The sequence below is a fragment of the Rhinatrema bivittatum genome, chromosome 18 (genome assembly GCF_901001135.1).
Source record: "Rhinatrema bivittatum chromosome 18, aRhiBiv1.1, whole genome shotgun sequence".
Lineage (NCBI taxonomy): Eukaryota > Metazoa > Chordata > Amphibia > Gymnophiona > Rhinatrematidae > Rhinatrema > Rhinatrema bivittatum.
Window position 1 is genome coordinate 41,505,682 of NC_042632.1, and position 1,131,963 is coordinate 42,637,644.

General features: G+C 42.6%; 6 protein-coding genes and 1 long non-coding RNA gene across 28 annotated transcripts; 3 read left to right on the forward strand and 4 right to left on the reverse strand.

Moving 5' to 3' along the window:
* Positions 1-262,709: 262,709 nt before the first annotated feature.
* EBF1 (EBF transcription factor 1) lies at positions 262,710-749,003 on the reverse strand. 6 transcript variants are annotated; one of them, XM_029583769.1, is made up of 17 exons: positions 748,045-749,003; positions 746,491-746,647; positions 745,956-746,019; positions 745,450-745,505; positions 733,345-733,418; positions 721,479-721,547; positions 445,385-445,466; positions 432,322-432,439; positions 388,132-388,262; positions 372,028-372,154; positions 315,505-315,593; positions 276,550-276,615; positions 275,573-275,750; positions 273,170-273,349; positions 270,433-270,627; positions 269,668-269,736; positions 262,710-265,690 (listed from the first exon to the last, which is right to left on the reverse strand). In XM_029583769.1, exons 1-16 carry the CDS (start codon positions 748,176-748,178, stop codon positions 269,669-269,671), a joined length of 1,788 nt encoding a protein of 595 aa, XP_029439629.1. In that variant the 5' UTR covers positions 748,179-749,003; the 3' UTR covers positions 262,710-265,690; position 269,668. The 6 variants fall into 6 exon arrangements, with proteins under 6 accessions (XP_029439629.1, XP_029439627.1, XP_029439628.1 ...); XM_029583767.1 differs by having other exon boundaries at positions 388,132-388,265; positions 432,298-432,439; XM_029583768.1 differs by having other exon boundaries at positions 432,298-432,439; positions 748,045-749,002.
* On the forward strand, positions 510,517-514,042 carry LOC115079845. Of its 3 annotated transcripts, none has more exons than XR_003853399.1 (3): positions 510,517-510,667; positions 512,453-512,609; positions 513,656-514,042. It is a non-coding gene; the product is annotated as an uncharacterized LOC115079845 (long non-coding RNA). The 3 variants fall into 3 exon arrangements; XR_003853400.1 differs by lacking the exon at positions 510,517-510,667 and adding an exon at positions 511,344-511,387; XR_003853401.1 differs by lacking the exon at positions 510,517-510,667 and adding an exon at positions 511,840-511,942.
* A 49,514-nt stretch (positions 749,004-798,517) lies between the features above and the next one.
* On the reverse strand, positions 798,518-835,636 carry RNF145 (ring finger protein 145). Of its 6 annotated transcripts, none has more exons than XM_029584132.1 (11): positions 835,498-835,636; positions 830,562-830,775; positions 826,684-826,792; positions 822,143-822,234; positions 820,410-820,645; positions 816,159-816,334; positions 815,689-815,829; positions 802,601-802,783; positions 802,067-802,214; positions 801,216-801,572; positions 798,518-800,431 (listed from the first exon to the last, which is right to left on the reverse strand). In XM_029584132.1, the coding sequence occupies exons 2-11, from the start codon at positions 830,743-830,745 to the stop codon at positions 799,799-799,801; spliced, it is 2,259 nt and encodes a 752-aa protein (XP_029439992.1). In that variant the 5' UTR covers positions 830,746-830,775; positions 835,498-835,636; the 3' UTR covers positions 798,518-799,798. The 6 variants fall into 6 exon arrangements, with proteins under 6 accessions (XP_029439992.1, XP_029439991.1, XP_029439994.1 ...); XM_029584131.1 differs by lacking the exon at positions 835,498-835,636 and adding an exon at positions 834,844-835,252; XM_029584134.1 differs by lacking the exon at positions 835,498-835,636 and adding an exon at positions 834,263-834,280.
* An 85-nt stretch (positions 835,637-835,721) lies between these two features.
* Positions 835,722-852,230, forward strand: UBLCP1 (ubiquitin like domain containing CTD phosphatase 1). Of its 2 annotated transcripts, XM_029584139.1 has the most exons (12): positions 835,749-835,856; positions 839,010-839,079; positions 839,167-839,350; positions 839,878-839,969; positions 840,821-840,906; positions 841,068-841,183; positions 844,266-844,364; positions 844,783-844,820; positions 845,357-845,455; positions 845,600-845,716; positions 848,787-848,914; positions 849,910-852,230. In XM_029584139.1, the coding sequence occupies exons 3-12, from the start codon at positions 839,197-839,199 to the stop codon at positions 849,935-849,937; spliced, it is 957 nt and encodes a 318-aa protein (XP_029439999.1). In that variant the 5' UTR covers positions 835,749-835,856; positions 839,010-839,079; positions 839,167-839,196; the 3' UTR covers positions 849,938-852,230. The 2 variants fall into 2 exon arrangements, with proteins under 2 accessions (XP_029439998.1, XP_029439999.1); XM_029584138.1 differs by lacking the exon at positions 839,010-839,079 and having other exon boundaries at positions 835,722-835,856.
* A 9,338-nt stretch (positions 852,231-861,568) lies between these two features.
* Positions 861,569-881,775, reverse strand: LOC115079846 (matrix metalloproteinase-21-like). 8 transcript variants are annotated; one of them, XM_029583777.1, is made up of 11 exons: positions 881,645-881,753; positions 881,402-881,461; positions 875,632-875,812; positions 873,168-873,263; positions 872,681-873,050; positions 870,559-871,228; positions 869,413-869,552; positions 866,391-866,532; positions 864,207-864,464; positions 863,946-864,118; positions 861,569-862,407 (listed from the first exon to the last, which is right to left on the reverse strand). In XM_029583777.1, exons 5-11 carry the CDS (start codon positions 872,852-872,854, stop codon positions 862,102-862,104), a joined length of 1,863 nt encoding a protein of 620 aa, XP_029439637.1. In that variant the 5' UTR covers positions 872,855-873,050; positions 873,168-873,263; positions 875,632-875,812; positions 881,402-881,461; positions 881,645-881,753; the 3' UTR covers positions 861,569-862,101. The 8 variants fall into 8 exon arrangements, with proteins under 8 accessions (XP_029439637.1, XP_029439640.1, XP_029439641.1 ...); XM_029583780.1 differs by having other exon boundaries at positions 872,681-872,994; positions 875,632-875,815; XM_029583781.1 differs by having other exon boundaries at positions 861,569-862,269; positions 875,632-875,815.
* Positions 881,776-898,708: 16,933 nt separating this feature from the next.
* IL12B (interleukin 12B) lies at positions 898,709-1,030,204 on the reverse strand. Of its 2 annotated transcripts, none has more exons than XM_029583782.1 (10): positions 1,030,036-1,030,204; positions 972,707-972,777; positions 915,246-915,335; positions 912,410-912,493; positions 910,147-910,467; positions 908,308-908,422; positions 906,342-906,526; positions 903,888-904,096; positions 902,168-902,298; positions 898,709-900,555 (listed from the first exon to the last, which is right to left on the reverse strand). In XM_029583782.1, exons 4-10 carry the CDS (start codon positions 912,489-912,491, stop codon positions 900,498-900,500), a joined length of 1,101 nt encoding a protein of 366 aa, XP_029439642.1. In that variant the 5' UTR covers positions 912,492-912,493; positions 915,246-915,335; positions 972,707-972,777; positions 1,030,036-1,030,204; the 3' UTR covers positions 898,709-900,497. The 2 variants fall into 2 exon arrangements, with proteins under 2 accessions (XP_029439642.1, XP_029439643.1); XM_029583783.1 differs by having other exon boundaries at positions 902,164-902,298.
* A 62,238-nt stretch (positions 1,030,205-1,092,442) lies between these two features.
* ADRA1B (adrenoceptor alpha 1B) lies at positions 1,092,443-1,115,405 on the forward strand. Its single transcript, XM_029583634.1, has 2 exons — positions 1,092,443-1,093,682; positions 1,113,376-1,115,405. The coding sequence occupies exons 1-2, from the start codon at positions 1,092,728-1,092,730 to the stop codon at positions 1,113,945-1,113,947; spliced, it is 1,527 nt and encodes a 508-aa protein (XP_029439494.1). The 5' UTR covers positions 1,092,443-1,092,727; the 3' UTR covers positions 1,113,948-1,115,405.
* Positions 1,115,406-1,131,963: the final 16,558 nt, after the last annotated feature.

Genomic DNA, 1,131,963 nt, shown 5'->3' on the forward strand with positions numbered 1-1,131,963 from the left:
GTCCAGAATATTCTTGGGCATCTCTGACCACCACCTTGGACTCTACCATTGTAGGCATTCTTAGAGGGGAGTGCCATAGCAAATGATTCACAGTCCAGTCACTACTTTGACAATCCTGATATGCCCTCTGGTGGGAAGAGCATAGACCTTGGTGAAGAGATTATAGGCCGCATTACACTTTCATGGCGAAGGCAGTGATAGCATCTCTTCTGCATCCAACCCCTCTGTGCCTAGGGCATGGTAAGCACACCTCTGCTTACATGCGCTAATCCCTTCCGCCACTGCTAGAAAGAGACACACAAAGACTGTAGTTATTTGTGCAGCGTGTGCTGTGAGAATTACTATAGACACCGTTCCAGTGGTGACCAAGCAGCCTCTGCCTTCCCTTCCTTTATCATTTAATTCAGGTACCACCTTTTACCAACATGGATACGATGAGTCAAGTTCATTTACAAAAGCTTTCTTGTTTTGCATGAAGTAATTACTTCACAGTGTAACTTCAGATCGATCATCAGGGACAGCTTGTAAGCTGTAACAAAGAAACATAAGAGATACTAGCAGGCAGCAGATAAGGACCATCCAGGGATGACTGAATACTGCACTTCCCCTACCGGCCTGTAGCGCTCCCTCGTCTGAGTTCAGCTGGGAAGAGCGGGGGGGGGGGGGCCGACAGAGGTTGCTTCCTCCCCTCCTCCAGCCCCTGAAGCCCATGCAGAGGTGAGGAAGTCAGAAATAATGGGGCCTGCAGGGGCCTGTGAGGCCTTCCCCCTAGGAGGATTCCATCTTAGGAAGCAGAGAGCCCTGGGGAGAGCTGCACCCCTCCCCCTCAAGAGTCCTGCACGGGGCACTTTTTCTGGGAAAACAAAAGTACTGAGAATTAGGATAAGATTTCAGTGCAGGTCCCCATGTGAGTGGTCTACAGTAACCTGCTCTCGGTATCAGCATTCCTGAATTTCTGAAATATGTGTAAGACAACAGCAGTAAGAGAATGTCTAGCCTTCCCCTTCAGAGTTTAGTCATCATGAAATAGTCTGTATGGTAAGTTTAGATCTGAACTGCATTTTTTGCTCTGACAGCCGTTAAGATTGCCTGCTTGTTTTTATTTCATAATACGGCCTAGTGATGATGGAAATGAGGCTAATTTGCCTATCAGTTCGGTTCTCACCTATTGCAAAGTTTAGTTTCGTAATACTTAATGGCAGCACATCGTGACTGCAATGCACTTAACAGAAACAAACAGTAAATTGTGTTTAATCACTGAAAGAAGTCTTCATTTTTGTCTCATTCATACATTGATTCGTTTTCTAGCCATTTTATGTTGTAAAGAGAGATTATACAATAATAAATTCAAATTATTATTACACTATCATGTACCTTCTGTCCTTGGCTTGTTGTAAGTTCTCATTTTGTCTTAACACATGTATTAAACGAGTGAAGAAACATGCCTGCTTTTTAATGTCTAAAACTTTTTTTTTCCCCCAAATCTGTAATTTATATATTTTTTTCAAACTAGTGTGCATCTAAACATCCTTGTTTTAATTAGGAGAATAAAAAAAAAAAAGCCATAAGGCAACTATGCAGACTACTTTCCAAATTTTAATTATTTATCGGAGTAAATAAAATTAAATATTTTCATAGCAGGATCTGAAGTAATTACACTGTCACATTCATCAAAAATTCTCTCATCAAAATAAAAGCCCCAATGTCATTTAATAATTTATCATACAAATACACAGAAATTGTAAAGTATTATAAATAGAAAACTGCAGGGTAAGTGAACATGAATTAGTTAGGGGTTGTGTTTCTGAAAGAGGTTGTCATAAACCATATAAATTTTTAATATGAAGCATTTCTCTTTTTTTTTTGTTTTAATTTTTTTTTTTTTGCCTCTACGCCTAATTCTAGGAGCTTTTATTGAGTTCAGAACAGAAGAATACTTGTAGCCAGGATCTTTACTGCTCTAAACAGCGCCCCGGGTGGCTGGGAAGGGGGATTCCCCTGCCGATGACATGGGCGACGGATGCCCCTCACATGACATGCCTGCGCATGGGATATTACTTTTGCAATGGAATGCTGGTGGCTCCACTCCCCCATATTTACTGCCCCGGGCAGGCACCCATCTTGCTCAACTTCTTCTAATGGCCCTGCTCTTAGAAGTATAAAATGGATCACAGCACTTTCAAGATGTTCTGAACAGGGCTGTAGCCAGAACTGAATTTTTTTGTTTTTTGGGGGGAGGACAAAGTTTAACATGGTTGGGCACTGTAGCCAACCCCCTGCCCTGTCCTGCCTCACCCCTTTCTGCATCTTACGTGGGAAATAGCTACAAAACCCTTTACATTTCTGGCAGTATTCTCTATCTCCTGTCTCTTCACTCTCTCCCTGCTCTGTCTCTGCTGTTTCCCACTCTCTTCTCATGTTAATCTCTCAGGCTGCTGAAGAACAATTATGTAAATAGGCTTCCACCCAGCCCAGGCATCTCTGAACCTAGAAAGGGCTGAGAGGAGAGGGGGTTTAATAATCACCTGCCAAAAGTAAACAAAGACTTTGATGTCCTCAAACTTTTACCTGTCTAAACCAAGGGCAGTGGTGTTTCCCATTCAAATGAGTCTCCTTAAAGGCACAGGGGATCATGGCCCGGCAGCGATTCCAATGCCTCCAGACCCTCTAACTTCTGTACCTTTAAGGGGATGACTCAGATAGTACCTGACCCCGCTATTAGGGGGTGGGGGACTGAGCCAACAGTGAGGGAGCAAACTCCTGAGGTCCACCTGTGGCTATGCCTCTGTTTTGAGTGGCTTGCATGAAAGATGCAGGCTGTGTACCAGGGGTCTTCAATTTTACACATGTCTCCAGTTTTCAGGACTTGTTCTCAAATTTTGAGCCCTTACCCCCATCTGGTCGTTGCCAGAATGAAACTGTCTTTGATTTGGTCCTTGAAATCCGCAAGTATGCTGTGCAAGCCCTTTCTGCCTGTAGCAGCCCAAGGAAGCAGTTCCTCTCGCTGCCTCAGATGGAAGAAGAAGACCAGCACCAGCATGTGCAGCAAGCAGGAGGAGGAAAACTGCAGTGGCAGAAGCCGGAGGAAACTTGGCCTGGCCAGCCATGGGAATAGCAGAAGTCGATTTAAGCAGGGTCGGTGCTTCCATTAGGCAAACTAGGCAGTCGCCTAGAGTGCCAAGATTTTGGGGGAGGCAAAATCTGCCAGAAGGAGAGATCCCATACTGTCGAAGAAGGGACTGCAGTTCTGGAGCTGCCGCTAATAGGCAAGTTGGGGGTGGGGTGTACATGACTGAAGGTTTGCCTAGAGCACCAAAAACTCTTGCACCAGCCCTGGGGAGCAGCAAAGCCTGGTGGAAGCAGGAGCAGGCTAGCAGTGGCAGCAAGAGCGAGTTTAGCTAGCAGAAGTAGTAAGATCCAGTTGGTGGTAGGAGCAGGAGAACTCGGGGGCCACCCTGGTGGTGGAAGCAGGAGACGGACAGTGGGAGAAAGTGGAGAACTCTAGCAGCAGTAGTGGCAGCAGCAGCGGCATTAGGAACAGAAGAAAGACCTTGGAGACGGAGGAAGCAGAGGGTTTCTAGTATCAGGATCCAGGTGCACTTGGCTCCTGCTCCCTCCCCCTGCAGTGGTGGAAGCAGCAAGACCCAGCCAGCAGTGAGAGCAGGAGAAGATCTGTGGGAAGAGATGGAGGACCCTGGCAGCGGCAGTTTCAAAAGGACCAGGAGAAGGATTGCGCAGGAGGGAGGAAACAGAGGATCCCAGGGCTTGGAGGTTGTAGCAGGAGGACCTTGCCTATATTTTGGGAGGTGCAGAGGCTCAGCGACAGAAGGAGGCGAAATGTAGAGATTGCAGGAAGAGCAGCCGATCGCCTGAATATGAGTGCTGAGGAGGGAGTGAAGGAACCAAATGGGGGTGGGGGGGCAGAGAGGAGGGGGTGTTTAATGAGGGGAATGATTGAGTGTAATGGAATAAAGGAGGTGCAGGGGGTTATGGAACCAGGGAGGGATGTAGGTGAGGTGGTGTTTCAACTGGAGAGGGGAAATGAAGAGGGCAGGGGATGAGGGGAGAAGAGAGGATAGAGCAGGTGAGGGGGAGTGATGGAACTGAGAAGGAGCAGAGTAAATGCCTTTGAATTGGGGATGGGGGATGAGTGGGGAAGTGATGATAAACCAAGGAGAGATCGGGGGTTGATGGAACCAAAGATTGGAATGGGGGTGAAAGACCAAGAAGTGATGGAATTGGGGAGGGTAGTCCAGTGGGTGTGGGAACCGAGGAGGCAAACAGGAGTATTTGGAACTTGGAAGGGGAATGGGGGTGAGGGGACAAGAGAGTAGGAGGGTGACTGAGGGGAGGTGATGGAACTGAAGAGGGGGTAGAGGGATAGGTCTTTGGAACTGGGGGTGGGAGTGAGTTGGGGAATGATGATGGAACCTCGGAAGGGTAGGGGGCTATGGAGCTGAGAAGAGATGAGGGAGTAAGAGGATTATGTTATTGGTCCTTAAATATTTAGTGGTAATATAAGGAGGGGGATCACATTCTGCCCCTTACTAGTAGTGTTGTCCCCTTACTAAAATGGCAGCAGTGGCCCTGGCTGGTCTGAGTACCTTCAGCATATGTCAGGGATCTCAACCAGATCCTATACCTGTTATGAGGTTAGGGTAGGAGTGTTTAGGGAGGTGTGACACTTCCCATTGGGAGGGATCATTTGAGCTGCCCATGTGACACAGGGGGGAGTTGAGTCAGCCTTAGCACTTGGCTGAGAGAGCGAGGGTCTCTCCTGGTGGAGGACATTTGGTGGCGCACTCCTCCTGTGGAGGACATTTCCTCCACAGGAGGAGTGCGCCCTCTCCCAACTGAGGGATGCCTGAGAGGAGGAAGAGATCAGAGAGCCCAGGAGTGGTGGAGTCCTGAGATTCCAGGTTCCGTTGAAGAGAGGTTGTTATATGTAGGTTCTGAGTCTGAGGATCCGAGGAGGAAAGGATTACTTAAGAAACAGGGCCTGTGCGAAGGAGTTGAAAGAAAAATTGCCTGGAGAGGAAAGTTCTCAGGAGTCTGTCTCTGATGAATTTCAGCCAGAAGCTCATTCAGGTGAAAGAAGCTGTGGAAAGGAAAGAGGATAGCCAACAATGTACTCGGGACGGGAGGACCCAAGGAGATAGGGTATCTTCCCCCTAAGAACTTACTATTTTGGGGAATTCTGTGAAGTGTTATGGAAAGGAGATTAATTCTATTTTTTGTGCTAGATTTTGTACTTTGATACTGTTGGTGCACTATTAACTGCTGTGCTATTTTTGGACTTTGCTTTACCGGCTCGTCAATTGCCAGTAAAGGCTTTTATTTATTAAACCACAAAACTGGAGTCAATGACATGATTCTAGAAGAGCTCCAGTGTGAAGAAAAACTCTAAGGACCTCAAAAGGCTGCCTCTCCCCCACCCCGGAGCCTTTCCGTATGCCCCCATGCCCAAGAGCTGGCCGAGGTGAGGGCAAACTTTACAGGGTGCACGTTCACGTATGAGGAAATTCAATATTTTGAGAGTAGATTGCTATAAATTTCCATGGGGACGTCCCCTGCCCCCATCCATCCCACAAATGAAATGCTCGCTCACCGCTAATACAATAGGGGCAAGAGACCTAGATTCATCAAGCAAAAATCTGCTAACCTTAACGAGTTATGGTAGAGGGGGCTGAGAGGGCTAATGGGATGGAGCGGGGTTTGAGAGAACTTGACTTTCTTCTAATCGTACGTCCTGAAAATGATGCACGTTTTCCATTGTATCAGCTCTACATGTGGTCTCCTGTCTTACACTACCACGATGAGATGTGTATCATTTATTTTACCCTGTATCTCTTGTCTTTCTCCTTCTATCGCAGTGAACACTCTTTCTCCTTTCACCCTACGCAGCTCTTAAGAGGTCTGCTCACATGGAGGGAAATTTTCAGACTTTTCACACCAGTATTCTGCATAGGGTTGCCAACTGGCTCCAGATTTCCAGGACAGGTTGATCCAGTCCTGGTTTTGGGAAATGAGAATAAGTCCCAGCATGCAATGGGGTAAAAGCGGGACTGGATCAACCTGTCCTGAAAATCTGCAGCCAAGTGGCAAACCCTAATTCCACACCAGGTTTCTACGAGAAAATACGTAGAGTTTTCCTGTGGAATTTGCTGCAGGGACGCAGTAATCCTCGGACACCTGCACCCACTTTTTTTTTTGCGCAGGGAGGCTTCGTAAGCAAAAATATCGCGCGGAGACTCAAAAGTACATTCGATGCGCATTATTTTCACGATCCTGATGAAAACATGCCCTCCTCCCGCCCCCAGCTTTCCCTAAATGTGACTGACCGGATAAGCATCATGGAAGGCCGCACGCACTTTTATCCAAATTGAGGGAGAGTTTACGCAGGTGAAGACGTTTACCCATGAAAATGGATTTGAAAATTGTCTTCTGAACATTTTGTGTCTGGGGAAAACCACTTAGAACACAGGCCCCTATGTGCCTTTTTTCCTAGACACATTCAGTATTCAGCAGTTCACTTAAGAATAAGTCCTTAAGCCACACTAGTAAAAGTTCAGGGCAATCTGTTATTGTAATTTGCAGGAGCCAGTGTCAAAAGCTATATTTTCTAATCAATAAATATTATAAAACATGTAAAGGGGAGTGCTGATTTTCAGACAGTGTCTCCAGTGCAGAAAGTGTAAACTGCAATTTGATTTGTCTGAGGGCCAGAAGAGTTGTATAGACTCTTACATTGTCCAGCATCTGACCTTTCCAGACTTTTGGGGCACGGTGTAAAAGAGATATTTACCATGTAGTATATATGGTGTTAATGGTTCTTGGTGACCTGGTGTCATGAATCTGATACTGGGAACATTTTTCCAAGTCCTTTTTTAAACATAGAATAGAGAAGGAAAGAAAAATGACCCCAGAGTTGTAGGCAGAGGGGATTTGGAAGGATGACAGTGTCATCTACGAGGAGAGAGAACAGTGGGATGGGAAGGAGACTTGGCTAAGTTCAAAGTGGCAGTGGGACAGCCAGGTGACAATATCGGACTAGGAGGCTGAGATATGAAACTGGAATTTGGGTGAAAGTTGTGGTGCAGACAGGTGGATTTAGGAGCCATCAGCTTAAAGGTGGTACTGAAAGCCATGGGAGGGGATCAGAGCACTAAGTGACTGAGTAGAGAGAAGGAGCTCCAGAATAGAGAACTGGGCCACACCAACAAGATGGGACAAAATCCAAGGGCAGGACAGAGTGTTAAGGAATAGATACTGATTGACACCATCAATCCTCACAGGTCTCCCACTGAACCATCTATATCCTCCATAGTCTATCCACAAATTCAGCTGCCTGACTTATCTTCCACCAGTGTCTTTACAACCATATAATCCTTCACTATGTTGGCTCCCCATCCACTTCCAGGTACATTTCAAGTTTCTCCTACTCCCCTATGAGAACCTTCACTCTGCAGCTCCTCATCACCTCTCTTCTATTATCTCCCCCTAAACCCTTACTCATGATCCCCATTCATTGGGTAAGCTGCTCTTATCTGGGCCCTTCTCCTCCATCCCCCCGACTCTGCGTTTTCCATCTTGCCATGCCTTATGGCTGCTACGGCTTCCCTGAGTTGGTGGGTCATGCCCCTTCTCTGGTCATTTTCAAGCCCCACCTGAAAACTAACCCTTTTGAGGCTGCAGTGAAATCTTAAACCCTGGCTCTTCCTAACCAAAGCCTTGACAATTTTAGCCATATTTACCCTAATAAAGACATTTCCTGACACCTCCTTCTGTGTGCATCCTGACTAGATTGTAAGCTCCACAGAGAAGGACTGTCTCTTATGTGTGTCCGTACAGTGCTGCATGCATCTAGTACAGTGATGGCCAACTCCAGTCCTCGAGTGCCTCAAACAGGCCAGGTTTTCAGAATATCCACAATGAATATGCATGAGATAGATTTGTATGCAATGGAGGCCCTGTACCCCAGTGGCTGTCAGGCTATATCCTTTTCTTTCTTTGCAATTAAAAATGCTCTCTTCTCTCATCCCACACCTTCTTGAATTCTCTCACAGTTTTTGCCCCCTACACAGTAACAGAAAAGAATAGCCGTAATAACCCACAGGCCCGATAAATTACACAGCACAGAGATACGCCCGATAAATAAAGGGCCCTTATACATAGGACAACATAGACACATGGCTCCTTGCTGTAGTTTAATCATTGTCCATTTCTTCTTGAATGTTTTAATGCTGCCAGTGTTTTGTGCGAGTAAACCCTACTGCATATTTACAAAACGTGTCACCATCTTTTCATCAAGGCTTTGTCTGCAGCAATCCATACATTTACTGCCCTTTCTGTGAAGGCATATTTCCTAATGTTACTCCTGTTCTGCCTTCTTTCAGCCTCATATAATTCTCTTACTCTCCAGCTTCCTTTCCTTCCTAGAGCTTCCTGGGCATTATTTGTCCCTATCTCTACAGTCCGATGCTCTTCCCTTCCAGTACATTTTTCAGCCTGTGATTCAGATGAACAGGATTTGAGCAACATTTACCCAGCCAGGGCTGCAAAGCATGAAACAGAGGGACAATCTTCCAATCCTTGTGTTTTCTGAGATTTTTGAATACATACATTTTTTTCTTTTTGGTAAATTGTTCTCTATCTGAATTGAATTCTAAGCACATGGGAAGGAATTATGAAAGATTTGTTCCAGTGCAAAGCTGGCTGAAGATATACTTTTTTGGCGTACATTGGGTGTATCTGCATACTATGTGCACATAATGAGAGCCAAGAAGCACTGAGAAACCCAGCGTCCTGTGGACCACTGAGTTCTGAACTGTCTTGGAGGGCTTGTGAACGCTCCCCGGTATTAGGCTATGCACAAGAAAAGCAAGACAGCTGTTTATTTTCCAAACCCAAAGACACGTCCTCAGTTCTCTGTTGGAGAAAAGTACTGCAGCAGCTTAAAGCTGTGTCTAAGATACAGTTATTTTGTAGTGGTTGAGTCTGAGATTTTTCTCATCACTCAAAATTTGTCTCCAAAGCTTAAGAATATGGGGGTTGGGGAGCACATTACTGTAGCTTATTCCACATGTAACCCCAGGAGTGGAGGAGCAGCCTAGTGATTAGAGCAGCAGGCTGCGAACCAGGGAACATAAGAACATAGGAAATGCCATACTGGATCAGCCCAGCATGCTGTCTCCGACAGTGGCCAATTCAGGTCAGAAGTACCTGGTAGAATCCCAAGGAATAGATCCAATCCTTCTTGCTCATATTTTAGGATAAATGGTGCAGGTGTTGGTGCCCCCGATATTTCATTGTTGTAATGGCCTGTTGGGAGGGTTACTGGATAATAGTTTATCGCGATTACAGATCATGCGGAATATGGCAGCAAGGCAGGTTTTCTTTGGTCCAGGGTGTGTACATGCTAGACCATTGTTGAGGAAACTCTACTGGTTGCCCATAAGAGTGTATTCTTTTTAAGATATTGACAGTGTAATTACTGTGAAATCAAGTGTGTGTGTGTGTGTGTGTGTGGGGGGGGGGATTTGGCAAATTATTTGAAATAGTTGGTTAAACACCATGTGCCTATGCAGAATGTGCGCTCAGCTTGTAGAGTTTTGTTTGACGTGCCATCTTTTAAGGAAGTGTGTACAGTAGCGATCAGGAGAAAGTATGTTTTCAGTGATTGGGCCTGAATGGTGGGGAGACGTGCCATTAGATGTCAAGTTGGAAGCCAACTCTAAGGCATTTAGAAAGAAAGTTAAAACTTGGTTTTTCTCTAAGTTGAGTTATGGAGGGTCATGCTGTAGTGAGTTTTCACAGTGAATGATGATCTTTTAGAGTTTTAAGTATGATATTGTGGATTTTATTGTATTTTTAATTGTACTTTTGGAGATTTTATTTTGCTGTGCACCGTTCTGATCAGTCAGGTACTGGGTGAATGGTACAGCACAGAAACGTATAAATAAATAAATAAATAAATAAATAATTGGGATTGGCAGTGGCTTTCTGCAAGTCTACATGGCTAATAGTGGTTTTTAGACTTTTCCTCCAGAAACTTGTCCAAACCCTTTTTAAACTCAGCTACACTGCTTTCATCATGTCCTCTGGCAACTAATTCCACATTTTAATTGTGCACTGAGTGAAAAAATACTTTCTCTGATTTGTTTTAAAAGGTGCTACCTGCTCGTTGGCAGCAAGATTGTAACAAATTGTGTATTAATAAGGAACAAATATCTCATATTTCCTTGATGTGGCATAATCTATCTATTTCAGTTTGCTCCTTCATTAATTTTGAAAACTGGGAGAACAATGGTCTCAGATACATGGGTCAGTTATGGATGACAGAGTATATCATTTCATTTGAACAATTAATTTGGCAATTTAAAATTCTGAGTCTACAAAGAGTATTGTCGGGGTTCAAATCACGCTAACGCACTTTGTGACCTTAGGCAAGTCATTTTACCCTCCTTTGCCTCAGATACAAACCTAGGGCCTCTTGTACTAAGCATTCAGGCCCTTAGACTGTAGTTCTTTTGGAGACAGGGAAATATCACCAGTACCTGAATGTAACTTGCCTTGAGCTACCAATGATTAAGCATGAACTAAATTAATATAAATAACAGCTAGGGGCACATAAAATAAAAGAAGTCTGATGCTGGGTTTCTATGGTCCTGGCACCAGATCTGTGAGTTCAAAAATATTCAGTGGTTGGGGAGATGGTGAATTGGACCTAGCTCAAAGGCTTAAGGGCAATATTTTCAATTGCTGGAGAAGGGAATTACCAAACCCAACCATTTCCCATCTGTGACCACCAGACTGCACCCCTATGCAAAATCTTCTGTCTTTAACCAAGCATTAGTAGACCCAAAACCTCAAATCCACAACCATGGGATTTCTCAGAGTCTCACACAATGACCTATGTTTTGAAACTGGGGTATCAGCAGTCAATTAGCAATAAAAAAAATTCACAAAAGGATGACATGGGCATCTACAGCAGAGATAACAGCAGCAAGAAAATAAAAACCTGAGTGGGTGCCTAATATAATGACAAAGTGACTTGCACAAGGTGTGTCAGAAAGCATATCAGTTAGATTTGAACCCCCTAACTCACAACAGCTTTGAGCACAGCAACACAGGGCAGGAGTATGTGGGGGATGGAACCTCATCTGTCTCGCAAAAGGCCTTCATCTCTACCACACCTGTCCTACAGGGCACCCCTACCAGTCATGCCATCCTATAGGAGGCTATGCCTTTATATACATCACTTCTGCTAGGACCCTGGGACCTTGCCTAGCACATATCAGCAGATAGGGAGAGTGACCCATATAATAAGAAGCAATGACTCTGAGTCCCCGCCCAATGTGATTTCACATCATGCGACAAGCACGTGACTTGTTTCGCTGCACACTTGACCATGGTTCACATCTTATGCTTTCTTCTTTATGGGCCTAAGGAACAACAAAGATGTAAAATGCAAGCTTCGCAGATCACCCAGACAGAACTGACATTGCTGGAGTGTTTGTTATAGATTATAAAGGAACGTTACCAAGAAAGGGCTCCCATCCAGAGACCAATTTTCCATTGCAGTAACCCAATTAGCTGGTGCTTGGAGCTACATTAAACCCTGCAGAAGGCAAGAATGCAGAGCATTCTGTAATTAGGACAAGGTGCATGAATTAAAACCTGCTTCTTCTTTTAAACTTCAAGACCTACTAGCTTCTGTCATGCTATTGTGTAAGGACTTCTGGGAGTAGGCCCAATTAGCATCTCAGGGTTTTACAAGCATTGTTCAACCCGCTCTCTGAGTGCCATATAAGGTGCTGTTGCTGGTGCTGCTGCCTGCTCAGGTTTTATTGCCTTGGTGGTTTGTACTGTTGCAATCTCTGTGCTTCTGTCTTTAATAAGAAGGAAAATCCAGCATTACTTCAGGAGCAGTCCTGTCACAAAATGGGAATTCTCCTATGGACTAATCATTCAGACTCTCCCATTCTGCTTGGCTATTCTGATTTTGATTTCTGACCTCTGGTTCAGCGATTTGCCATTTAACCATGGCTGAGACAGGAACTTGAAGAGTGGATTAAAGATGTGGCAACATTCATCATGCCGAGGAGAGCAAAGCAGAGGGCCGGGCAGCGATCCTGTACCAGCAACTGCCTGCTGGGCACCAAATCAAGGACATTAACCCTGAAAAATCAGGGATGCCATGTGGTTTTGCTTTGCATTCGTTAATTACACAGTGCTCCTGTATTTACTAACCTTGGACATCAGAATATGAAATTGCAGTTGATATTACTTTTCCCTTGACAGCATTAATTTAGTTTCATTAGAGTCTGATGTGCTAAACTCCAACCTTTTTCTGCAAATGGGGCTAACGCCTGAAAAAACGTACAACCTCTTCCCCTCCAAAACATGGAAGACTGCTGTCATTTTGCAGGTTTGAGGGGGTTTTTTTTTGGTGCAATAGCCCTGTTGGTGAAACATTTGGCAATTCTCCAACTTTTCCAAATAGTGAAATTTTACACATACAAAATTGTACTAAAATTCCGAATTAACGAGCTGCTGTGATGCGCCTCCATGCAAAGCAGCTCATTAATTCAGAAGTCAGCGAAAACCAACGCACAAAGTCATCGTCACATGCCGGTTTTCACAAAAAAAAAGATAACTTACTCCTCAATGAGATGTGGTTATCCTTTCCTGATGGGTTTCTTGCTCAAGCTTGCTATGGAGCTTGTCTGCATATGTAACAAATGTGCATCATGGGAAAGAGGCTGCTAACCAATGGGAAATTCCATGTGTTGATGCATCCGCTCCCAAGACATGCAAAGCCTATGCTTATCATGCTTATCGTGGCTATTTGGCTCTTCCATCTATACACACAGTTTGTCTGAAACCAGGCCCCGGGATGTGACCAGACAATTGAAGTCTTCCAAAAGACTCGTGGATTCTCTGCTTTCCCTCCTAGCTCCCATGTCCAAATATTAGAGCCCAAGCAGGAGAGTGCTAGCAGCATGCCACATGGGAGGAAGTCACCGCTCATCTCTGATGACCTTGTAGGAACTCAAATCTGCCTGCACACTGTGCACAAAGAGTTTCACGTAGGGAATAAGAGAGATTTTAATTTCATTTTAAACAAGAAACTGCCCTCTTCCCCTGCACTAAAACTTTAAATGCATGGCTGGTTTCTGTTTTGTAATGGGGCCGGTGCCATCTTTATGTTTCTACAAAGCTGCAAACATTCAGGCCGATATAGTAAAGTCCGCGGGAGAGCGGGCGAATGCCTGCTCTCCCGGCGCGCGCACAGGCCACTCTCCTGTGTGCGCGATTCAGTATACAAATTAGGCCCGGCGGTAAAAACAAGTAAAAGGAAGCGCTAGGGACACTAGCGCATCCCTAGTGCCTCCTTTTGGACCCGAGTGGCGGCTGTCAGCGGGTTTGACAGCCGACGCTCAATTTTGCTGGCGTCGGTTCTAGAGTCCGCTGACAGCCACGGGTTCGGAAACCGGACGCCAGCAAAATTGAGCTCGGCCGCAAGCCGACTTCAAAATTTTTTTTTCAACTTTTGGTAACTTTCGGGACCTCCGACTTAATATCGCCATGATATTAAGTCGGAGGGTGCACAGAAAAGACGTTTTTACTGCTTTTCTATACACTTTCCCGGTGCCTGAAGAAATTAGCGCCTACCTTTGGGTAGGCGCTAATTTCTGAAAGTAAAATGTGCGGCTTGGCTGCACATTTTCCTTTCTGAATCGTGCAGGAATACCTAATAGGGCCATCAACATGCATTTGCATGTTGCGGACGCTATTAGGTTGGGGGGGGTTGGACGCACGTTTTCGGCCCCTTACTGAATAAGGGGTAACGCTAGCACGTCAAAAACGCGCGTCCAATCGAGGGTTATCGAGGGTATCGGCCCGATTGTCAGTGCTTCTTGAGGAAGAAAAGAGTGCATAGTAGGGTATGGTTATTGATTCCTGTGTTGCAGATCTATGGTGTGATCTGAAAGAGCTAAATCTTCTATTTTCTATCAACCCTTAAGCTGAATTGTTGCTGGAATTTATAAAACAGTGACCCTTGCATGCAAGGGCGGATGGGGCATTAAGAACCACTAGCATTGCTAAATGGGGCATCACTAGATGGGGCATCAAGAAGCACTTTTAGGAAAAGTACTGCCAGCAGGACTGCTTTACATGGGCAGTTAATCCGCCAGCATGACTGGAAGGAATCAGGACCCGGTGCAGAGCTTTCTGCACTCTGAGCGTACCATAGCACTCTTCTGCCAGATCAAGTGGTACCATTTGCTCTTTCTTTCTGTCCTGAGACAAGTCTTGGGTTCGGCGTCCGACCTACTAGATGGCAGTGTCCGCTAAGGAAAAGCACAATGCGAAGCAAGGGCAGAGCTGAGCAGATCCCCTCGGGTGTCACTTGCACAGATTGTTCAGCAGAATGAGACAGCCACACTGCCCTCGGTGCTTTCTTTCCCAGACATGGACCAGTCCTGAGTCTGTGATCTCCTGACTGGGATGGAGAAGGGAGCATTTTGCAAACCTATGCAAGGGGGAAGGCGGTGTTTATGGATTGTGGCTTATTTCCAGATACTGAAGTGTGTGTGTGTGTGTGTGGGGTTTCAGATTAATAGGAACTGATTTGGTCATTCTGTAGTCCAGTGTTTGCAGGGTAACAGATTTATGTAAATTAACCCAGTTCTTAGATCAGATGCTTGCAAATGCATCTCATGAATATTCATTGTGGACGTCTTGAAAACCAGACCTAATTGGGGAAGTTTCCAGGACTGGATTTAGGAACCGTTTGCCATGTTTTATCAAACGGGGTATGTTTTATCTCTAGGTGCTCACAATTCTTAAAAATTGACTTTGCTATCCTGTTTCTTTTTTTTGGAGGATGGGCCTGGTTAACTTCTAATTTATAGCCCAGTTGGAACCTACCGCAGTCCCTTTTCACCTCAATTTACAACTAGGCTGAAGCAGTAGGAAGTTACAGAATTCACAGCTGCAGGGTTTTTCGCCAGATTAGTTTGCCACCCTATGCCGCTCTCTATAACTCTGGCCCAGTACTGAGGGCCATGGTCTCTGTGATTTCCTGCACCCTGAGCCCCCAGGCCCCCCGGAGGAGCATGGCTGAGTGATGGATTTCAGCCCCAAACGTGCTAACATTATTTTATGATTAATCTTTACGAACACAGTGTACATACTGAAAAAGAGAAGGGAAACGATGTGTGCTTTACGTAAGGGATTAAAAATTCTGTCTGGGGATTAAAAGAATGTGTGTCTGCAAGAAAGAGAAACTCGAGATGTCAAAATCCTCTCTTTGGCCAGTTCAGTAGAAAATGACATCATCCCGGGGCATGGATTTCCAGTGAGTGCAGTAATGACTTGGCTCTGAAAAATGTGATATTCTAAGATTACGTAGTGATCATTAATCCAGCTCCTAGATTTTTACCAAGATTTTACCACCCTAGCATTTTTGTTTTAATTGGATAATATAGAGTAAGTGTGATAGAAATCTACAACGAAGCAAAAACGATAAGAAAAAAAAAGCACAAGACTCTTGCTAGAGCAATCTCTGTGCAATGCAAATGCTGTGCTCTGGAATTTCCTGCCGCATTTCATGGCATTGATCTTGTTTATCATATGACAGGAGTGTACTGGTAGACAGTGTATATATCTGTACATATAATGCCTATCATGGCATGCAGTATACATTCTGTTTCGCTTGGGTTTTTGTTCGTGGTTTCTTCTTTGTTTCATTTCTTTTTTGTTTTTATTGTTTCAGTGTGCTCTTAATCCGTTTAGCACTGGCTGAAAAGACAGAAACAAAACAAAAATGAAATTTCATTGGGTTTTGTATCCTTTCAGATTGGAAACCACACAAATCAAAACAGAAAATGTTGTTGCTTTTTCCCTGTCATTTTAAAATGACAGCACATCCCTAGCATACATATTCTGTATACAGCCTTAGCATTACGCTGTATATGACAATAGTATATGGCATGACTATATACTAGGAGTGTGTAACCCCCAAAATGTGATTTCTTGTTGTTTTGTGTCTTTTTTTTGTGTCACTTTGTTTTCGATTTAAAGGTGGATTTTTAAAGACGTGCCGATTTTATAACATGCGTGCGTCGCAGCGCACATGTTATAAAGTACGATACCCACATGCACATGTGCGCCCGATTTTGTATTGGTGCACACACGTGCTTTCAGGTTCCCAATTAAGGAGTGGACTAGGAGGAAACTTCCCTATCCCCCTACCTATCCTTCCTCCCTTTTCCCCTCTCCTCCCCGACCCCTAAACCTATCATATCTATCCTCATTTTTTAAATTTTAGAACATACTTGTTCCAAGGAGCAGCAGTAAGTTTGGTGCGCTGGCCAGCTGCGCACATGCGCTTCCCTGGGACAGGGCCTAATGGTCGCTGTCCCGGCCGGCCCCCACCCTGCCCAGACCCCGCCCCAGGCTCACCCCTTTCATAGAGCCTGGCACCTCTGCGTACTGGGAGATAAGCACGGGGCCAGGCCATTTCCAAAATGCTCTCGGCGTGCACACGGTCCGGCCATGTGTGTATCTCCTGGTATTTACGTGCCCCGGGTTCTGAAAATGTACCCAATAGTGCACACTATTTTCATATAGCACGCGCTAAAAGCAAACTGAAATAAAAGTACAATGACGTTTCATTAGCACTTCTGTTTGTTCTGTTTTTGTGTCATTTGAAAATGTAAGAGCATGCCCTGCTGGATCAAATCAAGATCCAACAATCCCAGCATCCTGTCTCTGAGCCACAGGTGCCTGACAGATTCCAAAAAGTAAATCTGCTTCTTGTTAATCACTCCCAGGGATAGCAATAGCTTTCTCTACTCAACCTGGGTAATAATGTTTTATGGACTTTTCCTTCAGGAACTTGTTCAAACTTCTTTTAATTCCCACTACTCTAGTTGCCTTGACCATGACTTCTGGCAACTGATTTCACAACTTGGCTGTACACCGAGTGAAAAAAGTGTTTCTTTTGATTTGTTTTAAATCTGCTGGTTGTTAGATTCATGGCGTGTCCTCTTGCTTTAGTATTAGTTGGAAAGGTAAATAACTGTCCTTAATTTACCCATTCTACCCCACTCATGATTTTATAAACGTCTATCATGTCCCCTCTCAGCCATCTCTTTTCCAAGCTATGTAGCTCTCATCATAGGGGAACCATTCCATCCCCTTTACCATGTCTCTTGCCTTCCTCTGCACCTTTTCTAATTCTGCTGTGTCTTTTTTGAGATGTGATGGTCAGAACTGCACAATACTCAAAGTGCCGTTGCACCATGGAGCAATACAGATGCATCAGGATATTTTATGTTTTATTCTCCATTCCTTTTAGGATCATTTCAACATTCTATTTGCTTTTTTGACTGCTGCCAGGTTTTCAACATACTGTCCATAGGGATTTCAAGGTCCTACACCTGGATAGTGACTTCTAACCCAGAACCCAGCATTGTGTACCTGTAGTTGGGATTATTTTTCCCTACATGCATCACTTTGCACTTTTCCTCATTAAATTTTAGAACATAAGAAAATAAGAATTTGACATACTGGGTCAGACCAAGGGTCCAACAAGCCAAACATCCTGTTTCCAACAGTGGCCAATCCAGATTACAGGTACCTGGCAAGTACCAAAAACATTAAGTAGTTCCCATGCTACTAATGCCATTAATAGCAGTGGCTATTCCCTAAGTCAACTTGATTAATAGTAATTAATGGACTTCTCCAAGAATTTATCCAAACTTTTTTTTAAAACCCAGCTACACTAACTTCCCTAACCACATCCTCTGGCAACAAATCCCAGAGCTTAATTGTGCGTTGAGTGAAAAATAATTTTATCCAATTAGTTTTAAATGTGCTACTTGCTAACTTTTAGATGCCCAGTCTCACAGTCTCACAGGGTCCTTCTGCAGTTCCTCACAATTTGCTGTGTTTTTAACTACTTTAAACAAAAATATTATGTAACAACAATGACATGTCTCATACAATCCTAGTCCTCTATTAAGGGAACCAAAGAACACAACCCAGGTATATTATGCATTAATCTTTTTAAGGCAATACTAGCAGAGAAAAGGGAGACCTTAATACATAAATGAACAGACTTATAAATGGATATTTATTTATTTATTTTTAACTTTTATATACTGACATTCTTGCATTAAATGCAAATCATGCCCGTTTACAGTGAAACAGAAAAAGCAGGAAAAAATTCCTTAGTCGAATACAATGAAACAGCTTAGTTAACAAATATCCAGATTATATATATATATATATATATATATATATATATAACAGATATCCAGAGCTCTGCTAGCAGAAACTGGAGAAGAGCTTAAGATAGGAATAGACTTATCATGCAAGAAAGATGAAAGTTGAGATGGTTGAAAGAAGATATTTAATAAGACATTTACAAGGGAATTTAATAAGAAAAAAAGCACCCAATTCTAAAACCTTGGGCCTCATTAATAGGAATTGCTTCCTCTTTTTCTAAGTTTGTTTGGCACGGTCCAGGTAGACTCACACTTTTAGATTTAAGAAGGTTTCCAGATGATGATGAAAGAACATTTTAAGGATCCAATCTCTATCCGACTCCAGGAGAAATGAAACGATGAGAGTTGCCGGAGAAACCACTTCATTCTCAGAAGTTTCAAGAGCTGCAGTAAGTTTCAGCTTAGCTGGTTCAGTTGGAGAGAAAGCCTGAATATTCTTTTGGTCAGGTAAATCTTTTTTGGAAGGTCGTAAATAGTATACCCTTGAATCCAGGGATAAAGCTTGAACAGGAATTTTACGGATATCCATTAGATATTTTTCCACATATCTTTGGGAGAAATAAATGGATCCTTTTGAAAATTAATAAGATGGAGTTTTCTCCCCTGAGTTTGATTTTCCATTTGTTCTAATCTGAGACAAATTGATTTTTTTAAGCAAAGCCTGCTGAAGAGCAGATGTACTTTCTAAGTCGACTTTAAAATTCTTACAAGATTTTTTTTATCTCTCTGGTCTCACTTTCCAATGATTTCACCCGGGTATCTAAAATATTTATACAGTTCACCACCAGATTTATTTGGGCTACAATATTGTTGTTTAAAATCTGAATTGCTTCCCAAATAGTTTAAAGTGTAAATGTATTTGGCCTTATCGTCTCAATGGCTGTGTCAAAGGTAAATCAGTTGATTGAAGAAAACCTCCTCCAAACTGCTGCTGAGCTTCACCTCCAGGAATTTCCCCTGCATCACCGAGATTGTAAATCGGCACTGAAGCAATTCCAACAGGCTCCGCGGTCTCATAATGAGACTTGACGCTACCGACATCATCGGCCGGCGCCATTATTCATTGCGGGTCAAGCAATCTCACCGCAGCAGGATTTGCAGGGGCTGTCCGTTCCTCTGGGGACAAGGATGTTAGTGGTTCTGGGAGGAAGTCAGTCCTTCTTCTTCCCAACTATCCTCCAGTGAACCTACTCCCAAAGTGATGGTCCCCCAGTGCACATGAGCATCCATCGGACCAACCACTGGGCTCAAGGTAGGGGCAACTGAGACATTCTGCTCTCTAGCCCTCTATTTTCAGCTAGAATGAGGCATATTTCCAATGAGGGAAGGCAAGAAAGGGTGAGCTCAAGGGTGCACTGCTAGATCCGCCATCTTGGATTCCTCTTAAAAACGTCATTTGCAAATTTGATCACTCACTTGTTGTTCTCTTTTCCAGATAATTTATGAATATGTTAAACAGCATAGGCCCCAGTACCAATCCCTATGGTGCTCCACTAATGACCTTTCTCCATTTGGAAAACTGACCATTTAGTCCTACTCTCTGTTTCCAGCCTTTTAACCAGTTACCAATCCACGATAGGTCACTACCTCCTATCCCATGACTTTTTAATTTCCTGAGGAGTCGAATGCCTTTTGAACATTTAAATACACTATATCAACTGGCTCACTTTTATCAACATATTGATTCACACCTTCAAAAAAATCTAACAGATTTGTAAGGCACTTTCCATTTTTCATGAATTGTAGCCATTTTAAATGATAGGTTACATATTACTAGTAACAGGTTTGCAATTTCTTGAGTTCTTTCAGGACTCCAGTGGATATCAACCAATCCTGGTGATTTGTTACTCTTTTGCTTGTCAATTTAATCTATTATATCCTCCATTATCATAGAGATTTGTTTTAGTTGCTCAGAATCATTTATATGTTTATTTTTATTTATGACCCACCTTTCTGAATAAGAAATTCACCCAAGGTGAGATACAGCATATTATACAGGTAACATACAATCTGAGCCCCTTGGGTGCAGCAGCTTAACAATTCTAGTCTGCAGAAGACTTCAGTAAGGACGAAATTTGAATAAATTAACAACAGAACTAGATAAAAATGTAGAAAAAAGATTTAAATTTGAAATAAATCAACAACAGGGTCAAGCTAGGTAAAAATACAAAATATCCTAGTAAAACAATAGATTATAATAGCATGTTCAAGCAGTAGTGTACTAACGGGGGGTGCAGTCCACCCTGGGTGCCAGCCAGGAGTGGGTGCCAGCTAGGAGTGGGGTACCATCGAGAGGAGAATCGGCAGCCGTGAGCGGAGCCCATCTCACTCGTGGTCGAAGTTGAGAGATCCCCTGATGGGCCACGAGCAAAGCCCATCTTGCTTATGGCCGAAGTGGAAAGATGCCTGGTGGGCTATGAGCGGAACCCATCCCACTCATGGCTGAAGATGAAGGAGGCCCCAGTGGGCCATGAGAGGAGCTCATCCCACTCATGGATGAAGACAAGGGAGGCGTTGGTGGGCCATGAGCACAGCCAATCCCATTCACAGCTGAAGTTGAGGGAGGTCCCGATGGGTCATGAGCGGAGCCCATCCCATTCACGGCCAAAGTGTAAGGAGGCCCCAGTGGGCTGTGAGTGGAGCCCATCCCACTCATGGCTGAAGATCAGGAGGGTGTCGGTGGGCTGCGAGCAGGTTGTGGCTGAGGAACAGTGAAGAGCTGACATCAACGTGGCCTGTGAGTGTATGTGTGCACAGAATGATAGGCACAGGAGGGGGTGTATGTGTGATTTGGAGCCAGTAGAAATCTCCATGGGACACATCTGAATATCCCCTAAACTGACCCAAATATCTCTCCTTCACCTCATGCTGAAAGAATGGAGGTGATTCAAAAACAATCTACATATCTGTACATATTCAACCTGCCTGATTTAATTCAGACTTTTGTGGAACTTAATAACCAATGGTTCATATCAGTAATAGGTCCTTGGTGATACCGAATGTGAATACAAAATGGACAGAGATCATGTCCACCACATACTTCAAACACAAAACAAAAAGTCATCAGCAAAAGTGAATAATAGTGCAAATATATTAGTATAATCCAAATTGCTGCACCATTTATAAAATAGGGCGTATCTCTGCCTCAAATGTGCAAGTGTATGTTTCAGTACGCATACATGTTTGTAATGTGGGGGAAACACATACTTTCCTTATAGATTTCATAAAAGTATGTGCATATGTTTTACACGTGCGATATTTGTAACATGCATGTAATATCCATCGCTTATATGCAGAAGCAGGTATTTCAGAAAATATGCATGTACTCCACTTATGAAAATACTTATTTGTGTGCATATTTGGACTCAGTTCCTCCAGACCTCCACTAGTTTACCTAGATCCTCCAGCACTTCACCCTGAACTCCCACTAAGTAACCGAGACCTGCTCCTTCTCCTCCTACTACTACGCATTTATATAGTGCTACATGACATATGTAGTGCCGTACAAACACACACCAAAAGACAGTCCCTGCTCAATAGAGCTTACAATCTAATAAGAAATACATACAGGACAAGAGATTTCAGGTAAGACAATGGTTTAAAAAAGAAAAGAAAGTTAGTTCATGAGGCCAAAAGCAGACAATCAGGCCTAAGATTTAAAAGCAGCTTAAAAAAGGTGGGGTCTTTAGATGGGATTTAAACACGGCGAGAGAGGGATCATGACGCACCAGTCAGGAGGACTGATCCAAGCACACGGCGCAGCCAGGTGGAAACCTGTTTGGGGAGGGAGACCTCCCTCCCAAAACAGACAAAAGACAAGTGCAGTTTCCATTGTGGGACTCAGCAGGTGTGAAAGCAAGCAGATGTTTGGTAATGTATGCGTGCATACCGCTTGCAAAATTCCAAATTGTGTGTGCATTTCCAACCAGCCCTGTGCCCCCATCCCCACGGAACATCCCCGATCTGCCTCCCCCCCTTCAGCATTTCCGCACGTACTGCAGGCTTTTGCAAAATCCTGCTTACGCGTACAGGTGATACTTACATGCATAACTTCAAACTTCACTCACCTAAACCTATAGAAAATTCACTCCAAACTGCACAGGGAAGGGAGGAGTCAGGAAGCACCGAGCATTTGCTCTCACTTGGCCCCCAGATCGCGGGCCACCAACGCTTTCCCTTCCGTGGCCTGACAGAGGTGGGATTGTGAGGGCTGGGGTGGCAGATGGGAAACGTGGAGAAAGGAGGAACAGACACATGGGGGACAAGAGGGAAGAGGAACATGGACAAAGAACCTCGGGGAACAGAAAGGGACCGGGGGAGCAATGATATGCTAGGGTGGGAGAGGGGAGGGCCTGAATGCTCTTAGTATTTCCTCCTATAATTATTTTATAGGAGGAAAAAGTGCCCCACTAAGTGGGATAGAGCCAGTAAGAGCCCCTTGATAAAGAAAAAACAAATGAGTAGCACCTCACTGGGGAGGAGGAATACGGTGACAGAGGAAGAAGAGGAAGCAGGGAGAGAGATGGATTAGGGCGGCAGGGGAGCAGGAAGATGGAGGAGAAATGGAGGAGGGGAGGAGACAGGAAGAGAGAAACATGGAGGGGAAAGGAGTAATAAAGGAATTGAGAAGTGGAAGGGGGAAAGGCAGTGGTGGTGGCGTGAGACCCAATGGAGAGGAGGAAAAGAACTGATAAAGGGAGGGATGTACAGGAGAAGGAGGGAGAGAGATTTTTCAAAGATGAAGGGATATATGGGTGGGAAGGCTGGAAAGCTAAGTGGGGGGAGTGGTTGAGAAGAATTCTAGGTCCTGATAGAAGAGAGACGACCTCTCCCTCCCCTCCCCACACACACTCACGCTCTCAGTTTTTTCCCCAGTAATGAACAAGCTGCTGTTGCCATCAGGAATATCTTACATCCTAGCTCTCAAGAGACCTGGTGCAGCTTGCATAATGTTTATGCAGTTGCAAACTTACCCAGAAGCTCCCACGTACAGGATATCTGTATGAGTTACGGACACCACGGTGACTAATGACGGCAGTAACTGGCAGACCTGGACACAGCCCCTGACTTTACCCAGCCATACTTCCTAGGTGAAAATGTTATTATTGGTCTGTCTCTTACTACACAGAGAAACATGCAACCCATCGAAAGGAGCAGAAGAACAAACCTGGGCACCAGATTAATAACATTTGCACGGAGAGGGGGGTTTCCCCCCGCCATCAATACACAATAACGGGGGCACTGCGAAGCTTCTGAAAACAAGCAATGGGACCCGCTCCGAGCAGGAATTAGCACATCTCCTCTGGCCATGCCAAATGAGAACGCCAGGGGTATCTGGAGAGCCGAGAGCTGGCAAGCGCGGTCTGCGCGGGCAGGGGAGGAGGAGGAGGAGGGGGAAATTTCCCCCAGGAGCACGCTTCAAATTACTTATTTATGAACTGATGAACTGGGAGACCCCCCCACCCTCCCTCCCTCGTCGAGAGGCAGGAGCAGAGCCGACTGTCGCCGACAGCTACGGAGCTCGAGTCTCACCGCGGCCCCTGCTCTCTACCAGAACCTCAGCTGCGCTTCAGGGGAAACAAAGGGTCAGAATCTCCCCCCCCCCCCCGCTCCCCAGAGCGCACTCGCCCATGTAAATTCGCGCATCTCATCCTTCCACAATACATGAGCTAGCGCGCACTAACCCGAAAAACAATTTTTACGAAAAATCGGGGGTAAAATTGATTGTTTCTTTTAACCGATTTGTAACAAATTTAGAAATTTCGTACGATATTTCAATTCGTTAGAAAAACGATTCACATCCCTACATGTTACCTTTCTCAGGTCAGCGCCTTTCTTCTTCATTCACCATGAAGGCGACTGCTCTGCAACAAAACACTTTTGCCAGCACTGTAGTGTCGGGCTCTGTTAGCTTTCATTTTCTATTACAGAATATTTATTTTTTTTTTTGGTTGCTTACCGCCCTATTTACGTTTTCTTCCTGCTCGTTCTCTGAGGTCTTCGTCGCAGAACCTTTTTTTTTTTTTTTTAGCAACACCCTCAGTTTGTGGTGCTCGATGAGCCTAGACCCAGGGAAAGGCTGTTTTAAGTAGCAGGGCCCTGTCTGTGAAACAACTTTGCTGGCAGTCTTCACTGTCCCACCATCAATTGTCGATAAAGTTAAGTCGGAAACCACCAGTCAGCTGTCTTGACAACGCTCAGGGCCTTGGAGAGAAATCTCTCCCCCCCTGACAGGGAATCTTGGAGCTCAGAAAGGGGCAATCAGAATAGGTAAGGACGATGCTAAGAATTAAAAGGGACTTTTAAGGTCCAGTAGTGGTATGTGGGGGGGGGGGGGGAGGGGGGCTTTATATATGGGGGGGGGCTTTATATATGTGTTTTACAGTTTTAATGCCAGTGCTCCTGCTACGTTATCCTTTGCAATATTTTTGCTCTTCTTCTATTGCTTTGCCTTTTGCTCGGGGTCCTGTGTGTCAGGACTGGTCACTCGTGACGCGGGTGATTCGCCGTCCCCATCTGACCAACCGTACTATCACTTTGAACCCTCCGAGCAAGGACCCTATCCATTTACCACTAATGGCCCCCATTCCTTCTCTCTTTGACCCTTTCTTCAAATTTCTTTTCAGATTTCCTGACCGACTGTTTGGTCTCGATCATGATTTAGCTTTCCATGAAGCAGGCTACCCATTTTAGGCTGCATTCCCAAACAACCTTCCAAGTGGAAGAAAAAAAAAAACTGCCCCTCAGCTCATGTTTTTCCTTCCCATGTTTACAGGCCTGAGATAAAAAATATAATTCTTTTTTTTTTTATACAAGTCTGTGTTTGTTGAGAAGTAATGTTTCTCATTAAATTATTCTGTTTTGCCCCTCTCATGGTGCGTTGGCTGTTCATGCCACTCTTGGTACCGCTTTTCTCCTCTCTACTGCTGATGCCTGCCTGCAAGTTTCATTAAACTTAAATAGAAAACCCCAATGTCAGGGTCCAATAAAGGATGCATTGCTTCCCCATTGACTTTAATGGAAATTAATTGAACTGTATAACAATATAAACAAATTAACTTTGGAACCAAAATAAATTATAATGGCAAATGAACTTAAATGACGAAGCAAACCTAATTTTTTTTCTTTTTGTGCTTATCCCTAATAATCTCCAACAGAGATGGTAAGAATTTAGCCGCACAGAAGTAATCAAATGACATCATTCTTTTGAGTCCCAGATGGTTTTCTCATTTTTAGGGATTTCACTTTACCACGGGGATGATGATCAGAAGACTTGAAAAGCAGTGTCACCAAGGCAGTAAAATACATCACCCAGGACTAGAAGTCTCGCAAATCTTCTCTGCATCTGCCCCTATGGCACAGGCTGCCTTTGCAAGGCTGCTCTGTGCACCCAGCTTAAACATTTTTCGTAAATTCTAATTTTTCAAGCTGTGGAACCCAACAGGGCTCTGAGCTGCTGGCTGTTATTGGTAGCTGCATCAGGACAATGGTTTTGGATCTGAAGATGCTGTATAGCTGCAGTTAGCAGCAGTGGCAGGAGGTCAGCACAGCTGGCAATTTAGAGCCCCTCAGCTTCTGTAGATTGTAGAATTAATATTCCCTCCCTCCAAAAAATATTTATTATTTCTAGTTACGTGTGTTTCGTTTGGTGATTCTACCTCACTTTTCTTGGTCAATTTTTAAAAGGTTTTAACTGGCTAACTAAGGGGGTCATTTTCAAACGCTTATTGCGTGCGATAGCATGTTGGGGGAGGAGTCGGGGCGGCGAGGGGAGGAGTCGGGGCGGCGAGGAGGCAGACTCGGCGGTGTCTTCGCTGGCGGCGATAAGATAAGCAACGTTTTCGTCACTAGTAGCGTGCCCAATAGCACCACCTTTCTCGGTGGCGCTATTGGGTGCGAAAGCCAGCAGCGAAAACACCGCGGTGGTGCGAAGGCTGCCGGCTTTCGCAGGCCTGCCCCCCCCCTTCGCCCCCCCTGCCCCCTGTTTTCGCTGGATTCACCATTCTGCGATAGAATGGTGAATCCAGGCCTAAGGGAGTTAGCTGGTTAAATCTCTGTTTTTAAAAATGTATCCTGCTAACTGCAACCCCTTAAATTCACAAGGTGGGAATTCTTTGCCAGGCAAAAAAGGCTGGCTTCAGGGGCTTTCCTGGGACTGGCTTATGATTTAGCCAGTGAGTGCTGATTTTCCACGCTAAGATTTTGGGTGAATTTTCAGCTGAAAATTTACTTTCTAGCCAGTTAGGTTCAGCTGAAAATTCCCCTAAAGATAACCATCTAAAATTCATTCACCTGTTAGTTTATCTGTTCAGCATTATCTTTGAAAACTGGCTCTTTACTGCTTGGGGTGGGTCTTCCTTAATTTAGTGCCACCCGATCTCCCGATGGCGCTAGCTTCAGCATTATCGTTCCGAGCCTTGTGTTCTGTTGTACTGTGTGGGTCGCTGGAGAGTTACTTTAATGAAATGCCATTATTTTTCAGTTACCCCTGTATTTCACATTCCTAATTTGGCTGCGCAGTTTTCACCTGTAGTTTCCATGTTAAATCCAGTATCGCTTAGATGCAGTTGTGATGGACAGAAAAAACCACCTACGGTGGTATCTAATCACATTGCTTTGTATGCCAAAGTCATTTTGTAACCATACATAAATGAGAGAACTAGAAGGGTATTTTGTTGCTGTTACAAATGTCTTTCTCTCTTTCTTTCTTTTTTTTTTTTTTTGCACCTGAACGTGTCTGAGCAATGATGGGTTATTTCTCCTGCCAGGGATGTGCTTTGTCCTATGCTCCAGGAGAAGCTATGATGATTTATAGCTTTGGCAATCCAGCATTCGATGCAGATTTTCCTGGTAACAGTTACTATGTTAAACATTCCGGCACAGAGCTGTCATCACTGAGACTTTTAGAAAATTGTGCATAGAATAGAACTGATTTACAATGCATCTTTTCCGATTATGTTTCTTCACATTATCATCTCTCTTCCTGCTGGCGAATCCACGGGACAGAATGTTTCTCGTTATTCTGCTGCCGGAGCGAGTCCTTTCCATGTGGGCTTACAGAAGGTCTTCTCACAGAAGGATGCAGGTACAGGCAAGTGCATTATAGCTTCGAACTGTCCCGACCCGTCCAGAGACAGTGGGATATCTCTGATAGACCCAAAGTAGATCAATCCATACATCACCAGTCTCATGAAGAAAAAGCAGCGTCCTATATTTCAATGTTTAGGAAGGATGTAAAAGAAGCCAGGGTGCATGGTTTCCAGGTAAAAAGTTGCATTCTTGGGGAAAGGGACCGCAGTGGCATGCTCTTATTTCTAATATGGAAGGACAGACTCCGTGGGCACTATATCTGCCACATCTTTACATGCAAAGCCAAAAGTCAGGAACTTTCTTGCACTTCCATTCGGCAGTCGCAGCCTCACAGCTAACGACAGAAAGTGAGCTCAGATCTCGTGCTTGTCATTTGGCATCGACTAATCAAAGCTGAGAGAGGTGGGGAATCCACCTGGAGTTGCTTGATAAGGTGGAAAATCAAATGCTGAAACGAATAAATACCCGATTTAAAAGCCGTAGGAATGAAAACAAAAAGCCACAGGCTTACAAAATCATTTTGTGCCCCATCCTGCCTGCACCAGGATGACTTACCAACACAGACAGGATCCAAGGATTTAGAGGCAACACTGTCATACGCTGCACTCCCTAAACAGGCTAAAAGTCTATCCCAGTTTCTAGAGCATGCAATAAATTATCCTTAAATAGCACTGCAGAGCATATGAAACTCGGTAGCGTTTGGAGGTCAAAATCCTGTATCAAAGTTATTTGGCTGCTAATGAGCTCTTTCTTTGGAACCCTAAGCAGGACACACATTCTCCTCTTTGTGTGTTAAATACTATACCCTGAGTATTCAAGCCTGATTTCTCTTTGTGCCAGTTGTACACGCAGCACCTAAATGGAGACCAGTCATCCAGTATAGGCAATGATTATGCAATGGACTGGTTCAGCTCATGATTTATTAATCCATATGAAGAGTGAGTTGTGCCAACTGCTACGCGAAGCTGCCAAGTGACTTTTGGTCAGTTCATCCTGTTGCTGTATTTTAGTGTAATTTTTGCAAGTTTGAAATCAACACTAAGGGCACCAACTGGGTATAAATAACCGAGTCATTTGGAAACTTTGTGCTAAGGATCCGCCCAATCTGTTTTGAGGGCCACGAGATGCCCTCAGGTCCTTTGGGGCCTTGCTGAGTTTTGCCTCAGTTCACCCAAGGTCCTGCAGTTTGGTTTTACTCAAGAACAGCACCGTAAGTCCAGTTATGCATTAGTGTTGTAACGGCAGGACTGGCTCTACCTGTCTCTATTTACCGGAAGCCGTAATCTCAGTTTACTGTAGCCAGGTGCCACAACCTCTCATCCAGGAATTCAAGGCCTCAGTACAGTGTGTATATATAATATATAATTTTGGTTCCCAAATTGCCACTAGCAAGTCCATGGTTTTTTGGGGGGGAGGGTTTGGGGGGTGGGTGGGAGGAGAAGGCCTGTAGTTTCCATCTGCTCCTATGGACTTCCATATCAATCCAAGCAAGGGCAGGGATCTCAGATGCTTTGAGCCTTCATTCACAATTGATTACCCAGGGATTATTTCCCCTAATTATGTATCTCCCTCCCAACCCACCTTGTCCAATCATTGCAGGGATGATCCTCAGCCAGGCCCCACACACCAGGGTTCTTTCCAGAACTCTGCAGTCTCGGATCTTCAAGACCACTATGGGTCACTGTTGCATAATGACCAGTGCTCCCTTTCCCCAAATGCTGAGAATAACGCCCTCCAGAGCATCTCCGGTGCCAGCTGCTTGGGGCGCTGAAGACCTGGCGCAGGAATTAAACCTCGGTCTCTGACATGGCAGTCTCTGACACGGTCTCTGACACGGCAGAAAAGAAGAGATCACATCACGCCGGTCCTTAAAGACCTTCACTGGCTGCCAATCCACTTCAGGATAATCCATAAATCCCTAACCACAATCTTCAAAAATATCCATGGACTAGCTCCACTCCATCTACAAATAGCACTTAAAAAACACTCCTCCAACAGACCCACTAGAGAAGTGTACAGAGAACTTCTACAGGTACCACACGCCAATACCACCCAACACATAACCCTGAGAGACAGGGCCTTCTCTACAGCAGGCCCCCCACTATGGAACTCAATCCCCTTAGAATTACGACAGGAACCATGTCTTCCAACCTTCAGAAAGAGACTTAAGACATGGCTGTTCAAGAAAGCCTTTCCGGACTCTGACTGATGATCTCACCAAATACAGAAAGACGGTCTATCTCCCACTAAACTGATACGGACATACCAAACACTACACGTTCTTATTCTTGTTAAATTTCTATCGTCTTATTCTTCTTCTTTTCCCAGTTAGAACCATCCTTGTTTTATTGTAACTGATTTTTTCTGCGCACTGTTATAACTTGTTATAATTTGTAAATATATAAAATGTATACTCATGTTATATTTATACACGTTTATAATGTATTGATCACCCCTGTTTTATGTAAACCGACATGATACGAATCTCCGTGAATGCCGGTATAGAAAAACTCAAATAAAATAAAATAAAAAATAAATGCTGCTGGGCCGGACCCTCCAGCTGTTTCTTCTGCGAGAAACTGGAAGCCACTTTAGTTCACCCGCATTCAGTTGTCCTTGTTGCCACAAGGCAGTCATCATCAGCTTCCAGAACATGATTACGCATAATTATAATCAAATTTATGGTAACATACCCTGGAGACAAATTAATCTCTGATTGAAGATTTAGGTAAAATTTAATCTCCATATGCTAGGCAAGATTATATTTACAATTAATTTAGAAAAGGACAATACATAAAATAAAATGTAAAGAGAGCTGAACAGAAACAAAACAAAACTACTCTTAATACTTTAAGTTGGTTACAGAATAATGAAAGTAGGTAAAGGCCTGTGGAGTTGGTGGTGGAGGTTGAGGATTAGGGGACGAGCTCAAAATGACCACACACCTCACTAATATACTTTACTATTTTAGGCCTATATTTTCTAAGAGACTGCGGCGGCATGAATCGCGCGGTACGGGGGGGCGGGCCGGCTTTCGCACCCAATAGCGCCATCATAAAAGGTGGCGCTATTGGGCGTGAAATAGGCAGCGAAAAGGGTTCTTACCTTTTCGCTGTCCGCGATGTCCTCACGACGTCCGCCCCGGTGCCGCCCCAACTCCTCCTGTTCCGGTATTGACGCCGCCCCCGTTTAGTGATCGCATGCGATTGCTTTGGAAAATAACCCCCTTAGTTTGAATTGTCCCTTCACCCAGAAGCATCAAGTAGGTAAGGGAATTAGAGGGGATGACTGCAGGGATGTGCTATAGTTAGATTAGAGAGTGGAATAGCTTTTCTCTGTTCTGCTGTGTGCTCTGTCCACTCTAGCGTCATCCTCTTCCTTCCTGATTAACTGGCACAACTTTATTTCTCATACATACTGGATAACAGGGCTTATAATGTATATATTTGTATAATTTGCTTTCTAACATGTTAATGTGCATATTTTCTAGGGATGTGCATTTGTTTGAAACTACATAGACAATATCAACAACATTGTTAATGTTGTTTTGTAAGCAGCGGCACACCAACACACAAATCTCCCATGCAAGAGATCTTGGAGTTATAATAGACAGCCACCTGAGTCTAAAGAAATTCATAAACCAAACTACGAAGGACTGCTTCTACAAGTTGCAAGTACTCAAAAAACTCAAGCCGCTCCTTTTCCATAATGATTTCAGATCGGTTCTGCAAGCCATCCTGTTGTCCAAGGTGGATTACTGCAACTCCATCTTGCAAGGTCTTCCTGCTACTACAATAAAACCCCTCCAGCTGCTTCAAAACGCTGCTGCGAGAATACTGACGAATACCAACCGGAGAGAGCACATCTCTCCGATACTAAAAGATCTTCATTGGCTCCCAGTAAACTTTAGGATTCTCCATAAATCACTCACAATTATCCACAAAAGCATTCACCACCAGACCCCTCTGGACCTGCTATACCCACTCAAACTTCACTCTACGACCAGACCCCTGAGGGAAGCTTACAAAGGATCCTTACACGTCCCGCCAATCAAATTGGTGCACTAATCAAACATTAGAGACCAGGCAGTCTCAACAATAGGTCCCTCCATCTGGAACACCATGCCACCGGACCTCAGGCAGGAATCCTGTCTCATAACTTTTAAAAAGAAACTGAAGACATGGCTTTTCTGTTGAGCCTTTCCCTGTTCCTAAGCTGATAGCTTGACTTAGAACTGTTCCCACTCTACAGTGATCAAACTATCACTAAGTTCTCATATGTTATAATGAGGTGGGTTACTTTGCCTCTCTCCCACACCACCTTCTGTATATAGTTAATTATCTTTGCTCTCCCCTCTTTATTTCCTACCCCCAGTTTTTTTACACCCTTGTTATAATGTAACTTATTTTTATTTCTTCAATCTGTGTCTCTTGTTTTTTGGTTACAGTTAACCACTTTGTTCGATGTAAACCGAGTTGATTTGATTTGTATCAAGAAAGTCGGTATATAAAAGCCTTAAATAAATAAATAAGCAAAATGATAGAAAATAAAACACAAAGGTCTGGGGTTTTTTTCTCTCATTTTTTTTATGCACACTGTTTTGCAAACAGGTTAGCCCTTTGTCCCAATCATATGACATTAGTCATTGTCACATGAAAGGATCAAAGGGACAGCATTATTTTGTAACATGGCAGCCGCTGGGTCCAGGAGCAGAGGGGTTGCCCCCACTAGACCACCATGGCAATTTTGGTAAGTCTGGGTAGGGTGGGCTGGCATCTGGGAGGGCTACTTTTTAAACAAAAGAGAGAGGCCGGGGTTGGAGATAGGCCAGGTGAATGGGGAATTTTCCCCAAATATTACTTTTCTGGGGAACTTCGGCCACCTCCAGAGGCAGCAGGGGTGGGATAAAATGGGGGGGGGGGGGGGGGGGGGGGGTTTCTTACTCAGGTTTGTTTCCCTTTCTTTTCGGTTTTAGGTATTGGAAAATAGCACACACTATTTGCAAATAATGCATTCTGTTTCTAAATAGTGCACATTATTTACTGAAATAAAAAACAGAACAAATAAAAAAAGCAAATAAAATTATAAAAAAGTAAAAAAAAAAAAAAAGGCAAAAGAAAATAATGGACAAAACTGAAAAAAAAATCTTTTTTTGTTCTGCGCACCCCTAATTTTTTCAGTGCACTGAAAAACAGAACCGTTGGGGATTCCTGACAAATGGGTTAAAAACCATTACGTTGAACAGATATGCCAACTAACACGAGACATTAGAAGCCGGTTTTCTTTTCTTTTTAAATTCCTTTCTCTAAGCAGTTTGGAAGTTCCATTGCTTTTGAAGAGGACCAAACAGGATAGAATTTTCATGCCATTTGCGATGCGGAGTTGGTTGCCATTTCAGAAGTTAAAGGCCAGGAATTTGCAAGTGTGAAATGGTCAGGGGACATAAAATAGAGAGCACAAGGTACAGTCTGAAAGAAAGAAAGAAAAAAAAAAAGGTAGGGTCCCCTAGATTTTAAACTCAGGCACCTTAAAGGACCAAGCAGCTGGAACTGCCTTTTTGAGGAGCACCAATCCTCATTCACTGTTAAATAGGAGTGGGGGCAGGACTGATCACAAAAATAGTGCCACTTTGAGCACTTGTGGTATAGAGCCACTCTCAGTGGCTAAAGGCTAAATTATATCTTTTTTTTTTTAATTGGGGAAATTGCCTATTTATTTGAGAAAACGGCTCTGCTTTGATAAGGTTACAAAAAAAATCAAGTTGAGTAAAAGAAAAGGTTGTGATTGGCTTTGGAACTATGATTATTTTGCTTAGCGGAAAAAAAAGGTGCTTAACAAATTCCCTATATTTAGAAGGAATTACAAGAAAAGATTACCAAAATGTGTGTTAAAAAATATATATTATTGTCTTCACTTTGTAGGATTTAATTTATTGGAAAAAGAAAAAAAAAAATCAGTAAAATTGCAGCCACCCCATTGTAGGGAGAAGAGCGCCTGACGCATTGGCACTTTTTCAATGACTTGCTTGAATTGAATTCTTACGCAGTGACTGCACACACATTAAAACTTAGAAAACTATCTACCCTGAGCCTTGATCTCTAGAAGCCTTGAGCACTTGGACTCCAAGAGGCTACAACATGGAGTGCTACTGCCTTTCTCCTTAGTGTAACTTCTGGCAGCCCCTTCACGTACCTGAAACCTAACGCTGAAAACTAAGCTATGGAAACGGCATTTCTTCTCATCATAAATCAACAGTTTTCACTGGGAAGAATACTTCTGCATAGATTTGAAAAACATTCTACACATCTTTGAAAGGCTGTTTTCCAAGCCATGCTGCTGGATTATATACATTTGGAAAGCGTTAAGGTTTGGTTCTTCAGCTTGGGTTTAGCTTAAATGCCGTTCTAATGGTCTCTTTCTCCCAGCCCTGCTGCGCTGGGACCTCTCTTCCATACTGCCTTATATCTTGGCCCCTAAATAGAGAATTATTCTCAATTTCTCCAGATTCTAATGTTTTAAATGGAGCTGCTGTTTCCCTTCAAGCACCCAGCGTCTGGCAGGAGAGACCTTTATTGATAGATATAAATTACCGCAATGAAATCCCAGCACTGGTTGCAGAGCCAATCAGCTTGAGCTAATGTGCATAGAAATAAAACCTGCACGTACGCTTCGTGGAAGCAAGGCCTGGGAACTGTAGGCACTCCTGCAGAATCGCCTTGATACACCGCTAATCTTTGTTATCATCTGTTTGAAGATGTGATCTGTCTTTCTTTCTGGATCTCTCTGCTATCATCATTGAGTTTCTTACGCAGATTCCCCTCATTGGTTCAATAAAACAAATTGCTGCAGTCTGGACCAGTTTGTAAAAAAAAAAAAAAAAGTAATGTTTATTCTTAGCCAATCAGACAAAGCTTACGTACCTTGGGATAGTTTTTAGACATCCAGAAAATGCAATGATGAATTCAAAATTGCTCAACAATTTTAAGGTTTTACTTCCTTATGATTCTTCAGGGTGCCAGTAAAGGGGTAGATGGGAAGAGGGGTATTCATGGGCCACTTCTGTGCTCTACTGGTTTTAGTTAAAATCTGGGTCATTGGCTACCTTGGTGTGGCCTGATGATGTCTCCATTAACTGAGGATTTATCACCCAATAGAATAAACAGAGATTCTAGGAATAAAGGATTCATCACCCCTATAATGTCCAGTGTTTGATTAATCTCCCAATAGATTAAATAGGCTTTCGTTAAAGATTAACATCCATATTATAAAACTCCTCCAGGGTGAAAGAATTTATCTCCTAATAGACTGAAAATGAGTCTCTGTTGGTAGAAAGGAATGAGAGAGAGAGAGAGAGACAGAGGCAGAGAATGTGTGGGCCAGCAGCTTCAGACCGTGGTTTCTTATCACAGCTGACTTTCAAAAGCTTCCGTACACAAACATTGTTCTGACAGAAATGAGAGACCTTAGAGAAATCACTACAGTATCAAGATGCTGTGACAAAGAATAATTTTCTTTGTCACCCGACATGCCACATGTGTATTAACACAGCAAATGCATACTGAATTGTTTTTCATAAATAATAATTGATGATAAAAGATAATTGAAAGGTGCTGCCCATTTCTCCGCATGCCTGTACACCTATGAAGAGTTGGCATAATGTACATCTACAGCAACAGCAGAATCTCTTTTCCCCAAGCAATTCTTTGTTTTGCTTTTGAGTTGATAAAGGTCTACGAATGCTACTGCACACTTGGAGAAGCTGAGGGTTTCATCCTCCCACTTATTCTACCAACCCACCTGGATTTCTGTACCACAGGATCAATTAGAACCACTTATGCTGTTTCTTTGTCTCCTCCTAGGGGAATTCAACCCCAGCTGCACAACCTAAATCAGACTCCAGTTTTCACACAGGGTCACGTAACCCTCCTGTCAACTGAGTTAGCAAAAGACCACCACCTATGTGCCCAGAGAGTATTTATTTATTTTCCGTTCATATTAACTACATGCTGGTCTCTAACGAGAACACCCAAAGCAGTGTACAATTTAAAATATCAGAATATAAAATATAGAACAATACTCGCATCATTTATTCAAATTCCTGTAGAACCGTCCAACACCCCCCCCCCATCCAAACCCTATCCTTACCCACAATTCCCCTATACCCATACCCTCAGTACAAAACCCTGCATCAGATCTACCCCACCAATCCTTCCAACCATTTCTCCCCTATCTCAAACCCATCCATCCACCCCACATCAACAACCCAACCACATCCATCCATCAATGCATAACAATAAAGGGAGAATAATCAAGGGAAACTAGCATGTCCCACTGTCTCCTCATTACAGATGTGCAAACTTCATCAAAATAATATAAGGCTGACTAAGCCTCACTGTGGGTTAACATGTGGAAATGTCCAGTAATGGGATGGTCCATGAGTGTGGAGTTTATTTTTGTTATAGTTAAGGCCCATTCCTTCAGCTGGATCAGTTTCCAAAATCTATGAAGGTGACTTCATGAGTCGCTGAGAAAGTCATTAACCTGATGAGCAAGGGAGAGGCCAGCAATGGCTATGGCTTTTCGGGTGCCAGGAAGATGAGAGAGAAGGGTTAACTCTCTCAGTAGCTTGTGGAAAGTTCCAGGAGGCACTCATTTGATGGCAGTGACCAGGAATACATTTGTCCCTAGTCCCAAGGATCAAGTGGTTTGTCCAGAAGCTAAAGGCACCAACCAAGTAGGGATGTGCATTCGTTTCATCCGTTTCATATGTTTCCTATACAAGCATGTAATATGAAACGGATGAAACGAATGCACATCTAATTGGCATGCAATGGGAAATGTATGAAACGAATTAAACGAATGAAACGAATGCACATCCCTGCAACCAAGTACTTGTTACATTTGTCAAGTGGGAGAAGAGGATTTTTCTCAAGTTTCACATGGGTTTCTAAGGAAGAAAGTGGCCCATAGGGAATAAGAAGGGATCCCAGGTTCCTGTCAATTTACTCAAGTGGCATGCGAATCTGTATTTTTGTTCTTATGGACTGTTGAAACTTGAAAACTGTCTTGTCCTATTTTTGTACTGCAAAACCTTTGACTTTTGTCTTCAGTAAAAGTTGTTTTTGGTTTTGGGACACCCTTTAAGGTGAATCTTAAAAGCCCGACGCGCGCATTAATTAGGGGATGCGCCAATATGTTGGGCTCACATGCGCTGAGCGGATTTAAAAGCCACCTGAATGCATGCGCAAATGCCGCAGTGTGCACGTCTCAGAAGTTTTCAAAAAGGGGCAGGGCGTGGGCGTGGTCTGGGCCGGGAATTTCAGGCACGAAGCTGAGATGTGCGCGGAAATACTTACGCACTCCGGCACGCGCCGAGGTGCCCTGCCGTGTAGCTTTACTTCTGCTATGGATGCTGTGTAATTTACAAAATAAAGATAAATAGGCAGATCGACACGGTTTTAAGGGTCGGGGATAATTGGGGGGGGGGGGGGGTGTGAAGGCTATCAAACCATGGGGCGGGTTGGAGGACCTATCTCTTAACTGGGCGAACTGGGGTCGAACTGGTAAAACTGGACATGGCGTTGGCACGCACCTCTTTTAAAATCCCCTGATTTTTGTGGTAAAAGTGACATTTCCATGCACTTAACAGCCAGGCTATTTTATAATATGTGCACATATACGCGCGCCACTTATAAAATAGCTGCACCCTTGGGTGCGGGCTGACGAACATGTGCACATGTGTGCCTGCACGCTGGTTTGAAAGTTACCGTCTGTTTCTAGACACTGTGAGGGTGATCCCCCCTTAAATCTTGCAGCTTATGCTGTTCCCCGTTGGAGAATCCTGATCACAGTAAGTTCAAGCCGGCCAATAAACCTGGGAAAAGTTTTAAGATACTTTGAATTGCCCATCAAAACTTCTTTGAAGCAAAATCCAAAAGAGAAGCAACAAATTTTTCTTACATCTCTCTGTCCTACTGCCCATTTGCTCACTTGTCTGTACCCCTGAAAGTTATAATAAACCAAAAACAGCCCGGTACAAAGGATCACATACAATTAATATATATATATAGTGCAATATGTAGTTTATATTAATTTAATGCGCTCCTATGTACCGAGCTGTTTTTGTTTTTTTACACGAGTATACTCAGTCTATACTTTATGTGTGAAGCAGTTTGTGTGTACCCCCTGAAAGTTATAAGCTCTGAAATCATTGAGAAGGCTGGCTTGTAAACTATTGCTGGCATCTTGCCAACTACTGCAGATACAAGATCTTATAAACTTGTATAATCATATCTTGAGTTTATTTCTTTTTTTTTTTACACATGTGCAGGTACTCTAATGCAGAAATAACTTATTGCAGATTGTAGTGCCTTTTGTTTGGTTAACTTTGCTAAGGGATAGCCACAGAAATGGCTGGTCAGTCATAAAGTAGGTGGCATGATGACCGCTTTTGTCACTGCCCTGCCCACCCATTCTCCCCTCCAAAACTTCTCCCTCACCTTTCCTCTCACTACCCAGTCATCTTTCATCTTATCTATCCCCTCTGACATGTCTCATCCGTTTCAGATTTTCATATCACCTGCACACTTTCATTTCTAGTCCTTCCACATGGTCATTTATAAAGATACAGGATGTGCCTAGTTCTGATCCCGAGATCCTTGCATCACCCCTAAGGCTGTAAGGGGAATGTTCAGGTGTTTCAAAGACCCTACTGTCTACCAGCCAAGGGGGAACATTACAAGTAGCCCAGAGAACTAATCACTGCTCATGCTCAACCCTTCTACTTTGGTACTTGGCCAGATATGGCATCTGAAGAAGGGACCTGGTGTGGTCTCAAAAGTGCATGTGCCACATCATCGTTTTTACTGATCATTTAAAAGGTGCCATAATCTAGGAAGACTCCCGTTGGCTTTTGGCAAACCTATTTTTAATCAGCGCTCTGAATGTGTAGGTGGTTTCATGCTCTAGCAGCACCTGCTTGGTTTTTATTTTTATTTTTTTTCATTCTCTTAAAATGAGCAAAATTCCTTTTTTGTCTTCCCTGAGCAGATCTGTTTATCCCACTTCTCTTTTCCGCCATTTTGTATTAGTTCTGAACCTCAGAGAACATTGAGAATTCAGCCTTGAGGTTTCCATGTTAGACAGAAGACTGATAGGATAATGATGATGGGAAGTTAAATGCTATCTATGTAAATCAGTCCCATCAAGGCATTCAACTCTCAGCTTCAACTACATTAGATTTTCTTTTTTCTGACACACATTTTCATTTTTAAGGCACTGAATATGAGATGGATATTAAGCTTCTATAGAAATATCTTAGCATTAATGCTGAGCACATTATTCTGCAGAAAGTCAGATTCAGTTCTGGGATGATACCTAATCCAGCATCATTTCCTCTTAAAGTCGCTGCTTTCTGCTGTGCCTCCTACTTAGTTTCTCCTTTGGAGGCGAGGGAGATCTGACAGGGAATCTAGGGTTAACAAAAAATTTAGAGATCAATTTTACTATAAAAATGTGGAAAAATGCTTTATTTTTCCTTTATTTGGAGAATGAAACAATCAAATGTAGAAAAACAAACAAAAAAAAACATTTAGTAAATGACCAGTGACCCTAGTGATCTATACATCATATGGGTATCACAGTATGTTCTTGCAATTCTTTTGAAACTACTTAAATCAGTTTTTTATGCATTTTGTGATGGCTGAATCCAATTTACCAGGTTGAAATAGCGTTGGCACCTGATTGGATAAGACAGCTAAGTAATGAATGCGTAGTGGCTCCCTTCTGCAAAGTAACAAGTGACATGGTGAGAAAGAGACCTGGTGGATGGTTAGGAGACGAATGCCGTCAGGTGAAATTTCATTGTGCATTGGACAGAATACATGGCACTCAGCTGTCAATAGTTATGTTTTGACCTTGGCTGTGAAAAGAAAAAGTTCTTTACGAATTGTATTGAATCTGCAGGGTACCTGTTCTCATACATTATTTAATATTGCAAACAAACTCTTTGGGTAATATTAATGGTATTTTACCTAACAGTGATTATTTTGCCTTTTTTTTTTTTTTTTTTTTACAGATAAGCTTGCCAGCTTACCGAAGATAATTGATGAGAAGGTAGGTTTAAAATTAGGATGTTTAGACAGAGCTAGGCTAGAAGAAAACATGTTTAGCCTCCACCAGCCATGCCAGTTTTTAGCTTGGTGCCTTTATTTGTACTGAAGGACCACCTAAAGATAGAGCAAGATACAGTGATTATGATACTTACCTAGTGAAGACTGTAAATATGTCCTTGCAAAGGACTGTACTACTGTTCTCCTTAAAAAGTTCTATTATAACCCAAATTTTGAAGCGAGTAAAGCTGGATGTGTCCTTGAGCTCCAGCTGCCATCTGATTGCACATAAGCACATATTCTATTTGTGGCAAAGGTGATTGAGAAAGTAGTCATGCTTCAGGTGATCTCGTTTTTGGAAGACTGAGGTGGTCTAGACTCATGCTAGACCAGTCTCGGCGTGGAAACCATCCTGGCATCTGCAGATGAGATGTTATCTCATTGGGACAAGGGGAAGATGGTCTACTTGTTCCTATTTGATCTTTATTTATTTATTTTATTTATTTGTTAACTTTTATTTACCGACATTCGTGAAGCACATCATGCCGGTTTACAATGAACTCAGGCGGGAAATACAATAAAACAATATAATATTTATTTAGTCAGTCATCTGCCATTAGAGAGATGTAGGGTAGTGGGGAACAGATATTGTTCCTTGAAATTGATAGCCAATGGAGCAGAAATAGTGGGGAATTGAAGTTAGGAGGGAGAGGGTTTGTTCTCGTCCCTCCTACTACAGGAGTGACACATTGAAAAGGCTTTTTGCCTATGTGGAAAAGGATTGTGAGTTTCTTTCCCTTTTCTTTTCTAGATTTTTGGGAGAACTTCCCCTAAGGGGAAATAATTTCCTTATGCCTCGGGTTTTGCCTCCAGGGGGATAAAACCCTTGTACTCTTGTCATTATGAATGGTATTCTCTAGAACAGTGGAAAGTTGCTGCCAACAGGTTAGGGATATCCTGAATACACGACCAGTTTGCAGCCTTTGAGGACTGGAGTGAATATTCTCTGCTCTAGAAGCATTCTAGGGGTTTGCAGCATTCTGCTACAACTTTTTGTGGAAAAGGAACTTTACTTCAACTAATCCAGTTGATATCCTCGTACCAGCCTGGCACTGAATCGAAACGGAAGTAAGGAGCAAGTGCCTAACTGATGCTACCCATAATGAGAAGTGAAGAATAAGAATAATGAAGCAAGTCAGCGCATTAGAGAATCAGGTAAAAGGAGTGCCCTTGACCACACAGAGCATGGGAATCCCTAGAACTCAGTCCCGAAGGATATTCTGGCCAGTGAGAGCGAGGGATCTTAGAAAAATGCCGTTGGAGACTTGTAACTTTAAGAAAGTATGGATTCAGCACCTATAAAATGTGTACTCTGTCGAGTTATTACCATGGAGCACACTTTGTTTCGGTAAACCTTTTATTTGCTGGCACACCAGCTATTGGGTAAGGAGTGGTGCTTGACTGGAGTCCTGTTCACCCCAGGGCGCTGAGGACATTTTTTCCCCCTGATCAGAGCCCCCGCTGCAGTGAGTACATGGGATGGGTGGGGGAACAGATAAGTCATACCATAATATTCCTAAATGCAGAAGTCCTCCTTCAGCATAGAAAGCACAGTTCATGTATTTTTTTTAAATTAAAATTAAAATTTTATTTTTTTTTACCCGATGATTCAATTGCTTAAGAATTACATTTTCTGCAGGCCTTTCACACCAGTGGCGACCTAGTTCACCTCTTTCTCTGAAAGCCATAAAACTGCAAAAACCACTGAGAAATTCCAGACTTCTTGGAATTCCTAAAATTGCTGATGGAGAGATCATCGCAAAAGCTGTAGCAGTGATCAGCGGCTGGCCACCTTGCCGGTGTCGCTCCAGGGGAGATCCCTCTTACATTCTCCTCTGCACTCGTCTTTTCTGATCTCCTAAGGGTGCTGGCATGAGATTCTCTGACCTCACACCCAAACCCCGGAGTCTCCATACCGTGTCAGTCTTTGGGAGAACAAATGGAGTGGAACACGGAGCCAGCGCACCTCCCTACATTGCAAGTGGAGAGGGGGGGGGGGGGGGGGAAAGCTGTTTGTTCCTGTGTTTGTTTTTGTTTTTCCTAAGTAGGTTAATTAGAATTATCTCCATTTTGAACAACACAGTTTAAGGATACTCTGTTATTCCTGACAGATTTAGGTTGCCATTTATTACCAATATAATTATGAGTGAACTTTCACATCTATAACACTAAAAAAAAGAAGGTTTGCACCATGAATTGCAATTCACACTTTAGCTCTTCCTAACCTGATACCACAGGAAGTCTGATACCGCAAGGCTCAGCTGCCAATTTTAAGATTTCCATTCATATTAAACTGTTGATTACTACTTACTATTTCTCCATTTCAGCTCCAGTTTATGCAGACTTCCGCTAGCTGTGATATAGAATAATTATTGTAGTATAACACAAAGTTTTACTATTTTTTATTCAAATAACAGCCTCTGTGCCTTACTTGTTCAACCTTCTGTTGTATATAAAGGCTGAGATACCAACTATTTACTGTGTGTATCAAGCTGCCACTGTGCTGTTTGCACCACTGTCAAAGTTGCTTGAGCAGAGGCTCCCAAAAGAGCACGGACTCCAGTGGGGAATCTGAACTCGTGGTGTTCCTTGTGGTTTTCCCCTTACTTGAATGCAGGTGCACTGGGATCATCGAGAGATTGCGTCAATGCCATCTGACGCAATTCATTAATATATTGCCCCTGATATGAAGCAGGCATATAGGGTAGCACATTCAGGCCCCTCAAGTAGTGACTTTAGGACCAAGCCTACCTCCCCTTTGCACTTTATGATGCACTGGTGCCATCGTGTTTCATTTCCACCCTAGTGATATGTTCAAATTTTATTGTATTATTGTGTTTTTAGATTGTGTATGTTCCCATGTAACCCACCCCAAACCTGGAGAGTGTGGGATATAAGTAGTTTTAAATAAATAAACAAATACATATTTTATAGGGATGTGCAGAGGGACGCCATACATTGCATTCGGGATTCGTATTTGTCGGGGGGGGGCAGATACGTTGCATTCGGCAAGGGGGGCCCCCGATACGTTTATACGTTAGTTTAATTTTAGCCGGGAAACGAATAAGAATTAACTACAACTCCCCCACCCTCCTGACCCCCCCAAGACTTACCAAAACTCCCTGGTGGTCCAGCGGGGTGTCCAGGAGCCATCTCCTGCACTCACACCCTCGGCTGCCGGTATTCAAAATGGCGCTGATGGCCTTTGACCTACTATGTCACAAGGGCTACCGGTGCCATTGGCCAGCCCCTGTCACATGGTAGGAGCACAAGATGGCGCCGGCCATGGAAATTGGATTTTAAACACTTGCCCACCCGATATATGCCTAGGGTCTCTATGTGCATACTTTTACCTTCAGTGAGAGGAGGCGCTCCTGGGGACGGGGTTTGGGAGGGATTTGGCGTTTATGTTGCATCAATGTGGGTAGTTTTAAAATCACCCCCTAAGAGGGTAATTTTCAAAGCAGTTTACATGGGTGAAAAAAAAAAAGCATCTTACCTGTCTTATTCAGCGTTTCCTCAATGTGGCTTAAGGTCTGAGTGCCGTTCCACTCATCCACATTGAAAGGAGACCTTCCTGTGGATGGGCTTCAGGTTGGGGGGAAGGAAAGGTCCGTCCTGTAGACGACATTTTCAGATCTTTTGTGCCTACTTTTCCAGCGAAAAATCCACTCGCAGAGAAAAGTGGGTGCAGGGTACCCGTGCATACTTTTGCTTTGAGTACCTGACGCAAAGCTCGCAGGTTATAAAGCAAGCAGAGTCTTTGCCCTGATGTGGACAGTATGCAAAATTACCTCCCCTCACTTTTGATCCATGCAAAACGTCTTGCTATTAGACTATCAGAAGAGTTAGCTTATCTCATCCGCTCTGACCAAGCAGGATGTATGTCCGGAAAGCAGGCACTGGATCGTGTCCGGAAAGCAACTGATTTGCGTATGCCGCCGCTAAAATCTCCAACCTATTGAATACACAATTCTGGCAATTGACACTGAAAAGCATTTGACAGACTGCACTGGGAAGGCATGGAAAAGATGCTTCTCAGATTTGGAATCAGACCAACTTTCTGCCTATAGATTAAAAAAAATATTTTTTTTTTAAACCATCCTAAAGTCAGCATTAAGGGTAGATATTCCTCCTTTTTACATCTGGGCAGTTGATTAAAGATATTCATTAGCATCAGTGTGGAAGACTTCCCCGTCTACATCATCGGGCTGATTATTCAGATCTGGGAGGCAAAAATGATTGTGGAAATGCATGTAACCTTTAACACAGTTTTACAATATTTGAGAGCTCTTTTTTGAAAGTGTTCAGAGTGGCCTGAACCCCCACCATGGTGCCCCCCCCCCCTCCCATCCTCTTCTCTGCTGTCTCTTTGTCTGCTGTTCCCAACCTCAGTCTGCGTTCTTTCTACAACACTTAACACTGCATCCCCTTCTCGATCATTTTATCTTTATGGGGTTTTTTTTATTGTTAAAGTTGAAAATACTATAAAGAAAGAATGGAAATAATCAACACTTGAAAGCATGAGTCCTGGATTATTGCTTGTGTTGTAACCAAAGAAATTGTTCATTTTCTCTGTATTATGTGTTTATATGCATTCCTGTCTTACAGTGTTATTATAAAATGTTGTACTTTATAGAACCTTTTTTCAAGGTAAAAAAAAAATAAATGGCATGTTCTGGTTAACCTTCTCTTGCAAAAGCACAAGAAGAGACGGTCACTTTTTCTCTTCTCCCTTGTTGCGCCCAAGATTCACATCTACCTCCATCACCCTTTCATGCTACTTGTCCACACCTCTTTTCCATCCTTCATTTTTGGTTTGTGCTTATAATTAAATAACATATTTAACATTGAACTGGAGAGGAAAGGATGCCGATATGCCATAGGGTAGTTATCTATGCTTACATAGGGTGGGGGTGAGAGGGGGCTTTCTAGCTCAGCTTCTACAGTTTCTTGGTCAGTTGAGACAGCAAGAGTCGAAGACATTAGGTCTACAGTCAGGATGAACAGCTATGGTTGCCAAGTGCTACAAACAGATCTGTTTTTCACGATATCCACTTATTCATGGCATACACATATGGTCTTAAACAAAGGCTAATTTGAATACTTTTGTTCTTCTGAAAACCAGATCTGTTTTGTGGCCCTTGAAGACCAGAGTTCATCATCCTTGGTCTACAACATTGTCTAAGCACAGATATTACAGAACAGGCTCTAGAAAGGGAAGGCAAAATTAGACCTGTATTGGCATTAATTGTAAATCAGCTTCTACGATGTCAGATTGGAGCCAATTAATCACTGCTGTTGGTATAGAGATGATAAATGGCCACATTGCTCACTTACTAGTATAAATCTTTGATTTAATGATTGCTGCATTTTGATTTATACCTTTCCGCACTAGTAATCAATATTTATGATTAATGTTTGATTTTTAAGTACCACCCATTTTGTAATATTATTTAACACATACAACATATTTTCTAATTAATCAACAAGAGAATATTTTCCCATAGGCAGATTTTTGTTTTCAACAGAAGAAGCAAAAAATATTGCAGGTGATACCATTTTATTGGCCAACGCAATGCATTTGTGACTATTTTTCCAGAGCTCTGCTCCCTTCATCAGATCAATGCTGAATGAGCTTCGGATGACATTGCCCTAATGTACATGCGAATGAGAGGCTGCCTTATAGAGGTGCTGTGGTGGTGTTTGTTCTCAAAGTTGTAGAGAATTGTGAAGTAAGATTAGGGGTAAAGGGATATATTTGAAGAGAGAGAAGAAAACGGCAGCATTTATAGTTGCAGGAGGACTGTGTATGACAATGGGCAAGGGCAGGTACTGCTGATATGGTATGATATGGCAAGGTTCTAGGTGACTTTTATCTTTTTTTTTGTAGGGGTTTGTCTTATTTCACAAAGTGTTTGGCAGTGGATGGAGTTTGTTTTGCTGTCACTGAAGTGACACCAGAATCTAAATATATTATTTTGCCTGTACCTGTTGCAAATATTCTTATGATGATTATTATTATTGCTGTTTTATTGTAGTTAATGATATTCTCTGCATATTTTTAAAAGAAGATTCATAAAAGAATTTGTTTATTACGTGATTGGATCTGATGTTTCTGTTAAGTGTTCTTTGTTTACTTTTTACATGATGCGTATTTATAAACTGCAATGAATATAAAATAAATTAATACAGATTAATAAGGTATTTTTTAAGGTTGGTAAGTGCTTGAAATAATAGAAATAAAATATTTTAAATCGTCCCTCATGATAAGACTACTTAGAAATCCATTGTCAGGTGCACTCTAAAAGGTGAATTTTAAAGGCCTGGCACGTGCCAAAACCGGGAGGTACACGCACAAGTCGGGCCAGCGCCTACCGAGCGGATTTTTAAAGCCACCTGGATAAGCGCATACTTGCCGCTGTGCGCTCAAATGAAAAGTTAAAAAAAGGGGTTGGAGTGTAGGTGTGGTCGGGAGCGGGGCATGGTCGTTCCAGGATTCTACCTTGAAATTAGCGCGAAAATACATAATGCGCACAAGCGCGGGCTGGGGTCCTCTGCCGCGTAATTTAACTTCTGCTATGAATGACGTGTAAGTGGTAGAACAAAAAAAAGCTAGGCAGATCAACAAGGTTTTAAAGGTTGGGGCTAACGGGGAGAAGGGAGGCTATTAAACTGGATGGGTTTGGAAGTCCTATCCCTTACCTGGGTGAACTGGGAATGAACTGGAAAAACTGGGAATGGCATCGGCACGTACGTCTTTTAAAATTCCCCCCACTTACATGGTAGAAGCGGCATTTGCGCGCCTAGGTGCACATTCACTTAATATTGTGCGCACATGTGTACGCGGTCGGGCTATTTTATAACATGCACGCTTATATACATGCATTTTTTAAAATAGACATGTCCCTGGGAGTGGGCTGATGAACGAGGCGCACATGTGCATCCATGCACTGGTTTAAAATTTACCATCCAAGGCCTTATTTATCGATAAAAGTACAACTAGTAGGGCCTAGACCTGTATATCATCTGCCCTCCCATGCTAACCTTGGACCCTCCCAAAACTTCATTTCTGGCTATGCCACGGCTGAGGTGTATATTCTTCTGTCTTTTGTCTCCTTCTCTCTCATGCTCTTCTTGTCTTTTTACTCTTTGAGCATCTCCCTTGGTGAGTCTCTGTCTACAGTGGATGCCTTTCTAGGTCTTCCAAACAAATAACAGAAAACTTTTCATTCCTTCCATCTTTTTATAGCTCCTCCATCCAATGCGAATTGAATCCTGCGGCTTTTGCTTTGCCGGAGTCACCTTGTCTGCACTGTGCCTGAATTAGCAACGATTTGCTTCAGAGCTAGAGCTAGGGAGGATGTACTAGCTATGGATTTACTTTCCTGGCTTCCCATTTCACGAGGGCACAGCAGCTGCTTAATAGTGTCCTAACCAAACTGACCTTTTCGTCTTTAAGAGTGTGTGTGTGTGTGTTTTTTTTTTCTTGGGCTACTAAGCCCTTGTTCAGCATCACTGGTTATTCCACAGCAGGAAGGAAGAGACCTTGCTTGCATCACACACACCATTTGAGCCCAGGCCACTGTGTGGCAATGCTTGATGCACTGGACCTCCTGAGGACACACAGACAGACAGCAGGATGAAGCACTCAGATTTAGGCATTGGTAACATAGGCAACTGCCTCCGCTGCCAAATTTTGATAGGTGCTGGAGCGCTGACCCTGCTGCTGCTATTGTCTCTGTCCTGGCCTGCTTTCCAGCAGCTTGTTACCTAACGCGGCAATGTCCTGATCCAGCAGCAGCAACAACGAAATTCGGGGGGGGGGGGGGGTCTCCAGCTGCCCATCGCACGCTCATGGCCCTGCCCTTTGCACGAGTTTCCATAGTAACAGGAAGCCTATGTGGGAGGAGGAGGCGGGGCTGCGACAGCGCCACGAGTGAGTGACGGGCAGCTGGAGGCCCTGTGCTGAATTATTGGGTAACAAGTGGTTGGGAGGTGATGAGGAGAACCGAAGAGGGAACGATATGGACAGGGGGGCAATCTGGGATTCCTCGTGCCTCATCTCTTCCCTCTCCCCCACTATTTCTCATGGGGGAGATGGAAACTGCTACCCCTGACAGCTGCTACCCCTCGGTGTCCCACCCAGAGTGGGATGGGATAGGTCACTCCACCCCACATCTTGGGGGGGGGGGGGGGGAATTGGTGGGGTAAGAAGGGAAAGGCACCTGCCACCCTCTGCTGCCTTTGGTTGCCAAAAATATAAATCCCCCTTGGAGCTTCCCTTTGAAAATGTGGGGCCATCCAGGGGCCGTGGGTACTTTGGTTCCCATGTATTTTGCACCTGCTTTACAGCAGATAGACCCAGGCAGCTGTCTCCGGTCGCCACATCTGGAGGTTCCATCGCCTCCAACCTGCCGACATAGTCCCTCAGAGCACCAATAATTTGCTCCACGTTCAGCAGCTTGCACCCTCCCCAGTGCGGGTGCAGTGGCTTCTTCTTTGCCTGCAGCTGTGCTCAGGTGTGAGAGAGCAGAGGAGCGTGGGAGCCGAGCCGCGGCGTGGCCAGCCTGAGACAGAGCAGGCAGGACTCCGGAGCAGATGATGCGGTACCGGTCGATCGTCAGCTCCTACCCCTCGGTGCCCCGCTCAAAGGCTAAAGGAGGAACGGAGGAGTACTAGCCTGTCAGCCCGTGCAAATGTGGGTACCCAGGTACCACTGAAGGGGGCGGGGGGAGAGAAAGACAGAGCAAGGAGGTCAGGATGGGAGGAAAGAAAGAGGAGCAGGATGGTTGGGTGACTGGGATAAAGGGAGATGGAAACGCTAATTCATCATGTCTATGTTTCTGAATAAAACTATATCATTTATTATACATTTTATTAGGCAGTACTGGTTTAATGGCTTCACAATCATTCTTTCAATTTAATCCTTAATCTCTGGGGGAAGCCCTCCTACCTGCAGTGAGGACACTTCTAAATTTAGTGCCTGTGAGTGCCAAAATCTTAAATCTGGCCCTGAGAACAGATGCAAAGTAAACACAGCGAAGGACATGTGGAGATTTCAAAATGAAATGTCTGCCCATACGTTTCCTGCCCCATCCCAACGCTTCTCCCTTTCCCCCGGGAGCAAAAGTATATGTATTGTGAAATAGCACAGGGGCAGTGCAATTCCCAGCCTGGGAAATTTATCCAGGTCACTGCTTAGTTACCTAGGAAAATTCATTTGAAACTTGTTCTCTCACTCTCCCTTTAAGAGGGGAACGTCAGGGAGGCAGAATTGGGCCTCTCTTACTGTGCAGTGCCAGTGAGTCTCCTCTCCTCTCCACCGAAGTTGCTGCCATGCTGCCGAGGTTAATTCATTTCCAGCACGGGCAGTTAGCCTCCCCCGCCTCCTCTCCTCCTGAGGGCTGCTGATGTCATTTCCTTTTGCTGGGTCGGTGGCTCATCTCCTCTCCTCTGCTCAGGCGGGATGCTGATGTCGACTTCTTAGCAGCGCCAGCTCCTCTTCTCTACTCCTGGGGGCTGGGAGGTGGCCTAAGGACTGTGGGGAAAGGAAGGCTGCGTGTGGCAGGTGTGTAAGCCACGTGTGGCTGCGCATGTGTGCAGCTTACAGGGAACATTGCTGGGGATGATGTGCGGAAGATCCGGGTTCAATTTCCTGGCTCATCTTACGCTCCCCGGGATGGCCACATGCTTTTTGAGAACTCAATAACCCTAGTTAAACAATAAACGTTGCAGTAATGGTTAACATGGCATTGTTCTTAGCCTTTCACATTTGTGTAGACAAGTCATCATATCTCAAATAGTTTGTATAGATCAAGTCTTCCAACAGGCTTCACTATGCTACCTGACTGGGTGACTATTGGCATTGGAATAGCAGAAACTATTCCTGTTCATGACTGCAATCTGGGTGGGAGCCATAACCACCCGCACATCATTAGGAGAGTTGGATACTACTGCAGGATTTCCAGGCCCTTGAGTACCATTGGTTGGGTCTGTAGCTCAAGCTTTGCGTGGAAGCAGCTGAATGTGCGATGCTTTTCCATGCATACTAGGCAAGATGTTGGTGTCAAAGATTCTTTAATCACATTCACTGGTGTGTTCCAGTGTCTCTCTCTATTCAGCTTCAGTCAAACCCTTGGTCTGACCCAGCGTGGCATGTTCTTCTGTCCCAAACAGGTCTATGCACCCTGCCCAGTTGAGATTCATCCAATTTGGGTAGTTGCATGCACAAAATCAATTATGCAACCCAACACCAGCTCCCTTTCCTCTGAATCTTATCTGTCCTCTCAATACTTTTGCCACCACTGTCCTCCACATCTGCCTTGCATGCAGTGCAAAGCAAATTGGTAATTGTGAAGAAAAAGAAAGAGCAAGACAGGAAAAATCAAAAGAGGATGAAAGAGGGAGAGTGGTGAAGATCGATACTGAGAGAAACATAACCATACAGAAGAGAGACAGAGGCTCAAAGCAAAAAGAGGTAGAAGGTTAAAGCAATAAGGAAAAAAACCATGATAAATCGTGTTGCACACAACCCAGAGCTATTACGACCAGCGGTAGACACAAGGGAATCACTGAACTTAACCAAAGCCATTAATTACCTGGGTGAGATCAAAAGCCGTAGTAAGGGAGTATATTTATGGCACCCTTACAGGATGTGTCAACTTTCCACATTTTATTTTATTAATTGGTTTGGTTAAATAGATTTAAAGAGTCTATGCAGAGACATTTAAATCATACCTTGTATTGATCCACTGAAATATTCAATAAATTTACTAATACATTTCCTCTCCCTCTGTGCAATCTGGAGGAAGAGGCACTTGAGCAGAGTGGTAATCCAAACCTGCAGTACACACAGCTTCTAAGCCACACCTAGGAGTTCAATTACAGCAAGAGCCATAGCCCATGCCTGCCTCTTACCAGCTCCCTTTGATGCCAACAACCCATTCTTCCAGGTGACTCACCAAGCCACCCTTTATACCAGGGGTAGGCAACTCTTGATCCTGGAGTGCCACAAACAGGTCTGGTTTTCCAGATATCCACCATGAATATGCATGAGGTATATTTGCACATGCTACCTCCTTTGAATGCAAATCTGCCTCATGCATATTCATGGTGGATATTTTCGAAACAACGCCTGCTTATGGTACTCCAGTACTGGAGTTGCCTACCTTGCTTTATACTCTCCTAGCACTGATCCCCTCTTTAGGTGATGGAGCCTCCTGTCACTCCCAAAGTGGCCACCTTCTCTATGGAAATTCCTTCTCTATGGAAATTCCTCTTCCCAGAATGCTCCTCTCTTGTAATCCATTGTGAAACCGCATTTGCTTTACATTATTTTCTTAGAACTCCAACTAACATTTTTTTCTCCCAAACTTTTAAATGAAAATTCAGATGACTTCAGCTCTATTTACTGTGACCTTTGAAGACAATTATTAAAAAGGGTCTGGCTGCCAAGTTGGGTGGCTATTTCCTTTGTTGCTTGAAAAATTTCCACCACTGAGTGGTTAAAAATAGTTTCATTAATAGGTGGCTATATTTCAAATTTGGAGCTGTCTTAGGGGTGCGGTTTGGTCATGGGGTGTGGCTTTTGCAACAATCTGCATAGTTTTGACAGCTGCCCCCTATAAGACTTATTAAAATGTATGGAGACAAGATATGGATTCCACTGACTTGCATACTTACTGCATCTGCATTGTCCAAGTATGCAATGTGATGTGTTGAAGACATAGCTACCTATAATGAGAATGTACAACATAATGCATTGCGTGGGATGTGTCTCGAACTGCATGCTGTATGATTAGTAAGTGCGATGAAGTGTATAGCACGATTAGTGTTTTCAGTGAAGATGTGCTGTGGATATATAATGACATGCACGTCATACAATATTTTTCAGGGTTGGAACGCATGGGGTGTAGTATCCACACCAAACGCTTATGGAGGTAGCCCAATAAAAGATTGCAAATAAATAAAATCAAATCTTTGTGTGTGCAATGTTTGCTGTGCAATTAATTTACGTTCATACTACCATGGTAATTGGTGAACACATGATCCTATATTTTCAAATATATATCAGCATTTTCTGGACAAAATTATTAATGAACTGCATCTTTGTTGAATGACAAATAGTCTAACACCGAAGACTGTAGTCCTTAAGAAGTTCAACTATGCCTCCTAAGCCTTCATAGGGTAAGTTGCTATGGTTTCTTATTAAAACAACAACCCAAAAAGTAACTTTAGAGCTCTATCACCTATTACTGCTAAATACTTTCTGGGACCATCTTGCTGAACTGAATTCTGTTCTAAAGACTGTTTTGTCCCTTGTTAACAACATTGTGTGCGGCTGATGAGCTCGATGGTTGAGACGAAGGAGAGGGTGTGATGTTTGCTTGGCTCCACTCATTAGCAAGCCGCAGGAGCGGGCCCAGGAGAGAAGCTGATTGCAGCGGTGGGCTCCATTCACAGACGAGCCGTGGAATTCCTACAGATTGCATACTGTGTTTGTTGTAATGAATGTTGGTATTTGTAATGCTGCCAAACCTTCCATTAAACTTCATCTTCTCTTGAGAGCGGAGGGTAGAAGTCCACCTCATTACCTCCTACAATCCCTGAAGCCACAACTTGCTTGTTACAGTAAGTTTGTGGGAAAAAAAAAACCAATACCTTGTATACAAGGACAGGATGACAGCTAATGTGTCTGATTTATCCATAGCTCATGGCAGAGCTCACTGCTTGGTCTGAATTATTTTCTTCTCACAACCTGGACCAGTCAAGAAGTCCCAATATCACAGCCTGCTATAAGTTACTTCTGTTACTTTTCTCCCTAGATTATAGCTTGGCATCCTTTACTGTGCCTACAGCAGAAGGCTGAACATCAAACTCTTGGCTTTAAGAGTCTTAAAGATCTGCACAGGACAGAGCCATTCATTTGGGAGTTTTTGCCATTAATTTGCCTAACATTACACGTATGCACATTTTTACACTCAAAAATTAATGCCTAGCCCAGAGCAGGCATTAATTCTTGAGAAGCCCCAAAAGTAAACAGAAAAGCAGAAAACACTGCTTTTCCATACTTCCTCTGACTTAATATTGTGGCGATCTTAAGTTGGAGGAACTGAAAAAAGGAGAACAGGCAAAAAAAAAAAAAGAAGTCACCAGGGGTCAGGATAGGAAAACGGATGCTCAATTAATGAGCATCTGTTTTCCTAACCAGCTAACAGTCACCTCTCCTGGGCGCCTGATGCCAAGGAGGTGCTAAGGACACACAATTTTACTGCGGCAGCCCATTTAAATATTAAATTGGGAGCCTGGGAGAAGTGCCTCAGCGCACGTTAAGAGAGCGGGCGCTCATGACTACATGCCCATTTAATGCGTGCCGATATTGCATTGGCTTGTTTGTGCTTGAAAACTGTCTTGTTTGTTAAGGATTTTGCTGAAAGCTTACCTCCGTATGTGCAAAGAATGCAAGTTCTCTGAAATATAAATCCTAATGAAGTGTTATCTTAACACCCCCATTCACTATGAATTTAACACCTCCATCCACTGAGCTTTCGATAATTGATGCTAATTCACTGGCCACTGAACACTTCTAAAAGTCTATACCGTAGGAATTCTTGCCCATAGTATCTTAATCTAGAGCTTAAGTCAGCAATCTTTTTGGGCCAAGTGGCTATGAAAGGCAACATTGCCATTTGCACTGCTGCTGCTGTACTATGAGGGGAAGAAGAGGGTCCGGGGTCCCCTTGCCGAGAATCAACCACAAGAGGGCATTAGAGGAGGAGAGGGGAAGTGTCCCACAGAGAAGTTAACTCTGAGATGGGTAGCAGAAGGAGGTCCCCTGCTGAGAACCAGAAGGCCCACCCACCCTGGAACCCACGTAATGCAGAGTTCCAAAATTCACGCCTCAGCGGTGCTAACCTTGCACATGGTGAGATTAGTGACGCCCACTTGCGAGTTTTGAAATTGCTTGCAGTCCCAGGATTCAGGAGGGAGTGGTGTGCCAACCAGGAGGACTTTCAGGCTGATGCAATATAGTGCGCTCAGGCTAGCGCACTGGGTATCCCTCTATTGGATATACGTTTTGGATGTGCTAAAATAACCCCGATTCAATATGGGGATCAGCGCGTCCAAAACGCGCGTCCAATCTAGAGTATAGCTAATAGCACTTATCCAGGGCCGGTGCAAGGGTATTGGGCGCCCTAGGTGACCCTTGCGCTGCTGCCCCTCCCCCGGTCACACCCCCCTGTACCTGTTTTGGCGCCGATTGTGTGCTTCTCAGGGCGCCAAGCAGTAGGGGGGCACCGAAGAGCAGCCACGTGGTGTCGCAAGCGGGGCCTATCCCGCTTGCGGCAAAGAGAAATAGAAACAGTCGGCGCCGAAACAGGTGGGGTGGGGGGGGGGGGCGTGACACAGTCTCTATTTCGTTTGCCATGAGCGGTATAGGCCACGCTTGCGGCACCACGTGGCTGCTCTTCGACGCCCCCTACGGCTCGGTGCCCTAGGCGACCGGCGAAGTTCGCTTAATGGACGCGCTGGCCCTGCACTTATCACATGCAAATTCCATATAGATGAGGCTATTAACTATTATCCCGCGATACCAAAAATTTCCACGTGGCCAGGGCGCCCATTTTAACGCCACAAATTTAATGTCTGCCCAGGAGCTGGCGTTAAAGCATGCCGCGCTCAAGGCTCACCGAAAACCCCCCAAAAAATCCTGCTTTCTGTGATTTATCCTATCAGTATCGTCGCGATCCTAAGTAGGAGGAACCTCAGAAAGCAGAATCATGCTGAGCTCAAGGGCTGAACAAAAAAAAAAAAAAAAATCCTGCATTCTGTGGTTCCTCATAGGCGGAACCACAGAAAGCATCCCCAAGGTCTGGTCCGATCGGAACCCCTGCCGGCAGTAAGTGAAGGAGTGAATAAATTAATATTATGTGTCGAGTACTTAATATTAATTTATTCATTCCTTCGCTTACAGCTCATTGGTCCATTCACTGTCACATATCAGTGAAAGAACCAATCCCCTTTCAGAAGGCTGTACTGACAAGTGTCAGAGAAAAGGACCAGTCGGGAACAGCCCTCCCGGGGGTGGGGAGAGAGCTCTGGCCAGGCTGTTGTGGGCACACAGCCACCTCTCCTGGGCGCCCGATGCAGAGCGCTAGGGACGCACAAATTATCCATTGCGCGACAGCTCATTTTACCTATCGCATCACGTGCCCAGGAGAGGCGGATGTGCCTGCGTTCAGAAAACATGCGCAAAGTCTGGACGCACGGTTTTTTACGCGATGATATTGGCCTGTTCGTGTGCTGGGGCTTGCCAAACCCCTTCTCTAGACATGAAGGCCGACACAATTCATATGAAGGAGGGACCTGCATGGGCTCAGGGGTTCATGCATCTACTACATCTTTTTATTGATGGCCCTTTAAAAGATATCTCAACCTACTAAGGCACTGGTTTCATTTCTAAAATGAGATAGTGTGTTTTTTAACTAGTGTTGTTTTTTTTTTTTGCCAGCTGTATCGCCATTGAAAAACAAGAGAGAAAATTATGTGCATATGAATCCTTGCAGTTAATGCTGTGCTATTGCACAAATGGGAGTGATTTTTAACACTCTTTGACTTAGCTTTCAGCAACAGAGCAGTCAAATTAAAAAAAAAACAGCACTAGAAACTGTAAAAAGGTAAAACTGTTTATGCTAAACAACCTAGTGCATATTTATAAGACTTCCTTTCCCTATCACCAAATATCAAGACAAACTGGACTGCCCTGGACTTTCTCCTCTGGAGACCTGTGAAGGGTGGACTGGGTGTGAGCCTTTTGTGCTGCAACATAGTTGACGCAGCCTCGTAGGCGAGCCTATGAGGCCTACTCCGGGAGCTGGTGAATGTGGCCCTGTAGCAGGACAGTCTGGAGCTTCACCTCTACCAGCCGCCTCACCTGCAGGTTGAGCCCTTGGATTATGGTGGCCAGCAGGGCAGTGAATAGAGCAAGAGTTCAATGGCACGCCAGGGTCAAGGCAGGCAGCAGGCTAAGGAAGTCGGAGACAGGCCAAGGTCGGGACAGGCGACAGAAAAGGGTGGTCAGATCCAGGGAAGTGGTCAGGTCTAGGCGGCAGGCAATCATGGTCTGTCCTGTGCTGTCAGTACCACGTTCTCATAAGTAGGGTCATGTGGCCCTCTTCAAATGTTTTGTAGCAAACCCAGCTAACAGAGAAGATGCTTAATTGTATACACATTTTCAAAACTTTTTTATTTTTTTAAGGAAAATCAGAAAAATCCCTAGCAAGATTTCTTCACATCCACTTTTGAAATTTTCAGCCATCCAAGTATTAATCAGGCCCAATCCTGCTTGGTTTCTGAAAGCAGACAAGATTGGGCACACTTAGGGCGGTGTCGCTGTAGGCTGAATTTGAATTTTCAAAGAATCTAAAGCAGATTTGGATTTCTGTCCAATTTCACCCGGATTTTCTGGAGGGAAGATTTCACAGATTTCTATCCCCTTAATCATTTTTGTTGCCTTTATCTGTATCTTTCTAGTTTCCCTATGTCTTTCTTTTTAAGGAGGGGTGTGCGTGACCAGAACTGCACATAACATTCAAGGTGCTGTCATACTATCAATCTATACAGGGGCTTTATGATATTCATATTTTATTCTCTATTCCTTTCCATTTGCTTTTTTGACCTTCACCACACACTGATCAAAGAATTTAAATGTATAACCTTCAATGACTCCAAGATCCTTCTCCACGGTGGTGGCTACTCCTAATATGGAACCTAGCATTGTGTACATATAGTTAGGATTTTTTTTCCATGTATGCATCATTTGCACTTTTCCTTTTTAGATTTCATCTGCCATTCAGAGGCCCAATTCTTCAGTTTCTCAAAGATTCTTCTGCGGTTGTGTTTTAACTACTTTGAATATTTTTGTGTCATCTGCAGATTTGATTACTTCACTTGTTGCTTCCTTTTCCAGGAGGTAAGGAATTTTATTTTAGTGATTGAAGGTTTCTCTGAGGCTTTTGGAACCCTTACCATCACCTCTGTGTCGCTCAGTCAGAGAGGCTCACTCAGCATATTTTGGAAGAAGACGTGGATACCTATCTAGTACCATACTGGGGCACAGAAGAGCAGAGCTATCAGCCTGGTGCTCGCCCAGCAGAGACACAGAAGAGGTGCCAATCTAGTATAAAGAGGAGAGGAGAGAGGAAGTGTTGCATTTACCGGCCATGGGAACCCGTGGTCGGCCGTGCTCGCCTCTCAATGCTGCATTCCCCCCGCACCAGTCCAGAGCCTCCGCCAACCCACGGCACATGCAGTTGGTCCCTCTGTCATCAACGATACTTCACCTTCACTTCACAGCTCAGAGACGCCGCCGACTTCCTGCAGTCATTGGCATTCTCTTAGGTACGTATGCATGCCTCTCTCCTCCTCTTAAAGGGGTCGCTGCAGGAAAACCTCTGCGGTCCTCCCTGATGACATCAGCATTTCCTAGCTACTCAAGGCTAGGTCCTGCTCTTGCTCCTGGCCTCTGCAACAGGTTGAACTCCGTGCGAGTAACTGGTTGCTTGATTCCGTGTTTCTGACTCCGTGCACCTGACCCGTTATCTCGTCTTCCCTTGATTGACTCTTGGCCTTGACTTTGGACCTCTTCCTGGACTTGCTTGATTGCCGTCTGCCCGACCTTGGTACGATTCTTGGATTTGCTTGATTGCCGCCTGTCTCGACCATCGGCCCACCTGCTGAGTTTTGTTGCTAGCTGCCTGCCCTGACCCTCGGAATGTCCCGATCCTTCTTTCATCAATTGTCCATCATGGGAACCTTCATCACCAGAGACCTGCACCTATGTCCAACTGGCCCTGGCACCCAAGGCTCAACCTGTGGAGGAACAAGGGCTGGTAGTGGTGAAGGTCCTGTTGGGTTTCCATATAGACCAGTTCCACCTGCTGCTACTGAGGACTTGCAAGGCTCCTCTCTGCAGGTAGCATCAACCTAGTCTCTGTCCAAGGGTCCACTCATTCAAAAGTTTCAACAGGAAGGACAAAAAATATTGAGCACTGGATGCCAAGTATGGAAGGGGAATCAGAGGGTTAGGAGGAACCTATTCACAGTACCCAGGCTAACCCAAAGGTCCAGAAGGGAACAGAGAAGCATTCAGGGACCACAAACACATATTTGAAATCATTTTAGTTATGTGAAATAGGAGAGACCAAAAGTAATCATTTGGCCCTTTGTACATTTTTTTAACAAGCAAATCAGCCTGAGTGTTTATTGGCACTTGGAAAGGTAGAGTAAGTCTAATGCTTTAGGCTTTGGAGATTGATCCTTACCTCTAACAGAGGACCTGCACTGGGGAAGTTAGAAAGGACTTAGCCCCCCATTACCAAGCATGAGCCCCTTTCACCTAAAGGGTCAGGGTTACAAAAAGAATATTAAAATAAAAACTTGTCTCTCCCCATACAGTGTAATGGATGAATCTATGGGTTCCTTTCTTGGCAGCAATCAACTGATGTAACTAGCTAAATAAAAAAAAAAGTGAACAAACAGCACGCTGGCCACATAACATGAAAAAGGCAAGTTCATATGGTTCATGCCAGATAGGTGTCTACGGACAGACATGGCAAATCTAGTAGGCGAGTTCACTTCCTTATGCAATGCACCTCCAAAGGCTTACCGTAAAATTAACACATCTTTTTTCATTTCCAAACTTCGTAGTGTTTTCCCAGGCTGATGTCTAGTACAGAAAGGAGGGAGATGGAGAGAGTCTTAGCTTTCTCAGGCACCTGTACGACTGGTTCCTTCCCCCTCCTCTCCTCCTAGCTGACACAGCAATTGAGTTCTCCTGCCATGCTTATGCCAAACACTCAATGAATGGGGACGTGTTAAATGGCAAAAATTCATCACAACTAATTCCTATTTGCCATTTATTAAGCTACATTGTTTTGTCCTCAACGTCAGGTTAAATAATGAACCTCCTGGAACTGAGTAAATTAACCTCCACTTTCTGCTCATGTCATTGTCAAATGAAAACATCACTTGTACAAATGAGAAAGATTCATTAGTAGCACTAATGCATGGGCTCCTCTCTGTTGAAAGATAAGGGCGATTGAAACCTTGTCATACTGCACTGCTCAACCAACTGGCGCATTATTTACGACGTCTGCCGTTATCTTTGGAGATGCTTTCAGCAAAGGATAATTAGCACACGGTGCATTCAGGAACAATTAAGAAACCAGCCTTAAACTGACGGGTGCACCACCATGTACATGCTGCTACACAGGAGGCACTCAAATCAAATTGTTTTTCTCCCCATTTTGCTTTGGAAGGGTTTTTGAAAGACATCTGGGCTTGACCGCCACCCCCCCCCTCCCCCAGAACTCCTTAGCAGGATAAGGAATGCTCCACGTTAACATTCAACTGTTCATGTTTACTGTATTTGCAATAGATTAGATACTGTCTGTAATTTGCAGCTATATTAGAGCAAATTTCATTCAGATCTCATTTTCAGGGGAAGGGATTTCTCTGCAGGGAGAGCCAAGTAGTAAAGCAGTAAGCAGAGGCACCAGCTCCGTGAGTGCAGTGTGTGTGCTGGAGCACCCTAAGATCAGATCTTCCTTTTGCATCATCTCATTGATCTCCCAAACCCACAGCAGTTGAGAGGAAAGGAGAGACCAATGTGAGAAGCAGATTGATATCGGGGGTGCTCAAGCACCTACGAGCAGGCACCTATGGCAGTAAGGACAGGAATCAGCCTGATGGCTTAATGGCTATTTTCCTACTATCAGGCTGAAGACCTGTGCTGTTCCTGGCATAAACTTTTGTATAATCTCTATCTTAAAACATCTGCCTGGAAAGGGTATGCCATTTTTCCCTTGACTAGGGATCCAACAGTTAAGAGCACTGGATTTTGAAAATCAGCATTTTTCTATTTACAGCCACTTTAAGGGGGCCATGCAATAAAGTGCGCTCAGCCTAGTGCACAGGTTAACCTGCGATTGGACACCCATTTTGAATATGCTAAGACTAACATCCGATACAATAAGGGGATTAGCGCATCCAAAACGCACATCCAAACAAATGTGTAACAGCGCTCATAACATGTAAATTCCATGTAGATGAGGCTATTAGCCCCCAATGAAAACAATCGCCGGTCGATCAACGCACCTTTTATAATGTGGAAAATTTAATGCCAGCCCTGGAGCTGTCTTTAAATCATTACACTTTGTCAAGAGCACATGAAAAAACAAAAAATATTGGTCTCTGAGGTTCCCACGACTTAGTATCATTGCCAGACTAAGTTCTACTGCTTGCAGTGCTTAAAATTAGGGGAAACCGTAAGGGATCGATTACAAAAAAAAATAATTTCTGAGTGCACAATATACACGCTGCAGACAAGTATGTATATTGTGTGGGTGAGTTGTGGTGGGATAAAACGGACGTTCGTATGAGTGCCCATTTTTCTGGACTGCGTATAGCCACATCTCCCGGGCGCCCAATGCTTTTGAGCACTAGGGATGCATAATTTTATCCTATTGCGTCCTTTTTAACATGGCAGCTCATTAAAATATAGCATCTCGAGCTCAGGAGAGGTGGATGCGTGCACGTTGAAAAAACAGGCGCCTAGTTTGGACGCACATTTTTGCGCGGGTGATATTGTATCGGCCTATAAGTAATATAACTGTGGACTATAAGGGAGAGAGCCTGGCCAATATAGATATTCAAAAACAAGACAGTGTGAGATCCAGTAAGCACACAGAGTCTGTATCCAATAAGGAATGGAGACTGAAGATTTAGAAGCTTCTCCTTCAATTGGAAGGGAGATAATAGAAGAGGAGTAAATGAGCAGAGTGCCATCAAGGTTGAATTGCGATGGAGTAGTGAGTAGCAAAGAAGTTAACCACATGGAATTCCCAGTGCGGTATAAACAGCCTGAGAGATAGAGAAGCCACCACTGATACTCAACAGTAACAGTATTAGAGAGCCATAAGTAGAGGAATCTTATCTTGATAAGGACTGGCATATTCAGCTAATATATGATGTGTTTATCTTTTCCCCAAGAAGCACAAGTGAAGGAAGATGAAAGGTCTGAAGTAGTTGACTTTCCCAGTATGGGATGCATTGCCTCTGGCTGTGAATCTTACCTAAATGACTGTCAGACAGCACCAAGACAGAAGGAAAACATCTGAACTGTGAGTATATAACGATACAGCTCCTGAGAGGGAGGCACAGGTTACTTGTATAGCAAGTACAGTTTTAAGCAAGCTTTCACTACAGACTGGAGAACTGTTAACACCAATTAAAATAACAAAGCCAACCTAAGCATACCAGCAAAAAAAAAAAAAAAGAGAACCAATATTTAATGAATTAATGAATTAATTTATTTTTATTTACAAAAAGTGTTTTTGGACTTATGTTATTTAAAATGTGGGCTTTTTTATATTTGCTTACCAGAGACTATAACTTTTAATATAATAGTGCTTTAATCCATTTATTTAGAAATCTTTATGAATATATGAAAACAGAGCATTATTGCTATTATTGCATTTGAGTTTATTCAACTTAATTCAATAAAGTAAAGTTGTTTTCCTTGAAAAATCCCTGGTCTTTTCTTTTTGAAAAGGAGCATGGAAAGTCTCCTGAATACATATTCTCATAAGCACAAGTGTGCTTGGTGAAAAGAAAGGAAGAGAGATTGTGATGGTAAATGTGAAAAGTGAAAAAGTGAAAAACTGAGAACCTGGACAGAGGTTCTCCGCTGTTCCTCTCTGGATTAAAGAGTTCGTGTTATCTGTGTATTTGCCGCATACATTTTATGTGACATGTTTTATCATGGGATCCCCCACTGTCCGTGGCCTTAAACCTGGAATGGGAGTTACATTTGGGCAGGCCAAGAATAGGGATGATGACAGATGAAGCCCTCGTAGCTGCTGGGGTTGGAAAGCCGAGTATAGCTAATGGCAAGACTGCTGGTATGATGAAGGGCAGCAATGAGAAAGTAGTATGTCAGGTTTCCAGCAGATTTATTTAACTCAACAGTTTCTTCAGGATTCATAACAAGATTTATTTGAATTAACAGTAAAACAGGCTTAAGTGTTCCTTCACCATCAGCAGGGATTCAAGCATAAATGCCTACACCCTCATGGCATGGAGGAAGACTCAGTACATAGGCCTTGTCTAAGTGGAGGATTAAGTAAAAGAGTAGTAGATGCTTTTATACACTCTGTAGATATATTAGATGAAGGGATGCTTTAGAATGGAGACAGAGGATTAAAGGTAGATTTTGATCAAAAGAAATAGGTTTGTTAAAGGAGTCAATAAACCAGGATGGGTTGAATTGGTTCACTGAATCTTTATAAAGAATTCTGAAGCTGATTTGAAGAATTTGCTTCTGATTTTCAAAACAATCCGACGCGAATGTTGTCCAATTGTAGATCCCATTCATATTTTTTAAAAAAATCTGAACCATGTTAGTCAAATTTTGAATTTTCTCAAAATCTGCCAGTGAAAGTGAGTAATTTCCCCCACAAAATCTGAAATCCACCTAGTTTGAATTAGACCTCAAATTTGCTCATCTCTGTCCTATCTCAAGTAGGTTTAACTGGCAGAGATAAAATTGGTGCTCTCCTGAGAGAGCGTCTTCACCTTCATGGGATTACTGAGTGGAAGGGTGACCATTACAAGCCAAGCTCAGCTTGCCTAGTACTGCATCCAACAAAGCTTTACATTTTACACTGATGGGAATAATGCAACCCCCCCCCCCCCCAAAAAAAAAAAAGTCAAACAAACATGGGGGTCTATGGCACCGAGGCAGGAATGAATGTGGGTAGACTAGTATAGATGGACCTTAAGGTCCTTATCGCTGCCTGCCATTATATTCCATGTTTCTTTCTATGTGCTCCAGCCTCTTGAAGGACATCCAGGATAAGTTTCTCTGTTCAGTAAGATGATTCTTTCCAGATGCCAGCAGAAAAAAAAAAAAAGGACTAATGAGATTTCCACAGATGCTGAATGGAGAACAATCTATGGGATTCGACTGAAATATGAATACCGTGCTGTCCAGTTCCATTTTTTGTTAGCCTACTGAAGAGAAAAACTATAAATGTGAATCTTTCATGCACATATTATTTAAAAAAATGTTCTTCTTCTGCAGGCACTTCCCTGGCTTTTATGCTTATATTTGCTACAGCCTGATTGTATCCTTGTGTATTTATTTACCGTGCGCACAACCGGAGGTTCATGAAAGGTGTAATAAGGAACGAAATGCCAAGTCTACAGCCAGTGCCTCTTTTCTCCAGGTTTCTCGCTAACAGCTAACACCGCAGGCTTTGTGGCTGAGCAAGTCCTTGCCATTGATTGTTTTAGGATACAATCTATTTAGCAGATGACGTCATGTCAAGCACAAAACTGTGCCCATGCCAGCTTAATTTTCACACAAAAGCAAGCATTCCAGCTTTTGTTCCTACTTCTCTGCATGGTCCTCTCCGGTTATTTCATGACGGCACTATGACCAAAAACAGCAACTTGATTTACATTTCTGCAGGGTAAGATCACACAGCAGAGGGACAAGGCAAACACAGTCCAAGATCCAGTTTGGTTCAGTTAGTCCAGTTATAGCAAACTTTTGAATACTTGACACAGACACACTTCACAATACTTTCTATCCACAATGTTCCTTTGCTTACAGGAATGGGTACACAGTTATATGAGTATGAGCACTTACAGGTCTCTCTGGGTCCAACGGATCAATGCATCTTGGCTCAGTACCCATCGTGTTACCAAAACAATGTGATATTCTCAGAAATCCCTTTTGAACCCCCCAAAACCAATCTAGATCCTCAGGGGGCCATAAGTGCTTGCTTGGGTTTGCAGGCATGTCGTTTCTGGGTTGCACAGCCTCTGCCCAAGGGAGCCACATGGTGGCTCAAAAGCCAAGCTCTACCACCCCCTCAACCAGTTCAAAGCCAACCAGATCTCCCTTTTGTCTTATCACATAGAGAAAGAGGAGGAATAGTTGAACATTCAGGTTGAAGAGAGAGTTGCCTTGAAACACATGCCTTTCTCCCACACTGAAGCTTCAAGTTTCACTCTGTCCTTCCTAGCATAGGATGCCCTAGCAGCTCAAAAAAGACTATACAGAGCAACCTAGCACAGGAAGGGTAAAGTTATGATGAAAACGAGTATTGTCTGTCTCAAAACAGAGCCATATTTATCCTTCAAAATTCTATCATCCAAAATATACAACTTAGTAGAAGCGTATTACAAAGTAGACAACTACAATCCATACCTTTACTCCCCCAGTTTATACCCAATTACAATGTACACCTATACTCCCCTCAGTTCTTGCCCAACTACCGGTAACTTTGGACACCAGGATCTAGTCTTGATGAAATGCCACTGCAGTTGCTTAGGTTCCATTCTCTTGTTTTGCTTCCTGCAGATACTACACCTCAGATACTACACCTCAGCCTCATCAGGCTCTTCCTCTGGCAAAGATGTACAATAATGAGCATTTGTTGTGAAGTATGTGGTATAAATATACAATATAAAAAAAAGAGAGCACTAGACCTCGGTCCCATATATCAATAACTGAAAAACAAAAGGGGAAAACCAGCTGTAACACCTTCAAAACCTCTCTGCCATCAAAACAAAGGGTTGTATTCTTTAAACTCTCTGAGAATCGTTTTGAGACTTGGCGTCTGATTTAAGAAGATATTTGATCATCTAATTTAACATCCCTGAGGAAGCTACGAGTTACGTAGGGAAACGCCGGCCGCTGTCAGGTGGGCTAAGACTATAACACTGTTTAACGGGACAGACGGACATATTACATGATTTTTTTCATTTCAATTATCAAATGTTGTGCAAAGCTCCTGTTGAGCTGCAAATGATTAACAGACCGAACGGTTCTTGTTCACATTCAAGAACACATTGTCAGGCTTCCTGATGCGGCACCATCTAAATTCATAATTTTTTATTTTATACTTAAAGAATACAACCCTTTGTTTTGATGGCAGAGTGATTTTGAAGGTGATACAGCCGGTTTCCCCCTTTTGTTTTTCAGGTATAAATATACAATACATCAAGGGTTTCAACCACAGGTAAATAAAATCACAGACAATATAACACAAACCTGTGTGTGTAGCATTTTGTAAAGATTTATTTTAACAAATTTTATCAAAAAATCATTTAAAATGTTTATCAATAATACCATATAAGACAATATACATTATTCATATGTGATATATATGTTATGTGTTGTATTGGGTATGTACGTGGAGAGTGAATGAGATTTATATGGATAATGTATATTGTCTTATATGGCATTGTTGATAAACATTCTAAATGATTTTTTGATACAAATTTGTTAAAATTAATCTTTACAAAATGTTACACACACAGGTTTGTGTTATATTGTCAATGGAAGTATGTGTATGCCATAATCATGTGCAGAAAGCCTCCAGTGTGATTCGAATAAAGAAAGCAGGTTTTCAGGAGGCTGGACATGTGGACCAATGGATCTTTCATAAGGGCTGATGCACTAAGGTATGCTAACATAGACCTTCAATGAACATAAATGCAGTATTTATAGTATGTATCAATGAGGATGTTAATCACTTGCAAAGGATGCAAATTGTAAAATATATATGGATGGTATTGCAAAAACTACTCCTCTTAGAAGTGTAATTAAGGGTTTAGCATTAATGCATCTGCAAAGCAATTTACATGCATAAAGTTTTGTTGCATTAATAGCTATTTTACATAGTTCTACATCTTATTTTCTCCTTAGCATAGATTTAGCATTAAGAATATTGCAAGCTAATTCCCATGTTAACACTGTTAACCCATGTAAACTGGTTTGTGCATACTAATAGTACTTTTAACATGCTAGCAATATCATACTTTAGTACATTGGCCCCCATAGTGCATTTCCTATAAGAAAACTTTGCTACTGCAATATAACATGACAAACGAATACAGTTTTACAATTTTCAACTCCCTGGCCCAAAACATCTCAGTGATAGTTTTCCAGCACATTACAAAACCCTCCCCCTCTCTCTCTCCTCCCCCCTTCCCTAACCCTCTGAAACTGTTATGGATACAGGAACAGAGTTAACCACCAGTGCAAAGAAAGGTTACCCATTATCATCTGCACATTTACAGAAAGGGTAACACAATATACCTTACAAGATTCAATTCACTCTCATCTCGCAATACCATAATCAAAGAGTCTTCCACACCTACCCAGAAAAGAAAATCTGTGAATCAAACCGCATACGCAATTCTCAAGTGGACTCTCCCTTAATATTGGGGCATGGTAGGACCCAGGAACCACAGCCACCATATCCATCCACAGCAAGTGATTTTCCCAGCACACATACGTGCTTGGGTGGTTATAATGCTTATGGTTCCCTGGACTCTTGGAGAAACAAAGCCCACGTGACTGTAAATCAATAGACTCGATCACACTGAGCTGACTCATAGAAGTCCTCTTGTCTGCTAAACTCACTGGTGGTGCTGGGGGGAGCAATATTACAGCTGTCCGCATTGACGCAGTCCCTGCATACTTATTACCTGCGGCCTGTGCGCCGATTTTCTAAGGAAAAGAATGTGATGACTTTCACTTTGAAAAGCGGCGCAGTAGAAAGCGTGTGAACCCTTGCGCTTGCTTTTCGTGCCACTAGAGATTTGCTGGAAAAGCACGCATGTAGATTTGAAAATGCATTTTGCATGCGTACGTTCCCCTCTCCTGACCTATACACTCTCCCTGCCCCTCCCCCCTCCCCCCAGAAATGCGTCCTCTGATGCAAGTAAAAGTCTACATATGGTGTAAATACGCATGAACTTTTAGCCACATCGAAGATGGCCAGATTCCGAAACAGCCGATTCACTCAGGTAAAATGCTTTTTTACCCACGGAAATCACTTTGAAAATTTGCCTCACAGTTACCAGAAATAGAAATGCAGGCAGCCGTGGCATCCAGAAAGGAGTTGGTACATCTGGAGACAGAGGACTGCCTGATGCCAGGAGTCAGATAATGCAGAACTATCCAGCCTGTCACATTCACATACAAGCTGAGAGGGTGATATAAACAGTTTATGCAACTCGTGTAGCTGGATGATGAGAGGTTATGGTCAAGGCAGAAGATAGTCTGGCACTCCCTCTCAAAGGTCCAGTCTGGGATTTGTGAGGAATATCTATATCTATATGACAGCAAAAGCCCCATTTTCCTGCATGCATGGGGAATAACCCATGCAGGTTAATCAAATATTTTGGTTATTTGAGATCCCCCTGAATCCTGCTCCAGGCAGCATCCTGCAGGAAACAAGATGAGAGGGGTGATGACAGAGCACAGAGCAGAGCAGAGCAGAGAAAAGCTAATCCAATCTCTCCCCTCCCCTTCTGTCCCTTACAGAGCTCAGGAAGGGATGAGCTGCTGTCAGAATGGACAGAGCACAGTTTAAAGCAGGAGAGAGGTCGAGGGAAATCCCCCACCCAGCACTATTCTTATTGGGGTACAGATGACATAGGGAGGGGAGAATGATGGGCTATTTTTTTTTTTAACTTCAAAACATTACGGACTGCAAAGGGAGAGAGATTTGCTGCCAGTCAGCTTTTTCCAATTTTTAGAGTCCAACTGAGGGAGTAGGAACAACTGCTGTGGGGGCTTCTTTATTTTTGAAGATTGGGCCAATGGCAGGGTGGGAGGAAGGGGGCATCACCCCCGAGGGCTCTATCATTTTTGGAAGATTAGGAGGGCAGAAAGGAAAAAGATCGGATTAGTCCAGTGCACTCTTATTTAGTGGTGCTATTTCCAAACAGTGTGCGACAAACGTGAAAAATTAAATGAAAAAAGTTTTTTAAAATTCCCCCGCCCACAAAATGCAACAACAAAAAAAAAAAAAAAAAAGACATGCACACCCCTGTCAAAAATTAGTACCAAATGACATAGGTGGACAAAGAATGCCAGATAACTGCAGAGAAGGATAAAGAATGGCAGACAAGGACAGATACAGAATGACAAATGAGAATGAATAGCAGACAAAGCGAATGACAAAGAACCGAAAAGGCAAATGAATGACAGAACAAAAGTTACTAAGAGTGGCAGGGCAAAGAATGATAGGGATAGATCAAACTATGACAGAGAAGGGCAGAGATTAACCTGGGACAGAGAACTACAGAGAAAGATACGAGATGACAGAGGAGGGCATAGATTATTAACCCAGCACGGAGAGCCACAGAAGAGGATAAGGAATGATAGAGAAAGGCAGAGAACTACAGGGTAGAGAAAGCAGAGATTAAGCCAGATGCGAGGGCAAAAAAATGTTTTGGCTGGCCTTGAACAGGGATTAGATGGCTTCAGGCCTGGTATGCTCTGTGTGGAGCCACAGAACGACTCTAGAAAATCCAGGTTCAGACTACTGATGGCCTGGTATCTATAACCCCTCCCACTACATGGCAGAGCAAATCTTTACAGTCCAGAGATAATCCCAGAGCCAGTCAGAAGACCATTTCTGCAGCATGAGTAAAATGTTGAATTACTCTACTTCTTTTGTCATTTATGCAACTCAGAAATTTGGCATCACTGAATTCACAGTCTATACTTTGTGGACATCCTTCTGCAAAAGTACTTTGTGGGCATGCTGGAAAATGGAAGGTTACTAAATCTTGGATTTTTCCTAACGGATTTCAATATCTGATGCATTCCATCTTGAAATAATTGCTTAGGTAATTCTAACTTGTAGCATGTGCAGTACGCAGATATAAAAGGGAAAGAGTTTCTTTCATAGGGAGCTCGAACTGAAACTTGTTAAAGAAAATCAGTGGACCAGAACTTCAAATTAGTTGATGCAGCTAACTATTCAACACAACTTGCTTATTAGCAGTTCACCCACTTAGCTTCTTCTGCCTTCTCCCTGCTAAGCTGCTTCAATAAACAAATTGATTAATTGATTTGTTTTAAAAGCCTTTCAGTGCAAACAGGTCAAGGGGGCAATGAAGACTTCATTTTTGCCATTCTAGTTAGTTTCAAGACCTAGAATAACGTTTGAACTGGAACTCCACTGCAACCTTCATAACAAAACTTGATTAGGGTTAGCAGAAATCGTAGGCCCAGGATCAATTTGGGGATCCTGATCAACAAGAGGGCCTGAGTCCATTAACCTTTACTATGGCAAGTAAAGGTCTATGACCAGGGTAGGCCAAAATGGATTTGCCAGTCTCTAGGATTTCTTAATCCGTGTGCCGACATTAATAAATAAGGAACTTTATTTATTTATTTAAAACTTTTAGATGCCATGTTATCTGAGGTCCTAAGCAGTTCACAATAAGTCCATTCATAAAACCAACTATCAAATAAAAACAATACAATGCAAACTTTGTATCAAAAATAAACATTAGTTAATAGAAATAACAGAGCAAAAATATGTAATTACTAGAGGATATAAGGTTTTTATGAGATGGTACCTGACCCCAGAACGTCTTTAAAAAGCTTACCTACCATTGATGACAAGTGCTGGTGAGGATGTGGCCATACAGGCTCTTTCTACCACATTTGGTGGGAACGTCCGCACATTCGCAGCTATTGGACTACAATATTTTCTCAGGTGCAATTGATTACAAGGGTATCTCTAATTTTATCTCCCAAGAGGGCTCTTCTGAATATCCCTGAATCCCCGGAGGATTCTCATAAGTGGACTTCAATTCATCAGATTTTTATAGCGGCTCGCTGTGAGTTAGCATGCCATTGAAAGAAAAAGTGAACCTCCCTCTCTGTTAGATGTTTCCAGAAGATTAGATCATGTGTACACACTCAGTAAACTTTCTGCTATTAAGAGGCATTCTGTTTTCAAGTTTGAGAAAATTTGGGCTCCTTATGTAAGTTGGAGGACTAAATAGTCTAAATCGTGTAATTGATGTATGTCACTACTTTACCATGAGGACTTCATTTCATTGCTCTTCCTTCTCTTTTAACTCCTTTCCTTTATAAAATATATATACCTATATTATCCTTTATGCTTTTGCATTACTGCACTACTTTTTGAGATATATATATATATATATATATATATATATATATATGTGACCATCTCATATCCTGCGTTCAATAGCTGTGCACCTCATCCTATGCCATTGACAATGTAACATTTATTATAATAAAGATGTTAATGAGGTAATAATATTGCTATTATCGTTACAACTATCACAGAAAGGGGTGGGTAGTCGGGATGGGGGAAGTTGAAAATAAGATTGTAACCTGGTGTAATTCATTTTGGCTTTTGGTTATGTATTACTTGGTTATGTATTACTTGGTTACTGATGTTTTATGTACAAGAGAAATGTGTGACTAACTCATTAAAATTTTAATTACAAAAAAAAAATGTAATTACTAGGGATGCGCATTTATTTGAAACAAAATGGGAATGCTGACGAAATTTCCTATTTCGTTTCATGGTCTTTTTCAAAATGAAACGGAAGAAAAACCAATGACATTTTGTTGGTTTACTTCAGTTTTATTTTGGGAAAAAGGAAAAATAAAAAAGCTCTCTGGGGAAGGGGCAGACCAGAGACTTCCGTAAGGCTTCCCGCAGTTGCATACCCTTAATAATTACCAAATGTCATTCAGTATAATCAAACAATTCTTGGTATCTGTTGTAAAAATAAGTATTGAAAAGGTAAGATTAGAAAGACGAATTAGAAGCTTCCCTGATCAAATGAGTTTTCAAATGCTTTCCAAAAATCTTACAGCATGCTTCCTTATGGAGCATAATGGGAAGCTGGTTGCACCATGTCTGTCCTGTAACAGAGGAGAGCCTTTCTCTAGATTCAGCAAGTTTTATCATCTGGTGACCTGCTGTATGAAATAAGTAATGACCTGTGGTTCTTTTTGTAAGTCTCTAGATTTTGTGCTTTGCTGCTCAGGGCTTTATGAACCATTGTCAGAATTTAGACTTTCATCCATTTGTGTATAGGACAATCTCAATCAGAATTATAAAATCCTAAATGCTGCGCTCTGCTTGGACTATATCATATTATTTACAGTATTTGAAGTAAAGCAGTGGAAGCTATTAGGAGACAGTGAGTCACGTTAGCTAGTACAAAGGAGAAGGACTTGGTGAGTGATGTTGATTTTGCCATAGGTAGTGACTATTTTTAGGTACTTAGAAACAGAGAAACTTAGAAAAGGATAGCAGAAAAGGACCAAACGGTCCACCCAATCTGCCCAGGAAGCTTATGGTAGCATTTTCTGCATCATATTGTTCACCCCCATACTTAGTTTCCCAAGCTGTCAAAGTCTGGGCCCTTGTTGATTGCTGTCTGAGTCCAATTTCCCGTTACCTCTTGCCATTGAAGCAGAGAGTAATGTTGGAGTTGATCAGAAATATGAAGGCTTATTGGTTAAGGGTAGTAACCGCCACACCAGCAAGTTACCCCCATGCACTCTTTTCTTCATTTCCATCCTCTAACCTTTAGGGATCCACAATGTTTAAACCATGCCCCTTTGAAATCTTTCACCATTTTAGTCTTCTCCACCTCCTCTGGAAGGGCATTCCAGGCATCTACCACCCTCTCCATGAAGAAAAATGTCCTGATATTGGTTCTGAGACATCCTTCCCTGGAGTTTCATTACATGACCCCTAGTTTTACTGATTTATTTCCGACGGAAAAGGTTTGTCGATTGTGCATCACTAAAACCTTTCAGGTATCTGAAGGTCTGTATCATATCCCCCCTGCACCTCCTCTCCTCCAGGGTGTACATATTTAAGTTCTTCAATCTCTCCTCATAAGTCATTTGATCGAGACTCCCCATCATTTTTGTGGCCCTTCTCTGGACCGCCTCCATCCTGACTGTCCCTTTTGAGATACGGTCTCCTGAACCCAAGTCCATGTGAGGTCTCACCACGGACCTGTACAAGGGGATTATCACCTCCTTTTTCTTACTAGTTATTCCTCTCTCTATTCAGTCCAGCATTCTTCTGGCTTTAGCTATCGTCTTGTCACATTGTTTGGCCGCCTTCAGATTGCTAGACACTATCACCCCAAGGGCCCTCTCCTGCTCCATGCACAACAGCCTTTCAACCCCATCACATACAGCTCTTTTGGATTACCACACCCCAAAGCTCCAAATTATAAGGGGAGAACAATTTTCAAAGTCATTTACATAGATAAAATGTGTTTCAACCACCTAATTTGGTTGTCTGAAATCTGTCCTCACTCAGAGTGACTAAAAATATGTGCACCATTCCACACCATGCATACTTTTAGCCTTATTAAGAGGAGGCATCCCCAGGGGTATGTGTTGGTTGGGGATTGCATCTTTCCTAGAGCATTATGAACCAAATACTCACTGAAAAAGTGAACACCTCACTGCTAACCGGCAAAAAAAAAAAAACCCGCAAAAGAGATACAAATGAGAATTTAATATGGAATATGCTTAAGGATGTGTTCTGAATTAGTGTAATCTACTGCCTCTCGCCCACAATGGGCCACAAGTAGTGGTGGTCAGACCCCAGTACTGAGATGTCACATCTTATACCAAACTTTTTGAATCCCTATATGCAATTTTATATACATATCCTTATGCATAATTAATTCAAATGAGCAAACTTTCAAAATCTTGACAGCTTTGACTTGTGCCTAATGTGTGATCATAATGTGTGATCATAATCCGTATCATGAGTACACTATACAACTTTAAACCTTCATAGTCCTCCCCTACTCAATTTCCCTGTTTTTCGCCCAAGTTATACAGATCCAATTTTCGATACTTGCTTCACCCACTTTATGTTTTTCCAGAATATGTCTTTTCCAGATTATTTCTACCCTGTTCATTGTTTATCCAGGTTATTTCTACCCTGTTCATTGTAAAACAAGACTTTGTCTCTGTTATATTTTTGCCGGTTGTAATATAAACCGAAGTGATAATTAATCTTGTTAATTGAACCTAGGTATATAAAAGTTATAAATAAATAAATAAATAAATAATTTCATGGTACAAATCTTCTGATGAAGGTAATCAATAACTACACCCTTATCTGCATCACCCAACATGGCCAATGTTTCAACAGCATATAGCTGTCTTCAACAGGGGTTAAAACACATTTTCTGAAACAAAGCACAAACAATTTAAAACTCATATGAAAATTAAACTTAAGAAGGCAGCTGCAACTCACAGGCACACATTTAACATGGAGCTCTCAAAAATGGCAGCACACTCACAAATCGCCAAAACTGCTTCTTATATACAAGCATTAGAAAGTAACAAGTCCTTGAAAATCAACCAATTGCAATCGCTGAAGATTGAAAACAGAGCAAAAAACTTGAGCAGAATAGGGAAAAATGCAAACAGGACAAGACTGTGATTTGACCTGACTGGATTGTAATAGCAATGCACCATCTGCCCAATGCGCTCTCTTTATTGTGAGTTTTAAAATATAATCAGAATAACCTCTTTCCAAAAATTGTTGCTTCATTTCAAGTACACATATCTTGTATTCTTGCAAAGTAGAACACAAACGGCAAAGCTGTAGAAATTGACTGAATGGCAAATTATTGCATAAAGAAAAATGATTGACAAATCGAATATCGCAATACCGTGTTTCTGTCAGTTGATTTTTTTAAAATAGAAAAGTAGAATCTAGTGTCTGCTTTTCCACCTTGACAGCTATGTGCTTTTGAAACACTGACCGTGTAGGGTGATGCAGATAAGGGTGTAGTTATTGGTTACCTTCATTCAGAAGATTTGAACCATGAAATTATGATCACACATTTGGCACAAGTCAAAGATAAGTACAGATTTTGAAAGTTTGCATGATGTGCTATTAACTACGCGCTGGTTTGGATGCATGTTTTGGACATGCTAATCCCCTTATTGCATCAGGTGTTAGCCTAGTGTGTCCAAGAGTTCGTGAGCCTGTGCACTAGGCATGATATAGGGTCGGCCTGACAGAGCCTTAAGTTACTATGCTCTGGATGTATATAATTCCATGCCCATTGAAGTACACAAAAAAACTATCTGACCATTTTGTAGAAGGGACAAGGTTTGGCTATATCCATGGACTTTTAGTAAATTTGGCAGTTTCTGTTAAGTTCATTCTTTCATTATTTGTGAAAGGAAGATACATTGGAGGATGAGCTACTGGAAAAATAAATGAAAACTCAATGTTGTCTTCATTAGATTAAAGGCACTGGGCTATGAATGGGAGTATTAAATAGATGTCTTTTATTAGATATTAATGAGAGGTGCCATGAATATTTTATTTATTACCATAGTCCTATGATTTGTTATGAGTATTTGGGTTTATAGATTATTACATTGTAGGGTTTGTTTTGTACATATATTATTTTTTAAATGTATTTATAGTCTACTTTTCAGCTCTTCAAAGTGGATTACATTCAGGTACTGTAGGTATTTTCCTATCCTCAGTGGATTTGTAATCTAAGTTTGTACTTGAGGCAATGGAGGGTAAAGTGACCTACCCAAGGTCACAAGGCGTGGCAATGGAATTTGAACCCTAGCTCATAGCCTGCTGTTCTAACTACTAGGCTAGTCCTCCACTCCATTTTGTTTAATGTATAGATTGTAAGGTTTACTGTAATCCACCTTGGACTGCTCTGATGGGGAGTGCAATCTAATGAAAATAAATAAATAAATAAATAAATAAAGCAAACAGTGTTACTGTGTCCCTCAAGCAATAGAACGCTGTATGATTTCTTGATCTTCTCTGGAAAAGGGACTTTGAAGAATAACTTCTTGTGCCTCTTAAGTTGAGGAACTAATCATACTTTTTTCTTTTTTTTTTTTACTATTAGGCTGAAAAACTCAGTGGACTACCAATGCATGTGGAATAAAGCAGCCTGTACAATGCTTTCCTCTTTAGACTTGTATCTGAGAAGGGTCTGAGAACCTTTTCCCTGTGAAAGCTATTTATGGCTGACTGAAGAAGATTAAAGTCATTTAACCTCCTTACCTACCTTCCTTAGTTTTCATTAAAACTCTGCTCTACTGCCCTTAATTTTTCCCATTTTAGTTTCTGCGGTTTAAGGCAACTGAGAAAAGCAAAGCAACTGGGAAAAGATGCTTTTAGTTCTGAAGAAACATCTACAGTGTTGATGAAACAAATAATGAAAAGCACTGTTATGTTAGCAAGGGATGTTACCATGGACAAGCTCCAGGTATCACAACTACGGCAGGAATTTATAACATTGCAGCACCATGGGCAGCTTTATTTGTCGCTGTCTTATGCAATCAGAAATTTTGCAGAGGTGAGGACAATTAACCCCTTTGTAAAGTTGCCCCTAGTATGTTACATGGCATGTTGTTTTGGGGCTTTGGAGATAGGGATTGTATATACTACAGGAGCAACTGGCCACTGCTAATGGTACATATCATGGCATTAAAGCAACAAGGTACTTGTAGTTAACGTCTAGGAAAACTTATGAGGGATCACCATCAAGCACTATTGGCAGAGGATGTATCAGAGTAATCTAGAAAAGTATATATATTTTCTTTATTGTTTTAAATTTCATTTTAAGAATGGACTTGTATTAGTACAAGAATGGCCAATGATATGAAAAGAAATTTAATTTCATGAGGGATTCCATAGAGCAGGGCTTCTCAACCCAGTCCTCAGGGTACACCCAACTCAGGGCTGGCTGCCTAGGATGCTGTAAGTGAGCGGGGTGGTGCACGGGGATGCAAAGGCACCATGTTTAAAAGTGTTGGAGTGGAGGGAAGCAGAAATCACAGACAGAGATGGGGAGGCACGGTTAGTGCAATTATAATGTAAAGTTTGGGGTTATAGGTGGTGTGTATTGTTCGGAGAGAGAGAGAAAGAGAGATGGCATGATGACACCACTGGCCCTGAGTGGATGGCCATCCTTCCACAAGCCCTGACCAAACCAGTCAGGTTTTCAGGATATCTACAATGAATATGCATAAGATAGATTTGGATGCACATACTATTATGGATTACAAAGGTCTGAGAGACAATAGAGGTCCATATTCAGTCACAGTCTAGATAGCAAAGTTAGCCGGATAAATGTATCTGACTAATTTTGGAGGTATATTCATAGCGCAGCTGCTCTGTGGAATATAACTGACTATCTTAGTTATAGCTGGCTAACTTTAACCGGCAAACTGTAGGATAGCTCTTTGGCCTGACCAGACTTAGCTGGCTACATTAGCTGGATAACTTTGAATATTGGAGTTAAATAGAAACATAGAAAGATAGAAATGATGGCAGTAAAGGACCAAATGGTCCATCCAGTCTGCCCAGTAAGTTTATGGTAGTATCTGCTGTGCCGTATAGGCTACCCCATGCTTATCTGTTTCCCAGACCATAAAAGTCAAGACCCACATTGGTTGCTGTTTGATTCCAATTTCCTGTTACCCCTGTGCTTATCAGTTTCCCACACTAGCCCTCATTGATTGCTGTTGAATCCAATCCCCTGTTATGCCTTGCCATTGAAGCAGAGAGCAATGTCTGAGTTGCATAAAAGTATCAGTCTTATTGGTTAAGGGTAGTAAATGCGGCATCAGCAAGTTACCCCCGTACTTGTTTTCTCAGTCCGTAAAAATTGGGGCCCTTGGTTGCTGAACAAATCCAATTCCTCTTTTCCCCTGCCGTTGAAGCAGAGAGCAATGATGGAGTTGCATCAACAGTATCAAGGGTAATAACCACCGCAACATCAAGTTACCCCCATGCACTCTTTTCCTCATTTCCATCCTCTAGCCTTTAGGGATCCACAGTGTTTATCCCATGCCCTTTTGAATTCTTTCACTGTTTTTGCCTTCACCACCTCCTCCGGAAGTGCATTCCAGGCATCCACCACCCTCTCCGTGAAGAAATATTTTCTGATGTTGGTTCTGAGGCATCCTCACTGGCTAATTCAACTCCTTCCAGTTATGACCGGGAGTGCCGCTAATTTAACAGGCTAAATTCTAGCTTGCTAACTTCTTAGCTGGGATAAGTGCCCAAATCTTCATTTAGCTGGATAACGTCTGAGTTATCCGGCAAAATGCTTTTGAATATGGACTTCTATATGACAAAAAGAAATAAAGGGGGAAAATAAAGAAGGAAAGATAGAAAATGAGGCAAGAATCTGAGTCAGAGAGAGACAGAGAAAAATCTTTTGAAATTAAATTTGCCCAATATGACTGAAAGCCTTTCTAGCTCAAGAGAAGATTAAATAAAAATGCCATTTTCACAGGCTATTACCCTAAGTAAACAGAAAAGATCTTTTTCACAGTTATTCAGCTATAAGCAACACTTTCCAGAGATGTATTCCTGGAAACTGGAAAGTTACCAAAGCCACGATTACTCTAAAGCAAAGGAAGAAAAGAGAGAATCTGCTGAGGAGAGTGAGCGGTGCAATTAGATTATATAAAAGATGCTGCGAAGAAAAGTGAGCAAAACAAACCCCCATTCCCTCCCTCCTCAGTATCTCCACGCCTCTCTCTGCTTCCTGTAGCGTTGGGGGGGGGGGGGGGGGCGGGCGGCAGGAGGTACCCTGAGGGCTGTAGGATATCTTGAATAAGGAGCTGCAGAAAATAGTAGCAATGAGAAGGATCAGGGGCCGGTGCTTCCATTAGGCAAACCAGGCGGTCGTCCAGAGCGCCGACATTTCGGGGAGCTAGGGCCAGAACCAATAGTGCAAAGAAGGGAGCACTGTGTGCTAGAGCCACTGGAACCAGCTGGAGGTTGGAGGGTGCTGGAACTGCTGCCCGCAGGTAAATTGGGAGGTGCGTGACCAAAGGTTCGCTTAGGGCACCAAATACCCTTCCCACCGGCCTTGGGATAGATACTTAAGGGGGAATCGTTTGAAGGGGATGTGAATAGACAGGCAGCTGATTGGGAACCGCAGGATACAGCGACGTGACGCGGAAACCCTCGCCGAGAGCCAAAGAGGGAGGTGGAGCAAGTGATGTTGGAGAGGATGGAAAAGGCTTTGCTAGAGATACGAATAGAACTGGGAGCCATTGGCTGTGCCTGAAAACAGTGGGGGATGGTCTAAAGGTAGCCGGAACTCCTCGGAAGTAGCACACACTGCAAGATAAAGCTCCAAAACTGTATTAGCCAGTACAGATAGGAATGGAAAAGGGAAGGAATGCGTGCTTCTTTGTTTCATGCTCGTTCGCCCTTTCCCCAGCTGATCCCTTCTTCCCCATTGTCACAAGGATAGACTGAGGGTGGTTTGGCTGGACAGCACTGAATGTTTGAGGCAACTTTCTCCCCCCGGGGGTGCAGTTTATTTGCTTTATTTCAGTTCAAAGGAAAATTTTGAATCCAGAATCAAGTAGACAAATAATCTTCCCAATTTTATAGTTTTTGACCTTTCAAACCATATTTAACTGCTGCATTTTTTTTTTTGTTCAGGGTCTTTTTTTCCCTCAGAGGAAATAAGCTTCTTTTTGCCCCACAGTGATAATATACATGTGCTAAATTGGATTAATGCCCAAACTGCCTTAAAAAAAAAATCTGCCGTCTCTTCTCTCTCTCTCCTTCCCCGGGAGCTTGCCACAGGCTGGGTGAGGTGTTCGGCAGCCACAAGATGGGGCAGCTGGTATCAGAAGCTTGTTTGAAAAGGGCCTGTCAAGCTCATTGCTCAGGAAGAATAAGAGAAAGACCAGCGTCTGCTGCTCTGTGGCTCCGTCTTTTATAGGAGAGGATAATCCTCTTAATGAGGGGCAGCTGATTCCCTTATAGGTGCACAGACAGAGACATCTATCCGTGCTTACAGTTATGCATGCACGACCCTGCTGACTAAATGCGCCTGCAGAGGCAGACACCCGCACGCAGGCAAGACCTGCGCTCCTGCACAGGCACACGTGTACACGTGCACGCCAGAAACACCAATTTACCGAGTTCCCAACAAGCCAGCGAAAAAAATATCTTAGGAGCAGGGCAGCTCCAATCTTCAGGCAAAATTTGTCATTTTGTTTCCCTTAGTAGGACTTTCTTAAGCACACTTTTTCGAAGGTAAACAAATGACTGTGCTAGGAATGGGTTTTTGAAGGACAAATAGGGAGCAATTTTCAAAAGGATTTACACGTGTAAATGTAACTACTATGTGTAAAGTGTATTTACGTGGGTAAATCCTATGGACTATTCAATGGCATACTTGGTAGCAATTTTCAAAAGCCCACTTACTCGAGTTAAGTGCATTTATATGTGTAAAAGCTATTTTTAAGCATGTAAATGCTTTTGAAAATCAGGTCCTTATGAACTTATTGACTAGATTTGATTTCTGTAGTATGCAGACAGTGCACGCTTTGGTGACTTTAGGTTAGAATGGAAATGCAAGTAAAGGTCAACGTGTCATACTCCCAAAGGTCACTGCGATGTTACTGTGATAGCCAATTACCTCTGACCTTGGCGTATGTGCCTTAGTAACCAACAGAGGGCAGCGCAGGCTCTTACTTGGTGGATGTAACTGCACTTCTGCATTTATTGCGGACGTTGAAACTTTCAGGCACAGGTCATGTAAGCCTGCATTACAGCCTCACGCTCCTGATTATTGCCCCAAATAAATCCGACAGACTGACTAATGTTACACACGCAGCAGTTACACAGAGTATTATCCTGTATGCCCACACACACTGGGAAATTAAGCGTGGTTTGACCAGGTCAATGGGGGTAAGGGGAGAGCAAAGTCCAAGAGGGAAGCAGAAGGAGCTGTCATTTTAAAAGATGCGGTTAACCTCATTCCACAACACTGCAACTGGGCAGATTTGATGGACTTTATGAGTCTGATCTGACATTATATTCTATGTTTACAAGTTTGATGCTTTTCATTCTATTCTGCTACATTCTGGGACCTGTAGTTCTTTTTTCCTTATTGAAACATGCCTCCCCCCCAAAAAAAAACAAACAAAAAAATAAAACTCAACACAGAGGGCTAAATTAAAATTACACACATACTTTTAAGTTTCCACAAAATAAAGCAACTTATTGAGTTGTGAGGAGGCAAAATACGCGAGCATGTGTCTAGGTGATGATAGACGGGAGTGTAGAAAGGTGCATTAGCAGCATGCCATCTACGTGCGTGCCTTGTGAAAATGTAAGGTACATGTTTACATCTAATTCATGCCCACGGAATATCTCATTCTTATGCGGGTGTGCATGCGTATTATAAAAGCATGCACTTACAGGTGATTTTCCAAAGAGTTTCGTGGTGGTTTTACGCATAAAAATAAAATGCACGTGCACGTATGATGTTTTATAAACTTCGTGAGTACACGTGGACTTGCAGTCTCATGCATACGTTTTGACTGGGAAAAGATACAACCTGTCCTGGGGCGGAGTTTAGAAGTATGCGCGCAAGTTGCTATTTTGTAGGAGGCGTATGCGCATACCTTAGTGAATTTGTCCCAATGTTTTTACACCTGATAATGGAATGGCGCAGTTGAAGTCAGTCTTGTCTTTGGTGTGGGAGGTCTGGGTGAACTAGTGGAGATTCAGGGTGAAGGCAAATTGGTGAAGGTCTTGGTGAACTGGTGGTGGTATCAGCGAACTGGTGATTCCAAATACCCGTGCAATTATGTATTTTTAAGAATGGTGTACGTGCATACTTTAAAATGTGTTTAATTCTGGGTTATTATGCGTGAATTGTTGTAGTTATTTTGTGCATAAAATCTACATGCATATTTTTTAATTGGGTAGAGAAAGTGCACAGTTTATAAAACATTAGCATAAATCTCCATGCTTCCACTTACACACACAAATGATGTACTGTGGACAGTTTTGAAAATTTGGCTGTTAGTTTTAGACAGCTGAAAATCCACTTAAGCACATTCTGTCAATCTAAATGAGTAACACCTTATTTTACACATATAGATCTCAACTAAGCTTTAGAAAATGTATTTGATAGTATCTTTCGATACATCTAAAACCAGCTGGATTGGCAAAAAATACCTTAGCTAGCCATTAGTCTATGTGAGTAACTCCTTCTCTGAACCTTCCTCACTTTCTATCCATGTTCTCCAGAGCTCTTTTCCATATCTGCTAATAACCTCTAGGTACACTTTCACTTTGGATGCTTTTATCTCACCCTAAGGATGGTCCCACCACTGCCTAGCCTACAACACTCAGAACTTCTTCTCATTCTCATGTTCCTCCTCAAACTCAGTTCAGCTTTCTTCCTATCTGCCGTATCTAACTGAATGCGCTCTCACTTCCTATATCCCAGCCTCAGAAAGACAAAAAATGTTTTTTTTTTACTTGCTCCATCCATATTCCTCGCCCACCTAACAGCTTCATGCATGAGATAGATTTGCCGCACCAAGTTACCCCCATGTATTCTTTTCTTCATTTCCATCCTCTAGCCTTTAGGGACCCACAGTGTTTATCCCCTGCCCCTTTGAATTCTTTCACTGTTTTCTTCTTCACCACCTCCTCCAGAAGGGCATTCCAGGCCTCCACTACCCTCTCCATGAAGAAATATTTCCTGACATTGGTTCTGAATCATCCTCCCTGGAGTTTCATTTTGTGACACCTAGTTCTACTGATTTTTTTTCCAGCAGAAAAGATTTGTCAAAGGTGCATCATTAAAACCTATCATATCTTCCCTGCATTTCCTCTCTTCCAGGGTACACATATTCATATCCTTCAGCTTCTCCTCATAGATCTTCTCATATAGACCCCACACAATATTGGTCTTCTCTGGTTTGTCTCCATCCTGACTTAGGGGGTCATTTTCAAAAGCTTTCGCACGCGAACTGGTCCCTTTTCGCGTGTGATAGCTAAATCAGGGCGGAGTCGGGGCAGAGTCCGTACCGGAAAGGGAGGAGTCGGGGTGGCCTCGGGGCGGACTCTGCGATGACTTCGCTGATGGCAAAAGGTAAGATTCCTTATGGCTGCCAGTTTCGCGCTGAATAACTACACCAAGCTCCCTCTCTTGGTCCGGTCACATTAATTTTTTACCCCTCATCACCTACAGCTCTTTTGGATTACCAAACCCCAGATGCATGACTCTGTACTTCTTGGCATTGAATCCCAGCTGCCAGATCTTTGACTACTCTTCCAGCTTTCTTACATCCCTTTTCATTCTCTCTACTCCTTCAGGCATGTCCACTCTATTGCAGATCTTAGTATCATCTGCAAATAGACACATTTTACCTTCTATCCCTTCCGCAATCTCACTCACAAAGATACTGAACACAACTGGTCCCAAAACAGAACCCTTGTGAATTGTTTTGGGTCAAGCTTTTTGTTTGAAAGGCACGGAATACAAATGTAACAGAATAACATTACAAGAACAACTTCAGTCATGTAATCCCAATTACCTTAAGGAAAAAAACTTGGATGTCCAGTCCCACAATGCCAAGGGATAGAGGTTTGATGGCTAGAGCTGGCTTAGCTCATCCTGTTACCTTGCCATAAGAATAAGTGTATAATGGAAGATTAGATTTTAATGGCCAGAAGACTGGCTCTGCTTGATCCTTGACGAACTCTGCTCTTCACCCCCCCTGTAGCGTGCAGGTTAGGGAAACAGAGGCTGCAGAGGAAAAATGTTTGATTAATTATGGTTCATACTAAAGAGTACTGCAGGCTTTTTCCTCACCATATAACTCCTGTGAAATCTGAGTGGCAATTAGGCAACTGTTTCTCATGAATCAGGCCCAATAAAATGGTATAATTTATACGAGATGGCAAAAATGTCCCCCAGAGCCAGCAGCACTACAGTACGAGCACCACAAAGTCCTTCTGTTTAACCCAGGATCTTAAAATTCCTAAAGATTACAGAATGCCTAGATTCATTGCATCATTAATCGGGGTTCTGTTCTTTATTTCTGTCATTTCTTCACAGTCGCCTGTTAAAATGACACCTCCTCCCAAAAAAAAAAAGAAAAAAGAAAAAGAACTATTAAAAAAGTTGCGATCCATTTTATAAAGGGTTTATCATATAGATGTTTTAAGGCTTGATTTATGACACAGAAAAAGAGGGGAAAAACCCTTCATGCACCAGGCACAGCACAGGAAATAGTTTTAATAACAGAGTCCCTTTTGTATAGTTACATTTTATTTTTAAGATTTTAGTGAATTTAGTGTTGAAACCTGTCAGATTAACTATACTGGAAACAGGCATTCTTTTAAAACTTACAACAATAATATATTTGGGTAACATCAGAACATAAAAACATAAGAAAATGCCATACTGGGTCAGACCAAGGGTCCATCAAGCCCAGCATCCTGTTTCCAACAGTGGCCAATCCAGGCCATAAGAACCTGGCAAGTACCCAAAAACTAAGTCTATTCCATGTAACCATTGCTAATGGCAGTGGCTATTCTCTAAGTGAACTTAATAGCAGGTAATGGACTTCTCCTCCAAGAACTTATCCAATCCTTTTTTAAACACAGCTATACTAACTGCACGAACCACATTCTCTGGCAACAAATTCCAGAGTTTAATTGTGCGTTGAGTAAAAAAGAACTTTCTCCGATTAGTTTTAAATGTGCCCCATGCTAACTTCATGGAGTGTCCCCTAGTCCTTCTACTATCCGAAAGAGTAAATAACCGATTCACATCTACCCGTTCTAGACCTCTCATGATTTTAAACACCTCTATCATATCCCCCCTCAGTCGTCTCTTCTCCAAGCTGAAAAGTCCTAACCTCTTTAGTCTTTCCTCATAGGGGAATTGTTCCATTCCCCTTATCATTTTGGTAGCCCTTCTCTGTACCATGGCTATAAAACTCTTCATGTCACTGTTTGGGTTTCAGGAGTGGCTCTTACTTCTTATTGAGATGTCAATGTCCGCCTTCTCGCCTATTTAATTTTGCATAGTTAAATTAGTAAATGATGATGGAAGAAGAAGACCCAAGTGATCCATCTTATTGTGAGTTGGTGACTTGTTAAAAGACAGGAAACAGAGGGCAGGACTATGTGGTCAGTATTCTAAATGGAGAAAGGTCATTAGTGGAGTACCCACAGTGATCGGGACTGGGACCTTTGCTGCTGCTTCACACATTCATAGATGATCTGGAAAGGGGGACTGGTGAGGTGATCAGATTTGCGGATGACACCGGATTATTCAGAACTGTTAAAATGGCAGCAGATTGCGAGGAACCACGGAAGCACCTTGTGAGACTGGGAGACTGGGTAACTGAATGGCAGATGAAATGTAATATGGAAAAGTGCAAAGCGAGGCACACAGGGAAAAATGATCCCAACTATAGGTAGGTGCACGATGCTGGGTTCTGTATTAAGAGTCACCACCCAGGAAAAGGACCTTGTGGGCAATGCATTGATATCCTCAGCTCAGTGTGCGGCAGCGGTCAAAAAAAGCAAAAATGATAGGAAAGATTTGTAAAGGAATGAAGAATAAAATGAAAAATATTATATGGCCTCTGTATTGATTCATCATGTTGACTGCACCTTGAGTATGGTGTGCAGTTCTGGTTGCCCCAACTCAAAAAAGACATAGTCAACATTGAAAAGGTTCAGAAAAGGGCAGTAAAAATGATAAAAGGAATGGAACGAACAACTCCCCTATACAGGTTAGGACTCCTCAGCTTGGAAAAGAGATGGCTGAAAGGGGACATGGCAGAAGTCTATAAAATCATGAATGGGATGGAATGGGTCAATAGAGAATTGCTTTTCACCCTTTCAAATAATACTAAAACAGGGAGACATTCCATGAAAATAACAATCGTCAGCAGATTTAAAACAAATCATAGAGTATACTCTTTCACTCAATGCACAATTAAGCTGTGCAATCTATAGCTAGAACGCATGGTCAGGCTGATGAACGTAGTGGGGTTTAAAGGAGGTTAGGACATGTTCCTGTTAGGAACATGTCCTAACCTGTTAGGCAAAGTGTATCAGACAAAGCCATCACTATCTCTAGGAGCGAGTAACAAGAAACAGGTCTGCTTTGTGGGATCTGCCGGGCCATCGCGATCTGGATTGGCCACTGCCGGAGAAACTTGATGTTGGGCTCGGTGGGCCTTGGTGTGTCCAGCATAGCATAGTTTATGTTCTTGTGTTCATCCAGTCTGCACAGTGACTCCAGGATTATGTCCTAGCTGGCAGCCGTAGAAGTTTGATCACGTGCAGGATCGCACTCCACGTCCGGGTCAGGTTTTGTTTTCTTCCTGATTGGTGTCTGTACCATCCTGGGTAGGAGAGTATACAAGGTGCCCTGCTTAATCCAACATCCAGCTCCAGACCTCCTCCCCTCTCCCCCATATCCTATCACCAAGCTTTTTTAATTCTCTAAACAGTTAACGAAAAATTTTGCGAGGCAGTTTCCCAAATCTCTGGTCTGAAAAGTCCCCCATGGCCCTTAGTCACTGATAACCTGCTGCCAGTGATCCAGTTGGTTTCTAGCAAGTGGCAGCCTGCTGGTACCAACTTGATTTTGGTCTCTCTTCCCTCTGCACCCTACCTCCCTCTTTACTCTGTTTCCTACCCCTATCACCTGCACACATTGTCTGGTTTTCTGAGCATAAAAGGGAGTGCCAGCTTTTATCATTTCCCCCTCCCCCTTGTCCCCATTTTAGCAAAATAAGAAACTACTTTTACGAGACTGGTATTAAACTAGCAAGGACAGGGGCTGCTCACCCTCAGTAGGATGAAGGGTGTAATTTAGAATCAGCTGAGACACTTAGTGTTAATTAATAAACTTTGATGTTTGCTGTCATGTAAACTAATCATTTCTTTGCATGCAAAAATTAATTAAAAGGAGGGAGTGGAGTGGATGAGGACAAAATAGAGACTGTTAGCTCTGACTTTTCAGCCAGAGACCTTCTCCAGAAGTCAGAAATGTGCTTTAAGCAAGAATTGACTTCCCACAGTTCTCCACAACTCGACTTCTGCTCTTCTACACCATTCCCTGCTTCCCTCTTCACTCCCTCAAAAACAAAATCAAAGGCGTGAAAAGCCCTAGTTACTAACTTGGAAGATCAGACTGGGTTGGCAAGCAAAGCTCCTGGCTGAACCTCAGGGCCGGCTCTTCCATTGGGTGGACTTAGGCCATCACCTACAGCACAGTAAATTTGGAAGTGGCACCAGGGTTTTTGCATGAGCATAAAGGGCTCTGCCTGATGACTCTATTGGCCAATGTCCCCAATCTTAGGCAGCAGAGAATAGTCCTCTACTTCCTACTCCAGATATTCCTCTCCCCTCCCAGGCAGCATGCAGAGTACAGGAGAGGAGGGGTGAGCTTGGAGCAACCAGAACACAAAGCAGAGCAGGGAAGAGCCACTCTGCTCTTTAACCTAGCCCCTTCCTTCCTGTCCTGCACACAAAAGGGGAGGAGTGCGAGGCTGGAGGGGACTAGAATTCAGTTTTTTTATTGTATATTTCTATTTATAATCAGGCCTGGATTTATTAGTGGGCACACTAGACCTGTGCCTAGACTGGCTGAAGATTTACTTCCTTCCAGCTACGTTGAATTTCACTCAGCAGAGAACAGCCCTCTGCTTCCTGATCCAGACCCTCTCCTCCCAGGCAGCTGCAAGGAACAAGAGAGGAAGGGGTGAGCCTAGAGCATACATAGCAGAACAAAGATTGGCAACGGGTAGATATGAATCGGTTTTTTACTCTTTCGGATAATAGAAAGACTAGGGGGCACTCCATGAAGTTACTGCTAATACAGCAAGGTGTTTTGCTCATATAAAATGTGCGTACAACAGTGCAGAGCAGTGCTCTGGCTTAACTTGTGTTTTCTTAGCGCTGGAAACTTAACTCCGTCAGGAGGGGAAGTGAAGTTTCAGAGGCTAATGTTAGTCTACGGGTAGAAGCTGGTGCCGGAATCTGCAATAAGGATTTACATGCACAAAACATGCTGTGCGCACACAAAGCATGTTTTCTGTGCATAAAATATGATTTATGTGCACAAAAAAATGTTTTCTGTGCCGAAAGTTTTCTTGTGCACATAAATCATATTTTATGCACATAAAAGACTTTTGGAGTGAATTTTCAAAAGGGTTTCATGTGTAAGTCGCATGTACGTGCATATAAGCAATTTTATAACCCTCCAGAGAAAGCGCGTACATGCAGTACAGTGTGTGCATTTTACCGAGGAATAAAGGGGCAGCCTAGGGAGGGTTCTAGGGTGGGGTTCATTACTATGCACGCAAGTCACTATTTCATAAGAGGTATACATGCGTACATTACTGAAATTGTCCATACACTTTTACAACTGCTAATGGACTCACGTACATGACATCGGACTTGTCTTTTATCTACAGTTTTTGGGTGGGAGGTCTGAGCAAACTGGTAGAGGCTCAGAGTGAAGTGCTAGAGTGTCTAGCTGAACTGGGTGTATTGGTGGAGGTATTGTGAACTGGTGAGCCCAAATATGCACGCAAGTATTTTCAAAATGCTAAACACACATCTATATAAATAAAAATGTAAATGTTTGTTTGTTCAAATCTTAAATCTCCGAAAGTTCTTCGCCGATTGCTTTGAAATTTTGACACAACGTTGCATTCGAATACGCGCGTGTTTTTATATACCTATATTATATAGATGTCACACCTGTGACAGGTAAAAACATGCTTTTTTGGAAAAACAGCGCCATCTGTTGGACATAAAAGCAACACACGCTATCTACAATATAAATGGGCTCTGACCGACGGACCACAAATGCACAGTAGAGAGCAGCTCTACCGCGCATGTGCGGACCATAGAGCTCTGCGCTAGGTGCTGGGTGTCACAGAGGGGAGGAGGAAAGGGCAGACGAGTCGCCGCTCCGAGAAACGGCTCAGCCCGTACCTCCGTCGCTGGGGAAGGGGGGACGGCGTAGGGACTGCCGGACAGTTACACACAGGAGGAGGAAAGGGTAAAAGAGTCGCCGAGCCAGTCCGTCCACCGCCAGGGAAGGGGGGGAGGGAGTTGGGACGGCCGGAGCAGAGCTAATGCGCATTGTGAAATTAAACCAGACTGAGCCATGGCAACGCGTGGCCGGGTACAGCTAGTATTTTATAAAATACCTGCCTCCACGTTTACATCAAGGTTATTAAGCGGACATGGCTTATATATTTTTATGCACCTAAAATATACATGTATGTTTTTATAAAATAGGCAGAAGAAATAAGTATTTTCTGGCATCAGAAATATACACGTTTACTACAGCATACAAGCACACTTTTGTGGCAGCAATGCACGGTATTTTGTAAACTATGCAGCACCTGCCATACAGTTTTTAAAATATTTGCATAAACTTCCAAGCGCAAATTGTGTACCGCGGACAGTTTTGAAGGTTGGACACAAAAGGGCTTGTTTTGTGTATGTGTGTGTGTGTGGACAAATGGTGAGCCCGAGAACCTCCTTGCTCCCACCAGAGTTAAAATGCACGCTCAGCATGTGCAAATGTTTGAGAACACATTTTTTAATTCAGGTTTGCACTTTTTTTTTTTTTAACTCCGGATGTATTAACATTTCATTTGCTTAATTTGTTCTTTTTAATGCCTGGATTTAAAAAATGCACTCTGAATTTCAGCACACAGTTTTACCGCGTTCCTTGTATATTGGGCTCTAAGTATGGAAGACAAAGTGACTTGCTTAAAGTCACAAACAGGCCGATACAGAAAGAAACACGGGACAGCGGGCAAGCGCCCCCTCTCCTGGCACACGCACAGGCCAGTGTCCTGTGTGCGCGATACAGTAAATAAAAATATGCTAATTAGGGCCCGCGGTAAAAAGAGGCGCTAGGGACACTAGCGCGTCCCTAGCGCCTCCTTTTTGACAGCAGCGGCGGCTGTGAGCAGGTTTGACAGCCGACGCTCAATTTTGCCGGCGTTGGTTCTCGGACCCGCTGAAAGCCACGGGTTCGGAAACCGGACGCCAGCAAAATTGAGTGTCCGGTTTTCAACCCGCGAGCCGATTTTAAATTTTCAGTGCAAGGTGGGGGGGGGGGGGGGGGGGGGGGGTGTGGGAGGGCATGGGGGAATTCTGAAAGTTAGTGTATAGGGCTTACAATCATATGGTATGTAAAAGATCACATTATGTATCATATGCCATTCTTTATAAGTTGTTTGTGTCTGTTGCAAAAATAAAAACAGATGTCATAAATTTTTTTATTTTAAATTATTTTTTACTTTTGGGACCTCCGACTTAATATCGCCATGATATTGTCGGAGGGTTAAACTGCTTTTCTGTACACTTTCCCAGTGCCGAGAGAAATTAACGCCTACCTTTGGGTAGGCGCTAATTTCTGAAAGTAAAATGTGCGGCTTGGCTAAACATTTTACTTTCTGAATCGCGCGGGAATAACTAATAGCGCCCGCAACATGCATTTGCATGTTGCGGGCGCTATTAGTTTTGGGGGGGGGAGGGGGGGTTGGACGCGCGTTTTCGACGCGCTACTACCCCTTACTGAATAATGGGTAAAGCTAGCGCATTGAAAACGCGCGTCCAACCGCGGGTTAACAGTGCGCTCCACCGGAGTGTATCGGCCTGAAAGAGAGTTAGTAGGGGAAATGGTTTCCTTGGTCTAACAGCTAGGTCCCTCTTTTTTCCTGCTTGAAAGTATAGTAATAGCGTTCTAGGGCCTGGTGGATAGAGCACTCTTTTGCCACCTCCTGGACATGAAGAAGGGTAAGCATTTCCTTAACCTGCTCCAGCCTGAAAGTTGCAGTGCAAAGAACTTTTTTTTTTTTTTTTAATTGATCCTGTGATCAGTGTATAATGCTGTCTTTTAGCTCTTTAAATTTCAGTATCACCTTATGCTTGGATAAGCTAAGCTGACATTTTTTTTTTTTCCGTATAGAGAAATAGCAAATCACAAAATAGTACCTTAAACCGAAACAAATGCATTTCCTGCAAGTATAGACATAATATCAGTTATATATTTTGGGATTTGAAGATTAAAAGCCCAGTATACATTTTTTTATTGGGAGCTCCTGTTTTGCTGGAACACTGCACGGTTAGCTCGCAGCTGCACGGAAGAGACATACAGCACAGAAACCAGCGGGAGGATTATATAAAATAATACAAATGGGGCAGCTTTCACGCAGCAGAGTATGAAAAGCAACCTGTTTTGTTGTTTTTTTTTCCAGGGGACACCGAATTCAATGCACTCGCCATATGAAGATTGTAAAGGCGATCTGTGACCGCCGTGCTTCCAATCTGTTTAACCTTTTCAGAGATTCAGCAGATGAATTCTTACCCACGATCTCCCCTTGTTATGCTACACCAGGACACGGATACAGCATCTGCCTGTCACGTTTCTCTCTCTCCCCCCCCCCCCCCCATCCCCGCTCCCTTCTGTCTGCCTCCCCTCCTCACAGAGAAAGCCAATCTCAGAGTACCAGGGGAGACAATAAAAAAATGCTATGCAAATTGCTAAAGGCTGATTAATTTTAGCAGCTGCTCTGCTCCCTCCCAGGTCCAAGAGGTTTGACCACTGGAGCTGATCCCCAGTTTATTTCAAATGCTTGGATGTTATGCTCAGGTTTGTCCGTGCGGCAGCTCGCAAAATGTCGCTATCAGGCCAAGGGGTAAGCTGCTGTCTGAAGAAACTCCCTGGTTTATAAACGTGTTAGGGCCCCCCTGTTCTCCTGACAGTCTCTTGAAATTGTAACATCCTCTTGTGAGCAGTTTGAGCAATATCAAATATCGCTGGGCCCCCCCACCTCCTGTCGGATCCTTTTCTTCCATACGTCCTCCAGCTCTGTGACAAAGTAGGGGTGTGCAGAGAACATTTTTTTTTTTTCATTTTGTTATTTTCTTTTTTATGGTTTTTGTCATTTCATTTATTGCTCGTTTCATTTTGTCTATTTAAGATGAAACAAGCAACACATTAAAAAAAAACAAACAAACAAAGAAAAACAAACAATGAAAAACAAAACCAAAAGAAAAATTTGTTGGATACACTGCACCTTCCTCCTCCTCCTCTGCCGCCACCGCCAAAACCTCCCTCGGCACTCCCAGACTCTCATAGACTCCCCCATCCCAACCACTTAACCCCCATCTGCGGGTCTAAGGGGCAGGAGCGATCGCCAGTTGCTCCTGCCCTGCTGTGTCCTCCGTCTCAAAATGGCGCCGGCTGGGCCCTGGTGCTGGCACCACTTTTGCTTTACAAAGGTTTCTCTGTGGCTTCTGTTCAACAAATCGCGGGCGGTGTCATTTTGAGACGGAGACTCGGCAGGGAAGGAGCAGCTGGGGATTGCACATGGCCCCCTTAGACACACAGATGGGGTGAAGTGGTTGGGAGGTGCCAGGGAGGAGGGTGCCATATTTTGAAAATGAAAAGGCATTCAAAATCTCATTCAATTTTGTTTTATTTTGTTTTCAAAATAAAATGGGAAATTTTGTTGAAATTTTAGGGATGTGAAACAAAAGCACATCCCTAAAATAAGAATGTATATCTTCAGTGAAAAAAATACGAGTTATCTAATTGCTCTCTAACTCCTCTCCTTAACTTACCAGAGATCATACAGCCTTTCTGATTGGCTCTGACAGATATTAACCTGAAAATCCTGTTGGTACTAATGTCAGTATATCCCTGGCACACATTGCTATCCAAGTTGATGTCCACCTGACTCATCACATCTCAAAATTAAATCTTATTTGCTAAAATAACCTTACTACATTTAGAATTATGGATGAGGTCCTCACACCTCGACATTTCAATTGTGCTGGCATTAAGGATAAGAAACTGGGTCAGACCCAAAGGTCCATCAAGCCCAGCATTCCTTTTTTTTTTGACAAAGGCAAGCAGCAGGCGCTTAGATAAAGTGTATGTGGAGCAGGATATGGGTAGAACTGTCCATTTGTTATCATATATATCCTTCCGGTTTTTAACAGTCGTGATTTACGGATACACTGAAACCGAGGAGACATCCTTAGTGGTTTAACTGAAATAGCCTGCGAACGATCAATTTTACATAATTTTCTTTTTGACTTGGCAGTTCCCTACTGCTCCTTTCGCCCTCCATTTCAATCAGAACCAGGGATGGGATCTGGTGCCATGAGCCCTCATCCACAACCGCACTGGGATTCCCCCCCATCACCCAGTGTGCAGAGTCTGCTCATTGTAGTAATAGTCCGTTGGCTGGGGGCCATGCACCAAGACGCCTTCTGGAATCCTGCAGTCATGGGCCCTAAATCTAGTCACTGGGTGCTGTCATCCTTTAACGATAGGCTTCCAGGGTTATTTATATGCGGTTGACATATGGGGAGGAATTGCTGCTTTAGTGCTATTTCGGTTGAGCAGCCGTTTATCAGTCATGTCTGATTGGCTATTAAAGAAAAGAACATATGGCGAATCTCCTCAGTCTCAGAGATACTTCAAATAGGGCACAGTGCTCCGGATGTCTCTCCATTGGCTCTTTTTAATACATAAGAGCATACCATACTGGGTCAGACCAAAGGTCCATCAAGTTCAGGATCCTGTATCCAGCAATGGCCAGTCCAGGTCACAGGTACCTGGCAAGATCACAGCAAGTTGATAGATTCCATGCTGCTTGCTTCCAAGGATAAACAATGAATTTCCTCAAGTACACCTTAATAATGGTTTAGGACTTTTCCTCTAGGGAGTTTGTCCAAACCTTTTTTAAACTCAGCTACATTATCAGCTTTTACCACATTCTCTGGCAACGAATTCCAGAGCTTAATTAAACACTGAGTAAAAAAATATATATACTTTCTCCTATTTGTTTTAAATGTTCTATTTAGTAACTTCATTGTATGCCCCTTGGTCTTTGTACTTTTCGAAAGTGTAAACAACTAATTATCATTTACTCGTTCCATTCCACTCATTATTTTATAAACCTCTATCATATCTTCTCTTAGCCATCTTTTCTCCAAGCTGAAGAGTCCTAACCTCTTTAGCCTTTCCTCATCAGAGAATCATTCCATCCCCTTTATTGTTTTGGTTGCCCTTCTCCTTTTTGAATTCTGCTCTATCATTTTTGGGATGCGGTGATACAGATTGCATTACATCTGCTGCTTCTCTGAAAAGTTTGGGAGGCTTTTATTAATGATTTAATCTTCAGACTCATATTTCTTGGGTCATTTGATCTGCTTCTCTGAAGTTAAGACTTGTAAGCAAGCTCCACCATTTTTTTGAATCTGAAGTCATTTAAAACTGTGTTTCATCTGCTGGTAGTATCACATCTGGAATACTACAATGGCCTCCCTCAGCAGCTCACACATAGCCCGCAAGTGGTTCAAAATGCAGCAGCCAGGGCGGTGCCGGTGTGCTCGAGGGGCACGTCATTGATACCCAATTAATATCCGAACTCAGATTAAGATTCTGCTCCTTACATTGTGGATGATAAGGGACAGTTATCCACTTTATTTAAAAAATAAACTGAAATTGATATATGCTAGCATGCAGACTGAGTTCCAACTAAGATGCTATGAGTTCCCTCCCTTAAGCAGATGAGAAGAGCCAGGGCCTCCTTCATAGTGGCTTCTTCGCTGTAGAATAGGCTCCCTCTCATGATTCGGCAGGTATTGAATTATATGCTGTTTTGTAAGAGGGTAAAGACCTGTCTCTTCCCTGAGGTTGGAAGAAGGTAGTTTGGAGCATTTGGAAAATGCAGGCTTAGTTTTCCTTGTTTTTTTTGCAAGGGTATGCTGTTTATAGTAGACTTATGCTGCTCAGTTATTAAGGTGCAGCTAAGACCGCTTGTTGTGCTGTTTATTATTTGTTTTATATTTATTGTTTTGATTTGTGTTTTCTTTTATTGTACACTGCTTTGGGTGGTCTTTAGAGATTGGGAAGGCAGTTTAAAAGAAATTTAATATGAATAAATAAATGACCCCTGGAATGCTGTTTCTGTAGTATCTGTAGCCTCAGCTGATGACATGACTCAGGGACCTTCCCCATGGCAGTACACAGCACTGCCCTTCAGCCACCAGACTGCTCAGTTCTACATACATTTATCCAATCTATTTTTGAATCCAGTTATACTGTATATCTCCAGTCCAGAGCACCCTTTGGCAATGAGTTTGAGTTAACTGTGCATTGTATGGAGAAGTGCTTCTGTTTGTTTATGTTAAACCTGCCATCTGCTAGCTTCATCTTCTAGGTCTTATAAGACAATCATGAATAATAGTTCCCTGTTTACAATCTCTGCACCTTTCATTATCTTACACACTTCTAACATAACCCTGTACTCACCTCTTTTCCAAACTGAAGAGCTCTAGTTTTTGTTTCTAAAATCTCTTTGATTCCCTCTCTGCATGTTTTCTAGGTGTACTATCTACTTTTTGAGATGAGGATATAAAAAACATGTAAGCATTTTTGATGTGGGTATATCACGACTTTGTATAATTTCCTAATGTCATTTCCTGTTTCCTTTGTAAATCGTTTCTTAAAACTTCCTAACATTCTAATAGTGCTTTTGACCACCGCTGTGCATTGAGTTGGTGTTTCTAGAGAACTCTCCGCCATGACTTCATGATCTTTTTTCTGAGTGCTCCTGGCCAAATGACTGGTCTGAAATTCCATGAATCACATGTTGAACCCCTTTTTTAAAGAGGGGTGTTTCATTGATATACCTCCAATTCACTGGCAATTCACTGGTGATAGCTCTGCAATATCATTTTATTTTAAACTCTTTATCTAAATGAGGCACAGATGCAAACAACAGGTCTATGTCAACACAGATCAATAGATCATGGTGCACCCCATGACAATACTAGGGCCATACAAGCACTTACATCCAATTGACCAAATAATACTATATTATTTAGAGCTTCCCTTTGATAGTTCCAATATGGAGACCATATATATCGTGATACATGTTCATTTGTTCTTTGAGATTATAAATCAGTTGTTTCAGCATATCAGTCACTTTGCATTCCCAGCAAATAAACATTGGAAAAGGCTTCCACATGTGTGTAATGGTCAATCGTGCCACATGAAGAAGATGATTTGTCAGTTTCCTCCATTATCTCATACTAAATTGATTGGACCATATCCCAGATGGCATCAAAAGGGTCAATATTCAAACTATTACCATACATAGTGGATGTAAGATCTACCACCCGAGGCCAAAAAGTCTGCATCTCCCCGCATATGTAAATAAGTGCTTGATTGCCCACAGCCTCTCTAGTAGGATGCACTAACATTACTGAACTTTGCAAAGAACACAGGATACATATGATGGATCAATGTAAACAATAATTCTTGCCATTTGCTACAAATAGTGTTTTTCTTGAAGCTCTCTAAATATGCTTCCAAGTTTTAGCATCCCGATTTTACCCTGTAGGTTGGAATTCTATAACCTAATGAGCCCAGAGAATGTACCCTTCCTCATGTATCTTGGATCGTAGAGTAGCACATAAAACAGAAATTGGATGATGACCGCCCCCCTCCTCACAGCATAAAAACCCTTCCAAACCTTCATTCTTCTCCATCTTAGAATGAACCCCTGGTGGTTTCAATATGTCCTTATGTAATTGTAAATATAAATAATGAGTGTGACTGGGAATTTGAAATTCAATCATAAAATACTAAATGTTTTTAATTGTCCATTCTCAAGAAGTTGACCCAAGAGCCTCAGATCCAATAAGTGCCAGACCTCCGCATCTGAAGAGAAAGTGCTCTATGAAATAAGTGGGTTTTTAAAAATGGAGGGACATGTAAGTCCTACTACCCTCAGAATGGCTTAATTTCTTTTGTACCTGTTTCCAGACTTTCAATGTGTGTGTCAACATATGGCTATCCCGATAAATATGTCTGAGTACAATAGCATTGTAAGTCATCTGTAACAGAGAAGCTAGACTACAGTGAAGGGTCAGTTCCCAACCAAACCCGAAGACAGGCAAGATAACATGCCCAATAGCACATTTGAAAATCCAGCATCCTCACCCCCCCTGCATCCTTTGGCTTTACCAACATTGAGTATTTAAGCCTTTGAGGCCAACCCCAATATAAGAAACTAATCATATTGCACTTAAGAACCCAAAAAACAGAGGTGGGACATCATAAGGCATCTGTAAAACTAAATATATGAGTCTAGGAAGGATAGCCATTTTAATTAGATTAACTCTACTCAGCAGAGAGATGAGATACAAGGTCTACTTACTTAAATCAGACTTGATTTTTTCCATTGCAGAGACATCATTTTCTCTATATAAACAAGTCAAGTCCTCTGGCACTCAGATTGCAAGACATTTAATACTTAATCTTGCAATTTTAAAAACATTAGCCACTGGAGGAATTAGCCAGCTAGGGCCAATGAACATAATTTTGGACTGAGAGCAATTAATCGCATAACCAGAGAGAGAATTATATTTATCCAAAAGCTCCAGTAAAGTTGGCAAGTAATTTGATAAATTAGTAATATATAAAACAGCGTCGTCAGCATATAATGATATCTTATGACAAGAGTTGAAAAATTAGTATCCAAATACCTGCAGAGACCTGATCACCTGGGCTAAAAGTTTTATTGCCAGATCAAATAATCTAGGAGAGAAAGAGGGCAACCCTGCCTAGTGCCTCTGAAAATAGAAAAATAATCAGAAACCACTTCATTGGACAAAACTCAGGCAATCGGGATAGTATGTTAGGCTTTAATCCAGGCAACAAAATCTGCAGGAAAAACAAAAAAAGGAAAGAACCAAGAAATAAGGTCAAACACTTTGTCCTTATCCAAAGATAAAATAGCTCCCCAAACTCCTCTCTTATTAGCCAGATACAGACCATGAAATAATCTAGGAGTGTTATTAGTAGAAGAATGGCTTTAAATGAATCCTGTCTGGTCTAGGTTAACCAGATCTGGGGCCAAACCCTCTATCCAAAGCTGCAAAATTTTAGCTAAGATTTTTATGTCTGTATTGAGTAAGGAGACAGGCCTGAAAGAAGAGCAGGCCAAAGGGCCTTTTAGACTCTTTATGAATTAGAGTAATTAAAGCTTCCATGAGATTCCCTATTCTAGCCCAGGTCTCCTAAGATAATTGAAAAGATCACATAAATAAGGGGATCAACAATTCCAAAAGAGCTTTATAAAAATCAAGGGTTTACCCATTTGGCCCAGGACCTTTGCTGGAAGCCAAAGTTATTATGGCTTTAGTTACTTCATCCCCAATTATAGGATCAATGAGTTCCTCTGAGGAATCTGCAGGCAACTCTGGCAGTTCCAAGGGCTCTAAAAAAGAAACAGTATACGTCTCTCATCAGAAACCTGCATCACATTGGAGAAGTAAGCAAAAAATAGATCAAGGTCAGATGGCAGATATTTAATATTGCCCTGGTTGTCTTTAATTGCAAATATAACCAAATTGCCTAATCTTTCTTTAACTGCCTTGGCCAGCAAGGGACCCGCTTTTCTCCCATGTTCCTAATACTTCAGGAGAGATTTTTCAGGATTGGATACTTGCAGATCTTTCAGTTCGTCTCTGGCCAAAATGAGTTTTCTAATAGGAGAGCCATCCTGTTTATACTCGGTTTCTGAAAAATGAATTTGATTCTTCAATTTGCATTATTTATAATTTTTTTTTGTGTTTATTAAGATGGCTAGTGTATGAAATGATATGCCCTCTAACCATTTATTTCAAGGCCTCCCTATGTAGAGTCAAAGTCAGTGGTCGGGTTGTGCCTATCCAAGTATCTGTAGCCATGTTCCTAAACTCTTTCTTACCCAACAAAGAGATATTGAGTCTCTAAGGTCTATTCGATCTGGAAAGCAGATGAGAACCAAGAGAGTTGGAGACAGCATGCAATGTGATTAAGTTCTTTCAGAACTCTTCGGTGAACAGTGATTTACTACTGTTTAATATACCAATTTATTCTAAACCATCCTCTTCTATCACTTTAATTTGAGCCACTTTTTCAAATTTAGCACCTGAATAGTAGGGCTGATTTGGGAATCTCCCCAGTATCAATGAAATAATATTCAGAAAATTTGCTCCTGTCTTTTTAAAAAAATATTTTATGCCTGTCATACGCTATGTCATGCTCTATTCATTTCTCATTTAGATTATGGCAATAGTATTCTAGCTGGGATCTGCCCTTCAGTATCCAGGTTTCATAAAACTCCAGCTCGCCTTACATTTCAGCATTCAATGTTTCTCCCCTCCTAGTTTCTCTGCATTTCTCCATGCAAAGCAACATAATAACATGCATAGTAGATGAAAGCAGATAAAGACCATGGTCATTTCCAAATTCCAGCTGCTTCCCATCTTTCCACTTGTAATCTCTACTTCTATTCCACATTCCCTCTGCTCCGTTTTTCTCCATTATTCGTAACATTTCTCTCAATAGAGACTGTGTGGTGTTTTCTATGATGCCAAGGAGAAGTGAAATAACAGACAAAACCTCTGTGTTAATTTCTCATTTGGGGAGCTGATAACCACAAGGAGTGGAGAGTGCTTGATGAATGAAAATGTCAGAATGGAGTGGGCAACCAATATGTGCACTATAGGCAAACAGCAAACTGGCAACAAGAACAGAAATTGTGTATTTCACCGAGAAGCAAAGTACTTGGAATATAAACAAAAGTCATTTTCTAAACTGGATGTGTGATAATCATTCATGTTGATATGCCCGGTGTAACCAGAAGAAAACAGCTGGACAGCAATACTCAGGAGTACAGTATATATAACAGCGGTGCTTGTATCCGTTGCCATGCATCTCTGGGAAAGCATTCACCATGTGATACATTATTTTTTTCTAAACAGATTGCAAAAACGGTAAACAAGTGGCAAGCAGTTAGGAAATATACATTTCCTGTCCTGAAAATGCACCAACTCCCCTTGCCCTTTTCATTACACAGTACCAAAGAGAATGCACTCAGCTGTTATTCATACAACCACCAAGATGTTTGACCCACTTAACAATCCTGTCCCAGTGATTTTGTTAACTAACAGGTGTTAAATATCCATATATTCTATAAGTCATTTATTAGTCAATGGAGAATAAAAGAGAAGCAATCCATTCACCGGCTTTCATCTAATACAATTTGAGACAATAAGAGTAAATTATCTGGAATGTATGTTAATATTACACATACACACAAACAAATATATATATTTTTTTATTTCAAGGTAAAAATCCCTAATCATTATGGATCTGTGCATACTGCTGTACTATATTTACTCCATAATGTGAAAGGATTCTCATTATAATCTAGAGAATATTATTTGCAATGTTTACAGTGATTTTCAACTTGATGTAAAACTGGGCCATGATTAACAATCTAATGTGCTATCAGAACTCAATATGTGACATAATCATGACATTTGGATTGATCCACCTCTATTTTCCACCCTTGTAAGTCTCAGAATCAATGCAGTCTGGTCGGACCCATTCAGAACTGGATCTCACACCAGTACCTGAACAGGCTCCTGCAGCTGGGTTGGCCGTGGCCTTGACAATTCATGTCAGGATATGTTCAGGGAGTCTAATGACCTTTGGACACCACTAACCTGAGTCAGAGTTTGACTGGCAGTTCGGATGGCAAAGACCGTGCGCTGCTGTCTTCTAGGGCAGCGGTTCTCAACCTGGTTCTCGCATACCACCCAACCTGCCTGATTTACAGGATTATCCACAAGAAAGAAGCATGAGAGATAACTTCATGCGCTGCCTGCACTGTAAGCAAATATACTTCATGCATACCTCATTGTGGAAATCCTGAAAATGAGACTGGTGGGATTGCCCTTGAGGGCCTGGGTCGAGAACCATTGCCCTAAGGAACAAGTCCACTGAGCTATCTGGTCCCACAGTGTTGCATTTTTTTTTTTTAAATCAGAATGAGTCACACACATTTCATAAAATAGTCTTCCTCCTCCCCCCTCCAGTTTGTTTTTCTTTTCAGAACAGTGGTTTTCTTTTTTTCTGCATAGATTTCTGAAGTAAATCCATGCTCCTCATGCATTTTTAATGATTTACAAGCACAAATATTTTTTTTTCTGTTTTTTTACATTTAATGACTTAATACACATCAAGTAGAATTGTTGGTTTGTGGTGACGGTTTTATAATTCCAGGTTTAAGTTTTCTATTTAATTATGCACAATAGCTCTCATGGAATATAATGCAATAATAAAAACAGGCAGAAAGTCTGTTGTTTATTAGTATGGGGAGTGCTGGTTTTTATGTTTTGAAATAAAATAATTTGTACTAATGCTGACTATGGATTCTTTCACATTAGACAAAAATTTCAACCCATAAAATAGTGAACAGCATTTTTTTGTCTGCAAATGAGTTAAATACTAAAGACCTAGGGAAAAAAGGGCATTTTCTGACAGATAATGCCCTATCAGAAGAGTTGTGCAAGTTAAACATACACCGAGGATTGTTTGCATGGCATGCTTTTAATAAATAGGAAATGGCAGACCCAGAGTTTATAAGTTATTATTATAAATCATCAAATTGTGAAGGAGGGTTAAAAAGATGGAGCTATTAGTTCCATGTAACACAACACTATTGCACTGCAACTCCAGGCTGTTAATGGAATGCAGGATTCTCATCCCATCATTTGTTTTAGGTGCTAGTAAATCCTGAATACCAACAGCGAGTAAGTGAAAAATTTTAATCTTTTATTATATTCTCTCTCATAATAGGAGCATAGTGCGGCTTGCCAAATAATCCAAAGTAAACCCCTATCTCAGAGCTCCCAAGCCATTCCAGTCAGTTAAATATGTCAGCTCTCCTAAATTTACAAACTAATGAGTGTTTATTTGCATAACATTTTCCAATTGATTAACATTAGAATTTTATCTCATATATGTTAATAAGACTGCCAGAAATAAAACTCAATTATGACCTTTAGCATACTTTAAAACCTTTAGCATACATTTTAATATTTCAACAGCCTTGGCTATTTTTACAAGTTTGATCAATGCAATTTCATTGTGCTAGAATTATCTTTTTCTTTACTGGAAACAAACTAGTCTGGCTTCATTCAAAGCACCTGGGTGGAAGTCCTGCAGCCTGCCCTGAGGTGGGCTCCATTTTAATTTACAATTGTATGCTTTACAGCTATAAAACATTGGCACTGATCTTTGAGCTGGCCAGCACAATCATGGAGCAGGAACCAGCAAGGCAGGAGCAACTGGTGGATCGCTCATGCTCCTTTCTACACTGAAGACTCTCATGGAAAGAGTAAGTGGAGGCTATGGAGGCTCTGGCTTATTTGCTAAGGGCAGGGCCCAGGGAGGTCCTGACTTAGTTCAACCCAGCCTGGAGGCTCTAGCTCCAGCTTATTAGCAGGATGGGGGCCAGGTAGACCCTGGTCACTTGAGGCAGTAGAGAGGGGCTATGGAGACCCCATTTTGGTTTGCTTTTCATTTTAGGGTTGTTGTTTTTCTTTTTTTAATTTCATGTTTATTATGGTTTGGCACGTGAAGCAAACAGAAATAATCATTAAACAAACCAAAACTCGAATAACACCTCCCCATGCCCGCAAAATGAAATAAACAAAACAAATTGAAACTTTTCCCCCTGCATATCCCTAATGAATGATCATGCATACAAAGAAATAGAAGAATGGGATCACAGAAAGAAGGGAAAGACAAAAATATTCAAATATTGAGGAGCTCAAATAAAATACATGGAGGTAGCATGTTCGGTGCAAACAGAAAATTAGGGAGCACAGCCTAAATGAGAAGAAATGTTTCCTGACTGAAAGGGTTGCAGATACCTGGAATTGCCTACCAGCAGAGGTGACAGCCACTGAAACAATTATACAATGTAAAGATAGGTGGGACAAATCCCGAGGGCAGATTTAAGGAATAAGAAGGGAGTCTCAGTGGGCGGGGAAACTGACAGGCAGGGACAAGAGGTCCTTATCTGATCACAACCTACCGTGTAAATGCCTCTATTTGAGCTAAAATGTATTTTAATGCCTGGCAGTGTATTTTTGTCAGAGACCTATGGGTCTGCTCAGGCAAATTTTGCAGTGGAGTCCGCTGGCTGTCCAAGTTTCAGAAAAGCTAAGCAGTGGATTCCTAACCCGGCAATAAGAGGGCTTCGTAAGCTTAAATCGTTCTCATCCTCAGCACTTGAATTATATAGAAAGAAAGTAAAGATGGGATTCTTTAAACTACGGGCAACAATATTCAACTAAAGAATGTTTTGAAGGAAAATGGCCTACGATATTTATTGGTCTTTAGATGAATGTATGCTTTGTGTCAAAGGACTGTATTAAGCATCTGATAATGCTATTTAATCAGAGCTGGCGCTAAGCATAAACAAACTAAGCAATTGTTTAGCTCCCTGAGCAGCTTAGAGGGGCCCCTTGACTTACTTTTTTATTATTATTTTCCCTGCAGCCCTCTGTTTCTTTCTCCCCCTCCTCTTACTCCCGATGGGTTAGCACAGCCTCTGTGTTTAATAAGTGTGAATTGCCATATGTTGTAGACTTTTATCTACTGTGAGACTTTAATTCTGCAAAGATTTAAATGTCCTTAATAGAATTCTATGCCACGCCACCAGTTAGCAGGACAATTACCAAGAACACCAAATACATCAGGGTAACCTACAAGTGCTCGGTGGGGAACTATTCTTAAACAAGTTACTTTTCTTTAGTGCACACCGGATCTGAATAATGAGGATCACACTATAAGACGCAGTTAGTCTCTTGCGTGGGGTTTCTGGTTCGATCCCCAACTCAGGTCTCCCCGCACTCTGAATCAGGTCCTTCACACCCCGCGTAAGTAGGCATTCATAGCCCCTTGGGAGGGAGTCATGGTCATTGTAGAAGGGTAACACTTGGTGGCCAGATTTACAGCCCATGCTACCAGGCTCCAGAAAGAGCTAATAAATATCAGACTCTCTAATACAGTGAGCGGAAAGAAAGCAAAGCCATAAAGAGAGTTGAAAGCCTCCTATGGTTTTTCTAACCACACGAACATTAAGAAACGAAGGTTTAATAATCCTTAATGCGTTCTCTGTGCCAGCTCTGTGTTGAGAGAGAAAAAGTCTGCATTTTGTGTAGAGTTGATGAGTTAGTCTATCTCTGTCCTTAGTGGGCTTTGATAAGGCGCACGTACACATGCTGCTGAGTGCTCCAAATTCGATGTCTCAGATTAGCTGAAAGCGTGAGGGTCCTGAGGTCCGGGCGCTATTGCCACAATAACCAGAGTAGCCAGTAGGAGGTGGATCTGGAAAATTAGGTGGGAAATCCCTAAGTAATTGCAAATAAAGGCTAGTGGCACCAGAATCCCAGCACTAGTTCCTATTGAGCTGGTAGAAAAAGAAGGAACTATAGGGCCACAAATAATAATAATAATAATAATAAGATGCAGTTAGTCTGCACATGTCCAGGGACAAAGTAAGTGAGTCCATAATCTCTTTTTTCAACTGGACCCTCATGCTTTCAGCTAATATATCTTATTTGGAGCGCTCAGCAGTATGTGCATGTGCACCTTATCAAAGCCCACTAAGGACAGAGAGAGGCCAACTCATCAGCTCTGCACCACATGCCGACCTTTCTCTCTCAACACAGAGAACACATTAAGGATTATTAAGTCTTTGGTTCTTAATTTTCTTGTGGATACAAAAATCAAAGGAGGCTTTCATCTTTCGTAATGGTCTTGCTTTCTTCCCACTCACTGCATTAGAGAACCTGACATTTATTAGCTGCAGGATTGGTGTAAATTTTTATTTAAAGAGCCCTTTTGCCTTAATAAAAAGTGTACGCACATTCTTTAACCGAAAGACTGGTGCATTCCCAACTAGGTGTGCAGGAAGTGATTTCTGCCTGTAGAGGGCATACAGAAACTCCCGTACAATAAAACAACAACAAAAACAAGAGTTAGTTGGATGGCAGAGGTCAATTTTGGAACCTGAGTGTGGGCCTGGGTTTTTTTTTTTTCCTTGTCCTTTTCCCAGAGCCATGATGGCGAGGAGAAAGCTCAGCCCTGCATCCGCACGTATGAGGGATTTGGATGTTGCCATCTCTGCCTTTGGACTGAACTCAACAATGCCCTTGTTCTATCCTAAGGACTTGTAAATAAACTCCATGTGGGATGCCAAATCAATGAGAATCTTGTAGTTATGCTTGCTTGCTTGGAAAAGAAGCAAAGGCCCAATAATCCAGTGATGTGCAGAGTACATTCTGGAAATAACAGACTGGTTTGAAAGTCAGAGGAGGTTCTTATTCAAGTAATATCTTCTTTGCAAAAAAACAAAAAAAAAACCAAACTATCCTCTGGCCTAAAGAGAACTGTATACTCTGTTGTGTAAATAAGTGTATAGTTTCTTTCTCTAAGTAAAAGGGAGTAGTTTTGAGAACAGCAATCAAAATGTACTGTGTTTAGTTTTAATATCAACTGTTGTTAATAGTGAACATGTACCCCAATTCCAACAGATTATTTCCCATCCTCCTTTCTCCGATGGAGACCAACACCTGGACTTGTCTCATCTAAATTACAAGTCCTTTCAGTAAGGGTATGTTTGCTGCTAGTCTCAGAAATCATGACTATACTTGTGCTAGATTTGTTACTGCTGTAATAAAGGATTCCATGCGATGTAGCTCAGACATTAGGGATGGAAGCTAGTGAAAAATGAGCTTTCTGTAAAGGGAACTGGGAGGTCAACCACCAGCCTCAGCTGGAGTGATGGCTTTTGAGGAAGGAGCTCTTCTGCACTGGTCATGCTATAAAATTGCGCTTTGTAAACTTTTAAAATTCCATTTTACAATAAATATTTTAGAAACTGGTATATCTGGGAAGTTTGTATTTCGCCTTGTACCTAGTTAGGATTTGATTAGCAAAAATAATGTTATAACTGTGCACTGATTACTCTTTTGGAGGGTACTTAGTGGTGTACATAAGTCAGCACGTGCACACATGAGTACAGTATGTGCACACAAAGTTATGCCTGTATTTTATAAACCGTGTGGCGGGGGCTGTGTAAAAAGGTATAGATAAGTTTTATAATGGATGCATGTGTGCCGATTACAAAATTGCAACTTGTGCACTCAGTTCAGAACTTCACCCCAGAATGCTCCTAAGCCGTCCTGAAGTGAAGCGCATTAAAAGTGCCCGGGGTTATCTGCAACAACATAAGCTGTTTGAAAATTAATTTCCCCCTACAGTTAGTTTCCCCCTACAGTTAGTCAGGTTTTCAGGATATCCACCACGAATATGCATGAGATACGTTTGCATGCATTGGCGATCTTGTATGTGCATACTGATCTCAATCGTATTCACGGTGGATATCATGAACACCTGACTGCGAACCGCTGCCCTAGCTGGTTAAAGAAAGCTGTAGGCTTGTGTGACGCCCAGCTTGGGAAAGAGATGACTGTGATTACATACAGGGGGGCAATTATCAAAAGAACTTACATGTTGAATCCCCGGTTTCTGCACATATATTCCCTGTTTGAAAATCAGTTTGTAGTGTATGGACACATAAGCACGCATGAAGCACGATTTTACATGCATGGTAAGTGGGCATTCTGGGGGGAGAACTCAGGGCGCGGAGAAAGGATTTACATGCGCACTTTGGACTTCTGAAAGCATACACATAAATCCACATGCACACAGTTGCACCTGCTCTCAAGCACGCTGCAGGGATTTATACGTACGCGTAAATTTGCATAAATCAGCTTTGAATGTTCTGGATGAAGTCTGCGCATAAAACATACCCACAGACTCTAGCTTCTACAGGCTATTTGAAAACTCCCCTCATAATGTCCAAACAGAGCTAAAAAGGTTAACTATGAAATATGCCATGGCAAAGACTGAATGCTTATTGATGTCTGGTAGTTCACTAGAAATAGCATGAAGACCTCCCCACTTGATCTGAGACATTAGTTAGATGATTTTGTGATAGAATGCACTATGAGTAACATTTCAAATTCAGTTTAAAGTCCTCCCATTCATTTTGCTAGCTGCAGTTAAAAGAGAGAGCAATACATTTGTTTAATCTACACAACACTGTTTGATTTATTCTATAAAAGGCGGTATATTAAGATAACTAATTAAACTAAAGTAAACTAAACTAAAATCAGTGTGTAGTAGATAATAGACCCTAATTTCAAAAGAACTTCTCAATGGACGAACAATAGGAAAACCTTTTGGAAAAGGGGCATTCTTTTTTTCTATTAGACTGAAAATCATTTCTTGCAAAAACTTGCTTTTGCATTAATTCATCCTGATACTGTATAATGATTTCTTGTAAGTGACAATGCATGGTTTAAGACAAAGATCCCGAGTAGGAAGAAACTGCGATTCAGAACATCTGCTTCCTTCAGCTTTCTGATTCATTTCTTCTTTAGTGCAATTTGCGGGAATCACCCCTAAGGGTTCTTGAATGAGATCTTACACTGAACTGGAATACACAGATGCCCCATAATATTCCTGTGTATCAGTCAGCAATACACAGGGGTAGCCATCTGCCATATGGTTGCCCGGGTGCTCATGCCTGCATGGTTTGCATGAATTCAAGTTAATGCATTGAATTGGAGAACATCTCACCCAGTCTTGCTGCCTTTCGTTGGGCTACAGTTTGACGTATCCGAACAATGCTGAACAGTGAGCGGTGCATAGTTAGTATAACCATATTATGACATTTTGTTCTTTGGGGCAGAACAATAAAAATTGCAAAATGGCTCCCTATTGTTAAAAAGAAAGCAAGAGTAAAAGGTTTTTCTTGTACCATTGTCCGCCTGTGGATACGGCAGTTGAACTTTTAAAACACTCAGGTTGTTTAGTAGAATCAGCTAATGCCGTATCGCAGCAATTACTGTAACGATTATATGGCTTTGAATAACTATCAGCCAATGATGCAATGACTTGATTTCAAGATTGCACTTCTGTTTATGATCTAAGATGGCAATGGAGATGTAAAGTGCATCAAAGTGCAGGGATTCATGTGCATAACATTCAGCCAGAAGACAAGAGGCTGTTATGATTGGTAGGGGTTGTGCATGGCAAAATTATACATTTCTTTTAGGTATTTGTTTTGGCTTTATTTTTTGTTCTTTCGTTTCTGTCATTTTGCTCATGCTAAATCGTTTATGTGTGCTAAATGTTTTAGCACATGCTAAAATGAGAAAACCAAAACAAAATTTTGGGAAGGCTTTTTTTTTGTGTCATTTTGGGAATGGAAACAGCATGAATTGATATAATTTTTGTTAGTATTTTCCTGTCATTTGAAAGCAAATCCCTACTGATAGGGAGTCATTTTGCAAACTTGTGCGTTAGTTAGCCAGCAAACATGTGCCTAGTCTACACCAATTTTCACAGAGGACTTGTGTGTATAAATACGCTCCGAAAATTAGCCAGGCAAAACTACACGCACGCAATTTCAGTTGCTATTGATGTGCATAGTTTTGCTAAAAGAATTTACATGCACACTTTTTAAAATAAATATATATGCGCGTAGGTCTCAATCCTACCTCAACTGAACCCCATGGAACATCTCTCTTCTATACACGTATAGGTACGTGCATACATTGTGTGTGCAAATAAGTATATGCGTGTATTGGTTAGGCAGTTTTATAAAGGGTCACTACTCTGGGTAAAATACTACTTTACCTGCAAAAGTGCCTTTGAAAAGCACCCTCTGAAAGTCGAGCCAATGCGCTAAACAGACAACTGCATATTTTGAGGTTGACATTCAGTTATGTTTTTTCGCTAGTCCTTAGTATTGGGGGCCTTCAGTCTTGTGCTGATTGACATCCAGAGACCAGGTCCCAATGCCGGGACCTCATGGCTCTTGGCCCAGGCATCGGGACCCAGTCTCTCTCTCTCTCTCTTGCATACCAGCAGCCTCAGCTTCTCCAATAAATGAATCCCCCAAACAGAAAATGACCACCAGCTCTGACCCCTCACCCACGTCTCTACCGTCCTTGCCAGCTTCTATGCCACCCCGCCCACTTCCAGCATACGAGCCCCCCGCCTACCCTGCCTAACGCTGCCACCAACCCTGCAAATAAGCTTTGCATTGGTGGTGATTATTTTCAAAGTTGCAAAGTAAAAAGAGAAGTGGAAGGTGTGACGTGTTTGCAGAGGTTTACAGTATTGTAGTTGAAAGTGTGGAAATAAAATACAATGTGATTCCTTTTGATTGGACAAACAATACATTTACTAGCTTTTGGGAGTTATGCTCCTTTCATCGGGAGAAAACATGTATTAGGCCTTTGTTAAGAATCTTTTTTTTTGGGGGGGGGAGGGATCTAGGAATCTTCTCTTGCTCTTTTGGATTTCCAGCTGAGATCCGGGACCGTGAAGTCACATTCACATCCCCCAGGGCTTTGCACCTGAGTTTTATGTCCTCTTTCCACTTGCATAGCCGCAGCCTTTGCAGAGCGACGGTGCTGGGCCAGAGACCATGCGCCAGGACACCTGCTGGAACCCTGCGATCAGGGGCACTCCGTACGGCCATTAGGTGTCGCCGCTGTGCGATGAATGGCACTCCCTACCTGGGAGGAGAGAGCTGCAAACGCTGCCTCCATAACAGCCCCAGCCATGACTAACCCGGGAAGACCAGACCCGAGACCCTTCTGCATCCCAGAGCTAAAATGGAACAAAACGACGGCATATTTGAGGCTGCCTTACATTCAGGCCAGTATAGGGAAACAGCAGATGGAAGTACAATGCTTCTCTTCGGATGACTAAGCAGAAGTGCTCCCAAGTGAGTGGGTGTGGTAGGAGGGTCAGCGGGACGAGTCCATGGCATCCCCATAATATGCTGAAAATGTACTGGAAACAGAGAATTTAACAAACTGCCACGGCTTAAGAATAGCCGTGCAGTATAGTGACACTGACAGTTCTTATTCTCTTTTGTTGCTTTCTCAGCTGCCTTCGCAACAGCTGGAATAGGTCTTGCAATCCCTTCAGCCTGTGTCTGAAGCTAATTATTCTTTATCTCTGTCCACTTCATTGGCAGAAGGCAGACAGAATTCTAGGTGGGGTTGCTCTGTGTTAATATTTTAAACAATGACCGAAGCTTTGCTCATGCCTTCCATCGGGCTTGCAAACATTCTGGTAACCTAAACTTCAATTGAAAAAAATACTTTTTTTTTTTAACCAAACTCAGCAACTACACACTAATTTTATTTATTACAAATGATAATATCCTTTGCTTGAGATAAAACGGGCTCTCTTAGAGAGTTTCCCAGCCCTTTCCTGGAAGCACACCTAACCAGTTAGGTTTTCAGGATTACCCCAGTGAATATCCATGAAGCAGATTCGAAAATACCGGGCTTCTAATGTATTCAAATTTATTTCATGCATGTTCATTAGGGATATCCTGAAAAACAGACCGGTTGAGTGTGCCTCCAGGACGGGATAGGAGAACATCTTTCCATTCAGAATGGGATAAAACGGGGATGCACTCTCCCTCCTCCGAGCAAGGTGGTGAAATATTATCCGGTCTTTATTTTCATCCAGGCTTTCAGGATTAATTTTCTTATTTTCCCTTTCTGGGTTGATTTGCTAATTGTCTTTCTGCGTTTTGCATTCCCGCTAATCTCTGGTTTCCTTTTTATTTCTGCTTTGCAGGAACTCCTCTGTGGCACCTCCTTGAAGTGCCTGGGATGAAATACGCTCACCTGGCTTCTAGCAGAGAACGTATGTTTAGTAAAACTGGTCTGATCCTAGGGAATGAGCTGCCTGAGGAGCTCAGAGCTGGAAAAAGCTCTTCTGTTTGCCATGGCTTTTGCTGAAAGACAACAGCGACTGACTGAAGTCTAGGGCCCTCTAAACTCGGTTTTGCTTTGGCGGTTTTTATTCCGCTCGGCGCTTCAAGGCAGGTTACATTCAGGTACTGTAGATACGACCCTGTCCCCAGAGGGCTCACAATCTTAAGTTTGTAGCTGAGGCAATAGAGGGTTAAGTGATTTGCCCAAGGACACAAGGAGTGGCAGTGGGATTTAAACCCTGGTTTGTAGCTCACTGCTCTAACCACTCGGCTACTCCTCCACTGTATCGTGTGCTGCTATGTTTAGTTGTTTGTTGCTGTTTGATTCCATTCTATCTGTCTGTTTTCTGTTACCTGCTGAGATTTGTGGATCAGCGGGATAGAAATGTTATAAATAAATAAATAAATAAGCATCTTACTCCTATAGCTCTTTAGAGGAGATAAATGGTCTTTGCACCCATTCATTTTCTATTGTTTGTTTGTTTTTTTGCTTCTAGACCTCTTTTTTTTCTTTCTCTCTCTCATCTTCTGAGTTACCCTTCCAGGCTTGTCACATGCTGACTCTCCAATACTCCCAGGCTTAAATAGTAACAAAGTAAATGACATCAGAAAAGGACCATCCAGCCTGCCCTGTTGTTCTGTCCACATTGCCAAGGATACATTCCAGAGGCCAGCCACAGCGTGACCACCTGCAATATTTCACCTTATCCAGGACGGTCTTTTTTGTCTTCCTCCTTTATATTCCACTAGGGAAGGGCATACAAGATCCCCGCTGTTACTTCTAGCACCCACCTCTTGCTAACCACAAAGCTCTGCAAAAATCTAAATAGGCAGCAATACCAGTGTGGCCATTAGGGATGTGCACTTTTTCCCAAAAATGAAAAAACGAAGAAAATAAAACTCCCAAAACAAAACAAACAACAAAAAAACAAACAAAAAAACAAATTTGAGATGAAGGCAGCAGTCCAGCAGAAAGAGGGGGGCTTCCCAGTCTTTTGCATCGAGTGTCACATGTATGATTTTTTACCCGCCGGTGAGAAGTTGTACATGTGCATGCGATGCAAAGAGCTCCTGGCTCTCAAAGATTGAGTCAGATCTCTGGAGGCTAGAGTGGCAGACCTGGAGGAGCTGAGGCAGACAGAGAGATATATAGATGAGACCTTCAGGGACATAGTAGTCAACTCCCAACTTCAGACTGGCAGCCCTGGTGCTGCCTTGGAAGAAGAAGGTCTCATGATTGGACAGCATCAACCTGATGCAGCAGGAAGGGATCCTGTAGCAAGGACCTGCTCTCCACGTGATGCATTGTCCTTTCGCATCGAGGATATCTCCCCAAGGCCTACTGCCCAGGAGGGAAGGGTTAGGTAGGCCATCATAGTTGGTGATTCGATTATTAGGAATGTAGACAGCTGGGTGGCTGGTGGGCGTGAGGATCGCCTGGTAACATGCCTACCTGGTGCAAAGTTGGCGGACCTCATGCGTCACCTAGATAGGATTTTAGACATTGCTGGGGAGGAGCCGGCTGTCATGGTACATGTGGGCACCAACGACATAGGAAAATGTGGGAGGGAAGTTCTGGAAGCCAAATTTAGACTCTTAGGTAGAAAGCTTAAATCCAGAACCTCCAGGGTAGCATTCTCTGAAATGCTCCCTGTTCCACGCGCAGGTCACCAGAGGCAGGCAGAGCTCCGGAGTCTCAATGCGTGGATGAGACAATGGTGCAAAGAAGAGGGATTCAGTTTTGTTAGGAACTGGGGAACCTTTTGGGGAAGGGGGAGTCTCTTCCGAAGGGATAGGCTCCACCTTAACCAGGGTGGAACCAGACTGCTGGTGCTAACTTTTAAAAAGGAGATAGAGCAGCTTTTAAACTAGAACAAAGGGGAAAACTGGAAGTCGCTCAGCAGCGCATGGTTCGAAGAGAGGTATCTTCAAAGGATACTAATGATGCATTAGAATTAGGGCATTCCTGACAGTAAGGTTCCATTATAAGAAAAGTAGTCCAAATGCCTGTAACTAAAAATTCAGCTGAGCTAAAAAATTCTAACTTATCCCTATCAATTAAAAAGCAGAATGAAAATACAAACAAAAAACAAACTTTGAAATGTTTGTATGCTAATGCCAGAAGTCTAAGAAGTAAGATGGGAGAATTAGAATGTATAGCAGTGAATGATAACATAGACTTAATTGGCATCTCAGAGACATGGTAGAAGGAGGACAACCAAGGGGACAGTGCTTTACGGGGTACAAATAATATCGCAATGACAGAGAGGAGCACCCGGGAGGCAGTGTGGTGCTTTATGTCTGGGATGTCATAGAGTCCAACAGGATAAACATCCTGCATGAGACTAAATGCACAATTGAATCTTTATGGGTAGAAATCCCTTGTGTGTCGGGCAAGACTATAGTGATAGGAGTATACTACTGTCCACCTGGTCAAGATGGTGAGACTGATAGTGAAATGCTAAGAGAAATTAGGGAAGCTAACCAAATTGGTAGTGCAGTAATAATGGGAGACTTCAATTACCCCAATATTGACTGGGTAAATGTATCATCGGTACATGCTAGAGATATAAAGTTCCTGTATAGAATAAATGACATTTTTATGGAGCAATTGGTCCAGGAACCGACAAGAGAGGAAGCAATTTTAGATTTAGTTCTCAGTGGAGGACAGGATTTGGTGAGAGAGGTAACGGTGGTTGGGCCGCTTGGCAATAGTGATCATAATATGATCAAATTTGAATTAATGACAGGAAGGGGGACAGTAAGCAAATACACAGCTCTCGTGCTAAACTTTCAAAAGGGAAACTTTGATAAAATGAGAAAAATTGTAAGAAAAAAACTGAAAGGAGCAGCTACAAAAGTAAAAAGTGTGCAAGAGGCGTGGTCACTGTTAAAAAATACCATCCTAAAAGCACAGTCCAGATGTATTCCACACATTAAAAAAGGTGGAAAGAAGGCAAAACGATTTCCAGCATGGTTAAAAGGGGAGGTGAAAGAAGTTACTTTAGCCAAAAGATCTTCATTCAAAAATTGGAAGAAGGATCCAACAGAAGAAAATAGGATAATGCATAAGCATTGGCAAGTTAAATGTAACACATTGATAAGAGAGGCTAAGAGAGAATTTGAAAAGAAGTTGGCCGTAGAGGCAAAAACTCACAATAAAAACTTTTAAAAATATATCCGAAGCAGAAAGCCTGTGAGGGAGTCAGTTGGACCGGTAGATGATCGAGGGATTAAAGGGGCACTTAGAGAAGATAAGGCCATCGCAGAAAGATTAAATGATTTCTTTGCTTCAGTGTTTACTAAAAAGTATGTTGGGGAGATACCCATTCCGCAGAAGGTTTTCATGTGTAATGATTCAGATGGACTGAACCAAATCACGGTGAACCTAGAAGATGTGGTAGGCCTGACTGATAAACTGAAGAGTAGTAAATCACCTGGACCGGATGGTATATACCCCAGGGTTCTAAAGGAACTAAAAAATGAAATTTCAAGACCTATTAGTAAAAATTTGTAACCTATCATTAAAATCATCCATTGTACCGGAAGACTGGAGGATAGCTAATGTAACCCCAATATTTAAAAAGGGCTCCAGGGGTGATCCGGGAAACTACAGACCGTTTAGCCTGACTTCAGTGCCAGGAAAAATAGTAGAAAGTGTTCTAAACATCAAAATCACAGAACATATAGAAAGACATGGTTTAATGGAAGAAAGTCAGCATGGCTTTACCCAAGGCAAGTCTTGCCTCACAAATCTGCTTCACTTTTTTGAAGGAGTTAATAAACATGTGGATAAAGGTGAACCTGTAGATGTAGTGTACTTGGATTTTCAGAAGGCATTTGACAAAGTTCCTCATGAGAGGCTTCTAGGAAAAGTAAAAAGTCATGGGATAGGTGGCGATGTCCTTTCGTGGATTACAAACTGGCTAAAAGACAGGAAAACAGGAAACAGAGAGTAGGATTAAATGGACAATTTTCTCAGTGGAAGGGAGTGGGCAGTGGAGTGCCTCAGGGATCTGTATTGGGACCCTTACTTTTCAATATATTTATAAATGATCTGGAAAGAAATACGACGAGTGAGGTAATCAAATTTGCAGATGATACAAAATTGTTCAGAGTAGTTAAATCACAAGCAGATTGTGATAAATTGCAGGAAGACCTTGTGAGACTGGAAAATTGGGCATCGAAATGGCAGATGAAATTTAATGTGGACAAGTGCAAGGTGTTGCATATAGGGAAAAATAACCCATGCTATAGTTACACAATGTTAGGTTCCATATTAGGTGCTACCACCCAAGAAACAGGAAGAAGAAACGTGTCTTCATTCTTAAATTAAAAAAAAAATAAAACCCACACATACAAGTAAGGGGAATAGAAAGGCCTAATCACTGGATCTTACTGCTCGGTTATCTTTGGGACAATGTACTAAGAATCATTTGGAAATGTAAAATAGACATAACTGAACACCAGTTTAAATTATTCACTGAAGTTTACGGATCTACCATCATTAATCTTGAAAAATCTCAGTTTTCATTTCAGTAACATTGCTTCACTAAGCACGATGCCAAAAATGTTGATGTCATCACCACTAGGCACATCTGACCATTCCTGCTGCCTCTCATTCTGGCCACCCCCAATAAGAATCCATGCAGGAAATAAAAGGAGAACGAAGAAGAGTGCGACAAAAATCGCAAGGAAGGGCAGAACGGATTTTCAGAATATTATAGACAGAAGCAGAGGCTGAAAAGGAGAGGAAGGGATCGCCAAGGTTCTGGGCTAAGTCAAAAAAGGAAAATGGTGACGCGTCAACAGAAAGAAATTTCAGGAGGAATGTGATCACTGGCAGGAGAAAAAGGGACCAGCTTGAGATGTATTCAACTTAAGCAAATGTGAACTCATTCATGAGGCAAGAGAATACAGAAAGACAGGAGGACATAGAGGAGGATGGGGAACAGTTGGATGTCATCCACAAAGCAAAAGAACTAGAAAAAAGTTATTTTCTGCATCCTATGTTAAAAAACGTGATTCAGAGGAACTAAAAAAAACAAAACACCCTTTTACATACCTTAGATCCATCCCTACTCATATCAGCTTTATTGTAATTAGGCATGTAGTGCATTCCTCACTTCCTAATATGCAGAGTTACTCTCCTGATGTCAGCAGCATTGAAATTTGACTGAAGAAACGCATGAATCACTTCAAAAGAGTTTTAAATATGCCTTTTGTGATTGTGTTTTGAGAATGTGCATGTTGTGATGTCAACGCAAACCCAAGAGCGAGAAGCTATAAACACTTGTCCAGTGACCGCACTGCCATTGAGAACCTGATCAAAACCATTTATGTGGTCCCTCTCCATGGGAAGTAATGGGGGTGGGAGAGTATATTATCCTCAAGTCACTACCATAAAACTCTACAAATAGCTACAAGGACTGAAATCAGGTCTGTGACATCTGCAGATTTGAAGAGAAATACAAACCCAATTAGAGAAAAGCAAAACAGCCATAGAGTGATCACTGTGCTTGTGGGCAGAGTGGAGGGATTCATTGGAAGGTCTATAATGGCTTCCTCTTGGGGGCACGCCCAACATATGTTTTCAGGCAATGAGAAACATTTTAATTTCTTGCCTAAAATCTCCTAAATTGATTTCAAAGTAGCAGCTATTCATGTTTCACCACCACCACCACTGTTCACTTTTCAGAGGCAGAAAATAATTTGAATGAATTAAAACCTCTAGAAACAGGAAGAAGAAATGTGTCTTCATTCTTAAATTAAAAAAAATAAAACCCACACGTACAAGTAAGGCGAACAGAAAGGCCTAATCGCTGGATCTTACTGCTCGGTCATCTTTGGGACAATGTACTAAGAATCATTTGGAAATGTAAAATAGATATAACTGAACACCAGTTTAAATTATACACTGAAGTTTACGGATCTACCATCATTAATCTTGAAAAATCTCAGTTTTCATTTCAGTAACATTACTTCACCAAACACGATGCCAAAAATGTTGATGTCATCACAACCAGGCACATCTGACCATTCCTGCTGCCTCTCAATTCAAACTCTATCACCTCTTAGATTGCATCGCCAGAGTTTAGCACAAGTTCATAAATCCCCTGGCACATGAATACACATCGGAGTTTTATTGTAACGGGAAGTGGTCCATGACACACTTTCAATGTCTGAAAAATGCATTCTTTACTTTTAGTAGCAGTGTGAAACATAATCGTCCAAAGGAAGTGGAGGTCTGTTCTATGTTAATGCACAGAATTGTTCTCCTAGTCAAAGACCGTTTCGGAGGCAGAACCATTCCACCGGGGCTGTCTCACATACTTGGGTAATACCGGCTCCATGCAGATAATTTTATAGGAAGACTCTATAAAATGACAGCACAGACATGCTGTCTTGTCACCCCCGTGGATTACAGTTATTGCTGTCCTCTAACAGTAATCTTGAGTAAAACAAAACAGCTAGCTCAGCCTACACTTTCTGTTTTTTTTTCAGAGTTTGCAATAGTTGTGGAAGGAAAATTCCATTCAGGAACAGCTTTTAAGATCTCATGGTTAGCTAAAAAAAAAAAAAAAATCATTTCTGATGTTCTGCATCCTGCTGTATTACTTCTCAAGCCTTCCATGCTACCCATTCGGAAAAGGCTGTAAAACTCATCCTCGCCACTGCCTCATGTCTCAGGGCATTCCTGGGCCCCTCTACTTCCTCCCACCCCAACCAGTTACCTAGGAGTGGGGCCTCCCCAGGCTGAGCTAAGCAATGCTGAGATGGGGCCTCCCCTAGCCACTGCAAATAAGCCAGGGATGGGGGCTTCCCCCCAGTCTCCATTTACCACCATGAGACTTAAAACTTGGCTTTTCTCTCAAGCCTACGATTGAGTACTATCCACAAATCCCTCCTCCAGGTCTATGCCATATAATACCTCTTAGCTCAACAACTAAAGAATTAATTTTCCAATCCCTCTTGTCTATTTTGCAGATATCTTATTCATAACTGATTCATTTTAATCGCCTGTATATAACATGTCTATTACTACTGTTGTTGTTTTAATATTATTTGTTATTAGTATTTATTCAATTGTCTCCAAGTTCATTTTCCTGTTCCATGTAAGACTCGCATGTTAAGTCACTCCAATGTTATATGTAAACCGAAATGATTAGCAACATTGTTGCTAGAATTTCGGTATATAAAAAATGTTAAATAAATAAATAAATAAATAAATAATGTGGGTTTTCATCCTACAAAGGGGCAGGAGAGAAACCCCAGCTACTCCTGCCCTGCTGGCTTCCTTTTTAAAAATGGCACCATCTGGCCCAGAGTCCGGTGCCATTTTGTTGACATCAAATTTGTCCCCGCTCTTGAAGCTTGCCGACGCTATTTTTAAAGAGGAAGTCAGCCTTGGCCAAAGCGACTGGGAATTGCTCCTGCCCCATTCTAGGATGAAAACCCTCACGGAAGGTGTAAATGGGGGTCAGGAGAGGCCATGGAATTATTATGGGGGTGGGAGAAGGCTGAGAGGCTCAGAGATCCCCCGGCTAGGCTCGGCTCAACCCAGCCCAGGGAAGCCATTGCTGTGGATTATTGGCGGGGGGGGGGGGGGGGCTCAGGAGGAGTTTAGAGGGGCCCAGGAAGGTCCCAGCACCTGGGACAGTGGCGGGGGGAGGGGGAGGTCCCAGTTTGATTCATATTGTTTTTGTTTAATTTAATGTTTCTTTTGGTTTGTCAAACAAAATGAACCAAAATAAATATTCAATAAACTGGAAAATGAATTAATCCCCCCCCCCAGCCCAAATGAAAAAACAAAGTGAAACAAATTTGTCTCCTGCACATCCCTACTTCCTACTAATGCTTGTCCTTGAGAAACCTTTCTCCTGCTGCGGGGGGGGGGGGGGGGGGGTCTATATTTTTAGAACTTCTGGCAAGGCTGCCTTTATAAGAAATTAGATTCTTGCTTGTCCAAGCTGACACAACTGGGCCATTCTTTCCTGGAATGTGGGTCTCTCGTTGTAAGTTCTGTTTTTAGAAAAAGACTCTCTCTGGTAAAGGTGAAACCTTTCACTTTGAAACAAGAAATTCAGAAGCAGACCAAGTATTTGCCCTGCCGTGGAAAATGGATGAACCTCGCAAGTTATAACTAAGAGAAGACTGGAAGACGACACAAAAATACTCATCATATCATTTGTGTCGGCCGAACGCATTTGATGCGTTATTATTTATGAAATAATCAGTTACAGCCAATATCGTTTTACTGCCTTTTATATAAGGTGACAGAGCAGCACATGGAGCAAAATAAACTAGAAAATAAAGAAAAGAGAAAGGAGCCAGAATCTTCCAGCATTAATTAGGCAGAGGTTTCAGGTGATAAAATGGGTCTGTTTGAAATGGATCTCTCACAGGGCAAGTTAAAAAGGGCCTATTGACATGATAGTTGAAACTTCAGAACCCATAAATTAATCGACATAGTAACAGCTAAGCAAGCAGGGTCAGTTCAGTAAAGGCCTTTCTAAATATTTATTTAGTTATGCATTATTTTTATTGCAAGAGAATGAAGTACAAGACCAGGGTAAGTAGGATTCCCAGTTAGAAGGTGAGAGGGATACATCAAACGAGATATTTTTTTTTCCTGGATTTTCTGAAGCTACTACTGGTGAAAAATGTCTGCCAGAAAGAAGCAAGAACATTTCCCCATCTGCCTCAGCTCACTCTCTGATTGGCCTGATTCCATCAGACATCACTCCTGTTTGACATTTGACTCTGCTAAAGTTGGATTTAGTTTTTTTTGCTTTATAACTTCATTTAGTTTCAATTGTGTCATGTCTTTCTACAGGTAAAAATGTATTCAACACATAACAATACTTAACAAAAATATAATAATGATAATGTAAAAATCATAGAAACATACTTAATAGCATAAAAATAACATAACAATAGGTAATTACATCAATATATAAAATTGATCTCCACATATCAAAGTAATATCCCCAAGTTTTCATTGACTTGTATACTTTCTTAAACTTCCTGTTTAAATAATTCCTTGGAATTATTCTCCATTGTTGTAGAAATTAATAATTCCATTATTTTCATATCATTTTCATACTTTTATATTAATACATTTTGAAATTTACTATTTTTTTAAAATGTAATTCATTGCTATTTTTGTAAACCGTTGTGATCTACTTTTGGAACGACGGTATATAAAAGGCTTAAATAAATAAATTCTAACCTGCACTCTCCCAGAACCCTCTTTCTCAGAGAGGGATTGGAGCTACATGTCCGATAACACAAAACAACCCAAAAAATATACAGTTTAAATATAACAAGCAAATTGACCGTATTACCAATCCCTCCCCAAAAAGTAACAAATACACTATGTCCCCAAGGAGAAGCCTTAGCCTTTTCCCATCTTCTCACTCCCACCGTTAAAAGAAAAATGATCACAGACTTCATTAACCCAAATGTAAGAAAGTTATCTCTCAGGTCTGGCAAAGAAAACTAATCACATTGGGGTAGATTTTCAAAGGGCTACGTGAGTAACCCCGAAAACCTGTCCCTGCGCTCGCCGAGCCTATTTTGCATAGGCTCGGTGATGCGCGCAAGCCCCGGGATACGTGTATGTCCCGGGGCTTTGAAAAAGGGGCGGGAAGGGGGCAGGGCGATGGTTTGGGGGTGGGAAGGGGGCGTTGGAGTGGGCAGGGCACTGGTCCGGGGGCGGGACCGAGGCCTCTGGCACAGCGACTGTGCCGAAGGTTTGCGCGCTGGCAGCCGGCCGAAGCACGCAAGTTATGCCTGCCCGGAGGCAGGTGTAAATTCGAAAACAAAGGTGGGGGAGATTTAGGTAGGGCTGGGGGTGGGTTAGATAGGGGAAGGGAGGGGAAGGTGGGGGGAGCGGAAGGAAAGTTCCCTCTGAGGCCGATCCGATTTCGGAGCAGCCTCGGAGGGAACGGGGAAAGCCATCGGGGTTCCCCTAGGGCTCTGCGCGCGCAAGGTGCACAAGTGTACACCCCCTTGTGCGCGCCAACCCCGGATTTTATAACATGTGCACGGCTGCGTGCGCATGTTATAAAATCGGGCTTAGATTTGTGTGCGCTGGGTTGCGCGTACCAATCTACGCCCGCGCGAAGGTTTCAATATCTGGCCCTCTGTATGTTAAAAAATAGTGGGTTAGAGGCCATGCATATTTAATGAAAATGGAATAAACTCCCTTTATGCAAGTTTTAGGCTGTTTCTTGGAATCACATAATACATTATCAGCTTTATTAAAATGTGTATGCAACTCATTATCTCATTTACACTAAGCAGTCACACTGCTGATATCTCCAACATCTGGAACTGGGCAGAAGAAGCCCCTGAACATGCCCATGTCGTGATGTCAACATAAAGCATGGCTAAGAAGCCAAAAATACTTTCCCACACATCAGTCGCCCCACAGCTTAACTGAAATGCGCTCCAAATCACTTTCATGGCTGATCTCCATAGGCAGCAATGGGGAGAGTATAATATCCTCAAGTTGATATTGTAAAACCCTACCAGTGCCATTCAGGATCAAGCTCCGCACTCGTGTGTTTCATTTGCAAAAAATGAAAACCAAAACCAATGAAAAATCATAGAAACCTAACCAAAGAAAAGCAAAGTACTTGCAAAAAAAAATATATCTGCAGTTGATAACTGTGGTCTAGATGAGAAAATGGAAGATAAAGTGACTTGCCCAAGGTCACAAGGACATTTTGCCACTATAACTTCCTGACATACTCTAGGTCTTACACTTTGAGATCTTGTTGCCAGTCTGGGGTTCGACTGTGCACCTCTCCTATGCTTTTGAAATTTTGATATTACTCTTTCTGATTCTTGGCCCCTTCATCTGTACCCTGGGATTTTTTTTTCTGCCACGTTTTCTGCTGCATTCCCCCTTCACGGTGCCTTAGAGCGCTGATGTCACTTTCAGTGCCACTTCGCCTCTCGTGATGCCATCAAGTGTTCATGACACTATTGCTGGGCTGGCATCTTCTTTTTGCACCTTGGGATGTTCTTACTCTTCTTCTTCCTTCTTTGCACCACTCACATTGCTTTAGAGAACTCCTGCCAACCCTGTAAGCCTGGTTCGCCTTTGTCCCTTTGCGGAGCCTTAGGCAACTATTTATGCCACTTTTGATGCCACTTTTCAACACTCTAAATACCTTGCAGTTCTTTCCCCCTTCTGATGATTTCTTCTCACAACTTTCATTAGAATTGATTAAAAAATCACTATTCTGGAGCCCAGAATAGACTGTAATGTTTCCCCCATAGGTTTTAATGGAAAACAAATAAAACTAATGAAACAAATAAATGAATTTGTTTTTGGATTGAAACTAATGAAATGAATATGAGTCCCAGTGAACCAAATGAATGAACTGAAACACATTTTTTTCTTCTACACATCCCTAATAAAGATTAGAACTACACACATCTGTCTCCACAGCAGTCTTACATAAGAGGGTTTTTCCATCCTGTACCAGTTTATCAATTTGCTTTGGTCTCTCAGTGGTTGTATCTCAGTGTAGCATACCATTATTACTGTCAGGTTGGATGGGTCTCACAAACTTGGCACAGCATGAGTGCATTTAAGCTATAAAGGAAATAAGATTGGATTTCACTGCTTTCAGTAAAACCACACCCTCAGCAAAATGTTCGGAAAATGTTTATATATAGATGTATAGATAGTCTATACTCGCTTCCAAAATGTTCACCTTTTGTTGTCATATTACATGGAAGTAAAATGCATTAAACCAGGGCTTGTTCCATTTATCCACACAGCATACTTCACAACTGTCAGGTGAAAAATGCATTTCAGAATTCCTTGGAAAATGAAATAGAAATAAAATCATGGAATAGCTTGGTTGCATAAGTGTCTACCCCTCTTATAGTTCTGTAGCAATCCTAAATACTTAAAGCTCTGATGTAACCATCACATTCAAAAGCACACACCAACTGAATTGACTCTACCTGTGGTAAACTGTACTGATTCACATGATGATAGGATAAAATTAGCAGTCCCTGTTGGTTCTTTCTGGTGGGTATTGCATTTGAAAGAAAAGATCCAGCCATGAGCACTGAGGCAACATCAAAAGAACTCTCAGAGAAAGTTGTGGAAAGGCACAGATCTGGGGGTGATTATAAAAGAATTGCAAAGCTCTTGAGTATCGAGCACAGCCAACATGATTATTAAGAAGTGGAAGGTATATGATATCACCAAGACTCTACCTAGATCAATCAGACTGTCCTTCCAAACAATGACTGATCAGGGAGGCAACCAAGAGACCAACGAACTTTGAAAGAATTACAGGCTTCCATGGTCAGAGTGCATGTAACAACAATATCCTAAACCCTCCACAAATCTGGCCAGTATGATAGGGTGGCAAGAGGGAAGCCATTATTTAAGAAAGTCTACCTTGAATTCCAAAACATTTGTGGTCTGATGAAAGTAAGCTAAAACTTATCAATCCTACTGTGGAAGCATGGTGCTGGCAGCATCACATTATAGAGATGTTTCTTATCAGCAGGGACTGGGGCCCTTGTCATAGAAGGGACAATGAATGGAGAATAGTCTTCAAGTAAAACCTGCTGCCCTCTACAAGAAAGCTGAAACTGGGATGGAATTTCACCTTTCAGCATGGAGACGACTTAATTCACATAGCCAAAACTACCTTGGTTCGGCTAAGGAACACAAAAAAGGTAGATATCCTTGAGGAGCAGATTAAATTTAATGTGGAAAAGTGAGACTTTACATTTAGGGAAAGATAATCCTAAATATAGGAACACAATGCTGGGTTCCGTATTAGGAGTCACCACTCAGGAAAAGAATCTTGGTGTCACTGTGGACAGTTTTTTTGCAATACTCAGCTCAGCATGTGGTGGCAGTCAAAAAAGTTAATACAAGGTTAGGAATTATTTGGAAAGGAATGGAGAGAAAAACTGAGAATATAATAATGCCTCTCTATAGATCTGTAGTATAAGCATACCCTGAGTATTTCGTTCAGTTCTGGTTACCCCATTTCAATACATTTATAGCATGCAAAATCTGTTATTATAAATCTGTTAATTTTTAATTGTGTGTGAGGAGAGACAGGGTAGGGAGAGGAGAGGGTGCAAAACTGTAAGGTTCACCCAGAACCCCTAAGGCCCTTGCTCTAGCCTTGCATATGAGAAGCAGAGCTCTCTTTCCATCTTGTGTTCTTGGTTTGATGCTTGTTTTGTAAACAGCCTGATATTTAATTGCAGGTGCACAAGAAATAGACTGTTATGCTCCACGGCCGTGGCGCCCCACGACCGCGTTTCCCTACCTGACTCTCAGCGCCAGGAAGCCCCGGGGGAGGGCTCTGACTGCCCATGCTGCCCGCTGCAGGGGAAGCCGTCCTGCTTTCCTCAGTGTCTCTCCTCCACCGGGAGATCAAGATGGCCGCCGCCATGAGATCCAAGATGGCCACCGTCAACTCATTTGCATTTAAAGGGACCTGGTCTCTTTAACTGGACTCACCTGTTTCCAATGATCCAGAGCAGAGGAAGTATATAGGGAGGCTCCCTCTGCTCATTCCTTGACTTGGCAATGTCTCCTGTGAGCTTTGTCCAGTCTGCTTGCTTCAGTGAGTTCTTCGAGCGTGGCTTCTGCTTTGTCTTCCTGGTTCCTGACTTTGGATTGGCTTACGGTGATTCTCTGGTTCCTGACTTCGGATTAGCTTATGGTGATTCTCTGGTTCCTGACTTCGGATTGGCAAGCGGTGATTCTCTGGTGCACGACTTCGGACTGGTGAGCGACAACCCTCTGGCACTCGACCTAGGACTCCTTCAGGACTCCGTCTCCAAGGGCCCACCTAAGTCCCAGCGGCCCGGGTCCCTACGGGCTCCTCCTGGGGGGACCGCGGGCTTCCAGGGCGAAGCTCCAGTTGGCCTTTGCACCGTTGCTCTGACCTCCATAGGTCCACCTAAGTCCCAGTGGTTGGGTCCCTTCGGGCTCCTCCCGGGGGACTGCAGACCACCAGTGGTGAAGACACAGCGCCTCATCTCGTCTCTTCATCGCCTCTGTATTCGCCTCCGCCTCCAGTGCCAAGGGTCAGCTGGTCCCGCCTCCTGTTCTGCCTCGCCACCCGACAAGAGAGCCTATGGACCCTCCGAAAGGTATACCACCCTCTAGTCGGCCAAGGGTCCACAAGCCTGAGCATAACATAGACTCAAGGCCAATTTTGTCATGCAGCAACTGCAAGCCTCATACTGTCTCTGATACAGTGCACCATCCGCATAATGATAGGCAAGTGAAAGACAAACAGAACCTGCCAGGATCTAGAGATCATTTATAAATATTGAAAGCAAATTAAGAGTTTGATAGCACTGAGGACCCATGAAAGGGAAGGGACTTAATGGTTCAGTTGACTGGCACAGTGATATCGGCTGGCTGCAAGTCAAGTTGGATTAGTGATATCTGACCCAAGTCAGCAATTTCCAAGAGTTATTTCTAAATGAAGGCTATTTGGTGGCCCATATAAAATCAGCTAGTGGTCTTAGTCAACTTAAAAATAGACAAGTGTCCCTAAGTCACCTCCGGAGCCCTTTTAAAAGTTGTGTTACATTGCCAATGCTGTAGTCCTCTGGCATGGAGACTATTTTTATATACTGTTATTAATAGATCTGACATTTCATATTTAATTCTGTTAGAACTCTTGGGCGAATTGTGTCTGGCCCTGGTAATTTGCTACTTTTTATTTTATCAGTTTGTTCTAAAACCTATCACTTAACACTGGTAGGTTGCTGAGTGGTTAAGATGTCAGGATGCTGTGTGCCCTTGTTACTACAGAGCAAACTGCAGTTTCATGGGCTCAAAACCGGTTGACTCAACCTTTCATCCATCTGGGGGCAAATAAAATGAGGAGTGACTGGACATTGGTTGTGCATCTGCTTTGTGTCTGAGCTGTTGCTGTGTTCTCACAGTTGTATTGAGAAATATATTTTTTTTTTTAAATGGACAAGCGGCCATATCACTAAAACCATCACCACAGCTGTGACTTATTTATGGTGAATGAGCTAACCTAATACCCTAGAGAGCTGGTCTTTTTGCAGCAGACCAGAAGCACATTAGCAGGGCAGAGTGCAGCCTTCCACGGTTGCTGTGCTGGTTCAGGGAGGAAGGATTCATAAGTTGATGCTACTTAGTACAGAGGAGGCAAAATCTTCAAAATGGTGAGATGACACACTGCATTGTGTTTCACTTTTACATGCAAATGTCCTCAAACACAGCCTAGAAAGCATAGACATTTATATTGGTAACACCTATATACAAGAAAATATGTAATGGGAAGGTGATGTAGTAATAACAATGTCATAAGGAACCCAGAAAGGACACCAGTGCTTGTATAGCATCCTCCCATAATGTGTACTAAGAAATCTGTCCCACATTTGGTGTAAAGCTCATCTCTTCTTATATGTAATATCCTAAACATTATTTTCAAAACAGTGCATAAAGACATGTTGAGCAGCTATATAATTTTTTTGTGGGCTTTCAGTAGCCACAAAAGTAAATATGACAGCAAATAGCTTTTTTTTTTTTTTTTTTTTTTTTAACACCAATTAGTTTTATAAAGAAACGTTTACATCATTGGAATTGTATTTTCAGTGTCAACTCAGGTCTCAGTGCATAACCCAGTCGCAATAAAGTTAGCAAAACCACTCACAGAGCAAAGAATGGAGCAGGCACTGCCGCAGTATTTCTGCATAATGAGTATTGCATGGCAGTGGCAAGTGGCACGTGCATGGCAGTGGCAAGGCAGTGGCAGCACGTGCATGTTGGGAGAAGAATGGAAAGGAAAGAGGGAAGTGATGCAGAAGCAAGTCATAGGGAAAAAAAATGAGACGTAAAAAAAAGAGAAATAAATCGGTAAAATAAAACGGCATGCTAAATTTTATTTAAAAAAAAAAAAAAGAGTTAAGAAATAAGAAAAGTCTCCGGTGAATATTTTAGACCACATTATACAGACAGTAGGCACTGTGCGTTTACTGGTGTGCATTTACAATGGGTAGAAGGAAGACCGATTCGATTTCTTTTGATATAACCCCAGCACTGCCGCACTGGCATGCAGATGTAGAAAGAGGAGTCCTTTTTTTTTTCCCTGCTGTGGTTTAGCATAATCCATTTTAAGAAGTATAAAGGGAGATAAGCAACAAGGAGAGCAAGATCATGCGGAATATGTCGAGTGGGCTTGCAAGACCTTACCCTGTGTTTCTTTCTGTGCTTTGCTTTTTCATTCCATACGGTTTCATCCCTCGTCGGATTTTCCAGAGGGTACACAGAGAAGGTTATTAATTAATTTTAATCTTGTGTTTGTAACAGTTGGAAGTCTTAATTAGGGCACACAGGAGCAGGTGTGTCTCTCCTAGCCCCAGCTGGCATGTCCTTTCACCTGCCAGTCATGCAGAAAGCAGCATCTATCTCTCACTAACTAACATTTGTCACCTTGAATGAGTCTTAAACGAGATCTTCGGACGTGCAGTTAAGCTTTGATTCCCTGCAGATGCTGCACCATTACTGACAAACTATTTGCAACTGTTCCCTGGAACAAATGCGTTAGAGGAAGCAACGGCCCAATTGTATTTATTTATATTTATTTCAGCATTTAGAAGTCACGCTATCAGCCAAATTGTTGCCTAAAATGATATCAATTAAAACATCATATCAAACAGTTACAAAAGTAAAGCACAACATAAAAAAAGCAACAATAAGCATGCCCTGCCTGAAATACTGCGAAGTAGCAAAAATCTGAATTAACCAAGTTCAAAGGCTTTCCGAAAAAAAACCAGTGATGCAGTGAGAAGCATATTTATCCGTGGACAGTTGAGCATGTAACTTGCAGCAGATAGCAAGACTTATACACACAAGTCTCTTAGTGGTAAAAGGGATAGAACGGCTCCTTTAATAGGAAAAGAAAGACCAAAACAGGTTAGGAGAAGAGACCATTGAGAGGGGATATGATAGAGGTTTATAAAGTTATGAGTGGGGTGAAACAGGTAAATAAGAAGAAATTATTTACCCTTTCCAACAATACTATGAACAGGGGATCAGTCTTGAAACTAACAAATTGGAGAAGATATTTTTGTCACTCAACGCAGACTGAAGCTGTGGAATTCCTTGCCAGAGGATGTGGTCTTGGCAACTAGCATAGCTGGGTTTAAAAAGGGTTTCAATAAGGTTGCTGGAGGAAAAGTCCATAAAAGGTTATTAACCAGGTGACTCTGGAAAATGCACTGCTTGTCGCTGGGAGAGAACAACGAGAATGTAGGGATGGGCCACTACTGGAGACAGAATTCTGGGCTCAGTGGACCTTTGGTCTAACCCAGCATGGCACTTTGTATGTTCGGTGATGAACATGCATGCTCACTAGGTAAAGTTAAGCCTCCAACCCCAGAACGTTTCCACTGATGCCCCATTCTGTTCAGATACATTTTAGTACATAAAATGTTATGCATTTGTCAAGGGAAAATATTCAAAGTTATTCTTTTCTGCACATATATCTAAAGGTTACTTGCACAAAGGTGTAGAATATTGACCTCCATGTCTTTTTAACCTTTTCTGAAGTCCCAGAAATTTTGGATAATGCATTGGATGGATAGTGCATTGCACAAGCAGAGGTAATACTGGCAAAAGAATTTTTACTGGTACCCAGCAACTTGGCCTCTGACACAGGTGGGATACACAAAAGTACTTCCTGAGAGGATCTCAACTGATATGTAGAAATGATTCAACCTGTTTGTTAATTAAGAAGATTCCAAATAATGCATACATTTAAAGGCAAAATAATTTAAAATTGTAACCTAAATAGTATAGGAAACCAGTGAAGCTCTTACAACACTGGGGAAATGTGGTCTCTAACTTTTGGCTTTTGTCGAGATCCATGAAGTCATACCTTGTGTGGGTAGCAGTCTTGTACTCTGGACAGCTGTTTGTTAGGGACCAACTTAAGAAAAGACTAGCACCGTGGTCCTCAGAGAAGAATGGCCATTGTACTAACCACTATAATACCAAGCCGCCATGGACAGGGCCAGAACCTTCTCCAGGCCACCTTTGCTTTAGGATAAGCATTCCTGACAGCACTTCTGTTCCCTGTATTTATTTGGTAATACTACTGCTGAAAAAGATTTTACTGCTATACTCATTAAGCCAAATCATTTCAAACACTGCTTGACAATATTCAGCTGTTCCGCATGTTCTCAGTCTCTCACAGGTAAACTCAGGAAACTCTGGCCAGCTGTAATACCATTATCATGCAATGAGTATCCAAGTGATGTTTGCAGTAGATATTTCTGGAGATCAAGAAATTATCATATTCCCCCAAGTTTCCGGGATGGAAAGGACAACAGCTATACTCTAAGGCAGGTTTCCCAGCCCTGGAGGCACATAACCTGTCTGATTTTCAGGGTATCTGTAATGAACATGCATGAGATATATTTGCCTACACTGAAGACTCGGCAGGCGTTCCAAATGGTCTCTGAATAATCAGCTAATTTTTTTCCAGCTCTTGCCTGTCCATGCAGATATTGACCGCAGTGTTATAATGTAACATTTTGGTTTTATCCATTTATCTGTTTTGTTTTTATGCTTTGATCTATATTTTTGATTTATATTTTTTTAAATGTAAACTGCTATCCCGCCCTGTGGAGACCATGAGATATAAATTATTTTAAATAAATAAAAGAAAGAAAGGAAATCTATGTCATGCAGTTTTGGTTATTCAGAGGACCGGATTGGTAAGGTGTGCTTGCAGGACTGGGTTAGATAAAACTGCACTAGGTACCTTTGATGCAGTGGATTGGCTGACTAATGCCAACTCGTAGGCAAGATAGACCGAATCCAATCTATAACTCCAATGATTTCACATACCTGTACGCCACATAAAGGACAGGTTCACAGCTTAGTTACTGTTGTCTGTTTGTTCTCACTCCAGTTTACATCTTGAAAATGATTTAGGTCTAATGCAATCCATCTGCATACCTCAGAGATAAGGAAGTTCTCTCTCTGTAACAAATTATTCCTAGCAGTACCTTACTGAGGCCACCAGTGGTATTACAGCCTTAGCTCTAAGGTCTACGTCTTGCTATCTGGAAAAGTTTATTGAGATTAATTACCGTACATCACAACTCTGTGCACTTATGGTTTGCAAGCCATTATTCTAAGTTTCAATTTGATACCTCAGGGCTGAAAGTGATTATTCAAAACTCTATTACTGTTCTTACGGCCACAGACAGAGAACTCTGACTTTCTGCAAAAGTGATATATCATTCTTACCATTAACGGCATGCAAGACCATCAAACTGCCCTGCACCAGGATGCTGCAGGACAGGTTTGTGCTTTTTTTTTTTTTTTTTTCCAAGCCAAAAGATGAAATTATAATAAAATAATGATAAAAAAAATACCGGGGCAAAACTTTTCAATTTGCTGATTCGCTAAACAACAATACGATCAGATATGGCACTTCATGTTGGGAATTTCATAGCTGTCGTGAGTGAATTCCAAAATAGAGAAGGTCAATGCCATGAGTTTTTTGGAGACGAGCAGAAAGGTGTCACCAAGCCCTTAAAATAGAAGGTCTGCTGAAAAGTTGAAAACAACAAGAGAAGGAATGAGAGAAAGTAAACGAAAGAAAATGCTGTGATCTGAGTGCCTGGAATTTTTTTTTTTTTTTTTTTGCTTTCTGAGCTATTTTTGTGAGCCATTTTTTCATTTGCTGATCCCACAGATCTTAATTGTATTTATATTTTTGGGAGGGGGGGGGGGGTTGGGTGAACAATTTGTGAACTCACGTTGCCTTTTTGAGAGTGATGGTTCTCGTTAGCTGTCTTTAAGAAACAAAAAGCAGGGAAAGAAATCATTAGCTGTGTTTATCTCAGTAATTAACAATTTTTTTTCATGTGGCTACGAACCAATTTTGCATCATTCATTTATCCTGGGCTGAGATAAACCAACAATTATCTGGACAATTTTCACATGCTGAATGCGAGATGCTAGACAGATATCCCCTCTCTGGCTGCCTGGCAGGACTAGTTTCCAGGATGGTAACCCTTGATTCATTTAGGAGTCCTGCAGGAAAATCATATGGGGAAAAAAAAGGATAATATCATTTATGGATTTAAAATTCTGGGTCTACTGCTACCACTGTTCATCTAATCCAGTCCATCTAAATCAATCCAAGTGGCTTGAGGCAAATAGTTACCTTCACGGGAAGTGCCTAGTTAAAGTCATACTTTTGTTGCAAAGCCAAACTGAAAATTCAGTCCATACTGTGGCAATAGAGTGCAGGCGCTCATGCATGGGTCATAAATTCAGCTAGACCTGCCTCCAGCAGAGCTCTGTTAAAGATTTTCAGCTCCCCGGAAGTTGTGAAACAGATGATTGCAGCCTGTCAGCTGATTGGAGGAGCTGGGTGGGAAGGAGCCAGTCGGCACGAATCAGCTAACTTGCAGTAGAAGCTCGACATTGAGCCATGCATGAGATCCTGGATCTGGAAAGGAAGATGTGCTGTAACAGATCTGGTAGGGAAAGAATGGATTTAGGGAAGGGCATGCTATGAGAAATACTCTAATGAGAATTTAAGCCCTGAGCATGCAGATGGTCTTGATGTTCCACAGAGATGCATTTCCTCAAGTTTGGGGTTCACAGGACATCTTGTAGCTTAGGGCCCAATGGACCACTGACTGGCAAGAATAATCTTCTCCAAATAAAGCGACAGGATTTTTTTTTTTTGGATTAGGAAGGATGTGAAGGGGGGCAAAAATCACTGTCATAGTGCAAGCCAGTGGATTATTTCTTCTTTACAAGTCGTCGTTTGAACCTCAGATGTGATTTGACGTTACAAAATAGCCCTGTAGAAAGCGTGTAGATGATTCTATAAACAAAGGGACTTTTTATGCAATCTTCACATAACATGGGAAGCCAGAACTCCAGTTTCTCCCTCCACCACTCTCCTTACAAAGATCATTCAATGCAATAAGAGACAGACAAAGTACTTTGGATCAAAAGGCTGCAACTTAAATAACACAAGACTAATAACAGCAATACCAGAGCTCATAACTGAAATATTTGATGTGGGAGTGAGCCCTTTAAGCTGTGGTGTAATTGACATAGCCTTGTAGGTGAATGTGCCCTGTAGTGGGACAGTCTGGAGCTTCACCTATACCAGCCGCCTCCCCACAGGTTGAGCCCTTGGATTTGGGCGGCTGACAGGACTTAAGCAGGGTTCCTAGGGTGGTGTAGAGAGCAAGAGTCCAAGGACATGCCGGGGTCAGGACAGGCAGCAAGCTGGAGATATGGAGATAGGCCAAGGGTTGGGCAGGCAGTGGGCAAACATGGTCAGGCCCAAGCAAGAGGTCAGGTCTTGGTGGCAGGCAAATGTGGTTAGGTCCAAAGCAGGAGGTCAATACCAGGAGGTCAGGCCAGAATGGATGAAGACACACAAAGGCAGTGAACGAGACAAGGAGAAGGGGACAAGGCTGGACGAGGCAATTCTGGAGAAAACAAGGCTGGATGAGGCAAGGTAGGAACACGCAAGAACAACAGGAACATTGAGAAATCAAGAATGCAGGAGCAACATGTTCTGCGAATGTAGGAGATCCGTTGCTGAGGCGTCTGATGCTTCTCTGAAAGAGCTAATGAGCTCATCAGAGGGAGCCATGGCTGTCTTTATGCCATGGGTCCTTTAAAAGAAGAGACCGTGCGCTCGCACACCTTAGAAGGAGCCAGGACGGTGGCAGCATGGTGTCATGCCTTGCCGCGCTTGGTGACATCCATACTGCATCAGAGTCGGGGGCCTGCTGGTGGCATCGGGGTGAGTGTGGCGGCTTGTGGGACCGTCCCGCCAAGCCTAACAATAACTCACAGTCTACAGCCCCTGTGGTCATCTGCTATGCTCCCAGCAGAATGCACCCTCCCGCAGGTCTCCCAGCCTGCAGGCCCCAACAGCACCATACCACCTCAATATGCAGCCCCTGCCACAGTCCAGCAAGGTGCCGCTATTTAAGCAACTGCACCAATCACTCTCAACGGTCAGTATTTTCATCACTGACCCTCCAACTATCAAAGTGACCCAATATATTAACCAAGCTGGGTAACTCACTGCCCTAAAAAATAGCTGTGACAGCCACTCCTAAAATAACAATGCCAAAATGGAGAGTGGGATGGATGCTGTCTGTCTCTCCAGCAAGAAAGCAGGAATGACTGCATGAAGCTCCAGGTGAGCTCTCTGCCTACAAACTCCCTTGGTCCCTTGCAGTTGGAAAACAGTCAGCACCAGCCACATGGCCAGTGCTTGGTTCAACCTGCAATGGACCAATGGATACCCGACATCACCCCCAACCCACCATGCAGCTAACAGCTAGGCAGCACGAGACTGTCCCTGGCACCCATGTTATATGGATCAGCCAGGGACTGTGCCCAGTCTGACCCTCCCAGAAAAAATGTTCATCCCAAAGCCTTCTGAATTTCGTAGCTTGGTTCTTTCTGCAGGAATCTTTGCCCTTCCTCTACTCCTTTCTCCCTCCTTCTGCCCCATTACTGTACATGCTAGAATGCTCTGAGAGCAGGAGTTACAAAACTAAGACTAGAAAAAAATGTCCTAGTGTTCTTGGAATCGTCTGATTTCCCGAGTTATATCTTTCTGGCATAAAAAAGCATGAATCCTGAAAGATTTACTGAAGTGTTATTACCTTTGAACTCTAACACTCTTGTTTGGAGTCTGAATTCCCCGGTTTTGTCTACTTGGGAAGCTATTTTAATATTCCATCTGCCTCTAGCAGCTTTGTTGTAGGGTGGTAGGGACCTAGAAAAGAGTGACTAAATCCACTGTTGAGGAATGGTTTCAAGTAGACTGAGGATGTCTACTTCAATTGATTTTTTTTCCTGACTGATAAATAACCCAGTCTATAATGCAGTGTAGAGGACCTTTCTTAAGCTGGTGGATTGTGCACCGTCAGAGGCAGGGATGAGTAAATCTACCTTTGTAAAACCAGCAACAGTGGAGCAGGCTTCTGGCAGGGATGAATGAAAGCCACGTTTTTATGACCACAAGACAGAGAGAGAATAGGAAGATGGAAAAGCAGGAATTCTGTGTATGAGGACCCCCCTGAATAACCCCAAGCATGGAGGTGAGAGCATAAGATCCTCAGATTAGTCTGACCGAACTAGGAATACAAATTAAAAGCTGATATTGCCCCTTAATTTATTTTTTAGATTTCTCTATAAACAGATAACCAGAAAATTATTACAGGCAATTTTGGATCATTCTACCTATTTAATAATTGCAATAAATGTTCAAGATCAGGCTTATGGAATTGCCTCTCAGTCACAGCCTTGGAGCCTACACTTATATAAAATGTGCAAGCACAAGCAAAATGCGTCATCAAGGAAATGCTAAACAGAATATTTTTTTAAACTATTTAAGATTGACAAGTCAAGTATCCTGTATATTGTGTGCATCACGGCGGTAAGCATGTAAAGAACATAATATGGGGGGGGGGGGGGAGGAAAACACCCCAACCTACTGTCATTGAAGAGGGAACCCATTGGGAACAAATTAACAATATAATACATAACAATCAAAAAAGAATAAACAGTGCTGCCATGTGCTAAGGATCCCAAAGCAAGGAATAGTAAAAAATAAATAAATAAATAAACAAACAAACAAATAAATAAATAAATAAGAGAAGAAAACAAAATGTCTTCCTCCTGGACACAGGTGCCCACAATCTGAAACTCTTGCCATGTGGAGCAGTCAGTCCTAGGGATTGGTAGACAAAGACTGGGTGACAATAATTCTCCTCCTCCTATCTTGCATTTTTGGATGATAACAACAATAGAAAAATATTGCCCTTTATATTTATGGCTTGAAGAGGCTGCTAACTTGATTTTGTTTGAGACAACCCATTTGGGATTTCAGCTCTAAGTGTTATTATACAGGTAAACAAAATTGCTTATATTACTTGCTTTAAAAACAAAATTATATTTCTTGCGCTTGACATACTTCTCTACAAATTGCTCAGCTCTGAAAGGGGTGGAATGGGGAACGAATCCTTCTTTGCTCTGGAGCTTTTTTTTTTTTCCCTTTCTGGAAGCCCGTAAATTATTAATAAACTAATTTCTCTTTATAGTTCAATCTTTAGAGATTTAAAGTGCTCATTCAAACGCACTGATGGAGGAAATGTTCCAGCCCCCATCAGCTCCCGCCTTCTTCAGAGAGGCTGTGGCCTTGAGGTATCATCAAGTCTTTGAAATCAATCTTATATTCAGCTGGGAATCGTTGATGGCTGTGAGGTCTGCTTTGTCAATTCTGCTGTGTACCTTGTTTAAATTCAGGGTATTTTCTATCAACTAATTTTATTTTGTTTTTATTCTGTTCAGAAGGCAAGTATCCCCCTTTTAACTTAGGAAAATGAAGAAAACTGATTTACTGAAGCAGGTGGGTTCCTGGGTAGCTAATATTTTCCAATTACCTGCATGTTGTCTACAGAATGTTACACTACGAGGATATTTAATCTACTCTTGACTTTGTGTTTTTAGGACGATTCGTTGCAGTATGCCTACGTTAGCAGACATTGTAGGACATTGCTGCATTACTACCAATTCATTGGCAAGGATACCATAACATAAGGCGTCATTTCAATATAAGTTACTATATGAATCCCACACTGAAGAACTATAGCACAGCAGTGTGTGAAATCCACAACATTATCATAGCACATGTAATATTATCAGATATGTAGCACTGCAACAGGATACCTCATTATAGTGTAATATTAAATTGTCATTAAATTTTATTTCCTATGATCTAAATTGCAGTATCCTAAAGACAATGTAGGCTCTGTGAAGCTTGTTGTGGTGATACAACCCATTTGACTTTGATGAGGAATGCCATTAGATGGCACACTGTGTTTCAGCAGAAAGCACTCTAGGTGACCTGGAGTGAAATTTGCTGTGCTAAGTATGGAACACATCATGTACTGTAGACGAGCAGATAAGTATATTATAGCCTTGTTCGTCTAACAATTTTCTGGCATGTCAAGAAAGGTGAAGCTATTATCACTGATAGTGTACTGCAAATTTAACATTCAAAAATAAAGGTACCACAGAGAAGAAGGGCCAAAAGTAGACATGCACCAAATGAAAGACAAGTGAGGGGGAAATAGTCAATTACATCAAGAAGCCCCCTTCAAGAGCACAGAAGAAAGCATCAAGCCCTGATGTCAGCTATTTTGCAGTCATTTGAATAAGGCTGTTAGGAATAAGGCAAGAGATGCAAAGGTGAGTATTTGAAAGAGTAGATTTGCATTAAAGCAATTTGTTTTGTCTGCAATTTTCTATATTCCCATGCACTGCTTTTTCTGATTATGAAATGCATTGTGTTACGGCTTGCTCTCGCTACCCAGTCCTCTCTGCTTAACCCTGTGGTAAAATTCAGATCTTTTGTTTATGGTATTACAAAACCCTCCCATGGAAACGGTCGCCATGGTTTAAATTCAGTGCTATGCCATAAAGTGGGGGCAAGAAAAGCTGTGAAGAAGGAACACTTCTTCAGCATCTGACAAACGGCTCCGGAGCAAGACTGTAAAAAGGGTGGGGTGAGAGGGCAACTGCCCAGGGTGAAGTATCCACAAGAGTCCCTACCCATAGCATATGCACACCAACTCCATGTGCTACACTCGAAGCACAGAAGTCAGGGAAGAAAGTAGTGTCAAGGTCAATTCACCCCACTCCCAACCAGAAGGGCGAGCAAGCTGTATGGATCAAATCTATTCCCAAACACTGCCTGCCTGGGAATGAGGTAGAGGATAGCGGGCTGGGTGGCCTGGGTTGATTCCACATCCCGCTCTCACCACCCACCTCCAGAGTCTTGGAGGAATACAGGCTGCATGGGTCAATTCTTGAAAGGAATGGCCATGCAAGTCAATTCCCCTCCCCTAATGAGGATGTAGACCATTGAGGAGAGCAGGATGGTTGTGGCCCAGACCCTTGAGGATGACTGAGATATTTAGCTTCTGCCTTCTTCAGTGCTACTGGCCAGGGAAAGGAGGAGGAGGAGGAGATTTGCTGGAAGGTAAATGAAGATTACTTCTTTACTATTGTAGGGGGGTTATTATTGGTGGCTAATAGAGATTGGGGCAATCAGGAAACTTAAGGACCATTGGGGGAATGTTATGGGAGGGCTATCAGAGAGAGGGAGGATCCTGGTGGTTAAGCAGCACCGATGGGGGAGCTCAAGGACAAAGGTAGGAATGCTGGGGTGGGGGGCTATTGATAGAGGACGGGAAGCATAGATAGGATAGCTAAAAAGGGGACATTAGTGGATTTACACTGATAAGAAGAAAGCTCAAGGTCATCAGGGATTGAGGATGTATTTGAGAAGAGCCTTACTGCTAACATCTAAAAAATAAAAAGGTGTGTGTGATGGAGGATGGATAAATATGATTGCTTGTCTTAGGTAGTAAAATATCTAGTTAGCACTGCTCCAGACCGCTGCAGAAAAGCACAGAAAAACTTTACTCATTCAGGATCAAGTTAAACAAGGTTCAATGCAAACTGAAATATATGAATGACAATATTAAACAAATTGCATATGTGTTAAGGATCATTGCATTTAAAGATGCCAGTGGTATAAATAGTTGTTATGGTTATGAGGTGTTGAAGTGGACTCTTGGGCACTGCGGTGATGGCCACTCCCACAGAGAGGAGCCCCATGAGGAACCACAGTACTAGGCCAGACTCTATACCCCCAGACTCAGCGAAGTTGAGTTTATTATACAGCTCGATGGTATTGCCTGGAGCGCAGGCAGCAGTGTAGGTAACCCGTAGTAATAGTCCAGGGGTCCTCAGCAGAGGAGACCAGTTCCACACTCGAGTATAGGATAGGCAACGCAGGGTAGCCGAGGAAGGTCCCGGATGAAGACTCCCAGTGCTGAAGCTGAAGATGAGACAGACTGACAGGGTTAGTACTCACTGAAGTGGGTAGCTGTATTGATGAAGATCCTGGCAAGCAGAAGTAGATCAGTAGTAGGCACCAGAGTAGGGAGAGCAGGCCCTCGAGGAGTGAGTACCCGATATCCCAGATAGGTACCTGAAAGAGAGCAGAAGGGTCCCCAAAGAGCGGGTACTCAGGCTAGTGATGAATTACCCCGAAGGGCAGAAAGAGAGCTTCCTGCGGCAGCTAGGAAGTGGCAGAGCAGTTTAGACCGGAGGCATTCCAATCCTTGCTAACTCACCGGAAGATAGGAAGTTGCAGCCTAAATACCCCCACAGAGTAACTTTCGGGGCTGACCCGGGTATGTAAGCCTAAATACCCCCACAGAGGTGGGTAACTTTCCGGGGCTTTCCAGGTATGTAAGCCCAGTTTACCACGTTATATTGTAACCCTTCAGTGGCTCCCTTTCAGTCACTGGTTCTCTTCCTTCCCTGCCTATGTTTCCATCCTTTCCTCGTCTCTCCTTTTCCTACTGCTCCCTCTCCCTCCCGGTTTTATGTATTTTCCTCCTTTCTGTTACATTGTAAACAGACATGATGTTCCTACGAATGTCGGTATATTAAAGGCAAATAAATAAATAAATAAATAAATAAATGTCTTGTGCTGGCCCCTTTAAAGAAAGGGCTGTCATCGCTGCGTACATCTAGGCGATGTCAGGGGGTGGGGTTTCTTGGCCTTGTGGCAGGCCCTAGGGGGAACAGGCGCACTCTCCATCCTCGCTTCAGCGTGTCCGGGGCTGACGGCCCACCGCGGAAGTGGGTGAGCACGGTCGACCACAGCCTCCGTGGTCGAACAGTGTAACAATAGTGAAGGTGAGACCAGCATTTTTTTTAAGTGGAAAGGGAGTTCTAACCATGGAAGAAAGGCTTCAGCAATCCCCTGTGCATCTTAAACTGAATATTGCATAAGGAGATATTTCTTCACAAAAGAGGTGGTAGCTGTATGGAACAGCCTTGCGATGGAGATAACTGAGGAAAAAATAAAACAGGATTGTAAGCGGTGTCCTGAATGGTAGCATATTACATCACAGAACACACAAACACAGATTTGTAAAAGCAAAACTCAGTTTATTGAATATGGTAAAATTTAGTAAAAATCAGCAAAGGTAAATATCACACAACATTACAGAAATATTGTATGAATCATTGAAAGGCAAATAGCGTAACAATAATAAAAAATAAAGATTTTCTACAAGAAGATAAAGAAGATACCTCCCTCACAGTCCCCCTGTTGTGAGTCAGTGTATCCTTGAAATCAAAAGGCACAGGCCTAGAGATTTCATATGAGATGGCTATGGTGCTCTCCCTCTCTGAGGGTCTAAAGATGCTGTTACAATCAACTTTACATTCTCCTGTCTGGTTATAGTTCAGGTTTTGCAAGTACAGTTGGTCTAATTTGAACTCACAACTTTGATAATATTTATGCCAGCTGTAGCTCATTCAGCATCCTGGTACTAGATAGCTCCAAACAGTTCAAACATTGAACCATATCAGACAGAAAATACAGATGTTCCTTGTTTTTATCTTAGGTTGTTACAGAGAAACTAGAGAAGAAGGAAAAAAAAGTATACAGCAGTATTATGTTTAAAAATGTCTTACTCTAATCTGAGCAATATATATTGATCCACATTTAATAGTTTATCGGTGATTGCTTTGTTCCACTATTAATCTCACCTGTTCATCATAAAGTCTTTCAAGAAACTAAAATAACTTTGTAAAATAATTTCCAACAAGGATCAGAATTTAAGAAAGCATACGAGAAGCTCAAAGATTCCTTAGGAAGGATAGAGGTAGAAATCAAGTAGGGTCTGCACTGCAGAATGGAAACAGGAAGGAAAAATGGATAATTGAGATGGGCTAAGAGGTCATTATCTGTCAATCATTGTCTCTGTTTAGGGTCCTTCATTTTCAGTTCAAACCTATTTTCACCCATAAATTCACGGATTTTTTCAAAAGTAATAATTGGTTTAAACCAGTTTTCACCCTAATTTTAGACCGATTAAAGAGCAGCTCCAGTGCAGGCCAAAGTACCTGCATCATTTCAAGTACTGCCCCAAGCAGAGAAAGTGCTCGCTTGCGAGTGTCGCTGATGTGGCCCTGCTCCCTCTCCCTCCCTCCAAGCAGCCGAAGTGCATGCTGCTCAGTGCCATCAATGCAGCATTTGAAGTGGGCCATGCCTACCAGAATCACTTCCCAGCAAGCTGCAGAGCATGGGAACCTCAGTAAGCGGGCTGCCGAAGGAGAGAGGAGAAGCTTGGAGCCACCACTAGTAAGGAGGAATGCTGTTGTGAGGGGGGGCAGGAGGAGGGAGATTCTCATGGGTGTGGAGAGAAAGGGACAAGCTAAGGGATGGGAGTTAAGATAGGGATGCCTCTGAGTAGTAGGCATCCCTATCTTTACTCTGCTTAATATTTTATTGTCCTGGCTTCTGGCCACCAAAATAAATTCCTAGTGATATTAAATCAGAGGAACCAAAACTTAAAAAAAAAAAGTAAAAAAAATCTGCCTGCCAGTCAGCGGTTAGCAATACGGAGGCTCAGTTTTACCGGCATCCGTTTTCGTAACCCATGGCTGTCAGCGGGTTCAAAAAACGAAGCCGGTAAAATAGAGCTGTTGTCCCTAGCACCTCCTTATTAGCACCCGGCCTCATTTAAATAGAGAATCGCATGACCAGGAGAGGTGCCTGGGCACGTGTCGGAAGAGCGGGCGCTCAACATGGAGCTCTGGCTCTCCTGCATTTTTTACTGTATCGGCCTGATAGTTAAGAAGGCACATAGCCCTATATCAGAGTTAGGCTACTAATCCCCCCAAAAATAATTGAAATAATAGTAACATGGAATTTTTTCTCATGCACACCCCTATAATTTATTAAGTGAACTGAAGAATCCTTACCCAAGCAAATCATGAAAGCCAAGTAGATGGGAACCCAGAGGCTCCTTGGGAGACCATCAGTGGGGCAAATGCAAACAACATGTAAAAATATATGCTTGTTTCTCTATTCTTGAATTTAGAACTATATATCTAGAAAACCTACAGCTTTTCTGTCTCTGGGATTGGTTTTCTTCACTTAATAGAAGAACTTATTTATAAAAACTATATACAAATTGATATATCCGCAGCTTTTGACACTTTAAATCACAATACATTACTTTCCAATTTGTTACAGATTGGCATCACCAGAACAGCATTACAATGGTTTACTACTTTCATCTCAAATCGACCACAGAGAATTACAATGGTAAAATCAAAATCTAAATGGTACACCACCAAAACTGGTGTACCTCAATGTGGGGGAGGAGTTTGGCTTTCCAGGCAGCTGGCAAGCCACGTCATGGAAAGAAAAACTCCATTGCCATCTCTAACTGGTTTTTCCTTAACACCTACTCTTAGTATAAAGAAAATGTTTGACCGCAGCATATGAACAGCCCCCAGCTAACAGGAAGTCAGCAGGAAACATCTAGTGCAAGCTTTTCTGCAGCCCCAGAATAGCTCATGACCTACTTGCTTTTCACACCTAGATAGTTTAATACAAATGCCTCATGACCAGCCAATGACCTCCCCCCTCCCTGCCTGAAGATTGACCGCTTGCACCTCTTTGCACCCACGTAGTAAAAGGTCAGCATAAACATTTCTGTGGAAATATTGTAGCAGTAAATATGTGACGTATGTATCCGATGCAATGCTATGTAATGATTTTACAATAAAAAGGGGGCTGCCCAAAATGCTGGGAGCACGCTTCACCCTGAAGACCGTCTGAGGTGTTTTCATTGCGACATGTGGTGAGCCCGACGTGATGTAAGTCTTGATCCAAGGAGGGACCCGAGACGTGACAACTCCCTGCTCATTCGGCTGGACAGAAAGCCTAGATGCGCATCGTAAAACAGCAAAACTCGCTCCTGCAAACGTAAGTATTTTTTCTCTCAGCGAGTTTGCTCCCTACAACAGACCCGTCGTAAGTATTTATTCAGCGAGTTTGTTCCCAAACATTCGTGAGTATGGGAGATAGCATTTCAATTCAGCATAGAAGTCATGCGGAAGAATTGAAAATATTAGTGAAGAATCATTATTTAGTCACCAAGGGAGAAAGGGTACATATCAAATTAGGGGATATGGAAAAATTGATGAAAGAAATAGTTTGTCGTTGTCCCTGGTACCCCGAATCAGGAACTCTAAATGTAGAAGATTGGATCCAGATAGGTAATAGTCTGCATACATATCCACGAGCTCCTTTAAAGCAGTTATTGCTCTGGAAAAAATGTACAGAGACTTTAGAACACATCAGGACTAAAAATCTCAAGGCACCACTTTTAGTTCATGCGTCCTTAGACACAGACAGTAAAGAAACAGACAGACTGTCCGTCAGCACAGCTAGTACACACACTCATCCCTTACCAGATTTGCAAAAACCCTCAGGAACAGCAACTTCGCTGTATCCTCAGCTTCCCATGCCAGAACCCATGACGCAGTCCATTCAGACTTCCCAGTTTGATTCAGAAAAACAGCTCCTAGGCACAATTGAACCACAACCTGGCCAGTGTGGTCCAATTTGCAAAGAAAACCTTACAGGAGAAGAACTTTTAGAAGGACTTCAAGCCTTTCCCATCACAGAAAGGATCAATGATATGGGCGGGAGAGAAATGAATTGGTCTGCCCTTCCTTATAGTGTTCTCAGAGAACTCCGCACAAGTAACCCTTGCCTCCAATCCATGCCTATTTTCCTTGAGAATAATGAGGAAGGCACGGACAGTAGTGAGGAAGTTGAAAAAGTCATTGTACCTTCGCCTGTCGCTGGTCCTCCAGCAGCACAAGTTGCCAAATTAGAACGTTCATTTTTTTATGTCACCATTTGGGTTGATTCATTTCATGGATGGACGCTTGCCTTAAGCCCACAAAAAAGAGTCTGTCCTCTGGAAGAATCTCTGACAACAATTGAATTGAATACCGCCCGGAGTGCCGTACGCAGTAAAAATGCTCCCAGGTCTTCCAAGAAATTAGCCAGGTACTTGGGCCAGGTACTCCTAATATCGCAGCAGCGATATAAGCAAGAACGGTTCCAACGTGAGAGAAATGAGTTAATAAGACAGTACAATGCTCTATTGGAAACCAGAATAAACAAAACATACGTATTTAAAGCACATTTCCCTACAGGAAATGATAGGGGCCCCTCGCACATCAAAAAAGATTCAATGTATGTTACAACTGTGTTGAAATTTGGCCAAGACACTATAAATTTCATGTGAAATGTTTTCCTTTTCACAAAGTTAAAATTGGACCAAATTTAAAATGACCTCGTGATTCTGAACCTTATATTTCATAGCTATTGATTACATTAATAGTGCACAGAATTAGTTTTGTTTAGGATAAAGTAGATTAGGATAGAATCTGGCTATTGATTCATTGAATGGAGTTTTTTCCTCTGTTTCTTTTTCTCTTGAGAAACACTGTTCCTCCCACACACTGTCTTTCTGTTGTTAACTCGTGTGGGGGAGGGAGAACTTTTGAAAATAAAAAAACTGAACTTAGTACTGCAGTTTATCTCTCTAATTTTGTATTTGTATATATCTGATACATTTCTTTAACTGTGCGCTGAAGCTCAGATCTTCTGCTGATCCAAATCTATTTTCCCTCAAGCTTCAAAACTAAAACTTTTTAATGCTTTCAAACTGTGTTAATACTGAATTGAGGTTACTGACAATCTGAAAGGACATTTTAACCACAGAGTTAAACTGTCTCTTAGGGAAGCAAAAGTTGCTTTACCGTAAAAGCACTGTTCTAGGAAACTGCTTCTGTCAGTTCAGTGCTGAGCAAAGAAAAAAAAAAAAAGACAAAGAGGAAGTACGTTTTGTGGTGACAGGCACAGCACTGCTTATAGAAGTATTCTTGTCAGTGACTTGTGCGGCGAACGGAAATAAGAAAAAAACAGTTACTTTTGTTTAAATGGAGCATATTCAAGCTCTACTCATTTGATAATTAATTGATGTTTAAGTTCTAATTATTCTAATTACTTAGTATTGCACATTATACTTCAGCTCAGAATCTTATTGCTTAAATTTATTCTAGGTTAACATCTATAAAGTGATGATAGTGCATCCACTATGAGGCACTGTGTTATTCTACCAAATGTTACTACCAGATATACCATATTGTTTTTGTTATCTTCATAATTCTTTGAATACTAGTTTTATTTCAGGAAACTTCAGTTTTATTTTCTTTTTCTAAATTTTATTCAGAATTCTGAACTTTTATTTTTTGCTCATGGAGGTTGCTACATCTAAACCAATCCCTCCCAAGTCTTTTCTTGCAAATCCAAATTGATTTTATTAAATGGTATAATAGAATTGATTCTCCAAGGTTAAAAATGTAACAATTTCACTTTAATCATTACCTTAATAATTTTTTGCTGTGTGCCAGAATTTAATATTTTCCAGATTGACAGTCTTCCTGTCATGAGACATGTGAAGATGAACGCTTTACTTTGCAGCTTATTTTAACATTTTTTCACACATTTCTTACACATCCTTTTGATTTTTGAGTTTTGATCTTTTGATCTAATTTTATTTCTGTTACATCTTGCTATGACACTTAAGCTGATGCTTCATTGTTTTTACTCCTAAAGTGGAAAAACATTGTATAAGATTAGTAATAGTAGAATTATAGCCATAATGAAATGTCATTAATTAATCTGAATTTCAGTTTTTTCCCTATATTAGGTACCCGACGCTACAAGAAACACATATCACAATTTAAGCCTTGATGAATGAAAAATTGATACACCTTGCTGTAAGATTGACTATTTTTAAATACCATCACCATACCACGGCAAAAATTGCTGTAGCCTGGATACAAATGTGGCTGGGTTACCTTTGCAGTGCCCAAAACGCCACTCTGGTTGTGCGAAGTTATCACCGCACAACCAGAGTGGCGTTTTGGGCACTGCAAAGGTAACCCAGCCACATTTGTATCCAGGCTACAGCAATTTTTGCCGTGGTATGGTGATGGTATTTAGAAATTCGTCTATTTAAGATTCCATCTCTTTGACAGTTTTTTATCTCAAGTAAGATTGACTATGACATCATTAAATTTTATTAAACTTGCTGCAGCAGTCAGCGCAAAAAGCAGAACTAGCTGCAGTCATTCTACCCTTGCAATTTTTATCAATGCTAATTTAAACATTATTTCTGATAGCCAGTATGTTTGTACTGTTGCTTCTTCTCTTCCTGGAGCATAAACACAAACAAACTGAAAGTGGGAAATGCCATGCCATTGGACTTTGCCATTGGTCTTCCCCCCAAAACACTTTAAATCATCTAAATATATCAACTTCAAATCAGACCACAGTCGCGGATAATCATTATGGGACTAAAGTTAGTCACCCACAACCGTCAGTTTTGTATTGCCTAATACTGTCTGGCATGGTCCCGTTCCTGGGCATGCTACTGTGCTTTCTTTCACAGGTCCAATTTGGGTGCCAATCCATTGTATGAAGCCGTGGAAAGATGGAAAGGTGTCCGGATCCACAAAACCCGATCCCACACTTCTCCCTGAGCCTCCACAATCCACAGACGGTCAGAGACCGGACTCCCCGCAAACAGCAGCCCTGATGACCTGGAGATAGATCAAAGCCCTATCCCACCAATCTGCACAACTCTTGGAACAGCAAAGCTTTGAGAAAACTCCAGAGAACTTCTTATTAGCTGCCTTTTCTTGCCTGAATGCCAACTCATTAACAATTGTGTTCTGTATACTCATATTTAGCTTCATCTCTCCTGCCATTGCGATGTCTGAACAAGAACTATTGACAATCCAATATGTACATTACCGATGCACAGACGTTATCACAACTATTGAACAAACAGATTGCTGGGTTTGCATACACATGCCAACCCATTCCAGAGAAGGACTATTGATGCATGCAGTTCTTTTTAACCTATCAGGATGGACTACTTACCCATGGACTTACACAAGGGTCTTTTCTAAATTCACCAGTCAATTACACAGTAATGTATTTGAATAGTAGGGTACAAATTAATGCTGTTTTTGTTGGAATAAAATAATGACAGTATCACAGGGCTCAGGCTAGGGAAATACCCATATTGCAATCAAACCTTCATTCTGCACCATATCATATCTAGAAAATACTCCTTCCCTAATGCAACCATCACTGACCACATGCACAATTTCACAAACATCTCCTGGCTCCAAGTCTCAGAAAGACTATTCTCATTACTATATATATATCAGATTATAAAGCAAATCTTACACATACCATAGAGCAGATAGAGACCATGATTGCAGAAGAGCCACCCTCAGATAGTACACCAGCATCCCCCTGGGACTGGCTATAGTCCTGGCTTCCTAATATCGGTGGTATCACACGACTCCTTCCTGTTGCATTCCTGATAAAAGGCTTCCTTGTTTGGCTTGCTGCGTTCAGTACATTACCCCATCTCATATCCATTCTAAAACCTCAATTTCGGCCTGGATAAAGAGATGTTCTGTATGTTGCTTACAATTAAAATTAAAAAATAGAAAAAGACGAGATGTGGGGGAGGAGTTTGGCTTTCCAGGCAGCTGGCAAGCCACGTCATGGAAAGAAAAACTCCATTGCCATCTCTAACTGGTTTTTCCTTAACACCTACTCTTAGTATAAAGAAAATGTTTGACCGCAGCATATGAACAGCCCCCAGCTAACAGGAAGTCAGCAGGAAACATCTAGTGCAAGCTTTTCTGCAGCCCCAGAATAGCTCATGACCTACTTGCTTTTCACACCTAGATAGTTTAATACAAATGCCTCATGACCAGCCAATGACCTCCCCCCTCCCTGCCTGAAGATTGACCGCTTGCACCTCTTTGCACCCACGTAGTAAAAGGTCAGCATAAACATTTCTGTGGAAATATTGTAGCAGTAAATATGTGACGTATGTATCCGATGCAATGCTATGTAATGATTTTACAATAAAAAGGGGGCTGCCCAAAATGCTGGGAGCACGCTTCACCCTGAAGACCGTCTGAGGTGTTTTCATTGCGACACCTCAAGGCTCATCGCTTTCAGCTTTGCTTTTCAACATATCTTTTGCCCCTTTGCCGCCTCTTAGATGGACTAAATTTAGATTTCAAAATATACACGGGTGACATATAGTTCATCATACCATTCTCTGATTCCTGGTCCAAAACGTTTTCCCTACTACAAATTTACCTAACGACAATAAAAACTTGGTTATCACATAACAGACTAAACTTAAACGCTGCAAAAACAGAATTAATATACTTGTCCACAGTTCCAGACTCAATTCGTCAACCCCCACAAACATTCACATTCGAAAAATAACATATACCCATAAAATACCCTGCAAAAAATCTAGGCATGATCATAGACTCGAGATTATCAATGACCAATAACATTTCTGAAATAGTCAAAAAATCCTTCTTTAAGTTACATATGCTTAAAAAAACTCAAGCCCTTACTATTACCATCTGATTTTTGCACAATTACACAAGCCTTAATTCTAACAAGATTAGATTACTGCAATTCACTATATTTAGGATTACCGCTAACAACATTACATCCTCTACAGCTCGTCCAAAATGCAACAGCGAGAATGTTATTCAATCTACCACGAAAAGAACATATAACACCCATCTTACAACAGTTTCACTGTCTCCCCATAACCCATCGCATCACATACAAAATCCTGTCCACTAGTATTCATAACCTCCTCTACAACTCCAACTCTGTGTGGCTCTGTTCCCTATTGCAAATATACAAACCACCAAGACAACTCCGCTCTATGGACAAATGTATGTTAGAAATTCCCTCAATCAGAATAGTAAGCCTAGCTTTAATTCAGAAAAGGGCCTTCTCCGTAGCAGGTCTGACCCTGTGGAACTCTCTTCCTGGACAAATCTGACTGACAGCAAATTCCAAAGACTTTAAGAGAATACTGAAAACTCACCTGTTTAACAGTGCTTACAATACATAATAACCGCAGTTATATCATTAGTAGAATCAAAATTTTAATGTATGTATTTTAATTGTATTTTAATTCTTTTCTTTTTGTCATAAATTTATGTTTGTATTTTTGTAAACCGCCTAGACGGGCATACATATGCCTTATTGTGCGGTATATAAAAACTTTTAAATAAATAAATCCCTCCCCCCTCCATAGGAAGAATTACATTCTCCTCTGATTGATCATCCAGCGATCTCTGTTATAGAGTCCATAGTTTACCAACCCTGTTCTAGAGGCACACCTAACCAGTGTGCAAATATCTCTCATGCATATTCCTTGCGGCTATATCCAGAAAACCCAGGCTGATTAGGCGTGCCTCCAGGATCTGCTATAGACACCTTCAGCAAATGGACCACACCCTTTATTAGGCCCTAATTTTAACTTTCTTAAGACTGATTTGGAGCCAATCATTGCTCAGAAGGGTGAAGAGTTCTAGCATTAATGTGATTTGCTCATGATTAGTGTAGGGAAGCTGGTAGAAGCCCCCTGCCTGCCTCACACTAATGATGCTAATGGGCCAGACCCCCTGCTAGCCCAAACTCTGTCTTAATGTCCACTTCTCGGCACGACCTGATTAAAGGTTTAAGTTGACCGATCAGCGAACTACTCAATTATAAGCTCGTCTTTCCCCTGCGGCTCCGCTAATTAAAGCTGGTGCCATCTTGTCTCTCTGTACAGCTCTATAGGTTCCGGCTGAAAAGCAAAAAAAATTAGTCACAACAGTTAACAACTGTCACTTTAATACTGCCTGCGCTCACTAGCCTTGCTCTGGCTGAAGGTTCACCATCAGATACCAACCTCCTTTCACAGCCTCTCTATGCTTAAAAAGCAAGAAAGACAAATACTCATTATAAATGGGAAATTAAAAAAAAAAATTTTTCTGAAATTCACCTATGTAACAAATCTAGCTACTTTGGAATGTTTTGACCTTTTTATCCTGCAGCCATCCAATTTTTCTGAAAACACGTCATCCAGGTTGCTCGTATATGCATTCAATCTCGGGGCGGGGGAAGGAAGGAAAAAAAAACCAGACTGCAGTTCCTGACAGCTGTGACAAACTTCAGCCTTTTACTACCTGGAGAAACATAATGGGCCACTTTTGTAATTTAGGCTGTAAATACTCGTCTGCTATGGAAGGGGGATGGCTGCCCCCACTTCTGGGGCAAGGAGCAGGGATGAGAATAAGAGGAAGAGGAAAAAAAAAATAAACCCTCAATGAAGTTGAAAACCAATGTGGTGACAGGCCAGAGAGCAGAGCACCTAACACGCCTGCGACGTGTTTCCCGTGGAAAAAAAAAAAAAGCAAGACTTCACGTGCAGTGCCCGCTGATCCTGCAACTTCCCGCATTGAGGAGCCATTTTCTAGGGCTCTGTTTTGGATTTTCATCTCATGCATGCTGTCCAAGCCACAGTTAAACCTCCCATTAATATTCAGCATCGCTGTTTTAGAGACGTCAAGATCCTTTTCTTGCCCCACACACATATGCACTCCCTTGGCACATATCCATGTCAAGCTTACTAACCACCCACTCAGTAAACCCACCCAGAAAATATAGTGCATGGAATAATACACTGATTATAGGAATTTGGATAAAATTCCGCTCTTAAAGCATAACTAATTGAAAGATTTATAATCAGATTTAAAAATAAAAACTTGAGGTATAGTCACATTTTTGCAACATGCCATAGAGGCCTTAGGCCCTTTAAAATTAAATCCCTTTAGTGTGAGACAGGACTCAGCATTCAGTTACATTTTCAGAGCAAAATTAGATTTCAATAAGGTAACTGAAGTTGCCATTTTCCATACAATGAAAAAACTCAAGGGCCACGGGTGGTCACATAGTAAGACAGAAGCAGGATTGGCTCAGGGCTAACTGGTGCTCTGCAGGAAAACTGAAATTGCCCCCCCCTGCCCCTTGGTGACAGCTGCTGCAGTAGCAGTACAGTATATCCATCTATCCCTTCCTCATACTTCCCTCACCCTCTGCCCAGCACCAGCATACTCTCTGCCCGGTTCCCTTACCCCCTGCCCACAGCATGTCTTTCTCTCTTCCCCTAGCATCCTCTCTCTCACCCCGTTTCTCCCCAGCAGCAGCCCCCCCCTCTATTTCTTCCCTCCCCTCCTGCAGGCTGATCCTTCAGCTACCACCTCACAGAACCCTCCTTTCTCCTGCACAGTGGTTTCTGAGTCTCCTGCTTGCAGACATCGTATGGAAGGGTGTGGCAGGCAGGAGGCAGCAGCGATGCACCCTTGAGCAAGACACCTCCTGTGGCCACGCTGGTTACACCCACAAGGCCGGTGCGAGAGGATTACTTCCATCCCCCCCCCCCCCCCCCCCCCCCCCAGGTCACAGCCCTGACTCCTCCCTCTCGCGAGCGGCTGTGGCGGCAAAGAAGAGTGGAGGTTTGAATCCCCACGTCTCTTTTCCTCCGTCGCTCGCGCCCCCTAATGGTCAACGCCCTAGGTCCAGGCCTAGTTCGCCTAGTGCTTCCACTGACCCTGGTTACACCCCCCCCCGCAAAAAACGTGGTCCCTAAGCAGAAGGGAAAGAAGCTCAAAAAGAATGTGAGAAAATATGTTTTCACCGAGAAGTGGGTGGACACTTGGAACCCCCTCCAACAAAGGTTATAGGAGCCAAAACTGAAATCATAATTTCAGTAAGACTCAAAAAGACCTTAGTGGCAGGGGAAGGAAGAAGATGATGACTGAGTGAGGAATATCTGAGACACCACGGTACCAAGGTACAAATATACAGAATAACTGAACCAAAGCAGCATCTGCATTTCTACAATTAAGAATCGGGCAAAAGTCCCACAGTGCATTTTGCTTGGTTTTTTTCCCCTTCTAGATGTTGACTTCATTTCCAAAAGATGAAGTGTTTCAAAATGTTCACTTTTAAAAATTTGTATGTGGGCCAGCCAGTGCCATTTTGAAAACAGGATCTGGCAGGGCAGGAGTTCCTCACAGAATACACTGAGTGGGAATTAGGAGAGATACTCACAAGGCAACCTCTTCCCATCAAAAACTGGACACCTCTCGCCAGCCTTTCCACTTCTGATCCTTGGCCCTTTGAGATGGCCTCTTTATGTTGGCGTAGATGGACACTCCAAAGGTGAAGGTGAAGGTGAAGTAGCTTTGGGGGATAGGGTACATGGCGGTGTTGTAAGTCACCTGAACTTGATTTTCTGGTATATGGTGATGGCGTTGCTGTCGTTAGTCTGTCCAAAGACAACTGCTGGCATTCTGAGGCTTCAGCAAGAACAGCTGTCAATGTGCCATTGCTGCCCCAACACTTTAGTGCAGAAGGGGATGATCAGATATCAGAGTCTTTCTGACTCAGGGCTGGCAGATTTCCTTTGCTTGCATCAATGGGATGGATGCACCAGTTGTCGCTTCTTGGAAGACCTTTGAGGCGCTTGATATTGATCTGTTTTATTCCCCTGTGTAAGTCTCTTCTTCCACCTCCCTTCCTGGGGTCCAAATCTGATAAGTTCAAAGTAGTGAAACAGTAATAAGATGGTATCCAGAGCCAGAGGGATGTTAGGATGCACAGGGAGAAGCATAACTAGTAGAAAAAATGAAGTGATAAAGCCACTGTACACGTCATTGGTGAGACCTCAGACTGAATAGTGTGTCCATTTCTGGAGACCAATCCTCCATAAGGAGCGGAAATGGGCCAGAGAAAGACTTCCAAAATGCTGCAGGGGCTACACCAAAAACCATATGAGATGCATCTTATTGACCCTAGAGGATGAAGGATGGATATGATAGGCAATTAAAATTCCTCAAAGGCATAAATATTGCACAAGAAGCAAATCTTTTTAACAGAAAAAAAAAAGATCTAAAACAAGAGATCATGCCATGAGCCTCCAAGGAGGTAGATACGATTATCATCAGAAAATATTTTTTTCACAGAAAGGCTGCTGGATTACTGTGAATTAACACCCGGTGTTAAATTTGTCACTGATAACTTTTACTACAACCAAATTCTATGGCACTCACTTCTCTCCCCTACCTCCAGGGAAACCACTGGTATCGTTAATAACCCCAATATAGAGAAGAGGTGTCCCTTTATGTGTGACTGCCTCTGGAGGAAAAGTGAGGGAGAGAGGGTATTCATTTTGGCCTCCTGAGAGATCGCAAGCTCTCCCTTTTCGGAATGAGGCATAAGAATTAGCATGTGTGTGAGAATGAGCATGCACGTGTGTGTGAGAGCGTGAGAACCTGTGGGTGAGAGTGTGTGTGTGAGAGAGACAGCTTTTGTGTACATGCTATTACCACCCCCAGCCCGCCCCCAGTCCCGCTATCTCATGACAATCTCAGGGTGACAGGAAATCAAAAGTTCCCAGGAGACAGAGGAGTAGGAGGATGTGTCCTGAGGCACCAGCAGGGCTCCTCTTTGTCCAGCTGGACCAGATCAGCAGCATCAAATCTTTGGCCCTCCTGCCGCTCCCAGATAGTTGCTGCCCTGGGCACGGGCCTAGTGTGTCTACTGGCAAATCCAAGCCAGAAGCTGAAATCCGAGTCTGGGAAATGGAGCAGAAAGGAGGTGGCCCAGAGGAAGCAGGGAGCAGACAGTTCCGTGCAGGAGACTACGTTCCTCTGCCATGCTGCCAGCTTCCCCTGTCAGCCCGTGCTTTTTAGCGTCTGCTGGCTGAGGAAGAGTAAGAGAAGACCGTGGCTCAGCACTCCCGGTGACGGGGGTGAAGCTGCCAGGGGTGCCAGCGCTGTGGGGTGCTTGAGTCAGCAAACTCCTTCAGTGCGTCCAGCTGGTTCCTAAGTGGGAGCCATAAGCAGAGAGTAAGGAAACAGGGTGAGGGAGAGGAAGGGAAGAGGAAGTGAGGTGGTGAAAGTGGCCCAGTCCTTTCCTACCGCCATATTCAGAGCTGCCCTGAACAACACACTATCATGAAGGTGTTGAGGGTGACAGCTATCATACCTTAGCAACGCATTCCCATCAGTCGGCTTCTGATAGACTCTTGATTTCTAGCGATAGTAACATCTAAAAATGCAACAGATGTCTCCGTAAACGTCGAAGTAAACTGGAAATGTAGCCAGGGAATACTGCGAATAATACAAAAATGTACCGTCAGCCGATTACTGTCTGGAGGCTGAGAGCAGGAGGAGGAGGAGGAGGCGCTGCCGCCTGGCGGTTTAGGTTTTTTCCTCCCCCTTCCCCCCCCCACCGCACTACGCGTCCCAGGACTCTGCCGGTGTGTTCCCTCCCCCCGCCCGCGCGTCGACCCGTCAACGGTGATGCGCAAAGGTGCCCAGCACTGACGGAGGCGGGAGCCCGCATCATCTCAGAATACTTTACGACCAAAAAAAACAAACCAAACAGTCCAGAAAGGGGATGACGCCTCAGGAGATTGTGAACATTTGTGGGAATCGTTTTCAATCCCTCCAGTTCGCCCCCCCCCCCCCCCCCGAGCCAAACGCATGACAAGTGCACTTAACTCTGATGATAAACACGCAGCCCCTCTGAAGTCACCGTTAGCGTAAAGGGAAAAAAGAAGCAAAGAAAGTGAGAGAGAAATGAGCGACTTGGGGTTTCTTGAAGACTAAGATCAGGCATTCACAGGGCTGGGGCTCAGCTTGGAAATCCCATGAAATCCTTTCAGTTTAATTTTACAAATAACAACTCATAAGAAGAACCCCCCCCTCCCAAAAAAAAAAAAGCCTCACAATGAGTTTTATATGATAAAAGTTATATCCTCCAAAGGGTAGTCATTCTGATAGAAATCTTTAGAAAACAGGGCATTAATTATTCTTTCCATAGATACAAACAGAGCCGGGCTGGTGCCCCCTCCCCTCCCCACCCAGTAACTTTCAGACCCACAACCCATCCCCCTCATCCGACATTTTGTTAATTAAACTCGACAATCATGATGACCCCCCCACCACCGCCCGCCCCTTCCAGAACAATCCTGTAAAAAGACACAAATGGAAATACGGTGGTAATGATCAGATACAAACCATTTGGCCCCTCCAGTGTACCCAGTTCAGGTTAGCAGTACGGAAATAATTAGATGATTTAGCAGAAAACAGGCGCTCATATAGCCAGGTCTGTCTGGCAGCTAAGCAGGACACCTGGGAGGCTGGGAATGATCGGGCTAGTATTGCTGGCTACCTAGATTAATCATTAGGGAGCTTTGTAGTTAGATGCAAGAAAGGTGGGTCCTGGAGGGAACGAAGTCAGGATTTTGAATAGGAGGAGTTCAATGGAAGAAGATTTAAAAAAAAACAAAAAAAAAAACCTGTCCCGGGTAAGGAGATATTTATTTATTTATTTATTTTGCAATCTAGCTATCCAAACTTATATTCTTCCTCTTCCAAAATTTAGCTCAGGGTGGATTACAGACTCACATTCGTAAAAACATATCTTGCAGGTGTTCACATTCTACAGCTGGCAGCTGGGATATGTCCTTAGCAGTTTGGACAGAATAACTGGGAAGACTGGGATGGGCTGATTTGTCTTTTTCTGCTGTGTACCATGTTACTATTTTGGTCTGCACGGTTAAGGCTGTTTTGCAGCTGCCAGCCGTAGAAGCCTGACCTCTTGTAGGATATCGCTCCCATCATGGTTAGTTGAGGGTACAGGTTCCTATACTTAATTCAACACCCTTTCGTCCCCTACCCATTTGTCTTTACATCAAGCTCTGTAATAGTTTTGGAGTGCCATAAACAAGCCTGGATTTCAGGATATCTACAATGAATATGCATGAGATAGATTTGCATGCATTGCCTCCATTGTATGCAAATCTATCTCAGATATATTTACTAGGACTGGAGCCACCTACCCCTGTCTAAACAGCTATCAAAACCAAAAAAGACCGTTGCCCAAAAACTAGAGAGGTTAGCTTTGAAGACTAATCAGGTTTTTTGTGGGTTTTTTTATAAACCTTTTTGAATTCTGGGACATGTAGTTTTAATAGGAGAAGGGCTGCAATCCTCCTGTCCCCAAATCAATAGGAAGGTGTTAAAGAAATCTAAGACTGGATCAGCCCATCCAAAAAAGGCTGCTTGGGTCACACGGGAGCAATAGCCCAAGCTCTAAAGTCGTAACAATGATATTACCAAGAACAAAACTGAATCAACTCCAGTGGAAAATCCTTCTCCCATTACGTATGCTTCTCATTACTAAAAGAAGCTTGAGCTATTTTGTTCCAGTACTAAATACCAGAATTAAGCTGTCCTAATTACAAATAAACAGAATGTCAGCCTTGAGTGAGGACCTGCCCCCATCCTAATCTGATGCCAAACTATTTCACTTTATTCTTGTCTAAGAAAAAATGAAAAACAGATTTTGTATTTATAAATAATAGTCAAGTGATAACATGATTTATTTATGGATAGTTGCTTGGTACGGGTTACTGATTTGGAAGCATGCATAATTTGAACATGTGAAAGATTAAACCTCTAGCTAGCTCTAGCCACGCCATGATGGAAAAACATGCTGAGATCGGCAAAAGTCCCTAACTTTCTAATTAGCAGATGGAAGACCCCATTATAACAACATAAGCAGGACATAAAGCAGCCTTTTCCTGTGATATCCTCATTAGGGCTGGAGATTTCTCATCGGTTTCTAAGGCTAGTTTTGGCTTCTGAGGGGCTCCCAGTGAGATTTTTTTTTTATATGTCTATTAGCTTCCCTGTGATTTTGGAGCAATTTTCTGCTGAGACGCCAGTAGAAATGTCAATACTAGAGGACTATTCAGAATTCTAGCAACCAAATTGGTCCTGGGAAAAAAAAAAGTGATGATTTTGTAGGTTGTGAGAACTTTTATCAGGCAGACTAAAAAACGATGTTGTAGTCCATGAACTTTCCACCTCTTTTTTTTTTTTTTGGGGGAGGGGGGCGGTTGGTCCTCTAGGAGGGGACATATTTCCAACTGCCCACCTTTATCGCAAGTCCGCTGGTATTTTTTTTTTTTCACCCGAGATTTTTCGATCAGTTTTCAAATGAAGAACACACGTGTAAACGCGGTCCCAGGCCAAAAGCACCCTCAGAGATTCGCAGCTCTTTTAACCAGTGGCTAATTTTTTCCAATCCTAACCATGCACATAGTTTTTTTTAAAATCCAAAAGCAGGTGCATAGTTTTCTTCCCCCGCTCGTCTAGTCTCAGCCCGACACGGGACCGTGTTTCGAACTTAGCAGTTCTTCTTCGGGGTGCAATTCATTTTGTATCAGTTCGTATAGTGGCGTCTGTCCCGGCACCCCGATGAAGAACTGTTAAGTTCGAAACACGGTCCCGTGTCGGGCTGAGACTAGACGGGCATTTCTTAACAACATATCTCTGTGGTGGCTATTTGGCGTTTATTACCACTTCCAGCATGTGTTGTGGAATTACAAGACAAGTTTTTGAATTGTAACTTTCATATAATTTTGTCCCATATGATATTTAAAGAATCTGATATACTAACTCTTTTATGTTTTATCTCTCATATAAATCGTCAATTAATATGTTAAATAAGGTTCTATGTTCTGAATGTTAAATACAGTTCTAATGTTAAATACAGTTCTAAGATATTTGTATGTATTAGGTTGTTATCCTGTAAACCGGAGTGAAGGCAAACGCTATACTTCGGTATATAAAAGAATCCAAATAAATAAATAAAATAAATAAATATATATCTTGTTATTACAGGCGATATTTTATTTGCAATATTAAAGAAGCAAAAAGCAAAAATTATTGGTGCACTGCTTTGGACCAATGATTATATATAAGGCAGAAGACAGTATTATGTGTTGCCGACATTTTCTCTGATGACGCCTAGTATGATGGTCTGTTTAATATTTATCTAATGCAATCATGTTCGTTTGATGAGGTGGAATATTATTACATTAAAGAAACAGTATTGACGACCGAAGGATAAATTCTGTACATTTCACCTGGGTAGAGAATGTCCCTATTACAAACACTAACCTTTCTGAGAACCTTTGTTCAAAGTAATATGTTAAGAAAAATATTTAAAACTGGTAATGTTCTCAAAAAAAAAAAAAAAGTACCAGGTTGGGGCCAGTGGCAGCCTTTGCCTTTGAATTTTTCCAATGGGCAAAACGAAACCAGTTCACGAAGGTTCCAGGTCAGCGCCCTGGGCAAGGACCTGACATATAAACTCATTCCTGGAGGTAGGGAACCCTTTTTATTTTAGCCTGTGGCCATACCACTGAGGAATCCTCTCAACAGGATCTTGCTGAAGTCTTCTGCCAAAATTCAGGGGGGGGGGTGGAGGGGTTTGGGCCAGAACCCCTAATGTTGGCTGCTTTTGCGGGGCATGGGGGGGGGAGGGGTGTGTTTCTGCAAAATGCCATGCACCGCAAGCATTTTCAAAACCGGGAAACCCGCTGGGCTTGTCTCGCGTATCGCGAGCGGTGGCCCTCTGACTTGACACCCCCCCCCCCCCACCTCCGATGTTCCAATGCTTTTCTCATGTTCTTGATAGAAATGTTAAGGACTCCGGAAAGCTGTTTTTATTTGTACAGGCAAGAGCTTTCAGGTGACTGGGAAATCAATGTCAGTTCCAATGAGGAAATCCCTTCGTGCTTCAGTTTTTCATGTACTGAAAAGTCTTCAACTTTTATGTATGGAGCGTTTGAAGTCAGAAAATGCTGTCAAGCTTTCAAGCACTGTTTGCGTTCCCAGTCGCTTCTTCTGCTTTTGTCAAGGCAATGCGATCACAGCAGAGAATTGCCGAGGTAGGAAACAGCTCTTGCAGTGTGCGCATCAGTCCCATTCCACAGAAGGCACACAGGCGCTCCCAGGGAAAGTAAATGTGATGCTCTTCTCTAACCCAAACATCTGGTGCTGCTTTGCATAGGAAATATACATGTGACGTGGTGGAAACCAAGCGTCTAGATTTCCTGGGGTATGCACGTGCGATATGGCAAAAAAACTGAGTGAGCATAGGCTTTCAGCAAATGTACGTATTATATACCTGAAGCTCACATAGCCCTAGAAATCCAGGGAATGTCTATACGAAGTGGTGGAAACCCAAATGACCGCAGAATCCCCGGGGGATGTACTTGTGTGACATGTTCGAAACCCATGTGTTTCTACAGAGTCCCAAGGAATAATGAAAAAGCTGATTTTCGGTTCCTTCCATTCAAATGAACTTATCCAAAAGTTTCTGGATAGTTTTGGTTTCTTACCAAAACATCAGCAAATGAACCACACAGAAATGAATGAACATTAAACAAACTGAAACATGAACTTAAAAAAAAAAAAAAAAGTGGCTTCATTACTTACTGTCCTGAATGATGGTGATGGTATTCAGCTGCTGTGCTAGTCAGCCCATTATACATAACCGGCTAAATAGCAGGGTATATTCAGCGGCGCAACCGCCCTAAAGCGAGACCAGAGTTAGCCGCAGAAAGTAACAGACTAGCTCCGAATATTGGAGTTAGCTGGTTAACTTATGCGGCTAAATCTGCTCCTCCCCAGAATGTCTCCTGTCTGCCCCCCACATTTCATGTTAAAATGCCAATGCCTCGCCCAGACCACGCCCACTGCCCGGGCCATTCCCACTCCCACCCCTTTTCTTTGCAACTTCTTATTATTTGTGTTGCCTACTCGGGTGCCTTTTAAATCTGCGCAGCACACGCCGGCTGGGCATACTCGCATGTTTCCTGGTTTTGGCACGTGCCGGGGTTTTAAAATTCACCCCTAAGGAAGCAGTTTGCAAAGGAATGCACTGTGGTTAAACGGGGGGGGGGGGGGGGGGGGGGTGTCTGCACGTGGAGAAGGAGCCTCAGAAAATGTTTCCCCATCCCACAGGGAAAAGGGGTGGGGCGGGGGGCTGAGGCCAGGGTGGGACTGGGGCCGGTTCGACAAGGCAGATGCAGGGAGTTTATCCTTAAACTCCCCAGCTGGGAGATTTGAACCTGCAGCCCCTGCCAGATTTATTTATTTTTTACTGGGGAACTGCATGGGGTTCTTTCTTTTTGGAAACTGGCTTGTTGGCTTTGCACCCATGGGACTGCAAGCTCTGCAGGGAAGCTGAGCAATGTCCTCTAAGGGGGTAATTCTCGAAAGAATTTTGGGCGCATAAACTTCACTTTTATGTAGGAAAATGGCCTTTGAAAATTTGCCTGGGGTGTGTGTGTGTGTATGTGTGCATGTAAAAGTACACAAGAAAGTAGTTTCAGGCATACTTTTATGTGCAATGCAACAAGGTGTTCTGGAAGGGGCGTGCAGTTGGGAGCAGGGACATGTTTTCGCTCGTACTTTATATTTTTCCGAGCAGGTGCAACTTTGTGCCTGCAAGCTGCCTGCACGCCGCGTGGATTTTCAAAGTGGGTTTATCTGCACAAATCCAGTTTGGAAATTCGGCGGACTGCCTGCAGACTTTAACTTAGTGTTTGGGATTAAACAGTTTAGTATAGCGTTAATGTTGCGTCAATCCAACAAACACATCATCAAAATTAACCATGTAACATGCATATATAAATGAAAACATATGGCCACTATTTTTTTCCATTTATCATTTAAACAAAAGAATGTAATCTTTTAAGCATTATGAGGTGCATATTCAGACCCAGTCCGCATAGCAAAGTTAGCCTGATAAACTTAACTGGCTAACTTTGGAGGCCTATTCAAATATGCAGCCACACTATTGAATATAGCCAGCTATCTTAAGGTTAACCTTCTAACTTTAGGAAAGCTCTTTGGCTCAGCCAGACTGAGCCAGCTAAGTTTTCCGGCTAACACTGAATATCGGAGTTAGCCAATTAACTTAGCCGGCTAACTCAACACCTCCCCGTTATGCCCCTGGAATGTCCCTAACCTATTTATTTATTATTTATTTTAAAAGCTTAGATGCCACAATCTACTAAAAAATGCACAAGGTGGTTTACATAATAAAAGCATACATAGGTGGAGAATACAAGAACATAACATACGGACAAACATTGGTTCATCATCGGGTGGTGAAATCATATTTACAAGGGAGTCTGCAAAGCCAGGATTCCATTAAAGTTTAGAAACTTGTGACGCAAAAAATATTGAGGAGAAACCATGTGGTCCTTGATTCTAGCCAGCTAGAATATAGCTGGATGTATGCTCAAATATTCATTTAACTGGCTAACTTCTGGGTTACCCAGCCGTTTGCTTTTGAATATGGAACTCTACCATAATTATTTAATGGTAACCCCTGATTTTTCAAAATCTAGAAAACTGGGAGAAAAGAGAAGATAAGAAAAACTCCATAAGAGATCAAAAGAGAAAAGTAAAGCAGCAGAAGAAGAATAGAAACACGAGATAAAGAAAGAACTATTCAGAATCCTTTGAGCTGCGGTGGGTTAATAATGAATTACAATTTTATTTTAAGAACCTATTAATTGCCATTTCAAAAACTGAAAAGGAACAGGTAACAGGAAGTTGGTAATGCGCAGCCGTGGCGTTTTCCTGCAAAGGAGAGACGCCCTGTAATATGGTGGTTTTGGAAGTAAGGAGGTTCAAATGCAACAAAGTAAGTGATTTTTGGTTTTGGATAGAAGAAAACCTTATGGTAGTATTTTGGACAGAATAGATTAAAGGTGGTTTATTTGTTACAGAGGACAACATGATGGAATAATGGTCGGCATGGACAATGAAATACTTGTATGAGAATATAAGGGAATGATATAGTGATATAAATTCCAGGTTGGTATAATGGCTAAAAAATGGAGAGTTGGTTATGTGATGATATTGTGCAGTTTGTATATATTGATTGTATTTTTGAATTTGTAGAGATGAAAAGCAGTTTCTGATGAAATACACAATGGTAAAGCAGTTCTTGAAGTGATATGTAGCGGTTTAAATGGGAGCTATAGCAGCTTGGGTAAGTGCAGTCTTGTTGATAACGATGACTAGGGAAATATAATATTTTTCTAATATTTTTCTAATATTTTTCTAACAATTTTTCAAAATATTTATCATATTTTAAAAAATATTTATTAGAAGGAATGGCATTGTTGTAATAGGTATTCATTTAGTACATGTTTTTTGTTTTAAGGTTTCCGGTAGTGCTGTGATTTGGGCAATCGAGTTGAGATTTATCATTGCAAATTACTATATGAACAAAATCCCCTGAAGAAACCAGTTGGGAGAAACAGGAGCTTCCTGTCGGGATAACATTAAAGAAATTGTGGGATAACACTAAAGAAATTGCGGGATAACATTAAAGAAATTGCAATATTGATGGGACAATATTAAAGAAATTGCAATGTTAACTACGTATTATAAACGAATTGTATATTAGGGAATGTTGCAATAGTATTGTTAAAGTGCAATAAGTTTGTATTGAGGAATTCTGTGTTAAATATTGATGGTGGAAAATTGGGGTAATTAACAGAAGCAAAGTATGTGTATATTGTATACTAGGGAATGTGGCAATAGTATTGATAAAGTGCAATAAGTTTGTATTGTTAGTTTTTTAATAGTGTATTGATGTGTGAGTGAATGTGGTGTGTATGGATGATATAATTAGGTATGTGTTATGTTTTAAAGGTTTGTGAAATAAAAATTGAAGATAAAATTTAGTGAAATACACGGGTATATTTTTTGTAATACTCAATAGTGATGCACAACAGTCAGACACATAAAAACTTGAGAGATTCCTGTGGCTTCACTTCCTCTTAGCTAAGCAACAGATCCTCATGGCTTCAGTGCATCCGGACCTCCAGACGAGCTCTGATTATGTAAATTACTGTTTTTCCAGAATTCAGCTGAGGGTAGCGTGAGGGAGCACAAGTTGGGGAGCTGTGATTTATAGGAAGTGGGGGGAGAAGAGTGCTGGAGGGGAGGGGATGGATTAGCAGAGGGCAGGGTGGAAGAGAGAAAGCTGATACACATTTAGCTCCCTCCCTCCCCAATCAGCAGCAATCTCAGGATATCTACCACACAAAAATCTCCAGGTATGGGCATTGCAGCTTGAAGGAGATTGGGCATGGTGGATGGGCCTCAGGGTCCTTATCTGCTGCCATGTTTTGATATTACATCGAGGCTGGTTGCAGTGGAATAGGAGTTGCGACAGACTGATCTACAGATGAATTGGGAAGGTTGGAGGCAACGCGTACGACAGACTGACACAGAGTAAGAAAAGATTCCCTGGTCATGTGGGTACATCATGGATCAAGCCTCCATGACATGCAAGGAGAAACCCCACTCCATTACGGAGAGAGCCTGCTTGCTGGAGTCCATTGTGGGCAACCTCTATTACGGACTGGCAGGTGGTGTGGGAAGCGATGTCAAGGGAAAGAGATCAAAGCATTAAAGGACGAAGGGGTTATATATTAAGAGAAGGGGACACATACCCAGTAGGCAGGGCAGATTATAGTAATACATAATTCATCTTCCACATGGCTCTGCTCACTACTCCGCATCTACAAACCAGCTCGACATTTAAGATCTTTAACTCAAAATCTATTAGATATTCCCTCACCACGACAGGCTAGACTAGATATCACCAGAAGAAGGGCCTTCTCGGTAGCAGGACCCTCTCTCTGGAATTCTATACCCAATCCACTTCGTCTACTATCCAACTCTCAACAATTAAAAAAATCATTAAAAACATATCTATTTCAAATAGCATTCAACATCCCTCCACAACACTCAACCTCTAATCAACATCAGTCAACTACCTAGCATTCCCCCCCCCCCTTGCTCCCACAGGTTTATTTTATTTTTTCTTTTCAATGCAAATTCTCCCCCACCCCTTTCTCCTTCCCTTGATTATAAAATGATCTACGGCCCAGCTCCATTATTACTAGATTTTTGTTAATACCATTACCTACTAGCTATATACCAGTTTTTGTATTTTTGTATTTTATTTTTAAATTTTATTTTTACCTTTGTAAACCGTTTTGACAAATAATCTTGTTTTGAAAAATGGTACATAAATACTTTTAAATAAACAAATAAATAAATAAATAAATAAATAATGCACTAGGTGGTAGGCTGGTAGGAGGAAGAAGGGAAAAAAAACGGGTCTCAGCTGACAGCTCATAGCAATGAATAAGACCAGATAAAGTAAAGAGATAACTAAAGAAGCAAAAAAAAAAAAAAACCACCATGCAGGAGACGTGGCAGCAGTATCCTCTAGGAGTTAAGCACACATCTGTTAAGGATGTGCCTCTCATATGCAAGGTCATAAAAATATGTACAAATGTAGAACCGGTGTCTTGATTGACAGCAGCCCCCTCAGTTCTGGGGCTGAGAAACTTTGCTTGCCTGACAGCAGATTGTTTTAAGGCCGGAGGCAGGAAAACGTCTTCTGCATGTCCTTAAACGGGAGGGCCCTTTGTTCAGGACACTTATACTATTTGCAGATAATGATCTGCAGCGCAGTTTCAGCTGTCTGCATATGCATTTTTATGTTTTTTTATGACAGCTTTGCGCACTGAACTAAAAGGGCCATTTAAAGCTGTCAGGCGTTGACAAGCATTACCCTTTGCATTTACAATTCTGTTAGCGATGCATTGTCAGGTGGGCTCAGTGTTCTGCAGACATGTGAATTTCTTTGAAACGTACGTATGACTTTAATTTAATACAGCAGCCCTCTCAGAAATAATAAAATAAAATAAAATCAGAGCCTTATTAAGTATTCCTTTCCCCTTCTTTTGTGTGTGTGGTTTTTTTTTATTTTGCCTTTAAAGCAACGGAGCTAAAGAATATATTTTTGCCATTCTTGTTAGCGAAAAGACCTACTTCATTTGTCCCTAATCTAAGAGACTTTGCCACTTCTTTTGGTTTTCATACCCTCTTGTCTTTGCAGAGCCTGATTAATCAGGCCCTAAGTTATCCGGCTAACTTGTCAATTTTTATTTCTATCCAGCTAAGTTTTATCGGATAACTTTAGGCCTGCCTCAATGCAGCTCTAAAATGATCCGGCCTTGTGTGGTAACTAAAACTTAACCAGCTGTATTCCAAAGAAATAGTGATACCGTTTGGAGAAAATATAAAGTATACAGCAGGACTATGACCCAATTCCCCCTCCCCCTCCCCAAGCCCCTCTACAGAGCTTTAAAAAAGTGGCAGGGTGATACTTGGTACATTGTTTTCCTGTTTTATATTCTTGCCAATAAAAGCTTTAAATACAAAAAAAAAAACAAAAAGTGGTAGGGTCCGCAGATTGCCCCTCCCCCTCCCCAGCATATCAATTGGGCTCCCTCCTGCCCCCCATCCCCATCCTCTACCCACCCCCCATCTCTTTGACACTCCCCCCTCCTCCCCAGACCCCTCCTGGATCTTGAAAACCCCCCAGCTGGGAGTGAAGTAGAAATGTGGAAAAGAGGATTTACATTCAGACAACATCCAACAAGGCACTGATCTGTGCAGGCTGGGTAAACAAGCATCGGGGTAACTTGCTTGATGCAGCAGTTACTACCCTTAACCATTAAACCTTATGATTCACCTTTGATGCAACTCTCAACATTACTCTCTGCATCAACGGCAGGGGGTGGCAGGAAATTAGAATCAAACAGTTACCAACAGGGGCCCTGAACTTGGTGGTGAAACAGATAAGTATGGGAAAATAAGTGTGGGAGCTTGCTGGGCAGACTGGATGGGCCGTTTGATCTTGTCCTGCCCTCATTTCTATGTTTCTATGTTTCTTACCCTCTCCAGATGCCTCCAGGGCTAGAATCGCCAGCAGCAGGCAAGAGAGAACACCTCGCTCCCAGGCTGGCGTTTCCAAGCTCCAGGTAGGGGCGTGCAGGAGAGAGCCTGATTAAGGGAAACAACATGGGGAAGGACAAGGGAGGGCTGACCCGGGCAGCCCTGAACTTTCATTTTAAGCACTTAGAAGGGGTTGAGGGTGCTTGGCACAGTAGGGTCGTTTGTGAACTATTGGAGGAGGAGGAAATTGGGCCACAGGCCCATGCTACACTTTAAAAAAAAAAAAAAAAAAATCTAAACAGTGTCACTTAACCGGCTATGTTCTTTTGAATATAAGTCTCAACTTGTCCAGCCATGCAAGACTGGATAACTTCAGAACCTAACTTCTTATGTTCAGATGCAGCCAGTTGAGGTTATCCAGTTACATGTAGGCGAGAATATTCAGCGGGATCCCGCTGAATATCCGGTGCAAGTTATCACGCTAAACTTTAGCCAGGTAATTGTCTATTAGCTGACTTGCTGAATATGGTCTTCGGTGTGTCTGGATTTTCAGAATGCAGTTGACAAAAAGTGCCCCATGAGAGACTCCTCGGGAAATTAAAATGTCATGGCATAAGAGGCAATGTCCTACTCTAGACTGTAATTATTTAAAAGACAGGAAACAGAAAGTAAATGGTTAGTTTTACCACAGGAGAGAGGTGAATAGTGGAATGTCTCAGAGATCTGTGTTGGAGCCAGTATGGTTTAACATATTTATAAATGATCTGAGAAAGGGGAGCAATGAGTGAGGTGATCAACTTTCACGTGACAAAGTAGTTAAAACACAAGCTGATTGTGAAGAGTTGTAGGAGGATCATGCAAGACTGGGGAGCTGGACATCTAAATAGCAGATGAAATTTAGGGGGTAATTTTATAACCCCCCACACCTGTCATGTGGCAGGGGCAAAGGCATGCTTGAGGCTGGCTGGTGGAAGTTTGGAAATGGCATTGGCCCGCAGAGCATTAGGGGTTCTCGGGCCTTCTACCCTAGACCGCTAGGGCTAATAGTGCTTCAGGGGATGGGAGGGAGAGGGGGGGGGGGCTGAAGGGGCCTGGAGTGTGAGGGATATGACCAGGGGGAAGTTTGATTTTTTTTTGACAAAGTGGAAGGGTTTCAGAACAACCAACTTTTGAAAAATTTGTAACCTTAGATGGGGAAAGGGGTTAGGAGAAAGGATCTCAAAAGACTCCCGCTGATTTTATAGCAGTAGAAAGTGGGGGCGAGCACCAGGGGCCACACTGGCCTTTTTAAAAGATGGCACATCTTATCCTTGATGCTGCTCCACTTCTTTAATTCTGATTATTATCTCATGATTTATTTTTTTTTTGTGTGATGATGTTGTAGCCAAGATTTCTCGCAATATCAATTTAAAAAAATGTAATAACAGCATATAAACAAATGTGAAAAAGAAACAAGGACAATCATAATAATAATAATAATAACTTGAGGCAGCACTGAGAAAGGGTTATGTGAATTAAGGAGGAAATGCATGAAGGGCCTGATTCATCAAGGTCTTTCCCATTGATGAAAAATCGGTGAAAACCCTTAAGGAATCAAGAGGCCAAAATGAGGGGTAAAAAAAATGCTAGTGGAAGACCGTTGCTTTTAGTAGCCATTCATAAGTTCTTCTTCGGCGGCAATCAGGCACATGGGCAGAAATACTTATAAAACCTTAACTGCCATGCTCTGTTCAGAGCCATCCAAATTCCATTAAACATGTTTGCTACTTTCCGACTTTCTGCTTCTCTGTTCAGGAACTGTAATTACTTTCAGATGCTGCTATTCTTTTTGACCTATTTACACTTTCCCATTAATCTGAGAGAGATATTTAAGTGCTCTGTTTAGAAGGAAAATGAAATATACGAAAGATATTTGGGTCACTTTCTTTCCCTTCAGCCTCCTATTTTAGTACTCGTTATCCCACCCATCACTTTTGTGATTTTAGGAAATTTTTTTTACAAGCCTTTGGATTAATAAAACTTATGTGTTTGGAAATAGTCAGATTTGCACAGTTTTGGCTCTTGATAAAAATTAATCTCTTTTGACAGTTATGAAAAACAAAGTACTTCTTTGGAGACACAACTAGCACCATATGAAGGGGGTTGCATTTAGCATTTGTATCATTTCATTTCTCCAAGTTCCTTTAGCTGCCGTGCAAAGATTAGGCAGAATAGTTCCATAATAAAAATGAACTTAGGGAAACGTATATATGATATTTAGCACCAGCCTAGTTTGTTTGAAAATTCTGTCTCAAATGGGCCAGGAATTTGGAGACTCAATAACCAGCTCCAGTGTCGTTCTTGAGAGCCCATCAAGTGTTTTCCGCCCTTATGCATCTATGGAAAAAGATCTTCATGCATCAAGCCTCACATGTAATGCTGAGAGAGGCAGGAGCTAAACTGCTGGGGGCTCTCTCTTTCATGAAGGACAAGGAACGTATTCATTGCTATTAGGGATTTGAAACGACAGACACTCATGACATTTCTTTTTTCGTTTAGTGCCATTTCCCATCCAAAACACACTGTGATCAAAATGTTCATGTCATTTCATTTCTGTCACTTAGCTTGGACTAAGCATATCCTAAAAGCATATAGTGCATGCTAAACCACATAAACAAACCAAAAACTAAATGGCAACAAATGACAAAATAAAACCTTTTTTTTTGCATGTAGTCCCCTAATCCCTAGCTCAGGAAAATTACAGTTTTAATTCCAGGTCCATCCCTTGATGCAATTCTTCTGGATATAGCGTGCTCACTCAACATGAAGACTACACTGACCTTATTTTTCAATAAAGGCTTCTGCTTTCATGTGCCTGTGGGAAAAAGCTTTTGAGAAAAAGGGCCCGAATATGTACCTCCTAATATTTTGAATGCATGCACAGCGTATAATACTCCTGGAGGAAGCATCCTTTCCCCTCTATTGTTGCATGAAAAGCTTCTTGTTCTGTCTCTGGAGACTGCCAGGTCCTTCAGCAATTGTGGATCCTGGGGAGCTGATCATCAGCTCCGATTACTGACTTTCCCCACCAGCCCTTTTGTCGGCAGCAGGAAACTGCCCTCCGAACAATGGCTTCAAAGTAACCAGAGTATGCTCAGGGAAGAAACAATAGCTTGGATGTCTTCGGGTTTCAACCAAATTTAGGGACAAACTCGGCTTTGGAAAACAGAAATAATGATCTTCATTTCCCCTCTGGGCTGCCTGTTTTCTTCTACATGAGGATGAGTGGAAGGACTTTTGGAAAGAATGATTTCTGTGCTTAAACAAATAACTCTCGATATAGATTGCCGAGATGTTTAGTATTTTAAACTGTACTGTTTTCTGATCGCAACAGATCTGATGATTGAATGAATGCCTGTATTTTATTTTGCTTGGGGTAGGTTGGGGGTAGGATGTTACCTCTGCCTTCTCTCACTGTCCCAGGGAATGTACAAAAAAAATCTGTCCTTGGTGAAAGCAAAATTTTGACACTGCAGATTTTTTAGGGATTTTACACAGGTTAGTTTGCAAAACTTTCCATAGTGGACTACCAGTTATTAGCTACAAATTTTGTAGTGAAAACAGAACAACTTATGGTGAACCCTGTGGAAATTGTTTCAAATTGCAGTGGCTCCTCCTAGAATTGGATGCAAATCATGCACAAAAATTATAGATATTTCCTCTAGTAAAAAGTTCCTGAATTTACAGATTTTCTGGACTATTCATGATCTTATTCACAAACTGAAATCTTTAGTCTTAATACACTTGTAGTCCAACATTTTGTCTTCCCTAATGAGGTTATAACTATACAGGCAACATTACTGGCACTGTACAGTGATTACACTCAGAGTGTATTATTCTAACAAAGTATTCATGATTGGTTCTATTCAGTACCCATTATTTTTTTGAGGAAATTCAGTGTTTATGAGAAGGAAGGATTTTTTTTTTAATTTGGCTTGGCAATTTTCTCTTGCTTCTTTTGGGCTTTCTGCTCTAATAGAACTGGCCTCTACTGATCTAGAGATCCATGAGCATTCACAACCTCCCAAGGATTTGTCCCTCTAGGTTTGTTTCTCCATCCCAACTCAGCTCAGCCATAATTGTAATTATCCTTGGTCTGGGGTGACCAAACCCAGGCTAAAATGAATCCTCTCTGGCCAAAGATATGACCATTGAACAATAGGTGAGACACCCTCGCCCCCAACCTCTGCAACCCCCCCAACCCTGCACCAACCCAGGGAACAAAAAGCCCAGCCTGAGAATCAAATCCAGGTTTCCTACATGGTGGTGCACAGCACTTATCTCCATTCCAGCCCTAGGAAAGAGAAAGCACTACCAAATTTTCAAGCTCTGGTCCCTGAGGACCGTAAACTGGCCTGGTTTTAAGAAGAACCAACACATGTAAATTAACTATACACTAGTGCCATTGCATGCAACTGAATCTTATAAATATTCATTGTGAGGGGAACCAAGATGGCTGCTCCTTAGCAGACACATCTCTGAGCAGCTTGGCCATTTTTCTCTTTATTCTTGTGGTAAATTGCTTATACTCTTTTGTGAGATGGGGAAACGAAAAGGAGCTATTAAGAAGGGCAAGCCTGTGGAAATGATAGATGCCCTTCGTCAGACCATGATGCCGGAACACGCTCTTACCCACATATCGGCAGGCGAAGCCGGCTTGGCTGGTTTTGGGGATGCTAACCTGTCGGCGGTGGAAGTCTCTCTCAGCCCCGACCACTGCAAGTACTACCATCTTCATGGAGGCTTCTCCTGAGGTTCCTGGACGTTTGGAAGGCACTTTTTAAATCTTCTGGCTCTGCTTTATCTGTTAAGCCGACACAGATTCGGTGGCAGAGCTTGGCGAGGGGAGATGCAAGAGTCTCCGGAAATGCTGGATGGTGCAGAGGGGACGGCTTCACAATTCACCATGCTGGCTGGACTACCTGACGTAAGCTCCAAGGATTCTACCTTGCCTTTTTTGCTCCCTTCGTTAGGGTTCCATGACTCTGCCTTTCTGGTGAAACCTGCAGTAATAACTTTGCATAGTCTCTGGACTGTTATGATGTCTATTTACAAGTCTGTTGCATCTTTAGTTTCTTTGACTACAGACCTGCATAATAATTATCAATCTCATTAACTTTGCATAAGTTCTGTGGAAAAGAAGGTTTCTGAAGGAGAGATATCTTCAACCAGGATTCCAGATGCACTGGTTAATATTATGAAAGATCTATCGTTTACCTCGCGCAGAATTGAACATATTGGGGTAAATTTTAAAAGCCCTGTGCGCGTAAATCCAATTGGATTTACGCGCGCAGGGGACTTGCGCGCTGGTGCGCCTATGTTGCATAGGCCGCCGGCATGCGCAAATCCCCGGGACGTGCCATAAGTCCCGGGGCTTTGCTTGGGGGCGTGTCAGGGGCTTGTCGGGTGGCCTTGAAGGGAATGGGGAAAGCCATCAGGGCTCCCCTCGGGTTCGGCGCATGCAAGGTGCACATGTGTGCACCCCCTTGCGCACGCCGACCCCAGATTTTATAACATGCGCATGTTATAAAATTGGGCGTAGATTTGTTCGCTCCGGGTTGCGCGAACAAATCTACGCCCACGCGTATGTTTTAAGATGTGCCCCACTGAGAACTCTCTCAGATCTTTGAATCTGAGAATACTTAACTTTCCTCAGATTCCTTTGAGTACACCTGCTGAGCTTTTTGCTTCTTATATGAAAGAAGTTCTGTCAATTCCAGAGAATGCACTACCTCCTATAGAAATCTTTTTCTTGTCTGTTCCCAAGATATCTGTGGATAACATCTTGGCGGATGTTCCCACTAATTTGATTGATTTTCCGAAGAATTCTGAAGAAGAAAATATTGTAGGCCAGGCTACTTTGCTGGTGACCTTTGTTTTTATGCATGATCATAATAATATTTTTCGTCTTTTTTTTTCGTAATAAAGATGTTCTGTTCAAAGGCAAAAAAAATGTGGAATTTTACGGACTTATCCAGAACTACACAGGAGCTCAGAAAGAAGTTTTTGGCTATGAAACCTGAAGTTCTTGCTTTAGGATCCACTTGTTTTATTCATTTTCCTTGCAAATGTGTAGTAACCTTGGAGTCTTCATGATTGCTCTTCTTTGATCCTATACAGTTGAGAACATTTTTGGCTGTTAAATGTGGTATTGTGATTTCTTCTCCCTCTGCTAATGTGGAATCTTTTTGATTGGGTATAGATCAGCTTTGAAGTTTACATCCTATAATGCTGGTAATTTGCCTGTATTCAGCCATTCTCCATGGCTTTTTCTGTCCCCTCTTTAATATCGGGGTCTAGTATTGGAATTATACTTTGGGGTACTTATTTCCTTTTTCAATGATTTCTTTATAATGCTTTGTAAACCATGTATACTGCCTATTTTTCTTTGTCAAATATATTTTATTTTATATTTGATTTAAAGTCAATAAATAAAGATTTTAAAAAAATATTCACTGTGAATATCTTGAAAGCCAGACCTTCTTGTGGTTGTCCAGGACTGGAGTTTGAGATCCTCTAGGTTACAGTCATTCATGGCATGAGCAAATGCAGTGCACATGTCCTCCTCAATCCTCCTTGCCAATGTACCTTTGTCCTGACTAGCTATATCCTCAACTTTCTTTTTGTCACCCACACATGCACAAATACATTCAGAAATAGTCATTAATGATGGCCATCCATGCTATTTCAGTCCTGCACATCTCATATACAGTGAGGCCTGTTCACGTGTGTCAGATATAATATGGTGGAATTATAATGGAGATATATTGATTAAGGATTAGACTATCAGTGTGACCGGGTCCAAACTGACAACAGTGTAAAAGGCCAATGTACTAATTATGTTTCTTTAATGATTGCTTAAAATGTTCAAAAATTATATGCTAATTCAGGGGTGCTCCAACTGGTCCTTGGGCCCCCCTCTCAGCCAATCAAGCTTTCAGGATATCTCTAATGAATATGCATGAAATTTATTTGCATGTGCTATCTCCTATGTATGCAAATATTTCTCCTGCATATTCATTAGAAATATCCTGAAAACCCAACTGTCTGGGAGGAGGGACCAAGGACCAGTTTGAGCACCCCTATGCTAATTGAACATATATTATTCGTTTTCATTTATTCATCATTTGCAATGTGCCCTGAATATTTATGCTTTATGCTAAGACTAGTACTCAGGTTAAAATTACTTCAGAATGATATAGGTGGAGGCCAACATGTTATTTTGTGGGACACATGGTGTAAATCAAGGATTGCACTTAACATCGCATTTGAAGACAGACTGGATCAATTTTGTGACCAAAGGACAGGAGAAATATTTTAAGATATCAGAAGACATACATCCCTCAGAAAAGGGACTCTATTTTCAAGTGGATTTTGAAGAACTTAAATAGTAACAATTTATTGTGAGGTACGTGGTGAGCCCCAGAATAAGTGTGTTGTTCACAGGAGCTGCTTCATGCTGTAAGAACATTGATCTCTATTTTCTACCTGGTGATAATTAGCAGTACTGTTTCCTGTCTTCCTACCCGTAATATAATACTGTATTACCACTATTGCTATAACTAATAATTATACGTTGTCTTTCGTACAAACAGGATCACAACATGTTTGAGAAATTTAAATGGTGGTTTTGTATGCCAGATATCGGTTTCCAGGGAGGAGAGAGAATGCTATAAATGTCAACCATCTGCAGGTTTATAAATGACTAGCAGATGCGGCCTTGTAATTGTTGAGGTGTAACATCAGAACTGAATAATTATAAAGGTAGCAGATAGCAACTTACTGATTATAATATAATCAGTGAGTTCATATGCCATCACATTCTCCAAAATCATTTGAGAATATGTAAAGGTAAACGCCCCCCCCCCCCCCCCATCTGTCTCAGGTTTCCATAACCCTCGGCCTTTGTCATATACAGGCTGAGGTTCCCATTTGGTTTCTTTCTTCCTCCTCCCCTCATTGCTCTTGTTCCTGGGCCTCTCTCTCTCTCTTTTCTTTGCTTAGAAGGGAGAATGGTTTATAAATGGGCTCAGAGCACTGATCGTGTACATAGGAGTGTGCATGGAAAAAAGATTTGGTTTCACGTCCTCATGCCGCTCTGCTTTGGTTTTATGACATTTCGGTCGTTTTGTTTTCTGGTGCATATCGTTTTGTTCGTTTCATTTTAGCACACACTATATTTTTACAGTGAATGTACTTTTTAAAAATAATACACACACTTTATTAATAGCATGCGGTAAAAAGACCTTAGCGCATATTAAAATGACATAACACAAAATGAACTTTCATTAGTCTTTTGTGTCATTTCGTATGTTAAAACTATCTTCTTAAAATGACAGCACAGCACTATTGATGTGATTGTAGCCTTGTATTGTACGTTTGGAAACAGTTCAATCCACCCTATTAAAGTTAGAAAAAACCATGGCATTCTTGGAAGACTGGAAATGTACAGAAATCATGCTTAATGCAGTATGGAAAAATATATAACAGATTGTTGATTAAAAGGTTTCTTGGTTATGAAAAATAATGAGTTCAGTATTGAAATATACCATGAAATCCAAATCATGTGTCCTAATGGGAAGGCAAAGTGGTATCAAACCTCTACTTACATTTTGATTAATGACTAGTTTTGGGTTGATCCAAGTATTCGAACACCCGTTATGATTCAGTTCAATCATTGTTGTCCACCTTCTCTTTTCTATTTAACATAATTGCAAGTACCAAAATGCATACTTTTTTATGAGGTGGGAAACTCTGTGAGCAAATGTAGCAAGCACAGAGGCATGTTATTAGGAAGCAGGAATCCAGGAGAACCCGAAAGGAAATTCTGTTTACAAAAATGATGATAAAATGTATAATTTTATGCAGTCTGGAAAGGATGTTTTAGAGTTTAATTATCTCAAGAATAAAATACAGTGTATAAAATTGCCCAACCCTTTTTTTTTTGTCTCTGGTTGTGATTTTCTTGTCTCTGGCATTTTTAGCATCTGAGATGCCAACTAATATATCATAGTCTCTAAAAATAAAAATCTGCAGATTTCCAGCAAAATTGTAGAGTATTCCCCAAAGAACTCTTCTTTTTTTCTTCTATATTTTTTTCTCCTCTTTTTAACCTTATCCTCTGTCTCCATCTCCCTGTCATCCCTTTATGTATCTCTCGCTCCAAAATTATTTTCTCTTTCTTTTCCCTACAGTGACTCTCTGTCTTGAATTTGGAGAGGAAATCTATTATTTTGAATCAAAAACTGGCAGATTTTTGCCTGTCGAAAAAAAATTTTCTATTAATCCAAAACATTTAAAAAGGGGCTTAAAGAGTACCCATCTTCCTCATTACGCATTTTCCAACCTGCCCCCGAAAATAGCATTAGAAAATTCGCTACTCTACTCACCATCTCCTTTACTGACTTTCTCTTCCTTTCTTCATCAGTCCTCATCTTTCTCCTCCTCCTATGTTTGTCCTCCTCTCTTTCCACCCCCTTCTCCCTCGTTCCCCAGTGGAACTCAAGTTGCAATATTTCTGGTGGGGGTTAAACGGCGTAAAGGGGTTGCATCGTTAATATGACCATGTAAGTCCTTTTCTCGCTACTATGTCTTTCCATCCACTTCCGCATCCACTTCACATTTCTCTTACTCACCTCTAAGTGCATTCACTCTGCAGTTCTTCATTACCTAACTTCTCTTTTCTTTCTCTAACCCTTCCTCATGCACTCTGCTCATCGGGCAAGTTACTCTTATCTGGTGGCCCTTCTCTTCCACTGCCAACTCCAAACTCTGCACTTTCCACCTGGCTGTGTTGTATGTCTGGAATAGACTTCCTGAGTCCATATGGCATGCTCCCTCTCTATCAGTATTCAAATTCAGTTTAAAAACTACCCTTGTTTTTTTAAACTGCTTTTATATTCTAAGTACTTATCTATCATATACTATGTTTCATCTATGTTTGTCTTGACTAGATTGTAAGCTCCATTGAGCAGAAACTGTTTATGTGTGTCCGCATAGCTCTGTGTATGTCGAGTAGCGCTTTAAAAATAATAAATAGTATTAGTATTGGTTGAAAGACAGAGAGCCCTAGCTCAGCATTCTGAAGACTGAAATATGCCAAGGTTAGAACACACACGGAAATATTTGAAAGCCTTTACGAGAGAGCAATTTGATAACAGAAAGGACATGTCTTAATCCCTTATTGAAATGCATTGGAGAAAGTGAAATTACTAGAGGCAGTTGGTGAATAAAGGTAGCATTTTGGTGTGTGTGTGTGGGGGGGGGGGGGTCTTCCTTCAATAGGGTAGTTGGCAATTTGAGGTAGGGGAGATTGGGGTCTGAGTAGGTCATACTCTGCCAATGATTGTTTTGCATGTTTCTCAATTCATCTTCATCACTGTTTCCTCCACCTCATTCAAATCCATAAGAAAACAAGTGCATCACTTGTTAAAATGTTTCCATTACAGTTATTGAAAATATTAGTGACTTTGACGGGTTGAGAGGTCTCTGACAAGATTTCTTATTAATTATTAGCTCCCATTAGCTTTCTGTTGTTAATCTGTTCCTACGAACCAGGAATACAGAAATATGTGCTACGCAGCTTATATCTTACTTAGGGTTTCCATTTATTGCAGAACGGAAGGCTGAGACACTTTAAATCATGGTAGGAAACATGGCTGAGGTACTGGAGGGAAGGTGGCGATGTCAACGTCTTCTTCCCTCCCACACACTCTCCAGCGATCACGCTACTATTTCAAAACACAGGAAGGACAATTCTCAAAAGCCATTTCCAAGGGTAAATGGTCATCTACCTGTGGAAATTGCTACTATTTTTAAATTGCCCACCCTATGTGTGGGTAAAGTTAGGTGGGTAATGCCCCTGTGCTCGCCAACTTACCCGCAGTGAGAGGAAGCATTTCCAGGGTCAAGATTGGGGAGGGAAATTGTGCGTGTGTATCTTTAGATTTTCAGTCACACACACATAATTTTACCTGGGAAACGTACTCCCACGGAAAGCCAATGCAGACCTGTGGGGATACTTTCTCTTATGTGTAACGCCCGCCTCTGGGTGCTTAAATCAGTGAAGGAGAGGGTTCACCCTGGAAAACACTAGAACAATTAATATTACTCCCCAAAATCACAAACGTATAGTCGGAGTTCTTATGGGGGGAGAGGAGAAGAAATATTTCTCGAGGCATCTCTGTTCCAGCACACTTCACCCAGACCTGGAGATAGACTCATCCCTGAAACACACAGACACCAGGCCGCCCAACTTAAACCTTGTTTAGCAAACAATATACACCTCGCCAGATTGGCAAGGAAAACTTTTATGTAACCTCAGGGTAACTAATGGTAAGATTAACCTTTTTTTTTTTTAACATCATTATGAGAAACAGAACAAAAAATAAAAGCAACCTATGAAACTATGTATATTCAGACACAAAACCCAAGAAGATCACAGATCAATCTTTTGGATTTAAATGTGGAGGTTAGGTGATATTTCTCACCTCAAAGGTTACTCATAGGAACATGTAAAATGCAGTCAGTCCAAATCTATAAAGTTCACCTATATGTTTATGTTTTTGTTTGCTTATGTTCTTCATTTGCCACTGTTCCCGTAGGCTTTGTGGCAGTATACAATATAAATGCATATCAAATAATACTACATATGGTAGTATAGTGGGTCTGGGATACTAGCAGAGCTGCCAACTTACCTGGTTCCAGAAGGGAGATTTCAGGCCAGTCCTGATGCATTCTGGTATCTATGGTGCTGATGTCAATGGGAAGAATCAGGGACTGCAAAGCCCACCATGCACTGAGAGGTAAGTTCAAAACCAGGACTAGCCATAAAGTAGGGATGTGCAAGGGAAAATATTTTGTTTTGATTTAATTTTTCTTTTGTTTTGAGGTTGTTTTTTTTTAATTCAGTTTTGGTTTGTTTAATGTTTGCCAAACCAAAATAAACATGACATTAAGAAAGAACCCCACAGAAGAGATATGTGAGGAAGGGTTTCTGAATAAAGGGGCAGGAATGATCTCGTGTTTAAACATGTCACCGACCTCGGGACCAACCACCATCATAGTGTTTTATGGTCAAAAGGAAATATGGCCATAAAATAAAGCAATACAGCCGTAAATCTTGTTATGCAGCCCATATTGCTTTATGGCTGTAGAACACTATGGTGCTGACCAACCCTGAGGCCAGCACCATTTTTAGAGGAGCTGGTGGGGCAGGGGGCTTATTTACGGAGGGCCAGGAGAGAAGGGGTCCAGGGATGCCCAGCTTATTCGCAAGGGAGGTGGGAGGAGCATATGGAGGCCAGGGAAGCCCTGGTCAGGTCAAATATAGCAGCACAGGGAGATGGGATCCTGGGAGGTCCTATTTTTAATTTAAGTAACAAAATGAAAATATCTAAAAGTTTTTGGATATTTTTGGGCAAGTCTATTTCATTATGAAAAACACATTTGTTTGAAACAAATGCATACCCCTACCAAAAGTTCTCCCTCCTGAAGCTAGGTAACTTGGCAGCTCTGCAATAACAATCACCACCAAGAGGAAAATACAGCAATAGATTCTCTGCAGGAACGTGCTGTATTGTAAAGAGTCCATGTTGGTTATTGGAGCTTGCTGTATGAGTCAGTCCCTTTCACACTGCTCCCATTTTAAGTTGGGAAGCAGATGTTATGGTGAATCTGAAATATAAACTGGGAGGATATTTTAGAGGCTTACCTCTTAAGCTGTTAGGCCACAGTGCATTGGCCTGCAAGGATGATCAGTGCTTCTTCAGCCTTAATTAAATTATTCTGATGTCTTTTCTGCATAACAGTGTTTGTTGTGTGGTTATTTCACCCTGTGCTGCATAGAGCAATCAGATTGCATGCTCTTGTTTCTGAAAACAACAGATTATACTCACAAACTCAAGACTGCAGCAGGCAGTTTTGCCAGATATTGAAGGAGCATTCCAGGGGTGTTTCTGAGAGGAGTCAGGTTATCCAGACAAATTATCTGGCTAACTCTGATATTCACAATTAGCCGGATAACATATCTGGTTAATTCTGGTCATGCCATAGAGCTGTCCTAAAGTTAACTAGATAAACTTATCTGGCTATCTTTAAGATAAGTAAAAAATGCGACCATATTACATCAATTTTAATTTCTCTACACTGGTTACCAATTACATATCGCACACAATATGAAATTGTTTGCATTTTACACAACATTATTTATGGTGAAAAATCTGAATGGCTAAATACGGCAATCCGTTTGCACATTCCTCAAAGAAACCTGAGGTCGGCAAATATGGGCTTATTAACAATTCTGTCATTAAAGTCAGCACGCCTTAGTCAGGTGCAAGATCGAGCGATATCAATAGCGGGCCCCCAGCTCTGGAACACGTTACCAGCCCAGATAAGACTACAAGCAGACACCAAGAAATTTAAGACCGAGATTAAGACATGGCTTTTCAGATGTGCATATGCAGATATTAACTAACAAATGATTTCATGCTTACTGTTTTAGGTTTAAGAAACTTCTATTTTCTAGGCTTATTTTTCTTTTAATGTTTGTAATTTATATTGTAGCTGTGCCTTTTTATGATTTTACGATTTTTTAGTATTTGTACTGGCTCTTAATTATTTATTATTTTATAGTTATCTATTTACCTAAATTTTGATTCTATTAATGATTTATTGTATTGTTCTTACTTTCATTTTATTGTAAACTGTTGTGAAGGTTTTACTGATGCGATGGTATATAAAAAACTAATAAACTAGAAACTAAACTATAGCCAAATATTTTCAATAGTGCGGCTGCACCACTGAATATCCCTCTAATGTTAGCCGGATAAGTTTATCTGGCTAACTTTGCATTCCGGCCAGTGACTGAATATGGGCCTTTAAATGTTTACTATTAGTAACTGAGTTGGTGCACAGTCAAACACTGGGCCCATATAGCATTATATTGCCTTCTAACAGGAACTGTAAATATGCAAAGGCAATTATGATAAACTGCAACCGATGGTAACCTAAGTCTTACTTGATTTACTAGGCAATGTAAAAAAGACTTTGCAATGGAAAGAGTTAGAAATCCAACATTTTATGTAAGTCAGTTAATACTAGGGCACTGGATCCAGTTGTCTAAATGAATCGTTCGAGCACTGGACTTAATTTTCATTGAATTATGCCATTTTATTTCACAGAAAATCCTGTTTTACAGGATCTCTGCTAAATTTAAAGTGGTTACTTAAAATTTAAAGCAGATGGGACAGATGTGCAGAAAAGAAATTTATACTCACATCTTTTGTGAATCAACTAATCCTGCTGCCAAGGCCTAAAATCAGCTTTTCCTGTGCAGGCCTCAGTTGCACCACACCTAAGTAAGCCACAGCTAGCAATGTGAAATTAAAATGCTACGAGATATTTCCTTCTTTGCTTTTCCTATAAAACCTTTAGCTAAGCCTAGCATGGAAGAACCTAAGAAAACCACTTTACAGAAGTGATGGATTGGAGGGAGCAGGAAGTTAAAGGATTGGTATAACACCCACCGTGCTCTCTGCCTGCACAGTCAGGGTTGCAGGCTGTTTTTCGTAACAGGCAGATTCGGTTCTGGCTTTACTCCATTGCATGTCATGCATGGGCTTGCAGTTTTGATTATTCCAGGAAAAGCAGAAGTGCAAGCTTAGTTTAGTGTAGCTTATTCACTTTCTTCACCGCCTTTCTTAATTTTGACAATCAAAGCGATGTAGCGGGGTAAAACCAGGATCAGGTCTGCCTGTCCTAAAAAAAAATAAAAAATGGAAGCGGTTGAAAAGCCTATGCAACGCCGCAAGCATGGATGGAAAACCCAGACAGGTTAATTTCCAACCTTGCAAACCTGAGCCTGACTTTTGAGATTTAATTCATTTAATAGCAATGACTAGCCACCAGGATAAGGAAGCACGCTAACATCTTTGTTTTGTTTGTTTATTTGTTTGTAGTTTTCTGACCAGCAGTTTCATCCTGCTCAGGCTGGGATCTGGCACCAGAAGCCTTCATCCACAGCTAGCGATGGGAGAAGAGCAGAGACAGTACATGATGGGGGCCTTCCTCCTCCACTTCCGCCTGCACACTTGCAACGTCCTCCTCTGTGTAAAACATTATGGGGGAGGAGGGTACAGCAGAGAGGAACAACCCCCCCTCCCCCCCAGATGCTTATGGCCACAATTGTGTCCAAACAACAATGCCCACACATATACGTGCTCAAAAGAAATTAGAGGGAACATTGTCCAGCTGCCAGTCGTTGCAGGGATAGTCTTGGGCCAGGGGCCAAGCATCACGACTCTTACAGACCCCTGCAATCATGAGCCTGAAATACGGCCACTAGACATCACCAATGTATGACAACTATTACTCTTTCCTCCCAAGGGCTGAGAATGCTGCCTCTGTTGGCATCTGTTATGCCACCAGTGTCCAAAGCATTAATATTAAAATCCTTGGCTAGCAGTCTCGCTACTACTGTAATCCATGCAGTAATCACCATCCAAACTGTCTACTGCAACTATCTTTTTAATGGCCTCACACAATACAGCATGAAGCATCTCTAGCACCCTTAAGTTTATTAAACCAGTTTCAAAAAAGTACATAAAAAAAAATTTTTACACGATGATCATTCCATACCGTTCACGCACCTGTACCTGTTCCTGGTAAAAAGTGCATTCGAAAGATATGCTACTGGAAAGTCACTGTCCGAAAATGGTAGGGGCAGCTACCAGCAACGACATTAAGTTGGGAAAGAATAGGAATCACTCTATGGGATTACAGAGATCGTGTTTTTAAACGCAAATGCAAACTCTCCTGAAATTGGTTTTTCAATCTCACACTTAAAAATTTAGCACAGTTGATATAGATATAGAATTGTGGTGGAAGCAAAATCAACTAACCATGTAAAACCTATACTCCACCCATTGCACTGGCTCCCAGTCGAAAGGAGGATCACATTAAAAAAACTCTCTGCTTCGTTTACAATTGCACGAATAAGCAAGCATCTGAGGACCTCTCCCACCTTCTCCGCTCCTACACACCCACAAGAGATCTCCGGTCTTCCCAAATAATAGACCAATTAGAAATATCCACAAAGCCAAATTGGCTGCTCATCCACTCAAACACATCAAACACGTGTCCACAAGAGAACGTTCCTTCTCGATTGCTGGAATCAACTTATGGAACAATATGCCGTTGGACTTACGTTGTGAACCCTGCCACAAAACGTTCAAACAAAACCTCAAAACATGGTTGTTTGAACAAGCATACTATAGATGATCAATGTCTAACTTGAATTGAAATTCAGTTCTGCTGTATAAAGTTGTCACCTTCTATTGAAGTTAATTGTCTACTTTCCTATTAACTGTTTTATGTAAAACCTGTTGCTATTTATTGTTTGCTATTTATTGTTTACTTACTGCATAACCTGTTACTTGTAAAGCCTTGTGCTAAGTTATTGTTTAATGTAAACCGAGGTGATGTAGACCTTTACGTACCGCGGTATATAAAAATCTCCAAATAAATAAATAAATAAATGACTCTTCTTCCCTCTTCTCCTCTAACCTCTGCCAGATTGGCAGAGGTTAGAGGAGAAGAGGGAAGAGGTTAGCACGAGACTTTGTGACTTCAGCTGTTGTGCACCAAAACTTCTACCTCTACCTTTATGACTTGAGCCTTGCTACCTAACTTTCAGGAAAAAAAAAAAGCTAAGGTCTGACTATTCGGCCAAGTCTTCCCTGAAGAGACCCCCATTCCCCCCTGTACTTCTCATTAAGGACTTTTCAGTTATATCTCCTGGCTTCCTAATGCTATTCCCACTGTGAATTTGATCACCGCTGTAAGTTATTTCATTTGCAATTTGTTCGATTTAAATGGGTTGTAATCCACCTTGAGGCTATCCTTGGTAAAAGGTGGAATATCAAATGTCTATAGGTAAATAAATAAATAAATACGGCACTTTATTCGCCTCCTTATCTTTTTAACTGGCCTACTACTTTCTGTTGCTTTCTTTTTTTTTTTTTTTGCCAATTGGCTGCCTCTCATGGGCCCATATACGCGTTTCAATAGCAATAGTAAGAGGGGGTGGCAATAACTTTCTTTTGCTACTTAGTTTCATTACCCTGCCTTTCCAGTAAAGCAAAAAAAAATAAAAATTGTTCAAAGCAGCTTTCAGTGGAGTAAATGCCACTTCATTTTATCTTGTGCTATTTTGCACAAAGGGGGGGTGGGGGAGGGGGGGATAGAAACAGCAATGTATTATCCACCCTCACTGTTGTACTATGAAGCTGAAATTGGTAAACAGCATCTAAACTGTAAGTACAGGACCACATTGGAGTGCCTGTCATAATTTTAGAAAGTGTAATTAGTTACCTTTTGTTTTAGGCATTTTATAATAGTAATTTCATAGAATACTTCACCCAGGATCCTAAAAAGAAACAACCAGTATACTTAGAGCATTTCAGAAACTAAAGCAGCTTGCTTGCGCATTATCCAACAACCATTGTATAGCACCTGATCTGCATGATAATGTAATCACAGCCAGGCCACATAAAATTAAACCTGATACAAAGGGGTCTTCCTTGGCACTGGTGAGCGAGTTCAAACTGTTGGTCAAGTAGCTGGTGAAATGGGTCTGACTCAAGAGGATTTCTGTGATGTCAGCACCTGACTGGACAGGGAAAATATGCAAATTTCCCCCTCTGTGACTTTATCAGGTGTCCCTCTGAAGTGGATCCTAATCTCACTGTTAGTCAAACCCAAGCCTTGGGATTAAGGAGAGACATCCTGACACAGATTGGTGGGCCCAAACAAGTTGAAATTTATTTACAGTCCGTATCACAGGGAGCTAACACAATCTAGAAAGAGACATTAGCAAAAATAAATAAATAAATAAATAAATAAAGTCCAACAGTCACAGGTTCCACAGCAGAGAAAACATAACAGGTAGACAGAAAATACAAACCCCGCAGTAGAGTCCCTGTTAGCAGCACAAAATCATAGACTTCCAGAGGTGATGCCCCAAAATTGGGAAAACGGTACTCATTCACGAAAATGAGTCTTAATCCAGAAATGAGTCCATTGCTCCTCCTAGGGATCCAAAGGGGAAACTAAGCAGCAGCACCTAGGAGTGTACTGCTAGACCTTGAATATCCATGACATAACAGAAACCACTTCTGGGTTTTTTTGCAATCAGAAGCCCTAGATTGGAAGGCTGCCAGCAGAACCCAAAAGTTTTGACTCCATTGGTACCCCGTGCATATCCCCTCAGTTAAAAAAACCCCCAAAAACCTCTGTATATATTAATTTATATACCTAGATCCCTCCTAGAGGACACTGCAAAACCTCACACTTTGCTAAAGGAAAACGTATTAAATTAAAGCCCTGGACTGATGTAATGCCCTACCCACGGACTATAATGATAGGGATTAAGCAGTAGAGATTAAGTGCAAATCGTACAGAAAAATAACCAAAGGGCCCCGAGTCCATTTGGAACCTCTTCACAATTGCTTTAGAATGAAGACAGGAAACAACATCAACAATAGTATCAACACCCAAATAAAGTTAGTTTAATTAAGACGCTTGGCAACGTGATCACACTGAGTAAGATGTTAAGGGCGAGCAGAGACAATTTTTTTATTTCATTTTATTGTTTGTTTGTTTGGTTCCATTTATTTAAAATGAAAAAAAAAAAAAGAAATAAAACAAAATTTAAAAGCTACAAAAAGAAAAGAAAAATAGGGCAATCCCCCCCCCCCCACAACCCATTCCTGGGCCCTCTTCTGATCCTCTTCAAGTTCCCCCTTTGTTGTGAGTGTTTAGTGGACTCTTGGGCCGGCCAGGCGGAGACTGGGAAAGGTGGACCGCTGTCTCCGTGGAGCGAGGTGCAGGCCGGGAGGCAAACACTGGACCAGATGAAGGAGTAGGCCTGCACCCTGGAAACCCGTACTCCCCAGGAGGGGGCCTGTGGGAGTCGGGCCGCTGGGACTTAGGACAACAAGGAGTCGGCCTTCACCCTGGAAGCTGAGACTGCCCCGGGAGGAGCCCGGCCGCTGGGGCTTAGGAGAGCGGGGACGCAGAGATGATGATCCGGGATCCAGGCAGACACCAGGCCGGAACTGAAGCAGGGCACTGAGGCTGGAACCAGGCTGGAACTGAAGCAGGAACCAGGCTGGAACTGAAGCAGGGCACTGAGGCTGGAACCAGGCTGGAACTGAAGCAGGATACTGAGGCAGGAACCAGGCTGGAACTGAAGCAGGACACTGAGGCTGGAACCAGGCTGGAACTGAAGCAGGACACTGAGGCTGGAACCAGGCTGGAACTGAAGCAGGGCACTGAGGCTGGAACCAGGCTGGAACTGAAGCAGGGCACAGAAGCAGGAACCAGGCTGGAACTGAAGCAGGATACTGAGGCAGGAACCAGGCTGGAACTGAAGCAAATCACAGAAGCAGGAACCAGGCTGGAACTGAAGCAGGATACTGAGGCTGGAACCTGGCTGGAACTGAAGCAGGATACTGAGGCTGGAACCAGGCTGGAACTGAAGCAGGATACTGAAGCTGAAACCTGGCTGGAACTGAAGCAGGATACTGAAGCTGAAACCTGGCTGGAACTGAAGCAGGATACTGAGGCTGGAACCTGGCTGGAACTGAAGCAGGATACTGAGGCTGGAACCTGGCTGGAACTGAAGCAGGATACTGAAGCTGAAACCTGGCTGGAACTGAAGCAGGATACTGAGGCTGGAACCAGGCTGGAACTGAAGCAGGATACTGAGGCTGGAACCTGGCTGGAACTGAAGCAGGATACTGAGGCAGGAACCAGGCTGGAACTGAAGCAGGATACTGAGGCAGGAACCAGGCTGGAACTGAAGCAGGATACTGAGGCAGGAACCAGGCTGGAACTGAAGCAGGATACTGAGGCAGGAACCAGGCTGGAACTGAAGCAGGACACTGAGGCTGGAACCAGGCTGGAACTGAAGCAGGGCACTGAGGCTGGAACCAGGCTGGAACTGAAGCAGGGCACAGAAGCAGGAACCAGGCTGGAACTGAAGCAGGATACTGAGGCAGGAACCAGGCTGGAACTGAAGCAAATCACAGAAGCAGGAACCAGGCTGGAACTGAAGCAGGATACTGAGGCTGGAACCTGGCTGGAACTGAAGCAGGATACTGAGGCTGGAACCAGGCTGGAACTGAAGCAGGATACTGAAGCTGAAACCTGGCTGGAACTGAAGCAGGATACTGAAGCTGAAACCTGGCTGGAACTGAAGCAGGATACTGAGGCTGGAACCTGGCTGGAACTGAAGCAGGATACTGAGGCTGGAACCTGGCTGGAACTGAAGCAGGATACTGAAGCTGAAACCTGGCTGGAACTGAAGCAGGATACTGAGGCTGGAACCAGGCTGGAACTGAAGCAGGATACTGAGGCTGGAACCTGGCTGGAACTGAAGCAGGATACTGAGGCAGGAACCAGGCTGGAACTGAAGCAGGATACTGAGGCAGGAACCAGGCTGGAACTGAAGCAGGATACTGAGGCAGGAACCAGGCTGGAACTGAAGCAAATCACAGAAGCAGGAACCAGGCTGGAACTGAAGCAGGATACTGAGGCAGGAACCAGGCTGGAACTGAAGCAAATCACAGAAGCAGGAACCAGGCTGGAACTGAAGCAAATCACAGAAGCAGGAACCAGGCTGGAACTGAAGCAGGATACTGAGGCAGGAACCAGGCTGGAACTGAAGCAAATCACAGAAGCAGGAACCAGGCTGGAACTGAAGCAGGATACTGAGGCAGGAACCAGGCTGGAACTGAAGCAGGAACCAGGCTGGAACTGGAGCAAATCACAGAAGCAGGAACCAGGCTGGAACTGAAGCAAATCACAGAAGCAGGAACCAGGCTGGAACTGAAGCAAATCACAGAAGCAGGAACCAGGCTGGAACTGAAGCAGGATACTGAGGCAGGAACCAGGCTGGAACTGAAGCAAATCACAGAAGCAGGAACCAGGCTGGAACTGAAGCAGGACACTGAGGCTGGAACCAGGCTGGAACTGAAGCAAATCACAGAAGCAGGAACCAGGCTGGAACTGAAGCAGGATACTTAGGCAGGAACCAGGCTGAAACTGAAGCAAATCACAGAATCAGGAACCAGGCTGGAACTGAAGCAGGACACTGAGGCTGGAACCTGCCTGGAACTGAAGCAAATCACAGAAGCAGGAACCAGGCTGGAACTGAAGCAAATCACAGAAGCAGGAACCAGGCTGGAACTGAAGCAGGATACTGAGGCAGGAACCAGGCTGGAACTGAAGCAAATCACAGAAGCAGGAACCAGGCTGGAACTGAAGCAGGATACTGAGCCAGGAACCAGGCTGGAACTGAAGCAGGAACCAGGCTGGAACTGGAGCAAATCACAGAAGCAGGAACCAGGCTGGAACTGAAGCAAATCACAGAAGCAGGAACCAGGCTGGAACTGAAGCAAATCACAGAAGCAGGAACCAGGCTGGAACTGAAGCAGGATACTGAGGCAGGAACCAGGCTGGAACTGAAGCAAATCACAGAAGCAGGAACCAGGCTGGAACTGAAGCAGGATACTGAGGCAGGAACCAGGCTGGAAGTGAAGCAGGAACCAGGCTGGAACTGGAGCAAATCACAGAAGCAGGAACCAGGCTGGAACTGGAGCAAATCACAGAAGCAGGAACCAGGCTGGAACTGGAGCAAATCACAGAAGCAGGAACCAGGCTGGAACTGAAGCAAATCACAGAAGCAAGAACCAGGCTGGAACTGAAGCAGGATACTGAGGCAGGAACCAGGCTGGAACTGAAGCAAATCACAGAAGCAGGAACCAGGCTGGAACTGGAGCAAGGCACAGAAACAGGAACCAGGCTGGAACTGGAGCAGGAACCAGGCTGGAACTGAAGCAGGATTCTAACAGACATTAGCGAACTCCGAGGCACACAGCAACTAGGAACCCCAAGGTAACCTCGTTGCAAGGCGAGTAACCTAAGCAGGCGCCGGCCTTACATACCCGCCGGCCTCTGTCGTCACTGAGGCGGGCGGAGCATCGAGTGGCGGGAAAGGGCTTACAAGTTCGGGCTCTTTGTGCGCGCGCCTAGGAGGAGGGCGGCTGGCTTAGGCGTCCCGGCGGCATCGCCCCCCTGCAGAAATGCCGCCGAAGAACAGGCCCAGGACCCGGCGGACCCCTGCAGCGAGCCCGAGTCCCAAACCCGGAAGATCGAGGTAAGGTCCCGGTCGCGAGCGCCGCGACCAGGGCCGCAACACCCTTCCCCCCCCAGAGCCCTCTTACCCTCTAGTTGAAGGGGACAATAGAGATCCCCATTCACTCCTGCCCCACAGTTGCTGTTATTATAAATGGTGCCAGCAGACGGAGGCCAGCCCCCTTTGTAAATGTTCGACCTATAAAATGATGCTGGCCTGGGCACAGAGATTCTGCAACCTCTGAAACGAAAGTGTAGTTTCTTTGTTGAAAATTTAGTATCATGACTTGAATGGGGTGGGGGTCTAGAGTGGAAGATGCTAAAGCGCTCTGCACCAAATTCCTCATCTGAAATATCCTAACATAAATCATGAGCAAAACACTAAAGTGCATATTGAAAGTGCTATTAACAGCTGCGACAGCACCTCATCATGACATGGATTTGCATTTAATAGCAGTGCCTATTTCAAGAGAGCAGAAAACCTCATCCAAGAAGTGGATTTGCCAAGATTCTCAGCAACAAAAAAAAAAAAAAAGGGGCACTGAACACGACTGTCCTTGGTTATCTTTCTCATCACAGTGGCATGAACTGAAGAGCCTTCTTCTGTTCCCTGCATGGCCAGGCAGTTCGCGGGTGCCTGGAAGGCTCTGCCTTCCCCGAAATCCTGGATCCCGAGGTCCTTCTCAGCAGTTTCAGCTGGTTTTTTGTTTTTTTTTTCCTGATAACAATATTATTCTCCTGGTCTTCTGGGAGCTCCGGCAGAATCATTAATCAAAGCACCGCGTTGCTTACTAGTACTGAAGTATCCTTGCTGTATCATCAATCATAAAAGCAGCAAAGGGTGTGCTTCGGATTCCTAACGGGAACTGCAGACAGTACCAAAATAAAAAAAATAAAATAAAAAAAAATAGAAAGAAGCTTAATTATCAGGTGGTCTCTGGGCCCATCACTCACGGTGAAAAGGTTTTCTACAGCTTTATTTTGACTGTGTTGCTTTCTAAACCTTTGTAAGTAGCCATTAAATCAGGAGACTCCATTTCACTGCACAGTCTAGGACACCCCCACTGTGTTCCAAGTGATTATTTTAATAAGGCCTATTTTACAATTAAGGCACCACGGGCTTTAAATTACATATAAAATAAAATGTGGGAACTGAAGCATTAAGTGTGTGACTGCTTGTTTGAGAAACAGCAGCAGCTCTTTGTGGCAAAGTGGCAGCTTCTGGAAAATTAATAGTAACAGAAGGTTTGAGAAGCGGCGAGAGAGAGAGAGAGAGAGAGGGGAATCGCAGCCGCTCACATTCTCTCTCCTGGAGAGTGCCTACCCTGCATTTTATAGCTTGACTTTCCCATCTCCCTCCTTCCTCTCTTTCCACCCTTCACTTTAGATATGAGTGTGTGTGTGTGAGTGTGTGCGCGCGCGTGCTCGCCATTCGCAGGGAACGTGTGATTTTCTCATTTTGAATGTCTTAATCTTACTGCTAATTTGCAATATGCCCTAGAGACACTCACCCTCTCCTCCTCTCTTTTAAGATTACCTGGTGTCACCTGCATTCTTTAGCTACTACTACTACTACTTTTAGTACCACTGTTTCTAGTCCTTATCATTTCTAAAGCGCTCCTAGATGTACACAGCGTATACTTTTGTAGACAGCATGTTCATGCCTCAAACAGGCTAAAAATGTCCCACTGCACGATTTTGAATGAGCGGACCATGGTGCACAGCTAAGGGCCAGAATCTGCCCAAGCATGGGTCACTTACGCTGTGACGTTCCCTAAAAATGACCAACAGCATTCAATAGTAATGTTCATGGAAATTTCAAACTATCCATGACAACAAGGCAAACCTACTTGCACTCCAAAATCGTAGCCGGTTCAGGCATGCTGGAAGTTCAGAGCGAAATCTACCTCGTTACCATCCCCATAACTTCGTTTTCCAGCGCCATGTAGAGAAACAGCATTTTAAATATCTTTTAAGAAAAGACTCAAAACCTGGTTGTTCAATCAGGCCTTTTCCTATTCAGATAATATTCTGAATTAAAATCTGCCCGATCATGAGTAATATTTTTGACTCTTCCTATCATTTATATTCGCTTTAGTCTAAAAATTTAGTCTAAAAAACTGTTAAATAAATAAATAAATACATAAATAGATCTGTCTGTAGTCAGGATTGGTTTTTCGGTCCCCCTCGCCATACCCAAATGTGTTGCTTTTATCACACATGCTATAGGATGCTGCTGCTGCTGCAGTGATGTTTATACCTAAACTCATCCTCCCCTAAAAGCAAAATGTGCAGCAGTGTCCAATCCCAGGACCTGGACAGTCCAGTCCCAAACCCTGGAGACAATCACAGTTTTTATGGGCAGGCACAACCTGGCATCTACAACACTCAAATCCCCAAATGCCGTGACAATCAAGTCCCGAACCCCGAGACAGTTGTACAAGCTCCCTGGTACTCCTTCCATTCTCGATCGTCGGCTGCATCATCCATGACCGTCACAGAATTGCAAATTAGCAATGCTACACTTGGGAGAATTAGATAAGCATTCTGCCACGCATTTCTAAAGAATGAGATGATAATATTTTGGTGGATTCAAGGACAAAAGCAGATTGCCATTCTTTTGACCCTCATAATGTACCAAAAACATATTTACATTTTTGCCCTAGGTGCCTTATTAACTACTAGCGCTCTAGTACTGAAAAACACCAGGGGCTCAGGAGACATTTCATATGGCTGATAATGTAGGTGACTGCATGTCAGCTGAGTGCATATTCCTTGCAAAAATCTGCACTGACCAGTCTGATAAGTAATGACCTGATAAGTTTTGCTTCGGTAGAGTTGCACTGATACAGTAAATTCTACTTAAATAGATCTCCTTACTGACGGAGGCTGCGCCAGAGGATGCACTTGCTCAAACTTCTGCTCCCGGGGGGGGGGAAGGGTAAGTTCTGTTGAATAATTTCCTGACAACACAAACGCAGGCCAGTTCGGAATCAGCACAAAACACAGTAAAACTGTCAAAAAATTAAAATTTAAAATGAGATCAAAACTCAAAAATGGGGGGGGGGAATCCCTACATGTGCCCTGAAAAGGTCTTGAAATGGCAAACTAAAGGCAGGCAATCTTCCTCCCTGGACTCTGAGAATCATGATGCAGAATGCATTCCCTCCATGATAATATTTCATTCAAAATTTGACAGTCCACCGGGACCTCACCTGCTCCTCTGTATACCTAATACATAATGCTCTGGGTCTTACTTCTTGTGTACATAAACTTTAATCTACAAGAACCTCTCTTGGCTCCTGCCATCCATCTTTCAGCCACCGTTGCAACGCTCTTAACTATTCTTTATCTCCCTTTGACTGATCCTTCAGTCCAAAGGATCCATCATCTTCCCCCTAACAGTGAACACAAAGCCTCACAGCTCTCCTGACTCCAGGAACAGTGGTCATCACAGCTGGAGATATGTTTATTCTTTCATCTATGCAGTAGCCGAATAAAAGGGAGAAGCGGTGGAGCTCCTCCAGAGGTTTCCAGCCCTGTGGTGTAAATTTGCAACAAAAGTTTTGCGGCCGAAGGAATTTGCAGCAAACTATTTGGAGATAACTCGATTTTACCAGGACCATCAGAGCTGCAAAACAGAAAAAAAAAAAATAAATAAAATCTGAGAACACCCCCAGGAAAGCCCAAACTGTGAAGACTGTACTCTCTCTCAAGAGCTGAAGGCATAGAGCCTGAAGAGGGGATTGCAAATATTACATTTTTCCATATACCACAATGAATGCTTCTGCAGTCATAGAGAAGGCACCTGTCAAAAGGACTTTTGCAGGTAAAGCAATGCTTATCCCGCAGAAATGTCCTGCTAGAAAATTGTGCGACCAAGATGGGCATATAATTATGCACATTCAGACTCCACGCATGTACTTTCATACACAATAGGAGGGAGGCATTCCAGGAGCTAGAAGTCTGGGCAGGGTTGGGTGCTCCGCGCACATTTTTTCATTTTAAAAAAAGAAAGAAAAAAGCACGTATATAAAATTTTCTCGGTAAAACTTACATACACCAAAGGGCAGGGGTAATTGTGCATGCGTAGCTTTGCCGGGATCATTTTCAAAGATCGCTTTAAGCGCACAAGTGCGCTTTGAACATTGGTGCAACCTATGCACCTATTATTTGCTGATTAATTTGTGTGCGACTAAAAGCACACAGATGAGCAGAAGTTCTCATAAGTGATATTGTCTCTTTTACTGAGACTTTTAAGATGCAGCATCTAACGTATTCTCTCTGTGAGGCCAATGTACTAAAGTGCGCTAGCAGCCCATGTTAATGACATGCAAATGAGCTCTGAGGTACATTTCTTGTGTTAAATTTAGCCCATTAATGCTGACATTAATGCAAAAAGAAAAAATAACTTAACAATATCTCCCTGAGGTATAGTTAAGCTTCTGGTGGTAATGGGAGTGCATTAACACTCACACTTTTTAAAACACGTTTTCCAATGAGTTCAGAGGAAATGAGCTGATTTGCATAATCATGCAGCTCATTACCTATTTTGCATAGATTTTGCATTGATGTTCATGATAGGTAAATCATGTATGCTTAAAGTGGCACTTTTAATGCACATTGGCCCTATCGCGGACATCAGTGCCCTTTAGTATATTGGCACTCTAGATTTGGACCATAGCATTCCTTTAAAAAGCATTAAGGTTCCTTCCAGTATATTTTGTTTAAAGCAGGAGAAGTGGTTTGAACTGTAGCCAGTCATCTGGCCTGGATGTTCTCTGCAGATCTGCTGAGGATATCCAGAGCTGAAATGCTTCATTTGTTTAAGCTCTTTTGGCACCGGTTTTTTTCTGTAGCGTAGCCAAACGATGCCACGTGCTTCCAAGCAGCAATAGCATGGAATTCGTTTTTACTGTGAGCAAGCACTTGAGAAAGCAAATATTTCTTGCCTACATGCCAACGATCATTTTGGGAAAGGAAGATCCTGGTCTGTTTTCACCTTTCAGTGGGCCCGACGATTCCAATTTTTCCTTTCGGATGTCCGGCAGTCTTTGAAGCGAAACACACCATGCAGAGAGTATCCCTTGAGGGCAGCGCTACACACAAGACAAACGTTCCCGGCAATTTCAAAGGTGCCAGGACAGCCGGGAGCCTCCAGGACTCAAGCATCAAAACCGAACCAGAATCCAGACATCATGTTCCCAGTTGTTGCACAGGATTTGACAACCCTTTCTTTTCCCCATGATCCCCAAAACACAGAGGCCATTGGTAAAAGGTAGTAGAAAACAATTGCCTGATTTTCAGTCATTCATTACTGCAATTTAATTTGTCCTGAAAAAGTCAGACATATCGAGAGCATACAGCTCTCCCTTAACAGTGATGTTCCATTTAGTGACGCGCAAATCTCTTTAAAAAGAAATTCACCAACTAATCTGCTGAACCAGCGAAAACTTACAAATGTCCACTGAATCTGTTTGACAATAAATGTTTTGGGGGCAAAATCGAAATCCAAAGTGGATTTCAGGGAATTTCAGACTGGATCCCTTTGAATCGGTGGACCTGCTTTGGATTTTTTGGCAGGTCTATTTTCAGATTGTCCTTCGATCCACTGGGGGGAAAAAAACCCCAATTCAGGTGGATTTTATGTGCACGCCTGGGGAAAATCTAACATTTATGGTGATCTTGATCTAGGCCGACACTCACCTGGTTCGAATTTGACTTCAGATTGTTTGCACAGCCTAAATTTGATTGCAGTAACTCACTTTTATGGGAAACCTCTTTTATGCTGACATCCTATTAGCGTAAAACCCTCTTATGCTGCCGCCCTCTTTAATAGGAGTTTCCCTTACATATGTTGAAATAATCCTAGCTATGGTGGACTCTGTCAGAGTGTAATGTATTACCTTGGTTAGTTAAAGTGAAATTATCCTGTATTGATACCTCTCATAGGAAAGTTTTCTTAAATTAAATACTTCAACACAAAAACCTTTTTTTTTTTTTTTTTTTATAACATGATAGCATTACTTATAGTGGACCCTTTTATACCAGTTTCTATTTTCTTTCACAGAGGGATTTGTGAAGGAGAGCATATATCCCTTCAAATGTTCTTGAGAGGAATCAAATGTTATTTTTTTTTCTTTTTAATTTATATGCTGCTCTTCTGAATTCTTTTGTTTTGGAAAAGACCAAAGGTCCTTGAGCTGAGCTGGATATAGGATGGTGAGGTGCGTTTACTTGCCGGCTCCCCCTCACATCGCTGCCACTCTAGTCCTTCCTCGACCAACCACCCTCCCTGGGGGACCTGTCTCACTGCATCAGCCTCAGGCCTTTCTTGAACAGAGATTACTAATTGGGAAAAATTAGGCTGCATTACGTGTGCGGGTTTTGTGATGTAGACGGTTTCCTCCTGGGAGATGAGTTTACTGGACTCGCTAGATTCTGCGGCTCCTCGGGATTTTCAGCTTACTGCCCTGCCTTTGGAGGCTGCTATAACTGTGCCATAGGTCTTCGAAGTGTAACTTCTGTACAGAGGGGGCAGTGCATTAAAAAAAATATTGAATAGCTAACAAAAACATCCGTTAATTGTAACTGTCACTGGCTCCTTCCATTCTTATTGGTGGACAACGCTGATGGAACAAAAAGCTTTTTCCTGAAGGGTCAACCCTCCTGCTTCTTACGTTCTCTGATGATTCCATAGTCCAGCCCATGGCAGTGAATTGACTGAAAGAAGAATCTGTTGAAATCGTAGGAAATAAATTTCTGACTTTAGGAGCAAACTGATTAAATTAGATACAGCACGACAGATAACGGAATTTTAATTTCTAGCCATGATTAGACATTTTGAGCATTTGACTCACTTCCTGGTCGAAAAGGCAAGATACCAGGAGGCTGTCACTCCATAGGTTCAAATTATTTACCCTATCGTCTGAAAAATAAATGCGTTACAAAAAATAATTACCACTGGCCTGCAATAAAGAAAAGTAGCATGCAGGGTATGTTTCAGAGTATCAAGCATCACGTGATTACTTCTGACCATAACCCTTCTGTTATGGTGAGAACAGAAGATGGGATCCTCACATTGTTTCAGTTCATACTGCCATCTCGGGTGACCTCTCTTTTCAAGGGGCACCTTTGTCCCACAATTTACCCTGCAATTTACGATAAGGAAAAGCAAACAGGATTTTAAGAGAGGGAGTCCACCATCAGAAGCCTGATGGAGCTTTGATGGTCTTGAGATGGCCCACGCCAACTGCCTAATAATGATTTTACTTCCTTATTTTTCACATTATGCACCAATCACACTTTCACTCCTCAGAAGGAGCTTGTACATGTACATAACAAGGAAATCAAAATCCCAGAAGGCAACTGTCCCTCAAACAGAGAAACTAGGAGAAAGTTGTCAGGGGGCAGAAAAGCAAAATTTTGTGCAAATAATTGCCATCTCTTCCCTACTCTCCCTGTGCTGGCTGAGGATAAACAGACAAAGACAACACGAAAGTGATGTGGAGGTTGAGCCATGCACTCAGGCAGAGGAGGTCCTGGCCTCATTGCATTATAGAGTGGAGAGGCAGGGTGCAGTTTTACACTTCAGCCAGTGATAACATGGTGAGCAGGTTATTTACAAGGTTCTGCAATATGTTAACCTCACAGATAGTTCACCACAAACCCTTTGCATTCCTTAATGTAAACCATCACAGTTCCTTTATATTCTGGAACAAGAAAATTATGCACAAGTAGTTATTTTAAAATATGGGTTTATCCAAGCATAACAAAGCTGTGTTGTATTAAATGATATAACCATTAATTATATGTAATCCTACTCCCGCCCACAAAACACACACCACCAAAAAGTGAATTAAATCAATAATTTACTTAGGAAAATGTTTTTGGGTTTGTTTTTTTTTGCCTGTCATGACTGGAGCATGATGATTGTGGCAGATGTATTGTCTTGACTCCGATTCTTGACTCTTGCACTGTCTCTGTTTTAAATTCTGGCTGAGGCTTTAACTTTGGCACTGGTTCTGGATAATGGTTTTGGTTGCAGCTCTAGGCCTAGTTTTCATCTCTGGTTGTGGTGGTCCTTCTACTCTAGTTTTTGCTGGTGGGTCCCATTTGTGACTGTGGTTCTGATTCTGCATAAGTATCTAGGTTTCATTTTGGTTCTGCTTTCCTCTGTTGTAAGGCTGATTTTGTGTTTGGCTCAGGATGTGGCTTGTCCTCCCTTTGGTTTGGTTATTTTAACTTTGAGTCTTATTTTGACCACAGTCCTGGTCTTGTAGTTGTTAAGTGCGTTTGCTACCGTATCAACTAATGACTAAAACATAAGGACATTAGAATCTTCTGCCAGTACAATCAGATAAAAGAATAATTCCCAAACAGCCATGATACATTTTTTAATTCACATTTCCAGTGTGTTCTTCTTTCCTTCTCTGGAATATATCAGAATCATTCTTATTTAGTTTAGTTTAGTTTTTCTTAAACAATGAACCCCATTATAAAGCACTAACTCTGCCTGTAAAGTAAGGAAACTTCTAGATGAATCATCTCATCATCACTAAGCTTACCAATATCAGTGTATTGAAAAAATGTATCTGATCCATTGATGATTTTGCCATTAAGACAAGCCCATGTGTATTTCTCTTAGTTTATAAATATATAATTGGCCTGTATTAAGCACATCAGCCAGTGTGATTTAATAACACAATCAGTCTAGAAGTTTAAGAAAATTGAAAACAGAATTTGAATGTAATGCAGTCACAATTACCGGAGATTACACGGAATCACTTCCATATGTTTGCAGTGGAGAACTGCTAATCTCCGTTTGTGTGGAGGTGATTTCCGCTGGAAGATTTCCCAGTTTTCAAGAGAACTAGCACCAATCATGTTAGAAGCGAAAGTCCCTCTTTTTATGCTCCATGGTGTATGCACTGCTCGGGCCACATCAAGTTGCTGGTGTATCCGCAGGTTCCTAAGAGATCTCCTATTCTTTGACTTTTGGCTCACTGGCAGGCACTGTCCCATGTACTGTATGGTAACAATTGGTCAGCACTTGTTTTCTCATCTTTTCTGAATGTGGTAAGCCACCTCCACCCACAGTGCTTAAAGAACAAGCATCATGAGCCAGTTCTGACATCATGGTGGAGGAATTTGCAGCAATTAGTTTAGGGAAATGGATGCTGCCACCCCTTCACCTCTACTGTGCACTCAGCTACAAAATATAAAACTGCTAAATTCCTGATTCTTATTATTGCCACTACCAAAGGAAAATTCATCTGATGGATTGGCCGTTGAAATAGGGTTTGATTTTGTGGCTAGTAACAAACAAGTCGGCTGGTCCCGTAGCCCAGTGGATAATGTACCCTGCATCCATGAAGAAAAGCCAGGTCCAGGAATCATCTCATGCCTGCTGTTCCACAGACTGACTAGAAGTGGGAACACGAAAGCAGCCGTGCTCAGAACCTTACTAGAGAGGGAGAGATGGCATGGAGCAAGATGCATGGCTCTGCAACACGCACTGATTAGAGCCTGGAGGCATTCCGCTCTCCCCTGCTTGCCTGAGGGCACCTCATGCACATGCAGCTTGTACAGAGGAAGGGGGAGTGGGGCAGGGTCTTGGAGGAAAAGGTTACATATATCCTACTACCAGCTAGGGCTGTTCTGTAGGAGGCAATACCCACAGCAATGGTTATACAGAGGTTGTATAGCGTTCGGATGAAAAGTGACAAAGGCTGATGGGAGAGACTGGAAGGAAATAAATGGATAGTAAAAATAATAATAATGAATTAATAATACAAATTCTATTGAGAAATGTCGAACTTTCTTGGGGTATAAGGTGTTATGAGGGTGGCATTGTTTAATAAGGAAGAGATACCTTGGTCGGATACACTTTCTTTACCTTGGAAGGGAATTATATAATCTGAGGCATTGGGAAAAACATTTTAATCGAATGTATGCAGCAACTGAGGAAGACAAGTAAAGAAGCGATATCTATGCTGATGTGTTTGTTTGCTTGTGAATGTTGTTCAGTAAAAAATGTTGGGAAGGTAGACGTTACAACCCCAGAGATCTAAACAGGGAAGTACCAAATGTGACACAGTTTAGGGAAAAAGGTGGATGAGAGCCAGAAGAAATGGAATGAAGGCCATTGCCCCAAGTCTGTCCAAGGAACCCAAATCAAAAGTTAAGGTACTCAGAGAGCTGGTTTCTTTCCTTCTATTGGTCTGCTCAAAGAGTTATGGGTTGAAATGGGTTTACTGTTAGCATGTACAGTGACAGCAGGTTTCAAGGTCAAAAGAAGGTCAAGGCAATCAGAGAAAGGAAAAGTAAATGTACAGTACAGAGACCTGTAGGGATCTAGCTGTCGTATTAATCACGAGACATGAAGACACCCCTAAGCAGTGTGATTCTGGGTGAGAAAACCCGAGTGATGGATCCACCACGAGCACTACACTGTTTTCTCAAGAACACTGCACAAGAAGAACTCATGAACATTGCCTATAGGAAAACACAAGCATGGGTCCTCAAATACGTTGATGAAAATCTTTGAAAGAGCCTGAAGCATCGATTAAGCAAAAACTCAATTTTGAGCAGATAAGCGACTTGTCATTTTTCTCAAGTTTAGTTGCATTATTTGGGGTTACATGTCAATAACCCATATTATATTTTAGTACATCATCTGTTAATTGGCATAAACAATGAAGGCAATGTCTGAAGGATTAGATAGCTCTTTGAGCACATAACCAGCTGGACTGGCATTCAGCAAATACAAAGAATTAGCCTAATGTTCAAAGGTGCCAAATGAGCACAGGAGTGTGAAGCAGACATGAAAAGATTGTTACTGGCTCTAAATATAACCATCGGTATTGCAACACAAAGGGAAGAAATCGCCAAATCTTCTTTAACACAATAGGTAAGCCACACACAAAAGAAGAGCTTATTTTTCTATAACTATTTTTTTAACATTTTATTTATGCAACCGCATATTTAGCACTATCTAGACAATTAAAATCTCTCTAACTCACACACACACCCTCATACATTCAATACACTTTTTCATATAAAACCAAATAGGTACACATATCAGACTTATTATGATTCTTATAATTTTTCAACAATATGAGAGTTAATTCATGATTAATTCAAATAAGTCATCCATGAAACAAATCCTGTATTGAATTTAACCAAAGAACATATTTTTTATATCAAATGCATGATTTTATGATGAGTCCAACAAAGATCTTTGTTTCACCCTCTTGTCCTGAGGGCTTCCTCAGGGACTGACTCAAAAATGGAATGATCTTCAGAAATAGAATAACTTCAACTTTATCAAATTGATCATATGCCTTCTTCCATCACTATAGCTTCTCCAACCACCAAAACATAGATGTCCTTAATTAACAATTTCAACAAATGACGAGTTACTGCACCCGAATTCGGGTAACCGTAAAGTGTCTACATCATATGAATTCCTCCACAAGGTGGTAGTGCAAAGATGTAAAATAGAAAAACAAATGATTCTCATGTGTTCTAATATACAAATATCAATCCGTCATCCGCATATAAAGAAACGGACAAATCATGAGTAAATAAGGTGAGAGCAAAGAGAGACCCACCAATCACAGACTTATAAAAGCCAAAACTCACCGGGATCCATAAATACCAGCATAGTACACGAACTTCAAGACGAAGTAAGAAAATTTTGGGGGAATTACGGATAATTCACAGGTTTCGCAAATATCTTATTTATTCAGGTTTCCAAATGATAATTCACCATCTATAATACATAAAGATACCGAAAGCAAATAAGTGCATTGCTATGCATAATAGGAGTCCTACCAATGCCTTCTGCTGCAAGACAAGGCTGATCGCATGCACAGAAGCATTCCACATCTGGCTTATACAACATTCACCCATGCAAAACCAGTTTGCTAAACACAATGTTAATATATTTTTACCCACACTTAATTGAAATGTGATACAAGAACCACAGATCTAGTAAAAAAAAAAAAAAAGTTCAGCATATCTTAAAACTTAAATCAACCCCTCCTTATAGATCTCCACAGTTCGTAATTCACCATAGTCCTGTAAAAGTGCATTGCAGGTTTTTCTGAAAAAAATAGGGTTTTCGGTTTGCTTCGTGTAAATCTGTTTGCAATAGACATGATATCTGTGAACAAATTAGATGCAGAATTGTCCTAGAAGATCAAACCATGCCAAGAAGATGACATGACTAATATGGTTGCTACTGACAGCATCCTAATTGTTTTGGACAATCTGGACTCCCAATGACTGTTCACTTAGTGGAAGCATGTGGTTATATCATTGAAGCAAGAGCTGTTCCCCATCCACACACAGAGCAAATGGAAAATGTATTCCTAGGTATTTTCTTTTCTTGCCACCAGTGATCACCCAAAAAGACCAAATGGGATTAATGCCAAATTTTGCAGAGCTCTTTCCTCAACCCACTTTTTTTTTTTTTTATCTTGCATGCAAAGCAGAATATTTTTATAGTAAATAGTGATAGTAGTTATCTCTCCTTTGTCTGAACTCATGCACTCTGGCTCCTGTAGTGATGTCATTGGCCCCAGCTGTTGTGTTTTTGCAGATGATTTTCTCTGCTCACGTTCCACCCAGTCCTCTCTGGCCCTAATGGGATTACTTTGACTGAACCCTAGCTTTTTCATGGTTCACCTATCATAGCAGCTGATACCAGGGGCTCTTCTGCCAGGAGATAAGGCTAAAATAAAAACAATTAAAATGAAATACATTAGGACACGGCAATGCTCTCTGTGCACCATTTTCTGGAGACCATGGCTGTCACTAATAACTTTCCAGTTCAGCTGTCATCTGCCTAGTGAAGAGAAAACCCACAGCTCAAATTTTAAGAGCAGCGGAAAGGAAAATACACCAAGTTGGACATTCCTTGTACAAGTGTAATAATATTAATACAAAATAAACTATTCCCTACTGTGCAAAAGAGGATGTAATTAGCATCAAGAGGTTCTGGTAGTTAAAACCATGAGAACAAAGGTCTTGTGGTTTGAGACTGTTATCAGAAACCTGATATGACTTTACAGCTTTAATGATGTACACATTTAGGGTTGTTTTATTGTTCACAACATTCGAAAGCTATTTGCATAAATAAAAAAAAGCCCCAGTGATTGGACAGACTAGAAAAACAAAGCCAGAGGAAAGCAAGCAAGGGAGGCATGGGAAGAACTGAAGAATGAAAAACAGAAGCCATGAGAAGAAAAACAGAAAGACAGAGGTGCAAGTCATGGAGCGAGGGGAGGAAACCACTCCTGCTTCCAAGGCAGAATATGATCGCAGCTTCAGACTTTGATGCAGCTAAGTCATGGGAAGAGCAATTTTCAAATTATTTTGCCCAGGTAACTAAGCAGTTGCCAGGGTAAAATAGTTGCTTGAAAATTTCTCTCCCCCAGCATGGGTAAAACCATTCTCAGCCGAGTTTCCAGGAATCAGAAGGTTGGGTGCACGGAAGCTCTGGCCTACTTTCAGCCTAACCTGACTATGTAACTGTGTAATGACAAACTATTTGACTGCTGAATTGCAATGCTATGTTATTTGATTATTATCCATTTTTTGTTTAATATTTCTTGATCATTGCTGTTGGACAGGCAATATAATAATTCAATTGCAGGGATGTGCATGCTGATTTTTTTTCCATTTCATTTTGTTTCCGCAAGGGGGGTGGGTTGGAGTTGGTGTTTTGTTTTATTCCATTTCGCTTTCTATTTTAGCATGCATTGAGGGCAACTTTAAAATTAGCGCACGCCCATGCAATGTGTGTACATGAGCACGTGGCCACATGCACTGAGATCTTACATCCTGCACACAGAAAGGGGCGGATTTTCAAAGGGTTATGCGCGTAACCCCGAAAACCCGCTCCTGCATGTGCCGAGCCTATTTTGCATAGGCTCAGCGACGCGCGCAAGCCCCGGGACACGCGTATGTCCTGGGGCTTGAGAAAAGGGGTGGGGCAAGGGCGGTCCGGGGTAAGGTGGGGCGTGGCCAGAGGCCTCTGAAGGCCTGCTAGGCCGGGGAATTGCGCGCCAGCACTTGGCCGGCGTGTGCAACCTACACCTGCCCAGAGGCAGGCGCAACTTAAATAATAAAGATAGGGGGGAATTTAGGTAGGGCTGGGGGCAGGTTAGAGAGGGGAAGGGAGGGGAAGGTGCGGGGGAAAAAGGAAAGTTCCCTCTGATTTAGGCCTTGAAGGGAAAGGGGAAAGCCATTGGGGCTCCCCTAGGGCTCAGCGGGCGCAAGGTGCACCCCTTACGCGCGCCAACCCTGGATTTTTTAACATGCGTGCACATGTTATAAAATCTACGCCCGCACGTAGGTTAGAAAATCTGGCTCTCAACACACACATGTTATAAAAAAGGCTTAGTGTGTATATGTGTGCTCTTAATTTTAAGCGTGCGCACGAACAGCAGGGAAATGCCTGATTTTGTCCGTAAAAGTGAGGAAATATTATAACACACACCAGTTTGCCCAGTCTATATCTAGGTCATCCTTATCACCGCCAGTTTCGTGCTGAATAACTACACCTTTTATGGTGTAGCTGGCAGCAATCGCAGGACTGCCCCCCGTTACCACCAGATTCTCTAAAGTCGCAGACCTTAGAGAATCCAGGCCTAAATCTTTCAAGATCTGAAATCAATAACTACAGGCTCATCTCCAACCTACCTTTTCTAAGGAAACTAATCAAAGGAACTGCTGAGTGTCAACTAACTGACACGGTGGAAGAATTCCTCAACCCTCACCAGTCAGAGTTCTCTGCAGGCTATAGAACTGGAGCAGCAATGAGAGCTCTGATGAACGATTTAAGAAAGGCCCTAGACAAAGGTTCTGATTACTTTGTAAGCCTTCCTCGAACACTCAGCAGCCTTTGATACCATCAACCTCAACATCCTAATTTCATGGCTAGAGAGCCGGTGTCGAGGGAACAGCGCTAAAATGGTTCCTGTCCTTCCTAAAGGCTAGACCACAGGCAGTGATGACCTTTTTGAACCCTGGGAACTTAAGTATGGAGTACCACAAAGCTCTATTCTCTCACCTTTGCTATTCAATGTTTACATTCATTATATTCATATTATCATTAGACAATCAGATTTTTCTCACCAGTTTTATGCAAATGGCATGACAATTCCCTGTGCTCTACTTGTGCAGAATACCTGGACAAATTGGACACATGCATATGAGCAGTCCATAACTAGATGACAGAAAACAAGTTGTGTCTCAGCCCAACCAGAACGTTATTGCTATGAATTACTAAACTGATCCTTATATTCACCCTCCCCCCTCCAAATTAATTGTCGACGGCAAGACATCTCATATCTTCAAAGAAGCCAACATACTAGGTGTAGCTATAGGCTCCCATTTGACCATACACACACAAACATTCACAGTGGTCAAAGCCTCTTTTCTGCACTTTCTCAATAGTACCTACTGAGGGAGGATTGGGCAACAGTAATACATGTTTTGGTCACCATAAGATTAGACTACTGCAACTTAATATATGCAGGCGTACAAGATGTGCAAGTCCACTGGCTTTAACAGTTCCAGTCCATTGCCGGTTTTTGAAACTATGAGATCACATCACTCCTAGTCTACACAGTCTACACTGGCCACTCATTACCCACAGGATCAAGTTCAAAATCCTCTCAATAGTCTACTCTATAAGGAACTCAATGGAAAGGACCCATCATACCTCAAAGACTGGTTGAAGCTATATGCTCCAACCAAAACCCTCCAATCTTCACAAGAGATCCAATTATGCATTCCATCCCCAGCCCAGGCCAGATTGTCTGAAACCAACAACAAAATACTCTCCTGCCTGGGACACAAATTGTGGAACTCTGCCCCAAAATAATTACGAGCCATCAAGGATTACCCTGGATTCAGGAAATACTGCAAGGCTTGGCTATTCTGGTCCTCCTAACTTGCTCAATGCAATATATTTACCTCGTCATTTGTAAACTCATTACTGTACTGATCTATATTATGCCTTAAATTCAGGTCTTCTGAACCTTCCCAATGCACTACCTCTACCTCATTGTTTTCCCATTACTCTCCTGACCTATGTTATGTAATGAATTCTCTCACCATTATTGTGCTGATCTGTCCTTTTCTTTGTACCACCACTATTGTATTATTGTTACCGCCATTGTTATATTGAGCCATATAGGGCCTAATTTTCAAAAGCATATATGCACAGAAAATATGGCTTTATGAGTGCAAATTGGCTTTTTGAAAATTGATGCAAGGAATTGTGCACAAAAAAATACACAAAAAATTGATTTTATGGGTACTTTTACGTACACTTGAGAAGCATTTTGGGAGGTGGAGCTGGAGTGGGGACCTCATTTATGTTCATATGTTCAATTTTCAAAAGTATGCACATAAATGCATGTGTACACATTTACACCTGTTCTCAAGCAGGCATAAATGTGTGTGCATAAGCTGCGCAAGTATCCAGATACACCTGCTAATTTTCATTGTGGACATAAGCATGATCCTCCACTGTACAGGGGTTGTGATAAAATGAACCTTATAATGAACTGTGCTGCACACCACCTTGAACACCAGTTTGAAGCTGAACTATATAGAAACAATCATGGGTCAATATTCAGTAAACTGATGAATGGCAAAGTTATTCGAGTAAAATTACATAAATAACTTCAGCCAAATATTCAGTGGAATTTATATTCAGCTGAAAATAATCTGCTAAAGTTACTCAGATAAAGTTATCTAGGTAATTTTGCTACTTACCAGCTCGAGGAATGGTCCAGAATATGGCAGCTAAGATTTAACATTAAAAAATGCAGAATTATGCATTTGGGCTGCAAAAACCCAAGGGAATGGTAGAGTATACTGGGTGAAATTCTTCTAAGTACAAAAGAAGTGCGGGATCCGAGGATGGTCGTATCTGATGATTTTATGGTGGCCAAATAGGTGCATAAGATGACAGCAAAAGCCAGAAAGATGCTTGGTCGCATAGGGAGAAGAATGGTCAGAAGGAAAAGGGAGGTGATATTGCTCCTGTATAAGTCCTTGGTCAGTGAACAGACCAATCACAGGCCTTTTCCATTATAATGAAATTACAAATGTAGCTCCAACTTAGGGTACATAAAATTTAATGAGTCACTGGGGATGTAAACCCTTTACTAGGTACTGGTCAAACATGGCATAATAGACCAGACTCAAGGTATCCTAAGATGAATTTCTTTACTGGACAGGGAAAGTTTTCCCTTCTCTGGCAGAACAGAAAACCCTCCCAGGTAAATGGAATCTTCAGACCAGTAATGATCCTCTGGCAACTTCTACCTCAGATGAACCCAAACCCTGGAATTGAGTTCAGTCCAAACCTTGCATTTGGCGGTTCCGATAAAGCCAATTTTATTTAGCAGAAAGCTTAGGGTGGCTCATACTGAATTCAAAATTCACTCGCTTCCACAGTGAAAAGATCAGAAAGAGAGTAGCACAAATCATTTTAGCAGCAAAATAATTTTCTTAGCAAAGGAAATTCATTTACTGGTACAGCAAAAAAAAAAATCCAGCAGTGATCATCATTACAGGACAATTCGCTCACAAAATTCTTTCAGTCGAGATAAAAGGGTGAGATTTCCATGAGGAATGCCGTTACATCTTCTGTTTTTTCACAGTGTTGATTACTCCCAGGAAGGGCGCCTAAAACGTGAGAGGACCTGGCACCTATGTAAGCCAAGTGCCAGTCTCTTGGTAGGGTTCTATCATGATTAGGGTGAAGCTCGTGCTGTAGTGGATCGGGCACAGGTTAGGGTGAAGCAGAGTTCTTTTTCCCTAGGCTGGACAGTGGATTCCACCACATGTCTCCTCTCTGACTGCTCCTCCAGCCCTATCCCAGAAACCTCCCACACTTCGAAAGTCAGGGACACAATCCAAAATACAATCAAACAGCTTTTGTTTTCTGGGAGTCCCAGAAGTCAAAGGTTTTTATACACGGACTCAAAAACACAAAGATGAAATCAGGACTCACTGGCTTCCACAGCAGATCATTGGCAACCTTAACTTCCAGATACATCATGGTGTTACATTTTACTTGTATCAGCTTTAGCTTCCAAACAGTATTATGTATAATGCTGCCAGTATATTTCCTCCGCTTAATTCCATTCCCATTCCCTCGTAGGTGGCTACCTCCCGAGTCCTCTAGAATTGTATGGAATATACTGGCTCTATCGTGCAAGGGCTACACTAGGAAGGGGATCCACTGAGGTAGAGGACTTGTAAGATAGTTATCTATGACGTAGCCATTTGTGGCCACTGCTAATTTTCCAGATTATCTCCTTTCCTCACTTTATGCCATTGAACCCGCACTGTATGATATCTAATGCTGCTCGTGGACAGCTGGTAGTCAGAACAATGCTTAGCATTCCCGTCCCCAGGAGCTGTGAAGCGGAAGAAGTCACTGTAATCGTGTTAGAAAGTGATGCGATTAAATAGCTCACTTCATCCTGTTACAGAAACGTTCCATCTCATAGTCTTACATGATAACACATTAAGCATTGAAACAGTTTATGGTTGAAAATATTGTTTTAGACTAATTTCTGGTTAATCTAGGGTAAAGTTGGCTGCCATCCAGATTCTAAAAGCCTTCGATCTGGGGACTGACCAGTCTCAGCTGTAATGGACAAATATTGAACTCTAAAAACAGGGAAATGGAAGCTCAGAGGAAAGTGATAGGGACACAAAATAAGATTAAGAGGGAACTGCAGTTGTTTTTTTTTTAAAATAGGTCCCACAAAACTTTTCCATTAAAGATACCATTCAGCTGTTTATCAAGAAAGAGGCAATGCCCTTACTGCTGTTTTTAATATTGCTTCATATTGGCAAATACAAGGCCTGATTTATTAAGGAGGAGATCCATATTCAGACACAGTCCGGATAGAAAAGATAGCCGGATAACAAACAGGTCGATCCAGTAAAGTGTGCTCCGTCGGAGCGCACTGTCACCCTGCTCTGGACGCGTGTTTTCCCTTACCCCTTATTCAGTAAGGGGAGGAAAACACGCGGCCCACCCGCGGCACCTGATAGCGCCCTCAACATGCAAATGCATGTTGATGGCCCTATTAGGTATTCCCGAGCGATCCAGTAAGTAAAATGTGCAGCCAAGCCGCACATTTTACTCTAAGAAATTAGCGCCGCCCAAAGGTCGGCGCTAATTTCTTCCGGCGCCAGGGAAGTGCACAGAAAAGCAGTAAAAACTGCTTTTCTGTGCACCCTCCGACTTAATATCATAGCGATATTAAGTCGGAGGTCCCCAAAAGTAAAAAAAAAAAAAAAAAAAATTTTGAATTCGGCCCGCGGCTGTCGGGCCGAAAACCGGACGCTCAATTTTGCCGGCGTCCGGTTTCCGAGCCCGTGGCTGTCAGCGGGCTCGAGAACCGACGCCGGCAAAATTGAGCGTCGGCTGTCAAACCCGCTGACAGCCGCCGCTCCAGGCCAAAAGGAGGCGCTAGGGACGCGCTAGTGTCCCTAGCGCCTCCTTTTCCTCGTTTGCACCGCGTCGCCTAATTTAAATACTGGATCGCGCGCACCGGCGAGGGGCCGGTGCGCGCGCCGGGAGAGCGGGCGTTAGTCCGCTCTCCCACGGACTTTACTGGATCGGGCTGAAAGTTAGCCAGCTAACTTTAGGACAGTTCTTTGGCCTGACCAGACTTAGCCAGTTAAGTCATCCGGAGATCCTATTTTCAAAAGCATTTAGATGGATAATGTAATAGTTACCTGGCTATATTAAGCCTTTATCCAGCTAAATTATAGCCAACTAATAAGTTAGGTGGCCAGAATTTAGCCAGATAAGTTAGGGGCGGTTCAGGGGCATAACAGAGGAGTTGAGTTAGCCGGCTAACTCCAATATTCAGAGTTAGCTGGATGACTTAGCCAGCTCTGGTTGAGTCAAAGAGCTGTTCTAAAGTTAGCCCTCTATATTTAACCGGCTAACTAATTAAGATAACCAGTTATGCTCAATAGCATGCCTGCACTGTTGAATATGCCTCCAAAGTTAGCTGGATAAGTTTATCCAGCTAACTTTGCTATCCGGACTGTGTCCGAATATAGACCTCCCAGCTAACTCTGAATATCTGAGTTAGCTGGTTAACTTAGTCAGCCAACTCATCTCCTCCCAGTTATGCCCTTGGAACACCCCTAACTTATCCGGCTACATTCTAGCCACCTAACTCATTAGCCGGTTAAGAATTTAGCTGGATATGTACCCAAATATTCCGTTAGCTAGCTAATTTCTGAGTTAGCCGGCTGAATGCTTTTGAATAATGACTTTTTTCTCATAAATACAGAATGGGGCGGATTTTAAAAGCCCTGCTCGCGTAAATCCGCCCGGATTTACGCGAGCAGGGCCTTGCGCGCTGGCGCGCCTATTTTCCATAGGCCTGCCAGCGCACGCAGAGCCCCGGGACTCGCGTAAGTCCCGGGGTTTTTTGTCGGGGGCGTGTCGGGGCGGGGCCGATCGACGCAGCGTTTCAGGGGCAAGACGTGGCGTTTCGGGGGCGGGCCCGGGGGCGTGGCCGTGCCTTCTGGAACCGCCCCCGGGTCACTTCTCGGTGCGCCAGCGGCCCACTGGCGCGCGCGGATTTACTTCTCCCTCCGGGAGGCGTAAATCCGCGGACAAAGGTAGGGGGGGTTTAGATAGGGCCGGGGGGGGGGGGGGGGGGTTAGGTAGAGGAAGGGAGGGGAAGGTGAGGGGAGGGCGAAAGAGGGTTCCCTCCGAGGCCGCTCCGATTTCGGAGCGGCCTCGGAGGGAATGGAGGCAGGCTGTGCGGCTCGGCGCGCACCGGCTGCCCAAAATCGGCAGCCTTGCGCGCGCAGATCCTGGATTTTAGCGGCTACGCGCATATCTACTAAAATCCAGCGTACTTTTGTTTGCGCCTGGAGCGCGAACAAAAGTACGTGAACGCGCCGTTTTTAAAAATCTACCCCAAAAGGAGAAAAACCTTCATGAATCAGGCCCACAATATCTTATTTTGCATAATGAAGTTGAGAAAAATTTTGTTAATTTACGTGCATAGAATTATTATGTAAGCAAAGAAACACGGCCGTCTCGGGGGACTTTAATACTTAAAGAGGGACTTAAAGGCTTAAGAATTCTATAACCAATACAGTGATAATATCTGCATGAAACTAATAAAGATGTTATTTTGAACTTGACATTTAGAAATTGCACCGGATCATCAAAAATATTACTTCTGGATTTAAATTATTTTCTCACATTTCTTTGTTTACATTTGCACTTTCGCCTGTGAGTTGATTACTACATAGAATTATTATGTAATAAATTTCTAGCTTCTCACTCTCTCTATACATATCTAAAAAAATAAAATGTATTGCCTGGATTTTGGGGGTGACAAAATGCCAGCTCTGCCCTCTATCAGGAGCTGGGTCATCGAAAAAACGGAAATGAAAGAATTCTTCCAAGAGTGGCCTGACAGAGCCCAGGCCACCCAAAAAGACTGAGGATGGAATAGGGAGGAAAAATGGAAATAAAACAAACAAAAATCTGATCAAAACTAAATTGTACCAAAAAATGGGTTAAAAATGAACAAACTGAAAACTATTTTGCCTGTGCACAGAGATAGATAGAATGAATGTATAAACAATTTTTGCGAGAACAAAAAAACTGACAAACCACAGAAAATCAATTTAAAGGCACCATTTAAAAAAAAAAAAAAAGTACATGTTTTGATTAAAATCTATATTTCTTCAATTTAAAAAAGGAGTAAAAAATATCCACAGGAAAAAAATGTGCCAGCAATTAACTTGACGTTACAACCTTCTAAGAATGTGCATTCACTGAAAACCCGCATTGGAACATTTTATCAAATTTTTCCATTCCATTTCATTGTGTTTTTAAAACGAAACAAAAATTTGTGAAGTCAAACAACAAGTTAATTATTTATTGCGTTCTTCTCAGAGTTCTGAGTCCACAGAACACCGTCAAGATTGGTTGACAGCATTGGAAGTTCCCCAAAACTGCAGGCTAGGCTATGGTGCAATCCCCCCCGTTTGTGGAGGCCGGCTGCTCAGAAGCTGCACCTTGTTTGAAATCTCTTGAATAGTACCCATTGTTGGTGGGGCAAATGGACTGGAAAGATCAGCAGCAAAGAATTTGTTTTGGTAGGTGAGGAAGAGCATTCTGCCTACCAAGAGTATCCACATGGCCATGTCTAATTCTGCAATATTGAATAAGAGGGGCTGCTTCAGTATTAGATGAGCTAGCTGCATGTAGCTTTAAGAGTTCGTACTACAGAGGATCCTACTTATTCAAATGACTCTCAGATTCCACCATGATCATGCACTACTTCACTGCACTTAATTTGAGGGCAATTTTTAAAGCTATTTATACAGGTAAATAGGCATTTACCTGGGCAAAACTGCCTGACCGAAAATTGTCCTCTTTAAATGAGGCCAAAGGTACATGAGACATTCATCCTGGGCATGCCTTTATCTTGCATGCAATTTTGCTGCCAATTGGCCACTTGCAAAAACAGCAGGTGCAAAGCAAGCAGACGTTCGCGATGTGTGTCCTTTGCACCCGCGCGTTTTCGAAAGGGAAACAACTTGGGGTAACGCACGAGCATTTTTTGCTGGCTTTCTTGTATGGACCGTCTGATGATCACCCCCCCCCCCCCCCCCCCCCTTTGATGCACATCTGTGACATTTTTGTTTCCCACATGACGAAATCAGTGAAGGCAAACTTTGAGTAGGACAGAATCGCTGCTGATGACAGGGTGCCGTCTCTAATGTCGCTAAAATGAGAAATGGGCAGCGCTGAGGTGTGGTTAGTATGTGCATGATTCAGAGACACATAATAGAAAACAGACAACTATTCAAAGACTTGTCACATTTTTTACTAAATATGAAAGCAAAGACTGATGTCATTTTTTCTATGGATAGGCCCGGATTCTTGATCCTTTGGATTCCTTCTAATTTATGTGTTTTTGCATTCTTAATTGAAATCAGAACTCTAGCTGTGGTCCATTAACTTTCTTTGGGCAGTACTTGCTTTGTAATGTCTCTTTATGTTGAGCTGATTAGAATTAGTGCTACAAATCACTGTACAGGGACCTGAAAGAGGGAAGAGAAGTAGAGAGATGAAAATGCCTGGTTTCATCATTTGAATACTGGAGATGCTTTTAGCAGATCTACAGGAACATAAGAATTTCCAGAGTGGGGCAGATCCAAAGGTCCATGCAGACTGACATCCTGTCTCCAACAGCAGTGAGTAAAAGGTGCTTAAAAGAATTGTTCGCAAAAAAAAAAAAAAAAGAGGGCATGTGGTGGTAAACGGAGTTCACTCTGGAAATAGAAAGGCGATGAGAGGAGACCCTCAGGGGCCATTCTTAGGGCCGGTTTTGTTTAATGGTCTTTGGGAATGATATTGTGGAGGCATTAGGAGGAAAAACTATCTTTCTTTGCGGATGCTGTTGATCTGCAACAGAGTGGACATGCTGGCAGGAGTCGACAGAATGAGAAGCAACTTAAGTAAGCTCCAGGGTTAAGTGGTTGAAGGCTTGGCAGTTAAGATCTAATGTAGGAAAGTGCGGAGCCATGCATTTGGGACGGCGAAATCTGAAGATGCGGTACACGATGGAGGGAGGGTGAGAAACTCATGTGCACCACACCTAGGAGAGAGATCTCAGGGGGGGATTAGCTGTCCTGTCTGATGACCTTGAGGTAGCAAAGCAGTGTGTTAAGATGGTAGCCAGAGCAAGAGGAATGCTGGGGTACATAGGCAGAGGCATAACCAACAAAAAAAAAAAAAAAGGAGGTGACAATGCCTCTGTACCAGTTATTGGTGAGGTTTCACCTAGAATTTACTGCGTTCAATTCTGGAGGCCGTTTCTCAGAAAATAAAAATTACAGGCTAGAGACAGTTCAGAGAAAGGCAAAGCAAAATGATGTGGGGTCTGCACCCAGAACCACAGTTAAGGCTGGAATCAAAAATTACACTAGGATTGATATCTGAATGCTGGTTTTGTTGTTAGATAAGGCAATAACATAAGCATTCCCTGACTTATGATTCAATGTCGTGTTTTGGGCATGGCTTCAATCCAGGCAAGGGCAGTTTACACAGTAATTCTTCTTCATGGAAAAACACAGTCAAGATTGAGAAATCACTTCTATTTATAGACTTAACAGAATTTCAGTACTTTCACATTATATAACATCAGCATGCACAGGATTCAGAGGAGCTCATGGGTCTTCCACCAGGATCCCATCATACATTCTAAATCCCCTGAGGACCAATCCAAACCCTCAGGGATGGGGCCATACTCCAGACTATCCATGGTCTGAGCCTGGATTCCTCAGAGCCATTAATACAATAGTATGGTGGTTTAGCAGCAAAAAGATATCCAGCAGAGAGTCATCTTGGAAAGCAGTCAGTGCTACATGTGTCTAATAGCTCTGTAGTAATGATAAATAATTTTCAAATCCATTTACCATTGTTTGCACTGTTATATATTTATAAACATGTCAATAGGAATGTTATTGGGCATGGAAACTACTTTTGATTTGTTTGTTTTTTCAGTTTGGTTTTCCTGTTTCATTTGGTTCATTCAGTTTGGATTAGAAGTTCATTCTGTTCATTCGTGTCATTCTTTTTATTTGTTTCCATTAAAGTCAGTGCGAGAAGCAATGCATCCTATTTTGGACTCAAACATTGGGGTTTTATATAAAAGTTTTATGAAACTCACTGACAGGCATAAACAGCAGAGGCAATAGCACCCTAAGACACCAAGAGTCAAATGAACACCCTGTGGCACCAAGAGAAGGGCAAAACCACAAACTCTCTCTTGCAGGGTACCGCAAGTTTCCATCCTTTCACCCAACTTATTCAACATCTCTATGGCACCCCCTTGGCAAACTCATCACATATTAGCGCTATGCTGATGACATACAACTGCTGGTACCACTCAGCACAAAACTTGACTCTGCCTTTCCTAACCAAAACAACTGCCTAACATTAACTGCAAATTGGTTACACCAAAAGAAACTTAGCCTCAATCCCCCTCCCCCAAAAAAACCTCAGATGGATTGGGAAGAAACAACCTGACCACTCCTTCCCAAAAGTAGTCCTCAATGGAACAACCCTAATACTCTGATCCCAAGAACAGAGTTTAGGCTTTATTTTAAAATTGTAATTCACCAAATCAGGTCTCTAACACCTTGTGACGTTTTCTAGATAACAACACTTTTGCAACTGTTATCTAAGCTTTAATAATTACTCATCTATGCTACTCACTAAGAACCCTGCACATAACCTAACCAACCCACATGGTCTGTTTTCTGAATTGAAAAGACAGAAGTCACTTTAAAAACCCCTGTTGTTAGTCCCATAATAGTGTGTACAGATCAAATTTGTCAAGGCTCATACAACTGCTATATGTTTTCATATGATGTAAAGAATCTCGCTATGCCTAGCCTTATTCTACATCATACATGCTTAGTAGCCTCCCATATCCATTTCTACTCCTGTTATATTACTCTGAGTCTGTATTCTCCACTGTGTCACTATAGTAACCCTAGTTAATGATTTCTGACATGTATTATCCCTGTATATTCTGTGACATGCCTTAATCTCCCTGGCTGGAAAGGCATAAAACAAATCAACGATGATGATGATGGAATGGCACCAGCAGTAGCATGAACAACCGAAGTAGCTCCGAGGGGGCAAATTGGTACAAATAGTGCCATGAACACCTCAAAATACCAAAATAGGGGCAAAACAGCATTATTTTTTATCATACTACTGTGCACTGTCCTTTACACAGTGATTTCCAAGATCTGTCACCATTAAATGTATTATATATACATATATATATATATATATATAGTATCTAAGAAGTTTGTCTGCAATGAAGCGTTTCCTTCCATATGGCAAAGCAAAGCAAATGCTACAATCCAGGTGTTTTGCCGACTTGAAGTTCTCCTGAAAGTGCTGATGCCTGCATGTGAGTGTGCACGGTACAGTGCTCTCCCCTAACGGAAACATTTGGCAACATGCAGGAAGTTTTCAAGGCCTGGCATTACTGCTATTCCTAACAAGCCCCGCATTAAATCTCTCTGCCTCGTTCTTGACTTTGTCCTTCAACACAGTTGAACATGATGTACAAAAAAAAAAAATCACCAAATTCCTTCCCTTAAAAGAAGAAAAAAAAAACAAAAAATCAGACGTTCTCCTTGCTTTCTGATATCAGCTTGTCCGAAGAGAATGAGCACAGGCTGCGAATTGAATCAACAATGCAAGAAGATTAAAAACACTTCCTAGTCCAGGCTCACTTAAGTATGGCCACCTTACTGTTTCAAGGTGACTGTTTTAAATTTATTTTATTTTTTTTTTAAATAAAAATTCAATATGTTTAGCACAGAAATGACAAAGTCATTCTTTACCCTTCTTCTGTGAGACAATGAAAACTTTTCATACCAGCAAAATCATTCCAATCAATGCTGACTTATGGTAATAATATAATTTTCCTAAATATTCCCAGAAGTTGATTGGAACAGGTTGGATGAGTTTGCACCATGTTCAGCAAGCTTAAAGGATAGCATTAAGATTTCATCATCTTTTTTTCTACACTCTATTTTTAACAATCAAGCAATGTCACATACAGGAAACCAAAATACACGGTGGAATTCTTTTTGATAATAAGGTCGAGTAGATATTGCATATTTGGTAGTATTGCAAATAGTATTACATAGCTTTTTAATGTGTCTATCCTTCCTTCTTTCCCATCTGGCTCTCATTAGGTTATTATCATGAAAAGTAAAAGTCATTACACATTTTTTTGAGGGGTTGGAGTGAGGCCCTGGCAGTTTTCTCCTGTTTCCTTGGGTTTCCAGGACAATTGGAATCTAGGGCTGAGATCTGGGACATACATGAGCCTTCATTCACAGCTACTAGGGACATCCCTGTTCTATGTAAGACAACTTTGTCACTGTTTTTATGGTTGCAATGTAAACCGGAGTGATAATTAACTCTGTTATTTGAACTTCGGTATAGAAAAGTTATAAATAAATAAATAAATCAATCAATCTCTATTTTATATTCCTTCCCATCTCACTCAGTCCAGTCATTGCACTGCTAGACCTTGGTAGGGAGCCGTGAACTTCTGGAACCCTTAAACATGCAGAGTACAGCATGGTCACTGAGCCACCAGGCTGGCCCACATGATCATTTTCTGTACCATCTCTGAAATGCAATCTGGAAAGGTAGCCTGCAGCTCCTTTCATCACCTGAAATCTTAGCCAAGATTCATCCTCAGTAGACATGGGATTATTAATCACTCACAGAACTCGGAGCCATAGCAAGTCTGAAGACCAGAATGGAGACTGAAGCTGGATTCCAACAAGTGCAGGCCACCCACTCGGTAGCAAGAAGATATTCGCTACTTGTGGTCTTCAGACCCACTAGGGCAGCTTGATCCTTTCTACCAAAACAGTTCAGTCCTGATCTCAAAGCCGCATAACCAGCTGCTATCAATTGGATAATGTTTTTCAGTCTTTCAATGATGTTGATTGAATTCAGAGTTGTATTTCTATTGGAGATACATATTTGCCCCCAACCCGGAGCTACCTGGCAATACCTTTTGAAGGAGAGATATTGGAAGAACCCAGAGAAGAATAGGCAACGTGTAACTTGGGAACCTAAACTTATGTACAGTAGAGGAGGAGGGGTGGGGTTATAATGGAGACTTTCAAATACCTCAGTTATAAATAATGTACAAAAGAAAAACCTTTTTCAGTGGAGTGGAAGAGGTAATGGTATGAGACTCAAGAGGCTCGACTTGGAGTAGCATGATGAAGCACATCTTCACCAAAAGGGTGGGAAATTCATGGAATGACCTTCTGGTGGAGGTGGTGGAGGTGAAAGCAGCAGCACAAGCTGACAGAGCATGAGATAATCACAGAGGATTCCAGTTTGTGAAGAATCGAAGGAAAAGCCAGAGAGATCAACTTGCCAGCCAGGTAGTAAATTATGCAAACTATATAAGCCATCTTACAAATCCTCCTCTGCCGTCATATTTTACATTTTTATGTTTCTTTTCCTAAATTCTGCTGAGCACCAAATAATAATTTAGAGTTTAAAAGAAAGAAAAAATATGAAAAAGACTGAAAAAAACTGAAAAACTGCAGTTTTATTAAAACTAAGAAAAAATATATATCTATATATATGCTTAGCACGCAACTAAGAAAGGCTTCCTGTTTGGAAAAAGAAGAAAATCTGAGCATAAACATTTTGTTATTCAAAATTTTGGCACTTCAAAGTGGATTACATTCAGTTACTGTATGTATTTCTCTGTCCCCAGAAAGCTTACAAGCTAGGGGGCCGGATTTTAATACATACACGTGGGCGTAGATTTGTGCGCGCAACCCGGCATGCACAAATCTACGCCCGATTTTATAACATGCGTGCGCAGCCGCGCGCATGTTATAAAATCCAGGGTCGGGGCGCGCAAGGGGGTGCACACTTGTGCACCTTGCGTGTGCCAAGTCCTAGGGGAGCCCCAATGGCTTTCCCTGTTCCCTCCGAGGCCGCTACAAAATCGGAACGGCCTCGGAGGGAACTTTCCTTCCAGCCCCCCCCCCACCTTCTCCTCCCTTCCCCGCCCCCAAGCCCTACCTAAACCTCCCCCAACCTGTATTCCATAATTTGTGCCTGCCTCTGGGCAGGTGTAGGCTGCGCTCGCCGGCCGAGTGCCGGCGAGCGCAGCCACTGGACTAGTGGCCCTACGAAGGCCTCTGGCCATGCCCCCGCTCCCCACCCCCTTTTTTCAAGCCCCAGGACATACGCGAGTCCCAGGGCTCGGCATGCATAGGGCTTTAAAAATCTGCCCCTAGGGGTATACCTGAGGCAACAGAGGGTAAAAGTGACTTGTCCAAGGTCTGACAGTGGGATTTGAATGCTGGTTTCCCTGGTTAGGTAGCCCGCTGCTCTAACCACCAGGCTACTCCCCCACTCCATGCTCTTATTTCATGCATATTTAATGCTTTCTCTGAAATCAGTGCAATAGACTGGGTTCCATATTTTTATCATATCCTTTGTTATGATGGTTTGATGTGCATTTTCAGGTTGGAAGAATCATGAAGCAAACCTGAATAGTTCTAGAGTCCTAAGAACAGTCTTAGAACTGCCTTTCTGCAAGCCTGAAATGGAAACGGAAGAAAATTCTCTTTTTTTTTCAGTCCTAAAAAAAAGCTAAATCGAATACAAAATTGGGCTGTTTTCAACCTCCTTAAATTTGAGATCCTGTCCACGGCTCAATGCTTTGTTGAAATTGTATCGACCCTCACGTCAGTTAAGATCGTCTCAACCTGGCCTCCTTGATGTTCCATCTTTAAAAAGTGCTCGCCTGTCCCTCACAAGGGAATCTGCATTTTCTATTGCAGGTCCAGTTCTCTGGAATTCCTTCCCTGTGGATCTTAGATTGTGCAATTGCTTAAAAACATTCAGAAGCTTGCTGAAAACCTTGGGAAAGCTTAGTTCTCATTGGGGTTAGGTTTTAGCTTCCCTATCATCACAGGCTCCTACAGTAAGCTATTTTTATTTCATTATTGTCTACTGTGTTTTATTTGATTTTATGAATGCTTTTTCTGTATGTCGCCTAGGCCTTTCCGGTGTTAGGCGACTAATAGATTTTTAATAAAAGAACATGTAAATAATGAATTTCCATTTCCTGCACCCCTTCTCTGTGACATCCTGATTTGCATGAAGAACGTTTATTCTTCTAAGCATACCTCATTGATAGGGAAACAAAGTTATCTCACTGTTGTTTGGATCAATTTATATATAATCAGGATGTTAATAGTGGACCCTTGGCCCGGAACGAAAAGTCACCCACCTGAAGAACCTGGTGCCTTTCGTCACCGGAAGGTGGATTCCAGACGAAACCGCTCAGTATCTCAGGAGAAGAATCCAGCAGGGAGATACAGGCCCGGACCTGACCACAGGACGGATCCAGGCAATGGTCAGTGAAGAATCCGGTGCAAGACAGGCAGCGGTAAGGCAGAGTCAAAATCCAATCCGGGTCTTAGGCAGGCGGCAGACAAAGCAGAAACAGAGTCCAATCCGGGTCTTAGGCAGGCAGCAGGCAAGGCAGAAACAAAGTCCAATCCGGGTCTTAGGCAAGCAGCAGGCTAGGCAGAGTCAGGTCCAATCCGGGTCTAGGCAGGCAGCAGGCTAGGCAGAGTCAGGTCCAATCCGGGTCTAGGCAGGCAGCAGGCAAGGCAGAAACAGAGTCCAATCCGGGTCTTAGGCAGGCGGCAGACAAAGCAGAAACAGAGTCCAATCCGGGTCTTAGGCAGGCAGCAGGCAAGGCAGAAACAAAGTCCAATCCGGGTCTTAGGCAAGCAGCAGGCTAGGCAGAGTCAGGTCCAATCCGGGTCTAGGCAAGCAGCAGGCTAGGCAGAGTCAGGTCCAATCCGGGTCTAGGCAGGCAGCAGGCTAGGCAGAGTCAGGTCCAATCCGGGTCTAGGCAGGCAGCAGGCAAGGCAGAAACAGAGTCCAATCCGGGTCTTAGGCAGGCGGCAGACAAAGCAGAAACAGAGTCCAATCCGGGTCTTAGGCAGGCAGCAGGCAAGGCAGAAACAAAGTCCAATCCGGGTCTTAGGCAAGCAGCAGGCTAGGCAGAGTCAGGTCCAATCCGGGTCTAGGCAAGCAGCAGGCTAGGCAGAGTCAGGTCCAATCCGGGTCTAGGCAGGCAGCAGGCAAGGCAGAAACAAAGTCCAATCCGGGTCTTAGGCAAGCAGCAGGCTAGGCAGAGTCAGGTAGCAGGCAAAGCAGAGTCAGGTCCAAACACAGTACTGGTAGCGAGCAAGGCAGGGAACCTATTGAAAGGCGATCAGCTGCTACAGAGTCGCCCTTAAATCTCCCGCCCTGGCTGACGTCATCCTCCAGGGACGGCCTCTCCTCCGCGCCTCGACCCCTATAAGGGGCGGAGCTAACTCTGTGCCTGCCGATGCTGCTGCTCGAGGAGATGCCATCTTGGTGCCGCGGCCGGAGCGCCGCGGACCGCGCACCGGAGAAGTCGGGGCAGGCACGTAGGAGAAGGTAGGAGGGCCGGATCGCGTAAGAACGCGGTCGGGCAGCACAACACAGGAGAAGGCAATCTCCAGTACTCATGGACACCTATCCACTCAGGTACTATTCACAATATCCCTAATGAATATGCAAGAGAACTGTTTCCATGCTCACTGCTCCAATTGCATATAAATTAATTTCATGCATATTCTTTAGGGGTGTCTGTGACATCATGAGTGGTCTTGGGCTGGCCAGAGAACAGGCTAGACCAGAGCTTTCCAAACTTCTCATGTTGGTGACACACTTTTTAGACAAACATAATTTCACGACACAGTAATTCAGTCTACTAGCAAACCAGAGGTTAAAAGTTAAACGAACGAAACATATTTCGACAATTTATGTATGTTTCCTTAAATATATACATAAATAAAATGTTTCACGACACAACCTATCTCATGAAAACCTTTCATTTATATTAAAAATATATAATATTCCAAGGTTCATGTTATTGTTATAATTTATGAGTAACAATAATAAAACAAATTGTCTGTCCCCCACACACTCATCGCTCTCCCTCCCAAGCACATGTCTGTCCCCCACACACTCATATCTCCCCCCCCCAGCACATGTCTGTCCCCCACACACTCATATCTCCCCCCCCCCAGCACATGTCTGTCCCCCACACACTCATTTCTCTCCCCCCAGCACGTCTGTACCCCACACTCATTTCTCTCTCCCCCAGCACGCCTGTCCCCCACACACTCATATCTCCCCCTCCCCTCCCCCAGCACATGTCTGTCCCCCCCACTCATTTCTCTCTCCCCCAGCACGCCTGTCCCCCATACACTCATATCTCCCCCTCCCCCTCCAGCACGTCTGTCCCCCCACACACTCATTTCTCTCCCCCCCAGCACGTCTGTCCCCCACACTCATTTCTCTCTCCCCCAGCACGCCTGTCCCCCACACACTCATATCTCCCCCCCCCAGTACATGTCTGGCCCCACACACTCATATTTCCCCCCCCCTCCAGCACATGTCTGTCCCCCACACACTCATTTCTCTCTCCCCCAGCACATGTCTGTCCCCCACACTCATTTCTCTCTCCCCCAGCACATGTCTGTCCCCCACACACTCATTTCTCTCTCCCCCAGCACATGTCTGTCCCCCACACACTCATATCTCCCCCCCCAGCACATGTCTGTCCCCCCACACACTCATTTCTCTCCCCCCCAGCACATGTCTGTCCCCCACACACTCATTTCTCTCCCCCCCAGCACGTCTGTCCCTCACACTCATTTCTCTCTCCCCCAGCACGCCTGTCCCCCACACACTCATATCTCTCTCCCCCAGCACGCCTGTCCCCCACACACTCATATCTCCCCCCCCTCCCCCAGCACATGTCTGTCCCCCCACACACTCATTTCTCTCCCCCCCAGCACATGTCTGGCCCCCATACTCATGTACCTCTTCTTTTTGATTGTTGCCAGTTAAATGCTTCACTCCCTTCAGGGTTCAAGCCTGCCATGGTGCATAAAACCTTCCAGGATCACCAAACACTGCTGCTTGCAGACAGTACTCCTCATGGCCAGGCCTCATCAGCAGCAGCAGCAGCAGCCAATGCAAGGGCAGCTAGGCTCGTTCCACCCACCAAGTCCCCCAAAAAACGCGATTGACAGCAAAAATCACCCAATAATAAGCAACCCATAAACTGAAAAAAAAAAAAAAAAAAAGTGAATCTCTAGAAAAAAAAAAGTCCAAACTCGCGTCAGAGTTGACCAGGCTTGCGCGACACACCTGCACACTGCAGGCGACACACTAACGTGTCCCGACACACAGTTTGGAAAGCTCTGGGCTAGACTCTGGCTGTTCTCTCATAAACCTCTTTATTAATGACAATTTAACAAAACGGGAGCAGCTCTGTTTACCTTCACAGTTCACAAAACGAAGACAGCAATACAACTTACAATTCAGCAGTATTATAGCCTTTCTCTTCCCTGGGACCCTGTGTTCATCTCAGGCCTAGTTTCTTATTCCCTTCTTGTCAGAGTGGAACTTCCTTCCTGTCTGTGGCTTAAGGTGGACTGGGCTAAATGTCTGGTCCCGGACTTTTAAGGAGGATCTAACGTACCCTCCTTTACGGAGTACTGAAAACCTGGACAGATTGGTGTTCACGAGGATTGGACGTGGCCTATCCATGCTTATAATTCTTGCAAAAAAGGGTTGGCCCACGCCAGTCCTCAAACACCACAAACAGGATAGCCACAGTGATGAATATGCATGACAGAGATTTGAATATAGTGCTTCCAGTGTATGCAAATATATTTCATGCATAAAAGGTTAAAGAGATCCATTTGATGTCCTAATCTGTATGCCATGGCGTGCTGAAAAGCTGTGCAATGCTCTAACATGCAAGAAGAGCCCATTAATTCAAATTGGCGGGGAGGTGGTTCATGTTCCATTTTATATCTGATGATTTCATTGTGTAGTACCATGAAAATGAAAAAGGAAACGAGATGCTCTTCCAGTGTGTGATAAGGTCATTCCAAGTGCACAGTCACTGGACTTGTTCTCAAGGCATCTTTACAGTCCTGTTAACAAAAGTTAGTTGTAGTTTTTAAACTTGTGCCTTCCAGCGAACATTAACTGACACAGTATCTGCAAAACTGTTCGGCCTCTCATGAACATAATGGTGTGTCTTAATTTGCAGAAGAAGCATGTGTTTCTGATAAGAAAGTCATTTGAAAGGTTTCGCAATGTTCCTGCCAAACACTTTTCTTTTTGTCTTGAGAAATAATTGCCGAAGTGTAATGCTGAAATTCATACTTGGGGAGTGATGGTGGGGAGACCTGCCTTAATGTTTCTCCTTTGGTGCGCGTAGGCAAACATTTAAGCTCAGTGAGCCAAGAAAAACACATCAGCTATGGCCATTACTGAGTCAGTCCCGCTTTTAAGAGCTGAATCGACACCAGCACGGTTTACATGGAAGAATCTTGTCTTTTTTTTTTACCCACACAAAGCGGGAGAAGTGATAGACCTGCATCCTTCAGCTGAAGCCTTGTACATTTAGGGGTAGATTTTAAAAGCAGCGCGCGGCCATCCATGTTCCCGGACGCACCGGCGCGAGCATGTTATAAAATCAGGTTTCGAAAATGTTCCCGCCAAACATTTTTCTTTTTGTCTTGAGAAATAATTGCCCAAGTGTAATGCTGAAGAGAGACCTGCCTTAATGTTTCTCCTTTGGTGTGCGTAGGCTTGGACAATGGCAAACATTTGAGCTCAGTGAGCCAAGAAAAACACGGACTTTGTACCTGCTGCAGTGTGTGTGTGTAAAGCACATGGACACTGCATTCCCGCCGGGTGCATGCAGCTCCTGATTTTCAAAGGAAAACTTCACGGGCAGATTTCCCTTTGAAAATGAGCTTGCCGGCCTCATGGGCAGTATAAAAATTGCCCTCCCCCCCAATCATTGTATTTGTAAGAAGGAGGCCAAAGTCTGAGTGAGTTGGTGACCCTAGCTGAAAGCTTTAGCATGACCTATAGTTTCTTAATAACATTGCAATAGGTATAACTTATTTGTTGCACATTAGAGGTTTTGTGATTGGGAGCGTTCACGACACACTTCCTGAGAGTCCTTCACTAAGCAGAGTCAGACCCGGCCAGCACCTGGCTCGGGGAATCCCATGCAATCAGCTGAAGAAACTAGCGATCCATAACTAAGCTGTATATGTTGCATAAACAAGAAAAAGAAGACATCTGTGATGTTATTCTGGTGACCAGTATAACAGCGGTAGGACATAGGAAGAAAAAAAAAAAGTAACCCTTTCAAGTCCATCTAGCCAAAGCTTTAAAAATAATACACAATGCAGTGGTATTCACTTCCATTCTTTGAGGTGCCACAAAGGCTTTTCAGGATATCCCCAATGGAAATGCACAAGATCGATTTGCATGCACAGCACCTCAACCCTCGCATATTCATTAGGGATGTCCTGAAAGTCTGCCCCACATGTGGCCCTAGAGGGCCGGAAGTGAATACCATTGCACAAGGTGACTGAGTAAAAATTAAAAGCTGACTCGCTTAGGCCTCAGGTTAGTCGTACAACTTCAGAACAAGAGTCTGGCGCTTTCCTTTTTCGGTCATCCCTGCAGTCGTCGGGGGTGAGGCGGTATTTTTTTGGGCTCAACGTATTTATAAAATTGTATAAGGCTGCGGTGCTTCCGTTATGAGCTCCTTTCTTGTTTAAAGACACGCATTTCCTTTTGATGTGGTTGCCTCTGTGTTTTAAATGCTGCATTGTTTCGCTGACTTTTTTTATTTGAAGATGCACATAGGCACTGTCCGAAGCTACATAATTATTTTGCACTTACTATAAGATGCGCCTCTTAAAAGCTTCGAGACTGTCTATCCTTCTAATTTACTTAAATTTTTTTTTTTAATCTGCTATCAAAGCTGCTTCAGCCATTTCTGTTCAAGAGTCTGATTTTCACTTCTGATTAATTTCCCCTACTGTTAAACACTACAAGGTCAAGACGGCTGTGGGCTGTGTCCTTGGACTTTTACCGGAGAGAGTGCTGTCCCTTTCCTAAAAGGATGCCGGGTAGAAAGTTATTAGATCCTCATTTCGTTGTTTGCAAGGAGGAGAAGAGCGGCTGGGGTGGGTGGAGATTTCTAGGGCTTTTTCTCATTCAAATTCTCTTTTCCGATGGGAGAATTAAATTACAGTGCATCACAAATATGAAAGCCAGAAGGAATGATTACATCTGGCTTTCCGCTTGTTGCCAGATTTCTTGCTTAATTGTCTTATACTTTAAAGAAAAGCATAAGCAGCAAGATAAATTAACAGCAATATAAATATAACATTTGTGTTGGAATTCTAGTTTGTGATGTAGCGCTCGTACATTTGATCACTATCAGGCCGATACAGTAGCGCACTGTTAACCTGCCCTTGGACGCGCGTTTTCCCTTACCCCTTATTCAGTAAGGGGCGGAAAACGCGCGTCCAACCCACGGCACCTAATAGGGCCATCAACATGCAAATGCATGTTGATGGCCCTATTAGGTTTGCGCGCGGGATACAGAAAGTAAAATGTGCAGCCAAGCCGCACATTTTACTCTAAGAAATTAGCGCCTACCTTTGGGTAGGCGCTAGTTTCTGCCGGCACCGGGAAAGTGCACAGAAAAGCAGTAAAAACTGCTTTTCTGTGCACCCTCCAACTTAATATCATGGCGATATTAAGTCGGAGGTCCCGAAGGGTGTAAAAAGTAAAAAAAAAGAAAAAAAAAGAAAAAAAATTTAAATTGGGCCGACGGCTGTCGGGCCAAAAACCGGACGCTCAATTTTGCCGGCGTCCGGTTTCCAAGCCCGTGGCTGTCAGCGGGTTTGAGAACCGATGCCGGCAAAATTGAGCGTCGGCTGTCAAACCCGCTGACAGCCGCCGCTCCGGGTCAAAAGGAGGCGCTAGGGACGCGTCAACCTGATTAGGGAGTTCTGAAGCAAACAGGACAAATGACCACTGAAGCATATTAGGGGCCTGTTGCTTTTTCTTTCAGCCCCGTCTGTTGTACTGGAACCTCCCCATAATCGCCATGAAACAAAAGGCCTTGACATAGGTATGCTTCATTGCCTGATGAACTGCGGCCCAACAGCTGGAGATCTCTTTACATCTACAGTAATACACAGAAACTGTAGGCTCATATTTCCTTGTTAGTTAACATCAAAGTCTTGCAACGCCCTTAATGTAGGGGATGAGTTGTCCTGGGTGAATTAATGAGATTTTAAGTGATGGTACTACCAGATTTCCAATGGTTGGAGAAATCATTTGTAGGAGTAACAGCTCTGAAGATGTGATATAACAGAGGTTCCTACCTGGTGTGCTGCAGCAGACAAGTAAGCCATGAGGGAACCCCCAGGTGTGCCACAAAAGTTTTGCCTCCCATACTTATTCAGCTGTGTATGTATATAACGCTTTGTTATTTACTTGCCTGTTTTGTATTCTGCAAATCCATATTGTTCGGTGCAGAGAGTGTTCAAAATAAGTGGCCGAATACTATGACCAAAAAAACCCCCAACAAACCCCACTTCAAGGTCTTTAGGCCTGATTCTCCAACCCTCACCCCTGAAAACACCCTGATCCCCTCCAACCCACCAAATTAAATCCCAGGGGCCCTAGTGACCTGTTGCCAGCCCTCCCCGTCTTCCTCAGTTTTGCTATTTAAATATGGATCCCCTCCTGCCCCCTCCACACCCACACACTACCTAAATAGCACCCTCCCCGTGCCCCAGACACCGAGGTGGGCAAAGGTTCCATGTTACGTTTGAACAAGATTTTACCCACATGACATTTTTTCTGTGGATGTTTTTCCCTACCAGAAATTAAAGGAAATTAAGTTCATAGGCAAGAAATGTGTTATTTCAAAACTGAGCAAACAGACCAGCTTGCGGGCTTTTTACCCTTTCTGCGCTCTGCTTTTGCCTAGGCCATTTCATCCATCCTGTGGTTGCATCCTTGGCATGTCTTAAAAATAGTAGAGGTGTGCATGGGGTTTTTTTTCATTTATTTATTTTGTGGGGAAGAGTCCATTGTATTTATTTGTTTCCTTTTCATTTTGTTTGAGCATGCGCTGAAACATTCTAGTGCATGCTATTGGCAGTACAAACTAACATGAAACCCTGTGCCACCTGATTTCAAAACATCCCCCCTGGGCTTTTTCCCATCCCCGGACTTCCACAGCTCCATCCCACCTCGGACTTACCCACTGGTGGCTGGAGGGATTCCTAGTGGCTCCTGTGCAGCTGGTGCTGTGTTTCATTATGGTCCTGGCTGACCCAAACTAGACTGCATCCTCTCTTTCCCCAGTTTATAGGATTAGTTTGGACTGGGGCGGGAAGTTTTTGTGTAGGATGGCAATAGATTTTTTTAAGATGTCAGATTTGCCCCAAACGTTGTTCCATACTGAACTGTTTTTGTACTGATTGCTGAGATTTAAAGAGCTTGTCAAATCAAAACCCCACAGAGGGAGGAGGGTACAGCATGGGGTAACCGCTCCTCATAAATAACTCCATAAGCAGAGAATCCAAGAGCTAGAGAATAATCGGTGAAAACCGATCCTTGAGAGCTTGTGCAATGTGATGCAATATTCTCCTGGGCTGGGCATGAAACTTAGAGTTTGTGTTCAGCTATTTCATTTTTCTCTAGAAAAGCTCTAATTTTCTACTTCAGTTGTTCTGAGCAAGCGTACTCTGGAGGCACTGCGGTCTGCCGACCAAAAAAAAATGTTGAACTATAGCCAGTTGTTTGTAAACCTTAACTCTGAAATATGGCATGATACCCCAGGCTGTCAATTTCTGTAAAACATAAAGAAAAGACAATAGTGAGCTATAATATTTACCAGATGAGGGTTTTTTTTACACTAATCTTGTTGAAATTTAGGGAGTAACTTTCTTTGTGTTTCAAATTCAGCTTTTCTGAGTATTGCAATGTTTCCCCTCTATTGTCTTATATACTTAGGACAGTGTTTCCCACTCCTCTCCTGGAGGTTTTCAGGATACCCATAATGAATATGCATGAGATAGATTTGAAAACATTGGAGACTCAGGGTGATCTGCCAGTCTGTCTCATGCATATTCATTGTGGCAGTCCTGAAAAGCAGATTGGTTAGGTGTGGCTCCAGGAGAGGGTTGGGAAACACTGCCTCAAGCTGACAGGCTGAGGCAGCCCTGATTTTATCCCATTGCATGCAGGAAGGTGAAGTCATGTTTCCCATCTCCCTGAATACAATGGGACAAAACCAGGACTGACTCAGCCTGCCCCAGTCAATGCAATCTACACATAGCATAGGGGTGGCCAACTCTGGTCCTCAGAAGGCACAAACAGGCCTGGTTTTCAGGATATCCAAAGTGAAGGTGCATGAGAGGGATTTGTATGCACTGCTTCCACTGTATGCAAACCTATCTCATGCATATTCATTCTGGATATTTTGAATACCTGGCCTCTTTGAGGCTCTTGAGGACAGAGCTGGCCACACCTGACATGGAGGGTAATGTTCAAGAGTATGAACACACGCAGGGGGTTGTAGGCGTAAAAGTATGCATGGAATCAATTTTGCATATTTTTGCATGGACTGCCAGGAGGCACTTGCGGGGGAGGAGTTGGGGGTTAGGGAAATCATTTAAGTGCCTACTTTCGATTTTTGAAAATATGTGCATCGATGCTCGCATAGACATTTACACCGGGTCTCTAGCAGGCAGAAATGTCCACACCTGTGCCGTTCTAAGGTATGCGCGCGCGGTCCAGCTGATGCTCAAAGTGGATTTATACATGTTAAGACTACCTTGAAAATTATGGCTGAAGTCCCCATGTGCAAAGTAGAAAGCATATGCAGACCTCAGCCTTATGTGGGCTGTTATAAAATTGGGCTCCCCATACCTAAAATAAAAATATATAAGAATTCTTCAGGGGCAAACTCTAGGCTCACGGACAGATGTCAGAAAGTGTTTCCTCCCATTTTGTATTTAGGGGGAAAGTGCTAAAGTGCACCTGGTCCTTAGAATGGCCCGGAGCAACTTCAGGTGTGGATGTAATTTCACAACAGAATTTTGTCATTCTGCCATGTTGCTCCAGGGTTGTCTGCAAAATCATTTCTGGATCAGTTTTCTTTCAAATTAGCACTAGATGACAGGATAATTAACGTGGTTGCCTTTATATTTTAAAGAATCTGGATTACAGCAGACCTTTTTTTTCCTCTACATCTGGACTGTTACATTTATAAATTCCTACCCACTTGAGTCATGTTATGCATACAGCCTTCCATGTCAAGGACAAAATGTCAAGAGGAATGCATCAGTAGTTATCGAGCCTGGATTTCAAATTCGGCTCAAGGACATCACGGTAAAAGGTGCACCTCTTCCACTGTCCCCATGGCCCTCTTTCTCAGATTTCATTCGACCTGAGTGGCTACACCCAATCAGAATTGCCCTCTTAAAGGCGTAGGGGCTCGAGGTCCACGTGACATTTGGAGCACTGTAAAATGGAATCAATGTCAATCTGACCCTGTCTCTTTAAGGGGGTTGGGGGTCTGGCCGGAGACTGCTCTTCAGTTGAAGCAGTGCTGCCTGGGAGACAGGGCCATGGAGCCAGAAGAAGAGTCATCCATTCCACCACACAGCACATGTTCAGAGGGTGACCCCCTTCTCTCACTTATGCCCATACCTAGGATGCCTAAGAAGTTAATCAGATGCTAGTTGTAATATCTAGACATTCCTCTATACCTGTGATATATTATTATTCTATAGATTCCTCATTTAAGGACTATTATATGTATGTATTCCTCCATGCCCGGGCCACACTATTTATATATTTTCCCATAACAACTGATTTTATGAAATCATTTTAGGCACATTTTAATATATAAGTTACAGTTTTCTCTATTTACTGGTGTGTTTCAGTGATATGAACAGGGAATTTTATTAGATACACAAAATCCATTGACTTACAATTTGCAACCTCAAGTTCCATCATCTAGCACTTGAATATCGTACCTGTTTGCTCTTATCTGTACATAGACTCAATTCAGGCCAGACAGCTGTACTTATCTAAATTTCTTAGAATGATAAAGTATTCTACTTGCCGTGCCAGTCTACACGGATACATAGAAGTAAAGATCAGCAAACAAGATGTAGGTGACACCTTTCCACAGGACTGACTTAAAACATTTTTAACCTGCTTTCATCAAGTGCTATGCTCCCTTCTTCAGGTGAGTGAGAATTGATCTCAGGATGATGTTTCCTGAATATTCTATTAAGGTTAACATTCACCTTTGATGCACCTCCAACATTACTCTCTGCATCAACAGCAGGGGGTGGCAGGAAATTCAAATCAAACAATTACCAACAAGGGCCCTGAACTTGGTAGTCGGTGAAACAGATAAGTATGGGAAAATAAGTGTGGGAGCTTGCTGGGCAGACCAGATGGGCCTTTTGGTCTTTTTCTGCCGTCATTTCTATGTATCTGTGTATCTATATATTAGAACAACACCCCATCGCCATCGCAATGGAAACTATGTAATTTACCTATATAGTCAGACATCATCCTTAGACTGTATCTTAGAAAATTGTAATAGCACAGAAACTCTGATAGAAGAAAAGACCTCCAGGCCCAGTTAGTCTTCCCATTTTTCTTACCTACAGCAATATAGCATACCCTACTTGATCTCCGGCTTTGCCCCTGCTTCCTCACTGCTATGAGTCCTCTGTGCTTGTCCTTTGCTTTGTTGAATTCCATTAATGCTTTGATATATATATATTTTTTTTAATATCACAAAGGAAAAAAATATAAGAGGTGTACACCAATAAAGGCCAAATGAATATAAGAATTTTTGAACCCGGTACCTGAGTAGTTCAAGTTGCGAAAATGAATCCCTTTGTCTTGTGCCCACAGTGAGCTTCGGGCAATTCAGAGACATCGCATGATTAACGCCATTTACCAGATTACCTTTTAAAGTGATTTTATCATGTGTCGAAAAGTGTATCCAAATAAATTGTAAATAATAAAAATAGCTTACAGTGTTGATCACAATGCCACTCTTTTCAGAAATCTGACAATTACATTTTAATGGACCACATTTCGACAAATACATTGTCTTCCTCAGGGGTTCACTTAAATGAATAGAATGATTAAGTAAAATGTAACCAAACACACAAAAAAACTGGAAAAAACAAACAAGAAACAAAAAACAAGAAACAAACAGTTTTTTTGCCTCTGTCATCTGTATGTCTTGTAATGAAGAATGCCCTGTGTGTGTGTGTGGGGGGGGGTTGGGATTCTTAGTTTTTCCCATACACGGGTCGATACAGTATCGTTTGCCTGTCTGTAACGTGCTCGGAGCGCACAATTCGGGCGCGTAAGGCGATCCAGCGATACAGTCTCCAGTTTCACGCGTCCTTAGCGCTTCTTAAAACAGACGCATAACCCTTTCCGCACGCGGCATGTAAATGAACGAATTAGCTGTATAATGCTGTATAATGAAGGAATTAGCTATTCCCCTCCGATACCGTAACGTGCGCTCAGATTATCTCCTTAGTAACCCGCTGTAACCCGCTGTTTTGCCGCGGCCTTAACGTGTTAGTTTACCGCCTCCCCCTAGTAGGAGTTAGGACTGTGAGTCTAGTAACAAATCCATCGACACCGCTTAAGATACTCAAAAACAATAAAACACAATAAAAAAAAAAAAAAAAAGCGATACAGAGATGATCGAGAAAATGTAATGCTGTGGGACACATAAAACCTGTCAGAAGACAAAATAAAAATTTTTAAATACCTGTCGGAGGGCCACGTGGGTCCAGGCGGCCGGCGGGATCCGGGGGGGGGGGCGGGTGGTCGCGTGTTACATCTAGGCCGCAGGCGGCGGGTGGGCGCCTGTTCCAGGCGGCGGCGGGGGCGGGTGGACGCGGCGGGAGCCGGGGGGGGGGGCGGGTGGTCGCGTGTTACATCTAGGCCGGGTCGCACAGGCGGGCAGTACGACTGTGCGACCCGTGCGACCCCTGCGATTCGGCGCTCAAGGCGTGACGTCACGGCACGTGACTGAGCGCCGAATCGCAGGGGTCGCACAGGGCGCGCATTTAGGCCAATCCTTGTTGCCAGATTTCTTGACCTTCGAGCCTGCAGTCATTTTCTATAGCATTTTTTTTTAAATATGGAACTTTGGATACCCAGAACGTTTCTCCCCATGTTTGGCTGGCATGCGTACAATGGTAATCCACCGTCCATGTTACGTACTTAGCTAGTGCTGGATTTTTGTTAAATGTTGGAATTGTTAGCACTAGTTTGGATAGAGGTTGGATAATTCAATCAATTCTGGCAACAACAAAAAAAAAGGATTTCAGAGAATTCCAATGCTCTTAACCTCCCCACCCAGAACTAAGCATTTGGAAAGCAATGAAAACCACTCTAGTACCGTGAGAATTATGAATCGCGATCCTACCCCCTGCCTTGGGTTGTTTTTTTTTTTTCCCAGTCATCTTCACCCAGTTCTGAGAAACTACTAATACTCTAGACTGCTGTAGTGTTTGGGGGTGACCAGTCCCCTGCAGCAGTCACACCTCGATTAGCGAGGAAGAAACTAATGCCAGACTGTTGGCCGGGTCGGAAGCAGGACGGACGGCTCATACCATCCCTCCCCCCCCCCCCCCTGTGAGAATACATTGGCAGCTCAGAGTCAACAACAGAGCCCTGTGGGTCAATCGATGCAACGTGAAACAAAAAAAATAAAAAAAACACACACCGACAAGGGTTTATTTTCCTAACTCACCAGCTGAAAACAAAATTTCAGTTAATAAACTCTGAAACGATTCACAAGACTTTGTATATTATTACAGGCACAGCTGGAAAATGTAAAAGTGACTTTTTTTTCTTTGTTATTTAGAATCATATACAATTCTTCTCCACACATAATGGTATTTATTTGTGTTTATAATCTATTTATCATTTTATTTCTTTTGTGCGTGTTTATGCAATCAATTTGCTTTGGAATTTGCTTACCCTACAGTTGTTGGCCGGTACTGTACCTCACAGGATACTGATTAAGAAGGAATGCCTTCTCCTCGACACACAAAGGTCCTTGATTAGAAAATCTGCAGATGTAAAAATAAATGTATTGCTGTTTATAGTATTATGTTGCACAGAGCTGGAGAGCTACGTTTCTGCAGACAAAAGAGTATTAGCTGTCCTATGAAATAGCTTTCAAACATTGGACTGAGATGGGGCAATGTTCTTGGCAGCGATGTCCACCTGAGCAATCCGTTAATATCCAGTAAGCAGCCACTTCCGGACAAGGGCTGCGCAATCGCATCCGAAACGGCGTGGGAAAAAAAACTCAGCGAAAGAGCAAGTTTCGTTCCGTGTGGTTTCAAAACGAAATGAAATAAATGCCCCCCCCCCCCCGTGAAATTCACTGTTTTGTTTTTTTTTTAATTTTGTTAAAATAAATAAATAAATATATATATAGAAGGTAATCTGCCCCAGCCTGGCCTCCTGCCCACACCACCACAGAAAAAAAAAAATAAATCAGCGCTGTCAGAATGAAAAACGTGAACCCGCCTCCTCCTCGGCCCCCCCCCGTATCCCCCAATCCACGCAGATGTCTCTTGCCCTCTTCCCGGAGGTTCTCAAGTCCGAAGAGGAGCTGTCATTCCTGCCCCACCAGGTGCTGATTTGAAAATGGTCCCATTCTGATGTACAAGCAATGCGCGACACGGCTGCACAGCAAAACTGACCCATCTGGACTTCAGAGTCCCCATGGAAGGAGAAAGCGGCATCGAAAGGGTGGGGAGCATAGGAGAAGGCCCAAGGGTTCAAGCTTTAAATTTCGGAGATGCTGGGTTTTTGTTTCAGCAGGAATGGGAGGGAATCCGGCACCTTCAGTTTCTTTACGTTTCTTTTCTTTTTTTTCCTTTTTTTTTCCTGTTCATTTTTTATGTTTATTAAACATCAATCGAAATGAAAAGAAAGCCACAAAAAAAAGAAACAAAATGTTTTTAAATGTACACCTCTGCTTGTAGACATTACATGGGGATGCGATTCACCAAATTTCTGGCAGATAGTTACGGTATTTGGCAAATTTGGCAAATAAAATTATCCGCCCATTTCGGGAAAACTGAATAACCCCTCGTATGTCCTGCTTTTAGGCCCTCATCCATTTCACATCACACACTATGGGGTAGATTTTAAAAGGCGCGCGCATGGACGCGTGGATTATGTAACAAGCGTGCGCCGGCGCGTGCTTCCACAGGACAGTGGCTAATGGCCGCTGCCCCAGCCGGCCTCTGACCCGCCCCACCGTGCCCCTCCCCGCCCAAAACTCGCCCCCACCCCGGCCCACCCACTTTTTCAGGGCCTGGCAATTGTGCGCGTAGTGGCACTTAGGCGCGTGGCCAGGCCCTTTTCAAAATGCAGGCACGTGGCGGTTTTAAAATTTGACCAGAAATTAGCAGCTTCATTACAATGTGAATGAGCCTCATCCTCCCTTTCTCCTGCCATCACTGACAGCTGAAATTAGGTGGAGGAAGTGTGCAGCGCATGCTCCAAGTAGGACATAAAACTGAACGGACCAGATGCCTAAAAATGCTTCCCACACTTTGGTCACCACACTGCTTCATGTAGGTTTGTATGCAACAGGAAACAACGTGGGCAAAAGATAAGGAAATATACAAGTCTTTCATTTCTGGTGGGTACAGAACTGCCTCAAGTAGAAAAAATTAAAGGCAATGTTCCCTGCAGGATGTAGGGAAAGCATAATGCAGAATTATATAAACATTTAAAAAAGTCTCAACCTATTGTCAAACTTTTCCTTAACCTTTTCTCAGGAATAATCCCTTCACAACAATACGTGCCTGCTATATACAACACTAAACCTTCCTAGGATAGGATGCTCTGCTAATGGGCCAGTTGCAGTATAAACACCATGGCGATGTTCACTTACCTACAGGCCCATACAGTACAGTGCGCTCCGGCAGAGCGCACTGTTAACCCGCGATTGGACACGCGTTTTTGACGCGCTAGCTTTACCCCTTATTCAGAAAGGGGTAATAGCGGGTCGAAAACGCGCGTCCAACTCCCCCGAACCTAATAGCACCCGCAATATGCAAATGCACGTTGATGGCCCTATTAGGTATTCCCGCGCGATACAGTAAGTTAAATGTGCAGCCAAGCCGCACATTTTACTTTAAGAAATTAGCTCCTACCCAAAGGCTGGCGTTAATTTCTGCCGGCGCCGGGGAAGTGCACAGAAAAGCAGTAAAAACTGCTTTTCTGTGCACCCTCCGACTTAATATCATGGCGATATTAAGTCGGAGGCCCCAAAAGTTAAAAAAGTAAAAAAATAAAAATAAAAACATTTAAAATGGGCCCACGGCTCGCGGGTTGAAAACCGGACGCTCAATTTTTCCGGCGTCCGGTTTCCGAACCCGTGGCTGTCAGCGGGCTTGAGAACCGACGCCGGCAAAATTGATCATCGGCTGTCAAACCCGCTGACAGCCGCCGCTCCTGTCAAAAAGAGGCGCTAGGGACGTGCTAGTGTCCCTAGCGCCTCTTTTTGCCGGGGACCCTAATTTAAATAAATTAATTTACTATATCGCGCGCACAGGCGAGTATCCTGTGCGTGCACCAGGAGAGCGGGCGCTCGCCCGCTCTCCTGCGATTTTTACTGTATTGGCCCGCTAGAGAGAGAGAGGAACTTAATACAAAAGCAGCCCTTTCTCCCTTTTCCCATCCTATCCTGTCTAGATTGATCCCTGAGCCGCTCATCTTTCTCCCCACCCCCGTGATTTTTTTCCCACTCACCTCATTTAATTCAACCAAAGCTGATTCTCCGAGAGGCAGCATCATCATCATCATCAGCAATGCCTTGATAGATAATGAGGCTGTCTCCCCGAGTGTATGGGTAAGTGCAGGGATGCTGAGAGAGTGGCAGACCCTTACTCCCAAGTCCTCTTCCCACTGGCACGGTCACTCGGTGGCACAGGAAGTTGTCCGCGCTGGTGGAGGCAGGGAGAGAAAGGAGGTGGCAACTGCTGCCTCGGGGCACGCTCACGCCCTCTGTAGGCTGGGCCAGGTAAACTGGCTCTTCTGAGCCACATAGGCACTTCCTGCTTCCACCCCTGCCATAACGCTACCCGATGTTTTTTTTTGGGGGGGGAGGGTCTAGGGAGCTGAGGAGTGACTGATGGGGGGGGGGGGGCGGGGGCAGCAGAGCTAATTGGCTGGGGAGTGGGGCAGGGTGGCTGGTTAGTTGGAAGATGGAGTGATTAGCAGGGAGATAATGTGACTGGCTGGCTAGATGGGGGTTGTCTGGCTATCTGGTTAGGGGTGGCTACCTGGTAGGAATGGAGATGATTTTTAATTATTCATAGGGGAGGGCCTTTGGGTAGAACTATCCCTGACAGTGGGTGACTTAAGGGGTGCCTTTTTCAGATGGGTTGCTGCCTGATAGGACACTGGTGTTCAGCTGATCTACCGCAGGTTTTTGTGTGGGTCTCATTTGCATGGTGAACCTTTATTGCATCCTGCCCTGCCATGTGTTTTTGCTGTGCACGCTGTAAAAAAAAAAAAAGGAACTATAAAATAGTGGCAATTTTATCGTGGGCCTTATTACATCGGCCCCAAAGTAGCTGAGTGTTGCATCACAGAGAAGGTGCCATTTGATTGTGGTAACGAGAGTCAACTCAAAAGAGCCCAGATTTTTGGAGAGGATGCTCTCCATCCCTGCACTTTTGTTTGAAGGGACCCTTCCCAAGATAACACTTCACTTGGCCTAGGGTCGGCCTTACCTATGGAAATGTGCCCAAAATCTTTTGATGGTGGATGCAACATCTCTGATGTTCACCGTACACCACTTCACTTTTTTCTGCTTGGACTCACTGGAGTGTTAACTTCCAAAAGTAACGGCAAGAATGTATAACATTAATCCAATATCACCTTCTATAATTGCTTTTTCTTTATTGCTCCTTATTTTCAGGTATTCAAGTGGACCAGCACTGTAACCAAGCTATGTATAGCAAGACAAACTCTTCTGTTTTTTTATCTTGCCCGTATTAACATTTTAAAAAGATTTTTAGGAAGGTAATTTTGTAAGTGCAGACATTTAAAATCAACTATGCGCATACTTTGCACCAATTTTCAAGGGGTAAGTATGTGCATACCTTCCCTTTGAAAATTATTCCACCAAAACCACAGGCTCAAAATCATTCCTACTAATTTGTGTGCAAATTGTTTTTTGTTTTTGAAAATGCAAAAGTATGTATGGAAGTGTGACCTCCTCCCCATCCCTGGGAACACCTCCGCTCACCGCAGGTTAACTTGCATGCCTGCAGGATATAACACACATAAATTTACCTGCACGTCAGCTGGGTGATTGGGTAAAGGCACTGTTTAATCCATGGTCAATGGCTTTGAAAATGACCTTTCCTATGTCCAGCATTTTCTTCTTAAAAAATATAAAATAAACCAATGTTACAGCTATTGCTCTCCTGGTTTGGCCTTGAACAAGGAAGAACATCTTTCAAACTTTCTTTATCATCTCTTAATTTTTAAATATTTTGTGAAGAGATTGTTGCTCTCCAAATCATTAGCTGCTGGATCTTACAGTCATAATTTCCGATACAGAACATTACTTACCAATTAGTGTGCCTTGTTCGTTTCAATGTCTTTGCTCATATTTTAATGGGAGCTAATGATGCCTTTGTTGACTTATTTAGTGTTATGTAAATGTGGTTATAAACTGCAAAGGCTTTGAAACAGTAGCACTGTTTTGCTTAGTATTCAGTTTTGGAGGCAATGGTACAGTATATTTCCATATGCAAGGGGCAAACATCAATCCAAACGTATTCAAAACGAAGAGAGGCAAATTATTGCGAACAAGAATGATAAAAAAGAAGCAGAGTGTGAAATGAGATCTTTGATCAGTGGCGCATTTTTTTCTAAAACTTCATAAAACAAACTTTTGTGGTAACTCCACTGATGATGGTATGATAGGTGCTCTTGTTATTATTTCTCTATTTTGTTTTTTTTAAATTTATAGAAGAGGACATGATCAGATCTCATGGAAAGGTGGTGGATGCATGGAATAGCATTCCAGAGAAGGTGGTGGAGTCAAAAAGTGTGTCGAGACTCAAGAAAGCATGAGATAAAGAGCAGAGGATCCCTAGTTGTGAAGATGTGATCATCCGGGGGTTATGATGTGCACCAGAAAATAAACTGGGCAGACTAAGATGGGTTTATACTCTTTATCTGCCATCATTTATTTATGTATTTATCAATTTATTTCACCATTTTCTTTTCCACTAATTCCAACATGTTCAAAACAGATTACAAAAACCATTCACTATAATGGCTTAATACATAAAATAATTCAAACATTAACAAGTACATAATACAAAAAGTTACAATAAAAATTACAATAAAATACATAAAATCATATTCTGTATTTCAAATCATATTGGAGGGAGATTCCTCTTCTAGTCCAGGATAGGGGATAATTCCAGACAAAAATAATTCCAACTGTAAAATAATGTATGAAAAGTGTAACTACTCCTCTAGTTATACTTTTTTTCCATTATCATTTATTATTTTATTTATTAAAAATGTTTGTATACCGCTTTTACAATCGGGAGATTAATCAAAACGGTTAACAAAAATAAAACATACATAATCTAGAGATAAAAACTTAAAAATGTAACAGTAAAAACAAATACGGTAATATAAAACATAGTTCAAAAAACAAAATAAACAAAAAAAGATACAAGAATGCTAAACATAGTGCCTTCTAAAAAATGTAATATGAGAACAGAGTTGTTAAAGATGGATGGGTGTCAGTTGATTAATAGGGAAGAGAAAAACTTGGTTATGGTTGGGTGCTGATCAAGGAGTTAAATGCTTTCTGGAATAGGTGAGTTTTTAATGCTTTCTTAAATTGTTGAGATGATTACAGATCTTTAGTGATGTCAATTTTACTATGAATACGTCAGAATGTTTCTATACTCCACCCCCCCTAAACCCCCTCCCATCTTCTGAAACCCAAAGTGCCCCTCTACAGTGATACATATATAGAGAGTGTCAGAGTGCCTCTATACAGACTCACTCTCTCTCTCTCTCTCTCTCTCAATCAGCACGCAAAATGAAAAAATAGCGCATGTGCCTTTTTCATTTTGGGTGCTATTTCTGCTATATTTACAGCATTTTGAGACATCTAGGGGTATAATTGCAATTTTCAAAAGCCATTTGCCCTTGTAAAGTGCATTTATGCAGGTAAATCCTATGGATACATATTTAGCAATTTTCAAAAGCCCACTTACACAGGTATAGTGCATTTACATGTGTAAAACCCAATTTTAACAATGTAAATGCTTTTAAAAATCAAAACAAAAAATATAAAGTTAAATAAATCTATGGCACATTGCCTGAAAGCAGTCTCTGAAATGACTGGCTGGCTGGACTAAAATTAGGATGTTTCCCCGTAGTCACCATACAAAAAATATTCAGATTTTTTTTGTCATCTTAGTAACATTGACATAAACTCCCTGTATTATCAGACACACTGTGACGTATCGCAGAACCCTGCACAAATCTCACTCAGAAACCACACAGCATACCTGCCATACCATAAGAACATAAGAACATAAGAAATTGCCATGCTGGGTCAGAACAAGGGTCCATCAAGCCCAGCATCATGTTTCCAACAGAGGCCAAACCAGGCCACAAGAACCTGGCAATTACCCAAACACTAAGAAGATCCCATGCTACTGATGCAATTAATAGCAGTGGCTATTTCCTAAGTAACCTTGATTAATAGCAGTTAATGGGCCTCTCCTCCAGAACAGCACTAATTCCAAGAAATAAAATGGCAACAACCCCACCAATGCAAATATTACAGCAGGCTCTAGGACAGCAGTATTATTCTTCCCAGCAGGGAAAAGGAGTGGCCTAGTTGTGGTTAGAGCAATAGGCTGGGAACAAGAGAAAATTAATTCTCCTACCAACTCCCCTTATGACCTTACTAAGCTACTTTTTCTCCCATTGCTTCAAGTACCTGCTTACTGGCTAATTTTACAAGGAATGAACGTGTGCCCATAAACGCACATATTGGCGTGCAAGCGGAGATACGCTGCAATTTTATATCGTGCGCACAAGTACACGTGTATCATTTAAAATCCCCCTGCTGTATCATTTAAAATCCCTTGGGCATAAGGCCAGCGGAAACACTAGGCGAATTAGGCCTAGGCCTAGGGCGCTGATGATTAGGGGGCGTGAGCCGTGTGGGGCTACTCGTGGCAGCGTTGCCCCTCACAGCCCCACACGGCTCACGCCCCCTAATAGAGGTGGCAGCATAACCAAGAGGGGGGCGGCATTACGAGGGGGGGGGGGTGGATGCAAGGCAGGTGGTGCCTAGGGTACCTAATCCCCTTGCACCGGCCCTGCGCGAGTATGCAGTTGATATTGAGGTCTTCAAGACCATCATCCTGTAAGCTCCCCATTTGACCCCCGAACCTTCATGCTGTGCTGGAAGCCCTAAAACTTGAGATCTCTATACGTGCACCTTATCAGGACCTGCAGCAAAGTTACGCGGATAACACACGGACGCATGCCACGGTCAGCTTTTATAAAATTCAGAGTTATGGGCATGAGTCTTAAGCCCTGCCCCGGAACGCCTATATCCCCACCTCTTTTCCTCCCCCTTATTCTTGATGTGCTGTTGCGACCGTCACTGCCCGACGTCTCCACTCCGCCCACCTTACCGCAATGGCAACTCCCTCCGGGGTTGATGGAAGGCTGGCTGCCGCGGCGTCTTTCAGCCGTCCTCGTCCGGCATCCCCGGGCCGGCCCGACGCTGCAATCCGCCATGTTGACCTGATGCCTAGGGGCGCGCGCGTGGCACAGCCCCGCCTCAAGTACCAGAAGTGGCGCGAACATCAGGGGTATCCCCCTGAGGTGACGTCATCCGCTTCAGATATTTAAAGGTCTCTGAATTGCTAACAACTCGAGTTAGCAAGGAATGACAACGGACTCGCTACGACTTTCCAAGCTACTCTGCCTCCTCGGACTTACCAGGGGTACCCCCTCCTCGGGGGCCTTACTCTCTCTCTCTTACTTTGTAGGTTGCTGTCTGGAACCGGTACTCGCTCCTCGAGGGCCCTCGTTCCTGGACTTCTTTGGAATTTGCTTCTGCCTGGAAGTCATCGCTGCCTACTACGTCTGTGAGTTACCATCGTTCTCTCAGAGCTTTCCCTGGAACCAGGTACTCGCTCCTCGAGGGCCTACTTTATTCCAGCTCCTGGGCTTCTATGAGACATTGTGTGAGTGTTACCATCTGGTTCTGTCCATGAACCCTGCATACCCTGCCTCCTCACTATATTTCAGTTTCTCTACAGCTCAGTTATCCAGGGATCGCTGTTCCAGTATCTGAGGGACTACAGCCCAGCCGGGCTCTTCCAGCTCACTACTGCCACCTCTGGTGGTTCAGTATACTGTCTAATAAAAGAACTAGTGTGTGTCTGTCTCCTAACTCTGAGCCTGACCGGTGGTCCCTCTCGGGATCTTCCCCCCGGGGGCGTGGTCATCTGCCACCAGTCCAAGGATCCACCCACAACTCTCCTAAATAATAACATGCGCACATGGGTATATAAGTGTATACTTCACAGATTCTTAAAATTTGCGTTGCTTGTGCGTGGCCCGCATACATGTGTAAGTGGCTGTTTTTGCACGAGCAACGGTTTTAAAATCTACCTCTTAGATTGTAACGTCTTTGGGTATTGTCTTATTGTACCTGAATTGTAACAATACTGTAAGCCACCTTGAGCATTATTTATTTATTTATTTATTAAATTTCTATACCGATATTAGTGGGAACATCATATCGGTTTACATCAAAACAATGAACATAGGAAAGATAGTTACATTAAACAAGGAGATGGGGAGGGGGTGTAAGGAACTGTGAGAAAGAAGGTTGAAAGAACATAGGAAACAGGCTACTATGTAGCAGATGATAGCCAAATAAATTAACATTGAATATGCAATTTGGAGAAACAATAATAACTATGTACAGCGGGTGTAAGGGTGGGTTTGCGTGGGTGGTATGGGTGTGTTTTCGTGGTTAAGGATGTTTGCAAGGGGTGAGAAGGGTGTTATTGTTGATAGGCTTGCTTGAAAAGCCAAGTTTTCAAGTTGGCTCTGAATTTTGAGGTGCAGGTCTCGAGCCTGAGGTTGGGTGGAAGGGAATTCCAGAGTGTGGGTCCAGCAATGGATAGGGCTCGTTCCCTTGTGGAAGTAAGGTGAAAGTTGGGCTAAAAATCCAAATGTATTATTAGCCATACACCTCCTATTGGGAAAACATAAGAAGCTGGATTACACACAGACACTACACAGTAAGAGAATGCCTCATGTTGGTCGCACACACACTGGACATAGAAAATCCATCACCAAATACAGAATAAATGACCACAAGTTATGTATAGAAGTATGCAGAAAAATACTGCAGCATCAACTCTTCCCCTTCTCTTCCCTGCAGGTCATGAGGGAAGGAGGAAACAATAGGAGGGGAGGGGAGGGATTAGGGAGCAGAAGGGCTCTTCCTTGCTCTGCTCTGATCTATGTCTGCTCCAGAGATACCCCTTCCCCTCATTTTCTCTGCAGTTGCCTGGGAGGGGAGAAGCTGAAGGAAGGGGGCTGTCCTCTTCTGCCTGAGATTCGGGGCACTGGCCAATAGATTTAGCGGGCAGTGCACCGTGTCCTCATGCATAACAATGCCTCCTGGTGTGAGCCCCAAAACTGCTGGGCTTTAGACATTGCCCGGCCCTCAATGTCTTTTCTTGTTGAGCTTTTGAGAAGTATCTTTAGCAGTACCTGCCAAGACTCCAAAAAATTCACAAACGCGAACCTCCACCCATAATCTGGGGATTTACCGGGGGGAGCTGAATTTATTGGGCATGCTTTCACTCCACTGTTTCCCGTGTTTATATTATTGCAATGCTATATGCCTTGCTTTTGGGTGAATCCCTGAATTAAGGATGGGGTTTATGATTGTGTTCACAGGTTGCAATCTTTTGGTCTCTCTCTCTCTAGTTATATTCTATCACTTTTCTGCACTCTCTCTCCGTCTCTTTCATAGTGTTTCTCCTTTTCTGGTGCATTCTGTCAATAATCTTCCTCTTGCAAGCTTTTGAATGTTAATTTGTTTGAAAGCAATATCGTAGAGCACTATGCATTGAATACTGAGACAATTATTCCTTAGAAGATTTCTGTGCTAAGGTTGATGTATAATTGCTTTTGAAAAGTCACGGAACCCTAAAATCCTGTTTTCTCTTCTTGCTCTTGTGGGACTCCATTCTATGTGTGAGAAGCAAAATGCAGGACCTCATCCAAATAGAAATATTCAGTTCAAGGAGAGCCTTACAGACTTGTAAGGCCCTACACTCTTTGACCTGGGTCCCTTGTGAATGCTACAGCCCCAAAGTCTTCTCTACTGATAGTCAATAATATTAAACAATTTAATAAAAATAACAGTATTTACTCACTAGCATGTATATTTTGCTGTTGCTATACACACAAATAAGAGACCAAATGTTTTCCATAGCGGGCCCCAAGCTGTGGAACTCTCTTCCAGAGTCATTATGTCTGATGAGAGAACGAAAGAGTTTCAAACGTGAACTGAAAACATGGCTCTTTAGAAATGCATATGATTTAGCATAAATTACCAATATGCCGATAACCACACTGTTACTAACAGAAAACATGATAGCAGCATGAACAATATGCACTGAATGAAGTAATGTGAAATGATAGTAGAATTCGAATCTGTATTTACAGTCATGTTGACCTGGAAGATGCATGAATAGGCACCAGAATATGTATTTACTGCAATGCTGAATGAATGTTGAGCCAGAATGCGAATGTCGACCAAGAATACGAATACTGATTTTGCAAATCATTGTGATCTTCCTTTGGAACGATGGTATATAAAACACCAAAACAAACACATAAATAAATAAATAATTGTCTATTTTGTTACGTGCGATTCGCAAATTACGTAATAACATTAATATAAATGCAGAGACCAGGTGTGCATCTGCATATCGGTACAGACTGATTTATGAAGGCAAAGAAAACCAGGGATTAAGTAATTCTGAGACTCTAAAAGTCTGAATATCTCAACTCACCTATTCTGAACCTTTGAAAATTTCCTTTCTTCCTTCTCTCTTCTTGGGTTTTCCATTAAGGATGCAGTTAAAGTAATGTATGGCTGTTCCCGGCCATAAAACACTGCATTCATGAAAGACCAGATTAGAATTCCCACTAGATTTCCAATACATGCTATTCAAATATTTATTATGTGTATATCAGTAACCTTATGTGATTAATCTCTTTCCATTATTAACAATGCTTTAATCTGCTCTCCAGAACATACCTTAAAGCTTGGAGCAGTAAATATCTAAGGAGCTTCGTTTTCAGTTTTTATTTATTTGTTCCCCAATAATTTATCAGTGTTTATTATAATCAACAAAAACAGGAGAAAATGATTGTGGGAAAACAGAAGTCATTTTTTTCCCACTGTTTTACTGCCATTTGGTTGGTTATAATAAACACTGCTAAATTCCCAGGGAAAATAAAATAAAAACTGAAAACAAAAGTCCCTATAAATATTTACTTTTAGAAATCTCATGATAAATATCTGTTTCTTTTTCCTCTTCATTATAGTTTAATTGTGTACATTCTCCATAGCTGTAGCAGGCACTGGTAAAACAATATTAATATCATAGAGTTTGCTGAATATACCATATAATAAATATCTTTTTTTAAGATGAATGAATTGCATGATACTTATTTGCACAACCTGGGATAGATGAATAAATTAAATATGCAAATAAAGGTTTTTCACTTTAAATTGAAAACAAATATAATTCTGAGGTTGATACTCAAATAGCTTTTGAGCTATCCAAATAAATGCCTACTTTTGAATATTTTAGCTGGTCATTATCCAGCTAAAATTTAGATGGATAATTTAGGGGCATTTTGGAGGTATTCTGGGGTAGAGCACAGATAGCCAAATAACATGTTTGGCTAGCTCCAATTCTTTGGATCTAGCCAAATTAGGTACATCTAGATGTCAGCTGCATGAGGTTTAATTTATCCAGGAATGTGCTTTAGGATAACTTAAATCTAACCAGTGATATTAAAAAAAAATGTCGCTGCTGTTGTTTTAAAAAAAAAAAAAAAGTTTAAACTTGCCCGAGAGCCTTGCGGCCCTATCCGGCAATTCCCACTCCCACCACAAAGATTCCTGAGTCCCCCCTCCTCCCAAAATAAAATAAGTTGTGGGCCTTTAGGGCCAATAAGCCTTCCAACCCACCCTCCCAAATTTACAAATTAAAAAAATGAACTGATGCCACTTTGTATATATATATATATATATTATATATATATATATATCACCAGTACCAATGCATACACAAGATCCAGAACAGACGATATTGCTAATTGCTGTATACTATAGAACATTGCCTTTCCTACCATTCAGACAATACAACTACCATCCCAATGAGAGAAGTACAGATATCGCCTTGGTCAAACTCTTTAGTTCCTGGAGGTCTTATCTAAGTTACCTTTCCAAAAAGGATTCCCCTGCCTGTCTGGCTGCCTAATGACAAGTGCTGTTTTCTTCCAACCCTGTTCCCTATGGAAGATATGAGCCTCTAGTACAGCCTCTAGAGACTGCAAGAAGAGGATGCCTGGAATGGAACCATGGGAAGAGTCCAACCAGTTCTGAGATGTCTGAGAGAATGCGTACGACACCGCACATCTCTGCCTGGCACATTTCTAAACTGTAACATTGCCCACGTCTGTTTATTAGACTCCATTAATTATCAAGTTTTTCAAGTTAAGAAACATGCTATAGTACATTAAACTATTTTGTCTAGTCTTCCTCTGGGGAGAAATTACAGAATCTGAGAATTGCTGTGCAATAGATTTAATCTGTTTGTGTTTTGCTTCTTGTCTGTATACCTGTCTCTGAATCTATGGCGGATGTTTTTTTTTTAAAAAAGACAAAACATTTTTTGATTTAACAGTTTAGAGAGTGCACAGGAAAGGGTTGCACTATTTTCTTTCTATAAGCTCTAGACCAGCTTGTTTGTTCAGCTTCTGACCTATTTAGACTACAGTGTAATGGGAAGGCAATTTACAGTGGGCCACCTTGATAATTATTGAATTGGCTAGATTACCAGTTTCAAAATGGTCCCCTCTCAAGGAGGTGCACTATCAGCCATGCAGGGAAAGGCGTGGGGATGGAGCTGGGGGTTGGGGTTAGGGTGGGGAAGGGACAGGAAGGGAAAGCACCATGAGGAGTTCTCCTTGAACTCCTTCCCACAGCTGCTTTCCCGCCAGCACTTTCCCCTCTCGCCTGCACTTCCACGGGGAGTTTCCCTTTGAAAAAGAGCTTGCAACTCTTTGGGTAACAAAGCACCCGTGAGCTTGTCGCCTCCCTGGCCAATTTCAGAACCGCCCCCTTCATTCTCATTGCTAGTAAAGAGGTGTTGCACGATGAGGATTGTATGTAAACTGGTGATGGCAAAGTGGAAGGTGGTGCTTGCCATTTGCTTGTATTTACTTAGTCTTTTAATTGCCTTTCAGTGAGTTTTTTTTAAATATGGATTAGTGCATTTGTTTCTGCAGTACTTTAAGCTACTGTATGTACTGGTGTTTTCTTGGGAATCCTTCAGCTTGAAAGAAGCAGTCCGAAGCTCAATAGTTTTGTATTTGCAAGTGCTGCACCAATGAACCTCTGAGAGAGACAAGAATCGTTCTCTTTATATCCAAGAGAAGCAGAGAGAGAAGGGAATATGATAGACCTCAAAAGATAAAACAGTGGACAAAGGGAAATATATATATATATATATATATATATATATATATATATATATATATTTAGGAATGAGATAGCTCTATCATTAGGGGGTCATGATAAAGACCTGGCAGAAGGAATACTCAGAAGTCATGTAGGGAGCATTTTTTTAATGGAAAGCATGGTGGACATACAGAACATCCTCCCAACACAAGTCGTGGGGGCAAAATGGAATTCAACAGAGCATCGACAAGAGAAGGATCGTTCATGATGGGGAAGTGAGAACAAACCTGAACTTCAAGCAGGGTCAATGGGTTCATCATTTAAGCTCTGGAGTTGTTTTCTGCCATTGTAATCTGTAAAGTCCATATTCAAAATCATTTAACTGGCTAACTCAGAAGCTGATTGATATCAACACCACCTAACAGCGATATATAATTTATATATCAATCAAAAGAGAACAATGCTGTTCAATCGCTGTACTGAAAAACGTTCTTTAAATTCCAATTGATCATCTTATTATTAGTATTATATAATATTTGGCTTTTAAGAAGTGAAAAAACTTTAAAGCCTACACGTCTGTGGTATGTAGTAAATGTTTTTGTTCTCTTCTCATAGAGCGACACAATCTTTATTTATGTGTATATAATTTTACTAGTGAAATTTTTGTAGGAATTGGTTGAAAGTTTCATATACTCATGTAGGCATCCCTGCACCTCAAATGCATATATAATCATTAACTTCCAACCTCCTCCTTGTGTGAAATATTTTTTACAAAAAAATGTTTTTCTTATCTTCTTGTGTTTAAAATCCAAATGATATTATATGACATCCATTAAAGATATTTCTATGAAGTGTCACCTTCAAATTTTTCACGACCTTGTGTATCAATCAGTTGTTAGCTGTTATAAAATAGTGAGTACCTTAACCCTTCTGTTAGAAGTGAATCTGTTATTAAAGTCCCGACTCGTACATGTTTCAGACGGATCGTCTTTCCTCAGGGGAGTCTGCTCTATAAAACAAAACTACAACAGATGGGTTATTACCACACTGTCCTTTATAGAGAAACCGTGTCCCGATGTTCATGTGTCCACTATTCTTCTTGTATTCCACAAGATTCGCTATTCATAACATATTCAAATCTGGATCTCTTCCTCTCTTAGTTGTTCTTGTCAGTGCTGGATGTCAACTGACCCAGTGCAAAAATGGATCCCTTATAACCACTGCTTACATGTGGAAATTTTCCAATCCAATGGCTTTAACAGTCTTGAGAGCCAATCATAAGTGACCATAATACTTAATGTATCCATTCATTGGTATTCTCTCACCTCTGTTTGGTTGTAGAGTTGGCGCTACCATTTTAAACTTAGCGCTTTGTTTATAAACCACGCCCCTTTGACGTCAGTTACCCACAAAAGGTGAAAATGGAACTAATTGAAGCACCGATCAATGCACTATAATACTATCGGACCTGATGGATACAGGCCTCTCTACTCAAATTACTGTGTGTATATGTCAAACTGAACCTGATAGAAGCCCTATTGTATGTCACCGCTCCTCATACTCTGCTCGAACATCTTAAATATGTCGGCACTCCAGTGGCAGGTTTATTAGGGACTTCTTGCATAGCAGAACTTTGTATACACCTGGATGCTGTTAATATAACACTGTCGTCAAATTTAAATCTTCATTCATCTCCGTTGAGTATGACGAACTCAATGTGTAAATCCAGAATAATTCACGATAATTTAGTTTCGTGCTCAAGTCCCCTCCACGCATGGAAGTTTTAAGTGAACTGATGAGCTCACAAATCCAGGCCATGAAAAATAGGGGTCTTCATGATTTCTCCTCCAGTGATTGGGGTCTCTGTTTGCTTTTCATGGAACAAAGTAAAGGTCACAGTCTACTTTTTCATAATTTTCAAGAACTGAATTTGGCATCTTGTCCAACCAAAGTTGACCTTGAGGTTTAGTGGATAAATCTAATAAGCTGGAAATCAAGATCTGAATTCCCAAAACAGAACATTTGAAATTAAATTATTTATAAGCCGATATACTAAAGTGCGCATAAGTGTGCAAACATGAGTATGCATGATAAAGGTGTTGTCAGTGCATGTTAACTAGGTGTTTGCATGCTGTTTGTGCTTTTAGCACACGTACATTAGCTTTCTCGCAAAACAGCACTTTCATTGTGCGCACATTAGCTTTTGCGATTTTAAGTGCCAAGAACCATGGTAATTATATGAAAATTATGCAAAGAAGCTCACTAGCCATGAACAGAGAGATAAAGTAGGCATGATAACTGCTTCACAGATGAAATATTGCAAAAAAAAATCTAACTAGACCTTGGGGAGGTACAGTTAAGTTTTTGTGATAAAATCTGTAGATAAAATATACGCAGACTTTTACTTATTGGGATCATTTGCATGCCATTAGCATTGCCCATAAGTTGCACATGCACTGGGGCAATGTTGAGCGCACATCGTCCTCTAAATCTTTCACCCTATGGTCCAGTAAGTGGTGCAGTCTTTTGCGTAAGAAGTTGCTTTTGGAACTTTAGCCTGGCCCATACCAGATGAAAACGCACAACTCATTTCTTTCCTCCAGTGGTGCAGGCAGTAAGTAAGTACTCATTTGGGAAACAGCGGCAGCAACCGTTGTTAATTTATTTAGTAAGCCCCGTCGCCCAGGGACCCAGGCTTAATGCTGCCAGTACTTTCTGGCCTTCGTTTTTTTGTTTTGCTTTTTTGCCTGCTGACAGCCTGATTTCCCCGATGGCCGTTTCCACCTGTGTTGCTGTTGTTTGCGGTGCATGTTCCCTCCTCTTCTCGGTGCCTGCCTCCCCACCAGCTTCTGAAGTCCTTTCTCATCTTCATTCTCTCTCATCCCTCCGACAAGAAGGACTCCCGACTCTGCTTTCAGTCACTCTGCAGTTCCTGCTTTCCGATACTCCCAGGCTCCCATGGGGACGTCAATTTTATTTCAAGGACAAGATTCAAAAGAGTTTTCTACACAATAGGGGTTGCACAGATCAGCTTCAGAAGTTCCTTCAAATAGCATTTGGCTATTTGAATATTTAAGACCCAGAAAATTCATGGAAACCTATTAAACTCTATAAAATTGCTATTATTTTAATTTTGCATGGGAACATTTCCATATTTTCTGTCCTCTTTGCATATTATGAAAATAGAAATTATGAAGAAAGCAATTTTACTTTTCAGTTCATAAATATCAAAGCTGATGCATAATGAAAAAAAGGGAGCTGGTGATTGGTTGGGATGACTGTTGATGGACATCAGCTGTTATGGTGAAAATATTAAGATGTTAAAAGTGACTTGTCTAGGGATTTCTATATTTGTAATGTTATATCTGTATTTGGTATACATTAATTTAAAGATGGAAGTTCTATTTGTTCACTGAACTGTTAGCAACATAATTTTAGCTATTATAGAAATGATCATAATAGTCACAATTTCTCACTATTATGGTATACATACACAAGGTGTGTGGGCAAAGTCAAGGGCTGGGCAAAACCTAAATTGCAAATTTCCTACATTTAAGATTCAAACACACACACACAACACACACATATACAAAACCCCCCAATTTTCACAGCAATGCAAGGAAAGGACTGCCCAAAAATGTCAGCATTAACTTGAAATTGCAAATAATTTTCTAAAGCAGAGCTGGACAATTCCGGTTCTGGAGCGCCATAAGCAGGGTTTTCAGGATTTCCTCAATAAATATGCATGAAGCATATTTGCATGCACTGCCTCCACTATATTCAAATGTATCTCATGCATGTATCTCATTGTGGATATCCTGAAAACCCAACCTGGTTCTGGCACACCAGGACTGGAGTTTTTACCCATGGCCTAAAGTATATACATTTTTACAGAAAACACAACCAAACACCTGCAGATTAAGAGAAGCTCAAATATCCTGCTGGATTTCTGCACTGTCCTTAAATTTTACCAATAGCAGTGTTTCCCAAGCTTCTCCTGGAGGTATACCTAACCAGTTATGTTTTCAGGATATCCTTAATGAATATGCATGAGATAGATTTGCATGCATTGGAATCCCAGGGTATGCCAATCTATCTCATGCCTATCCATTGTGGCAGTCCTGAAAACTCACCTGGCTAGGTGTGCCTCCAGGAGAGGCTTGGGAAACACTGGCCTTCAGACTAGATATCAGGGTATTAACAGTAGAAACTATTGACCAGCGGGTTTCAAAGCAATTGAATAGGGTTGGGAATAACCAGGCCCAGAGCTGCAGCCCAAGAGGGCATTTGGCTTTCTCCTGGCTTCTTTTACAACTTCAGAGACAACTGTTTATAGTTCTGAAAAATCGGGCTCATACATCACTCACAGTATGCCATGACCAATGTGAACCCACCCACCCAGAGTTCCTACCTTTGATGTTCCACCTGCTGAATGTTGACATTTGCTTCTAACCTGCAATCAAGTTCTTTTTTTTTTTTAACTCTCTGGTTTCTATCTCATTACTCTCCCAGACTTTTTATGCTTGGTATTCCAACTTAACATGCAATATTTTCATCATTTCTTTGGTGGGGATAAAGCAAGGGAAGAAGAGGACAACCAACCCAGTAAGTGAAAGCCAAGCAGTTTCTTTCCAGTCATGAAGTCATGCCATTGTTGTCTTGAGTCTTTTTCAGTATGTGGAAATAAACATCAAGAAAACACACTGCAGATGATATTTTTTATTGGACTAATTTAATAGATTTGTCACTAATTTCAAGATTAGTTTTCTAAACATGTAAACAAAGGAAATGGCATTATTAAGGTGCCTGGCAATGTTGAACAATCATATCTAGAAAACTATTACTACTCCTGGTGGGAGACGCAGTCTGTGGTTCCTTTCCCAGAAGATGAACCTTAACTGAGGGTGGGGAATCCATGCTGACTGGAAGATGCCTCAGTTTTGGATCTCCACCATCATAAATGGCCTTGAGCAAGACTGGGGTAGGTTCTGACTGGGCTGGAAGACCGGGTATGGAGGAAGTTCAGTCAGAACTAAACAAAGAGAGTGGTGACAAAATATGAGTCAGGCCAAATATATATATAGATATATAGATATATATAAATAGCACATTTTAGGGATGTCAATGCATTTGCTAAGTGGCATTCATAATGAACTCTTGTCAATGAAAAATAAGTTTTCAGTTTTTAATTTGGATGTGAGGAAGAAGAACTCAGGTTTAACATCATTAGTTAGACTCAAAAGCACTAATCACAAGTGACAAATTAATGAGAGCTGAACAAAAATAAAAAAAATAAAAAAATAAAAATTTCCTCTCAGTAAGAACATTAGAGAGACCCAAGGGAAGCATGGAGAAAGAAGAGGAGAAATGGAGAAAATAACTTCCAAATATTATTCGTAAAATACTGCAGGACAACAAACTGTGCTCATCAAACCTACCTGTAGATAGAGTAACTTAGTTTTGTCACAAATCCCTTATTTCAATATAATGAGATGGTTGAAATAGGAGTGTTCTCATTGGATGACCCCATTTCCAAGAGATGGGCTCCTACAGGAGGAGAGTGGCAAGATTTGTGCTGGAAAAAAACAAAAACAAAAACCCAAGAATGCACTGAAAGAATAATGGAAGTGTTGTTTGAAAGCATCAGTGGCCCAATATAAAACGCCTGCCCTGGTGACAGAGTGTTACACAGCAACAGAGTGTGACTGGCAGGAAGATAATATTAGGAAAGTGCCTCACATTTTTTTGCCATAATCTTTTTTCATAAGGTGCTTTAATGGTTAAGGCTAATGAAAGGCAAGATGGAAGCTGTGGCCATAGCGCATAATAATAGGAGATAAGGGCCTGTAGTGTAGAAGAAGGGAAGTGAAGGAGTTCCAATGGCAGACATTTTTTTTTCAGATCAGACAATATCTCCTTACCCTCAGATCTCCAAAGCATCAGGCCACTATTAGAAGGTGAGCATGCTAAGCCCTTACCCTGAACATCGAGAGGGGCTGGGTGGAGTTCTCATCTAAACAGTTCACTAGTGCGGCTTTGCTCACAACTTTTCACGATGATTCCAGAAGTGTGACACATAGGGAAGCAAGGAAATAATTTACCAGAAAATGAAGTGACATAAGGTTGTCAGGTTTATATAACTTGTTATATAAAAAAAATGTATTTTTGAGAATTTATTTGTACCATAAAATAGTGGTTCAAAGACCTGTTCTAAAAATCGAAAAGAAATTGATCTTTATTTTTTTTTTCCCACTGTATGGGGTTGTGATCAGACGCTTGAAAAGATGTCTGTAAGGGACTGCTGGACCCTTGCAAACTTTTATGCCCTTCCCAGCGGAGGACATGTCGGAAGGGGCAGAACAGTGTGTGAACTAAACCGTACTACCAAGACACTCCCCCTTATGAGTGGCCTAAATGGTTTACTCATGGGTTTCAGACAGTGGTCCCAAAGAAAGTTTCTAGGGAGACTCTTGGGGCTGCAGTAGAAGGATAGAAGCAAGAGGATGTCATCCTATCGTTTCCCTGCCTGCAGTGGGTTACAAGTGGTTCCACACAGGTTGCCCCTGAGGTGGTACTCCTGGCAGTCCACTGTAACTTTTTGTTCTTTCTATAATAACTGGAGTAAAGTGTTTTCTTAAGTCTAAGAGAAAACATTTCCACGCTTCTGGGATTGTGTCCATGGGGAGAGAACCCCTGGTCATTCATTGGCTGGTGCCATTTTCCTAAATGAAAGAAATTGATAATGGCACTGGCCTTAGTCTGCCAAGTACCATTTACAATTGTAACACCAGCTGGGTAGGAGGAACTGGGGATCGCTCCTGCCCTGTGAAGAGAAAATATTTGGGGTAAGAATATCCATGGAGGCCAAGGGGGATCGAGAGAGAACCTAGGAGGAGTTTGTTGGTTTTCAAGTTTTTTTTGCACAGGGATGACATGACATTTTTTAAAGTTTTGTTTTGTTTTTCAGGTTGTTTTTTTTTTTTTATTTTCAAGGTCTTTTTTGTTTCAAATAATTGAAATGAAGCAAAGAAAAAAGGAAAAAAAATAAAATGAAAAACAAGACAAAATGAAATCATTGAGCAGAGTGAAAGGAGTACCTATTGGGGTACTGATCTGGGTTCAGGCCAGACACACACACAGAATATACCGAGGGGTTCTGCCTGTACTCCCACAGCCTACATCGAGGCTAATTCTCAGGAAAGAGGGAGATACCGAGGGGCTTCTCCAAGACACAAACATGCACACATACACTGAGACTGTACACCAGGATTCAGGTATTTGATATAAGTTTATTTGAGCACTTGTTAAGCAAAAGGATAATAACATAAAAGATAAATAACAGCAAGCACAAGGGAGATGATTGCAAGCAAATAATAACAATAATAACCACTAGAAAAGTATTAAAAGATACATATAAAGATGGCAAATCTTACATTCCTAATGAAAGTTAAAATGGGCCCAAAGAATCCATCTGCAGTCTCAGCTCTGGAAGTCTGACAAGTAACAATGATGCTGAGATCTTTAGAGCTTTGCTCATTTTTATAGGACTTTTCTAACACCTGTTTGAAGCAGGAGTGAGTCCCCCTCCCTCCCATTGTCCTTATCACAGTTCAGCACATCTGCTTCTCAAACCTTGGTACTATTTGGTGTTTGCTTCCATGTCCTACTACTCCCAGTTTCTTGTCTGACCTTGACTAACAGTTCTCATGGGTTCAGCGCATAAGCATTTTTTAGTATAAACATTTGCATAGCCCTTAGAAGCAATAATAACCATAGTTTCTAGAGACATCTAGAAAGAACTCTCTAATAGGACAGCATTTGCAGCAGGTGTCACAGACATCTTCCTTCTCTGTGACCTTTCTTTTACCTGACAGTTCTTTTACTAACTGAGGTTGGCTAAGTGTGCCCATTAGATACAGAGAGAGGAGACGATGATAGATAGATATTCAAGGAGTTGAGGTACGAGTTGATCCTTAAGAAATCCCCCAATCCAAACCAAAAGAAACTCTGGTGTTTAAGATACATCCCATAGGGATCCTATAATTTGGTTTAAGACAGTATTAAACTGGATTTATAGATGCTACGATTGTCATAACTTAAGATATTTTACGTCTGTAAACTTTGTTTTGATTTGGAACACCCAAGACCTGTGTGAAACATGGCGGATGGAAGAGGTGGCAGTATCACAAGGATGCCCCTTGTTGGAGGAACCCAGAGAGCTATACTGAGGTGCACCAGGTCTCAGCAGCTGCTCAGCTTGCCCCTCTGGCTAATAAGGACACATGAGGGGTGATAGGACATCCAACGTCTCTCCCGAAGGTGTCTGTCTCTGTTGCCAGGCAGCAATAGGGACTACAAACTCTGCTGCTAGGGTCAGAAGGAGAATTGATAAAATAACTTAGAGCTTCTTCAGCACTGATTCCAGGACCAATGATAGCAAATCTAGCTTTGTAGCATTCCATCTGATCACTAGCTCTAGCAATAGCATTCCGGGGGTTTGGCCCAATCCTTGGAATGCAACTCTGACTGTTTCACCCGTTTCTACTACTGCCATCGTCTCACCTGCTTCCAATGTGAAGTAATGTCACTGAGACAGAGACAGCTCTTGATTAACAAAAGAGGAAAGGGATCTGGAAGGAAGAAGGAAGCACAAATTGGAGAAAGAATTAAAAAAAAAAATCTCTGCTTTCCACTCTCCCCTGTCCACTAACAAGCAAAACAAAGCGAATGGGACAAGATACCTGTATGAACTGGGTTACAGCTGAACTAGATAATCAGACAAGGATTCCAGTCATATCAGAATGATCTGACCCGAGTCATGGCTGGCCAGTTCATAAGCATAAGTCTAGGTCCTGGAGTGGCATTTGAATGAACACTTTTACAAACTCTTCTTACCAAACTGCTGCCAGCAGTCAACAATAACAGTTCTCTTGTACTGCTGGACAGGACAGGAATTTGCTGCCCATATTATCCAGCACAAGACATTTCTCAGCTTTATCGGAGCTGCATGTCTTTATTGTACAACTTTGGCTACCCTCCCTGGCACTTTAACACTAGCTGTAATCTCTCACGGTAACCATGTCTCTAAAGGGACTGCAGCAAATATGCCCAGCCATCATCCTATTAGCAGTTTTGAGCACCTTCCTTGGATTTGTTATGCAATTTGTGTGTTCTTCTGGATATTTGTAGGATGATACACTCAATGATAGGGAATCCATCCTTTTTCCTACTGACAATAAATCAAATTGCTAATAGGTCAATAGAATCAAGGGAGCTTAAAAAGAGCAATTGCTTTGCCTTGATGCTAATGAGCTGGATCTATTTGAAATGACAGATGAAAGGTTGTGATGGAACAAGATCTTAGTAAACCATGGCATACGGTTAATTTGTGAAGGGCTATAGGATAATGCACTGTCAAGCATCAAACAAGAGGAGCTTTATACAATGTCTGAGACTGTCTTATGGCTGAGACTGTCCTAGGCATACATTATGTGAATGCAAGTGGAAGGAGAGCGGACAGAGTGAGGATTTACTTCTAAGCCTCTTCCAACACTGCTATCAAGGCATGGTAACAGTGGTATAGCAGGGCAAGGTCATGCACACTTTACACTCTCCAGGGCCTGTTGCTTAGCCAATAAATAGGTCCAAAATGTGTGAGCACATCATAATAACCACATCTATCTACCTGTCTATCAGAGGAACTCCATTAAAGCCCGAGCTGCCTCCTCTCCCCTGGGTCTGTGGAGTGAAAATGGAGAGTTATCTTAAAATCTGTGACATCCTTTCCCAATGGTGTACTAAGTGCACTGGGGTTAACTGAAGTCCCTTTCTTCTTAGTGATCCATTAGCTAATGGGCATGCAAGCTCTCCTATGTTCTGTTAATTCCATAACACCAGTAGGGCACCTGCTGTGCACAAGAATGCGTTTGACAAATAAGAGTGACAGTTGCGATAAAATAAATATCTTGGATGAGCTCTCAAGTTTCACGGGTTTGAAGAGCTAGAAATTGATATCTGAATTGTGTTTTCTTGACATGCACGCCAATGATTTACAGATGAGCAAACTTCTGCCTGTTGCTGGCATAAACAGCATAGATTTTGATTTAGCATAAATCCTTAAGTGTTTTGTCCAGCCAGATTGTTGGAAAGTTCTGACACCTCCATAGAGACACAATTGAGGAGGTTGAGTTACCTAAGCACAATGGAGACATTGCATGCCATACATTGCTCAAACCTTATTCTCATTACAGCCCAACTGTCTAATTGCTTTTAATTATTCTTCCTGTTTCTTAGTATCAATTTCTATCTTTATGATTATTTACAATGTTCAGAGCATATATTCTTTGTGTTCGTGTGACCTTAAAGTAACAAATTTGTCAAGTACATTTTTAATAAATAATTGATCGTAAGGTGCCAGAAGAGTTGCAATGTATAACGTCAATGGAATCAGTCCGGAACATTGCTTTATTTTGTTCATAAATGAAAAAACATCCCTCTCCTCTCTATGTCTTTATGCCTGTATCGATCGATCTTGTCTTTGCTCTGAACAACCTCTGAAATATTTGGAAAATAAACTTACACTGAGGTACCTCAGTCATTCATAAACTGCAAAGAATAAAACAGAATATTAATCTTCTCTTTTAGGTCTCTCAGGAATGTTGATGGTTTTCTGACTTCATTTGAGATTTTTGTTTTATTTTAGAGAGCAATTTAGTTGGGGACTGAGAAAGTAGCCTTTTCTAGGAGCCTCAGTCTTCCCTGCATCAAAGAACTTCAAACTTCACAGCTCCCAGAGGTAGGGAAGATAGGTTGGAACATCAGGCTTGGGAAGAAATGAAGATCGCTGTGGTGAAATCAGTGAGGCAGACATTGCCAGACCTTTCATAATGGATGCCAATAGCCGCCTAGGGGGAAGGAAATGGTCTACGCAGTGCTAAGATGGAGGACTATTTTAATGCAAGACCCACAAGATTATTCTATGCTTTCAAAGTACTGCTCTATCCCATCCTACACTGAGACAAGGTGAGGTGCTCATATAAACGTAAAAGACAGTGGGAAAACTCAAGCTCCCTTCATCAGAAATACAGATAATGCAGTAAAGCACCTTTTATGCAAAGACCCATTATCTGAAAATTCCCAACATCCAGAAAAAAAACAAACCCCGCAGTCCCTAGGCCGTGTTCTATTATCCAGCAAAAATTCTACTATACAGAATTTTATGTTCTATGTCGACATCATAACCTGACATCTCAGCCCCTTTCTGCCTCTCTCTCACAAGCTGTTTGTGTGCAACCACAGCTGTGCCGGATCAGCAGCAATGTTCCTCTCCCCTTGCCGGCGATTTCTGCAGTGGTTGAGCCTGGCAGAAAAGGGACCAGCAGAACAGAATTTAATGCAAACATTGCGGTGGGTGCTGGAAAAGTGTTCACATGCTGTTTGTTTTCTGAACAGACATGGCCATAGCAGATCACTAGCACTGCTCCCTTCCTGTTTCCAGCAGTTCTAGCAGCGAGGGGAGGGGCGGTGAGTCTGCTATCTAAGAACCCACCCTCCCCCAGTGCCTCCCCATCCTCATTCCCGGATCAGCAGCATTGTTCTTCCTTTCCTGTTTCCAGCGGCTCTGGATGACTGTGCGTTAATGGAGAGGGCTAAGTTTCCAATGCATCAGTATTCTCCTGCTCTGCTTATGGCCTGCTCAGGAGTAATGTATCCCTGTTGAGTCTTATAAGTCATCTGTGCTCACCAAGCAACCGCCATGTCTGCTCACTGGCTACTGAGAAATATGTGGTAAATTTTGCATCCAGGACTGTCTTGACCTATTGTAATGTAGCCGGCAATGACAAAGGCGGTGTTCGTGTTTGCTGCTGCTGTTATGAAAGCAAATAGACTGGGTCCCAATCCAGTTAACTGATAACGTACAAGTTCTCCTGCTGTGAACAGGTGCAGCAGCATTTGTAACACCTACCCCATCATCCAAAGTCTTCCTATACACCTACCCTAACCTAATGCCAGGTAGCCTGAAGTCCTCCCATGTTCACAAGTCCTCAGTTTCAAAGAAATACAGACTTTCAGCATTTCACACTGAGGCTTCCCACTTTTAAACATCATTTTCTATGATTCTGTACTTAATAAACATTTTTTTTCTTTGAACAGCTATTGTTTCTTTGTTTCTTTTATAATCAGTGGAACAACTCCCATTATCCAGAAGTATCCATTAAGAGGAATGGCCTTGAGCCCAACTATTCTGGAAAAAAATGTGCTCTAGAACATATACTGTATTTATACAGTCTGTGTGTGTATGTGTAGCTCCACTGTAAAGCACATTTTAAATATTGATATATATAAATTGAATTTGTACTGAAAATAATAATTTTACAGCCAGTTTTTCGGTTCAAGACCAGAATCTTTCTCAGAGTTTACTGAGGAAGGTTCTGTGGTTGTGGTTCTGGTTCTGATCTGGAACTGAATGAGTTCTGAAAACATTTTTCATTAAAGAGAATATATTTTTGTATGCTTCATGTGCTTTTTTTCCCCTTACTATCCTGAAATGAGACAAATGTGTCTCTGGCTGTCCTGAAACAAAACAATAATCTGATTTATTGATGCAATCAAAGGTAGTCGGATACCCACAGTACACTCTGGCTGTAATGAAGTTAAAGATGGTTTAGGAAATTGGGGAGCAGAGGCACGATAAAACACAGAGGTTCATTTCCTCTGATGGGGCAAACCATTTGTTATTGCTTCATAGAATATTCAACCTACCAACGAACTGAAGCTTCTTTCAAATGCAAGTCCTGTACCTGGATATGCATCTTCTCACTTGCCAGGGTGCTTTGCTCTAACAAAGACGTTAGGTTTCATGGCCATCCATGGACCCTGCCTCAAATACCAGATAATTATCATGGGGTGCATTAATGGTCCTCTAGGGCCACAACTCACTCAGAAAACATGAGCAATATAAGAATGCTCTACGCAAGAATATTTATAAGAGCTGCAACCCAGTTGAGTTTTCAGGATTTTCACAGTAAATATGCATAAGATCTATTTGCATGCACTGCTTCCTAAACTTAAGTAAAGTTCAGAAGGAGCTTAATTAGTAATACCATAGTAGATACTTCAGGTGATTAAAGGTGAATTTTAAAAGCTTGACATGTGCTGAAATCAGAGGATGTGCAAATAAGTTGGGCTTGCACGGGCCAAGCAGATTTTAAAAGCCACCCAGATGCGCGTGTAAATGCCACTTGCATGCACATTTCGGAGCTTCTCAGGAAGGGGTGAGGAATGGGTGCAGTCTAGGCAGGGCATGGGCAGCACATGGGCATTTTGGGACTTTAAACAGAAATTTGCACCAAAATACTCATGCAATCTGGTGCGCCCCTTGCTGCAGAACTTTACTTCTGCTATGGATGGCATGTAAATAAAAAAATAATAACAACGAGCCATTTCGGAGAGGTTTAAAGAGTCAGGGGTAACTGGGGCTGTACAAGCTATCAAACCTGGGGGGGGGGGGGGGTGGAAACCTATTTGTTAACTGGGCGAACTGAGAATGAACTGGTGAAACTGGCAAATGTGTCAGCGCATGTCCCTTTTAAAATCCTCCCACTTACGCGGTAGAAGTGGGATTTGCATGCACAGGCGCACGCCCACTTAAAATTCAACACACTTGTGCGCGGCCAGGTTATTTTATAACTTGCACGCATATATGTGCATATGTTATAAAAATAGCCGCGTCCCTGGGTGCAGGCTGACAAATGTGTGCACATGTGCGCCTGGGCTCCCGTTTAAAGGTTACCATCCCTATTTTCAAAGATAAAAGAGAAAAATAATACTGCCTGGTACCAGAAAGATGAGTGAAAGCAAGTGACTTAGCTCATTTTGTGTTTTCTGCAAATATAACAAATTAAGTACATTTCTTGTGAACTGATTGGTAGCATCTTGTGGTAATAATTTTTTCTAGTTGCTCTTATTTATATTTATTCTCTCAGCAACAGGAGTCTATAAAGGAAACAACCCAAAACTACATACCTCATAAATTTATAAATATACATTGCAGACTGAAAGAAAAAGATAACACACTTAATATTTCCAAGCATGAAACGAGCATTCGAATGGGACCGAAAGCAGGTTCTCTGAAGGTAGAGCTGTAAGTTAGATTTCATGGGATAACTAATTTTACTTCCAGGACAGGGGAGGAAAAAGTAAGGTTCTTTGGCAGGTCTTTCTCATTTCTTACAACAGGTACCAGAAACTACCAGCAACTGAGGATGGCCAGGAAACATCCTATTGCCAAACTTATTGCTGCTGTTACTAGTTCTACTACTGTCCAGATGGATGTCCTGATCCACAGTGAGGAACTGATTCAGTGTGAAAGATGTCTGCAGATTGACTCTCTCAGGAAAGAGATGGCAGAACCTAAAGAGGAGGCGGAGAGACTGAGAAGCATCCAGGAGAATGAGGACCACATAGATGAAATGCTTATCAAGGCATCTAAGATGGAGACCTCAAGCAGAGTAGAAGGTGAAACTGGTCCACGAGATGACAGCTGGACCCAGATTACTACAGCTACTAAACCCTACACCATAGCTCTGATTTCCCTTGAACTGAAGACCCGGTATGCAGTCCTAGTAGTGGAGGAAGAGATGTTATTTTGTGATGATGAAGAATCAGGACATGCATACCCCAACGTTGTGGGCAAAGCAGCCACTGCGATCTAGGAAGCAAAGGTTAGTGGTTGTAGGTGACTCACTTCTGAGGGGCATTTAGGATGAAAAAATCCAAGGGAAAGGTACAGTATTAAAGGTGAAATTCTTCTAAGCACAAAGGAAAAGTGGGATCTAGGGGTAATTCTGAAGATCTTAAGGTGGCCAAACAGGTGGATAGAGGAACAGTAAAAGCCAGAAAGATGCTTGGCTGCATAGGGAGAGGAATGGTGAGTAGATAAAGGGAGGTGATATCACCCCTGTGTAGGTCCCTGATGAGACATTACTTGGAATACTGTGTGCGGTTCTGAAGACTGTACCTTCAGACTGATATAAACAGGATGGAGTTAGTCCAAAAGGTGGCTACTAAAATGGTCAGTAGTCTCCATTCTAAAGCAAATGGGGATAGACCTAAAGATCTAAACACGTATACCCTAGAGGAAAAGCGAGATAGCAGAGATATGATAGAGACATTCAGATATCTCAAAGGTTTCCATGCAGAGGAAGTGAGCCATTTGCAATGGAAAGGAGGCTCTAGAATGAGGGGTCATGAGATGAGGGTGAAAGGAGTAATCTTAGGAAATATTTTTTTAAAGAGAGGGCAGACAGTCTTATTCTGCTGACATGTTTCTATTGCATGCAAATTGATGTCTTGCATATTCATTGTTGAAATCCTGAAAACCTGACTGGGTTACAGCTCTGGAGGACTGAGTATGTGTATCCCTGAAGATGCAACATCATGCCAGCCAAGAGAATCCCATGGTACTTATAAATGATAAATTAACTTTTCCCAGGACTTTGGGGGCAGGCTTAAAGGCTGCTGGAAGAAAACAAGATTCAATTATTATTTCTCAAAGCCTTTAAATCCACTTATTTGCTTGGTTTATACCTTTTTGTTTTTGCATTTCTGAAAAGGCTTCTAGAGATAAAAAAGAAATCATTCTGTTTGATTTACTGGCATCAGAGCTTCTTTAACAAGGGGGCAATAAACAGCTTCTGTATTTTACTGCACTCCCATGAATACTTACATTTTTCATGGACTTTATTTTTCTTTAGAACCTAGATAAAATCACTTTTTGTTTTAGCTTTTCATGTTTTTTTTTTATTCATCGTCTCTCCAGTTAAGTGTCAAAATTCTATCATGTTTTCTACCAAATCCTGGACATTGTTTGACAGAGTGAAGTTTCAGTGAATAAACAGGTTTTCTGAAATAATAGCATATCCTAAATTTTGTGAAAACAAAATGATGCACGTTTTAGTGACCACACTAACACATTGTTTTCCCTGACTCCAGGCTCAGTGCCCTATTCCAAAAATGTTCTTGCATAGAATACGATGGCAAATTGCTCTGACTATCATGTGCTCATTTTCCATAACTGATCAGCCTGAATCACGATGTTATCATGTTCTGACGATCAATCTTATACATTAAGGGATTCGTCATCACTGCAGCCATTCGCTATACCACCATTTCACCACAGATCAGGACTTAGAAGAACTTCTGGCAAAATCAAATTCACCACCTGGGTAGCCTGATTTTCAAAAGCACATAGGCACATACAATGCGGTTTTATATATGTAAATGGGCTTTTAAAAGTTTTCGGGGGGAGTCGTGCATGTAAATTTATATACACTGGAAATTGCTACCTAGAGGACTTGCAGAATTCAGCAACCCTCCGTGTACCTCCTTTATACTCTTTTTTACAATATGCTAGAAACATAGAATCATGATGGCAGAAAAAGACCATCTGACCTATCTAGTCTGCCCATCTATGTCAACTATTCAGATTTACAATCCCCCTCAGAGATCCTCTGTATTTATCCCATGCTTGTTATTGTCTCCACCACCCCCATAGAGAGACTATTCTATGCATCCACTACCCTGTCTGTAAAGAAATATATCCTTAGATTACTCAGCAAGGCTGAGTAGTAGCAAGACTCCCAAAGTGTGACATAAAGGGTATATCACCCAACGCAGAGTGGCAGCAAGGTCCTCGAAGATTCCTGGGTATGGCAGTGAGGCTGAATGGCAGCAAGAAACCCCCCCCCACCCAGGGTACATTCAGTATCCTGCCACTCCCAAGGACATTCTGGGAAACTCAGTAAAGGCAGAATGATTTTCAAGAAGACCAAGTTTTCCATCAACTCTTCCTGCTCTTCCTAGGAATTGATCTCAACACCAACAGTAACATCTACCTCCCTCACCTCCTCACTGGAGGCTAAGATCTACTAAATAAATAAAAATTAAAGCTCCTAAATTATCTTCAGATATTAGCTCTTTGATATCTCTGATTGAAAGAATCAGTTTTTGAAAATACTGTCACTATTACCTCAGAAGCAGTAATCTTGGAGGAGTGTGCTGCTGGTTTGGGGTGTTGCACAACTGTGGGCCCCTGTCCTTCTAATGCTAGCTTCAGATGGCTCTCTCAGCTTTTGTCTCTGCTCCAAAGTAAGACGGAAAGGAACAGGTGATGCTGATACATGTTCTCTCAATTTTAATATCTTATAGCTTAAGTCAGTTTCCACTCCTGGCTTTTTGAAGCTAAAAATGTCTTTTTTCTCACCACTATTATTGTTTGTGCTCCTGAAAGGCTCTGCAGGAACACCCAATCTTTTGCCCTTCCCTCCTCTTCCCTTTGCTCATAGTGGCATGATAGAATTGGAAGTGGCTGACTGGACAAGCAGAGTTAGTCGCTTGCTAGTGACACAAACTCAGTCTCTGTACACACATAGGGGCAGATTTTAAAAAAGTATGTCCACGCGTACTTTTGTTTGCACGACTGGCGCAAACAAGAGTATGCCGGATTTTAATAGATATGCGCGTAGCCGCACGTATCTTTTAAAATCTGGGGTCGGCGCATGCCGAGCCATGCAGCCTGCCTCCGTTTCCTCTGAGGCCGCTCCGAAATCAGAATGGCCTCAGAGGGAACTTTCCTTCCACCCCCCCCCCCCGCACCTTCCCCTCCCTTCCCCTACCTAACCTACCCCCCCAGCCCTATGTAAACCCCCCCTACCTTTGTTTGAAAAGTTATGCCTGCCCAAGGCAGGCGTAAATCGTGCGCGCCAGTGGGATGCTGGTGCACCATCACCTGACCCGGGGGCTGGTCCAGAGGCCTCGGCCATGCCCTGGAACACCCCCAGGCCGGCACCATGCCCCGACACACCCCCATAATGCCCCCGAATGTCGCGCCGCCCCCGACACACCCCCCGACATGCCCCCCTAGCAAAGCCCTGGGACTTACACGCATCCCGGGCAAGTCTATTCAACATAGGCTCGGCACGTGCAGGGGGAGTTTAGGGCAGGTTTTCGGGGGCATTATCTGCCCCATAGTGTATGTGTATACACTTCTAACTGACTCCTTATACACACAAAAAACCCCAGAATAAACTGAAAAGGCTGGCAAGGCTGTATTTCTCTTCACTGTAATTTTTCTATAGATAAGCAGTGTAGTGCATTGTGCAGAGTCAGACAGACACAAAAAAAATCAGTGCTCACTGCTGCTGTATCTCCAGTCCACTACCTTGCCTGTGAAAAGACTGAAAGCAGTGCCTCTATCTCTCTCTCACAGTAAGAGCAATGTGACTACAATGAAGATAAGAAAAAGCCCTTTACCAGACTTTGTATTATTTGTTAAAGCTTTTCTTTGACTCTAAGAGACCTTCTGAAAGACAAGCTTTCCCTCTGAAATCCAACAGAGAAAATGGAGTTTCTTTGCACATGGGAGGAAGTCAGCATTACTAGATCCAGATGGTAGCTATAAAACTAGTTAAATAAATGGTTTACATTGATTGATCCTCTGTCCTGTCTACTTGCTATATCTCTCACTTCAGCTCCCGCTGGCTACTACCTCACAAAGGCATTAGTTGATTGCTATAGTTACCATCTTACTGCAGCAGTTTTCAATGGGCCATAGAGTTCAAATGGAAATATAAACAAATGAAACAAAAATTTTGTTTAAATTCATTGGTACCCTCCATTCGCTTCAGAGGTCCATGAATGAAACAAAAATGGTCTCATTTGTTGCATTTTACACATTGGTTTCAAACTAATCCACATCCCTAGAAGATAGTGCTATATTTTTATCTGAATTAGACTAAGCCAAAATATTATATTTTATAATTTAAATACTAGTCTTTCATCAAAGGTTGGAGGTAGCCAATGTCAACTAGATGACATTGGAAACACTGTTCAGAGGATCACATAGTTTGTGACCTTTGAATTATTTTAGCAGTGTCTTTGCAATGTCATAAAACACTTTCCATTCTGTACCTGAGTCCTAGTCAGTCTTATGTTACAAAATATGTAATACACAGGGAGCATAACTTTCAAAACTGCTCACTTGTGCCCATTTATGTGTGTATATGGGTGCACACAAAGTTGCTACTGTATTTTATAACTAGCATAGATAGGATATGTACAAGTTATAAAATACGAATATATATGCATGCACAGATGTATATAAAAACCATGAACCACGCAAGTTTGGACATCTGTATAAATGCCAATTTATCTGGCTAAGTAGTGGCACGTAGTCGGATAAGCCAAAAAACTCTACTTAGATAGACAAGTTGTGATTTTCAGACTTATCTGGCCTACTACTATTTAGCTAGATAAATCAGAATATAGTTGGATAGGTACTGCAACTTATCTGAATAAGTTCATGTTCATCTGTCTAATTAGCGGGAAAGGTGCTACTTAGTTGAATAAGTTGGAAATTAGCTGGATAACTGTGTGCAAATCATAGACTTGCATATTTGTACTTCCAATTTTAAAAGAATATGCGTGTATATTTTAATCATGTTAATTTGATGCTTTTAACCCCTGTAATCAGCTTTTACATGCATATGTCAGGATATTTTACATGTACATGGCAATGATATAACCAGTTTTACCAATTAGTCTATCAATTCGCCCAGTCCATCTACAGCTCATGAAGACCCTCCTGGCTTTTTATCCTGAAGTCCCCCGTTGCACCCAGACCCTCTAATTCAGTCATTTTTGTTTTTGCTTTAATGATGTTTACGATCACTTCTACCAGATAGAAGACTTATGCATGTCACTTTGGCAGATTTTAGAGTAGTAACCTATTTGCATAAATGTTGGCCTTGCCCCGGAAAGTCTCTGGCAAGCTCCTTTCTTATGCAAAGTTACTTGCAGACCCTGCTTTATTTGGGTAAGTTGCAGTTTTTAGAAATTGCGTGTATTTGCGTATGTGCAATTTTATGTGCACATGCGTGACATTTGAAAATTCGCCTGTAACTTTTTATGCTAACATTTAATCTATCTACTTTATAAAACAGTAGTAGCTCCATGACAAGCTGTTGAAGGCTCTGCCCTCATATACTGATATCCCCATATAAAGGTGTAAGCTAGCTCCAAACAATGATACATAACTTTGTTTAAAAAAAAATGTAATAAGGTATAACTACAATAAGACACTCAAGGGGGTAATACTGCAGTGGGATATTGTTGCTTCTCAGATAGTTGATGAGCACAAGACACATCAATAAGCAGCAGTCCAGTTTGCTCCTGTCTTCCACACATTGCTTATTCTGTTCTGTTGGAGTCAAACACGCGTGCAAATAAACAGCTAGGAGGCCACAATCACAGACAGGAAGTAACTTTAATTAAATATTGTGAAAGTTGAAAAGTTTTTACAGCTTGAACTTCTGCAAAAAATTATAAGAATCTCTACAGTAGTTAGTTTCTCTAACAATAGAACTGTACAGTGTGTCTATTCCAAAAAGTTAAGATAATTAGCTAAGAAGATTGAAATGTTTAAGAATTTTAGCGATTATCTCATTTTTAGCTGCATTCTATCACTGTGAGAAAACGGGCAAATCACCCTTGCTAACTGAAAATCCCTCTCTTTTGCCACTTAAAGTTATAATTTTGTAACCTGTGGAAGCCGAGATGGTTTATCCTGATGGTTTGGTCAGCTCTCTTTCACCAAACTAGCATAAGAGCTGTAACAAAACAGAATTGCTTTAAATGCAAAGCGGATATCTTTGGGCTCTGGAAGTGCAAGAGGCTAGGAAGGTTAAGGGAAGAAGACCAAGAAGGTTTAACCCATGGAAAGGGAAGAGACTTCATGGTTCTCAGAATTCAAAATATGGTCTCCTCCCTCCCCACTCCTTCACCTTAGCAGAATAACCTTTTCCTGTGTCTGTACAGAGAATGCCCAGACATCAGTGTCTCTCTTATTTTCCGGTTTTCTTTTCTCACCACTAAATTCCTGCTCACCCCTTTTTCCTATCCCCCACCCCCCCCATCCCTTAATATCAGACACTGACCTTCTACCTATTGCAAAATCCAGACCCAGAAACATGCAACCATTGCAGCATCATTGTTAATAATTATTTCTTGCTCAACTAGAAAAAAAGTTACATTGCATTTAAGTAACAAAAGATTTCTTTTGTGCTTTTCAATTCTTTTTTTTTTTTTGAATGTTAGTGATTGACAGTTCTGGTGCACGGTACTATATACATGTGAAATGCTTATGATTTGCATTGTTAAGGCATCCAATCTGCTGGTTTATAGTTATGTGAAAGACAGGGAAAATACACAAGCAGACCTAAGAAAGGAAGTATTTTTATACTGGTTCCTATGACGTTTTCTCCCCACAATTAATGCACAAAATGCAAGCGTCACTCCATAGGGGAGAGACAGATCCCATGCATATTAATAGAGTAAAACAGCATTAGCTTTTGTAAGCCTCCAAAGCAAAGGATACAGTTTGTAACTCTACAGAACTAAATGCTACAAGAATAATATGCTACTTTTTTGCCATATATTGAAAAAAAATTCTTAACTTACAAATAATACAAAAATAGACAATGGTTTTTGGAAATAAAAAGTGGAAGCATGACTAAGAACAATGCAAAAACCTCCCCCTGTCCCCAACTATTAATGAATTGTAAAAAGAAATTACATATAAGCAGCTAATACAAATCTGGCTGATTAAACCAATCGGCACTTTTCACATAGCAAAACAAACACAATAAAATAAATGGGGGGAGGGGAGCAATATACAAATTCCAAAGATAAATACATTATTTATATGGATATTTTACAAAATCCTCTTTTAAAACAAAAAGCTTCTTTTTTTTTTCTAAATTTTGCAAGTATGTGCAAGCAAAAGGCAATGAAGCATTTTTTGTTGTTGCAAATTCCTTTTGTGATATTAAAAAAAAAAAAAGTCTTAAGACATTAAAATGTATAAATAGAACAACAACTTTGGCAAAAAGAAATCACAAAAAAATCTACAGTATTTATAACTAAGTACAAAACACAATAGCAAAGAAAAGTGTCAGGTCAAAGTATCCTCCTTTGGCTGCATGGTCAGCTCATTCCAGGTTAATTCTTTCCTCAATTAGGAGAGGACGATTCCCGGGAAACCAATGCGACATGATGCTTTGCATTTGGATCCTTTATTTCTCCACAACTCCTTGTTCCCTTCTTTGTATTTTACATCCAATAGTGGCTCACCTGCCACTTAATCTACTTACAAAAATGGAGAGAAAAAGGTTGGCCTAGACAGCGAAGAATCCCATAGGATGACTTAGATGCCCTGACTGCAGCCCTTGAAGACTAAACACCGTCTCTCTAGCTATCAATTTTGGATGTCAGGTTAGGAAACTCTTGCTCTATGCTGTGCTGAGAAAACCTCAGGGTGACAGGATGCAATGATTTAGCACAGTCAGTGTGCTTTGCTTATCTGGTCTCAGCAGTTTTACAATGTTGGTAACTCAAAATCCAAGGATTTGGTCAAACTTATCTAAGTGTCAACGTCAAGGCAGCATATTCTGTGACTAGGGAGGCATTGATGGCAGAAAATCACAAGGAACATCTTTCATGATCCAATCACCTTTCTACCAACTGCCTGGTTTCTAGTATTTACACAATTTGTCAGGTCAAGACTAAATGAGAAGGGGATTCTATAATTGGCATTGCATTCGCCATTAAGGGTTTGTACCAACTTGGATGAGAGGATTCCCACCGGATCCTTCCCAATGAGAGGTGAAAGGTGATCTTATAAGACCCAGTGATAGCTGAATGACCCTGAATTCTGTTCCAGAAACTGCAGGAAATTGGTGTATCCATCTGTCCTCTCCTCTATAAGCATCTTTGTAAATGTCATCCCTTCATATCCCGTTATATAGCAACAAAAATATTATAAATTAACACATGTAGGTGATGTTTATAGTGTCCCCTGTATTATTTTTACAATTTATAAATGACAAATTATTATTGACTCAAATAAAGATTCACCAAAGCAGAACAAAAAAAAAATTGGATTTTCTTTTCTCAACACGGAATAAATATAATTTCCCAGATACTTGGAATCCTCCACACCCGGCACCTCCAACTTCTACATGGTTTCAGGGTTTGCATGGTGGGAGGTTTGAGTTTTGCTTAAAAATCTGCAGTTCTCTTTAAAAAGGCCTGAGTTAAAAAGTTCCACTCTGGGGCTTTGTAGCAAGTTTCTTCCTGCAGCAAAATCCAACCCCTTTATTTGAAAAACTCTTCCAGGTAATAGTTATCACGATAAATTCACATGGGTGGAACGATCATGCCTGAAATAGCTGTTTAAAAAAAAAAAAAAAAAAGAGAGAATAAAAGAGAAAACATAAGTTTTATGCACAAAACCTTATCCAACTTGCAATGCACAGAATTTGGAAATTGCAAAAAAACCCTTGTGAGAGATTTTGCACTGTTGCTTACAGGTTTTATAACTTCTAAACAATGGAAATATTAAGGCAGAGTTGCATACAGCTATGGTTATTTGATTTTTACATGGAATAGACAGTTGACCACTATGGAGCAGGGGGGTCACTGTGTCGCATAAAGGTCCTGCTATATTTGCTTTGCACGCTTTCAGTGGTCAAACCTTTTGGTGAACACATTACTGCTCAAGAATGATTGCAAATCATGAGCATGCTACACTTGGTTAGTGGCCGATGAAAAAGCCATTTTCGCTGGCAAATCAATGGTTTACTCATGGGCTTTTAGAAAACAGGCCGCCCTACATGGGGGCCTCTTCGCATGGACTTTTATCTGCATTGTAAAGAGTTATTCCAGGGGATGAGGTTGGGGAGTAGTTTACACTTTTGAATTTTCAAAAGCATGTGTTTAATTTTTTTTTTTTTTTTTTTGTGGAAAAACTACCCACACAAATCAACAGGTACATGTGTGTGGGTAGTTTTTCTGAAATAATTTTCAAAGGAAAAGTTTCAGCATATTTTCAATTTGAAAAGTTTGTAAAGCCCACCGGTAGTTATAAAAATACCCCCTTATTGCACTGGAAAAATGCCTAAAATAAGGGTGTTAATGCTAGAACATCAAAGGACCTTCCAAGTCTAGACTTTGTTTTAGAACTAGTGTGCGGGGGTCAATGTGTCTGTCAGTGCCACATACACCAATTGCTACATGGGAGTACTATCAACCCATCCATATGCATAACATATGGAGCTGGCGTGACCTAAATTCAGACAAACCTTAAACTAGATAAGAGCCAAACTATGGGAGCTTGTGTTTTCCTTCTCTTTGTACCTTTGGAAAAGCTCTTTGAAAAATGGCCCACTACCTGTTAGACTTTCTTCTCGTAAACACTGAATGTTGCCTGTTAAGGAGCAATGTTACACAATGGTTTGAACATTGCATCCATTTCATTAACATTGAACATGAATGCTTTAATTCCAATTTTAAAAAATAGTAAGCTACAACAGAGTAATCCCATTTTGCTCTGTCCTATTTTGATCACGCTAGCAGCAAGATTAACATTGTACGTATCTGCTATGAAATAGAGTAGCAGAAACGAACTGCAGAAATTAGGAATATCTTTCTCACGCTTCACAGCAGGTAGTTCCAAATTAGAGTAAGGCAGAGAGGGGAAAGTGAGTCTAATAGTTGAGGATACAACAGTAGATTTTATGTCAGGATACACTAATGATTTGGAGGGACAGTAGATTTGGAGGGACCTTAGATTTTATGTCAGGATACACTAATTGATTTGGAGGGACAATGGTGAGCTCTATAAGTCAGAGTACAATTGGCAGCAGCATGATTACATGTTTGATGATTGGTTTTGAGGTAAATACCCAGAAGGGGGGGATATGATAGAGACATTCAAATACCTCAAAATGTCAATGCACAGAAGGTTAGCCTCTTTCAATGGAAAGATGGCTCTAGGACGAGGGGTCATGTGATGAGGTTGAAAGGGGAAGTAATCTTAGAAAATATTTCTTTAGAGAGAGGGTAGTGGATGAATGGAACGGTCTCCCAATGGAAGTGGTTGAGACAAAAACAGTATCTGAATTCAAGAACACATGGGATAAACACAGGGGATCTATAAGGAAGTGATGGGAATTATAAAGCTAAATTAATTGGATGGATGGGCAGACTAGATAGGCCATACGGTCTTTTTCTGCTGTCATGTTTCTATGTTTCTGTGCGTCTATGTTTCTTGAAATAGTTGCCAGTTTAGTAGGATTCACCAAACGGCTCCATTATTTCTAAACAAGCTAATGCACTTTTACCAGACTATATGCATGGTCTCATAGTTCTGGTCTTCATAGGAAAAATTGAAAATCCATACAATGCTGAGTAAACCGGAAACCTGACTGCTTGAAATTGTTTTGTGTGCTTTGATTCTGTTTTGCTTCTCTGAGTAGGGAGCATAATGGTGTTTTTCAGGCAGCTACAAGCTAGAATAGTAAGTTGTATGAGTCACAGTCCAATAGCATAGACTATAAGCCATGGTACAAGGTTGATACCATATGTTCGAGATGGCACAATGAGGATAGGTGTGAGAAGAGGAGCAAAAGTCTAAGCATCTGAGAAATGTCATAAGTTAGGATATCTAGGTTATAGAAGTAAGCTCCAAAGGCTGGAGAAAGTGACAGATTTTATGTCACAATAGATTTATTTCCTGCGGTGCACAGAGGTGACCAAAGTTACTTTCACATTAATCATGAACAGGTCATACGACATTGTAATATATCATGGTGATAACTTCACAGAGTAAAATGAGAGCATCATCACCATAATATAGTGCAATAGTCAGTGATGTGTTTGAGATATTAGGTCATAGAACATCTGGACCACACCTCGGAATTCAGGAATGTGTGTCTCACTCACTCTGACTTTTCATCTTGTACAATACTTAGACGGATTACAGTGCGCAGGGAAACAGGGGATCTCAAGAGTATTTTTAATTAATACATAGACACACAATGAGGAGATCATAGGCAGACACTGTTCAACTGACAGGATTTTAGAAACGCAGCAGAAAATATCATTTGTGATACTGGATTATTTTAGTATAGTCAAATCTGCTAAAAACCCAGTATTTTCCTTCTTGACTGTCATGCAGAAATTAGGTTTTTAGGCTATATGCAATGCATATGCATGAGATTGATCTGAATACAATGGGCACATTTTACATAAGTAAATACATTTACTGATGTATGGTTAAATTGAGATCCTGATCTGCTTAAAGCTATGGAGGCAAACAATACCTCTTACAATGGTATAACAATGATTAGTACCAAGTAAGACTACCTCATAACCAATTAGCAGGTAATTAACCTGCTGATATTGGTTCCCAACCCTTTTGCTGTTTAGAACTCACTGTTTTGTAACATTGGCTATCTTCTATTCTACTCATTAAAGAAAAATGTCACTGATAAAGTGCTTCACATTCAGGCTGCCATGCTTCCCCACTGATATATTACAATATTATTGATATTTTCTTTAATAAATATTTATGGGGCTGATTCAGTAAGCTGCCTTAACTTTTTCACAGAGAAAATGTGTGTTATTTACTGCACAGCTCATTTCATTCAATGAGGGGCATTCACTAATAATGTGGGATTTCCAGGGACAAAGCAGCGCAGCTTGCCGAACCTTAGTGAATCAGCCTCTAAGCGAGCTGCGTTGGAAACTTCATGCTATTCATCATTGGACTTTATTTATATCCCAGGGGCAGCTGAATGCTGAAACTGTAAGGGTTCTGCTGTAGCATGCTTTCATCGTGCTTTACAGAAACTAAAAAAGGATCATCTTGGAAAGCACATGTTTTCATTTTAGCTTTATGCCACTTTGCCCAGTGCGGTAGGAGGGCAGGAGTATCTGACTGGCGTTTGTCTGACCCTCCTGGAAATCTCTTCCATTGATAATAATATATGCAAAGGCATGCTAAAATGCTCAGCAAAGAACTGTCCTGAACTCAGAGCAGTTTCACTGTGTAATAACCTATATATACATATATATTTATATATATATATACATATATATATATATATATATCTTCATATCAACTTAATAAACAGCAGTTATAATCTGGAAATCACAGAACAGTCGTGAACAAGAAACTATAGTCTCTTGGTTCTTTCAAAGCTATTGTTATTAATATTAGAAGGCCACTTTAAAATCTAATGAAGCGATGTGTAAAGGGCCACCATCTCTGAATGTCTGACAAATGCTTTTGCAATGCACAAGCCCTGGAGGGTTAGTAGATGATGACGAAGGAGTATGAGGAAGGGAAGAATTAGTGACATACTTCAGGAGAAGGCCAGTCCCTGGAGGGACCCTGCAGTGGAGTACTTGCTAGAGTCCACAAAAGACTGGTCTGATAATGGAACACAACAGGAAATAAGAAAGGGGGAGGGGGAGAAAAAAAGAAAAAAAAAAAAAAAGGAGGACATTAGTAATCCAAAACAGTACTTCCTCACCAAAGCAGCAGCAGCAGCACTAGATCAACTCTATCCCGTCTGCAGTTCCACCACACATATACACTAGCACCCAGCTTCCTGGTTTCCCAGCCATTCGCTCCCAAGTCAAGCTCTGAAAAACCGCTTCAGCCGCAGCCGCTGCGGATCTAAGCAACCCAAGCGATTCTGTGCCCCCCTCATTGTGAGATACCTGCTCTAGCACCATTCTGACCTGGGAAAAAGTGACCATCTTTTTCATGGAGAAACCCTCATCCCCCCTTCCCCCCCCCCCCCCCAAAAAAAAAACATTTTAAAACAATGCTTCAATGAATTTTAAAAAATGCATCAGGAACATCCTAAAAAAGTATCAAATGACTCCTAGTACTCATGCTTCAGTGAGCCTGCAGTTTCAGCTAGTTCTGCTGCTTTTATACACCCTCATTTCCATTTTTCATTGCAGCATCCTCTTTAGTGATCATTAACAGAGTTAGACATGTGTATTAACAAATCCTTATATTGCCCAAGGGGAGGGATTGTAGGTGGTCTTCCAGCAGCGGTTTACCAAATCATAGCTCACAGTAAGGGTCTTCACTGCCGTGCTTCAATGAACTTACCTTGCAGGCTGTTTCCATTGGTGCTGGTGCAGGTTGGTGGAGGAGAGGTCTGGGGTCTCACGACGGGGGCAAAAGCACTCTTCTGTTTCACTGCTGAGACCATGTTGGCTGGTGAAAAGGAGAAAATCCCAGAGGAGCTGCTACAGTTTGAGGGGAGACTAGTGGAAGAAGCCATTGTTGGACTTGATGGCACAACTGCAAAAAATGGGGAAGAAAGAGACAATCATCCTTGCGTGAATCCCCACACAAGTGACGCTCCTTAGGTAAAGATTTGCAAGGGAAGAGCAGTCCCTTAATCACCAGCAATTAGGATATTTGCAGTACACAAGAAAACATTTGAAATTAAGATGAACAAAGACTTTGAAATAAACACAGAAGAACTCAGCAAGGGCACTGTTATCAGACATAGACCCCCCTTGGAACGGTTTCATCTGTGTCAAACCCTCTGCCCCCGACCCCTCTCGACCCACCATCCCTTTATGGAGTTGCAGTGGCATATGGAGACAGCCTCATGCCTAGCTGACTGTACTATTTACACCTGGTGTAACTGTTCTGTTTCTTCTGATGAAGGAAGCAGGATTCTCAAAAGCTAATCACAGACGTCTCAAGATAGCCCAATCCAAATAATCGCCTACAGCTTGCTTGGTTCCCCTTACTACAATCTGTGCCAACACAAGAAGCACCAGATCAGTGGGGACAAGGATATAGTGTGCGCAGTCAGAGTCAGCATGAAAATCAAGCTTTTTACAGACAGCTTGGACTGGCCCGGTTCCTTTAGGTCCCGGCCTTTTAATTTATATATTCCTGTGCTGTACCGAAGCCCAACATTTTCACTTTTCTTGTGGCTCTCTTCTTAGCTTGTTCTATTTTGTCGGCCATTGCCATACTTTTTACCAGAATGGTTTCTAAACACTAAAGCGGGGGTCTGATTATTTTATCTGCATTTATGTAGATGGAATCAGGCTGGCTGAGCATGACAAGACAGTCCTGATGTCATCATTGTGAATGCCCTGGAAATCAATTAGGTGAAAATGAGAAGACTGAAAGTTTCACAGTCTACCCGTCATGGCCTGATGGTTTGGAAGCACCCAGAGCAATCAGGGCCCTGGAATTGAATTGCTACCATAAAGCGATTAGTTTATTGATTTCATTAGGAGCACCACCTTTTAATTTTCAGGTCATGATTGAGCCTTTTGCTGACCGAACAGATTGAGGGCTAGCAGAGTAATCAGATCTAATCCCAAAAAAAAAAAAAAAATAGCAAACAAACCAAAGCAAAAGAATAAAATCAAAACTCTTCCAGTCAGAGGTGAAGCCTCTAAGCACATCGACTGCTTTCCATAAATATGTAAGAACATATCGCAGGAATATTTTAGAAACATTACCAGCACTTTTCCCACAAGTAGATGTTCCATCAATCATGCTAAATTACGACTTTAGCGTGTGTAAACTGGATGACAGTAAGTGTGGGGATCCAGTTAATGAACCGAGAGGTATCCTGCAATACCAACGGTTGCAAGAGGTAAATAAAATAAAATAATTGCTAGCAGGTGATTTCTAGGTAGCAAAGTGATAGAGTGATGGTACACTACGTGGGCATAATTGAAATTTCAGAATAGCGGGAGCTCGGGGAACTCAACCTATTATCTTGATGTGCGTGCATTTTGAGTTTCCCTCTCTTTGACCCTTGGACTTCATGGTGAATTCTTATGGACCTGTTATTTGGAAGTGCAGTGAGCCTTCACATTTAATGATTTAATAGCCTACCTGCCGTATGAAACCTAAAATAGCAGCCTACTTTCTGTGCTTCAGGAGGGTCATTTTGTCTTTTGAGAGCACTCCGGGGACTAAATAAAAATGCTCCTGTCAGCAGAATGTCCTTAGGACAGGAATTGCCCTCGTAGGAAAGAAAGAAACTTGCTGTGAACACTCGCTTGTAAAACCAACGTGCAAACACAGGGGGGCACTTGCACTGTAGCTGCAGCAAATCCCCTGTGAAGTGGGAAACGTTCATGTTACTGCACCAAAATCCCAGACCTGGGTTACACTGGGAGGGAGGTGGGACCTGGGGGGGAATCAGTGCGTTCTGCTTCTAAAATGTGAAATCCTGAGACGGCACCAAGGATCACCTTCATCTAGTTTCATTTTGGATTGAAGTTTCCTCCTTCCCCTTTGTACTTCTAGCTCAGTCAGAACCGGCCTGGGATCTGCCATCATAAGCCTTTGTCTGCAAATGCCTGTGAATTTTTTTTCCATGTTATATTCCCTCCCAACTTTAATCCCATCATTGCAGCGATGCTCCTGGGCTGGTGAGGGGGGGCCCAAGCACTAGGCCTCCTTCCAGATCTCTGCAATCATGGGCTCTGAATCTGGCCACTAGGTGTCACCCTTAAGCAATTACCCTGATTCCCTCCCCCCCCCCCCCCAACCCCCACCAGGGGGCTGTGAATGTTTCTTCCAAACATATAAACCAATACATCAGGACTTCCCAAACCTGTCCTGGGGATCCCTCCAGCCAGCTGGGTTTTAACGATATCCACAATGAACGTGCAGGATGTACCTTTGCATAGGTTTGAAAGCAAGTACATGCTGATCTATCTCATACATATTCATTGTGGATACTCTGAAAACCTGATTGGCCGTGAGGCCCCGAGATGGGGGTTGGGAAGCCCTGCCATAAATTCATACCCAAGCCGCTGAATCCGCTCAGAATAAAACGGAGCTGGGGAGCACTTACTGGCATAGGGAGAGTTGGCAGCCGACCCGTTTAGGAACGTGGGGGAGGCACCTAAGTTGGACATCCCGGCGTTACCGTAGCCGTTCATGCTCGTTGTGACCGAGTTGTAGTTTGTCTGCTGGGGGGTGGTGCTTGGCACGTACCCATGGGGAGACACGCTGCTCGTGTTGCGAGTGAAACCTAAGAGAGATGCAGGGAGAAGGAGGAGGTTTTAATAACTGAGGAAGCAGCTGCAGAGTGCAAATCACTACAGCGCCGGACTACAATGACTGCCTCAGGCCACAGGACCCCAGAATGAAGTCTGCTGTTTCCCAGGATCCTGTCTCACTGCACCTGGGATCCATTACCTTTTTCTTTTCCGGCAGGCTATGCTGCATCAAAAGTATTAGCTTGCACCTTGCTCCTGTTATTTCCCCTTGCTGGTCCATCATTTTTCACAAATTGTTTCGCTTCTGATACTTTTATATCCTTCCTGAGAAAAAACTGTGCAACCTTTACGCGCTCTTCTTGCTTTATTTCACATTTTAGAACAAGTCTATTTGTGACTTTGTTTATATTGCATCTGAATGCTGTGTGTCTGAGGATAGGGACAGAGCAGGTCTGCGCACCAAAAATCTTTGCTTCGCTTCAGAAGAGGTGGGAGTCAGTATGCGGGAGGTGTGACAAAGAAAAAACTCCTGGATCAGATGTGCTAATTTTTCTCATCTTGAGTCTATGGGAAAAAAAATGGCCCTAATTGTTGGCCCCCGAGTGTGAAACGGAACCCAGAAAGCATGTTCTCTGTTCAGTATTTTTGTTATGCACATTAGTGTGGGTCCCAATTAATGCTACTGATGAAGTGTCCAATGCCGCATTACTGTACCATTTTGCAAAAGCAGTGGAATCGTTTAACAGGTACAGGAAAGCCATATGAAGAAAAAAGAACGAAGCAGCTGGACAGAAGAATAATATTCTTTAGAGTATGCGTGTGCAGGGAAAGGGAGAAACCATTGTATTACACCAGTTGCTCCATTTCAACGTTTAATTAACATGGTTGCAGAGTATTCTTTGTAGTTTATATCAAACCTAGGAGTGAAGGAGTAGCCTAGGGGTCAGCACAGCAGGTTATAAACCAGGGTTCAAACCCCATTGCTGCTCCTTGTGACGTTGGGCAAGTCCCTTCACTCCTTCATTGCCTCGAATACAAACTTAGATTGAGCCCTCTGGGGACAGGGAAATACCTAAGATATCTGAATGTAATCTGCTTTGAAGTGCTGAAAAGCAGAATATAAATCAAATAAAACCATCAGTGGTATCTGAGATACCTTTTTTATCACATAGGAAGAGTCATTCAGTGCAGGTGGTGAGGCCAGAACCATTTTTGTTGCTGCTAGGATTGCCAGCTGGCTCCAGGTTTTCAGGATAGGTTGATCCAGTCCTGGTTTCATCCCGCTGCGTGCAAGGAAATCAAGAGTACAAGTCCCTGCATGCAGTGGGGATAAAAACCAGGACTGGATCAGCCTGTCTTGCACATCTGGTGCCAGCTGGCAACCCTAGCTGTTGCCCAAATGCCACACAAAAACACTTTTCGTCATAAGACATTTTTCATATCGCCTATTAATGTCTGAGACGCAACTAGTTCAGCCAGGGAGCCAAAAGAAGTAAAACCAAAAGGAGGCAGGTTGAGTCAGGGAGGGCCTGGGACTAGAAGTGAAGGAAATGGATATAGTGATAGCAGGGAATCCGCAAGGAACTGAAACTAAAAAAGTAAGGCCCTGGAATTCAGTGCCACTGTGATGTCATAATGAAATGCAAGGTTTGCATGTTCCATGGACTCTTCTATTGCGTCTCTCTGATTTAAAGATTCTTCACAACTCCATACAATGCATAATGTCACAACCTTCACCTACATCTCCCTTTCCAAAAATATAGGTACTGTATTTTCTCTTTTTTTTGGCATAGAAAGATTTTTTTTTGACCCAGCAATTGTCTCTTACCAACCTTGTACTTCCAAGCTCAGTTGAAACTAGGCTAGTATTTGGTACCATGAGCCTTCATTCACAAACTCCCAGTGATTTTTTTTTCTCCCATTTTATATTCCCTCCCAACTAGTCTAGTCATTGCAGTGAGGGATCCAGGTTGGGGGCCTTGCACCAGGGCTCATCCAAAATCCTGCAATCATGGGCTCTGAATCCGGTCACTAGGTGTCACCCTTAAGCAAGGACTGAGAGTACTGCCTTCACAACATTCCCAGCCTTGGCCAACCCAAGGCACACAAGATTGGACCCTGGGATCAAACCAGAGTCCTTCCAAATGGTAGTACACAGCATCTACTAACTGTGAGCCATCAGGCTACCAGGAAGAATTCTTTGCAGTTATGGCACTCCTAAATGCACTTTAGGATAATTGTATCCCTTTGCTTACCCTGATTGGTGACTTGGGAGGCCTCGGAGACGTTGACAGCCAGTTGACCACTAAAAGAATTGACTCCCATCATACCTGCATGGACAGACGTGTTAGCAAGTGCCGGGAGCTGGTTGTGATTTCGTGGCACGCTGTACAATGCCTCGGCAATATCTGCTGCTCTCTTCAGGATTATTTCCTACAAACATAAAAAGAGAGCAATTTTTTAAAATGTCCCAACTGTGCTCCAAGTTAAGAAAAACAAAATAAAGCACTATTATCATGTTTACCTCAAAAATTATGTAATTACTATGAAAAGCAAGTAAAAAAAATAATAACAGGATCATGTGTGATGAACATAGCCCAGAAATATGAACAAACAATGGAACAAATTGTGCATATCTGCTCTATATGTCTTTACATAATTAGAGATATACTAAGGTGTGCAGACTTTCACAAAGTCTGCTTTATATGCAAAAATGGTAACTTGTACACCCCAAGTTGCAGCTTTTTTCCCCTGCCTAACAAACCAGATGGGTTTACAATAAAACACAAATAAAATGCTTAAGCTTACTCTTGTGAAATTTCATGCAAATTCAGTTAATGAGCTGCTTCGATGCTAAATCGAAGCAGTTCATCGTCGTGCTAAAATATGAGCGAAAAGGGAGGACTACTCAGTGAGGAGTGGTTATCATTTTTGGTAAAGATGTATGTACGAAACCCCTTCATGTAGGTTTTCTACTCAACTTATTTGCATAGAAGTCCTCAAAGCAAACTTAATGTGCAGAAATTCACAACTTGTGTGCGATTCTCAGTGCTTCTTGGTACAATGGTCCTCTAGCTATATTCTGCTTTTTCACTATGTTCATTAAGCATCTCTGCACTTTTATTAAAGCTACGCTACAGTAATAGTTTTCAGATCTGCCATACCATATGCTTTCTCAGGTCCTGATGGCCAACTTTTGCTACGTCTTTCTCCAAATGAATTTAGTCTTTACCTGATTATTATGTGGCATCCCATATAATGCCTCCACCAAATCAGCTGCCCTCTTCAATATCACTTCCTGTCATGGAAAAAAAATACATTTGCAACATTCAGTTAAATATTACAGTGGATGAGAAAGGGTTTTCTTTTTTGTTTGTTTTTCAGCAATGATTTTGACATTCTTCTTTTTCCTAACTTAATCAGTGAGGACCAGTGAAGGCGCAAAACAAGACACATTATCTTGCCTCTTTCACCTGCCCTAAAAACACTCAATCTTGAGAGGTTGTTTACCATATTATTTCAAATCAATGGACATCCAAACATGTTACGAATGCCTTAGACAGCTATGTTGCCTGAAATTGTATAATCAAAGAAGTACAAATTCAACAGACAAAATATTAGCTGGAGTTTCGAATCATCATACATTATTGTTCAGGAAGTTTTAGTGCTTTAAGCAGTAGCACCGGTTAAAGGAACAGTACTAATGAAGAAGAAGGATTTCGGATGTCTTTACCCGGGGTAAAATGGGGCCTGAAAGAACACTAAATATGAGCACCCATTTTTCTAATGCACACGCAGCCACATTCCCTGGGTGCTCGATACAGTATTTAAAAGAGGAGCTGTGTAAAAAAAAAAAAACGCTAGGGGAGAATTGTGTATCCATAGTGCTCAAATGCATCGGGCACCCACAACTGCAACAGGCACTCAGTGCCAGTGTCCATTTTTATCTTGCTTCTTCAGGCCCATCTCTGTTATTTTGCTGAGGTTGCTGAAGACGCCCATAGCTAAGTACCCCTTATTTATTTATTTATTTGAAACTTTTATATACCGACATTAGTGTAAAACATCATACCGGTTTACATTAGTATGGGCGTCTAAATTGTGGGCCATAAGAATTTTTTTTTTTTAATCAAGCCAATATACATTTATTTTTCAACACCAAAAGCTGTGAATTTAAGTGTCACAATGATACTAAGTAAGAGGAACCACGGAGGACCATATTTTTAAATTTCTCTTGAGCCCTTGACTCGCAGATTGACTTTAAGCCACCTCTGGGGCTGGAGTTAAATTTGCCGCATTAAAAAGTGCACATTGGGTGCTCTGCGATTTCCTGCATCGGGGGGGGGTAATAGCTAATAGCCTCATCTGCATGGAATATCCGTGATGGGCACTATCGGCTATGCATTTGTTTGGGCGCGTGTTTTGGACACGCTAATCTCCTTATTCAACTGAGTGGTAACCTAACGTGACTAACCATGCGTAGACCCATGAGCCAGGCTGAGCACACATTTTTGCATCAAAGTGGATAAAAAAAGAACTAAATTATTAATGAAAAGACTGGAAATTAAGGTTAATGACAGGGAACAATACAGCAACCATGTTACCTTATCCATGAAAAGGAGAAACTAAGGGAAGCAACTTTCAGACCATTTGCTATGGGACAAAGACCGTGGATACCATTTAATCACGGACCTTGCACCAAGTTTCGAAGAGAAGGGGTAGGCACTTACTTCCCCCCCCATTGAAACCCACCATGGGTGTAAAGGACTCACAGATATTTCTGCCCGTTTACTGTCTGTGTAGATTTTCACAAGGAAAATAAAGCAAGTAGACTTCAAAATACAATCTACATGTATTATTTTCTAATCCTTCCTTCCCTTCCTAGAAATACCTCCCTTAAACATGGCTAAAAGCACATGCATTGTCTCACAACATGTGCAGTTTTAGCCCTGTTGAAAGAAGGTAATTCTCAGAGAGGCAATTTCTGTACTTAAATGGCTTTGAAAATTGTCCTCAGAAGCATATCATGGCTTGATTCTCACACTTCATCGGCAAAACAGGGTCAAACGACACACTCTGCATGTTTTAATTTGGCCCTGCATAGCATCTCTTACAAGCCTGCTCTTGATTTCCTTGGAAAAAAAAAATAAATCCAAAACCCACAGGAAAACTCTGGGTTTCTGTTTACAGGGAACCACATTGAAGAACTAAGATCCCAAGGTTTAAACTGAGAACGGAGAGGCAGTGGTGGCTGCTAGACTCTTGTTATTTTTACATCCTTGCCGATAGTTTACAGACAGGTTTACCGTCAATGCTCACTTTTATAGTTTGCGTAAAGTTATAAAAAGTTTAACTTGAAAAAAAATATATTTTACACATTATCTCTTCCCATCCAAGCTACAAAAAGCAGTAATGCTCAATTTTCAGCTACTACAGGTTCTGATCAGAAAATAGAGATATAATTGCATTCATTTTGCTGTCACCATAACCTCTTCAAAAATCCTAGAACAACTCTCGAAATGACAAGCTTTTAGATGCATATTAGCATTTCTTCAATTTTAAATTCTCTATAATATGAGATAAAAAAGAGTTGTCGTACCGCAATAACTGCTTATAACACAGAAAACGTCCCAAATTCAAAAATAGGAAAGCTTCTGAACTTGGAATAAATGTTTACGCTTACCTCTGGCAGCAGAAGCCTCTGTGCAGTAAAGAGCTAAGAGTTGGGTCTATGGCACAATGGGCCATTATAGGATCAGTGCCCTGGGCAGGCACGACTGAAAGGGGCTTTGAAACACAAGGGGCAGCTGAGAGAGAAAGCATTCAGCCCTTTGCTTCGATTAAGTGGATTAAAAAAAAAACCAGGTACGCTGCTATGACTTATGTGGAAAAGCCGGAACACTTTGGAAGGCTGTGATATCTCCTCACTGGGCAGAGACAAAGTTGTGTGTGTAAAATGTTATCATCCATTGGCTCCCAAGGCCTTCTTCAGATGCAGAGACCTGTGTGACCCTGAAAATTACTGGACAACAGCCTCCGTGGGTTAACATAATGTTGATCCAATGAGAGATATCGAAATCCACAGTCCCTCGCTTTGTTTCACTCCACACACAGCGGTCGATTGTTTCCATGGTGTGCGCGAGCACAGAGGCAAGGCATCCTCTGCCCCTCCGCCATCGCACGCACGTGCTCACATACACCTCTCTCCAATGCCCGCCGCTTTCACTGGGGAAGATGAAAGAGGACAGAGCGTTATCTGCCTCTCAAGGCCACCATTCGTCAGAGTCGCTTTGAAAAATCTAAACTCTGAGCTGTCCAAGAGGATTTGGATTCAACCGCAAACTGGGGGGAAGCTACAATTCAGATACCGTAGTTATTTCTTTGCTCGCGGACTTGCAATCTAAGTTTCGTCTGAGGTAACGGAGAGTGAGCTGACTTGCCCCTCAGTCACAAGGAAGATAAAAACCAAAATGGTCCATTCCAGTCTGCCCAGGTGAGATTCCTTCACGTTGGGTAGGTGCACACATCATTTCCCATTAAGCACCCCAACGCCAACTCCTCCCCTCCCTTCCCCCCATGTCTTTGAGCTGGCCTCTCAACTCTTTTCCTACCACTGCCCCAAGCATGACCAACATCCTTCACTGCCTCAGACGTGAATATAGTTACTCCTGCGTGAGGCTGAGGTTCTGCTACCAAGTAGATCCCATTTCTTCCTATGGGAAGAACATTTTTTTTTTAAATCTGATTTTTATATTACACTTTTCGGCACTTCAAAGCGGATTACATTCAGGTCCTGTAGTTATTTTGACAGATATACAGCTCTTTTATATTTGGCATGCTAGCTGCCAAAAGCCCTCTTTTTATGCCATCAAGTAATATCCCCCACCCACCAGCTTCCCATGGTTTTAAACATTAGCCGAAGAAGACAACTTTAAAAGACATTTACCTGGATAAATTGGTTGCCTGAAAGTTGCCCACACTCATCCCAGCTACTGATTTCAAATGCAGTTGCGGGGAAAATTAGATGAGCAATGAAGTGTGACTGACTTTCTTAAAATATGGAGGAATGCTAAATCTCTCCCTCTCACTGACCCTTTTCTGTCTGTTTGTTTTAATACCAGCTAAGATGAGAAGCTTTGCCCCGGTGAATCATAAACCCCGGGGATGGGAACGTTGTAAGCAGCGAAGGATAAAGAAGGCAAGACATTACGTTAAAACTCAACATTTATTTACCGGACCATTGTTTTATGTTATGCTGTAAGCTGCCTAGTATGGTTGATCTAATATAGGCGGAATATAAGACATTTTAATAAATAAATACATGAACAGATGTGTTGGGACTGATGCCAGTCCTTATCCTGCTTGGCAGATCTCGGAAACAAGTGCTTTTAGTCAAGTTTCTCCTCTCCTGGAGGTCACCTCTTTTCTTTCATTCCCTCTTCCAAGAAACCATCTCCATATGGCAGGCTTACTTTTATACATATAGGGGTAGATTTTAAAAGAATGCGCACATGCACACGCGATTTTATAATATGCACATGCCGGTGCACGCATGTTATAAAATCGGGGTCAGCGCACGCAAGGGGGTGCACATTTGTGCAACCTGTGCGTGCCGACGCTTGTGGGCTTCCGCAGTTCCCTCCCAGTCCGCTCCAATTTAGGAGCAGCCTAAACAGGAAAAGAATGAAAGAGTGGCACACTACAAAGACAAATAATAAACACCGCTGTAAAAGAAAAGGTTATCAATAAAATTAAATAAAATAACTATCCACAAAATTAAAAAGAAATAATGTTACACGTGATAAAATAAAATTTAATAAAATCATACAAAATATATAAATAACATGAAAACATTATAAATAAAAATACAAATAAAAAAAATCCCAATATGGTCGGGTTTTGGCAATGCCTTCATCAGGGGAATTGAGAATACAACATCAGATACAGACATGAAAGGATGTGTGACACCTAGAAAAGCAAAATAAGTGGAACGCAATAGAGTTATTAATGATTCCATCCTTTAAATTTGTTAAGATAGCTAGGGTAAGGGCCAGAGCTGTTTCAATGACAGCTCCAGTATTGTAGAATAAGTTGCTGCTGGAGATTATGCAGGAGAAGACATATTTGCCTTTGAATAAGAAAGTAAAAATATGGTTGTTCCCTATGTAATTGAGGTGAATAAGGAAACTGAAGATTGGGTACTGATACTGGGCTCTGGAGTGCAGGTTTTGATGTATATTATTTGCGATGTGCTTGTTTTATGTTATTTTATTAGGTTTGTATTGTTTTTATGTCACAGATATTATGAAATTTTGTTGTACACCGCTTTGGGAAGCTTGTTGGCTGAGAAGGTAGTTTACGAAAGGAATGAAATAAATGCATAAATACATTTTTTTTTAACATATGCACTAAAATTTAATGCACTGTCTGGTAAGTAGCATTTTAGCGTGCATGTCAGATCTTTACTGATACACATGCTAAAACTTTTTTAGTACAAGTTTCAGTGCATGTGCCATCATATATCAAGCACACAGCACCTTTTGCACCCGACATGTATCCCTATCATTGTAGTATATCTTCTATTAAAGAAACTATAGCTGTTATTATGGCACTGAAAAGAAAAGAATTCTCAGTTTCCATAAGTTCAGTTTAATGCAGTGCAAGTCTTATTTTTTTTTTTTTCCAACCTGGCTAGCAAATCACTGGAGGCGACACTTCTTAATTCTCTTCTAAAAGCAAAGCGAGAGACAGGAGAAGGTGAGGGATTGAGCCAGAGAGAGAGAGAGAGAGGCCACCGAGCCCCTATCCCACCCCCCCCCCCTCCCCCAGGAAAGTTGGAACAATGGACCTTGCAAGGTGCTTGAAGAGCGGTGACCAGAAAATTGCTCTCACCTCCGTGTCATTACGCTGGCAGTGAACTAGCCCCGGAGCGTGTTTGTGTTCCGGGATCTAATATATTGCCTTTCAGTCAGAGCTGAGAGGCGCTGAGCACACAGACGGAACATGACGAGCAGGTCAGGAAAGCAATAAAGATTTTACAGAGCTGTCCAAGGTGCTAAATTTCCTCAATAATGGGTTTGGCACCATAGTGTTAACCTCTCATTTACTACCAGTTTGAGGGGCTAAATTGAAGTAGCTGACTTCATTTGCCTTGGAATGTATATTTTATGACATTAGGTAAGTAGATTGAAAGGGCAACACAGTTTTAACAATTTAAAGGCTAAAGTATGTTTCAGAGGGAACGGGAATATTTACTGTATATAGCTCTTTCGGAGTGTATAGAATATTGCACTATACTGATTAAATCTGTAAATGGCATTACATATTATTAGCGTTACGGCTAGAGAAGTGTATTTCAGAGAAATAGCAAATGTTTTCAACATAATACTTTTTAAATAACCCCTTACATATAAATTAAATGTTCATAAAATAAAAGAAGAAATTCGAGATGGGAGAACAAGTCTTAGGAGAGCACTTGGTCTTCTGTTTTACACATCCTGGCTTTCCCGGAGCAGGGAAACTTACTCTTACTTGTGCATGCACTGATGCGCCATGCGTCAGTGTCCAGCACAATTGCCGGGCCTCCATTTTCCGCCCATTTTATGATGACTAGGCCTTTGACCTAGACCACCAGACCAGGCTCTGATTAGTAGAAAGCAGAGGATGCGCCATCATGCCTGTCTAATGATGCCTGGACATGATTATTCAGCAGCCACCTCGCATTTGGCCCATTAAAGGATTTATGCACCGAGAAAGGACCTGCCCTGGCTGAGCATGACACATTTGATTTTCTGTTCGTTGATTGGCGATCGCCGTCCACCCCAACACTCTTATTAGAGGGACTTGCACAGGAGCGGGATGGGGGGAAGGGAGCGGCAGAAAGGCAAGAGAGAGAAAGAAATAGCCAAGGACACACATACACACATGCACGTGTGCAGGCAGAAGCCAAAGATCACAATTGCCACCTCTTTATGCCCACTTCCCCCAAAGACTCACAATGGCAAGAGATATAATCATGTGCCGACTGAAAGAGCTGCTCTGACTGGATAAGGAAGACTCCCTGGTTTGAGCACATATCCAAGAGCTGTTAAGCTTTTGCTTTGTTGCCTTTTTTTTTTTTATCTGAATTGGAAAGCACTTCTTTCTTTATCTCTGTATTGTTTTTCCCTTTTGAAGCCTGCTTGGACACCTTTGACCCAAACTCCTGCCTCACAGACTCAGAGTGAGACTGAGACTAGGACACCATAAATCTACCGACTGCAGCAGTGGGGGGAAATGCTTTCCTTTTTATTATTATTACTGGGATTTGTTTCCTATCTTTTTGAATAGGAAATTCTCTCAAGGTGGGTTACAGCATTTTAAACAACATCTTTAGCAAACAGTGGGCGTAGCTACAAACCAGTAGTCTAATGACTAGGAGGGTATATAAAATAGGTGTAGCGGCATAACAAGGTCTAAATCTAGAATAAATAGGAAAATAAAGCTCTCAACCTGAATAAATAGACAATACCTTAGTAAATAAAAGGTTCATAGAAGCAAGGGTCTGTCTCCCCCACCCTATCCCTTCCTTGACTGTGAGCAATAATAATCATTATAGGAAATGTAAAACATTAACAATAATTATGCAATGAGCTAGAAAGACTACCAGTTCGCGATGTGTAAATCTCTCTCCTTCCCTCCCCAATTCAATGAACTTTATCATTCTTCATTTGCCCAGTGAGACAGGAGGGTGAGCCCCGTGGGTCTCTCTCAACCGGTTCCAAGTGCCTGGCACGTGCCGGGTGCAACTTGCTTTGGAGACAGTAGCAGGTGGGGAGTTTGACTGGGGCGGCATTCCTGTCAAATCATAATGCAGGTGCCCTACGGTGAGTCCAGGGTGAAGAAAAGTCTCCCACGAGCAGAAGGGCCAAGGCCCGCTTCATTCTGATTTTCTGTATGAATGCAGAGCGTAAAAGGAGGGCCTCACAATCCTTCTGACTTTTTAGGATTTTACGCAGGAGGCATCAAATAAGTTGCCTCCACAGATTCACCAAATTAGTCTGACAAAGATTTATTTAAGATTTTTGAAAAGAAAAAAACACATCTGTGCGGCACAATACGCTTCACATCTTCAAGAAACCTAACATGGAGTTCTCGAGAACATCAGATCCATTTCTGAGAATTCAAAATCCTCTTTAGATTTTCCCCCAGATTCACTGGAGAAAATGTGACAGGATTTCCCCAACAGATATAGAGTAAAACCCTAATATTTCATCAAACACAGTCTGGTTAAACATTTGTTTATCCATCTCTGTTTCCAGGAGTTCCATGGTTCAGGCTACAATGACACAAGAGACATAGATTAGGACAGCAAATAAAGACCAGAAGGCCCAGCTAGTCTTTCAGTACTGAAGGTAGGTATCATGTGTCTCCTATGTGCCTTCCAACAAACCACTGCCCCCAGCGCATACTTGCTTTACTTCTGCAGTACTTCTAACCCAGTAGTCCTGAGGAACAGATGGAAGAAGCTGCCTCTTGACAGGGCTACTAGGCTACTGGGTCAGTCTGACATCATCAGGTTCTCATACACTCCGAGGCACCACTCAGAGCACTTATTAACTAAGATAAAACAACATAACTTTCCTTCCTACTACTTCCATGGTACTATATTTCATATAGAATATAATGTACTTTAGCTTCCTATTTGCAATACAGCTCACTACATAAAAAATTCACACAGATCCAATAAATTGCCTTCCCAGGATGAGAAACTGTGGCACAGTAAAAGAACAGGTAGCAAGCCAACAGCTGCAACATGATAAAATGCATCACATAAAACGTTTCAACAACAAAATACTGAAGATGAACTTTGGGAGAAAACTAAACAGAGTGAGAGAGGGGGCCTTCAGAAGCAGGATTTATTAGTAGGACCCTAGGCTTGTGCTTCAAGCAGTGAACATCTGGCAACCAAAGAAAAAGATACTGCCACCTCCCAATGTGGTCCTCCAGTGTTGAAGAGGGAAAATCCAGGGCTGCCAAGCCTTCCCCCATCTAATAAGACTCAGTGGAGCCAAAGAAGATCCACTCCCAACTCCTCCCCATCCCAATGTGCCCTGCTCTGCTCAAACTCTCTCTCAGCTCCCCAGGAGAATGGCACTTAGTCAGGTCCAGGTGGTCAGGCTTTCATAGTCAGGTCCATGGAAAAGGGTCAAGATCCAGAGAGTCAGGCCAAGGAGAGACAAAGACACACAGAAGAGACTGGATAAGACAGCAGGACTGAATGAAGCAAGGCAAGACAGGACAAAAAACGGCTGAATTAAGCAAGGCAGGAGAGGCAGGAACCAGGAATATAAGCAACATACTCTGCTATGGCAGGAAACCCATTGCTGAGGCATCTATGGGGCATGTAAAGGGGCCTTAAGTATCAGCGGTAGCTGACATCATCACTGGGTGCCGAGGTCCAGTTTCCTGCCATGGCTTCTTTAAGAGTAGGTGTACATCATGATCACGCACCTAGAGAGAGCCAGAAGGAGAGGACGACAGTGGGACCTGGGCACTGCGCCAGCATACAAGCCACAGGGAGCAGCATTCCTGCTACATGTAGGGACTGTCAGCGTGAACGGATCGGGGGCCCCCCTTGCCGAATGCAATGTATCTGCCCCCCGACGAATACAAATACCAAATGTAACGTATGCGGTCCCTCTGCACATCCCTATACAGAATTGCAGTTAGCTGGATGGGGGGTCTCCATTCTTTATATTATGCTTTCAGCTTCAGTAGTCTGGGCTGTGGAAAAACAATGTGCAAGGCTACAAAGAGTCAAATTTTGCATCTGTGCGCTGTTTGCCCCATCTCATAAAAGATATAGCAGAAATAGAAAAGATACAGAAAAGGACAATAGAAGTGATTTCGGGGATGGAACTGCTCCCTTATGAAGAAAAGCTAAACAGGCTGGGGTTCTTTAGCTTGGAAAAGAGAAGACCAAGACAGCATGGCTGGTAAGTGAGATGGCTCATGTGTGGGCCCTATGAGCCGTGCTACGTAACACTTTGCCTGAATCTGACTACCCTGGTTAAGGATGAATTCAGAAGTTAGGCCTTCATGGACTCAGAGTTCTCATGCAGACACAAATCACGTGACTGTGAACAAGTGTGGGAAAGGAAAAATTAAAAAGCAGAATCATAAGAAAAAGTCAATTCTTTTGGGAAAATTGTGTTTCTCAAAACACGGTTTCAGATGTGCAGATGGAGAGAAGGGTATAAATGAGGGAGAAAAGATTTTGTAGTCCAGAAAAACTAGAGGTAACAGAGTCATGTTGCTCTTCTGGGCTATTGTGACAACAGATAGAGGGAAGTATGGCGTTGCTTTATAATTGTAACTATTGCCTTTGCTCTGTATATGTGTGATACCTTTGCTGTATTGCAGGGATTTGTGCTGTGTCACAAAGTACCAGGTACTGGCAGGGGTTTCTCTTCTATTACAGATGAGACATCAGAATTTTAATGTTCTTTTTTGAATGATGAGTAGTAAGGGGGAAACATCCTAGTTCTGCTCTATGCTCTATGAGTTTCTGGTGATGCGGAGTATATAACAGGTTTCTGTCCCTCTTTATAGATCCTATGCTATTGGCATTATCAGACCTTCCTGGGTGGGAGGGGGAGATTAAGGGAAACAAACAAGGGAGAAGGGATAAAGGCACTAACAGTGCGCCCAGGTTTCTGAAAAACCTAAATGTGTCGTCAGTGAGAAATGAGCCTCTTTTAGAGTTGTGAGGCAGTTATTACTGTAATCCAGGCTCTATGAAAATTCTACGTTTTGTCATCAGGATTTCACAGATTATAAACCCTAAAGATTCAATACAACTAGAAATTGTAGTCAGAAATTATTATGCTCTGCGTTTACTTCCCAAATTGATCAAACCAGAGAACTGATTTCTATCTGTTCCAGGCACTCAGGGTTTAAAAGGGAGTGAATCTCCTCTTCAGAAAAAAAGATCTGAGCACTGGTAGAGAATAGCAAGGAAAAACAAAAGTGATTATTAATAAAAGAAACCTCTGGGACCATATACAGAGAGCGCTAACTCTTCTATAGACCTGTTAGATGTTGTATCGTGTATCGGGAAGCATTTAACATCAAAGTTTCATTTTACTAACAAACAATTCCTGGGCCTGGATATTGTAACCTCATTGTAGGTCACCACATTGTCTTTATGTTCACTTTTAACAATGCACTCCAACAGCAAAAGCCGTAAATCTTATTCCTGACTCCAAGGTGACTCTTCTTGCTTTCCTCAGTATGGACACCTATAGCCCCAACTAGAATTTTCAGAAGTCAAGGCAAATATTGTAAATGGTCCTCTGCAGATGCTATTCTTCAAACTGTATTATAAATAATGAATTTATGTGTGTGTGTGTGTGTGTGTGTTGGGGAGGAGAGGATTTCCTGTGAGGGGCTCTGCTGCATCTTACTCTGCACAGCCGGGGGGAGCTGGATGCAAGCTTTGTAAAGAGAAGTAGAACAAGAAATAATGAGGGCTATATTCAAATGAACTTTCCGGATAATTTTGGGAGTTGGCTGGAGAAATGTTTGGGATAGAAATTTTGAGCATGTAACACGTGTGTACAAAAGTTACGTGCACATAAGGCGGTGGAGCTGGAGGTGTTCCCAGGGAGCTGGCCAGATAAAGTTATGCATGTACAGCTGATTGGAAAAATGGCTGTCCTACAGTTAGCTAGATAAAGATATGCAAATAACTTTATCCAAGAATATTCAGCTACAGACTTATAACCCAAATTTTCAGAAGCCCGCACGTGCAAAAACCAGGGGATATACGTGTGGTTGGGCCGTGCGTGCGCCGAGCGCATTTTACAAACAGCCCGGCCAAATGCGTATCCCATGATACATGCCAAAGTGCTGGGCGATGTGAAAGGGGCGGGCCAGGGACAGGGGCAGGGTGGTATGGGGTGGAGGCCGGCCGTGACAGCGGCCATTAGGCCCTGTCCTGGGGAAGTGCACGCCAGCAACTGGCCAGCACGCACTACTTACTACTGCTCAGGGGAGCAGGTAAGTATAAAAACAAAAACAAAAAAACTAGGTAGAAGGGTTTTAGGGGTCAGGGTGAACAGGGGAAAAGGAAGGCAGGGTAGGTAAGGGCTTAAGGAAGTTCTCTCCCAGGCTGCACACCCCCCCCCCCCTGGGTTCCACACACAAGTCAGAACCCACATGCACATGCATGCTCCAATATAAAATCAGGCACATCGGCGCACGCATGTCATAAAATTGGCGCATCCATGTGCGTGCACCAGGAACCATGTGCAGATAGACGCCTACGCGTTTATAAAAAAATCTACCCCTCGCTGAATATTTGGATAACATTACATGCATAAATTTATCCAACCAACTTTCCTGTTCACCGGTTTATTGAATATTTATTTGTATATTTCTCAGACTTGATTCCCTGCCTTCCTGACATAAGACTTCAAGGCAAGTTACAATACAAATTATGCATGTACTAGAGCAATTGTAAAAATAAAACATAAAATCAACAAATAATAATATCAAATAAAATAAAAATTCATGTAAAAAGAAGAAAAATCAGCAAGCCAATATCCCACCTGTTGAGTATTCAAACCCTTATACATAACAAAGTATCTAAGATCCAAACAAATCTTAAAATAAAAATCAGGAAATCATAAGAAGGCCCTGGTAAACAACCATGCCTAAAACTCATATAACTGCCCTCTGAATGAATATCCAATGGTTCCTCATTTCCATAGAATAGGGCTAATGACACTGAAGGCCGATCTACAAGTCATGGCTAATCTCGCTTTAGATGGAGAGGGAACAACCAAAAAACCCTGTTAAGAATGCAAGTTCCTTCCTAGTATATAAGGAATTAACTGATCTCTCAGAAACGCAGGGCCTTTCCCATTCAAAGATGTAAACATGATGGATAGGATTTTAAACTGAACTCCTCAATGAACAGGCAACCAATAGGGGTACAATGTAAGGGGCATTTACCTCACTGTTTTTAAATTACAACAGAGGATATGTAGGGTAGGCAATACAAAATATCTTTTTAATTATAGGGATAGCTAAGACCTGGAACATAAGAACATAAGAAAATGCCATACTGGGTCAGACCAAGGGTCCATCAAGCCCAGCATCCTGCTTCCAACAGTGGCCAATCCAGGCCACAAGAACCTGGCAAGTACCCAAAAACTAAGTCTATTAACACATTGGCTAGGAAGGCAATGGACGACACCCAGCCACCCTGATTATAGAAAGTCATTAATAGAAAATATGTTCAGGATAGTGTAGGTACAGTGGATCCAGCCTAGAGACAGGCGATGGACTTAATGACTTCCTGAGGTTCCTTCCAGTCTAGGGTTCTCTGATTCATGTGGAGTGGGACCATACAGATGAGGCCATTAGGAACAAGAGGTTCAGTCATTTCATTTTCCCAAACATGCTTGGGTTTGCTCTTCTGTGTTTCCTAATATGTAAACAGGATTGTGAATGATCGAGGGTAAGACTTAAAGCAATCACACCAAAACTAGCAATCACACAACTGATGACTTCCACATTGGTTTTCTTACATTTAGAGAATTACTGATGTCACTGATCTGAAACAGTGCAGGTCTCCAAGGTGGGGGACTTGAGGCTGTACGTGTGCATTTATTATCATTTTGAACATTGATGCAGAATTTCACAGCTATCGAGTGATGTTTTAAAAAAACAACAGAATTTGCTAGCTCCCAGTGACTTGAGAGATATGGTTACTCATATAGCTATGCAGGCAATATATTTCACATTAAAGAAAAATAATGTGGGGACAGAAAGCAGCTTTAAATGTGAACATTCAGTGGTCTGCTATGATGGCATAGAATGACAACTTTTATAGTTTCTATTGATTTCAAGTGACATTTCTGAACAAATTTGCAACCAAGAGCACTATAGAAAAGCTAACTGAATGTTAAAAGAAGTTATTTCAAGTGATGAATGAAGTACACTTCATATATTGTAATACTTTAGCCTTGTCTCTCTCAGTTATGACCCCCAGGCCCTGCCTTGATATATAATTTTAGTCAGTCAGTAGATCGAGTGCTGCTACCTCTAGATATGAAAAAAATCTGCTTGGGGCAATTTTCAAAACAGCCTGCCCAGATGCAAAGCCCACGGGTATTTTGCACCTGAGGACGTCGTACAAATTTTTAAGGGAAAGAGATGCCTAGAATGTCCTCCTAGAATTGGTGATGAATGCAAGAACGGTGATGAAACTGAAAATGGTGTGTGTGTGTGTGGGGGGGGAACACAGAGGATCCCTAGTGGCTAGAGAATGGAAATGAAGAAATGGGGAAACCTGTGTTAACTTTAGATATACCCTAAATAAATTGCTGGGAAGCCTAGCCAGATCGTTTGGGTCTTTATATGCCATCATTTACTAGGTTTCTTTACCTTTGACAATTGCCTATGGGTACAACTGGCCTGCAGATGTTGCACCTGCATTGAGTGCAGGGCAAATCTAAATCTTACTGGACTTGATTGCAGCTTTCAGTCTTATCGGTCATGAGCTGCTTTTGGATAGGCTCCAGGATATCAGTCACTGGTGCAGGTTGGCTAGTCAGCCTGATAAACGTTTATGGCTGAGTCAGCCCATATAGCCCAGAAATGGTTCTCCCGTTACCCGGCACTGTGAAACCCCACATGTGCTTCCAGCAGGGTTAAAGGAAGGTAATATTTAGACAGCCCTATTGTTCAGGCAAACTGATAGTTACTGAAGTGAATGGCCTTTGAGAAATGTCCTTCCTTTGTGCGATGCGTATAATTAAAAACGTTTTTTTTCCTGGATGAAGACATCCCCATTACATCCTCAATGCAGCCGAGAATGACTTAAGAACAAGTTAAAGTGGCATGAAGACCACAGCTCAGGTGAAGGGAGCAAGCCAACAGTTTCTGGGGAGCTATAAAAATTGCAACTGTGCCCTGATAATATTCTCACTCTGTTTAGTGAAAGGAATCTGCAGCTATTGATTGGACAAACTGACTCCTGTTTTTCTCCGTGACCTAGATTTTCACAGTTTTAAATTTTCAGCCATTTTTTTAATTCTGTTTGCTCACTGAGGAGAAACTAAAGACTCATTTAGAAGTAACAATACAGTAGTTAGAGGCTTAAATAGGTAAGGAGAGTTACCTATTACCATCAGACTCATAGATGCGGGAGGTAAATGAGCAGTGCAAGATGCTGGCAAATAAACTAGCAGGTACGTTAATAGCTGATGAGCAAAAATACAGAAACCTCTTAATGGGATTAAGATTCCATCCCCCCATCCCCTCCCCATAAGAATAAGTAGAAGTAAAGCGCAAGTTCAGACAGAACAGAGGCCAACAGCTTTTCATTTCACTTGACTTTTTAGTAGATCAATAAAAGAGTATGTTATAAAGTGAACTAACTAGTGATGCAAAAAGATTTAGCATGCTCACAGTAAAAAATGTCAGAAATAGTGTGCTCGTGCTATTCTTTTGCACAGAAATCTGAAAACGCATTGGCTTAATGGTGCGGGCGCGTTACTTACTGAAAGCATGCTAAATAGCGTGAGCATGCTAAACTGAGCACTTCCAAGGAATATATGACTAAGCCTGGTGCATGGGGTTTGCTTGTTGGTGCAGAGGGAAAAATTGGAAGAGCTATCACACTCCAGGGAAGGAGAAGAACAGAAAACTGACATGCATGTTTAAAACCCTCTGTCTTAATGTGTCAGTAAGTATCTTCAAAAAACAGTGCCAGAGGACATGGTTGGGGACAAAAGAGAGCATGCAAAAGGAAACCCAGGGAAGAATTTGGTTGACCTGATTCAGACAGATTCTCCATGCTTATCTCAAGTGTTGAAGAGGGCATGGGATAAGCTATAGAATCATTAGTTGCAAAATAGTGAAGAGAGAGAAGAATAATTAATAGCTGGGTCTGTCAGGCTGCACTTTCTACCAACTCATCCTCTGCTGGCCTTTTCGATTATCCTGCCATCTTTCTATGTGTGTCTTCTTCAGATCACCTTAAAAGATAAGTCGTTTCTACTTGCAATAATTTTAAAACATTTTTCAAAAAAAAATACCATGAATAGTCACATTTATAAGTTAGACCTACGATTAAATATAAGGAAAATGAAGGCTGTTTTCTGAGCCAGTAGTGCCTATTATGAAGGTCCTTACGTTATATGTGTATGTGGGTCTTTGCTATCAATTTAATATAGAACATTTTCTGGGCTGAAAAATGCAAGTGATATAAATACATCAAGAGGTCCATGATTGCTGGGGGTCCAGTTTTGTTTCTTCTCAAACGATCAGCTTGAAGCTAGCCTGTCCTTACAGAACTGCAAGAAGACCTTGAAATGCAGGAGGTGAACAAAAAATAATGTACAGTAGCAAAAAAATCTCCACAGGACTGAACAACATTTTTGCTTTTGGCATCTTGAGGAAAAAAAAAAATGTTGTGACCTGAATATCTCCATACAGCTGGCCGACTACATGGGGTTTTGTAAAATAGAGTCTCTTTTGCATGCTGCCTGAATACAGCACACAGGGTTTTCTGCTCAGGATAATTTCCAAGAGAGATCTGGACCTAGGTTCAGGAAACAGGAGGCTCGTCTGTACAGATTTCAAGCTAAGGTAGTTTCATATTAAGGGAATGCACTATACAGTAATCACAGACATGATTCACTTTCACAGTGGAAAGATAACCCTGCAATCAAATAATTTATTACCTCAATAGGGGTAGGAGGGGGGGGAAGAAGCAGCGAAAAAAAAAATCAATGAAAACAAAATGAACACGAGGTTTTGTCTGAGTTGCTGTTAATTCTGCAAAGAGCGGCAGATATTAGAAAGGTCAACCAAAAAATTAGTCCAAGTGTTATGAAATGAATGGCTTGCTTTATAGTTTTATTGAGTGCAAACTGCTCATTTCCTATTAGACCTGGTAATTTTTATCCATTGGAGCCTCAATTACTGCCTTGCAAGCAATAAACAAGCTGTAAGACCTGCAGGTTCAACGGCCTGACCTCTGAGAAGATGGCTGGGACAGACGACTTTACCATGATGGATCACCAGCCCTTAGCTCTGAGCCACAGCACCGGGCTCCCTTTCCAGGCAGGAGAAATTATAAAAGAAATATGACGTGTCCATTCGGATTCCTTTTAACTGCAGGCTTTGAGTTTTCAAGTGTCAGTGACCCATCCTGTACTGCGAGAATGTGGTACGTCTTAGAGGATTCATCTCAACAGACTACATCTGGTTCTCTTGATCTCTGCCAAAAATGGCAGTCATTCTGGATACAGCCCAGTCTATGCATGTTACAGATCAGAGGTGTGCAAACTATGGCCCGTGGATCAGACAGGGACCTCGGGGCCCTTTCATCTGGCCTGTTTGGCGTTGATAAATTTTAATACTTACTAGCCCACTGTTTTGGTAGCTCCAAGGCCATCCATGCTAATGTTATCAGCAAAGCCCAATGTCATGCAGGCCTTTGTTAAGTTCGCAGGGGGAGAGATAGCCTGGTGTCATTCCTCCCCCAGCCAATGTCACCCTCCCGGTCCTGATGCCAGGATTCTTCACTCTCAAACACTCTCTCCCTGCCAGAATCATGAGAGAATTAAAAGTGCAGTTTTCTCTGCTTTATTTTCATCTATAAACCCCCCCTGTCATTCCCTCCCATAGTGATTGGGTGGCAGGACAGTCAAGCCACATCCTCCTCTTCTGCTGCCCTGGGTCAAACCGCTTTACAGTAATGTTCTGCACAGCTCAGAACAGCAGTCCTGCCGTGGGTGGTATGCGGCGTCAGGTCACGCCACTATCCTCCTTCTCCTACTGTCCAATCAGTGTAGGAGGAAATCGGCTGAGGGAAGGCAGAAACAAAACAGAGAAAGTATGACCCTTCCTGGTGATGACTCTGCTCTTAATTCTCTCATGACTCCAGCAGGGAGGGAATTTATGGGGCAAGGAGTCCTGGCATCAGAGGATGTTATCCAGGAGAAAGTTGGCATCACCGACCTCACAAGCACAAGGGTGCAACATCAGGAAGGGATAAATACAGGACAGACTGGGCTTATCTTAGTTCCATAATACAAACAGCTGTTGACTCAGTGGCTACTCTTTTAGCTTTTTCACTTTTTGATATCCTTGGGGCTATATCTGTGGACATTGCCTGCTTCAGGACCAGGAGATAAGAAGGAAGGAGAGGGGACAACCCTGCCCTGGCCTGTAGAGCAGGCAATAGCCAAAAATTTGGCCCTGGGGAAAACAAGTTTGCCCACCCTTACTGTAGAGCCTGAAAGCATGCTCAGAATTATTATACTCCAGAACAGAGGTTCTCAAACCTGTCTGGTGACCACACACTTGGGTTTTCAGGACATCTCCAATGAATATGAAAGAGATACATCTGCATACACTGGAAACCTACTACATGCAAATTTATCTTATGCATATTCATTGCTGGTATCCTGAAAACTAGGCTGGCTATGGGGTTCCAGGACAGGTTTGGAAGCTTGCTCTAGGAAAACAGCCAGTGCCTTACCTGCGGATACTGACCACAGATCCGGAAACAATAAACTTTCTATTAGTGATTATACCTGAAATATGTTAGTGGAAAGATGAAGACAGACTGTTATGTTAGGCGGCCTTGAGAGGCCTTGCATTCTGTTATGTTACGGGAACGCTAGGAGAGCGATCCCAACTTGAGGGAATTTTGTGTGCCCTTGGGCCTCGGCACGATCGTAGACGAATCCAAGACAGCACCAAGGGTTGGCGAGGCATGTCCCAGCATGGGTGAAGACAAAGTCTGACCCTCTGCCGGACCTGCATACTTCTGGAAGACCAACAACATTATGTTGGTTATTGAACAGTCCTCTGACCGTTCCCAGCCCTTTCAGACCTGCCGCTAGGTATCGGCAAGAAGCAGCAGGCCGGACTGAGGATGAGGGCAGATGGAGGCCTTGTGACACAGAAGACTCGAGACGAGACGAGAAGACTCTGGATGTGCACCAGGAACTTGGAAGACTCTAGATGAGACAGGAAACTTAGAAGAGTCTTGGATGAGATGAGAAGCTGGGAAGGTTCGGACACTGGCACTGTCTCTCAGGGTGCCCTACACAGCCCACCATCATGGGTGGACCCAATGGGCTGGTCACGGACCATCCTGTCCCACTGCATGCCCTACACAACCTGAAGACGCTGGTCACAGACCACACGGAGAACGGGACAAGCGCAGGAAGGGAATCCAGCTGAGACAAAACTCCAATGACGAAGCAAGGTGTCATCCGGAGAACCACAGGAGCTGGAGGATCAACAGGACTCGGAAACACAGGAAGAGGATTCAGCTGAGATGAGACTCCAATGATGAAGCAAGGTGTCATCCGGAGAACCACAGGAGCTGGAGGGTCAAGAGGACTCGGAAACACAGGAAGAGTATCCAGCTGAGACGAGACTCCAATGACGAAGCAAGGTGTCATCCGGAGAACCACAGGAGCTGGAGGGTCAAGAGGACTCGGAAACACAGGAAGAGGATCCAGCTGAGATGAGACTCCAATGATGAGGCCAGGTGTCATCTGGAGAACCACAGGAGCTGGAGGGTCAAGAGGACTCGGAAACACAGGAAGAGGATCCAGCTGAGACGAGACTCCAATGACGAAGCAAGGTGTCATCCGAAGAACCACAGGAGCTGGAGGGTCAGGAGGACTCGGAATGAGCAAAGGAGGGCGGAACCTCGGAAACATCAGGAAGCCTGGACTAGGAACCTCAAGACATGAAGACATAGAACATCAGGAAGCCACGAACACAGGAAGCAGATGAGACATGGAGCTCCAACGAAGAACGAAGACCTGACGGAGCGCTGGAAGACGAGACTTCCAGGAGCAAGTAACTCCAATGCAAGGCAAGGCTGAAGTGCAGGAGAAGCCCTTAAATAGGGCTGAGACGGGAAACAGTCCTTAGGTGGGGCCCAGGACATATCCGGCCATGGGCCCTTTAAATCTGGTAAGGAGGCGTGGCTGCGCGCCTAGAGCAGGAAACAGGAAGCTGTGCAGGACCATGGTCAGTGGCCCTGGGCAGACGTCGTCGATGGAGAAGCAGGGCTGGGCCAAGGAGCGGGCCCCGACGTCTGCAGTGGCTCCTGTCGCTGCAGGAGGGAACAAAGGTGGCTCCGATTGCCAGGAAAGCCCGGGGACTGCGGCCTCCGGCCGCAAAGATGATGCTGATGTCGGCGGCGGCCCCAGCCACGTAGCGACTCGGTGGCAGGCCCGCTGTGCCGGGGAGGCACTCCGAAGTCCGCGGCTCCTGCTGTGGTGAAGAGGGCAAGCTGACTGCGGCTCCGTGCCGCGTTGGAGAAGGCAGCACAGGAGGTGAGAGGCCTGCTCGCGGGGAGTAGCTCCATGGGCAGGATTCACAACACAGACACAGTAGGCAGACAGAGAAACTGACTGAAAATAGTTTTTATACAAATACACACACACATACAGCAACAGTGAATCCAGAAAGACATACGAACTCAGATATACTCAAGGTACTCACACGGAACATCCTGCAAATCCCCTCTTATATACAGACATGGGGATACATTCATGTGTATAAGGCATAACTAGATACAAGGATGCAGAAACGCACACACACACACACATGCACAGGTTTATTAGCAAAAGTGAAATAATGCAGGCAGACCATGCAAATACACATTCAGGCACACAAACACATGAAATTAAGAGAATTTCGGTGATATTTTAATGTTGCTAATTTCTGAGCAATTTGAGTAAATCTGTGTGGCTACTCACAGTTTTAATCCTTCCCGCGCACAGCTCCTGTATCTCTCTGCATGTCAGGATTTAGCCACCTTCCAGTTCTGGTTCAGACAAGCAGGAAGTAATCTGCTGAACTTGTGTGAGTCTCTCTGCTCACCTGTCTCCTTGAAGACAATCAGCAAAGCTTTCGAGAGCCCCCTCCTACCCTCCTTCTGCACTGCTGCTGAATGGTTAGAGGTGTGGGAACCAAGAGGAGCAGAATCAGAGCTGGCTAACCTATTTATTGCTCCTGTCTGCATCAAATCAGCTGACTCATCATTCCTACCTTCATGGGTGGGTTGCAGATGTGAAGATTAGAGCAGACCTTGTTGCTCAGTTGTGATCTCAGTGCTGCTTTCATCTAGGTACAGGTAAAAGATGGCAGGAACTGTGGTGGCCTATGGGCAAAGATGGAGGGGGAATGCCTGCAGTGGGATGGATACTGGGGGAAAGGCAGGGGAAAGAGGCAGGGAGTAGATGTAGTTGCATAGTGTAAAAATGTGCATACTGGGTTTTCATTCATTCATTCAGGTTCTGGGCTCCAGGATCATTTACTCCTTCAATTAATTTACATAAAAATGAAGGTGTCAAATAACATATAATCAAAGGTGGGGAATAATTATATTATAGTCTACTTCTATTTTTCATTTGGATCACACCTTTCTACAGAAAATCTATACTAAACAATCAAATACATCAAAATACGATATAACATTTCATAATATCAAATAATCAAACATAAAAAACTTAAATTAATATAACAATTCAATAAAACATTTCCAATCCCCTCAACCAAAATTCTAACTATATTAACAGTTACAACAACATAGCTAAAAATTAATAAAGTTATATTATTCCATGCAAATAAAGTATCCTACATGAATAAATGGAAGGCAAAGTTGTTAAATTCTCACTCATCTAGTGAACAGTCAGGACTGTTGAGGGATATGGCTGGTACCTGTGTTTAGGATAAGAGTGGATGTTTCCATATAGAGTGGAAATATCTACAGTACACTAAAGGTGACATAAGTACCTACTGTATATGCGCTTACTGCTGTTGACTGAACATACATAATAAATTGCAAGGAACTCTAATTGGTAAGCTCGAAGAAACAAGAGATTTAAATAAAGAGATGGTTGACAAGAACTTGTAGAAGAAAGGAGATGTCAAGTGAATTTGTAGACGGGATTTGCTTGTTTCCTGACTGCTCATAGCTTGAGTAAGATCACTGCTGGCCTATAATTGAACGGTATCTTATCTGGCACCAGAGCCGGGCACAACAGAGCCACTAAATGGCTGATTTGCTAAATTATTATTAGATGAGCTCGTGCTGCTCTGAATGAATGTGCAGCCGCTGTCTTCCTTCGTGGTGCGTTCAAATTGTTCTGTGTTTAAATATTCAGCATGAGGCTAATGTGAACTGATGAGCTGAGACTGCAAACATTCACTTTCAGTAGACACAGAGATACCATGTATCATGAGGCCTGTAGAGGTGAAAATGATTTATATTTAAGGATGCCACTGCTGATTTCCATTACTTTAAGGTCCTCTTAATTAGTCTGGTGTTCAAATCTGCAATTCAGTAATGAAAGGGAAAGGAAAACAGCAACCTAGTCACTGACGATCTGTAATCCCCAATGAGTATCACTGAAAGACATCACAGAATCCATCAGCCACTGCATTTCATCAACTCCTTACTTTAAGGCTGCTCAGATCTTTCCTGGTGACCCCATGGTCAGTTAGGCTTTCAGGGTACCCATAATGAATGATCTTCCGTGCATGCAAATGTATCTCATGCACATTCATTGTGGATACCCAACTGACTGCAGCATCACTAGGACAGGTTTGGAATGGGCAGTCTTGTAATGGGCAGTCACAAAAATAAGAATGCTTATAAGTTGAAGGAAAAGCCTGAATGATTGGTCCAGAACTATGTCATGCAATGAGTTATGTGAGAGTTACCCATAGAAGTAACCAAAAGGTCTATATACAGAAAGAATATACAAATTAAAAATAAAAGAAAAAATAAAAACATGATGGCAGAAAAAGACTGTATGGCCTATCTAGTCAACCCATTCACACCAACTATTCAGCTTTAAAATCCCTACCACTCTCTCAGAGATCCTTTGAGTTTATCTTGAATTTGAATCTTTGTCTCTACCACCCACATGGAGAGGCTGTTCCATGCATCCACTACCCTCTCTGTGAAGAAATATTTTCTTAGAATACTCCTTTAACCCTCATCCATGACCCTTCATTCTTGAGCCTCCTTTCCGTCTCTATCACATCTCCCCCTATCCTAGCTTTCTGCTAGGATAAACATGTTTAGATTTTTAAGTCTGACTCCATATGTTTTAGAATGAAGACTACTGACCATTTTAGTAGCCACCTTCTGTATCAACTCCATCCTGTTTATATCCTTTTGAAAATTCGATTTCCAGAATTGTACCCAGTGAGGTCTCAACCAGGGACTTACGACAAGGCAATATCATCTGCTTTATTTCTGCTGACGATTCCTTTCCCTATGCACCCAAGCATCTTACTGGCTTTTGCCATCACATTATCCACCTTTTTGACCAACTTAAGACAATAAGCAACAATCACTTCTAGATCTTGCTCTTCTTTCATGCTTAGAATTTCACCCTCTATACTATACTGGGGTTTTGCATCCCAAACGTATAACTCTTTGGACCGAATTTTTAAAGCATTGCTTGCGTAAAAATGCCTGCATATGCGTGAAAGTGGGCTGCACGTGAGCAACGCAGATTTTAAAAGCTGCGATTTACTCATGTATATAAACGTGTGCATACCAAAAATATGGGGGGGGGGGGGGGCGGAAAAGGGGCAGGACATGGGCGTTTATTTATTTTATTTATTAAAATACTTAATATTCCACCAACAGTAATTTCATTATGCTCAGCGGATCACAAAAGAAACAAAATACAATAATTAAGACATACATAAACAATTACACAAATTTAAAATACCAATATAATGTGCAATTTCAGTCATCTTCCCATCCTTCTCAAGAAAATACTTCTAGGAACAATCAACTTTTCTATTTCTTTCTAGAAATCTTAAAATCCGTGAAAAACCGTAGCTCATCTGGTGAGGCATTCCATAACCTAGGGCCAACAAGAGACAATGCTTGACTATGGGTCTTGTATAATTGGGCCTCTTTCACTCCAGGACAGTTAAATAGCTTTAATTGCCCAGAACAAAGAGATCTTTTGGGGACATATGTAGTAAATAATCCAGATAAATGCAAAGGTTCTCCTTCCAATTGAGACTTGAACATTGGGGAAAGAACTTTAAATTTAATCTTTTGCTGGACAGTCAACTAATGGAGCTCTTTTAACAAAGGTGAAACATAGCCCCTCTAATCAGGTGGCCGAATTTTGTAGCAATTGAAGGCAGCGCAAAAGATACTGTGGTAATCCAATAAACAATGAATTACAGTAATCTATTGTACTAAAAATAAATGCCTGGACTAAGGTGCAGAAGTCAGAGATTTCTAAAAGTGGGTGGAGGTGTCATAATACCTTAAGCTCATAATATCCAGTGAAGATTACAATGTGTAGCTGGAAGGAAAACTTTAGCTTTTAACCTACAAATGCATATTAACATTAGATTTGAACCGCTTAACAGTTTCCTAACCAACATATAGGCTTAAGTTAAACACATAGTTTATCGTACTAAAATATGTTACCGTACTATGATGGCACATGTTTAATTTGTAATCTATACCACTTACAATTTTCTTTATCATGCCTTTCTGTAAACCGTTGTGATGGTTATCTAACTTAACGACGGTATAGAAGAGTTTTAAAATAAATAAATAAATAAATAAAATAAAAACCAAGATTATTCATCATTCCGGGCGTAACTCTGTATTTTAAAACTGGAGGCCGCAGCATGCGTCGGCTTGCTATCCGCATAACTTTACTGCTGGGAAGACTACACAGGACTTGACATCCTGATATGCTGCTGTTTTCTCTTTATCTACGTAGTGTTTATGATCCTAACACAATGCACTTCAAAGAGGTCACAGACTGGAAATGGAAAGTAAGATGCCATTTTGAACAATATGGGTCTGATTTTAAAAAGTATTTACACATTTAAAATTGGGTTTTATACATGTAAATGCACTTTACTCAAGTTAAGTGGACTTTTGAAAATTGCTGCAATAAATGCTGTTGAATTGTCCATAGGATTTACTCATGTAAGTGCATTTTACTCCAGTAAATCACTTTTGAAAATTGGTACAATAGTGTGCTACATTTACGTGCATAACTTCTTTGAAGAGAAGAGCCGTGGGGGTGGCTTGCTGGAATGGAGGCTACTACCTGGTGATTACTACCCTTACTCAATAAGCCTTCACACGGTTAATCAACATTGCTCTCTGCTTCACCTTCAAGGGGAAATGTGGAAAAGAGGATTTGTATTCAGACAACAACCAACAAGGACTGAACTACACAGTATGGGAAAACAAATAAGTGTGGGGGAGCTTGCTTATTGCGGTGGTTACTACCCTAAAACAATTAAGCCTGATACTTCACTTTAAATGCATATACAGCGTTGCTCTCTGCTTCAACGGCAGGGAGAAATGTGGAAAAGAGGATTTACATTCAAACAACAACCAAAAAGGCATGGATCTGTGTAGATGGGTTAAACATCATTGGGGTAACTTGCTTGATGCGGCAGTTACTACCCTTAACCATTAAGCCTTATGCTCACCTTTGATGCAACTCCAAACATTACTCTCTGCATCAATGGCAGGGGATGGCAGGAAAATTGAATCAAACAGTTACCAACAAGGGCCCTGAACTTGGTGGTCGGTGAAACAGCTAAGTATGGGAAAATAAGTGTGGGAGCATGATAGGCAGACTGGATGGGCCGATTGGTCTTTTTCTGCTGTCATTTCTATGTTTCTATGAAAATTACCTCCTGTAAGAACTAAGAACATAAGAGTTGCCATACTGTGTCAGAACAAAGGTCCATCAAGCCCAGTATTCAGCTTCCAACAGTGGCTAAAAGGTCGATAGACTTCATGCTACTTATCCCAGGGATAAGCAGTGGATTTCCCCAAGTCCACCTTAATAATGGTTTAAGGACTTTTCTTCCAGGAACTTGTCTGAACCATTTTTAAACCGAGCTACACTAACATCTTTTATAAGATACGCGTAGCTGCGCGTATCTTATAAAATCCGGGGTCAGCGCGCGCAAGGCTGCGCAAAATCGGCAGCCTGCGTGTGCCGAGCTGCGTAGCCTGTCTCCGTTCCCTCCGAGGCCGCTCCGAAATCGGAGCGGCCTCAGAGGGAACTTTCCTTCCGTGTGCCCCCACCTTCCCCTCCCTTCCCCTCCCTAACCCACCCCCAGGCCCTACCTAATACCCCCCTACCTTTGTTGTGCAAGTTACGCCTGCTTAAAGCAGGCGTAACTTGCACACGCCACCTCGGCATCCCCCGGCACAGGCCGCAGTGCTGGGGACTCAGGACCGCCCTCCTGGCCCACCCCCGAACCGTCGCCATGCCCCCGGACCTGCCCCGGACCGCCCCTGACCCCGGACACGCCCCCTCCCGCCCCTTTTACGAAGCCCTGGGACGTACACGCATGCCGGTGGCCTTCGCAAAATAGGCGCGCCGGCACGCAGGGCTTTTAAAATCTAGCCCAGTATTTTTATTGCTGTTATACTGCTTTAACAATATAAAGAAAGCAGAAGGTCTAAACCACGCTTATGAAGCTAAAGGCTACTCATCTGAGTTCTATTCCAAGGTAATGGGAATAGAACCTCAGGGGCAGATCTTTAAACCTGCGCGCGGGTGAAGATTTGTTCGTGCAACCCGGCGCGAACAAAGCTACGCCCAATTTTATAACATGCGCTCGCTACCGTGCGCATGTTATAAAATCCAGGGTCGGCGCGCACAAGGGGGTGCACAATTGTGCAACTTGCACGCGCCTAGCCGTGCAGCCTTCCTCCGTTCCCTCCGAGGCCGCACCCTGAACCTCCATCACGCCCCCGGACCCGCCCCCGGACCACCGCCATGCCCCCGGACCCGACCCTTTTTCGAAGCCCCGGGACATATGCACGCCCGGGCTTGCGCACACCGCCGAGCCTATGCAAGATAGGCACTGCTTGTGGTACGCTGAGACTCTGCTTCTCTCAGCCGTGAATAGGATGGACTGTGCTTGCGGCCCTCCAAGTCTCTGCTTCACTCAGCTGAGAGCAGGATGGGCGCTCTCGTGCCCACCGAGGGTCTGCATTTCTCGGCTGTGAGTGGGCTAGGCTCCGCTCGTGACCCCACATGGCTGTGAGTGGGATGGGCTCCGCTCGCGGCCCCACATGGCTGCTCTTTGCTACCCCCTAATGGCTGACGCTCTAGGCGACCGCCTAGTTCTCCTATTGGGATGCGCCGGCCCTGTATGCAGTGTGAGAAAATACTTAAGAAAAAAACTGTGTCATGATGGGATGAATAAAATGTTTAAAAAGATGTTGGGAAGATGACAATATTGGAAAAGAGACTTCAGTGATCCTGGGCTTTGCACTTTCTTCAGAATGTTTTTTTCCCTTCGAATCCACCTTTTACTCACATATATATAGAGGTGATATTTAATAAAATTCTGTTCCTTGTTCGTTGGTTGCATTTTTTCTAAATGCAGCCCTACCAAATGCCTTGAGTCTCTGACTCTTTAAAAGTGGAAGGCAAAGTGCAAAGTTTCTAGACAAAGTGCACAGAAGAAAACACATCCAGATTTCTGACAGGTAAAACATTAGGAGTAACCACTTTAAAAAATTTTGCTTTCCACTTTCTATAATTTTGGTGTCAGATACTACTGCAAGGCACCAATGTTGAAAAGTAAAACAAACACATTAAAGATTAAGTATAGTACTACACATTAGCTTTCAGCTTTTGCATGAATTTGCCTGTTTCTCTGCTCTACTACTCCTGTTGAACTTAATCTATTTTCTTCTATTCTGCACCAAACAACACTTTTGTTTTAAGACAGTGTTACCCATTCCAATTAATTACCATAGTACCACCTGCCCAGGTCAATTCTGAACGGCTGAAGCAGTCTTGGTTTATCCCATTGCATCTAGGGGATGGTTGCGACAATCTCTCAAAGAAAAACCAAGGGCTACAATTCCATAGGTAGCAATGAGGCAAAGTCAGAGCTGAAGCAGCCGGTCAGGGTTGACATGGCTCCGGTCAGTGGTAGCATTCGTTTCCCGCCAGTTCCCTCCAGTGTTCTTTTCATTGAGGTTTCAGCCACTGTATTTGCTTTTCTGTAGTAAACACCCCTAGACAAACATGCTGATCGGAGACATCAAACTTCTTATAACTCAATGGACTAAACAAACATGAAATGCATCTCAGCATACCAAAGTGGTAGACATAAAACATGAACTGTATATCCTCCTACTGTTGTTACACCTGCTTTTCTTCCATCAAATACTGTGGTTGGTTGCAACACACCAGCAATACCAATTAACCATTCTCAAGCATGGTTCTACATATTCACATCTAGGGTTGAATTTTCAAAGGAGATTACTTGCGCAAAATTAGCTTATATGCGTGTAAGTAGCTTGCTCTTGTGTACATGCTATTTTATAAACATCAAAACATACGCATATATTTTCACTTTTGCACACACATTTACCTGCACAAAAAGGGGGGCGGTCTAGAGGCATTCCAGGGAGGGGCTATGAGGTACATGTGTAAATTCCTGTTTTATAAGAGAATTATGCAAGCACATGTAGTAACTTATTCATGCAATTTTACACCTACTAACTATCTCGCGCAATTTATATCAGACTGGTCTCTTGTCAAGATTTGGTTGCATGGGAGGTCCGGGTGAACTAGATGCTGTTCAGGCTGAAGGACTAGGATGAGCCGCTCGCATTTTACATTGGGCCTGGCCATGTGCCCCTGTTACACACAGAAGGGCCGGGCTCAAAGAAAGGGGTGGGCCAGGGGGCGGGGCAGGGGTGGACCGGGACATCGCCATTAGACGGTGTCCTGGGGCAGCCGGCCGGCACGCGGAAAATACTTCTGCTCCAGAGGAGCAGTAAGTAGTGAAATAAAAAAACGTGGGGTAGCTAGGTAGGGGTTAGGGGTCGCGGGCCGCCCATGAGTGTGCGCACGGATCTTAAATTCTGGGGCGCACATGTGTGCAGACATCGTATTTTATAACATGCGGCACGTCCATGTGCGTGTGTCGGGAACCGCGTGCGGGTATTAAAATCGACCGCAATATGTGCAGATTATAAAATATTATAGTAGGATCTCTGTGCAGTCATATATGCATGTATATGGGGCCATGCAGAGTTGCTTGAAAATTATCCTCATAATACATTGGATATTGTATTTGCACAATATATAACAACATCATGAATATATATGGGGGTCAATTTTAAAAGCAGTCGCGTGCGTCCATGTGCGCGCGCATGTTATAAAATCCGATGGCCGTGCGCGCATGTGCAGGCGACCTGCGACTCGCGTGCGCCGAGGGGGGAATATTCCAATTACGCGCGGCAAAGCGATCGGCCTATTTCCCAGTTCCCTATTCCCCTACCTAACCTTCCTCCCTCTTCCCCTCTCTACCCTGCCCCCTAAACCTAACTTAACTATCCCCCAATTTTTTATTTTGATACTTACTAATCCCCTGGAGCAGAAGTAATCTCCGTGCTCCGGCTGGCTGTTGGCGCGCGCTTCCCCAGGACATCGTCGAATGGCACTGTCCAGGCCTGGCCCCGCCCCTTTGGAGAGGCCCAACACTTCGGTGCATACCGGGGTTTACATGTGTGGCCAGGCCCGTTGTAAAATGCACGCAGTGCGCGCAGGGCCCAGTCACACACAAAACCCATTTAAAATTTACTTGATATTTGTGGGGTTTTCATCCCAGGAAAGATAGAGGTTTTCAACAGCCTGACCAAAATGATTTTGTACATTGTTCTGTAACTTATGGGGCCTCAAAGGGCCCTTCTTCAGATGTTTCCAATTAAACCGTGAAAGCTAATATCTACTATGATTTGTTTTGGTTTGGCCAATAAAACATCATAATTCCTATGTATTTTGTTTTTCAAAGTAAAGATTCAGTATATGCTTCAATGACTCTTCTCTAAACAAGGATCATACAGGATAGACTAAGGACTGGTGAACTTTCTCTGACCCAGTTCTAATTTAGAATCACATTTTTGCTTTGAATTAACTTGGGCACTCAGTCAGCTTTGATCCAGGAAAATCCATTTTCATTCCAAGTGACTGGATCTATGGAAATATTCAAAACTCTTTCACCCCTATTCACAAAGGTGTGTTACATGTTAATACACATAAAAGTATGCTATTGGTGAATAGGCCCCACGTTTTAATACATATACTTAACGCACCTTTGTGAATACAGGTACTTGTGTCCGAAAACAGTGTGACTCCACCTATACTCACATGCATACCAGGTGAAGAAGATCCAAACTGGGCGAATATGAAAATTTGAGTCAAGCTGTGAGTGTCTGAGATTTATCCAAATCAATATGCAATTTGTGTCAGTTAGATTCTGATTATCTGGCCACTCCCCTCCCATCAATATCCTTTCCTGATTTGGATGAGGCGAGTATTTAATTTGTACTGGTTTACCGGTACACATGGCATACGCCACACACTGCATCAGGTCAGGGGTCACGCACAATGTTCTAAATGGTCAACAACAGTCCGGAGGTGTGCCTTATCTTTTATTTCTCTCATTTCAAATGGACCTCCTTTGGCCAATGAAAGAAAAAGCACATGGAGCCTTGGGTAACTGATACAAATCATTTTTTCAAACAAACATCTTTATTTTCCCCATAGTTCCTTGGGTAGCTCTCCTTCCCAGTGATGGACTGCTTATAAATAAATGGAAGGAGAGAGGCATGGGGGACCATTTGAACCCATGGCATTGTAGACAAATTTCCCTCTAAGCAATGTTCTCCAGAATACCATAGGGTTGATTCTGGTGCATACCTGAAGGTGGTGGAGAGGCAAGCCAATGCAAAAACTGAAACAAATTTAAAAAAAAGATTCAAATCATCTCTCCTCTTCCCTTCTCCACCCCCCCCCCCCCCCCCCCCCCACTACCATCAACAAAAAAACTCTATTGCCTTTTCTGGATAATCCCTGACATCCATGTGCCTTTTCTCTTCAAATCAAAGCAGGATCCACTGGTACGCTAAGTTGGTTTTATATCATTTCTAAAATGTATTATATTGTGTTTCTGATTTTATATTGTTTTTAACTTTTGTACATTGCTTGAGGTAGTCTTAATTTTAAGACCAGGAAGGGAGTTTCCAAGAACAATAAAAGAAATGAAATAAACCCTGTTGAGCATTAATTTCTAATTCTGTAAGCATATATCTTAATTAACGGAGTTTTTTTCTCGCTGTATGACTAAGAAGATACCATTTAGTAAAGTAGATGCAATATTTTGTTTTTTTAATAATAAATATAATTTTAATATTTCTTTTACATAAAAGTAGGCCCATTGTTGTTAATCCCCGTTCAGCAGCTCAGTCTGAAAATGCAGTGATAACACGAAACATTGTCTGGCCTATTGATCAGTCCCTAAATGCCTACAGTAGAACAACAGTAAGCAGTTATAGATGAGACCCAATATTGGGCACCCAGAATCATTTACAAATCCTGCTCTTTTTATTTTCCTACTGTAGGTACTCCCCATGTATGCAGGATGTGGCATGTTCCATAGTCTCATCGCTGATGGAGAATCAAATGCAGGTGAATTCTGAGTTCCTCAGTACCCCATCCAATACTCAAGTCAATTCACACCAAAAAAACCAAAACAAGACAATGTTACATATTTGCCATATTGCAGGGAAAGCTTAGCTAAAATCGAGTGAGTTTCAACCTTCTGGTGGGCCTTTTTCTATAATACCTCCCCAGCTCACACCACTTGCGTGCCAAATAGCTACAGGAAATTTTGGAGCGTCCTCAAAGCAGGATCTGTATGCACGGATTGTATAAATAACAAACTACTAACAAGTTCCGAAACCTGGTAAGACAGGCTGCTAGAGGCTGTAAAGTCAATTCCTTACTACACATGCTTCATAAAAGATGAATATAAATGCATTAGTTAGACGCGGTGAGGTAAATTAGAAGGTCAGACAGGGCTGGAAGGGCTGAAAAATCACACAACCAATGACTGTAATTACTCTTTTTTAAAAGTCTATTAAGTGGTGTTGTTCTCTCAGGGCTCAGAGGTATAGGCCACGAAGTACAAGATAAAGTAATGTGTATTTATTACTCCCACTGGATCAATTTACCAGATACTTGCAGCTCCACAGAGCAAAATACACAAATGCAGCCTACATTATCTTCTCCTCCTCACACTGTGTTTAGTTTGCAATGCTCATAGAAAGAACCCCACTCTATCTGGTTAATGCTCCCCTTGCTCTGTAATTTTATGACCCAGCTTAAAACATAATGGAAACTTTTACCTGAGCAGAGCAGAATACCTTGGGGCTGTTAAGAGGAAGCTTAAGCTGCTACATGTAATGAGTATGGAATGCCACCGATTCACAAGGCCCAGACTGGCACTGCAGAGGTTTCACAAAAGGGAGAACATTTTACTGCAGTCTGCGAGATTCCATAAGCAGCATCCCCTGCACCTCACCATGACAAGAAGAAAGCTACAAACAGTGCTGTGCCCTAGATAGAATTAGTTCCTGTTTGCAAAGAGGAGCCATAAGTGGCACGACATGCCTTGTACTAGGAAGAGACTATACAACAACAAATCAGATGCCATTAACACGCATAATAGAACTTCCCACTAGCATCCAACGCTCCCTGGAATAAGGTCTCCTCACTGTGTGGGGGTTGAAATTTTGTTTTTTTTATTCCTACCAAGAGCACACAGTGAAGCAGACCTCTTTCTATGGAATTTCCTTGTTTTTAATGCTTGGATATTTTTTTCCCCCATTATACTTTTGTAATGGTTTTTATTAGCCTTCTTTCCAAAGGGAGAAAAGGCTTACGAGATTGTTACCCACCTCAAATTTTCAGGTCAGGGGAGGACACGAGGATTCTGACAGGGATGGTATCTTTTGGACTCACATGTATCTGCAGATCATGAATGCATGCATTCGTGTATTTTGGAAATTAGGGTCCTTTAGTTCAGATTAGAATATCTTGGGGTTGTTTTGGATTTAATTAATGGTACTAAAGACCAAGGTTCTATGGGTGGATCAAATGCAACCCCCTAAATACTTTACTTGCATGCGGTTTGAAGGCATGACTTTCCCCTTTTCTAAAACTATCAGATTTGGTGTTTTTGAAACCACAGGTTCATTCAGCATTGAAATCAGCATTCTTTAAACTCAGAATGGTTAAACCTCTGAAATATATATTACAATATGCGTGCAGCTATTCAGGCTTTTATACTTACTACAATTTATTATTGCAATTTACTTTACGCTGGCCTACCTAAATATCAATTGAAGGTCCTTCAGCTTTTACAAAATGATACCACATGCTTAATTATACCTTGCTTTTTGAGGAAATCAATGACTCCAATACTGAAACAACTCCACTGGTTACCTGTGGCTCAAAGAATCATCTTTAGAATAATTACTCTTATAGGTGAAGGCCCTGCCTGTCTTATACAGCAGCTTTCTGATTATGTCTCCTCATGCTCATCGTGATCTGCTTATGGGCACCTCTTATATGTACCTTCACTCAGGGAGATTCAGTTACACGCCATCACACGTTCTCAGTGGCTGGTCCAAAACTATGGAACAACTTGCCAGCTGATCTTTAAAAAATTAAAGATTACAAGCTATTGCATAAAAAACTGAAGGCCCACCTATTTAATTTAGCATTTCCCTGATAATAACAGTCATTGTTTTTGGGTTTAATATACTCTTAACTCTAGATGTATATTAATTTGATTGTATTATATCTGTTTTATGATGTTCTTATATTGAATGCTTTTGACATCTCTGTTTTTATTTATATGTTATGTGTTATCATTTATATTTATTATGCATCTGCTTAGTATAGGTGGTTTATATAAATAGAATACAAGAAATTTTAAATAAATGCATTTAATATTTTATATTTTTGAAATACCACCTGTAATTTCACGATCATGTTGAAGGGCTGATTCTCATTAAACTAGCAGCTGGGTCTGTATGGCAAAAGGCAAATATAGTAATAACTAGAAATCCTAGAGAAAATGCAGGCATTCATATAGCCAGTCAGTGGGCTAGGAGACTGGATATTTGGGCAATAGCCACTAGTACTGATAGCTATTTAGATTATTACAAAGCTTGGTTAGGCATGGGAAAGGAGGAGTGCTGGATGAGAACTATGTGGGGGATTTTGAATGCTAATTTGCCTGTGACTGTAGAGTACAAATGCAGAAAACAATAAAAATCTGTCCTGGATAAGGAAAGAAATCTTACAAGTGATCATACTCTATGGCTAACAATTGGGATATAGCCTTAGTAGTGTAGAGAGGTATATCCGAGCAGACTGGCGAATTGGTCTTTTTCTACCATCTAATACCATTATAGCCTGGGGCTACTAATTGCTTGCCCCCCTCTCCCATGATAGTGGCTTCTGTTGTTGCTTTGTCCAGGCTGCTGTAGAGGGAACTGATGTGACGGGAAATAAGTCCTGAGAGAAATTCTGAGGCTGCCACAATGGTTCCCCCTTCCTGAATTGTTGCAAGGGGTATAGTAAACAGAGCACACATAGAGCCAGCATGGGGATAAAGCAAACAAACAGCTGGGAGCTGATTCAGCCCACCTGTGGGGAAAAGCCAGAGGTATTAGACGGCTTAGTTGAAAGGACATACTGTATGCTGTTTGGACAGAGAGAGAGAGAGAGAGAGAGAGAGAGAGATAGTCTTTAATGAGGAAATTGCTCTGTTTTAGAGTTTCTATGAAAAGAAATACTAGAGTGGCACAATATGAATACCTTATATATACAGAGCAAGAGAGGAAAATTTGCTTTGTTGATTTAAGCTGTGCTAGAAAAAGATAAGCAGCCTGTATAAACTGGTGCTACAGAAATTCAATTACTTAGAGCAACTCAGGAAAGTTAAGAGGAAAAACCTTTTCGGAAATTCATTGACAAAGAGAGAGGGCCGAGGAAAATTCTTTAAATGTTTGGAATTTGTCAGTAACTTAAGTCCTGATACCTGTTAAGCCAGCTAAAGTGAAATACTGTATAGGATACAGAAATAACAGTGAAAGTATATTATTTAAATGGAAGAAGAAGAGTAAGAAATTTGTGGTGCATTAAATTATAAAAGACATTGTTATGCAAACACATGACTGTGAATCTGAACAGAGATTATAACATGTGGTATGAAGAATGAAGTGAGAGAACTCTGCTGCAAAACTATGTTCACAGGGCTTAAAAAAATATAATTCTAAATTTTCCAAAATGAATGAGAGGGAATGTATGCTAAACTAAATACAGGAAAGTGTGCCTCTGAGGGTTAATTCACCCTCAGAATAAGGCAACACTTCTGTTATTTTTGTTTCTTGGTTAGAAACATACATAGATAGTCTGAGTTTTACTAAGATATCTAGTCCAATGTGATAATATTTTTTCTTTAGATTTCCAAAAGAAGGACACGAGCATGTTGATTGGGGGGGGGGGGGGGGATGACTGCCTCTAACCCACAAAGGGCATTACTCATAAATTTAGCAAAATTCCCCAAACATCTGGGCAAACAAACCTTTTCCAGAAGTCATGAAAAAAAAAAAAGATCAGAAAACCAAGACAGGAAAAAAAAAAAAATCACTAGCAGTTGACCTGAAAGCCTAGTGGAGGTGACACAGTAAGACATGCCACTGGGATATAATGCAAGGATCTGAGGTAAAGAGCAGAGAGAACCTCTGATGTGTGATCCTTTCTCAGGGGAAGATCGGTTCTTTGTCCTATTTCCATGAAATACAGTTCTGAACACTAAATTCCGGTCCTGTGTCTGTTGCCTCTTCCATAAATGGAGCACTGGGGATTTTTTTTTTTGTTTGTATTAATAAAACTATGAGGATTACTTCAGATGCTTTTGTAAGAGTGATATAAAACACCCAAGCACTGAAAAGCTCTGTTGAATTGTTTTAGTTTGTGCAGCGGAAGAGTTTAAAAAAAAAACGATGCAGAAAGACACACCTGAACACCAGACTCACAGAAGAACACAGCAAGATCATTGCAAGTGTGTGCCCCTAAATCTGTGTGTGTGTGTCTGTTCCTCTGTCTGTCTCCGATGTCCTAGTCTCAATAACATGAGATGTGCCAGGCTGAGGCCAGACCAATGGATCATCAGTGACAGTGGCCAGACCAATGGATCATCAGTGACAGTGGCCAGCCTGGATCATCAGTGACAGCGGCCAGCCTGGATTATCAGTGACAGTGGCCAGACCAATGGATCATCAGAGACAGTGGCCAGCCTGGATCATCAGTGGCAGTGGCCAGCCTGGATCACTGGGAAGCACTCGCTAGATCCCAATGGAGAGAACCATTCCCACAATCTGCAAGTCCTACGTCTACCTGAATGATATTTGCCAATGGCCCTCTCCGCCGGAAATGTGTCTAAATCTTTTCTAAACCCAGTTATACTATTAGCCTTGATCGCATTCTCTGGAAACAAATCCCACAGCTTAATTGTGCTTTAACTGAAAAAAAACAAAACAAAAAAACCCCTTTCTTTTAGCAAGTTCCTCCCTCTCTCTCATCTAGTTTTCCATTTAGCTCAGTGCCCTGGACCCACTAATCTGTACCAACGTGGACAGCATCACAAATTCACTTTTGCATTTTTAACTCTGGGCAAGCAGTTGAATCTGAGCACACCGGGCTGTTTATTTTGGTCGGCCACGATTTGCCAGCTCCTAATCTTGCTGCATTCTGATGCCCGAGACGCCTACAGAGGGAGCTACTGAGCTAGGAAGTCAGCATAATGTCTTGCATTAGCATTCGCTCGCACATCACGTTCACTCATTCTAGCTAATGGGGAAATGCCTAATTCAGTAGCATGTTCGAGAACATTCGCAGCAGAAGCAAAAACGGCTTTTCACTTCTATGGGATTCTAGCAGCTTCGCAGGTCCAGGAGAAAACTGGATTCTTTGCAGGGTGACCTGCCCTTTATTTGGACAATCATAAGAGGAATTCAGTGGCATTGTTTCACACTTCTGAAGAAAGCAAATTTGTAATCTTGAAAGTCCAAGAACTATGTGTAACACCCTTTGGATTATGTTTATGCTTGCTCAATAAAAGGTATCACTACCTATGAAGAATCCACCCCAACGGAAAACTTGTAAACAAGATCTGCTTTGTTAATTTTTCTCCACAAAACGTAATAGACATTTTTTTATAACACAGATAAAAAAAAAAAAAATCTAACTTTACCTTTTTCTCCCTCTTTTTGTTCTGCCTTTCATGCAGAAATTCTCCCATTAAAAGCCCATGGCAAAATATTTTAGAAAATACACAAATTCTGCTGAATATTTATGAAAATACTTGATAAAATTTAAATTTTACTTCACAGAAACGCCAATATCGCATTCTAAAAATAGACTGTGACAGGATTTCAGTCAGTGCTTACTTACTGATTTCTACTACACGGGTGAGGCTGATTACTGGTATCATTAGGAGGAAACAGAATAATATTCACCTTGTAGAGGTCATGGTGAGGTCTCGCCTACACTACCATGTGCAGTTCTGAAGGTCACCCCTTTGTATGAACATTGAGAGGATAGCAGCAGTGCAGAGCAGAGCAACTGACATTGAACAGAGAAAGGATTAAGAAAATGTATTCTCTAGAAGCAAGAAGGGGAATGAGAATACGACAGAAATGTTCAAATATCCAGCAGGCTTCAGTAAAGTGCAAGGCGGTAGCATTTTCCATGGAAAAAGAAAGTCAAGGAGAAGGGATCATGATATCTGGTTGGAAGGAGGAAGGCTCAGAAGAAACGTTTTTTACTATTTCTTTTTACTGAGAGGGTAGTTGGGGTCTGGAAATGTGCCAAAATCCAAGCACTCTTGAGCCAATGATTAAAGCAAAAAAGAGAGAAGACCAGAAACTGGGAAGTGTGTATGGTGACTGAGTAGATGTGGCAACTGGGCAGCAAAGAATATGATGGCAGATCAGGACCATTTGGCCCATCTAGTCCTCCCAATTTAATATCTGGTGAAATGCCATGGACCCCAGTCATTCTCTGGCGTTCCCCTCTCTTATTTGCAACTATTTCTTTTTACTGAGAGGGTAGTTGGGGTCTGGAAATGTGCCAAAATCCAAGCACTCTTGAGCCAATGATTAAAGCAAAAAAGAGAGAAGACCAGAAACTGGGAAGTGTGTATGGTGACTGAGTAGATGTGGCAACTGGGCAGCAAAGAATATGATGGCAGATCAGGACCATTTGGCCCATCTAGTCCTCCCAATTTAATATCTGGTGAAATGCCATGGACCCCAGTCATTCTCTGGCGTTCCCCTCTCTTATTTGCAACTATTTCTTTTTACTGAGAGGGTAGTTGGGGTCTGGAAATGTGCCAAAATCCAAGCACTCTTGAGCCAATGATTAAAGCAAAAAAGAGAGAAGACCAGAAACTGGGAAGTGTGTATGGTGACTGAGTAGATGTGGCAACTGGGCAGCAAAGAATATGATGGCAGATCAGGACCATTTGGCCCATCTAGTCCTCCCAATTTAATATCTGGTGAAATGCCATGGACCCCAGTCATTCTCTGGCGTTCCCCTCTCTTATTTGCAACTAGGGACCCTCTATACTTCTCGGACTTTTTTACTGTTTTTGTCACCACCACTTCCACTGGTAGATCGTTCACCCTTTAAGAAACGAAATATTTTCTGATGTTGCTCCTGTTCCCTCCACTGCCTCACTCCCAGAACTTCATATCATAACCTATTTTCTAAAGCGTACTTTCCTCTTGCTTCTTGAGCTTGATTTATACCTCTGAGATAGTCGAGTATCTCTATCATATCCCCCTGTCGCTCCTCTCTAGGGTATGCATATTTTGGTCCTTAAGTCTCACCTGATATGCCTTTTGGTGTTGACCCTATGCTCTTTTGGTGGTAGTCTCTCTCTAATCTGCCTTCAGCCTGTCTGTATTCTTGCAGAGCTTTGGCCTACAGAATCTATGGCACAACTGGCTGGTGGGCAGCTGAAAGTGACTACGTTAGTGTACCATTAGGCTATGTGAAAATCTGATCTGCATTTATTAGAATACATCAGCACAAAAGTCAAAGAACTTGATCTGTCAACTAATGTTCTGGCAGCATGTGGTGTACACAGTGGTACACAGAGCCATGTGGTCACTTCATCAAATATTCATATATTAAGTGAATCGAGCAGGTTATTATACAAACTGTTGACTGACTTTTGGCAAGCGCTCCGGGTCCCCAGGATGCCTTGGGATGACTTTTTGTAGCCTCTGGAAGCCGTAGTCAATGGTGGGCTCATTCAGAGCTGAAACAGACAACAATTATGACATTAATGAGTCATTTCTCCAACTTTCTTGTATATATTTACAGGTTATACCAAAAAGCAATGGCATCTTTTATTTTTTAATGGATCTTATATTAACATTATGTATGAACGGCATTTTGTCTCAATGCCATTTAATCCTGGACACAAGAAACTGATTTAAGGAAAAACAAACTTCTGCGCCAGTGCCTGAGGAAAGATAGCAAGCGCTGCTGTGAGATCTGAGGCTTTTGCAAACAGTCTAACGTGGAGAAAAGTGATCACTGTTTGTGAAGAAAATCATTTCATAGCCGCTGATTGTTAACGGGCGGATTTTAAAAAGGCCATGCGAGTGACCGGGCCTAGTGCACGCCGAGGCTATTTTCAAAAAGGCCGGCACACACATAAATGCAGGCCCTCCTGAAAGGGGCAGGCCGGGGGGGGGCATTTTCTGGGCAGTGAGGGGCGGGCCAGGACAGCGCCATTGTTCGCTCTCCCGAAGACCCGGCTCCCAGCAGGTGCAACTTACTTCAGCTTGGAAGCTGAAGGAAGTTGCTGAAACAAGGTAAAAAAAACCCCAAAAAACTAGCATTAAGGGGGTGGGGAGGAGAGGGGAAGGGTAGGGAAGGTGAGGTGAGGTGAGATAGGGAACAGACTGGGAGGGAACTGGGGAAGGCCGATGATGTGTCACCGCGCAAATTTTGCTAAACTGTGACCCCCCCTTGCATGTGCCGCCGCCGATTTTATAACATGCATGCACTGGCGCACGTATGTTATAAAATCACGCGGCCATATGTATGCACCGGGTAGCGCACGCACATGGACCCAAGCGCATTTTTTTAAATATCTGCCCCTAAGTGTTTCATGTTTTAAGGGAAAGTTATTTTTTATGGGAAGAAAACATCTTTTCATATCCCCTCTTAGGGCTCTCTTCTACATTAAACGATCATGCCATTTTTTAAAAAATCATTATTTTTAACCGATAGGCTGATCCACTATGCATGGTCCCGTAAAGTTCTGATTTCCATGTGAAAAGCAGAACCACAAGCCCATGAGCAATGATTTGGAACCCAGGGTTAGGTTACCCTGCCCTGAGTAAAACCTGGAGTCAGTTGGTAACTCCAGAACAATTTCACATTTCCTTTAGACTGGGGGCTCTCTTTCATTTCCTAGGGACACCTGCGGATTCATCTTAATTACGGACCGGAGAAAAGCAAATTTCATGAGGGCTTGCTATTGATTGTCATTGTGCTAGATCTTATTCCTTTAAAATACAAGCACAATCTTTTGTATGCCTATTACAAAGTCTGATAAAAGTTTTCCCCAAAAGATAAAAAGCTATTAGTGTAATATCTAGATTTCTAAAGCATTTTAACGTGTGTTGGGTTATTTTTGTTCATGGGTTTTACTGGTTGTATATTTTTCTAAACTTTGTTACGTAATATTTTTGGTTCATTTATACAATTTTATTTTGTGTTACTTGTATTGTTTTTTGTTTGTTTGTTTGTTTTTTAATTCAATAAAAGCCCAGCATGGGAGATACATGCACAAGTCGGATAAGCGTGCACCAAGTAGATTTTAAAAGCTGCCTGTATCTTCCACTACAAGCAACTAATGAAAAGTTCCAAAAAAAAGGGTGTGGCCTGGGCAGGGAATGGGCGTTCCTGAATTTCAGCTTGATATCAGCTCGTAAATACTTATGCACACGAGCCCGCACCGGGGTCCCCTGCTGTGTAACTTTACCTCTGCTATGGAGGACGTGCAAGTTGTAAAACAAAAACAATCTACACAGGTCAGCGAAGTTTTAAGGGTCAGGTCTAACGGGGGAGAATGAAGGCTTTTAAACTAGAGGGTTTGGGAGTCCTATCCCTAAACTGGGCGAAATGGGAGCAAACTGGGAAAACTGCTTATGGCATCGGCACGCTTGGCTTTTGAAATCCCGCCACTTACGCGGTAAAAGTGGCATTTGCACGCCTAGGCGCGCGTCCGCTTTAAATTGCACACCCATGTACGTGCGGTCAGGCTTTTTTTTATAACATGCATGCATATACGCGCATATGATGCATGCCTCAGTGCGGGCTGACAAATGCGCAGGCATGCACCTATTTAAAAATTACCATCCCTCCGTGTTATCTATAAACCACTTAGCATGGTTACACCAATTAGATGGTATAAAAGAAATTTTAAATAAATATATGAGCGCAGGTGAGGACCATGAGGTGCATCTAGTAAGCTCAAATTGCTTCCTTTTGTGGTGCCATAGACCCCAGTTAATCTCTGGCTTTCTCTTCACTTCTACAAGCAATTGAAGAAACTGTGTATTAAAATGGTATTGGGTTGAACCATTAAAAAAAACCCATGTAAACTTAATTGACATTTGTAATGTCTTTCTATGAGGTTAGAGCAAAAGTAAATAATTTAAACCAGTTTGAAATATAAAACTACAAATGTAAAGACAACATATTAACTTATGTGTAAATAGGGCTGCCAGCTGGCTTCAGATTTTCATGGCAGGGTAATCTGGTTCTGGTTCTATCTTGCTGCATTCAGAGACTTGCAGTATTGCTTTTCTACAGGAATGCCGTAGGAAAGTCAGAACCACAAGCCACCCCCCCCCCCCCTCGCATGCAATGGGGGTAAAAATCAGGACTGGATCACCCTGTCCTGAAAATCTGGAGCCAGTTGGCAACCCTATGTGTAAATAATAAAAGAATTACTTTCTATGATTGTGTAGGCGCTTGCCGTCATTGTTTATTCATGGCTCTATATATTGGAGTGACTCCTAGTGTCGGAGTGGATTTTTTAGTTTGGAATTTGACAGCAACTTTTCCTTTCAGTTCCCTTAAGTTTTTATAGACTAGGCTTAAAGTCTTGGCTGATGAGTCTTAGACGGTTAAGAGATTTATTTACAACTCACAATCAGAGGTTGATAAATTTCTCTCATTTTGCCTGCCTACTCTCTGTACAGTTTTTGTTGGGAGGAAATGTTTCCCAACTCTTCCTACCCGAGAGAGAGATAGAGAGGAGTGAAGATTTTAATTTTTTCAAGTAAATTAGGCGTCCCTCAATCTGAGGGATTTGTTTGTCAATCCTGCAATTAGTTGTGAAAGGAGTGGACTAAGTACTCAGTTGGTACCATAAGCAGGAGGAGAAAGGAGGAACAGAGCCACCACACTGGTGTTTCCTAAAAACAAACAGCTAAGGAGGTGCCCACGCAGTACAAAAGAGAGGAGAAAACTGGAGAGTTCAAGGGAAAGCAGTGGATCCCAAGTATTTCAGGAGAATCCTTAAGGATATAGGAAGACACTTTCTAGTTTGTCCATTCACTTTCCATCTAAGGAGAAGGAAGGGACTCCCGAGGGAGAAATTAAGGGACCACAGATTCACAGATTTACTCTTTTAAGTTGCATTTTGGAGATAACCTGAAAAACTTGCATCAAACGCCCTATCATCCATGCTGAACTACTGCTTCAGTAAAGTTTTATGTTGGATCATCATCTCACAGTGTCCAGCTTCTTTACTGGCTTTTGAAAGATCAGAATACACCAATTGTCCATGGTCTTTGAGGTTTATTCTCCCCTCTCCACCCCCCCCCCCAAACAGCCTGCATTCAGGGCAGATAAGACTAGGACTTAGCACTGGCCTGAGTGTGTGCCCCTCCCCTTTGCGATAGGTTCGAGAGAGGGTTACCTGGTAAAGTCCCTTTGCCTTACTGAAGACACAGTCATTTCCACATTCAGGGAATGATGCATTCCAGTGCTCCCATCTGGGATCATTTTAGGTGAACCCTTCCAATAGGGGCTGCACATGGACGAGGAGTCGTCTAGAGAGATTTTACTAGAACAGGGAGCAAGGAAGCACTACAGTATATTGTATTCATGTGGATTAAGCTCTCTAAAATCTTAGATCACCGAGACATGGGAACTGTGAGTACATTTCAGTTGAAAACCAGCATTCTTGAGCAACCTGTATGCATGCTACTGGGGGGGAAAGGAACCTCAGGTATCTGGGTAGTGGCCAGGTAGTGAAAACCATTAAACCTAACCACTTGGACTGGAGAAAGATGGGAGCTGTTCTCTCTAGAAATGAGAGTTATTCCATTTGGTTCAGACAGAGATCCAAGAAGTGATTGAGGCTATAAGAACTAAAGTAGACTCCCCTCTAATAAGAAGAGCAGAAGGAGAGAAATGAAAGTGAGAATGAACTTCAGCCAACTGGATGCAAACTGACCTTTCATTGTTCTGTAAATAGTTGTAATATATCTCTCTCCAAATAAAAAAAGTACTTGAGAACAACAAGGAATTGTGGAACTTTCATTTGTGAGAATAGAGATCTGAAGGTCTATTGCTCCCCCTACCAGAAGATGTAAAGATTTCTTCCCCAACATGGAAGAGAACCCTTTTATCTGCATTTATGATCTAAAGCAGAAACTGACTACACAATAAAATGAAGGCTTCAAGAAAATAGGTATGTCTTTTATCATGCCCTGGAATCAGTCAAAGTGGGGCAGATTTATCGCCCAGATGAGAGAGGCTCCTGATGAAGGATCTAGCCATAGAGGAAGGATCTTCCAGGCTGAATGCACCAATGGATAATACAGGTTTTCTCCAGTATGGGGGAACACATCATTCTGACCAGCCCCCTAGGTCAACAAAGCCATTTGAAGCTAGGGGTATAGGTTAGGCGCAGAACCAAAAAGTCACACAAGCTGACTAAATGCATGCTATTGCAGCTCTTGCAGCTCACAGACATGCCAGTTCTTCATCATCCATGGACTCCCAAGCTTCTCCAGTTGCTGGGATGTCTTAATGTCATCCTTATCTTTCCTTCTGCTATTCTGCACTCAGTTTCTGGGAGATTACCGATAACACTGACCAATGTTATAAAGCAGGGGTGGACAATTCCGTTCCTCGAGAGCCACAAACCGGTTGGGTTTTCAGCATATCCCCTAATCAATCATACACCTGAAATAGGTTTGCATACAGCTGAGGCAGCATGCATGGAAATATCTTTCATACATATTCACTAGGGGATATCCTGAAAAAGCAAATGGTTTGCAGCCCCCAAGGATCGGACTTGCCCCGCCCTGCTCTAGAGGCAGATACAGGAAGCAGAGCGGAGCCTCTACACAGGCACGTTCATAGTTAACATAATATACTTAATAGATGTTGGCAGAAAAAACAACAACTGACCAATGCAGTCTGGCCAGCAATTCCTGTCCACACTGGCAAGGACATATCCCAGCTGTCAGCCACAGAATGTGACCACCTGTGGACTATCGCTCCCTATTCAAGACAGATGAGCATGCAAGATCCCCTATTTGGTTCACATCCAGCACCCCTCCCCCCTCACATGCCTAACCACAAGTCCCACGATAATCCACTCAGCCACCAATACCAGCGAGACTGTTATCTGATCATATGGCCTCCTGTATTCCCATGGCCTTTCCAGACAATGTCCTGCCACTACCAATCTACTCTACTGACCTGTTCAATTTGAAGACTGAGGTGTCTGCAGTAGGGGTGCACTTTAGTTTAAAATGAAACACGAAATTTAAACAAAATTTCCCCATTTATTTTGAATTCATTTTGAAAATGAAGCAAAAGAAAAATGAACACAATTTTCACCCAAAAAAAACCCATTCCCTGGATGTTCTCTCCATTACCTTCTATCACTCTTCCTCCCTCCAAGCCTCTCTTACCCCATCTAGAGCCGAATGAAACCCAGTGACTCCTGTTCTGCCGATGCTTTCTCCCCAGTGGCACCAGCTGTCCTGTCACCAAGGCCATTTTCAATGTTTTCTGAACAACAAAATGGCGCAGGTTTTGGGTACAGCAAACATTGAAAATGGCGCTGGGCTTGGGTCAGACAGTGGTACTCTGGAATAGGCACCACAGGGCAGGAGCGATTGGGGGGATCACTCCTGCCCAATTTTCAATCTCCAGATGGGGTAAGATGGGCTAGGCAATGGCAGGTAATGGAAAGGTGGCTCCGGGAAGGGAAGTTGTTTTTTTTTTGCTGGTGGCAGGCTTGGACCTGACACTTTTTCTTTTCATTCCATTTTGTGGGGTTTCCCCTTTGTTTTGTTTGTTTTATTTCACTGTTTTCTGTTGTTTTATATAAATGAAAAGAAACTACAAAAAAAAGACATAAGGAAATAAAAACCAACATGACAAAAAATGTCCTCTGCATACACCTAGCCTATAGACAGATCTGCCTATGTGAGTGCTAGGTTTGCTGCTAGGACTTTTGGGCTCTTATTAATTGTTACTGTTCCACATAATACACCACATGGAAGAATGCCCTAAAAGTTTGAAAGAGTGCAACAGAGAAACCAATGAGTGAATTAGTGCAACTGAGAAACCAATGAGTGAATATTAAATTGGTAGAAGGAATTAAGAGTGTGTGTGAAAGAGAGAGAGTGTGTGTTTGTGTGTGAATGTATGCAGCGTGCATGGTGATGCTGCTGCTGCATTCAGTTAATAGCAAGTGAGCTTAAGACCCCAACATCTTTATTATACTGCAAAGTCCAGCAGATACTTATAACCGCGGAAGCATTAATTTTATCTAAAGTCACCAATCCCCAGTGACACACTGCACGAGAGGGATTTTTTTTTTTTATATATTCTAACAGAATGAAATCAATTCACTTTATTTTTTTTTTTTTATCATTCTACAACAAGTACAAAGGGAAAGTATTTGTGTACCTCCCACCCAACCATACATTAAACACAAGTTATCGCATTCTTTAAGTTAAAATACATTTCCATTAACCTAAATCTGCAAGTAGCACTAAAAGTGAGGCTAACTTTAAAAAAAAATATATTAAATTCATATAGGTCGTAAGGCTAATGGAAGCAATTTTGTATACCATCCCAAACTGACTGGCCCACTTTTCAAACTACAGGTATAATAATCTTATGGTTTTAAAAGGACATTTAAATGGGAAAACTGTGAATGTGGTACATAATTATACAAATAGAAGCCTTTAACTTGTCAACTTGTAAATCTAAAAGGCTATCAATCATTCTAAAGAGGAAATAAACCTTAAATTCCCTTGATTGACAGCGCTTACTTTTTATGTAAAAGACAAAAAAAAAAAAAAAAAGTGTTGCAAAGTGGCCAGGAATCCATTTGTGTGAGAACCCTTTTTTACATAGGTAAAGTAAAAAGCCAATAATTACACCTTGGAAAGACAGATGAATCAGACTAAGTACTTCTCCTTCACTTATGTGTTTTAAGTTGCACTGAACTTCAGGTAACTTTTTCTTTTCCTGTGTGTGTGTATGTTAAAAGTCTTTTAAATTCGCTGCTTACTCGCGCTGCTAATGGCATGGCATTTTCATTTACGCTAATGTAATAATTTTTGCAAATATGAGATTTTTAGCTATTTCTTCCCATCCCCCCTCCAAACAATAAATCCTCGGCTTGTCTCTTGTGTGAATTAACTAAAATTACACCCAGGTGTACAATAGTTGTCTTTTCAGCTGTGCAAGCGAATCAGCGCAGGCACAATATTTATTATTTCCCCACCATTCTCTGAATTACCTTCTCTAAACCCTCAAAATAGATTTTACACATCCAAAAGGTGCCTAGATCTTTTTTGGCTGTAAACCTGAAGGAGCTCACAAGTAAAATGTCAGGCTTTTGGCACCAGCAATAATAATAGTTAAAAAAAAAAAAGTCACACACTTGTCTATGAGAACAAGTTCCTCTCATCCCTGCTATGTGCAAACTTTGTTTGCAGCAAACATTTCAAAAGCTTTTTTTTTTTTTTTTTTCCCGGAGAAGGTTTTGGCTGAAGTGCAGTCGCCAACCTTTTGAATAATTGAATTGATTCGTTTTAATAAGAGTTGCCGGCGCAAGGCGAGCTGCTGAAGTGCCGTGCTCTGCTCCGGCACCCGGGGAGTCTTCCTTATTTCACATAATGAATCCCCACTGTGTCAACAGAGCGCCGGTTGTTAATTGAATGCCTGTCTGATGCTTTCCAAGAGAGGGATTTTTTTTTTTTTTGCTCCAGCCACGCTGCCAAGCGCGCCCGAGTGATCGACACTTAATATCAGCAATTAAAAGCGCCCGTCCAAATGTCATCTGGAACTCATAGCTTGGGGTATTGGGCAGAGCCGCGACTGGTAATTCAATTAGACACGTTCTAACATTATTACTTAAAGGAAAATAAACAGATAGAACCTAGAAGCGTTATGAAACATGCAGGGCTTTCTCATTTACGTTCCCGCTGAGTGGAATTTCTTGCTTTTACAACCTGGGTCCCTCTTTGATTACGGCCTGTCCTGAGACAAAGGGGAATGGAGGAGTCGCAAACTTGCACGCCCCGCTAAAAAAAAAAAAAAAAAAAAAAAAAATACCACCTGTGGCGTGCGTTTCCAGAGGGCGGCTGTCTGTGCGAGCTGCCCGAGGAGCGGTCTGTATCCAGAACCACCAGTTCATGAGATCATCCGCGGGCCTGCAGCCGGTGGATGCGATGAAGCTGCTGAGAGCGAGACCCCAGATGTGTGAACTGCTTCAAAACAGGTTCCACGAACAATTCTCATCTTTCAGAAAATTACCGATGGAGGTTTTGGGGTTTGTTTGTTTTTTTTAAGGCAAACCTGAAAAAATCCAAATGGGATCCAAAAACCTGTTTCAAACTTTCATAAAAAAAAACAAAAAAATCCCCAAAACTTCAGAGTGGATTCTGATGGCTTATCTGGTTCAACTTTTGTATTGATTGAAAATTTTTTGGATTCATTACCGATTTCCTTTTGAATTTTACCCAGATCTGCTAGAGAATTTTGGAAATTATAGCTCTGTCTCTATTATTTGGCAAAGAATGACACCCTGGAGTCCTGATGGCACCATGCACCATGGGATGGAAGACTAAGTGAATCAGTATCACTGGACCCCAAAACCACTGACAGATTTATATCCAGACTATTGTTGGTTTGCTTATATCCTTCATTAAAGACACAGGTAAACTAATGGATTTCTCATTGTTTCCTCTGGGTTTCCGTTATTTATCTTTACCCTCCTAACTTTATGTCACTCTTTTGTCCAGCTGCCATACTGTTGACCACGAAAAGACCTAATGGTCAATTTTAAAAGTCGTTACTTTCTCCCACTCCAAGGTAACGCGGAGTTTTCTCCTGGCTCTCAGTCGGCTATGTTTCGGATGTGGGCCAACAGGGGCATAACCCGCTTGGGCCATTTGTGGACCAGAGAGGGGGAGTTCATGAAGTTTTCAGAAGTTCAAATTCTTTACAAATTGGGGCCCCCACACACATTCCCATATATGCAGGTCCGACATTATGTCCGGACTTTATCAGTTGAGTCACAGGAGCTGGGCCTATATAATACACTTGATAATCTGTTTCATTTTGAGCGGTCTCATGCCCCATCCCTCTCCAGTTATTACAGGGCGTTAAGACACAAAACTCAGGTAGATGTCTGCCTCCCATTGGTAGCCAGATGGAACGGGGATGGAGCTTTTTGTCTAACTGGTTTTATATTGCGTATTTGTTTTCGGCGGCTAACCAGGATCTCTTCCAACATGTACTATCGAGAAATGCAGTTCCGATTTTTAACACGGGCCTATGTTTCACCACAACGAGCTTTTCAATTGACCATTGCACAGTCCCCGATGTGTCCTCGTTGTCCGACAGTGGAGGGCTCCTTGTCTCATGCTTTTTGGACATGCCCCTCGGTACTTCATTTTTGGCGCCGGATTGTTGATTATCTGGCAATTCTCTTGGACGTGGGCTTGCCTTTTTCCCCTATGTGGGTTTTATTTGGCTGCATTTCTCCACTTCGGGTACGAGATCCTGGCTCCCGCCTGCTGCTGCAAAAGGCCAGTTTAGTAGGGAAGAGGACAATCTTACAGGTTTGGAGGTCCCCGGATGCCCCATCTTTTGGGGCTTGGAGGAACCATTTCCACGCCCTGATGACCATGGAAAGCATGGCGGCACGAGGTTCTCCACGCCAACGACGTATCTTTTCCAGTGTTTGGAACTCATATATTCAGAGGCTCCCCCACCGCGCTCGGAGTTTGATATTGAATGATTGACTGGTGTCGGGTTCATCCGGCCCATTTTCTGTAGATCTTGTATCCCTTACCCAATGTATTTGTCTGTTTGTACGGCAAAGGGTGGGGGGGGGGGAGGGAAGGGGATGGGGGGGGGGGTAGATCTGCTGTATGTTAATTGGGGCTGTTTCATGCGGAGCGGGATCTGACTACACCCGTCTCCATGTTGTTGTATATTACTGAAAACCCAATAAAAATCGTTTAAACAAAAAAAAAAAAAAAAAAAGTCGTACGTGCATCAAAGCGGGAGGTACACGCGTGACTCGGCCTGGTGCGTACTGCGGGATTTTAAAACCTGTGCGGGTATGCGCATAAAAAAGGTTTCATGAAAAAGGGCCGGGATATGGGCATGGTCTGGGCGGAACATAGGCAGGCCAGGACTGCACCATGAAGTTAGTGCATAAGTAGGCTATGTGCACAAGTGCGCGTCGGGGTCCCCAACCGCATAACTTCACTGCTGCTATGGATGGCGTGTAAGTCGTTTAACAAAAAAGAGGCTAGTCAGCAGAGTTTTAAGGCTTGGGCTAATAGGGTAAAAGGGAGGCAAGTTAGGGAGGGGGTTTAGGACATCCTCTCCTTTACTGGGGCGAATTGGGAGCGAACTGGGAAAAAGGCCTATTGCATCACCGCACATACCTGCTAAAATCCCCCCCCCACTTACATGCTCACATGTGCGTCAATATAAAATCATGCATGTATGTACATGCAGATAGACGATTTTATAGCATGCGCGTATGTTATAAAATCGACGCGCACGTGTGCGGGTCTTAAAATTTACTTCTAAGGTAGACCCTTCCTAAGCACTTGCAGAGGTAAAAGAACTGGTCAAGTCAAGGCATGAAGAAAAATAAAGAAAGGGAAGCAAAAGGTGTTACAACAGTGGGATGGCAACTTTCAAGCCAGCGTGTGGGCACACATTTGCACCCGTGCATCAGCCAGCGCCCAGGAATGCAGCTATTTTATGACTTGCACAGGTATATGCACATGTGTTTATAAAATAGCCTGGCCTTGAACATATCCCACTTCTACCACGTATGTCAGGGGATTTTAAAAGTGCATGGTGCATGCCGAAGCCATTACCAGTTTATCAGTTCGTCCATCAGTTCATCCAGTTACCAGCTAAATCCTGCCAATCCCCCTAGTTTGATAGCCTGCATCCACCCTCCAACTTGGCCCAGATTTCCTTAAAGCTCTCAAATCTACTTTTTACGTTTTTGCAACTTACACCTTGTCCCTAGCAGAAGTTACATGGCAGAGGACGAGAACGAATTTAGCTTGAATCTCATGGCCAAGCCCCAACATGCCTATGCCCCATCCAGACCACACCCACTTCCCTACCCCTTTTTGAAAAGTCGTGTGCGCCACAGCATTCACATGCGTATCTGGGTGCTTTTTAAAATCCAGTCAGGGCTCGTGAGCCTGACTTACTCACGCATCCCCTAATTTACGTGCGTGCTGGGCTTTTAAAATTCACCTTTTAGCGAACCACTTATCCTAAATCTTGTAAGGCATGAGTATGACTTGTGCTCCATGCACAAACCTGTCTTCCATGCTTTAGCTCAAAGCTTATTTGTTTTTTGTTTTTTTTTGTCAGTATGGCTGGTAAGTCTGTCTGTCTTGACCAGTTTGTCAGCACACAGAGGAGCTTATATGCAGTATGACTTTGTAAAGCGCTGCGGATGCCCGGTAGTGCTCTACAAATGACTATGGTAAGGCTGTCCATGCCAGGAATTTACTTTCACTGCAGCTCACTTACAAACGCTGGCCTTCTACAGTGCCAGGTACAGCGCAGGACTATGCTGTTGCATGGCTCAGGTGCTAAATTTTAATGCTGTGCAAATTTACAAAGCAGCAGCAGATTTATTTCCATGCTACACACCTTCGTGTGCTGTTTAAAAAGAGCCGGCCTGATGCTGATGCCGCAAAATAGCACCAGCACCGGCTTCAGCCCTGCAGGTTAGAGATCGCTGCAGTCGACAGCTTTTCCCCAAGCAGACAGGAAGCACGTACAACGTGGACAGTTTTGTACGGAAAACCTCAAGCGTTTCAGCTCTAAAGAGGAGAATCTAATAACGATTTAAATAGCCTGTCAACACAAGGATGTGCATTGCGGAACGGCACCCTTACGTTTAGCTGAATCGGGGGGTGGGGGGGAAGGCGTTCTCCAGAGCGCGTTTGGAGTGGGATTAGAAAACAACGTAGGTAAATTGTGTTTTCAAGTGCATCTGCGTTATTTTCCGAAGGAAATCTACCTGCACAAAAAAATGTAGGTGGAAATATCGGTAGGTTATTTCTACCCACAGCACCTTTCAAAGTGGAAGCACAAGCTCGCTCACCCTTTAAAAACTGAAACAAAATTCACAGGTAAAAGGTCTCCACCACCCTCAAATCTTTTCAAAGCTGAGGAATTATGTTTAAGCAATATAAAGTAATTCCACCCTCTTGCTTTTCATCCATGTGGAGTGAAAAAAATCAGTGAGGCAGGGCAGTCTATAGGGTCGGCCTGTTTTGACCACTGTGATTTTGATTTTAAAATTAAGACACACAGGTAAGGCACGCAGTTTAGTTTTTTTGGGTTTTTTTTTAGACCTCAACTAAATTAAACCTTATTTAAAGGACTAACCGCGTTAGTGTGGACTTGTAAATTTCATTTTATTTGCTGTACCATGCTATCGCTTTAGTGCTAGCACAGACAGGATGTAAATTACTCCTAATGTTTTCTATAATAATAATAATAATAATAATATCAGTAGTAGTACCGTAGCAGACATAACAATAATAATGTTCTCTTTCTCAGAGCTGCTTTACAAGTGTTGACTGAACTGTAAAATACAAAATCTGTACATTTCCTTCTGAATACAAGCAACTGAACTTGCTGACAAGGAAGGAAACAAAAATAATTACATTTATACAGAAAGGGTTTTGCTTCTTTAAGCTTCCTGTGAGAAAATAACAAAACAAAACATAAAAAGCTGGCAAACCCAGTACTTGCCAAGGTATCATATAACGCTAGTGAAGGTGAATGGTGCTCACTGCATCACTTATGCATGCATCCATTTGCACCTACAAAAAGGATGCACAAATCCCCTCAATTCATACTAGTGAAAACCGCAAAAAGCTACAAATGTATATGTACCAATGCATTATATATAAAATATATATATATATATATTATATATATATAAAACTGGCTACATCTCTCTGCCTCTTTACTCTGAATACATGCAGACATTTTATTCTTATACCTCGTCTTTAGCAGAAGTAAGTTACGTGGTAGGGGCCCTCGGTGCAATGGTAAGCAATGAAACGTTTGCACAGGTTTGTATAAACTATTTCATCGGACAAAAACCGTCTGAATTCAGGCAGAAGATAATGTGAGGAGATGCAGCTTTAAAAATGAAAGTGTTGGAAACTAGTTTAAAGGTGACAGGAGAGGGTCTAATTTTCACAGCATGCCTCTTGTGCCCAGAAACTGAATCTTGGGAACACCTTGAAAGAGCTTGCACATGCGGGGCTGCCATACCTGTCAGCCTGGAGTGAGTCATTTCTACGGGCAGACACAGTGGCAGAACACTTACCTGATCCATCAACGAGCAGAGCCCGCAAGGTCACCAAGTGCATCGGGATTCTGGATTTTTATGTCACAAAAATCTACTCTGTTTGAAATCTCTTTTTTGTGCCTGATCATTAGCTATTAATTCTTATCTTAAAAATAATAATACTATTTCATTTCAATGGTAGCATAAACCGCAGTGTTTTCATTTTATGGAAATTCATGTTCAGTCTCCCATTGTGATTTAACATTCAGATATTAGATATATTCGGGACAGGGAGAAGCAGGTTTATCATCGTAGAGCCAGTGGTGGAATGAACCCCATTCCCTGGACTTCTAGGTGAATGCTCACCTTGCGGCAACCAAAGAAACAGAGGTACAGATTTCCCCCTGAAGGCAGACCCAATTATTAATGCATCAAAAACAACAGCTTTGTGCATCCTTTGAAAGGCAGGGACTCCCGAAAAACAATAAAAAAAAATGAGCGATGGATGCTCTCAGGCATGAACACTTCTACCACCGTAAATCGAGGGATTTTAAAAGGCGTGCGCTGACACCATTACCAGTTTACTAATTCATCCACCTGGTAGCCCAGCGATCAGCTAGGTCCTCCAGAACCCCCTGGTTTGATAGCCTACACTCCCCTGAATTACCCCAGACCCTTTAACCCACTCCGAAATGGCTCAATCGTTTTATTTTATAACTTGTACCTCGTCCTCAGCAGAAGTAAGGTACACAGTACGGGACCTCAGGGCACACAAGTATTTCTGCCTGCATTTCTTGGCCAGGTCTCGACACATCCATGCCCCACCCAGACCACGCCTGCGCCCCTTTCTGCAAAGTTGTGAGATGTGTGCGCTGCAGCACTTACATGTGTGTATATCTGGGTGCATTTTAAAATACGGTCGGCGCACGCGAGCCTGACTTATTCGTGCACCCCTAATTAATGCAAGTGCCGAGTTTTAAAATTCACCTTCAGGCACATAAATGCTTTTTAAAAATTGAGTCCTGTGAGTGTAAATTCACTCGGCAAATCTATAGCAGGTGTAAATGTGTGCGTGTAGCTTTGCTGCAAAAATTTTCAAAGCAAACTTGTGCGCTTAATGTTCACTTTGAAAATTGGTGTAACTGGCATAGTTGGTTTTGCTTTGATTACTGGCACAAACCCTGAGGGTAAAAGTGCTCATAATGAAGGCGGGCACTTTTGATTATTGCCCTTCAATCTCCTGCAACCTCTGAAAAGAAAAAAAAAATCATTCAAAGAAACTTGTATGCTGTGCAGCTAATTCCAAAAAGTGCTCAATTTAAGAATTGGGCAAAGGTTCCACAGGGCTGTTTGTGCTTTTTTAAAATTTTGCCCTAATTTTGCTCAAAATCTAAAACCGGTCTGTAAGCAATCTAAACAGGAACCCCACTATAACCAAGTGAACTACTTTATACCAGGCTGTGTATGATCCTTGTCTATTCGTATATAAACTTTATTTATTAGCTACTGCTTGATGTGCTCTGGACTGTGAGTTTTGCCGCACATCTGGGAACTTCACAGAAGGAAGACAAAAAGATATTTTTGCTTTTCCAGACAGAGCAGATGCAACTGTTTCAATGTTCAGTCCAATGCACCGCATTTTTTTTGTCTTACTTCCACAAATGTTTCAGGATGTTAATTATTTAACAAAGTTATGATTTAGAAACCCATTCCTAGTAAGCAGACAGCTTGGGATCCTGGGTTAATCAGGTCCTGATTCAAAATACGTAAAGGGGGATGGAGAATTATTCCAGCATGTTGTTATACCATAAATCCCATGATCCTCAGCACTGTTCACTGTAGATTCTGAGAATATTGCTTAATAACTTTCTAAATCTCTCTGCATTTACGATTACGGATGCAGAGAAATCCATTACCTGCTATTAATCAAGTTGACTTAGAAAGTAGCCACTGCTATTACTAGCATCAGTAGCATGGGATATTCTTAGTTTTTGGGTACTTGCCAGGTACTTGTAGCCTGGATTGGCCACTGTTGGAAAGAGGACGCTGGGCTTGATGGACCCGTAGTCTGACCCAGTATGGAAATTTCTTATTTTTCTTATTAACAAGAGCAACATGCGTAAATCATCTTTGGACACGTCTGATGTCAGGGATGGTAACTTTAAAACAAGCATACACGCACCCATCTATGCACGTATGTGGAATCGAGCACGCTCGTGCTGGAGTTTTATATCGTGTGCGCGCGATAAAATATGCTTAGAGTGAGTATGTGTGCTCTTAATTTTAAGTAGTTACACGAGGAAATGTGAACTAACGTATTTTCCTGAGGATTTGTCGGCTTCCATGTGCGCACGTGAGCACATTTTATAGCATGTGCACGTGAAGGAAATTACCAGTTTTACCAATCAGTCTACCAGTTTGCCCAGTCTATTTCTAGGTCATCCTGACCCCTCTGGTTCTCCAGCCTGCACTCCCCCCAGTTTACTCAGTCGGATTTTGGCTATAAACAGTTTTATTCAGGCTTACACCCGATAAAGAGCTCAGAATTCGCAGGCTATAAAATCAGGGATTTACATGCATCAGTTGGCCATGCCCCTGACCTGCCCCAAGTCTACCCTTTCTTTTTTTTTTCTTTTTTATACAAGCAATGTTATTCTCGCACTGGTAACTTACGCACATATGCACGAGGTATATTTATAAAATAGAAGTATGGCGAATAAGTGCTACTTGCACGTGCATCGGCTATTTTATGTGTGTGCATCTCTTTTAAAATTCACCTTCAAGAGTTCTCAACTGATATTAACATTGACAAGCCATGAAGAACCACCAGACTATGGAAGCATACTTGCATAGCTAAACTATAAAAGTTACAAAGAACTTGTGCTGGCATGGCTTAAGATCATTTCTTGGCATGCCCAGGGAACCTCGTGGGAATCTCCACTAGCTGCCTCCAAATGGCTGGGGTAAGGGAGGGTAGGAATGAAGCAAACCACTTGCTATTGCACCCCTGTGTAGTGGCTGCAGTGGAAGGTCTCTGCCTGCTAAGTGCAGGCAGAGAATAGATCAATGTCGCATTTTTGTTTAGCAGTAGAAGGAGAAGAAACTGATGTTTTTGTCTGGTTCCCCCCTCCCCCCCATTTCTGGTGGGCTAGAACTCACATCCCCGGCTACCCGAGGCAGGAAAAGAGAAGGCCCTGTTGTTCCATGTCACACCCATTGGTTGGACAGTGCCGACTGTGTTGTACAGAGTCTGGTTTGGAGTCTTTTTGTGGAGGTTTTGCCTTGTTTGAGAAGAAGTTTTGGCGTCACCCTTTTTTCTTTTTTTTAAATCCCCTCTGGACTGAAAAGTTGGACTGCGGTGCCTTCAGTTCCAAATGTACCAAGATATTAAACACCCAGTCACGTAAGGAATTCTGCTACAATTCATCAACACCAACATGGAAGCGAGCACTCATCACTAGATGACCTAATACACAGATGGAAAAGCACACATCCGCAGGCTGTGAAAACTGGTGATTGACAACACGTTTTTCTATATCCAGGATAGTCTGATGAGCTCCAGAAAAGAGGGGAGCAGGGCAGAGCTAGAGGCTGAATTACTATTGTCATCCATTAAGAGGGAATGTGTTTAATGAATCAGCCTGGTGATATTCTGCTCACTTCCGTTTATCGATTGGGGCGGGGAGGGAGATGTACCGTGTGAGTAAGATTTCATTCTGTTGAATATTCTCTTACATACACTTTATGTGACTGTTCTTGAATAGCGATGTTTTCTTACCAAAGAATAATGTCGCAGAGGGTCACTTTCATCAAGTCAACGTTTTGTTATTTCCAGTACTTAAAATGATGGCAGCAGCCCCTAAAGAATCCGTCAAGTAAAATAAGCCACGCAGTTAAAAAAAAACAAACCCTTATGTTCTACTGTGGATAAGATTATCCCTTCACAGCTGTCTAGCTTCCATAGGTCAGTAGCTGTGCTGTAATTCTGTTAGTCTCTGCTAATGTACTGGCAGCTTGGTAGGGGTGAAAAATTCAAGCTATATTGCTTCCTCACACTTCACTACAAACTCAACCAACCAACGGGTAGATTCTTCATTCTGAACCTTGCTTCTCACGCCAAGGATCAGCAGCGTAGAAATCATTGGGGCCTGGGCTACCCTGGGGTACCTGAGACTACCCAGGGATGCTCAGTCCAGTCCTTGGGTCACACCTAGCCAGTTAGGTAATCAAGATATTCCACAATAAATATTCACAAAATAGATTTGTATGCACTGCGTCCACTGTATGCAAATCTATCTCATCCATGTTCACTGTGGATATCCTGAAAACCCGACTGTGCTGAGACCCACAGGAGCAATCATGACTGGGATAACCAGGAAGGAAAGACATTACTATCATAACAGGGAGCAACCAGTTTCACTAGCTAGACAGTAAACACTTTAAACCCTAAATTCTGCTAAATCACATAACAGAAGCAGTGTGCTCTTGTTTTGGCCTACGAAATATGTCCAAATTGTTGTATTTTAATGACTGAGCATTAAGCAGGCTTAAAGAAAGCTTCTTGTACTCAGCCTTCATGTTGAGGTCCACATTTAAAGATTTAGAACATTATTTTCTGAAACATTCAGCTGCCAGATATGGCACAGGCATTTTTATGAAGTGCAGAATTGCTGGTTTTCAATAATTGGCCCATTAGGTTTATCTTTTTCTAGTGAAATTATTAAGGTAAATCTCTTTTTCAAAGTCTGTTTTTCCTTTACAGTTCATCTGTAGTATGTCGCATTATGGCAGGACTTTGAGCTGAACGGCACCATTTTATGCAAAGTGATAATCTCTCCATAGCAAGACAAATTTTCCTTAGTAACTAATTCAACATTAAGTGGCACATAATAAAAAAAAAATAGAGATGAGGGAAAAACATTAAGGTTTCTTTCTTCTTAAAATACATGTCTTCTAAAGCTGCATTAAATCTTGATGCCTGCAATTGACTATAATATAATCCAGCCAATGGGGAGTTAGGGGGACCTACCATTATTTAGAAAGTGTGCACAGTCCATGACTTCCTGTGTCCTTCTATTCAACAGTAGCAAATAATAATAATAATAATAGTTTACTTTCATGGTGTGGGTGATGGATTTAGTGTGCAAGTTCCCTGGTATACGTGTAAGCAGAGACCTCCTCTACGAGGACAGGGTGGGACATGCGCATTGCAGAGTCCTGCCGGATAAGCGGTACAGAGGTGAAGCTTTTATGTAGGGCAAAACAGGCTCCATAATCGCATCGTCCCTTATGTAGCTGCCCCGTGTGGATATGTTAAAAACAGTTTTGAGCTCTCAGGCCATCAAAGCCGTGTTGGGGTAAATGATTGAATGTTCTAAGAAAGGGGTGTTTTTGCCATCCGTGCTGCCAGGGTATCATCCTTATGGTCGGGAGATCTGCTCAGGGTAAGACAGAGTACAGATATGGGAAAAAGCTTAGTTTTTTTTAATAGTGGGGGGGGGGGGGGGGGGGAAGGGAGGGAAAGGTGACTGGGGATTGCATACATTTCTCCTTCAAGGTTGCAACTGTTCAAGTTCTGTATCTTCGTAACGAGAGGACATGCATAATCAGGGAAATCAGTCATAATACACTATACAGAAAAAATTACCCAGCATGGAGGCGGAGGAATATTTCTGGCAAAAAATGGATTCTCGGAAAGCTCTGAGCTTTTGTAAATGTAGTACTGATGTAATGTGAGTAGTGGGTCAGCCTGGGTTTCCCTGATGGAGGCCTCTCCCTGAAACAGCAGCCACTGTCCGGGCATGCTTGGGCTCTCAGGAGGCTATGCAAATTTTCATAAATGCTTTGTGTATTTTGTGCATTTTGAAATTTAGAAACTTTGTGAAATAAAATTTAGTATAAGAACATTTTTCACTTAGGACTTTCAACTGGTAAATGATTGCAAATACAATATAACTCAACACAGATTTTGTTGTGCAGCAGAGATGTGGGAAATACCCTCATAAGAAATAATTTTATTTATTTAATATGTTTTATAATTCACCTTTTCCTTCATTCAAGGCAAAGGGCATTCTAAAATATACATAATAAATCATTGACTAAAACAGTACACAAAATCATAATATAAACTAAAAACAATAACAATAAAATAAATCCCAGAAATAAATTTGCAAGAGAGGATTAAGAATCAAATTGGAAAAGACATTGTGAATGTAGATTCTCCGGTAAAGCAGCCACTGAGAATGCCTTCTCACGGGTTTCTAGTCAAATGTGCTAGTCACAGAGGAGGTGCTTCCAAGAGACGACAATGTACCGAATGAAGGACACAAGACAAAAAATAAATGTGTAATCCAGTGGGAAATATTACTGTGCAATAATTAAAGAGTAATCCTCAGAATTTTGTATTTTATTCTCCACAAGACTGGCAGCCAGTAGACTGACTGTAAACTTTAAGAGGGATATTTTTTACTGAATAAAAAATAGTTTTGTTAAAAAAATAAATAAATAAATAAAAGGAGGTTGGATAATACACTCTGGCTAAATTGATTTCTGTACTGTGAAGAATTTTTCTGTATGGTATATTATAACTGATAACCTTGATTATTTGTTTCCTCCCCTTGGCTACTAGGAATTTTAGACTTGGGAAGGGTCATTTTTTGCGTCTTGTTTTAAAATATCATTTATACCTTTGTAAAACATTGTCTTTTAATTACTATAACAACATCTTTGCACTTTTATTACTATTATAACATTTGAATGTCTCTTGATGCTGCTTTTTCTCCCATAATATTTCATATCGAATCAGCCTATACACACAAAATGGGAAAAAATCTTTAGTGCATGGGTCTCTTTTTTAAATATATTTAAATAAGGCTGTGAGCAAACTGAAGTCTTGTTAAATATCTTTTAACCTCATGCTCTTAGACTGAGCAATGACATCATCTGCATACTTGTATGCTTCCTCTGTCCAACCCTAGATGTTGCTGAAATCAGCAGAATGACTTTGTATGTCCAAAAATGGCTAACGAGCTTCATGCATATTGTAATAAAGTTGATTTCTACATGCACTGGAGAACGGAGGCAGGCCTAGAATCTTGTGTAAAATGGATTAGAAAGGGTAGTAGAGATGCATGGGGCCTTACGGTAGCATTTTCCAAACTCAGGATACATTTATTTTTATTCTCCAACATTTTTGCTGAAACTTTTTCTAAGTGGGGGTGAATCGACCCCATGGAATACATCTGGAAGCACTGCAAACTTCTCGAACACTTTGATGACCTCATCATCGTGAGCCCATTATCAATGATGCCCTGGCTCATGGCAGTAACTCTTTCAGAAATGGAGCCAAGCATGATTTTAGGAGATGGCCAAAACATAGAGAGACAGCAACATGAGGTAACAGCCAAGCAAAATCTAGTGCTGCCCACTGGCTCCATTCCTGCAGCTCCAAGCTGATCCATTTCTGGATTTACCGCATAGCATGTAGGGACTTGCCTCTTTTCTTAGAAAAATCAGGACTACAAGTTCATACATGCAAAGCAGTAAAATCAGGATTGGATCCAACCTGCACTAAAAAGGATAGAAAACAAACAGCAAAAGGAGATGGTAGTAAAAATGGTGACAAATACTCCAAAAGGGCACTATGTAGACCTAGATAGCAATAAAGTCCAAGGAGTATCAGAAAAGCTGGGATTAACTGGCATGTAGATAACTCAACCTGGTCATACCAGTAATTTACTCTCAAAGGGAAGCAGTCTCGTTACTTTCTTTTTTTCAAACTGTTTACAAATTTAAATAAAATAGCAGCACTGAGTCAAAGAAAAGTGTCCCAGCTTCAATAAAGCAAATCCAATCTCAAAACCCCAGTCCCCGACATCAGGCAATATTTTGGCATCGTCTGCATCAGGGAGACATGAAAACGAATGTGCTCAGCTTGGTCTCGTGCTCAATTTGAGACGAAAAAAAAGCTCAAATGAATGAGAGCACGGGGGAAAAATAGAGCCAGCTTACATCTCCTAGATAAAATTAAGAGATCCATTTCAGATAATACTTAAGGTATCTAAATTAGAAAAAAAAAGAAACCCTGGTGCTTAATTCCCTTTATAGTTAAAGGTTTCCAAAACGTTCGAATAATTGCAAAACCAGTGATTTGAGGATGGACTGCCTGCGCCATACTCCCTCTGTCACAGTTTATGACTGGCGTTGACCAAAGACTGAAACCCATTCTGTTTATGCCGATGTCTACCCTCTGTCAGAAATTCGGTTTACGTTTTACAAAGATGAGTTGAACTGGTTTACGTCTGAGACTGAATGAAGTGCACGGAACTGTAGACAGCAGAAAGGGGAAGGCGAGGATGTCTGAGGATTAATTTAGAGATGATTTATGCTGGAGTAATTGTTACACCAATTTTACAACCAGCACTAATAATGAAACCGGTGACGACATCCTTCCAATCATCTCCAATTTCTATGAATAATCTTTGCCCTCATTAAACTTTTATGAGAGCTCATTAAGTCTCAATAAACTAAAAAAAAAACCCAAAACAAAACACAAACAACAATCTCATGCCCTTGAAGTAAGACACAGTTTCTAAAAGCACATCAGAGCTCCCCGTCTTATCCGTTTGCGGTCATTCTTAGGGATTTGGGGGGGGGGGGGGAATGACAATCAAAACAATCATTATAATATTTGAGGGCTAACAGCAGAGAAATCGAGAAAACAAAATTCAGACCTGTGCTAATACCTATTAGTGGCTCCAAATTGAAAGTTTATGTCCCCAATTTATAGAGTGCTAGCCTACTCTGTTTTCATAAATAGGCAATGCTTGAGTGTAATATGTTTGCACAGAAGGCAAATCTACATTCATGTAGGTTTATTCAAAATATGCAAGCAGTGAATATGAACAAGGTAAACTGAGAAAGATCTCCTACAGAGATATAGATTTGCTTCCAAGAATGCCATCGATAACTACAAGGGTCCTAAGAGCAAATGACCTTTAATCCATGTTTCTTTTTATTTATTGATTGATTTGATTTATATTCTGCCTTCATTTAAAGTGGCCAGGGCTATAAAAAGGAGAGTTGCATGATTTCTCAGGTCTAGGAGTTTCAGGGTTGGGTTTTTTTTTGCATGTAAAACGGTGCTTCCACTGGAAAATGAAAAATCCATTGAAAGGGTCTTCATGATGGAGAATAAAATGATGGATGTGAATTTTGCTGACAGTGAGATAAAAGTATCTCTTTGTAGGGCTGTGGATTGATTGCATGCTGCAATACTTTTTTTTATCATCATCATCATCATCATCCTTCAGATGGGACTTCTGTGATCTTGAAAGCTCATGTACTATGACATCACTAGATAACTCATAGGTTGATCCAGTTACAGCCATCACTATGCCTGGGCACGAGTAATCAGAAATAGATCTACATTTTTGAGATCTACTGGATACTTGTGACCCAAACTGGCCACTGTCGGAGACAGGATGCTGGACTTGACGGACCTTGGTCTGACCCAGCATGCCATTTCTTATGTTCTTATGGTATCACAACCCATATACAGTCCAGTATTCTCCAGGACAAATACGGCTACAATAACTCTGCACTGCAAATTTTAATAGGGAATCTGTGTTTCTACAGAACCTTAGCACACTCTGATCCTCAGCTGGCAATGATACCTCTATAATTGTTCTTCACAATTCTTCCCTAAGAGTTTTGACAATCACCGTTATCAAGGAAAAAAAACCTGCTAGCAGCGTGTGTGACAAACATGTTCCCTGCCCTCACACCCCAGCGAGCACTGTGACACTGGTACTTTTATCATCTTGTTTGTGCTCAGAATCAGCTTAGAGCAGCAATTGCCAGGAATAGGCAGGCGATAAACCGCATTGATTTAACACATCTTGTTTTCAATCATGCTCGGATTTTCTGAGCACGCATTTTTCCTGTACTGTGGCTTGTAGCTTTTATCTGACGAGCTGATCCCTTCTCACTGGGAAATGAAAAGGTCGCACAATAAGACATGGTTTACTGGAACTCCAACACGCACCAGGGAAAGTATTTTAGATAAATACTGTCAGACAGCGTGGAGCTGAATTTCAACAACACAATTGCTAAACAACAATACTTATTACTCTTCCTAGAACAAGCCTACGAGCAACTTATGGCTCTCAGCAGGGAGTGCAGAGAGGCAGACGAAAAAGCCAAGGAAACTGAAGCCGATCTAGGCTAAAGGTATACTGTTCTCAAAGCTCTTCTGACACAGGACCCCCCTTCCTCTCCATTTAGTGATGAATTTTCAAAGACCTTCGCAGGGGTTGTGCATGCAGAATCATCAGTTATGCACATTAAGAAAGCCTCTGTGTGCACCGAGCAAATCTTCAGAAGAGGGGACGTACACGCGTACCACTGCTGCCACGTGATGAAGGTATGAATGTAGAAAGAGGGCGTTCTGGGGAGGGGGTTTGAAAGTATGCGCGCATCGACCTAGTTTATAAACAATGTACACGTACCGGCGCGCGTGTTATAAAATCAGCGGGACGCGTGCACATGCGTGCCGGATTTTGTAATCCGTGCGCGCATGGGGGGGTGGGATTATGCAAAATTCGTGCTGCTACACATCCCGGCCTTCCCCAGTTCCCTCCCAGTCCTCTCCAATTTAGGAGCGGACTGGGAGGGAACTTCCTACTCCCTACCCTAACCTCCCTTCCCCTTCCCCTCTCCTCCCCACCCTCTATCCCTATCCTAGGTAACCCCATTTTTTTAAATTTACCTTTTGCTCCTCAACAGGAGCAGTAGCAAGTAGCATGTGCCGGCACAGTGGCAAACGGCCGCTGTACCAGCGCCTCCAGCTCCACCCCTCCCCGCCCCCCAGACCGCCCCTTTAACTGGGCCTGGCACTTCGGCACGTAACGGGGTTTATGCTCGTGGCAGGCCCTTTTGAAGATGCACGCATGGGGGGTTTAAAATTTGGCAGATAATCATTAACTCCACATTATTACCAAGTCCATAGCTTTGTGACACAATTTTTTTTTTTAATATTGTAAATCAAAACTTATCTTAGAAGGTTGCAGCAAAACCAAGACTTTGAACCTCAGGTGGGAAGGAGGGAGAAGGGGGCTGGTTGGGGTCTGTAGGCCTGTAGTCTTTTTTTTTTTTTTTTTTAAATAACCCTTCAGCACTTAAGCGGCTATAGTATTTTGAATATAGCCAGTTAAGTCTAAAGTTATTCGGACAAGAATAGCCAGATAACTTTAAACATAACCGGATATTTAAAAGAATATCAAGAGATGTTTGAACTTAGCCGGCTCGTCTTCTCTGGAAAACTTTAATTGGGTATATTCAGGGGGGCGTTTATGTTGTCAAATAAAAGTGAGGTTAATTGCACTCGGAACAGAAGCTGGAGCAGGTGAAACTGTTATACAGTGAGAGTCAAAAAAAATGTCCCTGCACTTTTGGTGCGGCTGCTTGATAAAACTTCATTACAAAGCCCCTTGTGGTCTGGCAGGTTACAGCGGCAGAATAATAATTACTGGGACAAGATTCTTTTTGTATATAACAAACACTAAGAATCTGCTGTCACCTTACAGCCTGATTTCCTCTTTAGAAGGGTGAAGAGTTTGCTTCTATTTTTTTTCACAGATTTATTCTTTTATTAAATGAAAAGGGATATAAGTTGTATTTTCACATCATGCAGCTTGGTTCCTGGAAAAAAAAACCTCTTCAAATGTATTTTCCCTTTGTGCGGGCTTTTATTTTACTGATACGCATATTGGGGTAGATTTTCAAAGGGTTACGCGTGTAACCCCGGAAACCTGCCCCTGCGCGTGCCAAGCCTATTTTGCATAGGCTCGGTGGCGCGCCCAAGCCCCGGGACGCGCGTATGTCCCGGGGCTTTGAAAAAGGGGCGGGAAGTGGGCGGGGTCATGGGCGTGGTGCCGGCCCGAGAGCGGGACTGAGGCCTCCGGCATGGCAGCTGGCCGGCACGCATAAGTTACGCCTGCCAGAGGCAGGCGTAAAATCGAAAACAAAGGTGGAGGGGATTTAGGTAGGGCTGGGGGGCAGGTTAGATAAGGGAAGGGAGGGGAAGTGGGGGGAAGCGGAGGGAACGGAGAAAGCCATAGGGGCTCCCCTAGGGCTCGGTGCGCACAAGGTGCACAAGTGTGCACCCCCTTGCACGCGCCAACTCTGGATTTTATAACATGTGCGGGGCTGCGTGTGCATGTTATAAACTCGGGCGTATATTTGTGTGCGCCGGGTTGCACGCACAAATCTACGCCTGCGCGTAGGTTTGAATATCTGGCCCATTGCAGTATAAATATAGCGCAAAAGAATATCGCACCTGCCTGCGCGCTGAAGTATGCAGCGGTGACTCGAGCACTGATTCTAGACAGGAAAAGTCGTGCATTCAGAAAAGTGTTGGCCATCTATCCTCATGAACGCAAATGTCCAATTGTTCTTTAGACAAAAAAAAAGGGGACTCAGTTTTCAATATCACTCTCTCAGTGCTTTGCATGAGTATCACATTTCAGCTGATGAAGCAAAAAAATAAAAACATAAAACATAAATAGTCACTTTGGTTCCAATACAGTTGCTCTACTGGCATAATAGGTCATTATATGGAAAATTATGGTAAAAACCTTGCTCTCTGTTCTTATTTATTTCTTTATGTACTATCCCACTTAGAATACAATAAAATATGGCTCCCAATATTTTCCAGCCTTAGAAAATAAGATTACTTATCATTTCTGTAGTGCTGCTAGATGTAGGCAGAACTATAGACAGCGGATGGAGATCATGCTATTATCTGTGGTAATGTCTGATTCTTCCTATCTGTTTGCGTTTTTAGCATTGCTCCTTAAGTCTGCTTCCTAGTTAATTAAAAAACTAAATTTCCGCATAGATCCAGTTTCCCCTTTCTTAGACATTTCCCTGCAAACCCTCTCTTACTACAGATATTTAAATATCCTAGTGCAAGCCCTTAAACCTTGTCGGCATATTCAGCCTATCTTTATCAATCCAAGCATGTGGTGAACAAAAGATTTGCATTTGGAATTATTTATGTTTTCTTAAGGTAATTGAATCATGATCACCATCACTATCATCTACTCTGGGATAGGCAACGGTGTCTGTTTCAGCTTCAGTAGAGATCGCTATCACTCCATCTTTTCCTAAGTCTGCCTGGATCTGTTCTTCCTGTCGATATTGAAGAGTTTCTAGTCACCCCATCTCAAAAAACGTTATAATAGAACTAGAAAAGGTACAGAGAAGGGCAATAAAAATGATAAAAAGGGGTGGAATGGCTCCCATATGAAGAAAGGTTAACTAGAGTAGGGCTCTTTGGCTTAGAGAAGAGACAACTGAAAGAGGATATGTTAGAGGTCTCTAAAATCATGAGCAGCGTGGAACAGATAAATAGGGGGCAGTTGAGACTAGAAGGCACTCCATGAAACTAACAGGTAGAAGATCTCAAACAATGCAGAGAAAGGAGTTTTTCACTCCATGCCAAATTTAACCATGGAATTTGTCAGCAGAGTCTGTGGTCAAGGCATCCGGCATAGCTGGATTTAGTAGGAGTTTGGACAAGTTCCTGGAAGAAAAGTCCACAAACCAATATTAACCAGGTGCATCTGAGAAAGCTTCCGCTTAATCCTGGGAGTGAGCAAAAGGAAATGGATCTACTCTTTGGGATTTGCCCAGTACTCCTGACCCACACTGACTGTCAGACCTTTGCTCTGACCCAGCATGACATGCCTTGTGGTCTTAGGTTCTTTTAGGAATCCGGCATGTTTCATCCTTTTAGCTTATCAAAGGTGCTTGAATGGACAGTAGCCAAGGTGGAAGTTTTGATGATTGCTGTTACTTCTCACAAGTTTCAATCTTGTGCCTCTGTATATGTATTATGATGTGTCAAATATATATATATGCATGGATTTTTCTGTGTAATATTTTCCCAATATTCATATATTGTACATATGGTCCAAAAAACCCCCATCAACATGTGATAATAATCATAGACTACCCATAACCCAATAGAATGGAGTTCATTACAATGAGACGGTAGATTAAAATCATGAAATCTCAAGAAATTGGGGAGGGGGGAGGGCAGGAGGTGTGAATTACTGTCTTTGAGAATGATCTTGTTTAAAAAAACAAAGGGGAAGAAAAAACAATAAGAGGAAGAAATAGAGTCAAGGAACAAAGCTGATTAAGTTCTGGAAAGTATTTTGACGTTATAGCTTTATGGCAAGCATATACAGAAATATATTCCGATTGCGTACGAAGCTATTCATTTTGCTTTGCAATTATAAATGGATAGTGCTGTATTTAAATACAAACAGATGACCTTTAATCATGTGACGCATTTGTCCTAAATTCTTGCCAGATGATCTTTCATTTCTCATACGGTAAAAATAGAAACTCCATCTCTAAGCAAACCAGCCCGAAAGATAATAGGGAATGACTCTGAAGAACATATAAAATGATTCACTAAGCTATCCCTCCCCCCCCCAACAAGACATGAGATGGGAGAGAAGCCATAGTGAATCAGGTCCAAAGTGTTTCTCTAAGAATGTAAGAGTAAGCTTAAACATACCTGGAATGCAAAAATTGGCCTCTTGAACATAGAGAATAACAGAGAAAAGGATAAACAATGTGGAGCAATGGCTTGTTTCACAAATAATTAAATTTTTAATTGCATGGTTATTACATCAACTTTGAATAGTTGCAGCAGGGCCGGTGCTAGAGTATTAGGCACTCTAGGTGAACCTACCGTGCTGCACCCTCCCCCTTGCACACCTGCTTATCGGTGGCAGAATCCCTCTTTCCCACCCCACTTAGCCTCCCTCTCTCACTCTCTTCTCCCACCCTCTGCCAAATCCTACATCTCCTTCCTCTGCCCCCCCCATCCTCAGTGCTCAGCATCCCTTCTCTCTATCCCCCTGTCCAGTTTCTTTCCTCTTCTTCTCCCCCAGCAGCCTCCTCTGTCTCCCCTTAACTCCCTGCTCAGCGTAGTAGCTTAATCCCAATCTCTCCGCCTTCTTTGCGCACTGCCCAGCATTCTCTCCCCACCCTATAACTGATCAGAATCCTCTCTCTTTCTATCCACTCCACCCTCACCTGCTCAGCACCTTCTTTCTATAAGTCTCTCCTTCTCCTTTACAGCAACCATTTCCTTCTCTCATCTGGTGCCAAGAATGTTTTTGCTGTTCCTCAACATTTTGGTGACCTAGGCAACCACTTATTTTGCCTCATGGAAGAACTGACTCTGAGTAGCAGTTTATTTTCGAGTTCTAATGCCAGGAACTGCTAGTACACATGAGCAACTCAAGAAACTGCAGACTTGGTGAGCCTGATGTCTGTTCTGGCTAAAATGGTGGAAGTTGTTGTGAAGAACAAAATTATTAGGCATGCGGATAAACATGATCTATTTTGTCGAGATGGGATGACCTGAATTGCACACAACACTCAAGCTGTGGTCACACCATAGATCTGTATATTCACAATTTTATTCTCCAATCCTTTTCGAATAATCCCTAACATTCTATTTGCTTTTTTTCATTGTCGTTGCACACTGAGCAGAGGATTTCAATGTATTGACCACTAGGACTCCAAGGTCTTTTTCCTGGTTGGGGACTCTTGCTACAGAGCTCAGTATCATGTACTTGTGGCTAAGATTACTTTTCTCTATGTGCATCACTCTTGTCCACAACCAATTGCATCTACCATTCAGATGCACAATCTCCTAGTCCCACAGAGTCCTTCTGCAGGTGCTCACAATGCTCTGATTTGAATAATTGTGTCATCTGCAGATCTGATCACTTGCACTCACCTTTCTCTATTCCATATCATTTATGAATACCTTTAAATATTGTAAAATGTGTGTGGTATGTTAAAAGTTTATGTGTGTTTTGTACTGAAAGCCGCATACATCAACAATGTTGGATATAGTGGATTATGAATGTAACAAATAAATAACTAGACAGCAGAGGCCCCAGCATCAATCCTTGTGATACTCCATTAATGACTGTTCTCCATTTCGAAAAGGACTAGTTAGTTCTACCCTCAGTTTCCTATCTTTTAACCAGTTCAGAAGAGGACATTGCCTGCTATCCCATGACTTTTTTTATTTCCTGAGGAGTCTCTCATGGAATATCACTATATCCACATGTTTATGTACACCTTTTAAAGTTATATGTTACTGCAGTACTTCTACTTAATGCAGGGCCAGTGCAAGAGTCTGTAGTGCCCATAGGCAGACCAATGTAACACAACCCCCCCCCCCCAACCCACCCTGAATTGAATGTGCACTTTTACAGTGGTAGATATATAGAGTTATGCTCACCCTCTTACAGTGTTCTCTCTCTCTCAAAGTAGCGAGTGCTCCGTGATTGCTATCTTTGCTCCTCTTTCTTTCACATTTTGAAAATGGCGCCCTCATGTACCACAGGGGCACCCCTCCCCCCCCTACTGACACTACCCTAGGCGACTGCCTAGTCCCATCTAATGGTCGCACTGGCCCTGACTTAATGTCCTCTCTCCAGTGATTGTCAAATTTGATTGCATTATGATCGCTATTGCCTTAGCATACCTACTACCTCTTGCACCAGGTCGTGCGTTCCACTAAGGAAGAGATCTAAAGTAGCTTCCTCTCTCTTTGGTTCTAGGACAGCTGCTCCAAGAAGCAGTCATTTATGGTATCATAAAACTTAACCTGTCTAGAATGTCCCGATGAAATCTCCCATTATTGTTGTTACCAAATTTATTTGCCTTTCTAATTTCAGCTAGCATTTCACAATCTGTTTCTTCATCTTGGCCAGGTGGATGGTATTATATACACACTGCTATACTCTTACCCACCACACAGGGAGTTTTTATCCATATGAATTTCACCGTGCATTCTGTATCCTGCAGGATTGCTATCATGCTTGACTCTATGCCATTCTTCACTCATAGTATGGCCCCCACCCCCAAACCAATTTGACCAGCCTTGTCACGTCAACATAATTTATACCCTGATCTCACAATTATCCTCCTTCCACCACATTTCTGAAATGCCTATAATGTACATATATATTCATATAATACCATACATTCTACATCTTCAATCTTACCATGAAGGCTTTTGGCTTTCACATACAAACATTTTAAAGTATATTTTTTATTTGTATACTTATTTCTGTGTTTATCCACAATCTGCTTATTAGCAGAAGATGCAGTAGTGTACAGTCATTCCCACCTATATGCTCTTTTTCAATGTCCATTTCAGCTACTTCAGCCGTAACCACAACCTCTCTACTAGGATAATATAACTTCCTTGTTTTGCAAATATCCTTGGAAGATACCTCCCTCTGAACCACGTACTTCTGAGTGACTGTCGGCTTTTCCCATGGTTTAGTTTAAAAAGCTGATCTATCTTACCTCGTATTTATTTTATTTATTTAATAATTTTTCTATACCGACATTTGAAGCAGACATTACATCGGTTTACAAAGTATCGTCAAATGCAATTAAAACGTTTAACTTCCCAAAGCTAAGATACTTAATAAAACATTTAAGATAAAAATACTAGTATCTTCTTTTTAAATGTTATCACCAGCGTCTGGTTCCATCCTGCTTAAGGTGGAACCTATCCTGCTGGAATAGGCTCCACTTACCATCAAATGTTCCCCATTTCCAAATAAATCTAAAACCCTCTTCCTTGCGCCATCGTCTCCATCCATGCATTGAGACTTTGGAACTCTGCCTGCCTCTGGGGTCCTGAGCATGGAGCGGGGAGCGTTTCTGAGAATGCAATCTTGGAGGTTCTGGGTTTCAATTTCCTACATAAGAGCCTAAATTTAGCCTCCAGAACCTCCCTCCTGCACCTTCCTATATCACTGGTTCCCATATGTACCATGACATCTGGCTCCAGCCCAGCATTCTAAAATCTTATCTAGGTGACGTGCAAGGTCTGCTACCTTCACACCAGGCAGGCAAGTTACCAGGTGGTCCTTATGCCCACCAGCCACCCAGCTATCTACGTTTCTAATGATCGAATTGCCAACTACAATGGCCATCCTAGCCCTTCCTTCCTGTGCATAGGGTCCTGGGGTCACCTCTTGTGCGAGAGGATAATGCATCTGGAGCAGGCTTCCCGAACCTGTCCTGGAGACCCCACAGCCAGTCGGGTTTTCAGGATATCCACCATGAATATGCAGGAGATAAATTTGCATATAATGGAGGTGGGGGGTCCCCAGGACAGGGTTGGGGAAGCCCTGATCTGGAGGGCAGGTTCTAGCTACAGGATCACTTCCTGCCTCACCAAGCTGATTGTTTCCTATTGGGCACATCCGACAATTCATTGACTCTGGCAACGGGATATCTGCGTAAGAAAATCTGGCTTGCAGAGTATCTTATTATATTTCCATCTGATTATTTTTAACCAGTCACGGTTTTTATTTCTCAAGCCGAAAAGAAATCGGTTCAGTGCATTAGGGCCGATTTCTACTCAGCTTGGATAGAGAAAGGGTTTCCAGCACCCTCTGTTTGCTCACTTTATTGCCATTGATTTCCTGATTCCCGCACACAGTCTCTTTCCTAACTGAGCAGATAATAGACATTTAGCAGCAGGGTAATCATCCAAAATGAATCCAAGTTGTGAAGTGGTTGGGTGATAAGAAAAAAAAAAAAAACTACTTAAATTGAAAATGTTTCTGTGATAGACTGAACACTAACACATTATCTCATTCAGCTTCTCACTACCTGACTGGATTCCTGTGGTTTTTTTTAATTTTTTTAAGAGAACGATGCGCAGTATTAAAAGCACTGGATATGTTGTTCATACAAGGAGATATTTATATCTGCATGAGCTTGGTACTATAAGTGTGCATGCGTGTTTATTGCACTTTCATGTCAGTCTCTGTGGATATGTATAAGGATGGGCTACTTCTTTTGTCAAGATAGCAGTATACACTCTGATAAAAACCAGCCCGGCAACTGCCTTTACCATGAAGGACTTTTCATCGGCAATTATTTCCAGCTCAGTCAGAACCAGGGCTGGCATCCTAGCACCATGAGTCTTCAGGATTTTTTACCCTATTCTATATCCCTTCCCACCCCCCCTCGCACACCCACACTGCAGTGACAGTCTTCCAGCAGGGCTTGTTCTGGAGCAGTCATGGGCCCTGAATCCAGCCCTTCGGAGACAGAGCTACAGGGTCACCTTGCGCATACGCATTAAACAGTGCCAGTGCAAGGGTCTGCAGCCGTCCTAGGCGACGATGACATAACTGTCTCTCTCTCTCTCTTTTCAGTTCTCCATCTAAATGGCTTTTGAATACTGACCTCACTGCGGCTAAAAATGTGCAAGATAAATGCAATATTAAAATGCACACATTTGGGAAAGTTCATTACGCAACCAGAGCAAGAATCGTGATCAGTGTCACTGTAGCAACTTTATAATACGTGACTGGACAGAGGCCATGTGCAAATACATGCGTTTTCTGTTTAACCTACTAATTTCTTTGTTATGCAGTTTATTTCTTGAATGTTTAGTGTTTGTTTCCGCGTTTTTATCAGGCTTCTAGTCTGAAGTGATAAAAGAGAAGTGAAATTCGCTCTGCTCATAAAAAGTCTGTCAAACTTTTGGTGTCACTTTCTTTAAATGTGGAACTGCTGAGACCACCAAGATAATTATAGATAACCAGATTGTAACAGATTTATTGCTTCTTTTTCATCATAAATTTCAGTTTCAGAAAGTTAAATGAAAAATGTGGTTTTAATTTCCTGCAAACTACACACAAATTAGTTTTAACCAATAATAGAAAGACGGGGATGCGCTCCGTTAAAAGGAGTTTGTTTTTAACGCCATCACGCTAGGACAGGAATAATAAAAGCATGAAAAAAAAAATCAGTAAGGTTCATTCTGATAAAGGGATGATGGTTCTGAAGAGCAGTCAGCGATGGGCAAGAAATAAAAGCCTGGGAAGAGGGAAAGGGAGTAGCCAGGGGTGGACTGGGTGTGGGGCATGCACACAGGGGAGAAAAAAAAAAACTTGATCTCAAAGTCTCTTCCTTACTTGAAAAGCTTGAGGCCTGTTTTAGAAGCTGCAGATGAGGGGGGGCAGACCTGTTGGCTTCCTTTGCCTTGGGGCATACCTTGCGGGTATGCCCCACCTCCCGGCCCAGGAAGCACCTCACCTCCTCCTCTGTGCTGTAATGGATGGTATGTGGGGATCCCCTCATGTGGGATAACAAGAGAGCCCCCCCACCTCCTTCCTTTCCTAAGGCAGCTTCATGGTCACCTGCAGTCTATAGGACAGGACGTGGCGTATACTTCTATTCCTGCACCCCCAGGGGTTATCAAGGTGATGGGAGAGTGAATCCTCCCCCAGGGTGCACCAGCGATCCATTATTACTGCCTCGGGTATACAGGGTGGTACATTTGATTGCACCACCCTGGTTCCAGGGACCTCCAGAAGGTCACCTGGTATGAAGACACCCCCCCCCCCTCCACCACTATTCCTTTTACAATTGCCGTATGTGTGGCGGCCAGCGTACGGAGGAAAAATACTATTTTTCTGTACATCCTACCAGCCGCCACAATAGCTGCAGGACCAACCACATCAGCCACTGCTACAACGTGGATCCTCGATAGTTGCCCCTTCCCATTGCTGGGCACCTGACCCCCATGCTTCCGGGTTAGTGGTGGAAGGGGTAGGTGACATATCTTATTGGGTACAGGGCCCTAGGGCCTGATCTTGGGTGTTGTGTTCACCTTCCATTCCCCCCCCCCCCCCCCAGCAGGGCGCCACCAGTTGCTGCACCAGATACCACTCTCGCAAGGGATTTTATTTTGCTGTGGTTTGACTGCAGCAGAGGTGGATGCGATAACAGGAGGGGGAACTTGGGCCCTGAGCTTTGTCCTTACTGTTCCCTGCTGCTGTCTGAAGTGCTTTAGTGTATTATTTGCAGCAGCAGCCGGGACACCGCTGGTCTCACTGACCAGCTATGTAGCTACCTCCGAATTAGAAAGAAAGGTCCCACCGGCCAGAGTGGCTATCTCAGTGCTGGATGGAGCTGAGACAGGAATGGTATTTGCAGTGCTTAGCAAAGCAGCGTCCGCCTCTAAAGGATCCCTCAAGAGACTGTGCTGGGACTGAAGTATTGTGCCCAGCAGAGCAGAGATGTCATGATTAGCTGTTGCTGGGGTAGATGCTGCATTTTAAGGGGTGCAACGACAGGAGGTGCTGGGGGGCATCTGCAGCTAACTTGCTAAATTGCTGCAATTTTTGGCATGCCAGCCAGAAAGTTACAAATGTTCTGCTTTGGCACTGACTTCCAATAGGTACCTTTTTCCTTCCAGTTTTCTTGAGGCTGCTTTTCCCCCCATTGCCCAGGCTGTTCTTTTTGTTGAAGTATAGGCAATGGGGACTGGGATTGAAGCAGTCTCTACTGAAATTAAAAGGGAGGTGAAGGATTGCTTAAAGAGCAATTTTTTTTTTTTTTAAATAATTAAATGTGTAAAAATAAGTGAAATAACTGTGAAATCTTAAATGAACAATTGACCCTATGCTCCAAAATTAAAGAGTGAGTGCATAGGGGAGTGAAAAGTAAAAAAAAACTCTAGAAATGGAACTTACTTAGAAAAGAAGGCTCCTTGGCTGCTCCGGGAAGGCCTGCAGCAGGTGTCTGATCAGAGCTCAGCCGGGCTTTGGAGCTTGTGGCCCGGCTGAGTAGCTGAGCCCTCCCCCTCCCAGAGCACCAGCAGCCTCAATGATTAAACAAAGAAAATAAAAAGTAAGAGCTTGCTGCTCTTTTAAATTATAAAACTAAAATAAAATCAAAAAAGGCAATTAAAGGGGGGAAGGGTTGAAATTAAATAACTAAATCAAACAAAACAGTTGAAATAAAGCTCTCCTTTCAGCTCCAATGGGAGGGTGAAGGAAAGAGCACAACAGAATTTAAAACTGTAAAGCAGATAAGAAAGGAAATGTGCCTTGAAATTAACCCTGCCTAAAACAAAACTCACCCTAAAACTAAAGCCCTGGAAAACTGTCCCTGCCTAGGTAAAGCTTCACCCTGTAACTAAGAAAAGTGTTTGTGTGGGTGTAAGTGAATGGGGGAAGGGAAGAGAAGCTGCAGCCAGCATACAGGGGAAGGCAGAGGAGCTGCCCTCTCCTAAAACAAACTAATTAAAGACTAAAGAAATAAACTCTAACTAAAAGTGAGGACTGGTTCCTCAACACAAACTTAACTAAAATATGCCAAAATTATAGACCTAAATATATGAAAATTAAAGCATTTAAATCTTTGCTGCAGGAGCACAACATGAACACAGCCTCTCTCTCTAGGGGAGGGAAGCCAAGCATAGATCACCCTGTTGGTTTCTGATCCAGCACCACCTAATGGTCACTCCAGATCATTACATACAACTTGGTTTATCTCTCTCGTCTCTCTCTCCCTTTATTGATGAGTGTCCTCTCTCATGTTTTGTCAGCAGGGATTATATACATTTAAAAAACCCAAACACAACTAATCCAGCGATGTTCCAGGATCCAACGCTTATTGAAATTTCAGGAAATGCAGAGGCCCCCAGCCAATCCAGCTCCCATTCCTGCTATGAATGGAGGCAGAGTCGATAGTAAATCCTGCTCTAAAAAAATAATATATATATATATATATATCAAGGTTCCAATGACAAACTCAGAAACAGGACTCTCCCGGCACGCCCTTCGCAGACTCGAAGCACATGGGAAGCGCTCCTGGTTTTCTCCCCTTTTATTTCTTACATATGCATGAGTAATGCCTGCAGCTGGTGTACGGGACCCAATTTTCAAAAAAAGATTTCTTCCCATTTAAAACAGGACCCACAATATAATTTACATCCTTCTCAAGAAAAGCATCCTAACAGCAGAACCTCGGACCTTCAGCACTAAGGGCACAATTTAATATTACAACATGCTGAGGTCTTCCTTGATCATTAATCATAAGACTCTCCGGGCAGGATTTTCAAAACTCCACTGAGTGGGCACGAGAACAGTGTAATTTTACCTGGTTATCATCAGCCCGGCTATTCAGCTAAAACGGGCTGGCTAGTTGTTGAATACCCAGCTAAATCCAGCTGGACAGAATTTGTCCAGTTAGATATAAACCAGCTATTTGCGTAGTCGAGGCGGAGCGGTTAAATTGAGCCGGTTAGTGCTCAAAATCCATGCTGATCGGTTAAATAATAAAACCACTCTGGCTAGACATGAGAAAGCTGTAATATATATATATATATATATATATATATATATATATATATATATATATATATATATATATATATGGTATTTGAAAGCAGTTTTTTTTTCAGTTTTATGAACTTTAATTTTTTTTTTCCGAATTTCCCAATTAGCCAACTGAATATGGGGACATTTTTTAAAATGGTCAATGATCAATAAATTCACAAACTTATAAAGTCCTTTTGAATCTTGAAGAACAGGATATCTCCCGTGAGCACGCATGAGATATGCTTGCCTACATTTGAGACCCAGTGCGTGCAAATCTACCTCATGCATATTCATTTCTGATACCCTGAAAGCCCAACCGCCTGTGGGGGACCACCGATGCAGGTTTGGGAAGCCCCTGCTGTAGTAGTAGGCACTGGGAAAATAAGTCCACCATTTGCCTTACCTTTCAGACACCCAGGGCTGGTGCTTCCATTACGCAAACTAGGTGGTCACCTAGAGCGTCCAAATTTTGGGGGGAGTAAAATCTTGCCAGCAGTGGCAGGGCCAATACAACCAAAGAAAGGAGCACTGTGCTGGAGCCGCTGCTGCCAGTAGGAGGGAGCGCTGTGCGGGATCCACTGCTGACAATAGTTAAGTTTGGGAGGGTGGGCGGCTCATTGAGTGACCAAAGGTTCACCTAGGGTGCCAAATATCCTTGCGTCGGCCCTGCTGTGTTCAGTCAGAGGTTTCACGTATACTGTGTCTAATTGGATATATATATTTTTTTTTTTATAGTGAGCACAAACAGTTCTACGATAAGAGACTAATATACTGCTTGATGTAGGAATCAGTGTCCTGCTGAGATTAAGGCCCCGGCAATCCAGCACATACAGCAGGTATGCTTCCATTTTTCTGGTTCTTTATTTCACGCCATGAATTGTCTTCCGACTTGCCAGACGCAGACACCCCACCCCGGCTGCCTTGCTATAATGATGGGGAGAGCTGGGATCAGTTGCTACGGGGCAGAGATCTACCAACTGAGCCTGTGTGAGTGTATGTAGGGGGGGGGGGGGAGGGGAGGGTCAGCCAGTACCGTGTGATGTGTCAGCTAAAAAAAAACAAACAAGGAGGGAAGCGAGCAGTGAGTGTAGCGAGCAGTGAGTGTAGCGAGCAGTCAGTAACGCTGGGATCATTAAAGGGAGCTGGCAGATGGATCCCTTTTGGTTGATTTCAGGTCCCACTCTCCCCCCCTCTCTGAGCCCTGCAGGCCCCCATGTAACAAGGGCGTCGCTATCTGAGAAATAATGAGAGCCTGGCTGTGCGAGGGCTTTCCCTTCAGCCCCATCCTCAGGCGCGATCTCGTACACTAAAGCAGCGGATCGATACTCCCAGCGGCAAGCCGCTCGATACGCCCTGACTTATTGCTTCATTTTTCTTCTTATTATAGATGAGTTGTGTTATTATTTTCCCCCCCGATCAATATTTTACAACCTTTTTTATCCATTTCGCCATAAATTTTGTGATTACTTTAAACTGGGAATTCCGGTACACTAAATAAGATGGCAGTGTCTGAAAGCTCCACCGCGCAGTACGGCAATGCTAACAATTTAAAAAAAAAAAAAAAAATCTCTATCCCAGGATTAAGCACGTGGTCTAATCAATAGCTTAAGTGGGTGGGGAAGAGGGAATTTACAGTGGAAAGTTGGGAGCTCAGCAGCACCACACTTATGCAGGGGGATCCTACGTGGTCTCAAAGCCTCACGTCAAACGTCATCTTTGAATTATTCCTAGACTGGTCCAATAAAAATGATCCGACCTCGCCAAGAGTTTTTTTTTGTTGTTGTTGTTGCTGTTCTGGAGCTCTGCATGGCAATTCCCGTACAAATAAAGGAAAAGAAATCCAAGCAGTGAACAGAAAAACAATGACAGGAAGGCACAGGACCCGATTATCATTTCACTTCTGAAATTCCAAAAGCTGTTTTGTTGTTGTTGGGTTTTTTGGTTTTTTTTTTGTTAGGGCCAATGTAATTCACGTGAATTGCCTCTCTTCCAGCCGCTAAGACGCTGCGCCTTGAAGTGATTTAATTGGCTTCCCTGGCTGTCTCCTGCTAAGGGTTTAACGCATCAGCAAATCAAATCAGATTAATGTGCACCCCTGTGCCCCAGTAGGGTTTCTGCTACGCTTCAGGTCTCTGCTGACTTTAAAAAAAGGGAAGAAGGTAGCAAATGTCTGGAGTTAGTCATCTCCCTCTCTCTCTTCACCTTAGTTCTTAAGTCATCAGCAAATGGAAAGCATTTCTTTGACCTGTGATTGCACACACAGTGTGCCTGATGGTCATATACAAGTTATAAGGATTACATCCATACAAGGTGTACTGCACATTTCGCCCAAGAGATAAAATGATAGAAGGGTCAGGGTTGCTGAGGATACTGGTAAGTAATTAGGCTGGAATCATATTTCGTCTTTCCCATCTAGACTATTGAGCAGTGGTGGCATGTCAATTATGCATTATGTGTGTGCCATAAAAGCAGTACACAAAAAAATATGGGGTAGATATTCAAACGCTACTTAGACGAATATATCAGACTTTTCCAGCTAAGCGAGTGCCATTGAATATCTGGTTATACCACTTAGCCAGATAAGGGACTTATCCGCCTAAATAGCCATGAAGTCAGTGGGTGGGCAGTGGGCGCAATTAGGTGGCACTACCTAGCCGTCTTATCCGGCTAACTTACATAGCCGTATATGTTTTAATAGTGGCTCCTAAAAGAAGAAGGAAGTCCCTCTTCCCCCACCACAGAGTTATCCTACATTCGGTTGTAGCAAGCTGCTTCCGGGTGGCCTTTCTTATTTCATTGTGAGCTCTTTTGTTAGACAAGCTTAGGAGGACACCAGAAGACTTACTCTGTGCTAGAGTACATCTCAGCTCGTTTTAACTCTGGCACTTCATGTCATGGGAATATAGTGGCCTGGGTTCAGAATAGTGCAAAAAAACATGCTGTACCAAATTCTCTGCTGCTCACGGAATTGGTGGGACTGTGACTGCATTCTTGTGTCCAAGTGAATGTCAGTAGCGCAGCTAAGCCATCTCTCCATGGCTTTTCTCTCTTGCTTCCTGGAGCTGTCTAGAGCAGGGTGTGTCCACCCAGACTTCGAGAGCCGCAGACTAGTCTGAGTCGCAAGGTATCCCTAATGAATATGCATATTTGCAATCAGCTGAGACACTGCATGCAAGTATATTTCATGCATATTCATTAGGGATGCCCTGAGACCCAGGCTGGTTTGTGGCCCTCGAGGACTAGAGGTGGACACCCCTGCTCTAGAGGGACAATTTTGAACACATCTCCCTTGGAACATAATGTAATGCAACAGAAAGCAAAGCTACATCGTCCAGTTAAGAGGCATGGTGTCAGCTGGCTTTCTATGGATACCATCAGAACACGTAGGACAGGGCCCTGTTTGGCCTGCAGATGTATATGAATATATTTGCAGCAAAAGTGCAAAATGCCAAAAAGCATGACTTTATGCCTTTGTGGGAAAATCCTCTCCCCCCTCCTTACCCCCCCCCCTCAAAAAAAATGTCCACAAATTTTCTCACCATTTACTTTAAATAGAGATATTTTTGATCAGACAGATGAAAAATAATAATATTTGCTCTTTAAGCTGCATTTATTGATTCCATTTTCATCCTTAAATGCAACAGAATCACAAACATGCACATTTTGCAGAAAATGGGCAAAACTATTTGTGAACTAAAAAGCTGTCCTTTACCCTTCCCTACTGTTCATTATATTCATTATATTGTGTTTTGTTTTTTTTTTTTAATTCAACTTGGCTGAGAATTTAAGTTGCACACATCAGTGCACATTGTGGGCTCCCAGCCCCATGGGACACTCTGAGCTGCACCGGGCTCCCTGCATGAGCAGAAGGCAGCCTGCACGTCTGTCGTCATCTGACCACATATCATTTGTCTTCCTTCTCCTGCTCTCCCCCCCCCTGCCCCCCCCCCATCTCCTCTGACCTGCTAGAGCAGCTGCCTGTGTTGTCCGGCAGGAGGAGTGCGGCAGGGCATGAATTCAAGAGGCATCAGTATTCACCTGCCTCATATCAACCTGTCGCTTTGTTTCCAGAGACTTAAATTCAGCAAGGTGACAAGCCCAGTGCGATTCTCGGTGCATTTCAGGTATCGGTGTAAGCACCCCTATCAAAGAGAGCTCGTAACGCAGCTTCTACTTGGAGCATCAGCATCCCTCGCTATGAGTGGCACTTCCATATTCTTTTGAGGGGTGTTGCGCTCATGCTCTGAAATATCAGCATTCAATCGAAAGAAGTCAGAGCTCATACAGTTAAGCAAAAGGATGATGTAAAACTGCTTTCCAGAATTATTCTTACAAGTTGGCCCCGGGACGTGGTGAACTGACGGCTTTCCAACTTCCCTGAATCATCTTCCCCCTTCCCTTACGTTGGGGATTTTAATTGCCAAACTGACAACCACTCTCACTCTTATGCCTCCGAGGTCCTTGCCTTGACCTTCTCATTTGACCTCCAAGTGGGCTCTCCTACTCACCAGAATGGCTACTGCCTTCACCTAGACCCATTTTCCATCTGCTCTCTCTCTCTCTCTCTCCCAAGCTCCTCCACCTCTATTCCTCCCCTCTCTAGCCATCATCTGATAACGTTCACCCGTAAGCACCTTCCCCATGGACTCAATCAATCATTAACGTCTTTAGGAATCTCCAGCCGTCTGCATTACATCTCCCCTCACCTCCAGAACGCTGTCAGGAGTCTGCTGACAAGACGGTGACTTATTCCGACACTATACTTTGCCTGGGATGCTCTCAGTCCACCCTTTCTCTATCCTGCAAGACATGCCAAACCCCATCCTTGGCTCACCTCCAGCGTTCATTTTTACTATGTTCCTGCACCTGGTCTGCAGAGAGTGTCTGGCTACAATCCTATTCCCATGCTGATATCCCATATTTCAATTTCACGGAGCGGGGCGGAGAGTGAGGAGCTGGTGGGAGACGCAAGCAGTTTGAAGAGGGAGGTGAGTGCAGAAAAGAGATGGCCAGGGGTTGGATGCAAAGGTATTTGCTAGGTTTGCTTCCAGAAAGCTAATACACTCTTTAAGCAAACCTAGCAAATACCTTTGCATCCAACCCCTGGCCATCTCTTTTCTGCACTCACCTCCCTCTTCAAACTGCCTGCGTCTCCCACCAGCTCCTCACTCTCCGCCCTGACTAAGGCTGACTTCTTAACAAATTTCACAAGATTAATCTTGAGCTCACCCATCAGGCCCTCTCTACCTCTCCCACACTTTGTTCCTCTCCTCTTAGCCCCTGCCACACTTTCTTCCTTTCCCACTTCCCATCTCTCCTCCTCCAAACTTGCTCCTTAAACTGAGTGAGAGAGTTAATGGCCATTCGCTGCTGACCACCACCATTCGTTCCTGACCACCACCTCCACGACGACTACCACCACCACAAATGCCTGTGATGGGACTGCTCCTTTCTGTCTCCTTCCGCTGGGGTGCACTGCTGTCTATAACAGGCAGTATGGAAAGCTGCACGTGGGGCGCTCCTCCACCTGCAACTCCCTCCACCCCCCACCCCCCCAAAGGGGGCCTCTGTGTCCGTTTGCACTGCTATTCATAAACACTTTCACAAAGGGGGACACCTGGCAGGGCACCTGGCAGAAGCCTCGCGTTTGCCGCTTATTGGCAAATTCTCTTCCCCATTTAGGAAACGTTTGATAACTTTTCTATACAAACGGGAAATAGTAAAATGGTGCAGAATTCTTTTTTTTTTTTTTTGTTCTGCTAAATGTGTTTTAATTTTTGCCTTGCTCACTTTTATTTTTCTTCACCGAAATCCTATGGAAAGGAGAGTTTGGATCTTGCAGCAAGGGAGCCAAGGCACCGACTCCAGATGCTGCAGTCTGAGCAGTTAACAGCAGGAACTCTCGACTCTTGGGGCGAAGGGGGTTTACCACAATTTATGTTAACAGGAAGAAGATGAAAGACGGCAGGAAGAAGAGGAGAATGGTGGCGGGTGCGAGGGAGCGCTCTGGAGGGCAACGAGCGTGTGGTGATGGTTCGCTTGAGCGACACCACAGACAGGCTGTTGCGAATGGAGGCAACCTGCTTGATGCTCTATTAATAACCAGTGAACAGCTTAGATTTCAGCCCTGAACTTTTGTTGAGAAGATGGTTTGGCTATGATGACTCAAAGGTAGTGGAAGTTGAAAAGCTCTACATTACAAAGGGAAACTTCAAAGGTTTTTATGCAGGTAACTCGTGTTTACTTGTGTACAAAATAATCATTTTCCCCACCCCCCTCCTCCCATGTAAGCAGCTACATGTAATTCCATCCTGCCCTCAATCCCAAAAAGAAGTGGGATTGAGGGCAGGATGGAATGGGCACGCAAGGGAATTTCATTGTGAAATCTCCATGAGTGCTTTACCCTGTGCACTTTGCACCTGCCTTCCCTGCAGCCTCCCTGAATTTTCAAAGGGAAACTCCACAGGGAGTTTTTCTGCTCAGGGCTTGGGGTGCCTGAAGGGTTAACGCCAGCTCCGTGGCTGGTGTTAATTTTTGAGGGTTAAAAAAACGTGCCCGTCGGGCACACGGTAATCTTTTACATCAGCGGTACTAGCTAAATAGCCTCACCAACATGGCATTTACATGTGATGAGCGCTATTAGCTACGCGCTGGTTTGGACGTGCATTTTGGACGCGCTGATCCCCTTATTGCATCAGGGGTTATGGAGGCGCGTCCAAAACGCGCGTCCAACTGCAGGTTAACCTGTGTGCTAGGCTGATCGCAAGATATTGCATTGGCCTGAAAGTTAGGTGCCTAAGCCTGTTCAAAATCGACACCGCTGTGTTTCTGCTGCATCTGGCCCTGCTCCAATTAAAGAGGCAATAAGCCATGCAGCGAGAAATGAGCGATCCAATGCTCTCTATAGGGTTACAGCAAAACGCTGCCCCTACTACCTTAGTAAGCTCTCAATACAGCAAGCATTAATCTGCATGGTGAATCACGAGCACGTAATCAGAAGCAAATTCTTGCAACATCAGGAAAACCATAGGCATCGCATTATTCCAAGATTAATTATATTTGTTAGTCCTATGAAGAGTTGCCATCTTGTCTTTATTTTTATATCAATTTATGGGAATTAAAAATCTCTCATGGGAGTATTTCTCCTTTAATTAACGAGCTGAATTTGAAACAGAAAAGTACAAATCCTTTCATCTCTCAATTAGTGAGGGGTACGTATGCAGGGGTGCTGCAGCGGCGATTCCAGGGAGAGCTTGCTGCTGGCACCCCACCTTCATTTTCTTCGTCCTATCCATGCAGCATACTAAAAGGGATGCATACAGACTCAAAAGCCCATTTATAAGAAACCAGGAAAGTGTTCAGGATGTGCTTTTGTTTAAAATGTCGTTGACATTTCCTATTTTGTTTCATTCCTTTAACAAAATAGCTTAAAAATCCCCCCATTCCCCCAGCAGCTAAATGCTCCAAAACACATTTAAAAAAAAAAAATCCCCCCCCCCCTTGGGCTTACTTCATTCCCTCGGGGTCTACTGCCCTAAGTGAGTATCAGTTATGTGATGCCTTATAATCACAATGTTCCTTGTAACCCAATACTATATAATCACAATGTTCCTTGTAAACCGATACGATGTGCAAACGGTTATCAGTATATAAAAACCACTAAATAAATAAATAATAAAGGGGACAGGAGTGATTTCCAATTGTTCCTGTCCTGCTGGTACTCTACTTCAAAATGGCGCCAGCCTTAGATCAACCAGTGCCATTTCGAAGAACAGCAACGGTAGAGCAGGAGCAACTGGGGATTGCTTCAGTACCATTTGGATAATAGCTATAATGTTAGATGCAATGGGGGGAGGGGGGCGGAGGAAAGGTGGACTGGGCAATGGGAAGTAGGCAATTTAGAGGCATAGGCAGGGTGGGAGGGTGGGGAAGGCGGGGAAGGGCTTAGATTAGCCACCTTTTTTTCTTTCCTTTTTCTGTTTCATTTCATTTTAAATAAACTAAATGAAATAAACCACAAACAAAACTAAAATAAATAAATATAAAACCTGCAACAAACAATCCAAAATAAAATAAAATGTTTCAGTGCACACCCCTAGAAAGGGTATGCTCCACATGCAGTAGCACTAATTAGGTTCATTTCTCTCTGTTCCCTCCCACCAGGAGTCTAGTTTCTCTAACCAGCCCATGGAGCACTGTTTTGGCTATTAATATTATTTGTATATATGTTTTGTATTTTTTTATTTTGCTGCTGTTATGTGTTTTTCTTTGTATTTTTAAACTTTTGTTGTTATCTGCCTTGGAGCTTTTGAAAGCAGAATACAAAGATTTTAAATAAATAAATGTTGCAAGGCCTGTCCTGGGAGATGGCTCTTACTCAGCCCATGTGAGTCCTGCCCTAAGTGAGTATTCAGTTGCCACCAGTGCTACAGTTGCCATTCTATCCATGCATGTCCTGACCTGCCAAAGCCCTCAATCAACAGCACTGTCAACAGCCACCATTCCATGCAGCCCTCACTATCACATCTCTGCAGGCATGGGGAAACAGGAGGGGTTGTTATTCCTTTCATTTCATTGTTATGTCCCATTAGAATTATGTGTTGATTGTGTGTTCTGAATATTCTATGAGATTTCCATTTGTCATTTAGGTTTTATGTATGTTATGCTTATGTGAATTTATTTTGGTTATTTACTGGAATAATATTCTGTACTAAGTATGCGTCACTGATTTATGCATTTATTTTATATTGCTATGTATTAATATTATGGTTTTATTATGCATTGTCGTTATGTTGTTGTCATGTATTATGTTTTAGCATTGGAATATGGATTTACTCTGTTGAGCACTGTTAAAATGGAAAGATGAATTGGCAATAAAAATAATGTAGGAAAAAAAAAGATGCAGGTGGTTCACACCATGTGTGCCACATAAAAACATGGATAGATGGACAGAGGGACAGACATAGTGAAGACTACAGCTGCTTCCCCCCAAAGTGTGCTTAACAATGTTTCTATAATTTCCAATAAAAAGCACGACATGGCTCGCAAGGAATCCATTTTCTTCCAGGACATTACAAATTATCGGGCCGATGCAGTAAAGTGCGCTCAGGCTGAGCGCACTGTTAGTCCCCGTTTGGCCGCGCGTTTTCCATGCGCTATTTTTACCCCATATACAGTAAGGGGTAATAGCGCATGGAAAACGCGTGGCCAACCCCCCCCCCCCGAAACTAATAGCACCTGCAACATGCAAAGGCAGGCGTTAATTTCAGCCGGCACCAGGAAAGTGTACAGAAAAGCAGAAAAAAATGCTTTTCTGTACACCCTCCGACTTAATATAATAGCGATATTAAGTTGGAGGCCCCAAAAATAAAAAAATTTAAAAAATTAAAAAAAAAAAAAAAAAATCTGCCCGCGGCCCATGGGTTGGAAGACGGATACTCAATTTTGCCGGCGTCCGTTTTCCGAACCCGTAGCTGTCAGCGGGTTCGAGAACCGACGCATGTAAAATTGAGCATGGGCTGTCAAACCCGCTGACAACCGCCGCTCCTGTCAAAAAGGAGGCACTAGGGACGCGCTAGTGTTCCTAGTGCCTCCTTTTACCACGGGCCCTCATTTGCATATTTTTTTTCTGAATCGCGCGCCCAGGAGAGTGGCCTGGGCGCGCGCGCCGAGAGAGCGGGCGCTCGCCGGCTCTCCCGCGGGTTTTTCTGTATCGGCCCGTATCTAAACAATTTTATTACATGTTTCAATATACAAGACTGACCTACAGCTCATTCTTATATCACCACTCTTTAAAATATATTAAATTCAGATTTTTAAAAGGTTTGCAATTAGATACAATATAAACACGAGCTAAAAAAAAGTTTGGGATTTCATGGGGCCAGTGTGGCATCTTCCTTCGCCCAAGGGTCTGCCTGTGAAATGCGTTTCCGTGCTTTGTGGACTTATTGCATAGCCACACTGGGGTGAAAATCAGCTACAGGCCGATGCAATACTGGCACTCGTAAAGTGGGCACTCATGATTGAGTGCCCGCTCTCCTAATGCGCGCCAATCCACCTCTCCCAGGCACCCGATTTTATATTTAAATTAGCTGCCTCGGTAAAAAGGAGTCACTAGAAGAAACTGTGCATCCCTAGCACTTCCTTGGCATTGGGCGCCCGGGAGAGGTGGCTTTCAGTGTGGGTTAGGAAAATGGATGACAATTTTACGAGCTGTGCGCAGGATAGGAAAATGGATGCTTGTTAATTGAGCACCCATTTTCCTATCTGACAGTTGGCAACAATTCTTTTTTACATTTTTTCCCCCTTACTCCTTTTTTCGGTTCTTTCGACTTAACATCTTAAGTCGGAGGAACTACAGAAAACCAGTATTTTCTGCTTTTCTGTTAACTTTAGGGGCATTAATTTTTGAGAGTAAAAATGTGCACATCGGGCGCACATATTTTTTTGGATAGGTGGGTAATAGCTAAAAGTCTCATCAACATGAATTTACATGTAATGAGCGCTATTAGCTATGCGCTGGTTTGGACGCACAATTTGGACGTGCTAATCCCCTTATTGCATAAGGGGTTTGGATGCGCGTCCAAGCACGTGTAAAGTCATGCACTTGGCTGAGTGCACTATATTGCATCGGCCTGTTAGTTAGTTAGTTAGTTAAAATATTTTTATTCCGCCTACAATGACTTTGCAATGCTAGGCGGATTACAGCAAAAGCACATAAAACATCGAAACAAACATAGAACAATTCACAGACATGATCCAAAGGCCAAATTATTATTATTATTATTATTATTACTGTATGGAAAATGTCTTCCTTGTATTTCTGTCTATGGGTTTGGCCTCTCTGGGCATTCACTTCAGCGGGCTCCACTGTACAGCACTAATAAATCTAGCTGGAGAGTCTCTCGTTAATAGTTTTACAACACCTGACTTTTTATTTATCGCACGTGCACAGTTTAGAAGTGGCAGCGTGTCTTAAAGTAAGATTAAAGGCATGTGATAAATAGTTGATGTTTCGTAATAACCAAATTACGCAGCTCTAGGCTGGGGGCTTATCCGTCTTCTCCTTGTCTGCACTTTCCCAGGTATAAAATACTCTCTTTCCCTATTACATGAATGATGAATGGGCCCATTGGTTACAGGCTGTTATTTGCTTGGCTATAGTCAATATGTTTTCTTTGGACAGGGATTTTCTATGATTTATCTCTCTCTTGGCCTTATCGCTTATTAACTCGGGGCAGACAGAAAAAAAAAAAATAGCCAAGGTTGTGGGGAGGGCCTGCTACTCATGTAGGTCCTAAAGTTGCAGAAAGTATCCGTTTTTTTAATGATCCAGCTAACACGACCACTAGCACACTGATTATACCTCCCGCTAACTGGAAACACACAGGCAGATGACTTGACATGCCATGCTCGGAAATCTGAAATGTTATATGGCCCCCTTTGAACCACCTGTCCTCTTTGTAGTAATGGCTTTTATTTTCCAGATCCTATGTGGGATAACCATGATATGTTTATCTTCAGTACCTTTCTATATCTATCTCTCTGTCTGTCAGTCTGTCTGTCTCTCTGTCTATGCACAGTGGTAATGTTACAAACAGTAACTTTAGGAAGGTCGGGCTACAAAATCTCAATTTACTGTTACTTTCTGCCGGGAGATTTTAGTTCCCCCGGCTATCCAGTCAGTCCTACCCATCTCAACCTGGCAGACCAAGACTTTCTCTCGCAATTTAGAGAACAATAATGTCTTGTCAAGGAACTACCGGAACTCGCGGGCAACCGCTCGCACAGGTGATGGGAAGGGGCGGGGGGAAAGGCGCAGATGTAAGTATTACGTTTGGCTTAATATACTGCGCGCTCTCACTGGGGAAGGAATGGAAAGGACCATGCAAATAAAACAAGCAGATCGTTTCCATTGCTCTGTTTTGTTTTTTTTTCATTTTTGTCTCCGTCAGCATGCTCTTTGGTTAACAGCAAACACGGTTGGACTGTGTAAAACGAATTAGGGGCTGAAGATCTATATTACTGATGCTGGCTACGGCCGTAAGTTGGCTTTGTGCCTTCGGTATAGGGATGCGCTTTCGCTTGATACAAAATTCCCCGCTTGGTTTCATTTTCTTTTGAAAATGAAATAAAATAAAAACAACAAAATGTAGTTTGTTTTCAAAATATGGCGGCCTTCCCCACCCCCCCTCTCCCCCCATGGCATCCTCCAACCACTAAGGGTCTAACGGGGCAGGTCTCCAACTCAAAATGGCGCAGGTCAATCCTGAGGATGCCGCCATTTTGTTAAACAGAGATAGGAAGGTACAAAGGTGCCTCTGTTTTAAATAGATGAAATAAAGTAAACAAGCAAAATAAAAGAGAAAAAAAAATTATGAAATACATAAATAGAACAGTGCACAACTTTGGTATACAGTCAATACCATAAGCAGCCCTCCACTTAAAGCTAGCTGGCATGGAGCTAGGCTATGGCTTCTTCCCTAGGGGACAAGCTGCAGAAGGGGCGGATACATCCCTGACAACCAACCTGCCACTTATCAAGTGGCTATTCATTTTTAATGTGAATCTGTCAGTAAACTCTGGCCTTTCTTTGTCAGACACCTAACTCCCTCATTGATTCCAATCGCCTCTTAGTACCAGGCGTTCACTGGCATTTCCACACCAGCAACGGAGCTCAGGAGCTCACCCTTGCAGGAATATGCGCGTGTTGCTTGCTTGCCTGCTTTTCAAGCATGCTTTGTCGTCCGCATATCGTACGGTGCCATAAAGCCTGGGGCAAATCATGCTATAGTTAAATCACGTGGCGTTAGACACCATTTCTCTGGGGAGAAAAAAAATTCCTGTTTAAACTGAAAGTTGCAACTTCTGGGGTGCAGAGCCCCCTGTGATACCCTATCGGGCATAAAAAGGAGCTGCCCAAGCAGTACAGAGAACTGCCAGGGAGGCCACATAGTAGAATGCAGAGGAGAATTTTAAATAAAAGTTGGCTATTTTGTAAACACTCACATGCGTGCAACGCTACAAAACAATGAGGCAGTTGTACTAGTAAAGAGTGCAAAAATGTGTGCATTATTTAATTTTTTTGTACATACTCATTTTTCTACCAGAACTCGTAAGAGCAAGTCACTTCAGCCTCTGCTGCCTCGGGTACAAACTCAGGGAAAGGTTCAATAAGGCCCTTTCTCTCATTTTGCGTCTATGGGAAAAACCCTTACTGGTAAATTTTAAAAGGGCATGAGTGTGCGCCCATAAACTCGCGAGCAAAAATACGCCTTATTTTGTAAAGTACATGCGTAGCATTTAAAATACTGTTGCCGTGCTGAGAGAGAGAGAGAGAGAGGGGGAGAGAAAAGGGGGAGAGAAAAGGAGTAGATTTGTACAATGCAGCTAGTCCGGCAGTGTACAAATCAACTCCTCTCATTAGACTTTTCATCACTTAGAAGGACTACAATTCTTTACTGATATCAACTTTACTGTGAATACCTCTGAATGTGACTGTAACACCACCCCCCCACCCCCAACCCATGTCCCGAAAACCCACCCCGATTCAAAGTGCCCCTCTACAGTGGTACCTATACAGAGAGTGTCAGACTGACCCTATAAAGAGGTGTTCTCTCTCTCTCTCTCTCCCTCCCTCTCTCCCAGAGCAGTCGCAATGTTATACAGGTAACATACATGCATTGCCTTTGCAAAATTTGTGGTTACGTGCATCAGTCTTGGCCCTGACCCAGAACAACCTTTTCCGCCTCCCTTTTTGCAGACGTGCGTCCTTCCTGGCTTCTTAAAATTTGCGTTGCCCGTGCGCAGCGCACATACGCGCGAATAATCGTGGCCGTTTTGGCCCGAACAATGCTTTTAAAATCTACCTCTGTGTGAATCAGCTCCTGATTTTACTAAGGCTTTGCTCCCATTCTGTGTCAATTGGGGAAAATGCTTAGCAAAGGAGGCCCTCGGATTTTGAGTCCTGTGGGAACAGGGAAATGCCTGCGGTACCTGAATGTAATCTGCTTTGAAGTGCCGAAAGGAGGAACATAAATAAATAAAAAATGAGCCTGGTAGAATAATAAAGCACACAGCTTTTCTAGGAAAGTTACTGGAAAAATCTTGCATTACTACTTAACACTACTTAACATTTCTAAACTGCTGTGTGACATATGCAGCGCGGTACAAACAACACAAAAGAAAAAGACAGACCCTGCTCTATAGAGCTTACAATCTAATAAGAAAAACATACAGGACAAGAGATTTCTGGTAAGACAATGGTTAAAAAAGAAAAGAAAGTTAGTTCATGAGGCCAAAAACAGACAATCAGGCCTAAGATTTAAAAGCAACTTCAAAAATGTGGGGTCTTTAGATGGGATTTAAACACGGCAAGAGAGGGAGCGTGACGCACCAGTCAGGAAGAGTATTCCAAGCACACGGCGCAGCCAGGTGGAAAGCACGGAGCCAGGAATTGGCGGTATTGGTACTGAGGTGCAGATAGAGATTTTGGGCAATCGGGTTTCCGTAGCAATTACTGCACCTTGTCTTCCTATGGGGCTGATGCAATAATCTTCGCGGAAAGCGGACGCTGACTTTTCAGCACCCGCTTTCTTAATGCACGGCATGGCGCCCGCAAGGGGAGCGCCATGCAATATGTAAATTAGGGGGTCACGCTAGGAAGGAGGCGCCAGGGTCACTTGCGCGACCTTAGCGCCTCCTTGCTAACGTGACCCGCCGCGGCTGCCGGTTATGAAGCCCGACGCCGGTAAATTCAGCCTCGGTTTTCATAACCTGCCTGTCTGCCAGTAATGAGAACGGCCGCTGAGTTTATTGCCGGCCATTTTCATTACTGGCAGACACCCGGTTATGAAAACTGACGCCGAGTTTTTCTGCTTTTCTGTACTTCTTTTCAATGCACTCAGCTATTAACGTCTGCTCCAGGCAGGCGTTAACATCTGAGCGATAAATGTTACCGCTCATCACATGCATTTGCATGTGATGAGCGGTAACATTCACTCCGCGTTGGATGCGCGTTAAATAGGCGCTAATCCTCAGCCGAGCGCCTATTTAACCCGCGTCCGACAGCGGGTTAAACAGTGCGCTCGGCTGAGTGCACTGTATTGCATCGGCCCCTATGTGCTCACAGTTAATGAACCACTTTGCATGATTTTGCATGACAGTCATTAACTAAGAATTTAAACACAATTTTGCTTGTGCAAACCTGCAGGTGAAAAAAAAAATAGATATTTGCAAAGCAAATAGCAAAATTTCACCTGCTAAAAGGGCAAACAGTGCGCTCTTCATGGGCCTCAAAATTATAATTACGGGGACGCACGTCAGAGTAGCATAGTTTGAGCTCAACTGCTTTACAAGACTCATGGTTATAAAAAAAACAGATAAATGATTCAATGATACTTGAATGATTAGGCTGCAGCCATCAGGTGCATTTTCTTCTGAAAATGTAAGTACTAAAATGACAGTGCGTTTGTTTCTGAGAAGGCAAGCACTTTACAGCAGAAAGTGGGGAGAAAATAATCCGTTTACAGCCAGGTGGCTTGGGGGGGGGGGGATGGATATTTTGTTGAAAATGGATTAAAACTAATTTTTTCTGAATCAGAACTAACCACAAAACGAATCCATTCACGAGCAGCCGTACTTTCGGTGGGGAGGAAACCACGCTTGCCTGCGTCTGTGTTGCCACCCCCTGCTTCCTCCTTCCCCCCTCCCTCACTCCAACCAAACAATTCTCCCACACCTCCCCTCGAAAAAAAACATTCTTTTCTTGTTCTCAACAGCAGGGTAAATAATCGCCAGGCAATGTTTTTTTGGCCCATTAAAGCAAGAGACCAAACCCTTCCAAGTGTTCACTTGGCCTCTGCGGTTTCTCTAATGTATTCCAGAACTCGGAGCTTGCTGAGGAATGTGGTGAAAGGCTTCCATCTATTAGAATCGTACAGAATCAGGATATCCAATTGGTCCACTTCCTGTAGGCTCATGGTGAGCCTCGTAAAAAGTACAAAAAAAGAAAAAGAATCCTGCCCTATGTGGGAGTAGAAGTTCTCATGGGAAAAAATGAGCAGAAAAAAAAAAAAAAAAAAGTTTTAACTTAAAAAAAAAAAAGCAGCTAATATACCAGTTTGATTTGTTCTTCAAAATTTACAGCGAGCCAATAGCCCTAATTAAAAACTCTTGGCCTCCTTCTGCGTAGCAAAGGCTTCGTTTGTACACGTACCTCAAAACGAAGAGGTGGTGGTGTGGGGGGGGGGGGGGGGGGGGGGGCGAGACTGTAATTGTTTCAGTTGCTGAGCTAATTTTACCTGCACAGCGTCGAGCAAAATTGTGACCATTTTCTTTGATTTGTAAAAATTGATTGGAGTGCAAACGGAATTATCTTCTTGGGCCAGCCCTATAATTGTCAATTAATTGAAACGGAGCTGTCGAGAGAGCCATCTGCTAAATCCCACCCAGAAGGAAAGCCATTTCATGGGGGACGGGAGGGTCTCCGGAGGAGCCAGGCAGTGGCACGGCCCGCTTGCGGCCCCGACAGGCAGCCAGTCCAGTTTTCAGGCTACTCACAATGATTAGGGATATCCTGTCAACCTGACTGGCTGTTAAGTTGAATAGGTCAGGCTTGGGAAGCTCTGTCCTATGTGAAATAGACCGTAAGCTCTACAGAGCAAGGACTATCTATTCTGACCGGCACTGTGCATGTCTGGTAATGCTATAGAAATGGTTAAGTACTAATAGTGATGAAATGAGAGTGGTTATTTCAACATAATTACAGGAATCAAAATGAATTATCAGTCAGCAGCTGGCACAGTTCATACATCTATGGCCTATGAACGCATACTTAAGATCAGGTTTCCTGAATAGTTAAAAAGCTGCTCCAAAACAGTCTAAATAACTGGCATTTTTGACTCTCACTCCACCCCTCTACTCCCACTCCCTTTATCTACCCTAAATAATCCTGCAAGGCCTGCTACTTAGTAAATTAGTCACAAATTACTTCAGAAAAATGAATTATGAAGCAGAGTCTGTGAATCAGGAGTCAAGATCTACAAATCACTGGACAGGACTGCCAGAACCAAACCAGAATGCAGATAACTAGTTAGAAGGCACACAGCTCATGGTCTGTGGATGATAGGGTTGCCAACTATCCTGATTTTTCTCTACTGTACAGATTTTGAGGGTACCATACAGAAAAGAGGGAGAATTAAAATGTTAGGAAATGTCTGATGCTTCCCTGCAATTATACAATACACTATCTTCTTTGGTAGCTATTCTATATTCAGTATGTGTTGGATACATATATTTTGTGTCACATAGACTTCTGTCCACAATTTAATCAAAGGCCTAAAAACATTTTACAAAACAGTAGTTTGGCCCCTTGGACTAGCAAAAACAAATCTTTTTCAGAGAAATTAACAAGTGGTCATGATAAGAAGCTCTAAAGGGGTAGATTCAGGTGTAACATCAGAAAATATTTCTTCACAGAAAGGGTGGGGGAGGCAAGACCATCCTCCCAGTGGAGGTGATAGAGGCAAGATCACTAATAGCACTGAGCAAGTGCAGAAGACCACCGATTGCAATGAAGTGAAGAGAAAGTCAGAGATCAACAAGTGTCTATGGTGCTATAGCAGGAAGTAAACTGGGCAGATTAGAAGGGTCCTTACTATATTCCATCAGGTCCATATTCAAAAGCATTTAGTTGGCTAGCTAAGAAGTTAGCCGGCTGAATGAAAATGTGGTCACTTATCCGGCTAAATTCTAGCGAAATAATAAGCTAACCAGCCAGAACCTAGCCAGATAAGTTAGGGTTGTAACTGGAAGAAGTTGAGTTAGCTGGATATGTTATCCGGCTAACTCTGGTCGGCTCATAAAGCTGTCTTAAAGTTAGCCGGTTAAACTGATCTGACTAACTTTAAGATAGCTGAGTATATTCAGCAGTGTGGTTGCGATGCTGAATATACAATACTAGTTAGCCAAACAAGCTTATCTGGCTAACTAGAAGAGCCGCAGAGAGGCTGAATATGGACTTCTAGGTTTCTATGATTTCCTAATGGTGAAGAGCGCCAATAGAAGTCGAACGAGTGTAAATCCCATTGGCAAAGATATTAAGCAGCACCTCAGAGAGTTCGGAAATTTGACAGCTGAAAGTTGGCACCCTCATGGATGACAACTTTTCGATCAATCCATTTCTAAGAGAAAAAAAATGAAAAAAGTGTTCTGAGATGAAATTTTCTATTCCCACCATTGATGTTAACCCCAGGGCATGGATGCTCCTGTGAGGTGCTTTCTGACTGGCCTTAGTGGGGGATGAATGAGCAGCCCCAACACAGGGACTCATTGACACCAGAAGGAATAGGTTTTATTTCTTTTCTGAAAAGTAAAGCTCCACTCCAGAAGTGTATGGGACTACCAGAAGCAATGGAAATCCGAGGTTTAGTCAAGCCAATTTTTTTTAATCATTTTTTCTTTAATGCACTCTATCATGTATCATATGTTGCTCTTCTATAACTTATTTTCTGAATCATTGGTTTGCATTATTCATTTTATATATTCTTGCTGTATGTTTTATATACATACAGTTTGCCAAGGAGTACATTTCAAGAAAATCTGGACATTGGGCACCAAAATTCTGGTGCGATCACTGAATATGATCTTGAACAAAACATTTGATGACATTGTTTTACCGTAAAACAAAGCCCCTTATTACCCAGCACTACATACACTCTCGTGGTTATAAAGCCTTTTTCCAAATAAAAAAAATTACTTAATTTGTTGACTGGAAAATTCCATTTAAGACAAAAGCCTTCTTTTCAGTTAGGTACTAGAGATAGAGGGAGACGTGACTTGTCCAAAATCACAGACAAAGCCAATAGCAAGTCTCAAATTCATGCTCTAGGACTTCTCCTTAATCATAGCCCATTGTTTGAACCACTAGAGACATTCAGAGATCCATATTCAAAACTCAGAAGTTAGCCAGTTAAATTAATATTTGGGCACTTATATAGCTACATTCTAGCCAGCAAATGAGTTAGTCGGCTAGAATTTAGCTGGCTAAGTTAGGGGCGTTCTATGGGTGTAATTGCAAGGAGTTGAGTTAGCCATGTAAGTTAACCAACTAACTCCAGTATTCAGAGATAGTGAGATATTTTAGCAACCTAAGACTGGCTGAGCCAAAGATCTGCCCTAAAGTTAGCTGCCTTTGTTTAGCTGGCTGACTTTTAAGATAGCCGACTATATTCAATAGTGTGGCTGCACTACTGAATATACCTCTAAAGTTAGCTGGATAAGTTTATCTGGATAACTTTGCTATCCAGACTGTGTCTGAATATGGACATCTCCTTCTCGGTGATTTTTTTCAAGTAGCACAAAGAGGTACAGAATATTTACTAAATATGTTCTTCCCAATTACATGCATTGATTCACTGGTGACAGGGAAGGCTGCAGATGATGTTCCAGCTCGCAGATCTGAGAATCAACCCCTGGGCAGAAGCAATAGATTCCATGCAGCTTTATAAGAGCCTACCAGCTAAATGAACAGTCTTCTCTGTACACTGCACCTCTCGTTCACCCATTCTTACCTGTGTAGATGAATCTTCCTGGGGTTCCTTTGCAGAATTGCTTAGATTTGTAAGACAATGTGACTTCCACCACACCGGGGATGTGCCGTGGAGGGGTTTGCACGCGGATCGCATGAGGGGTGATCAACTAGGGAGAAAAAGAGAAACAAACAGGAAAACAAATGTCAGTGTTCTGCTCCAAAGAGTTCCTTAGTAATACACTTCCCTGTCAAATCTCAGTAAACAAAGCCTTAAAACGTGTAATTAACTTGTCAATGTGTGAATACAATCTTGATGTAACGCACATAAAAAAGCATTTGCAACAATATTTACACGTGTTCTTTCTCTCAGCCATAACAAAATTATCTCTGTTTTCCTACAGTATTTGGTAGGAATTTGCTTCCCATTTGGAGAATTAATTTCAGTCCTAATGTCTCCATAGAGACCAAATGATATGTTCTACATCCATGGTCATTTCACTGTAGTCCATGGCCTTGCACGGCAAGACATATCTCTCACATTTTATCCAGCCCATGCGGGCACAAAAGCCCCTTATAAGTACCTAAATAATTTAATATGAGTGAATATACTGCATTTCACTGCTGCCTACAAGTGGCCTCTGCCAGGATAACAGAGAAGATGCCTGGTCCTACTGAAGAGTGGCTTACATTTAGATGTTTGAGAGGGCAAGCCCCAACTGGGTAAATGAAAATCTGCATTAACTATTCGCTACTGTCACCAGGAATTTTGGATTCTGCCAGTGGAAGCCAAAAGCAGAAATCCCCAAGAACACTGGCTTGCAACTCAAAGGCAATTCTGAAGCTTCATGGGCTGCTTTCAAAGAGCAACTCCCCTTGGAATTTTAATCTTTGAAAACTGGATGGCAGGCTAGCACCATTGGATGGAGAAGGGGGAGGCGGTGTTACCCTATACACTTTGCAGGTGCTACATACGTGGTGTAAAGAACGTGCAGGGGTTTAAAAATGAAATTTTTGCATGTGCTTTACTGAGCCCAAGTCAACCCTGTCACCAATGTCGCCCCTCTTTGAAAATTGCCCCTATAAAACAGTAAAATGATCCCCCTGGTCTACGTCAAGGACAACGGTTCTCAACCTTTGTAACACGAAGGTCCATAATCAAATACCCGCTGAGCAGATAAGTTACCTAGGTAACTTTACCTGGATATTCATATGATGGGGACTAAAATAGGGACTGGTCACTAGAAAGGCCCTTGTAGAAATTTTGGCAGGGGGAACTGCACTTGGTCTTTACTTTTGGAGGTTGTGATGAGCACTCTGACAGAGATATCAAGGTGATTTGTTTCTCTCCTTAAGTGGTGTTGTATGGAAGAACCTCCAAGGAGAGTGTGCCCTTGTTCAATATAAGTTGGTGCACAGGGGATTTGAGAAAAAGAATAGGAAATGTTGAGGGAAAGCTGGAGTGAAGTTGGGGGTGGGGAGGAGTTTCTCTCTCTTTCTTTGCAACTAGTTGTTAAAACAATATCAGGAGGTAATTTTTTCACAGAAGGGTGGAGGATGCCTGGAATGCCATCCCAGAGGACGTGGTGATGACGATGACAAGGTCAGTGACAGACGTCACAAAAAGCATGGGATAAATCAGAGGATCCGTAGAGGCAAGAGAATGGTAAGGAAGAGTTGAGCAACCTTACTGAGTGACAGCTGCAGCCCAGGAAAGCAGTGATAGGGCTGCATTTTGCTTCCTGGAAGGCATGGGGATAACCTAACAGGAACACAACGGGCTTGAGAGTTGGGTTCCATGTGGGAATTTGATGTACTTTGGGTAGATGCTCATAGAACCGCTGCTAGGCAGACTGGATGAGCCTTGCTGGGCTTTATCTGCCATCATTTACTATGTTATTATGGTGTCCAGGAGGACCATGGTTCCAGGATATAGAGAATATATTCCTGGGCAGTGCTGCTGAGCCACTGGGAAGGAATTATGGATTTTAAGTGTGGAGAACTCCTTCCTGTGACCAGGAAAAAAGTTTGTGAATAGTAAAAGCTACTTTTTCTGAAAAAGAAGGACTGAATGATGGCTAGTTCATATGCTAAAGAGAAAGAAGAGAGAGGAGTTGATGGTATGCCAAGGGGATTCTTGGAGGAAATGTGTTTTGCTATGGTTGTTGTTATTGCTGCTAATAATGCTGTAAGAAACCTATGAACCCTGAGAAATCAGTGATTTTCACGAGTGCTGGTGATTCCGACTGCTGGTAACCCCAGAAACATTGAAACAAAATGGAGGCCAGCTATTTATCCAGCCCAACTAACCTGGATAACTGCCCCCGTGCTGTCAATTTTTACCCTGGTAAATTGTGAGTGGGCAAACATCAGGATTTATCCAGCTAGCCGGACAAATTCTTTGAATATCAACCTCACAGTGGCATGTTAACATAGTAAATGGTGGCAGAGAAAGACCAAATGGACCATTCAGCCGCCCTGCTGAAATCCTTCCTCTGATTTTCTACCGCACAGGGTAGATGAGCATACAAATTCCTATATGCAAACCCACAGAAGCTCCTCCCTTTTCTGTGTCTTTCAGCAGACTCCTCAAACCCTCCTCCTCCTCCCACTATTGCCTACCACATCTGAAACCCTGTGGATCCATAAAGTCTTGAAGATGTGAATGAAGAGAAGAGGCATGGGGGTGGCTTGTGGGAATGACGGCTACTACCTGGAGATAATACCCTTATTCAATAAACATACACACGGTTAATACGACTCCAACATTGCTCTATGCTTCAACGGCAAGAGGAAATGTAGGAACAAGGATTCGCATTCACAAATAAGCGTGGGAGTAACTTGCTTGTTGCGGCGGTTACTACCCCAAACCAAATAAGCCTGATACTTCACTTTCAATGCATACCCAGCGTAGCTCTCTGCTTCAACGGCAGGGGGAATGAAGAAAAGAGGATATATATTCAGACAACAACCAACAAGGACTGAATTACATAGTCTGGGTAAACAAATAAACGTGGGTGTAGCTTGCATGTTGATGAGGTCACTACCCCAAACCAATTAGGCTTGATACTTCACTTTGAATACATATAGGGGCGGATTTTAAAAGGCGCGCGAATAGCCTACTTTTGTTTGCGCTCCAGGCGCAAACAAAAGTACGCTGGATTTTAGTAGATACGCACGGAGCCGCGCGTATCCGCTAAAATCCTGGATCGGCGCGCGCAAGGCTATCGATTTCGTATAGCCGGCGCGCGCCGAGCCGCGCAGCCTACCCCGTTCCCTCCAAGGCCGCTCCGAAATCGGAGCGGCCTCGGAGGGAACTTTCCTTTGCCCTCCCCTCACCTTCCCCTCCCTTCCCCTACCTAACCCACCCACCCGGCCCTGTCTAAAACCCCCCCTTACCTTTGTCGGGGGATTTACGCCTCCCGGAGGGAGGCGTAAATCCCCGCGCACGAGCGGGCCTCCTGCGCGCCGGGCCGCGACCTGGGGGCGGGTACGGAGGGCGCGGCCATGCCCCCGGACCGCCCCGGGCCGTAGCCATGCCCCCGTACCCGCCCCCAAAACGCTGCCGACACGCCCCCGAAACGCCGCGACGACCGGGCCCGCCCCCGACACGCCCCCCTCGGAGAACCCCGGGACTTACGCGAGTCCCGGGGCTCTGCGCGCGCCGGGAGGCCTATGTAAAATAGGCTTCCCGGCGCGCAGGGCCCTGCTCGCGTAAATCCGCCCGGTTTTGGGCGGATTTACGCGAGCAGGGCTCTGAAAATCCGCCCCATACAGCGCAGCTCCACTGCTTCAATGGCAGGGGGGATGAAGAAAAGAGGACTTATATTCAGACAACAACCAACAAGGACTAAATTGCACAGGTTGGGTAAACAAATAAGCGTGGGAGTAGCTTGCTTATTGCGGCGGTTACTACCCCTAACCAATTAGGCTTGATATTTCACTTTGATGCAGCTCCAGCACTGCTCTCTACATCAATGGCAGGGGGGGGGGGGAAGGAAATTAGAACCAAAAAGTTACTGATAAGGGCCCTGACCTCAGCGGTCAGAGTAATAGATGAGAAAAATAAGTGTGATAACTTGCTGGGTAGACTGAAAGGGCCATTTGGTCTTCTTCTGCCATCATTTCTATGTTTCTATGTGTACAGAATCTACCACAGCGCTGCCCTCTACCCCCTTCCATGGGTCGACCTTTTCAGGCCTCGTCATCTTCCTCTTTGATAGTGCAACTGTATCACTGCTACTAAGTCTGCAGCTGCAGCTCCATGCAAATGAGTGGTTTTAGCACACAATCTATTCTAAAGATTTACGTTTAATAGCTTTCTTCTTTTACCTTTTGAGTTTTCACTCTAAATCTATTTTGTGCATTTCTAATTGGTGCGAATACCAAGAGCCAAAGCGGAGGCCATGAGAAGTCGTGTTTGGCTTCCGCGCCTCAGATTAAGTATTACTGAACTAGGATTTCAATTGTCATTAAGAGCTCAGTGCGTTGCCATTTGGGGAACATGCTTTATCAAGCGGGATATTAAGTTTTAATAATAAATGAGTTAGACAATAGCATTTTAAATTGTTGGAGAAGGTCACCATGCATCCTTCTCATCCAACTGAAAGATGTAGAGTTTTGAGTCAATATTTAGCCGTGGGGCATTTGGGTAAGTTAACTGGATAAACTTTTCTAGCTAACTTGTCCCAAGTATTCAGCGTCATGAATACACCTGGCTATCTGAAAGTTAGCTGGATAAGTGTATCCAACTGCTTTCATGGACAGTGAACGTCCCATCAGGGCATTGACAAGACAGTTAGGTTTGGGATAATTTCTCTCACCCTTTGTCAGGTACTGGCTCATCAGATGTGACCCCCAATGTTGAAGAAGTTACATTGGTTACCTCCTGATTATCAGGTTAGGTTTAAGGCAGTGGTTCTCAGTGGGTTGCAAAGAGAACGGAGGTGTGTCACCGTCCTCTGCCAGGCCCAGCAAAATACTGCTCCTACTCCAGCGGGGCCTGGCAAGATATGGCCAATCCACCCTGTGGGGTTCACAAACTCGGTAAGAAGTCATAGAAGGGGACGTGGGTATTGGATTAAGTATTGCACTAGTAAGATCTACCCCCCTTTTCCCCGCCTCCTGCAACAGTGCTGGGAGTACAGGGGAAGGGGTGAGAGTCAAACTGCACTTGCAGAAAGGCCGTGGAGAGGCCTGAGAAACATTAAAGAAAAACCCCCCAGAAAGCAACATGGGGCCTAACCACAGCTGACAGTGCTCAGGCTCTGAAGCAAGCCCGCCTCTTGCATGGGTTTCCTAATTAACCAGAGGCCCATACAGTTGGAGGGGGGAGGTAGCTGCAAGGCATGAGCACTGTTAGCTGCAGATAGGCCTTGCATTTACTCTCTATAATTTTTGTGTTTCTTTGACCGCACCATGGCCTCTCTGTGAGCTCAGTTTTTCTTCCACCCCTTCTCCCCTCCCCCATCCCCCCCATAGTCTCAGGGACCTCTGGGATCAACTGAGCCAAGTCAAATGAGGAAGGAAAATGCAGGAGGGGAGCCATGATGAGAAGATGCTGTGCAGGGGAAATGCTGGTCTGGGGTGGGGGGAGAGAGCGTGAGGGGCGATGCTGGTCTATGAAGGGAGAGAGTGCGGGAAGATGCTGGGCTACGGTGGGGGACAGTGAGGAGAGATGCTGGGGTTGGGGGGGAGAGGGAAGATGCTTGTGGGGGTGAGGGGAAATGCTGGGCTAGGGTAGTGGGGGGAGAGTGAGGGGAGATGTAGGACAAGAGTGGTGGGGTGAGGAGATGCTTGGCTGGGGGGAAAAAATCAAAGTCAGAGGCAGATGAAGAAGACAGGAGGGTAGAGAAGAAAGGAAAAATGGTCAGGAGACTTTAGAAAAGGAGTCAGAAGATAAACAAGAGAAAAGCCGAGAATAAGAGACTGTGAACAACATGACTGAAAAAGTAAAATGTCTAGAAAAAAACAGGTAGAAAAAAGCATTTCATTTTCCCTTTGGTGACTGGAGCATGTCAGCTTTGGCACTGAGCATCTCTTATATCTTTGTACTTTGTTCAGTACAGGAGAAAATGCATTTGTGTTTCTCCAGAGTCGAGCTTCTTGGAGGTCCCATTTCATTTTTTGTGGTCGCTTATTCCGCATTTAGACCTCAATATTCAGCATTATCCATAAGCTAAGACTTATCTGGCTGACTTACATGGGAGATTCAGCGGCAAAGCTATGCCGCTGAATGTCCCCATATTCTGCGCTACTTAGCAGGATAAGTTATATTTGGCTAAGTTATACCCGCTCTATGGCAGGTCTAACTTATCCAAGTAACCAGAGAAGTTTGAGTATTGGCACTTATCCAGCTAAGTAGCGCCATCGCGTTATGCTCACTGCTCGCCCACTGGAAATCCGGTTACCTACTTAGCCGGATAAGTCACTACCTGTCCAGCTAAGTAGCTTTGAATATCAGCCTCTTACCAAGTTTCTGCCTGTGACAGGGAAAAAAGATTCTGCTAGCGTATAGCTTCTGAGTAGGGATCTACAGCAGTTCAGCTTGCTCTATATTCCTCATAGGAGATGCATTGATGTTGCAGGCCTGCATAATATTTGCACGACTGTCTTTTCATGGGCAGGGCTGCTGATGTGCGAATTCTGGGAGTTAGTGCTGTTTCGGTGTGGCAGGATTGCTATGTACTGTATGTGCTGAGTGATTTTTACAGGGTTTATATTTCAATAACGTGCCTGGCAGTGGAGGGAGCTTGTCTTGCTGTTCCTGGAGTGACACCAGAATCTGAACATACTTTTTTTTAATGATGAATCGTAAGGAGAAATATCCTAGCGCCAGACTTCACTCCCATACAGAAAAACCAGTCGAACGATGCTATCAAATAATTTTCATGGTAGTTTTACTGAGTGGTTGAAAGTGACCAGAGGTTTATTTAGACAGAAGACCCTCGGGACTTTTTCCTGTAGTGTCTTTTATAGCCAATTAAAATAAGTGAAGATTAACAGTTGGGGAAAAAAATTATAACTAATTTCAATAACAACTTGTGAAAAAAAAGCTGCCAAGGGTACTTTTATCTTTCCCTTGCGTCAATTTTTAACAATAATAAAGATATTTAGGCTTTTTTTTTGTAGTAAAGCTGCAGATTGTAGCGTGCAGTGTGCCACGCATGTGGGCACTGCTCATCAGGTGTGTTGCGACAGACGAAGGGCTGAGAAGCACCGGTTTAAGGTGTTATGCAAGGATTTCTGTGCTGTTAACGGGCAGGGGCCCCACCTATTTGTCTACTATTTTGCTCTTCTATAGTTCAGGATGAAGACTTCCTTCCAAGACAGGTATCATCACTTAACACGCCTTCCATGACTGATCCTATCCTATGCAACGCCCTGCCTGGGGAGCTTCACAGGTTATCTGTTGTTTTCAGGAAGATGTTAAAGGCATTATTATTTTTAGAAGCTTTCCCCCACAGTAACAGGAGATTCTTATGTAGATGAGGTGGGTAGAGTCGTTGTCTTGAATATTACTGTGTCTGACATACCATCTCTGCTTCAATTGCTGTATATGTAGCTGAATGTATGTGTTATTTGTAATCTGTTTAGTTTGACTTGTCCAATATAATGTGGAATATAAATTGTTTAAATGAATATATAAATTGCAAAAGCTGAGAAAATACGTGTGGGTCTATAACCCTTACGTTCAATTTACCAATGAATAAAGCGTTACACGATTTTCTTTTGCACTGAGATGACATGGAAAAAAAAAAGAAAAAAAAGAGAGCAAAGCGGATTTTCTCTCTCATCAAATGTGTAACCAATTCTTGAATATAATTATAACCATTCTCACTCAAATATATACATTTAAATCATTAATGTAAATATGCATTCTAGGAACTATTTAAAATCTGCTTGCTTAATATAATCAACTCTCTGCTTTATTTGAAGTGTATAAATATTTCCATGGCAAAACTAAATCTGAGTAAACAGAAAGCAAATTAAAACCATAGAATTTGTTTCCAAATATTAACAGCCTGCAAAGTTAAATAGTAGCAAATATTCATTGTACATATTTTTCACTTGGCTGCAGAAATTGGCTTTAGGAGCCCAAATGCAAATCAGTTCAAGACAAACCTCTCTTGATAACAGACATTTAACTTCATCATGAACCTGAGAGCAAATGGGTTCTGCCAGAATCTCCAACCCTTAGTTTCTGTTATCGTTGAGAAATACCAAACACCCAAACCATTTTCATTTGTATTCACAAAAATAAAAAAATGTTAAGTATCAAGCCTTTTCTTTAAGCACGGGACAATTCTCTGAGCCATTAGTAGCTCAGAGAATTGTCCCATGCTTAAAGAAAAGAAGTTTTTTTGCAGTTAAGGTGCCAAACCTTGACGCCATAGATGTCTTGGGAGGTGAACTCTACCACTTACTCAGTGAAATCTAAGGCAAGTAAATCTTAGCATAGTTTTTTTGCAGGGAAGACAGCCTTCTAAGATCACCATCTATCTGACTCCCTAATAATTTGAACTGTTTATCCGGTTTCTTTTGAATCTGCGCTGCAGATAGTAGAGTTGTCCCGTGCTCCCACCACTTTCCGTACGCCCTCGACACACCACATACTTGGAATACCTCTCTCTTTCCTACAGAGGACCAGGACAGGTTTGAGTTCAGTTTAGTTGACATAAGCTTTTTGAGAGCTTCCAGGCTGCAAATGTTTAAAGCTGCCTTGCCATTGGTCAGCTGATAACATTTCTTGCATAGCGTCCTAACCATCACTAATATTTTAATGATGTACTTATTACGCAGAAATCTGCACAGCACAAGTTGTCATAATAATGTGCATATTTTGGTACAAGGAAGGCACCAGTATATGCCCACACATCTCTTTACTTGTCCTTGTGCCTCTAGAACCAATATGAAAACAAAATGCATTTGTCCTAACAGATTGAGAGGGTGGAACCTTTAATAAAGATGTAGCTAAAGGTAAAGATTCTCAGTACGGTAGGGAGTTAAGGGGCTGAGGCACTGCGTACTGTGCAGATTTGAAATTTGGAAGGCGCGCACTTATAAGAAGATGGCCGTGCTTGTATACAGCCCATCCTCATCACCCTTGCTCCTTCCTTCCACTCAGGGTTTATAAATGAAGTGAAAGAATGAGTCAGGTTGCAGACATCTTTGAAATCACTCAGACTTTCAAAGGCTCAGAAATCCAAACCGTGCAATGTAGTTTGTGGGGAAGAGTAACTGAAAATTGCTTAACAGATTGTAAACAATTTTAAATAATAAGACAATAAAGTATTTGTGCTAAGAACTTGTCTGAATCACATTCCAACACAGCATTAAGCATAGTACTGTCATCAGAAAAAGACCAAAAGGTCCATCCAGTCTGCTACCAGATATGTAGTTCTATATATTTTTTGTTATAGATAATACCTCTTTATTGGACTAACAATATATTTTTGACTAGCTTTTGAGCACTAGGCTCTGTTCATAAAGTCAAAGCAAAATAAGCACATTAATGTAAAGTCTTCTCAACACTCTGATAACCTATCAAACATATAAAGGTGAATTTTAAAAGCCCAACATGCGCCGAAGCTGAGAAATACACGAAGAAGTCGGGCTGGCACGCATAGAGCAGATTTTAAAAACCACATGAGAACGCGCGTATCTCCTGGTGCACGTACAAATGTTTTTTTCAAAAAAGGGTCAGAGCATGGGCGTGGACCGGGCAGGGCATGGGAGTTCCTACATTTCTCAATGAAATCTGCATCTAAGGATTTACATGCACAAGCGCGTGCTGTGGTTCCCTACCGCGTCACTTTATTTTTTATATGGATGGCATGTAAGTCCTGAAACAAAAAAACTAAAGAGGTTAGAGGAGTTTTAAGGGTTGGGGCTAATAGGGTAAAAGGTAGGCTAGTTAACTAGGGAGAGTTAGGAAGTCCTATCCTTTACCTGGGCAAACTGGGAATGGACTGGGGAAACTGGTAATTGTGTCGGCGCACGTATGTACCAAAATCTCTCCACTTATGCGATAGATGCATTTGCGCGCACATGCACGTATCCACATACAATTGCGTGCACATGTACGTGCATACAGCCTACTTTATATCATTCATGCATTTACACGTGTATGTTATAAAATGGCCACATCCATTAGTGCGAGCCAGCATACACGTGTGCATGTGCACCCGCACGGCTGTTTAAAAGTTAGCACCCCTCATTATAAGGATATGGCGAGAGAGAGAGAGAGAGAAAGATAGGAGAAAGCCTCATAGGAAATACAAAATAATTCCAAGCATGCAAATATATAAATACATTTAAAGATTTAAAATACTGCAAAAATGTAATAGTTTTGGTTATTGTGAAATATTTCCATTTTTTAATCGCCTGTCCAATGCTTCACACGATGCAGAAAACTTAATAAAAAATAGATCAAAAACACAACATAAACAAGGCATAAAATAAGTCAAGTAAAAAATATACATAAAAGAAATATATAAACAATTTAAACACAAGGCAAAAACAATATCAAAATCAACCAAACACAGCAGTGTGAACCCAGCTCAACCATAATATCTAAACACCCATAGATCCATCCAAAAATGGGGAGTCAATCAAATGCCTTCTGAAAAAGAAAGCTTTCAAAAGTTCCTAAACTTTAAAAACCTTAAAAAATCAGTTTCTAGTCTTACTTTGTTTGGAAACAAGTTCCACAAAATTACAACACAGGCAAAAGCTCAAGATCTATTTCTGGAAAACCTATAGGGGTAGATTTTAAAAGGGTTACGCACATAAGTTATGCGCGTAACCCTTTCAAAAACCCCCTGCATGCGCCGAGCCTATTTTGCATAGGCTTGGCGGTACGCGCAAGCCCCGGGACGTGCCTAAGTCACGGGGCTTTCCTGGGGGGCGTGTCGGGGGGTGTCGGGGGGCATGCTGCGGCGGCGCATCATTTGGGGCGTGGCCATGGGCATGGTTCTGGCCCGGGGCATTTCAGGGGCATGGCCAAGACCTCCGAAATCGCTCCCGGGCCGGGGAATCATGCGGTGGCGGCCAGCCAGCGCGTGCAAGTTACGCCTGCCTGGGGCAGGCGTAACTTGTCCCAGGCAGGCCTGGGGCAGGCGTAACTTTTGCGATAAAGGTAGGGGGGTGTAGATATGGCTGGGGGGGTGGGTTAGGTAGGGGAAGGGAGGGGAAGGGAGGGGAAGGTGGGGGAGGCCGGAGGGAACGGGCAGCACGCCGACCCTGGATCTTATAAAATCCGGCGTACTTTTGTTTGCGCCTGGTGTATGAACAAACGTATGCGCGGGCATAGTTTTATAAAATCTACCCCATATTGTCTACATGATGGAACACATAGGGGCAGATTTTATAAAACTACGCGCGCGCGTACTTTTGTTTGCGCACCAGGTGCAAACAAAAGTATGCCACATTTGAATAGATACGCGCGTAACCGCGTGTATCTGTTAAAATCTGGGGTCGGTGCATGCAAGGCTGTCCAAAATCGGCAGCCTGTGCGCGCTGAGCCAAGCAGCCTGCCTCCGTTCCCTCCGAGGCCACTCCGAAATTGGAGCGGCCTCAGAGGGAACTTTCCTTCCACCCCCTGCACCTTCCCCTCCCTTCCCCTACCTAACCCCCCCCCCCCCCCCGGCCCTATCTAACCCCCCCTACCTTTGTTGCACAAGTTACGCCTGCCCGATGGGCCAGCCACTGGCGTGCCATGGTCCGGTCCGGGGTTTGGTCTGGAGGCTGCAGCCATGCCCCCAGAATGCCCCCGATGACGCTCCGGCCGCGACACGCCCCAATGATGCGCCGGCTGCGACACGCCCCCCAACACGCCCCCGACATGTCCCCCCCAGGAAAGCCCCAGGACTTACGCGCGTCCCGAGGCTTTGCACGTGCCGGCAGCCTATGCAAGATAGGCTCGGTGCGCGGGGGGGGGGGGGGGTTTTGGGGTAGGTTTTCGGGGGTTACCCGCATAACCTACGCCCGTAACCCTTTGAAAATCTACCCCATAATAAGGAATCATAGCTGAAGGCTAACAGCGACCAGGAACACACTTCACAAGCTTACTACACAGAAAATCTGAGGCCAGATCATACAAGGCCTTAAATACCAGACAAATGATCTTAAATTGTGCTTGACGTTGAATTGGGAGCTAGTGAAGTTTTGCCAGAATTGGCAAAATATGTTCCGTGACTCCGGAACCAGAAGTCAGTCTGGCTGCAGCATCATGAATAGCCTGCATGCCCATCTGGGACGATAAGGGGAGCCCTACAAATTAAGATGGTAACTTTCAAACCAGCTCGCAGGTGCACTGTGGCGCATGTGCGTCGGCGCGCACCCAGCTGAGCGGCCATTTTATAACTTGTGAGTGCGTATGCAGGCACGTCATAAAATATCCTGGCCGCGCACATATGTATGCCCAGTTTTAAGTGGGCGTAGGCCTAGGCACGTAAATCCCAATCCTACCACATAAGTCAGGGCTTATGTGGTCCTCTACCAGTTCGCCCAGTTTAACAGCTAGGTCTTCCAAATCCCCCTGGTTTGGTAGCCTGCACTCACCCCCGTTCGTCCAGACCCTTTAAACCCAGCAGAAATAGCTGATTTCTTTCTTTTTTTTTTTTTTTTTTTTTTACAACTTACACCTTCGCCATAGCAGAAGTAAACTTATGTGGCAGCGGATCTGGGCATACGCCGGGGGCGCCTATTTACACGCACATCTCTTGGCCACCCCCCTGCACACACCACCCCCCTTTATGAAATCAAGTGAGACGCGCATGCAGCAGGAGATATGCATGCAGCTGGGGTTTTAAAAAAAAAATTCAGCGTGCGTGCAGGAGCCTGACTTGTGCGCGCATCTTCCGATTTTGGGGCGCTGGGCTTTTAAAATTCACCTTGAAGAGTTACAGTAATCCACAGGTGTTGAAGAGAGATAACAAAGGCAAACAAAGGTATATTAAAAATTGGTTTTAAAAGCTAAGACAATAAAGTTTGCCTTTTTTCTTATTTAGCACCAAGTTTTAGGATTTAATTAGATCCCTAAAACAAACCATAAGACTTTGTATTAGCGTGCTCATTTTGCTTTGACCTGATGAATGATGTATAGTGCTGATAAAGCTAATCAAAAATATACCAAAAAGTACAAAAAAAAAGGGTATTACTTACAATAAATATAACAAAAATATATCTGTACTGTAACTGCATTTATTTATAGCATAATGTTGGGTTGGAATGTGATTCAGGCACACTCTTATCCCAAATACTTTGCTCTCTTGCTAATGAAAATTGTTTAAAATCTATTAGCAGCTTCCTGGCGCACTTCTGCATAAAGCCACATCTCACCATTTGGGTTTTTCACCCTTTGACATGGAGTCCGGGTGTCTTCACACGAGCCATTCCTTTACCTGTGACTCATTCCTTCTATAGACTGGGAGAGAGCAAGGTGCAAATTTAAGGCTATAGAGAGACAGACTGCACAAGAGAGAATATCAGAAAGAGAGAGAGAGAGAGAGAAGTTAAGAGTTCACAGGAAATACTGAGTAGAGGAGAGGGCAGCATTCATATGTAAATTGCTACCATATGTGTTGCAGAATCAGCAGGGTTGGAGATGCTAGAGAGGTAAATCATATAAACTATTTCACATTTCCAGTTGGAAATCCATGGGATCAGCTGCAGCGGAAATCTCTCCCCCTGTCAAGAATTAACCCATTCCCTTCCAGGAGGCTTAGCTTACTAAGGGCCTGATTTACTAAGGCTCTTTACCCATTCTATGTCTATGGGGGGGAAAAAAAAAGTTTAGCAAATAAGACCCTGAAAAATTTCTCCCGGAGCTAGAAAATACTATGATGTCCTTAGTCAGCATGGCCTGCAGAGTTATTTGGAGAGATCTCAAATGGAAATCAGCATCAAAGTTCACTGGGAAACATTTTGAATTCCCCTATGTTCTCAAGCTCCTTAGATTTATCTTTTTAGAGTAATTGCACCACAGTTCACCATATAAGAACTGAAGATAGTAATATTAGCATGCATGCATGTTTTGCTAATTTTCATGGGATTCAAAGCTTGCCATTTAAGTGATATAAGGCCTAATTCTCTAAGGCATTTCTCCCATTCTGTGTCGTATGGGACAATGCTTTGATAAATCAGGCCTCTAGCCAGATATAATTAATTCGACTAAGTTACATGGTATATTCAGCGGCACGGTTAAGCCACTGAATATGCACCTACATAGTCATGCTTAGCCGTATAAGTTATAACCGGCTAAATTTAGACCTGCTCTATGGCTTGTCTAAACTTAGCGAAGACCGAATATCGGTAGTTAGCTGCATAACTTGTATGACTAATTCGCTCAGCCCCGATTCACCCACCACACGCTCACAAGTTAGGCGGCTAACGTTTTAGCCGTACAAGCAATTTATGCAGCTTAGCAGCGGCCACTGAACGTATACGCATATTCAGCAGCTCTACATAGCCGCATAAGTTACACTTAACCGGTTAAATGGTGCTGAACGCACTTTGAATATTGACTTCCTTATTTTTGAGCCATGTAAAGCGATATACAAATATACCATAATAAAAAGGGTCACCAAGCCTGCAACTGAATACTGATGTCACTAAGCTTTTAGCTAAGCAGTGATGTCGCTGAATGTATGACCGAGTAGTGATATCTCTAAACCCATAACGGAGAAATGGTGAAATCATGAGTCCTTGATAATAGGATTACTGAAAAGCAGACCTAAAATTGTATCAGTGAAGGTTTAATAAAAAAGTTGTAGGTGATAACTTTTTATTGGACATTTTCAACTAGTTTTCGAGAGCTATGCTTCCTTCATCGGGTCAAGGCAGAATTAGCCAATTAATACAAAGTCTTCTTATCACTCTGCTAACCCATCATCCATTCTTCCAACCTTCCCTTCCCCACTCTTTCATTATACAGCACTATTGTAATGCAGACTATGAGTTACTTGTATTTTCAATAAATATCCTTTGCATGAACTTGGTCATTTTGCTGTGACCTGTTGAAGGACATGAAGGTCTCCATAGTTAGTCAGAAATATATTGTCAGTCCAGTAAAAATGTTATCATCTACAGCTTTTGTGCTGACCCTTATTTCTATATGCTCAAGTGGACTGACATGGCAACCACACCAAAAATACTGTAGGTACAGAAATTTACTATTTCATCACATTTATAGCCAATAAAGTACACCATTACTGTATATCATTGCAGTGATTTATTTCTGGGAATCTTGTAACTTGAATTTCACTCTCCTGATTTTATAAACTTCACTAGAACCCCTTCGATAAAACACAGCCTTTTTATGGAATATAATGATGTATCTTTTTTTTTTTTTAAAAAAGACTTTGAAGTGAAGATAAAAATCCTGAAAAGCTACTGAACTTGAAAATAGAGTTTGCTTAAAATAATCTACACAGAATACCAACACCCATTTTCTGTCATGATAAAGTACTTCCAGCTTTAAGGAGGCCTCATCTCTCTCTACTCCAGGATGCCCATAAAGCTCACTCTCACTCTTCTCCTTTAAATAAGCCTCTCTCTCTTTCTCTCGGAGGGCTAATATCTAAAGCTCCTTAACCCGTGCTAATGTTCATGTGGGTTTATGCACACAGTAATAGTCATGGCCCCCTTATTTTGGATTTGGCTGACTCATTAACCCGTGCACGTTAATCTGTGTTAACCTTAACGTGCTAGAGTGAATAGCCCTATTCGATTAAACCATCTTTACTTTAACTCTAAATCTGAACACATGAAACTGCAAAGAACCCCATAACATAAACACACATGCACACGCACAAACACAAGCACAAAAACTGCCTAGAAGTTATACATTGTTTAAATAAATAAATAAATAGCATACATATATACCAATAGTTTAATCTAATATGAAATATTAAACAGCAGTGAAATTTAATGGATGCACACAGCACACACAGGACCTTATCCTCTCTTTCCCTGGGCACAGCAGGCCTTGCTCATTGAAGACTCAGAAAGGATAGGATTCTTTTGCTTTGAAATCTTTTGTGAGTTACTTTATATTAAGGTTTACTAGGAACCAGAAGATGAAAGAATGCCAACTAAAAACCCACACAAAGCTATTAGACGTTCAAACTCAGACAACACCTACCTCACTCCAAACCAGCATGGTGCCAAATATGACCTGTAAACCGTCAAAGAAATTGTCTCCTATGATGATGACAGTGGCACCTCCTGTAGTCCATCCTTCACTCGGACTGATGGCTTTGATACACGGTGTAGCTGCTTTCCCAACACACATGGAAAAAAAAAGAAAGAAGCATTCAGCCTGTTAGAAATGGATTTTAACGATGAAAGATATGAAAGAGAGAGAGAAAAAAAGGAATATGCTTTCATTTTCCCTGAGCTATAATGAACATTCTTCAGCTGTAAAGATTACTTGCCCTGGTATGCACAGGATCTGCCGCAGATCAAACACGGGTGGGGAGTTTGAGTGAGTTTCCCCATTAAAATAAATTAATTTTTCTATTTCTTTTTATTTCTTTTTATCGGGTGCTTAACCGGTGTTTCAGATGGTGAAAAATCCCTCAGCCTGATGAAGGACTGAAAATCTCAAGAGATACAGCACATCATAACCCTGTCTCCAAAAGAATGTCATTGACAAAAAAAAGGAGGTCTTCTGATCTTTGAAAACAATTACTCTGTTTCTACATGAGGACCTCTTCAGAAATATAATATGTTCTAGTCATGCTAACACAAGAGAAGCCCATCTAAACAGAACACAAGTGGCCCTCTCTGTAATAGAGACCCTCGAAAAGCAAGACATGTAGACCGGACAAATGAGGCAAGAAGCATTATCTTGCCTCATTTGTCCGGTCTACGGACAAGTTACATTATCCTTGTAAATGCTTTGTCAACTGCAGAACGTTTCTTACATTTTCTGTGATCCCTCACAACTAGTGATGCATGGAAAAGGGTGGGCCCTTTAACTCCAACATTGTTCTGCAAGTCTAGTTAGCAACAGGGTAGACGTTATTATTATTATTATTGATTTGATTTATATTCCTCTTTTCAACACTTCAAAGAGGATTACATTTAGGTACTCCTTTTGGGCAATTCCCTCATGGTTTATGTTGATCCTTTTGGTATATTTTTATTAATCTTGTGCTTCTGAATTTATAGTAATTGCAATTTCTTCACAGCTATCTTTCCTTGTATCGAGTTATCTTGATTGTAATAGTTGAAATGACTAAAAATTAAACTGAACCCCCCCCCCCAAAAAAAAAGAAATAGGGTTTCTTCTGAGCCTGTGTGTATATATGTGAAGTCATCCAGAAACAGGACTGTTTTGACTGTGTCTAGAAGAGAAGCCTTCCATAACCAGAGGGAATTGTTAAGCTACGTGCAACTCTTCAGCTGCAGGGCAGGTCTATCGGTGAAGCTATGCACAAATGCAAAAAGTTCTGACCCCCCCATCTCTGTGAGTGACGTCATTCCCCGAGATGACATGTTCTGAGTCGATGAGCGAAAACCCTTCAGAAAAAGAATGTGTTTTGAGTTCTGACTGTCTCTACTAGCAAAATCTCTGAGGAACAGGATGTGTTCTGACACCAGCTCTACCGCGGGATATGTTCTGACTCTGTCTCTGGATGAAATCCTTGAAAACCAGTACAAGATCTTCTAACCCTACCTTTAACGCTACTAAGATACTAAATGCTTCAGAATACAATAAAACACTCTTGTATCTCTGATATGTCAAAATCTGTGGAATATATTCCAGCTTACAAAATAGAAGCTAAGAAAATGATATGAATGCTTTAAAAATATTTGTGTTTAAAAAGAATGAGGGGGGAGGGAATGGATAGGAAAGTTTGCCATTCACTTGTTAGCGGAGGCAGGCTACCCCAGTGGCAAGTCTGAATACAATGCATTATCAATTAGCTTCAGGACATAACTATTAGTGAATTTACAAGCTTATGCCTCATTGAAAGTACTATAACTGCTCTGCTGGTATGCAATGAGCACAGTGACATTTTAATGAACTTACAATGACTTATAGAGCTACTTTAGTGCTGTAACATTGGGTAAATATGTCATTATATATTTGTCCCTATTAAGGATTAAAGTCTGTAGGCCTGTTATGTAATTACACACTTCACAGGATCCTTCTGCATTGACCTAAAGGCTGTAGCTTGGTTTCAGGCCGTGACTGCATGGCCGAATATATCTTTCCCTGAGAAAGTCAGAAAGGAGCAGGCTCTGGGCAACAAACTCATGTTTTTCACTTTGCCTTGATTTTCATGGAAACAGGGCAGATCACTCAGTTTGCGAAACATTTTCCAGCGTATTATTGAATTGATTCGAAATGGTTCCTTACTGTGAACCATTAAGATAGAAACTCCTGAGGACAAGGTGGCATTTTTGTACAGTCGCATTCCAAGTAATCGACCCTTCCTACCTGATCAATAAAATAGCGCAAAGCGAATGGTAAAATTAACTTGATTTAGAAAACATTGGGGGTCAATATAGAAAAGTGCATTAAAACACGTTGAGTGCGTGCATTATCGATTGCAAGCAGTTACCGCATGTTAGCAGCACTATTAACATGCATAAACTAGTGATAGCATTAACACGACATCAATGTAATAAGTTAATCAGATGCAAAAGTATGCAAAATAGCTCATTAGATATTATTGCAGCAAAACAGTCTGTGCATTAAAAATGTACAAAATACACTGAAGATTCATTAACGCATGAAATAATTACATCTCAGGGGCATGCAGTTTTTGCATTACCATCCTTATGTATGTGCCTACTTGAACGTACGTAGTGCACCTTACGTGCCTCATTTGCATCTCATTAACATTGCCTATTAATTCGCATAATAAACATTGCTTTACTCATGTCAATGATGGCCGGTGTTAGCACACTTTAATATATCAGCCCCACTGAAACTGTTGACACTTTCGTGACTTCATGAGAGACTTTTATTGGTTTAGTTATAATCCGGGGATACAAATAAGAAGACGCTACAGCTCTCTGTATAAAGAGACAGGGGATGCCTGTGTCACTCTTACTGCTTCTACGGACTTTCAGTTTCAAAACTGGAAGCATGAGTCCAGAGCTGCTACATGTAAAACCAGGACTCACTCAGACTGGGTTGTTTTTTTTAACACAGAGCTATATGGTCAATCTATATCCAACAGAAAATGTGGAATTTAATGGTGAATTGAGGAAGCCGGATGATCTGTTTTCAGGAGGGAAAGGGCAGGTATGGGGAAGTTACCCTTTTTTTTTTTAAATTTATGTGTGGGAGGGGGAGGGGGGGGGGTTGCCCAGTAGATCCCTCCTTTCTCTTTCTTCCAGCTCAGTCAGAACCAGAATTAGGACCTCGGTACCATAAGTCTTCATTTGCAGCTCCAATTAAGGAGCGCACTGGGAGGGAACTGGGGTAGGCCTGATTGCGTCGCCGCAAGTGTTTCACAAAAATTCCCCACCCCCCCACCTTGCGAGCGAGTCCCGACCCGCCCACACATGCACGCTCCGATATAAAATTGGGAGTGTATGTGCGCACGGGTATCGTATTTTATAACATGCACGCGGTGGGTGACACGCGCTGTTATAAAATCAGTGCGTCCATGTGCACGCGCTGGGAACCGCTCGCACATGACACACGTGCGTCTTTTAAAATCCTTCCCTATATGTGCACATATCTTTTTGTGTAATTAATAGCATGACAAACTGTTAATACGGAGGGCATTTTAACATGACAAACTACGGAGGGCATTTTAACATGACAAACTACGGAGGGCATTTTAAGCATACTTGGAAAGACAAGGACTTTATCAAGAAACTATAAAAAGGATGGTTGCACTGTATTTCAGTTCAAAACACAAGTGACACTTCACAGCTAAACATCTGTAACATACATCTTTACTTGACAAATAGTTGATTTTTGTACTTGGTACATTTTGTATTTGTATATAACTTAAATATTGTTTAAAAGCAAACAATGTGAATGGTTTTCAATAAGAATGTTTTTGTTTTTTTTTGCATAGTCGGAGGTCTGAATCTTTATGCAAAACTCTGCAAATTTACCGCAGAATTGCCCCAGGAAACCAGGGGCTCTTAGGAATGATTTTGTTTCATAGGTAAATCTGCAAGGAAAATCGTCACTTTGCATAAAAGCAAAAAGGAGCAAAAAAAATAATTGGAAATTAATGGTGAATTCTTCCAAATTATCATTAAAAAATAAGTTGATTTATTGTTAATATGCTTCTACAAGTTTAGGATGAAAATAAGGTGAAAAATAATTCAGAAAGCTGAAAACTCCAATTTTCAAAATTTTTTGCTTTTGGTGTGAATGTTTTTTGCATATCTCTACTCCTCATTATCAAGTCCTCACTAATGGGCATATTAATTAAGCTGGGGTAAAACATTTTGCAGGATTTACTAAACTGCAATATCCAAGTACCTCAATTTAATAAATTCTGCAGAGTTTTTACTTGATTGCTATAGTTCGGAACTTCATATGTTCCCAGGGCGGCCATGTCTGCAGTTAAGCCACACCCCTATCATCCAAAAAAAGTGCTCCTCCCATGTCCAAATATTTATCCCACCCTCCGGAGCCTACCTAAATCTCTGGTGGCCTATGGGGGTGGGGGGGGGGGGGGATAAGCCAAGAAATAACACAAAAAACATGCAGTTAACTTCCCCTGCACTAGCACAGCCTGCAAAGTTTATTCACAAGCTGCACTACTGACTACCATGGTAATGACCTGCTTTCATGCAACGCGCCTCGTTATCATGGCTGCCTTGCACATGATTCAAGGGCAGGAAACTAATGCATGGAAGTTTGCAGTAATCTCTAATTCTGCTCCTGCCTGCAATAATGCAGTTCCATGCGCCCAGACACATTATCGCAGTGCGCTAAATAAATCCCTAATTCTAGCCCAGGTTGCAATCACTCTGCCATCTTCAGCAGGAATGTTTGCTTGTAACTTCCTCAATTCTACAGCACTGATTTGCATCCTAGCAAACCAAGGTGAAAACAAATTTGCCCAAATCCTAGATTTCAATGTCTTTTCCATACATTTTAGTAATCCTAACTGCATCTGTTAATGCACCTTTATATCTGTACTATCATAATGTTTTCAGTATCTGAATTACAGTCATTGCCCTGGGAAAATTATTCAGAATGTCAACACTTTTGAGTGCCCGTCCACGAATGATCACTTATCTTTATACCCAAGCTTTGATTTGGAAAGCTTTAATGATATATAACATCTTATATGCCAAAGAAGATCCCAACATGCTTTACAATATCACGCTTTAGCAGCATAGACACAGCCAACTCTGGCGTGCATGGTCTGATAGCACAGATCTAGCAATGAACTGTATAAAAGTGGGGTAGGCAAGAAGAAACAATCACACTTGGTCGCAATAAGGCACAGGAGATAAAGTGACTATACAAGATCACAGAGAGTCTTATGGCCTTCTAACATAGGGCTGGATTCACCATTCTATCGCAGAATGGTGAATCCAGCGAAAACGGGGGGCGGGGGAGGGGGGCAGGCCTACGTAAGCCGGCAGCCATTGCACCATCGCGGTGTTATCACTGCCGGCTTTCGCACCCAATAGCGTCACTGTGAAAGGTGGTGCTATTGGGCGCGCTACTGGCGATGATAACGTGGCTTACCTTATCGCCGCCAGCAAAGAGATCGCAGAGTCCACCCCGATGCCGCCCCAACCCCTCCCCTCGCTGACCCAACTCCGCCCCGACCCCGCCCCTAGCAAGCTATCGCACGCGATAAGCTTTACAAAATGACCCCCATAGTGCGATGTCCTGAGGACTTAAAATGTTAGCCAGAAATATTCTTAGGTGGGAGTAATAAAGTTGACTGGATAACTTGTCCCGGATATTCAGTGGGATAAAAATGTTCCAATGAATATCCCTGATCCGGCTAACTTTAAACCTTACTGTCCGGCTTTTGAATATGGCTGGATAGGTTTAAATTATCTGGGCTTGTGTGGCTGGATAACTTGCAATTTAACTGGACCTCTTCAAAAGATGTTCAGTTAAATGGCACTAAAATAAAAACCTGACTGTGGGTCTTCTGGCCCAATTTGGGCCTGCCCCCTCCCAAAAAATAAACAAACTTTTAAACACCCCTGCTGGGCAAGCCCACTCACCCAATCCCTTTGATGAAAAATATAAGAAATAAAGTGAATTTCTCTGCAACAGCTCTCTCCCCCCCCCAAAGAAAACCACACACTCCCTCCCAAATAAATAGAATTCAAAATAAGTCTTCCTTTCCCCCCCCCCCCCCACTCACAACAGGGCTGCAAACAGGTGCCCCCATGGTTCTGGTGGGTACTGGGTGGATGGGAGGGTTAGGGTTCGGGTTGGGGCATGGGCAGGGAGGGGGCCCTATTTTTAATTCCATTCATCAGGGAGGGAGCAGGGAGGACCAGTGTCGAGAAAGTATCTTTAATTTTTCAATTTTTAATGGGAGAGATTGAGGGGTAGGCTCAACCAGCAGAGTTAATTGGGCCAGGAGGCCAACAGTCAAGGTTTTTTTTTTGGTTTTTTTTAAAGCATAAGAGTGCCACTTAACTGGATATCCAGTTTTGCAAAAGATATCCAGTTATGCGGCAGGTTATCTGGTCACACAAAGCTGGATAACTTTAGACCTGCTCTGAGCCAACTCTAAACTTATCTCGCTAACTTAGGCCTAGATTCATCAAATTGCTATAAATACAGCTTATTGCATTTTGGGCTGTTGCTGGCTAGAGAGAGAGAGAGGGAGAGGCTCACAAAAAAGTTAACTATTTATACCACTGTAAGAGGGGGACTAGTAACTCGGGATGAGGTTTATGGGGTGGGGGTCAATTTTACATGCACAGTCCTTCGTATGAACAGCACAGTTACCATCAGTGAAGATTTAATGTGATTTGGAGGGATGAACAGTGAAAGAAGAGTAGATTTGTTCCATGTTCTCTCTACCTAGCTTGACTGAGCAATCCCCGGTCACTCCTGCCCCACAGCTGTCAGATGGGGCCTAACGCATTTTGATAAATGAACCCCCTTAGCTGGTTACACTTAAAAATTGACTTAAGGTAGCCAGATAACTTTGTCCTGTCCCAGAACGCCCCCAGAAAACCTTCCTTTCTATCCAGCTAAAATTTAATCAGACAATGACTTATCCAACTCAGATTTAGGTGGATAGGTGACTCAATATGCAAAAACTTGCCATTCAGCGGGATAACTAAATGCCATTGAATATTGACCCAGGGTATTTAGCAAAGTGACTGCACTTCACAAAGTCATCTGTAGTATCTGAATCAGCAAGGGCAGCCCGAATTATCTCGTCTTCTTCTGCTGCTCGAATTACAGCTGTTTCTTTATTTTTTTTTTTTCTTCCAATATTGGTATTTATTAATGCACAGGACGTTCTATGAAGCGACTTCTCTCTGCCTAAACACTGGGAGAGAAAACTGTGAGTGTGGGCCCCCCCCCCCCCCCTTTTCAGCCACGAAAGTGGAGATCTTCCTTCCCGTCAAACCGGGACAATGAAATGATCACTGCCACAATTTAGCATAATGGCTGTGAACCGCTGATGGCATACCGGAGAGTTAAAGTGGAAATTATTATGTAGTTTCTCTTTGTTGTAATAATGATCACTCCACAAATAAAAGCCACTCTCCCAAAGGTACTGCGAGGCACAAAATGCTAATTTGGAAGATTATGTTCGCGTTTTTTTTTTTTTTATTAAATATTACCGTGCCCTGCCTGTTTGAGGGCGCCGCGGCTCTGATTGCTTTACGAGCACCCTGTAAATGTCACTCTCATCTTACGAGCAGCGGGCAGTCCGTTCTCAGCGTTCACGGGGGTGTCGATCAAAGGCGGCGCGCCGGGGGGGGGGGGGGAATTGCTGAGAAAACACGGCCGGGCAATAGACAAATCTAACAGATTAATTGGCTTAAATTTCATCTGGAGGTGCTGAACTTTGGCATGGGACACTGGTATTACGCTGGGAGTCGGGGCCTAATTACGAGGTCTGCAATTTGCTTCAGAAGAATGGGAAGGGGGGGGGGGGAGAGGAGATGGTGTGGTTTGGCGGGGGCGAGGCAGGCGGGGGAGGGGGGGGAGAGAGAGACGTGAAGAAACTGGATTTAAAGAACTAGCTCCTCAAGGGATGCTTAACGACTTTTGTATTGCGGGTGGTTTGCTGGGGATCCCCTCCGTCACCTGCGCTGCCCTCTAGAGCATTCGTCAGCCTCAAACAGTTAAAGGGAAGAGAAGCGGCCTATCACCGGCGATTCAAGCTCCAGCCAAAGACGCACACACGCCACACCTCCCGCGACCCTTTACAAACATAAAGGTAGCTCAGAGGAGGCGACTTGCGGAACACGCGGCTGTGGTAAGGACGATAGGGCATTTACTAGGAATGTGCATTCACCGGAAACAAAATGGGAAATCTTAATGAAATTATCCATTTTGTCTCATTTTGTTTTTAATATGAATTGAAAGAAAAATGAACAAAATTGTGTTTGGTTTTGTTCCTTTCATTTTTTTTTTTTTTTTTAAATAAGGCCATTCCCCGTGCCAAAAAAATCTCCCCCCGCCACTCCCGGGTCCTCCTCCAATCCTCCCTAGCCCTTTTCCTGGATCCCTTTACTCTGTTGCTGAAAACGTCTTCATGGGGACAACAAGAGCAATCTCCGGTGACTGCTGCCCCACGGCTCCGGGGCGTGGATTCTTTACATGTGGAGAGAGGCTATGTCTTCAGGACCCAAAGGCCAGGGCTAGAAACCTCTTCGCTGGGCATACTTTGTGATACACTGGGAAACTATAGTGCCGAGAAAAACTGGAGAAATTATTCTAAAGAACAAAATAACAGAACACATACATACGTAGACATGATTTAATGGGACTTCCATGTGCGCCGATTTTATAACATGCGCATACCGGCAAGGCCACTTTGGTTGGGTGTTACAAAATAAAAATTTACTGTAAGTATTCTAGTGTAATCACTTTCCACCAATAAAGCTGTCTCCAGTTATATCCATGTCCCAGTCTGCTGTATTTCATCACGCCTCTCCTCTGTTAGTGATTGTGGTCCTCAGTACTGGGTCCTGAGATATTTGGAATGCTTAAGTGTTCCAGTTGGGTTGGGCTATCCTAGTTGTAGTGGGATCTCATCCCCAACAACAATTGAGGTCCAGGTAAACTTCCAGATATCCAAAAACCAGTCCTTATCAATAATCCCAGGATGAAGACTCTGGTGGAGGTCTCCAGTGTCACAGAACATTTTTACTCATGACCTCCTCTCAAAAACAGCGCAGATGGAGCTCTCTGTCTGAAAGGTCCTGAAGCTAGGAAAGGTCAGTTCTTCTCCTTGTCCCAACTACTGGGCAGCAAAAAGGTTCTTCCCATCTCAAAAGGCAAAAGTCTTTTCAAACTTCAACAACCAGGATTCTCTTGTTGTGAGTCACCACTGATCCTCCATGGGCTGTGAGATGGGAACAGCAGGACTCCTCTACCCTGCCCTTCCCGCTCTGGGCTAGGACCAGGGATTCATAAAAGGAAAAAAACCTCCCAAAAATAACTTTCCAAAGAATAACTCACATACTCAAAACCCTGAGGCAAGCCCTTCCAGATAGGTTATGTACTGGACAGTGATGTGCTTCTCCCATGCCTCAATGATTCTGGCCATGGGTCCTAAAACTGGAGACAGAAGACACCAACAAAACAGCTCCTACTCCTTCAAAAGCTAACTAAAAAATATCACCCCACTCTCATTACCCACCTACACTTATGCAGGCAGGGGTTCACCATTCCAGCAAGCCTCAGAGGAGGTGCTGCTAAGAATGGTATGCCCCTCTCCTATCTACTAACCCAAACCTCATCCTAGGTCCATCTAGTGGAGAATCCATAAAATACAAAACTAAACTAAAATATTGTCTGTGCAAACACTTAGCATCTGCCAGGATTTAAAAAACAGGCAGACAGAGGCAAAACACAGTAATCTTGTCCTTACTACATGGTTTATAGCTGGTTGGGAGAATTAAGGATAATAGAAGTCTTTGGCACTCAGGACGGGACAGGCTGTTCAAGGTGGGTTAGTAATAACATGCGCAAATACCAGCAAAGCAAAGGGGCTTCCCTGGTGGGTTTCTGAAATCTATTTAGGTTGTGATTAATCTCCAGCTTGCACCGCTACCTTCAAGAATGGCCAGGCCTGGGCCTGTATTCTGTCATTGGCTGCACATCACTGGTTTATGCACAGTTATCCGCAATACTGATCTTGCCAGGACCTTAAGAAGGTCCTGGCAAGGTATTAGGAGGCAGGTGAAGTGGAAAAAAAGGGGGGAGGGGGGGGGTGGTAAACTAAAAGGAGCTACAGTGATGCCAACAAATCTATGTCTGGAAAGTAAATAAAAGTAAGAGGAAGAAACCAGTGTGTTCCTCCAAAACAGATGGTCAGGTTAAAAACACTGGGGCCCAGGACAGAAGCACAAATTTCCTCCACTACCCGGCGCATTGTGAAATACAAAATCCCAAGAAAAAAACAAACAAACGATACTCGGCACGTGCAGCGGACCTGCAATACTATAGCAGCACTAACTCACAGGATTGCAGAAGTGACAAAGGCAGCAATGCAAATATTACACTGGGCCCTGGATCGCCAGTACCTCCTATTGGGAAAAGAAAACAAGCTGGACAGTTAAGGATGCCTACCCAGAAATAACTTGCTGGCAGAATCCCTCACCTCGGTCATACACAGAACACAGACCGACCATCAGCAAATACAGAATAAGGCACCACAAAATTAGAAATAGAAATGCACGGACAAAAATAGGAATCCCCAAGAGGCCCAGACTGCATGCAGAGCAACCCTGGAGAAATAGAGGCTGACATAATAAAAGCCCAAGCGAACATCGGAGTTAGATCTTAGCACAATGTTTTAAGTGTGCGCTAAAAAAGGTGGTCCCCGCGGGAAGCAGGAAACTAATGACATGCAAATTAACCTGGAGTGAAAAAGCACGCTAAACTTTAAAAGCGAGCTTTTTTGGACTCATGGTGCATTTACATGCCAACCCACACTAAACCTAAGATCCCGACCTCCCCAGAGGGCCTGATGTGGTCTGGTCTGGCTGCCCTGGCAAATCATTCCTCCCTCCCTCTTACACTGTGATAGGGCTGGGCCTGGGTCTAGGTCTGGGTGTCCTCTCAGCCCCCTACCTTCTCCCTCACCTTAAAATGAAGTTGCCGGCAGGTTCATGTCCGGGTCTGGGGTCTGGGTCCATTCAGGCACTCTGGGACTGGATAGATCCTCCCCCAGCCCCTTCCCTCTGCCCTTAAAACATCAAATTGGGCCAAGGAATTACCTAGCCCTCCAAATCCTCCCTCTTCCCACTCAGGAACCCCTTCTGGAGAAGACCCTATCTCCACCGGCAGAGCTGTTCCCTCAGTGACAGCTGATTAGTCCTTTTACTGTCACATGTCAGTGAACGGACCAATCCCTTTACAGAATTCTGAAAGACCAGCCTTCTGAAAGGGATTGGTCCTTTCAATGACATGTGACAATGGATGGATCAATCGGAAGATAGTGGAGTGAATAAATTAATATTAAATTGACATAAGATTCCCTGAGCAGGGGAAGAATAAATCTCCTAGGCCCTGTGCACTGCATTTAGTAAATTCCAAGGTAAATTTCATTGTAAACAGCACTGATAATCTCAGCAGCAGTAATCATGCTGGAAGCAGTGATGGTTTGCAACATAACTTTTACCATTGATTGATAAACTGATGACATTTCTTTAGCTGATTTAAAAATGATGTTACAAATTTAATTTCTTTAAGTAGATTCATGACCTTTCTCCTATTAAGCAGATTATATTGGTGGGTCAATTCAACTTCAATTGATGTCCATTTTCTTCTTATTTCCAATCAATTTGGATAGTTAGTAAACTCCCTCCCAGTTGATATGAGATAGTACTTTTAGTCAAATTTGATGATATGATAGACACAGTCCAAATAACGCCTACCTCTCTCTCTCTCTTAATTCTTCTGATGATGATACCTGATGGGTACCAAGTTTACTCCTCTTCTCTTATTATCTCCAATAGATAGTAGTGAACCTATGGCTAGATCCAAGCATTCTCCACCTTTACTCCTTCTTCCTGGAATGGATGAGGACACATTCCTTCACCAAAACTACTCACAGTGCACCCGTGTTCTCTGGCTGAGAAACCCCATTCTTTTAATTGACATACACTGAGCCTCTGCTTGAGTACTCTGGCATGTCAGGAAACTCAAAAAGGAGAAAGCAAAGCATGAGATGAGGAGGGTGGAAGAAACTCCCCTCTCTAACAGAGCAAAGACTCTCTGTCTTCTCTCTGAACCCGTCCTACTCCTATAGACCCCAGAGGCCTTCCTTCTTAAAAATATGTAAAAACCCAGGGAAGAGCCATGGATATGCTGTCACCACCCTAAGATGGTGGTAGGAGTTTACATACAGATACCGAAAGTATCTAAATGTAATCCCCTTCGAAGTGCTGAAAAGTGAAATATAAATCAAGATCTTTGATTTGGTACCAAGGAACACACTCTAAGATCACACCATTTTAGGAAGCTATAAATTAAAATTAATTACTTTTCTATTCTCTCCCCATAACAATGGAATATGCCTTTTAGTTTCTGGTAAGAACACTACAATTCTAATTTAAATTTGTCTGTGTACCTCAAATATGTTATTTACATTGTAACTCCTTTGATGGTTTTATTAATGGAAGTTCAGTATATCAAATACATTAATAAATAATAATAATACAATCCAGTTGGTTGCAGGACCCAAGGCAGCATGGTTTTACCAGAGATGGATCAAGTCAATCTGATTTGATATCTTCAATTGGGTGACTGGAGAATTAGATCAAAAGTGTGTGTTAGATGTGGTTTACTTAGACTTCATTAACGCTTTAAATACTGTCCCAAATAAGAGGCTTATATAATAAACTGAGCAGCTTGGGGTGGATCACAAACTGGTGGACTGGATTAGAAACTGGTTGAGTGACAGACAACAAAGAAGGTAGTTGTAAATGGAATCTATTCTGAGGAATGAAAGGCAATTAGTGGGATGCCTCAGGAATCTGTCCTGGAGCCAATTCCATTCAATACTTTTGTGAGCAATATTGCAAAGAGGTTAGAAGGAAAAATTGCCTTTTTGCAGATGACTTGAAGATCTACAACACAGTGGTCTTCATTCTAAAGCATATGGGGATAGACTTAAAGATCTAAACAGGTACACTACACCCTAGAGGAAAGGTGAGGTAGGGAAGATATGATAGAGACATTCAAATATCTCAAAGGTTTCCATGCAGAGGAGGTGAGCCTTTTTCAATGGAAAGGAGACTTTAGGACAAGGGATCATGAGATGAGGTTGAAAGGGGGTAGACTCAGGAGTAATCTTAGGAAATATTTCTTTACAGAGAGGGTGGTGGATGTGTGGCACAGCCTCCCAGTGAAAGTGGTGGGGACAAAAACAGTCTGAATTCAAGAATGCATGGGACAAATACAGGGGATCTCTAAGGAAGTGACGAGAATTATAATGCTAAATTAATTGGATAAATAGATGGCTTTTTTTCTGCCATCATGTTTCTATGTTTTTATGATGCTTAGTTGCATAGGAAGAGGATAAATGATCTAGCCACTAAGTTGAAAATCAGGAAGACACCCTGACCGAAAAACATTTTTTGTTACTAATTTTTGTCCATGAATGGGTTTGCTAGAAAGCATGGTGATCTGTCAGACAGCATCATGTGGCACTGCAACAAGTTGCACTTGTACCACATCACGAGGTAGTAACCAAAGTCGACGAAGCATCAACACTTTTACCAAGCCTGCTAACGTCACAGCATGCTGGCAACCTGAATACCAGCCAGAGCACGTGCAACACTTTGAGAGCACACCTCCTGCTTTACATTGCTGCTGTAGCCTGCCTGGCACTGACAGTGTTGCATTGCTGTAAAAGGTACACAATGACAACCATGTGCAGAGACAGTGTGATTAGCAAAGGTCAAACCAATCCAATAGGTAAGCAAAATCCCCTGCAACAAGTGCTGGCAAACTAAACTTCTTCTATGCATTATGGCTTGCTTTATGTTTTCTAATAAAGTAGTGTGATTATCCGAAAAGAAAAGGTGCTTGATCAACTCATAATTTTGGTTTTCAATACTCCTGCGCAAGGCGTGCAACCCCCATTTCCCTGTGCAAAGCATCTGAGCCCAGCACCGTCTTCTTGCATATATCCCCCTATACCTAGAACCCCATCTACCTGCACCCAGCTTACCTTACTGAGCTCACCACTCTGCCCTTCTGCACACAGCACCCCACCTCCCTGAACCTAGCACTTGCCTCCCCGCACATTTTTCTTCTGCACTCGCACACCACACTTAGCACCTCCACCTCCCTGTGCACACTGACACTACTGAGCCCTGCACATAGCATGCTGTCCCTAGCAGCCCACCTCCCTGCACACAGCATCTCAACCTGCGGAGCCCAGCTCTCTGTCCTGCAATACACAGCAGCCTGCACACTGCACCCCCCCTTCTCATACACAGACATCCTTCCTTTGGCACAATGCAAGCATTAAGCAGAGCGTCAGCAGTAGATTCGAAAGACCGAGATCACTTCCCGCGGGTTCACGCCTGCCATGGTATGTGCAAAACCAACTAGAACCAGAAAGAGCCCTGTGCCTTGTACCTCTGCAGATCCCCCCCCCGCCCCCACCTCCTACAAATCCCCATCCTCTTGCACTTCTACCAAAAGGCTTAAGTTTGATTCCTGCATTATCAGAGAAGGAAACTTGTAGAATGTGGCATCCTGCAGACCTCAGATCCTGCAGGGCTGCCCAAGATCTTCTTTCCTTCCATTCCTCCCTGAAGTTCCCAGGCAGTGATATCAACACTCTCTCTCTCACACACACACACACAGACACACACTCTGCTGAGTGCCAGATCCATAAATCAGATTGAGGGTTTGAAGTTGTGTTTTTCTTTTTCTGGAAAAAATATCTGTCAAGTTTGCAAAAGGGAAATGAATGATTATTTTACAACATCCCTCTTAAGTTTGTACAGAGCACATCATCACCCTGTTAGATGGGCAGGTGCATGGCAGTTCTGTTTAACCCTGGTCTGGGCTCCAAGGTCCAGTATTCGATTCAATTGAATTCATTGTATTTCTTGACATTTCATATTCCACTTTTTACCATGAATGATCTCAAAGCGGATTCCAATAAATGTAAAGTAGGTTACAATATAGGTCGGGCATCGATCTATTTAAGGACAGATTAGTAGTTAAGGTTAAGGACTATACCAGGCAGCTTTAGCACTACTGCAAACATCCCTTTCATTAAATAAAAATCAAGCCTGGGCTTTTCCTGCTGCCGGGGAAAATTCTGGGTATTTCTCTCTCTCTGTGCTATGAAGAAAGTGCAAGCTCGGCCAGCACCTGCTACATTAAACGTCTCCTTTCAGAAGGTGCGACCTGCCACAGCCCTGGAAGGTGGAGGCGGCTACAAGTTCTGGAGGGTTGTGGGTGTGTGGTTTTTTATTTTTTTAATTCAGCAGAAGATTTTAAAACTGTTAAAACCACGATTAGCTAATTATAGATCACAATGTCTTTTATCTTTCCTTTTCTCTTTCACGTCTGTGGCTAATTTACTGCCTCTCCTCTCCCCCTTCTTCCTCACAGTAACCTTCCCAATCCCCCTCTTCTGCTCCCCCACCCCCATCCGTTATTTTTCTCATTTCACCCAAACCCAATTTTCTCTTCTCTCACCCTCCCTCCTCATTTCCACTATCCTCCTCCCTTCCCACTCCAACATTTCTCTTTTTCTGTCTCCCTACCTCCTTTTTTTGACTCAGCCTCTCTTTTTTCCATCTATCCCTCTCACTCTTTCCTTTTTCTCTCCCCCCCTCTTCTTTAGTTTTTCTCCTCACCCTCTATGTTCTCCCTTTTCCCTGCTCTGCTGCCTTTCCCTCCCCCCCTTTCCTCCCTGCTCCCCTCCCTCCCCACACCTTTATTCTCTCCCTGATTCCATTCCATTTGCTTCTCGGATGTTCTATGTTTAGGAGGCATTAGCCTTGATATCATCACCTTAATAAAACCAGTCCCAGTCAAACACGAGCTTCCATTTCAACAATTAATTATTGGTATATTTTAAGAGACTGAGAAGGTCAGGTCATTCTCAGCAATGCACGTTATTTTAACAATTCAGTAGGGTGAGAGTTTCGATCGTTGAGCAAAGGCATTTGACAGTCTTGTTGACTGCTCGTTAATTAAACAATTTATAAATCTATATTAGTTGAAACACATAAAATTCCTTTCACTTTTTATAATTTAAAAACAGGGTTATAAGCTCATCTGGGAGTTTTGTTTCTCAAGAACATGGATGTGTCAAGAACAGGGACAAGTGGAAACCATTCTAAGAACTAGAAAGCTGAAGAAAAAGACTTCTGGAATATTGAAGAATTACCTAATAATTTCATTTCTGAGCAGCTGACTTTCTTTTCCTCTTTGAGCTTAAAATAAAAAATTCCTGAGGCTGACCCGGTAACTCAGCAGCACTGTCTGGAAGACCGACCGTCACTCCCTGGGTTGGCCAGAGTAGAGGATGCCCCAAGAGGAAGGGAGTCCCGGCCTTTGCTCAAGGGTGACAGCTATTGGCTGGAACCAGGATGAATGCGTCCTAGATTCCGGAGGGCAATTATCTCTGTGGCTCCAGGCCAAGGACTGCCACTGCATTGGCTGAGGTTATAAAAAAACATGGGAAAAAGCCCAGGTAGTTGCAAATGAAGGCTAATAGTGCCACTGCTCAACAGAGGCTGGTTCCAACTGAGCTGAAAGTCTGGAGGAAACGGCTGGGCAAGATATACAATAAAAAGCATCAAAAAACCTGGCTACAGCAATCCTGTTTACCCTGAGAGATAGGCAAAGGTTGAATTCTTAGTCTAAAAGATGCCTTTTGAGTCAGTTATTGTTTCAAGGATGGGTATAAACACGTCATCCAAATGGCTCAAAATCAAAAGGTCCATCACAGCAAGACTTTTCTGCAATAGATACTGCAAGAAAAAAGTATTCAGCTATGAAACACCTCTCTCTTTTCCATGTAATGCCGTACTTAGTAAAATAGCAGTAAATTCACTAACCTCGAAACTCACAGTCAATAAATTGAACTTTTTCTTCCCATGCACAAAGTAGTAGTTAGCATGAAAGCATTTCCAGCTTCCCCTTCTGCCATTCCCCTTCTGATGTTCAATTATAAGGAACGCTCAGAAACGGCGCCACCAGAAAATAAAACCCAGAAAATGAATCCCGGGTGCAAAAAAAAAAATGAACAGGCAGCATCCACATCATAACAAAGCAATCTCTGTGCGGAGGACATAATCCACTTTTTAAAAGGCAAATGCAAGTAGCATAACCCAGGACTGATCCCTGCGTCGATTTCTCTTGCAAATCAGAGCATGCACCTCTAATGCAATTTTCTGGGGCCTTAGAATCGTAATGTCAAATATGAACGAGTCTAGTGGAAAATCTGTGATGCTAATCTTGCCCTAAGTCGTACTTTTAACAGGGGGAGGTTGAACTTGTGCACTGAATCATCCAGATGGCCATACAGGAATCAGCCTGATAGGATTAGCCCAACCTTTTCACCATCTGTTCTCCGAGTCGCCCTCTGGCTCACACATTGCACACATTTTGCTCTTTTGTACCAAGTCTGAACAAGCCACATGCACACAAAACAAAATAATAAATGGTACGGTACAAACTTCAAATGCGTTGTGTTTGTGGCTAAATTAGATGCAAATATTCCTGTAAAAAAAACCTACATTACAGCGAGGAGCAGTTGCTGTTTTAAGGCTTTGCTCACTGAAAGACGGCATGGCCATTAGGTCACTGAATTCTAGAGAAGGCAAGGCCGTGACGGTGGTTGGGATTTCAGGACTTGGTAAGCTTAGGACTACATCAGGAAAATATATTTTGGGATACAAAACAGATTTCTTCTTCCGGTCTAGATAGACACCACTTTTTTTTTTTAACAATTCTACTGTTGAAAATCCTTCTGTTATTTTTTTGTCATTAAGCGGTTATCTTGGCATTTACTATATCTTGGTCATTTTGTAAATTTTTTAAAAATTATTATTATTATTGATACTGCTTGCTTTTGTTCCTGGTCTTTCTACAACAGAAATGAACTGGAGTCTATGGCATTGTACCAGGAAGTAATTTTAACAGACTCAACGGGCCTCATGGTCCTTATCCACCATCATATGCCTACTTCCTTAAAGTTAAGTTAAGCGTCTGCTGCCACCGGGGGTTCCTCTCCTAGTTCCCCTGCGCTCTGCTGTAGAGACAAAAGAATCATAGCAGCAGCAGTGCTGAGACTAAACAAGGCTGGAGTGAAACAGACACCGAAAACAACAGGCAAAAAAGTAGTATCTGGTGAGGCAGAGTAAAAAGCAGGAGTAATAATCACTAAAGTCGATTTAACAAAAAAACAAAATAAAACCTAAGCAAATTAAACCCAGGACAGTTCTGGGAGACATAAAAAGAGAAGATCTTAAAAAAATGGAAATACAACAGGCCCTGCTTTCAAAAGGGGTTTGCTAAGGAAGCAGATTTGAAGGCAATTTTGGGGAAAATGCACGGTTTTGCTATTGCCCTTGCAACATTTTTTTAGTCAGTGAAAAAGAAAACTCCTTTAGGCTCCCACACCCTCATATCAGAGAGTGTGCTGATATTGCTTCCCCCTCACATGCGGCGCTCAGGTTGCCCATCCTGCCCAGGTCAGCCCCAAAGACACAGATTTGCTCCTGGTTTGGGCCTCCCTCACCCCCCACCCCCCCAACCAGTGCATGCGTGGAGTTGTGCATGGGATTTGCCTCAGGACCAGCAGGACTGCCTATCCCTGCATGCAGTGGGGATAAATCAGGACTGCATCAGCCTGTTTGAGTTGATCTGGGTGAAGTGGACCTTATTACTTCCCCCAAACCTCACAGAACTCAATGTGCAAATAACAGAAAATATCACTGTTTATATTTTTCTAATTCAATGTTTTTTCTTCATTGGCTGAAAATCTCCGAGTATTAGGATCACATATATAACCTGTATGGTTCTCTACATCGTGGCCATGTGGAAGGTTTGAATTGGCCCACAATGTCAGTTATGTCATTTCAGAACTTAAAAATCTTTTATGGAGAACAAAAGTCACTGTTATACAGCCACGAGGTGTTTATTTTTGTAAGGCTGTGCACTTAATTTTTGTCTGGATTGTAAAAAAAGTAGACAGTTACAGTACGTACACACTAGAAGTCCAATTTACAGGTTGCTCTGGCCAGCACACTATCGTATAAGACTGCCAACTCTGACTGAACCTATTCCTGGAGATTTCATCGCATGCCATAATGAGAAACTGATACAAAATAAATCTGATTCACCGTGTCGTATTCTATTTTTTTATTTATTTTTTTTAGAAATCTTTAGCATTTTTCTCCAGGGTTGCCAGCAGCAATGTTCCAGGAGTTGACCTGTAATTTCTAGAGATGATCCTGAATGGTTGGGAATCCTAGAGGGGGGGGGGGGGGAGCAAGCCTGCTAGAAGACCATGGATTCCACAAATTTACTTCTAAAAGGAGAGGACAGAACAGAAAAGCGATTAGGCAGCCTGGGTGCTTTTTAATACGACGTGGATTTCAAAGGCTGTGAGCTTTCAACTCTGCCGCGCCGGTGCATGCTGACCGGCGAACCAGAATCTTGGTGTCTCCTCAATAAAAATGTTCTTTGAACAAAATTAAGTCTCTATTAAGTGAGGTTGCTATGAGTGACAGCAGAGTTCCCTCTCATGGCTTCTGGTTGCCAGATGCAGTGTGAGTGCACATTCATCATATTGAAAAATTAGTCAGCTCTTGGGTATGCCAAGTGAGAAATTACATCAAGTTGCCAACTCCAAGATCAGGGTCCGGAGGAAGGATTCAGGTTTCCAGGCTCTGGGCCAAGGGACTAGTCAGGGATCTGGATGTCCTGGATGAGAAACAATACAGTGACTTTACTTGACTACTACTCAAGCCAGGAAATATGAATGGCTAACAAATGAATAATGAGGTGAAAAGACAATGCATTATTATTTGTAAGCATTTGTAAGCCAACATCCTGTACATAGCTATTAATCAGAATACAGGGGTACATTCAAAGCAGCATGCGAGATCAGAAACAAAAGGAAAAGAAGGCCAGGTTACTTGAAAAGAAACAAACTGGGCTGATAGTCATACAGCGAGAGTCAATGCCCAGCTCACCAAGTCAACCTTCTAAATGCCAAAGTATATTGCAAGTGAAAAGTCTGCTTGTTAAGTGCTTCATTTTCAAAGATAAATTTTGCATTTCTGAATAGGAATCCAGATGCATAAGTTTGTGCACATAGAAACTTGGACAGATTTACAACCACTTTTAGGCATGATTGGAATCCTAAATGGTATGAATATTTACACATTTATGTTTAAAATGTTTCATTGACAGACACATGCAAGCCAACACATCATAGAAAAGAACAGCAGCCAACACATGACACAAAAGCAACCTCATGACTAGTGCATCAAGCTGCCAACCAAGTAGGCTTGTTTAATTCTTGGTGGAACTTCTTGGTTTTTTCCCTGCCCATTGAGTGGGACAGCCAATCCCTCCCACCCTCCCAATTCTCCATGGGCATAAAAAAGACAATATTCAAGGGAGATTTAACTTTCTCATCTATTTGAACACCCCTAAGTTATCTGGTTAAATTGTTAGGCAGAGCAAAGTTAACGGGATAATGCTGATATTCAGCATTATCTAAGTTATCCGGATAAGTTTAGGAATATCTCAGAGGAGTCCTAAAGTTATCCAAATATGTGTGCCCAAATAACTTTAACTTTATGAGCATAAGAACGTAAGAATTGCTATGCTGGGTCAGAACAAAGTTCATCGAGCCCAGCATCCTGTCTCTGACCGTGGCCAATCCAGGTTGCAAGTACCTGGCAGATCCCATAAAGTAGTCTAATTCCTCTTATTCACTCAACCTGTAGCCAGCAGGACCTATCTCTCATCCCCCACAACCCAAAATAAATATAAATTATAGAAACATAGAAACATAGAAATGACGGCAGAAAAGGACCAGTGGTCCATCCAGTATGCCCAGCAGGTTTCCCATGGTAGTATCTGCCATGCCGTGCAGGTTACCCTCATGTATCAGTCAGTGCTGCTTGACGCGCTTTGCTTATGGACTTGGCTGTAGAAGCAGTCCTGTGCTTTTTCCTTAATGTCTGCGCATCAGTACCCCAGACTACAAAAAAAAAGTCATGGATTGTGTTGGTTGTCCCTGAATCCAAATTCCTCTTCCTTCTACCCCCCACCCCCCTCCTTCGAAGCAGAGAGCGATGTTGCATCAAAAGCATCAAGGCTTATTGATTAAGGGTAATAATCCTATACCTTCTGTTAAAGGTAGCAACTGCTGCTCTGTGCAGGTTACCCCCAAGCTTATCAGTTCCCCAGACCATAAAATTTGGGTTGCTGTCTAAATCCAATGCCCCTTTTTCCCTGCCATTGAAGCAGAAAGAAATTTTGGGGGCATCGCTCCCAGCAGCCTCCCTCCCAGGCCTGCATCAGGTCACCCTACTAACCCCCAGTCCACCCACCTGCAAAACCTACTCTTTTCCTCCTGTCTCACCTGGAAACACCCAAAACTTTCTAAGCTGCCAGGAGCACAGTACATTAATACTGCTCTTGGTAGCAGCTAAGCATTGCTGTCAGAGAATTACATTATAGCAACACTGGTAGTGTATGTTACCAGCATTGCTGCCCAAGCAACGCTGGATACCACTGGGTGTGGTGCAAATGTACTGTGCGTCTGGCAGACATAAGAATTTGGGGGGGATTCGGGGTGGGGCAGGAGGTTTGTATTCAGATATTGCCGGGTAGATTTAAAGCTATCTGGGTATACTCAGCGAGTATATTGAGCGGGAGATTTGTTCTACTGAATATCCATCACAAGTTATTGAGCTAACTTTAGTCAGATAACCTGTCTGCTCACTGCTTTTCTAAACATTCACCTCAAGGTATTTGTATGCTTAGAAACGTACATTAAGAAATCAGTTTTAAAAGCATTGCTAGAGCAAAAATGACCACATGCATGCGTATGTAGGACTTGCGCAAGCAACATGGATTTTAGAAAGCTGCGAACAACGCGCGTATATACCCATGTGCGCGTCAAAAATAAGAGGGTGGAAAAGGGGCAGGACATGGGTGGGAGCAAGAGTTACTCGCATAACACCATATTTTAAAACTGGAGACTGTGGCGTGCATGGCCTAGTTAACCATGTAAGTTTACTGCTGCTTCAGATTAGGAGCAAGTCTGTAGATCTTGAGTTTTAGGGCTTAAAGGATAGCGTGAGGTGTCCAGTCAACTGGGGAACATGCAGAATGAAGAACCAGAGGGGTCTTGAAGACCTTGATAGTAACTGGGCAAATTGATGGATTAATTGGAAAAATTGGGTTGTCCTTCACGCAAGCATGATTTAAAATCCGTCTACATATGCGTGTAGAATTTGTCAAAGTCCTAGGAAAGATATGCGAAGTACATTTTCTCAAGCAATCTCTTAAGATTAGGTGCATACTTAACGTGCGGGGGGGGGGGGGGGTGTATTTTAAAACATACGTGCACAAGTGCACACACGATTTAAAATTGTAGCATATTTCTGCTCCCACGCTGATACACACGTGTATGGGTGCACATGCGCTCGTTTTAAAATTAGCCTGTAAATGTTAGATGAGGGCGGCATCTGAATCAGGGCCCCGGTTGAATTTATTGTCTCTTGGAGTTCTTCATTCCGATATTGTCATGAAGAAATAAATCTTAGTTGTGATGTTGGGGCCATTTCTACATTTTCAAAGAACCTTGTAGAACATTGAATGAAGTCTCTCTAAGAGTTATCACATTTCCAGTGTCATTTCTGGGTGAGAAGCAGATGTTATTGCTTTGGAAGGTCGAGCACCCATGCAAGCGGTATATGCAAGCTTTAAAATACACAATGAAATAAACAAATTCCAAGATAAAGGTCCAGAGGAAGGATTCAGGTTTCCCAGGCTAGGCAATGTAAACAATTAATATTTTAGCTTAGTTGTGTCTAAATTTAAACCATTCCTACTTAGTTGGGCACAGGGGCATATTGGCCTATCGGGGGATGGGCATCCCCTGGAGGGCAGGTCGCGCTAGTCATGTGGTCTGCCGAGCGCGGCCGTGACAGAGCCGCTCTTGGCAGACCACATGGTATCTCCTGGGCCGGCCTGGGCGGCGAAACCCCGGGCCGGTCTTCATCAGGAATCCGCCGCTGGTTGGGCACCTAAATTTAGGCATCTGATGAACATAAATGCACAGATACCAGCATTTCAAAAGGTTTTAGACTCCTAACTTTCAGATTCTGGCTCCTAAGGCTGAAAAATGTTTACTCAAAATCAATACCACATTATGTACCAAGGTTGATAGAGTTTTCAATTAAATGTGTATGAGATAAAATTCTCGCTCTGCCTCTAGAGAGGTTGTACAGCATGGGTAACTTAAATAACTAAAGCACTCATCACCTCTTTCTTTCTTTCCAACCCACCCCAAATAAATGTATCAGAAATATCTTCTCTAAACCCCCAGCACCTTTTGTTATAATTGCTCCCTCACCCCTGCTATCCCATCCCTTCATATCTCTCCTTCACCTGGCCGCCTCAGTCAATGTATGTGTCTTTTGCTAAAATGTATGAAATATGAACACATCAAGTGAATGTAATTGGTACCTATAATATTTATGTCATGATGTAAACCACTGTGATCTTCACATGGAACAGTGATATATGAAATGGCTAAATAAATAAACATACATAAATGAATAAATATTGCTAGTACCTGTGCTGTACTCTTCCATCAATACGTTTAAATGCTGATAGTCCATCTTTTATATATGTTAAGAAACTTAACAATTTCCTAAGATTTAGATATAAACCTACATACGCTGATTTTGGCATGAGAATGCACTAGATTAGTCAGTGTATGTTAGATATACTGTAGCACTGGATGCAGGAAAGTGGACCTAGGGAGCAGATCTATTGTAATCATTCCCTTAGCCTTTCCTTGACCATGCTGGGCACAGTTAATTAGCTCTTTCTATACCTGTTATATCATTTCCCCAAGATCTGAGGAAAGGGGCCACAGCCTTGAAAAGAAAGGTGTTAAGCTAGTCCAATAAAAAAGGTATAATAACCTGCAACTTGCTGTATCTGTTGACCTTTAATTCTATGTGCCCAACAAAATAGAAAAGGGAAAACATTAAAGAAGACCGAAGTCCATCAGAGAAAGAACCTGGGTGGGGAGGGATATTCTGTGGCGCACAGCGAGAGGCAGCTAAAACGTGGAACATTATAGGGAGGCACCGTCCACCTGGAATTACAGCACAGTGGGTACAATAGGAGAAGAGTATATGTATCATGTAATATGAGGCTCTAGGGTCAAACATAATCCATCTCACATATCACAATATGCAACACTTCAAAGCCTGGTGCTTTCTTATCTGATAATAAACCTTTAGTAGCAGATGCAACTTGCAGTTCCTGTTTGTTATATAACTTAGGACATGCATCATCATTTTATTGTTAGCTGTCAGAAATGTGAAAGGTTTTCTCTGTTTGAAACATCATTGATCCAAGTAAAATCGATTTTTATCTCCACTTTAAGGAGCCAATATACTAAGCTGCAGTATGATAGTGCGTTTTGTTTTGTTTTGGTTTTTTTTGGTGGGGGGGGGGGGGGTTTGCCGTGTCCATGAAAATCACTTCTTCCCGGCTGCGGCAATGCATGATGGCAGCCCCAAATTCCAGGGCCACCATCTTTTAAAGGAGCTGCCAGACCTAGTCAAAATGGCTCCCCCAAGTCTGGAAATCCCTACCGGTCTAGTGGAGAAGGGAATAATCCCATCCCCACACTCCATCAAAAAAGGAAATAATGATTCCCCCCCCCCCCCACACACACACAGCTAAGCCCCTCCCACGTTGCCAAGTCCCGCCACTTTGATCAAAATAGTGTTCACCCCCCCCCCCCCCTTGAAATTACCACCTATCCCTTTGACCCTCCCAAGACCTATTCTGAATTCCCTGAGTCTAGTAGGGACAAAAGCAACCCCCACCCGCTCCTGCCTCACCAGTGTCATTTTCCAAAATGGTGACAGTTGACCCCATAAGGAACAATACAGCTCCCGGGGTCAGCTGGTACTATTTTGGAAAATGGCACCTGCAGGGAAGAAAGGAGCAAGTGGATTATTGCTTCTGCCCCCATTAGACCCAAGGAAGTTTAGGGTAAGCCTGAGAAAGGTCAGGGGGGTGAGGTGGAAGGTTCCAGAGGGAAGATAGAAAGAACACTTTTTTGTTTTTTTAAAGGGGCAACAGAGGGAATGGCTGAAACCAGGGGAGGTCACTTTTCCTTTTTGACGGCCCAGGCGGTGATGCAGGTGGTAGCCCTTCTTGCCTAGATCACTATGGATGTCCAGACAGGGTAAGGCTTTGACTGGGCCCGACAGCCCCTTTAAATGTTGACCCTGGAAGCACCGCTAGGAATGTTAACCTGGCGATGCTGCAGGGAGAAAATCAACTGCACCTCCTCATGCCAGCACTGGCCTATTTTAAAAACATTTTCCACTACACAACCTTCTATTCGATTCACTTTTTCTTAGGGGCACAACATCAAGAGCGCAATAATTTGCTCCAGTTCACCACCTGATGACGCACTGTCAGAGGAACCAAATAGCAGGACTTGCATGGATTGTTTCATACGCACTCTGCAGAACAAGGACGATCATGTGGTATCAACTGGTGCAAAAAGATTCCTGTGAAATATATTTCTAATTGTCAGGAGGAATTTGTGATTTACATGTTACAGCGCTGCCCATGTGGTTTACAATGCACAGGGCAGACAACAAGACCATTTCAAACTAGATTGCTAGAGCTTGAAAAGTTGCTTAACAACAATTAAGATGCATGCACCTATGGTTCCCCATTTTATTCAGTATAAACATAGATTTCATGGACAATAAATAGTGTATATTAGAACTGGTTAGGAGCAATTGGGGGGTGTGGGGGGGAGTGATTGGGCGAAAATATTACATCAACATGAACAACAGTGAATATATCGGCTGCAATCTGTAATACCAACAGGTTTGAATGCTGAAATCAAGTGGAGTTTATTCTTTTGAAAACTGCTAATTTATTTTTTTTTTTTTTTGAAAACCTGCTATTTGTTTATTATGTTTTTTTGAAAACCTACAGTTTGTGTTTAAATTCACAGTTAATTGAGCCATGTTTCCTTTCAACATGGCCCTTGGTGAAGTTTATTATACACACAATTCAGCTGAATCATGGCTGACATTTTTTGACTTAAGTTGACAGCAAAAAACAGCTGAGTGTCATTTCTGCATCCTGATAAAGGTAAGCTCCTCTAATCCAGCTGATCCTCATTGTACGTCCCTCACAGGATGACGTCGATTATACGCGCAACCTTTTTAAAGAAGGCTGCTTTTTGCATTATGGCCGATGTCCTTGAATGAATGTGGTGGCGTTTGCTTTCTGGAATCTTTAACTACAAGAATCTTGAATGCAAATAATTATTGTTGTGCAAATAATAGCTTTTGAATTGCTTGGTATGAAATGCTGTATTTCAAATCTCATAATTTGTGCTTTTCCAATTGTCTTTCAGTAAATGTTCCCAAGAAATTAACAAGTGCAGTACAAGCCCCTGACACATATTATATTGAAACATGGTACTATGTCGGGTTTCTATCTCCAGATTTCTATCTTCATAGCTGAACTCGTCTAAGGGAAGCAATTTTGCACAAACTGATGCGCTCCTAAAGACTTCCTATTTAGAACAAAAAGAAAAAAAAAAGCTTAAAAAAATGCATGACTTTTCTGGACCGATGGTGAGAAATGACCCATGCATAATGGTAAAGAAGTAAAAAAATTAATCTTCCTGCGTACGGGCATTAAGAGGGTCCACTTGATTGCATGATTTTCTTATAAGCAATACTAAAGGTATTGAATGCTTTGATTTTTTTGTATGTATATTTGGTGCATTCATTGTTGACTCTCACTATCTTTGATGAGTGTTATACAAATGACAATAACCATAACAATAATGTGTAGAAGTGAAAAATAAAATGCCCATAGCTTCATTTTCCTTATTTGATGGATAAAATACTGGTACCTGTAAACATGGATTATATATTTAAGCAATACTAACACGTCCTTACATAATACAATGCTGTTCTGATACTGAAACAGTTGAACTTCAAGTCTTTTAGGACAGTAAAGTATATGTACAATAAACTGCCCCTTTATAAAAAAAAAAAAAAAAAAAATCCACCCCAGATTTTAAACTGTTTGTCAGCTGCCTGCCTGACAGGGCCACTTCAGTGCACTCCCAGCAATTTGCATAAATGCTCACGGAAAGTTCACCCGAGCTGCTACTGCTAATGGTACAGAAAGCAATTTAGTCACTTCTCTTACGAATGCTGTCAGGATGACAAGCTCCCCCAACCCCACACCCCTTCGCATTGTTGCATATTAGATCATTAGATAATCAAGTGATAGAGCATGCAAACTGACAGGGTCTCTGCACTATCCTTGTTCCAGGCCATCACATTTTGCACATGGGAAAAAAAAAAAAGAAACCGATGCTGCAATTGACTTCAAAAAAATCAACAGATGCATGAGGAGCTGTGAAAGACTGTTTAGATTGGAGCACAGTGTGCAGCTCTGGTACAGCTCTTTGCAGTAGGCGCATGTATTGAACCAAGCCACAGGATAACTGGGTGTGGTTCTCAGAACTTTTCTGCGCTATTTTGTGTGTGAGCCTTTTTTGTTTTCTACTAGTCCATTTTCTTCCTTTTTTTCTTTTCCCTGCCTCCCCTCTCACCAACCCAACCTCCTCTGACTACTATCATAGAAGATCAAAGCTGCCTTCCCCAGTGACCAAGGGCTGGAAAAAAAAAGCTTCTTCTGAGGCTGCCATCTCATGCCAACCAGGGTTGCTCCTGAGCACCCTCCCACATCAAGGTCCATATGCATCTGGCTCAGCTCCATACGTGCCCCTGAAGGGCATCAAACCCAAATCTAGATCAGCCTGAGAGATGCCTTTTCTACATGGCTGAAAACCTTGCTTACAAGGATGGAGGCCAACCCCTTAGTGAATCAGGTGCCAATCACTTTATCACTGCTGACTTCATCATACTGAGTCATTAAAGGCTACTCTTATGTCCTGTATGTATAGTACCAGTGACAGGATGTAACACCCTAGGGCAAGTGAGAGGCATTCAATTCTGCTGATTTATATGCGTAATACAAATGTCTTAAATTTGCAATATTGAAAGCTTACCAAAAGATATCTATGGGTATTCTGTCCTTTCCTATTGTAGAAACACCACAGAAGCTCATTCAGAGAGCAGAAAGTATAACGATTTCTGTCTGGACCTGGCTGCAGTTCCAATGGCAGCAAACACACAGAGGTGCACTTTAATGTACAGATCATTTCCCTTGTGTGTGTGTGTGTGTGTGTGTGTGTGGGAAGGGAGCTAGTAATTTCCTCCCCCTCCTCCTTTACAGTTCCAGCTCAATAAAAACTGGGGGTTGGAATCCAATGCCAAGAACATTCATTCATAATTAATGAGGTATTTATCCCTATTTTATACCCTTACTCCTCCCTTTGACCTGACATCACAGCAACAGGGCTTGGCCACATAACCATGCTCCTTCCAGAACATGTAATCATGGTCCCTAGGTCTGGCCACTAGGTATCACTGTTGACTAATGACTGAGGATTCCCTTCCCTTTGAGAAGTATGAACACTATTTGCATAGTGTCTCCAACCACAACTGGCCCATGGAACAAGGTCCTGGCCCAAGATTCGAACCCCTGTCCTCTGGATAACAGTGAGTAGCAATGCCACTAAGCTGCTTAAGCCAGGCTATTCCTATTTTAATAAATATTAACAGATTATTAATTGCTGAGACACAGACATTATAGTTTGTCATAAAATGCAGAAAAGTGGCTGATTAATGTATTTAAGTAAGGCTGCTCATTATTATTCCAGCTTGCCAAAGTCTTGGAAAATAAGTTCCAATCATATTACCATATGGAATGTCAAATCACTGAAGAGTTCTTTCAGAAGCGCAATTTAAACCGTCACATGAATTCATTCCCGCTATGCCATGGGCAGTGCACCTCTGCTAAAATGAAGAATTAAAACATGGCACAGAACAGGCACACGAAGGAACCAAATGAACGATGCCAAGGGCGGAGGTGTGCCAAAGCTACAAATGTGTGCAAGTGATTTGTGCACACAACTCCCACCACCAACCAGAACTCAAAGGCCACAAGTGATGCTACTCTTATGGAAGGATTTTATAACACAAAGCAGGATTGGCAATGACAACCCTATGGATGTACAAGGAGTTCATTTTCTTCCTGCAGGAATGCAATGCTTTAACCATGAATATGTTAGAAGCTTCCTCCACACTATCTTTTTGCAGAGGTGCTGCAACACCTCTCGTCTGGTCAAAGGATCTGATTAACTCAATATCCCTGCCTGCTACCGCAAGACAAGAGTACAAAAACTCCACATGCATCCATACTACAGGGGGCCCAAATGTTTATGAGCCTAATTCAGTAAAGCAGTGGTTCTCAACCCAGTCCTCAGGACACACCTAGCCAGTCAGGTTTTTAGGATATCCACAATGAATTTGCATGAGATAGATTTGCATGATATTTTGTAAAGCTGACTGGCTCAATGTGTCCAGTGGATTGTGTCGAGATCCCCTGCAATAAAGGCTTTTGCACAGGCACACAGAAGTCCTTTTTGAAAAAGGCCTTATCTCAGGTCACCGAAATCATTTTGCACATTGAAACCTTACATATGTTATGGTACTGGATAAACTACACCAGACTTCGGTTCACCATAAATAGTTATCAAATTTGGATCTAATTACTGTATTTTGCAGTGGAAAGCAGAGCGTTAATTATGGTAAACCAGAGACAACTGAGGCTTTGGCTCATCTTATCTATACTCCATCCTGGGTCTATAAGAAATACTCTGCTGACAATGAAATAGCAAAACACCTTCTGTGAAGAACAAAGCAGGGGTGTTGTCGTGCTGTAGAAACAACAGCAAAAATAGTGCAAATTGTAGTCCTTTTTCACCCATCTTGTTGCACATGTGATCAAACCATCTATCCGTGCAGAAGCTCTAACATCAAATGATAAAAGGGCAATGTTCCTGCTATAGAAAAGCCCACTCTGTTTGCAATGTATGTGGGTACTTTTAGCTTGCATATGTTATAGTTCATTTTCAAAGGGAACTCACTCCCTTGGTTTTCCCTTTGAAAATTAACAGCTAAAATTAACACATGAGCTAAAAGGGCTTGGGTAGTCTGCACTTCCTATTTGTGTCAAGAGTACTAATGCACGGGACTAAATAGCACACAGACATTTGAAAACCAAATGCGCAGGTGATGCTTTACTCAACCAACCTAAATGAATCAACAGGAATTGCATCTTTTTTAGCCCAGCCAAAAACTTCACACATTTTGGAAACCCACGCGTACTTTTAGCTGGCCAGAGAAGGGCAATTTTCAGATAGGCCAATTTACCTGGGGAGATGGCTTTGAAAATTGTCCTGGAGTGTGGTAGACAGCAGGGTGGTGGGGGTCAAGGATGTCATGGATTTATAAGATGACACCAAGTGGGCTCTAATGGTAGAGATAGATGAACCACTTCCAACCCATCTCAAATCTAGGCCTGGACCTGCAAGTATTTATCTTTAGTTAAATCTTTCTTTTTTTTTTTTTTGGAAGCAATTAAGGAGGTCATTTACTAAGCATTTTCTCCATAGACACAGAATGAGAGAAAACCTTTAGTAAATAGGCTCCTAAGATTGGTACTGGAGAAAACTAGATTGTATGCAGGTTGTGAAAACTTTCATTGGATCACCATACAAATTATCCAAAGGTGGTTGTACCTGAGCATTCGAAAACACATAGACTCCCTTCTTCAGCCCATCTGAGGATACCTGCAAATAATCAAGTGTTTGAAGACAGCGTGAGCCTTCAAATATAAGGAGCACAGCTGCCGTTATTAGAACCTCAATACAAACAAGAAGGTCTGAACTGGACAAATACAGAGATTCGAGCTGAGTGCGAACAATTAGGATTTATCCTATCCACAGCAGGGCTTGTCCCAGTTCAACTGTAATTACCTGAGACCCCCACTCACTGGTCAAATGGGGTCAGGATTTAATTCCAACTGATTTGCCTATTACGTAAGTAAAAAGGGTTCAGTGGTCCATGTAAGAGTGTTGACAGAGTCAAAAGACTTTACTGAGCATATAAGGAAACTTTAGCACTCACCATGACTAGAGAAGTGCTGCAAACTTACTCAAAATAGTTTTGGCAACTAATCTAAGAAACCTGGAAAAGTTCTTATGTTTTGTCAAACTGTTTATCAAACCTTTTCGAAGGGAAATCCAAAAAGTTCAAAGAGGAATCTGTTCAATTGTTGGATCCAATTTAGGATTTTCAGAACTCCCAAAGAGGATTTATTTTGCAATCTTCTTTGGAGTTTATGAATTGCTTTCGAATTTCTTCCCAGATCTACCATGGGATGTTTGATGGATTTTCCCCACAGATCTGAATGAAATCTGAAAATTTCTTTTGAACTCAAACTGAGCTGAAATCCATTTGGTTCAACTCCGACTGTGAATTGTTCTTGTACCTCTAATCATCAATGAAGGGCCTTCCAGTTGCTATTCTGTCTGGTCAAGTCATATTAGGAAAAGGGAAAAACAAAAAACCAGCAGCTCAGGGAAGATAATTAGGAATTCTCCCTCAAAATATCTGTGCATCCTATTATCTAATGACCACGTGTAATTCCTCAGAACAGGGATTGGGCAGAAAACGGTACCTGTAATCTGCTGGTAAAATGAAGATGTCAGCAGCTAGAAAAATAAAGTCAGCAATCTCAACACTTCTCTCAACTGTTCCTCATTGCTAGGGGCATTCCCCATCTTGGTCCGAAAACAAGTTCCATCGTACATGAAGTTGATCATCTCTCCTCATTACTGGATGACCTAATTCTTTTGATATTTTGTACCGGATACATTTTTAGGCATAAATGCTATTACTTATGTTGGCCTTCTTTAAACATTTCCCTGTGTCATTTATTTTACCATGTCAGGAGTTCACTTAGCAAAGACAGATGTCTTCTGAATACTGTAAATTCTTAATTGCAGGCATGCTGACGCAAGAAACAGATGCTAAAGAAAAGGCGATATTGAAAAATGTATTTGTATTTCCTTCCAAGCTTTCCTCCTAAGGTTTGCTACGTAGTCCAGCAGCAAGAGGGAGGCTTTCCAGTCTTTTGCACTGAGTGCCACATGTATGATTATCTCCCAGCTGGCGAGAGGTCATATATGTGAGCTAAGTGCAAAGAGCTCCAAGCCCTTAGAGAACGAGTCCGATCTCTGGAGGCTAGATTGGAAATCCTAGAGCAGCTAAGGGAGACAAAAGAGGTATATCGAGGAGACCTTCAGAGACAGAGTAGAGAAGTTCCACCTCCAATCTGGTAGCCCCTGTGCTGCTATGGAGGAGAAAGGTCACCTGGAAGGAGAGCATCAGCTTGATGAGGCAGGAAGCAATCCTGCAGCTAGGACCTGCCGTCAAGGTGATGTAGTATCCTCTCGCACCGAGGACAGGTCTCCAGGGGCACATGCCCAGGAGGGAAGGGTAAGGATGGCCGTTATAGATGGTGATTCAATTATTAGGAAGGTTGATAGCTGGGTGGCTGGTGGATGTGAGGATCGCTTGTAACTTGCTTGCCTGGTGCGAAGGTGGCAGACCTCATGCATCACATATATAGGATTTTAGACAGTGCTGGGGAGGAGCCAGCTGTCTTGGTACATATGGGTACCAATGACATAGTAAAGTGCAGGAGGGAGGTTCTGGGAGCCAAATTTAGGGTTTTAAGTAGAAAGCTGAAATCCAGAACCTCCAGGGTAGTATTCACAGAAATGCTGCCTGTTCCACATGCAGGACCGCAGAGGCAGGCAGAGCTCCAAAGTCTCAATGCGTGGATGAAATGATGGTGCAAGGAAGAGGGTTTTAGATTTGTTAGGAACTGGGCTTCATTTTGGGGAATGGGGACCTTTTCCAAAAGGATGGGCTCCACCTTAACCAGAGTGTAACTAGGCTGCTGGCATTAACCTTTAAAAAGGAGGATAGCGCAGCTTTAAACTAGATGATAGGAGAAAGACGATAGTTGTTCAGAAGCGTATTGTTTGGAATGATGTATCTTTGAAGGGTACTATGAGAACAGGGAAAATAGGGCATCACAGTAGAGAGGTTGCAATAAATACCAAAGGGGACCAGGTGCCTTTAAGTAAATGCAGAAAGTTCAAAGTTACCCCTGTCAACTGATGAGCAGGTTGTTAATACAAACAAGAAACATACTTCTAAATGTCTATATACAAATGTTAGAAGTCTAAAAAATAAGATGGGAGAGTTAGAGTGTATAACACTAGATGAAGAGGTAGATATAAATGGCATCTCAAAAACGTGGTAGAAGGAGAATAACCAATGGGATACTGTGATACCAGGATACAAATTATATCAAACTGATAGGATGAGTCAAATTGGTGGAGGGGAGGCACTGTATGTTAAAGAGAGCATTGCGTCAAACAGGATAAAAGTTCTGCAGGAAACAAAATGCAATGTTGAATCTTTATGGATAGAAATTCCAGGTGAAAAGGGGAATAAAATAGTAATGGAGGTGTATCACCATCCACCTGGCCAGAATGAACTAACAGACAAAGAAATGCTAAAATAAATTATGGAAGCTAACAAAATCAGCAGCACAGTAATAATGGGTGATTTCAATTATCCCAGTACTGTCTGGGTGAGTGTTACGTCAGGACATTCTAGAGAAGTAAAGTTCCTAGATGAAATAAATGCTTGCTTCATGGAGCAGCTGGTACAAGATCCAACTAGAGGGGAAACTATTTTAGATCTAATCCTTAGTGGAACACAGGATTTGGTGCAAGAAGTAACAGTGTTAGAGCCACATGGCAATAGTGATCACAACATTATCAAATCTGACTTAATAACTGGAAGGAGCGCAAAAAAGAAATCTACTATGACAGCATTTAACTTTCAAAAAGGTGACTATGATAAAATGAGGAACATGGTTATGAAAAAACTGAAAGGAGTAAGTGCAACAGTTAAGAGTTTAGCTCAGGCATGTATGTTATTTAAAAATAGAATATTGGAAGCCCAGACAACAGGAACAAACTAAGGTCAGGGCAGGCAGCAATCCAACAAAGTCAAAGGGGGTCCGAAGTCGAGCCAGGAATTCAAAAACGAAGCTGAGGTCCAAGCAGAGGTCAAGCTGAGGAGTCAATCCAGAGGGAGGAAGGCTGGGCAGAACAGCAAGAGGAATGAAGACAGACAAGGGACCTCCAGACGAAGATGCAGGACCACCGAGGAAGTAGGAACCAGGAACTGAAGACAGGAAACAGGACCACAAGCAGGATCAGGAACCAGTATCAATATGGCAAACAACTACCCCAAGGAGTGGGACCTACTGCTGAGGCATCTGAGGCCGGTTTGGGTCAACCTTAAGTAAGGAAGAACCAGTGATGTCATCCGCGGGTGCCGTGGTGGTTTTCTTGCTACGGGCCCTTTAAAAATGGCTGAATTGTGCACGTGCCTAGGGATGCCCTGCTCAGCTGAGCGGCATCCCCAGTACGGTGCAGCTCGGCCATGAAGCAGCCTGCCACGTCTTCGTCCACAAGACTGTCACAGCGTCAGTGGCCATCCTCCGGTTCGGGACAAGAGGTGAGAGCAGCCGACTGTGGAGCCGACCTGCGACTGGCCAAATGTAACAATATACCCATCAATTAAACACAAAAGTGAAAAGATTGTCTGCATTAGACCAAAACAGTAAAAAATTACAAATCTATTAGAAGTAAAGCAATATAGTGGACCATTATAATAAGCACTACCGGTCTACGACCTTCATTGCTTTCTCAATAATCATCTGTCCAGTAAGGTGTGTAACTGCATTTTATGCACATAAATGGCTTTTGAAAATTGCTATGATAGTATGTCAAATTTAACGTGTACCTGAATGGAACTTGCCTTGAGCTACGCATGAAAAGGTATCATTCTAATTTTAGCACATACTCACTAAGGGGTAGATTTTAAAAGGTACGCACACACATGGACAATTCAATGGCATACATTGTAGCAATTTTCAAAAGCCCACCTCCGAGGGTAAAGTGCTTTTTACACATGCAAATACCAGTTTTTAAGTACGTAAATGCTTTTGAAAATGAGGCCCTTAGGTTTGTATGCATAGTACACTATTTTTAGCACGTGCAAAACAGCCTTAACATGCACATTACAATTTATTGCACAGGCCCATTAGCCCGAGTATCTAAGACAGACAGAAATAGTTGGACCAAAAAATATAACTGATTAAAAATAAATTACTTTAAAATCGAGATACCCGTTTCCCTGTCAGTCTGGGTGATAAGTCTCTAGAATGCTTTATCAGTGGATCTGAGAAATCTTTCATAGATGTGTCCGCCCATAAACTAGAAATAGCTGGAAATAATTTCAGATGGATACAGTAAAATGTTAAAATGCAAAACCAACCTTGGATTTCTAGAACAGCTGGAAGAAAGCCAGCTATGATAGGCAAATGTCTTTATTCCATCCAAACCGTGTGACCTCAATTCTACAGAATCCCTGAGTCATACAGACAGATGACTATTCAGAGGTATTTGATCTACAATATTTTTCTAAAGCTGCTACAATGATAGTTAGGGTGGATCAGGGCACATTTGATTCTCTCTCATGATTTTTAGCTCCTTTTTTTTTTTAAATCACTTTATTTGTCTGTATGTGTTCACATTATCTCCTGAACCTTTCAAACAAGATAGGTTTGACTCTATAAAAGCTAGAAACCAGAACAACATTTCCCCATAACACATATGGATCTAAACCAAATTTGAAAAATAAAAACCCTGAAAAACCTGCTCTGCAGTTCTTTTCTTACTTTTTTTTTCCACATCTCCAAAAATTAAGGAATTGAGTATAACATAAACTCTACTACATGTAAATTATAGAAAGGGATCACAGCAAACTCCCACCACTTTCTGATAGCCGTAGTCCATTTCAATGTGGAAATTCAGCCTCTAATATTGCAAGTTGATTTTCAATGCATCTAAACATAATTGTTAACTATAAGGCAAAAATCAGATTAAAGCTGGAAAAGGAGAGGAAATACACACTTAGGCTGTTCAGCGTGCTAAACAAAAAAAAAATAGGTTGCCATACGCTAATGGCCTAGCATGCACAATAACCTACAAACCTTATGGCCGAATTTTAAATCGGCCACACGCGCAAATATTGTCACTTTCGTGCGTGGCCGGGCCATGCACGCACCGCGCACATTTTCAAAAGGGCTCGGCCACGCACATAAGTGACAATATTTGCGCGTGTGGCTGATTTAAAATTTGGCCATAAGGTTTGTAGGTTAATGTGCATGCTTGGCCATTAGCATATGGCAACCTATTTTTTATTTGTTTAGCACGCTGAACAGCCTAAGTGTGTATTTCCTCTCCTTTTCCAGCTTTAATCTGATTTCGTTGCCTTATAGTTAACAATTATGTTTAGATGCATTGAAAATCAACCGCGATTTTAGAGGCTGAATTTCCGCATTGTAATGGACTACGGCTGGAGCTCACGAACCTGAGGCCGGCCAGGACAGCAGCCATTAGCCGTTGTCCCGGGGAAGCGCACGCCGGCAGTTGGCTGGCGCACATAAATTACTTCAGCTCGAGAGCTGAAGTAAATTGAAAAACAAAGAACCCCCCCCCCCCAAAAAAAGGTAGGGTTTAGGGGGTGGAGAGGAGAGGAGAGGGGAAGAGGGAAGGGGTTTAGGTAGGGGGATAGGGAAGTTCCCTCTCGGTCCATTTTTAAATTGGAGCGGACTGGGAGGGAATAGGGGAAGGCCTGAATATGTCGGTGCACATGTCCATGGTATTTTATGGCATGCGTGTGCCGGCGCGCACATGATATAAGATCGGCCCGTTCATGTGTGCGCGCCGGGAAGCGTGTGCACATGGACGCATGCGCGCACCTTTTAAAATCTACCCCTTAGTGAGTGCGCGCAAAAATTAGAATGATACCTTTTCATGGGTAGCTCAAGGCAAGTTCCATTCAGGTACAGCAGGTATTTCACTGTTCTTGGAATTTCAAACTAATGTAATGGAGGATGAAGTGACTTGCCCATAGTTACAAGGAGCAGCAGTGAGCTTGAACCCTGGTTTCCCCCAGATTTTATCTATTTATTTCTAAACATATGATACTCTGCTTTTCCAAGCTAGACTCAAGGTGGATTACAATCAGTTCATGGGCTCCTTACATTGGCTGCCTATAAAATGGAGAATGCTCCATAACAGAGGTTCCCAAACCTGTCTTGGAGGTCCCCCCACCCCCCAGCCAGTCAGGTTTTTTCTGACTAGGACCAGGAGCAAATATATTAAATCACTGAGTACCTGACTGAAAGTAGCAGACAGTTAAAATCTTGTGTTGTTTATTCCTGATTGTTATTATGTTTTTATGATTATGTACGTTTTTATCTCCCTGTACTCCGCCACAAATATTTTGTGTGATATGCGCAGGTAATAAATGTTTTAAAATAAATAAATGAATGACAAATGTATTACTGTTTATAATAGCGTAGGGACAAACATGAAAGTGGGGTGTATATATAAATATAGAAAGAGGTAGGAAGGGGTTTGTAATTGGTCATCTTGGATTAACAAAAGATGTGGTAACAATCACGGGTCTTCTAGGAAGATTAGGGAGCCTGGATAGTAAAAGGTATATTGAATTAAGTTAGCCAGGAAGGGGATGATAAAGTGGTCTCATGCTCATATCCAGGTAGCCAGTTTTTGCCTCCTACTTTAACCACTACAATATGCTTCCAGTCCAATAGAAATTAGGGATATGCATTCATTTGAATCAATGTAGATAATATAAAAAACATTATCTATGCCATTTCATTTCATATTTTAAATGAAACGATAGAAAAGGACATGAAAGTTTGTGTTTCATTTCTATTGTTTTTCTTTTGCACGCACTGTTTGCAAATAGTGCGCACAGGCACCTAAGACAAATGGCGGAAGCTAGAGGTCCAGGGAAACCCCACCACCACCCCTGGACATGGCTGGTTCCCGAGGAAAAGTAATTTTTAAAAAATAAAATTCCTGTCCACAGGTCCCGCTCCTACCCCCAGCCCCTACCCTTTGTTAAAAAAATTACCCTCCTCCCCCCCCCCCCCGAACCTAGCTCCCCCATGGCCCACCCTAGCCCACCCTCCCGACCCCTTCCCGGACTCACAAATTGTGCCTGGTGGTCCTAGTGGGGGCTGAGTCAGCAGCGATCACTGGTGTCTCCTGCGCCACTTTAAAAAGGACGCTACAGCTGCACCTGAGGCCAGCACCGTAAAACAAAATGACGCCGACTTCAGAGCTGGCTGGAACCATTTTCAAAACAAAGCTGGTAGGGCAGGAAGGACTGGAGATTGCTCTTATCTTTTTTAGTATCAAAGGCTCCTCCACCCCCCCCCCCCTTTGCCCGTGGAAGGAGTAAGAGTGGTTTGTGGATTGGGAGGAGGATCAGGAGGGGGAAATTTTGCATTTTTAAATTTTTCTAATTGACTTTTTCAAATGATAGTCAACAAATAAATGAAAATTTTTGGGGGGGAGGGTCATTTTCTTTTCTTTATTAAAAAAGAAACACGAGGGTTTTGTTGCATTTTTCCCACTTTGTTTGTAAATAAATGCACGCCCTTAAATAGAACCTGAAGAAAAATGTTTCACATTTACACTTGAGCAAACAGTGGCCCTGAATGGTTCATAATGGAAAACCCAAGGGCACCAATAAAACATAAAACACAAACCCCAGGAACCATCTTCAGCTGGAAATACGCAGGATTTTAGTTCTGCCATAGGGTGGAGAGGGAAATGAGCTGAAGTGGTGGGGGGTCCTGCTCTGGAGAATGTCCTCAGGTTTTCTGGTTATGCAAATCTCCCACCTTTGGCTGGGCGCTCCCCGCTTCATTAAAAATGGTTTTTATTTTATTTTTTTTGGGGGGGGGGGGGGGAGGGTGTCTTTTGCTGTTTTCCCTCTCCCAAAAATTGTCCTTACTGCTGTGCATCACATTGGGAGATAGCGTAAAAAACAACAACAAAAGACAGAAAACAGCTTACCCGGGAGAACTAACATGGGAGCCTGAACTGCACAGCTATGTAAAAGAAAATACATACCTAGGTCAACCTAGTCACGGGAGGCACAAGTAATGTGAAAGACAAGAATATATAACTCAGTGAAAAGAAGAGGTTAATGATATATCTAGCCAGTGTCACACAGGCGTGCTGAGGTCAGAAGGCCTGTATACAGAAACGTGCGACAAGGTAGCCTAGATCATCCATAGCAAGCTGTGCAAACACAATAACACTGCTGTACCAGAAAGGCATCGGGATCACAGCCCTAGCAGGACTGTCGAGAATAAAGAGGTTGTTGATCACCTGGGACATTCCCATTTCTAGCTTGATGCTGGAAAACCAGACATTATGGTAAAGGAGAAAAAAAAACCATAAGGACTGCTGATAGAAGCGTCAGTACCATGCAACTATTCTGTGGAACTTATGGAAAGTGATAAGATCCTTAAACACTTAGGGGTTGTAGTCAGAGACCAAAAAAAAAAAAGAGGCATAAAGATAAGGAAGTAATCCCAAGTGTATTAACCGCCGTTGGCCTGATCACACAGAACTTCTTGGCACTTCTTGATGTGTTGCCTATACATACTGAACCCGATGAACTCAGGAGCAGGCGCTCTTTGGCACGATGCACGTACTGAGAAAGGCATTCGCAGTGAGTCTGAGATCATTCTCGATATTCTGGTCAAGCTATGCACAAAACAAACCTATTTGGAGACACTGCCCCCTAAAAGACACCAACTGGGATTCAGAGATGGGGAGATCCAAGGCCACACAACATGGCTTTAACATCTGCTCCTTTCTGAATGCTTTTGACATGTCTTTCTTTTGTGTTCAACTAGATAACAGATAAGTACATCTTTAAATAATTCTGGTGCCTTTCGTGTTTACACCTATCATCAGTTTACACCTTGGACTCCTAAACATCTCAAGGTGCCCTCTTGGAATATCCTTCCCTAAAAAAAGACTCAGCTATGTTGTGCCAGGAAATGTGCTTTTCTATGCATTTCTCCTTCCTCCCTGCCAATCGGGAATTACTTTCCACTTGATGCCCGCCTGGCCACTGATTATCTGAGTTTCAGAAAACTGGTTAAGACTTTTCTTTTTTTCCCTATATGCATCACCTTGCACTTATTCACATTAAATTTCATCTGCCATTTCAATGCCCAGTCTCACAAGGTCTTCCTGCAATTTATCACAATCTGCTTGTGATTTAACTACTCTGAACAATTTTGTATCATCTGAAATTTGATTACCTCACTCGTCGTATTTCTTTCCAGATCATTTATAAATATATTGAAAAGTAAGGGTCCCAATACAGATCCCTGAGGCACTCCACTGCCCACTCCCTTCCACTGAGAAAATTGACCATTTAATCCTACTCTGTTTCCTGTCTTTTAGCCAGTTTGTAATCCACGAAAGGACATCGCCACCTATCCCATGACTTTTTACTTTTCCTAGAAGCCTCTCATGAGGAACTTTGTCAAATGCCTTCTGAAAATCCAAGTACACTACATCTACCGGTTCACCTTTATCCACATGTTTATTAACTCCTTCAAAAAAGTGAAGCAGTTTTGTGAGACAAGACTTGCCTTGGGTAAAGCCATGCTGACTTTGTTCCATTAAACCATGTCTTTCTATATGTTCTGTGATTTTGATGTTAGAACACTTTCCACAATTTTCCTGGCACTGAAGTTAGGCTAACCAGTCTGTAGTTTCCCGGATCACCCCTGGAGCCCTTTTTAATATTGGGTTACATTAGCTATCCTCCAGTCTTCAGGTACAATAGACGATTTTAATGATAGGTTACAAATTTTTACTAATAGGTCTGAAATTTCATTTTTTTTAGTTCCTTCAGAACTCTGGTGTGTATACCATCAGGTCCAGGTGATTTACTACTCTTCAGTTTGTCAATCAGGCCTACCACATTTTCTAGGTTCACCGTGATTTGGTTTAGTCCATTTGAATCATTACCCATGAAAACTTTCTCCAGTACGGGTACCTCCCCAACATCCTCTTCAGTAAACACCGAAGCAAAGAAATCATGTAATCTTTCCACGATAGCCTTATCTTCTCTAAGTGCCCCTTTAACCCCTAGATCATCTAATGGTCCAACTGACTCCCTCACAGGCTTTCTGCTTCGAGTATATTTCTAAAAGTTTTTACTGTGAGTTTTTGCCTCTAAGGACAACTTCTTTTCAAATTCTCTCTTAGCCTGTCTTATCAATGTCTTAACTTTAACTTGCCAATGCTTATGCATTATCCTATTTTCTTCTGTTGGATCATTCTTCCAATTTTTGAATGAAGATCTTTTGACTAAAATAGCTTCTTTCACCTCCCCTTTTAACCATGCCGGTAATCGTTTTGCCTTCTTTCCACCTTTTTTAATGTGTGGAATACATCTGGACTGTGCATCTAGGATGGTATTTTTAAACAATGACCTCGCCTCTTGCACACTTTTTACCTTTGTAGCTGCTCCTTTCAGTTTTTTTCTTACAATTTTTCTCATTTTATCAAAGTTTCCCTTTTGAAAGTTTAGCACGAGAGCCATGGATTGCTTACTGTCCCCCTTCCAGTCATTAATTCAAATTTGATCATATTATGATCACTATTGACAAGCGGCCCTACCACCGTTACCTCTCTCACCAAATCCTGTGCTCCACTGAGAATTAGATCTAAAATTGCTCCCTCTCTTGTTGGTTCCTGAACCAATTGCTCCATAAAAATGTCATTTATTCCATCCAGGAACTTTATATCTCTAGCATGTACCGATGATACATTTACCCAGTCAATATTGGGGTAATCAAAGTCTCCCATTATTACCGCACTACCAATTTGGTTAGCTTCCCTAATTTCTCTTACCATTTCACTGTCAGTCTCACCATCTTGACCAGGTGGATGGTAGTATACTCCTATCACAATAGTCTTCCCCGACACTCAAGGGATTTCTACCCATAAAGACTCAATTGTGCATTTAGTCTCATGCAGGATGTTTATCCTGTTGGACTCTATGCCATCCCGGACATAAAGTGCCACACCGCCTCCTGGGTGCTCTTCACTGTCATTGCAATATAATTTGTACCCCGGTATAGCACTGTCCCATTGGTTGTCCTCCTTCCACCATGTCTCTGAGATGCCAATTAAGTCTATGTCATCATTCACTGCTATACATTCTAATTCTCCCATCTAACTTCTTAGACTCCTGGCATTAGCATACAAACATTTCAAACTTTGTTTTTTGTTTGTATTTTCATTCTGCTTTTTAATTGATAGGGATAAGTTAGACTTTTTTAGCTCAGGTGAGGACCTTCTGCTTTTAAGATTATCTGGATACAAATCAGGGTTAATTTATTATCTGGATACAAATCAGATTATCCTAAATACTGGAGATGAGTGCACTGTCATACTGAAGAATCAAGCCAGCAAAACACACAAAAATGTTAAAGGCCCCAGTGTGACTGAATGGATATTTTAATTTTATCATCCAATCCCTAGCAAAGTAGCAGCAAAGCATTGGTATAATTCAATAAGCAATAAAAACAAAAGAAACCAGGTATAGCCCCCTTTTCAACTAGTTCTTATTTTCTTAATTAGGAAGCTATTATTGTTTACGCTTTTGAAAGCAAACAAATCCATTTCGCTCCTGATTTATATTTTATTCCTTAAGAGCTGTTAGTGTTTAAAGTTTCTCAACATTCTTCCTACTTCATATCTCTTTCGCTTCTCAAAATGAATTACTGCTCATCATCAGGACCCCATGCATGTGTACCACCAATAAACTTAAACTTGAACACTGGATGAACAGCTGATGTGTGAACTCTGGGAAGGAAACGTTTAAAAAGCAGGGAAGAGCAGGATAAAAATATAAAAGATTAATTATGTTAGAACAAGAATAGGAGACCCAGGAGGTAAGACCACTCACTGGAGGAGAGTTAAGGAACAGGTTGGTTGATATTCTGTAGGGGTGTGCACGGCTATTTTTTTATTTTGTTTCAACTTTTTTCTTTTCATTTGTTGTTCATTTAATTTCTTTTTGTTTCTTTGAGATGGAAAAAACAAACACATGGAATTAAAAAAAAAAATGAAGCAAAATGAAACAAAACAAAAGTAAAACCTGTCAGGTCTGCAACCAAAATTAACCCTGATCCTGGGCCCTCCCCCAGTCCCCCCCTTCCCAGCCCTCTCTTACCCTCTTGTTAAAAATTTCTTCAACAGTCACTCCTGTCCCGCAACTGCCGCCATTGCAAATGTTATCAGTGGACTAAGGCTGCTGTCGTAAATTTTTTGCCAAACAAAATAGCGCTAGCCAGGCAAAAAATGAACAATAGTGCCGGCCTTGGTCTGCCAGCACCATCTGCGACAGCAGCTGCAGTGAGGCAGGAGTGACCAGAGATCACTGCTGCCCCCTGAAGAAAGAGGTAAGAAAGTTCTGAGGCGGGGAGGATCAAGGTTGGGAGGACCAAGGGTGTGTTTTTGACAGTAGTGACTATCTTTTTCTTTTCTTTTTTTTTTTTTTTAATGGAACGAACAAAAATGAATGACAGCTAGTTTGTTTTTCTTTTTGTTTCATTTTAAAAATGAAATAAAACAAAACAGGAAATCCCTAATATTGTGCATGGTGTTATCTAGGAGTACTGCCTTCAGGCCACTTTATCTGTGAAATTCCATTCAGTAGGGATCAAGGTACACAATGATGGGGTCTGAAGATAGTCTTTTCAATCCAGGGCCCTAGTGGAGAACCCAATCTGTAATAAGAGATTTCCTCCAGCTGTGATGGGGAGCGAACAATTCTAGAAGTCCCAAGCTACATTCCACATTTAAAGCAACAAACGCCAACCAATGAAAATTGATTTGCCTACCATGTTCCAGATAAGAGGGCGTACCTTCAGAGGGGTCAAGCCTCCGAGCCCTCCGCCCATGCTTCGAGTTGTTGTGTACAAACATGTTGTCTGACACTGCCAGGACATGCCCGTCCACGCTGACCGTTGTGGAGACCACGACCTGGAATGGAAGCACAAGACAAGACGTGAAGGATGTATTTCACCAAGAAAAGCACATAGCATAGGAAGTCCCTCCCCCCCCCCCCCCCCCCCGACAGACAGACATCTTTGCAGCTGGAAAAGGCTACATGTGGCAGTTTCTCATAATAAGCATTTGCCTGTGCAGCTTCACCAAAATAAGTTATTGATGACATGAGGCTTTGGCTTCCAAGGTATCTGATGCCATGTTCAATCACAAGTATCCATACAACAGCAGCAGCAGCTAGCACTATTATCCATTTTAATACAATTTATTAGCCTTTCAAAAAATATTCTTAAAGGGAAAAAAACTGCACAAGAGCTCTTGTGTTTCACCGGAAAAGATCCCTCAAGAGATGGCTCTGAAGTGGTTGTATGAGCTGTTGATTTTGTAAATGAAGACAGACAGAGGAACTGCCAACAGTGATTTCTGTGTTAGATCCTACCCATGGATAAGAGGAGAGAAGCCTAGTTATCTTGCTGATTGTTGACATAAGTTCTGAGAAGATTCTTCAGCATGCAGTTGGTCCATTTGGACTGGCCATTTGCTTGGGGGGTGGTATACTGTTTAATAGTCCAAGGAAATGTTGAACATTTTGCAAAGAGAGCACCGGTATTTGGCTGTGAACTGGGTCCCTCAGTCAGAGACAATGTGTTTGAGTAGGCCGTGCAGACAAAATATGTGGTGTGTGAATAGGCAAGTCAGCTTCGGCGCCATGGAGAGTCCAGGAAGTGGAATGAAATGAGCCATTTTTGAGAAGCTGTCGTCTATGACCCAAATGATTGTGCAGCCATTAGAAAGAGGGAGGTCAACTATAAACTTGGTGGACATGTGGGTCCAGGGTTTCCTGGGGGCTGGCAACAGCTGTAACAGCCCCCAGAACCCCTGGGGGCGACAGGGGTCCACATAGGCTTGGACATCTCTTTGCATCTGAGCCACCAGTAGTACTGCTGGATCACAGCGAGAGTTCATGCCTGTCCGGGGTGATCTGTGACATGGGAGACATGGGACCATCTTAGTGCCTTTTCTCTGAGTTTGCGAAGACCACTGACTTCCATGGAGGAACAGTCATGGTGGTGGTCAGGAGGTTCCAGGCTGGGTCAATAATATGTCTAGGAAGTTCTGGAGTGTCCTCTGCCAGGAAGGACTGTGAAAGGCCATCAGCTCTAATGTTCTTGTTGGCTGAATGATACCTTAGTTCAAAGTTGAAATGTGCAAAAAACAAGGACCAGCGAACTTGATGAGCATTCAAGTGTGATATACAATGTCACAGATGTAAAGGAGGTCTCAGAATATTTCATTCATCATTTTATGAAACCCTGCAGGGGCATTACATAAACCGAAAGGCATTACAAGGTCCTCGTAATGCCCATCTTGTGTACTGAATGCCGTCTTACACTCATCTACGGGCCAAATCTGAATCAGGTTTAAGCCCCTCGGAGGTCCAGTTTAATGAAGACTCTGGATCCCTGGAGATGATTGAATAGTTCTGAAATGTACAGCAATGGGTACCGATCTTTCTTCATAATTACATTTAGCCCTCGGTAGTCAATGCATGAGTGCAATGATCCATCTTTCTTAGAGACAAAGAAGAAGGCAGCCCTGCCGAGGAGGTAGATGGCTGGATGAAACCCTGGATGAAGTTTTCCTTGATATATTTAGTCATGGCTTTGGTCTCTTGGATGGATGATGGATAAACTCAATTCCGAGGTGGCTCGGAATTAGGCAGCAGGTCAATGTCACAGTCATAGACCCTGTGGGAGGGCAGAGACTCTGCCTCCGTTTTGGAGAAGAAATCAACATAGTCAGACTACTGAAAGGGGGAGCCCCACAAGGGTAGTCACCATTGGCAGCAAAGTGATGATTCCACTCGCTGTAGGCAGGAGTTGTGGCAGTAGGAGCTCCAGCGGGAGAGTTGTATTGTGGCCCAGTCAAACTGTGGAGAATGGAGTTGTAACCATGAGAGGCCCAGTACAATGGGGTACACTGCTTTATCAATAACATGGAAGACAAAGCGCTCCACATGCAGAAGACCGGTTCATATGGTCAAAGGGGCTGTGGTGAGGGTAATCCGGCAAGGCAGCAGATCTCCATGGATAGAGGAAATGATCAAGGGTGTCTTCCTTGGAATAACAGAAAGCTTCAAGTGGTCGACGAGGGTTTGAATTATGAAATTCCCTTCGGAGCCAGAGTCAACCAAGACCTGGGTGGTAAACTCTTGGGTATTCACAGAAATGGTCACCGGGAGGACCAGTTGAGGAGCTGGGGTTATGAAGCCTAGGATCACCTCCCCAGCAGATCCTAGGCTCAGTAGTTTTCTGGCTTCACTGGGCACTGTGCGAGCCTGTGCCTGGTCCCAGCACAATAAAAATAGGCCCCATCTGGTGGCGTTGCTGCCTCTCCTCGGGGGAGGTTATCCCTGGCCGAACTGCATCAGCTCCTTGGGACGAGCCCGGACTGCTGCTGATGCTGGAGATGGAGAAATGGAGTGCTGGAACTTGGGAGCTAACGTGAGCTGCCTGCACAGGTAACAGAGCTCCCTGGCCCATTGCTGGAGGCGACGGTCAATTCTCCAGGCCAGATCGATAAGGCCATCCAAGGATTCCGAGAGTTTGCGAGTAGCCTTCCATAAAGATGCTGTGGAGCCTGTTCTCTTTCCAGTCCGCCCTCACCCACCTATGCCCCCAACCAAGATACACCAGAACTTCAGGCTTGTCTCTTACTAGATGGCACTTTTGACTGGCAAATTGACTCGGAAAGGCATGTGTTGTTTTCCAGAACTTTGACTAAAACAATAGGATGAAATGACCTACACTTCTCCTTACATTAACAGGAACAGGATTAAAAGAAACCCGCAGAGAGATGTTTATTCATGCGCTCTCCTACATCCAAATATAATAATTGTCTGTTAATTGCAGTTTCGGCTCCTTCCTCATGCTTCCACATGTGAAGCAGCAATCAGCCAGCTCCTGTTTAATCCACCTATTATGTTGACTAATTAACTTTACTCGACAGTTTATTTCTTCCTCCATTATCAGCCCCTGTCAGCCGTGAGCGCACTGCCGCAAAGGGGGACCTCGGCCCCTTTGATTGATCACCGATAGACTGACATGCAGATTAATTTAATTAGAATCACCTCACTTGAGAAATGAAAGACAATGGCACTAGGGTCTAACAGATCTGCTCTCCTAACGATGTAAGCAGTGCCCCCTTCCCCTCTCCCCCCCCCCCCCCCCCCCCACACACACACACAAGGAAGGGATTTTGGATTTATTTGGTGGAATTCTCCTTGTCCCATTCTCTTTGCTTTAATTGTTCTCAGCTTTGAGAGGCTTTAGCTTTCTGAAGATGCAAAGCATTTTGCAACCAATGGGGCACGGCGGCACCTCGGCTCTGAGGAGAGAGAGAGAGAGAGAGGCCACCTCGTCTGAGTCTAGTCAAATAATGATGTCAAGAATGCAGTCCTGAACGCACTTCTACCCTTTTCACTGTCCCGCTGGGGCATAAATGGCTTCCAGAAAGATCTAGGTGGGATAATATGGATTTACATCGCATCTCTTCATCCAAACCGGAGTAGCCTAGAGGTTAGAGCGGTGGTCTGAGCAGCAGGGAAGCCAGGGTTTAAATTCTGCTTCTCCTACTGATGCTCCTTGTCACTTTGAGCAAGTTACTTCACCCTCCATTGCCTTGGGTACAAACTTAGTTTATAAGAGCTCTGGAGCTGAGAAATACCTGAATGTTTGTGCTTAGGACATGAGATAAACACTGTGGATCCCTACAGGCTAGATGATGAAATGAAGAAAGGGGTGCCTGTGGGTAACCTGCATGGAGCGGCAGTTATTGCCCTTAACAGAAACATGGGGGTAACCTGCACGGAGCGGACGTTATTACCCTTAACAGAAACATGGGGATAACCTGCATGGAGTGGCAAGTACTAACCTTAATGGAAGGCATGGGGATAACTGCATGCAACAGCAGTTACAACTTCATAACAGAAGGCATGGGGGTAATCTGCACGGAGCGGCAGTTACTACCACGAGCAATTTGCTGGGCAGACTGGATGGCCCACTTGGTCTTTTGTCTGCTGTCCTTACTATGTTACTATGAAATATACATAAGAAAAATCCATGCATTTTACAAGCACATAGTTTTGGAAACAAATGCATGCAGCCACCTTTGGGAAGGTACTGCCCAATTGCTTTGGTAAAAGGACACTGCAGGAAAGCCTTTGGGTGACAGCAATGTTTTTATTTTTCAGTGGAAAGGAAATTCTAGAACAAGAAGTCATGAAATGAGGCTCTAAAGGGAGTAAGGGAATAACCTCAGAAAATGCTTCTCTACAGAAAGGGTGGTAGATGAATGAAACAGCCTCCCAGTGAAGGTGGTGGAGGCATAAAACAGTAACCGAATTCCAGAAAGGCCGGGGCAGGCACAAGGGATCCCCTACCTGCAAAGGAGTGAAGGGAAAGCCAGAGATGAACAGGAAGACTAGATGGACCCTACAGCTTTAATCTGTTGTCACACTCCATGGTTGTATTACTATCCATGTACAGCCGGGCTGAAACGAAGGGCAGAATGGTAAAACTGAGCTGTCCTGAGTTCACAGAGTCAACCTCAGCACGGGGATTTGAACCCGAAAGCTGCTGGATCTGAGAGCTCAGTCCTAAGCGCACATCCCTAATCTACACCACCTTGTCCTCCATCATCACCCCAGATCTCTGTCTGCTCCCCACTTTTCATCAGCAGCACACAATCTGCAGAGAATCCGACTGGGGGTCACCAGCTAGCTGCAGGTCACCAGCGATAGGATCAATGTTTCCTGCTTTCTTGTTAGCATTAAAAAAAAAAACCCAGTAATGTTTTTCTGGATTTCGACACTTTATAGATAAAGGTGAATTACCCCTGATGGTAAATGGCCTTATAAAAGGTTTATACGATTTCATCCTTAAGGCAAAAGCCATAAAGCAGTGAAATATGGTAAAATGACAAACAGGCTCATCAACGGAAAATGACAAAAATATCAGGTTAGTTAACGAGGAAGTCATTTGACAGTTTTAAAGTGCACTACAGATCTTTGCTAGATGGGGGCAGACTCTAAGATGGCGTGGGGCCCAGAGAGAATCTGCAGGAATCGAATCCCCCCTCTACTGTAAGGGTGAAGAGCAAGGGGAGGGGGGGGGGGGGAGGCAGGAGTGGTGCGGAGGAGATAATCTGCCAGAAGTGATGTCCAAGGTGGTCATACCAATTCATCTGCCGCCAACCCCTCCATACCCCACAGACATCTCTGCTCTCCAACCGCATCTCTCAGACCCTACTCTTATCACAAAAAACTTTTTTTTTTTTCTTAAATAAAAGCTCAAACCCATCAGCAAATTTATGTGGCTAAATTCAAAATTCTGAAAATTCCAATATTTCAGGAAAAATGTGCGGCTTGACAGGTTTGTACGTTTCTGCTCCCCAACAGAATCCTTGAAAGGAGAATTGGATTTCATGATATTTGTCCTCTTTGTGCAGTCTCACCCAGGTTAATTTCTCCATTGTCATATTTTCTTCTTTTTTTTTGGTGGGGGTGGAGGCAAGTTTCCTTCTGTTCCGGCTCAGTCAGAACTGGGGCTGGGATCTGGTACAATGAGCCTTGGGGATTTTACCACTACATGGGGATTTCTTTTCTTCCTATTTTTATATTCCCTCCCTCCCCACCCCCGGCAGCTCACTTACCCAGTCACTGTAGTGAAGGTTCTTGATCGAGGACCATGCACTGGGACTCCTTCCAGAAGAACCCTGCAATCATGGGCCCTACCATCCAACCCACTAGGTGTCGCTGTTGCACAATGGCTGCAACTCCTTGCCCCTCCCACCCCTCAAGGGCTGCGATGCTGCCCCCCTGCAGCAACCCCAGCCCTGGCCAGCCCAGGAAGCCAAAGACAGGCACCAGGAATCTAACCGAGATCCCTCCGCATGGCAGTACACTGCACTGCCACCAAGCCGTCGGGCAGGCCCTCCATGTGATCTTTTAAAAAAATATTTGATCAGCAAGTTCTTGGCCAGTTTTATCTTCTGCAATCTGATATTTCTAATCTTAATCACCTTACAACAATGAGCACTGCCACTTACTCTGCACCCAGTGGGACAGAAAATAAAATAAAAATGTCTGGCACAACTTATCCCCGAGGTTCTGGATTCTTCTGCTGATCCTAATTGGAGCACATTTTCAAAACACAGATCTGAATAAGATGATGATTTTTTTGTACAGTCTTCCGAACTGCTCAACGTTCCGCTAAAACCCGTCTCTTTTTTACAGTTCTGTCTCACATTAGGAAACAATGGGCAGAATTTGCATGTCACCTATTTCTAGTGCAATCCTAAAAAAAAAAAAAAAAAAATCACAAAACGCTGATGCTAAAAATATATATATATCTCCTAGCATTTTCATTTAACTATTAGCCAAAATGAAACAAACAAAAAAGACTTTTTTCCCCCCTTCCCATGATATAAATTACACTTTCTGCAGCTGAAGACATTTGACATAATTTATCTGGAATGTCATTCTGTGCCAGATTGTTTTCTTTTTTTTTTTTTTTTTAAACGGGGAATATTAAATGTAAAATAAACGATTCATAGCGTTTCCGGAGCCCGTGAGATGACTAACAAAGCCAAGGAAGGATTCTGTAAATAGAGACGTTCTTTTAGATTTACACTAGAGGAGGGAAACCAAGTTGGAAATGTCAAATTCCAAATGATAGCCTTAAAATAATAATATGTCCCTTCTAAGCTAGCAACATAGATGCCATTGATGCTGGAGTCAATTAAAAGAATATAAAATCAAATTAAACATTAAGTAGGTCCTGATTTTCTTAGTCTGCAATATTCTTTGTGCATTTCCAAGAATTTTCCAGTACATTTACTTACTTTCTTGCAAAAGAGGCATAGCAACAAAACAGTTCTCACATTTTTGTTTTAATTTTCAATTATTTAGTGTGTAGCGTTTATTACTTTTTATGTTTGTTTAAATAGTTTTTTTTTTTTTAAGTAAACCTCTGTCTATTTTTAAAAGTCCATCATTCTGGCAGAACGGCAGCACCATGTGCTGTTGCATAGGAAACTGGGTTCGGCTCCTGAGCCCGTCTCCGGATCTTTGGGCCAGCAGAGGCTGAGGATGTCTCAGCCATTGCCCTGCAGCGACACCTTCTGGCTGGTTTCAAGATCGCACTTGTACCGGGTTCTGGAGAGAATCGCCTCTTAGCCAATGGACTGTTACTGCACTGACTGGGCTAACTGGGCCAGGGGGAGGGGAATGGAGGTGACAAAGAATAATAATGAAGGAACCTCCCCATCCCATCTCCACTTTGGGTAGCTACAAATGAAGGGAGGTTCTAAATGAGCTGGAAACCAATGAAGAAAAAGGAAGCTGCCAAGCATAAAAGCAACCCACACTCCTCAAAATGCAGTTGCTAGCATTATGAGTTATTCTTCTAACTACAATAATTTAGTATTTTATACAGAACTGATGGTGCAGTAGAGCTGTGTAAGTTACATGTTTAGAAGATCTCAGCACAAAAGATGTTATCAGTAGTGCACCTGTACCAACCCATCCCCAAGGCACCACAGGATCTGGTCCCAGTTTTCCACCCCATCCCTGATTTCTTTAATTTAATTTCTATGTATTTATTGCATTTATTACTTGCCAAATTACTGTATTCTGCAGGTCGCATGCTGATCAGAAACCAGTGCTGGAGAAAGATTTCATGAGGGCATGGAGTTAAGCTGCAGCACAGGGAGGTGAAGCACGACTTTAAAATCTCAGTAGCAAACAAAAATCACCGTGGGGGTCTTCTTGATTGGAAGCCCCGTGTTCTAGGTCTAGGCCTACCCTATCGGTTTTGTCAGGTTTCCCAGTCACTAGCAGGAGAGACAACTGGAAAATAAAAAAGGAATCCTAACAGAGCCTGATTTTAATGGTTAGAAATGCAGAAATTGTTGATTCTCTTGATCTGCCTATCCACACAGAATATATCTTATGGGCCTGCTGGACCCAGCATAACAGATTTGCTCAGTCTTCTAAAATATGCTTTATTCTTTTAGGCCTCAGTTCTGCAAAATTACTGAGCAAAAAAGGCATTTGGACTGGCATGGGAGATGGGGGGAGGAAGGAGAGTTGTTTGGCAATTGGCTTTGCCCCATGGAGATGTACTCCCCTGCATAATTTTTTGCACACTCTGTGTTTTCTGATGCAGAAAGCGAGCCTTTTTCACTGAGGCAATCTACTCATGTCCCTGCAAACAAAGGCAGCAAACACATCTCAAAGAAATGGTCTAGATAGGAAATCTGCAAACTCTTCAGGCTAAGAACTGCATCATGAAAAAAAAATCATTAAAATTGCCTGGCACATTCTAGACCAAGTTGAACAGCATTTAATACAAAAACAGTGCATTCTTCTCTGGCTTTACATGGCTAGGACATAAAGGCATTTAAGGATGAAATGGACTGACGGACTAAGATAAAAACACAAGAGGTGTCACCTAGGCAGTGTAACACCGACAAGAAAACCCAGACCGGCACAGAAGGAAAGGCGCACGGCAAACTAATTCACGATTAACGAGCTGCTGACATATTCACGTAAGTGTGGGGCCAGCTGGGCCCGCCAAATCTCGAACCTTTCCAAATTTTGACTACAAAATGCAGTTTTGATTCGAGGTAAGCAAATATAAAATGATTGTGATCTTCATTTGGAACGATGGTATATAAAACGTCAAAGTTAAATAAATAAATAAATAAAATGGTTCTGAGCTTGGAAGTGGTCATCCAGCAATAATTGTCACTATTTGGTTTGTATTTTTTTTTGTAAACCTGAATCTCAGGTCAACCCTCTAGAACACAAATTGAAACCCAATTCTTTTTGCAACTCGGCATGTCATGGAATATTAAATTTGAGATATCGTATGTGTTCAGCAGTGCTACTCGGGCCTTGGCGATAGTGATGCTGCCTGCCCACTTGACCCAGGCCAAATGCAGTGAGGCCTACTTGCCCTGTTTGTTGGTGGCAGTGCCACTCTGAGGCACTGGTGGGGGGGGGGGGGGGGGGGGGGGGGGGGGGGGGTTACAAGTCTTTGGCACCGCTGCTGTGAGATACCAGCCAAGGGGGTCTCCTTAATACAGACAGTAGTAACGTGTCACCACATGCCACCAGCAAAAGGGCTGGATGGCTAACGCACACACCTGCCGAATCTCTGAGGTTCATTCTTTTCCTGAGCTACACCCATTGCGGTGAATAACTTCCTTTTTACTGCATATCGGCTCGCCTGTTTTTAATTCTTCTATAGTGACTGGCACACTTTGCCATTTACAGCCCTTCAGCACGTCAAACTGCAATGCAAGTCTCTCCCGGGGCATGCATTATTTAATCTAAACTCTTCAGGAAGGGCTGCAATGAGAGTCCAACAAAATAAAACTGATGAAGGAAAGGAGACTGGAAAGTTTCCCAGTAAAACTCAGGATTATTTGTACAGTTAATAGAGCACAGGCAGGAGGGGGCGGAGGGAGGTTAGACTCGCACCAGCAGGAGTGTCTCCCCAATCAGTGAAGCGCAAACAGGGATGGATTAAGGATGCCTTGGGCTGCAGGCGGCACCCTACCTACTCCCGTTGCATGTTACCCTTAAACCGACTCCGTATGGTCCCTCCACCCTCTGTGCTCAGAACCCCACGCGCCTCCCCCCTTAATCTATCGCTGAGCACAGGTAGGAGGTAATTCCCTGGTCAGTAAGTGCGGCGAGGGGTATCTCTCCGGTCAGTGACACACCGATGGGGTGGAGGTGAGGAAGGGGGCATCTCTCCAGATGGTCACAGGCCTTGGTGAGCTCCAGATCCTTTTCTCTTGCAGTGACTGTTGTGGTTTCAAGCTCACTCTCTGAATTTTCCTTTAGACTGTGCAACATAAAAGGGGGAGGGGATGAATCTGTAAATTAAGTGGGGGGCCCAATTTCAGTTTGGAACAAAACCAATTTCTCTGCCTTTCTTCTACAAGAAACCCCTACTTTCTACAACCACCCAGTCCTTATCATAAACTCGGCACTGTTTTCTCCGTCCATTGTTGCCTTACTGTCTGGACCACTCTACGCCCTATTCTTTCTTTTGTCCTTCATTCCCCTTTTCCCGTATTTCCCCACTCCTCCTTCTTCTTATTTTTTTTTCCATTCCTGAAACTTCAGCCTGCTCCATCTCAAATTATCTCTGATTCATGACCCATGGTTTTCCGTCGCGTGAGCAGGCTTGCAGCGAAAGCGCGTCTTGGTACAATTTAAGCCCCGGCTGTCTCGCGGTGTCCCAGTAACAGACGTTCGTAACCGGCGCTGCCGGGATCAAGTCTTTCTGGGGTCACGGTCAGGAGAGGCGCTGGCTCATTAGTGCTGTCTTTAAGTCGTGTGACTTTTTTTTTTTTTTTCCATGAGCTTGGCACTGCAATAAGTGAAACCAACAGCCGTCAGCAATGTACTGCGGCAAGCAGGACCATGCTGCTCTATTTCAGGAAGGCAGTTGCTTTTAACAGCAGAGCAACAAGTTCAAGAAAAAAAAAACAACCCACCAGCATATAGAGGGGATGGAGTCAGACGGAGGGGTGGGGGGTGGATAAATCCTGACATACAGCCGCCGAATAGATTTTCAGGCAGAATTAATAGTGCACCGTATGAAAGTATGAGGAGCGCTACTGCTCGGCTGAAAGTGATTAATTTCTTGAAAATGCTAAGGTCACGCTAATTGACATGACCTGTGTAATTAAGCAGTCTCTGTTTACACCACTGAAAGGCTCAACCGCTGCGAAGCCAGGCTGGTTTGACAGAATGTCTTTACAAGTCAAGAGATCAACAACCTTCCCTGTGTCCCAGCCAGTCACTTACACAGGCTCCTGACTGCTCTTCAGTGGGAGACATACAAAGGGATTTCCATATGAATATTAAGCCCGGGTCTCACTGGGGAGCTGGGAGATTCGGCAGTGTGCAGAGGTATCGAGAAGAGAAGAGTTGGGAGGCCTTCTCCATTCATACAGGATGTGCAGGGCTACACTTTTCAGACATGGTTGAGTGCACGTGCGAGTGTTTTTAATGGTCTCCCTACTATCATGAAATGCCATGCCTACAACGCTCATTACCCATCGGTGATCTTGCTCATTTTTCCAGTTGTTCTAGCACTGTATCAGTGCTCTTAGCACATGGGGTGTTCCCCAGCTGGAGGGTGCAATGTGGGAGACTTCCATGGACAGTGGATGCCAATTAGTCTGTTCCTCTCCACCAAGATGAGGAGGCATTGCTATCCCAACCCATCCAGGCCCTCGCAAGCTCCTTACAATCAGAACCCTTATTTGTCCAGTTTCTGCCTGTGCACTGAAGCATTGGGACCAGCATATGTAACAATGAATGCCTCTGGAAACACTGGGATAACTTTCCAGAAGCAGCAAAAAAAGGTGCACGCAGTGGCTCAGTGAAAGGCATCTTTCTACACGACTATGGATTCACAGATTCAAAGCTCACAACTCATTAATATGGACCACCCCAGGCTTAAAGGAACTTTTTGGAGGGAAAGAACTGAAAATTGGTTTATACACTTATAATTATAAGCCCAGTTCAGGTCAAGTGAATGAAGTAGATTGCTATTTTCGTTTTAAAGTGTCAAGTAAGCAGAATTCTATAAGTTCAACGTACAGTGGTAATTTAGAAGTCACCAATTAATTTCACGTTCACTAGAGTTAATAAAGTTATTTACTGCAATAAAATATCTTACTTTTACAATTTCTTTTTAATTTCTTTCTTGCGTGCTTCCCATAGTTCAAAGTGTGTCCCTCCTGACCCTTCCCAACCATAGGTTAAGGCAGATGCCAACAGGCGCTGTCAGCCTCAAAAGGAAATTGCTTTGGATTGAAAGCCACTATTTAGTCAAAGATGAGTAAATAATTCTGATAAAGGAGAGCAGACACAGTTATTCCAGTTATCATGGGACATATCACATGGGGACTCCTGAGAATTGGAAAAATAACTTGTATCACTATCAGTGGGCGCTCGGCATTGCCGCAGATAAAATAGATGTTGGAATGCCGTTTTTTCCCCAAACAAAAGTACACGTGACAACCGAAGCAGGATAATGAGCTTAGGACTCACAGACCTCTGCTTTTTACAATCTGAACCTTAGCGGCATTAGTGAAGTATGGGCTCGGCACAGAGCTGTTTGCTCTTGCTTAAAGTCTGACTTTGAAAACATCTCGGTCTCTGATGTTGCACATAAAGGATTTCTCCAGCTCTGTTATGGCGGTCAGGGGAGAGTAGTGCAGTCATTCACAATTCACTAGAATTAGACAGACCTGGGAGGGGTTGATATCTTCTTTCACACGTGGACACGGCATCACGATATTACTCTACAGGCATATGCCATTAGAGTTTTCACTGCGGCCTGCCCAGACTGCTCTCCCACTCCCTACCCCTAAAGCTTCCCATCTACCCAGGAGCGAGAAGTAAAAATGTTTTTCTATTTCCGAATCACTGGGGAATATGAGGAGGGTGCATGGGACGGCAGCAGCTGTCACCTCAGATTTACCACATACAGAACCCCATGAAGACTTTTTTTTTTTTAAAGGGGTCACCACCTCCAGGCAAATGTTTTCTCTCCGATATGATTAACTTAAACTAAATCAAAATTTAAATGCATTGAGATTCCACTCCTTATGCCAATCCTTCACATCCTCGCTTCTCCCCAGGGGGCTGCTATCCTCAAGGCTCCTCCTCCCCACTGCCCTCATATTCAGACACTTGCTGCTAATTTCTGATGGCTCCAGACTTCAAACAGCAGACCCTCAAACCAGAGCACAGGCTCTCTGGACTGAGCGTCAGCTAAGCCTGTTGGCTTTAAGGGTAGAAAAGATTTGAGCATGAGACGCACTGACCTGAAATCGTCGCATGTCTCGAGGATTTCCTGCATTTTTTAGGCAATTTTGGTTACATTTGAGAAAAAATTTCAGGAAGAATCTGCAGAAAAAAAAGAAAGATAGAAAAAATTATTAGCGGCAGAATTGTACAATGCACAGATTACGCTCATGCTGGCACCATCGCAGACTTACTGCATATGGGCTATTACAATATGCATTGGTTAAAAACTGGTGCCCGTAGAGGGCCCATCCTGCAAATGTGCACCTCATTTGAAGGAAGTTGATGCTCGGGGTGAAGTAAAAGGATTTAGCCCAGATAAAACACTTATTTTTTGCAAATGTCTGGCACATCAGAATCACACAATGCATTGGTCCACTTGGATATAGAAAATTAAAGGTCAACAAAGAAGTCATCAGTGATAGTTGAATAAGAAGTTCACGAAACACATTTGGGATTAGCTCATGAAAACTGTGCGCCCTTCATTGAATTAGGGAAATCTGCTCAAGTGCTGTCACAGAGTCGCTATTTTCAAGGAATCTGTAGGGTATTTTGTTTTTAAGAAAAAAAAAAAAGCCCACAAACTAATTCAACAAACTTTCTTGTTGGTTTGAACCTGTTTGCAAACTTATTTTTAAAAAGTACCGTTGATTCGCTAATGAGCGACTGGGTGACATTTCCCTCCCCCCAAAATATTACTTTTTATCGCTAAAGAATAATTTTTTATATTAATAATAAGGAAATCACTGAAGTCTACTGAGAGAAACCATGTAAAAATACCTTGCAAGGGTGCATTTTTGACAATTCAAAACTCCAACAGGCACAGAAGGGCAAAAATCAGAGTCCAGTCATTAACACATCTAACTCAGTGATGTGCCAGTCCTAGTGGCTCTTGCTCCATGGCGCTGATGTCCAGCACTGTCATATTTGCAATATATCTGAGAATTGCACTCTTGCTAAAGCCCTGTTGTGTTGCCCTAGAACGTGTATGAATATGAACCAGAATATGTAGTTGCTGTGATGTTGACCCAGAACATGAATGTTGACACAGTGTATGAATGCTGACCATGAATATTAACGCTAATTTTGTAAACCATTGTGATCTTCTTTTGGAACGACGGTATATAAAACACCTAAGTAAATAAATAAATAAATAAATAAATAGGACACTCATGCCACTTAAGATACATTTATTTATTTATTTGTTAAATTTTTCTATACCGGTGTTTGGAAATTACAGTCACATCGGTTTACAGCAATTACATTACATATAAAATAAAAAAGTGTAAGATAAAGTAATAATAAAAATTTGGTACAATTAAAATGTTAAACATAAAACTCAATATTTTAAAGTAAACTCTATTCTTATTATAGTATTAAAAATAAACAATAAAAATTAACAGATAGTTGTAAAAAAACAAATAAAAACATAACAATCCAATTTGTCATAGCATAGTTCAAGTGTATGTAAATGCGTGTAAAAAAGAATGATGCCAAGTTCGCTTAACCTTTGCTGTCGTTAAAAGCTTGAATAAAAAGCCATAAGACAATGTATGCTCTATATCCCCCTCAACAAACTTATACAAAATCCAGGGCAGATTCCCGATGATGACCAGCTCGGGGATTCGCCACCCAGGCCGGCTCAGGAGATAACATGTGGTCTACTGAGCACGGCTCTGTCACGGCCGCGCTCGGCAGACCACGTGACTAGAGCGACCGGCCCTGACAAAATCTATGATTTACTAATGTGAATTCACATGGTTCCCCCACCTAAAAATAAATAGATGTTCAGTTTAAAATTAAGCACCTCTCCTAAATTTCTTAGCTGCTCAAACTCTTATTTTCTCCCAATGGCCAGTCCCCCACTCTCCATTCCCATCTTGTATTTTCTTAGGTTAGTCTCTGGGCTGAATATTATGCTATACTTGAGTTGGGGAGGGGAGGTTTGACAGATTACCCTTCAGTATCTCAGTGCCTTACAGCTAGTGGAAGGACATCATTATTCCAGCTCTACAGTGAAGACAATGACTGTCACTGCATGAATGTACATTATTCAAGCCACGGGAAACGATGCCCAAAGGTGGACTTTTTGTGAAGACAGGAAATGAGAATCAAAGAAAACTCTTCAGTGAGAGCCTACATTCATTCTAAAGCCTGGAAGTGTCACAAGCATGGGTGTGGTAGAACTGTGAGGGGTTTATGATCTAAGTATGTGCACTGTTGATGTTTTTGCATGCTTAAATGTATGTGCATTCATGAATATGTATGCATATATTCTAAAATATACTGTATGTATGCATTGATTGGGTGCAGCTTGCTGTGAGGAGTATATAGAAAACTCTCTCAGACTACCTTAAAAGACCAGGCACAGCTGTCTTACCTGGTCTTCCTTAAAATCCAGAGCCACAAGGAATCCTGGAGGAAGGGGGGAGCCCCTCACCAGAGTTCCTGGAATGGCTAAACAAGCACCCCCCCCCCTCCAGGGAGCAGGCAGAAACCCATCCTATGCTAAGACCTGCTACCTTTAAAGGTCTGTAGGTTACCGGAAGTTAAGGTGAGCTGTACTGTTTGATTTTGGTTTTCTCACTGTAAATAAACTGCACCTAAGGAACAGCCAGAATCTGCCTTTTCCCTTGGCTGTTTTCCTAAGCCACAGTTGGCCATGTTACCAAACTTGCAAGCAATTGTAAAAGCACTATATATTAGGGATGTGAATCGTTTTAGGACGATTAAAATTATCGTCCGATAATTTTAATATCGTCTTAAACCGTTATGGAACACAATACAATAGAGATTCTAACGATTTATCGTTATAAATCGTTAGAATCGTGAGCCGGCACACTAAAACCCCCTAAAACCCACCCCCGACCCTTTAAATTAAATCCCCCACCCTCCCGAACCCCCCCCAAATGACTTAAATAACCTGCGGGTCCAGCGGCGGTCCGGAACGGCAGCGGTCCGGAACGGGCTCCTGCTCCTGAATCTTGTTGTCTTCAGCCGGCGCCATTTTCCAAAATGGCACCGAAAAATGGCGGCGGCCATAGACGAACACGATTGGACGGCAGGAGGTCCTTCCGGACCCCCGCTGGACTTTTGGCAAGTCTCGTGGGGGTCAGGAGGCCCCCCACAAGCTGGCCAAAAGTTCCTGGAGGTCCAGCGGGGGTCAGGGAGCGATTTCCCGCCGCGAATCGTTTTCGTACGGAAAATGGCGCCGGCAGGAGATCGACTGCAGGAGGTTGTTCAGCGAGGCGCCGGAACCCTCGCTGAACGACCTCCTGCAGTCGATCTCCTGCCGGCGCCATTTTCCGTACCAAAAATGGCGCCGGCCATACGCGTATGGCCGGCGCCATTTTCCGTACGAAAACGATTCGCGGCGGGAAATCGCTCCCTGACCCCCGCTGGACCTCCAGGAACTTTTGGCCAGCTTGTGGGGGGCCTCCTGACCCCCACGAGACTTGCCAAAAGTCCAGCGGGGGTCCGGAAGGACCTCCTGCCGTCCAATCGTGTTCGTCTATGGCCGCCGCCATTTTTCGGCGCCATTTTGGAAAATGGCGCCGGCTGAAGACAACAAGATTCAGGAGCAGGAGCCCGTTCCGGACCGCTGCCGTTCCGGACCGCCGCTGGACCCGCAGGTTATTTAAGTCATTTGGGGGGGGGGGGTTCGGGAGGGTAGGGGATTTAATTTAAAGGGTCGGGGGTGGGTTTTAGGGGGTTTTAATGTGCCAGTTTTGAGATTTTTCGATTTTTCACGATTTTTCACGATATTTTACCCCCCCAAACGGCAACAATACGATTCCCTCCCCCTCCCAGCCGAAATCGATCGTTAAGACGATCGAGGACACGATTCACATCCCTACTATATATGCATACATTTGCCTATTGTATGTATGTCCTGCTATTGTACGTGTGCATGCACATGTGTGTACTTGTGTATGAATCTGTATGCAATTCAGTGAGCATGTTTCCATCTTTATTTGTCTCCAAAGTTCAAAGGCAACAGGATACTTTAAAAGTTTTCACGAATCTGCATTCGCACAGCTATGTCAGTCTTATGGAAGTGTAGATGCGTAATTTATTTGCAAATATCATTATGTGTGTCTATACACTTGGGTAAGCCTTTACATCTCCAAAACGTGCAACAACCTGACTCAAGGGGTGCAGAATGAACATCAGTGAAGGTTTGGACGTCTTGAACCTTGACAACTATTTGCCACTAGGAGAAGACTTTGAACTGATGCCAAGAATGGGTTTAAAGAGACAAGCAAATAGGACATAAATCCCAGCTAAGAAAAACAAAGTGTAGAGAGCTCAGGATCTGACACTTTAGAAATGAATCTTTGATGGCTTTCCTGTCAGCATATCATCATTAGTCTCCAAGCTATGAAGGGCATGGCCATCGGATCCCTCTTCCCCTGAGATGCCCTCTCAATTTGGAATGTTGGCTGAAGCCAGAGAGCAGCTCCTGTGTCCCCCATTGCAGTGGATTGCTTTGCTGAAATAGGAAGCCGCACCATCTGTTGGGAGGCAAAGACGGCCCTGTCAGCTGGTGCCTGGAGCCTGAAACAGGCCCTTATGTGGCAAAGTCTCTCAGTTCTCCTTAGTCTTTGGGGAACCCAGTTTGTACCCTAGAGTTTTAGCAGAGTTCTTCAGAGCTTTCCAGAAAGTAGGGGCCAAACAGCTGACCCTGCCGACTTGCATCCCTTAAAGAAACAGATTCAGAGGGATGAGAAAAACTGTTGACTTGTAATGCTTAAAATATCTACTCTGACAGAGCTGAAATGCAAAATTCAGGAACAATTTATGTGGCAGAATCTTCATGGCATCTATAAATAATGGAGCCTGTGAGTTGAACAATGATAAGTACCCAAATACAGAGAAATTAACATTTTCACAAACGAAAACCTACTTCCTATCACTCCATATCCTTTGCTAAACTGTGTCAGCCATTTTTTTTAGCTGTTGCAGGTACTAGAAATGACAAGTATTTTTAAGAAATTTGGGGCTCTTAATTCATACCCAACATTCAGCACTTCTAGTTACTGTTTCAGATATTTACGTTATAAAACGTTTCTGATGAGGTTATGTGTTGGCGAGAGTGGGGGAGCCAGGTTTAATTCCTGAGCCCCATCCTCTGCTCCTCATGCCAGCGGGGCCGGGCATGCTCGAGAGGAAAAGAGTCCTAGCCACGGTACAACAGCAACACCCACTCACCACGGCACAACAGTAACACCCACGGCACAACAGCAACACCCACTCGCAGGGGGCAGAATGGTTTCCGCTGGAGGGAGCTATGACTAGTGGCCTCTGGCTACAGACTGCTGCAGCAATGGCTGGGCCGAATGAGAGGGTGGGAAGGGTTATAAAAACGGGGAGATAAGGGAAAGCTCATGGAGCTGAAGCCTCAGTAGCAGCCTCACTGCCAGCTGGGGCTGGAAACTAAAAAGAGCAGGAGGAAGCTGTTGAAAAAAAAAAATGAAAAAAAAATTCTTTAATTTATTTTTGTTTCTTCTGTGCAAAATTATCATTAAGAGCACCTAGTTACTGCTTTAAAGAATTAGGAGAAAATGTTAAACTAATGAAAAGCAAGATAAACACAATCACTGCGTTTCCCCACACCACAGTTCAACAAATTTGAAAATGAGCAAAATTTAAAAAAAAAAAATCTCCAATGAAATTTATTACTCAAAGAATGTGTAATATCACATTTGCAAACTACATCAATTAATTCCTAGAAAAATACAGATTTCCCCTCCAGCTTCACAAAAAAAAAAGACAATTCTGTGTATATATATATATATTTTTTTTTTATTCGTAGTGAGATTGGTGCTGGTGTGAGATGCAAGTCAGGCGAGATTAAAAACTGAAGTGCTTCCTTCTCTCACCCTTGGGACAGCTGTGGTGCAAGATTCACCCACCCCGCTGTGCCAATGTCCCCTTAGCCCTTGGTTGGGACTCACTGTTTTGACCAAGCATCCCCAATTCCCTCACTGACCTCTCTGCTGAGCCTGCCAGCTAGGAAGCTGTCGTACGTGGTAATGGTTACAAATGAACGCTGGGCAGTTAGAAAATGATTTATGAAGTATTAGCCCTCTCCTTCTTTTCCTACTTATTAGCAAAACTCTTCAAGCTAAAGGGGCACCGGCTTATGCTATCTCTACCCCCCTATCTGTGGCCCAGCCACTGCAGTCACAGTTCTTCGGTCAGGGGGGGTCACAGGGATCCCCATAGGCATGCACCCCGAGCCCGGCCAGTAGCTGTCACGGCCGGGCAAAGCCCAAGGCTCCCCTCCGAGTCAGGAAGGGTTGAGGACGAGGTTCTGATCATTGCATCTGCAGCGTCCCCTGCTCCTGCTGGGCTCGGGAATCGGTTTTTGCATCCCTTAACATGCACTGGAACTTTAAAACAAAAAATAAAAATCTTTATTCATATCTATGAACCCTACATCTCATGCCTTTACCTCCACCACCCCCACTCCACCCCCCCCCCCCCCAAAAAAAAAAAAAAAAGGTGTTACAACGTGACATTTAAATTCAGGAAGGCCCCGTGGGCAGGTCCAGTCTGCAGTTTGTGCATCCAGGCCATGGTCATGCCAAATACTGAAGACTAGGGAACAAGTATTGACTTCACAAACCTTGCAATGTCACGCTTTAATCAGGGACGGGAGAAACAACTGCAGCGATATAAGTGACGACAACCATTAACTCCAGGCTTTATTGGCCGGCACTCACATTAATCCAAGCTCTCTAAACTGAAGCACAAATGACAAAGTCCTCAAAACAATGACGACACAAAGTTTGTGTTGGAAGTTCCGGAGGGGAAGCTCATGCGCACAGGATGTCACAGAAGTCAGATTTGTGACTTTCACCAGCACTTTGGTGGGTGATCATCCTGCAAACAGCACGGAGAAAGAGGGGTGATGTCATTATCAGAAAACAAACAGTGCCTCAGGGAAAGAAGGGAAAGTTTTTATAGGGCCCTCTGCTGATTAAGTCTGCTCTTTAAATGGAATTGAAATCTCACAGGCAGAAGTCACAGATGTTGCTGCAGTTGGGTGCAATGGCAAATGTTTATCTTGCACTGCAGAGTGCAGCAAATGGCCAATCAGAACTAAAGATGTACATCCATTTTTAACAAATGTCAAAAAATGCAATGAATGAGGCCAGTTTTGATACCTTCCAAATGGAATAAATTGAAAATAGCCATCTATGAAACTACCAGAAAATGTTGGGGTATTTTCGTATTTGTGGCATTTTTGTAAATAAAAAAAATGGGCCTCTGGGGGCTCTGGTTGGCCTTCCCTGGGTCAAAAAAAAACAAATCCAGCTTGCCCTGGAGCCAGGCCCAGCTGGGTCAGGGTCCCTCTTGTTTAAAAGAGCCGGGGCTAGGAAGCTCCCACCCCAGCATCCACATATCTCCTTCCTGGATCCTGGCTTCAAAAAGGCAGCTCTTTCCTGGCTCCCAGCACTTTCAAAATAGCACGATCTGGAGGCTGACGGTGCCATTTTTTAAAGCACCAGGAGCCAGGAGGAAGGAAGCGCTATCACTCTCACCCTTTTGCAATCAGGATTTGGGAAGGAATAAGTGGAGGCCAGGGTGAGAGCTCCACAACCCTGGCACTTTTAAACAGGGGAGGCACCAAGTCCTGGTTCTGGGCAGCTTAGAGAAGGCTCAAGAAGGTCCACTGCCATTGGCAATGGTTACATGGAATAGACTTAGTTTTTGGGTACTTGCCAGGTTCTTATGGCCTGGATTGGCCACTGTTGGAAACAGGATGCTGGGCTTGATGGACCCTTGGTCTGACCCAATATGGCATTTTCTTATGTTCTTATGTCCAGGCAGGGCCACTGGATGCCTTTTTTTTTTTTTTTTTATCATCAATTCAATGTTTGTTTGTTTGGGGTTTTTTTTATGTTTAATACATTTTTCATTTTGGCAAATGACCTGAACTGAAAATAGCATTAATCAAACCGAAAAAAACATGGAACAAATTGAAAAAAGTCCGAAATGAAAAAATGAGAGCTTCACATCCTAAAGGTGGACTATAAAGAAACAGAACGAAATAAAATAAGCAAATAAATAAATACCTTCAGTACCTGAATGTAATCTGCTTTTAAATGCTGAAAAAAGTGTGAAAAGCAGAATATAAAAAATCTAAATAAATAATCTTAACCTCACAGAATTATCAAGTCTCAGTTATTTGGTCTTTACTGAACATAATTCTTCCAGTTAGCTATTCAGCCGGCTGCGTTCTGCACACCATGCAGTGACAGAGGCATAAAAATGCCAGATATTCTTTCACCAGCCAGTCCATCTCTGTTCTATGGGGGACAGATTCAAGACACTCCAATTCTTAGCCCTTCCTCCTTCATTTCTACTCTCAGTTGGTAAAATTTGTTAAAACCTATCTTGTGGCAATGTATGATTTTTTTAAATTTTTTTCTAATCTAACGATCTGGGTATAAAAGGTAAAAAAAAAAAACCCCTCAAAAAAACCCTCACTGGACCGGACCAGTGTGCACACAGTCACCTGCGAACCCCAAAATGCCTCCATCCAGGCTGTGCCATCTTTGTTCTCTGACAACTGTACAGACCGCTTTTCTTGATGAGAGGTGCCTGCTGCCAGCAGGGAATCATTTTAAATCCTCACATTTAGGTCATTAATCATTCGTAAGTATTAGGGCGCACAAGACCCCCATACTCTAGTCACAGGGGTTTGCATTCGCTTCGGAATGACAAAAAACGCAACACGCACAGCTACGTAAGAAATTGGCCATTTTCTAGATGGGACCCGGCGTGGCCGGAACGGCTGTGGATCACTACTGCCCTCAGTTAAACCACTGGAACCCACCAGGTGGGGTAAACTGCATCAGAGAGTAGGGGATAGGGGAAGACTTGGGAGGAGGGGGCATTCGTTGTTTTATTTTGTCAGCACTGATTGGGGAGGTGACGGGGAAGGGGGTAACCTGGTCCCTCGCTTTCCTCGTCTCTGCTTTTTTCCGGTTTGTTTGTATTTTGTTTTGTTTTTTTGCTTAGGTGCTATTTCTGTTTAAATGAACAAAAAAAACCCAAAACATCAAACAAAATGAAAAGCTCAGTTTAGAAAACATAACAAAAATTTATAATCACACCCCCCTTTCCGCTAATCCCAAGTCCCCATTTGGGACTTATGTGAGATATCTTCTGTCCCACCGTCTTTAGCGCTGTTCTGGACCTCTCGTTTTTATTTAAAACATTATCGTGGTTTTAGCCATTACCTCAAAGAAAGCCTGGAAAGGAAAGAGACACTAAAGCTGATTTATCCCACTAGTCTAGTTTCAGAACATTGCACCCTGACATTATCAGACTGGCTGCATAGTGGAGCGCAGGCGAGTGTTATTTGAGGGAAAATATAATTTTTCATTTTTGGAACCTGCAAGTCTGGCCTCTTCGCTGTGATTTTCTGCCTGCACGCTTCCTCCTTCCTGTCTGCTCTTTCCGAGCTCAGAGGTCAGAGCTTTTGCTGGGAATGTGACAGGCCTCTCCAGAACGAGAGTGCTTTATTAACGCATTAGTACAAGAAACGTCACATAATTAACAGAATTTATCTTCATTTGCACAGTAAAAGCACTAATATTCAATCACTCTACCTCTCTTTAATTACTTTCTTTTCTTGACCCTTCGCATAGGAGGGTAAAGGAAACCTGTTTAAACTTGGTTTTTTTTTTTTTTTCTTACTTAGGAGTGGAAACTGGGCTCATTGGCATAAACATAAAATAACAGTAAAAAGTCTGTCATGTTGCGCACACGATGCCTTTGAATCCTCAGTGCTGGGGGATATCCTATTCTTACCGGAAAACATTATGCACGATGCCCGTAATAACAGCACGGCACCACTGTTAATTAGAATTAAACTGCCGTCATACCTTGCCCGCTTTCTGTTAAGAAATGAACCACTGGGATCCTGTCAAAGAACATGTGTGCCGTCGTTCGAACTAGGCAGCAAGACCCGACAAACATCTGCACCAATGCCCGATGTTCGTAGCATTGCTTCAGAGGCATGAAGGGAGCCAGAAAACACCTGTAACCAAAACTATGGACGCTAACCAAAATTAAGCACACAACCCAGTATATACCTTGCATACTTATGTACATGACATATAGAAAATGTACACAAAAGTCAATATGCAATAACACACCTTTGGCAAATGTCTTCTGAAAGCAGGACCCTGCAGCCCCCCATAAGGACAGGAGATCATTTTCCATACAAGCAACTATTTTATTTATGTCCAGCAGTTTTCCTGTAGTGCAAATAGCTCTCTGTATACTTTTCATTACTTGTGATAGGCTTCCATATTTTCCACGTCTCTGCTTCCAGCATAGATCAACAGCCCTACGCCAACCACAGCCCTGTCCATTGGATTCCTGACGAGAAGCACAAAGCCCTGATAACACTGACATCCCAGTTCTGTAGCTGGGACATTTTCCTGCCATCTCCTCTACATGTGCCAGCTCAAGACATCAGCATTCAGCTGTTCCACCGTGTCACTCTCCTACTGAGTGTGAGAAGAATCTGAAAGCCAGCGGATTAACCTCTGGGATGACACCCACTTTCAGATTCAGACTCGCTAAATCCCCAATGACAACGTTAACAATGTTGTCCAATTCAGAACGTAAACTGTAAATCTCCTCCTCATGCATCGCTGCTGGAGGGCGACAGAACATGGCCAAGCTTACCCTCTGTGGTGGTGGGGGGGGGGGGGGGGGGGGGGGGGAGTCTGCATAAAGCTATCAGCATGAACTAGTTTAGACTTGGGTGGCATCTCTTTCCGGACAAATGCGGGAGAGAGAAAAAACAGGTGCAATTAACAAAAGTATCTCAAGAGGAGACATTCTGTCAGGAAGGATTTATGGCCTGTGGAAACTGTATTCTGGGTTTTGATTTCCTAGCGTTCTTTGGTTAGCTTTCTCTTAGGACACTCTCGGTTGGAGACTTTGTATGCGTGTCAAATGACGTTACAGAATGGCATTGAAATGTACTGTGCCATCACCAATTACAAGGTGTGTGCAGCACGGCTGCTCTTACGTCATTTGATTTTATTCGTCCACATCAAGCGCTAAAAGTTTTCCATCTCACTTCTTAATAATAGAATGGCATCCATCACAGCCCAGAGTGTTTTCCCTGTGTTCTCTCACATGTGGTTAGAGGGGCTTTTCACAATGAGCCCAGCAATTGCTTATTTTTCTTTTTTCCAGTTTTAAACTTTTTGATATTTTAATAGGGGTGGGCATTCAGGACAAACGAAATAGAAAATTGAACAAAATGTCCTCTTTTGTTTCATTTCATTATTAAAGCAAAACAATTGAAAATCCACTGAAATTTTGTTGGTTTTCCTGATTCATTTTGAAAACAAAATTGATCCATCAGGCCTAGGCTCAGGCTGAAGCTGGGGCCTCGCCTATGGAATAGGCTAAGACCCAATGCAATGGCCTTGTCCTAGGCTAGAGCATGACACCAGGGCCTGGGCCTGGGCCTAGGCACAGGTCCAAGGCCGGGGTCTCACCTAGCATAGGCTGTGGCCCAACACACGAACAGTAGCCCAGACCCGAGTACAACGCATGTTCTCAGCTGAGGCCCAGACCCAACACCGTATCCTTGAATGAGACCGAAAAAATGTAAAAAGCTTAACTGCTCCAGGGATCCAGCATCACGGTCCAGGCCCGGGCATGACACCGGTCTTCGACCCAAACTGCAGGTCCCAACACCCGGCCCTTGGCCTAGGCCAAGATCCTAGCAGAGGCCCAACATCGTGACTCGGTCCAGAAACCAGGTCCTGACGTCAGGGCCTCGGGCCGGACCCCAGGCCTGACACTGGGATCTGACCCAGAGGCAGGGTCCTGATGCCTGGGCCTCATCCCAGGGTCAGGCCCAGGCCTCAGAGCCCAGGCCTCAGGGCTCTCCTCTTCCATCTTCATTTCTTCAGTCTTGAAGCCAACCTATCCCATCATCTGGGGTCACGCTGGAGTTAATTAACTCCAATGCATTCACTCCAGTGGATGGCGCCATGTTGATGTACGGCAATGCCATACAATGCAATACATTAAAATGGCACTATCCACTGGGGTGAATGTGCCAGATTTAATTAACTCCAGCACGACCCCAGAGGACTGCGTCAGTTGACTTCAAGAGCTGAAGCAAGGAAGATTGAAGAGGAGTACTCCAAGGCCTGGGCCAAGGCTCAGGCACCAGGACCTGGTCCCTGGGTTGGGTCCTGGCATTGAGCCTGGATCCAAGCCAAGGCCCTGGCATCAGGGCCCAGTGTCTGGACAGGTCGCAGCATCAGGCCTGGGCTGAGGCCCAGGAGTCAGGACCTGACCTCTAGGGTGGGTCCCAGCATTGCTCCTGGATCTCAGCATCGGGCATGGGTCCCTGCATCGGGCCTGGGTCTGTGCCAAAGCCCTTGCATTGGGACCTGGTCTCTGGACCGGGTCATGGCATCGACGAGCTCTGGCCTAAGCCGAGGCCAAGGCATCAAATCCAGGCTTTAAAGCCTGAGCCCTACACAGGGCATAAGCCGAGGTCACAGTGACCTACCATGGCCTAGGCCTATGCAAGGCCGAGGCTTCAGCCTGGGCCTAGGCATAGAAACCATGCCAACGCTTAGGCCCAGGCTGAAGCCTCTGCCTTGGATAGAACTACCCATGATAGGTCTCTGCAATCATGGCCTATGCTGTACACAAGGCCTAGGTTTCGCCCTGGGCCTAAGCCTTGACGTCGGACCCCTTACTGGAGTGGGTAAGTGGGGGCTAGGAAGGATCCTGGCCCTGGCATTTTTTCAGGAGGGAAGGATGGGTAGGGAGCTTGGAGGTCCTGGGTGGCCCTATTTCTTTTTTTGTTGTTTTTGGGGGGCTTTGTTTAAATGTTTATTTTGTTTTTTTAACAAAATAAACATTTGACGAAACGAAATCTGTGGAAAATCAAACCTCCAAAAATGAAATGAAAAACATAAAAAAAATTTGCCTTCTTCCCACTCCTATATTTTAACATTCTTCAGCTTTGAGTGGCACCAGTAAAGCTTAGAATGATGCACACTAGGCCCAAGGTAACTGCAGCTCTTGTTCAGCTGTCAGGCAAAGCCATGGATCAATCTGGTTTGGTGCATTAGTGTGACTACTTCCGTTTTCCTCTGGTGTTCAGTCTCTCAGTGCTGGAGGACCCAGAGAATAGCACAATCCAGTGAAATAACCCAGTGAAGCCACTTCAGAGGATATTAAAAAATCTACTCTGGATAAGTCAATACATCATAACAATGGGCCTGTCAAATAATATGGCCTACTAATGGGTAGGGACCTTCGTTTTCAGTTTTTATTTTATTTTGCCTGGGAATTTCAGTGTTATAACAAAAAGAAATCAGTGGAAAAATGATCTTGATATATTACACAGGAGAAAAATAAGATCATTTTTTCACTGTCATCTTTCGTTGTAAGATTGAAATTCCCAGGCAAAGTAAAATAAGAACTGAAAACGAAGGTCCCTACAAATGGGCTTTCATAGCATTGGTGGTCACAATCCATCCGTTCATCTTGTGTCCTTTAATGTCAAATGCTGCTGAAAGTATAATCATTGCCCATATATCCCAACAATCAATAAACCATACAGTCTAATCACTCTCCGTGCAGCATAATCACCTTTTTTTATTTTTAAGGATTTTTTCTTTTTAATGGAATTAAAATCTAGAAAAACGCCACTTATTTTATGTGTAATCCAGTGCAGTCAGGAGTCCAAAGAATTAATTGTTACATCACATCGTCCAACACAGTTGCATTTCGGCATCAACTACGCCTGCTCTAGGGGCTCAATTCATTGTGTGCTGCTGCCATCTTCTACACTGCATAATCCGGGAGCAGCATAAACCCATAGCAGGAAGTGAACACCTTTCTGACGCTACAGCCAAGTTGCAGAGTGGTCAACTGTCAGCAAGTTAAATGGCAATTAAAGAAAAACAAACCGAAATATGACACATCTGTCTGCAAAAAAATAATTGCATTTCAGTGAAAGTGTCATGAGAGACGAGGGCCTATCTCTGGTGCCTTGGGCTCAGGCTCAGGCTGTGCGAGGTTGCAGTGCTCAGGAGTTGCACAAAGAAGTGAAGCTCGGCAACAGGAAGTCCAACTGTGCACGAAATGACAACAGCTAAATGTTGCATCCATAAAGATAAAAGTTAGATTGTCAGTAAAAATCTGGCACACTGTCAGTAAAAAAAGCATTTCCATGAGTTGGCAACCTCAACTAGGTAACTCTACTGTTCTGATGGACAGGATCCTCCGTCCTGTGATGCTCTCTTGCTGATACGGAAAAGTTTTCCTATGAACAGCTGCTGCCTTTTAATTATAAACTTTACAAATGCCACCTGCTGCTGAAAAATGTTAAAATGCCTAGAAAATTGATAGCATTAAAAAAAAAACATGTAGGCAAAACTATAGTACCTTTATAAGTACTTCCAAGGTCTCCTGTGATGGAGATTTTAGGACAAGGCTACCTCTGGTGCCACAGCTAGTCTTGGAAGGCCTGGTAAGTCTGGATGCAAGACTTAGAGCTTGGAATATGGCTTAACTAAACTGACGTCTTCTGAACATCTGAACAAACAAGTTGGAAAGAGCTATGCATTGCATAGCATAGGATACATTTTGGATTCAGGTAGTCCCAAAACTGGACCAAGCTGAATCAAACTCGGAATTCCCGCAGACGTTCAGTGGACAACCACCGTACTGATTTCCATGCAAATCACTACAGTGGTTGCCCTGCTGCAAGAGTACCTATGGACAGACAGACCAACCAACCAATGGAGTAATAATCAACAACAGGCACTTTTTGCAGTGAAAAACATGCCTCCAACGATATTCCTAGAGTAAAACAACCCAATAAGTGCCATCTGCATCACAAACTCCCCCCCTAAACTGACAGATGTCGTGCAGGTAAACTGCTACATCGCTCTGTTTTATACTGGTCAAACATTTTATATGTCCCTTCAGATCTGCCAAACAGTATTTGGCTTAAGGTCCTTTAAAGGTCTCCAAAATCCTGCAGCAAAAAGTCATAGCTACGCAGATGCTGCTGAGAAGCATGGAATGGCGCTCACATTCAAGCACTGACAACTGAAAAGCTTGCTAAAGATTTACAGATGAGTCACTTTAAAACGTCACTGGCATAATGAATTCTCTGCTAATGTAAACTTAATCAGGCAGGCCCATCCAAAACCTTCCTGTCGGAGACAAAGTAACTGAAACGCCATCAGCTGCTGTCTATGAATCTCGCATGTCAAGGAGCATTTTCGCCGAAAGACGCAATCTTCGCCAATTCCCAATAAAAGTCTCAGTGATTAAGATCCTAGTTTTATAATAATTGAATGAGACCCTAAAGGAGGTTTGTGCTAGCATAATGAGAATGTTGAAATGTGAGCCAGGGCAATGCATCACTAAGCAATATAAAAGGACGGTGTTCTCCTGCCATGCAAGATGCAACTGCATGGGATACGGGGCAATGTTCTCCAGTATTAATACAGAGGCAGAGAATAGGGCACGCTGGGCACTCCTCCTGGCACAGCAGCATGGAATAAAAAAGGCACTATCCTCCATAACTGATAGATCAGCACCTTATGATAATAGGGTGCTATGTCTCGTTGTGTATGGCCATAGGGGTCTGGCAACAAAACGGTATTATCCCTTTCATGGCATTGTATAATGGGGGGGAAAAAAGGCAGTTGACACCTATAGAACTCTTTCCATGCAGCAGCGCTAGAGGCCTCTACCAAATATTGGATTTAGAACACAGCAAAGAAAGGGTACATAGAAAGTGTAAGGTTTGGGTTTTTTTCTTTTTTTCAAGAATGCATCTCCAAGTTCCTGTATGTGCCTTTCCATGGAAGCAAGAAATATTATACTAGTATTCTGCCTATAGGAACATTCTTAAGTAGTCCCAAGGGCGGTCTTATATGCACAATCCAATGCATCTTAATTTACTGTGCTGCTTGCAGTACTTACTATAGCATTATTTACCATAATTAACATTGCATGCACAATAGTAAATGCACTAAAATAAATACATTTTACTCTAGTATGGTAGGAACTATTGGGAATTCTACACGGTGACACCATAATAGGTGCCTGCAGTGCTGCTTCTTCCTGCCAACTATAGTAAAATCCTTACAAAGTTGTTTAGTATTCCATGTTTAAAAGTTCTATATGCAAAAAGGGTTGTATTTTATGCCAAAACAGTGGTACTCAAACCAGTCCTCAGGTCTCCACCCCTAGCTTATCAAAATTTCAGGATATCCCTAATGAATATGCATGAGATATATTTGCATACATTGGAGGCAATTCATGCAAATATATTCAATGCATATTCATTAGGAATATCTTGCAAGCCAGACAGGATGGGGGAGGGGTTGAGGTGGTTAGGGAACCAAGAACCGGTTTTGTGCTACAACACGCAAAGAAAAACACAGGCAGATAATAGGCTTCCTAATAAGCATGATTATTACTGGACTAGCTCAAAGATTACTTTTGGACACACTATTACAATTTCCTATTATCTAAAAAAAGAAGCCTGCGGTAGAGATTTTATTCATTCTATACTTTCATGAGATTAACAGGTCACCTTATTGCTAGAGGAGGTCTGAGGACACGCTCTTGCCATGACACGTGACAGTAGTTAGTACAACATCTGCCTTTGTGTTACGAACTCTCCTAGTCAGCTTCAAAAGAATTCATCTAGCAAATTGTTGCCATAAACACAATCAAAAAAATAGAATACAAAGATGGTGCTTATCTCACTGAAACAATTTTTTTTTTCATCTCTAAGTAAGGGGAGGAGGACTAGGGTTAAATGGAGCAATATTTACAGCTGTTTGGGTAGTCTGCAGGTCTCGCCAATACTTTGTACCTTTGGACTTGCAAGCTAATTTTCAAAGGCAAACTCCCTGAGGAGAAGCTGGGCCAGCAAAGACCGTGAGTACAAAAGTACACAAGGACTCTGCCCCTGCTTTTCTGCAGACGCAGGGCACGATATTCAGTGCCACTTAGCTGGTTGAGTACGTGATTAGCTGGCTGATTAGCACTATTTGAATATTCGGGCGTGGTTGGCAGCTGCCAGCTAAAAAGTTAGGGGGTCATTTTTCAAATCGCGATAGGGTCCTAACGCCCGCAGTAACGCCACAATGCGTGCAATAAATAACGCATCGGGAGATACGTATGAAAATTTTAAAAATTTAGTCAAGTGGGAGGAGTAAATGAAAATGAGGGGCACTTTATGTTGTGTGTGATAGTGTACAATAGTGTAATGGGAGAGGGGAGAGGGGAGAGGAGGGGAGAGAAAGAGAGGGAGAGAGAGCTTCTGGGGAGGTATACATATTAGTCAACTTTTTATTCCACTGTATGAGGGGGAATTCTTAACTCGGGTGAGGTTTTAGTGGTAGGTTAAGTTTTGGAGGGCAGTTTTACATGCACAGGCAGAGGTACGAACAGCACAGTTACCATCAGTGAAGATTTTATGTGATTTGGAGGGATGAAAGTTACACAAAGATGAGAGTTGTACAATGTACTCTCGACCTAACTTGATGCATGTTCTACCTAGCTGCTATCTCTCTCTCTCTCTCTCTCAGTGTAGAGGACCAAGTTAGCCAGAAACATTTTTCCACTTTGCTTGTGCAGCTGGATGGCGGCTGAATATCAGCCCCACAAAGTCCACACAGGAGTTTCGCTTTGGTTACGATTTCAGTCCTACAAGCGGTCCCCCTGGCTTTCACACCATTCTCCTTGGCTGACAGTTCTCTCACTAGTCACCCCCAAAAAAATGAAAGGCCAGAGAATTACAATCTTCACAAGGGCACTCTCCAACTGGACAGGAACACCATGATAAATCAGTGATGATTTGCTACCAATAATTAACAACCCAGGAGGAAAACTGAGTTCACTGGGAAAAAGTTCTCATTAAAAAAAAAAAAAAAGTCTAAACATGGCCGGGCGTTGTATCTCTAGTCGCAGCAGTGTGTAATGTCCAAGTCCTCCCATCCAGCAGGGTCAGCAGGGTTGGAGCACTCTGCAAAAGCAGTGCGCTTGAGTTCGGGGTTAGAGGGAAGACTGCTGCAGCCGCAGTGACCACTCCCGCCTCCTGTCAGCTACGGAGCAGGGCTTAGACTTAGTCTCAAAGGAGACTTCTTTGTAGCACTCGGGGCTAGCGAGGGTTCCCGATTGGGCCAGCGTGCCTCCTGGGGTGGGGCGAGGGTCTATAAAAAGGGAAGAAAGGGGGTTATTTTAAAAAAAAAAATGCATACAGAAGAAATACTATGAAAATGCTTCGCCACCTCCCCACATCTGCTTCAGGACGTGAGGCAGGAAACTCTGTTTGGGCTTTACCTATTAGTATTTCCATAATCATCTCCATCTACCTCCTGATTAAAAGCACCTCTACATCCTCCCTTCTTCCAAAGCCTGTATAAATCTTTACTTAAGGCACACTGTTATACTTGTCTGTCACAAAACGGTGCTCCCTAATCTTTGACAGCCGCGATCAGGTGCTGTCCAAACATTTATTAAAACATTTTAAATGATAAATCTATCCAATTATTACTATTAATGCAGCTAATACGGACTAATGAGGGGGAAATATGCCGGCGCGCGCGCTGCCATTCATTACCCATGTCTTGTCAACAGTTCCAAGCCCGAAACCTAATCATCCGTACCGGGGCCCTGTTATATTTCACACGTCACTTTTAATAAGTCACTCAGTGCCTATAAATTAATGTAACATGTCTGCATTTATGAGCGCAGCTTTGTCGCCGTTAACAAATGAAAGGACCGGGCCAGCCTGTTCTGCCGGAGTTAGGCAGTGACGAATGATAGTGGATGATTCTTTACCAAACCTGGAAACGAAGAAACGAACGCTGCACCGGGGACGGGCGAGGAAGGGGGGGGCGGGGGGCTTCATCAGTGTGGAAACAGAAGTAGAGATTATCAGTGCTTTCTAGGGAGCACAAGGAGTGAATATTTCTAAAGCAAATCTTAGATGTATAAAAAAAACTAATAATCATAATAATAAATAATAATAAATAAATAAATGATAATAATAATAATAATAATAATAATAATAATAATAATAATAAAGCCAACTGAGTTTTTATTAGGGCTCTTGCTGACCTAGGCGTGGCTAAGAGCTGATTCCCAGCTGGTTACTGCCGCGGCGGTGATTCCATTCTCCTCCAGTCTTGTGTAGCGCCGGAATGATCCGAAAAGGTGTTCGGAAAGGGAGCCAGGACATCTTGCAGTGAATCGAGGTGGAGGAATGGAAAATTTTTTCAATTATAGATTTTAAATTTGAGGTGGGCTGGTGGGGGGAGATTTTTCAGTGGATGGGGGCTCTGGCTGGGAATCAAAAGAGGACGGGCACTACGGCCAGAGGTGGCGCCAAGGCCACACCAGTGACTGACTTCTGATGCCCAGCTGCCTCCTTTAGTGGGCCAAACTGCTAATTTTTCTTTTTCAGGGACACTGATGATGAATAGCCTTTAATTACAGCTCCTGGAGTTACAACTTGTATTTAAAAGCCAAGAACAGAAAAACAAGCATAAAAAGATCCTTTTAAATATGCTGTTCTTAAAATGGTTATTGAAAAGTAGGGATGTGCAGAGGGACGCCATACGTTGCATTCGGGATTCGTATTCTTCGGGGGGGGGGGGGGCAGATACGTTGCATTCGGCAAGGGGGGCCCCCGATACATTCATGCGTTAATTCTTATTCGTTTCCCGGATAAAATTTAATTAACTACAACCCCCCACCCTCCTGACTCCCCCAAGACTTACCAAAACTCCCTAGTGGTCCAGCGGGGGATCTGGGAGCCATCTCCTGCACTCATGCCCTCGGCTGCCGGTATTCAAAATGGCACTGATAGCCTTTGACCTTACTATGTCACAGGGGCTACAGGTGCCATTTGTCGGCCCCTGTCACATGGTAGGAGCAATGGATGGCCAGCACCATCTTGTGCTCCTACCATGTGACAGGGGATGACCAATGGCACTGGTAGCCCCTGTGACATAGTAAGGGCAAAGGCTATCGGCGCCATTTTGATTACTGGCAGCCGACGGCCCGAGTGCAGGAGATCACTCCTGGACTCCTGCTGGACCACCAGGGAGTTTTGGTAAGTCTTGGGGGAGTCAGGAGGGTGGGGGGTTTGTTTAAATTCACTCCTTTAGACGGCCGAATAATTTGGCGAAGATTTGTTGTATTCGTGGGGAATCGCGATACATTTTGCTTCCCCACCAATACAATTAAATTGGCCCTATATCTTGTGGATTACCAATACGTAGGAAACGAATGCACACCCCTATTGAAAATATGCTCCTTCAGTGTGAAATCTTTCCAAAACAAATCTCATGTCTTGCCACCTCACACCATGGTGGGCTTTGCAGCGATGGGCGTATAACTGATGGATCCACCTTAACAGCCTGGCCTATGACTCCTGGCCGAAACCTATCAGGACACATTTACCAAGGAACAGATTTCTCAATGGCTCCCGGTATTTATTTTGTTAAACAAGCATCCAGCTCTTCTTACTGAAGGCTACAGGCTCAGTTATTCTACCTCCCTCGTTGGGTTCTGCCTGGCCAACCCTCTTCTACTCTGATGGAGATATGCCAGGGCAATACGATTTATAAAAATAAAATAATAATAACGATAGGGAGGGCAAATAAACACGTGCAGCGGCACATATGTATGTTTCCCGCGAGCAGATAAATGTAAATATCTCACAATCTGCATGTATGATATACGCTCGTTTTACAAAATATAAATATTTCTAACCCGCAACATATGTGCGTATGTAGGCTTACGCGCGAATTCATGCAATGCATTGAAACCACGTACATCAATACATTGAACACGCGTACTTTTCCTTCCTATTTAAAACATATACATGTTTATATTTTATGTTTCAAAGAAGGATTACTCATATAACTCCCAATTTACTTGCATAAATCGGCTAATTTTAAAAGATACACACATAAATGAAAATAACCAGTTGACCAGTTAGTGCACCAGTTCACCCAGTCCTTCTCCATATCATCGAGACATTCCTGGTTCTTCAGCCTGAACTCCCCCCGGTTCAACCAGACCTCCCCCCACCATCAGTACTATGCAATAAACAAGTCTGATATCACTTATGCCAGATTATTAGCAAAATACATCAGTAGGGTGGCAAATGTAGATGCGTGTCTTTTGAAACAGAAGCTTATGCAATATTGGCCCTACCTTGAAACAGTCCTAGACCACCCTTTCTTTCACACGTGAATACGTGTGCATGAAAGTCTGTGTGTAGTTTTTACTTTTATAAAACACAGACTCTGAGAGTAGAGGCTTCTTACGCATGTATATGCTCATTTTTACGTGCGTAAAGTTTTGAAAATTCACCTCAAATGTGTATTTTACATCTGCTCCACAGTATAACTAAGGTCAGTCCAAGCGAATATTACGCTGAGCTCAACTGATAGGGTCTTCCAGGAGAAGCAAGCCACAACCGCTCAGCAAGGCCCTTCTGTTTCACATTATAGATTGAAATGAGGGGATCAGTTGCCTAATTGTTTCTGTCATCTTGAGTATGAAATTCTCTTAAATCAATTTTTATGCAGGGCCCATGGAAATATAAAATGAATTATTAAGTATCTTATTTTTTTAAAACTTAAAACAGGCTGAGCCTGGAGAAATACTTTTATTCCCATTGCATGCATGGAAATGTAGTCTTTTTGTTTTTCAGAATCCCAGTACATCCATTGGAGCAAAAGTAGAATCATCTCACCCTTTCCTATAGGCCATGGAGTCATCTAGTGAGCCACCACCTTCTCAAGATAAGCACCATGGGCTTGCTTGTGCATAGTGAATACATGGGACATCTAATGTTGCATGTTGGACCTCAAGCAACAATCAACGAGTGCTCTTATGAGCCTCTAACAGAAATATTAGCAGAGAATACATGAAAGAAATATTGAATCTGAATACAGACTTATGCTAGCCTCCTGTACTTCTTGAATATCATTTTATTTACTGGATCATTTCTTGCAGATTCAAAGGCTTATAGAACATAAAACATTTTTATCTCATGTTCATGCTATTGAAAGGCAAGCGATATTAATATCTTATTACGCTTTTATTAGATTTCTTTGCAGGTTATTCTGGACCTTTGGAGGCTTCCTCAATTGCTTTTCTTGGGGATGTGAATGTTTTTTTTTTTCTGGTTCCAATAAAGGACTGACACACTCAATACTTTCAAACTAATAGGGTTTGTAAAACTTTCATTACAATGCCCGAGCACTGCTATTTTACACCATATATATAGTAAGGAAATGTTGAGAGCTGCTGAGATGGGGGGAGAGAGCAGAGGGAGGTCAGGTACCATGCTACAGCAACAAAGGATGTTGACCAATTAAAGTTAAGTGATGGCTCGATGCAGTAACCTGCTATGGGCACATATTTTTAAGGCAGTAAGGAAGCCTAAATAAAACAGGCAAAGCAAGATGTCATTATAAACTGAAATGTAACAGACTCTTACATGGGTAATATCTCTGCGACTGCCGCATTGGGCAGCTTGATTAATAAAGTACATCATTACTCATTCATTCATTCAAAGAAGGGTGGTGATGTGTTTTTTTTTTTTTTCCAGTACCATGTAGTAAATGAACTGCATATGATTCTATGAACTGCTTTCGAGGGATTTCATGAACCTTTTTACCATTCTTCCTTGTACTGGTGTCAAGTAAGTAGATCTGAGCTATTGTGTGAGGAGGCGATACTGGCTTGATAGAGAACCCAGTCTCAGAATCAGAGATAATAGAGCTGCGGTCTCAGAATCAGAGATAATAGAGCTGATCGGAGCATGGAGATCAAATATTATATCAGCACACAGGTAATGAAAACACTCTGAATATCTAAGCACCTGCTCAGAGATATCTATTACTTGGTTGGTCGATGAGCTGGTAGGGATGTTCATTTGTTTGAAATGAATGGGTAAAATGCAATGAATGAGACTATTTTTGTTTCATTCATGGACCCTCAAAATGAATGGAGGGTGCCCATGAATTAAACCAAAATTTTAGTTTCATTTGTTTATGTTTCCCATTCAAGTCTATGGTCCATTGAAAAGTATTGCAGTGAGACCAGTAAGTACAGCAATGAAGAAATTCTTGAGCGAGATAGTAGCCAAGACCGAGCAGAGGTGGGAGAAAAGAGCAGGGAGGCAGGATGGAGGACCAATTAAGGTGAAGCTGCCCTGCTCCTGAAAAAACACCTTGGGGGTCTTGCTACCACTCAGCCTTGCTGAGTGATAAATTGCAGGAGGACCTTGTGAGACTGGAAGATTGGGCTTCCAAATGGCAGATGAAATTTAATGTGGACAAGTGCAGGTGATGCATACAGGGGAAAATAATCCTTGCTGTAGTTATACAATGTTGAGTTCTATCTTAGGAGTTACCACCCAGGAAAGAGATCTAGGTGTCATAGTGGATAATACATTGATCGATGTCCCGAAAACTTGCAAGCTGGCAGCTGGCCAGCAAGCACAACTTACTTCACCTCGGGAGCACATGTTATAAAATCGGCACATCCATTATAAAATCTACCCCTTAAAGTGCAAAAATATTACAGAAAAGAAAAATAGAAAACTATTATTTTTTGAAAGTATTTTTTATCAATTAATAATAATAATAATAATAATAATAATAAAACATCCATATCAATATACATTTGCATTTTAAAAACAAAAATGAAAGCCTCTATTCAAAAGAATTCCAAGGACTTGAAAATATATCATTAACTGACAACAGCCTGATCAACCAGAACAGCACAAATAACAATAAAGAAAACCAAACAAATCAGTCTTCCAAAGATGATGATAGATCACTCATCTTCTCTTTGAACATTTGCCGACGAAAATCCAAAAAGCATAGAAGCCAGTCCAGATCAAAGAATACATAACAATTTTATTGAAAAGTTACCTTATGTTTTACATGGGCACCTAAATATAAAGGTAGCCCTTAATGCAATCACTTGAGACCTTAAAGTAAAAAAATTGTTGGTATTGGATTTGTATCTACCTTGTTGCATCCAGGAATACTTTAACTGTTTGACCCAAAAATCTTTTATCTTGCCTAATAGAAAAAAAGTCTGAAAATCAACTCACAATCAGATTCTAATTTTGAAAAAGTAACCAAAAGAATGGCATAATCTAAGGATTCAGGTAAAAAATCATAAGAGACAGCTACCAAGGATTTATCGGATTATATTTCATCTTTAGACAATTTATTTGTGTTACCATTCCCTGACCCTCATCCTTTTTCTTTGGCATGTAATACGCTCAAGCCAAACTGGCCACGGGAATTTCTAAGATTTCTCTAAGAGGCTGATGTACTAATCCACAGTATTTACCATGGGTCAGCGGCTGTTCTGCTAAGTTTGGTACGAAGGCAAATGTGCTTATTTACAGGAATGGCAAAACCTTGCAGGAAATGTTCTGCATGTTCCTGGCCGTGGCAATGCATGGAACATTTTGAAAGCAGGGGCTGCCATAGTTTACAGCCCCCCCTCCCGGTAGGTAAGAGACCCTATCTGGTAGGCCAGTGGTACCCCTCACCCTGATCCTTTGCATGAGACCTTCAGGGAAGGCAAAATGTGCAGGAGCAGCAGGGCCTTTAGAAGCCTCATCTCCTTCTGGCCCTTGAAACAAAGTATGTAAACAAACTCTGCTCCCCTCTTGTGTACCCCCCTCTGGGCTCACCAAGCTTACCTACAAGTGGGGGAGGGTCTTCCTGGGGCAGGAGTGATGACTACTTGTTCCTGCCCCTCCAGCTGCCATTTTCAAAATGACACTGGCAGACTGGCTCAGCCCATTCAGTTCCTTGCCAGGTGCAAGGGAGAGAATGGGGTGAGATGGTCAGCTGGCACCATTTTGAAAATTATGGACAGAGGAACAGGAGAAAGTGAGCATTACTCCTGCACTAGGAAGACCCCCCCACACACACACATCTTGGGGGCCAGGGAGGGGTGGAACTTGGGGGCAAGGCTCCTTAAAGCCCAACCATTACTGCACTTTTTGTGCTCTCAGAACAGCTTGGGTAGGGCACCAGGGTGGAAGAGACCATTGGCCCAGCAGGGAGGATTTTTTACATTGGTGAGGGCCATCAGATGGGCCATGTACTGCTTCACCTGAAGCCCCACTCCTACAGGTTGTAAAAAAATACTGACTATACCTCTTTGAGGTGTATTTTTGTAAAAATGATTGTGCAAAGCCCTTTGCAACCCCCCCCCCCCCCTCCTCCAGTGAGCCTGCTATGGGATTTAAATAAACTTTTTTGCATGGCAGATTATGTGTAAAAGTTTACTACTGCTGAGTGGCCTTTGGCAGATTTCTTTCACAAAAGTTTTTTTGTGAAAAATTGCATACAAAATGCCAAGCTTTTAGCATTTTGGCACGTTGCTTGGCATTTTGGCCAAAAATACCATTTTGTGAAAAAAAAAATAAAATTACAGTTTAATACACTGGCCTTCTAGATAGCTTTTAAATATAGCAACACCAGAGACATCTGGCATCCTTGGAAAATTCATCAGATTAATTCTTTTACTCTTCAACATATTTTCAGTGACTTGAAATCTTCAACAAAAGTGCCAAATTATGTTTCAGAAGTGTATGGCAAACATTATTAACAGAAGAAATTTCAGATTCACAGGAAACAACTTTACATTAACCTTTTCAACAGCAGCTTTACATTTGGCTATCCTTTCCTCAGATTTGACTGCAGTAGAGTGCTGAAGTTCAAGCCTTGCAACCACTAGCTTCTCTGATCTTGCAAATGCTTTCAATAGAGTATCTATGGACAGTTCTGAGGAGCTACAGAACTTGATGATAAATCCATACTCAAACATTTAATTATCCTCAGGACTTGCGTTTAATCCAGATATTTTCCCCAAAGATGGACTTTGAACCAGACTAAAAAGTCCCCAGTGGGAAAATCTTCAAAAGAACTTTGTGGAAATCATTTGACCTTTATCAAGGAAAAAGGTTTTTGGCCTATGGTTTGCATGCACACCTATGCACTCGAACCAATATGGCTTTAATCTTTTGTTATATACTAAATGCAGCTTCCCCAAGATATGCAGCGCTTCGTACTGAGATTATTCTGTTAAGGAAAATGGATATTTGCAAGACAATTTTGACACAAATCTTTTGCAGCATGACAGGGCAGCTGGCTACAAGATTTATAACTGGCTTGTTTTATAATCTATGTAGTAATTATATTATAATATTATTATATGTTTTGGCTTAGATTAGAAATATAACCAGTCATTCAAGACGCTATTAAAGATTTGTAACAAAACTGTCTTGGCAATATACATTTTCTTTAATAGATTAAGCTTAATATCTGTATAAAGTGATTTCTCTCTTAGAAACTGTATTCATTGGCATTTACTTTATTTGAAAGTAGATTTCAGAACACACAGAGGGTTTTGAAGCTTGAAACAGCACAAAAAAAGGCATAAAAATAATTCTTTGTGCCAGTGGTATGGACCTATACTCAAATACAAAAAAATGTGTGTTTGCAATTATTTAGATACTCTTTATGCTGCTTTTTCTTCCTCATTCAGGGGTGACTTTTCAAAACATTACACGTGAATAAATTAGCATATAAACACATAATTAGCCTTTACTTACACACTCCATATTTTAAAAAGGGGGTCTAGGGGCATTCCAGGGCGGGGCCATAACTTATGCATATGGATTATATCCTCTCTGAAAAGCTTTTTTCAAAAACACTAGATGCTAGTGTAGGTCCCCTGGCTGTCTCAGATCGTGAGTCAGTTTGGGTTAATATTTTATTGAGACCAAAGGAGAACCATCTGAGATGGTGGAAGTTTCCAGCTTTCCTGTATTCAGATCCAAGACATATTACATAAGAAATGGGAGGAGTTTGAAGAATATAATGCAGAGTATCATGATAAGCCTGTACTTTTCAGGGAATCAGCTAAGTTAATGCTCAGAGGTGAGCTGATAGCTTATGTTTGTAAAAGGGGAAAGGAAATAGACAGATTTCAACCTTAGAGAAAGAATCCGAGGAAACAAAAAAAGATGCTTTGCCTCAGATACCTCTCTAAAGAATAAAGAGGCCTATGAAGCCTCTTGTGCTGTGCTTAATGTACTATTGCATTGAAGGATTCAAAATTCTATGCTATGCTATAAAAATAAGTGATATCATTATGGGAATAAAGCAGGTAGACTTCTATTTCATAGAAGGTTTCAAAATTCTATGCTGTATTATAAATATAAGATATCATTATGGGAATAAATCAGGTAGACTTCTATTGCACAGAAGGGTTCAAAATTCTATGCTATGCTATAAAGATAAATTATATCATTATGAGAATAAAGCAGGTAGACTTCTATTGCATAGAAGAGTTCAAAATTCTATGTAATTTATATAATTTAGGATAAAACGAAAAAGCAAAAGCTTGCCCTTTCACCAATCAAGCATGTATCTCCCTAATCTTCATAAAGGATAGAAATCCAGAACGAAGTTTTTATCACACATTACCTTTGCTTAACCAAGATGTTAAAATATACGCCAAGGTTTTGGCAAATAGAACAGGAGAGAGAGTTCCTTTGTTGATATCGAAAAGTCAATTATCTTTCTCATAGCTCAAAAAATATAATCAGCTATGTTTGTTGAGACATATTCATGATTGGCTTGTGGGCAAATCGCTCTATGTGCCGTGCAAACTGAACAACAAATAGTGCTACCATTTAACTATTGTTACATGCTACATGCTAAAGCTAATTTGCCGCCATCTAAAATTAAGCAGAGCTCTCTAATACAACCATTGAGATGGGCCTGGAACTCGGTGAGATGTCTTCTCCAGTTGTCTCCTTGGGACTCTAAATTTATTCCTTTAGGAAGCAATGCAGGTTTGCATAACTTTCTAAATTGCCACCAGCTAGTTGAGCCATCGTCCAGTATAGTTTTGAGATGGAATCAGGAGGGGGGTCGAAGGTCTATCCATAGATATAATACAGAAAGGGGTCTGTCTTGCAAAAAAAAAAGTCACGGAGAATGCATTGCTCTTGGAAATACATGACAAAATTGTGAACAAATTATATATTCATCCAGCTAAAGCCTTTAAAGTGAGAATTATCCCCTCAGCAAAGTGTGACAATAGCAAGTCTTGTAAAGGTACTTATCTGCATTATATATGGGAATGCCCTAAAATTTCAGATTTCTGGAACCATATTGTAGTTACTGTTAATGTAATGTTTGATTGCTCACTTACCAAGTCTATCTTATTGTGTATCTTTGATCAAGCTACAAGCATGGCTTCTTTAAATAAATATTATTTTGTTTGTTCGTAAAAAGCATGATTGATTATAGCCAAAAAGGGTATAATGATCGAATGGGTGGAGAACGCTCCACCAGATGGCAAATTATGGAAATGGCAACCACATAATAAGATAGTAATGAAATGGATTTCAGCAAAAGAAGATGGCTCTGGAACAGAAGAGGTAAATTTCCAAACCATTTGGAAACCTTTCAGGATGTCCATGCCTGTAAGAGTTAGGTGTCTATTTCAGGTACAAAATATCTCAGCGCAAAATAAGTAGGGATGTGAATCGTTTTTTGACGATTTAAAATATCGTCCGATATTTTTTAAATCGTCATTAATCGTTAAAGAGTGCGATGCAATAGAAATTCCACCGATTTATCGTGAAAAAATCGTTAATCGGGTTAGTGCACACTAACGGGAGTTAGGACACAACCTAAAAACCCACCCCGACCCTTTAAAACTGCTCCCTTAGCCTCCACCACCCTCCCAACCCTCCCCCCAAAAACGTTTTAAAATTACCTGGTGGTCCAGCGGGGGTCCCGGGAGCGTTCTCTCACGCTCGGGCTGTCGGCCGATAAACAAAAAACCCACCCCACCCTTTAAAACCACTCCCTTAGCCTCCACCACCCTCCCGACCCCCCCCCCAAAATAAACGTTTTAAAATTACCTGGTGGTCCAGTGGGCCCCGGGAGCGATCTCCCGCTCTCGGGCTGTCGGCTGCTACTAATAAAAATGGCGCCGATGGCCCTTTGCCCTTACCATGTGACAGGGTAACTGTACCATTGGTAGGAGCACTGGATGGCCGGCGCCATTTTTAAAGATGGCGCCGGCCGTCCAGTGCTCCTACCATGTGACAGTGGCCGGCCAATGGCATGGTTACCCTGTCACATGGTAAGGGCAAAGGGCCATCGGCGCCATTTTTATTAGTGGTAGCTGATGGCCCGAGAGTGGGAGATCGCTCCCGGGGCCCACTGGACCACCAGGTAATTTTAAAACATTTTTGGGGGGGTCGGGAGGGTGGTGGAGGCTAAGGGAGCGGTTTTAAAGGGTCGGGGTGGGTTTTTTGTTTATCGGCCGACAGCCTGAGCATGAGTGAACGCTCCCGGGACCCCCGCCGGACCACCAGGTAATTTTAAAATGTTTTTGGGGGGGGTCGAGAGGGTGGTGGAGGCTAAGGAAGCGGTTTTAAAGGGTCGGAGTGGGTTTTTTGTTTATTGGATCGGGCGCAGACGATAAAAAAAAAAAAACAATCGGGCCGGACGAAAAAAAATGCACACTATGAATCGGAACCGGAACCAAACCGATTCCGGTTCCGATTCACATCTCTAAAAATTAGTACTGCAGATAACAAATGATAATCTCATGTTAAATCCTTTAGTTAAGAGAAGTTCAAAATCAAGTTAGGGTGAGAGCGAAGTGGGAGCTACTGTGGGAATGGAAGGAAATGGGGTCTTTTTAACAATTATTCACAAATTTCCTAATATACATTAAGATGGGTTTTTTTAATATGATTTCAAGCATGTATGCAATTATATTTAAGGAATTTGTTCATTTTTGCTTATGCATTTTAATGAAAATGTTATTAAACAGACAAATATAAAAGGCACACGTACATTTGCCAACTTACTTGCGTATTTTAATACCTAATTATTTATTTATTTGTATTTAATCCATTATATATCCACAATTTCTTATATTCATTGAGGATTGTTATGATTAATTATCTAGGGTAAGTGCTATTAAATGAGTTTATTTTGTACTGTTGACTGAGTGGGAGGACTGGGTGAACCGGGTTGGAGCTCAAGCCGAATAGCCAGGAAGGTTCTGATGACCTGGAAAAAGGACTGGGTGAACTGGTGGACTAATTAGTAAACTGGTTAATTTCATTTGCGCACATATGTTTTAAAACTGTCCAACTTAACTATTGTAAATCAGAACCAACGTAATTAAGTCCTACTTTACTTTTGCGCATAAAGTGTACCACCGAATATTTTTAAAATAGGTAGGAAAAGAATCTGCATCCAATGCATTGATAAATGTGGTTTCAATGCATTGAATGTATTCACATGCAAGCCTACATATGTGCGTGTATTGCGGGGTTCAGAGATGCATATTTTATAAAACGTGTGTGTATCAAATGCATGAGTTCTAAAATACTCGGGTGGATCTGCTCGCGGCCTTATGCGCGTGTTCATGCTCTCACTTGCATTTGTTTAAAAGTTATCCTCATATTGTATCCAATGCCATTTCGGTCTATGGATAAATAATCTGTGTTTTTACCTCTCTTTACATATCCCTCCATTTAAGCTTCCGTGGTCTTTTTTTCTACATTAAATTAAGATGATTACAAAGCTTTCCCCACTTGAGCTCCATGGCAATATCAAATTTGATAAAACAATAATAAACTCTACAGCGCACCTGAAAAAGAAAAAAAGAAAAAAAAAACCAACAAAACAATCCAGCTTCTTCCTACGAATTACTGCAAAATAGCAGGGTCAGAGGAGCCACCTCACAGGCCCATGTTGACTGCAATGAATTTGCCATAACAAGGTCCACATGGAAAGCTGAATGACAAGATTATTATAATGGAGGCAGAAAAGAAAGATTTGAATTTGAAACCAGAGGGCCATGGTAATAAGGATCCTTAGCAATGTTCTCCGTAAATGCGTATGGCAGAAGAGCCTCTTGCCTGCTTGCCATGAGTTAAACATACAAACTGATCAATAGCAGAAAACGAAGGAACTCGGGTACACATCATGTATACTTACTTAGGCATCATTTCATGCCGTACTCTGATGCACAGACAGAACAATCATTTGGGCATCAAGAGCCAAATCACTTCAGCCACATCTTGATTTCTGCAAAACTCGGCAGGAATTACGAGGCTTAACAGCATCTGAGCAATTAGCATATTATAAATACAAAAATGATGTACTAAAGTGAGACGAGGAAAAAAAAAAAAAAAAAGGTTGGCTCTTTACACCTACAGCAATATAATTCCACTACTTAATGCAAAGTAGCAGGCATCAGAGTGTTTGGGATCCTCTTGTGCGGCGTTATCCGCTCTATCAGTAAATGAGACTGTGTGAACAGTACAACCTATAAATAATTCAACGCTTGGGATGGCAATTATAGAACCGTGCACAACCAGCATGAATATTTTATGAAGGCTAAAACAGCCCTCAGAATGAATCATGGATAGATGAACACACATCCACGTGTGCACGCATGCACGCAGGCATACCACGCACAAGCGCGCGCCTGCTGGCTGTGCTACTGAAGCTGCAGCTGCTCTTGCTTCAAGACCTGCTGGCTACATCAGAGATTCAGTATTTCTTTTCTACCAGGCATGGACTTCTACATTTCAGATGAGTGAGAAGTTTTTTTTTGTTCCTGCATTTATCTTGTGACATAAGAGATTAAAGCCCATTCCGTTACACACTGACGAATGTGCAAGGGTGCTGGTAGTGCTGCGGGAAGGGGGAGAGAGACCATTACAAAAAGAACAGAGATTAACAATTTCATAAAATGTGACTCCAACTCTGCAAAAAGTCTTAAACCATTCATTAAGGAATTCAGGTTTACATGGTTGCAAAGTCTCAAATCTTCATGTTAAAATCAGGGAAGGTTGAAAGGGTTGCTCCAGTATTTGAGGTCCACAAAACATGTGATATTCATTGCAATCAAATTACGCAAATACTTGGGTTTCCTAGGCAGAAAGTAAGCCAGTATATCTCATGAATATTCATTATAGATATTCTGAAAACCAAACTTGTTTGCAGCCCTTTAGGACTGGAGTTACATAACCTTGGCCTACCAAGGTCTGGAGCAGAGATTTTAAGCTCCAGTTAAGGCTAGCACCTGGCTCCATGTCCTAAGGAACAGGCTTATCAAGTCCTGGTATTGCCCCATTGCATGCAGGGACTTGTAGTTCTGTCCTGCTGATTTCCCTGTTCTTTATAATATGAAGCCAGACCCTAGCTCCAGTCCTTGCTGTAACCAGACACTTTTGGTCTTGATTTTCAGGACAGCCATAGGGGCAGATTTTCAAAGGAATTACATACGTAGGGGGGATACGCACGCCGGTCCTATTTCCAAAAGGTCCGGCGGCGCGCATAAAGTGCCGGGATGCTTGTAAATCCCGGGGCTTGAAAAAATGGGCGGTCTGGGGGCAGGACGGGGTGGGGGCATGGTCAGAGGCCTCTGCAAGGCCACTGGGCCAGGGGATCGCGTGCTGGCAGTTGGCCGGTGTGCGCAAGTTACGCCTGCTTCTGGCAGGCATAACTTGTGAAATAAAGACGGGGGGGGTGGTTTTCGGGCTGGGGGGTGGGAAGGGAGAAGGGGCGCTAGTTGCCTCCCTCCAGATCTGGTAAAAGAGGGAGCAGGCTGTGGGGCCACCTTGCGGAGTCCAACTTGCCAGCGGCTGAAGATGGCAAGAGGCTGCAGGGTCGCCGGCGGAGCACAAACCGCTGACAGCTGAAGATGGCAGGAGGCTGCAGGGCCACCGGCAGAGGCTAAACCAAAGGCGGCAGAAGATGGCAGGAAGCCGTACGGCTGCCAGGGGAGCGCAAATTACCAGTGACTGAAGATTTCAGGAGCTTGCAGGGCTGCCGGCGGAGTTGAATCCACTGATGGCTGAAGATATTAGGTGGCCGCAGTGCTGTCGCGCATTGTGCAACTGAAGTGAATTAAATAAGAGATCATTGAGAAGGCCAGGAACTGTGTGTGTGTGAGAGCTTGAGTGTATGTATGTGGGAGAGGGGAAGAGTATGTGAGAGCTTGGTTGTGTGGGAGAGCATGTGAGAGTGAGAGCTTGCCTGTGTGTATAAAAGAACATGGGACAGTACAAGCATATGTGTGTGTGAAAGCATGAGAGAGTGAGCTTATGTGTGTGTGTACGGGAAAGCATGTGAGAGTGAGAGCTTGCTGGGGTGTGTATGGGAAAGCATTTGAGAGTGAGAGCTTGCGGGTATATGAGAGAGCATGTGAGAGTGAGAGCTTATATGTGTGTGTAGGAGAGTATGTGAGCTTTTTTGTGTGTGCGAGAGAACATGTGAGAATTTGTGCATATAAGAAATCATATAAGAGCTTGCTTATGTGAATGGGAGAACTTGTAAGAGTACAAACTTATGTGTGTGGGGGAGCATGAGCGAGTGAGAGCTTATGTGTGTGTGAGAAAGATCATGTGTGAGTGAGAGCTTATGTGTGTGTGTATGAAACAGCTTGTAAGAGAGAGGTAGTGTGTGTGCGGGGGGGGGGAAGAGGAAGGGAAGAAGATAGGAGAAGAGTGAAGAGAGATCTTGATAGGAATTAGACCACCAAGGGGAAAGTGGAAAAAAGAGACCGGGACCAACTGATTGGAAAAATAAGGTCAGAGAACAAAGGTAAAAAGAAAACAAAATGTTGAGCTTTTAGCAATTGTGACATCTTTAGGAATGTGAATTATTATATTTTTTGGTATTTCGCTCGCTCTTTAAAGTTCCTCTGTTCAGTTTGGTTTCTCAGGCTTTCTATTTCAGTTTTGTCTACACATTTCTGTTTCTAATTTGTAGTCCCTTATTTCTGTATTAGGTAAGAACATAAGAACATAAGAACTTGCCGTGCTGGGTCAGACCAAGGGTCCATCAAGCCAAAGCAAAACTGTTTTCAACAGTGGCCAATCCAGGCTACAAATACCTGGCAATTACCCAAACACTAAGTCTATCCCACGCTACTGATGCCAGTAATAGCAGTGGCTATTTTCTAAGTCAACTTGATTAAAAGCAGGCAATGGACTTCTCCTCCAAGAACTTATCCAAACCCATCTACACTAACTCCACTAACCACATCCCCTGGCAACAAATTCCAGAGCTTAATTGTGCATTGAGTGAAAATGAATTGTCTCCAATTAGTTTTAAATGTGCTACATGCGAGGTAAGGGTTAGTCTGTGTTCTGCCTGTGTGTGACTGAGGAGTAGATTCTCTGTAGAGATTTGTAGAAGTCCAGGTTGTTCTGTTTGGCCAATCCCTAGTATATTAGTGATCCAGAGTTGGTGTAATATGTGTATTGCTGCCTTTTCCTAGATAAGGTTGCTACTGTTTGAATCCTGAGAATTATTGCTGTGACCGGATGGTATGGCAAGGTTCTAGATATCCTTTTTTTTTTTGCAGGGGTTTGTGTTACTTCACAAAATATTTGTGAGTGGAGGGAGTTTGTTTAGCTGAGATGTACTGTCCTAATTCTGCTCTGCACCTATTCTTATGGCTATTATGATTATTGCTGTTTTATTGTAGTTATGATGATCTCTGCCTTTCTGGAGAAAGGATTCATAAAAGAATGCATGGATATGTGTTTTATTACATGATTAGATATAACGCTTCTAGTATATGTTCTTTGCTTTTCACATGATATTCTACTTGTGTATTTATAAACTGCAATAAATATAAAATAAGTTAATATACATTAAAAGGGTTTTTTTACTGTTGGTAAGTGCTTGAAATAAGTGAGTTAAAAAATGTTTACATTTACTCATGATGCATTACAGCTGTTGCAGACTATTTAGAAATCCATTATCAGGTGCACTCTAAGCCATTATTTATCAATAAGAGTACAACTAGTACTGCCCACCCATGTTGACCTTGAGCCCACCCAAACAAAATATGTTATGGTTTCTTCACTATTATGAGAAAGAGTGAGGCCTGCATGTTTGTGTGAAAGCCTGCATATGTGTATGAGAAAGAGCGAGGCCTGCATGTTTGTTGAAATCCTGCATATGTGTATGAGAGAGTGCGAGGCCTGCATGTTTGTGTGAAAGCTTGCATATGTGTATGAGAGAGAGCGAGGCCTGCATGTTTGTGTGAAAGCTTGCATATGTGTATGAGAAAGAGCGAGGCCTGCATGTTTGTGTGAAAGCCTGCATATGTGTATGAGAAAGAGCGAGGCCTGCATGTTCGTGTGAAAGCCTGCATATGTGTATGAGAAAGAGCGAGGCCTGCATGTTTGTGTGAAAGCCTGCATATGTGTATGAGAGAGTGAGGCCTGCATGCTTGTGTGAAATCCTGCATTTGTATATGAGAGAGAGAGAGCGAGGTCTGCATGTTTGTGTGAAAGCCTGCATTTGTATATGAGAGAGAGCGAGGCCTGCATGTTTGTGTGAAAGCGTGCATCTGTAAATAAAGAGAGCGCAAGGCCTGCATGTTTGTGTGAAAGCCTGCATCTGTATATGAGAGAGAGAGCAAGGCCTGCATGTTTGTGTGTGTGAAAACCTGTGTGCATATATGAGAGAGAGCCTGCATGATAAGGGAGAGAGAGAGCATTCATGTGTATGAGAAAGAGAGTAAGTTAGCATATATGTGCATGAAAGCCTGCATGTGCATGAAAAAGAGAGAGCGAGCTTGCATATATGTTGTGAAAGCCTGCATGTATATGAAACAGAGACAGTAAGCTTGCATATATGTGTGTGAAAGCCTTCATGTGTATGAGAATTAGTGTGTGAGAGTATGTCTGTGAGGGAGAGAGAGGGAATGTATGTGTGTGTGAGCATGTGTGTAAGGGAGGAAGAGAGAGTGTGTGTGTGCGCACGTGTATGTGTGTGTTTGTGAGGGAGAGAGTGAGAGTGTGTGTGTGAGAGCATGTGAAGGAGTCTATGAAAGAATGAATATGTGTAAGTGTGTGTGTGTGTGAGAGAGAGAGAGACAGAGAATAAAGTCTGTGTGGCTCCCCACAATCTACAATAATCTCAGGGTGACTGGAAATCAAAAGATTGCAGGTATGGAGATTGGGAGATTTTTTAATAATCTTCATTTTTGGATGCTGTTTTGCAATATTTTATTGTGTTTGGGAAATATTAGAACAAATTTATCCGAGATATTAATTACTGGATATTCTAATCAGCTGTTTTGACATTCTTTTTATTAGTATGATTTTATGGATAACTATTTATATCTCTTGATTTTATTTCTTGATGTTTTGTGAGGAATGATGCCCAATGGCACTGGCAGCCCCTGTCACATGGTAAGGGCAAAGGGCTGCCGGAAACATTTTGTTTACTGACAGCTGATAGCCCAGGAGATCGCTCCCGGGTGCCCCCCCCCCCCCCCCGCTGGACCACCAGGGACTTTGTGTGAGTCTTGGTGGGGTCAGGAGGGTGGGAGGCTTTGATGGGTTGGGGCTGGTTTGGGTTTTGGTTTGGGTTTTTTTTTTTTACAAAATTTTGACATGGTGGAGGGAGGGAATGATTGAAACAGGGAGGGTAGCCATGGAGGAGGGAGGCAAGGATTCATACAGCAGGGTCATTTTCTTATGAGACACTTTAATCTGCTTTTAAAAAATAAATAAAAGCTATTTTTTCGGTTTGTTTCTTAGTATGATTTCACTGTTTCATATGCCCCCAAGATTTTACCCTCGACTTATCAATGGGTAACAGATAATTCTTGATTTTGGGGCCCAAAAAAATAGCCTCGACATATACATGACATCGACTTATGCACGAGTATATACAGGTAATTTAACTTTTCTGCTGTGGCTTTAACTTCCATGACCATCCCCCTTTCAACTTCTGGTCATCTACTAATCCAACTGACTTTCTTGTAGGCTTCCTGGTTTTGAAATATGTTATTATTAATTTTTGTTTCTTCAGCAAGTTTCTTCGCAAATTCTCCCTTGGCCTGGCTACCAGTTTTAGCAATGATATGTATGCATGTTTGTGTTATGTTTATGACTGAGGTGTATGTACAGTTCATGTAGAGTTGATGTATGCTAAATAATCAGGGTGCCTGTTAAAAAATCAGGTATGAAAATGTATCTCTTTGAGTACTTTAAGAAATATGTAGTAATAGTTACAGATTTCTAGGGATGTGCATTATTTTTAAATGAAATGAAAATGAGATGAAACATCAGTATTTTGTTTAAAAATGAAACAAAAATGAAATTCGGGGTGTTTTTTAAATTAGTTTTGCAGTCAACAAAAAAACCCCAAAAAAACCACAGTGATTCCAAAAGAGAAAAATTACACCTGCCACCATCCTCCTCCAAAAGTCTTTTACCCCCATTTTGGGATTTGTGAAGTAAAAAGGGGCAGGAGCAATTCCCTGTCACTCTTGCCCCACTGGGCAAGAGTTTGAAAATGGCACTACTCTCAGACCAGCTCATTTTCGGGCCAATACAGTAAGGTGCGGTAGAAGGAGGTGCGTTAGTGCCTGGCGCACTCACGTTTGCTGCACGCACAGTTCGGATCACCTACCACTCGATACTGTATTTAAATGGCATGCAAATGCAAACCGCGTCCAACGCGCGTCCATGAAGCGCGCGCGGCCTACATGTGTGTATGTTACCTGGCGTGCGCACATGGACGCCCGATTTTATAACATGCGTGCACTGCACATGTTATAAAATCGGGCGTACATGTGCGCACGCTCATATTGAGCGCCCGTTGCAATGGGTGTCCAATGAAATAAACTCCTTTGAGCAACAGATACACACAATTCTCCCTCAGCACGCCCTCTCTTGCGTCGCTCTGATTTCAGTCTCATTTAAATACTGCATCGGGTGCATAAGAGATATGTATAAGTATGCGTTAAGAAAACTGGCGTGCAATATGAGCGCCCATTTTACATAAGAATATAAGAAACGCCATACTGGGTCAGACCAAGGGTCCATCAAGTCCAGTATCTTGTTTCCAACAGTGGCCAATCCAAGTCACAAGTACCTGGCAAACATTAGATAGATCACAAGCTACTATTGCTTATTAATTACCATAATAGCAGTTTATGGATTTATCCTCTAGGAACTTATCCAAACCTTTTTTAAACCCAGTTACACTAACTGCTGTAACCACATCCTTTAGCAATGAATTACAGAGCTTAACTATGCAGCCTGAGAGCTCTTTCATTTGGGAAAAAGAAGTCACTAGCATTCCTGCAAGTAGCACAGCGGGTTTGATCCTCAGTCATGAAGTTTCAGGTCCTTTAATCTCTCAGGATGAACTTTACAAACCTTGCAAATTTTGGGGGGGACTCTGCTGACAACAGAAACGCAGAGCAAAAATACCTCAGGAGTCCAGAGTTTAAATTGCTTTAAACCTCTTTAGTGGGTTATAGGCAAATACCTACACATCCTGCTAAAATCTTTTGAAGAAAAAAACAAACCCTAAAACCTCCATTGGAACAGAAAACCAAGAGCCTGAGCTCTGGAATTTAAATGCAGCATACGTGAGAGATCCTCAAAAACAGTTTTGATTCCATTTCAGTAATGAACCACAGTTCATTCCAGATCACCAATATTTCATCACTTTAGAGCTAGGTCATAAAAATGAAAGTTTTTCATGTGTAAAGAAATCTTATATTTATTTTTTTTTCAGTCATTTTGCTTAGAGTTTTTTGCTGCAAATTCATGCTCAGTAATGACCTAGGCCTTGAATCCACCCAAAATAGTTTTGGCTTCTGGAGGATGAATATCAGACCCCCCCCAGATAACCAGTGTCATGAAGACAGAAATTTAGGATACACTTGGGGGGGGGGGGAAATGTCATGACCTGAAAAAGAGAGATCATTAGGAGCACATAGGAGGGCCCCAGGCACTTCAATTCATAACCCTACCTATTTACCCACACAGTTGTATTCCTCTCTGGCAGCCCTCAAATATATTTATATTTATTCTTGTTTGAGATTTGCAAAAATTATAACAACATGCCCCTACTTTAAACTGTAGTTAACATTTTTCATGCAAAAGTCAATATTAAAGGCCCAAGATGATTTTTTTTCTATCAGGACTCATTCAATCAACCTTTTAAAATGCTTTGCCCTATCCTAATGCCTACCTTAGCCTGCACAGAGGGCACCATCACCATCATCAGGTACAGTCTTTAATAGCAACTGGAATCAAAATTAAACAAATTTAAGACATTTTTTTTCAGTCAACGCGCAATTAAGCTGCTGCTAGAGATCCATGCGGTCAAGGCCACTAGTACTGCTGGCTTTAAAAAAAAAAAAACGGTTTGGCTTAAGTTTCTGGAGAACGAATCCATTTGCAACTATTAGCCAGGTAGTCTCGGGGATCGCTACGCCTGGATCTTCCCATTAGGATCCATCCGCCGGGTTCTTCCATGGGACCATGACGGGCCAGTGCTGGAGACAGAGTGCTGGGCCCAATGGACCATTGGTCTGACCCTCTTTCACTGTGAGAGCTACACTGCAGGCTTTTCTTTTGTTGATGCCTGCCAAAGTGTATACCATGTATGAGACCCCCTTTTTTTATAATTTAGCATGAGATGCTTCCTTTACGACATTCTTTGTTAGTTCCCTATCAACATAACATATGCTGTTTGCAAAACAAATGAAAGACTTCATTTGTTGTTGATTTATACTCCAAGTAGTTGGGCTGCATAAGTGATTCTGTGCCTATCTAGGCAAGACAGAATGCTGATTAAATATGGGAAAATGTTTTTAGCTTATTATCCTTAGCTCAAGTCAATATCATTGTTGAAGCAAACTCGGAGCACTTCCTCTGCCCAATTCCACGTCATGACATCAGAACAGCGACTCTACATATCTGAAAAGTGATAAGGAGGCTCACGCAAACTGTAACGATGACACCGATAAAGCAACCTGAAGGCAACTTTCGAAGGCATTCCCGCAGTCAAACTATGCTCTCCCTGCAAAGATGGCTTCTTATAAAACTGCCTGCCCGACATGCGCGTCCGTCCTGTGCATGCAGATGCTCACCCAGACCGAGCTGAGCTGTTCCCGGGGGACAGAACTGGGGAGAGGGTTTGGGCTTATGTGCACGGTTTTCCATTTTCAAAAAGGAAGCACGCAAACGTCCTGAAATCTTTCCTGTGCACAAATTAGCAGGTGTAATTGTGCGCAGGTGGTTTTGGCGGGATAATTTTCAAAGTGAATATACATGCATGGAGTTGCTTTAAAAACTGGTGTAACTTATGTTCCTGTTTGCTTTATTTATTTATTTATTTTAAAGATTCATATTTTACTGATCCGCAAATCTCAGTGGATGACTTCAAAACATACATAATAAAATCAGACAGGAAAAAACGAACGCAACAAATTATTTAAAAAAAAAAAAATCACAAATCAGAATTAAACAAAGGCATTTTACAATGAATGCAGACAAATTTAAAAGAATGGATATAGGGACAGAAGCCATAAGAGTAAGCCAAAGGTGAGTCCGAGAAGGCCACGGTGAAAAGGTAGGGGTTAAGCAACTTCCTGAAATGGAGCAGGTCACTCTCAGATCTAATCCCCTGAGGGAGACTGTTCCACGCGGCAGGGCCAGCTCTATTGAAAATTTGCTTGTGAGATTCTGCCAGCCGTGCCTGTTTTAGAGATGGAATTTCTAGAAGTTGCTGGGAAGAGGCACGGAGACAGAGGGTCGGGCTGGTATTTCCGGACTAGGGAGATCAGACAAGGTGGTGCAAACTCATAAAGGGCCTTAGCGAGAAAAGTAAGAGCTTTAAACTTTGCCTGCCAGGTGACTGGCAACAGTGCAGTTCAGCTAAGGATTAAGCGGGTTATTTTCTAAAGCTATCGCTATCGCTACCAGCGCAAGCGTGAGATAGCTAGAAAGCTTTTCGCACGCATGCGAAAGCAACATTGAGGAGGAGTCGGGATGGCACTAAGGCTGACTCTATGAGCGCAGTGCGGACAGCGAATTGGTAAACTTCCGTATCGCTGTCTATTTTGCGCCGAATAACTACACCTTTTATGGTGTAGTTATTCGGTGCGACGCCAGCAGCGATCGCACTGCAGAGATGCGATCACTGCCGGCTAGTGCAGGACCACCCGTTACTGCCGGGATTCACTATACCTTGCGGCATTAGTGAATCCACGCCTAAGTGAGCTGTGACAAAAAGATCCCCTCTATGCCTGGGGGAGAGGTTAGCCTAAACCCCAGAATAAAGGGATTTATCTATTTTTTCCTAAAATACCCAGGACTTATGAGATGTATTTTTAAACTGAAGGATTAGATTAATTTTATTTCCCAAAGTCGATGACTATCTCTCTGCTGGAAATTTTCTAAGTCCCATATTTGGAGAAAAACCGAGGCCCTATCTGAAAACGCCTACTAATGTTAACTTTTGTAGTGTTCCTTTGCCTGAATGCACAGACAATGAAAAGCTTTTGAAAGTTGGATCACCTCCAGGGTTTCAAGGAGACATGTCCTGTTGTGGAAAACTAATATATATCCTAGAAACACAACAGTTCTGCAAAATTCAGTCATCTGGTCCATGGAAATATATATCACATCATATAACATTTCCCAATGCTTATGTATTCTTATTTTTTTTATTATTTTTTTGTAGGGTTGGGAGGAAAATAGCCTGGTAAGTATTAAATCTTAAAACCTCAAAAAGATGGTACAGTCACAACTGATATATAATCTAAAAGAACCATCCCCAGACCAGTAGTATGGTGCTGACTGAGTCCAGATCTCTTCAAGTAAGGGAGAGAGCAGTATCCCTGGCCGGACCAAAACTCTGGAATACACTACCGATGAGTTTGAGGCTTGAAACTGATTTTAAAAGGTTTAAACATGATCTTAAAACCTGGTTATTCGATATGGCATATATGGTGTGAATAGGTTATCTTTATTAGTTATCTTATGCTTTGCCTTTCTGTGCATTATTTAATGTTTAATTTTAGTGTTGAAGTTATGGATATTTTAGCAGCTGTATTATTTTAATATGAATGTATATTTTAGCATTTAGTATTTGTTTTATATTATTAGCTAATTTAAAATTATTGTTACTTATTTAAAAATTGTTTGGATTGTTCTTGCTATTTTATTTATTTTATTTTATTTAAAGTCTCTTTTATACCGATAGCCGTTCGCACATCGCATCGGTTTACAAAAAACAAGAACTTTTGGGCGGAGCCCTTACATATAACAGATAAAAATACAATTAACAAGGAGAGTAGATAACATTGAAAGGCAACGCAAACTCAATAAAATCAATAAATAGGTACAAAAAACTATAAACATAAGTAACAATGTCCAAGAATCAGTGGTCGTAAAGCATTCCTAGTCATAGATCGGAGAGTAGTTTACAGAGGAGTTTTATGTAGTGGGTGGTGATATGGGGTAGGCTTGCTGGAAAAGCCAGGTTTTCAGTTTTTTCTTGAATTTGGGAGTGTAGGTCTCCATGCGTATGTCATGAGGCAAGGAATTCCATATGGTGGGGCCGGCGAGAGAAAAAGCTCTGCTAATAGTGGAGGAGAGTTTGAATCATAAAATGCATTTTATGCATTTTATGATTTGTAAACCATTACGATGGCTTGTCTTAGTGACGGTATAAAAAAACGTAATAAATAAATAAATAAAATAAATAAATACAACGGAAAACATTTATCACAGGCCTATCCAAAGTCATACCTAAGTACAAAAAATATTAGCGATAACAGCTAATACTGCAGCACATTCTGGCCTCGTCAAGACGTGAGACCCCTAATCTTCTCACACAATGATGTGTGAAAACAGATGGATACTTACCAGAGTCAGCAGCACAGGCCAGGGGTAGACCTAGGGATCCCACTATTGGTCCGGGAGGGAACAGTTTGAGAAAGAAGGATTGAGATGGCAGAGGCCCAGCTCATCTCTCGGCACAGAGCACCAACATGCCAGCCCTGAGTTTTATACTGTGCAGCGTAATTAAGATGATGGCACAGAAGTTATTTAAAGGGCCTTTCTATCATATAGTTCACTTTCCGGATGAGGGCAATGAATATGACATGCAGGGTCCCTCTTTACGGACATGAGTGGTATACACCAGTGGTTCCCAAACCAGTCCTGGGGGACCCCCAGCCGGTCAGGTGTTCAGAGTACATACAATGAATGTGCATGAGATAGATTTGCATACAACAGAGGCAGTGCAGGCAAATCTACCTCATGCATATTCACTGCAGATATCCTGAAAACCTGACTGACTGAAGGTCCTCCAGGACAGGTTTGGGAGGCAGTGGTACATATAAAGATAGATCCCTAGTCTGCATAGGATCTGGTGGCTGTACCCTCTACCAAGGCCTGCACGAAAGGTTTTGTAGAGGAGGAGTCACATAAGGTACCACTATTTCTGCCCCATGCTTTCTGTCCTGTGTGGATGTGTTCAATCCTGTTCTAAGTTGTCAGGACACAGAAGCAGTGGAAAGCAGTGGAATATTGAAAAATTGAGCAAGCAAAAGTGTATTCTTCCATCTCTATAGCCAGCGTTGTAGGGGCAGGACTGATATTCAGCAATTAAGTAGAATGTATAAAAAAAAAAACAGAGAATAGGGCGGCAGATAGGAGGGCAAATTTTACTTTCTGTAACTGCTTTGAGTGGTTTCAGTAATCAAATTCAAATACAGAACAAATAAGATAGGGATCCTATGGCCCATCTGATCTACCCAACTTGCTTCCTGATGCAGTAGCTCAGGCTCAGCTGATCTCTGGCTTCCCTTCATTGCAAGCAGGGATCCCCTGTCCATAGTGTCAGTGTGCACAGAAAAGCATATGTATGGCTTAAAATGCACGACTGCAGCTCACCATGCTTTGTACCCGCGCAGTTGGTTCGATATGTCTGACTTGCTGCTGCTTTCCCTGCCCGTTATTTCTTACTGAGCCGGGCCAGGAGTTTCAATGAGTGACGGGTGGGCAAGCAGTTTCGTCTCTCGCCCTCAGATTGCGCAGCCATCATGCCATGGGCATGCTCCGTTTTGCCTCCTCTGCCCAAATTCCAGATGTTGCTGACATCAGGAAAACAGCTCTGCATTATCCCAAAAAAAGGGATGGTGAGCCTCGCGTGTATTGTAATTTTGTAACATAGGAAATGACAGCAGACAAAGACCAAAATGTCCCAAACTGGTCTGCCCAGCAAGTTGTAAATGCCGCTACACCCGGGTTACCCTAAAAGTAATGAAACCAACAACATTATTACAAGCCAGAAAGTGGGGGGAGACCTAAAATCCAGCATAAGAGACGGGGGCTATCCTGGGTTACTAAGATGTGTGGGGGGGCCTCTCGGCACTTTTAAAATCTAGGACAAGACTGATTTTATCTGCCCACGGCAGGCCAGGGCGAGTTCTGCCTGGAAATGTTTGAGTTCTGTGCGGTCGCGAATCAAATCCTCCCCCCCCCCCCCCCTCTGCAAAACTGTACAAGTCCTCTGTCTGTCGCGGCCCACCCACCTCCCTTGGTCCAGAACTGCCATCCAGTACGACGTTTGCTCAGCAGGAATCCTAGTAGGATCGGGTTGCCCAAAGAGTTCAGGCAGAGCCGTTGCAGATCCACGACGCTGACAGCAGACTGGCCAAGAGATGGCAGCGCAGGCAAACTACCATCTCATTTCAATTAGCCTGGTGTTCAGTAAAGCTGCACACAGCTCTAAATGGAATCTAAGTTGACTGCTAAGTAAAATAAAGCATATATATATATATATATATATATATATATGTGTGTGTATATATATATATATATATATGTGTGTGTATATATATATATATATACACACATATATATATATATATATATATATATATATATATATATGTGTGTATATATATATATATATATATACACACACACACATATATATCCAGTGGTGTGTAAGTCCCCTCTGGTTTGGTTGCTTTAAATAGAAAATGAATAGAGTAAGATCCTAGTATCCATGTTGCAGGAAAAGAGCATGATTCGGGTAATGCGCGCGTGATGCCGTGGTGTTTTCCCCGTGTTTAATCATCTGGGGGGGGGGGGGGGAGGCGAGGGGGGTGATGTCACCCGCCCATTGGGATTATTGATTACCACAAGGAAAGTGCAGGTCTACAAGCACTGGGTTTCTGCTGACAAGGCCTGCCTCCCCTGCAGCAACTCAGAGAGGGAGAGGAAGGCAAGAGGGAGGCAGAAATATATTTCCCTCCAGCGTAAGCAAACGCATCTACCTCACACCGAAGCGGCGCACAGTACACGGCGCACCTTAAAACGAAACCCTTTAAAACTAGCCGCAAGGAGCGCACACGGTCATTAGCTGGGTATCTCTTTATGGACCGGAGGACAGAAGTGCAGCGAGTGAGGAAGTCACTGAATGCAGAGGGAGGGGGGGGAAATAACCCCACAGATACACAAAAAGGCTTTCTGGCCTGCGGCTAGAGGCAGAGGTTGGCATTACTTTACATTAGAAACACTTCCCATTCAAAACTGTAATTGATAGCAGTGAAGTGTTAGGGGAAAGGCTGTAGTGTTCGGCAGTCCCAGCTGCCAATCAAACTTGGTGCGGCTTTGAATGACTAAAAGCTCCATTGTGCCTTTATGCTGATACAGGCAGGCAGCCCTAAAGTGTCCTGTTTATCAAGCTTGCGTGCACTGCCCTGAGCTACTTGTATTCCAGCGTTCAAACAATCCCTTTAAAGCCACTCTCACTTTGGAAAGGAGTTTCTTTTCGAAACACAACGACGGCCTGTTCATTTTTTTTTTTTTTTCCCCCCCAAGCGCCCGACTGCCGTGGAGCAGAAAAATGCAATCCTGTCACGGCCCCTTAGCTTCTGCTATCGCGTGTGGTGCCACTGCCATTCCAATTATGCTGTAGTTGAGCTGGCAGAGATGTTAATTTTGCTGTACGGTTTCCTGTACAGCTTGTATCCAATGTCTCTCCCAATGTCTCGTGGGCCGTGCATGAGCGAAAAAGTTCTCGTGCGCGACACGGTGCGCACGTTTGCGCGTGGTGACCTTTCGGCGCCGGTGGGGGGGGGGGGGGGAGGGTGACCAGGTGCCCTAGGCGGTGATGTCGTCGCGACCCCAGCTCTTCAAAGAAATGCACGCCCAAAAAAACCGGAAAAACGCCATCCGGCTCCGTGCCTCGCCCGCACCGCTTCTCATCTCGGCCCGTTCTTTCGAACCTGCCGCCCTTACCGGCTACTCTGCCGCTCCGTCCACTTCCGACGCCCTAGGCCACCGCCTACCCTGCCTAATGCTTCCGCCGGCCCCCGAGTCCTATGAAGCATCGTGCTATGGTCCTTTTTATTTTGTGCATGCTGTGGTTTCCTGGTTGTACTTGTTTCACGGCGCGCGCGTGTGTGCGCACACACAGCTTACACAGAAGATTGCTTGTATCCATTACCGTGTACCGTGCTGGGTACATGAGGAAGCAGACAACAGAGGACTGTTATGGATTGGAAGGGAGGGGAAGGTAGACAAAACTGTGCAGCCACAGTCTTACTTAGCACTGTCAACCTGACTCCAGCTTCTCATGAAAATTTGATCAGGTCCTGGCTTGGTAACTCACATCCCAGGTACCTCAATCCTATGATTTAACTGTGTTATCTCAATCCTATGATCTAATTGTAATCTAATCCTACCGTAATGCGCTTTGATGTGACCGTCCAGCCACAAAAGGCAGAGCAGAAATCTAACATTTAATTAAATAGATATAAGATTTTTTTTCTCCTTCAGCTTCAACGGTAGTTTAAGGGTCTAAACCCAGGGCTGCGTCAAATTGCGAGTGATAACAGGCAGCCTAAAACCAAGTTACGTATAACACGCTTTCAAAAATGTGTTCAGGAGTTTGAGCAAGACGGCCCTCAGCAGGGTCTTTTGTCTTTTTCTTGTATTTATTTTAAAGTTACTGAGCAGGAAAATGAGATTAGGGGTCCTGCTAATCAATACTGTTGATACAGCTGAGGCACTGATAGCTTCTTTTTAACATGACTTTCCTCCTGCCTTTACAGCAAGTTTTGTCTCCAAGAAAGAGAGTGCGAACTCTAAGCAAAGCTGATGTCCCAGTCCTGACTCCAGGCCCTTCTGTGCACTACTTCTTCATCAATTAAAGCCCATGGAGTTGCGTGGCGAAGAAAAGAGATCCGAGAGAGGATCTTCTGTAAAGGGAGAGGGCAAAACAGCTCAATAATTCATGAAGAAGCAATTGATATTTTTTTTGGCAGGAAGGACTAGCTTCTTCCAGTTTCTCCTGTCTCCCTACACACAAGGCAAATTGGAGTGCCTTAAGCCTTCCTCTACACACAAACAGAAATGTGGAACACTTACTTGTGTACCCAACTACACACATCATCAAAAATTTCTTCTAAATAGTTTTCTGTAAGCAAATACAAAAACAGTATGTTAAAATATCAGACGGAAAAGGAATGCTACAAAAACACCGCTGGTGCAAAATTGCATGTAATTACATTTAGATCGCACTGGAGAGATGACCAAGTACATTGATCAAATGTGAACAATTCACAGTACACTTAACGCTTCCATCGGGAGGTTCCTCTTTGCTTTGCTGAATCACTTTACAAGTCGAGATATGAAGCAGTTACCCACTGAATTCTGGTGGGTTTTTTTTTCATCTAAATCATAGACTTTTGTCACATTTTATTCCTCTTGATATATATATACATCACAAATATACGCACTCTCATTCCTTACTGTGCGGAAGCAGTAATCACACCACCCGCACTGCTGCAAAGTCCTGCGGGCATTGCACCAGTCTTCAGCGCGAAAGTACGCATCACTTGCTTTCACGCTGAAAACTGCCTCGGGGATACAGTCTCCGCAGACGCCTGCTTTTCCTAGGGGATACTTTTCCCCATGAAAAATGGAATGCGTGTGTTACTTTTCCCTCCCCCGACCTAAACGCGCCCCTGGGAGCACCTCCTCATAATGAAGCTAGAGGTACGCGCGCCGTGGAACACCACACCTATTTCTAAACCTGTAAAGGGAGGAAAATATCAAAGACAATCTTTTGGGGGTAAATCTGCATTTAGCCGGTGCATGGGCTTACGGAAACCGGCTCACCCCAGCACCGTGTGCATTCGGGCAGACGGACTCGCACGCGGTGGAAGAGGTACAGCAACACGATGCGGGATGCTGGATGAGGTCCAATCTGAAGCAGGCACATTTCAGCCTGGTTCGAACGCGACAGAACTCTTATCAACTTTCCCCAGCAGAGCTGGGACAACCTGGAGCCAATTCACAAAGACTCGATATAGATTCACGAGGACTCTTCCTCCCATCTGGCCCTCAGCCAGTGGGGGGTCACATCAGGTCGCTAACTTGGAATTTTTTTTAACTTGTTTCCTTTCCCCCCCCCCCCCCCCCCACTGTAACCTCGAGTGGGAGCTGGAGGCCACCGCTGGCCCTGACCCAGTACCTCCCCCCCCCCCCCCCCAGCGCCCCTTAAGAAAATTACTACTGCCTGCAGCAAGATTTCTATAAATCAGGAAAATCCGATGTGGATTCACAGAAACGCCCTTAAGATTTTTCTTTAAAAACCCCAAAAACTATTGGTTTAGTGAAACCACCAAATTTTTTGCGGATTCATCAAATCAGTTTGAACACTTTTCCGAGATGTCCGCACACCTCCACTGTTTGGTGAGATTTCGCTTGCAAAGCTTACATTCATTTTTTTTTTTTCCTGTGGATATGAGAGAAGAGGGTTTCAGCTTCTCCCGAATGCCCGTATGTCTTAGATTCATCATTGTACTGGATTATAGTGTCCCACGCTTCGGATATGTTTAGAAAGCCCGCTTTCTGGAAGTAATATTATACCAACTGTAACCCACTGGTTACTGAGGCACGGCCTCCCAAACCTGTCCCAGGGACCACCACAGTCAGGGGTGTTTTCAGGATATCCACCATGGACATGCATACTACTGCATACAGTTGCTGAGAAGATGATAACTGTTTTGATGTGTCTTAGTACAGAGGGTTATTGCAGAAAATGATAAATGTGAATTACGTTCGGAAGTAATGATCAATTTAAGAAAAAAAAAAAGGGTAAAGCCTTTTTATTGGACTTAACTTAATACATTTCTTGACTAGCTTTCAGGAGTTTCACTCCATTCACCAGAGCAACACAAAAAGTGTAGCTCCCAATAGCTAATCAAGGAATGCATTACTTTAGTGCAATAAAACTTATATTTAGCGTAGATAGTTTTTGGTTTATTTTCTCTTTGGGGCAGATTTTAAAATCTACGCCCGATTTTATAACATGCGTGTGCAGCCGCATGCATGTTATAAAATCCAGGGTCGGCGCGCGCAAAGTGGTGCACAATTGTGCAATTTGCGCGCGCCAAGCCGCGCAGCCTGCCTCCGTTCCCTCCGCCCCCCGCACCTTCCCCTCCCTAACCCACCCCCCAGCCCTACCTATAACCCCCCCTTACCTTTGTTGAAGAAGTTACGCCTGCCTCCCGGCAGGCGTAACTTATGCACGCCAGCAAACGGCCAGCCCACGATCCCAGGCACAGCGGCAAATGGCCACTGTGCCTGGAGGCTCAGGCCACGCCCCGCCCCCCAGACTGCCCCAGACCGCCCATGCCCCTCCCCTTTTTTCAAGCCCCGGGACATACGCGCATCCCGGGGCTTGCGCTCGCCGCCGAGTCTATGCAATGACTTGCCTCATGCTTTTGCTGTGAAAATACAGGCAGTATGAAATCACTGTCTCAATAGTTTGTTTAATTTGTGGATTTGCTGCTATATGCAGATGATTTGGTCATTCTGTCCCCCACCGCAGAAGGTCTACAAGAGAATGCAAACCTGCTAGAGAGCTACTGCAAATCACGGGCCCTACAGGAAAGCCTGAAGAAAGCAAAAATTACGATTTTCCAGAAAAGGTCAAAACCTCTCCAACACAAATTCAAATTCTTCCTAAATAAACAAGAAGTTGAGCATATCCTAGACTATATTTACCTTGGTTTGAGACTAAGTGCATCTGGGAAAGTTAAACTGGCTATAAAGACAGTATAAGAAAAAGCCCTAGCAGCTCCATATGCCACAAAGAAATATCTGGACAAAAACAACCATCCCCAGTAAAACTATTATTAAAATTATTTGTTAGCATCATTCAACTAATTCTTTATATGTGAGTGTCTATCATTAACCCAAAACTATACGGAATGGGATGGAACCCAAACAGAAATCCTTCACCTCCAGTTCTGTACTCCGTGTCCACAGAAATACCTTTAATAATGGATGAGAGCAAAATTAGGACACTTCCCCTTACTATTTACCAGGCAAAAAAGAATATTCAAATTCTGGTGTTATCTCAATAACAGTGGCACAAACACTACCAGGGCATCTGTGAAATAACACAAAACCCTGGGAAAAAAACCACACTCAACCTGCCCTACCAATCCAGCACTAACACCCAGAACTCAAACAATTACAACCCAGCATATGAGAAGACAGCAATGCAAATATTGCAGTTTTCCCTAGAATACCAATACACCTCCTATTAGAACATAAGAAGTTGCCATAGAGGGTCAGATTGAGGGTCCATCAAGCCCAGTATCTTGTTTCCAACAATGGCCGATCCAGGTTACAAATACCCAGCAAGAATTGGAAGGAGAAAATTGGAAAACAGAACAAATTGGACTGCTACAGATCCCTACACAGAAAATATGTGCTAGCACAATACCCCCACTTCAGTCACAAATGCAAAAATACAGGCAGACTCTCACCAAATACATGATAAGTGATCACAGACTAGACATAAAAAGATGCAGACAAAATCTAATCTGGAAATCCCAAGAAGGCAGACCATGTATGCAATGCAACACTGGAGAAATAGAAACAGAAATAGATTTCCTCCTATGCTGTGCAAGGTATAAAGATTTCAGAGATGCACATTTCCCAAAACTAAGAGAGAAAATGCAAGACTTTCCACAAAAGAATGAGCAAGAAAAGCTTTTTATACTCCTGGGGGAAGCAGGAGAAACAGCAGCTAGAGCAGCAAACTATGCCATACTGGGCCACCAGGCCAGAAATGAAACGTAACCAGGTACAATACGGGCCAGTACCAACACCTGAGACATGTCCCTGATGCTGTACTCTCAGTAACCTCTACCTTTACTTGACATCACCATTTTGTAATATTTTCCCCTCTCTGAGGATAATTTTCTGTTCACTCAGGTAATTTGGCATGGATGAAAGTTGCCCTCCTCAAGCCGGTTTAAAAGTGACATTTTTCACAGAGCCAGGGTAAAAAGAGGCATTTAAACGTGTTTTTAGGTCAGGGGAGGTAACAGCACACATACATTGTACACGCAATTCTACTGCATTGAGCCTCGGTGCTCTAGGTGGGAACGAGAAACGCCGATCTGCAGTCCCAGAGCTCTAGCAGCCAGCATGACCATCCTACATAGAGCCTGATGCAGGTTACAGAGGAGAAGAAATCCGTTATGAGCCTGGGAAATGAGTTTGCAGAAGCTTGACCCGCGAAGGGGATGATCTTTCGACTGAGGGCATTTAAAAAAAGGACAGTAGCCTGAGTATGCAATCAGTGCCAGCATGGCTCGGGCGCATTGCAGAAGCAATGCAATCAAACCCCAGGAGAGGGCTGCTGGAAAATATAATGCTATGGGCAGCCCCTGCAGGTATCAGGGAGGCAAAGAAGCTTCCAGGAACAGCTAGTTAGGGATTTTCGATGACAGGTCCATTAGAAGGAGGTAAAAAGTGGATTTCGCTTACTCTTGGACTATGGCACTTCAGTAAAATAAACATCATAATCTATGCCAGCAACTACCTATATTAGCATGTGCATCAGAAAACAGACCCTGAATCTTCACCTTCTGAACATCGTAGTTCACATCTTCTCCAATGATACACACTAAACGCAACTTAAAATGCAAGCTTTCTAGGGGTGTGCAAGGGGAACATTTTTATTAGTTTAATTCATTTTTGCTATTTTTTTGTCATTGAGGTTTTTATTTCGTTATGAGGTTTCATTTCGTTATGTGCATAAAATGCATTTTTATTTATTAATGTATTTATTTATTTACTTACGCACGCCTTCATGGCCATGCGTGAAATCGATTTTATGCGTGCAAGTGCAGTTTTAGGCACATAAAAAATGTATGCGGGAAAGTAAAGAAACAAAGCGAAATGAATGCACATCCCTAAAACTTTCACCCCCATTGACGTACAAGTGCATTGCCGAAACAAAAGGCAGTCACTGAATGACACACAAACACACTGTGTCTCAGAGACAGATGTGCAGACACAGAGGACCATGAAAATGTCCATACATTGTTAGAAAACACCGGCTTCCGTTAAAACAATGTGAGAAAATGTTTCCTCATTTTGCGTTTGCGGCTATTTTTTCCTGTCCTACAAATAGGAATTTTTTTTCTCTTTTCTTTTGATCTATACTTTCTTGGTAGATGAATTACAGTTTGCAAAGGAAGCGTGTGTGTGTGTGTGTGTGTGTGTGTGTAGGCAGAAGAGGAAGAGGGAGATCTAGAGCTGTCCTTATTCTCCTGTTTGAGGAAATGGCAACACGATGTCCCCCTGCTGGATAGAGGTGACTGCCTGGACCTCGACAGTCATAAGAGAAATTGAGAGTTGTAGGAATCCAGTTACTTACCACGCCCTTCCTTATTCAGAAATGCCTCTCTGCAGTTGCATTATTGGGCAACTTCTGACTTTTGCACCTTGGTTGAATGAGCACAGAGAATCGATTCCACAGAAATGAGTTATTTTAAAAGAGTACTATCTTGCTTTTCTCTCAACAGATTTCAGACTTCAAACCCTTGCTGTAAGACCATAGTTTAATTTTAAAAATACCAAGAAAGCTATGCAGTGCCCAGGCCCGGATTTAGGCAGAGACAACATAGGCAGTTGCCTTGGGTGCCAAATTTTGGAGGTGCCAAATATCCAGGCCAGAGAGAAGCCTGCTTCTGCTTGCTATAGTGTCACATGCAAGCCCAACTTCAAAGAGGCACCCTTCGCCATAGTCTTACATCCGGCCTTGGCAGTGCAGCTGCAATCCCTATAACTCAAGTATCCTCTCATTGTATCATGAGTTCTAATGATTGAGACAACAATGCAGACAAAACAGGCTCTGGTGCCATCAGCTTTGCTCCATCATGGCAAATATCATGATTAAGAATTATGTAGGGACCCTTTGACCCTACTATAGAGTAACTTACCTTGGGCAAAGGGAAACTATATTACCTGGTGCACATAATGTTTGCCTTTGGGAGTGCAGTCATCAGACCTCGGCAATAGGTAAGAGTGCACAGACACCCCCCCTCCCCCAATAGAAACATTTCAGCCCTTCAATGAAGAAGGAGGAAACTTTAGTAGAGCAGGGAAGGTGGTTGAGAGCTTGGAGGGGTAACGCCCTGGCCACAATGCATCACTAAGCGAAAGAAACCAGGAGAACATTTATGAAGGCTTAAATTTCTTTTACCCTTGCTGCAGAAGCGAGGATTCTCCAGTTTAGAATCCTCACCAACCCACCAGAAGAATTCCTGGGAGCAACAGCCCAGGAGGGGGCCATGCGAGTAGAAAACTGTTTGTGCCTTGACCTAAAGAAGCTACCAGCATCTGGTTCAAAATGGGAAAAGTAAGAACAGCTCTAGAGAATTGGATAAGTTGTCAGACAGCGGCATGCATCTGAAACCTTTGGAGTGGAAGAGCCCCTGTGTGGACTCTGCCCTAACCCCAGGCTATTTCCCTTGTAAGCTGAGAAGTGTCTGCAAGCAACAGTTGTGTTGAAGTCTGCTTTCCAACAAGAGGGACTTTTTCCTCTATTGCTATCGTGAACTGCAACTATTCATAAATAGATTATAATCTTCAAAAGGAGTTACGTATGTAAAAGGAGGTCATTTTCAAAAGGATTTAGGCATGTAAAAAAGTAGCTAATATTGTAGCATTTTTCAAAAGTGCACTTATGCACATAAAACCTATTAACAATTCAATGGCATATATTCTAGCAGTTTTCAAAGGCCCATTTACGTGTGTAAAATCTGGTTTTAAGCGCATAAATCCTTAAGAAAATTACCCCTAAGTATTAATCTTGAGACTTTCTTCAATTAAAGAGGCATTATTTTGAAGTACAACATTTTCTGTATCTCATGTCTTGATTGTGCGAGTGAAAAGAAGCTAATTAAAAGAGGATACAATTCTCCAAAAGGTCTCAGAGATTTGTATTTCTTCCCCCCCTCCCCCTCGGATCCCTCAACCCTACCTCCGTCCGCAAGAACCCTGATTATTTCTTTTTGTGGAACAAGGAGCTGGGGGTTACATTTCCAAATCAAATAAACATGGTAAGAATAATCCAATGCTACAGAAAGATAAGGAAGGCCACCATTTATTCCATTTATAGTAAAAAGATAAAAATATGGAGGCTTATGTAGTGACCTGGTGCTTGCACTGTTTAATACTGGGCTGAATATTCTAGAACTCAATGAATGTATCATTCAATAATGAGCCTCTGTGCTACAGAAGTTCTGTGGAACCATAGGCTCAGAGCACTTGGGCTATTAATGAGCTAGCGGTAATTTAATCCTGATTGTAGCATTAATTGTGCTGCATCTCCAATTTTACTACTATTACTACTTCTACTTGTTTCTAAAATGCTACTAGTCATACACAGCACTGTACAGACATACATAAGAGAGAGTCCCTGCCCCATGAAGCTTACAATCTAATCAACACAGGACATACATGACTCACAAGAGCCTGTGGGAAGGATACTTATTATAGAGAAGTACTTAAGATTTACTGTAACGGTAGCTTCAAAAAAGTTATGTTTTTAAACTGGATTTGAATACAGCTAGAAAGGGAGCATGATGTACGGATTCGGGGAGTCTATGCCAGGCATACAGCACAGCCGGGTGGAAAGCACAGAGCTGGCAGTTGGCAGTGGAGGAGAAGGGCACAGATAAGAGTGACTTGCCAGATGAATAGCGTTTACGAGGAAGGATTTAGGAAGAAAGAAGAAAAAATAGGTAATGAGGAGCTGCAGAGTGAATACATTTATAGGTGAGTAAGAAAAGGTTAACCTGTATGAAGAAGTGGACAGGGAATCGATGTAGCAACTTAGGAACATAAGAAGATAAGAAATAGCCATGCTGGGTCAGACCAAGGGTCCATCAAGCCCAGCATCCTATTTCCAACAGAGGCCAAACCAGGCCACAAGAACCTGGCAAGTACCCAAACACCAAGATCCCATGCTACTGATGCAATTAATAGCAGAGACCATTCCCTAAGTAAACTTGATTAATAGCAGTTAATGGATTTCTCCTCCAAGAACTTATCCAAACCTTTTTTGCTGCCGCGCCATCACCCGACCTGGGGGCTGGTCTGGAAGCCTTGACCACACCCCTGGGCCGGTGCCATGCCCCGGTCCCGCCCCTCCCCTGACCCCCGGACACGCCCCCTCCCCGCCCCTTTTACGAAGCCCCGGGACTTACGCGCGTCCCGGGGCTGTGCACGCGCCGGCGGCCTATGCAAAATAGGCGCGCCGGCTCGCGAGTGCCCTGCGTGCATAAATCCGGCCGGATTTACGCGCAGGGCTTTTAAAATCCAGCCCTTTGTGCACATTTTGAAAACACAAACGGATGTACCTAAGTGCAATCCCCTCCTGAACCCCCATCCCGGAAACACTGCAGGTAAGCTCATGCCTACGAATCCTTTTACTCACATATGGGCTGCGCTCCACCGGGTTTGGTCACATGTTTTCGATGTGCTAGCTTTACCCCTTATACAGTAAGGGGTAATAGCATGTCGAAAATGCGCGTTCAACCCCCCCGAAACTAATAGCGCCCGCAACTTGCAAATGCATGTTGATGGCCCTTTTAGTTATTCCCATGCAATCCAGAAAGCAAAATGTGCAGCCAAGCTGCACATTTTACATTCAGAAATTAGCGCCTGCCCAAAGGCTGGCGTTAATTTCTGCTGGCGCTGGGGAAGTGTACAGAAAAAACTGCTTTTCTGTACACTCTCCGACTTAATATCATGGCGATATTAAGTCGGAGGCCCCAAAAGTAAAAAAAAAAAGTAAAAATGAAAAAAAAATTTTTAAATCTGCCTGCGGCCCGCGGGTCAGAAGACGGACGCTCAGTTATGCCGGCGTCCAGTTTCCAAACCCATGGCTGTCAGCGGGTTCAAGAACCGACGCTGGAAAAATTGAGCGTGAGCTGTCAAACCCGCTGACAGCCGCCGCTCCTGTCAAAAAGGAGGCGCTAGGGACGCGCTAGTGTCCCTAGCGCCTCCTTTTTGACAGGAGCCTGGAGAGCGATTCAGGATGGTGGCCTGGAGAGCGGGCGCTCGCCGGCTCTCCCGCCCGTTTTTCTGTATCGGCCTGATATTGGGTGGATAATTTTGTAAAAGGTCATTTCTGCCAGTAAAGTGCTCGTTTTACTTGTGGAAGTGGCTTTTAAAATTATTACCCTCCCGCTGACCCAGGCAGGCACTGAAGTTTGCCCCTGGTTGGAAATGGCACTCAGTTTTTAGGGTTTTCCGGAGCGTGGTTTCACTCTACATATGCCAGAGAGGCAACAAATTATTCCTACATAGCCCATTTTTTCCCTGAGTCTGCACACTGTAACTGCTTACCTCGCTTTCTTCTACACCGTTTAGTGCTGCTGTTCTATAAGCCTGGAAAATGAGGCTGAAATTGCTCTTTCCTGAGTTGATATACTTTTGCAAAAAAAAAAATGAAGTACAGGCTACAGCTGGTGCAAACGTTCTTTTCGCCAGTATTTAACTTTCATATGTTTGATTGTCCAATAATATGTAGAGCTTGGAAAGTAAACTAGAAAACCCAAAAGGTAAAGATTAAAAAGATAAGGAAATCTGTTTAATTTATTCTGCTTATTTCTGATAACCTAGAAACAATTATGCTTCCATTAGTTATTTGCAAGCACAGTGCTGTGAATCGAAACAAGCTTTGACATTTTACACAGAAAGTCCTGCAATGCCCATCACCCTAACTTGGTTTTCCATTTTTCCAATGAACTGTGCTTCAGAAATCTCTGATATTTATGTTAAAAAAAAAAAACCAAAACAACACAAATACTGGCTGGAAAGGTATACTTATAAAGTCGATGTGATCTGGAATGGCTGAGATTAAGAGTTAAGACATTCTCAATAAATCAGTGTAATCTCTCTAGCGCTACATTGTTACAGTGGCCATTCCGTTCAGTATGGTGCATTTTCAATTATTCTACATGTTTTCTACCTAGTAAAGCCAGCTTAATTCCCAGCAATGTCACAGCATTAGAACATGTCCTGGGCTGAAAAGAAAAAAAAAAAAAAGGAGCAATCTTACTGCTCCTGTAAGTTGTTTAGCCCTTGGCTCTTATAAATCCCCAAACACCAGGGAAATCCCCTTTTCGTGCATGTCCTATGTCCTTAGAGTTATTGCTTGAAGAATCTGTTCAGTTAATCCTTTGCTAGGTCACAGTTCATCTTATTCATAATACAAGTTTTTACTAACAGAGAATAAACAAAAAATAAACTTAAGACTGGGAGACAAAAAAAATTAACCAAAGATACACAAAAAGCAAAAATGATGAAAGAAGTAATTCTCCCACTCTGATACAGACCTTCAGATACCTGAAAGGTTTTAATGATGCACAATCAACAACAAACCTTTTCTGTTGGAAAGAAATCAGTAGAACTAGGGGTCACGAAATGAAACTTCAGTGAGGACGACTCAGAACCAATGTCAGGAAATATTTCTTCACGGAGAGGGTGGTGGATGCCTAGCATGCCCTTTCAGAGAAAGTGGTGAAGGCAAAAACAGTGAAAGATTTCGAAGAGGCATGGGATGAACACTGTAGATCCCTAAAGGCTAGAGGATGGAAATGAAGAAAAGAATGCATAGGGGTAACTTGCTGGTGTGGTGGTTACTACCCTTAACCAATAAGCCTTCATACTGTTGATGCAACTCCATCATTGCTCTCTGCTTCAATGGCAGGGGGAAAAGAGGAAAAGGGGAATTAGATTCAGACAGCAACCAACAAGGACACTGAATTTTATGATCTGGGAAAACAAATAAGCATGGGGGTAACTTGCTGATGTAGCTGTTACTAACCTTAACCAATAAGCCTGATACTTTTGATGCAACTCCAACATTGTTCTCTGCTTCAGTGGCAAGAGGTAATGGGGAACTGGACTCAAACAGCAATCAACAAGGGTCCTTTCTTTGATGGTTTGGGAAACTGATAAATATGGGGGTGACTTATGTGGCGTGGCAGTTACTACCATAAGCTCGCCTGGCAGACTGGATGCACCATTTGATCCTTTTCTGCCATCATTTCTATATTTCTATGCAAGAACTTCATTCTTGTCTTACTCAACCTTAGCTCAGCTTTTGACACCCTCAATCATCATATACTGACAGATTACTTAGCGGGTCTAGGTATTCCCCAGATTGCTTTGGCCTGGTTCTCTTCTTTTCTACAAGACAGGATCCAATAAGTGGCTAAGGGACAGCATCTTTCTGATTCATTCTCTGCTCTTTATGGTATATGACAGGGTTCCATAATTTCGTCTATCCTTATTAACATCTACTTACAACCTTTGGGAAGGCTTACTCAGGAATTGGGGGCTTGATATTTCTCTTATGCTGATGATATTCAGCTTTATAACTCACTGGGTAAAGACAGGCAAAAGCACTGCATAATTTAACTCTATGTATGTCTCCCATTAATCAATGGTGATCATATTTTTTAAAGAATTGAGGTCATTCAACTGGCTAGACCAAGATCCCTGGGATTAACTCATGTTCCTTCTTTTTTGATGAGGTAACCACTTCAGTGCAAAACCAAGGTTTGTAATCTCATGGTCCTGACTGACAGTTCTCTGTCTATGGTCCTACAGAACAAGCAGGTCTGAAGTCCTGCTTTTTGGACTTGCGCCTTCTTAAACAGTTTCCTGCATAAAGAAGATTTCATCAACGAGGTCCATGCATTAATTACTACTAGAGTTGCAGTTCCCTTTTGATTGGGTTATCATCTAAATATATTCACTGTCTCCAGTTAATTCAAAACACGGCTGCTCGCATTGTTGGCTGCAGTTATAGAGAATCTATGTCCCTGGTTCTTGCCAAACTACATTGGTTGCCCATGTCCAATTATTTAAGATCATCTGTCTGCCATTCAAAGCCTTTTGGGGTGGGGTGCTGCTTATTTACAAAGTCGGCTTGCATTTTACATTCCTACATGTTGACTTTTGTTCATCACAGGATGCTCTTTTAGAAGTGCTGTCCTGTAAAAAGGTCCTGCTGGTATGTACTAGGCCAGGGGTGGCCAACTGAGTTCCCAAGAACCACAAACTGTCCAGGTTTTCAGGATATTCACAATGAATGTGCATGAGGTAGATTTTCATGCACTGCCAACATTGTGTGCAAATCGATCTTATGCTTATTTATTGTGGATATCCCAAAAATCTGGCCTAGTTGTGATTCTCGAGGATGGGAGTTGGTCACCTCTGTACTACGAAATGTGCTTTTTCTTGTATTGCCCCTCATGTATAGAACAATTTGCCACTTGAGGCTCATCTGGCCACCGGTTATATTTGCACTTTAGGAAAGAGGCTAATACATACCATTTTTTCTGAGGTCTTTCTATAGCCTTGGGTCATTGTTTTCTGCTTCTTTTATTCCTGTGGTTTTTAGTGTTTTATGATGTATTAGACTGTTTATTTATTTTGTTTTGTTGTCATCTCATATCTTGTATTTTGTGCCTTCAGAGAAAAGGGGCCATGTGCTGTGATTAATTAAATAAATAAATATCCTACAAGCTGTCAAGCTTCTGTGGCTAGCAGCTGGGACATATTCTTAGCAATGACAAGCAGAATAACTGGGCAGACTGGATGGGCCAAGTGTTTTTTTTCTGCCATCACCTTATTTTATTTATTCTATTTAACTGCGTGGGCGCAGGCATTTCTTCTTAGTAGCACATTGCCCCTTTCAGCAGAAAACAACTTTGAAAAATGCAGTGAATCTTGTCTCTGCTGTGTACAGAGAACCCCATTCTCCATCCTGCCCCTTCCCCCAACCCCCGTCGCATTCCAATTGGAGAAACAGTTTTGACTGACCTATAAAAGATTAGAGAGCCAACAGATGGGAAGGAAATAAGAAGAAACTGGGACACTGAATACCTTTAACATTTTCCAAAGATTCCGCCTCCTATGAAGGTGACTTAAGCACTGCAATGCACAGAGGCTTATGGGACAATTTATGTCCAGATCAGATTTCCTCATTAAAACTCAGGGATCTCATGCTGAGGGTCTGCGAGCAGGAGTGGGGCCCCGAAGACAGGAAATAAAGCCTCACTGTGATCACTCACGCAGTAAAACCAGCAGCACAAAGCAGGCCAGTAAGAGAGCAGCTGGTGCATCATCAGCATATGGCACTACACTGCTGGCATTAAAACTGTGAAAAAACAAACACCATCCCACATTCTGATTCCAGTCTTGTTGTTACTTTACATTAGGGTGAAAGTCTTATTCAGCTCAGAAATGGATCCCAAATGGGTGTTTGGAAACCACTGTCATGAAAAAAAAAAAAAAAATGTATCACTCCATTGGGTTTAGTGGGATAGCTTCAAATACAGTGTGAAAGAAAACTGCCAGCCTGTTAGAGAGCAGAGAGGGTACAGCTACCTCCCAAAAAGATGTTTTATACATAAATGTGTTTGTATCTCTGCACATACACACTAACGACCAAGGAACAGTAGCTGGTATGCAGGAAAGGAATTCTGTGCTTCAGCCTACAGAAAGCAGTGGTAGTGAGAGGATTTGTAAAGAAGTGGGAGCATGAGTTTTGATCTAGATATGGAAACTTACCTGCTCAGTTACCTGAGATAGTAGTGTCAAAAAGAAGAGATGAAACAAATGGAGACAAGGAGCAATCTCCTGCAGGTGGTCAAACTTGTACACCTGACAGCTGGGAGATATCCTAAGCTAGGGGAGTGCTGGTAAGTACAACTGGACAGACTGGGTGGCCAGCTGGTCCTTATCTGCTGATATCTACTATGTTATGTTCTTCTTACCATGGTTTTAAATGGCCATTGTAAGCGGATTGTGATAAACTGCAGGAGGACCTTGCAAGACTGGAAGATATGCAGATGAAATTTAATGTGGACAAGTGCAAGGTGATGCATAAAAGGAAAAATAACCCTTGATGTAGTTATACAATATTAGGTTCCATTTTAGGAGTTACTACCCAGGAAAGAGATCTAGGCGTCACAGTATATAATACATTGAAATTGTCAGTTCAGTGTGCTGTGACAATCAAAAAAGCAAACAGAATGTTAGGAATTATTAGGAAGGGACTGGAAAATAAAACAGTGGATATCATAATGCCTCTGTATCGCTCCATGGTGAGACACACCTTGAATACTGTGTGCAATTCTGGCCGCCGCATCTCAAAAAAGATAAAGTTGTATTGGAGAAAGTGCAGAGAAGGGCAACCAAAATGATAAGGGGCATGGAACAGCTGCCTTATGAGTTAGGACTGTTCAGTTTGAAGAAGAGACAACTAAGGGCAGATATGATAGACATCTACAAAATCATGAAAGGACTTGAAAAAGTTAATATAAATCAGTTATTTAATCTCTCAGATAATAGAAGGACTAGGGGGCACTCCTTGAAGTTAGCAAGTAGCTCATTTAAAATGAACTGAAGAAAAGTCTTTTTCACTCAGTGCATAGTTAAGCTCTGGAATTCATTGCCAGAGGATGTGGTTACGGAAGTTAGTGTAACTGGGTTTAAAAAAGGTTTGGATAAGTTCCTAGAGGAAAAATCCATAAACTGCTATTAATTAATAAGCAATAGTAGTTTGAGATCTATTTAATGTTTGGGTACTTGCCAGGTACTTGTTGTGACTTGGATTGGCCACTGTTAGAAACAGGATGCTGGGCTTGATGGACAAGTGCAAGGTGTTGCATATAGGGAAAAATAACCCTTGCTGTAGTTACACAATGTTAGGTTCCATATTAGGAGCTACCACCCAGGAAAAAGTTCTAGGCATCATAGTGGATAATACTTGAAAATCGTCGGCTCAGTGTGCTGCAGCAGTCAAAAAAGCAAATAGAATGTTAGGAATTATTAGGAAGGGAATGGTTAATAGAACGGAAAATGTCATAATGCCTCTGTATCGCTCCATGGTGAGACCACACCTTGAATACTGTGTACAATTCTGGTCGCCGCATCTCAAAAAAGATATAGTTGCGATGGAGAAGGTACAGAGAAGGGCAACCAAAATGATAAAGGGGATGGAACAGCTCCCCTATGAGGAAAGGCTAAAGAGGTTAGGGCTGTTCAGCTTGGAGAAGAGATGGCTGAGGTGGGATATGATAGAGGTCTTTAAGATCATGAGAGGTCTTGAACGAGTAGATGTGACTCGGTTATTTACACTTTCGAATAATAGAAGGACTAGGGGGCATTCCATGAAGTTAGCAAGTAACACATTTAAGACTAATCGGAGAAAATTCTTTTTCACTCAACGCACAATAAAGCTCTGGAATTTGTTGCCAGAGGAGGTGGTTAGTGCAGTTAGTGTAGCTGGGTTCAAAAAAGGTTTGGATAAGTTCTTGGAGGAGAAGTCCATTAATTGCTATTAATCAATTATACTTAGGGAATAGCCACTGCTATTAATTGCATCAGTGTTCATCAACCAACCTCTTCCCTTCAATAATAATTCTATAACATATACCAATACAAGGGATGCTTGTGTCCTGGTATTACTTATGTACGGTGGCTATTGTTCAAGGACAGCCAATTTTATGGGTGTCCTTCTTTTTAGCCCCGTCTATTAATCTTTATTATCCAAAATTCAATGTAGATTTTCTATTTTGTCTTTTTCTTTTTTATCTAAAAAGATCCCCTTATCTCCCCGTTCCTACTCGTGGACGGCGCCTACAGAAGGTAGGCGCCGTCCACGAGTAGGAACATTATCAACATGACACTGGAGAACTAACAGATATCGAGTACCTGTTTAGGACACAGCACAACCCCCCCCCCGTAGCCCCTGAAGCAGGCACAAGAGTGCCGAAACATGGCCCATGTCGGGCAGGCAGACGCGATCCCCGCGAGAAGCAATTGAGACGGATGTCCTGATAAGTATTGACAAACAAGTAGCGGGTCGCCTCATAGAACGGGGAGATAAGGGGATCTTTTTAGATAAAAAAGAAAAAGACAAAATAGAAAATCTACATTGAATTTTGGATAATAAAGATTAATAGACGGGGCTAAAAAGAAAGACACCCATAAAATTGGCTGTCCTTGAACAATAGCCACCGTACATAAGTAATACCAGGACACAAGCATCCCTTGTATTGGTATATGTTATAGAATTAATTGCATCAGTAGCATGGGATCTTCTTAGTGTTTGGGTAATTGCCAGGTTCTTGTGGCCTGGTTTGGCCTCTGTTGGAAACAGGATGCTGGGCTTGATGGACCCTTGGTCTGACCCAGCATGGCAATTTCTTATGTTCTTATGACCCTTGGTCTGACCCAGTATGGCATATCTTATGTTCTTATGTTCATGCTAATGTAGATTAGATTATAAATTTATTTATTTATTTAACATTTTTCTATACCGACCTTCATGGTTAAAAACCATATCAGGACGGTTTACATCGAACAGGGGTAAAATAACTAGATAAAGGAAAAAAAACAAAGTTACATTAAAACGAGGACTGTGAACTTGGAAGCTTAGGAAGCTAGAAGAAAAATATAAAGTTAAGTTGAAGGGAGAGAAACAAATTCCGGACTAGAGGTAGTCCAGACTAGAGATAGTCCATATGTTAGAGACGGTATCCATGCTATCCAGGTATTCAGAGGAGGGGAGGATCCATTAATCATGAGTAGATCACGCCTAATGTGTATCCCAGGGTTCTGGGAAGGCTTGGCGGAACAGCCACGTTTTGAGTTTTTTCTTAAAAGTTAGCAGGCAAGGTTCCAGCCTAAGTTCTGCAGGGAGGTTGTTCCAGATGGCTGGGCCTGCTGTCGAAAATGCTCAGTCCCTAGATGTGATGAGTCGCGTGGCTTTGTTTGGAGGGGCTTGTAGCGTTCCTTTGGATATTTCTCTCATTGGTCTGTTAGAAGTATGGAGTTTTAATGGAATTTCAAGGTCGAGATAAAGGAGATTATAGATGAATTTGTGTATTAATGTTAAAGATTTATGAAGGACTCTATAGTTGACTGGTAACTGGTATAAAGATAGTTCTGTATTTCTTTATAACATTTGATTTCCCTTGATACAGCATTTGATATATAAATGGAAACATTTTTCAGGCAATAAAATAATACTGTAAACGTTTGTGATATGGATACAGATCCCAGGTGAGCTTTTTCAGCTCTTCAGATAGCAGTCACTGAAATCAAGTGCTAAAAACTGGAGAATATTTCAAAAAAAAAAACAAACAACAAATTTGGAGCCCTCAGCAAACTCTGGAGCTTGTCTTTACATGGGGGCCATTTGCTCACAATGCAGTTGAGTCGGCTTGCACACCTGCCCAAATGGGTAGGGTCGTCAGATCTAGAGATGTACCAAATAATTCAATGAATTTTTTTTTTAATGTGTCCAACTTAGCTTCTTCAAAACTTTCTAAAGGCTCAAATTTGCATCTAATTTTTTTTTTTAATCTGAAGTAAATTCCACCAAATTGTGATCCACCTACTTCATCATCATTCTTTCGCTGGCCCAACAAAAGTAAGGCAGCACACAACCTGCAAGGAACAGAGCTTTCTGAAGAGTAAGATTTTTGCCGGATGTATAGTGTTCAGCTTGGGAGACCTCCACCATGACTTCTGGACCCCAGGTCGAAGGCTCGGAGCCTGCCCTTTCAATATGTGCCACTGATCTGCAGTGAAGGCTTATCTAGTTGGATGCAAAGAAGAAAATCTGCAGCAACGCAGACAGCAGTACTGTTAAGCAGGGAAAACAAAAGGAAGGAAAAATGGATGTGCGTCATCATAGCTTAACAAAAAAAAAGAAAAACTTATTAAAAGAAAAAAAAAAGAGAGAACAAGCATGTGTGCGATGGTTTGCTGTGCTTTTTCAATATAACCCTCTTGAAAACGAAGCCCACCCCATTAAGCTGGAAGTTACTTGCTGGAGGATGGGAGACCTTCGCACCAGGTTTGAAGACAATGTACGCCGTCCACGGGCAGCTGTCGTGCCGCTGGACGGACAGACGGATGGAAGCAGGGCAAGTTGGTGAGGGCAAGAAGGAGCTCGGGCAATGGACGTAGGGCGATCTGCACGCCACATGCATACAACAACTCTCCCATCATCCCCCCCATCCCATATACTGGGTTCGGATGTGCCCGGTCCTTAATGTCAAATACGGCACAGTTAGTGCATCCGTGCACCGCGTCTGCTCCCCGGGGAGAGCAGGTTGTGCCGTGCAGCTCGGCCAGCGGTGCACCGAGGCGGCAGGGCATGGAGTCATCCCTCAGCTCTCCTCGGCAGCGTCTTTCATCATTAACAATATTCACTTCGGGGGGGGGGGGGAGTCTTGGCGGGCGTTATATTTGTCCTGCTGAAAGATGGGGGCCCGTACGCTGCTAGCACCTTTGCCACAAAGCGGCGCGTCGTGCCCACTAATTGAGTTTGCGAGGTGTGTGATTCAGTCCCCCCCCCCCTCTGCACAGGGGCAGCATTTATTGTAAAACTGCTGGAAAGCCGGGTTTCTTCTCCGTGACTGCTGCAGGCAGGACCGCTGCTGCGTGGGTGGGGGACCCTGGGGTGGGGGGTGTTGGGTGCCACTACCAGCCACAAATTGCCACGGTGCTCCTGAAGGTCACAGCCCTTAAGACAGCAGCCGAGCGAGGGACTGGGAGGGGGGGGGGGGGGGAAGGACAGAGGGCTCCCTGAAACCGGGGGGGGGGGGATGATCTCATTTTTCCAGGATTTGGGATGCTCTCCTTACAGAGGGTAAGTGCTTGCTTTTTTTCTTCTGATTTCCTCATTGCCGCGATTAGGAGATTCTCAGTGCTCCGTCTGACTTTAATGAACCAGAAGCGGCGACCCTAAAATGCACTGTTTGCTGTTTTGTTGTTTTGTTTTTGGTTTGTTTTTGCGTAGATTCCTCTCTGTTTCGTGTGCACTTCCCTTCCCTCCTTCCGTCAGCAGCGCTGCCTTTCACGGAATCGCCTTTCGTCGCCCGCAGCAGCGCTGAAGTGCGCACCGTTCCGTGCGATGACTGGGGCTGCCGCTTCACTCTCTCTTCTTGTAATAGGGGGGGGGGGGGGGAGGGGGTCTTCCAGGTTGTGCACGTGAGCAGCGTTAAGTGCAGGACCCCGGGCTCACCTGAGAGCTCTGCCAAGGGACAAAAGCGGGGGGGACCCCGATCTCTAGGGAGAAAGTCATAAAATGCTTATTGGGGGGGGAAGGCAGTGGAGTTGGAAAGCCTGGCGCTGCACTTCTTGCAAATAGTCCAGTGAAAGCTGCCTAAAAGGCTAAACAAAACCCCATACGGACAGGAGAAAGGTGAGGTTTTTACATGCAAATGGTTTGCAAGGCGGGTGCACGCGATGCATTAAGGGGGCTGGCGCGGTAAAACGGTGAGCACAGCTAAGAAAAGAATAAAAACAGGTTTGTAGTGAATTGGCTGCGTTTAAAAGAATTCCCCTTAGCGCAAATTCCTTATCCCAGCAGGGGGGCTCACGGGATGAATATTTGGAGGCAAAACGTTTGAAGGGCGATGGGTTCATCAAACGGAAAAGAGTTCCGGAGGCTCGGAGCTTGGGTCAAAAGCTGCATTTTTTTTTTGATCGCTGAAAAGAAGTGGACCCGGCTCTTATCCTGGAGAGGCTGCTGGGGTGCACTGACCTGACAGCCCCATGTCCCCGGGAATCTCAGAAGACTGTTGCACATTAGAAAGGAAGGTTCTTCCGACCTCCCCCCGTCTCAATCCCAGTGAGCTAGGCAGGCTCTCCTCTCCTCTTCTTTTTTTTTTTTGCCTAAGATCAAACATAAGGAGCTTTTTTTTTTTGGCAGAAATCGAGCACCTGCATAACAAGAGCAGGGAGCGAGGCAGGAGAACTAACACCCTGTCACCGGACCCCAGTGGGAACTTGGCATGGTTTGGATCCTGGCCAAACTGAGAGGCTTAAAGCTCCCAGAAAAATCCAAATAGAGATGGACATAAATACAGGTAAAGTGAAAGCTTGCATATAAGTAAAGATAGAAACATATATAAAGATAAAATAAATACTGATATAAACCAAGTGGAAAACCAATCTTTTTTTTTTTTTTTTTTTTAAACCTAAACTGGAGATCAATGTCTGTTAAATGGGCATCATCAGCGGCTCTGTGTCTGTGCATCTCCTCCAGTTTTGCTTTTTTTTTTTTGTTCTGGTGCTCCAAGTTACCTCCAAGCAGAGAAAATACTGAGCGCTGCTTTCTGGAAAGCTCTGCCAGTAAAGTGCCCTGGGTCCCTGTTTACATACAAGCTCAATAAATCCATGCGAGATGTATTACAGTAAGTATTCGTTGAGCCTTGTATCTAAAAAGGATCCATCGCAGGAAACTAATAAAATAAGAATTCATTGCATGTCCCTCTGATATAATATTTATTAAAGTACCAGAATGTAAGAGGGTTGGGTTGTTTTTTTTTTTCTTCCCATTTTTATTTTCACAGCAGCTTTCGTGCCATAACGTCTGAGCTTCAAGGGGATGATTTTCAAAACAGATTCACAATCATAAAACACGGTTTATGCACGTAAATTGCCTTTTGAAAATCAACTGGAGGCCAGCGCGTGTAATAGCACGTGTGCACTTTTACGAGCACTGGCAAGAAGCATTCTGGGAGGCAGAGCTGGGGGCAGGGAAAGGATTTGCATGAATCTTTCTGATTTCTGATAGAATGCAGGTAAATCTGCGGGCACAAAGTTATACCTGTTCGGGAGCAGGTGTCCCTGCAGGTGCGTGTGTTGGCGGCCTGTACTGGGGACACCTGCGAATTATCAAAGTGCATGCAAGTCCACTTTGAAAATTCAGGCAAAGTACCCGCAGACCTTGGCGGGCTGTTTATCAAATGACCCTCTCTGTTCTTAGACATAATTTAAACCACAATCAGCATTCAGATTTCAGCTCCTTGCAAATTGAGCTCCTTGCAAATCTGTAAATGTTAAATAAGGATGTGATCTCTATTTTGTGGACCCGTGTATTAACCCTCATATGATATGTTTTTATCTGTAGAATGGTTCCAACCATTGCCTCACCATCTGCCTTAAGTGCTCAGGATCTCATCAATGTAAGGATGGGTACTTTCAATTAGGCCACCGATTGGGCCAATATGGACTATGAACCATGAACTGGACCAACAGAGGCATTATGGAGGATGCTTTATACATGGGTATATATGGACTGGACCTCACACGCCTGATTGGAAAGATCAAGCCTACATCACCATTCTCCTGAATCCTTAATGACACTGCCGGCCTTTCCTCATCAAAAGCAAGGAATCCCGTGTGTGTAACAGCGAGATGCTGCACTAGCAGCAACGTGCTCCTCCACCTGATAAACGGTCTATACATTTTTAAATAAATAAAATAAATTAGAATTAATCCGAGCGGGGGAAACGGATCGAGAGTCCATTATTATCTCACAGGTCTTTGGCCATTCATGTACATTATTCACAAAACAGCTCTTTTTTAAGTGTAAAACCACAGCATTTTTAGGGTCTTCAAAAAAAAATGTCATAGAAATAATGAAACAGAAAAAAAAAAGATAGTTGGGGCCATCTCATCTGCCTATTTTCCCATTGAGTACCTTAGCACAGACTCTTCTGATCTCTACAGATGTACTCTCATTTTCTTTCCACTAAGGATACTCTGTGCCTCTGCTGTGCCTTTTCATTAGTATGATATTATTATTATTATTATTATCATTATTATTAATACAGATGCTGTTTTCTGCCCCACCCCCTCTAGGAAGTTGGTCCTTGGAGCCACCACCCTCTCCAGGAAAATATTTTACTTTATGTTAACCCTGAGTCTCTCTCTCCCCCATCCAGTTTTATGCATGACCCCTTGTTCTAGATATTTTGAAATGGTGCAATGCATGAATCCATTTTGGCATTTTTCGAAATTCCAGAGAAAAAAGGCTGAATCGATAACAGTGCTTTAAGAACATAAGAAAATGCCATACTGGGTCAGACCAAGGGTCCAAGCCCAGCATCTTGTTTCCAACAGTGGCCAATCCAGGCCATAAGAACCTGGCAAGTACTCAAAAACTAAGTCTATTCCATGTAACCATTACTAATGGCAGTGGCTATTCTCTAAGTGAACTTAATAGCAGGTAATGGACTTCTCCTCCAAGAACTTATCCAATCCTTTTTTAAACACAGCTATACTAACTGCACTAACCACATTCTCTGGTAATAAATTCCAGAGTTTAATTGTGTGTTGAGTAAAAAAGAACTTTCTCCGATTAAGAAAATTGAGTGGACATAAGAACATAAGAAATTGCCATGCTGGGTCAGACCAAGGGTCCATCAAGCCCAGCATCCTGTTTCCAACAGAGGCCAAACCAGGTCACAAGAACCTGGCAATTACCCAAACACTAAGACAATCCCATGCTACTGATGCAATTAATAGCAGTGGCTATTCCCTAAGTAAACTTGATTAATAGCCGTTAATGGACTTCTCCTTCAAGAACTTATCCAAACCTTTTTTGAACCCAGCTACACTAACTGCACTAGCCACATCCACTAGCAACAAATTCCAGAGCTTTATTGTGCGTTGAGTGAAAAAGAATTTTCTCTGATTAGTCTTAAATGTGCTATTTGCTAACTTCATGGAATGCCCCCTAGTCCTTCTATTATTCTAAAGTGTAAATAACCAATTCACATCTACTCATTCAAGACCTCTCATGATCTTAAAAACCTCTATCATATCCCTCCTCAGCCAGCTCTTCTCCAAGCTGAACAGCTCTAACCTCTTCAGCCTTTCCTCATAGGGGAGCTGTTCCACACCTTTATCATTTTGGTTGCCCTTCTCTGTACCTTCTCCATCGCAACTATATCTTTTTTGAAATGCAGTGACCAGAACTGTACACAGTATTCAAGGTGCGGTCTCACCATGGAGTGATATAGAGGCATTATGACATTTTCCATTTTATTAACCATTCCTTTCCTAAAAATTCCTAACATTCTGTTTGTTTTTTGACTGCTGCAGCACACTGAGCCAACAATTTTAAAGTATTATCCACTATGATGCCTAGATCTTTTTCCTGGGTGGTAGCTCCTAATATGGAACCTAACATTGTGTAACTACAGCAAGGGTTATTTTTCCCTATATGCAACACCTTGCACTTGTCCACATTAAATTTCATCTGCCATTTGGATGCCCAGTCTTCCATTCTTGCAAGGTCCTCCTGTAATGTATCACAATCCGCTTGTGATTTAACTACTCTGAATAATTTTGTATCATCCACAAATTTGATAACCTCACTCGTCGTATTCTTTTCCAGATCATTTATATAAATATTGAAAAGCACCAGTCCAAGTACAGATCCCTGAGGTACTCCACTGTTTACCCTTTTCCACTGAGAAAATTGACCATTTAATCCTACTCTCTGTTTCCTGTCTTTTAACTAGTTTATAATCCACGAAAGGACATTGCCTCCTATCCCATGACTTTTTAGTTTTCTTAGAAGCCTCTCATGAGGGACTTTGTCAAACACCTTCTGAAAATCCAAATACACTACATCTACCGGTTCACCTTTATCCACATATTTATTAACCCCTTGAAAAAAATGAAGCAGATTTGTTAGGCAAGACTTCCCTTGGGTAAATCCATGTTGACTGTGTTCCATTAAACAATGTCTTTCTATATGCTCTACAATTTTGATCTTGAGAACAGTTTCCACTATTTTTCCCAGCACTGAAGTCAAGCTCACTGGTCTATAGTTACCCGGATCGCCCCTGGAGACTTTGTTGTTAATTTTATTTTACTTGGCACAGAAAATAAAGCAAAGTAGTAGTACCCAGCTGAGTGAGACTCTTCTACTTTGGGTAGATGAGCATAGAAATTCCCATAAGCAACCCAACACCAGCTCCCCATCTGTACCAGGTGAGTGTAGCTAAGTCAAGAAGTAAGAGTCATCCCCTCTGAACTGCTTTAAAAAAAAGAGAGAAAAACCCATGAATACAAGTAAAAAAAGCATAAAGAGACATGCAACTTTTCAATATTTCGATCCAAGGAATGCATGCAACACGTCAGACAGAATGTGTTTCATATGCAGTGCATACTGCTTAGAGAAACCTCTGTCTCTTCTTTCAGAGAATGGCTTGGGTGTGGTTCAATACCCAGATTCTGGCCTGATCCATGCTGTTAAAAGAACTCTGGCCAGGATGAAACCTTGGTTTGAACAGCTCCTAAGACCTTAGAAGAAGCTGTAAGCACTGTAATAACTAAATCCAATTTCACTCTTATTTTATAAATGTCTTTAACATTTCTCGTATGCTCTTTACTTACAAGAAAGCAGTCTTTGCATTAAAAGAATGGATTTTTCTCTTGGAATTTATCCTTTCCTATTGCTGGACCTCCATTATTATTATAACTCTTGCCTGGAACCTTAGGGGTAGATTTTTTAAAAATGCGCGTTCGCGTACTTTTGTTGGCGCACCAGGCGCAAACAAAAGTACGCTGGATTTTATAAGATACGCGCGTAGCCACGCGTATCTTATAAAATCCTGGATCAGCGCGTGCAAGGCTGCCGATTTTGGGCAGCCGGCGCACGCCGAGCCGCGCAGCCTGCCTCCGTTCCCTCCGAGGCCGCTCCGAAATCGGAGCGGCCTCGGAGGGAACTCTCTTTCGCCCTCCCCTCACCTTCCCCTCCCTTCCTCTACCTAACCCACCCCCCCGGCCCTATCTAAACCCCCCCCCCCTACCTTTGTCCACGGATTTACGCCTCCTGGAGGGAGAAGTAAATCCATGCGCACCAGCGGCCCGCTGGCGCGCCGAGATGTGACCCGGGGGTGGTTCCGGAGGGCGCGGCTACGCCCCCAGGCCCGCCCCCAAAACGCTGCGTCCCGCTCCCAAAACGCTGCGCCGATCGGCCCCGCCCCCGACACGCCCCTGACAAAAAACCCCGGGACTTACGCTAGTCCCGGGCCTCTGCGCGTGCCAGCAGGCCTATGGAAAATAGGCGCGCCGGCGCGCAAGGCACTGCTCGCGTAAATCCGGGCGGATTTACACGAGCAGGGCTTTTAAAATCCGCCCCTTATGCTTTACTATTGCTAAAAGTATTGTGATGATGCAAAAATGGTAGGGGATGTGGGGAATGACAAAGCATTAGTGCCTTCTTTTAAAAAAAAAATGTTTTAAACTGATTACAAATGAGCCATCTTTTTGACGACTTAAGATTGACTATAAACCGATGTGCAAAAAGGGTAAAGAATAATTAACAGAAAGTTTTTTTTCAAAGGTTTTAAAATGACCATCAAGCTAACTTTATTACTAAGGTGTGAGAATGAATGCTTCAAAATGATCACAAGCCTGTTCTCCTCCCGAAGACCTGGGTGCAACTTACATCAAATTGCAAGGGTACAGGGACAGACTGATCACTCAGTGGCTGTGCCACACAATCCCATGCAAGAGACTGGTGTTTGATGTCCCAGCCTTCCCCCCCCACCCCCCCCCCACACATATCTGGTTTCTGCTTTTCAAGGATGTCCAGGCCTGGGGGCCACCACTGAAATAGCCTTCACAGACCCAGGGAGAAAGAGTTCCCGCCATTTGATTAATAAAACCTACTGGATGGCTCAAGGATGCATTTTTTTTCTGGGTTCTGGAGAGAAGTTCAGCCCATGCCTCTCAGCTAGATGAAAGCTCATGGCATCAGAGCCCTCAGGGGTGGGTGGGTGTCTGTCTGTCTGTCTGTCTGTGTGAGAGTGATTCCATTGATCTGGAAACCCAAAGGGGGAGGAAGAAGCTGCTGGACAAAAACCCCAAAATTATTAGGATGAGCAGGGGGTGATCTAGAACACATTGCAATGACTATGATTCAGGAGAAATCGTGGGACACGAGTTCAAGACTCCAGTTTGTCACTACTATCTCTCAGCTTGATGTTTACCAAGCCCTAATATTTTCCTGTGCCTCCGTGACCTGGTTGAAGCTAAGGTGTTTGCCTTAATCTGGCTTCCCTGGTTAACAAAATTTAAAAAAGTAAAACAGTTTCACAAAGACTTAAGAACAGCCCCGAGCATGACATCTTCACAAAACCTTCAGCATACTTACATGTAACATAAGGGAGCACTGGATTAACAGAAAACTAACAATAGACACACTGTGCTGTAAGGCACAGACACTTCCTCTCATCTCATAGTACCTGTCCTGCTCAAGCCCTACACCCAAGCTTTTTTTTTTTTTTGCCATGCATCACTGCCACTTTGTTCAGACTGACTGGCTTTTCATAGTGACCCCTTCCTGCCTTCTGTATTATTTAAGGAGATTTATGGTGGGTGTCTCGTGTTGAGTAACACAAGATCTGACCCCCAGGCACAGAAGCCAGTAGGAAGAAGCATTAATATCAGGTCTCAAAAGGAAATAAGTCATCCATTGCAACAGCAAACTGAGTGACAGCATGAAGTAGAGTGGCTCGCATCACAAATTAGACTGGACAATTAAAAAACCAGGAAAATGTCATGAGTTACCAAGAGCATGCACCAACGACCAGCTCATTTGAATCTGACAATCTTTCAATATATTGTAAGGAACAATAATGATTAAGGAACAGAGCAACAATCTTGAAGCAACAATTCTATTGAAACAGATATGTTTTCAATTAATCTACAGTCAATTTTACCTAACAAAACTTTACATATGAAAAATCAAAACAATTTGAAATTTTAATTGTTTTCTTGTACCTAAAATTATCTCAGCAAAACAAGAGGACTTCAGCCATGTTCCATAGTATAACTTTCAACCAAAAACAATTTCTGAAAAACATATTAGCCATAAGCCAAAAGAAGCACTATCCAATAAAAACATGCCGCCCACCATGGGACATCCCAGGGTCATTTGCCAGATGCTGAACTGTAAACATTGCAAACTCTATACCAGGTCTTCCCAAGACCATTTGGGTGACCCCACAGCCAGTTGGATTTTCAGGATATCCACAAATAAATGTGCATGAGATAAATTTGCATACAGCAAGTATCCCATGTATGCAAATTTATCACATCCATATTCATGCCAGATATCCTGAAAACTCAACTGGTTGTGGGGTCAACAGGAAAGGTTCGGGAAGCTCTGCTGTACACACATCATATATACAGTTCAAGCGCACACCTTGCCGTACACACCGGAGAAGGTTGCAACAGTGCAATATCTACACTCTGGGTCCAGTCTATGTTTCAAGCCAATGTAGGATTAAGAACTTGCATGACTGCTTGCTAGCACAATTTAGAGAGAGCACATCTTTCTGCCCAAAGATTGAATTTTCTGCAGGTTAAGGAAGTGAAGAGAAATCCATTGGGGGGGGGGGGGGGGGGGGCAAACAAAATCTTCTTTAGAAAGTGCTGAGGGTCATTTGCCCAAAAAACATTACATTTAGGAATCCAGCAAAAGTACCACACAAATCAAGAGCCAAAATTCTATTTCATCAAAACATACAAGAAAAAAAGAGGTAGACTTGCTATAATCCAACATACCACCATGCAACTGACCACCACCAGACCTATTGATCATCCACCCAATCCTGTTTCTATATTTATTTCTGTATTATTATAAATATCTGCAGCTAAAATCATGTTTGATAGCAAAAACTTCAAAAACATTTTTTGAACTCTCTGACAGTAAAAAAAAACAAACCACATTACATATCCTGAAAAAGGATGAATACAGTCCCAACGTATTACATATCCCGGAGAAGGATGAATACAATGCCGACATTAGCCAATGTTTCAACCGTAGATTGCTTCAGGGGGCATACGCTGACAAAAAGAGGTTAACCACACTGTTCTATTTGGTGTTCAAGTCCAGACTTGGTGTTCAAGTCCCAAAATGGCATCCATCTTGGGCCCAGCAAAAGTCCTACAGTGGTTTTTGTTCAAGATTTTGCTTGCTCAGTTTCTCTGTAAAATTATTCCCCTTTCTGAGGCTGCAGGAACTCACATTCTTAAGCAAAAGATGTGCTCCTTGAAAACAGTGAATGCAAGCTGATTTTCAGACTTTTTCCAATGTTTGTGCTCTATGTTTGCCAAGAATGTACACAGGCAGGATAACTTTCAAACACATGCCCATGGCAGGCAGAAATATGCAAGTATTTTATAACCTGCGTGCATTTTATAAAGTACGTGTATCTCTACCCCACAACATACACACCTATATAGGCGTTTGAGCAAACACATGCAATGCATTGAAAGTGTACACTTTTCCTACTTATTTTTAAAATAAGCGCATGTATATTTTACACGCAAAAGTAAAGTAGGACTTACCTGCTTAAGTGAGCCAATTTTAAAACATGCATGTGTAAATGAAATTAACCAGTCCACCCAGTCCTTCTCCAGGTCATCAAAACCTTCCTATTATTCAGCCTGAACTCCCCCAAGTGCCCACCCAGCCAATCCTACACAATAAATACGTTTAATGTTATAAATTTACGCCAGGTAATCAGCAAGTGTAAAAATAAGTGAGTACGTTGGCAAATGTACGTGTGTATGTGTCCTTTAAAACAGCAACTTATACATGTCAGTGTTTGCTGTGCCCCAGAACGCCCCCTTTGTATGAGCATATATGTATATTTATGTATATATGTATATGTATATATATGTATATATATACACAAGAAAGTGAAAATACACATGCATTTTTAACTTTTATAAAATCCGGAATATGCAAGTAGAGGCTACTTACGTGCGTATGTGCTCATTTTATGCACGTACTATTTTGACAATTCACCCCTATCTTGCCTTTCCAACATCAAGGATAAATACAATGCAAAAATGTGTAAAACAATCATACAATAATAATTTAAAAAAATCAATATTATACCATAAAATGTATAGCATAAATAGCCTAAAAAAGATCTTTCAGTTACATGGACTAAATTTCAAAAAGCATATAGATAGATAGATATAGATAGATACATACATGCATACAAACATGCCATTTATCCTATACATAGTCATTTTTAAACACTGTGCACTGTAAGCAGCATTAATATAGCCCACACTAAGCCAACAGACTGAATATACTACAATAAATATATAATTACACCAATCTACACATACATATATCATATAATCACACTAATAATTTAAATATATAACTCATTAATCTCATATAATATCAAGTCTGAGTATTAAATAAATGGAAACTTAGTAAATACATTGATACAGCTTATTGGATGACCACTAAAGATGTAATAGCTCATGAGCTTTCAGGACCACAGAGGATCCTTTTTTAGATGGCCACATCGTTTTACGTTGGCCACATTAAAAAGTGTCACCACCTACTAAGATTCCAATACCCTAGGACCAACGCAGTTTCTAGAATTCTTCAGTTATTAAATAACATGATTTAAAAGGCAAATGATTTTCAAAACCCAGATCCACCATTTTCAGCATGGACATGTGGCAGTAAGGGAGATCCCCCAGAAGGTTGAGTTTGGTGATAGGAAAGGTGGAAGATTCTCCCTTAAAACAAGTCGAATAAGTAGCAAGGACTTAGGGGAGTTTGGAAGTTTGGGGGTTTACATGGCCATGCATTTGCCTCCAGCCATGAAGTTGAATCAGTAGGTGTGCTGGCTAAACTAATTATTATCACTGCAGCATGGTCCGGGACCTCACCATGTATCCATCCGAATGAGTAATGATTTCTATACGTGCAACATTTAGAGTCTAACAAATGCTACCCCGAACCAAAACCAACCTAAAAAAACCAAAAAAAAAACACCCCACTGATTTCACGACAGCTCTTATCTGAATGCAATAGCGTGTTCACGAAGGGTAACTATAAATATACCTTTCTGTAATTTTGCACCAGGATTAGGTAGGTGCTTATTAATATTATGAAGATATGATTTTTAATGATCTCCAAGTGCGGCTCTTATGTGCTTGAATAATGGCATTGTCTCACTACGTGCGTAGTTTGTGCCTTCCTCACCGACAGGTTCATTTTTCACTGGAGGGGAAAGGTTCATGCCGCACGAGGGGGGTACTCAGTTGATGTTACAAGGCTGACGATTAGCCCCCTTGCTGTTCCACATGACACTGTGAAGGACTCCAGCCGGCAACCTTAATGCCTGTTTCAGCATCTTGAAGAAATTAATGAATGCACAGCTTCCATGGTAAAAACATTTCAATCAACCCCGACCAGCTGTGCCTGCAATTTTTTTTTAATTTTATTTATTTTGGTTTTTTGGTTTTTTTTTTCTTTTTCAGGCAGGTTGATCAAAATTTCTCCTAAAGGGTGACCAGTAAAGGGGGGGAGGGGAAGGAGGCTAGCTGTAAGGGGTGGAGTGCGGAAGGAGAAAAGTGTGCCAACCAAATGAGGGGGAAAACGGTAGGAGGACATGGGTGGATGGGGCCAAAAGACGTCGCCGTCCCTGTGTTTGTTGAACAAATTAAGCACGTTCTGGTTTTTCACCTGCTGAAGTAGCAGCAGCGCATATGGCCCAGAAGTTAAAAATAAGGAAATATGCATACATTACCATGCTTAATGGACGACCCTCTCCATTTAATATGCAAATTTCCTGAAATATTACTGAATGCCGTCTGTTCTAAATGAATAAATTTGAATTGCAATTAGAATAATCCTTTATAATTAATGAAAACTGTCAATTTTGGTTCATAAGTAATTTGATTAACAGGATGATGGGACACTTATCAAGTTCACTGGACTGCCAGGGTATGGGAAAGCAGAGAGTAAAAATAGGGTGGTCCATGAACTCAGGCGCCGACTGGAAAATGATCCTAAATTATTGATGTGGGGGGGGGGGGGGGGGGGGGGGGGGGAACGCGGAAAGTTAACACCGGATGCCTTGTTTAAAGGGGCAGTCCCGTGGAGTGCATTTTCACTCACTGTGGCATAACAGCTCAGAAAGAAATCTGGCAGAACCACAAAAACGGGACTTCAACCAGCCTTAAAAAACAGCTGCTTGGTATTGTGAGCTGTTTCCCTGTCAGTGATACTAAAGCATCTGCTATCGAGGTACCATTCAGCAATTCTCTCCTCCAAATCTGCTCTCCTTCTCCTCCAAGCTGTGCCAAACACAAGCTTAGACTATGAGAAAAGGAGCCCAAAACAGGCACAGGGAGCATCAATATTTTCATTTAATAAGAATTTCCCCCATAGACACAGAATGGGAGAAAAGCCTTAGTAAATCAGGCCCTTATTTTGCTATCTATGGAGAGTGTTTCTTGGAAGCCGTACGATATACACAATATTTTGTATTTCCCCGCCCAGATACCCTCCCTTATTATAATGAACTGCTTTGCATGGGATTTGCATACATGAATAATGCAAATGCATGCAAAGAAGGTCATTACTAGCCAATCTGATGTGCATATTTTATCACAGCCAATCGAGAAGGTAGTCAGCTGTGATAAAATAACAACGCCTATCTGAAATACGTTAAATGTGCGGCAGGAGGCCCAGGACCCTAACCCAAGTCCCGAAGCTCCCACCGCACATTTAAAGCAACGGAAAAAAAAATATTGCGCCAAACAGGAATGTTGAGCAGGGGACAATGCTGACCCCTGTCTCAAACCAGGGCCACCAGTCGAGGTGGCCTTAACTCCCACAAAATGTTAAATATTAAAAAAGACCCATTTGGCAATGGCCTTGGCCTCCCCCCCGGACCCTCCCCAAAGCTAAAACAGAAAATGAGGCCCCAGCCCCCCACTGCCACACCCCTCCCAAGTGACAGAGATCCCCCAATGCCATACCCCCATCTCCAACCCCAAGTGACAGTGACAGGCCCCTCCCCCACCCCCAAGTGACAATGATGCCCCCCCCCCCCCCGACTGTAAAAAGCAAATAAAAAGGTCTCGGCCCCACCCACCACCTTTCCCATACCCCTCAAAAGGAAAAAAAGTAGTGTCCTGGCCCCCATTCCCTCACCCCTAACCCCCTCCCATACCCCCCCCCCACCTTAAAATGGATTCCACATCGGGGCCAGGTGCAGCATTGCACCTGGCCCAGTCGGCACCACTATCCAAAACGGCACCGACCCAACCTTGCCCCAGCCCTGGGTCTGACCCCTGGACCTTATCCCAGTTACATGCCCAGGGAAAGGTCAGGTCAGGTGCGAGGGTGCACTGGGCTCCGACGCAGGTTCCATTTTTAGATATGGGACAGTGCGGGAGGGGGGGAGGGGGACCCGAGACCATGTTTGTTTTGTTTTTTTTACACTCGGGGGGGGGGGGCCAAGGCCACATATTCTGTTTTAGCTTTGGGGAGGGGAGAAGGGGGCTGGGGCCATCGCTGCACGGGTCTTTTTACATTTTATTTACATTTTGGGGGAGTCAGGGGTCACCTCGACTGGCAGCCCCAGGTTGAGATAGGGCCTCCCTGTTTGCACGCAACTTTTTTTTTTTTTTCTGGGCCAGCGGCCCTTTAAAACGATAGCAATCCCATGGGGGTTGGGGGCCGTCCTCATGCTAAAGGGGCCACTCGCTGCGTTCTTTTGTCCCTCCGGGTTTTTGGCCACGAGACAAAAAGAATGCTCCATATATATAGCAGTGATGCTCTGTGGGGGGAGGGGCTCTACTATCGTGGGGACACCCCTCCCCCCCCACCCCCGCGATAGTGTGACCCCCTCCTGTGAAAAAGCATCGCAGCTCAGTAGGGGTTTTTTGTTGAGAAATGCACTGCAAAGAAAAAGGAGAGGAAGAACTGCCTGAAAACACGCGTAGGAAGGAAAATGGAAAATAACTCCTTTAGCTGCATTGATAAAGGTGCATGGATAGGGGCTGAGAGCCTTCTCTTCTTCCTTTGCTGATCTTGCATCATCGCTATCCCCCATTGAGCAACTGCGATAAACATATTACTGCTGCCCGCAGTTCAAGACCATCACTGTTCACATGGGCTTCAACAAATTGAAAATTAATATTTTTACAATCACACAGAGCAATGAGACAAACTCTTGGAAAGGGAGTAAAACTCCTGGGGCCCGATTTATCGTGTATTTTTCCATAGGCACGAGATAGATCACAACTTTCAATAATTCAGGCCCCCTTGGCCCTTAAATGAAGACTCAAAGTAAAGGATATTCTAGAGACAAATATCACTAATTATGGATCCTACAGGATTATATGGTAATTAATCATCTGCCCCAACACTCTGCAGCTCACAAAATTTATCAATGCCATCTTACCCCTCCTCCTACCTACATACATGTAAACTAGAGAAAAGTCTCTGTAGGTTAGACAGCTCAACAAGGATATGTATGTATATCTCCTTTCTCCCAATCCTATAAGGAGACAATGTAGCATAGAACTGATACATTCCTTAAATTGCTTTCTGGACAATCTGTTTCACCAAGTCTGAGAGACTGGCACACAATAACTGACACAGCACAATATATTTTGTTTCCTTTTGGATCTCTAAAATCACGCGTGGAACAGAATGGGTTAATGTAAATCAGTTATTTACTCTTTCAAAAAAATACAAAGACTAGGCAGACACTGCATGAAGTTAGTAAGCAGCACATTCAAAGCAAAGAGGAGAGAATTCTTTTTCACTCAATGCACAGAGGTGAATCTTAAAAGTCGGGCGCACACCAAAATCGGGATATGTGCGTGCATGTAGGACATGCGCATGTCCATCTGACTTGAAAAGCACATACGCGCACATCTCCTAATACACAAACATCTTACTTCGAATGAAAAAGGAGCATGGTGTTTGCAGGGCATGGGCATTCCGGGGTGTGGCCAAGAGATGTCCGCACGAGTACATGCACGCCTGATCGCGCACCCAGGTCCAGTGTCACGTAACTTTACTTCTGCTAAGGAGGTGGTCTAAGTTTAAAAAAAATAATAATCTAAAGGCATCTGTGAGGGGTTTGAGGGGTCTGGGGTAGCTGGCAGGAGTGCAGGCTAAAGAACCAACGGGAGATGTGGCGGCAGAATCCCTGTGACCATCGGCTCCTCAGCGAGCACATGTGCGTCATACCATCCTCCATCTGACTGCTGGATGCAGTCACGCAGGACCTTCCTTCTCTTTGCTGGGTGGACCACTTTCAAAGCAGCAGGAGGAAAAAGCTCTCCTCAGGCAAGCTAGCAGGGCCGAGGGGAATCTCAGAAGGCATTTGTAACAAAGCAATGCTAGTGAAAAGGAACTGCAAGACCTGGATTAGAAAAAAAAAAAAAAATTTCTGCAAGCTTTTATTGATTCTTGTCTTACGCATGTCCTTACCCTTGTTTCATGATATTTGAGTATTCATGTTCAGCATTACCTACCAGATGTCAAAACCGGCCCATTGTTTCAACATTACTAAGAATTAATTTCTTTCAGTTTTGTTTCTTTGTTATGACCCCTAAGCCTCCTTCCTATCTTTCTTTCTACTCTTTTACGGGTTTACAGTAAGTGGAACAACTGAAGGATTTTCCTCTCTCTAGTTTCTATAATACTATATGTATTTCCTATTTTTCTACAGTGTTGGCTGAATAACTTTGGATAGGATATTTTTTGTATATAATTCTTTCAGTTAAAAAGTTTTACAATGCATTTTAATGTTATTACCGCAGAAGACTGGTTTGTTTCAGGAGATTAAAAACTACTTTGGTTTGAGCGTCAGTTAAAATTGCCAGAGGACTATTGTTTAGCTGAGGCATGTCAGCAAATCCTATTTTTGTTTTAAGTTTAACTCTTATCCCTATGAAATCTTTGACTACTTGCTCCTATACACCTGCAAGAAAGCAAGATTACAGTTCCCTGAATCCAATTGCAAGCAGTTAAACAGATGGCCTTGCTCGGCTGCCCCGGATGGCCGAGAGCAACCTTAATGTACTATCCATCTCATTGTAAACCAGTGGCCAAGTATCTAAGATTCCCTTCCTCTACTTCTCACCACCCACTGGTAAGTTGCTTTCAGGCATGGTTAGGAATGTGATACCCCTGTTTTCCCAAGACTGGGGGTACTGTCTACTGGACGCCACAGGATTACCCTCTTCAGCGAACAAAGCGGGACATTAGTCATCCACAGTCATCATTAAAAATGTAGAGAAAAGTCAGCCAATGCTTTCAGTCATAACAGAATGACAATTCCACAGACTGCAGAACTAGCCAGCATTTGGCACATGCTATTAAATAAGTGATAGCTGTTTGAGATTTGATTATATTGATATTTCATTAAACCCAATCTAACAATGATTAGTAAATGTTGATTTGGGACCATGTTAAGCTATAATATCACTTCACTATAAGGTCAATAAATAAAACATACTTAGGTATGGTGACTGATCAACTGAACAAAAGCCTGATTAATCTACTGGTACTGCCACTAACCACTTTCCAGCCATAGAATTTAGCAAAATGTTTTTTATAACTTTCAGATGTATAAATGGGGAGCAACTGTTACTCTCTTTTACTATTTCAAATTCTTAGAACATGCATAAAATTTAGGATGCGGGCAGTCAAATTATCACAATGTAGAAAGCCATATACATCTAAAAATATTAAATACAAGCTACCACCATGTCATAACATCATCAGGGGTTTCTATCACAAACAAACATTATGGACTGGCCAAAGCAATTGAACAAGTGTACACTTAACCCACCAAGTTTAGCTCTAATATTTGCCAAGTGCACCTTTTTATTTAATATGGTATGTGCCAGTCTGAATTTTAAAATTAAATATTTATTGATCAATACGTATACAGTTAACCAAGATACCTACTCAGAGGCCCATATTCAAAATAATTTAGCTGGATAACGCAGATGGTTTTCCAGCTAAATGAAGATTTGGGCAATTATCCAGCTAAATTCTAGCTGGATAAACTTATTCGGCTAACTTTAAGATAACCGGAGATATTCAGCGACGCAGCCTCGCTGCTGAATGTTAAGTGTATCCAGCTAACTAGAAAAAGCCACATAGCAGCTGAATAAGGAGCTCAAAGTGCTCAATTCACTTTTTAAAGTAGAGGACCAACTTGTGGAAGTGAAAAACATTTTCAACACTCGTGCAAGATTCCAAAAATTATTTTAATAGGTGCCTCAGTGATTGCAGATTTAAAACAAGTTTGACGCATCAAGACGTGTTATACTCTAATGCACAATTTATTGCGATATTTTGCATTTCCCCACCTAGATACCCTCCCCTATTACAATGACCTTCTTTACAAAAGGCCGACCGAAAAGGTTGTCAGCTGCAATCAAATAACAATACCTATTTGAAATGTGTTAGACGTGCGGTGGGAGACCTGAGACCCTTACGCGTGTCCTGAGGCTCCCGCTGCACAATTAAAATGGCAGGGAAACAAAATAGTGGCAAAACGGGGAGGTTGAAAGGGAGTCAGTGCTGACCCCATCTCAACCCAGGGTCTCCAGTCGAGGGGGCACCAACACCCCAAAAAGTAAAAAATGTAGGCATGTGGTGATGCCCCCCCCCCAAGCTTAACACATAAAAAATAACATCCCAGCCCCCTTCCCCCAAGTCCAATAAAAGAAGTGAGGTCCTGCCCCCCTCACCCCCAAGTACCACCAATATAATAAAGAATCTGGCCCCCATACCCCTACCCCTTCCCATCCTCAACCTTCAGCTTCCAAGTAACACTGAAGACCCCCTTCCCCCCCACCCCCAATTTAAAGAAAACTAGCTCCAGGCTCCACCTCCACCCCAAAAGAAAAAACATTATAGTCTCCCATTCCCCCTTTAAACCCCTCAGAAATGACTCAATCCTTTCATTTTCTAACTTACACATAATCCATAGCAGAAGTAAAGTTACGTGGCAGGGGACCTCAGCATGCGCTAAAATGTTAAACGGCATGGAACAGCTCCCCTACGTGGAAAGGGCAAAGAGGTCAGGGCTGTTCAGCTTGGAGATGAGACGGCTGAGGGAAGATATGATAGAGGTCTACAAAATCATGACAGAAATTGAATGGGTAAATGTGAATCGGTTATTTATTCTTTTGGATAATACAAGGAATAGGGGGCACGCCATGAAGTTAACAAGTAGCACATTTAAAACAAACTGGAAAAAATATTTTTCACATAATGCACAATTAAGCTCTGGAATTCTGTTGACAAAGTGGACCCTTGGGCTGAGGAGGAGTTGGTGCTACCTGTGGGGAGGGGCCCCGCAGGTCCCGTCAGCAGGTGGAGCTGGCTGAAGCAGAGGCCCAACTGGAGCTTTGCCAATACCAGCCCACATTCCCCTTAGGTTGAACCCTCAGGTGCCAGGGCCAGCTGGACTTAGGTGTGGGCCTCTGAGTTGATGGAGAATTGTAGAGGTGAAGATGTTGCAGGCCAGTGCAGTAGGGAAGCCGGGTTGGTCCAGAGCGTGGAGTGGCGATGGTTTGTAGCAAACGGAGGACCTCTGGGTAGTGGCCCAAGCAGAGGTTCCAGGCAGGCTGAGACTGCACAGTGTCATGGTCCAGGCAGAAGGCTGTAAGGCAGGCAGAGAAATTTGGAGTCGTGGCCCAGGAGAAGGTCGAAGGCAGGCAGAGTTCAGTCACAAGAGAGGCGAGGTCCAAGGTCAGAGGCAGGCAGAGAGTCAGCAACGTCAAGGTTCAGATCCTGGGGTAAAGCTGGAGTCCAATAAAGAACACTGAACAGAAGGGCAGGAGATCACAGGAGATGCTGATGACTGAAGACTGACTATGAAGAAGAGACAAGGGAAAGACCAGGACACAGAGAGACACCCACACAGGAATCAGGAACAAGAAACAGGAGCAGAAGATAAGGACTAGAACGCAGGAACAATGCTGAGGCAATCAGCTCTACCAGAGGGTAGTTGACCTATTGCTGAGGCAAGGAGGTATAGCAGGAGAGAGCTTTAAGTAGGCCCCAGGTTGTGATGTAATCACTGGGCATCCTGGTCCCATTTCTGCCAATGGCCCTTAATAAGGGCACAATCAGGCACAATCCTAGCCTAGGAGGAAGCTGGGATGGCTGCAGCATCAGGCCCAGGAGGAGCATGGCGGCCTGCTGCATGGGCAGGAGACAGCAGTGGTCCGCCATGTCCATTGTGGGGGGCTTCCCCTGGTGATGGGTGATCACGGCAGGGCCCCAGGGCTGGAGGTGAATGTGGATGCTCAAGGGAGGCTGCGAGCCGGCAAGCACAACAAATTCATTGCCAGATGATGTGGTTAAGACAGCTGGTGTAGCTGGGTTTAAAAAAGTTTTGGATAAGTTCCTGGAGAAGAAGACCATTAACTTCTATTGATCAATAGGGAATAGCCACTGCTTGTTGCTGGCATTAGTGGCATGGGATCTATTTAATGTTTGGGTACTTGCCAGGTACTTGTGACTTGGATTGTCCACTGTTGGAAACAGGATACTGGGCTTGATGGATCCTTGGTCTGACACTTTATTCAAGCCCAACTTTTTCTTGCATCCCCTAACTGATGTGTGTGCCGGGCTTTTAAAATTCACCTTTTAGGTAATAGAGCTCCTCTCATCTCTTGTCCTTTTGGATTATTTTATAGAAGCAGTCTTAGAAGCAAAATAACCTCTATCATCATATTTAACAAAATTTAGGTAATAAATAGCTTGTATGGTATACTGCAGAATTTACATATGTGGCATATTTGGATACAGAAAATCCAGATATAGACAATCTGGTTCAGAAGATTAAATATTAGTGTACTCATCAGAAAGGGTCCGGGTATGCCTGTGCTTGTAGTGAGTTTGGAAAGTTTTCAGATAGAATTATTGACTGTGGCATACTGTCCCTGGCACAGCCCAAAAGGGGGCACAGGACAGCTGCTATCCAAAAGATAATTTGGAAATTATCTGAACAGGTGGGGGATCAAGATGGCGGTGGGGGTTAGACGCTGAATGTGAGTTCTCTGGATTGATGTCCAATTTTACTTCTGTGCTGGTTTATTTTTCACTTGTTATGCCACTGAAATGGAAGGGGAAGGTGAGGAGTTATGCACGTGAAGCTCCTCTACCCAAACCGGACAATCATCCCTTGATTTCTTCATTCACCACCCGCTCTTCTGCTGTGATAGTGTCAGGTTACTCCGTAGGCGGGCTAGAGTAAGATGTGGCTTGCCCAGAGCTGGAAGTCTCTCTCAGCCCTGCCGCTCATGCTGTTCCTAGAGTTCTCAGATCACAGACAGCAGAAGGGCTGTCTGTGTTATTGGTGGAGTTGCTGATCAGGCATGCTGTCGGAGAGATGGTTCTTGCCTCTGGTGATGTGCTAGTCCTTACAGCTGGATCATCCTTGGCCTCGCTGGAGGGTTCTCAGAGACAATGTGGAGCTCAACTGCCCAAAGATTTGAGTAGAGGGGAAGGTGGTTCGGTAGGGGTGAGTACTTCAACTCTAGTGATGGTTCCTCCTATAGAACACAAATTAGGTCCAAGTTTAATGAAACCAGCACTTCTTACACTGGACTCTGCTTGGACTGTGTTAGTAAAGCTGGAGAACTCTATTTGTAAATGTTCTGTAGATATGGCAATTTTGACTTCTAAGATATCAAGCTCTCTGACAAGAAAAAGCTTCACAGGACCTTTCTAAGAGAGTGGTTGACCTAGAGCAAAATGTGGGGAAGACTTCAACTGTGTGAGTAAAGATTACTCAAGACCAGATGGTCACACATTGCAAACTTGAGATGTTGGAAAGTTATGCTAGGCGTCTGAATTTGAGCTTCTTTAATTTTCCTAAAGTTGTTTTAGAAGCTCCGCTCACTACTCTCAAGCATTATTTTGTTGCAATGCTGAAGGTTCCTCAAGAAGCAATTCCTCCTATGGGTAAAGACCTTTTCTTACCAACTGCTAAGAGAACAGAGGGACAATAGATTTGTGTCTTTCTAATGACTGTCTGGATGTGGCAGCAAATTTAGGAAAAGTCATCATCAGAAGAAAAACGGGACAGAGAAACTCTTTTGGCAAACTTTGGTCCAGAGGCACTAAGCCGCAATGTTTTATCGCAGGAGAGGTTCCACTATCACAAGGGTGGGGGGTGGTGGGGTGTCATTGCGATAGTGGGGCCCCTCCCCTGAAAAAGCATTGCAGCTTATGGTGTGTTCTTTTGTCTCACAGGCAAACACCGCAGGAACAAAGAATGCGGCGTGTGGCCCTTTAACACGATGGTGGCCCCAACCTCATGGGACCGTCATTGCCTTACAGGGCCGCTGTCCTGAAAAAACACACGTTAGAGCTCTACCGTGGCTTGATGTATCTCCCTGTTTGTTTCTGAACAGGTTAGCGAGATGATTTTGCAGTTGGTTTTTCGCTTTACTCTTTTTTTTGGGGGGGGAGGGGGCAGCGTATTTGGATTTGTTCGGATTTATGTAGGTAACCCAGGAGAGGCAGAAGAAGTTTCTTGCAATGCGCTCTGAAGCGCAAGCAGTGGACACAGTTATTTGTAAATGTTTAGTAAATTATGACGATGCTCGCTATGTTTACTTTGATTTGTCCCAATTGCGGTCCTTCCTGAATGTGAAGATGACCTCTAGCTCCAACACACAAGATTTGCTTTCTCCTTTTCTGTTGTTGGGCTGTTAGTTTGGGGACATCCATGACTGTATAGCTGCAGAAGATATGAGATTTGTGTGAGATTTCTTTTTGCTATTTCTTTTAGCACCTGCCTTCAGGTGTTTTCCTGATCCCCCTATCCTATGATTTTGGTTCTATGGGAGTATGTTTTGGTTTATTTTACTTTATAATTTTATTATTTTGAATATGATTTATTTCTGTTTACATTCTGCTTTTTTTTTGTACCCAGGTTACTCAAGATATGCCTATGTAAAAATAATTTTAAAGAAATTATCTGAACAAATAATTCAGATAATTCTGCTACATTCACTGGAAGTTTGCTACATGTTTCACAGGTGATAGCCCTGATAGTTCTAGGCAGCAGCAGAATCAGAGGAAGTTATTCAGCTCGGGCTTACTGTTGATATAAAACAGACAGTACTCCCATGTTAACCTCCATGAATAACAGGAGGGCCCAGACCTGTTAGCATGGGGGCACAGTTCATGGAACTTGCTCTGGGCATAAAACAATAGTCATATCACTGAGTATAGGTCTCCACAATGAAAGTTTATCACTTAAAATACTTGAGAAAAATTGTTTTTAGTAATATGAAAATATTTGTACAAAAAATGAAACTTTAGCACTAGTTTACGGCATACACTGTTCCCCTTTTTTTGTTTAAAGAGCACAGAAAGACGTTTTCTCAGTACGACTCAGTACAGACAGAAATGACAAAGCAGTGAATGTCTCTCAGAAAATACAGAGATTACTCAATTTTGTTTTACTTGTTTTCAATCTGCAAGTTGTCACAATAGATGTAGAAATTAGCCATATGGGAAGCTCATATTTTTGGCACATATTTATCATCTGTTGTACCATCTGAAAACAGACACAGACACACAAAGTCAGCAGCATTCTCATTTCTGACAGGAGAAGAGCAGAAAACTCCTCTCCAAGCAAGATCATACTTAGCTTATATAGCATATGCATGCTTCCGACCCTGAATGTGCCACATAATGATCACTTGTCTTGATGGTCTCTCTGTCTATCAGGGATTCCACACCGAAGACAAAGGCCTAATCTTCTGAATGTCATACACTAAGGCTACTGGCTGCTAAATTCCATGTTGGTTCACCCAAATGAAATTCAACGTTCACCTTCATTTGAATACAAACACTAGACCCAATGCATGTAAGACAGTGGCTTAATAGCCTTCCAAACTCTCATTTGGCCTCTGTTATACAACCAGCTGACACTGGAAATAATTAATACCCTTTAGGACTCACATCTGTTCCTATGATTCCATGTCAAGGTTTTTAATTGGGCTATTTTGGCATTTGGAGACTATGCAAGGTGAAATAACCTTTCTTTAATATTTTTGAGATCACAAAATAATCCTGCCAAAGGTCATCCTTCAGGTTCACAAATGAGTCATTTGTATCACCTAATGCAATCTGTGACTTGCAAATTGCACTGGGATGTGCAATAGCGCATTAATTAGTCTATGTGATGAATACTGAATTCTTCATTACTAGCTATAGTTTGCAGAGGCGTGCCAATTCTTGTTTTGGGTGAGTTGTGATAGCTGATCCAGTTATTTTTCTAAATGTGCTCTTTTGCGTCTGAGATTGCAGACTCGTCATCAAGCCAGAAAAGGAAATACAACCTTAGCACAGAGAAATATTCTTCCCTGGGAGAGTAATGTACAAAGGTACAAAGCAAAGCAGATCCAGTCTTTCTCCATGATACCATAGCTCCTGCCTCAGAAAATTTCTGGTGGAAAATCAAGCTGACAAACACTCAGCCCAATGTCAATGAAAGTAGCACCAGTGCTGAGGTTACCTTGTTGGCCTCTCTAAAACAAGATTAAGCACTGTAGGGATGTGCATTGCCACCAATGTTGTTTCTGTTTTTTGTTTTTATGGGGTTTTATTTTGTATTTTGTTGCTGTGACTTTTGTATTTTTTGTTTTTCATTTTTATTTGCTTTCACCAAAGTATTGTAAATAGTGTTGTCACAAAACGAAAACAGGCTCATTCATCCTGCTTTCCATTTTTGTTTCCGACAAATGTGCATTCCTATTAATGGGCTACTTGAAGAATGTTTAACAATATCACAACAGTTGCACAACACTGATTAAACCTCTTGAAGGTATCCTACACCTGAAAATAATTAAGAGGGCTTGTCTTTGGTCATTTCATTTTTGCATTAAACATGCTAAAATTCCATTTTTCCCTATCCATGCAGAACCCCAGAAGTGATCGGGGGCCAGGGGTTAGTATTATTATTACATTGTCATGAACTATTGCTACCATATTCATTTCACTCCAGTCTGCAGTGTCTAATCAACTAAATTTCCCAGTATGCTCTCCCTAAATCAATGGACACAAGTCCTTTCTTTCCTTTCCTCATCTCTTCAAGCCTGCATGATAAAGGAACCATTACTGTTCCTGAAAATATCTCTTTCAGAGCCCTGCCCTAAGACACCGTCTGATCTTTCAGCAGGTTGGCAGCTACAACCCGTAATGAAGGGATTATCAATTTCTGTTCCAGGGGATGAGGAATCAGGATACGGACACTGCCGGGCTTGGCCATCTGTGCTGCTGACATATATTGATTCACACCATCTTCCCATCTGCCCTTGACAGTACGGAGCACCTCAGGTCGCAATCAGCTCTTTGCTGGTAATCCTCCCACTCCCCCCAGCAAAATAAAAAAAAAAAAACCAACCCAGAAAAAAAAAAAAAAACCAACCCCAACAAACATCTCTCTAATTTCCTGCTCATAGCTTTTTCATCCTCTTTTACAGAAAAATAATAGATTGCCACTTTTGTCTATTGTAGAATCACCGGAACAGCTTCGTTTTGGCATTCCCAACCCACAACAGGAACAACAAAAAATCCTTCAGACCACTGTAAAATGATCCACAAGAGCAAACCATGCCAAAGAGAATAAAGAGCTTCCAAGCACATTCATGAAATATTCAACGGGGGACAAACAAAGAGCTTACAACTCGGAAGCTGTGAGAATTAGACGAGCATTCCATTTATTAGATTCTGGACCTCGCACCCCTCTAACCAGTGAAACTGCAGCATACAAGGGCACCGAATGAGTTGGAGGTCTAAAGCTGGAAGTGATGCAAAAATCGTATGTTGTCCTTTTCCTCTTCCATCCATCCTTGACACCGGCCGGTTTCTTCTTCCCTAAACGATCCTCGTTCTACATTAGTCAAGGCCATTGTGAGACAGGTCGAGCAGAAGCAGCTGCAGAGAAGTTGCTGGCCGATCTGGCAGGCTCACTGTGCTCTCCCTCTGAAAGAACGGCCATGAAACCAGAAATGCAGCATATGCATGATTCATTCGGCCCATTCTAAAAATGTACTGTTTGAATCTCAGCGTGTAGGTAAGTAAATAATTCTGTATAATCACTGGCAGACAGCACAGGGTTTTTTTTTCCGCCCTAGCTCCTCTGCTATGACTCTATATCTGTAGCCTTTGTCATCCTTTATCTGTGTGCACTCTCAGTGACCTGACTGCATTATCCATGCACTGTACGCAAGCCAGAAGAGCCAGAAAGAGTGTACCACAGAAATCTCTCTTCTTTCTTTCCAGCACCTCATCGTGGGTGCAGTCGGAGATGCACCAGTTTATTATCTCATCCCCCAACTGATGAAATGAAACCAAAATCTCTGACTGGCAGAAGGAGCCACTCCTAAAATCAAGTTTTCATTGTATGTTAGGAGGGCAACTGTCAAAATGATTTGCACACATAAAACAACATTTTGTTGTTTTTATTTTTTCTCGGGGGGGGGGGGGATGTGTCTCTGGAAATCGCTCTATCCTATCTGCATGTCGTGTGGGTAGTGCCAGTATGCATGCAACTTTATGCGCAATTTGGAGAAGCATCCCTGGGAGCAAGGCCGGGGAGGAGTCAACATCTACATGCGTACTTTGGAAGTTCCAAAAACGCCACACATACAAAGAGTCAATTTCAAAAGGGAAAGCTTAATGCAATACTATGCACTGTGGGCTAGCGCATGGCTTAACACGCGATTGGACGCTCGTTTTGGACGGGCATCGATAACCCCCCATGCAATACGGGGATCAGCGCGTCCAAGCCACCACGTAGCTATAATAGCGCTCACCACATGTAAATTCCATGTAGATGAGGCTATCAGATAATACCCAGGACTCAAAACTTTTTCCATGCGGCCAATGCACCCACTGCAATGCGGCAAATTATACACCAGCCTGGGACTGGCGTGAAGGTATGCCACGCTCAAGGGCGCATTGATAAAAACAAAAAAATCCTGCTTTCTGTGATTACTCCTACGAGTATTGTCATGATACTAAGTAGGAGGAACCATAGAAAGGAGATTCAGCTTGAAAAAAAAGTCTTGGGGAAAAAAATAATAATTCTGGGGGCCCAATATACACGCTAAAGATAACCTTAGTTTAAAATATTCCCTCGCTCGTCTCCTGACTCTCTGGCTCCTCTTCCCTTTCTTTTCTGTCCTGATGTAATTTATTTATTTTTTTTTTATATTTTAGACTTTTTTTTTCTTTAATATAAGTTATTGTGGTCAGATCAGCTGTTAAAAATAAAAAATCTCCTCCCCTGAGTTTGCCCTTTAACTGACCGTGCCCTGTCCCGGGGTAGGCAAACTCCAGCCCTCATGGACACCAATCAGCTGGGGGGTTTTCAGGCTATCCCTAATGCATATGCATGAGCCAGAGTTGCATGCATACTACTTCAACTGTACGCAAGTCTATTTCATGCATATGCATTAGGGATAGCCTGAAAAACCCCAGCCGATTGGTGTCCGCACGGAGTGGAGGCTGCGGACATCTGGCTGTGTTCCTGTTTTCGGTGATGCCCGCGCATGGCTCCCGTAAAAGGGTCAGCACAGCAAGGCCCTTGCGATTTGCTCCAATTCGGAATGGTGGCAGTGGCTGAGCAGGAGAAGCTGTCGGACATTAATGTTTAACGTATCGCCTGAGAAATTAAAAATGTGAGATGTTAATTCTTTGGTTTAACTGCAGATGGGATGAACTGTTGCTAGTGCTTCTGCTGTAAAGGAAAACTTTGGGAGAACAGAGCTGGTTTACAATGGCACTTGTTGCTCCAAGTTAAAGCGGAGCAATGATATTGGCAGCCAATTCAGAAGAGAAGTCATCTGACTTTTCCTTTAATATAGAGAATACTATTACAATTATTACCAAAAACTTCCAGATCTATTAGTGAGGTGCAGGACAAAAATGTTTGTTTCGGTTCATTTTTTTGTTTCGGGGGGAGGGAGGGTTGGTTTTTTTGGTTTAATGTTTGTTTAATGTTTGTTTTTGTTTTGGTTCATTTCCTAAACAAAAAAAAAAAACCCCAAACATTAAAAAACAATAAGCCCCCCCCCACCCCAGAACAAAAACCAAACCAAAATAGGCCCTCCAACCCCCGCCCCCACCCCTGAAAGAAAATCGCGGGGCACAGGCCTAACTGGCTGGGCTGAGCCAGGCCCAGCAAAGGCCTCCCCTGGCCCCCACGCAACCTTTCCCCACGGAATCAGGTCTGCCAGATGAAAAAGGGCAGGAGCGATGCTCACTCACTCCTGCCCTGCCTCCTGCAGCTTTAAAAATGTCGTATAATCAGTCCAAAGCCACTAGCAAAGGTAGGAAAGCACTAGGATAATACATTCTGAAATTTAAATATTGCGGAAGGGTAGAGGGACCTTCATACCGCCTAGCGGTTAAGTCAAATCTGACATTTCTACCGCTACATCGGTCACAAATAATCATAGCTCCCACACACCACCAACTTATAAACTTGTAAACGGTTTTTTTTTGTTTCTTTTTTCATTGCTCGTAAAAAATGAAAGGGTAATGTCCGTATACTAGAAGTCCGTGCAGCGCCTGGAAATCACAATGCCTTCTTGTGGTTAATATTTAAATTTCAAAATGCATTATCCTAGTGTTTTTCTACATTTGCTTTAAAACTGGCCCCAGCTGCCCTAAGGCCAACACCAAAAGTGATTTCACTTGAACAGCGGCCTCAGGGCTGCCGGTACCTATTCAAAGCACTGGGAGTCGGGGTAGCAGTGAGCAGGCATCGCTCTTGCCCTTTGTCATCTGGCGGGAACTGATTCCCCACGGAAGGGGGTAAGTAGTGGGGCTGAAGTGCTCCCTGGCCCTGGCAAATTTTTTTTTTTGCAGAGAGGCCCCAGTTGGGACCTGCTCAGCCCAGCCCAGCCCAGTCGGGTACCACCGGGCCCCGCACTTTTGTTTTAGGGTCGGAGGGGCCTGGGAAGGCCCTGGCCGGGCTTGGTTCCAGTCTGCTGGGTAAGCCCGGGCCCCATGGATGTCTTTGCAGGGTGGACGTGGATTGGAAGACCTCAAGGAGAGCCCTTTTCGTGTTTTATAGTTTTGGTTTTTTTTACATAACAAAAATACCCAAATATTTTCAGGTATTTTCGTGCAAAACAATCAAAGGTGGCCTTTTTCTGTACCATTCGTTTAAAACGAATGCACATCCCTAATATCTACTGACAGAGAAACATTCCAAACTATCATTCTATCCCATGAAAGAGAATTCAGTCCCTTAATTTTTGTACCTTACAGATTATATTGTGAGACACAAAGCACGTCTGGAGAGGAAAGACAGGAATAGGACATGGTGGGCATGCCTGACTGGGATCTATTTTAACCTAGGGCCAGCTGTTACATGGGCTCTTACACTTTATTTCCAAAACTTTGTTTGCATAATTCAGAGCAGAAATTTAATGATGCTAACAGAGCCATAATTAGGAATTTTAACACCAGGACAGGCAAGCATATTATTTATGCCTCTGCCCATTCTGCTCCCACTCAAATCTCTTCTCCTTTCTCCTGCTACTCTAATCCCCAGGCCTCTTTCTCTCTCTCCCTTCTTTCCTCCCTCCCCCCCCTCCCCCCATTCCAGATGGTAGAAGGCAAACTGCATTATTTTCTGGCTTTTCATCCATGGACAGCCCATGCTTGCATTTCAGTCCCCAAGGTACATAATGTCCTGTACAGCAACCCCTCTCAGCCACTCCTAATTCCAGTCCTGGATGTACTACAAGAAATAACCATGGGTAGTTTACTTACCTCTACTCAGATTTGTTTCCCCTAAATGAATCCATTTGTAGTCCACAAGCAAACCCAGACTGAGATATAAATAGAATCTGTATAGCTGTCTAATATATTCTGCAACTATGACAGTAAATTCCTATCTGGGTGTTCCGATGTTACAACAAACGCACATTCTGAGGTCACTCTAATGGTCCTGTAGAAATACTGCCATGTGGGAAGCAGATACTCCTCCTCTTCCAGCCGGACAGATCCGGGCATGTTGTGGAGGCAGTGTGTCTTTGCAGATGCTGGCAAGGGGAAGGGGGTCCCATTCATCGCACATCAGTGGCAACACTTTCTGGCTTAGCTCAAGAGCACACTTGCATCAAGATCCAAAGGGAACCACAATCCACACTTCACACAGCCAAAGCACTGGCATTGCAGATGTTGAGCTGAGTTGGAAATGGGAATAAAATAGACAGAAACCCGTACAGCCATGAATGAAGGCTGATAGTGTCTTTGTCCAGCGGTAAGGCTTTTGCCGATTGACTTGGAAACTCAAAGGAGGTGGGGGGAGAGCTATTGGACCATAAAACAAATTGGCCGTGCTCACGACACTTTGTTCATCCACCACCACCCACCTACAATCACCTGGATATTAAACGAGCAGAGATTCCCATTGCCACCGCTTCTTACAGACACATCTGTATGCTACAAAAAAACAAATCCTTCTGGACAGAAGGCCCCATTCACACATAATGACCCTGAGCACATTTGGATGCTGCAATGTATTTCTGGATAAAATACCTTTTTTGGCATTGTGCTCCCTATTTTGCAATTCCATGAAGATGTCATTAATTGAGCTATAACCCTGACAGGGCTGGCAGCTGGAAGGCACATCCTTACCTTCCGAGGAGACGGTCATTAATTTACAGCCCTGCAGCACGGCAGTGAAACTGGGATGTCCATTCTCCACCCTCCCACCCTCACCAATATGATTTACAGTCTTTTGAGATGCTTAAGTGGGAGCCTCTACAAAAAGATTTAAGTTAAGCCACTCTTATCTTGTCCTAAAGCTCATTTATTATTGAATTAAGTTTTTATTTCTTTTATGAATGGGGGTGCGTGTGGATCAGAATTGCAAGGATGAATTTAAATCGGGAACAAAACTGAATATTGAAAGGAAATCAAGCCATGATATATGTATATCCATAATCGATAAAAAGAAACATATCCTCATTCACAAAAGCATCAAGGAATAGGTCCTGGTGCCCAAGGAAGGAAGCTGACCCGGAGATAGAGTATGCAGTGCAGGCGTGGTGTCCTCTGGCAGCAGTGGTTAGAGCCAACACAAGGACAGTCCAGGGTGGATGATGTGATAACTGCAGGTATATTCAAGGAGCACCTGAACAATGGAAAAGGAGTCCCCCGTCCTCATCACTGTGCTTCAGAGCTTCTTTGTCTGCAACTCCATCAGAATGACCCTGAGCAGCAGCTTCAAAGACCATGAAGGATATCTTAGGTCCCAGCTCCTGGTGCAATGCATCACGCCATGTTACAGATACCAAGGAGCATTTGCAAGCTGATCCACACAGAGGACACTACAGAACCTGTGACCAACCAACCGGAAGCCCACCTGCACCACGGTGTGGCAGAACACTGCGTCAAGAAGAATGACCAACCAGCACAAAGACACCACCAGGGCAGCTTGCCGACAAGAGCATTCGTGCAAGCAAAGAGACTCTGCGAGGACAGAAGCTGCCTGAGAGGATGGCACGATAGGAAAGACAAACCTATTCTTTTAGTGCCCTTTTGCACAGGACCTACTGAAGGCAATGGACAAGGAATTTGGAGATCGCACCAATACTCTATGGACCCGCTTCCAAAGACACATCGTAGGGAGCTATCCAAAACACTTGGCTACTTTTACCTATGAGGAAGAGGAAGAGCTGTCCCAAGCCCTGCATACCAGGGAGCCCACCCTTCCATGAGCACATAAAACTCTGCCCATATTTCTGGTGGCCGGTGCCCTGAATTACAGGCAGCAGAGAACAGCCCTTTGTTCCCTGCGCCACAGCCGGCTGGGAAGGGAGGGGGGTTAGCCTGGAAGACCCAGGAACACAAGGCATAGAGAAGAAATGCCACTGCGCTCCCTAGGCAAGCCCCTTCCCTCCTGCTATTCAGGAACCAGGAGAGGAGGTGGTGAGCCTAGAGCTGACACCACCAAACAAAGAACATAAGAACATAAGAACATGCCATGCTGGGACAGACCAAGGGTCCATCAAGCCCAGCATCCTGTTTCCAACAGAGACCAAAAACCAGGCCACAAGAACCTGGCAATTACCCAAACACTAAGAAGATCCCATGCTACTGATGCAATTAATAGCAGTGGTTATTCCCTAAGTATAATTGATTAATAGCCATTAATGGACTTCTCCTCCAAGAACTTATCCAAACCTTTTTTGAACCCAGCTACACTAACTGCACTAACTACCTTCTCTTGCAACAAATTCCAGAGCTTTATTGTGCGTTGAGTGAAAAAGAATTTTCTCCGATTAGTCTTAAATGTGCTACTTGCTAACTTCATGGAATGCCCCCTAGTCCTTCTATTATTCGAAAGTGTAAATAACCGAGTCACATCTACTCGTTCAAGACCTCTCATGATCTTAAAGACCTCTATCATATCCCTATCCCTGTCCTAATCCAGCCTCTCCACTCCTGTATGCAAGGAACAGGAAGGGAGGGGATGAAGCTGAAGAGGGTGGCAAAGCAAAGAATAATTTAGTTTTTGGCTGTATATGTCTAATTTGTGGTCACTTATCTGTATTTGATGAGTGTCTGTGTTGTGTATGCATGACAGATGTAAGGTATTCAGCAAGCGTTATAGATTCTGTATAGGGAACTGTAGCAATCCGGCTTGTTTTGTTTTCCAAATCAGAGAATCATTGGTGTTTTAGGGCCAAGCAGAATATTTGCAGTTTTGCCTTTTCATATACTATTGTTGCTGTTTACATTTCTGGGAATTAGTGCTGTTTTGGTATGGCATGTATGCTATATGGGTTCTGAGTGACATTTTAGCAAGATTTTGGTAACAGAAGGAATTTCTGTCACTGTCACTGAAGTGACAACAGAATCTGAATTTTTTTTCTATTGTAAAGACAAACATCCTAATTCAGACCAGCTAGCCATTTCAGAAGTTTCTTTCAACCAATGCAGTATAGATTTCTTTTAATTTATACATTTAGTTACTCCTTTTTTTTTTTTTTTTGTGCTCCACCCCAATTATATTTGTACAGGCTTCTTTTGTGCTTTCATTGCCTTGAGTGTCATAAGTGCATTTGTAGCACAAATTAACATCATTCCTCACTGGTTTTCTGCTAGGCAACCAGTTTCTGTTCACCATCAACCTAGGTGCAAAATCTGCAGGTCACAACCCAGCTCACAAACATGTGAGAAAGTGATGTTCTTTGTCAAGGCCATCTGATAAGGCAAACCCAGGCCCCTTATACAGGGGCATTTCACTGAGGGACAGTTAAAAATGAGGGGTGATTATCTGACCTATGACCACCAAGAGGGTGCATGGACATTCTGTGTGGATCCTCCCCTAATGGTGTCACTCACACCAGTCGCGAATGCCTACAACATAAGACCTTTTCATAATTAGGCATGTACACCATACCCAGCTCAATGCCTAATTAGCAAATTGCATTGAAAATAGCATCCTGCTAATTAATGGTTATTATAGCATTTCTAAAGCTGAGGCTTTAATGCTTGTGAACCATTTATTGAAATGATCAATAAGTGCAAAGGATTATTATAAGGCAGATCTGCAGACACCTGATTAATTTGTTTGATGCAAAGTTGCTGCGTGTTTCATATTATTTTATCAGACTTTGCAGGAATAGGGTTTATAATTTGGCTTCATTACCAGGCACTGCTATTTATCACTAGGAAATGTTACCTCCTCTTTCATCCTTTTCTCTCTGTCTTTTTTTTTTTTGTTTGTTCAATTGCCTCAGTGTTTTTGCCTGCACCAGCATCAAAGTCAAGAGCAGGAAGTTTTAATTAAGTGACACTAATGAGGTCGTTGAAAATGATACTTCAGCAATTCAGCACGCTGTTAAATGTGTTTATTCTATAATGTCATCAAAGGTGATTGTTTTCCCTAGTAGTAGCTAAAATTCATTACCATAAAAGCATTGTACTTTTTGAGTGCTAGAAAGAGAAGGTGGAAGTTAAGTCAGGTGTAGCGGTGCTAAGGTTTTTTGTTTTTTTTCTAGTTTTTCTGATTTTTTGTTAGGGGGAGGGCAGGGGATGGTTGCTTCCAGTCCTATGTTTTGTTTTGTTTTTTATCAAATGAGGTTGCTTAACAAGGCTTTCGATCTTAACTTGGAACACTGTTGCAATCAGTATACTCATGAAATGCTAGTGCCAGGCAGGAAAAACTATGCATGCATGCAGACAGGCAGCTAAACAGCTTGAAAAAGTGGTTTCCAACCCTGCTCACAAGGCACACTTGGGCATCAATATATCTGTAATGAAAATGCATAAGATGTACTATTTTAATACATTGGAGAACCACTAGCTTAAAGCAGGCTTCATGACATCACAAAGTGTTTGTTGCCCTCCTGAGAAATTTCAGCCAAGATGGTTTATTTATTTAAAAAAAAATTGTTTATAATTAAAATTGTTTATATACTGCATTTTCAATAAAAAATTGGTCAATACAGTTCACATCAGAGCACATACATAATATCAACACATAATAAACAAAACCACATTATAAACAAATAAAAACATGAATAAAAAGTAAAAAAATACAAAAACTCAAAGACATCATTTGTTACAGAAGGGGAGCGCTGGGCGAGCGATCCCATCTTGAAGGGATTGTGTTGGGCCTCGGCACGACCCCAGAAACTCCAAGGCAGCACCGAGGGTAGGCGAGAAATGTCCCAGCATGGGTGGAGACAGACGGTCTGACCCTCTGCCGGACCTGCATGCTTCTGGAGCCAACACATGGTGTTGGTTATTGAACAGTCCTCCGACCGTTCCCAGCCCTTTCGGACCTGCCAGAAGGAATGACAAGAAGCAGCAAGCCGGACTACGGATGAGGGCAGACAAAGGCTCTGGAACAGAGACTCTAGACGTAGGCGAGGAACGTGGAGGTACAGACGAAGACTCACTTGAGTGCGCAGACGAAGACTCGTGCAAGGACTTTGGAAGAAGGTTCAGAAGCAAGGTACTGGAGGCAAAGGTATTCAGGAGCAAGATCAAGTACTGGGTTGAGACTGCGACGCAGCGCGCCCTACACAGCCACTACCCATGGACTGGTCGCAGACCACGCTTCATCTATTTCACACCTCGTGTGAAATAGATGAAAACTGGAACATGGCGAAGATTCGGTAGAAGTCTGTACCAAGACGCGCCCTACACAGCCCATCCTAGGCTGGTCGCGGACCACGCTGGAGTGGCACAGGTTCAGTCAGAGTCTTTGGCATGGACGGACGCAATGCACGGAACTCTGAGGACCGGGACAGAAGCAAGCAAGGATTCAAAGACAACTCAGGACTGAAGCAGAAGTCTTCCGGAGGCTTGTACTTGCGCAGGTGAAGATGGCCTTGTACCATGAGCGCCCTACACAGCCACTACCCATGGACTGGTCACGGACCACAACATGGCACGCCAGGAAAGGAGGCGACGAGGAACCTGGGGTACAGGACATCAGGAACAGGGGAGGAACATCAGGACTGGATCACAGACATCAGGAACAGGCGACGGACATCAAGACAAGACATGGAGCTCCAACAAAGAACGAAGGCCTGACGGAGCACTGGAATGTGAGACATCCAGGAGCAAGTAACTCCAATGCAAGGCAAAGCAAAACTGAAAGCAAAGTCCTTTTATAGAGCAGGAAGCAGGCAACTCCCTAGGAGGAATTTAGATGGGCCACACCCAGCTGGCCCTATAACTACAGAGAAGAGCTGCGGGCCGGCCCCTTAGGAAGAAGGGGCAAGGCCCAAACTAGAGAGTCCAGGAGGAAGCAGAGCAGGCCTCAGGCAGGCCCAGATGGCAAAACCGGAATAGACTGTCCAGGCAAGGGCCCGACTTCGGTGCGGCCTCCAGAGAAAAGGTGAGAGGCCTCCTGTGGCACAGCTACAGGAGGAACCGTAACATCATTAATAAAACATTTAAAATTAATATAAAGTAAACTTAAATCAGAACATAGTAAAAGAAATAAGATGGTTGGGAGATGAAGCTATAAAATAGACTTTTTTTTTTTCATTTTGTTAACTATTCATGTCACCAGTGATGTCGTTTTAGGTTGCATTTGTCTGACCTGAGACCTATGACAGCTTGTAACCAGTATCATCCATCAATACCTCACAGTTCATCTGGGATGTTGGCACCTAGCCTGTCGGGTTAAAACTCAATGCCACCAGAAATTGGTGCCCCAGTAATAGCTCTGTTCACAGTCCTCAGCAGAGAGCCCCATTACTGACTGCTGCTGGAACAGAGACAGAATGCTCTGTGGTTACCTCAAAAGACACTGCCACCACGGACAGCAACGCTTTAGAAAACCACACCGCATCAAAACGCAAAACAATCCTTTCCAAAGGACATGCTGATCCAGTTCCTTTGGATTACCAATTTCTAACAATAAAATTCTTTTTTCTTTTTTTTTAATATGGCCACGTGTGTTCATTCGATTCTCATGTGTATGACCGGGGCGGCGACTTCCCATTGTAATGCTCACAGGCCTTGGCATTCAGTAACCCGCTGAGCAGCGGCTTAACGATGTTATACTGCATATATATTTCAAAATAAATATATCCTCGCTGTCATCCGAGAAGATTTACCCATACATTCTTTCTGATGGCCCGTCCACTATAGCTGAGAATTTATATTCCACATGCGAGAAGCAAAAAAAAAAGGAAGGTATCACTTGGAGGAGTCACACACAAAACCCTTTTATTTGTGAATGACTAAATCAAAGCTTCCTGACCGTGAAGCTTGCAAGTGACAATCTTTCAAAATTCATGACATGTAAACATGTATAAAACTCTTTGAAAGATGTATTACTAAAAATGTGTGAATGTAGTAGGTAGATCACAGATATCCAGGGTTGAATATACAGACGGGCTGCAGGGCTGCCTGATGGGCTCAGTGGGAGAAAAGGGGTTCCAGCATAGCTTGGAGCTAACTAATAATACTTTGTGTGCACCAAAATTACAGAGAAACTAATTTTTAAATTAAACATGATTTTCTTCTTCCAGCGTACAGTGCTACTTGCCTAATAGAATTTAAACTTAAAACGCTGCTTTACGAATATTCCCACGACTGGATAAACCTATAACAGTAGGATCAAAGACAGTGGAAGTTGCTGACCGAAGAAGAAATGATTTCACATAAAGAAAAGTTAGCTGGTTAGTAGGTTCACTTCCCCTCACCTTGCACAGTCAGGGCTTTGTGAACTTGCTTTAGCTTTTGCCTTAAGAATACTTATTTATATATTTTTGGGTGCTCTCTGAAAATTCTATTTAACTGCGTGAGCGATAACACAACACAAATGTGAGCACCTTTACAACTTTAATCTGGCACATTTTTCAGCAATTACATTTTTCTGATCTTAAAGAAAGCACCCAAAAGTAGTGGATTACATGATCCGAGGCAACATGGGTCCTGTCAAATAAATCTGATCAATTTCCTTGGGTGACCAGACAGAGTTGGATCAGGAGAGACGCTAGATGCAGTGCACTTGGATTATAGTAAATACTTGGATTTGACGCAGTTCCTCATAGGCAACTTACAAATAAACAGAGTACCCTTGGAATGGGCCCTGAAGTGGGAGGTGACAAAGGATAGTGATAAATCGAGCTCACTCTGAAGAGGGGGGTGTTACTATTGGTCTACTGCAGGAGTGGACTGGTTCTTTTCAATGTTTCCGTAAGTAGAAGGACGATCAAGAAAAATTTGTTTTTTTGCAGATAATACCAAAACCTGCAACAGTGTAGACACCCAGGAAACTGTGGAAAACATAAGGAGGGATCTTGCAAAGCTTGAAGGTCTAGAGTCTGGCAGCTAAGATTTAATGCTAAAAATGAACAGTCACGCATTTGGTACAGTATAGGGGTGAAATTCTTCTATGCATGAAACAATATCAGGATCTGGGAGTGATCTTATCTGATAATAAAGAATGTCCAAACAGATAGATATGGTTATGGCGAAAGCCAGAAAGATGCCTTGGTGGGTTGGAAGAGAAATGTTTGGAAGAAAAAAGGAGATAATATTGCCCCTGTCTAGATCCCTGGTGAAACCTCACTTGGAATGCTGTGTACAATTCAGGAAACTGCACCTTCAAAAGGATATAAACAGGATGGAGTTGGTCCAGAGGGTGGTTACTAAAATGGTCATCAGCCTTCATTGCAAAACATATGGAAACAGATTTAAAGATCTAAACAATGTATACCCTAGAGAAAAGGTGGGATAGGATGATAGATGATAGAGACATTTAAATACTTCCAAGATATCCATGGAAAGGAGGCCCTGGAGCGAGGGGGGGGGGGTCGTAGGATACAGATGACAGAGGGTAGACTCAAGAGTAACCTAATAAATTAGTTTTTTACAGAAAGGATGATGGATGCATGGAACAGCCTCCCAGTGTTGGTAGTAGAGAAAAGGACCATATCTGAATTAAGCATGGGACAAGCACATGGGATCTCTGAAGGAGTGACAAGAACTGTAGAGCTGAGCATTGGGTGTGGATGCACAGACTAGACAAGCCGTTTGGTCTTTTCCTGTCATCTTTTTTCTGTATTTTATGTTTCTAGTGCGTAAGGAATCTTTTTACAAAAGAAGACACAAAATGCTCCTAAATACCTGTAAAGGTTGCTACATGCATACACAAGCTCCGGCCTAACTTCCTTAGGGGCCGATGCAATGATGTTCGCGGAAAGCAGGCGCTGACTTTTCAGCACCCGCTTTCTTAATACATGCATGGCGCCCATAAGGGGGGCGCCATGCAATATGTAAATTAGGGGGTCGCGCTAGGAAGGAGGCACTAGGGTTAATAGCTGAGCGATAAATGGGCATCTGAGATGCCCATTTATCTTTTTGCATGCGGAGTGAATGAATAATGCAGTTGCATGTGATGAGCGCTATCTCATTCATTCTGCATTGGACTCATGTTAAATAGGCGCTAATCCCCCTATTGCATTAGAGGGTGGATTAGCGACTATTTATCCCGCGTCCGACTGCGGGTTATACAGTGCGCTCAGCTGAGCGCACTGTATTGCATCGGCCCCTTAAAGAGTTGCATCTTCATGGCTATCATTCTTCACATGAAATAATAGCATTTCAGTGCCATTTTCTGTATTATAAAATAGGTCCTTTCATGAGCTTGGCAGCAGTTACTTGCATGGTATTTTTTATGCTGATTGGTAAAGAAGCTCATTGGAGACCCCAGATTTTAATTTAGCTAATAAATATTTTAAGATAGCCATAAGACACTTGGAAATAAGCCCAACCTAAGAATTTTGGTAAGCTTATTGATGACTTACTGATTACATACCAAAAACAGGCTATGTTTTTAATTTATTTAATCAATTTATAGCCCGCACTTTCAAAAAACATCTGGGTGGGTTCAGTTGACTGATCTAGGTTTCTCTGGCACATAAACTCTCTGTGCAGGACATAAATGGGGGCGGGGAACAATTTTCACCAATAGCCAACATTGTTTGCAATATATACAAGAACTTATAGCCTACCTGAGGTTTCCCTCTGAAAACCAGCAGATGCAAAGTACGTGAGCGAAAGGCAACCACACCCTTTATACCTGCCCCGGACCTCAGCACAAATGTGGGGAACACCATCTTTTAAACTCGGCTGACAGCATGCACCCTGTGAAAGCCGGCAGGTGCTTTTATCCAACCGAGGGGTGGGGGGTGGGGGGGTGAGGGGGCAATTATAGGCCAAGCCATTCTTTCCAGCTAAATGGCTTTGAAAATTGTCCTCAAAAGGTTGATTTGCACCCTTGGTGTACAGTGTGGGTTATCCACATTCAGACAGATTACAGCACTATCCTCCAGCTGCCAGGGTAGTGACTCTCCACCCAATGTCTCTTTGCAAAAAAATACTAGCAAAACACCTTTAGATAATTCAATTGGCTGTGAAAAAAGAACTATTAAGATTTCTCTTTTTCATTCTAAATTGCATTTAATTCCCGAGGAAATATTAGTCTTCTAAGTGTTGAAAGCGCCTCCTTCTCCACCATGCCGAAAAATATTTAAATAAATCATTTATCACAAGGTTTAACTTGGGAGCATTCCTGTGCACGGCCTTTATACAATGATTTATGGTAGATTCAGAACTTAACTAGGGAATGGATTGAATGAAGTATGATTTAGTGGAATTAAGTAAAAGAAACTAGGAGAAGTAATAAGTATTCAGTCAAACTGATAAAGTATATTGAATTTATCTCTTCCCACCTAAGGCAGAAAAAGCACTGAAGAGGCCGATATTTTCAAATGACGTACTAGGGGAAAACACCGCAAACCTAAATACTTGTTCGAAACGGCGGGAGCCTATTAGACCTCCACCACTGTTGTAAATACCCAGATTCGAATTGACATATTGACTGAAGGGGGAGGGAGCAAGAGCAGGGAACATATGGACAAAGAGTGACTGCTATGCATCCTGCATTCCATCTAAATATCTTCCCATTAAATCGAAGTATTTGCTGGTATGTGGCTTTTTGGAGAATCCCTTCACGCAGCTCTGTGACAATCAAATTGGCAGATCCTTCCAAAGGCCTTTCTTTCTTTCTATTTTTTTCTTGTAAAGTTTCATCTACAGAAAGACCGGGCATGGTTTCACGGAACATGTCAAACGTTTTGAGGAACGTTATAATGAAGATGACGTTATTGGCTGTGGAGCAGCAGCACCTAATGATGAGCATGGATAATGGGACCCCCACCCCTTCTCATTGCAATGCTTGGCAAATTCTCTCAGTGGAGAGAGGGGTGAAGCCACTCCAACCCCGCAAGAAAGGAAACAGGCTCTAAGGGGACTGCTTCAGCAAGAACGGGCAACCTCCATTAATCACCTCTTTTTTTTTAGAATTTTTTAACTAAAACGAGCAGGAAAAGCATGCAGAGGCATAGCTTCAAGAACGCTTTTCAACAGAACTCCTCGGGAGGTTGTACTGCAAGGGGAGAGTGGGGTGAATAACTTCTTAGGGTTCTATTAGTGAGAAAGCATGACAAAAAGACTCAAACATGACGAGAACTGTGCTATCAGCTCCTTTTGAAAGAAAATGCATGGGGAGGTGAAGCTCTTTAGTAGGATACATAAAAACATTTAAAGGATAGCAAAGGGGCCCATTTTGATATGCCTCTAAAAGAGTTGCTACAAACTGTCAAAACTGATGGAGAGCACTTAGACAAGCTCTAGTTTGGATCTGTTGGGTGTTGCTAATAACTTTGGGGCCGCTGTTGGCTCCAGGACCCTGGACTAGATAGGCCATTGGTCTGACCCATCTTGGCTGTTCTTATAACATAGAAACATAGAAATGACAGCAGAAGAAGACCAAACAGCCCATCCAGTCTGCCCAGCAAGCCGTCACACTTATTTTTTTTCTCATACTTATCTGTTACTCTTGGCCCTTATCTCTAACTTTTTGGTTCTATTTACCTTCCACCCCCAACATTGATGTAGAGAGCAGTGCTGGAGCTGCATTTAAGTGAAGTATCTAGCTTAATTGGTTAGGGGTAGTAACTGCCGCAATAAGCAAGCTACTCCCATGCTTATTTGCTTACCCAGCCTGTGCAATTCAGTCCTTGTTGGTTGCTGTCTGAATGTAAATCCTCTTTTCTTCATTCCCCCTGTTGTTGAAGCAGAGAGCTATGCTGGATATGCATTGCAAGTGAAGTATCAGGCTTATTTGGTAGTAACCACCACAGCAAGCAAGCTACTCCCCCACTTTTTTGTGAATGTAAATCCTTTTTTCCACATTTCCTCTTGCCATTGAAGCATAGAGCAATGTTGGAGTCACATATGTATGTCACATGTGTATGTTTATTTAATTAGGGTATTAATCTCCAGATAATAGCTGTCATTCCCGCAAGCCACCCCCATGTCTCTTCTCTTCATTCATATCCTCTAGACTTTATGGATCCACAGTGTTATCCCACGCCCCTTTGAAATCCTTCACAGTTTTGGTCTTCACCACTTCCTCCAGAAGGGCGTTACAGGCATCCATCACCCTCTCCATGAAGAAATACTTCCTGACATTGGTTCTGAGTCTTCCTCCCTGGATCTTCAAATCATGACCCCTGGTTCTGCTGATCTTTTTACGACGGAAAAGGTTTGTCATTGTCTTTGGATCATTAAAACCTTTCAAGTATCTGAAAGTCTGTATCATATCACCTGCTTTCCTCCAGGGTGTACATATTTAGATTCTTCAATCTCTCCTCATAAGTCATTTGATGAAGACCATCCACCTTTTTGGTCACCCTTCTCTGGACCACCACCATCCTGTCTCTGTCCCATCGGAGATATGGTCTCCAGAACTGAGCACAGTACTCCAGGTGAGGCCTCACCAAGGACCTGTACAAGGGGATAATCACTCAATATTCCTCTCTCTATGCAGCCCAACATTCTTCTGGCTTTAGCTATTGCCTTATCACATTGTTTCATTGACTTCAGATCGTTAGACACTATCACCCCTAGGTCTCTCTCCTGCTCCGTGCAAATCAGCCCTGCACCCCCCATCGAATACAGTTCTTTTGGATTTCCACACCCCATATGCATGACTCTGCACTTCTTGGCATTGAATCTCAGCTGCCATATCTTCGACCACTCTTCCAGCTTCCTTAAATCCCGTCTTATTCTCTCCACTCCTTCCGGCATGTCTACTCTGTTGCAGATCTTAGTGTCATCCGCAAAAAGACAAACCTTACCTTCTATCCCAACCGCAATGTCGCTCACAAAGATATTGAACAAGACCAGTCCCAACACTGATCCTTGCGGCACTCCACTCAACACTGCTCTCTTCAGAGTAAGTTCCATTTACCATCACACATTGTCTTCTTTCCGTCAACCAGTTTGCAATCCAGGCCACCACCTCGGCACTCATTTAACGTTCTTAGGATTACCATGAATGCTACATTGCTATGTTAATGGCTCTTCTGCCATTGCTCAGATAAAATTGGCAAACTATTGCTCTTCCTTCACTCAGACATAATTTGCTTTTTCTTGAGTAATTGTTCCAGGCTTCAAGTGATATGGTTGCTTTCTGCAATGGCTCTAGCTTTTGTTTCTTCATCTTCATGAGTCAGAATTATTTTACATTTTCACTATGGCCAAGGAAATCAACATTCTTATACAGGAATCTTATACAGAATTTTATCTACTCAGTTTAGGGTCAAGAAAAGTTGGGACAATTTCCACCAACCCCAATTCTCTAACATAGGAGTGTTCAATCCTGTCCTCAAATACCCCCTGCAATAACCTCTCCCCTGAGCCCATTTGATTTTTAGGAATTTGTAATACAATCTGCATACAATGGAGTCAGTGCATGGAAATCTATCTCAAGCACATATCTTGAAAACCCAGCGGGTTAGGGGATATTTGAGAACAGGATTGAAAAACTCTGCTCTGATACATAAATCCCACTTCCACCCACTCAACCTTGCCAACCCCCCATTCAGAGCAAAAACTTTTGCTTAGAACGTGTCAAAACAGAAATGCTGTATTAAAAGAGCAGTATCTTTAGAGATTACTTGTGAAAGCTATAGGTCCAGCTGATTTCTGGTGTTAAATCTGACCCCCCCCCCCCCCCCCATATATATTTGGCCCAGAATGCACTGAAAGGAGGCAGATGAGGGAAAGGAAAACTTGATACCTGCTACCTATTCACCAGAGCCTGAAAGTGGACAGCATTAACACAATAAAAGCATCAAACCACTGGTGCCAGACTGACTTCTGTTCTCTCCCCGTCCTTCCCCCCACTGCCCCCATTCATTCTCACTGGATCATTAGTGGCTCTACCATTGATTGACAGGTGACATTCTTGCTTTCAGGGATGGAGAAGGCAAAGTCAGTGATGGTTATGGACTCAAAAAATGTTATGCTGAAGATGTTCCAGGCTCTTTTCCCTCCCTCCCTCCCCTCCCCACCCCTTTATCCCCCTTTCCTGGTGGGGGGGGGGGAGTTTCCCTTCCCCTGGAGTTTACCCATGACATGAAAACGTTTACATAAAGGAAGATAATGCAAGTCCTTAGCTGTATTCATGAGCTAATGCTGCTTATTCTGCAGTTGTCACATAATGTTAAAGTGACATTTGGCTTGCTCTGAGAGTCCTCTGAATACCTGGTCTGCTGATAAGGGCATTAATGGGAAAACTGCCCTGGCTCATATTTTTTTTTTCTCTCTAAGTTTTTATTTTTGACCACTTATTTAGTCCTTCCACTCTGCTGCAAGATCAAATTTTAATTTTCTAATCTAAATGATAAAACGACACCATTAATTCACAGTCCCTGCTAATAATACTGCTTGCACTGTATATACAGCACTTTTCAAAGAATGGAAGTAAATAACGCACATGCTGCAGTTACAACGTCCTGGCCAAAAAAAAAAAAAGTTCACAATCGTACTCTGAATACGAGGAGGTTACGTGATTTCCCTAAGGTAAATTAGGAATTGAAAGGAGAAGCAGAATGTCCAATCCTAGTCTTCAAAACCTGCAAACAGTTCAGGTCTGAATGATATCCACACTGCATGCTCAGGTAATATTTATTTGCCACCATTTGAATGAAGAATTTTATATTATGTTGAGGTTTGCTACATTTTTCCTGTCAAAATTTTAAATTCAATTTCTATTCTTGGTTATTAAACTGATTGTCTTAGCTTTGGCTTTTATGCTGTTTTAGTTTGATATTGTTTCTGATTTTGATTGTTTTATGTAATACTTTCAGATTTATAATTTTCTGCTATCTGATTGTTTCCATAAAAACTGACATTATTTATTTATTTGTTTGTTTGTTTGTTTATTTTATTGTAGTAACTAGCCTTGGGCACTTGAGTGGAAAGGCATGTGCTAAATAAAATTATGCTAAGCTAAACCATGATTTGGTTACCCTGAAAACCACACCGGTAAGGCTGCCAAGGCTGCCATCAAGGGTGGTGGAGCTGGCCATCACAGAAACAGAGAGTGCGTGAGAGGAGGGAGGGCATGCAGTACCAGCCCCAAAGCTGGAGCAGAAACTCTGCCACACTTAATGCTGTAATTTGTTTATCCTCCTTGTTTTGCATATAGTGAAAAAAAAATGTGTTCCATCATCACGTTAGCTGGATGGTTGGATTGAAGAGATCTAGCTAGTTTTTCCAAGATGGTTTATCTAGTCCTGGTTCTCCCCCATGGGAGGAAACCATTTAAGCCCGCATAAATTACAGGCAAATGCATGCATCATTTACACCGATTTTCAAAGGGAAATTATGTAATCTGTACATTTTATTTTGATGATTATCCCACCCAAACCACTCACACAGTACTGAGGAAAATTATTCCTGAGGATGGGGTTAGGGAGGGATTTCCTCTCATGCCCAGCTGCTAAACTGCTCAGACATTTAACGCATAATACTTTGGAAAATTCAAATGAGTGAGCATAAGTTCACCCTTCCCCTAACCCTGGCCCCCCCCCCCCAGGAAAGCTTCCTCTCAGTCCAGATAAAATTTAAATGCAAACATAACACAAGAAGACAAGTTTACTCACAGATCGGGTGGGCAATTTTGTAAAAGGTCATTTCTGAGAACAAAACATTATTTTTACCTGCAGAAGACGCTTTGAAAATTATCCTCATGGAAATGGGCTTATTGAAAATTGCCCACTTTATATGCATGTAAAAGTGCGTGCATAGGGCCTTTTTGTGTCTATGCTTTCCTGGACAGCGGGGGTGGGGGGGGGGGGGGGGGGGAGGGGAGGTTCCTGGGGATGGGGATGCACGCTTTGGAATTTTGAAGAGCCATGAGCTGTAATTTTTCTCAGGAAAACAACACCCACCAATTAGTAGTCATAAACGTGGGTGGTTAGTTTTGACTGGGCTGCTTTTCAAAGAGAAAGTACATGGGTAGGTGTGTACTTTCCCTTTGAAAATCAGTACAACGTCTGTGGGATTAAAAAAAAAAAAGGATGCGTAGATTCTGTACCGATGTGAGCAGTTAGAAAAGCTACAGTGATTATAATGAAGCAGGACTACATCTCCCTGCATGCAATGGGGGTAAAACCAGGACTGGTTCAGCCTGCTGTCAGGGGTGGGGGTGGGTGGGGGTGCAACAGAGTGAGACGTGAGCCCCAGTTATTGCAAATGTCTTCCTACATTCAGCTGATTTAGAACACAAATTTAAAATGCCCTTCCACTAAAAAGGCAATCGCGAATGAGATACGTATCATTTGACGTTACTTTTTTCGGGTGCAAAATTCATTTCTTTTCGGTTTTCTCTTTTCATCCTGCTGTATGGACGTTCTCAGTCTAACTATACTTACTTATTTCCTTCCCGTAATGAAACAGTGGCCCGGATTTATCAAGGATTTCCTTTTGCCTCCTAGGGGTCACAGAATGGGAGGCAGTCCTTGATACTTGTTCAGGGCCACTGCATTTTCTTTCCTTCCCTTACCCCCTGACCCTCACCCCCATCCCCGCCTCTGCTCTCCTTTTGTATAACCAAATCAAGGTCTACCATCTCCCTGCTGGGCGTGAAATACTTATTAATTCCTTAACACCCTGGTAATAATCAGACTGCAGGGAAATGAACAGATTTTATCAGCAACTACTGGGGCAACTATTTGGGGGTCCGGTTTATCAAGGGTTTTCTGTACAGGTGAAAGGCAAGCAAACCGTCCTGGTTTAATCTCTTCTGCAGGTCTGAATTACTGTGAGGCTACTAATCCACCTGCAGCACCTTTCACCACGAGACAAAAAAACTCATTAAGTGGGAACCTGCCATCTTTGCTGTCTGTGTGTGTGTCCTGAAAAAAAAACAAACCACCAGCTGAAAAGAAACTTCCCTTTTAAAGTGCCTGGGGGAAGCGATGCCAGCATTTATTTGGTGAACAGCGAGGACGCGCGTACCTTTTTATTTTTAGGTACATCAGAAATTCTTCACACTGCCTCCCTAGCGATTCTATACCTCTCAGGGGAGCAGTCATGTTGGCAAAAAAATAAATAAATAAAATAAACAAAAAAGTCGTTACACGCCCAAGATGCCAAGTGGACATGACCAAGAGATTGCGTGCATGAGGCATTATTTGTTACTCTCTTGCCAACACGGCTAATGAAGGGAGCTATTTGTAAGTAAAAAAAAAAAAAAGTCCCAATTAGAGACAACTCAAGAGCAACATGTTACATGTATGCAAGGTAAGCATGCTGCTACGTGACTTGTGCGAGGGAGCCCAGTTTGCGCCGGCTGCAAGCAGCGACAGTCAAACCATCTCAGTGAAGCTGCAAAAATTTTTGCATTGTTTAGATTATTAAAGGAAATAGTTTGCTTTTTTTTTTTTTTCTTTCCAAGGTTTTGGTTTGTCTTTCATCCTTAAAGCAAAGGACAGCTGCAGCCTTAAAACACAGAAAGGTAATATCTCCTAACCATGGTACTGTGTTCACGGCTATATGAGCTCTGGGCAGAGCCAGTGCCCTGCCCTCAGAAATCCCCCTTGTGCTAGGTGTTGTCAGATAAACTATCACATTTCAAAGGGCTCAGAATACAGTAAATAGGAAAGAAAGGGAAGAAAGGGACCTGCTACCTTTGTTAGTCAAAATACCAGGGAAGGCCATAATTAACTCTTTTTTTTTTTTCCTCCTGAGATATCACTAGGTCAAAAATCAAAAGATTAGCCCCCTGTCAATTGTTAAAGTCAGATAAGAACATTATATCCCTGCTGTGCAAGAGCTGGGTCAGAGAGAGAGAGAGAACGAAAAGTAGGGCAGGCAAGAATGGTCTTTTCCAAGAAACTGGCTTTTTCTCTCAGGCCAACGTTGCATCCCAAGAAGTCTATTATTTTTTTTTTTTTGTCTTCCACTGTAAACATAATATCAGTGCCCCGATTTTGCATTTGATTAAAAATTCAAAGGGATCGTGCAATTAGCATGCCATTAATGAATAATGAATTGCAGCAAAAGCAGCCTTTGGATTTTTTTTTTTTTTTTTGCAAGCCACTAAATTATTTAAGCAGAGAGTATAACAATGGACTGTCCATCTCTGCGGTTTCACTGCTGCCTCAAGCCACAGGTTTGGGAACACGCAATGTTTCGCGAACCAGAAAAAAGGTGTGTCCAGTAAAATTCTTTACACTGGATTTTTTAAAACATTTTCCAAAACTACACATTCATTAAATCACAACTTAATTTATAAAGAAACCCCTTTGCACCAGATATCTACAGATTCAAGGTTCTCTCAATCACAAAGCACCTGCAGCCCAGATTTGAAACACAGAATATGACAGCCCAACCAGTTTTCCCAATTTACCTCCTTGCAATACTATAGACCAGGGGTCAGCAACCCCCAGCAAATGAGCCAAACCTCCCTCCTGGCAATACTGTTTTTAAAAAAATGTGTGGGACAGTTGTGCTCATTTGGCAATGCCCAAGATCAGAAGAACAGGCCTGCAAGTTTTGAATACCTGGTGCCGGCATTACAGAGGCAGCAGCATGCAATTCAGGCATTTTTCTAGGCAGATATGCAGACAAAGGAGTCAGGATTTTGTTGGTAGGGGGAGAATGCATCCCCTCTCAGCCCTTCCTCAACGGCAGGGATCAGTATGCCAACATCTTAGGAGCTTGGGTGGAGTTTAGTGGTGAGAGGGGAGAATCCCCCTCCCCCCACACACACTCACAGCTGTCAAATTGTAAGCAGACCTCAGCCTTGGGAGGGTCTGTTTGTCGGGGATACGTCTGTGTTTCAAATTCCAAGTGGTGACAGAGATGGCACAGCTCAGGCTTCCTGTTCCGCTTTCTCTGTTGCCACCATTCTACATGTCAGGCAAGTGCTGGGGCCATCTTCTGTTGAGTCAGTCAGATGAGCAGCAGATGCAATGCTGCAAGCTCTACTGCATAGTAAGCAGGGCAGGAGTCACCTGGATGGAGCAGATGAAGTAGGCTCCTGGTGCAGAAGAAATAATGATGGCTCTTCAGTCAGCCTATCAGGAAGAGGAGAAGGAGGAGGAGGAGGAGGAGATGGAAGGAAGATAAAGGCATTTTGGGTGAAAGGGCGTAGCAGCACATAGTGGCCAAGGGGAGAGGTCGCTAGTATCTCATTCTTCCCGCTCCCCCTCCTTGCTTGATTCCCAGTGCTCCCCCCCTTCAGTTAGCTCCTCCTAGGCTCCCCATCCACTGGTGCTCTTTGAAGGGCCTAGGGAGAGCTGAGAGAGGACTTGGGATCCAGCAGGGAGGAAGAGAGGGAGACATGGGATTGTCAGATCAAGGAGAAAGAGAGATAGGGTGTTAGGGGTAGGAGGAAAATAGAAATGGGTTGGGGAAAGAGAGATCTGGAGATTTAGTTGGGAAGGAAGACTGGGAATTGAGTGTGGGGGGGGGGATAAAGACTGGGGATTAATGGGCAAGAGAAGAGAAGACTGGGGTAGGGAGAGGACTGGGGATTGATCTGGGGGGGGGAGAGGAGAGCTGGTGAGGGAGAGGACTAGGAATGCCAGTCTGTAGATGGCATGCGCCGCGCGCATGTTATAAAATCCGATGCCCGTGCACAGATGCCTGCCGATTTTGTATCGGCGTGCGCATGTGCATGTGGGTGACCAGTCACACACATGGGGGGGGGGGGGGGGGGGGAGAATTTTTGAAAAATATGCGTGGCGATGCAATCAGCCTGTTCCAAGTTCCCTTTTCCCCTCTCCTCCCCGACCCCTAAGACCCCTTTCCCTACTAGAAGAAGTAAGTTCCGCGCGCCCGGCAGGTGGCTGGTGCGTGCTTTCCCAGGACAGCATCTAATGGCGCTGTCCTGGCCTGCCCTTTTTTGGATGGCCTGGCACTTCTGCGAGAATCGGGAGATACGCGCATGGCCGAGCCATTTCTAAAATGTGCTTGGCGTGCGCACGGCCCAGCCACGCTCGCATCTCCTGGTATTTGCGCGTGCGGGCCCTTTTAAAATTCACCCGTATGTGATCTTCCTCGCATCCTCCCACTAAGGATTCTCTGTGCTTGCTTCATGCTTTCGGAATTCTGTGACTATTTCAGACCTCCACCAACAACGCTGGAAAGCTGTTCCACACCATGAAGAAATACTTCCGGATACCTCCTGATTTTTAAAATCTCCTGGTTTCAAAACCATGCACATAGTTTTGGTCGGAAAAAAAGTATCTGCAGCAATAGCAGGTGCAGATCTCTGTGGGAACTTTTTCCTGGGGCTATTTTCATAGTAATCGGTATGCACATATTTCTGCTTTGAAAACTGATGCAAAGACACCAGGTAAAAAGTTACAAAAGGAGTTTACAGCGGCATTTGAATTTCTCTACCATATCCCTCCCTGCCTCTTTCTCTCCTCACCTCTGAATAGGGCATAAGAATTCATCGCTTTGATATAAACATGGAGCAACCCCTTTGGCCTTGCTGAATTCTTAATCTTCACAGACTTAAGCAACTGGAGCTATGTCCTACAGAACATTCACCCTCAAACAAATAAACCATCTTCGGGTTATTCTCCATTAGGGATGTGCAGAGGGACGCCATACGTTGCATTCGGGATTCATATTCGTCGGGGGGCAGATACATTGCATTTGGCAAGGGGGCCCCCCGATACATTTATACGTTAATTCTTATTCGTTTCCCCCCCCCCCCACCCTCCTGACCACCCCAAGACTTACCAAAACTCCCAGGAGGTCCAGCAGGGGGTCTGGGAGCCATCTTCTGCACTCACACCCTCAGCTGCCGGTATTCAAAATGGCGCTGATAGCCTTTTTGACCTACTATGTCACAGGGGCTACCGGTGCCTTTGGTCAGCCCCTGTCACATGGTAGGAGCAATGGATGGCCGGCACCATCTTGTGCTCCTACCATGTGACAGGGGCTGACCAATGGCACCGTTGGCCCCTGTGACATAGTGAGGGCAAAGGCTATCGGCGCCATTTTGAATACTGGCAGCCGACGGCCAGCATGCAGGAGGTCGCTCCCGGACCGCCGCTGGACTTTTGGCAAGTCTTGTGGGGGTCAGGAGGGTCCCCCAAGACTTGCCAAAAGTCCCTGGTGGTCCAGCAGAGGTCCAGGAGCGATCTCCTGCACTCGTGCCGTTGGGTGCCAGGAATCAAAATGACGCCGATAGCCTTTGCCCTTACTATGTAAGGTATGTAAGGCTACCTGTGACATAGTAGGTCAAAGGCTATCAGCGCCATTTTGAATACCAGCAGCCAAGGGTGTGAGTGCAGGAGATGGCTCCCGGACCCCCCACTGGACCACCAGGGAGTTTTGGTAAGTCTTGGGGGGGTCAGGAGGGTGGGAGGTTTGTTTAAATTGGCTCCTTTAGACGGCCGAATAATTTGGCGAAGATTCGTTGTATTCGTGGGGAATCGCGATACATTTCGCTTCCCCACGAATACAACAAATATGGCCCTATACTTTGCAGATTTCCAATTCATAGGGAACGAATGCACACCCCTAGCCTCCGTCCCTCATGGCTGTTTCGCACGCTTCCAATTTTCACAGACTAGATATATCTCTGCGAAAGGGCTTTCAGACCCAACTTAAAGTTCTGGGCAAAAAAAACAAGTTAAAATATCCTAAAAGTCAGGCTGTTTGCACAAATTTGCACAAATTTATGCATTATGACATCCTACATTTTATTTGCCATTCCCTTCCTAACATTCTGTTTGCTTTTTTGATCGCCACAGCACACTGAGCTGACGATTCCAATGTGTTATACACTATGATGCCTAGATCTCTTTCCTGGGTGGTAACTCCTAACAGCAAGAGTTATTTTTCCCTATATGCATCACCTTGTACTTGTCCACATTAAATTTCATCTGCCATTTGGAAGCCCAATCTTCCAGTCTTGCAAAGTCCTCCTGTAATGTATCACAATCCACTTGAGATTTAACTACTCTGCATAATTTTGTGTCATCTGCAAATTTGATAACCTCACTCATCTTACCCCTTTCCAGATCATTTATAAATATATTAAAAAGCACCGGTCCAAGTACAGATCCTTGAGGCACGCCACTGTTTACCCTTTTCCACTGTGAGAACAGACCATTTAATCCTACTCTCTGTTTCCTGTCTTTTACCCAACTTGCAATCCACAAAAGGACACCACCTCCTATCCCATGACTTTTTAGTTTTTTTAGAAGGCTCTCATGAGGGACTTTGTCGAACGCCTTCTGAAAATCCAAATACACCACATCTACCTTTTCACCTTTGTCCACATGTTTATTAACCCCTTCAAAAACCTGTAGATTTGTGAGGCAAGACTACCCTTGGGTAAATCCATGCTGGCTGTGTCCCATTAAACCAGGTCTATCTAAATGTTCTGTGATTTTATTCTTTATAAGAGTTTCCAAGATTTTTCCTGGCCCTGAAGTCAGGCTTACTGGTCAACTGGCCCACCAACTTTGAACCTGTTTTTTTTTGCTAAATTTCACTAGGGCAGTAGTTCCCTAGCACACTAAGTACTGAGTTCACGTTGTCACAGCCCACAATTACCTCCCCTCACCCCACCCTCCCACTGGCATCATCACATTCCCTCTGCCCTCCCTCTCTGACATCTACTCCTTCCCTTCCCTCTTCCCCACCCCCTGCCATCATCTCTTTCCCTTCCTTCCCACTCCCTGACATCACCTCCAACTCATTCTACCTTCTTCCCCCACCCCATGGCACCATCACCTTATCTTCCCTCCCGCCCCCCATGGCAACATCACTTCCTTTTGCATCTCCCCCCCCCCCCCCCCACTTCCAGTATCATCATATTCCCCTCCTTCCTTCCTAGCGTCACCAACTCTTCTTCCCTTCTTCTCTTACCTACGGCATCACATCTTCTCTTCTCTTCCACCTCCAGTTATTACCAACTTCCCCCCCCCTAACCTGGCAGAAGCACTTTCCTTCCCTCGCAACCCTCTACCATCACCACCTCCCCACCCCCCAGCTGTCTTCCAGCCCTCCCCTGCCACCATTTGGCATTACCACCTTACTTCTCCCAATGGATCATCTCCATGGGGCGAGCGGCGCGCCTCATCTGCTGCTGCTCCCTCCTCTACCAGCTTCCTGCTAAGATCAGAGCAGCGTGGGGGCCCAGTTATCTCACGAGATCCATTGCCTTCCGGGCAGTTCCAACTGCAGCAGGAAGCCGGCAGAGGAGGAGGCCGCGACTGAGGAGCAGGGCTCGCTGACTCCTCCGGTTGGCGGGTGGCCATGTGCAGCGGAGGAGAGGGAGAGAGGAAGATTTTGCTGCCATTGGCAGCAGCGGGAGCTGTGACCACGCTCCCTAGGGGTGGCCAAAACTTTGTGGCACACCAGTTGAGAACCTCTGAGCTGGAGTTTAAATAAATTGAAATGAAATACATTTAATTATTGAACTATTTGGCTCACAAGTATATATATTGTAGTTTAATGGAGAACTATAAATCATTCTATTTATTTATTATTATTATTTCTAACTACATTTTTATTTTTTGAGCCCTGTTGACTATGAAATCAAATCCAATAAATCAAGACATGCTGTCAGCAGCCATGCAACTCTGTGTGTCCTTACTTGGGAATGACATTTGGAGTTGTAGTTTTTATTGTTTTCAAGAAGTAGATGCGATTTATAAAGTTAATGCATTGGCAATCAAAAAGAAAAACCACATACACTGGGAGAAAAAAAAAAGCAAGCCGGTTCACCTTTTAATAATACAGCACAGGGCTCATTTCACTGCAGACTTATTTCATAAGCAGAAAACAAGTCTATCAGCTAAAGAACTGGGCAGGCTTTTTAAGACAGACTACGAACCACCAGCGTGCATCAGCTCGCAGCCAATAGTTAAACAGAAAGTAATTTGTTGTTCCCTGGCAGCTATACAGCAGGAATAAGACATGAGGTTCAAAAACCTGCACATCTGCGGATCAGTTAGGCCAATCCATCTGCCAAGTGCACCAGTAAACAGTGCATCTGGAAACAGCAGTCACACATTCATCACAAATTATTTCTTTAATTGTATGTTTATGTAACAGGATTTTATGTAAGTAAATACACGCTAAGAATGTTTTGAATAAATTCAACTAATTTGTACTGGCTGACGTTAGTTTTTACGGGTTTTATTTGGCGTAATCGGTGCAATCATTCATTCCCCACTAATACAGGAGCTGGTTATATTAGGCAGTCACAGCACAGAGCTATGCAATCAGGCTGACCAGCAATTCAGGCGACAGAAGAAGGCTGTGACTGGCTGATGGCCACAGGTGGCTGCCAGTATCAGTCCTGCTCTCAGTGAGTAAGAGCCAAGGGTCAATTAAAAAAAACAAAAAACCAAAAACAAAAACACTTGGTGCTTCACTTCAGTTACCTAAGTTTTATGCGCTTAAATATAAAGTGAATTTTCATCAGGTGCCTAGATTTATGCCTGAAATTCATTCATCCAGATTCAGGAGCCTACAATTACATGTCCAGTGTTGCACTCCATTCTCATGGCTGCCCACAAATTAGGCGATCAACCCTAATCAATTTTCAAAAGGAGCAAATTTAAGTGCCTAATTTATTTATTTATTTATTTATTTATTTATTTATTGTTTTTCTTATACCGAATTTCATGACAAGAATCACATCAACCCGGTTTACAATTAACAATGTGTGTAAAGCAGAGAGTAACATAGTAATCAATATTCCAACTTCAAACACAGTAAACAATAGGATGGAAGTGAGAAAGTTACAATAAAACAGGGAGAATTAACTTGGATCTGGAAAAGGGGGAGGTAACTGAGCAGTATAGTCCTTACATTGCAGACAATTGCATAGTTGTATAGTAAGAATGAATCTATATGATACAGTTATGTAACGTGATAAAAGGGTGCTGAGTATGAGTGTGGTTTCTTTTTTCAAACCAGTTTTTGAATAATAGTTAGTGCTGTTGGGTGGCGGTTTTAATCTAGGCCTGGGAATGCTTTTTTAAAAAGCCAAGTTTTTAGTCTTTTCCTAAATTCTAATTCTGAAAAGTAGGCAGATAAATCCTTTGAAAACTGACACACATCTCCCCCCCCCCCCCCCCCCCCGTCCAGATGGCAACCCCAAAAAACAGAAGGTGTGTGATTGTGAAGGGTGAACTTCTCTCTGGCTTTGGTCCCTTCAGTGCAAAGCTGACACCCTGCCAGGGACACAGTGAGACCAAGTCTACATGCATGCTGGCCCCACAACAGAAATGGGGATTTCGGCTTTCAGACTTGTCCGCCTAGCATCTTTCAGAATTTCCAAACTCCCTAAGAGGAATCAAAATTCATTTCTTTCAGCTCAATATGCTAAAAGGGCAGGGCGTACAGTATTACATATTCTGGGCAGCTCTGTTTGTGGTTCACCAAAATAATGCAATTCTCCCACAGCCTTGTTTATAAGTGGAAGAGCAACTTCACAGCCAGACTGGTCTATTACTTCTCTGGCTCCTTCACAGGCTGCCACTCATCTGCCCTCCAGCTTTTCTCTCTCCCTCCCACCCCCCTCTCTCGACTGGCCACCGGAAGGTGATAAATTTTCATTCACCTAAAAATCCTTGCAGTAGAGCCCTTGATCTAGACTGCTGTAAGGAGGTCACGTTCCATGAAACCAGCATCTAAAGTTTGCACCTGTTGCGTTCGTCGGTCCTAGACGGCTTCGCCCCGTTTGCCTCACCTTATTCACGGCTCCTCCTGCTTACCTGGGAAAGATGGCTATCGCCGCATCTACAAGCTGAGCTCTCTGACGTCCCTGGAATGGCTATGGTGCAGCCTCCCGCCATTTCTCCTCCCAGGTACCTACTAGGGTACGCGAGCGCAACCCACATCTATGTACCACCCTTGGCGCGAACATCAAGGGCGTTCCCTCATGCTGACGTCATGCCATCTGGGTATATTACCTTCACTAATTTGCTAGCTCATTGAGTTAGCAAGGACTCAAATCCGTTCCTCTCTACGCTACTTTGCCGCTTCTGTGCTGCCGCAGGAAGCTCTCTCTCTGCCGTTCGGGGTAACTGCTAACCTGGGTACCCGCTCCTCAGGGGCCCTCTGCTTTATTTCAGGTGCCTTACAGGGAACAGGTACTCACTCCTCGAGGGCCTGCTCTCCCTGCCTCAGTGCTTGTACCTTCTACAACATACCTGGTGGAATCGCATATCAACAGCAAACACCTAGTGAGTACTCTAACTCTCAGTCTATCTCATCCACAGTATCTCCTCACTGGGAGACCTGCTGCGGAACCTCCTGACATCACCAAGGAGAGAAGGGCTCCTTCTGCCGAGGTCCCTGAGACTGCAACTACAGACTGCCTCATTACTGCCACCTCGGGTGGTTCCCTTCAAGCTGTCTAATAAAGAACTATCTTGTGTTTTGCGTAGTACGAGTCTAGCCCAGTGCTGTGTGGCTCCTCACTGGGCTCCTCCCCATGGGCGTGGTCACCTCCACAGTACCCAAGGATCTACCAAAACATACGTAATCACAACAACACCATGAATTTAATCTAGGGAAAAATACAGGACCAAAAATTTACATGCTTGGACTATTGTACCTTTTAACCCATCAGTCCTCTTATCACTTCTATGACTGCAAATGTCACTTGCACATATATGTATATATTTGATAGACACATATCCTCAGGAAAGGATGTCAGTAGTCCCAGAAACATTAAATATTTCTCAGTCTTATAAGGCATTATCTTTACCCAACTAATTTAATGTTTCGCATCCAATTAATATTATACCTGAACTTAATAGTTGTTTATTTATATTCTGCCCTACACTCGGGTGCTATAAGTATTTCTTATGTGAGTAATAAAAGTTAGTCAAAGGAAACCCGTGTGTATTACCGACTCCACCCCCTGCTTGAGAAAGACTCATTTCACTATCATGGCCTGCTTGTTCGATCGCAGGGGGGGTTTTTACTGTGTTTTCTCAAACGTTTTTCACTGTACAGTTGTGTACGATAAGACCTTAAAGCCCAGAGATGCCGAGCTGAGCGATTCATCTGGTTTGAGGAAGTGAAAGCCAGCTTCCCTGAAGTCGACTGTGCGGATGCAAATGGTGACAGGTTCCACCTGGCCAAAGCCCCCGTCCTCTCAGGGTGCCGCGCAGCCAATGTTTAGATGAATGCATGTTAGATGAATGCATGGCTGACTCCAGCGCCGCCATGCCTAGCCACACGCTCCCCCTGGTAAACAGCGAGTCCGGAACTGTTTTACTGAAATGATACAACAGTAAAAACCACAGCGAGGTCAACCCAGAAAAGTTCAGCTCCGGAGATAAAACATACAAAAAAGCTTGGAAGAAAGAAAGAATTACTGTAGAGGCAGTCAACAGAGTGACTTTTCAAGTGCAAAGAGAAAGGATATGTTTCACTTTTTATTTTATTGCATCCTGTAGGATGAGTTATTGGTTGACAGTAAATTAGCCCCTGTACAGTATACAGATTCATGTATTTATTTTATTTTGCCCTTGGATGAGGAAGTTCTCCTTTGGGTCCGATAGAAGGTCCTAATAATTGTAGTGCTCCATGGTGAGACCGCACCTTGAATACTGTGTACAATTCTGGTCGCCGCATCTCAAAAAAGATATAGTTGCAATGGAGAAGGTACAGAGAAGGGCTACCAAAATGATAAGAGGAATGGAACAGCTCCCCTATGAGGAAAGACTAAAGAGGTTAGGACTTTTCAGCTTGGAGAAGAGACGACTGAGGGGGGATATGATAGAGATGTTTAAAATCATGAGAGGTCTAGAACGGGTAGATGTGAATCGGTTATTTACTCTTTCGGATAGTAGAAGGACTAGGGGACACTCCATGAAGTTAGCATGGGGCACATTTAAAACTAATCGGAGAAAGTTCTTTTTTACTCAACGCACAATTAAACTCTGGAATTTGTTGCCAGAGAATGTGGTTCGTGCAGTTAGTATAGCTGTGTTTAAAAAAGGATTGGATAAGTTCTTGGAGGAGAAGTCCATTACCTGCTATTAAGTTCACTTAGAGAATAGCCACTGCCATTAGCAATGATTACATGGAATAGACTTAGTTTTTGGGTACTTGCCAGGTTCTTATGGCCTGGATTGGCCACTGTTGGAAACAGGATGCTGGGCTTGATGGACCCTTGGTCTGACCCAGTATGGCATTTTCTTATGTTCTTATGCCGTTGCTGAAAGAGACTGAGGTAACGGACTGCAGGTCCTTCGCTTCCCTAGTCAAATTACAGATATTTTGTTCACCAAGTTTATTATGTGACGGAATCAGGACAGCCTACTCTAGTTTACGAGCGAGGTGCATAAAATAAACTCATTTGGAGACATGAAAGGCCTTATGTACTATGCTTTTTCCTCTACAGATGCAAAATGGGGAAACAAAGCCTTTGTATATCAGAGCCTTCATCTGAGAGGAGAGAAGGATCAGTGACATCATCACCATCGAACAACAATTGGGTCAAGTGAGTCATAGTCCCAGGCCATAAAGATTAGAACCTTGTGAACCCTGAATTCAGGTTGGGACATCCTTGGCGGTGGGGAGGAGGGGGTAGTGAATAGGGGGCAACCGTCCTAGGCTCCATACTTTGGGGGGGGGGGGGGGGAGGTGCCCTGCACCGTCATGGTAGCCGCATCCCCAAACCTATAACTTCCTGTCAGCTAGGGGATGGAGCCATGCGCACCAGCGTTCCAGGGCCCCCACCGTGGTTGGTTCACCCCCAGGCCCCGCATCCTCCTAAGGGCAGCCCTGCTTCCAGTCTCCTGTCAGAACTGCCAGGCCACTCCTCCAGCATTTGTACATTTTGGTAATGCCGCTGGTGTGCATAATTCAGCCTGGTACTAAACTGACAAGGGCAAAGACACTGAAGTCTACAAGTCAAAACATATTTAACGCCTCCTTAGCTTATGCTAATTTTTTTTATTATTATTATTCTTATTAGTGGTGGTAAAGTGATTAAAATGTTGATACTGACATCGCCATCTGAAGAAAATGATGCTTTAAAGCAATCTCCATAAAAGAGATTCATAAATGCATTGAACGATGGAGCCCCCATCAGCGCTCCCACTGTCTAACCTCTTCCCCTCCCTCATATGCATGATAACGTCATCAAAGCTTCACAGCACTGCCTATCAGATAGGGAACAAACCCTGGAGGTTATCGCCCTGCCCCCCAGCCCCCACCACCCTCTCTAAGAAATGCATTCAGCTGACCTCTCCTCCCTTTACCCTGTCATGCCAGCAGGTTCTTTCATGCAGCAAGGGGCAGAGAATAACTTTAAAACAAATAAAAAGACAGGCATCTCCCGTATTGTGTTGTGATTGACATCTGACGGAGCTGGGTGTGGTGCCCTAACTTGGATGAATTTAAAGGCCAGGCCTTCCTTCCTCAGTAAACCTGCTCCCTATCCAACAGAAGAGCGCATCTGATTCATGATGTTAATAAACAGGAGGTAAAGGAAACACAGTTTGCTGAAATCCCGTCAGTAGGCTGTGCGCCTCCTTAATTCATCCAGGCAAAGCTGCTTGGGCTGCCTCACCTTTATACTCGGCAGCCGGCCATGCCCTACTAGATGCTGCAATCAGATGCCCCTCCCCATCACACCAGCAATCGGTCAGGGCGTTCTCTCTGACTGCTCGCTGCTTGGCATCAGGGCAAGGCTGCTATGCTTTACCCGCACCCCTGGGGATTACCCTACTCTACAAGACTGGTGCTGCCTCTCACCGTCTGCATCACTCCCCCTCTACCCCCAAATCCCAAAGGTAATGCATAGCCTGCTGGTGTTATTGCTTTCCCAAAGGTTACCCAATCATTATTACACCAGGAAAGAAAGCTTTAAACGCTGTTATTCACACAGTGGCAGCTACCGAAGACTACGATTAGGTATCTAGCTACACACCTTGTTTCAAAGGATTCTCATTTCATTAGCCACAGGGGGCAAAGTCAGTTTCCAGAGTGTGGACTCATTTCCATCCTACACATTTAAGAGCATGGGCGAGGGCTCACTTATTGCTATCTACAATCTTTTCCAATAATTGGGGCTTTTTTTTTTTTTTTTTGCATTTGTGTGTATGTGTGCAGGTGTATGTGTGTGCATATGTGTGTGTGTGTGTGTGCATATGTGTGTGTGTGTGTGCATATGTGTATGTGTGTGTATGTGTGCAGGTGTATGTATGTGCATATGTGTATGTGTGTGTGTGTGTGTGTATGTGTGCAGGTGTATGTGTGTGCATATGTGTGTGCGTGTGTGTGTGTATGTGTGCAGGTGTATGTGTGTGCATATGTGTGTGTGTGTGCGTGTGTGTGTGTGTGCATATGTGTATGTGTATGTGTGTGTATGTGTGGAGGTGTATGTGTGTGCATATGTGTGTGTGTGTGCGTGTGTGTGTGCATATGTGTATGTGTGTGTGTGTGTGTGTGTGCATGCGCGCGCACTACAGTGATCCCTCCCTCCAGGCATCTGTAAATGGGTCCCCCTTGCCGCACGCATGACTGGCTTCTTTTTTTGTTCTGTGTATTACCTCCCTTAAGCCTTATTACACTTCTCTCTTCAGGCATCCATATTCCTCCTCCCTCCCTCCCAAGACTGGGCAATGAGCATCCAAGCCAGCGGCAAGCCTGACACTGACGGAGGAAACTGCGGAGCGAGGCAGCAAGCACCTTAAAACCCACCTTCCCACCGAGCCAAAGGTCGCCCTCAGGGCTTGAACCAGGTTGGCCCTACCAGCTGTGAGCATAAAACAGTGCAAAAAGGGTCGCTTTCTTGGACCGGCTTCGATATTCTGCACCTGCACAACAGAGCACCCGAAGCGAATTGAAAGCCTACAAAAGCAGATCAAAAAAAGGGAGCGGACAGCTAAGAATAAGATGAAAAGAAGGAAGTCACAGTAGCTAAAATAAAAATATGTGTTCGTAGTTCCACATTATGAAACAGCAACTGAACACTTTTTTCATTGGACTTGATTTTGATGGTGGATCTTACTTTTAAGTAATAAGTTAGTCTGAAAACTTTGCCTCAATGAGTACCGATCTCTTAAAGCAAAAGGAAGGATTAAGAGCAGCATCCAGGAGGCTTCAGATGCTTTTCAACTGCCCCCACCCTCCCCCCCCCCCCGCCTCCTGACATCTTGCAGGTGCTTGACAACAGCAAGTTAACACAATCAATAGAAGCAGACTGTGTGTGTCCTGCATATGGACCGGCACACACACCTCTTACCTAGCTTTCTAAAATCAAACAACTGCAAATCTGCAGCTGATACAGATGCGGACCATCTCGGGGGGAGCTCCTAGAAGTGGTTTAGTAAACCCAAAATCAGCCTGAGGGCAGTGATCTTACGAATACACAAGCGATATTTTCACCAGCCCAACCAGCAATAAGCACAGATTTTCAAAAAAAAAGTCATAACTTACCTATACATGCTAGTCGAGAAGCCCGTCATAAGACAAGTACAGTCATAGCCCCTCCCCCTCTGCACGCCCTAACATAACCCCACCCCCACACCTAGCTCTCACACGAAAACCATCCAGAAAACAAACTCTCATTTCGGGAGCCCGGTCCCCCATCTTTCCCAAATCCTTCGTCCCCCCATGAACTTGGCCCCTCCCTGCCTCCTGGCATGCTTTTACCCCTGAGGTAGCAGCAATGCCCAACTGCTCCTGCCACACCAGCAGCCAAATTCAAGGTGGTGCTGGCTGAGTCGCAGATCCCCTGCACACACTGCACATGCGCATAGTGATCACCAAGCACGCATACATCACTGGCACAAACCAGTGAAACTAATTTTATGTACATAGGGATACGTACACTCGCACACATATTATATATGCATGTATGGATGCCTTCAAGGGGTCATTTTACAAATGCCTGTACTGGTGCAAGGTCTGCAAACTGCCTGCCCATATTTACACCTGCTGATTTGTGTGAGCTGTTTTTCCAAGAAAACTTGCATGTATACTTTTTAAAACAGAAAAGCATGGTGCAAGTATAACTCCCAAACCTGCCCCTGGGAACGCCAATCCCCCTGTTGTGGGTAAAACCATGCACACAGAGGTCCTACGCATGCATTTTTACCCACATGTAGGCTGAGCGGTTTTCAAAAAAGTCCATTTCCATGGGTAAGGCCATTTTACCCACGGAGGTGGTTTTGAAAATGACCCAACCTATGACTGAGGAGTGAAATACCATGCACCACAGATGCGCAACTTTCCAGCTTCTGGGCTTGTGTCCCAGATGTGTCTGCACTTCCTGTTCTCGGTTCAATCTCATGCAACCCAGTACCTTTGACCGTGGCAGATCTCAGACTGAAGATAGCGGCTATCAAAATACATACTCCCAGATTTTCAGACATATAATGCCAACAGATATTTTAATAGGATTTCCTCCTCTTTGTCAGAGAAATTATAGGTTAGTCATGTCTAGGGGATTTTTGCTGGAAGAGGGGGAAAGAGGTTACTTTTCTCCCTTTTCCAACCAGTATGGTATGTGCAGGCTGTCTATATACATTGCTGGGTGACTGCCTGCAATGCTGCTTTATATCTAGAACCCATGAATAACACACTTTAAAAAATGGTAAAACTCCAAATTACGCTCTTAATTATTAATATTGTTGAAGTCATGGTGAAAACGAAAGGGGAGCAACTGTCATGTCGTGTGATATTCTGCATGAAAAAAGAACGGTGATGCAGAGAATATCACGCAACATGACCGGCATACAAGCTAGCTTATGAAGTCAGCATGCACGCCATGGGAGTGCAGCTGAAGAGGTGGCCATGGCCCCAGTATTCCGATAAAGGCTGGATAATTGTGAGGAAGTTTTCCAAGTCAGTCGCACAGCTTGGACATAAACCACAGCCCCCACTTGCAATGGATCGAGGGGGCAGGAAGGCCAATCACACATCATACCCCTTTCGCTAAAATGCAATCATAATAAGACAGAAGGGCAAAAAAAAAAAAAGCGTAAAAGGCAAGCGTTGCAGTCTGTACCAGAAAATACGCATTAACCCTCTAAAAAAAAAAATAGAGAGTTTTGCGTGAGAAAATTAAGCCGGTGTTTAGAAAAGGGAAAGTTGTTAAAAAAGTTGTTTCTTATTTTTTCTGAAAATGTAAAAATGCAATGGTGTCAAAATAGCTCCAATATGATGTTGCACTACTTGAATTTCTGCTCCTGTGATGGTTGCGATTCTCACACCAAGGCACAAACAGAATTTAAGTGAATCAAGCCCTGGGCGACTTTACAGTTTCTAATGCTCAGTTTAGGATCATGCAAATACTAAATTAACTGTTTTGTTGCTGATTTTGGTTTTGATTTAATGCTGTAGATTTATCTTTTTTTTTTTTTCCTTCACTAGATACTTGAAATTTGAATATACCTTCATCAATGTTAGTTTAACATTTGTGGTGGAGAGGGTTTCACCGAGAACATACCACAGTTATCTCTGAAATGACAAATTCCCTACACTGGGAGACTGCACTTTTGCTAACCCTTTGCTTTTGACCAGGCCCATATGTAAATTTCACCAGGTAGTATTTAGTAGCATAATTAATCCCTACTTTATGTTATGAGTAATATTTCCTATTCCCGACCCTGCCATGTCCTTTCAGAAGATCCATGTTCCAATTAGACTAGCCCATCGGCACTCTTTTAATGAGCAGATTAATCATCTGGATGGTACCACGGTGTCATCACAGGTTTTAAATATGATAATCTACATCCTAATGGTGTTGCAAAGCCTCATTTTACAGCAGAAGAGATAAGCAAATTAGTGACCATTTCTTCTCTGTTCTCTGCCATCTCTTGTTGATGTGGGGGGCAAACGAATTTGAGAGTAATATAGCAAACACAGGAAGAGGTAGCTTTTTAGGGAGAAGACCCTTCACCCTATCATATTTTAGCTCTAATAATAATTCGGAAGGGACAGACCCCCAAAGACAACCCTGCGAGCCCCAGTTTCGCAAGTGAAATTTAAAAAAAAAACCCTTCCTTTCAGCCCGAAGAGAGCCCGCGCACACATCGGCCACGCCCCACAAAAGAATTACGCCATTCAGAAATCCAAAAACGGTCGCCCAGGCACAAAACACGATCTCGTGCTCTAAAATTAATACTAACACATTTCCTTAATTGTATTTATTCATTATGGCACTAGAATAATCAGGGATCCTTTATTTTAATCGGCATTCCTAGGCATTTTGTCTGGGTCAGTCCAAACCTGTAAAGGCTAAGAGAGGCTCAGGATAATTAAAGGAAAAGTATCTCACTGCAGAGCCTACAGCAATATTTAGGAATGTGCATTTAGGAATGCACAATCTGAACCAAAAATGCCCATTATCAGTTTGGTTTGTTTAAAATAAATAAATAAATCAATAAAATAACTCTCTAATGGTTCCGAAAAAAAAAATGTTTCAGGTTGTTTGTTTTGCCAAATAGTGCATACTATATATGCTAAAAAATTTTAAAAAATCATGGACCCCCCCCCCTACAGTGGTCCTGCCACCCTCTTCCAAAGCATTGGTCCAGGGTTAAAAGGAGCAGAAGCAATCCTCAGTTGCTCCTGCTGTACCAGTTCTGCTTTTAAAAAACAGAATCCACCTCAGAGCCAGCCTACTCTATGTTTTACAGCCACAAAGCAAGCTTTAGGGCTATAACTGGCGCCATTTTTAATACAAACCAGCAGGGCAGGAGCAACTATCGATTGCTCCTACCCCTTTTCCCCTTGGACCAGTGCTACGGAAGGGGTAGGAGGCCAAGGAGACACTGGGGGGGCCATGGAGAAGCGGGTGGGAGGGACTTCTTTTTGGGGAGGGTGTTTTATTGTTTTTATTTAATTTTGGTTTGGCAGGCCAACTGAACAGAAATAAACATTAAACAAACTGAATCCTCCCCCCCAAAAACCAAAATAAAACAAAAATGTTTCACCTGCACATCCCTAGCAAGGCTGCTTACAGGCTGTTTTTGGGCTCATCAGTTATTTTGCTCGTGTTCTGGTGCCTTATTGAACCAAAAAAGTTTAAAGAGCAACGAAACGAGAGACAATCAGGTGAGCCAATTCACTGTCAAGGAATCTCAAACCCCCAGGATGCACTGGAGCTTGCACTTCCATATAGCACAGCACACGAGGAGGCACGTGTGAATCAGAGGCAATTGAGAACTTGGTTGTTTTAAGAAGAAAGAGTGAAATAGTAGTTAGAGCAATGGGTTAGGAACCAGCAAAACCATGGCTCATATCCAGCTTTTTCCCCATTGGCATTCGCTGTGATGTTATCTCCCCTTTGCCTCAGATACCCACTCATGAGTACATTCTCAAAGGGGTTCTGCATGTAGAAATAGCATTATTTGTACATAAGCAGCATGCATTTGCATATATGCTATTTTATAAACATCAAAGGTATGTGCATATTTTCAGTTTCGTGTTTACATTTTTCCAGTGTAGGGGGCATTCTGGGGCAGGATGAATAGGTACCTGCAGAAGTTGCTACTTTATAAGAGATATGCACGTATAAATTATCAAATTACCCCTAGTTATATCATTTAAATGAAATGATCATCTGCGAAAAAAAAAAAAAAGAGGGGGGGGGGCGATAGTGAGAAGGCGGCCGGATCGCGGTGGAGAGTTTTCGCCCGCCACGGTTGCAGGCACGCTGCACACTATCGCCCTAATGCACGCGATAATGGCCCTTTGCGATTTGAAAATTTTACGTCTGCTAATTAACTAGCACAAATGAGGTCCTGCTTGTTTGTGGTCTGTCATTTTTGCATAGGAGGCCTGGGTGAACTGATAAGGGCTCAGGGTGAAGTGTTAGAGGGTCTTAAGTGAACTAAAGGTGGACTGGGTGAACTGGAGGAGGTATTGGTGAGCTGGTGATTTCAAGTATGCGAGCAAGTAAGAATTTTTAAAACTGTATACGTACACACTTTAAGAATTATCTGCCAACATGTATAATAAATCAGGGTTATTACATGTACATGTTATATTTTTTTCTGCACCTATAATATACACGTATATGTTTATAAAACAGGTAGAGAAAGTAAGCACTTTCATTGTTTGAAAATACTCGCTCTTACTGAAACATACGCGCATACATTCAGAGTGGAACTACGCGGTTATTTTATAAATGATGCAGCCCCCTCTACACTGCTTATAAAATACTAGGAGAAAGCTAGCCTCCCTGATGGTAAACTCTTTGAAGCATGGACTTGCCCCTACCTGAGTAATTATCACCATTGCATAGCTCTGTGTACATCCAATATTTTTATTTGTTTCCATTTGGTAGTCCTCTTTTGGCCTTAGGAAAGGAAGAAGGTGGATTACAAAGAAAGATGTGAATTGCAGTACATATAATGGGCAGGGGAGGGGGAGGAAACATAAAAAAAACATATAGATTGGTAAATGAACAATGCAAAACTATGTAGGGAACATACGAACATAAGAAGTTGTTTTACTGGGTCAGACCGAGGCTCCATCAAGCCCAGCATCCTGTTTCCAACAGTGGCCAAACCAGGCTACAAGAACCTGGCAAGTACCCAAACACCAAGAAGATCCCATGCTACTGATGCCAGTAATAGCAGTGACTGCTCCCTAAGTCAACTTGACCTCCAAAAACCTATCCAAATCTTTTTAAACCAAACTACACTAACTGCACTAACCACATCCTCTGGCAATAAATTCCAGAGCTCAATTGTGCGTTGAGTGGAAATGAATTTTCTCCGATTAGTTTTAAATGTGCTACTTGCTAATTCATGGTTTGCCCCCTAGTTCTTCAATTATCTGAAAGAATAAAAAGCCAATTCACATTTACCCATTCAAGTCCTTTGATGATAAAATTAATGATACACACTGATTTCATAATATAGGGAGGAAAACCTAGCAAGAAGATAAGTAAACAAGGCATATAATAAAGTAGAACACAGTTTTTCAAATTTAAGGGAGGACACACCTAGCTGCAAACTGGGTGGCAATGCAGAGTTCAGGGAAAGGCTTGGCTGATTAGCCAGGTTTTTGTTTTGTTTTTTTAAAAGCAGCATAGAAGATTTTCTTGCATAAGTCCTGTGGGACATTGTTCCACACTTGGCTGCAAAAGCAACTGAATACATGAAACCTTGTGCAGGCTAGCCTTGCTGAAGCTAGTTAATGGACAGATAAAAGAGCTTTTGGGAGGACAGAAGTTCTTTCTTTGGGGTATACATGAGCAAGAGCTGAGACATGTTTGCTGATGCTGCTTCGTACAGGCATTTAAAACAATACAAATCTTTTTACATTTATCCTGCTCTCAATGGGGAACCGAAGGAGCTTTTAGAGGATAGGCTTCACTTGGTCACCAGACTTGGTCCCTGCCAAAAGCCTTACTGCTTTGTTTTACAACAGTTGGAGGCACTTAAGGCTGTGCTACAGAATACTATGATATAGGGAATTAAAATGGTCAATGCAGCTGATGATCAGGGAGTGAATTATGGTGGCTATATCGCATGTTTCAAAGAAGTTCTGTAACTATCGAAGTTGACGTAAATGGAAGATATGGCTGAGATGTGGATTTCCATTGAGAGCTGGTGGTCAAGGTGGACGTCCAGACTATGTAAAGAGTCTGAGGGCTAGAAGCTGGCTTATGAAATGTACTGGCTTACCCAAAGAAGCTCTGATATGGACAAATTAAATTTAAGTTTGTGATCGCTGAGCTATTGGGCTACTACTGAGATACATTCATTAAGATTAGAAATGTGAGAGGGGGCTGGTCATCTTATTTTAACACATAATTGGATGTCGCCAGCAAATAGATGTCATTTGATGTCATAGGATTGAATGATGCTGCAGATTAGTCGGATGTAAATGTTACAAAGAATTGGTGAGAAGACCAAGCCCTGAGGAACTTCGTATGTTAAGACTTTTTTTTTGGGGTGGGGGGCATTTATTGTCCCAAGCAATGGACTGAGTTCTGCCACTGAGGAATGACTGAGGGCCAGTCCATCTACACCAATTTCTTGTAAGTGCAGTAATAGGAAATGGAGATTGACAGTGCAGAATGCTGCAGAGACATCTAAGATGACAAAGAGTGAGTCTCCGCCACAGTCTGCATGGAGACAGATGTCGTCTATCATGGCACGCAGGATGGATTCTGTCATTGTAGCCATTTCTGAATCCCACTTGGCAAGAGTGAAGACAATGGGTCTCCTCCATGAAATCTAACAGTTGGAAGTATTCAACTTTTTCTATTAGTTTGACAAGAAAGGGAGACTGGAGAATGGCTGAAAGTGAGTCACTATTTTTGGGTCCAAGCCTGGTTTTATGATGATTAGTTTGGTTAAGGCCTCTTTGAGGGAGAAGAACAAGGCAATCCCAGTAGAGCACATGTTTATGGAGAACTTCATAAATTTTACACGGACATTTGCATAGTGCACTGGGCCTTGCTGTAAGGCTACCGTCCTCTGACCTCCAAAGCAGCAGAACTTCAGAATAAGCTGCCTTATTAGCTACTACATTTTGCTCGCGCTTTTTCAATGGTAGTTCAAGGGGAGTTACATTCAATTACAGTAAGTATTTCCCTATTATAGTCCGCCACGTGTCTCCCGATTCACACAGGATGAGGCTTGATTGAAAGAAGGGAAATCTTCCTGATCTCAGAGTTTGACTTTACAAATTTGGGTTTCCAGACAGCTCCAGATTGAAACATTTCTGCCTTTTTTTTTTTTTTCTACCTTTAGTCCAGTCCTTTGCAGTCCTGCAAAAAAGCAGAACTATAAATCCCTTTATGCAGTAGAACCGGCTCAGTCCAACCCCGGGACCACCTGGTAACTCTAGCTTGAGCAAAAAGACCATGTAAAAGATAACCGTAAAAACCCCATCAGTGAATGGAACACAGGTGACATTTCTTTGACCGGGGGGGAAAGAAGGTCCTTGTGAGAACATCAGCCTGAGCCTGAGGATTCCTTCCATCCTAGGAACAATGGATGGATGCGAGTAATAAGAGAGAGTGATTTTACCTTCATCACCATAATCTTTTCCTTCCCTGCCATCCAGATAGCTGGTATCTAAGACACACACATGTAAACAACTCTGAATTGCAAAAAAAAAAAAAATAAAAAAAAATTATAAATTAGCTCCAGATACCTAACCCAGCTTGAACCATGTAATTTATCCACTGAGATCCCTGCTTCAGAAGAGTTAATCATCCATAGCAGCCTCCTAATCAGAGCAGTGAACTAATGATCCCATTCCGGAGTATCGCCAGTCAGATAAAGCTCTCGCACGGTCGTTAACATTACTTTGGTGGAAAGGCATGACAAGTGCAGGTTCTAGCAGTAAATAATGCATCATTCATGCCCCCCTCTTGTCCTGACATTTTAACGTTATCTTGTTTTACTGTGTCGGCCTAACGCTGCCACTGCTGGCAAATTAAACTGTGAACTTACAAAGTGGGTGGCAATAAATACAAATTATGGGAGTTCAAAAGATGTCCCTGGAGGTACTGGCAGACATGGAATGTCTTTGGCTTTTCTGTCGCACAGCCATAGACAAGACAGAGTGTGGCATGGGTCGAAAAAGAATTAACCACGCCACAGATGAAAAATGAAATGAAGCAGAGGGTGTTGGGGAGAGGGAGCACCAGGGAGAGGAATGAGAGGAGGGAGGAGAGACAAAAGAAAAACAAATGATTTGCAAAAAAAAAGGAAGATTTGAAGGAATCAGAAACTCAGCCCGAAAAAATCTTATCTTAAAAAAAAACCAACCACTTTTTTATGTGAGCTACGCAAAACAAGGACTATTCATTTTAAAGACAACATCAGGGAAATTCCTAAACGAACACAAAATACAGGAAACCACCAGCATTTTGATGGAGGGGCAGGAACATACTTGTCTTTTGCAAGAAAACCAGGTTTTCTTTTCAAATAAAGATTTGGCTTAAGACTAGCTGGTTGAAGATGGGTTTGCTTGGAAGAAAACATCTTCCTATTTTGAACACTAATGGATAGACAAAATCTTTAGACTCTTCATAAAAATTTTTAAATTCATTTACACATGTGTTTTCAAAAACTGGTTATTAGATCTGTAACTTGGGAATTGCCTTGGTAGAGATGGCAGCCTCTGGGTGCAATTAACCAGCTCTTGTACTGTGGCCACAGTTCAGCCAGTCATGCTGCAGTCATAGGCTGGGCATGTGAGGGTGACTGTGATAGGGATTCAAGGCTGCTGATGACAAACAGTCCAGCTATGCACCAGTTATCCCAGATCCATCATGGTAGAGCAGGCAAGTTAGAAGGTGTTTTTAAAATTTTCAAATAACTATAGATAGAAGCAAAGGACAGCAAACAAGCTGCCTGTGATTCCTTTGTATTAGACTAACCTAAAACATTTGTAGCTTACTTTTGAAAGTTAATAGTCCCCAAACATGTCAGTGGCATAGGAATGTAACTCTTAAAAGCGAGTCATAAATGTATTAGGTCAATCAAATAAAAATGTATCACCTATAACTTGTTTGTTGACCTTTACTACTATATATTTAAATGGAATAATATGGTTGCTTCACTTCCAGTATAAAATAGAAACCTGAAAGAAAAAGTGACAGATTGATAATCCTGTTTGCCATTTCTATAAACCAGATCAATACAAATGGATAGAAGGATAGATAGATGGATAGACAGATAGATGGATAGATGGACAGAGAGAGAGAGAGAGACTCTGTAGATAGATAGAAAGATAGATATGTTTAGTCCTATGATATGAAAGCTGTATTTAGTTCGTATTTATCTCATTCTGTGCTCATGATGGAAATATTTTGTGAATGGAGAATCTAAAATGTGAAATATGTAAATATTCAGGATCTGAGAATATTCAGTCATCATGAAACACAGGCAATTAGTAATTCTGTACTGGAGCTGCAAATTCCTCAGTGCCATTTGTCCACAAAGACATCTTATTGAAAAGATGGCGTGATACGCAGGGGGAAAATGTTGGAAATGCTTCCGCCTGTGTGATACCATAATTCTTCCTTATGTACCTGCACTGTATGTTTAATGCAGGTGAAAGAAAATCCCCCCCCCCCCAAAAAAAAAATCTAAATAAAATAAAAGCACTTCCGGCTTCTCTCAGCAAGCTTAATCTTGCAAAATGCAGAACGCTTTATCTTTAATTCTAAAACGGAACTATGAGACAATCTAAGCTTAAAAAACTTTCATTAATCAATTTCCTCATATTTTACCTCCTCCTTCTATATGTACAACCAAGCCACTTGAGGTCTGCAATGAAGAATAGCATCCTTCAGGGGGATAAACAACGCTCTAGCCCCAAACAACATCGTTTTGTTTATTTTCCCCCCATCAACTATGGGTTCCAATGAAACTCATTAGCGTCACCTGTGTTAATTACACCAGCAAACCAATCAACAGTTTCTTCCTAATTAGGTTTTCTTTATTAAAGCCGGAAATTGCCAAGGAGAAGACAAGTCACCTGGGGAAATTATGTGAAAAGGGACTGCTCATGGCAAATTAACACAACACACACACACAAAAAGAACGGATATTAAACAAAGAAACCCACTGATTTACAGGAAAGAAAAAACAATATTAATATTCGAGGTCATAGGCGGCTCACTTATTAATTATTCCTCTTACAGTGGGACTTGTCTAATTCAGTCCCTGTGTATCTAGGTTGGCTTGATAAGCTTCTGGTTGCTATTCCATGTAATAGGTCCGCTCTCTTGCATTGCCTTTATTGCAGTACCCATCTACTCTGTAGGCAGGACAAAATTCATACTATATTCCTACAGCAACATTAAATACTAGGGACAAATAGGACTATTTGTAGGTGATATTAGTCTAGACTGGAAAAGGAATGTGATCCATTTTGCCTTATAAACTACAAAATGATCACCGTTTTAAATATATATTTTGCCAATAGTGAGATCAGAACTCCTTTCCACACTTTGTGACAAGATAATAAACGTGCATTTTAAATGTTTATATTATTGGAGAGGATCACTAATTTTAGTCCCAAATAGCCCCTCCGAGGTACTTTCTATTAAGGATAAGACGTATGATTCCCATGCTATGTACAATACACAGGCTGCATAAGATATCACCTTCAAGAGTTCAAAACAGAGAAGCACTGGGCAGGTCCATTGGCTCAGTGGCAAGTGCTGTGCACTGCCACACAAAATTCCCAGACCGGCCTTCTGCTTCCTGGGCCTGGCCATGGCCAGGGATGCTGTGGAGGTGGTGTCTATTGCCCCTGGAAGAGTCTCAGCGGTCGCTCAATGGTGACATCTAGTGGCTAGACGTAAGGACCATGCTAACCTGGGTTCTGAAGAGATCTACAGTTAGCGACCCCTGGCCAAAGACTGTTGGGACAACAGAATAACTGAGGAAAATCCCCTCCCCCCCCTCCCCCCAGCAAGGATAGTTGCGAATGAAGGCTCATGATGCCATAGCCCAGTAGAGGAGGCCAGTCTCGATCAACCTGAAAGTCCAAAGAAACAGAAAGAATGTTCTAAGCCCCAACACCACCACCACCACCCTGTCTACACCACCCCTAAAAGATTTATCATTCACAGCAGTCGATTGGAAGTGGGGGATTTTCTTACTGCAGAAATATGAGGCAGGATGATGGAAAGCGACTGACACCATTTTTTGTGCCATTCTTGTCTAACTCCAGCACATCTCTGTTATCAAGCAGATTACCAGATCTCAGGCCACATTTAAGGAACTGGAAAAATGTAGGAGAAAAAAAAATGCAAAAAGCCTGCAGGGCTGGGTGCAGCCTTAGCCTGAGGATTTAGAGGTCGATATTTACAAAAAAAAAAAAAAGTTGAGGTCCATTTTTCAAAGTGTTTGTCTGGCTAACTGTATAAATCCCAGCAGTCTAACTGCCCCTGATACGCGTGGATAACTTGTTATCCAGCTAAAAATGTATCCGGCTATACCAGGGTGTTCCGGGTGGAGCATCATTAGGAAGATTAACCAGATCTCATAGTGCCTTAATTTAGACCTCTAAGTTAGGATCCCAAATTTATGCGAATTTTCAACTGAAGATTCCATAAATTAAGGATCTAAAATTTAAGAATCTCAAAATTTAGGCCTGCAATACATTTGTCCTGCTTTAGGGTTCTTAGTTAAGTGATTAGTGCAGAAAATCTGTGCTAGATGCTTGGCTCACTATATTATTTTTTTATTCTGTGGCCTGCAGGAGGGATGGGGGATCAGGCGCTCGGCCCCACTACATTATTATCTGGATAATTTTAGGACAGCAAATGTTTTGACCAGAGTTAGCTGGATAAGTTGATCCGATTGGCACGGAATATCAGCACTAGCTGGATAAACTTAAGCCATGCATACAGAATACCCCTTTCTGATCTGGATACATTTTAATTGGCTAATGATTTATCCAGTTAAAATTTCACTGCTTGGCAGGGCAGGAAATTTACACCTTGGCATTTTTCTGGTTAGCTTCGGGAGGTAGCCAGAGAAACTCCTCTGGATATTGACCTTTTAATGTATTGCAGTTCCAGGGAAGAAAGAAATTTCTCCCAAGGAGCTGCAAAAATTTTCCTTTGGCCTGAATGTTTTTGTTTTTTTTTTAAGAAAAAAAATTCTTACAATAAAATAAATATATATGCAGGCCAAAGTCAATGGAACTTTTACTCGAGTCTCAAAATCTGGCACTTCGGGTTGAAAGCCTTGCATTGGTTTTTGCACCAGATTCCGCTTCCACACATTCTTCTGTGGAGTTTTTCTCCCTTCTAGAAATGGAAAAATTGTACCATTTCAAAACTGTGTAAGCAAAATGATCTGCAGGTGGCTAGCACTTTTATCCCATCCAGTAAGTCTTACTGGACTGCAAAATTTAGAGTAAAGAAAAGGCTTATTGAAACCGAAGCACAGCAGTGCGGTCAATGAGCCAGTAACAGATCCATTTCTAATGGAAGAAAGATTGTACAGCATCAAGAGAGGCAAACGTCTTTTTAAAAGCTTGCAAATCAATTTGACGAACCCACAAGAAATCTGTGACAGATAGAATCATTGAATAATTTTTGTTAAACATTTGAGTCACTCATCTTTTATCCAATACCTTCCCATCTATGTAAAGGATGTTAGTTATTGATTGATTGATTGACATTTGATATTCCACTTTCACCATAAATGGCCTCGAAGTGGATTACAATACAATTAACTTGACAGACAATAACATTTGTAATTAGCTATATATATTTAGTGTGGGTTTCAAAGCAGACTTTTTCGCAGTTGGCCTAATCATATAAATCCAGTGGACCTTATTTAAGATAGGTAGTATATCTGTGGACAAGTAGGAACATAAGAACATAAGAAATTGCCATGCTAGGTCAGACCAAGGGTCCATCAAGTCCAGCATCTTGTTTCCAACAGAGGCCAAACCAGGCTACAAGAACCAAACCAGATCACAAGAACCTGGCATAAGAACATTAGTAGTTTCTAATGTTCTCTTGTCCAGTCAAAGCACTGCCCTTCATGTCTTAATGCCCTATTATTCATTGGCCGGGCAGGTAAAGTCCCATGAATTGATAGCAGGTGCAGGAAATATGACCACCACTAGTCTAGGATATAACCACAGGTCACAATTTCAGGTACCAGTCGTGTATCATGAAGCCATGTTTCCGGAATTTTAAAGAAGGTTTGACAAAATTTTGCTAAGACCTGCCTGCCCACTGGCTAATATGTCCCCTATTTTCATGGTCCATTTGGCAGATTTGACTGCAGCAATGCACAAGAAAGATGAGAGTAAATTCTACACCAAATTTAATGATGAAATATTTAATGCACTATTTACTTTTCTCTCTTGTGTTGAGCACAGTCAACAGAAACTGTTGCAATGGGACTCACAAACTGTGAATGGTTTGCATTCTTGTATATGTAATTGATGGGCTTAACTTTGGTGATTGTTACTGGCCTAGTCTCTTTATGACGTAAGAGCTCTTTTTCTATTGGTTATTAACCTGGAAAGAAAGACATTTAAACTGATTTGAATTGGCACGAAATTTGTTTCAATTCAGTCTGAATGGAATCTGCGTATACCAAAGCTACAGGCCCAACTTAGCTTAGAACTTCTGCAACACCAAGTGTTGGCCATCCCTATCCAGCATCTCCACCCTTTGTCCACAATATATGCACCAAAACAGGAAACATGCTTGGCACAGTCTGCTCTGAAAGTGATTCCTGAATTCAGTGGATTTCAAAACGAAGATAGATTGTGGAAATATTTGGACTACACATAGGTCTATTCAGGAAAGAGCACTAATATGATAATGCCTTGTGATACAAGAAAAAAAATCCCACAAGACTAGTCAAAATGTTCCAGTTCACATGAAGACTTGGCCACTTTTTTCAGCTCTCAGTTTCTCTAAAACCCAGTTTAACAGCAAGCTGAAGAGTTCGATTGCATTGTGATCTTGGCCAATCATGAATTTTCCCTGTAAATTCTACAGAACTGCTAATTTTTGCTGTAAAAAAACAAAACAAAAACTGATTTTTTTCTGATATCTCAGTTAATGTTTGTTTACTGCATCCCTTTGTGCCTCGGGGAGTGCAGCTTGCAAGTGCTGTATCAATTTTTAAGATCTGAGGCCATTTTGTTATAAACAGGTTGCCTTGAGGATATTATGAAGGTTAAATATAGTGCCTTCTTTTAGCTTGGGATTATAAGAATTTAGGAGATGAGTTTCAAGGGATAATGGCTGCCAGCCTGCTGGATTGGAGAAGGGGGATGTATAGGGGGAAAGAGAGGGGGAGTGTGGGAGAATGGAGATTAGATCAAAGGCCAAAACAAATTATCAGCAATGATCCAGTTATAGAAAGGGTGCCAGTTGGGCAGGTTGATGATACTTTAGAGACTGAAGTGGTGACACTAAGGTTGATATCAAATATTCAAAGGGTCCAGACAGCCTACTGATCAGGATGAAAGGGATGAAGGAGATAGATATTTTATAGTTCTATTGTCCGCTGTTGACACTTAATTTGAAGAACAATGATTTGGTAGATTTGATAGTGTGGCAAATGAATTCCTTCAAGTATTGGTGATTGGAAATTCTAATTGGCTTTTTGATTCTAGCCAATGTATTGCCATGGTGAATTTATTGGCTTCCCTGGGGCTAGAGCAGCAGAATTCTTTTGTAACACATGTGGCAGGGCACACGATTGATTTAGTGTTGGCATGGAGAGATAATGAGGGGGAGCCTTATTTCAGATTTAGTATGCATCGCCGTTGATCTGCTTGGATCATTGTTTGATGTTTACAGAGAGGTGAGGGGCCTGTGGTAAAAGAAAAAGTAGAAAAAATAGTCTCTAGTAGAGGCAGGATTAATCCTATAGTGTATGGTACCACAATGCAAGGTATTCTGGCTAAGTAAAAGGAGTGGAAGGGGAAGGATCAGTTGGATGGTTGGATGGGGAATTGGACGTCGAAGCCTGGGGAGTCCCTAGATTTAGTAGCGGCACTTAAAGTGAAAAACGTGTGCGAGGGGGGATAGCTGGTATTCAGATGCAGTAAAATCTCTCCAACAGGCCCTGCTGCCACCTAGAAAGGTGCCTGAGGAGATCCAGGGGATAGAAAGCTCCAGGCTGATTGGAAACTCTCAGTTAGAGAGTACAGATTATCTGCTACAATGGTGAAGAAAGGCAGCTCTTTCAGAATGCCATACTGGGGCTAAATCTTCAGCTAAAGAGGTTCGTGCAGTACTGAAAGAGCAAGTGGAGGTACCTTGCCTCGCCTGCAGCTGACCCCCAGTGATTTGGGAGGATTTTGCCATTTCTTTTCCAAGCAAAGATACCGGAAATCAATTTATTTATTTATTTATTTTGCAGCTCTTTTAGCCCACTACTTCCTACAGGATTCACTTCTACCCTCCCCCCCCCCCCCCCCCCCCACCCAATACCTCCACACAATTAAAAATTATGCAATTCTAATAGATTTGACATGAAAAAGAACATTCTGAGTAAAAATATTACTTACATCATACATATTATGTTTACATGCACTGCTGTGGTGCCAACCAGAAAACTCTGCAAAAGAGACACTGGAAACCTATATGGTATTAGGATTATTGTAAAACATGTCGAATATAGGCTTGGCCCTCAGAAAGCCATGAGTAAACTGATTTATTTATTTATTTATTTGGTTTTTATATACCGACATTCAACTTAAGTCATCACATCGGTTTACATATAACAAATTAAAAAAGAAAAAGTTACATTGTGATAAATAGTAGAGAGTAGGTACATAAAAAATAGAGGGAGAATTAATTAAAGATTAATTAAAATTACCATTACAATACAGTAAACCTCCCATACCAAAATAGCACTAACTGCCAGCACTCACAGTAAAAACCCTACCTATGAAAAGGTAATATTGCAAATATTACACCAGGCCCTAAAACACCAATACTCCTCCTATGACAAAAATAGAACAAGCCAGGCTTGTGATACTTTAGAAACTGCACACTAATAGAATCTCTCACCTCGGTCACACATGCAAAACACAGACAGACCCTCACCAAATATAAAATAAAGACATCATAAATAGAAATGTGCAGACGAAAACTGAACCAGAAACCATAACAATCCAGACTCTATATGCAGTGCAACAATGGAAAAACAGTATTACCACCATTCCTCATAAAACGTCACACATAACAGTGAGCTATACTAATAAAAAAAAAATGTCAAAACAGCTAGCAAAATGAATAACATGCAATAATGAAAAACTCATATACAAATTTTTAAAATGTCCCAAACACCAATAAAATATTTAAAAACAGCACACATAAAAAACAACCAATGATTAAAACTAATAAGGATTAAAAACTCCCCTATACTTCAAACTTGGGAACGTCTGATTTCCAGTCATCCTGAGATTGTCGTGGATTAATGGGGGATGGGGTTGATGGACACAGATATTTCTCTCTTTCTCACTCACACACACACACACACACACACACACACACACACACACACACACACACACATGCTCATTCATACTCTCACACATGCACACTTATACTCACTTATACCCATACATTCACATCCACAAGCTCCCTCTCACACACACATACACGCTCATGCTCTCATACAGTCATGCTGTCTCTCATACACACACTCACTCACTCATGCTCTCTCTTCCTCCCCCCCCCCCTCCCCGTCCCGGAATATGCAAACAGCAACAGTAGCAGCCTCATACTTGGGCAGGTCCCAGGGTCTGGACACTTCCTCTCTCTCCTTTTAGTGGCCATGCAGGCCCAACCAATGCTGCTCCTGTTCAGTGCTTCTCTCTTCCTGCCACTGCTGTGCAGGCTCAGCCACCACTCCTCTCTTGGGCCACATGGGCAACTGGCACTGCTTCTTCTCAGTGCTCCGCTTTTTCCGCCACTGTTCCTCTCTTTGGCTGCATGGGCCTGGCCAACACTGCCCCACCTCCTGGGTCTCTCTTTTTTCAAGCCCTGTGGGGCCAATCCCCTTTTGCTCGTTAGTGCTGTGGCGATTAGGCCTTCTCCTTCCTGCCCCCATGAACTATGTACCACGACTCCCCTTTCCTGCCACAGGGGGCAGAAAGAAGGAAGGCCCAATCGACACAGTCCTGCCACCAGCAAGAGTCTGGTGAGAGTTGCTTCCAAAATTCAGAGCAGGGCCGCTGAAAGCACTGGGCAGCCACCCCCAAACCTGTGGCACTCTAAATGGTGGTCCCTGACAGGAATCCAGGACTGGAGAGGTGAGGGTAGAGCATTTGGGTGATGGTTGGGAGGGGGCTGTGGGTTTTAAGGGTGGAACGCAGGAAGAGCTCTGTGAATTCAAGGAAGTTTCAGTGGAAGAGGCCTGGAAAACCTTGGAAAGGGTTCTCATCCTTTGGACTGTTGCCCTGACTGGCTGGCAAATTCCTTGCTTGTAACAGAGCTTGATTATCTGGGCATGCTTATAAATGCCTTGTTGAAACAAGGTTATTATTGTAGCCTACTCAAAAAAAAACTATAGCCAGACCTCTTTTGAAGATCTGTTGAGTGAACTATAGGACAATTTCCAATCTGCCTATGTTAGCAAAGATTATTGGATCACTAGTCACCAGATAACTACAAAAGCTTTTAGAGGAGGTATAGATTTTGTACCCATATCAATTGGGCTTTACATCAGGGTGTAGCATGGATACAGTATTGCCCGTTCTGGTGGATGACATGAGGTTACTGTGGAGACAAAGTGTTGGTGATGCTCCTTCATCTCTCAGCAGCATTTGACCTGCCGATCATGCCTTGCTGTAGCATATTTTGAGGGGGTTTGGAGTGAGAAAGCAGACTGGTAGTTAGAGTTCTTTTTACAAGATAAATGTCGGATAGTTGTTTAGGGGGTCAATGGCTTCCAACGCTTGGCCTCTGAGCTGGGTAGTCCCACAGAGCCTTTGCCCCGTGGGAGCCAATATTAGGGTCTCAGGGGTGAAGCCATTTGTTTATGTGAATGATATCCATATTCTGCTTCCACAGCTGAGGTTGCAAATATTTATTTATTTGATGAGTTTTATATACCATCGTTCGGTTTCGCCATCACAACGGTTTACAAAGTTTCGATGTTTAATAGAGTGTACAAATAAATTCATATTCTTGTTAATAAAGTTATCTTAGTCGTTAAGACCTAGTTTGGTTGTTAAATTGTACAGTTAAATTACTTGCTTTGGATTAATTCTGCATGCTTCTATGGGCTGGTAGGGAGGGAAGTTGTAGCATAGAGTCATAGGGTGTGTTGGTAGGCTTTGGTGAACATCCAAGTTTTTAGTTCTTTTTTGAAGGTTTTTAAATTTTGTTGTGTTCTCAGTTCGGTTGGGAGGGAGTTCCATAGTTCGGGGCTTCCTAGGGATATGGCTCTCTTCCGAGTTGAGGTAAGTTTGTGACGAGCAGGAGGAGTTTTTAACAGACCTTTGTTAAAATTATTGGGGAACTGTTTGAAGGAGGTGCGGATGTGGACCAGGGATTTGAGAATAAAGCAGAATACAGCAAAGCCTGAAGTGCTGTGGGTAGGTGGAGAGCCATGGCTGGAAACTTGCTCACCTTTTATAATGGTGAGCATTTAGTTAGAACTTGTGGCTGAGGTCAAAGGTTTGGGAGTTATGATAGATTCAGCCCTTTTCTTCGATCCCCAAATTGGCTCTGTGATTAGGAATTTTTGGCTAAATTCCATATGGTGAGACAGTTAATCCCTCTGATCTGTCCTGCTGACTTAAGGCAGTTGTGCTCAGCCAGCTGGATTACTGCAATGCCCTTTATGCAGGATTGCTAATTAAATCACTGGCCAAACTTCTAGTAGAGAAAAACATGGTAAGTCAGAGAGCCACTCTACTTTTTACCACACTCCTTTGATCACTGCTGACGTTTCATTTCAAGCTTAAGGCTTGAAGGGCATAGGCCTTTCCTATTTATCAAATAAAGAACAGTGGTATTTTCCAATCCAAATATTACACTCAAGGGATAAAAAGCACTTAAGCATTCCCTCAATCAAAGAGACCTATAGTGTAAGAACGAGAAGTGTTCATTTACAGGTCTTGTGCCTATGTTATGGAACCAGCTCCCTCTAAAAAGAAGATATGGCAGACTATGGGCTATTTTGGAAGGCCCTAAAAACTTGATATTTTTAGTTAGATGGTACTGAAAGAATAGAGAGGATGAACAGTCGATTTCTGATAGTCATAGTGGTTAGATTTGGGTGTGAGAGAGCAGTTGGAGGTATGAAGAGTGATGATCAAGGGCTGGGGGTATTATGTTATGAGTCTGATAAGAGGATTAAAGGTGTTAGGATGTTGGAAAGATGGATTGGGAGTGTTCATTTAATTGTGGACAATAGAGAAGGTCAGAGGTTGTGAGGTTGATGATAGGCAACTGGTGCTAGTTTTAGGTTGTATGAGGGGATCTATGGATTAATTGGGTTGGGGCTAGGGTTGAATTGTCTAAAGGGTGTCTTTGTTTTGGTATGTTGATTACATGTTTAATTATGAATGTTAAATTTTATTTAATCTGCTTTGTCCTTGCATCACTTGAAAAATGTGGAATATAAATTTGGAATAAATTAAATCAGGGGTTCTCAACCCAGTCCTTGGGACACACCCATCCAGTCAGATTTTCAAGGTATCCCCAACGAATATGTATGTTAGATCTGCAAAGACTGGAGGCAGTGAATGGGAATGCCTCTCATGCGTATTCATTGTGGATATCCTGAAAACCAGACTGACTAGGTGTGTCTCAAAGACCGAGCGGAGAACCACTGAATTAAATAATTAATTTGGGTTTAATTAAAATACAGTTGGTCTAGGATAGGTTACAATATCTAAGTCCCAAATAGTTTTCTTCCACAACAATTTTTTCCTTCTCTTTTAATAGCAAGCTGTATCACCTCTGCTACTGGCGAGTCGTAACTTGCCAGTAGCAGAGGTGACACAGCTCTGTTCCTCAAAAGCCATAAACAGGTCTGGTTTTCTGCTTTACCAAGCTATGTAAATGAAGCTGGTTGAAAGATGAACTGCATGCAAATATACCTAATAAATATGGACCGACTGTGGATATCCTGACAACCAGACCTGTGTGCAGCCCTTGAGAACCAGGGTTGTGCACCTCTGCTACAGTAGCTCCACAGAATCTATTATGGAATACTTTATTTTTATTTTTATTTATTTATTTAGGAGTTTTATGTGCCGTCGTTCCAAGATAAGATCACAATGGTTTACAAAGTCATCGTTAGGTTTTTAATTAACTCATTTGGGCCAAATCCTCTAACTACTCACACCTTTTATGGAACAGGGAAGCCATCCTTAATCATTGAAGGCTGCAAAGAAATTCACAGGCATATTTATGAAGGCATGTTAACAATTAACAAGCCGAATTTGGTCATTCTCATCTGGGTAATACATCTTTTTCAACAGTTATTCCAGGTTTATGGAATAGTCTTCCATTGGAATTAAGAAATCAATTTAGCGAAATTTAGGGAAGCGAAAGACATAGTTTACGTCTGCTGATAATTAGATTTTGCTGTTTTACAGAACTTGAAACCTAATGCCAATTACAGAGTTCCCTTTCAAAGTTTTGATAATTTGCTTAACTTGTTGTGGGAGGAGGAGAAGTTTGTAGGGCGGCTGGATTATTTATGTTTTGTTATATTTTTTAGGATATTGTTTTAAATTTGTGAATTTTGTATTTTGTTTAATTTGCTGTTTTTGTTCATCACTTTGGGCGATAATTTCTATCTGTAAAGTGATTCATAAATGCTACTAAAATAAATAAAATGTTAGGCCTCATAGAAAATAATGGGTTTATGAGAAATAGTGCATGTTTTGGATCATTAACCCTTGGGATCAATTTTAAGAGCTCAGCGCATGCCAAAGCCGGGAGATACATGCATCTCTCGGGCCGGTGCACCATGCGGATTTTTTTAAAATTCACAAATATTCGCGTACCTCCTGGTACGCGCACAAAAATTCTGGAGGAAAGGGGGCAGGGCCTGAGTTAGACTGGGCGAGGCATGGGCATTTATGGATTCTAGCATTAAAACATCACATAACTATTTATGCTCACAAGCGCACGCCGGGGTCCCTATCCTCATATCTTTATTTCTGCTATGGATGGCATGTAACTAGTATAATAAAAGAAATGAGGCTAGTTAGCAAGAATTGAAGAGTTGGGGCTAAAAAGGTAAAAGGAAGGCAGGTTAATTAGGGGAGTTAGGAAATCCTAGCCTTTACCTAGGCAAACTAGGAATGGACTAGGGAAACTGGTAATTGGGTCGATGCGCATATGTAATAAAATCCTCCCACTTACGCGGTAGAGCTGGCATTTGAGTCCATATAAAATTGTGTGTACATGTACCCGCATACTGCTGATTTTATACCTAGTACGCATATATCCACGTATGTTATAATATAGCCACATCCATTTGTGCGAGCCTGAAAACACGTGTACATATACGCCCGCGTGGCTGTTTGAAAGTTACCATTTTAATGCATTTCTGTGAATATGCCTGTAGCTCGGTATGCAAAAATGATCCATGAATATTCATGATTGACATCCTGAAAGCCAAACTCTTTTGCTCTACTCCCAAAGCTGAAGTTTGCCCATTCCTGACACTGACAGTGCATTAAAGGACAGCAAGCAATCCTCATCCATTGTGGACATTTTTTTTTTTTTCAGGGAAGTATTTAAAAATGGGAAATAATGTGAATAAAGTCCTAAATTGCAGCACATCCTTTTCTTTTTTTCTGGAGAGTGAAATCGCTGGGTCCTGATGAGCTAAAAGATTCTGTAATAAGCGTAAGAGCACGATGCGATTCAGGTGCAGAATTTCCGTCCCGTTCCGGAAAGTCTACACGCACGGCGCTAAATCTGGTCACTGCCCTCATTATTTTTCCCCTGTCTTCTAAGTCGGCGAATCTTTCCATGAAATAGCTCAAGTTGTCAATCAAAGTCCCATTACATTCTCACAGGAAGGCCTCCCCTCTCGAGACTTGGCAGAGGAAGGAGACCATGACTCACAGCACACTGCACAATTCCGGGAGAAAGACAAAAGACGTAGAATAATTTGTTCCATAAAAGCTATTTCTGTAACGGCCCAGCAGAGTTAATAAATATACTTTAGTTTTATATCATCATACGCGGCCCTTTATCAACTCCATCATCATTGTATATTTTAAAGATCGCACATTTGATACTCCCCTAATACAACATTCCCCAGGAATCAAATGAAAATTTCACTTGACAAAAAGCAAGACTGAGTTTGAAGAGCATCCATGTTTGATTCCCAAGCTTGGGAAAGTGACTTTTCCTTCCACCACTGCCTCAGTTTACAAGACTGAGTAATAATAAAAATATTGCTCTTTCATCTCTCTCCTCAGTTTGCTGTAGTGCAGCAAGCAACAACTGTAAGTTGGATTTAGACAGCAACTATTGAGGGCCCTGACTTTTATGGTCTGCAGAACTGATGATCATGAGGGTAACCAGCACAGTGAAGTGGTTACTACCCTTAACAGAAGCATGGGATGACTAACCTTAACCAATAAGCCTTGATGCTATTGATGCAACTGCAACATTGCTCTCTACGAAGGAGGAGGTTGGGAGCTGAAAGGAAAGAGAAATTTGGATTCAGGGAAAACCAACACGAACCATTACTTTTTTTTTTTTTTTTTTACAGTGTGGAATATTGATGCTCAGACGTAAGGGAAAAACCACAGGACTGCTTCTATGGCCAAGTCCATAAGCAAAGCACTTCAAGCAAAACCGACTGATGTATGGAGTTAACCTGCACGGCGTGGCAGATGCTACCATGGGAAGCTTGTTGGGTAGACTGGATGGACCATCGGTCCTTTTCTGCCGTCATTTCTATGTTTCTGTGCTTCTGATCTTCCACTCCCCGGGTCAGCCAGGGCTGGGGGATGCTGTGGAGGCAGCTTTCACAGATCCTGGGTAGAGGAAGGAGTCATAGTTATTGCACAATGGGGACACCCAGTGGATGGACTCAGGGCCCATGGTTGCAGGGTTCCAAAAGGAGCTCTGATGCACGGCCCCCAGCCAAGGACTCTTGCTGCAATGACTGAGATACAGTAAGGTGGGAGGGGGCATAAAATAGAGTGTCAAATCCCCTGGTAGTTGTGAATGAAGGCCTCATGGCGCCAGGTCCCAGCCCTGGCCCCAAATGAATTGCATTATTGCAGTGACTAGAAAACGTATTTTTATTATTTTTTTTTTTGTGACCCTTCTAGAACTTTAGATAGATGGGTAATAAATATTTAAAAAAAAAAAAAAAAAAAAAAGGACAGCAAGGGAGTTTTGAATAAGTACTTCCTCCCTCTCCTTCCCACTGATACAGGGGAGAACTCTCGTGTCACCAAGCATCAGTTAGATTATGCGACTGGTAAAATGCAGAATGCCGGTTTGAAAAGTTTATCTCCAGAAGAAGCCAAAAATCCCTCATTCGTTCATGCTAATACTTTTTTATATAAGACCAACACTGTACATAGCACTGTACCAACAGCGAATATTAATAGCAACATCTCCTTGCTGAAGCATCAGAGGGTGACCAGGAGGTTAGAGGTAGCACATGCGGCCCTCACGCTCATTCTACAGATTAGCTGGAAGGGGGTTGCTAGCCCGCCTGAGAAATGAAGTTGAACTGCTCGGCCTGTCATATTCAGCAGGGAGACAAAGGGACAGAGCCGAGCAGTGCACAGCTCCGCCTTTCTGGGGGTGATCTGGCATTTCTAATACTTTTCAGCGAGCCCGCCTTGACAGATGCCTAAGCTCGACCTCTGAGTGCAGACAGCCCAACGGGCCTCGTCCATGCAGGGGGGAAAAAAAAAAAATGTGATGCTTCCCACTTATGACATGATTGATTTTCTTTCAGCAGCCCTTCACTTCAGGATGGTGGCAGAGACTGCCTGGCAGGGCCTCTGAGGTGCCCTGACCTCGACACACGGCCGCCGCGAGGCTGAAGACTAGTGACGGCAGGACCCTTAAAAAAAATAAAATAAAAAAAATCAATAGCCTCTTGTCAGTCAGGGAAGGAGATGAAGCATCTTCTAACACAACCCAATCACGCCATCCTCTAAGCTGTAGAGCAAGAAGCTGATGCACACCTGAGACTGCAGAGTCTCCCTCCCATTCCCCTACATCTCACGTCTGCCTGTTTATTCCTTAATCTTCACTGCTCCAAATAGTAACACTGGCCCATGTCGGCAGGAGCGGCTCCGTTGTCAGCAGCACATCAACTCTGGAAAGTTTCCAGGAAAACTGGTCTGAAGAGCATAAAATTAATTTAAAAAAAAAAACAACGCCACCTCAAAATTTCCAACATTATCATATATTTTTTTGCAAGGTTATCTGGACCGAATTTGGATACAAAGTCAAGTCTACTCACCTATGAGAAAGAAGCCATTGAAAGGGAAGTCAGGGGCGAGGGGAAAGCAATGCACCATTTGAATATCTCTGTTTTGTCATTTTAAAACGCAGCAGAGGAATCTGAATATCTTTCCGTGTTTTCCGGTAGCAGGGGGTTCCTACCCCCACCCCCACATGCTTGAAGCATTGGTGACTGCCCCAGTGCCAGATTCCTGTTCATCCAAGGAAAGCCCCATTTCCAATGTAAAGCCCTTGCTATTTATTTCCTTCCCGAATCAGATTTCTTTCCTTGCCTTTCAAGATCCCTTTAAATAAATCGCTGAACGTGAGCAGAGAAAAGAAAATAAAGATCCAAGAAGGTGCTTTTGTTCCTCGCACATAATCCTGAACTACTTAAATAAAAAAAATATTTAAAAAAAATGGCAACAGCAGCAAGAAGGATCAAAAATAAAAAGGGGGATGCAAATGAACTTCTAAAGTTGCTCTTCATGAAAGGGCCATTGGGCTCAAATTCTGATACTTATTAAGTTGGAAAGCAACCCAGGGGCCACAGGCATTTTTATTTCTTCCAAAGCAGGAATTTATTGTACCGACTTAGGTGAAATATCTACAGCTGTGGGTGCAAATTAAAACACAGGAGAGCAGGAGAGATCCTTGTATTTGATTAAAAGGGCCGTAAGTAATCTAGGGCAGAGAAGCAGAGTTATCGCTGGGAATAGGTTGTGCAAGTGCCGCACAGCCCACTGGGAAGCCAAACAGACACAGAGCCTGCTGCAGAATACGGAATCCTGCATTAGAATATTTTGCAACTACTCCGCAGGAAATTTGTGCTGAAAGCAGATGTTCTTTCGTGAGAAAAAATACATATACAGGCTTATAATACTGTTGCTTTACTAGGACTTCTGTGGGTTTTGGTAATTTTTGTTAATGCAATGTAAAAAAAAAACCAAAAAAAACCCAGGAAAGCAATGCAGGAGAAATAACATTGCACAAATTACAGGGGACAACATTGTTTCCTTAAAGCAAGGCAAGGCGTCAAGTGCCGGATTCTGAAAGTCAGCGCCATTAAAGAGTCCCTCGTTACTGCGAGCTCTGGCCGGTTACAATTTCATCATGCTGCAGGAGGGGCGTAAAGAGAGGGCTTGAGGGGGGGGAGGGGTTGTTTTAATGTAATATTAATGAGCCAGGATGGAGGGTCATAAAAAGTGATAGGTTTTTTGCAATGGTAAATTATAAATCCGTATTGATTTTTCCCGGCACTAATGCAGCCAACTTATTGTAAGCAAGCGCAGGCAAAGTGCACTTTATCAGATTAGGCAGGAGTCTGGTATCAAATATACATGAGAAAAAGGATGCATTTGTGAGTCAGACCAGACTTTTTCCTATTTTTTTTATTCTTCTTAAACGATGCATGACATTTTAAAAGGGAAATATTTTAAAACTTTTTTTTTTTTTTTACAAAAATGTTTGCAAATTGGTGCAATCACTGGCTTGCTCTTAGTTGTTCTAAAATGAAATAGGATGTGATTGCATTTATTTAAAGAAAAAAAGACATTTTTCTAGTTTAAGGAAAAGTGCAATCTGTTAGAAAATATTTTTCAAGATTATTTTTTTAAGCAACTGAAACAAATGTATTGTGCGTGCTTCATACATATAGATGTAGATATATAGATAAACACACACTCAAACACAAATATAGATACACTACAAGTACAACTACATATGGACACTGTTCTCATGAGAAGCCTTAGAGGATAACTTTCAAACAACTCCATACGGTTACATATACACGTGTATACGTGATCTACGGTAGTATTTTAGAACCCACGCGTATCAGATATGCACGTATTTTGTATGTTTACACGCAAATACATGGAATGCATTGAAAGCGCATTTTCAATGCACTGAACACACGTACATTTCCTACCAGTTTTAAAAATATATGAGTGTATATTTTATACACAGAAACAAGTAGCAATTGTCATATAAAACATGATTTGCGTGCGGAAGTCAGTGTAGTTTAAAACATGCATCCATAACAGTTTTCCGATTCCTCCACCAGTTGGCGCAGTACTTCTCCAGTCCATCGAGACCCTCCTAGTTCTCCAGCCTGAACTCCCCCCGTTCATCCAAAACTCCCACTCAGTCAATAGGGAGATAATAAACAAGTCTGATATCAATTACACAAGATAAGTACTAGGTATAAAATTACACAAGTTGTGAAATGTAGACCCATAAGTTCCTTATAAAATAAAAAATTATGCACACGTGTTGGTCCTGCCACAAAATGCATCTAGACTGCCCCTTTTTTTGCGCATATGTGCGTACACAAAACCTAAAGCACGCGCGTATTTTCTATGTTTATATAAAATAACAATTACGCAAGAACAAGCTACTTGCACGTGTACATGCACTTAAGTGCTTTGAAAATTCTCCCATTAGGACTTTAAGATTGTCTTAAATCTGCTTTTCAAGACTGATTGCGTGCATTTTATCTGCTAAGCTCACTGATCATGGCAATGCATGTAAATTACTTCCAGCAGCAATGAACTCTGTACCACGCTTATCATTATTGGTTGTGCTGCCTGCCCCAGCTCAATCAACTTGGTCCAAGTGGCTGAAGTTTGCAGTGCTCTTATATCCAGGTTCTCTGTTCTTTTGCGGGGACTTCAGCTCTCTTGCTGTGGCGGAGGCTGTTAAAAGCCTTGTTTTAAATCCACTTCACAGCTCCTGTCTAATGGCTCTTGGCACTCCCTTCTGCAAACAGTCTGTCACTTCCCTTTCTGCTGTCAGGTTAAGTCCCACCATCCAGTCTCAAGTGGTGCTCCAGAGCTGGAATCCAAGTCCTAAGCCAAGCAAGCTTTTTCTCTGTGTCTTAGGCATGAAGAGGATTTGGGGGAGGGGGGGGGGGGGGAACTTGGCAAATTCTTCTTTATTTGGTCTTTACCATGTGTTTATTGACAGTTCATTAACAAACATCAAATCACTACAAGCTGTTTACTTGAAAATGCATCAAAGTGAAGAAGTGTGAGTATAAATAACCAACAAGGGAAGAATGTGCCACAAAGACGCCAGGCGTGCCTTCCCTCATCTCTCCACCCCACCCGCAGCCAGACACTAGCACTGAAAAACAAGGGCAGACCTAAAGTGGCATTTGCTTTTTCTGCATTTCCTGCTCATGTGTTCTAATGACGTTTTTTCTCCTAGGAAGCATTTGTTCATTCCGCCGCACACATGAAGTCCTACCGAGGGCAAACCAGGAAGCCATGCTCCTTGGACGAAAGTCACTGTGCACAGGGTGATTCCCACGGCAGCAGTGCTATTCTGCTTCCTAAGGTCATCCTAAGAAAAAGCTGAAGCAGGCCCAAGCAATACCGTCGCGCTTAAAACGGGCATTTCAAGTGGATGCACTTTTTGATAATGTGCGCACAGTCACCTCTCCTGGGCGCTCGAGGCAATGGTCAAATGAGCTGCTGCGCTAAAAAGGATGAACTGGGGATAAATTGTGCATCCCTAGCGTGTCCATGGCATTGAGCGCCCATGAGATGTGGCTGTGCGCAGGTTTAGTAAACAGACGCTCGATTTTGAGAGCATCCATTTTCGGGTTAGGAAAACGGACGCTTGTAAATTAAGCGTCTCTTTTCCTAACCTGACAGCTTTAAGAACCCTTTTTTTTTTTTTTTTTTTTAAATTGCTGCTTCTGTGGTTCCTCCTGCTTACAATCCCGACAATATTAAGTCAGAGGAACCACAGAAAAGCAGTATTTTATGCTTTTCTCTGCATGGCTTGGGGAGCCTCAAAACTTAATGCCAGCTTCGGGGCTGGCGTTAACTTTTGAGCATAAAAACATGCACGTCCAGCACGCTGTAACTGTTTACATCGGGCGCACTAGCTAACAGCCTCATAATATTTTTATGATGCAGAGCTGTTTCTATGTAGTATAATCATGGTGGAGAATGTGGTCTAAACTGATATGCCGGGTTTATCTGCTCTGTCCTGTAAGTCTTAGGGGTAATGGGGAGGAGGGATCCTCACTCTAAGGGGGGGGCTGTCTCTCCCCACAGAAACCGAATGAAGGGATTCTGGATCTGATCTTCAGCAACACTGTCTCTAACAGGATCACGCCCTTTCTACCATGCGGGACTCCACGATCCTCTAACGCCACGCGTTCCCGGGCACGCTGCTGAGCACCAGAACGCGTAACATTTCTAATCTGTGAATGGTCGGCCACCTGTAAATGATCGACATCTTTGTTTCTGTCGCGTAACATAACAGGAACTGAAATGTCAGCTCTAGATAAGCCGAAAATCTGAATTAAGAAAACCAAAACCAAAAACCCAAACCTCATGAAGTCAAAACAGAGAAAACCAGCAATAATTGTGCTTGACAATCCCCATATTCCTATTCTGAATGAGCTGTAAAACGTGGATATTTGGGAGAAGGCATGAGTGAAAGGTGGAAAATGCTTAACATCGCCAGTATGGTGGCATTCTGCTGCTGCTTTTAATTGTCCTTGTTTTCTTACCACAAGGAACGATTGAGACTATAGGGCCAATTTTCACAATTTTCATTAAAAAAAAAAAAAGATAAATGCTTCCATGAAGGCTATAGTGGGAAAATCATTTTCCTAAATTATCTGAAATTTTCTGCAAAGAGAAAAAGTCAACATTTTCCTGTTAGTTTTTCTGCAAATATTTTCGTGCAGCTCTGAACTGCAGCTAACATCCAGAGCAGTTAAACCTGCTCACAGAAACCAGGGCTCATGAGACTTTGGGTGTGATTTACTAAAGGGGTAATTTTTTAAAGAACCGTTCCGGGCCTACATTTTAGATTCCTAACTTTAGGGGGATTTTCAGCTGCAAATGCACCTAAATTTAGCACTGGGAACCCTAAATTTAGACCTGCAGTTCATTGACCTAGATTTAGGATTCTAGATTAGGTGGCCTGGAGCTGAACGTCAGTGCTGAGTACTTAATGGGTTTCCTCTGCTTACTTTCTAGGCACCTACGTATAGATGCACAGCCCCTGTCCATTTTCATAGGGACGACTTGGGGACTAGCTCCCGACGATGGGCACCGAAGCCCTTTAAAGACTGGCACTACGAGGCCTTTCTCCCATTCTGTGTCTATGGGGGAACAGACTTAGCAAACCAGGTCCGAACATTACAGATTTTTGTGTGATATTTCTTTAAGTTTTTTTTTGGTTTTTTTTAATTCACTTTTCACTTGATTACAATAATGTATGTAACCGAGTCCATTAAATATGAAACCTTGTGGTACAGTTCATGCCACGTAATGGCTTTGTGGAATTAGACACCAGGTCTCAGTTTTCACATCCCTTGAATCTGGACGCTTAAAGCTTTACCTCAGTTAAAGTCCATGCCAAAGCACCGCCTCTGCTGACTTCCCTTTCTTGGCAATGCCTGTACCCCGGCTTGCACTTCCCACAAGGTGAGAGATAGCAAGCGGTTTCACTGTGTTAGGGATACAACTTAGAAATGAGTGTGCATCCGCTGAACTTTTATCTCGCAAAGAATCAGGGCATCCCATCCTATCTAATACTTGCAAAAATATAAAATCCCTTACTGAAAACCTGGTTTTGTTTTGCAATGGTGGGGTCACTGGATGTTCACTTTCAAAGATCTCGTGACAGAGTTCCAAGAACTTGAAAGAGCGCTCTCATTAAGCAACACAGATACAGAGAACACAATTTAATACGCATGCCCATCATCTCCTTGGATTCAACTAAACTTATTGGCTGCGGTAGATTCAGCCATCTGGGAAAGGGGCACACGAATTTCGTAGACAATAAGATAGATGCACCGCATTGGCAGTATGGCCACCTGACTAGCTCTTTGAACTGGGAAAATTGTGCTGGCCACCTGGTTTCTAGAAGACTGTCAGGAAGGATCGGCCGCTGGTTGGACTGTTTGTGCTATTCAATTAAAGCTGAAACAATCTCCGAAATGCCCAGCTCAGCTTTTGTAGTTTTCAGGTCAGCTACAGGCCTGCTGGTTGCAAATGCCATCTCTACTCTAAGCAGGCCCTGTCCCCCTTCTCCAGCCCTCTTTTCCTGGTCCTCTTCCTATCAAAATATATATTTCAAGAATTGACGAGAACTTAAAAATCACTTTAGAATCTCTGAGGTCATCTCTTTTGCAAAACAGGCAATGAGTATTGTGTTACATTATTTTATATTTACGTAGGGCTTGCAAATCCCAAGCTCTACACCTTGAAACAGTTTTATAATAGACAATACTGTCGTAATTACACCATACATATAAACCCACCATTTTACCCCCTCAAAATCAAATTAATATTGGGCATTCCTGTATTTTATATCAAGCTTTCAATGTTGGGGGAATGTGAATTTCACACAAACAATAATCCCAACAAGAAAGAAAGCAACAGTGGGTGATGTCAACAGCAGCTAACCAATATAACGTACTTATATGCGAACAATCCCTCGCTGAGTAATTTTTTTTAAAACCTGCTGCATTGTAATAAACACATTATGATAATTTCAGCAGCAAGGTCTGCTTTAGAGAGTTGGGGGGAGAGGGTTTGGAAGATAACAGTCACACTTTAAATTACTGTTCATTTTAAAATGATAAGCTGAAATGGCTAGGGGATTTCAAAACAATCGCACAAATTAGCACACATCTGCTTCATTGTACAGCTCCTTCTTGTAACTCTCGCTCCTTCCTAGAGGAGTGCACCAGACATTTTTTACATTTCATTTTTTGTTTTGCTTTTCTGGGATTTTTTGTTTTGTTTGTTTGTTTGTTTGTTTGTTTGTTTCATTTCTTTAAAATGAAAAAAAAAAAAACCAGACAAAATTGTATAACATATTTATGCAGGAGCAGCCAGCTCACCCATCCTGTTGTACATCAAATAGTGCCAATGACTGGAACAAAATACAGACAAGGTTTAGAGATCAAAGGGCTCAGCTTTTATTAACCAATTTCTTCTGGTGCCTGAGCCAAACATCATACCAACACCCCCTTTTTCCTAACATACGTACCCCTCTGGCAGTCTACCTGACAGGCCATATGTGGCTCCCACCACATCCTACACCAAGGTGATTGCGCCCAATTAAAACCAAATTCTTCATCATTCCAGAGGAAATGGCTCCAATGACGCTGCAAAAGCCCAAAAGCTTGGGTATCTTATCCCACAAGGCTTCCACAAAAAAAACCCCCCAAACTACAAACAATACAAGAAAAAATATGCCAAACAGAAGGTGAGAGGGAGGGAGAAACCCTTGGAGTAGTAAAAGGGAGTGGGCGGGAACCATCCCTCCTTTTATAGCCATCAAATGAACCCTCCCACTTCCTTCCTCCCCTGTGCTCCAGAGCCAACCAGCAAGCAAATTCCACCAGCACGGTTTAAAGGTGCATGAGAAGCAAAGGCTTCTTCTCCACCCCTCCCTCACCTCTTCCCCCCCCCCCCCCCCTCCACAGCCTGCTGAATGGGCTTGAAACTGGGTTGGACAGGGTGCTGGGTGAGGCCGGGTCAAGAACCCATGTTATAATGGGCAGCCCTAGCTGCCTTTCCAAAAAAAAAAAAAAAAAGCAAAAAACTAAATTTAAAAAATGTCGAGTCTGCAGCCAAAACACTTCCAGGTTTTCCCCTGTTCCTCATCCCCCACCCCCAGACCCTCTCACCCTATAGCTTAAACATTTTGTCATGAAACAGGATTGATTCCCGGTTCCTCCTGCCCCTGCCACAACTGAAAATGACGCTGGCAGACTGAGCCTGGAGCCATGGTGAACTCTTGCCGTACAAGATGGCACTGGCCGGGTGCAGGCCGGCATCATTTAATATGGAAAAGCCTCAGTCTGCAGGTGCCATTTCCAATAGCGGCAGCGATAGGGCAAGGGCCACCAGGGCTCACTCCTGCTACATGAAGAATTTTTCAACTACAGGGTAAAAAGGTCTATGGGACAGTGGGGTTTGTTTTTTTTTTTGGCAGCGGTGACAGCATAAATTTTTTTTTTTTTTTTTTTTAAACAAACAAAATTTCATTCACATTTCTTGTGTTTCATTTTACAAATGAACTGAATCAAATTAACATCCCAGCTCTGTCCTCACTTCCCATATTTCCTGCTCCTCTGATCTCTCTGCCTTGCTTTCAGGAATAGCATGGGGTGCCTTCACTTTACAGTGGGATTAAGCCGTTCTCTCTGCCTAGCAGCCCCTCCTTCTGATGAGAGACATGCCTGGTTCTTTTGGTAGAGAGGGGTGAAAATAAAACAATACTGGGCTGGCTCATGGCTCAGCGGTAGTGTAGGGCATGGCCATGCCGAAGGCACCCAATTTGATCTCTAGGCTGGAGTCTTCCTCTCCTTGTGCTCCTTGTGCTCCTCTCCTTGTGCTCCTCCACTGCTCCTCCACGTGGAGGAGCAGTTCACAGCTCCCAGCCGGGAAGGAAGTAAGGGTCATTTCTTAAAGGGTGAAACCTAGTGGCTGGATTTTGGGCCCGTAATTACAGGATCCTGGAAGGAATCCTGCTGCATGGCACATGACCCAGGACCACTCACTGTAATGGCCAGACATGGGGGAGAACGGGGAAGGGGAATCCCCAGAGAGTGGCAAATGAAAAGCGCAAGGGCTCCAGATCCCAAGCCTAGTTCCAACTGAGCTGGAAACGCAAAGGAGCAGGAGGAAATTGCCAGGACCCTCCCGACTCCCCCCCCCCCCCCCCCCCCACTCCCCACACACACACACAAAAAATGAAAAAAAAATTAGAACAAATCAAGGCACTGTGTGGCTCCCTCGTCTTTCACACGGTTACGTTGCAAGTGCAAGATTTATGTAAAAAAGAATGAAAAAGAAAGCAAAGAAAAATAAGAAGGAAAGAGAATTAAAAAGCCAATATTCCTGCATGAACACAGTGAGCTCACCAGAAAGGTGAATTAATTTATCAGGTTTCCTGCAAGTGCTGTTGACTGTGTTCTTCAAGAGAAACTATTTCATGGCCTAAACTCCACCGAGGGTGTACCTTAAGGCAGGAGGTATCTGTTTCCAATATTGGCAAAATGTTCTCCAGAGTACTATTGATTGCATAGTGATGGGAAGCTACAGCACAAAGCTAAACTAATTAAGCAGCAAGCTTGAAGACTACTTGCTTTCAATACTGTTTGAAGGCGCATTTAATTATTATGTGGATGCAACAACATTGGAGACATGCATGCCATTTAGGTAGATATAAGAGAATGCATTGAGTGGAGGACTACAGTTCGCCAGTGGGTTAGCATCTTCGGGGAATGCAAGTACAAGCCAGGACGAGGCATTGTTCAGAGATGCAAAACAAAGATAAGAGGAGGGAGACTTCCAGGGGGAGACCATGCACGCTTCTGATCCTGGTTCAGAAAAGCTCACTTGGGATTAGCGCTTCAACTGAAATAAACAGAGCTGTTGAACGGTGGCTTATTGCGCACAAACAAGCCCCCATCACGTTTTAGTAGCCAAATGATACAGAAAATGTCATGATATTCTGTACTGATGAATGCCATCATGCTCCATTCAGCTATTGCATGACTTTACATACAATTACTGCACACACACGCACAAGTAAATGGTAAAACAGTATGCATGTTCTATGAGCCACCATAATCTATGCAAGCGTCACACATCATGAATTGGTGTGACACCACCATGTGTTACTATATCATGGACCACCACATAGCTTGTAACCAAGGTGTACCTTTCACATCGTACCTCAGCCACATACATCCTGCTGACCCACTGCACACAAAAAGAAATCATCTCACCGCTGTGTACGAGCATGTACTGTCCATCAAATGCCACACTGCCACAGAGTACTTCTGGGTCGACCCACCCTATGGCACTATGTATGACCATTAAGTAACAGACCATATCACAACAGTATTAATCTGAATGGCTATCTTATTTTTTCTTTGCATGTTCAAAGCTAGCTACAATTGCGATACTTAAGTAACATATATTTAGTAGGGATATGCAGTAAAAAAATGTTTTTGTGTCATTTTTATTTTATTTCTGTTATGTCTGGGTTTTTTTCCCATTTCATTTCATTTTAGTGCACGCTAATTTCCATTTAATGTGCGCTAAAAAAATGAGTGCACACTAACAGAAATGAAAAAAATGAACACATATCCCTCACATTTAGCCAATGTCAGACCCTACAACGAATGGACAAGGGCACATGGTAAGACAGCTGGAAAAGCAGAGGGTCCCAGGAATTCTTCTGGCACTCAGAACTATGGTCTAACCAAACTTCCTCACTCATATAGACAGATACATTCAACTTGAATGCAACATTTTAACATGACAGAACTTAATTTGCTCCCCTTGCTAACAAAAGGGAAGTCAGTGTAGCAATCTTGGCCCTGACCCTTTCAGAAACGAATGTGCATGCTCCAGTGACAAGAATGCTCTATGCTGGTGTCTCCTGTAGGAGATGATGCCTTTGCAGGTGCTCTCTCACAGGACAGGGTCTCAACGCCCTTTCCCCCCTTCAAGACAGGCATAAATACAGATCACATATCACGCCGCAGATGCCAACCAACGATGGGACTTTTGCAACATTTTAATATTTTTCGTTTTAAAACTAAAATATAAGCCAGCCAAGAATTTGGCTACTTTGGTGATGAAGGCAAAGTCATTAAGATATAGTGAACTATTACTCAGTGATCTGGCTGGTGGGTTCAAGTACAATTTTTAATACCTCGAAACGAAAATAAAATTCTGCTATTACACTTTTTTAGTGACTTTGCACTTTAATTTGGGCAAAACAAAATAGCAACATGTAAAAACATTTGACATGTTTTTCCTTTTAATGCAAAGCATTTCTAAGCAGAGTTCTGCGACGGAGTTCATCACATCGGTTCTCTCTTGAACAATTCCTGGCCAGAGAAGACTGCGAGACATCCAGACATCCTTGGCCTCTCTGCAGAATTGCAAGCAGATTGCTGCGAGTTGCACAGTAGTTCCCCCCTGCAAGCTCTCTCGACTGGTGCCCAACCTCACTTCTTCAGGCACAAAAGATGTTTTTGAAATAATACAAACGGGTCTAACATTTTTGGTCTTTTCCTTTCCCCTTTCGGAAAGACATTGATGTGTTTTTGGACATGCCTCATGAATTCAGTCAATCACAAGCCTCCCGTAATGGAAACCACATGCTTGCCAACAAAGCATAATTATAATGCTAGTATTCTGGGCTTTGCCAGGAAAGGGGCATTGTCAAACCAATTAGAGTTTATTTACCTAAATACCATTTCTGGATCAGAATGCTACTTTCTTATGCTGATGCTGAGAGCATCCATTGAAGAGCTGAAGCTGGGACTGTTTTGAGGTCGTAGTTTTGCACAGTAGGAGGTAATTTTCAAAGGAAAATGTAAATGTAAATGTAACATACTATCGTAGCACTTAATGGGGTTAAAACCTATTGATGATTCAATAAAAATATACTATAGCAATTTTCATTGTTACAATAGATGCCATTAAATTATCCTTTGAAAATTACCCTGTAAGGTTGCATGTTTTGCACTAATTATTTCATGAACTTGTCTCTTTTTTCCTGTTTTGCATAAAAGGAATGATTTTCCAGAAAGCCTAGAGGGTGAACAACTAAAGTGCAAATATTTTTGCAGCTGAAGACCTACATACATCTGTATGCACAAAGCTCCCCAAAACATGCAAAAAATGCCTGCATTTTGGGCTGTTGCATGTTTTTTCATGCATAGGACCCTACATTTCAGAATTTACTATCCTGCAAAGCAACTCATTAATTCAGAATTCAGAGAAAACTGGTGTGCAAAACTGCCTTTGCATGCCGGTTTTCACACGCAAAAAAAACCAAACCATAACTACGCCTTTTACTGCCTACCCTGTAGCAAAGTTTCTCATGCAAATTTGCTACCAGGCTCGTTTGCATCCATATCAAACATGCACAAAAATGTAATCGGTAACCTGCGGGAAATCTGGTGGGGTTACTACAATGGTCCCTTAGGCCTAGATTCATCATTTCGCTATAAATATAACAGAATGATGATCCACGAAGAAAAAGGGGTGGAGGGGGCGAGTGCATAGCCGGCCGGATCGCGGCGGTGCGTTTTCGCCTGCCGTGGTTGAGGCCGTGCCACACTCTATTGTCCCCCATAGCGCCAATAGAAAAGGTGGTGTTAACTCCGGCACTACTGCTGGTGATAATGGGCCTCATTTTCTAAAGTATCGCAGGCCTGCGATACTTTAGAAAATTGAGCTAATGGGGGCGGGGGGTCGACCCGGGGGGGACGATCCTGCGCTAGCCGACAGCGATCGCACCGCTGTGGTGTGATCGCTGTTGGTTTCGCACCCAATAGCGCCACCATAGAAGGTGTAGCTATTGGGCGCGAAATAGGACGCAAAAAGGCCGTTCCCTTTTCACTGGTGGTGCCGTCTTCGGGAGTTGGCCCCGGTGAAACCCCGACTCCTCCTCTTCCGGGGCCGACTCTGCCCCTATTTAGGTAGCGCAGGCGTGCGCTACCTTCGCAGGCTATCGCAGGCTTGCCTTGGTAAATAAGGCCCAATGTCCGAAACATTATCGCCCGCAGCGGTACCACCACCTCATTACCCTTAACCCCGCCCTAACTCCTCCTTAACTCCACCCATTTCCCTCATTTTAATTTTACCATCGCGATGTGGTAGTTATCGTGCGTGATAGGGAGTTATCGCGTGCGTGCGATAACACCCTAAGGCACGCGATAAGGCCACATCGCGATTTGATGCATGACCTCTATATTTTTCAAACAAAATTACCCCTATTAATTTGTACCCTTAACTAATTCCCAGTATTATCGTTTTTTTTTTATTCAGATGACTCTAATCTTTAAAATTAGTGCTTTGTTAAAAGGAAGAGATCATGCTACATCACAACTCTTACTCATCTAGCACATGCAGTAAATTAAATGGCCTGAGATCGTGCCCCAACATAGCTTGGCTGGAGTGAGGTTCATTCTGGTCATGCTTTACACAAAACAAACACATGCAGCGACACTGTTAAGCATGCACTGCTGGGAATTATCATTTTTAAAAAGTACCATGCATTTATTTAAAACCAGCAGCATTCCTAATTTGCAAGGTGCTGGCCAAGATAATTCTCATGCCCTTCTCTGTGACGGTGTGTAATGCCATTTCAAACAGCTACAGCTTTTCTCCACTGCCATGCAAAAAAAATAAATAAATAAAGAGTCACAGTAAAATGTTTATTTAATTTCATATCTTTATTTATACAAACGTTGTGGAATTTTATGTTCTACATTCCTGTATGGTGGGTTGGTTTTTTTGGGTTTTTTTTTTTTTGCAGGAACTGAAGAGCAGACACATTACGCTATATTTTTGTAAATGCCCACAGCAAGAAAACGTTATAACTCATTTCCCGGGATCCTGGAGCCAGGCTGATGTTCAGTGTCACCTTTACAAACATTAAAAAGGAGTTGAGGTCAGCATGCAGTCATTCTTCTCTTCTGCTAGGGGATTATTTTAGTTGATACTAAAACCAGATGTGCAGACAGGTAAAAAAAAAAAAAAAAATCCATAACTTTAAGTTCCTGGGAGCTGGAATGCTTTCAAGAGCCGTGTCACCCAGCCCTTGTGCAAGCCGTGACACCATGGATCATCATCCTTGGAGAGAAGGCAGAGATGGAGGAAGAGAAAAGCCAGGGGTCCAGAAAGCAAGCATGCAGAGGGAGGTGGGGGGGGGGGGGGGATAAGATTAGGACAGAGGAAGGTTCACCACTTTCTGCAGGTGGTGGTGGTGGTGGTGATGTGATCCTTCATGACCATCACACAGAGGCAGAAAGGAAGGGCGATGATATCACCATCCCTTGATTTGGGGGAGGGGGCGAGAAGAGAGCCTGCTTCCTTTTTCTGTTCCACAACTCAGGGCGAGCCTGGCCCTGCACAGTGATTCAGCTCTTCCGGGACTCGGCAGCTATAAAGCACGAGAAAACGATCAAATCGCAGTCTCCGTCAGCTTGGCGCGAATCAATACCTTCCCCTATATTTTCATGAAGGAGCCCAGGCAAGTAGGAGCTGCCTTCCCCGGTCTCATCCCTGACCCCCTGTCCTTCCGCTCGACTCCCGCTGCCTTCTCCTCATCTTTGCCACCGCTACCACCTCCACTTAACCTTCCTATAGCGCTACACGACATGCACAGCGCTGTACAAACAACACACACACACAACAAAAAAAGGCAGTCCCTGCTCAACAGAGCTTACAATCTAATTAAATGTCCTCTCCCTCGTTCTGCTGTTTCCCCTAGAGGTAGAGAGGAATAACAGACTCTCGCCAGAATCAGGAGAGGCTGCAGAAAGTGGCATTTCCCATCGCAGCAACTGCACTGTGCCCTGCAGCATGGAAATATTCAGGGCGACTGGGTTCAGCCGCAGAGGTCTGTGGAATGACTCGTGTCTTTCTCCAAATTAGAAAGCCCACCAGGTAATTTTCCACACTGGCCACTCATTGGCTGCGATGTACACTCGGCACCCACACAACAGGGCCTGGCTAGAGAGAGTTTTCTGAAAATTACTTACTTTCCTATGTTTTGTTATTATTCTTTTACCATTTTGAAATACAAAGTAAAGAAACCATTTATCTTAAGATTTCGCTACTGTAGGAAACAATTCTAGCAAAATGTAAGGCATCTCAAACCAAAAGGAAAAAAATTATGATAATTATCCATCACAGAAAAGAAAAGGTGTTAATCCCATACCCAAAAAATAAGCAAGAATAAGCAAAGTGGGTCGAATATTCAAAACTGGACGGTTAAGTAACTTAGGCCTGGATTAATCAAAATGCACTAAATATCGCATGCAATAGGAAAAGGGGTGTGTTTTATGGTAAGAGGGAGAGGGAGAGAGAGAGAGAGCCCCTAGCCATAATGCCTTCACACTAGATTGGTATTTATATCTCTATGGGAAGCCCACCTAGTCACTGGAGGTGAGGTTTAGGTATTAGTGTAGGGGTTTAGGGGCAATTTGACATTCAAAGTGAGACGTACGAACATAACAGTGCTCTTTTGTGAAGATTTGATGTCCTTCGGAGTGAGGAAACTCACCCAAAGTTGAGATTTGTGCAATGTTCTCTGAGTCCATCAAGCTAGGTTGAGAGAACATTGCACAAATCTCATCTTTGGGTGAGTTTCCTCACTCCGAAGGTCATCAAAACTTCACACGAGAGCACTGTTCTGTTCGTACGTCTCACTTTGAATGTCAAAGTGGCCCCAAACCCCTACACTAATACCTAAACCTCACCTCCAGTGACTAGGTGGGCCTCCCATAGAGATATAAATACCTATCTAGTGTGAGGGCATTATGGCTAGGGGCTCTCTCTCTCTCTCTCTCTCTCTCTCTCTCTCTCTCCCAGGGCCCTGATAGCTTGGCTGGCTCTCCAGGAGCTTCAAACAGACTCATTTGCAGCTGCTACTTAAGCGCATAAGTCCCAATTATCCAGCAAAATAGTGCTGAACATGCTTTAAACATCAGACCCAGCTTTATCTCCACAACCAACCACTCAGGTTTACTCTACAGAGATGGGGAATGAGTTGGATTCATCCTGACCAGTCTGTGGTAAGCTACATCTATTAAATTAGCCAAATACCGCGCTAACATTTTAACTCAGAAAATATATGTTAATTCTTTATAAACCATACGTAGCAGGGGACCTTAAGGAAAAAGGAGTCCCCTCATTAAAAATTTCACTACATTTTGAAAGAAATATTTTCTACCTGGCTTGTGCCGATCCATTCGTGTCTGGGTACATTTGTACATGCAAAGTTAAAAGGGATTTTTTTTTTTTTATATAGGATATGTTTTTAATATTAAATCTTTGCCTGTCTGAAATGCAAACTCTATTATTAAAGTAGCTTCGGAAGGAGTCAGCCTAGGGAAAGGCTTGAGGGGAGTACTTGAAATAAATCCAGATAGTACCAGCAGGACGGGATGCTTGAGCACCACCAACACCAACCCCTTGCTTCAGTACACCTTTACCCCTCAGGTTCTTCTAACATTAAAAGCTTTAACAACACAAGGGAGGGAACCTGCCAGAATTCCGAGTGCTTCAATCAGGTAACAGTGAAAAAAAAAAAAGTTCTCTAAAGGTAATAGTGGCTAATAATTTGGTGAAACTGATGAGCCTCAAATTTCTGTTTGATTCCGTGGTCCAGGTTTTCAGATTATCTGCACAAAAGCCGTATTATTTTGTCCGCATTTCCTGTGGGGTGTTTTAGACCACAGAGCAGATAATCTTCTAGCGGTATTTCGTGCCTCGGTTTCCGTGCTATTAATCTGCACCCAGATGTTTTAGATTCTGTACCTGCAGCCTCCAGGCGCCACTGATATATCTTCTAAACAAGAAATAGCTCTCTAAAATGCCTCCAGTGAAATGTCCCTAGGAGACACCTTGCTTCCAAAGGCCCCTACCACAGCCATCCATTTCTTAGATCATTATTCACCCAGGAGTGAAAAAGAAGAGAAATTCAACTTGCCAGTTTCCTTGGACAGGAGAGCTTCCAACCTCTCACTCTGCAATGGGGATGTCTTGATGGAAAAACTCCAGGTCCCGGAGACCGTCCCACCACAGCTGTTCCAAAACTCCCGCCCCCATCCCCAACTGGTCCTGCCGTGGGCCTCCCCTCTTTGCCCCCCCCCCCCCCCACACCACCACCACCATCACTGTGCAGGGATGTGTTTCCGCTGAGAGCCCCTCTGTAGTCTCCATGATGCCATCAGGGCCACGGTTCTCCCCAGCCCTTTCCAGTTGAAAGGTAGAGGGGGAAGGGGAGCAGCATCCCAGGAGTCGGGGAAGAAGCTATTTGAGAGACGCCAGCAACCCATCACTGCTTCCACGACGGGGAAACAGAGCTGTCCGGAGGCCAGCAACGGGAGGAATCGCCACCAAACATTACAGTGTCTTCCCTTCAGGTTTAGCCATCTAAGAACAGATGTGAAGAATCAGGAGCACAGACAGACTAACATGACCCGATGGTGTCTAAACTGCTGACACCATCTTGCCTGTCATCAAGTTCCTATTTTTAATTTGTCATGTGCTGATGATCACTGCCTATTTCTACACATTTATAAGATATCCAAAATACTAAGTTGGGATTCTTGGTTAAAAATAAAGAATCTGTACACTGAATGACTGGGGCAGTGCGGGCAATTTCAAACCATGCACTGCAGTATTTGACGATTTGGGGCTCTACGAAATTAGCCAGTTTCCCCCCCCCCCCTCCCTCCCAACTCAACCACAACAAGCAACCGCCTTTCTATTATTAACAATACTATTATTTCAGTGGAAACACACACACATAGAATGGGACTTTTCCACTGGTTCTGCCTTCCTGCCTCCTCTTACTATTCCTGGCTCCAGGGCAGCAGGAATTTTGGCCAGCTGAACTTGCTATAAACAGCCGGGCCTCAGCTGAAGAAAGCAATCTGCAGGCAGCCTGACATCTACCCCTCTCTTCCGCTCATTGTCAGAACCGTGATTGATGGCGCTGTTCATTAATGTGGGACGATTGTCAGCTTTTCCTGAACAAGTATAAAAAGAAACAAAGAATGCGTCGTCGTCCCCCCCCCCCCCCCCAACCACAACCCAACCCAACCCAACACACACACACACACACACCAACACACAAACACACACACACCCTTTTCAAGCCTCAGCGAATTCTTTCTTATTTTCCATTTCACCTCCAAGCATCCAGAAATGAAGCTTCTCCTTCTATATAAATTCAGTTCAGCCATTGGGAAAGAAATTACAATTTACAGAAAAAGTTCAGGACTAAGCAAGTTTTCTTCTTTTTGGACAGGAGGTAAAGGCATTCAAACAACCCAACTAGAGCCACTTAAAGTAGCACCTCCTACTGAGTGGACTTTGGACTGATGAAAATGTGTCAGAAGTAATCCGATTGACCCAAAGGCTTGATATTCCCTCTTGTGCATACAGAAATCACACATTAATTTTCAGCTCATCCTCATCGGAGAGGAGAAAAGCCAAGTTCCTTGCATCCCCACATTCAAGGATTGTAGACATCAAAGATTAAGATCTCTGGGGTGTTTTTTTAATTGAAAAGTAGCTACTTTTCACATCAATTCCTTCCTCTGTTTTTTTTTTTTTTGTCAGTTTGGAAGTGTTTTTTTTTACAAACATGAGAGACCGGATGCTTGAATGTGGGCCTCCCCACAGGCTGACCCATTAAGGCGTTGTATCTGGCGCTAACGTTAACACGGGTCAACTCGCATTTAGTGATTCGGGGCCCCCATCAGAAATAATGGGGCCCACGGTCATTAACGCACGTGCTAAACTGCATTAACAGTGGGACCCATTCCCACGCCTTAGTGAATCAGCCTGATAATACGGGATCAGCAGGGACAGGTTTGTTCAGTTTGATAATAAAACACAGATGAACAAATGCATAAAATAAGAAACCCAGTCTTAGATGCTATGGTACAGCATGAAATAGTTTGCAACAGATTAACACTTAGGTTACACATAAGGAAATCAAAGCACTTGCCTGATTTTTCATATATTAAAACATTACAAAATGCCATTAATCTGGCCTAGACTGGTCAACATCCTGGCTCTATCAGTTAAGTACAGAAATGTGTCAGACTTTCTCCCCTGCTGTTCTTACTACTCTGATTCTTCTGCTGTGGGCTTTAAGGTCACTCTGCACAGTGTCTTTCAGGCTTTTACACTGCACCCATTTAAGAAAGAGGGAAAAAAAATACAGAACAAACTATAAGTATTGTGGTGGCCTCAGTACTGGTAACTAACCTTTTGTGTCTGCCAACACCATGCCTAGCACAGAGACCACATTAGTGTCAAGGTAGCACTACCATTAGTCATGAATATACCGTTACCAGATGCATGAAGAGCTGTATAGATGCACGCAAGAAACAGCCCCTGATCTGTGGAGCTTTCAATGTAATCAAGGTACATACACAAGACAAATAAAAGCCTTACAGCGCACCATGCGCTGCACTAGTTCAACAAACTTTTGTCATTCGCTACTAGGAGAGTGTATTCTTTTTTAAACATAAAAATACAATTCAATGAAACCTTCCATTTCACTACAAAACAAAACAAAAGGAAAAGCCCCAATGAAATTCACTGGATTTCTTCCTCTCATTTCAAAATGTCAACCTCACCCACCTATCCCAGCACCACCGCAATTAAAACATTAACCTCCCCATTTCCCCTTCTCCCTGCTCCGTCCTATCCCATCCGTGAGGGCTGAATAAGTCGGAACCTGTGCCTGCCGGGTCCCGTTGTCTAAATGCCACCAGCCAGTCCACAGAAACTGCATCTGGGGAAATTCCTGCCCCAGTACGACATATTTGACCCCCATAAATGGGGTGGGAAGGGTTAACTTTTTTTTTTTTTTTTTAAATTGTGGCAGCACTGGAGAATTTTTGCAGTGGGGAAAACCTGGCCCCTACGTGACCTTTTTTTTCCCCCCTTTTGTTTTGGGTTTGCTTTTTCAGTATTTTAATGTTTATTTCATTTCAATTAAATGAAAAGAAAGGAAATAGACATCAATGAAACAAAAAAAAAACCACCACAACAACAATTTTTCCCCATGCATATTTATTTATTTATTTGTACTAACTTCTCCGCTGACCCGCATCTCGCTATTAGTTACATGGGTCGAATTGGACCATGTGTTAGATAAATAGCATTTTACGATGTATTTTGTGTCCTATGTTCTTTAATTTTTGCCTTGGGGATTTGGGGCGTGGCGAATGAGAAATGTGAATAAATAATAAGAATCAGAATAATAATTCACCGTGCGGGAAACTGAGAACTGTAGCAAAGACTGGCGGGGAGGGGGGGGGGGGGGCCTCAGGTTGAAGATTCAATCTGCCGGTAATAGAAGGTGATTATTGACGACTAGCATGCAGATGATGGATGGTTGCCTGCTGAAATGTCAGCTCTGCAGTGGATCAGCAGTTCTCACATGGTACAAATGTACAGGCTGCCTTTTATGGTTTTCTCATTCTAAAAATTGTGGGAAACATTTAAAAAAAAACAACAAAAAACCCACCCCACTTTGCTCACGTCAGTGCGCCTTAAAACGATTACGTCATGACAGGTCTGAAGAAAGAAATAAGAAAGGCCCGCAGTCACATTCTCAGCCTTCCCCCCCCCCAAATAACAAAGCAACGTCAATAAGAGAGTTCGGAGGAATGAGGTGGAACAGGTAACGAAAAAAAGGTGGAAGAGTGGAAAGGAGAACATTTTAAAGGATTCTCTCCACGATATCCATCACTGCTGCTCGCCAATAATTTGGGAGTCAGGCCCCTTTACTGACCCTTTTGAAAATGTGTCAGGGCTGAGCTCCCACATTTACGATCCTACAACCTGGATGGCTACCGGGAAAGAGCTAAGGCAGGGATAAAAAAGTTAAGTGCTTACAAAGGCGAATTTTAAAAGAGTCGTGTGCGTACAAATGAGCACATGCGCGTGCAGGTATCACATATTTACACAAGTGCTATTTTATAAACCTTAAACATGCACACGCAAGTAATGTTGCATGAATAAACTTGCTCATATAAAATGCAGCAGGCTAGGGGGCGGGCAAGGAGCATTCCAGGGCGGGGCCAATATTTACATGTATAAATTGCTATTTTATTTAAAATCTGCGAATGCGACGCATGTCCGGCTGTTTCCCTTTTTGGATGTTATTTGGATATCGTTTCTCCCCCTCTGAGTTTCCTATAAGTTACGGGGTTATTTAGCTATGTATTGCCAATAGTTTAGTTTATAAGATTTTGATTTACATTAGATGCTGGAATCCCAGAGATGTTTCTGTAACAAACTCTGCCTGTGATTATAATTTTGAAATGTTTATAAATAAAATATTAAAATACATGGGCATGTGCACATATGTCCATACAGCTGCGTATATGGGCTCGCAGGAACCCTAAATTCAGGTTAATTAGCAGCTGAAAACATAAAACCCTGGAGGTGAATTTTAAAAGCTTGACACATGCATTAATTTAGGGGATGCGCGCAGAAGCTGGGCTTGCACGCGCCGAGCGGATTTTAAAAGCCGTTGAGATATGCGTTTATCTCCCCCTGCGCGCACATCTCGAAAATTTTCAAAAGCGGTGGGATGTAGGCATGGTCTGGGCAGGGCATGGGCATTTCAGGCAGTGAATCTAAAATGTGCACATACAATACTGACGCAACCCGGCGCGTGCCAAGGCCTCATGCTGTGTAACTTTACTTCTGCTACGGATGACGTGTAAGCTAAAATTTAAAGAACAGTAGGCAGATCTGCATGACTTTAAGGGTCATGTCTAACTAGGGGGAGTGAAGGCTATCAAACCAGGGGGATTGGAGGACCTCCCTCTTAACTGTGTGATCTGGGGATCGAGCTGGTAAAACTGGGAATGGCGTCAGTGCATGCCCCTTTTAAAATAACCTGATTTACATGGTAGAAGCAGGATTTGAGCGTGAATGTTATGCTCACTTAAACTTTGGTGCACATGTGTACATGGCCAGGCTACTTTATAACATGCATGCATATGCGCACGTATGTCATAAAATGGATGCGTCTCTGGGCGCAGGCTGACATATGGGCGCAAATGTGCACATGTGCTCCAGTTTGAAAGTTACCATCCCTAGTTTTGCTAAAATCAGGAACCTAACTTATGTTCCAAAATGTAGGTCACTTTTTTTCAACACTGACCTCAGGTTGATTTACAAAAGAATTATGTGTATAAAACTTGGTTTTATACTTGAAAATGCAAAACTATGTGTGTGATTCCAACCCTGCCCTAAATGTACCCACAAGAACACCTCTTCAAACTGTGGGTACAAGTAAACGCATACCCACATATCAGATGGTCAACTTTGTAAAAGGCCATTTTCTGCAAGCAAAGCACTATTTAATTTGCAGAAATGGCTTAAAATATTATCCTCCTGGGGAGTAATTTTATAACTGCCCCCCATGGCTGCAAAATCAATTACCCACCAATTTTACACCACTTTTCAACATTGTGAAAACAATCCCAGAGAAATTTCCTGCACATACTTATATCTGCTAATCTACCCACATTAATTTATACCTGTTATTCCTCCTGCACAAACTTATACCTGCTAATCTAACCCTTGCACACTTATACCTGCTATTTTATCCACACAAACTTATACCTGCTAATCTACCCACACACACTTACAGCTGTCAGTCTACCCACACACATATATACCCACTCATATTTATACATGCAAATCTACCCATACACACTTATACCTGTTAATCTACCCACACATACTTATACCTGCTACTCTATACATACAATTATACCTGTTATACTACCTGCTTAAATTCATACCTGTTAATTTACCTGCATACACTTACACCTGTTAATCTATCCGCACACATTTATACCTAATCTACCCACATAAATTTATACTTGCTAATCTACCTATGCACACTTATACCTGATAATATACCTGCATACATTTATACCTGCTAATCCAGCCACAAAAACGTATACCTGCTAATCTACCTGTGCACACTTATACCTATTAATCTACCTGCATAAACGTATACCTGTCAATCTACCCACATAAATTTATATCTGCTAATCTACCTGTGCATATTTATACCTGTTAATCTGAAGTAGTTACTTTTCAAAATGATGCACAGAAATGCAAAGTCTTCCCCAACCATGCTCCCAGGAATGCCTTTTTTCCACTGTGAACACAGGTACTACACAAGTCAATTTACCCACACATATAGGGATCTTCATTTTAACTTTTTATTTTCTTTTACCCAGAAATGTATCAGTATTAATTACAACAAGAACAAAAATGGGAGACATAATTGGAAAAAAATGATCTGTCATTTTCCAGGTAAATATCATGTGTATCTTATTGTAATAAACACTGATACATTCTGGGGAAAAATAGATAATAAAAACTGAAAACAGAGAACCTTAGCAATATTGTAAAAGGCCATTTCAACAGGTAAAAGCACTCTTCTAACCATGGAAATGACTTTGAAGATTAGCCTCAATTCATCCAAAATCATTTGGCTTCTGGAGGCTGAATGTGAAAAAAGAAAAGTCCCAGAATAGCAACTGTTGGAAAAGCAGATATTCAGGAGATATTTGGCACAAAAAAATATTGCCATGGTGTGAAAAATTATAATTGGTTTTCCAGGCAGAAAGAACATCCATAAATGCTCCATGAACAACATTCACTCTTCTCATAAACACCTCATTCACCTAAACACACGTGTCTTTTAGCCATCTCCAGCAGCCCTCAAATCTTGCTCACATCTGGTTTAACAATGAGTCCAAGTGCTGTCTCATTTCCTACAGTGGGACCAATTGTAATGCTTTTAAAACATTTATATGCTTGCAGATACACAGGAAAGCTAGCTGCAACAAGCTCTCTTCTTTTAGTCACATGACTTCGTTAAAAAAAAAAAAAAAAAAAAAAGATCAACCTTCTCCAGTTTTTAATTTATGAAGTATCCAATGCAAAAGCCCCCTTTTAAAGGCCAGTGCTGTTTTTTCTGCTGGGAATCACAGTTCTGAGCTGCCAAAGCATTGCCTACAAGGAGGGGTGGGTGTGGAAATTGAAGTTTCAGAGCTGTGACAAACATGCATGCATTTGTGAAGGAATGGTCCTCTTTCATACGCAGTGCTGAAGATAAGGCAATGAAGGGAAATAGTGTGCATTTTCATTTTTTTGGATTTTGGCATGCCTATGAGTCGTACTGTAATTCTTATGGTGTATTTTCTCTAAGCTCCTTCTCCCTATGTAAGTGTTTTCCCCGCCAGGAATGAATGATATATATACTGTATTTTTCTTTTCCTTTTCCTTTATTGATCCTTAGAGAGTTAAGCTGCATCAATGGTTTGGAGCATATTTAAATGAAAGCATATGATGAATGAAGTATGCACAGGTCATTTTTGGCTTCTTGCCTCTAATTTGTGTTGATATCACAGTCAGAACAGGCTCCATGTTCCTCGTCTGCCCATTTCCAATTGCTTCTGGCGTCATGAGAAGTGTGAACAATTCAATGTCAAACTGGCACCAGGTGGTTGTAAATCTAGTTTATATTTGATGGAAACTTTGGATTTTACCCAGGTCCACTGGGGAAAGTCATTTGACTTGCTTCAGCAAATACAGAGAAAATCTGAAGCAGAACTTTAAAAAATCTGAAGCAGGTTTGCCAAGTCGAAGGAATCTGCTACAGATTTCTTAATGATCCAAAGCAGATTTTGCTATAAATGCAGATTCTCTGCTAAACAAAGTTTGCCAAACCAATTGAACAAACCTGAAAAAAAGTGTGCGTGTATATATATTTTTATTTTCTTTTTTTAAGAGATTCGCACATGCAAAGCCATGACCCTGAATCTGCATATCGAGAAAGAGAAAATGAGTGTTATATATATTATAATGAAGCTGACAAGCCTATTCTATATCATCTTCACTGCCTCCCAGGAGAAAGCATTGTAAGCCCTCTGGGGATAGGGAAATAGGAATGTAATCCACTCTGAAGTGCCGAAAAGTGGAATATAATAAATAATAATTTAATTTAAAAAAAAAAGTAGGATAACATTTTTTTTTAAAAACTCTTTGTTTTGTCTTCAAATGCTTGAATAAACAGGCCCCTGAATACCTTTCTTTACTTCCCTTATATGCTCTCAAGGGAATGCCGGTCCACTAAAATGGCTCTTCTTTCCTCTCCTCCCCTGACCACTGCCAGATTGTCCTGCACGAGACTCCATGCTTTCAGCTGCTACGCACCAACAATTTGGAACAAAGTACCAGTAACCCTGTGCCTGGAATCCAGGCTACCTCAAGTTCAGGAAAAAAGCTGAGACCCAGCTTCTCAGCTGAGATCCATATCTTTGACCCAACTTCCCAAACCCCCAATCTGGAATCTAATGACAAAGGGATTTCCTGAACTGGATCACAATGCTTCATTAAGTGCAAATTATGATTTGACTGCAAGCTGTTCTATTGACTCTGTTCATTTAAATTTATTGTAATCCACCTTGAGACCAACTTTGGAAAAAGGCTAATATAAAGCACTCCTAAATAAATAAATAAATAAATAAATAAATGAATGAATGAATGAATGAATGAATGAATGAATGAATTAATTAATTAATTGGGGCTGTCTGAATCTCTTTGAAATGGGGTTGGCCACCCTGCTCAATGAACCTGTGAAAAATCTATGTGTTTGCCAAGTTAAGAACATAAGAAGTGCCATGCTGGGTCACACCAAAGATCCACCGAGCCAAGCATCCTGTCTCCCACCATGACCAATCTCACAAAGTAGATCCTATTTCTTGTTGTTTACTCCCAGGGATAAGTGGTGGGTTTCCCAGAGTCATTTGGTTAATAATTGTTCAAACATTTTTCCTCCAGGAAGTTGTCCAATCATTTCAATCTAGCTGTGCCAGATTTCTTGACCACATCCTCCAGTAACAAATTCCACAGCTTGATTGTATGTTGAGTGGAAAACTACTTTCTCCAAGTTGGTTTGATAAACTTCTTTTAAAGGAAGCACTGAAAATGCTACACATTTCAAAGTTGATCCATCACAAATCACCTTGGATCAATAGAACCACTTCATGTTTTTGTGGATCCTCTTTAGATGTTTCTCAAATCCACCTGATTTAAGTTTAGCTTTGAATTGTTTGCACATCCCTGCTGATAACACACCATGCAATTGAAATCACAACTCCCACCTAATAGTTTGATGTTCTAGAAGTCAATGAGGCCACAAGTACTAATATCCACCTGAATAATCTTCAAAATCTTCTTGTAAATTACTATTGTTGGCAGTTTTTTAAGCAGCTTCCTTGTAATTCCCATAAAGCACAGGGTTCTCTACCCGGCCTTATGGTTATAGTTTTTAGAACATCCACAATGGCTGTGCCCAAAATATAGTTGCACATTAACCTCATTCTTAGATCCAATGCATGCAAACATATTTCATGCATATTCATTGTGGATGTCCTAAAAAGCAAAATGGGGGTGATGGACACTATAGGATGGAGTTGAGAACCATTGCCCTAAACTCTTGGGAGAAGTCATGTCCAAACATGTCACATATTATCTGATTCATTCATGCTGTGTATGTGTCTGACATCACACCCCATTGGAACCAATCAAAATTACGTGTTTGTGTTTGGGTGTGTAGTAACTATTCCAAACACTGCTGATTTCCCAGGGAACTTCTAGGAAACAGCTGAAGGAATTTAATACATAAACCATATAAATGTTACATTGACTAAGGAGTTTGCGATACTATTTGCCTTGCATATTCTGCAACCACTGCACAAAACTGGGCACAAGACCGACATGTTTCTTTTAAACTGCTTTGAATGCAGTAATAGAATGCAGTCCAAAAACACACACAAAAACCATGATGGGGCAGTGCTTTAGTTTGGTTTGGGCCAGGACACTGGCGGTCTGAGGCCATGGAAGAGGTGAATTCTCTCTGCTCTTTCTGTCTCGGATTTGCCTGCAGCCTGAAAATGCAAAAGTTAGAAAAGAAAGTGAATCGTGGCTGCAGGGTGGACATCTTTCTGGTGAAAAGATGTGGCTGTACTGTCACCTCCCCTTTCCACCTTATGCCCAGTTTCATTCTGTGTACTGGGAAAGGAAGAAATAGAAACCTGGAAAACAAAACCACTGTTTGCTTTAATTCTTTTATGAGATTTCAGTTTTAGGGGCTAATATTTTTAGTCGTTTTCTGGTAGTTTTCTTCTGTTGCTTTTGTCTTCCATGGTACCACAGCCCAGTCACTATTGGGCTGCGGCACCATGAGCCTCCATTGACAACTACCCTGCCAATTTGCCCCCTGTTTTATATCCCCTCTCAACGTATTTATTCCAGTCATTTCAGCAACAATAGTCCTCAGCCAGGGGCCATGCACCAGGGCTCCATCCGGACCTTTCAACTGTGGGGGCCGAAGCACTAGGGGTCACTATTGCACAATGACTGGGACTCCCAGGGTCTGTGAATGTGACACAGGTCCTCTGACCAGGGAATGAGACACAGGTCCTCTGCAACCTCTGGACCACTCATATTTATCAGCTTTTGATGGTTTACTTATCATAACTTTGACTTTCCTGTTCCTAATGGCTTTGGAAGCCTTAGAGTTTTTTCAAGCATATATTCCCATGGGACAGGGAAGAAGGTTCCTCACCTCTCTCAGCTCTGCCTACAACTGAGGCCATTCACAAGATAAATCATTAAAAGGCACTGTATTACATTGTCCTCAGGAGGAGCCAATCAGTGCTTGCTTTTTCTTCTACAGTGGTTTTCTAACTTAAGACCTTGAAGGAGTCATTGAAACACTTTCAGAAAGCCATAAAGTCATGAAACTTTGGTTGTAAATGTATGCTGACTGGAGAAGTGACAAAAAGTGCCATCTAACAAACTTCATGTCCATTGTGTCAGGGATGGCCAAGTTGCTAACAGTGGCTGCCCTTTCAAGTGCTTGCCTGTAAATGAACACAGACACCGCTTCTGGATTCTGTTAAGAGCTCAGCCAGAGAAGCTCAACAGAGAGAAGCTCTCCACATCCTGGATATATCCCCAGCTGATAACACCAGTCAACCTCCTGATTTCACAGCCTGCTCAGAGAAAGCTCTGGTGTTCTTTGCAGAGATTTTGTGGAGGCTATAAGAACACCGCTGTTCATGGTTTCTCAATGCTTCTGCCATTTTCCGGTCAATAATCAGTGGAGAAGGAGAGCCCGTACTTCACATGATGACCATGGTGGCAGGCCAAAGATGTGTCTATGACTTAGCCCTTAAAGCACTGAAGGGCAGCGTCTCACATGTGGTCACGCTCCGAGTATGTGTGATGCATAGGACCGAGGGGCTGAAGTGCCTTCAACCATCTAAAAGTAATGCCAATAGCTACGAGACTCTTGCCCATGAAGATATTTTCTTCCACACTGATCTACCAGACTGTCTATGGCTTCCAAAATTTCGACTTCATGTTTCCACATAGATTTCTCCCTGGGGCAGTTTCAGTACCTTTCTACGTCCACTTTTTTTAGTACAGTTGCACCATCCTTATGTTCATCTACAGATTCCTTGCTGTAGCTACAGCAATTCACTTTAGAAAATGATGAGCAGCTCTTTACTCTTCATCTCTATTATATTAGGAGTGTGCAGCCACAAAATTTTCATGTTGTTTCATTTGATGTTTCCTTTTTTTTCCCTTTTATGTTGTTTTAGCATGCACTTGCTAAATGGTTTAATGCATTCTAAAACACAGAAATGACACGAAACATTTTTTATTTGTTTGAAAACGTTGAACAATGCAACATGTTGTTGGCATTTTCATACAACAGCACATCCCTATGTTACATTACTCCTTTATAAAAGCATCCATCCACAAACCCATGCAGTTCTGTAAGCTTTGTGAAAGAGATTCTGAAACCAATGTTTAAGAAAGGCAAAGAAAGGATTTTCTTTCACATTTCTGGTAGAATTCTGAGAGTTTTCCCCCTTGAACCCCTTGACTGTTTGGAATCCATGACACTGAACAATGACTTTGTGGTCAGAACAGCTCAGACTTTTGTGAGCCAATCATATTTGGACTTTTCCTACCCTTTCTCAACAGTAAGATACAACTTTAGGATGACCGTCAGGAATCACATGCCTATTTACAAAGCTACAGTAACACGTAGGAGGACAAAGACCAAAATGGCCCATCCAGTCTGCCCAGTTCAGATTTGTCTACTTTGGACAGATGCATATAAATTCACATACGCAACCCAACACCCAGCTCCTTCCCCACCATGTTCTTCTATCTGACTTCTAAACCCCCTTCCATCAACATCTTCCATATCTAATCTCAAACATGCCCAAAATCCATTACAGTGATGACTTCTAACAGTAGAGACCATTTCAGGTTTTGCCATTACTTCATGTAATCTGCCTTGGACCACCTACCTTAAGGAAAAGGAAGAATATCAAATGCTTGTAAATAAATAAATACATATCTCTAGTCACCCAATCAAAGAAATTGATTAGATTTGTCTGACAAGCTCCACTGCTGGTAAAAACCATGCTGCCTGTAATCTTGCAATCCATTGGATTCCAGAAACTGCACTATCCTCTCTGGAATACCACAGGGATCAATTATGGGGCCTGTGATGTTTAACATATATATATAAATGATCTGGAAAAGAGAATAAATAAGGTGATCAAATTTGTAGTTGATACAAAATGATTCAAAGTTGTTAAGACATCAGTGGCCTGAGAGGAACTGTAGGAGGACCTTGTGAGACTAGACCGGGCGCAGGAAAGAAAATGGAATTTAATGTGGAAACGTACAAAGTGATGTACATCGGGGAAAAATAATCCCAGCTACAGGTACACAATGCTGAATTCTGTATTGGAGAATCCAGGAAAGGGGCCTTGAACGCCTTGTGGACAATACAATGAAATCCTCAGCTCCGTGTGTGGTGCTGGTTAAAAAAACAAAAAAACCCAAATAGAACGCTAAGAATGATCTGAACAAGAATAGAGAATAAATCAGAAAATATCATATTGCCTTTGCATCTATCCATGGTGCAACTGCACCTTGACTATTATGTGTAGTTCTGGTTGCCCCATCGTTAAAAAGACAGTACAGCGAGAAAGGGGGCAGAGGGGGCTCTTCAGTTTGAAAAAGAGATGGCTGAGAGGGGACATGATAGAAGTTTGCAAAATCATAAATGGGTAGAATGGGTAAATAAAGGACGGATATTTACGCTTTCAAATAACACTAAAAGCAAGGGGACCTTCCATGAAACTAATAACCAGCAGATTTAAAATGAATCGTAGAAAGAACCTTTTACTCAGCACATAATCAAGCTGTGGAATCTGTTTCCAGAGAACGTGGTAAAGGCGATTTTTGTAGCGGGATTTAAAAGAAGTTTGGATAAATTCCTGGAGGAAAAGTCCATAAACCATTATTAGCCAGGTAGACTAGAGAAAGCCATTGCTCTCTCTGGGAATGAGTGACAGGAAATAGATTCACTTTATGAGATCTGCCAGGTACTTGCGACTTGGATTGGCCATTGTCAGAGACAGGATGCTGGGCTCATGTTCTCAGAAATCTCAAAGGCAAAGTTTTAGCTAGCAGACAACTGAAATAGCAGATGTCTAAATATCATAATCACACAATTACATAATACCAAGTCTGTAATAATCCCAAGACTCAGCATAACTGAATCAAATTGATCTCTGGTTTTGCAGATCCATCTAGCTACAGACTATGCAATACTTATGCCCAGTTGAGAGGGCATACAACAGTAACTTTGAATTGCTACGGTCTGATAGTGTCTTTGCCACGTCATTAAGTGCTGTCAAAATGGCCTTCTTATTGTTCAGTGCTTAATGAATATGCAAATCAGTTTACTATTATTTATGGCCAGATATTGTCTGGGACTATCAATAGGGACTGCACAGAGCTCAGAATTGTACAAGGTAGTAGTAGTCTTTATTTGGAAATCAGTTGCATAAAATATGGAAAAAAAAAAACCTCCAAAAGAAAAAGGATGGAAATAGAGAATTTCCCCAAAAATGGATTTGAGTTGGGTTTTTTTGTTTTTGTTTTTTTTACTTAAAAATTTGAGGGTCTTATTGTCTTGGCTTCCAGATCTAATCCCTGAGACATTTTTACTTCCAAAACCTCTCAAATAATCCCATTTAAAATGGACTTGCGAGAGAATATGATAAGAATGACCTACGGGTAAGAGCAATGGGCCTGGAGCCAGTAAAACCCCTCTTGTCTGAGGTACATAGATTGCAAGCTCTTTGGGCTAGGGACTTACTGCCCCTGAATACTTTACCATCACTGTACTGCACATGTCTAGCAGAGCTATAAAAATGCCACCTATTATTACTATAAAAATGTTTTCTAACCTTTACATAGCATAGTGCCAACACACACACATTCACACACAAACACATTTATTGCTGGAGGTTAGCAAATATCTATATATATAAAACCATTACAAATCACTTAGTAAGCAAAAAAAGCTATTGAGAAGTACTGTAGTGTATAAAATGATGAAGGCTAATGTGTTTGTTATTTCAGGGGCGCTTTGTAGTGTAAATACTTTGTAATTTCTTCCATAAATGAGGATCAGGTTGTCAGGCTGGAAGCACCAGTGCGTGGCAGTCACAGGCATGTTCCAGCTGGTTTAAGCTCTGCCAGGATGCCACATGTGGAGGCAACGTTTGCTATATACTAGAGGTAATCAGCCAAGCTCACTGGCAAGGTGCGATCACAGAGGAGTTCATAAGCAATGAGACAGAAGAGATGACCTGAGACCAGAATAATTTTCTTAATTTAATTTTTATTTTATTTCTTTATTTTTTATTTTGGGGGGGGGTGGGGTGGGTTGGTTGCCGTGTTTCACTATAACTTCCTTGGAAGATCGGTGTTGCTGGCAACGGCGATGTGTCACTCCAGTAAGCGGAGGCTGCACGGTTTCAAAGACGTGCATAATTACGTCAGTGTGAGCTGTCTATTTAAATTCGACTGTATCATCAACCTTTCCAACTCCTCCTAACTTGATCCATTACTAGGTTCATACATGAAAGCTCAGGCAGAGAATTAAATTAGAAGGACTGTATTTGCATTTATTGCACTTAAGACTGGAGATTAGTTGACCTTTGGAAGAAAAAAAAAAAAAAAGAGCGGGATTAAGGCAGATTTGCCCTGAACGGAAAGGCAGTCTGGGTTTTTAAAGTAATCAAACTGGGAGGTTAACAGCCTCTGAAAAATGAATTGAACTGAGCACACAGCTCCACGCTAATTTGCCTGGTTTATGTGTCACTGGAATGCATGTCCTGCCGGTCGCCTCTGCACTAGGAGATGGTCTCCAAACCGCTTCACAAGCTCATTATCAGTGCCAGCATGGAAATGAGCTCTCCCCCGTCCGTTTCTACAGTCTCATTTTACAAGAGATTAAGCTCGGAAAAGGGTGTCAGTAAACACTAAAGGGGCTTTGAGGGCGAGCGGAACACCCTCACCGGGAAGATTTCCCCCCCTCCTCGATTTCCTCCATCTCAGACAGAAAAAATAATAATCTGCAAAGGGCCGAAGGTGTGGTAACCAAAACAGTCCCTTCTGAGCAGGCGAGACAGCGCTGAAGTAGTACAGAGACCGAAGAGCAGACCAAGTACACCAGAAAAAGCTTTTCCTGCCATGCGCCTGTAAGACTGGGAAGAGACTGCAGGGCCTCAGTGGAAAAGTGAATCCCCCCCCCCCCCCCCCCGAAACTGTGATCCGAGGAATGGCGTGCAATGGTTGGAAGTGAGAAAGGGCGAGATTCCGGGCGATGCTCGCGGATCACGTCATAGGGGGTAATTCTGTAAATGGTGCACGGAAGGTAGCTGGCAAATATGCGCGTAGATTATAGCAGGTTTCAAAGCAGTCTTACACGCATGAGTCCACCTTGAGAATTATCCCACCAAATCTGCCCCCACACACACTTATGCCTGCTATTTAATGAGTGGAGACTTTTTGGGAAAATTTAGGCGCGTACGTTTGAATTTTCGAAATGCAGGTGCACAAGACCCTCTCCATCTCCGCCCACAGGAGTGCCTTCGCTCAGTTCGTGTAAGTTTATGGGTAAAGAGGACATGTCTAAGCAAGATTACCTCTATATTGGGTGACCAATTTTTTTTTTTTTTAAAGTCCGTCTCTGCAGGTAAAACTCTGCTCTACCCGCAAAAATGCTTTGGAAAATTACCCTCCTAATGATCTAGAAAGCAGTCAGAAAAACAGGGGAGACTGAACCATAAAAAAAAAATATTTTTAATTCTGTGTCATCTGCAACAAAGGTCCTATGTGATCTGCATCGTTCATGTACAGCAGCCCTCTTCTTCTGCTGCGCCAATAATTGGTTCTCACAGTCTCGCAAAGAACAGGGGGACCAATTCAACTTCTAGAACTGTGCACCTTTATGAGAAACATAATGGAGACCCAGCAATAAAACCAATGGAAACGTCAGAGGGCACTGGAGCTCTCCCTCTCTAAAGCCTTCAATCTGACTTCCTATGGAGGTTGTTTCTGGTATAAACTCCTATCCTGAGCTCTAAGAAGAAAGTTAAAGGGGGAAGATTAGCAGCTGAAACTCGCTGTAAGTAACCCTCTTCAGTTGGTCTAATTTTCTTTATTAAACTTTTAGCATCGCACTGTAATGTACACCTTGAAAGCAAAGTCCTCGGCTCCTTTGTTCCCCGTCAACAGCTAAGATGAATGCCTATCATCCCATTTACCCCTGCTCTTATTTGAATGCTCCTATCATATATAAGGTCCCTCTGTTCAATGAGAAAGCCCTGCGATTTAATGCTTCATAAACAATCAAAATATTTAAGACTGCCTTGTAAGCAGCTCAGTAGAAATGCTTCCCAACACTAAGTATCTTCTTCTGAAGTCCCAGAGAATGACAGCGAGTTTGCTGAAAGCATCACCATTACCAAACCTTGTGCGCCTGCCTGTTACTGGGCTTTTGAACCTGTGTTCGTTCTCATGCCGGCAGTGCTGCTCACTCGGCAAATTAGTGTCTGTCAGGAGAGTTCCTGCATAAACAGAAACCCTGTAATTACACAGAACCTAAACCGATGCTATTCAGAAAATGAAAAGAATGTCACACGCCAGCTTGAATGTACGAAAGGAGCGGTGTAAAACAAGGAGGTGAAACAAAAGGAAAAAGTAGAAAGAGAGAACGAGGTGCAACAAGTGGGTGAAATAACGATTTATTTAATGGAAACTCCTGTTGATGGGATCTCCGTGAATGGCGTTCAAGTTCATAAAACTGCAAAGAATTCTGGATCTGAGGAAAGAAGTTTCGTCTCCCGAAGGCTAGCCAAGAAGATGATAATTTTCAAAGGCATGTTTGCGGAAAAAATAGTACTTTTTATTGAAGTATCTCAAGCTAGTCAAGAAATGTAGTAAGTGTAACCCCAAGAAAAGGTATCAACTTTTTTTGTTTGACCTTTCTTTTGTTAGGATTCACAGCTCGCAGGAAGGCCTTGCAAGCCGTGGTACTCACCCAAGAACACTGACAAGTTTGTCACGGCTTGCATGCTGCTGCCAGTCCCTGCACGGCAGAGATGATGCCACCAGCAAGGCCCAGGACGCAGCTCCACGCAGCATGAGTAATTGCCGACTGCTGCTCCTCCCAGCATGCCATAAGCAAATGCTCGCCTGGCAACCCCACACTTAAAGGGCCCGTAGTGGAAACTTGGCCGTGGCACCCTCTGATGACATCACGGCCTCTTCTGCATATAAGGCTCCTCTGGAGGAGCATCAAATGCCTCAGCAACAGGTCTCCTGCTTCTTCCTGCATTCCAGGTTCCTGCCTTCTCACCTTGTCTTCCAGCCTTGTCTCATCCCATCAATGTCTTCCAGCCTTACCTCGTCCAGCCTTGCCTTCCGGTCTTGCCTCATCTAGCCTTGTCTTGTTCATCTCTTTCTTCCAGCCTTGCCTCATCCAGCCTTGTCTTCCAGCCTTACCTTGTCCATCCCTGTCTTCCAGCCTTGCTTCGTCCATCCCTGTCTTCCAGCCTTGCCTCATCCAGCTTGGTCTTCCAGCCTTGCCTCATCCTGCCCTGTCTTCCAGGCTTGCCTTGTCTCCCTTACCCATCTCATCCATTGTCTTGGTCCATCCCTGGCTTGCCTCTCCGGATTTTGACCTCTTGCCTGAACCTGACCACGTTTGCCTGCCACCTGGATCTTACCCCTTGCCTGGTCCTGACTATTCTTACTAGCAGCCTGCCCCAACCTTGGCCCATCTCTGACTCTGTTAGCCTGCTGTCTGCCCTGACCCTGGTGTGTCTCTGGACTCTAGCTATCACAACCACCCTAGGGACCTTCCTAAATCCTGCCAGCCTCAAGAACCCCTCAACCTGCATGGAAGAGATCTGATATAAGTGAAGCGGCAGACTGTCCCGCTACTACAGGGCACGTTCACCAACTACCGGCATAGGCCTTGGGGATTCGCGCTCGAGGTTGCACCAACTACACCAAAGCACTAAGGGCTCACATACCTGCTACCCTTCACATCTTTCCACACATTCAGGAGGACAAAGATGGCAACTGCATTACTTCAAGCAAATGCTGAGTGCCTGTCCAGAACGCTGAGATCTTGCATCAGAGCATGCAGGGCGCTGAGAGCAGCATAATTTGACAGGACTAAATTTTCTAATGCGACAAATCACCCCAAACTGCCACAGCAAAGCTGTTACTGTTTTGAAATGTCTGTCTGAAGCAGATTTGCATTAGGTATAAAAAATAAAGGTTAACAAACAAAAAATAACATCCTGACTAGCTCTCGGGTTCTAACACTCTCTTCATCAGGTCAGAACTGCTCAGTTAGTTTTGACCTTACGAAAAGAATGTTATCTCCTGAAAGCTAGCCAAGAAATACATTAAACGTTCCATAAAAACATATCGCCTAATATTTTCATGTTTATTGACCTTTATTCCCAAACATTTACTTACGAATAATAATGAATTTTTCTCCGAAATCAAGAATGTCATCCATGAAAAGAATTGTCTAATGGCCCAATCCAGACAGCAATCTCAGGCTGCACAAAGCAGAAAGGTGTAAGCCCCAAATCACCCCATCGGACCACATGATTCCGGGTTCACCTGGTTCTAAGGTATCCTGTACCCTGTTTGGATAGAGCTGAGTTGGAATCAGGTGGTAAACTCAGTGAGCGCTCGCTATGCGCCTGGATGCCAGTTTCACGGGGAATAGCTTCTTGATGTTAGAAACGAAAGCTGGGATCAGGAATGAGAGGTGTCACAGCAGACCACAGAAAAAGACACCGGAGGGACACATGTCATTGACCTCTGGATCCCGATTTCCTGCGAGATTAACCGCGAGCTACTGAAGGCAGTCAGATCGGGGGGGGGGAGGGAAATCACAGGGAGAAGATGAGAGGAACGAAAAAGAGTAGATAAACTGCAAACAAGTCTGAATTCTCTCCTTTATGAAAAGAGCGAATATATATTTTCCAAGATGCTGAAGTTCTACAGTTTTGATGCAAAGTTTTGCTATTTTATTTTTTATTTATTTATTTAAAGTTTTTTATATACCGCCGCTCATCAGAGATATCGCGTCGGTGTACAGAGAACAGGAACATACGCCAGAGCGTTATACATTTAACATAGGTTAATATATGAATTCTTAAACATGAAACAAGTAAAAAATAATGAAATCGAAACATGCTATAACTGTGGAAGGGCTCTGAACGACTGACCCGATACTGCCATGGAAAACGGGTTTTAAATTCAGGAACCAGTCTTATCACGCCAAGGACCCTACTGCTCGTGATTCAAACGGCATGATATTAACTGGATTAAAAGTGTTTCTTTAAAAAAACAGTAAATATAAACCACACTTAAAATGTGAATCAGCTAATCCCTAGTTCCCAAGGGAATTCCCTATTTTCCATTTACTCTTGTCTAGGTAACATAAAAAAAAAAAAAGTGCTAATAGCAAAGCAAGATCTTATACAGTAATGAAGTTGAATTTAAATTCCAAATGAGATGCCTAAGACTTCACCCCACCCTGGGAATAGACCACCTCCCAGGGTTGTATGAACGCCAGAGCATCGAGAGCTAGTGAATGCAGGTCTCAGCTGCTCAACTCAAATTTGCAGTTCCACTTTGTTAATACAAAAATCAGACCAGAAACTCAAGGATACCTTAGGATAGCAGGGATGGGAGGTGAAAGGGGGGATTTAACTATCACAGCACATGAGGAGGAGGAGGCGGCATCCCATGACCCACCCTTCTCTACCCTCTCATCCCCTTGGTCATTTAAGGATATTTGATTAACACATTTGGGTCTAAAATAAGTACATACATCATCTTTTTGTTGCAGATCTACCAATTCACGTATGCAGTAGAGATGTACTTTCATTTTTAACAAAATAGTCTTTTCTTTTTTTAAAATTTCATTGTGTCTGTAAAGCGAAATGAGGGAAAATTTGACAACATTTTTATTCCGAGTTTTGTTTTAGTGCACACAATTTGCCATTGGCGCGCACTGTTTGAATCAGTGTACGTTATCACAAACAGAGACAGTGCACACAGACTTGAAACAGTGTGCACTAATGGGGAATTTGGCATGCTAAAACAAAAGTGAAAAAAAGCAAAACAAAAACAAAAAACAAAAAACTAAACAAAAAGAAAACAAAGAAGGCCTCAAAACACAAAAAACAAAAGCAAAGCGAACAAAAATCTCAATGCACATTCCTAGTGGACAGTAAAAAGGCTCTTCAAACAGAAAGCTCCTTAATGAAGAACCTCAATTGACAGAATCTATTCCTGCAATCCAAAGCCAAATGTTCCTTACTTTGATACAAAGATTTGGCTTTGGTGGGGGGGGTTCCTCACATCTGCCTGTTCAGAGGTTTGCTCTTGAAAGCTTACAAGGGGATGGTCTGAATGTCTTTCAGGGCGAGACCGCACTACTCCCAGCGCATATCCCTTGTACTTGGGGTGCAAGTTGCAAAATATGTCCATCTGAGGCTTTGTGCATGAAAAATAACTCAAGCAAGGTGTGTTTGTTTAAGGAAGTGGAAGGCGAAACGACTTCCTGGTGCTCTGAGTATCCGATTTCTACCAGGCACTGACACCGATTGTCATAGCTCCGCCAGATGTGCGTGTGTGTGGGGGGGCGGCGAGGCTCTGAAACGGAAGCCCAGGTTGGAGGCACACTGCTTGTCGGGCTGCATCCTCTGACAGAAATGTTTTTCTTAACTCACAGCCCAGATGCCCTCAACTGCTTGATTTCTTTCGGGATCCTGTGTGGACTTTCCTAAGCTTGATGACAGCACCGCCTCAGAGTTTTGCTGGATTTTTTGGTGGATGAGTAGAACGAGAGATGGGGGAGAAAATTAGAAATGGAAGGCTGAGGGTCGGAAATTTATTTTATTGAATTTACTGTGCAGCATGAAGGGGGGATGAGCTGGGCCTAACTATAATTTTAAAAAATCTATTTTGAGAGCCATTTTTTTTTAATGTTTGGTTATCACCGAGTGTAGTTTCCTACCTTCAGTGAATGAAGCAGTACCTTTTGTCACTGACTCTTCGTTTATTTTTGCTACTGACATTTCAAATACAGGTTCACGTTTGAGTATTTCCTCACAGAAAGTCCAAACGACAGTAGGCAAACAACTTTGCTTTCAAAAGGAACTTGCCTATCTAGATAATGTTTCCCTTGTCAAGAAAAATCCCTCAGACCAGGACTGACTCCACCCTCCTGAACACTTTGAGAAATCTACTGCTTCCTCTCACCATTGTTGCCCTAATAATCAAAACCTCTTTTTTTTCTTTTTGATCAGCCCAGTGGAAGTCCCCGGTTGGTTTCCTGGATCAGCTCTTCCGCTGTCTGGGTTTGGTTGGGGAGGCAGCATTCACCAGCCCGGGAGGGGAGGGGAAGTCATGGCCCTCAATGCTCGTGACACTTGGTGGCCAGACTGAGAACCCATGAATGAAGAGTTCTGGAAGGGAGCCTTGGCGCGCGGCTCTCGGTCTCGGGACCATTGCTTCAAGGGCCGGACTAGGAACAAATGGGATGGAGGGGGAAAAAATCTCTGGGAAAGTTTTGAATGAAGGCTCATGGCGCCAGGATCCAAACATTGGTTCCGATGGGGCTGGAAGAAGAAGAAGAAAGGAAGAACTACCATGCCAAAATTCTATGGAATAATTCCTACTACACCCCAAAAAACACAGTCCTGTGATTAAAAACATGCATTGTTTTTACCTCTTAGGGATAATTTGTCAGAAAATTACAATTTTTATATATTGTAGTTTCTGATTTTTCCTATACATTCTAAAATGCTATTACTGAGATCAGCAGCCCTTTAACTCCACCCTTCCTTCCTAGCCCTTCCAGAGTAGCCTCATCTCAAGGTCACCATTTTAGAGAGGTCACCCACTTCCCTCTTTACCTGTGTATGGGGCACTTCATTTTCCTCCCCCCTAATTTTTCCCTTTTCCAACTTTAGAGAGAAGTTTTTTGACATTTGGTTTTCGACTATCCCTAATTTTCCCCACCTCGGGGGCTGGGATTGATCAGGCTTCTCCAGTATAATTTGGTTTGCGCGTGTACCACGTGTGGTTGAATTGTGGTTTTGTTTTTTTGAGTAGAAGGAGTGTTTGTTTCTGGCGGATCCCAGTAGGCCCCACAGCCTTGAAGAATTGGAACAAACAAGGACAGCAGCTTTGGCAGAATCCTCGCAGACCTGGAGGAACCTGCCTTGGGCGAGTAGGGAAGAGAAGGTTTGTCTTTTGAGAGAGTTGGCTTTGTGTTTTTTTGACCTGCTCCTAGCTCAGAAGGGCAGATACCCTGGCCTGAAGGGATTGGGATAGGGTGCTACTTTATATTTATTTATTTATTTATTTATTTATTTATTTTTAATTTTTATATACCGAAGTTCTTGTAGGGACTACAAATCACTCCGGTTTACATAAAACAAAGAACTGCTCAACAGAGAGTGGAGCTTTACATGGAACCGTAGAACATATGGAACAGTATAAATGGATGACAATTAAACATAGTGAAAAATAAATAAAAATAATAGTTTAACTGGTAATAAATAAAGAATTATATTATTTACTATAAGCAGTATAACTGTTTAAAGTAGAAATAAATATTAACAATGCTAAATATATATAAGAAATAAAGTGAATTTTTGAACTCAAAGATAGTTGTCCAGTTACTTAGTACAGTGTCCAGTTACTTAGTACAGTGTCCATAAATAAAGGATACCTAGTAATTAGGAAGTCTAGTGGGGACTGTAAAAGTAAGAATGTTTTGTAGAGGGTTTTTCCTTTATTCTTGGATGGGAAGAAATATTTTACCACCACCTTCCTAGCCAGGTTCTGGAGAAGAAATTTTCAGTCTTTCCTGTCACCAGGAAGGGACATTGTTACTCTCTCTCCCCCAAGCTGAGTCAGACTAAGGCACTTAAGAGTTACATTCCATCAGTATAAAGAGATTTTAATTTTTATATTTTGTGATTTTCTACTTTATTTTTTAATACTTTCTTATGAGTTAAACTTTTTTTTTTTTTAATTTGAACATCACTTCAAGCATTTTACCTGCTCTTTTGGAATTTCAGAATCAGCCTACTGAGATCTACAGCAGTGAGTACCAATGTGAAAATGATCGTGTTGAGCTTGTGCAACTGGAGGGTCTGTGCAGTGATCCCCACCATTTGTGCACCTAGGGAGCCGGATGCTGGTGGCACCCCAGCATCCCAGTGGTTAATCTACAGTGTGCGCATAGCAGGAAGAATTAGGGGTCTGAGACGATAGAATTGGCCCTGGGTCAGTAGTGGCTCCTAGACCGCAAACGAAGAGTGGGATTACACCTATACAGACTTCAATGTCATCATACGCACCAATAACCAAAATTAAAGCATTTAAAGACAGAAAATTCACATGTTCTCCAAAATAAAAGGAAAACGTACCCTGGTTTGTAAAACAGCATAAGGGAAGGTTAACTTCACACAGGCACACTCACACATACAAACTTCATTATTAAAAATCAGCTTGTGAAAATCCCATGATTGAGTTCACCCTATGTTACAGCTACATAAGTATGCAGGTTACATCTGAGAATTATTGTACTTCAAATTGTTTTCCTTGTTCCCCCTGCTCATACCATCAGCTAACAGTTACCATGGCAGTGTTTGATGATGTCATAAAGCGGGGACAAGAATGGCAAGCTGTACCAGGATCCCTCTCACCACACAGTGACAATGATTCTGACCCTAAAACGTAGTAGCAGATACAATGTGGAGCCACTGCACATATGAAACATGAAAGTCTTGTTCCCAAAGTGACTTTTAGTTGTATAAAAACATTTTAATGTTCTCAGCTGCCATAATGGAAAAAAATATTTTTTTTACAAATCTTAAATTTCAGTTATTTTGGAGGTCAAACAGATTTTTCAGAGACATTCCCAGCAATAGTATCAGAGGGAAGAGAACACAATGTAAGGGAAGTAGAATATCCTACAGGAGAAGAGTAGAATGAGGCAAAACATTCAGGGCCTGACAGCTAATTTACCCAAAACAATGAAAAAAAAGTGTGCATGCATCATCAAGAGGGAACCTATGGGAAAATAAAAGCGCCACAATCTTTTAGACTGGTGGAAGGCCAGCATGTGATCATGCTTGTGCACTGCCATGCTGAAGACTCGGGTTTGACTTCCATGCCCAGCTTCTGCTCATGGGACCCTAACTGGGCTGTGGAGGGAGCATCCAAAGCCCCAGGATTCAGGAAATTCTGTTCACTGTGCGCCAGCTGAGGATTTCAGGGTTGCCCCTGCCCCAGGTGACAGAAGGTGCCAGAATCCAGGGCACCCTTCTGTGGATAATCACTGCAGGGGCTGGCTGATAAAAGAAGGGAGGGCTGGGGAAGAGAGGGGAGAAAGTCAATGAAAGTGAGGGGAGAGACCTGGGTAAGCTGAGAACAAAGGTTTATGACACCACAGGTCTATTTAGGACAGGCTCAGACTGGGCAAGAAACCCAAAGGAACAGTCGGAAACGATTGCATTTTTCTCTCTTGACATTCCCACACAGACATTTATCTGGCTCCTATAAAAAAAAAATATGCTAAGACGGTCGTGTTTTGCTGAAACTCTTCTACTGCACATTCAGCTATTGAATTAATTTAAATCATCTTTCCTTTTACTGTGCAATCTCTTGAGAGACCGGTTCCTGTGCAAATGAAAAGTGGTACTTAAACCATGCGTTTGTGAGGCTAGAGATGTTAATTGCAAGCCCCTGGAATAATCCCACAAAGCTCCCTTGTGAAAGGAGGGTCCAGTCGGAATAAATCATATGTGGGTTGGGAAATTTACCCAAGAAAAAAAAAAAAAAGGCCACCTTCCCAATGGTGGGGAAATGTTGGCGCCACCCCCGGAATGAGGGACAGAAGATCAGACTTGGTCAACTTCACAAGATGCCTCTGACAAACAAAACGGCTGGAGAGCACAACGAACAAACATCAACTCTTGCAGGATTTTTTTGGCCTCCCATTATCCTTGCTGATAAGAACTCCTTGGGCTGGAAATAAAGGCAGGGCGGCTAATCTGAATTGCTATTCCAATTTCATTCTTGCGTTGATTACATGATTGTCATTGCCTTGCTTAGGAATTAATGCATTTGCTTTTAAACCAAAAAATAAAAGTGAATTGTATTATCTTTCCTGCCTCCCAAAATTCACTGGCCTGCAGGAAAGGGTTTGCAGAAACGTTCAGCCTCCTTCATAAAAAGCATTCACCGCTCCTAGCACTCAGGAGCCTGGATTTACGCAGACCCACAGGCTCATGAGAGAGGGCGAGCAAACCTCCAAACCAGCCCCAGAGGCACCAGACTATTGGTAACCGCAGACTCAAAATTAAAAGGAGAAGGAGAAAAAATTAAAAGTGTTATTTTTTTTCATTGCTCTAATTAGCTGCAAGTAAACAAAATGTGTTTTGTTTTGTTTTTTTATAATTTATCTGCATATTATATTTATATCCAGGGGCTTGGAGGATTCACACAACCACAGAAGGGATCATATTTTTGGACTGCAAAGTTCTAGTCTTCGTTACTTTTATGTGTGTGTGTCCTACCACTACAGTGTTTTCATTCTGAAAAATACAGGGAAAGGCCACAGAGACAACTGGAAAATTGGCAGGCTTTGAGCCCTTACAAGGCGTTTTACAGCAGGATGAATGGCTAAGTTTTCATTCGGTCAGGCTACATAATGACTACAGTGTGACTGCAATAAGATTAGCACATCCTAGATTCTCACAGTGCTTGTATTTGTGCGTTGTGCTGCCAGAACACACACCATCTTCTTATAGTTTTTGTATACTGTAAAAACACTTGTGTACACAGGGCCAGAGTAAGGGTATTAGGCCCCTGCCGCCACCCCAACTTGGGTCACACTCTCCCCATACATAATTAAAAATTAAGCATTTATTATAATTTTACATGAATAAAAACATTCAAAATATAGTCTTCTGAAGTAAAAAAAATATAATTTATAATATGTATATTATATGTACTTGCACTGCTGTGGAGCCAACCAGAAAACCCTGCAATAAAAAAGGACACTTGGAATTGGTATTAGGCCTATTGTAATGTTTGTTGGATGTGGGCTTGGGCCTCAGAACCCATGAATAGACTGTAGTACAATTTCAATATAATAAATCTCCAACCAAAACAGCACTAATTGTCAGCACTCAAGCAGTAGCAACCCTACCTATGAAAAAGCAACACTGCAAATAGTACACCAGGCCTTAAAACATCAATACGCTTCCTATTAGGAAACCAGAACAAGCCAGGCTACTCTAGATCCCTACACAGAAACTGCAAGCTAACAGAATACCTCACTTTGATCACACATGTAGAACACAGACAGACCCTCACCAAATACAGAATAAAGATTTTATATAGAAACGTAGTCAAAAACTGAACTGGAAACCACCAGAAGCCAGATTCTGTATGCAGTGCAACAATGGAAAAATAGAAATCATCATTCCTCATAAAACAACAATAACATAAAAAATATAAATTATCACTAAAGTAAAAACATACTAATAAAAAGAATAAACATTTCAAAATATCTGATAAATAGAACATCCAGTAATTTAAAAGTCATGCACATTTTTCAACTACCAATAAACTAAAAAGAGCAGACACATCCTACGGCACCCAAAAATTAAAATTAATAAGGATTTAAAAAGTCCCCTGCTGTCCATACCTGGGATTTTCTGATTTCCAGATGCCCTGAGACTGTCGTGGATTAGCAGGATGAGAGGACAGAGGTTGTTGCTCACAAACTTTTACTGTCATATATACTCACATGGTTTATCACTTAAACATGCTTGATCTCTCAGATGCATACAGACAAGCCCTCTATCTCATATATGCATACGCACACATGCCCTATGTTGCGATCCCCCCTGTTGCTGCGCTACAGGAGGTCTCTTACCTTCCTCCAGAGGCCGCTCTGAAGCCTGGGCCTCGCCTGTGTTCCATCCGGGACTTGCTCCAGGGCCTGAGAGGCCTAGCTGTTCCTGTGGCGTCACGCCTGTGTTTGGACTTCCTGCTTCCAGCCACGCCCGTTTCTCTAGGGGCTGGCCCGCAGCTCTCTTCCCCAGTTATAGGGCAAGCAAGGGGCGGTCCTGTCTAACTCCTCCCAGGGAGTTGCCTACAACCTCCAGTATATAAGGACTTGCTTGTTAGTTCCTGTTTGCCTTCGGATTGGGTTACACAGTTGTCTGTGGCCTCTCCCGATCCTCTGTGGTATGCCATGTCTAGATGGTACCTTGTCTCGATGTCTGTTTCTGACCGTGCCCTGATGTCTTCGTGTCTCTGCCTTGACCTACGTCCTCGTCTGGTTCCTGAGCCTTCTGTCCTGTTGGGCCCTGGAGTGGCCAACAGGAGGGATTCGTCCCACGGGCTCTTGAGCTTCTGTTCCTGCCAGCCGAGGGGCTTCGGATGTCAGTATCCCAGCATCGGAGTTCCTGCTTGCCTGGATCTTTCCTATGTCTCGCTTCAGCCCTTGCCCTGATGTCTTCGTGTCTCTGCCTTGACCTACATCCTCGTCTGGTTCCTGAGCCTTCTGTCCTGTTGGGCCCTGGAGTGGCCAACAGGAGGGATTCGTCCCACGGGCTCTTGAGCTTCTGTTCCTGCCAGCCGAGGGGCTTCGGATGTCAGTATCCCAGCATCGGAGTTCCTGCTCGCCTGGATCTTTCCTATGTCTCGCTTCAGCCCTTGCCCTGATGTCTCCAATGTCTTGCTTCAGCCTCTCTTGGATGTCTGCTTCAGCCCTCGTCTCATGTCCTCAGTGTAAGGACTCTGTCTGCCCTCGCCTCTGTCCGGCCTGCTGCCCATTGCCGTTCCCAGCGGCAGGTCCGAAAGGGCCGGGAACAGTCGGAGGACCGTTCATTAGTCAACTTCCCCGTGTTGGCTACCATGGGCATGCAGGTCCGGCTGAGGGTCGGACTCCCTGCTTCTGTTCCTGCCTGCCTGGCTCACCATGCCTGCTCAGCTCACCTCCCACGATGTGGCTTGGGGCTCCTCCTTGAGTCCTGCCGTGGCCCAAGGACTCACCACCCGCTTACGACGACCGCGCCCGCGCGCGCTCGTAACACCCTATCTTTTCCATACATACAGACATGCTGTCTCTCTATCACATGCACACACAAGCAAGTTCTCTCACTCATACATATACACCCAGACATGATCCCCCTCTAACATACACATTTAGATATACCCTCTCTCTCATAAACACACTCACAGGCATCTGTCTCTCATACACACACACACATACACACACACTCTCTTTCATACATACATATCCAGACATGCTCTGTCTCTTACATATATACACAGACATGCGCTCTCTCTCTCGCTTTCTCTCATATGTGCACACAGACATACCCTCTCTCTCATACGCACACAAACATGCTCTCTCTCTCACTCACTACCTCTCCCCCAGAAGCACAATATGCAGCTCTCACATGCATCCTATACATACCTGCAACAAACAGTGGGTGCAAGTTCCTAAGGAAATGGCTGCAGGACATAGCGCTCAATAAAGAGGAATGATGCTGCTCTTGTTATCGCTGTCCTGCTCCCAATTGCATGCTTTCATTATCTCTGTTAAGGATGTCTTTTCATTTCAAATACAATAGGAAATGTCAAAAAAATGCAACAAAAGGTTTAATTCATTCTTTTATCTTCTTTTCAAACCCCCACTCCCCCACTGAACAAATGTACAGCAAAAAATAGATTTTTTAAATCCCCCTAGGTTTACTTCCATTCCCCTGGATCCACTGCCCCCCACCCCCTGCCCCAGGCCTCCCCCCCTCCTTGGTCACTCTTGCCCCGCTGGTACCATATTTCAAAATGGCACCAGCTCACCTAAAAAAGGGTAGAAACAAATCCAGGAGGACTTATTACAAAAACATGTATGGCACATTTTATCAACAGGGGATTTCAAAATGAAACAGGAACAACATTTTGTTTTATTTCAAAAATGAAACTAAACAAAATAGGGATGTGCTTTCCTTTCAAATGACATTTCCTAACAGGGACACCAAAAGTCTTCGTTTGGGAGCAGGACAGCAAAAGCAAGAGAGCAGCATCATTTCCTGTTTCTAGCGCACTATGTCCTGTTGCCATTTCCTTAGGGACTTGCACCCTCTGGAGAGGAAGCGAGCGTGGGGGGGGGGGGGGGAAGTGTGTTTTACATTTGACAGCGCCAGTATTGGTTTCAGTGCACGTGATTGTATAATAGCACGCACCAGAAAAACAAACAAAAAAATGTAAACAAAATTTTTTAAAACCCTACTAATGACAACAACACAGACGCTCGACACCTCTAATCCCTGTTATAGGAAACATTTCATTACTACGCCTTCCCTCTCCCCAGGAAGCTTTTTCATCCTTTCATGCCATCTGATAGTGAACCAAAGACGGTAACTTTCAAACCGGTGCGCAGGCCCACGCCCAGGGAATGTGGTTATTTTCTAGCTTGCGTGCATATATGCGCGCATATTATAAAATAGCCTGCTTGCGTGCACATGTGTGCCAAATTTTAAGTGGGGGCATGCATGGGCGTGCAACTCCTGCTTCTACCACGTAAATCGGGTAATTTTAAAAGAGGCATGCACCGACACAATTTCCAGTTTTACCAGTTTGTCCCCAGTTCACCCAGTTAAGAGATAGGTCCTCCAATCCCCCCCCTGGTTTGTTAGCCTTCACCCCCTCCCCAGTTAGCCCCGACCCTTAAAACTCCACAGGCCTGCCTTTATTTTTTAACTTTCACGTCATCCATAGCAGAAATAAAGTTACATGGCAGGGGGCATCAGTGTGCGCCGGATCGTATGAGTATTTGCGTGCACATTTCTGGTTCATGGCCCGAGACACACGCATATGTCACTGGCTTTTAAAATCCGCTTGATGCGTGCGAGCCCAACATATTTGCACATCCCCAATTAATGCAAGAATTAGTCTTTTAAAATTCACCTTGAAGCAAATAATAACCATGAATGCAAGGTTTGCTGTGGGGAGGGGGGAGGGGGGTGGGCGCGGCATTTATTTTCAATTTTGCATTCTTTTCGGTAATATACAGTATCCCAGGTAATGCCTTCCATGAGCTCCCAAGGCCATGTAAATGATGATATCTAAAGGGACTTGTGCGCTCTGGAAAGCTCTTGCCAAGGCAGTTACAAAGAGTAGGCAAGAAGGGTGACCACTCTGGAAGCCAAGCTGGAAAGTGAAGTGGGGCACTAAAAGCAGCCCTTAGTTACCTGGGGTGCCATTTTGTCCGGGATCTGCCCTGGCTCCTGCACAACTTCTCCTTCTGATAATTCTTACAATGATCTAAGCGTAATAGCCTGCAGAGAACACGAATGCGCGTTCATTCAATTCGTCTTCGGAAGTCTGTACGCATGACTTTTAATGCACATAAAACAGCACTGATGCACATAACTTCTGAAAATGAATTTAAACAAACAAATGAGACTTTTGAACAAAAGTCCAGAAAATGCACAGAAATGAAAATGAACCAAACCAAAAATGTTTTTTTTCTGGCTGCATATCCCCTAGCAGAGAATCTATTTCACCTCTAGGATCACAAGCGTTTGCAACCATTAAGAAATCAGCAGTCTCCACTGGGCAATAGCAAGTCTTGCAGCGCCCTGCATGCTGTACGCCTTCCAAAGACTCAATATTTGAATTTAATTCACTCAAGCTTCCTCACTATCCTGGTGGTATTAGTACCCAGGTCTGCTACTTCCCTGTGCAAATTACTTTTACTCCTTTTTTCCATAAGAATTATGGAATCTTGGTACAATTCTGCAACATTTAGTAGCCGAATATATGTAAACGAAGTAGCACCTTGCGATCATAAATGCCATGCTCATTTGTGTTCTATAGCTAATTAATATCTTAGACTTCCTGTGTGTGTATCGGAGTAACAGTACTGTAAATATAAATGAAAAATAAGTAATAATTTATGAAATCTGATTTGCATTTCCAAATATAAAATGTGTAAAAGCCAACTAATTAGCAAGAGTGAGAGCTGAAGGGTTTCTATAGCAACTATAAAAAATGTTAAATTATTATTCCCCTTTCTTTCCCCCCCCCCCCTACAAAAGTGTTTTATACCAGGCTCATTAATGTTCGCTTCCCCTGCTTATTTTTGTGAATATTTCTTGAAGTCAAGTTCTTAAAAAATGGTAACAGTTTTTCCTCGGTGGTTAATCATGGAGCAGGTTTATTTCTGAAATCCTCTTAAGGAAACAGCAGAGCAAACCTTTCTGGAAAAAAAAGACAGAAAGACCTTCAGTGCCTGGCCACCAGCTCCAAAAATGAAGGCTCTTGTACTAAATTGTGTGCTTGATTCTTCATAGGCAAACAGAATATTTGGCCTTCAACATCTGGAGTGAACTCGCTCTCTCTTTTTTTTCTTTAAATTGTTTCTTTTAGTTCATATTTTTCTTCCTCAATTTCTTATCCTGGATTTTATGCAATGTTTTGTTTAAACTCCAATAAAGAATAAATTAAAAAAACAAACAAGTTTCCCTTCCACCAAACGTGTTTTGAAAAGTTAAATATTCTCTTTACTGGAAGAAGATCTTCAATGAAAAGGATCCTTCCATGTATTCATTTCCCATTTCATGGTTTTAGATGGCCCTTTGCAATTCTTGTGCAGTTCTGCTTCCAGCCCCACTTCTACTTGGTTAAGTCCTGGTGATGCTTCCACGTAGCAACTCAGATGATGCATGACTGTGGATTCCCCATCGCAAAAAACTTTGCCAGCCCTACTCTAAAATCGGTAGCAAACCTAGACTTCTTTCTTCCAGTTTATTCTTCTGGAAGATGAGCTGCATATGAGCTGAGCTCCTATGCAGAACTGCTGGAGACTGAGTTTCATGTAAAAGAATAAACGAAGGGTGATAGCAGGAGGGGGAGATGGAATCCCAACCAACAGGGCATGAAGGGATCTTTCTGAGATCTGCAGGTGTACAGAAATCAGTGAACGCAAAGACTGCACAACTACCCTAAACTATTGGAACGTGGGGATAGGCACTGTATGGAAGTTGTCACATGGCAAGCTAGCTCTCCTAAGTGGTAGATCCGTTAATATTAAACAAACAGCTGAGAAGATTACAAATCAGGTTACGAAGTACTTTGGCACGCTCATCCAATTACATCACTTGAGTGCCTGAATGTTTTCATCGGCTCTTATTAAGTGCATGGATTTCCAGACCTACAGAGAAACAGGAATGGGTCATTCCACTGTATTCTGGACACCAAGACATGACTAACTGAAAATGTGTAACACATGCATAAGATACAATTTGCAAATGATCACGCCACAATAATCTAACAAGTGTCACACAATGGCATCTGGATGTTCTTCTTTTGACCTGCGATGTTCCCGTTCAAACAACATGAAAAGATAATTTTCTATTGTAAAATCCAAAAGGAGCAGAACAGCGCAGCACGGGACAATGGCAAGCATCCCAAGAGGTGCACCTGGAGACCCCCAGCATAATTCCTATCTCCACCGCATATGGTTACGACTTTCAACAACTCAGTTAAGTTCCTTGTGTCCAGACTACAAGGTTCTATGGGCATGAACAGGGAAACCAAGGGAATTATCATGCATAGTACTCTGAATACTGATGATACTGCAGAAATAAAATGTGATTACTAAAAAAGGTTCCACCAAGAAAAGAAAGACAAAGCATTCAATCTTTGAGACTTATTGAGGTCTCTCAAACTTAAGCTACAATCTTAAGCCAATGAAATAAAAGCATCCTACACCTTAATAATACTTATTCTCCCTTTAAAATCTTTCAGAGCAGGCTACCGCATGGTCGTCAAATGTTATTTCTTGCTGTTTAAATTTAATCAAATGTCAACTCCATTTTCTTTGCCAAGTATTGCTCACGTGTCTTTTAAGGTGCACAGTCTTAAGGTGGAACTTACCAAAAAAAAAAAAAAGAAGAAAGGGCCAGCGGCAGTGTCATGCACCATCATGCAGGCGACCTGCGTCTGATTCCTGAGCCAGGGCTTCCACTCCTTGGGCCGGCAGGAACTAGGGATACTGCGCAGGTGGCCTTCACAGCCCCTAGGGGGAAGGGCATACCAGACATCACACGATGGTGACACCTGGGTCACCAGATTGAGGATCCCTGCTTGCAGGATTCCAGAAGGAGCCCTGGTGTGGACCCCCCCCTGGCCATGGACGGTTGCTGCAATGACTGAGCTAGACGAGTGGGCAGGTGGTTTAAAATTAGAGAGGGAGAAAAATGTCCTCCCAAAACAGGCAGTGATGAATAAAGTTTCATGACGCCAGATCCCGGTCCCAGTTTTCATTGAGCTGGAAACCTAAAGGATTAGGCTAAAACTCCCAGGTCCAAAAAAATAAAAGAGAAAAGAACAGAGAAAGTGATTTTAACCATACAATAAATATATTCCCTGAATCTCACATTTGTCTTGTCTGTAAGTCTCGACTAGACTCTAGAGAGCAGGGCCCATATCTTATCTGCATCTATGCAGCGCTACATATGACTGGTAGAACTATGAAGATAATATGATAGGAACTTTCAAAGCGGCACAAGGAAGCACATGTGTGTGTGCGTTCATTGGCCCGCGTCCAGGGATGTAGCTATTTTATAGCATGCACGTGTATATGCGCGCGTGATGTAAAATAGCCTGGCCGCGCGCACAAGTGCACCCAATATTAAGTGGAGATGCACCTGTGCGCGCAAAAGCCGCTTCTACCGCGTAAGTGGGGAAATTTTAAAAGGGATGCGCAGGGACACCATTGCCTGTTTTACCAGAACCTCCCCGGTTTGCCCAGTTACCAGCGAGATCCTCCAAGCCCCCTTGGTTTGACAGCCTGTACACCCCTCCCCCTCCCCAGTTACACCAGAACCTTTATACCCCTTCGAAATGGCTCCTAATTTATTTTTTTTTTAACTTACACGCCATTCATAGCAGACATAAAGTTTTGTGGCAGGGGACCTCAGCAAATTTCTGGTTGGCGTCACAAGCCGCCCATGCCACACCCAGACCATGCCCAACCCCCTTTTTTTGAGAAGTTCCGAGATGTGTGCGCGCTGCAGGAGATTGGCGCGTATCTGGGTGGCTTTCGAAATCTGCTCGCCACGCACCAGCACAACATATTCACGCATCCCCTAATTTCGGCCCACGTCGGGCTTTTGAAATTCACCTTTCCGTCTCAGAGGTAGCATGGACTGGGTACGACCAGCCGCACAACCAGCTCGAGGTCTGGGGTCCCACCTGCAACAGCTTCCTCACCATTATACGCAGAACCTCAGGTTTAAGCGACCTTAGGGGACCTCGTAGCAGGTCCTCGTTTCTGACTGCATACACAGATGCACGGGGGTACATTCCTGGCACACGCTGCTGATAACTGTTAGGCTTTGCTCATGAAGGAATGCTGCTGGACTGTTGCAGCCTGTGTCACTTCAGTTTATAAAAAAAATGTATGCAGGGATTACAAAAAAAAAAAAAAAGGGCAAATTCGATACCAAATTATCTCATCTGGTTAGGAAGCTAGTCTACATAATCGGCAAGCCTTAATGTTTTGACACCATGTAAAAAGCTGATCTGTTCTATGTTTTCTTCAAAGCACGGTTTCTTCTTAAGCTGCTAACGGCGGATCTTCTCAAAGGATTTATTTTGATAGCTTGAAAATGTGTTGTCATACAATATAATTAAAGCTTCCACAGCTATTGCCGAGCCCACTCTGAAATGTGCTGTTAGTGTCGTATCCTGTTGGTTAAGCAGTGTCTGGCCAGAGCTGGGGGAAGGCTGGGCTCAGCCCACTTCCCCACTGGATGCACTGTGACCGAGCAGCTGGCTTCTCGACTTTCACACCAGGCACATGGAGCCACGTCAAGCCTGGGGGTAAAGTGCTAGGGCAGGCTTCAGTGAGCAATCAATTACCGGCAACAGTTATCACTCATGGAGACTGTGCACACCTCCCCGTCATACTCAGACATCCCTGCCGCTTTTCAAGACTGTCAGTCCAATTAGGACTGTAGGGAGCCCAACTCCACGAGACTTTTAAACAGACTAGGGACAGTTAAGCAGTACAAATAAACACTCACTGAGGCCAAGCTAAAGAATGAGGGTATGGGGAGGTAATTTTCACTATAAAATCCCTATCTTTGCAGATCTGTTTATCAGCCTGCAATGTACAATAATGTGCATTAATGCATGCTACTAGTGAGTAGCCCCCATTGCAAATAATGGGAGCTACATTACCACCGTGTGTTGCAGGTTGATAAAAATACCCCGGTATCTTTTTATAGGACTAATGCATTAAAGTGTGCTAATGTGTTTGCAAGCATTCACATGCATTCATTCAAAGTACAGTTAATGCATGCAGTCTACTATATACATATTCACAGTGGGTTTTATGCACATAAATTAGCCTGCAAGAGTTTTAATGCAAAAACCTATCCTAGAGGTAATCAGCTGTAAAATTATGCAATTACCTATTAGCGCCTGCAAAAATAATGCAATGTTAAAACCTGCAAAAGTTAACACAGATCCATTAATGCAAAAAAAAAAAAACAAAAAAAAAAACCCCACAAAAAAACATACCTTGGGGAGGTATAGTTTTTGCCATAACCTCCACATTACATGGTAACTTTAATGCTTGTAAATTAATGCAAAACTCATGGGCCATTAACATGAGTTAATTAGCAGCTGATGTTAGTGCACTTTAGTACATTGGTCCCTATATCTGGTAGGGTATGGTATGATCCCTATAACAGCTTGCTATATGCAATGAAATAAAGTCACCCCTCTTTTATCCGGAAAAATATGTTGTTGGGTTGGTTTTTTTTTTACTCAGTAAAGGCATGATGTCATGTACAGAAAGGCCTAAACCTCTGTACAAGTTTCTAAGGAAAATTCAGAATTGCATTTTTGCAGCAGAACGAGAAGATCGCTAAAAAATGTAGTTGGTTTCAATCTGCTTTGTTTTTCTTCGGTGGGTGTGAACGAAACACAATAAATTAAGCAGAAACAGATCCAGACTTAAGAATAAACATATGTAGTTGGTGGATAGATTCCTTGAACCATGCTGATTTTATCTGTCAACAAAAGACTCAAATTCCAACTACCCAGAGCAGCTTAGATCCCTAATTGCTATTTTGCCTGTTTTAAATCCCTGAAATGATCTGGCTTAGCATTTCATCTCATGTAATTCCAGCTCCAAGTATGACGCTTATACACAAGTGCTCCCCCACCCACCCCCACTTCCATCATTAAAAAAAAATATTTGCTTTTTGAAAGGAATCACACACACATACCCACACACTTGATTTCTGAAAGCTCAAAAACTTCCATTCTGCAAAATTCAGAGGTATTCCCCCCAAAAAAAACTATCCTTACAAACAAAGTAAATATCCATAGGACAAAACAGAGTATGCCCCACACACACACCCCCAATTCAACCTAACTATCTTTTCTGCAGCAAGAGACAAAAATACTGCAACTGTTATGGGTCTTTATCTGCCATCGTTAACTATGTTACTATTGTTCCTCACTCTGAGATTTGTAAGGGAATTTGAGAGTATAATAAACAAATAAATACATTTTTTAATATCTCCAGGCAGCAGCCTTCTTACGAGGCTCAAGAATTCCGCAAGATGGAAGCCACATCGCTACAGCAGTTTGTAGGGATGTGCCTTCATTGAAACAAAACGGAAAATTTTAAACAAAATTTCTCATTCTGTTTCATTTCATTTTTAAAATGAATTGAAAGAAAAATGAGCAACATTTTTTTTTTGTTTTCCTTCATTTCACTTTCTTTAAGTCATCTCGTCCCCACCCCATCAAAATACAAACCTCCCATGCCCTTCCCCAACCACAAATTCCTATTTTATTTTTTTTTGTCAATTTGTTACCTCTCCATTTTTAAAGAAAGATACCCTGTGTGTGGCACAGACACTCCTGGGTATGAACCAACTGGGCTTAATGGGAAATCCAGCCCTTCTTATAAGTTGTTTATCTTTTATCTTAGGGGTATCAACCTTTTGTAAGAAGGTTTCTGAAACATTGGGGGTCATTGATAAATTCATACTGTTAAACATAGAGGCAAGCAATAATATCACAGCTTACATGTGAGGGAAACAAAATGAAATATTCTGTTTAGTCAACATCTCCCCTAGTCTGTTTTACACTGGAAGATAGCAGAAACAGTGTGCCATAAAACAAGAAAGCTTTTATGTGTTCATGTGTATGTCAACGCGCCTGTGTTCTTACATGCACACACACTCCCCGCTGACAGCATATGCAATCTCTCTTTTCTCCACATACCCAGTGTCAGACTGCACTTCTGTACCTCTAAATTGCTCAAGTTTCCTACCTACAGCAATATTACAGACTTTACTTATGATACATTCGGTGGCTCATGGGACAGCCCCAAGAGCTGTCTCACTCACCCTCAATGCTGCCAGTGACCGCCATGGCTGAGACGCCACTTCATACTGCTCCTGCCACTCCACATGGCTCTCATGCTATCCTGCAGCCACTCTTCCCAGCTTCCCATAGGCACTTGTGCGCCCGACATTCTCAGCCTTAAAGGGCCCGTGGCAGGAAGGCAGCCATAAGAACATAAGAAAACGCCATACTGGGTCAGACCAAGGGTCCATCAAGCCCAGCATCCTGTTTCCAACAGTGGCCAATCCAGGCCATAAGAACCTGGCAAGTACCCAAAAACTAAGTCTATTCCATGTAACCATTGCTAATGGCAGTGGCTATTCTCTAAGTGAACTTAATAGCAGGTAATGGACTTCTCCTCCAAGAACTTATCCAATCCTTTTTTAAACACAGCTATACTAACTGCACTAACCACATTCTCTGGCAACAAATTCCAGAGTTTAATTGTGCGTTGAGTAAAAAAGAACTTTCTCCAATTAGTTTTAAATGTGCCCCATGCTAACTTCATGGAGTGCCCCCTAGTCTTTCTACTATCCGAAAGAGTAAATAACCGATTCACATCTACCCGTTCTAGACCTCTCATGATTTTAAACACCTCTATCATATCCCCCCTCAGTCATCTCTTCTCCAGGCTGAAAAGTCCTAACCTCTTTAGTCTTTCCTCATAGGGGAGTTGTTCCAGTCCCCTTATCATTTTGGTAGCCCTTCTCTGTACCTTCTCCATCGCAATTATATCTTTTTTGAGATGCGGCGACCAGAATTGTACACAGTATTCAAGGTGCGGTCTCACCATGGAGCGATACAGAGGCATTATGACATTTTCCGTTTTATTCATCATTCCTTTTCTAATAATTCCCAACATTCTGTTTGTTTTTTGACTGCCGCAGCACACTGCACCGACGATTTCAATGTGTTATCCACTATGGCACCTAGATCTCTTTCTTGGGTTGTAGCACCTAATATGGAACCCAACATTGTGTAATTATAGCATGGGTTATTTTTCCCTATATGCATCACCTTGCACTTATCCACATTAAATTTCATCTGCCATTTGGATGCCCAATTTTCCAGTCTCACAAGGCCTTCCTGCAATTTATCACAATCTGCTTGTGATTTAACTACTCTGAACCATTTTTTGTCATCTGCAAATTTGATTATCTCACTCGTCGTATTTCTTTCCAGATCATTTATAAATATATTGAAAAGTAAAATGAATGAAAATAAATAAAATGTTCAGTGTACACTCCTATTATTTAGGTGGTTTCTTAGGAATGGGTAGAGTGTGGGTGAAGAAGACAAGTAAGGTATTTTTGTTTTGCTATACAAATTAGGAGAAAACCTAAGTTTAGGGTAAGTAAGGAGTGGCATGGTGTGGCGTGCCAGGATGACGAGCTCAGTAGGCAAGGAAGAACTTAGAAAGTCTCTCTATTTGGAGTTTCTGCAACTGCTATGCCCAGGCTTAGCAGCTTTTCCACCCAGTGCGTACCCGGTCTGCTCTTGTATTTATTGTCATAGATTTATCCAGGCAGTTCTAGCGCAGAGCGGTTTTTACTTCTTTCAAATCTTATTAGCTACTGCAGGGTTTTGACAGCTTAATACCCTTCTCTATTCTGCTGCCTTCCCTATAAGAACTGACGTGTAGCTTAATGGCGTTTTCATTCTGTAAAAAAGAGCGCAGGGGCCAGTGATGTATGCGGTCAATCATTTTTAGCAAATTTTGGGAAAGGTAACTGTTTTGAAAATCTCAGTGTAAAGACACCTTGGGAGCAATTTTGAGTAACTCACATTGTTTGCATGGTATTGTGTCAGGCGGTCTATAAATATATAAATAAAATAAATGTAGGCACTTTTAGCCTGTGCACACAGTATGAGATTTTCAAAAGGGAAACCATTCATGCAGTTTCCATTTGAAAATCAGTGGCCACGCAGTACATGCACTAAAAGCAGCTGCATGCTGTGCACCTGCTATTTGTATGAATGGGGGAGAGCATGCATACTTTTGGAAATGCCAAGTACACGTGCTGTTTCCCCCCTTCCAACCTAAACATGCATATAGGAACACCTCTTTAACCAAGCTAAAAGTATGTGCTCTATGGAAGGCCCCACAGACTTTTAGTTGGGCTCGTTGTGGTAGGGATGTGTATTCATTTGAAATGAAAGTGTAAAACATGACAAATGAGCCCATTTTCATTAAAAAAAAAAAAAAAAAAAGTTGTGAATTTTTTTGTTTTTGGGAAATAGGGCGCCCTATTTACCAATAGTATGCAAATAGTGCACCCTATTTCCTAAAAACATAAAAAATTAAAACCCCAAAAATGAAAAACAAAGAAAAATATCTGTAAAATGAAAAAAGAAATAAATACGAAAAAAAATTAGTGCGTACTTTCAGCTAATTCATTTTACCCAGGTATATCACTATATACCCGGGTAAATGACTTTAAAATTGTCCTAAGTATGGAATGCAGCTTACAAATTGTTCTTGCAGTTACCAGTCCTTTGCTGCTGTTTGTGAGCTCCATCTGAGACATACAGATGGTCCTGAGCCAGAAAAAAAAACAACTCAGTGTGACAAAATATACAAAAACAAAACAAGCCTTCCACGTGCAAAACATTAGCCGGCAGTTAATGTGGCATCCCTTTTTTGTCTATTTCCTTCTCAAAAGGTGTTGATGCATCAACCTCATTCTGACATCCTTAGGCAGGATTCTGAAGCACTTGAAAGTTCATTTTTATAATCAGTGGCTTTGAGGGGACATTCATAAATAAACAGCTTAACAACATCTGTACAGCCCTCCCCCCTACACCTCCAAGCACACAGAGGCCTTAAGTTAGCAAAATTCCTCAGTCATCGAAGTGGCTATCTGGAACCATTCAGCCCATGGTATAATTTTCTCCTGCTGCGGAAAAGATACTAGACCCAGCTCAAAGGATATTTGACTCTTCCCTGTGCAAATTTAACCCTGTCCACACTTCTGAATTTTGCAGAATTAAAACAAGGAAGATGAGGCTGCTCGGAGCTATTGTGCTTGGGCAGCACATAACTATTTTAAACATCATGAAATGAATGAATTTACAGCTCCCTGTACTTAAAGTCTATTTCAGAATTTAACAGAGATGTGTTCCCATACGGTATAGAAAGACAAGACGTTTTCCCCTTCTACAGTAATTATCTTGCACCACCATGTTACGCTTCCATAGTAGGACAATCTAGGATTCATAACCTTTCAGCAAATTGCTTTCATTAGTTACATTTTAATCCAGTCCTGAATACACCAGAACTTGTGCAATTCCAGGCCACCTGAAGCATATATACTTCCTCAAGTCCATAATCAGAGGTTCTGGCAATACCTTTTACGTGCGGCATGGCCTTGGTCACATATCCGTTTACATTAAGGACAAAGATCTGTGTCCATGATGGTCCTCAACCCATGAGTTACAGTGCACTTCCTTCAATTTAAGCGTGGCAAAGAAACAAATATAAAATATATGTTCTCCAGCGTCTAAACATTTAAAGCAAAGGGATACAGAGCTGCCGAGCTGTGCATCCTACAAAGCGGTGGGGAACGGGGAAGCTTTCTTCCATTTTTGCAGTGCAGACGCGGTCAGTTATGCCTGGAATGCAACGGGACACGGAAAACCACAACACAGCACTGATCCTGCCCTATCGCTGGCAGTGTTACTGTTTTCCCACACAGCGCCTGCGAACGACCCCCACCGTCAAAATGTTTTAATCTGTATAAATAGCACACTTGGAAAATCTCGGGGGCAGTTTTAATTTAAAATGCACTTACGCAACCGGGCCTGGCGCACCTCCAACGGTTCACATGCCGTCCCGCCTGACCAACTCGCTGGTGAGCCGGCAACCTAACGTGCTCTAGCCAGCCTCGAGGAAGCCGAAGGGCAAACTTTCCCGTGAAACTCAGGACTGCTGTGCAAACCGATTTTTGGTTGCAATGATTATAGGTTTCTGAACAAACTGCACATTTTGGGGAGGGGGACTCCAATTTACATTAGAGTGCTGACCCCAAGCGCTGCTTCACAGGGCATCATTTGCAGCAGTTTTCTGTCCAAATCCCCTTCTGCGACATCACTGTCAATTAAGAAAAGCAGCCATCAATTCATCTAGTTAATTTCAGCTTGAAAGCTTTTTCCTTCCCAAAACCTCTGAAATGGTGAAAGTTATTGGCTTCAAAACCTGTTGGGTATTTTTTAAAATTAGGGACTTCATTTCCAAAAATAAAAAAAAAAATTCCTGTTTGTGCGCACATAGGGATTGTTTTGACTTTTAGCAATTAAAATTAAATTGAGTCCTTATGTGGATTGTTTTATGTGTTTATTTTCTCTGCTTTGTCTTGGGAAGAAACCAAGGCCTTTTTTTCCCCCCCCTCTTTGTCACTCCGTTCTAATTACATGTTATGAAATTCACTTCCTTTTCGCAACGTCCCCTCAACCATTTTTCTTTTCTGCCCATGGAGCTGCCATCTCTCTCAACAAGAAACCCCAGATACTCCTCGTGCATCTTTGACTGCAAAACTCTGTCCCCTCCCGCCACAGCTTGGCTGTCTCTAGATGCCACAGGCTAAAAGATCCTAACAGCCACAGACAGATATCTCCCAGTGAGGACCATGTCTTACGCTGGGAATGATAACACGGACGTGAAGGGTTATACTGTTTGTCCATGAAGGATGGGGCATGGATTCAATTATATCATTTGTGCATCAGAACAAACTCTTTATCCTTCTCTCAAAGCCTACATCTTCCTCAGTACCAGTGCTTTGCACTCCTCCCCACTCACCCTTGAAAATCATGCACGCAGATTTGAAGCAGTTTTCCGTCCAAACCCACTTTTGAAACGTATTTTGAAACGTATCCTTGTTAATTGTAACTGCTTTCTTCGACACGTTATTTCTGTTTTTGATGTATTTATTACACCCCTGTTTATTTGTCAACCAGCATGATGTGATCATTTCATGAATGCCGGTATATAAAAACCTTAAATAAATAAATTAAATAAATAAATAAATTTGTGTTGTGTAAGTGATGAAGGGCAAAAATAAAATAATAATAATAATGGTATCCGAATTCAAAGACACAAGAGACAGCATTGTTATTTAGTGGTGCTAAGCTGAGGGTAAAGCCAGATACCGTGCAGGATTGTATGGTAGTGAAATATGGGTAAATGGACAGCATAGATGGGGCTGGAGGCCATACAACGTGCACCACTTATGTTTCTATGAGGTTCTTTGTGATCCCATATAACTCTTGACTGCAACAGCAAACATTCTTGCTTTTAAGATTATTATTGTTACTATATTTAATACGAAGAGTATAGTTTTCTTCTTCAATGCAGCATATTATGACACCGAGGCTGCTGACACCTTATAGACTACCAGATTTTCAAGGACAAGAGTCCACGTCATCAGATTCATCTCTCATCCACACCTCCTTATACATTTGGCGAAGTGGGCTCTTGCCCTTGAGAGTTTATGCCTCCGTGAGGCAGTCGATAGATAAGGTGCCAGCGGCCTCTGTGTCATCAGTGTAGCATGAGTGCAGTCCATGCTGTTCGTGGCACATGCTTCTATGTTCCCGGACTCATAATAAAATTATTTTCCCTTCTCTGGGATCTGTGGGCCTGTTCCACTCCTATGAGTTTTGGGGAGGTGTTTTGGTTTGTTTGTTTGGTTTTTTTTTAAGAAAGTGGCCACAGAAGAAGCCCAAGAAGCATTGCTGGATGGAGCCCTCTGCATAAGACAGTGGAAGCTTTCTTATTTGAGAAGAAACTCGATAAGCTTTCGGCCCCATGCTCCTCTGAGTCTGAGGGCTGCAGTTCTGATCAGATGCTCTGATATTTTTTGTCTAATAGTCAGACATAACAATGAGAAGAAACCCTTTAGCATATGCCCCTTTACATTACAGATAAGGCTTTGTAAAAGTAGTAGCTACTGCCGGCGAGGACATACACTGCTTGTTTAAACCGTTTCTAGGTTTAAAAGCCCTCGGGCTTGACCTCTAGACAGTCACCTGCTCCAGAAAGGGCATTAAGCTGCAGAATGGGGGCCTTTTCATAGCAACCCGCGAACCTTATGCACTGCAAAAGCACACGAGCTAAGCCGGCTTCCTCGGTAAACTTAGTCACGGAAGTTCAATTTCAAAATACCCCTTAAAAGTGGCCACAAACCAATCTGTGGATAGTTACACCTGTTCTTTGCAGGGCATAACTTGTGTGGGTTAATCTACACGTTCACTGGTTGATTTTAAAACCCTTACACGCACCGAAGCCGGGAGATACGCACGGGGCTCAGCACGGCGGATTTTACAACACGCGCGAGCATGCGCGTATCTCTCACTGCGCACACAAATCACAAAAATCAAAAAAAGGAGCGAGGCGTGGGCAGGCCGAGTCTGTAAAATGAGGTCAACACGCAAGTATTTACACGCACAAGCGCGCGCCGGTGTCCCCTACCGCGAGACATTACTTCTGCTATGGACGGCGTGGAAGTCAGGGAACACAAATAAAAAAAACTAGGCTCGTCAGCAGGGTTTTAAGAGTCGGGGCTAATAGGGTAAAAGGGAGGCAAGTTAACTAGGAAGTCCTCTCCTTTACCAGGGCGAACTGGGAGCGAACTGGGGAAAAGGGTTATTGCATCAGCGCGCGTAGCTACTAAAATTCCCCCCACTTACGCGCTCGAGGCAGCATACGTGTGTGTCAATATAAAATCATGCGCACACATATGCGCATATAGCCGATTTTATAACGGGCACTTATATGCACGTATGCGCGCGGATGTTATAAAGATCGTCGGGTCCGTGTGCGTGCGCCCGTGCACGGATCTTAAGATTCACCTCACAATTTTTTTAAATCAAAAGTACGCACGTAAATCCCTACTACACCTCCCCCGCCCCACAATCATCTACTTTGCGCGCAAAATCAGGTTAGGCACATACGGCTCCCCCATGCAATTTTATAACAAGCCACCTAGGCAAATAAACCCATATTTCATGTGCAGCTTTGAAAATTACCCTCGAAATGACCGAATGAGAGTATGATTTAAAACTAAGTAACACTTTGAGTCCTAGAAGCTGACTTGACCGTTCAGAATGCAGAATCGCCTGAGTCTTCGTTAGAGGCACGCAACAAGGCCCAAAAGCCTAACCAACTCAGGCACATGACATATCCCCCCCCCCCCCCCAACCCCAAAAATGCCTTCAGCACCTACACATGGATAGCCTAAAGCATCACATGGATTCTGCCATCATTTCTGTGAAATAAAAAGATATCACAAGATTCACCTGTGTATTTAGTGGACATTACTGTCCAGTTCAATCGCTCCACTCGTTCACTGAGCTGTTGCTACAATAATTTCCTAATTGCATTTGCATTAATTTTCTCTTTAGAAATACAGCCAGAGACTACTATCAATTATTTCTGTAATAATCTGCTTCAGACCATAAAGAATACTTATATCAAACACCATTCAACAAGGATTCAAAGAGGAGAAAACATTTGCAAGGCCTATTTTAAAATTTTTCCAGCCCAGAGTATGTAAAACCCACAGCTGGCCAAGTAACCCATTCTTGGCCAGCAAAGTCCCTCTCTAAAGACGGATGCCCTGAATTTGTCCTGTCCCCCTTAAAATCTTCTCTTTTGAGAATGTCGATTCCAAAATATGGAAAGCAAAGTGCTACGTACTAAACGTTTACTTTTTTTTAAATCAACATCCGAATGCTGCTATTTTTTTTTTCTTTACGGCTCATGGCATCATGGAAGAAAAGATAATCTGAGATAGATAACAGAAAAAAAAAATAATGAACGTCACCATAAGACAAAAGCGATATAACAGCTGCTCCTTTGATTCAATGTAAAGGGTAGAGGCACTGTAAGTTTAATACCTTTTATACATATAAACCATGATTTCTGAAAGACATTTTCCATCCATAATGCAATTCAGGAAATGCAGGGTTTGGTGCTTTTACCACCCATAATATAGGCTCCTATCCTGCTAGTAAGTGACCTCCTAACCCTAGATCCTGGATACCGTCTAACTGAGCCAGCAACAAACAGAAGGTAGCTCTGAATATTCAGGGCTGTCCTCACTCCGCTCACCACCCCAGCTTCGGGTTGCTTCCTCCTCTTGACCTAACACAAATTCCATCAAACTTTCAAAAACAATACTTTGATATTTCAAGAGGATGCAGCCAGGGAAGCAAGGAAAGGCTCTATACAAAGTTCGGAAATCTTGTTTTGTTTTGTTTTTTTCAAAGGGAATATGCCACGCTGCTCAGCAGCAAGCACTAAGCAGCTCGGAGGCTGGAGCCCCCATATCGTTTCCTGCCGAGCACGTAAAGAGAGCCATGGAAACCGTACATCCATCCCAGAGGTGCACTAGGCGGGCGGCAGGAAAAAGTTTATGGGCCAAGCATCGACATGCCTACATTGTGTTGCTGTCTGGGGCTGACGGCTAGGTCCGCCTTGTGTAGTGCAACCTACGGCATGTCAGTGCAGGATGGGGGTACATGAAAGAGTAATGCAGGTCGGAGAGAAAGAAAAGTCAGGGAGCACGCGACATAAAAAAAGAAAGCGTGCAGAGCAGAGGAGGGGGAGGAAGATGTAAAATCACACAGGAGGGGGGTCGCTTTCAGTGGAGGTTCTTGTCACGAAAAAAGGTCCACAAATGACTTGTAGGGGACACTTTTCATTGGACTCATTTAATATATTTGTGACTGGCTTTCGAGAGCTACCTTTATTTATTTATTATCTATTTAATAAACAAAGCACAGAAGATCGCTTTACATTTAACTTCAGTTTAGAGGGGACTTACTTCATAGCACACTAAAGAATAATGAGGGTATTAGCATGCCAGATGCAGATTTAGCATAAACCAGTGCATTAGCATTTAATACACCACCCTATTAGCTACACAGCACTCTTGTGGCAGCATTGGAGGCCTTTGTAAATAGTGCGTTAACATGCGTGCCAAGGAGGGGGAGTTAAGCATCCGCATTTCAAGTTACTGCATCTCTGCTGTATCAGCCCCTACATGCTGGGCAAATGCCTGACTTCCTGACACATTTTCACATCAGAACAGCCCTATAACATAAGAGCAGGATTCTGCACCCACCAGGGACTGCACACGCTGCAAAAAAAAAAAAAAAAAGCATAAAAGAAAAAAAAAAATGCAACTCCGCAGAGAAAAGCTCTCCGGTCCATTTTCTGAGGAGTAAGACAGCCGTCACAAGACGCCTCGCCAGCAATATAATAAATAAATAAATAACGAGAACAAGGGAGGAAAAAAAAAAAAAACCCCAGGGATTGAGAAGTCATCAAAAATAGAGCAGTGTTGGTCATTCTGAAACATGACAAGGAAATAAAACCACTGCAGTCCAAACCATGATAGAACTGCAGCAGTACAGAGTGACTTTTACGAGATAATGCTACCTCCTTATTCTCTTTATCTTCCTTTTATTTTCACTTGTTGCTTTGGATGGGCTCTGTATTTTTTTTATTACTTTTTTGCAAAGCTTGGACCTTTAAAGCTACTACCCCTATTGTACAATCATCAGTCCACATTTTAATGAATGAGTAATATTTTTCACAAGCCCAAGTTAGATAGCGGATTTATTTAACCTCTCGGGGTCAGGTAATAAATACTAAGTGAATTATTCAATCCAATGGCTAATCGATAGGATTTAGTGATATATTTTTGGTGTTTCATAAAAGGTTGTACACTAAAGGCAGTGAGCAATTATGGAAATTGGGCTGGAGCGGCACTCAATTCTTCTCGTTCTTGAGGCCCCGGCACCACCTTGACAGCTAATCGATTACTGTGCTCCTGGAGCAGCACGGCGACCCCTGACCTCCTTTCCAGCCCAGGACGATATTTTTATATTTATATTTTTTATTGCATTAACTCCCTCTTTGCCTTTGCCTGCTGCCTCGCACGGAAGCTGCCGCAGCCGGGTCCCCCCCCCCCCCCCCAAAGGCCAACGACGGTGACCAGCCCAGGTTCCGCTTTTTAAAACCTCCGGGGGCTCCCCTTTCTCATGAGGGGACCCCCCACTGAAAACGCTCACGCCACGGGCCGAGGCCAGCGCCTAACGTGGCCGCTTGCTTGGGCAGGTGCCGTGCACCCAATTTAGGAAATTTTCTCGCCTGTCAAAGAATAACGAGTACGCGACTCCATGGGTTCATCCAGTATTCGTTTTGCCCCTGGTTGAACGCAGAGACCTAAATTTTGCAGTGCCGCTAATTCTGATCCACTTAACTTGCTAAACGGATTTGTTTCATTGTCTCTTTTTCTACCATTATGATTTCTTTCTATCTCCCACCTTTGACAGTCTCTGCTGCCCCCAGACCAGTCCCTAGGTGTCTGCCTGTTCCTCCCTCCCCCCCCCCGGGTGTCCTCTCCAAGGCTCAGCCTCAATGCCGGGCCCTGTGGTGGTAACTGCCTCCCCTCCCTACCCCAGCCAGATGGAAACCCCCCCCTTCCCCTCAGACTGCTGCTTTTCTCTTCAGTTTGCTCTCTCCTCCCTTTCCATCTCACCGTTCCATTTTATATACTTACGTTTAAAGGGTGGGGCTCTTCTAAAACTGTGAAAATGTGTTTTAAATACTTTACCGCTGTAATAATGCATTCGCCAATTTATAAAATTAAAAGTAATTTTTCAAAGAGCTGAAATGAAGTGGGGTATTTTGGGGGGTTTTTTTTTAATACGGGATTTCTTTTGGCCTAGTTAAACAAAAATGATGCTTTGGGGTTCTGCTTACTTCTGTGGACACTGAGATACGAAACAGGACAGGGTGCCCTAAGTTACAGCAGAAAGCACAGGAGGAACATGCAGAGAGCAGTATGGAAACAGTTTATTTGCTGAGTTTTCAGGAATGAAAAGACAAATGATTTGTTAGTCACTTGTAAAATAAGGAACCTTTTTTTGTAAATAAAGCTTTATTGGAAGATGTGCAAAATAACAGAAGACTGACCGAAAGAGTGAAAATGCATGCAGAGATCTGGGGCAGTTTTGTAAATGTACTTCCTGCTGAAGAGCTGAAGATAACGGTATAAACAGGTGGTTGGCCATTGCAGTATCTTCTCCCAGTGGTACTGGGCAACAGGGGCGTTACCTCCGTACAAGGACCAAGAACAGCAACCTCCGTGGAGGGGGAACTGGGACTCTCCCCCAGAGTGCAGCAGGTGGTGACGTTCCTCCAACACCACCACAACGCCCCAGGAGTGGCAGCTCCCTTTGCAACCGCATGGGATGCACCCCCCCCCCCCCCCATGCAACCCAGTCCATCGGATCACCCAGTCCTTCTGCAAAGCCACCATCTATGGCATTCCATGTGACCTGCATTTGCAGCTCAAACGGTGTTACAAACGAAGTGATTCAGCATGCACACCAATATCCCAAGGAGGACCCGAAGGACTGCGCTGGACATGCCAGGCCTATCATTCTTCTCCAGGATTTAATTTTCTTTAATGACACCACAGTTTAAATGTGTACCTAAGTGTGGGCTCTCCTGGGCCTATACATCAGGAAGCAGAAACATGGACCCTGGAATTAAACAGCTCTTAGGACTGCTTTTCATTACCGGAGAATTAACAGGCAATATGACCTGGTTTATTTTAGAATGCATTAGAAGACCAATAAATGCCTTCATTTCTAATTAATGTTTACACAAGATGCAGGAAGCAGTTCTGCGGTAAAAAAAAATTGAAAAAGATGAAAAAAGTAACATTTGAAAAGCCGCATTTAAAGCAAAAGCATTATTTTGTTGTTTCGCTCATTCTGTTCTACAAAACACCGTATTAACCCAGTAAATGCATATGTTTAATTAGGATTTGTAGATGAATGGAGAATTACTTTATGGTAAATAATTATGGTATTAAAGCTGAAGATCCATTTTCATTTCTCTGACGGCTTATGGCTCAGTTTTCTGAATTTTGCTGTCAGTAAAGAAACCGGCAACTGGGCCACCCGGACCCATCTCCTCTGCCTGGAATCCCTACGTGTTGCAGTACAACAAAGCTTTACTTGATCATTGACTTTACCTTCATTTGTTCTCAATAAAGGATCCTCTGTGCTTATCCTGGGCTTTCTTGAATTCTGTTTCTGTCTCTGCCTGTCATACTCTACTTCACCTCCCTTCTCAAGGGTATACATAATAGAAGTCTCATTTCATAGGTCTTTTAATGCAGGCTCTACACTACTACTTAGGGCTGCCTTTTGTGTGTGTGTGTGTGTCTGCCTGTCTCCTTTTGGGAAACGCAACGACCAGATCTGGACAGAATATTCTAGCTGAGGCTTGCACAAAATGATCGCAATTTTGAAACTGCCCGGGTAGCTTGCAGCTCCATGGGTACAAAGAACCTTCTAATTTTCTCTTTGAAAAGTCAGAGCCGTAAGGGACAACAGGTAGAAAAGCATCTGCGGATTTTGCACGCGTTTCACAGCGAGGCAAAAGTATGCACAGTAAAGTACACACAAGGAATTTAAAAATATCGCTGGTCCTACCCTTTTTTCCTATGGCTAAATGAGTGCACATTGTTTATCTGCTCAGCCAGGGGAGGGAGGTAGGGCAATTTTCAGCCTGGGGAATTTACTCTGCTTAGTAGGCAAATCTCTTTGAAACCTGTGCTCCCTTTTTACACACCAAGTTTCCATAAAATGCATAAAAAATTTTTAAAATGTTGAAACTCAGATGTGTATTTAAAACAATGGTATGGCTTTAAACATTCAAGCGGTTTTAAGGATCAGGCCTCCTGCTTATCCAGCTTATTGCTGATCTGGAAGAACAGAACTGACTCCAGGTGACCAGGAGCAGGCCGAGCCAGTCCTGATTTCGCTCCTTAGGGGTGGAGATCCCCCAGTCCTTCAGCGCTGCACACTGGTCTGGTTTTCAGTATATTCTTTCATGTAAATGCATTCGATAGATTTGCATGCAACGGAAGCCTTGTCCACGCAAGTTTATCTCATGTAAATTCATTGGGGATGTACTGAATATTCCGCATCCCTGACCTGTGGTTGTAGATCCAGTTTGTGTAAGGAAAGCAACGCTTCCAGCCCATCATGCAATGGGGCAAAGCTAATAGTGGCTCAGCTTGTCCCTGCTAGCCATGCACCATTCAGAACTGTAGTGCGTAGCTGCGGTAGAAATTTTGGGTTACTGATGATTTTTGTACATATGTTTGAACGCCTATAGAGCTAGAAGAAGAGGCCCCTCTTATAGCAGGTATCACCCTGCTATTAAGACAACCAGATATAGCACTGACATGAGAAGCTTTCCTTTCTTGTCTACATCTTGTGTCATTCGATTTGGATCTTTTGACACACTGTTTGAACTGATACTCGCATTGGCAAGTTGTATGCAAAAGGCAGAAGAGGTTGTAACACCCCCCCCCCCCCCGTGAGACCTTCAAAGGAAAGTGCATCTGCTAACCTTCTCCAATGCTAAACAAACCAAGCTAATGACAGCTGAACCATAGTCAACCTGCAGTTGCAAGGAATGTGAAAAACCGTGCAAGAACTTCCATAGGCAATAGTACTAAACAGGTTTTATTTTTTTAGAACAATTTTCAAAGTTTTTTTTTACAAGGGCAAACAGCTATTTGCCCACATAAAAAGTCCCTACTGAAAACTGACCCCCCCCCTCTCACTATGGTATTCACATTGCAGGTACTTTTCACCTGTCTTACAAAAGGGGAGGAGTTAGGGAGGGGAAAGAAAGTATACTCGAGGTTTCCATTTTGAAAGCCCTACGTGTACTTTCAGTGCGTACATTTGCATCTGCTTCAATGAAAATTAAAATGTACATGGGCACTAAGTACCTGCAGCGTTCCATGGGCCGGATTTTCACAATAAAAATACAGGTGTCCCACAAAAAAAAACCCTGTCGTACTGACTCTTATTCAGAGCAATAACTGTGAGGCTGTAGTCCTAAGGCAGACCATCTGGAAACTTGGAGCCTGCACCATCTGTCTGCAGTTGTCTGCACTAAAAAAACAAGTTGGCTGACTTTAGAGAGGAAACGGCTAAATTTTTATTTTTTGGGGGGAGGGGGAGACACAACATAAACTTTTAAACAATATTTGCTAACCGTTGTGAGAGAGACAAAAGGATTTACTTCTGACCTTCTAAACCATTTCCTCCATTAATATCCTTATCCAAAATAAAAGTCTCCAAATGTAATGGGTCAATAAAACTATATTTCTTTCCTCTGAAAGAAATAATACAAATAGCTGGATATTTCAGAAAAAATGTTGCCCCAGGAAACGGCTAAAATTAAGGAAGCCTCCACTATTACACAGCATCCAGAAAATCTGAAACCACTCACACAAAGGATAAAAAAAAAAAATACTGTGAGGTCTGGTAGGAGAAGACTCATGACACAAAGACATCCACCTCAGACTATACCCATACAAAACGGCTTCACAGTCTTAGAAACAAAAAATATTCTACCAGGGGTATCTGAAGTAATATCAGAGTTGAAAAAAAAGATACCACAGTTTAAAGAAACATAACGGCACTATTAAAAGATCCCTCTCCAGAATCCTGAACACCCCTTTATAGGTTTCACACTGTTTACCTGGGAAAAATGTGTTACATAAAACAGCTATCTCTTCTATTCCTTCCCCACTATCCCCTTGTGACTCTACTGAAGGAAAGGATAGTGGACTATGTTCAGTCCAGTAGACTGCAACATCCAAAGCAGCATAGTTTTATCAGAGGGACATCATGTCAAACTAATTTCATTGATTTCTTTGATTGGGTAACTAGAGGATTAGATCAAGGATATGCACTGGATGTGGTTTACTTGAGTTTCAGGAAAACGTTTGATACTGCCCCGTACAGAAGGCTCATTCATAAACTGAGCTGCTTGGGGGTGGGTCCAAAGGTGGTGGATTGGATTAGAAACTGGTTAAATGACAGAGGACAGAGGGTAGAGGAGAGAAAGGTGGTTAGTAGAGTGTCTCACGGAATCGGTCCTGGGGGCGGTTCGGTTCAATATCCTTGTGAGCGATATTGTGGAGGAGTCAGAGGGACAAATTGCCTTTTTTGCAGATGAGACTCAATATACACGGGGGGGGGGGGGGGGGGGGATATGCTTCAGACATTTAAATACCTGAAAAGTATTAATGCACTAAAAGCAAAGTTTTTTTTTTTCAATAGAAAGGAGTTTTATTTATTTAATAACTTTTTTATATACCGACGTTCGTAGGACACATCACGCCGGTTTACAATTAACTCAAAGATGGAAGAATTACAATGAACAATAAAACTAGAGGTAATAATATGAAGCTCCAAGGGGGTAGAGTCAGGAATGTTGGGAAATCAATTTTTCAGAGAGATGGGTGGTGGATGCCTGGAACACCCTCCCGGAAGAGGTGGAGGAGACAAAAAAAAGGTAATGGAATTTTAAAAAAAGCATGGGATAAACAAGGGAGGATCCCTAGAGGCAAAAGAAGGATAACTGAGCACTGGTGTAACCCGCACAGAGTGGCAGTTACAATCCTAAAAGACAAACGGAAGAAGGGGAGCATATTTTGAGTTCCATGTGGGAATTTATAGTCACATCTACCCAAAGTGGACAAATAGATACTTTTTAGAATGGGTGGGCCATTTTGGTCTTTATTTGTCACCATTTACTATTTTACTATGCTTGCAGTCCTGTATTTCATTGAAAAACTGCAACCTTAATAATTCAGTTGAAAAATGATATACTACTTTATTTTTCTACCTGGCTACCAGATCACATCCAGAATCAAAACAGGTATTTTGTTCTAAATGATCCTACTTTATAGCCTAAGTGAAGGGGATAGTACATAAGAACATATGAACATAAGATTTACCATAGCAGATCAGACCAAAGGTCTATCAAGCCTAGTATTCTGTTTCCAACATTGGCCAAACTAGGTCACAAGTACCTGGCAAGATCCCAAAAAGTCCCCAGGCATAAGCAGTGGATTTCTCCAAGTCCACTTTAATAATGGTTTATAGACTTTTCTTCCAGCAACTTGTCCAAACCTTTTTTAAACCCAACTACACTAACAGCTTTCACCATATCTTCTGGCAATAAATTCCAGAGTTTAATTATGCATTGAGTAAAAAAATATTTCTCCTATTAGTTTTAAGTGTATCATCTAGTAACTTCATTATGTATCCCCTAGTCTTTGTACTCTTTGAAAGAGTAAAAAACCGATTAACTTTTACTCGTTCCATTCCACTCATTATTTTATAGATTCTATCATATCTCCCCTCAGCTGTTTCTTCTCCAAGCTGAAGAATCCTAACCTCTTTAGCCTTTCCTCATAGGGAAATCATTCCATTCCCTTTATCATTTTGGTTTTCCTTCTCTGTACCTTTCTAATTCTGCTATATCTTTTTTGAGATGTGACCAGAACTGCACACAATACTCAAAATGAGGTCGCACCATGCAGTGATACAGAGACATTATGATATTCTCTATTTTTTCTCCATTCCTTTCCTAATAATTCCTAGTATTATATATTTGCTTTATTGGCTGCTGCGGCATCTGAGCAGAAGATTTCATTATATTATCCACAATGATGCCTAGATCTTTCTCCTGGGTGGTGACTCCCAGTGTGGAACCTTGCATTGTGCACTGGGTTGCTCTTCTCTATATTCATCATCACTTTGCACTTGTCCACATTGTATGTCATTTGCCATTTGGATAACCAGTCTCTCAGTCTTGCAAGCAATTTCTCACAATCTTGTGATTTAACAACTTTAAATAATTTTGTATCATTAGCAAGTTTGATCACTTCACTTGACATTCCCATCTTTAAGTCATTTATAAATACGTTAAAAAGCAGTGGACCTAGTACAGATCCCTGGGGCACTCCATTAGTCACCTTTCTCCATTGAGAAAATTGAACATTTAGTCCAACTCTCCGTTTTCTTCTCTTTTAACCAATCTCAATCCACAGTCGAACATTGCCTCTTATCCGATGACTTTTTAATTTCCTCAAGAGTGTCTCATGAGTAACTTTTTCAAAAGCTTTCCAAAAATCCAGATACACTATCAACTGGCTCACCTTTATTCACATGTTTATTCATACCTTCAAAAAAATGTAGCAAATTGGTGAGGCATGACTTCCCTTGGCTAAATCCATGTTGACTTTGTCCCATTAAACTATGTCTAACTATATGTTCAGTAACATTGTTCTTTAGAATAGTTTCAACCATTTTTCCCTGCACTGATATCAAGCTCACCAGTCTGTAGTTTCCTGGATCACCCTGAACACTTTTTAAAAACCAACATTACATTGACCACCCTCCAATCTTCAAATACTATAGCTAATTTTAATGATAGTTACAAATTACTAACAGTAGGTCTGCAATATCATTTTTCAGTTCTTTCAGCACTCTGGGATGTACACTATCTGATCCAGGTGATTTGCTACTCTTTAGTTTGTCAATTAGCCCTAGTACATCTTCCAGGTTCACTGAAATTTGTTTCAGTTCCTCTGAATCATCACCTTTAAATATCACTTTTATCTCCCTCAGTCAAGACTGAAGCAAAAATTAATTTAATTTCTCTGCTATGGCCTTATCCTCCCTTATGCCCCTTTTACCCCTTGATCATCTAATGGTCCAATTGATTCCTTCACAGACGTTTTGCTTTGAATGAACCTCAAAAAGTTTTTATTATGTGTTTTTGCTTCTTTTCAAATTATATCTTTGTCTTCCTTATCAATGTTTTGCATCAGACTTGCCAGTGCTTATGCTGTTTTCTTCATTCAAATCTCTTTTCCAGTTTTTGAAAGATGTTCTTTTGGATAGAATAGCCTCTCTCATCTCATCTTTTCACCATGTCGGCAGTTGTCTGGCCTTCCTTCCACCTTTTTTAATGCATACAATACATCTCTTCAAGATGGTATTTTTAAACAACATCCATGCTTGATGTAAACTCTTGACCTTTGTATCTTCTCCTTTCAGGTTTTTCCTAACTCATGTTTCTCATTTTACCATAATCTCCCTTTTGAAAGTTAAATACTATCACAGTAGATTTCCTTAGTGTCCTCCCTCTAGGTATCAAGTCAAATTTGATCATGTTATGATCACTATTGCCAAGTGGCCCTAACACCATTACCTCTTTCACCAAATCATGTATTCTACTAAGGATTACTTCTAAAACATCTCCCCCCTTCTTATACTAGCTATTCCTTGAAGTAGTAATTTATTTCATCATCAGAAACTACATTAGCACTGCACAGCTATATCCAAAATACAAATGCAGCTGAAGAAGGGGGGAAACCATGTTTAGAGACACACTGCAAAGAATGAAAATGTATTTAAGACAGTTTTGCAATGAAAAGAAAAGCGAGAATTTGACCCAGCAATTACAGCTACAGAGAAGGGAAAAAAGTATTAAGTCAGTTATTATGGAAATACTTTTCAAGTTGCTCTTAGATATGAAATACTCTGTATGCTTATTTTCACACAATTATACTATTCCTTGGATCATTTCCTAATCTATACTACTATGTCATTCCCAGAAACAATATAGAAGCAATCACCTCTCATTACTCGGTATTTCTCACTAGCTTTCATGGTCCAGTAGAGCTTTTGAGAAGGTATTTTTCAGTGCATAACTTATTGTCAAGCTGTTACCAAAAAGCCGACGCCTGCATGCATTACCCACCTTGGTAAGTTTTCTGGAATCTTTTTTCTCCTTTATTACAATATCCTTGCTTTTAGTATTACCACAGGAAAAAGTAAAACTTGCTACTAAAGTAATTTATCTGTGGAATAATCCTCCTACTCTGGTTCATAATTTGAAAACACAATCTTAATAAAACCATCAATTTGTAATTTATTCAATACTAAATAAGATTCTGAGTTAGAACGAATCTTAAGTAGTATTGAAGATATTAGAAATGTGCTTTTTAAAAACACTTTTTCCTGCATTATCGGAGGGGCAACTCATCGTCATGAACTTTGACTCTTCCCCAGAGCATATCTGATAAAAGCATTATCACTGCCCTTACTGCTCTAGTGTCTGAGCTCTAGAAAGGCCACAGAACTAAACTGGAAAAAAGTGCCAAGAAGTCTGAGAAACAAAACCAGCAGCAAAATTGTGCACATTGACAATTTATAATTGTGGTTTGTTTGTTTTTTTTTAATTCTTTATTTATAATTTTTTTCACATTCTTACAGACAAGAAATAAGCTTATAGTATAACACTTCAACTAAATAATAATAATAAAAAGGAAATCTAGCTTTCAATATAAGCCATTCTTCTGTATCACTTTTTTAAGGCAAACAAAGACCACAGAGATTTAACAGGAGCATACAAAGAAAATTCTAAATTAAATTTATAGGAAGTTTAGCAGAATCCCTTTTGTATATATATACACCTCAGTTGACTTGGGTATCATTATTCTCATTCTTACATTTATCTATAAATTCCCTCAGATGTACTGGATCAAAATATACGTACTTATTGTTTTTAAATATAAAAGTACATTTACACGGATATTTAATTACCACTTGGATCCCCAAGGATTTTGCCTCTTGTGACATTTCTACAAACTTTTTCCTTCTTATCTGGGTTTCCTTCGTAAGATCTGGGTAGATCCATAATTTTTGATCATAAAACTTTTTTCCACGATTCTGAAGAAATATTCTTAAAATCATGTCTCTATCCATTTCATTTACGAAGGAAACTAACAGTGTCCCTCTAAAATCTATTTGTTCTTCCGAGGGTGCCTCAAGATAAGCTGTTAATTCTGTTTCTATATTAACATCAGGTACTTTAACTTCTTTTCTTTCTCCTAAATTTGGGACAAAGTATATTTTTGAGAGGACTGGTACTTTATCTTGTGGAATCAAAAGAACATTAACCAAATATTTTTTAAATAATTCTTTGGCTGAGATTAATTTCATACTTGGGAAATTAATAATTCTCAAGTTTAAATATCTCATACTGTTCTCGATTCTTTCATAATTTCTCTTCATTAACTCATCGGATTTAATCAAGTTAACTTGTATATCTTTCACAGAAGCTAATTGAGTAGAGATCTCATTCATCCTAACCTCATGGGTATTAACAACAGTATTGATATCATTCACTTTGTTATTAGAAACATTTATAGACTTAGTTAGCAATGTTATAGAATTTTCCATTGTCATCAAGGCCTTCCATATGGAGTCCAATGTGATAACCTCTGGTTGTATTAATTTTTCCATGATGAGATTAGATGACACCACTCCTTCCTGACAAACTTGTGAAATCTGTGCGATTTCTGTTGTCAGGTTTCCATCACACCTATCAGATGTTATATTTTCCCCTTTACTGGCACTTCCAGGTTTCTCCTCTGTGTTCATAAGACTGCAAACGTCAGTCTGCTTCTCATGAACTAACCCCTGATAGTGTCCCGGGGTTGGGTGTGTGGGTTTTTCAGGTGCTCCGGGGCTTAGAGAAGTGTGTATGTCCAGGAAGGTGAGGTTTTGCTCCATCCCTGCACCTTCAACGGACCCAGCACCCGGTGTCGATACTGCGATTGGTGTGAAGAAACCCTCTATCACTTGCTGTGCAAGGGGAGATTGCGTAGGTGCAGAGGAATCCATACGCAATCGGCCCTTGCGCTTGGTATGTGGCATTATATTTATACAATTACGGAAAGAAGGTTCCTACCACATAAACTTCCTTGTAGGCTATCTCTTGGTCCTCAGGGAGGTATGGGAGAGTCCAATGAGCTGTTTGTGAACAAAAAGGTATAATCACTCTGCCGTCTTCCAGCCGTCGCAAGCAAGTCGCAAATAAGTCGCGCGCCCCTTGAACGGCGCGCGGCTTCAACGACGCGCCGGCGGACGCTACGCCGCAGCAGCGGCGTTTTTGTAGGCAAAAGGTAGTCGCAGTCAATGACGTCAGGAAGGTAGAGCAGGGCAACGGGGCCGGACACCTCACCCCGACAAGGTCTTTTCTCCTCTCCCTCCTCCTATAATTGTGTTTTTAGTGCTTTTCAACAAGGTGGGGGAGGGGGTGTGAACATGCTAGTGAGGATTCAAGCCATCTGTCCATCCATTAGCAGGATAACATCTGCTAACCTATACTGATTCAAACCTTGGAGGAGGGGAGGTGTTCTATCATGATCCTAGAAGTTATGATGAGGTTCAGGTCATTTTCAGTAGGGTTAAGACTAAAAAGCACCAGAGAATTCAAGCATATCCCTGGTTTTCCCTTCCTCTCTTACTGAAAGAGTTTAGGGATGCTATCATTAGGTGAAATATGGCTTCCGTTCTTTCTACGGTAAAATCATCCATATTCACATTGCAGATCTGAAAGGTGCAGCTGCAAAAGTTAAAAGTGTTCAACAGGCATGGACATTGTTTAAAAATACAATCCTAGAGGTGCAGTCCATATGTATTCCACACATTAAGAAAGGTGGAAGGAAGGCAAAACGATTACCATCATGGTTAAAAGGTGAGGTGAAAGAGGCTATTTTAGCCAAAAAAAACATCCTTCAAAAATTGGAAGAAGGATCCATCTGAAGAAAATAGGATAAAACATAAGCATTGCCAAGTTAAGTGTAAAACATTGATAAGACAGGCGAAGAGAGAATTTGAAATGAAGTTGGCCATAGAGGCAAAAGCTCATAACAAAAACTTTTTAAAATATATCCGAAGCAAGAAACCTGTAAGGGAGTCGGTTGGACCATTAAATGACCGAGGGGTTAAAGAGGCTCTTAGGGAAGATAAGGCCATTGCAGAAACACTAAATGAATTCTTTGCTTCCGTGTTTACTAATGAGGATGTTGGGGAGATACCAGTTCCTGAGATGATTTTCAAGGGTGATGAGTCAGACGAACTGAACCAAATCACTGTGAACCTGGAAGATATAGTAGGTCAGATTGACAAACTAAAGAATGGCAAATCACCTGGCCTGGATGGTATGCATCCTAGGGTACTGAAGGAACTAAAAAATGAAATTTCTGATCTATTAGTTAAAATTTGTAACTTATCATTAAAATCATCCATTGTACCTGAAGATTGGAGGGTGGCCAATATAACCCCAATATTTAAAAAAGGCACCAGGGTGATCCGGGTAACTATAGACCAGTGAGCCTGGAAAAATAGTGTAAACTATTCTCAAGATCAAAATCATAGAGCATATAGAAAGACATGGTTTAATGGAACAATGTCAACATGGATTTACCCAAGGGAAGTCTTGCCTAACAAATCTGCTTCATTTTTTTGAAGGGGTTAATAAACATATGGATAAAGGTGAACCGTTAGATGTAGTGTATTTGGATTTTCAGAAGGCGTTTGACAAAGTCCCTCATGAGAGGCTTCTAAGAAAACTAAAAAGTCATGGGATAGGAGGCGATGTCCTTTCGTGGATTACAAACTGGTTAAAAGACAGGAAACAGAGAGTAGGATTAAATGATCAATTTTCTTAGTGGAAAAGGGTAAACAGTGGAGTACCTCAGGGATCTGTACTTGGACTGGTGCTTTTCAATATATTTATAAATGATCTGGAAAGGAATACAACGAGTGAGGTTATCAAATTTGCGGATGATACAAAATTATTCAGAGTAGTTAAATCACAACCGGATTGTGATACATTACAGGAGGACCTTGCAAGACTGGAAGATTGGACATCCAAATGGCAGATGAAATTTAATATGGACAAGTGCAAGGTGTTGCATATAGGAAAAATAACCCTTGCTGTAGTTACACAATGTTAAGTTCCATATTAGGAGCTACCACCCAGGAAAAAGATCTAGGCATCATAGTGGATAAAATCGTTGGCTCAGTGTGCTGCAGCAGACAAAAAAGCGAACAGAATGTTAGGAATTATTAGGAAGGGAATGGTTGATAAAACGGAAAATGTCATAACGTCATAATGCCTCTATATCGCTCCATGGTGAGACCGCACCTTGAATACCATGTACAATTCTGGTTGTCGCATCTCAAAAGAGATATAGTTGCGATGGAGAAGGTACAGAGAAGGGCAACCAAAATGATAAAGGGGATGGAACAGCTCATGAGGAAAGGCTGAAATGTCAGGCCCAAAAAACCCCCTAACTGGTTCCCATATGAAATAATAGGAGTCGCGTGGCTGCAGCGTACTTTGGACTGGACATATAGTAGCTTTCTGCATGAGTAAGTATATTCAGGTCCAAGGGTGCTGAGAGGAGAATAAAAGCCACTTGTGTTTCTGAATGAAGGGATGTTTGCAGAGCCGTCTGTGGATGGAGGGGAGGACATTAATGAAGAATCCTTGGTAACTCTTTCTGCACATGCGAAATTATTTTCAAGCCATGACAATTTCATATTTGGCTAGCTAGAAAGATATGTAGATTTTTATTTTTTTTTTTTTACAGAATGTCTCCTGAACATATCTGCTTTTGTGATGGTTGCTATTTGGATTATTTCCAGCATTGTGGTAGTCCCGAAGCCAACCAAAATCTTCACCAATTTGAACTTTTAATAAATAGTCCTGAAATCGTGAGGGGGGTGCCCCACCACAACAAAAACTTCCAAAACAAGTATTCACAGTCCCACAACTTTGCCCTAGAACATGGTGACATCAATGACCAGTTCAGAGATGTGTAGATCAAATTAACAAAATAACGCTCTAATCACTGTAATCCTGATGGAGGCCCTAGCTGGAGTATAAAAGTAGGTTGGAATAGAACTGGATGTCGTTTTTATATGTGATGTTGTTAATATGTATTTTTGATTCATGGTAGGCCAGTCTAAATTTCTTGGCATTTTCAGCGTGTGATCATTGAATATTCCAACAAACTCCACCCCCAGTACTCAACAACGTAATTCCAAATTTCACAATCTAGACTGGATCAGTTTGCGTGTGTTAATGAAAGAAGTTACCTACTTTCAGTTCTTGTTTGAATTTGAGTGGGTGTGAATTTTTTAAATTAATAAATATCTGTTATGTTCTAGGCCAGGTGCTCTTGGCCTGTACATATTCCTTCCACAGACAGACACCCAAAGGCAGAGAGAGAGAGAGCTGCTGCAGAGCAGACAGAGCCAGGTAACCATGGCCTCTCAGGTAGAGAGAACGTGCTAGACAAGATATAAACGACACTAGTCATACCACTTAATCCACTCAGTGCTGAGCTGCAATCCGACAGGATGCATATAATCCACCTGGGGCCACCATCACTGCTCATTCAGCTGTTCAAAGAGTGTAACATTCAGACCTATCCCAGTGTGACATCAAAGAGGCTGATATTCAAAATATCTAGGCCCCTAAAATAAGGACCTAGGTACCAAAACTTGGTAAACTGAAAATTTTACACTGAGCCACAAAATTTAGGCCCCTGTATGAGTGAGCGGGGTCAGGGGAAGAGTTAGGTGGGGGGAAATGAAGTTAGGTACACGGCACTGGTTTCCAGCACTAGGTGCCTAACTTAGGGATCCAAAGTTAGCGGAGGGATAAGCAAGCCTAAATTTAAGTGCCTCAGTTTTAGGGAGCTAAGGTTAGGCATCTATTTTCAGCTGAATTGAGGAACCTAAGTTTTGAAAACTGAAAATAGGTGCCTAACGTAGCTCCCTAAATTTAGGTGCTCAGTTTTTTTTTTAATAACAGCATCTTGGCGTATATATTGTGATCCACTCCTCTGTCTACCCCACCCACAAAAATGAATAGACCGTGATAAGGGGGAGGGAGGAGGTATGTGGCCTTTTCCGACCAGTGGCATCCAATGGAAACGTTTATTTATCAGTGGTGGCGGGAGATAGAGGGTCAGTGTTTTAGCACTTACAAGGATAAACAAACTTTGGGAGGGAGGTAAAAATATTTTTTAGGGCTGATGCCTCCGGTTTCCAGCCATCCTACTCCTAGACATCCAGACTGAGACGTGAAAACTGGAGGGGAAAAAAAAAACGAAATTTGAATACGCTGGTTTCAGCTAAGCTAGCTTTGTTTGTTTTAGCTCAGACATAACATTCCCCATTCCTGGAGTGGGGGTGCAAAAGGTCATATTGCCTGGGCTAACCAGATAAAACCCCTTAAATATGACGTGGCAGATGCTGAACAATTCTTTCTATTTATCTTTGCAATTGTTTTGTATTTCTAGGAACTTAACATTGCAGGCATCGAAACGCTTGCTTGGAAGGTCCTGTGAAGAAACAGGAAATGTGCCGTCATGGCAGATCCCGGCTGCTATCAGTAAAAATCCGCAGCACTCCTCGTACTAGCAGCGCCAAACTTTGCTCACAAAGTACAGCACTCGTTAAGATATGAGTAGGCTGCAGGCAAAGGAAAGAAAAAAAAAAGTTGAAAGTACTCTCAAAGCCTTGTCCGCGTGGGGGTTTTATCGGCTTTTCATCCCATGGAAATGGCTGCAAATAAAAAAAAAAGAAATGGCTTTAGTCCAGATAACAGCGGGGCTCCTGGGAAGAGATTTTTCTGAATTTGGGCCAGCAGTCGCCTATTGGGGAGAAGCTTTAATCTGCCATTTTGGTTTCATCTCCGGCCACACATGCTATCCACCCTCAGAGTCTCCGGAGGTCTCCAGCGGTGAATTTCAGAAAAAAAAAAAAAAAAAACCACCATTCTGGTGAAAGCAAGAGCGATCGTGAGGGACTAAGGGATGTGCATGTGGAAAATTATATAATTAATATCTTTCGGCGCAGCAGTGCGCCTGCCAGCATTTCCGTCTAGCTAACAAACAGCATTCAGGCATGTTTGAGACTACTGAAAAGTATGATAAGCTTTTAGGTTGCTTAATGCTGTGCGAAACAGTGGAGAGATGTTGTGTCATAATTTCATTTGCAGTTGCTTAATTCTTCTGACGCACAGCAGAAAGCAGCACAAGGAAGTTACTTGAAGTTTTGCACGCGGACAAGGATGCCGTGGGTCCTTTCGATAGATTCTTTTTCTATTTTATTTTTTTTTTTGTAAAGTAGCACAGAAAAGCTAGTACAATAGTGTTCTGCATTCCTAAGCTTTCTATTCAGACTGCTTACTGCAATTCCTCCCCTCTTTTGTTTTTCACACCATTACACAGTAACTAGGTGGAGGGACACGTGTTTTGCTTTAGCGCTGTACAGTTATTCACCAGCCAGCCAAGAAAGCGGTGTCCAGATTCCTGTCGGGATGCAGAGGCACCTCCAGTCCTCGTGGACACCAATAACACTCAGGAGTTCAGGATATTCCTAATGGGTATGCATGTGATAGGTTTGCGTACAACTAAAGCAGTATTTATGAAAACCATCTCTTGCATATTCATTAGGATAGCTTGAAAGCATGAGTAGATTATGTCTACGTGGACAGGAGGTTGCCTACTTGTGAGCAGAAGCCACGTGCGCTCTCTGTCAGCTTTGCTTCCCCTGCAAACAGTATACAGAGCTGTCGTGTCTCCCGCATTCAGTGGGAAACTCCTGTTTTTGTGACTCATCTCCCTCACTCCAGCCCAGGCAACCCAAACTGCCACTGAAACCCAAGCAAGCCCAGTTTTAAAACTGTTAGAAACTAGGCTCATGTAGCAGGCTTACTGCCTCATCCCGACAGGGCTTCTGGGCTTGAGGGACGGAGGCAGGGCAGGGCCAGCATCTTGCAGTGGAGCTAGGCTGCGTCTCCTTCGTCACCGCTCCATCTCTATTTCCTGTGCTCTGATTGGAAGGCCATGAGAAGAAGAGACGGGGACTCCAGCAGATGAACAGCAGGAAGGGCTGTCTGGGTCCCACCCTCTGATTGTGTGCTGGGCCCAGAGTCTACTGGAGACCTGCTGAGCAGACTGCAGAGAGGAAGGAAGTGGGGGCGGGAAGAGGAAAAGGAAAGGGAGACAGAGAGAGAGTACAGGAGAGGAGGGCAGAGATGCATGGAAGGGGGGACTACAGGAAGAGGGATCAAGAAGAGGCAAGATGGTACAGAGATATACACACGATGGAGGCATGAAGGAAAGAGACAAAAACCCAAGAGAGGAAGAAGCGAGAAAAAAGGGACATGGGGGAGGAGGGAGGATAGAGACATAGAGAAGCATGAAAGGAAGGGTAGGGAAAGACAAGAGGCACAAGGGAGGGAGAAGAGAAGGAAAGGAAGGACATGAAGAAGGGGAGAGTTGAGAGTGGTTGCACAGGGAAGAGACAGAAATAGAGAAAGGCACAGGAGAGGGTGTGATCTCCGCATGTGTGAGCTTGGTTGAAATAATGTATTAAATTTTATTATAAGAACTGGTAGGGCAGGATGGGGTGAGATAAGAGGGTTGTGTGTGTTGGAAGCCACAATCTTAATTGCTCCCCCATGCCAGCTCTGAGTGTGGATATTTGCATGTGCCAGAAGCAAGGCGGGTAAAACCTGGCAAAGGATTAATACCATGGAGTCTGGAGATCTCAGGTTTTAGGGCTTATAGGACAGGGTGAAAGATCTGGGTGAACTGGGGGGGGGGGGGGGGGCATGAAGGATGAAGAACCAGAGGGGCCTTGAAGACCTCAATATTAATTGGGCAAACTGGTAGACTAATAGGAAAAACTGGATTGTCCCTCGCGTGAGCATGCTTTAAAATCCACCTACATATGTGCATAGAAGTCGGCAAAGTCCTAGGAAAGATATATGAAGTACGTTTTCTCGAGCGATCTCTTAAGATTAGGTGCATACTTACCCGTGGGAGGTGTATTTTATAACATACACACATAAGTGCACACGCGATTTAAAAATACAACGTATGGGTGCACGCGCGTTCATTTTAAACTTAGCCTGTAAGATTGTACCTATGAGGAAAAGCTAAAGAGGTTAGGGCTCTTCAGCTTGGAGAAGAGACGACTGAGGGGAGATGTGACAGACATCGAACAGATAAACACGAATCAGTTGTTTACTTTTCCAAAAAGTACAAAGACAAGGGGGCATGCAATGAAGTTACTAGGTGATACATTTAAGACAAACAGGAGAAAATACCTTTTTACACAACTCATAATTAAACTCTGGAATTCATTGCCAGAGGATGTAGTGAAAGCTGTTAGTGTAGCTGGGTTTAAAAATGGTTTGGACAAGTTCCTGGAAGAAAAGTCCATAAACCATGATTAAGGTGAACTTGGGGAAATCCATTGCTTATCCCTGGATTTAAGCAGCATGGAATCTATTGAATTTAGGAATTCTGCCAGATATTTGTGACCTGGATTGGTCACTGCTGGAAACAGGATGCTGGGCTTGATGGGCCTTTGGTCTGTCCCAGCATGGCAAAACGTATGTTGTTAAGTCCTTAAATTTCAAGTTCGATCTTTTTTGAGCAAAGAATTGTAATTGCTGTGTTAGTCCATTTGGATATGAAGAATTAAGGATCAACTGCACTGTTTTATCATGGCACTGATGGAGAGATGATAATTCTCAAAAGCTGATCATAGAAGTATCAAGTCCATTAGAAAGGTCTCACCTACAACTTGTCTGTTGACCCTTAATTCTATTTTTTCTGTTAGTGCTTTGGAGTTTCTTAAAACGACACAGTTTGGGGCCACGGAATGTCATAATCTGGCCCTGTATCTGAACATTCTTGGATTAGATGCAGAGGGGAGGAGGTTGCGTCATTTGTGTACGGCACCACAATTTCTGCCTTGGCCAAAACTTGCATGATGTCAAAGTTCTGCAGGTTAAATGATCTGTGGCATTACTTGCATAGACAGTAACTTTCAAACCGGCACGTGGGCGCACTTTGGTGTGAGTGCACTGGCGCGCGCCTAGATACGCGGCTATTTTAGAATTTGATTGCGTATATGCGCGCATGTTATAAAATAGCCTGGCCTTGCACACGTGTGCACAGTTTTAAGTGGGCGCGTGCCTATGTGTATAAATCCCGCGTCTACCACATAAGTGGGGGAATTTTAAAAGGGGTGTGTGTCCACGCCATTGCCAGTTTCATCAGTTCATCCACCAGTTCACCCAGTTAACAGCTAAGTCCTCCAAACCCCCCAGTAACCACAGGACCTTTAAACCCCTGAGAAATGGCTCTCTCTTTTTATTTTTAAACTTACACCTCCTTCATAGCAGAAATAAACTTACACACAGCAGGGAATCTGGGTATACACCGGGGCGCATAACATTTTACGTGCACATTTCTTGGCTGCGCCCTGAAACACCCCAAAATGCCATATCCTGCCCAAACCACGCCCATGCCCCACCCCTTTTTTGAAAACGTTTGAGATGTGCGTGCATCCGGGTGGCTTTTAAAATTAGGTGGGCGCGCGTGAGCCTGACTTTTGTACGTACGCCCTAACTGATGCGCGCACCGAGCATTTAAAATCCAGCTCTTAATATTTGTTGTAAGGCACAGTAGTGGGGACCTTATGTCCAGCACAAAGGAAATTCTCTGCCCAAGCGAAATACTTGCCAATTTGAGAGGAGAGGAGCTTGAAAATATTAGCCCATATCTTACATATGGCCCCGCACTGCTAATGACAGAACCATTGCACAAACTTTCATAACAGCAGCCTGCTTTTGAAAAAATGGAAGCAAAGCATAGGCTTTTTAATGTTACTTAACAATCACTTCCAAGTTACTGTTCGCCCAGTGGAAATGTATTTTTTTTTTCCACTGCAAATCAGGGTGAGGGAGCACAACTTTATCATTATGGAGTGTTAAAGCTCACACAGAAATGAAAAACAATTGGGTTAAATTAATTTCTTCTGACAGAGAGAAAAACTTATAGTGAAACAGATTAACCCCATGCGCTCGGTGTCCATTTGCTGTTAATGTCTTCCAAACTGTTATAGTAGCAAACAGTTAGACTAACAGACACAGTAAGCAGGATCAAAGCAACAAAATGTGATCCGTACATAGGACCCTTAGAGGCACCGGCGTGGCTCTATTTATTTGCATTTATTAATTGCCTACTGCCGAGGCTCTAAGGCCTAGATTCACCATTCTTTTGCAGAATGGTGAATCCTGAGAAAACGGAGGGTGGGCCTGCGAAAGCCCACAGCTTTCACGCCACTGTGGCGCGCCGGCTACCGGCTTTCGCACCGAATAGCGACACTATAAAAGGTGTAGTTATTCGGCGCGCTACTGCCGACGATAATGTTAGTAAAAACACCTCCGACTCCACCCCTCCCCCTAATTTACATCACATCGCAGGCAAAAAGGCCCTTTTCGCATATGACCTTATCGCGTGCGTTAGGGCCCTAACGCACACGAAAAGGGTTTAGAAAATAAACCCCTAAGCGATTTAGAATTTTAAACTTACATAATAAAACGTAAAATGTGATATGGCTAAGAGAATTGACAATAACGTGCAAAGAGGAACTTGGACAAGACATTATAAAAAAAACATAGTAAAACATTATATGCAACATAAAATAAAAAAATCCTAATTAAAATCTTAAACATCTTAAAACAATAAAAACAACAAAAACGTTAGAGTAGGAGGCAGGCATATGAAGTGAGACCAAACTTAACCTTCCCTGATAACTTTACTACCCGCTTTCATACAAAAGGTAGAGAGAGAAAAGCCAGCTTAAACAGAAAGGTCTTAAGTAGCATTTTTAAAGTTTCCGTGCATTCTGTTGCACGGAGGTTTTCAGATAAAAGTGTTCCAGAGTTCTGGTGCGGCAATTGTGAAAGGCCACTCACGTGTCTCAACAGGATGAGCCTGTTCCATTGAGGGGAACACTTAATGAACCACCCCCCCTGGTGATGAGCGAAGGTGACGAGTCGGATTGTGCATTTTTAATACGGCGTTAGCCCATGGAAAAGCGTCACGTCGGAGCAGTAGCTGCGCTTGATGCCTTTATAGTGAACACGGTATTTAACAGGTAGCCAGTGAAATTCAGACTCTGAATTCTTTAGGCACATCAAATCGGTTCAGAGGGTCTCTTAGATTTTTATAAGCAGTATTTAGTAGAAAACACCAGAAGAAGCCAAACGTACTTGCAAACACAGGGCGACATGACTGTCACAGTATCTAACTACTCGTTCTTGCTGGTAGGATTGTGGTAGATGTGACCACAGAGCACTGATCGATCTAAAGAGAAAAATTATAGAGAGGAAGAGTGGGATTTGCCAATGAGGTAATCTTTGGCGGCAAAGCAATCCCGTTATAGCACTCGGCCACCGATGAGCTCCTGTGCGATTTGAAGGAAAGTTGTTGTTTTGTTTTGGGTTTTTTTTCCCCATGTCCTGAAGCTGCCTAACAATGCGAGAATGGGCTCGGATGAATTAAAAGCTTCTCATCGTCTACCTATTTTATTTATTCTCCCCCGCCCCCCCTGTTCCCCTCCCCTCCCTGCGAAGGCTGCATGCAAATCCCAGAGGAGGAGAACCAGACTGTTCAAGCAGCGTTAGCAAAAAAAAAAAGCGTCTCCAAACACGGCACTGCTCTTAATTAGCGATGAGAATTCCCGTCCTGGTCCTCAAGCTTTTGGGGGACATCAGGAAGAGGCTGGAGTATTTGCCCCCCCCCCCCCCCCCCCAACAGCTCTGTGTCCATTAGGGCTGCGGCGGTTTCTTTTACGATTTATGGAAACACAGATTAGGACGGCAGATAAGGACCCGAAAGTCCAGTTTGCTTCCTGGTACATAACCAATAGGCCCCAGTTAATCTCTGGTTTCTTTGCAACCAGTGATCCCCTCTGTGTTTATCTCATTCTTCCTTTACTCTTTTTTGTATCCCCCCCCCCCCCCCCACACACACACACACACACACACACACGAGAGGCCATTTCATGCATCCACCATCCCATCTGTGAAAAATTATTCTCTGATGTTACCGCCTGCATCTGTCGCTTTGCACCCTCACGTCATGAGCTCCTGTTCTAGAACTTGTGCTCCGCGAACAAAGATTTGCCTCGTTTGCATTATTGATACCTTTGGGATACTTGAGGGTGATACCCTGCGGTCTTTCCTTTCCCGTGAGGCAGGGCTTTCCAAGCCTGTCCTGCAGACTCAACAGCCGGTTGGATTTTCAGGATATCCACAATAAATTAGCAGAAGAGAGATTAGCATATATTTATTTTTATTTTTCAAAAACTTAGATCCCGCACACTCCACGGCTCATGTCTCTAAAGCATACAGATCTATTTGGAGGTACGGCCTCCGGAAACAGACCATTCTCCTGGTGAGGTCTCACCAGTCACCTGTACAGTAGCGTTACCACCTCCTTTTTTCTAGTTAGAATCTCTGCTCATGCAGTGCTAGCATTTCTCTGGCGCCGGCCACAGTTTTGCCACACTGTTTTTGCTACCTTGACATCATCAGATGTGGTCACCCAGAGGCCTCCCTGCTGTTTGGTGGGCAATCGTATCTCCCCCCTCTCCCCCCATTGGATTTCTGCATCCCAAATGCATGACCCTCACTTCTATGCGTTGAAAGTTAGATGCCAAGCGCTCAAGTGCTCCTCAACCTTTCTTCAATCATTTCTTATTGTGTCCGTGCTGTTGAAAATCTTAGCGTCAAAAGAAGTCAAACTTTTCCTGCTCACAAAGAAAGTGAGCAGAACAGGCCTCAGGACAGATCCCTGGGGACTCATCACCCTATCTTCCGTCCGGATGAATTTGCAAAGGAGTTGTGCATGTAAATGTAGCATTCTATCGAAGGAGTTTTCAAAAGCCATTTATTCGCGTAAGCGCACTTTACGTGAGTAAAACCTATTAACAGTTCAATGGCATACATTATAGCAATTTTCAAAAGCCCACTTACATGGGTAAAGTGCATTTACGCTTGCAAAACCCAGTTTCGCTCATGAAATGCTTTTGAAAACCAGGCCCTTACAGTACATTCCATCTGCCGCCACCCTCCGCCATCGATCACTCGACTGGTTTCTGATCCAGCCTAGCGCCTTAGGGCTCACCCCCCCCCCCCCCCCAGGCTGCTCAGTTTATTCACGAGCCTCCTGCGCAGAACAGCAACAGGGATGGCGCGTGGCGCTGACCTCTTTCAGGAGATCATTTCCCGGCACAGGCCATGGCTCCTGCTGCTCAGTCCCACCCGGCAGTGCCTCAGCAGGACGGGCAGCCCAGTTAGTACCTGTCTAGGGACATGGTCACTCGGCTCGTTTAAAAGAAAATGAAGTATAACTGGGAGCCACAGAAATGGCTAAAAGGACCCTCCTGCTGCCTCCTGGCCGCCTTCCATCGCGCTACTGAGGACCCGTGGCCTTTCCATCAGGTGGCCACATTCAAAGGCACCCAACTGAAGTGGAGAGAGAAAGGTGCCGTTTCTCAGCTCTGACAATAGCAATTTTTATTTTTGTAGTGCTACGGGGATTTACGCAGTGCTGTACAGTGGCAATAGGTATCCCCTGAAGCAAAGAGCTTGCAGCCTAAGAGGAGTGCATCCGAGGCAATGGGAAAACAAAGCGACTTGCCCAAGGTTACCAGGAATGTCGGTGGGAGAGGTGGAATTTGAACCCAGGTTTCCAGCCCGCTGGTCTATCCACTAGGCCATGCTCAGCTCCTGCTTAATTGCATCTTAAATTATTTGTTTACTGTGCCAGCACCTTCCCCTCCACCCTTTTTCCCCCTACTGCGGCATCTTAAGTCACGGTGAGGTTTAATCTTTCTCCTAGCGGGGAGGAAGAAGAGGCAATGCTGCTTTGATAAACAAACCCGAAAACTGTTACCTTTTACTGTCAATGTTGGGGGTGGGGAGGGGTTTATCCCAGGAATAGTAAATAACGTTTGGAAGACCATGATAAGAATCCTCGTGTTGAACGTCGGTATAGTAAAAAAAAAAGATGTAAATAAATAAATAAAGACCGTCGCAAAGAATATCACTTTCGCTGAAGCCAACTGGCCCCCTGCAGCTTGCCGTGCCACGGATCCGCACGCACACACTGCAGGAGCCACGGCACACCAGGCCTGGGGGGGGGAGGGGGAGGAGACATTTCTGAACCCGTTCCGAACGTGGCTGCTTTGCAGGGTGCCACGGAGCCGGGCGGGCGGGGGGGGGGGGGAGGGGAAGCTGCTGAAAGTGTACCACAAAATGCAAAATAACAATGAGTGGCTGCTGCAAGGTGGGCCAATCTTGGCACTTACCCCCCCGGGACGTCTGAAATAGCTCAAATGCAGCTTTTCTCCTATCAATCACCATTTGTTCGGAATGGCTGACTGCTGCCACCGCGATTCAGCAATGTCAGTTCTTTTCCTTACCAAATACTTATAACGGGGTGCGGGGAAGGGGCCGGGTGAAAAGAAGCACACAGCATGAAAAAACTCTCCACCTATTGCTACCGCTTAGCCTGTTCTCTCTTTTCAGGACTGGGCAGCCCGCAAGAACCATGTTAAAAGAAGTAATGATCAGATAGCAGCAGAGCTCCTGAATGAATCTATTGAGGCCGGCATTAAAAAAAAAAAAAAAAAAATCTCACTACCCTACTCTCTATTTGCTCTCTTGGCGCCTCACTTTTCCCTCCCCTCCTGTGCTATTGCTCTCCCTCCCTCGTTCTTGCTGGCTTCATCTCCGTTTACCTGGGCGGCCCCTCTCCCACTCTCCCCCTACACGCTCTTGACTCTCTTACGTAGTTCCAGATTATTTGCATGTGCCTCCTGCTACCTCTTGCTAACTTCCCCCAGAAAAAAAGGGGAAATAACTAAAGACTGTAAAGTACAGAGCAGGGAAAGGGGGTTTCTCTCGCTCTCAATTTATCTGTTTTTATATTTTTTTATTCCGCTTTTTGCACTTTTTTCAATGCTTCAAAGTGGATTACATTCAGGTACTGTAGGTATTTATATTTTATACTTTTATTCAGGATTATATTCTGCCCTTCAGCCACCACAGCGGATTGCATTCAGGTGTTGTAGGTATTTCTCCATTTACCAAAGAACAAAAACCATGAAACCAAGCAGATTAAATAAAATATAGTTTAATTGATGTTTTCAAGCAGAGTTTGGTATTTTAAACAAGCATTTCTGCATATTGCTTCCCTAATGGAAGCCTGCCTGATACATGGACATCTCATGCCAATGCTATATTTTGTCCTTAGTGCACTGGGCTCATGAAGAAATTCAAACACTGGGCACAGCAAACACTGGGCCAGTCAAACACCATGTGTTCCACTCCTGAGTTCCTTTGCCTCACAGAAGGCCATGCCCTGGTCACAGGCATGAGTGCTCCAGAATGCAACACGAGCAACTCCAGGGTTTCATCCAAAAAAATGATTAAAAAAAAATATATATAAAAATCCAGGAACTGGCTAAAGCATTTATCAATACTTTTAATTTCCTGGTCCTGCTGATCAAATATTAACATGCACTATCACAAAACCCAGACTGCAGAAGCATTCCGTAAGTTTTGGAACCACCGATGGTGGCGAGGAGGGGAGTTATTCAAGAAACTATGCAAACTCCAATTTTTAAAAAAATTCAGCTTAATTATAAACAGCTCGATCCAGTAAAGTCCGTGGGAGAGCGGACTAACGCCCGCTCTCCCGGCGCACGCACCGGCCCCTCGCCGGTGCGCGCGATCCAGTATTTAAATTAGGCGACGCGGTGCAAACGAGGAAAAAGAGGCGCTAGGGACACTAGCGCGTCCCTAGCGCCTCCTTTTGGCCTGGAGCGGCGGCTGTCAGCGGGTTTGACAGCCGACGCTCAATTTTGCCGGCGTCGGTTCTCGAGCCCGCTGACAGCCACGGGCTCGGAAACCGGACGCCGGCAAAATTGAGCGTCCGGTTTTCGGCCCGACAGCCGCGGGCCGAATTCAAAATTTTTTTATTTTTTTTTTTACTTTTTTTTTACTTTTGGGGACCTCCAACTTAATATCGCTATGATATTAAGTCGGAGGGTGCACAGAAAAGCAGTTTTTACTGCTTTTCTGTGCACTTCCCTGGCGCCGGAAGAAATTAGCGCCGACCTTTGGGCGGCGCTAATTTCTTAGAGTAAAATGTGCGGCTTGGCTGCACATTTTACTTACTGGATCGCTCAGGAATACCTAATAGGGCCATCAACATGCATTTGCATGTTGAGGGCGCTATTAGGTGCCGCGGGTGGGCCGCGTGTTTTCCTCCCCTTACTGAATAAGGGGTAAGGGAAAACACGCGTCCAGAGCAGGGTGACAGTGCGCTCCGACGGAGCACACTTTACTGGATCGACCTGAAAGTTGTGCAGTAAATAACAAAAGGGAACGAAACAGTGGGGATTTTGAGAATCGTCTGCTCTGACAGCATCAGCAGAGGCGAAAAGATGGGGAGAGCAGACAGGAAGGGCAATGGGGACCAGAGCATCAGTACCCCACATCCATTCCCAGCATCAATGCATTAGTTACACTGTATATCTGAATAACTACCTCAGGACTGCAAAATAACCAGCAGTAGGTGCTCCTGCCATTTAGGGAGCTTATGATCACCTGACAGAATGGCTTATTACTTTTCAGAGTTGACTGGTTCACATGACAAAAATGCCTGCCCGGCAATTACTCCCGAAATTATCTCCGAGCACAAGAAGGACAAACACTGGATGCAGCAACATCATCAGATCATCTGTCCCAGCCCACATTCCCCGTTCAGCACGGATTTGCGCAACATTAAAAGACAGCCTTCTCATCCAATAATTATAGCCATTCCATGTATTTCAATTTCGATTTCCTTTTTCCCTTATAACTCAAAACGGTCTATGGTATCAGAAGGCAGAGATCTCTCAGCACCATGCGCCCGATCCACTAGCTGCTTACTTAAGGACAGTATCAGAATTTGAGCAAATCTGAAACACAGAGAAAGAGAGAGAAAGAGAGAGAGAGACGAAAAGATGCACCCACAACAAGACTTCGTCTTGTCCACCGACAAGCAGCTTTCTGCCCTGGCAAGGATCTGAGCTGCCTGAAGCATCATCACCGACAAAAAGAGATTTTAAATAATCAAGTTGGTAATTAGAACAAACGAAAATCATTAAAATTGCCCATTACTGTGGGGAAGTTGATTCTGAAGGGAATATTAAGGTCCTAATGCTTTTGAAAGCTCAGCTCGCTTAGCCACGCCTACCACTGCGCATCCGAATCAGCTGGGTTGCTCGGGCCAGAACCGTACCTCTGCAAGCAAGGCACGGGCAGAAAACAAGCAGCTGAGAAGCAGACTAGGGAAAGGAAGGTTCTTCTCTTCTCTTCTTTTCTTTTTTTTTTTTTTTTTTAAATAGGGTTGGCAGGGAGCAGGGGAGGGAAGTGTCCATAATAAAGGGAACGCACGTTTTATTTTCAAAACGTGTCAAAGCAGAAAGAAATGAGATCTATTAGGATAAAAATGAAAGCAGTCCAAGAAATCAGACGGAAGGCGCCAAGCAGGAGGCACGCGGATATTCCGAGTATTCTGACTGGGCTTGTGTTTCAGTATTTCGGAAAGACTTCAGACTCCGACTCGCTCTCCTGCCAGGAGCATCTGAACTGTACTTGAGTGAGACCTCACCCTCACCGAGGCACGAGAAATCCTTCCTACGTCTATGGTGATCTACCACTGGGGGAGGGGGGTAAGAGAGGGGGTGGGGGAGGTGGGGGGAAACGCGTTTCTAGTTAATTAGCAGCATTCTGATGAGGTGCTCTTCACGAAGGCCCAAACCCAGCAGACTTGTTTAATTTGTGAAGAAGCAAAGTTTTTGGGAGGTTTTTTTTGTCTTTTGGGATACAAACAGCGCTTCCACTTGCAGCTTTACACATGTTGGCCTGTATTCTGTGAAAGCTGGAGGCAGGCAAAGTATGCACAGGGGCAGAATATGCTGAGCCGGCCTGGACATTTTTGGGGGCGGTACTGGCGGAGGGCGGGGAAAGCTGTCCCATGCCATCTCTGGATAGTTCTTCATACTCAATTCAGGACCTTTTGGCAGAACGGGGGCCTTAGTGCGGTGTTACGCAATTCACCTTTCATGCTCTTCCTTCCTTCCACGGTGCAGTAAGTGTTCCCCTCTTTAATGGCAGCTTTCTCCGTCCTTCGTGGCACGCTGCCCATATGTTATACTTACTGGAAATGAGCTCCCCATCCATGCTATTTAAAATAAACCAACAAAAAGCAAGCAGGAGCCCCAGAAACCTCTTGATATTATTTCAGACACCATTAAAAAAAAAGACTTTTGTGTTTTAAATCAGCCTGTTTCTCAGCCATCCACTAGCAGTCTGCATCTTATTATGTCAGAAATGTACTAAGTTAGTGCAATAAACCAATATCACTTACATCTATCTGTTAACAAGGAATTAGTGTACGATGTTCTCCTACAACTACCCTTTCCTTCCACAATCATAAATTCAAGAGAGTATTTAATTAATATTAAAAAAAAAACAACCAAATAACAGTTTCATCAAATATGCTCCAGTGATCCTAGGACAGAAAACACACAGAAAAACCTTCAAGCACTGCCTTTTCTTCCTGGATGGATTTTTCTCCTCTAGTGGAGAATCCGTGTTTGATGGTCACAAAGTTAAAGGTTTTAGTACAAATGGGGGAGGAGAGATGTCTTCAGATTTAGAAGCATCAATTGTGCATTGTCATAGCACGAGAGCGCCCGAAGCACCGGAAACTCAAGGGATGAAGCTGATTCTTACACGTTGCCGAATCAAGCGTCTCATGCCTGAATGTAATCCGCCTTCAAGTGGCTGAAAGGCAGAATATAAATCAAATAAACAGATCTACAAAAATAAATTTCAAATGAAAGTTTAAACTTCTGTCTCTCTTCATGCCATGAGGGTCATTTATCAAATCATGTTGGGGTGTTAACGCCGGCGATAACGCCATAATGCCAGCGATAAATAACGCATCTCGAGATGAATATGCAAACTTTTAAAATTTTTCCGGACTGGGCAGAGTTAGGGAGAAGTCAGAGCGGAGTAACTTAAAATGAGGGGTGCTTAGCGTTACATGCAATAAAATACTATAGCGGGTTTTAATACTGGAAATAACTATACCTTTTTTCCTGGTGTTATGCCCACGGTGAAGTGATATTTATTACAAATCCCATTTTGGGCAGGGAGGGGGAAAGGGGAAGGGAGAGGAGGGAAGGAGAGAGAGATCCTTTGAGAAAGCACACATTTTAGTCAAGTTTTTATACCACTGTAAGAGGGGCCATTCTGAACTCGGGGTGAGGGTTTAGTGGTGGCGTAGATTGTGGAGGGCAGTTTTACATGCACAGTCAGAAGCAGGAACAGCACAGTCGACATTAGTGAAGATTGGAGTGATGAAAGGTATAAAAAGATGAGATTTGTACAATGTACTCTCGACCTAGCTCGATGCACTCTCTGCCTAGCTGCTATCAAGCTACATTGAGAGTACAATGTACAAATCTCATCTTTTATGTACCTGAGTTACTAGTTATCTGGGCACTTCTCAGTTGCGCTAAACAACCTATGCGATGTGGTAAAATAGCACGCGAAGCGGTATCTCAAAAATTACCCTAGCCACGCCCCTTTTTTTATCACTTGCGAAATTTATAGTAAAATGATAAATCTGGTTCTATGTTTGCCACCAGAAATTTTTTTTTTTAATCGAGCCCTTACAATTTTCCTTAAATTTTAATCACCACAAGCAGTAGATCTTAGTATTGCAAGGATACTAATTAAGAGAGAAGTATTTTTTGTTTTTTTCATGTGCCCTTGACTCACCTTATGACTTAACACCAGCCCCAGAGCTGGCGTCAAATTTGCTGGGTTAAAAAGGGTGCATTGGACGACCGGCAATTTTCTGCATGGCAGGGTAAAAGCTAATAGCCTCATCTACATCTAATTTACAAGTGATGAGCTCTTTTAGCTACGTGTTTGTTTGGGTGCGTGTTTTGGCCGCGCTAATCCCCTTATTGCGTCGGGTGATACTCTAGCGCGTCCAAAACTCGCACGTCCAACAAAGGATAAACCTGTGCGCTAGGCTACTGGGCGCACTTTATTTCATCGGCCCCTGCGTTGGGAAATTTCTTCCACCAAGACAGTCAGAACCAAAATTTGTCACTCTCCAGTACATCAAAAGTCTCCTTGAGGGCATGGGCTTTGTTGGGTATCTTGGCTCAGTCCAGGTGAAGCTGAGAAAATCCTCAGTGGTGGAGGATATGCAATGTGAATTAGAGGTCAACCCTCGGAGAACAGCCCGAAATTATATATTTCCCAAATCACCAAATTATCAGTGTCATGCAATTTGCTGCTTAAATCTTGGGCATGCTAGTTTGGATTTTCAACACTATCTCATGCATAATCATTATGGATATCTGAAAAGCAGACCTGTTTGTGGTATTCAGAGTTGCCTTCCCCTGTTGTAACCTATCTTAAGGCCTGGATCATAACTAGGTTGCCAGGTGGCTCCATTTGTACTTTTTTTTTTTTTTTTACTGACAGGCTGATCCAGTCCTGGTTTTATCTCATCACACACAGGTACTTGTTGTTCTGATTTTCCATTTTTTTTTTTTTAAAACAAAAAGCAGCAATGGGGCAAAACCAGGAGTGGGTCAGCCTGTGGGTGAGAAGTGAAGCACCAGCCGTAGCAACGGAGTTTCAGGACCTCGTGAACATTCCGGGAGCAGAGCCAGAAAGAAAAAAAAAAACCAGAATCGCAAAGAAAAACATGAATCATTGCTATTTTATTTTACAAAGATTCATTTATGGCCAGAAGCAGTTTTGACCTTACAGCATCCGAGGGGCCTCGCAGCACACGGGACCTTCACTGGTTTGCTGCGGACGGCTTTGGCGGTTTTTGGAGCAGAGATAATACGGCACCCAGCAACCGGCCGTGAGCTGTGAAGGTCCAGCCCAATTCAATCCCAGATTCAGAGGAAAACCAAGACTCTGCGCACCCAGGGAAAGGGGTGGACGTTGCTTTGTACTGAATTCCTGGGAAAGGGGAGCGCTCGGCGGGCGCCAACAGAATGATTCGATGCTCCATAGTTCTGGGTCACAATATTCTGGCAGGAAATGGCTACGAACCCATGCGATTGATACGATTATCTCATTTATCTGACTGTGGGCCGGGTGCACGGACAAACAAAGAAAATATTTGTCTAAAAATGGGTTTCTAGGGAATGTCTTATGAAAGCCCAAATGTGTCAGTGTACTTCCGAGAGCACCATATTCAGTTTATGCTTAAAAGCACTTTTTCGGGAGGGGATATGGAACGTGATTTTTGCCTTCCCGGTCGAAAGCCAAAGCAGAGAATTTCACTTGAAATGGTATCGGGGCACGGCCTTTGTTTGGCCTGTGAATCCCCTTGCCGAATTTTAGCGCACATGGCATGTAATTGATTGCTGGTTTTCTTAAGTGGCGACTTCAGTTTTCTGCCGTTGAAATGTAACTTCACCCCAGTGATTGTCAAAGCTCCAGGGTTCCCTGCTGCAGCACCACGGGTAATTATCTTAATGCCAGGAAGAGAGGAAGTGTTAAAGTCCCTTGCACTTTAATCTCTTTGCGCAGTTACCTCTTTAAGAAAAAAAAAAAAAAAAGGAGCAGAATATTTTTCTTTGCCAGAATAAAACCAGAAGCCTACTAACAGGACCAACTCCAAAAATGAAGTTACAGGAACAGCCTGATCACACTACTTATGTTTATTTCCTGTTAGGTATTGTAATGATTAAGTAAAGTATTTAAGAAACACACATTAGAGCTCTGCCAGTTCTCCTGAAGGTATTCCCATTGACTCTTATCCTTTGCTTTCCTTTCTCCCAGCACACGCACAATGCCCCAAGTCATGTTGCCTCAGTGAAGTAGTTCCCCTCCCAGGTCGGTCCAAATGCTCTCGCTCTCCCAGCACACGCGTGTGCGCCTCTTCCTTCTGCTTTCCCTGCAACCAGGGCCTTTCCGCTCCAGAAGGGAATGTCCCGCTCCACCTCGCTCCTGACAACACAGAGGGTGCCTGGCCCAGTTCCTCTGGGCTCTGCTGCTCGCCCAGAGGGTAGGGCTGCAACCAGGGTCGGTGCAAAGGTATTAGGTTCCCTCGGCAAACCTTACAGCTTGGTGCCCCCTCCCACTTCCTCCCCATACACAATTTTAAATTATGCATTTACAACAACAGATTTTACATGAAAATCTAACATTCTTGAGTTAAATATAATATACACATTGTTGTGATGGTTCCATGCACTGTTGGGATGCCAACAAGAAAACTCTGCAACTTGGAATTCATATGGCATTAGACCTACTGTAATACATTTCGTGTGGGCATGGTCCTCCCTTATCAACACAGTACTATCTGCCAACACTCAAAACAGTAACAACCCTACCTATGAAAAGGAATACCGCAAGCATTACACCAGACTCTAAAATATCAATACATTGCCTATCAGGAAAACAGAACAGGCCAAGCTACTACAGATCCCTACAAGGAAACCACATGCTAACAGAATGCTTCATCTCAGTCTCGCATGCAGAACACAGACCCTCACCAAATACAGAATAAAGCCACCATAAAGTATAGCTAGAAATGTGCAGACAAAAACAGAACTGTAAAGCGCAACATACCAGACACTATACTGTTAAACAATGGAAAAACATCAAACAATAAAATCAAGATATGTAAATCATTAATCATATTAGTAAAATCATACTAATAAAATAATTCCATAACAGCTGATGACTAAAATATCCAATAATTAAAGACTCAAGCAAAATTTGAAAGCTTTCCCAAACACCAATAAAATATTTCAAAACAGCAGACACACCAAACACCACCCAATAATTAAAAAAACAGATACAAAATCTCCAGCTCTCCATACCTGGTAACGTTTAATTTTCAGTCTGAGTTTGTCATAAATTAGTGGGAGGAGACAGTGGCTGTGATACAGACTTTCTCCTCTCTCTCACATACACACACTCCAACACATGCATGCTCGCTTACTCACACATTCATACACTTACTCTCTACCCCACATGCTCTCTCTCTCACACACACATGCTCTCTCCTCTAAATGCTTTCACATATACATGCTCTCTCATACACATACACTTGCCAGTGCCTGGTAACAAATGTAAACAAACAAGTAATATAATAATACCATCAGGTTCTAGTCAGCAAAAGCATGTAATGCAAATGCATATTTTGAATGTGTCAATCCCTTTGTATTTTAGTAAAGAGTCCCTGGCATTTTGGAATATGCATACTTTTAATTCCTCTGGTAGGTGTGGGGGTGACTAAGAAGAGTGGTGAGTGTATGGGATGACAGGTGGGAGAGAGACTGTTTAGGGTGGCAACTGGTGAGAGAAGCAGCCTGTTGTGTGTGGGGGCATGAATGGTAAGATGGGAAGTGACTGGGGTGACTGTATGGGGCAACAATTAGGAGAGTGACTGGTGAGAGAAAGGCAGCCTGATGTGTGTGAGAGGGTGACTGGTGAGAGGGAGTGTGACTGGGGTGACTATGTGGTGATAGGTGGGAGAGAGAGGCAGCCTAGTGTGTGGGGGAGTGACTAGGATGACTGTATGGGGTGACAGGTCACCCCACACACACACACCAGGCTGTCTCTCTTTCACCAATCACCACTCCAACCAGTCTCTCACCCACCTGGCACCCTGGCACTTCCCCTCTCACCAGTCATCCCCCCCCCCCCCCCCCAGGGGAATTTAAGAAAGCATATCTCAAAATGCCAGGGCCCCTTTCCTAAAATACAAACAGGTCAATGCAATATCATTGCGTTTTTTGAATGTGCACACATCCACCTCTCCTGGGCGCTCAATGCAATAGGCAAATGAGCTGCCATGCTAAAAAGGACACGCAATGGATAATTTGTGTGTCCCTAGCGCTCTACAATGGGTGCCCAGGAGAGTGGCTGTGTGTCCACAACAGCCTGGCCAGAGGTCCGTCCTCACTCCATTTCTCCCCCCCCCCCCCCGGGCAGGGCTGTTCCTGACACTGACACTTTCTGGACAGCCTTCTGAAAGGGGATTGGTTCTTTCACTGACATGTGACAGTGAACGGACCAATCAGCCCGACACTTAATATTAATTTATTCACTCATTCAAACAGGCCAGAGACCTTGGGGATGCTGCTTTCTCTGGTTTCCCCTATAAGGAGCCACAGAATGCAGGATTTGTTTTTTGTTGTTAAGCCCAGCATGATTCTGCTTTTTGTGGTTCTTCCTACTTAGTATCACGATGATACTACTAGAAGGAATCACAGAAAGCAAGATTTTTTTTTGGTTGGTTTTTTTTGTGAGCCCTTGAGCGTGGCATGCTTTAATGCTTGCTCCTGGGCTGATGTTAAATTTGCTATGTTAAAATGGGTGTCTTGGCCGCATGGCAATTTTTGGCATTGCAGGGTAATAGCTAATAACCTCATCTACATGGAATTTGCATGCTCATGAAGCATACCACCTTTAGAGAGCGATCATTCATCATTGCAGGAACCGCCCACTGGAATAAAATGCCTTCCCAACTACGCCAGGAACCTTGCCACAAAAAATTCAAGCACAATCTTAAAACATGGCTGTTCAAACTAGCGTACCCTGACTAACGAATTGACTCCCCCCCCCCAAAGATGCGACATGACTACCCGACTGACTCTCGCCCCATCTACTTACTCACCCTACCCTCCACCCTCTGTGGGTATACTCCCCTCTACCCCTCCCCTATTAATACTTTCCCCTGCTAATTACTCTGACTGCTTTGATGAACTCTCTTGCTAAAACTAACTTGTACATATGTATATAATTCTCGTATTATCTACTCCTGCCCTTGTTAACCCTCTCCCTGTTAAAAAATGTTAGTATTGTAAAGCCTGTTGCTAAGTTATGTTACATTGTGAACCGAGGGGATGTTTTGCAAACGTGCCTCGGTATATAAAAAACCCTTAAATAAAAATAAATAAATGTGATGAGCACTATTAGCTACACACTCTATTGGACGTGCATTTTGGGCACGCTAATCCCCATATTGCATCAGGCATAAGTCTAGCACATCTAAAACAAACATCCAACCGTGTGTTAAGCGGCGCGCTGACCTGAGCACCTGATATTGGATCAGCCTGACAGGGATTGGTGAATTCAAAATATGCATTTGCATTACATGCTTTTGGTGACTAGAACTCATTACTATTATTATATCACTTGTTTGTTTACACTTCTTACCAGGTACTGGCCATCCCCTCACAAGCACCACCTTGCAATCTTGGCAACACAAATAAGTAACTAAGGAGAGAGCCAGTGGGAATGCAGAACCATGCCTCTAGCTAACGAACTGCTCCCCAATTGATACTTTTTAACTTATCGGTAACATTTTCAGTTAGTGCGTGCTAAACATTCAGTTAGCGCATACCAAGTCCCATTAGTGCACACTAAGTCCAAAATTAGAGAAACCCGAAATAAACACCCCCGAACCATTTTAAAAATGAAATCAGATAATAACCCAAAATGAAAACTACACGAAAACAAACAATGCATACCCCTAATAATTTATCCTAATTAATTTTGTCATAAATCTAAAAAAAAAACGAAAAAAACGAAAGTAAATATGTTGCTTCCTCTTACAAATCTACTTCTGTACCTCTCTATTTTTACCTGCTCCCAAAATATTCATTGTATTCATTTCCTTTTCCCCATCTGCCTATTTGGCATTGCGGTTGTTCTTATTATTTCTCTATGGACAGGCTGATTCTAGTTCTTTTTCGAAAGGATAGGAGAAAGCAGAGGAAACTCGAGACATTATGGGGTCAGCTTTCAAACAGCCCTGGCCAGGCAGCATACCCACAGCCCTTCTCCCTGCTGCTCAAAAGCAATGCAAACCTTTAGTCCTACTCCAAACACTGCCGATAGGAATGAAGGACCCGTGGACCTGGCACCTGCTTTTTCTGCAGGTGGATATTTGCTGCAACATAGCACTCGCAGGTTTGGGAATCCACTACTACTCTCATTGTTCTCCAACCCACCTTCACCCTCAACATGGCCTTGGGAATGACCCCTCCTAGACCTTCTGGAACCTTGTGCGTACCTCTTTGCTGGATTGAGTGACGGCGGTTTTCAGATGGTTAATTTACCATGATAAATGGTTTGGAAAAAATTGTAAATTTCAGGGTAACCAGTATTTTTGTTTTATTTTGGGGAAATGTCTTTGTTCTTTCAATTTGTTAGTTGTAGATCAAGTCAGATTGGGTCTTGTTCACTCAGGGCCGCATTCCAAAATATAGGATGATTGACTTTTTTTGAGGGACCATAGAGCAAATCAAGTAGGTGGAGGGAAAACTGCTGATATTCTGTGCCGGCATGTACCCTTTGAAAAAAAAAGCCCTGATCACAGGTATAAAATGGGAGAATAATGCATATACAAAAAGGTTTAGAACATAATCTATAAGAATGCGATAATATCGCTGGAGCTGATTTACTACATTTATTTTATTTTCTTCATTCTTTCTCTAAGGGAAATAAGATAAGAGGTGAATTTTAAAAGCCTGGCATGCACCAAAATCGGAAGGTACATGCACAAGCTAGGCTCACACGCACCTACCAAATTTTAGAAGCCGCCCAGATGCACATGTATCTCCCGCTGCGCGCACATCCCACTTGATTTCAAAAAGGGGCGTGGTCTGGGCGGGGCCAAGAGACCCACATGAAAATACTTACGCGCCTTCAAGCGCACCCAGGTCCACTGCCGTGTAAGTTTACTTCTGCTAGGGAGGAGGTGTAAGTTTTTAAAAATTTAAAACCAGCCATTTCTGCTGGGTTAAACGGTTCTGGGGTAACTGGCGGGAGGGGTGTGAACAGGCTATCAAACCAAGGGAGTTTGGAAGACCTAGCTCTTAACTGAGCGAAGTGCTGGACAAACTGGTGAAACTGGCAATGGCTTGGCATCACGCGGTAGAATTAGGATTTGCATGCCCACTTAAAATTGGGCACATGTGAGCGTGCAGCCAGGCTATTTTATAACGTGCGCCTGCCTGCTGGTTTGAATGTTACCGTCCCTGTAAATAATGATTTTTTTTCCCATAGACACAGAAAGGGAAAAAGTACTTTTGGAATAAGGCCCTCCAAGTTCCAGTTTTCCTACATGAGGGATTACTATTATTCAGAAGTACTAAATCCACAAGTGAATCCTACAAAGCTCTCTCTAACAATCAAAACAAGTTTTTACTTCCTTACTTTCCTTGCACTATGCAGCTATGATATTAATAATAAAAGCAAGATTATTAAAAATGCTTACTGCAAGCGGCTGTTGCAAATGAGATGTCTAAAATTTATTTCTGCATTTGGCCTGCACAAAATGCAGCAAAACGTGATTTTCTGATGTGATTTGAAGTGCATTGCCTGGCCTGAGAAACACTGGAGTTTATATAGTGGCTTCAGTGATTACATGCAAGTGGCTGTTTTTACGCCTCAACAAAACCCTTAGATTATTCTCCATTATACAAGCTTCCAATGAAGTAATTCTGTACATAGCTTTCTGCAAACATTTGTGTTTCTTTTTATGTGCTAATCAAACACAAAGAAACTTTCACAAACTGTTTCGTTTGTTAGAAGCAGCTTCGCGGTATCCTTGTTGGAAACAACTAGAGTTTTAACATAAAACTCTGCATAACATTTTAGGAATCCAGCAGTCAGTCCAAGCCAATAAAGTATTCTTTCTAAACAGATTTAATCAACAACGCCACCTCTACACATTACTCATGGCATTTCAGAATTCACCTGTGAATGGGATTTGCTCCACCATTCCAGAGTTGATAGATCATGAGCACCTCCTGCAATAACCAGCCTCCATCTAGTCTATGTGATATTTCAAATACAGGAAACCAGACAGAAAATCTCCTTCAAGACAAATGTGCAATCACAGGCCCCCACCATTTTCTAAGGGGCTTTGAAATGAATTTATTATCGTATCATTTTTTCCTTAAAAATGCTGTTATAGTCTCTACTCAGATTAATGCTGTGTCTTTTAGGAGCAATAACACCTGTCAAATTGTTTGGATAAGTGAGATGGGTGCAGGGGATGGAGTGTTAAGGGGTATAATATCATGAAGTACCCAAGATAGTATATATCACCATACCATAAAACGTGATATTGTTTTTATTGATTATGTGTGTTGTTTGTGCAATATACCCACATACATTCAGGGAGATCTGTGCATTGACAGATATTTTATATAAAACGCATTTCAAATAAAAAAAGAATCGTATATCAGGCAAAGCTGCAGAGAGTTAACCATATACACAGGTTCCCTATACAAACCGTCTTTCATGTTTTAACATTCCCATGAACCAAACTGGTGATTACAAATGCCCAGCCTTCATCCATCTAGTCTGGATTCAGAGAAAAGTCTGGGCAAATTCACCATTTTTATAGCACATTTTCTCTCATTAGGGATTAATTTTGAATAGTTGTAAGGTCCACAGCACTTTTGTGCCTGTGTACCTTGTAGTTAATTTTCAAAGGAAAACTACAATACTTAAGTGCATAGAAAGCATCCACATATATTTACACCTGATATTCATTCAAGCGGCTCATTAGGGTAAAACAGCTCATGTGCATTTGAAAATGTCAATGTACGCACGCAGTTTATTCCCCCAAACTGAATAAGCCCACAGAGATGCCTCTTTTTAACCCATTTAGAAGTGCACACATTGTGAAAGCCCATGCGTACTTTTAACCAGTTCTGCGGGGCATGAGGCAATTTTCTAACAGGGCAACAAAATGGTAGAGGTACCTCCGTACAATAAAATGGCGCCAGTGCCATTTTCAACTATGGACAGAGCAGGGCAGGAGAAATCGGGGATCACTCCTGCCCCATCTGTACTTCTGGATCCCCACAGATGGGGTAAGTTAGATCAGAGAGGGTGGTAGGAGGCTAGGGGAAGACCCTGTGGAGTGACATTTTTTAAATTTTTGATGTGCTCTGTTTCTGCGGTGGGAACGAGGCCTTCCTTTTGTTTTATTTTTCATTTGGACTTTTCTCTTTTATTTATTTATTTATTTTATTTATTTATTTAAGGTTTTTTTATACCGGCATTCATGATAGCGTTCACATCATGTCGGTTTACATGAAAACGGAGGTGTGAAGAATACAACCAAGAACATAAATAAACGTGATGAAGAGATGCAGTTACAATTAACAAGGGCTAGTAAACTGGGGTGGAGGAAATAAAAGAGAGATAGATGAGGTTAATTATATACAAGAGTATAGTATATATACACATATATACTGTATATATATTTTTTTCTTTCATTTTATTTCGTTTCAAATGAAACGAAATAAATGAAACAAAAATATACTAAACATAAATCAAAGAAAATGAAAAAAAAATGAAGTGCATACTCTGATTGTGTACTATTCAATTTATACAATTTTGTACATTTGTCGCCTTATCACGTGTTATTTAGATTTGCGAACATCGCTGTGAAATCTATATAAAAATAGGTAATGAGCTGATTTACATAATTCTGCAGCTCATTACTTATGTTTGCATAGCTAAATAGTGCGCTTTACAATACATGAATGGCAACATACAGACATTATCAAGAGAAACATAAGTAAGCCTCAGGGAGGTACAGTTATGGGTTTTTTTTCGCAATAATGGTTGCATTGACATGAAAAACTTAATGTGTGCTATTTACCTCCAAAATCATTTGCATACAATTAACATGGGCCATTATGCATCAATTAATATGCAATAACAGCCCATGTTATTGCAGCTTAGTACAATGGCCTCTAAAGCTCAGGAACCAGCACCTTTTTTTTTTTTTTTAACTGCCCAAGTCACTGGCAGTGAAAGGCTTTGATATTTTTGGATATTACAGATGTCACTGTTGGAGACATGCGAACAATTTGAAGTTGAATTCAAATTAGTCAGATTTCAGTCTGGTTTGAGTTCAACAGAATTATCAAATTTTATCCGGTTCTGCTGTGAAATCTGTTGGGTTTTTATCGGTGGAGGAAAATTCCAAAATATGTTATTAAAAATTTTTTAAACTGGATTTAAAAAAAAAAAAAATTAATGTTTGCTTTTGATTTTCAAAACACTCAAAGCAGTTCTGAAATACTATAAAATCCACTTCAAAATCTTAAAAAAAAAAAAAAAAAAATCAGACTTGAGATTTTCAAACTTGGGGCCTCATTTACTAAGCATTTTTCCTATAGACACAAAATGGGAGAAAAGTCATGGTAAATCAGGCCCTGGCTTTGGATTTCTTGGTTTCTTCGACAAACCGAGTCGCCGAGCTACTGAATGTTTTCCCAGGTGCAGCAACTTTTCTTGTGCAAACGTCGCCGTCAGCATGGGCACGGGTGGGCTCCTAACAACGCTTTTACCATAAAAGCAAAGGAAATCAAAAACAGGAGGGGAGGTCTATCACTAAGAAGGAGGCCTTAGAAACTCAAATCGGACTCTTGCATTGCAAGTGCAGTCGAAGAGGAACTGACTTGGGGGTCGTCAACAAGGCAAAGCGCCCAAGATCCCTGAAGCTTCACAGAGAAGAATGAATGGCTCCTGTTTAGAGGCAGCAGCGGAGGAGGCACCATCTGTCACTATGGAGGCACGGGCGGATACACTCTCACTACCTATCCCACAGCAGCAGGGAAACTCGCTTAGTTTTAAATAATAATGGAGTCCAAACTGGCTGGTAATTATATTTTTTTTTTCAAACTTAGGTTCTTTGTTAATTATTTAAGCCTCTTTACTATTTCTGTACAAAGGTATCTAATCTCCCTGAATAATTAAACAGATTTTTTTTTTTAATATTCTTGATTCTTCTCTTTTTTTTTCTCTCTTTTGCTATGGCCACACAACAAACCTTCCTTACATAAAAGGTCACAGCTTCCCAACCCCCCCTCCCCACCCCACACACCCAACATTTTTCTGTTTACTTCTGAAAGTTCATCACATCACATCTTTTACTCCCCTTCTCCCTTTTCAATGGCGTAATCTATGCATACGTGTTTTAAACTCCTGGACATACTCGTTTTTTAGGATCTGCAGAGATGTTTTTGTATTTCTGAAAAGCCCCAAACAACAACAAATTAGGGATGTCAATAGCAAAGAATTTGCTAGAACGACAACTGATCCAAGATCACATCTGCATCCTAGTGTCATGAACATTTCAGGTCCTTTCAGGGTGGTTAAGTGCAGCGGACATTAAAACCAGTAACGTCAAGAGAAACGAGTTTGGATAAAGGTGCGCTCCATTCCGGAGTCCACGAGAGATCCAACGCGGTCCTTTGTGCAAGGAGAAACAATGCACGGGGCACCCGGACGGACGGACACGCTCTCCCCCCTTAATGTGCTCTTCTCCGCGGAGGATGCATGAAAACTGCCCCTCTGCTGGGGGACAATGGATCCAGCCTGCGTTCCAGACAATTCAATCTGCATTTTAATTTAACCCTTTCAAAACATTATCAAACCACCACTAATCACAGGAATTAGGAAACTAAACAGGGGAATCTTTTAAAGATTTTACGTAAAAGGCAGTTTATACAATTACTTGCATAGCTCTTTGTGGTGGAGAGGAAAACATTTCTACAGTAATGAAAAGGGTCTTGGAAATTAAATTAACAAGGGGGACCAGGCTGATATGAAACCAAATTAGCATCAAATGCAAATTACAGGGTACTTAATGGCAGAAACAGGTGCAGAGAAGGACCCTAAATGAGATAAATGAATAAAACATCCTTTTGCACAAATGTGGAAGCTGACACAAAGTCAATGATATGAATTATTCAGCAGCCTTCACACTGCTGTTGAGGTCAGCTTTCCTTGACCTTTGAAACAGGAAGTAAAATTCTTTCCAAATTTAAGTGACTGAAATGGTTATTTATTTATTTATTACAAAATAAAATAAAATAAAAAAGGATACTTGGATAATAGCTAAATGAATGAATAACCGCACTATGCTGTCAGAGTTTGGACATAGTTGCATGGGAATGTACCAGAGACTGCTTTCCTGCTTTCATGCACACAGAAGGTGGGAGGTACAGTAGACTGCAGATGGGGAAGTGTATCCGGAAAAGGAAAGAAAAGCAGCGAAGGCAAAAATTGAGAGAGAACAAAGGGATGCAGGAGAAATAGACACAGCCATACATAGATGAGTTAATGGGAGGAGAAAGTGCAGGGGCACGACTATGAGACAGGGAAGTGGAGAAGAAGGTGCAGAAGGGGATCCATGAAATAACTGAAATGATGAATAAATATCCCTGCGCATTGGTCATAGGAAAAGGGGGACAGTTGGGGAGGGAGGGAGGGAGTATGGATAAGTTGCGGGAGCACAAACTGAAGACCCTAGCCCATCCATGGAAGAGAGTCTGCATGCAGTCAACCAAAGTGAAAGTAGGGGCAAGGCAACAGCGCAAGGCAAGATCCATCCTAGGTTAGTGAAGGAGCTAAGGAAAGTGCCACTCCGCTCAGTCACTTGTTGGAGTTCCAGGCATATAAAGAGGGGCAGATGGAGTGATTCTTCACAGAAGCTGAAGCAGGAAGGAGAATAGCAAACTGCAGGCCATATCAGCCGGACCTCGACAAGAGGGGGAAATGATTAGTATCGCCGCTAAAGGGAGATGACCAGAGCTGGTGCTTCCATTAGGTAAACTAGGTGGTCGCCTAGAGTTCCAAAATTTGGGGGGCAAAACAATCTAGCCAATGCAAGGCCCAGAGGGATGCTGTGCCAGAGCCGATACTGCCAAAGAAGGGAGCACTGTATCGGAGCCACTGCCACCGATAGGAGGGAGCGCTGTGCTAAAGCCTCTGCCAGTAGGCAAGCCGAGTGAGGGGTGCATGGCCAAAGGTTTGCCTAGGATTCTGAGTACTCTTGCACCAGCCCAAGAGATGACTGTAGAATATTTCAGACTGAATGGATTCCAAGATCCAAAACAGCACTGAGCCACTAGAAGGAAGTCATATCAAAGAAATCTGATTTATTTCTTGACTCGGTCACCAGGCAATTAGGGTCCTAAGCACTTTTTGTTTTACTTATTTTTTATTTGATGTTTTTATTATTTTTATTGTGGTTTGTAGTTGTTGTTTATTGTTTGTTTTTATGACCTTGATTTTATTATTCGTGACTAACTGTGAATGTTCTAGCGTAAACTGCCTAGTAATGCTGATAGGCGATATATACACTTTTAAATAAATAAATACTAAAGATATTCTCCCAATTTGTGTCTAAGGAAAAAAATGCTTAGGTGTGAATTTTTAAAACATTACTCATGTAAAAATTAGCATATATGCATGGAAGAAGCTTCTACTCGCATATTTCTTATTTTATAAAGGTAAAAAAAACTACATGCATATTTTAAATTTTGCACGCATATATATGCTCGAAAAAAGGGGCAGTCTAGGGGTATTCCAGCACGTGCCCAACATTAATGTATATAAGTTGTTATGTTATTTTAAAAGTCACTTATGTATGTAGATATGCAAAATTACTTGCATAATTTTATACCTGCTAATTATCTGGCATAAACGATAACAACAGAAGGCATGGGGATTACTATCCTTAACCAATTAACTTTCATGGTTTTGACGCAATTGCAATATTGTACTCCGCTTCGACGGCGGGAGGAAAGTCAGGACCCTGACTTTTATGGTCCAAGGTAATGATTTTCAGACATTAGGGAAAAGTGCAGGGACTGCTTCTGTGGGCAAGTCCAAAAGCAAAGCATGCATATTCAAGCAGCATTGTCTGAATTATCAAGAAGGTAGCTCACCCTGTAAAAATGTCGATAGCAGTAAATTTGATATGGGTTTGACAGTACTTGGTTTTGATTGTTAATATTACTATTCTTAACATAAAGCTTGGGGGTAACCTGCAAGGAGCAGCAGTTACTACCCTTAACAGAAACATGGGAGTAACTTGTACTGAGCAGCAGTTATTACCCTTAACAGAAACATGGGAGTCTGCACTGAGCGGCAATTACTACCCTTAACAGAAACATGGGGATAACCTGCACTGAGCGGCAGTTACTACCCTTAACAGAAACATGGGGATAACCTGCACTGAGCGGCAGTTACTACCCTTAACAGAAACATGGGAGTAACTTGTACTGAGCAGCAGTTATTACCCTTAACAGAAACATGGGAGTCTGCACTGAGCGGCAATTACTACCCTTAACAGAAACATGGGGATAACCTGCAGTGGCAGTTACTACTCTTAACAGAAACTTGGGAGTAACTTGCACTGAGCGGCAGTTATTACCCTTAACAGAAACATGGGGATAACCTGCACGGAGTGGCAGTTACTACCCTTACAGAAACATGGGAGTAACCTGCACTGAGCAGCAGTTATTACCCTTAACAGAAACATGGGATAACGCATGGAGCAGCAGTTACTACCATAAGAAACTTGCTGGGCAGTCTGGATGGACCATTTGGTCTTTTTCTGCCATCTATACTATGTTATTTTGTTACTATGATACTATATATACATGTTTATTGTGTAGCACTGACAGGGTGAGAGGTCTGGATGAATCGAGGAGAGTTCAGGCTGAAAAACCAGGAGGGTCTTGATGACCTGGAGAAGGACTGGGTGAACTGGTGAATTAATTAGTAAAACTGGTAATTTCCTTGACGTGGGCATGTTTTAAAATACACTGACTTACACGCTACACCCCGATATACACAAGTCCCATTTTATTTTCATGCATAAAATATACACACATATTAATTTATTTCTTTATTTACAGTAATTCATATTCTGCCACAATCCAAATATCTAGTCTGGGCAAATTACAATATAACTCACATAATGAAAATCATGACTTTATCTAAAATAGTAAACTAAAACATTAAGAACAACAACAACAGCTTAGCCATCCTCAAATGCTTCCCGAAACAGATGGGTCCTAACCTGTTTCCTGAAAACTTTATAATCCTTTAACTGAGGTATCTCCTCAGACAGACTATTCCACAAGGCTGGTGCCTCCCAGGAAAAAGCCCACTTCCTGGTCTCCTGCAGCCGAGCAGTTTTTACTCCTGCGACTGTTAACAGAGTGCCCCCACTGATCACAAGGCACGAATCGGTACATATAATGATACTACGGGGGTCATTTTCTATAGCTTTTCCGAAAGCGATAGCTAGATTGGGGCCGGAGTCGGGGGAGAAGTCGACAGCGGAAGGGGAGGAGTCGGGGTGACACCGGGGAGGACGCGGCGAAGACATCGCTGACGGCGAAAAGGTAATGCCCCTTATCGCCGCAAGTAACACGCCCGATAGCACCACCTTTCACGGTGGCGCTATTGGTTGTGAAAGCCGGCAGCGTGTAGCACCGCGGTGGTGTGATCGCTGCCGGCTTTCACAGGCCCGCCCCCCCGGTACCGAGTGATTCACTAAGGCCTGCGATTTTAGAAAATCCAGGCCTAAATCACTTAAATATCCTGGCCCTTTCCCATAGATGGCTTTAAATGTTAAATTTTTAAAATATGCAGGGAAAGTATTCACGTTCAAAGCATTGATATACATTGTTTCAGTGCATTGCATGCATTCACACCCAAGCCTTTATATACAGGTATGTTGCAGAGTAGAGATACACGGATAAAATGCACATATATCATACATGCAGCTTATAAAATACTAGAGGATAACTTTCAAAATTGTTCTCATGCATCCATATATGTGTGTTCCTGGGCGCACGATTATTTACTACTGTATTTTACAACATGTGCACAAATAATATGCGTAGGTAATAAAATACAAGTACATATGCACACATACCATGCTTTACATATGTAAAAAACCATGAACTGTATAACTTCGGACTTATCCGGAAGAGCAGAAGCACTTATCCAAATAAGTTCCGATTTATGCGGCTAAGTAGCAGCACCGAGCCAGAAAAGTCTGCAAAGCTCTACTTGTCCTTCTAATTAGCACTATTCGGACTTATCCGAGTATATAAAATAACTGGATAAGTCTAAAAAAAAAAAAGCAAACAAAAATCACTGTTTATTCCGGATAAGTTCAAGTTTGTCTATCTAAGTAGCGGCAAAGGCACTACTTAGCCGGATAAGTTGGAATTTAGCCAGATAAGTGTGCACAAATGATGTACTTTGAATTTTTAAGGGATATGTGAACAAATTTTACTCGTGTTATTTAGATGCATTTACTCCATCCCCCCCCCCCCCCCACTCCGTAAATTGGCTTTTACATGAGCAAGTCAGGGTATTTTATAACATGCGCGCAGCAATGAGATTACCAGTTTTACCAATTATTCTACCAGCTCGTCCAGTCCATCTGCAGATCGTGGAGCCCCTCCTGGCTCTTCAGCCTGAAGTCCCCCCCTACTTCACCCGGACCTCCCACCCAATCACTTTTTTCACTTTTGAGATGCTTATGAAGATTTATACCAGATATTGAGCAGGAGGTAAATGTACGCAAATAATATGCACATCACTTTGGCAGGCTGTAAAATAGAAACTTATGCGTGTAAACGCTGGCTCCTCCCCAGAATGCCCCTCCCCATCCTCTTTTTCATGTGCAAATTTACTCTCAGTCCCCAGTGTGCACGCTGATGTTACTTTTTTTTTGTATACCATATACTTGCATAATTGCCATTTTATGCATGCGTGTCCTGCTGTTTATGCACATATCTTTTGAAAATGCACCTCCTGGTGTAGAACTGCTCGCTGTCGTATACATGCGTGTAATGCCGCTGCAGGCATCTTTTTGAAAGTTATCCTCCCCGTCAACAGGACCCTTAGATACTGGAAGGTTATTGACCGTATTCTATATGGGAAACTATATGGGAAACTTAGGAGCAATATGAGAAGCTTGGAAATGGACCTTAAAGTGGTAAATTGAGTTAGAAGCCGTTTGAATAATAGGCAAGGACAAATGATATAATCCAAGTTCCTTCTGAAGAAAGGACCGTTGGTCAACACAAGGAGCAGTCCTGAGCCTGCATCTATTCACTATGTTCATAAGCAAAAGGTTTGCCTTTTTTACACTGAAATCTTCAACAGGGTTAGTATTCTAGTGGGAGTGACAAAATGCAGAAAGATTTAAGAAAGCTTGAGGCGGGGGCATGAGTGAGAGAGCCAAAATTAATATAAACACGTGCAAAGTCATGCATTTGGGATGCAGAAACTTAGAGGGGAGCGGTACATGACAGGGGCGAGGTACTGACAACCACTAAATAGAAGAGGGGGGTCTGGGAAGTGATCATATCCAATGACCTCAAACACTGAGAGGTGGTGGAGAAAGCCAGAGAAACAGTGTGTGGCGTAGGCAGCCTGGGCCGCCAGCAGAGAAAAGCAGGGAGTAGTACCTCTGTGCCTATCCTGCAGCGTAAAACAATTTAAAAACAAGTATGCTTAGCAAAAAAAATCTTAACTGAAAAAAAAAATATCCTAAGAAACTGGGTTCAAACCTGAGAACCGAAAAATGAGTGTTTTATAAAAGCCTGCAGAGTGAGCAAGCAAGCTCAGTACATTCCTGCAGGCTTGAAACTCATTTTGGTGTCATCCTGCAAACCGGGAAAATCCACAGCCAGTAAACTAAAATCAACCATCCCCAGAACACTCCTGAGCGATCATAGATACTACAGCGTCACGCTCTTGTAGAGCTTCCAAAAAATGATCCAAGCGACCTGCAGACCAGACCAGTTTTCAGCATCATGCGAACAACCGACTTACCAGGAACCAGTTTTCCACCGTGCGGGTCTACCATGGGCTGCTTAATATCGCATGTTGGTTAATTCTAGATGCAAAATTAACTTTACCAACCAATAGGGTTTATAAGGGTTCCTGAGATGGAGCAGCTCCAGGGATGTCTGTGTTCGGAGGAAGGCCATGCTAGGACATGGTAGCCCAAAACACTGCTGATGACCAGCTTGGCCTGTGGCACTGTAGGGGTAGCAGCTCCTCTCCAAATCACAGCGGCGAGAAGCCCAGCTGCTTCTAATTTTGAAACAACCGGTTTTCTCTTTCCCCCCCCCCCCCCAAGTGGTAAAGAAAATAATCCTAGCAGTCCATGACTAGATGCTTTCATAGGGACGGTGGTGAGAATTTGATTGCCGAGATAATTAGAGTCAGTCCTGAAGATTCAGAGAGTGAAAAGAGCGAGAGAGAGAGAGAAAAAAAAGATCTTGTTTAAATTAAAGTAAGACAGCCAGTTTGACTTGGAAAAGGGGAGAACCGTGACTTGCTCTTCACAATATTTATAATAAAAAAATTCAGAAATAATAACAGCAATAGCAAAAAAAAAAAATATATATATAACGGGCTGTGGCTAGCACTGAGATGACATTGAAGTCTGGAATCTGGCTGCCCCCCCCTCAAAAAAAAAACAGAAAATGCTACGGGGGGGCAGAGGGTAATTCAGTGCTTGCCAGACATCAAGACAATTAGGCACAACTGTGTGGTGCATGAAAGAAATCAGAAAGATCAAAGGCGTTCAAAGTCATGATTTTATATCGATATATGGACGCATACGCACGTTTGTGGGGGGGGGGGGGGAGGGGGGGTATGCAGTATATGCTGTCAGCGATGGGTAAAAATGAACAGAAAGGTAGAAATGTTGAACTGAAACCCTAGAAAGCACTATACCTCAGCGGGGAACCTGGACCCTAAAGGACAGAATCACTCGCTAGAAATAAATATCGAAGAAAAAACTCGGACAGAGAGAGATATCAACCTGTTTGGCTTTAGTGCGCTGCTCCCGTGAATGCCCGGCTCTCTGGGGAAAGGGAGGTTGAGCTTCCCTCCAGAGAGATGGAGGACTCTCCCCCCTCCCCCGGTTGCCAGGGGGGGGGCGGCAGCTGGAGCCCGCCGAGCTGCCCCGCGCCCTCTCCTCCCTCTCGGCGCGGGCTGGTGAGCGAGGCGCGGGCCAGGCTTGCATTTCATGGTCCCCGGTGCAGGTTGTGCGGGACACGCATCTGTCCGGGCGGCCTGGGGAGAAGCTGGGGGGAAATATGCCCCTCCCCCTCCCCCCGCCCCGGACGACGGACGGCAAGCCTTCGCCTTTCAGAACCAACCAGGCACATGATGGGATTTGCTGGGAGCAGGCTGCAAATCCGTTAACCCCTTGGAGGCTGAAAATGGCACACCAGCTTGGCACCTGCAAGGTAACCAGTCTGAGAGCGCGCGCCAGAACCCAGTGCAGCTCCAGTAGGAAGCTTACGTTCCCATTTAAGTGCTTTTTTTTTGGGGGGGGGGGGGGTTGTTTTAAATAAACCTGTTTACTGTACGACAGAAACCACGAGAAGGAAAATGATGTTACCGCCATGGCAAAAAACACAAATAACCCCTGGGTTTCCCCCCACCTATAACTGAATAATAACTATTTGCAAGACTTAAATCGGACCTCTTAGAAGAGAAGAAATACTGAGATATAGATTGCAACCTTTAAAGGGCTTTTTCTCTCCTCATAAACAGCAACTGACTTGAGGAGAAAGGGCAAGCACAGAACTCCCGATGCCCCAGCTAATCACAAATCCATTAAAAACAGAGGCAGGCCACTAAGACTTTTAAATGCTGGGCACTGTGATTTTGCAGGGGTGAAACAAGTTGAAGCGCAGTCATAATTTGGTGCGTTGTAACATTCAGCACAATCGTGGATCCTACCGCACTGCAAGTCGGCTTCTGGAGCAAGGCACTTCTCTTCTAGGGTGAGGTGTGCAGTCTGATGGCACTTAAGTAAATATCATGCCCTCTACCAGTGGGAGCCAGTAACCACTAGGACTTTCTCTCTATACTGTTTCAGCTTCCCAAGTTTCCCCAAAAATGGCAGAAGTATCTACCTGAAATGTTGCTGATACACACTGAGAGATATAAAGTGGTGTTATATATATAAGCCGGGCGGCAAGAAGGTAAGCAGCCAGGGGTGAGCTGGAGCTGGCTTGGTGAGGACAGGGGCAAGGAGCCTACGCCCCCAGAGATGGGAGGCTCAGACGTATCGATCCACATCCGTGCCAGGGATGACTAGGACTGGATTTTCCCCTCTCTGGTGCCCCTAGGCACAGGGGGGCAGAAAGAACCAATTCACGCGGACCGGAATAGGAAGTGGGAGATTTCAGGCCAGCCCACCTCTGCGTGCCTGCTAAACCTTTAAAATACCGTTTTCAAAACAAAGGCAAGTTTCTCATTTACGATGTATCATATGCACACCAGAAATACTTCATTTTATTTCAGAACATCTCCCACCTTAACTGTGGTATAATCATTAAACTATCATTTAAAAAAAAAAAAATGTAAAAAAGCTGGTTTAGGGTGATTTTATTTCCTAGCATCATCATAATTCCTAACCTTCCTCCTTCCTCTTGTCTGACTCCACATCCTCTTGCGTGGATTCTAAGCTCTTTGGGGAAGGCACCCCCCATGACCTCCTGTATCTGTGTGAGCTGAGTTTTTCATTCAGTGCATCCCTGCCCCAACATAACCCCATTCAGCTTGTGCAATGCCACATAGGCTTCAGTGCTCTATCAAACTACAATTAATATCAGATCGGACTAACTGTACTGAAAGCCCCGAGAAGGTAACAAAAAAAAAAGTTTGCAAACAAGGTTTGGAGGCCTGCAGTCGGAGAAATGCCTGGAAGTGGATTTTATTCATTCATTATTATGTCCATTTCTTTTGTGTGGCACTGAAGGATCAATCAGAGCCGTATCTGGCAAGATGACAGCAATCTCATTTTGGACGAAGTTTTACAAATCTGACCTCAGAACCTATTCACTCCAGATTCAACTTACGTTCTTATTTTATTTTAGAAGTGAGAATCAGCTTTATACGGGACATGTCAAGCCTGTCTTTTCTATAAAGTCCCTCTGTAGCTAAGCTTGAACAAGGGCAATGGCCCCTAATGTCAGCTTACATCCGGGAAGCCAGCCAGCGACTGACAGAATGATGGTGCGCCTTAGACTGAATGCCGTGAAGGGCACCTGAAAGATTGGCGGGAAAGGCGAACAAAGAAAGGAGCGATGTGTGGACCGCAGGTGCCACGGCACGGACAGACAGCACGACCGTGGCCGTAAATGGCCTTAGGAACACTGTGCAGGCCAGCACTTCATCAGAGAGACTGCCGAGGGTAGGGACAGGCACGTCACAGTTCCACATGCTCTCTGTCCCCTTCACAGACATGTTCCTACGTACTAACAATTCCCCCCTCACACTCTCACACACACACACACACACACACACACACATACAAAATGGGGAAAACCCTTTAGTGCGTCGGACTCTTAATGCAGCAAAGGGGATATTCTGATGACCTTAAACAAATCAGTCAACCATACTTAAAAAAAGATCCACTCTTCTTGCGGTGCGTTTGACACTTCCTGCTCTCCAGAAGAGATGATTAATAACCCTCACAGTTCTATAAACTGGATGCCTTTTTCCTCCTGTGGTCTCCTTCTGGTACCGTCCACAGAATGCTAAGGAAACCAATAAAAGAGCAGTGGGAAAGGACTTACTGACATTAACTTTTTTTTTTTTGTGGCCTGGTAGTTTCCTCCTGCTCCTTCGGGCTTCCAGCTCAGTTAGAATTGGCTTCTGCTGGGCTGTGGCACCGTGAGCTTCCATTTGCAACGACCCGGAGATATCTGTCATTTCATATTCTTCTCTCAAACCCACCTTGCCCCATCAGCGCAGCAACAGTCCTTGGCCTGGAGGGGGGGTGGAAGGGAGGGAGAGGGAGCCATGCACCTGGGCTCCTTCTAGAACCCTGCAATCCCGGGCCCTAAACCCGGCCTCTAGACGCTGCACGATGACCGGGACTCCCTCCCTTCAGGGGCCGCGAGCGCCACACCCCCGCAGAACCCCACCCCCAGCCCGCACGGGGGAGAAGACGACCCCCGACCCGGGAAATCGAACGCAGATCATCCGCGGTGCTGCCGCCGAGTCATCGGCCCAGCCTTCCGGCGCTCGTTTCTTAAATCGGCGCTCCCTTGGCCATGAAGCTTCTCTGCCCTGGGTCAAAGTCCCTTCTCCGCCTTTAGCCAGTACGAGACGCGCCCGTGCGGCCAACGAGCGAGACGGCCCGAGCGTGTCTGAGTTTTGTCGAGCAAAAAAGGAGAATAAAAGGGAAGAAGGAAGAGGAAAAGCAAGGCTAAGAGGCATCTATTAGATGTCGCTAAGCTTTTGTATCCATGTCAATGATTCGGGATTAGAGTGTTTGAAATAATCTTATTGAGAGGAATCAAAAAAAAAGAGACACAGAGGGATCGCCTGCTCTGGAGCATATGGCAAAGAGGTGAACAATATCTTTTTAAAGATGGGTTAGCTAATGCTATTACTTTTCTGTGATATTACAAAATTACTGGGCCTCAAACGCTTAGCCAGACGGGATAATTCCAGGCATGCTACTTCTGAAGTTACTGCTTGTTATACAGTAACTTTATCTCCTGCCTTGTTTGCGGGGGGGGGGGGGGGGGGGGGGGGGGGGGGGGGGGGGGGGGGGGGGGGGTTTACCGAGTTGCTGGAACTGCAATCCTCCAGCATTTAAATCTTTAAAGAAAAATGGTTCTGAAGTGTCAAGGGACTTAGAAACATATGGGTCCCGATACATGTGCAGTACGTTACACAGATTAAAGAGTGTGAAATTATTTTTTTTCCCCCTGAATTAGTTCCAGCAAGATTCTACTATTACAGCCCACTTAGCGGAGTGCCAAAACTGAGCAATTCTGTTGTGACTTCAGGAGCCTTTAATTCCCCTTCTCCCTTTCTCTGTTTCTCTGATAATATGGCTCCGATTGAGGCTCCAATCATTAAAATGAATTTATTGTATGATAAATAAAGGAAGCCCATGATCTTTTGCTTTAATTTGGATAAAAGGCTTGCAATGGGAAGGGAGTTTGACTGCATTTTATTTATTTCCAGTATGCAAGGGCTGGCGCAGTGGCAGCAATAGTAACAGAGACCCAGATTCGATTCCCAGACCAGACTCCTGTGTCGAGGGCCAGCTGGGGAGGCTCTGGAGGCAGTGTTCATGGCCACTGGGAAGAAGGAAGTCCTGACCAATCAATCTACAGCAACAGTGCGCAGTTCTGGACACTAGGGGTGTGCATTCGGATTGACCGCATTAGTAAAACGCAACTCATATTTTTTTTTTACTTAAAAAATTGATTCGACATAAACGATCGGATTTCCCACATATCGAACATAGATATGTTCGATATGTGGGAAATCGCGATTGTTGAGCCAAAATAAAAATATAAACCCCCTCACCCTCCTTAATCCCCCCCCCCCCCCCCCGACTTACCACAACTCCCTGGTGATGGAGCGAGGAGTGAGGACGCCATTTCTGCAATCCTTGGCGAGAAGCATGTGACGTCGGCGGCACGTCGAGTGACGCCGGCGTCACGTGATTCCCGGCTCGTTCGCGCCGGACGGCTCGTTCGGCCCAAAAAGAACTTTTGGCCAGCTTGGGGGGGCCTCCTGACCCCCTCAAGCTGGCCAAAAGTTCTTTTTGGGCCAGCTTGGGGGGGTCAGGAGGCCAGCTTGGGGGGCCAGCTTGGGGGGGTCAGGAGGCCCCCCCAAGCTGGCCAAAAGTTCTTTTTGGGCCGAACGAGCCGTCAGGCGCGAACGAGCCGGGAATCACGTGACGCCGCGTCACTCGACGTGCCACCGACGTCACATGCTTCTCGCCAAGGATTGCAGAAATGACGTCCTCACTCCTCGCTCGATCACCAGGGAGTTGTGGTAAGTCTGGGGGGGGGATTAAGGAGGGTGAGGGGGTTTAATTTTTTTTTTTGCACATATGTACATATACCCAACTCATTGGATTTTTTTTATGTCCATATTGGCCGCAAGTGGGACCCCCTTTCGGACATAAAAAATATGAACATAAAATTTTGCTCTGCACATCCCTACTGGACACCCCATCTCAAAAAAACATACAGCAGAATTAGAAAAGGTACAGAGGAAGGCAAGCAAAACAATAAAGAGGATGGAAAGGCTCCCCCATGAGGAAAGGCTAATGAGGTTAGGACTCTGGAGAAAAGATGGCTATGAGGATATGATAAAGGTTTATAAAATTATGAATGGGTAGTGCAGGTAAATAGGGAATGGCTATTTAGGGGATGCTTCATGAAGTTAATAGGTAGCACATTTAAAACAAATCAGAAAAAGTTGTTTTTTTTTTCACTCATTGCAGAACTGTGGAATTTGTTGCCAGAGGATGAGGTGAAAGCAGATAATGTTAGCTAAGTTATAAAGGGTTTGGACAAGTTCCTAGAGGAAAAGTCTATAAACCACTATTATCCATGAAGACTTTGGAAAGCCACTGCTTACCCCTAGTTATGAGCAAAAAGGATTGGTCACAAGTACCACCGAGTACTTGTGACCTGATTGGTTGGAGACGGGATGCAAGGCTTGATGGACCTTTAGTCTGACCCAGTATGCCATTTCTTATGTTCTTATGACACCTACTGACTGGATCAATGCCACCCTGAGGTTCCATAGGGATGCACAGTCAGTGCCTCTCAGCCAGGTGACTGTCACTGCGATGGCAGGACAAGTCAGGGAAGGGCGAGAAGGCATAAGAATGGAGAAAAGCTCCGGCAGCTGTAAATGAAGGCTGCTTCCAGGTGAGCTAGAACCTCAAAGGAGGAAAAGGAAACTGCTGGATCGTAAAAAAATTAGATAGATAGGAATATATAAATTAAACACACTCTCGCTCTCTCACTCTCTTACTCATTGCCTTCGCAGACAGCCAGGTGCCGCGGACAATAATGACATTGAAGGTTGCTGCCACTTTGTTACTACTCAATGAAGTGTAGCATTTTAGTGTACATTAAAAAAAAATAATAATGAGCGATTTCAGAGCACATATAGATCAGCAAAGTAACTTGCATTTCCAAAACAGCCTCTGAATATCACTTTTCAACTTTAAATAAATACTTTTAAATCACATGCACCTTTTTGGAAACCAATTCTCAGCCAAGGTGAATATGCATCCAAAGTACTGGAACGATCGGACCTGTTCAGAAGCTACCAACACAAGACCTCTTTGGCACAGAACGAGTCAGCCATCCCAGCCAGCTTTCTTTAGATTTCCGGGATGGTTAACGCCTGTTAAAACGACGCCATACAGGAGTTTGCTCTAAAATCCTGGTAACGGTTGCCAAGGGCAGGCTCTTTGATATTTGGATTTGTACTGAGAAGTGTACACGGACGCCTCGTATCTTCGTTCCTGAGAGTTCAATGCGAGAGCAGAGGCGTCCCTCGCTCAGTTTCCTTGCCCTTCCAGAGAAATCCTATGCTGACTCTGCTGAGCTCCAGGCTCTTCAGCAGAGGGTAGGCCCGCTATGGTGGGCGAGAATGTATTTTATTGTGCTCCTCCAGGAGACTGCAGGGGTGGACGTAATAGGGTACAAGAACACCAATTCCCAGTTACAGCGCATTACCTATTTGCTTTTCGACTGCCAGATGCACAAATGAGTCAGATACTGAGTTCAGCTCCAATATAATATTAGTCAATATGTGATACAATTTAGTCTAATGTTCACAAGCAACGGCACCCTTATCAATCTACCCCCTTAATAGCAAGGCCTGAATTCCCAGTGCAGGAGCAAATGGCTAAATAAATCAGTGGTTAGGAGAGTATTGTTCAGCGAATGCCGTATCTGCCTTGCCCCTACCAGCAGCAGCTGATGCACTTCTCTGTATGCTGTAGTGCATTGCCGGATGTTTTCTGGGGAGCGCACTGAACCTGCGTAAGTGGCCCTGTACGTTCTCAACGAGCAGTAGCCCTTTGAGGCTCTACTTGGGTGCATTCAAGACACCAGCAGTAGAAGGGGGGATCGATAGGTCCAGGGATCCTGCAATGGCTTGGAATACAAGGAAGGGAATTCTGAACTTATTCGGTAACAAATACAGCTCAACATTCAGAAGCCAAGAGAGACTTGGCAATATATTTTTTCGTTTCCTTCGACACTATGGGACTTTTGTCACTACCAGTTTTTTTTTTCTGATGTGCACAAAGTAAACCTAATTAAGAAGCTCTCTCATTAGTTTTCGAGGAAAAAATTAGCACAGCTTATGCTAATTGCTCCTGTAAAATTTAATAAACTCTTTGAAATGGGAACAGACTAATGAGGTTTTATTTATTGAGCTAAAGCAACTGAAAGGGGAAAAGGTTGGGACACAGAGCTATCCAATTTAGCCATAAAAACCACAATTTATTCAATTTTACCACAGTAATTTTATTTCAAACCTTTTAAATTCCGATGAATTATTATTCGGATATTCAATCAATCAATCTCAGACTTAATTTCAAATGTTACCCTCCTTGGAAGAAAATATGTAGATTCTGAGAATAACTTCTGCCACCCTGCATGAGGATATTGCCAGGGTTGGTAAATGGTTATCTGAAAACCCCTGGTGCGAGTTTTGCAACTGTGGTGCAGCAGCAAAGGCATGCAAATTTGGAAGAAAAGGATGAGCCCCCCCCCCCCTCCTCCTGGGCCAGTTCCTGATGAGCAGTCTGGACAGATGCACCACGGTGGTGCTGCTGTAAACAGGCGGCAGCCGTTGCAATGCAGAGCTCCGCCACTCGAAAGCTTTCCCGTTTTCCCTTAAAACAAAAAAAAAAAAAGAAGAAAAATCTAATAAAAACACCAAAAGGCCAAAGGAAATGCAAGTCCAAAATAACCAGGTGGTGAGAAATATTGCTGGAGGGGGGTAGCAAGTTTCATGCATGGGAGGTTTTCAAATTTTCTTTACCAACCCCGAGAGTGTCCCTATAAATAGGGCATGTGCATTCATGCTCAGGTACCTATAAGAATTACTGCTTTGATGCCAGGCCTTTATAACACAGAAATCTATGTTTAAGATACAGAAAGCCAGCTATGTATGTGATGCTCAATATTCGCTGTATTTTTCCAATGGGCTCTTAAGCTAACAGGATGCAAACCCGTGATTTATGGTCCTCTACAGGGAACAGACAAATCACCTTGCTAGATCCAAGCTATTTAGGGCAGCTTTCTTGCTACACAATACTAGCATATAATAGACTATGGCATGAAAACACTTTCCAGATCATTATAACCACAGACCTACTGATATTTAAAAAAAAAAAAAAAAAAGAAAATCAGAATATATAATCCTGAAGAAATGTGGCATGCTAATATCCCCAACATAATATCCTCTGGCATCAAATAACACAGTTAACTTTTAAACTACAAAATAAGCTAGGAGGTGACTTTGGGGACACAAGGACTGATTTAACTACCGAGAAAGGCATTCCTTGAATACTGAACTGCGAGGAAAATAAGTCTTCCAGGAACACAACATGAGCTCGAAGCTGTAACGCCATCAGTTGTGAGGTTCCCACGGCTGACTCCACGTGAAAAAGAAGCACCAGTTCTGCTTAGTGGAAAAGAAGGGCCCCCAAGGATTAAACTGCTTCCTAGAAATAGTTTTTGGAGGTTTGGATCCATGAATGAATCATTCATAAATCACCAGTCAAATGCACTTTTCTTTTCTTTTGGCCTCCTCTCCGCGTTTTCCTCCCTGGCTCCTCACAATTTTGAATTCGTTTGCACGACTCTCTTAATTGCTTGTCATTTTCTCCAGTCTAAAAATGTACCGCGCACCCCTGCCCAGGTAAACAAGCCTTTTGTTCTTCCATGCTATGTATTTCATAAATAAAAAGACAAAAATCATGCACATTAAAAATAAAGAAGAGTATTGCAATAAGCCCAAAACACGGAGAACTAGGTGACATAAGTCCACAGGAAAACAGGGACTGGTTTATGAAACTTAAACCTCTTTATCTAGGCAACCAACCTGTGCAAAGTTTCTAGCGTGACTTGCTTTCTTTTTCACCCATGATTACAAATACCAGTTTAATTTCTGAGGTTCTGCATTTTCAGCCGCCCAGAAATCAAAGCAAGCTAAAACACAATCATTACATTTTTAGCTTCAAAGATCCGACGCCCTTAGGTAGCATAAATGTTATGGATGCTACAGGCGTCTGTGTGCTTTCTTTTTGCCAGAATAAACTATAAAAACTATATCCTAATACACAGGCTTACGGTGACCTTTTTTGTTAATTCATACTTTTGTTTTTATTATTTTTCTGGCAATTAGCAAACTGAGAAAACTCATCTTGCACACATTCAACGGCTTGACAGAGTAGAAGAGGCATTTCGTCAAGATGCAAAACCCAATTAATGTGTTTCTATTCATACAGATGTATGGGCAACATAATTCTGATCGGCACAGTTCAGGCATGGGGACCAGATCTTATTCAATTTATTTATTATTTATTAAAAATATTTATAAACCACCTATAGTATCACCGATATGCTAGATGGCTTCCAATCAACATAAACATTCTAAAAACATAACATAAGAAACAAAACAATTATCTTATTCAATGAAGACCATTCATCATCCACTAAAGCCGTTCCATCTCTAGAATATGCCAGATCTTTGCCTACCACTCACACAGCAGAAGAGGCCTAATATCTTTTTATTATTTCTAAATAAATTAAAATTGGATAAAGGTGGATTAAGCATACAACCAGCACCCTTAACAGTATAAAATATATCGTATTTTGCAAAAATTGTTGGATCTCATCCCAGCCCTAAAATTTAAAAAAAAAAATGGATTTAAGTACTCTGCTGGGAAAGGTGAAAAACGGCAAAAATAGTAGCCTCCATTAATGCAGCCCACAATCCCATTTGAGAAATAGAGGTTTGGCTGATTAGGGAGCAGCCGAGGCAAGTTTCTTCTGACTCTGCAAGCCACATGGTCAGGTCAAAATCACCAAGCACAGTCCTATCACTCCTCTGCATCACAGTCACCATTTCAGTCCAAGCGAAGGTCTTCGGAACTTAACCTCTTCCCCTACCCAAGGGTTTCCTTGGGAGCAGAGAGGGGCGGCTGATGGCACTAGATGAATAAATGCCCACTTCCTGTGCGCTGTGCATGACAGCAAGGTTAACATGAAGCTCACAGGATTCAAAGTATGGTCCGCGTCTAGCACAGTGCATTACTCTGCATAATTTCACATGGAAGGCCGTGAGAAATGATGGACTTCATATTCAGTAACTGGCAGTTTGGAAATTAATTGTAGAGATCAGTCAGATGAATTGCAATTAACGCTTCATTTATCATAAAAACGATTGTGTTCTGAACAAGTATTTTGACTTCAGCTTTCTACTGGTATGCCAAACATAAGCTCTTCTAGACAGGAACATGTGGCAGAATTTCTTGAATAGTGCACGCTGCATACAGACTTCCTATGTAAACACAAATTACTACTTACTAATGTATTAATGAACATATTCATTTAGCACAGCGCAATATGCTTCTTTCTTCATACATACCCCGACACTACATTTATATCTTCCAAAGCTGCTAATGCTACAGCTTGCTTAGACATTCCAAGCTAAATGGTAGAAACCTTACGAATTTCGAAACAATCTGAGTATAACGTGTGAGTGAACAGTTTTTCAGATTTGGAAATGAAAGACAGTTCTTGAAGACTTCTTGCTTCTGAACAAAAAGCCTTTGATCTAAATTTAAAAATGCAGCTTTAACTACACATTTGAGTTGAATTCTTTTGAGAGAAAGATTGTCTAACTTAATTCTCAGGCGTGTGCGTGTGCACGGACGCAAACCTCAGCATATTTGTCCTTAAAAAAAAACAAACAATAGACCCCAGAAGACTTCTGACCTTAAAGTAAAGCATGAATTGATACTTTATTCCATACGGAAAAGAGTAAAATGAGAATCAACTCTACTGCTTTTCTAAGCTTGGCTCAGGCTCTTCAGGGGATCTCTTTGGATTAGTGTGTAAGGTTTCCTTTCCCTTCCCTGATGACAGACAGTTTCCACACACTTCTGAAGCTAGTTAACACAAGACTAATACTCAATATAACACATTTATACACACTTGCATTTAGGGAAAAGATAGTACAAAGCATTAAGAAAGGACTCTGTCTATGTTGTATGAAGGCAGACTGCCAATTGCACAGCGAATGCAAAAAAAAAAAGGTGACTAACTTTTCTAGGATTATTTTCCAGTTACTAACAAGCTCTGCAACACAATCACTTCAACAGTGCCCCCCGAATGATGTACAGGGAATCCAGGCAGGAATTCATCTCTGGAAAATCTGAATTTGCTGAGCTATTATCTCCTCATTGCATTTAAGCATAAACAAAAACCTCAAAATGCAGATGAATTACACCCAACAGAACTAGGGGAAAAAGTGATAATGATTCATCAAAGCAACATTTTTAAAAATAAAAGTTAAATATTTATGAGCACCCAGCCACATCTCATAAATCATAAGACTATTATTATTTGATTTCTGATGCTTCCCGGCACAGTGCGTGAATTAAGCCAAAGAAAGTCCAGAGAGAAAAATTATTTCCTTGGTGAACACAAATCACAAGGCGAGGCCGCCACGTTTGGAAAGGAGGTAAATCGCAGGGCTATTCCTGTACCGCTGCCTGGGAGTCGCTGCGGCAAGCACACAGATGCAAAAGCCAGCAAAACTAATTCCAGACCAGTACCAAAGGCCCCCTTTCTCCTTAATACCACCACCACCACCAGAACGTTATCTCTAGAACCAGAGCACTAAGGGACCTTGAATTACAATGCACAGCATAGCAGGGTCCGTTTCACAAATGTAAAAAAGAAAAACAAATCACACACTCACAAAAAAAAAAAAAATCAAAACCCTTGAAAAGCTGCAGACATGTTTTTGGCATGATCCTGGCTAGAGATGGCTAAATGCTTTGCAGATGCCTGACACACATGTAACATTTTAGCTTTGCAGAAAGACACATTGCCAGATCGTGCAACATCAGAGTGTGTCAAGAATAAAAGTATATCGCTCAGCACTTACGCTGCCGTTGGTGCGTGAGAACAGAAGTGCTGCACATGTATATCAGCAAATACAGAAAACAGTAATATAAAATGATATAACTGAACACGCCTCTCTCGCCTTTATCACTTATCTAGAAGAACTGCATTCAGAGACATTTTTTTTTTCCAGTAGCAATATAAGCAACGTAGAGCAGGTGTTTCGTCCTAATTAGGGATGAGAATTCAAGGAAATAATAGGGATCCCAACCTGTCAATAATCACCGGGTCTGAAGGAGTCTCGTTTCTGTTGCCACAGCTTTTCTTATCACAACAGCGGCTGCAAAGCAAAAGTGAAAGGATGTCTTAAGTAGGAGCAGTAGATTGGGACGAGGCGCATTATGGAGACAGCAGGTTCAGAGGGGGGGGGGGGGGGTGTGCTACAATATGGTGGAAACAGTATCCCCTCCTCTTACCTGCAAATCAGCAGAAATGCGGGTGACAGGCACCCAGGCTGGGCCCTGTCCATGCATTAATTACTGACGCTGGCTTGCCTAGCACAGCTGCTTAGTAAAGGGGCACTACAAAAGATTTGGGCTTTGTTCAACTCATGAAGGATTGTCTTAGGCTCACCTGAGACACGAAGCTCACCACACCTCTGGGAGGATGTCACCCCCCCCCTCCCCCATGAGGGCACCTGCTGTTCCATATGGCACAAATTTTAAATCCACAGCAATTATTTTTAATTAAATTAACTTCACCTTTTAACCTACCTTAAAATCCTGTGTTGCACCGGGTACATCTGATTTTTTGGGGGGGGGGCTTTCTATATGTTTACTGCATAAAGTACATTTCCTACCCCAGGGACTTTTCTTATTTTGTTTCAAATCATTTTTTAAAGGGAGGGGGTCAAGAGGGTGGTTAGTCATCCTGAAAATCCTGCGTCTACATGCATTCAATGTTTTAAATGTTAGAGGGAATCTGGCACTGCTCCCTTATATAGTGAGCAACAGTATTTGGGGAAGCTGATGCCCTATTTTCATAGGTCAAGTAGAAAGTAGGCAAGTGGAAGCTTTCAGTCTCACAGTACTGCTCTGCTAGTTACCCTGGAAAGGTGAATTTTCTTGCCTGGTGGTTCCCAGTTTGGATTCACTGGAACAGAGGGCCTGATTCACTTAGCTTCCCCCCAAAGACATAAAATGGGCAAAAAACCTTAAAATGATTCGGGCCTAGTACCTCTGGGAATTCAGCTGTGGTCCACTATGATTTCATGTACCAGATACTGTCCAGTAAAAGCTTTTTCTACATCAATATTTCTATCAAAACTACATTTTTCAGGTATGATATCATGTACATAATCAGGTAAGATCACATATCGTTATCTACCCCCTTTGTCTACCCCCAAAACAATGGGAAGACCTCACACTTGCTTCTCGTAGATAACCTGATCTGTGCCTTACACCTAAAGACTTGATAATGCAAACTTAAATACCGCGTGTGCCGTACATTTACAGAATGGCTATACTGGCTTTAATTTAACGAAATTCTACAAAAGAAAAGATGATCATTTTCTTGCAGTATTCCTACTGGATACAACAAGTGGCTTCCCATCCTGTTGAGTACCATTATGCAATTGTTGATGCAAGGTAAGCCTACAGTAGTGGTAATTTTCTAAATAAAAGAAAGTGCTGGGGCAGGTCCAGCGGTGACTTCCACCGTCTACTTTTTCCCCCAATGGAAAAAAGAAAGCAAGTTCAAAAACGGTTCCAGGTCGGTGACCTGGCAGAAAATCACCGCTGGCCAATCGGATGTCATGCAACCCAGCAGGATCTGATGCAACACAGCACCTGCTCCAAAGTTGAAGAAAAAAAATGACTTTCATAAAGGTTGTTTGCCCTTTTTGTTTTTAACACGAGCCTTTCTATATCTTCTCTCCCATCACCCAGTGAAGTACATGATCGACTGGCACTCTCAGCAGGAATCCCCCTGCTAGGATTCAGTACATATTTGCTTGGGGAAGAGAGGCTGCACCTCTTCTTCATGAGTTAGAAGGACATCGGCCATCCCTGCCCTCCCCCCCTGCTCCCACCTCTGTGCCTTCTCTCTCCTCTCCACACACCCCCAGCCACTGGCCTAAGCAGGATAGACTAAGTGGAAGAGGCTGGTAACCACTTGCCCAACATAAAGAAGTGTTTCCCTTAAAATGCTAAACAAAGGCCTGGAAAACATCAGCATTTGTCCTGGCACTGTTCAGACTGCAACTGCCCTCCTAATCCCGGACAGACCAATGGACTGTGTGCACATAAGGTGCGAAGGTCTTAGCCGCTTCCTAGAGACTCAGTGCTTCAGCTGCACCCCCCCCCCCCCCCCCCCCCCCCGGAGAACTCGGGCATTCCCTTGAGTCTTCCATGCCTACGAGGTAAAAACCAAACCTATCCCTTCCATACCGTACCACAAACCAGAAATCCTGACGCTAGCATCAGAGAGAACCCTTCCCAGTAGAGTTTCCCCCTCCATTATTCTAATCCATTAAGGCAACCCAGCAGCTGACGTGGCAGCTTTGGTCATCTGCAGAGCATAATGAAATCACTTCAAAATAAGTAATCGCCTGAAATGTGCCTCATGATTACAGCTTCTGCAGCCAGGACAGAATGCAAGGGTCCCTCTGGCATATTTGAATTCTCTGCATTACGCTATCCATGGAATTGTTTTCGTATACCATAAATATGCAGCTTTTTGTCACATAAATGCAAAGTTTTATTGCGCAGTTAGCCTTGACAGAAAGCACTGCAGAAAGTTGTTTAGAAATTAAATCTCTAAAACAAGCTATTTTAAAATCGAGGGGCTTCATTATTTCATGTCTGGAAAGGAAGACATTTCATCTTAGGGAGAGCAAGCTGTCTTTCACACCATATGGCTAATGGTAGTGCATAGCAATTAGCTGGGCTGATTAATGGTGAACAGACTCTAATTTTATGCTTATAACTGAGGCTGCTTTTGCACCCTTGGTGCAAATTCAGCATATCCCAACTTCCACTGGCAACATACAAGACGCCAAGAGAAAGAGAGCAAGAAGAGGGGAGTGAATTCCTCCAGGAGCCCCCTTACTCGCTCACATCAGATTTGCAATTTAAAAGAGAGTGTTAGCAGCACAATGGATGACAGATTTGTGTAATAGGGTCATGCAGTCTGGTAAACAAACAGCGCCTCTTACAGATCTGTAGGCAGCCAGAAAAGCTGTAATCTCAAACATTAGCTGCCTGACATTTTAAAGATGGCTTTTTCTCTATCAGGCGTGCTGTACAAATAACATCATTTGCTTTCCATGGTTTCTGAAATTTTTTTTCTGCTTTACATTAAAAAAAAAAACAACCTAGAGAAACACACATCACCGGTAAAATAGCGCTACAAGCATAATAAATAGCTTGGTCTTAGATATTTTTGAAACAAGAAAAATATATCCAATCTGCCACTTTAATAAGGGGGCGCATGTTTGTGTAGTGAATCTAATATCCCTTTCTTCACTCTGAATAGAATTGTTTCACACAGGACAAACTATAGAAAATGCCAGATATAAATCTCGAGCATAGAGATTACAAAATAGATGGAAAGAATATCCATCCACCCGATTGGATAAACAGCTCATGTGACTTACCCAGCAAAAGGCAACTTTCAGAATGACACCACAGTGCTAATCCAAATGATTGGTGGTATGAAAAGCAACTAATCCAATCAGAAGCCACTGATCCTTTGGATTGTGACACTGTGGTGCCTTCTGCTTGGGTTGTGACATCACAATGCTGCCATATTTGAAGTATTCCAGTTATAGAAAGTACAGTAAAGCTTGTGCCAAAGTGCTTTAAGAATATATATTTTTGGATAACAGTATTTTCAAATGAACAATAAATGCTCATTAGTTGCAAGACAGGGGGCAGTTTTCAAAAGGATCTAGCCAGCTACTAAGAAGTGAGCCGGCCAGATCCATCGGCCAAAAAGCTGTCCCACGCAGCTTCACTGTGTGGCTATATTTAGCTGTGCTTAAAAAAGGAGCTCCCTCGTGAGTATCTGGGTCGAGGGGAATAAATGAATTTTGAAACATATGCCTGGAGTTCCTCCCACCCCCTCCACCCATAACCCCAGCCACATAAACAGAAGGGACAAAGTACCAGGGTAGTTCTGTACCAGAGTACCTTTTGCTAATTATCAAAGAGAGGCCCCTCGGGTAGCAGCCCTTTGAAAAGTCGCATCAAGGCACACGAGCACATAAACACCTGCTTACTCTGCAGGCTTTTAGGTAGCTAGGTAAGATTGCTTCCTTGATAATTTGTTGCAGATGGGAAGAAACAATATGGCCATCCACAGCTGTATTCCCCAAAATATTTTAAATAAATAATCTAATCTGCCTAGCACATCTGGTCCAATATAGATGGAATATAAATATTAGAAAAAAAATAAGGTAGGGGAAAAATGTTCACAGTTCCTGATACCCTGGTGTTTTATTTCTGAATAATTGCTGGAGATTAATTTACTTCATAGAATTCCCAAAAACAAAACCCACAAAATCAGTTGACAGTATACCTGGCAATCTATAAAAGAAATATTTACATGAATGCTAAATTAGGGGGCTGATATAATTAGCTATGCGTTAAAGTTGCGTGCTGAAATTCAAAGCACAGTTTCTTAATGCACAAGCAAAGTTTTAACTCCTGATGCACTAAGCAAACGGTATGCTAATGCATAGCGAGTTAAAAAATGCACACAACCCAGAAAATGTGTGCACAAAACAGGCTTAGCAAACAGCAGAACAGGATTTATGTGCATAACCCATATCTTATGCACAGAAAACATGGTTTATGTGCGCAAATCATATTTTCTGCACCAGAACTCCTGGTTCTGCCCATAGACTAACATTAGTACCAGAAACTTTACTCCACCTCTGACCAGGAATATAATTTTCAGCACTAAGAAAACCTGAATTTAGCTGGCACACCTCTCTGCATGGGGGTGGGGGGGGGGGGGGTAATAGGTAATGCCTTTTTTTTTTTGCATGGGATTTCTATGCAAGGGCAACATGCAGTGCGTGCAGTTCTACGCACACCTTTTTTGTGTGCTGCATCGGGAGTGCCATTTGTTCAGAAAAACTGGGAAGAATTGCAGATAAAACTGTGCTCTCTGCTAAGCGCACCTTATTGCAACGGACCCTAGGTTAGAAAATGATGCCTTTTTTTAATGCTTAGATGGTAACTTTTAAACAGGCGCGAGAGTACACATGTGCGCGCATTCATCCGCCCACACCCAGGGATGCAGCCATTTTTTAACATATGCATATCATGCGCTGAACGCGTGCACACGTGCGCGCAATTTTAAGTGGACATGCGCCTATGCATGCAAATGCCACTTCCACTGTGTAAGTGGGGGGATTTTAATAGACACATGCACTGATGCAATTACCAGTTTTGCCAGTTCGTTCCCAGGTTGTCCAGGTAAGGGATAGGACTTCCAAACCCCTCTAGTTTATTAGCCTCCTTTGTCCCCTGTTAGCCCTGACCCTTAAAACCCCGCCGATCTATCTATTTATCTAATGTTTTGTAACTTGCTCATCATCCATAGCAGAAGTAAAGTTACGCTGCTGGGGTCCCCGGCATGCCCCTTGCGTTTAAGTATTTAGAACCAGGCCCAATCCCCACCCGTTTTTGGAACTTTCGATTGGTGCACGTAGCGGCAAGTACGCGTGTACGCGGCGGACTTTTAAAACCTGCTTGGCGCGTGCCGGCCCAACGTGTGCAGGTATCGCCCGGTTTTGGCGCGCACCAGGCTTTTAAGATTCACCTTTAGGCAATTAGCACGATGATGTTTGTCACTGTTCGACAATAAAGGCGGGAGAAAAAGGTTACTGTCGGGCTTCCACGTAGAACAGCTCAGCCTGTCTCTCAGCCAGCTGCTTCCCCACATTATAGGAAGTCACAAAAACCCTTCTAGGAAGACTGAGGTGGGTCATCCCTTACCCGACACCAGACAAACATCTCTGGGAGCTAAGAAGCAGATATTCCACCAGGGAACTCCAGCTGACAAATGTGGTGAAACTTGTCTAGAGTACAAGAGACTTGGAAAAAATAAAAAAAACCCAACCTGATGATACTTCAGCATTATTATCCTCCAGGGAAAAGGCAAAAGGCTGGCCAGAGAACACGGCAAAAAGTGTGGGGAGCTGAAACTGCTCTAAACAGGTAAAGAGGAGGATTCGTTATAGTGTTAGATAGGGTTAGATAGGGGAAGGTGGGGGAGGGGGGGGGGCCGGAGAAAAAGTTCCCTCCAAGGTGCTCCGATTTCAGAGCGGCCTTGGAGGGAACGGGGAAAGCCATCAGGGCTCCCCTCTGGCCCTTAGTTTTTGGGTACTTGCTAGGTTCTTATGGCCTGGATTGGCCACTGCTGGAAACAGGATGCTGGGCTTGATGGACCTTTGGTCTAACCCAGTATGGCATGTTCTTATCTTTTTATGTTCGTATATTATTTTGGGGTTGAATTTGTAGGTGGATAAAAGTTGACTGAGGCTGGTCTAGTGGTTCAGTGGCAGTGCTGCAAGCTGCCATACAGAGGGAAGGGATCCGATTCCTGCCTTGGGTCAGACAGGGCTGGGGATGCTGTGGCAGTAGCGTTCCCAGCCTCTGGGGGAGGGAGGGAGACGGTCACCATGGAACGGCGACACCTAGTGGTCAGATTTAGGGCCCGCGATTGCAGGGTTCCAAAAGGCACTCTGGTGCATGGGAGGCAGCCCAAGACAGTCCCCGCAGTGACCGGGCTAGGTGCGTTGGGAGGAAATTTAAAATAGCAGGAAAAATCCCCGGGTAGTTGGGGATGAGAGCTCCTGGTGCCAGATCCCAGTCCTGGCTCCAATTGCGCTGAAAACCCAAAGGAACAAGAGAAAACTTCTGGGTGAAAAAATAAAAATAAAAAGCAACCTAGGTAGGAACCTTTGTTTTCAGTTTTTATTTTAACTTGGAATTCATCAGTGTTTTTTATATCGAACAAAAATAGGAGAAACATTTGTGGGGGAAAATGACTGCTTTCTCCAATGATTTTTCCCCTTTTTTCATTATAATATACACAGATACATTTGTGGGAAAACACTTCCTATTTGTTTTTCGAACCTGGGCAATTAAGACTCTCTTAGAGCAGTTGGGCAATGCTGAATCCCATTGTACCTGCTTCATGACTTCCCTGTAATCTGTCTTTTAGTTCCACTGATGTAGAAGCCACTGGGGTCTTTTTGCTTGTTTGATAGTATATTACTTCGAGGATTGTGGTATTGCTTCTCTTTTTGCTTGTTTGAGTCTTTGGATAAGATTATTTCTTAGTTATTGTTTTTTTATAATGTGGTATGAACCGTGCTAATGTCTGTAATTCTTTGACTCTAATATTTCATTTCAAGTAGCTTTTGCTTAATGCATGTTCTTTTTATGTTCATTTTATTAAAACAAGCATAAATAAAAGGTTTTCTTAAAAATTCCCCCCAAAATTAAAAACTGAAAACGAAGGTCCCTAAGGATAATTCACAGTTTCCTTGTCAATGGAAGAGAATTCTGAAGGTCACCAATGAATAGAAAATATATTGATAAAGGAGCTGGTATTCAAAGGCATCCCTACTTTTGAATATTTGGAGCACGACTTTTGAATATTAGGGGAACATATCCGCCCAAGTTTTATCCGGATAAGTCCTTATCTTTCTAAATCTTAGCTGGGTAAACAAGAGACATGTGGGGCTATTCCAGGCACAGCAAAGTTATCTGGCTATCTTAGCCAATATGCAGCGATATCCAGCAAAGTTATCCAGATAACCAAGACTGCCTCGGAGCAGTCCTAAAGTTATCTGGTCATGCGTGGCTGGATAAACTTGCTACTTAACCGGCTACATGCAAAATGGATTACAGGAAAAAATAAACTTGGGGTTCTTCAGATTAAGTGCAGGCCTAGCACCTGGTTTTCTACCCTCTCCTCCCGCAATCCCACAAATAAAAATATAGAACTAGTGTCCTGAAGACACCGCACCCTTCCCTGGGGTTTTTTTTTTTGCAAAATTGCAATCCCTCCTACTTCCCTTCCCACTCTTTCCAACCACCTCTTTCCCACTCCTGGCATTTCCAGAATTACTCTGACAGCAATGCTGGAAGAGTAGGGTGATGACATTGCTGTCAGTGTATGCCATTACTCTTCAACTCTAAAAGACAACTTTAATTGGCAGCTAGATGACTATTGACAGGGGGGACAGAGAGTCTCTTCCACTGGATTTTTGGTTCACATCCAGTCTACATCAGTAATGGCCAAAAGCCTTTGGTGTCCGAAAGCTGTTTGTTGGCATAGGTAAGGCAAGTTGGCACACCCAGTCCAATTCCCATAGGACAGGCGTCCACATCACTAAAACTACAGCCGCAATTGTAAGGAGGCCAAGGACTGAATAGGCAAGGAAACCAAATAATCCTCTTACCCAAAGAGTTGAGGCACATTGGCAGGGCTGTGTGGGGAGGGGTGCACTGCCACTGTTCACGCTGTACCTGTTCTGTGGATAAACAGAGGACTTCAACTTCCAGTGAGGTCAATGAAGCTCCCCCTTCAGGAAAATATTTTTAAAAACTATTTCAAAAAAACCTTCTTTAAGGTGGAATGGACCAGACCATACTGTGTATAGAATAGGGAGATGGTGAACCATTCGCTCAATCAGTCAAGTGATCTGACTGGTGACCGCCTTGGTGTTTGTACACATATATCAGATTAAGTTGACGCTATACACGTTGCGTTAGGCACTGCTTCTTCCAGACTGATTAAGAGACACTGTCACCAGGTAAACTGTTTTCCAGGGCAGGAATAAAAATGATACCCAAGGAACGTAGAGTGTATCTGTACATTTTTACCATGCAAAATGCAGACAGTTGCAGAGCAAACTTCCCCTTCCTGGGCCGTACTCGGTACAGTGCCTTGTGGAAGTTATTTTTCTCGGTAGCTACAAATGAGGGACCGCAGGACCACAGCAGTCCAGTTCTGGCTCTTGGTATCTGAACTGGATATGTTAACCGAGTCACTAAAGCAGCGTGAAGGACAGGTGCCAGGGCTTGAGCTAAATTCCACTTTCAGATCTCTTCTCTGCCTGTCCACAGAAACTCTGCTAATCCTGGGATCTTTTTGTTTGTTGCTATTATTGTAGCTCTAATCACCAACTGCAAATTACTGAGGGAACACAGGGTATTTATAGCGTGCTCAGGCAGCCAATCAGAAAGCTAAGGCAAACTGACACACCCAGGCCTTCTTCAGCACAATAAGGGGAACGGAATGGGCCCCACAGCCTATTCTCCAATTCTTCTTAAATTTGAGAAAAGAAAAAAATATATATATATAGCATCTCAAATGTGCACTCCAATGAGTAAACAGATACTGCAAAAGGGTATCTGCTGAGTTGAACTCTCAACACACTGGGCAGGTTGAGCAGACAGAACCAGGCATCTTTTCTGAACAGATCCCCTCACCTCACCGCCAGGCCAGCACCAGGAGGACATCTCTTCTACCTTAAAACGTAGCACCAGTCCATGCACAGCAGAGCTGCGTCTCTCCAGGAAATGATTTTTACCTGCAACCTTCTCTTTAGTTAAGCAAAGCCAAGGACATAGGCTGCCCTCTAACTTTGCCTCTGCTGTTACTCACAAACAGGCTGATACAGTACAGTGCGCTCCGGCGGAGTGCACTGTTAACCCACGATTGGACACGCATTTTCAACACGCTAGCATTACCCCTTATTCAGTAAGGGGTCGAAAACGCGCGTCCAACCCCCCCGAAACTAATAGCGCCCGCAACATGCAAATGCATGTTGATGGCCCTATTAGGTATTCCCGCGTGATTCAGAAAGGAAAATGTGCAGCCAAGCCGCACGTTTTACTTTCAGAAATTAGAGCCTACCCAAAGGTAGGCTCTAATTTCTCCGGGCACCAGGAAAGTGGTCAGACACTAGGGACGCGCTAGTGTCCCTAGCGTTTCTTTTTACCTCTTTTGACTGCCGGGCCTAATTTGAATACTGAATCGCGTGCACAGGAGTGTGGCCTGTGCGCGCGCCGGGAGAGCGGGCATTCGCCCGCTCTCCCACGGACTTTACTGTATTGGCCCGAAAGCGACTGAAAGCCGTTGGAAGATCCTGCTTTGGGGGACGTAGCAAACTGACCTCTTGATCTTCAAGAGAGGGAGTGAATCCTCGCTTACAGCTCACAAAACTTTCCAAGAGCGTGCCCATTTCATTGTGAAGTCCCTGACCACATCAGACACGCTCCTGAAAGGTTCTGTGAGTTTACACCCTCTCTGAATTCAGATGAAGAAGTCGGTGTGTCACTTCTTCCTGAAGCAGGCACAAGAATGCCAAAACACAACCGGCGTCGGGTCAGTGGATTCTGTCGTACACAATCATTTTGTGTAAATCTTTTTTTTTTTTGCATTAGATTTTTGATGATTCAAACTCTAAAAAAAGAAAGAATTTTCAAGTGGACAACCGTCTCTGTGCAATTCTAGTTTTTTTTTATTATATTTGTTAAAATAAAAAACATATGGACTGTGGTAGATGATTAGGGCACTGTACGTTCTAAAGAGATCCATACTCAGAAGCACTCAGACAGATAACTCAGAACTTATCTGGCTAAATAAATATTTAGGAGCTAAGTATAAGGTGTTCCTTGGGGGGGCGCAACTGGGAGGAGCTGAGTTATCTGGCTAATTCTGACAGTCAAAGTTAGCCGGCTAGGTCTGGTCAGGCCAAAGAGCTTTCCTAAAGTTAATCAAAGAAAGTTATCCGGCTAACTTTAAGAAAGTCACTGTATATTCAATAACGTGGCTCCAAAGTCATCCAGACAGGTTCGTTCCACTAACTCTGCTATCCAGATAGTGGCCGAATATGGACTTCAACCTGTTTTTCCATTAACCATCACGCCATTACTATAGTTGTTCCTGACCCATTCAGCATGAAATGCGTCTGCTGTGTATTCTGCACATTCGTTCACCCGTTATTGTTTTGATTACAGCTGCTACATCCCCTGCTTTGGATAAATAAAAGTCCACCTTCCATTAGTTAATTCTTCACCTGCTCACACTAGAGCCCGGCGTTCTGACGATGGGCGTCCCAGCAACGCCCCCAAATTACCCGAATTCCTAATCGTGGGAGCCGCCAGATAGAAAGAACTTTAAAAAAAAAAAAAAGTAACATTCAAGAATGAAATAAAAAGGAGAATTCTAAAGGTCTCAGCTGCCGAGCGCATTACGTACAATTTTTTTTTTTTTTGTGCTGTTGCTGTAAACCTTCGCCATTAGACTCCACCTTCAGGCACTTTTGCCTCTCATGGACCTGCTGCTTTAATCTCAGACCTTTAACTGAGGGTGCTACAGAGACGCTTTATCAAAAAGGAGGTCTTAGAGTGAAGCGAGGCTGGCGCTTCAGAAAGAGCTCTTCATGGGAAACTCCCACCAGCGAAACGAGGCGTTTACCTCCCAAACTCGGGCACCATGAGCAGGTTCAAACCTTACAAGACTGCTCTGCTAATCTGCAAGTGGCATAACATGCCCACGGTTCTGAAATGGCTCACTCAGCCAGCATTTGGGAAGAAACGGGTTTGAGGGTGGGTGTACTGGTGCCCCTCCGGGGCAGACAACTGCTGACAGCTAGCCCTTGCCAGGGGTACCCTCCCCCCTCTACTCCCCCACAGCTCAGCAATATCGCAAATGGCACTTGGCCCTTAAAGGCTGAAGTTATGGTATCAAAAAAATAAACAACTGAACTATACAGTTAATGTAAAGCCAGCTAATCTCATACCTGAGGCCTCTACTTCTAATTAGGCAGACACTACTGGGTTATTTTTATATCGCTGCAAGAAGAACATCTGGGAATAAGCCACAGGGATGGGATCTGCCGGCTACTTTCAAGTGCCCCAGATTGGTCACTCTCCGAGACAGGATGTCGGGCTTCATGGACCATTGGTCTGACCCAGAATGACATATCTTATGTTCCTATGGACATAATTTCTGAAAGCAGACACTGGTTCTTCTTCTTAACCTGGAATATGAATGAGGAATTCATCTTCTCCTAACTAATTAAGAAGGAACAGAGTCTCTCTTACCTGCACATTATCTCATGTGTGAGCAAAACTCTGCACATCTCTGGGTTCTTGTCTTGTCCTTCATATACGATAGCCTAGAAGACAAAGTATAGGTGTCAGACGCACAAGTGAAGAGTTTGTGAATAATTGCATTTTGCTTCCATAGTTGAGTCCTCAAACACAGTGGCAAGAAATTTAAAAAATGGGTTTGTGAAACTCCTGTACTCCCTGAAGAGATGTGCAGAATTAATGAAAGGGAAAAAAAAAATGTCCCTAATGGAGAGATGCAATCCATGAGCAGAGAGAGCACAGAAAGTCAAAGATCCAGGATGCAGAGATAGAGAGGATTTGGTTATTCTTTCCCAGATGCTGGAATGGCCACCGGTTACCCATTGCATTGATGAATTGTGAGGCTACTTAAACTGCACGCATTTAAGAAAAAGACCTTTTATGAACCATGCACAAAATGCCAAAGAGCAGACCCAGGATGATCCCTCTCTGGCGTCTCTGGCATCGCATCACGCACACCTACAGATCACTGAGTAGGTCTGCTCATTTCTAGTAGTCAAGACAACCACAATTTTCCTTTCCATTCTGAAGGAAAATAAATCTAATAGTGGTAATAAAAAAAAAACCCCAGAAAGGTTAAGCACTCTGATTTGGGTCTTATTCATCCAAACAAAACAAAGAGGCCAATATTCAGCTATAGGGCATCTAGTTAAGTTAGCTGGATAAACATCAGTGGTACAGGCACGCCACTAAATATACCCAGCAATCAGGAAGTTAGCTGGGTAAGTTTATCCAACCGGATATCGCCAAATATCGGTGTTTATCCAGTTAACTTAGCCAGATACGTGGCGCTGACCCGGGAATGTCTCCAGGTTTTCCGGCTACGTTTTAGCCGGCCCAAGTACTTAAGCCAGATAACTCGGAGGTGTTCAGCATGTGGGAAATTTGAAACCCAGGCATTTGTCAGGCTAAGAGCTGAAGTTAGCCAGACAAACGTGCCAAATATTTTCCAAAAAACAAAAAAAAAAACCAAACAAGCCCTAAAATCTTCTGAATGTATAAGTCAGAACAAAAGCATACCCTTCTCTAGAAAATCCCCCGAAAAGTGAATTGTTGCTAAGAGCAGTGCAATAAGGACAGGGTTACAGCAAATTGCCAGCAAAAAATAGTTCAGGATTACGTTCAGTAAAGACCAATTACTCTGAGCGAGAAGTAACTTCATGCCATACAAACTTTGGGATGTCTCTCCCCATCCAAAGTACACACTAAAACCAAAACAGAAATGATTCATCACGATAAGAGCAGGCGAGCAGGGTGTATGGATTTAAGCAGCTTTTTTCCTGAAGAACTATTACATCCCATGGAAACTCCTCTGTAGAGGTCCCATAAGCTTATTGAACAAAAACACAGATGTTGACTCAAGAACAAAAATGTATACTGTTTTGTGTTAAGAACCAGCATGAGTCAGACTGTAATAGACACGAGCATATAGAAAACAAGTAGCTTAAGGCGGAGCACAACAGGAACACCTCCTGCAATACTGTGGAGCGGAAGACCAGTGACTACGAAGCCACACAGTAATGTAATAAAAAATGACAGACAAAGACCAAATGGGCCCAACCAGTCTGCCCAGCCGAGGTCCTTCCACTTTTATTTATTTATTTATTTAAAAATTTTTATATACCGTCGTTAAGTTAAATACCATCACAACGGTTTACAGAAGGGCACGATAAAGAGAAATATGGGTGGTATAGATTACAAATTACTCGTGTGCCATCATAGTACGGTAACAATGTAAAATAATAAACTAGGTCTGTAAATTAAACCTGATTGTTAGGAACAAATTAGGCAGTTTGATTTTAACATTAATGTGCTTATGTAGGTTACTAAAAACTTCTAGCTTTCGGATAGATGAGCACCTAAATTCCCCACACGCGACCCAGCACCAACTCCCTCCTCCTCCTCCTCCTCCTCCTCCGTGCTTTGTTACCTGACCTCAACTCCTTTTTCTACCACTGCTCTCCGTATCTGCCCCAACACCTGTTACACGTGCTGGTCTTCACCATCTTTTCCTGTTCTAGCCCTTGAAATAAAAAAAAAATGCTGAAATCTGCTGAATGTGTAAGGGCACTGATGTGTGTGAAACATGGATTGAATGATGTGTGAAGCAGTCTAAGCTAAACCAGTTTTTCTTGGAATCTGATGGAGCCCACTTGTATTTCTTAATGTACAGATGTCATTAAAGGGAATTTTATCTGTTTAGAAATGTCTAATTATGCTATGAATAAACGCAGAAATGGCTCACAGTGCTCTTTAGTTATTTTACATTTATCCTGGGTTTTTTTTTTGTCTACTGTTATTGTGTATGTAGTTAATGTTTTGTGAAATGTGCGGACAATACATTTTAATAAATAAAAAAAATACTACAATAGGATTCTTAAAATTTTCCCTATGTAGCGAATATGATGACAAAATAATTATACAGTGGATGAAGGAATTACACTTATAAGATCATTTGGTCAGTGTAATAATGCAATGGGACATACCTGGGTTTGTACAAACTGCTGTCAGTGGTACTAGATTACATAATGCTCTGCTATGACTTTACGAAGGTCTCTTACGTTATCTCACTTGATAATTGAGTTTCTGGTTGGGTTTATTTTTTATCTAACTGAACTAGATTACATAAAACATTATAAGCACAATTAACATATCCTGTAAGGTGGATTGGCGATGCCACTCTCTATGCACGAGACAAGTTTAGTCCCAATCACACTTCCTTAAATAATGAAAGGCCCTCAAAAGCAACCCTAGGGTTGGACCTTGGTGAAGCAGCCTGTTTGGCTGGATGCCAATGTAAAAAAAAAAAAAAAAAGGTTTACGATTTAAACAGCATGAAAACTGTACTCTGAAAATTTTTAAGATATGCTCATGTTGTGCCTAGGATTGCTTCGGTCAATGATGCACGCTCATCCCCCACTCAACTAAAGAAGGCAGATAAACCAAGATCACTGCTTCCACAGCTGGGCATAGGGTAGACATGCTAAGCAGCTACAGGCCAATTTAAATAGCATGTGAATTTCCACCCCCAGCTGAAAATGTAAGCGCATACTTTGCAGGGCAGAAGTAATCCCTGATAAGGGCTGGACTTGTAGCTCACTGGACTTCCACTCCCCAGGTCTTCCAGGGCTGGGGATGCTGCAGAGGCAATGTTCACAGCCCCTGGGTTGGGGTGGGAGTCATGGCCATCACTCAAGGGTGACACCTAGTGGCCTAGTTCCAGAAAAAGTCCTGATATATGGCCTTCGGCACAGGACCAGTGCTGCAATGACCAGAATAGGTACACTGGGGATGGAGAGGGGTGGGGGGAGGACATAACAGATTAAAAATAAAATCCCCAGGTAATTATGAAAGTCAATGAAAACTCAAGGAGCCAGATCCTGGCCTTGATTCAAATTGCGCTGGAAGCCCAAACAAGCAAGAGAAAACTGTTGGGTCAAAAACAAACAAACTCCTTTTAAGATAAACCACAATCAAACCCTCAATCTGAAAGAGAAGTGTCTTAGATCTACCAATTATTTATATAATATTGCAGATTAATAGCTTTGTTTTTTTCTATTGCTATTATTTATAATTTTAAAAATGTTCTCTACAGACAGCTGCAATGAATTGTTATGTGCTTGCAGAACTATTTTACCATGCAGAAGACAATTTATCAGATATAACTGGGTGCACCATGAAAACATCTTGCTATTATAAGAGGTGGTTTGTATTCACTCTTCTGTAAACCTAAGTAATTCTTATATCAAATGAAGAACAGAGAAGCCACATCTAGCACAATATGACTCTTTAAGTTGCCACATCTTTAATGGCAGGAAGCTTAAAAATCTAATGCCAGTGGTATTCAGCTGACTAGTTTTGCTGTTCTTGACTCGCAAGGGTCACTTGTAATACCACTGAATCACATGTGAAATTCAGGAAAGTAAGGCAGTTACCCTATAAGACAAAGAAGGCCTGCAAATAGCTAATGCTTTCATCAAGACCCATGATTCTACCGGCTGGACATCCTAAACTGATTTCTAAAGACACCGGGAGTAAAGGTCCTAGAATTCATGATTGCAAAATTGTCTGTGTTGACCAAATCAACTCTTCATGATCAGGAAGGACTCCTAAGAAGCAGATGTTCATCAGCCATACCACTTTTACTCTTCACGTCTTGCTTTCCTGCCGTGGGCCTATCTATGAACCCTGCCTGGCGCAGCTCGATGCAAGCAATATCCAGAGCTGCAGTGGGCAGGGGTCATTTGTCTCATCCAGTGCTAAAATAACTGGGGATATGCACTGACCACGAGCATTGCCAAGCAAAACGCATCAGAGGCCGGTGCTCTAAACTGCACCGACGATGTGCCAAATCACCAGGGGACAGAAGTGGGTAGGAAAGGAGGTTTTCGAGGAAAGGATGAACAGGATGAAAGCATGAACAAAATGTACACAGTCACCCCGATTTGTGAGGAAAGGCTGAAACTATGAAAAAAAAAAAAATTTGTTTTGCTTTTTTTTCCAAAAGTAGGCGAAGCCTTTTAAAAGCAAGCTAAACAGGTTTGCCCCTGGCAGTAAATTTCCAGCACTCATTAGGACTCCCTGCAGTGCAATTTCCTTTATTCATAACAACCAAGCTTTGCACATAATGCCATCCCTATTTCGTTTTTGCATACTTTAAGTGCTTGCCCTGCCTTCGTGCATATAGTATAATTAGGGTGCAGGGCAAGCAATAACAATTCCCTCACTATTTAGCTCTGGAATCCAGGCACAAATTGTTTTACCGCGTTGCTACATCTCCCAAAACACTTTAGCCCTGACACAACACTTCAAACATTGACCCCCCCCCCCCCCTTGCAGGTTTTCTTCCAGTAAAACTGCATCGAATACGCCATCACGGACACTGCCCAGCCGAGGAGCAACATAACCTAACCGAGGACAAGGTCACCAAAGGCACAGGGAAGAGAGAAAAATATATTAACCAGTAAACAAAACTCCTAATTAAATTGCAAAAGGAAATCATGCTATCTTACTGCATGATCCGATGAGAAGGATTGTGATAAGAGAGAATGAAAACATTTGATTCTCTCCCTTCATACCATAGAAAGAGAGGCAACGAAATTCTTCTATCTCGACATACTACTAGCTCCAGTACTGTCTTAGATCTGCAGCAGCTTTCCCACCTAGAGTTTGGTTCATCTTTTCCTCACCTCGTGCCCTGGTGCCAGTCTCACATGTACTGGGTGAGCCAGTTAGCCTCCACAACATCAATCATTTTTTATGAGCAGGTAAGGCAGATTTGTTAGTGCAAAGCAAAGACTCTCCTGCCCTTAGCAGCATACATCATTCCTTGTCACACCAGAGCAAGCATGAAGGAACACAAGACACAGCTCACTTTTTATCCCTAAGAGCCTTGGGCTGCCTCATTTGGGACTCACGGTGGCACCCGCTTGATCTGTGTAGAGTTATAGACAGGGATACAAAAATATTTTTTAAAACTTCTACACCAGCCCAGGATTTTTAAGAGCCAAGGAAAATCTCTCTTATTAACACTTTTTTTTCCTTTTTAATTTTTTGTTTATTGTTTTGTTTATTTGGTTTTTTTTTTTACCTATTTTTCTCATTCTTGTTTTGTCTCGTCTATTTTTTTAGGGAAGGGAGAGAGGGCAGTGTTTGTACTTTTTTTTGCTTTCTGTCTCCCTAGCAGCGCTCCCTCACAACCAGTCTCTCTACTTGTTACGGTGGCCCTTCTTGAGCAGATGCCAGGTGCCAAATTTTAAGCACCATAGTGACCTGGTGCCAGGGGATTTCCAGCCCCATGTGTGTATACACCTTTGTATGGATGGATAGACAGATAGATATATGTGTGTGTATGTGTAGCTACAGATACACATATACAACTTAATAATTTGATCTGAGGGTAAGCAAATTGTATGTGAGAAGTTTGGACTAAACAAAAAAAAAAGAGATTTTGATGGTAAATTCTTTCTGAGTACAGAAATAAAAACTTTAATTTCCAGCACACAAAAGTATTAAATCATCTGCCTGCTTATCATTAAAACACTGTCTCTCTGTATATATATTTTATTTAAAAAAACAAACACAAGGAACAGTTAATACTAGAATGTAAGTGTTGTCAAGTTTAAACTGTTCATCAAAATGCTGGAATGCCACTGTGTTATTGCTTTGCCGCCAAAAAGTTATAAGTTAGAGCACCTTGCTTTCCAAATATCCTCAATAAATAATCCTTTTTTTAATTAAATAAGTAATCCTTTTGAAAACATGGCACAAAATATTCTCCCATTTTCTATTTATTTTACAGCAAAAACACAAAACCCATCTTTTGAATAAACCCTATTAAATATGGCTTGGTAAACGTCATTTTATTAATAGAAAAAGGATGAATATAGCTAGGGAATACTTTCTAAAGTGCTACAGGAAACACATTACATTACAAAAATCAAGGCCACTTAGAGCTGAAAATAAGTTTGGAAATCACACATGCAACAGACATTTCATGCAAGAACTTAGAAGACAACAACAAGTTATCTGTTTAAGCTGCCAAATGACAGATATTTCAGAGGCAGAACCTCTCCTGCCTTCAGATGACTGTCAATGACTTTCTGTCAAACACTGGAATAAGCAGGGTTCTTTATTTGTCAACAGACGGTACAGCGATAGCTCAAGAGACTATCTCGTTTGCAGAGAAGTCTCACACAGAATACAAACCAATCGCATCACACACAAAAGTTGCAAAAAAATAAGATAAACCAGAAAGATGGCATTAGGGCTAGACATCGGTAGTCAAAGTAAGTCGGGCAGGCTCAGTTTTCAAGGGAACAAGAAAAAAAATTGGTGAACAACTTTTAGGTTTGAAAACACAGTTATAAGTGAAAAATACTCTTGTGCTATAACTGAACTTCATGAAAAGGCTTGATTAACTGACCTACAATGAAGAAACAGCAAGAGCAAGGGGCATAAAATCATTTCAATTCTACTTGAGTTCAAAATCACAGAGGGGCAAGCTCGCACCCAGCCAAAACAAGAGAAACTGACCGGATAATGAACTGTCATTTTCCCAATTAAAATGATGAAAAAATACCTAAAAAAAAAAAAAAAAAATCCAAACCGATGCTTCTCAAGCTACTAAACTGCGCTAATAAATGTAACTGGCCATTTATTATTTACTAAAGAATATTTACAATATGTGAGAAAATTCTTGAAGTCCAGTTCAAACCTTCCAGCTGACTGACTGCTTTTAGGAAGGGGGTTGAGGGGGAATGAGGGGGTGAAGAGACTTTATGAACCAAAGGAAAAAGCCTGATCAACTAGTCCATTCGCATGTGTAACCCATGCCAAACAAAACGATTAAAATCATTCCCTTGGGCCCCTATTCAAAGGATCATTTAGTTTACTTGGAAAAAAAAAAATCCCAGGTTCCTCACAATTATTCACTTTTTCCCCCAATTATCTAACACTCACCAAGCAGAACTGTGTTTGAACCTCACAGATGTCTAAGCAGGATTCCCTAGACCTCCCCCTTCCCCCACCCCTAACTACTGTGTGATCTGCCCGCACATCCCAAATGATCCCTGGTTCTCACTTTCGCTCCCTCCTGTTTTCCCCCATCCTGATGCAGGAGGAGACGCGAAGCAGTGCTTCATACTTCTGTCCCCGCCAAAAAATAAACCCTGATTTTTTACAAAGAAAATAATGAGTCTTTTTGCACTAATTTTCACGTTTTTTGTTGGCATAATAAAAATACTCCTGGGCGGGGGTGCAGAATAAACTGAAAGCAAATCGCCTAACCTATTCTGCAATATATATCTTGGCTGCATTAGAAAACATAAAGGTGCTTAATTCTAATCAGATTGGCCAATTTGAGCCTTGGGGCACCTGTAATCCTGCCAGCACAACCACAGATTTACTGCTGAATAGGGTCCACAGTGAGTTTGGCCTGTTGAGTGGCATTAACCACTAACTGACAAGATCAGGGCAAGATGTAAGGAGCATGCAGCACAATCACCGTGCAGCCAATTTCAGACTGGTGCATCACGGTGAAAGGGAGAGATTCAGGATCCTGCCACATCTACGTGCGATGAGCACACAATGAGTGCAGGCTTTTGTTGTTTTCCAAGACGGATTAGCAAGGGCCTGAAGAAATGACATCACGCTTACATCATCCCGCGGCTAGCGGGGCACAAAACCCCACAGGACCATGGCTTGTGCGTGCTTCAGATGTTATAAGAAGCGGGTGCATAATATCTCTCATCAACCCCATTACAATAATAATGGGAGAGGAGAATTTAAGAACAGAACAGAACAGAAAAAAAAAAAATGTTGCATATCAACAAACACTAATTTGCCAAATGTGCACCACACGGACCCAATTTTGTCAACTGCTGCAAAGAGTTATGAAATAGCACATTAAACTGTCCAGTGCACAGAGCGGGATATTATGTTAATCAAAAGCCAATACTATCTCATTCATATATTCAGTGTGTGTGTGTGAGTGTGTGTGTGTGTCTATACACACAGTGTATAAATCAGCTTATTCACAGGAGTTTCATAAAATGCATCTTTCCTAATACATTCATTTTTAAGGCTGTTCAAACATTCACATGGAAACAGCTCTAGCGTAAATATCGCAGAACAAATGGCTGTATGTTATACAGGAGGGAGCAGTTGGACTGCCAGACTGAGAATGCACTAGGCCATCTGGCTGAGGCAGGCTCTCCAAAATCCTCAGCTTTGTTTTCACCCCCAGACTCCAAACACCACATTTTCCACTGTGATGCTTTGCTGTTTTGCATTTTCCCCAATCACGGGCCCTGATCATGCATGCAAATTCCAAAGTTCTTCATTCCGAAAATATGAACATCATCTGCATCTGACAGATTATTCAGGGGTAGAGGGAAGCGGCTAAAATCCAGCTCAGACTTCATTTACCCAGCCATTTCTACATTCAGTCCTAGGAAAAGTCTATCAGCCTACTGGATCCTGGTTCAGTGAGAAAGTAAATGCAAGAAGAGGCTTGCATTAAAGCACTTGCTAGCAAAAATTTTGATAACACGGCAATGCAAAAATATATATTAATGCTCTCAGATATTGCAAATTGACACTGAACACACACATATGTGTATAAACCTATGCTACTATTACTACTGTTATTTGTATAGAGTTACAAGGCATATAGAGCGTTGCAGAAATGCATAAAAGAAAGTCCATGATTGTTTGCGTGAATACATATGAGGCTCTGATCATGCACGAGATTTAGATGGGTTTTAGGAAACTACGTTTGCTTTCTGAAACTGTACTTTTTTCTAAATATTCCTTGCATTAATCAGCTATTTTTGTGAGGCCTGTTCTGCACTAGAATATGATCCCTCAGCTGGCACATTATACTTAACTTTCATTAAAAATTGAAGAAATTTCAGACACTTTACAATATTTAATTACATTTTGAGGGTTTAGGAGTTATTTGAGACCCCACTATATATCACTTGCTATGGATGAAACATAAATTATAAATTCACATTTGCCTAAGTTTATGGATCACATCCCCCCACTTCACTTCCTAATGCATATCTTATTAGCAAGAAGAAAACATGCCACACTTCCAAAACAGATGGATTTACAGTTACATCAATAAGCAAAAAGGTTTCAGTAAAAATTCTACAAGACTATGGAAGGGTTTGTTATGAAAATAATAACACTGCATGTGCAGGCAACTTTTCAAGCATTAACTGGTGGAAAGAAAAGCTACAATTACTGTTATACATACTAACACAAGCAAATTTCAGAAATCCTTAATTTCAGTCTCTTCTGGCTTTTCCACTCTTTACATAAATCAGTGTTTTATATAAACCTTTTGTTTGTTTGTTTTTCAAACTATGAGTTTAATTTAGACACACAGCCAAAATAAATGTTTTCCACCATAACTGAAGTTTGATTATACAGAGTCTGTCACAAATCTTAAAAATGTTATATATCTGCCAGGTTCTTTCAAAGGAACCTCTGGCAGTTTGATAATAATGAGAGATCAAGAGGTCAAACAGTGCCCTAGGATGGGATGTCCTAAAAGAATACGGCAGGCCACCCTTAAAACACGGTTTATAATCGACTCTATTAATTTTAATAGGATGGATTATTTTCCAGCCCAGGGAGTGAAGAGGGTGAAACTGGTCGTGATATAGTTTTAATGAAATAAAAAACCCTTAATGAGAAGAAAAAAAATTCAATTTTGAACAGCACCTTTCGCTCTGTCAGCCTCAAGAAAGCCAGCTAGCCGTCTGCTTAGAAAGGTGTCTCTTTCTACATGCAGTAACCTACATAAGCAAGCTCAGGAGTCACACTGCATGAAATAAAGTCTGAATGATAGCCTGTTTAGGATTCAAGGAGTTGTATTGTATTTTTTTTTTTTAAAGGTTTCACTGTTATTTGAAGTCTCAGGGACTCTGGACTGATTTGGGGGTCAAAAATAGTCCCCTTGCCTTAAAACCTTTTGATATTTGTTTATTTATTTATGATAATAAAGTGAATAAGTAATGTCTTTTTAGCAATGAATTCCTCCTATTCCAGGACTGGTTTCAACAGCAGTATAATATGTTCAGACTACCAGATCAGGGTCAGATCTTTTTACCAAAAAAAAAAAAAAAACCCCAACTATTCACAAAAACTTTTGTTCGGGTAATCGAAAAAAAGAAATAGACTGAACCAGAATCGCAAGTCAGCATGCCAGCCCAAGCTGTAATGCTGAAATACCGTTGATGCATAATTGTGCCAAATTTGTTTACATAAATATCTGACAAGGGCAACTCAAAAAAGATCATATGGAGCACTAGAACAAAATTGTATAACGCTCTTCAATTTACATCGCCAGCCTTTCTGGAAAAAAAAAAAAAAAGCACCATACTTTTCGCGCAAAGTAACGCCAGGAAAGCAAGACAGCGGAAAAGCAATAACTAGCTCTCGGTGCTAGGTGGAAATGCAATATACCAGAACACGCACCGTCCTGCGGGAAACTACCTTGCTCATCCGTAATAATGAAATTCTCTGCCGTGGGGGCCGCGCAGGGAAAAGAAAACCCTGTAATAATGCCCAATGCTCGAAGCATAAATCGCTGTATTCAGAAAGGGGGAATAAATCAGTCCAACGCCGGGATTCTGTCTCTCCACACAACCCCCTCGCACCGAATTTGCAAAAAAGAGCTGACCCAGGGCCTTCGGGCAAGGCAGATGAAGCCGGCGCTCCCACCCCGGGGGTGGGAGGCTCCTCTCCTCCCAGCACAACGGAGCTGCTCGCCCGATTTCGGAAAATACAAGCGGGTCGCAAGGGAAAACAGAAAAGCCTCATAAAAATTCAGTCCCGGCTTACTGAATCGGGCCCAAGATTTGAATTCTAGCCTCAGCTGCAGTAGGCATTGGCTTTTTATTATTATTATTATTATTATTATTATTAGATTGCATTGTGAAATGCGTTTTGAAAGCCTTTGGATATTTGTGGTTCTCCGTTGTCCAATCTCTGTTAAAGGCATTCGGGGACCTTCTAATTAAAGGACATCGGACGGGCTTTCAGTTTTATTTTGTTCGGTTGTTTTTTGCATATCTTTGTGGGTTGGTCGGAGGGGGGGAGATAAAGAGCCGTGGGCCACAACTGCAGAAATTTGGGAAGTAGAAACTAGTTCCGATTTCTCTCCACCTGCGAAAAGTGGGATTTTTCTGCACGGCCTGGGGACTCTAGAAGTGAAGGTTTTTTCTAGAATTATGTCCCCGACAGCAGTCACTTTCTTCCCGGCTCAGGGCAAGGACAGGAAAAAGCAGATAAAGCAAGAGCTTGAATTATCAGAAACTAAATATTTCTTTTCTTTTTTCTTTTAAATCAGCGGCTTAGTAAATAGAAGAGAAAAAGCAATTCAGAAAAATGAGTTATCAACAAGTCCAAGGGTCCCTCCAACCCCTTCTCCAAACCGGGGTAAGGAGTCTTTGCCTACCCCCGACCTCCAGAGGTTTCGGTGCCACCTGCAGGAGCCGCCGCCCCTCCCCAGCTCCCCTGGCCACTCCGGTGCCCGAAACTTACCTGTTTTGTCATGGAGTCGATGAGGCGAACGTAGAAATCCTGCTCTGTTCTTATCCCTGGAGAGACAAAAGGGGGGAGTAGGAAAAATTAAAAAGCAAGTCCTCTCCCTTCCAAGGTCCTCAGGGCAGCTTCTGGGATTCCTCCCGAGAGGGGCTCCGGACCCTGATTTAGAAATTAGTCTAATTGCACAGCCAAGACCGATGGGCCCGTTAAAGGGCAAATGCGCCCGGACAGCTCCGGCCCAAAGTTTGCAAACTAGGGCGCGCTCTCCGGCCTCTCTATAACCCCCCCACGACCCGGGAGGCAGCAGGGACCGACAGCTGCAGCTGAAAGGAAAGGCCAGCGGGCGGCATCGGGTGGGCCCCTGCCCGGTACTGTCCCGGCCCACCCGGTACTGTCCCGCTCATGCCACCGGCCCGAGCAGCGGCTGTTACTGCTGATCCGCCTGCCTCCTGGCGCCAGAACCCCTCCGGCTCCCCACGTCCCTCCCGTCCCCGGGCTCTCACCGTTGCTGTAGAGAAGCTGCAGTCGGTAGTGGATCCCGTTATTCGTCTTTTCGCTGTTGGATTCCTGAATTTGACGAGAAAAGAAAAAAAAAAATAAAGAAGAAGAAGAAAGGCCGAGTATTAAAAAGGGGAGGAAAAGCCCGGAGGGAGAGGAATGGGAAGAAACGGGGTGAAAGGGGCAAGCGAGCAGCAGCGCTGAGGGAAGCCGGACCAATCGTTTCTGACAAAAATGCCACAACAACAAACAAACAAAAAGTAGACTGCTTACAAAATTAAAAGTTAGGAAACAAGGGCCAAATGTTATTGTCTAAGAAGCAAAGGGGATGTTAAAATTAGGACGGATATGTAAAGGTTTCAGTGTAAAACCTAAAGTGTAAGCCAATCTTTGAATGTTCATTTCATTCATATCTGGTTCACTTGAAAGCCAAATGTGTGGTGGGAGCGGATCTCTGAGAGGACGAGAAAAGTTTGCTGAGTTGGTGAGTCCTCGGGTCCCTCCTGCACCCGGGGGCCGAGCCGGGCGCTCCCCACTTACTTTTTCCTTCTCCACGAAGCCCACGAAGGCGGTGCGCTCGATCTCCACGGGCTGCCCCTGCCTGTCGTACAGCGCCAGCACGAAGTGGAAGAAGTTGGATTTCCGCAGGTTGGAGGGCGGCTGCTTCTCAAAGTGAGCCCGGGCCAGGACCACCCCACTGTGGGCAAAGAGTCCGGATTAGAACCGGGAGCCTCATTCTCCCTCCGCCACCCCCGATGGCCGCTGTCACTTCAGCGGTCTGCTTATCTCTCTCTTCCCACCAACCTTTCTATCCCCCCACCCCGTCTGTCCCTCCACGTTCCCCCCCATCCATCCCCCCTAACACGTGCAGGTTCCACAGACCCTCTAGGATGGGAAACGCTTCTCTTTAATTCACAATCTGACAGGTATGGGAAAAGATTGCCCCAACCTACTAGCAAGCATTTCTTGTATTGTACAGCATCGGATCAAATCCTTTTCTATCCAGGGGAAGCCCTCTCGTTGATAAGTAAAGGATGGTGAATTTAGGGGAGTGGTGGCATTTTGGTATGAATCATTAGGTTTGAAGTGGCCAATGAACCTAGTAAATAAGGATTTTAATCATCTCTTCCGATGCACTTTGCCGCAGCCCAAATGCGCTCCAGTCCTAAATAATTACAATTTACAAAGCGGACTGTCAGAGCTAGAGCCACAAGAGGTGAAAGTCAGAGCAGATCTGCTCGTGGATTCCAGGTCATATTCTCCTTTAAAATACAAATTGTCCGGGTATTCCCCAATTGTTACAGTGTAGCTTACAAAGCAGCTTTATCTGTCACAATCGCATGGTTTCGGTGTCCCGGGAAAATGAAGGATCCTTGCATATAAAATGCATAACGAATAAAGTTTGAAAATACATGGGTGCGGACAAATAACTACATAAATGTGCATAAACAAATATCCATGTGTTTGGGGTACCGCACACTCTATTTACTGAGGCCTATTCTCTTCAAAAGAGTTAAAAAAAAAAAAAAAAAAAAAAAAGTAAGCTTAGCCAAACTCGGAGTGTGCTGCGAGGTAATGGGGCTCGGAAAGGTGGCATTTGACATTTTTCAGAATTGTTCTGTCACCCAGGACCGTTCACTTTCTGCACGTGCTTTGGGTTTCTAACTCCTGAATGACAGGGCTGGCTACTTTTCTTTCAGCGATCACCTACAATCTACTAGAAACAGGAGCCGATTTGGGAAACGTCCTTATCTTTTCTTTTTTTTTAATGTAGAAGTTACACCACACTAAGGGGGTGGGAGCCTTAAAGTTAGAGGAGGAGGGAAGCATCACCCCGAGAAACAGGTAGAAGCCTGCAGGAGGATGCTGAAGCGAACTCGCTCTCTCTTTTTTTTTCCGTCCCATCTCAGGCTGTGCCTCTCCCCCTCCCCTTCTGCTCTCCTCGGTTTCCCGGGACTCGATCTAAAACAGCGGGATCTTTCATTTCAACAAAATAAAAAATGCAAAAAAAAAAAATAATAATAATAATAAAAAGAAACCCTGCTGGATCGGAAAGCGCGCAGGGGGGCGCGATGAAGGGAGCGCCCTTCCTACCTCTGAGCGGCCGTGTTTGCATCCAGGACGCCGGCTCCTTGCATCCACGTCCGGACGGCGTTCAGCCCCGTGCCCAGCGGCTCTTCCTTCATGCTGCTCCCACTCCTTTGAATACTTTCCTGAATCCCAAACATGAAAACAACCTTTTCTCTCTCTCTCTCTCGCTTCCTTCTCTCGTCTTTGATTTTCTTGCCCCAAAACACACACAAAGATCACTTCCTCTTTTTTTTTTCTGTTTTCTTATAGCAAATGCAAACAAAACAAACACCAGGCGCCCAAAAGAGAATTTTTTTTTGTTTTGTTTTGTTTTTCTTTTACACCCAAAGAAGGCTGGCGATGACCGAATCAGGCAAATCCAAGGCAGCAGGAGACAACAAAAGCAGGAGAGACAGGAGAGGAGATGACTTGGAGCAGGAGGGCTGAGGTCCCTTTTGTATTAAAACGATGCCCCTTCGACTGAAGACGAAATACAACATTCAAACAAAAAAAAAAGATAAAGAAGAGAAGAGAGGATTTCCTCTTACAGCAGTTTAGGAAACAATAGGATGAGCTAGAGCTGCAGGCTTTGCCACCTCAGTGTAATTTTTCCTGTGACATGAGGCAAGTTTGTTTTTTTATTCTTTTTTTTTCCCTTCCTTTCTTTTTTTCGCTTTGTTGTTCCACTCAAAAAAACAAAAAAAAAAAGAAAATGTTTTTCTCTCTCCCTTCTCGGAAGGTGCGAACGAAGGGGGGACCGACCAGAGAGAAAGCTGGAGGGCGGCTGGAGCCGGAAACCGTCCGGGCTGCTCTGCTTCCTCCCCTTCTGCTTGCGCTACGCCTCGCGCTGCCGCCTCTTCCCTGTGGGATCCGGCGCGACTCTTCCCCAGGAGCTAAACACGCTGCCCACGAGCCCCGGCGCGAGGAGGCAGGGGGCGGGGAGGCGGCTGCCCGCCACGCCCCCTTCGTTTGCATACCGCCCGCCCTCCGCCCAGCTGTGGCCAACCCGAAACAAAGAGCCCCCCCCCCCCCCCTGTCCAGGGGCTCCGCCTTCCCCCTCATCCCCTCCCCTTCCCACGGAGGGCTGAGAAAGTTGCATTTCTGCGCCTCCGGGCTTCTCCGGTGCGCAGGAAGTGCGTGAGGTGGACTCGGGGTGGGGAGAGTGAGGGGAGGGGGAGTTCGCCTTTTTTCGTACCATTGGTTCCCTTTCTGCGCGTCAAAGGTTGCATTGACGGACCTCCCGCTCGCCCGAGCAGGTCCAGTGGAGTCAGATCATGGAAATCATTTCTTATAATCTGAGACGAGGATCAGCCTCACCGCGGAGCTTTAACAGCAGCAGCAGCCGCAGCTTCCCCACTTTTATTGCATTTCTCAAAGTTAGCCTCTCTCCTGATTCGCAAACAGAGACGCCTGTGTCTTGGCCAGTGTGGAAATTACTTCAGAGGGGCTGAGTAAAGGCGATGTATGACAGGAGGCATGGATGATGGACAGCTGAGTAGGGGGAGATGGGTGGTGGAGCATCGAACACAAAGCGAGATTTACCTCGTGGAGCAAAGATGGCAAGATGCCCTTGCTAAGGCATTGCAGGCTGCTGGAGAGAGATGGATGGATGGATAGGGAAAAGGATGGCCAGCCCAAAGAACGAATAGGAGTATATGTTAAGAGAGTCTAGAAGTGATGGATAACAATGAAATGGTGAGGGGAACCAGCTTCACCGGAATGCGATCTTTTTATCAAAATTTAGTTCATTTGTATGCCAAACCTAAGAGAAAGCGCTTCTTAACTCTTGTGAGGGTAGGGAAATCTTAAAATATTTACAAGTGGGTCAAGACAAATATGCCTAAAGCAAGCTTAATCAACAACAAAGAGCAGTATGTGAAATGATGGATTTTAGGGGGCATGCTTTCCGAAGGGATTAGGAAGTTAGCACATCCTCCCTTTACAACCAGTTCCCTGGCATTGGTTGACTTTTTTGTTGACGTTTTAGAGGATTCTCTTTCATTGCCTTTTACTACAAATTTTCTATGATTTAGCATGCCTCAAGGTTTTCGTCTATTGCTGTTATGGTCTGCCATGTTTTCCATAATGCTGTGCTTCAGCGTACTCGTGAAATCAAATGAGCATGACATACAAGATGGTTGTCATAATGAAATCATCCCTTAACAATGGGATTGGAGCCATCCTAAAGAAACAGGCTGAAGAGTAGGATTCCAACTGGATCCTAATCTGTCAATGACCCCTCACGTCCCCAAAGTAGTTAGAGCTTACTTCATGCATCTCTGTCTCCAGCAACTTACCCAATTACTTTGAGCAGCATTACCTGCCCTTTGTCATTCACACTCTGATCAGTAGTAGCTTAGGACTACTGCAGCTCCCTCCTCTATAAGATCTCCAAAACAAAAACTCATACAAAGCACACCAGCCAGACTCATAGTAATCGCTGAATCTTCCGCCCACCTCCAGCTCATGCTTTACCATCTTCACCGACTTCCTATAGAAGCCAGGATAAAAATCAAAATCCTCTGTTTCACCCACAAATGCATGGTCAAACAGGCCCCAGAGTATCTCTCACCCCTCCTTACATCCCATGCCACCTCTCCTCTGACATCCACAACACAAACCTGCCATGAGAAAGAAGGCCTTCGGCTGTTCTGCTTCCAGACTCTGGAACATGGTACCACATCCCATCCAACTTGAACCAGGCTAACTTACTTTCAGAAAGAAAAGTGAAGGTGTGGCTATTTGAATAGGCCTTCTCCCAGCTTACTCAACCAATGCCTTAATCCTGCCATCAATGAATTTACCATGGAGGGCCACTAAAGCTCTAGACTCAGATACAGAAATGTTTTTCTGGGAGGACCCAAGATGGCAGATCGGACCGGACAAGAGTGAGATTGCTCCATTGGTCTGTTTTCTGAAGTTGTAGTAATGCCGCATATTGTGAGGAAGACGCGAACTAAGGAACGCGAAGCTCAGCCTGCTTCCTCTGCTTTTCCGCACCGAGGCTCAATGGTCGCCCACGTTGTCTGAGAAGCAAGTACCCCGGGAGTTGGCTTGCAGCAGGAGGAACGGGAGAAAGTCGGAACCACTCCCCTGCATGAGCCTCATACAACTGTGTCCCTGGAGGATTGAAGGCCTCCAGCGAACCCAGCGATGACGAGACAGACACGATTTTCTCAACAACCAGCCAAGAGGAGGAAGACTCTGGCGATTTAAAAGAGGAAGTGTGGGCCACCATGGAGGCCCTTTGAGGCCTTCAATACAGACAGCCGGAACGGAAGAAGCTGGGGCCATTATAGAAATTCAGGTGGGGACTTGCTATTTGATACTATAAAACTTAAGAAAGACCTGGTCAGACTTCAAATAATGTCCTTGGACTCAATATGGGATGCTATCCAAATGTTAAATGAGAATTTATTTTTACAACTCAACGCATTGGTTGCTATTATAAAACAAATGGATTCCCACATTAAAAATGTGGAGTAAAAAGTAGACGTAGGCAAAAAAGCTTGCATATTCCTGGAGGAGAAAATGAAAGATTCTCTTAAAATTCAAAAGAATATTATAGTGGAAAATCAGATATTGCTAAATAAAACAGAGCAATTAGAAAATCAGATAATACATCTGATATTTTTCCCCCTTAATTTTCCCAAGGATCCATTGGTATCACCAAGAGAATTGTGGAAAAAATATTTAATTCAGATTATGAAAATTCCTGAGACGGCATTGCCAACGATGTCAAGAGTTTATTACATCCCCTTATATGGGTAAAGGACTACAAGTTCTTACACCTGCATTTCCTGATTTGGATCTCACAAATATTTTTTTTTTTTGGAAACCACCCAATAAGATCAAGTGTCACCTTCAACAGTGATTGCCTCTTTCTTGTTAGAATCGGACAAGGACAGGATACTACGGATGTTTTTTCGACATCGAACTGAGCCCTTTCTAGGTTTAAGGATCAGTGTTTACCCAGACTTTGCAAGGTCCACCCAATTGAGGAGAAGATTATTCCTTCAACTGAGACCCCAAGTTGTACAACTTTGGGCTTTCTTTCTGTTGAAATTCCCATGTAAATGTATTGTTAAGTTTCAGGGTAGTTCTGCAACGGCTTTCTGAATTCCTGAAAGAGAAAAAGTCTAGTATATATACTTCTTCTCCTTTGGCTATCGAATGAGTACTTAAAGACCTCAGCTTTATTCGATCATAATATGCATTTTGTATAAGATCCTATTTTTTCCTTACTGTAAAATTATGCCTAAAGTTGTGTTTGGAATCCTCCCCTGCTGAGGACTTTAGAAGCAATATTCTGTGATTTTTTTTATTTTTTTTTTATAAATAGCATTGGTATTTTCTATTGTAATTATTTCTTTTGGCTTGCTTGCAAATCAAGTTGCTTGCTTGAAATGTAATGAGAAAAAATTCAAAATTAAAAAAAAAAAGTATTTCTGGGCCACTTGTAGACACTGCAGTTGGCGTGCATTGTTACTTAACGATGTGACAATACCTTCACCACGCGGTGGGAGGTCAATAGTACTATTGTTCTTTGGTCTGTTTCTGTTCTGTCCTATACTGTATATTAAGTTATATTCATTCTGGTATGGTCTGACAGAGTTTGACCTACACCTTGTACTGCGTAAAATGAAAATAATTCTGTACTGGTGCTTATGTGCAAGTCTTTGCTCCAAGATGGACTTGTTAAGCTGTTCTAATTTATTGTCATCCACCCTGAGTCCGGTCCAGATAAAAGTGGAATATCAAATGTTTGGAAATTAATAAGTAAATAAATAAATACATTTTCCATCCCAACCAACAATAGGAAGGTTGTTTCTATTATTTTAAGCTACAAGAATAAAGAAAGAAGCACTTGGAGCTTTAAAATACCTTTGTAAGGCCCATGGCTTCCCTATAAGTGATTATAAGGCTTTTATTTGCCATTTGAGTGTAGGACAGATTGACTCATCTTTACTTCACCATTTCAGCCTTCTGGACTCCAGTGGTTCAGAACATGCTTTATCATTCAGTTACAGGCAGCCTCACAAACACCTACAGTGGTCGTACCTAACTCCAAAAGTAAAGCCCAACACTGTTTATGATTCGTAGTATTTGTACCTCTATCTAAGGCCCACCTAGTAGCTTGAGGCGAGGTTTAGGTAGTAGTGGAAGGGTTAGGGGCCACTTTGACATTCAGAGTGAGACACATGAACAGAACAGTACACTCGTGTGAAGATTTGATGACCTTCTGAGTGAGGAAACTCACCCAAAGATGAGATTTGTACAATGTTCTCTCAACCTAGCTTGATGGACTCTCTACCTGGGTAACATCAAGCTAGATTGAGAGAACATTGTACAAATCTCATTTTTGTGTGAGTTTCCTCACTCCAAAGGACATCAAATTTTCACACAAGTGTACTGTTCTGTTCATGTGTCTCACTCTGAATGTCAAAGTGGCCCCTAACCCCTACACTACTACCTAAACCTCACCTCAAGGTACTAGGTGGGCCTCATATAAGAGGTATAAATACCTATGTACTATAAGGGCCTTATAGCCAAGTCTCTCAGTCTCTCCCTCTCCCCTCTTAATGAAAAAGGTGTAGTTAAAACTGTGCAATATGGCTTCGCAAATTGTGAAGCCAATCTCCTCCCCTTTTTCTAATTTGCATCGCACCATGCATTATGGCGTTTTCGCATGCGTTAAAGGCGGGTTTTGCATGCAAAAACACCATAAAGCACTTTGATAAATGACCCCCTAAGAGCTGCGAACACTACCTCTGCCCCATGCCCCCAGCCCTGTTGGTTAAGGGAAGCAGAGTCCTGGCCCGGGAACACAATCAAGGTGCTCTGCGTAGCAGTGCACAGCACTTGCCACCACATCCCCAGGCTAGCCAACGCACTTTGCCATTGTATTACTTCTGACTCATACATTCTGCTACATCTGAGAGAGAAAGTCACTCTGGCTCGTAAATTTTATGCCTGAGCCGGATGACAATTTCTATAGGGAGAAGAAGCAATGTTATTATGGGTATTATTGCCCAGTTTCAAGGAATTAGAGTGACTTTTCCCAAGGCCACACAGACAGTCAGTGGGAAAAGTACGATTGGAATTCATGAGTCCGGGACTTTTCTTACACACCATTTCCTTAAATAACTTCTCTTCAAAACCCTTTGCAAAATCGTTTCGAAAGATACTTTTAAGTGAAATATGTGTGAAATAAATCATTATGTTACCCCAAATTGCCCATAGCAAGCTTAAATCACATATATTAGACAGAGAAAGGATGGCATGATGGATTCTGAAGGTGATGAAAGAATGGAGGAGCGAGTGGTGAAAGGAGACAGAGAGGTATGATTTCTATGTAGGGCTAAAAATATACAAGCACTGTTCAGAAGATATGCAGCAGGTGATATATTTTTACTAGTCTAACCAAGTGCCAGTGAAGAATTTCCTAGTGACATGAGGGAAGAGTATAGCTCTCAGACTATAATCAGGGGCTGGCCCAGTGACTCAGGGCCATGCACGAAGATGCAGAGGCTCTGGGGTTTGATTGCTGGGTCACGTCTTCCATTTCCCTGGGATGGCCAGGGCTGGGGAGGGGGCCTCAGCCATCACTCACTGGTGACATCTATTGTCTGCACTCAGTATGCATTCGTACAGGGTTCCAGAGGAAATCGGGGGTCTTTGGGCTCTGGTCAAGGACCATCACTACAATGAGTGGGCTCAGCGGGGAGTTCATCACACAGGGGGAAAGTCCTTAGGTAGTGGTGAATAAAGGATGACGACACAGTAGCCCAATAAAGGGTGGTGTTGACTGAGCTGGAAGCACCCCTCCAAAAAAACAAACCAACAAAAAAAAACAAAACAGGAGGAAACTGCCAAATCAATAAAGAAAAATACTATAAATCTAGTCACAAACATATTGGGGCTGATAACTAGCGCTCCACGGCTGAATAACGTTAGCCCGCTATAGCTATCTGGCTAACTTAACAGGGATATTCAGTGACGCAGCTGCCGCCACTGAATAGTCCCAGCTGTCTTAAAGTTGCTGGATAAGTATATCCAGCCAACTTTAGGACAGCCTTATAGTGCAACCAGAGTTAGCCGCAGATTTTAAGTGGCCAATTCCGAATATTGGAGTTAGCTGCCTCCCAACTCGCCCTTGGAATGCCCCGATTTATGCGGTTAGAATTTAGCCGCATACAGCTTTGAATATAGCTTTTTTTTTCCAATCATCTCTATTATGTTTTAAAACAAAATTACAAACATAAATCTAAATCTCCATTTTACATAGGCAATCTTAATAGGAAAATATACATATATACTTTCACTTATAACTACCCTTAGATAAGGAATTCACCTCAAATTTTTCTATTAAGAAACAAAATAATGTCAGGGGCTTAATATTAATCCAATACATAACAAATAATACCATTTAAGAAGGGATATCATTCTAAATCATTCTTTTGCGCTGTTACTGATGGTAACTCCTGGTTTCTATTGGGCTCGCTTTATCTTTTAGAAAACAATCTAAATGATGTGGCTCAGTAAATATAAATTTTTTACTCTGGTAATTTATAAAACACTTCGAAGGATATTTTAAATAAAAAGTAGCACTAATTTCCAGAGTCTTACTTTTGAGCTCCAGAAACTTTCTCCTACGAACCTGGGTGGTTCTAGAGACGTCTGGAAAAATAAACACCTTTTGGCCACAAAATTTAAGATCTTTATTCCTAAAGAACCTTTCTAATAACACATCTTTCTCTCTCTCTCTAAAGCAAATGACACAAAGAGCGTTGATCTTTTATTTATAAAGTCTGTACTTTCTTCTAAGAAAGTAGAAATACCTACAGAATTTTCTTCAACCATACTGGTATCCTTATTAGGTCTTGAGATAAAGTAATATATCTTAGAAATAGATGGTATATCCTTTTCATCATACAACAAAATCTCTTTCAAGTATTTCACTAACATTTCTTTGGGTGACAACAACCTAGTAACAGGAAAATTAACCAGTCTCAAATTTTTGATTGTAACTAAGTTTTCCACATTTTCTAATTTGAAATGTTGAGATTACTTACCTGATAATCTCCTTTTCCTTAGTGTAGACAGATGGACTCAGAACGAATGGGATAGTATCCGTGTGCTAGCAGTTGGAGACGGATCTGACGTCAGCACGGGGGTATATATATCCCCACAGGAAGCGTAGCAACTCAGTAGTCTTCCTTGCAAAAGCTGTTATGGAAATGTGTACTGACGCTCAGTGAAAAGTGAAAACAGGATTCCCCTGACCGATTGATAGTAGCTGGAGACCGCCAGCATTCCCAACCGGAAGGCGTTGACACCAAGTAGAGTGTACGCCCTTATGGAACAGAAGACATGGCTTACCTTGAATCGGTGAAACCCATGTACACAGGCAGCTGGGCGGGATGCTGAGTCCATCTGTCTACACTAAGGAAAAGGAGATTATCAGGTAAGTAATCTCAACATTTCCTGGCGTGTAGCCAGATGGACTCAGAACAAATGGGATGTACAAAAGCTTTACTCCCAGCCTGGGCGGGAGGCTGCCTGAGGACCATGAAGTACCGCCCTCGCAAATGCGGAGTCCTCCCGGGCCTGGACATCCAGACGGTAGAACCTGGAGAAGGTATGGAGGGAGGACCATGTCGCCGCTTTTCAGATTTCTGCCGGCGACAGCATCCGGGATTCAGCCCAGGATGTCGCTTGTGCTCTGGTAGAATGAGCCTTGACTTGTAGAGGCGGAGACTTCCCGGCTTCTACGTAAGCTGCTCTGATAACGTCTTTAATCCAGCGGGCGATGGTAGGCCGCTTCACCTTGCTTCTTCCCGCTGTGCAGGACGAACAGATGGTCCGTCTTTCGTAGTTGTTGAGTCACTTCCAAATATCTGGGCAGCATTCTGCCAATGTCGAGATGGCATAATAAACGCCCTTCTTATTTCTTCAAACCCGCCGTGGTAGGCAAGGATATGGTTTGGTTAAGATGAAACTGTGAAACCACTTTCGGTAGAAAGGAGGGGACCGTCCGGAGATGGATAGCCTCCGGAGTGATTCTGAGAAATGGATCACGGCAGGAAAGTGCTTGTAGCTCTGAAATGCGGCGGGCTGAACATACAGCCAACAAGAACACCATCTTCAAGGTTAGAGAACGGAGAGACAGGCCCCGAAGGGGTCGGAAGGTGGATCCCGCGAGGAAATCCAGAACAAGGTTGAGGTTCCACAAAGGCACCAGCCACTTCAGTGGCGGACGAATATGCTTGACTCCTTGCAGGAAGAGAGAAACATCTGGGTGCTTGGCGATGGTCTTGCCATCATTAAACTGGAATGGTAGTGCGCTTGACCACAGCGCTAATCAAGGCGTCCACCTGAGGGCACGCCAGCAGGTCCTGGATAGCCGGTGCCAATGGGTACATGCTCTTCAGAGCCTGACCCCCTTTGAAGGCAGCCGCTGGTGCCGCCCATTCCAAATCAATCAGTTGTTGTGCCGCTTGTAAGAATGGGAAATGGCGGGCTGTAGGACGCAGACCTTCCAGCAGGGGGTTCTGCGCAGAGGGCACCGAAGCGCTGGGACCTGTAATATCCAATTCTGCCAGACACTGAGACACCAGGTCGGAGAGATCCTCTTTAGGGAAGAACCGCCTCATGGTTCTATATGGCTCAGTCCCTGGAGGAAGGTCCCCCTCGTCTGAGAGTTCGGACTCGTCCTGCGAGACCTCCTGGTCGGACTGATCCGGACTGTCCATCGTTGGGAAGTCCTGCTCGCGATAAGGTCGTGAGGATCCAGGAACCGGATCCGCAGGAGCCGCCACCGGCACAGCTACCGCAGGGACCACAGGAACAGCAGAAACCATAGGGCCTGGATGGGAAGCCGTTTGCATCTGTACGAAGGCATGAATCCCCTTAAAGAGATCCACCCAGGAAATTGAAGCAGTCTCTAATCGCCGGGGTACAAGCTCCCCCGGGATTCCAGATTGGTCGAGACTGCCCCCTAACTCTGGGGTAGCCCCTGGGGAACTGTCCACAAATCGTGGCTGAGACCGGTCCTGGCCCGAAGGTTGCACGGTCCCCTCACATTGGGCACACAGAGAATCTTGGTCATCACTGCGCGTGGCCCGAAGTTGGCATGCAGAGCAGAGGCCAAGGGCTGCAATGCCTGAAGCAGGCGGCGCCGTCGCTGAAGAATCTGCAGTGTTCTGATCCATTGAACAATATGCGCTCAATACCACAGGCGCTCAATAATAATATGCGGCAGCAATAGGCGCTTACTACAACAGGCGCTCAATAATAATATGCGGCAGCAATAGGCGCTTAATACAGCAGGCGCCCAGCAACAATATGCGGCAGCAATAGGTGCTAAATACAACCGGCGGTCAACGTGTGCACAGCAATAGGCGGCCAAGAAACCAGCTCAATGGCATGCAATAGGCACTCAGCAATATGCAGGCAGCAATATATACGCAATGGCCCCCAATAGGCTTTCAGCAAGAAGCAGTCAGCAATATATGCTCAATGTATATTCAATAGGCTTTCAGCAATAAGCGGTCAGCAATATATGCTCAATTTGCATTCAATAGGCTTTCAGCAATAAGCGGTCAGCAATATGCGCTCAATTTGCATTCAATAGGCATTCAGCAATAAGCGGTCATCAATATATATATGCTCAATTTGCATTCAATAGGCTTTCAGCAATAAGCGGTCATAAATATGCGCCCAATTTGCATTCAATAGGCTTTCAGCAATAAGCGGTCAGCAATATATGCTCAATTTGCCTTCAATAGGCTTACAGCAATAAGCGGTCAGCAATATACGCTCAATTTGCATGCAATAGGCTTCCAGCAAGAAGCGGGCATCAATATATATATGCTCAATTTGCATTCAATAGGCTTTCATCAAGAAGCGGTCAGCAAGATACGCTCAATGTGCATTCAATAAGCTTTCAGCAATAAGCGGTCAGCAATATACGGTCAGTGGCATTCAATAGGCGCTCAGCAATTCACCGAAACAAAGCCAAGGAGGAAGAAAGCCGCGCCTATTACGGGCGCGGAGTACCTGAGCAAGGCCCCACAATGGCGTCCTCCACGGCGTGCCACGCCGCCGATCCTCTGCGCTTCGGAGACCCGTAGGAAGAGATGTACTCCTTACCAGCTTCGGCGCTTCCCGGCTGGAACACAGGCGGTCTCCGGCTGCGGGGGAAGGGATCACTTCACCACCGCAATTGAGGATATGCACCCGCTACCTCATCCACGCCGGGACCGAGGGCCTCATATGCCTCACCCGGACTGCGTCCGGGGGCTGTGTTACTGCCGCGCTTCGGCAGGACCAAGGACTTTCACCGCCGGGGGAGCACGGCAATCACCCTGGGAGCTCGCTGGGGGAGGTACCCTTGGGTATCTACCGCAGGAGCGAGGGGCTCTAAGTCGAATAGACGGGAAAAAACAAAGTAGAACCTAAAATGAGAAGAAAAAGAGAAAAATTAAAGTAGTCTTGGAAAGCACGCTCAACTAGCATGCAGGCACTCCAAACTGCTTTGGAGACGGAAATTACTGAGTTGCTATGCTTCCTGTGGGGATATATATACCCCCGTGCTGACGTCAGATCCGTCTCCAACTGCTAGCACGCGGATACTATCCTATTCGTTCTGAGTCCATCTGGCTACACGCCAGGAAATGTAACGATTTTGTATCTCCAACAATCATACTTTCTAAATTCTGAGCCTTATTAACTTTTACAGACAGATCTTTCAATGCTGACTCCACTTCACTCACTCTTTTACCTTGATTTACTATAGATATTCTATTCACATTTACTAAGGCTGAAAGAGAAGAGTCAACCTGAGTTAGATTTGAGTCCAATTTTACCAATACATTCCACAGATCCCCTAGATTCACATTGGCTGGATCTACAGAACTTATCTGAGAGTCACCAATATTAACAATGATATTCTCCTCCCCTACTTCAGCGTAGGTGGCTGGTTCAGTCTCTGCCAATACATGTTGCGATTCAAGATCACTCACATTTGGCGAATCTGTTCTGGCCTGGAGTACCTCTTTCATTGCTCCTGGGGGCTGTGGACGTGTAAGTGCTGTGCCTGGACTTAGCGTTGCATCTGAAGTGCTACGCATGCTGTCCATTCTTGGCATTTCCTGCCGGTTTATGTGGGCGTCCATGGGTCCAGTTTTGGTTATAGTAGGCGATGAGGTGGTATATCTCGCTTTTCTCTTCTTTCCCATTCCAAAGATGTTATCCAACACTTTCTTAGAAGGGACTCTTATGCATCCAAACACGGTCAAAGCCGGTCTAAGCCGCGCACGGCTTAGGCAGCGCGCCGGCGTGCCTCGGACTTTAAAGATCCCGGGTCCTGGTGATGACGTCGAGCACTCTGGGTCAGCTGATCCCTCGCTTCTCACCTCCTTAGCGATTCTGATGTTATTCAGCTGGGTTTCCTTCTCACAGAGTCTCTACCAGGACGGCTCGATGTCCCTTCTCAGCCAAAGCCAGCCCACTGAATATAGCTTTTGAATATAGACATACCCAAGTCTTGTTAGAGTTATCAGGTGGCTCAATGCTATCAGGAGCAGTTGAACCAACCTGGTTTTACCCCATTGAATCTATGGACTTGTAGTCCTAATTGTCTTAAATCGTTTCTTCTTTAGTTCCCTCCAGAAAGAGGAACAAAGTTTGTTGCTCAGGACCTAATCCCACCACTAGGTGGCATCATGCAATAAATCAATAGTCTATAGATGCAGTGGGACCAAATCAGGACGGGGCTCAGCTTAGAGCCATATGGAAAACCTACTGTTTGCTGACTTTTAATTCTAAGTCTTGAAATCAGGGGTGAGTAACCGGTCCTCGAGGGCAGGCAGGTTTTCAGGATATCCTAAAATGAACAATCATATGACACAGTGGCAGACAACTGAGGCGGCGTGCAATCTCACACATCTTCATTAGGGATACATTGAACACCAGACAAGGACCAGAGATTCCCCATTGCCTGCTTTAAATTGACCCAACTCCATGACAACGTCACTACACTTAAGGCAGGATAACATTTAGTTTTCATGTAAACTTATTTTCAGTTCTGCGTACTAAAAGTCATGTGGGATTGCCTTTAGCAAATGTTTTCCTTGCATGCCTTATTGTGTAGTGAGGGAAGGGGGGGGGGGTCCTTAAGGCCTTAGCTGCCCAGGATGTCTGCCATAAACATAAAGTGGAAAAAAATCCCTCATTAAACAGTCTTCTGTAGTCATGGTTTCACCACTTTTTTTTTCAGGTTTAATTTCCCAGTTGGTTTCTTGGAGTAAAGCAGCGATTACAACTATTTTCTTTTTTTTTTTTTTCCTTCTTTATGGAAAAGGCCTGCTCCTGCCATCCGTTAACATGGTGAAGTTTATTGTCTCATAACCAAGCAGATTATGTCTCACTGAATATATGTTTATAGTTCATAAGGAGAAATATATAAAGATTAGTATGCAAGATGGTTTTATTCTATTGTAATGTTATTCATAATTTTTAAAGCCGTGAACGCGAAATCAGCACATCCATATCCATAATATTGAAAATGATGCTCCAAGAAACATTAATAATGTTCCCATTTTTCTTCTAAAGGAAAGAATATTGGGGCAAACAGCTTATGCCACACATTGCCTGAAATAACTTTATACTTGAAGCAATAAGAACAGAAGTAGCAGTCCTTTCGGCTGCACTGGAATAGTTAGCACCCTTCCAGTTCATACTGGATCTATAAAAGAGCAGCTGAAACGGTCCTGATTATGGCAGAAGTCCAAATAAGGTTGTAAATTCAGACGGTGTTAAACAAGTTTAAAGTGGCAGGTCCCAGCAGGGTGTGGGTGCATTAAAGAGGTAATGCAATCAGGTCCCAGTGGTAGGGAAGGAATATTACCCACTACATCGACAATTCTTATTGGTGTTCAACAAGCAGCACGGAAGGGGCTAGGATCAGAGGAGACCTTTTCTTGGGGCACTCAGCCAGCACCAAGACCAGGATTGCCAGGATCACCCAGGCTATAATCTTGAAGAGGCAAGTGGGGAAAAGAAAGATAGGAGGAAAGTAAAAGAAAAAAAATAGTAATTTGAAAACACTTAATGCCTGCTAACCTAGGGGCCTAAGCACTAAGCACTCTTTTTCCCCCCAAAGACACAAAACTGGGAAAATCTTTTAATGCAGAAGGTCCCAAATAATTCCATTTGTGTTCTGGTGACCCTACAGCCAGCTAAGGTTTCAGGATATCTCCGATGAATATGCATGAGATAACGTGCACACAATGAAGACTTAATGCATGCAAATTTATGTCATGCATATTTAATGGAACAAAGTCAGCATGGCTTTACCCAAGGCAAGTCTTGCCTCACAAATCTGCTTCACTTTTTTGAAGGAGTTAATAAACATGTGGATAAAGGTGAACCGGTAGATATAGTATACTTGGATTTTCAGAAGGCGTTTGACAAAGTTCCTCATGAGAGGCTTCTAGGAAAAGTAAAAAGTCATGGGATAGGTGGCGATGTCCTTTCGTGGATTGCAAACTGGCTAAAAGACAGGAAACAGAGTAGGATTAAATGGACAATTTTCTCAGTGGAAGGGAGTGGACAGTGGAGTGCCTCAGGGATCTGTGTTGGGACCCTTACTTTTCAATATATTTATAAATGCTCTGGAAATAAATACGAGTGAGGTAATCAAATTTGCAGATGACACAAAATTGTTCAGAGTAGTTAAATCACAAGCAGATTGTGATAAATTGCAGGAAGACCTTGTGAGACTGAAAAATTGGGCATCCAAATGGCAGATGAAAATTTAATGTGGATAAGTTCAAGGTGATGCATATAGGGAAAAATAACCCTTGCTATAATTACACAATGTTGGGTTCCATATTAGGTGCTACAACCCAAGAAAAAGATCTAGGAGTCATAGTGGATAACACATTGAAATCGTCGGTTCAGTGTGCTGCGGCAGTCAAAAAAGCAAACAGAATGTTGGGAATTATTAGAAAGGGAATGGTGAATAAAACTGAAAATGTCATAATGCCTCTGTATCGCTCCATGGTGAGACCGCACCTTGAATACTGTGTATAATTCTGGTCGCCGCATTTCAAAAAAGATATAATTGCGATGGAGAAGGTACAGAGAAGGGCTACCAAAATGATAAGGGGAATGGAACAACTCCCCTCTGAGGAAAGACTAAAGAGGTTAGGACTTTTCAGCTTGGAGAAGAGACGACTGAGGGGGGATATGATAGAGGTGTTTAAAATCATGAGAGGTCTAGAACGGGTAGATGTGAATCGGTTATTTACTCTTTCGGATAGTAGAAAGACTAGGGGGCACTCCATGAAGTTAGCATGAGGCACATTTAAAACTTATCGGAGAAAGTTCTTTTTTACTCATCGCACAATTAAACTCTGGAATTTGTTGCCAGAGGATGTGGTTAGTGCAGTTAGTATAGCTGTGTTTAAAAAAGGACTGGATAAGTTCTTGGAGGAGAAGTCCATTACCTGCTATTAAGTTCACTTAGAGAATAGCCACTGCCATTAGCAATGGTTACATGGAATAGACTTAGTTTTTGGGTACTTGCCAGGTTCTTATGGCCTGGATTGGCCACTGTTGGAAACAGGATGCTGGGTTTGATGGACCCTTGGTCTGACCCAGTATGGCATTTTCTTATGTTCTTATATTCGTTATGGATAGCCCAAAAAGCCTAAATGGCTGAGGGCCTCATCAGGCAACGTTGGGAAGCTCTGCTCTTATCGGACCCATTTCCAGTGTATCAGAAATCCTCTACTCCTATACAAGGGACCAATAATGAGCTTGTCATAAAGCACACTAAAGCTGCTGCTTTCGATGAGGCTTCTAATCTAGAATAGTCTGCCTGAACATAGAGAAATTATATATTCAAGCATAAAAGTCTTTCACAGTGAGAGACACAGTTCTATTTATGTGAACACCAGTTATTTATAACAACTGTCACAATTTTTCTTTTTACATATGTCAGAGCAGTATACTCACCCTATTCCTTTAACTTCCCCTTCTCTTAAAAATCAAAATGTTTACCTCGTTCACAAAACAAAAATACAAATAATGAATGTCAATAATGAATGTAGAAAGCTGCATCAATTCGCTCTGGATGAGTGGGGTGGGGAGCTGAAGCAAAACTCAATGGGGTTACAGCTTTTAAGTAACAGGTTGTTGCAGCCCTTAACCCTGCTAGTAGGACTGGGATATTGTTTCCCTGTCAGCTTTCCTGGGGATCCTAGTAGACTGCAAGTGAAGTTGCAGGTTCTGTACAGCCGCTTGCACAAACTTAACCACTCGTCCATGAAGAAGTCAGCGACCTCGCACCAGTTCTTCATGGAGACCTGGAGCAAGCAGCCCTGGCTCCGGAAGGGAAGAAGGAGGCAGAGGCATAGCCGGAGGGACCACCATTAAAGATGGAGTCGCGGCTCCCGATGCCCGTCTGGGTGAGGGTTGCCTCAGTGACCCGGTCGCAGAAAGGGTCGTGCCTTTTCTGGACGGGGTTTCTTTGATGGCAGCTCAGACGATGGCGAGGTAGATGATTTTCCTTACTCGATGGTCCGAGACTTCCGGTGTTGATGCCGATGTTTCTCTCTATGATCCCCTTGGTCCTGAGGGGAAGTAGAGGTCGTCAAAGGCCGAGAAGTCATCGACACCAGATGGTCACTGGCCGATACTGGCGCGAAGTGGACGGTGCCGGTTCAGACGACGTCGATGCAGTAGACGGTGTCAGTTTGAGAACGGAAGAGAAGTTCCATTTTCTCCATTCTGGCCTTGCGACCTTTTGGTGTCATTAAGGCACATTTGGTGAAAGTCAGGACATCATGCTCACCCGAGACACATTACACAGACTTTATGCGGGTCTGTTATGGACATGGTGCGAGTACAGTCTGGGCACCGACGGAACCCCAATGCCATGGCCTTTGAAAAATTTAGCCGTGGTACAGTCGACAGCCGGTAGGCCGCGAGGGCCAAACTCAATGGGAATAGACCGAAAATGGGTAAAAACTTACCAGAGTACCGCAGAGTCAAAAAATTTGAAGGAGGGACCCCTCTGTGAGATATGAAAGCTTTTAGTAATTCCTTGAGGAAAATTCCTGTCAGGAATCTCTGTGGTGCTCCTTAACCCATGTGGCTACTGCTGCGCGGAAAAAAGAAGACTGAAGAGGGACCCCTGCTGGCTGCAGGTTTAGTGCCATGCTGGGCATGCCCAGTAGGTGCCAGTCAAAGTTCTAGAAACTGACAAAAGTGTTCCGTGATTGGGCTCCATCCTATGATGTCACCCGTATGTGAGGACTACCATCCTGCTTGTCCTGTGAGAATACTAAAGGCTTCACATTTTTACAAACACCGCTGCTTACAGTAGCACTAGTTTGGGGTACAGAATGAGGCCAATATTTGACATGAGATATACTATGATGTGGCTATGAGATGAAGGAAGTATATGTCACAGCTTGATTTATTCTCCACTTTTCTGTGTCCACGCCTGTTCATTAATGGCCTTACAAACCCATTATATGCTTGGAAGGCTTACATGCTCAACCCACCATAAGCTCAAAAGGATGGAGGTCGGAAGAGCCACCTCCTTCAAACTTAAAGACGTGGCAGTTCAGTGCCTTTGGGTCTACAAACTTACTTTAAAAACTTGGACATTCGCTGTCTCCAAAGATGCATGCCTTCCATCATTGGCTGTGGTGTAATCCCTACTGCCTTCCTTAAAAATAATCCACACAGGAAGTTAGAGTGGGTTTTGCTCAGAAGGGAGTTTGGTTTCATGGCACCTCTCCTGTGCTAATTCCTCCTCTTTCCTGTGTTTGGTTGTCAAGGTCTTGTCCTGTCTCATCTTCTGTCAGACTTACTGGTACATACATACCTGTCAAGGGGCAGAAAAGAAGAGAAAGCCAAGGGGAACAGACAATACCAAGACAATTAGCCAGTATGCATGTTATGTTGCACCAGTGCTGAAATGCAGTGCGTGCCTATAAGCATGCAAGCTTACCTGTGTACATCTGTCATTAGGTATGTGCACTGATTGTTTTGTGTCATTTTCTGTCAAATTTCATTTTTAACACGGTTCAGGAGATATTTGTTTCGGGTTTCCATAATTTCAGAGTTAGGGCGCACTAACACAAAATACGAAATTCCATCAATTTTGTTTGTTTGTTTCGGGGCGCTCCCAAAACACAACGAAGTAGACAATGGCAACAAAATTGTGTGTTTCGTTGAAAACAAATGCACATCCCTATCTGTCATGCTAATTTACATTTCTAGACTTCCTTCCCTGTGCGCCATGTCCGATCATTCATAATGCAACAAAAAAAATTGAGTCTCAGGCTCACAAAGGAATTGGGCATGGGGAGGCAGCACTGTAGCCCATATTCAAGGAGTGCGGAGTAGGCTCCCGGCTTTTGGCACACAATACTACTGCGAGGGACCCTATTCTGGAGGGTTGAATGGGAGCCCCCAGTTCAAAGGCAGAGTCGACAAACCCATTTCCAAGAGGGAGTGAACACTCGGCTTGGTATTTATTTGGAATCCTGTGGGAGAAGGGCAGGGCAGACCACAAAAGCAAGAGCATTTGAAAGAAGGGAGAGGCTGCTGAAATAATAATCAGATTTATACACAACGATAGTGTGCATAACACCGTGTGATACAAACTCCCTTTCTTGCAGTGAACCATCTCAATAAACTTACAGGCCAAATTGAAAGGAAGCTGAGTTAGATGCTTGAGGTCATATAGAGGAGAGAGACATATGAGCTCCAGGTTCACAGCCCTATGCTCTAATCTCTGTATTATGTCACAGAGTAGGCGTCTGGGACCATCAGTCCAAGATTTGATTGGCTATAGCAAGCAATGAAGCAGCATAACAGCTAAAAGAGAAAAATTATCAGCAGCAGCAGCAGACACTGGAAGAACCAGAAAGGTAGAAAGGGCATTTTTAAATAGTGTTACATGTGTAGCACAGTGGAGGCCCGTTATCAAATAATTTTGTAAAAACAGAGTATCCCACCAAGTGGAGCAGAGCTGGCAAGAGTCTCTTTATTAAAAAAAGAAAAAAAAAAAAGTTGGCAGGACATCCCTGATATTGTACACATATGCAATAAAGCATACACAGCTGTAATTAATTGTAGAGATGTGATATCGGTAACTCAGAAGGGTAAAAGTCAACTCATCAGAATATACATTGTGGTCAGAGTACATAAGAAATAATGAATTTCTGCCAAGCAGGGAAACTAAACTTTTCCTGGGGAGTATGATTACAGGGTTAGGACATCACTTTTACATGATTATAGGATAAGCGACCAGTCAAAGATGTAGGCAATTGTAATACTAAACCTGGGCAATAATGACTGACAAGGATGCCATTTCCTGTCAGCGAGAGGCTTTAACCAGGCAGCCATTAATGAAGAGGAAATGGAGACCCGGAGGTCATTGTTGGAGTTCACAATTTGTCAGGTGACATCACAAAGGCCATGGTGGTCACAGTTTCAAAATAATTCTGCGATTTCCCTGCACCCTGATTCCAAGAACACAAAAAAAAAACAAAAAAAACCCCCTCCAAATGGATTGGTTTAAAAAAAAAATATGCAAAAACTCAATTAAAAGAAAAAAATCCAGGTGGTGCAGTCATTTTTCTTCAAAGAACCAAAATTAGAAAAGACATGTTGCTAATCCAGGTGCCCCAGTGACGACGCGGTAAATTAATTTCTTCCATCTGCAACTGTGCATACTCTGCTTAAAATGAAATGTAATGATTTACCATAAGGAGATTTTTAGTGAGAAAGTGTCCTAGCAAAACTGCCAAACTCTTTTTACAGTCAAATTAGGAGATTTGCCAGAGATGCTTGAGAAACAAAGTCCATGTTGTAAAGTATTTTGCATTTTGACCAATTGTTGGTATGTGTCATTGTGTGAACTGTTTCATGGAGAATAATCGTGTGTTAGCCATAATGGGAAAACCAGCACAGGACCCAGAAACACAAGAAAGATGTGCTCAGCCCTCAAGTTCATCTGGACACAAAAAGAGTGAATTTATTGAAGAAGATCTTCAAATCAAACAAGCAGCCTTAGCCATGCAAGGCTGAGGGAAATGCAGTTCATTTACAATGACAGCGCCATCTGTCCCCCAGCACGGGGCCCCGTTTCGCAGTGGCTGCATCGGAAGGGACAGAAATAGGCCACGCAGGACTTCAAAGCAGGAATGCAAGCAATCTGTAAATAAACAAAAAAAAAAAGACGAACCTTCTGCATATTTTGTTTCATCTGCTTTTACAGTACAAGACGACATACCTTCAAATAAGCGTATGCTGTGCCCGAGACTGCCAGTTTAATATAGACACTGGCAGGCTCAAAGCGTGCCCAAAAGTGGGAACCAATGAAAGGTGGAATACCAACGTACAGCCTGATGTCAGACAAAGTGAAACCTCGTAAGAAATAGGCCAATCAAAGAGAGAGAGAGGCAATAAGAAATTAAAGAATGATAAAAATCAAACGTCATGTAAAAGACAGACCATTCAGTTTCTTTGTTGAGCCCCAGGGGGGAGACAGATACTCCAGTTCAAAAATCCAATGCTGTTCCCGGTGTATTAACCGAGTTGAACTTTGACGTCAGGCTGTACGTTGGTATTCCACCTTTGATTGGTTCCCACTTTTGGCACGCTTTTATTCTGCCAGTCTCAGGCTTGGTATACGCTTATTTAAAGTGTATACCAAGCGAACCCACCCAAAACTTGTCGTCTTGAACCTTTTGGGGTTTGCCTCTTGTTTCATCTGCTTTTACGGTATATATCTTTTGTTTATTTTCAGATTGCTTGCATTACTGCTTTGAAGACCTGCGTGGCCTATTTCTGTCCCTCCCAATGCAGCCACTGCGAAACAGGGTCCGTGTCGGGGGACAGATGGTGCCGTCATTGTAAAGGAACTGTATTCCCTCAGCCTCGCATGGCTAAGACTGCTTGTTTGATTTGAAGATCTTCAATACGTTCACTCTTTGCATTAAGGCACCAATGCCTGCGGATGAACTTGAGGATTGGACATCTCTTTCTTATGCATAAGGAGGCCAATATTCATCTGCTAGCCAGATAAAATGACTGACTAGGCTGAGATATTCAGCGGCATGGCTGCACTGCTAAACATACTCAGCTATTTTACAGCTCGCCGGATAAGTTATATCTTATAGTTGGCTGGACAGCTGTCCTAGACTTGTCCAGCCAACTAAGCCAGATAAGGCTGAATATCAGCATTTATCTGGCCCAGTTAGCCAGATAAGTAAGTCTGCTCTGGAACTTCCCCATCCCACCCCCTCACTTATCCGGCTAACTGTTTAGCATGGACAAATCTTCAGATAATGCCACTTAGCTGGCTAAGCCAGAAATCAACTGGCTAAATGGTGTCAATTATAAACCTCAATAGGACACGACTAGTGGAAGGACCCATCAGAAATGATGGGAAATAAATGCATATATTTATGTGAATGGACATCCCTGAAAATGATCCTTCAGCAGCAGCTGAAACTCCATGCACCGTTACGCCCTGCGCCAGCTGTCCCCTGTGCTGTCAGGGTGTGTGCCCTTCTCCTGGCAGGCCGGCCAATGATTAGACCTCCACTGTGCACACATAAAGCAGGAACAAACAGAAAACCGCCATCTTTGGGCTGCAGGAGTAAGACCATTTTTATTTTATTTCGTCTTAAGATTTTTGAGAGAGAGACAATGTGTTGCGGGAGGCCAAAAAGCACACTCAGGGACCCTAACTCAAAACCTATTTGTGGGACAGCGCTTGCCTGTGCCGAGCGGATGCATTTATGCTTGTGTTTTATAAAGTGGCTATCGAGAGCAGCGCAGTTGACAAAATGCCACGTAGTTTTGCTCTGAAAGCAGGGGCATATGTTTCAGTACAAGCAAAAGCAAGAAAACACTTTAAAATAAATAAATAAATAAAAACATACCTACATATATTATAGACATGTAAAACAATACAGCAGGTATGTGAGGTAGCCCCAATTTGTACAGGGAGGTAGGTGTTTTAAAACATATGCACATATACCTTTTTTTTTTTTTTAAATGTACTTGCACACATTTGAAATCACCAGCTCACCCAGTCCTCTTTTAGTCACCATGAACCCCCACCAGTTCACCCTGAACCCACCCAAAACTTGCAAACAAATAAGTCTGATTGCACCTGCACCAATGAGTAAGCATGAAAGTGTGCAAATAGACACGTAAACCTTTCCGAACCTATTGCTTATAAAATAGCAACTTCTGAACCCCATCCCAGAATGACCTTGGCCCACTAGTAAAATGTACGTACAAAAATGGAAAATACACGTGTACTCTCGATGTTTATAAAATAGCATATCTGCGTATGCACGCCACCTATGCACAAAACCTTTTTTGAAAATTGACTTCTAAGAAAACAAAATCCATCATTAAAATGTCCCAAAAAGGCAGTGCAAATCTGCCTTTTACAGTCTGACAGAGTGGCCAACACACAAGCATAGCGCAGCTTACACAGAGCAGATTCCCCTATGCTCACAAACCCCAAAGTAGAACGGTTTCTATAGTAAAGCAGAGATTTTTTTGGGATGAAGGGGTGAAATACCACAGATTTTTTGGCAGGCAAATAAGACAGAGCCGTAACCTCTCAGGAGGCCATGTTCCCATTGCATTTAGGTAATGTTGCTGTCGGCTAATCCAGGAGGCATTTGGATTTACCCTGGGGGCGAGGGTACAAAACACATTTTCCTGTTTTTTTCTTTGAAAAAAAAACCTCAGCAATTCCCAATGTATTCCAGTGTGAACATAAAGACATGTTCGCCCAATACATACACACACGTCCATAGCTTGCATACTCTGGCAACTAGAAAGCTGGTGCTGGCACTGCTGGAGGGAGGTGTTGGCTGTGGGATTGATCGATGGTTTAGGTTTAAAGGACAGTAGCACATTGTTGGTGAGCAGAGCTGGTTCAGGCCTGGGGTTCTAAAATGTAGCTGGATAGATGGAAGGGGCTAGTTGCGAGAGGTAGGTTTCCCCCCCCCCCCCCCCCAATCTGGTTGTAAATGGACAACACAGTGACAGATCTGGCACAGGCTGGCTGGCTGACTGTCTGCTTGACAGTCTGCCTCTAGGGAGACCCTACAGCAGATTGTAGGTTTATACTATGTCTGCTGCCAAACCCCCATTAGGCATGATGCATCTGCAGAAAGGACCTCAGGAGGGATTCACACATAATTTAGCAGGATGATTTCATCCAGGAGACAGGAATGCCTGGTTCTGTTTTCGGGCTCCCAAATCAATATTCATTGACAATTCCAGAGAGTTCCAAACCTTGGTTCCACTCTTTAGCAGATAACATTATAGATAATATAAATGCATATGGTTGATAGAGGGAAAGCAAGATTGATAGAGTGGGTCATCTTTATAATAAATCCTTTTATTATTGATCTTAGTTATAACAAACTGAAGTCTTCCACAGATTAAGTCTTTGCACGCTCTCTCTCATAGCAGGCAAATTATGCTATTCCACATCATCTTTATAAGGAAGAAATGCAATGACTCCTGCTCTGTTTGTTGTAATGCAAGACCACTGATGACAGATAAACACAATATGCTGTTGTGTTAAATGAAAACTTTCATGTGAGTGATTTAAATCTATTTTCACGGGCCAAGCTGCATAGGAGTACCTTATGTACATGCAAGGAAATCATAATCCTGTTGTTCTGCTTTGATGAACCCATGAAATTAAATGTTACATCATGTCTAATCCTGGATTTTAATTAAAAGCTGCTAATGCATAAGGTTTCCTGAATACTGTGTTTGCAATGCCATATGCCTACTCAGTAGTTTGTTAAATGTATAGCAAGGTATTTATCCAGGATTGGCTAATGGAGATGCATCCTTTTGTGAAAAAAATGTCATGTTGCAAGGGAGGCTGGATGATGTCTCTTGATTTCATGCAGGAAGCGCTGAATGTATGAACTGCATTGAAATCTGGTTATGACATTGGAGTTGGCAGGTTCTCTTCTTGCAAAATATGCAGTGGGGTGAGAGTCTTAGGTTTGATGCTTGCCCCATTGTAGAATCTACTCTTCTTCACCCAGCTTTTTCAGGAAGATACTACAGGATCAATATTCAGTAATTGACTAGTATGGCTCTTGAAAGTGTCTGTACAATCTTCTCATTCAGAGATGGAACTGACCATATTCAAAAAGAGAATTGCCATATTAAAAACATTAGTAAAGTTTCCCAGGTACCAAAATTCTCTTAATTGTCCAGGCCAGACCAGTGGGTTATATACCTCCTGCCAGTAGATTGAGACAGACAAAAAAAAAAAACACCCAGCTAATTTTATATCCCCCTATAAAGGTCTGGTGAAGCCTTTATTTATTCAGTATCCAACATCAAAGCTGCCAAAGACTGCAACCCCCATTAACTATCATAAGAACATAAGAAAATGCCATACTGGGTCAGACCAAGGGTCCATCAAGCCCAGCATCCTGCCTCCAACAGTGGCCAATCCAGGCCACAAGAACCTGGCAAGTACCCAAAAACTAAGTCTATTCCATGTTACCATTGCTAATGGCAGTGGCTATTCTCTAGGTGAACTTAATAGCAGGTAATGGACTTCTCCTCCAAGAACTTATCCAATCCTTTTTTAAACACAGCTACACTAACTGCACTAACCATATCCTCTGGCAACAAATTCCAGAGTTTAATTGTGCGTTGAGTAAAAAAGAACTTTCTCCGATTAGTTTTAAAGTGCCCCATGCTAACTTCATGGAGTTGCCCCCTAGTCTTTCTACTATCCGAAAGAGTAAATAACCGATTCACATCTACCCGTTCTAGACCTCTCATGATTTTAAACACCTCTATCATATCCCCCCTCAGTCGTCTCTTTTCCAAGCTGAAAAGTCATAACCTCTTTAGTCTTTCCTCATAGGGGAGTTGTTCCATTCCCCTTATCATTTTGGTAGCCCTTCTCTGTACCTTCTCCATCGCAATTATATCATTTTTGAGATGCGGCGACCAGAACTGTACACAATATTCAAGGTGCGGTCTCACCATGGAGCGATACAGAGGCATTATGACATTCTCCGTTTTATTCACCATTCCCTTTCCAACAATTCTCAACATTCTGTTTGCTTTTTTGACTGCCGCAGCACACCGAACCGACGATTTCAATGTGTTATCCACCATGACACCCAGATCTCTTTCTTGGGTTGTAGCACCTATCCTTACCAGCCTGGTTCTCTTAATAGCCAGGGTTGAGAAAGTGAATAGAAGGGATCTTCTCAGGAAGAATCCTCTAACTAGGGGAAAAAGTGAAGGAGCATCTTGCTTGCACTTTCAGAACTCAGTCCAGGAAATGTCCAGGCTTCCAGTGGAAACAGATTGAAGATTGGATGCCTGTTATGGCTCTACTAGAATATCCAAACCCCCTGGTTCCTGCTTTCTTTTTTAGGATGAAGAATTTGCTCATCTTGGAGCCTTATGGGGCTGATCTGAAATCCAGTCTTGGAAGCATCCCATCTGACACCTATCAGGGCAAAGGCCACAGCTGTCGGTCCTTACACTTCAGGGTATCAAAAGAGTCAGATGAAAATGTTTGTATGGATGATGATGTCAGCCATGGGAGCTGCTGCTAGGTCCTGCAGGGAGGATTCCATTCCAGACCAAATCGGACTCACCAGTGGTACACCTGAGGGTTACTAGATTTCCTTAGTTTGTTCACATCAGCTAAAGGTATTATACTGACCACTGGTCACCTGGCCTGCTGTCACCTGAGCTAGAAGCCAAGATTTCTGGAGTACATGTCAGCAGGCTTTGGCCCTGCTCTAGGACTTGGACCCACTGGCTCTCCACTAGGATTCAGGTCCCCACTTCAGCTGCCCCTATATCATAACTCCCCTGTCAACCTATAAGGTTCACACCTATGGTGTGAAAGAACCACGAAGGAGACTCTCCATTCTCTACAGGAGACAGTTGTAAACAAAACAAACCCCACCCCCCCTCCCCCACCTGTTCAGGCTCCTTATAAAACTCCCTAGAGAGGGGGGAACCAGAGTCACAAGTCCTCATGTCTATGAAGAAGAAAGTGAACTTACGGCCTTGGACGTCATGGGCTCACTCCCATTTCCAGGTCTGCCTCGAGCCTGGCCCATTCCGTAGGTCCTAAGTTCAAGGGCAATTGCACCTGAAAGTAATACCTTTTAGGTACAGACCTTTCAGGTCCAATTGCCCTCGAACTTGGAATGGACCTACGGAATGGGCCAGGCTCGAGGCAGACCTGGAAATGGGAGTGAGCCCATGACTTCCAAGGCCGTAAGTTCACTTTCTTCTTCAGAGCCATGAGGGCTTCCTTATACTCCAGAGACTGGGAAGGACCACAATCATCAGTCAACATAAAAGGCTTTCACTCCTGCGCAATTCTGGACTTTCCTACCCTACTTCAGTCCCGAACAGTCAGATGCCTGATTTCCTCCATGCATAAGGAGGCCTTTACTACTTGACAAACAGTCCTGGTTAGCAGAAGGGGAGAGTCTCATAGCGTTAATAAGGGATCCAGGATAATGCATCTGAGAAATATCTGGTAGTAGCACCTGAAAGGGGTGGGGGGGGGGGGGGCGGGTGGAATTCCCCTGTGAATCTATGTGGGGAACCTTTCTCCAAAGGCACAATAGAAGAATTCACTGCCTTTACTGGGAGACTTAAAATAGATAGTACTTCGCCCCAACCTCTTTTCAATGGAGCCTCAAAATCTGTGACGGACCAAACCAACCTAATACCATTGGCTCCTGAGGCCTACGCTTTGCCTGGTAATTTCCTTTGTCCTGTTAGACCATCACTCAGGGGACTTCACTGTCCCCCTCAGCATAGGCGTCGGGAGCAATGGTATTAGGCTGGTTTAGCTGGCAACAAAGCATTTCAAGGGAGCCCATAGTGCTCCTGTCCACAATGCCTACCTTCTTACTTGGCTCTGGGTCTAATTCTTGTTCCTTAAGTCAATCAGAGCTGGCAGCACTTTAAAGGCTGCTCATGGTTCTCAGGGACAGGAGGTAGCAGTTTTCACTCCACCACTCATGGGAACTGGGTTAGGGGAGGGCTTTGCTTTATATCCCACAGTCAGAAGGAGGAAGAAGATATTTAAGAAAGGAATATAAGATCAGGTGGTGAGGATGAATCTTCATGGTACCACCAGCCTCATGCAGCAAGATGGTAGATGACAGGTTGGTCACGACTGGCTTGGAAGCACAGGAGAAAAGGTCAGCAATGTGCCTTTTCTTGGGAAGATGCAGCATATCCTATACAGCAAGGAACTCCAAAGTAAAGGCCTCTGTGCATATGATATCACTGTAGAGCCATGAAATGTTGATACAACACATAACTAATTTAGTTACTGCTTCCTGCCCCTATAAGCTGCCTTGTAAGAGGCATCCACAGTGTGTGGGTTTGTCTTACTACACAGTCATAGACATGTCCGAATCAAATTGCAGGCATTTCACTATATCCTAGTCATTTTTAAAATCATGTTGCAGTCACAGCATCTGAGCAATTATCTCGCCATGTTGTTAAGTAAGTATCCGAATTTTTGCCTAAATGTTTCATTTTTACTACTTGAATGAACTAGGAGGTTAAACCTTGCAAAGAACCAGAGAATTCATCATCAGATTTTATTCCGTTAATGAAACTAGATGCCTGGTCTTCATATTCCCTCATGCTTATCAATTCTCTTTTCTGATAATTATCTTACAATTAGAAAAGCATAAAGAGAGCAGAGACAGCAGCAGCTTGTGTTTGAATCTCATTGAGCAAGTGGGTTACAGAAATGCAAAAAGCTGATGTGTATGAGCCGGCACAACTGCCTGCTGCACTAAATAGGTTCATTACCAACCACCAACTGAGTGTTCTTATAGCCAAGGCTACCAGGCAGGTCTTATTTGCCCATCCTGAATTCTTCCTTGCTATTTTGATTGCAAGTTTTTTGTAAGCCCAATCTTAGGGTGCGCACTCTTTGCATTATTATTTTGGGGGTTATACAGAATAATGTTGCATTCGAGGAGAGTCATTTTATGAATTATCTGCACAGGGCTAAAGACGGCAGCTCCTTTTTATCCACACAAGACTTTATCCCCAGCTTTCAAAGTGGGTCTGTTTTTTATTTATTAAATTTATAGCCCGCATCCTTGCATAACATCTGAGCGGGTTGCAATCAAACAGTAAGAAATTATAAAATCACATAATAAAACTTAAAAAATGAAAGAGACAAGTTTTTACCTTATATGCCCCAAGTATATACACAAATCTTTTCCCTGCTCCAACTTTCTCTTCTCCATTCCATCTCCCCCCACTGCCAGAATATCTCTTAGAACATAAGAATATAAGATACGCCCATACTGGGTCAGACCAAGGGTCCATCAAGCCCATGTATCCTGTGTCCAACAGTGGCCAAAGTCACAAGTCACCTGGCAAGTACCCAAAACATTAAATGAATAGATCCCAAGCTACTAATCCTTAATAGATTCATGCACACAAGTAAATGTTGATCCTTTCATACGTATTAAAAATACTCAAGTGACAAAACCTTTTTCAATGGAAAGGAAGTTGTAGAACTAGGGATCATGTCACAAAAATGCAGGCTGGTAGACTCAGAGGAGGGTGTGAAGACAAAAATGGTGAGAAAATTCAGAGAATCCCTAGTGGTAAGAGAATAGAAATGAAGCATTGGGGTGACCTGCACAGAGCGGCAGTTACAACCCTGAACACCTTGCTAGGCAGATTGGATGGACCATTTGGTCTTTATCTGCAACCATTTACTGTTACTATGTTGCTATACATATTTGTGTGCATAGGCCCCAGGTTGATTTTCAAAATGCCATTTACATTAGATTTAAAAAAAACCTGGATTTGTATGCACAAATTCTTTTGAAAATCAACCACATACACTAACTGTTATCCTGATTTTGTGTCAACACCTCTGCCTCCCCAAAGCAAACAGACTGATAGCTTATCAGTCTTTGTAGTACACTATTGCAGGTCAGTAGCCAAAGGAGATCACTGCATGCAAGGTTTTATTTCTACAAGTCCCCCCAAAATAAGCGGGTTCTTTACAAAACATACCTTTTATTGGACCAGCAGAAGAATTATGCAAAGGAAGTGGTGTAAAATTAGCTTTCAAGACCACATAGGACCTTGAGCATCAATAATGTCATTGCATAATTCTTACATTGATCAAGTAAGACACGTCACAATCTATATAAAGAATCCAGTTATTCCCAGGCTACTAGAGTACGGCACAAGCAAATAAGAAGATACAAGTAATTAACCTCCAGTGTGTTCTTTTGATCTTTAAAAATCTGGTAATGCTATCTTTATCTGCTTCCAATGTATGCAGCAGCAGTAGAAAGTTAAAATGTTTGCCTTTTAAGGCTCAAGTAGAGCTCGAGCTTTGGCTCTCACTGGGTGGAGATACCCAGATAGTGGCACCTATCATCAACTGACTGGGGAAAGGACTTCTAATTACTTCCTCTCAACATTGAATCCACATATTTCATTCCCCCTCCCTAATTCACTAGACTTTATTCTTGTTTATGTTATGCCAGATTGGGACGGTTTTCCATGCTGTGATTTATCAGATCACAGGAAAAGCTTTTTGATTCTAATTCACAGAACAGATTATTAATTTTCTCTATGCCTGCAACATAATGTATACATTTCTTAATCAAATCATTAACAAGGTATCCACTCATACTACTGAGTGGAGATCTTGCCCATCTGTACTATAACAAATGTAAGGCTCCTAAGTCATACCAGGAATTCACTTCCCCCAGGTTATAGATTCTCTTCATTCTCAACTATGGGCATGCATTGCACCATAGGCATTACAGGGATGAACTATATTGTACTATCCAAAAGTCAAAGCATGTCAAAAGAGAGAGGAGGGATGTCTACAACATGCAACCAACCCCTTCAACCATTACACAAATCTTATGTAATCTCAAATTTGCATTTTCATAAGGCCATCAAAATAGGCATTCACAGTTTACACTTTCACTTGCCTTACATATGATCAAATCCACAGCTCAATATTATTTTTCCATTTTATAAAGCACATAAACTCACTCACCTCAAAATCTTCAGCAGACCATTCCATGTATTAACCCACCATGGGTCCATGTTTCAAAAAGCAATCTGCATCAGGGAGTACTCAGAAAACCATTGTAGGAGTCATCCAAAGAAACTTTTTATGTCGCCTTCAACAATTATGCATTCTATCTGTAAGTTACAAAAACAAAATAATTGCATCAAGTTACTACAGATATCAATATTTCAGCCAATATCCCACAAAAAGACCAAGTATCTACCTTAGATCAGTGTTAGTTATTTGGTGCCAAAATGCTCAAACCAGTTACATGAGGTTCTTCAAACAGGATGAGTTAGCCATGCTTAAATACCCACCCATCACCCTGGGCTTTTGACTACCTAGCTAAAGCTAAGCTCTACAATTGAATGAGGAGCTCAAGAACTCCTGCAAATGCTCAATAACAAAAGAGAGAAGAGTCCATTTGGTACAGTCTGATGATGTTACCCAACATGCCATGGCCAATTCATCCTGCTGTCTTTGGAGAATCCCCTTTATGAGAAACTCACTTTACTAGGATCATCTGGCATGCACCTGTCTTGTTTACTTATCAGTCGCTGAGTTTGTTTATTTTATGATGCTGTGATGATTTTTCACTTTGCACTTGTTTTTAAAATGTAAATATTGATTGCTGTGCATCTCTTTATGATAATTTGAAAATAGATTCAGAAGTTTAAAGAAGTGATATATCCTTGCAGTATGGAGAGGAATAAGTGGAGAGACTGGATGGACTATCATCTACTATGCTACTATGTGGCACTATAAATGGAAACAATCACATACTTGGGGAGAACATCTTGGGCATTCAGCCCAATAATTATTTGATACTTTGTTCTAATTTCACAGGAATATATCAAATAATGTATAAGTATTGTTAACAGTAAGCAGATATTGACTTTTGTTGAGATGGAAATTAAGAGTCATTGATCTCAGAGACAATAATCATCCAAGTTTTTCTTGTGTCAATATTTATCTTCGAAGGATAGTAAATCCTGAATCAATGTATGCATTGTAACATATAGGCTCTTTAAGATAAACTTTCACTTTCTAACAGAGCAGTGGTTCATTGGAAAATAAGCCTTTTAGGATGCCATTAACTACAATTAAGGAGTTGAATAGAGTCCTTGGAAATACAAAAGCCCTGAATTAAATACTATAACAAAAAAAAAACCCCAACTAAAAACAATTACACCTAGGGAAGGGCTTCTCAGACCTGTCCTGGTGATCTACAGCCAGTCAAGTATTCAGGTTATCCACAATAAATATGCATCAAATAAATCTGTGTTCATTGGAGACCCAGTACATGCAAATTCTTCTCATGCCTATTCATTGTGGATATCCTGATAACCCTACTGGCTGTGGGGTGACCAGGACAAGTTAGGAAAGCTCAGACTTAGAGCTCAAAAAACAATTTCTATAAATATAAAAAAGTGGACTAATTAGGTGTGAGAGACAGAGTTAAGCCATCTATGCAGTCAGAAAGGCATTTCATTTATCTTAAAGGGCACATTTTCAGTAAGGTGCACATGCAATCTATAAACACAACAAGGTTGATATTTGGAGGCATTTATCTGGATACCTTTTGAGTTATCCGGGTAAGTGCCTACTTTTGAATATCCCCAGCACTTACCCATCTAAGTTTTAGCCGGATGTCATTATCCTGCTAAAATTTAGATGATTAATGTAAGGGCATTTCAGGGAGGAGCTGAGATAATTGAATAAAATATTTGGCTAACTCCGATATTTGGATTTAGCTGAATAAGTTATTCAATGATGTCTAGACATGAGCAGGAGGAGGTTTAAAGTTATCTTGGAATATGTTTCCGGATAACTTTAATTAAACTGGTGATATTCAAAGAATATTGCTGGTTAAGCAGTAGTGAGGTGGGGGGGATGGGGGGGGGGGGGCGGGACGGATGATGACACACACCTCCCGAATAAGCCTTGGAGCCTGATCCTCTACCTCTCCCTCCACCTCAAAGATACACAAGCATCTCCCCTCCCCAACCCCTTCCAAAATTGAAATTAAAAATTGTGGGCCTCTGCACCCAAATAGCTCTCAGCCCTCTTCCCCCTCAAAGTAAAAAAGACAAAAAAAAATTATTTTTTTTTGAAACCTCCCTCTCCCCTCTCACCATCCCACCCTGCCTTCCCTCAAACCTTTGCTGGAAGCTCAGATTTTGTGTCCGGTTCCAGGCGCATCCAGCGTTACTCTGGACAGCAATGTTGGGTCACGTAAGCTAAGCCCGACTCCGGTAGCTCATGCGACCAGCGTTACTGGTAGATCAACCCTGGACATGCTGGGAGCCCGGTGCAAGGTCTAAGCTTCTGGCTTCCGGCAAAGGTTTAGGGGGATGCAGGTGAGGTGGGGGGAGCATGCCGCAGCACTTACAATAATTTTAAACTTTGGGAGGAGGGGGGCTTGCTGATCTTTGGGGTGGGGGGAGCTTTTTCCCTCCCATCTAACTAAAGTGATCTGGGTAAATCTGCCCAGATTACTGCCAGTTAGGTTGTGAAGTTTTCAAATGTAGCTGGTTAGGTTTTCCCTGATAAAACTTTTATTCCAGGATATTCAATGGGACATTTATCCCACTGACTATCCAGGATAACTTATCCAGCTAAATTTACACTGTTGATTCTTATGTGGGACAGTGCATGCCTGTAAAAGAATGAAAATATGGATGTAAAGACAGACAGACATGTTAGCAGCAAGCTGTCTTGAAAATGTGAAGTACGCGTATGCAACTACTACACGCCTCTGGAACACTTGTTTTTTTTCTAGGTAGACAAGTTTGTGTGTGTTTTGAAAGTACACACAGAGGGCCTGATTTTCAAAAGCACCGACATTCTTAAACTTGGGATTTTCATATGTAAGTGCAGTTTTTCCCTATAAGTAGGCTTTTAAAAATTACTACACTAGATGCCAATCAACTGTCAATAGGTTTTACCCACATTAAGCGCACTTAATGTGGGTAATTGGTTTTTGTAAAATTGCTATGACACTATGTTACAATTATATGCATAACTTCTTTGAAAATTCACCCGATAGGGTTTAGAGGGCTGAAAATCCACTTATCCACAAACAGCTTTACCCACATACTAAGTTACTTAGGGGCTGAAATTGAAAAGATCCTGCCAAGCACCTAATTTTAGGATCCAGAGTGAGCTGCACCAGGGTGGGGTCAGATCGGGGAAAGTAAGTTACATGTTCAAATGTAGGAAGATAAATAGGAGGCCTAATTAGGAGCTTAACATCAGGTGCACTTTCAGCCCCAAACGTAGGTGATAGTTTGGCTGAAAATTTCCCTCATTTTAGGCATCTAACCAGATGTCTAGATCAGATGGCACCTGGCGTTCTTTCAATAACTGCCTGTAAGCTGCCCCCCACTCCACCCCCCCCCCCCCCAATAGAAACAGAATGGGAGGAAATCCTTAGTGAATCAGGCCATAGCTCTCTGAAAATTTCCCCTCATATAAGCATTGCTAATTGCAAGGATACTGTAATGGTACAGAAAATAATTTAAGCGTGCATGTGGTGGGTAAGGAAAATGTGTTATCTCACATCCCTGTAAAGAACAGGCTGTGATCTTGAATGCCATCAGAGCCTAGAACCTCAGCTTTAAAACCCCTGTGAAGGGCTGGAACTAGGGCAGTGGGGGGTGGTTAGAGTCCGTGGCATTTTCTTAGAAAAGGCAGTCCAGCGATGGAATAACTTTCTTGTGGAGTTATGCAAGAAGGTTGCCTCAGCCATAATTAAGAAGAGACTGTCTGCCAAAGTTACTCCTTGGTTTAATGCTAATTTGAGTGAGTGCAGGAGGCATTTAAGAAGTGCAGAGCGCAAATGGCAAAGAGTAAAATGCAATGATGACTGACCAAGAAAAGCTATTATTCTGACCTCCTTAAATTAGCCTTTAGAGCTTTTTATTATTGTTGGCCATCGGAAGGCTGGACATTCGCTTAAACTTGGTTATAAGGAACTTGCCCAGTTTTTTCAAGGCAAGGTGCAGGCTAATGTTCATAGTGATATTCTACACTCTGAAGTGGTGAGTGTTAGAAATGATCCCACTTAACTGACCTTCCCTAACCAATCTAAAAAAAAAAAAAAAAAAAAAATTCGAATGGAAGTAGTGGCATCTAAGATACTACTTCCAAGGCTTGTTTTTGGGTTTGTTTTTTTTCTTCAAGAGATTAGTTGAAAATGATTCCACTTCACTCTTGTTTCTGGTTGCAGTTTAGATCCTTGTCTGTTTTTATTGATTAAAAATAAGCTTGATGTTTTTTGCTGGATACTTGATTCAAATAATCAATCTTTCCCTAAATCTTGGTGAAGATCCATTAATCTTTGGGGGAAAAAAAGCCATAGTAAGACCTGTTCAAAAATATCCATCAGTTTGTTTCATCGCATGTATTATCTAATTATATCAATTTGTGTTCTGTGGCAAAGTTATTAGAAAATGGGTCCTTATTCAGCTGGATGTTTTCTAGATGAATTTCATATTCTAGATGATGGTCAGTTTGGCTGTACAAAGAGGCAAGGGGACTGAGACTCTGTAAATGTCTTTGACGAGATTTATTGTACCTTGATAATAAGAAATCTGAGATATTGGTTCATCTTGATATTTCATCAGCTTTCGATACTCTCCCATATTAAGTTGATTGAAAGGTTGCATAGTATTGGAATTGGTGTACCATTAAAATGGATTATTTCTTATCTTCAGGGCAGATTGCAGCAAGTAAGATTAGACAGGTATACTTCTGGTTGGTATTTGAATTTGTTTGGGATACTGCATGGTTTGTTATTTTCTGCTGTTCTTTTTAATTATTTATTATTTTTTTTACAGCATTACACCTGATCTATAAGATCTATACAGATAATGCTCAGTTCCGTATTCCTAGTGAAAACAGTGGCGAATTTCCTGCAGAGTCTTAATAGTAATTTTATGATTATTAAAAAATGGTTGATCCTGAATTATAATAAAGCTTCTGTACTTTGGCTGGGCAAACAATCTCTTCCTTTTGTTGCACAATCCACAGCAGCTGACAATTCTCCTTCATGTCTGTGATGAAATTCAAAATTAGAGTCAATATTGACTCTAAATTGGTTTTAAAAGGCAAAACAAAAAAAACTCAGAATACATTCTTTAAGTTACATTTGACTAAGTCTTAATGGTATATTTCTTTCACCTTAAGACTTTAGGTTGGTTGTGTAGGTTTTAGGATTGTCTAATCTGGAATATTAGAATTCTTTATATATGGGGGTTGCCTAAATATGTGACGCATGTTTTGTGATTGGTGCAGCATACCTCCATGAAAATAGTATTTGGGTCACAGTGGAGGGAGAGTATTACACTGGGGTAGATTTACAAAAAATGTGCGTTCGCGTACTTTTGTTGGCGCACCAGTCGCAAACAAAAGTAAGCTGGATTTTAGTAGATACGCGCGTAGCCGCGCGTATCCACTAAAATCCTGGATCGGCGCGCGCATGGCTGCCGATTTTGTGCAGCCGGCACGCGCCGAGCAGCCTGCCTCTGTTCCCTCCAAGGCTGCTCCGAAATCGGAGTGGCCTCGGAGGGAACTCGCTTTCGCCCTCCCCTCACCTTCCCCTCCCTTCCTCTATCTAACCCCCCCCCCCTACCTTTGTCCGGGGATTTACGCCTCCCGGAGGGAGAAGTAAATCCCCGCACGCCAGCGGGCCGAGACACGACCTGGGGCGGTTCCGGAGGGCGCGGCCATGCCCCCAGACCGCCCTGGGCTGAAACCACGCCCGCAGGCCCGCCCCCGAAACACCGCATCCCTCCCCCAAAACGCCGCACCGATCGGCCCCGCCCCCGACACGCCCCCTCGAAAAACCCCGGGACTTACGCGAGTCCCTGGGCTCTGCGCACGCCGGCAGGCCTATGGAAAATAGGCGCGCCGGCGCGCAAGGCCCTGCTCGCGTAAATCCGGGCGGATTTACGCGAGCAGGGCTCTTAAAATCCGCCCCATCGTATCTAAAAGAATTGGACTGGTTACCAGTATTTCAGAGTGCAATTTAAATTGCTTACATTATTGCAGAAGGCTACAAAGCAAGGCTCCTTTTGTTTGAAGGACAGAATTTCTTGGTATATTCTGTCTTGATGTTCTTCTCAGTGTTTGCTTTTAGTTCCATCTATCATTGAATATAGTGGGGTAGATATTCAGAAGCCATGATATTTAGTGATTTATGCAGCTAAATTCTAGCCGGATAAAGAGTTATACGGCTAGAATTTAGCCAGATAGGTCAGGGGCATTCTGGGGAGAAGCGAAGCTAACCAGCTAACTCTGCCACACAATAGACTGGGTATATTCAGCTGCAGGGCTGGATAGGAGATGTATCCGACTAACTAGCTGCTCAGCAGCTGAATATCAGCCCCAGTATGACTGACAAAGACTAGAGCATTTTCAGTGTTTAGAACAGATTTATTTAAGAGCACTTATATTGCACTACTTCCAAAGAACACCGTCAGCAGAGATTGTGCCATTCTATACCTCTTGAGGTCCACAGTCAGAGTATCTGAAGTTTCATAAAATGCTTGAAGCAATTCTTTTTTTGCAGGCTTTTATAAAGTATGTCTCCTTTTTTATTCTGACATAGTTCTTATTTTAATGGATTTATTTTCTGTCATTATAGTTGATTGTTTATATCTTGTTTTATTATGTATGCATATTGCAATCCTTAATGAATAGGATAACCAATATGAAAACGATGTTAATCCCCATCCTAACATCTTACCCATCGAAACTTGTAAACCATTGTGATGGCGAAACTGAATGACTGTATATAAAACTCGATAAATAAATAAAAAGTTGTGGAATATAAGATGGGATAAATAAAACGTGGCACAATTCTAGGACTAATCTCCAGTTGTACTAAGTGGAATTCCTGAGCTCAGTCACTGCAAAACTAATGTTTAAATTGTTAGTCAGTCAGAACCACCCAATGAAAAAAAAAATAAAAAAATAAAAATCACATTTTCTTTCCAGGCTCAATGAGCAGAGAACTTCTCACCATTCAAGAGCAGTAAAAGAAAGGGAACAAAAATCATCTGTCCTTGATCACATTGGGAGTTTGACTTCAAATTATATAGCAGCCTTTGGAAATTTCTCAATCTTTGTCGGAAATAGTAGAGCTCTGAGGAACTGGAAAGTTGATTAATTGAATTAGGGACCTTTGTTTTCAGGTTTTATTTTATTTTTCCTGGGAATTTCCATGTTATAACAAAAAAAACCCAAAAAAAACCCCAATGGAAAAATGACTTAACATGGGAGCAAAATCAGTTGAAACATTGTTATAACATGGAAATTACCAACAAAAATAAAAATGCAGATCCCCAATTATAAAGAAGCAAACAAATTTGCAAGCAAAACAGCCTCTGCTTCCAAAGAAGGAGAAATAAAAGGAAAGCAAATTGGAGGGTAGGGAAGGAGAATAGCTCTAGCCTGATATTTAGGAATTCTCTCTCTGTGAAAAGAAAATAAACTGAACACAGAGCGGGGGGGGGGGGGGGGGGGGGGGGCGAGTAATGTTTTGTACTCAAGAGCGATAAGCCATCCATTCACGGAAGCACAGCGACACCCACTGGCAACCAAGAACTGCATTTGAAAGCCACGATGCAAAGGGATGTGTAGCCTAATGCCGTAAACTGGCCAAGCCGAGGAAAATCTAGCAGTAGATGCAAAATCTAGTGTGGGCTTTGTTTTGGTTTTTTAAAGATTGTTTTGTGCTCAGTGGGGAAACTCTGGAGAGCATTCATGATGTCCCTTTACGGGTTAGACAGCAACAGAGCACCTGCATGCAGAAAACCACAGCTAATGCTTACAATGAAAAGTTTTCAGCGTTGAAATGATTTCTACTATTCTATGACGTTCTTTAAGTGTTTATTCCTGTCAGTGGAATTTTTAACATATTAGAAACACAAGAATTGCCCCACTGGGTCGGATGAATGGGCCATCTAGCTTGGCATCCTGTTCCTACAAATGGCAGACGGGAGGTGTCCCAAGTAACGTGGCCTGTGTCCAGTAAGGCATCTCTAAGTCCTACCCCTTCCTTAGGACCATTGCAGCAAGGACGACACTAGGTACAGTGGGAGGGAGGTCCAATTAAAATAGGGGGAAAATCCACATCTACGTTTGAATGAAGGCTCATGGCATCAGGGTTCCAATTGAGCTGGAAGATAAAGGAGAAAGGAGGAACTCCAGGGCCCAAAAAAAAAAAAAAAAATCCTACACAGATGAGCAGTTGGAATAGGACAGTATTGAAATCAATAATTTGGTGGAAATGCCCCAAACTCAAATCTTATTGGGACTCTGTGACCATAACAATCTAGCGTAGAGCGGAAGTTGACTTGCACTGAGACACTAAAGATTTTCTGCTGGGCCTTGCCAGAGGAGAGTTGCCCCTAACACATAAAAAGCTTTGGCCACACGATTCTCCCTGCCGCTAGAAGACACCACAGCCAGGATGTCCCAATCGACATCCAGCAGACTGAAATCTCCTAGCAATAGCACCTCTCCCTTTTCATTAGGAATGTTGTGAGTATCCTCTAATAAACCATTATCCTTTTTTTTTTTTTTTAAACCTATGACAGAGGTCTGCATGTTATATCAATAAAAAGATGTTCATCCTCTTTCCAGATTAAGGACAGTGCCTCCTCCTTACCTTGTAAGCCCTGCAGTTCTGTTGCTTTAATATTACTTTTTATAAACAGTACAGTGCCATTCTTACTTCCTTTCATCTTTTCTTGTCCTTCCAGAAATAGATCGTAGTCTGGTATAACTATCTCTCAGTCATGGTTTTTCATGTACCATGCCTCCATGACACCTACTACATCCAAATCAGCCTCTTCCATGATTGCCTCTAGCTCTGGGACTCTCTCATATACTATGGTCATTAGTATACAAAGCTTTCCAGATGTTGCATTTTTATCCCTGTTTATATAAGCGTTAATGTTTTACTTACTTGAGAGCTTTTTTTTCACCCATCTCTGGTGATCCTAGTTGACTAGGTGTGTCCCGAGGACTGGGTTGAAAATATTTGCTCTAGAGAAATGATGGGATAGAAGAGATACAATAGAGAAATTTAAGGGCCTGTAAGGCAGAGCTTGGCAACTCTGATCCTCGAGGGCTGTAAACTGCTCAGTTTTTCAGGATATCTCTAATGAATATGCATGAGAGAGATTTGCATGCAGACTGCTCAGTTGTATGCAAATCTATTTCATCCATTTACATCAGTATCCTAAAAAGTAGACCAAACCAGAATTACCCAACCCTGCTCTAAGGGATCAATGTATAGTACGGTAGGTTCTGGAACGAGGGGGGTAGGGGTGTTGTAAGATGAGGATGAAAGCGGGTAGACTTAGGAAATATTTTTTTTAAAGAAAGGATGGTGGATGCACAGAACAGAAGAGTAGAAAAAGGATAGTATCTGAATGCAAAAAAAAAAAAAAAGCATGGGGTAAGCACAGGGAATCTGAGGGAGTGGTAGGGATTGTAGTGCTGAGCAGTTCATGTGGATAAGCAGACTAAAGAAGCTGTAAGGTTTTTTCTTTTGTCTGCAGTCACATTTCTGTTAAAGTGCGTTAAATGCTAGTTATTACATATATTTAATTCTCGCAAACTAGTTTATGTTGTAACAGCACTGTTAAAGCATGTAAACTAGATTGTGATAGTTATGATGCAAAATCTCTACTAATTAAATGTATAAAACTGTGCAAAATAGCTCATTAGCTATTAGTGCAGTGATGCAGCATGCTTCACTGATGCATTAAGGCAAAAAATCCTAACTACACTGGAGAGAGATGTAGTTAAGCTCCTGCAATCCTATACACATGCATGTGCCTATTTTACCTTTCCCTCATTTGCATCTCATTAACATTGGCAGTTAAGAAGCACAATAATGGCCACAGTTAGCAAAATTTAGTACATGGGCCCCGCTAGAGCAACTGAAATCACACACTCAATCTTTTCCCTCTGTATAAGTTAACTTTACTGTTTCCTTATCCTTTTAATTCTAAATGTCTGAATTCAAACTTTGGGTGGACCCCCACTGTAGACAAAAATTCAGAACATGTTCTGTATAGTTTCAGCCAGGCTTGCACCCTTCTTTGGTTTATAAAGTGCTGTTTGTAAACTGAGCTTCTGGGCACAGGGCTATGTTTGACCTTTGAATATCTAAAATCCTTAACCTTTCCATGGGAGAGTTATTCTGTTTGTCGCCACAACATCCTGTGGCCATGAGTTCCAGCACTTAACCACGTGTTATTTAAAGGAACATGGCCATTTGTTAAAAAACATGCTGCCTTTATTGGGTGCCCCCTACTTCTTGTGTTAAAGAGGTGTAGGGGAATTAGAAACATGTCTGGCAAAATGGTACCGACGAGGGCAGATCAAATCAAATCGGAGTCCAAGCTTGAAAGATTCTGCAAAGAGATCTTGTAACGTGGGCTTTGAGCTCATTCTCCAACCCCCAATAGATTGTTGCCTTGATTACACGATCCATGAGGCTCACGATTCCTTTGCAGACATGCAAAATTAACATCACCACCATATGGGATAGGATGGAGGAGGAAGTACATAGATCATGTTTGCATCGTTAGATCAGCTTGATTTACAGGCATGAAGCGAAAAAAAAAAAAAAAAAAAAACATATCTGCACCTTAGCACATTATCTCATTTAAACATCCTCTTAACATGCATAAATGGGTTGGTGCCATGGGAAACAGTGGGGACCCCCACCTAGAAAACTTTTAGCAGAGCGACAAACTTGCTGATTATTTGGGAGGGTGCGGTTACAGAATTAGGACATCACAGCCCCATTATGGTGACTGAAATTCTTGGCAGGATAGTGTGGCGATTAGCCCTTGCCTTCCACAGCATCTGGTCTTCTTCATTGATCCCCTATACAGATATTAGTGAGGCCTGCCCCCGTTTTCTTCTTGGTTTAGTTGTGTGTGAGAATGATGGAAGGTATGAGTACAGAAATAGATAAGCATTGAACAACGTGGGTACAAGGCAGAATTTGAGAGAGAATCTAACAAACGCTGTAATCCGCTGAGGAGAAAGTAGAACTGTCTCTGTAAAAGTTTTTGTCTTAAAGTGCAGTATTTTAAGATTTGAGTCTCTCCTCATATGAAAGTTGCTTTCTAGCCTCATTTTTCTTTGCTCAAGCTTTATGAATTTAGAATACGTCATTTTTTCCCCATTTTCAGTAACCCAGTGAGGGGTTTCCATTAGTCATTTGGAACAAATCAACATGCTTATAGACAGCGGTCCCTCAGGAGTTAAACAGCAAGGACAAACTTGCACCCAACGTAGGAACAAGGAAAACAAGGAGGCAAGGCACAGGATACGACAGCAATACACACTAAGGCAAATGGACCTTCCGTGATGTCATCAGGCAGCAGCTGCTGGGGTTTTCCTGCCACAGGGCCTATATTAGAGATGGCATGCGTGGTAGCAGTGGTGTTCCAACTGCAGAAGATACGGGCTTGGGGTCAGGCGGGTTGGCAGCTCCCATGGGTGTGTAGGGTCGGTTACAGAGCCATCCTGTGACCTGCCAAATGTTACAGTCCCCCCTCCCGGCTTCAGCTTCTGAGGAAAGCCCCCCTTAGTGAGTTGGGGGGCTTGGACATTGGAGGCGGGTTCCCATGTGTTTTATTCAGGGACAAAGCCCTTCCATAAGATAAGGTACTGGATTCTGTTCCAAATTCTCCTGGAATCAGGAATCCTTTGAACCTCATATTCAGTGTGCTCCTCAGATATTACCTCTATTGGTTTAGGAGGAAGTAGAGAGGGCCATGACAGTCCTAGAGGCTTAAGGAATGAAACATGAAACACTTCGTGAACCTTGAAGGTGAGTGGTAGCTTCAACGGATAAGGTACTGGTCCCAGCTGGCGAATGATAGGAAATGATCCAATAAACCATAATGAGAATTTAGTAGGAGTTCAGAGCCATAGGTTGCAGGTACTTAAACCAGGTGCCCAGGTTTCAAGGGTGGTACTGGGTGGCATCTTTTGTCTGTTTCTTGTGCTTTTCTGCAGCTGATGTAAGAAGTTGGTAGGTCTTCTGTCAGAACTTCACAAGATCTTGGCTCAAGACATCAGCTGTGGGCAGGGAACTGTTACTGGAATGGGGAGTGGTATCGAAGGGTGTCAGCCAAAAACAATCTGGAACGGAGAGGATCCTGAGAAGTCTCCAACATAATTGTAGCAAAATTCTGGCCAAGGGCATAGGGATACCTAATTATCCTGTCGTTCAATGACATAGGAGGCCAGTCTTGGACATCCCTTGAGTGTGTCATCGTTTTTTTCCCATCTGCCCATTATCCTGTGGGTGATATGCAGACGAGAAGTCCAAGAAAGTTCTAAAGTTTTTTTTTGCAGAGAATTCTCCAGAAGCATGCCATGAATTGTACTCCCCGATCTGAAAGGATGTGCTCCAGTTACCCATGGATTCTGAAGATATACAATGAATATGCAAGCTGGCTCAACACTACAATACATTTACATATTCCACAAAGGGTGCTACGATCAGCAAACAAAGGCCTTTTACCAAATTCCATCAATAAAAACAGCACATCTCACACAAGTCAGGAATAGAGCCATTTTACTTGCAGGGCCAAAAGTCTGGAATGCAATGCCAGTAAATCTTAGACTGCAACAAGACTATAGGCAATTTAAGAAGGACCTGAAAACTTGGTTATACATACAGGCTTTTAAACAAATGGAAGGAGATCCTAAGAGCAAATAGTTGATATTTTTCTTGTCTATTTTATTCTTTGATTTCTTTTATACTTTTTTAGTAGCTTTATATTTATGTAACAATGTTCTTAAGTTTTATTTTGACACTTTTATTCATTTTATTTACTTAAATTTTTAGTATCATTTTCTAATAACTAGAATATTTATATTTTTATTGTGCGATCTGTAAACCATTGTGATGATTCCCCCAAATGACAGTATAGAAAAAAAAAAGTCAAATAAATAAGTGTTGGGGGGGGGACGACAAGCCAATTCTGGTGCAAAGGAAAGTCCAGAAAGTGACATGAAATGAGCCATTTTGGAGAACCAGACCACCACTACCCAAAGAGAAGTAACCATTAGAGAAAGGAAAGTCAGTAACGAAGTCCGTTGCCACGTGGATCCAGGGTTTCTCAGGTGCTGGTGATGGCTCCCAAGGGAGACTGTGCAAACTTTTATAAATTGCAGTTGGGACAGGATTCCACTCCTGTTTTACTTGAGGCCACCAATAATGGTGAAAACGCAGCTCCAAGGTCCTAGCACCTCCTGGGTGGCCTGCTAGGTGGGAATCATGGGCCCATTTCAGTACTTTCTCTCGCAGGCATTTCGGAACCACTGTCTTCACCTGGGGGGGGGGGGGGGGGGGGGGGAGAAACAGGTACCTTCACAGTGACCACAATTCTGGCTTGATCAATGATGCAGTATGGCAGTTCCAGGGAGTCCTCAGTCTCAGAGGACTGTGAAAAAAAAGCATCGGCCCATTGGGTTTTTTTTCTGCCAGTCGGTACAAAGGTTCAAAATTGAAAAAAAAAAATTGAAAAATAAAGAGCATTGGGCCTGCCGGGGATTTAAGTGGTGGATCTGTGGGAGATATTCCAAATTTTTATGATCCGTGAAGATCATGATTAGATGCCTAGCTCCCCCACCAGGAGATGGTGCCACTCCTCCACAGCCAGTTTCATGGCCAAGAGTTCTATCCCCAATAGTATAATTCCTTTCCATGGGAGTGAACTTTCTAGAAAAGAAAAAGCATAGCATGAGAGTCCCTTGATCATTGGGATGAGCAAGGACAGCCCCTACCCCAATGGCAGAGGCATCTTCCTCCACATAAAGGGGTTCTAGGGATCCAGATGTTGAAGACAGGGGTCTCTGAGAAATGCCTGCTTGAGGAGATGGAAGCTTGTATTGCTTCCTCAGACCAATGTCTGGTGTCAGCGCCCATTTTAGTAAGAGAGAATTGAGGGGCTGCCAGGGAGGGAGTATCCATGAGCGAAGCCAGGAAATCTTAGCGGGGTCTTGAGGCCAGTCTTGGACAGCCTTTACTTTATCTAGGTCCATGCGCAGGCTATGCTGAGAGACAAGATAACACAAGAAGGGCAGTTCAGCCTGCTTGATGGTGCATTTTTCCCCAGTGTGCCAGACTAAGGATGTCAGAAAAGTTTTAAAAGGCACAGTTAGAGTGTCTTCCTGTTTATATGCCTTCCTTTCACTCTTTGTATTTTACATCTAACCTTACACACCATTGTGATCTAGTGATTCTCATGTGGAATGACGGTATATAGAAACCTCAAATAAATAAATACAGCAAGGCTTTTGGTAGTTTGTGTTTTTAAATTGTTTGCTTTTGTTAATGTACTTAATTTTTATTGTTAGTAATATTTTAAGGTGATGATTTATTGTGTATGAAGAATTATTTTTAACTATGTTGTAATCCACCTTGAACAGTATATCTGATGAGGGGGCAGAATCTACATTTTTGTAAATAAGTGGTTTTCCCGGAGCCTCTGCAGTACTTGTTCCATGTGCTGGCGATGCTGTGCCATGCCAGGAAGTGGGAAAAGATAAGAATGTCATCCAAGTAGACTAAGACATGGGAATACAGGAGGTCCCTGAAGATCTCATTGACCATTCTGTATGTTGGAAGACAGTGGGAGCATTGCAAAGGTCAAATGACATGACCAGATATTCATAATGGCCATCACAAGCATTGAATGCTATCTTCCATGTGTCTCTTTCCTATATCTGAATAAAATTAAAAGCTCCACGGAGGTCCAGTTTTGTGAAACTTTGTGCCCCATGGAGGCAGGGAAACAGTTTGTGATGAGGGGCAGCGAGTACCTGTTCTTGCAGGTTATAGCAAGGAGGCCCCTGTAATCAATACAGAGCCTGAGGGAGCCATCCTTCTTGCCCACAAAGAAGATCCCTGCCCCCACCACTGATGAGGAAGGACAGATGAAATCCTACTCTAGGTTTGCTTGGATATAAGTAGACATGGCAGCAGTTTCTGGAGCAGATGGTAGGTAAACCCTACCCTTCCATTTTACATGGAAGCAGGTTAATAGGGCAGACATGAGACCTGTGGGGGTGGCGGAGTCTCCACCTGCTTTTTTTTTTTTTTTATATATATAAACCAAAACACACATCAGACAACACTGCATATTACGATGGGAGACCTAGGAGCTCTAGGACCAGGCTAGGGTTTCTGGTGGCAAGACACTGGAGAGGCTTCATTGCTAACAGGAGACTCCCCAATGGACAATCTGGAGAGCTTTTTTAAACTGTAAACTGCCTACTACAACATCTAAAACTTTTTAATAAATAAAATAAATAGATGGGTCGTGAAGCATGAGCTACTGCAAACCCAAGATACAATTTACCGTTGGATAAAATACAAAAGGAAAGTCTCCCTGTGCAGGAGTCCTGTCTGGAGCATAACAGGGATGGTAGCCACCAATAGGCAAGCCAGGAAGAGGTTCGCCGTATACCAAGATGATGGTCATTGCTTTGTCCAAGGACATAATAGGAAGATTGTGTTGACGGACTAACACTGCATCTATAAAGTTGTCTCCAGCTCTGGAATCCAAGAAGGCCTCAGCTTGTACCTTGGTATCCTGGAAGAGGAGGCGAATTGGCACCAAGAGCTGAGAGAGTGGATGAAGGCTGGCCTAGGGTTGCCTCTCTGACCAACCCTAGGCTCAGAGGTTTCCCCCCTTTTCTGGGCAGTGGCTGGTGAAGTGCCCCTGGGCTGCGCAACAGACAGATTGAGCCGCCTACACCTCTGTTTCTCTTCCTTGGTGAAGTTGCATTGGCCCCTCTGGGGAGACACTGGCTGATGCATCAGTTGTGGGAACCAGAAGCCACTAGAACTTGAGGGCCAGTCTGAAATTCCAGTGGGACGCCACCTTCTCCTGGGCTCACTTCTGGAACTAGAGATCCACCAACATGGCCAGGGCGATGAGGTCCTCTTGAGTAGGCGGCAGGACCTGGCCTGCCTACTCATCTTTCATATGCTCTGCCAGGCCCTGTCAAAAGATGACAGTCTTGTCTCAGTGAAATTCAGAAGCCAGGGTATGAAACTGAATGGCATAGTTGCCTTGTCTGATGCAAAAGGGCTCTGTAGCAGCAGACAAAGCCCAGCCTACCTCCAAGATCAGTAAAAACTGGTGAAGGAAGTTGTCCAGGTTTTCCATCAGGGGACTGTTCCACTCCCAGAACAGGGAAGCCCAGATTAGGACAGGGCCAGCCAGCATAAAAAGATCCCTTTGGTATGGTCAGAGGGAAAACTGGCAGCCTGCAGTTCAGGTTGATGAAACTTCATCAGCCCTTGGGATGGTAGTGGGTCCTGCTTGCCTAAATCAGAGCGGTGGAGGGAACCACTAATGCAGGAGCAGAAGCGGGAAGCTTCATGATCTCCATTTGGAGGCCAGGCCTTGACAAACATCCTTCATGTTGTTGAACCTGGAGTATCCATTCTAAGATAGGGATGACTTCACCAAGCTCATGGCCTCAGCAATCTGTCACCGATATGAGCCCTTGGACCATGGCACAGTTGATGCAGTGTAGTAGGTGAACCTACTAGGCCCGCACAACAGCTGGCAGACACGCTCCTACTGGGACTAGAGCAGGAGCTTCACCTATATCAGTCCCATTCCCAGTAAGTTGAGCCTTTGGATTCCAGGGGCCAGCAGGGCTTAAGGTTTGGTGGCTCCTAGGGGTGAATCCCACAACCAGCCAAACATTACATACTGTTCTTTAGGCTACAGATTAGGAATAAAGTAGCAGCCTTGAATCTTCAAGCCAGCTAAAACCCACTTTAAAAGTGAGAATAATGTTTTACTGTCAACTCAGATAAATGTCCAATTTTTTTTTATTATTTTAAAATGCTCATGATTTGATGCAAACCAGCTATAATATTCTCACACCTCTCCAGACAGGTTAGGGGAGAAAGCTGCTTTATATCAATAGAAGTCTTTCTGGCATCCCCTAAGTGTTTTCAGTACCAGTCTTCCATCACTTAAACATCAAGGAGTTTCATATTAGAGGTATTTAGCCAAACACAGAAGTTATCTAGCTATGTGAATATGGTCAATTTTCCAGCTAAAGTTTGGTTGGATAAGTTTCAGGTCTTTCAGAGACTGACTGAGGAGCAGAGTTAGGTGGATAAAGTTATTTGGCTAAGTCTGGTCGTCCCATAAGTCTATCTGGCTAACTTTAGGATTGTTGGGTGTATTCAGTGGCATGACCGCACAACTGAATATACAGGCTAAGTTAACTGGATAGGTTGATCCGGCTAGCTAGCCAGCTGAATATGAACACCGAAGCAAACATCCAATCAGATACTGTGCTGGCTGAATAAGTCCCGTGAAACTCCAAGGCAAGGCATTCTGGAGAGAGGCCATGCAGTGCAATCTCAAATGTATTCCAGAGATGCAGGCTCATGGTCATCAGCAGATCAAATAATTGGAGCCCAAGAAGTCTGAGGGGGAAGTAGGACCTTGCTTCCATCTACCACAGATCTGTTTGCATGATAGGAGAATGATCAAGACTTTCCTAAAATACCTTTGCACTGTACTTTTCACCAGCCCAAACTGCATTTACCCTTCCAAGAGCATCATTTCACATCTAAAATGGATTGGACTTGTAATTCCATGGTGGGGAACCTGGAAAGGTTTTTTATTTTTATTTTTTTTTTTTTAAACAGTTTGCATGGTGTGTTGATGCATAGCAGAACCATTCTCCAGCGTCAGCATCTAAGCTGCTTGGCCTTTAGTCCTGGCCCTATACAAATACACCAGTGATCAAGCAGGTACTTATCGAATCATACATTTGCAGCAGAGCAAGGCACAGGAAAATAGCCACACAGCAAAAAAAATAGTTAGTTCAGAAATATAAGCACTCGGGTTATGTCACATACAGCCCGTATCATCTTAAATTACCCAGGCACTGCTTTTGAAACATAGCAGAGTTGAAAAATATATGTTCTAAGCAAATTGTCCTAGAAAATGATGAAGTAGAAATGTCCTGGCACAGAGTGCCTGTGACATAGTTTGGATTATCAGAACAGCTATCAGCCAATAACAATGCTGTCTATTTCATGTCATTTTCCAATTTTGCATAACTGTATACTTTAGCAATACAAAATGGATATACAGTACTGAAATGCATTTCTGAATCCCAAAAATCACCTTTCAAAACTAAACTCCTTTGCTATCTATTCTTTTTAGAGAGAACAAGAGCGCCACCTAGTGTGCACAAGGAACAGCAGCAAGCAAAAGCTGCAACATCTGAAGAGTTAGGGAGAAATTTCCAATAACCCGCACTGCAGAAAAAAGTGTGTGGAATTTTTGTACCTGCCAACCTTGCAGCTAATTCTCAAAAGAAAAATAAAGCTGGCAAGTTCCTTTTAAAAACTGCGGAGGGCAGAAGGGAGACAAACAGCAAGCATACATTTGAAAATGCAACTGGGCTAGCCTGGAGGGGTCTAGGTCAGGTGTTCTGCTTCCCAGATCAACTGGGACTGGGAGGCAATCAGTCATTGTGCAATAGCGACACCTAGTGAACAGTTTTAGAGCTCACAATCGTAGGGTTCCAGTAGGAGACCCAGTGAATGGGCCCTGGCCAGTGACTATTGTCGCAATACCTGGGACTATACTGATACAGTGCCATAGACTAAACACTAGCCCCAGAAATGTGAGTTAACTTTGTCACATTTCCAGCATAAGAATACCCAGCTAAGCACCGGGATACCCGACTCCAGGCTCTTTTCCCCTGGACCAGAGAGCTTCCCAGCCCCCATACTTACCTATCCTGTTAAATGCCTTCTCCTGTCTCCCCCACATTTAAAAAGTGGCAGGAGTTCAGCTGAACTCCTACCATGTTTTAAATTTCAAACAGGAAGAGACATTCCACAATATAGGGAAGTATAGAGATAGGTAAGTCAGGTTGGGCTAGACCAGAGAGCATCCAATTATTTAAGTTAAAAACTGGAGTAAAGTTAGTGCACTTTTTACTTTACTTTTTTTTTTTAGCATAATTAGTAGATATAAAAAGTTGTACTAAGATTTTTTTTTATTTTTCCTTAGCATACTTTATTTTTTTTAATAATTCCCAATGCATTTGTTTAACTGCAATGGGAGTTAACTTTTTTTTTAGCAGCACATGGGTGAAGAAAGCGTGCATTAGATTTTAGTGCATGCTTTATTCACCTTTTATTACATCAGGCTCAAAGTGCTTAAAGCATTCAGGTGGTATGAAGGATCCCGATGGAGATGTGCTCAATGCAGAGATTCAGGGGATCGAGCTGCACTACCCAAAGATCCACTATAGGTTTTACTCCAGCACGTCGCTCCTCAACATATCACACACTGTCTGCGGTATAAATCTCAGTTCCCTCATTACTTAGGAGGTGGGGAGTAGTAAGAAGCCGTGCACCCACTGTAACGCCTCCTGCGTGCATAGGCCAGTCGCACATTCCATCTATGGCCGCGATCATGACACATCAGACAAGGAGCACAGGAACACCGCGCTTATCTGAAACCATCAGTGGGAAAAGCCAAGTAGAGAGAAAAAAAAAAACCTTTCAATAAACTTCACAAATTTTTTTCCTCCTCCACAATCAAATCAATATCAGAGGGAAAAAGTGAAACCAAGTCTGGACGTTTTACCTAAGAGATCGACATTTCTTTACAGCCTTCCCATTAGAAGTCGGCCACTTTTTTTCTCCTAGCTTGGTAAAGGAAGAAGAAATGTTACGTTTCTTTTGTTCTCCCTTTTCCTAACCCTCCCCTACCCTCTCCTCTGTACTATTTGTGAACATATTCAAGATCAGTGGTTGTGAACAAGCTTGACCGTAAGAGCTCATCTCCAATAATTCTGGTTTGTCTCACCTTCAAAACTATTAAAGGGTGTAACAAGGGGGGAAAAAAAAAGTTTTCTTTTTTTGTGGAAAGGGAAAATGCAGGTCTACCAACCAATCCTTGGGGGCCTCAAAACCAGAGTCATCCAGCAAACACCCGCAACTTGTACATGGCTGGGTGCATCTCTCTCTTTTGGACACCAGTCTATATGGGTGGTTGGCTTGTTTGCCCCTTCTAACCTTCCATTCATGGCTAATGATTGTACCCAGACTACTAAGAGTCCCCCTTGGCTTGTCCCAGGTTTCTTCTATTGTATTTATACCCTGCACTATTGAACTATCGGCAGGAGGTCTCATACCCTTCAGAATGGTCCGCTCTCTCTCTCTCTCTCATTTGAGCACTCTTTCTTTCTATACAAGCATATGCCAACCAATAATTAATGTTCAACTGTAATTTATTGAGACATTCTGCTAGGTCTGTCAGTCTACATCCAAATTTCACACTGGAAAATAAAAAACTTAAAATAAGAGGTCACATTTCACCATAGAACTTGGCAGAGGAAAAAAAAAACAATTTTCCTTTTAAAGCAAAGCCTATTTGTATAAATAAATGACTAGGGTTTTTTGTTTTTTTTTCTTATCAAAATTCACATACAAAATTGCCCTGTTTTCTCTAAACTACCTAAAGCCATGATGAATGTAAAAATTTATATAGGACTCATCTTGTCAGGAAAAAAGTGCAAACTAACAACAGCTTTAAACGTGGCATTTGCAAAGTTAGATCATACATGTCTTATGTACTCACTCCTAAATGTGCAACTTTGGCCAGATTTTTAACACTGTTTTCTTTTCTCTCATTAAATCGCAAGAATCAAAAACATTACACGACATTAAACAGCACTCCGTTGCCTGGTCTGCAGCCTCCAGCTCATCCCACTTTTCTCCTACAACACTAGCGGACAGAAAAGTGCTCATAAAAGCTTCGAGCTAACGTCATATAGGCTGAGAAACTGTTTTGTGAGTTGTACTACTGCATCTAAGTAAAATACAAATGTGTCATATCCACTGGACTATCCTGAAGATTGCAGCGTCATGATAGATTACATTAATGGAAAGTGTCCCCCCCGTCCCCCCCACCCTGTGTTGCCCTCTGAAGAAGCCCAAGTGCGTATACACTGCGTGCAAGTGAGCGTGCAACAACCCCTTCCGCGCGGGTCTCAGTGCTATGCAAAAGCAGGTGTGGCCAAGCCCCGGGCAGGCAGTGCAGGAGAGAATAAGCTGCCTTGGACTTCAGGAAAGACCTTTAAACCTTCCCCTCCCCGGGCCAAGCCATTTTTTGCTCTCTCGTGTGTTTCTTTCCCCCACCCCACCCCCCAGGTCCCTGCCAAAACCAATACTTTCAGGTATGGGCCTTCTACCTTCTTTGCCTTTCCGACAAACGTCTACAGAGAGATTACGGTTTGCTTCCTTGGCACAGACTCCATGCCCAAAAATGTATTTCCAATTTATATATCCATACCTATAACATATATTAGATACAGATATATATCACATTAGTGGGAACAGGATAATATTTGTTTGATCAGCATGAAGCATAAAACTTGTCCAAGACACCTTGGGTAAAAGCATGCCATATTACTGGGAGGAACTTTGGGGTCTTTTGCCCTTACAATCCCTTCTGCTTTCAAGAGTTCCAACTCCGTTGTCATGGATTAGACTTAAAATATTCGGCCTGCGTTCTCTTGCTGTTCAGGGTTTCTGAGTCGGATGTGGACCTCCTCTCGCGCTTGTTCCCCCAGGTTCATTTTGTCCTGCAAGGCCCCCAGAGGCCTAGCATCACAGTCTGAGTTCAGAGAGTGTTCCTGAAAGCTGAGCCCATGCTGTGGGTCTTGGTTCGTTTGTTCACGCGTGGCCTTGATGTAACTTCTGTGATAGACTGAATTTGAAGAGGGCCCCTCTTTGACGACATCCTGATGTTCCACTGGGCTCGTTTCTTCCCGCACACAGACGACAGGACTGCCCTCGCATGCGGGGATGAGGGGGTGTTTCTGGGACTCTAGAGTGGTCTCCAGGTTTTCAGTCCTCTCTGCCGCTTCTGCCACACACTGGCCAGGGTCCCCATTTGGACTTGCCCCATGCTGGTCACTTGGGGGCTCAGCGGGTCCCGGGGCAGCAGCATTCTGTTCTGCTCCAGCATTTGGCAACTGGACTGGCTCTTGTCCTGGCTGTTGAGAGGGATTTTTAAGTTGGCAGTGGCAAAGAGGGCAGGTCTCCTGCACGTAAAGCCATTTCTTAAGACACCCAGCATGAAAGAAATGGCTGCATGGTGTGATAATGGCAGACTTCATGTCCTGAAAGGTAAAAAAAAAAAAAAAAAAGAGAAGAGAATAAGAGCAAACATGTGTTGCACCTGCTAAATAATTACTCTCCTCTGAGATTACCAAAACAGCCCTGTACCAAGAGTTCCCCGTGGTCGATGACCAGTGAAGAACACACTGGCACCGAGCCGTGAAGGCAGCAGCGAGTTAGGCTAGAACATTCCAAAACCAACTCTAGTTATCTGACAATCACCGCGCGAGTTAAAACATTCACTCAACCAAGCTCAAGTTTTGTATATATCGATATATATTTAACATCCAAACACAGCTAAAAAACTAGAGACTATAAAAGACAAGGCATTTAGTCTTATTCCTTTAACAAGTAGCAGCTAAACCACTTCAAATGCTGGGATGTGCTGCAATGGTCATCAGATACATGTTACAAACCTCCAAAAATAACAAGGAAGACAAAGTAATCAAAGAAACGACCTGTGCAATGTCACAATGAATGCATAATTAGCAGGGATGGTATCCAAGCTTGAACGTCTTAAGGGGGCTCATTTATCACAGCTTTATACACTAAACACCAGTCAGGCCAATGAAAAGCAATTTGCCAGTTTTCAAGGGCAGAAAAATAAAAACAAAAAAAAAAAAAAGAGAGCACTCCGTTATAAAACTGCTTCCAAACCGAATATTACTCCTATCAATTTAGCAGTCTACGACATTGTATTTACCATAAGTCCTGTGCTATGCGTTGCACACTAAACAAAACATGCACCCTATTAACTCCACAGAGCAACCGCGCTGTATTCTGTACCTGATAGCAGATGGCACAAATGTCATTGTGCTGCTCCAGTTGCTCTGTGGTGGCCGTTGGCAGGGACTCAATCTTGTTTACAGCATCTCTACGGAGAAGGAAGCTCTTCCAGCCGAGCTGAGCACGCAGCCACACGTTGTAGTACGAATGGATGAAGATAATCATGGAGCCCATCACACTCCACTCCCCAAAGATGGTCTCCGAAACTCCATAGGCCACCACGCAGAGAGCAACCAGGAACTCGAGAAGCCGGTAAGTGCCGTTCACATAGTAAATTACGTCATCCATGTTTTCCACTGGCTCTTTTTGGAATTCCTCAACCATAAATAAGACATAGATGAAAAGGGTTCCCAATACCTAACAGAAGACAAAGTACACAAAATATATATCCGAGGAAAAGTGCAATAAAGCTGTACCCCATGAAAACAATTTGCAAGTCTTCCCTTATTGTTTATACACATCATGAAATAGGTGACAGTGCTTACAGGAAGCAAGAACAATAATGTAGTGGGGCAGGGCAGAGAGTGAATGCTCTTTGCAAACTGACCTGTAGCATTACGTGCTATTTTAGTGCCGGATTCTCAGTTTCGGACCAACAACGAACCCACGCCCAATAGTGCTAAAACTACTCAAGTCACAGCTCTGTGTCACTGCCATACTCCTCTTCCCTGCAAGCTCACACAGTACTCTGGTGGCCGACACTCAAGTTCTAATGCATCCAGTCTGGATGGAGGAAGGCTACAATACTGCACATAAACAATTAAATAGGGGGAACTAGGATCCTGTTGCATCGCCCGCCCCTCTGTTGGTTACTCGGAAGGAGAAGAGAACACCATGCATTCCCCTTTTACCTGGAGGGAGGTTAGAATGCTGCTGGAGATGATGATTAGGAGCCAGAAGTCCATATGGAAGAACTGACAAATCATATAAGCCATGTAGGAGGGGAACACTAGCAGGAATAAGCAGAGACTCACTGCACGGAAGTGTTTCCAGAGACTTCTGCAAGCAACAAGCAGTGGGATTGTTAATAGCTTTCAAGCTAACCGGCGCTTAGCAGTTCTCCGCTATGTTTATCCATGACCTAATGCTAATCAAGTGAGCACATGAACCAAGAAGATCATAAGCCCGGCAGGAAACGATGCAATTAAAATGTACGAGTTTTCTTTTAGCAGCTGTCCTGAAAGGTCAAGGTGTAGAATAGAAAATGGCTCCAGATCTCCTGCAAGGAAGCTAGAGCCATACTGGTCCCAGCCAAAGACAGAGACTTGCACCCAGTGGTGCCAACACTTCAGGAACAACGGGGTAACTCGGCAAAGACCGGTCATCTCTCCTTTCCCCCCTCTCAAAAAGAGAACGGCCATAGTAGTAAGTGCTTTGTTTCTTACTTGTCCCTTGAAGCTCCCAGTGCGAGAACAATAGGATCAGCAATCTCCAGCATAGACTGCAAGATGGAAGCCACCACGATAAAAAGGATGATACTGAGGAGAAAGGCCCGATGGACCACCTGAAGCTCTATGAGACCAGTCTGCACTGCCAGAATCAAAAGGGTAACGCCTTCAGTCATCCCTCTAATAGCGACAAAAGGAAAGAAAACGCAGAGTATTATCACAAGCTGGCTCATGTACATGCCCTGCCTAGATCTGCCCCAGTTCTCCTTTAAGGAAATTATAAATTAACTGTGTACCCACCAACCATGGGGAGGGGCTCTGGTTTTGGGAACTGCAGATCTTTTTTCAAAAAGTTGTATTGTGAACATCGCTTCCAGCATTACTGCATAATAGCAGTTCCTACAGTGACATTGCTGGGATGCCACGGAAGACATGCTCGGTCTGCAGTAATATTAAAAGCCCTGTACCACGTTAATAAAAAAAAAAAAAAAAAAAAAAGTAACAGTTGCTCAATCAGCGTCTCAGCGGCAGGGCTACACACAGATTCCAACTCCCTGGGGTCTGGGGATGCTCTGCAGGCAGCATTCACAGACCCCGGTCAGGAAGTGGGGAGGAATCACAGACATTACACAGTGGGGATACCTTAAGCACCTCCCACCCCGGAGCCCAAATTTGCAAGGTTCCGGAAAGAGTGCGGGTGCATGAGCCAAGGATTGTTGCTACAATGATGGGACTAGAGTAAGTTGGGAGGGAATATAGAACAAGGGACTGATGTTTTAAATAGATACTGCTTAGAAACTCACAGAGCTCAGTTACAGTAATCTTCTCCTAAAAACATATGAAACAGTCCCTCAAATTCAAAATGCATTCTGACATCTCTATGGCTTAAACCAAAAGTTAAACGTTTGAAGTTACACATTTTGCATATATATATCAGTTAATTTTATTTATTTTTAAACAAATTCAGGTGTTTAAGATGTCTGTGTGGTAGAGTTTCAACACTAGATATCTTAAAAAAAAAAATTCACGAGGAGATAAAAGGAGAGGAAAGATCAAGTTATCTTATTCATGACTACCTCCTGAAATCTTTCACTGAAGCAAATTTTTTGTTTGTGTTAGGGCTGGATTTTTTTCCTCCTGTTGGTCAGTTCTTGTGCAAGTACAATTTGTAATGGAAGACATTCCAGTTTGCAAGTCTCTTCAAGTGAAAGGCTTCATTCCCAAGGAGCCCTGCTCCCATGAGAAGATATGCTGGGGACTTTACACAATTTGAGAAATTGTTAAAATCTCCTGAGCTGTTAACAAGGGCTTGATGTCTAAATTGTACTAACTGTTAACAGAAGCTCTTGGGAACCAGCCTGCAAAATAAAGGAGGCCTGGGAAAAAGATGTTCGTAAATTATCAAGGGAAGAACAGTAATTCATAATAGACTGTCCACAGGTATTTCAAATTTGTACTAAAATCCAGGAAGACTGGATCCTTAATAAAGGTTGCGTAGTGCTCACAACAGCATCTTTTGCTTTGGCAATTTTTCCAATGGTGAAACAGAAAGGACAGTCAAGGATGATGTAGGCGCTCAATGGCTATCCCTTTGATGGACATTTTTTTTTTGGCGCGCTACTCAATACGCTCAGTCAGGAGCCTCCATTGCCGCAGACTGGGGGAAAGCAGACGCGTGGCTGCAGTCAGTAACATCGCTCAGCCCCAGTGTTTGTGAGCCTTCCCCTCACACACTTTTGAGCCTCTCTGCACGCCTGGTTGTACACAGCCCCACATATTTTCATCAGCTGTAAGCCGTTCGTCTGTTCTCGATGGAGTAAATGGGCAGGACTTGCTCAGGCAATGTGGCTATGAGAGTGGAGAGATGGAAAAACACAATCAGTGGTAAGGCCCCCCCCCCCCCAGCTGCAGTAACAGCTCTGTCTTCTCCTGGAGCCGGGGGGGAGGGGGGGGGTGTAAATCAGCTCGGAAGAGCAGTTTGTGCAAATCAAATCCAAGTCTGTAAACTTAGATAGTTTCTGGTTCATCCTGCTGTCCTTAGAGCATTTGATAACCAAATGGTCTCCCGATATCACTGCATTGTCTTACTAATTTTCATGTCAAGATCTCTGATCTGGAGGAGGAAGTGACGTCACCCCTCATGCGAGCAGCTTAACTCTGCTGCTCCGTGAGCACTGCGGGCTAAATCGCTGAAACCGCGCGATTTTCACGATTTTTTTTTCACTTTAAAAGCGGGCGACTGCCAGTTGAAGGGCTTCAGCACTCAAAGGAATGATGACTAAACGCAAAATTAGTGACCTAAGAAGTTCTCCTACACCAGGGACGCCAGCGAAAACGGCGGCGAAAATTCTAAAATGGCGGCGGAGCACACGCTTTCGGAGGGCGAGGAGGGGGCACCTGCGCTGCTGACTCCGGAGATTACAGAACCATTCCGGGACGAAATCAGAGGTTGGTTCATAGAGCTGAGGCAGGACATTAAAAATTATAAAGCAGAAATCACCACTTTAATTGCCGATTTGAAAGAAGATCATGCAGAGCTGGGTAGGAGGGTGGATGAGGCTGAGATCCGGCTAGATACTCAGGGAGAGGGCTGGACTCAGATGCAACTTTGCCATCAGAATTTACAAGAGATCTGTCAGAATTTAGCTGAAAAGGTGGAAGATCTGGAAAACCGGAGCAATAATCTTCGGATACGAGGGGTACCGGAAACGGAGGAGTATGGGGACTGCTTTGTTGTGATGGAAAGACTTGCTGCTTTTCTCTGGGAAAGTGATGAAACCCTGAAGGATACTACCATGCCTAATATTCTTCTGGACAGGGCGCATAGAGCCCTGGGACCGAAACTTGCCAATAGACCTAGAGATATAGTGGTCTGTTTTCACTCTTTCACTTTGAAAGAAAAGCTTTTTGCTATTTCCAAAAGCAAGCGCACGTGGCGTTGGGAGGATCAGGATATTGCTATTTTTGCTGATCTATCCTCAGCTACTTTAAAAAAGCGCCAGGAATTTCGCTGTGTTACTACTAAACTACAGGAGGCTAACATTCGGTACCGCTGGCTTTATCCTGGGGGAGTGTCTTTTATGCTTCAGGGTACTACCCACAGAGTCAAGACAGTCCTGGAGGCCAGCACGATTCTGAAGGAGGCAGGTATCGTTATAGCAGTCCCAGCAGTGGCAAAAGGGAACGGTACTACTTTGACCCACATTGCGACTACAATCAATTCACAGCCTCGCTGGCAGCGCGTGCCCAAGGGGCGAAGACGGCTTCAGAGAAATCCTTCCACTGATCCTACGGCAGACAATGTGGACTAACTGAGTCTGGTTTCAGTGCCTGCTGGACATTTGCTCTGCTAGTTTGCCGGAACATTGGCGGTTAATTTCTGTTCAATTTGCTGCCCGTATAGGTGCCATGAGGAGTGATGACGATTTCCTCCATGTTAATTTGGAGCACAGGGTTTGTGCTTCTGGGATTGCTAAAGGGGGACGGTGGGGGGTTGGGATTTGGGGTAATGGCTTCTGATACAGAAGGTGATAAGGTTGATTTCTATAAGCAAGTGGATTCTGGGTGGTGGTTCCCTGGCAGGAGGTGGCAGGATAGGGGGGAGGCTATACTCTAATGGTTGCTTTGAATTTTTTTTCTCTAAACACTAAAGGGCTTAATAGCCCAGGTAAACGTAAATTATTAAAGGAATTAGACCGGATGAAGGCCGAGGTGGTCTTACTCCAAGAAACTCATCTCCGAAAACGATATCTGGGCCTTATGAAACATCCTAAGTACCCTCATCAATACTGGGCGGCTGCAACTCCTTCCTCAAGGTATTCGGGGGTGGGCATTTTATTACACAGAGATGTTCACTTTGAATTTCAGGAACTTATAGCAGATCCCTCAGGCCGCATGGTCATGGTGAAGCTTTCACTGGGGGGGAGAAATCTTCTCTTTAGTTTCTGTATACGGGCCTACTACTCAAAAGGCAGATTTTTTTCAATCCCTGAATCACGCTTTGGCTTCTAAAGTAGAAGGCACTCTCATTATTGGTGGGGACTTCAATTTGACCCTCGACCGGGCAAGGACACCTCCACAGGGCACAGTTCGGACCCAAAGCTAGCTCGCCGGGCCCTTAAGGGTCTGATGGCCGATATGGGCCTTTTGGATATTTGGCGCACTCGATTCCCTAAATCCAGAAACTATACGTTTTTCTCAACCCCACATAATAGTTATTCAAGGATTGACATGTTTCTGGGTAGTAGAAGCACCTTACCTCGGGTGACGAAAGTGGACATAGAGGCCATTGTATGGTCGGATCATGCCCCCATATGGTTTTCTTTACAGCTTAAAGATTATGATAGAGGGGTCCACTATTGGAAATTGAATGATTCTCTTCTTAATGATCCGGATTTTATTACACACATAGAACAAGAAATTCAAGATTATTTAGCATTTAATGATAATGGGGAGATGAGTGCTGGAACGATCTGGGAATGTTTAAAAGCAGTTTTACGTGGAAAATTTATAGCTAGAGCTTCTTATCTTAAACGTCAAAGAATAGCAGAACGAGAGAGCCTAGTACGACGATTGCTGGCGATAGAGAAAACTCACAAACGGGACCCAACGAGAAGGATATTCCTTGCGTCCTTGAGGCTGTGCGCACGCACATAGCATCCCTTAGATTGCTGCTGTTATTGCGTTTCAGCTTGAACGGACTCAACAAAAATATTTTTGAAGGCGGGGTAAATAAAGCGGGGGAAACTATTGGCTCGCAAATTAAAACGCGACAGGATCAGGCGGACCATTGTTAAAATTAAAAGTTCAAGGGGGTACCATGCTCACCACAGGCACGGAGATCCGGCAGCGCTTTCAGCAATTTTATCTGATTGTACTCTGCGATGGTCAGAAACACAGACCTGCCATAGACGAATATCTAGAGAATATAGACCTGATTGCCTTAGAGCCTGCGCAGCAGTTTATCCTGGATAAGGATATCTCCGAACTCGAGATCCAAAAGGTCATTCAAAACCTTAAACCTGGCAAATCACCTGGCCTGGATGGGTTTACGGGGCGGTTTTATAAGCAGTTTGCTCTACAACTTGCCCCTATTTTAGCTAAATTTTTCAAGTCCTTGAGGGAAGGGCAGTCACTCTCAGCATCGGCAAATACGGCCGGCATAACGATCTTGGCTAAACCTGGTAGGGATCCCACGGCATGCGGGTCTTATCGACCAATCTCCCTCATTAATATTGATTTAAAGATCCTTGCCAAGATATTAGCCAATAGGCTAAATGGGTTTCTATCCCAGATTATTCATCCGGACCAGGCTGGCTTTATTCCGGGAAGGCAAGCTAGTGATAATGTGCATAAGATATTGGATATGATCTGGTGGGTAAAGCGTCGTAGGATACCAGCCGTGGCTCTCTCAGTTGATGCCGAAAAAGCCTTTGATGTAGTTCATTGGCCCTATCTATTTACTTTATTACGCCGCTTGAATTTTGGGCCAAACTTTTTACAATGGTTACATCAACTTTACCAGAACCCCTTGGCATGTGTAAAGGTTAATGGGGGGTATTCGCCTACCTTTCAGGTTCAGAGAGGCACACGGAAGGGTTGCCCCCTGTCACCATTGTTATTTGCCATTTTTTTAGAACCATTGGCCAATATAATTCGGCAGAATCCAGGAATTTCTGGGATACAGGTGGGCACTTTCTCCACAAAGATCTCACTTTTTGCGGACGATATTCTGCTTTTAGTCACTGAACCGGAGCACTCACTTCCCCTAGTCTCTCAAACTCTTAAGGCTTTTGGCAAGGTTTCGGGATTTCGAATTAACTGGGAAAAATCAAAGATTCTTAATGTCAATGTTACAGCTGACATGGAGCAGTCTTTGAGGGGGAAATTTCGATTTCGATGGGCCCACACTAGCCTTAAATATCTAGGAGTATATATCAGCGCTTCCCAGGATATGATCATGCTTAACTATGATAAATTATGGGCCCAGATAACTAAAGATTTGGAAGAGTGGAATCGATACAGGATTTCTTGGTTTGGGCGAATAGCTGCCGTGAAAATGATGATTCTACCCAAGTTTTTATATTTGTTTCAAACGCTTCCCTTAGCTATACCTAGGCAAAGCATTACTATTTGGCAAAAACGCTTGTTATTCTACATTTGGGGGGGGCCGCAGACCTAGAGTGGCTCGTCCGATTCTCTACAGAAATAAATCCCAGGGTGGCTTGGGTGTACCAAATTTAGAAAGATATTATACAGCTGCTAGACTAAAGACGCTGGTAGATTGGCATAGGAGCTTCTTACAGAAGCCCTGGATAACATTTAGTCAACAATTACTGGCTACTGTACCGTTGAGTAGTCTTATCTGGCAGCCTAAAAAGACTTGGGTCCTTCAGCCCCGAGATATTCTACCACCCTCCATGCTGCTCCCTCTACAGCTCTGGGAAGCTAAAAAATCTGGGTTGGTAGGAAATCAGGAATTTCATCATAGCACATATTTGTATGCTAATTCCCTCTTTACTCCAGGTTTCGAAAGTCAGGCCTTTCAGGGGTGGGCCAAGAAGGGAATTCAATATTGGGGGCAGCTATGGGGCACACAGAATTTATTAAGTTTTCGGGAGTTACAACAAAAATTTGATTTAGCGGCCTCTGATGTCTGTCTATATCTCCAGCTATGTCATTTTGCTCAGTCTCACCATTTGCAGGGGCATTTAGAGCAAGGAAAATCTGATTTTGAACGTTTGTGCTTAAATACTCAAACAACTAAATTACTTTCGAATATATATGCTTTCCTGGGTAAGGAAAACTTCCAGAAACCCACTTATGTTAAAGCCTGGGAAGTAGACTTACATCGCACATTTGACCAGGGGGCCTGGGAGGCGCTCTTTTCTCAGACGGGCATGGGTTTAATTGCATCACATATTGTTGAAAATGCTTGGAAGTTGGTGGTGCGATGGTATTACTCCCCAGAGCGGTTACATCGCATGTACCCTTCATTTCCCTCACAATGTTGGAGGGGATGCTCGGCCACCGGTAGTTTTTTCCATATGTGGTGGGAATGTACAGTCTTGCACCCATTGTGGTCTCAATTGGAAATGTGGTTGACCGCAATGTATAAGGTTCATATTTGCATCCAGCCTCAACAAGCCTTGCTGGGGTTTCCCTTGTCCATGGGGGAAGGACCAACCTGCTACTATGGCTAATTATATATTTTCGGCGACTAGAATAGAAATCGCCAGGAGATGGAAATCTTCTATGGTCCCCACGCTAGGGGAGGTTCAAAGCAAAGTGGAACAAATTTACAGGCTTGCAGAAATTACGGCTCATCTCCGCCACACAGTGGGTACTTTTAGGAATGTTTGGCATAAATACTATGAGTGGAAGAAGGGGCTGGGAAGTCTTGATAATGTTTAAATGTTGTTGTGGGAAATGTCAAGCGACTATGCTATTCGCTGCCTCATTATTTTCACCACTCATTCGGGAGGTTTAGCTTAATGTACACTTTACCTTGTTAAGGGATATCTTAGGATCTCTTTGCTAGCGATTAAATATCACCTATGTATTATCACCTACATCTTCTTAGCCGATAGGGGGGAGGGGGGGGAGGGGAGGGATTCAGGTCCCTGTTTTGGTGCTGAGTATTCCGGAGTTTAGTAATAAGACTTTATACACACACAGTACTATTCACTGATATTTGAAGTTATCATAAGTTTTTATTGTTGTACACATACCGGTGTTATTTACATACAAAATGTTCTGTCAACATGTTCTATATTTTGTATTGATGCTAAATTGAGCAATAAAATATTTAAAACCAAAAAAAAAAAAAAAAAAAAAAAAAAGATCTCTGATCTGGAGAGGATCTGGTCAACAGTGAGGTTAGAAAGTTTGGAACAGCACTGTGAAGTCTTGAATTCTGAATACTCTGCCTTGAGGCAGGACAATGAAAAAATGTACACAGGAAACTAGATGCAGTGGGAAAAAAAAACAAACCTCCGGCATAGTTGTTTAATTTGCACTTCATTTGTTTTCTAAGTCAACCACAGTATCTGAAGCAGATATTTATTATAAACTCCTTAAGGTTCCAGTGGAGGCCATCCTCCTTTAAGGATCTATTATGCCAGTCAAGCACATTGGGCCCAAAAGAAAGAACAGAAGGACAGACAGCAGAGTTGCTTACCTGTAACAGGTGTTCTCCTAGGACAGCAGGATGTTAGTCCTTACACATGGGTGACCTCATCGGATAGAGCCCGGCACGAAAAACTTATGGCAAAGTTTCTGGACCTTTGACTAGGCACACTGAGCATGCCCTATACCATGTGTCCACTTATTGAGTCCTCTTCAGTCTTGTAACAGAGCTATGATAACAAAAATAAAACAGGAGAAACCCAACTCCATGGGGTGGCAGGTGGGTTTCATGAGGACTACAACCTGCTGTCCTAGGAGAACACCTATTACAAGTAAGAAACTCTGCTTTCTTCTAGGACAAGCAGGATGGTAGCCCTCACACATAGATGAATCCCTAGCTATAGGCTGCTCCCCAACACAAAAGGGAACCAACAAGCACCAACCAGGTGCCAATGGATACGTACACAGTGCTATTGATAACCGAGGAGACGACAGCAGTATCATTCCACCCAGGGATCATACAGAGCCTCATCCTCACTGTAGTCCACAGGGGGATGAGGCCTTAGGTGCTCTGTCATCCAGAGGCATGGGTACTGGTGCCAACCCCAGTAGCGCTGGATGCTTGCCTTGATGGAGCTTCCTCAGAGGAGGAGACAGCAACAAGTACCGTATTGGTCGGGGAAGCATCAGTGCCCCACTGAGCATAGATGGCCTCCCGGGAACAGTCACCAGCTGGATCAGTAACGCACCAATAAGCACACTTAGCCGGTCCAGAACGGAAAGCACGGGCATCGGTACTGTCTGTGCCACAGGCAGGACACCCTGCAGCACTCGCTCCACCACCAGCTGGATTCTGCTCCAGCTCCTCCTCGAAAGTTGCCGATGCCAAAACAGACTGGGAGGCAGGAGGAGTGGCGGCTATATCTTCCTCAGATCCTCAAGGTGGAGTTGGAAAGGCACCAGGCCTGGTGGAGACTGTCATGGACCCCGGCATTGATGGAGGATTGGCATGACTCGCCATGGGGGGGGGGGGGTCATTTCAGGAGCATCATGGCATGAGCCGGCACTTCCCCGAGCCCGGCACTGTGCAAAGGTAACTGGTGCCAAAGCTTCCTCTGCTTCCCCTCGGTGCTCGTCCCGGTCCTTCCCCGGTACAGAGGTCGACGAACCCAGCATCCTCAACCTGGAAGAAACTGACAGGGGCTGGTCCTCAGAGCCCTTATGTGCCAGCGGCTTCGATGGAACGGATGGCCCCACTGAGGTCAATGGTATGGTGTCCATTGGTGCAGGTGCCATCGACGCTAAAGTCGATAGCTCGGACTTTTTCAGCACTAAGAGTTTCTCTAATCTTATTGAGTCCAGCACGATGTCCCTTGGGGTCATCTGGGCACACAAGCAGTAATCTTGGACTTCATGTGATGCCCCCAGGCAGAAGAGATATACCTCATTGGGGTCCACAATGGACAGAGTCCTTGAACACTGGGGACATGGACAGAAACTAGACAAAGCCATGATGAATGAAAAGGGGATAACGAGAGCAGTGATGGCGGGCAGTTGAAGCCAGTGGGTACCGAGGAACCGCTGCCATGGGGGGGAATGGAGGAAAAATAAGCTTACTGAAACACCAAAAAGCCTGACTAAGGAGCCTATGGGGAGACACCGAGAGGGACCCAATGTCAGAGGAACGCAAACAAAAAAAAAAAATCCCAAAATTAATTGGTGAAAGCTTTCCCGGGGCAATTTCCAAAGGAAAAGCCACAAGCTCACTTAACCACGAGGCAAAAGCTCCACAGGAAAAAAAGACTGAAGAGGGACCCCGGCGTGGTATAGGGCATGCAGCGCATACTCAGTGTGCCTAGTCAAAGTTCCAGAAACTCTGACATAAGCTTTCTGTGCCGACCTCCATCCGATGAGGTCACCCATGTGCGAGGACTACCATCCTGCTTGTCCTAGGAGAAAGGACCTAACACAGCGCTTAGAAATGTCTGTTACGGATGGTGAAAGGGCCACGCCGCATGTAACAGGTCAGTGGGTTCATAACATTTTGCCTTTTATGTTTCTGCCAAACAAGGACATGAGGGATTCCCAAACCACTGCAGAGCCACTCAAAAGAGGAAGATTTCACTTCTGCACCCAGAGACACATTCTCTAGGGAAGAAATCTTAAATTTGATTTCCTTACAAAGATTTTGTTAAATATGAACATGCTAGTAGGGGTTTTTTCAGCCCTTGCAATTAATTTTTCCTCACTTGTTAAAATGTCCAGAGATGAAGCACCCATTTAGGATCCCTTTAACTGGTTATGGTGGGAAAGGGTACCACCTTGAGCTTTTGAATTTAATAACCTGTTTGTGCATGTCTAATTTGCATATTCTTTGTTAGCATTGCTTCCAGGTTTTTCTCACTTATCTTGTATCTTCTTACCTTGGGCTACAGAAGCTCTATACAGCCAAATTAAGTTCCTTTAACGTTTACTTATTTGATTTTTTTTTTTTTTTTTTTTAATAGATGCTGTATATTGCATTCCCTATGTGAAGAAATTAGTTCTTACCTGATAATTTCCTTTCCATGAGTCCAACCAGACCAGTCCAAAACACATGGGTTACTGTATGTCCAGTAACCAGCAGATGGAGGCAGAGGGTTAACAGGCTTGCTCATGTCACTTTACATAGGCTCCATTGCTGCCCTCAGTCTGCCAGTATCCTGTAACAAGCTAAGAACTTGTACTAAAAACCAAACTTCTACCCTCTCCTAAACCAAGGGATTTTCAAGGGAGAAAAACAAATATACCAAGAAAGAATTCCTATGTACAGAGGAGAGTGTTTGGGCGCAACTCGGAAACCAAAGTGGACAAGGCCATGGGGGCCAGGTGAGATTCATCCTAGGACCTCCCGGACGTTCTGGTGGGCCCGCTGTTTAATAGATCCCTGGAGACGGGAGAGATGCTGCACGACCGAGAAGGGCAGTGGTGGTCCCGCGTTACAAAAGTAGTAGCAGGGAGGAGTCCGGCAACTACAGGCCGGTTAGCCTTACATTAGTGGTGGGGAGTGTGTGTGAGTGTGAGAGAGAGAGAGACAGAGAGAGACAGAGAGAGACAGAGGAAGGTCTATCAAATGAATCAGTTTTTTGTTTTGGTTTTTTTTTATTGAGTGACTGGAGACTTGGATCAAGGAAAAGCACTCGATTTGGTTTACTTGGATTTCTGCAAGGGTTTTGATATGGTCCCATATAGGAGGCTCATAAATAAAGAAGTGACAAACCTGGGAGTGGATCGGACTATAAATTGTATGACTGACAGATGCCAGCGAGTGGTGGTAAACGGAACCTGTTCTGAAGAAAAAAGAAGAGTGATCCGTGGAGTCCCTCAGGGATCGGTTCTATTCAATATCTGTGAGCAATATGGCAGAGGGATTAGAAGGTAAAATTTGTCTCTTTGCCGATGACACTAAGATATGCAACAGAGTTGACGTGCCTGAAGGAATGGAGAGAATGAGACGCGACCTAGGGGAAAAAAAAAACAGAGAAGTGTTCAAAAGGTCTGGCAGTTGGAATTCAATGCCAAGAAGTGCAAAGTTATGCATTTGGGGTATGGCAATCCAAAGGAGTTGTGTGTGTTGGGGAGGGGATGTGCACAGATTGGGAGACTGCCCTCGAGGTGATTGTCTCTAGTGATCTGAAGGTGGCGAAGCGATGTGAAAACTCAGTAGCTAAGGCCAGAGAGATACGGAGCTGCACTGAAAAAGAGAGGCATAACCAGCAGGAGGGAGGAAGTGATAATGCCCCTGTCCAGATCCTGGTGAGGCCTCACCTGAATAGTGCGATAAAAAGACAAAATGAGTCCAGAGAAAGGAGAGCAAAATGGTGTGGGGTCTGTACAGCAAGCCATACGAGATGAGACTAAAAGGAGCTTAATATGTATACATAGGAAGAGAGAAGAGATGGGAGATAAGACACAGGCTTTCAAATACCCGAAAGGAATTAACCATGTGCACAAATCAATCTCTTCCAAAAAGGAAGCTGTAAAACTGGGTGGGATCATCACGATATGAAATTCCAAAAGGGGAAGACTCGAGAACACTGCCAGGAAATATATTTCTTTATGGAAAGCATGGTGACCGCATGAAGACAAGAATGGTAATGGAATTCAACACAGGGGAGCCCTGCTGACCAGAGAATGGGAATGAAGACAAGAGGTAACTTCTCTATTATACCTTGATGGTAGCCTGCACGGAGCGAGAGGCGCTACTACTCAAGAAATAAATAAAACTTGCTGGGCAGACTCGATGGATCATACTGGTCTTTATTTGCAGTCATTCACTTATGCTATATAATTTAAATTTATTTCTCACTCCCACCATTATTTCATTGGAGGGGGTTTTGTGCAACAATGTTTGATTTCTGAATTGGACTAATAACTGCACTTGTCTAAATGAAAACAAGTCTGAAAACGTATGAGAGGCACTTTGGGCTTGCAAGATGTGTTTGGCTATTTTATTATGCATTTTAAACTGTGTATTTCTGGAATTATTGAAAAACTACACTGGATGGTCCTTTGATGGACTAGGAATAGTCTAACTCAAATTAGAAAACAATATCATGAATACAAATTATTCCCAGGTTCTTAAACAATAAAAAAAAAAAAAATTTCAGTCCTCAAAATGCAGAGATCTGTTTTTCAGGACATCCACAATAAACATTTGTTTATTAATCATCTTATATTCCACATCTTCCATCAAATTAGTCCAGTGCGGATTCCATAAGATACTTTCATAAAACAATCAATAAATGGGAAATAAAACAATTGAAAACTATTACTCGTATGCCATAGCTTCGGTCTTAGACCAAGTGTACGCAAATAGAGATATCCTGAAAACCAGCCCTCAAAGGACTGACTTGCCTTCCCATAGAATAAAGTTAGTTCTATTTATATTTAGATACACACATCCACCCCTTCCCTACCTGTTCATGGCAGGGTCATTCATGAAAGCTCGGTAGCCTTGCAGGTAAAACTTGCAGAGGGTTAAAACTCCCAGCGCCACAAAAGAGACTGTGAATACCAGCCCCAGAAGAGAGTATGGAGTGCTACAGCATTCTGCAATACTGAAAGGCAGAGGAGAATCCTGAATCAGACGAAGCATGGAGAATACCAAATTCTCAAACATATCAAAAGCCAGGCTACATTCTTAACACTGCCCACAAGAAAACTAGACTCTAGGCACATGGCTTGAAATGCTTCCCTACAAGTGTAAAATACAGCACTTGCTCACCCTCCTCTCCCAAAATGGTGCTGACGACATACAGACGCCAAGAAAGAAAAGGGTCAGCATTTGTAGTCATTTGCATATCTTATTATCCAGCACCAGTCTGTCCCTCACTTTCAAATATCATCTGAAATGCTCACCTCGTCTGCTGTCTAAAGAGTTAATTACCTTGTAAGAAAGAGGAAGAGCAGCCTCTCCCGGGACGCAGGCTGGTCCCAGGTGCTGAAGTATGAGTAGATCTGCAGGGCAAACAGAACCAGCCAGAAGACCATAAAGAGCACAGGGACTACCAACTGGTTCCAGAGAGACATCCCCAGCGCCAAGAGACCATACACTTCCACCACCTGGACAGAGAAAGAACAAAACCACGCAAGACTCAGCTTCAGGGAGGGCCTGATGCAAAGCCCGTCACCAATTCACAAATATTGTCGAAAAAAAAAAATATAGATTTAAAAAAGTGAAACGTCAGAAAGCTGTGGACAAGTATAACAACTGTCATTTCCAATTTTCTTATGCCAATAATTTCCCAGGGACCTGTCTATAGTAAGGTTGTAGTAGATTTAGATACTCATTGTTATTATATGAGGAAATAGGCTATTATAATTGGCCTTCATAGAACACTTAAATATACCTAGTCTGTGGCAATATCTATCTTTATTTAAAATGTCAATCATGTAGGGGAAATAAAACTTGGCGATTTACAAAATGACATTCATAATAAACATTCAAAACAGAGAACAATCAAATACTTAATACAAAACTATAAAATACATAATATAAATTCAAAACATACACATAAAAAAGACCAAATAAAAGTAATAAATAAAAAAAACTTACTGCAAGCCCCTTAATTATAAAACCTTAAGAGCAATAAAAAGCCTACTTACAAAAAAAGGTTTAAGAATAGATTTAAATGATTTTAAACAATCTTCTTGCCTTTCTTCAGGTAGAGAAAAAAAAAAAAAAAATCAGAGCAGCAAAGAAGCCACATTCGTGAGTCACAGAGAGACGGGCCTGTCTGTCTGTGACTCACGAGGGCCTGACTAGGAAAGCAGTGCGTAACACTTTTCTCACCCCACTGCGTCACATCATGCAGAGTTCCTGTACGATCAAACATTGCCTCACGTTCAGAGAAAACCTTTCTACACCTGTTTGATGCTATCTGTACGGTTCATGTCATCTCTTCAGGTCGCTATAAATTTAATTTTTATGTTGCAACCTACCAGTCATTTGTGTTTTTATTTAGTATTTCTTATTATATCCATTTTTAGGACACTTTATGATTGTGTATACTCGTTATGCATGTAAATTGTCACGCGCTAAGTATTTTGGATTGAGCGGGATGTAAATTATGAAATAGAAATAAAAGAAATTAGTTTAAGCGTATAATAGCGGTGAAGGCTTAAAACCTGCACATCAATTCAAACCTACAATTATCACTTCATGACATGCTGTACGCTGGGATACAGAGTACTTTGCTGCAACATTTCCACATTATGCTAAAAACTTTGCTTGTGTTAGAGGGGGGAAGAGAAGCAAGAAGCAGGACATCTCAGCAGGAAAACTATTCCAGTATTCCTGCTCCTAAGCGCTCACAAATGCGGCTTCAATGGTATAAATCAGGGTGGGAATATACCCAGTGCCTGGGGCACCCTGATAATTAGTTTTCACTCATGGTGCCTTCCCCAAAAGGTAATAAGTTCAGAACCTGGGGGGGGGAGAGGACCCGCCCCTGCAACTTGGCATGGCCCTGGAGCAGAGGACCCACACTGCTGTCTAGTTGCATAGGGAAGGGAAGCGGGAACAAAAAAAAAAAAAAAAAAGCTAAACCAAAACAGTAAGAAGGTGAAAGGGCTGGGGGAGGAGTCTTCCTTTCCCTTGCTCTCCACTTTAGTACTAGCTCATGCACTGTGATACCAATCCCCCCAGCTGGGAGTGGGTTACACCATGGCACTAGACAGTAGATACTATTGTATCAGCGTTACAGGAAAATTGGTTCTTACCTGCTAACTTTCGTTCCTGTAATACCACAGATCAATCCAGGCAAGTGGTTTTGCCTCCCTACCAGCAGATGGAGACAGAGAAACAAAACTGAGGCACTGCTACATAACAGAGTGCCACCTGCAGTCCCTTCAGTATTGACCTGTACCCAAGCCAAGATGTAACCCCCAAAACCCCTCTCTCAGGCAAACAGAGAAACTGATAGGGTTAGAAACCCCCAGCATTCCCAAAAATCTAAATTTGAAAAAACCCAAACCATGATCAAATCAGCCCACATACTCTGAAAAGCAAACAACTTGAACCACCAGTTGACAAAAAAACAGACAGTCTTTTGGCAGTGACGAGATGGGTCGCTGGACTGATCTGTAGTATTGAAATTAGCAGGTAAGAACCAAATTTTCTTTTCCTGAACATACCCAGATCAGACAAGTGGGATGTACCAAAGCACTCCTAGATTGGGTGGGAACCCGCACGCAGAACACTCTCAAAGGACGCTTCTTCCCACGCCCGTACACCAAAGCAGTAATGCCTGGTGAGAGTACGCAGAGAGGACCACACCGCTGTCCCACAAATCTCCTGAGGAGACAGTAATTGACATTCCACCCAGGAAGTGGCCAGCGATCTTGTGGAATGCGCCTTCAGCCCTGCTGGAACTTGACGTCCCGTACAGATATAGGCCGTGCAAATAGCCTCCTTCAACCACCAGGAAATGGAAGCCTTAGAGGCCTTCTCTCCCCTTTCTTCCTGTCCCCATTCAGGACAAGAAAGGTGATCAGAGCACTGGAAACTATTTGTCACCTCCAGGTAACGTAACAGTACTCCTCACATCCAAAAGATGCAGCTCCCTGTCCTTCGAAGAACCTTAGACCACTCCAGGAAAGCCAGAAGGTCTACAGACTGATCAACATGAAAGAACACCACCTTAGGCAAAAAGAAGGGGGCAGTCCACAAGCAAACCCTGTAACTCTGAAACCTGTCTGGCCGAACAGATGTCTTCAGAGTCAAGTCCTTCAGCATCGCTCTCCACAAAGATTCAAAAACGGAGCCCCACACAAAACACGCAAGACCAGATTAAGGCTCCAATCTGGGCATAACTTCCGGACCAGAGGGCGCAAATGCTCGACCCCTTTTAAAACAATAATGAACCACATCTAGAAGCGAGGCCAATGACCTCCCTCGCACTTTTGTCCCAAAGAGCGCCCAATGCCACACCTCACGCTCTCTGTGCCGACCAACGTGCAGGGGAAAAAAAAAGTCAGCCACTGCCACAGGGAGACCCAATTGCGTCAAATGACTCAGAGCCGACCACCAACACAACTCTTTCCTGGGATGCCCGGGCACAAGTCGTACCTGCCCCAATGCGTCCTGCTGTCTGCCCCAACCAGCAGCTCCTGCACCGCTGCAGGCCATGTCGTCCGCCCCCAGCTCTCAAGCTGTTTGCCTTTTTTTTTCCCCCCAAAACTTCACCTGCCGGCAAAAACCACCAAAAACCAAGCAGGGATACTTTCCTGGATCTGGGGTCTGGCAGACAGGGGTGTCGGCAGTCTTGAGGGAACCAGTCCCCTGGCTGTCAAGATCACCGTCACGAGGCGGGCGAGCAACTGATAGGGGTTCCCAACCCCCCGGATGCCTAGCTCGACCTGAGGGATGGTCCACCAAGGAACCTCGGGGAGCTTCTTCTGAATCTTCTACTAGCATTCTCTTCTTAATATTTTTTCCCCCTCTCTCTCAGACTGCAGGGTTGCACCTTTACCATCTGGTGGAGTCTGAGAAATACTGAAGAGGCTGCAGGTGGTACTCTGACTATCTGCTGGTAGGGATGCAAAACCCACTTGTCTGGACTGATCTGGGTATATTCAGGAAGTGGCATTTCAAACCCAGACACTATACCAAGGGTTGAGTATTATCAGTGCAACTTTCCAAGCCAGCTTGAACCAGAAGTAAAAGTCTGCCATGCTATTACAGGTTGGATCATCTGTACTGCTGCTGGTTCAATCAGTCCCTGCTTTGAAATATTTAGCTGCTGAAGCTAAAAATTGTTCACAAGTGCAGTTTTGTAGGGTTTGGTTACATAAAAAGTTCTCATAACAATATTAACTCCAGAACTGAAATTCTCATTTTAGTGTGATATTTCATAGACAAGCATTGGCCACTGACAGTGAATTGGCCTGGCTCTAGCCAATGAAAAAGCAGAAGTATAGGGTGCATGGGATTAATTTGTGAGACAAATGATTCCAAACTGCTTACCATAGTTACATTTTATGGCACTTTTCCCCCCAGTGGCTCAGAAGTTCAAGGGATAAAAATCAATACATGTTTAAAACATTTTAGAAGTTGGTTCCAAAAAGTAACTACCACTGAGCTCCCATTCTTAGGGAAAATGGCAAGCTTGTGCCATGATTCGTTTAGTCACCTTACCTGCACAAGCTCCCTGTACGCCGATTTAGCAAGATTGTAGGGCACCAGGAGATTGGATGCCAGGAAGTAGAGCACCTCCAAGCCAGTGAAAATCATGGCAAACTTGTTGATGACAACTATAGTTTCCAGGGGGACAAGGCAGAGTCGGGCCAGCAGAGGGAGCATGTGAGCTGAAAACAACCAGATCTGCTTTGTCTTCATAACACAGGAGCAAAGGGTGCACACCACCAGCTGACCTACAGCGCACAAAAAGCACTCCGTTATAAAACAAGAAGAAGTACAAATAAGCATGGAAAGAAAATAAAAATTACACAATCATTCACTATTTAAGAAAAAGCATTCCTGCCTGGAGAGCCACCTTGTCATTCAGCCTTTTTCTTTTTTATTATTAAATCATACAGATTACACATATACGACATTTAAATCATACGTTCAGTACCCAGAAGGTCGTTCTCATAGTTCTTGCTTCAAATATGCTTTCTTACGGAAAGCAGCCACCAAATGTCTGCTAGACAGACACCGAAACGTTTCTCGTATTTGGCAACTGTGAACATTTTAACAATAAAGATGGTTCATTAAGGTGCTGCAAGACGTTTCCAGAGTAAAACATGTACTAGTTTCGTCCCGCGTGTGTGCGTAAGTGCCACCCTGCCCGCTGGAACATCTCTGCTCAGTTTGCATAAAAGTAAGTTTTTCCATGCATAGAAAGGACTTGGAGAAGTCTCCCCCTTCAAAAGGCAGAAGTCTAGGTGTGAGGCCTACTTGAGAGAACAGAGGTCACCCTAAACTACTACTCATCTGCGACAGCTCACTACTACCCTCTAAAAATGATCCAGTTTAGCATTTCTAGAAACCTGAGGAGTAAAAACCACCAAATTTTTATTAATAAAGTGTCATCTTCTGGTAAGAAAACTCAAAGCATTACTAATGCTACGGGAAAATGCAGCCTTTGGCTTTTTCCCTTCTCAGAGCCTGAGATCCAGTTTACCGAAAGCATTCCATGTTCATTCCTGCCAACAGGGCAGAGATCCTGCGGGCTCGCGATTCTCAAAAAAAAAAACTCTGCAGAAAGTCAGCCACAAGGCCCACTTATATTTTCCACAGATCAGCTGTGACTGAGCCTGGCATGATTACACAGAGCTGCAAGGACTTCATAAGCCCTCTGGAATGGAGGATTTACCACCAGGCTTTTCCCTCCGGGCTCCTCTCTGCTTACATGCACTTTTCCCTTTAAAGGAAAGCACGGGAGTGCTTTAACATGCCCACTAAAAAAAAAAATCACTGCCGCTCACCCCAATCCTGTCAGCTCTACTGCTTCTGTCTTGCTTATGAGCAGAAGCAAAAGAGCTCTCCTCACTGCCCTGTGAGCAGTGTTCTGCATAAACTGATCCATGTCACTCCCACCAACGAGATCCAGGCAGACCAGCCCGTGGGAGAAGCAAGGATCGGACTTTTACAAAAAAGTAGAGCCATAAGGTGCCCCTGCTCCATTTTCCCTACGTTGAAATGGTGACCCACAGAGTTTGATTCCTGGGGCCCGGCCAAGACTGTTGTAAAACACGCAACTAAAAAAAAAAAATAAAAAAAAATGCAAATTCCTCTACACAAAAGGTCATTCGTGTGCAAAGAAGATTACATGCACTTAAAGTTTTACTTTTAATTTTGTTGTCCCCCTGTAATCTATCAAGAAAAGGAACCCAGCTCAAGGCGGCACTTTTCCCTCATTCACTCACCCATCAGTGCAGTTGTGAAACGATTTAGAGAGAGGGGTTCCAGGTACATGGGCCCTTCATAGCCCGACTCCAATTCACTTCGGACATAATCCCTGCAAAGAAGCACAGGTAGAACATGGTTACTTCAGGCCCATGCCAATATTTACCCGAGACCCTAATTCTGCAAGTGTCTCTCTTCAAAAATCCACAGCATTGCTTACTCCAGGACTTTAAAGCCGTATCTGCTCTCTCATTAGCAGCACTCGTCTCTAATCTCACCCGATTGTGTGTGGCAAAGAGTCAGCGAGGGCAAGCTTCAAGCCCCGTGCTCAGGAGATCAAACGTGGCAGCTTACTGCTGGATGCAGACACGAGTTTGTGGGTCCTGTGCCATCAACGAAGGACAGAACCAGGATTTTTTAAACTAGTGAAGCAGTCATCCTAGACCAGGTATGCACAGGAAGCATAAGGCTTCAAAAATTAACAATTAATATTTACAACCGCAGCACCTCTTGCTGTAGCTTTACTCCCTCATCACTTCAAAAGGCCGAGAACTCCATCCTATGCATATGGATGTGCCAAGGTTACCTCTTAGAATTGCTTTAACCTCACACTGCCTCCGAGCTAGGAGGAGAATTTTACTAGCCAAGTTATAAATGCTCTCCGTTGTCCCACGCTATCATAAGATTGTTAGTGGTGTGTCTGTGTGTGTGTGTGGGGACTAGCAAACAAATGAAGTATGGTTATTCAAGTAGTGACATGGCCAAGTCTCACATGCCTATTCTATGCATAGTGAAATGGCATTGCTATAGCACTGGTATGCAAAAGAGAACCGAGACATCAACAGCAAGCCTCATATTCTCTCTTTCTTCTGCATGGCAGTCATCTCCCTAGAAGTCAGATACCAAACATTAAACACAGTTTCTTCAGTGGGTCTGCTTAGCACGGAAACTGTTCAAGAGGGCGCGGTGAAGTGCATCGGAATGTACTTCAGAAACACAATCGAGATAAGCAAAAGTGGATGATTCAATTGCAGCTGAGAAAATGCGCTTCATCTCCAAATGCCAAGTGGTTCTAGACTGGGACATTCCTTTGTGTTTTAGTACATCCACAGGCACCACTTAAAGATCTCACTTCTTCAAAAAAGACATTCCAGTGAAGCTGAATTCTAGCCCAGCAAGTCAAACAGGAGAGAGGCGCGGGCAAGGAAGCCACCGATACGTCCTGTAAACCCAGAGACACCTGCTGAGACTGTTAGTTGCAGGTTAGGATACCACAACAAAACCAGGTCTTGAGTACTTCAGAAAAAAACAAAACCAAAAACAAACCACTAACACACCCCCCATCATCCCAGATGAATTCTGAACATGGGCAACAGACATGTTGCAAAGTCAATAAACGGCACAGAAAGAAGCCGATTCAGGCAGCGTCGCTGCAAGGCTGAGCAATAGCCAGAGGAATACAGCCATTTACAATTGCAATATTCCACTGTTATAAACTTTCAGCTTTTTGTTTGTAAGTAAAAAGCCAGATTCATTTGTATATGTCCGTATGCCTTTGTTAGCGGCCAGCTGTAATTCTCCAGCTGTCATCTGATAAAAATCTGAGAAATTATGATTGTGAGGAAAAACACAAAAAAACCCCCAAACAAACCCAAACTAAGGTCCATATTCCAGGTGTTTGCTTGGCTAAGCTCAGGACTTAGCTGGACAAACAGCAGGTTAACCAGCTAAGACAGCCAGATACAGTGAGCTGTATCCGGCAAAGCCAGCCTAATAACTACTACTCTCAGTTCGAAAGGTTTGTGGAATTCTCCTAAGTAGCTTTTGTCATCGTGCACACCAGTGGCCATTCAGGGTATGCAGGAGGAGGTGATTACATTTATTACTTTCTTGTTGATGATGGACAGCAAGGTGGTGTTTAAGGCTGGCTTTAAGAGGATCCCTAGGAGAGCTACTTCAAAACAAAACAATTCAGAAATTATTTCAAAGGATATTTTCAGGTTTCTGAGTGGATACATTTTATTACTCATCACATCCAGCCAGTTAAATGTATTTACACGTTCTTATATTGCACAGATTCCTGAAAACCCAAAGGAACTGTGGGGAGTCAATGGGACATGTTTGGGGAACCACAGGTCTGCAGCATCACTTGACAAGAAACAACTGTCTGTAAATAGCAGACGCTGAAAACCACAAAGAGCATAAATTTTAAATAAAGATGAACTTCTCCCGCAGGTGTACAAGGATACATTTCAGTAAAACACGCTGCAAGAGAGAATTCTGCTCTGGATGACTGACTTTTTGATGGGCTAGAGTGAAGTGCCTCTCTGAATTCAGTCTGGATGCCATGAAGCTTGGTCAGAAAGAGACAAGTAGGCTTTTCAACTCTCCAGCAGGCACTTAAATGTCTTAATTCCCAAGGTCACTTTGAATTCCATGCTACATGGATCAGACTCTGCTGTATTCCACACAGTAGATTAAGTAGTAATAAGACAAAACCAAGGTATAAAAGACATAGAAGGGGGGGACACTCCCATTTGGAACTCTGGGAAAGGCCTTTAAAATTCTCATCCTCAACTCTCAGGTGAATTCTATATGAGCTTTCAAGTTCAACTTGTATAATATTTGATCTCTATACAGTACAGCCAGAGTGACCTACATAAATTCAAACTAAGTTTTAGTCATATTACACTAGCTTTTTTTTTTAATAAAAACATTTGAGTTTAATCATTTTATAAGAAAGAAAAAAAAAATGGAACAAGGCATCTGCATTTTTGCATACAATAAGGATATTGTTCCAGGTCCCAGAATCACAGGCCTGACTATGTTGTTCATTAAACTCATATCTTCTCTTCAATTTTTTTTTGGGGGGGGGGGGGGGGGGGGGGACCACAACAAATCCACACATTTCTAAATGTTCTTAAATTTGTGCATGCAGATAAACTGCTCTCTTACTTAGGTGGCACCTGTTAAATCTTTCCATTGCACTGCTAAAGCCAGATCCGCCAGCAGATTAATACAAAAAAAAAGTATCCCATCAACTTCTTTCTGAAGGTCCAAGAGTTAAAGGGTTAATGGGAATTACCATACTGATTAATGCAATCTCATTCCAATATACATATACAGCCATATGTATAATACACATTTACCTGTCTAGAATGGGTAAATGTCAATCAGTTAATTTTTCAGATAAGGACTAGGGAACACTCCATGAAGCTGACAAGTAGCACATTTAAAACTAAGCTGAGAAAATTATTTCACTCAATGTACAATTAAGCTCTGGAATTTGTTGCCTGAGGATGTGGTTAGTGGAGTTAGTGTAGCTGGGTTCAAAAAAAGGTTTGGAGAAGTCCATTAGCTTCTATTAATCAAGCTGATTTAGGGAATAGCCACTGCTATTACTGGTATCAGTAGTATGAGATCTATTTAATGTTTGGGTAATTGCCAGGTTCTTATGGCCTGGATTGGCCACTGTTGGAATCAGGATGCTGGGCTTGATGGACCCTTGGTCTGACCCAGTATGGCATGTTCTTATATGGAAGGAAGTGCCCACTCCATCCAGAAAAATATTGGTTAGCTACATATGGTAATGGCTCAGCACTAATTTCCTATTCCAAGCCCCCAGTGAAGGGCTTATTCAATTCAATATTCAGGGAAATGCACGTTATTCTCTCAAGAGGAAGTCCACCCAAACCTGGCATGCTATAATTCACCGAGTTCAACTCATGAAATATACGGTCGACTACATCGTTTAACAAGCTGCCATGATCCAAATCCCACCTTGTTTTTCTTTTACAACATAACAGATAACCTTAAAGTAACAAAAGCAAGAACTAACTGCTGCAATAGAAAGACTAGCTGCATGATCCCTCACCAGTCAGACGCACACGTCACTCCTCCCACAGACCAAGAAAATGCAAAGACCACCCGTGACTCCTCACCAATCACCCCAGAAAGTTACAGCACTAAAAGATCAAAACCTAAAACAATTCATGCAACAGGCATGCAAACCCTTTTCAAATCCAGAGACTGAGAATGGCTAAAGTCGAGGGGGCTCTTTCATGGCCAGGGCTGGTAAGCTCTAGAGAACAGCGAGGTGGAACCTATTAAAGAGATCCTTTGTGACCTGTGAGCATCTTAGAATGATTTCCAGCTCACGAAATGGCTTCAGAGATCAACCATGCCATAAACTATCACTAAGAGGAGAAAACACAAAAGTGATAAAAAGAAAGAATAGCTGAAGTATGCAACAGCTCTACCCAAAAGGGGAAATAACAAACAAATAGCTGGAGAACATGGCGAGTTCTCATAAGTGCAAGAGAGAGAGTGCTTTCCCTCACCAGTATGTTGTATGCCTCTGGGGAATGTCCATGGCAGCAAAGTATGAAGCATCCACTCTTATGCAGCGTAACCCTTTCACTGACCCACTCAGAAAAACCATTCCCCCTACAAATGCCAGGATCAAATAGCTATAAACTCCCAAGGCAAGTTCTTTTCTTTGAAAAATGGGAGATCATCTTGGCCATTCGACAATTAAAAAAAAGGCCCCAACTGTTCCTACCTAGAGATCTGGTGTCCAGCAAAAAGCAGCAGGGCAGTCAGGAGATACAAGTACAGCTGGGCCAGGTGCTGACGAGGCAACGTCAGGAGAACAACACTTAAGATGTAGCCTGAAAAGAAAAATAAAGAGAGAGTCACAATAAACCATTTGATTTTTGTCTGCTACTCAAATATGCTGGCTCTGAAACTATTTAAGATTATCTGTTTCAAGAATTGTGTGCCTCACTACTATTCACTGAAAACCATTTAATCAAAATAAAAAAAGGGCTGGAGCATGTAATATACCTGCTAGGATGCAACGCATCAGACACTACTGTCACTAAGACAAGCACGGCCCACGTGCATTGCTTTACTACCTTTGCACTAATCCAGAGGGATGCATGTGTGAGGGGCATACTGCTGGGGTTCTCAGAGGGACACTGGCCCCAGGGCATTTCACCCAAGAAGTCTTTATATAGGGGGGTAACTTGGCATTCAGAAGAGAGGAGATTACCACATTTGCAAAACAGCACAAAGTTCAGATTCACCACAAGGAGCTAGCTGAAAATGTAAACACTATTGTTCCAAGTACTGCTTGAAAAAACAAACAAAAAAAAAAACCCAGAACCAAACACGAGAACCTTTTTGTTTACTAACAGATAAACCCAGCAGACAAATACACAAAACAGAATGACAAATGTACGAGATCTCAGTGCAATGTTGTGCCCATCCATCAGTACACACGCTACAAACAAAAATGGTCAACTTCTTTATTCTCAGACCTGTTTTATAAAAATAATTAAAATCAACTGGAAAAAAAAAAATCCAGACGTGTTACTGTGCAATTATCCCTCTTATTCAAGTTAATAAAGCAGAGCCAACCTGTATACAACAGAATTTTGGCTCTCTTTCAAATCAGCTTCAAATGCCCAAAACGTTAAAACTAGGGAACTTGAGAACAGAAGCTATTGCTAACAAAGAAATCATTTGCAGTTTGTCTTGTTTTTGATCTAGAAGTTTCCTTCTGTTCCTCTGTACTTCCAAGCTCAGGTGGAACCAAGAGCTTTCATTTGCAGCTACTCAGGGATGGTCTCCCCTGTTTTGTATCTTCCCTTCTCTCTCAATGTAGTGACAGTGCTGGGCCAGGTACTATGCACCAGGGGTCCTTCCAGAATTTTGCAACAATGGGCCCTAAATTTGGTCTCCCTTGAGCAACAGTAACTAATAGAAACCAAAATGGACTATCCAATCTGCTTCATAATTTTACTATCTTAAAACGGTGTTTGCCAAGGATAGCAGGATGAGTTAGCCATTACATGTAGGTGGGCAGTGTCATCCGGCAGCACCACACAGACTCATCTCCTAGCTAGCAGAGTTTTGAGCATTGCCTCATGAGCCTTCTCAGTCAGTACCAGACTAATCTAGCTATGCAGTCGACTCTCCAAGGAGAAGGATGGGCATTCCATGACTAATTCATTCTACTATCTATCTACGGAAAACACCATTATGGCAAGCAAACTTGCTTTTTCCCCATTGAGAAGAAGGCTGAATTACCACTACATGTGGGGGTCCTAAGCTGAGGGTGGCAGTGGAGTGTTTAATAGACAACCTGGCCCCCACCATGAAGAATAGACTACAACACAAACAGATTATTGGTCTTTGAGAGTCTATCAAGATACTAGTGGCACATGAAAGTATGAACTGAATACCAAATTGCAGCTTTGTAGATGATCTTGATGGGTACTTCTCCAAGATAAGCAAACGAGGAAGCCAAGATACTCACTTGATGAACCTTTAACTTGTAACCCTGCTAGGAGGTAGCAATGGTGAACCAGTTACAACAAGGTGCACCTGGCAACCTCTACACCTAGCCTGTTGAGGTTGTAGGAGTTGAACAGCTGGGAAGTTTTATGATGCAGCTTCTTGTAATACACTAATGCCCTCTTGCAGTCCAATGTATGCAGTGCTTTCTTATTTTCATGCACATGGGTTCTTGGAAAGAAGATAGGCAATATGACAGATTGATTGATATGGAACGCCAAGGACGACTTTTGGTAGAAAGTTTGGATGAGGGCCGAGAACCATCCTGTTGTGGAATAAGGTATAGAAAAGATAGTGGATGACTCTTGCCGACTCTTCTAGCTGAAGTCACTGCTACGAGGACCACCAACTTCCATGTCTAGTACCTAAGAGAAGCTAACTCCAATGGCTCAAAAGGCAGCTTCATTAGTGATGACTAACTAGAGTGGCCAACTGTCCTGCATCTAATTAAATAAAGCATGCAGTTTGCGCTTTCTGTCCTACAAAACAATATATTAATCCACTGGATTTCAATAGGTTTCTAAGACATACCACCCTATCCTGGATTTCAGAACCCGCCACAGGTGAAAGGTTACTGTACTGAACTCACCACATGTACTGAGACCCAGCATCAATCTCTGCCCTACATTAGGCTCCAACATATATATTGCTCCCTTAGCTTGTTTGCCTAGCACACAGCTGTCCGCCAAGGCAAACAGAACTAACAAGAAGCCACTGTTATGTTTCCAACAAAGCCTTATTCCATATTTATTTATTTTACAGATTTTATATACCGTCATTCGGCTTTATAATAAAGCCATCATAACGGTTTACAACATGGGAAGGTTACAGCATATTAATATGACTGTTAACGACTATTGACTATTTTGATTCTGCAATTTACAGCAGAAACCTGCCTCCCCCCATCCAAGATCATATTTGATTCATAAAACACACAACTTACCCACACAGAGACTACCCCCCCCCCCCCCAAGCCATATACTGCAAAGTGATAAAAATGATAGCGGCTAGCAGAGGGGAAAATGGCTGGCATGAGGTATCTGCAAATGGACTATTCAGCACAAGTACCTCCACTATCTAAGCATACTGGAAGCACAAAATCTGTTTGTTTATTTTACAATAGCTTTGTTTTAGAATTTTCATACAAGACACCTTGATACTCGTTATAACACCAGAGTAATTTTTGAAAATTGTTTTGTCACAGATTAACTTTCACATGCATAGTTGATGATTGCCAAGGGAGCAATGTAAAGAAGTTGTAAGAGCACACTCGAGAGTTAAAGAAAACAAACACATAAAATGCAAAGCATGCAAACAGGCAAAGCAGGTTATGAATCAAACACCAAGGATGCAGGATACGGAGGTGTCATCAAGCAGAAGGGAGACTAGATTCCCAGCACACTTTTCCCCCAAAAGCATTCTGCAAGCTGTACAGGAGAGTGGTGGTGGGGTGATGCACGAGGGCTAGAACGCAGTCCTCTGAAGTGAGCACAGCTTCAGTCATTTGTTTTCCCATACTCATTTTGTCCTCCTACTACCCCCAAATTTTGCCAACATAATTACAAGCGTCTTGCTGGCTTAGTGCTGGAAGGTTAGTCTCCCAGGCCTTTTCTGTGCCAGCAAGAGTTATTGTTCTAATGATAACAGGCTGCCCTCTTGGGGCCCAACCACCTCACTTTTCGTAAAGCGCCCTCGACTGCTGCCTTGAAAGTGTGTTTCTGGCCATCCCTTCTAAATTAGGATTTGTCACCCAACTCTAGGGGGTGGCTCTGCAATCTGGTGACATGCCAACCAGTGCAGGGTTAACCAAGGGCTGCAAACTCTTTATAAATGGGATGTAAGCAAAAAAACAAACAATGGTTTCTTGGCTATGCAAAAAACATTTTTTTAAAAATACATTTTATAGTATTCCTCCTTTTTATCACTATTAATTCTTGCTCAGCCTTAAATACCCTACAATTTCATTTGGTTACTTTCAGGCCAAAATGCAATGCTTCCACTCCTCCCCACCAACAAATAGTTCACCCTAATGTTCACCATTCCTTGCCAAGAAAAGCCCAACCTGTCAGGAAGACTCACCCACATAGTGCATGTTGAGCGCCAGGTACTTGTACTGGAAGAGAGGATTATTGTTCAGGCTACTTCTTTGGATTTGCTGGAAGAAGGAGCTCACATCCCAGCGATACAGAGCATCCAGCAGCATGATGCTTGGGACCCTCAGGGCCACATTTAACATTGCTTCCAGTTTTTCCTTTGCAGCCATTCCAATTCCTTTCAGTGAACGTTTTGCAGACTGAGCCAGGAAGAGACAGAAAATGGGCCAAAAGTTACCCTTAACGTTAGATGCTATAAAGCCAATATTCAGTAAGCTGGCAAGTGGACAAAGTATTCAGCTAAAGTCAGACAGATAAACTTGTCCCACTGAACATACCTGCCTAAAACGATTGGGCTACATGTAGCCGGATAACTTTAACACCTAACCAGCTACCTTTGAACATAATCAGCTAAGGGCCACATTTATTAAGGCTTTTCTCCCATTTTGTGTCTATGGGAAAAATCCTTAGTGAATCAAGTACTAAGTTTTAAAGTTATCCAGGCACATGTGGCCAGATGACAGCCATATTCAAAATAGATAGTAAAATGGCACTGTTCGAAGGGGGGGAAAAAGGTAATGTGTGGGCCTCTGGCATGATTCCTCCCCAGGCATTTTTCAAGAGGGATGCCTGCAGGTAAAAAAAGTGTTTTAAGCAGAAAACCGCACTTTTACAAAAAGTTAGCTGCCTGATAACTGCACAAGTTAGCTCAGACTGAGTGGAGGCATTCCTGGGGCAGAGCCGGGAGGGGTATGCCCTAACACGCAAAACTTTTTAAAAACTGAAATCTATGCATAAAAAAATGTGCTCGAAGAATGTTCACACGCCAAACAGTCCCACACACTTACACCTGCTAAGTTTGGTGGGATAGTTTTCAAAGCAGACTCGTGCATTCAAGTATGCTTGGAAAGTTGGTGTAACTCGTGCAGGTAAGCACCACAATGTCACAAAATTACTCCCACACTGTAGAATTAAAAACTTGCAAAAAAGAATTGAGTGACTTAAAGTATGCAGCCAAGACCATGGATTGTGCTAACGCTCCCACATCAGTTCGGTTAATAGGGCACTTGCACAGCTACACTACGTTACAATGCTAGTGTTACACATGTGAAAGAAATGTTTTGAACAGATGGAGCTAACCTCTGAAAAGAGGAAGACGAGCTACTCCATATCTTGCCAAAAATCTACAGAAACATCTGGAATTTTGTAGGCTCTTATACCTTTTAGATCACGAGATCTTTAGTGTCTGCACAACCAAAAAAAATCTAATGAATGAAAATCTAATGATTTTTCAGGGTTTTGTTGTATATGAATAAATTTTGTTATCCAACTGATTTTTTTTAATTCACCTCTTTGGTCATATCTAAGAAGGAACACATGACATCTCAAAAATATGTATAACATCTTTTTGTTGGTCTAGTAAAATTTCATAGACCTTCTGGTTTCACCGTAGATTATTTTCGGTAATATCTGCACAACTTAATATTTTTTATTAAACGTGAAATTCCCAAATAACTATGCCAGCCCTGTTCTCTGTTACATCTTTCACACATTACATGACAGCAGATAATTCTGTATAATAAAAAAAGCCAGTTTTCATGGATCTGTCAAGCTCCCATAAAAGGATTCTGATATCATAGAGTCTCTTCCTGACCAATCAGTTTTTGATCCAGTTGCCAAGTAACCAGGCAACCATACTTCCAACCAGAAGCTTTGTTTCTCTTCACACACACAGTGAAATTGAGATTGGGGGCTCCTGAAGCCGAGGTGTACACTAAAATAAGGGATGGTTGGAGACAGGGGGACAGTGTCAACCAATTCTGCAGAGAGAAGGAAATGAGCAGATTCAGATTAGGTGAGGGTAGCATTAATGCTGAGGGGGGCCAAGGGGAGGTGCTGAGGAGGGGTATTAGAGGGGAGGGTGGATCTAGCAGGAAAGGCAACGGAGCAGGCACGCACACACAGTAAAGAATGTCTTTGGACATTGTGTACTCCAACCTTGAAAGGGAATGGACTGCCCAGAGTTGTTCCCAAGGTCCTAAAGCAGGTCAGCAATCATAGGCTAAACTCTGCCCCCCTCTATGTTCTCCTCACCAGCCTAAGTATTTCAGGGCTCTGTCACTGTCTGGCAGGTCACCACTAGCAGCAAGCCAAAGGAAGACATTTTAGAGATTTGATTTTGTCATTACTTTGATGCTTCTAATTCTGTTTTAGGGCGATTTAATTCTGCATTCACCAGTAATTTTATTTTATGTATATGGCTGCCATAAATTTTCTGGTTCTGCATAATTAAATTGTATTATGTTGTTCCACCTTATTGCTCAAGTTGGAGGTTATCATCTGTTGATACTAGTTTTATCCTATATTGCATTTTGCTCTCTGCAGAAGCAGCAAATAATTCAGAATAGCACTGCTAGGATTCTCTCTGAGAAACTGTAGAGTTCATCACTGTTCGATCTACACTGGTTACCCATTTTGGGGTGTAACTAGTTTAAATACCTTTTGCTAGTTTTCAGAGTTCTCAAGGAGGTCCAATCATACCGTCCATCTCTTCTACAAAGCTTCAGTCATCACAGGCTGCCTTTATGGTTCCTTCCCTACAGAAAGGCCTGTAATCGGACAACGTGCCTTTTCTTACCACATATGAACACTTCCTGCAGAGGCTAGGCACACTAATGATAGTTTAAGAAAGTCATTAAGACTTGGCTCTTCAAACAGACTACTGGCATTCAGTTAGGTACTCTAGGAATAAACTTGCAGTCTGGTCTTTGGTATTTAGTCAAGTACTCTAGCAATAGCTTACATTACCTATAAGATCTTATGTACTTTGGGCCATCTTATGAATGGTTTCAAACTTTAGTTTTAACATAGCTGTGTTGTCTGGTTTCAGTCTGTATTATGTAATTTAGTTTTATGACACGTTAATTTGGTTTTAAATTTTATTTTGTATGCTCAGTGGCTGACTGGTTGAGGGTTTCATTTTAAATACTGTCTAGTTTACAGAGTAATAAAGTGAACTGACCCATTACTGCTGTTAATTTTTATAAAATATTAACAAAAGAAACTTTTGAATAAAGTTATATAAAATTAGGACAAGTAAAAAAAAAAAAATCATATAAAGAATTATCCATTGCTAAAGACCCCATTGCGGAAGAATGAAAAGAAAGAAAAAAAACCCCACACAAACCCTAATCAAACCTTCATAAAATTATACAATGCACCAATTAGATATTAACTAGACATTACTACAGTTAGGCAGGATCCTATTTTTTTTTTATCTTCCAAATGATCAAGATCATAGAAAATATATTTTCAATTTGCAAACTTAAGAATACATTTATAGGAAACCCTTAAAGTAAAAGTTGCCCCAATAGCATCAACCCATTGCTTTTTCTTCAGAAATATCCTGTGCCTAGGCTGTGTAGCCTTAAACACATCAGGAAACAGAACAACATTATGACTTTGGAAATGTTTTTGCTGGGCTGAAAAAGACATTTTTATAGTCCAGTCCTTGACATGTTCTAAAGCAAAACAGCCAATAATGCCACCTGGTATCTAATTATAAATCCTGTTAAAAAAAAAAAGGCAGCAAGATGCAGAGTATCTGAAGACACTTCAGATGGCAATGGAGTATTCAACATTGATCTTGCTTCACTATGAACAGAATGGGAAAAATGCTTCAACTACCTGCGGAATTGATTCTGATGGAACTTTCAAAACCTCACAAAAATTGTTTTTAACAGATCCAACGGTATAACCAAGAAACCTTAACAACTTCGGGAAATGCAACTTAAGTCTCTTGGAATAATTCTCCAACGCCTACTATAGACCTAGCCAAGGAGCTTTCCATCCTCACAACAGCCCGTAAGGTCCCCAGGGTGGCGCGACTAGAAGGGTCGAAGTGCCGGACCCTTGAAGATCTCAGGAAACAAGTTCCTCAAGCACTCGCCGTGGCCACCAGCAGACAACTTCCCTTCAACTGGCACTGGGCTAGGGACAACTTCGACAGTTGCCCAAAGTCCCTGCAGTTAGCCGCACATCAGGGCTATAAGCCAGACAGACGCTTCACTTGGAGCGGCGGATAAACCTCCTTAGCCCCAGTGACCCAGACGGGACCAGACACCCCTCAGTCTTCGGCTGGGCCCGGAGAGGAACGCCCACACAAACCCTTTCTTCTTTTTTTTGCCAAGGCAAAGAACCACAAAGCCGAAGGAAGAAGGCCCCCCCAAGGGAAAAAAAAATTACTGTAGAGAAAAGATAAAACTCACAGTTAGCGGCACCAACTCGCTTCGCTCCCTTGGCACTCGCCCCAGAGACTTAAGGGGCGCCCCTCGGCCGGCGACGCTTTCTTCAAAGGGAGGGATGCGCTTTGATGACGTCAGTGGCCGAGCAGAGAGGTCCGTCTCCCAGGGAAGCCCACCTGCTGGCTACCAACGGCGAGCCGCCTCCCGGGCTCCTGCCGCAAGCCCCAGAACGTAACGGTTCGAGCGCGAAACCGCTCAAACGCTCAAATCCACAGGCTCACGCCAGGCGTTAACCACCCAAGACCTGCCATGCTGGGTCACCCCAAGGTCCAGGGAGCCCCGCATCCTGCTCGGACAGTGGCCAGTTCAGGTTACAAGTACCTTTGTGGGTACGTCACTTCCGGTGGCAGCCGACGGGCGCCAGGCCGCTGAGCGGAGGGACGGTGCCAAAGAGACGAGGCGCGGGCTAGGCGGGCAGGAAGGCCGGAAAGGGGAACGTGGGGACCTGGAGCGCCGCCTCCGGATTACCTACTTAGTCTGTATAGAGTTCAGTGGAGGGAGCAGCTGCAAGCTACATATTAAATGAGTTACAGATGGCCCAGTTCTGATTTCTACCAAGTCGAACCTTTTTGAACTGCTTCCTTTATTCCATGGTACCTTTTTTTTTTTTTAACTTACCACTGAGTGTATGTATGAAAACGGTGCAAAGTGCACATGAATCAGAGGCGCTGATTCGAGTAGCTGCTGCAGTTAAGAGCCCGACGACCAGCCGATATCTGCATGGTTCAGCTACAGAGAGTGTGCCGTCCCCTCCATTGAAATCTATAGAGAACAAGGAGGACGCGAATCGGGAGGCAGGCTCTAAGTCTTAGCCCCTCCCCTCCTGGCTGGACATCGCGCGCCTCGTCTCTATGGCACCACAACACCGCTCAGCGACCTGTGAGCCACAGCCGGAAGTGACGTGCCCATAAAGCGGTAGTGGCGCTGAGGCAATTAGTGGCTGCTATCGGTTCTTTTACTGAATGGAGGTGGCTCGGGTATGTGAGCGGCTCGCCGTCCCCGGCCCCTGCCCTGTATAGGGGAGGTTCTGTATACTGGGCCCCTCTCTTCCCCCCCACCTTTCCCTCGTCGAGGTCCCTTCACCCTCGTTGCCGCTTTCCTGGTCGATTCCTGTCCCGTCTCCATCCGTTTTGGCCCCCTTACCCTCTCTCCCCCCCCCCCCCCCCCAATCACGGCTTCCCTGCTCTCCCTTTTCCCCTCCCATCCGTTCCTTCAGTCTGTTCTTCTGTCCCAGCTGTTGTCTCTTCCCGAGTAATCTGGCCAGTGAGCGTCCCCATCCAGTTCTCTCTTTAGCCCCCGATATCCCGGATTCTGCTCGTCTCTCCTGTGTCTTGTCATTCCCCGTTTGTATTTGTCTATAGCGTTTTGTGCGCGACACAGGACGCCTTTCCTTCTCTTTCAATGTAGTGCAGCTGCTATAGGTTTTCTGCCTTATTTCCTACCTTCCAAATGAGCTACATCTTGGGGCCATCACCGTCTTATCTCTGCATCTCCAAGTGGTCTTATTTCCGGTGTTTCTCCAAGTGGATGCAGGAGATTCCTGTCCCCTGGCCCCCCCCCCCCCCCGGCTCTTCACCTCACAGTCAGTTTCGGATTGGACTCTCTTTATGAATGTGGCCCTGGGTTAGGGAAAAGCTGAAAAGGAGTGTATATACCCTTGTACAAGATGTAACAAGCTCCTGATACAAGGCTCCCAGCCTCTTTGAGCTTACAAGTTAGTACTAGAGTTCATACTAGAAAAACTATAATGATCATATTGGCCCACTTATGAGAAGATGATTACTTATTTGACTAAAACCTATATTATTAGTATTGAACTTTAGTGGAATATGCTGAAAAAAAAACCAGTGGTGAAATAAAAAAGAACATAAGAACATGCTATACTGGGTCAGACCAAGGGTCCATCAAGCCCAGCATCCTGTTTCCAACAGTGGCCAATCCAGGCCATAAGAAACCTGGCAAGTACCCAAAAACTGTCTATTCCATGTTACCGTTGCTAGTAATAGCAGTGGCTATTTTCTAAGTCAACTTAATTAATAGTGAGTAATGGTCTTCTCCTCCAAGAACTTATCCAATCCTTTTTTAAACACAGCTATACTATCTGAACTAACCACGTCCTCTGGCAACAAATTCCAGAGTTTAATTGTGCGTTGAGTGACGAACAACTTTCTCCAATTAGTTTTAAATGTGCCACATACTAACTTCATGAAATTGTAGTTTAAATAAAATAGCCCACAGAAAGGAAAAGTGACTTATGTAAATTGACTCACAGTTCATAGAAGAAGTAGAACTCACTTTTGATGCCTAGGATATTTTGGCCACTGCCATAGCCATGTTACATATACCAAACCAGGATTCCATAAGTTGTATCCTAGAAGAATGCTTTATTAGAAAGAACTGATGAGAGTATTATAGTGTAAAGAAAGATACATTTATAGCAAAACTATTTCATTGTCCATTTAAGTATTGTCATATTAAAAAAAACAAACTTGTGCTTTCTGTTACTTTAACTTTAGAGCTCTGACTTTCTCATGTCAGTAACTAGCAGTTAAAAATCCTTTCGTGGATTGTGAATTGGTTAAAAGACAGGAAACAGAGTAGGATTAAAAAGGTAAACAGTGAAGTGCCTTAGCGATCTGGACTGGTGCTATTTAATTATTTATTTAGATTTTTATAGTCTGCTTTTTGGCATTTCAAAGTGTACTACATTCAGGTACTGTAGGTAGTTCCCTATCCCCACAGGGCTTACAACCTAATTTTGTACCTGAGGCAACAGAGGGTAAAGTGACTTGCCCAAGATCACAAAGAGAGTCAGTGGGATTTGAATCCTGCTCTAACCACTAGGCTACTACTCCACATTTATAAATGATCTGGAAAGAGTTATGACAAGTGAGGTGATCAAATTTGCAGATGGCACAAAATTATTCAGAGTAGTTAAATCACATGTGCATTGTGATAAATTGCAGGAGGACCTTGCCATTTCATTTGCCATCTAGGCATCCAAAGGATTTAGGCACCATAGGCAAAAATACATTGAAATTGTTGGCTTAGTGTGCTATGGCAATCAAAAAATCAAACAATGTTAGGCATTATTGGGAAGGAAATGGTGAATAACATGGAGAATGTCATAATGCCTCTTTATCACTCCATGGTAAGACCAAACCTCAAAAAAGATATAGTTGCACTGGAGAAGGTACAGAGAAGAGAAGGCTGAGGGGGTATATGATAGAGGTCTATAAAATTATGAGAGGACTAGAATGGGTAAATGTGAATCGGTTGTTTGCTCTTTCAGATAATAGAAGGTCTAGGGGGAACTCCATGAAGTAAGCAAGTAGCACATTTAAAACAAATCATAGAAAATTATTTTTCATTCAACACACAATTAAGCTCTGGAATTTGTTGCCAAGGGATGTGATTAGGCAGTTAGTGTAGTGGTTTAAAAAAAAAAAGGTTTGGATAACTTCCTGGACTACAAACAAAGGTTTGGATGACGTCCATAAACTGCTTTTAATCGAGTTGGCTTAGGGAATAGCCACTACTATTACTAGCATCAGTAGCATGGGATCTACTTAGTATTTGGGTACTTGCCAAGTACTTGTAATCTGGATTGGCCACTGTTGCAAACAGGATGCTGGGCTTGATGGACCCTCAGTCTGACCCAGTATGGCAATTTCTTATGTTCTTAGGTGTGTACTAGGAAGTTGTAGAACAAGAGGCCATAAGAGATCTAAAGGAGGCAAGTCACAGCTTCCCCATGGAGGTAAAAATGGTAACATAATTCAGTAAGACATAGGATAAACACTCAGTTGTGGGGAAGTGTAGTTAAAGCCAGACATCAGATAAGCTTTGTGGTATTGTAACAGGAATGTAAGATGGGCCTTGCATGGTTTATATCCTGTCATATGTTTCTATGTATGTATGCTAATAATAATATAGTACATACTTGTAATTTGTGTATTCCTCCAGTACTACCACACATTCCTTATAGATGCAGTCTCTCTCTCACACACACACACACACCATTAGTATATGCAGTCATTCCTTTATTCCCCATTTATATAGGTTCTCCTCTTCAATTTGTTACTGATTGTAAGCTTACTGGACCCTCCGGTCTCTTTCTCTGGCTACAGAGCTCTGTTGCAGCATTTCATTAACTCAAAAGAATGTTCGTTTGACTGCCAACTGCAAAAGCGTGGTCCGGTATGGCCTGTTATCCTTTTTTTCCCCCTTCCTTTATAGCATTACATTAGTTTTAAAGAAACTGAAGCTTGCTCCTTATTTTTCCAGATCCTATGACATTCAACCTATCTTTCAAGGATGTCTCTCTCTCTTATTATAAAATGGGGAGGCCAGGAATATTCCATCACTACCCTGTCAGAGGATGATACAGTGCTAGACCTCAAGCAGTCTCTGAAGAGCCTCACAGGTGTGTTACCTGAGCGCCAGAAGTTGCTCGGCCTTAAATATAAAGGTAATTCTGCTTTTTTATTGATATTTCTTAAGATGTTGATCCCATCAGAACTGTTTGTTCCTAATGCTATATAACATAGTGAAACTTATGTGTTACATTAAATGGTGCTGCTAAAGGTACTTGAGGATATCCTCCTTCAGGGCTTATTAGCCATATTTTGCACTGTCATTGTGCAAATGACAAGTCCTTTCACATTTTTATTTAAAATATTAATGTTACAAGTAAATCTGGTTAGAGAGGTCTTTACTGCAATAATTAAAAGAGAATATGCAAATGTAATAGTTATCAACTGTACTCTAGGTAAACTTGCAGATTCTTTCATTGACTTTTATATATGCAGTCATTCCTTTATTCCCCATTTATATAGGTTTTCCTCTTCAATTTGTTACTGATTGTAAGCTTACTGGACCCTCCGTTCTCTTTCTCTGACGAAATACTGTAGGGAATGCAACAGACCATGTCATAGCCTTGTATTGGAGACATCCTTACAGATGACATTCTGTCTGTTTTATGTGCCTGAACTGTAGGTAAAGCGGCAGATGATGATCTGAAACTCGGCATTCTCAAACTCAAACCGAATACCAAGATCATGATGATGGGAACACGGGAGGAGAGTCTGGTAAGTCTCTGTACACAACCGGGTCCCACCCCACTTTTTTTTTTTTGTTCGTGTAAAACTATTAGAAGTGGTGAGAGTTATTTCCAAGAGACATTCTAATAGTATTGTAGAATGAGAACTTAAACGCCAGGATTTTCAGGACACCCAAGAATGTTAGAAATGGAAACAAGGTCATTGGCAAATGGAGGCCTGTGAAGCTACCAAATGGTATCGAGCAATTTAATTTGAAGAGAGGGACGAACGGGGATTAATACTTTATCATTGGTTTAATTTGCTGCTACGTCAAGGGGTGCTGGTGTTCTTAGTTCACTAAAGGATAATGAAAAGCAGGCTAGCCCTGCCCCAGTAGACCTGAGAGTATCTCCCTGCTGATTTGGCATACCGAATAATTTGATTCTCCTCATGAAAGTTGTCCCTGAGCCCTAGAACTGTAACTTTTTTAAGCTTGACGCTTCTGGGGAAAACGCCTCAGTAGCAATGGACGTAACATAATCAATTTATAGGGAGATAGGGATACCAAACAGGTGAATATTATACATGGGTGATGCTTTTATTATTTCTGCCTTATAAAATTAGACCGCAAAGTACACAAAACAGGCAGTCTAGGATGCCAATTTACTGGGAAATTCCATTTTCAACACTGTATTTAATTTGTCAGTCACTAAGGGCAAAGCATCTTGTGTCAAAATAGTGTAACCTTTCTTGTGTTTATGCTGAAGTTGGATGTGTTGAAGTGGGAGCCCCTGCATGGACAGCAGAACATTACTCCCACATGCTTTTCTGTATCCAGAGATGCAGTAGATCCCCTGCAGGGTCTCTGAATACTGTACTTCCTTGTTGGATCTCTGTAGGAGGATGTGTTGGCTCCCCCCTTGGACAACGATGATGTTGTCAATGACTTTGATATTGAAGAAGAAGTTGTTGACGTGGAAAACAGGTGAGTCTCCACTTAACATCCCAGTAAGAGCTGTCTTTTAAGTGGCAGGAATGGCAACATTGCATTTTGTATTTGTGTGGCCTGCTTGCAGACGTTTGCTTCTTTTTGGGCTTTTATCCATTTGTTGAAGAATTTTTGGTGACTCTTTTTTTTTTTTGAAGGGAAGAAAACCTGGCAAAAATTTCCCGTCGCATTAAAGACTATAAGGTGGAAATCTTGAATTCTCCTAGAGAAGGGAAAAAGTTATTGGTATTAGATGTTGATTACACCTTGTTTGGTAAGTGAGCTGTGTCATGGAGATGTATGTTCTCGACAGGAATCTAAGGAGCAGTTCATACACTAATTATATGGTGCCTAGTGCTGCATAGTAGTGAATGATGGCAGGTAAAGAGCAAAATGGTCCATCCGGTCTGCCCAGCACATTAACATAGACTAACTTCTTACTGAAACACTGTTTCCCCATATGTACTCAGATCAGTCCAGGCTCCTGGGTTTTGCCTCCCTTCTAGCAGATGGAGACAGAGAAAGCTTCATAGGCACCACCTCTTAACCCTGTGTGCCACTTGCATCTCCTCAGTATTTTTCTGTGTCCAGCAGATGGAGGTGGTGCAAAACCTGTGGCTCTGTGGTTAAGACTTTCCTCCCAGGAGGTTGGCAGGTCCTTGTGGGGGCCATCCCTCCTGGTAGTAGGATAAGGATGAGCAGGGGGTTGAGGACTCTAAATTGGTCTTTCTGGCACGCTGGGGGTGACAGCTGGTGGTCCATTTACCCTCCCCTTCAGCAAGGATCATGGGAAGCCTCTGCCAGCCTTCTTCAGGAAAGTAAACCTTTTTATTTGTTTTTAGTAAAGTTTAAAAAAAAAAAAGAGGCAAAGAGAAGCAGTGATTCCTTTCTGGTGCCCTCCCCGTTGCGAGAGGCAGGCAGAGGCAGGGCGTTGAAGGCGAATCGGTCATGCAGCTCCCGATCCCGTTTTCTGTCTTCGGCGTCTGCTGCGTGGTCAGGGCCGTGCTGCGAGAGAACCACTGCTCACATCTCTTCAAAGCCGGCCGATGCTCCCGCTGCCTCTCCAGTGGGGAGGGCTCTTCGCGGGGAACTGCGGTGGCATCGTCCAAGCAGCACGGCCCTAGCAGGTCGCTGGCCGCTCTAGAAGAAGCGGCAGACCTGTTCCCGGAGACCATCTTGAATACTTTCACGGCTGCTGAGGAGAGAGCAGCAGGGGGAGGGGATCTCCTGCCAGCCGATTCCAGCCCCGATGAGGCCTGGGGGACCCTAGAGCTGGTTTTCTTAGTGGCAATTTGTTCGGCTTGGCGGATCTTGGAGCTTCAGGCCTCGTCTAGTTGGGAGCCCTTTCTGAGATTTACGGTGTTTCCTTGAGAACGGTTCCTTCCTTTCTGCCGAAGGCGGTGTCGTCGTTCCACTTAAATCAGTCAGTGGAGTTCCTGTTCTTCCCAACAATGGATCCTTCGCTGCCTCAGGCAAGAGAGTTGCAAAATCTGGATGTGAAACTACATCTGGATGTGCATTGCTTACAGTACCTGAACAGCATCTGCATGTCAGATCATCTTTTTTGTGCTTTGTGCATCAAGAGCCACGATTGGAAGATGGTTGAAATAGGCTATTAGTTCTGCGTATATCTGTCAGGGTTGCCCTATCCCGGAGGGGCTAAGGGTGCATTCTACCCATTCCCAGGTGGCCTCCTGGGCCGAGTGTCAACAAGTTTTGCCGCAAGAGATCTGCAGGGCGGCTACTTGGAAATCTCTGCACACTTTCGCCAGGCACTACCGTTTGGATGTCCAGGCTCCAGAAGCCATGGACTTCGGTGAAAGTGTGCTTTGAGTGGGACTCTCGCAGTCCCATCCCAGTTAAGGAAGCTTTGGTACATCCCAGGAGTCTGGACTGATCTAGGTACATACAGGGAAAGGAAAATTGGTTCTTACCTGCTAATTTTCATTCCTGAAGTACCACAGATCAGTCCAGAGTCCCGCCCAGTGGAGGAAAAGAGAGATTTGGAGATTCCGCTCAATCTGTTTTTTTTTGTAATTACTCTAAAGAATGGCACAGATTTTGTTAGTCCTACACAGGGTTGTGTATGGGCACAGTTATCTGTTCCAGTTTTCCATTTCCCACTGCCCATTCAGGGAATGTTAGTTGGTATTTGTTTCTATTTTTGGGCTTGGGTACAGATCAATACTAAGGGACTGCCGTTAAGTGTCAGTAAAGCTTTCTCTGTCTCCATCTGCTGGAGGGGAGGCAAAACCCAGGAGTCTGGGCTGATCTGTGGTACTACAGGAACAAAAATTAGCAGGTAAGAGCCAATTTTTCTATCTGCCTTCTGTAGCCAGCAAGAACAGTATAGGATAAAATCATGTGCTTTCTGTTAAAGTATCGGAGACGCGATGCTATGTGTTAGATGGGGCAGATGTGCCATCAGCTGCTCTTAGGACAGTAGTTGATGGCTGCTAAAGAAGAGTGTGGCATTCTGCAGGGACCCATCTCTCTTTTTGGCTGGGAATGCCTTCCCTTTAGAACTACTGTTCTACTGTCTTGCCCCAGGTAAACTGCCCTGGGAGAACCCAAATGTGTCCGATCTCGAAAGCTAAGCTATATTTATAGAAAACATGATTCAAATCAACAAGGCTATGATCAGGATGGTTTAAGCCAGGGTTTAAGATCTAAAAGCAGCTTAAAAAAAATTGGCTCTTAGATGAGATTTGAATATGGCCAAAAGTGGAGCATAATGCACCAACTCGGGAAAGTTATTCCAGGCATTTGGTGCAGCAAACTGTGTTGTGGGTTAACCATAGAGGAGAAGGGTGCAGATGAGAGAAGATTGTTTGCGAGGAGGAGGAGGGTGTAAGGGCAGGTAAGAGAGGAGAGATGAGGAGCTGCAGAATGGAAGCATAGGTTAGGAGAAAAAGCTTGCGCTGTATGCAGAAACAGATGAGCCAATGTAGGGACTTGAGAAGAGGGGGTTCCATGGTTGTAATGACGTTGAAGGAAACCAAATCTTGCAGTTGAATTTTGAATAGACTCCAGTAGAGATAAATGGTTCCGTGGGAAGGCCCTATAAGGAGTGGTGTGGAGTAGTCTTAGGAATGAATAAGAATGTTCATAACGGTTTGGTATTGTGTCTAGAAAGGAAGGGATGGGTCTGCTGCTGATACAGAGAAGGAAACGTGGTTTACAGTCAGACATACACGTACAGTCATGCTGGAACGCAAAATAATACCAGTGAACACTGCTTGGCATGAAGAAAGGAAGATTTGGGTCAGGAAGGGTGTTTTACAGTTAAAAAAAAAAGGTGGAATAGGCTCCTAATAAAATCATAGCATAAATTGATTTAATTTTAATTTCTTTAGATCATCGATCGTGTGCAGAGACTGGGGTTGAGCTCATGAGACCGTACTTGCACGAGTTCCTGACCTCTGCGTATGAAGACTATGACATTGTAATCTGGTGTAAGTTCTCTCCCGTGCCTTCTCCCCAGTAGAGCAGTTAGGAGGCTGCTGCTTCAGCTCTGGGCCACCTGTGCTCACTGTTTGCAGTTCTCCAGTCGTATGGGGGGGTAATCTTAACTCACACGTGACTGGAACCAGTGCTTCCTCCAGTAGAAGGAGTAATGCTTTGTATTCCCCCAGTCATCTCTCCCATCTGCACACATGTCCTACCTCCTTCAACACCTCTTTGGTGATAAATTACTAAAGCATTTTTCCCCATAGACAGAGAATGGCAGAAGACTTTCTCAACAGGTCCCCATTGTCTTTGCTTTGAAGACTTAATCTAACCCTATTAGTAGCATGGAGCTTGCGTAGCTGTGCGATTTCCTAGCATTGCAATATATTTTTTTTTTAACAGTGTATTGTTATCTTGTTCTAGCTGCCACCAGTATGAAGTGGATTGAAGCTAAAATGAAAGTAAGTAATGTTGAAAATCAGCATTGGACATGGAGTGGAAAGGCAAATATTTAATAGCACGTAACAAGTAAAATCTTGAGTCATAAAGTAACGAGCCAGAAGAGCTAGCTGACACTAAAGTTCAGGGCAGCAGAGAACGCACTCATGCTCTTAACGCAAGGCAGATGATGACAAAGGAGGAGCTTCTATCACAGACAGATAAAAACATGGAACTTTGCAGATTTTTCCTTCTTGGAATAGAGCATGGAAGGTCAAAACACTTTTTCTCTTTTTGATGAGATCCTGAATAAAATAAACTGGTGAATGTATCTTTCTCGTCAGTAGAAAGCTGTGGAAGTCTACAGTTAATGAGGCAAACAATTTTGGTGCTGTCACTATACAAAGATGTTCTGAAGCATGTTTGTCACCAAAGTATCATTCTGGAGTGGCTGAAAAATCTGACAAGTCACCTGCACTTAAAGCAATGCAGCAAAACTTTGCATTAACACCTAAGTCTTGCCTTCAACATCAATTGGATGCATCTCTTTCTGTTTCAGGAGCTGGGAGTGAGCACAAATGATAACTACAAGATAACGTTCATGTTAGACAGTGCGGCCATGATTACCGTGCACACCCCCAGGAGAGGGCTGATAGATGTAAGATGCCAGTGGGGGAGGGGAACCAAACTTTTCTTGGTTCTGTTTTTTACATTTATTTGCCATGTGTGAAGACCCTTGGCACATCATGTTACATACGTTGTAGTAACTGGTCTGTTCTGTGTTTTTGTTTTATTTCTATAGGTGAAGCCTCTGGGTGTAGTATGGGGCAAATATCCTGAATTTTACACTAAGAAAAACACCATCATGTTTGATGATATTGGGCGAAATTTCCTAATGAATCCACAGAATGGATTAAAGGTATTTAGTTAGCGTAATAATTAACAAGAAGTCTAGGCATTGGTTTTGCAATAATTATTTGCTCTGGAATCATGAGAACCTTAAGCCCCTTCCTAGAGTATAAGGTGCAAAGAGAGGAGGAGGAATTAATGTAGAATTTTCTCTCTTCCTAGTGTGTAGCCAGATGGTCTCAGGACTGTGCTCCCCTGCCAGCAGATGGAGACTGAATAAGGCTACAAAGCTGAAGTGACATTACATATACCCCTAGCATGGCCTCAGCCCTCCAGTATTCTCCGTCTCCAGCAGATAATGGATGTACCTCTCCCTATGGGGATTGTTGTACCTTTTTGGAAGGAGAAATTCTACACTCTAAATTGGAGAAATTTGAGTCCCGCTCTTCTCCGGTGATACCTAAAGGTCCCTCCCCCAGTTGAGAATTCCTGAGGCGATTTCTGAGATCCCTCAGAGGTGTGCCTTGGTCTGGTAGGGTAGGGTAGCCGCTTCCTGGCATGGACTTTGCTGCCCAGGCAGCTGAAAGGCAGCGGGTGAAGGAAGCCGATCGCAGCAGTGAGAGGCAAAGAAGGAGATAGACCTTGTAGAGAGGGTGGAAGTACAACTACAGATCTCAGCCTCCCACATCACAGGAAAAGGTAACATCAGAGCAGGCTTTCTAAGCAGAGAGAGTCTGGATCTAGGAGAGTGGGGGTTGTCTACCAAAGCATTTCAACTGATAGATCGCTGGGGCCTACCATCAATCGACCTGTTGGCCACATCTCACAATGCGAAGGTTCCTTGATTCTTCAGTCGCAGAAGAGATCTGTTGTCCCTGGGAATCGACGCTCTCGTCCAGATCTGGCCGGAAGATGAGTTGCTATACGCCTTTCCTCCGTGGCCCCGACTGAGCAGGGTCATTCAACTCCACAGAGGTCCAATCCTACCTGTAGCTCCAGATTGGCCCAGGCATCTGTGGTATGCAGACAAGTGGAGACTCCTGGTGGAACACCCCCTGCGCCTCCTACCACACAGGGACCTGTTGAAGTAGGGACAGGTTCTTCACGAGGATCTGACTCTATTCTGTTTTACAGTCTGGCCCTTGCGAGGGCTCGCCTGATGAAGCAGGGATATTCTACAGCAGTAATTGTCACCTTACTCCACGTTCGGAAGTTCTCCACGTCCCTAGTGTATGTGCGGGTCTGGAGAGTATTTGAGGCCTGGTGTGAAGAACATGGTGTCCCGCTTCGGATGGGCAAAATCCCACTTATTCTGGAATTTTTGCGGGATGGCTTGAATAAAGGTTTGGTCCTTAACTACTTGAAGGTACAGGTAGCGACTCTCTCCTGTTTCAGGGATGAGATGAATGGGGCTTTCCTGTCGACTCATCCTGTTGGGAACCGGTTTCTGAAGGAAGTGAAGCACTTTCGACGTCCTTATGATTGCCGGTCTGCTTGTGAAATCCTAATTTAGTACTGGATTTTTTTGGCAGGTCCATCCTTTCAACCACTGCGCAGTCTTTCCTTGCATTTATTGACTTTGAAAACTGTGTTCCTGGTGGCTATATGCTCTGCACGTCACATCTCTGAACTGCAGGCATTGTTTTTCTGGGAGCCGTTACTCCAGGGGCATAGCTACGTACGGTTCCCTTCTTCTTGCCCAAGGTTGTATCAGAGTTTCATTTGAATCGGTCCATTTCGTTGCCATCTGTAGAAAAACTCAAGGACGCGGAGGAATACGGTCTCCTCCATCATTTGGATGTTGAGACTCCTAGTGCGGTATCTGGAAGTCTCAGAACCAGTCCAAAAGATGGACCGCCTGTTTATTCTTCATGGCAGAAGGAAGCAGGGAGAACCAGCTTCATGGGCTACCATAGCTCGCTGGATTAAGGAGATGGTCATGGGAGCCTATGTGGAGACTGGAAAGCCATTACCTTCTCAGGTTAGAGCTCATTCCACTAGGCAATCTCATGGGCGGAAATTAGACTACTGTCGCCCATCGCTATCTGTCGAGCGGCAGCGTGGTCCTCCTTGCACACCCTTCTCTAGCTTTTAACACGTGGACGTACAGGCCCAAGAGGACACAGCTTTTGCATGGGCGGTGTTAACTGGACTGCGGGCAGCCTCCCGCCCGATCGGGAGTAGCTTTTGTACATCCCATTGGTCCTGCGTCCATCTGGCTGCACGCTAGGAAATGGAGAAATTATTTACCTGATAATTTCGTTTTTCTTAGTGTAGGCAGATAGACTCAGCGTCCCGCCCTCGGCTGCCCAAGGACTGTGCCACGGGTTCTTCTGTGGAGTGGGCCTTGAATCTAAGGGATTACGGGTAAGGGTTCATCCGATCCCTAGAGTAGGGTGCCTATATTCTTACTGGAGTTCAGTGTTTATGGTTGGTTGAGTACAGTTATGGTTATCTACTTTTAATCATTTTTCATCAACTCCTTTTGCTAATATGTCCATAGTGGCTTTTGAAGAAAATACTGGAGGGCTGAGGTCGCGGCAGGGGTATATGTACTGTGATTTCAGCCTTATTCCGGCACATCTGCTGGCAGGAACGCACAACCCATTGGTCTGAGTCCATCTATCTACACTAAGGAAAACGAAATTATCAGGTAAGTAACTTCTTCATTATCCATGAATGTTGAGAGTGTACATTGCTCACTCCCATTCTTCTACCACTTAGGTCAAGAGAGAAGGCAAACATACATGTGTGCTATAAGAGGTGATTGTCACAGCTGTGCAGGGCAAGGGCACACAAGGACTGGCTGTTCCCCAGGCAGCAGTAGCATGGTGCTGTACATTGATATGTTTGTGGCTGCCTCTAGCCAGCATTTACTGTATATTATTGGAAAGGTCCCACACGCTACAGTCCCACATTAGAATTATCAGAGGATATAGCATAAAACAGATGGCATGTGGTTTAGTATTTGATCATCATTCCATCAGTGTGTGGATGTTTTAACTACCCATGTTGACGCCTGAAAAAGCATTCCTACTGTGAAAGTGACCAATTCACTCACAGAAGGAACTCTCTGCAGAACTTCATTCTTCTAGCAAATAATTGTCTTGTTCTGTTTTTTTTTGGTTTTTTTTTAATAGATAAGGCCTTTTATGAAAGCACACCTAAATCGGGATAAAGATAAGGAGCTTTTAAAACTTAGCCAGTACCTCAAGGAAATTGCAAAATTAGATGATCTGTCAGAGCTTAATCACAAACATTGGGAAAGGTAAGGACTTTGAACAATACCAAAGCTGGAATTTCTTTAACCGCCCCTGTAAGTTGTCCAGACCTAAACTTAGGCTAACTGACCCTACACGGCCTCCCATTCTCAGTCGCATGATAGTGCAACAGCTCACGAAGCATATGTCTCGGAAGCCGTGTGTTACCGTAACTATGCACATGGAGCACCCATCCAACAAGCCCTAGGTTACTGTAACTGAACTGATGCAACACCCAACCCATGAATGTTATTACGGTCATAAAGAATTTCTCAGAACCTCTCTATGCCATCATTTCAGTCTAATTCTTCATAAAGGAGGTTAACCTTACCCTTTCTGCCTTTTAATTATTCTTCATTTAAATTTTCTGATGCAGTTAAACTCGCCAAACTGGCACACACTCACATATTGTTTAACCCCCCTAGCCGTGTAGTCCATTGCAGTTCTATGCCCTCGTTATACTTCACGGAGTTCAACTACGCCGACATGGCCGTGTTTTGCTTTCCTTCGAGCCGCCTTCAGGGCGGGTGTTAAAAACAGTGTCAAAACACACTTAAGCACAGTCCATTTTCTATGTTAAGTACCAAGAGCAAGACAGAAAAAGATCTTGGTACTATGCTGTCTGAGGGTTTTCCCTTTTTGAAGTTAACAGCAGTCTATACAGTTGTGGCCCAGAAACTATTTTCCTGTGCAAGAAAATAGTTTTTGGTAATGCAACTATGCAATAAAAAAAAAAACTGAAATTGAAATAATTCAAAATAGTGGTGAGAGTTTTCCAGTGAGCAGTTGTGTGGTTTTGAGACATTTTGTGTTGAACACTAAAAATTGTGGGTAGTTTATAGGTTGACTGTCATAAAGAGCCCATCCTACGAGCCTCAAGTTACTGTAACTGCCTGTACACCACACTTCCCACCCTTTGCTACTAGAACTGTGCAGAGATGTTGTTTTCTTTTAGGTATTCAGACGCCATGATATTTCAGTCTTCCACATCTTCTTCTGACAGGTACTTGTCAAAGAAGCAAGGCCAGTAGTTCTGCCACTTGAACAGATGACATCGCTCAGGCCCTTGGACTCTCCTTTACATTCTACACCTGAATAATTACCAGAATGGCAGTGCCTGCTGGGACCTGGTCTTCCACTCTTTCCAGGGGGTGGGTAAAATGCATTGGTGTCGTACAGCACAGCAGTATCTCTTCAAGGAACCGCCGCTTGCTTCTTCCTCTTGCTTTCCCCCCTGTTCTTAGCGCTTCTGAGGATGCCTTTTCAGCCTTGCTCATCTTTCACGCCTTTTAGCAAGAAGCTGGAGCAGGTCCCCTTTGATTACCTGGTGCTCGGACAACCACCGTTCCCAGCTGCTTAGCTAACTGAAAAAAAAAGCTGATCCGGTATCCTCTCAATCGTAAAACCTGGATTAAAAGGTGAAAACTCTTTTAAAACTGGACTTATATTTATTTTTCTATATTTTGGTTTTGGTTTTTATTTAGAAGTGCAACCCGGAGCCAGTTCTGGATCCCTGTGAGTTACAGGGTATGATTAGGCCGTGATTTGATACCAGTTCTTGTTGGTTTATCCTCAGTTTCCCCTGCTTCCTTCCCCCTTGAGCTCTGTCAGCTGTACATAAACTGGTTATGTCCGTGTTTCGTTGGGCAGGGACAGTTTGTATGTTGGTTTATTTCTTGTGTTTTGGTTGTTTGACTGCCCAGCACAGAGCTTGAGGTAGATCTGTTTGGATGTGGGAACCATGTTGTAAAATAAAACCAGAAACAGGTGGTGGATTGAAACATTCACTTTGGTGCTTTCTCAAGTTACTTTATACTCTTCAGCCACAGGGAAAAGCGGGTTTTTTTTTAAACCTACAAAGAGAAATGGCACCTGTTCCTTCCCAGTCCATCATTCGTTGAATCCCTATGTGCTGCTGTTGGCAATGCCAGTAATTCACCATTCCAGATTTCAAAACCTCATAGACTGGTGCTGCTGAAATGCTGCATGCAGTAGGTCAGAGGCCCTGCAGCGGGTCTGGGTGCAATAGACATGCACTTCCTGGCATTACTGCAGTGCTGTGCACATTACAGCTACGTTTCTCCCCGACACAGCTGCAGTGCTGCGTGTCACTGCACCATGGTGGAAAATGTGTGAAACAGGACTTTGGGGCGAATGTATGCGGCCTGCAGCTCAGCGTGCTAATGACAGTTGTATGTGTGACAGCTGCTCAGTGTTTGCACTGACAGATGCAAGTCTTCTATCTGGAAGAGCATTACCTTTCGAATATAAAACATATATTCTGGAGAGAGTAGCAGCAGTGGAAATAATGTTTTCTTAAAGCGGTTGATAGACTCTGTCCGCCATTGTCTACTAAAGTTAGGAAAAGGTATATTTTATGAATTTAAAAACTGATACTTGAGGATGTGGAAGGTACAGGTTGAGTAACCTCCATAACGCTGCATAAGGTCGAAGACTAACCGTCGCTTTAAGGAGAGACAAATCACTGGATCACAAATACTGACTTAATAGCATGCACACATTTTTCAGGGACTTTCCATTTCCATTGTAGTAGTTTTTTTCTGTTTGCTTCTGCCATCCAAATGGAGACTCAAAATACATAACAGCTGGATTCTGGCAGATCTACATTTGCAGTTTTCTCTGGGGTTCAGGGTATAATGATTGCTTCTAGACTGACTTGAGAAAGAGGCAAGAAGCCACAATATTATTACTCATACAGCCTGGTAAGCCCACTGTTGACGTTTGTTTCACAGAGGATCTTAGAAGCTAGACTGGTTCAGGCCTGTGCAGTATAGAGATGGGAAACCTGAACGAATTACTTTGTATTGAGGGAAGCAGGGGTGGCGGCTTAGCTACCACTCTTCCCTCTGAGCATAGACCCTGGGATGGAGTTAGAGGGCCCTGATCTGTGGACATAACAGTTCTGTGGCACTTTTTGCTAGAGCAGGGATGCTGATACTGGTGATATGACTAAATTGTGACACACATTATTCACGCTAGTCCAGGCTTAGGGAACTCCCGACTCCGAGAGGGCTACAACATTTCTGGTTTTTCAGGATATCCACAATGAATATGTATGTGAAATTTACTTGTATGCATTGCCTCTACTGTATGCAAATATCTCTCATGTGTATTCGTTGTGGATATCTGGAAAACCAGATATGTTTGTGGCACTCTAGGACTGGAGTTGCCTACTACCTTCTCTATGAAGAAAGAACTTGGTCTGGCTTAGAAAAATCTCTGTGCATTATCTTATGCATATATCCCTTTGTAGAGCTGTATATGTAACACTGTAGTTTCATATAAAAAGCTATCCCACCACAATTGAGGAATCCCGTGTCTGTTTTCTTTAAATTACTTGATCAAAGCTAGTACTTTATTATTTAATAAAGAGTGATTGTTACTTTAAAACTAATCTCTTGCTGATTAGTTTTGTCTGTAAATTCTATAGGACAAGGGAGGACGACTGGCTATGAAGCTTTGGATTACAGCTCAAGGTCAGGAATCTGGTCATTTTTCATTATTTTTGACTGAAGAAGAAATCTGATCATTCTTGTGGATTACATTTGAAAACAAGAAGTTTCACACAGAACTAGTGGCATCTACTTTCCGGAACATATAGTAGATATAGGTGGATCAAAAAATAAACAACTCTTTCGGGATCTCCCAAGACGCCCAGATATGCCTGACAATTTGATGTCACTAGGCTACTAAACACAAAGGTTATTGGATGGGAGAACACAGGACTATGGCACTCTTCCCCTCAAAGTGGACAATGAAAAGGAATCCTCTCCTCCGATCCACAGCTCGAACATGTATTCAGCACTAACATCTGAAAGCGTTTCTTTACAGAGAGTGTGATAGATACTTGTAACAGCTTTCTAGTGTGGGTGCTAGAGCTAAGGATGGTAACAGAATTCAAGAAAGCCTGGGATGATAAGCACAGAGAATTCCTACTTCCGTAGAACTGAATGGAAAGCCAGCGGGAAACCATGGTCGATGCAAGAGGCAAATTAGGAAGCTTTGATGGTCCTTATTTATCAGTGTTACATATCTACACAAACCTTACCTACTTTTTTGCTCCCTCCCTACCCCTTCCAGGAACCTTGTCCCTCATGAGAGATGACTCAGGAAATTGGGAGGTCATGTGCTCCTGTTGTGGATTGATAACTGGAAGAAAGAGGGTAGGACTAAATGGTCAGTTTTCTAAATGGAGAAAGGCCATTAGTGTGGTGCTCCAGGGGTCTATATTGGGACCTTTGCTATTTAGCATGCTCGTAAATGATGGGGAGAAAGGGGCAGTGAGTGAGGTGACCAGACTTGTAGATGATGCAAAATTGTTTCAAGTCATTAAAACAGGCAGCAGATGGTGAGGAACTGTAGAAGGACCTTGTGAAAGTAGGAGACTGGGCATGTACGTGGCAGATGCAATTTAAGGTGGACAAGTGCAAAGTAATGCCCGTAGGGAAAACTAATCCCAGCTACGATGCTGGGTCGTGTGTGGGGAGTCATCAACCAGGAAAAGGACTTCTTGAGTCTTTGTGGGCAGTACTTGAAATCTTTGGGTCAGTATGCAGTGGGGATCAAAAAAGGCAAATAAAATGTTAGGAGTTATTTGGAAATGAACAGAGAACAAAACTAAGAATATCATAATGCCTTTGTATAGAGCCATCGTGAGTCTACACCTTGAGTACTGTGTGCAGTTCTGGTTACCCCATCTCAGGAAAGACACAGTCTGCTTTCTTGTTTTCCAGAGGATGAAAGGGAATGATTACTGAGGTTGCCTGTATGACTTGGCAATTGTTCCCCCTTTTTTGGGGGATATAAAATACCTAACTTCCCCAACAGAAGACCTGGATCATTGTCTTGTAGATGGTACAGTGCCTACCTCCCAATGCATTCAGACTTTTGTTTACATCTTCCCTCCCCCTCCACTCTTCCTATGCGAAATGTTTACTCAGAGTTTAAATTAGACCATTAGAATATGGGGGCAAAAATACGTATGATCTTTTACAAACCAGTTGATTTTTTTTTTTTCTTAAATTGATTTGAAGGGTCTAGTGATCCATGGTGGCTCTATTAGACCAGAACTGAACCATACTACAACAAAGGTCCAGGACCAAGATAAGTGATTGTTTTGAGGAAGGCAGGATCTGAAGAGTACAGAAGACCTGGGCCTCCAGAAAAGGGAACATACAGAAAACTAATCTCCGTATAAGGCAGGTTAGCAAGGGGGAAGAGTAAAAGGAGATCGATGATGGTTCTCTCAAAATCTAGACGAGGACTTAACAATTATAAGAGGAGAAAACGGGTTAACAAGAAGAGGGATCCATCCACAAGCAGACCTCTTTACTTAGTTCTTTTGCTTAACAAGTGCATAAGGAGAAGATGATGTACGCAAAGGTAGGATACAGGGGCACACACGATTGTGAAATAACCGGAAATCCATTTATAAAGGAGGAAGTACTTAAGCATATGAAAATGGCTAAGTCAGTGGTATCTAGGGATAATCCCACAACGAGAAAATTTAAAGAAGTGCTGACTGTGCCGGACCGCTCTCTTCAGTATGGGGTAGATTTTCAAAGGGGTACGCGCATACCCCCCTGAAAACCTACCCCAAACACCCCCCCCCCCCCCCCTGCCGAGCCTATTTTGCATAGGCTCGGCGGCGCACACAAGCCCCGGGACGCGCAAAAAGGGGCGGTTGGGGGTGTGGCCAGGGGGCGTGGTTAGGGATTGGGGGCATGTGGGCGGTCCGGGGGCGTGGCCGAGTGCCCAGACACAGCGGCCTGTGTCGGGGCCTGGCGCGCGTAAGTTACTGAACTATCTCCCCACAAGCTGTCAAACAAGACAGAGAAGTAATCTGGTCTCACTGGAATAAAAACCTGAATAGAGTCAGCATAAATGGGATATTGTTACTCTGAGCAAGGCAATCGGTGGTCCAAGGGGTGGAATATAAACCTTAACCATTGCCGACAGCCTTACCTGTTGAAATCTGTTAGTAAGAAGATTTAAACACATCAGAACACTGGTGTTAATTCCAAACTGAGACAATTGATTAAAATTGCATGGGAAAGCATATCGCAAGCTGAGGAAATATCAAGCAACATCAGACTGACAGAACGCTCTGAGTAATTTAGTAAGAACAGAGTCTTACAAGGAGACCAGTGGTGTCGCAATCCTAAAGCCTTGGCAAAATCCACTCTGAAATTGATTGAAGAGATTGTTTAAGTTTTTAGACAAGCACAGAGTTAAAAACATGTTTTCTAACAATTTGCTCAGGAAAGTTGGTAGAAACTGGATTGTAACTAGAAGGGTCTGAAAGGCAACAAAGGTTTCTTCAATACTGGTCTAACTGCCCTCTTAAGCAAGTCAGGAACAATGCCTTCAGCAATAGAAGAAGTGATTACATTAGTCAAAATATGGACAAAAGTGTTTCGGAGCCTGAAGGAGCCAGGATGATAACTTAAGTGAGGACTTGAAAGCCTCTGAAAAGCCTGACAATCTGTCAAAGCAGCAGGCATGAACCTGTGCTCAGAAATGGACACAATGGAGGACTGAAGAGCTCTAATTTTATCATAATTATATTCAGCAAAGGCTTCACAATCAAAGGAGATAAGAGCCACTCACAGCAGATTTTTTTACCAAAACATTAAGCACTCAAAACAACTCACAAGGTCTATTGAAGGGACGATAGAGGCCTGTAATATAACGTGATCTGTTGGCAGAATCAGCTGCTGTGTTGTAGTCTTCATCCAATGTCACTCCAGGCAATGAGCACCTTTCTTAAGGGCCCTAACTCTCTGCAAATACCATTGAACATGTGTTCAACAGAGCAAGAATATATAAAGTCTCAGGCGACGGTTTAGCAAAATTGGTACAAGAAGAGAAATCCAGTGCTACCTGAGCTGGATTGCAATCTGACTAAAATTTTAGTAAGTCTGTCTCACCACAAAAAGGCTTGGGCCCATCAGTACAGAAGAGGCTGAATTCAAGGATAATTTTATAAGTTTAAATTGGATGAATAAAATGGTCAGTCCAACCCGTGCGTTCATTTAAAACCCTTGGCGTGATCAAGGGATTTTGGAATAAAAACAAAACCTAGTGTTCATCTGCCATCGTGGGTCAGTGTATTAATTAGCTGAATCAAACCCAGGATGGACATTGCTGTCAAAAATTCTTCACCAGGAGCAAAAGGAACTGCATCAGCCTGAATATTAAAATCGCCAATGACCAAAAAAATATTGTATTAATTGACCTGAAGATAGTTTCAGTGATAGAGAACGCTCTGGAAAGATTTGGACCCAGGAGGACAATACACTAGACAAAATAGCCCTAATCCTAAATCTTCACAACCAAGTGGAAAAGGGTATTGCAAGACTGTAATATATGCCTAAAAAAAAAATCCCACCACCACTACCTCCTCTTACCTCAGTGTGGCTGCTGCTCAAAAGAGATCTGGGAAGACAAAGCTGGTTTAAAATAAACATGACTGCTTCAGAATGCCAGGACTCGATGATAAGAGAGGCACATTTATAACTAATAGACTGAGCATTCACCTAACCAATAGGCATGTCTGCTGAACTGGTAGATTTTATAATAAAAGCACTCTAGAGTACGGGAAAGAAGTAGGTCATGGCCTTATGCTAAAAAAAAAAAAAAACCAGAGCTATACTTGCCCATCCCTAAAAGAGCATCCCCATAAGAGCAGGTACTATCAGTAAAATGCATTATACAGCCATCAAATAAAATAACCCCCCCCAAAATCACGTAAAAGCTGACTCCTAAGGACACACAAAGAGCCCGAGCCCTTAGGCCTCAGCTCGCCAAAGAGCCCATGACACAACATGAGCACGCTTGGGCAGATTTAAAGGGCGGATGAGAGGAACAGGCACCATATTCCCAGCTTTTCAGATTGGTAGGGGAGCAGAAGGAGCCTTGTACTAAGCAGTGGTGCGGCGGCAGCATCAAGCTCCCGATAATGCTGCAGTATGTAGCATTGACAAGGCTTTGATATTTTCTCAGATATAAATAAGGGGGGGGGGTGGGGGGAGGCAGCAGGCTGACTTGGCTATGCTCCGCAGCTAACAACAAGTACCAGGGATGACCTCCTGCAAATCCTCTGAAATCTCCTTAGCCCAGAGGATGGTAGTAATGGCAAGAGAAAGATGACACAAAAAGAATAATGTAGGCAGAGGCCAGTGCAGGGACCAAATGCTTTTTCTCCATTGATAGCCTACATTTAAAAATGTATTTCCAGTCCATTTTGATTTGTGCTGTTACAAATGTTTATTGCTTGTTCTGTCGCTAGATGGCATTGAATCACAATAAAACACTTTTTCAAACTTACCCATGCTGTCCTGTATTCTCTATGACTTATTCCTTATGTCGCTTATACTGCACCCTGGACTAGAATGTGGTCTAATAAATTATATACATCTGCAATGACTCCCTTTCCCAAAGAGCTTAGAATGGGCCCAGTGTAATAAGATGGATTACAAACTGGCTAAAAGACAGGAAACAGAGAGTAGGATTAAATGGACAATTTTCTCAGTGGAAGGGAGTGGGCAGTGGAGTGCCTCAGGAATCTGTATTGGGACCCTTACTTTTCAATATATTTATAAATGATCTGGAAAGAAATACGACGAGTGAGGTAATCAAATTTGCAGATGATATAAAATTATTCAGAGTAGTTAATTCACAAGCAGATTGTGATAAGTTGCAGGAAGACCTTGTGAGACTGGAAAATTGGGCATCCAAATAGCAGATGAAATTTAACGTGGATAAATGCAAGGTGATGCATATAGGGAAAAATAACCCATGCTATAGTTACACAATGTTAGGTTCCATATTAGGTGCTACCACCCAAGAAAGAGATCTAGGCACTACAGTGGATAACACATTAATTGTCTGTTCAGGGTGCTGCGGCAGTCAAAAAAGCAAACAGAATGTTGGGAATTATTAGAAAGGGAATGGTGAATAAAACGGAAAATGTCATAATGCCTCTGTATCGGTCCATGGTGAGACCGCACCTCGAATACTGTGTACAATTCTGGTCACCGCATCTCAAAAAAGATATAATTGCGATGGAGAAGGTACAGAGAAGGGCGACCAAAATGATAAAGGGGATGGAACAGCTCCCCTATGAGGAAAGACTAAAGAGGTTAGGACTTTTCAGCTTGGAGAAGAGACGACTGAGGGGGAATATGATAGAGGTGTTTAAATCATGAGAGGTCTAGAACGGGTAGATGTGAATCGGTTATTTACTCTTTCAGATAATAGAAAGACTAGGGGGCACTCCATGAAGTTAGCATGGGGCACATTTAAAACTAATCTGAGAAAGTCAGTTGGCTGGCATGTGCCTAAACTCACCCAGCACAAAGTTAAACTTGCTCTAGGGAGGGGGTAACTTGTGGAGTGGAAACTTAGGTGCCTGCTTTTTAAAATAGAAAATTATGCACCTAAGTCCCAACTCCTGCCCACTGCCATACTCCCTGGAATGTCTCGCCCCAGTGCACGTGAAATTGGCTTCTATGCGTATGTTTATGTGAAGTGAGCCCTGAGCAATGTAATTGCTGTCATGTACATGCATGAAAATTAATCATCCCCCCTCCCAAAATAGGGGATGCACACAAGGCCATTTTGTGACTTTATTGTTCTGTAACTACCGTAAGCAACAAGATAGTTTCTAAAATTAGGCAAAATTTCAGGGATGGGTGACAAGTTTTTTCCTCTGCTACTTGTAACCCTTCATTTTGCATTAAACTCTAAAACAGAGAATATCATAATGCTTCTGTTATTACGTCATGGTGCAACCTCATGTTAAGTATTGGGTGTAGTTCTGGTCACCACATCTCAAGAATGACATAGCAGAATTAGAAAAGATACAGAGAAGAGTAAACAAAATGATAAGGGGGTTGTTAACAATTCCCCTGTGAGGAAAGGCTAAAGAGGTTAGGACTTTTCAGCTTGGAGGGGAGATGTGATAGAGATTTATAAACATCAGTGGCGTGGAATGGAGTAAATGTGAATCTGTTGTTACTCTTTGAAAAGTACAAAGGCTAGAGGACATGCACTGAAGTTACTAAGTAGTACATTTAAAACAAATAGGAGAACATTTTTTTATTCAGTGCATAATTAAGCTCTGGAATTCATTGCCAGAGGATGTGGTGAAAGCTATTAGTGTAGCTGCATTTCAAAAAAAGGTTTGGACAAGTTCGCAGAGGAAAAGTCCATAAACTATTTTTTAAGATGGATTTGGGGAAATACACTGCTTATTCCTCTGATCCTCCCGGGTACTTGTGACCTGGATTGGCCACTGCTGGAAACAGGATACTGGGCTTGATGAACCTTTTGTCTGATTCACTAAGGCAAATCTTATGGGTTTTTTTGAGATGATATGAGCTGCTATCCATCTGCACAAGCATTACACGAATGGGCGTCCTTTCTATGCTGAAAAAGTGATGTCTGTGCTTAACTAGACTACACTTTTAGGAAGAAAAAGTGGTAACTAACAAAATGCCTTTAATTACAGAGGTGACAAACTCCCTTGACAGCAAAGGGGTTAAAAAAACAAACAAACCCTGATGATTTCCACAGGGTAGAAGTCTATAAAGGGAAGTGTAAAGCATCTCGTGTCTGAAAGCGCAGACACGAGATGCTTTAACAAAGCAGGAAGTGAAAACCTTGCACTTAGAGGGATTTTCTAGCACTTTTCAACTTTGACTGTGAAATTCAGCCTCGCTCTTATCAGATTGGATCAAGGCCATTTTTAGTAGACCAAATGCCTAGCCCATACCTCACTCTCTCACCAAGTTTGGATCAGGTTGGTAAATGTTCGCAGAAGTCATTGTACCCTCACAATCAGGCATGGGTTTGCCAATGGGCACACAAAGCCTGTGCCTAGAGCAACAAACACTGGGGGAGGGGGGAGGGGGGGGCAGCTGAAGATCTGTTTCCTTCCAGCTGTGCTAAATCTCAAGCAGCAGCCAACAGCTTTCTGCTTCCTGCTGCAACCCCTCCCCTCCTCGTGCAGAGTACAGGAGAGGACAGGTGAGGACGGAAAGGACTGGCTAAAGAGAGAGGGTTCTGCTCCCTAATCCATCCCCTTCTTTCCTGTGCAGGGACCAGCAAGCCGGGGGGGGAGAGTACTGAAAAAACTGGCTACTCCCTAATCCAGCCCCTCTTCTGCTGGCACTCAGGGACATGAGGGAGGAAATGAGCCTGGAGCAGATAGAGCAGAGCAAAGAATGCCTTGGTCCCTCTGCTCTGATGTCCCTTGTCTGGAGGGGGAATGAAGGGCAGTGACAGCACCACAATGTGCTTTCAGTTCTGGCTGAACAGCACTAAAATTGCCAAAAACAAAATGTTATTTCTTTTTTTTTTGTAAGCATTGGATTCCCTGCCCACAGCATAGCTCCCACAACATTTCAAAACCGGCTGCATTTCTAGTAGCTGCAATGACTGCTACATAAAATGTTGCTTAGTGGTGGGTGGAAGGCGAGTCCCAGACACCCAGGGCTGGCTCTAGGCTAACCAGCACCCTATGTCACGGTTGCTGAAACCAGTCCTCGGGCCCTGTCCCCAGCCAGTCAGGTTTTCAGGATATCCCAAATGATGAATAGGTAGGAGAAATATTTGCAATAAATAAATCGCATGCATATTCCTTAGAGATGTCCTGAAAATCTGATTGGCTGGAGGAGGCCCCAAGGAATGGTTTGAGCACCCTTGCCCTCTGCAAAAACCGAAAATCCCCCTCCCTACTGCCCGGTGAGAAATACCAGCTTCATTCATTCATGTCACAACTTGCAACCTTGCTCTTACCTTCCATCCTCATCTCCTAGCTCTTCACTTTCATCCTGCTCGGCATACTTTATCCCTACCCCCCCCCCCCCCCCCTCTTTTTCTAACCTGTCTGAATCTCTGGCATTTTCCCCCTCCTCCTCTCCATTTCAGGTCTGTCTTCTCCTCTTATCCATGTTATTATCTTTGCATTCAGTTCTTTTTTTTTCTTTTCCCACTGTCTATTTCTTTGCTTTTCTCTTTCTATCATTTCCCACCCACTCTTTTCTTTGCCCCTACGCCTTTTGACCTTGGCATGTAGTTTTGTTCCCCCAACACCATTAGATGGCGCCAATGGGACACAAAACCAAAGAAGGGCTCTAAATTAGCAGCCCTAAGGCCTGGAGTTTCTATCGGCGCACGGCTTACTGAATTCCACGGTGACGGGGAGCAAAGCGGGGGACGGGCCTGCGAAAGCTGGCAGCGATCGCACCACAGCGGTGTTATCGCTGCCGGCTTTCGCACCCAATAGCGCCACCGTGAAAGGTGGCGCTATTGGGCGTGCTACTGGCGGCGATAACAGGTCTTACCTTATCGCAGCCAGCGAAGTTACCGCCACGTCAGCCCCGATGCAGCCCTGACTCTTCCTCTTTCGGTCCCGACTCCGCCCCTATCAAGCTATCGCATGCGTTACCGATAGAAAATGACCCCCTAAGCTTCCCTGTGGAAATTCCATCTTCCATGCTGTTTCATACTGAAGATTTCTGCATGAACATACTGACATTATTAGAACTTTCTAGCTACTAATTACTTGATTGGCACTCATACCCAAATAAAAATGGATAACCCTGAAACTTTTTAATAACTTCATTTCTCTTGATACAATTTATTCTTTCAGTATGTTGTTTCTTTAATCATAGTATTTTTTACCATCATCATGAATACATCAGTACATTTATATTTGTCCTTTTCTTTGACAACTAATGAAGGGTCATTTATCAAGGAAGTTTTAGAAAGCAAAATATTCTTTTCAGTAACCAATTTCAATAGAAAAATAGAATAAAAATCTAATTTTCATATTATTAACCATACAAATCCACTTTCCATTGGTGACTACTGCTATTAATGTCTATTGACCCATGTCAAAAATCTGAAAAGTATGGTTTACATTTTTCTTTTTAAAAATTAATACCTCGATTTCTACAGCAAAGTGTATGTCCTAAGGACTATTCATGTCCATAAAATATCTTCAGCCAATCACATTTAAGTAACCAGCAGTCATACCAACCTAGGAGAAGTAAAACAAGAGAACAGGAAGTTCCACAGTTCTATTGGCATCAAGATGGGGCAAGCAGAGTACACGATCCTGGTGGTATTTATTTAACATCTAAAGGCAGTGCAGTCCTTGTCCTTGCTATGTGTTCAGAAAGAGCGTGGAGGGATGGACATCACAAATATCAAACCACTTACTGTTTATTTTCTGTCTTGGCAATAATCCATTAGAGGGCAGTGAGGCATTGGCTTGTTGGTCCCGATCATCCACCATTTTCCAGTAAAACCTGCCTTTGATGAAGAAGGTAGCCTGGTGGGTGTAGGAGAAGTACACAGCATTTAAATTGCCCATAGGGTGATCTCCTGGATCCACAGCTGGGAATACATCAATGATGTGCTTTGGGAATCCATCCATTTTTTGACAGAGGTCAGGATTGAAGGCAGTTACCTTTGGGGACACATATATCATGTGGATAGCTCAATAAGATTTTTAATGTTCTGAGAAATGTTTTTTATACATTAGAATTCAAATAAATATATACCGCACTCAGTAATGCACAGACCTCCATGAGCCAAATTGATCTTCCTTTCAAGGATCATCTCAGCACTTTGATAATGATTACTACCATGATTGTGCTCTGAGTAGCCAAAGCACTCCAAAACATTTCAGCGGGTTGAGTCACATGATGCATTTCAAGAAAAAAAATGACTCTTACCCTGGAGCAACTGACATTGTTAGGCACAGAAGAAAAAATGCAAGGTCTCCCAAGATCACAGATATTGACAAGGGCAACGTTGTATAATGTTGCAACTAGAGGAAGCTTGGTTTGCAAGTGAATGGAAATGGGTTCATCTGTATTAACAATCAATTCCTATTTATAAAGTGTCAAAGGCAGACTGCCTTACACACCGTAATGCTCGCAGTGATGCGTGCTCATGGCCCTATGTAGTAAATTGCGCAGACATCCACGTAGACACCCATCGGCATATAAACACCCACAATTGATTCTCAGGGCAAAAACCTTTCTTTAAAAAAAAAAAAAAAAGAATAAATTAGTGGTCCGGAAGTTGATGGGTAGAGCAATATCTAACACCTTCATGACCGGACTCCGACTGCCGGCGAGAGCGTGAAATGCAGATGGCCGATGCTGCCTCATTGAGAAGCTGCCTTCTCTCTACCAGTTCCATCCACCGCTTGGCTGACCCACAAAAGAAACAAAAAACCGGTCTCCACACCGGCACTTTCACTTAACTCCTGTCCTGACCCAGGTGATAAAAACCTGCATTAACCCGATCTGTATTGCCCATGATTAGATAATCTCATCCTTTGCATGCCATTAGCATGCAGTCACGCAAAACAAGCTGCGGGTTGGTAAGCGGTTTATACACGTGTTTTCCCCCATGCACAAACCCTTATTACGTACCCATCTAGGGTCTGCGTGCACAATATGCATTGAAACCCACGGCAGTATTACCGCTGCTTATTACATCTGCCCCAAAGATTCTGAGCTAATGACCTGATGCAATGCAATAACGTGGAAAGTAATTCTGTGAAGGCTGCTGTGCAAAAACATCACATGCTGTGTTTTGCAGAAAAGGTAATGGTACCTCATTGAGGTGTGGTTCTCTATTTTTGAACAGTCCTGGCGCTCAGGTTCATGCATCTAATTTGCATGTTAGAAAACTTCCACAGGAATGAGGCTGCTAACTCATGGGAAATCCTGTGGGTTAGTACATCAGCCTTTATATTATAATTATTCAGTGTAATTATGTATTACTCAAGAATTCATGGACACAGGTTTTCAGAGATTATTCCAGAATTTATAATTTGGCTACATGTGTGCCACAAACTATGTCACTGATTACTCATTATAACATGTTTTCTCTGTCTTCAAATCCAAATTAAAATATGCTACTGCATAAGTCTGCTAATATATATTTTGCCTTGTTATATCTCCATTTATTTATTACTAATAATATACTTACATTATTTCCTCTAAAGAAATAGATAATCTGTTTCTTTTTATCAAAAAAAGTTGCGTCAATTGGACTTGGAGCCCCAGGGAATACCTCGGTGATGAGCTTTGGATAACTGTTTCCTTGTGAGTCTTCCGTGAAAGTCATGTCATTGTCTGGGTCGTAGCGCCAAACCTGGGCTCCTGCATAACATGAAGAGAGTCAGACGTTTTAACCTGAACTGAGTTCTGTATGTTTAAATGGGAAAATTCCTTTTACTCTAAGCTCTACCTTTGAAGAAGAATTGAACATCTCTGCTCCAAGTCCATATATGAACATAAGCATCAATGTCCACGTCAGGAAGTCCTCTCCAGCCAACCCTAATGGGGATAGGGTCTCCAAAGCGCGTCCTGTTGCTCTTATTCTCATACATCCAGTACCAGCTGGTCCTGAAGAAATAAGTGTTGAACCGATAGACCAGTTCCCCATGTTGAGTTCTCTCTTTCCGAATCCAATCAAAGATGGTGTTAAAGACACCTTCACAAGAACCTAAGGGTGAGAGACAGTAGTCTTAGGTTGCCTCAGTGACTCCAAGGCAATGTTTCACCTTTGCTAGAACGTATTGTCTCTGTTACCTGATATTGAAAGAAGCATAGAAGAAGTTTAAAGAAGCCACAAGATTGAAACTGTGAAGTAATTATAAATCAAACTTGTATATTGCATTACAGATAAATTCCTTGCTATAACATTTTTAATACTTTATTTTTTACATTGATGTTTTCCTAAAGCTTTAGTCTATAACAGAAGTAGGTAACTGTTCGTGGATGCCACAAGCAGGTCTTGTTTTTGGGATATTCACACAATGAATATGCATAAGATATATTTGCATACAACGGAAGCACTGCATGCAAATATACCTCATGCACATTCATTGTGGATATCCTGAAAACCAGACCTGTTTGTGGCACCCCAGGACCAGTAACCCTGCTCTGTAATCTGTGTTTGTAAAAGTCGAGTGAATGTTTATAACCTTGATTTTTAAGGCAGGAAATATTTCTTAATGGAGAGGGTGGTGGATGCCTGGAATGCCCTTCCGGAGGAGGTGGAGAAGAAACAGTGAAAGAATTCAAAGGAGCATGGGATAAATACTGTGGATCCCTAAAGGTTAGAGAAAGGAAATTAAGCAAAGAGTGCAAGTGGGTAACTTGCTGGTGCAGTGGTTACTATCCTTAACTAATAAGCCTTGATACTGTTGATGCAATGGTACAAAACAATTAAAAAATATTTACATTTATAATTTAAAATTTCAATTTATTATTAAATAACAAATTGTGCTCCATATCAATATACATAACAATATAGATACTTACCCTTTCCTAATTTGTACTAAAACATATTTCAATATTTTTATGTTTTTTGTAGTCATGGTTATATCATTATTGTTTCAGGATTAATCAAAAAACTGGAGGAACATTACTCTCCACCAATTCCCATATATTTTTTTGGAACCCATGGTAATTATACATATCCCCTGAAGAAACCTGCACCAGGTGAAACAGAGTGGATTCTACTTTGTTGGGACCATTTTAGAACTATAATTTGGGTCTATTTTGAAGTTGCAATCAAGTAATGATACTCTTCCATTGGGTCATTTAGCAGCTGGGCAATATTGGTGGAGTCCAACAATTACTCTGTTTTACATTTCATTCCCTCTGATAGACTGAGTTATCTATACAATATCTACTCTTATGTTTTGGTTCTATGTTACACTGTAATAACTCAGTGTTGCACAGCCATCTGCTGACAGATTAAATTGTTTATACAATGTCTGCTTTGATGGTTTGACGCAATGATACATTGTAATACTTCAGTGCAACATTGTTTTTGCTTATAGTGATGGCACAATGTTACAACACATGAGGATGAGTATTGAATGAATGAGGTTTTTTGAGGGTTGAAGTGTATATGAATCTAATGGTATGAATGTACTAGTGAGTGATTAGTTGGGTAGAATTTTGTGTTATATATCACAAAGGGTTTGTGTATATTGAATCTCACTCAAGGGAGATTGTACCTTAACATGACACTGAATATTTCTTGTTGTAATCACTGTTGATGCAACTCCAACATTGCTTTCTCCTTCAATGGCAGGGGGCCATTGAACCAATGAGGGCACCATCTTTTATGGACTGGGGAACAAATAAGCATGGGGAGTAATTTGCTGATGTGGCTGTTACTACTCTTAAACAAGAAGCCTGATTCTTTTGATGCAACTCCAACATTGCTCTCTGCTTCAACGGCAAGGAGTAAAGGAGAATTAGTTTCAGACAGCAACCAATGAGGGTCCTGAATTTTACAGTCTGGGATAAGCATTGGGGTAACCCGCACGGTGCAGCAGATACTACCATAAGCTTGTTGGGCAGACTGGATGGACCATTTGGTCCTTTTCTGCCATCATTTCTATGTTTCACTCACCATATCTTTGCTGAATTGCTTTTCTGTCCTCCCAGTTCAGCTCAAATTGACTATCTTCTGGAACATAATTTGGTTGCATCACAGAGCCTGGGCGGTTAATGTGGGACAGACCAAGAGCATGGCCAACCTCATGAACAGCAACCTACAAAAGAGCAAAATCAACATCATTTTCTGTATCAATCATTAGTAATGCTCCCACATTTTCAGTTTTTGTTCATTCTTGATAATTTTGTGTGTGACATGCTGATTTAAGTATCACACTAATAACACTTAAATTATCCATGCAACAGGTATAACAGTCTGCAGATGTTCTATCCCCTCCCTATTCCTCTGAAATATCCTATTGCTGACAGATACAGTCCTTCTAAAAAGGAGATGGCATATATTGTCAGTTTACAAAACTATACCTTCACTACCCTGTTGAAAATGCCAAAAAGGATGCCAGTTATAATGTTGATACATACCAGATCCACTGGGAACTAGACTGGACTTACCAATTCATACTTTCATTCTGCTGTGTTGTGCAGGGTGAGTGAGGAAAGGCAAAAAGGTATGACAATATAGATTTTATTCAAGAACTAAGTTCTGTACGTGTTATTTATATAGAGATGGGTAATTGCTCTCTGCTAGAATACTGTTGGCTGCTACCTCATGACGGGAGCTAGCATTTACAAATAGGCTGAATACATCATATCAGTATCTTTACGAAACTTTCTAGCCTATCACGATGCTCACCAAGTCTAGCCCAACTCATGGCCCTACCATTCATATTATGTGCACCAGTCATTACTGTAATGTAACTACTGATAAGTCTGCCAATACACTGGCTGAAAGCAAATGAAGATCAGCTTAGGGGAAAAGGCCTAGTCTACATAAAAATATATATGAGATAATGTCCTGTAGGGAGGGGATTGTTTGATTTCATCAAAATTCAAGGAACTTTTTTTTAACTGTTCAGCACACTCCACTATAACAAAGCTATGTCTTATGGGCATGTGGACATCTGCAAAAACCTCAAACTAAAACTATAGCCTTATAAAGTATATGCAATGAGCTATCTAAGCACGTTATCGATCAACACATGTCTGATGGGCTGTCAACCAAGGCTTGAGTGGATGCCATCAACTACTCAGCTTTATGATCCTTACCACTCCCTCAGAGATCCTATGTGTTTATCCCATGCCAGTACTGGTATATTGCACTGATGCAATAGCAAGGAAGACATATTCATACTGACTACTTATAGCATTACCTAGCAGTAGACATAGATAGCCCATGCTGCTCATTTGCACTGCACACAGATGACCTCGTGATGTCTGTGGTGGCCAGGTTTCCTGGATCTGCCATGATGCTCATACTGAGGCAAAGGCTGCTACCTTAGGGCAGAATCCAGCTGGGTAGGTGTGGAAAAGAATAAGTCTTTATGTGTGATGTTGAGGTGCACGTTTACAGTGAATATTGAGTCATTTGCACGGAGTGGCAGTTATGAACCTAACATCCTATGTTTCCAAGAAGGCTTTAGGATAACTTGCATAGAACAGAAGTTATGATGCTAACCTAACAGCATTGGTATGGCTGAACTGGGCTTCAAAAAAGGCATTAAGTGAATTTAATTAAAACCCAAAATTCAATGAGCATGGGAGGCCAGATATTTTGGACAATGACTTAACAGAAGACATGGGGATTATTACCTTTAACCAATTAGCTTTCATGCTTTTGATGCAACTGCAACATTGTTCTCCACTTCAGTGGTGGGTAAAATGGGAATTGGATTCGGCCAATGCCATCGCTGTGCCCCGAATTTTATGGTCCTGGGTACTGATACACAGGGCCGGCGGAAGCACTAGGTGAACCAGGGATCCAGGGGCAGCAGCTGCGGCAGCAAGAGAGAAGTGACAGCCGCTGCCGCCGCAGCGGTAGTGGCAGCTCAGCAGCTGCCGGCAGGATATTTCACCGATGAGCAGCTCGCCCGTCGCGCCACCCCCTACCGGCTCAAGTCAAGCTGGGTGGGTGAGGACGGACGAGTTGCTCATCAATGGTCGGTGAAATATCCTGCCGGCAGCTGCTGAGCTGCCACTACCGCTGCGGCGGCAGCGGCTGTCTCTTCTCTCTTCCTGCCGACTGACAAGCGACCCGTCTGTCCTCACCCGACCCGACTACCGGCTCGACGAGGAAAGGGTGGGCACAAGGCAGAAGGTTCGCCTAGGGCCAGCCCTGCTGATACACAGACATTAGGGAAAAAGCACAGGACGGTTTCTATGGCCAAGTCCAAAAGCAAAGCTTTCTGAATTATCAAGAAGGCTGCTTAACCCATAAAAATATTGCTAGCAGTAATGTTGTTATAGGTTGGACAATTACTTGGTTTTGATTGTAAATATTACTATCCTTAACATAATGCTTGAGGGTAACCTGCACAGAGCAGCAGTTACTTACCCTTAAGAGAAACATGGGGTAACCAGCACAAAGCAGCAGTTATTACCGTAAGAAACTTGCTGGGCAGACTGGATGGTCTATTTGGTCTTTTTCTGCAGTCATTGCTGTTACTGTTACAATAAAATAAGCTTTAGTCCAGTGACATTTGATTCCAGCCCTCAAGAGCCGCAAACAGGTCAGGTTTTCAGGATCTTCCTTCTGAATATGCATGAGACAGATCTGCAAACAATTGAGGGAGTGGGCATGCAATTCTACCTCATGCATATTCATTAGGGGTATCCTGAAAACCCGACCCGTTTGCAGCTGGCTGGAGGAAAAGTGAATACCACAGTCACTGAGACAGGAAAGTAAAACAGAAAAAAGGGAGGGGAGAGAGGGAAGCAGAAACAGAAAGGGAGGGGAAAAGATGGAGAGGGAGGACGTCAGAGTGGCGCAAATTAATGCTGAAAAGGTACTGAACTCCATTGCATTTTAAGAGAATAGATGTCAGGGGACAAACAACGTTTGCAATATGGGAATAAAGTAAGTGCAGGAGCCGATTCCTACATTATCAGTTAGCTAACTAGATACTTATGTAAAGAGAAAGGACCTTTAGGAGGCTGATGCCCTGCTCACTGGATGGCCCAACAAAATGTTCATCATCATCAAAATGGATGTCGCCTAAGTACCAGGCATGTGCAAACTGCTGCCCTGCACCATCGAATGCCTGTGAGCAACCCAGGTGCTGTCCTGAAAGAGAAACCCAAATCCAATGAAGAAGACACTCAGGCTTTGCCTCCCCCTTCATCCTTAAGTTAAATACACTGAGGTCAAGTTTCAGAGGGTTTAGATGCCCAACTGTTTGGGAGTGAGGCCCTCAAATCAGCCTCTTTGAAAATTGACTAAGGCTGGGCACCTAAATTCAGGAGCTAATTTCTCTGGAATCCCAAATTTAGGACTCTAAATAGTGGATATCCATGGGAATGAATGTAGGCACTTAGTTCATACTGATTTTCATCACTAGGCACCTAACTTAGGGCTTGATTTACTAAGGCTTTTGTCCCACTCTATGCTTAGTAAACGAAGCCCTTAGGATCCTGAACCTAGACAAAGGAACTGCAGGCATAAATTTAGATCCCTAAGTCTGACTGAAAATCTTTCTAAATTTAGCAACCTATAATGGAGGTAAGGAGCATTTTTGGAAAATTGACCCCTTTGTATATTTACATTACAAGCTGCGGGAGCTCAGCACTGGAAGCAGACGCTTCTCATTACAGCAACTAATTCAGATAAGGTTTTATGCCTAGGGGAGTTTTTTTTTATTTTTCTGTTTGTTTAGCTGCAAGCTAATGGCAACAACAGGTACAGTTCAAGTAGCTGAGGGCACATCAGAAAGAAAACTTGTCCAACACTAATAGTGCAATTAAGGCCAAATGCAAAGTAAACTTTCCGCATAACATTAAAAGGCATCTAGAACATAACATTCAAACTGGGTGCATCTTAAACTTAACTTACAGTTATACCATAGGTATGGGACACCATTCTTTTCATGAAAAATAGTTTGTTTTTTAAACAGATTAAAGTTTTTTATATGCAGAATGTTCTTAGAAAACATTTCTCCATTAGTAAACATACTGGCGCTCTGCAAAGGTGGTTTTCTAATCCACAATTCTGTGAGAGCTCCCTGTGATTGTTATTTCTCTCTCTCTCTCTAGTTTGTGCTAGTAGCAGGACGAATACAGTCCACAGCATGTACCTGTGCCAAATCCAACATTTATGTCTGTGTCATGAGATGTCCTGTCCTCCTCAAACTGGACGGGAATGACCTCACTCCACATGCGGAAGGCCAGGCTCAGAATGCTCTTCTGCTGATCCACACTGAGCTGCATGCTGTAGCCTTCTCCAATCAGCCTCCACTTCAGTGTGCTCTTGGAAAAGCCCAGAGAACTGCTCACTCCTAGGACATCTTCACCGTGCCTCTTCCTTCTTGTGTGTGCTATTAGTCGATAGAGGAAGCTTTTCTTGCTAGAGTTTGTATGGCCGGGAGCAGAACGGTTGTCGCCATTGGTGCTGACCAGGTCGTTATTGCTCAGTGTTTCATTTGTAATGGTGTCATTAGATTCAGCTTCGAGGTCAGGAACACCACACCTGGGCTTGTTCATAGCCATTTTGGTTGGTTCATCTAAGATACCGGTGACCTGTAGCCCATTAGCTTCCTGAAAATGTTTCAGTGATCCAGTAAAATCAGGACTGGTTCTTAAACTTGTGGGTATATCTGTTTCATGTCTCTTAGACAAATCTCCTTCAAAAATCAGTTGTGAAACATCGTTAGGAGCTTTATCTGTGTCTGTTGGCATTGGGACATCTCTAAATGCCTTTTCTTCCCAGTTCACAGGTTCTATCCAGCCATATTTAACTAAGTATAGCTATTGGGGAAAGAGAATAAAAACAGATAAAAATAACTACTGACAGGATAAGTAAAACACTAATATAGCATGTAAAACTTTGGGAAACTTTTGTTTTGGGTGTTAAATTGACACTGAAGTTGATGTGTCCTGTGGCTCACTAGAGGTTTTCTTGTTTACAAAAATAATAGTCACTGTCAAAAGGGGGGGGAGGGGGCAATTTTCCTGGCCCCGGTATCACAAGAGGCCCCATTTTGCAAAGCTAAATGATGCCATTGAGGCAGGGTTCTTGGTACCGGCTGGGTCCACTGGGCCCCAGTGTTTCTAACTCCAGCCCTGGTCAAGAGTTCCTGATCTACCCACAACAGCTACATAAAGGGGCCAAATTTCAGGCTGGTTATGATCATTTAGTAATGAAATGGGGTGATGAGCTTGTCATTTTTGGAGAATTATCCCTGCTTTCCTCTTCTGTTTATTACCAGAAAAATAAAACTGAGAATATCATAGTGCCTCTGCATTGATCCACACTTTCAGAATTTTGAGCAGTTTTGTACTCCCCATTTCAAAAAAAAAGATTCAGTTGCAACTAGAAATGGTGCAGAGAAGGGGATTAAATGTCTTCCTTATGAAAAAAGCTTAAACGGTTTAGTGCTCTTCAGCCTGGAGAAGAGACTGAAAGAGGTTTGCAAAATCATGAATGGGGTGGGACAGGTAAATAGGGGATGGTTATTTACTCTTTTGAATACTGCTAAGACTAGAAGTCACTCCATAAAAGTAACATGTAGCAGTATTAAAACAAATCAGAAACACACAATCAGGCTGTGGAACTTATCGCTGGAAGATGTGGTCAAGGCATCTGGCACAGCTAAATTTAAAAGGGGATTAAACAAGTTTCAGGAGGAAAATCCATACACCATTATTAGGCAGATAGACTTGCAAAAGCTACCGCTTATCTCTGGCAATGAGGAACAAGGAATGGGTCTACTGCTCGGGATCTGCTGGTTATTTGTGACCCAAAGATTTGGCCACTATCAGAGACAGGATTTTGAGCTCAATGGATCCAGGGCCGGTGCAAGGGTATTAGGCGCCCTTGGTGATCCTTCTGCTTTGCCCTGCCCCCACCCCCCCCCCCCCCCTCTTGCTCCAACTCCTACCTCATTCATGCCGCCAACTGTGTGCTTCTCAGAGCCATGAGCAGGTTGGGCGCTGCTCATGGCTCAACGAATCTCTATTGCTCTTTGCTGTGAGCAGGATAGACTCCACTCACGGCACCACATGGCCGCTCTTTGGCATCCCTTACCGGTCAGCGCCATAGGCGACCACCTAAGTTCGCCTAATGGATGCGCCAGCCCTGAATGAACCTTTGATCTGATCCAGCATGGCCTATCTTATGTTTTCATTACTGAATTGAAGGATATTTGCTTACAGGGTCAGGAAAGCTCAGAAGTTTCCATCCATCTCTTGTTATCCTACCTGTGCAGCTTCCAGGGTGAGGGTGGCTTCAGCGTGTTGCAGGAGCAACTGCTCAACATCGGAATGATCTCGGTTGTGAAAGAGTTTTTCTGTACTCAGTGGTCTTGCCGCCAGCAACACGGAGAAGAGAATGCCATGGAAGATTCTAACACTGGATTGGGCAGCCCGCTCCATGCCAGCTCTGTCAATATTTGGATCCTTCTTAGCATGCAGCTCCTGAAGGGAGATCTAATTCTTCTCTCACCAGGTCCATTCCCTTCCCTTGGACAGTTCTTGCATGCTGCGTCGGTTGGATGAGCATGTAGGCCCTCCTTCTATTAACAGTACATGGACAGATGATCAGACACCTGCAGTAGTTTAACGTCTCAGCCTAATGAAGAAAATAAAGAGTTGTAACCAGTTTCCAAGAAGAGAGGTAGGACTGGACCATAGATGCGATCAGCCGTGAGCAGGGCACATCTTTGTGTTCAGTGCATGGAAGATTTACCTGAGTTTTGCAGTAGAGTAGGTTGCATGAGTTCTCCAGAGAATATTCCTTGCCAACTCCAACCCCATTTCTTACTTACAAACCTATAAAGGTGATCTATAAAAGTTAAAGAAAAAATAGTAAGCGGATATTTAATAACGTTTTAGAGAAGACGATTCAGTTCAGCATGTGTTTGGCATAGCAAAGAATTTTCAAGTTTTGTCTACAAGTAACAAGAGGGTTCTATTGGGGAGTAATGTCTCCAAATGTATTGGCTCTGTCCATGCCATAACAAGAATGAACCTCGCTTGTAAACCAGGGCATGTTAAATGTGATCTCAGTCTCAGATTTACCACTAATGCTAACTCTGTTGCTGAAACTGATAGCTCTGATGTCTAGCTGGAGAATAAAAATATTTCTGCTATACACTCTGGGGTACATTTTATAAAAAAAGCGCGAGCGCATACTTTTGTTCGCGCACCAGGCACAAATAAAAGTACACCGGATTTTATAAGATATGCGCGTAGCCGCGTGTATCTTATAAAATCCGGGGTCGGCGCACGCAAAGGGGTGCACATTTGTGCACCTTGCATGCGCGTGTTGCCCGTTCCCTCCACCTCCCCCCACCTTCCCCTCCCTTCCCCTACCTAACCCACCCCCCAGCCCTGTCTACATCCCCCTACCTTTATTCCCAAAGCTACGCCTGCTCGAGGCAGGCGTAACTCTCGCGCACGGGCTGGCTGCCAGCGTGCTAGGTTCTGGTCCGGGGGCTGGTCCGGAGGCCACGGCCATGCCCCCAGAATGCCCCCGGGCCAGAACCACGCCCATGGCCATGCCCCCGGAACGCCCCCGGATGATGCACCGCCGCGACATGCCCCTGACACACACCCCAGGAAAGCCCCGGGACTTGCGCGCGTCCCGGGGCTTGCGCGCGCCGCTGAGCCAATGCAAGATAGGCTCTGCGTGAGCAGGGAGGGGGGGGTTTGGGGTAGGTTTTCGGGTGTTACATGCTTAACCCTTTGAAAATCTACCTCTAGGGGAGCAATTTTTTTTTTTAACAGCCAACATAGCTGAGGAGTCCATTTGTATTTTTTGCCCATGTACCTTGTGACCGATTTTCAAAGGGAAGCTTACTGGCTGGTTTCCCTTTGAGAACTACCTACAAGAGCCATGGATAACAAAAAAACAAAAAAAAAAGTATCCCAGGGACTTTGCACCTGCATTTTATGTGGGCAGATTTGTTGCCCAGCACAATGCATACCAGATTTGAAAATCAAATGTACATGCACTCATGCCCTCTGGCCCTGCCCCCCCCAGGAATGCCGTACCTCTGGCTTGGCTAAAGGTACATGCCTTGTGGAAGCCCCCACATGCTTTTAATTTGGGGGACACACAACATTCATCCAAGCCATTTAACCCATGGGAATTGCCCTCTCCATGTGTCCTCCATAATGATCCCCATACAAGACTTTGGGCCTGATTGGTTAAAGCTTTTCTCTCATTGTGTGTCTACGGGACAAAAGAAATTCAGCGAATCAAACCCTTTACGAGAAGAATCATTAACTAAACTTCCAGGAACAATCACAAGCATGCTTGCAAGCATTACTCTGGAACTGGAATGCACAGATGCAAGGGAGTCTGTGACCAATCACTGGTCCATAGTAAAGGCACCCAATTCATTACAGGTTCCAGTAGGAGTTAATCTAATTTAAAAAAAAAAAATCTGCCCTCATTCATCCACAGTATAAACAAAGTACATAACACAATGCAATGTTTTGTTCTTGGTGGTCACTTTTCAGGATAAGGGTTTCCATAACTAACCCAGAGGTTCACCACTTGTGAACTATAGGCATAATATTATGAAACCTTTACACAACAGACACAAATCAAGACTTAACAGAACACCAATAGATATCTGGTAGACTTACAATTTTAGGATTCCAATAATTCCAAGAAATGTTTAAAGTTAAAAGTGGTTGGAATTATTAATACCCCCTTTTCAGGCATTTTTTCCTCTATAATCAGGATACAATTCAGTTGCCAACTTACTGCCGTGCTCCCAAGTCACCCTCATGCTCTCTCCCCGTGTTCAGTCAGCTAGGGATGGTTGCAGCTCTGAATGTAAATCTGCCATAAGGAACATCTCCAAGGTGTCTGATCAGGCCTGGATTCCTCACCCGGTAGTGCAGACAGCTGCCTTGGGGTGCTAGGCTGTAAGGGGCACCAGGACTGTCACAAGGGGTGGGCCAGAAGGAACCAAGCCAGGGGGAGGGGGAGGGCACCTTTTGAACAAGTCTGTAAGCACACAAACCCAAAAGGAAGCGTAACGCTGAAAACAATTCATGCCTGGGGCTCCATTTTCTCCAGCACCTGCTCTGAGAGATTGGGGAACAGAACCACAGGAACACAATGTGGGCAGTGATGTGATGGAGGGGCTCCTACGATCTCCTCTTTAATTTATTTATAACAAAAAAGAGAGTCTCACCGACAGTGTGATTAAAGGTTGGTAGCACGTCACTAGATGTGGACATAGTGTTCAACATCCTTTTCTCTCATCTTCAACGGGCTTGGATTTGAATCTAGCTTCAGCCAGAAATGAAATGCATTTGATGGTGTTCTCTTCTCAGTCTTTATTTAAAGTGAACACTTTTTCCACAATCACAAAACTGCTATGTAAGAAAGACAAGAAGACTTTATCAGAGCTGTCAGTGTAAACATTTGAGAGACTCAGGTAGGGTCACAACAGCCATGGATGAGACACTGAAGCTTCTCATACTAGTGTTGTCAATACCATATTACGTGCAGTTTGTGACATCACTCAATACAATCTCAAACTCTTCCAATTTTTGCAGAGCATGAGAGGTAGGCTTTTGGTAGGGGCCAAATCTACTGACCATGGTACACCAATTTAGCATCACCTACACTGACTCCCGGTTGTCTTGTCTTTAAATGTATGAATCAACTGGCCCCAACTTCTCCTCTCCTACGCTGCTGTGAGGGAACTTTGATTCTCCCAACAAGCCCTTCTATTTTCCTCCTCCTTCTCTTCTCCAGTGGCTTCAGCCAGACTAACATACACGAGGCTTTACGCATTCAGGAGCTCTGCCCATAAAAAATTGGAAGAAGATGCCTCTAGTGCTTTGCTTAAAAACCTGTTTCCTCACCTTCTGGAAAAAAGTCAGGCCTTGGCTATTTAGCCAGGCCTTCCCCAACAAAGACTCATCCTCTTGTGCCTTTGGGCGCTCGTAATGGAAGGAACTAGTAAAGTAATAAGTTCTGATCCGAAGGAGGCAACAATCAGTCGGGAGCATAAGATTGCAATAGGCTTGTCCGATAACTTGGACCATTCATATGCAATGCTTTAAAAATTAGAACTGCAGTTTTAAATGTAATCCTGTACCCTTTGTACTAACCTCCTTACTCCTACCAAATGTACCTCCACTTCTTATCTATTTACTTGCAAGCCACCTCATATTTCCATATCATATCTGTATGTATCCATTACGTATATACTCAATGCTTTTTTATTTTATATAATTTGCCTTAGGCCTACCTTATGGAAAAAGGAGAAATATCAAAAGTGTATAAATAAGTAAATGAAAGACAGGTGCTATCTTTGTGAGCTCCAGGCATTTGCAGGCATTAAAATGTAAAGCCTGTTGCTAATGTTGTTCTTTGTAAACCGATGAGATGTTCCCAACATACGTCGGTATATAAAAGCTAGTAAATAAATAAATAAAATAAATGTATAGTGGCCTCCTACGTGTGTCTCCGCTGAAAACTACAGTAATGTGGTAGTATTATTGGTAGCAGTCATCCCCTCCAACCTATGTTTCCTCTAATTAACGCTCTATCCAAATTCCATTCCACATTCCTCTGTGACCTATTCCATTCGTGAAAGGGTGAAGAGGAGGAAGAGGAGAGTGAGAGAAACACTGCTGAACATCCTCACCACACTCCAACTCCAGGGACCATGTACAAAGGCAACGCACCTCAACTAGCAGAAGCGAACGGCCCCCTTCCTGCATCCCCTCCCCCTCCCACTGTCTTCCTCAGACTTGAAAGCAAAGATTGGATTTCATTAATGACCCTTTCCAAATCCAAGGCAAGTTACAATTCAGGTAGTTCCCGGCCTAAGAGGGCTTACAATCTAAATTTTGGAGCCAAGGCAATGGAGAGAGAAGTGGCTTGCCCAAAGTCACAAGGAGAATCAGTGTGAGAAGCAGGATTCGAACTCTGGCTTCCTTGGCTCTCAGTCTGATGTTCTAACCACTAGGTGATTCCTACACTAATGTAACCTGTTCTCGATATCCATTTGGCCATATTTTTCTTCTGTCAATTAGCTCATAAGCGCCACAGAGCAGGGAGGGACTGTCCCCTATCTGTACAGTGCTGTGCACATCTTGTAAGACTATATGCATGTTTAATAGCAGTAGTAATAGCAAAACGTTACAGCAGGATCTACACTTAAGTTTTAATGGAACTGCGAAGGTGAGATGTAGCAGCTCTGTGTATCAGAAAGTTACAGGATAACAGAGAGTCTTATCAAGAGAAGGGGGACCTAGGGAGTCTCACCTGCTTCTTACACAACACATGAGACAAATCAGGAGACAAGGGGAGGGGGGGGGGGGGGGTCACAGAAAACTTGTAATCTTGGCATTTTCCATGATCCAAAATTAACAATGAAACCACACATACAGTCAGTCGTCCAAACATCCTTTTAAAGTTAAAGCTACTTCACCACATCAAACCCCTTCTGGAACCGGCCAAGCTCTTATACTTTCAGGTCTTGATTTCTGTAACTCTCTATAGTCGGGTCTACCTCACTCCTCTATATGACCTTTATAAACTACATAAAATTCTGCTGCCCATTTACTTACTGGATCGCAAATACGAGGCCATATTATTCATGTTCTTTTCGCATACAGTATAAAACTGTGTAATTATCCACAACCTTCTCCCTGCATCACTTCTACCCTCAGAATCCAGGTTCCTTCACATGCCCTGCGTTCTGCAGGCCTGTGCCTGTTAGATATCTCCTCTCCAAAAGTCGCAGGCGCCTCACCGAAACTAGGGAACATTCCTTCTCCATTAACAGCCCTACCCTTTGGAATTCCCCGGCGAGCAGCACGCGTCTGACCAAAGACCCCAAGCTTTTTTAAGCAGTTATTAAAAACTCATCTATTTCAGTTTGCTTCTCCTGAAAACTAACCTCCATGGACGTGCTTCTCCTAACAATATACTTATATGAGCAGCCTCTGTGCCTCCCTTTTAAGCGATGCATACTATTTACTGTAATGCATTTTCTCCCTCAACCCAATGCTTCAAAAATGTTTATGTTTATATGACTATTTGCTACCCATAGATAGTCTATTTTCTGTTGTTTTATGTTATGTTGTTTTAATGATTATGTATGTTTCATTGTATCCCACCTTTAACTTTTAGGAGGCACAAGTAACAAATACTTTTAAATAAAATAAATAAGGTCCTAGCATGTAATGGCTTTGAAGCAACTATATGAGACCTAATTTACAGTATAACATTCTTAATGGCTTTAGAGAGTAAGACAACCATTTGATATGGCTTTTCCATGGACTGGGGGAAAACTCTGTTCTGCTCATCTTTGCAATAAAATCCCTGAGTAGTTAAAACTTCTAACATTAGTTCTGAACCATTACTCAGGGAGATATTAAGATTTGCCTGATTGAAGATGCTCAAAATGTAAGTGGCTGGTATCCAGAGTAACAGGGACAAGGGTTCTCCAGGGGCTGGAACTGGGAGCTCTACAGTTTGGCGGGGAACCAGAGGGAGCACAGAGTTCAGAATTTATGGAGGAGGAGGAGGAAGGGTGCGGGGCTTTTGACTGCAGGCACTCGCCTCTGGCGAAGCTTGACCGTGAATTTAGCAGGATGAGGACTTGAAGAGTGAGAAGCTCACCAGCAGGCAATGAGAAATGGCCGTGCATTTGGAAGCTTCCAAAATAAAAAAAAGAACTTAAGCTATACACAAAGACACAGAGCTGGGAGGAGGGAGAGGAGGTGGGGGGGGGGGGGTCTCATCATAGAGAGTGAGCAATGGGAAACAAAGGGCAGACAGGAAGTCAGCCGTACCAAAACCACCAAAAGGCAGCCGGAGGCTGAATGACATTCTGTGTGCTCTTGTACAGAAAACTGTAGGATTAGTATGAGCAGCAGCACCAGTCATCGTGGCTTTGGCCCCAGCTACTGCAGTAAGTAAGACTGAAGCCTTGACAATTATTGCTACTGATCACAAGTTTCCAGCTTGAGGCAATTCAACCATTTTCTGAATGCAGTGTAGGTACTTTTTAACTATATCCTTCAAAACTGGATTACGGCACTAATCATACCCAACAGAATCTCTTTATTCCTATTTGGATTCATGATACGCTCGGCAGTCTCTGGCTGGCATCCCTCTGGTTTCATGACCAGTCACTCCCGGCGGTATGTCGCTGACCACACCCTCTGGAGTTATGACTAGTAAGCATATTTAGGAACACATATATTGGATCTACTCTCTGGATTGGAGGTGAATGCTACTTTTCATATGACAATAAACAAAGACGAGAAGAAATTGGCAATGCCACATAATTAGCTCAATATAGGAATCTTTACCTCCCCCCTCCCCCACTCCCAAAAAAAAAATAATCCTTTAACACTGCAGAGGAGAGATGGCTAGAAATAGTAGGAAGCAAACTCTGGCTTTAATCTCTTGCTGCTACAATTTAAAAAAATAATTAGTATTTCTTAAAATACTGCAAATGACAAAATGCATTTAATATTTAGTCCGATACTGAGGTTTCTAGCACTGTTTTCTACAAAATGGCCCACTCTCTTCTGAAAGAATAAAACAGACTAGATGGCTGATTGATATAAACATTTTAGTTCTTAGAAGGAGATTATTAGTTATTCAAATCAGAGTCTAATCTAATGTAACTTAAATGAGTCTTTGCATATCAGGGTAGCCTTTGGGGGCATCTCAGTTCACTGATGAGTCAGGACACTGGAAACGATATCCATAATCAGAACTATTCACCATATGATCTTAGCCAGAAATAGCCAAACATGGCCAAAAGAAAAGAAGTTTTATGAGATCCTGGTGAAGGAGTATATGCAGGGAGGAACTTTGTGCTTTACGTTAAAACAAGGCAAGGAATCGAGGTGCTACATATCAACACCCTGCAGGAAAGTGGTTCCCAAGACTTATACCTCAGCCAGAGCTGGATCTTCGAGTTATCCACAATAAATATTCAGCAGCTGTATATCTGCACGCATTTGTCCTAAAAACCAGGCTATTTTGGTTACTCTGAAAACCGTGACCGGAGATCTCAAGACCAGTCCTGCAAGCACTGGGATTTGAGAGCTGAATCTGGGTGCTGGCCTAGGCCCGATTCCGGTCACCATTTTTACATTTCCCTGCTGTATCCATGCAGTTTGCAGCAGTGATGCTGTACGGTACTCTACTGGAGCAGGCCAGGCCATTGCTGGGGTACAATTGTGATTATTGTGAAACTAGTTTACCCATAATTCAGACTATAGCTATTCCTAACATATTTCCAGTTACATGCAAAAGAATTACCAGGCTTCAGATTTTTCTACCCGGAGGCCGTACCTTCTGTAATACAAAATTACACATGGCAATTATACTAATATTCACCCTGTTATTACTTTTTAATTCTTTTAGCAGTTCACTCGCAGTTCTCATGAATCTCTGAATGCAGCCATTTAAAAATTGAGCCAGAAACTTAGCTTACCTTCAGCTGGACCTGATTGCTCTATATTAGCCATGGTATCACAAGTGACACCGTGTATTGCATGAACCGTCCAGGTCCTATTCTGTACAAAGTCAACTGCAGTCCTGTTATGAGCATGGCTTCTCACAGGTGTCCTAGGGACCGTGCGAGGGAGCTGCTTAAAGAATTTTCAAAAGTGATAACCAAACTTCGGAAGATTCTATATGAGGAGAAATCTGCTGGAGATTCACAGGTCACATGGCTGAAAGAAACATATGTTGGACTTTATAGAGGGTGGAAACTTCCAGCCCCTCCATGGCTCTGTAGTCAGAGTAATTGCCCTCAGACAGATGCACTCGCTTTTGGTTCCAAGTGATGGGTTTTCGACAAGGGGAAGGGGTTGTCTCCCCTTACCACACACAGTTTAAATTCCCCAGCATGATGGCAGAGAGCATCTCTGCCCATGAGTTACAAGCAAACACCTTTTGCTTCCTTGCTTAATTACCTGGGTGTCTGACAGCACCTGCTTTATAACCTCCAAAGCCTTTTGCACAAATCTCAAGGTCTAAAAAAAAAAAAAAAAAGACTCTCAAAACAATGCAAAAGCAGAAACAAAGGCTCCAGTATCCTAATTGAAAACTATCTTGTGTACTTCAGCCACACAGGTGAAATTCCGCATTCAGTGCCCGCCTAATTCCAATTGCAATACAAAAATCCTTGTGAGGAATGCCGGCTGCTTGTTCCTGACCTTCTCAGGGTCCTGAGGCACCTTTGTGGCCTGCGTTGGTTTCCGTTCCAGTCTAACAGTGAAAGCACTGCACGTCTCTGTCGGGAGCTCCTCTGAGGGCTTAGCTATGCTTCAGAGTTTAGAGAGCAGAGAAATTACTATACACACACACACACACACACACACACACACACACACACACACATGCGCCATCTCTCAGCCCTCCCACAGGATACTACCCAAGTCTTTCCCTTTTCTTTTTTTTAAGTCTGAACTTTGTATCTGATTCCTCTGAACATTTTTTTCTTACAATCAAAATTTGCGAGAACATTTGAAGCAGTTCCAGAGTGAGCGTAGCCGTAAACATCTTTTAAAATCAAAATGAAATTCTCTATAGATTTCCATACTAGCCAAGTGTGAAACGGTGATTTTTTTTTTTAATAGTTTTTCAGTACTGAAAAGTAGCCTCCTTCAACCCTTCAATCATTCTATATTATAACACTTGATTTAAAAAATTTGTATTTTTTTTTAACTTTGTTTATTGAATTTTACAATTATACAAAGCAAAAAAAAAAAAACAACAACTTTGCACAGTAATATGAGAGGATTATTATAGGCAACAAAAGAAAAAATAGGAGAACAAAATATCAATATGGTTCTCTCAAATTTGAAACCTAAAAAGGAAAAGGGGAATGGAGAAAAAAAGAGAACAAAGGAAATATTATGCATATTTAAACTATAGGTGGCATAAGAACAACCCCTTTAAACATATTGGATAACCCTTAGGAAGGATCTGAATGAGATGCCCGATTGAGCGACTGGGCATTTAGGAAGTCCCGCAATTGGTCCAGACTGAAAAAAAGAAATGTATTGGCATTCAACTTGATTATACATCCGCATGGGTAGTGCAACAAAAAGCTCGTGCCAAGAGCCTGAGCTTCAGAGTGTAACTCCAGAAAAGCTTTACGCCGTTCTTGTGAGGCCTTGGCTAGGTCGGGAAAAATCCTGACGGAACACCCCCCCCTCCCCCACCCATGAAAGGAAACATTGAAATTCTTAAAATAAGACTTTCAACTTAAGTCCAGTTCTGAGAAAAAGGAGACCGGTAATGTAGCCCACTCAGTCACTTCCACAAATTAACTTTCCAAAAAAGCAGAAAATTCCACTTCATTCTGAGAAGGAAGCATCTCATTAGGATTTTGCTTATAAGGAAGAGACAAGTATTTATTAAGCACAGGAATTTTGTCAGGTGGAATTTTCAAAATTTCATGGAAACATCTCTTGAGGGTAACAAACGGCAATTCATCCAAAATTTTAGGAAAATTGGTAATTCTCAAATTTAAATGCCTTAAATTTGTATTTATTGTGCATTCTGCTCTGACCTTTTCATTGGTAGCTGAGGACGAGCTACATATGTGGAGATCCCTTCGAGAAGTATTTATTTTGAGCTAAAATACAGAGAAAACAGTGTTAAGCAAAAATAGTGTGGTTTCATAGCTCCCCACCCCATGTGGAGACTGGAAATGGTGTGCTCCCATGCTATATAAACCCAAGCCAGCATTTTCTTGGGTGGACCGGTACCACGGCATCATCACCTCCCTTTTCTTACTGTTATTCCTCTCTTTATGCAGCCCAGCATTCTTCTGGCTTTAGCTGTTGCCTTGTCACATTGCTTCGCCATCTTCAGATCCCCAGACACTATCACACCAAGGCCCCTTTCTTGGTCTGTGCACATCAGTGTTTCATCTCCCCCCCAATCACATACAACTCTTTTGGATTACTGCACCCCAGATGCAGAACTTGGCATTGAATCCCAGCTGCCAGATGTTTGACCACTCTTCAAGATTTCTTAAAGCTCTTTTCATTCTCTCTACTCCTTCAGGCATGTCCACTTTGTTGCAGATCTTAGTATCATCCACAAATAGACAAACTTTACCTTCTATCCCTTCCGAAATGTTGCTCACAAAGATTGAACAGAACCGGTCCCAACACTGATCTCTGTGGTACTCTGCTTAACACCATTCTCTCCTCAGAGTAGGTTCTATTTACCATTACACACTATCTCCTATCGGTCAACCAGTTTGTAATCCATGCCACCACCTTGGCGCTCTCATTTTATTCACAAGCCTCCTATGCGAGACTGTATCAAAAGCTTTTCTGAAATCCAAGTAGATGACATCAAGTGCTCTTCCTCCATCCAGTTCTCTAGTCACCCAATCAAAAAAATCAATCAGATTTGTCTGAGAGGACCTTCCCCAGGTGAATCCATGCTGCCTTGGGTGAGAAGGACTACAAGAGAGGTAGGAGAAATTGAGACATTGACTATGGAATATGATTAGATTTACTATTCTTTATCAACTGAGAAGGATCTTACTATCTACCCATATTGATGGGGAAAGAAAGAGAAATTCACTTAATTGGAACTGGAAGTTGCCAAGAATACAACTTGATTGAAAGAGAAAAGGTCACAAATATATTCAAGAACTAAATTTGTAACATATTCTGAAAAAGAAAAAGCTGTAAAGAACTTTTCTATCAGCTACAAAAGTTATCAGTAAAAGTTATGTTGGAAACCACCCAATGCTTCCAGCATGCTTTACTGCTGCTATCTACTCTTGAGTGATCATCAGTGCTCTTTACAATGAACTTTAAATTGGGATTTGACTTGAAGCAATACATAGGGCCTAGAAGATAATTCTTCACCCCACTCAGGGAATAATGAACACTTGGATAATGTAACAACTTGGAATGACTGAACTTTAAGAAACTGCATTTGAGGTACGGGACCTTGTCCAGGACTATCAGCCCAGGGTTTATACATAATTTAAAGAAACAGCACTGAGGTAATTTTCTATCGAAGTCCATTTTATTTCTGTTTCCTGATGTTGGGTAGAACATTTCGGCATGAAGGCAGGAGACAAAAATCTTGGGTTCCAATGGATGAGTTACAAGATAATGTCCCTTTAGAAGAACCAAAAGGAGAACACAGGATTGTCAGGCCTATGATGTTTTGGTACCTTAAAATTAATGATCAGTTCTGGTTGTTTCTCGCAGTCAAGAATGATCAACTTTCATCATGATTGTCTTATCTGTGTGTCCAAAAATATTTGATCCAGGATCAGCAGATTAAATTTTACTGTCATGACATTCATAGTATAAAATGTCTTCAAAATGGTTGGTGTTATTTCACTTTTTGTGCTGGGCTCCTAATTAATTACAGCTATTATGTGAGTCTTATGAAATCGTTGTAGCATTAACAGATCAGGAATTGCTGCTCCAGGTGGCCACCTGGCTCCAGGTCGGTGGATGATCAAGTCCAGGTTTTTCCATTTCCAGAATGTTTTGGAATAGAAATAGAATGAAAATCAAGTCTGACTTTCATGATCTTTATCTGATTTGGAGGCAGGTGGTCTCCCGATCCAGGCCTATCAACTAATGCCACTCCATCAGGGATACTGAGCCCAGTCCTGATTTTTCAAACACCCAACACAAAGCATTCTGGAATCCACAGGACATTGACAAAGCAGGATGGTAAGTCCCAGAATGCTAAGGAATAGTATAACTAGTAGTGATTTAAAACCATATACAATCAGCAACAACTAGACCTCCAGATTCCTCTCAAATTATATTCATCCTCAAGACCTATAAGAGAAGCGTACAAAGGTACCCTGCAAGTTCCCCCAACAAAAGCCACGCGACTATCATACACCAAAGAACGAGCATTCTCTACGGCAGGTCCAACTATCTGGAACAATATGCCCACTGACCTCAGACTAGAACCTTGCCTTCGAACTTTCCGCAAAAAACTTAAGACCTGGCTCTTCCTCCAGGCCTTCCCCTAACTTTCTAAGCCATTAATTGTCAACCGGACAGGACTCTGCTTTACCGGCTAACGCCCCGCTATGTTTAGACATTATAATTAAGCCGCTGTTTCTTTTGTTTCATTGCCTTTTCTAGTTCTCTTCAGTTACACTGTCCTATACCTCTGACTAGCCTAGCCTCCAAGTTAACTACCCTTGTTATATGTAACTTCCGCTTCTAGTGAATTGTTCTTGTTTAAGTTATACCCTTTGTTACATGTAAACCGATCTGATATGAAATTTTTTCATGAAGGTCGGTATAGAAAAGTGTTAAATAAATAAATTAAATAAATAAATAAAGAAGGTGTTGGCACTATGAAAACTAGGCCATGCAACAATCCAGAGGTGGATCTAGGCATTTTTAGCACTTGGAACACTCTGCTCTGCACTCATCTATCCCACTAGCTTCTTCACTCTGATCCCAGTCCTTTTTCCTTCTCTCACTCCACCAACCCAGATAATAAAAGGAGAGAAGCACACTGCCTGACTTTTTATTCATTGCGAGTCTGCACTTGCATTTCTGCAAACCAGGTGGTCCATAGAAGGGTCAAGGCCCCGCCTTGCATCTTGTGGTACCCATTCCCCCCTTCTGACCTCCTTTATTTGCCTTCCTGCCGGCACAAAGCATTCATTTAGATGGGGGAAGGGATTGGGACAGCAACAGGTTGGCCAGCCAATCAGGGGCAGATTGGAGGCGGAGTTGAAAGTGCTCACTGGCATAGTCAGGGCCTTTTTTCTTCTGTGATGAGGCCAGGATTGATGAGGCATTATGTTTCAAGAGCAGGTGTGTTTTTGCAAGGAAGGAGGGGATGTTATTACAGCTCAGAGTGGGGTGGCAGGGAACCTGTTTGTACCCATAACATCAGCACAGAAGGCGAGTCACCCAGGACATCAGTAGAGCCCACTGCGTCCACCCAGGACTCCTATGAGCTTTGCTGCCATAGGTTCATCCTACAACTGGGCCAGGGCCCGGGGATTAGACATAGGAGCTAAAAAGCGTAGGCCTTGCAATGCCACAAGTTGTGAAGTGCCAGTCAGGGTGGACATGGCCTTTTGCTGCCACAGGTTGTGAAGTGCCAGTCACGATAGATATGGCCTTGCTATGCTGCAGGCCGAGATGCTTCGGCTATGGACCTCAAGAATACATCACCCCTCCTCGAGCGAATCATTAACAATCATGTCTAGGGAGACCCATGTAGCTGGGGGGGGGGGGGGGCCATGAAGGTGGGCTAGTAGCTCCAGGGGATTGACCTTAAGGGCTTTGATCATTGGTCAGATTATAAGGTGAACCTGAGCGGAAGGCAGATGAAAAGGAGACATAATTGTCATGTGAAATTATGATGGCAGACATATTTCTGTTATGTAGTGTATGATAATTGAATTAGATCACATAGGAAACATTTATGCATTAGATTGCATCACAGTGTAAATATTATTAAATAATGTTGTGGTCATTTGCGCCCACAACCTGCTGAACTGTTTCTTCATTTTTTTGGCAAGGGAGCAGCAGGTTGCTTGTGCCACCATTAAGTTATTTTTCTTCTCTTTTCCCCTCACCCCAGCCATAAGGACTTTTGCCTCCTGGGCAGCTGAGCTTACTCTTTCGCCCACCTCTAGTTAGGGCCCTTCACCAAACCTTTGGTTAAAAACGCTGAGGACTGGAAGTTTATAAACCAGGGCTGGGTGTTTCTAGTGGCTTAGAGTTAGCTGAGGTCAGTATCTGGGTCTAACCCCCTTCTAGCCTCCAGTGAAAAAGTTCAGAACACTGAGGTTCTGGCATGTCCCAGAGGGGCTCGCAGAGTCACCCTCTGAAGGGGGCCGAGGGGGGGGGGGGAAGGGGACTGCCCTTTCGCAGTCTGACTCATTCAAATGCAGACCCCTTTTCCCATCAGGCCCTAGCACCGGGGGGGGGGGGGGAGGGGAGCCTTTTCTCCAGTTCCTTCTGCACAAAGGTAAATCCATGTAAAAGCATTCCTTGCATCTCAGTCTGGGAGGCTTACAACAACAATCACGCTATGCAGTGAATGGTTACCCGGTGTGGGAAAATTGCCCTGCAATTGTGCCCCCTTTTACATTTCCACATGCTTACCCAAGCATAGCCGCCCTCTGCGCCTGCGCTCACTGCTCGAGTGCACGCAGCTCAGACCGCGAGTGCGGGCAGCGGGGCCCCCACCTTCTGACTCCACTGCCAGGGGCATGGAGTCCACAGCCCCAGCGAGGGCTCCTGAGGGCAGGGGGGCAACTCCGGCTCAAGCAGCGTTCGTTCAGCTCGGTTAAACCTTCCTTGCTGCGGTTTGGAAAAATAAAAATGAAAGCAAATACAATTTAAAGCAACAGCAGTTGCCAAAAAAAAAAAAAGAAACTCATATCATAAGAGGATTATTTGGCAGGGATAGCAATGAAAAGCAGTAGAATTCCCCCATTTCTTGTATTGAATTCTTCAGAGAAGAAGCAATATTTCAGGCATCGATACTAACTCAGTTATTCAAAATATGAACCATGAACGTGCCAGTTTCCTGGTACTCCTGCTTCCTTTATTGGGTCTTACTCCTGAGTTTTCTTTCTTTGAACCTACGTATTGTTATGCACTTTGGTATAAAAGATGTACACCTCATAGGGTGGCTTCCGTCCCCCCCCCACCTCTCCCCTTTCATTAAAATCATTAAAGCCTTTTGGGACCTTGCACCCCCCCCCCCCTCCCTTTCAGTTGTTTGTGCTATTTCCATACCTTACATGAATCAGAGGGACACGCGAGAAGAATCAGCACAGCTGGTTCATGGGTAGAGGTAGTAGAGCTGACCAGTTGGTGTGGGTGGGCAGAGAAGAACGGCTTATGGTATTTTTCTGCCATCCATGAATTGGTGATACTTGCTACGCTAGGGTAAAGTTCAGTCGGGCTAAACACTGCACACAAAAATGCTGGCCTAGCGTAGCAAGTATCACCAGTTCATGAAGATTAAAATTCAGCATTGTTAATATATTTTAAAAGATGTATCTGAAAAATATACAAGTTCTTGGACAATTCCTTAAGGCCTTCTCTTTCTTTTTCTTTTACTTACAGATCTTGCATATTTATCTGTCACACCAATATGTATATAATAGAAGAAGGTTTGGAATGGTCATCATGGTCTGAAGATTGATATCTTTAAGATATTGTCCTGTAAGGATGAGATGGACATTATTCAGATTCTTGGCTCTGCTTTAAAAAAAGTTCTTTGAAAAGTGGTTTTAATGAATTGTGAACTTATATTTTTGTTTGCACTTTTGTACTAAAATGATGGCATAAATAAAAATAGAATAAAAGATATTTTTTGATTATTAAAAAATTTTTCTGTTCCTCACAAATAGGAATATATGTTATTGTATTTTATTCTTTAAGATCCTCCCTGACATAAATTTAAAAGATCATAGCTTCTTCTACAATAAACAAAGTTAGAATCATAGAAACCTAATGACAGAAAAATACCATATGGCCTGTCTTGTCAGCTCTGCTTCCTCTACCCCTTATTTGACAGGTGTACCCCACCGGTGCTCAGTAATCCTTGAAACACCATCCCATGGTCCAGGAAGCCAAAATGTTCTCATCAACATCATCTAGGCAGCCATTTATTCATTTCCAGAATGCGAGATTTCCTGCCTGGGCCTTTATACTTGACTAGGAGGATTGAGAAGAATACCAGCCTGTGCATCTATCTACTTTACCCTGTCTCCCAGAGCCATTAAGTCACTCGATATGCTCTGTTTGGTGCCCAGCAGTATAGAAAAAGTCATAGGTATATGTAGACCGTGCATATAAATAATTCTGAGAATTATGCAGGGAAATTGTGAGCATAATAATGACCTTATTTGTTTCTTTTCTTATTGTGCTCACAACAACTGCCCTGCATAACTCTCAAAATTACCTATTATGCATGGTCTGCCTATAGCAATGATTTATTGTATGCTGCATTAAAAAAAAATATAGCCAAAAAAAAGGGTTTCATCTCTTAACTACTAAGAGGTGCATTTAGTGTTTCTAGCTCACAAATTTCTATTCAACCAAGCGGTGCCTTGTGACGAGATTTGCAAACGGGGCAATAAATATTGCATTGCTTCGCTGGTCTCCATATGGGTCCGTACAGGAGCAGTCTCTGGGTGAGAGGAAAAAAAAAAAAGGCAGGCTCTGTGTTCTCCCATCACTCAGCAACGATGCTTCATTAATTCTGTTGACACCGAGCTCCTTCACTAGGAGCTGCTCAGAACTCCACTGAACCAAAACGTGTGGCCCCGGGAGGATGAGTTCAAGCTGCTCTCTGTGGAAATTATTCACAGCAGTGTTTTCCGCAACAAGGCCCATTCTCCGAGGAGAGGAAAGATGAAGGGAGGTTAAAAGTACCAGCAAACTCAGCATTTCTATTCCTAGGGACGGTTCTGTCATCTCCACAGAAGAGATGTCCAGACACCTTTGTATATTCCTTCTCAGAGCGGAGCTCATCTGAGCACCAACAATGCATGCAAATAATATACCTCATGCATTTACATTTGGGATATCCTGAAAACCCGATGGTTTGCAGTCCTCAATAATTTTAATTTGAACCCCCCCCCTCCCCCAGAAATGGCTGTGACATGATGACTCATTATGTGGCATTGATCAATTGTTCTTTTATGCTTAAATTAAAAGACAATATATTAAAATTAAAAACTCCAGTGTGATGAGAAGTTTAATTTTAAAATTTTCTTCCTAGTTTTTATTGTATTTTTGGCCTGGTGGTTTCCTACTGCCATTTTGGGCTTTCTGCTCAAGATACCACTGGACCCAGGTCCTGACAGTGCCATTTTGAAATATTGAGGATCATCCCATTTGGGGACCCCACAGATGGGGTTAAATGTGTCTAGAGGGGAGGGTGAAGGCAGGCCCTGTGTGGGGATGGGGGCCTTGAATTTTTAAATTTTGGTGGCACTGGGGTTTTTTTTGGTGAAGAAAGGGAATTTCTGTTTTGGTTTTTCTTTTGTTTTGTCAAATAAACAAAACAAAACAAAATAAACCATTAACAAAATTTAAAAAATTCAAGTGCCCACCCCTTCCACTTAGCCTGGCCACTGCAGTGACGATTCTTAACTGGGAGCCATAAAGCAAGGATCCCTCCGGATGGACCCCAATATACATACACCCTAGTTCTAGCCAGTAGGTATCTCCATTGAGCAATAGCTGGGACTCATGTCCTCCCAGGGGCTGAGAATGCTTTACCCCAAGCTCTGACCAACCCGGGTAGCTGAAGCTGAGCCTGGGAATTAAACGTGGGTCTTCCACACAACAGTGCACTGAGCTACCAGGTCAACCCATTTTGCTTCATAAACAGAATATGTTCAATAGCATTCATTTTGTAAATCATGTGAAAATGCTTAAGGTGGAAGTCATTGCTTCAACCCCAGGTCAAGCATTGCATGACTGCATGTTTCTGTGAGACATTAAAACTAGCTTAGCCTTCACAGTGCTGATGATGGGAGTAATTGTGTGTATTTGCTCAACCCATTGATTCAGAAAAGTTATAAGTGTAACATTTGATAGTCACCATATGCTCCTATTCTTACTACTACTACTATTTATAATAGTTAAAGAGCTACTAGACATATGTAATGATTTACAAATACATATGAGAGACAGTTCCTGCTCCATGGAGTTTACAATCTAGTCAAGACAAACATACATGACAAATGAGTCTATGGGATGTGTATTTATTATACAAAAATGTTTATGATTTAAAAGCAACCTGAAGAAAATGAGTTTATAGATTAGACTTGATGGCCAGAGAGCGGCATGATGCACCTATTCAGGGAATCTATTCTAGGCATACGATGCAGTAAAGTGGAAAACACAGATTCAGGAGTTGGTGGTGGAGGAGATAAGATTGACTTGCCCAAAGACTAGAGTTCATGAGGAAGTGTGTAGGGAGAGAGAAGAGAAGGTAGATAATGAAGATCTGGGAGTGAATGCACTTGTAGGCAAGTAATAAGAGAATCTTGAACTGTATGCAAAACCAAATGAGGAGCCAATATAGTAACTTGAGAAGAGGGGTTAGATGGGAGGCCCATAGTGAAATTGAAAGCTGACAAGAGGCAATGTGTGGAGAGAGAGAGAGGAGGAAATGGTAGAAATATTAAACAAATACTTCAGTTTGCTATTCACTAAAGACAACCCTGGAAAAGACTGTAGATGGGAGTGGGGTAGACAAAACTCCATTTACAGAAAAGAATGTATGGGAAGAGCTAGGAAAAGTGAAAGTTGACAAGGCTATGGGGCCTGATGAGGTACATCCCAGAATACTGAGAGAGCTCAGAGATGTGCTGGTGGGTCAGCTAAAGGATCTTTTCAATAGATCCTTGGAAACGAGATTCGTCATTGTCAAACCCTTGTAGTACAGGGTCCATTAAAGAAATGAGTAAAGTTTCTGTTGAGCGTTTTTTTCTGAATCCAAATTGGTTTGTATGTAGAATATTATTGTCTTCTAGGTGGTTTTCTAATTGATATAACACTGCTTTTTCTAGGACAGTTGCAATAAAGGCAAGTTGGATATTGGTCAATAGTTGTCCCAATCATCAATTCTGCCAGATTTATTTTTTAGAATTGGTTTGGTCACTGCTTCTTTTGCCCTAGCAGGGACCAATCCTTCTGATAGTGAGTGGTTGATTATGGTTGTTATTGTCAGGGTAATTACGCTGTGTACTATTTTCAGGGAACTTGTTGGGATTGGGTCCAGCAGGTATATAGCAGGCTTAATTCTTGTAATGATTTGGTTAATTTCGAGTTTAGTTACTATGTTGAATGTATTCCATTTTGCTTGCTCATGTTTCTCTTCAGTTTCTTTTGTTGTCGAGAAAGAGGGGAATTGAGTTTTTAACCTATAGATTTTATCTAATAAGGAAGTGGCATATTCATTGTAAGAATTCTTTGAAAAGTAGTAGTTATTCGAGATGGAGGAAGATGAATCTTTGATTACATTTTTGACTGTTTCAAGGAGTAATTTGGAATTAAATATCACACCATGGATCTGTTTAGCATCGTAATCCTTTTTTGCTTTATTGATTTGTGCACAGTATTTCATTAGGAGTGATCTGTATTTTCCTAGAGATTCTGCAGATGGGTATTTTCACCATTGTTTCTTTGTTTTTCTCAGTGTGTTTAGTGTGTCTAATCTCATCGCTCTACCATGGTTTCTTATGTTTTGAGTTATTCCGTTCTTTTTGGAATGTTTTTATCTGAACTGGGCTTAGGGTATCTGCTTTCCCATTGACGATTTTATCCCAAGAGTCAAAAGCTGAGGCGGCATTGTCTTGATTAAAAGCAGCTTATTTTAAATTGATTTTTCAAGTATTTCAGGTTCAATCTTTCTTCCGAAGGTGAAAGTTTGATTATTCTTTGAATTTGTTTGTTTTGTGTTGAGGAGGGTTATTTTTGTTTTAATTAGCTAATGGTCAGACCAGGGCAAAATTGTGTGAGATGTATTTATTATGCAATTAATGTAATTGGCAAATATTAGGCAAAGGATATGTCCAGCTTTACGAGTGGGGTTTGTTACAAATTGTGATCATCCCATTGCTTCCATTGTATCTAAAAAGCTTTCATATGCTATAGTTTTAGTGTTTTGTCTACATGTATGTTAAAGTCTACTACCCTTAACCAATTAGCTTACAAGATTTTGATGCAACTGCAGCATCAATCTCCACTTTGACAGTGGGGGAGGGGAGAGGGAATTGGATTCAGATGACAGCCAATGCTGGGCCCTGACCTTTATGGTCCAGGGTACCGATACACAGACATTAGAGAAAAAGCGCAGGACTGCTTCTACAGTCAAGTCCAAAAGCAAGCACGTTCAAGCAGCAGCATTGTATGAATTATCAAAAAGGCTACTCACCCTGCAAAAATGTTGCTAGCAGACATTTTATTATAGGTTTGACAGTTGCTTGATAACTACACCTAACATAAGGCTTGGGGGTAACCTGCACGGAGCGGCAGTTACTACCCTTATCAGAAACATGGGAATAACCTGAATGGTGCGACAGACTGGATGGACTATTTATCTTTTTCTGCAGTCATTACGATGTTACTAAGTCATAGTGATGCTGAAGAAAGATAAATTGTGCAGCTGAAATTTGAACGGATTGCAGTGGAGAAAAATGGTTCAGTGGGAGGGCCATGAAGATTAAGTTGCAGGAATCTAAGTGGAAGGTAACAGGAGATTGGATGAGAATCTTGGCAACAAGCTCAGAAAGGAATGGATGGATTTTAGTGATGTTATAGAAGAAATGACATACTTTGGCAGTGTTTTGGGTATGTGACGAGAAAGAAAGAGGCATAAAAAATGACCCCAAGGTTATGGGCCAAGGGAACCGGTAGGATAAAAGCACCATACACAAAGACATAAAAAGAAGGAAGAGGAGAAGTGCGTTTGGGGTGACAAGACAAGAAGTTCCATCTTGACCATGTTAGGCTTAAGGTGTCATTCATGCAGGGCAACTCATGCATGAGTTCCCCCAAAAATGCCATTTAAGCTCAGTGATCAGATTTATTAGGTATCTGAGCTTTCTTTTTTTATATAACAGGTCTCACTTTCTACAAGCAAGAAGGGAGAGAGCAAAAATAGAATTACTCTCTGTATGCTATTTGAATTTTAGAGACTTTATTCCTATTAGTTTATACATTTTTTTGTTTGACCTGGCAGTTTTTCTCACAACTGCTCAGGGACTTCTTCCCCAGTTTTCTATCCCCTCCCAACTTATTTGTTGGTCAGGAGCCATCCTCCTGCTTCTTCCAGAACCCTGCAGTTGTGGATACTAAATCTGGCCACTAGATGTCAGCATTGTGAGATGTCCACAACACAATGCAGGAGCAAAGAGCTGCACTCCAATATAAATAATACCAACATCCAGGGAGATGCAGAAGATTCAATAAGTCCCCGCAGCTTTAAATGAATTTAATGAAAGATATCTTTTTATTTTTCAATGGCAACTCCATTGCTTGAGACAGCACAGATATTAAAACAGGGTCCCCCGACATGGACCCGTGTTTCGCCAAACCCGGCTGTGTCGGGAGGGACAGACAATTTAATGTGGAGTTCATCAACTTATCAACTTTGTGCTAACATTTGATTCGCAAGGAGAGCATTGTGAGATGACCATGACTCACTTTCCTGCCTCTCCCAGGGATTGCTGGGTATGCCTTGCCATACCCAGCTGACCCAAGGATCAGAAGACATGAGCTCGGAATCAAACCCATCTCCTTCCACATAGCAATGTGTGGCACTGTACATTTTCTCTTACTCCTGCCCCTCCCATTCATAGAAACAGAGCACAGTATTGGATAATGAATGCAAAGCCCATCAGGTCTGCACTTTTTCTCTGCCTTTTGTAATATTGCAGATCCTATTTGATGTCTGGCTTCATTTCCTTTTATTAATAATTATCAATCACTTTCCAGATAAAAATTGCTGAAAGTGATGTACAACAAACAAAAAAAATATATGTATCACATAAAATTAATAAAACAATCAATAAAAAACAATAAAACCATAAGCAGAAAATGCCTTACCCTCATATACAATACCATTCCCATTTAACCATCAATTTACATCAGCCAGGTCTTCAAACGTTTTCTAAACCATAACAAATTAGTTTCTTCCCTAAGCTGAAGCGGCAATTTATCCCACAATCCCACTGTGCTATTCCTAACAATACTCCTTACTAACAGGACTGGATTTCCCACCAGACACAGTAAACATCTGCATAGGGGCACCTGCACCATGCAGGGCACCATGGGAACTTCCCTTTCCTCACTCCCCAGCACTCGGCTCTTCCACCAGTGGGGCAAAGATGCTGAAGATCTTGCACCTAGGGGTGCATGAGATGTAAATACCTTTAATCATCATATCCTGATTTCTCGTTTAGCTGAAGTCAGAATAGGGGCACCTTTTTAGTTTGGCTCACATCCTATCTGACCGAATGGTTTCAATGGTCACCTCTATTTGGCTACAAATTGTTACAGGTGTTCCTCAAGGCTCCACATTATCTGCAGCCATCTTCAGCATCTACCTTGCTCTACTGTGTAAATTGCTCATGAGTTTGGGAGTAATTTATACATTTTATGCAGATGACATACAATTTTTTTTATTCCTGTTACTTCGTCTTGGCCTACAGCTTTCAAGTTTTTGACTATTTGTCCCTCTACTTTCAAACAGTGCCTTCACCAAAATAAATTAGTTTTGAATATAGAGAAAACCGGATTACAGATTTCTTTCTGCAGATGTTGCCTCAAATTTTTCATATAAGAGTCACCTTTTATTTATAAAATCGCAAGCAAGAAATTTGGGTGTTATTTTAGACACGGATCTCTGAATGCACCCACATATAAAAGCTGTTCTTTCTTCAGCTTCCTTGAAGCTGTTCAGATTACAACTTTTGTTGAGTTCTGACGATTTCCATGCCACATTACGGCATTAATCTTTCCCACAGTCAATTAGTATAATTCTCTTTTCCTTGGTCAATTCGTTGAGAGCGTTGCAGATGGTGCAGAATTGGGTGGCACGCATTTTGACTGGGACAGCTATTGATGAGCATAGTTCTCCTGTACTTTGCAGATAGTTTGCATCGGCTGCCTGTACATTAGCAAGTTCAATTTAAAATCCTTACATTAATCCATTAGCTGATTCATAATCCTTCTAGTTTATGGATTAATTCTATATTGCAGATATATAAACCATCTTGTTCGCTCAGGTCAGTCAATAAGGGTTGGGGATTTTTTTTTTTTTTTAGAAGTATCTTCTCCTCAGCTTGCATGTTTAATCGGGACCCATGATGAAGCCTTCTGAGTGGCAGGCTCAGGGTTGTGCGATTTGCTTCCCGAACTCCTTTGCTTAATGTCAGACCTGGCGCAGTTTAGATAGGAATTAAGAACCTATTTACTCTGCGAGGCTTCCAGCCTCCCTGAATAATTATCCTCTCTGATTAATTTGTTCTTTCCTGCTGTTCACGTTCCACTTCTCTGTTGATGCTAGCAGTCGCTAGTGTTAGTTTCCCCAGCTACACAGAACTTCTTGGTAGTTCTTGGTTTTAGTATGTTTAATTGGTTTGTCTGTACATGTCTACCTTTACGTTCATATTTATGTGATTCTTATATTTTATGAATGTTTCATTGCACCCGGCTTTGATGTTTTGTAGAATGCAAGTAATAAATCCTTTAAATAAACAAATACATAAATCATGCCTTGCTTCCTAGACCTGTATTTGTCCGTCCTGCCTGATCTGCATCAGCGATCTTTGCTGGCAGAAGGAAGATTATCCTGTGCTCTAAGGGCCAGTTGTGCTAATGTACAAAGCAGAATTTGCCAGTTCGGGTTTAGATGGGATCGCAAGTAGTTAGCTAAGCTCATGGCAGCCTGCCTGTTGCCACATGGAGACGTGCAAATTCTCCTCTTTCAATTCTCTCTTTTTATTTCTTCTTAACATTATAATTTTACTGTCACGTTCTCCTTAAAAGTTCCCTTGCAGTTACATTTCAGTGCAAGGTTAAAGTGGATGCCTCACAAATCTTTGAATTTATTATATGTATGGCAGGCAGCATCTAAAATCTCTCTGAATTCCTGCCCTTTCCCACACTCTCCGGGCTGGTCTGTTTTACAGAGCACAGATGTTGATGTAACCCCTTTGGCAATGTTATTATGCGCAAGGAATATTGTATCAGGATAGGCAGAATTACACATTCCTGTCACCGGCAGCAGTACAGAGGGACTTTTTACAAGGTTGCAGAAGGCTTCAGCTTTGAAGACTATTGCTTTCTCTGCCAGTGGCTACTATTATCTGTTTCCAAGATGTTGCCTTTTCTCTATGGGGCAGATTTTTAAATGAGCGCACGCGGGGTACATTTGTGCGAGCTACCCAGCCTCAGAGGGAACTTTCCTTCCACTCCCCCCCCCCCCACCACCTTCCCCTCCCTTCCCCTACCTAATCCACCCCTCAGCCCTATCTAAATCCCCCCTACCTTTGTTTCAGGAGTTACGCCTGCCTCTGTGCCAGAGGCCTCAGTCCTGCCCCCAGACCGCCCCGGGCCGGCACCACGCCCACTGCCCCGCCCCTCCCCGCCCCTTTTTCAAAGCCTCGGGACATACGTGCGTCCTGGGGCTTGCGCGTGCCGCTGAGCAATCCTAAAAACCCAACTGGCTAGGTGTGCCTCCAGGAGAGGGATGAGAAACTCTGTTCTATATAAAATGCATATTGGTGCAGTGGATGGGCAGAGATCCTTCTACTTTAGAGCAATGCATATCTAAATGCATCAACTCTTGCTCATGGAAAAATTATCTATTCTAAACAAGCCTACTAAGAGGTGGAAGAGGTTTTAGATATTTGGTGCCCATTGATCTAGGCTTCTCAGTTTAATTGTTAATTTGTTGAAGCTGGAATGATTAACTATCCATGGTTTTGTTCTGTGGGGTTAGAAAGTGGGAGGTGGATTTTAGAAAGGGTTAGGGGATGACATGGAGTTCTCACTAGCTGATGTTGTATCATGTAAGATGTCTGATTTTGAAGATGGTTGTTAAGTTGTTGATATAAATTGTTGATGGACTATGTTGTGCCTTTACTTAATAAACAGATTTTTCCTAAATAATGCCTTCCTAAAAACTGTTGCGCATTACAATATTGTAAGTTAGCTGGATAAGTATTAAAGTTAGCCGGATAAGCTTATCTGGTTAACTTTAAACCTGCTATGGGCTGCATCTAACTTATCTGATAACTGGATAAGGCTCAATATCGCTACTTAGGGTAGCGCCACCCAGTTATGCTCACTGCCCGCCCATAACTGTATGGCTAATTATTTAGCCAGATAAGTGAGTTATTCAGCCAATTAATATAGCTAGATATTCAGCTATAGCCACTTAGCTGGATAAGACTGATTTATCTGACTAAGTAGCATTTGAATATATATCCCTGTTGTGTTAAATACTTTTAAAACCGCAAATCTGTTGATTTAAGTCCACATTTGTTTGCAAGAAAAATCCTAGTGCATGATGGTAAGCTCTTGGCAACTTTTTCTTTAAATTTTGCTTTAATATTATGTAGTTGGTTTGTTCTATATTCCATATTATGTAGTCAGTTTGTTCTATACCTGGTTTATGGTATTGCTACCTTTACCTCCTTCATTTCCATTAAAAATACACAGATCATAAAACTGTTAGAAAAAAGGTAAATGAGAAGTGTATTAAATGTTTTGATTTGCTTCTTTATTAACTTATTTGCATATCTTCCATCAACAGATGTTCAAATAAATTAGGCACAGCAAAAGTAAAAGTCGTTCCTTCAATAACAATCAGTAGCTGTAGGCTGCAGTCAGTTAGGTCACATCAGTTGGGCTATAATCAACAGAACTTATTTTTCGGGTCACCTCTGAAGTTGGTTCACCTGTTGGTCAGCGCTTTGGATGTCAGGGCATTTTCAGAACATGCTAAGGAGTCATCCGGATATGTGAGTAACTCTTCAGATGTTTATGGAGGGGTGGGCAGATGTTGGTGGAACTGTAGAAGCTCCAGGGCAGAAAAAACTGGCTGACCTTACAGAGCTAATACAAGCACCACAGAAAGACAGACCCAGATCCTACAGAACCTCCAGGAGTTGGCAGGCTTAGAGTGAGCTGAGAGAAACTGCAGGCGTGAGTCGCAGATCTGGTGTTTTCAGGGTAAGGGCTCCATGTTGCCATACTGTGATTTTCTAAACCATCAAATCCGTATTAGTATTCAGATGCAGTCAGACCTTTCTGTCTGGGATGTGTTGAGCTGATGGTGAACTTCAGATGATGCAGTACACACACATCCACTCAGTTTGGATCAGGTCCTTTGACTCTGTATCATGCTTTTAGCGCACAGAGTAACTTTTAATCTGATGTACTGAGATGGGTTTTTGTCACTGTATTTGATGTTTGACAATCGTGGGATACTTTCTTGTCACGGCTGCTTCATATAATAGTTAACACTTTCAGACAGAGCCATATCTCGTTGGCTACACACACATACATGGAAATTTCTTTTAAAAAAATAAAGCATAATAATATTTTTCTCTTCCAATAAATAGAATTATAAAAAAAAAAATAATGTAGCAGATACCAATTATTGGCACCTTATAAATACTAGATGATCTATACAACAATATTGCATAAAAAATGAAAAACTTTCATAAAATAGCTTGTGACAAACTTGAAGAGTGACTGGCTTGCCTAGCAGTGAAATGTTAGTGCTGGGAATAGTTAGCGAATATTGTGAAAAATGTGCATATTTGTGAAACTATTCACCATGGACCCTAATGGGAGAATTTCAGCACAGAAGATGGAAAAAGGCTCAATTTGCCAGTCCTGCAGAGATTCATGCTTTAAAAAAAAAAAAACATGGGGAGGAGGGTGGTTGCAAATACAGTGAAAAGGACAAATATCCCCATTTTTTCATTTAAAAGATTCATATTAGTGGCCTTATTCCATAAAGATATTTTGCATTGGAAGCGAATGGGGAAACTCATTTTTTAATAAGTCTCTGTGGGCAAATAATGTGCAGAGACTGACATTTTTCACAAATTTAAGGCACATGTTTGCCCTCAGACACCTCTGCTGATCAGCATTCCTCTTTGTGCAAAGTTTTATACTCACAGGCTTCCCCTAACTGTCTCTTTCGTATTACAAGCAAGTCATGGGTCACCTGGACTTGCACAATGTGTATTACATCTCTATAAAAAAAAAAAATAAGGCAACCTCTATAAATATAAATAAGTAGGCAACAACATTTAAAAAAAAAAAGAAAAGAAAAGAAAGAGGAAATGTAAGGTCCAAAGAAGAAAACATGGTGGATAGGTCTACTCCTAGCCAAGCAAGGGACCAGTCTCTTGTTAAGGGGGGAGAACGTGTGGTAGTTACATACCACGTCACGTGACTTGGATTTACTGTGCCACATGACTTAGCATCAGACTATCACATGACATGAGTTGGCCGTGCCACGCTGATGTGCTGTTCACCATGTTCCTTTGCTTGCCAAAGATGACTTCAGCCTCCTAGGTTTCTCCTGATGCCTGTCATTGGTAGAAATAAAATACAGGAGACACTTAGACAGGCGGCAAAGACATGAGTACACTGGAGTTTGGGGTTTTTAATAAGCTTTCCCTTTGTGTCCTTTCCTGGGCATTAGAAAGGTGGGATTACCTATGATCCCATCAGACCTCTGTACTATGGTTCGGTGTGAGCACTAGGAGGCAGTAGATGTCCCCAGCAGTGCACTGCTTCCCATCAGACCTGCAAGGATAGCATCTCTCCTACTTTAGAGTAAGTAATACCGCAATTTCCCCAACCAGGTGACACCTCCTCCTAGCACTGCCTTCCACTGTTGGTCCTGGGTACATATTAAAGATGATCTTTCAGCTGAGATGTCTCCATTTGTCCTTAAGTGACAAATCTAGGAGCATCAAAAGTCTAAAATTTTGAAAACTAATAACTGGGGAAGTGCATTTTAGTTATGTTTTAGAGGTGCTACTTTGAAGAGTTTAGTGCATGCTATTTCACTTTCAGTACACTACCCGTTGTTTCAAAATAGCCCACGCTAACATGAAACAAAATTGAAAAAAATGAAAAAAAAAAAACCCCATGAAAATATTCAGCCTGCACATCCCTAGCAATTACCAAACACTCCTGCCAGACCAATCACTGAAGGCAAACGTGGACAGGGTAAAACAATCAGGGGAGAGAAACAAGCACCCAAAGGTAAAGTGGACAAGGAAGGGGCATGGGCTTTTTTTGGTTCAGTCATAGGATCCCTGGCTGCAGGTACCGATGCTGAGAACCCGGGAAAGTGTACAGATGGGGGGGGGGGGGGGGGGGGGTGAGAGGGGGGGGATTAGCACAGGCTTGAGATGAGCCAAAGGTTCTAGCATGACTACAACTAGGTCGCTGAGCCAGAGAGGGGAGGACGAGCACTGTGCAGAAATCTGGAAGAAATCTGGAAGAATCTGGAAGAAATCCAAGCAGAAATCTGGACGAGGATTTGATAAATCCCGTCCGCTTGTGCCTCCACGTGGATCTCCAAATGCAGGCCGTTTTGATTCATTGGGATCATTTTCAAGGCAAATAACAGAGGCTGCACTTACGCCCAAGGGAGCAGCCCCATCTTCAAATAAATGAAATGCGTGAATACTCTGATAAACCTGAGCCATGCTGAGGAATTCTGTATTGCACTAGAGCAATTACACAAGGGGAACCTTGTGGTTTAACCATGTAAAATGGGCTTCTGAAACTTGCCTTGCCCGAGCCTCCTGCAGGGAAAAGGGGGTACCACTGACGCAAGGGAGGGAATTCACATGCAGAGGTTTGATTTTAAAATCTCCGCTTATACTGTTCCCTGCAGACCTGACCTGTATAAATAGCAGGCGTGAGAACTCCAAAGGTACCCCCAGAGTTTGCTGGTTGAATTTCAATGGAAAACTCTGCAGGGAAGTTTTCCCTTTGAATATGGGCTTACAGGCCTGTGGGTATAAAGCACTAGTGGGCTTGTAACTTTCAATGGGGAAAAAAGAAAATTTTGCCCACAATATTAAATCCAAGATCAGTCACAGCTGATTGAACTGGACTAGGATTCCCCTGCCTGCCTGCCGCACTGCCCTCACCAGTAACATCCGAAACTCTCCTACCTACATGGAATGCTTGCAGGTACTCCAGTCGCTCCAAGAGGAAGCCCCATAACGATCCCTGGCCTGCACGCAGTACGTTTTCCCAGCGTTCCACTGCTCCAGAGTCAAGCTGGTCCCCTCTACGTCATAGTACTGCTACAGAGGAATGATTATTGCAGAAAACAATGAAAATGCAACACCGAAGCACCTTCCCACTGCCTGCACCTGCAGGATGCAGGTCATGCTATGAAATGTAAGCAGGTGGCGCCATCTGCTGGTGAGAAAGTATTTTCTGTTTCTTACAAGGAACGTTGCGTACAGAATGGCCTTCTGTTCTGCTTGCAAGTTTCAAACTTGTGGTGAAAAATGGAAAAAAAAAAAAATAAATTAGCAAATTAGTTGCAGATGGTACCTTTCTGTTGGACTAACCTAATCTGTTTCCATCTAGCTGTTGAGAATTAGAGTTCTATATTCAGGTCGGTGTAATAAAAAGGCAGCATCTGCAATTTGTTGGCTGACTTTCAAAAAGCATGCAATCCTTTTTTTTTTTTTTTTTTTTTAGATAAACTCAAGCTATTTCACAGCCAGAGCTGGATTTATATTTAAATAGGCAGCTAGATAGTGGGAGGGTGGGGAGAAAATTAGAATTAGTCCTGGTTTTACCCCATTGCATGCTGGGACTTATTCTGATTTCCCTATTGCATTCCCTAAGAAAAGCAAGACTAAGTTAACTCCCATCCGATTTCACCCCCAAAGTCATCAGAAGTATGAGGAGTTGTGAAAGAAGCAGGGGCGAGAGGCCCCAGTTTGCCACTGTCCTGTCCATTTTCTTGCCTCTCTGGCCCTTCCCCCTCACCTCTGAGCCGATTGCTAGAGCGGCAGCCTCAGAAACAACCTTGAAGGAGATGTTCAGCACTGAACTTCCAGCTTCCTGTCATGCGCTTAAGGCCCTGTGGTGCCACGCACCCCCCCCCCCCCCCCAATATGAGCCTCCTATTATTATGGAAAACCGGGCGAGAGGTGAGGCTGCTGTAGGGCTTGGAGTATGCAGCAGACAGCTGGAGGCTCAGCTCTGAATTTCCTTTTTAAAGTAGTTGCTGCACCTGTTGCTGGATCAAAGCACCCTCAACTCAGAGGCAGAGGCCTTGGTGCGGTGACAATGCTCCTGTGCCTGTCAAAACCTGGCACCAGAGGCCGCAGTCTATGTCGCTCATTCCTATAATGAGGCCTGTTCACAGCAGGTATGGTTGGTAGGGATATACACGGAAAGACGTACTAATTTTTGTTTTTCATTTTGTATACAACTTATTTCATTTCGTTTTCTCATCTGCATCACTTTTCTCATTTGTTTCAGATTTGGCCTGCGTTATATATTTTATAAGGCATGCACCTTGATGGGATTTGTAAATAGTGTGTGCTACAATGCTTTGGTGCATGTTAAATAGCATAAGCAACATAAGCGATAAATAGCTAGGTTCATTTTGTGTTGTTTCCAAAATGAAACAGGAAATACTGTTTTGTATTTTCATATCATTTTAAAATGGAAGCATGTACCCTAGTGGCAGTTCGGTCTTTCATCTACAAAAACCTGAGGAACAAAGTGCCTTAGACGTGCCCTGATCACTTCCTCCAGTGACTCAGACCACCTGTTACTAGAGCGATCGGCAACAGGCAGCATGTTTATTTGTTTAGTCAATTTTATATCCTGCATCTCCATAAGATTATGGTCAACATTTCCCACTCACCGCTCTCTCTTTGCTCCGTTTTCTCCGACCGCTCTGATGATTATGGGTGTTTTTCCTCTGTGTCTTGCCCGTTTCTTCCACCTTGACCTTGAAGGTTAGTGGAAAGAAGGTGTGCTGCGTGTTCCAGGACTCGGGGTAGTGCCAGTGCAGCACAATGGACCTCTCAGTGCTGGGGGAGATACTGAGGTTCTGAGGAGGATCCGGCTTCACTGTGAATGGAAGGAACGCAGCTGTTACAGACTTCCTCAGACTCCTGTTCACAATTCTCATCTCATACCTTTCTCCTCTCTCAGCAATTTGGATATTTTTACTCTTTCTCCAGAGCCATTTTATGGGTTTTACTTCTCTATCATGGATCGGTCCATGTTATGATTTAGGATGATTCACTAAGGCTTTTCTCCCATTCTGTGTCTATGGGATAAATCAGGCCTTTACTGCACCCTGCATGGGCACCTGAAGTCATTGGTCAGTCTGCTGCAATCAGTTCAATCTGCCTGAGACTGAATGGGCTAGAAATAGTGGAGATGTGCTACTGAAATCAGGGACAGACTAAGGGGCTGCTCAGGTCCTGGGTGGTACCAGAGCTATGGGAGCCCCTCCTTCCCACACACACAGACACACACAGACACAGACACACTTCCTGTCACATCCTGCAGTAAAATACATTAGCTAAGTCACTTTGCATGAGCACCTTCTTGACTTGGGTCTCGGGCACCTTCCTTAATCCACTCACGACGGACACAAGGGCTGAATCTCAGGCTCTCTCTCTCTGGGCTGCTCTCACATTGCTTACATAGCCACGAAGGCACAGTCACACACGTTTGTAGTTATTTTAGAAGCATTAAAAACATCCATAAACCTTGTCCTATCGTCTTCCATTTCCTGTTGTACCTGATCTTGCTCTGTGATGTATGATTACATCACCATATCGTGATCTTACCCAATGATGGCTCCCACAGAAGCTTGCTAGGAAGAGGGACCGCATGATCTGATTGCCCTCTTCAGCCTTCAGATCAAATTACGCCTCCCACTGCTAAAGCTTCACCTTTATTCTTTTGCCTTTTTCCTATTGCCCAATGTGAGTTCCATGCTGTCACGCTAAGTATTTACATGCCGGGGGTTTTTCGTCACATCTGAGCCTTCTCCTCCCCAAGATAAAAATTCCCAGATGCTCTACTCATGCTATAGAAAACAGTCCTGTCACATTACTGTCCCGAGGAAAGGAGTAATAGCTCCCAAAAGCTAGTCAAGAAATGTATTGTTAGTCCAATAAAAAGATGGCAGATTATTATTTTTGTTTTAACCTTTATTTCTGTAAATTATTGTGCACTTGCTAAAAGAGATTAAAAGAGACCTGTGGTCAAAGCTTTTGTAAACCCAGTGATTCACGTTAGAGATGTTCCCATTTCCCCAAAATGACCCACATTACCAAGAAAACAAAAGAAGGGGCAGAGGCACTCACCCATGAACAACAAAGTGCCTGCCTGCCTGCCTGCGAGAACTGAGACTGCGTCAGCTTCAGGGACTTTTCCGCTGAAGTCTCTTTTCACAGGAAGATGTATTGCTAACGCTTGCTGACTGTGGCATGCTTATTTTGCACTCTCTTTGATTTGTTCCCTTTCTTGAAGAATGTAAGGGTTACCCTGGTGTGGACTGACTGTGAGGGGGTCTTCTGGAGCGGTACCCTAGGTTGTATTACCAGCAAAGGAAGTTTGGTAATGAACAGATACAAACATGCAATCTGCTTCCGCTAACACAAACAGCTCACACTAGACCTTCAGACCCCTCTCAAACACCGCTCGTCCGAAAGACCCATCAGAGAAGCTTATAAAGGAACCCTTCAAGTCCCACCTACAAAATACACCCGTCTAAAAACCACCAAAGAACGTTCCTTCTCCACAGCAGGCCCTGTCCTATGGAACAGACTTCCGACCGACCTAAGACTGGAACCTTGCCTTCATACCTTTCGAAGACAACTGAAGACGTGGCTTTTCCTCCAAGCCTTCCCCTAGTCAAAATGACACTTCGGACTCAGCCCAAGGAAAGAGATAATTACTAATCTCATAACCCGTTTTATATTATTTATTTGTTGCTAATTCCGCTCTACCTTTCTTCCTGGCTACTTTAGCCCCCAAGTTCAATGTAACTTTGCTTGTTTCAGCCTTCTTGTTTGGTTACACTTGTTAATCCCCTTAGTTCCATGTAAACCGGCCTGATGTGAATTCCATTTGTGAAGTCCGGTATAGAAATATATATTAAATAAATAAATAAATAAATAACACTGAGCTATACAGTGGCATTTATTTTGGTAGAATTTTAGAATTCAGGCAGTTACATTTTCTATAGAAAATATAATATGAACAGCCTTGAATCTGTCCTCAGGAGTTGCTGTTGGTCCTGAACCTGAAAGGAATTAACTTCAACACATTAAGGAGACGCCCAGAGGGCACTCACCAATGTTTCGGATGAAAAATGCAGTGGTGGCATTTTCGTATCGCTTTCCACGAATGGCATGCAGGACGAGCGCAACTCTCTGGCTTTCCTCGCCGTGCAGGCAGACTCCGAGCTCCTGACAGTTTGTGGTATAGACGGATCTGTCAGGGTCCAGTGCAGGATGCGAGCAGTTTACGTTTCTCAGTCTGGAACCAGAAATAGCAGCTGGGTTAAAAAGGTGCCAAGGGATTACAACCAATCAGATTGCCTCGGTACAGAAGCAACGGAATGGGCCTAAACACAAAACAAAATACAATAATAATAATAATAATAATAATTAAAAATAATATACACCACTAACCAAGCCACAAAGACTTCTGGGAAAAGATTTGCCGTCTCTCTCTATCGTTCTTCAGTGCGGCACAATGCAATGGAGAGTCCACAGCCTCGCCAGCAAGGCTTGTTCCTGGCTTGATGCTTCCTGCCCTCATTCCTTTTCTTCTGTGTCCCTCCAGGCGTGATTCTCACTCAACCCTAACTCCCCAAAAGCACGATTCTCTCCCACCACCAGGAGGAGAGCAGTACTTCTCACCCGAGTCTGCCTCTTCCTCTGCTGAAGTCTGAACCCATGCGGGACCGATTGTCTTGCGGGACCTGCTGACATTGCATGTTTAGACTTCCAAGGGAAGGCAGCCGGCAGAGGAGGAGGCAGGTGCGGATGAGAAGCGCTGCTCTCCTCCTGTCAGAGGATCATGGGTGGGAGGGAAAGGAGCCCCTGCATTGGCTGATCGCTCCAGATCCTGCACCTCCGTCTTAGAATCATCCCTGCTCGCCAACATAAAGTAGAGTCATCTGTTCTCCCTGAATGGTGTAATACAATTATTTATAGGGGTGTGCATTCGTTTGCAACGTATTGGTAATCCGCAAAGTATAGGGCCATATTTGTTGTATTCGTGGGGAAGCGAAAAGTATCGCGAATCTCCACGAATACAACGAATCTTCACCGAATTATTCGTCCATCTAAAAGAGGGAATTTAAACAAACCCCCCACCCTCCTGACCCCCCCAAGACTTACCAAAACTCCCTGATGGTCCAGCGAGGGTCCGGGAGCAACCTCCTGCACTTGAGCCATCGGCTGCCAGTAATCAAAATGGCGCCAATAGCCTTTGCCCTTACTATGTCACAGGGGCTACTGGTGCCATTGGTCGGCCCCTGTCACATGGTAGGAGCACAAGATGGCACCAGCCATCCATTGCTCCTACCATGTGACAGGGGCCGACCAATAGCACCGGTAGCCCCTGTGACATAGTAAGATCAAAGGCTATTGGCGCCATTTTGAATACCGGTAGCCGATGGCGTGAGTACAGTAGATGGCTCCCGGACCCCCCACTGGACCACCAGGGAGTTTTGGTAAGTCTTAGAGGGGTCAGGAGGGTGGGGTTGTAGTTAATTAAATTTTAGCCGGGAAACGAATAAGAATCAACGCATGAACGTTTCAGGGGCCCCCCACCCTTGCCGAATGCAATGTATCTGCCCCACGACGAATACGAATACCGAATGCAACGTATGCGGTCCCTCTGCACATCCCTAATTATTTATACATATCTATTTCTTGCTTTATGCATAGATGCTCTGAGTGAAGTACAATATAAAACACAAACACAACTCATGAATATTCGTGAGATTCAGTAGGTCAATATTCTGAGGCATTTAGGCAGATAACGCACAAGTAATCTGGCCAAATGCCAACTTTTGTATATTTTGGGAAATATGTATAACAAATATAAAACAACTGACAGATAAGATCAAAGAGCCATAAATAAAGTCAACAAGCTAAACATGAAAGCAAACATAAAAAACAATGGCATAAGGCAACATCTTTCCCAGAAAGGCTTTGGAGCATTCAGTCAAATGATCCAGCTAGCAGAATGCCTATACCCTCTTTCTAACTCGCTTTCAAGCACAAGCATATAAAACAAAGGCCTACCCTCCTTCAGCTTGCAGTACAAACATTTCTTCATGTCCCTCCTTTGGTATTTGCCAAGAGCAAGTGAAATCCCCACTGTACGTCTTCGCTTCACAGTTAATAAATTTCTTTGTGCCTAGATCGTAAAAAAGGGTTTGTGAACATTTTTTTTTTCTCTACATTTCAGATTGTGCAACAATAAATCACCAAGTTCCTCAATGGTATTTCCTTCCTATCAACCCACCAATGTTATCACAGTCAGTCAACTGAATGGCACCATGGCTGTGCCAGTGGAAAACAGGCCACAAGTTACAAGCCATCCGCACTGCTCTGTCACGCATGAACTAATCATGTCTAACACTACTGCAGATGATTTCTGTAGATAGAAAGTCAACATTTCCTGATCACAGCACTGTGATATCACTGGGGGAAAGGCTACTGAAACCCAGCTTTACAACCTGGGCAGGATTTAAAACCTAGGTGCCCACAGGCATGGGAGGAGGGAGGAGCCAGTAGTTCCCCACCCACCTGAAATCATCAGAGGGTATGGGGAGAGGGAGGTAAGGGCCCACTCGACCCGCCAGAAATCATTGGAGGCTGTGAGGGGATAGGTGAAGATTTTAAGATAGCACTCCCCTCCCAGAAATCATTGGAGTGTGTGTGTGTATGGGGGGGGGGGGGGGAGGGGTTGTGTATGTATGGGTGGAGGGGGAATCCACCCTCTCCCCCAGAAATCATAACAGGATGAGGGGAGGGTGGAGAAATCACTGGAGGTTATAGAGGCCCCTGCCTAGATCTTCCCATGGCTTTCTGAATTGTATCTCCCCTCTCCTCCAGGCTGCAACCATTGCCCTTCTTCTTCAGCCAGGTCTACGGCTGTAAGTCGAGGAAAAGTCAGCTTCGGGGTGGCAGAACTGGCACATGTGCTTACAGGCCCTGAGATAGTTCTGCCCTTCACCTTCACCTTAGAGCCTGAGAGAGCATCAGGGCTCTGCCCCCCTCCCTCCCCCTCCCCCTCCAAGCTAACTTTTCCTTGAGTTACTGGTGTGAGTTTGCCTGAAGAAGGACAACAGGAGCAAGCCCCGACTGTGGGCACAGAGGCGGTGGTGACGCTCCGGCACCTATCAGAATTTGTCACCAGGGGCATTTGCCTACATTGCCTGTACTACAATGTGGGCCTGCTTATGATGAAAGTGCCACCTAGAAACAAGGTTGAAGTCTGGAAGGTAATTCACAGGATGCAGTTTCTATAACTGATGTTAAACAAAAAAAATGCAAATTCCAGAGGCTGTCAAGGTAATCTGCTATTTGATGCTTCCTAGGCTCATTTTTTTATGATATTGAGTATTATAGATTTCCCTATCAAAAAGGCTGCGTGTTCTGCTTCCCAGTCCCGTTGGGCTCTTTTTCCGTAGGCTCCCATATTTGCCCACCCCTTCCTATAACACGTAAAACACTGCCTTATCCAGGACAGACTTAGGAAGAGAGTGAGGACAGGAAGAAATGCAAAGAGGGAGAAAGTTAAAGAGAAAATGAGAGAAGATAATGGAGGGAGAAAACTGGCAGATATCAAAGAGCAGCTTGGCGAATACTTACTAACAATTTGATTGAAAGTAATTGACTAAGTGTAACAAAAGCCTCAAATTTCATATTCGGTGAAACTTTGCACTTATTTTCCTTTCAGTTTTGCAATTTGTTTCATCTTTTCTGGACAGGGATCAAGAGGGAGAATAATAAAGAGAGAGACAGAGAGAGCGAGAGAGAACACTGTCAATATATTTTTTTCTAAAATACTGGATTGCTAGGCCCAAACTGACCCTCCAAATGTATAGATCAGTCACAGCACTAGCAAGAAAATACCTGGATGCTCCTTGAGTATTTGTTTAGAGTTAGTTCCTCGTACGTCGACTATCTCATTTATTAAGAGAACAATGTAGTGTAAAACTTCTCGCTTCTGGTTACGGCAGGTGTAGTTGCCTGCATCTGGAAAATCCTTGACATGGACTCGGAGCTCTGTGCCATGTCCTACTTTCACCCAGGACTCAGAGTTTGGTTTATGATGGTTAGACTTTTTCTCCCAGTGGATGTTGGTGTTTATTTGCTCTTCGGTTGTGTCACACTTGAGTATGACGGTTTGGCCTAGTCTCTCTTGTCTTGACATGTCGATATCTACAACATAAGCTGAGGATTGAAGGAAGAAAATGTCAGCGGTCATACTGCGATTGAGGAAGAATGGTTGACATGGATTGTGAATGCGATCCTCTACACTGGTATTATTGTCAAGAGCAGAGAGCTGTAAACATAGAGATCTTGGCTTGATCCCCTACCTACTCACTGTGTGAGTTTGAGCAAGTCACTTAGGGGTCAATATTCAGTTGCTATGAGGCTCGGCTAGTTAGCTGCATTTTCAATAGTGCAAGTGCAACACTGAAATTACCTAGTTATCTATCCTAAAATTAGCCGGATAAGGTCTCCGAGACAACCAAGTTAAGTCCTTTTATCCAGTCTTCTCCTTTGGACCAGAATTGTTAGGCTGCTATATCTATTGGTCTCTGACTGTAGATTACTATTCTAATGTGTTGTACCCTACCTTGGGTGAATTTCTTAATCAGAGGCAGGTAATAAATCCAAATAAATAAATGAAAAACAAACAAAAATACCCAAGATTGACCTTTCTTATTCCTTCTGTATTGAAGAAGCAGAAAGGTGGGATTTTTTCGGGGTGGGCACCATTGCTCCAGATTTATAGCTCCCACATTTTCTCTTTTTTTCCTTTTAATGCTTTTTTTTTTAATTGAAAATTTTAAGAACCCCCCAAAAAAGCAAATAAGCATTAATTAAACAAAAACAACCCCAACGAAATAGAAGACTGTGTTGTGTTTGCCTTCCTTACATTCCTTATCTAAAATGGTCATACATATACTTATCAAATGATGGAGTGGAGAGGATGAACAGTATTTTGGATGGTAACAAGCCATGTAGAAATGGTATAGCATTTCCAACTTTTATTCACACTGTACAGGAAAGTTTCGGTCCTGTACACTGTGAATAAATGTTGGAAATGCTTGAAAAATATCTTCAATGACTGGCTGATTTGATCACCTTTACAAGAATCCTAGAACCCTTACAAATATAACACACTAGAAGAACAAAAATAAACCCACAGATATTCTCACCCACTTAACGTAAACTATTTATTTATAAGATTTATTAATCGCTTTCCAAATTTATAATAAAATAAAGTTTCATCTGTTTAAAAATTGATTCTCATAGCCTCTCACCATGCAAGCAGCCTTTTCTAATGGTAAAAACACCCTGAGGACAATTTTCAAACAACTCTGCATGGCCCCATATATGCATGTATATGGCCATGCAGAGATCTACAATAATAATTTATAGCCCGTGCATATCAAACGTGCAGAAGTCATAGCAGAAAGGTGTGCATGGTAGCATGGAAAACTGTAGGGCCTGCTGGCTCAGTGCCTCAGTGGCAGCGAGCCCGGCTTCGATTCCTGCCTCAGGTTTTCCACTCTCTGGGTCCATCGGGACTGGGGATACTGCAGAAGCAGCCTTTCATCATCCCTAGCAGCTGGATTCAGAAGCCCTAGGGCATGGGCGCCAGCTGAGGAATGTCACTGCAGCCACGTTAAGTGCATTAGGAGGAGGATATAAAACAGGGGGGGGGGAAAAATCACTGTGTAGCCGAGAATGATGGCTTACGGTGCCAGATCCCAGCCCTTTTCTGACTGAGATGGAAGTATAAAGGGAATAAAATGACCACCCCCACCCCCTCTCAAATAATATTTTGTGACAAGGGAACCTAGAATTAAGACCAAAACAGGAAGCCATAGATGCAATAACAAGGTAACTTGTTCTTTGGAGCAGGATAGGAAGTACAGCTGCCTGAAACAACTCATGCAACTTGACATTAGGATTAACAGATGTAACGTTGTTCCTGAGCAAGGGGAAGTTCTCTAATAGTTTTCAGTATTGTTAAACAAGGTTTGAAACTGGATTTTTAAAGCTAGAAACACGTTCCTCTGGCTGCCAGGTGACAACAGGGAGCGGTCACGACATACCATTACAATAAAGCACAAGTATGGAGCAAGAGTAAACTACTTACTGTTCTTCTTCAGTATCCATGCTGCTTCGAGAGGAATTGCAAACAGGAGCAGAGAAAATACGACGAATGCTGGACGAGCCATCTCTAAGACAGGAGGCAGAAGACACTTAGAACCTAAGAACGTGGGACTCACAGTACACACTGACTGGGTTCTTCTGCATCCTCCCATCCCCACCTCCACCCTCTCTTGTCCAAAGCCATCAGCATATACTGTGGGCTTCCTAAGCACTAGGTCTTTTTTCCCTAGTACAAACAAAAAACACATCTTAAGATCAGTGAGCTTTGCAAGATTTTAGATTCATTTGTAAAGCTGTAATGTGAAATATGTGAATAGAGACAGATTTGAACAAAAGCCCAGGGTCCATAAGGCATCCAGGAAACCCACAAAAGACGTGTTGTATCATGGGCATTCTGCCTTTTTGAGTCTCATGGGAAGATCCTTATTACATAAAGCCCAATATGCAGAAATACAGATCATCTTTTTGTACTTCTCTACAATAAATACATTTCCCACAGACTATTGTTTGTCATATATGCTTCTCTTATTTATTTTATTTTATTTATTTATTTTAAATTCTTTTACTATACCGATACTCAAGACGCGGTCTTATCGTACCGGTTTACAATAGAACAGGGGAAACCAATTAACAACTATATAGAAGGTAAAAAGTTACATCAAACAGGGAACGAAAAACATGGGAGCTGGAGGACAGGAAAGATATTTTAAAATGATAACAACTGAAGAGTGATAAAATAGTCATTGAAAACAATGAAAACAAAAGACAGCGATACAAAATCAGCTAGATTAAGCTCAGCTGTGGGTTAATCTTAGGTAATTATTCACAATTACCTAACTAGACTGTAAGCTCCGTGGAGTAGGGACTGTCTTTTATATGTATGTAAAGTGTTGTGTATGTCTAGTAGCACTTTAGAAATGATAAATAACCATAGTAATAGTAATATATTACAGAACTGCCAAGCAACAGTGGGTCTGATATTGAGTGCTGGCCTCCCCTATGAGGAAAGACGAAAGAGGTTAGGACTTTTCAGCTTGGAGAAGAGACGGCTGAGGGGGGATATGATAGAGGTCTTTAAGATCTTGAGAGGTCTTGAACGAGTAGATGTGAATCGGTTATTTACTCTTTCTGATAATAGAAAGACTAGGGGGCATTCCATGAAGTTAGCAAGTGGCACATTTAAAACTAATCAGAGAAAGTTCTTTTTCACTCAACGCACAATTAAACTCTGGAATTTGTTGCCAGAGGATGTGGCTAGTGCAGTTAGTATAGCTGTGTTTAAAAAAGGATTGGATAAGTTCTTGGAGAAGTCCATTACCTGCTATTAATTAAGCTGACTTAGAAAATAGCCACTGCTATTACTAGCAATGGTAACATGGAATAGACTTAGTTTTTGGGTACTTGCCAGGTTTTTATGGCCTGGATTGGCCACTGCTGGAATCAGGATGCTGGGCTTAATGGACCCTTGGTCTGACCCAGTATGGCATGTTCTTATGTTCTTAACCAAATATGACATATCCAGCTAAGTTACAAGGGACATTCAGCGACATGGCTATACTACTGAATATCCATGGTCAAGGCTCTACTTAGCCAGATAAATTAAATCTGGCTAAGTTAGACCAGCTCTATGACTGGTCTAACTTATCCAATTAACTTAACCGGATAAGATTGAATATTGCTACTTATCCAGGTAACTGGATAAGTAGTGCTGCCTAAATCTGCCCATTGCCCTTCCACAAATTGACCAGCTACAATATAGTTGGATAAGTCCTACTTATCTGACAGTTGAGTGCTGAATGCGCTTTCAGTATCGAGCCCCTAGTTTCTGAAGGGAGATTTTAGGATAGTCTGAGCAATATGACCATCCTTCTAGATGCGTTTTAGGTTCTTGGCGTGTTGATATCACATAAAATAGCAGAATTACAAATACTACACTGCACCAGGATGTAAATTCAAAATGCAGGAATGGTCAAATGTGTCTATTCAGAAACTGGGCACCTTAGCAGGAATGCTAGAATACTTTACTATAAAAACTCATTAAAATTACGTAGAATCAGCAAACACATTCTAGGCACAGGGAAAACACTCAAGTCCATGCATTCTTAATGCATAGCACTTGTCTATCTCTCTAGATATATGCACAAGTTTTTTAAAGTATTTTACACTCTCTCCCACACACAATTTCATTTGTAAATAAAAAAGGTTTTTTAATATAAATGTTCCAGTGAATTTAATGCTAGCAATAGCAGACTAACAGCTCTGGAAGCTAAAACTGAACAGCATTTGCATGGATCATTCGACCTGGATTTCTCGTGGCTTGAGATGTCCTTTTTTTGGACCAGTGTAAGAATTATACAGATGATGTTTTTCATGAGCTTTCAAGATCATGTGGTTTCCATCTTCAGACAGTATCAAGATAGAGCTATGACATCTAAAGAAAGGAGCAATGTGAACTCAGGAGCTCATAAAAAACTGAACACCCCCCCCCCCCCTCTACAACTTCAGATATTCCTCACATCGGGCCAATGTCCCACCCATCAAACATCCATTCAGTTATTTAGTGCCTGCAAAGTCTCTTGCTTAGTGGAGAAAGCCCCCCACCTACATCATGCCAAGAGGAGATCCTGTTTCCTCCAAGATCAATATGCATTCTCTGCCTTTCTAAAATCCTTGAATCTCTCTGTACAAAGGCTGGGATTCCTTAACTTACCCAGAACTTACAACAGCCAGGCTTGCGTCATGACCTGCATTCCTTGCTTGCCTAGCATCCCATGAGCCTGACGGCACCTGTAGTGAGCTGGAAGAGAGCCAGTTCTTACCTCCCTAAGCCACTTGCCAGTCGCTGCCTCTTCTGCTTGCTTTTTCCTTCTTTTGACTTCATCTCCAGGATGCGCTTCTTGCTTTTATACCTGACGTGAGCAATGTGAAACCAACGAGGAGGAGGATAAGGAAGACCACAATTATTACATCACCTTTTTTTTTTTTTTTTTTAATAGCACAGCAGAGGCAAGAAAAAACACATGAGCGAGAGATAAAGCTTTAAAGAGGAAATTAATTTCAATAAACTTTAAATACAATGGTACAGTGATTTTTTTTTCTTGTTCCCTTTTTTCTCTTCATCTGCTGCAGTGGAAAGAACATAAATTAACCACGAAAGGTTACTGACGGTTACCCCAAAACATTTTCGCCAGAATGGCGCTGTTACGTCATGGCTGTGGGTTTCTTTTCTGTCCCAGTTGAATCCTAAGTCAACAGATTATGGTTCAGAGTGCCAGGGTGCCAAAAGGCCATGAAAGCTTGACCGGGTGAGAATGCGGCGGGGGGTGGGGGGGGGGGTGGATTGGGAGAGGAGGAAATTCCCTTTAGGTCCCAAGAAAGAAAGAAGAACAAAGAAAAGGAAACAAAAACAAAGAAGCAAACCAGACAACAAAGTAAAAAAGGAAATCAAGGACGAAGTTAAATGCAGAATAAAAAATAAAATGAAAGGAAAAGAAGAAAGGCACTTGGATTCTCTGCTCTCTTCCCTCTGTACACTGCTAGGTCGCGTATTTCGGGGGTAGTTTTAAAACTGCCCGCACCGGCACATTTTACCCGCCGACTTTACACTAATTTTCAAAGTGAACTTATGCACGTGCTCACGCCTGTTCACACCTGCTACCTTCCACGAGTAGTTTTTCAGAGAAAAATTACGCAATTTCGGAAATTCAAAAGTGTGGTGAACTCTGCGGGGAGTTACATGCGGGGCAACAGCGCATATGCACGTCAGTAGCTTGCACTTGCGTGCATGCTATTTTCTAAGCATCAAAAATATGCCCATTTTACTGCACAAATAAGAGGTGGTCTAGGAGCATTCCAGGGCAGGGCCGTGAGGAACATGCATGAGTTGCTATTTTATAAGAGATTAACACAAATACATTAGGTAACTTATCGCGCAACTTTACACCTGCTAATTATCTAACCAAACTGATGTCAAACTCGTCTGTTGCGGGAGGGCTGGGTGAACTGGGAGGAGTTCAGGGTCACAAGTGAACTGGAGATGGACTGGGTATCGGCAAACTGGCAATTTCAATTTTCCTTGCGCATGTTTTAAAATTCGCTGACTTCCACATATAAATGAGGGCTTTATGCAAGCAAGTTATATTTTTTTTCGCGGGTGAAATATGCGTGCGTATGTTTACAAAATAGGCAGAAGAGGTCCGCCGGAAAATCCAATAAATGGTACTCATTTCACCACCACCGCACGTAGCGCTGCTTAGGCCTAGCAGTGCTATACAAACGTTAAGTAATGGCAATAATAGAAGCAGTAGTGATAGAAAATGATGAGACAGGCGCCCCCTCAGCACCGTTATCTCTGAATACCTGCATGTCCACTTGGGAGCTCAGCTCTCGCAGTTCACTAAGCAATACTTGCAAAAATATGGATTTATTTTATTTGCCTTTTTATTTCTCGCCTTTCCTAAAAAAAAATAGCTCTAGACAAGATGTAAGTATACAAAACATAAAACCAAGTCCATCAAATAAAACAACAAATACATCATAAGCAATTCTGTTAACAGCATTATTGCAACAAGAGCAAGAGAAAAAAATCATGAAAGTAAGTGATTAAGAATATGGGTAGGGCAGTTTTCAATAGTATTTACCCAGGTAGATTGCCCTGGCTGAAAATTGTTCTCCTCAGTGTGGCTATAGTTATTCACAGGATTCCACACCTACACGCGCATTTAGCTCAGTTAGAATGAGACATTCCCAAGAAGGAGGAAGTAAATAGCATGGGCACATTTGCATGTTCAGGTGTACATGCATCCGTTTCACCCCGATCAGCAGCCGGCATTAATAGCAGGTGCAAACTATGCGCATACTCAAAGTTAACCGGAACTACTTGAGTAGTCTCACTTTGAAAATTAGCCACAAGTACTATTCCAAAATTGCTCCTAAGTGGGGAAAGGCAATGCCCACGGAAATGGGGCCCGACTGATATGCAGGAAAAAGTACACGGGGAGAACCTCTATGTGTGTACTTTTACCCCCACTGAAAAAAAAAAGCACTCTTGGGGGCGGCAGGGTTGGGGAGGATTTTGCATTTATGCACAGGGAGGATAACTATCAAACAACTCTGCTTGGCCCCATACACGTGTGTATATGGCCTTGCAGAGATCTACTACAGTATTTTATAACCTATGCATCTCTGGTCCGTGCAGATTATAAAATATGCATATGCTTACCCCAACATATGTTAATATGTTTGCTTACGTATGAACTAGAGATGTGAATCGGAACCGGAATCGGTTCCGATTCACATGTGGGTTTCTTTTCATCGGGCTCGATCGCGGTTTTGTTTATCGGCTGCGCCAGAGCCGATAAACAAAAAACCCACCCCGACCCTTTAAAACTAATACCTTAGCTTCCCCCACCCTCCCGACCCCCCCCCCCAAAAAAAACTTTTTACAGGTACCTGGTGGTCCGAGTACCTTGGTCGCCCGAGTGCAGGAGATCGCTCCCGGACCCCCGCTGGACCACAAGGGGCTTTAGGCAAGTCTTGGGGGACCCTTCTGACCCCCACAAGACTTGCCAAAAGTCCAGCGGGGGTCCGGGAGCGACCTCCTGCACTCGGACCATCGGCTGCCAGTATTCAAAATGGCGCCGATAGCCTTTGCCCTTACTATGTCACAGGGGCTACCAGTGCCATTGGTCAGCCCTGTCACATGGTAGGAGCACAAGATGGTGCCGGCCATCCAGTGCTCCTACCATGTGACAGGGTCCGGCCATTGGCACGGATACCCTGGCACATGGTAAGGGCAAAGGGCCATCAGCGCCATTTTGATTAGTGGCAGCCGACAGCCCGGGAGCGGGAGATCACTCTAGGGACCCCCACTGGACCACCAGGTACATGTAAAAAGTTTTTGGGGGGGTCGGGAGGATGGGGAAAGCTAAGAGATTAGTTTTAAAGGGTCGGGGTGGGGTTAGGGCAGGAAAAGCGACACGCTTTTCCTGCCCTCCCCCAAAATGATAAGAGAACCCCCACAATCAATATCGTGGGGTTTTCCTATCGTTTTGGGGGAGCCCCCGATTTCTGACGATTTTGAAAATATCATCTGATATTTTCAATCGTCCGAAGGCCGATTCACATCCCTAGTATGAATATCAGCATTCCCAGTATCAAATGTCAAAGAATCCACAGGAAGATTTCTCACTTCACCTGCTATAACCCACTCTCCTGCTGAATAGATGTACTGCTAATGGCTTAGTTCTTTGTCTGTAATTCTGATTTAGCTGGCCTGCTTGGGTTGGATTGGTTTTGTTTTGCATACAGTATTATGGCAGGCTCATGTCTTTACCGCCCTAACAGAGGACTTATGCCATCACTGCTATATTTATAAAGGATGTCTAATGCCACTTTCTATAATTCTATGGGTCAAAATATTAATTTATAATTCAATAGTTCAATCTTATGGGAAAACATAATTAACCTTCAATATCTATGCAATATAATAATTATGCATTATATGTTAGCATATAATTATATATTACAGATTAGCATAATTATATATGCAGCATAATTCTATGGTATCCTAGAATCATGGGAGTTGCAATTTTCTTACAACCTACATTGCTTGCAGGCCCCTGGATATAGTCTGTTACTTCCTGAGGCAGTTTTCCTTTGAGAATACGGACCAGCAGGGGAATGTGGGCACTTTTGTACTTTACATTCCTTGCACCTGCTCTGAAGCGAGCGTAAAGTATGCGCATGAAAGCATGCACAGATGTTGCAAGGTGAAATCCCTCTGCTCGCTTTATACTGTAGATAAAACTACGCAGCATGCAACTTTTACCCATAAGCAGGGGGAGGGTGGATCAATATTTAAACTGTGCTTTTATGCATGTAAACCCTCACATATTGCCCCCTAAATATCAGTCCATTGTTTATATCATGGTTTTTCTTACTTTTGGATTTCTTTCTCCTCCTGTATTTTATGCTGTGTCCCATTCAGTGATTCATCTGCCATAGCTTTTTTTCTTTTGGGTGGTGGTGGGGGGAGGAGGGGTGGAGTTTGGCCCACTGGAGTGACACTTCTGTACTACCATAAATAAACAAGAATCAGTTTCAGCAGATGCCAAGAAGCCTGGGGACATCTGTAGCATGCAGCAAGCATGGAGAAGAGCTATTTTAGTCAAGGTGAATAAAGGGGTTAAGTGGCAATGCTGAGGGCCTTCAACCAAACAGGGCATTGCCCAGAAGTGAATTCCAGGCCTAGAAAAAGACGGCTGTTATTAAATCTCTTTCAATGAACCTTACCATCACCACCATCCCCTGTATGTTATAATGAAAGAGCGCCAAATCGGTCAGATAATTCCAACAGGGAGTCCATTTTTCTAAGCGACTTTCTTGGGCAGGAATTGATTTACCTGCGTTAACCGTGTTTCTGAAAAGCACCCACTCTAAAGATTTCCCCCTAGGACCATAGCATTAACATTTCGCCCCCACTGAGAGGAGGAGTTCCCGGGGACATGTTCGGGGGGGTTGGGGGAGAGGGGGGAGTATGCATGCGGATGGCATGTTCTAATCTTCATGTGCACTTTCCATGCAAAAAATGTTGGTAGTGAATAAGGTGAAATGAGTCTTTTCTGAGCCTTCAGTGTCTCATTTCTTTTTCGATTTTAAGAAGCTGCAGAGACTAAACGTGTCGGTTTTTCATCTAAGGCTTGGCTAGCACAATGGAACAATATCGTTGCTTTCCTCTGAAAGTTATTTTTCCGATTCCTTTTATTCTTTTGTGCTTGGATCCTGTTTGGACCTCCCTTATGCCTCTTAAAGACGCTAGAGATATTTTTTTTTTTGTTTTTGTTTCCTTCATTTCTTCCTTTGCTTGAATGCCTGGATTCCTTGATCAAGTTTGGCACTTGTGTCAAGTTTGAAATGTGAATAAATAAAATGGAAAAACTCTACCCACACAAAGAGCAGGTGGGAGTGCCTACTTTGCACCTGCTGCAATTTTCAAAGTAAAAGGCGGGCAAACTTTCTCTTTCAAAAACTGGCACAGAGCCTGTGGGCAAAGAGCGTGCGTGGTTTTTGTTCCAGTGTGGAAAGTCTGAAGGTTGGGCCCCCAAAGGATAAGGCCAAGAGGAAGAAGAGCGCAGCATCTGCCTTCCTGCTGCAATTGCATTTCCCCCATCCCCACGGAGACACACACCTGGAAGTTCCAGGGTGCCTGGTGCATGTGATGCATTACATAGCAGGGGAGGGACTTTCTGATAGAGGAACTTGCCTGTGGCATTTCTGGCCCTAAGCAACGAAGAGGCTTGGATTTCACTATGAGCTCAGGGGAACTAAGGGGAACTCGGGAGAACTACTAGAGGTTCCCATCCTCATGCCACTTCCTCTCTGAGAGAGAGAGAGAGAGAGAGAGAGAGAGATACCCACTCACAGAAATACTCTGAATTAATGAAATGTAAACATTCACTTGTGGGAAACTCGGGTCGTATATCTCACTACAGGGACAAATGGCAGCAGCCTGGTCATTGGACTCTGACATTAAGAGACAGATGCAATCATCTACATATAGATGATTAATGTTGGTATGTGGTCCTGTATTGTGACTCATTACAAATTGCTGTGGTTTGCAGTAAAAGAGCTGCCAAATTTCCCTCGCAGCACCTGACCCATGGTTATTAGCTCCTGGTCTCTCCCACTTTTTTCTATATTTCACTCTCCCTTGTCGGGCCTTTTCTGTGTTCTGGCATCAGAGTGCACCACGCCTATAGATAGGGTTGGCAAGCTGAACTACATTTTTTTCCTGCATTCTGCAACTGCTATGATGACTTTCTTTCACCACACTTTTCATGGAGCTACAAGGAAACACTGCTTTTACACATGGATTTCACAAAAAATCCCAGAAATAGTAGCTGCATTACAGAAAAAGAGAGCAGCAGACGACTCTTACTTTGCATTTGTCATTCACTGATGCAGAGTGAACACAGTCCAAGAGCATGGCTTAGAAACTCACAGAGCATGTACTCGTGCAACTGTTTAGTCAGTTTTACTGCTGCATTAGGAGTTCCCGTCAGTAAACTTGCATCACTGGAAGAGCTACTGGCACTGGTCCTGCATGCGAAATCCATGCCATCTTCATTAAAAAGGTCTTCCTTCTAGCATCCATAGGGACCAATCTACTAAAGTGTAATAAGGCACTTACAAACTGACAGATTTACTAGGAATGTGTTTTTATTTAAAATAAAATAAGAAAGTCAATGAATTTCCTATTTCATTTAATTTGCAAATGAAATGGGATTTCTTTTTTTTTTTTTTTTTTAATTTCATTTACTTCTTGTTGGCTTGCCTCTTCCCTCAAACCCAACCTCCTCCACCGATTAAACCCACGAGTTAAACTTTTTAAAAAAAAACCCACCAGGCAATGATAGATTTGGACAATGTTAGTACCGATGCTTTCCCCCTCACCCTACAAACCTCAGAACCCTGCCTAGCTCCTTCTGGCACCTCTCCCCCTTACTACCACCACCACCCCAGTGAACCGAGGAGACGTGCACTGGAATCAGTGAAGACGGCGGCTATTGAAATGGGCAGTGGTCTTTGCTATCGATGGGAGTGGTGCCACAAGATTGGAGAAGAGTGCTGGGCTTAGTCCTGACACTCACGGCATTAGAGCATGGCGTCTCAGGAATGAAGGGACTGCAGTGGCAGTCGCTGGCTCTGAGAGGTCTGAGACAGTGGGGGCAGCAAGAGCTGGGAATTTTGACATCCCTCCCCCCCCAATCCAGGCCTCCCACCAGATTTCCCCTGAATTTCTTCCTCCCCCCCCCCCCCCCCCCCCCTCAGCATCCCTTTCACTCACCCTATCCCCGGAGTCCAGACCCTATCCCCGGAGTCCAGAAAAAAAAAAATTCCTAGTTGCTCTTGTCCTACTGTACTCCATTGTCCAGCGCCATGTTGGACTTTGACCACACTGGGAAAGAAGTGCTCTGGCCCATCTGGACCCCAGGGATGAGGTTAGTGAGGGGGAGAACAAGGGGGTGTGAGGGGTTCCGTGATAGTCCGAAGTGCTTTTACAAATGTTTAACGAGCAAGTACAGAGCCAGCTCCTAATGCCTGCTGCCAATGGCATGTACTAAAATGTTTTACTGTTTACTATTACAGAACAGCACACACTAAAAGTAAGTGAAATGAAACATAATGGGAAAGAAACAAAATGAAAAAAAAAATCCACTAATGAAATGAAAAAGAAGCAAACAAACAAAAAAAAAAAGTCCCCTGCGCACCCCTACAATGTATCCATGAATGTAATTTCAGCATGACTATATAGCAATAAACTCAAAGTAAATCACATTAAAAGCGAGGGGGTGAGTGAATGTCTTGAAAGGTGAAATTTGGATATGAATTGTCCACCCTTTGATGACGTAGTTTTTTGACAGTATAAAATCAAGGTTGCAGCCTGGGTATCTGTCACAGCTCTAACTATGGAGGCTTGTCTCCTCAGAAGTCAAGAAATGCTTCTTTCCAATGAGACAACTGTGACAGCTTCATCCTTTTTTTTTTTTTTTTACAGCAGGAGAATTTTGCATCTATCGTCCCCTGCTCTAATAAATGCCCCTTTGGATTATTGTAATACGTTAAATCTCCTGAAAAGAGCATTAAGAGGTTTCAAGTGATCCAAAGCTGCTCATCTGGAAGCAGATTGTAGGTTTAGACATATCTCCACTGTTAGGGGATTTACTCTGGCTGCCGATTGTGTTACGGCCCGAATTTAAAGTTTTAATAATCGCATTTAAAGCTCTGCATGGGCTCAGTCCAAGCTGTCCAAAAAAAAAAACTTGGAATGTCCCTCTTTGCTCTCTGGAAGGATGAAGCCCTTCTTTGTGCCCTGTTTTGAAGGCAGTGAGATTAGTGAGCATGCACTGTGCCCCGACTATGGAACCAGCTATCATGGGAAAGTTATTTACCAGAAGACCTTATGACTTTTAAACATTTACAGAAAACCTGACTGTTTTAGTAGTTTTGATCTCATTTTATATTTTACTGTCTTATTTGCATAGTTTAAATAAGACTTTTCAGACTATTGAACTTGGTTTTCTAAGTTATTTGATGTGATTCATTTTATTATGTTTGTTCTTTTGTTTTAGTGATGTAATCAGATTTATTACTTTGTTCTTATTTTATTGTTTTAGTGATTTGTTATCATTTAACCTCATCAATGTTATGTGATTTGGATGTTATTTGGAATATATTGCGAGGCAGATATTCATAGCTACTTAGCCAGATAAGAGATTTTCACACACTTCGGCAGACAAAAACAAGCCAATAGGAAAGTAAACAGTAAAAGAAAACAATAGCATTCTAAAAAATCACTAACCTCCATTCCTTCTCTTTCCGTTAACTAAAACAGTCCTCCATGCCTGAGTCCTGAAACTCTCTCTGCCGCACTGACATTGAGAAAATGATGTGTGGGGGTAGGCTGTGATAATTTGCCAAGTTTATGAAGTTAAAATACTGCACATGTAATTATCACATGCTGACAATGCCACTACATGGTAACCTGACAAAATTACCCCTATTTTTACATCTCAGTGTTGTGGAATTTGGCAGAAAAAGCTCCTATCTTTTACTGTTGTCTTTGAGTATTTTTATGTCACTAATCTTTTGGGAGTATTTTTATTTTTATTATTTATGCTTTACTTTAATATTGTATATTTATGGCTGTAAATTGCCTAGGGCCCAATGCATGAGATGATTCATAAATTTTAATAAATATAAAGATATGGGCCAATTTGTTTCATGTGATAAGTCAGTTTAATGTATTTGATAAAAATGCCTTTCTTTCCATAAAAGGATGAAGGCAATGTACAACAAGAAAAGAAACACAATTTCTAACAAGCAATTTCTAAAAACAAAATAATTCAATAACTAGTCATATACAACGCACCTGATTAATAACATAAAAACATAAATATAGAATAAAACAGGGACATACCTTATAAACAGAATCTAAAATAAGGATTAAAGAAAAAAACAACAAATAAACATCAATAAAATTGCATAAAACCAAAACATAACATAACAAATACTTCTTGAACCATATTTATTTTTTGTAGGCCGTACTAAACAGCAGTGTTTTCAGATCCTTGCTATATTTCTTATAATCTCTTTCGAGATGCTAGTGGTAACTTGCCCATATTACCACACTTTAGTACATCCTACCACTCTATTTTATTTCAGCTACTGATAGCAATAAGTGCTTCAGGCATAGATATTAGGGATTTCTAAGAATATATTTTTTTAATAATTTCATTTTGCCTTGCATGTAGGTTATGTGTTGTAGGTAGAATTCATGACCCTGACACAGTACTATTGGAACAAAGCTTTAAAGGAGAGGTTTATTGGGTTATGACATAGTAACACAGTAGAAGGCTGCAGATAAAGACCAAATTGGCCCCTTCAGTCTGTGATTCAGGAATAATCCTGGTTCAGAAGAAAAACTGCAAAAAGTCTACACAGTTTCATTTGCCTGAATAATTTCACAATAGCAAATCTTTTGCCCAAGGCTTTAATGCCACGAGAGAATATAAGATGTACTCTCGCTGCAGACATGTTTTTTTAATTTTATTAAGATAATTGAATTGTGAATGTACTTAAATACGAATGCATATGAAAGCTGTGTAAATCGATGGGAGGCAGGGTCGAAGCCTTCACGATTGGCACTATAGCTCACAAGTCTCAAACCTGTTCTAAGACCCCTCCTCTTTCAGTTTCTGTGACCAGGTGTCCAATAGAGATTTGCATGGAAACAACTGTAATTGTTTGTGTTGTTTTTTCGGTTTGCTTAGGTTTTTGTTTTTTTTTAATTAATTTTATTTGGTTTATTTCAGTTCGTTCACTTAAAACAAAATAAACTCTAAAACAAAAAAAAAGTGAAACCCCTCCAAAAAAACCAAAAAGAAATTAAGGGGGGGTCAGATTGCGCCCTCTCCCCACTACCAATCCTTCTCCTCACAATGCACCAAAATAGAAATTAGAATGACCCCTTTCTCTTTGGGGCTTTCCACTATACTTTCACCACCCCCCTTGCTAGATCTGTTGAAATGGGGCACCAGTGACTAAGGATTGCTTCTGCCCCATTTCAATTTCATGTGACCCATGAATAGGGAGAGATGGGTCAGGGGAGAGGGGGATTAGGGGTGCTCTCGGGTAATTCTTTTATTTTGGTGGCACTAGAAGGAGGTTTAGTTGGTAATGGAAGACCAGGCTGGGGCTGCATTCTGAGATGAAAATAAAAACCCAACAAATTTCTTTGAGGTTTGCTTTAGTTTCATTTTAAAATGTCACATAAAGAAACAGAGTTTTTGTTGCGTTTTTTTCATGCACTCCCCTAGCATCCAATGCATGCGCACATAGGGGTAGATTTTCAAACCCTGGTGTGCATAAATTCCTGGGTTTATGCGCGTGGCTGGGCCTTACACGTGCCGGACCGATTTTCAAATGGCCCAGCCACACATGTAAGCCCCGGGACACGTGTAAATCCCTGGACTTGAAAATGGGGCGATCCGGGGGGTGGGGCATGGCTATAGGCACCCAGCACAGTGGCCATTTGCCGCTGTTCCAGGGGATCACGCACTGGCAGGGTGCCGGTGCGTGCAAATTGCTTCTGCTCCTTGGCAGGAGCAAAAGGTAAAATAGAAAAATTAGGGCTAGTTAGGATAGGGATAGGGGAAGGGGAAGGAAGGTTAGGCTAGGGGGTTGGGAAGTTCCCTCCCAGTCCGCTCCTTAATTGAAGCGGACTAGAAGTTACTTGTGTTTCTTGCTAACTTCATGGAGTGCCCCCTGGTCCTTCTATTATCCAAAAGAGTAAATAACTGATTCACATTTACCCGTTCTAGACATCTCATGATTTTAAAGACTTCTATCATATCCACCCTCAGCCGTCTCTTCTCCAAGCTGAACAGCCCTAACCTCTTTAGCCTTTCCTCATAGGGGAGCTGTTCCATTCCCTTTATCATTTTGGTTGCCCTTCTCTGAACCTTCTACATCGCAACTATATATTTTTTGAACTGCGGCAACCAGAATTGTACACAGAATTCAAGGTGTGGTCTCGCCGTGGAGCAATACAGAGGCTTTATGACATTTTCTGTTTTATTTACCATTCCCTTCCTAATAATTCCTAAGATTTTGTTTGCTTTTTTGACTGCTGCAGCACAATGAGCCGATGATTTTAATGTATTACCTACTATGTCACCTAGATCTTTTTCCTAGGTTGTAGCTCCTAATATGGAACTTAACATCATGTAACTACAGCAAGGGTTATTTTTCCCTATATGCATCACTTTGCACTTGTCCACTTCATCTGCCATTTGGATGCCCAATCTTCCAGTCTCGCAAGCTTCTCCTGCAATTTATCACAATCTACTTGTGATTTAACTATTCTGAATAATTTTGTATCATCTGCAAATTTGATTACCTCACTTGTTGTATTCCTTTCCAGCTCATTTATAAATATATTGAAAAGCACCGGTCCAAATACAGATCCCTCAGGCACTCCACTATTTACCTTTTTTGACTGAGAAAATTGACCATTTAATCCTACACTCTGTTTCCTGTCTTTTAACCAGTTTGTAATCCATGAAAGGACACTGTCTCCTATCCCATGACTTTTTAGTTTCCTTAGAAACCTCTCATGAGGGTCTTTTCAAAATGCCTTCTGAAAATCCAAATACACTGTGTTCCATTAAACCATGTCTTTCTATATGCTCTGTGATTTTGATCTTTAGAATAGTTTTCACTATATTTCCCAGCACTGAAGTCTGGCTCATTGGTCTAAAGTTTACTGGACCACCCCTGGAGACCTTTTAAATTTTGGGGTTACATTGGCCACCCTCCAGTCTTCAGGTACAATGGATGATTTTAATGATAGGATACAAATTTAAACTAATAAATCTGAAATGTCATTTTTTAGTTCCTTCAGAATCCTGGAGAGCACACCATCCAGTCCAAGTGATTTGCTACTCTTTAGTTTGTCAATCTGGCCTACTACATCTTCCAGGTTCACAATGATTTGGTTCAGTTCATCTGAATTGTTGCCCTTGAAAAACATCTCCGGAACCAGTAACTGTCCAACATCCTCATTAGTAAACACAGCAGCAAAGAATTCATTTAGTCTTTCTGCAATGGCCTTACTTTCCCTAAAAGCCCATTTAACCCCTCGGTCATCTAACAGTCCAACTGACTTCCTCACAGGTTTCTTGCTTCAGATATATTTCAAAAAGTTTTTATTATGAGTTTTTGGTTCTACGGTCAACTTCATTTCAAATTATCTCTTAGCCTGCTTTATCAATGTTTTACACTTAACCTGACAATCAATGCTTATGCTTTTTCTTATTTTCTTCAGATGGATTCTTCTTCAAATTTTTGAAGGGGTTTTTTTTTTGGCTGAAATAGCCTCTTTCACCTCAACTTTTAAGCATGCCAGTAATTGTTTTGCCTTCCCCCATCTTTCTTAATGCATGGAATACATATGGACTGTTCTTCTAAGATTATATTTTTAAACAATGTTCATGCCTGTTGTACACTTTTAACCTTTGCAGTTGCACCTTTCAGTTTTTTTATAACTTTTTTCCTCATTTTATCAAAGCTTCCCTGGTCAGGGAGGTGACTGGTGTTTGTACAAGAGAGAGAGATTGGTCAGGGAAGAGACTGGTGTATGTGAGAGAAAGAGATTGGTCTCGGAGGTTACATGTGTGTCTGTGAGAGAGAGAAATATTGGTCAGGGAGGTGATGCATCTGTGTGTGAGAGAGAAAGAGAGATTGTTCAGGGAGGTGACTGGTGTGTGTGGGAGAGAAATAAATTGGTTAGAGAAGTGACTGGTATGTGTGATAGCAAAAGAGAAAGATGACTGGTGTGTGAAAGACAGAAAGTGTGTGTGTATGTGTGTGAGACAGACTAGTTATGGGACCTAAGGAAGAGGAGCGTGAGGACAGAAATTCAGCAGCCATTGCTGCTTCTGGTGTGTGCTATTGGCCTACAAAGGAAAGGAGTAGGAGAGTTGCTGGCGAGGGTAAGTAAAGGTGGCTTTTTAAGTTTATCTTCCTTGATTGACTGCCATTTTAATTATTGGGTATTATTTTTTATTTTTATTCAGATTTTTATATTCCACTTTTCGCACTTTTAAGCAAATTATATTCAGGTATTATGTGATGTGTCTGCTGTTTGAAATATTTTATTGGTGTTTAGAGAATTTTTAATAATTTTGCAAGTTTTTAATGATTGGATGTTATTCTATTTATCAGTTGTTTTGAAACATTTATTATATTTATTATTCTAGTTTTAGAATTATTATTTTATAATACTTGAGAAATGTATAAATAGAAATGTGGAGACAAAAACTGAACTGGAAACAGCAAGAAGCCAAACTGAGTGTATGCAGTGCAACAATGGAAAAACAAAAACATTAACTTGATGGTCACTTTATTCTGTATTTGTTTAGGGTCTGTCTGTGTTCTGCATGTGTGACCAGGTAAGGGTATTCTGCAAGCTTGTAGTTTCTGTGTAGGGATCTTGGCTTGTTGTGTTTCCTAATAGGAGGTGTATTGGTGTTTAGGGCCTGGTTAAATATTTGTAGTGTTGCCTTTTCATAGGTAAGGTTATTACTGTTTGAATGAGTTCCATAATGCAGGTGTAATTTTTAGTGCATTAGTTTGTATACATTATTGCAGATCCTGGGAGTCTGTCAGGTGCTATATTTCTGGTTCTATTTCTTCAGTTTTGCACTGGATGCAGAGTGGCTTTTTTGGGTTTCCATTCCAGTTTCTGACTCCATATTTGTAATTTGTGGTCTTTCTGTACTTGGTGAAGGTCGATTCTAAGTGTGTGACCATGAGGAGGTATTTTACTAGCAAGTAGGCACTTGTATTAATATTATTTCTTGTGTTTTCTCAATAGGACATGTATTGGTGGTAAATTATTGTTTTTTCATAAGGAGGACTATTGCGTCTGGTAGGAGAGAGTGTTTATGTTACTGTTACTGGGATGGCACCAGAAATATCTTTTTTGTATGGTACATTGAACGGGAAATGTCCTAGTTCTGTTCTGCACCCATTGTTGGGGGGTCAGGGTGGTTCCTGTAAATACAGAGTATATGTTTACATTTAGCCCCGTGATGATCATGTGTCAGTGTGTCACACATGTGAGAACCATCTGTCAGGTGTGTCCCGACAGAAAAAAAGGTTGAGAACCACTGACAGAGCAAATCGCTTCCTACCTAATTCAGCTATTAAAATTATATAGCGCCCCGTATGTCTTTAATTTCATTCTCAATCTTCAAGAGAAAATGTTTGTGAACAAGAATTGCTACCCCTGCGGATCTAGTATTGGCAGAAGCATAAATAAGCTGCCTACCCACTCACTCTTAAGTTTATTGTGCTTTAAATCATTTAGGTGGGTTTTCTGTTAAAAGACTTTATCAGAAGCTAATTTTTTCAACACTGTAAAAGTTTTTGTGTGCTTAGTTGGTGTATGTATGCCACAAACATTCCAGGACACCAGTTTCAATGTTGGTTTACCCTTTACAGGCCCAACAGAGTATATGAGACCACAGAAAAATCATCTCCTGAAAGCGAGTACCTCCCCAGCTAAGGCACCCACCCACATCTACCTTATCCCTTCCATTATCACACTCATACCCCATATAACCCTTCCCCCCATACATACAGTTCACCCTCCCACCCTCTTATCCCTTCCCTATTAACCCACCCTGGTTCCAAAAGTAATGAGATCACAAACAGTGCCATAAATCCTCCTAGCCTATCACCTTCCCCCTCCAAAGAACTCCCCCCAAATTTATCAACAAGTAACAAGGTGAACATTAATAATGCCCCCAATTACACAAAGCCCCTTAAGGCTAAAACACCGCAAACCCCACCCAGCCAACCATCCAAATGAATCTAAGCCATTATCCAGAATTCAAACAAAAATAATAAACTCTGTGTTCCCGGTACAGAAATATCCTCTTCCCTCCAGTTTTCTTAAGGGCACTTCAGTCATAATTCAGGATAGTTCACAGTCTGCCCTGTTCATTATAAGCCCAGGCCAGATATCAATTACCATGCATATCTTTGCATTCCCAGTACAAAGATCCCAAAAGTCACATGAAGATCTTAAAGGCAAGAAATTCCAAATGTGGCCCAGAATTAATTCTAAAGGTCTCCTTCAGTATGATTTTGATCAAACTTACATTTCCCAGGTTCCTCTTTGCGTTCCTGATGCAAAGGTTCCAAACAGTCCCACAGAGAACTGCCAAACATACTTAATTTTCCCAAGCTATAATTAGCAAGCCTCCAAAAACGCTGCATGGATGCTCTGGAGTTTTCCAGGGTATCTGCCATCGACTGAAGCCATTGTACTTCATCAGGGAGGGGAGCTTGGCGGGATACATTAAAGTGAAGCGCAGGCCTAATGCATGCAGATGAGCACATACTGGTGAAAATTCCTTCCTTTGTGCCGACAATTTAATCGAATAATCTTGAAATACCAGAATGTCCTTATTGTCATAGGACAGCTTTTTCCCAGTTCAGCTCGCTTGCAATATCTCCACCTTGTAGGAAAAGTCCAGAAACTGAGCAATTATCAGCCGTGGTCTCTTCAATTGCTCACTCCGTCTGACCAAGTGGTGTGCACTTTCTTTGCATAGCAGGCCTCGTGGCAGCGACAGACCTAGCTCACTCACCAGCCATGACTCCAGGAAGTGGACCAAATCTTTATCTGTGATTCGGGTAGGCCCGTGAATTGCAAATTATTACATTGGGAGCTATTCTCAAACTCTTCAAGCCTTCCTTCCTACCTCTGAACCACCATTTTCATACCATGCAATTCTTCTCCGGCTGCAGTGATGTCATCCTGATTATTAGAAATTCTCTGCTCCAGCTCACCAAAATGGGTTTCGTAAGTAGCCATACATGTGTTCACCTCCTCCAATTTATCCACAATATTTTTAAATTCCGGTTCAAGAGCAGCAACGACCACCACTTTTAGTTCCACAATTGTTGTTTCATCTAATGCCGACTTTTCTGAACTAAGCTGGACGTCCGCCATTTTCCCGTTTCTCGGCTTTGACTTTTCTTTTTCCTTTTCCTTAAGAACATAAGAACATGGCATACTGGGTCAGACCAAGGATCCATCAAGCCCAGCATCCTATTTCCAACAGTAGCCAATCCAGGCCATAAGAACCTGGAAAGTACCCAAAAACTAAGTCTATTCCATTACTGTTGCTAGTAATAGCAGTGGCTGTCAACTTAATTAATAGCAGGTAAAGGACTTCTCCTCCAAGAACTTATCCAATCCTTTTTTAAACAAAGCTATACTAACTGCACTAACCACATCCTCTGGCAACAAATTCCAGAGTTTAATTGTGAGTTGAGTGAAAAAGAACTTTCTCCGATTAGTTTTAAATGTGCCACATGCTAACTGCATGGAGTGCCCCCTAGTCTTTCTATTATCTGAAAGAGTAAATGACCGATTCACATCTACCCGTTCTAGACCTCTCATGATTTTAAACACCTCTATCATATCCCCCTCAGCCGTCTCTTCTCCAAGCTGAAAAGTCCTAACCTCTTTAGTCTTTCCTCATAGGGGAGAGCTGTTCCATTCCCCTTATCATTTTGGTCGCCCTTCTCTGTACCTTCTCCATCGCAATTATATCTTTTCTGAGATGCAGCGATCAGAATTGTACACAGTATTCAAGTTGCGGTCTCACCATGGAGCGATACAGAGACATTATGACATTTTCCGTTTTATTCACCATTCCCTTTCTAATAATTCCCAACATCTGTTTGCTTTTTTGACTGCCGCAGCACACTGATCTGACGATTTCAATGTGTTATCCATTATGTCGCCTAGATATCTTTCTTGGGTGGTAGCACTTAATATGGAACCTAACATTGTGTAACTATAGCATGGGTTATTTTTCCCTATATGCATCACCTTGCACTTGTCCACATTAAATTTCATCTGCCATTTTGATGCCCAATTTTCCAGTCTCACAAGGTCTTCCTACAATTTATCACAATCTGCTTGTGATTTAATTACTCTGAACAATTTTGTATCATCTGCAAATTTGATTATGTCACTTGTCATATTTCTTTCCAGATCATTTATATATATATTGAAAAGTAAGGGTCCCAATACAGATCCCTGAGGCACTCTACTACTCACTCCCTTCCACTGAGAAAATTGTCCATTTAATCCTACTCTGTTTCCTGTCTTTTAACCAGTTTGTAATCCACAAAAGGAGATCGCCACCTATCCCATGACTTTTTACTTTTCCTAGAAGCCTCTCAAACGCCTTCTGAAAATTCAAGTACACTACATCTACCAGTTCACCTTTATCCACATGTTTATTAACTCCTTCAAAAAAGTGAAGCAGATTTGTGAGGCAAGACTTGCCTTGGGTAAAGCCATGCTGACTTTGTTCTATTAAACCATGTCTTTCTATATGTTCTGTGATTTTGATGTTTAAAACACTTTCCGCTATTTTTCCTGGCACTGAAGTCAGGCTAACCGGTCTGTAGTTTCCCGGATCACCCCTGGAGCCCTTTTTAAATATTGGGGTTACATTAGCTATCCTCCAGTCTTCAGGTACAATAGATGATTTTAATGATAGGTTACAAATTTTTACTAATAGGTCTGAAATTTCATTTTTTAGTTCCTTCAGAACCCTGGGGTGTATACCATCTGGTCCAGGTGATTTACTACTCTTCAGTTTGTCAATGAGGTCTACCACATCTTCTAGGTTCACCGTGATTTGGTTCAGTCCATCTGAATCATTACCCATGAAAACCTTCTCCAGTACAGGTACCTCCCCAGCATCCTCTTCAGTAAACATTGAAGCAAAGAAATCATTTAATCTTTCCGTGATGACCTTATCTTCTCTAAGTGTCCCTTTAAGCTCTCGAACATCTAACGGTCCAGTTGACTCCCTCACAGGCTTTCTGCTTTGGATATATTTTAAAAAGTTTTTACTGTGAGTTTTTGCCTCTACGACCAACTTCTTTTCAAATTCTCTCTTAGCCTGTCTTAGCTAGGTGAGCTCACATACCATGAATTACACTCAATATTGTCAACGATGCTTGTAGCTCACCCTCTCAGCTAAGAAAAAGCTTAAGAAGGAGGTTGAAGATGGATTTGTTGGTAAGGTGCTCAGAGCGAAGGCAATCACATCTCACCCCGCTCAAGGCATCACATGAACCTTCTTTTATTTTTAAAACATGTTAATTTAACTACTAACCACTCTTTCTTATATTTAAAATGTCACTAGTTGAACTAGTACGAGAAGTATTATTGATTTAAGGCAGTTTTACAAGGAGACTGGTATATATTTATTTATTTAAGGCTTTTATATACCGACTTTCTTGATACAAATCAAATCAACTCGGTTTACATCGAACAAAGCGGTTAACCATAACCAAATAACAAGAGACATAGATTGAAGAAGCAAAAAGTTACATTGCTACAAGTTACATGTATACATTGTAGTGCATGTGGCAAATGCATCTGGGAAATGACCGAGCACACTACATAAAGTTCTCACACTACACCAAGGTGCTCCTGAAAGCCATATACAGCAAAGAGGAGTTTGTCAAGCTCTCACACAACAATCAGGAGTTCCTCAACAACATCCTACTCATCTACGCCCCTCCGGGTCTCCTGGACTCAGATGCCTCCCCTTTGATAGAAATCATAACAACACACTTGAATTTAGACTCCCCGACTATTGTTTTAGGAGATTTCAATTTACATGTGGACAACCCTACTCTTACCACCAATTGCGAGGCTCTACTCATGGCCCTCTCAGCTATGGGCTTTAATCAGATTGTCAACAAGCCCACCCATAAAGCTGGCCACACCCTGAACCTCATTTTCGTGAACGCAGGAATCAAATACACTTCCCCTCCTTCTTGCACTCCGGTCCCGTGGTCAGATCACTCACTAATCACCGCCACTTTCTCCCTGACACAACTCAGAAAAAATCCCCCACCGAAATCCTCATTTCTCTACAGAAAATCCTGTTCTTCTAACGACCTCAACAACCAGCTCACCTCAGAGCTTCCCCATCTTAACCTCTCTGACCCTAACTCAGCCATCCTATCCTGGAACAACATCACTGAGACAGTAGCAAACAAACTATGTCCTCTTTCAGCAAAAACATTAAACACAAACTCAACAAAAAGACAACCATGGTTCTCAAACAACCTCCATACGCTTAAGCAGAGCCTTAGACACAAAGAAAACAAATGGCGCAAGGCCCCAAGCCCCAGCACCTTAGCCACTTACAAACTCGCTTTACATCACTACAAGAACTCCACACTAAAATCAAAAAGGGATTACTATGCAAGCAAAATACATGACCTTGTATTTGATGCAAAAGCTCTTTTCGCTTACGTATCCAACCTGACTCACATCAACACTCCAGATATACCCATAGACCTAGCTCAATCCAAAGCCGAGGAATTAGCTACTTTCTTCCAAGATAAAATATCTAACCTACTAAAGCAATTGACCCCTAGTAACAATCCTATCACCGCTGACCTACAGATACTAAACAAAGGAACCTCCTTGGAATCTTTCGAACCCATCACAGCCTCTGACATCCTTCTGTTACTTAAGAAAATGAAACCCTCCTCCCACCCCTTCGATCACTTACCTACAAAGCTCCTCCTTCTTATACCGGAAACAATCTCCAAAACCCTGGCAGATATCATAAACTGCTCATTATCCCAGGGAATTTTCCCAGAAGAACTTAAACTAGCTTCTCTAAAACCACTCTTAAAGAAACCCAATCTTGACCATAAAGACCCCAACAACTTTCGCCCGATTTCAAACCTTCCTTTTATTGCCAAGATAATGGAAAAGCTGGTCAATACTCAACTCTCCAACTACATTGAAGACCACAAAATACTTTACCCCTCTCAATATGGATTCCGTAAAGCATCAAGCACGGAAACTCTACTCATATCCCTGACTGACAACATCATCATGGGACTAGACAAAGGCCAATCCTTCTTACTCATCCTTCTAGACCTTTCGGCTGCGTTTGATACTGTCAACCATTCGACCCTCCTCAACCAACTGTCGAACATAGGAATATCAGGAACTGCCCTATCGTGGTTCAACTCATTCCTCAGCAACAGAGGATATAAGGTAAAGATCCACAACAAGGAATCTTCCCGACATTCCTCATCTTTAGGAGTTCCTCAGGGTTCCTCCCTCTCACCTACACTCTTTAATATTTACCTCCTTCCACTCTGTCAACTACTAACCCGCCTGAAACTAATCCACTTCCTATACGCGGACGACTTGCAGATCCTGATCCCTATCAATGAAACCATCGCCAAAACTCTTGAATTCTGGGAACTCTGTCTTAAAGAAATCAATCTCCTCTTATCGAATTTAAACTTGATATTAAATTCGGCTAAGACGGAACTTCTGATCATCTCACCTGACAATAGTAACCCACTTCTGAGTCTTCCAACCAACCCACCTACCACCCAAACAAGGGACTTAGGAATAATTATCGACAACCATCTCAACTTAAAATCGTTCATCAAACAAACTACTAAAGATGGATTCTACAAACTCCAAGTACTTAAAAGAATCAAACCGCTCCTGCACGTTCGAGACTTCAGAACGGTACTTCAAGCAGTTATCTTTTCTAAGATAGACTACTGCAACTCTATCTTACTAGGTCTTCCTTCCGCTTCCATCAAACCCCTTCAGATGCTCCAGAACACAGCTGCGAGAATTCTGACCAACACCAGGAGAAGAGATCACATCTCCCCCATTCTCAAGAACCTGCACTGGTTGCCTATACACTTCAGAATCATCCACAAATCCATCACTATTATCCACAAGGCCATACATCACCAAACAACGCTCGATTTACAAATTCCTCTCAGACAACACACTTCCACCAGGCCCATCAGAGAAGCCTACAAAGGATCACTCCATGTCCCCCAAACCAAAACCACTCACTACCTAACTTTCAGAGACCGAGCCTTTTCCACAGCCGGCCCTTCATTATGGAACTCTATCCCTCCGGAGCTGAGACAAGAACCATGCCTACCGACTTTTAGAAAAAGGCTTAAGATTTGGCTATTTAAACAAGCCTTCCCAGACCCGATCTAAATGATAGTAATTTTACAAGAGACAGCAAACTATACAATAGATTTCATATCATAATGTAAATAATGTAAATATTTTAATCCCTACCGTTCGGCTCTCTTATTTTAATTTCTCTTCCCAGTTTTAAGACCCTGTTGTAATGTAACTTTTGTTCTCCTTGCACTTGTTTTTTGTTTCTTGTTCTCACCCCTTGTTTTATGTAAACCGGCATGATGTGGTTTCTAATCATGAATGCCGGTATAGAATAACGCTAAATAAATAAATAAAATAAATAAATAAATATACAATGAGAAAGAGCTCCTCAAACCCCCACACTACACATAGGAGCTCCTCAATGCCATATATAGCAAGAAGGAGCTCCTCAAAACCCCCACACTACACTTAGGAGCTTCTCACAGCAAATATTTATTATTTATTATTTTATTTAACGGTTTTATATAGAGACATTCATTAGGGATATCACATTGGTTTACAATAAACAAGAAACTACGCTTAAAAGGCACTTCAGGTAACATGAAAACAAGTACATACAATGCCATGAACAATATATATTTAAAGATATATATATATATATATATATGTGAGGATATAAATGAGGAGAATAAATATACAAGGAACTATTTACACAGCATTAAAATTAGTTACAAGGTTGCTTACAAAAATACCAAGAGGAATAGTTACCTATTAGTTACAGAAGAGAATCTGTATTGAAGTTAAGAGGTACAGAAAAGAGGGTGGAATGGTACAAAGTAGAGCTTAGAGGTTAGGTGAGAGCAGATAGGAAAAAAAGATTATTGCAAATATACAAAGAGAAGAAGCTCCTCAAAACCCCACACTATACTTAGGAGCTCCTCATAGCAAATATACAAAGAGAAGAAGCTCCTCAAACCCCCACACTACCCTTAAGGGCTCCTCAATGCCATATATAGCAAGAAGGAGCTCCTCTAAACCCCCATACTACACTTAGGGACTCCTCAATGCCATATACAGCGAGAAGGAGCTCCTCAAAACCCCTACACTACACATAGGGGCTCCTCAATGCCATATACAGTGAGAAGGAGCTCCTCAAAACCCAGACCTGGACCTAAAGAGCCCTTCAACCCTAAAGATTTGCAGAAAAGCTCCAGAAACCCATAGACTATGGCAAAGCTCCTCAATTCTTACACTGCTGAGATGCTATTCTTCTGTTGTTTGTTTGGATTTTTTTAGGTTTGGAACGTTTCACATTTGATCATTCTTCATAGCAGGTTATGCTTAATAAGTTGCCTTTAACTAATGTTTCTGTTTATTGTTGTGAGAAACTGAGGCTGCAGTTGGTGTAGATACTTTGCCAATTTTTCTAGATCAAGGGAGCTACATGGGAATTTTGACATTTTTAAAAGGGCCATTTGTCTCTTTACATTGCACCTGGTTCCTCTTTACCTCTTGCTCTGTAAAGAGTTTTACCAGGACGCTTTCCTTAGTTTAATACCATTCCTCTCCAGTCTCTGTGTGTATACAGCACGATGACGGCTTTAGGTATCTGAGGTTTAGATCAGTTATGTTCACAAACGGGGACAGGAAGCTGAAGTGAGAGAAATGAAACCAGGAACAGGGAAGGACAAATTGCTTCAATAACATTTCCTCTGTTGATCCTAATAAATCGTTTGAGGAAGGGCCATTTAAGGAAGTCCTTCTTCATTTTAACTCATTAGACTAACCATAGCTTCTCTATTGAAACACATACAAGTTGTACAGATTGTTTGGTGCAAATGGTCTCCCGTGTTTTTATAAAACATGGGGTCTTATTTATTAACATTTTTTTTCTCTCATAGACATTAGAATGGGGGGAAAGCCTTAGTAAATCAAGCCCTCAGGGTCCACTTGACAGTCAGAGGCCCAGAGTCTCCTTTCCTTATGCTCAGCTTAGTGTCACAGAGTATGGGACTCAGCAGGATCTCAAGGAAGATTTGTTCTTTTCCAATAATAAAATTCAACAGCAGGACTTCCCAAACCTGTGTTAAGGACCCCACAGACAATCAGGTTATCAGGCTATCCACAATGAATATATATGCATGACAATAATTTGCATATCATAGAGTCTCAATGTATGCAAGTTTATCTCATGCATAATCGTTGTGGATAACCTGATCACCCGATTGGCTGTGGAATATCCAGGACAGGTTTGAGAAGCCCTGATCTACAGGGCCTGCTCTTGATTGCCTTTACAGTCCAGTCTGCAAAGTAAAATGACCACTCTCATTATGGCTGTGCATTATCCCAGAATGAATTAAAAAGGAAAGGCAATGATACAGTTTATCCCAGCTTCTCTATCATCATCATCATCAGTAGATAGTCTGACAGCATACAACTGATTGTGAAGTACAAATTGCACCCCCCATCCCCCCTCATCTAGATCAGGGATGATCAATTCCAGTCCTTGAGGGCTGCAAACTGGTCAGATTTTCAGGATATCCCTAATGAATATGCATGAAATAGATTTACATACAACTAAGGCAGTCTGCATGCAAATCTCTGCTCATACACGTTTATTAGGGATATCCTGAAAACCCCATCGATTTGTGGCCCTCAAGGACTAAACTTTCCCACCCCTCATCTAGATCAATATCCTAAACTCTGCCTGATCAGTTCCCAGATGTAATTTATTGCATTACAATTGTGCACTGAGATAAGAGCTCTGTAGGTCTGTTCGTAGTGTTCCCCACCCTCTTAGTGACACAGTATTTTCTCAAGTTCCTTTTCACCTTCCCTCGCTTCAGCTCCACACGATGTCCTTGAGTTTTTCAGCCTATGGAAAATGCTTCCTTCTGGTACCTCACTGCAGCCTGCTAGATGTTTCAATGTTTGCACCACATCTCCCCTTCCCAGTTTTAATTCTAGTGTACATGTTTAGCTCCCTCCGTGTCCCTGTGAGTAGCTTATAGGACAGGTCATGCACCATTTTGGTGGCCCTCCTTGATCCTGATTAAGGTTCTTTTGTAGCTGTGGTCTCCGAAACGGAACACAATACTCAGTGTAGAGCTCATTTTCACAAGCTAATTTCCTCTGTCTTCTTCTGTTTCTTTGCTTGCACCTCTCTCTCTTACTGCTTTCCTGTCGTCTCTCCCTTTCTTTCAATGGATTTCCCTTCATCTCTCTCTACCGTTTGCCATTACATTTCATTTATTTAAATTTGTAGGTCATTTATTTTAGATGACAATGTCCAACCCAAAGTAGTATGTATCATATAAAATAAATCCTAAAATGCAAAGAACATGACAAGGCTTATCCAAAATATACAGATACCACAATAAAAAGACTTATCTACCCCGCCAGCATAGCCACCCAAACAACTATCCTCTTGCATCATACAATTTCTCAGCCGCACTGCCTATCCCTTTTCTATACATCAGGTCAGCCCCTCACCACACCCTCCTGCCTCCAGCCATACCTTTATCCCCTCATATCTTCCCAGCATCCAAAAATGCACCAATCCCAAAATAAAAGCACAGCTTTTCATATCAGCATACTGTCTCGCCATTGACTTAATCATAGACATTTCCACCTCTATCCTCAATTAATTAGAGCACAGCACTGTTTTAAGTTTCCTCTTGAATATCAGGGAGTTTAACTCTGCTCTGATTTCCTTCAATAACTTTTTTCTCTACTTCTCTACTCTCACTCTGGATTGGGGGTTCTTGACTCTCCTCTCTCTCCTTCCCCATCAATTCTATCTCTCTCTTTCTCTCTCACTGTTCTATCCTCTGCCTCCCTCTTTGGTGCCAGGTTTAGGGTCTCGTCACCAGTACAGCCGCACAAGGTATTGCACGGACCACCACAGGGACTAAGGTCCTCCTGGTGCAGACAGGATGGATGACAACTCACCAAAAAAGTCCAGTCAAATTAGAGGAGAAAAAGCCATAAAAACTTCTACTCCTGATCCCCTCCCCCCAATAAAAATATCGTAGGTCAATCAAGGGCATTTTTGCCTGTCGAGTGTTATTTATAAGACAAGCAGGCCTTTTTAAAAATCCAGCAGGAGTTGTGATTTGTGAATTGGAGCCTTATACAGCACCTTTTGCGAAAGAAATTTTGGGGAAAAAGTTGTAAAGGGAAGAATTTTCAGACGAAGAGTCTTATGCAATAAGATTTAACGTGCACATTAAAAGATTTCTTATGTGTGCCAAAAATAGTATGGCATGCAGTAAGGCTTTCATTTACATATTAAGACAGTACCACCATCACACTAAAATTAGTGCTAACCCCTTTGTAAATGAAGACATGTCATATGCAAATGAAGCTTTATCAGGCCCAAAGGAAACAGTGTGGTATGATCTCCACACCTGTTTTTCATGGGTTAGTAGAGGCCAAAAATGCAACACCTGCCTAGGACCAAATGCTTCGCTTTTCACCGGGTCTAGATGGCCTTTAAAATCTCTTTGCAAATGGTCCTGAAGTGATTTCATTCACCCCCAGCCCCTAAGGTGAACAGTGGAGGCATGTCCGATGGCCAGATGGACTCTCCCTCCAATCTGCCCCTCTCTTCCCAAAGATGAAGGGCTTGATAATTTATCACATTCGAAAGAATCTCAATGTTATTTACAGCAAAATTTTAAATTATAATAACTAAATCATAAAAAAACCCAAACAATCTCTACACCTCTTTCCTCCTTAGGCACCACCCTTCTTTTTTTTTTAATTTAAAGATTTTTATTGAAACAACAACATAAAGCAACCTACAGACCGGACCATATAATCAGGAGAACAACATGCTTAAGAAACAGCCCGGATATGAAAACAAAACCGTTATCTGCTGTAGGTTATACATCAAAGGTTTGCAACGAAGTTGTTCACATTGAATTTATATAATCCACCCCACCCCCCACCCCCCATGCTTCACAGTTACAATGTCAAAATTTGCACAAACATAGTATAAATGGTGTCACACCAGAGAGAATAGATATGCCTATAGGGTTACCCCCAAGAGGATTAAAGGAGCCAAAGGATTTCCGCTACACATTCACTATTTAAGTCGGAATACCCAGGGATACACTAGAAAGCCAAGTGTGATAGGGATGCCAAATTGATGTAAAGCGAGAGACTTTCTTATGTTTAAATGCTGTAGGCACCACCCTTCTGAAGGGCCAACGGTCTGATGGAGCAGAGTAAAGCAAGCCTACCTCCCACTCCGCTTCTAAGATCGCAAAAAACCCGATGCCTGCTGACCACATGCATGGGACAAATTGCCATGAGAGCTTAGGAAACATTTTGAAAATGCTGGAAGCAGTATAGGAGAGAGGTTTGCTCTTTCCTCTCATAATTTGAAGCACTACATTTATTTATTTAAAAAATTAATACCCGCATGATCACTAATTCTCAGTGGTTTATATAATCACACTCATAAAATACAAACTACAATAGAGGATAATTCAATACCCATTTGTCTAGATAACTATATAATCTATAATGCAGAACAGATCTTGGATCTTCTGGAAGGGGGAAGAGAGGAGTGTGACGTGACTAAGGAGAAGGAAAGGATCTGGCAGGTCATTGGTTCTTTCCATTTGAGGGAGGAGTTGGGAAGGAGAGGGTTCTCTGGATGGCCATCAGGCCCCTTGGTGGGGCAAGGGATGGGAGGGTGGGTGTCTCTGGTGGGTCATGAGGCCCTGAGAAGGGGAATGATATCTCTCTTGCTGACCAGCTCTTTCACTTCAGACCGGTTTGCATCGTGGATTCCATGCCATGGATAACACGTGCATTAAATGTTTATATGTTAATGTCCAGGCATGCCATTGAGGGCAAGTTTTGCCAACTCCTCAGTAAAACCTTTGCATAGTATGCTAAGTCCTATGTTAATGTGCAGGTAAAGATTTTACCCAATTACATGGTAAAACCTTTTTTTTTTTTTTAAGCATGAAGAGTATTGCATAGGGCTCTATGGCACCTTTTATGTGGCAAAAACAGAATTAACCCTCCTAATTCAGCATATCTAGAAAAGTGGAGTATTTGTTGCCTGATGTATGCATATACTATGTACTTTCATAACGTACAGACTTTTGGCTGCATAGATAAGAGGCGTTCTGGAGGAATATTTGGAAACTACAAGTGTACATTTCATTTCCTAAAACGTACATGTGTCGTATGCATGTTGCCAATGTGGCAAAGTTATCATCAATCTGAAACATGTAAGCCACACAATAAACTTCAGATATAATGTACACGGATGCTGTGTTTGAAACCAGCTTGTAGGTGGGTGGATGAAAAGTACCACGCACCTTGGCAATTAGATACCCTATTGGAAATGTACCCCCAAAATGTCTTCACGCACATTATCTAATGATTATAATCATGCCAGATAGTGATGACAAGAAAACAAAACCTGGTTTCTAGACAGATTTTCCTCAGATTTAAAACTGTATTGCTTGTGTGACAGGGTGCTCAATTTTGACCCTAAATTCAGGTCTTCCCCTTACAAAAAATGTCAACAGTGTCTTCAGCCGGTCTGAGGTCTCATCCGGGCCAGGCCACTAATTTGATGACAGTGTAGTGTCGGCGTGTCAGGGTGATTTGCCATTCCACATTTGGAGGGCTTGCAAATGTGTACAATACCCCTGCACCCATGTGATGCAGGAGGGAAGTAAGAAGAAGGGCTTCCAAGATCCGGAGTTCTGCTGGGGTGCCGTCTCCTCACAGAGTGGAGCCGATGGACCTATTCCTCCACATGGGGAGGTTCAGGGAGAAAGAGAGGAGGAGAAGGAGGCTGGGACCTGGGGAGAGGTTAAGCCAGGCCCTTCTTGAAGAGAAGAATTCCAGGAAGGGGGGGAGAGTCCAGAGAGACTACTGAAGGAAGACGTCTTCCTGAGGAGACTCACAGTCTGAAGGGGCCCAGGAAAGAAAGGGATCCTTCAGAGGATGGGGTGAGGGTACCAGGGAGGTGTCAGAGGAGAGTCAGCCTGTCTGGGAAAACCCACAGTCAACGACTGATCAAGGAATTCAATCCAACGGCTCTAGAGAAAAGCAGAAGAGAGAGAGAGAGAGAGACTGAGGAACAGAGAAGAAGATTTCACCACCCAGGGAGGAAGGACACCTGTGCCAAAGAGTTTACCTTTGCGGGAAGGAGTATGTGAGAGACTGTGTTTTGATTTCTGTTGTATTTTTGGGCTTTGTGGTGCTGGACTGCACTATCAACTGGTGTTCTGTTTTGGACTTTGCTTTTCCTGCCACCACCAATCTGCAGTAAAGTCTTTTGGTTTTGTTCTTTGGTGTGTCTAGGCTGGTGTGCAGAAGGGACCCAGAGAGAGAGAGAAAACCCTAGAGGCCTTGAAAACACTTTCTCCCTTGTAGAAACCCCAGGAGGTTATAGGGCCTTGCGTGGTCCATGGTCCTCCCTGTGTGCCCCTGTGTCCAAGAGCTGATCAGCACTCGCTTTCCAATAGGGGATATATGCTAAGAACACGCTAATATATGAGCAGGTCAAGCAAACCTGCACACAGACCAGAAGTAAAAACCAAAAATTCTTTATTTCAAGTTTTAAAAAAAAAATGTTCATAGCCAAGGCATCTAGCTGCATAGAAGGGCAACCAACCTAGCCTGGCATTGGCATTCCACACAGCACAACATTGCTTTATCAAAGGGGCAAAGCTCTGGGGCTCCTGAATCAGCCCCCTCCCCCAAAGATAGATTCACACACAATCCACGTCTTTGTTTCCGAATATTGCCACGCTCCTGCTTCTACAGAACCTTCTACACGCTGCCGTTGGAATGCCTGTACACGACTTAGCAGCACCTTGCTCATGCCATGTCCTTTATGGGACCTTGAGTGATGTCACGTTCCCCCAAGTTTCTCAGGAGTCCCGCCCTCCATGTTCTAACCGTCAGGCTTGCAGCAGCCATCTGGCTGTTTCAACCGTGTGGAGGGGGTGGGGGCGGTGGGCTGGTCCCGTGAGTGGTGGACTCCACGCACCTTAGAGGGAACACATTGATTAAGAGCCACGAGAAAAGGTGCCCCTGAAACATGAGGCAGAAGGTTATAGCTGATATGAAAAATACATGGCACACCAGTATGTATTCTGTCACCTGCACTCCCTTAAGTGCCCTGAAACCTGTAATTACAGGAGGATTGCTGCTGATACAGTAAAAGTCGCAGGAGAGCGGGCAAGCGCCCACTCTCCCGGCGCACGCACAGGCCCTAGCACCTCTTTTTTAATAGGAGCGGTGGCTGTTAGCGAGTTTGACAGCCCACGCTCAATTTTGCCGGCGTCGGTTCTCAAACCCGCTGACAGCCACGGGTTCGGAAACCGGACACCGGAAAAATTGAGCGTCCGGTTTTCAACTAGCGAGCCGCGGGTTGATTTAACATTTTTTTTTTGATTTAAAATTTTTTTTTTTCTTTTGGAACCTCCGACTTAATATCGCCATGATATTAAGTCGGAGGGTGTACAGAAAAGCAGTTTTTACTGCTTTTCTGTACACTTTCCTAGTGCCGGCAGAAATTAACGCCTGCCTTTGGGGTAGGCGCTAATTCCTGAAAGTAAAATGTGCAGCTTGGCTGCACATTTTACTTACTGAATCGCGCAGGAATAACTAATAGGGCCATCAACTTGTATTTGCATGTTGCGGGCACTATTAGTTTCGGGGTGGTTGGCTGCACATTTTAGATGCGCTATTATCCCTTACTAAATAAGGGGTAAAGCTAGTGCGTCGAAAATGCGAGTCCAAACGCGGGTTAACAGTGCGCTCCGCCGGAGTGCACTGTACTTTATTGGCCTGAAAGAGATTCCAGGAGATCAAAAGGAGTTGATTAAGGACTATAACTTAGTCATCTGATAGTCTGCATGATTCTGCATGCCTCACAGAACTGCCGGAACAGACAAGAGCACAATAAGAATCTGTTAGAATGAGTTGTTCTGGGCCTGATGGTACTGGTCAATAATCATCATGATTTATTTATTTTATTTATTTAAGAGTTTTTATATACCGTCATTAAGTTATTTACCATCATAACGGTTTACAATAGGGCACCTATATCAAAGAAAAAGTGGATCATAATTTACATAGGTGGTGCCATTAATATTCGGTAACAAATAGTATTATGAATAATATGGTATATGCTAATGCGTTTACGTTTAAAGACATTCACAAGGATCCTTCTGATATTTGCATTCGGGGGGGGGGGGGGGGGGGTGTCATCTTTGAAGCCAAGATCTACCCACTGTCACCATCAAGTGCTATCCTCAATATGAAGATCAGCAACGATGGTGCACCAGTCGCTCTGTGCTCACTTTACCTCACTGCATTGATCATATTTCCAGATCTTGACTACTTTTTAAGTTTTTTACACCAGACTGCGCTCTCTTTTTGCCCTGTATCATGCCCTCCAGTACTAGATTGGCTAATTTGCCATAAGAGCCTTTTGGTCAGGTCTTCTACCAGGCTTTGCCCACCTCCTATCACTTCACGCACTCTTTCATTTGAGACTATAATCTATTTTTCAGAGTTCTTCTACACTCCAATTCAAACGCATGTGTAATTTCTTTCTGACTCTACTATAACTTCATGTTTCACTTCCATATCCTACCACTGAATGTAATATGCACACAATGGCCTTTCCTTTAACTTTATATCTAAGTTCCTCCTGAGAAACTCCTTAAAGTAACAGAAGTCTTTTTTTTTTGTAGTCTCAATTCTTATGTTTACTTTTGTTAGACAGTGATCAAACTGCTTAAATAGTTTTACATGTTTTAACCAGTCTTGTTCCATCAACAAATATTCCTGTTCCATGGCTATTCCTTTAGCTGCTTATTATAATGTTCATCTTCTTGGCATTCAGGCTCCTTCTTTAGGCCTTACAGGCTGTGCATAATCTGTATCAAATCTTGTAGGTCTTTCTTAGATGTTAATTGTGCTGTATCATCAGCATATCGAATGTTCATTAAGTTTATGCCATTAATAAATAACAGTCCCACAACAAATATACACTCCCTTTCCTGTCTATGCAGAGAAAGCTTAAACATCAATAAACTATATTTTGTAATGTTTTTTATTTTTTATTATTATTTTAATATCTACAACCAGAAGTCCAATGTTATGTCTTCAAACCAAAAATAACTTGTTAAATAAGGGGAAAAAAAAGTCAGACAGCGCACCTTATTAAATGTCAAAAATAGACAACTTTTTTTATTGTTTTAACCTGGTATTTACTTTCTTTAAGTCCAAAATTTAAAAAATAAAATCCAAGACTTATAAAGTGCACTACTTATCTTTAGCACCGAACCAAAATTGGCTTCTAGAGACAAACAATCACACCAACATGGCAATGTTTTGCGGCACAAGCTGCTGCTTCAGGCAGTCACGTGCGTACAGCCCCGTTTAAGCATGTAAATCCTTTTGAAAATTACCCCCTTTTTAGTTATTTTAGAGCCAACATTAAGTGTGAAAAGATGGTACCCACTCAACTGCTCAAACTGCAGGGATTGGGGAAACCAGTTTCCTCTCTTATTCTGGACTGGAAAATTCCCAGATGGCTAAAGTGTTCTTCCACGGACCAGGAGGTGACCATTGTAATCAAAAAAGAATTCTGATCACTTTAATTTGAAAGTGACTACAGCATGTGGATTCTAGATGCAGCTACCAGTGATGGGAAGCACTGCAGTTCACTTCCTTCTTGGCTAGAACAGCACACACGTAGCATTAGTAGTAATAAAAGCTCAGCCTCTCCTTCATTTTCTTTCCTTCCATGGGATTAGCAGTTGGCTGCAGGTCTTTGTAAGACTTGTTGACCCAGTTCAAGCCAGCAGGGACACTTTCTGCCAATCCTGGATTTTTTTTTTCCTTCTTTTGGTTTTGCTTTGTTTTGTCAAGGCTTTATGCATCCCGGGAGAGTGATTCCTGCATTTTGTACTGAGCTAGCCAAAAAAAAGTAGGACTACAAAGCCCAGAATCCTCCGGGAAAGGGAGTCAAGAGTCAGGGCTTGCTGGATGTGCTCCAGAGATAGCTGGGTGTTTCTTGGCAGACCTGCCGCCTTGCAGTTCAATGAGATTGGTAGCGCTTATGAAGTGTTCCCCAGGCCTGCTGAATTAAATCAGAGTCATTTGCTACATGAAGTTAACAGAGGTATAATTAAATAGCATTCACCTACCACTTACCTGCCACTACCAGTAAATAGCACCACCTGTGCACGCAGATACCAAGCAGGTTAGGCAGGACTTAAAATTATGACTTCAGAGAAGAGGTCTTTCAGAAGCTTTCACATTGTTTTGAAAAACAGGTTCCAGATTCTTTACTTTAAGAACATGATTTTTCTTCCCTGAGTCTGGAATTCCTTTCCCTAACCTTGCTTTTAGGAGTATTTAAGTATATCTTTTGAAAAATAAAAGCAGTAAATAAACTAGTGAATCACTGCAGGTATTGTGCAAACCGTACATTTTGTAATACTGTGAATGTGTTGTGTATAAAGTATATTGAGCAATACTGTCTATAGCAAACTGGGAGCACTCTTTCTCCCCTCCAGGGAGGCGTGGGATGGAACATGGGGTAGACAGAAGGCACGAGATGTCTAGTTTGACGTAAATTTGATTGTAGTGCATTGTACTATAATTTGTATCAAGGAAGGAAGAAGAAATCATCTATAGGCATGAATTTTCCAGTGCTTTGCAATGTGATGGAATTGAAAATGACCTCAACCTCACTAAGATAGACTGGGCAACTTACAGGCTCATGACTGGGCTTTCTTGCCAAATTTAACCCTGATTGGTCTGCTCTAGGATTATAATTTATCATGCCTCTGGATGGATATGAAGGACAGACAGCTGATTGAGCACTTTTCTGCCATTTTGAAAAGTGCTAAAAAAAAAAAAAGGAGCTAATTTTACTAATTTGGGGTGATAAGAGGATCAAAAGTACACAGGACAGAAAATAGGGATTCAACCTTTAAAAAGTTTGAAAAACACTGGTCAGCACTATTGTGTGGCCTCAGTAACTAGTCCGTTAAAACCTTTATTTGAACAAACATTAAGTAACATGACAAAGAGGCCATGTATATATTTCTTTAAAGTATTCTTAACTCTTCTAAAACTGTTTATGAAATTTTAACAGGAAATAAACAAGAAACAACCATTTCCTGCCAATCTTTCTCACATAGTCACAAGATATTAATATCAAATTATCGAGGAAAAATAAATATGACTGCCCATGAGCTCAAGTGTGCAAACTGGAGGAAGAATCAATGACAAAAAGAAACAAACAAAAAAAAGAAATACAAACATATACAGTTGTGTGCAAAAGTTTAGGAACCAGTGGTCAAATTGTATGTTTCCATGAATCTCTAAGTGAATAGAAGCTAACACAACCTCTACATGGTACAAAGCTAAACGCATCATCTTTCTGCAATATTAATTCAAAATTACTATTTATTTGCGGCTTTTAACAGATTAAAAAAGAATAAAGCAGTGAATATAACATATGCAAAAGTTTGGACACCCTTCCAGTTTAGTCAGTACTACTTTTTAAAATAAATTGTTAATAAGGCTCAAAACGTTTATTGACTTATTAGGCCATCAATTAATCCAGTGAAGACAGTTCCATGGTTGAACAAATATACTAACTATTCTATTCTTTCAGATTGTGAGATTGCTGTTCTGTTTACTTTCAACAACCATTGGCTCCTCTAAGCAGCTGTATGAGCATTTGAAAATGAAGATAATTCACTCTTACAAAGCAGGGGATGGCTATTTAAAACATCTCTAAATGCTTCCAGCTAGCAATTTCCTCTGTCAGAAATACTGTTAAGAAATGGAATTTACATGGAACTGTTAAAGTCGTGGCAAGACTTATCTATTTATTTATTTTGTTGTTTATTTTCTGTATTTATATTCTGCACATTCCACAAGATCTTGGCGGATCACAACAGTAAACACATAATCATGATAAAAACCTTTAAAAAATAAAATCACAGAAAATAAAAACCTCTAAAAAAATAAATAAAATCACACATAGTAAAACAATTCAAACTCATAAAACAATAAAATAGAAGAACAAAAATAATTTCTGCTAGAACTGCCCAAAACTGGTCATATCTGCAAAACAGACTCCACAGATCAATGCAAACCATCTGCTCAAAAGTTTAGCTGACACTGTACAGAAAGACCCCTCAAGAGTGACCCTGGTTATGAACTGCCCCCAATGCAGAGTGAATTTGAAACACGGACCCATGTCAATATTTTTATGAGTATGCTCTTGAACATAATGGAGTGATACTTTTTGGACCAATGATTTCATTAAGGGACTGAAACATGGCATATTATAAAAAATAGCCATGTGGTTCCCAATATAAATGCTCCATTTCAAATACTGGTGTCATGAGTAAAAATGATCAGTTTTAATATGAATTATTTGGGATGAATATTAAAAGCTTGCTATATACATCCAAGGAGGTACTTCTATAACACTGCTACACAACAAAAAATACCTCCCACAGAACAGAAATTAATGCAGGACACTAATTTCATAAGAACATAAGAACATAAGAAATTGCCATGCTGGGTCAGACCAAGGGTCCATCAAGCCCAGCATCCTGTTTCCAACAGAGGCCAACCAGGCCACAAGAACCTGGCAATTACCCAAACACTAAGAAGATCCCATGCTATTGATGCAATTAATAGCAGTGGCTATTCCCTAGGTAAACTTGATTAATAGCCTTTAATGGACTTCTCCTCCAAGAACTTATCGAAACCTTTTTTGAACCCAGCTACACTAAATGCTCTAATCACATCCTCTGGCAACAAATTTCAGAGCTTTATTGTGCGTTGAGTGAAAAAGAATTTTCTCCGATTACTCTTAAATGTGTTACTTGCTAACTTCATGGAATGCCCCATAGTCCTTCTAATATTCAAAAGTGTAAATAACCGATTCACATCCACTCATTCAAGACCTTTCATAATCTTAAAGACCTCTATCATATCCCCCCTCAGCAGTCTCTTCTCCAAGCTGAACAGCCCTAACCTCTTCAGCCTTTCCTCATAGGGGAGCTGTTCCATCCCTTTATCATTTTGGTTGCCCTTCTCTGTACCTTCTCCATCGCAACTATATCTTTTTTGAGATGCGGCGACCAGAATTGTACACAGTATTCAAGATGCGGTCTCACCATGGAGCGATGCAGGGGCATTATGACATTTTCCGTTTTATTAATCATTCCCTTCCTAATAATTCCTAAAATTCTGTTTGCTTTTTTGACTGCTGCAGCACACTGAGCCAACGATTTTAAAGTATTATCCACTATGATGCCTAGATCTTTTTCCTGGGTGGTAGCTCCTAATATGGAATTAACATCGTGTAACTATAGCAAGGGTTATTTTTCCCTATATGCAACACCTTGCACTTGTCCACATTAAATTTCACCTGCCATTTGGATGCCCAATCTTCCATTCTTGCAAGGTCCTCCTGTAATGTATCACAATCCACTTGTGATTTAACTACTCTGAATAATTTTGTATCATCCGCAAATTTGATAACCTCACTCATCGTATTCTTTTCCAGATCATTTATATATATATTGAAAAGCACTGGTCCAAGTACAGATCCTGAGGCACTCCACTGTTTACCCTTTTCCACTGAGAAAATTGACCATTTAATCCTACTCTCTGTTTCCTGTCTTTTAACCAGTTTGTAATCCACGAAAGGACATTGCCTCCTGAATATTATTTGGTCAGTCATTTTGACTCCTTTTGCTACCTTTCCTGTTCTTTGTTTATTTTCTTCTATTAAAATTCTGAATAAAATTCTATTATATAATTCCGTCAATCGAATTTAGATCCCCAAACAAAATGTCCGCTAATGTGAAATTCCATTAAATGAGTTTCCTTACAATCAGGGATTGCTTTATCTGAGATTTCCAGGCAATGTAACATGAGCATGGATACTGGGAAATTGCTCCTGTAAAACAAAAAAAAAAACTTTCTAAATTCTATGGTTTTTAGGCTTCTCTGCAAGCACAGCTATTTGCGATTTTCTTGAATTTTAGGCTTTCTTTGCCTGTAGTCTTCTTTGTTCAGCACGGTATTGTAGTGCGGCTTAAGGGCTTTCTGTGCTAGACGACTGGGGGGATTTAGCCAATCATCAATGGTGAAGAGGCAGCGTAGAACTTACAAAAAAGTAAAAGATAGAACAAGAAGAGGAGATGGAATTAAATGTGTCTGGAATATGGGGATTTTTATCTTCCAACTAGATATTAACAGAACAGTAAACATTCTCCCTGTAAGTGCCTCATCAGATCAAGCCGAGAACTGCTCTGCTACCTCTTTGCTAAAGCCCTTGCCATTCCTTTGAGATGTAGAAGTTTGTTTTGTTCATCCTGCACTGTATACACTATTTTTTTTTTTTTTAGGGCTGCATACTTTCTCTTTTGAAAATGCAAAAAGCTTTCAATAAAGAATTTTTTAAAATGTGTCTTGGGATTATTTATTTATTTAAAATCATTTATATTTCGCCATACCCGGACAAGAAGCTCAGGGCGGACTATCTTTATCTTGAATAAAGATAAAGGAAACAAACTTTGCAAACACGTTTTTGGTAGGCAAAGAGGAAGATATGCCCACATCCCTCTGCAGGAGTCGAGCTTAATTTCACGTATTTTTAACAGAGGTCTTGATGCAAAATGTCACATATCTTCAATGAAAACTCCACTCTGTTGAAATGCACTGTCACATGTACAATTTTAGTGAATCGGGCAAAGATTTAATATTTTCCTTTACCCCCTTGTGATGTTGCAAAGCACCACAGGATAAAGGTCCTGCTGAATATGCTCACCTAAAGTTATTCGCTGCCTTTAGCTGGATAATGTTCAAGTCTAACTAGAAATGTCTGAATTTAATTGGTTATGTTTGAAAGTTATCCGGCCATGCATAGCAGGATAACATGCTGTTTATTCAAAATATAGCCAGTTAAGTGGCTGCACAAAAAGACTTAAAAAAACTTTGATGCCTTGAGGACCAATCCCCCAGCCCTTTCATCCCAGAAAGCCTTTTAAAATAAATACGGGCATTGCCAGATCCCTCCAGTTTCCAAATTAATAAAAAGCAGTAGGCTTCTCGCTGACATATGATAATATCATCACTCTGACAGTAACGCTGGAAGCATATGATAATAATATCACTCTGTAATGCTGGAAGTGCATGATAACAATGTCACTCTGACATATGATAATAAGTAACGTCGCTCTGACAGTAACATTAATTAACAGGAAAATAATCCAGTCGAAAAGGAATATAAAAATCATAATTATTTACTTTTTACTTTACAGACATTTTAACAAAAGGCTTCCTCCAATAGTAATGACTCTCTGTTTATAGCTTATAGTTGAGTTTCTTTCAAAACATGATAAAAGATGGAAATAGATTGACCAAGAAAGGTCCTGTCTCTAGGACAGAAAAAGAGTCTCAAGATCCAGTCGTTATCTTTTTCACAGGCATAGGTAACTAAAAGAGTAGATCTTTCCAAACTTTCAGAGCTGGAATGCTCCAAGAAGTGAGAAAGATCTAGTTCTAAAGCTGGTACATTCAACTGAGGAATGGAGGTGGCTGCAGGTGGAACTAGGGAGGGTATATAACAATTTAACAATTGATGGAATATGTTCTTTAGAAACTTTTAAAAAATCTGGATAGAATTTTCTCCACATCTCCATAGGGGACAACCGGAGAGTTGAGGAACCTAAAGATTAAACCTTTGCATATAATTATCCATATTCTCTAACTTACAATGTAGAATTTGATTATTTTGTAAAAAAAATCACATTTCCCTTGAATATCTCTTAATTTACCATCCATGTCAACAAACTTTTGAGAAAGTTCTTTAACCCTCATAGAAAGGACCCCTCAAGTACCCTAACATAGCATCAATTTTAGTGGAAACATTTGTTTGTTTGTTTTTAAATACAGAATAATCCACCTCTGTTAAACATGCAGAACACAGACTCTCCTTCACCAAATACAGAATAAAGAGACTATAAATTATAAATAGAAACTGAACTGGAAACAGCAACAAGCCAGACCCTGTATGCAATGAAGCAATGGAGAAATCATTAATCAAACAATAAAATCAAGGAATATAAATCAATCTATGTGCATCATGAGATCAGCATAGAACATGTGCTAGTTTCACATGTTTTGGACAGTGAACGCCGGCACCGAGGAGGAGTAGGAGAACGGGCTCCTTATTCTTTCTTTGGCCACTAGTGAAATGGGGTCCACTAGTGACCTTGTGGCCCTCATCCTCTCCTGGGCCATTGGTAGGATCGAGTCCACTTGCGGCCTTGCTGGCCTCCTCTTCTTCCAGGCCATTGGTGGGATGAGGTCCTCTGGCAGCCTTAAGGACCTTTTCATCTTCCAGGCCACTGGTGGGATAGAGTCCACTGGCAGCCTCGCGAGCCTCCTCTACTTTCGGGCAACCAGTGGGATGTCATCTACTGGTGGTTTCACGGACCTCTTCCTCTTCTTGGCTGTCGGTGGAATAGGGTCCACCGGTGGCCTCACGGACTTCTTCTTCTGCTGCCCCTCTGGGTGTGCCGCCTTATGCAATTGGATGATATGCACACCTGGTAGCTCCGGCCTGAACCCAACACATGCATCCACTGCACCAACCCCAGCACTCATATAAGAAGATGATGATGTGGGGAGGGTGTTCCACCCTAGGGAACCTTCAGCCAGTGTCGCCAATATCCAGGAAGGCAGCAGTCCCCATCAAGATGCTGCAATCACTGGCCTTTTATGGCCTCGGCAGCCCTGTAATGATGTGGGGAGGACAGGAACATCCTCAGGAACCCCCAGTCTGCATTGCCAATGTCCAAGCAGGCAGCACTCCCTATCAAGGTTCAACAGTCGCTGACCTTTTATGGTCCCGGCAGCCCTCTGATGACATGGGGAGGGTAGGAACACCCTCAGGAACTTCTGGACAGTGTTGCTGATTTCCAGACAGGTGGCACTTCCCTGCAAATCTTTTTTTTTTTTGACTTGATGGTTTTCTCCTGTTCCTTTGTACTTGACAATATTCCAGCTCAGTTGGAACCAGGATTGGAATCTGGTGCCAGGAGCCTTCATTTGCAACTCCCCTGAGATGTTTTTTTCCCCTTATTATATAGCCTATCCCAGCTTACATATAGACCAGTCATTGCAGGGACAGGGGCTATGTACTAGGACTCCTTTTGGAAGCCTGCAATCATGAAACCTGAATCCAGCCCCTAGATGTCACTCTTAGGCAATGGCCATGCCACCCTCCTTCCCAGGGCTATGAATGCCTGCCTCTGAAGCATCCCCAGCTGAGGAATGGAAGATATGGCCCGGGGATCATCTGCAAATGTGATTACCTCACTCTTTGCACCCTTTTCCAGATCATTAATGAACAAGTCCCAGTACAAATCCTTGGAGCACTAAGACTGCTCTCCATTTCCTGTCTTTTAATCAGTTACCAATCCACAGTAAGACATTGCCTCCTATCCCATGACTTTTTAATTTCCTGAGGAATCTCTCATGAGGAACCTTGTTAAATGCCTTTTGAAAGTCCAGATACACTATATCATCCAGTTCAGTCTAATCTACTTCTTTATTACCTTTATAAAAAAGAAATTAAATAGATTTCTAAGGCAAGATTTCCCTATGCTAAATCCATGTTGGCTCTACTCTATTAAGCTGTCTCAAGCCATATGAACAGTAATTTTGTTTTTAAGAATTGCTTCCATCATTTTGCCTGGCACAGACATCAGGCTCACTGGTCTATAGTTTCCTGGACCACTCCAGCAACCCTTTTAAAAAATTGGTGTTACATTGCCACCTTGCTGTCCCTGATTTTAATGATAGATTATGGATTATTTTATTTGTTTTGATTTATGCCTGTAATAGGTCTGCAATTTCATTTTTTAATCCTTTAAGAACTCTGGGGTGAATACAATGAGGTCCCAGTGGTACCTCCCACCAGTAGAAGGCCACTATGGGCCTCTGGGACTATCTGGTTTGTCCTCCTAGCCCTATGACCCCCTCTTCCTGATGGCAGCCATCTTCCAAACTACACTTTGCCAGTGCATGGTCCTGTAGTTCATGGTCCTAATCGTGGTGCTAGATTGCTTCCTGCATCCAGTGTTCCTGCTCAGTCTTATACTTTGTGTTCCCTGATCTTCCTGTGGTAATCCTGTTATTATAACATGTGTGTTGCTCTTCCAGCCCTCCTGCAGTGTTTCTGCTTCTGTGGGCGCCTTAGAACTTCCAGGTTTTCCTGCAGTGGTCCTACTCTGTTTCTGTGGGTGCCTTTGTGTCTCTGGTTTGGTCCTACATTGCCTTAGTGTGTGCCTTTGTATTTCCCGTTCAAGTCCTGCTGGCCACCAGCACGTGACAGCTCAGTTGAAGGGGGAAGGTGGCCGATACAGGCAGAAGATATCTGTCTCTGGTTTTGATGGAATCTACCAGACATGCCTTGATTGCACACTGTCTGCTCTTGAGGTCGGAGTCACACCTTCAGCTGATTATGCATCCAGTCCTGGTATTTTGTTACGCTTTAATTTGTCATCTAGTTTCACAGTGATTTGCTTCAGTTCCTCTCAATTGTTACCATCCTAGAATGCTTCTGCTGTGGGTATCTCTCCAACATCCTCTTGTTTGACGTCAGACAGTGAACAACAAAGAATGGAAAGTCTCTAGGATCTGCACTCTGGGACTTATTCAAAAAGGACTTTCCTTTATTCTTTGTTTATGGAATAAAAACTTAAATAAATAATAAGACCTTCTATGCTTTATGACGGCAATTAAAAAAGCACTCAGTGCTTCACCTAGGTCCCTACATTTTAGGCACTTAAATTTAGGTGAATTTCAGCCAAACTTAAACACATATGTTTTTGATTCAAAATTCCCTAAATTTAGGAACCTAAAACTTAGCTCCATAAGTTTAGGAATGCAGATTATTTGCCTAGATTTAGGCACTATATTTAGATGCCTAGCACTGAAAATCAATGCTAGGGACCTAACTTTCTTTTCTACTCTAATTCCGCACCCATAGGGGGTCATTTTCAAAAGCGATTACTAAATGGGGGTGGAGAGGAGTCGTCGGGGCGGCACCGGGACAGACTGTGCAAAGACATCGCTGACGGCAAAAAAGCAAGGGCCCTTTTTTCCGCCAGTTTCGAGCCCAATAACATCACCTTTTACGATGGCGCTACTGGGTGCGAAAGCCGGCAATGACAGCACCGCGTAGGTGCGATCGCTGCTGGCTTTCACAGGCCCGCCCCCCCCGCTTCGCTGGCCCGCCCCCCATTTCGCTGGCCCACCCCCCTGCGACCTTAGAAAATCCAGGCCCAGATTTTTGGTTCCTAATGAAAACAGGCACTTAAATTTAGACGCCTAGCAGTAGTCAGTTTTCAAAGGGGCCAATTTAGTTGCCTGTTAGGTATCTAAACTCTTTGAAAATCACCCTAATCTATTAACATATAGTAGTCCACCAGCATAGAACCCTTGTAATGAAACTGGAATGGTTTAATTAGAAATTGACTGTGATGTGGGGGATTCCCGATGTAATGTACAATCCCTGAAGCTCTGCAGTCCACTTCCCTCTCCGTACTTCTAGCACTCTGCAGCAAGTAATGTTTAACTTCTGAGATAATCCGACAGGCTTTGGTTGTGTACACAAGGAGATATAATAATGTGGGAACTTTCTACCATGGACTTTCCTTATTAGAAACCGTGCAAGCAGATTTTCTCTTCTCTCCTCAAACTTTAGAAAACTAAAGTACAAAATGTGTATTGTAAATAAGGGCAGAAGAGAGCAGCCATAGGCTGAGAGCTCGCTACTTAGGCATTGCAGATAAAATGCAATCAAATATTTCTCTCACCCATCTTCATGTCAACAATCAAGCAGAGCAGCGGTGCAGCTGCTCTCCACCCTCCATGCGGTGCAGGGACAAGGAATGCAAAAGTTAATGTCTACTATGTCTTCTTTATCTCTGCAGTGCTGCAGATCCTGTACTGTACAGTAAAAATATGCTGATAAGGTCAACTGGAAGTGTGCCCAAGCGTGCAAGTGTTTGCCTGCCACCAGAGTGAACGGCAAGCGAGCATCAGGCACATGAAATGTGGACGCAGCAGGCTACACAGCATGGGGCACTGGATCAAAAACAGATTTAGCCTGTCTCGTTTCTTTTTCCTCCTTTCAGCCTCCGAGAGCTAGTGCACGCTGCTTTTTTTTTTTTTTTTATTTGGTGGGGGGGGGGGGGGGGGGGAGAATCAGGTACTATGTGTACATTTTTTAAAGTGTTTTCTGGGCGGGGGGGCTGCAGGAGTGGGTCTGAAGGGGTTTTTTTTTTTTTAGTTATCTTTTGCTGCCACTTAACCGGCTATATTTTGAATATAACGTTCAGAGCTAACCAGTAATAATCAAACATAACCAGTTAGATTTGAATGTTATCCGGCTAAAGGTAGCTGGGTAAATTTAAGCGAAAAAGTGCGCGTAAAACCAAGTTGGGTGAATGCTCTTAAGCTTGGGTCAGATTTACAACAACCATTTGCGCCGGTGTTCCCCAACCTTTTCAAGCACAAGGCACACGGACATTAACACATGTGCCGAGCGGCGTCCCAACCTCCATGGAGCAGGCAGCAGAGACATGGGGGGGGGGGGGGGGGAGCTTATACGGTCAGAATAGGAGCAGTGAAGCTCCCCACCAGTCTCTCTTCCAAACTTTAAAACTAGGAGAGACACATCTTCTCAGAAAGGAGCTCCTATCACTTTAAGAGCCTCAGCTGCAAGGTGCGGAGAGCACAGCCTAAGTGCAGGCCTGGATCAGAGCATCAGGCGGTGGTGACTTTTCCACGGCACACCTGATCAGATCTGAAGACACACTGATTGAGAAACATTGATTTGCACTCAGAAAATGGAGCTGTGGCCTAGTGATTAAAGCAGTGGGCTAGGAAAAAAAAAAAAGACCCACAAATTTGATTCCTACTGCTGAGAAGGGTGCATGCTGTGAGCCTGGTAAAGTCATTTTGTCTTCTGCTAAATCAAGTGCCCAGATAAACTGTAAGCTCTTTGGGGGTAGGAACCATCATACTTGTATGTATTTTGTCCCAAGATGCCCTGACTGAGAGGAGCTCCTGAATACCACTACCTGTAATAAATTTAGGTCTGACCCTGCTGGCTGAGAATTTATCATTTGAGTTGGCTCCTGGCATCACAGGAGATGCAGTGGCAGCCCCGAGAGGGTTTCCGATTGTCCGTCGCTCGTGAAGCGCATCAGGCAACAGCCACAAGGAGAAGACCACCCAACCGACGCAACAGGTCTTCCCTTCCTGCCGCTGGAAGTAGTAACCAAATCAGCGGCTGCTGGACCCGCAAGAGAAAAGTCCGAGATGCTCCCTCTGATTTAAACCAGACCCTTCCACCGGCCTCTCATATTTCAGTGTGCGACGTTCATTTTCCCAGGGGCAGTCACACTGGCAGCCTCGTAAATTATGGAGTCACTTGGGAGCACAAGAATTAGTTCCTTTCAAAAGGGTCCAAGCTCGTTGTTTGGATGTTTTTGAGAAATGCATCCTAAAAGCAATCCTTTTCCCTTTAACTAAACATTTTAAAGAAAAAAAAAAAGCACTGAGATTTTCCATGGATGATGTGGAAAAAAATTGTTAGGGCCAAGGGTATAATGGCTCTTGTTGATTTGAAGCCATTTTTCTGCCTTTTACAGATTTTAATGGGCTGTAAATAATGTGGAGGAATAGAAGAAGGAAATGACTTTCAGCCCAGGTCCAGGTTCATTTTTAAATGTAAAAATGCAGTAAACTGACTCCAGGTTTTAACCAATAGCTAGATCCAGTCCTGGTTTTACGCTATCGCATTCAGGAAGATGCGGTTCTTATTTCCCTAGGCAATGCACTGGAGGAGGGGCTAGCCTGGTGGATCTCAGTGCCGGCACTGCACCCTGGCCACTGCAGAGGACTTGTGTTCGATTTCTGACGCAGGGAGTCTGCTCCTCGGGCTAGCTGGGGGCACTGCGATGGCAGTGCTTACAGCTGCTCGGGAAAGGATGTCCCAGTCACTGCTCTGCAGTGACTCCTGGTGGCCAGATTCAGGGACCACCTTAGCTTGGCTCTGGAGAGAGCTGTGGTTTGTGGCTCCCCCCCCCCCCCCCTTCCTGGCTGAGTACACTGCTTTGATTGGGCTGAGCTGAGATGGGAAGGGATATAAACTAGGGTAGAAATCCCTGGATAGTTGTGAATGAAGACTAATGGTGCTGTTCCCAATAGAGAAAGGTTCTGATTCCATAAATAAGCAGCAGGAAACTGCAGGGTGAAAAAAAAAAAAAAAAGCACTGAGGTGGATGCCAGAACTGGAATACCCTGGTAATAGGCCAGCAACGCTTAAGAAACATAATAATAATAACAGCAGCAGCAAAACCTGTTTGTGTAATATGGGGGGGGGGGAAGGGGGAAGAAAAGAACCAAGATTTCTGCCCCTCACCTGTGCAAAGTATATGTATTTTAACCCAAGAGCTTGTTAAAGCATTCCACTTAAATTAGGGGAAAAGAGTCACCCGCCTGACAGGTCCACAGATTACAGTGTCTTCTAACTGACTAACAGTTCTCTTTTTGTGGTAATCCAAAGGAAGACAAAAAAAAAAAACCCACCCATTGCATCTATAACGGTGGAAAGAGAAAAATTATTTCCCCATCCTAAATTTCCATTTTCCTCAGCTCTCTGACTGCAGTTCAATAAACGGAAGTGCATGATAAGTGGAGGCATGGCCTTGTGGTTAGAGCAGTGGGCTCTCTGCACCAGCAACACAAGAGTTCAAATCCAGCGACCATTTTGACAAACTTAGATTGTGAGCCTTCTGGGTACAGAGAAATACAGTACCTGAATGTAATCCATTTTGAAGTGCCAATAGCGGAATATTAAATAAGTATTCAAGTGATTATGTGGAATTGGACTTTTTCAGCCCATCTCCTTGCAGAAAGCCAGGCATGCAGAGGTGGAAGGCACAGACCCACGCACTAACAATATCTGCTGACTGCACGCTTGGAGAGGCTTGTACAGGGAAGCTAAATTATCAATAAACAAAACCAAACACATGAAGATGCAGGAGCCATCTACAGCATGACCCACATTTTTGCCACTTTCTACCATGTTGCTAGATGATGTTAAAATGAAAATACATTTTTCTGTATCCTTGAGGAAAAATCAATAAAGCAGTCTGTACTTTGCAGAATGGAATTAAGAAACAACTGGTTCCTTAGAGTAAAGTTACTCAGGCAGAAAGAGACCGTATTCTTTACACATATATTGAAAAAATAATCATACTTTTTCTTCTCCCATCCTGTTTAGATTTTCTCCTTATGCTTCTTACCTTCACTTCACTTCCTCCAGAGGCATTGATAGCCATTGGCACATAGGGCTCATGCCACAACTGTGTAGGCTAGTGCCCCAAATGTCACTCAACTGAGAATAGCACTCTGCTTCCTTCTCCTGCCCTTCCAGTTCCAAGCAAGGAACAGAAGAGGTGGAGTGAGGCTGGCATGGACAGAGCAGAGCAGATCTACTCATAATCTGGTCCCTAATCCAGCCCTTTCCTTCTTTTCATTTCCCCTCCCCTGCTATAACTTGCAGAGAAAGGAGGGAAGTCTGTTGTGTAGAGCAGAGCACAGAAGAGCTACTCTGCTCCATGATACAACCCCTTACCCTCCACCTACACTAATCTCTTTGTCTGGGGACAGTAGGGGAGGAGCTGGAAGAAAGCTTTAAAAAGAGACCAGGACCTTCTCTATTAGACAAAAATCCTCATCCAGACAACAAAAGTAGAGTAAAGCATTTTATTTTTCAGTTTACTCACTGGAATATATAACAAAGTGATCTAATAGATTCATGGCTTTGGGCGTAAACTGGTTTTTCTGTAGGTTGTGATAGTTCTTGGATTAAAGTATTATCCAAAAATATTGTACTAACAAGACCACCTAGGTCCTGTTTTTAAATGTAAATGTCTTTGATGTGACATCTGAAGGAGAGTCCTCTGCGGTTTCAAAAACTCATGTGCAATAATTTTAGGTAATTCTTATGCCAGGAATCCCTTGACTGGAATAGAAATGTCAGAATTAAGCTACTCTATGTTCTTGGTACAATTTACTTTTTTGTTCGATAGGGAGAATGGGTGGAGGGTTAAATAATTTGGGGAGAAGAGGGAATGTCACACCCAAGTGGAACGGAGCTGGTGAGAGCCCCTGGATAAGATGCTGGCAGCACACAACTGTTCTAGAAGTTGTTGTACTTGGAAGAGCATTGTTGACTGTTACGCACAGGCAAGAACGAAGGAGAGCAAAGAAGGGAGATTCCAGGTCCCAAGCTGACAGCGTGGAGAAGTTTTCACCTTCAGGCGGCCTCTGGTTGAAGATCTGCTGAATTCTGAAGAAGCGAGGAGGAGAGAACGGGAAGTGAGACGTCAGAAGTCAAAAAGAGAAAGAAAAAAAAAAAGAGGAAAAATTTCTTTTCTATTGGAGCTTATGGCAAATATGGAACCAATTTACCTTTTTTTTTTCCCCGAAAGCACAAAGGGAAATTGTTTGATTGTCAGGTCTTATATTTTAATCAAGAAGAAAGATGGGAGATTTGTTTTCTCTACCATCATCTCCCTTTGTACTGCTTATCTGTGAGCAGGAATTCCCAATGAATGTATTAATAAAGAATAATGTTGAATCCTAGCGACAGCTGGATGGCTCAGCAAGGGGCCTGGGTCCGATTACTGGCTCAGATCTTCCAATCCCTAGGCGAGCCAGGAATGGGAATGGTGTGGGAAAAGTTATTGTGTAAGGGTGACACCTAGTGGCTGGACAGTGCCGATACCTACCTACAGGGTTCTGGATGGAGCCCTGATGAATGGCCCATGCCTGAACGCTATGGCTGCAATGGCTGGACAACAGCAAGCTAGGAGGGGATATAAAATAAGGCAAAAATCAAGGAGTTGCAAATGAAGACTCATGGTGCCAGTTCACAGCCCTGGTTCCAGCTGAGCTGGAAGACCAAAGGAGTAGGAGATAACTGGCAGGTTAAATAAAAAAAATAACAATAATGCTGGCTTCAGTCCTTGGCTTAGTGCACCTTTTGTGCGGATTAAACTAATCAGAGGCTTCTTGTGCCATCTTGTGGCCAAGAATGGACCACTTTCATTCCTAAGGCAAGAAGACTGATTGAGCAGCCTTCACCTGGGCCAAGATTCCTCTCTTTTCAGTGGCAACATTTTTTGTTTATTTTTTGGGAAGGAGGTTTAATATTACCGACTTGGCAATGGTCACTGCACCATGTCCCCCAACAGCGTTAAAAACTCCAACCCCTCACGCCGCACAGTATGCAAACTCTCACTCTCAGCCAGAGGGCCCTCTTAGCTCATAGCTCAGGTCCTGTGCTGGGACTCCAGTCAAAAAGAGACCGAAAGTGATTCTTTGAAGAGAATGCAAAGTGCAGAACCTGGAACAATCTAATATTCATTTTTTAAGTCAACTAGTACTGACTTTTTCTTTTCGCAGCAGCCAAATAATTTCACCAAGAAGGAGTCTTGCAATCTGAACCACTAACAAGGTTCATGTAAATTCCTTACGTAAAAAAAAACAAAACTGTGACTAAATTAACCCGTTTCTTGTACTTCTACAATAAGTGAACGTAAATAGAGGTGGTCCCGGCAGAAAGGGAGCTCAGCTTTTGACAAAGAATTGATGAAAGGATCCCAAACTGCATGGATGTTCCTCAGTGAGCGTGTCTATTTATCCTTCATAGAAAACCGTTTGCTTCATCTGTATTCTCCATGTCAGGTTCAACCCACACAAGCAAAAATACATTTTTTCATTGTAAGCAGTTCTTTACTTAATAGCAAATTCGCAAATATATTTTTCAATGGTGGGGACTCCACTTGATCAAAAACACAAAGTTCTCTGCATTTGTTAGCCTACCAAGATCCCGGCTTCTGAGCTTTCCTCTCCTCTGCATAAGTATGGCAAACACCATAGAAAAACGAAGCATGGGGTTTTTCCCTCCATGAAAGTTCAGGGTGTGGACTGCAGGTTTTTGAAACGCTGAACCGGGATTTGGGTAATTTTCCCCTTGATGTTCAATTCTTATTTCATCACAGGTGGGGCACACAGGACTGGTTTTCAGGTCATGAACCCAGCGCTTATGCCCCTTACGCCTATTCAAACCAGAGAAGAATCTCTTACCTGATAGCGTGTTGGCCCGGGTAATCTATTTTTCAACTCCAAAAAAGTATCAGAAACTTGTAAAAACATCTGTTGACATAAGTAGAGAGCAAGGCACACCCAGTTAACAAAAGCAGTTAGAAGAGAAAAAAATGAACAAAAAAACCAGGTGGCATTTAAACAACAATCATCATTCAACAAGGAAAGTGGAAATGTCCTCCTCCAGAATTTTTTGTTGGGGAGAGATGGAGTTGTTCTCAGAACTAATAAATGCTTGAACCTTGCTCATAAACCTATCTTTGGACTGAGAAAACTGAACAGATTGGCCTCTGTTCTGTAAAAATTTCACCAGGGACCAAGATAATATTTGTTGGTATATTCAGCGCTGGATAAAAAAATATATATATATTTTCCCTCTGAATTTAAAAAAATAGTGCCCCAGGAATACAATGGATCTTTCACAGAAGACGTTTGTGCATCTTGCTAAACCTGCCCTTGCTCTTTTTCATGGGATCTGGATTAATTTTAACCTGATTTCAGACTGTGATCCAACAAACTGCATCCCCAATGGCAGATGCTTAGATTGTGGGTGAAAATCCATTTCTGCTTATTGGTTCACAGATCATTTTTTCATCAGTCAGGGGGCTGGTATATACCACTCATTTGCAAAGGCATGGATGTTCACTCAGGCCTTTCACCAATCTATTTGCTAGTGATAGAAATACCCACTATGCCTGTCTGAGACTGACTCAACAGAATAGTGCATGATCCTTGAACGAATGTGTCTTTTGTATTCCTACTAGCCATCCTTATTTAATTATAATCAGCTTTGAGACCAATTTTGGATAAAAGCAGAATATCAGATGTCTGGAAAAAAAAAGTCTACCATACAGGAAATGCATCATCACAAATGTTGGTTTGTATGTTTGTTTTATTTCATGCACTGTAATTCTAAGGAGAATTCTAATTAAGAGAGTGATTTGTCTCATCCTTCTCCTTTTACACGTGAGATCTGCACAAGCCTTCACATGGCATCCAACATAAGCCTTTTCTCACGTCCAGAATAGAGGAGAAGGTGCAGACTGTGTTGACCTATTGGAAACCCCATTACTTAAGTTAAAGCCCCCAAAACCTCATGACTGCATGGACAAATCTTTCTAGATCTGCTTAAAGGGCTTATACTTTCACACTGCACACAAAAACTATGGAGGCTATAAATTGAGCATCTCATGGCCTGCAAACCGGAATATCTTTGTAATGTATGATAATCTGCCTACCACATAGAGAACTCAGACACACCAACTGATTCCAAGCCCCCTGGGGGGCACACTGGACCCAGTTCTGGTTTTATAACATCTACTCATAAGTATTTTGGAATGGATTCTGTGATGTGCTGAAACTTTGCTGGCATGTCAGGGTTTATTCATCAGAAATGGTCAGCCTGGATAACGGGCCCCGAATGCAGCCATATATTGCTTGTGCAAAGCTTCTGGCTCAGTCCCTCCAGTATTTGCAATCCTGTGCTCTGTGCTGGCAAAAGAAACCCAAAAAAACAAAAAAACATAACTACAAATCTCAGAACTCTTAGAGATAGGGCCTGACCAACACTATTCAGAGCAATTCAGAGGTAGCCAGCAGATCCAAAAATGTGTTTCCAAAACCACAATGGAAGGATGAAAGAATAACATGGGGTCGACCCACAGTGCAATGCCACACACCCCAGGTTCAAATCCTCGGGCCACTTAGGCCTGGGGTGCTATGAAGATGATGGCCTCAAATCCTAGGAGGGAGAGTGGAATGGATGGCAGCGGCTGTGTTACTGTGGCAGCTCCTTCTGGCCATCAAGTGGCTGGTTTGAGTCCCTGTGCTGTCCACATCATACTTTTTGAGGCTTAAGACAAGACTGGAGGGGGAAAATGCAAAAATGAAATAAAATAATCCAGGCACGCAAACAAGCACACATTGTCCTAACACTTCTGTTCAGCAACCATTGCTGAAACGGGACTCTCCTGCACAGCAACTGGAAGGAGAATCAGCTGACGCCGATTAGCACATTTTGTGCTTTTAGGGTTTATCAGCATGCACAGCAGCAGTGAGGCTTGTCTACTGGCAAAACAGGAGTTATATGATGCAACTCACAAGAGACAGAGTGACAAACCACGAAAAGCCTCCCTATCCTGTTTGCGAAAGACAACTTTGTATTATATCTGCATGGCAAAGTGCCTTATTTACTGAGGGCTGGCTCTCCTGGCCCTCAGGAACGCACCATGATGGAACGGGGATTTAGAATTGACTTAGCTTTGGCTATCTCTTATTTCCAGGTGCACGCTGGTTGGATCAAAATGCATGCATTCCCTGCAAGTTGAAATACTTTCTTCTTACACCAACACAAGAGCTGAATTAGCCAAAGAAGCTGCAATGCACGAGCTTCTGAGATCACGCAAGTCCCTTCGTCAGTTTTCTCCAGGACCAGTAGGAGTGCTGGACTTCTGTACTATAGATCGAAAATGCACATCCCAGTGGCACAGGGCTCTGTTCAGTCTTTTCCAACTTCCCTTTTTCTTTCTGCATTAGGTGGAAAAATGTGAAGCTTTACTGTAAAGTTTGCCTGCTGGACCCTCCCTCACACCAAGAACACCCAGTGGCTCAGCAATGTTGCCGTACACTGGTGTTTGAAAGGCCAAAGTATGATTGCTGGGATAGCTAGGGATGCTGCAAAAGCAGCGTTCACAACCCCTTTGGTGGGAAAGGAAGTCTTGGCCATTGATCGATGGTGACACTGGCTGGAAATAAGGTATAAGGGGACAGGGTCTGGTGAGAATTGTGGTCCGAGGCTCTTAGCCAAGGGCCATCACTGCAATGGCTGGTCTAGGGAAGGTCATAAAAATAGCAAAAATACCTCAGGCAGTTGCAAATTAAGGATCACAGTGTCTTTGCCCAATTGAGTCTAGTTCTGATTGATCTGGAAACCAAGAGGAGCAGGAGGAATCTGCTGGGCCAAATACACAATTTAAAATAAAAGAACACACACAGTTTCAGGCCTGTCCTAAGAAGGAAGGGTGATTGCAGGATCTTGTGACCCTGTGAGCGACTTTTCCTAGGATGAGCTGTTTCCTTAAATGACTATGAATGAAGCTAGCTTCCTTTCTCAGGGGTCTCCAAGGAGAGAGGCAATCAATTTATATACCTTCATATTTATTTATTTTTTATTTCCCAGCAATTAAGTTCCACTACAACATCTCCGAAACCACAACTCCGCTGAGGGAATTTGCTCCCTTTTTCTTCTCACATTCTTTAGGAATAAGAGAATACTTGGTGCGTTTACAAGTCCAGAAAGGCAGGCGCTGCTAGATGATGGGTGAAATGCTGGGAGAAATGGTTTGTACTGACCTATATGCCAATACAGCACTAACCAGCTCCCGGGGAGGTTTTTTAATCATCACATATACTAATTTTTTTTTTTTTGCTTCTCTGTGGAGGTGGGGCAGATGACTATGGTGCATATGTCAATCTGGAGGAACCACGGCAACTCATGCATTAAATTACGCTAAAGCCCGAAGGCACTGCAGCGAAGTCATCTATGTTTGAGATACTACCCCAATTTGTTTTACAATAATATACAAGTCAACATGAAAATGTGTTTTCCATAATCTGAGTCATTTGCTTGCTTGCTGTATTCATAGAAATCTTTACAGCTCCTGGCAGAGAATGATGAAAAGAAAAATCCTTTTTCTCTGTGTAAACACACACACATGCCAGAAACTGTTACACAGGATGGCTGGGGGAAAGCTACTTAGTGCCGGTCTCCTAACTCTATCAACCGGAGCCAGCACTACTTAAGGGATGAGGGAACCAAACAGATTTTGCGTGGCCTTCACTTTTTAAACCTTTTATTTCAAAATGTTCTTTCTTCTTGTTTTTACCTATTTCACAGCAGTGATTCCTAGCCCTGATTCTCTGCGCGCTGAGCTGGTTTGTTGACTGTCACATTGTTGTTATTTTTAAACTACAGTTTGTTTTACATACGGTTATAGTTGGATTGTGTGACATGGATACGCCCTGGTTTGTTTCACTGTATTTCAGATGTTACTGGGTTTGCATGTTAATTTGTAAGCTGCTTTGAGCTTGTGGGAAAAGCTGCCTGTGAATGTGGATAATAATAAATTAATTAAAATAAATATTTATAATCATTTTCAGACTATCTCAAATAAAACATTTGAGGAAGTCATAATATAGAAATTAGCTAAACAGGTGCACTAAATACCCCCAAAATATAACCTTCATGCTGTCATTTCCCAGCCCACACTGCAAAAAGGAGGAGATATGTAAGAAAAATCAAACCTGTTAGTATGTAATCCTAAATTACCCCCAAGCCATCCCACACCCCCAAAGCTTTATATAGTCAAGCTTGGAAGGTTTTCCTTCCAAAAAAAATTCTCCAGCTGCTGCCGCGCAAAGAAAATCAGATTTACTACTTGATATTTAATTTGAAGGAATGTTAGGAAAACATCTGCACCAGCCAAGACTACTCGGTGCAGACTCAGAAAAGTTGTGGTAACTTTCAACCTGTCAGGAATATTCTAACTTTGAAACCAAGAAAAGAAACATCTTTATTGCTGATTTTAAATTTGCACAGGAGATTACCTGTGCTGTGTTCCTATATCTTAGTTGTTATCTGACTGAATTTTTTTGAGCAGCGATGCAGCCGTCTGATTGGCTGGCAGATTTCAGTTTGTACTGCGCTACAAGAGACTATGATGGGTATCCTGAGAATCCATCCCACTGCAAGATTGTATGCATGCACTTTCAAACTAAGCGGCAAAGCTTAAAGCTGATCAGAAAAGAAGTAACGTGTACAGTCACAGGAGAAAACTGCAAGTTTCAGTACTTTGTATTTTTTTCACTGTTGCAAAGATTGCACACACTTTCAGCCACTTCCTGCTTCCAGCTGTTGTGAAGGGGCCAGGCATAATGCATGTTGTGCCAGAGGAGAACGACACGCTGAGCTGGGTCACTTGGCATTGCCTCATGCCAAGCAGCTTGAAGCCTTGAAGCCTGAGGAACAATGGAAGGATCTTTCCCTTAGGATGGAAACTCTGCAGGGAAGGGAGAGTGAGTGGGTGTGACTCTGGCTGCTGGAGCATCTTCATATGCAGAAGCAGTGGGGGCCTTGGGAAGACATCATGAATCATAGCGTGAGCAGCAGATAAAGAGTAATGAAAGATGTTTTTCTAATTGCTAATTTTCACTTTAGGTGGCCAAGAGCTGTCTGCGCTCCTCTTTTCCTACAGAGGACTTGGGGGGTGGAGGGAGGTTGTTTTTCTTGAATGAGTAATAAGGAAGGCAGAAGCACAGTCAGACCATTGTCATTCTTCATGGTGTCTGGCACATTAACTTCTGCTGCTGGGAGTGTTTTGCAGGTGGCCTGCTTTATTAACCTCAGGAAGTTGTTTGTACCATTCTAAATGTGTGCTGTGAAAAATTTCCTGCATCCGTTACAAAACAACAAGAACAAAGTCAATGTCAGAATTGAGTTGAGCAAGTGGCTGCAGCTAATGTTTCTCAGATGGTTTGTTCAGACCTAGTCTTCCTCTGTCTATCCAGAGTAGGGTTAGAGTTGCAACTGAACTTGTCCAACAAGTTTATAATACAGGGTGTCATAAAATCAATCAATATTTAAGTTCTTTCTGGCTTCAGGTCTCGTTATAAATCTGTTGTACAGTAGGGTACACCCCAAATTGGTGATCTTGCTTTGTACATTAAACTTTGCCTCAGGAGAGGGGGTCATGAGATATAGGGATGTCTTGCCACATGAGAATGGCCAATAAACAGGTTGTGGCATTCTCGATAGACCTGCATAATCATTTTTACACTATTATTATAGGGTGCCAATGCACTGGTTGCAGAATTATTTCAGGAATAGCACCTTCTTGCATCATCATCAGCAACTGGTTGCAAGGCCATTACTGGAATAGCGTATCTTCTTTAGATCAGTATTTTCTATGTCCTAAGAACTGGTTGTAGTGTCATTACTGGAACAGCACACACTTCTTAAATCAGTATTATCCATGGCCAATGAGCTGGTTCAGCAGGACATTAGTTGGAACAGCAAATCTGTTGAATGTGTGGGGTTTGATGGTCACTACATTGCCTTATAATTTTCAGGGTACTTGCCAGGTTCTTGTGGCCTGGATTGGCCACTGTTGGAAACAGGATGCTGGGCTTGATGGACCCTTGGTCTGACCCAGTATGGCATTTTCTTATGTTCTTATGTTCTTATGATCCAAATCGGAGAACTTTAGAAAGAATTCAAGAGGATGATAACACTTAGCATGGAAAGCAAACCAACATTCATCACTGGCAAAATAGTGAGAGCAGAATCGAAAGTAGCAGCTATAATGTCTCCTAGATCTCCAACAGGCATTGCTAAGAATGAACATAACATTTTCCAGAGCTCAAAACAATGTATTTTTACACCCAGTGTACCAGGCCTACCATGTAATTGCTGCTTGAGAGTCTATGTACCTGCTGTTTGGGAGTGTATGTGCCTGTTGTTTGGATGGAGGATCTGGGTGAGCTGGTGGTGGAGAGTTATAGAGCCTGCTATAAGTGCTGTTAATGTTTGGACTATGTGGAAACTGCACCAGCAGAAGGAGGGGCAGCAGAGGAGAAGGTACCCCATGGAGAGGATATATAGTCCCAGGTCCCAGTTTTTGGACTTGTTGGAGGAGAAAGTGATATTGCAGGCTTGGTTCAATAAGGAAACTGTTCTATACCTGTGCCTGCAGTTGGAGGGGGACCCATGGCTTTTTCCACACAGAGAGGTCACACCTTGCCAGTCCACCCCAAAATTACTACAGCCCTGGCTTTTTCATCACTGGCAGCTTTCAGACCATTCTGGGCTCAGAGTGGAAATAAGCCAGTCAGCCACCTTGCACTATATTACAGATTTGTGAGTATACTTCTCAGGAAAATAAATCAATACTGTATATTTATTTTCCTCAAGAGTTACAACACTATGGCAGAATTTTATGGCATTGCTCGCCATCCATCAGCTTGGGAGGGTGACTGACTGCACACACATTGCGATCAGATCACCAGCTCGGAGGGTGGCCAGCTACCACAACGAGCTTTCACCCCCCTTAACATGCAGGGGGTCTGCAATGTAAAGCAATAACTTATGAGACCTGTGGCATTGCAAAGCACCTGCATATTGAAGGAGCCTTCACAGAGGTGGGACATCTAGAGAGGCAGTCGTGGTTATTGATCGATTTCATTATTATATATTTCAAATTTGATTACCTGTTTCACATCATTTTGAACATAAGAAATAAGAACATAAGAAAATGCCATACTGGGTCAGACCAAGGGTCCATCAAGCCCAGCATCCTGTTTCCAACAGTGGCCAATCCAGGCCATAAGAACCTGGCAAGTACCCAAAAACTAAGTCTATTCCATGTTACCATTGCTATTGGCAGAGGCTATTCTCTAAGTGAACTTTTAATAAACCTTTCACAAACAAACAAGTAAAATACATTATATACATTGTGGTCTTCTTAAATCTTAAAAATCCCAACTCTTTTAATATGCAATAGGCAAACAATAAACTCCCTACAAAGCCAATCCCCCCTCCAACCCCTCTACCATATCTCCCCACCATACCTATACCTCCCATGCTCCCCCTTTTCTTCTATGTCCCCCACATTCTCTCACTACCTTAATCCTAAAAATAAAAGAAGGCCAAAAAAAAATGCAAAAAATATCCTGGCTCTAAATACCTACTCTTGCACTAAAACTCCTAGGTCACCCCCTAGACCACAGGTTCTCCCCCTTCTGAGTTATTGCATGGTGGTCACAGCATCAGATATGCTGGCACTGTCAGTGAAGCTAACTGGGAAGATCTCAACGATCATAATATGAGAGCAGCTCTGCCTAATGTAATGGTTTGGCATCATGAAGACATGTTATGTCAATCTTAAATTGTCAATCTTAAATTGTCAATCTTAAATTGAATTCTCTGCTCTAGAGGGAGCCAGCGCAGTGAACGGAGAATGGGGGGTAACTTGATCTGAACTCTTCTTCCCTTCTATAAGACATGCAGCCATATTTTGCTTAGAGTGCAATCATTTTAACCTTGCTGCTGGACAACCCTGGTCAAGGGCATTCCAAGAACCTATTTTCCCTAATACTAGTGCATGAGCCACAAGCAACAAATCTTTCTTATGCAAAAGTGCCCCGAACTGATGGATATCAAAGCTGCACATACTGAGGTTGATTTTAAAACAAGCGTGTGTTCACAACCATACACGCACATATGGGCGCACGAGCGAGGATGTGCTAGAATGTGTAATCGTGCGCACACTTAACACACATATGTTTTAAAATGCACCAACCGCGCATTAAGATAAGAGGTTACTTCAGCACAGCTTTCACGCATGTGTGTTTAATAGGACCGTGCCAGCTTTTACATGCCCATGTCAGCGAATTTTAAAACATGCTCATGGAAGGAACATTCCCAGTTTTCCAATTAGTCCACCAGATTGTCCCATTAATAGCGAGGTCTTTCAGACTCCCCTCTGGATCTACATCCTACACGCTGCCCAGTTGACCCGGACACCTCACCCTGTCTTCTAAGCCACGCAGCTCGGGATCTGCAGATTTGCTCCTCATCAGGAGCAGCAGTAAAGTTACGTGGATATATTGCGTGTGCATGCTATGGGTTTCATTTTTAAAATTCGGAATGCCCGTGCGCTGCCCCTTTCCTGCTCCCTTATTCCACGCACGCGCACGGGTTCCTATTCGCGTATTTTGTGGCTTTTCAAAATCCGCGTTGCTTGCGCGTATGGGGCATTTTTGCGTGAGCAACGCTTTTAAAATTGACCTGACTGTGCACAAACAATTGTTGAAAAGTCCTTGACATGACTTGGGTGTACTTACCTCAGGCTAGCGCACACCTTGGTGCAGCCTCAGCTGCCAGACCTCTTTGTTCAAGCTCCATTTCTGGAAACCTGGAAAGACAGAAAACATTTATAATGAGAGCAGATACGGGCCATAATGCCCATTCAGTGTGCCAAATTTCTTTTCTCAGATGCTGGCTGGCTTTTCTTGACTTATTTGCGTCCATGGATCCTCTGTGCTTTCTCCCGTGCTTGTGTCAGTCCATCTACCAATTCTTTCTCAAGCATTCTCTGCCCCCAACCATCATTTTCAGTGAACGTAGTTACATAGTAACATCGTAAATGCTGGCCGAAAAAGGCTATTCTGCCCCGTTATACAGTCCCACTGAGTACCTCCAGTCCAACAGCCACACCTGCCAGATATATATCCTTATCCCGAATAGCCTGTCTTCTTCCTTTGTAATTTGCCATCTTGGGTAGAAGAGTGCACAAGCTCCCGGCCTAGTTCCCCCTCAGCCTCCACCTTTCCCATGATCCTTCCGCACAGTTTGCAAGACAGGTGTAACTTTACCTGCTTCAGCTTGTGCATGTACATGCCCACCTAGGCACGCTGCTGAAAACCACCCTACCTGTCGTGTCTCATTGGCCCCCAACACAGGAAAGTAGGGTTAAAACAAAGGGAGGGCAATTTTATAACACCCCGCATGACTCATTTATTGCCAAAGTGCATTGGTTATGCATAAGTTTGCTCTGAACATTTTCAGTAAGAATGCACACAATCCAACCTGCTCTTTGCAGGGCGTAACTTGTGTGGATAAAGTGCATACTTTTAACAATATAAAATATGAGCGTAAATCCCAACTTTGCCCACCAAAATACTTATGTTTTGTGCGCATAAACATATGCATGAAATTGGGTTATGCACATGCACATATGCTTTTATGTGCCCAACCCCCTTATGTAGCAAGCCACTGATGTGCATAAACCCAAGCTCTGTGCATATAAATGGAGTTGAAAATTAGTTTCATAACTATATGCACATTTCTGTACCAAAGAAAGCTTCTTTTGCAGAACTTGCTCTTTTGAGAAAAATGTTGGAAAATGAGTATTGGCAGGGAAGGAATACGACAGAAATATCCACAGCCGGGGAAGAGAAGGGTGAACTTGTGAAAGAATGAGACCTGATAAACGAGGCAGGCAAAGTGAATTTACTTAAGAATCAGTTTTCCATGTATGATTTTGTGCAGAAGTACCTTCTGGGAAAGACTGACATCCTACAGCATATCCTAGCAAGCCACAAACTATCAAAACATTTAAAAGCTTTTATCCTAATCCTTTAATTTGGCAACTGCAGCTCAGTGCTGCATAGAAACCGGAGCCTGGAAAACTTTTCCCCTCCCCCATATAGACTGTGTAGTGGAGTTTTCCACCCCCTCTCTTATGTTTTTTCATCAGGCTTGATAAAAAGTGGGCACCAGTCATGGTTAGTGTTCAAGAAGTATATTGTGACTCGAGAGATGCTAGCATTCATTGACATCTAGTGTCCATCAAGTTTACTGCAGTTTTGCTGTTAATATGTGTTTGTCATCTAATGCTGTGTAAGTATAATTTGCTGTTATTACTATACTGTGACCTCTACCATTTCAACAGTATATCATACCCTGCTTCATTGGACTCTGCATAAGTAAACCGAGAAACATGACTCTTTTCCGCATCATTGCCTATATCCTATGTGCTGTCAATAAATATTATTATACTTTATTTTTGCCTTGACTATTCTTTTTTTTTTCCCTGAAATTGGATGGTCTTGAGGTTTATTTATATATTTACAAAATCTTAATATTCCGCAGTCATTAACAAACAAATTGTTCGAGGTGGATTACAACAATAACATATTCAATTTTACAAATAAAACCAAATATTAAAACAGCAAAATAGAATATCACATAAAGGCTTCACTAAAAAGATAAGATCTTCCTAAATTTTTTATAATCACTTATCAAGTGCAAATCTAGTGAGACTGCATTCCACAATCTGGATGCTATGCAGGAAAATGCCCATTTCAAGGTCTGATTCCTGCATACTTGACTAAAGCTCGGGAGTGTTAGCAACCACTGACATTTAGAACACAAGGGTTGGTATATACTAATTAATTATTTTAGATAGAGTAATCCATGGTGAGTACCCAGCCTAACAACTAGAGACAAGATCTTAAAACGGACCCAATACTCAATGGGGAGTCAATACAACTCACGCAAAACAGGGGAAATATGAGTGGAAAGAGGGCAACCTGAGATCACTCGAGCAGCAGAGTTCATCAATATTTGCAAAGCTTCTACATAACATTTGGGCAACCTAAACTTATAGGGGTTCAGATTCTTGTGTATTTTAGTAATTGGTCTTCTTGAGCAGCCCCCCCCCCCCCCAGTAGTCTTGCTGGGAAGAAGCAAGAGGGGCATGGGGGGGGATTGGCACTGATATGAATGACAGTGGAGCAGATGGTCCTCATCAGCTGCTGACCAGAATCCAGAATCCATGGCTCTCACGAGCAGACAAGTAAGGACTACACTCTTCTTTCCAAAATGGGAAAAATCCTTTAGCACATCTAGCCCTGTATATATGTTTTTAAAACCTAGAGGCTTGATTTTCGAAGCATTTGCAAGCTTACAACTGGGTTTTACATGAGTGAATACACTTTACCTGTGTTAAATGGCTTTTAGAAATTGCTAAAATAAATGTCATTGAATTTATTTATTTATCTACATGTATATTCTGCCTTTCAGACATTTCACAGCAAATTACATTTGGGTACTGTTAAGATCACTTAATGCAGGTAAATTGCTTTTGAAAATTGCTGCAACAGTATTTTAATTAATTTAATTAATTTAAGAAATCTTAGATTCCGCATATTTCACAGTTCATAGCAGAGTACGAATTGACATACAAATCAAGAGACATATTTAAAAAGTTTAAGTCATTTAGACAAAAGAAAATAAAAACAAACAAACAGTGATGAGGCGGGCAAGCTTTCTGTCCTGCTCAGTAAAAGACATTTCCGTTGCTGGCTAAACTCCTGCTTTCTGTGTCATGTGGGACTTACAGTGTTATTACAATACTGGCCAGCTGGACAGCCCCCATCCATAGCTTTAGAGGGAGTTGGCCTAGTCTTCAATCACAAGAGATTGACTGGAAAAATTGTGTATGTGAGTGTGCGTGGGGGTAGGAATACACAAAGCTCATTCCATAAAAACACAAGATTCTCATCCCAATATTCCATGGGAAAGCAATCAGGGCTGTGCATTTTGTCATTAGAAGGCTGGTGGTTAAAATCCTGGGTAAAAAAACAAAACAAAACACCAAGACATCTTTTTAATGGAAATTGTACATTCTGGTTTCTGGTGCCGAGAAGGATGCTAGAAGCCCCCCCCCCCCCCAGCACGAGCAACATTAGAAGATCACGGCAAATGTAAAAAGCCTGGGGAAAACCACAGGAAGATAACAGATGAATAAAACAGTCAGGAAAGAAAAGGAAACCAAGGAAGCAGAGCAGTAACTAAATATTTTAGTGCCCCCCCCCCCACCCACAACTTCTCTCTCCCTTCACCCACCCCTTAATTTGATCCCCAGCCTTCTTTCCCTCCATCCTCTTACTTTCCAGGGTCTTCATCTGCCGCCAGCTCATACTTTCAGTTCAGTCGTTTTTTATGTCCCCCAGGGGGACTTTGCACCCTGGGCAGCTACCCCTCTCGCCTACCCCTAGCTGCAGCCCTGCAAGGAAGGAGGTGAAAACCAAGCTTTTCAACTTTTGCCCTATTGAAAATGGCCTCACCCTTATCAGACCGTTTTCAATAGGGTAGGAGCCAGGCTCGCATTCCGCCTCCCCTCAACTTTAACGGAAGCTATCCTGTTCCCACATGGATGGGTTGACTCAATGCTATAGCACTTTCAGCTCCGACCGAGAAAGTACTAAAAAAAAAAACCAAAAAACTCTACAACCATCATGGAAACTCAAAGAAATTACAGGAAGAAATGAAACACAAATAAATAAATAAATAAAATCCCAAACCCATGGTTTCCAAGGCTTGCAACAACAGTGAGAGACAAACAATTCTTCTTACAGTTAATCGTACACTCCCTAATACTTGCCTCTCTATTTTCCTTTCTGATTTTTTTAATCTGTTGAACGTTCTGGTCTATTGATTGCTAATATGCATCCTGCTTATGGCTCTGTCCTTACTGCTTAGGCTGTGATCTTACTGTGGATAGTCTGGGCCATAGTCTGACAACTCTGGACAAACTTTGCACAATTGTGTAACTCAAGGAGCTAAATATACAAGGAAACAGTTTTGTACTATTTCCCTATTTTCATTTCTTTGTTTTTTATTGTACTAGTATTTCAGCAATAAATCACAAAAAAATATTTTCACCATTGTTCTCCTGTAACAAAATTATTGGGATCTTCTATCTGAGGGGGAGAGAGAGAGATAGCAAGAGAACCTATCTACAAATTCCTCATAGTAGTTAAGTATTTATAGCTCTATAGGAGGACCACCTGATAAGTCGAGGTGAGGTGTTAGTGGTGGTTTAGGGTTTAAGGGCCTGTTTCGCATGTAGAGTGAGATGTATGAATGAACAGCACAATACACCTTGGTGAAGATTTGATGTCATTTGGAGTGAGGAAAGTCTCACAAAGATGAAATTTCTACAATGTTCTCTCACCCTAGCTTGATGAACTCTATAACAGGGATAAACCGTGTGGTAGCATGTGTTATACTATCGCACTGCATGATATGGCCCCTAATTTAACTAAAACCCGCCTAAACTCCTCCCTGATCCTGCCCACCTCAAAAATTTGCATCCGTGCCTCATGATACTATATTTTTCGCATGCACTATGGCGTTAATGCATGCGTTAACGTTAACGTAACACATAACACATTTTGATGCATGATCCTATCAGCCAGTTAGCTGACTCCTCCCTGGAACACCCTACCCCGCTCCCGAGTTAGCTAGATAACCTTTTAGTCAGATGAAAAGTTATCCTGAGTAATTTGGAGCTGGTCAGTACTGAGGGATTTTTAAGTCCTGCTGTTTGTCTGGCTAAGTCCGAATTTAGGACAAATGGTGCCATATATCAACCTCATTATGTTATGTAATAACATTTTGAAAAATACATTTTAAGAAATCAGTCTAGCATAATTGTAGTGATAAGAAAACAGTAAGTAAGGGATAGTAAAACAGTGATGATAAGGAGTCCTAATCCATGCCAGAATGCACTACTATAATTTGCATATATATATAAATGCTTTCACTCATATGGAATCCTAATAGGTTTTATAGTTTAGCAAAAACATACAGTAACACAGTCATCTCTGGAGTTGCAGAGCATTTTGATCATTTGGACTGCATTAAAAGTTTCAAAAGGGATAGAGAGAAAGTAGAACTAATGAAAAATGTTTGCCATCTAGCTTTTACAAATTGATGCACAGTGAAAAATAATTACGTTAGATGCAAAGGTCAGACTCAAACTCATCGACCAGGATTTTCCCAGAGCCATAGTTCAGGGGTTCAGCTCTTACCTTCTCCAGCAGCCGAAGATAATCTAGCAGTGAGCAACTGCAGTCCTTCATCTAATTGAAGCAGTTGTTTGTAGCAGACCAGTGGCAGTCTAGTAGTAAACAACAATAGTGAATAGCGATCCCTTGGTGAACGACCAGTGAGCCAATGTGATTCTGTAGGATGGGGGAGGACATTTTCCAGAGTCATTTACACAGGTAAATTGGCTGTCGTACAGCTAGAAGGGAGCATGTTGTACCCGGGGCCGCATTTTGGGCGGGAGAGGAAAATAATGCATGTAGATTATACCTTTCAAGTTTACACTCATTCTTTTCCATAGACACTCGCACAAAAAGCAGCTGTAAATTATCCATGGGTACCTGGTACCCACGGCAAGTTTTAAAGTGGAAGCATGTGCGTGCTTTCTCCTTGAATCTTGATGCAAAGTTCACGAGCAATAGATACCAAAGGTCTCTGTCTCAGAGCTTTCCCGTTTGTAAACTGTCTCTCCTATCACTTCTGAATCACTATGGGAAGAGATTTCATTCACATTTAACTAACAAATCTGGCCCCCATCACAAAGATGTGCGAGCCAGTTCCATGTTGGTTTTCTCCAGCGATTCTTCATCGAGTGACTTATCTAGCAATCGCTTTGTAAAGCAACTACAGAAGGAAAAGCTACAGAGCTGCAATGTGGAAACTCTTCAGAACAGATAAAACAGGCTAAGGTTTGCTTTCCTTTGTTCTAAAACTTCTCCACACTTGCTATCTTTCCTATACTTAACATCTTTTCAGTAGCTCAGTGTGTCCTACCCTCTGGAAGCAATTCCTGTTAGGAGAATTCCCACATAAAGCACATCTCAAAGCCTCAGCATGCCACCTCTGCTGCCAATTGCTGTCACAGCAAAATGCTACCCCGCTAGGGACATTTCATTCCTTGCATGTGGTGCCTTCCTACAGAATGATTCCTGTTTTGAGTATTATTTTCTTTCATAACAACTCCAGGGCATCACAAACAGAGAAGTTAAACTGAGCCCCTCAGGGTAGAGTTCAATTCTCCTGCCTACTGCGCACTCTGTGTGATCTTGTGTCACCTACCTGCTCGGGCTTGGACTGAGGCACTAACCATGTAGATAGCCTTGTACAGTGCAGTGTACAGCAATGATGCACCATGAATAATGAGAACTTTTTTTTTCAGAAGTGTTTTGCTTTTTGTTGCTTAATAGAACATGCTTATCCAGCCTGATGAATTTTCTTCAAAGAACCCTCAGTTCTTTGTTGAATTACATACAGAGCATCCCTTCTGGTGAAGGATGGATTTGTTTCCTGTAGCTGCATTACTAATACATGCACGTTTATGTAATTGAATTTATTTAGTTCAATTTGTAGAGTTCTGCCTTTTCAAAAGGAATGCTCAAGGCAGATTTACAATAGATGCAGGAATAGAACTGGGCGTGAACAAGTTTTTGAAGAAACCCCATCTAAAAATGACTTTTGATCCTATCCTGAGCTCTTTCAGTGACATTGGTTCTGGTATGTTCAGAACTTTTGAAATCAAACTGCCTTACTGCTTCCAATGTAGCAGACTCAATATTGTTTTTCTTCTCTAGAAGCTAAACATGAAGGCGCATTTAACTCGACAAAGACAATTTCATTTATTTGAAAGTTTTGGCATGGCAAATCAACTTGGAAGAGTAATGAAACATTAGCTTCTGGGTATATGAATGTTTTGAAGTCTGTGCTTGTTTACAGGAAGGACTTACAGTGGAGTTCGTTTGGAAGATTAATTTATGCATTCCTAAAGCCATATGAGAGGAAGCCTCCAAATGCATGACTATGGTTCTCCTCTGATTGTTTTAAAATATTATTACTGCTATGTCAAAATTAATTTAAAAAAAAAAAAAAAGAATTACACTATCATATCCCAGTCCCTCAAAAAATTAAGAAAGTATCCCATACAATGACATGATCAAAGGTCTTTTCTCCCATTCTTGTGTCTATTGAGGGGGTGGGAAATCCTTAATAAATCAGACCCAAATTTCATAAAAAGCAATGCAGAAAGGAAGCCAGGATGTCAAAGATGTATCATTATGTCCCATTATAACAACATGAGAACTCAGTGTACTATAGGGTAGATTTTCAAAGGGTTACGTGCGTAACCCCGAAAACCTGTCCCTGCACATGCCAAGCCTATTTTGCATAGGCTCGGCAGCGCATGCAAGCCCCGGGGGCGCACGTATGTCCCAGGGCTTTGAAAAAGGGGCAGGAAGGGGGCGTGATCGTGGGCGTGGCACTGATCCGGGGGTGGTCTGAGGGCAATCCTGAGTCCTCCGGCACAGTGACCGTGCCGGAGGTTCGCCGGCTGGCGCATGCAAGATACGCCTGCAAGAGTCAGGCATAAAAAATAAAATAAGGTGGGGGGATTTAGGTAGGGCTGGGGGAGTGGGTTAGATAGGGGAAGGGAGGGGAAGGTGGGGGGCAGCGAGGGGCCTTGGAGGGAATGGGGAAAGCCATTGGGGCTCCCCTAGGGCTTGTCGCACGCAAGGTGCACATTTGTGCACCCCCTTGTGCGTGCCGACCCTGGATTTTATAATATGCACGCGGCAGCGTGCGCATGTTATAAAATCGGATGTACATTTGGGTAGAGTGCACAAATGTACCCTGTGCACAAAGGAATAAAAATCTGCCCCTATGTGTGCATACTGGGTAAAGGAAGGGGCAATGCAGGCTATGTGGGACTTCCTATGGGAGCAGATCATCAAATGCAGACTTCCCTGATACCATAAAACGCTAAGTGCTAGCATTAACCACTTCTAGAAAAAGATCAAACTATTTCATCAGACAATGCAAACAAAACTCAGAATGACTGCATTCCCAGTTCATTCTTTGCTTTTCAGCTCCTACAGCTTCAAACTAAGTTCACAATCAGAGGTAAGACCAATGAGCTCTGAGGACCACCATTCAAACTAGCTTGGTTGTAAAAGAAAGGACGAAATCTTCCATTTTTTTTTCATGGGCAGTTCAACAGGGCAAGCTTACATTAGACTGATCTCTGATATTTTGATTTCTTATTTATTTAGCTCACATCTTTTCATTAGAAACTCAAAGCGAGTTACCTTCAAGGTACCTGTAGGCTGTTTGTACCTGAATACATGTTTAACTCCTAGGACAGTATTTAGCTGTGCTACACGTACAGATGACAGTCAACAATAGCAAAAAATAGTGTCTCATTCCTCCTCCAGTTTTTCCATCATTTTCTCTTTTATATCTTTTACTTGTCTGTCTGCCTCCTTTTTAATTGAATGTGAACAATCCCAGTTACTAGAGAAAGTGGCAAGTGTAACCCCCTTCAGTAAAAACAGGATTGTGGGGCTCTCACAGGCTGCGAGTCCTTCGAGCTGAGGCGAGATTTGGTATTGCCTTACTGGTGAACCAGCTGGGCCCCCTCATGGAGAGCAGGTAGTCATGCTCACAGAGAGACAAGGATTAGGCTTCATTTGTACTAGCCTCTTTCCCTGCAGGTTGAGCTCTTGGGTTCTGAGGCCAGCAGGCGAGGGGGCCCGTAGAGCACAATCAGGAAGCATCAGTAACCACGCCACGGTCAGGGCAGGAGAAAAGCAGGCATGTTGGTATCCAGGTAGAGAGATCAGGACAGGCAGAGATCGGGCAAAGTCAGAATTCAGGCCGGGATCAAGTAACCAGATGACAGTCCAAGAGGCAGGGGCAAGGGCACAAAGAAACAAGGCATGGAGAGGCAAGACAAGTGCAGCAGGCAAGGCAAGGACTGAACTAAGGCAAGGGAAGGAGCTGACCTGAAACAAGACAAGGCTGGGGCAGGCAAAGAGCTGGAACAAGGCAAGGCACAGCAGGAAACCCTGGCTGGTGGCACTGAGCTTCCCTATATGCTAGAGCTAAGATGACATCATCAGTCAGCGCCCACAGGAAATGCTGACTGCATGGTCAATAAAAGGGCTATAGGAAGTGCAAGTGGTTTCAAACAAGCCCTAGGATGCAGCATGCTATAGGAAGCTCTGCCAGAGGCGCTTGAGATAAGGGGCCATTACAGTGGCAATGGATTAATTAATTAATTTATTTAAAATCTTTTATATACCGCCTACACAATTGTTTGTTAGATCTAAGCGGTTTACAAAAATAAGGAGATACAAATAGTAATAAAATTGAAAAGTACAATAAGGCTTTACAGAGATAGCAAGATTAAGAAGGGTTAAAATACCATATAATATAAGTAAAATAATAAAAAGAATTTAAGAGAGCTAAAAACTATGATAGAGGTAGCTAATATTCAGATCATGTGTTGTGTGAAATGCCACTAAAGGTGGAACAAAATAAGTGCATTTTTAGCGCTTTTTTTTTTAACTCTCTTAGATTTGATTGAGATTGCAGACAGTCAGGGAGTGAATTCCATAGTTGGGGGACTACTCCGGGAAAGGCACGTTTTCTTGTTAAATCAAGCCTAGCCATCTTTATTACAGGAACTTCCAGGAGACATTTGTCTTGTGAGCGCAGTTGTCGTGACGGACGGTAAAGTCTTAACGAGGAGCAGAGCCATATATTAGAGGGGCTATAGATTAAGTTGTGAAACTGGGAGGCCTAGGTAAAGTGAGTTATAGTAGTTACAGTTAGTATTAATGCTTGAAGAACGGTAACGGAAGTCAGTTGGATAAAGCAGAGGTTTCACTGAATGTGATATTAGGATCCCTAACTTTGTAGAGAAGGGAGAAGTGCAGGGAAAGTGACATAGGAAATCTGAACCAACATCCTGTTCATTTGGCTTGGGCACTAACACCCAACACCCTCAATGTTTGGAAAGAGGGGTTAGCTTCGGGAGACCTAGCAGGATTCTCTGGGGACCGTAGCTCTTCTCCTTGTGAAGGAGGGGTGTACAGGGGACTGTCACTTGTGTGTCTCTGTGAACACCAAGGCTGTGTGTATGCATGGCTGATACTCAGGCCGTGTGTCGGATGGGTGTGAGACTAAAGAAGACCTAGGATGGAAGGAAGGGAAAGGAGGAGATAAGTTTAGTGGAAGAGGATTTGATGTTAGATAATATACAAGAAATAAGTTCTCTCTCAAGTTGAATTATACTGGCTTGCTTAGAATTTGTGTAACACTCTGTCATCATCCAGCGGAACTTCTCCCACGTGTTCTGGACCAGCCCTTTGCTAATGTGTTGCTATTTTAAAACACGAAAACATTAACGGCATTTGTTATATCGTTTTGCATCGTTCCTCATTCAAAACATAAAACAAATTAATGAAATATCATTTCTGCCATGGTAGCATGCGCTAAAATGTTTTCTCATGCACTAAAACTTTTCAAGTACATGCTAAAGAGTTTCACAGCACATGCTAGTAAAAAAATAGCACGCGTTGTTAATTCAGCACACAGTAAAAGCAAAATAAACAAAACAATTAAAAAAAATAAAACATTTTTACATGAGCACTCCTACTTAATATCGCTAACATTTCATGCTAAAAGTCGACCCCTTTGTATTCTATTTGTAAGAGGTACAGTGCCACCCTCTCCTCCGTGTTACACACAGGCAGCAGTGCAGCCCATGCAGGATACTTAACAGGCTTCAGCCAGAGTTTCAATGAGCAGGGAAATTAATTACCAGGTGAACAGAAAGGACACTTCTGTGGCTTTATTCATCTCAAGGGTTCTTTCCTACATCATGTCATGAGCCAGAAAATAAATTAATGTCATCATGGCAAGGCCAAGGCCACCTTTTCTCTCTGATTTCTCACAAATCAAATCAACCACTAGAAGAGTTAAGAACAGCGGGAATCTTCCCAAGGGGAAACACTGTTCACCCCAACTCATTCATTATCCCATCCATAATGAGAGAAGATTTGTTAACTCCTTGCAGACACTGAAATCATGTGCATCTCATTACCAAAAACAGTTCTCCCTCACTCGTCAATGACTCAGAAAATAAAGTTCCCAGTATGAGTAATAGCTTACAAATAAACACTTTCCAGTTCTGGAACAACAACAAAAAAATGGTAAAGTACAAAAGTCTATTTTCCCATAATTGTTTGGACCCCGGCAGAGGCCATAATGACTGTCCTGCAGACTTCTGTCCTGCTCAGATTCACCTCAGTGCTCCAGAAGCCACTTTTCCCCCCCAAGATATCCAGGAGGGGATTACCAGCTGAGTGTGCCGAGCCAGTCCTGGATTTACTTCACAGCATCTGGAAACCTGTAGTACTAGCATTTCTTAAAACAAAAGAAAAGAAAAGAAGAACATGTCACAAACCAGGACCAGCTCAGCTTTTCCCGTATTATGGAGCCAGTCGGTAACCCTAAAGAGAACAATGTAGCTGATTTTCTTCCATAGGTCCTGGCCTATATAGTCAGAATACCTACATTTATGCCAGATTTTTCTTCCCTTTTGCTGAATTGCCCGACTACCTCCAAAGCAAAATAAAAAAAAAACAATCAGACATTGAGCCTGCCAAGTACACATACTGCCCAGCAGTTAAAAGGCATTCAAGAAATCCATGGGGGTCCATGTTTCCCTTTAGACTGATGGAGAAACATTAAAGCTTTTTAACTTTGAGTAGAGGGTGCACACTGAGGCCAATAAGAACCCTTTATCCATAACAGCTATCTGGGGGGGGGGGGGGGGGGGGGGGTAGGAGTGCAGCAGAGGGAGGGGAAGGGAGGAGAATAGCATCACTAGAGGGTAGATGAAGCAGGTGAACTATGCAGAACGAGGAGAAAGAGAAATAGAGGGTTGAGGGGAGGGATGCAAAGATGGAATATGAAGGAGAACATTAGCATTGGGCTGAAAAGCAAGACTGCAGCGTATTGGTGTATAGGAGTCCGACACCTTGTGGGTGTGTGTGTGTGTGCGCACATTTATGAGAATTACCCTGTATGTATATGTTGGATTGAGAGCCACCTTACATTCAATTCCACCTCGGAAATAGGAACGTGCAATCCCAAACCTCATTAATTCTTATGCCAGGCCACGCATACACAAGCAGCATGATATCATGCACCCCTGCAAGCGGAAGAACAGAATGGCAGACATAACTTATTAAAAGAGAGATTTCAGAAGAGCTTCCCTCCTCCTGTCATGCTACTGGGTTAGGTTACTGGTTGCACACGACACATTTAAACTGGGATTCCCACCATACTAGTTACCAGGAATCCCAGTGTGAAGTCCTAGTGATCAAAATTCTTAGCATACATTGGAGAGGTCAGACATGGAAATCTAACACTGCCTCCTCTTAGAAGGGATCCGGATGAGGGAATTTCTGACCTCAGCACCCCATTCTGTCAGCCTCCCGCCTGCCTCCTACCTGATTGTGGGAGGCAGTCTCACTGACATGTTACATGTTCATCTTTTTACCTGCCTGTCTCCTGCTTTTGAAAGCTAAATTTAAAGAGATAAAAAACAAACTTATTGGCTTTTAATTTTAAGGGGAGTGCATTATTTTAGCCTAGAGCATTTAATGCCACTAAAATTACTTTTCTTTATAATATATTCGACTCTGAGCGAAGCTGGCTTATTCTAGACATTGAAAATGCCAGCAAGGATGCCGCTCCCCAATGAGTCCTGACTTCATCTGCAATTCAGCCCTATTCAGATCCATTCTGACTTATTATAAACTGTCTAGCATGATGATTAAGTGGGTTTTTTCTGTCCAAGATATTAAATAAATATAAAAATGCGTACATAACATGACCAGCAACTGGACAACAAACGTACCAGTGGAAAATCAGTTAGGTACCCCCGAAGAAGCCTCGCTGATCATGGCACTGTCTTACCACTGACCAGTGACAGGGACCACATATCCAGTGATGGTCTGCAGACATTTGGGTAAACAGAACATACACCAAACCACTCGAGCCCAATTCCTTTCCAGTTTATAGTTCTGCTGGACACAAACTTGACAGGCGAAGCATCATAAGCCATGCAAAATGTGATCCTTTTCTTTTCACCCTCCCTTTCAATATCCAGCTATCTCACTCACAGCAGCACATTCAGCATGCCCGATTAGGTGATGCATGGCCCCATGTGATGCTCTCAGGCACTAAGACTGCACACCAAGCCTATTCCTAGAAGAATATCTAGGAACATACTACATGTACGCAGTTTGTAGTATGTTACCTCGGCGTAACATACTACATGTACGCAGATGATATACAACTACTTCTGCCAATAACCACTACCGTCGAGGATACACTGAAGCTAGCAGCTTCCCACCTCGAGTCCATAAAAAACATGTTAATCCACATGAAGCTATGTCTAAACATGGACAAAACAGAATGCTTACTGTTAGAAAGAAAAAAACTCAGGATTAAACACCAATCACTCCATACAGATAGACAACATATGCATCAAACTAAAAGGTGAAGTCAAAGACCTAGGAGTTTGGATAGACCCTGAACTAAACTATAAAAATCACATTTCAATGAAAGTCAGAGGATTCCACAAACTGCAAATCCTAAAACAACTAAAACCTCTATTGAACTATCAAGATTTCAGATCTGTTCTACAATCACTAATATTCACTACTTTCGATTACTGCAACTCTCTGCTGATAGGTCTTCCCAAAACAACCCTCCGACCTCTACAACTACTGCAGAATGCAGCAGCAAGAATACTCACTGGCCACAGGAGGTCCGCCCACATCACCCCGATACTAAAAAGTCTACAGTGGCTCCCAGTTGAAAAAAGAATAGAATATAAAACCCTAACCATGCTACATGACACAATACACAACGCTGATAACACAGCCTTAAAAAACATAATACAGAAACACAGACCCCAACGCACGACAAGAATCACCAGCAAACTGCTTCTTGATGTGCCATCAATATTGAATGTCAAACTAACTAACACACGAAAAAGAGCCATCTCAATAATTGGTCCCACACTATGGAACTCACTACCTGAATACCTAAGTACCCAGCTCAGCAACAAAACATTCAAAAAAGATCTCAAGACATGGCTATTCAGGCAAGCCTACAAAGACGGAATTGGCTATGGCTAACCACACGCACCAGACCCAAACCACAGACAGTTAAATTTACAACTCTGACAATCACTTGACGGATGACAGTTATAATTTTATTACCACTTAAAACATTATAATTTAATCATTAGTGCTTGACCGTGATGACACTCAAAGACGGTCACAAAACTGGCAGACAGCGATGTCATACTACAACCATATCAGATGTACCATCCTCCCTCAACGTCCCATAACAGACTCGTTGTAACATTTACGCAAATGTGTGTTTAACATATCATATTATCTCGTTCTTTAAAGGTCAAAGTTTATATTGTATCTGTTATTCAAAGTTACTTGGTGGTGTTATTACTGTTAACTGTTCTAAGCTGTAACATGTTGTTTTACCTGTAAACTGGAGTGAAGACAGCTAACTATACTTCAGTATATAAAAGACTTTAAATAAATAAATAAATAAATAAAATAAATAAATATCAATACAAGGCCTTGATCTTTTTTACAAATTCATTCAGACTTTTTTACAAATACATTCAGACTTGGGCCTGGTCCCCAGGCATAGAATTTTAAATGCATTTACCTTTATGGTCTGGCTATTACAACCTTAACAGAAAGCAATGTGGCAACCTGCATGGAGCAGCAATTATTATGTTCAATACCTTGCTAAGCAGACAGATTTGCCCACTAAGATATGGATATCGAGCTCATTACTAAGTCATCAAGTAGCCACAGAGCACACACACTACCACTTCCAGAACCTCCCATTTCTGGAAAATTCTCCTTTTTAAATAATAGAGCCTAGACAGCCTTACATATTAATGAAGCCAGTTCATCCTGGGACAAATATGGTCTCAGATTTCAAATCTGTCATAACTGAAAAAGTCATGCTATAACTATGCTAGTAATTTGTGTTTGCATACTCAGCTCATTATCTAGAAAAACTCCTAAAAGTCAAACAGCTAACTTTACTGGGATTTCCTCTCCTTCTAGAAAAATCTCTAGACTTGGCATCTCTGGTCAGTCTTATGGACCCATAAATCCTTACAAGTAAATTTTAAAAGGAGCACGCGTGCACCCATAAGCATGCGTACTGGGCATGCGAGCAAAATTACGCTCGATTTCATATTGTGTGTGCAAGTACATGTGTACCATGTAAAATATCCCTACCGCACGTATGTGTTGGAGCCTTTACGCGGAAAGAGAGAGACTCTTTTATAGGGCCAATCTGACGCTATATATCCCACTGTAAGAGGAGCACTTTCAACTTAGGGTGGGGTTTTTTTTTTTGGGGGGGGGCAGTGTTATAAGGGTCTACAGACCCTTGCTTCCTAGGCAGACCCTTGCCCCCTCAAAACCCTCCCTGAGTTGAAAGTGCCCCTTTTACAGTGGGAGATATAGAGAGTGTCAGATTGGCCCTTTAAAATAATCTCTCTCTCTCCAATGTTCAGCCTTGTGCCTCATCAGGACCAGCAGTAAAGTTATCAGGTAACATGGTGTCCACTGCCATGGTCAGCCTTGCAAAATTTGGGGGTTTCATGTGTATGTCTTGGTCCCACCCCAGAACGCCCATGCCCCGCCCTTTTCTGCCTCCTTATTTTTGACGTGTGCACAGGTATGTACGCGCGCACTTCCCGACTTCTTAAAATTCACGTTGCTCGTGTGTGGCCCACGTACATGTGCATGGGCCCATTTTTGCGCAATTTATTATAACTCAACCATTCAGAAATTTTTTGTCCACAGTCATGTAGACAAAAGATATCTTGATCTTGATTACCTCCAAGGTCACAGTAAATTTGTACATCATCTGAGTTATTTCAGTCTTGCTATTGTACACCAAGCAAACAAAACAGCTCAAAATAGCACTAGATCGCTTTAATTATTTAATTTGTACAATTTGTTTGACCACCATTTCCCTATATGATCCAGGACTTTTACAATAAAGCAAATCAAAGTATAAAACAACAAGGCGTTCCACATACACATACAGCAGTACAATCTGGAAGTGCTGATGGATATAATTTTATGAACTCAGTATAAGACAAGATAACCTCAAGAAATATTCAAACAAGTGGCTATGGAAAACAAGGTGCATTTTCCAGATCTTTCTTATCAGGGCGGCCGTGGCTGGTAATGCTGCAGAAGCAGCGTTCACAGCCCCTGGGCGGCGGGAGGGGAGGGGAGGGAGTCATCATCAGTGCATTAAAAGCCTATTATTGCAGGATTTGGGAAGGAGGCTTCCATGCGTAGCCCGCATCTGAGGACTGTCACTGTGATGACTGAGCTAAAGTAAGTTGGGTAGGATAATACAATTGAAGGAAAAATATCTCTGGGTAGTTGTGAACGAAAGGCTGTGGCATCAATCTTCTGACCCTGGCTCCAACTGAGCCAGGAGTCTACGGGAACAGAAGGAAACTTATCAGGTGATTTATGTCCCTCAAGCGTTCTCTCTACGGCTATTGTGCCATGTTCCCGGTGGCCCGGTATCCCGCAGGTGCCGCTCCATCATGCAGTGCGCGTTGTCTATGTTCTTCTGCCTGTCTTCTCCTTTCTTTTCTCTCGGCGGCCTGCTCTTCCTGCTGTGACCTATTGGGTAGTAGAAGAGATGGTATTCTGCTGAAGTCCATCGGAAGCTAAAAGGAATTATTTTCAAATCATTCCAATTAGGCTGCTTTTCTTGTCTGTAACTTGTTTTAGGTTGATGTAGACATTTTGGGCAAGTTAATATCAGATTTTCTGAGAACCTTTCCTGTTCATTTTTTATTCTTGGTCACAAAATGGTACTAAATTTAGTGCTTGTGAAAGATATGCAGGCAGTTCGTGTTTCCTCCTATCCAAAGTGCTGTACTGTAATGCTTTGTAGCGAAAGCTTTTGAACTGTCCCTTGGTCTGTTTGCTGACACTGACAAATTAAGATGCCCACTAGTGCCAGCTGTGATAATAGATGGTAGTATGAACACCTGTACACTGACAAATGGTGAAAAACAAGTTTTTCTTCACCATGAAGGAAACAATGCCAGCCTATAGCATTAAGGAAAGTGATATTATTTGCAGGTGGTGTGCATCAGTCTGGTACCAAGCTTGCCAACTGCTCCCTTCAAGCCCTGCTTTTCTTAGAGCAATCAGAGCTATAAGACCTGCATGCAACGAGGTAAAATGCTGGCAACTCTACCTGGTACCAGAGAGACTGGTGGCTCGATTAATTAAATGTTTGGCTTAGAGTGAAGGCAATCGAAGTATGAGTCAATGAAAGGTGTTCCTTGAGCTGCAGGTTCATGTGGAGCTTGGCCTTTTTCCCAGATGAGATTTTTGAGCCGTGCCTCCACACTCAGTATCCTGGCATAATGACAGATTAATCCACCTTCGGGTGCCATGATGCTCATGAGATGGCTCTATTACAGTAATGTATGCTTGAGGCCTGTGCAGGGCTACTGTAGATGTATTGTAATAGAAAAGGCTAGATAATGGTTGTAATAAGCAGATAAAATGTCACAGAGAAGCTGTTAATATGATTAAACCTACTTTCTTCAGATGATTTTATGCCAAGAAAAAATCTAGGGGCAAGTTGCATAATTGACTTCTATTCCTTTTATCTTTGCCTCATTGTTTACTGGGATAGGAAATCAATTGTTCTATTGTGCTCTGAAAAAGGAGGCAGTTTAATTAGTATCTTGATTAAAAGAAACATTACATTTAAAATACCGGGGAATGTAAACTTCATAGGAAATTATGTAATATACTAGCATGAGTACAAATGATTGTGTCTCAGCTTCACATTCCTTCTACCAGTTAGCACAAGATGTTTCTCTTTTAAAAGCAGTCTTAGCATAGTTTTAGTTAGCAGTTAGGCCCAATCTTGGATATATTACACAGGACATAAAACCTGGTAACAGCATCTTAATGTTAGATATGAAACTGAAATTGTGATCTTACCAATCAGAATCACATGCCATATGCCAGGTCCTCTCCTATTTAATTTACATTTTAATAAGAACATTTCTGTAAAAGGATACTCTCTCAAGAATTAAAAAAAAAATAAAATATATATATATATCCAAAAATATACAGGACAGCACAGTGTCCCTTGCAGTACAAACTGTCTCTTTCCCATAAGACATCTGCAGAGGATTATTTTACACCCCCATGACTCGGGCCACTGATTTTGCACATTAATTGGTAATTACTTACAGTATAAACAGCTACACAATGTTCTCATCTATCAGTGTAGCCAAACAAATTAGGCAAATCTGAATCTGACCATGAATATTTCATGCCCATTGTACCCAAACAAACTGCTCACCCCTTCCACCTAACGATAACAGATGTTACAGAGATTTTAAAACAGTAAACATTTCCAACCTGAAGATATCTCTAAATTCATAACAGCATATTACAGAGCAGCAGTCTGTGTTGGCTCATTGGGCTGGGTTAATTCTCTGGACATGAGCAATTTATGAACGTATAGTGTTGATTTTGGTCTGTTGTGCTTTCCGAGTATATGACTAGTAGATGGGGTTCTAGTGTTAAAGTTCTTATGTAGAACCAACAAATATATGAACATAAGATATGCCATACCAGACCAAGGGACCATCAAGCCCAGTATCCTGTTTCCAACAGTGGCCACTCCAAGGCACAAGTACTGGCAAGTCCCCAAACATTAAATAAATCTCAAATCACTATTGCTTATTAATTAATAGCAGTTTATGGATTTTTCCTCTAGAAACTTATCCAATCTTTTTTTAAACCCAGTTATACTAACTACTGTAATCACATCCTCTGGCAATGAATTCCAGAGCTTAACTATGTGCTGAGTGAAAAAACAATTTTCTTTTATTTGTTTTAAATGGGCTACTTGCTAACTTCATGGAGTGCCCCCTAGTTCTTCTATTATCTGAAAGAGTAAATAACCGATTTACTTTAACTTGTTCAAGTCCTTTCATGATTTTGTAGACCTCCATTATATCCCGCTTCAGACTTCTCTTCTCCAAACTGGGCAGCCCTAACCTCCTTAGCCTTTCCTCATAGGGCAGCCGTTCCATGCCACTTATCATTTTGGTCACCCTTCGCTACACTTTCTCCAGTACAACTATATCTTTTTTTTTAGATGCAGCGACCAGAATTGCACACCGTATTTAAGATGCGGTCTCACCATGGAGTAATACAGAGGCATTATGACATCCATTGTTTTATTTGCCATTCCCTTCTTAATTATTCCTAACATTCTGTTTGCTTTTTTGATCACCACAGCACACTGACTTGACGATTTCAATGTGTTATCCACTATGACACCTAGATCTCTTTCCTGGGTGGTAACTCCTAAGATAGAACCTAACAATGTGTAACTATAGCAAGAGTTATTTTTCCCTATATGCATCACTTTGCACTTGCCACATTAAATTTAATCTGCCATTTGGAAGCCCAGTCTTCCAGTCTCGCAAGGTCCTCCTACAATTTATCACAATCCGCTAGTGCAAAAGAAGTTTGTGTGAGTACTAATCTTAAAATGATAGGGTATGAGCAGTTTCTGAGGACATAATGCTGTTATTGAACTATTGTAGTTCTCCAGTGTACAAGCAGTTAATGTGACAAAAAGGAGAGAATAGTTCTCCAGTACTTGAGAAATGTATGGGCCACCAGTGCCACTGTTGCTCAATTCTGATTCTTCAGTATATGAGCTATTTATGGGGCCTCAGACTATAGTGCTAGTTTACAGATGACTGTCTATATCTTCTCTGTCAGTCATATCTACTTAAAAATATTCAGGTAAACATGTCTGTCTAAGAAATTGCATGTTTATAGACAGTGTGTGAATCCTGGAGCCTTACAGATCAAGATGTGGTTTAGTTTACTTTCAACTAGTTAGCTGGAAGAAGCAGACGCACTAGCAGCTCAGCTGAATGTGTCTTCAATGCAGAGTCCAGACATTACCTGCATCCATCAGTCACTTATACCATGAAATGTGTTGGTAAGATTAGCATATACAGGTAGCATGGTCACCTGACATATATAATATGAAATATACTGGTGGGATTATGACATCATGTTATAAATTCAAGTCAACCAATAGATGTGCAAGTAGCATAAGTGATCTCATTGTTTGAATATGCTATGCACTAGTAGATATTGTTTATTTATTCATTCTTATGTTTTACATCTTCTACATTGTATTCAAGGTGGATGCAATTTCAGGTTTGATTGATCGATATGTAGGCGATATATTTTGTCTAAGATGGCATCTTATCTTATAAATAAGCACACAATCACTGTTACCTCTAAGCAATGTGCATGCGCATGTGCACACAGGTTGTGAACCCTACACACATGGAAAAACTAAGAGGTAGATTGCAAAAGCCTTGTGCATGCAAAAACAGCCACATATGTGCATAAGTGGGCCGCGAGGGAGCTACGCAAATTTTAAATAGCCGGGAAGGGCACACGCATATTGATGTATGTGTGCCCAGAAAAAGTAGGTGGAAAAGGGGCAGGGCATGGGTATTTCAGAGGCGGGGCTAGCACTGACATGCATAACCCTTATTTTTCCTCAGCCAGTGCACTTATGTTACATGCGCCAGTTTACTACAGCTCCTCGTTAGGTGCAGGAGTCCAGTGAACATGGAGAAAGAGAGGGAGAGAGTCTCTTTATAAGGCTCAGTCTGAGACTCTATATATGGACCATTGTAAGGGGCACTTTGAATCAGGGGTGAGTTTTTGAGAGGTGGGTTGGGGTTAGGGGGATATTACAGACACATTCAGAGGTATCCATTGTAAAATTGACATCATTAAAGAATTTTAGACCTTATAAGTGATGAAAAGGAGTTGATTTGTACACTGCAACTAGAATATATATAGAGTATCAGACTGAGCCTTATAGTCTCTCTCTTTCTCTCTTCCTTCCCCCCCCCCCCCCCCCCCAATGTTCACTGTACTCCTGTGCCTAACAAGGAGCTGTAGTAAACTGGCACACATTAGATATGTGTGCAGAGCTGCAAACATTCACGTGTGAAAAGTATTTATAACCTATGCGTATAGTTTATAAAATAGCGTGATTCTTTGTGCCTAATGAGATACATGCGTGGCCCTTTTAAAATGTATCCAATGGTTTGCCCAAGAAATCTTGATATTGTTTGCATTTGTAGTGCACAAATTTGAATTTAGCATATAAAAGTTGCGCATGTAGCCTTTCAAAAATTCAAAGGAACATTGAGCACAATATTTTCTGATGCTGTATATGCATCTACAGTTGAATTCCTACCTGTACTAAATATGCTGAAAGCACACAGGATACACCTAGTACTGAGGAGGAACAAGCACAATGAGAAAAGAACCAAGCAATGAACAAAATGTCCACATAGTGTAGAAGACTTCCTTGACATTAAAGACACAAATAAAAGGCAGCATGTCCATAGCAATTGAATTCTATCCCAATTAACAGGAAAAGGGAAACAGTACTCAAACACCACTTAATATCTTTCATCACGGTTCATCCAAAGCAGGGGTCAATACTTGCTCTGAGAATTGAGTCAGAGCCGGATTCTGCTTTCTTCTCCCTGTTCCTTTGATTATAGAAGACTAATCCAAACCATAATTGAAATCATTTTCACTCATCTCGTTTATTTTGAAGTGAAGCCTTTGAAAAAAGGTCACTAATGAATCGGATTAGTGTGTAGCCTGCTCTTACCATAGGGGAGTAAATGGTCTCCCTGTGAGTCTGGCAGGGTGAAATCTACGGAAAAAGATTCACTTAGCAACAGAGGAATAAAGAGAGGCAGACTAAAGCCAACTTGTCTTTGAAATGTTAGGCTTTACTATGGCAACTATTTTATCGCTTTGCATGCAGCATCCCACCAAGCAATATTTAAATTTGACTTAAGAGAGTAGAAGGGAAGTAGCCATGCTAGTCCACCAAATCATTCATTAGCCGGACAAAGGGAACAGCTCTATCCATCTACTTTGCTCTCGGTGTTAACAAATCAAATAAGGGGCCAGAGATACAAAAGAGTTTTCCCCATTTTGTGTTCATGGGGAAAATGCTTTGTAAATCTGTTCCACAAAAACTTAAAATGGGAGCTTTGCTTAGCAAACCTTTTCAGGAAAATTATCCAGAAAGCAAGTGAAAGAAGGCATGAGTCAGAAAGAAAGAATGAAAAACAGAAAATCCATTTTCTCTGGAGACAACACCACAAAGATCTGTTTTATCTTTTTACCAAAACATACTTTAAATTTCATACTTTTGTTAACACGCTTTTTGGCAGCTGAATCCAGCTGAATGTGGATCCATCATGGCTGGATATCCCGCACAGCAGATAATGATGGGGCACTGACTTGTAACACCAAAAAATTGACGTCAAAACATCTATACTAGAAGATTTGGGATTTAATTTAAGATTCATCAGGAATCCCAACAGAAAAACTCTGGGCACCTGGTATAATCAATTATGATCCAGTGAAAGTGATTTTAATCCATGACAGAAGCAAAGGCAATGTAATGTATACTCTAAGCACTCAGTCCAGCAAGAGCTACCCTGAGGGACAAGATTATTATTTGTATTTATTGATATTGGATATTAACCATTTTTACCATGAATGGTCACAAAGTGGATTATAAAAAATTAAAAGCAGGTTACAATAGTATTAGATCTCAGCCCAGCCCTCTATTCTTCCTAAAAAAATTTCCTAAAATCACAAGTAAGGAGCCTTGGAGTCATAGAAACATAGAAACATAGAAATGATGGCAGAAGAAGACCAAACGGCCCATCCAGTCTGCCCAGCAAGCTTTCACACTTATTTTTTTCTCATATTTATCTGATACTCTTGACCCTTAGTAACTTTTTGGTTCTATTTCACTTCCACCCCCGCCATTGCTGTAGAGAGTAGTTCTGGAGCTGCATCTAAGTGAAGTATCTAGCTTAATTGGTTAGGGGTAGTAAATGCCACAATATTTATGTATTTATTTATTTATTTAAAAGTATTTATATACCGTTTTTCAAAACAAGGTTTTTTTGTCAAAACGGTTTACATTGTAAAATGAAAATAAAATAAATAGAGTTAAAAATTAAAGATAAAAATAAAATAAAATTAAAAATACAATAACTGGTATATACCAGTAAGCAAGCTACTCCCACGCTTATTTGTTTACCTAGCCTGTGCAATTCAGTTCTTGTTGGTTGTCTGAATATAATTCCACTTTACTTCATTCCCCCCGCCGTTGAAGCAGTGAGCTGCGCTGGATATGTATTCCAAGTGAAGTATCATGTTTAATTGTTTTGGGGTAGTAACCGCCGTAACAAGCAAGTTACACCCATTTTTATTTGCTTATCCAGACTATGTAATTCAGTCCTTGTTGGTTGTTGTCTGAATATAAATCATCTTTTCTTCATCCCCCCTGCCACTGAAGCAGTAAGCTATGCTGGATATGCAGTGAAAGTGAAGTATCAGGCATTATTTGGTTTGGGGTAGTAACTGCCTTAACAAGCAAGCTACTCCCCACTTTTTTGTGAATGCAAATCCTATTTTCCACATTTCCTCATGCCATTGAAGCATAGAGCAATGTTGGAGTCGCATTAACCGTGTGTATGTTTATTGAATAAAGATATTATCTCCCGGTAGTAGCCGTTATTCCCGCAAGCCACCCCATGCTTCTTCTCTTCATTCACATCCTCTAGATTTTATGGATCCACAGTGTTTATCCCATGCCCCTTTGAAATCCTTCACAGTTTAAGTCTTCACCACTTCCTCCGGAAGGGCATTCCAGGCATCCACCACTCTCTCAGTGAAGAAATATTTCCTGACTCTAATCCTACTAGTAATATCTATCTGTCATCCATTATATAATGTTTGTTTGACAAGCATTATCTCGGGTACAGTCAATGCAATTATCAGGTTTATAGAAGATTATGTTAAATCATATGCCTTTCTAAAGAGCCATGTTTTCTAAAGAGTCATGCTAACCATACTCCCCCCCAAATCCAGATGTTTAAAAACTGCCTCTTCCACTTGTACCAACTGTGAAAACTCCACCTTATCATTGAGAAAATAAGCCTAATCACAGTAGTCTATGCCCTGATAACCTCATGGATGGATTACTGTAATGCCCTCCATAAAAAGCTCACAACGAAGAGTCTGCACCAACTGTAGCTAATCTGAAATACCACAGTAAGAATGCTAGTGGGATACAAGCACCAAGACCACATCACACTAATCCTACAAAAACTGCACTGATAGCATACCAGAATCCTACAAGGTCAAATTCAAAACCTTTACTCTGATCTTCAAAGCCCTAAGAAAAAATATACCTAACAACATAAAAGAAAGGTTGTCTTCACACCCGCCAAACCTCTAAGGTCCTCCCTCAGAACCTCCATCAACAAAAGAAATCAGAAAATCAGAAATACCCATCCCACAAGGTTTCTCAGGTGCAGCACCCCCTCTGGAACTGGGATAGATATGAATAAAAGGGAAGGGAAGGGGGAGAGAGGGGGAGGAGGAATGACTACATACACATGCCTTCACACCTCAGGGAGGCAGAAAAAGGGGAAGATAGAGGGCATGGTTGGTGGGGGTTTGGAAGGATTGGAAAATTCTGACAACTGTAGAATTATTATTCCTGACACTATCTGCTCTAGCCCTAGAAAACCTGCTTCTTGCCTCCCCCATTTGAAATCATCAAAACGGCCTGACATATGCCCATCTTCCTCTCCCCTCCTGTTCTCTTGGTGATTTGAACTCCCTATATGGGGGGGGGGGGGGGGAGAGAGAAAGAGAGAGACTATAAGGCTCAGTCTGATACTCTATATATATTCTAGTTGCAGTGTACAAATCACCTCCTTTTCATCACTTATAAGGTCTAAAATTCTTTAATGATGGCAATTTTACAATGGATACCTCTGAATGTGTCTGTAATATCCCCCTAGCCCCAGAGCTCATGTTGGTTTAATGTTTCCAAGTCACACAGACTTTGATTAGCCTGTGTTGTTGCAAAGCGAACATGGATTTAGCCAAGTTCCTGGAGGAGAAGTCCATAAATTGCTATTAATCAAGTTAACTTAGGGAATAGCCATTGCTTATTACAGGCATCAGTAGCATGGGATCTACTTAATGTTTAGGTACTTGCCAGGTACTTGTATACTGGATTGGCCACTGTTAGAAACAGGATGCTGGGCTTGATGGAGCCTTGGTCTGACCCAGTATGGCTACTTATGTTCTTATGATCTATACTGGGACCACTGCTTTTTAACATTTATAAATGACCTAGAGAGGGGAACAATGAGTGAGGTGATCAAATTTGCTGATACAAAATTATTCATAGTTGTTAAATCATAAGAGGATTGTGAAACATTGCAAGATGACCTGAGACTGGACATCCAAATGGAAGATGACAGTTAATGTGGACAAGTTCAAAGTGATGTACATAGGGAATAGCAGCACAAATTATAGATACACAATGCAAGTTTCCACACTGGATAATATATTGGATAATATATTGAAATTCTCTGCTCAGTGTGCAGCAATGGATAAGAAAACAAATATAATGCAATGAATTATTAGGAAAGGAATGGAGAATAAAGCAGAGTGCAACTGGACCTTGAGTATGGTGTGCAATTCTGGACACCACATCTCAAAGGATAGCAGAATTAGAAAAGGTATAGAGAAGGGCAACCAAAATGATAAAAGGGGTGGAATGATTCCTTTATAGAGAAAGGCTAAAGAGGTTAGGGCTCTTCAGCTTGGAGAAGAGATGACTGAGGGGAGATATGATAGAGGTCTATAAAATGAGTGGAATGGAATGGATACATGTGACTTGATTGTTTACTCTTTCAAAAAGTACAAAGATTAGGTGATACACCATGAAGTTACTAGATACTACATTTAAAACAACTAAGAGAAAATATTTTTTACTCAATGCATAATTAAACTCTGGAATTTGTTGCTGGAGGATGTGGTTAAAGCTGTTAGTGTAGCTGAGTTTAAAAAAGGTTTGGACAAATTCCTGGGAAGTCCATAAGCCATCATTAAGGTGGAGTTGGAGGCCTCTGCTTATCCTGAGGTAAATAGCATATAATTGATCAACATTTTGTGATCGTGCCAGGTACTTGTGACCTGGATTGGCCACCGTTAGAAACAGGGTATTGAACTTGATGGACACTTGGTGACCCAGAATAGCAAATCTTATGTTCTTAGCTGCCTACGACATACATTTGCACTCTCTGTTTGTGCTGATGTCCACCTGGGGGTAAAACAGTGAATGTACACACGAAAATCCAAATGTATGTGCATTGTTGATTCTCCTAACCTAAACACACCCCTCCTCCAGGAACAACTCTTTTTAATCCAGCTGAAAATATGCACATTGTGAAAGCTGGGAATACTTCTAGCAGCTCTGAGAGGGTCAATTTTTAACCATGGTAATCTGCCCATATAAATACTTTACTTATACAAATTGCCCTCCCAATGTTCCGAGGTGATATAGCCATTCCCTGTCCAAAACCAAGTTAATTTAGGAACAGATGAATTCCTGTTAACTGTTCCATCCTGTGATAGTGGACAGAGCTGGTGTAAGTGTATAGGGTACCCTAGATGAAGCTTTGGTCATTTGCTCCCCCAGCCTCCCAACTTAACTTCCTGGCAGCAGTCGCTCCAGCCCAGCACTCCCTTCTTTGGCAGTATTGGCTCTGGGACAGTGCCCCATCTGGACTTCACACTGGCAGGATTTTGCCACCCCCAAGATCTTGGCACTCTAGGCGACTGTCTAATTTGCTTAATGAAAGCATTGGCCCTGAGAAAGGGGAACACTAACAAGCTCACAAGCTTTTGTCTTGTAGATCAGGGTTCTCCCCCAACAAAAGGAGGTGTTGATCAAGTCTGAAAGCCATATTTGCTTCCAGTGTTAGGAGGAGCTTCTGAGTAAAAATCATCTTTTGGGCTGGGAATAGAATAATACAGGAATGCCATTGTTAATTAATGTACATATACGGAAGGTAGGTAGATACCCACACACATGCAAACACATTTTTCAGCGGATTCTAATATCCACTATTATTCCACTGAGGCAGAAAACTGTAGGGTTTGAGTTTCAACTGCACCTCCTTTTCTTCCAGCCTTGAGAGATAAGAGTGGATCATGGTGGAAGACGCTCATTCACCATTTCCTATTCAAAAAAAATACAATCGTCAGAGCAGATACTTCCCTCATTTTGGGCTACAATAACTGCAAAGCTAAAACATGGACATTTACAGAAATGAAATCCCTTTTTCCTAAAGTGCTGTGTCTTGCAGCCAAGAAAAGTTGCATCTTATACAGATGTCTCAAGTTTCCATCATTAATTATTGTCTTGGTCGGGAGAGGAGAGGGGCAGTGCAAAAGAGGGAACAGTTTTACTGTTATTTCACCATAAATCTGGCTTCATCCTTCCTCAGTTATTTCTGTCAGCTGAAGGCCTGCTCCCTCTATTTTTCTGCCTGTCATGCAAGAGGTACGAGAGGGGTGGCGTCTCGCAGAGCACAAGAGATGTCTTATCTTCCCACGTACAACCCAGCTAGATTATCAGAGTCGATGGAAGAGGCCAAGGCACTTTCCCACAGACGTGCTTTTCTCCCAGAAATATATAGAACAGCACATCATTTAATTTTAGACTATTACTGCTTTGATTGCCTCTTTTACCCTTCACTGGTTTTTCACATTTGTTATTGATTTATTGGGACAACATAATGAGACAAAATATTCTCATCTTCATAAAGCCCCCATAACATCAGCAGGTGAAAAGCAGTATTTAAGGATGAAAAGGCTGGGACAAATTAATAAGAGTAAAAAACTCTGGACAAAACCTGCTAAAACCCAGGTCATTGTAAACCCAACAGTGGTAATGATCATTTGCATTTATATTGTACTTTCATCCAGAAAGATCTGCAGAGCACTGTAGTAATAAAATCTCAAACACAAGGAAAAGGGACAGGGCGGCCTTTCCCACAGCTTGAACACAGCAGACTCCGAAGAGAAGATCGATATTACCAGCAGATAAAATTGAGGCCTAGAGTAGATGTGACTTGCTCAAAGTAGCACAATAATACACAGCTTTCTTCTGTATAATTATTAAAGAAGTATCCTAGATAGAAACCTGACGGCAGAAAAAGATCATACAGTTTCTCATCTGCCTATCCACACAACTGCTCAGCTTTACAATCCCTCCTATTATCTCAGAGATCGCCTGGGCTTGTCCCATTTTATTTATTTATTTGTTTGCTTTTATATACCGACATTCAACACATGTTATCACATCGGTTTACATGGAACGAGTTGAGTTGATTACATTGTAACAGGGTGTGTTAACTGGGAGAACATAACAAGGGGAGAATAATTTAAGAAACAAATAAAGATTAACTTTGGGGGGGGGGGGTGTTCCTCTTATGAACATTTAAGTACATAGAAGCTTAACATTCTGGGTTAATTGTGCTTCCTTGTCTCCACCACAGTGACGTAGCTACAGGTGAGCCTGGATGGGCCTTGGCCCACCCAATTGGGAGTCTAATAGGAACAATGAGAGCAGGGATGGATTAAGGGGCAGGCCAATAAGTGCTGAATTGAAAAGTGGCTTGCAGTTGGGGCCTCAACTTTTTTTTTCCCCTCAGCAGGAGGTAGAGGTGTCATGTTCTACTGCACTGTTGGGCTAAATACAAGATAAAATGCTCCAAAAAAAAACAAAACTCACACCAAAACAAACCCCAACTGATGGGAGAAGAGCAGTAATGATAGATGTATAAAAAAATGATTGAAAAAACCATTATTAGTTACTAGCTTAATTAAAAACCAACAGGCTCCAAATAGTGCATACCAAAATTGTTTAATATACATGCATCAGATAGAGCTCAGGTTTTTCCAACAATCCTAACTCAAATAGGTCGTCTTGTGCAGTATTCTTTAAGTGTGTTCAGACAGAGCTTATACAGACAAGAAATAGTAGATCATGAGCAAACTGTAACTTGACAAAAAGATTTTTGACATTCACTGAAAAACTTAAATATATAGATCAATAATAGTACCAGCTCTATCCATTAAATACAATGTGTTGGTAAAGGCTAACAACCTGGGTAAATACAATGTTGCTATTAGCAGAATGAAAGAGAACAATGTTGCTATCTGAAAATTGACACAATTGTTTCTTATCTGGCAACAATGTATACAAGTGTGTAGACCAGACAAGAGAGACAACTAATTAGACATCCATGCCAAGGTGCTCAATCACTCAATTACCTCAAGTGCACATAGACACAATTCACAAAACATGTCCCAAATAACAGATGTTGCTGTACTGGCAAGCCTCAAAATATTAGATTACAGCATTCGGTAAAAGCTGCATAAATTTCCCCAAAAATGTTTTTGAACTAAAGACTAGCAAAGCAGCTCATGTGCTGACAATGTCAAGCTCTCATATAGCACTGCCTAACAAAGGTAAAAAAAAAATTGGTTCTTAAAGATAACAGGTAGCTTCAAAGATAGCTCCACCAAATATTGGACTTTAAAGTCCAGGGTCAGCTGGTAGAATCCCAACAAGGACCTTGCCTCAGGGGACACCTTTGTAGGAAACAAAACAAACTCTCTGTGGTAACCGAGACTGTCTGAATATGGACCTCAATAAGGAGGACGGGGTTTAAGTCGGGGAAAGGCCCACTTTTTGCTGCCGCCCCCCCCCTCCCCCGCAATCTCAAATGGCAGTAGGCAGGGTAGGGGAAGGTTCCAACTGGGGCGGGACCAGGGCAAAAAGAGCTCATAAAGATACAAGAAGAACTGGCAACCGGAAATCCCTCCATCCAGGAACCTAAACGTTAACATAACCTTTACCCCCGCGGGCGACACTGCTTTTCAAGATGAATAATTCATGATAAATATAGAATTTGGTTGCTGACCCTGCAAAGTCATTCTTTTGGCAATCTCGCAAACTAAAGCAACGCATCCATCTCAAAAAAAACTACACTGGGAAATGTTCAGCAACAGAAGAGACTGATTGCATATCTCAAATTACCAACAGCAAAAGTATCTCGGGGAAAAATACACCATGAGCCGAGAAATGGGAACTAGAGAAGCTAGGAAATAAAGGCAGAACATCATCCGCTATGTTATAATGGATACTGGCTGCTGTCAAAAGGCTTCAGGAAGCTAAGTAAAATACAAGATGAAACTTCATCCCTAAACTCAAGTTGTACAGCAGTGCTTAGTGGTAAAAATCCTCTTCCTCCAACGACAGATTCCTCTACTTTATAGAGACCCACAGAGCAAAGGCAAGCAGAAATAGCCTAGTGTTTAGAGCAGGGGGCTATAAACCAGGGTTCAAATCCCGCTGCTGCTACTTGTGACCTTGGACAAGACAGTTTGCCTTCCGTTGCCTCAAGTACAAATGTGTTTTTTTTTTTCGCAAGAGGATTCCCACTATTGAGGTGGGGAGGTCACTGCGATAGTGGGCCCCCCACCCCCCCAAAAAAAAAACCAACATTGCGGCTGTATGGCACGTCGTTTTGTCTAGCAGCAACATACCACAGGACAAAACAAAGCAGCCGGCGACCCTTAAGGTGCAATTGCGGCCCCCAACCTCTAAGGACCACCATCACCTTAAAGGGACGACTGTAGAAAAATGCTCAGAAAATACAGAAGTTGAGCGGAGAGCAAGGCTGACAACCCCCCCCCCCCCGCTCAACCCGGGACTGCCTCGCGAGGCGGCCCCGACGCACCAAAGTGTGAAAAAATAAATGTGAATCCACGCGCGGCAACGGTCGACGGCCCCCAGCACCCCCACACCTTAAAAAAAATTAAGCCAGTCCCGTGTCAGAGCCTGGGGCAGCCCTTAGCTCTGGGCTCGGTTGGTGCCATTTTTGCAAACAGGGCCAACCTGACCTTGCTTCAGTCACATGGGGTTGGGAGGAGGCCGGGGGGGGGGGGGGGGGGGGTCCCACTAACTACCAATGAGTTTTTTTTCTGACATTAGGGGATTGAGGGAAAGGGGAGGTAAGGGGGGGCACTATACCCCCATAATTTGGGTCAACTGTTGGGGGGTTCAGTGTCAGGCTTGAGGGCTTTGGAAAGGGAGGGTGGGGGTGGGGGAAGTGCCGTCGCTGCGCATGGACTTACAGCTGTTTTTTACACTTTGGGGTGTCAGAGCTGCCTCAAGTGGAGGTCCTGTTTTGAGCTAGGGGGTCAGCCTTGACCCCTGCTCAACCTTTTTTTACCAGACAATTTTTTTTTTATTTTGCATAGCCTGATACATCTAATGTGGGAGTCTCGGGACCCGCGATAGGGTCCCAGGGCTCCAACGTTAGATTTTAACAAAACCCAGGGAGGTGGTGGTAACTTATCACAGCTGATCACTTTCTCACTTTTTTTTTTTAACATAGAATTGCCTAGCAATGAGCTGCTTTGCATGGATTTTGTATTATTCATGCATGCAAACTGCACGCAAAGCAGCTCATTGTAATAGGGGAGGGAATCTGGGCAAGGCCATGCAAAATATCACGTATCTCATGCGATAAACAGTGTATGTCACACGATATACGCTGTTTAACATGCATTAGAGCCCTATCACGGCTTGATGCATCACCCAGTTAGATTGTAAGCCCCCTGGGGATAGGAAAAGACCTACAGTAACTAAATGTAATCTGCTTTGAGGTGCCAAAAAGCAGAATATAAATCAAATCAAACAAAAAAACATAAAAGTACCAATCCGATTGGCTGTGAACATTCTACCTTGGGGAAGCATGGCATCAGAAATGTACAGTGAGAAATAAGATGTCGGTATTGTGGGATGGTGATGCTTAAGATGGGGATGGGAGCTTATGATGTAGTGCGAATCCTTTTAGCACTACAGTCACAGTAGACTGCCTATGTATGAAAGTGGACTGAAAAAAGAACAACAAAGAATACGATGGTAGCTAAGGTACACAAGGCCTATCCAGTCTACCCAGTTTAATTCCTGTTGCAGTGCCATGGACCCCAGTTGATCTCTGGTTTCCCCCCTTTTCTTCTTCCCAACTATGTGCTGATCCCAGGTCATCTTGAATTCTGTTACTGTTTGCGCCTGCAGCGCCTTCACTGGGAAATTATTCTGTGCATTCACCACCCTTTCTGTGGAAAAAAAAAAAAAAACACACACTTGTTCTGATATTACTCCTGACTCTAACCCCTTAGGGCCTTGTGTGATAGCCTCTTGTTTGAGAAACTTCCTTTCTTGTATCTTTGATGTATTTCAATATCCCTCTTCTCCTCTAGGCTATACATATTTAGGTTTTTATCTCACAGGGCAACTCCGATCCTCAAGAGCCAAAAACAGGCCAGGTTTTCAGGATATCCACAGTGAACATACATGAGATAGATATGCATTCAATGAAGGCAGAGCATGCAAATCTATCTCATGCATATTCATTGTTGATATCCTAAAAACCATCAATAAACAGGTGTATTGTATTTATTGTATTGTATGTATTGTATACAGGAACTCCCGGTATATAAAAACTATAAAACTATAAATAAATAAATAAATAAATAAATAAACAGGTGTGAGCTAAATGCACAATAAATAAAATGAAAAATAACCAGACATGTTTGTGGCTCTTGGCCAGCCCTGTCATAGGGCTTTTGGTGCCAAGTTATTTCACCCTTTAACTGATTAAGGAAAGTAAAACATTTTTTTTCCTCAGTAGGAATCATTCCTGTACAGTAGGTAATGAGAACAGCAGCATCCCCATACACCAAGGTCATTTTACAGATGACTCAGCATCCATGGTACTAACTAACCTTACTCATCGCTGATACCTTTAACAGTTGACTCAGCTGATTTTTATTTGACACATTTTGGAAGGACACAACGTATGTTTCGCATGATTTTTCTTCTTCCCTCCCCCACCCAGCAGCTTCAAGGCTCACGCTAGGCAATCATTTCTCAGTCGGCATAAGGCAGAAAGGGAAGGAGAGCCCTCAGTACTGGTCATTGACCTGCTGAGGGCACCCAAGTGACACAATCCAGTCCAACCACAGTCTTTGCAGTGCACCCAGGCCCAGGTTTACTTTTTCAAGAATATTTTAACAATCTAACATTTTTCTGCCTCTCGGTCAGGCTATGGCTTAAATGGCTTCAAACGCCTTGGAATCACAAGAATTCTTTACCCATTCAACAGAAATATAGCATGATACTTGTACCACTGGATACCCGGATATACCACACTGCAGTGCAGCAATAGAGGGTTATTATGCGAGCGCTCTCAGCTATCAGCATAGCATCTCTTTTGTGCAACATTTCACACATCTCTTCTGGTCTTCCCTGCATCAACTGTCCAAGAAGTTATTTACCCTCTAGCTCCAAATGCCACATCCAACAATCACACAATGGCTCCTCTATTACTTATATTGGAGCCAAAATCATACAGTTTGTCACTTAGCAGCTGGTTTTCAGACAATTAGGGGTGTACACAGATATTTTTGTTTCATTTGAGGGGGGTTTCATTTCATTTGTTTATTTAATTTCTTTTTGTTTATTTAAACAAAAATATCAACACAAACAAAAGGGGAAAAAAATGAAGCAAAAAAAAAAAAAAAAAAAGTCAGGCCCTGTCAAAGAAAAAAAGAAAATCCTTCCAGATGTCTCCATCTGATCCCCACCCACCCACTACCAAACCCTCTTACCATAGTTAGCTTTTCATCATGGGGCAGAAGCAAGCGCCGGTTGCTCCTTGCCTGCCGGATATACACTTAGAAATAGCACGGGAAGACCCTGGCCGGTGCCACGGTTCATTTCTTCCATACAAAATGGCACAAATCTGAGTGAAGGCTCACAAATCTGAGTGAAGGCTCACAGACCAAATGCAGCTTATTGCTCCTGCCTACTTCACTGGCCTCTTACTCTTCAGACGGAAACTCGTGAAATTCTTTGTGCTTTCTACTTTTGATGGGAAACTCAACATGTCCCCCATGGTGGTCCAGGCCGTACACAAAGTAGCTTCTGAATAAAATGTTAGCCTTTTAATATGCTGCCATTGTACACCTTAATCCTTTCCAAGTCTCAGAGTTTGGCAGTCATGCCTAAAGAACTGAAAGACTTCTCTTCTATTCCCCCTGTTTCTTGTAGGCAATGATGAATTAGAATGCAGCCAATATATTCTTGATGTGTCACCATCTGATCCACTGTCTATCTCCAAAATAGCATTAATATAAATCCATTTCATGGGAACAATAGTTTCTGATGTGTCTCCTGCCAGTGCTGCTTTAAAAATACATTTACTACAAAGCAGCTGCAGACTAAATTAAAAGCAGGTAGACGCTAAGCAAAAAACATTAATTCTTCAATAGAAACTGCTTCTGGCTGGTTTTTAGTTAAAATAACTCCCACCAGGAAAATGAAATGCCTTTTTTGGAAACAGTTGCCTTGCTGCTTGGTGCTTTCATTTGACTTTCCACTGTCGGATTGCAGATTCATTGTGATTCTGAAATCAAGGATCTAGTAAATTCTAGCATGAAACCTTTTGCAGTCACCATGTTGGTTGTAGACATAGGTTACTGTAGCCCTTCTCTGCAAGCGAGGAAGTATCATAGGAAAACAAATAAAGCAAGTCAACAATAAGAACATAAGAAATGCCAAGCTAAGTCAAACCATGGTCCACGAAGACCAGCATGCTGTCTCCGACAATGGCCAGTCCAGATCACAAGTACCTGGCAATTCCCAAATAGCTGATTTATTTTACTCCCAGTAATAAACGATGGCTTTCCCAAGTCTTCCTGGCTAATAGCTGTTTATGGACTTTTCCTTCAGAAACTTGTCCAATTCTGTTTTGCCTTAACCACATCCTTCAACAGCAGATTCCATAGTTTGATTGTGCACCAAGTAAAAAAAAAAAATACTTTCTACAATATGTTTTAAATCTACCCTTTCCTAGTTTTATGTTGATATACCTCATGGGAATCTCCTTATAGACTTTGTTACCACCTGAAGGAGAGGGAACTAAGTTCATGATTTCAATGTAATCACCGGACTCAACATCACAGCCTGTTATTATTTATTTTAGTACATCTGCTCCACATATAGGACCTGATTCCTGAAGGCTTTTGCCCTGTTCTATGTCTATGGGGGAAAATAGTGAATCAGACCCCAAATGCTTTCATTGGCAGTGCAGTGGCTAGAAAAAATGAGCTAAGAACATAAGAAATGTCATCGTGGGTCAGAGCAATAGTCTATGGAGCCCATCAACTTTTTTCTGACAGTGGCCAAGCCAGGTCACTTGGAAGTGCCTAAGAGATCCTAAAGAGGAGCTTCCTTCCCTGTTGCTTACTCCAAGTAAAAACTGTCAATTCCTGTCTACCTGTCCTCCTGAAACTTGTGCAAATCTTTTAAGCTCAGCTAGATCATTCATCTTGATCACATCTGCTGGCAACAAATTCCACAGCTTAATTGTGCATTCATTGCAAAAAAAAAAACAAAACAAAACCAACCATAAATTTAATTTTGTTTTAAAAGTGCTACCAGCTAGAATGAGAAATGAGCTAAATTTATACCAGGAGGCGTCCCTCCACAGAAACACTGAAGTGTATGTGACCATGCAGTGTGGTACGTTGACACTGATGCTACCTGTACAAGTAGGGCTTTAGATGCTGTAAATATGGTGCCATTCATTAACTCTAAATTACCAGAGAAAGTCCCCCCTCCCCCATGACTAAGTACCTGTACCATGATTATGTTAAAACATATTATGTCCCCTGTAACCATTTGAAGCCAGCAAAAATAAGCTAAAGGTGGTTTAGTGCTGTGGACAGCAATTTCTAAAGCTTGGTTGCAATTGTCTATCAGAAAACGTCTCTCCTCAGCCCTGCTAAAAGTATGCACAGATTTGTGCAGTGCATGTTCTTTTATCCAGATTGCGAGATGTTCCTGGGATTTATTCTTTTGGAGCAGCACCAGGCTGTGTGGCAGTGTGTGTGTGTGTGTGTGTGTGTGTGTGTGTGTGTAACCCCTGTGACGGCTGAAGCCAGACAATGGTTCCAGAGGCCACATCTCCAATTTCTATTTCAGACGGACGCCATCAATGTGCAAGCGATTCATGTCCATAACTTAGTAAATACCATAAATTTGTAAAAAAAAATTTCTCTCTGTTAAATTCCTATCGATTTTTCACTGCTCCCAGTTGTGTATTTCCCTGTTTTATTGTAACTGCAACGTTTTTCGTTCCGCACCTGTTAATGTTCTTATTGTATCTTCTTTTTACACCCCTTTGTTAATTGTAAACCGGCATGATGTGATACCTATCGCGAATGCAGGTATAGAAAAACACAAAATAAATACATAAATAAATAAATAAATGTTCCAGGGTGTCCTGCACAGGGGAAGGGCGGAGTCTCATTTCCCGGCCCCCACGCTGCTCTTTACTTTCCCCGTAAGGAAGTCTCTTGCCTGCAGTGCTGATAATCTCAGAGGCAGGGAATAAGGAAGTCACTACTCGATAAAACACAGGAGATGTTGTGTGGCAGCTTCCAAAATTTCTCTTTTCATGATAAGGTGCAAGGATGAAAAGTCTTTCCAGCTGTGTACTTCATTGTTAAGATGGTACACGATTTTTTTTTTTTTTTGTAAGTTTGTGACTTCTTACAGTCTTTCTTATGTTCAGATTTTGTTCCAGTTTAATTAGTTCTCTTGGTTACTTCATTTCTTCCCTCCTGTTGAGTTCTGGACAAAGCTTTAATGCTTCCCTCCCATGCTAGTTTGAAGAATCAAAGATGTACTCTAAAGTATTCCGTCTTTTAACTCCTACTTCCTGCTGTAGTATCAAGGACAAGCCCAGGAGGACTTTTTAAAAGCCTGCGGGTTTGGTCAAGGGAAGGAGGGTGGGGGCTGGCAACCAGTTATTGTTAAGCAAAACATTGACATTTCTTCTTTCATTTTATTTTTATTTATTTATTTTAACACACATCCCTATTGACAGTAGACTAACGGAGCTGTAGTTTCTCGCCTCCTTCCTTTCCCAGCTTTTGCGAGATGGGACCTTATCTGCTCTCTTCCAGGTCCTTGGAGCCACCTTCTTCAAGGACGAGATGAACAGAACTGGGGAGGAGTGTGCTATGAGCACATTCTCCAGCTCAAGTGCTATTCTGAGAATATATACCAATGGGACCCCCATGGCCTTATTCACTCGCTTGCATATCTCCTCCTCTCTAATATGGTTTATCATTCACATTTATCAGTGCTGTTTCCCATCTGAGATTCATCACCTTTCCCTTCTTCTGTAAATGCAGGGCAAAGGAGCTTATTTAAATGTCTGCTTTTGCCCGTCTTCCTCTTTACGAATCTGAAAGATCTAATGAAGGTTCTCTCTTTCCGTAGCTATCAGAGTCACTGACTAAATCAGGTCCTGGTTGCTGAGTCATCTGCCATACTGGAATTAATCAGAGCTTAGAGAGGGAAATATTCTGTCATACCCATGGCCGCAGACTATGTTCAAATTCCTTAGTAAACATAAGCTCGCCAAAGCTATAAAATATCACATCAGGACTTTAATAGCTAGTGTTCAGAAAAGCTATATTCTTCAAAGATTATATACTCTACTGGAACATACTTTGAAGGACAAATGTTCACTATTTTGAAGAATAGGTAAGAATTAAAATGCCCAGAAGACATTTTAAAAGGTCAGTTTGTTCCTTTGACTGTGAAATATAAATAAAAGGGTTTCACTACAGCATTGTCAATTACTGTCTTACAGTGGAAACAGAAAAGAATCTCGCACATCGTAGATTTTACTGTTCCTTGAGGTTATTTTTAAAAAATTCAGCATGCTGATTTCCAAACACGCCTCCAGTTTTCCAGAGATGGTTTGTCTTCGCTAGTTACACTCTTCCTTTGGAGCAGACTAACCTTTAAAACCCACCATTGCTTTTTGTAATGTGTGATGTTATAGCCTGTGTGAATGTAAATAAGGATTTCAGAGTCAAAAAATTGTTTTGGTTGTTCATTTGTTTTTTAAGTTTTACATTGAAGTTAATGGCGTAAACAATCCGTAGGCCACATTGATTTCTGTAGAAGAAAAACTGAGCCTACACCTAGGCCCGATGCAGGGACCTGGCTCGAGTCTGGGCTCCATCGCCAAGGCCTAGGACCAGGCCTGAGGCCAGGCCCTGTTACCAGTGCCGAAGCCTAGGCCCAATGCTGGGTTTTTGTTTTTTTTTTTTTTGCCAGGGCCCAGCCTAGGCTGGGATCCACCACTGAGGCTTGGACCCAAGGCGTAGGCCCAGTTCTGACTCCAGGCCCCTGCCAGGACCACTGAGACCCAGGCCCGATGCCAGGATTCAGCCATGGCCTAGGCCCCAGGCTCAGCTCCGACGTTATCTCCCATCGCCCAGGTCCAGGCCTGGAGACCTAGATCTGGAGGCCCAGGACCAAGTTTTTTTGCCATCTTCGTTCCTCTTCTGTATATGAAAAAATGACATCCCTGAGAAGGATGACATCACCACAGTGCCTTCCTCCTGAGCGGTACGTTTCAATGGCTAATAAAGTGCACTACTTCCCAAAAATGAAAAATTCACAAAAGCTATATTCTTCAAAGATTATGTACTCTACTGGAACGTACTTTGAAGGACAAATGTTCAACTATTTTAAAGAATACAAAATAATTCAAATGCCCAGAAGATATTTTAAAAGGTCAATTTGTTCCTTTGACTGTGAAATATAAATAAAAGGGTTTCACCACAGCATCGTCAATTACTGTCTTACAGTGGAAACAGAAAAGAATCTCGCACATTTCGTAGATTTTACTGTTCACAAAATTTTCATTTTCGGGAGAAAAAAAACGTGGTTCATTTGAAATTAAACAAAAACAGGCTCATTCGTCACGTTTTTCATTTTCATTTCAAATGAATGCACATGCAGGTAGTAGAGCTGTCAGAGGAAGGCCAATGCTCCTGTATGATTTACAAAAATTGTTTTTTCAAATGGACTTTCATATTTATTAGGAGTGTGCAAGCCTGTAAAAATGCATTTTCGTTTTTTCAGTTTGTTTTTGGGAGGTTTTTTTCATACCAATTTTGTTTCGTAGAATGTTTGATTCATTTAATTCATGTGAAAAACAAAGCAATCATTAACACCCCCAAAAAACAAAGAAAAAAAAATAAAAATAGGGCCTCCAAGCCCCAACACCTATCCCTCCTACCCACGCGGAATAATAATGCCACAGCCAGGATCCCCCCTAGCTCTCACTTACCCAGTCAAGTGGGGATCCACCAGCGAGACCTAGGCCCAAGCCGAAGCCTTGCGTAGGCCGAGGCATCTCACTGTGACCCTAGTCTGCCTTCACAAGGTTAAGGCTTCGGCTTCAGCTGGAATCTGGTCCCAGGCCTGACACTGCAGCCCAGCCTGGAGTCCAGGTCTTGATGCTGGGGCCTTGGCCCGGACCCAGGCCCTACACCAAAGCCTGGCCCAGAGGTCAAATCCCAATGCAAGGCCTGGGCCTGCGCCCCATGCCACAGGCCAGTGCAGAGACTGGGTCCCAATGCCTAAGCCTCAGCCTAGGCCAGAGCCCAGACCTGACACCGCAGTCCAGCCCAGAGGCCAGGTCCTGATGCTGGAGCCCAACCCAAAGGCCCAACAGATCAGGTAAGTTAGTTTTAATTTTTCTGGGATCTTTGCCAAGGCCCTGGCATTAGCCTGGGCCTAGGATGAGACCTTGGTGTCGCACTTGGGCCTAGGCCACTGCCCCAGCTTTGGACTTCAGCCTATGCCCTAGGCTTAGGCTTTGGGCCTAAGCTGAGGTACCGTCATTGCTTAGGCTTTGGCCCTAAGCCGAGGTACTGGCATTGCTTAGGCTTTGGCCCTAAGCCGAGGTACTGGCATTGCTTAGGCTTTGGGCCTAAGCCGAGGTACCGGCATTGCTTAGGCTTTGGGCCTAAGCCGAGGTACCGGCATTGCTTAGGCTTTGGGCCTAAGCCGAGGTACCGGCATTGCTTAGGCTTTGGGCCTAAGGCGAGGTACCGGCATTGCTTAGGCTTTGGGCCTAAGGCGAGGTACCGGCATTGCTTAGGCTTTGGGCCTAAGCCGAGGTACCGGCATTGCTTAGGCTTTGGGCCTAAGGCGAGGTACCGGCATTGCTTAGGCTTTGGGCCTAAGCCGAGGTACCGGCATTGCTTAGGCTTTGGCCCTAAGCCGAGGTACCAGGCATTGCTTAGGCTTTGGGCCTAAGCCGAGGTACCGGCATTGCTTTAGGCTTTGGGCCTAAGGCGAGGTACCGTCATTGCTTAGGCTTTGGGCCTAAGCCGAGGTACCGGCATTGCTTAGGCTTTGGGCCTAAGCCGAGGTACCGGCATTGCTTAGGCTTTGGGCCTAAGGCGAGGTACCCGGCATTGCTTAGGCTTTGGGCCTAAGCCGAGGTACCGGCATTGCTTAGGCTTTGGCCCTAAGCCGAGGTACCGGCATTGCTTAGGCTTTGGGCCTAAGGCGAGGTACCGGCATTGCTTAGGCTTTGGGCCTAAGCCGAGGTACCGGCATTGCTTAGGCTTTGGGCCTAAGCCGAGGTACTGGCATTGCTTAGGCTTTGGGCCTAAGCCGAGGTACCGGCATTGCACTCGGGAATAGGCTGCAGCCCCTGCTTTGGGCCTCAGCCTGTGCCTTAAGTGAGGCCCCAGCCTCAAGCCGAGGCCCAATGCATTCATTTAAAATAAATGCAATGAATAAGCTTTGTTTCATTTGGGGTGGTCCCCCGATTCATTTTGGGGCTTCAGAATGAAATAAATTGGCCTTATTCATCGCATTTTGCCCATTCATTTTAAACGAATGCACATCCCAAATATTTATGCGATGCACAACTCATACGCCTTAAGTTCCATGTGCCGATAAACTCTTTCTGCATGCTGGAAGTGAGGTGGGTTGGGACAGGGGAGAGTATGAGGGAACACTGCTTCCGACTGCCATTTAGTAACACAGCTCATAATCTGTCATCATGCAATAGTTTGACTTATGTTCCACATGCTGAAAACAATCAGCAGTTTTGGGACAGAGTTACTGGAATTCATCACAGCAACACATGTCAACTCTTCAAGGTGCCAGATATGCTTTCTGCAGCTTCAGTGGTTGCCAGTCTTTCCTTCCCGGTTGTATCCTGGCTTTTGTTGGTTGTTTTGTTTTGCTGCTGATAAATGAGTCACCAGCTGAGCATAGCTTCCACATTCACCGTCTAGACAACTCCTGTCTTCCCACATCTTAGTAGGACATCCCAGATCCAAGATCTCAGACTTTCACTTAGAAGTCTTTGAATGCTCGGCCTGGTGGTTTAGTGGCAGGAGCCTCAGACTGCCAGATGGGATTTGATTCCTGAGCCAGACTTCTGCTCCCCGAGCTGAGGATACTGCAGAGTCTTGGCTATGCTCGATGGAGAAATCTAGTGGTCGGACTTAGGGCTGTGATTTGTGGCCCCTAGCAAAGAAAATTCACCGCAGTAGCTGGGCTGACTTGGAAGGCAGGCGTAAACATTAGGGAGGTAAAAACCCAGGAAGTTGTGAATGAAGGCTAATAATGGCATAGCCCAATAAAAGCCTGGGTCCTACTGAGCTGGAAGGCCAAGAGCAGAATAAAGGAAATTAAGAAAACACTTAAAACCAAAAGGTAGATGTGTTCAGCTTTGCAAAATGTCTTTGATCTATTAAAAACCTTAAAAGTAAATTACTTTTATTTATATAAATATGGAAAATGAACTTCACCCCCCATTGTGTTTGTCCCTTCTGGCAATAAAATATTGCAGCTTAGTAAATGACCCCCTTAGATTGTAAACCCTACAGGCTCAGGGATATTACCTACAGTACCTGTTGTAATCCACTTTGAAATGTCTGAAAAAGCAGAATATAAATCAAAATAAATAATAATAATAATAATAACTAAATCTCCTGCTGTTAGCATTAGCTTCCTCACTTTTCTTCAGCTGATTAAGATAATGCAAGGGAATAAACAACAGTTTTAGCAAAACCTGTAAAAGTTTAAGAGAACCAACCGCAACAGCAGGAAAAAATTATACATAGGCAGGGCAATTTTCAAAGCCTTTTCCATGGTCAAAAACAGTGCTCTACCCACGGAAATGGTCTTGTACACAATTGCCTGCTGGTATAAGTATGCACAGAAGGCCAGAATAAGCATACATTTACCCACAATTAAGCATTCCTGGAGCTGGGATGGGCTTGGGAAAGGGTTTACATTTACCTGCATATTTTTGCATTTTTAAAAGTATCTGTGTATTTTTCTTTGAAGGTATAAATATGTATGAGTAGTATTGATGGGGTAATTTTCCAAAGAAAAGCATGCACGCATTTGCCCTTTGAAAACTGGTCTAATGTTTGTGGGTAAATGACTTTAAATCTATGTGGGCTGTTACAAAACTACCCTTTAAGGGATGACTAATCAGCTTGGTCCTGGTTAACTTTCTAGTCTTTGAGGTAGGGGACACCTTCTGCCCTCAGGATATGTCCGGTGAAATCATCCAACACTGCTCACTTGTAAAGTGAAAATTAAAAAAAAAAAAAGAGAGAGAAAATCCCATAACAGAATAAAATTCATATTAACATTAAACCATACTGACATGTGTACACTCAGGACCTTAGCTTAAAAAAATAATTTGCATTTATTAATCTGTCAGGCAGGGCTACTTTTGTTTTTTATCTACCTGTGGGGGGATACAGATCTCACTTTTACAGTATGCAAGCTTATTAGTAAATAAACCTCTACGTACAAGTGATCTTGGTAACAGGGTTCCTTGACTCTTAAGTTTCACCTATGCAGCTATGTATCACACCCAGATCAACACACAAAAAGGTGAATTTTAAAAGCCCGGAGTGTGAAGAAGTTAGGTTTGCACATGAACATAAAAACATGCCATACTGGGTCAGACCAAGAGTCCATCAAGCCCAGCATCCTGTTTCCAACAGTGGCCAATCCAGGCCATAAGAAACTGGCAATTACCCAAACACTAAGAAGATCCCATGCAATTAATAGCAGTGGCTATTCCCTAGGTAAACTTGATTAATAGCCTTTAATGGTCTTCTCCTCCAAGAAAACTAAGTCTATTCCATGCTACCATTGCTAATGGCAGTGGCTATTCTCTAAGTGAACTTAATAACAATGGACTTCTCCTCCAAGAACTTATCCAATCCTTTTTTAAACACAGCTATACTAACTGCACTAACCACATCCTCTGGCAACAAATTCCAGAGTTTAATTGTGCGTTGAGTAAAAAAGAACTTTCTCCGATTAGTTTTAAATGTGCCCCATGCTAACTTCATGGAGTGCCCCCTAGTCTTTCTATTATCAGAAAGAGTAAATAACCGATTCACATCTACCCGTTCTAGACCTCTCATGATTTTAAACATCTCTATCATATCCCCCCTCAGCCATCTCTTTTCCAAGCTGAAAAGTCCTAATCTCTTTAGTCTTTCCTCATAGGGGAGCTGTTCCATTCCCCTTATCATTTTGGTATCCCTTCTCTGTACCTTCTCCATCACAATTATATCTTTTTTGAGATGTGGTGACCAGAATTGTACACAGTATTCAAGGTGTAGTCTTACCATGGAGCGATACAGAGGCATTATGATATTTTCCATTTTATTCACCATTACCTTTCTAATAATTCCCAACATTGTTTGCTTTTTTGACTGCCGCAGCACACTGAACCTACGATTTCAATGTGTTATCCACTATGACGCCTAGATCTCTTTCTTGGGTTGTAGCACCTAATATGGAACCCAACATTGTGTAATTATAGCATGGGTTATTTTTACCTATATGCATCACCTTGCACTTATCCACATTAAATTTCATCTGCCATTTGGATGCCCAATTTTCCAGTCTAACAAGGTCTTCCTGCAATTTATCACAATCTGCTTGTGATTTAACTACTCTGAACAATTTTGTGTCATCTGCAAATTTGATTATCTCACTCGTCGTATTTCTTTCCAGATCATTTATAAATATATTGAAAAGTAAGGGTCCCAATACAGATCCATGAGGCACTCCACTGTCCACTCCCTTCCACTGAGAAAATTGTCCATTTAATCCTACTCTCTGTTTCCTGTCTTTTAGCCAGTTTACAATCCACGAAAGGACATTGCCACCTATCCCATGACTTTTTACTTTTCCTAGAAGCCTCTCATGAGGAACTTTGTCAAACGCCTTCTGAAAATACAAATATACTACATCTACCGGTTCACCTTTATCCACATGTTTATTAACTCCTTCAAAAAAGTGAAGCAGATTTGTGAGGCAAGACTTGCCTTGGGTAAAGCCATGCTGACTTTGTTCCATTAAACCATGTCTTTCTATATGTTCTGTGATTTTGATGTTTAGAACACTTTCCACCATCTGGTGCAGGTGATTTACTACTCTTCAGTTTGTCAATCAAGCTTACTACATCTTCTAGGTTCACCATGATTTGGTTCAGTCCATCTGAATCATTACCCATGAAAACCTTCTCCAGTATGGGTACCTCCCCAACATCCTCTTCAGTAACACCGAAGCAAAGAAATCATTTAATATTTCCGCGATGGCCTTATCTTCTCTAAGTGCCCCTTTAACCCCTCGATCATCTAATGGTCCAACTGACTCCCTCATAGGCTTTCTGCTTCGAATATATTTTAAAAAGTGTTTACAGTGAGTTTTTGTCTCTACGGCCAACTTCTTTTCAAATTCTCTCTTAGCCTATCTTATCAATGTCTTACATTTAACTTGCCAATGCTTATGCATTATCCTATTTTCTTCTTTTGGATCTTTCTTCCAATTTTTGAATGAAGATCTTTTGGCTAAAATAGCTCTTTTCACCTCTCCTTTTAACCATGCCAGTAATCGTTTTGCCTTTTTTCCACCTTTTTTAATGTGTGGAATACATCTGGACTGTGCTTCTAGGATGGTATTTTTTAACAATGCCAAACACAAAAAAAGACGAAGTTGGAGTAATTTTATACACTGCTGTGCACACTCTTGTTGAAATAAGAAAAATTTTCATTTGGTATAGAACCGCATCAGCAAGCCTGACGGCGGCAGTGCCAATCACTTGCCGCCCGGACTACTCGTCACTTGCGGTGTAAGGTTGTTAAAGAACTTTTAGAGAGTATTCAGAAAAGAGTCTTTAAATATCAGCTGGTCCCTAACGTGAAGCTTCAAAACATAAATCCCCGACAGCGGCCGGTGTTTCGCGATGCTAGGATCGCTTCTTCAGGAGCACTTTTTAAATCATTAATGAGGGTGCTGAGAAACAAAGAATTAAATTAGCCATGAATTGAAAACCAAAACAAGGTTACTTATCTTTAAAGCGACACAGCTTCACACCTTCTATGCGGACGAAACCGTCTCAGGATGATTGCGAACAAAACGGGACAGCAAGAGCCTGGAAGACGCCGTGTCTTTTAAAAAAGCCCGCGCTTCTTTAACGTGATGACGTAAATACGATGCTAGCGTCACTGACGTTGTGTATCCATAGTTACAGGTAAACAAAATGAATGAAAAAAAGGAGGGCAAAATAGACGAATTAAAGAAACACTTGGAGTTCTAAAACAGAATTCAGACCTTCAGGCTCCACACAGCCGAGTCTGTGGATCCAGCGTTGTTCGGCACGGAGAAGCCGAACATTAAAGTCTCCACCTCTCCAACTAGGAGAGAGCTGTTCTAGCACACAGACTTTAAGATCATCAAACGTATGATGTAGACAGGAGCAATGAGCAGCAAGCGGAGCTGTCAGCCTGCCTGTGGAGATACATGACCGGTGCTCAATCAAGCGAGTCTTCAATGCCCGTTGCGTTTTTCCCATGTACAGAAGGGAACAGGGGCATTGTATAATGTAAATGACCCCTGTGGACCGGCAATCTGTAAATTGTTTAAGGACGAAAATAAAGTCCATTTTTAACAATGACCATGCCTCTTGTACACTTTTTACCTTTGTAGCTGCTCCTTTCACTTTTTTTCTAACAATTTTTCTCATTTTATCAGTTTCCCTTTTGAAAGTTTAGCACGAGAGCCGTGGATTTGCTTACTGTCCTCCTTCCAGTCATTAATTCAAATTTGATCATATTATGATCATTATTGCCAAGCAGCCCCACCACCGTTACCTCTCTCACCAAATACTGTGCTCCACTGAGAATTAGATCTAAAATTACTCCCTGTCTTGTCGGTTCCTGAACCAATTGCTTCATAAAAATCTCATTTATTCCATCCAGGAACTTTATATCTCTAGCATGTACCAATGATACATTTACCCAGTCAATATTGGGGTAATTGAAGTCTAAAATCAAATATACAGAAATGTGGAACCCAAACAAACATTTAACAATTATTTAGCCTATGAAGGTGTCAGCAAGCCTTGACGTTATGTGTCACTTTTCACTCAGACACTAACCGGTCTTATCGATCATTCACCTTCCTCATTTTATTTAATGCAAACAATTTTTTTCTTTCTTTTTTCTTTTTCTATATTTAAAAAAAAAAAAAAACTGTCCTCCGTTTATATCAACAAGAATGACTCATTCAAAAATGGTTGCCAGCATTGCCCTACACTGGCCGGTGTTTCGCTGGGTTAGCTTCCTCAGGGGCGAGTAATAATCTTTATAATAAGAGCCATATATCTTTTTCAACGGGACCAGACGTCTCAACCATCTCGCAAAAGCAAGAAAGAAAAAAATTGTTTGCATTAAATAAAATGAGGAAGGTGAATGATCGATAAGACCGGTTAGTGTCTGAGTGAAAAGTGACACATAACGTCAAGGCTTGCTGACACCTTCATAGGCTAAATAATTGTTAAATGTTTGTTTGGGTTCCACATTTCTGTATATTTGATTCTATATTGTGGTTAACCACTGACTCTCTTGAGTAAGTAGGGTAATTGAAGTCTCCCATTATTACTGCACTACCAATTTGATTAGCTTCCCTAATTTCTATTAGCATTTCACTGTCAGTCTCACCATCTTGACCAGGTGGATGGTATGCTACCCATATTTTAAAAAGCACCCATATACATGTGTATATGCCGCTGCGTGCACATCTCAAACGTTTCCAAAAAAGGGTAGGGCATGGGCATGGTCTGGGAGGGACATGGGAATTTCGGGGCCTGGCCAAGAAATGTGCATATAAATACTTACGCGCCCCGGGATGCGCCGGGATGAGGGGTTTAAGGGTCTGGGGTAACTGGGGGGAGTGTAGGCTATCAAACCAGGGGGAGGGGGGAGGAGGACCTAGCTGTTAACTGGGTGAACTGGTGGTCAAACTGGTAAAGTATGGGTGCTATTTGATAACATGTGCACATATACACATGCAAGTTATAAGATAGCCGCATCCCAGGGCGTGGGCTGACACAGATGTGAAAATGTGGGCTCACACGCCAGTTTGAAAGTTATTGTCCCAGTGTATGGGCAGACATACATACTGATGAGAGTACAGTGGCTCACTCCAGCCTGAGAGAAATATCCTAGCTGCATTCTTCTAGGCGGAAAAAAACTGAGACAAGTCTTACGTGTAATAGAAGCATTGCCAGAATGACTGATCAGATCACATTGCCTTAGTTTTTACCTACATTAAGTAAATCCTCAGTTTGATATACAGAGAAGTTCACACTCTGCAATACTGTACCTGGAGGTGAACATCACCTTTACAGTTCAGTGTGCATCAATGATTCACAAATATTCTTGAGAGAATTTACAGTCCTGGAATCCACAACCAAATAAAAAATTAATTCCAAAATGAACATCTTCTGATTTCATTATGATTATCCTGTTGTCTAAAGAGTTCTAAAATTATTACTGGTTTTTCATGTTGACAATTCTGGATTATATAAAAAAAAATAAAATGAAAGTGGTCTAAATGTTATGAGGTGAATAATTTACAGAATCAAGAACAGGCAAGAGATGGGAATAAAGTAACCAATCAGAGACAGAGTGTGCTTTAAACAGGACCCCAGTCAGAGAGAGAGAGAGGAATACAAAACTGGAGGCTGCTGGGACTTGTAGTTCCAAAATGACAAAGTAGAAGGCTGCTGGGAGTGATGGTCTCAAAATCTTAACCTAAAGTTCAATCAGGGGGAAGGCATTGACCATAGAGGAATGTGATAGTAATTGGAGAATACAGATGAGGCTAATTAAGTTTTGACTCAGCCAGCAGAGTTTCTCTTGGTTAGACTATTGAAGAGGCAGAAGGTACACAGAGAAGCAGATATTAGTCAGAGGAGACCATGGTAGGGTGAGAGATGCCAGGTGAGGATATCTCAGTGGATGGGAGAGAGTCTGCTAAGAGTGTACGACAAAAGACAGCTAAGGAAAGTGAGATGCAGCGTAGAATTTGTCAGCCTGTGTTTGAACACTTGCTGTAGGTGTCTAAAGTGACCATGGTGCCCCAGAGGTATGGAACTGTGCTGTGGTGTGCAAAAGAAAATTTAGAAGCTGTTTGTTAAAGGACTTGGCCAGGCTGTTATTTTGGGAAATCCCTCCGGTATTTGAGCTGGCCATGGGCAGCATCTTGTGACGGTGTTTCATATAGGAGTTTCCTAGCTTCTGCATTGTATGGGGTTTTTTTTTTAATTATTTTCAGTCCAGCGTTTCCCTCATCCCCAGCTAGTCTGGGGGATCAGAAGACCTGTCCTTGAAATCAATCCCATGTTCTCCACAAGGCAATGCACAGCAGCTCCACTGAGCCACCATGTGGGCCCAAACTCCTCATTTCTATTGATCATTCATGTTGTGATTTACCTACAAATCTTCTAAGGGTCCTTATTTAGGAATGGCAGAAGCATAGACTTTGCCTTGGAGAATCACAGTAATGACTGATTATGTCTTATGCTATATATGTTTCTAAGATGAGACAGAATCTAGGATATTTGTCATAATCCTAGACATTCAGAGAAAAGAGAGGGAAGGGTATCTACTCTGTTGATTTTATGTTTGGATATGTTTTTAACTTTTTTATAAATATTCATACCTTGGGATTGAATTTAAAAAGCACAGAGGTAGAGATAAACTGTGCTGAGCTAGAAATAAACTGTGTACAGTAATGTCTCTGTGGTTTACAATCCCACAGTACTAGAGTGACTGATAATACATTACCAGAGGATCCCAAGGCATTGGATGCTGACAAAAGTCACTATTTTTAGGGGAATGGAAAAATTACATCTTGGTAAAAAAAAAAAAAAAAAAAAGATGTCCTGGTCTTCAAATTAATAATCCAAGTTTATATGGTATTAATAAAATCAGGTTGGTGTTTTTTTTTAGTTTTTAATTAATACATTCCAAGGAAAATCAGAAATTTAAAATAACAGCAAGCTATGTTTTTTCCTGTTTATAGAACGAAACCTCTTGGCATGCAAAGGCACAGAGACCTGACAGAGTTGGACATCAGAAATCCAAGGACCATCCATGGGAGGTGGCAAGTCTGACAGCACAATCCACAAGCCTAAGGACTAAAATGCATTCCCCAGGGTGACTGCTCCATCAGAAAGCAGAGATATAATGCAAAGGTCAGTAGCCTGAATGGAGCGCTGGATCTCGCCCAAATGTACACCCTAATTCATATCTATTCATGCTGGGTTGGGCAATTGGTCAAAACTGTTAACTCTGTGCACAGAACATGAAGTTGTACTTGCCAAGAATTTGTGTACAGAGCACAAGGCTGCATTTGCCAAGAACTTTTTCCCATAGACACCAAATAGAAGAAGCCCTTTCGCAGATTTTAACTAAATACCCCAAAGCTTTCCCAGCAAAACAGTAATAAGGCAGTGTGAAGTGGGAGATGTGATTGTACCCATCTTTCTTCATAATAAGATCCTGTCACCCAGGGGCAACACAGCAGCTCCTCCCCTCTCATGGTGCCAAGGAGTACTTCACCTGGGAACCTGAGATAAACTGGACACGAGGGAGAAAAGACCCTACAAACTTTTCCTTGCAATCCTACTCCTCCGCAGGGCAATTTATATAGTGGGTAATCCCAACCTGCCAGAGCATCTCCTGTAGGCAGAGAGGTGGGGCTAGGATGTGTTAACAAAAATCCTAAGTTGAAGAATGGTACATGGATAGCTGTCTTAAGAACCAGACACTAAAACGAAGCACAATTGTATTTCACTCTGCCGAATGCTGGAAGAATGGAATGGATTATCAGAAACTAGAAATAACTTAAAGCAAATAACAGGTAAATTATATTTTTCTTCTTGCCAATTTACAGAAATGCTCTCAACACTATTTTTCTTTTTACAGGTAGCACTTCAGACTCTGACCTAAATAGCAGGTCAGTAATCAACTTTCAGAACACTTTGATCCCCAAATATATGTACCTTTCTGCCTTTATTAACAACATTCTTTCTGCCACGTACATCAAAATTACGCACAGGAACTTTTCATAACTCAGCAGAATTTACTGACTATATGCTCTGATCTTTCCAGGACCCTCAACATTTGGTGCATAAGACCAGAAGTATTGCATACAGAACCTTTTCATAACTCAGCAGAATTTACTGTCCATAAGTTTTGATTTGCCTTTTCTTTATGTCGTACAGATAATCAACACAGGAGCCTCAGACTAGGTAAGTATGTGTTAGTTAATGAATACCAGAGCTCTGGATATGAGTTTGAATAGTTGAGTACTCAACTGTGTAATACATTATGTTGATCTGTGAGGTCACGATTTTTCAGGTAATCCTTTGCAGGTTGTGGTAGTGCTCTCTGCAGTGTTAGACCGATTGTAGCTGGGCTGAACCCTCATGGTAGCCGTTTACTAATCACTCGCCTCTCGCCACTGAAGGTCTGTGGTGTGATCTGTCTCCCGATTCTCAAACAGAATCAGTTAAAGAAACCTGTCTATTCTCTCACATCCTTCTGAAACTCTAAAGTGACTGTATTCCAGCTATGTAAACAAAACTTAACCAAAATGTTGCTCTATTTCTTTTTTTAATTTTCCCAGCAAAGGTGAATTAACCCCCAGAGGCACATGTTCCTGTATTCAGTTTGGTTGACATGCTCTCTCAGCCACTGTGCAAAGTTTTGTAGAAAAGTTCCATCACAAAGGTTTCAGAGTAGCAAGTTTTCTCCTTCAGTCTCCACATCACACATGGAGGTATAATCTCTCTTCGTATTCTCAGTCAGGTTGCACACAGAGCAATGTCTTCTGTAATTTAAATCTCCACAAATTTCTCTCCCTTCTGCTTCCACTTAGAGAGGGTAACTTTCAAACATATACGCACATACAGAGCCATGCGGAGATCTACGATAGCATTTTATAAGCCGTGTGTAATATGAAAAATGTGCATCTCTACCCTGCAACATATGAGGAGGAAGAGATGAAGAAAAATAGCAGTTCTATATGTTAGGACTTCAGTTTTAGTTTCCTAAAGTTATTTTCGTCCAAAACGCTTAGGTGCCTAAGTTCAGCTGAAAAATTTCCTCATTTTAGGTGCCTAGGTCAGGCACTCATCTTTCTTTGAATATTGGCCCAATTGCTTACCTTTAAGAACATAAGAACATGCCATGCTGGGTCAGACCAAGGGTCCATCAAGCACAGCATCCTGTTTCCAACAGAGGCCAAACCAGGCCACAAGAACCTGGCAATTACCCAAACACTAAGAAGATCCCATGCTACTGATGCCAGTAATAGCAGTGGCTATTCCCTAAGTAAACTTGATTAATAGCAGTTAACGGACTTCTCCAAGAACTTATCCAAATCTTATTTGAACCCAGCTACTCTAACTGCACTAACCACATCCTCTGGCAACAAATTCCAGAGTTTTATTGTACATTGAGTGAAAAAGAATTTTCTCCGATTAGTCTTAAATGTGCTACTTGCTAACTTCATGGAATGCCCCCTAGTCCTTCTATTATTCAAAAGTGTAAATAACCGAGTCACATCTACTCGTTCAAGACCTCTCATGATCTTAAAGACCTCTATCATATTTCCCCTCAGCCATCTCTTCTCCAAGCTGAACCTTTGGTCATTACTGTGATTATCAGAAGCAAATTCTTCATTCTTGTCATTGCTAAAATAAGAGACCTACTCCTACAAGTGAGACACTAATTGAATCACCCTTGGAAAAGCAGAATTTGGGCTGGACCAATGACCCAACATTGATGCTGCCAGACAAGGGACATAGATTAAATTCCTGGACCTAACTCCTCAGAATAGGGATGCATCTTATCTGTTGCCAGAAAGGAAGGAATACTAGCCAGTGTACAACAGCAGCCCCCTCCTGACTTATGCCCGGCACTGGGGGAACCATGGTGTGTATCCTCAGGCAGAGAGCCATCATTGCAATGGCTGGGATAGACAGGAAGGGATGAGAAACACTGGGCACCTGCAAATGAAGGGTTATGGCATCACAACCCTCATCATGGGGGCAAGATCTTTGATTTGGTATCCCAAAGGAATTCAATGAAGCTACTGGACAAAGTATGAAAAGGTATAGAATCTGAAAAATCCAAATATTTGTTTCAGGCCCCTACACTTTCTTTCAGTAGCTTATGGGTAGATTCGGGCAGCAAGTTTTAAATTCAGCAGCACAGATTTTGAGATTGTGGAATATTTATATATAGTTATCTATTTTAAAAAAAAATCTCATTATTATCTCATTTTAAAAATGTTCCTTGCCTCTCAACTACCTCCTGTTTGCCTTAGCCTCCAATTATTCCAACCCACTTGCAGTGCCAACACCAGTGTGCACTACAAGGTAGCTGCAGCTCTACATGAAAAAATCCATAGGTGAGACGATCTATGAAGTAGGATTAAATAACCTTGCAAAGTTGCAGATGGAAACACAGAATGGAGGAAACAGTGTCAGGAGGGCTGGGGTCTGGAAACACACTCTCAGAAGCAGGGTAGGCCCTCAGGGCAGAATCTGGGTATATCTTCTGCCTAGCCAGCCCTCTCTCCTGAAGGTTGAGCCCTTGGGTTCTGAAGGCCAGCAGGACTTGGCTACAATGGCTGAACATCATGGTTGGAAGCTGGGCTGGTCTTCAGCCTAGCCAGCACCTCCCCCACAGGTTGAGCCTTGGCTTCTAGGGGCCAGTAAGGCTTAATTGGACAGGCTGGATAAGGCAAGACAAGCTGGTCAATGCAGGGCAGACACAGGCTGGATGTTGTGAGCAGAGACAGACTGGAAGCAGAGGTCTGGGTATTGGTATAGGGAAGAAGCTGAGGACTGGATACTGGAATAGGATAAGGACTGGATATAGTAACAGGCAAGGAGCTAAGCACTAGATACTGGGACAGGCAAGAGCTGAGGACTGAATACTGGGACAGTAGGGTAGCAGGATACTGAACAAGAGCTGCAACTGGATACAGACACTGGCTTGGATACTGAGCAGGGACTGGGCTGGATAAAGATGCAGGCTTGGGCAATGCTGGGGACTGGATTGGGCAGGACATGACAAGGATAGACAAGACTAAATAAGGCACACTAGGGCACGCACCGGGAGAGCGGGCGTTCGTCCGCTCTCCCGCGGACTTTACTGAATCGGCCTGTGAGTTTGCACCTGAAGCAATGGAGGGTCAAGTGACTTGCTCAAGGTCACAAGGATTGGCAGCAGGATTTGTACCCTGGCTTCTCTGATTTGCAGTCAGCTGCTTTAATCACTTCTAATTGTCATGGGATTGCAGGAAGCCAAGGGCTCTCACTATTTTCCACAAAAAGGGTCATATATCTATAAATATATATTTTAATCCACAGTAAATTGTTAACTTCAGTTCTAGTATCCTTAAAGGTCCCAAACAAGTGAAGCATATTTCCCCCAAAGATAACTGAGCAGGACGCCAAAGCTGGCTGCCTTCCAATTACACCAGAATTAGCAGTAGTATCTTGATAAAAGTTCTGCACGCTCTCGTATTTCACTTTTCAAAATCTATTTCAAAGTGGGAGTAGGATTAGGAAGTGTGAAGAAAGACTGCTGGAGACTTGAAAGACACGAAGCAGCTCTCTTTCTGTCACACATACACAGTACTGCTGCTGGAATTCATTCAGCAGAAATAGGATACGACTGACCAAGCATACAAGGAGGCTGCGACACATCTGCTTTAACTCTGCTAGTATAAGGAGAGCAGTCACTTGGCAGCTTTAAGGAATTTTAGTTTTACTGTTTAAATCCTCCCCCTAGCTCCTTGTTATACATCAAGAATATATATCAACAGAAAAGGAACAGTGAAAAATGCTTTAAAAACCTTAATGTCATCACTTTATTATTATTATTATTATTATTAATGCTTATCAATTTTTCATTCAATCAACAAATACAAAAATACAAAATATTGTTACATTATACAGACATTACCTTATTACAATATATCTAAAACAGATTGAGAGAGACCCAAATGATTATAGCTTTAGCAAACACTATTTATCTTTCCATTGGGAGCAAATTAACTACTGAAAATGTACACATTGTTCCTAAATGTTCAGAAGTCCCAGGACATTTCACCATCGTTGTTAGTTGTGAACAAACCATTGACCCACTTACAAATGCTGCCAAGACCCTCTATTAGCCTCTTTACGTTATTGATAGCAAACAGAGTTTAGTTGCCCCAAAACATTCTTCTCATCTGATCGCATTGAGAAGGTTATCACTTAGCTTGGAACAATGTCAATAAACTTGTAAATACCAGTTGTCACATAACTTGAAGATAAACCTTGCACTTGCCCGAAGAAATGTGATATAAAGTCACAAGGCAAATCCCAACTCCTGACACTGCAGAGTTTTGGTATCCACCAATGCATACGTTAGGGCCAACTTTGTGTCAAATTCTGTATGGAAATGACATAAAACTACTATTGCGCACATACTCAAACCCTCCAAATCAACCAAAAGTATTAAGCATTATCGAAACTTACTAATAATCAATTTTAGACATATTGAGGTCTTTATTCAGACATAGTCCGGATTGCAAAGTTAGCCGGATAAACTTATCCGGCTAACTTTGAAGGCATATTTAACAGTGCAGGCACACCACTGAATATAGCCAGCTAACTTTAGGACAGCTCTTTAACTCAACCAAAGTAAACCGGCTTAGGGGGTCATTTATCAAAGGCTTATCGCATGCGATAAGGGCCTTTTCGCATGCAGTATCATGCAAATTAGAGGGAGGGGAAGAGTCGGGGCGGGAAGGGAAGGAGTCGGGGCGGGGAGGGGCGGAGTCAGCGGTGTCTTCGCTGCCAGTGATAACGTTACTAACATTATCGTCGGCAGTAGCACGCCGAATAGCGCCACCTTTCACGGTGGCGCTATTCGGTATGAAAGCTGGCAGCCGGCGCACCGCGGCCGCCAAAATCGCACCGCTGTGGTGCAAAGGCTTCGGGCTTTCGCAGGCCCTCCCCTCCTTTGCCCGCCCTCCTGTTTCGCGGGATTCGTCATTCTGCGAAGAATGATGAATCCTGTCCTGAGTCATCTGGCTAACTCCGAATATTGGAATTAGCTGGTTAACTTAGCTGGCTAACTCAACCCCTCCCAATTATGCCCTGGACTGCTCCTACCTTATTCAGCTAAATCCTAGCTTATCAGCAGGCTAAAATTTAGCTGGATAAAGGCTGGCTATAGCCGGGTATGCCATTAAGACAGATAACTATTATATTATCATGACTATTGTAACAGTCTACTATTAGGCTTACCGAAGAATTCTCTTAAGCCATTACAATTGTTATTAAATTCAGCTGCCAGACTTGTATTGAATGCAAAACGTTATGATCATATTACACCAGTTCTGAATAGCCCGAAATGGTTACCCATTCATGAACGAATTTGGTATAAAATTGCTATGACCACCTTTAAATTGCTGAGCCCTGACTCTCCATCGTGGTCCAGTGCTCTCTTAAGGATTTATAAGCCAACCCGGGATTTAAGATCATCGCAACGTGGACTATTAGACATGCCGTTCATCTTGCCCGTTTGACTACAACCAGAGAAACCTCATTTTTGGTAGCAGCCCCTTCTTTATGGAACTCACTGGCATATGATCTCCGTCTTCAAGATAATCCAAAAAAATTCAGACTCCAATTGAAGTTCTTCCTTCTGCAGCAGGCCTATGGCTAGCCCATGCTGATAGTGGTCTGATAAGGTGACTTTTGTCTATACGACAATTCTAAAAAATCACAGACTCCTTCCGAAGAACCTTCTATTGTACAATGCCCATGTTTATTCTATGCTGTTTGGTCCTTACTTTTATGTCTTTTTATTGTGTATGTTTTCTCATCAATTTTAATTTTATGCTTGTTTTACTGTAAATCGCTTAGGCCTATTTTGTGTTTAGCGATTAATAAATTTTAATAAATACAAATTACAAATCAAAATTATCCATCTAAATGGTTTTTGAATATGAACCTCATTATGATAAGGTAATATTACATTATATATAACAACATTTTATATTTTTGTATGTGCTAATTAAATGAAAAATTGATAAGTATTAGTAATAAAAATAAGCAATAAGATATTACATTTTTTAAAGCATTTTTCACTGTTCCTTTTCTGTTGGTATATATTGTATAGAGGGACAGTATTCAGCAGCTTTTTGATTTTTGGACACAAAGAATAACCAGGGTTTTTTTTGATTAAGGAAGAATTAATGTCTAAAGTCATCTGGCAAATAACAGAATTTCTTTTCACTTGCAGAATTAAGATGCTGCAAACAGGGTACGAAGCTCCAAAAAAAACAAAAACCTTTTACTAGATGAAAGTGGCAGAACAGTTGCTTTACCATTCTGAACCTCTTAACCTAAAGGACTTTAAAAAGAAAGTCATTCCATTTCTGCAACAAAACTTAACAGATGATGCAGCTTACTCCAAAGACAGTTCCTCTGCAGACATTACTTTTAAATTAAAACTGCACAGCTTACCTCTCTTCCTCTCTTTTAGTCTTTAGGTGAAAATTAGACAGGCGGGTTGATCTCCTCTTCTTCTTCTTTCTGGAAATTGCTAAAGGCTGAACTCTCCTGTAGGGTTATGCTCAGGAAATGGCTTTACTTTGGTTTTCTTTTTTTTTTTGGTTTGTTGTTTTTTTTTCATTTCAAACTGGAAAAAAAACCAACATGAAACTTTTAAAAAGCAAAGCAAGATGAAGCCAAAAAACGCCCTCCCTTACACCCTCCCCCTGCCCTGTCTCCAAAAGCAAAGATTTCCCCAGGCCCTTTCCCCACTTCCTCCCACAGAAAACATTTAAAGATGACATCGGCCTCAGCTCAGCTGACATCTCGCTGACCTAAGCACTGGGGATCACTCCTGCCCACAGTTTCAGGCTCTGGATGCAGTAATGTAGAGAGGGCCCAGTGAAGGGTATGGGTTTGTTTGTTTTTTGGGTTTTTTTGGCAGCCACAGAAATTTATCTTCAAAAAGAAAACAAAAATGAATAATTTTCAAAGCAAAGTGAAAGAAAATGGGGACATTTCATTAACATTTCCACATTTTGCTTCAAATGCAAGCGCAGCCCTACTTTCTCCAGCTCCTTCACAGCTTTCTCCTCCACTCTCTCCAAAATAACAAACCTAGAAGAATTTGTTCTTAAGGCTTTGTTTCTCTTATAACTCAGGTGAAGAATCAGGCTGAGGCTCCCCTTCTCCTCGAGAACTCAGCTCTAACCTCTCTTCCCTTCTCATGGGTCTCTGCACCTGCCTCTCTCCTCTGGGAACTGCAAGTCCCAACCTTCCTCTTAGTCAGGTCAGGTTCATGGCTTCTCTCTCTTCCTCCCCTTCCTTCCTCACAAACTCACTTATTCTGCCTTCGCTCCCTCTACTGGCAGGAACAGATTACTGCACACTGGGGGCGGGGGGGGGGGGAGATAGGCCACACTAGAACATTTTCTCCACCGGGGAATGTGGTTACCCTTTACCAAAGCAATTTGCTCTGTAGTAGAGCCAAAGCATCCCTGCAACTGCATTGTATTATGAAATACTACTGAGAGCACTTTAGCCATTTTGTTTTTCCAAAACTGTCGTTCATCCTAATCCAAATGAGGCAGTAATACATCACAGCTGTTGACAGTAATACTAGTAAGGGGAATCGAATGGGTTTTGTGAATAGTTAAGCATGGCCAAGCCTACTGTACCCTGGTTTTGATTCTGGTTCCGATGGGTTCATCCTGGGCAGGACACCGTGTAAGTGTGATAAATTCCACCAGCCATGATTCTGATTCGTAACAGGATCTTACTCATTAGTGGCTGCATCCCAAATGTAGCCCAGTTTTAGGGAAAACTCAGTTTTATTTGTGGAGCTAGAGACAATATATTTTTTTTTCAGTCTTAATTGACTGCAGTATGCTCAGCTGGTCTTCTGCTTGCCTTTAGAGTTTACTGCAAACAAAGAAGGAGACAACTCAAAGCAGAAGGCATAGGAGGCAAATCCTGAGGAAAAAGCCACTGTGGGTTGCAAGGCAGCAGAAATCTTAGATTTGTGGTTTGTGGGATCAATTCCTTATTTAAAAAGGAATCAATAATAACATTAATCAAACTTTTGTCCCATTTCCTAGAGTAGATATTTTAGATATATTGCTTATCTAGAGATGTATGGTATGTTAATTGGTTTATATATCATACCTGCAAATGCCTTAATGCAATAAATGTAGAAATTCTTCAACTGATTAGACACTGTGTGAGAATTGTTGAGGGGTGGGGGGATTTGAGGAATCCATAGTTTTAAATTAACAGATTTAATAATTACTACAGTTCATCAGGCATTCACAACCATTGCATTATAGTTTTATGCCTATCTAATTGCAATTACTGGAGTTAAGTGAATTAGTGACATTTACTTTTAATAGGCCTGTACCAAATTTTAGCTTAGCTCTGGTTTCTGGAATTTAATGAGCTAATGTAGTTCGATGACATGAATAAATCTGTTTAGTCAAGAGGTTCTCAGCCATGATCCTCAAGGGCCATAAACAGGTCTGGTTTTCAGGGTGACCAAGCCATACAAATTACCCTTCTTCTTCAACCAAATGTATGCAAACATCTGATGAATATTAATTGTTGATATCCACCATTTTGGTGGCCCTTCTCTGGACTGCCTCCATCCTGTCTGTCCCTTTTGAGATACCATCTCCAGAACTAAACACCGTACTCCAGGTAAGGCCTCACCAAGGGCCTGTACAAGGAGATTATCACCAGCATTCTTCCAGCTTTAACTATCACCTTGACACATTGCTTTGCCATCTTCAGAGTACTAGATACTATCACCCCAAGATCTCTCTCTTGCTCTGTGCACAACAGCCCTTCACCCCCATCACATACAGCTGTTTTGGATTACCACATCCCAGTTGCATGACTCTGCACTTCTTGACATTGAATGCCATATCTTCAACCACTGATCAAGCTTCTTTAAATCACATCTCATTCTCTATACTCCTTCCAGTGTGTCCACTCTGTTGCAGATCTTAGTATTATCCACAAATAGACAAACTTTACCTTCTATCCCTTCCGCAAGTTCGCTCACAAAGATATTAAATAGAACCGATCCCAACACTAATCCCTGTGGCACTCACTTAACACTGTTCTTTCTTCAGAGTAGGTTCCATTTACCATCACATGCTGTCTTCTATCCATCAACTAGTTTGTAATCCACGCCACCACCTCGGTGCTCTCTCCCAAGCTTCTCATTTTATTCATGAGTCTTCTATGTGGGACTGTATCAAAAGCTTTACTAAAATACAAGTAAACCACATTGAATGCTCTTCCCTGATCCAATTCTCTAGTCACCCAATCAAAAAAATCGGATTCGTTTGATACGACCGTCTCCTGGTGAATCCAGGCTACCTTGGATCAAGCAACCCACTGGATTGTAGATAGTTCACTATCCTTTCCATTAATTTTCCCATCACCAAGGTGAGGCTAACAGCCTGTAGTTTCCAGCCTCCTCTCTGCTCCCACTCTTGTGAAGCGGGACCACCACCGCTCTTCTTCAATCACTCGACACCACTCCCATATCCAGGGATCTATTGAACAGGCTATGCAGCGGATCCGTCAGCACGTCTCTGAGCTCCCTCAGTATCCTGGGATGAACCTCATCAGGCCCCATGGCTTTGTCCACTTTCAGCTTTCCTAGCTCTTCCCATACATTCTTTTCTGTAAATGGAGTTTCGTCTACTCCACCCTCATCCAAAATCTTGTTAACTAGCGATGGTCCTTCTCCAGGGTCTTATTTAGTGAATACCTAACTGAAGTATTTGTTTAATATTTCTGCCATTTCTTCGTCTCTCTTCATACATTGATCCTTGTCACTTTTCAATTTCACTATACCTTTTCAGGCCTTTCTCTTTTCTCTGATGTATCTGAAAAATGTTTTATCACCTCGCTTTACCTCTTTGGCAAACCTTTCTTCCACTTGGCTGTTTGCTTTCTTGCTTACTTTCTTTGTCTCCCTCAGTTTCACCAAATATTCTTCCCTGTGTTCCTCTTTTTGGGATTCTTTATATTTCTTGAACGCTGCTTTTATTACTTTTATTATGTAAGCTACCTCCTTTGAGAACCAGATCGGTTTCTTATTTCTCTTACTTTTGTTTACTTTTCTAACATATAGGTTTGTTGCTTTTGTAATTGCTCCTTTTAGTTTAGTCCACTGTTCCACCTTTCCCATTTTCTCCCAGTTTTCTAGTTCTACTGCCAGGTTGAAATGCAAAACGGGTCTTCGTTTGACTTCTCCGCATCCTATTTGTGATGTCAAACCATACCATTTGATCACTGGTGCTAAGGTGGGCACCCACCAGGACATTAGAGACATTATCCTCATTAGTGAGCACTAGGTCAAGTATAACGTCCTCCCTCATGGGTTCCATTACCATTTGTTTGAACAAAGCTCCTTACAGGGCATCCACTATCTCTACTTCTGGTAGATTCCGCAGAATAGAGATTTTCCAGTCTACATCCAGCGGATTAAAGTCTCCAACAATCAACACTTCCTCCTTTTCCACCTTTTGGATATCTTCAACCAGATCTCTGTTTAGTTCTTCCGTTTGAGATGGAGGCCTGTAAACCACACTAGTAAAAATGGATGCACCATCTTTTTTTTTAGGACGGCCCATAATGCTTCTTCTCTACCTCACCTTCCTTGCAGTTCAGGAGCTTAGATATTGTTTTTGACTTAAGAGCTACTTCTCTCCCTTTCTGCCCTTCCTAGTACTTGTGGGTAATACCAGCCCCTAGTGATGACCTAGGAAAAGAGGTGTGGTCTAATCATTAGAGCCTGAGGATTCAAAACCTGCTTCTCCTACTGATGGTCCCTGACTTAACCCTCCATTGCTTCAGGTATTGCTTTAGATTATAAGCCCTTTGGGACATGGACCTTCCTACTGTGCCTGAATTGGAACTCACTTTTAGCATGAGTATTGGAAAAGTGAAAATAAAATCCAAATCCTTAGGACATCATGCAGGCCCAGTGCTACCATGCATGCATACTGTGCAATTGCACAGGGTGGCACAACCGGAGGGGTGGCGGAAGAAGAATCAGCCTGCGAGGCCGAGAAGAGGAAGGGGCCTGTGAAGCCATTGGTAGACCACAACCCACCAGCAGCCTGGAAGAAGAGGAAGCCAGGGAGGCCACTCGTAGATTCTATCCTACCGGCGACCTAGAAGAGGAGGAGGCTCGTGAGGCCGCTGGTACTCTATCCCACTGGCAGCCTGGAAAAGGAAGAGGCCCATGAGACCACTGATAGACCCATCTCACCAGCGGCCTAGAAGAGGAGGAAGGCCATGAAGCTGCCGGTGGACCCTGACCCACCGAAGAAAGAAAGAGCCCATTTTCCTACTCCTTCTCAGTGCCAGTATGCACTGTCCAAAACGTGTGATGCATGAGATCAGCATAGAGGAAGTACTAGCCCTGCGAGATTTGATTAGCGCAGGGGCCAGCACATAAGAAGCAGCAGAATGGCTCCCGATGATGATGGGTATGGATGTGTGTGTAAGTGATTGAATGAGAGCCTTACTGGGGAGGTGTGGAGTGTGTGAATGGGAACCTGACTGGGGGGGGGGGGGGGGGGGAGGAGGGTATGACTGGGGTGTGTTTGTGTATGAACCCGACTGGGTGCAGTGTGTATGTGTAAAAACCTGTCTGGGGTGTGTGTGCATGTGTGAATGGGAGCCTGACTAGGGAGTGGTGTGTCTGTGTGGGTAGGAACCTGTCTGGGATGTGTGTGAATGAGAATCTGACTGGGATGTGTATGTTTGAATGAATGGGAACCTGGTTTGAGGTGTGTGTGTGTGTGTGTGTGAAGAAAATGTGTACTGCCCCAGTAATCCATGCCTTACTCAGGATGACTGGAAATAAAGTTTTCAAGTATGGAGAGTGATGATTTTTCTGTCCTTATTAGTTTTAATTATTGGATGTCTGTCTGCAATTTAGAAATAATTTATTGTTGTGAAATTTTTAACATTTTGTATGAGCTCTTAATTATTGGATATTATTCTGTTCCTTAGATCATTGGAAATATTATTTTTAAAAGTATGGTTTTACTAATATGATTGATTTTATATTCCTTGATTTTATTGTTTGAATGATTTATGAGGACTGGTGATGTTTCTGTTTCTCCATTGCTGCACTGCATACAGTCTGGCTTGTTTTGGTTTCCAGTTTCTATTTTTTAGTTTATAGTCTCTTTATTCTGTATTTGATGAGGGTGAGTCTGTATTCTGCATATTTAACTGAGGTGGGGTCTTGTGTGTTTAAAAAAAATGAGGAAGGGGGACAGCACAGTAATTGTTCGCCCTGAGGACCTGTTAAAACCCAGGAGCAATGCAGCACCCGACTAGGATCTGAAAGAAGACATCTACTAGCTATTTCTATCTGTTCACAGGAAGTGACCCTCAGAGCATACAGTATCTTTCATGATCAAGATCCTCCTGACAACAAAATTCTACGGTTATTGATTCTGCAAGAAGTACCCTTTGATCACGAGGCACAATCACCATAGAAGGTCTCTGAATGGAAACCGCACTTAAAACCAGCAGGTGCATTCTTTTTCACAATATGAGCTGGGGCACTTTTGTAATGAGACCTTTTCTGAAAAATAGTATAAAAGACGAGGAGAGCCATTAAGCATCCATTTGAAAGCCCTTGCAGTGCAATCACTGAAGTCCTTGTACAGAATCTTTATTACATATTCTTTTTAATTACATTCAGTACCATTGGAAGAAAGACAAAAGCATAAGAAGAAAATAAATTGTGCAGTATTGATTAACTTTACTTAATGACCTTCTGGGGTAAATGTAAGGGGGTGGCACTACATGGTATTGGAAGCATTCTCTGTAAATTCACTGGGAGTGCTGGGCAGTGCACTAGGGGTGTGCACATGCATTTTTTTTCTTTTGTTCTGTTTGTTGTTTGATTTCTTTTCATTTATTTAAAATGAAAAAAAAACTAACACATTTTTAAAAAGATGAAATGAAAAACAAACACAAAAAAAATATTGACCCTTCTGGAGAAGAAACTCTCTCAGCTCCCCTTTTGAACTGCCCCTCCCCCATCCTCTTACCCATTATTTTTTGTAATGGGGGAGGAGCTAGCCTGAATCACTCCTGCTTCGCCATATGCATAGAAATGGCATCGGTAGACTGAGGTCAGCACCGTTGTTCATTTATTCTATACACCAGACCCAGGCTGGTGCCATTTTGTAAGGACGAAATTAACTGGTGCCAATCTGCCGGCACCATTTCTAAGTATACTTCCAGCGGGCAGGAGCAAGCAGAGGTCATTCCTGCCCCATGAATAAAAGAGAAATGTGGTAAGAGGGTTCAGGGGGTAAGCATATCAGATGGGACACCTGTGGGAAGGGTTTTTTTTTTGTCCACAGTAACAGCCGAAGTGAGAGATTTTTTAAAAAACAAAATGAAGAAAAAGTAACAAAATTGTCTTCATTTCTTTCATTTTGTTTTAAAAACTAATTGGAAGGAAATGAACGTAAGGCATGTCATGCTGAGTTGGACCAAAGGTCCATTGAGTTCAGTATCCTGTCTCCTACAGCGGCCAATCCCGAAAAGCTGATTCAGTTTCTCGCTGGTCACTCCCTGTCTCCCTGAGTCTCCGGGTTAAAACTATTGACTTATCTTCCATGAACTTTTCAAACCCAGCTTGACTACATCCTCCAGCAACTAATTACAGACTGATTGTTTGAGTGAAAAAATACTTTCTCCAATTGGTTTTAAATCTGCTTCCTGTTGGCTTAAAGGAGTGTCCCCTAGTCTTAGTGTTATTTGAAAAGGTAAATAACTGTTCCCTATTTACCCATTATACTTCACTCCTGATTTTTGTAGACCTCAGTGATATTCCCCTTCCCCCTCAATTGTCTCTTCTCCAAACTGAAGAGCCTTAACCTGTTCAGTCTTTCTTCATAAAGAAGCTTTTCCCAACCCCTTAACTATTTTTTCTGCTTTTCTCTGCACCTTTTCTAACTTCACTATACCCTTTTTGAGAAGGAGTTCAAACAATTGCACATGCCTATTGGACACCAGTGCTGAGGGTAGGGACATCTTAGAGTAGGGTCTGGTAGGGAAAGCCTGACAGTGGAGTTTAGGGAGTGGAGAGGGCCCCGCTGAAATGAGATGCTGTCAGAGCCAATGGTTGGGAGTTGGACTACTGGGAGGTCAGGTACCACATAACTTCTCTACTTTTTTATTGGAAACAATCAGTCACTGCATTGCCATCTGATTTTAGCTCTAACCTGGTTATTATAATGGGGAGCTATTAAAGTTTTTACCATTAAAAATAGGGATTTAGTATCAAACCCTGTATTATGAATTTTCTTAGAATAATATGATTTTTTTGCAGCTTCAATGGCTTTACATCTTGGGAGCTGGATTCTATATATCCCTTGATTAGAAGGTAATTTGTTCTTTCACTATTTGTGTTCACATTTTCTCAGTGACCTTTTCTCTTCCTGTGTAGGATATCAGAGTGCTTTCCTTTTCTGATTCCTCAATATCTTAAAGGACTGAAAGGAACTCTAAACCACAATATACATAACTATAATACTTTGTGTGATAATTCTACCCGTATAAGTACCTTGGTACGATTGGTCATGAACTACTTCACTAAATGACTATGTCTAACGATATATTGTAACCAAACCTTTGACAGCACCTGTTAGAATGTACTATAGTACACTTTCACCTACATTAATTTATGTGCCTACATGTAAACCGTCGCGATGGTATATAACTTAGCGATGGTATAGAAAAGATTTTAAATAAATAAATAAATACTAACTGCTGGGAGATCTTCTCTCCCAGTTCTGCACCATCTCAGTGATTGAATCATAATTTAATTGTTCCAAGGAATTAGGAAGACATTCTCTTAATTTCTCTATCAATCCAGTGATGCCTAGTCATAGTAAGATCTTCCCCTAAAATGGAAGGTGCTGTGGGGTATGAGTGAGGATAGAAGGACTTAGGTGTAAGTGAGATGATCAGACTTGGGGAAATCTGTGAGTGAGTTAATTGAAGAGTTGGGGAATGAGGTAAGAGAACTGAAGGGATGAGTAAGGAAAGCATGTGATGCTGCTCACTTCCTTTCTATCCCAAGGAGGCAAAGAGCAGACCACACGATTGATTTCTAGGCCCCCCTGTTCTGAGGAGGTCAAGGAGACTGAGCGGTACACACCAATGTGCCTTAATCCCTGAAAGCTGATGAGAACCAGCTGATTCTGGCTCAAAGAGGAGGCCTGTGCCTTACTGGCTAAGGAGGGAGAGAGTTGCTAGAGAGGATAATTTTCTGGGTGGGTGGGGGGGAGTTCAAAGACTAACAGTGATTAGGGGTGAGACCTTGGCCTAAGGCCACTGGGAGTTAATTGGGTAGGGAGCTGGGAATTGAGGACTTGGATCCCTAAGGCAAGGAAGAAGAGGAGGGTAGAAAGAAAGGACCCCTATCTCTATCATCTCTCCTCCTCCTCCTTATATCCCCAATGATCCTCCATCCCCAGCCTTGAGCAGTGTTCAAGCCCCTGTGCTCATCGATCAAAGAATGGCTGGGGATGGAGACTCACTGGGATAAGGAGGAAGTAAGTGTGTGTGTGTGTGTGTGTGTGTGTGTGTGTGTGTGTGTCTAACAGAAATTTACAGCTAGTACACTAAGGTACCGTGCATTAATCATTTAAAAGAAATAAAATCCATAATGAAATCGCAGTCTCAAGCAATAGCAAAAGCTGCACACCCTGGTACTTAGGCACTCTGGATCAAGCACATCCTCCCTATGCACGTCTCCTGGTTTCTGTTTCTCTGGATGAAGCTCTTTCTTTATCTTTTTCTCTCCAAATATTTAAAAGCAGCTGAGCCCTTTTTTTCAGTCTGCAACTCTTGGGACTTTTCCCTGTTAGGCAGTCTGCCTTCTGACCCCACAAAGGTCAATCCTCTTTCTCCAGACTCTCAGGAGACAGAATAGGGACTATGGACCTTAATTCCCCTCTTGGACTTTTTCTTCTTAATCTTCAGAAAAAGTCAGGAATTTACCCTTAGACCGCCTGACAAGACCTCCCTTATCATGAAGATCTGGACATCCACAACCTTGGGCCCCAGCCACATTCCCAGAACAGGTGGTGCCCCTCCTTATACAGAAAAGTACCCCAAAGCACCTCTCCCATTGGAGGGAGAGACCTGAAGATCCCTGAACCATTAGGGCATAACGCCTCCCACTGGGGAGTGTCAAACCTCTTCTAATTCTCCTAATGAAATCTAACATCACATTCCTCAATCAGTTTATCTTGTGACACTGATGCTACTCTGATAAAGGGCACTTACACTGATAGTTGGTAATTTGTCTGCCTGGTGTGGATTTCACACACTACCCAGATAGGATTTTAGGCTTAGGTCATCACACAGGGCTCTGTAGCGTCTTGGTCCAACTTCACAGTAGTTAAAGCACCAGGCTATAAGTCATTAACTTCAGGTTTCTACTCCCAGCTCTACCATTAATTATCCTTCTGTTTTTACCTCCATGTGGCAGTTTTCCCAATGGTAATAATAGTGCAATTCATTTAAACAGAGATTGTCTCCTTAAAGATGAAGTATTCTACTATGCTAGCGCAAAGTAATAGTCACATTGCCGATGATATGGTTTTCTTTTCTATGTTGTTTCATAAAATCAAACATTCAGTGATAACATCTGTATGAAACAGGATTTTCTGGAACAGTTCTATTATTTTCATACTTGAAATTTAATTTCAAAGTGGCATAAAGAAGTAAATATTTAGAAATGTGTGTTGAGGGAAAAGAGTGCATTTCTCTGAGAGGAGCTCTAGAAAGGGATAGTGCCTTATTCTGTGCAGAACATTTTGTACAAAAGGAATTTGCCCCTTTGTGGAATATTGCTCCTAATCATATCAGGTCAAATTCAAACCCATGCAACAAACAGGAATAATAGTCTTCTCTGTCCAGCCTTCATGCAGAGGTGAATAAGAATGATTTGCATATTTCAGATACTGTAGATGGCTTGGCAATGCATTTCTGGCATTTAAACTGTATGAATGTTTCCAAACAGGAAGAAACATACTATTTATATCTGTTTTGACAACTTAGCTACACATTATCAGAACACCATATGTTGCACAACATAATCATGATAAATACACACCACATTCAGTGGGAGCTGCTGATTTCTATTTTTAACTATTAAGAAAGAAGAACTATAATTCCCACAATTCCTGTGGATGGGAATTAAAATGCCAGGTCTGGATAGCTAGTTGCCAGGCACTAATGCGCATAAATCTTGGTATTTAGCAAAAGAAAGTGAGCTGACGCAGCAGATTCCCATGCCTGAATATATAGCAGCTTGATTTATATAATGCCCTAAAGAGGCACTCATCCAAAATACTCTGAGTTCTCAGAGCAAACACTTAAATGTTATCACGTAGGAGGGAGAGCCTTGGAAGCAAACAACAGCATAGGAGAAAACGATGCAGTAAGACACACCCAGTATTTCTGTTCTAGCATTGTGATTTCTGGATAGATTTATTAAGTAACTGTTCTTTCACTTCCCAACTCCCTTTAGTCCAGTCCTTGTAGCCACAGACCTCAGCCGGGAGCCATGTACCAAACCTCCTCCTGGCACCCTACCATAAGGTGCCCTAAACTCTCACCACTAGATGTCACCATTGCACAATGACTACAACTCCCTCTCCTGAAAGCTGTGAATGCTGCCTCTGCAACATCCCCAGAGACCCAGCTGACCTGGGGAGTGGAAGACTCAAGCCAGGAATCGAACTCGGGTTCCTCTGTGGGGTGGCACACAGCTCTGCCATTGAGCCACAGGGCTGGTCCTAGGCAAGTATTCTAATACAGTCACCTTGAAACATATATTCCGGCCATTACAAATCTGTATTTCTGTGCTCCTGCATGCAAATCTCTGTTCTGACTGCTCCTCCGGTATGCTTAGCCACATCTTGATGTGACAGGTGGCACCTTATAGACTTTGTCAGTGGACTGCAGCCCTTGCAAGCTCATGACTCAATAAACTGCTTAGTCTACAATGTGCCACCTGCCTGTGTCATTTTTGCTACACAAGACTAACACAGCTATCCCTCTGAAGATTTTCATCACTTGATGGGATTACTAAACCTTCAGAAAGGCATGAATAGAAGCACAGAGTATGAGGGCAGATAAGGAGCTGTAAGTCCCTGTAGCCTGCTTAGCTCCCTTCCTGGTAGCGTTCCATAGACCCCTGGTTGATATCTGGCTTTCCCCTCACTTCCTCGCAGCCAGGGGATCCTCTGTGTTTATCCCAGGCCCTCCTGAATCCCGTTGCTGGTTTTCTTTTTGGTCTGCAGCACCTCTCCTGCGTTTCCTATTACCTACTGCGTTCCAGTGCAACTAAATGCAGGGGCTGCAGGATTCCAGTCACGGAAGCCAAAAGCACCAGATGACAACCGAACAACAAAAACAATTTATTTTGGGAGACGACTTCTGAAAAATTCTTCAGCCGTTCAGAGCACACAATTCATTCGTAACGCCAACTTGCTTCCGACTGACTTTCCGCACCAGTGATTATTTTCACATGGAAGAAGTCTGCCAGGAACAGCTTCCAAAGGGGGCAGAAATACAAAGCGCGAGCCTCTATATGCACGCCACGAACTTTTTGTTTAGAAAAGTTTCAGCTACAAGCAGTGCCACCAACATGGCAATCACAGGTTCCTCTTAGCAGAGATACAGAAAGCAGCTGAATTTCTACAAGGAAGTTTGTTGCTTGTGAGCAGTAGCAAGGCTTCTAGCTCTTCCTACACTCACACACTGCTTCTTTCCTTTTGGGTGTCTCTACTTAGCCATGCTGGTTACAAGTCCTTTTTGTGTCTCTTACTGGGTATCCAATACGGGTGCCATCTATTTCTCCTGGCAGAGAGAAGGCAAAGGAAAATCCACCCTCTCACTTCTGACTTAGTAAAAAAAAAAAACTGTTTCAGAATCACATATTACAATTTTGAATTTCTCTGCACAAAGAGCACTTTTGCATTAGCCCGTAAGGAGTAGGGCCGTGCATGGAAAACATTTTCATTTTGTTTTTATTTTCCTTGTTATTCCTTTTTGTTTTATTTATTAGAAGAAAAATAAGTACCACAGAGAAAAGAAAGCAAGTGCCCTTCCCCTGACTGCCAACCCCCCACCCCTCCCAGCACTGCTGACTTTTACAAATTGTACCCCCAACCCAGCCCTTCCCCTGTCCCACCCCACCCTCCCCCAAATGTTTGTTTCCCCATCTGTGGGGTTCCAGTAGCCAAAATGGAGTGGGACGATCACTGGCCACTCCTGCCCTGCTGGGTCCATGTTTTCAAACTGGTGCTGGCCTCAGGGTCTGCTGGCGCCATTTTAAACATGGAATCTGGTGGGGCAGGAGGGACTGGGAATTGCTTCCGCCCAATTTGGACTTCTGAAACCCTCACAGGGTATGATACATCTTGGGGAAGGACATAAGGAGAGGCCTGAGGGGTGGAGGGGGACACGACGACAAGTTGTTCCCAGAATGAATGGAAATGGAAAAAAAAAAAAAACATTTTGGTGGAGGATTTTGCTTTCCATTTTCTTTGATAATGAAACAAGCTTTTTTTCATTACATTTTTCTTTTCATTAGAAAATGAAAGCGCATCCCTAATAAGGAGCAGGCTCAGTGGTTCAGTGCTAGAATCCACACAAGCCCAACGCTCACTGGTTTGAATCTGGAGAAGATTGTAAGTCAGCGCTAATCCAAACTCTGTTATACCCCAGTTTCTCTTTTCCAAGAACATTTGGAAATGACAATTTTATTTTTAGTTCATGCCTTGTCATTGGTAGCTCAAGGTGAGTTACATGCAGGTATTTTCAAAGTGATTTCCATAGGTAAAATAGTGCTTTAACTGTGTAAATGGGCTTTTTGAAAGTTGCCCACCCGATGTGAGGATAAAAGTGCATGTATTGTGCCACAATGTGAGAAGCTTCCCTGATGCCAGGTCTGGAATGGGAGTTGGAGCTGTTCCCTGGTGGGGTGAGGTGGGATAGGGCTGGGGGAGCGCCATCTCATCCCTTGCCCCAGGCAGCAGATTTTCTTCAGCCACCCCTGCTCTTGCCCCTTAGACCCTTGGATAGAGTAAGGGGATGAAGGGGGCTCTGGGAGAGTCCAAGGGGTGCTGAGGGGGTGACAGCGGTGATGGAGGCAATGGGGAAGGGGCAGGGCACACCCAATGATTTTTCTTTTTGTTTTGTTTCTTTGGAAGGATTTGTTTCATTTTAAATAGACAAAATAAAATGGAACAAACAAAATGAAAAAAAAAAACCAACCTGAAATAAAGATATTCTGTGTGCATCCCTCATCTGATAGTGACTGTTTCCTCCCCAGACAGTAATACACACAGACATCGTTGCAAACTCCTCTCTCATATTTAGAGAAAAATACATGCACATATATTGGACACAAGATGTTGAATTAGCACAAGTTTGAAACTTGTCAGTGGTAGTGGCTACTGCTCACAAGTTTCACAGTTGTGCTAATTCAACCCCTTTTTGTGCCTACAAAAATATTGAAATTCCATTGTGTAATTGTTAAAACCTAAAAGTTAACACTGTTGATCCCTCTTACAAACCCAAACCCCATGGTAAGCATGAGGTGAGTGACTACTGAAATGTTTTTTAAAAGATGGTTGATTCTCAACGTATAAGAAAAGATGAGTGAATGAGCAGCAGATGGGGATTGAAGCATTGACAATTGGTGCTACTGCTCACAAGTGTCACAAACTTCTTCTAATTCAGACTTTTGTCCATGTGTTAACATGTGTCCAATGTATGCATGTATATATTTCTCCCTAAAGAGTAAGAATACAATAGACATTTTCATAGGCATGATGCGAAGTGTCAGTTTTCCTTTGTATATATTTCAAAAGATATACCACTTTTATAAACGCACATGATATGTGAATGTGTCGAAGGTTTTGCATTCGTTTCAGTTCTGTTATATTGACTATTAATATAAACCCTCTTCCACAGCCTCCAAGTAGAACAAGCATGGGACTAACAACAGTTAAATAAAAAGGCAATACCATGGATTTGAGATTAGAAGGAAGATTGGCTAAGAAGGAGTGAGCATGTTACCAGTGAAACCAGGCGGCGTCCTGACTGGGCTCTGGCCACTGGAAAACATTTTTCCCCAGCATAGAATTCCTGGTTCACGTAATCCTTCTGAAGTATAAAAATAACTTCCTCCTCTAAAAACAGTCTTCAGAATACATCACTGGCTTAGAGTTCTCACCAGATTTTAAGGACATTGCATGTTTAGTAACGGAATTGTGAGTTTGCTGTTCTCATTCGTGGATCCTGTTTTGAGCGTTTCTTTTTATTTTTCTCAAAGCAGCAGGATTCTGGGATGAAATCCAATCTGGGACAAACCCCATCCCACCCCAGGAGTTTAAACCCGCATGCAGCAGATTTTAGGAAATTTCATTATTTAATTATTTCATTATTTAAAGTCCAGCTTTATTTACTATAAACATATTTACTATAAACATATTTACCAGGGCTTAATTTGTAGATGAAAAGGAAGTGGAGCTAAGTGAGTGGTGGGAGGGAACAGGGCTGGGCCAGGAGTGAACAGTGTAAGGTGGAGGGGCTGGGTGTGAACTCTCCTACACACACACACACACGCACACACACACGTGGCCAGATTTAAGAGTTTGGCGCCCATAGGGTTGAAGATTGAGGGGTGGGAGATCCTGGAGATTGGAAAGTGGGGGATGTCCTGTCCCCCAGCACCCCCTAGTCTCAGAGTGCTATCAGAGACAGATTTAGGAGTTTGCCACCCCCAGGCACTGTTGCTGCTGTTGCGCCCACCTCTTTCGTCCCATCCCCAAGGTCCCGGGTAAGGCCAGACAACAGGTAGCAGGAGGCATAAGTCAGAGTCCCACTGTTTGCTGTGGCAGCTCAGGCAAAGGTTCTGTGGCAATAACTGGAAAAATCTGAAGCACACTGGCAAAGATTTCCATCTTTCATATTATAAAATTAAGTAATTTTCCAACCTTGCCTGTATCTGTATAATCTATTTTTTTATTGGGTGAGGAAAAGGGATCTTAAGTTTCAGTACAGGGATGAGATATCAGGGATGGGCAAAAGAGAAAGAGAGGGTGAGAGGACCTGCCACGGGGAGAAGAAAGGAGGAGGACTAGGAATGGGATGAGGAGAAGGTGAAAGGACTGGGGATGGGAGAGGAGTATGAGGAGGAAAGAGAACTGAGGATGGGGGAGAAGAGGTAAAAAGGACTGGGGATGAGGAGGATAGGATATGGGGAAGGTGGAGGAAAGTGGTAATCAGGAATCTGAGATGGGAGGAAAAGAGGGAGAGGGATGGAGCTTCTGTGATGGGGAAAGGGAGTAGGACAAGTTGGCAGGGGCTGGGGGTGTTGCAGGATCTGGAGAGAAGGGAGGTTCCAGGATCTGGGAGATAGAATCTGAGATCAAGAGAGCCAGAACCTGAATTGCAGTGGGTGGGGAAGGGGGAAGGAGGGAGGGAGGGATCCCTACTGTGCTCTGATCCCGCTCGTCCTTACAACTCCTCTGTCCTCTCAGTCTGGCACACACAAACATCAGCATCAATCCCCCCTCTCTCTCACACACACAAACATTGTCCCTTTCCATCTGATCCACTCTCATTCCTCAACCTCTCTTCTCACCCCCAATGATCCCCATTCAGCCCCTCCTAATCTTACCAAAATGCTCCAGGCTCACCCCTTCCCATTTTGTTCCCTGCATGCTGCCTGAGGGGCTGGATCAGGAAGCAGAGGGCTGTTCTCTGCTGAGGGAGATTCAGCACAGCTGGAAGGCATAAATCTTCAGCCAGCCTGCTGTCCCCATCCCCACCCCCAGGCACAGGCCTATTGACAAATCCAGGCCTGAGTGCCATAACAGCGCCCCTTTGGATGGCTGGAGCAGGCTGCACTCCTCTTTGCCCTGGGTATTTGGCACCTTCAAAATTTGGCATCCTAAACAGGCCTAAATCCAGGCCTGCTCATACACTGTCTCTTTGCCCTTTCCCATCTCCTCTCATGGCCTTTCAAATATGCCACAAAACTGCACAAAAATCAGGCCTTGTAGCTGCTCTCATCTCAGATCTGCATGCTCTAAGGCTTGGGGGGGGGGGGGGGGGGTCCCAGAAATGATGCTGCCACCACCAGCTATGGCTCCATTTCTACAGGGAGCCGGAACTGATTCACACCACCAGCTCTGCTCCATTTTCGTTGGGGGAGCCAGAACTGATACGTATCACCAGCTCTACTCTTTATCTTTGCGTCCTGGAAAAAAAGGTGGCAGAATGCCACTCTGGGTTGTTCCAGAAATTAAGCCCTGGATAATGGACACAAAAAGAGATTGAATTAGCACCAGTTGGAAACTTGTGAGCTGCAGAGCTTATCAAGGTCAGAGCTGAAGCCTTGACAACTGGCACTATTGCACATAAGTTTCAAGCTGGTGCTAATTTAATCCCTTTTTGTGCTTCAGAATCCCCCTTCTCCACCTGTTCCTTGTAGAAGAGGAGGGAAGGAAGAAGGGACTGGATTAGAGAGAAGAATGGCTGCTTTATCTGCTCCAGGATCTCTCTCTTCTTGTTTTTCCTACAGGTTGTCTGAAGGGGAGGAATTGGAGCAGCATACCCCTACTATTATACCTCTTAAGTCTGAAAAGAAATGGTGGAACTGTGTTCCAGGCCTTTCCTCCACAAATTAAGCCCTGATATTTACACTGAAATAAGTTCAAGAATAATACAAAATTACCTAATAGTGAAAATGATAGGTACTAAGGTAAACAGAATATAATATTGGTTGTCCATTTTTCTTTATTCTTAATCTTATTTGCTTGTGGGTGTGTTAGCAAAGTACTCAACCTTCACTTATGACAAGGCTCCTCTTCTTCCCTTATTTCCACCTACCTCCTCCAGCTGTAACGTTTGACATGTTAAACCTATATCTAAATTGCCTGCCCCCTTCCTCCCCCTTTAATCCCTAACCCTAGCCCAGCAACAACACTCCTCAGCCAGAGACCACAGCTCCCTACAGAACTTGGTACACGTTTACTATGAAACTGGTCAGTAGGCGTCACTTTTGAGCAATGGCTAGGGCACCCTACCATGGGGGGGTGGGGCCCCCTACCCCCACAGCATCCTCAATACCTGGTCAGTTCAAGCCGCCAAAGCCCAGCTTGGAGATCAAGCCCAGATTTCCTGCATGCCAGTGCACATCTGCCATGCTCATCTCTTTATCCTTCCAATTTGCCACCTTAAATCTTATGGAATTTTTTTCCAAATTGCCTTTCTCCTTCTTTAATTTGACTGTTTCTATTTATCCAGTTTTTTATTCTTCTATTGTGTGCTTTTGCCTGTTTTCCTATCCATCCTTTTGCCTGTTCATCCTAATACTCTTGATTTATGCATTGTTGCATTTAATTCCATTCCGATATCCTTCCGATTATTCATGCTTCTAGTCCAACAGCCTTATACTGTTTTTAATTATCCGTGTTACTGCTCCATCAGCCATAACATTTCCATTCTCCCCTCCCCCACAAAAGACACCACGGACTCATGCTGATATTCCGTGTTCACAGGAAAATAAACTAAAATGTATGTCAGACAAATCAGTGTTTAATTCTGCTATTTCCCATTCTTTCTTTTCTTAGAGGCATTGTGTGATTGGATGTTCTTAACTGATTTATTTTTTTTATCATTTCATGGCTAATATACCAGTGGCAAATGGATGAGATGCTCTGTTTCTCAGACTTGACTGTTTCATGATACTGCAGCTTTGACCAGACAAGCATGAACAATAAGCTAGCCCTAGACTTTGCTCCTTGAGAGCGCAGGTATCAATTTGGGCAGGAGGCAAAGGGCTGTTGCTGCTGCTCTGAGCTTCTTTCTTGTACTAAATGAAGCATTTCATCGTTTTCCATCTCTTCTCCACCGACCCTCCTGCTCCCGACTGGCTGTTGCAGCTGATTTCAGAAGCTCAAATCTTCTGTTCATCAATGTGCTTTCTTTCGCTACGATTCTCTTGGGAGCTTTCCAAGACCATTCAGAAAGCTGCTGATGCCGAAACCACAGTCTCCACGAAGAAAACAACCAGAAGTGGAGGAGCAAACTGTTTCCCTTGAATCAGATGAAAGTGAGACTTCCAAAAATAGCTGGGAAGTGTGTGTGTGTGTGGGGGGGGGGGGGGGGGGGGGGGGGAGAGAGGCAAAGTTGCAAAGGTTTGCAAAGAAAAATGAACCACATATGTACATAATCCAGAAAATGGAGACACCAGAAGAAACTCAGATAACCACATCTTCTACTCCTCCCAAAACCCATGACATAGTCAGAAAGCCAAACACCATACAGGGAATAGTGACATAGCCAAAGAACACATCAGCAGAGCACACGCCCAATGTGGCGACAAGGACACATCACTCCTGCTTTAAAAGACCTACACTGGTTATCTATTGCGCCCAGAATTCAATGCAAAGTTCTGATTCCTATGATGGGGAAAGGGAGTAGGACATGTTGGCAGGGGGTGGACTGCCATTGGACTACTCGCCTTGGGCAAATGCCCTCCTGCACCTTTACAATCCATCCCGTGCTTTGAGATCTGCACAGAGGGGCTTGCTGGATGCCCCACCAATTAGTCAGGCAAGGCTTGCAGATATACACGAGCGAGCTCGCCTTCTCTGGGGTTGCTCCAGACCTTTGGAAACTCTAATCCACAAATATTGTGACTGATGCACCGAATGAAGAAATTCATGGCGATGTTAAAGACCTATCTATTCAGGCTAGCCAATGGGTAATTCTGAATTGCTGTTCTTTATATTTTAGCTTATTCTATTTTCTGTTGTCATTATTTTTTTTGGATGTTTTACTGTTCACCGCTGAGGGCCTGGGTAATGGCAGCAAAATAGTACAAATGAATAAATAAATCGCAGGCAGAGAACACTACAAAGCACATCCAGCTGACTCTCAGATAAGATCACAATGTGTCATCAGCAATATTAAATCATGAACTTCAACTTATTAGCTCTCCTGACATTACTAATATTAAGCATTTTCCCACAGATACAAAATGGAAGAAACCCTTGGTGCCTTTGACCCACAGGAAGTCAATTTCCCTGCAGTAATGCTGATCCAGATGAGAATAGCCCTTGTTCATCCCAGGAGTATGAAAAGAGTTTTGTTCATAGTATAGGATTTCACATATTTCCAGCTTCCTGCTGCAGTATTTCTGTTGTGTCCCCTGCTGCCCTACCTCACAAAGAAGCATCGTCCTTCATCTGACCCTTGGCAAGCTGAGAGGCCCATGCACCCACAGTTGGAAAACCAGAATAAGACAGAGAACAGTCACATAGCCCAAGAACAATATATAGTCAGGAGAAAAGCAGCAGCGAAACAGAGAGCAATACAATTTAAATAAATAAATAAATAAATAAATAAATAAATAAATAACATCAGAAACAGTGTAGTTAGAAAATTGTAAAAACTGGAGCACGGAGAAAAACCCAGTCAGAAAATACATAGCACTGACAAGAGAAAAGAGATTAAAAAACAAAACACTATAAAACATCATAACCAAGAAAGCTGAGAAAACAACAAACTCACTATCAAAGAGTCAGATAGCAACAAGAAGAGTACTGAGAGAGAACTATAGTGTAGACCCAACAGTAGTACTTCTCTCCTGATCTGACTGTATTGCACAGATAGCAGAATTGCTTACCTGTAACAGCTGTTCTCCTAGGACAGCAGGATGAGAGTTCTCACCTGTGTGCGACATCATCAGACAGAGCCTGGCACAGAAAACGTTTGTCAAAGTTTCTATGACTGGCACACTGAGCGCAGACCCAGCCTGCCACTATCCATGCGTCCAGGCAGGGTCCCCCTTCCTAAGGCTTGCACTGTGCCTCAGCGAGCCTCATCCTGGAGTTCATAGGGTGCAATGTGTACAGGCAACATTTCAAGGTATACTTGAAAGTTATTTGTAATCAAGCTGAAGTCACCCAATACATAGTATCACACAAAAATAGGACCAGTAGTGAGGTGAGACCTAAACAAAAGTAAGATTGTATAAGTTAGGGTGTCAGCAAGCCGGGCGAATGTGTAAAACCACCTTAGAGAGGTCCGGGCTACCTCCTACTATCATCCACCCTCAGCCACCAAGAAGAGGTTGCATTAATAAACAGAATTAAATCTTAGCAATGTAACTTCTCACTTTTTTTAAGTATTGTTTTTAAAATGCAAGTAAAAAGAAAAAAAAAAGCCTATAGGCATAGCTCAGAAAAATCAACATGATAGAAGAGAAGCAAAACCCTGAAGTCAGCTGGTGTTTCGGCTCTCCTGCATCAGGGGGACTTATCTTAAGCAAAGTGTCTGTTTCTTGTCAAAGAATTGCTCCATCCTGATTAATAGATCTCCAGCTGTTCTTGGGTTTTACTCCTTTACCAAAATGTTTGGTTGTCTAACATTGAGCTTTAGATTGGTGGTACTGTGTCCGCAGGTACACGCAAGGTTTGACTCCCCCGACCTACGTGCACTGATTGGAATGCTTCTTTTTAATCCGTGCATGTTCTTAGGAAGGCAATTTTTTAGAAAAGTCATGGTGAGATGGTGAGATGTCATGGTGAGTGCCCTCTCACTGGTTTTTGGGGAGTGGTTTCTGCATGTTTTCCAGCCATGTGATTGTTTGCTTCTTGACTCCTGATATGAGCTGGATGTGCTCTTTTTACCTTTCAAAAAGTCTCTTCTGAACCTCTTGAGCTCCAGGCTACAAATCTCTGAATACGCCCATTTTGATTTTTCAGCAGATCTGAAAGCTTTTTTACAAAGATTGCTCATTAATTGGTTGCTCATTAATTGCTCATTAATTGGAGCACAATGCCTGCAGATCTGTGCCAAGAACTATGCCCAAAAAACTTTAAGCAAAAACTCAAAACGTGGCTTTTCTCACAGACTTACTCCTAATATCTACATATCGGCCACCTAATCTCCTTCATCCCACATCCTCATAGCCTCTACTATTTCAAACCCCCCTGAGCTAAATCCCTTTCCCCTACATCCCGCCCTCCTATACCCTAATCACTCATTCCCCCCCCCCCCAAAGTCCCTTCTCTCGGTCCCCATTTCTTCCTCATTGCATTCCTAATGCATCTCGTTGTTCTTTATCCTGTATATATTATTATATAGCATTGTTATCCATTAAATATCTTATATAATCACTTATACTACCTTATTCTCTTATTATGCTATACACTCAAGTTTAAATTTCATATATTCCATCATGTTTCTTGTCAAACGCCTCTGTCGTTATGTTTCTGTTCAATGTACACCGACGTGATATCCTTGATGAACGTCGGTATATAAAAACTGTTAAATAAATAAAATAATATTTGTAAAGTGCTAACAGGCAGAATGCATAAACATGTAGAGGAAGGTGCTCAGGCTCGGCTGAAAGCAGTACAGCAGGGATTCAGTTCATTCATCCATCCATCTGTTTAAGGGCACAATAACATCCCCAGAAATTCACCAATTCGGTCAAACTTGGGGGTGGAGAATGAAAATGACCTGAATCCATTAAAAGTGAGGTCATTTTCATTAGGATCAAAGTTGAAAAGTGCTAGAAAATCCCTGCAGATACATGCATTTCACTTCCTGCTTTGTTTATAATTACATTTACTGCATGTTTCTTGCACTATATCCTGCCATTACTCAGGCTGACTGGACAGCTGCAAGCGTGCACGTGCATGATTTTGGAAACAGTGGGCATATTTCCGAGTACAACTTTGTAAGCAGAAATCTGTGGGTGTTTGCAAAACAACTAAAACTGACCATTTCTGCTTTAGGGCGGTTCTGTTCCATCCATTCCTGCCCTGGGTTACAAGGGTAGGGTTTGTCCAGTCCGTGCATTATACTTACAATAATGTGGTTCAAGTATCATCTACCACCCACTACTGCATTTCTAAAGCACTACCAGATGTATGCAGTGCCATACAGAGTTACATAAGAGACAGTCCCTGCTCCACGGAGACTACAATCGAGTCAAGACAAACATACATGACAGCATTCCTATGGACTCTTCTGTCTCTTCTGCTAACCTGCCAAGCTGCAGTTTGTGGAGAGCAAGCCCTTGAGTAGTGACCCAAGTGTAGATGTAGAGATAGGAATGAGAAAGATGAGATGAGGTGCCTTATCTGGGGGTTCTGTCATGGCATGAAGGTTGTGGAATACCCTGCACAAAAACTAAAAGCGGAATCATTCTCGAACTGGAACAAGCAATTAAATCCTCTTCTCTCCCAACTTCTGCCCAACCCCTACCAAAATGTTAACATCTTCCTCGTGTCAAGATGATATTTACAAAACTATTTACTTGTGGAGCTCTGGAGAACATTCTGTACTCAGCTTGAGAGAGAAGGCGCACTTTAACTTTGGTAGTAATCTTAATGGCAAAAAAATGAAAGGAATAACGCCATCAGTGTGCATGATAGCCACGCCGTGTGGCAAAGATATTTTTAGAATGCCAGGTAACGAAGCTTGGGTGGCTGTTGCTGTAATTAATTTGAAAGCTTTAGCAATGGTAGTAAGAATTTTGCATCCATAAAATTTACATTTACTTTGGCAGTTGTGCATTCTTGACCAGGACAGACATGCTTACATCACTAACACACACACATACACCTAGACATACAGAATACAAATATTCATGTAATTAGTTTATTCTTTTCTGTATTAGTAGGAAGTGTGGACAAGTGATTACAGCAATGGATGGTGAATTGAGAGAATTCCTGGGTCACAAATTCAATAGACCTCTCTTACTGCCTTTGTCTGTCTTTTCTGAGATGCAGTGACCAGAATTGTACACAGTATTCAAGGTGTGATTTCACCATGTATCAATACAGAGGCATTATGACATTTTCCATTTTATTCACTATTCCCTTCCTAATAATTCCTAACATTGTGTTTGCTTTTTTGACTGCCACAGCATACTGACCTGATGATTCCAATGTATTATCCACTATGATGCCTAGATCTTTTTCTTGGGCAGTAACTCCTAATATGGAACCTAACATCATGTAACTACAGCAATATTATGGATTATTTTTCCCTATATGCAACACCTTACACTTGTCCACATTAAATTTCATCTGCCATTTGGATGCCCAATCTTCCAGTCTCGCAAGGTCCTCCTGAAATTTATCACAAACTGCTTGTGCTTTAACTACTCTGAATAATTTTGTATTATCTGCAAATTTCATTACCTCACTCATCATATTCCTTTCCAGATCATTTATAAATATATTGGAAAGCATCAGTCCAAGTACAGATCCATGAGACACTCTACTATTTACCCTTTTCCACTGAGAAAATTGACCATTTAATCCTACTCTGTTTCCTTTCTTTTAACCAGTTTGTAATCTATAAAAGGACATTAACTCCTATCCCATGACTTTTTAGTTTTCTTAGAAGCCTCTCATGAGGGACTTTGTCAAAAGCCTTCTGAAAATCCAAATACATTACATCTACCGCTTCACCTTTATCCACATGTTTATTAACCCCTTCAAAAAAATGCAGCAGATTTGTGAGGCAAGACTTCCCTTGGGTAAATCCATGTTGACTGTATTCCATTAAACCATGTCTTTCTATATGCTCTGTGATTTTGATCTTTAGAATAGTTTCCACTATTTTATCCGGCACTGAAGTCAGGCTTACTGGTCTATATTTTCCCAGATTTCCCCTGGAGCCCTTTTCAAATATTGGGTTTACATTGACCACCCTCCAGTCTTCAGGTGCAATGGATGATTTTAATGATAGGTTACAAATTTTAACTAATAGATCTGAAATTTCATTTTTTAGTTCCTTCAGAACCATGGGATGCATACCATCCAGTCCAGGTAATTTGCTACTCTTTGGTTTGTCAATCTGGCCTACTGCATCTTCCAGGTTCACAATGATTTTGTTCAGTTCATCTGAGTCCTCACCCTTGAAAACCATCTCCGGAATTGGTATTTCCCCCATCCTCATTAGTAAACACAGAAGCAAATAATTAATTTAGTCTTTCTGCAATGGCCTTATCTTCCCTAACAGCCCCTTTAACTCCTTGGTCATTTAACGGTCCAACCAACTCCCTCACAGGTTTCTTGCTTCGGATATATTTTTAAAAGTTGTATTATGAGTTTTTGCCTCTACGGCCAACTTCATTTCAAATTCTCTTTTAGCCTGCCTTATTAATGTTTTACAGTTAACTTGACAATGCAATAGCATCCACCTGTTTAAAACCCACAAAATTAAATCCAGCAGGGGTTTCCTAAATGACCACCATGCAAGTACTCCAGGGCTATCGCTCTCCTCCCAAAGCAACACAGGAAATTCAGGAATGCCTAATCTCAGGTAACTTCCACTCACTGTTCCGTGCAGTTACAAGATACAGATATTTAAAGTCCATGACAGGAATAATCAGGAAACCTCTAGACAGAAGATCCTGAATGGTGAACGGCATTAAGATTTTAATGTAGCTCCTAAAACTCCCTCCAGACTCCTCTGGAATCCTATGAAATGGTCCCTGCTGCCGCTTGCTCCCACTCCCTTCAGAGTTCTGCAGCTCTCACTTCACTCCTGGGCTTTGAAATTCTCTCCTAAGTCCTAGTTCTCCCCCTATTGGATTGGAATACTGCTAGTTTCACCATGGGGTGGAAAGAATCCATTCATTTTCTGTGCTAGGATAAGAACATAAGAAGTTGCCATGCAGGTGAAACAACTGGATCAGATTGAGGTCCATCAAGCCCAGCATCCTAACAGTGGCCAATCCAGACTTCAAGTACCTGGCAAGTACCCAAACATTAAATAGATTCCATACTACTAATGGCAGTAATAAGCAGTGGCTATTTCCTAAGTCAACTTGACTAATGACAGTTTATGGATTTCTCCTCCAGTAACTTGTCCAAACCTTTTTTAACCCAGATAAGCTAAATGCCTTAACCACATACTCTGGCAACAAATTCCAGAGCTTAATTATGTATTGCATTAAAAAGAAATTTCTTTGATTTGTTTTAAATGTGCTACTTGCTAACATCATAGCATGCCCCCTAGTCCTTGTATTATCTGAAAGAGTAAACAACCGATTTCTATTAACCCATTCTAGTCCTCATGATTTTATAGACCTCCATATCCTCCTCAGGAGGATTCATCTGATGAAGTGGACAGTGTCCTTGAAAGCTCATGTTTGGTTACTATAAGGTGCTACCCAACTCCTGTCATTTTTTGTTTACACTTCAGCTGATCAATCTCAACTATGTGGTTTGTAGTTTAATTACTCAGATATGAAGTACATCATCATCATTGTTTATTTATGATAATCCTTTCCAGCCAGGAAAAAGAATATCATAAATCAAGATGTGCTATACAGAATTGTATACAAAGCATAGTATAATTCTTGTAGAGTAAGACATTCAGAGTAGTTGACAGTAGTTAAATAGCCCTTGCTGAAGCAAGGTGCATCATATAAACAGTAGATGCAATATAAATAAACAACCAGCAGATTGCAATGGTTAAATAACATTGCTGAGGTATGGTGGTTCACATTAATAGCGGAACAGATTAGTATTTATATATAGTTGAATCAGTTTGTGTTCTTAGTTGAAATACAGTACATAACTCATGCAGTTCAGCTATATAGCTATGTGTGCATACAATTCTGAGGATGTACCTTTATCCCTATAACCTTATTTTGTAAACCGTTATGATGGCATTATTTTGATGTTTCCGAATGACGGTATATAAAACTCATTAAATAAATAAATAAATAAATAAATAAAATGTATATAGTGCAATAGCACTGAAATTCTAATATGATCAGAGCTACAATCACAGGAAAGGCCACAAAATCTGCCCTTTCATAGGAAAGTTGCTGGCTCTTGCCTAATAGTTGTGGGAGACTGGGGGGCCAGGTCCAACCAGGTGACTTTAGAAAGGTGAAAGGTGGCTGTCCCACAACAGCACATTCCAACCCCCTCCTCCATTCCCCTTCCTGGGTCTCGTTTTTCCTTCCCCTAGCAGTGCTGATCATTACGGTATGAAGAGGAGGGTTGTGGCAGCAGGTCAGGCTGTGTCCTACTCCGCTGTCCTCACAGCACACTGTACAGCCCTACCATTGAAAGCACCAGTCAGACCCAGGCAGCAGCTGCTGACCTCCACTTCTTGCCCTGGTGATCATGGCTGCAGGGGTGGGGAGGCATGGGAGAGTGTAACAACCAGGAAGGGAATTAGAGGAGTTGTAAATAAGAAGTTGGGAGATGTGATGGGGAGAGGTGGCTGTGTGAAGCAGGGGATAGGGTAATTGAAAGGCTGGGGATCTGTATGGCAGAGGAACTGGGGAGGTGGTGGATGGGTGTGAAAGGGGGCTGGACAAGTGTGGGTGGGAGTGTGTGTGTATGGGCACCTGTGATGCGGACAGAAAAAGAATTAGAGTGGAGATGGGAAAGGAGAGAAATAGGATGGAGGTGGGAAATAGGAAGCAGGAAAGTGAGAGTGAGTGGGTAAGGACTTTGGGGTGAGGAGAGAGAGGTAGGGATGTGAGGGGGGTACTGCTGGAATTAGAGAAGCAACACTTCCCTCTTCTCTCTCTAGACTTTCCACCACCACTACCACCACAAGATCCCAGAAACTCCACCCCTCACTTTGTATTCTCCCATGATCCAAGAACCTCCTTTCCCTCTCTCCATCCACAATCTTCCCTCCTTTTTCTCCACCTGTCCACCTCTTTCCCCCTTCTCTTCCCTATCCCCTCCTTTTCTTCCATCCCTATCCCCAATCTTCCCTTCTTTTCCACCCCATCCCCAAATCCTCCCTTTCTTATGACCTTTCCATCCCCAGATCCTCTCTCCCTTTCCCCATCCCCGAGATCTCCTCTGCCTCTCCTCCACATTGATACCTGAAATTCTCCACCCACTAATTCCCAAAAGAACAAAATAAAATATTCAGACACAAAGTAAGGTTGTATTATGCAAAATTAATCAACATTATTTAATATGCACAATAATTCAAATGTAGGCAAATGTGTCATAGAATATTCTGTTGCCACAGCATCTATCTCAATGTGCCACAGAAAACTGGGGGCTGTGGTTTGATAAAGAACCAGACCATGGGAAAGGAAGAGAAATGCCTCAGTTTTTAATATTAATCAAAATCGTACAGTTCTTCAAGAAGTTCAATCTTCATTAATGCCTGTCTTAATGGGTGTACGCTACTGGTGTAACTTTAAAGGTCTGTAGCCTTAGGCATGAATGTTTTATTCTCTCATAAATGATTTGTTAAACATTACACACTGCAGGAAGATGTTCAGATTGTATCTTACAGCATTTTATGGCAAGAAGTTAAAATGTTTCTAAGAACTGCAAAACACTTCCCTCTTCCTCAAAAAAGTCTTGGCGTTAATCTTAACCTTACTACAACCACTACTAGAGTGCTTATCGTGTATCATTTCTAGATGCACAATGTTACCATTCAAGGTGATGCACATTTCTTTGATGCACAATGTCACCATTCATGGTGACATTGTGCATCAAAGTCACTAAGATCAAGCCCTAATCTTTTAACTATCACCCCAAATTTTTCAACTGGCTGAAGTTCAGATTTTTCTACTGATACATCAAGACTAATAATTCCAGAATACTCTCAGGTAGGACTACAAAATTCCAGGCTGGTGCATTCTGTCCATACAGACTGAGGTTTGGAATCACTCCTTCTTTGCTTGCTCTCTTATGGCTAAATTTTAAATCCCCTGTGCGCGGGGAAAACGGGGGTTATGTACGCGGCCGGACCTTGCGTGCACGTCTTCAAAGGGGCCCGGCCACGCTTGTAACTAACGTTATGCGCAGAAGTGCTGGGCCCAAGAAAAGGGGTGGTCTGGGGGGGGTGGGGAGGGGCGAGGAGGGGCAGGAAGGGGGGACAGGAAGGGGCGGAGCTGGAGGCGGCCAGTACAGAGGCCATTTGCTGCTTCCTGAGGGATAGCATGCCGGCAGCTTGCCAGCGCATGCAACTTACGCCAGCTCAGGAGCTGGCTTAAAAGTTCTGAAATAAAGAAATTTAAAAAAGAATGGCCCTGAAAAGGGGTCGGGAAAGAGAAGGGAAGAGGTGGGGGGGGGGGGGTAGGAAAGTTCCCTCCTGATCTCGTCGCCACGCATAAACTGGCCAAATCAAACCCCCGTGAGCATGTTATAAAATCGCGCATCCATGTGCATGCGTCAGGTTAGTGAGTGCACAAGGAGGCGTGCATGTATTTTTTTTAAATCTACCCCTTAATAAACAACAGCATAATTGGGTTAGACAGGCACAAAACTATGGAAAGTACCTAAAACAATTTCAGGAGCTATTAAATATGTTGCAGAAACAGGATAAAGGTGTCTTTAATACATTCATAGCTTCCAACTTCTTTTAGCTTGGGGGGAGGGTAGATTTCTTTCATAATAGAATTTGGCATGGTTTCAGTTTGGAGGGGTGCGTGTATACGCACGCGCGCGCACACGGGTGTGTTTTAACTGCTAAAGAGGATTACAAATGAATATGCAATATTGTATTTGCAAAGTTGTTCCAGATTTCTGTCTTGCATTTTAATGCAGCACAGAAAATTGTTCAAGCAAATATTTCTTTCAATTCACTGGTCTCAGAAATCTTTTATTAGTGATGCATGGCCCACCTTCATAGAAATAATAATTCATAATTCCTGATCCTGCCAGTTTCTGTCAGGTTTAAGCCGGTGACAGTGAGAGTGCTTTGCAGTAAAAGATTGTAAAATTCCAAGGGAATACCTTAGCATATCCCTCACATTGCCAGCTGATACGATCACAGGTTAATGTTGATGGTGGAACAAATGGTAAGGGAAAGGGTACCTGGGGGGGGGCGGGGGGGGGGGACAGGGACACCTGTAGTTATCTGTTTCCAAGATTTCATCCTGTTTTATCTCAGTTACTCTCCCAAACAATAAAACCTCCAGTGTTCTTTCTGTGCTTGCCATTCGTATCCTCCAGCACTGCGCTAGGTGAAATCATCGCATGCAGTGCATCATGGGAGTTTCAGGGCCTTGAAAACCTAGATAGCCAACATCCTGTCTCTGTTGCATTCACGTTTAAATTGTAATTTTTTTTCTCAAAACAATCATCAGAAAATTATTAAGATACCTGAAAGACTCAAAAGAAAAAGTAAGGATTTGTAGTGCTATGCTTTGACCTTTCCTTTCAAGCTAGTCAATTCAAGAGTCATAAAAATGCTTGCCCAAGGGCATACACCTTCCTAATAGGAAATATCTTTCTAATTAAGTACTTTTCTCTCTGTTTTCCCAGGGCATTTTAGGACGCGCCTGTCCCCACTCCTCGGTGGATTTCTTTTAGCACATCATGCCAAATGGATGCTCTAGGCTTACAGAATTATTAGAATTCAGGTACAAGAGTTACTGGAGGACCAATTTTCAAAGGGTTTATCATCCTAATTTTTGGCCCTTTTGAAAATTTTCTAGAGTTGAGTGCCTAAATTTAGGCACCTAGTTTCATTAGACACCTAAATTTAGATTCATAAAAAGTGAGTGGCTATAGGGCTGGAGACATAGTTAGGAGCTTAGCACTGATTTTCAGAAATAGGCACCTAATTTAGGGCCCTAAATTTTAGACTTCTAATTTTATGTGAATTTTCATCTGAAAACTTGGGCTCCTAAGTTCAGCTGAAAATAGACACATAACTTAAGCACCTAATTTAGGTGCCTAAATTTTGGTGCTCAGCTCTTTTTGAATATCAGCCCTTGGGGCTTCTCAGAAACTCAAGCAACGTGGACTCAGTCTGGCAAAATTTGTGCAAGGTGTTCTGCACAGGCATAAATCACCACAGGGTGGTCAAATATCCCCCCCCCCCCCTCAACCCCAATCAGGTTTAAATATCTTTCTTTGAAGAATGAAAAAACTGTCACACTGGCAAATTATTTTCAGATATCTGACCATTTATATATTCACAGGATTGAGGCCTCTGTGAGTAACATACTGATAGCCCCAGCAGAAGGTGAAGCACAGCAACCAGAGATGGTCCCAGATTAAGAAGATAATTTGCCATTTGAAAGTGCTTAAAGCTACAGAGCCCTGAATTTCTGCCCATTTCCACCTGGCCTATCATTGAAGTAACTACGCTTCAGTGCCATCCAAGCCTTGACATCTCTTTGGCTGTGTAGTTGTAATTGCAACTTTAGTTTATCACATTGTAAAAAGGTGAGAGGAAAGGATATGAGTGTGTGCCTGTCCCATGATATCTTTCCCATGTCCCGGGCACAGATTAGCGAGGACACTGGTCACTTCTGACATGGTGAAGCTCCTGCAGAGCAAAAACCATTATGAAATATAAGAATTTGCTATAAAGTAATTTAATAATTCTAGAGTTTCAATTAAGACAAAAGAGTAATTTGTTGCTCTCAAAATCATGTGTGCCATCATCTTGTTCCAAAATTACAATAAATCAAATACAGTAGGTCTTTGTTCAGAAATGTTCCTACTTCTTTAATCTGTCATTCAAACTTGAAAATGGCTTCTTCTTTTTTTTTTTTTTTTTTTTGTTGGTAGCAGTTTCGAATATGAGCTGCTTGGAATTTGGCTGCTAGACACATCCCTTACTGAACCAAAATAGGCAAAATGCAGCTCCTAAGTGGCTTTAGAGCCAACATGAGACACAACTGAAGGGATGCCAATTTTATGCCAATCTAGATTAGATGGAATACATGTTGGGTCCCTTTCTTAAATCACAGTCTATTTGAAACCATTCCAAAGGAATAATGTGGCAGGAGACACATTCCCCTGGCTTAAGGAAACAATTCCCAGGAGCAAGGTAAGAGGAGTTAGAAAAATACTATAATTTGTTATGGGAAAATATCAAAGCAAAGCAAATTCTTAAAGCTCACAGAAATGACTACTGAAAAACAAAAGCCTTTCAGTGGCTCATACCACAATTAGAGGGGAGCAGTTTTGCCTGTCATTTGCTAACCCTTTATCAAGGCCTGCTGTACATCATTTTTATTCAGTCTTTTGTGGTCAACGAACCCTAGAATCATTTAAGAAACTAAAGCATGTATGAAGGGCACCAGAAGGCAGCCACGGATGACTGGCACCACAGCAACAAGAAATCAGCACATATTATCAATGATCCAAAAGTACTCCATGCGAAACATGTTGTAAGGACTGATGGAAATAGAGTGAATGAAAAAGAGAATTGTGTTTCTACTGATGTTCTGATGTTGGATGCTGAATTCGATTTGATTTTTGTGATTATGTTTTGCATTTAGTCATAGGTGTATCTGTGTAAATACTTTATCACTGATATTTTCTTATAGTTCATTGTAATCACTTACAATAGGATGCTGTGATTTTAGAAACAATGTCTCCTATTTTGTGTTTTTAAACATTATTATCTAATTGAACCCAATAGTTCTGCCATAGTAGGAACTTAGCCTTTGGGAATAAAGCTGCATATAAGGAACTGAAGCAACATCACTACAGGAAATTCATGCCTACAGTAACATTACAAGCCAGCTTTCCTCTAATGCAAATCCTATGTTTGAAGTATGAAAAGGAAAGGGCTCTTAAAAAAATGTATTTTCCAAATTCAGAATCTTGTATGTTAGGAACATAATACTTGCCATACTGGATCAGACCAAAGGTCCATCAAGCCCAGTATCCTGTTTCCAACAATGGCCAAGCCAGGTCATAAGTATCTGGCAGGATCCCAAGTGGTAAATAGATTCCAAGCTGCTTATCCCAAGAATAAGCAGTGGATTTCTGCAACTCATCTTAATAACTTTTAATGGACTTTTCCAAACCATTTTTAAATGCAGCTACACTAACATATTTCACCACATCCTCTGGCAATGAATTCCAGTGCTTAATTATGCACTGAGTAAAAAAATATTTTCTCTTATTAGTTTTAAATGTTTTACATGTAACTTCATTGTGTGTCCCCCCAGTCTTTGTACATTTTGAAAGAGTAAACAATTGATTGTTTACTTGTTCCATTCCACTCATTATTTTATAGATTCTATCATATCTCCCCTTAGCTGTTTCTTCTCCAAGCTGAATAGTCCTAACCTCTTTAGCCTTTCTTCATAGGGGAATTGTTCCATCCCCTTTAATATTTTGGTCGCACTTCTCCCAACCTTTTCTAATTCTGCTATATCTTTTTGCGATGTACTGATAAGAATTGCACACAATACTGAAGATAGGTCGCACCATGAAGTGATACAAAGGTATGGTTATTATGTCTTATTCTCCATTCCTTTCCTAATAATCTCTAGCATTCTATTTACTTTCTTGGCTGCTGCTGCACACTGAGCAGAAGATTTCAATGTATTTTCAACGATGACACCATTGTAAGGGGGCACTTTGATTCGGGGTGAGTTTTCGGGAGGTGGGTTGAGGTTAGAGGGGTGTTGTTACAGACACATTCAGAGGTATCCATTGTAAAACTGACCTCATTAAATAATTTTTGACCTTATAAGTGATGAAAAAAAGTTGATTTGTACATTGCTACCCCCTTACAATGGTCCATGTACAGAGTATCAGACTGAGCCCTATAAAGAGTCTCAGTCTCTCTCTCTCTTCCCCCTTTCCCCCCTCCCTCCCAATGTTCTCCTGTGCCTAACAAGGAGCAGTAGCAAAGTGGCACATGTATGTACATGCATACAGCTCCAGACTTGTGTGCGTGGAGAGTATTTTTGTGCACTGCAAGATACGCGCATTTATGGACGTGTATGTGGCACTTTTAAAATCTACCTTAAAATGTGCATGGGAAATGTTTTGGGTTTTGTTTACTTTCTTGTTTTGAGGGAGTTGAATTTCAGATTTGTTTATTGTTTGTTTTGGTTCAGCTCGTTTGCTGAACCAAAATAAACATTAGATTAAAAAATCAAAACACTCAAAAAAACATAACAAAAAGCAATGCCCCATTTACCACTTCCCCAGGGGTCTTTGATGATGAAAGGGACAGGAGAGATCACCAGTTGCTCCTGACCCACCAGCTCCCAATCAAAAAATGGTGCCGGCCAGTCCTGAGACTGGTGCCAACTTTCATCAGAGTCCAGAGAGCTCTATGGAATGGCTAATGGGGGCCACAGGAGAATCATGAGCCATTTCTTTTAAGTTTTGTGGGCAAACAGTGAGCACTATTTTCAAACAGAACACACTATTTTCCAGACCAAAAATATCCACATATTCTCAGATGAGTCAATATTTCGGTTTGGTTGCAACAAACCAAACTGAAAGTCAACTCATTCATCAAGCTTTTCCCAAACTGGTAAAATGAATACATATCCCTAATACATAATACAACTATGTAAGTAGAGAAGAACACACAAGTAGCAAATTACAGAATATAATAGCGATTTTAAATACCAAAATACAAGATAACAATATCACTCTTTCCTCCCTAATTACATTCTGTCTGTGGAACTTATGAAGGTCAATTTGTATCTGGATTTATCGTACTAATCTTTAAAATAATCTTCTGTAGTTTTCTTTTAAACTAAAAATTCTAAGGAGCAGTTCAATCCATAGGGAATATAAGAAATAAAAGTTACAGATATAGCAATATATCTCCACAAAAGACAACACTACGCTACTCAAAAAACTAATTGAAAAGGAACACAGTTGCCCTGCTGTAATCAAAATCTTACTTCCAGCAAGAAGGGAGAAAAAAATTGCAAGTAACTTTGTTATGAATGATGCTGGATTATTAAAGAAAACCTAAAGGAGGTTAATTAAACACATGAAAATACCATGACCAGTTCAAGCTCACACGGTGACTGTAAGATTGTTCCCAGTTAGTATAAAGGTTCAGCAGGGCAGAGAGGAAAGTGCTTCTCCTGCTGGGTCCAAAGCCGAGGGCCATTCATAGGCAGAAAATGAAAAGCAGGAACCCCAAAGGTTTACAACCATAAAAGTGAATTTTAAAAGCCCAGAGCGTGCAACAAGTCGAGCTGGCACGCGCCATGCAGATTTTGAAAGGCGCCCACGTACACGCGTAACTCCTGCTACATGCACAAAAGATTTTCTCATAAAATAAGCAGGGAACAGGGGTGATCTGGGTGGGGCACGGGCGTTCCTGGATTTCACACTGAAATCAGCACACAAATACTTACACACATCAGCGCGCGTCGGGATTCCCCGCCGCATAACTTTACTTCTGCTATGGATGGCATGCAAGTCATAAACAAACAAACAAAAATATTACAAAGATTAGCGGGGTTTTAAGGGTCAGGGCTAACAGGGGAGAAGGGGGGCTGTTTAACTGGGGGTTAGGAAGTCCTATCCCTTACCTGGGTGAACTGGGAACAAACTGGGAAAACTGGTAATTGCATCAGCACGAGGTATTAAAATCCCCCCACTTACCCGGTAGAAGTGGCATTTGCATGCATAGGCGCGCGTCCACTTAAAATTGTGCGTGCACGTACGCGCGTTCAACTTATTTTACAACGTGCACACATATTTGTGCGTATTATAAAATGGTTGCTTCCCTTGGCGCGAGCCTGCAAACGCGCACACTCGTGAGCCTGCGCGCGCCTGTTAAAAAGTTACTGTCATTTAGCGCACACTCCTACTTCACAGAGTCGTCAGCATTCGGTGCCATCCCGCTACAACAGAACACCGAAGCATGCGGCCTAACCAACACAGATGCACTCGGTGTGCTCTAAATTATACAACAAATGTGACACTGCCATGCTGCAAAATACTTAGGTGTTTCCAGGTCTAGCATCATGTTTCTCTGCAAGGCACCTTTAAATATACAGTTTACGCCACCTTTACCTCAGTCTACATCAGTGATTATCAAAATGGTACTTGAGAAACACCCAACTAGGCGTTGTGAATTTCTGCCTGCTGAAACTCTGGATAACTTTCTTTTCTTTGTTTCTACCACTTTACTACGTCCATGTTTGTGTTAGTAAATTTGATGTTATTTTCAGAACAGCAGTTTTGAGAAATGTATCTGTGAACCCCCTAAGGTCTAGGAACAAGTATTTTCTCCCCTCCTCCTCCCCATGGGACAACTTTGTCCCAGGGAAGCAGCCAGCTGTGCCAGGAAGGGCGCCCGCTGGTTTATACAAAGAGGAGGACCCTGTGGAAAGGGGTTGCATATAAATTTGATCTTAAGAGCACAACTGTCCAAAGCTTGTGATCTCCTCCAAAAAATAAAATGCCATCTAAAAACTGTCAAATAGGATCTGGCATGGCTCTCCTGATTTTTTTTTTTTCCCTTCGTGCAGACTCTCACCCTTTTTGCTGCAAACAGCAGTCTACCTCAGCCGCTTTACCAAGAAAGCCAACGTGAACAATTGTTTTATTAGTAAGTAATAGGGTTTCTTACGACTCCGTGGTCAGACAGAATTACAAAAGCTTGATCTGTATTCCCGACCATCAGTTGCTACAAGCCTAGCTCTGCTTTACAGAAAAGGGTGCAGGGGTTCGTTCATTATTTGTTTACAGCTCTTGAGTTAACAGAAAAAGCATGTTACATTATTCAGCATATTACTTTATTGGGAAATCAGGCAACTGCTGCCTATCTGTCACTCAGCAGGTGTTAACGCCTAACATTTTAACTGCTAATTGTTCACTGTTTTGAGGCAAAACAAATAGCGAAATGTGGAACAAAAGTCACAGGACGAGGCCTTTATGTCCTGGTATAGTAAGCAGAGGAGTCTATTTACAAACCTACCTGCATTATTAGTGAACACAGCAAAACAATACGTTTTACTGTGCAGTACTGTGCATCACAGAGTAGGAAAAAGACAATATTCAAAGGACAGGTTACCCCCAAAACAGATCTGCTTGTGTCTCTCAGGCCCAGGGTCACCCACCCCTGTCTTGCTGCAGAGGACCTTACATGATTTTGAAGAAGTGAAGAAAAGACACAAATTATTATCCTAAGATGCCCCTAACCTCATGCATGCGGAACTGATCTGTCACTTTTTATGATTAGCTAGATAACATATTTGTTTATTATTACGGAAATTAGAGTGTACGCCAGTGTTTTATTGGATAATGCAAACAGGCAAGAAGATGGATGTCTAGCACAGAACAGGATACAGGATTGTTCATTCTTAATCAAAATAATAATCACCTCATTCCTTCAGTGGTCCTCCCATGGCCCCAGGAAGATATTTCGAATGAGGATTTACAGTCACAGCTGTCAGAAGGGATGGAAATAAGTATCTGTTGCCAGAAATGCAAACGCTCAAGTTCCATTATCTAGCTTTCTGTGCATTTTTTTTTTTTTTTTTACTTATATAGGTATTTGGAATAATGCAAATAAATTGTTGAGGTAGCTGCAGAAAGAAAGGATGTGCCCATGAAACTTTAGGACTCACTCTACGGCACGACCAGAGTTGGCCGGATAACTTATTCCGCTAACTTAATTCTGCTCCAGAATACCCCTACATTAACTGGCTAAATTTTAGCCTGTAATGAGTCATCCTGCTTATCAGATAAACCCTTTTGCATATGGACCCCATAGTGTCTGCAGCATGTTTCAAAGCAAACTGTTGCAAAGATTGGTGCAAAACCCAGGCCGTCTTTGTCCCAATGTGGACAGCTTGAAAATTGTCCCCTTAAAGTAGCAGTACTAAAAATATAAATTTTTTTTAACAATTTTGTTTACAGTTAAAACAAACAAAACCATTAAGAATCCCTTTTTACAAGTCAAATGTTTATTTCATTCCTCAAGAGATATTAGTGTTTAAAGTTTTTGAAAGATCCTCCTAGCAAGTGACTCCCACCCTTATTAATCCCAGTAAATCAGCATGCTGCTGTGCTTACCTTCCTCAAAACCCACACAAACATCACTGTCATCCACAATTAACAACTTCGCAAAAAATATATATACTTCTTTTTTTTTTTTTAACTAGGAGCATGGCTACAAAATACATTAAGTCAAGAAAAAAAAGAAAGTGTTAGGAATCAGCCAAAGAGAAAGCAAAAAGGTCAGGAAAGAGTCCAGTTGGTATTTTTTTTGTCTAAAATCAGGGCTTAAATTCAGCTGGAGATGTTCAGAGTTGAAGTCCAGTAAATATTCTTACACTACGTTGGCGCTCCAAGGGAGCTTTGTGGGCCAGAAAGGGGTGGATTCCCCCAGAGTAAAAAACTGCCTATGAGGATCTGCATTAGGAGGGCGATTTCTCTGCCATTGGCACCACACTGGGAGAGGTTACGTTGCCATTTTTACTTTACTTCTGCTGCCAAAGGCCGCATCATTGCGTTTGCCTATAGGGCATTATATTCCTTAAGTATGATACCCTAAGAGAATTTTTAAACAACTACTTTAGCTTTCTGATTGCTAGACTTTTGGCCGCCACTCTATGTGATGTTTCTGCATTCTTTGTGGTAGTCTTATTGCCATTATTTGTTTGTCATGCCTAAGTGCAGTCAGGGGTATAAACCCACCGCAGAGGCCAGATGTAATGCATACACACAGTAAGACCCAGCCTGCAAGCATTGCAGCAGCCCATGGATGGTGCTGGCATTGTGTGGAGAGGAAGAGTGGCAGGAGCATTGTGTCAGGGGAACCTAAGAAGCACAGCTGGGCAGGGATCTTCCCTCCTAGAAGCAGCATTCACCCTCCTGTATTATGCATTCCTCTTCCCCTAAAGGAAGGATTTTTTTTTTTTTTAGGAGGTGTAGGCCGTGGGGAACAATTTAGGAGAATTTAAGCTCTTGCTAAAACGTCTGCATTATTTGAAATGGAACGTTATTGGTTTCCGACTTTAAGTCAACGGTAAATGCATGCACCAATCCCTTGGTCATGAAATGGCAATGTATAAAGGAAACAACATGTTGTTTCAAGTTTTATGAGGTTAGCATTTTTCAGTATTTTTCCTTTAAATTTCAATTTCCCCTTTTCTACATATCATATGAATCCTAAAAAGGGATAGTGATTAAAACACTGGCATAACTAGGAGACAGTTGGAATAGATTCCATGCAGGATATCAAGGGAGAGAGTAATAACTAAAAGGGCCTCTGTTGGATAATCATTTATTTATTTATTTACCTTTTTTTTATGTCTAATCAGGAAATGGAACTTTATGATGTTATTAAGCAGTAAATTGTGATAAAATGGTAGACCATGAAAGCAGAGAACTGGAACTTGAACTTGGCTGAAATTCCATCAGAATGACAACCAGAGCAGGCTAAGGACCAAGGAGATTAAAGGACAAAGGGGACAATGAGTGCAGATGATTAAGCAAATGTTCACTGATAGGGCCCTCTGCTTTTTATCGGTGATTATTGCTTCACCCTGAATTGTTTAACAATAGATAATTGTGCACCTTGGTTCTGGGAGCCATACCTCGGTAAGGACCTTGAGAGGATGGAAGCAGTCTAGAAGAGAAAGATGCTACTAAAATTGTACAAGACCTGCAAAACAAACCCTAATCAGAGAGTGAGATTATTCCCAGCATATGAGGTTCATTCCTGTCAAGGCATGTGAAAAACAAACCCATTTGGAGACAATACCCTGACAGACACATAAGGAACTCAAAATGCATGCACTGGAGGAAAGATGGGGGAGAGATATGGGATGGAAACATTCAAATATCTGACAGGCTTCTATAGGAATGTAGAATTTTCCAAAGAACTTTGAGGACAAAAGGTCATGCTATGAAGGAGAGAAGGTCAAGAGGAAATATGAGGCAATACTTCTTTATGGAGAGGACAGTGGATGGACGCAGAGGTGGTAGCAGCCAAAACAGAATTTAAGCTTACTTAGGGCAGGCATAGAGGATAATGATGCAGGAAAGGGAGGGATATTGTACCTTAAACTGAAGTCTGCAGTGGTTTAGTAGGCAGGGACAACTTGGCAGGAAGGGTGGATCAAACAGTCCTTATCTGCCAGTGACCTGAGAGCCAGAACTCTGAGGTCACTAGGGGGCAGCAGGAGGGAGGAAAAGAATTTGAGGACCAACCAGAGGAAAGGGATGGAAACTTAACTGGATTGGAGGCTGTGGGGTGGGGGAGACTGGAGGGAAAGGTTGGGAGTCCAATCACATTGGGAGCCTGCAGGGCAGCAAAATTTTGTCGCCCTAAGTGCCCAGGCCTAGCGTGCCTGTGCCTATATCCAGGCCCGATGACCAGACTAAGCACGTTGGTTGGGGCAGGAGGAGGGTATATAATATAGGAATAAAGCTCCTGGTAGCTGGAAATCGAGGCTCAAGGCTCCAGGATGCCAGCTCTGGTTCAAGAATGAGCTTGGGAGGGGGGGGGGGGGGGGTGTGTGTGTGTAAAGGAGCAGGAGAAAACTGCCTGGTTAGAAAAAACAATGCAAAACAGAAACGGGACCATATTTTAATCAAGTCTCTGCAGTCTTTTGGCATTTGAGCCATACGCGCTTGAAGTTTCTCGGAGTCCTCCAGGATGTTTATGGAAATTGCATGCCTTTCATCCCACATGCCCTGTCTTCTTGAAATGATTTTCTCTTAATAATAACAAAGTTCTCTCCCTCTCTACGACATGGGGGTAACTTTTCAAAACCATTTACGCACACAAAATCTGCTCTGATGCTTGCACGCGGGCTGTTCTAAAATTGCCTCTTGTCCCTCCTAAAACTGACCCGGGCCACCATGTGTAACCCAAATTCGTGGAGAGCAGAGTCGGGGGAGAAAGCAGTAAACTTACTATGGATGCGCAACGTTTATGGCATTTCATGTCATGTTTAAAATGAAACAAAAGAAACAAACGTTTGTTTTATTTCCTATCATTTTTAGTAAGTGCTATTAACCCCACTGCCACCCAAATGACATGGAATTTGGACAGGAGCCTCCCGCCAATGACATGTAACTAAATGATATTTTTTAGCCTGCACACCCCTAGCACTTATGCACAGTACATAAGAACATAAGAAATTGCCATGCTGGGTCAGATTAAGAGTCCATCAAGCCCAGCATCCTGTTTCCAACAGAGGCCAATCCAGACCATAAGAACCTGGCAATTACCCAAACACTAAGAAGATCCCATGCTACCGATGCAATTAATAGCAGTGGCTATTCCCTAAGTAAACTTGATTAATAGCTGTTAATGGACTTCTCCTCCAAGAACTTATCCAAACCTTTTTTGAACCCAGCTACACTAACTGCACTAACCACATCCTCTGGCAACAAATTCCAGAGCTTTATTGTGCGTTGAGTGAAAAAGAATTTTCTCCGATTAGTCTTAAATGTGCTATTTGCTAACTTCATGGAATGCCCCCTAGTCCTTCTATTATTCGAAAGTGTAAATAACCGAGTCACATCTACTCGTTCAAGACCTCTCATGATCTTAAAGACCTCTATCATATCCCCCCTCAGCCTTCTCTTCTCCAAGTTGAACAGCCCTAACCTCTTCAGCCTTTCCTCAGAGGGTAGCTGTTCCATCCCCTTTATCATTTTCGTTGCCCTTCTCTGTACCTTCTCCATCGCAACTATATCTTTTTTGAGATGCGGCAACCAGAATTGAACACAGTATTCAAGGTGCGGTCTCACCATGGAGCGATATAGAGGCATTATGACATTTTCCGTTCTATTAACCATTCCTTTCCTAATAATTCCTAACATTCTGTTTGCTTTTTTGACTGCTGCAGCACACTGAGCCAACGATTTTAAACTATTATCCACTATGATGCCTAGATCTTTTTCCTGGGTGGTAGCTCCTAATATGGAACCTAACATCGTGTAACTACAGCAAGGGTTATTTTTCCCTATATGCAACACCTTGCACTTGTCCACATTAAATTTCATCTGCCATTTGGATGCCCAATCTTCCAGTCTTGGAAGGTCCTCCTGTAATGTATCACAATCCGCTTGTGATGTAACTACTCTGAATAATTTTGTATCATCTGCAAATTTGATAACCTCACTCGTCGTATTCCTTTCCAGATCATTTATATATATATTGAAAAGCACCGGTCCAAGTACAGATCCCTGAGGCACTCCACTGTTTACCCTTTTCCACTGAGAAAACTATTTAATCCTACTCTCTGTTTCCTGTCTTTTAACCAGTTTGTAATCCACGAAAGGACATCACCTCCTATCCCATGACTTTTTAGTTTTCGTAGAAGCCTCTCATGAAGGACTTTGTCAAACGCCTTCTGAAAATCCAAATATACTACATCTACCGGTTCACCTTTATCCACATGTTTATTAACCCCTTCAAAAAAATGAAGCAGATTTGTTAGGCAAGACTTCCCTTGGGTAAATCCATGTTGACTGTGTTCCATTAAATCATGTCTTTCTATATGCTCTATGATTTTGATCTTGAGAATAGTTTCTACTATTTTTCCCGGCACTGAAGTCAGGCTCACTGGTCTATAGGTACCCGGATCGCCCCTGGAGCCTTTTTTAAATATTGGGGTTACATTGGCCACCCTCCAGTCTTCAGGTACAATGGATGATTTTAATGATAGGTTACAAATTTTAACTAATAGATCAGAAATTTCATTTTTTAGCTCCTTCAGTACCCTAGGATGCATACCATCTTGTCCAGGTGATTTGCTACTCTTTAGTTTATCAATCTGGCCTACTACATCTTCCAGGTTCACAGTGATTTTGTTCAGTTCGTCTGACTCATCACCCCTGAAAACCATCTCCAGAACTGGTATCTCCCCAACATCCTCATTAGTAAACACGGAAGCAAAGAATTCATTTAGTCTTTCTGCAATGGTCTTATCTTCCCTAAAAGCCCCTTTAACCCCTCGGTCATTTTATGAAGTATCTGCACACAATCTAAATGATATCATAAACTGAAGCTGTTGCATTCCTTAGGAGTACTGAAAATGGCTGCAGAGGAGACCAGAAGCGTCGTCTACAAATGAGATTCGTAACTGCTGTACCTTATTAGGATACAAAGGTTTTATTTGGGATAGGGTGGGACATGGCGGAAAGAGGGTAGATTTCATTCTACAGAGGCAAACAGATAACTGAAGCTTTTCGTTGAAGTATAGGAAGATGCAGAAAAAAAATTGCAGCACATGTGGAATCTGCTTCAAAGCACAAAGTATCGATTTAGTGGAATAGGAAGATTAACTTTAAAACATCATCTCATCTTATGGGGGAATCCAGTTATATCTGCATCACTAGAGTAACGATAAATTCTTTCCAGCTTGAATACCCGGGGGTTGCTGACTCTAAAGGAGCAAACATCCTTCCACAAGAGCTTAAAATGAGAGCCAGGAATGGAAGTATAATGCATCTCTTACACAGAGTGCCGTGCAAGGCTTCCAGATGCTCTGGTACCTGCTTACCATACACCCACTTGAGACATTACAGCCGAGCCAGCTCAAAATGAAATGGCCGGATTAATATTCTCCCCGAGGGTGTAATTCTTACTTAACTACATTTTATTGCTTTGTATATTCTTAAAAAGAGACAATGACTTTTAAATTGAGAGCCGCTGGCTGCACTGCCCTCTAACCTCCCTGCAAACCCTGCAGGAGCCAGTGACTCAGTAGGAAGCAGGAGGTAAGGACACCAGCTGGCAGAAGCACCACCTAGACCAGGCTCATTGGCACACCTGTACCACCAGCTTTTCCTCTAAATGCATTTCTGTTAAGTTCACGTCTTAGAGAATAAATCTTAAGTAACTGCGTTAGTGTGGATGGAGATCCACTTAAACTGCTTTATGAAATACCCCAAATCTCTTGTCCTGTATGTTTGTCTTATTAGATTGTAAGCTCTATGGAGAAGGGACTGTCTTTTTGGTGTGTTGTTTGTACAGCGCTGTGTATGCCGTGTAGCACTATAGAAATGTTAAGTAGTAGCAGTAGCAGTAGTAGTGGATATTGCTAAGGCTTTTTGCAGTTGTCCCAACCCGTCCCTGATGTTTTTGCCCAGTGGGTTTGCACAGTGCTGATGGTGGGGCTCCCAGAATCACTTGGGAACCCCGTGTTAAATGGCATTACAAACCCAAAGTGTGTCTCAGCAGAACAGACAAGAGCTTTCTGATAATCCAAGAACAAACCGACAGAGAGAAGATCGCATTCCTTTCTGTATATGACACCTTATTCCTTCGTTTGAGACTCAGGTTTTCAAAGCAGCAGATTTTCAGAATTAAAATATCCATGAAGATTTAGATATCAGAGATGTTGGTTGAGGTCTCACTTCACCTGGCTTTTTCATTCAGTGTCTGAAAGTTCAAATTAAAACTAAGAGTACAGTCAAAATGTGTGTCTGAGTGTACGTAGCAGGCCATTATTTGAACCTTAGGATAAGTACAGTTAAATCAATTGGAAATGTAAAATCAATTCCTCATTATCCTCCTTTGGTGGCACTCTTTGTAACTGTTAATGCCAGTTTTAAACCATTTTGAACATGCCGCCGTCTGCGGTGCAGTAAGCCACAAGCAATTCCAGACTCCCATCTAGGACAGCAGTCATTGATTTATGACTTTTCAAGCCTCTCGCTCATTCCAGTTGCTAATTTCTTTAAGGATCACAGTGCTACGCTTACATAACAACTTCCTTCCTCAAAGCAACTGCAGGTTATCACAGAGCAGACACGTGACACAGAAACCCAGCCATCAGAAGTCACTGCCAACTCCCTGGCATGAAATTAGCCAAAGATATTTCTCCAGGCTCATTCTCCTGAGATGAAAAACCTGAATTTAATAACCCTTCTGAAAGACAGTGCTCTTCCCAACCCTATCCTGGATGACTACCTAATTTGTCTGGATTTCAGGATATCCATCATGCATATGCATGAAATATATTTCCATATATTGGAGACTTAGTATATGCAAATCTTTCATACATATTCATTGTGGCTATCCTGAAAGACCAGTTAGATGTGCCTCTAGGACTGGGTTGGAAAACATCGTTCTAGATACCATGCTTGTTGTGTCTGACAACTTGCGGGCATAGCCCGTGAGCCATCGCCCTCACTGTGGCTGGCATGCTCTGGCTGGCTGCTGCTGTCCCCAACATGGCTGGACACTGCCGGTCCCTCTCGCAGCATGAGGCCACCGAATGCCGCTGGCTCCTGCCTCTTCCTGCACCCCTTAGGCATGCGCACCCAACATCGGGCTTATTAAAGGGACCATGGCAGGAAAGTCCCTGCGGCCCCTACTGATGATGTCATCCTCTTCACCTTATAAAAGGGCAGCTCCTCCAATGCACTCTGCCTCAGCAACAGGTCCTCCTATGCTCTTGAGTGCGTGTTGCTTCCAGCCTGTTTCCGTCTTTGTCTGCCCAACCCATTCCAGCCCTATCCATCCTCTCCCTCAGGTGGATATACAGTTCTGAACCTTGCCTGGATGCTCCTGACTGCTGCCTACCTATGACTTTAGCCTGGCCTTGGCCCTTGTCATCAGCAGAGACCCACGCCTAAGTCCTTCTGGCATCAGCACCCAAAGACTCAACCCATCAGCACCCAAAGACTCAATCCATCACTACTTAGGCCACAACCCCGAGTGGGGCTACATAAAGCAGCGTGATTTTCTAGAGCAATACTGGCCTGCATAATGTATGTGTAAAGAGAAGATTTGCTCTGATCCCAGTCACCTCCCTCTGATTTGAATCAAGGAGCCTCAGACTCCAAAGGAAATAGTCGCATCACTTGAGCCAGACAACCTCACACACACTGGACTGTATTGGCCCAAAGTAGCTATGAAGCAACAAATGACCTCACACACAGCTGGAACCCACCAGAAACCAGTAACTGGCAATTCTCCCAAACTGGATGGCACCTGAGAGCTTCAGGGGGAACTGTAGAGATGATGCTAAGAGAATTTCAGTTGTAATAAGTGAAAGGAATATTTCCTGCTCCCCCAATTCTAGAGCCTTTCGACAACCACCTAAGCTGAAACAAAAATGTATAAGGCATAAGTTCCAAACAGGAGCCCAAATAGAAGAAAATGTCACAAAAACCTGCAAGACATCGTGATGCAAATTGCAACAGCACATATCACAGGACCCTACAGCTGCCCTCATGAGAAAGACATTCAAAAGAAAAAGTTCACATTCATGCCACTCTATGAATATTGTGTACATGATCCAATGCAAAAAATGTGAAGAAGAATGCTACATGGATGAAACAAATCAAAATTTAACGACAAGAATCAGTCTTCATAGACATAGCATAAAACATAGAGAAAACCAGAATGACAGCTCAGTAGGTGAGCACTTCTCAAAGGAAGATCATTCCCTTAATGACCTCACAATCAGTGTACTTATAAAAAACTTCAGGAGTAGACAAAAATGGAAAACATCTGAAATTAAGATTAAACAAACACAAAAGGATTTAATAAAGACATTGGCTTTGTCACCCATTGTTAGGCCCTTTCAACTGCAAGATTTTACTGTCTCATCACCTCTGGCATCACCCTTTACTGAGCTGTAATGGCATATGTAGGCAAACTAAGACCTAAATGACTTTGTACTATTTAAACCAAGGTAACAGAGCAGTTTCTTCACTGACCTAATGCAGAGAGGATAACGCACAAAAGCTAGTCATAGGTATATTAAAATAATCCAATTAAAACGTATCTCCTACAACTTGTTTGTTGACGCTTAATACCACATATCCAAGTGGAAAAACATGGCAACCACAATCCTTTACTCATGTGCCTGAAAGGAGGAATATAAACCAAATATATAAATAAATAATAAACTGTAATAACGAAGTCAAATTTCTAATTGATATAGGGTGGGTGAAGCCTTACACAGTGTCTGGTGACTAAGACAGATCCCTCAGTTAACCTTCAATGTACCACAGTGCAACCCTTCTATTAACTGTAAACACACCATGAGCCATTCCTTCTATAATATCAATGTGTCAAGAAGAAATTATATTTTAACCTTGACCATGTCATTAAAGAACCCTATTAACCGTAAACATGTTGTGAAACAGCCTGTCTAGAGCTTCAGTACACCATGGAGCAGCCCTTTCTGTTAACTTTTAGCATGTCATGGGACAAATCAACTCTCAACCTTGCCATGGATTTGCCCATCTATTACATACATACATGTATAGGGTGACTCTTTTATCACAGCTGTTTTCTCAGAGTGGTTCAGGAAATACATGATTGGGTGCATGTTATACCATTATATTTGGGGAATTTGATTTAGGTTTTTTTTTTGGGGGGGGGGGGGGGAAGTTGGCCTGGGATAGCCCTATTTGAATGTATACTATTTTCCAAATAGATCGTAGGGCAGGATCAAGAAAAAGTAGGAAATTTATATGTCATTACAAAAATACATGTTTAATTTAATTTAATTTTGTATTTTTATTCATAGCTGGTCAGCCACTTCAAAGCAGATAACACAGTGCATGATTAGTCTCATTAAATGATTATGCAATAGGTTAGGAAGCGCTAGGAGGCATTATATTACAGGTAGTTTGCATGCATTATGGTATGTTCATATAATAGTCAACATGATTTACAAGGAGCAATAGTTAATTATGCTATACAAAAGAGCAGCTTATTAAATTAATTCTGCAGTTATTTATAAAGTGTAGCTTATCTGATTAATTCAGCAATTATTTACATCCAGTGTGTGCTTGAAGTATTGCTAATTTGTATGTACTGTAGTGCGTCAATACGTTTAGGAGTACATATTCAAAAACCATTTAGACAAAACAGGAAAGTTAGCCATCTAAATAGCTTAGCCACATATTTAAAAGGCTTATGCGGCTAGAATTTAGCCAAGTAAGTCGGGGCATTCCTGGGACAGGAGGTAGGTATTCTAGGGAGGAACGGAGTTAGCTGGTTAACTTAGCCATCTAACTTTAGATGCACTATAGGATAGATCTAAAGTTAGCCAGATATCACATATCCAGCTAACTGAAACGTATCCAGGTATATTCTGTGGCAGATTTTTGTATCCGACTATCTTAACTAGCCACTCAGTGGTTGAATATTTTGTGAGTTGACAGGAAGACAAGGTGCTGTCCTACAGGATGTTAGTCTGCTGGGTAAATAGCCAAGCTTTCAGTTGGTGTTGGACAACCAAGTGATCATTGATTCCTTGCAGGTAGAGGATTACTGTGCTCCATAATTCTGGTGTTACTCCTGTGAAGGTTCTGGTCCTGGATTTTTTTTTTATCAGAGAGTTCTGACAAGTGGAATGGCTAGTTGCTGTTTTGGGCTTGAGAAGAGATTTTTATTGCAGGTGATATTGTTTTTCTTCCTCACTTCATGTTATTAAGTGCCCCTGAATGCGAGGATTAGAACCTTGAACTTGATCCTCAGGGATGTGGGCAGCCAGTATAGACAGAAAAAGATGGAAGATGCATTTTCCCATTTTCTGCTACCTGTGATAGTTCTGGTGGCTGTATTTTGGATTATCTGTGGTTTATTTACTGGTTTTTGGGTTGTTGTTTTTTTTTAGCCCTGTGTAGATGGCATTGCAATAATCTAGGCATGAGAGCACCACTACTTTTGCATGGCTGTTTTGAGGTTACCTGGTTATAGAAAAGGGTGTATTTCTCTCACTATTCATAGTTGCCAGAATACTTTATTTTTGGTCACTGCTCTTATTTGGCTTTCCATTGTGAGTGCCAATTCTGGCTTAACCCCTGGACTATTTGCTTTAGGTTTTGGATGTAAGGTGATATAGTCATATGGCATGACTTGGTTGGTGAAAAAGGGAAGCTTTACAAAGATTATAAAATGTGTTGCACAAACTGATACAAATCAGACAACTCTTCCAGCAATGTATTTATTTGGAATGCTTGTAATCCACTTGTCAGGCATCAGGCCTGTATTACACAGCCTCAGAGATCTGGAATAAGAGGCTATAAATGAGGCCATGGATTGATGCATGTGTTGCAGTATCCTGCTCTCTGGAGATGCTCTTCTTGTTACTAGACTTAACTCTCTGACAGCTAAAAGATGTATTCTTTTATTATTTATAAATCTCTCCACATGTGCTTGTATATTATATACCAATATTGAAAAGTCCTAATGAGATAGATTTGATGAGAACAACAGTGAAATGTCTTAATCTCCCCACTTTAAATACTTTGGAAGAAGGTCATGTTTAGAAGGGGAGCCTGGAAAAGTGCAAACAGTTTTGGCAGAAGAGAGTCTCCCTCTTTTGGTTTTTTTTAATCTATTCATTTATTCTTCTAGCTCATTTGGAACCAAGGCTGGGAAATGGCAACCCTGAGCCTTCGTTCACACCCACATGGAAACAGTTTTCCCTGTTTTACGTTAGCCCAAACACTGCAGCAACGGTCCTTTCCTGGGGACCATGCACTAGGGCTGCTTCCAGACCTGTGCAATCACAGCTTCCAATTCCAGAGCAGTCGGTGATGCCGCTGCGTGATGACTCAGAATCCCTCCCCTTAGTAGCTGTGAGTGCAGCCTCTGCAGCTTCCTCAGTCCTAGCCCTGGCCAACCCCGGTGAATGGAAGACCTGAGCTGGGCAACCTAGGATCCTAGGACTCTTTAACAGGGAGACCTGGCAACTCTCTTGAACTCAGAAATCAAGGTGCAGTGTCAACTGCTAAAAGGGGTTTCAGGAAGGCTCTGGAACAAACCCGTTTCTAGCCCCATTTTGTTATGCTAAAAATCACATCACAACCCTGGATAGCTCAGATTAGCTGGCACTGTGATATCAAACAGAGCAATTCTCCAGGGACTATGCAATAATGCCCTTGCCCCCCTATCTTAGTTCAGACGGCTTGTAGTGAGGCTGAGCACATGTGAGAATACCTGGGTTGGGTTACCTTTTAAACTAGATTTCTACAATCCCAAGTGAATTCGTAATTAGCAAGGTTAAACGAGGTCTATAACGTTGTGTCTTCTTCCAGTCTAACTACATATTTCTGTAACTATGGGAAAAATAAATAAATAAAACAGTGTCTACACACAGCTTGCTTTCTTCAGTCCAGTCAAGTCAAGACAAACCATGATCTATTGCTGTGGCTTTTCTGTCCCACCCACATGGTGAAATGCTCCGGCAGTGTCCAAGTAAGTTTCGTAACTCCGCTTAAATTGGCTATACAATTGCATCCATTTAATAATGTCAATAAATTCTTCTTCACTTTTGCTTTTCATTAACGTAAAAGACTCTGAAGTGCCTCAATCCCCTCATCTCTCCACTCCTGTCCTCCTCTGTAATTGCCCCATTACTTTCCTTCGCTTCCTCATTCCAGCTTTGATAGCCCCCTTTCTCCCCTCTACTCTCTTTGCCCTTCTTCGGTGCCAGCCTTTCTGCCCTTTAACCCCTCCTGCAGTGCCATCATTTCTCGTCTATGCTCTTTACCCCTTCTCTCGTATTGCCCATACTCTCCTCTGCCCTCTACTGTGACCTTTAGTCCCCTTTGACTCTATTCTACCATCTATATTCTGCCACCCCCTGCATGTGCTCTCATAGTGCAGACAGTATATGATCCTTTGTGAGCTGCTAGTCTCTACATTTCTCTCAAGGATCTACACCAATGATGGGGCAGAAGGAATATATTTTTCTCCCTATGTAAAACAGACTCTGAGCTTTTTGCTAGGCACCATGAATAACAATGATACTGATGATTGAAAACACTTTTAAGAATTGTATGCTAAGATGCCGGATACATTTGTGAACATATTTTCACATTAAAATTTCTGAAGCCCTGACAGATTTGAAAAAAAACCCAAAACATTTCCTGGAGTCTGTAATTTTGTTGCACATAGAATGAAAACAAACCAAGAAAAAATGAAGTGGATAAGGCACACACCGCAGAAAGGTTAACAGTATAGGAGTGCTTGTAGCAACATGCTACGTAGAAACTGTCCAAAAGCCGTAACCATTAACATGTTTATTGCAGCCAAACTCACTTAAAATCTTAACAAAATTAATCAAAACATATTCTCCTGACAGGGTCTGTGTTTTGCTGTAGCTGGATCAAGAGGGGGGGGGGGAAAAAACCCCCAACCAATCTAAAAAAATGAAAATAAACAATTGAAAGACAGATACAAAAAGAAAAAGTGGAAGAAGTTGCCGTCATCTGGCTGCCAGATCTAAGGTCCATACTACAGGGTTCTGAAAGGAGCCCCGGTGCATGAATGAAGGCTGGTAGTATCAGAATCCCAGCCCCAGCTCCAAGTGAGCTGGAATTAAAATGAGAAAAGAAGAACTACTGGGCCAAAAAAAAACAAAACAACTAAACTAAATAAAACCACAGAAAGCATTTTAGGTTTTCCACAGCTAACCACTGTCACACTGTGTATCCTAAATTCAGGTACCGTCCAAGAAAATTAGGGCATGTCAGTAAATCATTTTGGCTTTCTCCACACAGTAATTATTCATGCTTGAGTTGCAGTCAGGGGTCTCAAGCAAGACCTGTTAGCGGATTGGGAACCAACCTGCTGACTGCAAAGTGAGGAGTGTAAACCGCTTTCAAAAGGAAAGTGAAATACTGAAAACCGGGTCAGAGCTGGAAAATCTGAATGAGTTTGGTTGGTCAAAAGAAGCAGCCACTGTAAACAGAGAATTCAAGTCTAAGCAAGCCAATTTTAAGTGTTTTCCATGTTCAAAACATTGCTCTGTTTTATTCTGTGCACCTGCTTCAATATTTTCCCAATAACATAAAAAGGTTTGCCCCCGTGGGATCCTCCTTCTAGCCACTAAGTACATCTGCGACGTCATAGCACATCCATCAATGGCACTTGCCATGGTTATGATTAAAATGATTTGGAATATAATGAACAGAGATTTAATACCAGAATTCATTTTAGTGCGAGATATTTTGGCTGCTGGCCCCATAGGATCATAACACAAAAATATTGTTTTTCACATTATCAATAGGTAAGCAGTAAAATCCATTCCATTACTGGCCATAAAGCCAGGTCACCTTGAGTCCATTCATGCATCAATTTCTTAAGAACTGGAAGCCCCCATAAAAGGAGATTTAAAAGAGCAGGACACACCTTTAGTTCCCACTCCAAAGGATTTCTACTGAGGGAGAAATACGAAAAACTGTCTCTCTTTTTTTAAATAAAAATTGAAGGAATGCCTCTTCTCAATGAGGAGCAAGTGTTAGCCCTGTCAAATGCTCGTTGGAAATCCACATCTGGATCTTCAGCACTTGCCCCACCATCGAGCCTTCTTCCAAAGATGGTGGCTCTGGTGAGGGATGCACAAGCCACCATTTCCTGTGATGCATAGGGGCTCTCCTAACAAACCAGCGTGCAATAATATAAAGAATCGGATATGCTACGACAGGACAAGAAAGGAAAGGAGACTTAGGAATGAGATCAAAAGAGGAAGTATTAGAGAAGAAACTGGCACCTTGGTGTGATGAAGCTAGCATCACTTCTTTCAAATGTAGCTGAGACATGCTGGCGCTATGAGGCTGAGGTTTTACCCTGGTTACTTGGCTATGCTTCGCTGCAATGAGTTAAGTATAATAAGTTACTTTCAGTAAATTTTTAGCAAGAAACCACAAAGTTTTCTTTCAGATGTACGCGGGAGCAGGAGGCATTGCATGCAGCCAGGCATTTATACTAAGGGTTGTCAGAAACCGGAGGCTTTAGGCTGTTTAGTTTGAGGGATTTCAGAAACGCGTTTTTGAGTGAGGTCAATAAATGATCTTGCTCCAAAAAACGAAGCCGTCAAAGGGTCCTGTTTTTCCTTTCAGTTTTGTCATAGGCTCCAGGTCAGGGGTAGCCATCTCCAGTCCTCAAGAGCCATAAACAAGCCTGGTTTTTAGGCTATCCACAATGAATATGCAGGAGAGAGATTTGCATTCACTCTCTCCATTGTACGCAAATCTCTCTCATGCAAATTCATATAATCCTAAAATTCAAGCCTGTTTGTGGATCTTGAGGACCAGAGTTGGCCACTCTTGCTCTAGGCATAGAGTGGAAGGTAACTTTATTAAAGAGAACCAGAGGAGAATATTAAACTGAATTTTATTTAATTGTATTTATATCTTGAAAAGAAACTACAAAGACAATATTTTTAGCATTATCCCCATTGCTAAAACCATTGGACACAAAACATCCTCACTTGACACTGCTATATCATGTTTTATTCTTATGTTAATTTTAATAACACAATTAAGTATTAAGCAAACTAGGCAGCTGCCTAGAGTGCCCCGATTCTGGGGGCGGAAGCATCTGCTTCTTCCTGCCTGCACGGGCCCACAACCCCACTTCTGGCCTGTGCGAGCAGGAAGAGGAGATGCCACTGCTCCTGCAAGGAATAGAAGAGTAGCGCTTCTCTGCTAGGGGACCAGCCTTCTATTGCGAGGCTTTGAAGATGCCAGAGGACACCAGGGCAAGCCTACAGCCCAAAGGGCCTTCTGCTGCCAGAACCCGAGTGTCTCCTGTGCCATTGCCACTGCTCCTTCCTGCTGCCTCTGAAGTGTTTCCTCATTCAATGGGACTGGGGAGACCAGCGGAGGAGTGGCTGGTGTGGCCCATTCGGGCCACCTGGGAGAAACACCACTTCAGCACTTGATCAGGAGACCATCCAGGACAGCAAGGCTGGAATGCTGAGGAGGACCATTAGTTTAAGTCAAGGTTTGTTTATTTTTAGCAGAGAAACAGATGTGAATATTTTAAATACTGCAATATTTTGCTTCTCTCAGGTTGAATTTCTGAGTATTTAAAGCTGTGTTCATTAACTTTGTTTCTTTTAATGAGTAGTTTTTAGCTAACCTAGTTTTATTTGAAATTTTATGTATTTATATCTGTTTCTAACTGTTTTTATATATTATCATGTAAACCATATAGATAGAATTTTGTATTCTGTGACACGGTATATAAAAGTTGCATAAATAATAAAATAATAATAAAGGCTGGCCTGTAAATGGGACCACAATATTTGTTTATTTAATAAATTTGTATACCAGATACCAGTATCAACAATAAAAGTAATAATCAAACATTCAAACAAATACAAAAAAACCCAAGAAAAACAAAAACAATTTAAAAATAAACCATCAAATATTAAATAACAATTATCAAATTCAACAATTAACTTATAGTTGGAACCCAACACTCAATGCCAGCTTCAAAAATTGCATCAGAATAAATTTTACAGATCATGTTAATTACTGAGATAAGCCTTTAAGATTGAGTAAGCAGCAGGTCTCCAATACTATAAACACAAATTCAGCAAAGATATAGTAGATTAAAATTGGGAGTCAGTTTGCTTTTAAAAGTGTGATAACATTTCGCTATAAAACCATCCAGTCCTGTGATTGATGAGGAGTTAGAGATTTAGGAGCCTATGCACTAAAAATCACTACATGTGCTTGCTAAAAATGTTACCATGCATGTTAAAACACCACTTATTGAGCTATGAACTAAGAAAACAATCTCAAATAGATCTAGCCATGTTAAAATGTATTAATGTGGCTAGGTGGCGCCATATGAAAATGGACACCTCCCTTCATTGTTTCATGCATACTTGTGACCACACCAGAAAAGAGTAGGGGGAGGGGGGCAGGCCTGAAGGTGGAGTTAGGGCAGGAAGAGGAAAATATGTGCGGGGATTTCATTTTGGAGTCCCCAAGCTTGCTTTACAGCACGCACCCTGTACCTGCTATAAAGACGGTGAAAAATATACAGGTACAAAAGTATCCAGAGTCCTCTCCAGCCCTGAATTTTCCACGGAAAGCTCAGTGGGAGGTTTCCCTTTTGAAAATTAGTTTGCATGTCCATGAGTACAAAGTAGTAGCAAACTATCGCTAGGGTTTGAAATCTCTCCCTTAAATTTTAGTGTGTACCTGCAAAAAACAGATTCAAGAGTGTGTACTTGCTAGTACGGTTCACATTAACCCCCCAAAAAGTATAGCAAGTGTGCTAGTTACCTCTTGAAACAAGCCCTGTGCTAACTGGCCTGAAGCGACAAGACCTGTTAGCATAGGGAAGTTCTTCCCTTGCATCATATCCCGACACACCAGCTTTGAGCCGTTTTGCCCCCTCTCTATCCCACCCTCCTTTCAAGCCTTGTACTGTGTGCAATTCTGGCCGCCACATCTCAAAAAAGATATAATTGCACTGGAGAAGGTACAGAGAAGTGTGACTAAGGGGATGGAACAGCTCTCCTATGAGGAAAGGCTAAAGTGGTTAGGGCTCTTAGAGAAGAGATGGCTGAGGGGGGGATATGATAGAGGTCTTTAAAATCATGAGAGGTCTAGAATGGGTAGATGTGAATCGGTTATTTACTCTTTCGGATAATAGAAGGACTAGGGGACACTCCATGAAGTTAGCAAGTAGCACATTTAAAACTAATCTGAGAAAATTCTTTTTCACTCAACGCACAATTAAGCTGTGGAATTTGTTGCCAGAAGATGTGGTTAGTGCAGTTAGTGTAGCTGGATTTAAAAAAGGTTTGGACAAGTTCATGGAGGAGAAGTCCAATAACTGCTATTAAACAAGTTGATTTAGGGAATAGCCACTGCTATTACTGGCATCAGTAGCATGGGATCTACTTAGTATTTGGGTACTTGCCAGGTACTTGAGCCTGGATTGGCCAGGATGCTGGGCTTGATGGATCCTTGTTCTGACCCAGTAGGGCAATTTCATATGTTCTTATGGAGGGTACACCAATAACTGTTAAATATAATCACATATTTTCATTTTCCACCTATGTATTTGAAATGGACAATATCATTCATCCTTAAGCCTACTGCACAAACATTTTTCTTTCTTTGTTCAGGTCCAAACCATTTGCTAAAGCCAATGAATTCACACATGTCACTTCTTAGTTAGTCCTCACAACTGTGTTACCTAAAAAATATATATACTTTTCCAAGTACTTGTATTTTACTTTGTCAGTCTTATCATAATGTTGTTTTAGATTATTATTTGTTGTGTATGATGGAATAAATATCTATGTAGTTTTCTAATGTGCTTAAGATGGCTATGGGTGTGATAGGCAGACATTTTTTTTTTTTTTAAATAAAGAATTCTGCCTTAATTGATGTGCACCTTTCCATTTCAGATTGTAATAAATTCTACTGTTATGCTAACCAAAACGCTTCCTAGTGTGGATCTGTCAAAAAACCAAAAGTGAATAAGTCCCAGTAGGGCACATAAAGCAAAGTCCCATTACTTCACGAGAATTCTGTGAAGCAACTGGAATACATGGGACCAAGTGCCACCTTTTTAGAAAGATTCATACGAGACTTTTTCCCCCCTGAAATGAAGACATTTGAAAAGGTTTTGAAGCAATTTTTAATGGGACACCTAGAAACAGATATTTTGTTTGCCAACTTTTTTCAAGTTCCGTTTGTGCTTGTGCTCTAAAAGCTTGCTACAAAAGTCTTAAACTAACAATGGAATCTGATTTTCTATTAAACTTCTTTTTCCTTGTAATTAGGAATTTGCAGAATCATTTTTATTACAATTTGATTTCTTGGGAATTTCTGGACATTCATTTTTTTTGTTGAAAAAGGCAAGAATCAAATGAGAGAAGTTAATGCAATTTTTATTCCAACTGATCCATTTTCTAGGTCTATTTCAGAACACTTATGTTGTGAACATGTTTAGTAGTTTCTTAGCATCAACCATCACAAACATATTTCCTCTGATATGCGACTGATGAGATTAGGTGTTCAGTAAAAATGATTTAGCCATATGCTCTGGATGTGTGTAAGGCACAAGGTGAAGCCAAGTGCCATACACCCACCTGGGATGGAAATCAGTTTTCCAGTATATCCACTCCTGGCTTGTTCCATTTATAACATTGCTAGTTTGGGGCCATGGGAAACATTACACCAGACATTTTGTAGGACATTCTACAGATATTTTAATGTCATTGCACAGTCATGTGGTCCTTTCCACCTAATCACAGCATTCCTATCTTTAAATGTTTTCTTCACCCACCTTATCTTATTTTACTTTGCTGTAAAAGTGAATTCTGTCTATTCTTATTTAAAATCTGCATCTTATGTACTTTTTATTAGTCAAGTAAATGAAAAAAATACCTACTTTGCTCATTGACTACACTTTTATTTATGATTTACTATCCACCTTTCTGAACGTTTGTCTTCCAGATTTGAATGTGTTATTAAATGTTATCTGATTGATGCCAACTTGTCTTGGCACAGGATTTCCTTTCAACATTCCATCTGTCAATATGCCTTCAATTGTCAATGTTTAATTTTCTGATCACTGCTGACATAAGAAAGCATGGCCACTGGCTAATCACATGCAGATTAGATTGCTGGCTGGGCACAATTTGGCCAACTGCACACTTACAGCCAGATGTGCTAAGGGTTTGCTCCCATTTTATGTCTATGGGAAAATACTTAGTATGTAAGGTCAATGCAATATCAGTGTTCATTAAATGGGCACTCATGATTGAGAACCCGTTCCCTTAACATGTGCCAACCCACGTCTCCTGGGCATTGCAGTAAAAAAAAAAGGTGCTAGGGGAAATTGTGTGCCCCTAGCGGCTCCTCGGCAGCAGGCACCCAGGAGAGGTGGCTGTCAGGTTAGGAAAAGGGATGCTCAATTTTACGCATACAGCCATGGGTTCGGAAAATGGATGCTCATTAATTGAGTGTCCTTTTCCTAACCTGACCGCTGGCACACTTTTTTTTTTTTAATTCTCTTATTTTGGTTTCCCCGACTTAATATTTGGGCAGGTGTTAATTTTTGCAGGTTAAAATGTGCATGTCGGGCGCCCATTTTTTCTTTGATTTGGGAGAAAAGGGTAATAGCCTCATCAACATGAAGTCACATGTGATGAGCGCCATTACCTATGTGCTCGATTGGTCATGCGTTTTGGACACGCTGACCTCCATTTTGCATTGGGGGTTATGGACGCACATCCATAATGTGCATCCAATCACATGTTGAGCAGTGCACTGTGGCCAATGTATGGTATCGGCCTGTTAGTCATTAGGATATGAATCAGTAGGCTTATTTTTTTCTCCATAGACACTGAATAGGAAAAAAAAAGTCTTAATGAGCTTTAAAACATCATATATTATATTAGGGGCTTTGTTTTGAAAGGATTTCTCACTTTTGAGTTTTCAGCATCAGTGAAATAATAAAGAATCATGAAGATGACTAAAAAAATAAGTCTTTCATAGAGAAGTGAAATTTTAAGGGTTTGGCAGTTAATATCCATAGCCTACTTGCCACTGATTCAGTCCCTTCCCTCCCTTTGCCTTGCTGGTTATGCATCTTTGTACCCTCTTCCTGTTCACACTTCTGAGGCTGTTTGGTTCCCCAGAAATAGTGATCCAGTGGACTTCCCTATTCCTATCATGGCTGAAACTCCAAAACCTCTGAAGAATGCAGTCACTTCTTGAGGGGTACAACTAGATTCTTCATGCAAACTCTCTTCATATGTTTCTGCCCTAGTTCAGCAATCTTATTCTTTCTTACGTTTCATTAAACTATAACCCCAGTCAAACACCTCAAGGTACCACCTCCATGTTTTAACCAGAGATTGAACCTCGTGTTTATTTCAATGTTTTATTATTGTTTTTATTCCTTTATAATCATTATGTATGTTACTCTCTCATTTGTAAACCACCTAGATCTACTTCATGTATGTATATGCGGTATATAAAAACTTTTTAAATAAATAAATAAATTAGAAAACTCAAACCATTAAGGACTTGAAGATACTCACCCATTCTCTTATACTCATTAGCCCACGCCATACTACATGGTCTCTTCCAACCAAGTTCGCAGACTTCAAACAATACAGAACACAGCAGCTAAAATAATCTTCGGCAACTGGAATTTTGATCACGTCACGCGACTTCTCATCGAACTTCATTGGTTTCCAGTGTCTTATAGAATTCAATTCAAGATTGGCTGTCTATCTTTCAAGGCCTTTTCGCTGGGGTACTCCTTCATATTTGTTCAATCTTCTTCTCTCATATTTACTTACACGTACTCTACGTTCCTCACAACTAGAGCTTCTAGTTCTCCCCTCACCTAAACTGAGAAGACTGGAACACATTCGTGAAATCTGCTTTTCTTATCTGGCGCCCAATCTTTGAAACTCTTTTCCTTTGGTGTTAAGCCTTGAAAAATACTATGTCAAATTTAGAAAGTCCCTTAAAACTTTCCTTTTTACAAAGGCCTTCCAAGATGAATTGCTCCTCTGATTACAGATATCTATGTTCTAAGTATTTATACAGATGTTTAATGTTACTTTCTATAGTTTACTATAGTTTGTATCTGGATTTTTTTTTAATCTTCTATTATTAAGATTAAACCTGCAACTCACCTGTCAGACACTATCCCTACTAAAGCCCTCCTCACGATACCTGACACCATTGCCAAACCTATTGCTGATGTCATTAATTGCTCCCTTTCCACTGGCATCGTTCCCAATTCCCTCAAGCATGCAGTGGTTAAACCGCTGCTCAAGAAACCTTCTTTAGAACCTAAGGACCCTTCCAACTTCCGCCCTATCTCCAATCTCCCTTTCATTGCAAAAATCATGAAAAAGGTCGTCAATTCCCAGCTAACAGACTACTTTGAAACCAACAATATTCTTCATTCCTCCCAACTTGGCTTCCGTAAATATCTTAACACTGAGACCCTCCTTCTCTCCTTAAGTGATTACCTCATCAGAGGCATGGACCGAGGACACTGTTACATCCTTGCCCTGCTGGACATTTTGACTGCCTTTGATACCATAAACCATAATCATCTCCTTTCCTGCCTATCTGACATTGGAATCTCTGGCTCTGCACTTAAGTGGTTCACTTCCTATCTCGCCATCAGGCAATTCTCAGTTAAGATAGGCAATGCCAAATCCACTCACTACACTCTCTCCCAGGGAGTCCCGCAAGGTTCCTCCCTATCCTCCACTCTATTCAATATCACACCCCTATGCCTGCTCTTATCAGATCTTGACCTCAAATTCTACCTTTATGCTGATGACATGCAAATTGTCATACCCATTCAAGGCTCACTATCTAATGCCCTTGAATTCTGGGGAAACTGCCTTGCAGCCATCAACACCCTATTCACAAACCTTCATCTGACTCTAAACACATCCAAAACTGAACTGCTCCTCATCTCTCAACATCTCCCTATTAAACCCTCTCTTGCTAATGATCCTGCCTACAAAACATTCCACTCACAGTACTGCGCCAGAAACCTTGGGGTTCAGATTGACCAGCAATTGAACCTAAAAAAACACATCAACTCAATCCTCAAGGAGGGTTTCTTCAAACTCAATGTTATGAAAAAACTGAAGCCTCTACTTCATGCCAATGACTTCCTTACAGTCATTCAGGCCACACTCTAATCCCAAATGGATTATTGTAACTCCCTCTTCCTTGGCTTACCTCACTCCTCCATAAAACCCCTCCAAATGCTGCAGAATGAAGTATCCAGAACTATCTCCAATGCACATAAATACGACCACATCACCCCATCTTGAAAGACCTCCATTGGCTCCCTGTCCCATCCCGTATCCTCTACAAAACCCTCACCACTATCCACAAAGCCATATACACACACAATTCTAATTGGCTTGATGACCCCTTCCGCTTTACATGCCCCACTAGAACCTCCAACAAAGTGACCCTCCATGTTCCCTCATTAAAAAAGGCACACCTCACTTTCATGAGAGAGCGGGTCCTCTCCATTGCTGGACCTACGCATTGGAACTCTTTACCGACCAACCTCAGGCTAGAGTCTTGCACTGCTAAATTTGGATCCCTATTAAAGATGTGGCTGTTCAAACAAGCCTTCCCCCAAAACCCTTAGCAGTCCCTGCCTAATCACCACCTCCTACTCCTCCAGTAATTCCCCTATCCTAAACACAATTATGCTAGCACTGTACATAGTTATGTTAGTTATGTTAGCTCTGCACTTGCACATGCTTTGCTCATTGCGATTTTGCCCCTTTCTTTGCTTTTCTTTGGTTTAATGTATCCCCTCCCCACTACCTGTTTTTTGTAATTTCCATTCTATATTTTCGCTGTAAACAGATATGATGTCTCTACGAATATCGGTATAAAAGACTCTTTAATAAATAAATAAATAAATAAATGTTCATTGTTTTTTAAGTTGATTTTTTTAAATTGTACTTTTAGATTTTGAATCTATAATTTGTATTACTCACTTTTAGCTTTACTGTATGGTATGTTTATTTTTTTTATGTACATCACATTGATATACTTGTGTAAGAATTGTGATTCATCAAGCATTATAAATAATAAATAATAATATTTCCCTCTTCCTGCCAACACGTTTCCCAATCTCATTTTCTGGGATAGCTTAAAGCAGGGGTAGGCAACTCCGGTCCTCATGCCACAAACAGCATCTCCACATGAATAACCATGAGATAGATTTGGAGACAATACAAACCAATATGCTTCATGCATATTCTTTGTGGATATCCAGAAAACCAGTCCTGTTTGCAGCTCTGGAGGACTGGAGTTATCTCCCCCTGTCTTAAAGTATTCAGACTCAACCTGAATGGACCTTTGACATTTTTTTCTCATGCTACATAAAAGCTATTCAGCCTAGTTCAGAGAGTTTGGAGCTGTATCTTGTAAAGATTAATTCTTGTGCATAAATTCTGCACATATTCAAGTAGCACAGAATAGAGGATATATAACACCTGCTGCTTAAGAAGGCAATTGTTTTCTCACTAAAACAAGATACAATAAGAACAGTTTAGTTTACAGACATATTTCTATCTAATTCAATTCACAGTTTTTGATTGCCATAACATACATACTTAGTTATACATATACACCTTAAAGCAGTGTTTCCCAACTTTTTTAAGCATAAGGCACACCTAGAGTAACAAAAATGTTGTGTGGCATGCCAGCCTCCATGGGGCAGGCAAGACAGACGTGGAGGGAACTCGTATGATCACAGAGTTAGGGAAGCACTGAAAGCCCCATCAGTCTCTTCCTAATTTTAAAAACAAAGGGAGACAGGGGGCAGAGACACACATGAACTTGTCACAGTGGGCTAGTTCCCCCTGCATACAAGCGCAGGAGTAGGGAGAAGTCACTGTGCTGCAGAAAGCCAGCTTGGTTACCTTTGGCTGCCACATGTGGCTGTCAGATCTTCTCCACTGCACTGCTGCTCCCAATACTCAGAATGAGTCACATCCACCGCTCAGTGCCCACTCTCCCAAAGAGGCAGGACGCTCAGAGGGGGCAGATGAGGAGGTACTGTGTGTGCCCAAACAAAGCAGGGCCTGGCTATCCATGCCCTGCATATTGCCCATTAATTACCACAGTCCGGGGCTCATGCTGTAGCCAGGAAACAGAGGCTTGCACGATTACCCATCTCAGATAAGAGCACCTAGGTGTTTTAAAGCCACCATTGGTGGCTCTTACTGCTGTGAGGTACTGAGAGCAGAATCCAGTTGCTGGCCTGTATCTGAACATCAGACAGTGGTGACTTTTCCCTGGCACATTGATCTGCTCTGAAGGCACACAGAGGAAACACTGCCTTAAAGGCTCCAGCAATAGGCACTGATGTCATGGTTTATTTCATTTTGTAAAAAAAGGAATGCAAGTCAATAAAATTAAAAGAAAGCATTTTCCAAATGCCATTTAACTTACAATTACAAATACCATTAGTTGTGTAAAATAAAATCAGGTATAGTCTCTAGCCAGAAAGCCCTACTTTGTGGAAACGAAGTTCTTCAACCATCATCCCGTGCAGTGGCGTTACTTCGGGGTCAAGTTGAACGCCCCCCCTCCAAACCAGGGCAGGAGTTTTCTCTGACCAAAAGTTTTCCCGATCCGGATTTCTCTCTGGCACCCGGTCCCGACCCTCGGTGGGGCGCCCCGCACTTGGGGGTCCAGCACTGCACTGCCCCCTGGCGCCTCCCGGAGGCATCGGGGGCTTGTGACGTCCACGCTGTCACCCAAAAAAAAAAAAAAAAGCCAAGGCAGCGGCGGCATCCCGAGCAGGAAGGAGGGGAGGAGGCAAGACCTGAACCCTGCAAGCAGCAGCAGCAGCCCAGCTCCTTCAGGACCCGGAGTACAGAGCGTGCATGGCTCTTAATGTGGGCGCAGCCTGGAAAGTGGCCATGCATGAGCGCTGGGGAGACTCCACGGTGCGTGGCCAGCGGCTCTCCCCATGGATTTAGGACCCGAACCCGGGCTCCGTCCGGCTGCCGGTGCCTCGGTCCTAAGGTAAAGAGCGGAGCAAGGAGATCCCGGCGCGCCCGGTGCTATGGGGGAGGCTTTTTAAGATGAATCCGGCTCCCGGCGAGAATTCCTCCAGCCCGGGCTTCCTGGAGACGCTGCTCTTGGCCAACCGGAGCGCGGGGGGCAAGGGCTCCGACCAGAGCGCGGGCAACGCCACCTGGCAGCCCCCGGACCTCCCCAGGGCCGTGGCGGTCGGCGTGGTCCTGGGAGCCTTCATCCTCTTCGCCATCGTCGGGAACATCCTGGTCATCCTCTCCGTCGCCTGCCACCGGCACCTGCGGACTCCCACCAACTACTTCATCGTCAACCTGGCCATCGCCGACCTGCTGCTCAGCTTCACCGTCCTGCCCTTCTCCGCCTCCCGGGAGATCGTGAACCACTGGGTGCTGGGGAGGGTCTTCTGCGACGTCTGGGCGGCCATGGACGTCCTCTGCTGCACCGCGTCCATCCTCAGCCTCTGCGCGATCTCCGTCGACCGCTACATCGGCGTGCGCTATTCCCTCCAGTACCCCACCATCGTGACCCGCAAGAAGGCCCTGCTGGCCCTGCTGGGGGTCTGGGTCTTGTCCACGGTCATTTCCGTCGGGCCCCTGCTGGGCTGGAAAGAGCCGGCCCCCCAGGACGAAAGAGTGTGCCGGATCACCGAGGAGCCCTACTACGCCCTGTTCTCCTCCCTGGGCTCCTTCTACATCCCCTTGATTGTCCTCCTGGTGATGTACTGCCGGGTCTACGTTGTGGCCAAAAGGACGACGAAAAACCTGGAGGCGGGGGAAATGAAGGAAGGGTCCGATTCACAAGAGCTGACTTTACGGATCCACTACAGGCACATTCACGAGGATTCCTTCAGGGGCTCCAAGACCAGGGGCCACCATCCCAGGGGCTCCTTGTCGCTCAAACTGCTTAAATTCTCCCGCGAAAAGAAGGCAGCCAAGACGTTGGGCATCGTAGTTGGGTTCTTTGTCCTATGTTGGCTACCCTTCTTCATAACTCTGCCTCTTGGTAAGTTGTTTTTTCTTCATGTTTACAAACTATCACGTCTTGCTAGCTACCGTGCATCTCTATTCCCGCGCTAATACTTTCATTGCCTTAATGAACTAAGCAGTGTAGTAGAATGGAGATGGTCTGAAAGCCCGGCTAACTAAGCTTAAAAGTTAGCAAACCAGGACGCGAGAAGCCTTTGCAAATTATTCGACGTGCACACATCCATAAACGGTGGGGAAAGAACAGAGCTCTAGGGAAGTCCTGCTGCGAAAAAAAAAAAAAAAACACCCTTATAAAACGCTCGTCTGTCTCTTTCTCGAGTTTCTCTCCCTCTTTGCACCCACGCTGCAATAAGCTTTAGTAAGGTAGATCAAACCGGGTCAAGCTCGCAACCCATCTCAGTTTCAGCAGTAGCGCTGGGTGATTCCCCTGGTTTCGTTGTAAAACAGAAAAATCTTCGCGGCAGAAAGAAGAAGTAACCCACTTTCTGGCAACTTGATTCTCTTTCACGAAGGCAAGCATGCTAGGAAAAGGGTTCCCCGCCGATTTCCCGCCAGGATTCTAGGACTGCCACGCAGAGCTTGCCAGAATGTGTTTCAGGGTGCTAAGTGCACACGCTTTCACACTCAGTTTAATCTGCTTCTAACTGCATGGACAGGCGCAGCATATTCAACTTTTATCTAAAAAAAAAAACCAAAAACATATGCTGTTCAGCAATCTCAGCAGAAACGTTCCCCAACAACAGTTCGTGTAATTATCCTAATTATCGTCTATGATTGCATCTTTAGCACTGATATAACAATCCTCTGCAGAAATCCAGGGGTTCAACAGTGTGTAGGGGGGCTGCTGGGTGCATTGACTTTTGCTAGATTCGGTGGCAGTGACTCGAAATGACAGCCTGCCTTACTTGGTTGACAAGCATTCTGCACTGCAGCAGTTCTTACTGCATTATTACTTGTGCACCCTATTGGAAGCACCATTCTTACTAGAGCATCAGGAGCCAAGTAGGGACTATTGGTTTCCTGGTTCAAAGATGTCGCTGCTATCACGACAGTGCCCCGACTGGTGTTGCTAGGACTTTGCACAGAAGGTTTCAGAAAACGTAACGTAATGTAGGTATATTCGGTACTAGAAAATGTGTTTGAAATGGCTGCTTTTGCACTATGGATAAACAAACAATGTTGAAAAAATGATTTACTAGGCTGACCGTGACTGGCAATGTGCTTTCTGCATCCCTCCGTCCTTCCACAAGCTGTGTCTGGAAGCAGAACAGCCTCAGCTTGCTCTGATGTCTCCGAGGGCTGATCCTGAATGTGCACTCGCATTCTCAGCAAGCAATTCCGCGGCAAATCGGTGAGCCTGTGGCTACTAGCAAGTACTCTCCGGCCAGTAAGATAAGTGCTAGGCAGTAAATTGGTCTCATGACCAGTAAATCGTTTATATGACCAGTAAAGATGATTCTGTGGCCAACAAATGACTCCGGAGCTAGAAGGTGATTTTGGGGGCTTGTAAGCTGATAGTGATTACTATCCATGAAGAGTACGCGATAAACTGCGCAGTAGGACTTTTGTAATTTCACATGCTAGCTAATAATACAGGTTTTCTGCAGTTGGCTCTGCTATGGGAGTTAACTGCATAAAAGCATCAAAGTCCTGATGTACAGTATAGAATCCAATGCTAAATCAGAGCAAATCTGTAATTAGAAAACAACAAAAAAAAAGTGATAAATTGAACTAAACACTGGTATACAAAAAAAAATCATTTTTTATTTGTGTGTTCATAGTTTCCCCTGGAAATTAATTAAGTACCATTCAGAGGATGCCGAAAGCCGATCTTCATTGACTGCAGGCACTTTGCATGCTCCTCTAATTAATATCATCCTTTCTTCTACAGTATAAGAGAAAGGCTTAAACCGTAATCCTATAAGAGGCTTACAAAAACAGTCCCGTGTTTATAAAGGCAATAGTGGAAAATATGTACTATAAATACAATGTCAGGCCGCACGTTTAGCACAAACCCAACTAATCTTTTCTAGACAGATTTGGACATTATGTGCCCTCTGTTTAATTAACATTTGGCAAGATCTGGAAATCTTTGGGGTCAAAAACCTCCCAGTGAAACTGAGGAATTCCTGAAACGCTGCCTTGAGTTTGGAGTTAAAGTAGCTTTAGGAGAATAAATACGATTCGGGTCTTACTAATATTGTGCTAGCACTGGTCGAACTTTTGGAATCTATACATTAAGAACCCTATTTCCCAAGGATTTTGTATGAATTAGAAGAGCCCGTTAGTGAGTAGCGTCTAAGCTGGAGGTTAAGGACATTATGCTAACCAATATATAGACTGATCCTTATTAAGCATCAGAAAATGCACCCACAGAGCGCCTCCAAACATAAATACAAACTTAAGGAGGACTGGAAACCATCAAACAAAATCCATACGAAGTGGCGTGGGATCCACATTCCAAGTTTGGTTATCTCTTTTTGTAGCGGGTTGAAATGAAGCCGCGCATCGGTTTTCCCCCGAAAGTGTTGCTCGTCCACCCATTCGGGTTCGTGAGATCTGCTGCAATATCGGCGCTGCCCTTCTTCTCCCCGCCGCTGGAATCAGAAGGGGAGGTCAACCGGGCAGCAGCTCCGGACCGCCGGCCCAGCTAACATTATTCACAGGGCCAACCCGGAAATGTTCCGCTCCCCTTTTAAAGAGGGATTGACTGCGGTCGGGACCTTTCACCCCCAAATATACGTCCCCGGCCTGAAAGGAAGCAACAGCCATCAGCTCACAAAAGCCTGGGCTTTCTTTTTTTTTTTTTTTTTTACTTTTCAGGCCTCTCAAAATACAAAAACCGCCCGCATGTGCAATGGTTGCCTCCTCAGTATCATGTTTCTTCTCCCTTTCACTCTCCTCGATCTTCCACTTCCTTTTCTCCTCTCTGTCACTTTCTGTTCTTCCCTGTCTCTCACCGGGGCTCTCCCATCAGGATGGACCAGTCTGGGCCCACTTTACCCAGTGTCCTGGGCTGGGCTGGGCAGGATTTGCCTCTTCAATGAATACTGAGGTGGGATTTGGCTCTGATCGTCCCCAGTCCCTGGAAAATTGCATTTCAGACACACAATCGCCTCGGACTTGGGTTAGGAAAGGTCTTGCTCTTTGGTGTAATAAAGCCCAGCGCCGGGAATGGAGACATCCCAATGAAGCCAAGGCCTGGTGACCTTTGCAGAGGTGGCAGGCGCCACACAGCGCCACGGTGAGGGGCGAGTGGTTAGTTAGCAACTTCTGAAGCACCGCCTAGACCTCGGAAGCTAGCGCTTGGCCAAAAAGTGCCCCAAATAGGCACTTTGGGCAGTCTGAGAAGCTGCTGTTTTGCTAACCAGGGTATTATTCTCTGAAGCAAGGAAGGCAGCAAGAAGAACAAGCAGATGCCTTCCATGGCCACACATTGATCCTTTGCAGGCTCTGTATCGAGATGACAACACTTCCCAACCCGGGCTTATCCTTAAGCGAAGTAAAATGCAAGATATAGAAGGAGAAGATCATGGAAATCCCAATTACCTTTTAGAGTAATTCTAGTTCCTACAAAAATACCTTTGTTTGCTAGTTTCCTAAACTACTTGTGACATTTTTTTATTATTATTATTATTATTTTTACCAATCTTAGACCACATGTCCCAAAAATTGTGAGAATTCTTTTTTTTTAAGTTTCTAACTCTTTCCAGTATTCACAGCAATGAAAATTGCCAGGTATTATGTCTGATTTATTACTTAGTTTTTCTTTCCCATGGGCACAGCATGGAAGACAAGGCTTAGAGACTCGGGCCTTGCTTTGAAGGGGAAGCGGAATGTACAATACTGATACTTCCCACTGGAAGACCAACCTACCAAGCTGCAAACAGCTTCACAAATGCCATAATGCATGGAAAAACAGCATACATGATTTTTTTATCTGCGTGAAATTTTCAATTTGCAAAACCATCTGCAAAAATTAAGCAAAATTGCTAATCAGTGGAAAAATCATGAAATTCAACTCATTAGTGAGCTTCACAGTTAATTTTGGAATGGAAAATTGTATAAATCAGCAATTTCCGACAAAACTTAACTACACCTTAGGGAAGCATTAATTAAGTATTTTTGGAATAAAGTCTGCTATGTAATACTAACTTTAACATTAAAAAAAATGCTTGCAAACCAAATTTGCATATCATGCAATCCTGAGAAACATATTATGAGTTAACAGCCATTTCCACAATCTGCAGCATGGATTAGCAGCCTCTGGGACAGGCACAAACACAGAGAAACAATTTAATCACCCTGTTCATTTCCAAGTCTATTTTATGTTTCTTGATGCTGTTAGGATTTTCAGTGTTGGTGCCTTAACAAAGCACAGACATTGTAGCAACTTCCTGTTCGTGCTCAGACTTGCCTCTACAAAATTATTAAAAATAGATATAAATGCATTTATTCTTACATTTCAGTTTTTGGATCAGGTGCTGAAATTGGCCCTTTGCACCACTGGATTAAAAATTCCATTCTTGGATTGTAATTCCTGTCCAAAGTGTGAGTAGCCGTTGGGCCTTTCTTGCCTCCCACTAGCAGTGGGCTTCTTGGACATCTGCCTAGTCCTCCCAGCTCTATAGCCTATACCTCATGTTGGTGGCCAATATGTGCCTGTTTGGAATCGGCTGTATTCCAGCCTCACAATTTGCACTTTGCCAAGGCTTCATCTGAGTCTTGGTCTTAGACTCTGGCCTTCTCGGCCCTAATTTGTGGCCTTCTGGTCTATGTTGACCTCTCTGTTCAACCCTTGTTTCTGTCTGGTCTTGCTTGCTCCTGTGTTCTTGCCTGGTCCTAGTTGTTCCTGTATCCTGAGTTCCTGCAGCAGTCTGGCCCTGCGCCTTTGGGCGCCTTCATATTCCTGGTTTGGAGTTCAATCCTTGCCTCCGTTTGTGCCTTGGTTTTCCTATTCCTGTCCAAGTCCTGTCATCCACTAGAACCCGAGAGCTCAAAATAAAGCAACCTGAGGAGAAGGAGGCCATCACAGTCAGAAGACACTGTGTTCCTGCTACAGTTCAAGGTTTCCAGTCCCGTCTGCTTACAACCTGCTCCTGCTTTTGGGGTCACACCTACAGCAGACTATGCTGTTACACAAAGACAAGTATTATGTAAGGCTCCTAGGAGTTAATTTATTAAAGATTTGGGCTAGTTTTGTACCACTGTTTTCCCCTTTGAAAACCATGGGATATTTAATTGATACATCTGGTGCAACTTTTGCACTAGATCAAAACTGGTTTGAGGCTTTAATAAATTAGATCCAGTATGTTCATATATTATTATTCAAGTACTGAAAACAATTTTATATTTGGAAGGAAAGTGCTTCTTGGATTGACTAGATATTGAAAATCCTATAGTTACAGTTATTTATTTACAGGAAATATAATGAAACTTCTCTGGTGCACATATAACAGTTACCCTGGTTTAAGTGGTGGTGGTTCATAAGATTTCTTTAACATGGTATTTAAATTCAGTAACAAGAATATATCATAATAGGTCCAGATTTGTTCTGCATTAAAAGTTCAGTATTCACAAAAGCAAACAGAATGTTATAAATTATTAGAAAGGGAATGGTGACTAAAATGGAGAATGTCATAATGCCTTTGTATCGATCCACGGTGAGATTGCATCTAGAATACTGTGTGCAATTCTGGTCACTGTATCTCAAAAAAGATGTAGTTGCACTAGAAAAGGTAAAGAGGACGACCAAAATGATAAACTGAATAGAACGACTCTCCTATGAGGAAAGGCTAAAGAGATCAGGTCTGTTCAAGCTTGGAGAAGGCTGAGGGGGGATATGATAGATTCTATTCCATTCCTAAAATCGAGTAGAATGGATAAATGTAAATTGGTTATTTTTCAAAAATACAAAGCGTAGAGGACCCTACATGAATTTAGTAAGTAACATTTAAAACAAACTGGAGAAAATTCTTTTTTACTCAACTCACAATTAAGCTCTGCCAGAGGATGTGGTAAAGGCAGTTAATATTTTAAAATTTTAATATTGTTTTGCCTTAGGCTGAGTTAAGTCTGCTTTAGCATTAACGCAAACTAATTCAGACTATTTATTTATTTAAAATATGTATAACCCACTATCTACAATACTAGGCAGGTTACAATAAAACTTACATAATAATAATTATAATAATAAAACAATATTTAGTTAATCAACAAAATATAAAAACAATTAAAACAACAGGATATATAAAATCACAATCAGAAACAATATTTAGAATACTTAAAATCAAATTAAAATGCCTATATATTCATTAAAATAATAGCACTCACAGTCTCCTTCCCCCTCCCCAGGCATGTGGTTTTGACACAGTCATATTCAGGAAGAGCAATCAAGAGAAAACAGTTGCAGGCAGAGAGACAACAGAAATCTCACTGCTCATCTTAATATCCTAACCTGGTTTTGGATGCACCGACTAATGGACAAAAGTATATTATGTTAAGGTGCATTAATATTTGCATTAATGCTAATGCACTTTAGTATTTAGAGCCCTACATAACTAGTTCTTTCATAGAAGACAAAACGATTTGTGCAATTCCTTAGGGTGATCATGTATGTTATGTTTGTTCTAAACCTACCTGTTGTAGTCACTAAAGTCCTGAGCAGTTGTTTGCAAAAAAAAAAGCAAGTAGTTCAGTCAGTCTTTGTTTTCACTCAAACAATGTAAAATAGTGAGTTCTAAGTATGAAAGGTTTACAGTCAGATTCTGCATCAGACAGAAAATCCAGCATCTACAAAATTTCATAAAGATAAGAACCTTGCATCATTGCAATGTCTGCTTCATGTTCATGGAAGTGGATTCCCAAATTGTTGTTAAACATAGGAAGGATAACTTTCAAACAGCTCTATACATATTGCCACATGAAGATTTACTACATTTACTAAATTTTATAATCTGCGCATATCATAAAATATGCATATGTCTGCCCCCAACATATACATGTATGTTTCCTTATTCATGCAACTACCGTTTCCTCAGGGCAGCCAGAACTGATATACACCGACAACTGTACTCTGCTTTCTCGGGACCCAGATAAAGGTGGTAGGGTAGAACACTGGGTTGCTCTGCCAGAAATTAAGCCCTCGGTAATGGACACAAAAAAGGGTTAAATTAGCACAATTTGATAGTTGTGAGAACTAATGCTCTTCATTCAGGCCAGGATTGAAGTTTTGACGATTGACACCTACTGCTCACAAGTTTCGAACTTGTGCTAATTCACAAGCCGTTTGTGTCAGTCCTTTGCTCTGCAGTGAGTGCTTCAGTATTACCCCGTTCCCTACTCTACAGGAGGAGAGGTGGGTGGGAGAGGAGGAAAAAGAGGGGAGGGGCTGAATTAGGGAGCAGTGTGCCTGGGCTCACCCCCTCCACCTCATGAGCCTGAAAAGAAATGCAGGAACTGTGTTCCTGGCCGTTCACACCCCTCCCCCTCCCCCAACACACACACAAATTAAACCCTGAATTTGTGAATACGAGTGAGCCGATCAATTATAATGTACCTGGATTTTCATAAGGAATTTGATAAAGTCCCACATGAGAGACTCTTCAGAAAGTTAGAAAGTCATGGGATAGGTGGCAATGGTTTACCGTGGATTGGTAACTGGTTAAAAGAAAGGAAACAGAGCGGTCAGTTTTCCCAATAGTGGAGTGCCTCAGGGATCAGCACTGGGACCAGCATTTAATATATTTACAAATGATCTAGAAAAAGGAGTAAATGACCTAGGTGATCAAATTTGCAGATGAGACACAATTATTCAAAGTTTTTAAAACATGAACTAATTGTGTGTGAGGAACGGAAGGAGAACATTGTGAGACTGGGCAACTGGGCATCTAAACAGCAGGTGAAATTTAATGTGGACGAGGGCAAAGTGATGTGCGCAAGATTATTTTCCCCTGACTTTGTATACACAATGCTGGGTTTCATATTAGGACTTAACATCTAGGAAAAGGATCTTTGGATCATTGTGGACAACATATCAAAATTTTCAGCTTACTGTGTGATGGCAGCCAAAAAGTAAATAGAATGTTAGGAATTTTTTTTGGAAAAGAATAGGAAAACTACCTGGGAATATAATAATGCCTGGTATCAATCTATGGTGTGCCCACATCTTGAGTGCTGATGCAGTTCTAGTCACCGCACCTCAAAAAAAAAAAATTTATTTATTTAAAAGCATGTCAAGCAGCACTGACGGATACATGGGGGTAACCTGCATGGAATGGCAGATACTACCATGGGAAGCTTGCTGGGCAGACTGGATGGACCATTGGTCCTTTTCTGCCGTCATTTCTATGTTTCATGAATATCTGCAATGCATTGATAGTGTGTATTTTTCCTACCTATTTTATAAATATATGCATGCATAATTTACAGACACAAAAAAATGTGACTTGCTCAGGTGAAACCCTTTTTTTTGCATGGAGGTCGGTATATTTTTAAACCTGCACACAATTGAAATCATCACTGGTTTGCTGAAACCTCCATCAGGCCATTGAGGCCCTCCTAGATCTTCACTCTGAACTCCCCCCTCCCCTAAGTGTGAAATTAGGTAAATAAGATGCCAAATGCAGGGGGAGGGGGTAAGTCTTTTATAAAACAGCAACTTGCTCATGTGCTTCTTGGACCCACCCTGAAACGCCTCTAGGCTCTAGACCGCCCCTTTTTTCACTCGGAAATGTACGCACGAGACCCATGTTTATAAAATAGCATATTAATGTTTAACAAGCTGCTTACTCTAATTTTAAGCGTGCATATACTTTGAAAATTCACCCCAATATCTATATGTTCATGTTTTTAACAAGTCAGGAATGTAAATCTCTTTTAAGAGAATTGTGTTGTCTGCTTATCAGACCGCTATGGGAAACTAGCTGGAGAATGAGGGAGGAAACACTTATGTATTTATGAAGTATGTTTCGGCGCCGTGTCTATTAAAATTTGCTTTATGGCTTTATCAGGGTAAAAATAGTTCAGTTACTCAGCAGTGGCAGGGTAATGAATGAGGCAGTGTGTGTGTGCGCACAGAACACAGGCATTGCTAGTGCCTAGACAGGAGAGCACCATTTAGAAAATGTCTGCTTTCCAGGAATAGCAAAGCACAAGCAGGTCGATACAGTAACGTGCAGTTAAAGATTCCCCGTCTGTAACGTGCTGGGAGCGCACAATACAGACAAGTAAGGCGATCCAGCGATACAGTCTCCAGTTTCACGCGTCCTTAGCGCTTCCTAAAATAGACACATAACCCTTTCCGCACCCAGCATGTAAATGAACGAAAAAGCTGTATAATGAAGGAATTAGCTATTCCCCTCCGATAGTGTAACGGGCACTGATACCATCTCCTCAGTAACCCGCTGTTTTGCCGCGGCCTTAACGTGTTAGTTTACCGCCTCCCCCTAGTAGGAGTTAGTGTAGTGTAGTGTAGTGTAAAAAACATTGCTTACCTGCCCTGGTCCCGTCCGGTCTCCGGTGTAGCCCCAGTCCGGACTCCTGCAGCCCGTCCGGTCCCCTCCTCCCGAAGCAAAAAAACCCAAAAAACGAAAAAGTAGCAAGGCTCGGGCCTGCTACGGCAGTCCCTTCTCCCTTCCTCCCGATTTCGCACGGGCATCCATCCAGGCAGAGGGAGCCGACGGCGAAACGACCTCCGGCTCTCTCTGCCTGGATGAACGCACGGCCCCCGCCGGAATGGATGCCCGTGCGATTTTGGCGCTCATGCCATGAGCGCCAAAATCGCACGGCCATTCATCCAGGCAGAGGGAACCGGTGGCGAAAACGGCCCACGGTTCCCTCTGCCTGGATGAACGCACGGCCCCCGCCGGAATGGATGCCCGTGCGATTTTGGCGCTCATGCCATGAGCGCCAAAATCGCACGGCCATTCATCCAGGCAGAGGGAACCAGTGGCGAAAACGGCCCACGGTTCCCTCTGCCTGGATGAACGCACGGCCCCCGCCGGAAAGTCAGCTAGCTAATTTATTTGGTTAAGTCTGGTCATGCCAGAGAGCAGTCCCTAAAGTTTATTTAGCTAACTAGGATTTAATCCATCTATATTCAGAACAATACCTAATCCACAGCACTCCATTGAACATCTATGATAATTTATCCAGCTAACTTTAGCTGTATACATTTTCTCCTTGCCACTGTTAGGATCGTTGGCTCAAGGGATGATCCCATGAGCTGACTCACTCATCCTGGTGTTGCCCAAGGCTTCCCGTGGTCGGGATGCCACTTCGGACTGTGCAGATTGCTTCGCGTGGTCCTCACACTGATTTGCTGCTATCTCTTCTGATGCCCTCTAGGTGCGCATGCGCCCGACAAACATGTTCTTAAAAGGCACGTGGCAGGAAGACAGCCACAGCACCCTATGATGACATCACCAGTGTTTTCTTATTTAAGGTTCCTGCAGAGGAGCATCAGACACCTCAGCATCAGGTCCCCTGATGTGCCTTTGGTTTTCAGTGCATGTTGTTTCTGCATTCCTGGTTCCTGATTGTTCCTGTCCAAACTTGTCCTGCCTTTTTCATCCAGCTGTGTCTTGCCCAGCCTGCCTCATTTTATCTCCTTCTTCCAGTCTCGTCCAGTGTCTCTTCATGTGCCTTTGTCCATCTCTGGCCTGATCTTCTGGTATTGACCTCTTGCCTTGGACCTGACCACATTTGTCTGCCACCTGGACATGACCAAATTGCTTTTCACCTGTGTCCAATATCCCCTGTCTACTGCCTGCCTTGATCCTGGTGAACCCTTGGACTGTTTCTTTTGCTACCGCCCTAGAGACCCACCAAAGCTTTGCCGGCTGTCAGAACCCAAAGGCTCAACTTGCAGGGGAAACAGCTGGTATAGTCTGTTTTGCTTAAGGGCACGTTCACCAGCTGTTGGTGTAGGAATTATAAGTTCGCCTACAAGGCTGTGTCAATTATGCCACATCACTAAGGGCTCACTGGCACGCCACTCATCACAGCCACATTGCTAAATATTGACCTTCTATTGTGTTTTCTTTTCTGGAGACATGAGATGGAATCTCAGCTGCTCAAAATACTGCAGACTCCAGCAAAAAACTTAGTAACATGGGTAATGACAGCAGATAAAGACCAAAATGGTCCATCCAGTCTGCCCAGCAAGTTGCTTAGGTTAATAACTGTTGCTTCATGTAGGCTATCCCCATGCAGGTTCTCCGATTAGAAATGTTAATTTTAAGTGTAACAGAGGTTACCCCATCTCTTCATTTCTACTCTCTAGCCAATAGGAATCCTCAGTTTGTCCCATGTCCTTCTGAATTCCATTAACTTTCTTGTCTTCACCACCTCTTCCGGGAGGGCACTCCATGCATCCACCATCCCTTCCATGAAGAAATGTTTCCTTATATTTTCTCGAGTTTTCTTCCTTGGAGCTTCATATCATGACCCTAGTTTTTCAACTTCCTTTCCATTGGAAAAGGTTTGATTTTTGTGCATCATTAATTTCTTTCAGGTATTTGAAAGCCTTATCAAATCTCCTCTATCTCTCCTATCCCCTAGGGGTACATATTTAGGTCCTTCTAGTGCAGACCCCACACCATTTTGGTTCTCTTTCTCTGGACCACTTCCATCCTGTTCTTTTCCTTTTTGAGATATGGTCTCCACAACTGAACACAGTATTCCAGGTGAAGCCTCACCAATTGCCCTGTCTAGGGGTAGTATCACCAGTGGCGGATTCCAGATGAAGACCGGCCCACCAGGGGATGCCCGATCCCTCGATAGGCCAATCCGCCCCTGAGTATCACCTCCTTTTTCCTGCCAGTTATGCCCTCCCTCTGACCTTAGCCATCGCCTTGTTATCTTGCTTTGACACCTTCAGACTGTTGGACACTATCGCTATCAACCCAAGGTCTCTCTCCCAGTTTATGCACATGCTAGCTTTTTTGCTGCTCTGTAAGAACTATTACTGTGCTGCCCCTCCCCGCCCCCCCACCGTTCCATCATTCTCTGTCCCGGGCCTACCAAAAAAAAACAAATGCCCAGCTCCTTCCAGTGATACAAACTTTAAAAACTAATACTAGCCCCTCCCCCCCCCCCATTCCACACACACAGTTAAAAGTTATGCATTTATATTTTACATGAAAAATATCAAAATACAGTATTCTGAGGTAAAAATATCACTTTCATTATATTTACATGCACTGCTGTGATGCCAACCAGAAATCCCTGCCAAAAAAACCCCACCTGGAACCCTTATGGTATTAGACCTATTGTGATGTGTGTTGGGTGTGGACTTGACTCTGAAAGCCTTAAAACGCTAACACACTTCCTATTAGGAGAATGCCTCACCCCAGTCACACACGCAGAACATAAACAGATCCTCACCAAATACAGAATAGAGCAACCATAAATACAAATGTGACAAAACCTGAACTGGAAACCACAAGAAGCCAGACTCTCTATGCAGTGCAACAATGAAAACACAGAACCATCACCATTCCTTAAACATCAAATGAAAAAATCAAGAAATAAAATAAATACATAATCATAATATTAGAAACATACTAGTATTTCAAAGCTGATAAATAAAAGATCAAATAATTTAAAACTCATATGCAAGTTTTTTTTAATGTCGCAAACACCAATACAATATTTCAAAACAGCAGACACAGCAAATTACACCTGAAAAATAAAACTAAAAAGGATTTTAAAAATTCACGCTCTCCATACCTGGGAACTTTCATTTCCAGTCACCCCGAGATCGTCATGGATTAGTGGAAGAGGGATGCACAAACTTTCTCCTCTCTTTCTTATATACACACACACACATAGAAGCTCATACACACATACGCTCTCTCTCAGATAAACCCGCAGGCATCTCCAGCTTCTCTTTGGTTGGGATCTACCAGCAGCGTCATCTTCATTTCAGCTGCTGGCAGGTTGGAATGAGAGAGAGAGAGAGAGAGAGAGAGAGAGAGAGATGCCTCCCCAATAGCCGTGTGGCTATTGGGGAGGCACCAATCACTGCTACTGGCACTGAAGCCTTCCTGCTGCCTCCTCTGTGCAGGCCCAGTGGGCTTCCAGTTCCTCCATGCTGATCTCATACATTGTGAGATCGGCTTAGAGAAACTGCTACTCTTGCACATTCCCAAAGATAACATATGCCAATCACTAAAAATTAAAAAAAAAATTTTCTTTTTTTTTTACCTTTGCTGTCTGATCTTAGTTTTCTAATTGGTTGGTCACAGGCTTTTTTTTCCCCACCTTCCCTTTTTCAGTCTTTTGCCAATTCCTTTTACAGGGTCTCTTTTTTTTCTGTTTCTTTTCTATCTATCTGTCTTCTTCTTTTCTTCCCTCAGACACACACTCAGGTTCTCATTCTCGCACGCTGTCTCACACATACAAACACAGGCACAGGCTCTCACACTTACATGCTGTCTCTCTCACACAGCTCTCACTCTCAAATGCTCTCTCTCATACATAAATACACACTGCTCTCTCACAAATACATGCTCTCTCACAAACACACAGGCTCTCACTCTCATATGCTGTCACACACACACAAACAGAGGCTCCCACATGCTGTCTATCTGATCATACAGGCTCTCAGTCCCACACACAATCTCTCAACTCACTCTCATACACACACACACACATTCTACAGGGCTTCAGCCTTTCTCTCACCTCTTGGCCTTCTCTTCGCAGGTCGCTGCAGGATGTGTTCTGCGGCAGCCCTGATTTTCTTGGGCCACTGCGAAGTGGGACTCACAGCATCCCTGCTACTAAATCTACTGCTCCTCTGCATGTGGCCGATGCTCTTCCTCCTTCCTGCCTGTGCAGCTCCGGCAATGTTTTGTTTCCGGGGCTGCGCAGGCAGGAAGGAAGAGGGGCACCTGAACGTTAATTTTTCTTCTGGCCATGATGGGATGAGTTGCACAATGGCCCCGCCGATCTTACTGCTGTGCGCGGTCAAAGTTTTTATATTTTGATTTTTATTGTTGCACAATTGCTAAGAAAATGTATAACGTTCACATTGTTTTTTTCTGTTACACAATTGCTAAGAAAAATGTATATTTTTGTAAACCGTTATGATGGCTCTACCGAATGACGGTATATAAAACTCAACAAATAAATAAATAAATAAAGTAACATGCCCCTTGCCCCCCCTCTCCTCAATACGAAACTGCTTCCTGCTTTTTCTGCCTCCGGTGGACCCGATCCACCACCGGCGGCAGAAAAAGCTAAGTTCTTCCACTGATGGAATCAGGTCCATTGGTGGCAACACGGGCCTCTCCCTGCTCCCAGCGCCACCCCACCTGGAGTGCCGCCCCGGGCAATTGCACAGTTTGCACACACAGTGGTGCCGAGCCTGTGCATATCAGTCTTTCATCCCCCATCGTGCACTTTTTGGCACTGAATCACAGCTGTCAAACCATCTACTACTCCTTGAGCTTAAATTGCTTCTCATTGTCTCTACTCCTTCAGGTGAGTCCACTCTGTTGCAGAATTTAATGCCATCCACAGTAACACCCACAAAGATATTGAACAGAGCTGGGCCCAGAGCCAATCTCTGAGGCACTCCATTTATCACATTTCTCTCCTTAAAGTAAGTTCCATTTACCACTACTTTCTGTCATCTGTCAGTCTATCAATTTGTAATCCAATTCAGCAGCCTGGGATCCACTCTCAGGCTTTTCATTTTGTTCATGAGTCTTCTGAATGGGACAAGAGACTTTCTTCTTTAAATTGGGTCTGATCTGCTGTAGAAATTCATTGAAATCTCCATGTTAAATATTATCTAAAACATAAATTGTCTGAACAAAAGACTAACAGAAATCCAGATTTAGTGTTGCAATGCCCATCCATCTGCAGCTTTGTGTTTATTTGTGGAAATTTCATGCTCACTGGTATGCATGTGGAGTCATGATGTTCTTAGAAATATTAATTTAAATAGGGCCCAAGATGTTTTTAATCAGAAACTTGGTTAGCAACTGAAAATCCATGCTCCCCCACGTTAATTGCTTCTCTGTTAGGATTCTCAACCTGCACAAACATCTTTTATTTTAACTCTGGTATGCAGAACCTCAGAAGACTAATCTGGGGTTGGATGTCTAGTCACAGAGCAAGCTCCTGGCTTTAAGCTTTGGATTAGGAGTCACACATCTGAGGCTACGCACCAGACTAGGAGTGGTTTAGGCATGCACTGATAACAGAGGCTCAAAGGGTTTGGCTAGCATTCCTACTGTTCCATGAGAAAATATTGGGCTCTCCTGCTAGAAATTCCATTTGTTGGCTACTATGGGGAAGCTGTCATGATAGTGCAACGTTTTTTCTAGCAGCAGTGACAGACACAGGTTCGGACGTTAGCTGGCAGCCTCCACACACCCCAGCCCACTGCAAGAAATGAATAAGGGATCTGCTACTTTCCTTTCTGCTTTCTATTTCATTTGTGAAGCTGAACCCAAGGTTTTGGAGGCTTTCACTCCCTTGCCAGTCTCTGCTATAGAGCTAAGGAAATGCAGATTTTACTTTTATTCATTATAAACCAGTTGAGGTCCACAAGCTATCCAGAAACATTCTGGTGGGTCATCCTCTTCACCGAGATTTCAAATGCTTCCTTTCTTGCCATTATTTTAATAGCACAGATTTCAGATAGTGATACACAGTTTTTCTCAGTTCAAACGTTTGTCCTGCTGGGCTGGCCCGGTGGCTCTGAGGCAAGTTCTGGGCACTGTCACAAGGAGCAGCAGGGGTTCAACCGCTGTGGCAGGCTTCTGTCCCCCAGGCTGGCTAGGGCTGGGGATGCACAAACCAGATTTACCTCTGAGGCACCCCTAAGGCAGAGGAGGAGGGGGGCACCTGCCTCCAAAAATGTGCTGTGCCTGCAAGGAAATATATGAACATAACCAGTGCTGGGTCAGTGTTCCCTCTCCCTCCTCTTTTACCACACATGAACTCTTGCTTTCTCCCCCTCTTTCCATCTTGCCTCATAGTTCCTCCCTCTGCCCAACATTCCCTTCCCCATATCCCCCCTCTCCACACTCTGCCTCACATCCACCTCTCTTTCTCTTTTCCCTGACCTCACATCCATTCTTCCCTTTGCCCACCAGCAGGGCTGCAGATGCCTGGGCTCTCTTTAAGCAAAACCTGCCTCTGCCACCTGCTGGCTCCCTCCAACAGCTTTGGAAGACCTCTGGAAGAGCTCCTTCCTGTAGCAGCGGGCTCAGCTCTGCTCTGCCACAGCTCTCCCCACTCCTTCCTCTGGCAGCAACAGTGACTCCTGCATGCGGTTGCCACTTCATTTACAGCCAAAGCACCTGTGCCTGCTCTGGGTTAGTAGGGCCACGCTGTGCACTCTGCCCCGCCCCCCGCCTGCCACCTCTTCCGTCTCAGGGGGGCTTCGACTTTGGGAGGGAGAAAGAACAGGCAGGCAGCCTGGGGGAGAGGGTGTCCCAGTCATTGAGCAATGACGACCACACAGTGACCAGATTTAGGGCCCACAACTGCAGGGTTCCAGAGAGTGTCCTGTGCCTGGCCCCTGGCCGAGGACTGTCATTGCAATGAGATAGGAGAGTTGGGTATAAAATAAAGGAAAACTTCTGCAGTTGCCTTATGGAGTCTGGTTCTGAGTGAGCTGGAAACCTGAGGAGCAGGAGGAAACTGCTGGACCAAAAATTAAAAACTGGCCGCATCACAGATCCGGGTTCAGTTCCCGAGTCCAGCTTCTGCTCTTCAGGGCTGGCTGGGGGTTGGAGATGCTACAGAGACAGACTTCATAAACCACTGGAAAAAGAGAGCCCTCCCCCCCCCCCCCCCCCCCCCCCCTTAAGGCATCAACATCTACTGAATGGCTCAAGAGTGCACTTTTGCCGGCTCCTGAAGGGAGCTGTGTTCATGCCTTTCAGTCAAAGGACTGTGGCTATGATGGATGAGCTAGACAGATGGAGGAAAACCCAAGGTAAACGTAAATAATGGTTTATGGTGCCAGTTCCAATTGAGCTGAAAGTCCAAAGGAGCAAGAAGAATATGCCAAAACCCCCCCCAAAAAAAAGAATAGATAAATTGTCTTGTGAAGTCATTATTTTTTTAAATTCTCCTAGGCAAGTCCCTGAAATTCTAGAACCAGCTCAGTCTCGTTACCAAAAAAATAACAACGCGCCTCATGCTTGCTTTTTTGGTTGTGATGTCACATATACTGTGTGGAACAATCAGATCCCAAGGCAAGCAAGAAAATTTGTAGCACAATCATGTCTGCTCTGAGGGAATATGGAAATAGCTAGGGAGCAACCTACACAGCTTCAAAACAACTGACTATGTGGTGAATATTACTATTTGCTATGTGAGATTACATTGCAAAACACTGAAGAATACAAAAAGGGTATGGATTTCTTTTAAAAGGGAGAAAATGTTGCATCCACATACTTTAACACAAGTTAAAATGAAACATTCCAGCAAGATCAGAAAAATCAGCTCTTCAACAGCAATAAATTAAGTGTGCATTCCTTGAGAGACATGTAGGACGGGACACGAACTATGTGCATTCCAGAATAAGACCTTTAGAGCAGTCCACATGCTACATTCATTCCAGAGACAGGCAAGTAGCACAGTGCTCATTATATGTGCATTCCAGATGCACACATATACAACAGCTCTTATTAGGAGCTTGGCGTAACTACTGGCTAAGCCATGAGTCAACACTTGGTGCAGGCTCTGGCTGAGTTGTTATTCCACCCTCAGTGCGGTCTCTAACTGAACCCTCATTCCACAGTTGGTACAGTCTGTAGCCGAGCTGTCATTCCTCACGCAGTGCAGTCTCTGGCTGAGTTGTTATTCCACCCTCAGTGCGGTCTCTAACTGAACTCTCATTCCACAGTCGGTGCAGTCTGTAGCCGAGCTGTCATTCCACACGCAGTGCAGTCTCTGGCTGAGTTGTTATTCCACCCTCAGTGCAGTCTCTAACTGAACTCTCATTCCACAGTCGGTGCGGTCTGTAGCTGAGCTGTCATTCCACACGCAGTGCGGTCTGTAGCTGAGCTGTCATTCCACATGCAGTGCAGTCTCTGGCTGAGTTGTTATTCCACCCTCAGTGCAGTCTCTAACTGAACTCTCATTCCACAGTCTGTGCGGTCTGTAGCTGAGCTGTCATTCCACACGCAGTGCAGTCTCTGGCCGAGTTGTTATTCCACCCTCAGTGCAGTCTCTAACTGAACTCTCATTCCACAGTCGGTGCGGTCTGTAGCCAAGCTGTCATTCCACACGCAGTGCAGTCTCTGGCTGAGTTGCTATTCCACCCTCAGTGCAGTCTCTAACTGAACTCTCATTCCACAGTCGGTGCGGTCTGTAGCCGAGCTGTCATTCCACACGCAGTGCAGTCTCTGGCTGAGCCCTCACTCTGTGCTCATTGTAACCACTGAGGAACCCTGTAATCACTGACTCAGCTGTCATTCTGTGCTCAGTATAATGAAGGTTTCAGCTGTCATTCTGTGGTTTACAGTAATGCCACATAGCTCCATGTCAGCATGTGATTTCCTTACACTTTTCATTTCCTATCCCAATACAGTTCAAAGGCAAACACCAGTCTGCACCGAGATGGGAGACAGTAATCAAGAATCGAACTAACATCTCATGATAGCAGGGACTTGGGTTGACAGCTCTAAGTTTAACTGTTAGCTGAGTTATCATTCTATGTTCACAGTAACCACTAACTAAGCTGTATAAATAAAAGATCCCTTCATGAATGTCAGCTCTTCTGCTTGCTTTCCTTTTCTTCCTCCTTTCATTTTCGCCTTCGGTTTAAAGTCTGATAAATAAACAATGATGATGATGATGATTAAAGGTTTGCGTGCTCTGGACAAAATCATTGTGTGGAGCCCTTGTGACAAATGCAGATCAGGAAAGTAAGCGAAAGAGATGGCAAAAGTAACTTAGAGGCAGAAAAGTGAATAGGAAAACTTGTAAATACCTGGATGAAGGTATAAACCTCTGAACAGGTGAGTCAGTCCAGGTTGACCAACTCTTTTTTTTATTTTTATTTTTTTTAATCTTTCATAATGAGAAACTTCCAGAATTCTTTCACACTAGAGTTGAAATGTAAGCAGATCTGCCTTGCCTATTCTTTATTACCTGAAGGAGCACAGAACGGCCTTCCCTGGGGAGATAACAGAAGCAAGGACAACATCTGAATTGAAGAAAGCACGGGATAAGCAAGGGGGATCTCTGAGGGAGCGGTAGGGACTGTAAAGCTGGTGGGGATGGGCACATTAGATAGGCCAAATGGTCTTTCTCTGCCATCATGAGGCCCTTATTTGAGGCATTTAGCCAGATAACTCAGAGGTTATCCGGCTAAATGTCAAGTTTTGAATATTTTGGGGCACTTATCCAGCTACAATTTAGTCAGATACCACATGTATTTGGGGGGGGGAGGCATTTCTGGGAGGAGTTAGGAGAGCTGGCTAAGATGTCTGGCTAACTCTGGTCATGCCGAACAGTTGTCCTAAAGTTAGCCAGACAAACGTATCCAGCTATTTTTAAGATAGCCAGCTATATTCAATAATTCAGCTGTAGCACTGAATGCCAGTGACTGAATATGGACCACCATGTTTCTATGACAGCAGATGCTCACCCTAAGGAGATCTAATGGGAGCCCCCAGCTGGTTCTGACTTGTAAATTATCAGCATTTAAAAATGTTTCTGGTTTTTTCTTTCAGGGTCATTATTTTCTGTGATGAAACCATCCCCAATGCTTTCAAAGATCATTTTCTGGCTTGGCTACTTCAACAGTTGCATCAACCCCATCATTTACCCATGTTCCAGTAAAGAGTTCAAGAGAGCGTTCATTCGCATCCTTAAGTGTCAGTGCCACCGCCGGAAGCAGCCAGGATGGTGGGCCTACCACTGCCGCAGCTGGAACCACGTCTCATTCGACCATTCCAGGAAGGACTCGCTGGATGACAGTGCAAGCTATTTAAACGGAAGCCAGAGGACATTGGCCTCGGCCACCCATAGTCCCAGCTACCTGAGTAAAATCACCCAGCCCAAAGTGGAGATGGGGACTTTCCAATACTGGGAGCATTCAGATTCCATGAAAAGCCCACATCCGCCCTTGCAGGGTCAGAAGGACACGTGCAACCTCTGTCACTTTCAGATCCTATCGGAGCACAATGGGCATAGAACTGACCACCAAACATCTGACAGGGAAGACTATGGAGCAAAGTATGACACATTAGATCACCAGACTCAAGTCAGAAGAGATACTGGCTGCAGAACAAGCAAATTCTAAAGGACTAGCATTCGTAATCCAATGAAAACTATCTCGGGTGTAGTTGTGATTTAAAAAAAAAAGTGAAAAGTCTGAACTTTCTGTACCGCCTGGCGTGTGCTCTCCACCTCTATAAGGAGGAAAGTCTCTTTATTCTGCCAATGGACAATGGGAATTCAGGGCACACGACTAGCAAACCCCAGGACTGTAATAATTAGAGGTATAAGATCATACCACTAAATGCATACATTGCAGAGCACCAGGAGGCATTTAGTCAGTCAGATTGAGCTGCCATTCTCAGTGGGATAGAGTCTATGCTTCCACTTCCTTTCCCTGTAACTTAACTATTGTTTTGTTTTTTTAAACATAAAGATTATAAAGCACCTGCAAATATGAAAAGTACAGGTGCTTTATAAATAAGCTGACCAGGTATATTTTATTTCATTGATGTTACCATGCACGGGTGCTGCCTGACAAAACCATTCACCTCACTACATTGATCTTGTGATCCTCTCACTGAAACCTACCATAACATATTGAAACAGAAAGGCCCGATACATGACCCCTAGCAACTCATTCACTCAAATTCAACAGCAAGAAGTTGGGGAACAACTAACAAAAAAACCCCCCAGTAAGTATGGGATGCATGTGTGTATTCCCTGTGTGTACTGTACACGGGTTGATGAGGGTAGGTATATACAGTATCCATTTTCATATATGTCTGTGTACGCAAGAATGAGGGCAGGTGAGCCAGTTTGGCCTCCCAGCACTCCCATTGCCTCTGTGTTGTTAAATGTTCATGTAGGAACGTGTTTACACAGGAGTATGTTGACATGGCTGAATGCATGTTTTTGTGTGTAGGAGAATCCGCTGGTGTTGCGGTTTCCCTCATAACCTCTCAGCAATCCCATTTCCTCTGTGCTGTATGTGTGCATCTATAAGCAGGTACAAGGGGCCAGTCTACGTACGAATGAGTATGTTCTTCTGCAGGTACGTGTGCATCATGTATCAGATAGTCTGAACACAAAAGAGTCACCTGCTGCACTGGGTTTCTCTCATACTTCCCTGTTTTGTCTATAAAATGTCAATGTTACTTCACCGAACATTAGCACTTTAGCAGTTGAAAATAATGTCAGTATTAATAAAAACTAATTTACCATTTCGTTTAAAACTTTTTTTTTAATTGAAGCCTGGTACTAGTAAATGCTGGTTATTTTGGCTCTCATCGTGCTCTGTCATGCAGTATCTCACCGATCGTTTCTCCCTTATTGTCTTGTGTCCTTGATAACAAACTGAAGAGCTGTTCGATACAGTTTGGCATGGGCCTAACTTCTTTCTCTTCTCCTGTTCCCTGTTCAGTATTTATTGTCAAACCAATGGCCAAGTAGTTAGTGGACTACACAGGGGTAAGGCCTGACTTGGGAGCCTGTGCTTTGAGCTTTCTGGTCACTGGGCAAATAAACCGAGTATTGCTCAAACAGTGACATATAATGACAGAACAAAAATAAGCAGGGGAAGGACAATCTTCAAATGATCTCTGCTTGGGGTTACTGTATGGTTATCTGGGTGACATCATCAGTGGAAAACTGCCGACCCCCACTGTGGCCAGGCTAGGCTTGGGCGGAGGAGGGCGGAGTGCAGGGACTTCATTTTGAAATCTCTGCACTTGCCATAAAGCAGGTGCAAAGCCCACAGGTACAGACAAAGCTGCAGTAGTGGTTGGGCTCGAGTTGTTTCTCTTTAAAAATTAGCAGGCGCAAAGTGCCCCATGTTAAAAGCATCTGCATGCTTTGCACCTTCTGTTTATCTGAGTGGCAGCAAAATAACGCGTGGACGCTGGGAAATCAAATGCACTTGAGTGGTTTTCCTCTCCCAACCTAAAAATGCCCACAGAACTGCCTCATCTACCCTTAGCTAAAATCACATGTGCCATGAAAGCTGCATATGCTTTTAGTCGCATCAGAGGAAGGCAATTTTCAGTCAGGTAAATGCCTAAATTGCTATCTAAAAGCAATTTGGCATTTAGGCTGAAATGTAGATTGTTGCATTCAACCTTCCTTATCTCTGGCATCGACAGTCATCGTAAATTATGGCTTTCATTCGTTCTTATTCTTGCGCCCTTAAAGGTTACAAAGAAACCCATCTTTTGCTTGAAAATCAGCACCGGAATTTCTTCGTTTCAATTTAACAGTGAACTATTGCAGAGTCTTATTAACTATGCTTACTGTGCAGAATGCCTTCTTGGATCTTAAGCTGCATGTATCTTTGATCTCTTTCAACTCACACCCCCTGGTTCCGTCTGCTGCATGCCCTTTGGAGAACCTGCGACGTAAAATTTCATTGAGTCCTGTTAAAATGCTTCCACAATATCACTGTCTACAGTTTACAGTCACTGTTTTCTTAGACTCTCTATGTGCTATAAATACTATAATTCTCTTTCAGTCTTTGTGGCTCTTCTTTGAACTCTGTCTTTCCCGTACTGTGGTAGCCATAATCAATATGAAAAGGACAAGATAATTTCAGTCTCTTTTCCTACTAATTATCATTTTTATACATTCAAGTATGTAGATAAAAACCATCGCTGTCTTGCTAACTTCTGGCAGGCTCTGTGTTTTTACATTGGCTGTCTACCAGCATCTTCAAGGCCCCTTCTGTCTCGCAAGTCCTAGTTTAAAGGTTATGCCAAAGAGTTTGTAGTTATATAACTAAATGCTTTTTCTGTCCCATTTCTTTAGATTATCTAAGAACTCTTGTATCTTCCCAGTGTCTGCAATGCATGACCCTGGTCAGAGGAGGCTGCTGAAAAACTTGGTCTACATATTTGGGACAGGAAGACACTAGAGGGCAAATTATACTGGCTCAGTGGCACTGCCAAAGTACATGCACATATATTAGAGACATCATGGCAGAGGGGTTGATTTAGCACGAGTTTAAAAAGTGAGCAATCGTGCCAACCAGCAAGGCTTTCAACTCTGGCTTCTGTCCATTCGTGCATATGCATTTATTTTAAAGGCATTTACAGGCATAAAACTGGGTTTTACTCAAGTAAATGCACTTAACTTGAGAAAGCTGGCTTTTGAAATTGCTACAATGCATGCCATTGAATTGCTCATAGGATTTACTCGCATAAGTGCGCTTTACTCGAGTAAATGGCTTTTGAAAATTGCTAGGATAGTTATGTTTCATTTATGCGGACAACTCATTTAAAAATTATCTCCTAAGAATGAAAAAGAATCTATCTAAAATTTAAAAAAAAAAACTCTATCTATAGTGGAGAGTATATGTCACATTTGCTTATTTCCTGCTTGAATCAAAAATGGCTGGAGTTTCCTGGGCAATTTAAATATCAATAGAGGAATACGTTTGTAGGTGGATTTGATTGTCCAGGGAGGGGACGGATGGAGATGGGAGAGAAACACGTTTTTTTTTAAAAATGAGCTAGATGATGATCTGGGGATTAAGGTTAAAATCACAAAAAATATGGCAAGAATCATACATGGTCGCTGATCCTGCCTCCATCCTCACTCTCATCCTCTTCCTATATACATTTCAAAGCTTGTTTAATTCTTTTTAGGTTTTTAGACTGTCTAATTTAATTAAATGTACTCCAGGCATACTCACAGACAGCTAATCTCAGCCACATAGAGGATCCATGTCCTTGGATCTGTAAAGAGAGTATCCTGATATTATATGGAAAGTCTGCTTAAAGGTAATTACAAGAATTGTTCGGTCTAATTACAGTTAGGTAGATTTTGCATATGTACTGAGAATACTCTCTTTACAGATCCAAGGAAATGGATTCCCTATCTGGCTGAGATCATCACTTGGTTGTGCATGTGCCAGGAGTACTTTTAATTAAATTGAACAAGCTAAAAGCCTAAAAAGGATTAAACAAGCTTTGAAAGCTGGTGATAGGATCAGTTGTAATGTAAGATTCCTGCTAATTTTTTGTTTTTTTTGTGATTTTAGCCTCAGTCCTCAAGACAATAAATAAATATCCCAGCTACTTAAAAAAAAAAAAAAGTGCTTTTTTTTTCTTCCTAGTCCTCCCTCTTCCTCTCCCCTCCCTGGCCTATCTATCTAGAAATCTATTCCTCTATTGATATTTACATTTACCAAAGAGATTCCTTAAGATTTTGCAACTTGAATGCTCAGCCAATTCTGATCCTAGCGTAAGGTAAGTGAATGAGAGTCATGCTCTGCAGGAGAGATTTTTTCCGATGGTGACTGAATTATGACTGTATACAAAAGATGCACAAATGGACAGGAGCCAAAGTTGAAGTATGGATGATTGTCTTTACCGCTCACAAGTTTCAAATTTGTTTTGATTCAACCCCTTTCTGTGTTTACTGTCATGTGGGAAACCCAGCTTCTGCTCCTGGGCTGACAGTGTCTGGGGATTCTGCAAAAACATCGTTCCTAGCCCCTGGGGAGAGAGAGTCTCTGTTATCTATTGGCGAAACTAGGCGTGCCCAAGTATCAGGTTCTTGAGGAAGATGTGGTCTGTAACTCTTGGCCAGAAACTATAAATGCAATGGCTGGGCTTGGTTGGGAGTCATAAAACAGAATAAAATCCCAAGAGAAATTGCAAATTAAATCTCATGGTGCCAAAGCATGATACTTCTCTTGGAATACAAATCCAGTGCAGCTCATTGCTTCAACGATGGGGGAATGAAGAAAAGAGGACTTATATTCAGACAACCAACAAGGACTGAATTGCACAGGCTGGGTAAACAAATGGAAGTAGCTTGCTTATTACGGCGGTTACTACCCCAAACCAATTAGCTAGACACTTCACTTAGATGCAGCTCCAGCACTGCTGTCTGCATCGATGGTGGGGGTGGAAGGGAATTGGAACCAAAAAGTTACCAATAAGGGCCCTGACCTCAGCGGTCAGAGTAACAGTTTAAGTATGAAAACAAATAGGTGTGAAAGCTTGCTGGGCAGACGGATGGGCCGTTTGGTTTTCTTCTGCCGTCACTTCTATGTTTCTATATGTTTCAAAGCCCAAAGAGATGCAGAATCTGACTGAGCTGGAAGCCTAAAGGAGTAGGAGGTAACCACTGAGCCCCCCCCCCAAAAAAAAAAATACTAGAAAGCATGCATGTTGATACCAGTGAAATTTGGGTGCAACAGGTTAGAGAGAGCTTGGATGAACAAACAAGAAAAACAAACTTTCTTCTTTAAATTGTATTGTGTACTGTTCTTCCACAACAACAAAGATTTCTAAACAAGTAGCAGCAGAGGAGTTCTCAGTATTCAGAAATAAAATCCAGGTTCAGGAACAGATTGCTGGCCAAGGACATGACAAGTAGAAGAAAAGGACCAAGGTTAAATCAGCTATTTTATTAGTTTCGAAGTATTCAGGTGGAACCAGCCTTCTTTCTAAAGTGGACCATTTGAGAGACAATGACTCCAGTGCTTCTGGTCTCTTACTATTAAGATGATCAACTCTCCGGCATTTTGGAGGAACAGTTCTTCAGTTTGTGATTTATGTACTAAGAGTGTGCTAAGAAATGTAGGCCAGATCATCCATAAAATTCAAGCAGCTAGGAGGTAAGAGTTTCTTCTCTTGCTGGTCTGGTGGAGATGGTAGGGTTTAGGCGGGGTAGCCTGGCCAGAGCTCCCTCCACACCACCAGCAGGGCTATTCCTGATTGGTCCTTTTCACCGATGGGCAGGTGTTAAATTTGCAGCATTAAATTGGGCACTATGGTCATGTGGCAATTTGCATTGGGGGTAAAAAGCTAATAGCCTCTTCAACATGAATTTACATGTGATGAGCGCGATTAGCCACGCGCTAGTTTGGATGTGCGTTTTGGACGCGCTAATCCCCTTATTGCATGAGGGGTTTTGGATGCGCGTCCAAAACGCACGTCCAAGCACATGTAAAGCTGTGCGCTCAGCCAAGCACACTATATTGCATCGGCCTGCCTATGTAAATGACTAATAAGATCATTACTATGCTATTTAAGAGGTTCATATTCCGTCCCTGTCTGGATAGCAAAGTTAGCTGGATAAACTTATCCAGCTAACTTTGGAGATATACTCAATAGTGCAGCCACACTATAAATATAGCTGGCTATCTTAAAGCTAACCAGCTAACTTTATCTGGTTAACTTTAGGACAGCTTTTTGGCCTGACCGGACTTAGCCAGCTATGGCATCTGGATAATGTTGAATATCAGAGTTAGCCGGATAACTTGGCTAACTCAACTCCTCCCAGTTATGCTCCCAGAATGCTCTTAACTTATCCAGCTAAATTCTTGTTGGCTAGAATTTAGCAGGATAAGTGCCCAAATCTTCATTTATTCAGATTACTTCTGAGTTATCTGGCTCAATGCTTTTGAATACGGATCTCTAAATGTTTAGCATTGTAGATGAACTGGGTTCCTCACACAGTCAGGAATCATCTAGAATTGGGGAAGAAGTAGTCATCCAGACCCACAGAGGGCAATGTAAGGGAACCTCAGAATTAATGTCACTTGAAGAAAGAAAGGAAGAGAGAACCGGAAGCTGCTGGGAATTGTAGTCCCCAGAGGTACAAAGGTAGGTAGCTGCTAATAGTTGTAGTCCCACAGAATCTTTCCCTGGAATCAATCAGGGGGAAGATATTGACCCTAGAGGAACATGATAGTAATTGGAGTGTTTAGGTAATCCTAATTACGGATTTACTTAAAGACAACATCATTTTACTTAGGTTAACAGACTGCTGGGGAACAGGGGACTGCCACTGAAGCAGTCAAAAAAGACTATGTCAGGTCCTAAGCTTTCATGCTAGGTAGGTAATATCTCAGTAAGAGAACAAAAGAGCTTGCTACTAAAGGCTAGCCACAGGGTTTATGCCAGCCTGTGTTTAACCACTTGCTGTACTTATCTGGAGAACCCCTAGTGTGCTTTAGCAACATAGAATTGTGCTATTGTCTGTAAAGGAAGTTATATTAAAAGGAAAATAAAGCTGTTTTCTACACATAATTGGCCAGGTAGTTATTTGGGGAATCCTGTGGATTTTTGGAGCTTACAATAGTGCATTAAAATTTAGAGCAGTCACATTGTTAATTCATGCATGCTTTGCCTTGAATCGGGGACTTCGTTCATAATACAATGATTAATGTATACACTAACAGAGGTTACTGCATGTTAAGCTTAACATGCTTAGAACACAGGCTCTTTTAACTAAAAACAATGGTCTTTATTTTTCTCTCTCCTGCAAAAATAATCTCATCTAATGCATTAAACAAGATTTTAAGACATTCCCTTCATTCTCATCACACTTATTCCAAAATATCCCTCAAGACTGCATTTGAAAGTCGATTATCTCATAAGAAAGGTATTATATAAAAAATGTTAATTGCTTATTTTAATCCCATATGATTCTGGAATTATTATTAATTACTATGTTTTAGAAATCTATTAGGAAAAACTTGTTTAAAAAGAAAACATCAGATGGAACCACTGAGGTTTACAAGATTTATAATCCCCTTGGAAAAACACAAAAAGTATGATAAGCACAGATCATTTTATTTCAGATGCAACAGTGCCACCCAGAGTCAAAAGTAATATATTCCTCAAAATAAGTACCCACATTTCTAACATAATGTTTCTCAGATAGAGCCACAGACAGTTCTGTATTTCAGGATATCCACAATGAATATTCATCAAATATAACTGCATTTATATGGTCTAGGAACAAGGCTAATTTACATAGCCTGAAAATCAGACCTATTTGTGTTTCTCTAAGATCAGATGTGTTGGCCTGGCCACAGGAAGATAGGCTGGCATAGGGGAACCCATAAAGAGAGCTTCCACGTTCCGGGTATTTGCAGTCAGGAATCCTTTGTATGAAACAAACTATATCTTACAGTTTCAATTGGAATATCTGTAGAATGTGATATATGTCATTAAACCAGCCCTAAAGATGTTGTAATAAACACATTCCTGAGGCCACATGGGTGCCTCCTTCAGGTTATTGAAAGCTCATGTGCTGCGGGAGACAAGATGGCGACATGATTCAGACGCCGGTTCCCCGAGCTCTGATTTCTGCACAAGAAGATAACCTTCAAAGAGGAAAGGGAGAACAAGGGTGTATCGCTCTGAGGCCCAACTCACCCCAGGTCAGCATTCTATCTGGGACTGCATCTGTTGCTCCTGCTTTTGGGAGGGGGGGGGGGGGGGTTGTACCCCGATGTGGTGGCTGGCAGGGGAGCATCTCCCAATGCTGGGGTCAAGGTTTCCCTCAGCCGCTTAGATGAGCGTCTTCTGCCAGCTAAGCACACTCCTTCTTATGACTGCAGGGATGCAGGCCATTGGGGCGATTGTCGAAACTGCGTTGGAGAGAGCTTTAGCTGTGGAGTTTGTGCGCCATTTGCATCCAGCGCCATTTGCATCCAGCTATTTCTAAGCCGGACGGAGTGACCCTGGATTCACTCTGGGAAATAATACATAAGCTTGGGAATGCCTTCATTAAGAATTTCACCAAGCTGAATACTATTTCGACAAGGTTAGACTCTCTGGAAAATGCTCAATTGTCTAAATTTCAAGACCTGTCTCTTAAAGTTTCCGCAATGGGAGACACATTTAAAGCTGTCCAGGGAGTTAATTCTGCTATAATCAGAGATAAAAGGATTGTAAACCATCATTTGGAATATGTTGACAATTTTCAAAGGAGGTTTAATCTAAGATTTCTCAACTTCCCGAGAGTAGTGGGAGAACTACCCAAATTGACTTTGAGCAGGTATCTGACTGAGAACCTAAATATACCATCAGAAAATATTCCTGCCTTAAACAAAGTGTATTTTCTGCCGTCTAGTCCTCTACTCTTGACGTTTCTTTTTTCTCTGACCATGACCTTAGTTATGTTAAGAAGTAGTACTTTCAAAATCTAAATAATCTTTTTATGGGTCAAGTAGTCATAATTTTTCCTGATTTTGCAAGAACAACCCAAGAGAGAAGGAGAGGTTTTTTGGCCTTGCACCAGGAGGTTATTGCTGTGGGCGCTACTTTTTTCCTTTGGTACCCTTGTTTTGTAAATTTCAGAATGACTCATACTTGTTTTTTTTCTTCCAGAACAGTTACAAACTTTTGTGGATTCAAGAACATGTTGTTACCATTGCATAGTTAGAATTTGGGGTATCAGCTCTAATTAGAAGTGCAGGAATTTTCATGCTATGCCTTTCTCTTGTCATTTTTTCTTGTTGAAACTCCCTTTATTTCTGTCTTCCCCTCTTGCTTTGTGGACTAGGTTGTTGGATTACACTTGTGGGGACTACTTGATAGGCTGTAAACTTATTTCCTTGTTTCTTTGCATAAGCTTGTTTGGCTTATTCATAGGTTATAAATTCGATAAATAAAGAATTAAAACAAGAAAACTCGGGTGCTGTAACATTTTTTATTGGCCGAATATAAGGAATCATAGCCTATAAAGGCTCCAGTTTTCTCCAGAACCATAGTGGCTCCTACAGGTTTGCACTACTTACAGGTTCACTACATGTAAATAATAATTGTGGAGAAAATGCTGCAAATTAGGGCACTGTTGTTTTAAAATGACATGAACATGCCAGTGATGTTTCATTTGTGTTGTTTCCCCCTCTGAAATGGCACAAAAACCTAACAAAATTTGTGTGTCATTATTTAACAATATAACACAAAACTTCTTTTTTCTATGCACACCCCCATTTTTTTTATGCATGCATCCTACTCGTCAACTTGCTGGATGCATGATAAGAGTGATTTGTATTAGTTATGATCACCAGATCTCGATTTTTTTTTTTTTTTTGTAAATTATATTTTTATTGCAAAATGACAACAAAGCATAATACAATGAAGTAAGAATAATATAATAAACATTGTTTAATCCCACATGGCTTCAGTGTCTCTTTGGTCTCAGTGTAATACAACCCTGAAGCTTATTCATCAGAACATGTGATTATACATCCACCACCGTAAGTTAAGGTGATCTAAATACCATATTATATAGCAATAACAAATGCCATCAGGCTGCACACAGTGAGTTTCCTCCATAGCTCACTCTGCTATGAGCAGATTGGGTGTTGCCAACAGGGTGTCCCAGATTATAGATATTCAGACAAAGTATGGAAATCAATCAGGCTTCTTCTGATGTTTCGACCAAGACAGGAATGGGCCCCAAATCCTCTGGAATTTAACCATGTTGTGATTTTTTAGAGCAGTTAATCGGTAAAGGGAGCAAATCCTCTCCATTCGCAAAAGGACTGACTCTTTTGAAGGGATAACATTAGATTTCCAATGAGCCGCTAACTCACAACGTGCTGTTATAAATATGAGGTGGACTAATCTATTTTTATCAGCATGGAGCTCAGCACTATGTAAATGTTTAGTCGTAGTAGCACTGGATGCACCATATTTTTCTTATTTTCTTCAGTGCCATGATCAATACATTTTAAGTGAAAAACATATTCTTTTTTGTGTTTGATCTACTTGTAACAGTAATTAGTTAAGCAAGACTGACTGAAACTGCATCCGTGATGGGTTTGCAGAAAGAAATAACTGTCTATACTCTGAACACCAGGATCATTTCAAATAAGGGATTACATTTCGTAAGATAGACAAAAGCAGCCCACAAAATTCACAGATCCATCGGTAAGTCTATCTGCAAGCTATCCACTAGGTAGCACCGACTCAGATATTGCTCTGTATGTGCTCATAGTCACTGTTCCTTGACTGTAAAATGTGTTTCCCTAAGAGTCCTTACTGCAATATTTATCCCAGTCTGTTAATAATAAATCACTTTACAAGAACGGAGATAGCATTTCTATTATGTTTGGATCACTTACTAAGAAAATCAACAGTGAGTTGGTTTGAAAATGCTTAATGTGCTAAAGATCATAGGTCATGAATTGTTTTTAGAATTCAAATCCAAATAAAGATCTGAAAAAGGTTCAAAAGTAACAACACTGTAAACGTTTTGGCTTGAAAGTAATTGGTTTGCAGTTTCTTCCTCCACGTTCTGTACACATGCTGTCAACATTCTTTTGGGTCCCCCAATTGGGAAATGACTCATTCTGAATTACAGCCAATTCATAAGTTCATTAACACTTAGAGAAAGCTGAAACATTCTAAGAAAAGGCTCTGAATCTCTTTAAACTAACTACAAAATGAGGATTTTCCTTTAATTTCTGATCTAACCATGCACCAGAGGCATCACTAGGCACGGGACAGGCCTGGATTTCGGCATAGGAAACATAGACAAATGCCTAAGGAGCCAAATTTTGAAGGCACAAAATATCCAGACCAAACTGAAGCTTGCTTTAGGGCCACATGCCTGGAAATCTTGAAAGGAGCGCCATTGTGGGACTCTGCTTATGGGCACCAAAACGTTAAATTCAGTCCTGGGTATGGAATTCTATTTGACAGTTCCTCGAATACAAGGAATGCAAGCGCAGGACTAATGGGAACGACTGCCCTGGGCTCCACATTTTGACATGACGTCAGCAAGTGCTTGCTGCCCTCGCCCCAGGTCAATTATTCCTCTAAATTCCACCCACCCACCAGTGCGATCCCCCATTTTTCCTCTCACTGGCAGGCAGACACAACGCTTGTTACCTGCATCTGCCTCCTCCCTCTGCTAACTTCCAGATCCGGTGGGACCCATCAGCCCTGTTCATTCAGACTTCCGATGGAGTCCGGCGTAGTTTGAGACAGACGCGAGCTGAAACGGGTGGCTCTCCCCCTGCCGGCGGGAGAGAGGGAGAGGATTGCACCAATGGATAGGGGAATGTTAGGGTAACAATTGCGCCAGTGGGGTAGAGAGACAGGAGGGCAGGAGAGGGGGGGGAGAAGAAAAAAAAAAAAGAGTCCAAATCTTTTACGTACAGGCCCAGATTTAGGTATAGGCAATAGCGGCAGCCTCCTGGGCTGCCAAATTTTGAAGGCACCAAATATCCAGGTCAAGAAGGAGCCTGCTTCTGATGGCTTTAGGGCCATGGGTCTGGCACAGTCTCAAAGGGGCACCAGTATGGCACTCGCTCATGGATGTCAAAATCCTAAATCCAGCCCCGTCTACTGATCTAGCAACGTGCCTCTGCCCTCCACGTCAATTGATGTGCTTCACAACACAAAATGCCGGCCTGAACCCCTCTCTTCTGAAAACAGAGATCAACGTAGACCATGCAACTCACAATCCTCCTCCAGGTGCTCAATCATATTTTCCCCCTATGACCATAGGCCCAAACCTTAACTGCTGATAAAATAAGATTGCTGTCTAATAAGCCATAGATCTAACCCAAGATTTCGCTTTTCTGTTTCTAATTAGCTTCAGTGGAAATCTCAGCTGTCAGCTAAGAAATCTCAGAAGGGACTAAATGCTGGGGAGAGATGAGAGTCAGAGAGTTGAATGCTGGGGGAAAATTAGAGTCAAAGGTGGGGTGGATGTTGGGGGAGGTGATACCAAGGTGACTTCTGTGAAGAGGTCAGAGGCCCAGGCTGGACTGGAACACTGGGGGATGGTGAGAGTCAGCAATGGGACTGAAACTTTGGGGGGAGAAGAAAAGGGATGGAGTATGGATCTGTAGAAATGGAGGACTAAGGAGAGGTGAGAGATGGGGAGAGATTGGGATAAGGAGAATGTGTGAACATGAGAGAGAGCTTGAAAGAAAGAAAAAGATATGGGTGGAGGAGGGAAGAAAAAATATAAAGAAGGAAGGCAGGAAAGACAGATGGTAATGAGGTAGGGTTATATAGACAAAAATAAGGGCAAAACAAGTAATACACTGATAAGAAATACATAAAATACCTGTATATTTATTAAAGTATTTATTACAAAATATTAAAACACATTCAATATACAATACAAAAAATGCCCTAAGAAATCACATAGCACCTTTTTAAATCACATTTTCAGTGTGTTACATTCATTGTGCAAAATATATATTGATACAATGTATTTATCATAAAAGCACAAACACAATATATATATATATTGGAACAATGTTTCAACAGGAAACCACCAACAATATTACAAACTCCCACCAACACTGAATATCACAATCTCAAAGTAATAATATTATTCCCCTATCTTCATCTTTCTGTTCATATACCCAACAAAGGACCGTTGTTTCACCAATGGCTTGTTCCAATATATATATTGTGTTTGTATTTTTATAATGAATACATTGTAACAATATATGTTTTGTATAATGAATGTAACACACTGAAAATGTGATTTAAAATGGTGCTGATTTCTTAGGGCAGTTTTTGTATTGTACATTTAATGTGTTTTAATATTTTGTAATAAATACTTTGATAAGGTAGGGTTGCTAACTGGACACTATTTGACTGGCCTGGCCAGTTCTAATTAAGGGAACCTAGCAAGACTTTTAAACTAGCCATTTATTTGCTGGTAATCCATCAGCTGCCCCTTCCCAGCAGCTAACACTTCCTCCCTCACAACCTCTGTACATCACCATAGCTTCCCCACATTGCATCTTCACTCCAACACCAGTCCTCTCCTCCACGCAGTCCTGGCACTACTGGGTGTGCAAATCCTGCAATTGCAGGGGCGGCATGCCCAGAAAAAGGTGTGGTAGAAGCAGAAGAGGTGGATATGCCTGGGGAGCCACCAGCAGACCTATCCTGCAGTTGACAATAGAGACAGAGAGGCCAGGGACCCAACTGTGGGCCAGCTGAGAAGAGAGGGAGAGGCCCGACATGAGTGGGAGCGTGAGCAGGTGTGGTGCGTGTGTATGTGTGAGTGACAGAGCGAGCATGTCTTTGTGAGAGGAGGACAGGGAGCATGTGTAACTGGGAGGAGAGCACATGCACATGTGAATGTGAGATAGTGTGAATGAGATAGAATTTGTGTCTGTGACTGAGAGGGAGCATGTGTGTGTGTGTGTGAGAGAGTGCGCGTGTGTGTGAGCGAGTACATGAGAGATTGAATGTGTTAGTGTGTATATGAGAGAGAGAGAGGAGAAAGCTTATGCACCCCCTCTTCCACCCCACCACCAGCTAATTCAGGACAATCTTGGGGTGACTGGAAATTAAAAGCTTCCAGGTATGGAGAGCAGGGGATATTTTATCCCTATGTTTTAATCACTGGATATTTGATGTGTCTGCTGTTTTGAAATATTTTAGGGGTTTGGGAAATTTTAAAAATATCTATATGAAATTGTAATTCTAAAAATGTCTATTCATCAGCTTTTCTGAAATATTGATTCTTTTTATTAGTAAGGTTTTACTATTAGGATTGATGCCTTGTATTTCTTGATGTTACTGTTTGATGTTTTGAGGAAAGGTGATGTTTCTGGTTTTTTTCCATTGCTGCACTGCACACAAAGTCTGGCTTATTGTAGTTTCAAGTTCCGTTTTTGTCTGGACATTTTTCTTTATACTTTATGGTCTCTTTATTCTGTATTTGGTGAAGATCTATTTGTGTTCTGCATGTGTGTCCAAAGTGAGGAATTCTGCTAGCGTGCAGTTTCTGTGTAAGGATCTATAGGGTTTGTTCTGTTTTCCTAATAGTAGGTATATTAGTGTTTTAGGGCCTGGTGTAATATATGCAGTGTTGCTTTTTCATAGGTAGGATTGTCACTGTTTGAATACTATTTTTTTTTTTTGAAGATTTACTATATTGTAATTTTAATCCAGTTTACGCATGGCTTTCTGAGGGCCAAGCCCACACCCAACATGCATTACAATAGACCTAATACCAATATGGGTTCCAAGAGGCTTTTTACAAGGTTTTCTGGTTGGTGTCACAGCAGTGCATGTAAACATAACATATGTTGTTGGAAGTGATATTTTCACCTCAGAAGACCGTACTTTGAAGTCTTTCTTCATGAACAATATATTATAAATGTGAGATAAGTATCTAATTACCTGACCTTCAGAAAAAAGGTCAAAACATTTTTGTTTTTTGGATGATCAGTTATTTGGTGATGGTTGGTGGGCTGATTCCATATTGCAGATTTTGGTTAAGGTATGGACAATTATGTAGGTATTATTATTGGGTTAGAGCAAGAGAGAAAGAGTGATATGCCCCTTGGTTTTCTTCTATGGTAGTGAACGAAAGGAGGAGATTGAGGATAGCGGAAAGGCATTGTCAACATACAAAATGGTACTGAATGAATACCATAGCTGTTGAAAGAGAGCAAAAAGTCAATATTATGGGGCAAACCTAGAGAGGGCTTTAACTAAGCCTGCAGAGCTATTTTCTATTATGAAAAAGCTAATGGCTGGACCAACAAAACTATATTGTGAGACGCCTGAATGTGATGTATTAGCTAATCTTTTTGAGGAAAGAATTCAGAATATCCAGCAACAGTATGAAACAATATCTGCTAACTTGGGACTGGTACACCCCTCTGCTCCTCATAATAAATGGACAGAATTCGAGTTGACTACCATTAAGGAAGTGAGTGCTAAAGTATCAGGACTGAGGTCAATCTACTCAGTGTTAGATCCATGTCCTTTTTTGATAGTCAAAAATTTGAAAAATGCTTTGTACGATTTTATCGAAAGAATGGTTAATAAGTCTTTAAGTGAGGGTGAGATTGCAGCTCAATGGAAACAGGCCACAGTAAGGCCTATCAAAAAGGACTTGAGGCTTTCATCTTTAGAATTAGCAAACCATCGGCCAGCGTCAAATCTGCCAACAGTGGCAAAACGTTTGGAAAAGATAGTGCAGGATCAGTTAGAGGATTTTATAAGCAAAACCCAGATTCTGGATTGAATCTAATTTAGCTTTCGTAAAAATCATAACATCAAATATCTTCTTTTGTGCTTGTTAGAGAACCTACTGACTAGTCTGGACCAGGGTTGTCCTGGGATTCTGATCGAGCTTGATTTAAGTGCTGCTTTCGATACTGTTCATCTTGTGATGTGAATTGTTTAGCATTACTTGGTTTGGTGGGAATAGTGTTAAGTTGGTTCCAATCTTGTCTTAGGGAAAGATCACAGAGGGTACAGGTAGGGGCCAAGTTCTCTTCATGGTGGAGTATTCAGCTGTTTTGTTCAATATCTATTTGTCAACTCTGGGGCCACTGTTACACTCAATGGGGCTAAAGTATTTTATGTACGCTGATAGCATTCAATGTTTTCTCCCCTGTAGTCCAAAGGGGAAACTGCCTGAATCTAGATTACAAAATATCTTTAGTAAGGTTCGAGAATGGCTAATAAATCATTATTTGTTCCTGAATATAGAAAGACCTGAAGATTTTATGGGTAGGAAAGGGCTTTGATGTTAAATTGAAGATAGAAGTTTGGGTGTGTGATGGCTTACAAGTCACAATTCAAACAGAGGTAAAAAGTCTGGGAGTTTTTTTGGACTCCTAGTTGACAATGAAGTCCCAAATACGCCACGTAAGGAAAGTACCTTTTTATAAGCTTTAGATGGTTAGGCCGCTGAAATGTTTTTTTATCCCAAGATCTTTTCCGTACCGTACCGTTCAGGCTCTGGTCTCGAGCCACTTGGATTATTGCGGTACTTTGTATGTAGGCCTGCCAGAGAAACTGACACATGCTTTACAGCTTGCACAAAATGCAGCCGCTCGTGTTTTGACCGGTACCTCGAGTAGAAAGCATGTCACCCCTGTACTGAGAGATCTCCATTAGTTACCGGTCAAATGGAGGGCGAGATTTAGATTGTTGACAATTGTATTTAGAACATAAGATTTGCCATACTGGATCAGACCAAGGGTGCATCAACCAGTATCCTGTTTCCAACAGTGGCCAATTCAAGTCACAAGTACCTGGCAAGTACCCAAACATTAAAAAAATCTCAAGCTACTATTGCTTATTAATTAACAGCTGTTTAAGTTGTTAAAGAGTGCACATCTTTGCATTTTAAGAGATTTTGTAATGGGCACAGAGATCAGATGGCACAGTTGTTGATTCCCTCAGTTAATTGGTACAAGGTCCAGAATCTTATCCTCAGTAGTGGCAGTTGAATGGAACAGAGTGCCAGCATGGCTTTGCAAGCAACAGGAATTAAAATATTTAATTTCAATCTCTACCCACAAGAGAAAATTCTCCTTCCCAGGTACTCACTAAAGAACCTAAAACATCTAACACCTCAGACTTATCAACATTAATTTTTAAACCAGAAAAAGTTGCAAAAGTGTCCAGTTCTTGCATTACAAACTCCAAGAATACCTGTGAAGAAGTAAAAAACACCAACAGAATATCCGCAAATGTGGAAATTTTAAACTCAGTTATCCAAACTCAAAGGCCTTTAATTTTAGGATTAGAATCCAATAAGGGTTCCAAAGACAGAATGAGTAGGAGTGGAGATCTTGTCTAGAACCTCTTGGCAACATAATATCTTAAGACATCTGTCCATTTGCCAGAAAAACTGATTTAGGAGCATGATAATAAAGAAACAGATTGCATGAGCTCTCCTACCATACCATACCTCTTTAAAATGGAAACTAGACAGTGCCATGAGACCGGGTGAACGGCCTTTTCTGCATCTAAGCTCATGACCAGTGATGGAGTAGAACAGAATTTACGATACTCCAATACTATCAACACTATAGAAATATGTATTCCTGTACTCCAATGGAGCGCAGAATTAAACTGCGAACTTATTGCCAGAGGATGTGGTAAAAGCATCCTTCCAGGAAAAGTCCATAAACCATTATTAGCCATGTAGATCTGGGAAAACCACTGCTTCTCCCTAGTTATGCATTGAGATTGGATCATTTCTTTAGGATCCTGCTGGCAGGGCTGATCTTAGGAGGGTGAGAAGCACAAGACACAACTGCAGCAGGGCCTTGAAACGCTTCTAGTGTTGGAGGGAGATGGGGCTACGAGGCAATGCAGGGTCCCCCAAAGTGCGGAGTCCAGGGCAGTTGCCTCCATTCACCCCTGAAAGGATGGGCCAGGCCTGCCAGGTACTTGTGACCAGATTTGGCCACTGTCAGAGACAAGATGTTGATGGACCTTTAGTCTGACCCAGTATGGCATTTCTTATGTTTATATATGGCACCTAGGCAGGGTCTCGATACAGGGAGGCAGTATAAAAGTTTTAATACATTTATTATTTACAACTAATATCTACCAAAT

Excerpts from the sequence above, each read along its gene's own strand:
- LOC115079846 (XM_029583778.1), bottom strand. The coding sequence starts at position 872,854 with ATGGAGCGGGCTGCCCAATCCAGTGTTAGAATCTTCCATGGCATTCTC. Across the intron at positions 869,553-870,558 it reads AAATGTTGGATTTGGCACAG|GACAGCACCTGGGTTGCTCA; the intron begins GTACATGCTGTG and ends TTTCTCTTTCAG. Across the intron at positions 864,465-866,390 it reads AGCAATTCAGCAAAGATATG|GTTCTTGTGAAGGTGTCTTT; the intron begins GTGAGTGAAACA and ends TCTCACCCTTAG.
- RNF145 (XM_029584132.1), bottom strand. The coding sequence starts at position 830,745 with ATGGCTGCAAAGGAAAAACTGGAAGCAATGTTAAATGTGGCCCTGAGG. Across the intron at positions 815,830-816,158 it reads CTCTTCCTCTTTCTTACAAG|TATTGCAGAATGCTGTAGCA; the intron begins GTAATTAACTCT and ends TCTGCCTTTCAG. Across the intron at positions 801,573-802,066 it reads GCATTCTAACCTCCCTCCAG|GTATTGGGAACCCTTTTCAT; the intron begins GTAAAAGGGGAA and ends GTCTTCTGTTAG.
- EBF1 (XM_029583767.1), bottom strand. The coding sequence starts at position 748,178 with ATGTTTGGGATTCAGGAAAGTATTCAAAGGAGTGGGAGCAGCATGAAG. Across the intron at positions 746,020-746,490 it reads GCTTCGTGGAGAAGGAAAAA|GAATCCAACAGCGAAAAGAC; the intron begins GTAAGTGGGGAG and ends CGTCAAATTCAG. Across the intron at positions 445,467-721,478 it reads GACCCGGTGATTATTGACAG|ATTCTTCCTGAAATTTTTTC; the intron begins GTTGGGATCCCT and ends TTTTTTCTGCAG.
- UBLCP1 (XM_029584138.1), top strand. The coding sequence starts at position 839,197 with ATGTCTCTCTCTCTTATTATAAAATGGGGAGGCCAGGAATATTCCATC. Across the intron at positions 840,907-841,067 it reads GTTGTTGACGTGGAAAACAG|GGAAGAAAACCTGGCAAAAA; the intron begins GTGAGTCTCCAC and ends TTTTTTTTGAAG. Across the intron at positions 845,456-845,599 it reads CCAGGAGAGGGCTGATAGAT|GTGAAGCCTCTGGGTGTAGT; the intron begins GTAAGATGCCAG and ends TTATTTCTATAG.
- IL12B (XM_029583782.1), bottom strand. The coding sequence starts at position 912,491 with ATGGCTCGTCCAGCATTCGTCGTATTTTCTCTGCTCCTGTTTGCAATT. Across the intron at positions 902,299-903,887 it reads AACGGAGCAAAGAGAGAGCG|CAGTACTATGACGTAGAGGG; the intron begins GTGAGTGGGAAA and ends ATTCCTCTGTAG. Across the intron at positions 900,556-902,167 it reads AGTACCTGCAAGCATTCCAT|GCATCAGGAGAAACCTAGGA; the intron begins GTAGGTAGGAGA and ends TACCAATGACAG.
- ADRA1B (XM_029583634.1), top strand. The coding sequence starts at position 1,092,728 with ATGAATCCGGCTCCCGGCGAGAATTCCTCCAGCCCGGGCTTCCTGGAG. Across the intron at positions 1,093,683-1,113,375 it reads CTTCATAACTCTGCCTCTTG|GGTCATTATTTTCTGTGATG; the intron begins GTAAGTTGTTTT and ends TTTTTCTTTCAG.